We start from the raw sequence: 1,133,918 nt of genomic DNA, 5'->3' as shown, positions 1-1,133,918 counted from the left end.
CTCAAATAACCAAAATGTCCAGAGGTAATGCTGACTTTCCAGGTGGCTGAGGCAGAGACTGAAATGCCAGCAGGGCCTGGATTCTCTGGCTGGACCCTATTCTCAAAAGCGTCTCTCTCTGAGGTGGCAAAATGACTTCCAGCAGCTCCAGTTTTCCCACCTTGTGATTGCAAGTCTGGCAGAGAGACACTCTTGAAAAAGGAGCAGCCCCAGCTAGAGGCAGGCAACATGGTGGCCCCAGCCAGGACACTAGGTTTTGCTTATTGTTATATGTAAAATGTTTATTCAGAAATAGAATGCTTGTTCCTCAGCACCACAAGGAAAAATTAGCATTCAGACAAAAAGTTTTCTCAGCAAGGCAATTTTACTTTCTGTAGAAAGGGTGCTCCTTGAAGATGGAACAATGGTGAAAACACACCTGAACAAAGGAGGGAAACAATTTTTATCCTTTACATAGCTTGTCCCTGCTACTGTGCCCTGTCTCCATTGGCTGGAGCCAGACCTCACAATCTAAACTAAAACCTGACTGGCTAATAATTTAAAACTTTTCTAAACAGGTGAAGGCAAGGGAGAACAAAGGAAAAGAGGAAGTTGCTTATGCCTAATAGGGAAGGTGCATAGGCTGCAAGCTGGGGCATGCCTGTGAGCACGTCCAGCACAATTATCTTGGTTAAAGTACAAGAATATAGAATGTACTACGTGTTTGTGAGCATGTCTAGCACAAGTATTTTCTTTAAAGTGTAAGGACATAGAATGCACTTATTCCTATGTATCTAACAGCTACATAGGATAGGGCTTAGTAAAGAGTTAATAGCACAAAGCAAGGAGGCTTGAAGGAAGTTGGTCTTTAAAAGAAACTATTATTTCTAACACTTACAACTTATTCTTTAACAAGAAGGGAAGCTTTGAAGAGGAAAATTTTATCAGGGGAACCCACCCCCGATAGTCAACATGGGTTCTTTTCTATTTCCCTAAGCATCGGCTGGTCTGAGAAATAAAGGGAAAGAGTACAAAAGAGGAAAATTTTAAAGCTGGATGTCCAAGGGAGACATCACATGTCGGCAGGTTCCATGATGCCCCCTGAGCCGTAAAACCAGCAAGTTTTTATTAGCGATTTTCAAAAGGGGAGGGAGTGCACAAATAGGGTTTGGGTCACAGAGATCACATGCTTCACAAGGTAATAAAATATTACAAAGCAAATGGAGGCAGGGCGAGATCACAGGACCACAGGACGGGGTGAAATTAAAATTGCTAATGAAGTTTCGGGCACGCATTGTCATTGATAACATCTTATCAGGAGACAGGGCTTGAGAGCAGACAACTGGTCTGACCAAAATTTATTAGGTGGGAATTTCCTCGTCCTAATAAGCCTGGGAGCGCTACAGGAGACTGGGACTTATTTCATTCCTTTGTCTTCGACCGTAAAAGACAGCCATCCCTAAAGTGGCCACTTTAGAGGCCTACCCTCAGGGGCACATTCTCTTTCTCAGGATGTTCCTTGCTGAGAAAAATAATTCAGCGATATTTCTCCTATTTGCTTTTGAAAGAAGAGAAATATGGCTCTGTTCCATCCAGCTCACTGGCAGTCAGAGTTTAAGGTTATCTCGCTTGTTATCCCTTGAACATTGCTGTTATCCTGTTCTTTTTTTTTCAAGGTGCCCAGATTTCATATTGTTCAAGCACACATGCTCTACAAACAATTTCTGCAGTTAAAACGCAATCATCACAGGGTCCTGAGGCGACATACATCCTTCTCAGTTTACAAAGATGATGGGATTAAGAGATTAAAGTAAAGACAGGCATAGGAAATCACAAGGGTATTGACTGAGAAAGTGATAAGTGTCCATGAAATCTTCACAATTTTTGTTCAGAGATTGCAGTAAAGACAGACGTAAGAAATTATGAAAGTATTAATTTGGGGAACTAATAACTGTCCATGAAATCTTCACTATTTATATTCTTCTGCCATGGCTTCAGCTGGTCCCTCCGTTTGGGGTCCCTGACTTCCTGCAACAAACTTTTTACTTTCTACACTTACTGTTTGAGGCCTAACTTGGGTCGTGCTTACCCTAGGGTGGACAGTGCAGCCCCACGCAGGCCACCTGAATTCAGAATGCGTGTCAGGGATCCTTATCACAAGCAACAGAAACCCATTCTGCCTGCCCCCAAAACTCATATAGGGCATGGGCTTCTCCAGAGGCGGATGCTGGTCAATAGGCAGCACAGACATCCATGAGCATGGGGAGGAGTGGGCTCCCAGCCCAGATCCAGGAGAAGCGCTGTTGGGACAGTGGGCAGCCGGCACCTGAGTCAGAGGTGAAGGCAGCCTCTAGCGGCAGCTGTCACCACTCTGCCCGTGCCCATCCCACCCTTCAGTTTGCTCCAGCAAACTTCTATCTCTGTGTACCTGCATCTGGGTGCCTGGGGCTTTCCTCCCAGAACTGCAGAAGACCGCTCTGTGGATGGAGCAGGCTACTGAGGAAGCAGCCACCAAGAGCAGCCCTCAGCCCTCAGAGTGGGTGTCTGAGGCCCTCAGCTCCCTCACCACTTGGATGGGATGATTCTGAGGCACGCGTTTTAGGCTGTTTCTCGGTGCTTCTTTCTCCCACGATTCAGTGCAGATGACCATGCGGTGCTGAGCTCATAGCACAGCCTCACTGGCAGCCCCCCTTCCCTGAGCCTCTTCCTCATTTCCATCCCCTGCACCTCCCACGTAAACCACTGGTGCTAGAACCCTCATCTAGTGAATGCTTTGGGGTGTCCCAAACTAGGACCCAGCCCACTCTCTGGGACCTACTTGGGGACAGCGACTTCACCTGGAAGTCTCGCTCTAGACCCTTGAGATGGGCTGGGAAGGAGCCCCACACCAGGTCCTCAGACAGCACTGGAACACTTAGACCCACAGGTGGAGAAACCATGCCTGCTGCTGTAAGGAGGCGGCACCAAGGGCTTGGGAAGGGCTTGCCACCGCTCCTTCAGCTGCCCCCCTGTTCTTCATGGGCAGCCCCCACAACAGGGCAGGAGAATAGGAAGCTCCTGTGTGCCTGCAGGAGTGGGGGTCCAGGCATGCAGGCATGTGGCACAGCAGGGGTCACCTGTGGAGACCTCGGTGCCTGTAGGAGACCCCAGGTTTAGAAACAAAATTCTCATTTTATGATTCAAGACAATGAGAAAACAGTTCTTTAAGGAAAACATCTCTCTATAGGTTATATAGGTTATATTTTATAGGTTGTACTAATTTTTGTAGAACTTAGGCTGGGTGCAGTGGCTCATGCCTGTAATCTCAGCACTGCGGGAGACTGAAGCAGGTCGGTTGCCTGAGGTCAGGAGTTCGAGACCAGGCTGACCAATATGGTGAAACCCCACCTCTACTAAAAATACAAAAATTAGCTGGGCGTGGTTGCATGCGCCTGTAGTCCCAGCTACTCAGGAGGCTGAGGCAGGAGAGAACTGCTTGAAGCCAGGAGGCAGAGGGTGTAGTGAGCCGAGATTGTACCCTTGAACTCCAGCCTGGGCAACAGAGCAGCACTCTGTCTCAAAAAAAAAAAAAAAGAAAAGAAAAGAAAAGAAAAAATTATAGAACCTATTTTGTGTATTCTGTGATAGGCTATATCTGTTTACTAAGGGCTGCCTGGAATAGGATGCATAAAATGAACCACTAGGATAAAACAACTAACCCAGTGTCCAGTAAGCCCCCATGAAGGCTTCCTTCCATCTTCTGCACCTCTGCAGCTGGAAAATCCTTTTTTAGAATGTCCTTCCTAAAAACGAGCGAGTGGATGCTGCCCTCAAGTGGCCAAGTGTGCCCTTAAAGCATGTCAGAAGCAAAATCAAACCCTTCCCCCTGCTTCCTCCTAGGGCTCCACAGACTGCTCCTAGTGGGAATACCGCTGGGGTATTCCTGGAGTGCTGACGGGGCTTGGATCTGTGCCACAAAGGGACAGCAGAAGCAACAAGGTGCATTTAGCAGGAGAAAAATAATACCTAACATTTGCTGAGCACTTACTTTGCATTGGCCTAAATCTGAAATGATTGACATGCCTTTAGTCATCACACATACCATTATTATTTCAACTGAAAAAACAAGGCCAAGCTATGTGGCTAATGCCTGTAATCCTAGCACTTTCGGAGGCTGAGGTGGGCAGACTGCTTGAGGCTGGGAGTTCAAGACCAGCCTGGGCAACATAGTGAGACCCTGTCTCCACAAAAAAAAACACAAAAAGTGGCCAGGCATGGTGGCACGTGTCTGTAGTCCCAGCTGCTACTTGGAAGGCTGAAAGGGGAGATCCCTTGAGCCCAGGAGGTCGAGGCTGCAGTGAGCTATGATCACACCACTGTACTCCTGCCTGGGTCACAGAGAGAGACCTTGTCTGGTTTTTTTTTTTTTTCAGGATTTGGTATGTTTTATTTGAGCGAATTTTTAACAAAAGGTGGCTTTTATTTACAGAATTTAAAGTATGTGGGAACTGTCCAACCCACATAGACTGAAGTAAGGATAACCATTAAGCCTGCTAATGTATTTTCTTATTTTCAGTTTACATACAATTTTTTTGTTTGCTTTACATTTATTAAAAAACCAATATTATAAATGACAAATAACCCCTCCCATCCCTTAATTAAATATACAAACAGCTTGAAAAACGTACAATTTAAATTGGTTTAATCTTGAAGTGTAATCCAGTGAGACTGAAAACTAAACATTTCAAGTCTTGTACCAAATGGTAAAATACTCGAAGGCCTTCAGGATCCTTTGACTGATTTATGTCAATAAGAGAACCTATTTTTGATGTGGCAAAAGATATGTGGACCAGGCATGGTGGCTCACGCCTGTAATCCCAGCACTTTGGGAGGCCGAGGCGGGTGGATCATGAGGTCAGGAGTTTGAGACCAGCCTGGCCAACATGGAGAAACCCCATCTCTACTAAAAATACAAAATTAGTCGGGTGCTGTGGTGTGTGCCTGTAATCCCAGCTACTCAGGCGGCTGAGGCAGGAGAATCACTTGAACCCAGGAGGCTGAGGATGCAGTGTGCTGAGATTGTGCCATTGTGCTTCAGCCTGGGTGCCAGGGCAAGACTCTGTCTCAAAAAAAAAAAAAAAAAAAAAAAGACATGCGCTTATCTCCAAGCTCATGTTGGCCAGCCCTGTCAGGGGGAGGCCACAAAGCATCGTCTTCTTTTGTGATTTCACTGTCATCAATAATTCTCTTCAGTTCTTCCATTAAACTCTTGTGCATATAAACCTCTTTTCTGATCATGACATCATTTTTGTAGTTGTTGTTGGCATATCTAAGCTTTCCATCTGGCTGAAATTCAGACTCCAGAAGCTCGTGCCCAAACTTGCCCTTGTGTTCTATGTAGTAGCGCAGGTATAAATCACTAGCCATAGCCATTTTTGTCCCCGGGAAGCCCGCTGAAAACCCAGACAACCAAGAGACCCTGTCTTAAAAAACAAACAAAAACAGGAGGCCACGGCCTGAGATCTCCAGTGAGTGACAGAGCTGGGACTTGAAACTATGTTTCTCTCATCCCCAGAAGCAATGTTTTATCCACTTCACCAGTGGTTCTCCAAATTTGCTATGCCCAAGAATTGTTTAGGGAGATTGGTAAAGAGGCAGCATGTAGGACTCTGTCACTAGAGATTCTGATTATTTCTAAGAGGAGCAAAGACAACTGGGAATTTGTCCCTAGGACATTCTGGGTGGGGTCCAGTAACGGAAACAAGTTCATGGACCACCTTTGAGAAGTGCTAGATTAAAACGTCATCATTACCAAGAGGGAGATTTTGTATGGATAGAAGAGAGAACTTTCTAATAGTCATATCTATATTCTGATCCAACAAATGCTGCATGCCAGCATTGGGATCGTGCTTTCATATACACAATCTCATCTCCTCTTGGTGGCTCTTTGAGTAGGTGCCTGCAGTTTACAGATGAGGATACCAGGCTCTGATACCTTCAAGACAGAACTAATCTCTCCCTTCTTTCTTCTAATTTGGGACCCTGCACCTGCTTCATCTGGCATTCCATTATGTGCTTATGGTGGGTCTCCCTATGGAAATTGTGCACCTTGATGTTGTTGAGGGCCTTTGAATGTTGTCTGGCGAAGGTCACAGATCGTATCTGTTGAGCTGAAATGTCCCATCTGCTGTGAACAGCTTTGTGCGATGAGGAACTGGGGGACCTATGGAGCAACTGCCCCAAGTGTCACTAAAGTGACATCAATCTTGGTGTCTGGAGCCGCTAATCCCTGGGGGAAGGTCCTGTGGAAGAGAGACAGAGCTATAACTGGACATTTGGGAGCCAAGTCCTGGTCACCTTTGGGGCTGCTTCTCAGGGGAACCCGCCAAGTGCTGTCAAATCAGAACACGTCCTCCGCAAGGAAAAGATCCCATGAAGGCAAGCCCAGGGTTGTGATAGGGTCCCAGGAACCAGGGCAGTATGAAAGCTCTGAGGAAGGCTGGGAGCATGGTGAGGCCAGCTGTTTCACAGTCTGGTCCCTGTCACTCCCAGCTCCTCCCCAGGATTGGTAGGACGCCCCTCACTTCCACCCATGAAGGTACTCCTCTCCTTACATTCTGCTCCTCATACTTCCCTCTTTTTTTTTTTTTTTTTTGAGACAGAGTCTTGTTCTGTTACCCAGGCTGGAGTGGAGTGGTGTGATCTTGGCTCACTGCAACCTCTGCCTCCTGGGTTCAAGCAATTCTCCTGCCTCAGCCTCCTGAGTAGCTGGGATTACAGGCATGTGCCACCATGCCCGGCTAATTGTGTTTTGTATTTTTAGTAGAGATGGGATTTCACCATATTGGCCAGGCCAGTCTTGAACTCTTGACCTCGTGACCCACCCCTGCTTCAGCCTCCCAAAGTGCTGGGATTACAGGCGCACACCACCATGCCTGGCTAATTTTCTTGTATTTTTAGTAGAGATGGGGGTTTCTCCATGTTGGCCAGGCTGGTCTTGAACTCCCAACCTCAGGTGATCCTCCTGCCTTGGCCTCCCAAAGTGCTGGGATAACACGTGTGAACCACAGCACCCAGCCAAAACTGTCCCTCCTTCATCAAACCTAAGCATAAAAATACTGTTTTCCCTGGGTCTTTGGGTCTTTATTTCTGAAGCCTCCCATGTGACATAAAACTTTGGTTAAACAAATGTGTTAAGCTTTCCTCTTGTTAATCTGTCTTTTGTTACAGGGGTGTCAACCATGAACCTCTCCGTGGGTGAAGGAAAGATCTTAGTTTTTCTCCCCTACACCCTGCTTTCCTGGAGATGATTCCATTTGTAGTTTTCTCCAAATGATTATAAAAGTGACACTTGATTCATGCAAAAAAGAAAAAATCAGCGAATACAACATGGTATAAAGAGGAAAGTGTGGCCGGGCCTCCAGGTATGGGACAGGACACCCGTGGCAGAAAGGTCTTCAGGGGAAAAGGGAGGAGGTCAAAGAGTGACCTTGTTAAGGTCACTTAACCTAAGTTTTATGGCTTCCTAAGTTTTATGGCTTGCTTTCTGGGAGAGGAATTCTAGTTTCCATGATCTGCTTTGGAGGAGAAAAGGTCACAGAGACCTTTCTGCGTCTGTGGCCCTCCCAATCCCCTGCAGCTCAAAATCCTCAGCTGGTGGGGAGTGGTGGCTCATGCCTGTAATCCCAGCAACTCAGTAGGCTGAGGTGGGAGGATCGCTTGAGCCCAGGAGTTAGAGGCTGCAGTGAGCTAGGATCACACCACTGCACCCCAGACTGAGCAACAGAGTGAGACCCCGTCTCAAAAAAAAAAAAAAAAAAAAAAAAATCCTCAGATGTCAAGGCGCTCTTTTGGAGTATCGCAGGGGAAAAATAATAGCTCCCATGGGTTTGTAGTTAGAAAAGCGCCCCTGTTATGAAAGACACATGAACAAGAGAAAAACAAACAGAAGTTTATTAACATGTATATTTTATGTATACATGGGAGACACTCAGAGAATGAATAGTTCTCAAAGAGGTAGCTTTGAATTCTAGCTTACATAGCATCTTCAACAAAGAACAAAGAACAATCCATTTTTAGAGCAGTGACAAGACAAAGGAAAAGGGCTTTGAGTCTCTAGGGGCAGCAGCTTGTGGGGAAGGCAAATAAATGGCAGACAAAGGCTAGTTAGTAAAGCTTATTAATGTGGATTCCTCTGGTACCATCTCCAGGCTGATAGGGTCTAAGTCGGTCTTCAGTAGTTAACCTTTGTTCTCCCCGGTTAGAAAGAGGGTTGGGGCTGGGTAAAGTGGCTCACGCCTGTAATCCCAGCACTTTGGGAGGCCAAGGCAGGCAGATCACCTGAGGTCAGGAGTTCAAGACCAGCCTGACCAACATGGTGAAACTCTCTCTCTACTAAAAATACAAAAATTAGCTGGGCATGGTGGCAGAGGCATGTAATCCTAGCTACTCGGGGGACTGAGGCAGGAGAATCACTTGAACCCGGGAGGCCGAGGTTGCAGTGAGCTGAGATTGCACCACTGCACTCCAGCCTGGGCGACAAAAGCAAAACTCCACCTCAAAAAAAAGAAGCGGGGAGTTGGGACATCTTTTGTTGTTGCAAGTCTATGTCCTACATTTAGGCAAATAGAGGGAGAGCAGGGAACTTTCCTGCATCTGCTCAAGGATCCTTCATATTTTGGGGCGGCACATTCTGGACTCCTGCAGTATTGTGTTCTTAACCCCGGCAAGGCTAAGAGGGATCATTTTATTTCAAAGAAAACGTCTCAGGACCCAGTCTGGAAAATTCTTACTTGGAAATTTAAGGTCTTATTCTATTAAAATGTCTTTCAGTTGTGAAATATTAATATAAAAACGTCATCCTTAAAAACTTGCCAAAAAACCCCTTAAGATTATTTATTAAAAAACACAATACTTAAAAATTCTCATAGAATTTTAGTTCCTGAACATGGGTAGGTCTAAGTGCTCCCATTTGAGATACACTTACATATGATACATACGGATGTCAAGTTGATGCTAAGAAGCCCCCGTGGCCCCCAGGTATGACCATGCAGGTGCAGATGAAGACTGTATGATGGTGTGGAGGAATGCTTCGAACTGAAGTAGTAGGAGATAAAGGAAATTGTAGGCTTGAAGGTTCCGGCCCCAGGGTCCGATTGCTTGTGCTCAAATCCTAGCTCTGTCCCTTGCCAACTTTGTGTCCTTAAGCAGCTTGAATTCTCTAAACCTTGATTTCCTCATGGAGTTAAAAATGACTTCTGTTTTAAGTCTCTTTGGAGGGCTGAATGAGGGGGGAAGAAAAGGCAAAGCATTTTTCTAGAATACTGGCACCTGGCACCTGTAGCAAGCCTTCTGTATGAGGAAAAGGTGTTGCAAGGCCCACCCCATACCCTTATTACAAAAGACAGATTAACCAGAGAGAGACATAACAAAGGTATTCAGTGTAAGTTTTACATGATGAAGATACAAAGACCCGGGGGTATGACTCAATGGTAATGAACTGGGGGGATCTTGGCAAAGCCTGTTTGTTCAGATTCTTTCTGGCCTCTCTATGAGGCATGTCCTTGCCCCAGGTATGGGGTGGGACCCTTTTGCATGAGGGTCCTGTGGCCACCTCGAGGGTAAGGTGGGTCAGAAGTGTCTAGGTTTTATGGCTTGTTTTGGGGGAGAGGAGTTCTAGTTTTTATGACACGCCTTGGGGAAGAGAAATTCTAGTTTCTATGACCTGCTTCGGGGAGAAATGGGGAAAGGAGAAATGAGGGCAGGAGAAGGTCAGAGAGAAACTTGGCTTCTGAGGCCTTCTATCTCCTTTAGTTCAAAGTACTCAGCCTGCCCAAGCTCCAGACTTGAGGACATCGTTTTCTGAGCCCCAACACCATCACTGTTTACCATGTGAGAAATGAAAATTGCCGGGCGTGGTGGCTCAAGCCTGTAATCCCAGCACTTTGAGAGGCTGAGATGGGCGAATCACAAGGTCAGGAGATCGAGACCATCCTGGCTAACACGGTGAAACCCCGTCTCTACTAAAAACTACAAAAAACTAGCTGGGTGAGGTGGCGGGCGCCTGTAGTCCCAGCTACTCGGGAGGCTGAGGCAGGAGAATGGCATAAACTCGGGAGGCAGAGCTTGCAGTGAGCTGAGATCCGGCCACTGCACTCCAGCCTGGGCAACAGAGTGAGACTCCGACTCAAAAAAAAAAAAAAAGAGAAATGAAAATTAAGCAGAAGTTAAAGTAGTATTTATTAATTAAAAATAATGAATGTAAATATTGTTATATTTATAATAAAATGTTTTTTAAAAATTTTATCTTCCAAAACAAAAAAGTGAGAAAATCAGTATGATTTTAGAAATGCTGTTAAGTTTTGTGGGTACACAGCTGGTGTATGCATTTATGGGGAACATGGGATGTTTTGGTAAGGCATGCGATGCATAATAATCATATCATATAGAACGCGGCACCCATCCCCTCAAGCATTTATCCTTTGTCTTACGAAGAATCTAATTCTACTCTTTTAATTACTTTAAAATGTACAATTAAGTTATTATTGACTATAGTCACCCTGTGGTGCTATCAGATACTAGGTCTTATCCATTCTTTCTATTTTTTTTTGTACCCATTGACTGTCCCCACCTCCTCCCCACCCTCTTACTACCCTTCCCATCCTCTGGGAACCATCCCAGATTTTTGGGTTTTTTTTTTGGTGCCACCACACCTGGCTAATTTTTGTATTTTTAGTAGAGACGGGATTTTACCATGTTGGCCAAGCTAATCTCCAACTCCTGACCTCAGGTGATCCATCCGCCTCAGCTTCCCAAAGTGCTGGGATTACAGGCATGAGCCACCATGCCTGGCCCCAAATCAGTCTTTTTAATACATTTTTTTCAAATCTTTTTAATGTCTGGCTTAATAGAAACCAGCTGGACACTCATATTTGCTTCTGCCTTCAATCTACTGCAATATCACATACCATGCAGCCTCTGGAAAATTCTGTACACACAAGAGAATGAGAGGGCACAAGAGAATGAGAGGGCAAAATACTAATGTCTTAGTGTTGTTATAAAAATAGTTTTGATCTTGTGGGGGAGAAAAAGTAATATCTTTTCCTCACCCGTCGCAATAATAGTGACTGAAACCCCTATAACAAAAGACAGATTAATAAGAGGAAAGCATAACAAATGTATTTAATATCAGTTTTACATGACTTGGGAACCTTCAGAAAATGAAGACTCACAGCCCTCGGGTAACCTGTGTTTTTATGGACAGTGGTGCGGAAGTAGGCTCGGAGCACAGGGAGGGAGGATCTAAAATTTAAAAACCAGGGGAAGTCAGCAAGTCCTGTTTGCTCAGATTCTTAATGGCATTCTCGTGTGACATTTCTTTTCTCTGTATGGTGCAGGACACCTCTCACATGAGGGTCTTCACGGAGAAGGGAGGGAGAAGGTCAGAGAATGACCTTTCTAGGTTTTGCTGTTTTCTCAAATGTCTGAGTGCCATATTTTTCTTTCTTTCCTTCCTTCCTCCTTCCCTCCCTCCCTCCCTCCTCTCCCCTTCCTTCCTTCCTCCCTCCCTCCCTCCCTCCCTCCCTCTCTCTCTCTTCTTTCTTTCTTTCTTTCTTTCTTTCTTTTCTTTCTTTCTTCCTTTCTTCCTTTCTTCCTTTCTTCCTTTCTTTCTTCCTTTCTCCGAGATGGAGTCTCGCTCTGTGGCCCAGGCTACAGTGTGATGGCACAATCTCAGCTCACTGAAACCTCTGCCTCCGGGGTTCAAGCAATTCTCCCGCCTCAGCCTCCCAAGTAGCTGGGATTACAACAGCGCACCACTACACCCAGCTAATTTTTTTATTTTTGTATTTTTAGTAGAGATGGGGTTTCACCATATTGGCCAGGCTGGTCTCGAACTCCTGACCTCAGGTGATACACCTGCCTTGGCCTCCCAAAGTGCTGAGATTACAGATGTGAGCCATCACACCGGCTTGGGGTAGGATTTCTAAGCCACAACAATCTTATGACTTTATTGACAGGTCTCAAGGACGCCCAGGGGCAGAACAGCAGAGTCTCTGCAGGCAGGACAGGTATAGTCCGGGGGTGCTGAGCCTCCAGCCTGGGTGGACTCCCTTACCAGATATGGTGGTGTCCTACCCGGGTCACCTCTATTTGAGGATGACTGCCTGCACTGAGCGCCTCAGGTGCAGCGTTTTTCCTGGAAACAGGAGCAAGCTGGGTCTAAGCACAGAGCCCGCTGGAAGCGCCAGGGAGTCAATGCGGGTCAAACGGTGACGGTAACGGGGTTGGTGAGTAAATATTGGCTTGCTCACAGCTCCGTGTGACCGCTGAGGTCTGCTGTACCTCTACCAGGCCCGGTAGGATGGAGTTCCGACTGGCCATGCTGGCAAAATGGCTTGATAATCCCTGTCTAAACAAGCCCTTTCCCTCCCCTGCCTCACTGTTGCTCTCTATGATCACTGACAGGGCTCAGACACCCCAAGATAAGGCACCTTGACATAGTGAGTATTTGAAGATGCAGGAAACTGAGAAAACCACAGAAGCAAAAGGGTCACTTTGTGATCTCATTCCCTTCTACCCTGAAGTAGGTCATCTGCATTAACATCCTTATCTCAGAAGACACAGAGAGAGGCCAAGAAGAACCCGAACAAGCAGGACTTTTGTTTGTTCTGTTTGTTGTTCTGTTTGCTAAGTTTCCCCAGATTTCTACCATTGGACTGTACAGCCCTGGTCCAACATACTTTTTCATGACTGTCCTTAAGAATGTACAAATTTCCCTGTTTCTTTGGGTCTGTATTTTCTAAAGACTCCCATGTCATGTAAAACTTACATGAATTAAATGTGTGTGCTTTTCTTTTGTAAATCTGTCTTTTGTTGTAGGGGTTCATGGCTGGCGCATGAGCCTTGTGATGGGTGAGGAAAAGGCAAGACTTTTTCTCCTCTATGTCACCTTCCAAAAAACCTACTTTCAAGTGCTCGTCTCAGGATCTGTTTTTAGGGAGAACTCAAATGAAGCTAGCAGCCTTTTCGGGGCTCACAGTCCCCTGTAATGCTGCTTCTGCAGTGGGGTGCTAGGAAACATTTAACAACTTGCTGAATGGGGAAAAAAGCCCTGGTTTGCAGTTTGCTGCTTTCCTCGGTGTAAATACTGCCCCCGTGGCTGGTTTCCATCTATGGAGTTGACGTCACTGACCACAGAGTTGAGGAGAGGTGCACACTGTTGGCTGTCACGAAGTGGTTTGGGCTGGCTGCAGCCTGGGTCACTGCTGTAACCCTCACCACCCTGTAATGTCATTATCTCTCTGTGTCCCCTCTACAAGGAGACCTTAGCACTGTCGCAGTGTCCACTCATCATGGGTACTAATACTCATGGAGCCATGAGTAAGTAAAAGCCACAGTGGTGTTGGAGAGCTGCTGTCAGGGAAGCGGGTCCTGGGCTAGGGGAGAGGTGAAGAGGCTGTACAGAGGCCACCTCCCAGCTGAGACTGGAAGCATCAACTTGGGGGTCCCCCAGCCCTGGCAGGGAGAGACTGAACATGCAGGGGTCTGCAAGGGCAAAGCCAGAGCCAGGGAGGGCGTGTGTGGAGAATATTTGGTCCTGGAGGTTTCGAGGGCTGCAGCATAGAGGAAGAGAAAGGTGACCTTCTGCCTCTGTGGGGGACAGTGACCCTGGTTTGGCCTGCTGTCCCCTGGTACCCCTGAGACCAGAACCCAGGCAGGCCTTCCCAGTGGCCCCTTCCGTCAGTGCTGACATGAAAACAGGAGCCCTGGCCTGGCCACAGAGCCTGCCAGTTCCAGCCTGATTGGAGAACTTGCAATTAGTGTCCTTCCCAAAGCTGCCACCTGGAGGAGAAACTTCGACCTCTTTACCCAGGGCCTGGTGTGGGTGGAGGAGTCGGTTCAGCCAGTAAGGAGCCCAGTGGGCCTGGGAAGATCACAGGAAACCCACAGCTAGAACCGGGCAAGGTGCGGGGTGGAGTCAGGCACGGGAGGCCGGATTTACAGAGCTGCTCCAGATCCAGGTGACATGTAAGCACAGAGCCAGGGCTCCCTAGAAGTTTCTCAGTTTGGAGCTGAATATAAGCGCCTCAGACTGTTTAGGCTACTGCAACAGAACACTGTAGACCGCGTGGCTTAAACAACACAAACTTATTTCTCCCAGTGCCAGAGGCTGGAAAGGTAAAGATCAGGGCACTGGCACATGCGGTATGATGAAGTCTCACTTCCTATTCCATAGATGGCTGTTTTCTCACTGTGCCCTCACAGGGCAGAAGGGGTAAGAGGGTTCTCTAAGCTCTCTCTCTCTCTTTTTTTAAAGACAGAGTTTTGCTCTTGTTGCCCAGGCTGGAGTGCAATGGCGCGATCTCGGCTCACTGCAACCACCACCTCCCAGGTTCAAGTGATTCTCCTGCCTCAGCCTCCCAAGTAGCTGAGATGACAGGCATGCGCCACCATGCTCGGCTAATTTTTTGTATTTTTAGTAGAGATGGGGTTTCTCAATATTGGTCAGGCTGGTCTCGAACTCCTGACCTCAGGTGATTTGCCTGCCTCGGCCTCCCAAAGTGCTGGGATTACAGGCATGAGCCACCACGCCCAGCCTAAACTGTCTTTTATTTATTTATTCATTCATTTATTTATTTATTAGACAGAGTCTTGCTCTTGTTGCCTAGGCTGAAGTGCAATGGCATGATCTCAGCTCACCACAACTTCCACCTCCCTGGGTTCAAGCGATTCTCCTGCATCAGCCTCCTGAGTAGCTGGGATTACAGGCATGTGCCACCACGCCCAGCTAATTTTTTATTTTTAGTAGAGATGGGGTTTCTCCATGTTGGTCAGGCTTGTCTCAATTCCCGACCTCAGGTGATCCACCCACCTTAGCCTCCCAAAGTGCTGGGATTACAGGTGTGAGCCACTGCGCCCGGCCTAAACTCTCTTCTAAAAGGACACTTGGGCAGGGCACAGTGACTTGTGCTTGTAATCCCAGAATTTGGGGAGGCCAAGAGAGGCGGAAGGCTTGAGCCCAGGAGTTTGAGACTGTTATATGTAAAAATGTTTATTTAGAAATGGAATGCTTGTTCCCCGGTGCTGCAAAGAAACAGCACTTGAACATAAATTTAATTCTCTCAGCAAGGCCATTTTTACTTTCTGCAGAAGGGGTGCTCATCGCAGATGGAACAATGGCGAGAGCACACCTGAACAAAGGAAGGGAAGCAATTTTTATCCCTCCATTAGGCAGTTTGTCCCTGCTACTGTGTCTTGTCTCCATTGGCTGGAGCCAGATGTCACAATCTAAACTAAAACCTGATTGGCTAACAGTTGAAAACTTTTCTAAATAGGTAATGGCAATAGAAAGACAAAGGAAAAGAGGAAGTTGCTTATGAAAGGACTTAGAAAGTGATAACATTCCCAAATAAGGAAGGGGCATAGGCTGCGAGCTGGGACATGCCTGTGAGCATGTCTAGCACAGAGACCCTGGTTAAAGTACAAGGACATAGAATGTACCATGTACCTGTATGTCTAGCATAAAGTTAGTTTTTAAAAGAAACTATTATTTCTAACACTTATGATTTATTCTTTAATAAGAAGGGAAACTTTGAAGAGAAACTTTTTACTTTCTACAGAGACCAACCCCATCGCTACAAAAAATACAAAAATTAGCCGGATGTGGTGGCATGTGCCTATAGTCCCCGGCAACTCGGAAGGCTGAGATGGGAGGATCACTTGAGCCTGGGAGGCAGAGGCTGCAGTGAGCCGAGATCACGCCACTGCCCTCCAGCCTGGGCGACAGAGTGAAATCCTATCTCAAAAAATATATATGTATAAATTAATAATAAATAAATAAAAGGACATGAATCCCATCACCTAATCACCCCCAAAGGCCCCATCTCCAAATACCATCACACTGGGGGTTACGTTTCAACATATGAGTTTTGTGGGGGGACACAAACATTCAGTCTATTGCAATAAGGGCCCAAATAGAGGTGCCAGAGGAGTGCCTGGAGAATTATCCAGGATCCACAGACCTGAGGACCGAAATGACAAACTGACTTTGGCCTTGTCCCCATCACTTCACCTAGAAGGAAAGGAGACTAGGACAACATAGTGAGAAGGATAGATGCATTGGGCCCCAGCACACTTGGGTTTGAATGCTGCTTTTGCTGTTTACTAGCTGTGTGACTTTGGGAAATTTTCTGAACCCCTCTGAGCCGCTTTCCTAGTTTGTAATGCAGGTCTCTTGGAGGCATGTGATGGTGTGTGCTAACTGGCCAAAATGATGCCTGCAGCATAATTAGGGCTCCATAAGTCATCCTGTATTTCATTGAATCTGACATGCCACTCATTTGAAGAGGCACCTTTACTTTAGCTCCTCTAAGAAAGGAAAACAGCTGCCGAATAAACTGACCTGCCATCCGTTGTAAGATGCACCCAGATTTCAGAGATAACAAAATGTAATACCAAAAAATGTGCATCTTACAATCGATGAAATGCAGTAGTTCTTTTTCTTCTGATCCGTGGTTTTTGTGCTTCTGGGGCTTCTGTCTCTGGAAGATAGCAGGGTATAATGATTGACTGAGGCAGCCCCACTCCGGAAGTCGCCTCTGCCCAGGCACTGCCGCTTGCTCCTTTTGCCTGTGCTGCTGCCCCTGGGTGGCTTGTGCGTGAGGGTCTGAGCTTTGCCTGTGGTTTCTGGCTTCTGTCAAGGCCTGTTTGAGTCCATGAGGCTGCTCAGCCTTTCTGAGGCCAGGGAAGCCATTTTCTTTTTCCTCTCCTCCCCTCCCCTCCCCTCCCCTCCCTTTCTTCTTTTCTTTTCTTTCTTGTTTTTTTTTTTGAGACAGAGCCTCGCTCTGTTGCCCAGGCTGGAGCAATCTCAGCTCACTGCAACCTCGGCCTCCCGGGTTCAAGCAATTCTCCTGCCTCAGCCTCCTGAGTAGCTGGGATTACAGGTGCCCACCACCATGCCTGGCTAATTTTTGTATTTTTAATAGAGACAGGGTTTCACCATGTTGCCCAGACTGGTCTTGAATTCCTGACCTCAAGTGATCCGCCTGCCTCAGCCTCCCAAAGTGCTGGGATTACAGGCCTGAGCCACTGCACCTGGCCCAGGGAAGCCATTTTTGATCTCTCCGCAGTTCCTGGGGGCAGAGCTGAGCTACAGTAGATGCGCAGAGCCTGCCACTAGCCCTCTGTTCTTAGAAGGTGGGAGGTGAAAGTGGACAGGCCATGCATGAGGACAAATGTGCCCATTCCTCACCTTGCCACGAGGCCTGTTACATGCTGGCAGCTTTCCAAGTGAATTCTCTCCACCCCAGGACCTGGGAGGGAAGCAGGGCAACCCTTGGGTTCCCTGTGCTGCAGATGAGGAAATGGAGTTAGTACAGGTTAAGTGATTTGAGAGCATTACCTGCCTAATAAGTGCCTGACTAGATCCCAGGTCTATCTTAGGGGCTGCTTCTCCTGGTTAATGAGCAGTCGCTGGGTGTAAGAAAGACACAATGATGCTGTGCAGGTGAGGCAGGGACCAGAACACAGTGCTGAGCATGTTCTAGGGATGCTGACAGGTTGGGAAAGCCTAGACCTGCACTAGTGTATATATTTAAATATTCTGTGGAAAGTAATTTAAAAATACTTCGTGAAAAAAATAATAAAAATTTTATATATTGGGTTAAATAACATATTTCAAACTTAATTTCACCTGGCTGGACGTGGTGGCTTATGCCTGCAATCCCAGCACTTTGGGAGGCCAAGGCAGGTAGATCACTTGAGGTCAGGAGTTTGAGACCAGACTGGCCAACATGGCAAAACCTCCATCTCTACTAAAAATACAAAAATTAGCTGGGCATGGTGGCATACGCCTGTAATCCCTGCTACTCGGAAGGCTGAGTCAGGAGAATCCCTTGCACCTGGGAGGTGGAGGTTGTAGTGAGCCACGATGGCACCACTGCACTCCAGCCCTCTGTCTGCACTCCAGACAGAGCAAGACCCTGTCTCAAAAAAAAATACAAATAAAAATAATTTCACCTGTTTCTTTTACCTTGTTTGATGTTACTGCTAGAAAATTTCAAATTATATGCATGCCTTGTAGTATATACATTTCAGCCCCCACAGTGTCCCCCACCATCCCATCCCCTGCTTTTCTCCAGCCCAGTCTCTGAGACTTCCCTGTCCCTAAACAGTGGAGTGATGGCCTGTTGGTTGCTTTCCACTATCACAGTGAGGCCCTGGGAAAGTCTGGGTCTGCAGTGGCTCGGGTGTCCGAGGGCTTCTGGGAGCTCTGAGCCATGGCTGTTGGCCTTCCTGGTCTCCCAGCTCTCCAGAGGCCTGCGGGCCTATTTCACCTTACCTGGCTACTGCCTGTAGAGGTTCAGGATAGAGCGAAGCAGGCTCCCTCCGCCGTGGTTGAGCTGCAGTCCTGACCATGTGTGCCCTAGGCACTAGTTAAGGCACGTGGGGGTCTCCGACCTTTTTGCCCACCCAGCTATGGCCTGCGTTAGGGCTTTCTCATCAGTTTTGTCCTATCCTGTGTTGCCCAGGCTAGAGTGCAATGGTGATCACTCTGAGTGTAATGGTGATCAGAGCTTACTGCAGCCTTAACTTCTTGGGCTCAAGAGAGCCTCCTGTCTCAGCCTCTCCAGTAGCTGGGACTGTAGATGCAGGCCACCACTACAAAAAAAGTTTTGTAGAGATGGGCATCTTGCTATGTTTCCCAAGCTGGTCTCAAACTCCTGGCATAAAGTGGCCCTCCCACCTCAGTTTCCCAAAGTGCTGGGATTATAGGCATGAGCCACCATGCCTGGCTGTGTTTTCCTTCAATATACAACACACATATGTGCTTGCTTTTGGCCACACTTTTAAAGTAAGGCTGATAGCTATGAATCCGAAATCTGTTTCCAAAAAGTTGTTGTTGCTGTCGCTGTCGTTTTGAGATATTCTGGTTAAATGGTTGATAGCTGTGTTTTTTTTTTTTTTTTTTTCTGTATGGAAGCTATGTTTACATTTCAGATTGGGTGCAGTGGCTCATGCCTGCAATCTCAGCACTTTGGGAGGCTGAAGTGAGAGAATTGTTTGAGGCCAGGAGTTTAGGACCAGCCTGGTCAACATAGTGAGACCCTGTCTCTACTAAAAATAAAAATTAGCTGGGTGTGGTGGCAGCACCTGCCGTCCTAGCTACTTGAGAGGCTGAGGTGAGAGGATCCCTTGAACCTAGGAGGTCAAGACTGCAGTGAGCCATAACTGCGCCACTGCACTCTAGCCTGAGTGACAGAGTGAGATCCTGTCTCTAAAAAATAAAAAAATTAAAAAGTTATATTTGCATTTCAAAACCTATTGATCCATTCAAGGACTCTCAGTTTATTCTGAAACCCTGACTGTGGGCTGTGGCCCTTGGCACTTGGACAACTAGAAAAGTGGTTTTCCTTGGCAAATGTACTGCAGCCCTTCTTTTCTCCTTGTTAATGGAAGAGTGTGGGTTTTTGGAATCAGACAGACCTGATTTTCAGCTCTTGCTTTGGCACGAACTCTCTGGGAGACAGTCGATGAGCAAGGGTCCTAACTTCAGCTTCCTATAGGTAAAATAGAAAGAATACCTGTCTCGTTGTGAAAAATAAGTGAAATATTATGTATAAAGTGCCTAGTAGAGTGCTTTGTGCTTAGCAGGTAGTGCATTCAATAAATATGACTACAGGCTGAGCGCGGTGCCTTACACCTGTAATCCCAGCACTTTGGGAGGCCAAGGCGGGCAGATCACCTGAGGTCAGGAGTTCGAGACCAGCCTGGCCAATGTGGCGAAACCCCTTCTCTACTAAAAATACAAAAATTAGCCAGGTGTGGTGGCGGGTGACTGTAACCCCAGCTACTCAGGAGGCTGAGGCAGGAGAATAGCTTGAACCCAGGAGACGGAGGTTGCAATGAGCCGAGATTACGCCATTGCACTCCAGCCTGGGTGACAGGCTCAATAAATAAATAAATAAATAAACCATAGGATGTACTATCATGTTCTTGAATAATATTTTAAGAACATGGGAAAATTTACATGATATGGGAATTGATGGGAAAAAAAGAGAATACGTAATTATTTGTAGTGGGTTCATGACATTGTAAAACAGAAAACTATGTACACATAAGAATTGGCTGAAAATACACCAACATGTTCGCAGTTGCTATAATTGGGTGGGGTTATAGGTGACTGTTGTTTTCTTCTTTTTATACTTTTCTCTATTTTAAAATTTCCATAACAAACAGTTATTATTTTTATCAGCAGTAAAAACCCCCACCGTTTGTGTGTTTATTCCAGGTCTTAGCATCGTGGAAGAAATGTTTTCTTTAAATTATATTTTTAAAGACGTAAGTTCCTTGTGTGTAAAACCTATGCCTTTTGGTGAAGAAAAAATTCCTCGTTTCTTCAAGTTGTTAAAATGTTAAAGGCATTTCTTATTCTATTTAAACCTCTGGGTCAATTGCTGCTGTGGAAACTATTGTAATGGATATTTTACGAAAGGATAAATGCAACTATTAAAAATTATTGAAATAGTGTACCTGCTATGGTAAAAAAACTATATTGTACAGTATATGTAATAAACCTTTCCCCTCCCCAACAAATAATCACTATACATTTTTCCAGAATGTTACCATGCATATACCAACCTATATGAGTATTTTTATTTAGTTTTATAGAAGGGAATAAGTTATATACTTTTTTGTGATCTTTAAAAAACATTTTATTAATGTATAATTCACATAATATAAAATCCCCTCATTTAAAGAGCATAGTTCAGTGATTTTTGTTTTTCTTTTTTTGTGTGTGAGATGGGGTCTCACTCTGTTGCCCAGGCTCAAATGCAGTGGCACGACCTCAGGTCACTGCAGCCTCGACCTCCTGGGTTCAAGCAATCCTCCCACCTCAGCCTCCCTAGTACCTGGGACTACAGCTATGTGCCACCATGCCTGGCTAACCTTTGTAATTTTTGTAGAGACGGGGTTTCACTATGTTTCCCAGACTGGTCTCAAACTCCTGGCCTCAAGTGATCTGCTTGCCTCAGCCTCCCAAAGTGCTGAGATTACAGATGTGAGTTGCCTTACCCAATTCAGTTCAGTGATTTTCAAGGTAACTTTATAGAGTTGTGCAACCATCACCACAGTCCAGACACTCACCATGGTGCTTTCTCACTCAACACTGCCTCTTGGAGATGGCTTCACATAAGTGAGTATGGATCTCTCTCACTGTTTTCAGTGGTTTGCTGGTTTTCCATCACATGGATGCACCATTGTTTATTTACCCAGTGCCCCACTGGTGAGTCCCAGATTTTTTGCTGCTATTAACTGCGCTTCAGAGGAAATCCCTGTACATACATCTTTATACCCATGAACATGAATGTACCTGTAGGGTTCATTACCAGTGAAGGAATTGCTGCATTAATGAATATGTGCTTTTATAATTTAAGAGACTGAAAATTACTTCTAATTAACATTCCTACATTAGTATTTGAAAAAGGCCATTTGTTCAACTAGGACTTTAAAACAATCTAATAAGATAAAAACTGCATAACCTAATTTGATATAAGAAGTGACAGTGAGGCCAGGCATGGTGGCTCATGCCTGTAATCCCACCACTTTGGGAGGCTAAGGTGGGAGGATTGCTTGAGGTCAAGAGTTCAAGACCAGCTTGGGCAACATAGTGAGACCCCCCCATCTCTAAAAAAATTTTCTTAAAAGTTAGCCGGATGTCATGGCACACACCTGTAGTTCCAGCTACTCAAGAGGCTGAGGCAGGAGAATTCCTTGAGCCCAGGAGGTCAAGGCTCCAGTGAACCAAGATTGTATCACTGCATTCCACCCTGGGTGACAGAATGAGACCCTGTCTTAAAAAAAAAAAAAGCTGAATAATAATGATAAGAGAAGAAGTGGTAGAGATATCTTTGTGCATTTGTATGTATGTATGTGTATGTATACAAACACAAAATTTTTTCCTAATGTTTATAAAGTATATGTCTGTGTTTTTTTTTTTTTTTTTTTTTTTCAGATGGAGTTTTGTTCTTGCCACCCAGCTGGAGTGCAATGGCGTGATCTTGGCTCACTGCAACCTCCGCCTCCTGGGTTCAAGCAATTCTCCTGCCTCAGCCTCCTGAATTGCTGGAATTACAGGTGCCTGCCACCATGCCCAGCTAATTTTTGTATTTTTAGTAGAGACGGGGTTTCACTGTGTTGGTCAGGCTGTTCTCAAACTCCTGACCTCAGGTGGATCCACCCGCCTCGGCTTCTTCAAGTGCTGGGATTACAGGCGTGAACCACCGCGCCCGGCCGTGTCTGCTATTTGTTAAGCCTCTATGTCCCTGCAAGCCACACAATTTACATATGTGGGAGTTAATACATTAGACATCACTATTTCTATGGAGCTTTTAAAATGAGAAAAACCTGCTAGACACACACACACACACACACACGTATATCCAAAACAATGGAAATAAGCCTATTGAAGAGATGTTTGCCCTCCTGTTTACCGCAGCACTATTCGTGATGGCCAAGATACAGAATCAACATCAGTGTCCACTGATAGATGAAGAAAGAAAATGTGACACGTATACACAATGGAATATTATTCAGCTATAAAAAATGATAAAATCCTGTCATTTACAACAACATGGATGGAATGGAGGTCATCATGTTACATGAAATAAGCCAGGCACAGAAAGACAAATGCCACATATTTTCATTCATGTGGAAGCTAAAAACAAAGGTGGATCTCATGGAGCTAGAGGGTAGAATGATAGTTAACGGAGGCTGGGAAGGGGGCTGGGGAAGATGAAGAGAGGTTTACTAATGGGTAGAAACATACAGCTAGACAGAAGGAATAAGATCTAGTAGTTGATAGTACTGAAGGGGAATTATAGTTAACAATACTTTATTGTATATTTCAAAATAGCTAGAAGACTTATAATGTTCCTAACACAAAGTAGAGATAAATGTTTGAGGTGATGGGTGTTCTGATGGCCCTGATTTTCTCTTTACATGTTGTATACATGTAATAAAAATATCACCTGAGGCTGGGCATGGAGCTCACGCCTGTGACCCCAGCACTTTAGGAGGCTGAGGTGGGACGATAGCTTGAGGCTGGGAGTTTGAGACCAGCTTGGGCCACAGATGGAGATCCTGTCCCAAAAGAAGAGGGGTAGGAGGGAAGAAAGAGAATAAGAAATAAATTAAATTTAAAAAATCACATGTACCCCCAAAATATGTACAACTATGATGTATCAATAAAAAAAAAACTCCAACAATGAGAAAAACCAAAGAAAAATGGAGGACGGGACACTTGATTGACGGCGACCGGGGACTGTGTGTCTTGAGCAGGTTGTGCTCAGGTCTCTTCCTCTCTTGGAATCTCGCTGTGGGCCAGCAGGTGGCGCTTGTGCTCCCCGTGACCGCGATCCGTGAAACTGGATTTAATATAGTAACCCGATGTTGCCCTGAACATATAATTTTCAAACCTTCCAGTCCACCACAAGGAAAACCTCTGAGGATTTTCTTCTGGGAAGAGCAATTAGCCTAACCTCTTAGGAGGAGAAATTGCATCTCTGAGCTTGTCTGGGAAAGTAACATACCCTCCCAAGAGCAGTCTTGGGGAGGGCGCAGAGAAACCGCCAAGCAGCCTGTGGGAAGAGGGAGGGGTGCTGGAGAAGGGCTGGGAACTGCAGGGTAGGATTTGGGGCTTGGAGTGGGAAGTATCCTAGGTCTGAGGACAGCAAGTCCCAGGCCTGTGGGCTTCTGGGCTTAGGCTGGAGGGTAACAGAGAGACCCAATGGGTGCAAGATTACTTGGGTGGGCTGAAGATGCTCTGCCCAACTCGCCGGGCTGGGAGACCCCCTCCTTCGCCTACCTACTGTGACTAAATGCCAGGCACTGGTGACACAACCATGAAAAGACAGGCCTGGTCCCTGCCCTCACAGAGCCTGCAGGGCGTGGGGGAGCGGGAACGGGAAATAGCAGCCACCAGGATCTAAGGGGGTTGTTGAGGTGTGTTTGGGGAGGAAGTAGGGCAGCTTTGCTTTCTCAGGGGTGTCAGGCCACTGCCCAGACTCCAGACTCCCTGGGATGGGGAGACTAGACTGGAAGGAGCCATTGGGGAATAGGGATCTGCTGAACCAGGGCAAGGGGAGAGAGCAGCTACTGGGGGTCACAGGGCAAGAGCAGGGAGCTTCGAGCTGGGGGATGCCCAGCCTAAGCCTGTGGGAGGGGAGAGTGGTGCCCTGTGCCCTGGTCACAGATGAGGCTGGGAGGGGTGTGTCCTATTTTGAAGAAGAGGCCTTGCTTGGCAAAGGCTGTGGTTGGGAAGAGTGAGAGAGAGAGAGAAAGAGGCAGGGAAATAAAGACAAAGGGAAGAGAGACAAAGAGAGAATTATTTTGTCTCTACCCTCAGGGACAGCGTAATTTCGGTGGAAAGTGAAAATGTGCCAGTGTACAAGTGTGCGCGTGCGCGCGCACACACACACACACACACACACACACACACAAAGACTGTTATCATAAGATTGTCAGCAACTGGAGCCAAGGGAAGCATCCAGATGACCAAGCCTATATGACCTTGGGCAAATACTTAACTTCCCTATACCTCAGTTTCTTCATCTGTAAACTGGGAGCAATATTAGTATTGACCTCATAGGGCTGTTAAGAGGATTAAACACAATAATGCTTGTGAAGCATGGAGCATAGTCCCTGGCAGCTAGTAAGGTCTCACAAGTGACTGTTGTTGCTGTCATTCATCATGATCATTCATATCAGTTGTCATCTGCTGGAAAAGGAGGGACAAGAAAAGGTGGGATATGGATGGGAACAGCCAAGACAAATGCGCAGGATGGGGAAGGCAATTCAAGCTGGAAAGGAAAGAACTCGTGGGAACAAAGGTGAAGAGGTAGGAGGGTGAGATTCTAAGTCCTCGCTACTCAAAGTGTGGTCTGAGGACTCATCAGCAGCAGTTGCACCTGGGTGCTTGTGAGCCGTGCAGAATCTCGGACCCCAGCCCAGGTCTACTCACCCATAATCTGCATCTTTTCAAGCTGTTCAGGTGATTTGTTCGCGTGGGGGAGTTTGAGAAGTACAGCTCTCAGCCATAACTCATGGGAGTGAACCATGCTGGTGCCACAGTGGGAGCAGCAGAGAGAAGGCTGCAGGGGGATGGGGGCTAATCAGTACCTGTCCCTGAAATAGTTCCACATGCAAGTTACTGCCCAGGATTCAATATTTGTTACAATTTTTTCCCTTTGGGGCAAAACCTACATACAATGAAATATATATATGAACTGTACGTCTGAGTTTTAACAAGTGCACATCTACCAATGTAAACTTGGACTCCAGTCAAGATATAAAACCTGACCAGCCACCCAGAAAGTTCCCTCATACCTCTTCCTAATCGATCCCTACACCAGTCCCTAGAGGCAGCAGTTGTTTTGACTTATTTTCTGCAACATAAATTACTTTGCCAGTTTTAGAACTCCATATCCATGGAATCACATGATAGGTGCTGTTGCGTAACCCTTCATTTATGCAGCATAATGTTTTTAGACACATCTGTGTCACTGTATCAGTCATCTGTCCCTTTGTATTGCTGTGTGGTATTCCGTTGTATAGGTACGTCACAGTTTGTTTATCACTATGCTGTTTCTGATTTTTGGTTCTTGTAAATTAGGCTGCTAGGAAAATTTCTGTATGTCTTTTTGTGAACATACATTTCTATTTCTCTTGGACAAATACCTAGAAGTGGAAGTGCTAGGTCATAGGGTAGGTTATGTTTAGTTTTATAAGAAACCACTAGCCCTATTCCAGAGTGGCTGTACTATTTTATGCTTTTACCAACTGTATTAATCAGCTCAAGCTGCCATAACAAAATACCGTAGGCAGGATGGCTTAAACAACAGACATTTGCTTTCTCACAGTTCTGGAAGCAGGAAGCCCCAGGTCAGGGTGCCAGGGGGAGGGTTTTCTTCTAGCCGAGAAGACCGCTGCCATCTTGCTGTGTGCTTACATGACGTTTTTGTAAGTGTGAGTGGAGAGAGAGAAAGAGAGAGCGAGCGAGCTCTTTAGCGTCTTTTCTTATAAGGACATTAATCCTATTGAATCAGGGCCCAGCCTTTATGACTTTATTTGACCTGAATCTTAACCTTAATGGTCCTATCACCAAATACTGTCACACGGGGGGTTTCAAGGTAAGAATTTTGGAGGAACACAAACCATCAGTCTGTAACACCAACAATGTGTGAAAGTTCCAGTTTTGTCAGGTATTTTAATTTTAGCCACTCCTGTGGGTGTACAGGATATTTCATTGTGGTTTTATTTCCCTGATGACTAATGATGCTGATGATCTTATTTTTTCCATTTTAAAAATTGTGGTACTATACACATAACATAAAATGTACCAACTTAACCAATTTTTTTTTTTTTTTTTTTTTGAACAGGATCTCACTCTGTTGCCCAGGCTGGAGTGCAGTGGTACGATCATGGCTCACTGCAGCCTTGACCTCCAGGACTCAAGCAGTCCTCCTGCCCAGCCTCCCAAGTAGCTGAGCAGCTGCGACACAGGTGTGCACTACCACACCTGGCTAATTATCTTTATTTTTTTTTTGTAGAGGCAGGGTCTCCTTATGTTGCCCAGGCTGGTCTTGAACTCCCAGCTCAACTGATCCTCTTGCCTCAGCCTCTCAAAGTGTTGGGATCACAGGTTAAGAGGAGGCCACCATGCCTCGCTTCATCTTAATCATTTTTAAGTGTACAGTTTAGTGGTATTAAGTGCATTCATAATGTTGTGCAATCAATCACCACCATCTATCTCTAGAACACTTTTTGTCTTATAAAACTGAAACTCTGGCCAGGCGCGGTGGCTCAAGCCTGTAATCCCAGCACTTTGGGAGGCCGAGACGGGTGAATCACGAGATCAGGAGATCGAGACCATCCTGGCTAACACGGTGAAACCCCATCTCTACTAAAAAAATACAAAAAAACTAGCCGGGCAAGGTGGCGGGCGCCTGTAGTCCCAGCTACTCGGGAGGCTGAGGCAGGAGAATGGCGTGAACCCAGGAGGCGGAGCTTGCAGTGAGCCGAGATCCGGCCACTGCACTCCGGCCTGGGCGAAAGAGTGAGACTCCGTCTCAAAAAACAAACAAACAAACAAACAAACAAACCTGAAACTCTATACTCACTAACCAATAATTCCCCATACCTCCATGTCCTAGCCCTGGAAACCAACATTCTACTTTCTGTTTCCATGGTTTTGACTACTCTAGGTACTTCATAGACTTATACATTATTTGTCCTTCTGTGACTGGCCAATTTCATGTAGCAAAATGTCCTCAAGGCTCATTCATGTTGTGGCATGTCAGAAGGTTTTTTTTTCTTTTTTAAATTTTCAAGGCTAAATAATAAATAATATTCCTTTTTTTCTTTTCTTTTTTCTTTTCTTTTTTTTCTCGAGATGGAGTTTTGCTCTTGTTGCCCAGGCTGGAGTGCAATGGCACAATCTTGGCTCACTGCAACTTCCACCTCCTGGGTTCAAGCGATTCTCCTGCCTCAGCTCCCGAGTAGCTGGGATTATAGGCATGTGCCACCACGCCCGGCTAATTTTGTATTTTTAGTAGAGACGGGGTTTCTCTATGTTGGTCAGGCTGGTCTCAAACTCCTGACATCAAATGATCCATCTGCCTTGGCCTCCCAAAGTGCTGGAATTACAGGTGTGAGCTGCCACTCCCGGCCAAGGCTAAATACTATTCTATTACGTGTATATACCACATTATGCTTACCCACTCATCCAGTGATGGACATTTGGGTTACCTCCACATTTTAGCTATTGTGAATAACGATGCTATAAACATGGTATTGTTTATCTGAGACCCTTCTTTCAATTCTTTTGGGTATATACCCAGAAATGAAATTGCTGGATCATATAGTAATTCTATTTTTAATTTTTTCAGAAACAGTAGATGCATCATTTTGCATTTCCACCAACATTGAACAAAGGTTCCAGTTTCTCCACATTTTCAGCAACACTTGTTATTTTCTGTTTTGTTGTTTTGTTTTGTTTGTTTAATAGTGACCATCCTAATGTGTGTGAGTATTATCTCATTATAGTTTTGATTTGTATGTCCCTAATTAGTGTGTTCATCCGTTCCTGCATTGTTATAAAGAAATACCTGAGCCTGGGCAATTTATAAAGGAAAGAGGTTGATTTGGCTCACTGTTCTGCAGACTGTACAGGAAGCATGGCATGGGCATCTGCTCAGTTTCTAGTGAGGCCTCAGGAAGCTTTCAACCATGGTGAAGGTAAAGGGGGAGCAGGCATGTTCCATGATGAAAGTGAAGCAAGAGAGAGAGGGTGGAGATGTCACACACTTTCAAACAACCAGATTTCACAGGAACTCAGAGCAAGAACTCACTTATCACCAAGGAGATGGCACTAAGCCACTTATGAGGGATCCACCCCAACACAGTGGTGGGGCCACCCACCAGGCCCCACCTCCAACACTGGGGGTTACATTTCAACATGAGATTTGGAGGAGATAGACATCCAAACCATATTATTCCATCCCTACCAGTAGTCTTCAAAAGTCTTAACTCATTCCAGCATCAAGTCCAAAGTCCTGTCTTATCTGAGTCTCATCTCCTTCCATCTCATTGGCTGTGCAATCAAATCAAGTTATTTACTCCCAAGATAAAATGGCAGTACAGGCATTGGATAAGCATTGTCATTCCAAAAGGGAGAAATTGGCCAAAAGAAAGAGGCTGAAGGCTCCATGCATGTCTGAAACTCAGCAGGGCAGACATTAAACCTCAAAGATCCCAAATGATCCTTGACTCCATATCCTGTATCCAGAACACACTGGTACAAGGGGTCGGCTCCCAAGGCCTCAAGCACCCTTGCTTCTGTGGCTTTGCAGGGTGCAGCCTCTGTGTCTGCTCTCACAGATTGAGGCCGAGTGCCTGTGGCTTTTCCAGACTCAGGATGCAAGCTGCCCATGGCTCTACTATCCTGGGGTCTGGAGGGGAGCAAACCCCTTCCCACAGCTCCACTAGCTAGTGCCCTGGTAGGGACTCTGCATGGGGCTCCAACCCCACCTTTCCCCTTAGTGCTGCCCTAGTAGAGGTTCTCCATAAGGGCTCTGCCCCTGCAGGAGGCTTTTGCCTGGACACTCAGGCTTTTTGAAACATCCTTTGAAATCCAGCAGGAAGCTGGCAGCCTCCTTTACTTTTGCAATCTGTGACCCTGCAGGCTTAACACTGTGTGGAAGCACCAAGGCTTGTAGCTTGCACCCTCTGGAGTGGTAGCCCAAGCTGTACCTGGGCTCCTCTGACTTGAGGCTGGAGCTGAAGCAGCTGGAATGTGGGGAGCAGCCTCTTGAGGCAGAGCAGGGCAGCTGCATTCTGGGCCTGCCCCCTAAAACCATTCTTTCCTCCTAGGCCTCTGGGTCTATAATAGGAGAGGCTTTCTCCAAGATTTCTGAAATACCTTCAAGGCCTTTTCCCCATTGTCTTGGATATTAGCACTTGGCTCCCTTTTAGTTGTGCCAATCTGTCTAGCAAGTGGTTGCTCTGCAGCCTGCTTATATTTCTTGCCTGAAAATGATTTTTATTTACCTGCCACAGGGCCAGGTTGCAAATTTTCCAAACTTCTATGCTCTGCTTCCCTTTTAAATATAAGTTCCAACTTTAAGTCATTCCTTTTCTCCTGCATCTGATTGTAGACTGTTAGAAGCAGCCACATCACTCCTGTATTTATTTTTTCCTAAAAAAAAATTTTTTTTAAGACAGGGTCTTTCTCTGTCACCCAGTCTGGAGTGCAGTGGAATGATCATGGCTCATTGCAGCCTTGACCTCCCAGGCTCAAGTGATGCTCCTGTCTCACTCAGTCTTCTGAGTGACTAGGACCACAGGCATGCACTGCCAGGTCTGGCTAAGTTTTATCTTTTGTAGAGATGGAGGTCTCACTATTTACCCAGGCTGAACTCCTGGGCTCAAGCAATACTTCAGCCTTGGCCTCCCAAAGTGCTGCAATTACAGATGTGAGCTATAATGCCTGGCTACATGCCACTTCTTGAATGCTTTGCTGCTTAAAAATTTCTTCCATTTGATACCCTAGGTCATTACTCTTATGTTCAAACTTTCATAGATTCTAAGGACATGAACACAATGCAGCCAAGTTATATGCTAGGGCATAACACAAATGACTTTAATCCAGTTTTCAATAACTTACTCATTTCCATGTGAACCTCATCAGCCTGGCCTTCCCTGGCTATATCTCTCAGTATTTTGGTCATGACCATTTAAACTAGTATCTAAAAAGTTCCAAATTTTCCCTCATCATCCTGTCTTCTTCTGAGCCCTCCAAATTCTTCCAACCTAGAAGACTAGAGTAAATAACTGATCCTTCAATGCAAAAACAAAGGAGACATCCACAAGGAACAACAGCAAACAGGGAACCATGACCTTCTGTAATGGACAAAGCAAGGAACCAGTGACTGACTCTAATGAGACAATGATACATGAGTCCTTTGACCAATAGTTCAAAAGAGCAGTTTTAAGGAAACGCAGTGATCTCCAAGACAACACACAAAATCAATTCAGAAATGTTTGAGAATTTTTTTTTTTTTTGAGACGGAGTTTCGCTCTTTTGCCCAGGCTGGAGTGCAGTGGTGTGATCTCGGTTCATTGAACCTCCGCCTCCCAGGTTCAAGTGATTCTCCTGCCTCAGCCTCTGAGTAGCTGAGATTACAGGTGCCTGCCACCATGCCAGACTAATTTTTGTATTTTTAGTAGAGACAGGGTTTCTCCACCTTGGTCAGGCTGGTCTTGAATTTCTGACCTCAGGTGATCCACCCACCTCAGCCTCCCAAAGTGCTGGGATTACAGGCATGAGCCACCGTGCCCAGCCAATAAAAATTTAACAAGGAGATTGAAATCATTAAAAAAAAATCAAACAAACAGAAATCTTGGAACTGAGAAATGCATTTGCCAAACAGAAAAATGCACTAGAGGCTCTTAACAGCAGAATGGGTTAAGTAGAGGAAATAATTAGTGAGCTTGAAGACAGGCTAATAGAAAATACAGCCATAGGAGAAAAAAGAGGAATAAAAGGAGTGAAAATTATCTACAAGGTATAGAAAATTGCCTCTAAACACCAAATCTAAGAATTATTGATATTGAAGAGGGATATGTACAAGAGCAAGGGGCAGAAACCCTATTCAAAGAAATAATACCAGAAAACTTTCCAAAACTTGAGAAATATGTAAATATCCAGTACAGGAAGGTCAGAGAACATCAAACAGATTTTACCAAAATAAGAGCACCCCAAGGCATATAATAATTTTCTCTCAAAAGTCTAAGATAAATAAAGGATCCTAAAAGCAGCAAGAGAAAAGCAAATAACATATAAAGGAGCATCAATTTGTCTGGCAATAGACTGCTCAGTGGAAACCACATCAGCCAGGAGGGAGTAGGATGACATTTTCAAAGTGCTGGAAAAAACAAAACAAAACAAAATAACCCTGCCATCCAAGAATACTGTATCCAGCAAAGCTGTCCTTCAAATATTAAGGAGAGATGGAATCTTTTTCAGACAAACAAAAGCAGACAGAATTCACCACCACCAGACTCATCTTACAAGAAATGCTAAAGACAGTTCTTCATCCAGAAGGAAAAAACCAACCCACTAACATGCAAAAAGAAAACATTTGAAGGTATAAAATCCACTGGTAAAATTAAATACATGGACAAATCCAGAATATTCTAATATTGAAAATGTGATGTGCAAGTCATGCATACCTCTAGTATGAAACCTAAAGAGTAAATCTATCAAAAACAATATAGCTACAGCAGCCTATTAAGAGATAGGCAGTATAAAAACATTAAATTGAGACAATAAAAAGACAAAATGTGAGGGGGATGGAGTTCAAGGGTAGAATTTTTTTCAGTTTTTGTTTCTATTATTTTGTTTGTGATCTAGAACTTTGTGATAAGTTGCCACCTCTGTAAAATGACTGGTTATATTTATAAGATGTTTTCTGTAAGCCTCATAGTAACCACAATGTAAAAACTTATAATAGATTCACTGAAAATAAAAAGCAATGAATTAAAACATACTACCAGGGAAAACCACTTAATCACAAAGGAAGACAGTAAGAAAGAGAGAAAGGAAGAGAGGAGTTACAAAACAACCAAAAAACAAGCAACAAAATGGCAGTGGTAAGTTCTTATCAAAATAACACTGAATGCAAATGAATTAAATTCTCCAATTAAAAGACATAGAATGGCTAAATGGATAAAGAAACAAGACCCAACTATATGTTGCCTACAAAAAAACTCATTTCACCTATAAAGACACACATAGAGCCCAGGAGATTGAGGCTGCTGTGAGCTATGATCGTATCACTGCACTTCAGCTTAGAAGACAGAATGATACCTTGCTTTTTTTTTTTTTTTTTTTTTTTTGAGATACACATAGAGTGGGTTGGGCACGGTGGCTCATGCCTGTAATCCCAGCACTTTGGGAGGCCAAGGTGAGTGGATTACCTGAGGTCAGGAGTTCGAGACCAGCCTGGCCAACATGGTGAAACCCTGTCTCTACTGAAAACACAAAAATTAGCCAGGCATGGTGGCACACACCTGTAATCCCAGCTACTCAGGAGGCTGAGGCAGGAGAATTGCTTGAGCCTGGGAGGCAGAGATTGCAGTGAGCTGAGATTATGTCACTGCAGCCTGGCCGACAGAGTGAGACTCTGTCTCAAAAAAAAAAAAAAAAAAAAAAAAAAGATACACATAGACTGGAAGTGTGTTGTGTTAAAATAAGATATATTATGCAACTGGAAACCAAAAAAGGGAAGTAGATATGATTGTATCAGATAAAATAGACTACAAGTCAAAGACTATAAAAAGAGACAAAGAAGGTCACTATATGATGATAAAGGGGTCGATTCAGCAAGATGATACAACAATTATAAATATCTATGCACCTAACATTAGAGCTTCCAAATATATAAATCAAACATAAATCTATCTTAAGGGAGAGATAGACTACGATATAATAATAGTAGGGAATGTCAACACTCTACTCTCAGTAATGCACAGAACATCCATACAGAATATCAACAAAGAAACATTAAACTACACACTACACTAGACAAAGTAGACCTAACTAATATTTACAGAATATTTCACCCAACTGCTGTGGAGTACACATTCTTTTCATCAGCAAATGGAATATTCTCCAGAGTAGACCATGTCTTAGGCCACAAAACAAGTCTCAACAAATTCAGAAAAGAAGAAATAATATCAAGCATCCTTTCTGGCTACAATGGAATAAAACTAGAAATCAATAACAAGAAGAACCTCAGAAACTACACAAATACATAGAAACTAAGCAACATGCTCCTGAATGATGAATGGGACAATGAATAAATTAAGAAAAAAATGTAAGAAGTCTCTCAAAACAAAAGGAAATACACCAGAATCTATGGGATACATCAAAGGCAATACTAAGAAGGAAGGAAGTTTATACAATAAATAACTATATCAAAAAAGTATAAAGGTTTCAAATAAATAACCTAATGATGCACCTGAAGAAACTAGAAAAGCAATAACAAACCAAACCCTAAATTAGTAGAAGGAAATAAGCAGAAATAAATGAAATTGAGATTTAAAATAATACAGAAGATCAATGAAACAAAAAGTTGGTTCTTTTGAAAAAATAAAATCAACAGACATTTAGCTAGACTATCTAAGAAAAAAAGAGAAAAGACCCAAGTAAACAAGATCAGAAACTGAAAAGGAGACATAAGTGAGACTACAGAAGTTCAATGAATCATTAGAGACTATTACAAAAAACTTTGTGCCAAAAGATTGGAAAACCTAGAAGAAATGGATAAATTCCTGAACATATACACCTATCGAGACTGAACTATGAAGAAAATAGAAATTCTGAACAAGTCAATAGTGACTAATGAAATTGAAGCTGTAACAAAGAGTCTCCCATCAAGAAAAGCCCAGGACATGATACCTTCACTGCTGAATTCTACCAAACATTTAAAGAACTAATACCAATTCCATGCAAACTCTTCAATAAAACTGAAGAAGAGGGAATACTTCCAAACTTGTTCTACAAGGTTGTCATTACCCTGATACCAAAACTAGACAAGGACATGACTAGAAAAGAAATAACAGGCTAATATCACTGATAAAAATAGATGCAAAGCCCCTCAACAAAATATTAGCAAACTGAATTCAATAACACATTAAAAAGACCATTTGGCGTCTGGGCATGGTGGCTTACGCCTGTAATCCCAGCACTTTGGGAGGCTGAGGTGGGCGGATCATGAGGTCAAGACATCAAGACCATCCTGGCCAACATGGTGAAACCCCATTTCTACTACAAATACAAAAATTAGCTAGGCGTGGTGGCACATGCCTGTAGTTCCAGTTACTTGGGAGGCTGAGGCAGAAGAATTGCTTGAACCTGGGAGGCAGAGGTTTCAGTGAGCTGAGATTGCGCCACTGCACTTCAGCCTGGGCCACAGAGCGAGGCATCATCTCAAAAAAAGAAAAAAACCATTTGCCATGGCCAAGTGGGATTCATCCTAGAGACATAAGGATGGTTCAACATTTGCAAATCAATAAATGTGATACATCACATTAACAGAACCATATGACAATTTCAATCAAGGCTGAAAAAGCATTTAATAAAATTCAACATCCCTTTATGATAAAAACTCTCAACAAATTGGGTAGAGAAGGAACATATCTCAAAATAATACAGCCCATATCTAACAAACTGTCAGCGAACATCATACTGAACAGGGAAAAATGGAAAGCCTTTTCTTTAAGATGTGGAACATGACGAGAATGCCCACTCTCAACCTTTTAATCAACATAATATTGGAAGTACTGGCCAGAGCAAGCAGGCAAGAGAAAGAAATAAAGGGCATCCAAATTGGAATGAAAGAAATCAAATTAGCTTTGTTCACAGATGACATGATTTTATACTTAGAAAAATCTATGGATTCCACCCAAAAACTGTTAGAACTGATAAACGAATTCAGTAAAGTTGCAAAATCAATGTACAAAAATCACTAGCATTTATATACATTAACAGCAAACAATCTGAAAAGGAAATCAAGAAAGCAATCCTATTTATAATAGCTACAAAGAATATAAAATACCTAAGAATCAATTTTTTTTTTTTTTTTTGAGACACAGTCTTGCTCTGTCTTCCAGGCTGGAGTGCAGTGGCGCGATCTTGTCTCACTGCAACCTCTGCCTCCCAGGTTCAAGCGATTCTTCTGCCTCAGCCTCCCGAGTAGCTAGGACTACAGGCACATGCCACCATGCCCGGCTAATTTTTTGTTGTTGTTTGTATTTTTAGTAGAGATGCGGTTTCACCATATTGGCCAGGCTGGTATTGAACTTCTGACCTCGTGATCCGCCTGCATCGGCCTACCAAAGTGCTGGGATTAAAAGCATGGACCACTGTGCCCGGCCCCTAGGAATCAATTTAACCAAAGAAGTGAAAGATCTATACAAGGAAAACTATAAAACTTTGATAAAAGAAATTGAAGAGGACACACAAAAAAGGAAAAGATGGTCCCTGCTCATGGATTGGAAGAACTAACATTGTTAAAATGGCGATACTACCCAAAGCAATTTACAGCTTGAACACAAGCCCTTTCAAAATACTAATGATATTATTCACAGTAATAGGAAAAAAAAATTCTAAAATTTATATGGAACCACAAAAGACCCCAAATAGCCAAAGCAATACTAAGCAAAAAGCACAAAGCTGGTGGCATCACATCCCACTATCTGATTTCAAAATATACTACAAAGTTGTAATAACCAAATCAGCATGGTACTGCCATAAAACAGATACATAGATCAATGGGAACACAACAGAGAACCCAGATATAAAATCCATGCATTTACAGCCAACTAATTTTCAATGAAGTCACCATGAATATACACTAGGGAAAGAAGAGTCTTTTCAATAAATGGTGCTGGGGAAACTGAATAACCATATGCAAAATAATAAAACTAGACCCCTATTTCTTACCATATATAAAAATCAAATAAAAATGGATTAATTACTTAAGTCTATGACCTGAAACTATGAAACTACTAAAAGAAAACATTGGGAAACACCTCAGGATATTGGTCTGGGCAAAGATTTTTTGTGTAAGACTCAAAAGCACAGTCAACAAAAGCAAAAATAGACAAAGGGGATTACAGCAAGCTAAAAAGCTTCTGCACAGCAAAAGAAATAATCAAAGAAATAAAGAGGCAACCCCCAGAATGAGAGAAAATATTTGCAAACTACTCATCCAACAAGGGATTAGTAACTGAATATATAAGGAGTTCAAACAACTTAATAGCCCCCCCCCCAAAAAAAATCTTATTTAAAAATGGGCAAAACATCTGAACAGGTTTTTCTCAAAAGAAGACACACAAATGGTGTATGAAAAAATGCTCCCCATCACTAATCATCAAAGAAATACAAATCAAAACAACAGTGAGATTATCTCACTCCACTTAAAATGGCTTTTATCAAAAAGGGATGCTGCTGAGGATATGGAGAAAGGGGAACCCTTATAGACTGTTGATGGGAGTGTAAATTAGTAAAATCACTATGAATAGCACTTTTTGAGCTATTTTTGGCACAAAAAACTAAAAAGAGAACCACCATTTTATCCAGCAATTCCACTACTGGGTATATATCCAAAAGAAAAGAAATCAATATATCAAAGAGATATCTGCACTCCTATATTTATTGCAGCACTATTCACAATAGCCAAAAAATGGAATCAACCTAAGTGACCATCAATGGATGAATGGATAAAGAAGATGTGGCATATATACCCAGTGGAATATTATTCAGCCACAATAAAATAAAATCATGTCATTTGTAGCAACATGGATGCAAGTGGAGGTCACCATTTTAAGTGAAATAAGTCAAGCACAGAAAGACAAATATTGCATGTTCTCACTCATATGTGGGAGCTAAAAACTTGGATCTCATGAAGACAGAGAGTAAATTTGTGGTTTTCAGAGGCTGGGAAGGAGAGAGAAGTGAGGGGATGAAGAGAGGTTGATTAATGGGTACAAATATACAGTCAGAAAAAAATGAGATCTATTGTTCTATAGATCTGTAGGGTGGCAATAGTTTACAATAATCTATTATGTATTTCAAAATAGCTAGAAGGGAAAACTTGAATGTTTCCAGTATAAAGAAAAGACAGATATTCAAGGGATGGATATCTCAATTATCCTGATTTGATATTTACACATGATATTAATGTATTAAAGTATTACATGTACCCTGAAAATATGTACATCTATTATGCATCAATAAAAAATAAAGATATCTTAAAATAAAATAAAATGTGTAAAGGAAAAAAATCATTTGACCATATATGTGAGGGTTTGTTTCTGGGTTCTGTCTTCTACTTCATTGGTTTGTATGTCTGTCTTTATGCCAGTAGCACATTATTTTGAATACTGTAGCTTTGTACTAAGTTTTGAAATCAGAAAACATGAGCCCTTTAGCTTCATTCTTCTTTTTCAAGATCATTTTGGTGATTTATGGAACCATGAAATTCAATATACATTTTAGGATTAGTTTTTCTATGGGATTTGATAGGGATTGCATTGAATCTGTAGATCACCTTGCTGTAGTGAGAACTTCCAGTACTATGTGGAATAGAAGTGGTGAAAGCAGGCATCCTTTCCTTGTTCCTGATCATAGAGGGAAAGCTTTCAACTTTTCACCATTGAGTATGATATTTGCAGTGGGTTTTTTGTGTACGGCTTTTTAATGTTGAGGTAATTTCCTTCTTCTTTCTTTTTTTGTTTTTTTGTTTTTTTTTTTTAAAGTTTTATTTTTAAAAAATCAACAGATAATAATTGTACATATTCATGGGTTACCTACTGATTTGATTACACATATAATATGTAGTGATCAGATCAAGGTAACTAGCATATCCCTTATCTCAAACATTCATCATTTCTTATATTGGGAACAGTCAGTGTCCTCCTTCTAGCTATTTGAAACTATATATTTTATTGTTAACTGTAGTCATCCTACAGTGGTACAGAACACAGAACTTATTCCTCCTATCTAGCTATAATTTTATATCTTCTAACAAATCTCTCTCTAACTCTCTCTTCCCCTTATCCTTCTCAGCCTCCAGTATCCTCTGTTCTACTTTTTCTATGAGATCAACTTTTTTTATTTTTTTACTTCCACATATGAATGAGACATGCAGTGTTCCATTCCTGGCTTATTTCACTTAATATAACGTCCTCCAGTTCCACCCATGTTGCCAAGAATGACAGAATTTCATTCTTTTTTAAATAGCTAACGAGTATTCCATTGTGTATATATACCACATTTTCTTTGTCCAATCATCTGTTGTTGAACATCTAGAATTCTATTCCTAATTTGTTGAGTGTTTTTATCATGAAACAGTATTGAATTTTGACAAATGCTTTTTCTGCATCAATTGAGATTATCATTTTTCCCTTTTGTCTGTTAATGTGGTACACTGATCGTTTTTTGTGTGTTGAACCATCCTTGAATTCCGGGAATAAATTTCACTTGGTCATGTGTGTAATCTTTTTAATATGCTGCTGAATTTAGTTTGCCAGTATTTTGTTGAGGTTTTTGCATCAATGTTCTTAAGGGATATTGATCTATTGTTTTCTTGGCATGTCTGTCTGGCATTGCTTTCAGGGTAATACTGGCCTCATAGAATGAATTAGGAAGTGATTTTTCTCCTTTTTTTTTTTTTTTTTTTTTTAGATAGAGGCTTGCTCTGTTCCCCAGGCTGGAGTGCATAGCGAGATCATGGCTAAGTGCAGCCTCAACTTCCTGGGCTCAAGTGATTCTCTCGCCTCAGCCTCCAGAGTAGCTGGGACCACAGGTGTGCACCATGATGTTTGACTAATTTTTGTATTTCTTGTAGAGACAAGGTCTCACTATGTTTCCCAGGCTGGTCTCAAACTCTCAAGCAATCTGCCTGTCTCGGCCTCCCAAAGTGCTGAGATTACAGGTATGAGCCACTTTGCCCAACCCCTCCTTTCCAATTTTTAAAAATGTCTGAAAAAGATAGGTGTTAGTTCTTTAGATATTTGATAGGATTCACCGATGAATCCATCAAGTCTAGAGCTTTTCTTTGTTGGAAGGTTTTTGATTACTGAGTCAATCTCCTTACTAGTTATAGGTCTATTCAGATTTTCGATTTTTTCTTGATTTAGTCTTAGTAGGTTTTACGAATATGTCTATTTCACTTAGGCTATCCAATTTGTTGGTGTACAATTGTTCATAGTACTCTCTTAGAATCCTTTTTATTTCCATAGAATTGGAAATAAATGTTCCCACTTTCTTTTTTTTCTTTTTTTTTGAGACAGAGTCTCACTCTTGTTGCTTAGACTGGAGTGCATTGGTGCGATCTTGGCTCACTGGAACCTCCACCTACCAGGTTCAAGATATTCTCCTGCCTCAGCCTCCTGAGTAGCTGGGATTACACGCATGTGCCACCTCGCCTGGCTAATTTTTGTACTTTTTTAGTAGATACAGGGTTTCACCATGTTGGCCAGGCTGGTCTTGAACACCTGACCTCAGGTGACAACACCCGCCTTGGCCTCCCAAAGTGCTGGGATTACAGGAGTGAGCCACCGTGCCAGGCCAAATGTCCCCACTTTCATTTCTGATTACAGTAATTTGAGGCTTCTCTCTCTCTCTTTTATTAGTCCATCTAGTGAAAGGTTTTTCAATTTTGTTGATCATTTCAAAAAACCAACTTTCGGTTTCATTGGTTTATCTCTATTTTTTTCTTTTTCTTTTTTTCCTTTTTTTTGAGATGGGGTTTTGCTCTGTTGCCCAGGCTGGAGTGTGGTGGCATGATCTTGGCTTACTGCAACTTCTGCTTCCCAGGCTCAAGTGATCCGCTCATCTCAGCCTCCCAAGTAGCTGGGACTACAGGCACACACCACCATGCCCAGCTAATTTTTTGTATTTTGGGTAGAGGTGGGGTTTCGTCATGTTGCCCATGCTGGTCTTGAACTCCTGAGCTCAAGTGATCTGCCTGCCTTAGCCTCCCAGAGTGCTGGGATTACAGGCATGAACAACTGTGCCCAGCCTTTTCTATTGTGTTTCTATTCTCAGTTTAATTTATTGCTAGTATTTATTTCGGCCACCACGACCAGCCTCCAGTTATATTTCTGTTATTGATTTTTAACTTCATCCTGTTGTGGTCTGAGGAGATACTTTATATGACAGTTATCTTTTTTTTTTTTTTTTTTTTTTTTTTTTTGAGACGGAGTCTCACGCTGTTGCCCAGGCTGGAGTGCAGTGGCGCGATCTCGGCTCACTGCAAGCTCCGCCTCCTGGGTTCACGCCATTCTCCTGCCTCAGCCTCCTGAGTAGCTGGGACTACAGGCGCCCGCCACCGCGCCCGGCTAATTTTTTGTATTTTTAGTAGAGACGGGGTTTCACTGTGGTCTCGATCTCCTGACCTTGTGATCCGCCCGCCTCGGCCTCCCAAAGTGCTGGGATTACAGGCTTGAGCCACCGCGCCCGGCCGACAGTTATCTTTTTAAATTTATTTAAATATTGGGTTGTTTGGTCTTGTCTTTATACTTCCTTAAGTTGTAAAGTTAGGTTGTTGATTTGAAATCTTTCTTGTTTTTTAATGTAAACACTTATAGCTATACATTTTCACCTTAGCACTGCTTTTATTGTATCTCATACATTTTGCTTTATTGTGTTACTTATAGCTATAAATTTGCACCTTAGCCCTGCTTTTGCTGTATCTCATACGTTTTGCTTTGTTGTATTTTCATTTTCTTTTATTTCTAGGTATTTTCTAGTTTCCTTTGTGATTTCTTCTTTGATCCATTGGTTAAGAGTGCATTGTTTTTTTCACAAATTTGTGAATTTTTCAGTTATATATTTTTTTCTTTTTTTGTAGACAGGGTCTCACTCTGTCGCCCAGGCTGGAGTGCAGTGGTGTGATCACAGCTCTCTGAAGCCCCGACCTTTCCAGGCTCAGGTGATACTTCCACCCCAGCCCCCAAGTATAGCTGGGACTACAGGTGTGCACCACCATGCCTGTTTTTTTTTTTTTTTTTGGTAGAGATGGGGTTTCAGCATGTTTCCCAGGCTGTTCTTGAACTCTGGGCTCAAGTAATCTTCCCACCTCAGCCTCCCAAATTGCTGGGATTACAGGCGTGAACCACCACAACCGGCCTCCAGTTATTGATTCTGTTATTGATTTTTAACTTCATCCTGTTGTGGTTCGAGGAGATAATTTATATGCCAGTTATCTTTTAAAATTTATTGAGACTTCATTTGGGTTTGGTCCCATGGGGCTTGTGTAGATGCAGGGCTGGAAGTTGAGTGGACAGCTACTTTTGGAGTTACATATTGTATGGGGCTAATACTTCCTCCCTCATAGGGCTGGTGTGACATGCAAATGAGATAACGCAGGCGAAAGTCCTTTGTAAAGTATAACAAGATAAGGAAAAGTTTATCATTGATCCTTTTTACCATAGAGAGGAGAAAAAGCCATTTCCCTGCTTTCTCCTCAACAGTGCAGTCTCTCTCGGGAGCAGGAGACAGGAGAGAAAAGGCTACACTTTTGGTTGGGAATAGCCTCTTGTTAAAATCTGAGCAGTTAAAGTGGAGTGCCTAAACACCAGCACAAGTTTGTCATCACAGCTCAGCTGAAAAATCCAAGTTCTGTATCTTTTTCATTTGTGTTTTTTGTTTGTTTTGTTTTGTTTTTATTTGAGACAGTGTCTTGCTTTGTTGACCAGGCTGGAGTGCAGTGGGGCAATCTCGGCTCACTGCAACTTCTGGCTCCTAGGTTCAAGCTATTCTCATGCCTCAGCCTCCTGAGTAGCTGGGATTACAGGCGCTTGCCACCATGCCTGGCTAATTTTTGTATTTTTAGCAGAGACCAGGGTTTCACCATGTTGACCAGGCTGGTCTCAAACTCCTGGCCTCAAGTGATGCACCCACCTCGGCCTCCCAAAGTGCTGGGATTACAGGCATGAGCCACCATGCCTGGCCACCCCTTTTTCATTTGTGAACTAGAAATAATAACACCTACCTCATGGGTAATTGTGAGGATTAAGATAACTTTTACTCTCGTTGGTGTTGTCATTATCACTAATATTTGGAGAAAGCCATGCTAAAGGGCTGTATATGTTGTTCTGCCATCTTGCAATGACCTTCTGATGTAGATCTATCACTTTCTTTTTTCTTTTGAAAAAATTGAGGGTTAGTTGCACAGCGCTTCCAGACCCTACAGGAGGCTGGAGTTGTCTCTGTGCTCCTAGACCAGCTGTCTTTAGGGAGTGGGGCTCTATGCAACCTGTGCCGGGAGCGGCCACTAGAGGGCACTCGCCTGCTCCTCAGGGCCTGTGCAGGACCGGAAGGTGTCCGGCTCTAAACACACCCCCTCGGACAGCCGATGTGCTGCATGCCCAAAGTGACCTCTATGGCATTTTCCAGGATGGAGCCTAGTCTCCAGGATCCCATGTGGGAATATGGGGCTAATAGGCCTGCTCAGTTTGTTCTCAGAACAGGGTGGTGAAAGCATTTGCCCTGCTCAGATTCCTGGGACCCTGTTCAGAAAGGTGAGGGAAGATGGTGCTGTCTGTCCCCTTTAAGGATTCCTCCAGGACAGGCAGCTCATGCAAGATGTGAGTGCACAGGGGAGAGCACCAAGGTGTTGAGCAGTTTCCTGTGCACCCCACCCCCTCCAGGAGGCCCTTCATACCCTCTGTTAGCTCACTGTATGTCATGACAAGCCCCCACTCCCGAAGTGGGCAGTGGGTACAAACTCACGACTGGGGAGGGACTGTGCCTGACCAGGCATGGCTCTGGGGTCCCCTCTTGGCTTCCTCTGACCCCAAGTTGAGCAGCATCTGGTACTTGTTCTCCAGAAGCACACTGGCCAGCACCTGCCCCTGGCTTGCTCCAGTCTTCCTTGGAGAGCTGGCTGAGGGCTGGATGGGAGAGTTCCCCTGTGTGCCCTTTAACTCATGGAGTTGCCTTTGACCTGGTCCAGTTACTTCCCCTTGAGCCTCATGGAAGGTGTCGGTGGGCTATAGATCCCTAAGTTTCCCTGCCTCCAGCCCCAAGATCCATAACCCCTTTTTGCCATGTTATCCTGACTCCTGGGTCCAGTCCAGCCTGCCCCTTACCCCATTGGCCTTCCCTGTCCATGGCAGTGACCCCTTGCTGAGTCACATCCGCACCACCTTGCACCCACCCCCTTGGGCAAACAGGGACCGGGCAGTGACCCCCAGGGCCCAACAGTCAGTGCAAAGGAGTGCTGTCCTGGTCAGGCCTACCTGCCTTCCCAGGACAGCAGTTGGGGCCTCTTGGCCACCCATCCCCACCTCCACCTTGGGCAGAACCAATGGATCTCTTTTTCCTCTTTTCCTCCCAGCAGGGGTGGGCAGATCGATACGTGGCTCAGGTTCCTCTTAAGCAATGGAGCTCCCAAAGCCCTGTAGATGATTGACCTGGCCAGCCCATCACTTGGTCATGGAATGTGCGTGTGCCTGGCAGGCAGAAGCCCTGTGGCCTCCAGAGTCCCTTTCTGGGTAGGGTTCTTTCCAGGGAGGGAGACCACTTGGGGGCTATTATTCATGGTAAACCAGATCCCAGTGGGCCACCCAGTTTCTCAGAAGCCACATTCCCTCTTCACTCCCGGAGGCCATTTGACAGAGCAGCGATTGCTCCTCTCTCTAGCTCAGCCCTTTAACCACCGCAACATTCATTTACTAGTCTGCGTGTCCACTGACTGGTTCAGTAGTAAACCACTGTATGTGAGTAAACCACTCACTAACCCACGGGCTTATACACTCACTTGCCCTCCCACTCATCCCCATATCCTCTCACATATCCCCTTACCTGTCCACTCCCTCCCTCATCCCCGTGAATACCTGAATGTCTGAGGTACCAGCCTGGTGCTAGGCACAGCCAGCAAAAAAGCTCTAAGCAGTTGTCAAGGGCAAAGGCTTTGGAATCAGAAAGATGTGAATCCTGACTGTACTGTTTCCTGGCCATCTGGCTATGGGTACATTTCTCCAATCTCTGAGCCTTAGTTTCTTCATCTGTAAAACAGGGACCTCATGCACCTTCCTTTCAGGGAGGCTGTAAAGATCGGCTTTAGGATTAATACATGCAAAGTGCTTCAGCCAGAGCCCAGAGAACACAGCTGTAGTCACAGGGCCTCTCAGCAGCCATGTCCTGGCCGTAGGGACTATAGTTGGCCCCATCTGACCCTGGGTGGACCCTGGGACAGGGAGGGGCCCATTCCTGCCCCTCAGCTAAGCTATGCTCCCTGGACAGGTGGTCCCCTCCGCCAACCCTGGAATGGAGGGCAACAGTCACCCAGCTTCCTGTGCATCCCTTCCCTGGCCTTCTTTCCCTCAGGATGCCCTGGGGTTTTCAGGTCACCCAAGACACTTGGAGCAAGATCTAGCTTGCTCTCTCCCCTCTCTGCCAAGGAAGTTCTCCGTGACAGCACCAGGGGGTGGGAACTGGCTGAGAGCATCTGACCCTCTGAGGGAGCATTTTCCTTCCCACGTGAGGCCCTGTGTGCCCAGGACCTAGTTAGCCCCCGTCCTCTTCCCTTCCACCCACAGCCCCAGTGCAGACTGTTCCCTCCAGCTCATCTAGGAGTTCCCTGGGGCAGCAGGTGCACCCTGAATGCCAAAAGGTGGGCTTAGCTGTGGGGTCAGCTAGGGGAGGGGAAGAGAGAGGGACTGGAGCACGGCTGGGGCAGGGGTTCCGTGTGAAGGGATTTCCTTCATTTCCCCTAGACAGGCAACTGTGTGAGGTGCACAGGGGAGCGTTTTGGGCCCCTTGGCTTTGGTTAGGGGATGTGTAGAGTTGTGGGTGTGAACTTTGGAGTGGCTCGCACAAGAATGCACATTTTCTACACACTGGCCCGGTGACTTTGGGTAAGTCACTGGTAAAATCTTAGTGGTTTAAGAAATGCATGTGACATACTCAGCATGCACTGGCACCCAGGAAGTGCTGTGTTACTAGGGGATGGCCCTGGGGCCAGTGGCTTTGTACCAACCTGGGTAAGTCCCCGGCCATTCAACTCAGCCCAGCAGGGGAAGGGCTGTAGGGAGCCCTTCCCCTCCCCTTGGCTAGTCCTCGGTGGCACTTTCAGTGGCCATGTCCTTGCTGGATAATGCCTCCTTCATCCTGGATGGGTTGCAGGTAGGGGTAGCAGTCAAGGAGTCCCAACTCCCCAGGCTCATGTTTTCAGCCTGACTTACTGAGTAGACCTGCCTTGGTGGGGATGAGGTGGGATGAGATGAGTGGGTAGGAGTGCATAATTGTCTGGAGGTGAGCTCGGCTGTGGACTCGCGAGCACAGACACACACACTCTCATACATTCCAGCTGCAGCTGCCCATGGGTTAGGGCCCTGCCTCTGGTCTCCTTGCCCCTGGCAAGGTGGTCATTATCAGTTTCCTTCTCAGTTCGCTCTATTTTAAGCTTCCAGAGGACAGGAACATGTTTGTTTTGTTTTTAAAACTTTATATCCTTATTGTTCAGTAGAGTAACTGGCACTGAATGAGTGAAATGGAAGAATAACTAGACACTAGGCAGTGTCAGAACAGGTGCGTGGACAGTGCACACTGGCCATCAACGGGGCCATCAACTGGCCATCGAGTGGGCCAAGGTGGGCATCCCCAGGCAGGCATTCTAGGGTCCTGTGTATTGCCATCTCCGTGCCCTCCACCTAAAGCTGGACGTTGGTAGAGGCCCTTATGTCGTGGCCTTCTTGATGTGACAGCCCTGCTTTCCTGAGGCCAGGGATCCCCGGTGTGGGCCATGTCAGGCACTGCCAGCCAGAACCTCCCTGTGCTCAGTGCTGGTGCTTGTTCTTGGAGCACCCCTCTGTCCTGCCCCCAGCCTCAGCACCCAGTTTCTGTTCTGGGGTGGCTCATCCTCATCAGAAAGGGAGCTCCTTGGAAGCCTGGTGGTGCCTGGCTGGTATACAGTGGGTGCTCAGTACATGCCTGCCACCTGAGTGGTCCACTTGCTGGACGGGGCTGGCCGTGTTGCCTAGGGAAGCTGGCGGGGAACAGCGTTCCCAACATGGCCTGCCCACCGGGCTGGCCCCCAGGGTTGAGCACCTCCCAGCTGTCACAACCCACTTGTGAGAAACGGTTCAACCCCGGGAGTGCTATGGTCTGTGGTTGGCCAGGGGCTGGAATTCCCCCAAGGAGGTGGCCCCTGCAGCCAGGCTATGGTCTTGCCTGGAGCAGGGTGACTGGGAGGCCAGAGCACCCATGCCTGTGAACCTGCACTGAGAAGTGAACCTTAGAAGGGGTCAGGTCACCACTCAGGGACCAGCATCACCCCCAGGGCAGCCTCCTCCCAGATGGCAGTGCCAGGATGGGGCCATCTGGGGAGCAGGCTTGCACGGACCACGTCTGTCTGGCGTGGACTCAGGCTGGGAGTCTCAGCACCTTGGGACTGTTTCCTCATCTGTAAGATGGGGGTGCTTACAGACAATGGAACATTATTTAGCCATAGACCGAGGTGCAATAACAATACATGTTACAACCTGGATAAACCTCAAAAACATGATGCTAAGTGACAGAAGCCAGACACAAAAGCTCTGGACTAGGTGAAGTGTCCAGAATAGGCAACCTCATAGCGACAGGAAGTAGAGGGTGGTTTCCAGGGGGAGGAGGGAAAGGAGAGCAACTGTTTAGTGGGTACGGGTTTCCTTTCGGGGTGATAAAAATGTTTTGGAACTAGACGGAGGCAGAGGTTCCACAACCCTGTAAATATACTAAATTCCACTGAAGTGTTCACTTTAAAATGCTTCACGTTATGTTATGTGAACGTTACCTTGATAAACAAAACAAAACAAAACAAAACAAAACAAAATAAAAAACCCACAGGGGTGCTACTGACTTCACCAGCTGGTTGGGAGGATTCAGAGAGGAGATGGCCATGTAGCCCGAGCTCAGCCAGTGACACTGGTGAATGTCAAAGAATGGAAGCTGTCGTGACCCTGGGGGCTGTGTCAGTTCCCTTGCCTTGCTGGATTCCAGACTGCAGGAGTCAGGGGCAGGAGCCAAGGGGGCAGGTGAGGGCAGGTGGCTTCGCTGGGCACACCCCTTAGTCAGGGGCAGAGGGAGCTGCCGTGGCTGCTTCAGCAGCTGTGGGTGAAGATTCCTATGCTGCAGGCCCAGGCTCCCGCCTCTGATTTGCTGCGCACTTTGGGCTGGCCCTTCAATCCCGGTTCATTTGTTAATCTGCCCATATGTGCCTGGGCACCTGCTCTTCTGTCACTGTATCGGACACCTGACCCCATCCTCATACCCGATTCCCACAGCGCAGGTCACTGCCAGGCAGTGTATTACCAACCTCTTGGTTCTAGGGTCACAGGAATACTGGATCTGTTTTGTTCATGACTGTATTTCTAACACCCAGTGCCTGGCACATAGCAGGTACTCAATAAATATCTGTTGAATGAATAAATGCACAAATCCTCATTCTTTACATAGTGGGTGCCAGGTGCTGTCTGTACTAAGTGCTATCAGTAAATAGCTGTGAGGTCAATGTTATCATTATCCCTGTTTTACAGATGAGGAAGCTGAGGCTCTGGGACATGGAATGGCCATAGCAGAGTTGGGATTCTGACCTGGCAGCCCAGCAGCAGAGCCCTCGCTCTGATCCATCCTATTCTAGGCTGTCTCCTGACCTTGGAGCTCCCACTTTGGGAGGCAGCTTGGGCCCTGAAGCATTCACTCTGCCTCCTCAGCCACAGGGCCCCGCCCACTCCCAGGGAGGGGCTCCCTCTGAAGCCCCACACCCACCACCCCGAGCCCTTTCTCAGGCTCACAGCCACCCCAGCCGGCTCCCTTCCCTGGGAACCTCCGTCATAAAGAAGGCGAGGCCCTGATCTGGCCTGTCTCTCTGCCCTGGGGCCTTCCTCACCCCAGGGAACCTTAGTTATAAATATGGGGGTTACGCCTTGAGCTTGTATTAAGCACCTTTCATCTGGGGAGCTCCTGGCTGCTGGGAGGCTAATTAGCTGCTCTCTGGGAAGAGTGAGTAAGAGCTGACGTCCTAGCCAGGGAACTGCCTTGCTAGGCATGGGGCTGGCCCTTTTGGGAGAGGTGTGTGAGCCATCATCTCGGGTCACCCACTTCTCCATATTTCTCCTTCTGTAGGACCTCCTCACAAGAGTACCTTCTCTCTGGCTAATAAAGAAGCCTACCGTTTACTGAGTGCTTATTATGTGCCAAGGGCTTGCTAAGCCCCTTCACCTGTTAAATATATGTGTGCAGAGCAGTAGGGCCGTAGGACTACATAAATATATGTGTGCAGAGCAGTAGGGGTGTCATGCATTAATGACCACGATGGAGCCCTACTCCTTGCTGGCATGGGACCAGCACTTCTGCACATGACCTCATGGAGTGTGCTGCCTGGCACGGATCAAGCACTTGCTAAGTGGTAGCTATTATCAGTAATCTTCAGAACAGCCCAATGAGGTAGGTACCATGCTATTCCCATTTCTCAGATGAGGAAACAGGCTCAGAGAAGTTAAACCACTTGCTGGCTATCACAGAGTCAAGAGTAGAGTTGGATTGATTTGATTGATTCTAAAGCTGCACATAGTTTTTTAGCTGCTCCCCTCTCCTTTCCCCAACCTGGAGTCTGTTAATGACAAAGGCCTTGCTTTGCATAACGCTAGGTCATGGGGTCACTGGGCAGGGCTGTTCTCGTCCATCTCTCCAACAGTGCACTGGTGGGCTAGGCATGGACCAAAAACCCTTGGAGATCATCTAACACAACTCATCCCCACCCCACATTTTTCAGATGTGAAAATTGGGGACAGAAGGGACTGAACAAGGTGACAGGATTAATGGGATGATACCTCCTTGTCAGAGCACAAGGAAGAAACAGGCAGTGGTTGGTGCTCATCCCGGCCCCTGTCATCAAGCTGGAATTGATACCAAGTAAGAATCATTCGCACACTAGAATTCCTGGCTGTCATTTGTCAGCCTGGCCCACCTGCAATGAGCAGCCCCAGGGACATTTGGGTGGGGTGCGGGTGCACAAGGCAGGCTGCAGCTGAGACTGGGGTGGGGAGGGTGTACTCCACCTACCTGCCCTCCAGGGTGCTTGGAACCTCCTAGGGCAGGCTGGCCTGTTTGTGCCATGCCCCACAGAGCATTGCAGTGATCCTAGTGCAGAGCACATAGTAGGTGCTTAAAAGTGCTCATTGGAGAAACAGCTGGATCCTGGACCTGCAGGAGGGAGGAGATGGCACACTGAGGGCACTGATGGGTGGATGGTAACATCATGTCTACTCATCATTACTCAGCAGACCTGGTTCCATCAAATGTGACCATCCTTCAGGCCTTACGGAAGGGACCTACGTAAATCTGTTCAGGCAAAGAGAAGTTTGTGGCTGTGGGCACCTGGCAGGGGTTCCTGAAGGTGGAGCATCTTTCTTGGCGCTGACAGGGGTGGCTAAGATCTGAGCATGCAGGCAGGCCCTCTTCTCCCCTGGATGCTGCCCTTCTGAGGAGGGAGCTATGTGGGTACCAGAGGCATGGGCCTAGGAGGCTCTGACCCCGTGCTTGCCCCGCCACCAGTCTCTGCTTCTACAACCAGGGTCTGCATCTTACCTGCCAGCTCCAGTCCCCTCCCCACTCCCCTCAGGACCTCATCTCTCCTCCTGGCCTCAGCTTAAGGGTTTCCTCAGAGAGGTCTTCCTCGAGAACCTTCCCATCCCAAATCTAAATTAGTGCCCCATTTATATATGTTCTCTGAGCACCTTATTCTTTTCTTTCACAGGAGTTTGAAAGCCTTTTCAAATAGAATCATATATTTGTTTCTAGGTGATTTGTTGAAACAAGTCTGTCTCCTCCGTTAGACTAAGCTCCGCCAGGGGTGGGAAAGTTGTTCCATCCACTCGTCCTCTGGGCCTAGCACGACATATTCTGTATTGAATGAGTAGATGACAGAAACCCCGTGAGAGAGAGTGAGCCAAGCCAGTGGTTCTCTGAGTGTGGCTCCAGGACCAGCAGAGCAGCAGCTCAGCATCGCCTGAGGACTTGTTAGAAATGCAAACTCTCTTAGTTGGGGGACCCAGCAATCCGGGTTTGAAAGAACTGTCCAGGGGGCATTCCTGCACACACTAAAGTTTGAGAACCACCGAAGGCGGCAAATCCCCTGCAGTTGGATCAGTGTGCACTGTGGCAGCTTTGGCGGCATGTAAGAGGAACCACGGATGAACAAACCCCACTTTCAAACGTAGCAAGGGCAGAGGGTGGACACGTCACCCCGACCCCCAAACGGGGCCCAGGCGTGTTGTTCGGCGGTCTGGCCACTGGAGGGCAGTGTGGCCACGTCCATCGCGCCGCCTCCGAGGGCTTCCGGGCCAGAGCGGCCGCGGGAGGACGAGAGCGAAGCCGTAGCGAGAATCTCGCTCCACGCCGCAGCCTCTTGCAGGAGCCTCAGCTCACCGGCGCCTCGCGTTCTGAGCCGCCGAGGAAGCTCAGCCGCTGCAGCCCCGGCCCCTATCTCTCCCCCGGGCTGCCTCGCGCCTCCCGCTCCCCTCGCAGGTCGGGCCTAGTGTGCGCGTCTGGATGGCCTCGCGCCTGGAAGGTTCGCGAGGCCCCAGGAGCCGCAGAGCACGCCGGGGAGGAGATCCCGGCAGGCCGGCAGGGGCAGAGCGCCAAGGAGGGCGGCGGAACCTTGGCTGCTTCCCGGGAGGCCAAGGGCAGCTCTCCCGCGTGATCCGCGCGCTGCCGAGCGCGTCGGCCATCTTGGCGGCCTCGCCCGGGCCCGCACCCGGCCCGGCTTTCGCCGCGGCGCCGACGCCGGGGTGGCGACGGGAGAGCGCAACCACGAAGCTCGGCCGCGGGAGTGCGTGGACATCGCAGAAGCCCAGGAGAGCCCTGGACCCTGCTAGCTTCCCGGGGGTGCTGGGAAACGCCACCCCAGTAGCCGCCGCGAAGGCAGGCCTGCACTCCGAGCCTCAAGTGAATCGGGTGGCGCCAGCCTGCCTTCTTCTTTTTGCCCCATATTCAAAGAGCGGAAAGTCGGAGGCTCTTAAAGTAGGTCACAGCGGTCAGCAGGTTTTTTTGGGGGCAGGCAAGTGACAGGGCCCAAAACCAGGCGTAGTATCTGGTTGCCTAAGATGCTTAGGCAACTCCTTCACCGGGGACACCAATCTCCGAGCCAGAGATCAGGGACTGGCCCCGGGGAGCTGGCTCCAGGCGGCCGATGCATTCCAGTCCCTGTCCACCATGGGGACTTGAGATGCCATTCTGAGGAGCCCCAGGCCCCCACCACGCCTGTTGCCTGTCTAGCTTAGTTCACACATGGATGCTCTCTCTCTGGCAGTTGGGTATTTCTCAGGTTCCAGAACATCCGTTCATCTTATCAGTCCTTCAAGGTTCAGCTTAAAGATCAGCTCCACTAGGAAGCCTTCTTGGATTTCTCCTGTTAGTTTCCAACGGAATCCGTCTCCTCCCTTCTCTGCACACCTTGAGAAGCAGCAGTAGCTGCAGCTGTAGGCTCTCCTGTTTTTTCCTTACAGTGTTTGTTGCTGCATACTCTCTCACTGAATTGTTTAATTGTGAGACCCCGTGAGGGTCGGGACCCTGTGATGCTGGCCGGGAAGCGGTTGTTGCAAGGGGAATCATGGGATTATTGAATGGGTTTTGATCTGGATTTTGGTGTTGGAAATCAAATTCCCAAATGTTTTCAACCTTGGGTAAAGGAACATGTAATGGTGTTTTCTTAAAGCTGTAATGGAATCCTTTTGTGTGTTTAATTGCTTTAAGTTATTTTAGTAGAAATGTCAGGGTGCCGGAGGAACAAAAGCCATGGGTCTGAGCCCAAGCAAGAAGAACCACTGAGCCTGTGCTGGGTGCTTCCTCTGCGTGGCCTCAGGGTCAGGACCTGTCAGATGGGATGGCAGGCTGCGGTCCGGCCCCAGGGTCCAACCAAGGAAGCTCCTGGGGCTGGGACTGGGCTTGAGGCTGTGATTTCGGACTCCTCGCTGATACTTCAGAGGAGGCAAAAGAAAGTGCCTCGACAGCCTTGGAGAAGCCTGGAGCTAAAGGAGAGATCCTTACTTTTTCCTTTTAAAATAATAAGCCAAACGCTCTCCCATGAAGGAGCCCAGAAAACCCCGTTCATGCCTCACCCACAGATGATTTGTTGAATGCTCATTAAGGGGAAAACAAAGAGGTGGTTTTGTTTATTTATTTAAAAGGAAAAATAAATGAGCTGTGACAAAACAATTTGAAACCAGGCCCCTCTGAGACCTGGGCTTTCACTTCCTTGATGGGAAGTAAAACAGAGAATCGAATCCCCCTCCAAATAAAAGTGAAGTTAATAATCAGACAGCTCGAGCCCTGGCCACATCCTGTCGGCCCCTCCCTCCCTGGGCTCTCTGTTTATAGCTGCAGAGTGCTTTCCCTTCAGAGCCCAAGCCGGCTTAACCCTTTCCTCCCCATCCAGGGAAGCCCAACCCTGCTCTGAGACTGGAGGTGGGCTCCTCACACCCCCTGGTGCTGGCCTAACCTCAGCAAACGGTGGCTCTACCCAGGCCTGCTGGCATGGGCCTGTGTCACCCACAGGGCAGCCAGCTTGGATTTGAGTGATACTCTCTGCTTGTCCTGCACAAAGCCTGAAAGTGTAACATTTCCTCTCCACACCTCCAGGGGAAGACTAAGTCAACTCATTCCCATTCCAGACTCCATGCAGCTTCTATAGCCTGGTAAACTCCAGAAAGCTGCATTCTGACAGAGGCACAAATCTTTGGGGTTTCTGGTCTGTGCTGAGAGCAGCACTCTGTGCATGTCTCTGGACTACTTTCTGTGAAAACTTTCCACTTCCTTCAAATGCCTTCCATTGTAGTAGCATGTTGATTTCTTCCAGAACCCCATGGGGTCAATAGTAGCACATCCCACTGGGCAGAGGAGGGCCCCTTGCTAAATTAATTTTGAGTTTTCTACTGTTCTAAGCAACAACTCTGCCCTGTAGGGCCATAGTTATCCTCATTTTACAGAGGAGGAAACAGGGGTTAAGTACTTTGCCGAACGTTACAGAGCTAATACATAGCAGAGCTAGGATTTGAACCCAGGCATTCTGGCCCCAGTGTGCCCTTAGTCTCTGCACTCAAGGTTTAGCAGCCGGAGATTCCTCTCTTCTCTGGAGCCAGGGGGCTTTCAGAAGCTTAGGATAATCTTGTGAATGCATTGTGACGGTCCCAAAGCCCAAGAACCTTTTGAGAACATTCCTGAGCTTTGTCTTGGGCTGACCGGCCTCCTTTCTTGTTTCCTCCTATGGAAGAATAGGGAGCAGGTGGAGCCAGTGCAGGGCTCTGTCCATTCTCTTCCAGGATCAGCAGCGTCAAGATGTGGCTGGATGTGAATCCTCCATCCCTTCGTCTGGCTGGCAGAAGACTTAGAGCAAGAACCCAAATACTTCGTGTGGCTGCTCTGACAGTGGTCTGGATGACCTTCTGCTTAGGTTCCCTTGTCTCCTCCAGTCTTGTCACCTGAAGTCCCAAACACCGTCTTCTGGCTGAAGCTTGTCTTCAGGAAGCCACCCACCCAGTAGCCTGGGGCATGAACTGGCTGTGCACCACCTGCCTCTCCTGGGAGTTCTGCGTGCCATGGCTCCTTGATTTCTTCTTATAACTGTCTCTCTTGCCTGGCCACCTTTGCACAGCCATTTGGCAGGGCCTTTGCACCAGTGAAGGTATGTTGTGTTGCCCCTGGTGTATGGAGGCCTTCGGGGACCGCTTGCCTGAGACTTAGCTCCTTTTTGGGAGATGTTGCCAAGCCCAGGGTCTGCTGTCTGTCTGGAGCACCCTGAACCCCATCTTTGGGAAGGGTTGGTCTGCTGCAGGTCTGCTTTCTGGGGATGCATTTTGACATGCAAAGCCATGGACCAGAGTGGGCAGTGCCTTACTCTTCATTTTCCAGCTAATTCTTCAACTAGAGAGAGCTGTGGTGGCCCCATCCCAACTGCCCTGTTCTTCTCAGAGCCTGGGCAGCTCCTCTGGCTGGGGGGTGCTGAGCCATGGCTTCTGTGACACTTGAAGGGGCTGACACCCAGCAGGGTACCTGGCCCAAAGGGGTTTCAGAGGATGTGTGCCTTGATTTTTGTTTAATTTAAATGTTTAAGAAAAGCATTCAAATTCAAACAGAGTGTTCACAGTGGGGTGGCTCTACTGTGGGCCTCTCAGAGGCTTAACAGCCACCAAAAAAACCACGTATTAGACCCACCGTGTTGCAGTTCTTACTGTGGTAGGCACTGGACATACTGATCTCATTCACCCTCACGCCCTGGGAAATGGGGAATGGGGGATGTGTAAGTATCCCCATTTTCCTGTTGTGAAAAGTGAGGTCAGAAAGGTTGAGTAGCTTGCCTACCCTGCTATCATGGCTTTCTGCTGAGGGGAAAAAAAAGTTCATTGTGCTTTAAAAATACATTGAAACCAATTTTAAATCGATTTTTACTGAGCTTAAAAGCAGTGTCAAAATGGACATCAGTCCTTCTGCCTGCACTCTTCCAGCCCAAGAGGCCCAGAGGGGCAGGGCCCTACTCTTGGTCCCCACATAAGTGTGGGGAGGGCTGTGTAGCTTGCCTTTCTGACCTCGGGTGGGGGTGTCCATCTGTTCTCCAGCCCTCTCCGACAGGTTTTTCCATAGCTTCATTTCTTGTCCGAGAACACGTGTCTATAGGAAGTACATATTGTATTGCAAGAGCTAGTAAGACAAGAATCATTGAGTTAAAACTTTTTTAGTTTTTCTGAACTTAAAACATTTTATTATAGAAAATTTCAAATATATGCAGGAGACAGAGTAATATGGTGAACCCCATGTACCCACCCAGTCTCAGCATCACCAACTCATGGCCAAACTTGTTCATCAGTGCCACCATCCACCTCCCTACCTTCTGTACAATTCTGAAGTATATCCTATATATCACATCATATCATTTCATCTGTCAATAGTTCATTCCAGGCCGGGTGTGGTGGCTTATGCCTGTAATCCCAACACTTTGGGAGGCCGAGGAGGGCGGATCACTTGAGGTCAGGAGTTTGAGACCAGCCTGGCCAATATGGTGAAACCTTGTCTCTACTAAAAATACAAAAATTAGCCGGGCGTGGTGGCGTGTGCCTGTAGTCCCAGCTACTTGGGAGGCAGGTGAATTGTTTTAACCCGGGAGATGGAGGTTACAGTGAGCCGAGATTGTGCCACTTCACTCCAGCCTGGGCGACAGAGCAAGACTCTGTCTCAAAAAAAAAAAAAAAAAATTCATTTTGTATCTCCCAATAATAGACTCTTGTTAAGCTTAGCCACATTATCATTATTCCACCTAAAAATTAATAATACCCCCTAGACATTACCAAGATTCTACTGGTGTTCAGCTTTCCCAAAACACTTTCAAATTCTTTGCTTTTCTACTTACTGAAAGAAAAATAAAAATAAAAATCAGCCCCCAAATAAAAATTTCTCAGCATTTGGTCATCTCCTTACAATCCCGCTCACAAAAGGACAGATTTCTGAATCTGGGCAGAAACACCCAGTTATTAAGTCTGAGGTGATGATCACACTGAAATCTCCTGCTGCAGCTCCCTGTTCAGCCAGCACCTTCCACATACTGGGTGCTAGGTCAGTATGGGCTCCGTTTCACATAAGGATGAACACATGCAAGGGTGAGGATGCAGCCAGGTTGAGCTAATTAGGGGAGACTGGAGCGCAGCCCCCCGTGTCCTCCCACCCACACAGCCGCCCTGGCTGCGAGTGCCTGTCCTTGGCTTTCCCGGCCAGTGCTCCACCCGCCAGCTGCCTGGGCCTCCTCTGGGACCCTCTCCTCTCTCTTGCTTGGGATACTTGACTATGCTCCAGTGGCTCTATGGAATCCCACTTTGTGGGGCCTCCAGGGCTCTTCTTGGTCTTGCCAATTGCTGTTTAACATACAACAAAAGTTGACTGGGTTCCTTTTTTTTTGAGGGAGAGCTCATATTCATCAAGAGTGTGCCAAGTGCTTTGATCATCTGTCCTCACAGCAACCCCAGGAGATGGGTATTGTTGTCATCGCTACTTCATAAAGGAGGAGACGGAGGCAGGTGAGTCCTCTACTTGCCTAGGAGGGGGCAGTGCCAGACTCTGAATATGGTCAGCCTGAACATCGAGCTGGTGTGCTCCATGGCAATATATTGGTTCCCAGCTCTTAAGACTCCTTTAAAAAACTACTAGGCAACTCGGCCCAAGACTGGGCACGTATTCTTTTGAGGACAAATCTCGACAAGCTGGGATCTGCTGTCACCTTGCACTTTTCCTGAAATTTCCACGTCTTTCAAAACAGATAGAGCATGACTTCTAAATATACACACACTTATTAGGAGATTAGTTCAGTTGAATAGAATACATTTTAGGTATTTCAGCCTATAATTTCCTGGTTTGTCTTTTTTCATGGTTAAAGAATAGTTTGAGTTATAGATTATATGACTGTGACAGGTTGAAGGTTAGGAGGGATGGCAAGAAGCTGAGTATGTAAGGCCACAACCTAGACATCCATCCTTCTGCACTTTTTTTGATAGAAAAAAAAGTTACTTTTGGAATGTGCAGAAGTATCAGGGTCAAGTACATAAGAATTTTTGGAGGGAGATGGGCTGGCATGAGTACCATTTTCCTTGTCCTAGCTAATCAGAGCTCAGGGTGTGGCTGAACTTTGGAGGAGCAGGATAAGGTGCTTGGTCAGCCGCCTGTCTATGGGGATCCTGCCTCACCCACTGAGGACAGCCTGGGCATTGCACAGCTGGGCACTAAACCCAACACCCATGTGTTACTTTCTTTGCTTCTGGATTTTGCCTGGGTTTGCTTCAGCTTTCTCCCAACTCCTGCTCCCTTAGGGAAATGAAGAGTGGGCAGAGGTTTGATTAAGTAAGAAAACTGGAAAAACCAAAGCAGGCATGGAGAAGGGAAGCATTGACAGAATTGCAGAAGACAGAGAACAATTAGAAGGCTGAAAGAAGCCAAGCCGATAAAGGACTAGCATCTTCCATAAGTTTTCATGGGGTTTATGGACACAAGGCATTGAGGCATTGAACTTCAAGAAGCTGTTTGCCAACCAAAACAATGGTTGTGGCTATCTTTAGGCTCCCTTGGGAACACCTGGAAATTAATTTAAATCATTTTAGTTATTAAGAAAAGTTGCATTTGCTGGGATTTCTCTGGCTTTGCATAGAGGTGGGTATGCCAGTCTGCCATGGACCTCTGTTTTTCCAGGAATGGTGTGTTTGAGTTACATAAGCCCTTATCCACAGAAAGGTGGCTGGGCCAGACCTCTCTCTAGAAGATGAAAAGCTGATCACACCACTCTACTCATACCTAATATTCTTCTGGCACAGGGCTCCTGCTCACATTCTCCAGTGAGCCAGCCATAGGGTACCATGATGGCAGCCACCCTACTCTGGGGTGAGTTGGACTGGTTTTTGGCCTTGTCCCAGGAAGACTAGCCCTTTCTCTGCAACAGACTAACAGCGGGGGTGAGGTGGGAAAATTGTAGGAAACACAAAGGCGAGAAAGGAAAGCTTGCTTTTCCAGGACTGTCCTTATTCAGTGTTAGGAAGAGTCTGAAATCCTCACACATACAAAAGCCCTAAGACTCACTTGTAGCCACCCAGAACACTACTGAGTGGATTTGGTTGGGGATCAGGGCAGTTGTTTTAAATTCACTGCTGCCTCTTTTTCTCTCCTGGGTCTTTTTTTTTTTTTTTTTTTTTTTAATTTTCAGGTGTTGTTTGCTTTGACATTCTTCTCTCTTTTCAGAATAGTTATAACTGGCCCCCACTTCTTTATCATTCTCAGCTCCCTTCCCCACCTCACTCTGCCTTCTTAGCATAATTTTGCTTTTCTTTTGGCCTGCCTTATTTTACATCTGGATTCCTGGATGATTTATTTTGTCTGTTTCTTGAATTCTCATCTTCTCCCATTTCTTAGAGGTTTTTGGGAATTTTTTTCCCCCTTTCAGCTTCAGTTCTTTTCCCTAAAGCTTTCCTTGGGTCACACGGCTTTTATTCTTGTTCATCTGTTTAAGCAGAGCTGGCAAGGAGGAGGCCACAGCCGGCAGGCAGAGCCACAGCAGCAGAAGAGGTCTTGGGAGCCTGAAGATTCTCCTCCCAGCCCTGGTGTCCTTCTGGGGAGGGGGATGGGGACAGTGCTGCTCTCCCTGTTAGGGCTGATGTTGTCTGCCAGGCCTGGGCTGAGGGTTAGGGCAGATGGTGTCTCCTCCACAGTGTGTGGGCCTGGGACTCCGTGGCTCAGGGAGGCAAAGGAATCCATCCTTCGGGCTGTGGGTTGGAGGATTAACCAGGTTAGACCAGGAAAGACTGGAGCTCCATGGAGTTGCACCCACTGGGAATGTATTTCTTGCAAAACTCAGTGCTGTGTTTGAAGAACTTGCAGCATAGGGACTGACTCTTGGGACCCGAGTCTGGGTTTCCTTCAATTCTGACTCAGTGACTGAAGTTGACCTGGGCATCCAGAGGTGTCTGCTGGGGAGACAGAGGCAGTTTTCCAGTGGAAAGTCCTTTCTTCCCACTGTCCCCGCCCTTGGCCAGTGGGCATTTTGAGGGTGGAGGGGGAATGCTAGAAGAGGCTGGTAATTGTGGGGTGTATTAAAGACTCTTGGCTGCTGGGCAAACCCTACCTGTGGGAGGCTCTGAGGGTCAGCCCTGGTACTGATGAGGTGGGTGGCACTTCTTGGTGGGCATAGTGGCAGAGAAATCCTAGAAGTTGCAACCACACCCCTCCCTGTCTGGAGTGGTGGGGTGGGGTGGGAGCATCCTGGGCCCTGCTCCCCAGCTGTCCGAGGCAAATCGACTGGAGTCCATCTGGCTGTCCCCACTGGTCTAGGCATGCTTCCCATCCTGGGGCATCAGTCCTCAGCGGGTGCGGCTGAGGGGCTGGTGGATCAGCTCTGCCTGGGCACACCCGGAGCTGAGCGGCATCCTGGGGTGAGGGGACTCAAGAGCTCCTGGTAGACACCCACTGGACTGCCTTATCTTTTCTAGGCCCTGTGCTGATGGTGGCCACCTGCTTCTCTGGCAAGTGTGGTTGAGGGCCGTTTCCATAGGCACACCTTGCTCTCTTTCTGGGTCCCATCTGTTCTTCATCATCATCTTCATCAATGCACAGTGTTCCCTGTCACTTGAGGGAAGTGCTGTTGCTTATATAAAGGCTTGAGACAACTCTTTGCTTACATTTTATATTTTGTTTATGTTTTCTAAGCCTTCAGTTCTGGAGTCCAACTCTCAGGGTCTGGCATCCTTTAAGACTCGAAAAGCATAAACTTCAGGAGGCCAAAGGCCCTTACTCCTAGGCCCTGTGGACTTGGTTTATCTCTGATTCCAGGCAGTGCCTCCTAGTGTATGTAGAGGGCTATAATCAACAGGAGGAATGACTAGGGGATGGATGATGAATGTTCTTCCAAGTTGCTCCCCTTGACTCTGGCAGGAGAGCTGGGGGCAAAGACCCAGCCTCTTTGACACAGAAATTCAGGTGAGGATTAGGATTCCAGCAGGCCGCCTCACTCCTAGTTGGGTCCCAAGTACAGCCTCCTGAAATCTGTCCATGTCTGTGCCTCCTCATTCCTGCCATCTCGCTCTGCCTTCCCTCTTCCCACGCACTAGCACCACGCTGTATAAATATTGACACCCCGGGCTGGCAGGAATCTTTCTCCAGCTGCTTCCCTGGTCTCTGGGAGAGCTTGTTTCCTCACCCAGCAGCTGCAGCAGATCTGGTTGCCTTTGGTCAGACAAGAGCAGGCCCTGGTTTGGGGGCCCACAGTACCCCAGAGTGGAGGGTGCAGTTGGTGGGAGAAACTTAGCACTAAAGAAGTCACAGGGCTGTGGCAAAGACCCGTCCTCTCTCTCTCCCCCACCGGCTGTCCACATGGCAACCCTCCAAGAGCTGTCTGATCCCTGCTCTGGCTGGGGAGGTTCCTGTTTCTCAAAAGAACAGCTCCTCAGGGCAGAGTTGGCCATACAGGGCCTTGCTAGAGAGTCGTGGAGGATAATTCCAAAGCAAACTCGCTGATGCTAGGACAAAATAGTACCTTGGTTTACCTGTGAACACTTTACTGTTTACTAGTAAGTGTGAATCCCTTGATTTGCCCTGAAGACCCCACAGTTTAGAGCAAGACCCTCCTGGATTATCTGCAAGTCAGGCCTCTCACCAGCATCTGCCCCAGGCCACCCTCCCTCCCACCAGTCCCTGCCAGTCTTTCCGCCTCAAGGGTAGAGAGAGGAGAGGACAGACGCTCCTTCTCCCACCTTCCTTGGTGACCCAGCCAAGGAAGCAAACTGGCACTTGGGTTCCCATGGGCTGGGCACCATGCACAGTACTTCCCCATGTTCTCATGTAGTTATTCAAGTCTCGGGCACAGCAGGTATCTTAGCTTCCTCATGCATGTCTCCTCTTTCTGCCAGCAAACAGCAGCAGCCATGTAGTAGCAAGCCCCCAGATACAGAGCCCAGACTTTCTCTAGTCCTGAGTTCAGCCGGGAACCTCTTGAGAGCCAGCCAAGGACTGGACATCAATCTCAGCTGCTCGCAGTAGGTGCAGGTCACCTTCTGCCACCTCCTGCTCCTGTGCCTCAATTTCCCTTACATCTGTGGGAGGTCATTAACCTGTGCTTCATAAAGTATTTCAAATTTAGCAAAAAACAAGTTTGAAAAAAGCAACGTCATTTCTTTTTTTTTTTTTTTTTTTGATGGAGTCTTACTCTGTTGCCCAGGCTGGAGTGCAGTGGCACTATCTCGGCTCACTGCAACCTCCGCCTCCCCGGTTTAAGCAGTTCTCTGCCTCAGCCTCCGAGGTAGCTGGGATTACAGGTGCCTGCCACCACACCTGGCTAATTTTTTGTATTTTTAGTAGAGACAGGGTTTCACCGTCTTGACCAGGCTGGTCTTAAACTCCTGACCTCATGATTCACCTGCGTGAGCCTCCCACAGTGCTAACATTACAGGCGTGAGCCACCGCACCAGGCCAAAAAAGCAACATCATTTCAAATCCTTTTTCTAGTTATAGGGATTGGGGTGGCAGAAGAGATTGTTCAGGTATCAGGGACTAAGGAGAATGTGTGTTCAGTGCTTTGGGGAAGCTGGGGAGGAGGTAAACAGGGTTTAAAAGGCCTGGATTTTATATCCAACAACCCCTAAAATTCAAGTAATAGAGCCATTGGAGGTGTGTGTGTGGGATTGGGTAGGGGTTCTCATGGGGGCCAGGGACAAAGACCCCAGTTTCCCTGCACTCACACTTGTGCGGGAAAGAAAGCAAACAGATCTCTCTCTCTCTCTCTCAGTGGGTAAGGTACATGGAGAAAGGCAGGAAACTGCAATTCGAAAGCCGTGCATTTGTGAGATACTCCTGCTGCCTGCCTGTCTCTCCAGCCCCCCAAAGTAAAACAAAACCCAAATAAAAGCCTGACCCGGCAGATATTAATGCTATAGAGCCAGGGTTGGTGTGCAGGCAGCCACCCCCTTCTTCCCCCTTCTGTTTCTATAAGTGGCTGAAATAAATTTAGCGAAACAACCCCACCCGTCTGAGGGCCTAAGATTTCAGAGCAGTGGGATTCTCTATCCTGAAAACCCATTTTTCAGAGCTGAGAGCTTTTTGTTTAAATTCCTTTTGGGAATGGAATGCTCTCGATCTAAAATAATTATTATACTGCAGTCATCTATTCCTCATAGATAAATGCTTTGACACAGTATAGCTTGCTGAAAAGCTGATCTACAAATGCTCTGCAGCTTGAGATTGTCAACTCTATGGGGACAATGCCTAGTTGGATCTGTTGGGGTATTTATTGTAAGATTATTCTTCTAATGTTTGTACATATTCAGCCAAGTCCCTCTGTTGTCTGTCATAGAGGACACTGATTGTGGTTGGCTAAGTTAGCGAAGTAGAGAAGTACTAAATCTTCATTTTTTTTTCCATGAATATTTATTGAGGGCCTACTATCTGTTAGGCACTAAGCCAGGCACTGGGAGTTCAGTTGAGAGCAGAGAGAGCCTGCTTTGATGGAGCATACATCCTAGTGGGAAGGGAATGTTAAAAAGTTAAATGACTACAAAAAACTGGCAACTAATGTTGTATTTTAAAATGAAAATGAAAGACTGAATGCTTTCCCCCTAAAATCAGGAACAAGGTCAGGGCATCTACTCTTACCATGCCTATTCAACACTGTATTGCAAATCCTGGATAGAGCAATAAGGCAAGAAAATGAAATATAATTCATATGTTAGGGAAGGAAGAAATTAAGTTATTCCTATTTATAGACAATATGTGCTTGTCTACTTTAAAAACAAAAACAGGCCTGGTACAGGAGATCATGTCTGTAATCTCATCACTTTGGGATGCCCAGGCAGGAGGATTACTTGAGGACAAAAGTTAGAGACCAGCCTGGGAAACATAGTGAGATCCTATCTCTACAAAAAATTTAAAAAAACTAGCTGGAATGGTGGCATGTACCTATAGTTCCAGCTACTTGGGAGGCTGAGGTGGGAGGACTGCTTGAGCTCAGGAATTTGAGGCTGCAGTGAACTATGATTGCACCACAGCACTCCAGCCTGGGCAACAAGGTGAGACTCTATCTCAAAACAAAAACAAAACAAAAATAATAAAAACACCCCAAGTAATCTATCAAAAAAATCCTCTTACAATTAAAGTGATTTTGTGAGATCACAGGAGACAAGGTCAATACACAAAAATCAACTGAATTTCTGTAAACTAATAAACAAGTGGAGACCAAGATTTCAAAAGGCCAGGTGTGGTGGCTCATGCCTATAATCCCAGACTTTGGGAGGCTGAGGTGGGGAGGTCAACTGAGGTTGGGAGTTCAAGACCAGCCTGACCAACATCGAGAAACCCCGTCTCTACTAAAAATACAAAATTAGCTGGGTGTGGTGGCGCATGCCTGTAATCCCAGCTACTCGGGAGACTGAGGCAGGAGAATCGCTTGAACCCAGTGGGGTGGAGGTTGCAGTGAGCCGAGATCACACCCTTGAACTCCAGACTGGGCAACAAGAGCAAAACTCCAACTCAAAAAAAAAAAAAAAAAATTATGATAGTTCTAAAAAATAGGAAATATTAGGTATAAATCTAATGAAACATATATAGAATCCCTGTGCTAAAAACTATAAAACAGCCGGGCATGGTACCACATGCCTGTGGTCCCAGCTACTTGGGAGGCTGAGGCAGAAGTATCACTTAAGCCCAGGAGTTTGAGGCTAGCCTGGACAACATAGCAAGAGCCCATTTCAAAAAAAGATTAAAACTATAAAACACTGACGAAATCAAATAAGTCCTAACTAGACATACTATGTGCATGAATTAGAAGACTCAACATAGTAATTCTCCCTGTAGTGATTTAATGCATTTCCAATAAAAATCTCAGTAGGGTTTTTTTCCCTAGATATAGACAAGCTGATTCTGAAGTTTTTATGAACAGGCAAAGGAACTAGAATAGCTAAAACAATTTCAAAATATAAGAAAAAAGTTGGAGGAATTACACCTTCTTAAGACTTAGTAAAAAGCTACAATAATTGATCGTGTAGTATTGGTGAAGGGGTGGACACAGATCAGTGGAACAAAATAAACAGACCTTACAAATATGGCCATCAAATTTTTGGAAAGGTGTAAAGGCAGCAACTCAATGGTAAAATGACAGTCTTTTCAACAAATAATGTTGCGAGTGAAAATCCACAGGCAAAAAAAGAACCTCAAGCTAAATTTCACATCTTTATATAAAAACTAACTCTAAATGGATTACAGATCTGAAGTAACTACTTTTAGGGCAGGATTCTAGGAACATGGCAGAGTAGCAAGCACCAGGAATGTTTCCCCTCTTAAGAAAACAATTGCAGTGGCAGAATCTGTCTGATACAACTATTTTGGAACTCTGGAGTCTATTGAAGGCTTGAAAATTCCAGGGGGAGGCTTGAACAGTAATTTGTGTTTAATTTTGGTCAATATCAGCTCTTAGAACAGTAGCAGCTACCCATCCCCCACGTCCAACCCTATGGCAGACAGCTGTGCATATGTTCCTGGAGTAGCCTGCACACAGCTTACAGGAGCCAGGATGGGCCAAAAGGACCCTGTCCTCCAAATATCAGGGTTTTATGCTCTGATTACTGCTTCTGATAACAGAGATGTAGACAATGATGCAGGTGGCCATTGTTGTTGCACCTTCTCCCATCATTTTTTTTTTTTTTTTGAGACGGAGTCTCGCTCTGTTGCCCAGGCTGGAGTGCAGTGGCCGGATCTCAGCTCACTGCAAGCTCCGCCTTCTGGGTTTACGCCATTCTCCTGCCTCAGCCTCCCCAGTAGCTGGGACTACAGGCGCCCGCCACCTCGCCCGGCTAGTTTTTTGTATTTTTTAGTAGAGACGGGGTTTCACCGTGTTAGCTAGGATGGTCTCGATCTCCTGACCTCGTGATCCGCCTGTCTTGGCCTCCCAAAGTGCTGGGATTACAGGCTTGAGCCACCACGCCCGGCCATCTCCCATCATTTTTTATTTTTATTTTTATTTTTGAGATGGAGTCTTGCTCTGTTGCCCAGCCTGGAGTGCAGTGGCGCGATCTTGGCTCACTGCAACCTCTGTCTCCTGGGTTCCAGCAATTCTCCTGCTTCTGCCTCCTGGATAGTTGGGATTACAGGCCCCCGCCACCATGCCCAGGTAATTTTTGTATTTTTAGTAGAGACGGGGTTTCACCATGTTAGCCAAGGTGGTCTCAAACTCCTGACCTCAGGTGATGCACCCGCCTTGGCCTCCCAAAGTGCTGGGATTACAGGCATGAGCCACCACAACTGGCCAACACCTTCTCCCATTGTTGCAAGCTCCTCCCCCTCTGTTGAACTAACTTATAGGGGATTTAAAGGGATGAAGGCCCCCTTTTAAAAAAAATCAACTCTTCATTTCTCTCTTTTTCCCCTTTTTGGAGCCAGATATTAAAGACTAGGACATTCAAAAACAATTACATACATGGGCAAATTTGAAAATGAATGCCCATGCATGATCAGAGAAAGGCAGAGGCTCAGAATAGATCTCAGAAGACCTCACATTTATACCTCAGGCTGATCCTTGGCACAGAGAGCCTACAACAATAATTTAAAAAAACATTTACCAAACCCAGCAAACCTTGATGAAGGGGAAGAATCTGATTTCTAGAATTACCACATTATTAGATTGAAATGTTCAGTTTTCAACAGCAACAAAAATCACAAGACATACGAGAAACACGAAAGCACGGTCCATCCAAAAAATAAATCAACAGAAACTGTTCCTGAAAAATAACTGATGGCAGATCTACTAGATAAAGACTTTAAAACAACTGTTTTAAAGATGCCCAAAGAACTAAATAAAGATATGGAGATAGTCAAGAAAGAGATGTATGAACAAAATGGGAATAACAATAAAGAGATAGTAAGCCTAAAGTGAAAGTAAAAAGAAATTCTGGAGCTGAAAAGTACAATAACTAAAATGAAAAATTCACTTTAGGATTCAAAGACAGTTTTGAGGAAGCAGGAAAAAGAATCAGCACATTTGAAGACAGGACACTGGAAGTAATCAAGTCTAGGGAATAGAAAGGAAAAAGATTGAGGAAAGTGAATAGAGCCTAAAGGACCTGTGGAACACCATTATACGCATAGTAGGAGTCCCAGAAGAATAAGAGAGAGAAAAGGGGAAAGAATATCTGAAACTTGGCTAAAAACTTCTGAAATTTGATGAAAGACATGAATATGAACATCCAAGAAGTTCAATGAACTCCAAGTAAAATAAAGAAACCCACACCAGGATACATTATAATCAGACTCTCAAAAGTCAAAGACAAAAAGAGAATCTTGAAGCAGCAACAAAGAAGTGACTCACATAAAATATATATATATATATTTTTTAATTAAAGACATAGGGTCTTCCTTTGTTGCCCAAGCTGATCTTGAACTCCAGATCTCAAGCAATCCTCCTGCCTTGGCCTCCCAAAGTGCTCGGATTTCAGGTGTGAAATCCCACTGCATCCCACTACAAGGGATCCTTAATGAGATTATTGGCAGATTTCTCATCAGAAATTTTGGAGACCAGAGGCAGTGGGACAACATATTTAAAATGTTAAAAGAAAAACAAAAATCAAACAAGAATACTATATCCGGAAAAACTGTCCTTCAAAAGTGATGGAGAAAGTAAGACATTCCTAAATAAACAAAAGCTGAGGGAATTCACTACCACTAGACTTGTCCTGTAAGAAATGCTCCAAGGGTGTCCTGCAAAGTAAAATAAAGAACAGTAGACAGTAACTTGAAACCATATGAAGAAATGAAGATCTCAATAACGGCAATTATAAGAGCTAGTATTATTGAAACAACAGTTTGTAAGTTTACTTTGTGACAAAATTTAAGAGACTGCTTTAAAAAACAATTATTAGTCTAAAAGCTAAAATTATTATAAATTTGGATTGTAATGCCACATTTGTTTTCTACATAATTTAAAAGACTAACACATTTAAAATAATTATTAGTTTCTATATTGGGGCACAAAATGTATAAAGACGTAATTATGTGATATCAATAATCAAAAGGGATGCAGATGCAGCTGTAAAGGAGCAGAATTTTTGTATGTTTTTGAAGTTAAGCTGTTATAAATTCAAATTCGAGTGTTTTAACTTTAGGATGTTAAATGTAATCCCCATGGTAACCACAAAGAAAATACAATAGTCCCCCCTTACCTGTGGTTTCACTTTCTGTAGTTTCAGTTATCCACAATCAACCACAGTCTGGAAATATTAAATGGAAAATTCCAGAAATAAACAATAAGTTTTAAATTGTATGCTATTCTGAGTAATATGATGAAATCTCATGCTATCCTGCTCCATCCTGCCTGGGACATGAATCATCTCTTTGTCCAGTGTATCCACACCATATCTGCTACCTGTCCATCAGTCACTTGGTAGCCATCTTGGTTATCTAATTGACTGCTGTGGTATCACAGCGCCTGTGTTCAAGGAATCTTTATTTTACTTAATAATGACCCCAAAATGCAAGAGTAGTGATGCTGGCAATTTGGAGAGGTCAGATAAAAGGCAATTTGGAGAGAACAAAGCAGTAAACTGCTTCAAGTGAAAAGGTGAAAATTCTCAACAAGGAAGAAGCAGCATATGCTTATATTGCTAAGATCTATAGTACGAATGAAAATTCTATCCATGAAATTCTGAAGGAAAAAAAATTGTCATAGTATATGGAGGGTTCAGTACTGTCCCTGGTTTCCAGCATCTACTGGGGGTCTTGGAACATATCCTATATGGATAAAGGAAGGACTACTGTAGTTGTAGTATAAAAGAAAATGTACCAAAGAAAATGAGAAAGGAATTTAAATGTTTCACTATGGAAAATCAACTAACACAAAATAAGATAGTAGTGCAGAAAAATGAGGAACAATACAACTCTAAGGCATCTAGAAAACAACAGAATGACAGAACTAAGTCCCTTCTCATCAGTAATCACTTTAAATGTTAATTAAATGCCCCAATCAAAAGACAGTGATTGGCAGAATGGATAAACAGAAAATCTGATCCAACTATATGTTGTCTACAAAAGACTGACTTTAGATTTAAAGACACAAACAGATTGAAAGTAAAAGGGCAGAAAAAGATGTTTCATGCAAACAGTAACCAAAAGAGAGCAGGAATGGCTCTACTAATATTATATAAAATAGACTTTAAATCTAAAAAGGTTACAAGAGATAAGGACATTATATATTAATAAAATGCTCAATATAGCAAGAAGATAGAACAGTTATATACATTTATGCACCTAACAACAGACCATGAAAATATATAACACTTTCAGAAGAAAACAAAAAATCTTAATGACTTGCGGTTAGACAAAGATTTCTTAGCTGTGACACCAAAAGCCTGATCCACAAAAGGTAAAACTGATAAATTAGACTTCATTAAAATGAAAAACTTTTGCTCTGTGAAAGATCCTTTGCTTAGAGAGTTAAAAGATAAGGCACAGACATGAGAAGATAATTTGCACATCACATAAGCAACAAAGGAACTTTATGTATCCAGAATATGTAAAGAACTCTCAAAACTGAACAGTAAGAAAATGACCAATGAAATGACCCAACTAAAAAATAGGCAAAAGGTTTGAATAGACGCTTCACCAAAAAGTATATGCAGATGGCAAATAAGCATACGAAAAGATGTTCAACATCATTAGCCATTAGAGGAATGCAAACTAAAACCACAATGCGATACCACCACATACCTATTAGAATGACTAAAACAAAAAATAGTAATACCGTTAAGTGCTGGTGAGGATGTGGAGTAAGTGGAAACTCTCATATGTTGTTGTTGGAAATGCAAAATAGTATAGCCACTTTGGAAAATGATTTGGCAGTTTTGTATTAATTTCAACATATAGTTACCATGTGACCCAGAAATCTCACTCCTAGTTACTTACCCTAGAGAAATAAGAACTTGGCCAAGTGCGGTGGCTCACGCCTGTAATCCCAGCACTTTGGGAGGCCGAGGCAGGTGGATCCCAAGGTTGGCAGATCCTGAGGTCAGGAGATCGAGACCATCCTGGCTAACACGGTGAAACCCCATGTCTACTAAAAATACAAAAACAAAATTAGCTGGGCGTGGTGACGGGCACCTGTAGTCCAAGATACGCGGGAGGGTGAGGCAGGAGAATGGTGTGAACCCAGGAGGCAGAGCTTGCAGTGAGCCAAGATTGCGCCACTGCACTCCAGCCTGGGTGACAGAGTGAGACTCAAAAAGAAAAAAAAAAAAAGAAATAAGAACTTGTGTTCACACAAAAACCTGTACATGAGAGTTTATTGAAACTTTATTCATAGTGGCCCAAAGCTGGAAATAATCCAATGTCCAACAGGAAAATGGATAAACTATTGTATAAGCGCACAGTGAAGTACTGTTTATCAATAAAAAGGAATGATCTATTGATACATGCAACAACATGGTTAAATATCAAAGGCATATGCTGCATAAAACCAAACATACAATATGATTCCATTTGTATGACATTCTGGGAAGACAAAACTGCGATGACAGAGAACAGATCAGTGGGGTTGCCAGGGATTAGAGATGGAGAAAGTTTGAACGCAAAGGGATAGTTTGAGGGAGTTTTTGAGGGGTGATGGAACTGTTGTGTTTCCTGATTGTGGTGGTGGTTACATGAATCAATTCATAAGTTAAAATTCATAGAACTGTATGCCAAATAAAGATAAATTTTACTGTATGTTAAATTGAAAAGTAAAAAAAAAAGTTACAGGAATGAATGTATACTCACAAACTGAAATAACTACTTTGAAGGAAATGAACATTCCATGAGAGCCTAGGAGAGAGGAGGGACACTGTTATGTGATGAAGGAAAGCATCAGGAATGTTTTCCCTGAGGAAGTGAGGCTTGAGTTGGGTTCTAAAGAATGATTTAGAATTTGGGCTAAAGGAAGGTTGATTCTCACAGAAGGATTTGCATGTGCAAAGGCCCCAGAGTAGGAGGAAGATGGCTCATTTTCATCTAAAAAGGACTAGAGCACAGGGAGTTCCCTGGAGGGTGGGAGAAGTGGTGATGGGGAGTGAAAAAAATCTAACCTGTAGTAAGAGTCATTATGCCTGACTGCTCTAGGTGGGGCCTAGGTTAGGGCGAGTGGAGAGGTGTAGCTGTGGGCTGGCCTTATAACTTCACTGACAGTTGGAACATCTTGCAGAGACCTGGGCAATTAGACCCCCCAGGGCAATGCTGGACCTGGGACTGGATTCTCAGTAGTCCTTGCAGGAGGCGGTCTGCTCCCAAACCCAAAGATTCCAGACACCCTGCAGGGCCACATTTACGATAGACCCTAAAGTGCCCTCTCCTGAGGCCCCTGTCTTGTTCAGGAGAATATTGACAGCTCAGTAATATACACTAAGCTTTCTGAGGGGCTTAAGGACTTTGAGAGATAAGACAGTCTGGCTTTTATAGACTACCACAAGGCCCCAGTGATGTAGTTGTTTACAGAAATACTTGTGTCAATAATCAGGTATTTTTCAGATGTGGGCAACAAATCCCCATCACCCTACCCTGAACCACTTTACTGTCCCCCAGGCTCCAAGCCCAGGGCCCTCTCCCCATTTCCAGGCCTCAGGGCCTGCCTTATCCAGGGCTGGGGATGGAGGCTAGAGAGTGACACAGATCAACTTATAAGTTGTCAGTTGGCCATTTAATGGAAGTCTACACCGAATAATCCTTTGCCAAGTGAATAGCCCCGGAATTTGTTTTGTGGTGTAATAAGGGTTGCCAAATGCCTTAGTTTACATACAACAGCCTGGCATATATTCAGTGAGGCATGACTCTAGGCACTTTATGGGCCAAATTTAGGCAGTTATCATGATTCCTATTTCAGAGATGAAGAAACTGAGGCCTTGGTCAGTGACTTGAAAAGTCACATAGCTAGAAAATGGCCAAGATTTGGATCCAGGACTGCCTAACTTCAATGTTCTGGCTCACTGATTCTCAAACATTAGTATTTGGGTCGTGAGATGGAAATTTACCAAAAATGCAGATTCTCGCTCCCATCTGGGCCGGGAAATCAGCATTCCAAACTTTAAATTAGGGGACTCCAGGGGTCTGTCTCTCTCCACCTGAAGAATTTAGGTGATTTTGCAAATGACCTGAAGCCTGAGAGGAAGTGCAACACTGCAGGGCTCTCAGGAGCGGGTACCCTGCTGACCCCTGTGACTAGGCCTAACCGTCTGGGTTCTGCGGCCCAGTGCTCTAGACTCTCACCTGCCCGGAGGTGCGCTTGGGGTCCAGATTGGCTGATGAATATGTATATCCGCAGCGCCTCCTTCACTCCGAAGACTTTCACTTTCCCCCTTGCACAAAACCGAACATCCCACCCCACCCCCACCTCCAAGCTAAAATACCTGGGCCACCCCTCCCCACGAAGGGACGCGCTCCAGGCGAATGGGGAGGGCCCGGAAGTCGGGCCCGGGACGGAGGAGCCGGCCCACCGCCTCCCGGTCGGAAGCGGCAGTGCAGGTGAGGCCGCGGCCAGCCTCGGGACTGCGCGGGTAAGGAGCGGGAGGGCCGACTGCACCGCGAAGTTGGCGGGGGACGGCCGCGCACGCCTCGTCTCGGACTTCCTGCCCCGTAGGGGCTGGCCGCCCTCCCGCCACCCCAGGGCACCTGCCGACCACGTCTGGGCGGGGGCGGGCCGGCTCCCGCCCTCGGGCCCTCACCCCACCCCGGCCAGCCGCGGCGGGGACGTCGGGTCAGCGAAGGGTTAAGGGACTTGCTCCCTCCTCTCGGCTCCCTCACCCTTGGAAAGTCCCCGAAATGACGTTTCAACCCGACAATTTAAAAAAGAGTTTAATTATAGAGACAGGCTCTGGGAGCTGGAACAAACTCTCGGTCGGCGGGGCCGGTAAACAACTCGGGAGCGAGCGGGCTAGGCCAGCCGCAGCCTTGCGGAGCCCGCGCCCCTGGGGAGAGGGGGAGGGGAGGGCCGCCGGGAGTTGGAAAAGCCGAGGAAATTCGAGGAATCAGCTTTCTTTGGAAAAACCCACTTTGTAGCCATTCTGGGGCGCCTGATGGTGCTCCTAGCCGGTCCCGCAGCCTTGGAGCGAAAGCGGCGCCGCCCGATGCAGGGGCACAGCCGGTGCCCCGCGGGGACAGGCCCTGGGCCGGGAAGGGTCCCCGCCCGCTCCCAGTCCCCTTCCCCTTTGCTTTTTTCCAGCCCCTCCTCCGGTCCCCCAAGCTGAGCTTCGCGAACCCTCGGGAGTTAAAGACCCGCCGGCCCTTTCTTTTTGGGGGGTGGGGGAGCGGGAATGGGTGGAGGCCGGGGGAATAAAAAACCGAAATAGCTTCACATCAGAACTCAGACTAACCTTGTGGTTTCAACGCGCACCCTGCTCTGTCCTGAAATCTGGAACTCATTACCTCATCACCAAGAAACTGCACGAAATCTTCCCCCCCGCCCCAACACGCACTTGGGCTGGGAAAAGAACGAGCAAACATCCCTGTAAGAAAGAAACCCACACTTGAATGATTTAAATTAAGGTGGATGGAAGTTATTTCCCTTTCTGGCGCTTGCCAGATTTCAAGAAAAGCTGAAAAATGGGAGCAGGGGGAGGGAAGCAACAGGCGGCTGCAGGGCAGCAGCCGGATTAAAGTGGGGGCCATCCATTTCAGGCAGAGGAGACGAACGAAAGTCGACGCCGCTGGGATCATGTAGGTTCGTGGCTGCAGCAAACGTTGTGTTTGGCAAAGTTGAAAAACAACCGGTTTCTCAAACAGTTGTGATTTGGAAGGTTTCGCTGGGGTTGCCCAGATGTTGATGAATAAATAAGAAATGCATTAAAAAAAAAAAAAAAAAGTGTGTGTTGGGGGTGGTGAGAGTGTGACTCGAGCGCTCTCTTCTGCCCGCCCCGTCCTTTCCAAAGAAACGTGCTCATGATGGGGTGACCTAATTACATCGCAATGGAACTCAATCTTAGCCACACCAGCACCGGGTTTCGTAACAGACTCGGCGGCCTCGAGTGCTGGGAAGAAACGTGCGAGGGCCGAGGGGGCGGCGGGGCCCGCGTGGAAATCGGAAAAAAGCGCAGCCCTGCGACTTCCGCCCGGGTCATCACACCAGCACTCGGGCCAAGGCGCAAGGGGCGGGTGGGGGACACGATAACTTTTTATTTGGGTGGGTGGCATCCAAACCTAACAGTATATATTTTATCATTTTCAAGGGAGTCATGCTCCATTGCGGGCCCTTCGGTTTCGTGGCTCCCATGCCCCCCACTCCACCTCCCGCCAAAACGGCGCAGCGTGACAAGCCATACGTTCCACTCCCGTGGGGGCGAGAGAGAAGTAACAAGTTTAAAGTGCCGTCTCCGTCCACCTCTTTACCTTCATTCTTACCAAAGTAACCTTTTTTCATTGTTCTAGAGTCTTGAGGTGTGTGGGGGGAGGATGGAGGAGGAGGGAGGGTTGTGGCGCCGCCTAGAATTCAGAGCGCGCGTGGAAAGTAGTGAGTTAGTTGCTCGGTGGGCTTTTTCTGGGAGGAAGGGGCATTCAGGAAGGATTAGGGTTTTCTTGACTAAAGTATAAAGATTGGATGCGTGAAAAGAAACGCCACGCCTAGGCCTGGTAAAACAATCGGCCCTGGTTGTGGTCTTTTTTTGCGACCCCCCCCACCCGCCCACACCCGGAGAGCGCCGGCTGCAAAGCGAGCGCGAGTATCGACGCGTGCGGCGCGCTAAACTGTGCCGCGCTCGCCCCCGCCAGGCCGTGTCCTCCTGGGGGAAAAAGTTTCCCTATTCCCCCCCGCACCGCGCCCCACCCTACGCCCCGCTGGAAAAAAAAACAGCAACATAAAATCCTAGACTTGAACGTTCTGTGCGTCCCAAATTTCTAATGTCCTCGGCCTGCCGGGTTTGCGGAGGGGAGGCGAGTGTAGAAGAGAAGTCGGGAAAAGGTAAGTTGTGCAGACACTTGGGGAAGTTTCAAGGGGATCACCAGCTCAAGATGGAAACCACGGACCGGGCGCTAAGGACGGGCTTCAGCTCCCGCTGGCAAAAAGAGAAAGTCGAGCCTGCCTTCCTGCCCAACAAAAAACAACAACACGACAACAAGAACCCCGGAGGGAGTGGAATGAGTGACGTCACAGCCGCGCTCTGAGGCTGACAAAGGAGGGGGCGCGCCCCTCCCGCTCTGCGCCCGCGCAGCCCCGGAGAGGGGCGCCTGAAGCGCGGGGTAGGGAAGTCAGCCGACTCGAAACTTTTCCTCTTTAAGAAAAAAAAAAGTTGTGCGCGGCTCGGAGTGGGTTTTTTTTTTTTTTTTTTTTCCGCCTTCTTTTCTCGTCTCCCCTCCCCCTTCTTCCTTTTGAAAGTTTCTTCTCCTCCCCCTGCCCCCCCCCTCCCCGCCTGACCGCATGGCTGATTCAACTCCAGTGTCAATCAACTTCTTTTTCCTCCTCTTCCTCATTTAAATAAGTTTAAAGCTCCTCCTCCCCCCGGCCCACCAAATCTGAAACTTTATAAATTGGGCTTTGCGCGCCCCAGCCCCGGAGTCAGAAAGGCGAGGGGCGCCGGGAACTGGCGTGTGGGACTCCAGACAGGAGAGGCTGCGCCTTCCCCGCATCGGGACCTTCGCGACACACCAGATCCTCGCCCCTGGCCCGCGCGAGCGCACAGAATGACCACCACCCTCGTGTCTGCCACCATCTTCGACTTGAGCGAAGTTTTATGCAAGGTAAAGGGGGGCGGAGCGTTTGCTTTTCAAAAAGTCTTTTTCTTTTGCCTTAAAATATAATCCCCAAAAGTTTGGGTCTTGGAAGGCAGTGGGGTAGGTGGTGCAGCGAGATGATTCTTTTCTCCTCCCGCATTTCTCCCAAGTTTGAAGGAATTTGGCCTCGTCCTTCCCACCCTTTGAGTTTCAACAGTTCCTGGCGGGGATTACATGTGAATCTGGAGGCCAGGGTTTTGAGGGGCGAAGTTTGCCTGGCAGGGCAGCCCGGAGGCCTCGGGGGGAGGGCTGAGATTGGGACAAGTTTTGGGCGATTCTTTTTTACGTAACGTGCTGCTGGATCCCAGGTTCGCTGGTCTGATCGGGTTCCCAGTGTGCGTCCTAGGTCTGTCCAGCAGCATTACCCACCCGTGGGGTTGGGAGTGGGAGATCCCTCGGGGAAGTGAGTCTCGGGACGTTGTTTTCCTCCACTCTTTGCGGGGTGCTGGGGCTATGCGAGGAAGAAAGGCCAAGTTGTGATTCAAAAAGATGTTGCAGAACAAGTTTGCAGTGGGGCTTGAGTCCGCCCTAGCTCCGTTGGGCTTCTTCCCGCGATAGCCGATCGTGCAGCAAACTTTGGGGTGAAAGAGGCATTCAGGTTGACCCGCTTACCTGTGTTGCAGAGGCATTGCGGTTCGTCGATTGCGGCGGGGGGTGGGGGGAGGATGGGGGGGAGGATGGGGGGGCGGGTGGCGACGAAATGCTGGCTTGAACTCAAGAGTCCCGCGAGTAAGGATTTAATGGGGGCCTCCTTAAAACATGTTGCTTGTCAGCCAGTGTTGAAAAAGCAAGTTTTAAGCTCGGAATGTTCCAGGACTGCGGTTTAAATATACATAGCAAAAGCCTACGGATGTTGTTAAATTTCTTTCCAACCTCCCCCTCCCAATTTGAAAGGGTGAAGCTGCTGGGCTACTTTTTAATTGCTGAAGTGTTCTGCCTTCTCTTAACACGTCGGGTCATGTTGCTCTGTTTTCCCAGCTTGCTGCTCCTGTTGGTGCAGCTGCCAACGCCCCAGGGCTTCAGGGTTGGGGTGCAGGGACGCCGAGGAGCTGAAGAGTAACTTTAAAAAAGTTTGAATTTTTCAGCTTCCTTCCTTCCCTGCACATTCCCAAACTCCACTTGCCGGCCCGGCTGCCAGAGCTCCCCAACACTTCTTCCTTCTTTTCTCGACTCTCCTGGCTCTTTGATCTATTTCTTTCTTTGGCCCCCTCCCCCCTCAGGACTTTTTAAATGAACCTCATTGTTGGGAACCAGCTCTCCACTGGGTTCCTGTAATCCTCTCGGTGGGGTGGTTGCAGTTACAGATTCCCGGTCCCCCCCTGCTGATCCTAAGGGACCAACATTAGAATTTGCACAATGACATCCACATGGGCTGGGAACTAACTCCTAGGTCCCTGACCTGCACCCTTTCCAAATCTTGGGTATATTTGGGCAGGTGACCAGGGTCCTATTGGAACAGAAACCTGCCATTGGTGGCTCTGCCCCCATCCCCACCACCCCCAATCTGCTATTGACAAGGAGGTGGGTAGGGGGGTTGGTGCTTTCCTTTTCCTTTCCATCTGCAGCTTTGCGTTAAAGATTAAACACTGGAGCTCTTATCCAAGCCTGCTATTGCAGCCAGAAGACTAATTGCAAAGGCATCTTCTCAGTGAAGGGGGCGGGGTGGGCTGGGGGTGAGTGGAAATGGTGAGAGATTATTGTAGAAAATATCTTTTCTGGGAACTTAGGGCAGAGAGTTTTATTTTCAGGAATCACATCCCTGTCTCCCTCAACCTCAGACCAGGCCCCCAATCTCCTCCCCACAAGAAAAAGCAAAGGCAGTCTGAAAACCTGTTGCCAAAGGAAGGGAACACTTCTGAAGGAGAAATTTGAGAGTCTTAGGCCAGGTCTTGAGGGAGGGGGTATCAATTAAGCAGAGACTGATTAGAAGGGGACCTAAACTAGCCTATAATAGACTCCTTTCTGAGGTTTACCTGTTTTTGTTGCGGCGGGGGGCGGGGAGGGGAGCAGGGGGGCAATCTAGATAGGTCCGGGTTGTGTGAGATATTTTGAGTTGAAGAATCTGTTTGACCAGTAAAGAAGTTGAACTTTACAGATTAAAGTGGTAGCTTTGAGGACAGAGGATATGGGGGTTGCATTTCAGGAGTCAGCGTGGAGCAGTGTGCTTGTCACACAGTCTGGATCTTGTGGTGAATGGCCTATGGGAGGGAGAGAGCGAAGGGAGCTTGCTAGAGCAGAGGTAGACATGAGTTCTTTGAGAAGGAGCGGGCGTTTGTGATTGTGTAGGGGGCTGCCCATAGTGGACATCCTGGTGGGGTTTCCTCCGTCCTTACCATCCTCTCTCTTCTCTTTTCAGGGTAACAAGATGCTCAACTACAGTGCTCCCAGTGCAGGGGGTTGCCTGCTGGACAGAAAGGCAGTGGGCACCCCTGCTGGTGGGGGCTTCCCTCGGAGGCACTCAGTCACCCTGCCCAGCTCCAAGTTCCACCAGAACCAGCTCCTCAGCAGCCTCAAGGGTGAGCCAGCCCCCGCTCTGAGCTCGCGAGACAGCCGCTTCCGAGACCGCTCCTTCTCGGAAGGGGGCGAGCGGCTGCTGCCCACCCAGAAGCAGCCCGGGAGCGGCCAGGTCAACTCCAGCCGCTACAAGACGGAGCTGTGCCGCCCCTTTGAGGAAAACGGTGCCTGTAAGTACGGGGACAAGTGCCAGTTCGCACACGGCATCCACGAGCTCCGCAGCCTGACCCGCCACCCCAAGTACAAGACGGAGCTGTGCCGCACCTTCCACACCATCGGCTTTTGCCCCTATGGGCCCCGCTGTCACTTCATCCACAACGCCGAGGAGCGCCGTGCCCTGGCCGGGGCCCGGGACCTCTCCGCTGACCGTCCCCGCCTCCAGCATAGCTTTAGCTTTGCTGGATTTCCCAGTGCCGCTGCCACCGCCGCTGCCACCGGGCTGCTGGACAGCCCCACGTCCATCACCCCACCCCCTATTCTGAGTGCCGATGACCTCCTGGGCTCACCTACCCTGCCCGATGGCACCAATAACCCTTTTGCCTTCTCCAGCCAGGAGCTGGCAAGCCTCTTTGCCCCTAGCATGGGGCTGCCCGGGGGTGGCTCCCCAACCACCTTCCTATTCCGGCCCATGTCCGAGTCCCCTCACATGTTTGACTCTCCCCCCAGCCCTCAGGATTCTCTCTCGGACCAGGAGGGCTACCTGAGCAGCTCCAGCAGCAGCCACAGTGGCTCAGACTCCCCGACCTTGGACAACTCAAGACGCCTGCCCATCTTCAGCAGACTTTCCATCTCAGATGACTAAGCCAGGGTAGGGAGGGACCTCCTGCCTACTCCAGCCCCTTCCCTGCACCCACATCCCATACCCTCTTCTCCCTACCCATCCAATTCCCCACAGGCCCTACATTCACAAGGTTAAGCTCAACCCCTTCCCCCAGCACCTCAGAATGCCCCCTCCCTCTCCCCCTCATAACCCCACCTAACATAAGGACAAGTCAATTTGTCAGTAGCTTCTTCTGGCTTGAAACCCCCTCCCTGGATTTTAGCCCACTTACCATGCATAACAGACAAGTCCCATATTTTGTCAGTAGATGCCTTTTTCTCCCCCCCCTCCCCGGCTTAAGCCTTAAGTGCCAAATCACAAGAGAAAAGCAGTAACAGTTTACAGAAGCAACTTAGTGCCTTGTAATCTAACTTTGTCACTGTGACTACATTACCTCTTCAGCGCCAGAGGGCACCCGTGGGCCTCCCTCCCGGAGCCTCTGCCCATGGGGGGGTGGAGACCCGGAACCAGCAGCCCCCTCCACTGGCGACACAACTGCACCTTCCCTCATTTCAGTCTCCCGCACACTTATTCCTCCCCTTTTCCCGGCGGCACGTCTCCCCCTGTCCCCTCTCCCCGGCCCCTTGAAAGAGTTGTTGCCAGACTAGGGTTTTGGGGGAAATCTGTCTTGACATTCAAAACCTTTTTCTTCCCGATCTGAATCCCTGTTGACTAATCTTGCCTGGGTTTGTGTAGGTCTGCAGGAAGGAAGGCTGAAAAAGCGGATGAAGATTTTGACTTAAGTGGGACTTTGTGATTTAATTTTTTCTTTTTTTTTAAGTGGGGAGGAAGGGGAAGCTAGATGGACTAGGAGAGACTTGATTTTGGTGCTAAAGTTCCCCAGTTCATATGTGACATCTTTTTAAAAAAAATAACAACAAAAAAAAAAAATGAGAGAAAAGCTAAAAAAAAAAAAAAAAAAAAAAAAAGTAAGGGGTGAGCAGTTAATGGTATTCATTCCACATACAATATCTGTGTAAAACGATTTCCTGTAGAAGTAGCTTTAATGGTTTTTGCTCTAGAATACCGTAGGTCTATCCTTAGAGCACTCACGCCATGCTTTCTTCCCTGGGTTTTAAACTTCATATAACTTTCAGAAATTGGAGAGCAAAAATTTTGCTTGTCACTGCACATCAATATAAAAAAGCTTATTTAACTTATCAAAACGTATTTATTGCCAAACTATGCTTTTTTTGTTAATTTTGTTCATATTTATCGGGATGACAAATCCATAGAATATATTCTTTTATGTTAAATTATGATCTTCATATTAATCTTAAAATTTTGTGACGTGTCTTTTTCCTTTTTTCCACAGTTTTAATATATTATTCTTCAACGACATTTTTTTGTAACTTTACACTTTTTTGGTTATTTTATTTTAAAAAAATGAAAAATTAATTTAAAAAAATGCAAAAAACTGTTGGATTATTTATTTTAGAAATTCCCCCCTTTGTGTCGGACTGCAAATTGAGTTTCTTTCTCTTTAGGCCTTTCACAACTAGGACTGAGAATGTATGTAAAAGTTCTGTGACAGTACAGAAGGAAAACAACTTTTTATGTATAGCTTCTAAAAGGGAAAAAAAAAAAGAGAGAAACCCTTTGACTTCCACGTGCCCATCTCAAGACATTCCACTCACAGATTTGAGGTTCTGGATTCCAGGTCTGGAGTTTTCCAATGTTAATGTAAACAGAACTGGCACACACACATTAAGATGAATGTAATTATTATTCCTCTTGCTGGTCACTACCGTCGCTTTCTATTTCTCTTTCTTTGTGTGAATTTATTTAAAAGAAAAAAAAACTTTTTGTAACGACTATTTGCAGTTTAAAAATCAATAAACCCCGTTTTTTCAAGAAACATTGATGGTGGAGCTGGTTTTACTTGGTTTTGGTTTGACTTTGCCAGTAAGGTTCTCCCCTTGTATACCGTGCAGGTCCTGGGGAGGAGGGGAGAGAGGGCTGTGGCTGTGGTTGGCCACATCTCATCCCTATAGCTAAGCCTATAGCTCCCTTCCTTGATGCTGGCAGTTTGCTGAGTTTAGAGGGGACGGGGTGGAGGTTTTCTGCAAAGGAGCCTGAACTTCCTGCTGTATTACTTCTGGAAAGACTGCAGTGTGTTAGTTGTTGGCTGAATAGCAACGGGCCCAGCCTTGCCGACACCTGTGTAGCCTCAGCGGTTCTTCTGGGGAGCCAAGGCTCAGGGCCTTCCAGTCTGCCCCGCCCAGCCTGTTGTCTTCATTCCTTTGGATAGTGTTTGGGGTGTCAAAATGATAAAGGAGGACCTAGCACATGGCAGTTGCAGTCTTGGATTTGAGTGAGTTCTTTTATTGGGGTGCCTTGGGCTCATTTTGCCCACAGGAAATTTACCTCAGTCCTAGCCTTTCAACACGTACCCGCGTGGGGTGGGTGTAAGGAAGCACTGCCTGCTTGGAGAGGAACATCCAGCGGGGTGAGGGGCTCAGTCACAAGGAACTGGGGACTGGGACTGGATTTGACATACCCTTTTGGGTTTGGAGGGCTGTTAAGGGGAAGTGAGTGTTAACACTGGCCAGCACAACACAGCAAGTAACCAAGGGTTCCCACCACCTTAGTTACAATCTCAGATGCTATGCAAAATTAGGTGTGTTGTCATCTTGGGAAAGGTGGGGTCTCCTTGGCTAGAAGCACCCCCACCAAGGCTGGATGACCACTTACAGGTGGCATTTCACCTGCTGGAGGAGTTGGAACTTTCTCAAAATCTTGAGTGTGAGCCTTGGGAGGATTTATTTGGGGACAGGCAGAGATTGCTATTTGAAGCTCACTTGCCTTTGGTTCCTTACACCGAGTAAGTTTTGGGGGTTCAGCTGAGTCACCATGATTCCACCAGTCCTCTTCCAAAGGTCTGCAGCAGACATTGGGCAGGCCAGGGATGTCCCTGAGACTCGAAGACCTACCTCTACTCTCAACTCATTTTCCTGGTCATCAGGTATCTACTGGGGATCAGGGGGGTGAGGCAGAAAAACAGGGACTATTACCTGTTCTAGGGCAGGGGCTGGTGGTTTAGGAAGGGGAAAAGCAGCCCTTCTTGGGACTGGAGTAAACCTAGGCCTCTTGTTCCTTAAGGAGGAAATGGCTTTGTGTGTATGTGGAGGTGGTGGTGGTGGTTGGTGGTGGTGGCATGTGATCTTTTCGGAGTAAAAACAAAAAATACATTTAATCATTCACCTTGAGCTCATTCCCTGCAGGCATACCTGAGCATGTGGCAGACACCTTTCTAACTTCCCCTCTCATGGTGACACTGGTTAGGTTCCTAGAGGCCCAGGCATACCTCCTGGCCAGCCCTGAATTTCCTCTATGGGAGTCAGTCCTTTGACTTAGTCAGTCCTTTGACTTTGTCTAACCAAGACAGAGACATTGACTACTGGAGGCCCTGGAGGGTGGGGGTTGGCTGTAAAGCCCAGGGGAGACTCCTTATCATGTGGGGAAGCTCCATGTCCCCGGGCCTTAACCCTTTACCTCCACCTAAGTGTCTCCCTGGGGAACTCACTCAGGCTGGGATTGAGGTCACCCAGGCCCATGTGTGGTGGCCACAAGAGCCTGGTTGTGTCCCTTCAAGTCCTTAAAGTTAAAGGAACTAACTGTTCCCTTGGGAAAGGGAACAGCAGAATCTTTCAGGCCCATTATTTCTCCAGGATGTTAGAAGAAGGGGCCTCAGCAGCAGCCCGGTACTGTAGTCCGGCAGGGAGGCCGGGGAAGTGTGAGCCCAGAGCTGGCAAGAAACTCCTATCTCTGAGCTGCTCTGCAGCTGGGAAGGATAGGAACTATGCCGAGGGAGTTGAAGGGAAGGCCTTCACGAGGGAAGTGGGTCAGGAAAGGCCAGGCCAATCCTGGGGCACAAGGCCTTCTTCTCCACCCCTTACCCTGGAGGCCGGGGTGTCTTGAAGGCTGGGTTTAGGGGCCTGCACCAGGTCTGCCATGGATGAGTGGGGCCTCTGTGGCTGCTGGCCCTGCAACCCACTCTCTGGCTGTTAGATGAAGATCTTCCCTTGGAGTAGCTCAAAGAAATGAGCTATTTTGGCCACTGAGCAATGCCTTTCCTGGCCTGGAGGCCTCATTCTCAGGAGGAAGGCTAGGGGCCTGCTACAGTTCAGTGACACTCATGAAAGGAGGGCTTTGAGGGCCAACTGAGATTGTGGGTTAGTCTGAAGATGGGTTTTACAGTCAAGTGTATCACAAGGCACTGGTTACTGAAGAGGTTGAGTGGGTCATGGCAGGGGAAGGATCCAGGGCATGAAGGAAGAAGAGGTGTTGAATGGAGCCCTTGGACCAGGGTTCAAATCCCAGCTCCCCTTCTACCAGCTGTGCTTTGGATAAATGACTCAACCTTGGATTTTTCAGCTGTGTCTCAAGGGGTTACTGTGAGATCAAGTGAGCCATTAGTCATGACAGCTCTTTGTAAGTGCCAGGTAGTCCTCTAAGAACCTCCTGTGTATTAACTCATTGAATGATCATAATGACCCCATGGAGGAAGCTCTATACTATTCCCTTTGTACAGATGGAGAAATTGGGGTGCAGAGAAATTCACTAATTTGTCACACAGGGAGACAGTGTCAGAATTTGAACCCAGGCAGGCAAGCTCCATCACTGCGTTTCCCCACTATGCTAGAGTGTTGTAGGCTGGGACACTGGTGCAGTCCCTGGCACATAGTAACTGCAAATCAATCAGTGTTAGTTGCCCTCTCCCTTGGCCTTTTGTGGAGATTCTGCATGAACAGAGGAGGCAACCAGTTGGATTAGATGATTCTGCACACACCCCCTCTGTTGAGTGCCATGACCTCACCTCCCAAGAGGCCCTGCATTGGCACATTTGGAGGATGGAGTCTGGGAGGAGGGGGTAAGCCATCCCCTTGGACTTTCCCCTTCTCTGCCTGCCATGAGGTGGCTTCTGTTAATGATCAACAGACCAAAGGGTGCCCTGGGGCTGCCTCAGGGAGTTGGCTCCATGCCCTTCTTCCCCCGGGGTCTTCCACCCCTGTGTGTAGCCAACCATTTAATCATGTCTGGCTGGACTGACTGGAGGCTACCTGAGTTCAGAGGGGGAGGAGGCAGGGAGGTTAGCCAGGATCCTGGTCACCCCCTTGCTGCCTTGCAGGTGGCCCTTCTAAGGTCTGCCGCTTGCCTGCTGGGCAGCAGGCAGAGATTCTGAAGGTTGGAAAGCAAGGCAAAACCTCAGCCTTTTCTTGAGGTCAGGTCAGCACTGGGGGTCTCACCTCTTGATAGGTAAGGCTTGTGTTGAGAAACCTGGCCTACAATGCTTTCTGTGGGAGTCCCAGATGGTTACAGCTGAGTTACCATCATAGAGAACTAGACTCTGAGGAGCCAGGGCAGGGGTTGCCCGTGAGAGCCAACTGCTGGTCAGTGGACAAGGATGCCTCCTCCACATTGAGGCTGTTTGCAGTTGTTTTGAAATGTTGGCAAAGCCCAGATCTCAAAGTACAGGGCTGTGAGTGATGACTGTACCTGTGCTATCAGCTTGGGTTGCAATAAGAATAAATATGGGCAATTGCCAGAACTAAAGCAATTTTTTCAGCACCTGGAGCCAGGCAGGTAGCTTCCCCCTGACTCTAAATGTACTTCAGGGAGAAGGAGCTCATGACCACACAGGTTAGCGTTCATTTCTGCCAATCCCAGTATTCCAGGGCTATGGGAGGCTCTGTTGTCCTTGGTAAGGAGCTAGTTTTGGAGTTACAGGGACCTGGGTTCAAGTCCCTGTTCGGCCTCAAAGTCACTTGTGACTTTAAGCTAAACACTTAGTAAAAAGTTAAGATCCCAGTTTCCTCATTTGTAAAATGGGATGATGGTGATGATGATGATGATAATGATATCTAGGTCAATGGATAGAAAAACTGTGGTATTGTCACACCATGGAATACTATGCAGCTACATAAAAGAACAAATAACTGATACACAACAATGTGGATGAATTGCAAGAGCAAAGTTGAGTGAAAGAGACCAGCCACAACAGAGCACATATTGTATGAGCCCATTTGTATGAAGTTCATAAACAGGCAAAAGTGACCTATGATGATTGATATTTGATTAGAAGATAGAGCATACATGTAAAAGTTCATTGACCTGTGCACTGAAGATTTGAGCACTTCACTGTAAGTTATACTTCAAAAATACAAACCTATACAGTTGTCACAAGTGTTAAATAATACATGTAAGGAAAAGAAAAAGAAATTCAGTACCTGGCCCATTATAGGCACTTAATAAATTGTGGCTGATCTTTGTAATAGCAACAGTGGAGGATGCAGGTACTATTCTAGTCCCCTTTTATAGAAGGAGGGAATGGTCTCAGAGCAGCCGAGTAACTTGCCCAGGGGATGTGGGGTTTGAATCCCACCCCAGTAGCTCTCAAGCTTGCACACTGTCCTACTACCTAATACTGTCCCTCAGTGAACAGGTGCTGTTTCTGCAGGAAAGCTAAATTCGCAGTAATCCAGGCACAACCAAGTTGACTAATTAGTAAGTGTAATCATCTACATTAGAAAAGTTTTTATTTTTGCAGATTTAAAATAAGCCTCCTTGCTAGTCAGTACCTCCCACACCCTGTGAGAGGTAAGGGGAGGCTGATTTGGGGGCTAGCTGGGCTCTGAGTGGCTGGAGAGAGGAGAACCTTGACTATCTGGTGGGCCAGCATCCAGAGGCCACTGTCCTGGGAGTCACCCTGTGGGCTGCTTGCCTGCCTGTCCTGGCCTATCCCTCCCCTGGGCTGATAAGGGCTGTGAGGCCTCTGAGGGGCCTGACTGGCTTAGAGGGGCCTTGGGGAACGCCTGCCTGGCCCAGCCCCACTTCACTGGCTCTCAAGCTCAAGGGTGCACGGAAACCTTATATGGCTATCACAGCACCACTTCCACTCTCTGTTGCATTCTACTCTTTTGGGAAGTGGTTCTTGGAGTTCCACAGGGAGATGTTCAGCTCAACCAGTAGATCCAGCCACCCCAAGGAGCTGGGAGTGAGTTCTTGCTGGGCTGACCTCCTCTGTGCAGTATCTGCACAATTGGCTTAGCCTCAGTGCTCCGGGAAGGGCCCAAGGCTTGGGGTCAGACAGCAGGGCAAAATTTGAGGAGGTGCTCACTCTCAGGGTCTTACAAGTGAGTGCCTCCTGAAGTTGCACACACTAGGCTTGTGATTTGCTTTACTCTCATTCCAGCCCTGTCAGGCAGCCCTGGATTTGTGATCCTGCTCAGCCATTTTCAAGCTGTTTGATCTTGAGCAAGTTGCTTAACCTCTCTGAGACTTGTTTTTCTCCTCTACGCATGGGGTACAGGAAGCATACTCACCCTGCCCACATTATAGGGCTGTGGTGAGGATCAGATGAAATGGGGAGGAAGGAGCTCTGGAAATGACAAGACCCTAGACAAATGTCATATTGAGAGTGTGGGAGCAGCTTGCCATCCTCAGAATGACAGAGCCCTTCTCTAAAGCTGTTTGAGTATCAAAATGTGGTACTTTGCCATCTTGGCTCACTCTCTTGATTTTCTACCGCAAACTCACATATGGTGTGAGTGTTATAGGTGGTTCTCTTGAATTTATATAGTAAAAATAATAACATGAACCAGGAGTTGTGAAGACTTATCATGCACACTGGCAGCTGGGCCTCTATCACATGGTTGCATCATTAGCCCCATTTTACAGATGGGGAAAGTTGGGCTCAGGGAGAAGTCACTATTCCCAATTACACAGCTGTATACCACTGAGCCAGGACCCAGGTCTGTTGGGCTGCAACACCCAAGCTCTCGGCCTCCACTTGTAAAAGGAGGCAGATGTCAAATGGCCTGAGTCACTTAACAGGTCCAGGTTCCGATGTTCACCTTCCCCTGGGGACCCATTGTCATGGAGGAGAATTTCTCCTCTCAGCCCATCCTTTCCTGAGATGTCTCCATCACATCTGGTCACCCTCTCTGCAGCCCAGGGGCCTGGGGTAGTGAGCAGAGGTAGGGTTCGCTTTCTGCCTCCTTTACAAACGGAAGAGCTGAGGTGAAACGTGGTGTTGGCAACTGCGCTGGGCTCACCTTTGGGTGCAGCAGTGGCTTTGAAACCACGCCTGTTCTCAGTGGTGCTGCTGCATGGTTGGGGTGGAGGAAACCATATTTTATCACTCACAGGGGTGTTGTCTTGTGTAATGTGTGATCAGGAGGGAGCCTTCTAAGGGCTAAGCTGATTATTTTCTAATCAGTTAACAGCTTTGTAGTCTACTTGAAACTTGTGACCTTGGGGCTGGCTGTAGAAGGCACCAGGATCGTTGCTGGCATTGGTGTTCCCTCTTTTGGTGCCTTGTTTTCTGAGAGATACTGTCCATTATGATTAGACTGCATTCAAGCAGTTCCTCTCCATTCAAGGAAGTCATTTATTCCTGCAAATGCAGGGGTCAGAGGGGGAAAAATGGTGGATTCTCAGAGCTCCAGCCAGCAGCAGAAGCCAGCAAGGGAGGAGGAAGGAGGCATGACCAGATCAGCACAGCCAGCGCTCAGATCCTCCCCCAGCTGCCTCAAGCCAAGGGAAGGAGGGCAGGGCTCTGAGGCTTCCTTCATTGGCTCAGGAAGGCCTGTCTCCTAAGGACTTTTTTTCCTTTGTTACTAACGATTTTACTGGGCCAGCCTAGCGGGCTCTGAGGCATTAGGAGCAGCCAGGCAGTTGGTTCAGTTAGACTATTAGACTTGGGTAAAAGCTGAAATAGTGCCAACTTTGGTGTTGTCCCTAACCCCTGCTTATCTCTGTGCATCCTGTAGCTTTTGGGTTGGTTTGGGGCAGGAGCTGCATCTTCCCACACAATGGATGACACCTGCAACCCAAACGATGTGCCCACCCTCGAATGGAAACCCCTTCAGCAGCGTGTGGTCAGACATTCTGGGGAGATTGCTGGAGTGCAGGTTCACATGAAAGGGGGTTAGGGAGCTGGGCTTTCTCTTCATAAGCATGCACTAAATATCTCTGGAGGTTTAGATGTCCATCCCCACATACAAGCAAACCTGGGGGTTACGCATTGCTGCAGCTGCCACCAGTTTGGAGACTGAAAGGAACAAGTCCCACCCCGGCCATCGCTTGCTGATGAAACTTGATGGTCACTTTCTATTTCCAGGCTTCCATTTTCTTCTCTGTGAGCTAGAGGGTGGGGCCAAAGAATAGTTTGTTTCATGATTCCATGAATATCTTAGAAAGCAAAATGCACAGAGCCAAATTTCCTTTGCCACGCCGCATGACAGGGCAACGGAACTGGCAGTGTTGTTGCTATAAAACCCCAACTAGAGTTACAGACGGAAGGGAGTTGGTATGTCCTGTCACTGATGTCAGGTGACTCACACAGATGGGTTTGGGACTCTAGAAGCTGGCTGTCGGAACATCTTTGAAGTGGTGGTTTTAAACACTTTTATGAACTGTAGGCTGAATGAGAACATGTAAGTCATTCTCTTGGTATGTTGTATTTTCCCAAACACGCTATTTCAAATTGAAACATTGCAACAACTGTCTTAATTTAGGATGTGCTTTGCATTTGAACATGCTCCTTATTAGCTGACTGGTTTTTGTGATGCTCAGAGAATGAGTTACTCAGGTTTAAAGTCACAGGGAGGCAGATTTTGGCTCAGTCCAGGGAAGACCTTTTTAAGATGCTGAGCTGACCTTTGGAGGTAGTGGACTTCCTGTTGTTAGTAATGTTCAAACAAAAGCTAGGTGTTCCCCCCACCCAACTCTCCCTCTCCTGGGTCAGGGACATTGCAGAGTGATTCTTTGACATCCTATCCAAAGCAGTCCCCCCCTCCTCACTCTCTATGTATCATTCTGGTTTAATATTTCAGTACTTATTACTCTCAGAAAGTGCCAAGTTCATTTAATTATTGACTTGTCTGTCATTATCTCACCCAGCTTGAAGGTAAATCTGGTGAGGCAGACTCCTGGGCTCTTATTAATTGTTTTTTTTTTTTTTTTTTTTTTTGAAGTAGAGTCTCACTCCGTCACCCAGGCTGGAGTGCAGTGGCTTGATCTCGGTTCACTGCAACCTCCACCCCCAGGGTTCAAGTGATTTTTCTGCCTCAGCCTCCTGAGTAGCTGGGACTACAGGTGCCTGCCACCACGCCTGGCTAAGTTTTGTATTGCTAGTAGAGACAGGGTTTGACTATGTTGGCCAGGCTGGTCTCGAACTCCTGACCTCAAGTAATCTGTCTGTCTCAGCCTCCCAAAGTGCTGGGATTATGGCATGAGCCACCGCGCCTGGCCTCCTGTTCACCATTCTATTTCATATCAACGCTGATGCCTGGCGCTCAGCAGGCACTTACCTACTGAATGGATGATTTTTCTATTGGTACAGGTGTTAGAGCTTCTAAGAGCCCAATGTTCTAAGGGATTGGACCTTCAAAAGCTGGCTGTAGGTGTTTGAGGGAGCCGTGGTGTCCTGAGATTAATGAGTAGAGGAGTGAGTATTAGGAATTGGACATGTGGCCCCTCTCTGGCTGTTTGTCCTGGGGTGAGTCACCCGACCTTTTTGGGTCTCAGTTGCTTCATTTGTAAAAAGAAAGAGTTGGATTCAGTTATCTTTATGGCTCCTTCCAGCTGGACTATCTTGTGATTCAAGTATTCTGTGTTTGTACTCACTCCTCTGTTCTCAAACTGTTTGTTCAACTCTCTTTTATTAGGGGTTCTAGGCCTGTTGAAACTGACAAAAAAAAGTAGCCCTGGGAAGCAAAGAGTAAATATTATACAAGTGCAAATGAATTACTATTGTATTCTGTATAACAAATTATAAGGACTACAGAGAGACTCCAAGGGAACTGACGATTTAATTAAATAATCATCAGGTTAAATATAGCTCATTCAACTGTGGTACAAATGAACAATTGAGGATTTCTTTCCTGATACGTTTTAGCCATCTGATAGTGTGCTCAGCCACAACATACCCACTACTCTCTGATTTTAAATATACGTTATAAATGGGATGAGTTTATACTTTCTTTCTTCTCTCTGTGGTCTCTCCAGGAGATGGCTAGTAAGCCTGGATGATTCCATATTACTGGTGAGAAAATGCAAAATAAGCTGTTCTTAATAACAGCATTAAAACAACCCTTGCAAAGGATGGCACCGAATGGTGGGTGCATGTTGAAGTGGAAGGCACAGAGGTGCCTAATTTTTTTTTTTGTGAAGTAAATTTTGTTGTGAAATACATTTTCTTCTTTCTGCATGCTCCTGGAAGAGCTCTCCTCTTCTGTATCCTGAAGTGTTACCCAAATGCCACACATGATAGCAACAAATTCAGAATGACCTCTGTGATGAATCAGTCAGCACATAGATGGGTACTGGGTTCTAATGCAATGCAGAAGGGGCTGTATGGATCCAAAAGGCATAGAACGTGGTCCTCATGCACACAGTTTACGTTTTAGTTGGTGAGGCAAGACATAAACTAATGAAACCATCAATTAACCATATCAGATTTTGTCCTGTGGATACAAATAATGGATACAATACAATACAATCCATACAAATTTGTGTAAATCTGTACAAATAAGGATACAATAAAAGACTAACTTGAGAGCAGATAATTAGAGGATAGTACAATTTGTGATACTCTGTGCCCGTGGCAGTATCTGGTCTGGAGAGAAGTTCTCTTGTAGCTCCACACTGGCCTAACTCTGGGAGTATCAGAGGAACCCTGCTTACTTCCCTGAGTCACAGAGACTCAAGGAATTAAATGTAACTGGTGCTCCCTGGAGCTGTGTATCTTGGTGTCCCTGCATCAGAAGAACTCAGACTGCAGAGACCTAGCAGACAGGAGGAAAGAGAGCAGTCTTAAGGTTACTGCCCATGGGGTGGAGCCAGCCTACAGACCCATTAAAATGTACTGTGATTTATACAATATTTCTAAATATTTTGAACCAACATTTAAAAATCAAAAGATTTAATAATAATGATTCAAATTTCTGGCGTCTCTGGGAAAACTGGGGTATCTGGCCACAGATGGCTCATATTCCCATTTGGCATCAGCCATGTGGATGTTAATAGTATCTGTTTTTTTGTTTTGTTTTTTTTTTAATATAAAGTGGGCTTATGCTCTCCAGTTTGCCCCAGTCCCCACCATTCCCTGTGTGTCCCCAGGGCCTCCTGAACTTTCTGTCCTCCAAAGTTACAGAAAGTTTTCTCTGTATCCATATTTCTATCAAAAAATATGAAAAATAAAAGCTCAAGAGGGCTGTGTGCTTAAAAACAACAGGCAATAGGAAAGACTATTTCTTCATGCAAGCAAAGGGTGGCTATGTTGAAGGAATGGAGCCCACCAGCCTCACTCATGTCCTTCCCTGCTGGGCTCCTGTGCCAGCTGAGTTTGAGGGAAACATGGCAGGTTATACAACAGAGGCACCACCTCAAGAATCACCGTAATAGTTGAGGTGTATTAAGGGTTTGTATGTGCCATGTGCTACCTCATTAATCCTTCCAACAGTGCTTTGAGGTAGGTTCTGCTATTATTCCCTGCCTCCCAGAGGAGGAAACAGGTGCAGAGAGGTTAACCAACATGCCCAAGGTGACACAGCTACTTGAGGACGGAGACAGGATTTGAATGCAGGCCTGCCGGACCTCAGAATCCATGCCCACTTTTGCTCCCTCGCTATGAGTCTGTAAGACAGGTGCCCCTGGCTTGCGCTGATACATACACGTAATGTCTGTGTGTATGTGTGTATTGTGCCTCCCACTAGAATATAAGCTACATGAGAACAGAGCTTTGGTCTGTTTCATTCCTTGCTGTCTCCTAGCACCCAGAGCAGTGCTTGGCAGGTAACAGGCACTCAGTAAGTATCTTTGAGTGTATGTGCTGGGCAGACAACCCCTGATCCCTGGGAGGCTGGGGCTATATTTGCTGAACTCTTTCCTCTGAGTATTACATCCTAATGGGGGCTTAGGTTGAGCCTTTTGCCAGATTTGGTTAGCGTGAAAAGGACAGGTGGGGATAGCCCAACTTGCTCCACACCTTTTTGTTCCAAGTCTGGGTCTTCCTCTTTTCTAAGTTTTTCCTTCTCCATCCTCCAGAGCATGAAATGAGACAGCCAGGGGACTGGAAAGTGAAGGACAAAGCGTTACCTGTTTACAAAGACAGATGGTGGAGGAAGTAGTCCTGCGGACCACATGGTGGGCTGTCCTGGGGTGCTCGTGCTCAGGGGCAGCAGGAGTGGGTTAGTGGGCAGCTGCTTCCTGACTGAGGTGGGAGAAGTAACTAAACCCAGTGATAAGGGGCTTGATGACAGCAATGGCTTTGAGTGGTGGCCCCATCTCTGGTGCCCATCTGCTTTAGTTGCTTAGAAGCATACCCCAGGATAAGGATTTGAGTGGAAGTAGTTTGAGAGGTAATTTCAAGAAGCACCACTAGGTAAGCAGGAAAGTGAGTCAGAAAGAGAAGGCAGCCAGTAAAGGGTTTGTAATCAAGTTAGTTATCACTCTGGGTGTCTAGGCCTTGATGCTGCTGGGAAGATCAGGGAGCCAGTGAAGGACACATGCTTCAGAGACAGCACATCCAAGGGGCAAGGGAGCTGGGGTATTTATACACTAACTCTTTCAGTCTTGGGTTGAGGGCTGCTTGACACTTCTGACCTTCTGTGAGGGTGGCTAGAGAGAGTCCACAGGCATAGGTACAGAGACTGGCAGCTGGAATTGGACAGACATGTGCTGAAATGGTGAGGGTGAAGGGATGTGGTGGGCCACCAACAGCATCTTCAACCCCTCTTCTGTTCATGGAGGCTGAGCATCACAAGGAGCCCAGGACGCTTGACAGAGGTACTATATCTGCCCTGTGTCCATTAGCTTTTGCTACATAATAGACCACCCCCAAAATTAATGCTTAAAATGAGAACCACTTACTTAGCTCACACTTTGGTGGGTGGGAAATTTGAGCTGGGCTTAGCTAGGTGGTTCTTCTGGCCTCATCTGGGCTTACTTATGTATCTGTGGTCACCTGGCAGGTAGGCTGCAGGCTGGTGGTCTAAGATGGCCTCGGCTGGGACAGCTTATTAGTGCTCCACATGGTCTCTCATCCTACCGCCCTAGCTGGGGCTTGTTCTCATGGTGGCAGCAGCACTCCAAGAGAATGAGTGTGGGCAGGCAAGCCTCCAGAGGGCTAGACTTGGAACTGGCACGACATTACTTCCATTATACTTCATTGGCCAAAGCAAATCACAAGGCCAGCTCAGATTCAAGAATAGACTCCACCTCTCAGTGGGAGAAACTACAAAGTCATATTTAGGAGTATAGATACAGGAAGAGGAGCACTCGTAGTCATTTTTGCAAATAGTCTACCACATGCTCATGCCCTTAGGCATCTTGTGATCTGGTGGACAATCAAAACCAGTGTTTATTCTACTATTTTAGGCACAGTAGGAGTCAGAAGCTGTTGGCTGGAGTGTGGGAAAGTCTCCGTCCTACAGCAGCTTCTCCACTTAGGCTTTCTGTTAAACATTGTCCTTTCCCTTGTTTTTTTTTTTTTTTTTTTTGAGATAGAGTCTTTTTCTGTTGCCCAGGCTGGAGTGCAATGGCATAATCTTGGCTCACTGCAACCTCTGCCTCCCGGATTCAAGTGGTTCTCCTGCCTCCGCCTCCTGAATAGCTGGAATTACAGGCGTCCGCCACCACGCCCAGCTGAATTTTGTATTTTTAGTAGAGTCAGGGTTTCACCATGTTGGTCAGGCTGGTCTTGAACTCCTGACCTCAGGTGATTCACCTACCTTGGACTCTCAAAGTGCTGGGATTACAGGCGTGAGCCACAGTGTCCAGCCTCGCTCAAATTTAAGAAAGCAATGACCTCTGGGAGAGAACACATTATCCCTTTACTTACTGAGGCTTGTGTGTGGGTGGGGAGAGCTGAAAAGAGCCAATCTGAGAGTTAGGTTGAGTCAAAGACATGTAATTTGAATTTAGCAGTTTATTTTTTTCTAAAAGATTTGTACTTGCTTATCTAACAAGAATTTTTTTCCTTAATAGAAGGTATTTTTGTGGAAAGAACCAGGTGCGTATCACATAGGATATTACTGCTTTCCTTGGTTTATCAATCCTTAAAGGAAGTTTACTTTGGAGCGTAAGAAAATGACAGCCACTTCAAATGCAGGTGGCATCATGAGGAGGTAAAACACATAAAACACAGAAGAAATACACTTACAAAAAGCCAAGTAAAAGAGCTTTGAAACAGTGGACAATATGGCTCTGCTGTTTACCTTGGGTGGAGTGATAGCTTGGGTGGAGACGTGGGGAGGGAGAGAGATGTCCAGCCACTGTCTGTTCCTTGGGCTGCCTGGGGTATATACCTCCACCTTTGGGTCATTCACCTCCCCACTGCCCCACAGCTCATGTTCAGGTGGATCTGCCAGCCTCCCGAAGGTCTCTGGCCTTTTCTCCTCCATTTCACTTCACTTCTCTTTCTTAGTTACCTGCTGCTGTGTAAAACCCCATTGTGTTCCTGCGGCACTATCAGGCTTGGAAGAGAGCAAGTCCAAGGGTTCTCCCAAGGTCTGGATCTAAACAGCCAGACAGGGTAGGAAGGAATGAGATCTCCATACAGGGTTGGGAGGAATGAGATCCAAGGCCAACTCCCTTTCGGAGGGAGGAGATCCTCCTGGACTCAGGAGCTGGACTTCTAGGTGAAGAAAGGCTTCAAGCCTCTGGCCTCTACCCTTGTTCCCTGGTGGTGTGGACTTGCTGAAAGGCTTGGATCACCATTGATAGTAAGACCTCAAGTCTGCAATGATTGTAATGGAAGCCCCTCCTTCCAGTCCAGGAAGCAGAAATGTTCTTGCAGTAAGTAGCTGGGTGTGAACTAAGCATGCAGAGTTGAAATATTCCTGGCAGGATTGATCTGCATGAATGGCCCTCACCTGTGGTGCTCCTGATGCATCTTGGAGGCCAAAGGAGCTTTCCTCCTGGCTCTTGGCAGCATTGACTGGGGATTTCAAATGGCCAACCAGTTCACAGCCATTGTGAACAGTTACGTGAAAACCCTTCATTTCGCCTGTTCCTCACAATGGTCCCTGCTTTACAAACAGAGAAGTGAAGCTTCTGGAGGTCAGATGATTTGCCCAAGGTTATGGAAGTAGTAAGGGGTAGAAACCAAGCCTTTTAATTTCATATCCAATGCTCTTATCACAATACCTCACTATTAATCCCTGATCTGCCCAAATATTGCATTAAAAGGAAATGATTTAGGGAAGAGATTTGAGGGTTGTCTCCTTTGAAATGTATACTTTCAGAATTTTCCAGCCATCCTTTTCAAGGCATCAACCCCAATTCCCCTTCTGTACATCCTCAACAAGTGATATCTCACCTCCTCCAGCCCATACAGCCCTCCCCTCCCCACACAGGGCCAGCATCTTAGCATTTTCCTCCCCACCAACCACTGACTCTGAGTAGTGGGTGCCCAGTGTTGTGTCAGGGAACTTGGGAAGCCACAGGGTCAACAGGCCCATCTTCCCCTGGCGTTAATTTCACTAGAAGCATTGTTAGGGGAGAACAATCTTACAGTGCCTATCTACCTACTATGCAGCAGGAAGTACATTTTGAAGATTAGTATTTTTTACCTTTCAAAATAATGCAAAGAAATTATTGCTTGCCACAGGTGTTTCCAGAGGCAGCCCTGAATCTTGTAGAGATGTCTCCTCAGCAGGCTGTGGGTTTAATTGCTGAAATACAACCCTCATTATCTGAAAAGCTCAATGGGTATCTACCATATGCCCCAGGACAATGTGCCGCGCTGGTGCTTTTCTCATGTATTATTAGATAACTTTCCTCATCTTTATGTTGCTGTCAGGTTACACCCTCCTTGAAGATCTTGTAGTAAATAATAGCATGTACCTACTATGTGCCAAGAGTGGGGCTCAGACAAGTGTCAGGCAAGCGAGGAGCCTAGTGTATAAAATTTAAGGAGGCATTCAGCTGCTGATCCTGAGACTGAGTGCCTAGTCCTTTGTGAGTGCCATTGTCACCCCAGTCCCACCCTGGCTAGGTTCTTTTTAATTATTTTATTTTATTTCTTTTTTAGAGACAGGGTGTCTCTATGTTGCCAGGGCTGGTCTCAAACTCTGGGTTCAAGCGATCCACCCACCTTGGCCTGCCGAAGTGCTGGGATCACAGGTGTGAGCCACCTCACCCAGCCTACCCTGGCTAGGTTCTTTACCTATGTATATCCTATTATCTTCACAATGGTCTCATTTTACAGATGGGCAAGACCTGAAGCATATGCTGGTTAAGAAGCTTGCCCAAGGTCACACAGCTGGTTCCAGCAACCTGCTGGTGAACACTGACATTATCGTGTTTGGATTTACAACAGCCCTGAGAAGTAATTTGTCCTATATAATATTGGTTCATGAGCGCTGATTGCTCAATTTTCAGGCATTTTGGAAATCAGTGGTTAAACACAGCCATTATTAAAGATGAAATTATATAAACTTAATCAATTGTATTAAAAACAAATGTAATAACTACCCCAAACTCATCATTTCCTAATTCTCCTGTGTTCCCTGTCCAAGGGCAAGGCAGAGCGGCTGCTACTTTGGAGCAAAAAAAAATCCCTTCTCTGTAGGGCAGGCAGAGGCAGGCTCCTCCCTGCGCCAGCCGGAAGCCACTTCTTCCTGTCATTCTCCAGTGCGGATATACTGTAGGAAACGGCCACCAAGGCCGCAAGGAAGAAAAACACCCGCTTCCCATGCTCCCAACATGGGCAGTAGAAAGTTCCAGGCTAGAGCTCCCTGAGACCTCTCCCTGGGTTTGAGGAGAAACAGACTTTCCACTGAAGTGACACACACTGTAGCCCACAGTCTGAATGTTTGGATTATAGGAGCTTTCACCCTGAGGCTGGAGAACAGCTGATCTACAAGAGAGAACTTGGCTTTGGGTACCTGAGAGACCTGGGTTTGAATCCTGCCTCTGCCTGGGTGGCGTCGGTCAAGGCATTTAATTTCTCCTTGCTACACGGGGTAGCCTCGGTCAAGACATCTTGCCACACTGGTTGGCCTTGGTCAAGGCATTTAACTTCTGCTTGCCTCAGTTTTTCCAGCTGTAAAAGGGGAGAATGCCCACCTTATGGACTCGTACAGAGTTGTGGTTGAAAAATCAAAGACATTGTGTAGAAAGCATTCTAAGATATACATGATGGAAGGCATGGAATAAATGTGAAATGAACGAATACCAATAGCAGTTATGTGCCAGCCACCATGCTAGGCAAGGAGGATTCCAATGTGAGTGGACAGGGGTCCTGACTCCAGGACTTGCAGTGCAGAGAGGCAGGGAGACAGAGAGAGCAGGTGATGGTGGAAGGGCTGGCGCTTTGGTAGCAGCGTGGGGAAAGAGCAGGGAGCACGCGGTGGGTTCTAACTCACCCTGCCCAGCCACTTGCAGCACAAGCATTTCCTGAGATCTACTATGTGTCTGTGGATATTACCAGGGGTGTAGCTGTGACTATGACACAGTCCCTTTTCTTTCAGAAACAGCACTAACAGGCATGAAAGGCGAAATGATTACACAGGCAAGACAATGCTTAAAGATCAAGATAGAAGAAATTATGGAGCGAGGAATGTAGTGCCGGACCACTGGAGAGGGCTAGGTAGACAGGGAGGGGCCTCCGTTCAGACTTGATAGAGAGGCTGGCAGGTGAGGGTCCTCCGGGAAGGCCTGCAGTTCTTCTCTGGCTTGTTTTAGCAAAGTGGAGGAGAGGGGAGGGGCAGGGCTGGAGTTTGCCTTCTGCTGTGGTGATGATGCTCTAAGGGTCCAGCTGATCTTCCCATCCTTGCTGCTGCTGGACTGCCTCTCTCCCTGCCACGGCTTGAGCCCAGGGCTGAAGCACCGCTGGACCTGTCTCCACGGGACCCTGAGGACAAGCCAGAATCCTAACTTGCCAGTGTCCCTAGTCACATTGATTTGGTGTGCTGAGGACATGCAGAAAGAGGGAGTATAGATGCTCAATTAAATCCTTTTCAGGAGAGAGGACAGGGTGGGAGAGGAACTGGCATTTGGTCACAAGTCCATCTCATCCTGCCTGGAGGCTCCTCTCAGTTGAGTCAGGGTGACCTTCCTGGGTTGAATAAACAGTTTCAGGACAGCTTGGAGGTTGTGTGAGGCTGGCAGGTGAGGAAATGAGGCCCTCCCCACACTCCCCAGCCCTAGGCCTTGCGTTCTCCGAGATGCAGGCACGTTCTGGATCTCCCGAGCCTTCTCTTGGTGAAGGGAGTTTCTCCTACAGCACAAGGCCTGCTGTAGGGGCTGAGGTCGGCCAAGGCCCCAAGGCTGGGTAGGGGACAGTAAGTTGGTGTTTAGGGGACATGGCCTCTTGGCAGTTGTGCCATTCTGCCTTACTAGGAGGCAACTTTTCTCCCCACCCAGAAGTAATTAACCCGTGATAAGCAATAAAAAATAAATCGACGTGATGATGTCTCATTCAATGTTGCTCCATGCTCACATGATATTACTAAGGGAACTGTTTTTAAAATTAAGGGCACAGGCCGGCGTTTTGGCTCACACTTGTAATGGAATCCCAGCATTTTGGAAAGCTGAGGCAGGGGGAATCACTTGAATCCAGGAGTTCGAGATCAGCCTGGGCAACATGGTGAAACATGTTCCTACAAAAAAATACAAAGAATTAGCTGGGGATGGTGGCACACGTCTGTAGTCCCAGCTACTCAAGAAGCTGAGGTGGGAGGATGGTCTGAGCCTCGGAGGTCAAAGCTGCCATAAGCCATGATGGTGCCACTGCACTCTAGCCAACTTGACAGAATGAGACCCTCTCTCAAAAATAATAAAATAAAGGCCGGGTGCAGTGGCTCACACGTGTAATCCCAGCACTTTGGGAAGCCGAGGCGGGCAGATCACTTGAGGTCAGGAGTTCAAGACCAGTCTGGCCCACATGGTGGAACCCCCTCTCTACCAAAAATAGAAAAATTAGCTGGGGCCGGGCGCGGTGGCTCAAGCCTGTAGTCCCAGCACTTTGGGAGGCCGAGATGGGCGGATCACGAGGTCAGGAGATCGAGACCATCCTGGCTAACACGGTGAAACCCCGTCTCTACTAAAAAACACAAAAAACTAGCCAGGCGAGGTGGCGGGCACCTGTAGTCCCAGCTACTCGTGAGGCTGAGGCAGGAGAATGGCGTAAATCCGGGAGGCGGAGCTTGCAGTGAGCTGAGATCTGGCCACTGCACCCCAGCCTGGGCGACAGAGCGAGACTCCGTCTCAAAAAAAAAAAAAAAAAAAAAAAGAAAAATTAGCTGGGTGTGGTGGCCCATGCCTATAATCCCAACTACTCAGGAGGCTGAGGCAGGAGAATTGCTTGAACCCAGAAGGCAGAGGTTGCAGTGAGCTGAGATCGTGCTACTGCACTCCGGCCTGGGAGACAGAGCGAGACTCCCTCTCAAAAAATAATAATAATGATAATTATTATTATAAAATAAAATAATTAAGGGGCAGAGAAAGAGCAGATGAAATGCTAGGTCTGCTAAAAAGTATGGGATGAGGTGCTACCCAGCAAGACCCCCTCTTTTCTGTGCTTGTCGTGGTCGCACCTGTGCTTCCCTGGCTCTGAGGAGCCTGTCCACATGCTGGATGTGTTTCCCCTGTGTGCATCTTCATGTTATAGACCACATTACTCTTGGAGAAAAGGACTCTTTCTGGAAGAAGTAGGCTCCTTGTGTGAGGGACGGGTAGGGGATCGGAAGAGAGGTGGTGGAGAGTGGTGATTACAAGTGTGGGCTCTGAAGTCAAAAAAAGCCTGGAGTTCTTTCCTGATGTTGCCCCTGCTCCTTGTGTAAGCTTGGGGAAGTCACTTAACCTCTTTAAGCCTCAATATTCTCATCTGTGACATGGGAATAATAAAAGTGCATATCCTCAGAGCTTATGTCATGTGGTGATGGGGAAACCTGGAGAGGAGAGCTAGGCACTTCTTGCTGTGGGGCCCTGGGAAAAATCCCCAAACCTCCTGAGCCTCAGGTCTGCTCAGGTGTCGTGTGGGGGGCACATTCCCAGCCCACGTTTCAGAATTGCTGTTAAGGGAGGATGGAATGAGACCTCCGCACACTGTGCAGCACTATGAGGAGGAGCATGTGGTAAGTACTTCCTACATGCTGGCCACTCCAGTGACTGCGGCTGACCGTGGTTAGGGCCAAGGTGAACGGACAGAAGGAAGCTGACCTCCTTCGCCCACTGGGCTCTTTCTGTGTTTCTCTAAGGAAACCCAGTCCTGTAGTAGTGAGCAGCCCTTGAGGCCAGGTGGGTTGCACTTCCCCATGGTCTAACCCTCCCAGGGACACCCTCCCTGCTTCTTTGCCATCATCAGCTGGGCCGTCAGTCACCCTGGGCAGATGTGTGACCACCAGACACAGCAGAGAAACATGCGTTTGACAGCCTCTTCAGTTGGGAGTGAACTCCCTGGCTCTGGGATTGTGGGGCCACCTCCTCTCACAACCTGGGCCGTGTTTTCATTCCTAACCATCCCCACCACACAGAAGAGTTGGAATTTTCTTGTTTCTCACAGAGCCCCAAACATCTCCCGTCCATCCCCCTGTTAGACTGGTAGCTAACTATGTGTCTGTAAGCCAGAGACACCAGGGGCTGGTAGTGGGTGCCGCGTGCGGGTTGTCTGCTCAGCCCTTTCCCGAAAGGCCCCTATTGGATGGTTTTCTTGGCTCTCAGCAGTGGCAGTTCTCTCTGACCACCCGTCTTCTGCTCCACTCAGGGTTGTTGCGCTGAGGCTGGTGACCAGTTGTTCTCCATCTCCTGGGGACAAGCAGGCGCTGAGGCCACAGCGCACACACTGTGTCTGAGAGGGACCAAAGGGGAAAACCACCTGCCTGGATTGTTCCGGCTGCAGCAAAGCCTCCAACCCTGGAGGTCTTTTCCAAACAGGATAGAGCTTCATCTCTCTGGAATGTCTTAGGGCAGCAAGGTCCCCCCTGCTCTCTCTGCACAGACAAAGCTCGTCTTCCATGAAGGACTGGGCCCCACTTCTGGACGCCATAGAGCTCCAAACTCCTTCTCGAACTCCACAAAACACAGAGCACTGCTCAGGGCCTTGGCTGCTGTGAATGTGTTTCTTCCTCCAGGTACTTGTTTTGTTTCTTTAACTCCCCTGAGGATGAGGAGCCCGTCCCACTTGATATCCACATCTCACTTACCACAGTGCTGGGCGCTTCCTAAGCATCTGCTGGGGCCTTACAGTAATTGGGCGGCAGCCTTGAGGGGGAAAGCAGAGCTTGGCAGGATGGGCCACCAGACTGGGAGGTGCTGATGAAGCCGTGAAAGGTCTGGAATTTGGGTGCTGCCTAAGGAAGGCAGGCTCCACAGTGGCCACAGGGTGTTGGGGTTCCGTGCTGGGGGCAGCCAGGACACTGTAGTAGCTGGGGCATGAAGGTATTGGGCAAGGGGGACAATTGACTTCCTTCAGAGCTGAGTTAAGAACCATCCCTAGAGCTCTCCAGATGACCCCAGTCTTTGTATCAGTGAGGGGTTCAGACCAGGCAGGCCTCTGCTAATCTCCGGCTGGATGGGAGGGGGTGCAGGGGAAGTGTGAACGCGATGTAGCTTCGGGAGAGATGGGGGCTTGGGTGGGTGGAACCAGAGGATGAGTCCCTGGCCAGAAGGGTAGAGGGAGACAGGGCACCCAAAATGCCACAGAACACGGAGCTCCCTGCAAGCTGGGAAACGTGGCCAGGCCCTGTACGCTTAAGAGAAATCGAGCCCTGGGGTTGACTCATGCTAGGTGCCAGAGTTACTCTGAGACTCTCACCAAATGACATCAGGTGAGAACCTGGGCAGACTCCTGGGGCAAAAGGGAGAGTAAATCATCATCATCATCATGATCATGATCATCATCATTATCATCATCATCATCATTACAACAACCACAGCACTACTCTACATTTCAGTGATGTTTCACAGTTTACAAAGGGCTTTCACATGAAGAGGGAGAGGACTGAGGAATTTCAGTTGCCTCCACCCACATACACTCCCAAGGCCTTCCCCTTGACCCTTTGCCTCTCTCCTCCCCATCTCCAGGACTCAGAACTTGTACTGGTATCTGCTGCTGTGTGCAGCCTCGAAGCAGGGTGAGAGGAGAGGCTAAGGATCCCGAAGTGTGCTCCTCCCTGCAACCTCCTCCTCTCCTGTGGTCCTGAGTCCCTCTCCTTCTCAGACATGTGCACCCATACCTGGCTTATCTGGGTTTCTGAGAAGGCAAGGAAAATAGAACTTCCCTTCCTGTGTCTCCGAGAAGGAAGGAGCTCTGGGCTAGGAGGGGGATGGACCAGAGCTCCTGGTACTTTGTTGGCATCACAATAACCCCTGTTTCTTTCCTCCCCTGACCTACCTGCTGAGTCCACCCTGGCTTTCCATCTTGCTCTGTGGGTACGTCTGCCATGTGAGGCAAAAGTCAGTAAACATCTCCTACATTGACCCAGGTCTCAGCCTCCTTCCTGCCAAATGGCACAGATGGCAGCCTCAATCCCTGCCTGGATAAACACACTCAATATTTCTTTTTTGTTGTTGTTGTTGAGACAAAGTCTCGCTCTGTGGCTCAGGCTGGAGTGCAGTGGCGTGATCTTGGCTCACTGCAACCTCCACTCCCAGGATTCTAGAAATTCTCCTACCTCAGCCTCCCAAGCAGCTGCGATTACAGGCACCTGCTACCACACCCGGCTAATTTTTTTGTGTTTGTAACAGAGACGGGGGTTTTGCCATGTTGGCCAGGCTGGTCTCGAACTCTTGACCTCAGGTGATCCACCTGCCTTGGCCTCCCAAAGTGCTGGGATTACAAGCGTAAGCCACCATGCCCAGCCAACACTCAATATTTCTCTATAAGCATACCATCTTTTCAAACTTCAGAAACTCCAACATCTGCAGCCTGTCTCAGGCTGGTCAGGAAGTAACAGAAAGAGGAAAGGTGCACAGCAGCCCCAAAGGCAAATGCTGTTGGCAAGAAAGCAGGGAGATGCAGTAAAGAGCAAGGATGGCTGGCCACAGGGGAGGGTACTGTCATGGGCCCATGGGACAAAGAGGGCCAATGTAGAATGCTCTGAACTCAGAGTGGGGGAAGAGGATGAGGATGTGGGTATCCTTGATACAACCACTCGACTCACCTTGAATGTTCAGGCTAGGATACATGAAAGTGTGAATTAAATGGTCCCACCAATTTAAAAAATGGGACACTACAACCCAGATTGATAAAGCCTTGTCCTTTAGGAGGGGCAGGAAGAACAGTGTGGGAGAGCCATGAATATAACAAATGAAGCTACATGTAGTCTATGGAAGGTTTAGTGTCATCTACCGGAATCAGTCAATCATTTCCCAGTGAAACGTCAGTAGGGAGGCCAGGCACGGTGGCTCACTCCTGTAATCTCAGTATTTTGTGAGGTCAAAGCAGGCAGATCGTCTGTGCTCAGGAGTTCGAGACCAACCTGGGCAACATAATAAATTAGCCGGGTGTGGTGGCATGCACCTGTGGTCCCAGCTCCTTGAAAGGCTGAGGTGGAAGGATCGCTTGAGTCGGCGAGGTTGAGGCTGCAGTGAGCTGGGATGGCGCCACTGCTCTCCGGCTTGGGCCACAGAGCGAGGCCCTGTCTCAAAAAAAAAAAAAAAAAAAAAAAAAAAAGTCAGTAGGGAGATAGAAAACAACCTGTCTAATCAACTTTATTGGACACAACTAGTGTACAAAAACAACATCAAGGTGGGTGTGGTTATGCTGTGATAACAATCATAAAATCTTGGTGGCTTACAATAAGAAAGGTTATTTTTCATTTGTAATACATGTTCATTATGAGTCGGTCATGGACTGCTCTGTTGATTTCACTCCTGGGCTGATGGCATGACACCGGGACTCCTGGATCTGGAGCACTTATGGTTTCACAGCAGAGGGAAAAAAGATCGACACATGGAATCACTCACTAATTCTTAAAACTTCTGTCTAGAAGTGACGCCTGTCGCTGCTGCTCACGTTTCATTGGCCAAAGCAAGTCATATGGCCAAACCTCAACTCTCCTGGGGCGGGGAAGTATAATGTTTGTCCAATAGTAAGGTCTACCACACAAAGGGTCCTTAAGTCAGTCCTGCTTTAGGCTAAGGGGTCCTAAATTCTTGGAAGATACAGAGACCTCAAAATCCAGTTGGTGAACAATTGTCTTGAGATGGAGTTATAAACAAATATAAGAATAAAATATAATGGCTGAGTATGGTGGTTTATGCCTGTAATCCCAACACTTTGGGAAGCTGAGGTGGGAAGACTGCTTGAGTCCAGGAGTTTGAGACCACCCTGGAAAACATAACGAGACCCCGTCTCTACAAAACAATTTCTTAAAAATTAGCTAGGCACGGTGGCGCATGCCTATAGTCCCAGCTACTCAGGAGGCTGAGGTGGGAGGATCGCTTGAGCCCAGGAAGTGGAGGCTGCAGTGAACTATGATCACAGTACTGCACTCCAGCCTGGGTGACAGAAGAAGATCCTGCCTCTCTTAAAAAAACAACAAAACAAAACAAAAAACCCAAAATACAATATAAGCTTCACAAGGGAAGAATCTTGAGAAGACTAACTGGGATTGCAGGCATGCACCACCACGCCTGGATAATTTTTGTATTTTTAGCAGAGGCAGGGTTTCACCATGTTGGTCAGGCTTGTCTTGAACTCCTGACCTCAGGCAATTCACCCACTTTGGCCTCCTAAAGTGCTGGGATTACAGATGTGAGCCACTGCGCCAGGTCTCAGCCAGGTTTTGAATCTTGCTGTATTGTTGTAAATCCCAGGTACTCCATCCCCTCGGTATCCGCATTTGTCTTGTTTTGGGGCAGTGACAGTGGAGTACATTCTCCCTGTTTGACCTTCTCCAAGGACCTCCTAGAATATGGTGGGAGAAGGGAAGCACATGTGGCTGGGTGAGGGAGGAAGACTTGCCTCTTCCCTCCATCTTCCCAGTTCAGTTGATCTGAGAAGTACAGAAATCTATTTTCTTAGGGATGTGGCTCAGATATTTTCATTTTATTAAAACTGATGTCTTAGACTCACAGGTTTCCTTCAGTCTGGAATGCCTCTGGTGTAACATGACATTCTGGGGAGTATTAGCCAGACGCCCACTCTTTCTGGGTCAGTACCAGGCTTATGTAATTAAAAGTCCAAAGTGGAGACGAGTCAGACAGTCAGACTCACCCAGCCAATAACCTTCCCCCGCAGCCTTCTATCTGGTCGTCACAGAATTTTTGAGCAGGAAGAAACCTTGCACCTAATGAACTCTCATCCATCTTCTTCCAACTAAAGAGCTGAACATCATGAAGACCAAAATGCAACCCTCCTGTCCTAGATGTCACTAGGACCCTAGTGGGCCCTCTGTGCCTTCAGTGGCTTGCAGACTGTGGCCCACCATCCCTCCCCACCTCCTCCAACAAGATAAACACATCTGTGACCCCATCCCGAGGGAGCCAGGGAGGGAGGGAGGGAAGGACGGAGGAGGGAGCCTCCCCGGCACAGACAATCAGAGACTCGGCCTTGACTTGGGTTGTTAAGATAGCTGCTGCCTCCCTTCTCCAGCTGGCGGGAAGCAGTGACCCGGGGAGCCCGAGCCACCTCCGGGGGAGGAGAAGCTGGCTAGGGAGGAAAGATAAAGGAGAAGGGGGAGGAGTCTGGCCAGCTCCCACCTCCCGGCTGCTGTTCCAGCCAAGTGGCTGAGCTGGAGAAAGAGAACTGATAACAGATAAGGGGCTTGCTTTCCTGTGGCCTTGTTTACACAAGCTTAGGTTCTTGCCGGCTGGTCCCTGGGGTTGGGGTGGGGGTGGAGGAGCTACGTGGGTGGAGGGCAGTGTGAGTTTCTGGACTGAGGCTTGCTTTCAGCTGGCCAAGGCCTGCTTGGCTTATAGATCTTCCCCGTACCTCGCACCCCATCCCCAGCGCCAGATTTCCTGCAAGAAGCTGGTTGAGTGGAGGCTTGAGCTGAAATGCAAGGCTTTCCACACGTGGAGTTGGGGGGGCCTTTCACCTGAAAACAGTGGACATGGCAGCTCTGTCTCTCACTTGGCCTCTGGGGTTCTGGGCATCTGACAAAGGATTTCTAGTTCCAACAGAGCCTTATAGTCATATATTCAAGCGAATTCGAGAATCCCCTGCACTCTATTCCTCAGCCTCCCTGCAACAAATTGGGTCAGACTTGTGCTGTGTCTGAGGCCCTGGAAGCTGCGGAAGAGCAAGTGCCATGTGCCAGGTCCTATGCTAGGGAATAGGGGTCGGGTCATGAACCAGAGAGACACAGTCCATGCCCTGGTGGACATTAAAAGCAGATAAGTGAGTCTACGAATCATGGCCAAGGCAGCATATGCTCTGGAAATGCGGCAGGGAATCTAATCTCTCAGGTGGTTGGGAAAGACTTTTTGGAGGGATGGCATCTCAATAAAGGATTGGGCTGGGCACGGAGGCTCACGCCCATAATTCCAGCACTTTGGAAGGCCGAGGCAGGCGGATCACTTGAGGTCAGGAGTTTGAGACCAGCCTGGCCAACATGGTGAAACCCCATCTCTACTAGAAATACAAAAATTAGCCGGGCATGGTGGTGGCACATGCCTGTAATCCCAGCCACCTGGGAGGCTGAGGCAGGGGAATCACTTGAACCCGGGAGGCAGAGGTTGCAGTGAGCTGAGATCGTGCCATTGCACCCCAGCCTGGGCAACAAGAGCAAAACTCCATCCCCTACCCAGCAAAAAGAAAAAAAAAAAAATAGACGATTGACAGACAAGCAGGATTGAGTAGAGTTGCAAGAGACACATAGAGAAAGAACATCCCACACAGAGAAAACACTGCAGGGAAAAGTATTTTAGAAGCAAAAGACATGGGGTGTTTGGGGAGAAAAGAAAGTGGCAGTGTTTAGTGGGACCCTGAGGAGGGAGGGGCAGAGCAGAGGTGGGCAGAGGCTAGATTATGGTTGGGGGTAGAAGTGGAAGGCAGAAAGCAGATTGGAGAGAGGAGAAGAGCGGGCAGACTGGAGGACTCCGGGAGACTTTCCTCTGCAGGAAAGCGGGAGCCATGGTCCTTTCTGAGGTATTCTTAGATGGTGACTCCTGGAGCAGAAGCTTGTCAACCTCACCTGGCTGCCTTCTGTGTCCAAGCCCAGCAAACGCTTGTGGGTTTGGGGCTCCCTCCCGTGGGTGTCCTCTTGGCCTCGGCCCCACCTGTGGCAGGCACATCTGGTTTCCCAGCCCCGCCTTGGTTGGGTGGAGATGACACCAGCCTGGAGGTGTTGTCCTGGGAGGTCAGCATCTCCCAGGTGGGACGGGTGGGATGAGGGTTGAGGCTGAGCTGCAGCTCATCTGGGGAGGGCCTGACTCCCTTGAAGCTGTCTGCAACTGCCCCCCATCCCCATTGTGCCCTCCTAGGTGGCAGTGAGAAGGATTCAGAACTCCTTGCTTAAGGCCAACCCTCCCCCCAACGCCCACCCCACTTCCAGGTGCACAAGCCACTCCCAAGACCGACAGCAAATCATCCATTTCCCCTACTCATTCCTTCCTTCACTCCATTCCACTCAATAGTTACTGAGGCCTGTTGACTCTCTGGCACTAGCACACACACCTTCACTGGGTTAGGCGCCGTACCTTGGTCCAGGAAATCCCACAACTGGGAATATTAAGTTTAATGGGTCAGGGTACAGGCTCTAACACCAGACTCCTGGAGTTCAAAGTCTCTAACTCAGTGACCTGGGGCAAATCTCTCCATATTTTTGCACCTCAGTTTCCTCATCTATAAACCAGTTAACAGTAGTACCTACTGCATAGACTGTTGGCAGATGAAATGACAGCATTCCCATAAAAGGCTTTGAGAATAGTGAGTGGTCAATGAATACTAGTGGCTACTGTTTATATACATCAGCTGTTCACTTTGGGAAAAGGAAATGGTTAGGAAGGAATCTTTTTTTTTGAGAAAGCAACACAGTAACATTAAAGGTATCTACCTTAACAGCAACTATTTTTATTTTTAATATTGACTTCCAGTACCTTTTTTTTTTTTTTGAGACAGAGTCTCGCTGTGTCGCCCAGGCTGGAGTACAGTGGCATGATCTCAGCTCACTGCAAACTCCACCTCCTGGGTTCACGCCATTCTCCTGCCTCAGCCTCCCAAGTAGCTGGGACTACAGGCGCCCGCCACCACACCTGGCTAATTTTTTGTATTTTTTTTTTTTTTTTGGTAGAGACGGGGTTTCAGCGTGTTAGCCAGGATGGTCTCGATCTCCTGACCTCATGATCTGCCCGCCTCGGCCTCCCAAAGTGCTGAGATTACAGGCATGAACCACCGCGCCTGGCCTCCAGTACTTATTTTGAGATCATGATTAAAAAAATCCAGAAGTCTGGGGAATTGCATGCTTTCTTTTCTTTTGATCTACTCCAGTAAACCTGCTATGATATAGACTCAGTAAATGACTGTGGGCGTGGGATCCACGCCCATGCCCAAGCCTACAGGTGAGAACCCTGGATTTGGATTCCTGTTCATCCCTGAAGTCTTGTGTGACTGTGGGTATGTTGCTTAGCTTCTTGGAATCTGTTTCTCCTCACCTGTTAAATGAGGATACTAACCCTCTCCATGGGTTATGAGAAGTAGCTCTAATGTGGGCAAAGTGCCCAGCACAGAATAGAGGATTAATAAATGCCAGCTCCCAGCCTCTCCCTCTGATACAGTGTGGGGTTCAGAGGATGGTAGGTAACCAGGGGTTGGTACCACCAGACTGGCCCCCAGCCCACCTCCCACCTTCCCATAGTAAGCCCTGGAATTCACCTGAGAGCACTGGGGCTCTGGCCTACTTTAGAGACTGGGGGTCAACCAGCCTCCAGTTTACTTTGCTGACACCACTATGGGGAAAGGAGGGGCCATGTGAGCTTCCCCAGGGTCAGAGGGACCTGGGAGCGGGAGAAGGTAAGGGTGAAGTTGTTTCCTGAGAGCCCTTGTGGGTTCTACCGGTTTATGGCCAGGGTGGGCTGGCAACTGTTGGGGAGAAGGACCATGGGGTGTGTGGGTGGGGTGAGCTGGGGATTGCAAAGTTCAGAAAGCTCAGAAAGAGCCAGGCACAAGAAGGGAGAAGCTGTGGTGATTAAGAGAGGAGTCCATTAAATCAGACTGGTGGGAGCAACTTGGCTGAGTTACCTGAGTCCCCCGCCACCCCCAGCCAACAAAGGGCTTTTCTCAAATAGAGAAAGGAGAATATTGTATTCATAATGAGTAATCGCTTATGTCTTCAGAACATTTTCAAATCAGAGCATTCTTTTACATCGATTTTCTAATGTCAACCTTACCAAGAGGCAGGGAAAGGGAGGTAATATTCCTACTTGACAAATGAGGAAATGCAGGTTCAAAGGGGCTGAGAAACTTGACCACATGCATATAGCTGCCGAGCTGGAACACAAACCTGGCCTTCTAGCACCAACGTACCTGCAACTGAAGGATCAGCAGGCATTTTCCAGGCAACTAGTAGATTGGGTACTAGAATAATTTAGAATTTCCTCCATTAAAAAAAAAAGGTAAAATAGAAAGACTCTCTGGCCCTCTTTCTTTTTCAGATTCATTGGCTTCTTTTCTGACTTGGGCATTAATATCCATGCAGAGGAGCTTCCTGGGGGCAGTGCCCCTCCGAGGAATAGCAGCATGCAGATGGGGGGCCTCAGGGCAGCCCTGCAGAAGGATTTTCAGAGCTGCTTGTTAACAGGCGACTAAGTGAGGTTGCAAAATCACACTGTCTGCGCATCAGCTGTCACCAATAGGATTAGGGGCCTCTCCATTTAGTTTGTATCTAAGAGATCATACTAACAAACAGCGCGAATGTGAGCCTTGGGAAGGCCCATTTACCTCTCTGGGCATCAGTTTGCTCAGCTGTAAAGGGATGAACTTACCTTAATTTGACTTTCTGTGTGCAGGTTGGTGGAGCAAACATTTCCGGAATTCCTGAAACCAGTCTGTCTTTGCCATTACCAAATGGTAGCCCTGGATCTGTCACAGTCTCTCTGGGTCATGGTTTCTTCGTGTGTAAAATGCAGAGGGTGGCTCTTTAGGGTCCTTTCAGCTCTAACATTCTCTGCAGAAGCCAGTCACCAGGCCTGGGCTAGAAGGAACTGTTGGAAAGTGAGGCCTAGGGCCTGCATACATGGGTCTGAACGAGGGGACCCTGTGGGTGAGCTGGGGGTGATAGAAGCCAGTGGAGGGGAAGGGTCAGGGGGAGGGGCTGGAAGTTAGGAGTTGGAATTAGGGAAGAGGGAATCAAGATGCCTGGCAACCTGTCAGGACCTTGCCCATCTATCTGGGCTATCTCCAAAGAGGTTCCTAGAGTCCAAGCCTGAGGTCCTGCCTGGGGAGACCCTCTGAGGAGGCTGTAGTGAGCTACATCCCTCTGCGCAGGCAGATGAGCCTTCTTACCTGGCAGGCTCACCCGGCAAGCTCTCTGCTCAGTGGACCTTCCCCGCCTGAAGCAGGGAAGGAGAGAAATCCCCCAGCTGGGCCTTGCCATAGCTAGCATGGGGTTAAAACTAGGCTCTCTAGGCAAACAGTGTCTTTGCTATCTTGTGTTTGGAACCCAGCATGGGGGAAAGGTGGAGTCCACAGGCAGCCAGTTGTGTCCAGTACAGCCTGCTGTGTTATCTCGGTGCAGGGCAGCTCACAGGGAGGCCAGCCTGCAGATAATGGCCAAACTGTGTTCACCCTGGCCATCGGGCTCCTTCCCATCAGGGCCACTGCTTTTTCTTTAAACAATTGCTGTGGAGCCAGCTCCAGTCCAGCTGCTTTGGGAGACTTAGGAATGTATTCTTTCTTTCATGGACATGGGTGAGGAGTGGAGAGGTCTTGTGGTATCCTGGCAGATAATGCAACCTGTTTCAGTCCTTGCCACTCCCTTCTGGCAAGCCCTGTCTCCCCTCTGTGATTCAGTGTCTCCACCTTTAAAATAAGGAGGAGAGTCCCTTTGGCCACCCCTCTCCCCCTGGCTCATGAGGACATATGGGGATACATGAGGTCCTGTCTATCACAGAGCTGTGGGTCTTTAGGGAGGCCCTCAGAAAACACCAGCTGCTCTTGTTGGTTAAGGGGATCTAAGGTTCAAGAAGAGCCCGGTGGTGTTATTTATTACTCATGAAGTCTTGGCCACCATGCTGATCCCAGGCGGGACGTGGTTAGCCAGTCCTAGACTGAGCAGGAAGCCAAATGAACTTCCTTTTTTTTTTCTTCTTTTTTTAGAACAATCTCAGAAACCTGGTGCTCTCAGCGTTCAGAGTCAGCTGATGCCCCTTGCCCAGTAGCCGGGGTAGAGGTGGGGGTGTCAGTTTCTGCATCTGGGCCCCTGAGTATTCTTGGGAAATGACGCATGCTGTCGCCAGCTGTACAGGCCATTACCCGTTAAAAAAATGTGACTGCGGGGCCATTAGCCCCGAGAGTTCAGCACCCTCTGCAGTGGGAGGGTAAGAGCTACAGAGCTTACAAAAGGTGCCTCCTATCAGCTGGAGACTAGAGCCTTAAACTCAGAGTCTAAAGGCAGATTGCACTTCTGCTGCACACCAGCCACGTAATCCTTAGGAGGAATGAAAGCTATGCCTTTGTTTCCCCATCTGTAAAACCAGCACTGTAAAAGAATAATACATGCCTTGTAGGGTTGTTGCAAGAACAAAACATAATCTAAAATGTTAATGGATGGTCCTAGTAGAACAGGTGTGTAGAAAATGCTCAGAAAGTGAAATAGAAGGGAGAGAAGCTAGGATGAGAGTTTAAGATATGTGGACAGAGAACATCGCAACAAGCTGTCCTAATCTTGGAATGCATGAACTGAAAATAGCGTGGGCTGCAGGTCCCCCAAGCACAGACTCAATGGCATGGCTGATGACATCAGTCCAAGGCTGTCTAGCCTGGGCAACAGCATTCTTATTTGGATTAAAGGAATAGAAGTTGCAGAGTAGAAGCAGGTTCCCAGAAGGATCCACCCTCCTTCCATCAAAGCCCACAAACAAGTGAGCTCCTACATGCCCAGAGCTCAGAGGCCTTTATAGACAGGTGTGAGGAGAGAGCGGGTTCTGTGGTCAGAACCCAAGGCTGGGCATGGAGAATTCTGTTTTCCTGAAGCTGGCTGTTTCGTCACCTGGGACAAATTTCCTAACCAGTCATCCCCAGGTAAAGGGGAAGGCCGCAGACAATGGGCTTTTGGCCTTCTGCTTCTGAGCCCTCTGATCTTGATGTGTCATTTGACCTCTCAGCTGTGGTTACGCCTCTGGGAGATGGGGATCATAACCAACTCTCCTGGAGGAGGGTTGTGAGAATGGAATGATGAGATGGCTGAGGTCCCCACGTGCTTCTGCATGGCCAAGTGAATGAAAGGGGGTGCTGTGATGAGCCATCTACACCTTTGTCAAGGGGCAGGGACTGGTCACCACTAGGATCTTCTCCATCCTGAACACTGCCTTGGGGAGCTTAGGTAAAGTGAATCACCCTAGGGGTAGGGAAGTGGAGAAGGCTGACTGGGAGGAAGGCTCCAGGTTAAACTTTTTGGTGCCACCTTAAGAGAAATCTGTTTGGAGGCTTAATTCATCTGTAAATCGGACAAGTCCTACCTGCTTTCCTGAGAGAAGGAGCAAATGAGAATTAATTAGTAAACGTGGCTGTCAAACTTGGTCGGTGTTATTATTAACTTAATGTGTTTGTTTAAAAGGGGGAGGCTGGCTTGCTGCAGTCTACAGGCAGGCGTGTGAGCTGCTAGCCTGTCGGCCAGGTCTGATGAGAAATCCTGTAGATTGTTTCCACATGGGAGTTTACAACACAAATAATTAGTTGCAGTGGTGGAAGGCCTTGGAGGCGAGGGATGATGGATTCTGATGATGGATTTTGCAGTCCTTCACATAAAAGGCAGAGGTGTTCTCTAAGGGAGGAGTTGTTGTACTAGGGGAAGGGTGCCCCAGGGGCTTAGGCACCACAGCCAGAAGCCAGCAGGCAGGGTGACCAAGGGGGTCACCCCTGCTGTCTCAGATAGTTGGGGAGGCGTGGGGAGTGCTGCACACAGGCCGCACATGTATGCCTGTATTCCTGGAGTGTGCAGGTGTCTGGGGCTTTCTCACAGGCAGATCTACCGTGCTGCTCCAGAAGATACCAGATGCTCAGCCAACCCACTGCATGCACCAGCTACACTAATGTGGTGCCCACTCAGCTGGGGTGGGGGAGAGGTGGAGACCGGTGTTGAAAGGATGGTTTATACTGAACAACTTCATTTTTCTAATATGTGCTGGTGTGTAAGGGTTAGCAGATAGAGTCTCTGCTCTAAATGACACTTTAATAGACTCTGTGGCTTCAGCTTTACCCACTTTGGTTTCATGAACTGTCCTAATCTTGGGATGCATGAACTGAAAATAGCGTGAGGTGAAGGTCCCCCAAGGATAGACTCAATGACATGGCTGATGACACCTGTCCAGGGGTCACCCACTGACCTTTCTTGCTGTATATTGGTTTCTAATGCTTCTCAGTCCTTCCTTCCAAGGCTAAAATCATGGACTCTGGAGCTAGGCTACTTGGATTTAAATATTGGCTCCACCACGTATTAGCTGTGCAACTTTGGTTATTTTTTTGTTTTGTTTTGAGACAGAGTCTCACTCCGTCACACAGGTTAGAGTGCAATGGTGCGATCTCGGCTCACTGCAACCTCTGCCTCCTGGGTTCAAGCAATTCTCATGCCTCAGCCTCCAGAGTAGCTGGGACTACAGGTGCATGCTACCACACCCAGCTAACTTTTGCATTTTTTGTGGAGATGAGGTTTTGCCATGTTGCCCAGGCTGGTCTGGAACTCCTGGCCTCAAGTGATCCACCTGCCTTGGCCTACCAAAGTGCTGATATTACAGGCATAAGCCACAGCACTTGGCCTAGCTGTGCAACTTTGGGCAAGTTACTTAAACTCTCCGTGTCTCAGTTTCCTTATCTGTAGAATGGGAGTGATGATACTTCATAGGTTGGTTGTGGGGATGGAATAAGTTAATATTTGTAAAGCTTTTAGACCTAGTGCATAATAAATGCCGTATAAATGCTGGTTAAATGCCTAGTGCATAATAAATGCCGTATAAATGCTGGTTAAACGAATGAATGAGTTCTGGTTGCCCTAAGCAGACTGGTTACCCATGTCTCTATATGATTTCCTCTCCTCTAAGCCATTTTAACACACAGTAAGAACAGTGTGCTTGCTATGCACTTAACATTACATTTTGTCGCTCTCCCCATATCTAGAAGCTGCCCTCCTCTGAGCACATTAGGGTTCTGTGAGCCCATTTTCCTCTCTGGGGCCCCCACATTCTGTCTGCTGCTGTGACCTTTGTTATTTGAGGTCAACATGGCAAAACCCTGTCTCTAATAAAAACACAAAAATTAGCTGGGCGTGGTGGTGGGCGCCTGTAATCCCAGCTACTCGGGAGGCTGTGGCAGGAGAATCCCTTGAACCCGGGAGGCAGACGTTGCAGTGAGCCGAGATCACGCTACTGCACTCCAACCTGGGTAACAGAGTGAGACTCTGTCTCAAAAAAAAAAAAAAAAAAAAAAAAGAAAGAAAGAAAGAAAGAAAAAATCCCTCTATGTCGGGCAGTGTGAGACCAGCCCCCACCTACACACGAATCCTTGCTGTGCAGCTGCCTCCAAATGTTGGTGATGACCTTGAACTAAGGAGAACACTGTCCTGGTGGCACGTAGGACAGGGGTACAATGGGGTACTACTGTGTTCTTTGGAGTTCCGTTTGATGTCTGGAGTCCTTGGAGTCCCTGTGGCTATCTGCTGCTCTGGTTTTGCATGGGGTTAGGCCAGAGTCTTCTTGTATCAATAAAGGACATTTTATTGACTGTCTGCTCGTTCCTTAACTACTTGATTGTGACCCGACTCATTATTTTCAGTAATAAAGGTAGAACATTGTTGAAAAGAACTGGAAAATAAGAGTTATACAGTTAAGTAATTGGCAACACACTTCTCCCTGGAACTTGAGCAGACCTTGTGGTTAAACGTGTGTGCAGGTGTGTTGTGTGTTCATCAAACATCTTTAACAGGTTCACATCATTGACATCATAATATCACTTCTGGAAAACTGTCCTAAAGAAATGCTATAAAATTTGCAAGATGCTTTATGCACATAGATGTTCTACACACAAGTATTTATAAAAGAAAACCCTGGAAACAACCAAAATGTCCAGCATTTCAGATAAGGTTATGTACAACCACAGTTGCACTAATTCTAGTGGTTTTCAACCTTTTGTAAGTTCATGAGTTGCTTGAGACACTTACTAAGATGAAGATTCCCAGCCTCCACCCCTAGAGATTTTGATTTAATGGATCTGGGGTGAGATCCAAAAATCTGCATTTTTAACATACCGCATATAATTTTGTTGCAGATGTTCTGCAGTTCACATTTGAGAAAACTGATCAACTTGATGGGATATTTTACAGTCATTTAAAATGATGTTTGCAGAGAGATTATAATAACATGGAGGAATTCTTTATAACTAAAAAGGTATGAAAATTGTGTATATAACTGCATCCAATTATGAAATACAACTATATAGAGCAAAACAAAAATATACAAAAATATAAACACAGGTGGTCTCAGCATGGTAGAGTTATGGTGATTTTCTTATTTTTTCTGCATTTTCTATATTTTCCAAAATTTCTAAAAGCAAGCATTATTTTTATCATAAAAACTCATATGCCTGTAGTCCTAGCACTTTGGGAGGCTGAGGTGGGTGGATCACTTGACCCCAGGAATTTGAGACCAGCCTGGGCAACATGGTGAAACCCCGTCTCTACAAAAAATGCAAAAATTAGCTGGGCGTGGTGGCTCATGACTGTAGTCCCAGCTACTAGGGAGACTGAGGCAGAAGGCGGAAGTTGCAGTGAGCTGAGATTATGCCACTGTACTCCAGCCTGGGTGACAGAGTGACACCCTGTCTCAAAAACAAAAACAAACAAACAAAACACCCATAGGCTCATACTTTTAAGACAGACAGTATCCTCCTTGGAACAAATTCAAGGGCTTTCTCTTGTTCACCCTCTTTCCTGGGATTTATATGCTGGAAGGTTCCATCTTCTCTTTGAAGAGGCTGAAGGACCCTGAAGCAGAGTGAGGCTGGTCTCTTCACCTTCAGATGGGCTAAACCCCTTTTGGAAGTGCCTTCACACTCGGCTTTACCTATAGACATTTGATAAGCTTCTGGAGTTACTGAAGGCGCATTCAGCCCTGTTAGTGGTTGTTAAGATAAAAAGAATACTTAGCCTGGGATTGCACTTTATTTTGTAGAGCTGAACTATCTTAATGTCATTCTCTTGAGGATTTTTTTTTTTTATATATATTACAATTTGTACAGGACAGTGAGGCCCTGTGTCAAGAAGTTGAAAATAAGGAAAACAAAGTTGTCTGCTGAGAGCTGTATGTATTAGTTTGCTAGGCCCATCATAACAAAGTTCCAAGCCTGGGTGGCTTAAAAAGCAGAAATTCATCGTCTTCCAGTTCTGGAGGATAGAAGCCTGAGATCAAGGTGTTGGCAGGGTTGGTTCCTTCTGAGGGCTGTGAAGTAGGATCTGCTCCAAGTCTCCCTCCTTAGCTTGCGGATGGCCGTCTTCACCCTGTGTCTTCTCCTGGGCCTCCTTCTGTATGTGTTTGCATCCAAATTTCGTCTTCTATAAAGACAGCAGTCATACTGCAGTAGGGCCACCCCAATGACCTCATTTTAACTTAATTACCTCTTTAAAGACCCCATCTCCAAGGAAGGTCATATTCTGAGATACTAGGGCTTAGGACTTCAACATATGACTTTTTTGGGTGATTCCAGTCACCCTATAATGATGCATTGCTAAGCGACCGATAGCAGGACACAGAGCTGTGCAGACTCTTAAAGAGTTGGATTGGGTTCCCGACATGTCTGATTTAACTGTCAGATAGCTTGGAAAGTAAAAGTGAGAGGCAATGTGGGCTGTTTCCTCTGGGACCTGAGCAGGGAGGGAGAGCTTGGGCCCAGAATTGCCATCTGGCTCATCCTGGGGAAAGGCAGGTACCCCTGTAGTAGAGACAAACTCATCAGCTTAACTTGCTTCTAACCAGATCCACTTGTGGCTCTCTGAATTTCAAGTCGTGACTGGGTCCAAGATCGGTAACCCGTGCAAGCCTCCCCTGGAGAAATAGGAATAAGAATTCCCTGCGAGACTGTCCTGCCAGTCCTGAAGGCTGCTGTAAGGCAAGATTGTGAAGACGCTCAGTAAATTGCCAAGCTCTTTCCGTCCCCAGCAAGCTGACAGAGCTCTGAACATCCTTGCTCACCTGCAGCAGCCGATCATGATGCTGTCTTTGAAGCCTACAGGTTAAATTATACTTGGAGGAGTCTGGAACTTGAAACAGTATTCAAGGAGGAGAGGTGGCAAAGACTATTAGGTTGGTGCAAAAGTAATTGCAGTTTTGACATTAAGTGATGGTAAAAACCACAATTACTTTTGCACCAACCTAATAGTTGTAGCATATGTGGTGGTGATAGAAAACCTTCAGAAGGTCCATTGCCAAGGGCCTCCATACATTCTTTAAAAAGTAAAATGCCCGGGCATGGTGGCTCATGCCTGTAATCCCAGCACTTTGGGAGGCTGAGGTGGGCTGATCACCTGAGGTCAGGAGTTGGAGACCAGCCTGGGCCACATGGTGAAACCCCATCTCTATTAAAAATACAAAAATTAGCTGGGCATGGTGGTGCACACCTGTGGTTCCAGCTACTTGGGAGGCTGAGGCAGGAGAATCTCTTGAACCCAGGAGGCAGAGGTTGTGGTGAACCGAGATTGCGCCACTGTACTCCAGCCTGGGCTACAGAGTGAGACTCCAACTCAAACAAACAAACAAACCCCATCTTTATTTTGAAATTGACATATGCTTCATATATGAAAATTTATAAGTTTGATATAGAAGAATAAAAAGTAAAAGTTCCCGTTCTCTAGCCCTCTACCTCTTTTCCATCACCAAAAGCCCCTCCCCTCAGTGAATGACCTGTTCCGGATGTTCCTATGCGTAGACAAAACATATATGTAAATACTTAAAAAACCAACATGCTCATGATTTAGTTCATACTGTTTGAAAATTTGTGTTTCTAACTTAATGAATGACTGTGGGCTTCTTTTCATGGCAGTTCATGCACAGGGATTTTCATGTTACTTTTTTAAACTGTTGCATAGTCTATACCACATTATAGATACACCATGTACCATTTAACTCATTGGTGGACATTTTGGTTGTTTCCAGTTTTAAAAAATGTGACAAAACTGATTATAAATGAATATCTTTGCTCATGTATCTTTGAACCCTTGTGTGAATGGCTCTCTGTAGGATACATTTCTAGGCATGAAATAACCTAAGGTGATATTTATGTATTTAAAATTTTGATAGATTTTATAAGTTGCTCTAAAAAAGAAAGCTATCAATCTACACTCTCTCCAAAAGTTTATGAGAATTCCTGTTTCCTCCCATCCCTGCCAAGAATGAGCACTATGCCATTGGGCCCTGAATTTGTTAAGATGTCGAGGCTGAATATTATTTTGAGAGTGTGTTCTTTCAATATGTTTCCAGAGATACTTAAAATCATGATCATAAGGCCTTTTGGAAAATAGCATTTGGATCCAAGATCACAGGAAATTGTCAACAGATTTTCCAAGGAACCCACTAAGCTCTGGGAGCGTATTCAAGGGGGCCTAGGATTTTCTACCTGAACCCAGACGTTGCACCAACTCATAGAGAAGCTACACATCTGTCTTTCTTTTCATGTGAGAGGGGGAAAAAATAAACAAAGACAGATTTGAACATGTAATCACACCCGGTGCCCTTGAAGCAGTTCTCTAGTTATCTATCTAATCTATCTATCTATCTATCTATCTATCTATCTATCTATCTATCTATCTATCTATCTATCTATCTAGTTATCTCCTGGGCCTCATCAGTTTTCCTGATTCTCTGAATGCCCTGTAAATAGTGCTTATATGGGGTGCCTGTATGAAATGTTTAGAGACAATCAACTCCTTATCCAGTGGCGGGGGGTGGCGGGGCTGTGGAAGTAGCTGGCCTTGCCTAACTTTGCTTACCCCTCAATCTCATGGAACACAGCAGACGCTGGCTGCTGCCTAGTCCAGTGGGCAGACCAAGGGCCTCATTAGGGCAGCAGCAAAGCAGAGGTTCCAGAGCTATGAGAAAATGCACCTTTGATAAAATGATCCAGGATTTTGTGTTGAGAAATATCCAGAAGGAGCCATTTTAACTGCAGCATACATGTAAGTTTTTCATTTTATGAGTCTGTTATGTTTTTCTCTTGAATCACATTGCAGACAATGCTATATCTTTAGAGCTGAGGACTTCTAAAGGTCTGCCAGTATCCCCTCCTGCCTCCTCCACCCGCAATCATGACAGGTTAAGTGTTCTCTGAGGTGCTGGAATTTTCCAGTCCTTCATGGAGGCCCTGTCTGCTGGGATTCTAGAGATGGGGCTTCGTTTCCGTGTTCAGAAGACCTGCATTACAGGGTGGGGATGGAGATTTCATCAGAAAGCATGTGAAGGCGCCAGCAGTGTTGGTGCTCAGCAAGGTTAATTTCCTACCCACTACAAGCTCACCCCATCTGAATCACAGGATTAGCAGAACAGGACTCTAAAGACTTTAAGAAGTGCTTTGTTGCTTTATATACAAAGTTCTAGAGAAAGAAGAGACAGGAATGAAACTGGAATTTCACCATCTTCTTCTTGGGCTGTAGCACATATCTGTGCCTGCAGTAAATGTAAATATGTATATCTATATATACATATATATAACTATAACTAGTTTTTCCTTGAGTTGAGTTGAAGTGAATTGAATCATGTTTGTATTCACCCTATGGAAGGTCAAATGTGTAATTCATGATAGGACAAAAGGTAAAAGCTTCACTCCTTTCTAGAGCTTCTTAATATCTGCCGTTTTTGTTACCTATGGAAGAATTCCAGTCCATGTTAGAGGTAGGGAAGTAAACATTTGCATTTCTACAATGTACTAAGCCCAGTGCCTCATTTTACCTTCCCAACAGCACTAGGAATATTGTTTTGCAACTCAAGAATCAGAGAGTTATAACCATTTCTTCCTGAGGTCACAGGTGACAAGGGGTGGGGTCACGATTCAAACCCAGGCCGGCCTGATGGCACACCTTGCTCTGGTCCCACTCACCGCCTCCACGGCATAAGCTTCCTGGAGTCGGTCATTTCAGAAAGGAACGCCAGCTCATTATTGAGTTCCAGATCTGAGTATAAACAGTAACCCCTGGTCCTGCCCCTTGAAGGCTAGCTTGGGGCTCTGTCCAGCCACCAAGTGTCAGGTGTCTCAGGAACACCAGTCATTCCTGTGGGATAAAGTCATGTCATCCAGGGCACAGAGCAGGCAGGCATGGAAGAACAGAGGGACAAAGCGGCCTCTGCCACGGTAATGGGTGACATGTTTCTCAGACTCCTCCATGGCTCAGGCTTTCCTGCGTGTCCTTCCCAAGACCCTTCTGTGGCTTCTTCCTTGGGAGAGGCCCATGCCCTTCGTTAAGTCCCCAGCTTACAGCAGTTGCTGCAGAGCCCATCCATTCAGGTATTTGGTCATTCATTCATCCAGTGACTATTCATGGAGGTGCTACCCTGACCCCATCACCCTAGGTGCAGAGGACAGAGCAGGAATCACGGGAGACCCACGGGAGACCTCGTCCTTGCTCTCCAGGAGCCTATGCATGGTGGAGAGAGAAAGTCAGCAGTCACAGAGGTAATAATGCATTGACCACAGTCTTCTCAGCATAACCATGGAGGAGGTGCTGCAGATATCTAGAAGAAACGTGCACACTGAGGTCTACAGGGGGAGCTGAAGTTGTCTAGGGAAAGAAGTGGGGAAGAGTATTTATTTAATAAACCCAGCAGCCACTGTTTTAATGCTTTACACATACTAACTCATTTAATCCTTCTAACAACTCTATGACCGGGTACTATTAGAAACCTCATTTTACATTTGAGGGGTGAAATGACCTGTCCACGATCACCCTGCTAGGCACAGTCTTAGCCAGGATCCAAACACATGAGCCTATGGACAGTATTTAAAGCAGGGAGGGGAAGGGATCACCCCTGCGTGAATGCAGGCAGAGAAAAGAAGAGGCCCTAGGCTGCAGCCGGGGCGAGCTCCTGTGCTAAGGGGGACTGAGTCCAGGAGATTGAAAACAGGCATTAGAGGGGTAGAGAGTCAACAGAAGAAAGTATTTCTAGAAGGAGGGAGCAAGCAGTTGGCCAAATGCTTTGGACTGATGGGGGAGGATGAGGACTGACTGAGGATTGACTGGTGGTATCATTGTGATGCTTGACAAGAGCCATTTTAGCGGGGGTCATGGGGTGCAAAGCCCAATTTTCAAGGGTTCAAGAAAAGATAGGCGGAGAGGAGGTAGTGACTGTGATAATAATTCTTTTGAGGAATTTGACTCTAAAAGAAAGAAGCTAAGTAGGGCAATAGCCGAAGGGTGATCTAGTTCCAAGGGATTTCTTTTTTAAGAGGGAGGTAGTAAAACATGTTTTGCACCAGGAGGAATGCCTCAGCAGAGGAGAAGCCAATCAGGCAGAGAGAGCACCCAGCACAGAGTGAGGGCCTTGGGCTACACCAGGGGCTGGAATCCAAGGTCGAATGAGGGTGGCCTTAGACAGGTGCGTGGCCGCAGGGGCATGGCAGATGGGCTGACAACAGATGGGCATGGTTTTATGCAGCCGCCTGGGCATGGGCATGGTTGTGTACCGGCTTTCAGTGGCAGGTCCCTGACCAACATCTCCTCCAGAGCCTGCTGGTTTGATTTTCCCCTTGTCCTCTCTGACATCTTAGCAGAGCCACAAAGAGAGGGAGGCAACCTTCTTCTCTGGATGCTGCAAGAGCTAGAGGGCATCCCTAGGCATTCTGTCCCCCCAGGTGTCACCACCCTTTGCCAATTGGTGCAGGCTGAGAGGAGGGGCGCTGACGGTGGGGTTCAGCCTCGGCTGTGTTCCTGGTGAAGCTGTGAACTGAGTGCAAGGAGAGAGCTGCATCCACTGAGAGTCGTTTTCTTAAAGGCTTGTTTGGCACTTGCTCTTCAGGAGCCCTGGGGATTTGAGGACACAGGTCAAGGGATTCCTGCTGTCATGTGACAGACATAGTATCCACCCACTCGACACACAAAATGGCTATGAACCCCATTCCAGCAAGTTTATGTAAACTTACCTCACAGAATTTCTTTCTTCTTCTTCTTTTTAAAATTATTTTTATTTTTATTTGTTATTTTTTTGAGATATGGTTTCGCACTGTTGCCTGGGCTGGAGTTCAGTGGTGCGATCTCAGCTCACTGCAACCTCTGCCTCCCGGGTTCAAGTGATTCTCCTGCCTCAGCCTCCCAAGTTGCTGGGATTACAGGCACCTGCCACCATGACTGGCTAATTTTTTGTATTTTTAGTAGAGATGGGGTTTTGCTATGTTGGTCAGGCTGGTCTTGAACACCTGACCTCGTGATCCACCCGCCTCAGCTTCCCAAAGTGCTGGGATTACAGGCGTGAGCCACCATGCCGGCCCTTCTTTTTCTTTTTTAGATACAGGTTCTTGCCCTGTGGCCCAGGCCGGAGTGCAGTGGCGTGATCATATCTCACTGCAGCCTCGAAGTACTGGGCTCAAACAATCCTCCTGCCTCAGCCTCCGGTGTAGCTGGGAGCACCACCACACCCAGATCATTTTAAAATTTTTTTGTAGAGACGGGGGTCTTGTGGTGTTGCCCAGGCTCCTCACATAATTTCTGATGCACAAAATTGGCCAATTAGGGCCTTGGGGGTGATTTATACTTTTTCAAGATTTGAATCTAAGAAATTCACAGCCTGAAGTAGTCACCTATTCCTCCCTGGCTCTCCAAAGCGCACCTCTTCAGCCTAGCTGTGTTTCGCAGATAAACACACAAACAAAAAGGGGGAGAACGAAACTGGGAGAGCTCTGAATACAAAATCAGGGATTTCCCATTGGGGAAAAATTCCTCTGGTTAAAAAAAAGGATTTGGGTAAATGAGGCAGACACACCAGAGGTATAAGACAGCTAGCATCCCACAGTCCTGGTTTACTTCATCAACCACTTTCTCTTGAAAATAAAGTGTAAAAAAATAATACGTAGGTATGTATCCCCTACTCTCCCCACCAAAGAGAAATTCTGTCTGTCAATTTCTCTTTTCCCCCAGTGTATTGTAGGCTGTATTGTAAATTGTTTTCCTACAAAGTAATAAAATGTAAATGTGAGTTTTAGATATGCTAATGTTTTGGGTTGTCCAAGCATGAATTCCCAACCAGTTATGGGTTGAGGAAGCTGTGAGAACCAAGAGGGTGATGAGAAGGCAAGACAAAAGATCCCCATTGTTGTAGCTGAAGAAGGCTAGGATTTAGGAAACCTGGGATCTGATGTGAGCTGGAGGCCTTCAGGGGACACCAGAGGCAGGTAGGCTTAAAAAACCTTGAAAGCAGAAAGCATCAGGAACATTTCTCCACCGCAGAGTAGAAGAGGAGGAAGGGTTTTGCTGGCAGGGGCTCAGCTCCTCACCTCTGGAAGACTGAGCAGACCCCTACTGCAGACCCTTGCAGAAAGAGGGCTGCACAGGGCAATGGCGAAAGGCCATGGTGCCCCATGGAATGCTATCGAACAGCTACCCCAGCAGAACTCTGAGAGGCCTTCCAGGAGTTCATTTTCTGTCAAACCCTTCTTCCAATTTATCATGGTAATCAGAGGTAGGATTCACATCAGGTGAATCAGGTGAGGATTTGCAAACAGAAATCTGTTAAAACCAAATTGATTTTGTGAAACAGGGAGTACCTGAAGCTCTGGGGGATTCATCTCAAAAGACTTCACAAAACAATGTGACTTTGGATTTCATATGTTTGGACAAAAAATCCAGCTTTTGTTGCACTTTGAAGGAAGGCTGGGTCTGGCAGGGATTCCAGGGCAGCTGGGGAGATGCGTGACAAAGGGACAAATGAAAGGTGAGGGGTATGTGAGAATGCTGGGGAACCTGCTTAGGGGACTAGACAGTAATGAAGACCGATTATGTGGGAGAGAGGGTAAAACCCAGGATTCGCAAGGAAGAGCTCAATAATAGCCAAGAGCTTCTGCAAGCTTCGGGAGGGTGATTTGGTTCAAAGAAACCTTAAGAGGTAGAAAGGCATGAGCGAGGGGAGGACCCTCTGAATGGGGAAGAGGGAAGACTGTGCTGAAATTAACCAGGGGAAGACCGTGCTGAAATTAACCAGGCAACAAAGCAGGGGAGAAGCCCAAGGGGTGCATCTGTAGCTGTTGCTGGTCCCTGAGGGCCTGCTGTGTGCTGCCACACTGGACTTCCCTGTATCCCCAGAACCTAGTGTGGTTCCTGCGTATAGTTGACACTCATTAATTATTTGTTGAATGAATGGATGGGTGGAGAAATAACAAGTAAAGTGTCATTGAGGCTGCTGCGAAAAATAGTGTTGCAGTTCCTCAGACAATTAAACATGGAATTACTAGATGATCTCCTAGGTACATACCCCAAATAATTGACACAGGGACTTGAACTGGTATTTATACAGCCATGTTCCTAGAAGCACTATTCACAATAGGCAAAAGGTGGAAGAAACTCAAGTTTCCAACTATGGATGAATGGATAAGCAGATTAGAATATTTTCAGCCTTAAAAAGGAAGAACATTGACACATGCTACAACATGGATGAACCTTGAAAACATTATGTTAAAGTGAAATAAGCCAGTCACAAAAGAACAAATATTATATGATTCCACTTACACGAAGTAACTAGAGCAGTAAAATTCATAGACACAGAAAGTAGATTAGAAGTAACTGGGGGAAGGAGGTAGGAAGGAACAGGGAATTGTTGGTTAATAGATTTAGAACTTCAATTGGGGAAGATGGAAAAGTTCTGAAAATAGAAAGTGGTGATGGTTGCACACAGTGTAAATGTCCTTAATGCCTTTGAACTGTACATTTAAAACGGGTAAGTGATACTTTATTGGAGGTGGGGGGGCGGAGTCTTGCTCTGTCACCTAGGCTGGAGTGCAGTGGTGCAGTCTTAGCTCACTGCAACTTCCGCCTCCTGGGTTCAAGTGATTCTCCTGCCTCAGCCTCCCAAGTAGCTGGGATTACAGGTGCCCGCAATGATGCCGGCTAATTTTTGTATTTTTAGTAGAGACGGCATTTCACCATGTTGGCCAGGCTGGTCTTGAACTCACGACCTCGTGACCTGCCTGCCTCGGCCTCCCAAAGTGCTGGGATTACAGGTGTGAGCCACTGCGCCTGGCCACATTTTATGTTATATAAATTTATCACAAAAAAGAGGTAAAATTATCTCTCGAATATAGCAAAAAAAAAAAAAAAAAAATTGACCATGCAGAACATGCTAAAACCTTTCTTAAGACCCACATAAACTTTCATTCATGTAATCCTCACAATGATCTTATGACTCAAGTGCTATCATTTTCGCAGTGAGCGCCAGGCCTTGTGCAAGGTGTATTACACAGATGGCTTCTTATGGGGAAAACCCTTCACAGTGGGTTACTATGTTCATTTTGTGGATGTGAAGTAGAGCCTTCTAGGTAGACACAGACATACAAGCCAATGAGGTGCCCGAGTAGGCTGAAATTCAGGCTTGGCTGAACCCAGAAGCTACATGGTTTCTGTACACTATGCTATTTCTTCCAGCACCAAGTCAGCCAAGATTAGAACAGAGGCATAGAGAGGTCAGCAGTGTTCATGTAGGATGCATGTATTAAGCACTGACTGTGTACTCAGCTATTTACTTGTCACTAAGAAGATCAGAGAAGTAGAAAACGCTATTCTTGCCCTCATAGGCTTGTCTAAGGTACATGGGGCTCTGCAGCAGGTATTGGTATAAAACTATCTTTGGTTGCATCACATTGGCTCCAGGGCTGTAGGATCCAAAGGGAGAGAGTTAGGGTGGAAGAGAATCTGGAAGATCTCTGGAGTCAGGGCTTCCTAGGAAGGAGTCATTGAGTCCATTCTATGTTCTAGGTGACAGAAAAATCTAGTTGTGTAAATAGGAATAATACTAACACAAACTCACAATTCCCTATCTGTAAGCCTGAAACCCAAAGATCCCAGGGACAAAAAGGTTTTTTTTTTACTTTTGCTGTTGTTGTTTGTTTCTTGTTTTTGTCAATCTGGTGCCAACTCTCATTTGGCAGCAAAATCTGATCTGAACTGGAGAGGCTATTTGCAGTCCGAAGTCCCTCCAAGTGAAAGTTGACATGGTCACTGCAGCATCATGAATGTGTCTGATTGTGAGGCCCTGCCTTGGCACCCACTGGGGGACATACACTAAAGACAGCCTAGGCACCATATTACCTCCTAAAATAAGGAAAAATGCCGGCTTCTGGCCCCAGGGATTTTGGATGAAGGATTGTTAACTTATATTCATCGCATGATAGACTATGTGAAGCAGGCATTTTACTAAGTGCTTTACTCCCATTACCTCATTTAGTCCTTACAATAACCCTATGAGGTAGGTCCTGTTATTATCATTCTTGTTTTACAGGTGAGAAAACTGAGACCAGAGTAGGAAAATAACTTGCCGAACGAAGGCTACAAACTTGTAAGTGATGGGGCCTGAACTTAAGGTCTTTCTGTTTGGGCAATAGCATTTCAGTGATATCCTTGGTTGGAATAGTTTTAGAATCAAGGTAAAGATGGAAGTCAGACCATGAAGGCCCCAGGAGGAAGGAGCCAGAGGGGAAATGGGACCTGAGGGGTGGGTTCCCCATCTGGCTGTTGACAGGGAGGGGAGGGCAGATGAAGGTCAGAGGCGACATCTCAGATCAGGTGGGCCTGGCTGGGCAGCCAGGGTGGGGGCTACAGAGGGGTTGGGCCTCTCAGGAGAGCTGGGGTTCCCGGTGATAGAGGCTGCAATTTGGACATCACAGAGCCCCAGAGAGCCTGAGTCCCCAACCCTGGCCTTTAACTTGTCACCTTCTCTCAGACGTAAATGGCCACCCTCAGGCCTACAGCCATTCCCCTTTTTGTTGAAAGAGGAAGCAGTCAGAAGGCACCCTTCACCCACTCTATGTGGTCTGAAGAAGAGGAACCTGGATCTGATTTGGATTTTTTGAAGAAATCTTGCTTTGATGTGGTCTCATCCAACTTCTTCATTTGCTGGTCTGAGTGGGACGATGGGTGCTGTACCTCTGTGGGGACCAACCAAGGGGATTCTCTCAGCCAGGGATCTCCCCCATGAGGGAGGAGTTTCCCAGCCCTGGTACCTGTGACTCCTTGGGTACCTCCAATGATCTCCAGGCTATTGGAGCCTTCTCAAGACAAAATTTAAATATTGAAATAAATATTCTATGGAAATAAACCTGTGGGAAAAAAGAAGCGTATGCCAATCAGATTTTTTTGTTTTTGTTTTTGTTTTTTGGAGAGGGGAGGATAAAAGAGAGTTATAACCCTTTAAAAAGATATCAGTATTCTAAAAGCATAGGCAATCAGGCCGTGAGTGGGGGAAGCCCTGGATTTTAGTTTTGACTCCCTTATCCCTTCACTGTATGACTCTGGGCATGAATAGATTTTGTAAATTATAAAGCATGACAGCAAGAGGATCAATGCTGCATGATCATCACCCTAGAGCAGAAAATCCTACCATGTTACCTGTTTTGATCTGCTTTCCTGAATGAGCAGGGATCTGACATACATTATCAGGGCTACTCATATCCATACTTCCCCTCTCTATGCCTCAATTTCCATAGTAGTCAGGCTAAGCCAGGCCATGCTGCAGTGACAAATAAGCCCCCAGTTTTCAGTGGCTTCACAGAATGAAGCTTTGTATTTCCTGCTCTGATGAGGATGGGCAGATCCTCCTCCATCTTGTAAGTGTGCCATCTAGGGTACATGGACTGTCTGGTCACAGTGGCAGGGGATAAGAGGGATGGAGGAGGCACACCCTGTCTTCAGTGTTTGGGCCTGGAGATGACATGTGTCATTGGCTATAATTAGTCACCTAACTGCAAGGAAGGCTGGAAAATTCAGGGAAGCACATGGATATTCAGTGGGCACAAATGGACTCTGCAACAGTTTCCACATCTCTCAAATGCGAGGGTTGGACTAGAGGACCTTGGAACAGGCACCCCCCAGCTCTGGCCTTCTAAGATTGTCTGAGCCAGAGACCCAGAAATCGATGACTCACAGCAGTGACAGTGCCCTGCTTCCACAGGAAAAGCTGTACCCCTCACCACAAATATCAATTTTACTTTCTTCATTCTTTCCCAGACCATCTCTGAGCTATTTGTTCTGTACTGCCCCTTCATCAACTCCCAACTCCCAGATACTTCCAAGGTAAAATGGCCTCCAGCGACCCTAGACCAGTGTAAATGTTTGCTCTCTGAAAGAGATGGGTCTTGCCTTGAAGGGACACTAATGAAGAGCTGAAAGCTGGTAGGCTGAGACCACCTAGAACCACTTGGCCCTGGAATCCCCCTTCCCTTCTACCATCTCTAGAGGAACTCAGGAATAATTCTAATGACTGCCTCCATTTGCTTTCTCCTGTTTCCCTCTTGATGTGTATACTTCCTAATCCTTTCCCAGTTTGGTGAGATCCACATTGATCACTGGAAATATATCTGTCGAGATGATTAATGATGCATATTTGAGGCCAGGCGTGGTGGCTCATGCCTGTAATCCCAGCACTTTGGGAGGCTGAGGTGGGCAAATCACCTGAGGTCAGGAGTTTGAGACCAGTCTGACCAACATGGAGAAACCCCTTCTCTAAGAAAAATACAAAATTAGCTGGGCGTGGTGGTGCATGCCTGTAATCCCAGCTACTTGGGAGGCTGGGGCAGGAGAATCACTTGAACATGGGAGGCGGAGGTTGCTATGAGCCAAGATCGCGCCGTTGCACTCCAGCCTGGGCAACAAGCATGAAACTCAGAAAAAAACAAAACAAACAAACGAACAAAAAAATCTGCACATTTGAAAGGCAATGACTGAATTGTTGGATCAGGAATATGTTATATAGTATTTCTTAATATCAGCATGGGCATTTGACAAGGTCTCATGTGATCACAGGAGGAGGGATTGAAGGTGCTCAGCTAACCTGTGTGATGGCATCATGTCACACACTGCTGGTCTGACATCCTGAATGCTCCAGTTGTGATAATAGGGGTTCTGCCTTTTTCAGGAGACTGAGTATCCACTTTGAGGCTTCATTCTGTTAGACAATCCTTATCGTGGTAGTCTGGCCTATACCCCAGCCTTTCTGCAGGAATGTCAGAGGCCTCTCAGCACTGCTTATTCTTGATGACTTATCACCATTGAGTAGCCTGTCAGGTAGTGCCTACGCCCTGACTCAAAGGGACTCCCAAGTCATTCTGCATCTGGGTGTAGGCTTCCAGTGCTGCTGTGGCTGTTACAGAATTGTTAGACATTCCTCCCATCCAGCAGTGGGACCTATGCTCCTCCTCTTGAATCAGGACAGTCTTGTGACTGCTTTGATCAGTAGGGTATGGAGAAAGTAATGTTTTTTGACTTCTGAAGCCTGGCCATAAAAGACCCCACAGCTTCTGTCTGGTTCTCCTGGAATACTCACTCTTGTGACCCAGCTGCCATGCTTTGAGAAACTCAAGCCATGTGGAGAGGACACATGTCATTCGACACATGACAGTCCCCGCTCAGCTCAGTCTTTGAGTCCTTCCAATGTAGGTACCAGACATGGAATGAAGAAGCCTCTAGATAATTCCAGCCCCTAACCACTCAGTTCATTCTCTCACCCCTGTTGTCTACTTTTCCCAGCAGAAGCCCTGAACATGAACCAACGAAGAGGCATCCCAGCTGTGCTCTGTCCAGATTCTTGACTCAGGAATCCGTGAGCAGAAGAAAATGGTTGGCATTTTTCATCAGCATGTCTGAAGTCATTTGTTCCATAGTAATCAATAACTAGAAAACCACCTAATCCTTCCGCCATTAGCATGAAGATGGGTGGATCGATGTCGACCTCTAGAAGAGAAGTCTCTAGTAGTGGGCTGCAGGCTCATTCCTATCCAACCTCTTTAATGACAATTTGTAGGGAGCAACAACCACACCAAGAAAGACAACAGGATTATTGGGAAAGTGTGGGTGTCATAAATTGAGATAAATAGGCAGGACACTGGGGGATGGATAGGAATCCTGAAAGATCTCAACCAGTTCAGAGGAATGTAATCCTTGCACTTAGCCTTTGAAATTCACATGGAAATGTGCTAGGTGAAGTAGGGGTTAGCTGGGGAAAGGAAGGGGTTGATCCCCAGGCAAGAGGACACAAGGTGGGTGAGACAGAGCTTGGAGGCACTGAAGGTAGGGCACAGAGGGATTATCCAGAGGCACTGAAGGTAGGGCACAAGGATGACTTGAGATGGGCTGGTCAGTGGACAGGAACCTGTCAAACAGGGTCTCAAGGGCCAGGCTAGGAAAGCTGGTAAAAGGTGCTGGGACCCTGGGTCCTTTTACCCTGCGTCCTAGCCCTCCAGAGCTCAGGAGCCGAATGGATCTGGCTGTTTAACACCTTGGTTCACCAATTCTTTTGGAAGATCCTAAAATGAGATAGAAGTAGTTAAGCCAAGACAGCTTTGAAACATACAACTGGAATACCAGGAATACCAGGACCAGAGTGGCTGAGTTTCCCAGAAGTTCATTCTGTTCAGGTTCCAACAGGGCCTCCTCCACCATCCAGTCCACCTACAGTGCTGGGCATGCAGCATGCCAGGCGGCCCCACAGAAACACCTTGCACTGGGGTCCTCCTGCCTGCTGTGAACAGTGACCCCAGCAGTGCTCATGGTTAATATTGTTGTAGCTCCCCATAACAAGACTACTGGGGTGGGAAGATCCCAGATGGATGTGACTTCCTGGGGCTACCATGTCTGAGCCTGGTGGGATATGAGCACTGTGGAAACCTCTTTTTATGCGGGGTCTGGCCTGGGGTGCAGGATCTGCGAAGCGAGAGGACCCTGCCGGCACCCGGCCTCTGAGTGGCTCAGTGGGAGGAGGGGCGTCCTGGGTGCTGGGGGTGCCTGGTGCAGGCCCCCACTTGGCCTTCTCAGTCCCTCTCAGAGTTTGCCAGGAAGTGACACCATAGTAGACTCAATCCTTCTTCAGGCCTCAATCCCGGGGCTTCAGAAATAGCTAGAAATTGGCTGGGTAAGCAGGCGGTGGCTTATATGGAAAAAGAGGCCCCTTGGCAGCTGCCCCCTGTGTTTGTGGGGCTGTGTCCTGCCTCCGTCCCTAATAAGTATGATCTGCATTAGCACTTTCACCTCTTACAGTCTCAGTTTCCTTGTCTACAAAATGAGAATAGTGCCTATTTCAAGAGATGACTGTGAGGATTGGATGAAGGTGATTCTATTAAAAGGGTGTCTGGCATAAGTGGTTGCTGAGTGGCCACAGTCATTTCTCTCCTACCTGTCCTGTGGACTCCACCACCTGAGCGTTCATGACAGGCATGCGCCCTCCCCTCTGTGCAGGGGAGCTATGCACAGAGCCTTAAAGAACCTCCCAGGGTGGCAGTCACAGGTGAGGGAGGGCATCAGGCGCCAGTGGAGCTGGAAGGCTCAGCCTCGGTGTGGTCATCTCCCTCCTAAATTTCAAGGGACAGAAAAGGTCCTCCTGCTCTTTGCTTGGTGTCTCCCAAATCACCTTTCCTTCCTGACACTGGAAAACCAAATCCACAAGCACAGGTGACAGCTGCAGAAGGCCCCTCTTTCCATGTAAGCCACTGCCGGCTTAGCCAGCCAATTGCTAGCTATTTCTGCAGCCCTGGATGGAGGCCTGGAGGAGGATGAAGTCTGGCTGTGGGGTTACCTCTTGACCCTAAACCCATGCTCACAATCACCACACAGGCTGCCTTTCAAAAGTTTATTTTCAGGAGAGTCACAGAACAGCAGGTGGAGACCCCTAGGAAGAGGAAGCAGCTGGGGTGGGCTCCAGAGGGGTGTGGGTCAGGGAATAACCTCAGAGGAGAATGAGCTGCAGAGTGGTGGCCTGGCAGAGGCACCCCTGTACCCCTCACCTTCCCTCCTCCCCCACTCTTGTTCCCTGCATCGTGAACACCATTCCACCGGCTCTCAGGGCCCACCCGGCTGACCACATGCTTGCCACTTGGCTTCCAGGCTGGTCAGGGCTGGAGGAGGGTAGGAACCCTGAGACACTTGGTCCTGGGAGGTTGGGGGCTGGGGCATGGGAAGGGACAGAGCCAGGCTGTGACGGAGGACGGAGGGCTTGAGTGACTGAGGGAACAGGTTAGGTGGGGCAGCCCTGAGGACTGTCCTCCTGAGGAGAGGGGTTCTGCGCAGCAACCTCGCTGTCCAGGGCCCAGCAGTGAGGGAGGCGTGGCCTGAAGCTTGGATTCTGGCTGCGGAGGGCTTGTCAGGCTTGCTTGCTGAGGCCCAGGGCCTCTCTGGGAATGAAGGAATGCCTCCTGCTCTGGAACACTGAGGCCTGACAATTTTCCCTCTCAGCAACATTTACTTCTCTGTAAAACAGATTGTTATAAGCTCCTCGGGAAGTTTGTTGGATTTGGTGCCTGAGTTCACAATCTCCTGGGGTGGACAGAGGGTTTGGTAGAAGAATTAGGTGTGAAGATGGATGGGAGAGCAATGTGGAAGCTGGCTGGGAAGAGCCTGAGGTATTCCGGTCAGGGTTCTCTGTCTCTCTGTCTGTGTGTGTCTGTCTGTGTGTGTGTGTGTGTGTGTGTGTGTGTGTGTGTGTGTCTGTCTGTCTGTCTCTGTCTCTGTGTGTGTGTGTGTGTCGCTCTCTGTTGGGGTGGGAGAGATCTCTAGCTCTTAGGATCATTGCCTGTCATGGCCTAACCCTATTCCCTACTCTATTTTTGCTAACATAATTACTGTTTCCTTTGTATGATTTTTTTTTTTTTTTTTTACTTCAGTCCAATTCCAGGCCTCCTTGTTTAAAACAAAACAAAACAGTGCTCTCTTTGGCAGCACATGTACTAAAATTGGAACAATACAGAGAAGATTAGCATGGCCCCTGAGCAAAGAAGACACACAAATTTGTGAAGCATTACATATTTTTTAAAATAAAAAAGTAAAAAAACAAAACAAAGCTTTCAAACTTAACATTTCTGTGACGTCTTCCTGAATCAGTGTAAACAGCCATGGCATTGGGTGCTGCCTGATGGTGAAGCTCTTCAGGCCTTGGAGACTGTTCTGCAGGTGTCTCTGGGACATTCTTTTTTTTTTTTTTTTTTTTTGAGTTGGAGTCTCACTGTGTTGCCCAGGATGAAGTGCAATGGTGTAATCTCAGCTCACTGGAACCTCTGCCTCCTGGGTTCAAGTAATTCTCCTGCTTTAGCCTCCAGGGTAGCTGAGACTACAGGCATGCGCCACCACGCCTGGCTAAGTTTTGTATTTTTAGTAGAGACAGGATTTCACCATGTTGGCCAGGTTGATCTCGAACTCCTGATCTCAAGTGATCTGCCTGCCTTGGCCTCCCAAAGTGCTGGGATTACAGGCATGAGCCACCATACCTGGCCATCTCTGGGACATCCTTGAGTATCCCACATCTGTCTGCTACTGTTTGGGCCTGTCATTCTTTGGTCAGTAGATATGGCAATGTGTCATCCAATAACTGATCCCTTACCAACTTTTTGGTTTTTTTCTGAAATGGAGTTTTGCTCCATCACCCAGGCTGTAGTGCAGTGGTATGATCACAGAACACTGCATCCTCAACCTCCTAGGCTTAGCCACCCGAGTAGCTGGGACTAGAAGCACACACCACCACATCTGGGGACAAAAAACATTATTTTTATAGATGTGGGATCTCACTATGTTGCCCAGGCTAACTTTGAACTACCGGGCTCAAGCAGTCCTCTTGTTTCAGGCTCCTGAGGTGTTGGGATTATAGGCATGAGCTACCAAGCCCGGCCCCTTACCAACTTTAAGTTCTTCAGTTATCTGTTGGTTTTTCCCTCTGCAGATAAGAAATCTTAATTCCCATAATTAATTTTATAACCCAATCAACACAACTTCTTTTGAAATCACTGCATCCATCTCTCCTAAGTTTTCAGAGTCTCCATTTTATAACAAGTGGCTAAGCCCTGAGTACATAGAGACTGATGAAAAGATTGCATGGTTTATCTCTGCCTCTCTGCTTAGATTCCTGTTTAATAATCATTAAATCTCTCACGTGTCACTTCTATTTGCAGTTTATGGAGCACCACCATGTCCCTTATCTCAGGCCATCAGCCCTTCTTGGTGATCGTATTATTTCCACTGATTCAGGTTAAGCTTGGCTTTATTTAGATCATCTTTATTATACCTGTGGGTAGGTTTTGTAAGCAGGCCCTAGCACAGGTTCAGTTGTGGGTTTCCTTTTAAAAGGTCAGTGTGAAACAGGAAATGTGACTAAGAAAATCTTCTTCCTCCATGAAGCCTCACTTCGTTAACTGGAAGAAAAGCTCCTATCCCGTCTCCCCCCAAACTTACTCATGGCCCAGACACATTTCAAAACAGCACATATTTCCCAAAACACTGACATGTGCATTCTAAGGCTCGTGTGTGCGGTGAGTAGCTCTTTGTCAGGTTCGCTCTGTGAAGGGGCCCTGTCGTCACACCAGTCACTGTTCTTCAGAGAGCTGAGGATGTGCAGGAGCCTGAGGGACCTGGAAACCTGGTGGCTGAGCAATGAGGAGGGTGGAACTCATGGTTGGAACAGTTGGCCATTCTCACGCAGATGAGGGCAGAGCCAGGACGGGAATCCAGGTCTCCCGACTCCCTGGCCACATTAACCCAAGTAAACCCATATCTACCTCTTTAGCTTCTGGAGGCCCCTGCATCTTTCTCCTTGTGGGACACAAGCCAGGTACAGTTGCAGGGCGGACATGTGGTTTCCAAACAGGATGCTGGGGAAATTAATCTGGGATTCCTGACTGGGGTTCTTCAGGAGGCAGTGGTGGCTCCCCTGTAGATCATGTGGTTTGCGACCTTGTTTCAGTTTTCTTATCTATAAAGTAGAAAAATAATAGTACTTATGATGAGGTAAAGATAAATGAATACACATAAAACACTTAGAGCAGTCTTGGTGTGTGATCACCCCATAAGCATTAGTGATTATTATTCTGGTGGGTTGGTTAGCTTTCCTCCGTTCTATTCAGTTCAATGAGGGTTTGGCACCAACCATGGGCTTTGCCAGGACTGTGAAAATGGCCACATTGAGGCTCCACCTTAACCCTGGCCAGTCTCCCAACAGCCAGCCATTTGTCTTAAGAAGAGCTGAAGGAAATAATCGAATGGTGCAATGCAAAGTCAACACTGATGGGACTGAGGGGCATCTTTTCGGATAAGACGTGCAGTGGGGAGCCCACCTCTGAGTTGGCCTGTTTCCGGTCTCGTGTGCTGCTCACTCCTCACAGACTCTGAGTGAGTGGTGCGGTGGGCCCAGAGTCAATTCTGGCTTGGCAATGGATACTGTTACTGAGGGCGTGGGTTGAGACGCAGGAGCTTGGGGCTCCAGATGCTTGGAGTAAATGAGAAAAGGGAGTGTGGGATGATGTGAGTGGGAGCTGTGGATGGGTTCAAGGGTGCTGAGTCCTGGCTTGACTCACCCTTTCAGCTTCTGCTCTAACTCTCAGTGCCTTTGTCTGCATGCTGGGAAATCCCTGGGTGCCGGGTTAAACCCTAACCCTAAAAGGCACGTAGACACTTCTCCTGAGCTTTGAGTTGCTTCATTCTGCCCAGCAGCTTCCTGAAAATGTAGTCTTGCCACACCAGAGGAAGGATAGACCCGTAGCTGTGGGGGACCCTGTGTCAGCAGGAGTGAGCTGGGGCTGCAACAGCACATGTGAGCAACTTAACAGGGCTGATGGTTTTTCAACAAATTTTTAAAAATTAGAAAAATATTTAAAATTTTTGTGGGGACATAGTAGGTGAGTATAGTTATGAGGCACGGGAGGTATTTTGATACATGCATACATTGTGTAGTAATTGCACCAGGGTAAATGGGGCGTCTGTCACTTAAAGCTTTTATCCTTTGTGTTACAAACAATCCAGTTATACTCTTTTTGTTATTTTTAAATGTATTTTTAAATTCAGTTATTATTGACTATAGTCATCTTGTTGTGCTATCAAATACCGGATCTTATTCATTCTTTTTGCTCTTGTTGCCCAGGCTGGAGTGCAGTGGCTCAATCTTGGCTCACTGCAACCTCCGCCTCCCAGGTTCAGGAGATTCTCCTGCCTCAGCCTCCCGAGTAGCTGGAATTACAGGTGCACACCACCCTGTCTGGCTAATTTTTTTTGTATTTTTAGTAGAGATGGGGTTTCACCATGTTGGCCAGGCTGGTCTCGAACTCCTGACCTCAGGTGATCCACCTACCTCGGCCTCCCAAAATGCTGGGATTACAGGCGTGAGCCACTGTGCCTGGCCAAGATCTTATTCATTCTTTCTAACAATTTTTTTTGTAGCTATTAACAAGGCTGAAGTTTTAATACAGCTTACTTTTATTGCACACGCCGTGCATTATGCACCAGTCTGTGTTCTTCCAATGCTACCAGGAACCTCTTGCCTTTGTATCAGTTCATAGTTGTCCTCTTCTCCAACTGCCTGTGTATCTGGGTCAGGGGTCCTCTTTTATCGAGTGGAGCAGATGTGCCCAGGTACAGAGAAATGCTTTGTGCTATTGTCTGCCAGGCAGGAGCATTTTCTTCTCTCAAATATTCTTGGTAAATAGGTGAGCAGTCTTTACCTGAATGCACTGGGTGTCATATGCCCCAGCCCTAACTTGAATGTATGGGCTTGCTGCAAGTGGGTGATTCCTTAGACCTTTGCTCTGTCCCTAGACGGGATCACAATAGTCCTTACATTCTTAATGGGTCCCTATCTGGAATCCATTTGATCTTAAAATAAAATGGCAGTGGAACAAATTTTTCATTAATTTCTAGCTAATTTGCAATGAAATTAGATTTCTGAGTATAAGGAATATTTTTTAGGGAATAAACTTATAAGCGGGGTTGCTAGGTGTTTCCCATTGATTAGCCTAGTGTTTAAAAGTATAATGTCTTGATTTTCTGGTTACTTACTTTTTTGAGTTCCCTCACTTTTCTTCCAGAGTTCATTATGCAGGTCTGGAAAACAACAACAACAACAACAGCAGCAGCAGCCACCACCACTAGCAGCAGCAGCAGCAGCAAGAGAAAAGCAGGGGTTAGTTTGGGGGGTTGAAATGGGAAAAAGTAGACATTTCCAGCTCCCAACATCTTATTTCCCAAGTATCTTCGGAGCCCTAGAAAATGGCTCGGAGCTGCCTTTGCAGTTTTGAAGCTGCACTTGGGTTCCCATCAGCCCCTGGGCCTCTGATTGCAGCCTGGGGAGCACCTCTGCACTCCCAGCCTCCTGGGCATGGGTTAGGGTGAAGATGTTGTGCAGTGAGGGGTGGGAGCCTCACACCCTAATAGAGCCAAGCCGGCCACACTGCCTGTCTTTCCCAATTAGTTCCCCAAAGGGAACAAAGCCTTATTTCTTCCCTCCCTTAGTTCCCAGGCACTGGTTGGGGAAAAACAATCCTTGGCAGCTCAGGGGTTAAAAATAAAACACAGCGAGGGGGAAAACAAGCCGGGCAGCTGCAGCGGCTCCTCAGAGCCCACTCCAGGCTAAACAGAGGCCCCAGCAACTCCTTGGAGACTTGAACCCTGGGCGATGGAATTTTCCCTTGCATGAAGGCTATTGTCCTCTGGAAAGGGCCAGGGCCAGAGGAGGGCCTGGGGAGCACTGATCTCCCGAGCCCACAGCCAGGGAGCTCCTGAGAGCCCAAGGGCTCGGTCCCACCCAGCTGGGTTTGGGTGAAAAGGCAACGGGGGTGCAGCCCACCCCTCCCCCTTTGGGAAAAAGGGAGGGCTTGGACTTCCAAAGGCCTGGGTACCAGTTGTTGCCCCACTCCTCAGTCCAACCAGCTAGTCACGGATGGAATAAAAGGCTTGGTTCCCTTGGCAACTGAGGGGACTACAGTTTTTCACAGAGTACAAGATGGGTTGGGGAGGAAGGGAGGTGAAAGTGAGGGATGGGGGAGGTTTGCATGAGGAGGGAGGAAGGGGGGAGGGGCAGCCTGTTTACCAGTGATGTTTGAGTTTGAGTCTCAAGGGAACCTTTTGTAGGTTCTGGCCTGGGAAATGCACAGGATCCCCTGAGTGTGGGAGGTGCTCTTAACTGCTTCTCAGTTTTGAGTCACCATTGGAAGTCTCTGGTCCATGGTGGAAATGTGATTGTTGTAGGCTTCATGCTAACCTCATGGACAGCTCAGGAGAGTTAAGCAGAGTCTACCTTTATAGGTGACTAGGCCTGGCCCTGTTTTATAACTGGAGACCCCTGGAAGTGTTGATAGATGCTTGAGCCCATAGAGAGCTATTTGTGAAGCAGAGATTAGAATAGCAGGCGCCTGTCTCCTGGGTCTGATCTCAATGGACTAGACAAGGCTATTTTTAATATCAAGCAAAAGAGTTGCTGAAATGTAGACAAAGTGCAGAACCTGGGCTGATTTTGTCTCAAGCACAAGACTTTGTGAGAGGAGCTTAAAAATCTATCCATGTACTGAACAGATACATTTAGCTTCAGTGAAAGCAAGTGATAAGGGACGGGAGACTTTGTCCCAAAACTTTGGGATGAGAGGTCCCCACATGTTGTCACTAGCATGGAGGTGTACGAGAGACTTGGTATAATCCTCTCTGAGGCTTTAGATGGTCAGGGCTGCCCACCTGGCGTTGATAGAAGCACCTTTTATTGCTGCCATTAAAAGTGTGGCATTTGCCAAATGAAAAGAAAGGAAGCAGAGTGAATCTGTTGATATGGTGGTTTAAGAAGAGAGAATAGTGTAAACCAACACACTGTTCGAGAGTCTGAAAACGATTTTTTTTAAAAAATGAAAAACAGAACCCCAGACCCCTATCTGGTATAGCAGGGAGTTCTTGGAGATGATGAGAATGGGGTTCATGGCTGCTTTGGTGGAAGGGCTTGCTTGGTTCTTCTGCTTTTGCCAGGGTACCTGGGAGTGGGACGGGGGTGTTGGGGGAGAGGTCACTGTGTTTTCCTGAGGGGGTGACGAGGGTCATCACCGTGAAGTACTTCCTCATGCACACCAGGGTCAGTTCCTTCAAAGCCTGGCTCCGATGGTGGGTCTCATCTGAAAGACACAATTTGAGGAAACCTAGAGGGCAACTCCTAAGATGAGGAAACACCTGGATGGCAGGTCTCTGATAAGGAAACAATCCTGAGACACAACTGCAGCTGCTTTGCAGGCATGACTTATGGCCAATCAGATGACCATCTGCTTTAATCATCATAACCAAATAGAAATAATAAAAAGATCAAGGAATCACTTATCACCTAATTAATTTACTTACTGACTGGTGGGTTGGCAGAGAAACAAGTCTGGGCAATGTAGAATAACAAGCTACTTAGAAAATACGCAGAGAGGCCAGGCACAGTGGCTCACGCCTGTAATCCTAGCACTTTGGGAGGCTGAGGAGGGCAGATCACGAGGTCAGGAGTTCGAGATCAGCCTGACCAACATGGTGGAACCCTGTCTCTACTAAAAATACAAAAAAAAAAAAAAAAAAAATTAGCCGGGCGTGGTGGTGCGCACCTATAATCCCAGCTACTCAGGAGGCTGAGGCAGGAGAATCACTTGAACCTGGGAGGTGGAGGTTGCAGTGAGCCGAGATCACGCCACTGCACTGCAGCATGGGTGACAGAGTGAAATTCCGTCTCAAAAAAAAAAAAAAAAAAGAAAAGAAAAAAAAGAAAACAGAAAATACGCAGACAATGGCAACCCAGGGAAGAGAAACTCACGTGAGCTCACCTCTGCGCTCTCGAGTGCATATACATTCATGTAAGTTTCAAGACAATTCAGTGAGGTTGGTGTGATTATTATTCTCATTCTGTAGATGAAAAAAGCTGAGGCTTGGGTGGGTTAACTAACTTGAGCAAGATCACAGGGTTGGAGGTGGTGAGCACTGGGTTTTGAATGCTATCAGATTATCCTCAATCTATACAGCAGCCTATAGTCAGAAAAGCATTTTCAGATCTGAAATTTCACTTGACTCTCAAAACCACTTATGGCAGGAGGTGATTCCCATTGACAGCCACAGAAGCTGAAGGTCATGTAGTTTAAGTGACATGTTCCAATCACAAGACTCTATGTGGCAAAGCTATGACTGCTCTGGGACTTTTCACACGATGGCCTGTTTCCTGATCTCAAATTCCATTCTCAAATATCCAGGAACATTTTTTTGATTTGTTTGTTTGTTCGTTGGTTGAGATAGGGTCTCACTCTGTTGCCCAGGCTGCAGTCCATTGGCACAATCACAGCTCCCTGTAGCCTCTCAACCTCCTAGGCTTCAGCAATTTCCAGCCTCAGCCTCCACAGGCTAGCTAGGACCACAGATACGCCCTTTAAAATTTTGGGTATAGACAGGGTCTTGCTACATTACCCAGGCTGGTCTTGACCTCATCCAGGAAGACTTTGATGTCTGCCATTCACTCATACATATATTTATTCAGCCATTCAACTAATATTTGCCAAGCACCTGTCATGAACAGGGCATCAAGGGAAATGGAAAACACGCTAGATTTTTAAGAAGGCCCTGTGAATAAAAAGAGTCTTATAATCTTTTTTTTTTTTTTGAGACGGAGTCTCGCTCTGTCGCCCGGGCTGGAGTGCAGTGGCCGGATGAGTCTTATAATCTTACCGTCTGTGTCTGCCCTCACAGTTATCAGTGGAAATTTTCCAAAATCAATGTGCTAACCAATGTGTTTTCTTTCATAAACCGACACACTTACAATTGAGGAACTAAAATGTTAAGAACTATTGAATCACGAACATTCTCTGAACACCTTACACCTTAAAATGGAGGTAGTAATTCAGTAAGGTTTGGATGGACTCACGATGACACCTCAGTGGGACACCTCCAGTTCCTGGAGACAGAGGAAAAAGAGTTTTGGCCAAGGCTGCCTTTGGCTGTCCACATTTGCTCAGACGCTCAACCTAACTAGCATTCCTGTCTCCCCCCACCGTCCCTGCAGACTCTATTGTGAAGGGGCCCCTCCCATGGTCAAGCTTCCTCCCATATCTGATTTTATGGCCCAGCTACTTCCTGGACAGGGTCAAACACTTAACAGATGCCTAGACTTGTATGGGTCCACGTCAGTGCGTATGCTGGTCATATTTCCTACACACCCATCCATGCAGAATCACACATTAAACATGATTTCTCACACAGAACTTCCAGGGGGAAAACCTCATCCCCAAAGAGACAGAAGTTGCCAGAATATGTACAGGGAAGCGAAAAGCACTTAAAAACAGGGGAGCATGGTCATTTGCCCTGGAAGAGCATGCAGTGTTGGGGGAGCTGATGAACAAAATTTCCATCCCTCTCCATTCATCATTCATCAGTAAGTCATGCAGGTCAAGGTGTAGAGGGAAGGGGAAGAGGGCAGAGAGAGGAGAAAAGGGAAAAGAAGTTGTTGTTGTTGTTGTTGTTTCTTTTAGAGATGGGGTCTCACTATATTACCCAACCTGGCCTCAAATTCCTGAGCTCAAGTGATACTCCCACTTCAGTCTCCAAAATAACTGGGACTACACGTGTGAGCTACCACACCCAGAGAGCTATGGAGTTTCCATTATAAGGAAAATGAAGATGACAAAGGAATGCTGGGGATAGGCTTTTGAAGGGAAGAGATCAACTCAGGCTGAAGTGCAATGGCACAATCACACTTTAAATGAGTACATTTTAAAATTTGTGAATTATATCTCAATAAAGAGATTTTAAAAATAGATACCACAAACCTCACACATTTAAAACATACAGGATATGGCATACAAAAAATAGATGGGACATACTTAAACTAAAAAAAAAATTACTTATTATTCATCTGAAATTAAAAGTTAACCAGATGTCCTATATTTTATCTGGCACTCCTACTTCCCCAGCCCTCAACACCCAAAGCTCTTTGAATTTGTTTTCATTTTCTGTCCATATGAAGTACCTCTTGGGGCAAAGAGCTTCAAGGTTTATTATCCTCTTTGTGAAGCAGTGCCATGCTTTGTCTTCACTTCTCCTAAGTGTCCCCTTCCCACATATTTCAGAAAACGGCGTATTTCTACTGGGCTCGTTTTGTCCTTAATGCTATGGAGGTCCATGCTCAGCCTCGGGCTTCCCAAACAGAAATATGCTGGACACATCAGACAATTTTTTCTTGGCCAACTCATCCCTCCATCCCTTCTTTATGGTTGCCTTTTTTCAGGTCTCTTGTTAGGAACTCATGAGTGAGTAACATCCAACAGACCACCAATCCAGATGTGATGGCCCAAGGGGATTCAATATCAGTGGGGGGAAAACTCCCTGAGGGTTTTCCAGGTCCTGTCCTAAGAACCAAGTGCTTAAGAAGCACATTCACAATGGAGGAAAGCCACACCATAGCATAAGTTCATTTGCTATATGGAGTCTAAATTTTGCCTTTTTCCATTTCATGTGATGTGGGGTGTGTGTGTGTGTGTGTGTGTGTGTGTGTGTGTGTGTGTGTACGTGTTGTGGTTTTTGTTTTTTGCCTGTTTGTTTTTGTTAGCCTGATAACAATCCAGTAGAACAACTGAGAGGATGGTGGAGCGAAGGCAGGTAACATGGTTTGGCTCTGTGTCCCCACCCAAATCTCGTCCTGATATAATTCCCACATGTTGTGGGAAGGGACCCAGGGGGAGATAATCTGAATCATGGTGGTGGTTTCCCCCACACTGTCCTCAAGGTAGTGAATAAGTCTCACGAGATTTGATGGTTTTATCAAAAGTTTCCACCTTTGCATCTTCCTCATTTTTCTCTTGCCACCGTCATATAAGAAGTGCCTTTCGCCTCCCACCATGGTTCTGAGGCCTCTCCAGCTGTATGGAAGTGTAAGTCCAATTAAGCTGCTTTTTATTCCGAGTTTTGCGTGTGTCTTTATCAGCTGCGTGAAAATGGACTAGTACAGCAGGTGAGAAGGATCGCAGTGTGGTCTTCTGGATGCTTTTAGTGCAAGAGAATGAATACACTTTGAAGATGGTGGTTGTGTTAGGAGGGCGGAATTATGACTTTTATTCTCTCTTTTCTGTTTTCCAAACTTCATATCATATAGTTCTCTAAAGATAAATAATTTGAAAGAGTGCTTACATTTTCATTTAAAAAAATATAAGGCCTCACAGTTAAAACTGACTACTAAAAGAAAATACTGCATTGTAAAATAATCAAAGTCTGTAAATGCTTTATAAATTTTATATACTATTTTCTGAGTAACTTTCCCATGGTTCCCTGGTTCCATGCTACATGGTAGCATTGCTGGAACCGGAAGTCAGGTATGCCAGTCTCAAAACCCAGGCCCTTCCCGTTATATCACAGCAGACATGTACCAGCTGGATCTCGTGAAAGTGTGATCTGTTCAAGAGTCACATGGATTTCAGCAGTTTATTACCAAATTATTTATGCTTGGATATCTAGCATTGCCTATCTACACAATAATTATTTTCATAATATTGATTCTTGTGCACAAAATCCCTGCAGTCTATGAATGAATCGGCAAGGAACAGTCAATTACATAATAATAGCTACTGTTTCCTGGATGCCATGGGCCAGGTACCAGAATTAAATTTGAACTTCATTTACCTAATTTAATCCTTGCAATAATTCTGAGGAAGATTTCAGCCCCATTTTATAGATGAGGAAATGGAGATTCAGCGATATTAAGATCACACAGTTAGTAAGTTTACAGGCTGAGATTCAGAAAATCCTAATTAGGTACAACTCGTTTTATCATATGCTAATATTTAAAACATTCAACCATACCAGTTGAGAGTAGTAACCTTCCTTCTTTAAGCGGGGGGTAAACACTTCTCACTTTTTGTGTGTGTTTGTTTTGAGACAAGGTCATGGTCACAAGCTCTGTGCCCAGGCTGGAGTGCAGTGGTGCCATCACAGCCCACTGCAATCTCCGCCCCCTGGGCTCAAGTGTTCTTCTCACCTCAGTCTCCTGAGTAGCTGGGACCACAGGTACACGCCATCTGCGCCTGGCTATTTTCTGTATTTTGTTTTGTTTTGTTGTGTTTTTAGAGACAGAGTTTCTCCATGTTGTCCAGCTTGGTCCTGAACTCTTGGCCTCAAGTGATCTGCCTGCCTCGGCCTCCCAAAGTGCTGGGATTACAGGCATGAGCCACTGCGCCTGGCCTTTCACCTTTCTAAGAAACTTAAAAGGAGAAAATGTGGCCGGGCCTGGTGGCTCAAGTCTGTAATCCCAGCATTTTGGGAGGCTGAGGTGGGCTGATCTCCTGAGGTCAGGAGTTCAAGACCAGCCTGACCAACATGGAGAAACCCTGTCTCTACTAAAAATACAAAATTAGCCAGGAGCGGTGGCGCATGCCTGTAATCCCAGCTACTTGGGAGGCTGAGGCAGGAGAATTGCTTGAACCTGGGAGGTGGAGGTTGCAGTGAGCCGAGATCGTGCCATTGCACTCTAGCCTGGGCGACAAGAGTGAAACTCCATCTCAAAAAAAAAAAAAAAAAAAAAAAGAAAAGAAAATGAGAGGGAATACTTGAGTCATCCTTAGAGTTGACCTAACCCTTTAGATGCCTACAATTAAACTGGGAAGCAAATTTCTGAAGGAGCCACAACTTCCAAATCTTCCTCATGCACCTGTTAAACCACCCTTCTCTCAGTGTCCTTGAGGGTTTGTATTGTGAAGGCTGCGGAGGAAATCTGCTTCTTTATTTCTTCCCCTGCCTTGGGAGGATCATTTTCCATATTAAACAGAGCATCATACATTCCTGAGAATGCCTCTCCCACAGACTTGTTTTGACAACCAGGAGGGAGGATGGGAGGAGACTTGTAGAATGGGCTGCACAATAACCCAAGAAGATCAAGGAAAGCCCTTTCCAAAACAAAGGTTGATCATTTATAGTTCCCTCTCAATCTGGGCTTCTCAGAGAGTGCATTAATCAAAGGGGAAACACCTGGCTCTCTAATGCCCTTCTTGCTTGTCAGAGGCGTGCTCCAAGGCTTTCATCACACTGATGGTGACCTTCTAAGTCCGTGTTTCTGGTCAAAGGTTTGTGTATGTGTTTCACTGACTGGGTTGAGCATTTATCAACCATTATTGGTATTTCATAACCATTCCCCTGGGTGTTGTAATTAGAACTCTTTTGCATTCTCAAGTTTTGATATATGATTTTTAAAAACAGAAGACTTTGGTTTTAAAATCATGCAATTCCCTCCTTTGTGGGTTTGCACAGAAACGTAAGAAGAAATTGGAGAGAAGGGTTTCTTCTGGGACTTTTACTCACAATGCCTTCTTTCCAGAAAGCTCCATTTAGCATTATTTTGGCAATTGGTTTTAGCATAAGTTACAGATTCTCCTTCAAAGAATTAAAAACTGTTTACATCTTTGGGGTAGGCATTACTCCCTGTTTTGTAAGCAAGGAAAAATTATTGCCTAAAATCTTAGTGATTTTGCCTCCCTACCAGAAGTAGTGCTTTTATCATTATGTAGCAAGAATATCTGTACAGATCTGTTTGGCAAAGATTTTATTCAAAGGTCTGGGTGCTGATTAACACTGCCTGGCCCAATGAACAATGGGTGTAACCTGGGCTTGATAAACCAAATAAGACCTTTGTCTTGTTTTGCTGGCTGCTCAGAAGCACCTCTACCATAAAATCATTGTGCCTCCAGGGAGAGACCTTGTTTCTTTTTTTCACCCCTGATAGATAGCTGAATACAAGTCGGGCTATTGATAGAAAAGGCTTCAAGGATGTGCGTGTGCTTGGGAGGGTTTTATGTGTGTCTATACATGCGTGTGCACCTGCTCACAAGTAGACTACTTCCCACTGGGGTCTGGGCTGTGGGGAGTGGGATGGTGAAGCAGCTAGTTCATTGGCATGGCAGGTAGGGCTTGAACATGAATTGTACACATACGAGTATCCAGGTACTCGTCCTCACTGCCCTGGTTGGGCCACTTTGCCCAGATGGATAAGACCAGGACTAAGGAAGCTCTAGCAGTTTTCTGAACATAATACTGTACTATACTTATGGGTGCCTAGAAAATACTTAAGAGTTTGTGACTGGATTAGCAAGAACCCACCCATCTCCTGGGAAAACTCCTTGGGCTCACTCCAGATTGGGGTCAACAGTGTCACTTTTATTTCCTAAAAATACCCAAGCTTGTTAAAAACTAAAAAAAAAAAAAACCTCTTATCTGTTAGCGTACGACTTGCATCCCTCATCCACTGAACTTGCAAAGGTGTCACAGAAGCTTCATCTGTAGCTTCGGGCAATCTCCGAGAATGGGTATGCTGCTCCAGTCCCTGCTGTGGATCTGGTTTTCAAGACGAGGGAAAGAAGCATTAGGAAGACCACACACCAGTGACTTGATGCCTGTCCTTGGCCAGGTTTTAGAATGGATTATTATATATTTGGAGGAAGTGAGAATGCTTGGTCTGGGGACAAAAGACTCAGAGGGGATGAGGCTTACAGCCTTAAAATACGGCTCTCACAGAGGAGAGGAAATAGACTGATTCAAATTGTGCCTGAAGGGTGAAGTTTCCAGAAGGACTATTTTGGTTCAACATAAGAATGACTGTCTAACAACCACCCAACAATGGGTGGAAAACTTCCTTAGAGGTGCTGAGAAAGGGCCCAGGCTTAGGACCGTTCAAGCAGAGGACAGCAGGGATGTTGTAATAAGAATTCCAGCAGTGGGCTCGAGGTTCAACTGATGACCTCCAAGGTTCCTTCCAGCTCTAAGATTGGATGATTCTATATCTGTAATTTTCCATTTCCCTATTAAGAAGAAATTTTCCACATTGAAAATTGTTTTAGTGTTTGATAAAAGCTGTGGGATGATTTTTGCTTTTGTTGACTTTAACAGGGAGCTTACTCCTTTGCCCCAATGGCTTAACAAGACATAAACACATCAGTGATATTTATTGGATGGGAGAGAGAGGCGTTTATTGTTGGGTGGGAAAGTCCTGCTTGCTTACATGGGGACTGGCATGGGGGGGTTGGGAACTCCAAATCTTGCCTCACGTTGTTTCTGAAATTCCTCTGCCCAAAGGACCTGGGCATTTTACCCCAGTTCTGCCTAGTGGGTGCAGCAGAGGTGTCTGGAGGCTGACCGACATTTCACCAATCACCTTGGTAGTTCTCATAGATCCTCCCAACCCCTACAATTCCGTGTCCACGGCACAGAGCCCTGTATAATATGATGACCCTAAGGAACCTTCTGAAACGCTTACCTCACACATGATCTCTCCCAACTTGAGGACAGAATGCACTTTCTTTAACGATAACTGACCCTTTTTCAAATGCTCCTTCCATTAAGCTATCATAAAGAATATAAACGTTCTATTAAAAAAATAAAGAGAAAGTGTGTCTGGTGGCTCACGCCTGTAATCCCAGCACTTTGAGAGGCCAAGGTGGGCGGATCACTTGAGGCCAGAAGTTTGAGACCAGTCTGGATAACATGGTGAAACCTCGTCTCTACAAAAAATACAAAAATTAGCCAGGCTTAGTGGCATGCACCTCTAGTCCCAGCTACTCAGGAGGCTGAGGCAGGAGAATCTCTTGAACCTGGGAGGCGGAGGTTGCAGTGAGCCGAGATCTGCACTCTAGCCTTGGTTACAGAGAGTGACTCTGTCTCAAAAACCAAACAAACAAAAAGAGAAACATGAATTTAAACATCCCTTATATACTAGACTATAACTTCACCTGACTTTAACATTTAAATGGAAATTTCTTGTGTTTAGTATAGTCAATTCTTTGCCTTGAAGATTGACTGATAAATTTTTTTTTTTTACACTTACTTTACTCCATCTCTTTCTTTATTGGATTAAGGATATGTTGCAAGGAGAATTCTAGGAGTTGAAAGTAAAATACTGTTAATTCAAAAATGAATAAATATGTTTATAGCAATGGATTTCTTACTAGTGTTCGATTAGTAGAGTGTGATCAAGGATCTGGGATAAAAGACCTCACCCTTGATGGGGCCCCCTGGAGCACCTCAATCCTTAGTTCTTCCAGCAACCACCAGGGAGAGTTGAGTATTACTTGTCAGATCCTTTCAGCTAAGTTTCAGACTGAAGGCAATGAAGAAAGGTACTCAACATGATTCGTTGCTAGAGAAACACAAATTAAAACCATAGTGCGATACTGTTATACACCAAAACTAAAACTTACCTGAAAAACTTTAAAAACTTAGGCTGAGCATGGTAGCTCATACCTGTAATCCCAGCACTTTGGGAGGCTGAGGTGGGAGGATCTTTTGAGGATAGAAGTTCGAGACTAGCCTGGGCAAGATAGTGAGACCCCATTTCTAAAAAATTTAAAAAAATTAGCCAGGCATGGTGGTGCATGCCTGTAGTCCCAGCTATGTGGGAGACTGAGATGGTAGGATCACTTGAGCCCAGGGAGGTTGAGGCTATAGTGAGCCATGTTCATGCCACTGCACTCCAGCCTGGGTGACAGAATGAGATTGTGTCTCACTTAAAAAACAAAAACAGAAAGACTGATTTATTCAAGTGCCAAAGAAGATATAGAACAACTTGAAATGCTCATACATTACTGATGGGCGTGTAAATTGGTACAACCACTCTGGAAAACTGTTTGGTAACCTCTACTAAAGTTAAAGATACTCCATGATCCAGCAATTCCATTCCTAGGTACAGACCTAAGAGAAATGAGTTCATATTTCTTCCAAAAGAAAGGTACAAGAGTGTTTTTGCAATTTTATTCATAATGACCCCAAGTTGGAACCGAAACAAATGTCCACTCATAAAATAATTAATACATAGATTGCAGTATACTCATATAATGAAATACTACATAGGAATAAAAAGAACAAGCACCTGAAACCACTGATACCACAACATTTTTTGAGTGGAAAAAAGCTAGACATAAGAGCATATATTCTATGTTTTCATTTACATAAAGTTAAAGAACAGGAAAACCAGGCAATGTTGCTGCAGAACAGTGGTTACCTTGGGTAGGAAGACAGTGACTCAGAGGCAGGAGGAGGGAAATGTTCTATATTTAAATCTGTGTATATGTATCTTAGGTGTACACATTTGCAAAGACCGAGCTGCTAATATAAGATTAGTGCACTTCAAAACCACAAAGTGATACCATTTCACACCCACTAGAGTAACTAAAACAAAAGAGACAAGACGATAATAAGAGCTGATGAGAATGTAGAGAAATTGGAGCGCTCATATATGGCTGTGGGGCTGAAAAGTGGTGTTTCAGAAAACATTTTGGTACTTCCTTAAAAGTTAAGCATAAAGATGCCGTATGGTTGGCAATTCCATTCCTAGGTATATGCCCAAGATAATTAAACACGAAAATCTGTACATGAATGTTCACAGAAGCTTTATTCATAATAGCCAAAAAGTGGTAACAACCCAAGTGTTCATCAGCTGACGAATGAATACACAAAATGTGCTGTGTCCATACAGTGGAATATTATTCACAATAAAAATGAAGTATTGGCACATGCTACAATATGGATGAACCTTGAGCATGTTACGTTAAGTGAAAGAAGCCAGTCACAAAAGGCCATATAGTAAATGATTCCATTTGTATGAGATGCTCAGAATAGTGACAGAAAGTAGATTAATGGTTGCCAGGGGCTGGAGAGGATGAAATGGAGAGTGAGGGTTTTTTGGTGGGGGGCGGAGGGGTCTATGAAAATGTTCTTCAATTAAGCAGTCATGAGATTTCTCTGTGAATATAGTATTATAAAAAAACACTGAATTATATACTTTTAAAGGGTGAATTTTATGGTCTGTGAATACTTCAATAAAGCTGTTATTAAAAGAAGAGTATTAGACCTTACTGTATGTATTTACACCTCATTAAGAAGACAGAACAGTAAATTGTCAGAATTTAGAATTCTGAAAAATTTCAGAATTCTTCAATGGAAAATGATAAAACAGGGAAAGGGCATGGGATGGTAATAAAAAGAATGGATATCAGTTTGAACAGCTACTCAAAGTGCCAGATACTTTATGTCCATTATTTCACTTAATTGTCAAGGACTCCTACAACACGTATATTCCCAATGAGCTCCTTCTGCAATTCACAAAGGTCGCCAAAGCTAGGACTTGGGGTTCAAAGGTGTCTCTGCTTCATCATCTTGTGCTGCCCCTCAGATGCACTCCCAGTGGGCTTAGGGTTGGCCTTGAGTTGACCTTGTCCGGCATACTCACTTGGTGGAAGAGGATCCTGAGACCCAGACACGGGATGTGACTTATGTAACATCCCACAGCCACCCCGCAGCAGAGCTGGATGAAACCCTGATGCCCCAGTGTGGGATTCTTTGGTTAATAGCTGATAAGGTAAAAGCACTACACCGAGCACCTTATTACATAGATCTGCTTGGTTACAGGGCAGTCTGGAAGGGTTCAGTGCAGTGAGGATGCATCCACTGGGGCACAGAAATCCTTCTGGGTTTCTCAGAGCAGTTCTTGTGTCGGCCACCAGGGCACTTGCAGCTGCCTTGTTTGTGGCAGCTGAGTTGTCCATCACCACGTGTGTGGATAGGTTAACTGGTGAGCACACACTATGGAATACCCATGGCTCTTAGAAGCAGGGAATGACATGCACATACTATCACATGGTGATACCTTAGAACTGGAAGAAAGCAGAAAACCAAATGCTATTTACAGCATACCATTTATGAATTTAAAAAGCAATCCTCCTACAAAATAATACTATGTATCTCACAAGAATATGTCCTTATCAAGGGATCCCTTGAAACACATGAGTATAGCAACTACTGGAGTGAGGGGAATGCAGTGAGTGTGACGATGTTATGAATCAAATAGGATAATTAACTCAATTCTTTACCCCTGAGGCCCAGAAAAAAATGAATAAAAAAATAGCAGCATCAGATATTTTATGGAGACAGGAATCTGTTTTCTTTCTTTCTTTGTTTTTTTCTTTTTTTTTTTGAGATGGAGTCTCGCTCTATGGCCCAGGCTGGAGTGCAGTGTCGTAATCTCAGCTCACCGCAACCTCCACCTCCCAGGTTCAAGTAATTCTCCTGTCTCAGCCTCCCGAGTAGCTGGGACTACAGGTGAACACCATCTATGGCCGGCTAATTTTTTAAATTAGCCCGGCTAATTTTTGTATTTTTAGTAGAGACAGGGTTTCACCATATTGGTCAGGCTGTTCTCCTGGCCTCAGGTGATCCACCCGCCTCGGCCTCCTGAAGTGCTGGGATTACAGGCGTGAGCCACCAGGCCCAGCTCTGTTTTCTTTATTTTACTGACAGAGGCCTGCGTGCACCTGAAAGTGTCTAAATCAAAATCTATATATACAACATTTTTGGAAGTAAGCAGAGAGAACTGCAAAGACAGGAAGGTCTCCAGCTGTGCACTGTCCAAATATCTCCTGTCAATGCAGCTAGCTTTCCAAGGATGGCCTGTGGTGCCTCTTTACTACTTGCTACGCTGTCCTTGACATTCATTATACACAGGTCTTGGACCTCAGGCCTCCAGAACTGTGAGAAAATATGTTTCTGAGGTAGATAATAAGTTTCTGAAAAAGATACATTGTTTAAGCCACCCCATCTGTGGGATTTTGTTATGGTAGCCCTAGTACACAAATACAGCAGGTATTGGCGGAGCTGGGATTTAGCCTCACAGGTGCAACAACCAGCCTTCAGTCCTGGGTTCCCTGTTTAGTGACATTATCTTCTAGAAAGTGAAGCTGTGGTCACTTTCCTTTTAGACACTCTCATCTTTGGGGGTTGAAAGAGCTGAGTAAGGGCCGGGCATGGTGGGTCACACCTGTAATTCCAGCACTTTGGGAGGCCAAGGCAGGAGGATCACTTGAGGCCAGGAATTTGAGACCAGCTTGGGAAACATAGCAAGATCCCTGTCTCTATTTTATTAAAAAATAAAAATTAAAAAGAGCTGAGCAAGGTGGATCTTGGGAAAGAATAAAAGGGATTCCACGAACTCACTCAATCGCATTGCTTTACTCTGGGCAGCAGTTGGGGAAGCCATGAGATGTCAGCCAATTGACAGGGCACCCGGCAGTTATCAGGCCCCTGGTGAGGGGAGCTACCGCGCCTTGGGATATACATTCAGCTGCAAGCACCTCTCAACGGTCAATAATTCCTTTACAAGTGCCATAGGCCTGAGTAAATATGTACTCCCTGCGGGCTGTCCTAGGGACTGCTCCTTAAACAAGGCCGATTGTGGGGTTTGAAAGCACAGCTCCTTCTGATGTTAGGCCAGAGATGATTGTTCCCATATCAAAGAATTCATGAAGGTCAACAAAGCTCAGGAATGGAGGGGTTGAGCCTGCGTTCGTCCGTGGTGCCGAGGGAGCCATGCCCATACTGTTCGTGCTAGGAAAGTGTCCCAGGCAGAGACTGGAGGACAAAGACTACTTCCAATACTCTTGAATTTTAGCAGTGTTGAGGCAAAGAAATCCTCTTGTTCTTTGTTTTTGTGGTTTATTTTTTGTTTGTTTCGTTTGCTTTTGTTTTCTTTTTTTAGATGGAGGCTCACTCTGTCGAAAGGTTGGAGTGCAGTGGCGTGATCTCAGCTCACTGCAACCTCTGCCTCCTGGGTTCAAGAGATTCTCCTGCCTCAGCCTCCTGAGTAGCTGGGATTACAGGCATGCACCACCACATCTGGCTAATTTTTGTATTTTTAGTGAAGACAAGGTTTCACCATGTTGGCCAGGCTGGTCTTGAACTCCTGACCTCAAGTGATCCACTCGCCTTGGCCTCCCAAAGTGCTGGGATTACAGGCGTGAGCCACTGCGCCGGTCTTTTCTTGTTCTTTCTGTAATTCCTGTTGTCCACATTCCTGCTTGTCAGCTCTTGCAGGTCTTCTAGGAACTGAGGGGTTTTGCAGGGAGAGGGGAATAGACATTGTGTGTCTCTGTGTTTATATTTGTTGGGAGACGTTGTAGCAGGGATTGTGTGTGCATGTGTGTGACGAAGGTGAGGTAGTGGAGGTAAAAACAGGCAGAAAGGAAGGGAGAAGGGACGGCCCAGATTCTCTTGGCTCTCCTGACGGGTTTGAGAAGCTACTGAAACTTGGGCTTTTCCTCAGCCAGCACTTACCATTTAAAGGCCTGGTTTGAGGGGGCCTTTCTGTCACTAACAGGCCGTACCCTTCCGGCACTATTACCCTGTTGGTCCAGCAAAAACCTTTGTTGAAGACAGTGTCTCAGCTTATCTTGGTTTAAGATATTTGCCCCCTTCCCCTACCCACATTCATGGGACTGTGACTAGAACCCAGTGAAATAGGCATGAGTTCAAATTCTATGTCTACCGCTTTCATTGCATGAGACCTCGGTGATCATTTAATTCTTGAGTCTCAGTTTACCCAACCATAAAATGGGAAAATAGTTTTGATTCCATAAGACTGCTAAGAGGAATAAATAAAATAAAAAAAGTTTTTGGCATATGGTGGATATTCAAAAATAGTAGTTTTCTTCCTGCCACCCAAATATTAGCTACGCAGTTTGTGTCATTCATTCAACAAATGCTTATTGGGTGTCAACTAAATGCTGGCTGATGGTGCCCCCTGCAGTTGTGCAACATGGTTGCCCAGATGTCCCCGCCCTTATGAAACATACAGTATAGTGGGTAAAAAGCAAAGTGGAATCAGGTGTTAGGAAAGTGGTGGCATCATCTTTTCTTAGCCTTGTTCTCTGATGTCTCCTCATTTGGCAGTGAGGCTAGATAGGAACGTGATGCTCAAGGGGACTTCTCTGAACTGAACTTTGAGAACAAGACAATAGTGACTCACAACAGGTTAGTTTCCATTAGCAGCAAAGGAAGGGCTGGGGAAGAAGTCAGGGAATCAAACAGCTGTCACAACAACCCTTGTCATCTTCTATTTAGGTGGGACTCTTCCCCCTTGCAAGCCAAATGCTAGGTGGACATTACTCAGTGAATTCTCTCAGCCTCCTCATGGGGCAGGGAGGAGGCGAAGATTCTTAGCGATGAGGAAACAGGCAAGGCAAAAAGATAACTGCCTTGCCTGAAGTCGCACAGCTAGTACAAGCATTGGACCGAGAATTGGGTTGCCCAACTTGGAGCCCACTGGCTCATACTCTGATCATGGGACAAGGAGGTCAGGATGCTGTGTGTGACTCTGGGAAGCAGGGTTAGGAAAGTTTTACATCTTGCTCTGATGCTTGCCAAATACAAGTTCCTTTATTTTTAAATATATTTTTGAGGTAAGGTCTTGCTCTGTTGTCCAGCTGAAAGTGCAGTGAGAAATCATAGCTCACTGCAGACTCAAACTCCTGGGCTCAAGTGATCCTCCCTCCTCAGCTCCCTGGGTAGCTAGGATTAAAGGTTGCACCACCACACCCAGATAATTTTTTTATTTTTGTAGAGATAGGGTCTCACTATGTTGCCCAGGCTGGTCTTGAACTCCTGGCCTCAAGTGATACTCCTGCCTTGACCTCCCAAAGGACAGGGACTACAGGTGTGAGCCACTGCACCAGGCTCCAAATATGAGTTTTAACTGTACACTCCGTTCAGCTTTGGTGGCCCCAATGCATTACGTTTAGGGACATTCCAGTGTTGGTCCCTTCCCTGTTCTCTGACGCTATCCATAGGATGTTAGTGTGATAGAACCTTAGACATAATCCAACCCAACCCCCTCATGTTACAAATGAGGAAACTGAGGCCCACAGAGATGAAATGACTCACTCAAGGTCACACTGATCTAGGTCTAGAACTCAATTCTGTCAGCCACCACTCAAGATTCTTTCTCTACCACTGGAAGTTTCCCAGTGATGGCCCTGCTTTCAAGCCCTGACTCTCTCAGTTCTTTTCTGTGGCAGCTCCTGACATCCTAGGTCAGAGATCCAAGCCTCCAGTTCTCCTATCAGTGCCCCTTGTTGGTGGCCAGCTTTCTGGACCACCTCTTCGGGATTTTTCTTGGAGCACCATCTTCCTCAAGGGCTGTCCTGAATAGCAGACACAGCATAGGTGCTTGGAATTGGCAGGATTCTTGAGATTGAAGGATGGGAGCCGCAGCTCCTCCCATCGTTGCACTTATCTGCAACATCAGCATTCTGAATAGCCTCTCGGGCTGGAGTGCTGAAAGCATTTAGCAAATGGGGGAATATTTTCTAATGACAGTGACTTCTCTGCTGTAGATAACATCTGTGTCAGCAACCTCTTTTACCTACCAAGCTTGCCATTTTCTTTGACCACACTGTTGGACTGCTTCAGAAGTCTCTACTGGTTTAGTCAGGTGACAGTGTCTTGGATGAACTCAGCCTCTGGCCTCTGTCCATTGACCATCCTACCTCCGTATCCCCCCTCTCGAGCCTCGTGGACCGGCTAGCCAGCTCTTGCTCTGCTTCTCCCGACACAATTCCCACACTTGAAGCCCTCTGGTGTGAATATGTGGGAGATGGCCTTGGGTGGGAATTGTCTCATTTTATGGTTTTTATGAGTTTGCGCTTTTCAACCTCATTTGTCTCTTTTGGTCCTGGGAACAGGGAGTCTTAAACTTTGTAGATCTCACTGACCTCTTTACTCAGTACGTTCACACCAGGCTCAGACATGCCTGCCGACCCTTTCTTCCCCATTTCTTCGGGAGTGCGGGTAGCCTGATCACCACCATTGCTTAGGAGCTTGCTGTGTAGACAGCACAACTCTGGCACACAGAATGACAGGAAAGGAGAGAGGAAGAACCCTCAGGTAATACAGTGAGAGGTTGCCAATTCTGTGGCTGAAATGGGTCCTCTATGGTCAGAGGGGGCTGCTGGCTGTCTCAGCTCCAGGATCCCACAAGCACCAAAGAAGGGTTACCCATAGAGAGGAGGCGGAACTGGCTGGCTGGTGTGAATGAGCTGGCGTCCGGGTTAGGGCACAGTCAGGTGAGCAGGTCAGCACACCCTTCTCGGCCATGAGAAACCCGTGGTAGAGGCCTGCTGGCACTTCCTGCACTACCTACCTGCTGGAGGTTATCTAAAGCCTCTCTCTCCTGATGCTCCAAGCACTTTACATTTATCTCACTCATCTGCACACTCAGTGAAGTGGGGAAGAGACGGGTATTATTATCACCACTTTACAGATAGAGAAACTGGGGCACAGAGCAGGTGCGGTGTGCGGGCGGGGCCGGGTTGAGAACACAGTCTGACTTCAGCCTGCAGGACACACCGATGGCAAACTTCATACCTATTACATTAAAAAATTAACTGTAAAAAATTCAGATGGTCATCACGTTTGAGATATAGGTTTCTCTGAAGGAGAGAAAGGGGAATAGGTGCCTGGCATCAAAATTGCCTGGGGTCTTCTGTTGTAGTGATCATGCTTTGGGTGTTTTCAAGTTGGGTGGTGAGTGCATGGCTGTGATATTTTTCTTATTTATTTTCTGTATGTCCTAAATGTTGCACAGTAAATTAAAGCCATTCAGATAATACAAAAAGCACAAGATTATTATTCAAAATAAAAACATTTCAACTTTTATTCCTGAGACCCTGGGGGTCAAGGGTAGAAATCATTGCTTAACACAACCAAAGGGGTGGTGTATTTCCAGTGAGAATGGGAGGGGAAACTTCTGGCAGAAAAACAATCATGGAATTCCTTATCATGAAGTCAAAAATTAAATTGAGCATTTTGCAAATATTTACTGAACATCTACTATGTGCCAAACACTGATTTAGGCCCTGAAAAACATAATACAGTTCATCTGCTCAGGGCCCTTCCGTTCTAGTGAGAAACAAAGGTAAAAATATGCCAGTAATCAGCAAATATCATTGTAGAAGCTGGGCTGAAGGCAAGAGGAAGAGGTTTAAGTAGAGATAATAGTTTCAGGGGAGAAGGCCCCTTGGAGGAGGGGCTCCCCCAGTGAACCCATCTCTCAGTTCCAAAGGACCCTTTTCTGTCATCTCCCACTACACAGATTTGAGGAGCAGCACAGCTCACTTAGGAGGAATGGGGTGAGGGTGGGGACAGAGCTAGTGACATGGGCCTAACACCCCAGTCAGTCTGGGTGCTGGTTCCACCCTGGGTGTGCCCAGGGCCTGTGCGTTATACCTTAATGAGGGGTTGGGCCAATGGTGATGTGTTTCTTCCTTTTTTAATGAGGTGCTGTTTTGCATAGATAAATAGTATGATTGTGATGTGGGAACCAAATGGCAGATCATTTTGCAAAAAGCACTGGGCAGAGGTGAGATTATGAAACCAGTTCTGCTTCAGGCCTGCTGCCTGAGCGTGGGAACCAGGAGGTGTCTGAGTCTGGGCCTCAATCTGGGCCGACTGGATCGAGGCCGCCCTCTCTAGCTCATCTCTCAGCAGCTGGGCTGGGACAGGAAGACGCTTCTCCACTTTTTACCTGCCATTCAGTATCCCAGGCAGGGCAAGCAGATGGAGGAAAGCAGGTGGCCTCCCACCTGCTGTCCTCACATGAACATATGGTCTGAGGTTGGTGGGACCAATGCCCTGGTCTGAGGCCCAGGACCAAAACTCTTAATGTGTATCAAACTGATTTCTTATTGCTGGAGAATAAGAGCTGAAGATTTAGGTGCCGTAGGAGGTGGGTCTTGGGCAGTCTCTTCTGAGGCTCAAAGAGGTTTTATGCATGTTGAAAAGCAGGAGACAGGGAAAGGGAAAACATCCTTGGTTCTGGGTTTACAACGGACTTCCTAGCTGGGGTAGCTGAATCTCAGAAGGAGAGGTAGAGATCTGAAGGGAGTTCAGGTGGGAGAACTCAAGCAGGGTGGAATGAGATGGAGAAGACAGTTGAGGAAGAAGAACCAGGGCTCAAATTTCTAGACAGAGGATGTTCCTGTAATGCCCCACTCAAGTGGGCCTTTGGAATGACTGGAATGGTCATCCAGCAAATAAACGCACTGCACATTGTTTGTGCTTTCATGTACCCACATGCCTGCCTTTCGTCAGGTTCAAAACACCAGATCCAGGAGATAAGTAAAGCCAAGACCAGCGCTGCCCAGGATGGAGACACAGGTGCCTACATCCCCACAGGCGGCTGCGGTGAAGGCAGTAATGAGAGTGCCCCCTACAGAATACATCAGGGAGAGGCAGCCTGGGGTATCAGTATGAGCCTAGACAAAGGCCATCCATTCATTCACTCCAGGGACAATCATTTGTGGAGCACCTACTGAGGTGTCAATAAGACAAAGATCCCATCTGCGAGGAAGTGGGATCAGAATAACTTCCTGACATTACACATCTGGAGAGCAACCAGTTTTTTCCTCCCGGTTTTCCGTGGTTCCTCGGCACACTGTCACAACTGCAGCCCTAGGTAGAAGGTGAGACTTGGCTAATGGTCTTCCTCACATCCAGACTTCCACTTCCCTCTTCTACTGGTGGAGCAGCTGGGGAAGGGCAGGATGGGAAGGGGGAGTTGGCTCTACTCTTCCCAAGGTCTTGGGACTCAATGGGACGCCTCTGGATAGTTCCCAGACGCGTTGGGTGGTGTGGCAAGGAGTGTTAATGATTTAATGATGCAATTCAATTATGCCAGGCTGTTAATGAACTAAGTGCAGTATCTTTATTATGCATCAAATACTGGAACACGTTAAGTACCTACAGTGTCTCAGGCCTTCCCTACATGCTACATTAAAATCATGATTCTATAAGAAGCTCATAACCCCTGCTTGTCTAACTTCTTCCATGACCTGACCTTAAATTGATCTGTAAAACCAACTGTGACCTTTATCCTAGAGCTTCAAGAAAGTGGCTTAATAGGGGATTACAATATTCGTGTTTCATGTCATCCCATTCCTGGTCCTTATTCTACTGTGTTCTCACTGTAGGGAACCACTGTAGATTCCTACCACACCACTAATTCCAGTTCTGGAAATGAGTTCCATGACAATTATTCAACAGAAGCAAAAAATTACATGTTTGAAGATGTTCACTGTGCTAACTATTGGAAATGATACAGCACATATAGAAGATATAAAATATTAGAGGACTAATTGAGCAGGTTATAGGAAATCTGTGTGTGGTATATTGTTTAACCGTTAGAAATGATCACGACAATGCCTTTGCCACATAGTGGAAGATGTTTCTTATAGTAAACAGAAAAGGTAGAATATAAATCAGTATGTACCTTTGGCAATCAATTGGCATGCATGTTGAAGGCTGCTTGCAAAAGATAATTATGTTAGGATAATGGGGTATAGGTACCAGGCATGGTGGCTCACATCTATAATCCAGCACATTGGGAAGCCAAGACAAGAGGATCACTTGAGGCCAGAAGCTTGAGACTGGCCTGGGCCATATAGCAAGATCTGTCTCTACAAAAAATAGGTGGGATTCGTAGTGCGTGCTTGTAGTCGTAACTAATCAGGAGGCTGGGGTGGCAGGATCACTTGAGCCCAGGAATTTGAGGCTGCAGTGAGCTATACTTGTGATACAGAGCCTGGGTGATACAGAGAGGTCCTGTCTCAAACAAACAAAAAGAATGGTGGGATGTAGGTCATTTTATTATCTTACAATATTAGTGTTAAGTCTGGATGTAATTTTCAAGCACACTCAGAGAGGAAAAAAATCCTACCTTAGAATCTTGTAGTAACATCTCATGATTAACCATTTTCTTCATTACGTTCAACTTGTTCTCAAAGTGAGGTGTGGGACCTGGCGGTGTCTGAGTGACCTTGGAATTGTACTCAACACACTGATTTCCGGGCTCCATCCCACCTAGAACCAGAATCCTTTGGGGCATCATCCAAGAATTGGCAGTTCAGCCAAGCTTTGCAGTGATTCTGATGCACGTTCATGTTTGAGAACCACTGTTCTAGAAGTTCTCAGAATCAAATTGTAAACAGATGACAACAAGAGGCAGAAATTGATTTTCTCTCATGAGAAGCAGCCAATTCTCTGAAAGTCAACTTACTTAGGAGTCATTTCACCAGTTCTTTGAATTTGCCAATATGCCAAAACTTTTTTTTGAAATAATGATTTTCTGAAATACATTCAATGACTACGTTCTCCATGAACATCTGATTGTGCTCTGTCTGAATGTGTTAGTAACTATGCATTAGGAATGTATTCTTATTTGATTAAATGTATTTGTCATGAATATATTTCTTACAAATATGTTCATAAGAAAAAGAAAATATTTTCATTAAAATGACACATTAAAAATATATTCAAAAGAAGAACATACTTATAAGGAAACTAAACCATTCTCAGCCTCTGAGCTTTTGACAAATTGAATATTCTTTAAATTGCTGTTAAGAAACACATATTCATAGAGAATATTCAAAGAGTTCTTATGAAATTTGTGAGTTTCATGAACTCAAAGAATTGCCATTTAGCAAATTGGTCCTTTGGCGATTGAACTTTTATTGAATTGACCAAGAGTCTCCTTGAAAAACCCAAGGCACCCCCCACCCAATGCTGAGGTTCAGGAGCTGGCTGGTGACCTCGGAGGCTGAAGATGGGTTAGTAGGATGCAGGAGGATCTGGGCATGGGATCTCTCTCCACTGAATCCCCAAGGCTCACCCACAGAGTCCTAAGAAGGCCAGTGGTAGCTCTTCCTCTGTCTACATCCAGTTGGGTCTGAAACCAGCCACCCATTTCATCAAGGAGAGCAGCTCTTACCAGTCTTTTAAAGATGTGAACTTGAAAAGGGAGGGCAATGATTTGTAGTTTAATTGGAGAAGTAGGGACAGACCACACTCTTGAGGAAGTCCCTGTATGTCTTGCTTTGCCTCACCTAGAGGTGGGAGTTCCCCACGGAGAACCATCACCAGGGGACCCTCTTCTGTGACTCTGCCGTAACTCTGTTGCTTACGGAGATTGACACATGACCACTATTTTAGTAAGCAGCTAGCGAAAGAGATCCCAAAAGGAGATTGTGCCCATGTCATCAGCCACTGGCAGTCTTAGGAAATCACTGAGAATGTCAGGTGCCATTTATTGAGTGCTTTCCATGTAAGAGTCAGTGTATTCACCAATTTCCATGTACTATCTCATTTAATTATCACAACAATCTGTCAGGTAGGTCCTGCTATGATTGCTGGTTTGTAGATGGGGAAATTGAGACCTAGAGATGTAAATCTCTTGCTTGAGGCCTCAGGACCACATGCGGTTGACTTGGGATTTGAAACCAAGCATCCTGGCTCCAGAGCTCCTTCCTCCTTTGGTTAGCAAGAAACACTCGAGGTTTTATTGCCTGAAACCCATCTGCTGCTAGCGCATCTCGAGGATGAATGTTTAAGGAGAACATGAAGTACTAAAGGATGATATTCTCCTAGATGGCCTGTTAGGAGTTTGTTGCAGATGATTCAACTGGACCAAAGGGATTTAAGCAGGCTCTGGGTCTTGGGGCCAAGAGCAGATGAAAGCCAAGGAGTCTTTGCTGAATCAAAAAAATAATTAATCGACGATACAGGTCCTGAGAACTCCTCTGAGTGTCAGAGCCTGAGGGAGATGGAAAGCTTCATGCTTATGCTTTCTTTGTAAGGTTGCCAGAGAGTATATAGGATCCCCAGTTAAATTCGAGTTTCAGATAAACAATTCTTAATATAAGTAGGTTCCAAATATTACATGGCATATGCTAACACTATTTTTTGTTGTTGTTGCTTATTTGAAATTCAAGTTTAACTGGAAGTCTGGTGTTTCTATTGGCTAAATCTGGCAACTCAATTTCTTTGGGAAGATAGCTCATAACCCAGGCAGGGTGTCCATAAGGGCAGAGTAAAAAGTAAGATAATGAAGTCTTTCGAGGAGAAGTTCTGGATTTGAACCCAAGGAGGTAACATGATCTCTTGAGTAACAGTCTCTGGAAGGGGCCTTGTGATATAGGAAGGCTTCCTGGCAGGGCTGGTTCCCAAGGACGGTGGGAAGGATCTGGAAGGGCAGAGAGTGCGGAAGACTCAAGGCACATGTGGGACCAGCAAGCAGACAATGAAATATCTTGAGGAGACTTCATGCCAGGGAGGACTGGAGGTGGAAGATCAGTCTGGGGGAAGAGTCTCAAAGGTTCTGCTAGGGAATCTTGACAATGTCCTTGGACAAGGATGAAAGGCTAATTTTGGCAGGATTTTGGGAAGATGAGTGTGGTGATGGCATGTAAGATTGGCAGGAAGAGTGCGTGAGTTGAGTAGGTGTGGAGAACTGAGCATGAGAGGGTGGGGGTCCATGGCAGTGGGAGAGGAAGGTGACCAGAAGGACATTCCAAAGGAATGGTCTCATCTGGCAAGAGGACAGATGGCTTACAGTGGCTGTTTCCTCTCAAGTGGGAGACCTGGACCCTGCTGGGCCTAGAGGAGGAGAAGGCAACCATGGGTACAGAATCTCAGAGGGAAGACTCTCATGTGAGGAGCACCCTGAGAAGTGTGACCACAGAAGGGACAGGGAGGAAGAGAGCGAGTGCCACATCTTGTTCTATTCCACTCCCTCCCTGAATACACACACACACATTCACCACTCTGTGCTTATTAGGTTTACATAGATTTCCATAAATAGTGGACTCCTGTTTTAACTTCAGATAGTATTTATTAAGGATACAATTTTAGCCTTGGATTCTGTTGTTTACTTCCCTTGGAGCCAGTCTTTTGAAGCCTTCATTCTGCTGACAAAGCTGTTACCAGCTTAGTGAGTGACCCCTCTTCTCTGAGTCCTTTCATAGCTGGGACAACTCCTATTTCTGGTAAATGTTTTGAGATCCTCTAAAGAAAAGCACTTCAGCAGCACGGGCGATTACTGCTATGTGGCCAGCTCATCCCTGGCCCTGGCCCTGGCATCAAGCCAATCCTGAAAAGCCCGCTCAGCTGTTATAGGTTTTCCCAGCAGAGCCACCTGGGCAAGAAAGGAGCGGCCCAGACAGGTTGGAAATGGAAACAGTCCCAGCCCTTTCCTGGGACTGGGTGGGACAGGACAGACCCACAGGGGCAGGGCAGGGGGGTGGAGTCTCCTCTAGCCAGGGCCTGGCTCTGGGTACTCTGGCTTGATCTGATCTTCTCCCTGCCCTAGGGTGATTGAGGGCTGGGCTTACAGCAGTGGTGACTTTCCAGGGTGACCTAGAGGAAAGCTGTGGGCCCAGTGGGCCAGTGCATTGTGGGAAGGGAGAATGTTAACCTCCCAGCAGGATGATGGGTACTCAGTGCGAGCAAGTACAGTCAGACCCCATTTCAAACACATGACTGCAGACCTCCTGACTGCAAGTCTTGGGCCAAGTGTCGCTGTGCAGGCAGGGGAGCTTCAGTTCCTTGAGAAACTGACCAAGGCCAAGGCATACTTGGGTTTAGGTCTTCTGCAGGAACTATGGCTAGCTAGCTCACCCCAGCACACGCTGACCTTGCATCAAGGTGACCTGAACCTTACTGATGAGGAGAATGGGAGGGGAGACATTGCGTGAACCGGCCGTTTATTCTCACGCTGCCAGCCAGCCACTTTCCCGTGGGATACAGACCCACTTAACCCTCACTCCCCATCACTCAAGGGCTGAACCAGGGTTCCTGAAGCAGCGCGTGGACCTGCTGACCTTTCCTTGTTCTTTGGGCACCTTTTGCCTATCAGTGAGAGCCCTTTCCCAGGAATGCCCTTCCTCCACCTGCCTCTCTGTCTGGTGAACTCCTTGTCATCTGACAAAACTGGCTCCAAAGCCTCCTCCCCTGTGAAGCTTGCCAGTTTCCTCCTTTGATGCCTTCTTCTCAGGGCTCTCTTCTGTTTCTTTGCTGGGGAGAGAGCACTTATGTAACCCACTGCACTGACAGCTTCATGCCCGAGGCCCCAGTCCCACATGAGGCTCTGAACTCAGTTCCTGTCATCTTCCTGATCCAGCCTGGGGCTCCTGAATTCTTGGGGCCAAGCTGGGGCCTGGACTTTTCAGGATTGCTGGGAGGCAGTGCCATGCCGCTAGGGCTCTGAGCAACCTTTCAGCTCCCGGTGGCCTCCCCAGGTCCCTGTCTGACCAAGCAGAAAGTGCCCAGGTCAGGACTCACACAACACCACCTGTGGCCTTGTCTCAGCCTTACTCCGCCTTTCCTGGCTCCTCTCGGAGGCACTGATTCCTCTTTCACCCCCAAGACTCCTCCACTGACCGCTCCCTGACTCAGCAATGGCCTGGCTTACAGAGACAGCCTCTCCATTCTGGTTCTCAGCAACTGGGCCAGGCGGCCTTCCTGAGATGCAGTGGGCTGGTTGGCGCTGCCTCCTCCGGTGTGTGTTGGGGGAGACATCTCAGCCAGGCCGGGGCCGGGATGAGGTGGGGAGAAGGCTCAGGAGAGGTGGGGGGTGAAGCTGGGGAGACCAAGGGACCAGCCTACCGTCCACAGCAGTGGTTCTTCATGGTGGGGGTGCAGGGGGAGACATTTGGCAAAGTCCAGAGACATCTTTGCTTGTCACAACTGGCAGGGGAAGGAGTGCTACAGATGTCTAGTGTGTGGAGGCTGAGGACGCTGCTTGCCATCGTACAATGGCCAGGACAGCCCCTTAACAAAAAATATCTGGTCCAAAGTGTCAGCAGTGCTGAGGGGAGAAACCCTGCTTCGGTGAGAGGGGTGGAGCCGGCCAGGATGGGGGCCTTATGTTTGAGAGGTGGGCTCAGGTGGGCTTCCCTGAGCTGAGTGGATTGTTATCCTCAGGGCACATCTGCAACCTCTCTGCCCCTTCCGGGCTCCTCCCGTGGAGCCACAGTTCCTCGGACTGTCCCAGGTCTCACTGCTCACCGCCATCCTGACCTCCCCAGTGGGGGCTGGGGGGCAGTTTCTACAGCCAGGGGATATTGGATGAAAATAGAGGAAATCTTGACCTGCTTCCCCCATCTCCTAATTTTTTTATAAATAGAGATGGAGTTTTGCTCTGTCACCCAGGCTGGAGTGCAATGGTGCGATCAGGGCTCTCTGCAGCCTTGGACTCCTGGGCTCAAGTGATCCTCCCACCTCAGAGCCCTGAGCAGCTGGGACCATAGACGCAAGCGTGCACCACCACACCAAGCTTGTTTGTAGAGACAGAGTCTTGCCATGTTGCCCAGGCTGGTCTCCAACTTCTTGGCTCCAATGATCCTCCCACCTCAGCCTCCCAAAATGCTGGGATTACAGGTGTGAGGGATCATACCTGACCCTCTACTTGCTTTTGTTTTGTTCCGTGTCAGCCCACAGTTTCACAGGCTAGGGGGCCAAGGGTTTTGTTATCTTATTTTTAAAAAGCTATATATAAGGGACATTTCTTCTTTTATTGATTTATAATAATAATGTTCATTACCACGCATTGATCACTTATTTTGTGCCAGGAACTTTCATACACTTTATATGATTTCATTGTCATACCAATCCTACTAGATAGTATTATTATTACTCTTTGCGGAAAAAAAAAAAAACAAACCAACAGTCCAGATTGGTGACATAATTTGCCTAGGAAGCAGAGATACAAGGCAGCAGTGCTGAGATTGGAACTCAGTCTTTGACCCCCAAATCTGTAAGAGAAACCTCCTGAAGATTTCTCCTGCAGGAAGCTGATGTCACAGAGGAGGCTTGAGCGAAAAGTGATGCTGGGCTCTTGTGTCTGCCTGAACTGTGTGGATGTGGGTGGGGGCGGCCGGGAGAGGAGCTTCAGGCAGGTAAACATGGGACAGGGGCCTCTGGGAGACAAGAGGCTACTAAAGGACGTGGGCCGATTCTTGTGAGGGAGTGACTAATACTACCATGAGTCAGCGGAGGCCTGGGAAGCATCCTCGTCCTCCTCCCAGGGCAATGTCCCAACCCTGGGGAAAGCCCGATTAGTGCTCCCTACCCCTGAAATGGGCTCAGCTGCCTGAAAGGAAGCTTCCTGTGAGGCTCTGGCAAAACGCTGTCCATCCTATTCTCCCAGCCCTGCAGGGAGCTCCCCAACCTGGCAGCGGCCTGAACCCCCACTGCCCTCCTCAGCTCTGCCCAGGCTAGAAGAAGAGGGGCCCAAGGAAACAGGAAATGGGGACCAATGGGGCAAGGAGGAGTGAGTGTCTCCAGTGCCAGGGCTGAGAGTCAGGCTCACCTCCAGGGGTCCTGGGCTATGAGGGGCTCCAGGAGGTTGGCAGGCTCGCCAAGAACCAGAGGTGGCTTTCCTCTTCTCAGTTCTTTGTTCCCTAGAGAGCCCTTTGTCTGCATTGACTTGGACTCCCAGGAATGTGCTGGCCCGCCCTGGGTAGATCACCTGGCTGGGCCTGTGGCTTCCATCTCTGAAGGAAGGCTGGGTGCACGAGGGTTTCCTCTTGGCTCTCCCATTGCTCCGTACAGCCACAGGTACCCCTTAAGGGAGGTGGCACTATCCTCTTAGGAGAGGGGAGGAGCCTGAAGCTCAGGAAAGTTACATAACTCACACAGAGAAGGGGAGCTGGGGCTTGAACCCCTGTCTCTGCGTCCATGCCCCTCCCCTGGCCTTCCTTCCGCACTTCAGTGGCTCTCGTGTGCAGATGGTTCTCTTTGCTTTAAGGGCTCTCCTCTGCTCCAGAAAAAACCGGTGATGCTCTTGGTCCTCTCTTGACCCCCTTCTCATGGGGACCCAACCTCAAGAGCAAGCAGGACTCTGTTTCCCAGGGCTGGGGAACGTCCAGTTGCCTTGCAAGTGGGCTTCTTCCCTGCAGAGTAGCTCAACTGGCTGCTTGAAGTGTTACTGACACATCACTCTCCAAGGACCCTGGGGCACCAACATGTGAACTCCCAGCCTCGGCTGCCTCAGGCAGGGATTCCCGCAGTGCTGGGCACCTGAGTGGTACCCACGGAGACTGAGGATGCGGTAGCCTGTTTCCAGTGCTGGCTGCTGCTTGCTCCCTAGCATGTGGCGCCTAGAAACAGCAGCTCTACAATGGGGGCCGGGGCCTCAGTGGCTGCATCTAGCTGCTCAGGTGGCCTTGACCCCTGCCTGAGTGTGTGTGTGGGGGTGACAAATGGGGGGAAGAAGCTGTGCTCACATATTTTCTTGACAGCAGAAAACATCAAAAGGGGTCTCAATCCTTAAATAATAACAGCCCAGCCGGGCACGGCAGCTCACACCTGTAATCCCAGCACTTTGGGAGGCCGAGGCGGGCAGATCATGAGATCAGGAAATGGAGACCATCCTGGCTAACACAGTGAAACCCCGTCTCTACTAAAAATACAAAAAATTAGCCAGGCCTGGTGGCAGGCGCCTGTAGTCCCAGCTACTCGGGAGGCTGAGGAAGGAGAATGGCGTGAACCTGGGAGGCGAAGCTTGCAGTGAGCCGAGATTGCGCCACTGCCCTCCAGTCTGGGCGACAGAGCGAGACTTCATCTTAAAAAAAAAAATCATCATAATAATAACAACCCAAGTTTATTGGGTCTCTATTATATTCATTTTTAGTAAGTTTATGTTTAAGTCCATTTATTTATTTATACATATATTGACTCATTTAATTCCTACCATACCCCAAAAGAGAGGTACTTTTTTTATAGATGAGAAACTGAGGCTCAGAGTTGGGAAGTAACTTGCCCTAGTAGTATTGATAGTAGTGGGTTCTGGCACCCTGAGTTCTGGCCTAGGCAGCTGGTTCCCAGGTCTACCCTCTGGCCACTGTACTATATTGCCTGTAAGGACACTTTTGGGAAGGTCATACGGGTTCCCCTGGATGTCTCTTATGAGGCCTCTATTTTTTAGAGCCTTGAAGAATAATCCAGGCTAACCAGGAAGAGGAAAAGGGGTGGCGTGGGGCCCAAAGACAGGGCCTTCCTGTCTTTGGCAGAGGTGACAGGGTAGGCAAAGGCTTGGAGGCCTGATGGTGCTAGACAAAAGCAGAGAACTATCAGCACATCAGTATTCCTAGGAGGCAGGTGTGACAGAAGATGAGCTGGCGAGGTTTGCATCATAAGGGCCTGCAAGGCCATGCTAGGGCCCTGAGCTTTGTCCGGCCTCTGCCGCCTGGCCTGAAAGACCACAGGAAAGAGAGCCTCATAGAGGAGATGCTTACAGTGAGACCAGGTGGACACGCACTACCTGTTTTCAAGAGTTACTATAAAGCTAGAGTGAACAAGGCTGTGGAATTGGTGAAAGGATGCACATTTGTAACAGTAGAACAGAATGGAGACTGCAGAAATACGCATGCATGGTCAGTTGATTTCTGACAAAGTACAGAGGGAATTCACTGGAGATAGATGGTGTCAGTTTGTTTCTGCTGCTATGACAAAATACCTGAGACTGGGTCATAAAAAACAATGATTTATTTTCTCATGGTTCTGGAGGCTGGGAAGTCCAAGATCAAGGCAGTGGTGGATTTGGTGTCTGGTGAGGGCTGTCGTCTGCTTCCAAGATGGTGCCTCTTGATGCATCCTCACATGGCAATAGGGACCACCAGCTCCCTCACACCTCTGTTGTAAGGGTGCTAATCCCATCCGTGAGGGCTCTGTTCTCATGAGTTAATCACATCCTAAGGGCTCTAATTCTTTTATTTATTTATTTATTTATTTATTTATTCATTCATTCATTCATTCATTTGAGATAGAATCTCACTCTGTTGCCCAGGCTGGAGTGCAGTGGCACGATCTCAGCTCACTGCAACCTCCACTTCCTGGGTTCAAGTGATTCTCCTGCCTCAGCCTCCCAAGTAGCTGGGATTACAGGTGTGTGCTACTATGCCCGGCTAATTTTTGTACTTTTTGTTAGAGATAGAGTTTCACCATGTTGGCCAGGCTGGTCTCAAATGATCCGCTTGGTTGGCCTCCCAAAGTGCTGTGATTATACGCATGAGCCACAGTGTCTGGCCTAGGCCATAAGTCTTAAAACTATCACACTGGCAATGAAGTTTCAACATATGAATTTTGTCGGGATATATTCAAACCATGGCAGATAGTCTGTTTAAAAAATGATGCTAGAGCATACAGACATCTATGCAAAAAAAAAAAAAAAAAAAAAAAAAAAAGAAAAAAAGAAAAGAAAGAAAAGAGAGAGAGAGAGGAAAAAAGAAAGAATGTTGACCTGTAACTCAAAAAGGATCATAGACCTAAATGTAAAATGTTAAAATGGGAAATACAGAAACATAAGTGAAAGTACAAAAGAAGAAGCCTAAAAGCATAAAAGAATTAAACAGGAGAAAATCTTTCTGATTTGGATTAGGCAAAGATTTCTTGGATATGACATTGAAAACACAATCCAGGAAACAAAAATTTAGAAATTGGATTTCATCAAAATCAAAACCTTCTGTTTTTAGAATGGCACTGATAACAAAATAAGAAGACAAATCTTCTATGCAGACTGGGAGGAATATTGTAAAATCTGTATCTGACAGAAGACTTGTGTCTGGAATATATCAAAAATTCTCAAAACTCAGTAAGAAGAAAACAAACAAACATTTGTTTTTTAAAAAAATGGGCAAAATACTTGAACATATACTTCACCAGAAAAGAAGTATGAATAGCAAATAAACACACGAAAGGTGTTTAACATAATTAATCACTAAATTTAAATCATAATGAGAAACCACTATTATTATTTTGGAGTGGCTAAAATAAAAAAAATTCAAAACACAAAACTGACAATATTAAGTACTGGGGCAGGGGATGTGGAGCAACTGGGACTCTCAGACAGTGCTCGTGAGAATGCAAAATGGAACAGTCACTTTGGAAAACAATTTGGCAGTTTGATATAAAGTTAAGCATAAACTTATTATATAAGTCGGCAATATCACTTGTAGGTATTTACCTGGAGAAATACAAACTTCTGTCCACAAAAAAACCTGTAGACAAATATTTATAGTGGCTTTATTCATGATGGCCCAGAACTGGGAACAACTCAAATGTCCTTCTATTACTGAATGAATAAACTGTTACACATCTATGTATTGTAACACTACTTATCAATGAAAAGGAACTTCTTTATTTGAGACAGAGTCTTACTCTGTCGCCTAGGCTGCAGTTCAGTGGCATGATCTCAGCTCACTGCAACATCCATCTTCCTGGTTCAAGCAATTCCCCTGCCTCAGCCTTCTAAGTAGCTGGGATTACAGGCACACGTCACCACACCTGGCTAATATTTTTGTATTTTCAGTGGAGACAGGGTTTCACCATGTTGGCCAGGCTGGTCTTGAACCATTGACGTCAGGCAATCTGCCCGTCTCAGCCTCCCAAAGTGCTGGGATTACAGGCATGAGCCATCGTGCCCAGCCAAAAATGAACTTCTTCTTTTTTTTTTCTTCAACTTTTATTTTAAGTTCAGGGGTACATGTGCAGGATGTGCAGGTTTGTTACATTGGTAAATGTGTGTCATGGGCTGGGTGTGGTGGGTCATGCCTGTAATCCCAGCACTTTGGGAGGCTGAGGCAGGTGGATCATGAGATCAGGAGTTCAAGACCAGCTGGCCAAGATGGTGAAACCCTGTCTCTACTAAAAATACAAAAATTAGCCAGGCACAGTGGCAGGTGCCTGGAATCCCAGCTACTCGGGAGGCTGAGGCAGGAGAATCACTTGAACCCAGGTGGCAGACGGTGCAGTGAGCCGAGATCGCGCCACTGCACTCCAGCCTAAGCAATAGAGTGAGACTCTGTCTCAAAACAACAACAACAACAACAACAACAACAACAACAACAAAACCATGTGCCATGGTGGTTTGCTGCACAGATCATCCCATCATTTTGATTTCATCAAAATCAAAACCTTCTGTTTTTAGAATGGCACTGATAACAAAATAAGAAGACAAATCTGAAGTATGAAGCCCAGTGTCTATTAGCTATTCTTCCTGATGCTCTCCCTCCCCTAACTCCACCTCTGACAGACCCCAGTGTGTGTTGTTCCCCGCAGTGTGTCCATGTGTTCTCATTTTTCTGTTCCCACTTATAAGTGAGACCATGCAGTGTTTGGGTTTTTGTTCCTGTGTTAGTTTGCTGAGGAAAATGGCTTCCAGCTTCATTCATGTAACTGCAAAGGATGTGATCTTGCTCCTTTTTATGGCTGCATAGTATTCCATGGTGTATATGTATCATATTTTCTTTATCCCATCTATCACCGATGGGCATTTAGGTTCATTCCTTGTCTTTGCTATCGTGAATAGTGCTGCAATGAACATACATGTGCATGTGTCTTTACAATAGAATGATTTACATTCCTTTTGGCATATACCCAGTAATGGGATTGCTGGGTCAAATTATATTTCTGCCTCTAGGTCTTTGAGGAATTGCCACATTGTCTCCCACAATGGTTGAACTAATTTACACTCCCACCAACAGTGTAAAAGTGTTCCTTCTTCACAACCTTGCCAGAATCTGTTATTTTTGACTTTTTAATAATCGCTGTTCTGATGGGCATGAGATAGTAACTCACTGTGGTTTTGATTTGCATTTCTCTAATGACCAGTAATGTTGACCTTTTTTTCATATGCTTGTTGGCCACATGCATATCCTCTCTTGAGAAGTGTCTGTTCATGTCCTTTGCCCACTATTTAATGGGGTTGATGAAAAGGAACTTCTGATACATGTAGCATGGACGAATCTCAAGTGCATTAGGCTAAATGAAAGAAGGCAGATTGCGTGCTATGCACCCAATGATTCCATTTATATGGCCTTTTGGAAAAGGTAAAACTAAAGGGACAAAATACTTGATGGGTAGTTTTTAATGGCTGGGGCTGGGTGAAGGGGTTGACTATAATGAAGCCCTGGAGAATTTTAGGGGGTGATGGAACTGTTTTGTATCTGGATTGTGGTGATGGTTACACAACTGCATGCATTTGTTAAAACTCAAACAACTGTATTTTAAAATGGATGAATTTCATTGTATGTACACTTAATTTCAACAAACCTGACCACCACCACCAGCACCACCAACACCACCAACAGAGGGTAGTTAGGTTATAGGGCATAAGACAGAGTTTGGGAGACCTACCTTGAACCTGGTCCCTAATTGGCATTCTGCCTCCGCAGACCCTGTCTTCCCATCCTTGAGGCCTCAGCCAACTCCTACGGAAACCTTGCTCCCTGCAGTTTCCAAAAGCCAGAAAGGGAACCATTAGCGAGCCCCTTCTGTGGAGTGTTAAGGTCCTTGTTTTTATTAACTGTAAGTGCTCCTGGGAGGACTAATAGCTGAAGTTACGGCAGGCTCTTGCAGAGGAAGGATGGGAACGGAGACCGTTTCCAGGAGGTTGGAGAAGAGTGGCATGGGGTGGAGGATAAGCCTTCACTGTGGTTGGCGGCACTGGGCTGCTCCCACGCATCATGGGCGTGTTGGCGGCAGGGGGTGAGGAACTACATGGAAGACAGGCGCGCACCCCATGCTTGCTTTTGGGTTAGTTTACAAAGTCTTCCCTCCCCACCTGGCAACCACAGCCCCTGCCTGGGCTTCCTTCCCCAGTACCTTCCTCAACCACCTTCGAATTATCCAATGCCAAGTACAAATAGCCAGGTTTGGGGAATTATTTCTTTACAGTAACTAAACACAAAGGCCTCAGGATCTTCATTTGGTATATTTCTGCTTCCTTGGTCTTCTGGGATTCAGATGACCTTGGGGCTTCTGTAAGGGAAGTTTTCTGGTCAGTGAGAGGAGCAGAAGGGCTGGAGTAGGCATCAGGGCTCCAGGCTTCCATGGTCTTGCCATGCCAGTGAGGAGGTTGGAGAATTGGCTAAAGTAGCTGCTGGGAGCCAGTAGCTAATGATTGGATTTTTTTCTATACCATGTTCTTCAAATTTTCCATGCACCTTCCCACTGCAGGACCTTTGAACATGCCAGCCCCTTGAGAAGTTCTGTTGGACTGCCACTCACTGCACCCAACTGTGTCTGTTTGCTGAGGATGCCAGAATCAGGAAGACAAGGGTTCTCATGTGAAAGAAGACTCCGACCTAGGGAGAGTGGTAGTGAGAGTGGTACTACTACTACTACTAATAATAATAATAACAGCGGCAACAACACTGGCAGAGCCATTGAGGGAGCACTCATGAGGTGCCAGGCATTTATGGGCACTATGACATTCAAAACTCACACCAGTCTTACAGATGGACAGTGTTATTATTCTCATTTTATCAAAGAGGAAACAGGCCGAGAGAGGATAAGTCACTTGCTGAGCTGATACATGGCAGGGCTGGAACTTCGAGTCTAAGCCTCAGGGACTGGAGAGTCACGTGTTTGGCCATAGTGTTTTCCCACTACACCCAGGAAAGTCCCCCTCTGCCTCACTGGAAGGAAAGTCACATCCAACTTTAACTTGGCAGGTCCTCAGTTGGATCATTTAGAAGGAATGAAAAACAAGAGTAACATTGGCTATTGCATAGGATGCAGGCTACCAGCCTAAGACTGCGGGCAAAGGAGGGCTGGGCAGAGGTGCTGCACATACCTGGCCACCTGGCCCCAACTCTTCCTCTAGGACTCTTTCCACTCATGGCACTCATAGAGGACTTTTTTCCAAGGTGGGAAATCCAGAACAGACTGTTCAGGGTGACCAGAGGCTTGTGGGAAGATGCCTCGGGCCGTAAGCCTTCCTGACTCAGCACTCTTCCACTCCAGTTTTTGGACAGAGGTAAGGCATGTACTTGATGTTGAGCCCACAGCAGACCGATAAGTCATCCTCAGCCTCCCAGAGTCTGGTGGGGTTCTGTTGTCTAGTAAGCCGAAGACAATACTTCATGAATAATGTGGGTGTGATGTTGGGTAACAGTGATGGTTGATGGACTCAGGGGCTGACTCATTTCTGAAGGCCTTGAATCAGACCAATGTTATTTCCTTTGGTTTTCAGTGGACTTAACCCAGATTGCCCTGAACACCTGCTCCTGTTGCTGAATCAGAGATGTGGGCTCTGGCCGGCGGAGGACCGAGACTTTACTGTGGGGCTCGAGCCCAGTTAAAGAAACACTATCCGGGAGATTCTATCGTGGGACTTGAGGCTGGTGGACAAAGCGGGAAGAGGAAGGCCTGGTCTGAGTGAGGGGCATGGGTTTTGAGTCCACAGAAAAGAGGGGAAGTATGCTTTGGTTGAAACCAAAACAGCTCAGAGGGAAGATACAAAATAGGAGCCCTGAGCAAGTTTAGATTTCTGTTTTCTCTCCCTCTCCTAGCGCTCCTCTCGTAAGCTGGGTAGAGGAGAAGCAAAGCCAGGAGATGAGTCCCTGGGTAAGGTAGGCTTCAGGCAGGCCAGTGCCCAGTGCCTGCACTGCAACCTTAAAAGTGACCTGGATCAAGATCTGACCAGTTGGAGCTCCCACCCTTAGCTGGTGAGCCCAGCGCCTCCTGTGTGGGGCGGTCTGGGCTGTCCAGCTATGGGCTTCACAGACACCCCCAGAAATGCAGCTGGGGAGACCCAGCTCCCAGGGGAGTTCCTTGAAGGCAGGGTGGAGTCTTCCCTCCCTGCTTCCTGCTGTGCATCCTGAGCTTCGGGTGCTCAACAGAGCGTGTGGAGGAAGATGCTGTGAGGATGACTCCGGAGCAGTCACCAGGACACAAGACTCCGGGGAAGACAAGTAGGGGGCCAAGTCCTAGGAGGAGCCTTTCACAAACCGCAGGTCCAAGTGGGAGGTGCCAGGCCCCAAGCAGTTAACACTTTTGTTATTGTTAGGGCTAACCCTGGCTTTAAGCCAAACCACGATATGTAACAATTATCCAGATTATCCAAATTGTATGAAAACACCACGTACAATTATTACTCAAATTTTAGCTGTTCCCAGACAGCTTCTGGGAACACATCTATTGCACGGAGTCAATTGCATTGTGTGAAATGTGTGGCCGGCAGGTTATTGAACTTCTAGGTCCCAAGTAGCATCACAAACATGAAGACTCGGGGGACCATTCGCTCCCCTGCCCTGCTCTTTGTTTTGTCCTCCATTTCCTTCTGTGGCTTTGAAAGTCCCATGCCCAGGACAATCTGCTCTGTGGAGAGCCTGGAAGAAATGGGGAGTCCTGCTACAGACGGTTTGCCGAGGCTTGGCCAGGGAAGTTTACTGCGTTGCAGCAGCCTAAAAACGCAACTGGATGGGCATCTCTGCTTTGGAGCATCAGCACTGGCATCATGAAATGTGGGCACTGAGAGAGACTGAAACTCTAGTCCAACTCTCCCCTGGGAGCTCCTTCTCTAAAATTCCAGAGGCTGCATTGTGGCTGGTGTGGGGCCCGGGGAGCATTGCTGTCACTCTTGCCACCCCTGCTCCCTCCCATCCCCTTGTCTGCAAATATTGCCAGGCCCTGTGTAGTTGTCCCAAAGTTCCTCTGTGTCCCTTGCCTCCCTGCAGGGAGAGAGAAGCTTGCAGGTTCTACTGACCCTCCCAGCTAATCTAAGGGGATAGACGGAATGACAAACATTTCTTCAGCAAGGGCTCCTGTGGAAGAGTCAGTGAGCTCCGTGCTTCCCCAGGTGGAAAGGGTAAACGGAGGCAGAATCTGAGCACATGCAGCAAAGATGCTCATGGTGAGGGTCTGCAGGGGGACAAGTGCCAGAACATAGTCTTTGAGTTGCTCTTGTTCCCAGGCCCTGACTGGCTCCCTCTGTCATTCCCTACCTTCTTCAGTACAGTTCCCTCTTTAAATTTTCTTTGGTTGTCAAATGATCCGTTATTGAAATACTTCTATATGCAGCCCTTAACTAGCTGGCCACTCCACCCGCACCGCTATCAAAGCCATCTGTGATGTCGCGAGGGTGGGTGGCGCCATCAACACTACAGCCCACAGACTGGGCAGCCCTCACAATCTCTTTAATGGTTCCAGAGAGTTCTCTGGCTAAAGATCAGTGCTGCATCTGTTGGGCAATGTTGATGATCTCATCACAAATGATATTTCCACTGTGCTTAATGTTTTTCTGCTTGTTTCTGTCTCTTGGTGGTTCCTCGAGGGCTTTGACGATCACTGCAGAGGCAGAAGATGCCACCTGAATCTGGCCTGTGTGTTCTGCACCGTCAGTTTCACTGGAATCCTCTGGCTCTTCCAGTCAATTATCTTGGTGATGTCCTCATTGGCCTTTTTTGGGGACAGACCCAGGGGGCTGATCTTAGGAGCCAGAGCAGATGTAGTACTGACTAGTGCACCTCAGGTATATGACTTTGATCTCGTTGGGATTGAACTTGGATGGCATGGCAGAGGCAGTGGGTTTCTTGGTCTGCCATTCACAACCTCATTCACATGCCCTTCCAGGCTTATCTCCTAGCTCCTCCCTCCACATTCCTATGTGCCACACACACTGATCTGCCTATCGTCACCACCTACAGTGGGCTTGGGTGCCTCTGAACCTGCTGCTCCCTCTGCCTGGAATATATTTATCTCTGCTAAACTCCTGTCCATCTTTTCAAGCTGAAATCAAATCCCCTGTCTGGAGTATTTCCCAGATCTGCATGGAGAGGGTTAAACCATGTGCGTTGCCAGCCACTTTATGGGAGAGAGGGTTTATCTCATTGCACTGTTACTCTCTAATGCCCCTGACATGAGATAGACACTCAATAATGGTCCTATGAGTGAATGAATGTGTGAGTGAATGAATGAATGAGCTGGTGGCAGGGTGAGAAAAGGAAACAGATGTGTCCATTAAGGGAAAACCTGCCTTGTGATTGGAGCCTCTCAAGGCCTCATTCAGGATGTCTTCTCCGGGAGTTGGCTTTGGGGTGCTGCCTCTCCCGCTTTTGCCCCTTGGTGCTAAGTAAAAAGTTCCTCGATGACGCTGTGCCGTCTGCCTGGCCTCTTCCAAGGATTGCTTCATTGGCTGCCGGCTCCTGGCTTTTCTGGTCAGTTCAAGGAGGGATGTGCACACGTGGTTGGGGCTTAATGCCTGAGAAAGCCTGGGAATCAATCAGATCTGGGCTAAATCAGAGGAAGGAGCTCACGCTCTGCAGGGGGGCTGGAGTCTGCTTAGGAGCAGCTAGACAGATGCTTCATAGAGAGTGAGAAAAGTTTCCAGGGTCCGGGGTCCCCGCGTTCTTTGTGGGGGTATGAGGAGGTCCTTGACGAAGGGGCAATAATAGAGATAATTTATCTGGTTGAGGTTGGATGAGAGGGAGCCTGGGGATGGTGGCAGGGGTCTGGGAGAGAATGGGTGAATGTGTGTGTGCATGTTTTGTGGGGAAGGAATGTGGGAAGGAAGGGTATGGACAAGGCCTGACTGTGAGGGCAGGAGAGAGCTGGGGAGTGAGGGTGACTCAGGGGCCCAGCTCTGCAGCCCCTGAATAGTAAGTGCCTGCAAAGGCTTCGCAGGCAGAATGGAAGAAAAGGCAGAATCCAGAAGCACAGGCACAGGCTGTATTGAAGGGGCAGAGTCCCTGGTGCAGAGAGCACCCTTAGCTTGGACGTGTTAATGCAGGCTCAGGTTAGGGCCTCCACAAGAGGCCCAGGAAGCAGAAACAGAGCTGAGAACTCTCCCAGTGCAGGGCGCAGAGACCAGGAGGAGCAGTGTGGGAGCTTCTCAGCCATGGGTCCGTGCATTTCCCCCTCTTCCTCACAATCGCCCTGTGGGGACAGGAGCAGTTTGCGCCCAGGCTGCTGAGGAGTGTGGGCAGCCTGTTTCCCACCTACCCGCCAGCAGTTTATACACTAATAGCCCACAGCACCCCAGGAGGGGGTGAGCGGGGATCCATTTGTTTTTCCAGAGTTTGACCTCTGGGTAAAACTCTTTCCCCAAAATGTGCCGGTTTAAGTGAAAGTGATAAATCAGCCCCTTTGAAATGCAGAAGCAGCTTGGGGAAGCCCCCTTTGATATTCAGCTTGGAACCGGGGCACTTAAAACCTGGGTTAATTCTCCGGCTTTATTGGAGGCAGAGAAAGAGAAGAGGAGGAAACCCAGGGCTGGTCATTAAGTCTGGGGGACTTGAAAAGCCTGGGGCAGGGGCCGGGCTACCGCAAAGGGATCACGAAGGCAAAGCGGCCCTGGGAAAAGCATCCCGGCCCGATGAACTCTAATCCCGGTTCCCACCCAGACAGATGAGACGCGGAGGGTGGTGGAGAGGAGGGGGCGGGCAGGACCGGAGAGAGGCTCTGGACGATGGGGAGGCGGTTGCTATGGAAACGGGGCGGGCACCGGGAAGGAGAAAGCCAAGGGCTAACTTGGTAATTTCCTGAAAGGAGCTGAGAATTCAAGAGAGTGTGTGTCCCATTCACTGGGCGGCTTGTGCTTTCAGAGGTCTGGGGGCTGCGGCCCCTCCATGGGAGCCAGAGCTCTACTGCGGGCCTGTTACCTCCAGAGCCCTGGTCTGGGCCCTTCATTAGAAACATCTGCTCATCATAGTCTCCGCATAACAGAGTGGAGGGGGGAATAAGGCCTTGGGGCCACCACACGTCTTTCAGAGGGTGGGGGCCACTGAGGATGCAAGGTTTTCTCCCCCGTTCCACTCTCAGAAGGGAGGAAGGGCTGGGTGTGGGGACACAGGGGCCCCAGGGTTGCTTTGTGCTAGTAAGGGGACCCCGCATCCTGGATTTTCCAGGGTGGTTCCCACTGTTATTCCCACAAGTGATAAGTCCCAGTCTTGGAGTTATCAGAGAGGGTGTTCCAATTCGGGGTCTGGGACAAGCAACCCCAGTAACTACTCTCCAAGGAGATTCCTCAGAGTTTCCGAATGTGGGTCCTGCCTCCTGACACAGCTGCTGCCAGCCGGCCTGTGAGCTGCGGGCAGGACTGAGTGGATGAGTGGGGGGACGGTTGAGCTGCTGCCTGTCCATCCCTGCTAGGTCTGTTTTTTGCAGAGGAATGGGGAGGCAGGTAGGGAGTAGAGGATGGGAGTTGAGAAAGTAAAAACTTGATCCTCTAGAGCTTGGTCCTCGCATTTCAGCCAGGCCGGAGGAGAGGGCTCCTGCCAGCCCCTGCTCCCCTCTGACTCGGGGGTGCTAAATTCCGGGGAACATATTTACTACGCTGTTGGGCTGGCCTTTGCCTGTCATGGGTTCTGGCTCGGTGGTTTCAGACACAAACACTCAGGATCAGCTTGGTAGCCAGTGACAGGGGCCCTTCCTGAGCCCCCCAGCACCTCTCCCCACCCCCTCCTCGTGGAATCAGGAGCTCATGTCCCTCTGGAGGAGCTTCACCTCCACTTGTGACTCCCACTCAGACCCCGGCCCACCTGGGGCCAAACAGGGCCTCAGGGGTCCACTCTGGTCTCCTGAAGCCTTTCCAGTGTCAGAACAACTCACCCACAATTGCATTCCTCAGCAGGTCTCAGGCAAGGAGGCAAACTAAATAAGTCACAGAAATCACTTTCCTTTTAGGCTTCTTTAACTTGGGGTAATGGAGAGCAACCCTCTAGAAGGTGGGGGCCGTCACTTCCCACCTTCTTGGGGGATGTGGGGAGGCAGGGACAGAGGACCCTTAGCAGGGCCCAGTGGCCCTCAGAGCTGCTGCCCACTTTGCAGTCATCTCTGATGCCTCCTCCTTGCTCTCCTGCCCTTGGGGTGGCCAGGAGAGCACAGGGGGCTTGTCCTGTGCTTTACTCCCCCCTCACCTTGAACCTCCACGGCGCCGGAGCCACGTCATCAAGCTAAAGCAGCAGGGGCTGCCCAACCCCCTGAGCCCCATTCCTGACTGCAAGGGCGGTGGGCTTTGGAAAGGAGGGTGGGAGTCAGGCTCACAAGGTGCCTGCTTGAAAGCAGAGCCAAGGGGCATTAAGAAAAAGGGGCTGGCCAAGGGGAGATACCATCAACCCAAGGCCCAAGAAGAAGGAAGTGATGGGGGAAAGGAGGAGTTGCAGGATGTGGAGTCCAGAGAGAGGAAGACAGGAGAGAAAAGATGGAGGGCAGTCAGCAGGGAAGTAAGGGAGTGTCAGAACCAACTCCTGGTCAAAGCGAGTGAAGGTCAAACTTAGGTTGTCTGAGGTGCTGCTGGGAAAAAAATCTGTGGTGGTGGTGGTGGGGTGTGTGTGCGTGCACATGCATGCGTAGGAGCCTGTGTCCAGATACACACACACACACACACACACACACACACACACACACACACACACACACATATATACACCCAGGGGGAGCTACAGGGTAGGCCTGTGCCAGAAACTGCTGCATTCTTCTTAACCCTAAAGCCAGCGTTCTCTTTGCAAAATGCTTTCTCATTACAAGTAGGCACATTTTCCTCTACGGCACTCGGCTCACTCGGCTGGTTTCTATGTGCTCGCTGCAGTCAAGGCTCTTTTTTCCTCCTCCCTCAAGCAGCTATACATACACAAAACACCTGCATTTTATTAATGCTGCCTGGAGCTGGGGCGGGATGGAGCCCCCTCTGCTCTCACCGCACCCCCTCCTCCTCAGCCATGCTCAGTGAAGCAAAACGCAGGGGTTAACCCTGTGTAGCTGGGTTGTGTCCCAGAGATGTAGTCCCCATGAGGGGTAAAGTGCAGAAGAGGTACAGGGGTCCTGGCCCCGGGACAGTTGGACAGACATTGTGGGAGCTCCCGCCCCCCCACCACACTGCCCCGGCACCACGCATGCCTGGCCCCAAGCTTTTGGCCTAATTCTTGTTTGGCCCCAGACTTTTCTGTTGAGGAGCTGAGGATACCATTCTGTCTTGAAAGGAATCTTTGCAAAGCTCTAAGAGAATCTCCGAAAGGATGGCCCTGTAAACATCTCATCTGTCTGCCTTTAGGAGCCATTGGGACTAAACAATTCCAGAAAAAGGGCTGCTTTTCCTTAAAAAATATTTTAAATTACAAAAAGCACAAAGAATATAAAAGTTGCCTGTAATTTCTTCACCCTGGCAGCTTTGTTAACTTTGTTTTTAAACGAACACATACACGTTAGAAAGCATAACATGAAAATTTAATTTCTCTGCCCTCAAGTTACAGTCGCTCCTCTCAAAGGTAATGACTATTAAGAGTTTCTTGTGTGTTCTTTCCTTCCAGGGAAATAACTTGGGCATATAATGACATCTTCTTTTTTAAATTAAAAATAAGTCTGTAATTCTTGTCATATCAGCACATGGAGATCTCCTCTATTCTTTTTTTTTTTTTTTCCTTGAGACAGAGTCTCACTCTTGTCACCTAGGCTGGAGGACAATGGTGCTATCTCTGCTCACAGCAACCTCTGTCACCAGGGTTCAAGCGATTCTCCTGCCTCAGCCTCCCCAGTAGCTGGGACTACAGGCACTCGCCCCATAACCGGCTAATTTTTTGTATTTTTAGTAGAGATGGGGTTTCATCATGTTGGCCAGGCTGGTCTCAAACTCCTGACCTCAGATGATTCACCCCCCTCGGCCTCCCAAAGTGCTGGGATTACAGGCATGAGCCACCGCGCCTGGCCCTCCTTCATTCTTTTTAATGGTTGTGTGGGAATTCACAGTATGGCTGTACAATAGTTTATTTCACCAGTGTCCTAGTGAGGGGCCACAGGCCACTCCCAGTGACTAAGTCTCGCAGACATTGCTGCTATGAGGATCCTTAGACATATGCCTGGAGCGTATGTGTGTGAGGATAGCAGCAGAATTCCTGCCAGTGCAATTGCCGAGTCAAAGGATATGTGCGTGCAATGTTTGGTCTCCTCTTTTTTGAAAAGGGATGTTTCTTTTCCTGCCCTTCTCTATTTTTTTTCCTACCAGGTAAACTCCTACTTACCCATCAGAATCCAGCTCCAATTTCATCTCTGCGAAGCCTTCTCTGGTGCTCTGGGAAACAACCAGCTCCTTCTTCCATGCTTCCTTGGTCCCACTTACCAAGTCTTACTGTACCCCAATTTTTTTTAGGTGTTTCTTCTCCATATGGGTTCATGATTTGAGGACAGAGACATGTCTTCTTCTGAGGGCACAATGCTTTTGTCTTAAAGTTTTCTTTGTGCAATTCCACTTCTGGATACAGAATTGAAAGGAGGGACAGATATTTGTACCCCCAAGTTCACGGCAGCATTATTCACAATAGCCAAAAGGTGAAAACAACCAAAGTGTCCATCACAGATGAATGGATGAACAAAACGTGCTACATGCACACACACACACACACGCACACACACGTAGACATACATGCACCTGCACACGCACACACACACATGCACCTGCACACACACACGCGCCTGCACACACGCACACATGCACCTGCACATGCGCACACACGCACACACACATGCACCTGCACATGTGCACACACACACATGCAGCTGCACACGTACACACACACATGCACCTGTTCACACAATGGAATAGTATTCAGCCTTCAAGAGGAATGAAATTTTGATACATGCTACAACATGGATGAAGCTTGAGGACATTATGCTAAGTGAAACAAGCCTGTCACACAAGAACCCTGTGTGACTCCACTTACACAAGGTACTTAGAGGAGTCAAAATCATAAAGATGAAAAGTAGAATGGTAGTTGCCAGGGGCTGGGAGGAGGGGATAGAGGAGTTAGTGTTTAATGCGCACAGAGTTTCAGTTTGGGAAGATGAAAAAGTTTTGGAGAGAGATGATGGCAAAGCTTATACAACGATGTGAATGTACTTAATGCCACTGAACTGTACACTTAAACATGGTTAAAATGGTAGCTTTTACGTGAGGTATATTTTACCAGAATAAAACATTTTCTTCGTGTGAAAATATACCCTCTAATAGACTCAGAGTTGCTGACAGGCCCTCTCCGTGGGTTGATGTAACCGTCTCCTTACCTCAAGATGAGGTTGACCCATCCAAGATTGGAGGGAACTTATCCTATTTTCGGATTATTTCCAGGGAAGGGAGCCCATGACATTATTAGGCAATCTTTTCCAGTGTCTCAAAACCCCAGACATTCTGGGTACCAGACCTTTCCTGCTGCACCTGAAGTTGATTTTCCTTGGTCAGTAAGTGCTTTGTCAGGCCACAAACTTTTCATATGCTCAAAGGCTCTAGTTACACCATCCCTAGAGTAGATCTGATGGTGCCAAGTAACAGGCCAGCAAGTGGACTTCGGAGACCCAACAAGGCTCCCTGTCTCACAGGCTCCTCATCAGCATCATGGATAAACAGTGCTAGGCTTGGATTCCTAAGCAGTCCTGGGACACAGGCCCCCCCAGGCCCTGGCAGGTGAAGAGCCTACCATTTCTCACTTCATTTAGGATGTATAATGGTTTGTTGGATGCTAGAACTTTACCCTTTCAGATCTGTGTCTTTACTCTTCAGCTGGAGGCCTCTTGTTGATAGGGTAGTATTTCCCAAAGACATGGGAGCTGAGCTAGAGAGTCATTTCAACAGCCCTTACACTCTCCTCTGACCAGAGACCACATGACATATTAATCAGCTGCTTGAAAGGTATGCCTGGCAGGCATGTTTCCTGCAGCCTGGAAGATGCTGACCTCGTCAGCTTTGAAACATCAAAGGGCTAACAAGAGAACAACAGGCTGAGAAAGACCTCATCACCTGGGTGCTTGTTGACCGCAGCCTTGTAAGGCCCAACACAGCTGAGATGTGTTGTCTGGAGCTCGGAGGAAGTGAAGCTTTTTCTGCTATGAAGACCCGCCTTCAGCCCCCTTTTGGGCACAGGAAGGGGAGGGGGTGAGCCTAAATTGTGGCCCCATGCTTAGTGACTCAGATGTTACTGCTACCGCAAAGGGAAATTCATGTGGGGGTGGACACCTCCAGAGACCTCACTCACCTGTGATTTGGGGGATAATAGCATTACTCATGTGTTCACGTGCCAGGCCTATCACCCCGGAACATTAGTCAAAGGGCTGTGTTGACAGTGATTTCAACTCTTGAATTATATGAAGGACTTGGCCGCAAGAAGGCGTTGAACCCTGAGGAGGACAACAGGCCTCAGGTACTTCATGTGATTAAAGCTGAGACAAGGGGAGTCCCACGGGTCAATCCTGTAACTGGGGTCTGATATACGCTAGTGATAGGCATTAGCATAGTCTGCACATTATATGATGGTCTTGGTCCTTTTCATTTCCTGATAAGCTGGAATGTCTGACAGAGTAAATTCCAGATGCCCTTGTGGAATTCTCATTATGATCATGTTGCTAAGGAACTGTCTTCTACCTGTAAGCAATTTGGAAATACTATTAATAGTATTAACATAGGGTTTTTGCAGTGTGTGGGTTTATTTCTTATTATATTTATAATCACCCCCACCACTACCTTCCCACCCCTAGCTCACCATCCGAGGAGCTGGCATCAGGAAACTCAAGAAAGAAGGAAGAAAGGAAGGAAGGAAGGAAGGAAGGAAGGAAGGAAGGAAGGAAGGAAGGAAGGAAAGAAGGAAGGAAGGAAGGAAATAAGGAAGGAAGGAAGGAAGGAAGGAAGGAAAGAGGGAAGGAAGAAAGGAGTGCAGAAGGAAGGGAAAGGTTGTCCAGGCTTCACAGGAAGAACTGCATTTGTATTATTCTGTATTGAATTCTCAGGACCTCCACATTGCAGGCATCTAGAGGTTCTAATTAATAGTTGATAAATCTTGAAGGGAGGAAAAAATAGTCACAGAAAGTTCACTGGAGTGACCTGAAATTCCACAGCAATTTAGCCAGGAAGCTGGGAGGAGAATATGCCCTTCCAATTTGCAGGCCAGCTCTCTGCAGGAAGCCAGTCAGCTCTCCCAGGGGAAGCAGTGGCCAGGGCCAACATGGGTCTTGAAGCTCAGGACTGGCTTTAGGACTGTGGCTCAGACAAGATGGGCGGCTCAAAGGTATTGAAGGGCTAGGTAGGGCCCTGAAAATCGGGCCTTTCTGCAGCAATCATCAGGGAGACTCATGGTCCTGGGCTACGGAAGGAGTCTTCTTGGCCCAGAATGGCCAAACAGCCAAACATTAGAGCACCTCCAGGGATGCATCCCTGGAAAGGGTCTTCCCCCAGCTGGCTCCCGCGGAGTGCAGGCAGGTCTGCGGGTCTCTCCTCTAGGAGGGATCCAGGGAGCTTGAGAGGAAAAGCGACAGTGTGCCCGCCTTCTTCCTTCTCTGTAGGGCTCTGCTCTCTTTCTTCTTTTTTGAGACAGGATCTTTTGCTTTATTGTCCAGGCTGGAGTGCAGTGGCGTGATCACGGCTCACTGCAGCCTCAGCCTCCTGGGCTCAAGCAATCCTCCCACCTCAGCTTCCTGAGTAGCTGAGACCATGCCTGGCTAATTTTTAAGTTTTTTGTAGAGACGAGGCCTCATCGTATTGCCCAGGCTGGTCTTGAACTCCTGGGCTCAAGCAATTCTCCCACCTCAGCCTCCCAAAGCACTGAGATTATAGGCGTGAGCCACTGAGCCTGGCCTGTTCTCTTTCTTAAGGCGAAGGCTTCTGTTATTTTTTGGTCAACTGAGTGCAGAAAGCCTGTTCCCCAGGACAACCCTTGAGTGGGTCAGAATGTCAGCAGGAGGGAACTGATGGCTTTCCAAGAGTGTTCTGTGCTTGGACATACCATCTCTTGTGTCCTGGTCCTGAGAGCCATGAGACGAAGAACATGGGACAGAGGCAGTGACTGAACTGGGCTTGAGTACACCTTTGTTTGCTGGGCCTGTTTTCCTACCAAGAGCCTGTCAGCCGGGTTTTGGAAAGCCAATCTAGGAGAACGCAGGAGGTTGCAGGCAGCTCTGACCAGCCTGTCTCTCCCCACCCCTTGTTTCAGACCTCTCCAGAGTCTGATGTCCTTCTGCACAAGTCCTTGTTGTCCAGTCTGTGGCCCAAACACCCCCAGGGCATGGTGGAGGCCCGAGACAGCGCCGGTTTTGCTGGGGCCATCAGAAAAGCTTACGAAGCAGGCTCGGCCATTGGCTGGAGGTCACTGGCCCCTGCTGGGCTCATGCAATACTCATGGAACTGGTGTGGGCTCCTGTGGGCTCCCTGTGAGCAATGCCTCACCTATCTGCAGCTTGTCAAAGGACTTGTTCAATATCCTGCGTCCCTTTCTGTTCATTTTTTCTCGCCCCCCGTGCTGTCCTCCTTCCACTCTCCCCGACCACCCCTTCTCTTTTTAAGCTCTTGGCACCAAGTAGCTATGAAGACTCTGAGACCTGGACCATCCCAAGGCTGTAGCTTTCTTTCCTCAAGTCTGGCAGGCTCTGTCGCTGTGAAGAGTCTGAAGGCTTTTTCTTTTCCAGGTAAGCTGGGGAGAGGGTTTGAAGAGCACTGTGAAGTTATGACGGTTTCTTCTTTATTTTCTTTTCCCTCTCTGGGCCTAAGACACCAGATTTTTTTTTTTTTTTTTTTTAACAGTACATTTTGGCAGGCCCCGTTTTTTTTTCTGACAGAAAAAAATAACAGGCATATTTTGGGCGATTACTCAACTGGGGTCCTTTGTGACAGGATATGCTGCTGCGTGACTAATGGAGCTGGCTTTCTCCTGGCTTCCTTCCCCTTTCAGAGCTCTTGTTTACTGCCCTATACAAAAAAAAAAAAAAAAAAAAAAAACCATAAGCTACAGATTTTTATTAAAAAAAATAAAGCCTTGTGAGATACTCAAAGGCAATAAATCCTTCAGAGATTCCATTTCCAGGGCTGCAAACTCCCCGCCCTCTCCCCACTTTTTCTTTTCAGTGCTCAAGATTCACGACATGCGAATCTTCTTCCACCCCCACGTCCCCGCTTTCTTCTGAACATATGTCCAGCAGATCGTGGGGGCCAGGGAGGGCGGGGGAAGGGGAGCAGGATGGGAACCATATTTACGGTGCTTAACTCAGCAATTGCTAAAGGAAGAAATAATGACTTCCAGGGGGCTCTGGGCCTTTTTTCCAAGGCCTTTGTGTTTTCATAATCTATGACAATTTTGTGGTGTAAGCAAAAGTTATTACAAAACATGGAACCAGCCTAATGAGGAAGGTTATGTTCTAAACCAGGAGGGACTATCTCTTTGTAGAGGAAATTCAAATTTGGCTGGCTTTGGAATTCAGAATCCCTGGGCTTTCCAGAGAACTTTTGGGAGAGACTCTCTGGAGCTTGGTGTGTCTGACAACTGGAACTGGACTTTCAGTTTTTCTAGAGATCAGATGGTTTGTTATTTCAAAAGGTATATGGCCCATGGATGGGAAAAGTTGACTAGCTAGTTAGGTTTACCGGAGACCGATTGGTGTAGATAGGGCACAAGACTTGTGGCCAGGTGATGGGTTTGAGTCTCAGTTGTAATCTGGAGCAAGTCATTTAATATCTGTAGGTTTCAGTTGCTCTGGTGTTAAAATTGGGATTGTGTCCCCTTCCCTCTAGGCTCCTGACAAAAAAAAGTGAGATGACATAAGCTTAAGGCACGGTGGGAATTCTTTTTTTCAATGTCAATAGTTTGTGGGGTACGAGTGGTTTTTGGTTACATGGAGAAGTTCTTCAGTGGTGATTTCTGGGATTTTGGTGCTCCCATCACCCAAGCAGTGTACATGGTGCCCAAGATGTAGTCTTTTATCCCTCACCCCCCTCCCAATCTGCTCCACTTCCCAGTCCCCAAAGTCCACTGTATCATTCATATGCATGGCATGTATGCATTCTTGACAATTAGAGAAGTATGCAGTGATCCCTTCTAATGCTGCTTCATGCAAAGTGCTGGCTCACACTTTCTACAGAGGAGAGAGGCTGAGAACTACAAAGCCTACTGATGAACAGGAGGGAGGTTATTTATACAGTGGCCCAGGGCACCATATTACATGGGTGTTTGGGAGGCTGGTTTTGCTTCCAAGTTTGCCCACTCCCTGGTCATCTTCCAGGCAGGTCTTAGAATCATAACTTTGATCACATTCCTTCCCTACCCAGGAAACTCTCTTGTCAAAGCCAGACAAAAGGCACCTGCCTGCTCCATCTTGCCTGCCTTTTCTTCTGTAACTAAATCATCTTATGCCCTAACTCTCCATCTTAGCAAAGTGAACACTGGATGCAGTTTAGCCACTTGCCCAACGTTTTCATGGTACGTTGCTTGGAGGCCCTCACTCCTCCTTCACCTTCCTATTCCTCTTCCTCCTCCTCTCTGTTACATCTTGTTCATTTGTCATTTCTTATAAGATCCTACTTCAGCTTCACCCCTCTCTGACTCTCCACTGAGTAGGAACACCTCAAGTAGACACTCCAAACCCTCTGATAAACCCTAGCAACTATCTTTTTTCAGTCTCCACAATTCAAAAATCGAATAATGCCCTAAGTAAAGGCAGTTGACTTGACTTCTCCAGAAGGTAAAGTGAGACCCACCCAGGGAACAAACTGGACAGAGATTACACAGTAAATCCATGACAGACAGAAATAAAAACCCTGCATCCTGATTCTAGTTTGCCTGGAGTTTAAAAAGAGGTTCTTTAGCTTGAATATCCCAGAATAGCCTCTCCCAGGCTGACCCGCTGTGAAGTGATGTGTTGCAAGGGTTGTTTTTTTGCCTTGGCTTAACTCTTAAAAAAACACCCCAAACTCCCAAAATCAGCCTAAAAAAAAGCCATTTCTCACAATGTCATCCAGTTGCCAAGTTTAAACTTAGTATATTACATTATGAACGCCTCCAGGCCTCACTCTCAGCTTACTGCGACGCTCAGGTATCTGAACTGAGTTCAGAAATCACAGTTTATTGAAGGAAACAGATCATTAAGTCACTCCACTGGACTGAAGCTGTTGACGTTGTTTATTTGGAGAAGCTGAGCACTGACTAATGTTCTCTTGATTTACGTGGATCAGGACTAACTGGAGCTATTTAACAAAGGGTGTGGCCATCAGATAGCATGGGACGCATCTGGACTAACGGGAAGAGGAACGGGACAGTGGTGTGCTGAAGCTTGCATTGGCTTGTGAAAGCTGATTGGTAAATTTTCAGGAATTTTGCAAGCTGGTTTTTAAATGCAGCCATTGTTAAAAATTAAATGATACAAATATATAATTAATTATATTTTTAAAAGATAATAAATACTTCCAACAGATCAGATCCTAATTTTTTTAAACTACACTTTACTGTCATCTATGTGCTTGAGTTATGTCTATTACACATATGGTGGGAAGACTATAGCGTGGTATACTTTCTTGTTCATTTGTCATTTCTTATAAGATCCTACTTCAACTTCACCCCTCTCTGACTCTCCACTCTCTTCCCAGTTCCACAGTTAGTAACATCACATTGGTAGCTTGAAATTGGCCGTGGTGACAATATTTACACCACAGAAATTGGCACACTCTATACTCAGGGCTTGAGTTATTGTTGTGTTGATTATCTCGACTTAAGGCAGTGATAGAGAAAATGTTAATACGGTACGATTAGATGTAAAAGTGTGCCGTGTCTGTAGCAGTGACGTTGTGAATCATAATATATTGAGGTAATATTTTTCTAGTTTTTGAAAACTACTACCTGATTCAGCAAAAAAGTGGCTCATATGGAAAAAAAGCAGCGAAGTTCTGAAATGCGTCTTCATTGTTTCACTTTTATCTTACTTATTATTGTAGATATAATTATTAACCAACATTCACATCAGATTCGCAATTGGAAAGCCAGCTGTTAAACACTTACCAGCTCACTACTGGAAAGAAGTATATATGGACTACTCCCTTGGGATTCCAGAAGAAAGAACGTTATAGAACACCTACAACTTGGCAATCAGGGGCCTGAGGTACAGCTGAAGTACAGCTGTGGAACAGGAGATGCTAATTCCTGGGAAGAGAGCAACACAGATTTTACAGTCAGCAGCCAGAGGCTACCCTCAGAACAGGAATGTGAAAAATAAACCAGATATGCTAAACTGAAATCTACCACTGGACACCAACAAGGTTAAATGGTAGAAAAGCCATAATCACTTCTAAATTCAAGGGTAGGATTAATACTATATTTTCACAGTACCTGAAAGTTCTGTGGCCTTTCCTAGACACCAGTTCATGTGATTAACAGAACAGAACTGAGGTTGAGGGGAAAGTTAGGTATCAGCATTGGGCCCATTTTACAGATGGGAAACTGAGGCAGTGGAAGGTAAAATAGTTTGCCCAAGGTTACTTTTTCTGCATAAATGGCTACCCTGGGACTAGATGTGGACAGAACTACCACAGACTTGGGGGTCAGACATACTTTGGTTAAAAACTCAACCTTGACATTTATGTAACATTGGTAACGTTACTTTACCTTTTTAAGCCTTGGGTTTTTTGTTTGTTTGTTTAAACTTACAAAATGGGGATGATAAAGCCTAGATTCCAAGTTTGCAGTGAGGGTTAGTTTAAGATGATGATAGATGCAAAGGACCTGATGATTGGGAAGTCTTTGCACCTCCTATCGTGTACTTATATTACTTACATTTGATTTTGAAATACAATATAAAACTCTTTTGGCTAACGTATTTACTTTTCTAATTATATTTGTTGGGTTTAGGTAAATTACTCTGCATGGCCTTAGGCCAAACCAGTTTGAGAGGGTGGGGGCAGGGGCAGGGAGGAGGGAGAAGGGAAGATGTGAGTCAGAAGAGGAAATCTGGTTATGATCCTGTGAAAGTGGAGGTGGACCTGGAGCATTTGGGCAGGGGAAATAATTAAAATTTTGTAAAGGGCTCCTTCACTCACTGATAATTGGAGATAATCTTTATACACTATCGTGTTCAACAAGGCCATTTCATGCAACAGAAGCTGGAGCTCCAGATGGACTGCCTCTGCCTAGACTTAGGGCTCCACATCACCACCAGCAGAAATGAGAAGGCTTGGAGACCTCTGTGCCCCCACACCCTCACAGCCTCACCAGCACTCTCTGCCTTGGGACAAAACCCAACCCCACGAAAAGCTGAAGCCTCAGGTCATCCCTCAGCTGCCAGGGCAGGGAGGCAGCCACTCCCCTACTTCCCAGAGTGCTCACTCCTCCTTCTGGATGGGCCTTTCTTCTTAGAGCTTGTCAGCACTAGGCAAACTATTAATTCACTAGACTGTAATCTCTGTGAGGGCAGGGGGTTTTATTTCATGTGGGACACAGAACAGTGCTAGAGACACAGAAGGCTCTCAATAAATAGTGGCTCAAAGACGAGTGTAAATGAGTCATCTTCATCTTTTGTTTTCTCTTTCAAATAACAATCCATTCTTTGATCAAGCTCAACAGGTTCAGATTTGGCTCAGGGCTCACAAGGGTAAATCGAGGAGGTAAGGGTGTTGTTGAAGGTTTGAGGGGTGCTTGCAAAAACAGGCATCTCTGAGGATGGGCCATGGACCAGCCGACATGGACTGAATGAGGCAATGGAGCTCAGTGGTTAAGAATGTGGTGGTTCAAATCCAGGCCCCACCATTTATTAGCTATGTAACCTTGGGCAAGTTATTTTTATCTCTCTCAGTCTCATTTTCCTTATCTGTAAAATGTGGATAAAAATATCCACCTCTTAAAGTTGTAGTGCAGGTTAACGAGATAAAGCATGGCGAGTGCTTAGCACAGAGCCTGGCGTGGGAAAAGCAGCCAATATTCATGGCACTGTGGAGGTGGAGGTGGAGGTGGAGGTGGAGCATTTGGGCAGGGGGACGAATACAGCCGGAAGAGCTGGGAAAAAGGCCAGTCTGCAGATGTCCTCTATGTACTCAGATGGCATCTTATCAGCCTGCAATGGGGCCCTGCAAAGAGGCCTACCCAAGGTACTACCCTACAGCAGTAACACCTACCCAAGAGGACCTGGCTGTGGCATGGGGACTGACACCATCATGGCCCTAGCTAGATCCAGAAGCCACTGGAATGATGTCAGTGCCTTACTCTACGGATGGTGTCTTCCCTTGGGCAAAATAACCACAAACACACCTCAACACGTAAGACAGTATATACAGGGCAGGACACCCATGCTGAAGCCATGCCCAAGAATAAAGGACACAAGGATTCACAAGATACCCTGAGTTGAGAACTACAAGGTTTAGAACCAAGGAGGAGCAAAAGGGCAAAAGGGTGAGGTGGTGTAATTTTTCTTCCAGGGAGATAGTTGTGGTTTCATTACAGGAGATGAGTTTTCAGGGGGCATGGAAAGGAGAAGGGCTTGGAAGAGAAGAGACACTACATACCGGAGGGAGCATGTATGAAAATGTTATGCCCACTGTGAAGAGGCTGGGGCCGGAGCAGCAGTGCAATTGCAGGGTGCACAAGGATTCTCTCCCACCTCCAAGCAGAGCCCAAATGCATCCATCACTGGGCAAATGAATACCCTGCCCTGGATACTGATGGGGTCCTCTGAACTTGTTCCCCAGGGTGAGCCTGATTTAGGCTCAAGAAGTCCCCATTCTGCTTGATATTGTAAATGGCATAGGCACCCAAACAGCATGGTATATGGGAAGACAGACCTGGAATAAGGGCTAGAAGGCTTGATTTGAGGTTCCAGAAATCATTTTCCAGCTTTAATTTTGAGCTTCAGTTTCCTCATCTGTGACAGGGAGGAGCATAGCGGGCTCCCCTCACAGGCCCCTCGTGATGAACCTCTGGGGTCTTTGCCTGTGGGAGCTCCACGCTTTGTGCTTCCAAGGACCAGTCACTTCAGCAGGCCCCTCAGAGCACAGCTTCTCTGGTTAATCCTGACCTCACGCTGGCCCTGCCTGCAAGTGGAGACACAGACCCTGGCTGCTGGGCGGGGACGCCCGTCATCCAGTCAGTGCAGCTCAGGCACTAAGCGCATGAATGGACGCTTGCAAAACACACTGGGCTCTTTGCTTGAAAGCCACCAGAGCGAGACAAAGGATGCCTTCCCTGGCTGGATTCCTAGCAGGGGGCTCGCCACAACTGCCTCCTCCAGAAAAAAGTCTGTGCAGGTGTAGACATGTACACCTTCCTGAATGTTGGCTCTGCCCCACCTAGTGTGCAGTGCAGATGCAAATTCCACTCTCTCGCAGCTACCTCTTGCAACTGCAGGCATGTCACGTAGCTCTAACTCCCCGGCTTCAGTTTCCAGAGTTACAAAGCAGGAGCCACAGACACTCTAAACTCCCTGCCTTCTAGCAAATCTCCTAAAAGCTATTAAGGATTGTTTCTGATTCTGTGGGACCTCTGTGGATCAGCTTGCATTCCCAAACCAAATGCAGCCACTTGCCTTGGTCTAGCTTGTTTGGTGTCCCCAACTATGGCTTACTATGAGGGTCTACAGCCAGCTTGCTGTGGTGGGGTTCTACCTTCCATGTACCAGCTAAGTGACCCAGGACAAGTCAGTTTAACCTCTCTGTGCCTAGGTTTCCTCATCTCTAAAGTGGGATCATAGTTGCACTTACCTCATAGGCTGTAACATATGCCGTATGAACTCATGCTTTTGAGTCGAGTTAATTATATGAGTTAACACAAGTGTATGAGCTCATACTATACACGTAAAATGCTTAAACCAGTGCCTGCACATAGTAAGAATCATTATAAGTGAAACAATAGTAATAATGATAGTAGGTATTATTATTCATTTTCCACCCCAATTATCATTCTAGTTCCATTTTTCTGACTTTCTCACCACAGTCTTAAGGCCTGGCCCTGTCTGCCCTAGGTTGACTACTACCATGAGCACTCCAAGACTCAGAAGCAGGGGATGGAAGAGAGGCTGAATGAAGCAGGTGGAAACAGAGGGTTGAGAAGAGGATGTGGCTGGGCTGGAGGAGCAGGGAGAAGATAAAGACCATTAGAAATAGGATGAGAGAACAATGCCCGGGCTAACCCTCTTGGAGCTCTGAAGGCCCAAGGCCCAAGGCAAAGGCACAGTGTCTGTGGAATTGTCCCCAACTCTGGAGTCCCCCAGGATCTACCTTAATCTGACGTGTATAATGTGTGTATCACACTGGAATCGAATGAATTAAACTTGAAAGAGAGTTTATTCCTCAAGGCAGGTGGGAACTCCATCGAATGGAATTGAACAGCATTAGAAAGTGAGGGTATTGGCTATATTTCTTCTCCTTTGGCTTCGAATGGAAGGTTGAGAAGAACTCTAGCCTCTTCAACCCCAGGCCTTCTCTTAGCACTCTGCGTTACTGTACTGGGGGCCGTAAAGGAATCAGGCATATCCTAGATGCCTAAGCAAGCTGTGAGAATAAGAGGGCTGTCTCACGCCCATTTGCCTGGACACTGAGTCACTTCCCTCTGTCATTCCTAAACCATCCTGTGGTACCATGTTGGATCTGTGCCACAGAAGTTCAGGAGACTTGGATTCTCCTCAAACTATGTCTCAGAAAAGCAGGGCCCTAACCCAGATTGTTTTAGACCCCTCCCCAATTCCCTCTGTTTGTTACTGACACACTAGTCCCTGAGATATGATCCCAAGAAAGGGAGGCAGGAAAGGCCATGCTTGTTTGCCTGCTACGTTTGTCCTCTCTCTCCTCTGCTTCTCCTCCTGGCTGGGCAGAGCTGTCTACTTTCCCTTCCTGTCTGAGGGGAAATTTTATTAGGCTATCGACTGTCTTTTCTGAACTATGGCTTATGGTAAAGTCCCATTATCAGACCACCTGACTTGGCACTTTAAAGGAAGATTTTAAAATTTAGAAATCTTTCCACAAAGCCTCTAGCAACTCAAGAGAGTTAGCATGGACCCCCAAGGCTGAGCAGTGGCTCATCATCCAGGTAGTGTCGCCTTCCACAGGGAGAAGTGGGTCTGCGGCTGGGAAACCATAGCATGGGATGCCCTACAAGGGAAAGAGGGAACAGTGGTTTAAGATGCTCATTGGTGATACCCCTGGCCTACTTATGGAACATATACCCCATTACACACATACTCCTGTGTAATGGGGCTTCCCATTTTATACTTAGGGGTGTATATTTAAATAAGTGAGGGGGGCATACAGCAAATGAAAGTACTCATTTCTGAATGCTGAGAATATGCATGATTTTCACTTTTTCTTTTGCTCATACACATTTTCTGACTTTCTACAACTAATATATTACCTTAGGATAGAAATTAAAAAATAAAATTCATAACATTATGTTATGTAAAATTTTAATTAAAATATACAAATATATATTCATTAAGTATATCTAAAAAGACTTCTATATACCTTTTCATTTATATATGATATGATACATAATGTAACATATAATATGTATGATACATTAGAATACAGGTGACTGACTATTCATAGAAAAATTCTGAAGGAACACAATAAAATATCAGGTCTTCTAGTTGTGTTTTTCTGTATTTATTTTTGTAATTAGGAGGAAAAAAGTGTGTATATGTATGTACATATGTAAATGTGTGCATATATGTGTATATAGCATGTGTATGCATGTGCACACATGTGTACATGTACATATGTATATGTGTGTATGTCTATGTGCATGTACAGTACATGTGCATATGTATATGTGTGTGTACCGTATCATGTATAAGCGTGTATAGTATGTGTATGCATGTATATATATGTATGTGTGCATATACCTGTGTACAGTATGTGTATGTTTGTGTATTGGTGTGGGGAAGTATATATGTGTGCACACAGTATGTGTACATGTACATATGTGTGTGGATGTATAGATATATGTGTGTACAGCATGTGTATGTGTGTGCATGTATAGATGTGTGTTACAGTATGTGTGTGCACATATATTATGTGTGAATACAGTACGTGTGTGTATGTGTGTGCATGTATATATGTGTGCATACAATATATGTATATGTGCATGTATGTGTGTACATGTATATATGTGTGTATGTGTGTGTACAGTATGTGTATGTGTGTGCATGTATACATGTGTGTGCATGTATACATATGTGTGTTCACAGTATGTGCACGTGTGTATGTGTGTGCATGTACATATGTGTAAGTACAGTATGTGTATGTGTGCATGTGTATGCACATATATATTTGTGTGTACTGTGTGTATGTGTGTGCGTGTATATGTATGGGTACAATATGTGTGTGTATGTGTGTGCATGTATATATGTGTGTACATGCATGTCTTACGTGTATGTGTTTTACTATTTATGCTTCCTTTGGTGAAGACAAACACTTCCAAGTTATTTTCAGATCATGATTCTTGTTTGTTTTCCTGGTACAGATTAGCTATCTGCTTTTCTCAGCATGAAAACAGGTACAACTTTTTTCCTGTGTTGATAACTTCTAAATGTTGGACTTGGGCCTAAAGTGACTACAGGATTTTGTGCATGTTTAAGTTTGACCAGGTCTGGCTAGTGCATGAAACCAGTCAGCACGGTTGAATGAATGATGGATGAACATCTAGAGTTGTTTACAAACAGCAAAAAACGCACCTAGTAGAGAATGTTCTGGACTTAATTCCCATGCACGAGGTACTGTGTTCTGTGGTTGCTGCCTGTCTTCAGGGGATGTACTGCAGACTAATCGGGAGCACGATTCACAGGGCAAAGCAAGAGAAAGGTAATGTCTGTAACACCCTCCGAAGGGACACCGTGAAGCTGCATCCTGGATGTCCAGGTCCCGGGGGAGATGAGCGCGATGATCTCATGGTTATTTTCCATCTCTGATGATCAATGGGATTTCCCTGATGCTTGTGTACTGTTTGCAATTTGTTCTTTGGCTAGCACTTTCTAGGTTGCTTTGAAGACAAACACTGATTTCCCCATTTTATTCTGGGCTATATAAATAGCAACGTTTTAGGTTCCCACCCTTTGTTTATAGATTTGCCTCAGGAATTGTTATCCAATATAAAAATGGACCTAAGAGAAAGAAAGTTCTTAAATAGGTGGACCTAGACAATCCAGAACCTCTGGCCAAAATAGGTTCATCTATAAATAAGGCCTCACTCTTCCAACCCCCAGCCCCTTTGCCATTGGAGTTCTCTGACGGCAGAAAGGCCCTTGTCTCTGCCTAGAATTTTGAAATTCTCTGATGGAAGTTTTGGTGTAATGGCAAATGTCATTTTAAGGCCTCAGAATGTTTTCCACTCATTACAAATCACCCTTCCATGAAGCAGTTCTTAAATCCTTCCCTAGCACTAGTAAGGATTGAGAAACAATAGAGGTTTCATGCTTTTGTCCAAATTGCATGGAAAGTTCCAGGGGTTACAGGAGGGAAGGATGGGGAGGAGAACAAAAACAGAACGTCTGGGTCTCAGGATATCCAGCTTAAAATATTAGCCTCTGGGACTCACAGCTTCAAACATGTCACTGAGTCTATAAATACCATTCTCATCACCTGGAGTTGTAAAGCGAACATTGTTTAGCTTCTCTGGCTTTGCATTTACAGTCTTGTTTGCCTGCTGGACACTGTCCACCCAACACCACCTTCCATGGGTCTCTGTGGGATTCTAGGACTATCAGGGGACTGTCTGGAAAGGAAAACCCATTATACCACTGACCCCAAGAAGGGAGCACCTGGAACCACTCTCGCAGTTTTGCTGAACATTTCCATAGTTCTTCCTGGTTATGCATCTTTTTGATCACTTACATTTTTTTTATTTTGGATAACCAATCAAAGCCATCAGTATTTCCTAAGGCCCTACAGTGTTCAGAGCACTGTGGAGGCATCCTTGGGGCATATAATGAGTTCCGAGACAAGGTTAGGGGACACACAGATTCATTAAAGCCAACACATCTGAAACAGAACATATAAGGTGGTTTTCAATAATTAAACTGTCTATGGTAGGCAAAAAATGCAGTGAGCACAGGAGAGGGAATGCCAACTCCAGGCTCCCCAGAGGTTTGTCGGGGTGGGGTGTTGGGGGAGAGAGCAGAGTTGAAGCTGGACCACTAAGAAGATGGGCACAGTCTAGACAGATATTTCAACAAAGGGAATGGAATAAGCAAGGACAAAGAGCAGGGATGGAGGAGGATACGGGGTGGGTTTGTATATCTGGCCAAGGTGAATTCACATTGGGGGAGGCCATGGTAGAGCAGACTTGAGAGGTGGTAGGATAGGGTTACTTTATGGAGGGCTTTGAAAGCTTCTTTTTCACTGTAAGTTCCTGTGCAATATTTTCCAAAAAAAAGACATTGCCAGCAATGGCTTGTCCAAAAATCTGACACTTGCCTTGGACTTCCTCCTCCTATCTCCTTTCTCAACTGGCCCACCTAGTGTAAGTCTCAAAACACACGGACCAACCCAGGATGGATGGTTTGCCCAGTTATCATGGGTGCCCTTTGGACAGTTCAAACTGGCTTTCCCTTGGCAGGCAGTTTCATTTTGCCAACAGAGCTGGACTGGAAAGAGACTAGATCAACCGTTTGGGCTATATCTCCCCAGGCTACCATCTTGGGAGGGAGGCAACAGCAGACACCAGGAGCTGGCTGGCATCAAGGTGCAATCTGGTAGTCACAGAAGAGATTCTTATCCTTGCAGGGTCTGTGAGCCCACAAACAGCTGCTTGGCTTGGCTTGCCTTGGCTAGTAGCATTTCCAGCAGAGATGAGCAGGAGATGGATGGGTGATTGAGAGCTGGCAGTGATAAGAAAGAAACGGTCTTCAGTACTGAAATGAGATATTTGTGTCTCTATCTTCAAATGCACAAGTTCTGGCCTTCGACCACTTTGCTGGCAAACTTAAGTTTTTCCATTGTTGCCTGAAGCGCTCCAGTGGAAGACGAGGGTGGATGGACCTGCCAGGGCTGCTCTCCACGTGAGAGGAGGATTTAAAGTAGCAAGTGGCCAGGAGGGCAAGGGCTGTGCAATGAGACAGAGGATGTGAGGGGTCAGGATGTGAAGGAAAAGCCATTGCTCGGCATGGCTGGGGACTGGGGGCTCCCAGGGATGGGAACTGTGGCAGCAGTTCTGGGTTTTTTCCACATCTGTCACCCTGGCCTAGTGCCGTCTCCTCTCCATGAGACCAAGAAGCAAATGTAAGGGAGGAAGGACTTTTCAACAGAAATGCCCATAAAGAAAGACAGTCCCACCAACTGAGCTGCAGTGGGGGTAGAGGTGGGGGTGGGGGGAGTGGGGGCACTTGCCACTCTTCCCTGACTCCTAACCATGACTTTCTCACTCAAAAACTGTCCATCTGTCCACTGCTCCGCCAAACCCTGGAGCCCCATGCTGATTTCCTTTGGAAGAACCCCAGCTCCCAGGGCGACCTCAGCAACAGCAGGGCCCACGGATGGTTCCAATCCCAAACTTCCCGTCACAAGAAGGGTCGGCCTGGTCTATGGAAGTTACAATAACATAGTGGCCGTTTATGAGCAAGAGCCCTCAATAAAGTCATCGGGACGGTTCTCTCGGCAGCGTGTCTAATCTTCTCTGGCTGCCATTCTGGGCGCTTGGCTCCTGATCTATTTTGGTCTCTCTCTTCTTTGACTCATTCTGGGACTTCCGTGCCATAAATCTGAGCCCCCCCACCAGGGCCTGGTCCCACCAGCAGGCAGACAATTCAGAATTAGCTGCAGTCATGGTTGTCCAAACTGACAGGCAGGGAAACTGAGGCACAGCAGGTCGCAGGTCCTTGTCTCATCTCCCACAGTGACCCGGCAGTACAGCTGCCAGCAAGGCCCAGGGTTCTGGCTGGGACTTCAGCTCTGGAGTTGTTACAGAAGGCCAGGGGCCATGTGAAATGTTACAAAGCTCTTACTGGGCCCCACATGGTTACAAATCCCAGGGCTCTGCTACAAATGGGATTGTGATGGGAATGCAGTGGGGGTGGGGAGTGTGTGTGTGTGTGTGTGTGTGTTTAAGTGGCGGGTTTGCTAGTGTGTTTGAAAGCCTTCCATGCCTGGAATTTGACAAGCATGGAATAAAGACCAGAAAACCCAAAATAATGGGGGCGAGAGAACAAAGAGTCTTCCCAAAGCCATGGTTCAAGCTGTGGGCAAATGTCTTCCTGTTTCTCATCCAAAAGTCCCTGCCCCTAGGCCCAAGGGGCTGGCTGGGCTGGTTTGGCCAGTCCAAGGCCATTCTGCAGCCTCAGGCCTCTCTAGATGCGGCCTACGTGCTCTGGAGAGGGAAGCAGGGGAGGCAGGGAGGCAGTCAGGGCTTTAGACACTTTCTAGGTGCCTCAGGGGGCCTACATATTTCCTATGTAAAGTTCAGTCTGTTTGCAATTAGACTTCTCTTCTTTGCTTATTTCCGGAGAGATTATAAATAGTGAAATCAGCTTAATTTGGCTCTCTCTGAGATCAACAGGCCACTGTTTCCAACAGTCTGAAAACACCAAGCAGTCCCACCCACATTCACGGGTCATGCCACGTGGCAGGCCAGTAGGCTCTCCATGATGAAAGAACTTTAAGTTGCATGAGTTTTCAACAGATAAGACTCTTTCTGAGCTCTAGCAAAGATATCTTCTTTTCAACTTCAACTAAAATAGAAAGAATCCAGCACTGTTTAGGTCTTAAAATCCTCTTTCTTTCCATAATGAGCTCAAAGCTGTAAAAGGTCTTTCGGGAAAACCCATCTTGGTTCAATTACTTTACCAGTTTTAGCCTTTTCTTGGGGATTTGGGCACAGAGAAGATCCTGAGCTGCTTCAGACATGCAGATGCTGCCCCTGACCTACCTTCAGCACAGCAGGTGTCTGAGGTCATTTCACCAGAGACTGGGAGAGATGTCACTGGTCAGCATGCCTGGGCGTGCAGGAGAACAGCCTGCCATCTGTGAGATGACTTGGGGGGCAGAGGGGAACCATGGATCATAATCCCTTTATGCTCTACCTTAGTCAGAATGGGAATGGCTACTGCTGTAGTGACAAATAGATCCCCACGTCTCAATGGTTATGCCACCTGAAATGTGGCTTCAAGATTGCTGTCATCAGGGACAGAGCTGGAGGGCAGCTGCGATGCTTTTAAGGGTTAGCCTTGAAAGTGGCTGACATGACTCTGTCCACATCCCTTTGGCCAGGATCTAGTCATATGGCCTCCACCTAACTGTAGGGGAGGCCCGGAAGTGGAGTGGAACATGTGGTTTTCGAAGAGCAGGTATCATCCGGGGCTTTGACCTGGCGTCATCAGCCACAGGCCCTGAAGCCTAATGAAGGTCCTCAGACAAAACGCTCATGAGGCTGTGGACAGAGTGGTGCTGAGGACAGGACTTGCTGATTTGCCAGCCCACCATCCCCTCCTGGCACAGATGCCACCAGGAATGTGGCTGCTTTGAGGAAGTATCCTGGAGGGTGACCCCAGGCTTGATGTCAAGATGGAGCCTTTAGCAGGTAACTGGGGAGAAGAAAAATGAGTACCTGGGTTATTCATGGAAGCAGATCTCTCCCAGACCCTCAGCAGGCAGGGGTGAGGCCCTTTCGTGGACAGCACAAGGATTGGTAATCACTTGTTTCCCAGCAGACCCAGGCCAGGGAAATGCTTCTTTACATCTGCCTCAGATGAGGATCTCCCACAGGCCTCACAATGGGGAAAATGCTTTCTCCTGCTGGAGTTACCTTACTTAAGGCTGGTCTGCCTTCAGTTAGGACTGTGGATACATTCTCAGCTTTTGGGGGTCCATGGGCCAGGGTGTAAGTGTTTTTCTGGCATGGTAGCTGGGAGGAGAATTCCGCAAACAGTGAAAAGTAAACCAAAGGAGATATACTAAATAAGAGCTGACTTACATACTTTAACCACAACAGAAATAGTAAAGCATTCTGTCCAGACTGAATTGAGCAATCATCATTAATTTTCTTCCATCTGGGAACTAACAGAGCTTTGTCAAGGGTTCATTATTTGCAGTGTCTACCTTTGTATTGGCCTGGGAATCCAAAGCTGAACCCTCACTAGTATACGGAGGAGCATGGGGGAATATTGGCTCGAACTGGATGTAATGGTTAATTTTATATGTCAACTTAACTAGGCTATGGTGCCCAGCTACTTGGTCAAATACTAGTCTAGATGTTTCTGTGAAGGTATTTTTTTAGATATGATTTACACTTAAGTCAACATTTACAATCAGCTGACTTTCAGTGAAGCAGAGAAACTGCCAAAATAGGTGTGGACTTCATTAATCAGTTGAAGACCTTAAGAGCAAAGGCTGAGGTTTCCTGAAGAAGATGGAATTCTGCCTCCAGACTGCAACAGAAATTCTGCCTCAGTTTCAGAAATTCTGCCTGAATTTCCAGCCTTTGGACTCAAGGCTGAAGCATCAACTCTTACTTGCTCTCCAGTCCACCTGACTTCCTGCAAAATTTCAGATTTGCTGCCTCCTTCCACCCCCATCACATGCGTCAATTCCCTTAAATCCATCTATCTCATCTATAGCTGCATCTCTCTAGATTCATCTACCTTAGTCAGAATGGGAAAGGTTACGCTGCTGTGGCAAATAAACCCCTGCATCTCGGTGGTTATGCCATTTGAAACACGTGACTTCAAGATTGCTGTCATCATGGAAGAGAGAGCTGGAAGGTTGCTGAGTTGCTTTAAAAGGCCAACCCTGAAAGAGGCAGACATCACTTTTGTCCACATCTACATATGTATCTAATCTATCTATATAGAGAGAGATCCTATTGGTTCTATTTCTCTGGAGAACTTTTATAATACAATGGGGGAAAAGCAGATTAAATTAGAGAAAGTAATTTGATGACGAGTAAATATTTTTATTATTTCATAGGAAAAGGGAGTAAATAATAGGGAAACAGAAATTGTGATGATATAAATAAGGGAGTTTCACTATAGCAGTAATACTTATTACTATGTTAAGCATATCAAGTGAGGTGTAACAAAAACTAAACTCAATAGAAATGGTCTGGTTGTTTAATAATTTCATTTCCAAAGATGTGATGTTTGCTGATGGAATTTCCTGCCTGGGGTTCACCCTCTTCTTGTCTGAGGACCTCCTGGTACTGCTCTCCTCACATTTAAGTATGTGATATGCCTCTGTCTGTGTCCCTGAGCAATAGACTGTGCTTGCAAAGTACAGATCTATTGCTGGCCCTGTCTCCTTTCTCTTAGTTCCATTTACACTTTTGAATGTATTTTTAAACAACAGCTGTAATCTAGGGATCTTTGGTTGCCAGGGACAGAAAATCATCTCAAACTGCTTTAGCAAAGGGGAAATCCAATGGCCCATGCAACAAAAAGATCCAGAATTAGGGCCAGCATCAGATATAAATTGATTCAGGGATAAAATAATGTGTTATCAGGACTTGGTTACTCTCCATCTCTCAGCTCTACTCTCTGCTATGCTGGCTTCAGAGTCAGGTTTCATGTGACAGAAAAATCTCTCAGCTCTACTCTCTGCTATGCTGGCTTCAGAGTTAGGTTTCATGTGACAGAAAAATGACAGCAATTCCAGCTCTATATCTCTCAGATTTCAGATTCAAGGGGGAAAGAGTGAGTCCTCTTCCCAGAAGTCCTAAGGAAGACCTTAAGGTAGCTCATTGGCTCTGATTGATCAGACGTCCATTCCTAAACCAATCACTATGCCCAAGAGAATCTAATGCTCTGATTGGCTTAGGCCTGGGTCCTATGCTTCACCCTGAGTTGGGGGCAAAGTTGGCTGCACTGAAATCTCATGGACTGAGAGCAGGGCATAGTGTGGGATTCCCCAAGATGAAACAGGGGCATGAGTACCAGAAGAGAGTGGATGGATGCTGATGGAGTAAGGTCACTTAAATAAGAAAGCTTAAACATTCATAATCTATCCATTTGTGGAAAAGCACCTCTAGGGGCAGTACCAATGTGAAGTTTTCATCATTCTTTTGGCTGCCTCAGGATCCCTTTCCATATGTGTTTGGTATAATCACCACTGCCAGGGCCATACAGTCCTATTAGTAAAGCATTCTTCCCTTGAGTTCTTCTCCCGATACCAGCTCTAATACCAGTGTCTTCCCTCCAGAGCCTAATTACAGACACAGTTTGGGATGGGTTGGGGGAAGTATATTTCTGACAAAGCGATGTTTCCACTTCACACATATGACTAATAGGGAACTTGGCCAGGAATAACTTTTTATACAGTTTTGGAAACCCTGGCCTAGACCATAAATCATGGGATGAAGCTTGATCCCTGTCTTTTAAGTTAAAACTCAATATCCTGCCTGAAGGGCAGAGCAACAGAGGATCCTGAGATAGAGTACCCAATAGCGTCATCCCACTGGGATAGCCCCCAGGCCTGTGAGGAGGTCACCTTCCCATGGCATTGCCCTCTGGGGCAAGGCAGAAAGCCTGAGCTTGGCCCCTTACTCCATTCTCCTTGCTGCCTTGCCAACAAAAGCCTTAAAAGTCATGGAAACATCTCTGGTTTTCTAACTCAAGAGATTCCAGCAACAGAGGTCAAAGAGTCACATGGGAGTATGTGGAAGGGCAGATATATCTGGGCAGGAAGATGCTTATCCTTGGTGCATTATGTGAGTAGGGGGAAAAAGGGGCTGAAAGGACGGAAACAACATGGCAGGGCTTAGGGCTCTCAGGAGAGAGAAATAGGAGTGGGGGACACTGGGAGAAGAGGCTGAGAAGAGGAGTTTGTCTCGCTGGTTGAGAATCCGGGCATTTTTGTCATGGATTTCCATTAGGAGTCACATCCAGAAAACTGCCAAGCTTCTGGCCCAGGAGATGGAGGATAAGACGGCACAAGATGGCCCAGAGGATGAGTGGACACATTGATAGTTGAGTGGTAAAGGCTCAGGAGTAAGGGTTGGGGTTGGAGCAGCAAATAAGCACATATGAACCCAATGTGATCAAACGCTAGCATGACAGAGCAGGTGGGAGATTCACTGGCAGCAAATAGATATCCCGGAGTGATGAAGGAGGGAACTGTGCTCTCTTTTCCAACATGGAGAGCTGTATTCCTCCATCTTGGCAGAACTTCCAGCTTTCACAGGGCCCAGATCTTTGGGGAACCTTGTTTTGCCCTATATCAGCTAAAAATAGTCGGGTGAAATGCGACTGACCAGAGAACCTTTAACCTCTTTCAGATTTAGCTTTTGGACAAAGTTAAGAGACTCTCTTCTGAGCCTTATTTTGGTAAGAACATCATTGCAGGCGGGGGTGGATGTGGTGGGGAGAAACTCTGTAAGGGCAGGCTAAAAGGTGCCACATTTTCTTAGTTTAAATCAGTAGGAATCATCCTTGGTGGCTGGGGGACTTTAAGATTGTGTAGAAAAGAGATAGGGGAAAAGTGTCAGAAAGAATGTAACTACAACCTCCTAGAGTAGTCTTTGCTAAAAAATTATCTTGAAAATAAGTGATAGAATTGACTGCGTCTCTAGCTAATAAAATAACAGCAACAACAATGCTTAGTTTTTCTTACTCCTGTAGGGTTTAGGCACATTACCTGAGGTCCAAATTCCCTGGTGGCCATAAACAGGAAAACCTTAAAGCTTATTGCTAGTGTATTCTAGCACCAAAGTAATACCTTCAATAGTTAGAGTCTGTCTTAATAATAATCTAGAATAACACATTTATCAAGTGCTTATAATGCACCTGATGCCAACTTTAATGTTTCACAAATATAATCTCATAAAATCCTGACAATGAACTTGTGAGAAGGGACTACTGTTCCCATTTTACAGAGGAGAAAGCAGAGGCTCAGAGAAGTTCAATAACTATAGCTGGAAAGCAGTGGAAATCAAATTCAATCCTGGTCACTTAGACCACAAATTGTGTGCCTTTAACTCTTATGCCATTCTCATCAACACCTACACTCCCTCCCACATCTAGCACTGTTAGGCCTAAGTCTTTAGGAAATGACTCAAAATATGAGTGTATTGGTCAGCATTCTGGCAGGAGACAGAAGGCACACTCAAATGGGGTAATTGAGCAGAATTTAGAAATGTGACTACTTACAAGTTACGGGTAAAGCTAAAGGAAGCTAACAAGGCAAGGTGAAGCCCTCCGGGGCTAGCAGGGGTGGGGAGCCTGAAGGGTAAAGGGAGAGAAGTGAAAGAGAAAGTATCTGGAGGAGACAGCCACCCATCAGGGGCTATGGCCTTAGGCAGAGGGGCAATGGAGAGACACAGCCAAGCAAGGACCCATTACAGTAGAATCAGGAGGATAAATAAATATCCTGACCTTGTCCCACCCTTCTCTCTCTCTCTCTCTCTTTCATTCTTTCTCTGTCTCTCTCTATCTCTCTGTTTTTGAGATGGAGTCTCTCTCTGTCATCCAGGCTGGAGCACAGTGGCTTGATCTTAACTCACTGCAACCTCAACCCCGCTGGGTTCAAGCAACTCTCCTGCCTCAGCCTCCCAAGTAGCTGGGATTACAGGTGCGCACCACCATGCCTAGCTATTTTTTTGTATTTTTAGTAGAGTTTCACTATGTTGGCCAGGCTGGTCTCAAACTCCTGACCTCAGGTGATCCACCCACCTTGGCCTCCCAAAGTACTGGGATTACAGGTGTGAGCCACTGTGCCCGGCTCCACCCTCCTGTCTCTTGCTGGTGCCTCCCACTGGCAGAACCCAACTGAAGCCAGAGGGCAAGTGTGCCCAGTAATGCAGTCCACAAGGCCAGCCTCCTGGGGCACAGAGCAGTGGGGGAGGAGGATGGGGTGGCTGTGGAGGGGCAAATGGAGATGCCCAGCATAATGAGTTAACACGTCCAGCTGTCTGAAGGCTTCTGCTTTGGACTCAGGGTTAAATGCTTTCATCTACAGGGAAAGGGATGGCTTATGAAGGCTTAGGAAAGAAAGTGATGCTCGTTAGGAATCAGCATGGATTCACCAAGAAAAAAGATGACCTACTCATTGTACTTTTTTGGAGGAAGGAGACGGGATTCCTAAGTTGGTAGTGCATGGCATTGTGGTAGGCAGCAGAGCAGACACCTCATGGCTCTCTTGAAAACAAGGAGGGCTGGAGACAGTGTCACTGGGACAGCTGGGGATGTGCTGAGTGACTGGCCCTAAAGCTGCTAACAAACAGATGGACGTCAGCCTGATGGGTGGTTCCATCCGTGTCCCAGAATCTCCCATGGCCCTTCCATTTCAACAGTTCTATTAGAGACTAGGAATAACTCTCAGAGGCAGCTCACATCTTGGATAACAGAATTAGAATCTCCTAAGATCCCAACAGTTTGGATTCATGGTGGCTGAATGTAACAAGATAAAATATAATAGGATTAATGTACATCTGGAACCTGGGGCTAAACAAATGGAATTTTAGCCTGGGATGGGGCAGATGTGAAAGACTCAGGGGTGTGTGTTGACTGTAAAGTTGACATGAGTCAACCTCAACAATTACCAAGAAAATTGGTGTCATCTTAGGTAACATTAACTGAAGAAGAGTGTTGAGGATGAGGGAGGTATTTCTCCTGCTGGCCTCTTTACTGGTCTGTCCCACTTGGAATGCCACTGCACTGCTTTTAAAGGAGAAGCAAAATGCAATGGATTGCATTTGCTGACAACCATGGGAAGGGGGAGGGGACTGAGAGTGTGTCACATGAGAATGTGTGAAGGAAAAGTAGAAGAGATAAATAAGAGAGCTGGCAAATAAAAGACAGGTCCTCAAGTGTCTGGAAGGTAGTCATGTTGAAGAGCATTGTTGGTGGAGGAAAGAAAGAGAGTGCAAAGACCACTGGGTGATGGCTGACCAGGCCAGCCTAGAGCGAAACCTGCTGGCAGTCACAGTGAGATGTGAGGTGGTAAGTTGGCTTCCCCTAGAGATGTTCGCACACAGGGCTGTTGGAGGAGAGACTACCTGGCATGAAACGGAGGGCGTGTTGTCTCAAAGGATCTCTGTTGAATTCGAATGCCTGGGCACATGAGTATATTTGTATGCCATGCTCCCTTCATGCTAACACTTCCTTGGGCATACCGACCCATGATGGAGTGCACCCATTCATAGTCTTCAAACTTTGGAGCATCCAGCATTCTCCTTTAAGTGACCTTTGGGAATCTATGGAGATGCAGATTTCGCCAGCATCATGGAAGGAGCCAGGGCTTTGGGGTCTGGCAGATCTGGGTTTGAATTTCCCCTGGGCCACTTCTGGCTGTAAGATCTCAGAGAAGACATATTTGGCATCATCAGCCCCTGGTGCAGACCCCGGGCAGGCACCAGGGATTCCAGTGCACGTAGCAACAGACATGGGTCCTATCCTCAGGAGGCTTACTGCTCTGGTCTGTCTCCTGTTCTGTAAAGCAGGAATAATTTCTACTGTCCTGCATTGTGTTTGTGGAATATGTGGGAATCTCAGAGTTGGTTCCCTTTCCATTCCTTTCCTTGCAAGGAGCACAAAACTATAGTCATTCACAGGAAACCACAGACACTCAGAAACCCTCATGGGCCCTTGTGTGAAATCCGTCCCCCTCTTTCCTTTCAAAAAGGTTACTGAACACCAGGCCTGCCTGTCACTGCTTCCTAAATGGCTGGCCTCCCTCTGTGGCTGCAGCTCCGCTCAGGCCACCCATTCACTGACTTTCCCCTGAAGGCTCTAAGGGACTTTCTCCTGGAGACGCTATACACAATGTGGTGAGATGTTGATGGCAGATGTGGGACGGCCACTCTTTCTTAGCAAGCAGGACTCCCTCATTTCAGTGGTCCTGGGTCTTGATCCTGCAGAGTTCTCAATGTTTGGGCTGAGTGAAGTCTAGTTTCAGAATTCACTTAGCCAGAAACAAGTGGATTTTCCTACCCATCTTTCAAGGTTCAGCCCAAACACTGCACCCTCTGGAAGCATTGCCTAGTTTCTCCCCTTCCTCTAAACATTCTGTGCCGCATAACCAAGGACCATCAAGGATTGGTCTCATTTCCTGTGTGCTCCCACTTTACAGAACAGGAGACAGATCAGAACAGCAGCTCCCTGAGGGCAGGAGCAGTGTCTGTTGCCGCATGCTCTGGAATCCCGTGCCTGCCCAGGCTCTGCACCAGGAGCTGATTCTGTCTCCTAACTACAGTGTAAATCCTCAAGGGCAAGACCAGGTCCTCTGATTCTCTGAATCCATCAGAATGTTTAGCTCCATTTTGGGAAGATAGTAGATGCCCAATAAAAGCTTGCTATTGGATTCTTATCCAAGCTTCTCACAAATCCCTTTTTAAAGTCAAGAGCAGAAAGAGTAAGTAAGAATTTTATTCATTCAACCAGCATATTTTGCAAAAATCTCAAATCCGTGATTCACAAACTAAAAGCTATTCAGCAGCACGTCTCACGTGGCCAGCCCAGTATTATTCTGTTTTTGCTTTTAATTAGTGCAAATATTTTTAAAAACAGGATACTTTATACAGAACTCTGGATTTCTAGGCTGTCTTAAATACCCAGCCAAAACTGAGTGGTGGTGCCCCCTTTAGATGGGCCAGCCTTCTTCAAGTCAGGGCAGTGCTCACTCCTGTGAGTTACTGCCAGCCCCCATCAGCATTTGAGTTCGTAATCCAAGGCTTATTTGTTTAAAAGCTACTGACATCAATAGGAATCTCACAGAACGGTGAACTCAGACACCTGATTTCCCTGGTTTATTTCTTGACCCACTGTAGGATGTGCCAACCCCCTCCAGCTCAATATTCTTTCTTCCCCCAGTGCAACCAAATCCTAATGCCCATTGCAGGTGTCTGCATCTCCTGTCCGTCCTGCTGATGGCTCTGTTGGCAGCAGGCTGAGCGTTCTTGTCCCAGAACTTTTGGGGAGTGCTAAGGTGGGCAGGTGTGTTCCCTGGCAGGGCAGGGCTCCAGATTGGGCCCATAGGGCCCCAGCAGCTGCTGTCCATGTGTCACTTCCCAGGCAGAAGGAGGGCGTCTGGGGAGACCACCCACTCAAGGGCTGGGCTGCCTCTCCAGAATCTCCTTTCAAAGACACCCTGGGAAGCGACCCTCGACTTGCCCCGTGCAGTGTCCGGAGGCTACCCAGGCTCTCAGGGCAGTCGGGACCCTCCCAAGGTCCTGTTTCCTGCCCTCTGCAGGCCCAGATTTCAAAGCTGTCAATTCACTCCTCCTTTCCTTCTTACCCGCCTCCCGCCCTCTTCTCCTCCCCAACATTCTTTGCTTCTTGTTTATATTGCAGAAAACATCTGCGAGAGTAAATGACTGAGATGAAAGATCTTGGCAAAGGGCTATTTTTCTTTGCTTGGCTTACAGGGGGACAGATGAAGACTTTAGCTTCATCCTCGCCTTCCCCAGCGTGACTCCCTCCCCCAGCTTCCAGAGAGGAGAGAAATGGGATCTGAATGAAGACAGACCAGAAGGTGGCCCAGCCGGCCCCAAGGCCTCAAGTCCCCAGGCAGGGGAGATTGTTTTTCCTGTGGAACAGGCTGGCCTGGAGGAAAAGGCTCCATGGCTGGAGAGGAGGGGGCTTAGATCAGCAAGCTTCTGCAGCTGCTTCTGCAGGGCTTTCCCTGCTGGCTCTGCACAGCCTTTCCCCCAGCGCTGTCCACTCTCTGCCCTCCCTCCAGGCCACACAGTCACCCCTGCCAGAAGTAGACCTTTTGGCATATGATGAAGGAGAGACCATCCCGCCAGTGTTTCCTCTCTCCCTCCCTCCCCTCTCTCCTGAGCGGTTGTGATGTCCAGGCAGTGACATCCTGGGCTGCACAGCCTCTCTCCTACTCCAGGGAGCTTTGTGGCTTTAGACAAGTTAATAACTTCTTGGGTCCTCAGTTTCTTCCTTTGTAAATTGGGGATAAAGATACCTGCTTCACAGAGTTGTAGTGAAGATGAAATGAAATGATGTAACAGTGCATGCTCTACACAAAACCAGGCACTTAATAAATGGTGATGATAATGGTGTTGATGATCAGGAGGAGGATGAGGATGAGGGTGATCCGGTGGGGTGTGGGGTGGGAGGCAGGGAGAACCCTGAGGCAGAGTCTCTAGGTGACTTTCTCTAGGTGACTGAACCTCCATGTTTCCCTCCATGGATGGAGTGGAGTTCATTCCGTCCTCTTCCTTGTAGAGGGATTGTGAAGTAGGGCTGAATGATTACACTTGGTGCAGATGAGATGAAGAGGTGATGGGGAAACCAAGCTTCACTATCCTTGGCACTATGAGGACCATATTCCTCTGTGACTCTTAACTGACCTGGCACTTGCCAGCTCTCCTGCCTGGCCATTGTCACCAGGGGGCAGGGGCCAGTAGCCCTCATCATCTGGATAAGCCCCTGGTGCCATGCACCATGAGGACAGGTCTGTCAGTGCTGCCCAGGGCTGAGTGTCCTGGGCCCCAGATTCTCGGTCTGGGAAGCCCCCGCTGACATGGCACCGGTAGCACCAAGGTTTCCAGGGTGGCTGGCTCAGAGGCTCCCGCAGAGCAAGGCCAGGGATGTGGCTGTCCTCAGAGAGCAGCTAGGGAGCTGTCCCCACCCCATCTCTCCTGCCAACCCAGCCCAGGGCCTCCCTCTTTTTCATGGTCCCTGGTGCTCCTGTTGGAGTTGTGCAGTGGCCATGTACTTCCTGGCAAGGGCAGGGCCAGATCTTAGGAAGACCTCAGTGCCCAGACCAAGGCAAGGCAGCTGTCACTCAGGCAAATAATGAGCAGATTCTCACTAGGTGGGACAGGTAAGTCCTGATTCAGGTGTAAGAGGAAGAAAGTCAGCTCATGGGCAGCAGCTTAGGAGGTAAACGGCTGGCGGCTGAGCTCCAGGGCAGGAGATGTCCTCTTAGCCTGTCTTTGTCCAGCCTGGGTCCACCAGGCTCACCAAATGAATCTAGGGATGTCTGTTTATGAAGCATGAAGCTGATGAGCACAGAGCAGAAGGTCCAAGCCTGACAACCTGTCCCGGCACTTCTGGACCTGCTCCGTCAAATCCTCCACACACTAAGGAGAAACAACCTTTTCCTGCCTGCAGGCTTCCTTCAGTACATGCATAGGAAGAAAACGCCTGGATCAGTCTAGCCCTCCTAAACACAGATGCCTGAAGCCCCTGGACTGATCTCTGCAGGGGCCAAGGCAGCAGTCCTAATAGATGAACTATTAGCTCCTATGAGCTGGACCCTGGGGCTTGGCCCCCCACCAGGCCCACTTAGTATATTATTCAGCTCTACATTTAATGATGGGGAGGCTGGTGCGGTGGCTCACACCTGTAATCCCAGCACTTTGGGAAGCCAAGGTGGGAGGATTGCTTGAAGCCAGGAGGTCGAGACCAGTCTGGGCAATATAGCGAGATTCTTTCTATTTTAGTTGAAGTTGAAAAGAAGGTATCTTTGCTAGAGTTCAGAAAGAGTCTTATCTGTTGAAAACTCATGCAACTTAAAGTTCTTTCCTCATGGAGAGCCTACTGGCCTGCCACGTGGCATGACCCGTGAATGTGGGTGGGACTGCTTGGTGTTTTCAGACTGTTGGAAACAGTGGCCTGTTGATCTCAGAGAGAGCCAAATTAAGCTGATTTCACTATTTATAATCTCTCCGGAAATAAGCAAAGAAGAGAAGTCTAATTAAATGATGGGGAAACTGAGTCTCAAGAGATCAAGCAGCATGCCCCAGCCACGGACTGCTACGTTTCAGCTGCAGCGTCAGGATTTGAACCTGGATCTGTGTGGCTCCAAAGCCTCAGCATTCCCCCGACTGCTAGACCTACAATGTCCAATATGGATATCACTAGCCACATGTGGCTATTTAAACTTAGGTAAAGGTTCTGTTTCTCAGTCACACCAGCTCCATCTCAGTGCTCAATAGTCACATGTGGCTAGTGGCTATCCTATTGGACAGTGCAACTCTAGAACATTCCGTCTTTGTAGAAAGTTCTATGTAGAAAGTCAAAGGCAGCACTATGACTAGGTTGTACGGAGGCTCTTTCCTGTTTTAACCAGGCTGCTTAAATCCTTTTATTCAGCTGTGAATTCATCTAGTCTCTGACATACACCCTGTGCCCTCTCCCTGTCTATCCTCAAAGAGAGGGTGGTAGTTCTTGATCCCGCATAGTGAATGGGAACAGTGGGGAGCAGGGGGGACAAGGGACCCACGGGGGCTGGGAGCCAGGAGCTCAGCCCGGTCCTCCCTGCCATGCTGCACCTTCCTTGCTGTGTCTGTGCAGAATTGGGGCCTGGCTGGTCCTCTCAGGGGTGGGGGGCCTTGGGGCCTAACTCAATCACCCGCCCAGGCAGTCCCAAAGGTCACACTGCCGGCCTGCGGTCGCCTTTTCAGTTACCCGACCCGCTAAATAGGACCCTGAGAGCGAGCTCTGGGCCACAGCGCAGGAGAAAGGGGCTCTGTGTGGTCGTCCCGGAGCTGCTCTGCACCCCGCACAGAGGCCAGCTCTGTGTAGCACTGCCCAGAGAGGCCGGGAGGGGCGGCAAGCTCTGGTAGCACACAGCAGCCTCCCTGTTCTGACACCGGCTCCTGCATGTTGGGCCTCAGTCCTCAGTGACCCCATCGAGAAAAAGGGGAGAAGAATCTGAGAGCTGGACAAAATTTTTATATTTTGGGGTTCTGGGCAGAAATCTTGGAGCTTCTCAGCTGCCCTAGGATGTAGGCAGGTACCTATAGTCATCTCTGCGGGTGGGCTGAGATGACCAGGCTCAAAGAGGGCCCTGCCCCAGACTGCCCAGCTAGATGGCCGCAGAGGAGGCTGCCTGCTGCCAGGCAAGCAGGGTCCGGGCTTTTCAAAGTCACTGACAGTGCTCAAATCTGGTTTTGCCCAGTCCGAGCTCCTTGTACCTGGTGCTGTCAGTGCCTGCCATTCCTCTGGGTTCTCCTGGCTCCTGGAGGACAGGGACTGTGTTCTGCTCCTTGCTAAAAACCAGCACCTGGACCATGCCTGCTCTTAGAAGGCCCTCAGCAGACATCAGATGGATGGATGAATGGCTGTGGTTGAATGTGGGCAGAGTGCTTGGGACAGCAGTGTCACCCAGCTGCTGTCTGTTGTGGGGCAGTTACCTGTCTCAGAGAAAATAGGGAGATGGCAGAGGCTGGGAAATTACAGTCTCAATTTTGTCCTTAACCAGCCACTAGCAGCAGAGAGAAAAGACCCCGCTGATGGGAACCTGGTGCTCCTCAGGTCCCACCTCTTAGGGCCGGTCTCCAGCTCCTCCCTGCCCTCTTGGCCATGGCTGCTGGAAGTCAGAGGCCCACTCTGGGGGCTGACTTCTGAGATGTGCGCCAGAGTGTCCCGCGGGTGGGCGCCCCTGGCAGGCCCTGGCTGGGCGGAGGCTGAAACTGGAGCAAGAGCTGTGTGTCAGAGGGTACACGGCTGCACAAGAAGACCTCAGCCAGGATGAACTAAATCTGCCCATCTCCTCCATGCGCCTGCCCTCTCCCCCGACCTGAGCAGGTTTGCAATTCATCTGCCGTCCTCAGATGCTGTTCCTGCTATCAGATGATGAAAATGGAGATTCATCTTGAAGAAAGAAAGAAGTAGCTCACTTCCCCCACACCCCTAGTCTATTTGAGCCCCTCCCCTCCCCCATCACCATGTGTTCCTGAAACCTGGGGCTGTTCCAAGCTCTAGATGTGCTGGAAAGTATATCCCGGAGCAGCTGTGAACCTGCTCAGGCTGCCGTGGCCCAGGGTGAATCAGAAACCAAGAGATAGGCCAGCTAACAATGCAGTCCCTTGTTCCCGCATTGAGAGAGAGATCACCATCAGCACCGGGCTCCTGAGAGTGGGGGCAGCGAGCTGGCGCGCGCACACACACACACACACACACACACACACACTCTCACCATTTGCCTCCTGGCACAACCCACTCACCTAGCCCACCCAGAGCAAGTGCTGGGGAAAGGTGTTACATAGCAGGCCTGAGACCATCACGACTGCCGGCGGGGCCAGCCTCTCTCTAAGGTGCCTCCATCCCAGCCTCCTACTCTCTGCTTTCACTCTAACTCACCTGGGAAGGCAGGGAGGGAGCTGGAGGGGAGGGCGTGCATGAAGCTTGAATGGAGTGGGATTGTCTTGAGGTTTTCCACTGGGCTGGGGAGTGTGAAGGACACTGGGATGCACAGCCAAAGGGGGTTCTTGGAGCCTGAGAGGGTTTGGGAAAGCCTGTTTACAGGAACCAGACACCCTGAGAAAAATAACTTGCAGGCAAGTTTCGAAGCAGGCCTGGTCACGGAGCTGGCAGCCACTCAAGGCCGCGGTAGAGTTGGGGGCCTTCCCATCAGGCCTGATTACAACCGCTCGTGATCCTCGCCAACTGCAGGCAGGAAGTGCCAAGCACCCATGGGGGTCTAAACCACCCACAGAAACAGCCCTGTTCACACGCACCACATGCTGGGAGATGGGGCAGGGAGTTCTCTTCCCATCACAAATGGAGAAACTGAGGCTCAGGGCCGTCTGCCTGCCAGGCACGGATAGCAACAAAATCAGCAGCTCGTGTCCTTAATGCAATTCCTAAAGGGAGTGGGGAGTTCTGTCCACCAGACATCTCCCGTGAACCTGATCTAAAAGCAAACGAGGAAGAATGAGCAGAAACACTCCCTGACGTAAAGGTGTCTCCACAGCCTCATCTTCTCAGACAAGGCGGGCAAAGCCCAAACTCTAGAATGCTTCCAGGATAGAAAAAAGCCTTAATGCCAAGACTGACCCACCGGGATTCCATCAGCTCTGTATCACTGGGCTGACTCCCTGTCTTCCTCCCCACTCAGACATCCTGCAGGCTCTGCCTCAGAAAGAGCTTTCAAATCCTGCCCCTTGTGTTCCCTTCTCAAGCACCATTGCCTTCATTCAAGCCCACATCATCTCTTCCTGGAGTGTCATCAGAGCTATCTCTCTTCATCATGCCAACATGCCAACAACCATGCTCCCAGCTTACAAACCTTCCTGCTTTTCCTAACCTTCAGGATCAAGTGCAAGCATCCGAGTCACACAAGGCCCTTTAGACACTGGGGCCAGCCCCAGTTCATCCTCATCTCCTTTTGTTCCTACCCAGTAGCTGCCAGGTCAGGCAGCTGACTTGTTCTTTGACACCCCTGTGCCTTTGCACATGCTGTTTCTCTGCCAAGAATATCCTCTCTCCAGCACAGTCTCTACGTGGAAAAATCGCACCCGGTTTCAGAATTCAACTCCGGTGCCCTCTATGCATGGGCCTGGGTTCATGTCTCCATGGTAGGGCTTCTTTGAGCTATAATGATCATTTGCATATCTGTCTATCTCATCAGACCAGTGGTTCTCAAACCGGGGTGATTTTGGCTCCAGGAGACATTTGGCCATGGCTGGAGATATTTTTGGTTGTCACAATCTGTGTGTGAGGTGGTGCTACTGGCATCTTGTGGGTGGAGGCCAGAGATGCTGCTAGACATCCTACAATACACAGGACCATCCGCACAACAATTATGTGGCCCCAGATGTGAGTTGTACTGAGGTTGAGAAGCCCCAGACTAGTCTGTGAGTCTCTTGAGGCAAATTCTTATTTGTATATCCATGGCTAGGCCTAAAGAGGTATCCTATAACTGTTTCTGGTTTTGTTTTTTTTAAGATAGGATCTTGCTATGTTGCCCAGGCTGGGCTGCCATGCTCATAGTGGGCTATTCCCAGTTATACTCATAGTATGCTACAGTCTCCAACTTCTGGCCTCAAGGCATCCTCCAGTCTCAGCCTCCTGAGTAGCTGAAACTACAGGCATGCACCGGGGCACCCAGCTTTCAATAACGGTTTTTTGAATAAATAAATGAGCAGAATGACTTAATAGTTATATACTCCCCACCTGTGGGATGTGAGTCACCATAAGCCCACCAAGTTAGAACTTAAGAAAGCTGACTAATAGTGAGTGAACGAGCATATTGACAAGGATAGAATAAAACATGCAAGTGAATCAAATGCTTTGCTTTCAGTGAAGAAAAGGACCAGCCTATTATCAGAGTGGACCTCAAGTTAGGCATGAACACACATCATCACTGTAGCACTTCTTTTTAAATTAGGGGCCTGTGATTAAGAAGTATCAGTAAATTGCTCCACTATGCTCACAAAGCAGACGTCAAACCCTTAGCAGGACAGAAGACTCAAGGTCTGGCCCTACTTCCTACAGGGGATATGGCCAACTTGGAGACGGTACAGAGAGAATCTATGCAGACGATGAAAGCTTTGGACACCTAAGCCCATGGAAGGAAGGCAAAAGGAATTGATATCATTTAACTTCAAGAAAGTAATGACTTGGAGGGTGTCCTAATAGATATTTTCCAGTAACACAAGAGGTTATTAAATGGAAGGAGTGGCCAGTCAGTCTTTGGCGTTCAGGACCGAAGAAGAAGAAACAGATGAGGAGGAAGGAGGATAAATGACTCCTGGACAAAGCGAGTAAGTGAAGGTTAGGCAAGAACCCACGGCAGGCATGGCCGAGGGTCCTAGAGGACGCCGCACCTCTGCCTCTTCTCTAGATGGGATCCCTTTCCCACAGCTAGTGCTGTTGGAGGGCTGGGCAGGGGGCTGTCCAGGCTTCAGGCCTTGCTTTTAGAACTTTCCTTTGAACCGGAAAAACAGGAAAGACCTGGGGAGACTGGGAGGCAGAGAGCAGGAGTATCAGCGAGAAAGCAAGGGTGAGAAAAGAGAAAGGACAGCAAGAGCAAGAGGTGGCTGGAAAGACACCAGGAGAATGTCGGGGCTGCATGGCCTCGGCATCTGGAGCGCAGACTGCGGCTATATTTAGACTGCCATGACTTGCAATAATTTGTGCAAGGGGGGAAAAAAGGAAAATGTGAAGTTGGCGTCGTGTTGGGGAGGGAATGAATTGTAAGAAAGGAACGGCCTGATGGAGGTGAGCTGTGCCTGAGGCCTCAACTCTTGGCCTCTAGGAAAGAGCCTTTGAGCAGTGCGGGCCGTCAGGAGTGAGTGATGGTGTTTACTGAGCCTAATCCAACTCATGCCCCCATTCCCAGATGTGCCCTGTGCTCCCCACAAGAATGTGGGCACGCTGGGCGTGCCAGGCGGCCTGTCTACCACAGCACCAAGACGGTTCCGGGATGATTCAGGGTCCTCGCTGGAGAAGTGAGGGTCCAGGCAGAAGCTCTGGAATGGGGCTCAGGGCTTACGTGAGCAGCACTCTGTAAATTCTAGGAATTTGTATACATTGCGGAGGCCTCTCTCCAGCTGGATTATAAATAGAGGATTAGTTCAAAGGCAGGCAGCCTTTTAAAGAGACGGTGCCAAGCGAAGCCTACAACCAAATACAGTCAAACCTTCTTCAGCCCCTGTTGGCTTCATCCAAATAGCATATAAGTCACAGCAACGGCATTTCCCTGGCTGACAAGGTTCCCTGATGTCCTTTAAGAAGTGATCTGGAGGGTTCGACTTCAGCTATGTAGCAAAACCTCAGTTATCCAGAACAAAACCCATCATGCTGGATAGTGGAGCTTTCCGGCTAGCTTAAGGTTTGTCCTTTTAAACGTCACACGTGGCTGGGCATGGTGGCTCACACCTGTAATCCCAGCACTTTAGGAGGCCAAGGCAGGCAGATTACTTGAGTTTGAGACCAGCCTGGGCAACATGGCGAAACCTCGTCTTAACATAAAAATACAAAAATTAGCAGGCATGGAGACACATGCCTGTAGTCCCAGCTAATTGGGAGGTTGAGGTGGGAGGAGCACCTGAGCCCGGGGAGGCGGAGGTTGCAGTGAGCCATGATTGCTCCACTGCACTCCAGCATGGGTGACAGAGTGAGACCTTATCTCAAAATAAAATAAAATAAACATCACATGTAAACATTTCATCATTTTGGATGGAAGTTTTCCTTAAAAAAGTCATATGCTCACCAGGTTTTAAAATAGAATATACTGATCTTAATTTCACATTGCTGTTCTACTTAAGGTCATTTTTAGAAACTTTAGTTACAGTGCTGTTAACCCAGTAGTGCCCAAACCTTTGAGATATGCGTGGCCATTTGCATCTCTTCATATTGTTATGCTTTTGAGGTTCTTGGGTCTACTTTGTATCATGTTCTGATCTCTTTCTGTGGCAGTGGTTACTTTTCCCTGCTGTGAGGGAGAATGCTATTTTGTTCATACCTGTAGCAACCTCAGGACTCATCTTCTTTTAGTCTGTTCTGGGTTGAGAAACCAGATATGCAAACGTGCTAAAATTATGTGTAAACAAAAAGTAAATAGGTTGTAAGGAACCTAGCTTCTCCTATTTCGAGAGGATTCATCTAGGCTTCTTAAAGGGTAATAGGCCATCCAGCCCTCTGAGAAGCCAGTTGTTTTGAGTTAGATGCTACTTTAAACACAACAATATGGTCCTCTGTAGATAATGTTGGCTGCTTAGACATCTCTTGGCTCATCCTCAGGTTCTGGTCTGATTTTAGGTAATGAAGTGCCTGAGTAACTTTGTTTGGGGTAGGTAGATCCTCACTCTAATTTCAAGTCTAAGTTCTCAAAGCCCTTGCATTTGAGGCAATTGAGTTTTTGCCCACTTATGTGTGAGGCTGGTACAGTGATTAAACCCAGCACAGGCAAAAGACCATAGATAATTACCCTGCCCACTTGTTCATTAAAGTCCCATTTTCTGTGTCCTATAAGATACTGGGGATTCTCGGCAGGATGCTGAGCAGAAGAGTCACATGTAGGATCAAGGAATGAAAAGTCAGTCACTCAGAGGCACTGGGTTGTGAGTTGGTTCAGAGAAGCAGGTAGAAATTGGATATTCAAAATGGATGAAAATAGGTCAAGCCAGTCCAGAAGGGTGCAGAGGTCCTTGGGTAGTTTTTAGCATCTTCTTGTTAAGCAGGGAAAATCTTTCTGTGGTCAATCAGAATTAGTGCTTTGTAAATCCCTCAAATGGCTAACCACCCATCAGCAAAGATCAGACATTTCTGATGGAGAAATTAGGCTCTGCGGGGGGAGTGACTTTAGAGTCTCCCAGACCAGTGGGCCAAGAGGTGGCTCTCAGGAGCCCTGCAGCCCAGGCCGCCACCACAGCGAGGCAGCCCTTGGTCAGCATGTCTTAAGGCAGAAGGACTCTCACCTTATATCAAAGGGTGTCTTGAGAAGTGTTATTATATCTTACTCCTGTATAAAGGCTCAGGGTCAGACTGATTTTGTTCTCCTATCAGTATCAGGTTAAAAGACAGTTGGTCTCTTTGCTGAAGGTGTTCATCATGGCCAATCTGCTCCCCCCGTGATTGGAGGAAATCTGGCCCATACAGCCCTGTCTGAGAGCATGTGACCCCCCTCCCCTCTTCACACATGACTGGACCAGGGGTGGGCACTTGACCCAAGGATGACCCATCTATTGGCTAACCAATGATGACCAATGATTGATGTGGCGTGGCACAAAAAGATAAGGTTAAATAAGATAAATACATCGTTTTCAGGGGAATCTAGACTTGAAAATGGAAAGAAGGGGCTAATGGCCAATGGACACTTAGGCTGAAAAGTCATGCATGGTATGGAGTGGGGCCATGATATCCCTCTGTGAGCTGATCTGACAGAGAAGTGGAAACTCAGAGTACAAAATGGGGAGTGGAGAATGAATCAGAGGCTCAGAGAGAGAATGCTTAGAACATAAAGTCCCCAGAAGATGGCCAAGGTCCTGATAAATTGTCTATTCCTGTGAGTCCTAGTTACTCCTGTGTTCCTAGCTGTGAATTTCTGTGAGCTAGCCTGGGTAGGTCTCTGTTCCTTGAAACAAAAAGAGCTTTGCCCAAGACTGTCACAATCAGTATAAAGCAAGCCGCTCAACCACGAGACGCTCAGAGCTCGGAGCTTGGAGCTCGGAGCTCAGTCCGTCTTACTGTGTCCTAATGTGCCCAAGGAATCCCATTTCTGTAACTTTTCCCCAGAGGACCCATTTTAAAAGGTTTTTAATCCTTTCTCTGATCACTCTGAAAGATCTCCACCTCTTCATGTTCCATTGCTATGACATACGAGGTTTGCCTCTGGAGACAGCCAGGATTGTGCACACTGGACTCCTGGTCATCAGTCCTAGGACTACTAGGATTTCTAATAACAGAGCTGTTCCTGCTGACTGACACGTAGATCTGCTTCTCCCATAACCTGATACTCCCCACAGGGTCATTGCTATCGCAAAATGTCAGTGCAGGAAGAGGCTTGGCGAGCATCTGGCCCAACCTTGTCATTTTAGTAATGAGGAAACTGAGTCCCAAGGAGGCTACATAACTTACCTCAAGTCAGGCAAAGTTGAATAACTTGTTTTTCTGTGTGTGTGTGTGTGTGTGTGTGTGTGTGTGTGTGTAGGTTTGTGTGCTTTTACCATTATTGAGCTTTGTCCTACTAGTTTAAAAATTCTTCGTTAAGCTTCATAGGGCATTTTGAATTCTGTATATTTAAATTCAAATGAGTGTGCAGATGTTGCATAAAATTCTGTATGTGCTCAAGGTAGAATGAACCCACAAATATTCCACTAATACTTGTCTTTTATACGACTGGTCTCCAAAGTAGGGTGTGTGCAAGTTGATTTATTGGGGTAAGGGGAAAAGATTAGAATGTCTTTTTTACCATAACAAATTAAAAGTTTAAAGAATGAGATACAAAATAGACAAAATATATATATATATATACACATATATATATATATGCTCAATAAAAATAAAAACTAATCAGAGTGGCTGGGCACGGTGGCTCATGCCTATAATCCCAGCACTTTGGAAGGCTGAGGCGGGTGGATCCCCTGAGGTCGGGAGTTCAAGGCCAGCCTGACCAACATGGATAAACCTCGTCACTACTAAAAGTACAAAATTAGCTGGGCATGGTGGTGCATGCCTGTAATTCTAGCTACTGGGGAGGCTGAGGCAGGAGAATCACTTGAACCCGGGAGGCGGAGGTTGCAGTGAGCCAAGATCGCGCCATTGCACTCCAGCCTGGGCAACAACAACAACAAAAACAAAATTAATCAGTCAATCAAGGCTTTAACATGTACTTCAAGTTTAGAATTGCTGTCCACGAAAGCACCATATAATATAATGTGGTGAGGACTGTGTGTATTCATCTTAATTCTGCCCCATGTAGTCCCACTATGTTAGTAGTACTTGTATTTCAAAATGCAAAACTCATAAAGAATGATACAATAACCTTAATAGGCTCTACTACAAACTATATTTAGTAAAATTAATCAAGTATTTCCTGACTTTAAAAAACTCTTAGAAAAATAAGAAAGACTATTACTTTTTAAATACAAAAATGCCTCTAGCCCCTATCTTAAATCAAAAGCCAAGAAATTCTTTTTTTTTTTTTTTTTTTTTTTTTGAGATGGAGTCTCGCTCTGTTGCCCAGGCTGGAGCGCAGTGGCCGGATCTCAGCTCACTGCAAGCTCTGCCTCCCGGGTTCACGCCATTCTCCTGCCTCAGCCTCCCGAGTAGCTGGGACTACAGGCGCCCGCCACCGCGCCTGGCTAGTGTTTTTTTTTTTTTTTTGTATTTTTTAGTAGAGACGGGGTTTTGCCGTGTTAGCCAGGATGGTCTCGATCTCCTGACCTCGTGATCCGCCCGTCTCGGCCTCCCAAAGTGCTGGGATTACAGGCTTGAGCCACCGCGCCCGGCCCAAAAGCCAAGAAATTCTTAATGGCACAAAATGGGAGGCACTCTCCTTAGAGACAAAACAAGGGTGTCAACTATCACTTTTATTATATAGTTTTATGATGTAACAATTATTTTGAAGTTTTTGCCAATGCAATAAGACATGCTATAGCAATAATAGGTAAAAGTTCTGGAAAAGATCTGAATAAAATTAGTAGAATAGATTAATATAAGACAAAGAAAAAAATCAACAGGTGAAGCAAATTATGTCAGTTTCCCCCAGTGATCTGAGGATAAATGAAGTTCTTTTGTATTTAGAATTTTAATGCTGGAATAAATCTTTATTTTTATTTTAAGTTTTCCTTTAATCTCAGCTAAGTCTGCTAAGAAATCTTACATGTATATCTGACCCGCAGAATATGTTCAATAAATATTTGTTGAATACATGAATGAATTATAAAATAGCCTCATTGTATAGTTAATATAGCAAGACCCAGACAGATTAAATGACAAAGAAGGTCACTTTTAAGGAAAATAGATTTTTCTTCATGTGTAAGGCTAAAGTGGCATCCAAGTCATTGTGAAGGAAGAGATTTTATTCATCAAATATAGCTGAAGCAAATTAGAGATCTGAAGAAAAGAAATAATTTAGAAATGCATTGAACACCATTTCCAAAGACACTCCATATAGTTGAGACAGTTAAATGTAGAAAACACTAAAAAGAATCAACACAGATTTCTTGAAGTAAATACAGGTGAAAAGATATATCTAATCTAAATAAGAAGGGGCTGTGGACTAAAAGCAATGGAAGAATCATGAAAGACCTGATCAAATGCCTTAACTTTGGCAAATAATATAAGCCAAATTAAAAGGCAGACAACAAGCTGGGAGAAATATTTGCAACAAAATGTGAAAGACACAAAGCTAATATTCTTTAAGAGTTCTTATGGCTTGACAACAAACACAAAAAGATAAATGAGCCAAGGACAGACACGTAGTTTACATAAAAGGAAGTACAAAAGACCAACTTTGGAATGAAAGGTCAGTTTCATTCATAGTCAAAACTTTATAAATGATCATTTCCCACCTAGCAAAGAAGTGTACTTTTGTTTATTCTTAAATGAAATAACTCAAAGCTGCCACTTTTGTGAGAAAACAGGCATTCTTACTCACTGTTAGCGGAGAGAAATTGGCACTAGTTTACAGAAAAGCCCTTTGGCCAGATGCATCCAGAACCTTGAAAATGTTCATCAACTTTAACTCATTAATTTCACTCCTGGGAATAGTACCTATGGTTGGATTGCTAGATTTGGCAAATTAAAAAAAAATGCCTAGCAAACTTTGAATTTCAGGTATATGAGGTATATGATGATGTTTTGGAATAAATTTGTCCTGGGGAATATTTTGAGCATACTGACACTAACAAATTATTCATTGTTTATTTGAAATCTAAATTTAACTGGACATCCTGTATTTTATCTAGCAATCCTTGCCTATGTAAATAACCTAAAATGCAGCAGAAATTTATGCACAAATTCTTTGTTACAATTTTACTTATAATAGCAAAAATATTGAAGGAAAAAAATCCTAAATTTCCAACAATAGAGGAATTGGAGGAGGGATGTGTGTCTGGCGAGTTTTTAATGACAGTGCTTACAATATAATGTAAACTTAAAAAACCAAGCAAGCATCTTACACCCATTAGGATGACTATCATTAAAAAAAGGAGAAAATAACAAGCGTTGGTAAGAATGCAGAGACACTGAAACTGTTGTACGCTGTTGGTGGGAATGTAAAATGGTACAGCCATTGTGGAAAACAGTATGGCAGTTTTCCAAAACACTAAAAATAGAATTACTGTATTAGAATCCAGCAATTCCACTTCTGGGTACGTACCCAAAATAACTGAAAGCAGGGTCTTGAAGAAATATATATTGTATACCCATGTTCATAGCGACATTATTCATAATAGCTAAAATGTGAAAGCAACCTAACCGTCCATCGATGAATGAATGGATAAACATAATGTGGTATATACATGCGATAGAATATTATTCACCCTTAAAAATGCAGGAAATTCTGGTACATGCTACAACATGGTTGAACTGTAAGGATATTATGCTAAGTAAAATAAGTCAATCACTAAAAGACAAATGCTATATGAGTCCACTCACAAGATATTTAGAGGAGTCAAAATCACAGAGACAGAAAGTAGAGTGGTGGTTGCCAGGGGCTTGGGAGAGGTGAGAAAGGTGAATTAGTATTTAATGGGTACAGAGTTTCAGGTTGGAAAGATAAAAATGCTCTAGTGATGGATGGTGGTGATGGTAGAACCATAATATGAATGTACTTAGTACCACTGCAGACTACACGTAAGAATAGTTTAGGTGGTAAATTTTATGTTATGTGTATTTTATCACAGTAAAAAAAAGGAAACAAACAAAACAACAAACTGAGTAGGGTCAAAGTTATAATCTTGAGTATATAAAACAATATGTGCAGGAGAGTAACTTACAAAATGCTAACAGTGGTTCTCCTTGAGTACTGATATTATAGGTTATTTTTATTCTCTTCTTTATATAGTTCTGTGTCATCTAAATTCCCTGTGATGAGTGTATAAGACTTTTGTAGGGATGAAGTTAATTAAAAAAAAAAAAAAAAAAAAAGGAAACAACAAACCAGTGTCTGATCAAAACCTGCACTATTGACATTTGATGACATACATAGGAGAGTCCGGACTAATCTGTGAGGTGAGATTGAAAATGGAGCAGAGATGCCACTTCTTCTCACATATTCCTGATCTTTAGGCAGAGATTCAGGAAGGAGAACAATGTTCAGTGTGGTGTTTGGGCTTCAAAAAGCAGCAGTGGGAATCTGGGCCCTGTTTCTAGGCAGAGCCCCAGGAAGACATTCAGGCCTTTGAGAAAAGATGCTGCAGATGGTCCTTAGATGGTCTCACAGAGTCCTGTGTGCCTCGGGGGCTTGAAAGTCACTGATGGATTCCAGGGTCCCTCAGAGGGGCAGTAATGGCAGAAAGAGGTAGATCCTGTGGCCATGTGACTAGGAACAGGTCTTATGGCAAGAGTCAGGGGCCACTGCCTGGGCACCAGAAAGGGGGCAGACACTATGGCCCTATACAGCCCTCCTTGATCCCTGAGGCCATAGGGGCAGCTTCATGTCTGAGCACTCAATAGGTACTCACTGTATGAATTAGATGAACAAGTAAATGCTCGTTGCAGGATTTAGGATGCCAGCAATGCCAAGGTCAAGCCTGAAACAAGGCCCCTAGAGGAAGAAGGGAGGAGAGGGAATTATTGCACAGAGTGGGAGGGAAGCAATGGAGGCAGTAAGTGGGGAGCATGAAGCAGGTTGTAGCAGAGTGCCCCAATAACAAAGGGAAAGGCAGGTGACAGCCACCGGGGAAGGCGAAGCCCAAAGTGGAATCTGAGAGATGATGGCTTACTGGTTCCAGTGCCTTCTCCCATCCAGAGAGAGGCCCTACCCTCCTTTCATGACCACTTATCTCTCCTGGGAACCTGCAAAACTCTGTCAAAGGGGAAGCTGGGATCTGATGTTGTAGTGTTTGAGTCAGGCCTTCCAGGAGGGGTGGATGGTCCTCCCAGACCTCCTAAAAAGGGGAAAACACAAGGAGCTGCTCTGATTTCCTGGCACATGTTTAGCATTAATATTATTTTAAGTAAGTTATATGTTCTGAACACATCTATCCACTTATCAGAGGAGTAGGATAAAACAAAGTAATAAAAAGCAGGGAAGAGGAATTTTGTCTTGGATCTGTGACTGGTCTTTTCTCCCTTCTGAAATAAGGAGTAGAATATGGTTTAGCTGAAGTACTTGTTTATTTTAAAGGGATCTGGATCTTTATCCCCCCATCACTCCCATCCTCCTCTGGTCTCCTTAAATGTATGAGTGGATCAAGAAACAAGACCCAACTATATGTTGTCTACAAGAAATCTACTTTAAATATAAAAACACACATAGATTAAAAGTAAATGAATGGATAAAGACATACCATGCTAACACTAATCAAAAGAAAACAGGAGTAGCTATATTAATTTCAGAAAGAGCAGGCTTCAAACCAAGGAAAGTTATCAGGGATAAGAGGGCATTCCATAATGACTTAGAGGTCAGTCTTCCAATAAGATATAATAATTCTTAACTTGTATGCACCTAACAACAGAGTGTGCAAATGTGTGAGGCAAAAACTGGTAGAACTTCAAGGAAAAACAGATGAATCCACTATTACAGTTAAAGACTTCAATACCCCTCTGTCAGAAATGGACAGATCCAGCAGGCAGCAAATTAGTAGCAACATAATTGAACTCAACAACACCATTAATCAACTAAATTTAATAGAAATCTAAAGACTATTTTATGCAATAACAGAATATACATTCTTCTCAAGCACCCATGGAACATTCACCAAGATATACCATATTCTGGGCCATGAAACACACCTAAATGTATATAAAATAATAGAAATCATACAAAGTCTTCTCTCAAACTACAAAGGAATTAAACTAGAAATAGTCTGATAGCTGGAAAATCCCCAAATACTTGGAGATTAAACCACACACTTATAAATAACATATGGGTCAAAGAAGAAATCTTAGGAGAACTTTAAAAATACTTGGATTTAAGAGAAAATGAAAACGTAACTTAAAATTTGTTGGATGCAGCAAAAGCAGGGCTTAAGGGGAATTTATAGCACTGAGTGCATATATTAGAAAAAAAATCTAAAATCAATCACCTAAGCTTCCATCTGGGAAACTAGAGAAAGAAGAGCGAATTAAATCCCAAGTAAACAGAAGAAAAAAAGTAATAAAAATAAAAGGAAAAACCAATGAAATTGCAAAGAGTAAATCAATAAAGAAAAATGAATAAAACCAAAAACTGGTTCTTTGAAAAAATCAATAAGATCAATAAAACTTTAATCAGGCTAAGAAACGAGAGAGGACTAATATCTAAGAATGAAAGAGGGAGCATCACTACAGATCCCAGGGACATTAAAAGGATAATGAAGAAATAATGCTATGAACAACTCTATGTCGACAAATTTTGATAACCTAGATGAAATGGACTAATTCCTTAAAGGATACAATCTGGCAAAACTCATACAAGAAGAAATAGACAACCTGAATAGGTCTATATCTATTAAAGAAATTGAATCAATAATTAATAGCCCTCCAAAATAAAAAGCACCAGGCCCAGATGGGCTCATTGGTGAGTTTTATCAAATATTTAAGGAAGAAATTATACCAATTTGCTATAATATCTTTCAGAAGATAGAAGCAGAGGTCATACCTCCTAACTCATTCTATGAGGCCAGCATTATCCTAATAACAAAACTGGACAAAGACGTTACAAGAAAAGAAAATTACATACCAATTATCTCTTACAAACATAGATGTAAAAATCCTCAACAAAATATTAGCAAATGGAATCCAACAATGTATAAAAAGAAGTATACACTATGATCAAGTGGGATTTACCTCAGGTATGCAATATTGGTTCAACATTCCAAAATCAAGTAATGTAATTCATCACATCAACAGGCTAAAAAAAAATCCCAGCCAGGCATGGTGGCTCACTCCTATAATCCCAGCAATTCAGGAAGCCAATGCAGGAGGATCACTTGAATCCAGGAGTTGGAGACAAGCTTGGGCAACATAGTGAAACCCTGCCTCCATATTTGTTTTTTAAATCACATGATCATATCACTAGATATGATTCTATTGAGTGGATCAAGAAAAAGCATTTGACAAAATCCAACCCTCATTCATGATAAAAATTCTCAGTAAACTAGAAATAGAGGGGAATTTCCTCAACATGATAAAGAATATCTACAAAAAGTCTACAGCTAACATCTTAATGGTGAGAAATGCAAAGTTTTTCCACTAAGATCAGGAAGAAAGCAAGGATTTCCCCTGTTATAGTTTTTCAACATCATACTAGAAGTCCTAGATAATGCAATAAGACAAGAAAAGGAAATAAAAAGTGTTCAGATTTGGAAGGAAGAAAGAAAATTTTGTTGTAAATGACATTAACATCCATGTAGAAAATCCAAAAGGATTAACTTCTTAAGATCCTGGAAATTCAAGCAATTATAGTAGGGTTGCAGGATACAAAGTTTGTACAAAAATGTCAATTGCTTTCCAATATATCAACAGTGGACAATTCAAATTTGAAATTAAATCCCTTAGGACAGAGCTGTCATATTGTGCACATGCAACACACATTAGACATGAGTACAATCTCTGCAGACCTTCATCATCTTTTATCTGAACTGTGTCTTGGGCCTCATTTCCTCTATTCTTTCCTTAAATAATTATCCAAATAGCAACCAAGGTGAACTCATTAGAAAGATGAGTTCAAAAATGACCATTTTCAGTCTCTTGCTTAAAACTCTTCAAGAGCTCCTTGTTGCCCACAGGGTAAAGACCTTTAACACAATGGATAACGTCTCAAAGTTCAGGATCCTGGCTACCTTTTCCATTGCACCTCCTGCCACCTCTGCTTTAACTTTATGGTTAGGGACATTAAACTGTGAGATTCCCAGCTCAACCATTTCCCAGCATCCGCCCCAACATACACCTAGATGAAATGGACCAATTCCTTAAAGGATGCAATCTGGCAAAACTCACAAGAAGTCTAGTTGCTGTTCATTGCTACACATTGCTACTTCTTTGGTATTTCCTTAGTTGTGGAATACTTCAGCCCATCCCTTGGTGAACTCTTCTTCTCCACTATAAGTCACCTCCTCCAACAAACTAGAACTGAGTCTCCCTCTTCTAAAAATACCACTATCATTGCATTTATCATGCTATGTTTTAAGGGTGCACTTCTTCTGTGTCTTCAGCCCTACCAGAGCGTAAGCTTCTTGAGAGCAGGAATTTTGGTTCCTTTGAGTCCCCAACACCTAGTAAAGCACCTGGCCCTCCGTAGGTATACAATAAATGTTTCTTACACAAATTATTATGTACTGGCACTGAGCTAAGCACCTTACAAAGTGGATTACTCCTAACCCTTTCAATGAGATGGAAAAGTAGCAACCAGTCTGCCTATTTAATAGATGAGGAAACCAAGGCTCCCAGAGATTACGGTGTTTGCTGTAGGTCTACATGGTTACTCCTGGATTCCAGATCTTCTGACTCTAAAGCCCATATTCATGTTGCTGCACCACAGAGAGTCCCTGGAAAGGGGTCCCTTCTGGGGCCACTTTGGGTATTTGGAGGTAAAGGTAATGTCATCACACATGCCTAATGCATGGATGTGCTTACGGAAAGTTTTAGGGAATCATTGCTGGCTGCTTCCCAAAGCCTTAAAACCTGGGCCAGGTATGGTGGCTCACTCCTATATTCCCAGCACTGTGGGAGGCTGAGGCAGGTGGATCACTTGAGGTCAGGAGTTCGAGACCAGCCTGGCTAACGTGGTGAAACCCCATCTCTACTAAAAATACAAAAATTAGCCAGGCGTGGCAGTGCATGCCTGTAATCCCAGCTACTCAGGAGAATCACGTGAACCCAGGAGACAGAGGCAGCAGTGAGCCGAGATTGCGCCACTGCACTCCAGCCTGGACGACAAAGCGAGACTCTGACTCAAAAAAATAAAAATAAAAAAAAAAAACACACCTCTCCCACAGGCCTTATGGCAGCCAAACTGAAGGATCTTTCTCAGTACACTCCTCCTCAAAGTGTCTGCAGTGCTGTCCTTTTCTCTGTTCCCTCAAGTTGCCTTCTTTTGCTTTGGATCTCTGGCTTCTCTTCCTCCTAATTCCTAAATATAGATGCTCTGCTTCCCCACTTTTCATTCCTTTTGCTGACATATTCCTTCAGATTGCAGTACCTGTCCCTGACCTGTGGCAGAGATGACCACCGGATATGTGTAGCCCACCAGGGACTACCCATTGGCCACCCTTGCACGCAGAGGGGCCAGGTGACTGAGTTCTGGCTGGTGGAATGCCTGGCTCATAAAAGCCTCCTGCCAGGTCTTCCATATTCTCCTGGGCAACATGAATGTCAATTCCAGGCTGACCCTGGAGCCACATGTTGAAGACAGCAGAGCCCCCATCACTCAGGATTCTTAAATTACTCCAGAAGCAAAGCCCTACTCCTCAGCCCTGTGCCAAATTAGCTTTACGTGAGCAAGAAACAAATCTCTGTTGTGTTACACAGCTGAGATTCTGGAGTCTGTTACAGCAGCTAGCATCACCTGACCTAACTCAGATCCCTTGCTGACCCTTGTGTTCTTGGGCTCTCCTGTCCGCCAATGAAGCTCCACCCTACACCTCATTGCCAAGTTAGCCTTCTTTCAGTCTACCTGGGGTTGCTGCCGTGCCCCTCAACTCTTCAGTGCCTCCCCTTAACCTCCAGACTGAAGGACAAGACCTCAGGCTCCAAGCACCAACCCCCTTGCTCTCACATTCTTGCACTTCTGTCAAATCTGATGAGTTTGAGTACTTGACATGCATCCTATCCACTCCTGTCTCTGCTTCCTGTTGTTTTCTCTCCAGCTCCACATGAAACCCTTCCTTCTCCGAGATGGGCTGTTCAGGTCCCCCAGCTGCATGGAATGGCCCCTCTGAAAGCTCACAGCCCTCTGCTTGTGCATCATGTGGGATTGATCAGTTGCGCTGCACTGAAGTGCTGCGCAGGTTTGCTCGGCACCCTTTTCCTCCCACTGAACCGTTGGCTCTCTGAGCACAAGCCTGGGTCTTACTTGTCCCGGATTGGGCCAGGCAGATCCCAGGTACAAAGTGGATGTTAGCTCCCCTCCCCCATCACCCAGCAACCCTTGATCTTTCTTCCTTGATGGTGAGGCCAGGGAACTGCAGAGTGTACACAACCAGCTCATCCATCTCCCTCCTCCCAGCACATTCAGAGGGCTAACTGTGTGACCTTTTCCATCTGTGGATTCCTCTCCCTCTCTCTCTTTTTTTCCTCTCTTAAAAACAGGGTCTTGCAGCTTGTTTGGAAGCCTGGCCTGGCTCGGAAGAAGTTGGCTGCTCAGTTATATTTAGGCTAGCAGGGACATCAATCTAAAGCTCTTTAAAAATAAAGTTCTGTTTCAGCTGGATCCCCAAGAACGTCCCCACCCACTCCTAATAAGAAGCTCATTCGCCTCCTCCAGGCCCCCAGTCTCAATTACAGACCCTTCACGTGGCCTACACATGTGTGAAAGTGTGAGTTAGGATGTCAGCTCACAGTTGCCCTCTTTGACCCAGTTCAAAAAAGGATTTCTCTCCTCTTCCAGGCCTTCCTTCACTGGCCTTCTCTCCTTTCTCTCCCGAGGGACATTGTGACTTTGGGACTCTCAACCTCTTTAAACTAGCCAGGAGAAAACCTGTGACTGAAGAAACTATCTCCTCCAAAGTTTCTGGGCCCTGCCCTTCACAGGGCAATGTTCCCAGCTATGGTAAGAAGCAAAGAGAAGACAAAGACCAAAGCCTGACACAGAAGGTGAGTTTTGCAGTTGTGCTAAAATGTGCTGCGGGGGCCTCTAAATGAATGGTCCCAGCAGGCTGCCTGTGTGTGCAAGTGTGTTTGTGTGTGTGTGTGTATGTGAAGAGGTCCTCGTGAATGCCAGGCCGACACTTCCTACTCCTGAACTCGGCCGCCACAGCCCTGGTTCTTTTCCATCCCCACTGATGAAACGCTTCTTTATGTCTTATTCACATCCTGTCTTGACTACCACAATTGTCTCCTTGCCGGGCCCACATGTCTCTCATCACCGATGGGATCCAAATGTTGCTGACAAAATAATCTTGCTGCCTTTGTGCTGCAATCACATTCCCTCACTTCTGCAAATTCTTCTCCGTCTCCCCATTACTAGGGGAATCACATACACAGACCACCATCTCCCTCTGCCTCTCCTACCAGCTTGTTCTCATCCTCTGGCTGTTCCTAAGCTCACAGATCTTTCAGGCCTGCCCGGGATGGCTGGAACAAACTCATACTATTTATTCAGTCAGCAAATGTTTACGAAGGCCGAGTGAGGTGGTTCATGCTTGTAATCCAGAAATTTGAGAGGTTAAAGTGGGAGGATCGCTTGAGGCCAGGAGTTCAAGACCAGCCTGGACAACATAGCAAGAGCCCATCTCTACACAAAATAAAAAAATTAGCCAGGTGTGATGGCCATGATTACAGTCCCAGCTACTCTGGAGACTGAAGTGGGAGGATCACTTGAGGCCAGGAGTTTGAGGTTGCAGTGAGCTATGATTGCACTACTGCATTGTAGCCTGAGCAATGGAGCAAGACCCTGTCTGGAAAAAAAAAAAAAAAAAGTTTGTTGAGAGTGACAGGCACTCTTTCTAGGCACTGGGGAAGTAGCAAGAAACAAAACTGAGGACAGCAGTCAACAAATAAAAACAAAATAGAATGTCAAGAATTGTAAGTGCTCTGAAGAAAATCAAAGCGGAGAGAGGGGCTAGAGAGTAACTATTCCACAAGGTGGTCAACGAAGGGCTCTCCCAGGAGGCCTGGAACCTACTTCCCCACCTTCCCTCATGCGGGGCTTGGGGCCGCCATCCTCCTGTTTTGCCAGAGGACTCCCCTCCCAGCCTACTCTTGTATGTGTTTATCTTGATTTGAAGATCAGGGAGGCGCTGGGCAAGTCTGCTTCAGCAGGAGACCTGTTACATTATTAACTCATTCAAGACTCACTAGGACTGGGAGACATCAAGCACATACACAAACCCCCAAACACAAACCCTGTTCTTTTCCAATTCCTGGTCCAGAACACAAATGGCCATTTAAATAAGGATTTTTCTTTTCTTTTTTTTTTTTTTGAGACTGAGTCTCACTCTGTTGCCCAGGCTGGAATGCAGTGGCACAATCTCAGCTCACTGCAACCTCCGCCTCCTGGGTTCAAGTGATTCTCCTGCTTCAGCCTTCCGGGTGGCTGGGACTACAGGTACCTACCTGCCACCAGGCCCAGCTAATTTTTGTATTTTTAGTAGAGACATTGGCCAGGCTGGTCTCGAACTCCTGACCTTCAAATGATCCACCCACCTCAGCCTCCCAACGTGTTGAGATTATAGGCATAAGCCACCACACCTGGCCTTAAATATGGTATCTGATTGACTAGTGAACACTTATCTGAGTGTCCTGTCAACGTCTGAATTTGGTCTCCTCTTCCCTGGAATCAGGGGGTGTCTACTGGCAGTGGTCACCCAAAGCTGACTCTGTCTACCCCAGCTGGGCCTCTTTCAGACAAAGGACAGTGGATCCATGACATGGATGCTTGGTGACAATTAGCATTAGCTTCACTTTTAAACAGTCCATGGAAAAAGCACCCATGGCTGGACGCCTCAATGGACAATTTTATTAGCAGGTGAAATGACTGCCATTAAATTAGTAGCAATTAAAATTGCTATCACTTAAAAAAAATGCTGTGTCCTGTGTGTTTTCCTTCCTGGGAGGGGAAAGGCAAGGAGAGGCAGCAAGACAACAGCTAGATCTCCACTTAGACTTGGAGCAAAGTTGTAAATTGCTCTTCTTCTCAAAGGGTCTCTCTCTGGCAGCCAGCTCAAGAGTGGCAGCCATTGTGCCCATCGCAGTTTGTCCTTGCCCTAGGTTCTTAGTGTGGTCTGTCTAGATCTGCCCTATCTAATACAATAGCCACTAGCCCAGGGGCAATTGAGCATTTGAAATGTGGCTAGTCGGAGTCAATATATACTGTAAGTATATAATACACTCTGGATATTGAAGACTACAAGGAAGTGAAGGTGAAATATCTCACAAATAATTTTTATATTGGTAACAAGTTAAAATGATATTTTGGGGTTTAATAAAATATAGTATATATTAATTATATAAACTATGATAGAAATTAGATTTCAAATAAAACATATCCTAAAAATTAATTTCATCTGTTTATTTTTACAGATGTGTGGCTATCAGAAAATTTAAAATGACACGCATAGCTTGCATTTGTGGCTTTCATTATATTTCTATTGAAAATCGCTGAGTTAGCATCAGATCTCTGGTTTTTACAACATAGTTTAAAGCAGTTCCATCTTGCTCACTATAAATTTTACACAGAGCACCCTCCACGATATAAAGCAGGTAAAAGTGGAGCTGCCCAGGTTGAAGGGGGTGGATATTTGCGGAAAAAAGAAGTTGGGGGTGCATGGCACAGGGCTGAGAAGCTCCATCCATTAGCAGGAGACTGTTAGGCTCATCTATTATTGGATCGGATCACCCATTCATTTGAAATTGAGGGGGGGATACTCAGAGGCCCCCATTCAATCACCCTAAGTGGAATCTGATCATTATCTTGGGATAAACATTCCAAATGGAAGGTGAGTGCTGGAAGATAAGGAAGATAAGGAAACCATATGGCCCTGTCACCGGAGGCTCCCAGAGTCTTATTTTTGAAAGGATTAATGCATCCAAAGGGGGATCATCATAGTTCCGTTTCTTGAGGCAGAGGCCCCAGAGCCTCATTTAGGGATGTGAACTGTCCCAGTCAGAAAGGACTAGGATTCAGGATGCATTCCTCCACCCTCTACCTTTTCCTCTTCCCTCATACTCTGCCCATCTCCCTTCATACCAAAGCCCCCCAAGTTGGTGTAAATGGATCCCCAATCTCTAAACTATACTCATCATCCCAGGCCTATGGAGTTGGGGTCCTGGATCTCCTTCTCCCTTGATCTAGCACCATTTGCAGAGGCTTCACCTCTGTCTCACCCCCGCCCCATTACTGGCTGACCAGTGGTGGCCGCCAAGGTGGTATACAGGGGACAGACATTTTCCAGGCAGGAGTGGGAGGGTTTCAGTGGCTCTGTAGGGACTATGGAGCCAGTAGTAGGCTGAGAATCCCAGTCATAGGGGGAGGGCAGGTAATATGAGCCCTGGAGAAAGGGATCTGGGGCTAAGGGGAGTGGGAGGCGAAGGCGACAGGCTTTTGAGCACGTTCTCTCCTCCCCACGTCACAAGGCACTTCATCCTTCATTCCTCTGGCATTGCCGTTCTTGCACAGCTGTTTTCTGACCCACAACTGGAGACTGTTGAAGGCATTCGGTTTAGGTACAAAAGTGGATGCGCTAAGCAGAGGGAGTGGCTTCGGGATGGTGTACTAGTAATCATTGATAACAGTAATAATACAAAGAATAACCAGTATGTATTGAGGGCTCATTGATTACCTTGTTGAATCCTCAATAACTCTATGAGGTAGGTGCCATTTTACCCAGGAGGAAACTGAGGCTTGGAGAGGCTAAGTAACTTGCCCAAGTTTGCACAGTTAGGAAGAGCTGACGGTAGGAGTCCAACTCAAGAGGCTGGACTTTGGAGCCCAGGTTCTTGATGCAGACAGGAGGCCAGAACGTGCTTATTCCTGTTAAACTTCAGCAGTCTTGGTCAGTAACAAGCAACTGGAAGACAGTTGCCAAACTCTCTCTGTGCACATTTTGGACGGGCCCAAGGTAACTTGGGCAGTTGCCCCTGGCTACCACCCAAGTAAGCCTGAGCTGTGGTCTCATACCTCACTTGCTGGAACAATCCAAGCCCAGTGTTGTCCAAACAGCCCTGGCCAAGAAGAGGCCACTCCCCTACCCCGTCGTCCAGGATGGTCACATCTTAGGGTGAGGTGGGAACAACAATGGGTGTGTGTGGGTGGGGGTAGCCCTACCAGCTCCAGCCTACAGGCTTCCCTGCTTCAGGATCGCCCTGGCTGGTGGCCTGGGCTTCGGGCTTTTCTGTGCTCTGAGCACATCTAAACATTTGGAGAAAAACAAGAAAGCGAACAATAGACTTTTGTGGGCTGGAGAACAGGGCTAACTTCCCCCAGGGACTAGAGCACTGTTCATAAACTGCCCCAGCTGCACTCTCACGGTCAGGATGTCACTGGAGCCTCGCTGAATTACAGCCTTGTCCTCTCCAGGGGCGGGCTGCGGACTCCTGTTATACATCGTGGGGGGAATGCGAATGCAGTGGGGAAGCCAGCCATTTGGGGGAAGGCGTATTCTCCTGCTTGAATTTTAGGAAATCACATAAAAAATATGCATCCGAGCCTTGGTGTTGTAGCTCTGCCAAATCATCCCCTGACAGACATGTCCTGATCACAGCTGTTTGCCTCCCAGGAAAGGAATCAGGTTTCTGTCAAGTGGACTCTGGGCACAGCCCCAGAGAGTTTGATGGGGTCCCAAGGACCTGGAGAGTCTGTGGAACTCACTTGTGTGGAGAGTAGTTTGGACAGGAGGCAATGGCCTTGGTATCCTCAAAAAGAGGCCCAGGGCTGGGTGTGGTGGCTCATGCCTATAATCCCAGCACTTTGCGAGGCCAAGACAGGAGGATCACTTGAACCCATGTGTTCAAGACCAGCCTGGGTAAGATGGTGAGAACCCATCTCTACCAAAAAAAAAAAAAAAAAGAAAGAAAGAAAAAAAAAAAAAAAGAAAAAATTAGCTGGGCATGGTGGTATGCACTTACAGTACCAGCCACTCAGGAGGCTGGGGTGGGAGGATCACTTGAGCCTGGGCGGTCAAGGTTGCAGTGAGCTGTGATCGTACCACTGCACTCCAGCCTGGGCAACAGAGCAACACCTTGACTGTAAAAAGTGAAGGCCCACTGGTCATTGCGCTTGAGTAGAGTGGGCATGGTGGGCCAACGGTGGGTTTCTTGGAGCTGGCTCCCCTCAGGCTTTTTGGACAGTTGCTTCCCGTCGTCACAGCCATGGGCAGCAGGGGCACGGTGTGTTAGGTCAAGAACAAGTTGGTGAGTGAACCGGTGCAAAACAGAGCTCAGACACCCTCCTCATTCATACCTGGCCTGGTGGTGCCAACCAGGCCCCGTCAGGCTGAATCCCTCGATCCGGAACTCCCGGTCTCCATCCCCAGGACCCTAGACAGCTTGTGAGGGATGTCCTCGTCTGGATGGCATCCCTGGCAAAGGCCACAGTGTTTCTAAAGAGGCTGTTCAGACATCACATCACAGTCCCAGACGGCCGAGCGGCTCCTGTGCTCACTTGGCCGCTCTCCCTGAGAAACACTTGGGATGAGAGAGTGCTTCAAGGTTGTTCTGCCTGAAGGAAGTGGTAAGAATTCAGCGAGCACCCCACAGTTGAAGGAAAAGTCGGGGGCTTTACTTACTGAAAGTATTAGTAAAGAACCCCCCGGAGGATGTGAAGCTCCAGACACTAGATGGGCAAGAAGGCTCCAGATGAGGGAGCCTTGGAGGCAAAGAGAGCGGAATTTAGAAACAAATGGTTTGGCTTCTGGAGAAGAAAGAAAGGGTTTCCTGGTGCCTAAGAGGTTTAAAATGGCTGTGCTAGGTCACGCCTGGAGCATGATCCAAAGGCAAAGGTCAGTAGTGTTTTGCTGAAGAGGTCTTCCTGGCCTGCTTCACTTAGCGAACCCTCACTGAGGGCTTCTGGGATGCAGAGGATCGAAAGATGAACTAGAAATCTCACCTTCAAACTCTCCCAGGCCAGCCAGTGATGGTGACACAGTGTGGACAGAGCAAGAATATGAGGTGGATGGCCAGCACGCAGCGCACACACAGACACTGGAGCCTGGGGAGGCAGGAGCCTGAGCGGCGTCTTCAAGGGTGAGCCAGAGCTGGCCAGGCAGCCAAGGAGATAGGACAGACATTCCCAGCAGAGGGAACAGACCGTGCAACGGCTGCCAGTGACAGCATGGCCCCCAGGGAGAGTTGGGACAGTGGTAAAGGGACGGGTGCCCAAACAGGAAAAGGTGCACCTTATACTCTTTGCTTTTAACTCCCTAAATTTTCTATATGCCGGGCACACAGGAGCTTCAAAACCTTGTGGCACGAGGGCCTCTCTTGAGTCAACTTCCATCCATTCTAGCACATTAACTAAAGGCCTGTCCCCAGCTTCCGAGCTGTAGTGACCCCCCAGGGATCAGTCTCCAGGCCACGCCCTCCTCCCATACCCTAATACTGTCCTGAAAACCCTCTGGTCCACCATGTCAGAGGCAAGCAGTACACTTGCATGTTATGAGGGACGGTTCTGTTCCCAGGAAGTGAAACAATATTATCACTGTATTTTCCTGACTTCCGGTCTCACAGCGTCTCCCCAACCCAGTCCTGAAAAACTGCTATTAAATCAATGCAGCTTTAGAATTGAGGGAATCCAGTAAAACCCAACTACACCCACCTTTTAGACACAATCTTTGACCATATACGTCCAGAATTTCATATATGCTCCCTAATTGTATTCTTTTTCTTCACAATTGGACACATAGTTGACTGGCTTAACTCCAGTGAGCATTTGATTGAGGCTAAATAATCCCACTTTCAGTGTGCCTAATGATTTCCATCTTTGTCTCAATTATATGAGCTCTGTGAGACCTGCCCTTCTTATCACGAGAATCAGCACTTCATTTTTCCATTTCCACTTATTATTATAAAATAATAGGGCCAAAATGCAAGAAAATATTCAAATACTTGCACAAACACTGCTGAACAGTCCAAAGGTGACGCTGTTGAAATGCAGTTGATGGCCGGCAGGCAGCATTACCATGTGATGGCTTTGAAATGCTCCTTCATCTGCCAGCCTGGGAGAGCTTGAAACCAGGGGTTGGTTCAAGGGGTTGGAATGGTGGTGGTGGTATGGGTCAATGCAGAATATATGAAAAAAAGGATGTGCCATTAAAAGTTATGGGCCTAAGGTTGTCTAATACCATCCCACCCTCTGAAGCTCAGAGGGGTATAAATCCTGACACCTCCTGCCCAGATGGGCAGGCACTGCTATAGGATGAGGCTGCTGGTGAAGGTTTCTGTCCAAGCAGCTGGTGTTGCATCACAAATGTGCTGGAGTAAACCTTCTCACGTCTCCAAGTCCGGAGGTGCATGGGCGGTGGGGTAGGGACTGCCATGCTATTTTATAGCTGGGGAGATTCTGCACACTCATCCGGGAGAGAGGTCAAGTTCTAGGTCACACCTTCCCAGACGTGGCTCCAGGCTGACCTGCTGCAGGGGGACTAGTGGGGGAGAAAGAGCGGGCTGCTATCATCTATAGAGATAGGGGGCTTACTGGCCAACAGAGTGGTGAAAGGATACTTAGTGTTGCTTGAAGAAATTCCTCAGGAGGCTCAAGAGTGCCTGGAAACAAACACCCAGGATTTCTTTGCCACTTAGCAATCCAGGCAGTGGAACGTGACTTACGTCTCTAAGCTTGCAGTGAGCACGGTCCTGGCAAGCTCAGCATTCCTAGGGGCTGTACTGAGAAGCGACTCCCTCTCCTCAAAGCTACCTGAATACCAAAAACCTTTCCTCAAAGCTTCTTACTCTGGAGTCAGAATCCTCCCTGATGTGGTAAGAATTTTGTGAGAAGTGGTAGGAAACCTGGTCTTTTAGTTCATAACTAGCGTGTTAGAAGGGACCGAACCCGGTCATAGGGACAGGAGACTTGGCCTCCAGGCTCGCCTCTGCCCTGTCTTTCTGAATGGCTCTGGACAAGTTCCTTCGTTTGCAAAATAAGACTGTTGGTCTATGACGGATTAGCTTTAATACTCAAGTATTAGAGTACTGGTGAAATGTGACAATATGTGAAATGTGAAAATTATAAAGTATGACTTAAAATAAATATCTTAGGAGGTACGTATGCTTTTTACAGCTGGGGAATGTAAGTCCAACCCTGGGATTTATAACAAACTACCACAGAAGGAGGACTCCTGGGCTCCCACTCAGGCCTCAAACAGGCATTACAAAACGATAAAGCTATTTGCTTCTGAATCCAACCCTCCCAAGCTGGTTCCTCCTTCACCTGCCCTGGAAGGAAGGGCGGCAATTTCCCTTCAAGATGCTGAAGGTATGAAAGCTTTGTTCGCAAGCTGGGGTATGAAACTTTTTAAGATTAAACATAAGACCAAGCACACACTTTTCAGAGCTGCTAAGGCCCACATTTTGTGTTTAGCTTCGGGTTTCCAAGACCCAATCTGAAAGGCAGTGCTTTCTCTACCTTTAAAGAAGAAAATGGGAAAGAGAGGTGGGCTTGGGGGTTCTTATTTTGCAAACCTCCCTGGAGACAGTGCAAAAACTCCTCCTCTGCAGCAGCAGGTAAACACCTGAGCTGGGAAGGAAAGCTGCCTGCTAGTCCCAATGAATACCGGCAAGACAAGGGCAGGCAAGAGGCGGGGCAGCTTCCCTGCCAGCTGAAAGCTCACTTTTGTTTGAACCATGTCCCAACCACCCGCTGCCTCCCCTCAGGAGGGAGGGATAAAACCAAGAAGGGTGTGATTTTCCCGTGGGGCCATTGCTAAAATGAAGTCGGGCATCGTGTGGGGCGGGAAGCTGTGGCTGCAGGAAGCCAGGGGTGATGTCCTTCCTGCAGAGTCTCTCGAGCCCCGAACTTGCGGGAAGAAAGGCCTCCCCCCTTTCACCTCGTTCGGGTTGGTTTGCGCTGGAATGCCACGCTTTTCAAAGTGTCTGAGTGATAGGCACTTTCTAAATATGTACAGCGATGGCCTGATAAGCAACCAAGCGTCTGGCTTCGCGGGTTCATGCCCGAGGCTGTGCGGTCGGGAAGGGTGGGGGCTCAGCTGAAACCTCAGCTCCTCCTTACAGGCCTGGCTTGGAAACGGTTCTGTTCACTGCTGGGGTCCCCATTTTCCAACTTTTACTTCTGAGACTGGAAGAAGACAAGAGACACCTCCCCACCCCCTATCCTCTGCTTCCACGCCTGCGACTCAGCCCAGGTGACCCAAACGGCTGAGTCAACTTGGCGCAGTCGGAGCGTCCCCATTGCGCCGGCCGCCCCCAGCCCCCTTCGCCCCTCGCTTGGCCCCACAATGCGCCCTTGTGCCGCGCCTGCAGTCAGGCCGGGGATTTGGCGCAGGGATGGGGGGAATATTCGTCAGATATTTAAAACAGAGCCGAGAGAACAAAGCAGGTCTTTGTGCAGCGAGGCGGCCCGGGAGCTGGGAGCCGCCGGCCCCCGAGCACGGCGCTGGGCCAGGCGAATGCGCATGCGCGTGGCGACCTGCGAGCTCGGGTTCCGGGCCGGCTTCTACCCAGGTAAGCGGGGCGCTACGTTAACCCCTTCCCATCCCGCGCCCCGGGGCGGCCCGAAGCAGAAGCGGGCTGCTAGTCTGCTGCCTGCTGCATGTTTAACTGAAAAAACAAATAGTCATCTTCCATGTTTCTATAGGACACATGGCTCAAGATAAAATGATACACCACTTGAGAACCCAAATTTTCAATGACTGGAAAGACTAAGACACTTGGGTCATGTAAAAATCAAGACATTTGGAAAATACGCCATCTTCGGATGCTAGAAGAAGATGGAACCTTTTGATAGGCGTGGGCTTCTTCCGGCTTGTTTATGCTGGGTGACCGGCTCTTTCATTTTTGTGTTCACTGTCACTTGGAATTTGGAAGACATGCTGGTTGTTGTCAAGGACCTGGCTTTTGTTTTGGGTTGTGGGCTGACTGGATGGTGTTTGTTTATTTAAAAAAAAAAAAAAAACCGAAAAACTAAATAGCTAAATACAAGTGAAGTGTGCATGGTACAAAGATGAGATTGTGTCATGAACCGAGAAATATGTAATTAATGAAATTCTATGCAGAAGAAAGAAAGAAAGAAGAGGAAATTAGTAGCTATTTAAATAAATTATGTTATTGGGGAAGGAAATAAAGTTTCTCAAGTAAGGTAGAGTAGGAGCAAGTTGGGGGGAGGTGGCATGTGCAAAGTACCCCCGTTCTGCTTTATATTGACAGTGATTGCACCCCATAGGTAATGGGGACTGGCAGACAGAGGCTGGGGGAAGCCAATGGCAGGCTTAGAAGTGAGTTACTGTGCTTGAATTATTCAGATGGGTGAGAAAGGCAGTCCCAACCAGATGATTTCACAGCCTTCCAAACGCGGCTCCTGGAGCATGTCCAGTGAGGTTAGATGGACCTCCCCCATCAGACACGTCAAGGGGAGTGCAAGGACTTAATGGAGGTCTCTTGACTTGTATGCTAGGACTCTGCAGTAGCCCACCCTGCTCTGACTGTGGACACACATCTGAGGAATTTATGACTTTCTTTATCCTTCATAGCTCAATTACCTGGTGGTCACAAGAAAGCAAAGGGATTTTTATGTGACATCATCTTGGCAAGAAGCTCCCTTACCAACCTTGACCTCCAGGTCTCCATGGCAATTGCTGCTGGGACATCATTGGCACCAGATTGTGTCCCTTAAAGGCCACACTGCAGCAAGGGCAGATAAACAATTTCATGGCAACAGTCACGTAGCAAACTCATTCTTAAATGTGGGCTGGTTAGTTAGGATGATGTAAGTGGTTTTTTCCACTCTCTTCCACATTCTGGCTCCAGAATTCTGGGCCTAGGGCATAGTTAAAGAATGTACCTTGGGGTATGAGGTAAGAAAACAGGCTGGGGTGGGACTGGAAGAAGTACCTTCTTCTAGACACAGGGACAAATTCTCTTTCCTTTCCCAGTTGAGAGTTCATTTTCTGTCTCGGTTCAACAAAGGCATGTTATCTTTATGTAAAGGAAGCTGTAATAGACAGTCTCCAAGATGGCAGCCTTTAGTTCTTTCCCTCCTAAGATTCATGAGCTGCTTCTCACCCCTTAAATCTGGTCTACCTATAGTGATTTGTTTGACCAACAGAATATGGTAGGAGCAACATTCTAGAACTTCTGAGGCTTGGTTGTAAGAAGCTTTGCAATATCTGCCTGGATCTCTTAGAACTTTCAATATTGGGACACTTGCTCTAGAAATCAGCCACCATCCTGTGAGAAGTCCAAGCCACAGAGAGAGGCCAGAAATAGTTGCTGCCGTCAAGAGCCCCAGCTGAGCTCTCAGCCAGCATTCAGCATCACTGCCAGCCATGTGAGTGGGTGATGGTGACCTTGGATGTCCAGCTCAGTAGAACCTTCAGATGATTTTGGCCCTAGCCATTCCAACTGCGAGACATCCTGAGTGAGCTGAGCCCAGTCAACAGAGATGTGAGAGATAACGATGCATTGTTTTGAGACACTAAGTTTTAGAGTGTCTGTTGTGTAGCACTAGGTAATTCAAGAGGAATGAAATGCTAGATGGGGTGTGGAAGATAGGAGAGGACCTCCTGATATCTCAGCACTTTGAAAGGCTTTATTTATCAGAAGTTTTTGCCCCTGCATCCCACCAACACCATCCCTGCTTTCTGAGCTGTGCCTGGCATACTGCACCACACAAACCTTGCACTGATCACTAACTGTGCCACGTGTATTAGCCTCCTCAGCCTGATGGTGGACACCTTGAAGGTAGGGACCTATATGATTTGATCCCTACCCTCCTTAGCACGGACAGATTTGTCAAGCTGTTCCAGTGGATAAATACGGGGGATGACTGCTGGAGCAGCATCTTGAGGTATTTCTGTGGCTTGGCTTCTGATCTTTGACATTTGATAACTGATGAACACGCTATTTGGGCCCACCCAGGAGCCAGTCACACCATGGAGGAGTCTGAACCTCATCCACACTGTGGCCACTCAGGGGAAGGAGACCAGGGCCAAGAGCGTAGTTGCTAACCTCCTGCTTAAATTTGCTTCTTGGGGGCAGCCCTGGAAACCCAAAGAAGAGCTAAAACCGTGTGGATGGGAGAAAACCCTCAGAACCCATTCATAGAGATACCAGGAGCAGCTGAGAACCTATTGTAGGAAGGACACATGTTCAAAACCTCCCCCAACTGCCCATCTAGGGACATGGATGTTTAAGCCATGCTAGGGTCAGAAGTGGGAACATAGGTCAGCTTGAGTAGAACCTGGTGCCTGTGCAGGAACCCTGCCTTCTGTGGGCCCAGTTGCTCGGGAGGCCGAGGAGGGAGGATGGCTTGGGTCTGGGAGGTCGAGGCTGCAGTGAGCCATGTTTGCACCACTGCACTACAGCCTGGGCAACAGAGTGAGACCCTGTTTCATAAAAAATAAATAAAAATAGAAAGCCTGGTGAGCCCAGTGTCCACTCAGAGCTTAGGAGAGAGGGAGGAGAAAGGCAGGACGAGGGCAGCTCAGGAGGCGGTCCTTCATTCTGCCAATAAACATTCTTTTGTGAATCAGGTCTGGCTTGAGGCACAGGGTATGCAGAAAAGTTCAAGGGAGACAAAGTCCCTGCTCTCAGGTAAAATGCCTGGAGGAGTCGTTGCTCCCATACACATCTCACAACATGGGCAGAGCTTGGCTGACTATGGGTGTAGGGGAGCTGTGGCCTTCCCTCCTCATTATATCCCAGTCTTCCCACTTTGTGAAAGATCTGGAACTCCCATGCTATAAGGTGGTATGAGTGTGGGCACTAGAACCACATGATCTAGTCCAGGTCCCAGCTCCACCATTTATTGGCTGTGTGACCTCGGGCAAGCTACTTAAACTCTCTGAGCCTTTAGTGTCTCATCAGTAAAAATAAGAACAGTAACGGTGCTTCATCTCAGGGTTGTCTGAGGATTTCATAAGATCCTCCTGGCAAAGTGAGCCCTTAACTCCACGTGTGGCACCTGCAGGCACTCCAGAACCACTGGCTCCTATCCTATGTACTCCCCACGAGGCATGGGAGGGCTCTGGGTATGAAATTATCTGCAAAGTCCAAGTAACTTTTGCTTAGAAAAAAAAAAAAAGACGATGAGGGAAGAAGAGGAAGTCTCACTTAGGAACGAAATTGCCTAGGGCCCTGTTTCCTGAGAGGATCTCGCAGGAGTCATATGACATTGGTCCGATTTTCCTGAACTGCCCGCGCATGCGCTGAGTTTCAACAGCCCTGACTGCCTAGGCTGCTCTTCCTGAAACTTCAGAGAAGCTTGGGCTTCTTTCTGGCCAGACCAAAAGTGGTTCCCAGGTAATTGCCTGGTCCAAGAGCCATAGAGGATTTAGAATTATGAGGGCAGGGAACTGTGATTAGGGGGATCCCAGAGTCTCAGGAAGCATTTCGGTTTCATCCCTTGAACCCACTTCCTGCTCTGGCATATGGAGGTGCCGGAAGTGCTAGGAGAGCTGTGATTGGCAGGCCTCACTCCCTGCGCATCTTCCCTTTTAGCTTCCCCAGAACCATAGCCCCCTTTAGACTGGGCATATGGGCAGATAACAAAGGATATCATGCTGGGGACGCATTTCTGAGAGGGAGTGACTGCCCTTGCCTCTAAGTTTGAGTTGCCTTTGCCCAATATCCCTGCAATGTAAAGTGATTGGCAAAGCGGACTACAGCCCTTGGTTCTACACCCATCAAACGTGCTGAAATCAGATTCTTTTCCAAGCAACACATCCACATTATGCCACCATCCAGACGACACCAAGAGCTAATCATCCTGAGTATGAGATGTGTTCTCTGGTGAGATGCCTTGACCTCCACGGGAAGGTTGTTCTCTTGAGAAAATGCCAGCTTCACCTCATCTTTCAGGGGCCCTCTTCCTGACCAAAAGGCTCAAGGTAAGCAAAGCTAGAGCCCAGTGTTTGGGCTACATTCCAGACTCCTAGTGTTTCCAACCCAGAGGGGTTATACTCACTGCAAATCTTTACTCTCCTTAAAAGTAGTTTAACAGAAAGAAGACATTTGATCTTTCTCTAGTACATCTCAGTTGTTTGATTTTCACTGTCATGTGAATTCAAGACATAGAAAAATAAAACACAAAGCCCCACTGGCCCTACTGGTTTATCCATCATATTCTATTATTTTCTAAGAAGTCTGCCTTATTAGTATATCTGATCACTTGAGGAACACCTGGCTAGAATGTTTAGGTGGTAGCAAGGGAATGATTGGCTTATTTTCCTCCCCAGATGTAATTCTTTGGGCTCTCCACCCAGGGTCACTACTAGCCCATATGGCACCTATGTACAAATTAGAAAAAGGCACCCCTTCTTCTTTGTAGATACAGCCGTGCCAGGGCACAGCTTGGCAGGACGAGTGCAGGATGAATTTCAGCCCCCATCTGCCTTCTATACAGGTTGGCCTTTTGCAGTGAACAGCCTATGCAACTATACGTGGTGGCCTTGCCTATACTCAATGTCACTAGCTGTCATTTCTCTTCTTGAAAAGGTGCGTGTTGGAGAGGGAAGGGAAAGACGATGCCTGTTACTGAACATTGTGGACAGGGTCCCCAAGAGTGACACCATACTGTGGGCATGTTTTGAGGTCTGGGAGAGTTTCAGGGTATTTTATAGCTGGGCCCACTTTCCCTGGGACTGAGAAGTAGGGCTTGGAAATTAAGGCAGTCCTGGGGGAGGGAATAGCTGGTCAGTCTGCCCATAATCCTGCCCCATAATCCTGCCCAGAAACCTGACAGCAAACAGCCCTGGATGTGATCATTTGAATGCTTTAGGGGAGTTTCCAAGAACCCTTCACCCTCTTCTGAGAAAAAGAAGGTAGGTCCATGGTGCTCTTCTCCCCTTGCTTCCCATGGAGCTTTGGTCTATGGTTAGGACATCTGGGCACAGGAAGTATTAACCTGTCTCCGTTTTCAGATCTAAATCCAATCACCTGTCAAGGGGCTTGCCTTCCTCACTTTGATGAATTAATTTACAGAGTTCTCCATGGTGTGGTCTCGGGGTGTCAGAAGGGGGCGAGTCTAGAAGACTCCCTGCCGGATCTCAGGGGTATCGTCTTCCCCTGCTGTGAGCCAGCATAAACACCTCTAAAACTGAATGAGCAGCACATAGCATGTCCATAACATGAATAGACCTCAGGAGGAATCATGACATCCAGTTTTGTTTTGTTTTTTTGTAAATGGATACATTAATAGACCCAGCATCAAATCCTGTAAGTCACCAAGGGCTATCAGGAAAGGTAGAGATATTTGTTCATTTCCCATTCATTCATTCATTCATTCATTCATTCATCAAACAACTGAGTGTCTACCATGTGCCAGCCCTATGTTAGGCTCTGGGGGTGAGGAAGTGAGTGACAGAAATGCCCTCTTGCCTTTAATTTAAATGCCGTCTCCTTAGAAAGGCCTTCCATGACCACCTTCTCCCCAGACTTGTGACCCCCTGAGAACTCCATTTTGGTAAACAGCCTCCCACTTTTATTACTTGATCCATTTTTGTCTTCCCCACTAGACTCAGCTTCAGGAGGAGAGAGACCATGTTTTCAGGAATCAGAATGAATCAGCACCAATCTTGGCCCAAGATGAAATGGGTTGACTGAAGCAGTTGTCCCTTATCGAGTGTCCTGGAAGTCAGAATGGCTCCTTCCCCATGATGCTCCTGTGCTTAGAGCATCTGGCCCTGCTGAAGGGTCTAATCCCATGTGAGGATTCTGCTCCTGAGAGGGCCAGGACCAGACGATTGCCAAGGTCCCTCCAGCCTAAAGGCAGTGACTCTAGGACAGATGGGGCTCTGGAGGCCTGGATGGTAACAGGGTAACTGGAGCTCAGGAATGGAGGCCAGGTTAGAGGCATGCTTGCCCAGTCATTCCAGGTGCCCAGGTTCCAGAATTATCCCTCTTTAGGAGGGAAGTAAAGACATGAAGAGGAACCCTCTGTGGTCCTGTGCTGACCCAACTGCCACCCCCAGCCAGAGGCATGAGTGACATGGGAAAGGAGAGCGGCGTTGGGGTTGCTTGGCCTGCCTCCTGCACCCCAAAGCTCTGGGTTCGATTACACTCATTGTCACTGTGCACAGAACCTGCGTCACCACTGGGGAGATCAGCTGGGCCCTGGTTGCTGACAGCACTGTTTTATTCTTGCTAAGCCACTACATCTTGGTTCTGTTGTTATGTTTCCAATAGCAACAGGAGGAAAGACAACTTTTTCTGCTTTGTGAGCTTATGTTTTTTCTCCTGTAGGATGGGCTGTAAACAGCCCACCGCCCCAGCCTGAAGTCTTGATGTCCTTAGGGCCCCAGTGTGGCCTTAGCCCAGACCCTGGGGGCCAGTAAGGAGAAGGCCAGCTTAGCTCTGCCCCAGGGAAACAGCGGGTGGCTGGGGTCATGGAGGATCCGGGAGCCAGGAGCTATCAGCTCTTCTGGAATTGGCTCAGCTGCCCTCTTTAGTTTTGAATGACTACAAAATACCCATGGTGGCTGTCTTGGGTAGCATAGAGAGTGGAGAAAGGAAAAGGAGAGAAAAAAGGAACTTAACAGTAGAGGAGAAAGGAGTGGGAGAGAATGGCAAGAGAAGAAAGGTGGCTGTGGAGAAGTGCAGTGACACCATCAGCACCCTTGGGCATCACTTGGGATTTGAAGTCAAAGAGGAGGACCCTGCAGGCCTGGGTGAAAAATATAGAGGTTCTCTCTAGCAAGGGGCTTTTGCTTTCCATTAAGAAGGAGCTGCCATCATGAATGGATGGATGGATGCATGGACAGGTGGGTGGGTGGATGAATGAAAAAATGAGCATGGGATGGGATTTTCCTGGGATTGAATGAGTGATAAAGGAAGGAGAAATAAGTGAGAAGTGAGAGTCTCCAATGAGGGGGTTAAGCCATCTTAGGCAGAAATTGCCAAGGAGTGGTTTGGGAGGGCCTTGCCCGCTCCCCTCCAGTCTCCATTGGCTTCCCCTAAAGTCTTTCTAAATAAATAAACATGCAATCTAAGTGGAAAAATAGAGTGTTTACTATACAAAACAGCCTGATGGAAACTCCCTGGCTGCTGTATCAGCCAACATTCCATCCATAGGTTCTCCTTTACAGAAACTCCCGAGCTGCCACTCATCAACTACAAGGCATTGTGTCTGCTTTCTCCAAATCCCATCCCAGACCAACTGTATTCAGGCTGCGGACGGACAGGTGAGGGCCTGAAACATGATTAGAGGACATAGGGAAAATAAACTTTAGATTCACTTGAGAATAGGAAGAGTTAAAGAACCTTAAGCCTTTCAGTCACTCCTACTTAGGGATTTGGGGTATTAATTAACAATAGCAAATCATTGGGTAGATTGTCTCTGCTCTCCCTTCAGTTAAAAATGTTAAGTACAGGCTTTTCTTCCTATGCCCAGTAGGACTAGTTCACTGGGGCCAGGATCAAGGGTTAGGGGTCAAAGGACTATACTCTCTAAGCCTTGAACCAATAGTGTGAGCAGTTAGTGCAGAAGTGAGCAAGGCTCTTCTTTCATGGAAGGTTCTTATCAGAAACAAGAGCTGTCTGGAGGGACACAGTGAGTCAGATTACAACAGCTACCCATGGTGGGGACAGGTCGGAAGGGGTCATGCAGAGGCTGTAGGGAAGGTTGCTATTCTTAGGCCTCTACTACCTCAGGCGTCTGCTGACTCACTTGGGAATCTCTGGACTCCTGGGTAGATCCAGTCCAACAACCTGCCTAGTTCTTGGGTAAGCCTGGATTGCCTTTAATGATAATAAATAACAAGAAAATATAGACTTTTTTTCTAAAAGAAAGATGCAATATCACGTTTAAGCCTATGCAAGAGGAAGGGTAAGGAGGTCTGATTCCCAGAGAAGCATCAGTCTTACCCTAGATCTTGGAAAGACTCCTGGAAGGAAAGGGAGAGAGAGATGCTAACCCCGGAGTAGTGGCCCTGGAGGCTTTGGTACTGAGTCACAACATGGGTAGGGGAAAGGTACATTATATTTGGGGCAAGGATCAAGTGAAAGTCTAGGAAAAACCTCAACCTTGGAGACTGAATAGGCTTGCCACATTAGAAGCCTCAAAAGGGGACTTAAGTGTCCCTTTGATCAAGGAGAAGACAAAAAAGGTGCACTATGCAGAAAATGACCTCCTCAGGAAGGCAAGTAGGTTTAATGGGTTTTCACAGAAGGGTGGGAGACCATTTCATTTTCCCTTTCTTAGGACAAGGATCTGGGGATGTTTACCCGAGAGGTTATATGTTCATTGTGGCCTAATGTCTTTCAGAGTAGACTATCACAAACTCTTTGACTCCTTCTGCTCATGGATTCCTTCCACCATACCTTTGGCTTCCATTTCTAAATGTGCTTCAGCCTGGGGGAGGCTGCAATAACTGATTCTATCTAACTTGCTTCCTTGACCTCAGGACTAACCTTTTAAAACTCATGACTTTTCCTTCTTTATTTAAAATCTCTATCTTTTAACTTAGTATTATTATTATTTTTGAGACGGAGTCTTGCTCCATCGCCCAGGCCGCAGTGCAGTGGTACAATCTCGCTCACTGCAAGCTCCCCCTCCCGGGTTCACTCCATTCTCCTGCCTCAGCCTCCCGAGTCACTGGGACTACAGGCGACTGGCTAATTTTTTTTTGTATTTTCAGTAGAGACGGGGTTTCACCGTGTTAGCAAGGATGGTCTCGATCTCTGGACCTCGTGATCCACCCACCTCGGCCTCCCAAAGTGCTGGGATTACAGGCGTGAGCCACCGCGCCTGGCCTTTTAACTTTTTAATTAACTCATTCTATTGATCTGTCTTTCTAGTTAAAAAATAAAAAAAATAAATCTTCTCCAGGGAGCATGTATCAGGAGGTAAAAGAGTCCCTTGGGTTAAGCCCTACTGGCTAGGGCTAAAAGCTGAGTTGCTTGTGTGAACTTGACCTTGAGCGTGATCCCCAAATGATAGTTGTCTCTATGTGAGTGGTCTTTATCTGGCCTCCTGCTCTCTTAGCACTGACCAGGCTATATCTGTGGCTAAGACCTAGAGGAAAAAACTTGGTTAGCCTGTGAAGCAGAGCAGCTAAGTTAGGAATTCTAAGAATGGGGGACAAAAGAAAAAAAAAGGTAGGGAAGGTGGAGGGGGCACTTCTTTCCTCAGGTCTGTTGCTATGGCACAGCCTCCTGAATTTGACTTTCTCAAGTAGTCAGGGCTAGGCTCAAGTTTTCAGGGCTAGGCTCAGGGCAAACTGAGGCTACAGTCAGTAAAGTGATCTGCCTGTGGTCTTACAGTTACTGGGCAGTAGATGGTTTACATTTAGAGGAAGCATCAACAACTCTGTAGTATCAGTCAGAATTCTGGTGGAAAGAAAGAGGAGAATTTAATGAAGGGACTATTTATCAAGCTATGGACAGGATTTAGGGGAACTAAGAAAGGAAGGTGCAATACTTTAAGCTGAATCACATTGAAGAGGCATTACCCTCCCTAAATCCAAAGGGTCAAGAGGAAGGAATAGTTAGGAGAATCCACAGAGAGTACCTATAAGGAGAGGGCCTCCTGACAGGATGGTGACAGTGCAACTTTGGGTAGAGGGGCAAAACTAATCCACAGTGATTTGACAGGAAAGGATCTAGGGGAATAAACATCCTTTCTGTCTTGTAGTTTCCTGTTTGTGTTTCTCTTTGCCTGAGCACATCTAGAAACTAGAGGTCAAAAGTGCCCCATTGATGCAGTCTAGACAGGTCGGCAGCACAAAGGGTGGTGAGTGAATCTGGAGAGCAAATGTAAGATAGCCACCTGGAAACACAGATGAGATTTGTTTGTAGTAACTTCCAAAATTTTTTGCTTCCATCTCCATTGCCATACTTGTTCCTGCATGGCTTGCAGATGCTAGAGTTTGTCTGCTGCTTCCTTATATCCTGGAACCCCCTGCCAGGTTATCAGGTCTAGTTTCTGGGCCTGCCTGCTATCATTCACCATTTCTTTATCAAAACCTGTTCTTAAGATTTTTGCTTCTGGCCATGACAAAGCAACAGGATCCAGATTTACCCTCCCCCTGTACACAACTAGAAAACAACAAAATAAACGTACTGATGGCTTCAGATATTGCACAACACACAGTGCAGAACCATGACCCATGAGATAAAGAAAATACATGTGGTAAATGATCACCACAGTTTCTGATTGGAGGCACATTCTGGACTTTACAGCAGGGGAAACAATATCCCAAGCAGAGTATGGTAGTCTTGTTGAGTTAAAATACAGAAATGAAAGTCAAATAGACTGTAGATCGAAATTGTGGGGCAGAATTCTAGAAGAGAGGGGACCATATAAAAAAAGCTCCAGAAATCTGCACAAGTGCCCTGTTGAGTGTTTAATACTAAGATGTTCATACCCAGAGTGAAGCTTTGTAAGTTTGGGCAAAGAATGACCAGAAGCTATAAGCTGAAAAATTCAGAGTTCACATGGGACTCTGAGATGTACAAATATCAACCAGCTTGATCAGCTGGGGCATTTAGTAGAGATCCAATAAGGGTCATATGCAGACAGTAGGATTGAACTATCCCTAGAATAAAAGAAATGCTGGGTTCAATCCAACAAAGCTAAAACAAACCTCTAAAGGAGTAATCTTATCCATAAGTAACTGCCTACTGGATAAAAACTCAATACTCTTTAAAGGAAGATTTAAAAATATACAAACATTCAACAACGTAACCTTTAAAATATCCAACATCTAAGCAAGAATTACTAGCCTCACCAGGTAGCAGAAAGATGTGACCCATATCAGGAAAAAAGTCAATTAATAGAAACATGCCTGAAAATGACAGTTGAAAAGACAGAATGAACAGACAGGCACGTTAAAACAGTTGTTTAAGTATGCAAAATATACTACAGGATTTTAAGAAAAATATACATAAAATGAGGAAAGAATGCACTTCTTGTGGTGAAAAAGAGAGTATCTGAAATGAAAGGTCAGTGACTGAAAATCAAAGCAAACTGGATGCTACAAGGAGAAAAGTAAAACTGAAAACAGCAATAGGAACTATCCAGAATGAAGCACCAAGAGGAACAAGACTTCAAAAAAACAAAAAACAAAACAAAAAACAAAAACAAAAAACAGAAAGAAATGAACAAAATCCCATCAATCCTTGGGCAATATCAAGTGGTCTAACATATGTGTAATTGAAAAAGAGAAAAGAGGGAGAACAAATTTTTGACAAAATCAAGGCTGAAAATTTTCCAAATTTGTTAAAAACTATAAATACCACAGATCCAGGAATCACAATGAGCCCCAATGAAAATAAACAAAGAAAAGCACACCATCATACCAAAGTATATCATAATAAAATTACTAAAATTAGTAATAAAGAGAAAATCTGAAAAGCAGTCGGAAAAAAGCTATATTTTATAGTGTCATAGAGAGTATAGGAAATACTGCAGACTTCTGATGAAAACTATGCAACCCAGAAGACAATGGAATACTATCTTTGATATACTGAATGATACACAAATCAAACTCAAATTCTGTATCGAGTGAAAATAACTCTTAAAAATGAAAGCATAATGAAGACTTTTTGAGATAAATGAAAGCTTAGAGAATTCGCCATCAGCAGATCTACATTAAAGAAATGTTAACATAAGCTTTAACATCAGAAATGTTAACAAAGAAGGAAAATAATACTTGAATCTACACAAAAGAATGAAGAGCACCAGAAATAGGAAACCTGAGGATAAATATTAAAAATTTTTCATTAAAAATTTCTTTAAAATGTTAAGGCAAAAATGATAAAGTACTGTAGAGTTCATAACATATGCAGAAGTAAAATTTATAGCAGCAATAGCACAAAGGACAAGAGCATGTAGCTAAAAGTAAATGGTCTAGATAAAATGAAATAATGAAAAAGAACCCTCACTTCAAAAGAAAGCAAGGAAAGATGCAAAAGGTAACAAAGAACAGATGGGACAAGTAGAAAACAAATAGTAAGATGACATACCTAAACCAAACATATATGTTACATGTACTTGTAATTAAATGCAAATGATCCAAATACCCCAATTAAAGGTCAGGCACTATCAGACTGGATTTAAAAAGCAAGAAATTCATTTTAAATATAAAAACACAAATAGTTTAAAAGTAAAAGAATGAAAAAAGATATGCTGTGCAATGCTTATCATAAGAGAGCTGCAGTAGCTACATTAATAATAAAAAAAGAAGACTTTAGGAAAAGGAATAGCACCAGAGATAAAGAAAGACAATTTCATAGTGACAAAAAGAAAAATATAAGAAGATTTAACAATTCTAAATGTTTGTGTACCTACTAACAGAGCTTCATAATATATGAAACAAGAACTGACAAAAGTTAAAGAAGAAATAGACAAATCCACAGTCATGGTTTGAATATATATATTTTATCATTCCTCTCTCAAGAATTAATAAAACAAATAGTCAGAAAAATCAGTAAACCAGTAAGGATATAGAAGATCCCAGCACTTTGGGAGGCCAAGGCGGGTGGATCACAAGGTCAAGAGATTGAGACCATCATGGCCAACATGGTGAAACCCTGTCTCTACCAAAAATACAAAAATTAGCTGGGTGTGGCAGCATGTACCTGTAGTTCCAGCTACTCAGGAGGCTGAGGCAGGAGAATCGCTTGAACTCAGGAGGCAGAGGTTGCAGTGAGCCAAGATCACACCAGTGCACTCCAGCCTGGTGAGAGGGTGAGACTCTTGTCTAAAAAAAAAATAAAAAAGATATGAACAAAAGTATAAATTAACTGGATCTAACTGACATTTACAGAAAACTCCACCCAACAATAGCAGAATACGTATTTATTTTAAAGTTCCATGGAATAGTCACCAAGATAGACTATAATTTGGATCATAAAAAAACACTAAGCAAACTTTTAAAATTTGAAATCTCACCAAAAAATAATTAAATTAGAAGTAAAACACAGAAAAATGTTCAGAAACATACACAAATATTTGGAAGTTAAACATTATATTTTACATAGTCTATGGGTCAAAGAAGAAAATGCAAAGATAATTTAAAATTATTTCAAACTGAATGAAAATGAAGACATCACCATTTTAAAGTGTACAATTCAGTGGTTTTTATTATAGTCACCATGTTATACAATAATCACCACTATCTAATTCCAGAAAATTTTCATCACCTAAAAAGAAATGCTATACTATTAGCGGCCAGTCCAAACTCTTCCCTGTATCCCCTGTAAATCATGAATCTACTTTCTGTTTTTACGTATTTGCCCATTTTGGATATTTCATATAAGTAGAATCCTACACTATGTGGCCTTTTGTGTCTGGCTTATTTCACTTAGCATTCAGAAGGAATTTTAATGAAATGCTTACATTAGAAAAGAAGAAAGGCCCATTTTTGACTTGCTTACCAACATAATTCAATAGGGATAGAATAGTCCTCTCAACAAATAGTGCTGGAACACATGGATAGTCATATGTAAAAGAATGAAGTTGGAATCTTACCTCACACCTTATACAAAAATTAACTCAAAATGGATTAAAGACTTAAATGTAAGAGCTAAAAGTATAAAACTTTTAGAAGAAGTACAGGTGTAATTCTTTATGACCTTGAATTAGGTAATGGTGTCTTAGCTATGACATTTTTTAAAAAAATAGATAAATTGAACTTCATTAAAATTAAAAATGAAGTGAAAATTAAACCCATGGAATGGGAAAAGTTTTGCAAATCACATGTATGATAAGTGACTTACATCAAGAATATATAAAGAACTTTTTACAATGCAACAATAAAAAGACAACCAATTTTTTTTAAATAGGCAGAGGATTTGAATAGACATTTCCCCAAAGAAGACACACAAATGGCCAATAAGAACATGAAGAGATGCACATACCACTTCACACCCACTAAGATGGCTATAATAAAAAAGCGACAATAATAAGTGTTTTGAGAATGTAGACAGATTGGAAGCCTCATATGTCACTGGTTAAAATGTAAAGTGGTGCAGCTGCTTTGGAAAACAGTTTGGTGTTTTCTCAAAAAGTTAAACATATGTGCTAGGTCAATTGCTCATATGATTAGCATTTCTACTCCTAGGTATGTACCCAAGAGTATTGAAAATACATGTCTACACACACTGTATGTGAATGTTCATAGCAGCAGTATTTGTATTAGCTAGAAAGTGGAAACAACGCAAATGTGCATCAACTGATGAACAGATAAACAAAATGTGGTCTGTCCCTATCATGGAATATTATTCAGTTATAAAACAAATGACATTCCAATACATTCTACAACATGGATGAACCTTGAAAACACTATGCTCATTGAAAGAAGCCAAACACAAATTGTATTTTTCACATATTGTATAATTCCATTTGTATGAAATGTCCAGAATAAGCAAATCCATAGAGATGGACAGTAGAATAGTGGTTGCCAGAGGAAAGGGGAAGGAGGAATGGGGAGTGACTGCCAATGCATTTGGAGTCTCTTTTGGGGGTGATGAAAATATTCTGAACCAGACTATGGTGATAGTCGCACAATTTTGTGAATATACTAAAAATTATTGAATTGTACACTTTGAGAGTGAATTTTATGGTATGTCAATTATATCTCAATTTAAAAAATATTTGGTGTAAATGATTTTATGCTCCAGTGTTGATAATTGATAAAGGCTTAATGAGAGGCTCTTCTCAGCATTATGGTTCAACTCAGACCAACTCCTCCCTACAAAGGCTACAGAATCTATTTTTTCAAAAAGTCCAGCTCTTAGGAACTTTGTTCTTAGCTGTGGTTGCTACCAGGCTGCCTCTGAGGCCTGAAAAATCGTGTAATAGGCAGTAGAGGTTGAATTTTGTCTTTTAGTATCTATGCTTACTTTCCTGCAGTGTGAGTTCCTTAAAGTCTATTGCTAACTTGCACTCATAGGCTGCATTGAAAGAATGAAGGGTCATAGTGAGGCACTTTACAGTTTATAGAAAAGCATGTTCACATTTACCACTCTTTTGATCTTACACATTTAGATTTAAATTGGGCATTCTGAATGGCCACACAACAGCAGGCCCTAAACTCTAGCCCCAACCTCTCCGACTCCAAAAATCAAATCATTCTTAGAACAACTAAAATGTGCTTCTGAGCAAGTTATGGAGAAATGGCCTCCCACTCGCCCTCCCAAGAATATTATGAAGGCTCTTAGCCATTTAAAGAACAACTTCTGGCCGGGCACAGTGGCTCATGCCTGTAATCCCAGCACTTTGGGAAGTCGAGGAGGGCGGATCACGAGGTCAGGAGATCGAGACCATCCTGGCTAACATGGTGAAACCCCATCTCTACTAAAAATACAAAAAAACTAGCCAGGCGTGGTGGCGGGCATCTGTAGTCCCAGCTGCTCGGGAGGCTGAGGCAGGAGAATTGTGTGAATCCAGGAGGTGGAGCTTGCAGTGAGCCAAGATGGCGCCACTGCACTCCAGCCTGGGTGACAGAGCAAGACTCCCTCTCAAAAAAAAAAAAAAAAAAAAAAAAGAAGAAGAAGAAGAAGAAAGAACAACTTCCACCAACAATCTTTTTTTTTTTTTTTTGAGACAGAGTTTTGCTTTTGTTGCCCAGGCTTGAGTGCAACACTTGGCTCACTGCAACCTCCACCTCCTGGGTTCAAGCAATTCTCCTGCCTCAGCCTCCCAAGTAGCTGGGATTATAGGCGTGCATCACCATGCCCAGCTAATTTTTTTGTATTATTAGTATAGACAGGGTTTCACCATGTTGGGCAGGCTGGTCTTGAACTCCTGACCTCAGAGGATTCGTCCACCTCGGCCTGCCAAAATGCTGGGATTACAGGAGTGAGCCACCACGCCTGGCCTCCACTAACAATCTTATATTGGTCTGCATTATGCAGAATGACCTGGACTATTAGTCATGAGGCAGTCCCAGATATTAAATAGCTTGGTTCAGTATGCTCATCTCATTAACCATGTGGTTTGGGGGGCCATTTTCAACCTGCAGGGGACACACACACACACACACATACACACACACACACACCTCTCTTTACAGTAGGACATTGAGTCACCTATCTTTTCCCAGCAGTACTGTGACCAGGGCTGAGTTCCCACTTGCATTTCCTTCCTCCCTCTCTCCCTCCCCCTTCCTCCCTTCCCCCTCTCTCCCTCCCCCTTCCTCCCTTCCCCCTCTCTCCCTCCTTCCCTCCCTTCCTTCCTCCCTTCCTTCCTTCTTTCCTTCCTTTTTTAAAAAAAATTATGGTCAAATATACATAACATAAAATTTATCGCTGTAACCATTTTTAACTGTACTGTTTAGTGTACATTCTCACTGATCTCCAGCCATCACCATTATCCATCTCCAGAACTTCTTCTTGAAAAACAGAGACTTTGTATTCATAAAACATTAACTCCCCATCCCCCTCTCTCCACCCCAGCCTCTGGTAATCACCATTCTACTTTCTGTCTCTGTGAATTTGACTCCTCTTAGATACCTCATGTAAGTGGAATCACACAATATTTGTCCTTTGGCCACTTGTATTCCTTGATGGCAAAGAGTCATCTTGTTCCAGAGCTGGCCCATCGGACCAGGTGTTTGATGTGGCAGCCAGGAAGGACAGCAAGAGGAAGGATAGCAGAGTCTGGAGCGCAAACACATCCCCAGACAGAATCAGGAGGGCTCCCCTCATCCTGTCGACAGCTGGAAATTCTTTCTGCTCTTCAACAAGTTGAGTGTTACAAACAGGAGACTTTTCAAGCCCGATCCCAAACACAGGAATTCGTCCCTCGTCAGTCTGTCTCCTGGGCCCCATTGAGACAGCTGGACTTCCCACGCAAGCGAAAGCATTCAACCGGGAGTGCCTTTTCCTGGGCCAGCCTGTTCCAGCTTACCCTTGAAGGAGACCATCAGCTCCTGAAGAGCAACAGCTATTTTTCTGTCCCAAGTTGTGTAGAATGCAGTGTGGAGCACTTTTAAAAAGTCCATTTTGGCTATTAGCAGCAATCAATGCAATCTATGCCAGCTCAGGTTGGCATGATAATTTTATTTACTTAGCTAGTCCTTTGAAATTCACAGCAAGGATATGAGCCTCATGCATGATCCTCCCAGTGGCTTTTGTACAGGTGAATGAACCGATTCCTTATTGCGGGAAAAAAAAAAAAATCTTACGCTGGACTTGGAGTCAGGCCACAGCTAGACTGGAAGCAAGGAGACTAGAAAGTGAACATGGACCTGACAGGCTCTGTGATGTCCCAGGCCTAATCTGGTGGGAGTCCTGAGAACAGCCTGTGCTGTGTGTGCCCAGGTGCAAAGAATATGTAAACCTTTCCCAAGTGAAAAAGCTTAGCTTTCTCCAAATTCCCATTTGAAACTGCCTGTGTGACTGCAGAGTATGCACACTCATGCAGATAGGTGGAGTCCTATTCAACTTCTACAAAACACACTCATTTGTTGATTTGTTTTATTTCTGTATGGTACATTTCCTCCTAGGAGCTGCAAGGGTTAATAAGCTTCAGCAATCCTTTTACAATAGAGATGCTGCAAGGAGGGCAGAAGCTCTAATGACTGCAGAAGACCCAGCTGGAGGAAATGGGATCTCACGTGGGGATCAAGGGTTGTGAGAGTGGGAGGAAGATGTAGAGAAGAAGAAGTGTTTCATTGGAGACAATGTAAAACCATGCCATCCTTTGCTGAAAGGGACAGGGAAGCAATTTCCCTGGAGGTTCAGAAAGTAGAATTATAGTTGCTGTTGGATGTTAAGTGCAGATCTGGAAGTCGTGGTGAAAAACTAGGAGGTTAACACTGGATGCTTATCCAAAGCCTCTGTTCTGATTCTGGTTGCCCAGTTTGTAGGAGGAAGAGCAGAAGAGAGGACAGTTGAGTGCAACTGTGGAGGGCACGTGGAGACACTGGGTAACAGCCTGGGATTCCTTGTTTTTCTGAGCACTGCATCAGGTATCAGGAAGGTGGGGCTGGGATGTGGGTCTGCTGCTGACCAGCATTCTGACCTGGAGCTGACTCTGCCACAGTTCTAACATCTGTGAAATGAGAGAATAAGATCTGATTTAAATTTAACAAACTTCTATTAAAGATGTGTAGGACACAACATTGAGTAATAACTGTTCATGGCCTGCAGGGTTACACAACTGGGGAGATGAGACACACACACCCATACATTCAGATGTGGCTGTAATAGGGAACGAACAGTATTTTAAGGGAAAATGAGGCAGGAGAGAAATTGGTTTCACCTTTGGAGGAGGTAGGCCTTGAGTATGGTTGAATAAGGTGCTGATGGGTGGAAATGGACATAAAGAAGAGGAGGTGTCTCTGGAAGATAAAACAGGCGAACAAAAAGAGGGACCAGAAGACTGGACAGGTGCAGAGGGGCAGCTCTGGCAGTGAGCAGCAGGTGGCTATGGTGTGAGCACAGGTACATATCACATAGCAGGGACTCAGGCAACATCTACTGAGTGACAGTGGCGGCAGTGAGGTTGTACTGGAAGACAGGGGAGGCACGTGCATGTGGAGTTCATATGGGTTTCTAAGAGGGAGATGGGCCACTCTGATGGGCTCTGTGTCCAAGGACAGGGAGACCGCAGGAGAGGAAGCCCAAAGGCTGAGAGGTAAGGTCCAGGAGGAGATGGAAAGGGTTTGAATTCAGATAGCAACACCAGGGTGGGAGGGATCTGAAAAAGAGTGCAGATGCTCCTTCAGGTGTCCGGAGGCTGATCAGACATGCAGGGAGACAGAAAAGAAAGAGATGAAGGGAATGTTGGGTTTTGAGCCTGGGCAGTGGGAAGGGTAGAAATACAGAAAGAGACAAGCAGCCTCAAGGAGAGGTTTGGGGAGGAGACGATCAGTTCAGCTTTGTGAGAAGTTGTGCAGGGTGTCTAAGCAGAGACGGCCAGCAGAGTAGGCCAGTAGAAATGTGGGGATTTGGGGAGCTGGAAATCAGTGGCTCATGGAAACACGGGCTGAAGATGTGGACACGGAGGAGATAGAAGTGATATGCTGGGAGAGGAGGCCCGGTGGCCCATCCCTGCAGAAAAAAAGCGCAGGGATGGGAGAGAAATGGAAACCTGGCAGGAAGTCACCAGGAGAACCCATGGAGAGGACGCAAAGGGTGTGGGGGAAGCCCAGAAACTCTGAGGAAGCCGCTAGGGAGTTGGCTCCAGCGCCACCATCATGAGGAGGGCCACTGAGAATGGCCTTCAGCAGCGGCCGATGGCCAGGGCTGGAGAAGAGGAAGGTGAAAGGACCCAGTGAGAAGTGTGTGATAAAGGGGACAAGAGCAGACATGGTGTGCTGAGAGAAAGCCGTCTAAAGGAAGACCTTTTAGGACAAGGAAGAGGATGCCATGCTCGTGGCTGTGCACTGGAAGTACCGGAGTTCCTGCTGCCACACAGCTTCCAGTCCAGGCCAAGGACGGTGGTCACTTGGTGTGGAAGACACAGGAGCTGTTGCGTTTGGACCCAGGTATGGAAGTTAGTTTTGCAAAGGAGGTGGGGACATCCTCTGCTCTCGAGGGAAGGAAGGGTGGTGATGTGAGTGAGTGAGCTCTGAGCGGGGTGAGAGGAGACTCCAGGGACCCTGTGGGAAGACCTGGACCTGCTCAGTAAGGTGGGTGCTGAGAGATTCTGCAGGTAGAAGGTAGAGTTGGGGGTCTGAGGCATCTGAGGAGAGTGACAGTGGCCAGCTGACAGTGGCCTGAGGGGAGAGCCGGGACTCAGCCTGCGCTGGGCCTGCAGCCACACCTCCTCTGGGGCCTGGCAGCCGGAGGTGTGGAGTGAATGGAGTGGATGGCCATGCGGGGCCCTCGGGGCAGGCCTGGGGAAAGTCAAGAGTGAGGGTGCTGAATGCCTGAGATCAGGCAGGCAAGGGAGCCCAGGGAAGCTTCTAGGGGGAGAGGCGGGGGCACAAGAGCCAGGGTGAGAGCAGGAGAAGGGACAGGTGAGGGGAGGAAGCTGCGGCCGGAGAGTGGACATCAGCAGCCGAGTGGCTGGAGGTGTCTAAGGGAGCCAGGCAGGTAAGTGACAGATAGACCAGTGCAGCGGCTGAGAAGTGGGGTCCCTGAAGGAGGGGCCACAACATGGAGAATGGAGTGGCTGGGCCGGCTGCAGAGCTGATGGGTGACTGAGGAAGAGGGACCAGCAGGGCTGGAGCAAAGAGCCTTGGCTGGGGAAATTGCTGTGGACAGGCCTAAGCAACAGCACCTGTTGGGAAGCCAGGAGGCTCCCAGAGGCAAAGGGGGCCTGCTCTGTTCATGTTCACTTAACCCCACTCCTTGAGGACCTGGGCTGAGGTGCTGAGGCCTGAGTTTCATGCCCGGGAACTGTGATGCTGAGGGGAAGGCATGAAAGGTGGCTCCTTCAGCTGCTGACCCATGGCCCTGCAGCCTGCCCAGGAGCACTCTGCAGCCACCAGCTACCTGCAGCTGCTTTCCTCATCCAGGGAGGTTAAAGCCCCATTCTAGGTCAGGCCCTTAGGCATGGAGAGTCCAGCAGCTCCTCTTTCCCAGCCCCAGGACTCCCTCACCATGCTACAAGCAGGGCCCCTCTGAAGCCAAGCATCTCCTGTGTGCTCCCAAGCCAGGGAACTCGCACTAGGGAAGGATTCAGAGTGGCGGTGGGGGACAGGCCCTCGGCACTTCCCTGTTAGAGAGACAAGCCAAGAGCACAGCTGGACGCCCCACTCGCAATTTGTTCAGCTCAGTTTGATTCTCTTTCTCTCCCTGGTGAGCTTCAGTTTGGAGTTGTTTGCTCTTCATCAGCAGTTTCTGGAAATGTGGTGTTTGGAGAGGGTTAGGGAGGCCTAAAAGAAGGGCAGGGAAGCTGAGAGGCTGTGCTGGTGCCCAGCTGCACCTGGGGTGGTCTCCCATGGCATGTGCCATGCCCAACCCTCAGGCCTGCCGCCCTCATCAGACCTAGGTGTCCTTTCTTAGGCCTCTCAGGACCTTTGGCCTCATACCACCCCTGGCTAGAAACTGCCATGGGCTCCTTCCACCCAAACCAGAACCTTCCTTTCTTGATTCCTTCCCCTGAAGTCTGGGATTTCTTTGCCTTTCGGCCTGGCTCTTCTTTCCTCTGGAGGCCTGTGTGAGAAGGGGCAGGAGGTAGGGCCAGGCCTGTCCTCCCAGGCAATCGACAGCCCCTCCTCCTGCATTGCCAGCCACCCTCTTTCTCCCCAGCACCCCACAGGATGACTGGCCCTCCTTAGAATGTGCCTCCCTGGGGCTGTGTGCTCGCCATCCTTTCCTGGTGCCCCATGGTATTTGTCCACAGCAGAGGAGGGAGGCACAAAGGCTTTGTACAGAGACCCCGGGCAGAAGAAGATAAATGGAATTTGCAATAAATCCAGGAGCAAAGTTGTAACTTGACTTAAAAACAAACAAAAGGGCCAGAACTGCACTTAAGCTCGGCAGAAGCTCATCTCCCAGTGTAAACAGAAACGGGCGGACGTGGACTGAGGAGCCTCACGGGCCTGGGCTGGCAAGGGAGGGGTCTGGAGCAGGGCTGGCCTCAGACTTCCTCTGGAAGAGATGGGCTGTGGGGGAGGGTCTCTGTGGCCTTGTGAAAGGAGAAAGAAGGTGCTGGCATTGTTGTTTGCCACGCATTTTTCCATGACTTACTCTTTCAAAAGGATACTCTCAGGATTGGGACAAGAAGGTTGTTTTCAAACTGGTGCTGGGCAGATAAAAGCTGGGACCAATGGAGGGCAAACAGAAGTGCTGGCATGAGCTCCCGGCCTCAGCCTTCCCTGGACACTGGAGCTCAGTTAAGCCTCTCCACGGGCTCAGAGGGGCTGGGTGCGCCACACTGTGTTTCCCTCAGTGGCCTGCCCGCATGACCCTGGAAAGGTCATTCTTGCTGCAATCACTGTGCCTCACCTAGAAGTGTGAGGCTGGACTTAAATTATGGCACCTGGTCTTTATATGTGACACTTCATAATTTACATATGACACTCCATAATTTACATATGACACACCATAGTTTACATGTGACACTCCCTAATTTCAACATGCCTGCACATACCTGCGCCCCCTCAACTACTCAAGGAATTGGGTGGATCAGATATTATCATCATCTTATGGGTAGGGAAACTGACACAGAGAAGTAAAGAGACCTAGCCAAGGTCACACAGCAAATTAGCAGTTGCCCCAGATCCGTGCGGTAGGAAAGGTGGGTCCCGAGGTACAGTTCCGACTCAGTTAATAACAAACTGTGTCATCTTGAACGAGCTGCTTAACCTCTCTGGGCCTAGGCTTTCATCTAAGATGCGATTCTTTCCAAGGGTTAAACAGATTGGCTCCCACCCTCTTTAACTCTTTGTGGCTGGATTTTTCAAAGTCAGGAAGCCCAGGGAACCCAACGATGTGTCTAGGACCATACAAAACCACAGTTTAAACATGGCATACCTTTCCGGAGCCTCATTTCTACACTCAGATATTTTTGGAGGAAAAAAAGCCAACATAATGAAATCTTTTTTCAGATTGTAAAATAAGATGGTGATATTGTAGAAGATGCAAAAATTCCAATTTTTTTTTATTTTTTAATTTTTATTTATTTATTTATTTTTTTGAGACGGAGTCTCGCTGTGTCACCCAGGCTGGAGTGCAGTGGCGCGATCTCGGCTCACTGCAAGCTCCGCCTCCCGGGTTTACGCCATTCTCCTGCCTCAGCCTCCGAGTAGCTGGGACTACAGGCGCCCGCCACCACGCCCGGCTAGTTTTTTGTATTTTTAGTAGAGACGGGGTTTCACCATGTTAGCCAGGATGGTCTCGATCTCCTGACTTCGTGATCCACCCGCCTCGGCCTCCCAAAGTACTGGGATTACAGGCTTGAGCCACCGCGCCCGGCCTAAAAATTCCAATTTTAAAAGCGAAACAGAAAACTTCAAGGACACGTGGTGCTTGCTGTTGTCTGTTTGAGGTTCTGCAGAGTACGTATTTGCTCCCTCCTGCCTCCTGGGAGCTTGGTGGCAGAGTTTGGGAAGTGTTGCCAGGGAACCCACCCTGAGAAGCCTGGGTTGGCTCTTTCTAATGCATAGTTGAGCCTCACTAGGCAGTGAACTGCCCATGTTCCTGGTGAAGGTGAGATGGAGCTGTTTTCACAGCATCTTACACAGTTGTTCTGGTCCTAAGCTGCACGTTAGAATCACCTGATGAGCTTTCAAACAATACTCATGCCAGGGTCCCACCCGGCCCAAGGGCACCAGAGTTCCTGCGAGTGTGGTGAGGGCACACTGTGTTCTAAAAACTCCCCGGTGATTCGAAAGTGCAGCTTCCGCTGAGGACACTGACTGACAGTTTAGACTTCAGAGTTCAGGGATCCTCAGAGTGTCTCTGTCCCTGACAGAAAACAGTGGCACAGACAGCGTGTCCCCTACTCTCTACCTACCAACCACACTTAGACTAGCGGGCAAATGAGACTGCATCCCAGAAGCCCACCCCCAGGTAAAGAAAGGGTGCGGAGGTTAGGGGTGAGTGGAGAACAAGATGAAACTTTGCAGGGGAGCAGGAAGGCTGTCCTGTGTTGGATAGCGTCCCCCCAAATTCATGTCCTTTCCAGATCCTCAGAACGTGACCTTATTTGGAAATAAGGTCGCTGTAGATGTAATTAGTTAAGACACAAGAGTGGGGTAGGCCCTTTGTCCAATCTGACTACTGTCCTTATGAGAAGAGAGACAGCACACGTGCAGACGGAGGTGCACGCCCAAGCACACCAGGAGCTAGACGAGGCCTGGAACAGGCTGTAGAAAGTAAATGTTCCTCTTCAAAGTTTCCCTTCTTGTTAAACTGTTAGCCAGTCGGGTTTAGTTTGGATTGTGAGGTCTGGCTCCAGTCAATGGAGACAAGACACAGTAGCAGGGACAAACTGCCTAACGGAGGGATAAAAATTGCTTCCCTCCTTTGCTCAGGTGTGCTCTCGCCATTGTTCCATCTGCGATGAGCACCCTTTCTGCAGAAAGTAAAAATGGCCTTGCTGAGAGAATTAAATTTATGTTTGAGTGCTATTTCTTTGCAGCACCAGGGAACAAGCATTCTGTTTCTAAATAAACATTTTACATATAACACAGGCTCTCCCTCGGCGCACCCAGAAGGAACCCGCCCTGCTGTGACACCTTGATTTCAGACTTCTTGGATCTAGAAATGTGAAAGAATGAATTTCTGTTATTTTAAGTAAAACTTGACCAAGTCAGCCCTATAGGAAACTAATGCAGAGGCTGATGTCAGTGAGGCCTCCCTTAAGGACTGGAGGGAGGGAGGCTGTGGCACCCCCCTGGCCACACTGGTGGGCATCTGAAGAGCCACAATGTTGCTGGCTTGATGCCAGCAGTTTTTTGAAGGAAATGAACACTGGTGGGCTTGTTTTACTGAAAAGCTGAGGGGACGGAGTAAACAGGACCTATCCAAAGTGTCACTCTCTGAAGAAAAGATGAGAACACAGGATCCAGTTCACTCACTCCTTCATTCACTCACTCACTCGCTGACCACACCCCCTCAGGGAGCCCTACCATGCGCTAGGCTCCCAGAACACAAAAGTACATGAGACCAGAGCAGCCTGGCCCTGGCCTCAGGGAGCCTGAGCCAGTGCTCTGCTCATCAGTGAGGAGGCGGGCCCACGGGCACTAAGATTTCTCCAACTGTGACATTCGATGACTTAGAGGGAGGCAGGAGGGCAGCCCCGGAGACCATGGCGCTGCCGATGGGGCATTTTCTGTGGTCACAGCTGTTAACAGGCAGGGCCGAGGAAGGGCTGAGGGGCTGTACACCCATGAGGACATGGAGCTGGCCCCTGCTCTCCTGGGGCACCTGGTGAAGCACACTTTACTGGAAGGCTGATGGGATCAGGGACAAAAGGCGGCCCGGCCTGGCCGGTGCAGCCTCTGGCGGGACACCGCGGGAGGTGAGATGGGCTCAGTGGCCACCGATAATTGTACGAAGCTGAAAAATCTCTAGAATATTTCCAGCCCTTTGCACTTATCAAATATCACAATAGAAACCCTAGCAATTTGTGTAGGACCCTTTCCAGAAGGAAGGGGACTTCACCGGCGTGGCCTTGTGCAGGGGAAGCCTCTTGGAGTTTCAGCCTGGGAGTAGGCTGGGTCTCCCTGTTCTGGGCTCACCCCACCTTCTCCAGCCACTCTCGCGTGCACCTGGCCTCACCATGAAAGGCGAATTTCTAGACGGACTCCTCAGCCAGGAGACGTCTGCACTTCTCAGGCTCTTTGGTTTTCCCTTCACATTTTTAGGAGTTACGTGACACCCAGCAGCCAGCGATCCTGGCAGACTAAGAAATACAAAGTTCAGGGTCTGAGGCCGCTGTGGCCTCCACTGTGGTTTTTCTGGAGCTCTGTTTCATTTGGGCTGGAGTGAACGCTTCCCTCCGGAGACCCCAGCAGGCAGAGGCTGAAGAAAGTTGAAGGAACAGTCATTTCCACTGTGGTTGGGTGGTGTTCGTCTGGCACGGAGGCAGCCTGACAGCATGCGGACAGGGGGCCAGGGCGGCCGCAGGGCTGGACACACTGAAGGAGCGGCCTAAGGCGAGACGCGGCATGCCCAGGCTCCCTCTCCGTCTTCAGGACAGCTTCACAACAGCAGCAATCATTAACTCTCCAAGTGTTTTTATTATAAGTCCATGTTACCTGACACTTCAGCAGAATTAAAACAGAACAACCATTTGCAGTTAACTTGGCCTTTTATGACCTCACAGACTTTTACAAGGATGTCTCAGGTCACCTTATTTTCAAAGGGAAGGCAGGAGGCATGATAGGGACCCCAAGAAAGAGCTGAGAACAGACTCCCAAATCGAAAAGATAAATGAAAAAAAGTAGATAACGTGGTTTATGGTTGTAAAACCAACATATAGTCACAGAGGACAATTTGGAAGACACAGAAAAGTATAAAAAATCACGTAGAAGCTACACATCCCTACAGACCACTATCAGTATTCTGGGCTGTATCCACCCTTCCTGGTGGTGAAAAGAGCTCTTTGCATGTGTTCCTTAAAAACGAAAGTGGACCCAGCACTTTGGGAGGCCGAGGCGGGCGGATCACAAGGTCAGGAGATCGAGACCATCCTGGCTAACACGGTGAAACCCCATCTCTATAAAAATACAAAAAATTAGCTGGGCGTGGTGGCGGGTGCCTGTAGTCCTAGCTACTCGGGAGGCTGAGGCAGGAGAATGGCGTGAACCCGGGAGGCGGAGCTTGCAGTGAGCCGAGATCATGCCGCTGCACTCCAGCCTGGGCGACAGAGTGAGACTCCGTCTCTAAAAAAAAAAAAAGGAAGCGGATTTGGCACTATAGTTTATTATTTCATAAGTGAGGCCCTAAAAGCCTGTAATATTTCAGGTAAATTTGATATAGGGATCAATAAAGAGAATAAAATTAACTCACAAGCAATTGAGGGCCTAATCCATATAAGGCACTCCATTGGGTACTATGGGGGATTAGAGATGTCTGACGTTCGGACTCTGGCCTTGAGACACTAGAGGGAGGGGAGGGGAACATGTAAGAGCAGCTTTGATGGTCATATCCTCAGCTCCAGACATTGGGCCCTCAAAATGGTTTGCTGCATTGAGCAGAGTGCAGCCCATCCCAAAGGCTCCTCATTATTTATTCACTCAGCAAATATATACCTGTCCCTACTGCATGTCAGGCATATGGGTGTTTAGGTTTTGGAGCAGGGAAGCACTGTCGTGAGACCAACATTTCAGGAGATTTATACGAGCACTGCTGACCAGATGAAAAGCATGATGGGTAATGTTATGTGTTGACTTGCCTAGGTCATAGTACCTGGATATCTGGTCAAATACTAGGCTAGGTGTTTGCTGTGAAGGTATTTTTTAGATGACATTAACATTTCCATCAGTAGACTTTGAGTAATCAGATTACCTTCTGCAATGTGGGTGGGCCTTGGACAATCAGTCGAAGGCCTTAAGAGAAAAGACTGAGGTCAGATTTCAGATTTTCCAGCCTCTGCAATTGCATAAACCAATTTATTAAATTCTCTTTGCCTTTCTATCATCTAATATCAACCTATCATGTATCATCTATCTATCTATCCATCCATCATCCATCCACCCACCCATCTATCCACATCCAACCCTGTTGGTTCTATTTCTCTGGAAAGCCCTGAGTAATAGAGATGGGACTGGACAAAGGCAGGAGGAGGGAGAGCTGGCCGTTCAGAGTGGGTGAGGAAGGTCAGCTGGGCCAGTCAGGATGCTGGGAGGGGTATGTGAACATATGTCTACGTTTGTGTGAACATCATAACCGTGTGTGTATGTTTGTGCATTTGTGTGTGTCAGTATGTGTATGCTTACGCCAGTATATGTGTCTCTGTGCCTGTGTGTCTGTCTGTGTGTGTTGTGTATGTATCTGTGTATATGTACCTGTCTGTATGTCTTTGTGTGTATTTGCATGTGTGTGCCTGTCTGCATGTCCACATGAGTATATCTGTGTCTGAGTGTGTGTTGGTGCATGTCTACGTGAATCTGTGTGTCAGTGTGTGTGTTTATCTACATGAATGTCTGTGTCCAGTGGGGAATGCAGGCAGTTGAGACAGCCTGCTGGAAGGGAGAGTACCAGCTGAGTCTGGGGACCAGACAGAAAGGTGGACAAGCAGGAAGGCAGGTCACATGGTGGGCAGAGCTGGAGCAGCCTACAGAAGGGAGCAGGAGACTCAGGTCAGTTAGGGAACAGGAGGGCCAGAGGTAAAATGTGGTGCAGGGAGGTCTTTGGGGGCAGTTTAGAGACATACACATCCCATTCCTGCCCAGTGACGGGTTTTTCAAAGGACCAAGCAGGTTGGGACAATAAGGCTTGCACAGAGCGGGCGGCAGTGGAGAGGAAGACCTGAGGTTGAGGCCCATGAGAATGGTGAAGAGAAATAGGGCAGTCAGGATGGGAATTGGTTTGGGGTCAATGATGACTTCAATTTAGACCTGTTGGGCTTGTGGGAACCACAGAATAAGACTTTCAAGGGTGAGGAGGGGTAGTGACCAGTGTCATGTTCCAGAAAGGACAAGGAAAATGCAGAGTGAGGAAAAGCCACTGGGTTTGACAAGAGGGAGGGGAGGTGGTGGGCCTGCATGTGGAGGGCAGCATTTGTGGGCCCCCTACTATGAGTATATGGAAATGAAAGAACAGGAGAATACCACATGAATGGCGGCAGAGCTGAGTGACGGGAGCCCTGTGCAGATCTGAATGAAGAATGAAACTCAGTCATCAACACATGCAGGCCTGATCCCATTAAGTACTTCCTCTGAGAGTTAGCAAACTGATATCCTTTAATCATGCCTTATATTTATAAAGGCCTTTCTCCAAAGAACTCCAAGTGCTCAAAAACATTAATTAGTGCACTCTCCCAGCCCCGTTGAGGGAAAAGTTGGTAGTAGGTATCATCGTTCTGTTTATAGGCATGGAAACTGTGGCCAACATGAAAATGACATTGCCAACCAAGGTCACAAAGCTAGTCTGTGGCCAGGAAGGAGGAGAGCCAGGGAGATGTCCTACCTGGCTCTCCTCCTTCTGCAGCCAGGCCATTCCTACATTACCCACATCTTGCCAGGACCCGCCCCCACCCCAAGTTACCAGTGAGACTTGGCTATGAGACCAACTACAGGATCCGAGGCCTCAGAGAGTGGCCACAGGATAATCCCAGAGGGATCTTGGGGCCAGGTGTGGGGCTTGGGGACCAGGTTTTTGTCTGCTCTGTCTTGGACTGCATGGGAACCTAAGCAGCTTACTTCTGCTTACTTATTTACTACCAGCAAATGCTGAGACCAAACAATAACAAAATTTCCAAACTCAAGAAAGCATGCAGTCACTCAGTTTGTTTCATGGGTACCCGCACACAAGAATTCTCTAGAGCCGTAAAGTAAGGAAATATCCCAATCCTTATGCTTCAGGCTATGCAAAACCCAACCATGTGCTCAGAAGCAAAATGCTCTTTAAATGCAAAGAATATCCAGGACAGCCCACTAAGAAGATGTTTTGGCCGCCTCTGGTGGTGCTGATGACACCTGCCACCAGTTTACCCTAAAGGAGGCTGGGAGAGTGAATTAATGGATATTTTTGAGCACTTGGAGTTCTCTGGAGAAAGGCCTTTATAAATATAAGGCATGATTAAAGGGTATCAGTTTGCTAACTCTCAGAGCTTGGGTTTTATCAGGCTATGAAAGGAAGGAAATGCCAGGGGTCCCAATGGCAGAGGTGATCCACAAAGCTCTCTACTGTGGCCCCAGAGGGTGCAGATGTAGGCATCATTAACTTAAAGGCACGCAGTCCTCCCCAGGACCGCACCTGCCAATGCCGAGCCCTGTGGGCTGCCAATACCCAGGCTGTTGGATAATCAGGGCTGGCTCCTGTGGGATCAGTTAAGCAGTGCACATTCCCAGTCTAGAGTTTAATACCCCAGACATGGGTGGACAGGGGAAACTCAAGGGGCCACCAGCATGCTGGCCCAATGCCAGAGTTTAATTAGGCCCTAAATCTCCAGTGATTACATGAGGGGCCCAATCCCCTGAGGCCAGCCAAAGGGAGAAGCATCCCGAACAGCATTGTATCAGCCTCTTTTGAGTCTTTCCCCTCAACTCATTGTTTGTGGAGGCGTTGCTTGTTAGTGCAAAGAATCCCTTCTGAGTCACTGAGTAGCTGTGCAGAAAATCAGAGGGCCGCTGCCTAAGGATCTTGGCCATCTCCTCAGGTAGGCTGTTTCCCACACCTGCCTGCCGTATCCCGCAGGACAGGGAGTCCTGTAGGGGGACAGGGAGTCCTGTAGGGGGACAGGGCCCACAGTTACACTTCCATTCTTGGATTTCAATGGGTGTTTGGTCAGAAGTCAGCAAAACTATGACTTGTTCAGAAAACAGAATGATTAGGCTCTTTGAGAGACCCCCCAAAGGCCCAACTACTCTGCAGAGCCAGGGCCTGGGACCCCTGGGGAGGAAGAGGATTATGTGAAGTGGTTCTGAAAGGAGGAAGGACCTGAGACTTTCAGAGAATTTCTGTCTTTTCCTTCTTGCCTCCATCCTTCTTTCATAACCTTGGAGGGGAACATTCCAGCTTCTTATAATTATGGTGAAGAAGGCCAACACCAGCAAGCCACTCATGGTCCAGACCGATTTCCTGATCTAGGTGGCCATGGGTGAGAATAACATTTCCACTGAGCTGATTGATGAAGGACACGGGTACAAGTTTAATGTAGGTGGGGCTGATCTGATAGAAGGTCGTGAGAAGAAAACCTTTCTTGTCTTCCTCTGACTTTCTGTTTTCATTTGAAGAGAGTAGGATTAAGTTTTCAGGTCTTGGAGTCAGATGGCCCGAGTCTGCAACCTGGAAGAGATCACCTACCAATCTGGTCCCACACATTTGGAAGCCTACTCACCCCATGGTTCCTCTACTTGCAATGAGTTTCCTAAACAGGGCAGGGCCAGATTCCCACTTTGTGCAACTTCTGCTGTGGCTGGAGAAGGAGGATGCTAACCTCCTTGGTGTTTATGAAATGAGTTATGATATGTAATGTTAGAATAACGTCCAGCACATAGTATGTTTCATATGGCACCATCCTTTCCCTCCTCCTCAGCCTGGGGTTGGTTGGCTATGGAGATTTGCCCACACACTACCACAACTCCTGGCAGCCCCCTGTGTTCAGAGTGTGGGAATAGGGTACTGGCCGATGTCCGACGGTCAGCACCACAGTGGGCCATAAAGCAGCGGCAAAGGGAGCGGCCAGCTCAGATAGGGCGCAGGAGATGAAAGTCGGCCGTGTTTTCCTTTCCAAAGTGCTGCTGTGTTCCTGAAGGCCTGCAGCTTCCTCTGCCCTGCTGGGGATTTTTTTTTTCTTCCCAGTTCCTCTCAGTGATATCTTAAGAGGCAAACTTCCAGCACTAACAGGAGGTCTTTTGTTCTCCTTTTCTCAAAGTGGACTTTAACCCAGTTACTACAGACTGAGTCACTGTAAAAACAAACAAATAATAATAATATTCCACTTTCTTAAAGGCTCTTCCATGCCTGCTGACAGAAAAGGGGGAACCTGACACTGCCCTGGGCCTGTGGGGCTCCTCCCTGCCTCTGTCTTCTGGAGGCACAGCCCCCAAGAACCTTCCAGAACACACTGGAGCCTGGCACCGTGAAACTGTTCAGCTAGGCTCTGGCTTGTTTGGAGTTTCATCTGACTTGAAGGGGCCTGTGGACTCAGAGGAATTTGGGTCTCAACACAGTCCTAGTGGGATTTACCCCAGACTGAGGAATGCTTGTTGTACTCCTGGATCCGCCACACGCTAAATTCGGGACTTGCCTCCCTTCTCCACACTTTAGTTTCTTTGTATGTATGTGGAACAAGGGTACTAGACACTCTGCGATTTTATCAGAAAGGATTTTATAATGGTAATATCTTCCTGCTCTATAAAAGACTACAGGGCAAACTAAGCATACTAGTGCAGCCTGAATCCATTTAATAAAAATTTCACCAGGCATTTAGTTAGGCATTGGGGTTACAGAGATGAGAAAGTCCCTCTTCTTGCCTTTGGGGAGACAGACCCGTACATAAATGAGCATGGTGACTTCCCACATAAGTAACATAGACATGTGCTAAGGGTGGGGTGCGGCAAGGAGGAGGATGGCCGTCCAGCTGGGGAGTGCTGGAATGTCCTCTTAGAGGAGATGGCATTTGAGCTGAGTCTTGAACTGTGAGTAGATGTTCACATCTAGGGCAGATTGAGGCAGAGGGGGCATAACTAAGGGATGAAGGCCATGGTAAGCTGGGAGCTGCCATTGTGCAAGCCCTCTCTAATCGTTGTCCAAGCATTTTTGCCTCCATGCTTGGGTAGAGCTGGACCTTCATTTTCCTGAGGAGGAGCAGACTCTGATGAACATGCGACTGGCTTCAGGACTCTAGTCCCAGATGTTAATGACATCAGACATTAAGATCTGCTTTGGGCCACTACCCTCTGGACTCACTGCCAAAGAGCACAGTTGTCTCCTAATGGATGCTATTGCTCGTGTTCTCCAATAGGTTGCCACCTACTGTGTTCCTGACTCACTGGAGCTCAAATGCACACTGCAACATATTCATGTCTGCAACAAGAAACCAGTTCAATTGCCTGGAAAATGCCTACTCCCCTCCAACCCCAACTTACAAGTCTCTGTGACTGTGAAGTGTCCCCAGAAGCTGTGGGCAGAGTTAGCAGCACTGCCCCTTGTGCTCCTGTGGCTCATTCTTCTGACCTTGACTCAGGCTCTAACTGTCATGTAACCTACTGTGATTTCTCCTTTTCCCTGAGTATGCCTCCTCCTGGCTGTGAGTTCCTGGAGGAGGAATGACAGCTAACACATTTCTGAATCCTTGGTCTTAAGCATGGTATTTGGTTCATGGACATACAAGGTGTCTAGTAGACATCTGTTAAATGGACGCATGCATGAATGAGGTTTGAGTTGGTGTGCTGTGCTTGGTCTCACAATGGTATCAACAGGAAGCTTCACTTCATCATCATCAATAATAAAAAGGTAAGGCTTAAGGAGTTCCTACTGATACCACCTCTTTATGTAGAAGTAGCTTTTTCTTCTTGGGAAGCTACTTGTACTTGAGAATTTAGATTTAAAATCAGACCGAGACTGCCATGGGTGTCTAGGACGGCCGTCTATTTTTCTAAGCCGGTCCCTACTTTAGCAAATCCCAGGAGCTGAAGCCATAGGATCTTCATTTACTCTGTTGGGTTTGTGCCCCCGAGATACAGCCCTTTCCATTTCAGCATCAATCATTTGATAAGTAAACATCTCACCTTCTTGTGACCTGGCAAGGATAGAGTAGACTTCTCTCCATCGGGGTCAATTTACATCTGTGTCTTTTTTTTTTTTTTTTAGTTTTATTTTAGGTTTGGAGGGTACATGTGAAGGTTTGTTACATAGGTAAACTTGTGTCACAGGGGTTTGCCAAACAGATTATTTCATCACCCAGGTATTAAGCCCAGTACTCAATAGTTACCTTTTCTGCTTCTCTCCCTCCTCTTCTGCCTTCTCCCACCCTCCACCTGTGAGCAGACCCTAGTGTTTGATGTTTCCTTCGTGTTCATAAGTTCTTATCATTTAACTCCCACTTATAAGTGAGAACATGTGGTATTTGGCTTTCTGTTCTTGCATTAGTTTCATAAAGATAATGGCCTCCAGCTCCAACCATGTTCCTGCAAGAGACATGATCTTGTTCTTTTTTATGGCTGCATAGTATTCCATAGTGTATGAAGTCTTAATAAGGGCAGGGGTAGTGGGAGTCTCATTTTATAGGGAAAATGTTCCTTGGCTGGTCCTTCCTTCCCTGCTCTCTATCCTGTCATCCTCAATGTCCCCTAACAACGAGGAGTGGATGGCAGTAAACAATTTCAGTGTTGGGACTGAGCTGGCCACGCCCCTCTGGGTATGGTTCCCCCAGACAGTGCACAGCTCCTGGCCTAGCCTCAGTTTATTTCTCTGCTGTGGGAGAGCATGGGCCCCATCCTCAGATTGCCGCTTCCAGATTATGCCTTTAAGAGGAGGAGTAAAAAATTCCAGGAACAGGCTTCATGTCAATGACAGTAGCTGGCTAATTCCTTCTGAGAAAATGGAAACCTTGGTCTCCTGATGTGTGCAATGACAGGCACAAGAGGAATTTTCCAACACAACAAGGGAACGAATTTTCTAAGGACAAGCTGGCCGAGAAAAGGCGCCATCTGACCGTGAACCAGAATTAGGTAACGTGGCACCCTTGGAGCAGCAGAGGTGACCGGCTGGAACAGTCGGTCAGGAGGACAGCTGCACTCCCCACCACCTTCTGGGTATGTTGCCAAGGTCTGCCCCTGACAGGATTAGTGACTTCAGGACAGCTGGAACATTCGCAGTGCCGTTTCCTTATGGTGGGAAGAGACATGATCTTGACTCTGCTTCTGTAGGAGGTGGTGATGAGGAGTAGCTGAAAGCTAGATAGGTTCTTTAAAACCTGTGACAGAAATGGCGTGTGCCAGGCCTACCTGTTTTAAAGGAGCTTTTACAGCAGCTGTTTCCTTCTATGAACTCATTTATTACTCCCTTCATCCACTCATTGGGCATTACTCTATGGGGAACACGGTCCTAGGAACCAGACAAAAAAAGCCAAATTGTCTTAGTCCCGTAGTTTTGTTCTTCCCGATTCCCTTCATCATCCTTCCATAAAAGGAGAAGGGCCATTGTTCTCCCCAGCCCCTTTCTTTCTTGTCACATTTGCTTTAAAAAAATAAAAATTAAAAAAAAAAAAAAATATATATATATATAAATTGGCATTTATTTATTTATTATTATACTTTAAGTTCTAGGGTACATGTGCACAACGTGCAGGTTTGTTACAAATGCATACATGTGCCATGTTGGTGTGCTGCACCCATTAACTCGTCATCTACCTTAGGTATATCTCCTAAGCGATCCTCTCCCCTCCAGACTCTGAGCTTAGGGTGCTGTGAAAAGGCCTAGGAGAAGGGATGAATCTCCCCCATGGTTGAAAACTCAATGAGCAGCTGTCAAGGTTTATAACCGTCCTCCATGAACCCCTGGAACCCTACTAGGACGCCTTGGAGATGCTCATTGCTGATTATTAAAAAAAAAAAGTTTTGGTGTGATTAATTCCCAGTGCCAGGTAGAAACAAAACCTTTCCAAAACTGTTACTGTCAGGGAGAAATTCACCCTGGTGATGTTGTTTAGGATATCAGATACTCTTTGCCTCTTGCCCCGTAAGTATCTGTTGTGGAAAGGACTGAAGAATTTGAATCTCCAAAATAAAATGGAGAATAGACATGGGATAAGAAACAGGAAACACATCTGCTGGACTCTCAGATAACCTTTTTTTCTTAATGTATTTTTCCCTGATTTAAGAAAATGCATGTTAATGGGAGGAAATTTGGAAAAAAAAAATTCCAAAAAAAATAAAAGTCAAGTATAATCTTATTGCCCAGAGATAGCACTGTTAACATTTTTATACATATTTTTCCAGTTAAAAATGCACATAATACTTTTTTCTTACAGAACTGCTACATGGTATGCATATTGCTTTATAATCTGTTTTTTCTCTTTAATAATGTGGTGTGAACACTTTCCCATGAGATTAAGCCTTCTTCTGACACATAATTTTAATGACTACCTAGTATTCCATCATATAGATGTTAATTTAACTAATACCATATGGTCGAACATTTAGGTTGTGTCCATTTTTTTGCTAGTATAAATAACACGATGTAGACACTGGGGAGACTGACTCAGGCTGCTCCCTTGTTCTGGTCATAAGTCACTTAGTCCTTCCTTAAAAGCCATTGGTCATTTGATGGGCCAGACGACTTCACAACCCTTGCTCCAAACACAAGGACAAATTTAATCTATTCAGGCTAGGAGTGGCCTTGGATGTTCTCTTAATTCCACAGAAACACTCAGTTATACTCAAGACAGTTATACTCAATTCATTTGTTCATAGATGCATTATTTCAGACCAAACAGCCTCCCTTGACTGATTTCCCTTTGGCCCTGGCCATCTTTTCTACAAGGCAGGAAAGCTTATTGTAACAGCAAAGGAAGCGAAACGCCTTTAGCAAGGTAAACCTGCAGAAGCAACTGGCAGCATGTATTCCAGGGTGAATCATGTTTAAATTATCTTCCATGTTTAGGATTTTCCATGTAAGTGTTCTGCTCCATCAGAGTGGATAATTGGGAGGGAAAAGAATAAACGTTTCAGCGCTCCTAACATGCTGAGGCGTTTACCGAAACGCTGTGCTTCTCCTAGGCAGAGGGGAAGGCATCCGCTCAGGAGCACTGAGTAAATACTCAGCGGAGAAATTGGGGCAAAATCTAGGCTGCTGGATCCTAGTTTGTCTCAGCCTCAAGAAACTCAAGCTGCCACAGTGGTGGCGGGGTGCCTTAGTTCACCTCCTGTTTCCACATCCCTGGTCCTTTATGGCAGCAGCAAGCCAGGGAGAAAATGTACTCTCTGGTGGAGGGCACGGGCTGTGTGCCTGGGACATTTGGTCTGGGGAAGGGTACCTGAGCAGGTCACCTGTCACTCCATTGCCCCCTTTCTCATTCTTGTGGCCCTACATACATCTCCAGCGGCCATTGGATGAGATTGCTAAGGACAAAATTCTCATTGGAATGGCAAAGTCTCATGCCTGTAACGCTAGCGCTTTGGGAGGCTGAGGTGGGTGGATCTCTTGAGGCCAGGAGTCGGAGATCAGCCTAGGCAACGTCATGAGACCCCACCTCTACAAAAAATTAAAAAATTAACTGAGCATGGTGGCACACCTGTAGTCCTAGCTGCTCAGGAGGCTGAGGTGGGAGGATTGCTGGAGCCCAGTTCAGTTCAGCTTGGGTGACAGAGCAAGATATTGTCTCTAAGAGAGAGAGAGAAGAAAAAGAAAGTCAAAGTCTAGGCCCTTTTGCCTTTCTCTGAGGCCCTGAGCCTACTGAAGAGGATGATTGAGGAAGACCTGATGGAGAGAGAGTTCAAGGGGTATGGCATAGGAATGTACATAATGGTAGATATGTGCAAAAGAATGTGGGTGGGGAAGAAACATTCGCGTGTGCACACACAAACTCTCTCTCTCTTGCTCTCTCTTTTCCTTTCTCTCTCTCTCTCTCCCCCACCGCCTCACTCACTCATAGCTTAATGGGGTTTCTGGGAGAGGAAACTGTGGTCTCAAATGCACATGAAAAGTCCTGGAACAAGCTCTCAAAAGCGCGTGGGGGTGGGGAGCGGGGGGGTGGGGGAATCACAAGACTGCCCTTAGGCAAACATTTTTGTCCCACCTCTCTTTTCAGCTGTCCTAACGTGTCATCAGACACCCCTGCCCAGCCTGACAGGCCCACATACACAAACAAAGTGCCCCAGTGAGCCATTCCTTTCCCAAGCCGCTGAGGGGTCTTCTGGGAGTTGGGAAGGATTCTTTCTGAGCTGATCTGGCACTGGCTGATGAGCTCAGCTGTCTCCTCTTCTAGGAAAGATTTACTGCAACAGAGCATGGCTGCCTTCCATCCCCCTCCCCAGCCGTCTTTCTTCCAAGCCAGAGACTGAGGTTGGGGAGTTGACAGAGGGAATGCTGGGAACAGATCAATATTTCTTCCCTGGGTGATTGAGGGGCTGCACAGACAGTGGGAGCCTCTCTTTGTGCCCATAATTAGATAACAGTGGCATCACTATAAATGCCAGCCCTGAAACATTCCCCACTTCCAGCCAGCTCAGGTGCCAGGCACCTGCATCTTGGCCTCTGGAGACTAAGAAAGAAGGGCCCCGTGCCCATTTGCCAACCTTTTATACTAATGATGTGAAGTCCCTCTTGTCCCATTGGATTTCATCTCTCCCTCCCATCAAACCACCTGCAGAGACAGGCCCTTATCAGTTCCTACTACAATTTTCTTCCCTCTGCCACTGGGACAGCTTGGCCCCTACCTGCAGCTTCTGCCACCTCAGCATCAAAGGGCCCGAGGATCATTGGCTGGTGAGAGCTTGAGAGCCCACCAGAGAGCCCACCGTGGGCCCGGTCCTGTTCCAAGGGCCTCTCACATATTAACTCATTTAGCCCTTAGAACAATTCCATGAGCCGGGCAGTTATTATTATTGTTTTCTAGATGAGGCTACTGAAACCCAGAGAGGTTCATTAACTTGCCCAAGGTCTCACAGCTACAGAATGGAAGATCTGAACTTAGCAGCCTAGCTCTGGAGTCCTGCCCTCAAGGCCATGCTGTGGGCAGGAATAAAACAGTTCCACTTCAGCCAGCGCTTGCTGCTGGCCCAGTACTGACCTGGGGCCTCAGTCTGACAACAGGACTCTGTCTTGCTTCTGTGCCTAGGTTCCTTCTCTAGAGACCTGGTATGTTCCACTTTCTAGGATATCTTAGGATGCAGGATTCCAACTGTCCCTCATTTCAAGTTCTGGAACCCCACCCTGAGCCCATTCTGATGGCCATGGCCATGGACCTTGATGTTAGATCTCAGACCATAAGAATGACATATCACTCAGTCCCATATCCCACGCACAGCCAAGAGCACAGTGCCGTGCACACACAGGAGCTGTTCAAATCACATTTGCCAAAGGGAATCAATGCCAAAATGCTCTGTGCCTCAGTTTCCTCATGTACACAATGAGGCAATAAGAATATATCCAGAGTTTTGTAAGAACGAATTAAGTGAATCTATGTCTGGCGTGTGGCCAGTGAACAGTAGGGGCTGGCAGTTACCATTATCGATATAGTGGTCACTTCTATGACACACGGCAGAAGAACTTTGAGCTCTTGGATTCTAATCCTGGCCCTGCCACTTCTCAGATCTATCTTTGGCAATTGAACCAAGTTTTTTCCCATGCTTGCTTTCCCGTTTGAAAAGTTGCACAGTGATACTTGTACCTCACAGAGATTTTGAGAATTATGAGATAATATGTGCAAAGTACTGTACCTGGCCCAGAAAAATACTTCAACAAATGATAGCAAAAATTATTAGTATTATGATTGTTATTATTTTAAGACTGGGATGCATATGCTTACAACATTTGGGGTTACTCAGTATTCTTCCTGTGACAGACTCCTCTCTTTGATACACACACACACACACACACACACACCATTGCACACACCTTTGTACCTCCCTGCTCACATTTATGGTGCAATGAGGACATCTGGGGTTTCAGCCCTAGCTGCAGGGGAGGGGGTTTAGGAGCTTGCATCCGTGGAAAGTGTCCATTCCCCCACTCCTAATACTGAGGGGACACAGTATCACAGCCATCTGGAAGGAATGGCTTGACCAGATCCTTCAGGGAATAGGACTGTCAGAGGACAGGGAGGGTGCGCTTCTCTTTGACCACCTACAAGTCACCTGCCTCCTGAGTGTGTGCCCAGCTCCACACAGTCCTAGGTGGTGAGACAGTTTCCCAGGGCTCCATTTCTCCAGCAGGGTCCAGAAGTGAAAGGAGAGAAGAGGAGTGATAGTAGGACTTTGTGGCCCATCCAGGTGGCCGGCTAATCACTTCCACATCCCAGGGGCTCAGCACTGCACATCCAGTGGCTGTTCCAGATCCCTAAAGATCTCCCCAGGCCCGCCAGAGCGCCACATGGTAGCAGGACCCCACCACTCCTTAGCAACAGGGTGAGAGATCCTTGTTGCAGCTGGTTGTGGGGAACCCTTTCATTTTCACTCACAAAAATGAAAAGAAGCAACTCCGCCACCCCACTGGCCACACACACACAGGCGGCCTGGCTCTGGCAAGGTGCAGATGCCCAGGGAAGAAGAGCATCAGACCCATCAGGCTCCTCAGGTTGATTTGATTTGAATCATCGGAAGGATGTCGATTATGATAGCATCATATGGCTGTTTCTTGAGAAGCATCCATAGCATCCATGTTGGGGGTGTGTATTCGGAAGGGATTTATTTACAGATGGAAAAGTCAATGAGGTGGCTCCCCTGTTTGTCTTTATTAATGAATCTGTGACAAGTAAAGCAAACAGAAGAGGCGTCGTCAAGTCTCTAGCATGGCTGTTGTTCAGCGCATCCAGAGTCCCTGGCAGAACCCAGCATGGAGGACAGTCACTCTTCTTGCTCCTACTTCTGGGACTTCTTCCAGCTTCCATTTCCCACTGTCCCTGTCTATGTCACTATGCCACTGGGGACCCAACTCACTCTACTGTTGCTGTCTTCTCCAACCAGCCTCCCTTAACCCACTGGGGGAAAAGATGCTCCACCTCAGCCACCAAAACATAAACGAAGAAAAACTGGAGTTTTAATTTGCTTAAATAGGAAGGAGTGAAGAAAAGAGTCACTGGTGAGATGCACAAGGCCAAACCATCAGAATGAGGTTGGGCAGAGCAGGAAGGGGAGGGAAGGGGATGGGTCCATGCCTGGCCCATCTCAGGTAGGGGCAGTCACCTGGTGAGAACTTCATGGGGCCATCTATAAAGGCCCCTCCGTGGTGAGAGTGTTGAAGAGGAGACATTCTAGAGGGGCCACTCTGCCCCGCCACCCATGGTCAGCATTGGGTGGATCATGGGCAGATAGAGTAGTGGACGGTTAGCTGAATTACGAAAATGCTGTAACAGGTGAGTCGGCATCATCACCCTCCTAGGAAGAAGGGCTGCAGAGACACAGAGAATTTGAGGTTGGATGGCCTCTTGTGGATAATGGGTCTAACCCCAGTTAAGGCAGCCAGGTGGTGTCAACATTTAAGATTCCAGGTAGATTTATTTATACCCGCAGTGAGAAGTTCAGTTCCAGTCCTCAGGCTTAGGAGGTAATAAAGAGGCCCGAGCCCCAGGCACCTATGCCATAGATAGACTAAAAGCTGAAGACCTGACATTGCCAGGTTTTCTTTGCTCTGGGAACCAGACTGATGGGACAGGCAACCCCCAATGCTGCGGGGGAGGTGACTGGGAACACCCTGCCATGCTGGCAAGCTGGGGGCAGTTACAGATGTAGATCCAAGGGGTGGCCAGACTGGTTTCAAGCCTGCTCGTGGAAAACTGGTTCTTTTTTTTTAAAAAACAGCTGTCAACTTGGCCCCCTGAGCCTGGGTAGACTGGCTGGCCAGGCAGAGCTTGAAGAGATGCATGGCAATTACAGTCTCAGCTCTCACTCCATCAGTCAGCCCAAACCTCCTTGGAAGCAAGAGGCAGACTGGTGAGTTAGTGAGGCTCTTCACATCTTGCTGGAGGCCGAGGCCAGCACTAGTTTTTGGAATCAGCATCTGGGTGACACCCCAGTCGGCTGCTCAGGGTGACCTGTGTGAGGCTAGGCAGAGGATGAATGTGAAGTCTGGGGTGGAGGCAGGGAGGAAGACTTTGAAATGGGCTGGGTCTGAAGTGGCAATAAATGTCAGTGCAACATTAAGAAATACACACCACGGGTACGATCTGAATGCATATGGAATGTGTGTGTTTGTGTGTGTGTATATGTCTGTGTGAGCTAACACAGACATTCCCAGCTTGATGAGCTAACGAAAAAGCCAAAAACTGAAAATGGGAGGGGGGAAAAAACCCTTTCTATCCCTGTAACCATTAGAAAGAAAATAAAGTCCAAATTGCGTTCAGGGCTGCTGGGACAGAGGAAGAGAGGCAAGAATGGAAAAAACAGGCCATAAAGATGCCAGGGCTCCTTAAGCAGAAACATCTGTGGAAGTCATAAGACTAGGGGCCTGGCCAGGCTTCTAACAAACCCAGGAAGAGGAAAGTCTGTACGGGATCAGGACTACCCTCATCTGCCCTGTGCAGGGCTCCTGGGACCAGCATACGTGCAGAGGAGATACCCTCTCCAGGGCTCAGCCAAGGCCTGGTTTCTAGCAGCAGAGAAAGGGAGAGGGACGAAGAGACGTTCCTGGGTCGGGAGGGGCCTGTGGCAGTCATGGGGGCAGTGATGTGATAGCCATTTTGAGTGTGTATTTATTTAAAGCTTTAACTCACTGAGGTAGCCTGGTGAGCCACATGTCTCAACTCCTGCAGCTAAAGAAAAAAAAAGTGAAGGCGGGGGGCGGGGGAGGGGAGGGTCAGTTGCTGACCTGCACAGGAATGGGTGGCTATGCTCGCTGTTTGCAAATGTAGGCCAACAGAGGCCAGCTGTTCAAGGCTCACCTCTTCTAATGACTACGAAAATGGCAGCTACCATTTATTGACTCTATTCCACTCTCTGTACCATGTTCCTTGTAAGTATGACGTTACTTAATCCGCCAGTAATTCTGTTATCCCCAGAATGGGTGGAGATGTGCATGTCTGTCTTCAAGGAGATTCTCATATTAGCATTATCATCCTAGGAGGAAACTGAGGCTTAGAGAGGTTAAGGGACTTGCCCCAGGTCACCCAACCAGTACCCGGGAGCTGACCTGCCCTCCTTTCCTCTACAAAACTAACTTGAAAAGCAGCTTTAGCCAAGCCTCACTGGGACAGCAGCTTCGCAAAATCAGCCCAGCATTTATGGAGAAGTTGAGGTCCCTGCAGACCCTCATGGCTTGTCCATCCCTGTGTTCCATTACATTAGCTTGGGAAAGCAGGAGGGGACTGTAGTGACAGAACACACCAACACCAAACAAAGAAAAGTGGGTTAAAACTCCAACCCCTATAACAATGAGAGAATCCTACTGTCTCTCAAAGAAACTCACAGACGGTGAAAGAAATGAAATCCAGACGGGATCCTACTCGCTTGTCGGAACCGCCAAGGAGCCATTTATCCATTATGAAAGTCACATCTTGTATCTCCTCTTCCTGGAATGCCCCTGTCCCCAGACCTGACTCTGCCAGACCACATTCATTCAGTTACTTCACCCACAGTGATCTATTCTACATGAGAAATCTTGGTCTCTCTGGGGGCACTCTGGATCTTAATTTCACATGGGGGTAGCTGGAAGGAAAAGCTATCACTGTTGGTTCTAGGGTTCGTGGTCAGGGGACTAAAAGTCCCCCCAGAAAATAAAAAAGTGACATAGCAAGAGGACGGACTGAAGCTGCATCTCCTAGGTAGTTGCCTTGGGGAAATAAAGGATTTTGATCCCGGAGCAGTCATCCCTGTGCTGCTAACACTGACTAGGGTAGGAGCTTGCTGGTACCAGGCCGAGCCTCACATCAGCCCTTTAGAATAGGTTACATCATCTCTGCTGCAAAGGGGAGGAAACCAAAGCTCAGAGAGGGAGCTTACTTACCTAAAGTCACATATTACTGAGTGACAAAGCTGGCATTAGGAATCCACAAGGCTGGGATGAATGCACCCATATGTTCTTTCCTGTGCTCCACTCTGCCTCAAGCTCGAATGTGCCTGTGTTTGCTGGCCAGCTTGTTAAAACCCATTCTGATTCAGTAGGGTCTGAGATTCTGCTTCTGTAACAAGCTCCCAGGTGATGCTCTTGCTGCAGGTTCCAGGCCCGCCCTTTAAGGAGCGAGGATCTATACCACGCCGCCCTTTTAAATGCACCATGTCTGCCATTTGGGCTGGCATTTCTCTGTCTCTTCAATGCAGCTTTCCCACCAGAATGCCAGAACTGACCAAAAGCCACACTGTGCAGCCCAGTCAGCTATGCTATGTACCCAATTATTGTAAATCTTACTCTTCCCTATGACTTGGCTGAGTGTTAAAAACCCGGCATCAGCCTTGGGTAACAAAGGCTGGCGGAGGCCTGCCTCGGTGACGCTCAGAAGCTATGGAGGAGGAAGCTGCTCTGTGGGACTGGGGTAGGACTTGATACGGTTCTGGATCTCGGGCGGGATGGATGTGCTGAAATCTCTCTCATATGGCCTCTCCCACAAGCTGACGGGAATTTCCTGCTCAGACCAGCAGAGGAATTAGGGGTTTGCTTCTTCAGGGCCAAGCTCAGTGGGAAAAGTAGGAACAAGCAAGAAAGCAAGGGGCTGCCTTTGTGTGAGCCCAGCTGTCTTGGGTTCCTGGTTCTGCTCCATTTATAGCTGGGGGAGGGATATTCTCCAGCTCATAATTACAGCCTGAGATTCTGCATTTTCCCAGGGCTTGCTCAAAGGCTCTGAGTACAAATCTTTCAAGAGGGCTGGGGTGATCTGCATTCCACAGAAAGGAGGGGCTGGGAGAGGCTGGAGCTCAGGTTTGCTTTCCAGCACAAAGACAAGATAGAAAGACAACCAGAAAACCCAACCCCAACCTCTGCCGTGCTCTGACCACTCTCCCCCTCTTTTGCATGGACAGAGGGATTCCTTCTTTCAAGACACTACCGAGCGCCCCTTATGCGCAGGCACTGTGCTGGACACTGACATATAGCAGACAGCAGGATCCCTGGCTGCTGGCCCCAGGAGCTCAAAGCTGGAAGGAGCCAACTTTTTTTTTTTCATACAGAGTTTTGTTCTTGTTGCCCAGGCGGGAGTACAATGGTGTGATCTCGGCTTACTGCAACGGCACGACCTCAACTCACTGCAACCTCCGCCTCCTGGGTTCAAGTGATTCTCCTGCCTCAGCCTTCCAAGTAGCTGGGATTACAAGTGTCCGCCACCACGCCCAGCTAATTTTTGTATTTTTGGTGGAGATGGGGTTTCACCATGTTAGCCAGGCTGGTCTCAAACTCCTGACCTCAGGTGATCCACCCACCTCAGCCTCCCAAAGTGCTGGGATTACAGGGCTGAAACACCGCGCCCGCCATGGAAGGGGTCAACTTTTAAAGGGGGTGACTGGATTCCCATGGGGTACATGCTGAGAATGGGAGTGTCTGTGAAGCCGAGTTAACGTGTTCTGTGCACATTCCCTACCTGGCTGCGCTGATCATGACACCTGGCCCTCCTCTTTGGACCCACTCACCTGCTCTCACACTGCTTTGCCAACATGGGTCTCCCTTTACTCCCTGGCCTGCCCCCACCTCCCCTGACATCACCCTTTAGAATCCACTGGACACCTTGGTTAAAACCAGAGGAACACATGGGCTTGCATTTCCATGGGCATCTGGAACCGATCGGCACAAGGGCCGGTGAGGTTCTTGGGCGCACTGCAAATGTTTGCCTTGGTCAAAAATAAAGGTGTGTGGAGGGGAAAGGTCAGGTCAGGCAGGGAGGAGACAAGAATCAGGGCTGGGTGTGCACCATGGAAGACCGAGCTGGGGAGTTGCTACAGGTCCATCTGGTTACTTGAGGCTCATGACTGCCCAGCTCTGAACAGTTCTCAGGGTGAATCACTGCCTTTGGAACAGGACTATCGCAGCTCTGCCTCTCCATGCCAGCCTTGGGGAGTTCTGATTGCAGTTTTTCACCCCTCTTTAATTATCTTCTCTTCCATAGGCTAGGAGGTGATGGGGGTAAGAGGGGGGGAGGCTGGAGGAAGACTGATTGTAGCTGATTCACTATGAAACGCAAAGCGTAACGCGCCGTAGATGCTTTGCAGGGCCTCGATGAGATCTGCAGCAGATGAGCCGTTGCCTTGGCGACGCTAATGAAAAGCAGGCTTCAGAGAGGTCCAAGAACCCCTGTGGGCTGAGTTATCTCCCCCCGCTGCAGCTCTCCTTGCCTCCCCACCAACAGCCTCAGATCAAACTCCCCGAATATTTATAAAATCTCTACCAGAAACAGAGAAAGTCAGCCTCCCAGCCAAGCGTCTGCCCACGTCTTTCCGGAGCTGCTCGGGTGACACTCTCCAACGTGGCTCATTATTCTGTTTTTCTTCCTTGCAGTGAGCAGGACAACCAGAGAGAGAGAGAGTAGGGGGAGAAAAAAATGTTTGCTCTGCCCTGTTCCAGCTGATTTTGACTTGGGGAATTTACTTAGCATTTAGGGGCCTTACCTGGGACAGGTCAACCTGTCCCCAGCCCCTCCCTACCCTTCTGCCCTCTAGTTTGTTGCTCGCTTTATCCCACCTTTGTTAAAGATGGGCTCTGACTTAGAGCCTGTATGGCTATTCCTTGGTTGCTTGTTTAGCCCATCAGCCTCCTGCCTGGGGCTCCTCGTCAGCCCCTGGGAAAGTCCAAGGGGAGACTCGCTAAGAAGCTCTCTGCACTTCCACAATGGAGATGCGAGGGATGATGGGGATGGGCAGCAAAAGGAGCTGGCCTCCCTGCTATGGTGAAGCAGGAATTGGGCTTATTCCCTCTGAAGAAAAGGGAGTTCCTGAAATTCCCCATGGGGAGACAGCAGGGAATCAAGGCTGGTCTGAGAAAATCTAGGTGACCACCACCTTTTTTTGCCTGCTGGTTATTAAAATGCAAAGAACTTAAAAAACAGAGTATACAGAAGTGGGATGCACCTCTTTGGGTTGTGTCCTGCCAGAAAATGGGAAGGCTCCATTTGCCCAGTTGAGTATATCCCAAGAATGCCCTTCCTGATCGCCACATCCTATGGGTGATGCAGACTTCTATGTAGAGAGGCATCAAGAGCTTGTGGCAAGTCCTGGATTGGGCTAAGACGGTTGAGTGTATTGAGTGTAATGCTCAGCTCTGCCAAACCCTGAGGGCTTAGCCTGGCAAGTTACAAAACCTTCCTCTCTCTCGGTTTCCTCATCTTCAGAAAATGAGAATGGGACTAGGTAGTCTTTAAGACCTCTTCTAGTTCGATGATTCCTCAATAACAATGGACGAAAAAGGCCGGGCGCGGTGGCTCAAGCCTCTAATCCCAGCACTTTGGGAGGCCGAGACGGGCGGATCACGAGGTCAGGGATCGAGACCACCCTGGCTAATACGGTGAAACCCCGTCTCTACTAAAAAATACAAAAAACTAGCCGGGCGCGGTGGCGGGCGCCTGTAGTCCCAGCTATTTGGGAGGCTGAGGCAGGAGAATGGCGTAAACCCGGGAGGCGGAGCTTGCAGTGAGCTGAGATCTGGCCACTGCACTCCAGCCTGGGCGACAGAGCCAGACTCCGTCTAAAAAAAAAAAGGAAGAAAAAAATTGCCATATGGTATAAAGTACTAACATGAACAGAATTCATGGGCCAAATGTGGGGTCCAGGTGGTAAACAATACAAGTGATAAAGCAGGAGAAGAATCGATGGAAGTGTTGGGAACCTTTTATGGAGGTGAAACCTCAAGTCACCTTGAAGGACGAAAGAGATTTGGACAGAAATAAGAACAGCTGGGTAGGTGCAGATGAGCAGATGCTGGGAGTAGGCAAGGAGTGCAGTGGCACAGGTGAGCTGGCTGGAGGTGAGGAAACACTGGGAGGTAAGGTTCTATAAGGAAGGCTGATCGGGCTGGGAGGGCAGTGCTACGGGAGCATGAGCATTAGAGAGAAGCAAAGAGGCTTTCTCGATTGTAATAGCTCCTGCTTCCTTAAGATTAATGAAACTGCTTTGAGTGACTCCCACCAACACCCTGGCTATAAGAGGTGGAAGGAAACCAGATCAGTAACAAGATCAGGACCCTCGGCCATTGGCTCCTGTGGCCCCAAGGAGGTCGTAGGTCCCGGCAGCTGAGGGATCTGACTCTCCAGAGACATGTCCTTTTGTCACCTTTCTGCCAAGGAGGCCAGCCAAGTGGCACAGACTGGTGGGGATTAGAGTCAGGGAGTGTGAGAGGAGGAAAACAAGCCCTCCACTGTGTCAGAAGCATGAGACAGTGACACCTGAATGACCCTGAGGCACGAGGTGTTGGGCAGAAACCCAGCCCTGGCATGGGGGGTGGGGGGACGCCTGGGCATCTGGAGGACTCTTCTAGGAAACCTCTAAAGCTCCTTCCTCCGGTTTTCATTGGCTAAGCTCACCCCTGCCAGGCCTTCATCTGGTGACTGGAGTGGCCTGTGCTGTGGCCCACACATTAGGGAGTCTGTTCTGGCTTACCTCCAGCCGTGGATGAAGTGTCCACAGGTTAAAGGAACATGGCCCCCAAGACCCACACATGCCCTGCTATTGGACATTGGACCGTGCCTTGTGCACTCTGATCCTCGAGTTCCCTAGTCAGTTCCCTGAGCCTAAGCCCAAGGCCAAGGTGTGGGTGGACCACATCACCGGTGTGCACACCCATAGGCCTCAGGTGGTGACCAGGGGTGGCTTGAGGGCACTGCGGAGCTTGGACATGCGAGCTGAGTGCCCACACATGTGTGCTCAAGGCCCTTCCTAGTGCTAAATTGAGCCAGGGTCTGAAACCAGCCCAGGCGGGCTCCCCCCAGGTCACTACATTCCAGTGTGGAATTCTGAGGGGTCCACGGGTTCTAAATTCAAGCTTGGCCTTCACCATATCAAGAAGGTACATTTGTCAAGGCAAGAGGAGAGAACATATTCTATGTAATAGTTTGTTAACTTGATTTGTAACTTTCAAATATTTGGACATATAAAAGCTGGTCACATTGTACCCTTACCTGGACCCCCAAAAAGTATGTGGGGGAGTCTCTATTTCCTAAACTCATTTTACAGCTTCTCCACCCACTTACATCACTATTAGGGGATCACCCTGTCTCCGAAGAGTGTCACCCCTTTCTGGCAGGTCTGCAGTTGCTGTAGACAAACCTGTTAGGTAAAGCCAATGGACATGAGGCCTTAGTGAGCCACAGCACCTGCCACCACCAGCTGAGGCCCGACATTTATTTTTAAAATTTTTTTATTTTTTATTATACTTTAAGTTCTGGGATACATGTGCAGAATGTGCAGGTTTGTTACATAGGTATACACTTGCCATGGTTGTTTGCTGCACCCATCAACCTGCCATCTACATTAGGTGTTTCTCCTAATGCTATCCCCCCCAGCCCCCGACCCGCTGACAGGCCCTGGTGTGTGATGTTCCCCTCCCTGTGCCCATGAGTTATTGTTCAGCTACTGCTTATGAGTGAGGACATGTGGTGTCTGGTTTTCTCTTGTGTCACTTTGCTGAGAATGATGGTTTCCAGCTTCATCTATGTCCCTGCAAAGGACATGAACTTATCCTTTTTTACTATTCCATAGTGTATATGTGCCACATTTTCTTTATCCAGTCTATCATTGATGGGCATTTGGGTTGATTCCAAGTCTTTGCTATTGTGAACAGTGCCACAATAAACATATGTGTGCATGTGTCTTTATAGTAGAATGATTTATAATCCTTTGGGTACATATCAAGTAATGGGATTGCTGGGTCAAATGGTATCTCTGGTTCTGGATCCTTGAGTAATTGCCACACTGTCTTCCACAATGGTTGGACTAATTTACACTCCCACCAACAGTGTAAAAGCGTTCCTATTTCTCCCATCCTCTCCAGCATCTGTTGTTTCCCAACTTCTTAATGATTGCCGTTCTTACTGGCATGAGACGGTATCTCATTGTGGTTTTGATTCGCATTTCTCTAATGACCAGTGATGATGAGCTTTTTTTCATGTTTTTTGGCCACATAAATGTCTTCTTTTGAGAAGAGTTTGTTCATATCCTTTGCCCACTTTTTGATGGGGTTGTTTTTTTCTTGTAAATTAGTTTAAGTTCTTTGTAGATTCTGGATATTAGCTCTTTGTCAGATGGATAGATTGCAAAAATTTTCTCCCATTCTGTAGGTTGCCTGTTCACTCTTATGATAGTTTCTTTTGCTGTGCAGAAGCTCTTTAGTTTAATTAGATCCCATTTGTCAATTTTGACTTTTGTTGCCATTGCTGTTAGTGTTTTAGTCATGAAGTCTTTGCCCATGCTTATGTCCTGAATGGTATTGCCTAGGGTTTCTTCTAGGGTTTTTAATGGTTTTAGGTCTTACATGTAAGTCTTTAATTTATCTTGAGTTAATTTTTGTATAAGGTGTAAGGAAGGGGTCCAGTTTCAGTTTTCTGCATATGGCTAGCCAGTTTTCCCAACACCATTTATTAAAGAGGGAATCCTTTCCCCATTGCTTACTTTTGTCAGGTTTGTCAAAAATCAGATGGTTGTAGATGTGTAGTGTTATTTCTGAGGCCTCTGTTCTGTTCCATTTGTCTATATATCTGTTTTGGTACCAGTACCATGCTGTTTTGGGTACTGTAGCCTTGTAGTATAATTTAAAGTCAGGTAGTGTGATGCCTCCAGCTTTGTTCTTTTTGCTTAGGATTGTCTTGGCTACATGGGCTCTTTTTTGGTTCCATATGAAATTTAAAGTAGTTTTTTTCTAATTTTGTGACGAAAGTCAATAGTAGCTGGATGGGGATAGCATTGAATCTACAAATTACTTGGGGCAGTATGAGGCCCGACATTTCTTTCCAGGTGCCAAAGCCTCTCTGCTATGCCTTCTCTCAGACTGCTTGTTGTACAGATGCTCCTTGACTTACGATGAGATTACATCCAGATAAATGCAGGGTGAGCTGGAAATACCACAGATGAAAATGCACTGAATCCACCTAACCTCCTGAGCATTACAGCTGAGCCTAGCCCACCTTCAGTACACTTGGAACACTTCCGCAGCCCAGAGCTGGGCAACATCACCTAGCAGCACAGCATGCTATAGGGCATTGGCTCTTTACCTTCCTGACCAGCTGGCTGATCAGGAGTCATGGCTCACGCCACCACCCAGCATCACAGGAGAGTGTGGTGCTGCTTTCTACTGAGTGCCTATCACTTTTGCACCATCATAAAGTCGAAAAATCACAACTAGGGGACCGTCTTTACTTTGAGTGCTCTCCTCCTATCCTGTCTTAAAGGCAGATTACTTAATAAAGAAAGCCTGAGAGCCTGGTCAAAAGTAATCTATCCCTTCTCCTAAAAATATCCTAAATTACAGTTGCAATTCTATTATATTAATAAAAGTAATTAATACTTATGAAAAAAACTGAATCTCACAGGAGGGAAGAAAGTGAAAAGCAGGAGCTCCCTCAGCCTCCTGAGCCCCAGCCGCCCTTCTCCAGAGATGACCGCCAAAGCACAGCTGCCATGTCCCCGCCCCGTGTGGAATTGGCCTGTGCACATACAAGGCTATACTGTGCTGAGGCTCCCATCTGTTCCTTGAGATCTCCAAGGGAAAAAGGATTAAAGAGAGGTTACAACAGAATCTTGGGGAAATGGGGCTGGTTGGATGGGTCTGAGAGAGGAAAATAACTGAAAGGGAAGAAGAGAGTCATGGCCACCCAGGGAGGGGACAGTGGGAGGTGTGGGCAGGCGTGTGCACCTAGGATGGTGGGGGTTCAAGAAGGGCTACAGCTAAGAACAAAATCAGTGGAGGTGACTGAGGAACAGCTGAGTGGAGCAGCAGGGGCAGAATAAAGCACACGTGTATAACAGTGTCTCTTCCATGCGGGTCACTGTCCCAAACCCTTCCCACTCAGTGACTCACTTCATCTTGCCCAGAGTGCCCATTTGCAGATGAGGAAGCGGAGGTGCCGAGCACTAAGTAGTCCAAGGTCACACAGCTACTCAAAGGCAGGACAGGCCTCCAACCCCAGGATACCCGCCGTATGCTAAGCTCTGAGATCAGGCCAAACCACAGCTGGCCACAGGGCAAGCAGGAGGCGAGGAGGTGGGGCAGAGTGGCAGGCCTCCCTGACAAGGCTTACACTGAGAGAAACTTCCAGAAGATGGAGGAGAGAAAATACACTGAAAGAGGAAATGAGGGGGAACCGGGAGCCCAGGCCCTGTTTTGTCCTGGGATAGTGGGAGCCAGCAGGGGTCTCAGGGCAGGCAGGGAGGATGGCTGCTCTGGAGGAAAGCAGTGCTTCACAGGCAGCACCCTTCGAAGCTCCATGCTGGCACTGCAGGCCCTTCCCTTTCCTGTCCCCCACCTCCACTTGCGGGCACCGCCCCCTCCCACACCTTCTCCTTCTGGGCAGATCTCAGGGCCCTTGCTTGACTGGGCCTGGGCTGGAGACAAGGAGGCATCTGCCGCACTGAGTCCCTGCCTCAGCCTCAGTGCAGCCGACAGTGGGGGCACAATGCCTGTGAACCCCGTGACCATTTTCTCTCTTCCATTTTCTTTCCTGGGCACTCTGACAGTGGGGCAGCCAGTCTCCTTGGAAGGAACATGGGTGGGGAACAGAAACTGGGGTTGTAAGGTGTGCCCCACGCACCAGGCCCAGCTCTCTCCAGGTTGATTTGGGAGCTGCCGGGGTGTTTAGGAAACATGCAAATGGGCTGCCAGGTAAAATACAGACTACCCAACACAATCTGGATTTCAGGCAAGCATGGAATCATTTTTCGGTACACGTATGGCTCAAATATTTTATAAAATACACTTACACTAAAAAATTATTCATTGTTCATCTGAAATTCAAATTTAAATGAGTGTTTTCTATTTTTATTTGCAACATCTGGCACTCTGTCTTCAAACACAAACACCCAGCCTGCCTCCCTGGACTTGATCAAAGAGAAGCTCAGGCTGGTGCTATGCCTTTCATCTGGTGCACCTACATTACATTCTGTGCTCCAGGAATAGAAGAAATCTCTGAGCTCCCTCAATTCACTGTCTGAGAAGTTAGGAGGTCCCTCCTCTGGATCTCCATGGGTAGTAATGGAGGGGAGGGAGAGAGGAGTTTGGTGATTTGAAAGCAGCTGGACAAAGGACTTGAAACAGAATACTAGGTGCTTCTGGGAGGTCCCTAGAAGCAGAAGTAACTTGCCTGTAGACCCTTGAATTTTCAAGGTGAGTCAGTCCATGTGTGCAAAGGAAAATTGGTGGTGGACTCACCAACATGGAGAGTCAAGAGAGCTGAATCTGGCATCAGTGACTGCCAGGAGACCCTTCTGGGCCCTACTGTGTGTTCTACGTCTTTACTCTGCACAGAACCATGGAAGGGGTCAGAGAAGAGGCTACTGAGGGTGGATGGGTAAGGCCAAGGTCTGCACAGTGAGCCGTAGAGGGAAAGCAAGCCTATGACCCAGCCCCCTGAACCCTTGATACTTCCAGAGAGCTAGGTCTTGGGAAGGTCAAATAACACACCCATTAGCTATCCCTCGAGCATGCTCTGTTCCTTTGTCTTGTCACCTCTCTCTCTGCCACGTGTTCTTAGAAGGCACATGGATCTGGGCAGGGTGCCTGAGTCCAGACCACTTTCCCTGAAATTCCCTTCTGGATTTCGGGCTTCACCCTCCTGTGATCTATTCCTTCCAACTTGGCCTCCTTTATATCATTATGAGGGCCCTTTGCCTGTGAATCAATATATCCTTCAAGGAGAGAGGTTATCTCCTTGAAGAGATATATGTTATAAAGACATTCAGGACCTGGGCCTCAGGTGTGAAGCGTTGTCTGTTGTCTCTTTGCTTTATACTAATTGCATAGGAAGTCATGTATGAGGTGGGCCACAGATTCTGAAACCTCCCTGAAAGCTGCCATGTCATATCATCCATGGAGGGAAAAATTACTTTCTTTCTCCTTTTTTTGTTTTTGGTTTTTTTTTTTTTTGAGATGGAGTTTCCCTCTTGTTGCCCAAGTTGGAGTGCAATGGTGCGATCTCGGCTCACTGCAACATCCGCCTCCCGGGTTCAAGTGATTCTCTTGCCTCAGCCTCCCGAGTCGCTGGGATTACAGGTGCATGCCACCATGCCCGGCCAATTTTTTGTATTTTTAGTAAAAAAGGGGTTTCACCGTGTTAGCCAGGCTGGTCTTGAACTGCTGACCTCAAGTGATCTGCCCACCTCAGCCTCCCAAAGTGCTAGGATTACAGGTGAGCCATCACACCCGGCCATTACATTCTTTATCTTTGCTTTTCTTTGCTTTCACTTCTGTTAGCAACGAGTTCCAACAGCCATTGCCACATAGTGTTGCATAGGCAGCAACGTGTTTGACAATGTGCTGTTGACAAGCACACACTGCAGAATCAGGAAGAACAGTAAGTATTTCAGGAATTTGCCTGATGGAAATGACCCAAGTCTGGGGCCAGCTTGAAGTCCTACAAAGCAGTAGGGATACCCACTATTCTCCCTGATTTGAAGCTACCCTTGAGGACCTGTCTGACTTCATTTACTCATTCATTTAATAAGTACTTATTGAGCATGTACACCATGGCAGGCAGGATTCTAAGTGCTGGGGATACAACTTTGAGAAAACAGACCAAGTCCCTGCCTTTAATTCTGGGTGTGTGTGTGTGTGATAAACACAAATGTATCTGGTAACAATAAATGCTATATAGAAAAATAAAGCAGGGGGCTGGGCATGGTGGCTCACGCCTGTAATCCCAGCACTTTGGGAGGCTGTGGTGGGCAGATCACAAGGTCCAGAGTGGGATCCAGGCTCAGTTGTGAGGAAGGTCTGGAGTGAAGGGTGCATGTTGAACCCTGGCTCATGGCTTGTGATTGAGAACACTATGCAATGACCAACCTAGGATTCCATTTTTTTTCTTTTTATGTAAAATTAGATGAATAATGAGTAAAAGCACATGAATAATAATTTTACATTTGGCTGTGGAAGCATCTAGACTAAAGGAGAGAGAGAGGGTTGTTCTTGGTTATTCCTTTTTGAGGCTGGGCCTTCATCTTCAAAACCTTCATCTTCAAAATGATTAAAATTGTAGACAAGGACACAGTATGAGAAGGGTCCAGTGGCTTGGCTCTAGTTTTCCTACAGAGGGGCAGCCAGTTCCTTGGGTTTCCATGAACTCAAAACATGCAAACCCAGCATTGCCTCCCAACTCTCTCCCGGACCCATGTGTCTCCTTTTGAGTTACAGTAACAATGGAGATCAACTGGGCACTCTGCTTTTAGGCTAAAGGTCAAGACCAGAAAAGACTTGGAACCAAACTGGAAATTCTGCTTCCTTCTCCATAACTCCCTGTCAGCTTGTAAGCACCTTCTGTTCATCCAAGTTTTGGAGAAGACATTGGTCTTGCGTTCTGACACAGACCCTGGCCTCCCAAGCTTGCTTCCCAGGGAATTTCAGCAAACCACAAACAGAATGGTCCTGTTGGTTCCTGCTTTATCTAGCATTTTTTTCCTAAATAAAACACAATGAAATATTTTCTCTTGATCTTGAAATATTTGCACACTGGGACCTACTGTGGAAGATCCCAAGGTAACAGAAAGTTCAGCAAAGAGCATAGACTCTGAGTCAAGAGGTGGAGCACCCAAGGCAGGTTTACCTCTGACCCCTTCCTTACTTATGTCACGCCCCTGCGTGAGTCCAAACCATTTCTTGCCTCCAGCGCAGCCAAATGACAGAGGTCGGAAGGATACCACTGATCTGATTGTTAAGAGGCAAAGATGACTCCTACCCTAGAAGCTCTAAAGTAACAAGGCCTGGGTCCTTCCCTGAGAATCTTTCCCTGCATCCCCCAGGGTGGGCATGCCTGGGTGCTTTAGCATCTCTGTCTGGAAACAAGACTCATTCCTCGCTAAGTGCCTTGGAAAGGCTGCCAAGACACTTTCCCTAGAACAAGGGTTTTAAGCTTTATGCATCCTCAACCTTCTAGTGAGGGGCTTTACTTCTCATTCCCCAAAGCCTCAAGGTCCATTGGGTTGGGGGTGGCAGGCAGGTCTGCAATGGTAACAATCCTAATCTCGAAATGGAGGAAGGTGTCCCCTGTTCTTATTTTTCTCCATTGGCCTTCTCCCTTCAGGTTCATTCTCTTCCCTTTGCTGCCCTGCTCTGTGACCCCTGGGGCTGAGTGCTAGGAGCTGAATCACCAGCTTCCTCTGCCTCTGGCTTCCTTTTATGTCTGGCCAATGTGAGGTACAGGTAGGAGGCTGGAGGCCAGAAGGGTGTCTCTTGCCCTGCTCCCTCTTTGCTCTGATGCTTGGCTACGGCAGGGACTATGGCCCTTGGGACCACTACTCCCACCAGGTGGCCACCCCTATGATTCCAACACTCACCAGGCCCCAGTCACACCATTTCCTTTCTTTGCTCTTTTGGCTGAGTGCTGGTACCATCTTCCTGATATTGCTAGTTCCTGGGAACCTCAACATTCCTGTTGCTGCCCTGAACCCTGCCCATCCATCTCTAAGTTGTGCCTTCACTACATTCTTCTCAGTCAAATCCTTTTGAAAAGAATTCTGTTTCCTGCTGGGACCCTGATTAATATATCTTTCTATATGTATTTCAAAATAAAAACTACCCTAAACGGTAAGGTAAGTATGAGGCTTTCTGACATTGACTCTTTTGAAGCTATGTTGGTGTCCAGAGGAAGAACTTGGCTGCCAACTGGGGCATGAGCCTGGGTGCAGGGACTGCTGCTGCTGAAGCTTCTAGAATGAACAGGTCGGGGACCCTGGGAGTTGCTGAGCCTTCCTCATTGGGAGAATCCCCGTTCACCATGGGTGTGCGGTGTTGGGGAGGGAGAAAGGAGGAGATGGAATTGTTTCACAGTCTACCACGCTGCAAAGCTCTAGGATTCAGTGATCCATTTCAATTTTCCAAATGGGGCCTAAGACCCAGGGAAGTGGCCACAAAGCCCATTTCAGTCCAAATCAGCCTGACCCCAAACCTTTATAGATTCTCATCCTGTGGAAAATAAAATCTGGTGACAGCCAGAGAAATGAGGGGCAGGGGGAGCAGGGAGCAGGGAGGGAGCTTGTCATGTAAGCTTTGGCGTCAGAGTTTGAATTCTGGTCCTACCATTTAGAAGCTATGAGAACTTAGGGAAGGCACCTAACCCCTCAGAGACTGGAGTCCCTCACTTTGCAGTTGGGAATAAAGAAACTCCGTATCCTCTAGGATTGCCGAGTCAGTATCTTTGACAGAAAACCTGGGCTGAGCAGCTCCCACTGAGGAGCGCCATCTGAAGGGCTTGGCACAATGTCTGGCCTGCAAAAGGTGTGCAGGAAATGGTACTTGGTATTATCTAAGTCCATCTCCACGGCTTCCCACTAGAGAAACAGTCATTGTGGAGAAGCTCCTTGGATGTATGAAGGCAATCAGAACACCAGTCAGTGACGTGCTTTCCTGTTCTCTAACCTCAGAGTGGATTTGGATGAGAAGACTGCTCACCCACAACCTCTCTTGCTCCTGGGCCTCTTTCCCCAATCCCCCCAACCCTCCGGAGCTACCCGAGACCAAAAACCCTTGCTAAATTGGCAGGCTTTCCTCCTTCTCTGAGGAGCTTGGAATTGACTAACGAGGTTACCACAGGTGCTGCCTTGCTGCCAGCCATGAAAAAATAAAAATAAACTATTCTCTGTTGGAGAAGGGTGATGGGGACACATGCCCAGAACCTGCTACTGCAAGGATCTCAAACCACGGGGCTGTTACAGGAATACATTTCTGCTTCGCTGGCCCAAGGTCCCTGTCCCATTAGAGTGGGCCTGGTGGATTCAAAGTGGAGGCCTGGGGGCCCCAGGTGTGGTGGGCTGGCCCTCTGGGTGCCCCTATACAGGCTGCTGAAGCAATGGGTGGGAGGAGAAAGCTATCTTTTTGGGAGAGATCCACAAAGATGTCTCAGTTGGATTATTTTTAAATAATGTCTGGTGGGCTGGGCAGGGTTTTAAGGGCTGAGAATTAAGACCTATGTGTTCTGTGGTGCTGATAGTGAAGGAAGTAGCTATGGCTGGGTGCACTGGCTCATGCCTGTAATGCCAGCACTTTGGGAGGCCAAGGCTGGAGTTTCGCTTGAGCCCAGGAGTTTGAGACCCGCCTGAGCAACACAGTGAGATGCTGGTGAGTGCAGGCAATAAAAGCCAATAGTAGTTCCAGCTACTGAGGAGGCTGAGGCAGCAGTATTGCTTGAGGCTGAGAGTTTGAAGTTGCAGGGAGCCAAGGTTGTGCCACTGCACTCCAGCCTGGGTGACAGAGTGAGACCCTATCTCAAACAAAACAAAACAAACAAACAAACAAAAAGTAGCTATTTCTCACCCTCAGCTTGCTGGAGTAGGGGTGGGGGTGGAGGAGAGAGCAATGGAGTTCCTTCAACACATGAGTGAGCACACACGCACGTACGCACACCGACACCCACACCCACACCCCCACACCCCCCAAACAGCAGTCAATGAGAACAAAAGCTCAAGTTCAGCCCATACACATGTGCTGCATGTTCTCGTTTGCCGGGCCCTGTAGAGGGAACTGAGCACCAAAGTGAAGCTAAAGCCTTCATCCGTGGGCTGAATGGAAGGTCTGCCCTCTTGGTGGCCCAGGAACAGATATAGGTTGCATGGTGGCCTGGAGCCTCCCAGAACCTTAGGCTCCTGAGGGGAGTCCTGAGGCTTCATCCACTCATTTAACAAAGACCTGCTAGGCACCCTACACAGTGCTGGATACGTAGCAGTGGGCAAGGGTGCTGCCCTCCTGAAGCTTCATTCCCCGTGGGAGAGACAGATAATAAACAACACAGGTAGCTCTCATGTGTTATTTGGTGACAAATATATGGAGAAAAATAAAGCCGGGTAAGGGGGATAGGGAGATTTTGGGTAGGGATGTTGGCAAATGTAGGTCTTAATTTTCTTAAACGTAGAGTATCAGCAAAGCTCTCCCTAAGAAAAGAATGGGCCAAGTATGGGCAGTGAGGAGGCAGGGAGCAATCCAAGCGGAAGGAATAGCAAGAACAGGGACACTGAGGCAGGGGGGTGCTTGGTTTCCCTGAGAAACAGTAAGGAGTCCAGTGCAGCCAAGTAGACGAGAGTGCGAGGGGGCATGGAAGGAGGTCGGGTAGAGAAGGAGCAGGGCTCGACCACGTGGACCTGTGGGCCACATGAGCCTCCGGCTTTTACTGAGTGAGGTGAGAGCTGCTGGAAGGCTCTGAGTGAGGTGAGAACTGCTGGCAGGCTCTGAGCAGTGGAGGACATGATCCATTGTACACACAGTTTACCCTGGCTGCTGGGAGTTGACTGGGAATAGGATAGAGTAGTATGCGGTGACTGTAGCAGAAACCCAGATGTGAGGGATGATGACACTCCCCGGCCTGGGTTTGATTCCCGACTCCATCACATACGACCTGTGGCACCATGGATAGCCTCTTTCATCTCTCTGTGCTTCTGTCTCCTCACGTGTAAGATGGGCTAGTACCCATTCTTCATAGGGTTCTTTCTAGGGTTGTGATGAGGATTAAATGAACGAAAACATGTACAGTGCCTGAGGTGTAGTAAGAGCTCAAGAAACATTAGCCATTATGCTGTGAGGCTGATGATACGACACTGGAAGTTTGCAGATGGGAAGTCAAGGTCAGCAGGGGCAGAGGATATCAAGATCGAAGTCACTACCTTGAAGGTCAGTGATAGAAGCCAGGATACACTGGGAGGTCGGGACGAGCCACAGGCCAGGGATGAGTGGACGGTCTGGGATCAGGTGGGAGTGGCCTTGGCAGGTGAGCCGTGGGAGCATCCCAGGAGTTACTGGGGTGGCTTACTGGAATCAGAAGCCGCAGGCAAGGAAACAAAGGAGGAAGGAGTTGGGCCCCAGGCAGAGTAGAAACAAGGGTCTTTGCCAAGAGAGCAAACCGAGAAGCCCCCCAGCTGCAAGGGGCAGCTCAGGGCAAGTGAGCAATGCCCACATCTGATTTCAAGAGTTTTGATGGGTTCCTTAAAAAGCAAGTTTAGGTTTCCGGCAAGGAAAGCAAGGCAGTGCTGACAGTCTGGCCTGCGAGATGTGAAGTCTGGGAGGCAGCTGGGCAGGGCCCATGCCACTGGGTTAGGGCTGATGCCTGGGAGAGAGACTGAAGCCCACTGTGGGTTTGAGAGAGCCTAGGGGACCAATAGACACTTAGCAGAACCCACTAGTATATCTGGATTCGAGATTACATCTCAAAAGTTTGGCCAGACAACGTTTTGTTTGTAGATTACAAACATCCCTGCTTCTAAGCCAGAGGAGATGAGACAGAGTCCAAGGGCTTGTTTGCGTGGAGTATGAAACAGCCATGCACTGGGGTCTGTGGGGGTCCACGAGCTAACAAATTTCCCCAGAATGGCATGTGCTCTAGTTTGGGGAATTGTGCTTTATAGATTGATAATGATGGACAATGAAATAAAATCGATGCCCACTTTCTGTGCCGCCTCTTGCAGCTCCTTCTTCTCCTTAGCAGCTGCTCACTCTCAGTTTTCTCTTCTTTTAACAAATGTGATTATCTGGCTCTCAGGTAAGGACCTGAGCCAAGGAGATTCTCAAAAACAAAAACCAAAACAAAACAAAAAACAAAAAACAAAAACAGCCATCCAACACCAAACAACCAATAACTGAACAACTTAACAATCAACCAACAAACTATATATGGTAGCAAGAATAACGGCCCCTCAAAGGTGTCCACGGCCTAATTCCTGAAGCCTATAAACATGTTCCTGACAGGAAAAAGGGAATTAAGGCTGTTAATTAGCTAACCTTGAAACAGGCACATTGTCCCGGCCCAGCGTAATCACAAGGGTCCTAAAAGAAGAAAAGGGAGGCAGAAGAGGAATCCAAGTGAGAGGGAGAAGTGGCAGTGGAAGAATGATTGGTCGGAGAGCAGTGATGTTGCTGGCTCTGAAGATGGAGAAAGGGGGCCATGGGTCAAGGAATGTGGGCAGCCTCTAGAAGCTGGAAAAAACAAGACAACGCATTCTCTCCTGCAGCCTCCAGAAGGGAACACTGCCCTGATGACACTGATTCCATTTTGGGTTTCTGACCTCCAGGATTATAAAGTTAATTGATTTGTACTGTCGAAGCTACTAAGTTTGTATGGCAGCAATAGGAAATGGACACATTAAGCAACCAAACTGAATCTGGTTTGAGCTGACATGGTTGCACCCAGCACTGCAACATGCGAGGCCTTCAGCCTGGTTGTGTCGCCTCAGCTCACGGGGTCGCCTGCCCTGTGTTCCAGCCAGTCAGAAAACTTGCCGTTGCTTGACAGTTCCTGCCTCCCCCCTCTGCCAATTCTCTCTTTCTAGGAGGGTTGTTAGATCTTACATGTCAGGCTTACAAAGCGCCTTCACTGACTGATGTGAAGTTTAAAGGAAATGCTGTACATTTGAGCGGTTTGCAAACTGGAAAGCTCATGAAGACATGAGCTAATATGTGACTTGATGTGTATGTGTGTGTGGTACTCCAGCCTTTGAGCCCAAGGGTCCTGAATGTCCTCAGAGCCTTTCCCCTTTGGTTATTGATCACAGTCTTAAATTATAGTTTCATATATGCACTTATTATTCTCTTACTAGATTTGCAGCTTCTTTGAGGGAAGGGCCTGGACTTCAGTATTTGCCCTGGTAACCCCCATAGGGAGAAGCTTGGCTGGAGGTAAAAATGGGGAGGGGGGCTGGAAACAAGAGGGTCAGAAGGTTACAGCAGGCTGCTGAGAGCACTGGACCCCCTTTCTGGCTCAGCTTCAGCCCCCAGATTTAGACTCCCTGATGATAGGACCTGGCCATGCTATATCCCTTTAAATAGAGTAGAATGTTTAGTAAACAGTTGATGGGAATCTGTTTCTCACAGTACCCTCCCCTGGTATTTTTAAGGTCCTACAGTGACCTTTAGATGCCTCCAATCTTGGCTCCCACTGGTCTATCCTATGCAAAGTGACAAGGCTGGTTTCTCATAGCCTTGTCTGATCCCAGACCTTCTAATCTTGCAGTCAGAGGACCCCTGGGGGAGAGTCATAATTCTGGGCCCTCTCCTAATCGTAGGCTCCCCCCAGGTCCAGCCAGTGCTTGGCTCCAGGCAGGACAGCCCTCTGGGTACTCCCTGTTCCCACAGGTGGGGCAAACAGATGCAAGACAAGGAGCTCAGGGCAGACGGACCTGGGTATGGGGACCCAGGGGTCACCGGGGAGGCTCACTCTTCCCTCTGGCTGGCACAGCCTGTCCTGTTACTCTGGGCCACATTAGGTAAACAGGGGAAAGAAAACAATGTCTGTCAGCTACAAAATGAGCCCGTCAGGAAAGGAATGTTATTGCCAAGTGTTCTCAGAGGGCAAGACAAACAAAGAAGGTGAAACCTGTCTTTAACATCAGGCCCGGTTCACAACCATGCCCTCCAGCAGCCCTTCTATGAGCAAAGGCCCGTGCCCCACAAAGAGGAACCCTTCCCACCTGCCTCTCCTCACTTTTCCAGGGCTAGCTTGGCCTGCTCCCTCAGCCCCTGGGTTGGGGGGCTCCCTACTGAACAGTCAGTGGGAAGGCAGAGGCTGCTGGGATGCAGGCTGCTTCAGGCCTGGCTCCATGGCAAACCCGAGAGCCCGCGGTGCTGTCGGCTCCTAGCCGGGCCCTTTTAGAGGGGCATTCCCATCTCCAAGGAGGCAATCACATCAATAAGGGACGTTCGGCATCTTGCCCTCTCTGCGGGCAGAGGTGTCCCATAGCAACTGGGGCTGTGATCTGCATATGACAGCACATTGCAGCTATTCAGTACTTTTCTTTCCCCTGCTTTCTTTGAAACAAGCTTGCCCTATATCCAAGTTCCCTGTGAGCTGCATACAATGAAAACAGCAGTTGACAGGTTCCCTGTAACTTGTGAAATTTGAGTGCATCCAAGGGGAGAAAGAGTGCTCATTACTGAAACACAAAACGAGCCTCTTTCAAGGCGTGGTGAGTTGGCCCTTCAGTTTGCTGCTGCTGACCCTGTTGCCCTTCTGAGCACAATAAGCAGAGAGAGAAGAGGGAGAGAGAGGCCTTTACTCCTTAAGTTGCCAATTGATCACCCTCCTAACCCCTACGGGGGCTGCTTCTCCTAAACAATTCGGGTGACAGAGGTCAGGGCTCTGGCCCATTCCTCTGGGGAGATCTTAGCTCTCCCTGCAGGGACTTTCCCAGGTGAAACAAAGACAAGCTCCAGAAGCCTTAAACAAAATCCTGCTGATGACGCAGAAGGGAAATACAGAGAGGGGAAATGAGAGGTGTGCAGAACCACAACATTGGGCCTCAGCTGTTTTATCCAACCAGACCCCAACGCCCTTTAACACACTCTGAGATTGGACCATGCATTGTGGAAGCCCAGCCACATTTAAATTCCAACATGGTGGCCAGTGACCACTTAGCAACTGGGTTGGAGAGAGGAAGCCATGCAGGGAGAAGAAACAACTCTATTTTTGCCCACACTGGATTTTATGTAATTAACCAGACTTCTTGCATCCAAAATATCAGAAGAAGTTGAGAAAGAAGGCAAAGAGAGGGCAGAGGAAGAAAAAAGGGAGGATGAGGAAGAAGAAGAACTTACGAGGTAGGCCAAAAGCAGTGCAAGCTTTGAAGGAAAGCCTGTTGAAAATGGCTGCCCATTCCTGAGGTTGCCCAGTGAGGGTTCTAGAGGGATCCAATTCCACTGCTTGAATGGTATACCCAATTGTGCACAGAGCAACACAGGGTAGTGTATATGAAAAAAATACAAGGAAGTTCTGTGTCTTAACTCCACCCAGCCCTTGGAAGAGCAAGGGATGGCCAGGAAAGATAGGGCTCTATTCTTTCTTTTTGATTCCAGAAGCAGTAAGTGCAGGTGATGCAGACAATCCTATTGTGCCAATGGTCTGGTACAGGTTTGCTTGGGGACCAGGGGCAATTTAACCACTGGGGTTCTGGTTTTATCAGCAAAAAATAAACTACCACTTGCAGCTCTCTGAATGTACCACATACTTTCATTTTGCCAATGATGTCCCTTCTTGCTGGAATATCCTCCACCCAGTCACCTACCTGGCAAATTCCTATGAATCCTTCACGCTACATATCAAGCGTCATCTCCTTTACCCATGTTTCTATCTTAGCACTTTTCACATTGTATTATGGTTACCTGTTTGCTTACTTTTCTATGTCACAGGACAATAGTTTCTCAGAGGGTAAGAACAACCATTTTATTCATTTTTTTGTATCATTGGTGGTTAGTACATAGTAGCTGTTCAATAATCACCTGAAGATTTGAACTGAATCATGATCACAATAATTGTTTCTTTTTCAGGTCCTGGAATGAGTTTTATTCAATCACCGAGGACTTGCGGACAGAGCTATAACTTGTGTAACTCCAGAGGCCCCATTCATATCATGTGAAGGGGACCCCTGGAACTATGCAATATGTCAGCCCTGCAGGTGGAACTCCTGCCATAGGCCAGGCACTATGGTAGAATCCAAGTACCAGGAGCTTAAAATCTACTTACAGAGACAGGGCTAATGTGAAAGGAGGAGACAGTAATGGCACAGCCAAGGATGTTCTTCTTGTGGGTACAGCAAGGATCCTGGGAAGAGGGAGATCTATGCAGACTACAGTCATTGGGAAAGACTTCGTGAAGAAGGTAGAACTTGCATTGTCCATGATGACTCGGGTAGAAAACAGATGATAAAAAGGAGGTATACGCAGAGCACAGAGGATTTTTAGGGCAGTGAAAAACTACTCTGTATGATACTGTAGTGGTGGATACATGGTGTTACCATATAAACATATGGTAACAAACCCAGAGAATGTACAACACCAAGTGTGAACCCTAATGTAAACCAGGGACTTTGGATGATAATGACATCAGTGCAGGTTCATCAGTTGTAACAAATGTACCACTCTGGTGTGGCATGTTGATAGTGGAAAAGGCTGTGCATGTTGGGGGACAGGGGTATATGAGAACTCTCTGTGCTTTCTGCTCTATTTTGCTATGAACCTAAAACCACTCTAAAAAATAAAGTCAATATATTTTTTTTTTTTTTCTGAGACGGAGTCTTACTCTTCACCCAGGCTGGAGTGCAGTGGCACGGTCTTGGCTCACTGCAACCTCTGCCGTCCAAGTTCAAGTGATTCTCCCGCCTCAGCCTCCCGAGTAACTGGGATTACAGGTGCCTGCCACTGAACCTTGCTAATTTTTTGCAGTTTTCGATGAGGTTTCATCATCTCAACCAGGCTGGTCTGGAACTCCTGACCTCGTGATCCACCCGCTTCGGCCTCCCAAAGTGCTGGGATTATAGGTGTGAGCCACCATGCCCAGCCAGTAAAGTTGAATTTTATAAAAAGAAGATATGAGCCTATTTGGGATATTAACAAAACAAGCATATTGAAAAAGAAGCAAGCAAAATACACAGGGAAGGCAATAAACCCATGGCCTGGCCATTGCTGGTAGAAGGGAGAATGCTTTGAAGAGTGATAAGAAAGAAGGTTTGTTAGGCGAGTTGGGGTCAGATAATGAAGAACCTTGAAAGCCAAGCAGAGAAGCTGGGATTTGGTGTTGGAGAACACAAGGAGCTCTTTTAGCTTCTAGGGCTGAGAAGTGACATCATGAAAGTGGGATTTGATGAGACTTCAGATGGAAAAGTGATCCAAACATGCCAGTCATTGAGGCACCGGGGAGTTTCTCCCAGCTCGGTAGGTGTAGGCTGTGAGCCCTGGACTGTCCATGAACAGAGCTGTAGAAGACAGCAGTCAATCTAGCAGTGGTGATGAGATCCTATAGTGCTTCCTGAGTACGAGCTTCCTCAGTTGGATCAAGGTCACAATTTGAACAAAGCTGGCATAACAGGGCATACAAGACAAGCAGTGCTCAAGCTTGAGGGGTTTGCCTAGATTTGCTGCTGACTTGCTGTTTGAAATTTGACCTCGATGTTGTTCTTCTAATTACTAACAAAGGTGATGAATCAGACAATTCTATGGGAAATAGGCCAGGTTCACCTTCTTATTAATTCTCCAGATTTTCATCACAGAGTGTAAGAGCTGAACATAGGGTTTTGTCAGCTACATCTGGGAAACCAGTCAGCAGTCATTCAGTAAATACTTTTAGACTCTGAGGACAGAGCAACAAAGAAAACAGACACACTCCCTACCCTCACAGAGTTAACATTCTAGTAAAAAGCCATGTAGTTAGTTTCTCATCAGGTACAGAGAAAGATGAGTCCTGGAACTGCTTAACCTGGAGAAATCAGGAGAGAGGGTGAAGGGTGACAAGGCCCAGGGAAGTGAGGCGGCTTGGCACCAAGAAGAGGGAGCAAGTTTGCCTTATTTTAGAAGAATGGTCCTAAAACTTTCTACCCCAACATACCCAAGGTATAAAAGCAGACACACCTCCTTCAGCAAGAGTGGCTTGTGGCCACACGGGAGCCAAGGAGGGATGAGAGTGGCCAGACACCTCCAGGGAAAAGATCCAGATACCCTTCCCAGCTGCACTGGGAGAACCGGATGGAGTGAGACACCACTCTCCAAAATGCATCTTTTCAGCAGTGTTTTATAAGATAATATTGACATGAAGATGTTAAATATTTCATGGAAATACATTAGGGTGAAAGCAAGAGTCAGTTTGTTCAAAATATAATCAATATATTAATAATCAGCCATGAGACAGACAGCAGCGAGGATGGGGTAAAGGAGGTTAGCTCTCTTTCTGTGCCTGCTCTCCCTGGTATTGGAACCTGGCTATACTTCTGCCCAGCTCTTGAGCATTATTGCAAAACTGGGTCAATGAATCAAAGTCATGGAGTGGCAGATTCCACCTCGATGTAAGAAAGAACTTCTTTTTTTTTTGAGACAGAGTCTCACTCTGTTGTCCAGGCTAGATTGCAATGGTGCCATCTCAGCTCACTGCAACCTCCACCTCCTGGGTTCAAGTGATTCTCTGCCTCAGCCTCCTGAGTATCTGGGATTACAGACGTGCACCACCATGCCTGGCTAATTTTTTTGTATTTTAAGTAGAGATGGGGTTTAAGTAGATATGGCCAGACTGGTCTTGAACTCCTGACCTCAGGTGATCCACCCTCCTCAGCCTCCCAAGGTGCTGGGATTACAGGTGTGAGCCAACGTGCCCAGCCAAGAAAGAACTTCTTGAGGATGAAAACTCTCAAGCAATGTCTCAGATATCTTACAAGGCAGTAAGCACCCCATCCCAAAGAGTGCAAAACCCAGGAAGGTCATCTGTTTGAACATCCTGTATTGACAGGGATATTGGACTCCATGACCAACTAGAGCCCTCTGGTAATGGAAGGCAGAGGTTTGAAGAGAAGAGGAGGAATCTGAGGGCTGGCCTTAACCAGAACCCAGAGAAACACCTTTCAACAACAATCATAGGAGCCCAAAATCCGATTCTCAAAACAGAATGTCAACAGAATTCATTCCCTGCTGCATCTTCATCACCTAGAGCCATTCCTCTGCACCATCATTTGCTATATGGAGACATTTCAAAGATGACTGCCATTGAGATATGGTAGAGTGAAGGGCCTAGTCTAAGGGAGGGCCTTGCCTGGGAATTAGACACATTGAGGTCTGGTCTCAAAGGGCTGTGCAGAACTCCAAACAGAAAGGCTTGGCTCTGAGAGAGCCAGATCCCAAGTGCCCCAGGGTTGTAATGAGTCTCCTCGCATTATTGACCAAACACCTCTAAGTCACCTTTTGCTGGAGGAAGCTTGGTCCTTACAGGAGGGCCTTAGATTGGGTCCTGATAAGGCAGCACATCCTGTCTGCCTCCCCGTCCACACCCTCACAGCTGAGCCTGCTGCGGTTGCTGCCGACTTCAAAGGCACTGCTTCCCTTGGATCCACATCAAGGACTGGAAAGAGAAAAGGGTCCCCTGACCTTCTTATAGTGAGGGCTTAAACTTTTGTGTTGTGTGCATGTGTGTGTGTGTGTGTGTATTTTTCCTGTCACTATTGTGTTTTTATGCACTGGATGTAGAATGTTTGAAAACAATAATCGGAAATTGTCTTTCACCTATGGCCAGAAGCTGGAATCTGGCCCAGTGAGGGGAGAGGCCGTGTTCACCCAGTGGGAACCTGGTGACCCATGTGAAGGATGTCACTAGGGTGGATGGCGGGGCCTTCCCAGCCCCAGTCCCAAACACTGGTGCTCTGAGGTCCCCTCAGCCAGCCAGGCCACGGGCACTCGTTGAATGTGTCTCTGTGACCCGGCTTTCTCAGTGGGAGACGTCAGCCTGGAGGGCAGACCTCATCCTCAAGCCCACCATCTGCCTCACTCTCTAGGTTTTCCATTTCAGCCTCAACCCGATCATCAACACCATGCCAGGCCTGAAAGCCAGCCCTCTCCTGGGCTCTTGGGAAGGTGCCCTTGTGGTGGTGGGGAGCCCTGTGAGGAGACAGCAGAGTGTCCACCCATCCCGGGGTTAAGGCTGTGGGTGCTGGTCGTGGGAAGCTGATGAACTCTGTGGCCATAAGTGAGGGATCGTGAAGCTCCTCCAATCCCAGCTGCCTGCTCAGGCCTGCACTCGGCCTCCTCTCTGGGGAAGGAGAACAAGCAGCTCCTTCTCACAAGGTCCCCTGCTGGGAGGCATCGCCCAGCTTCAGTGGCCTCTCGTTAACAGAAAGCACCACAGCAATGCTAACAGGGGCCGGCCAGGCCTCTGCGGCATGACCTCCCCCAAAAGGAGCCCAGCCAAGCTGCAGGCCAATACCCACAGGCTGCAAAGGAGACAGGGACTGTTGATGAGGGAAATAATGAGAAGCATGACAATTTGCACTGAAGGGACATTGGCCGCAGAGAGCCTCTCTTCAGGCTTTCTCAACCATTCTTGGTAGGCCCTGAGGCTTAAAGGATCCAGTGCAGAAAAATCAGGCCCCAAACTGATGAGGGCCTAGCCTTCCAAAAAGACACAAATCACCCCTTTCCTGCCCCAAACACCAGGCAGAGCAAATGCTATTAATAACCCCAGCTTCCCCCAGCCCATGCAGGCCCTCTTAGTGCAGCCAGCTGTTCCGAAACAGGTTTGGGAAAGTGATCTTTGGCACGTAATGAAAAGGGTGTGTATGTGTGGGGGAGCACCCAAGAGTTCTCTATCAGGGCCAATATTATTTTTAATTGCCGAGAATCGGCCTGTGGCCGTTACTCAAGGCTGCAGAGCACAGGCTTGCCAGGGATCGGAAACCAACTTCAAGAGGAGGTAAAAAAGCACGTTCCAAGGACTGCTCATTACCGAGCTGTCGTTTCTTATGGAAAATCAGGTTACGCCTCAGAGTTTATACAGTCTTCTCCCCACCACCTCTCCCTCTTTCGTTCCCATTTAGAAAAGGAGCAGTGAATTTGAGCAATCTGGGAATTTTGGTTTCTGCCCTTCCCCCGAAGCATGACCGATGGCCCATTTTTCAAGCCAAATCTCAGCCCTTGCAGGCAGCTGTCAGGAAACCACAGAAGGTGCTTGAAGGCACACAAGAAATGGCTGGTTCTAATCTGGAGAAAAAAATGAATTAACAAGGCAGCTACTTATGGAAGAATGTTTTCTTTCCTTCAGTCCCAGCCTGCATATTTTCACAGCATGTGCACTCTGTTACCTTGTCACTTCCCTGTTTTCTTTGGGTAAATAACTGGGCTCTGGACTTGGGGGGTGGGAAGAAAGAAAAACCCAGCTCGCAGTATCACTGGGAAGGCCTGGCAGACTGAGCTGGAGGCGAAGAAGGAGCACCCGGAGGAGAGAACAGGCCCATTGCAGGCTGGGCTTGGCCCATTCTGGATGGGGCTTTTCACTGAACTCTGCAGGTAATGATGTGGGACTGAGAGACGGAGGAGAAAACGGCTCACCTCAGCCTTGGGCTTGGCAGACCTGAGGCTGGGGGAAATAAAGAACTTCTCTCCTTCGCCAAGTCAAATGTGAAGCCCTCTCTGAACCCGGCAGAGTCAACAAGGCAGACGGAGGCTTTTCTGCCAGCCTCTGCCCTCCCACTGGCTAGGGGAGCGGCCAGGGTGAGAGAGGTCGGTCTCTTCATGCCCAGCCGTGAACTCTGGAGGCACCAGCAGCAGCCCGGGCCTTCCACGGAGCACAGGAGTACGATCTTCCTTTGTAGCAATACATGGTCCATGTTTGGATGTGGAGGCAATGGGCTCCAGCCAGAAAGTGCTCAGAGGTTTCTGAGTTCTCTTCCAGAGCTGCTGTGAACATTTTCACTTCTCTGGCCTTGGAATACTTACCTGGTGAATTCTGTACCATACGCTGGATGGGTATCTAGCAGGGCATCTTTTAGACATGCCCTGGTGATGAGGGCACCAGGGGGATGAATAGCTGCAGGGAAACAAATGGTCACTCTAACCAGTCAGGGTCTTTTCTTCATAACACTACAGCAACTCTCATTTGCTTAGGTCCTCACAGCTGATCGTTAGAACAGAGAACCAACAGTAATATTGCTGCCTCATTACTCCTAAGACTGCACAACACACAAAAGGAGTTAGTTTGCCACATGCCAAAACATGGCTGTGGGTGCTGGCTCCACCCTGCAGAGGGAAACTGAGGCAGAGAGTGCTCAGAGACTGAGACTAGCACAAAAGCCCCCACAGCTGACTTGGCAAAGGCAGGGTTGACTGGGGGCTGTCTGGGCCTCTGCATGTGTCCATTTCCTTTCTGCATTTGCTCAAGAGCCTTTGGGTCCCACCTTAAACTCCCTATCTCACCCGGTAGATCATACAGCCTTCATCAGGCAGAGGTTTGGAGTTCAAAAACAGCATTTTCTGGTGCAAAGATCTGGCCCCCATCTGTTGAGTGGTTCTTTCAGGATTGCTGGAAGGGCTGCAAATGTCCCATGACGTGGGGTCACTTGGAGAGAAAAATTGACGCTGTTTTAAGCGTTGCCTATTCAGAACTGCCATTTCCAGGGTGATGAGGGCTTTCATAGGGAGAAAAAGGACAAACCAAAAGCTTTCTAGGACGATTATGGATGCTTCAAATTATTCACGTGGTCTAATTCTGCAAAGACAGCTTCAGAGATGTACTGTGAGGCAGACAGGAGCCGCTCTGAGGACAGACAATAGCTCGTGTACATTGCTGCCACAAGGACCAGGCCGAGAACTTTGCACACATGACCTCATTTCATCCTCTTACTCACCCTCTGCATGGAAGACTGTCGTCCTCCTTTTCCAGTGGAGGAAACTACAGAGACCAGACAAGTTGGGACCCAAACCCACCAGTGTGACTCTAAAGCCCATATGTTCATTCACCAAGCTGCGGTGCCTTTGAGGACAAAGCTGAAGGAACTCCCATCTCAGAGTGATGCCATTTAGCTCGAGGGCCTGCTCCCTCTGGCTTGATGGCCTGTCCAGAACGCTCTGCCAGTGCCCAGATGTAAATGTCTCTCCAGCAGTGTTGCCACGTGGAACCCTGCCGCTGCTGGTCCCTGAGAAGCCACACGGGGAACTCACCACCTTCTTCCCTCCTCCCAGGCCCAGGCCCTGGCCTACCTGGTTTATATTTATACCTCAGCCTGAATCCTCACACTGCTAGTCTTTTCTTCTTCCTAGTCACCTCCCCTAAATGTCCCCAGCAGCACTTTGCAGAGCAGAGGCCCCAGGTGAGCATGCCTGCTGTAGAATTAAGCTGTATTTCTCCAATGGCGTCCTCTAGATGCCCAACATAAGAATCCACTGGGGTGCTTCAAGAATGCAGATTCCCAGGCTCTGCCACAGACCTCAATAAGACTTTGAATGGTGGGGTTAGAAACCGATATTTTTAATAAGCCCCCTAAATGATCCTTAAGTTTGAGATCCTTAAATTGAGGCTTTCCAATGAATTAGGATATGTTGATCGCCAGACATTGTGGAAGTGGGCACCTTGCAAAGAGCTCGTTGTGTATTTGGGTACTGGCATGGGAGTTCGCAGATGGGGAGGCTGGGGTGAAAGGAAGTCAGGAGTAGCAGAGGAAGGTGTAGGAGGCCGGGCAATATTTCTGCCAAACCATTTGGAACTCCTGGATGGGTGATGGCCCTGGCAAAAACATGCTCTGAGAAAGTTCCAAGCAGAAGGCTTCCAGAGCCCCATTTCAGGCGTTCCTGAATCTGGCCCATTTCCTGCCAGGAAGCAGTATCCCTTTTGTTCCCTGCCGGATGATCCCAGTGAGCAGGATGGAGAGAGAATCAGGCCCTAGGGCCTCCACAAGCAAAGTTAAGTAGCCTTCTAGTGTGGAGAGAGCAGGGTGGAGACAGAGAGGGGAGGGCATCCCAGGGCAGAAGTGTATGTGCGGTGGGGGGAGGCCAGGTCAGTGCTTCTGAAGGTCACATTTTTTTTGAGATGGAGTCTCACTTTTGTTGCCCAGGCTGGAGTGCAGTGGTGCAATCTTGGCTCACCTCAACCTCCGCTTCCCAGGTTCAAGCGACTCTCCTGCCTCAGCCTTCTGAGTAGCTGAGATTACAGGCACCCACCATCATGCTTAGCTAATTTTTGTATTTTTAGTAGAGATGGGGTTACACCATGTTGGCCAGGCTAGTCTTGAACTCTTGACCTCAGGTGATCCGCCCACCTCAGCCTCCCAAAGTGCTGGGATTACAGGTGTGAGTCACCATGCCTGGCTCTGAAGGTCACTTTCAAGTAGAGTTAGGGGAACAGCAGCCTCCAAGTCCCCAGACTCATTAATAACAGACCTCCCAGGTGGGCCACTGTGGGCCGAATATGAGATGAACCTTTTGGTGAGTCAGTTTGGAGTCTGAGAAAATAAAAACAAAAATCCTTTATAAAATTGAAAAAGGATTTTTTTTCCCGCCTCACCAACAACTCCAAAACAACTGAACACAAAGTACTTTAACCTCTGCATGTGGCAAGACCTCCGTGAAAAATCGTTTCTCGGCCCATTTGATGGGAAAGGGGTGCTATTTTTGTGACTACCTATAACATCTGAGTAAGCTCGTCAGGAGTCACTCTGAGGAAAAATCTTATTATTAGTTGGAAAAATGGGGCAAGGAGGAGGCAGAGAAGAGAAGTAGCTCTGCTGAGTATGTGGCAATGTGACTTCTAGAACTGTTTGTGTCCATGTGGACTTGGACAAGCCACTTCAGGACTCTGGGTCTGGGTCTTCTCATCCAAAACAAGGTAGGGAATAGCCATGCAGCCAGCAGAGCTGCTGCCCTGGGACCCCAGGGCAGACACAGGGCTTCTGCCTTCTGCCCATTCCACACGCTGGAGTCCTTCTCGGGGTGCAGCCCCGGCAAGCGTGTGTGTCTGTGGTAAAGATGACAGACCTTTCCTGCCATTGCTTTAGTGGGAAAATCGCAGAAAAAGGACTACAAACACCTCTGCAGTCTTCCTTTGATTAATGAAAACAGGCCATTACTCACAATTGCTCCTGGGGCCAGGCGCAGTGGCTCATGCATGTAATCCCAGCACTTTGGGAGGTCGAGGCAGATGGATCACCTGAGGTCAGGAGTTTGAGACCAGCCTGGCCAACATGGTGACACCCCATCCCTACCAAAAATGTAAAAATTAGCTGGGTGTGGTGGAGGGCACCTGTAATTCCAGCTTCTTGGGAGGCTGAGGCACGAGAGTCACTTGAACCTGGGAAGCAGAGGTTGTAGTGATCATGCCACCACACTCCAGTCTGAGTGACAGAGCAAGATTCTGTCTCAAAAAAATAAATGCTCCTAGGATGTGTATTAATCACAGGTTAATGACTTACACATTCATATAGCGTCATATGTATGACACATTATATTTAGATATATTTATATTACACATATGACACTACATGAATACAAATTACAGGTGTTTGTATGGATATTTGTATATGTATTATAAATATCTATTGTAAGTATACATAGGTAATTACCTACTATTTTATAGGTATTTGTCTCTACAGACACTTATATATGTACAGGTTTTTTTTTGTGTGTGTATATATATATATATGCCCACATATATATAACACTATATCAATACAAATCACAGGTATTTGTATATCTATTACAAATACCTATTACAGATATATATTAGTAAATATCATATTATAGATATTTGTATATATACACATAAATATATAGGTATTTGTATGTGTATGACACTATATGAATGCAAATCACAGGCATATACTTACACACAGATACGGAGTAACCCAAGGCTTCCCTACAAGGCCATGGACGAAAAGCATTTGTCTCCTGTAGTGGACTGAATTGTGTCACCCCTAAAAGATATACTGAAGTCCTAACCCTGGTACCTTATGACCCTATTTTGGAAATAAAAATATATTTGCAGATGTAATTACAATGTAGGTGGAGATGAGATTATTCTGGAGTAAGGTGGACCCTCGATCCAGTATGACTGGTGTCCTTATAAGAAGAGGGGAGAGGAACAGAGACAGAGACTGTCATTCACAAGGAGACCACCATGTGAAGACACGAACGCATAGGGAAGGGCCATGTGAAGACGACCGCAGTGACGGGAGCAGGGCAGCTATAAGCCAAGGAATGTGGAGGAGTGCTGGCTACCACCAGAAGCTGAGAAGAGGCAAGGAAGGACCCTCCCCGACAGCCTTTAGGAGGAACATGGCCCTGGCAAAACCTTGATGTCACACCTCTAGCCTCCAGAACAACGATGCAATCAATTTCTATTGTTTTCAGCCACTCAGTAAAGTACCCGCCTGGCTAGGGAATCCTCGGAAGCAACCACAGCTCTCTAGCCGAATGGAATGAAGTGAAGCCTTCATGTAAGCACTGGGCTTGCAGCTGCTGAGCCCCCGATGGTGGTCCCTCTTCCCGACTCTCTCTCAGGAGCAGGGGTAGGGTGGAGATACTCAACTATTTCCAATGGAAACCAACACTTGAAAGGTTGTGAAAGCCCCTAAACCTCCTGCTCTTCCATGGTGATGGCTGACAGCTAAAGCCACACTGCCACTACCCTATGCTCAAGCTTGATCACCTGGAAATGGGGACTGAGAGAGGACGAGAACGGCACTGCCTTTGAGCTCTCATGGGGTGGCATAAATTTACGGTCAGTATGCCTTCAGATCAGAGGTCCTGCTGTTAGAGAGTTTTCTTTTTTTGCTTTAATGGTACACAGGAATTCTCCCCCAGCCCCCTCAAAACACTCACACATCTTTTTAAAATTTGCACCTTTTTTTCATTCTGGTTTCCTATGGTGAAGGGGAGGCTAGGAAATGCCCAATAAATCATCTGTCTGTCCTCACTCAATTGAAAGGCAGGAAATGCAGAGAACAGTCACGTTACCTTTCCACTTTGCATACACCAAGAGCTATCAGGACCTGTTCCTTTGAAGGGGAGGCCCTTCTGACAGCAATATTAAATTTTCAAGGCCACTGGAGTTTGTTTCTAGGGAGCAGACCCAAAGTGGGCAGGCATGTGGGATGTTGGCTGTTTTCCCTTCCAGCCCCTTCTAGGAGTAACTTCTTGGGCTTGCCCTGGGAAATCTACTCGGTCAGCAATGATTTAGGGACTCCATGTGCACAGCACCATTGTAAGTCTACGCGGATTAAAGGAATTCTACTCTTGATTCCTAATTTTTAACAAATTTACATCTACAGACAGTCCTAGACTTATAATGATTCAACTAAATGATTTCTTGACTTTATGATGGTGCGAAACCTCCAATTTTGACACAATGTACAGTATTCAATAAACATGAGATATTCACTAATTTATTATAAAGTAGGCTTTGTGTTAGATGATTTTGCCTATTGTAGGCTAATGTAAGTGCTCTGAGCATGTGTACAGTAGGCGAGGCTAACCTACGGAGGTTTGGTAGATTGGACGAATTAAATGCATTTTCAACTCACAATCTTTTCAACTTTCGATGGGTTTATTGGAACTTAACCTTATTGTGAGTGGAGATGCATCTGTAGTTGGTGCAACAGCTAACTCATGTACATAAAATAGTGACCCCCTACAAGGGGGTTTATAAAAGGTGTTCTCCTCAAACTGTAGAAAGGAGCCGAAGATGCTTCCAGGTGGCCAGCCAAAGCTTCTTGGAAGAGGTGAAGGCTCTGAGCCGAGGCTTGAAGTCTAGGTAGGGCTGGGGAAGGAGCCCAGGAAGGAGAAATGGCAGTGCTCCAATGCCGGGGACTCCTGAGGATGCCATGGAATGGGGTGTGAGGAGGTTTACTCAGGGAACACTGAGAAACCTAGGGTGTGTGGAGAAGGTGGGGTGGGTGCTAGGAAACAAGGCAGGAAGGGTATGCAGGCGCTATCCTCTAGGATGCTTTGTGGATGACAGATTAAAATTGTGCTTGCCGTTGGTGTGACCAGCCCTCCCTGGAAGATGGCCTCCACTTGGTCTTGCATTCAAAGAAACACACGTAACTGCAAACACTTTCAGGCCTAATGTGATCTCCATGGTAGGGTTTCTTGAGAGGTCATGCAGGGGTTTCTTGCAGTGCATTTCCCAGTGAACCTTTCCTCAAACCTTCTGGGACATTTGCTCCTCAGGTTTCACACCCATAAAAGACTCCTCATTCTTGTTCTTCCTCGCTTTCTCTTTCTAGCCACCTCCTCTTCTCAGGCCGCTCTCTCCCCATCCCCCGGGGGCCCCCTCACTTGTCCTCTGGGTAGCCTGGGCTAAACTCCACCTGATGGCTTTAGGAGCCATCTGGGAGCGATCTGCAGGGAGGAAGGGCACGCTGAGGAGGCTTCAGACAAGGAGAGCAGATGGAGGCTGTTGGTTCCAGGGAGGGAACTGAGCAAGACCCTGGGAAGGAATAGAGCCCCAAAGTAGGATAGGAAAGTCCGACTGGCATCAGGGTGCCCAAGGATGGCTCTGGTCTGGGTGGGTTTTCACGTTTAAGGTCTGTCCCCCTTGTCTGACTCTGTTGTTCCCTGCTGTTTCCCCATGCCTAGATGTCCAGAATATAGTAGGTACTTAAGAAAGTAACCATTGAGTGAATAGCAGCTGAGTTATTAGAAGAAATAAAAAAGTGTTCTTAAGAAGAACACTAGTTCAATGACTTGGCTCATAGTAGGAAATCACCGTGCCAGTTCCCTTCCTCTCTTCCCTTCTTCTATGTTGAATGTTTTGTGCTCAGCACGTCCACCTTTAGAATTCTTTTCAGAAAAGATAGCACACATTGAGCCTTAACATCCAGTCCATGAAGCAGATATCATAGGGGAAAAAACCCACACTGGCTGTCAAGGAAGTGGGTGAGTTGTACATGGAACAAGCCAGGGTCTCCCTGTGTGTCTAATGAGGGGTGGGGGTGGGACGCGTGGTCTCGGAGGGTATTTCCAGTGCTGTCTATGATTTCACCCAGCTGTCAATCAGGGTCATGTCTGTTTTATTCAGCTTAGCACTGAGCACACTGGGGACATCTAATACGTTTCTACTGAAGAAAGGAATGTTGGGATGGGTGAGTAAGTAACTCAGCAGTGCCCCAGCTGAAGAGAAGGGATCCTTTGCAACCCCATGGCTGTCAGTGAGCAGATAGCCCAAGGTTCACCTGCCCTGCTGTCCCCAAAGGCAGGAACGCCAGCAGGTGGAAGAGGGGAGACTGTGATCCACCTGGGTCCCTCATGCCTGTTTCCAGTTTCTGCCCACCCTGATTCACAGCTGGGTGGAATCACAGACAGCACTGTAGATACCCTCCAAGATCACGTGTCCCACCCCGTTAGGCAGACAGGGACACCCTGGCTCGTTTCATGTACGACTCACCTACTTCCTTAAGAGCCAGTGTGGGTTTTTTTCCCCTGTGATATCAGCTTCATGGACTGGATATTAAGGCTTAATGTGTTATCTTTCCCAGAAATACTTTAATTCCAAAGATGGACGTGCTGAACACATAACATTTAACACAGAAGAAGGGGCAAGAGAGAAGGAACCAGCACATACGGATGTCCTATTATGAGCGAGTCACTGTGCTAGTGTTCTTCTTAAGAATACTTTTTGGCCGGGTGTGGTGGTTCACGCCAGTAATCCCAGCATTTTGGGAGGCTGAGGCGGGCGGATCACGAGGTCAGGAGTTTGAGACTAGCCTGGCCAACATAGTGAAACTTCGTCTCTACTAAAAATATAAAAATAGGCGGTCGTGATGGCGGGCACCTATAGTCCTAGCTACTCGGGAGGCTAAGACTCACTTGAACCCCGGAGGTGGAGGTTGCAGTGAGCCGAGATTGTGCCACTGCACTCCAGCTTGGGCGACAGAGTGAGACTCTGTCTTGAAAAAAAAAAAAAAAAAAAAGAAGAAGAATACTTTTTATTTTCTCCTAATACCTCGGCTGCTATTCATTCAACAATTACTTTTTAAATATGTACTACATCCTGGACATCTTCTAGGCATGGGGAAACAGCAGGGAACAAAACAGACAAAAATTCTGCACTGTCACACTGACATTATGGTGGAGAAAACAAACAAGAAACAAGAAAATGATTGAAATACTAGTATATTAGAAGGTGATAAATGCTATGGAAGAAAATAAAGAGCAGGAAAGGAAGACAGGAAGTGCTGGAGGAGAGAGTTGGCAGTGGCCATTAAGATAGGGGGGCCAGGGAAGGCACCACTGGGAAGGGGACTTTGAAGCAAAGACTTGAAGAGGTTAGAGAATCAGCTGTGTCGGCACGTGGGGGAGAAGAGTCCAGCTATAGAAACCACTCACCAGGGGAAAGCTCTGGCAGGAGGACTGTGTGAGGTCTGTTCAGAGAACAGCAAGGAGACCAGCCTGGTAGGCAGGACGCTGAGACCACTCTTTACACCTAGGAAGAACTGGCTTTTCCTGTTAGCGCGACTGGTTGATTGTCTTGCTTAGGAGATCAAGGTCACAGGTGTGATCTTTGTTTTGAGACTTGTGTTTTCCAACGAAAGTCATCTTGCAAGGACAGAAGAGATGGTCACATGAATATATTAATTATCACAAATCTGTCCTTGGAGCTGGTCTGGAGCCTGACTCCACAGCCAACTACCTATTTACACTTATACGTATCATCACCCTTTCTGAGCCTCAGTTTTCTCCTTTGAAAATGGGGGACCCACTTGGTAATACCCTATGGGATTTGACTCGTGTATTGTAGAAAGCACTCTGTAACTGTGATCTGCTGTAGAAAGTGTTCACTGTTGTTATTATTATACCATAAAATAACTCACGGTCTATGTCCAGCTCATGTTGGGTCTGTAAAGCCATTTTGGTAGACCAAACTCATTTCTTAGCTCTGTTTGCTAGGTTGCAGAGACGATTTTTACTTATGTGTTACAGTCATCTTATTACTTTGGGTGGGAAAAGATTCCATGAGGCTCTCAGCAGCCCCTCTGACCTTTGGCTGGATCTGTCAGGCCATTTCCCAAACCTGAGATGATCCTACTACCCCCACCTCCCCACCCCCAACCTCCATCCCACCTCTGCTTTTGTCTCTCTGCCTCACTGGAGAGAGCTGCATGTCTGTGCCAATGGCCTCTATTTCTAAATCATACAGTGTGACCTAGGCGCTCAATGCTGCCAAACAATTTTCATCCTTTGGTTAAGCCCTTGTTTGCTTCCTGCGCTGGGAGCTCCAAACCGACTCCACCCAAGTCCCCAGCCCCACCTCGCCTCCCTTTGCTCGCTGCAGATGGCTTGTCTTCAGCTGCACTAGAGGAGCCAGCTCAACAACGTGAACTTCTTCCTGCCTGGAAATTCTTTAACCGTACCTCAGTCTACTCTTGGCTCTGCCCATCTCTTCTAGGGCCAGAGCCAATAACATCTCTCTTGTGGAGGGGATGGTTTCTTCCTACACTGCCTACCATATTGCTCTTTCTATAGAAATAATCCAAGTGATCCCAAAAGATTTATGAATAAAGAAGGTGATTGCTGTCCTGTTGATCACAGCATAAACTGGGAAGCTACCATATGTTCAACAAAAGGGGACTGGCTAAACTGATCATGATACAGCCATGCAGTGGCAAGGAGGGCTTTATCAATAGTATGATCCCAATTTTCTTAGAAGCAAAATGAAGTCAGAGACAACAAACACCAATATGTGTGATGGGGAAAAAAGACTGGAAGGAAATCTACAAAAATAGAAATAATGATTATCTTCTGATGATAAGAGTATGAGGGATTTTTACTTATTCTTAGTACTTTACTCTGAAATTTCTACTATAAGCACATAGTATTTTTATAATTAGAACAAAAAGCAAAAGTATTAACAATACCATTTCTCCTTAGAAAAGCTGCATGTGATTCAGTTCCTCTTAGTTATCCCTTTAAATGCAGCATTTCCTGGGGTGGTGCCTGGTTGACAGCTGTGCATGTAAGGACTAGAAGCAAAGAAAACCATAACCAATTAACATTACAGTGGGAACTGAGGCGTGGAGAATGGAAATGCCTCCACAGAAATGTGTTATTACTAACTTTTTTTTTTTCCATCATGGGACAGGTGTTTAAGGGAATGCACTAAATTTGCTCCAGATAATATATATTTTAAAAATACTATGACTATTGTATTTTTCTGCTTCTCCTTTCATGGGAACTTTTAACATGAGAACTATTTGGTAATGGATATTGCATTTTAGGTCTTTTAAATCTATTTAATGGAGGCCTACTGTGTGCCAGCACTGGTGAGACAAGGGGTTATCTGCCATTGTGTCTCAAAAGGGAATGGGGCAGCACCCTCACTAGGGGCTTTGCAAATGTTTGGGGGAGTTTTTGATTGTCAACATGACTGAAGGAAAGGTGCTGTTGATTTAGCGGGTGAGGACCAGGGTTACCACACACCCTGCAATATATGGGGCAGTCCTATATAACTAAGAATGGACCTACCCCAATCCCAATGCCTGGGAGGTGAAACACGGAACTGGACAGAACAGTGCGGAAGATGCAAACTCGAATGCTCCTCTACCCCCAGGCCAGGCAAGCAGAGGCTGTAGTGAAGTGGGGACAGCTGTTTCGAGTACTGGCCAGCATCACTACGCTTAAATCCAGGGTTACTCTATCTCCCCGGCCTCCCAGCAAAGCCAGAAATCTAGATGTGGATGTAAAATTTCCTGATTAAACAAACAAACACACACACACAGAATGGGCCAAACAAAACATATCTATGGGCCAGATTTGGCCTTCACGTCTCTACTTGCAACCCTGCTTTAGGTAAAGACATAGTCTCTGTCTTCACGAGAGTAATAGAACAGTGCCCTTATGAGTTCAAATTCAAGTCCTTCAGGGGACAAATATGGGTTCCAATCGCAGCTCTGCCATTTACTACCTATGCTCTTGGCAAGTGAAAATCCTCTGAACCTCACTTTTCTCCTCCATAAAATGGAACTGATGGTAACCCTCATCGGTTTGTGCTGAAGATAAATCTGGGGAGAGACCCCCCAGTGCCTGCACATGGAAAATGATTAATAAAGCAGAGCTATTATTATTATTAAGGACATCACAGTCTAAAATAAGCATCTGCTGTGTACAGCACTCTATGCTAGATGCTGAGGGGTTGTAAACAAGTGTGAGAGAAAGCTCTTGGCCTGGAGCGTTTTCATTCTAGGAAAAGAGAGAAACCCTGGATGTAAATACTGTGAGGTGGTCAGATTTAAGAATATGACTGACGTCAGACAATTACTGGAGTCCAGAGGCAGGCACTTCTTGGGAAGTGGGGAATCCTGCCAGGCAGAGAGGACGGCAGGGGAACAGCCTAAGCAAAAGCAAGGAGACAGATGGACAAAATCATAGTAACACGTGCTTATCGCGGCCAGGCACTCTCCGAGTCCTCTGTGGGGGTGAAATCTGATGCTCAGGCATCAAACCTGCGAGGGACACGACATGGGGCTGAAGGGGCCCTGGAGTCAGGTCATGGGGCTGCTGACTGCCAGGCCAGAGCATGGATATTTAATGTGTGGCCAGGGAGTGGAAACAAGGAAGCGAGCTGTAGGGACAGTGATCTAGGATCCAAGGATGATGTGGAAGTGGAGATGGGGACAGTGGCCTTGTGGGGAGAGCACACATGAGGCCTGGGACTGGGTAGGGAGTGCTGAGGAGGTGCTTTACCAGGCCTCCGAGAGAATGGAACTTGGGAGTGGCGGGGTATGCAGTTAAAACTGACTGCCTGGGGGATCATGGGAATTTTATATAGGGAAAATAATTTGAAACTTTTGTACCCCCTCCACACTATTCTGGCTTGCTTTCTCCACCCTCTGCCAGGCTGTTCATTCACCGGCATGTTTTTTTCTCGGTCGACTACTCTTCTTGGTTATAAATGCCTCTCTTTAACTATTTTTTAAAATTTTTGGAAGCAACTCCTTCTCTGGCAAACGTGCTGTTATTTCCCAATGTCTCTAGAAAACCTGGACTCATCCCCCACCCCTGCCTCTCTAGAACACAGATCACTGCTAGGGTTATTGATGGATTGGGTACAGCAGAACTTCCAGAGTTTTCGCCCATCTAGGCTGGCTGATATGGAATTCCATATTGCATATGAAGGAAGGATGTGCTTAGCAAATACCGTGAAACAACATTTGCAGGGGAAATTGCTAATCCACTAAAAGAACAAACTGTCTCTAAGCACTCCAACAACATTCATTTACATTCCAACAGGCAAAATGCTGTTTACACAAGAGGCGCATCTATTTTTAAAAGTACACCAGGCACACTTCTCCTAGGGAAGATTCTGTAAGCTGTGACTCTGCAGGATAAAGAGTAGTAAGACTGCTTTGCAGGGGATGTCCCATACCTGAGGTTCTTCAGACCGTAACTGGAATTGGTCCAAACCAATGACGCTTCGCTGCAATGCATCTTTAGCATGAAAGATTCCATGAATAATCACTTAAGGTCCCCCAACAGACAACTGCTATACAACCACTGGAGGGGTACTTACACCTAAGGACTATTAACTCCTCCAGGAAAGAATCCTTTGCTTTGAAAAGTGAGTATAATGCCCTCATGTCCACATTTCCAGGAGGAAAAGTAAACAAATCCAAGTGTGTGGTGACTGGCACCTCATGGTCCAGGAGGGAGCACGACGCAGTGTGTGCGCAGGAAGTGAGCACTCCTGTGAGTGAAAGGGGGTGGAGCCTGCCTGCAGAGCGGTGAGAAAGTCTCTCCATGTTGCTCCCTCAGAGGAGTCCTGCTAGTTCTTTTTCTGTAGTAGGACAACCTACACCCTCCTTCTGAGTCACCCAATACCCCCCCCACCACTAAAACAGATGTGGGGGAAAACTAGCAGCAACGAAGAATTATTAGACAACGGTCAGAGCTGATCGAAGTTTTAAGAGGCTGCCTTGTAGATGGCAAGTTTCCTGTCACCAAACATAAGCTCACCATCAGTCAGCAAGGAGAGTGGCAGGATTCCGCTGTAAATTCTTGCAGGACTTAGTAGAAAGAAATACCTATCAGACTTTTTTCCCCCTTTCTTCTAAATCTTTCTATAAAAATGTGTCCAGGGCATGGATGAAGCACCAGATAAGAGCTAACATTCTTGTGGTTAGCTGGACCGATGATTTGGTGCAAGCCACTCCCCATTGGTCAAATGAAGTTTGGGGCTCAAAGAAATGTGAGTTGTGCCCTCCTTTTCTCCCCCCTCCGATCCCTCCCCCTGGAACATTCTGTGACTACAGACTGTGGCTCAAAAACGGGGATGTTCCAAGTCTGACTCAGTCACCAGCCTTGGAATTAGGGTTGTCCCGAGGAGATGACACAGACAGCTGGGAGACTATCTGGTGGCTTTTGAAGAACCTGACCTACTCCTGGGACTCAAAACCCTCAGCTCCCACTCTGACTCCCAGGGCCTGAAATGCCAGCCTCACAGTCACTCCCTGGGGATCTGAATACACCCCTACCCACTCAGGGGTCCTATAATAAAATGCAAATTAGGTCTTTATGCAACAAAGGGGTGGGAGGAGGGATTTGCTGACAACCCTGTGAGTGCCTGGCAGAAGGCCCTGGGGACTGATGGCCCCCCATGGAGGGAGGTCAGGAAAGAAAGGAGAACAGAAAAGGGAGAGCACTCAGAACGGGTCAGAGGCCTTGGGCAGCCCCCACTTCATCGCCAGTGTGCCCTGGGTCGGGGGGATAATCCTGGGTCATCAGCCTTGGGCATTGTCTTAGCCGCGTCAGGACCCCCACCCTGAGCATCACAGACTACACTTCCGGCCTCCTTGCATGTGATGCTCTGTGCTAACCAGCAATTCTCCAGGCCCAGAACACAGAGACATCTACTCTGTCCCTCTCATTTCTCCCAAGACCCCAGAAGTCAGGACTCAACACTAAGAGTGGGGCCTGATGGGGTACAGCTTGGAGAAGAGGCGTGCACAGAGGGTGGAGAGCCATCTCGGATCCAGCTCCTGCAGAGTAAATCAAACTGCCCTCCTCCCCCACAACCCGCTCTGCAATCCTTTCCAATCAGGGAGTCTAAAATTACCATATTTACAGCATCTGCAGCCAAGCCAAGCACTAAACAAGATGAATAGCGGTGACGCACGAGCCTGAGTGGGAGCCTGGGTAGAAGCATGCAGCCGGCTGGGCTGGGTGGTGCTGGGCTGGGCTGGGCTGGGCCCTGGGGGCGAGTGAGCCACAGCTGGAGAGTGAGGACAGTCCCAGGCAGGGGTCCTGATGGATGAACTCACCCAGCACTAAGGGGAGGTAGAGGAAGGGGTGGTGGGTGAGGAAGCCTCGGTATCTCAGCCTTCTTAGAAAAAGAGAGAGAGGAGGCAATTAACAGAGAGAGAACATGAGAATATGCTGCTGACTTTAGGTTTCTCTCCTTCCTCCTCTGCCTCCCTCCCCTTAAACTCTCCAGGAGGAACCCACTGAGGCCTCCAAGCCAGGATGCCTTCCATGGAGTTTCCTTGTGTGTATGTGGGGTGGGGGATTTCCAGCAGGGTTTTGCTCTGGATTCTTCCAGTGGGGACACCCATGCCTTGTGAGTTTCCTTCCCAAGCAGCCTTTTCCAAGGACGCTCTGTCAACCTACACAGATCAGTGACTTCATTCCTAAAAAAGGCCTGCAGGTCTGGGTGCTTTCGTTCTGGAGGAGACTAAGGCCAGGAATGACAGGGAGCGTGTTCTGCTTCAGGGTGTCCCAACACTTTTTGTCCGAGCCTGGCTGTTCTCTCCCCAGAAGGAAAAACGCCCAGGAAAAGAGGCTTGGTGACTCATGACCTGCTCGCTTGCACTCGGAGTTTCAGAGCTAGGAGGGAGCTGCAGACAACAGACAGAGGGAAAGAGACAGGGCCAGGGAACCCGGGCTTGTGGACTCTAAGGCCAGTGCTGTGTCTCCTGCCCCAGAGGTTCACCATGGATTCTGTGATGCTCCCAGGTGCTGAGGAGTGAGCGGGGCTCCTGGACCCCAACACTCCTTCCTTCAGCCAGAGCATCTTCATTTTGAGCTGTTTTGTGGACTGGGCTTCTCTTTGTTTTCAATTCCTTTCCCCAAAATGTTCAGTGACTTGAGTAAAGTCACTGGCCTGTATGAGCCGACAGGAAGTGGAAGATAACAGTGGGTGGCCGGAAGGAAGGCAGAATGAGGCGTCTTTAGAAACAGATGGAATGTAGCAGGAGATGCTGAGAAAGGGGGTTAATCCCGACATAAGGTCATGATCAGCACTCACATGTGAACCAGCCCCAAGAAGAAGACGTCTCCCCTGAGAGATTTAGAGCCAGAAGCCACCTGCACTAATCCTGCCGGAACCTGAACCCAGATCCCAAAGTGTGAGCTGTTTGTTAAGCACCGATCTAGTCCAGGACAGCCATTTGTAATAGGAGGTGAGGAGAGGCTGGATTTGCTGGTGCTTGAGTTGGAGCTGCACAAAAACAAATGTTTCCAAGCTGAGGCCATCATGAAATAGGCAGACCATTCAGCACATGACTAATTCTGGCCTCACCCTCAGGGTGTGCTAGAAGGAGAAAGTCCTGATAAACTGCACAGAGGTGTTTCTGCTCTTCTCACTTGCCCAGAATTGCCAAAAGTTTGCCATTAACATTAACATGGTAAGAACTGAGTGGAGTTGGTCGCCCGAGATAACAGCTCCTGTTCCCACTAACCTCTGCCCTATCCTAGGTAGGGCCCATGCTAACCCATAGTAGCCAGAAGTCCTCCTCTCTTCTCCTCCCGCCTCTCAGAGCACACCTCTGTCTCCTCCCTCCGGCTCCTCTTTCTCCCCCTCAAATGGTATTCCTCCAGTTTTGGGGCTTCTATTTTTTCTTCCAACTCTGTCTGCTCTCCTTGAGTGACTTTACTTTTCATTGGCTTCATTTATCACAAAAACCTGTGACCTCAGCTACAGCCATCTTCCAGAACTGCCCACATATATTCCCAACATTCTATGGTTGTCTCAAATCACACATGTCCAAGACTGATCTCATTATCTATGCTCCCTTGCTTTCCATGACAAGCCCCTCTTTTCCTGAAGGTTCCTACCCTGTCTCCTCTCTCTCAGTCAACGATATCACCAGCTACTCAGACATCCAAATGGAAAACTCTGGACCCTCCCTCTCCCTCAACAAGGCCTGACAATGTTAACTCTGATGAGTCCTCTAAATCTCTTCCCTTCCCATCTATGCCACCATAGCCCCAGATTAGACTCTCAGCTCCTCTCTGCTGCTCCCAGTCCTTCCTCCAGGATCTCCCAACCTTGGATCTCCCTCCACGGTATCAACTGGAGACAACTGTCTAAACACAGATCTGATTATTCCGTAAGTAAAATATTTGCTGGTGACCCACTGTGTGCCAGACTTTGTGCCTAGAACTGGGAATACAGTGGTGGATACAGCAGGTATCTTGTAAGATAAGGTAAGATGTGAGGTAACTCATATCTCAGGGAATCAAACAAGAAACAAGCTCAAAAACAGATACGTGAATAAAATACTCTAAGTTGCAGGGTAGGAAATAATGGGGTGGGGCGGGTATCTGTGCCACCCCTTGCAGAAAGACCTTCAGAGGCTCCTCATTACCTACAGAACAAAGTTCAGACTCCACTTGGCAAGCAAAAGTCTTACTAATGTGGCCCAATCTATTTTTCAACTCCCTTTCCCACCACTACCTTCTTCCGCCCAACCCGCTAGTCTGTGTTCCATGTCCTATTCATCGGTGAATCCCAAGCCCTTCACTCTTGGCAAATAACAAGCAGACAATGAATACTTAGGGAAATCAATGTGTGGACGAGCAAATGATGGATAGTTGTCTATAGGCATGCCCTCTCCCCTTTCTTACCTCTACTCTGGTGAAACTTCTTTACAATAGCCCCTTCCTTTGGGTCTCCAAAATGTTTCTCACACTGTTTCTGCCCCAGGTACTCATAATAATGTCTTTCCTACGAGACAGTTAAGGCATTAAGGACAAGGGCAATATTGTTCCATTCCGAAAAAAATGCCTGGCACACAGCAGGTGCCTGAAACATGCCAGTGGAGTTGACTGTGAAGAGCCTGAAGCAAGGGGAAGTGAGTGTTGTCTTTTTTTAGATTGTTTCCTACAAATACTCCAGTGGCCATAATATTTGGGTGGAAAAAAGAAGCATGAAGATATCCACTGCCAAGTGGGCAGTCAGAGGCATACACCTCTTTGCTCAAGGAACAGCCTCAAAGAGCCCAACTTTGTCCCTGTGTCTTTGCCTTTGAAAATAATTTTGCACAAACAAAGCAGAGAATAATGAACCAGATATGTGCCCATGGAATCTGGTGCTCAAAGATATGCCCTTATCCATCTGAACAGAAACTCATCTGGATCAGGAGTTGGTTCTAGGGCTAAGCTTCACATGATCTGTGAAGAACCAACCTCATTCATCCTAGTGACAGAATATTTATTTATTCCCAAGGACCTTAAGTGAAACCTAACTCCTTTGCTGCTCTCACACCCCGTCCCTGGAACTCCTTAATCACTATTCCCTAAGCCCAGAATAATTGAACACAGGGGTCTGTTGGTTTATGGCAAATGCACTCGGAGTCCCTGCCTTCTTTGGCAGGATGGGAGGAAGGTGGACAGGTAACCAACCATGAAAAAACTTCAATAAAAATCTGATTATAGGTAAGAATAAAAATAAGAGGTAGATTTTGTGCATGTTTTTAGGCTTGGTGCCTGCTCTCGGAAAAGTACTGGGCATGTGCCAAGCTACCTGGCTTACCTAGATCATTGTTGACTCTTGAATTTCACACATGGTCACCTAGTCCTCCTTTCTTTTTTCAGTCTCCCCAGAAAGCACCCCACCCCTGACCTGGGCATTTCATTAGTCCTATCTCTTTAGGGACCATTTCAGATTTTTCTTGACAGTCTTATTTTATTCACTCTGGTTCAATGTCGCCAACCCAACAATTCTCAGCCAAGCCTCCAAAGGAAATACAATCTGCCTGCTGCGTCAGATCACTTGGAAACAGACACGATTGGCTTGGAGTCACTCCATGCAGGGCTGTAAAATTGTTCTCTCCTTCTAAGTGGGTTGGGTTAAGCCCAAGCTGAGGCAAGAGATTTCCAAGGAACACAGAGCAGAGGACTGTAGTAAGTGGTGGTGATTCAGTCAGTGGTCCTCTTGCTTCTGAGTCAGTATTAGCCTTCCTCCAGCAGCAAGTATGCGTAGGCGGCCTTCACAGTCAAACAAAACAGTGAGGTCTTCAACACTGGGGTTCATGAAGCAGTTTACAAGAGTAGTGGGGATGCAGGCTTGGTGTAAATCTCTTTATTCCTGCCAAGTTCTAGTCTAAATTTTTGTGTTTCCAAGATAAATGAAAGTTAGTTAAATTGATTTTGAGATTTATGTATCTCGTGTAAAGTTGGCAGGGTGTCCACAGTTCCATTAGGCCAACTCCACCAAATACCATTGAAATTCTGATACACATTTGTCTGAAGGTCTCCTTGGACTTTCAAATGGGGTTAATTTATTCTTGGACTTAATTTTGCAATGTGTCATGTTTTTGTTTTAATTACCTGAGAGGCTGTCTGGTGTAACAAAAAGAGTTCTAGATTAGGAATCAGAAGTCCCAGTTATATCATTCACAGGGCAAGTCATTTAATGTGCCTCAGTTGCCTTATCTACAAAATAGGAATTGTGCTACTTGCTTTGAAAATCATAAAGCATTATACAAATGTAGGGAGCGGTTGGCCCCAGTGGTGGCTGTGTGGTTGAAAAGGAAGTGATTCTCCAGGTCCCATTGAAGCTGTGGCCCAAAACAATGTGGCAGGAATATGAACATGGGTGATCAGATGAGCAGGACACTGACTGCCCTTTTAGAAGACCTAGTTCTAACTCAAGACAAATCCTTCCATCTCATTAATTTGTATTTTTATATAATCTTTTATTTTAGATAAATCTTAGAAGTAAGCCATTCAATCTTGTACCCAACCGAAGAATTTTTCTCCATTTTTTTCCACGAGGAACATAATGTAAATTCTTGATATTCAATAATATGTCTTTATTGAATCATTTCTAGTCCCAGATTTCTAGCTTTTAGGGAATAGGAATAAAAGTGTTTGACTTCAAATAATTTAGTATTTTGGCAAAATGTGCTTGTAAACAGATAATCATGGAGAAAAAGCTAGGACGGCAGTAGTAGAAGAGTGACAGGTTCTCTAAGGCAGGAGTTGGCAAACTACAGCCCAAGGGCCAATTCCAGCCCACTACCTATTTTTGTAAAGAAATTTTTTTAGAACATAACCATGCTTATCTGTTTACATATTGCCTATGGCTGTTTTTACACTACAATGATAAAATTGAGTAGTTGGCAGAAATAATATGACTTGCAAAGCTTGAAATATTTACCATCTGGCCTTTTACAGAAACGTTGCTGACCTCTGCTCTAAGGGAATCAGAAATCTTACAAAGATTTAAGTTGGGTTAGCGAATGGGAGAAAGGCATTCCAGCTGACTGGAATAGTAAGCACAAAAGAATGGAGTTATTAAAGAATATTTGATGTTTAAAAAGCAATCGATGTCTCCTTGGTATAAGACAGGGAACAATGGGAGATGAGGCTGGAAACATGGGCTGAGTTTGGACAGAGAAAGACCCTGTAAGTCAAGGCTAATGGGTTTGAAATCCATCTTGTAGACCTTTGGTCTCCAAATAGGATGCATGCCCCAGAGTTACATAAGATGATCCATTAGAATTTAGTAGTCAGAAAGTACTAGAATTTGAACTTATTTTTTTCTAGGAAATAAAAAACATGGTCTTACAATATTTGATATAAATATTGACAATGGAGTCCTCACATCCATTGTTATGTGTCATGAATTGTTCATGAGATATCCTGTGGCAAGATTAGGACCTGCACATTGCAGAGGGGGTAAATGGTGTCCTCAGTCCTCACTCCCCTGGGGCTTTCAATGACATACAAATCACTACACTTGCACATTCCTGACTCATTGGATTATGGATATTATCAAATTTAACCTAACACACACAAAATGGACAAGTGGATTAAAATATTCCCGCACGGAAACAATGGATCAAAGATAATATTAGTAGTATAAGCACAAGCAAATAATAAAAATAATAGCATTGATACTGCCCTTAGAACAAGTTTTCTTCAGTCATATTACAAGGCGAAGACAATGACAAGATTTAGCATGTAACAAGAAGTCAAACCAAAACAATTAGAAATTTCCAAGAAAACTATTAGATATAAGGATTTATATTATTTTCATCACAAATGAACTATCTCCCCTGACATATTTATTGTGCTTTGAGATATTACGTAATGACAGTATGAAGCCATCATAATTGACAAGACATTTTAAGCTATTGCTTACTTCATCTTTATCTCAGCCTTTAAAAAAACTAATTTTGTGTATGTTTCATAAAGTACATAATATATTAGGAAACTAATACCTGTGTATAATATAAAAAGAAATATATGTATATTGGGAGTACCTATTCAAAATTGTTTACTGATGGGGTGTTAAATCAACAAAGATTGGGAACCACTTCCACACAAAATAGAGGACCAATGGGGATCTCAACAAAAGAGGAGATGGGATGAGGTTTGTTTTGTGAAAGATCTCACAGGCTGCCATGTAAAAGATAGACTCTTGCAGAGTGGCCACTTAAAGCCATTTTTAAGTGCCCAAAGATCTTGAAACAAAAGTTGTAATACTAAGAGCTGTTATGACAAATTCCACTTTGCCAGCTCTTTCTTCTTTAAGAAATGAATGGCTTCTTCAGGCCCAAACAGGGCCCCAAAGAATCCTGACAATACAGCTTTGCTACAAGCCGTTAGTTGGGTGACATGGGCAGATTTCAGGGATGAGAAAACACACCCAAGGAATACCGCATGCCATCTAGACTCAACTTTCCCCTCTGACCTGCATGGGTTTCCAAGGCAAAGGGGTCTTCAATCACGAGGGCTCTTGCCACTGTTTCAGCCAGAGGGGCCATTCCCCCTCCTGACAGGCATGATTAATTGATTCTGATGCACAGACACACTCTGAGGACTGTGTATATAAGATGTGGCTTCTGGGAAGGACTACGGCATTTCTCCTGCTGGAAAGGGGCCAGGTAGGCCATTAGCCTGTTACAGCCAGTTCTCCTTAGCCACCTAAGGAGAGGTTCTTTGCCACAAAGAACTCAACTGTCAGATTTGAAGAACTTAACCAATATTTGTCAGATCTTCAAGAAAAGAGGAGCCTGAACTGAGCTGAGCAGAGAAAGGATTTGCAGTCCCTCCCTGGAGATCAGCTTGGGCAGTCCCAGGAAAGCACCAGCACTGGTCTAGAGCCTAAACCTACACATCTGGAAACATCACAGAGGGCTTCCTTCTCTGTGCTCCATGAATGAGGACATACCCTCTTCTTTTCTGCCTATCTTTTTCAAGAACTTGAAGGGGCAAAGTGAAAACAAAAACAAACGATAGCAATGACAACCACTTTATGGTCAAAGATGTGGGTGTGGGTGAAGAAAGCATGCCCTGTCTGTCTTTCCAAACTTCACATCATCTGGCCCTACTCTTCAACTCAACCTTCTTCCCCACATGGAGTCTTTATTCCAGTAATGTCTGTTTCCTTCTTTCGAACACACCATCCAATTCCATTCTTTGCTCTTTGTTGAATTTTACTCAACCTTGGAATCCTCACAAGCTGTCATTTCTTCACAAAGTGTCCCTCACCACCCCTAAACCCACCCTCTCTTTCTTCTGGTTGGCTAGAGAGATTCACATTCAATTAGAGTCCCCTTGTGTGTTTTTCTGATTGTTTCAGGTCTTCCCAGCTGACTTTCTTTCGGTTGGGGTGTCATTATATATTTGCATAGCACCTAGAACCACGCTAAACCCTGTTTTGTAAATACTTATTGTTTGATGATCCTACTAGTGGTACATGTTACATAGAGAAATGAGGGAACAAGCTGAGCAATAAATAAGTCTCTCATTTCCACACGAAGAGTAAGATCTTGGGAAGGTGGCAAGTGAATCAAATTGAATAAGGGAGGGCTGAATAAGTCATCTGTAATGACTTTCAGGGTTCATGTAAGTGGAGCTTATCTCAATCGTCAAGGATTTCTAGCTAGAAGAGGTCTGATGATCCAACAGTGTTGTGGTGTGGTCTGCAGTAGAGTCCTAGGTTCTTGAACCTTGAACAGGGTGCAAGGAACTCAGACGATCCAATGTTTGCCTCCAGTGGATCATTTGAATTCTCTAGATCCTGTATTAAAAAAAAAAAAAAAGGAGCAGGGTAGGATTCCCTCACGTCCTGGAGGCATTTGGAAGGGGCTGAGCATGGGCAGCTCTATCCAGTGGCTTCTCTCTGTCCCTCTGTTGCTTTGGTGCAGCTGCTCACAGTGGATGCCAGCACAGAAATGCTCTTCTGAGGACACATTCTGCCAGGATTATAGGCCTTAAAGGAGATACTGACACAGAAGACCATCCTAACACTCTCTTACAGCATTGATAAAGAACAGCAAACACAGGAGCCAACAGCAGCCTGGAGGATATGGGCCCTGTTAGAGGCCACAGTTTAGCATCTTTTCACCCAGATGAGGAAGAAAAGTCCCTCCTTTCTCACCCCTTCCCCAAAATTAAAACAATGAAAATCAGTTCTCATTATCCCGATAATTAAGTCCCATTCAGCCAGCTGACAGCGGCCAAAGAATGATTTTTCTGTGCTGCACTGTGTGGCTGCCCTCCATGGCCCCATTCATGGGCCACTGTGTGCATTTAATCACCCTTAGCTGGGCCGAGCTAATGAAATGCTGGGGCCTTGCCCTGCCCTGACCCTGCTGCTATTTCTATCTGAGCTCAGCACGTCCTTTGCTTGACAGTTGCAACCGAACAAGCAGATTTTTCTCTCCCATCTATGGAGTGTAAAGAGCCTATTTTGGCAGCCTGTGGGGCTGGGGACCCCTCTGGAAACCCAGTGAATGCCCCTGGAGGTTAACGTGCAAAGCTGTTTTCCAGACTGAGAGGCGGGCGGAGGAGGGGGTGGAGTGCTGGCGACTTGGAGGCAAGGAGGCTGTGGCTGGGGGCTTTTCTGGGGCAGAAGGGGAAGATGAACCTGGAAGAAGCATGGGGCCATGAGGTGGGGCTGACTGATCCATCCTGTCGCAAACCTGAACAAAAGCTCTTTGTCAGTTATCAAAAATCTCCCTCCCTCACTGGGGTCAAAGTGAGAAAATCCACTGCACTGGGTTTCCAGTTCGCATGGCATGGAGAAAGGGGGGATCCCTGTGGAGAGAGACTGCTCTCTTGAAGTTCCTAGCTGTTGTTTTAATGATTTCCCAAGATTCAGAAGTTAGGGAATAAGATGGCAAAATTATAGGCATTTATCCATACTAAAATGTAGGGATTTACACTTAGCTAGTGGGGAAAAAAACTTTCTTTGAGGGAAGTTGTAGAAAAGAGGCAAAAACAATGTGTTAAATGTGATGGCATGGTGGCTTTATATAGAAAGGACATATCTAAAGAAGGACGTAAATCAGGGGTGACAAACTCAAATGCCCTCAGGGGCCAGAGAGATCAGAGGTCACCGAAATGAGAGAAGAGAGACAGGTGGGAACTGTGGCCAATTAGAAACCACTGGGCCAGCCCCACCCCAGGGCAGGCTGGTCCTGCTCGGCCCCAGCTCTTTTTTGCCATACAAGTAGGCAGGCCCATGATTTTCTGTAATTTGAAAAAAGAGAAATCAGAAAGCTCTATTCTTATACAAAATCTCCCAATTGTTAATGTTAGAAACTAATTCAAGATGTTGAAAAAGAAAAAAAAAGCGGTGTGCTAGCCAAACAAACTATGTTGGCATTCTGTGAGCCCACCCCTAACATTAGCAGAGCCTGGGGCAAGAGTACAAATGGAGGCCCCCATATCATATGTCTAAATATTTAAAAGTATAAATCAAGCTGACTAACTGTTAAACAAAATATATTCTGTCTGTCTACAACGAAAAAATACGCCTTCCTAAAGACCTGGCAGCCAGGTGTGAGAATTCAGAGTTCTGGGACATCTTGGAGTTGCACACAGACACGGGGCAGCAGAGAAGAGCTGGCTCCTGGCCCCCGGCCCTCCCCTTCCCACCCCAGCTCCAGCCTGCACACCTATGGGAGTCGAGCTTTGTCTATCCCCTGACACCTCACACAGCCTCCCCTTGGCTGCCCCTCTGGCTTAATGCTCCTCACATCAAAGGTGCAGACTGCCCTTAGGAGGACAGACTCAAATGGATTTGGTGACATTTGACAGGACTCTGGGGACCTGGGGCCCAGAATGTGAGGTGTCTTGGCTCTTTGGCCCATGGGACTGGAAAGAGCCAGAGCTAGGCTCTTTAAAGTGTGGGGTCCAAGTCAGGGTCCCCTCCTAGCAAGACCTAAGCATGTTACTGGCCCCAGTTTGAGATCGCTGACTTAAATAAACACCCAGAAATGAAGACGTCTTGATGCTTTGCCTGGGTTTTTGACCAACTAGCTACATGACCTTGGGTAAATCATCATCGTTTTGTGAACCAGTTTCTACATAATTAAAATGGGGACAAAATACCTCTTCTAACCAATTCATTTGAAAACTAAAATGAGATTACATATGAAAATATTTTAAAGCAGTAAATAAAGAAATAAAAAGGCCAATTAAGAAAAAAAAAACTGCCACAGACACAAATTTTATCAAAGGGAGCATATATGTGAAGGTCTCATTCAAAATATCCCACTAAGAGTCTTTTTAATCTCAAGATACGGGCTAAATCTAGAACTAAAATGATAGTACTTTTCATTAACGTTGTTTCCTCTTTTCCAACAATCCCTTAGGATGGGTCTCCTATCACACTGATCTTAAAAGGACATTGCAGAGGTAAATAAAACAAAAACAAAAGTGAAGCCTGTTTCAGTGATTCGTGGCTTCTTTTTAAGAGCAACCTCCTTTAACCAACATTAAGGTAGGATCTCTATTTAGGGACAGGTGCTATTATTGTGACAGTCATTCTAAAAATGTTGGGTGCCCTTTTTTTTTTTTTGAGGCGGGATCTCACTCTGTCGTCCAGGCTGGAGTGCAGTGGTGCAGCCACGGCTCACTGCAGCTTCTACCTCCCAGGCTCAAGTGATCCTCCCACCTCAGCCTCCCGAGTAGTGGGGACTATAGGTGCTCACCACCACACCCACCTAATTTTTTCAATTTTTTTTGGGTAGAGACAGCATCTCTGTTTCCAGGCTGGTCCTAAACTCCTGGACTCAAGGGATTCTTCCACCTTGGCCTCCCAAAATGCTGGGATTACGGGCATGAGCCACTGAGACTGGCTGGGTCTCAATTTTTAATGAAAGAAAACCAATAGGAAAAATAGCAAAAGGGGGAAAAAAAGACTACTTAAAAGAGTAATGGAATACTAAAAAAATTCCACAAGGATCTAAATCAATAATAAGACTGAACTTTTATTTTTAAAGATTTAAGGAAAATTAACTTCAAGCTGTAGAGTTAGACAAAATTTTACGAAGGATTACTTGAGCTACCAGGAAACATTTATGTGACAGTTAATTTAAGAGTTCCTTCCAAAGAAATAGAGTTTGATAGAGATAATAATGCAAAAGCATGACTGGCCTGGTACTGAAAGATATCCTTCCATTTAGACAAATGTAGGGCTCTGAAAGTACAGCTGGAGAAGAAATACAGTTTTATATATTCTTTTTTTTTTTTTTAAAAAAATTCAATCAGCTTTCTCAAGTTGAAGTGTTTTATATATTCTTAAACATCCAGGGAGGGGTTGGGAACGGTGGCTGCCAGAGTGCCTAGCACTCATCTCCTGTTCCTAATAACAATCTAATTTCCTTGTGGAGGATTACCTTTTCCCAGTAGGATACAGTCTGTGGATATTACTGGCAATCAGGAGGTTTTTGACCCAAGCTGGGCCAATCAGATGCTCCCTTGAACAGAAGGTGAATTTTGAACAGAGGGACAAAGAGAATGGAGATGTCAGGAGTTCCATCCCATCCAAGTGGAGTGTCCTGACCAGACCTGTGGGACTCTTGTGACCCGTGTGGTTCCTGCTTCCTAGTTTCTGGAATTTGCCTGCTTCTTACCCATTTCTAAGACTGGTTCTTCAGCCTTCCCTCAATCCTGTGGGACCCCTATATCCTTCTGTTAAACTCTGGCTTACGTTAGCCAGAGGTATTTCTGTTGGATGCACCCAAAGAACCTTAGCACATACAATAGTGCCAGTGCACTGTGGGTCCTGATCTCTGGTCCAAATCACCAAGGGCTCCTGGAGACCTTTCGTGTGGCTGACCACAGTGAGCATGTATCTCACTGAGGGATAGGAGAGACTTCACACAGAAATAGTGGTACTATCCCAGGCTTCCTCCAGTCAGTTACACATACTCATTTTTTTCCTTGGTTTTCCTGAAATGTTGGAATGTTCCTTTGCTTTTCCACTTCATAGTATGAGCTGTTCATAAAACAGCCAACAGAATCCTAGCACTTCGGAGCAAGCTCCCAGAATGATTTTTGTAGTTGGAATCTGTATGACAGTGAGCCAGCCTGGTGATCCTAAGGCCTGCTGTAAGCTCGATGTGTCAATATCACATGCTTAGAAATTAGGTCCCAATGCACCTGACTGCCCTTAAGAGAAGTCAGTGGAAAAGAGTGGCGGGTTTGCCAGGTGTCGGAATGGGAATATGCAGAAACTAAAAATAATGAAGAAGGGCAATATGCGGGGAGTGAGGGGTGGGAAATAAAAAAGATCTGGGAACTGATAGTAGAAGGTGCCTGGGTCACAATCACAACCAGAGATGAACAAGAGTATAGGACGTTAGAGGCAGCAAATGCCCTAGGCTAGCTTTTAGATTAACATTTGAAATCAGTGTTCACGTTTATTGTTTAACTTTTAACCTCAGTCACCACTAGAGGTCTAGCCTCTTTGGTCTTTTACCATTACCTGGGCTTCTACTTTGAGATTGTTCTGTACATCCACTAACCATAAGAAGGTGAGGTAATTTGGAATTTAAGAATATAGAGGCTCCAGAACCAAACCAGAGCTAGAGTGTGTTTGAACTTTGGCTCTACAACTTGCTAGTCCCATGAACTTAGGCAAGCTACTTAACCTTTCTGTGCCTCGATGTTCTCTATAAAACGGGGGTAGTAATAATAATAATACATATAAAGCACTTAGTAGTATCCTTGGCATATTAGTGCTCAATAAATATTAGCTACTATTAATCAATCAGCCAACAAATATGTACTGAGCATCCACAATGTTCCAGGCACTGTTTTAGTCCTTGGGACAGATCAATGAACAAAATAGGCAAAGATCTCCACCCTTGTGGAATTTACAGTCTAGTAGGGGTGGGAGTGGGAGGACAGATGATAAGGTATGTTGGCAATGTTATTAATATCTGACCCAATATCCACCCACTCCACTTAGCTTTCTGGAAATCCTCTAGATCTTTATCCTCTTCTTTCAACATTCTGTTCATCTTCGTGCCTTCACTGAAACCTGATTGGCCCTGAGGAGGTGGTTCTTCCCCATAGCACCCAAAAGTGTGGTTGTTGTTTATCTCACTGTCCCATATCCCAGAGCCTGTAGACAGGGAAATGGGCTTCCTTGCTTTCCACTGCTACTTCCAAACCTTTTCTCCTCCTTTATCCTTTAAAAATCACAGCTATTTGGATGTTCATTCCTTCACATTATCTAACCCTTCTCCCACTGAATTGCTGTCATCAATAACCTATTATTCATTTATTAAACACTTGGGCATATAACTCCTCCCTTTCACCCCTATTTTTGCCATCATTCTTGGTGACTTTAACATCCTTGATCTCTGAATTCCTGACCTTCTCACTTCCAGTGATCTATTCTTCCACTTTCCTCAGCTACATTTAAATGGCCACAGCCAACCTTGTCATCACCACCTTTCAAGTCTAGATTTCAATTGTCATACGCTGACCACCATTTTCATCCTTCCAGCCAACCTTCTGTAGTATTTCTGCTCTAATAATTTTTTGACCTCAATAAGACCTCCAATCAATTAAGCTCACTTGCTTGTCTGTTTTTATTGTTTTGTTTTGCTTTGTTTTGTTCTATTTATTACCTCCTCACAGGTCCTTGTTTTCTCTTTACCCATGATCAATTCCATGGTCTGCTATTATAAACACTGCCTTACACCCCTTTGCCCCTCTCTCCTCATGCCAAACTCTCCTAGAAAAATCTTCAAATCTGGTTAAACCCAGCTATTGGCTTAGGCTGAAACAGACCTGAGGCAATTTAAGATTAATGGAGAAAGTAATTCCACTGAGTTGAATGATTACACTTTAAATCTATGACTGCAGTCCTCAAATGAGTACTCAACATTGCTCAGAAAGGCTACATTTTTTTCTATATTAAGTTTATTTTAACTTTTCTAAGGTCACTATTTGTCTCTTCTCCCCTCAGACCTCCAATGATCATCCCCTCTTAACTGATGATCTCAATTCATGTTTTACTGAGAAAACAGAAATAACCAGACAGAAACTCCCTCATCCCTCCACTGTGACATCTGTAAACCTCCTGGCATAGGAATTGTCTTCCTTCCCATTGCAATGGAAGAAGTAGCTCTGTTCCTCTTAAAGGCAAACACCTCTACTTGTGCTTTGCACCCCATCCTCTCTTGATGTCTCCAGGACTTATTCCTAAGGTCATCCACCTCTCTTTTTTGCACAATCAACTTCTTTCACTCTACTGGATTATTCTCAACAGCAAACAAAGTGCTCAGGAATCTCCCATCTTTAAAAATCCTACATTGATACATTCCCCTCCAGCTACAATCTCAGTCTCTGTCTCCCAATTAGTTTTACCTAGTGCCTACAGAATGCTGTTGACTTTTGTATATGGATGTTGTATTCAGCAAACTCAATGAAATCTCTTATTATTTATAATAATTTTGCTATACAATGGATTCAGTGGATTTTCTGTGTAAACAACCTTATTATCTTTAAAGAAAGATAGGTTTGTCTGTTTTCTTTTCAATTCTTATACCTCATTTCTCTTTCTTTTCTCATTGCACTGGTAGGACTTCCAGAATGATATTGAATAATAAGGGTGATAGTAGGTATCATCTTTTTTCTGAAGTTTTACCATTGAATGTGTTGTCTATAAAGGTATTGGTTATATGTTCTTTATCCAGTTAAGGAAGTTCCTGCCTATTCTTACTTTGCTAAGAGTTTATGTAATAAAGGAACTTTGAATTCTATAAAATAATTTTTTTTTCTGCATCTGTATTAAGACATGTCATCTCTGGTAATATTTTATTTAGAAAATTTTCATCTATGTTTTAATGGATTAGTCTATACTTGTATTCTTAGTTTTGATATCAAGTGCCTCATAAGATGAGTCACTTTCCCTTTTCTTCTACACTCTAAAACAGTTTGTGTAACATAAGGGTTAGCTGTTCCTTGATAGGTTGGCCAAACATCCCAGAAATCCACCTAAGCCCAATGTCTTTTGGGTAGAAGACTTTGATTTGGGGTAGCAGTTCATTTCCAACATGGGTTATTGGTTGATTTGGATGTTCCAATTAATTATTCTTGATTCAACTTTCAAAATTTACTTTTCTAAAAAAATCATTAACTTCCTCTACTAGTATTAAGTTGTTCATAGATTTGCTCATTATCTTTTTATGATTTTTTAATTCCAATTGTAGCTATCTTATAAATTATGTTCTCTTTTCAATTCTTAATATTATTTATTGCATTTTCTTTTTTTCTGGAGCAGCCCTGCTAGGGTTTTATCTATTTTACTAGTCATTTTGAATAATCAAATTCTGGATTTGTTCGTTCTTTTGTTGTTATTTCTTTTCCATTAATTTCTGACAGTTTTATTTTTTTCTGCTTTTTTTCAGGCTTAATCTATTGTTCTCCTTGCTTCTAGATTTAAACACATCTTTTATTGAGTTTTAAAAACCAGATTCCACTGTGGTCAGAAAATATGTCTATAAGTTATCAATTCTTATAAATTTGTTGAGATCTTCCTTTGTGTGGCCTGTTATGTCAATTTATGTAAATGTTTAACATATTTTTGAAAAAGAACATATATTCTCTATTGTTGGACTTTGGTTTTTATTTGTTTTTGAGACAGGGTCTCGCTGTCACCCAGGTTGGAGGGCAGTGGCATGTCATCTTGTCTTACTGTAGCTTCAACCTCCCAGGCTCAAGCAATTCTCCCTCCTCAGCCTTCACAGTAGTCACCACATCTGGCTAATTTTTAAATTTTTTTTTGTAGCGACAGGGTCCTCCTATCTTGTCTAGGCTGGTCTCAAATTCCTGAACTCAAGTGATTCTCCTGCCTTGGCCTCCCAAAGTGCTAGGATTATAAGTGTGAGTCACCATGCCTGGCCTATTGTTGGATTTTGAATAAAGGATATATCAGTTTGTGGTTATATCTTTTATGTTTTTAATAAATTTCTGTAAAAATAAATTTAAATCTACCACAATTTTATATTTTTAAATTTTCTTAGTTTTTGCTTTACATGTTTTGAGTTTTAAGGTTATGTTTTTAGGGGCATATAGGTTCATGAATATTATATTTTCTTGTATCATTATATATCTCTCTATCCCTATTAATATATATTTCCCTAGATTCCATTTGCCTTACTGTGACACCACCTTTCTTTTGGTTAGCATTTTCTGGTATGTCTTTTGTCATCTCTTCATTTCTAAGTTTCTGTGTGGTTTGGCTTAAGTAGGTCTTTTGAAAATAGCCTATAACTGAATACTTTAAAAATTCTAATCTGATATTCTCCAATTTTTAATAGATACATTTAATAAGCTTACATTTATTGGATCTTTGTATATTGTATACATTGTATACAATGTAATATTGTATCAAATATTACCATCATATTTGACTTACTTCTGCCATTTCATTTAGTTTTCTATTTATTTTCTTTCTTATCTTTTCTTAGGTTTTTTCTTCTTTCCTGTCTTCTTTCTTTTTTTGTCTTTCCTGTCTTCCCTTAGGTTGGTGAGGTTTTCTATATTCTGTTTTCTCCTTTGTTCGTTTAGAACCTATAGATTGACATTCTTTTCTATTCATAATTACCTTAAAGTTTTACCATACACATTTAATTATATATGTTTTAAAGTCTAAAATTTTCAATATCTTATCCTCCTCCCTGAACAAGGCACGACTCTTAGCACACTTTACCCAGTAAATGCTCTTTCTACTAACATATTATCTCAACATATTACTTTTTAATTTAACTTTTATTTTAAACTCCAGATTTAGTTCTAGTCAGTTGAAGTAAGTCTATTTTAATTTATTTATTTCTGTGCCCACTATAGTTTCTTGATTTCTATGCCCTACCTTGAAACTGAGTTATTTCTTGATATAATACATCTTTTAATGGTTCTTTTAGTGAAGACTCAAGACTGATATAAACTTCATTTTTAAAAAAATCCTAAAACTGCCTTTCTTTTAAATCGGCTCTTGAAAGCTTGTGTAGGTTTAAAAGTCTAGATTTACAGGTGATTTTTTTCCCCCTTCAGATATTTGAAGATACTACTCCACTGTCTGCTAGAATCTATTGTTGTTAATAAGATGTCTATTATCAATGTAGCTATCATTCTTTTATAAATAACTCTCCTTTCTCCCTGGTAACTTTCTTTTTTTCTTTCTTTCTTTCATCTCTTTTTTTTTTTTTTTTTTTTTGAGACAGGGTCTTTCTCTGTTGCCCAGGCTGGAATGTAGTGGCACAATTATGGCTCACTGTAGCCTTGAACTTCTTGGCTCCAGCAATCCTCCCATATCAGCCCTTGAAGAAGCTGGGACTATAGGTGCATGCCATTATGCCTGGCATTTAAAAAAAAAATTTTTGTAGAGATGGGGTCTCGCCATGTTGCCCAGGCTAGTCTTGAACTCCTGGGCTCAAGAGATCCTCCTGCCTCTGTCTCCCAAAGTGCTGAGATTACAAGTGTGAGCCACTGTGCCCAGCCACAACTTTTAATACTATCATTTTTATCCTTGAGGTAGATAGGTTTACTATCTCATATGTATGTATAAAAATTGGAGCTTCTCAGTATATCTTCATGCCCTTAACTCTGACTTGGGCTACGTTTTGGTGGTTTCTTAAATACTATCTTCCTAGTCACTAATTTTCTCTTCATTTATTTCATGTCTAGAATTTATCCTAGCTGTATATTTTATCTTTTTAATTTGTTCTTTTTCATATTTGCCAATTCTTAATTCTGCCTGCTTTATTTCACAATATCCTTTTTTAAAGTAGATGTTATTTCTCTTTGAGTATTTAGACAAATTTAGTTTAAAGTTTTAGTCAGATTGTTCTGTTAATTTCTTTTGGACAAAATTAGTCTAACAAATGTTGATTTTGTCAACTGGGTTTCTTAGTGTTGAATATCTGCTTGGATACTAATTTTGAGAGTGAGGTCTTCTTTCTTCTTTCTCCTCATTTTCTTCTATCCTAGAGGTTTTGTAGAGGTCTCTGGTTCAGAATCAAGTGATGATTTAAGATCTTTCCCAGCCATAGTGTTACCGATCTCTCCCTGAGTAGTGAAAGCATCCTAGTTTCTGGTTGCTGGGCTGTGATTATTTCTCCTGCCTCCATAGGCCTACAGTTTCCTATAAGAAACAGTCTCAGACGTGATCATCAGCAGCTGTTTTTCAACATTCTTTCCTAGTAAGAAAGGTCCACCTTACAGATCATCTGAGGTCAAGAGTTCGAGACCAGCCTGGCCAACATGGTGAAACCCCATCTCTACCAAAAAATACAAAAATTAGCCCGGTGTGGTGACATGCGACTGTAGTCCTAGCTACTGGGGAGGCTGATGTGGGAGAATTGCTTGAACCAAGGAGGAGGAAGTTGCAGTGAGCCAAGATTGTGCCACTGCACTCCAGCCTGGTTGACACAGTGAGATCCTGTCTCAAAAACAAACAAACAAAAAGAAAGCCCCACTTCAGTGTTTCATTTTTAGAAGTGAGCCTAACCCCAGTAATCCATTGCACTTGAAGCAATTTTAGTCCTTCTCACCGCACAGGAGCCTCTAGCTGGGCTTCTGGATTTAGAACACAGCCAACCAGTGGCTTCAGCCTGGTTGACTATTTCAACTAATCTGTATTAGTTGAGAAAGAAAACCTGTATTTGATGAAACAGAATAGGGCTGTGAATTCCTTGGAGTTGGACGTAGCAGGGTTTCTTCTGCAGACTTACCACTTACTAGCTGGGAGATTGGGAGCAAGTTATCTAACTTGTTCCAGTCTTAGTTTTCTTATTCTTCAACTAGAAATGATAATACCTACCTCACAAAATTAATGAAATAACATTTAAAACTGTGTCTGACACCCAATAGATGCTCAAAGAACATATTAGAGTAAGTATTAAGTAACCATTTTAAAAGGGAAATAATTAGTTCTGAACAAATCTATATTTGCCAGGATTTTATTTTTTTCCACTAATTATGGACCTTGACTCAGAGCTTTCTCTTTCTTGCTCTTCATGCCACCCTCCTGACATTTACTGGTCGAGATGTTTAGTAATATGAATTTTAACAGGCTGTTCATGGGTTTTTACAAGAGATCAGATAAAGCTTCATTTACTTATGATTTATGTCCAACTTTTAAAGTGTACTTGAGGTAGTTTACAATGCAAGTCACATATGCAATAAGTTGGTTGAATAAAAAAGAGAAAATTAAACCATAGAGGAAGAAGGGAAAAAAATTATGCCCAAAATCTGAGTTAATTGTTACTGTAATTGAGCATTAAATTTGTTTAAGGCTTCCTGGCAGTAAAAGGCAAAGAAAGAGGAAATATGATGAATGACATCATTCTCAATGGCTGAAGTTTTTCTATGAAACAGTGTAGCAAGGTTATGATGGGCTAGAAACCATGCAGGGATTATGCTCCATTCAGGATGTATGGTACAGAAGAGTGGAAGGAATTCTTTACTGCCAGCCCTTTCTCATAGCTTTAGCAACAGGTTGGACGACTGTGGTTTTAGATGCAATCTTAGTGCAATCTGACTGGAGCCCGCAAACTGAGATGGAAGACTTTAAAATATATATAATGTTTTAAAATTTTGTAGTATTAAAAATACACATTTACTAAAGAAGATTTGGAAAATTTGGAAGAGTATAAAGAAGAAAACACAAATATCCTTACAATTCCACTGCTCAGAAATAATCATTGTTAATATTTAGTAAATTTCCTTCCAGGCTTCTTTCTACGCATACTGTATTAGCTGACTCGTTGCAGTTCTTTCTGGCTCTATGATTCTACAAATTAGGTGGCCTTTGGCCCAAGTGGTTGTTGTGTTTAATAATAAAAATAGCTACTGCTCATATATTGTATATCTGATGTGCTCCAGACACTCTATTGGTGCATTATGTAGTCCCAGTCCTTCCAAGACCAACAGGCACAAGGAAGTTTTCCCTATTTGCAGAGAGGTTATGTAATTTGTCTAAATCACATAGAGTGAAAGGAGCAGCAAAACACAAATCTGGGCGTGTCTGCGCAGCATATTCTCTTTCTCCTACAACGTGCAACTTCTCGGAGACCCAGGCGTGCCCCGATCCCTGCCACTTTGTTGTGACTCGTGGAAGTGGGAGTGCCAGAGTCTGCCATCAGCTCAGTTGGTTCACGGGCCTCAAATGGCCAGCCCAGAAAAGAGAAGGAGCTCACTCCTCCCCTACTCTCTCTTTCCTTTTGTCCCCTTCCCCCACATGCCAGAGGTCAAGAAGCTAAACTGTCTAGGCCCCCAGGTTAGTTCAGGCAGCTGTTCAGATGGTTTTTATTTTGATAAAATATTGTAATTCAAATCTCTTTCATGGGGATTAAAGTTAAGAAAAAGTCAAGAAACCCAGTTCCATTGTTTTCAGTCCCAATAATACCAAAGAGCATGTAGGATTTTTTGTTTTGTTTTGTTTTTGTTTTGTTTTGGTCATCGTTATCATTGGGCTTTATAATTGAAACTTAGTGCGGATGTAACTTTTTTCTCTCCTGAGCTCCCCGTTCTGCCCAGAAACTTCTCTCTTCGGCAAGTCACAGACCCAAGAGTCTTGCAGCAGTCCCAAGCAGCCATTAAGAGTCACAGATTCAGGTTGCACTGTTGTCAGGGCAGGCTGGCCGCCGCACCCAGAAAGGGCAGCCTGTTGTGAGTGGCTTCTGTCCAATGCAAGCAGTGTCCCATGTGCCAGGGGCCACTCCTGGCTGAAAATGAGCTAGTCTTCTCCTCTCCCCTTTACCACTTTCGGGGACCTAAGAACTGAATCCAGAAGAACGAAGAGGCCTGAATGTTAGAGGCTCTTGGTGGGCCATGCAGTGCGCTGAGATCCTCTGAGCTGAGGTCTTCCATGCAGAGAGCTCTGCAGCAGTCTAGATGAATCAGGCTGGGTTGCCAGTGGATGTGAGTCAGCAATAAGATGCCCTCTCCCCACTACACTTGCATAACTCTAAACACAGGCTTTGTCTTCCCTAACAATCACTCATCTGGCTGTGACACACCAGAGCCTGCTTCCTGGAGGACATGTTCATGGGAAAAATATTTTAAAAGAGGGTGTCTACACCTGAGCTTCAGCACTGTGTGCAACGGTAATTCATCTCAATTGTTAGAAGTATAATACAGTCACATGTCGCTTAACGACACGTTCTGAGAAATATATCATTAGGTGGGTTTGTTGCTGTGCAAACATCATCCGGTATACTTACACAGCCTAGATGGTATAGTCTACTACACACCTAGGCTATATAGTCCTATATGTGGTCAGCTGTTGACCAAAACATTGTTATGTGGCACATGACTATATGTGGCAAACCATGAACAAGCTGGTTTTCCAAATGACTTGCCTCAAGATTTGGGACCCATTTAATAATAACAACAATATGAACAACAGCAACAACAACAATGGACACTTTTATAGCACTGAACATGACCCAGACAGTTCACTAAGCACTTGACATGTATTAACTCATATATTTTCCCCATTCTACATATAAGAAAACTGAGGCACAATGATCTTAACCAACGTTCCCAATGTCACAGAGGTAGTAAGAGCCTGAACCAGAGCCCCAGGAATTCCAGTTTCTTAACCCAGCTCAGAAGCTTGACTTGGATGTTCACGTGATGGAATGGTGGAGGACGGAAGAAAATTATAAATCACAAGTATTTCCCAGTTGATAACTTCTCAAATCCTAGGATGGCTCAGGTTGGCTCCTGGCGCTTGCCATGTCATGGTTCTATCATGCTAATTCTATATTCGGGAGCTCATAGAAGTTGTGGCTGGCTATCTGGAAGGGGAGAAAAATCCCCCAGACCCTGTGCTGGCTGGAAGTGTTTGGCATTTTGGGCGAATGAGGGTGTGAAAAGCAGCTTGTTGTAATGCTACAGGATGTCTGGACCACACTAAGGAGAGGCCCTGGCAACACTGCTAAGAAATGGAACATCACTCGTCAAGAAGAGACCCCATTGCAGGGAAACACTGATGGCTGAAGTGCTCACATGTAGATGGGGCTTAGCCAGGAGCACCATGAGAATTCCCAGATAGTCAGTGGGAAGATGCTAAGGTGATCACCATGGTTTTCACTTCCCAGCTCATGGGACAATGTCCTCCAGGTCCTATGACCTGGGGGTTGAAAACCATGATAACTTTGAATTAGTTTCTTATTGCTGTTGTAACAAGTTACCACTGATGGAATGGCTTAAAGCAAGGAAAATGTATCTTATAATTCTGGAGGCCAAAAGTCAGACACGGGTCTCACTGGCCTAAAATTAAGACATCTGGAAGGCGATGTTCCTTTCTAGAGGCTCTAGAGGAACATCCATTTGCTTGCCTTTTCCAGCTTCTAGAGGTGGCCCTCAGTCCTTGGCTTATGGCCCCTTCCATCTCCAAAGCTGGCAATGGCCCATTGAGTCTTTCTTACATGGCTTTACTGACATTGTCTTTTCTGCCTCTCTCTTCCACATATTGGGACCCTTGTGATTATGCTGGGCCAAGGACAAACTTTCTATCCTAAAGTCAACTGATTAGCACTTTTTTGCTTCCTTAATTCTCCCTCACCATGTAACATATGCACAGGTTTAAAGGATCAGGACTTGGACATCTTTGGGAGGCCATTACTCTGCCTATCATAGGCCACAGATGGAAAGGGTGGAAACCCCTATCACGAACATTCTTGGTCCAGTTGAGGGCCTGCTAAGCAGCTGGTGATCTCTGCCACATCCTGGAGAGAAATCGTTGGAGACCTGCCTCAGAGAAAACACTGTAAATCACATAAATGGTTTTTAAAGAACTACAGATAAGTCCATCTTCTTGAGTCAAAAAACTCATTTCTGCTCCCTGTCAGAACCTAAAAAAGAACCATCTGTGGGGTCAAATCATTGACACAGGCAGCCTGGGATCCTTCTGAACAGTGACTACAAGGGACAGTTCATAGGAGAACGTGAGTGAACTCAGTTCTAAAATCTCAGAAGAACGCATCCAGAACATTCCTTCATCATGCATCTCGGATCTGTTAGGCACAACTTCAAAGACAGCTTGAGCCTGTGGGTATGTTTAGCCTCTGTGTGTCCCAGGGCAGCATGCGTAGAACTCACGATGTGCTTCTATTTCTTGGTCTTGAACCAACCGCTGTCAGGAGTGTGGAGGAGTAAGGCCCCTAATTTCAAGCCAGTCATGGTTTACTCTGTCCATAGATTTATCTTTCATATTCTGCTCTGGCCATCTCTCAGTTTTAGTCTGTTCAGCCTGAAATGGTTACATTTTTAAATTTTATGCATCTTTTTATCTTTTTTATTTTTAAACTTTTGACATGCGTAACTCATTTGAGGATCGTGACAGCAGCTCTCTCTGTCGGTTGGTCAGGAGCAGTGCAGACGCCATGTGTGCCCTTGGGAAGGTGGCTTCATCTCTGTCTCAATGTCCTTGTCTACAATATGAGGATAATTATAGCACCTGCCACCTAGGGCTGAAGTAAGGAGTAAGTGAACCATGCAAAGCCCTTAGAACAGTGTCTGGTACTTGGTAAAGCTGTGATACACCATAGCTGTTATTATTATCAAAAGATTAAATAAGACATGAACCTCTTTCACTGTCACAGAACTGGCCATTTTGATGCCACCAGACCATTGATATTCACCCCATTTTGAGCATGACAGACACCTTCCTAAGCAATATGCTTCTTTGTTTTGCTTTATAGGAATACAGTTGACCCTTGAGTAACATGGACTTGAACTGCCTGGGTCTACTGATATGTAGATTTTTTTTTTCAACCAAACACAGATAGAAAATACAGCACTTGCAGGATACAAAACCTGTGTGTATGGAGGACAACTTTCCCTATGCCAAGGGAGAGTCCCCCACATATACCAAGAGGCATTCCCACAAATGCTTTTTCTTGTAGCAGAGGGTAGACATCAAAGCCCACTGTTGAGGGGGTAAATGACAGGCAGATGGAAAGCTGGGCACTTATGCCAGGGCCAGGAGAAAGCTCCTCTATCCAGCTTGGGTTAGGGATGTAAATAAGGTATAGTGGGTTCTCTTAGGGCTCTTTGGTGCTGGCTGTCTTCCTGATCCTCACCCAAACTCAAAAGGGAACCTCCCAGATAGTGCTACGTTGCCCTGACAGTCAATCAAATCCTATTAATCCAAAAGGCCACCCCAGACATCATGAACAGATCTTGGCCAAGTTCATTCTAATCCAGCTTCAACCCCCTCCATGCCCCAACTCCACTTTCCACTCTGTGCTTTGTGGCAGTGTTGAATGCCAGGGAACTGTCCTTGGGGACTGTAAAAAAAGGCTTCAGGCTTCCCATTCCACGGCAGAGCCACTTGCTGTCCTCTGCCCTCATGCCTGGTATCTGCTTTCCACTCTCATCACAGCCTGCCTCTGAACGGCCAGATTTTACCACCAAGCCTGGAAGAACTTCAGGGACCAAGAACCTTAACTCCAAATGGAACACAGGCCACAAATATTCCTCAAATATGTACCCAAAACCAAAAGGGTCCCTGGGGATTCACTTTATCTTACCAAGTTTCAGCTGAGGGGAAAACATTCTAATGGCAAGTAAGAAAAGCTGTCAGAGAACTGTTTTGTTCAACATCAAATGCATTCCAGGCCTTATCTAATCAGGGAGCCCTCTTCACAGCTGATGCAGAGGTTGCTCCTGCAAATTGTTCCTGAGTCAGGCAGAGGGGCCTTGATTTTAAATGCTACATAATGTTCTTTTGGCACGGGCAAAGTTGGTTGGCAGCTGGAGGTTTGGGGTGACCTCTGACCCTCTCCCACAGTTCCCCCCAAGTCCCACTGCACAAAACTAAGCCACGCTCAAATCCCAGGCTCTAATTGGCTCTGGTTTGTTTTGCTTTTCTCTTCTATCCAGAGCTTCAAAAGGCACTTCGATAATTGTTTGAGGCATGAAACAGGCAGGTTTCAGCTTTCCTAACTGGAATGGAGGTAATTACTGTCTTCCACACACGAGCCGGTACATGCTTCAAATCAGATGGCTCTGGGTTGTTTTAGAAAGTGTAGCTGGGCCTCTGAGCCAGGAGAGGGAGGATTATGGAGCCTTCCAGCGGCTCCATGCCAGAGAGGGAGGAATTCAGACATCCCAGAAACGGTGAGGGAAACTTCCATTTTTTTTTTTTTTCCAGTCTCTTCAATTCTGCCCAAGAGATTTGACCTGAAAAGATTATGCCTTCGACCTCATCCTAGAAATTCAGGTAGCAGTTTTCGGTTTTCTCCCTCAGGAGACAGTAGGTGACACCCTACATGACTCCCATCTTTTCTGTAATCAGCAACCAGGGCCTTGACCTGCGCTGTCCTCCTTTCCAGCCGCAGAAAGGTGTCAAACTGAGTAAGGTCTAGTAAGAGCTGCCTCAGAGAACCAGAACATGGATTCGCTTTTGTTCTCTCAGGACAGCAAACCCAAGCGGGGGCAGACTCAGGCTGACATCCCACTCACGAGGCCCTGAGTGTGGTTTGGGTGCAAGACCCTGCTTCAAATTTCAGCCTGCCAGCTGTGTGTCCACAGGCAGTTAATAAACATCTCTCATCCAGCCGCAGCCTCACCCAGAGGAGAAGAGTAACCGACCCAATCTTATAGGGTTGCTGTGAAGTCAGTTAACGTAGGATTGAAGTTTGCTGTGAAGTCACAGCGACCCTATGTTATGGTTAACTTCATTTAACATAGGGTTAACATAGGTTTAATATGAGGGGCTAACAATTACATATAAATGTTAGCTACTGTAATTGTCAGAGGCATGGCCACTGGTGCCTAAGGAACCATTCTGAGAATTCTGGAGGTTTTCAAGACTCTGGGGATTCAGAAATGGAGGAAGAAAAGAAGCTGCTGCAGGAACAGTGCGGGGAAGCTAGAAGGGAACAGGGTGGCAGCCCCAGCTCAAAAGGTCTCCCTCTCAAGGGCACCACGTGAAACGTCTAAGGTTGCCTGAAATTCCACAGATTAGAGATTTAGTTTTGCTTCTTTATGACAATACATCTCAAAGAGAACTGGCTGATTAAACATTATTCATACATCTGTGTGAACTGGTTTATTTGCTCTCTTCCTGATACCTACACACTTAGAAGCTCTGGGGAGCAAAGAGCCCGGGTCTGAGTTCGGGACTAGGAAAGGAACAGAAAGTAATAACTTAGAGTCACGAAGCACTGTCCAAGACATGGCCAGCTGTTCAGACTCTGAGAGCCCCAGTTCAATTCACTGGCTGGCCTGCAGACAGCCTGCCTGGCTCGTGAGAAGGGAGAAGTGGGGAGTCAGGTGTGTCCTGGAGGCCCTGAGTTGCTTTTCTGATGTTGGTACTTTCACGTTGCCCACTCATAAAATACCCTTTGCAAATGGCTTCTGGGACTCCCTCCTCTCTGGGAGTGCCTCCTTCGTGAGCTCTGCATATGGGTGGCCCAGAGAGCAGGCCCCAGCTGTTGCCTCTCCTCGGACATTCCATCCCTATGACCTCATCCAGGTGTGGGCTTGAATCACCTCTCCACTACCGACTCTCTTGATTTGGATATTCAGTCACCTACTTGACCGCCCTTTCAAGTACCTCAAACAGAACGCTCCGTGTCCCCTTACCCCTACCCCACACCACCCAAAACAACCCAAACAAACACCCCATCAGCCTGGTCTCCATGGACATGTTCTTGATGCAGTCAACCCTTCAGGACTATTGACGTTTCTCTTTGTACCTTGTACTTTCCTTGCACAGCCCTTAGGACAATGTATAATCACTTATTTATTTTTTATACTGACTTGTGTAATACCTGTTTCCTGATAGACTGTAAAATTCCTGAGAATGAGACCAGGTGGTTTGTCTCCTTTCTTCCACACCCTCCCTGGCACACAGTAGGTCCTCACTATGTATTTGTTGAATGGATAGTATTAAAGTGACGATGGGTCCTGGGGTGAGGAAGAGTTTCTGGGCACAAAGAAAGGCCGTGAAACCTGGCAAAAAATACATGAGCTCATATCTTGTTTTCCTGAAGGGCCATTTGGTTTCTTCCTCCTCCCATTTGATGAAGTTTTATGTTTAATTAAAGCCCTGAATAGTTAGAACAAATATATAGGAAATGATCACATGATCATGAACTTAGCAAACTGCTACAAGCTTAACTGTCTAATATGGGGAGTGCCTAAATGATATGCATCAATATGGTTGACTCTCAATTATCCATTCCAGTGCATAATCTAATAGCCAATAATCTAATAGTTCATAATTTACTTGCCTATCACCCCATAAGTTTTACATGTGGCTTTGGATTATGTTTCAGAATTTGCATCAGGATATAGAGGGCTCTGATGGTTTAGGAAATCATAGTACTTTGAGCGTATATGTCCTATGTCACTACCCCAGTTGCCCATTAAGGATTCTTCTGGGTTCCAACTGCATGTTGAAAAAATACTGCATTGTGCTTGGCAGGAAAGGGCATTGGTTTTTGTTTGTTTTGCTGTAAAATTGGGTCCAAACCCCAGCTCTTGAATTTACTAACCAGCTCTGTTTTCACACTACCTGTCCCCGTCTAAACCACTCCCTCAGGCAGGTGCAAAACAACTCGAAAGCAGAGTTAAGCTCCTTATGAACTTTCTGTTTTACATCTAGGCAAATAAACTTTCTCTCTTCTCCTTTTCTTCTCTTTTTCTTTCTGCCTTAAAAGACCCTCTCTTCCAGCTCAGTGGGATGAAGTCAACAAGGTCTTCGCTTTACAAAATCATGCCTTATTGTGAAAGCTCCTGATAATGTCTAGACAAATCTGAAGGAAAAATGCTGTGCTGGGCAATCTAATATGGAAAACTGACTCTGGGATTTCCCTGGCTCCACTGGCCCCACTATTGGTGCAAATGATGGTGACTTTCTCCACGTTGTACATACATCTGGGCATTTGCTCATGCTGTCTTGGGTCAAAGTCTCAAGTTGGAAAATGGGTTCATCCTGAGATCTAAGGCAGAACCAGTCGTGTTGTCAGTGGGTAGCTGAGACCCCAAAATTCCCACCTCTTTTTCCTGTCATGAAGTTTCTATCTCAAGGGAAAACAGCTGTCCATTCTTAGGCCAACTGGGACTGAAGCCAGCTGTTCCTTCCAGATGCCAAGAGTCAGATGCACACCCACTCTTTTCTCCTATTCCCTCAGGCTGAAGTCTCAAACTTTACTGAATTTATTAATAACCTTAGGGACTTGCTAAAAAGCATTTCCCCAGGCTCTACCTCCAGAGACTCTGATTCAGTTAATTCAGGTTGGCCAGGAAATCTGCATGTTAAATAACAACCCTCCTGCCCCACCTCATTTCTGATCTCTAGGAAATTCCTATGTAATTGGTCTGAGAATCATACTTTGAGTGACAGTAGCTACAGTGGAGGCATTGGTGTGCCGGTAAATATTTAACAACTGGCTCTGGAGGTGGAAAAGCCTGGTTTGTAGCTTGCTGATTTCTGTGGTACAAATATTCCCACCTTGGTCAACTCAAGCTACAAATAGGACATCATGATTGTGAAGTTGGGAAAAGGTTTGTGCAATCAGTTCTGATAAGCCCATAGTAACTGATTTCAGCATGCCCACTGGGTGGAAGTGGCCTCCAAATGCTGGTTCCTAGGCTCTGGCATAGAAGGGCCACTGTTCGGTCTAGAATGTCACATCCCCTATTTTTTTCCCCTAAATCCTTCGTTTTTTGAATGGTTTGTTTTGGTTACCGGCTCTCAGAGACCTTGAGGGGTTCCAAACCAGAGAGCAAGGAAGGGGAAGAGAAGGAGCTCCAGGAAAGAAAATGCAATTAGTGTAGGAAGTTGGCCTCAGCTACACTGCTAACCTTGTTCAACCCAGCTTTCAGCAGGGAAGGGGTTTCAAACACCTGTCCCTGCCTTCATTTGATAAGCTTTCTGGTCAACTCACATTAACCTGATCCTGCTGACCTGGAGAAGGATGAAAAGGCTGAGTGTCGGGGACCTGAGGGGATGAAAGGGGATGGGGGGGCGCCTGGGGGGGCTCATATGACCCGGGGTCGCCATCGGCTTAAGGCTTCCCCTTTGTCTCCCTGCTCTGGCCCCATGTTTGAAGGTTCTGGTGATTTCCTCCCGCCCCCGACTAGGCGAACAGATGTGGAAAGCTCTCCAGTTCCCAGGGCTCAGGACACAACTGCCTGTTGTTTCCCGCCTGCAGACCGGGGCCTGTAGTCACAGGCAGAACAGCTATGCAATCACTCGCCAAAGAGCTGAGCCCAGTCAGGTGTGGGGCGCAAGCCTACTCTGCCTTTTGGGAGTGAGAGGATGTGTAAGCCTAACTGAACAAGAATGGAAAACAACTGTGTCCCCGCCCTGTCTTGCTCTAAGTCCACTCTGTAGGAATTCAGAGGCACTTTAGCAGAGGCAATAACTTGAGCTCTTCCACGGCAGTACAGTGCTCACAGGTGCCACGGCCATTTGAACAAACGCGGCCTTCGGGGCCAGCTGCTTCTCTTGTCCCATGCTGCAGGCACTGCCAATGTGAGAACTTTGCCCACTTCTAGACTGGAGTTGAGGGAACCCTGCTACTCTAAAAAGGATGTTTTCCTCAGCCCCCTGAGCTTTCAGGGCTCACTGGATCAAGGCGGTAGAAGAGTTACAAAGGAAGGGGTGCAAGTGTTAGCTTCCTTATATATCTTATTTATTCAACACTGACAGTTTCAGAAATGGCTTAGAGCCTAGCTTCCTCACCACCATCCATATACCTTTGACAAGTGAGATAAATAAAACCACAAAAAATCCCCCTTAAATAAAACGCCTGTCTCATATCTAGTCCAGCTACAAGAATAAGCTGATATGTTTTCTAGTTTATGCAATAAATGGTGGTGATTACAATTTTGCCCAAAGACTTGGTACATATATGTCTTAGCATGTAGCACATTTACCTGTAAATGCTACCAGTAGTTGAATGGCAGCCATCTCCCTAAAGCACTGATTCTCCAAGTGAGGTCTGCAGTCACCTGGGATCCCTGAGACCCTATTAGGGTGTCTGCAAGCTGAAAACTATTTTCATAATAATACCAAGATGTTATTTGCCTTCTTCACTGTGTTGACATCTGGGTAAAATTGCTGGCGCTGAACTATGCTGGCAATCATGGTATTCTTCACTGCTACAAACTTACAGGTGGAAAAAAATGCCAGTTTCACTGAAGAATGTCCTAAATTAGACATTAAAAATTATTAATTTTATAAAATCTTGCCCAAAAGTGTACCCTTTCTTCCCTTCCCCCCTCTCCCTTCCCTTCCCTTCCCTTTGTGTGATGACTTGGAAACAAAGTATCAAGCATTTCCAGTGCATCCCGAAGTATGACAGTCATCTGGAGGAAAAGCACTTGTGTGAGTGTCTTGAGTTGTGATCTGCACTAGCCACTTTCATGGAACACAATGTTTACTCAAAAGGACCAAGTAACCATGGTTATTCAGATTTGGTTATTTGACAGGCATTTTCTCAAAAATGAAAAAACTGAGCTCATCACTTCAAGAAAGAAAATAATTGACAGTATTTTCTGCCAAAATAGAAGTATAAAGCAAAAATTAGAATTTTTTAAAACCTGCATCTGCCATAGTGAACTTAACACCTTCCCAACACTTATAGAGGTTTTTGATGAGATCAGTGATGATATTAACAAATAAGAACTTTTAGTTTTCATCATGAAATTCATCGAACTTAAAAAATCTGCATGACTTAGTGAAGCAATATTTTCCAAATGACCCATGCATAGTATTACAAAATCATGCATGAGCAAAAGATCTATTCAGAGTACAAGCCAGACAACTGAATTTTAACATAACTGAGCACAAAAAGTTCATTGATACAGTTTCAGATTCTACAGTGCAACTAACCTTAGTAATCTACTATTGGTTGAGTTTTGGTATAATGTCAAACAAGAATATTCACAATTATCTGAAAAGACTATTAAAATATTCCTCCCTTTTCCAACAAAATATCTATGTGAGGCTGGGTTTCCTTCGCATACTTCAACCAAAACAACATTATCACAGCTGATTGAATGCAGAAGCCGATATGAGAATCCAGCTGTCTTCTATTAAGTCAGACAGTCAAGAGATTTGCAAAAATGTAAAACACTGTCACTCTTCTCACTTGGGTTTTTAAAAAAAGTTATTCTTATAATAAAATGTTGTTATTTTTAACATTTAAATGGATTAGTGAATATATGCATTTTAATAAATTACTAAATGTTAATTTATTCATTAACAATGAATATGTATTAAATGAACAAATATTATTTTTGGTTTTAGTTTTTAATATGGTAAATTATTTAATTATCTATTGCTGTATAGCAAAGTATCCTGAAACCTAGTGGCTTAAAACAACAAGAATCACTTGTTATCTCTGGTTGCTGTGGTTCGGGCATTCAGGAGTGGCTTGGCTAGGCAGTTCTGGCTAGGCAGTCTCTCAGGAGGTCGCAGTCATCTGAAGGCTTAACTGGGGCTGGAGGATCTGCCATCAAGATAGCTCATTTATAAGTCAGGCCAGTGTCGCTGGCTGTGGACAGGAGGCCTTGGTTCCTTCCTCTCCATGTAGGTCTTCCCCTGGGGTACTCAAAACACAGGATTGCTTTTTCTCCAGAGTGAACAATAGAGGCCAAGTGGGAACAAGTAGTCCCTTTTATAACCTAGCCCCTGAAATCACCTACCATCACTTCTGCCATTTTCTGTCACATAGACTAGCCCTGATTCAATTTGGGAAGAGACTACACAAGGGCATGAATACTAGGGGTAAGATTTTTGGAGGCTATTCTAGAAGATGGCTACCACAGGATCTATCAATAGATACAACCCACATAAACCAAGGCTCCTCAAGATCATCAGTCAACAACTGTTAAGCATATAAAGGAGTACTTATAGCCAAAATATTTTAAAGTTGCCAGCCTAAAGAAATGGGTCCAGCTTCCCGGCTGGGCGCGGTGGCTCACGCCTGTAATCCCAGCACTTTGGGAGACTGAGGTGGGCGGATCTCCTGAGGGTGGGAGTTCGAGACCAGTCTGGCCAACATGGTGAAACACTGTCTCTAATAAAAATACAAAAAATTAGCCAGGCATGGTGGCAGGTGCCTGTGGTCCCAGCTACTCGGGAGGCTGAGGCAGGAGAATGGCATGAACCTGGGAGGCAGAGCTTGCAGTGAGCTGAGATTGCACCACTGCACTCCAGCCTGGGCAACAGAGTGAGATTCCATCTCAAAAAAAAAAAAAAGAAGAACTAAAGAAAGTGGTCCAGCTGGGTGGCTCATACCCGTAATCCCATCACTTTGGAAGGCTGAGGTGGGATGATCACTTGAGGCCAGGAGTTTGAGACAAGCCTGGGCAACATAGCAAGACCCCATCTCTAAAAGAAAAGACAAAAAATAGCCAGGTATGGTGGTGCACACCTGTAGTCCTAGCTACTTGAGAGGCTGAGGCTGAAAGATCGCTTAATCCCAGGAGGTTGAGGCTACAGTGAATTGTGATTGCACCACTGCACTCTAGCCTGGATGACAGAGGGAGGGAGACCCTGTCTTTCTAAAAAAAAAACAAAAGAAAGAAAGGAAGAAAAGAAATTATTGGTCCATATGTCTGAAATGTCTTTGCTGTCTATCTTTGTCCTGTTGTTCATAGTTATACCATCATTTAGGCAACTTCTTGCTCACTTACCCTCCACAAGCTTGGACACAGGTCCTTCTAGCTGTTTCTTCTGAACTTACTGGAGACTCCATTATGAGTTTTAACACTCCCCATAACCTTTGTGTGATTTGTACATAGAAAATACCCCCAAAATTACAAATAAATTATTAAACTAAAGGAAAGGTTAGTAAGATTGCTGGGCATAAAATTAATATTTGAAAATAAATTATATTTCAGTAAGATACACGTAAGCACGTAAGAAATGTCTTTAGTATCACCTGCTCTCTGCAGCTCCCAGCCGCACCTCCCGGGGAGCAGAAGTTTTCTGGGCTAGGTCAGGCCCTTGCCTTACCGCTTTATAGAAGACAGGGAAGAAAATCACTCACTGTATGTAATTTTATTTAAGAGAGTGCAAGAATGTTGTGTTTGAGCCTTTCACTCTTTTTTCTTTGTATTTCTTTTCGAAAATGAAAGAAAACAGCCAGTGAGATAGGATCTCAGGTCTAGAATTCCTAGCAGGTAATTTGGGAGTTGAAAACAAATCTCCCCTGAAATGCATTAAGCAGGTGAAGGGGATTCCAGTTTCAACCCTTAAACCACACCTTATCCTGGCCTGGCAAATAACTTCCTCCCAGCCTCAGGCAAATCCCAACTTCCACCGCCAAATGCCTGCAGTTAATAAACGTTTAAACAACAACAAAAACCCCAAGTGGAAAATGGAAGACTGATTGGAGGCTGAGACACTAGAAGGGTTGCTTGGGAGCCCCTCTCTGAGAGCCCTGCCCACAGGAGGAACGTTTAGCCAGGGAAGCCGGGGCCTGCAGCTGGGGAACCCAAGGCATGCTGTCTTTCAGAGCAGAGCAGGGTAAATATCCGACTTGAGTCAAATGATTATTTTTCTTGATCAGATTTGTCCACTCATTTCATTAGAACTCCATACCACAAGCCATGGTCAAACCCTTCAGAATGGCCAAAATCTCCAGATTGCATTATTGGGCCACAGTGGTCCTGCTTCTTGCTAAGTGCTGCAAGACTGGAGTTTCCAAGCTCTGGTCTAGATAAGTCAGCTGAGGGTTGGTAAGGAAGTTCTCATGGGTCCAGAGAGAACTGAGAAAAACAAGGATCATGTTATGCTGTGGGAATGTCCTCCGCGGTACTTTTTATTCCCATTTTACATATCAGAAAACAGAGGCTCAGAGAGGTTGAATGACTCGCCACGCAGCTAGTCGGTAGCAGAGTGAGGATGGAGATTCACATGATCAATCATAGTGACTACCATTTGCTGAGCACCTGGAGTGAGACCGGCAGAGCACCGTGTGCTTTGTGCCTGTTAACTTGTTCAGTTCTCATGGATCGCTTCCTTTTTAAAGAAGTGAAACTGTTCAACAGAGCTTCCTGCCACGAGGGAAACCTTCTACATCTCGCTGTCCAATAGGTAGCCACAAGCCCCATGTTGCTATTGAGCCCTTGAAATATGGTAAGTGAAACTGAGGAACCAAATTTTTAAATTTTATTTCACTTAAATTGCTTTAAATGTAAACAGCCACATGTGGCTGGCAGCTACTGCACTGACCAGCACAGCTCTAGGAGGTTCAGTAGCTTTTCCAAAAGCCAGTGGAGTAATGAGGTGAGGGTTGTGTTGTGGGGTTGATTGAGCCCCAAATCCATGTGTTTCCCCTTTTCTCTCCGCACCCCTGTGAGGTAGCCTGCCTTTTCCAAAGCAAAAGACACTGGGAAGGAAACTGACCAGACAGTATACAGTCAGCCAAAAATAAAGCTGGACCCCCTAAATATGGGGTTTGTATTTGAGTCTGCTTCTTCCGAATGTGTCTGGAAGTCCCCACGGGTGGCAAAACAACCCAGATGGGGGCTTCAGACCCTGCACCAGTAACTTCCAGAGCTCACCATGGTCCATTTGGCTGAGGGTTCTATGACTCACAGGTTCCAACCCTACGATTTAAACAGCAGCATTTCCTTTTTCTGGGCTTAACACTAATTGGTAGAGGTAGTGAGCTCCCAGGCCCAGCCTCACCCTGTTGAGACATGTAGCTCTCAAAAGTTCCCACTGGAAGCACCACCCATGAGGTGCAGCTACCATTGCCATGTGTCTGAATGCCAATGTTTAACCCAAGCTGGCCCACTGTTGTTCCACAAGCCTCTCTATAGCCTCTGAATGTTCATCTTTGCTGCATCACTCCCATCCAAAACCTCCAAGGACATCCTGTGAGGCTCAGAACAAAATCCGAAGTCACCACTTCCATGGCTGGCCCCTGCCCACTGCTCTGACCTAATGTACTATAGTTGTCCCCTTTGTTTGCTCTACTCCAGTCCCTGGCTTCCTTACTGTTCCCCAAACACATCACACTTGTCCCTGTCCCAGGCCTTTGCACTTGCTATTCCTTCTGCTTGAAATGTTCTTTCTGGGTTGAACATTGCTTACTCTCTCTTCATCCAATCTCTGCTCAAATGTCACCTCTTCAGAGAGGTCTTCTTGACCCCACTGTGTGTAAAATAGTGCACCCCTCACTGCCATCTCTTACCTGGCTTACGTTTTTTCAAGGCATTTATCACTAGCATGTATGTTTGTTGGTTTGTTTGCTTATTGTCACCCATACTAAGAAACAAGGTAAGAAGGAATAGTGTCCTTTTTTTTTTAACCTTGTATCTCCAGTTTCTAGAAGAGAGTGTGCCACATGGGTACTCACTGAATATTTGTTGAGGGAATAAATGAATGCATGGATGCATGACTGCTCACCTAGAGCGTGGGGGCCAGGGCAGAGGTGGGCTCAGGCTGTCTCACTCCACACAGACTCACACTTCCACGATTTGGATGCTGAACCATGAGAAACAAAGAGATTCGCTGGTTTAATTTCTTTTGCCCTGGGAAAGTTAAAGATCACAGATAATCCAGAACTCCGTGCCAAGTTCTCTGATTTATAATCGACGAATTATCCACACAGAGGTAAACAAGAGCAAAGGACTGACAAGCAAACTGTAGGAGGAGAATGATGAGAAACAGACGGAGAGACCCATGCAAGCTGCAGCCTCCAGCTAGCCTGGGTTCCCGCCAGCCCTCACTCAAATTTGGATCCAGAGAATCTCTGCTGATGTCTACTTCCAGATTGCTTTGGGCCACACTGCCAGGTGGCTGTTGGGAGCGGGGGTCACTGCAAGTGGGGGCAGCCTAGGCAAGTCACCCCTTTACCTGACAGATATTTCACACTCATCTGAAAGGTACACCCAAAAGGGCAGGCATTTCCCAAAGATGCCCCAGGCTCACAAAAGTCACCAGACTTTCCCCAGACTGGGGAAAAACTCCTTTCCTCCTTTAATGTAGTCCACAGAAATGTGTCTCTTTTATTCCACTTCTAAAAACTTCAAAGAAACAAAATTAGCAGTGCCTACAAGCATCTGACACATAGGAGGTAGTAAAAACTGAATGAATGAATGAATGAACGACAATATCAACCCAAAAGGGGAACAGTGGCCTTGTGAAGAATGGGATAGTCAAGAAAATCCTGGACTCCCTATGCCCCCTAGATCACTTTGGATATGCCCTGAGGCCTCACTTTCCTTATCTGTAAAATGAAAGCCTGGTCTAGCTGAACTCCAATTTCCCTCCCAGCTCTGACACCCTCTAATTCTCTGAACACGCCTTCATAGCTTCTTTATTGTAGACTAGTTCTTACATGTGTCCTGCTGAGAGCAAGGTCTGCTGGTCTGGCCTTGTTTTTAAGCAGCAGAGGTATTTAATAGCAATTCTCCCAGAATTTTTGTCATGTTTTCCATGCAAGAAGGTTCTGGAAGGTAGCCATCATCAAAATAGGAAGTAAAGCCAGGTTAGTGTTCCACTTATCAGATAATACTGGCTTAACCAAAATTCCTGTCACCCCCTATGGTGATTCTGGGAGCTTGACTAGATTTCAGAGGTTTCATATTCAAAGCAGTGAGAAATTATCTCTGAGGCTTGTGGGATTTGGTACCTGTTTCCCTTCTTTCCATGTCTCAGGGCTGTGGGTGCCAAGTGAAGGCTCCAGTAACCCTTCCAGCCTCAGAGGAGCGCTCTGTCCTATCCGCCATGGGAATGCCCGTGCTGGCCCGGATTGCTCCTCTGTCCACATCAGCATTTCACTTTATGCTGCCTGTAAATCTGACCATTTCTTCCACACCTAGAGGTGTCCCAAAGCACTAGTCCAGCAGAATTCAGACTCCTCTACCTTTCCCAACTCTACTCACAACCTCAAGTCACCAGGAAGAGAAAGAGCACCTGACCGAGAGTGGGACCAGGATTCCAGACCGGCTTTAGAGGAGCATCTCTCTGGGCCTCAGTGTCCTTGGATGGGAGGGAGGTGGAGACTGGGTGTGGCTGCTTGTCCTGTCTCTTCCAGGTTGATGATTTTCCCTAGCCCAGAGCTGGAGCTGGCCCTTTTCCCCCAAGGAAGCCACGGTTTGTATGTTATGTAGCAGCTACAAATGCAGGGTCTTTTTTTTTTTTTCCTTTTCTTTTTAATGATCCTAGGTACTCTAGGAAGAGGCAAACATTTTTATGATCCCAGGAACCAAACAACATAATGAAAATCATGGCAACCATCAGCCCAATAAAACCCATGGCAAAAGCCAACACATTCTCAAACAGGACCCTGGGAATTTAAAGCTCTCAGAAGCCTTAAGTGGCTCAGGCCTTGCTGAAGGCCTTGGGACGGCAGCTGATGGCTGATGAAAGGATTTTAACGCGCCACTGAAATTCTCTTTTCCAAAATAACCACTTTGAAACCTGTTAATTACAGACACACAACCAGCCAGAGCCCCCCAACAGGACCCAGGGCTTCTACCAGGGAGAGCCGGGCTCCAGAGGCTGGCCGCTGCCTTGGCGCTCCATTCGCTTTGTGTTGGGTGACTTCGCTTCAGGAAGAGAATCCAAAGTAATGAAAACCACATGGCCACTCCCCGCCCCCAGCCTCCTACGCTACCTCCCTTCCCTGGAGACAGAGGCCGGCTCAGTCTAATTTGGTCCAGTGTTTTTGTTTCCTAAAATCTGTCTTGGGCCCTGGACCATTAATAGGTTGCAGCTGATTTTAATCTACATGAATCAGAGACCTCGCTTCTTCAGTTTTAAGGAGATTACAAATTGTGTGTCCCACAAACTCAGGATGGAGGGAAAAGGCCCTGGATAGGGAGTGGCAGTGTGGGAGACAGACCCTGGAAGGCACAGAAACTGCTCCCCACTCAGCAGTGGGCTTGAAGGAACCTGGGATCACTCAAAGCTGGGGGAGTGGGGCTAGCAGGAGGTGAGGGTCTTGCAGCTGTGACTCAGTGGCAAGAACACAGAACCTGGTCCTGTGTAAACAGAGCTAAAACCAAGGCACAGGACTAGCAGAGGCCTCTACTCACCTATCTTCAACAAATTAATTTCCCAAGTGCTTGCTGGGCACCCCCCATAAGCTAAAGCAGGGGTAAGCAAACCATGGCTGACTGGTCAAATCCGGCCTGCAGCCCGATGTAAATAAAGTCCTCTGGAACAAGGCCATGTCTATTTGTTTATGTATTGTCCATGGCTGCCTCGCAGTTGTGGTAGAGACCCTGTGGCCTGCAAGGCCAAAAATAGTCACTCTCTGCCCCTTTACAGTAAACGTTTGCCAACTCCTGAGCTAGAGAACTATCCTAAATCTTGCTAGGCAAGAATTCCACTTACAAGCCTGTTAACAAGGAATGGATTTAGGATTTACTCCATTGCCACCCCATACCAAAGTCTAGGTTCCTTCCTTCCAAACATCATTCTTCAGGAAAGTATCTTCGTGCTTATTTAAGCAATGACAATAAGAAGGAATGCCCACGACCATGCCACTCAGTGAAGGTTCCAAGGTCTTGCCCTGACAATCCGACACTCCCGTTTCACAGATGAAACACAGTCACTGAGATAAAGCAACTCACTGAAGTTCACTTAGGGAATAGCACGGCTAGGAAGAGCTGGGCCTCTGAGTCACAGCATGGTCCTCTGTCCGTGGGATGACCGTAATGAAGGGAGCTGGGGAGCTTTCACATAGCAATGCTCCCTTATGTGTGCCACACCACCACTTGACAAGCCAGTGAAGGGCTCAGGGTAGTGTGCCTTCGTTTTCAATAGCACTCTCAGGGAGTGGGGATGAGAATCAGATAGGCCAGACTACACTCACCCCTTGAAAACCATGTTTATCCAGGCCCAGTGGCTGGTGAGCCCAGGCCCTCTGGCCCTAGCCGGGCCCTCACTCCATCAGGACCCAGGGCCCCCTATTTTCCCAGTGTGCCTCTAAGACAGCTCTTGCCTTCAGGCGCTTCTAGGCTAGCAGGGCAGAGACAGGAAGGGGAGGATTGTGATTGTGTGACAGGCACAGTGATGGAGAGGCACATGTGGTGCTTCAGGAGGACAAAGCAAGGTCACCTTGCCCTTCCCTAAAAGCAAACCCCTTTGTAGGGAACCCTGGGTGAAGGGCCTCCAATGGAAATGCTATTCACTAGAAATGTAAGCGGGCATCCTTCCAAGGCTTTCAGGGGCGAAATAAGTGTTGGGATCATTCTGGGTACAGGCAGGGAAGCCAGAGAAACTGGTACCCTCCCAGAGATGAGACTGGCAGGTAAACTGATGACACCAAGGAAGTTGCTGCCCTGGGGCAGTAGGAGTTCTCCCCATGGGAACCATTTCCTGCAGGACCAGGCCTGGGTGGGGAGACCCTTCCAGCCAAGGTAGGACGTCACTCCAGGCTGCAATCTCATTGGTCTGGAAGCCCATGAAGGGCTGGTTATGTCTGGGCCTTGAACAGAATCATAGACCAGCAGGGTGCCACACTGGTTCGCATAGAATGTTGACTCTGCAAAGGTCTCTAGCTAACAGGAGCTGAAAGTTCCTACAAAGGGGATAGCAAGTGGCCTGTGCCTCACTGTCGCTGTTTCCATTACTGTCCCCAAGTCCACTTTCCTTGGTAAGCTTCTCCTTGAACTTTAGGCAGCACCTCAAAGCAGTTTCAGAATTCACCGAGGAGCCATGGGTCCCAGTCTTTAGAGTCCTGCTATTGTTCAGAGGTCTCCAAGTGACTAGAGGTTGTGAATTGCCAGAGGGTGGCAGAGGACTCCAACCGAGCAGACCAAGTATAAAGCAAACTTCCATCACCATCAACAACCGGAGCCCTGCACTGGACCAGAACAAAGCCTGGGAAACAACCCCATTAGCATCTTTGGGTCCCCTCATCATGGGGACTCCACTCAGAAATAGTCTTCAGCAGGGTTAAGCCCTTGGCCAGATGGAGAAATAGCACGGCACCTCTGGCTTCTGCTTCCCAGGGAGCCTCCAGTGGATCCCCTGGCGCCCTCTCCTTCTGACGGCACAAAGGTTGTGGGTGTAAACCTCAAAGCTCTGTTTTGTCTAGACTTGGTTTCCAGGTGGGTTCAGGCTCTCTGCTCCATGGAACCCAACAGCCAGGAGATTTCTGCCACTGCTTCCTTGGGTCGAGACTGGCGGAAGAGCAGGGGCTCAGGACTATGACATGAATGTGAACCGTGGACCGAAGTGGGTGTTCGGGACAGCTGATTGGACAGGGTCCTGAGCTATGCTGAGGAGTGACGCTGGCACTTTGGTAATGCAGTGGAATGGAATATTCCATGGTTAATTAGCAGTCACTGAGTTAATTAGCAGTCACTGAGTGTCTATTGTGAGCTGGTCACCACTTGGATGAACGAACTGGCAAGTAGACTCGGAGGAGGTCACGTGCCCAGGAGTTTGTTTACAGAGTTCGGTTTCTTCCCATATCGAGGTGTGCAGAATGTTCGCTTACAGGTGTGTGATCACGGGGTGGGTCAAACTCCTCAGCTTTCCTATGGAATGCCAGTCCCAGGACCCTCTGCAATCTGAAGCCCTCACACAAAGAACACAGTATTTATGTCAAACTCTACCCTTCTGTGCTACCAAACAAAGCCGAGCCAGAATAAAGCAAAGTGAAAAAGCTCATAAACACTTCCTGGGGCTGGGCTCACAAACTAAAGCTCAAAGCAGAACAAGCCAGATGCATTTCAAACCCATAAACACACATGAGGACACCCGAGCTGCCACTGGCCCGAGCAGACTGGGTGCTAAAACAGCACTGGAGCAACTGAAGGAGGGTGTCATTCTAAAATTAGAAGTCTGCTTTCTCTTCCCTCTGAACATATATAGGTGGAATTATGGATTAATGTTGAAAATTGATTTCCTTTGTACTTCAAGGGGACCTGGGCAGTGATGCCCACACTCCCTCCCGACCCTCTCCCACCTACACACTCTCCCGCAATTCACCCCGGAGACCTAGAGCTTTTGCTACCGATCACATCTTGTGTCCTGTATAAACAAGGGCTGGTAACTAGTACAGGAAATGAACTTCACAAGCATTGACTGTGTACCCACCTGTGGTATGGGGAGTTGCCAAATTTTTTTCTAACTGAGAATGTTCACAGAATCTCGAAACTTTCTTTCAGCTTCCCCCTCTGCACACTTGAGTGTGGGCACCTGCCATGCGTGCACACATACCCAAGCACAAAATTTCCCTCAATTTCCCCCAAGACACATCAACAGTGAGATTTGCCCATACATACACGGGCACACAGCCGTTCCCAAACCTTCTCCTTTGTCTCCCCACCTGCCTTTCCATATATAAACAAGAGTGCCTAGGCATGCTGGTGCTGCCCCTCCCCGCCTCGGACACACGCAGAACTTTGTGCCCACTCAGCACGATCCAGCACACAGGAGCTGGGGAGCCAAGGATATTTATATCCCCACGTGTGCACCGGCGTGCACGCACACATGCACGCGCACACACAGGCACATCCCAGCTGGCCCCAGCACAGCTGTGACAGGCCTGGGTCTGTTTGCCATTGTTTTCCTTCGCCTTTAACAGGCGTTCATGCAACACAGAGGAGGTCATGAGAGGTTTTCACCCCGTTTTGTAGCATTTACCCCGAGCCTGAGTGTTGGGGAGGTGGCTTTTGAGAATGAGCTATGGGTGGCAGTGTGGAAAGCAGAGACAAAGGCATTCCTTCCCATCTCCTGCCTGAGCTTCGCTCGCTAACGTGCACTGCTCTGGATTGTTCGGAGATTTCTTTATGTGTCGCCCTGTCTGAAACCTGGCTGGGAGGACGGAGGCTCAGCCAAAGAATTTCTGGAAGTTCTGTCTCAAGGTCCTGCTTTGTCACCTCTTATTACTACAATTGTTCTAGGCCCGGGCTGCCTGGGGGCACACTGTGTCCTGAAAGTCTGAGTGGCAGGCCCCAGCCACATAAGCAAAGACAAATTTAGGTAGAAACTGAAGGAGAAAAAAATGGACCCCAAGTGGCCACTATCCCTCTAGGAATTTTGGCCCACAAGAAAAGCTGGTATAGAAAGAATTCCCCACCTGACCCTCAGCAGCAGTGAATGTTCTAATGATTCCTTCAGCAGTACATATGCAAAGTGGATACTGTCTTTGCATTGACAATGATTGGTTAATCTGGCTGGGCGCGGTGGCTCACGCCTGTAATCCCAGCACTTTGGGAGACTGAGGCGGGCGGATCTCCTGAGGTTGGGAGTTCGAGACCAGTCTGGCCAACATGGTGAAACCCCATCTCCATTAAAAATACAAAAAAATTAGCCAGGCATGATGGTGCGTGCCTGTAATCCCAGCTACTAGGGAGGTTGAGGCAGGGGAATTGCTTGAACCAGGGAGGTAGAGGTTGCAGAGAGCCGAGTTCATGCCACTGCCCTCTAGCCTGGGCGACAGAGTGAGACTCCATCTCAGAAAAAAAAAAAAAAAAAAAAAAAAGATTGGCTAATCTACAAGCTCACTTGCTATTTCTAAGAGTCAGATGGGACTTCATGCATCTAAGACACTAACAAACCCAGAGTTCTTACTGTGTGGATCTGGACAGAAGGGCGACTGACAGATTTCTCACTGTGCCCCACTGAACTGTGCAAGGGACTGGCTAGAAACACATGTACTTCGTCTGTAGCCATTGCTTGCAAACTCTACCCCACTCACCTCTGTGGCAGAGTCCTTTCTTCAAATAAAATCTTACTAGAAAGCCCAGTGTACAAAACTGATCAAAACAGTCTCTCTCTGGTTACACGGATGAGTTAGCTGTGTGTGTGCGGGGATGGGGTATGTCCATCTGCTCCTGCTCCATCCTTGTGCTCCCCCATCTATACTTCAGGGTATCTCTGAAGGGTTCCTTGGATCCCAGGTTGAAAACCGTTATCACAATGCAGGCCCCTTCTTGTAACAGTTGTTAAACTTTGTACCCAAGAAAACACGTAATGACAAAGAGCTGCTAGGAATTTGACAGCCTTTCAAATTTGCCTGAGTTTTACATATTATGGATTTCAGTTGCCGCCCATGTTTGGTGTGGTATTAAGAGTTATGGACCCCTTGCTGAAATGCCCTGGCCTTTTGCTGGTCTGCAGTCCACAAATTAGGAATAACTGTGCAGAAATTAAGAACAAGAAATGAGACTGGGGTCCCAGATGGAGCCACACCATCAAGTGTGGACACTGGGCTCCAGTGTCTAGTGAAGAAATTTGTGCTTAAATAGTATTTGGCAATGGAGAGCCATTAAAAAGCCATATGCGATTACTACTATTAATTACTTTTTAAGCCAGGAAATGAATGATTGAAAATGAACTAGCAAAAAAAAAAAAAAAAAAAAAAGGATTACTCCCTTGCAGTTTAAGTTCCCTTTCCCATCTCTAGCTGTCTTAGCCTCTACATCCCAACCCCAGGGTCCACTGGGAGAGTTTCCCTCCCGAGCGTCAAGGACAGGCCCAGCCCAGACACCTTTCTCCAGTCTTCATGATCAGAGGCACTGAATGTCTGCTGTGGCATTACGTAAAGTGAGTGGTCCAGCTCAGGCTTCGGCACCCTTGTGACTGTGAGCAAACTCATTGATGTACACAAATGAACACATGCCTAAATTAAAGAATGTACGTATGGGTGAACAAAGAGGGGATTTATATGGTGTGCAGGCCAAAGTGGAGGCCTAATTCCTTGGTTCTGCCCACCTTCTTTCCTAGACCTTCAGACCCCCCTCCCCCTAAATACATCAATGAAGTCCTTGGTTTCAGCTGCTGAGTGAGGAAATACAACCGGAGGTGGCATGGAATGCCGGTGTGGAGAGTCACTGCGCCCTGATCCAGCTCTGCACTCGGCTTGCCTTGGGGAGAATTGCTAAAGCTTCTGGTCCGGAATGTGTCCATGCCTAAAATGAAAGGTACTATTAACGTGCATCTACCAACTTCAGAAGGGGCCGTAGGGATGAAGATGTAATTAAAGCCTGTGAGCACTTTGTGCTTCTTGATGAAAGACAACAACACCAGCGTGAAGTTTTATTATCTACCGACTCTGTTTTTAAAATGGTTCCAATTCCTTTCCATTTTTCCTTTTGGGGTCTGAATAAACTTTATTAGCTATTAATTTCAAAAAAGTCCTCCTTGTACCTCAGAGCAGGATTTTATTTAGCACCTCAGAGAATTTCTTTCCATACCCCAGACCCTCAAAGGAATCCTCTTGGTCAGGGTGGAAGAGGCCTGTGTGTGTTCAGCTGCTGAGTTCAGTTCAATTTAATACATACTTATGGAACATCTACTCACATCTTCTTAGCCCTGAGAGGCAGGGCAGGGCAGGGCTGAAATGAGTAGGAAAGGTTGTGAACTTTGGAGCCAGGCTGCCTGAGGGTTGAATTCCAGCTGACACTTCCATAGGAGTCCTTGGAGAGCCTCTCCTCACCTCTCTGAATCTCTGTCACCTGTAAAATGGAGATAACCCCATTTATCTCCCAGGGTAAGGTAATAAAAAGATAGAAATCTAGTGAGTGGTGGGTAGGCACTCGGTGAGGCCTTGCTGCCTTCTCTCTAGCATCAGCCTCCGGAGGAGGGGGAAGGGAGATGCCTCTTCCTCAGCTCTGTTTCTCCTCCCTGAGGCCCTCTGTCTACTCCTAAAGGCTTGTCCATCCATTTTGGAAAGAATGTCAGCCAGTTAAACCAGTGCTTCTGAAATGTTCTCATGTCAATTTCTCCTGTGCTTCTGGGCAGCTCATTTCCTCCATACACACCCTCCTCCACCAAAATACCTGCACGGCCTCCCCATCATTGCACACTCCACCCTCCCTTCAAACCCATTCCCAAGGAGGAGAGAAGAGCTTTCCTATTCTTTTGAGAGAGCACGCAGTGGAAGTGGCTTTGCTTTGTTGTCTCCACTTCAGAAAAGATCAAACTGCAGTCTCCATGAAGTGTCAGTCCTCCAAAGGAGGCTTCAGGCCAGAGGGAGGAGCGGTGAGGCCAGGCAGGGTAGGCTGAGGCTGTCCCAGAGGGACCAGTCCAGGCAGAACCAACACAGCCTTCCAAGGTGTCCTCGCAGGGGCCCATATCACCCTGGATCTAGCCTGAAAGATGCCCCCTAGAATGTTCCCTGGCAGATATGGCTGTCCTGTCTGAGAGAACCACCATAAAGGAGTTCACACAGGATCCTGTCCTTTTCTAAATGAGGATTCTTGTCTCCCGGGTTCCCAGGGAGGAGAGCGGATGCAAGGGAGCCCTTGAATAGGCACCACAGAGGCCAAGACACTTTAAATTAAGCTTCCAACGCTTAGAAGGGGCCATGGCTTCCCACAAATCCCCCGGTGCACGCAGCTTTGAGGCAGAGCGTTCAGTCCGTCTGTTCTTTTAGAAGTGCGCCTTGGAAGCCAGGAGTTATTTGTTTCCGAAAGGTAGGCGCTCATCAGGTGGGTGGTCTTTGCATTTTTTGTGTGCTTTGATTCCCTCCCTTTTCTTTTCAGGACTATTGAGGGGTTTATTTTTCCCTCTCCCAGCAGTGCTCGGGGGTTTGGCTGCAATGTGCATCTGTGTTGGGTTTTCCCACAGGCCCCTGCAAAGGCAGCCCTGTTGCCTTCAGAAAGTCCCGGGCGGCCCGTGGGGGGAGTTGGAGCTGCAGCTGTGCGCCCCCTCCCTTCTGCAGCAGGCTTTGATCAGTTTTCGTGGGGGCTGAGTGCAGCCTGACCTCCCATCTCCAGCGTCTCTCAGGTGGAAAGTTCTGTTCAGCCTGTCTGTGGCTTCAAAGGCTCTCCCTCCTTCAGGCTGGGATGAGACTGATAATGGTTCTCATTTTGTTGTCGTGTGATCTCCCAGCAGCCCCCATCTTTCCATTGACAGGCTTTTTACTTATTTGGTTGGGCTGCTTTGGCCAAACTCAAACCACCTTTCTGGTTGAGGAAGCACATTGACGTCCTCTCCCATTGAGGCTCCTTTGATGGCTCAGACGTGGCCTTCCAGCCCAGACAAAGGTGACCAGGCTGCGGCAGCCAGGCACCTGGCGAATCAGCATCTGGGCGTTGGGCAGGGCAGATGTCCCTCCGTGAGGGCAGAGGACTGTGTGAGTCTACAAGTCTGTGAAGAGGAACACCCAGCCCCGCCTTTTCTACCTTTGAAGCCTAAGGCAAGTTGCTGCTTTCTGCTCTAGCTCCTTGCAGGAATCCAGCGGTGGTGGCCGATGTCACACCCCACCCCATGCCTGTGCCCGAACCTGGGCTGGACATAGGCAAGGCCAAAGCCCTGACATTGACAACATTTCCAAAGAACTTGAGCCATTCACTATCTGGAGAAGTGGGCACTGAGCCAGCTGAGCTTGGGGAGTTCCTGTTCTGGCCCATTATTTCCAACAGTTGTGGCCTTACAGCCTTAGTTCTCAGTCCAAAGGGTTAACAACAGCTACCTTAGCTGCTCCAGGGCCTACTTCCGGCTCCGGCCCCAAAGTGCTGCTGACCCTGTGCTTGGGCCTTCCAGCCCCCCATGGTGTGTAAAAGGACAGGGCTGGACATTCAAGGTAGCTGTCAGTGAGTTTGCACAGGGGTTGCTGCCTCACCAAAGGTCCATGGGGCCTGGGCTGCAGCTCGTCGCTCCTCATGATGTGGATGGGGTTAGGCTGCACGTTGCCCTTTGGTTTCCTCATATTTAAAATAAGGGTGGCCAAGGGCAACAGGAGCGGTCAGGAGAGCATCCTTCTTCCTCAGTCTGATAGCACAGTCTCTTCCTTCCTTTTGATCATACTCAAAACAACTGCAATAGAACAATAAGTCTGGGAGGAGGCCAGAGGGGGATTTATTATGCTGTTGTGCTGTGGCACAGCCTTGCCTGACTTTATCTTGCACTGAGGTCTGCATGGGAGGAAATCTGCAGGCCTGTGGATTGTCTCTCTGAAACTGAACTCCCTCCAACCTGAAATCTGGGAGGGCAGGGGAGACGCTGCCATGCTGGCCACACGCCAGCATGAACCATGGCAAGAGGGAAACCAACCCAGATCTCCCAAAACTCTGAAAACATGACTGTGAGAGGCACGGGGACCCCCAACAGTCAGAGCCCACCTGGGTTTAGCCCTATAAGAGGGGACTCCAGAAACAGAGTTTGCCCCAGGACAGGAGCTCATCAGAGCTTTTCTTAATAGCCAGTGTCCTCTCTTCCCATTCCAGCAGGAGAGGAAGTTGTGTGGGGAGGTGCCCTCTGTTTGTGGCAAAGCAGGGAAAGCTCAGCAGTGGACTGTCAGCTTCTCACACCAGAGAGACCATGTGGCAGGGGGTTCTCCTCTTTTCCTGACAGGGCTGAGAGCCAAGAAAGGACCTCAGAGCTCTGGAGCTGAGAGAAAGTTGATTCGTCCCAGTTTTGACTTTATCTCCCCCTCAATGCAAATGTTTTGACATCCATCTGCTGGTAGCAGGACCCACCAGGTCATCTCAGCAACCTTCATCTCAATCAACCCATCACTCCAACCCTTACTGACAAAGAAACTCTAATGCCAGTGCTGCTATTTAAAGACATACATAAATAAATACATCCTTTCTCATCCGACAGCTGGGTGCTACAGGATGCGCCCGACTACCTCTGTGGGGCTTGAGCCTTTTGTAATGCTGTGGCTCAAGCACAGGCAAACCTGGGGTCAAGGTCTGGCTCCACCAGCATTTGCTAAATGACCTTGAGCAGATTACATGACCTCCCAGAGCTTCAGTTTCCTCATCTGTAAGATGGGGATGAGAATAACAACCATATAGGATTGTTTTGAGGATTAAATGAGATAATGTATGCGACCTATCTAACACATGTTAAGCATTCTATAGAGCGTGGTCATTATTATTGCCACTATTTCAAATAGATGTGAGGATCTGAGAAAACCTCCCTGGTCCTTAGTAGTATCCTCAGGTGAACCATGAGCCCCAATCTCTGCCATGAGAAGTTAACGTAAGAGGAACGCAAGAGGAAAGAGACTCCACAGCACAATGTTTAGGAAAGTTCACCTCAGACCCCAGCAGCAAGTCCGGGGGCTGAACTCAGTTTTCTAGATGACCACATTCTCTCTCTCTCTCTCCAGTCATTTCATCTCTCTGGGCGACCCCACTGCATTAGTTTTCTAGGGCTGCAGCAACAAAGTGTCACGAACAGAGTGGCCTAAAACCACAGAAATGTATTCTCTACAGTCCTGGCAGCCAGAAGCCCCACATCAAGGTGTCTGCAGGGCCAGGCTCCCTCTGAAGGCTCTCAGGGAGACCTCTTCCTCGCCTCTTCCAGCTTCCAGTGGCTCCAGGTGTGCCTTGGCTTGGGGCTGCTTAACTCCAGTCTCTGCCTCCATGGTCACACTGCCCCCTCCTCCTCGTGACTTTCCCCCTCTGTGTCTCTTACCGGGACCCTTGTCATTAGATTTAGGACCCACCTGGGTAGTCCAGGATGATCTCATCGCAACATCCTTAATTACCTCTGCAAAGACCCTTTGTACAAATCAGGCCATATTTACATGTTCTAGGGGTAGGGACATGGACGTATCTCTTTTGGAGCCACCATTTAACCTACTGCATCCACTAACCCTGCAAAATATCTCATTGGATTGTGACTAAAAAGTCAGGATAAGACCTCTCACCTGGGTGGGTGAGGGGCTCACTCCTCTCCATGGTAACATCACTGCTTCTCTGCATAGCCTCAAGGAGGGGTCATGATCCACCACCTTCAAGGAAAAATCTAGCTCTTCATTCTTTACTCATTGGCAGGGAGTGAAAACAAGTTCTTTCCACTTAGTGAGAAAAAGGCACCTACTGCATCCAATGGGGGACTCAAGTCTGTGCTGAGTCCCAGGGCTTCCTGTTCTTAGTTGGATATGTTGGGATTTCAAAACCCACTGTGGGCTGGGCGCGGTGGCTCACGCCTGCAATCCCAGCCCTTTGGGAGGCCGAGGCAGATGGATCATGAGGTCAGGAGATCGAGACCATCCTGGCTAACATGGTGAAACCCCGTCTCTACTAAAAATACAAAAAGTTAGCTGGGCGTGGTGGCGGGCGCCTGTAGTCCCAGGTACTCGGGAGGCTGAGGCAGGAGAATGGCGTGAACCCAGGAGGCAGAGCTTGCAGTGAGCCAAGATCGCGCCACTGCACTCCAGCCTGGGTGACAGACCAAGGCTCTGTTTTAAAAACAAAACAAAACAAAAAAAAACCCATTGTGCCCCTTAGGCTTATGAGTGCAAAAACTCACATGTGATGAGCCCCCTTCTGGCAAAGCCCCATCAGAAACATCATTCTCTCAGTGCTCAAAACCTTCACCTTCTCCTCTTCTTGCCAACCTCCAGAGGCCCCACACTCACTGAAAAGGGGGCATAACTCCTCTCTTTTCTCAAAGGCCTCCTCTGGCCTCGCTCTCTGACCCCTGTTGTCTATTTCCTCCTTCAGCCCCTTATTCAACCATAAACATCCATGTCTCATAGAAAGACATTGCCCAGGGGTTCCCAGTCCCCTGTCAGGAAGGCCTTTCCTCCAAAATTTGCGGACAGTTAAGCTACTAGACTGCAAGGGAAGACACAATGTGTTTTTTGTTCTTCCAATCAAATAATACTTGTATATAAATTTAGTATAGGTCTCAGCTCCTTCCAGGTGGCTTTAAGAAAAAAGCCAGTGTTATGCCCTTTCCCTCTGATGAGTCTAATTGCATGGGGCTCTGGTGGTGGCCCTGCTTTGCCTTTCAACAGTGTCTATGAATCACTTTGTGTTTGTAGGTTTCTTTTTAAAGGTGTTCCTCCTATTTCTGGCTCACAGATGTTGACAAGTAGCATGTGTAGAGTTCAGTCTGCACAAATCTGGGAGCTCTGAACACTAGATCATATATTCACAGAGTCCCCCACCACTGGAACCTGGCTAGGTGCAGGAAAGTCACCATAACCCTACAGTCCTGTGGAAAGGGTAGAGTAGTGGGGACTAACTAGAAAGAAGTGAAAATAAGGAAAGGAGCCAGTGGAATCTCCAGTCTGCCCCTTGCTTAGCTATGGAGAGTGCAGCAAGACGATGGGTGAAGCCCATTGCTTCTCTGAACGATCTTTCAGCTTGTCTGCTGAGGGTCCACTTTCTCTCCTTTCTCTGCCTGCATGTTTGTGCAAAATTTGTGTCTTCAAGTGGAGACTACAAGTTTTGTGTGCATGGAACAGAGCCCTCTAGAAGGGTCTTGTGCCACTTTAAAATGTGACTCCCAAAAAATCTGACCTGTGCTCCTATATTGCTGATGGAAATACAAAATGGTTCAGCCATGTGGAGAACAGAATTGCAGTTCTTCAAAAAGTTAAACATAGAATCACCATATGACTAGTAAATCCACTCCTAGGTACATACCTTAAAAAAATTGAAAATAGGTATTCAAATAAATACATGTGTATGCAAGTTCATAGCAGCACAATATTCACAATAGTTGAAGGGTGGAACCAGCCCAAATGAACACTGATGGATGAATGAATGAGCAAAGTGCAGTATATCCTGACAATGGAGTATTATTCAGCCATAAAAAGGAATGAAGTACTGGTGCATGCTACACCATGGAGGAAGCTTGAAAACACACTAGTGAAAGAAGACAGACACAAAAGGTCACATACTATATGATTCCATTGATATGAAATATCCAGAATAGGTAAATCCATAGTGACACAGTAGGTTGGTGGGTTTCCAGGAGCTGGGAGGAGGGGAGATGGGAACGCTTGCATAGCGGTTATGGGTCTTGCTTTTGGGGTGATGAAAACATTTGGAAGTAGACAGAGATGCTGGTTGCACATCATGATATCTAGTTGCCACGGAATTGTTTACTTTAAAACGGTTAATTTCATCTTATATAAATTTCACCTCCATAAAAATGAAATGTTTTAGAAAGAGAAAGTTTAAAAAAAAAAAAAACCTGTGTGTTCCACGAACACAACCCAACCCCTGCTCTCGTTCCCATTTCCCATTCCCTTCCTGGTAGACCTGTGTGCCCATTGTCAGTGCCATGGTATCAAATCAGCTTGTGGTGCAGATTACTGTGGGCTTGTTCTTGATCCCACTTCTGAGACACATCCTCTAGAATTCCATGACTAAAGCTGAGTCTACACAGTAGCAACCAAATGTTTTACCAGAGAACAATGGGTGTCTCACCACAAGACTCTTTCCCAATATTTTGTTTCTGTGGTGGTAAAGTGGATTTTTCTCAGCAAGATGAACAGGTTTGCACATTTCTCTGTCTCTAGGAATTTCCACAGGCTGCAAGAAGAAAAAGAATACAAGTGTCAAGATACCTAGAAAAAGATGGAAGGCTTGCATAAAACCTACTGGGCTAAAACTGTTGTTTATTGAAATTATGGGGAAAAAAGTTCATGTCCCCATTCTATTTGTTCCAACTTCATTTGAAGAGTTGAGAGAGAACCTGTAGTTTTGTGCTTCTAGAACAGAGAAGATTTGGAACTTCAAAGAGAAAACTGCCCCTAGGGAGAACTGGGGACATGCAGATACCCTGCGTTAACCAGGGCAGAAAGTTGTAGTCTGTTGATGGAACTGTCATTCACTCACGCACCTAAACCCTTGAAGTCATTCATGAGGGTGGAAATCAACTTCTTCCAAGCTCCTGTTAATGTTGATATTTTGACCTCCTCCTGTGACTCACGAATGTTCTTAATGGAATTCATTCATTCACTGTATATGGTCCTGCCATGTGCCAGAAGGCAACGGGCCAGGCCACTGGCTGGAGAAGACCCCGTCCCTGCCTTGCTGCATAAGCATCTCAGTGAAAAAGCCAGGCAGACACACCAGGAACATCACAGCCATACGGCAAGTGCTCAGACAGAGGTATCAGGCCATGGGAGCACCAAGGAGTCATTGCCTCTGGGTCCTGTCAGAGGTGGGGACGGTGGAGTCCAGTGTTAAAGGAAGACAGTGACAGGAGACCAGCATTGCAGGCAAGTAAGCACCTCATCCACATTGGCCCAGAAGCATGGACACAGGTGGCATATCTGGGGAACACTGCTGCAGAGAGGAGATGAGGCTGTCAGGGCAACTTGGGGCCAGGCTGGAAAGGGTCTTACATTTGACCCATTTTCTTCTGCTGACTTTTTCCTTTTCATAGGAACAACAGCCAAATATTTGTCATAAATCATTTTCCTTCATCCTGTCAGTAGCCCCCTTTTACCGATGAATACACTGAGGTTCAAAAAGGTTAAGTAATTCCAAAGAGGGACGCACATATCACCGGAACATATGAGACACTGCTTGTCAATGACTGAGTGGTTACTGCTGGGGGAAGCCAGGATGGAAGGATGGGACCAAAAGGACAAAGGCGGCTTTAATTGCATCAGTAACATTTCATTTCTTAAGCTGGGTTTGGGTACACGGATGCTCTTTGTGCCCTTTGGTTTGTGTGAAATTTTCATAATGACTCTTAGAGCCACTGGACTTGCGTGTTAGGGCAGCATCTTGGCTTGAAAAGAGGCAGTGTCTGAGGCTGAGGGTCCCTTGAGAACACAGGGGCTGCCCTTCATATCCAAATGCTTGATGGGTTTTTCACTGTGGTTAAGGGGGTAAATCACTATTTATTCCACCTAGTCAAGGCCTCAGAGCTGACACTTCTACAGAAAAAGCAGGACAGACAGGTTTGGCCCTCCTGGTTCCCTTGGGCAGGAACTGAATGTTTCCCATCTAGGGGCATATGAGCAGAGAGGAAGGGGTCTGAGCCCCACAGTGTGTCCTCAGTCACTGCTTCTACGCGGCTTGGCTGCCCATGCTCCGAGTTCCTTTTCAAGTGCATTTCCCTTCAAGTTAACACTGTTTGCTTCCTCCGCTAGAGCATCCTGCCCCCTCCAGCGTAGCCCTGAGGAGACCCAGCCCCCTGCCTTCCTGGCATGCGGAGCTTAAAACAAGAGCTCTCTGCCATCGGACATCCTTACCATTTCCAGCTATTGAGTGTAATCAGGTGTGCCAGGATCTGATTTCAAAGCCGAAAGCAAAGGGGCTCGGAGGAATCCTCTCTCTTGATTGCGCCAGTGGAAGACAAAGGGGTCTGAACAAACAGGATGCGCTGAGAGCTATGGAGAGCACTCCCCAGCAAGTGGGGCGGGCAGGATGCAGGGTTGGAATAGTTGACCTGTAAGCCTGGGCGTTGGCATGCGAGGCAGTCATGCCCAAGAGAAGCAAGGCAGGGCATGAATAGATGCTGATTCATCTGACAGCCTCTCTGGATGGTTCCTGGGCCCAGGGAGTTATATCATCCCTGCCCGACTAGAAGATCCTGACTCTGGCCGTTCACCTTGCAGAGAATGCTCACATTTCTAGAAATCAGAGAAAACCCACCATGCCTTGTAGGGTGGATGAGTGGTACTCAGGAATCTACAAGCAAGTCAGAACTGATGAGTTGTGGAGGTGGAGAAGACCCACTGGTTGCACCTCAGTGTCTGGGTCCTGATGGATCCACTTTTTTTCTGCCCCTGTTTCTATCTCTTACCCCATACTCTGCTTGCTAGGCTTGGGAACCTACATCTAGCAAACTCTCCTGATCATTAACTGGATAAAGAGTTAAAAGTCATTCCAGAGAACACGACCCTTCTTGGGAGGCTATAGGCCGAGGGAAAATTTCAGTATTTCCTTTCTCCTTCCCATTGCCCCCATTTTTATATGGCAGGAATCAGAGATGAAAACAAATGTTGTAACAAACCCGACTTGCAGGCAAACAAAGATCATCAAAGGCAACAAGAATAGGAAGCAGGTTACAGTGGGAAGAACGCGCCCATCTGGACTGACCCCTCACAGATGGTGAAACTTAGTGGTGTTGCCCCAGTTCACCATCTTTCAGAGATAGCCTTGCTGGTGTTTTCAACCAGGGATGCTTGGAATATTGCCCAGGCACCTCTGGCTGTTACAGTGCCTCAGGGAGTGCTCCTGACATTTTCTGGATGAGGCTGGAAGTACAAATGTCCTCCAGTACACAGGATAGTCATACAACTGAAGAACTACTCCCAACCTTTTGCTAATAGAGCAGCACTGGTGAAATTGGTCATTTCTGTGTTTTTTTTTTTTTTTTTTTGTTTTTGTTTTGTTTTTTTAAGATGGAGTCTCACTCTGTCACCCAGGGTGGAGTGCAATGGTGTGACCTCAGCTCACTACAACCTCTGCCTCCCAGGTTCAAGGGATTCTCCTGCCTCAGTCTCCCAAGTAGCTGGGAATACAGGCACGTGCCACCATGCCCAGATAATTTTTTTTTGTATTTTTAGTAGAGATGGGGTTTCACCATGTTGGCCAGGCTGGTCTCGAACTCCTGACCTCAAGTGATCCACCTGCCTGGGCTTCCCAGTGTTGGGATTACAGGCGTGAGCCACCGCATCCAGTCAGAATTGGTCATTTCTGACACTCAGCTAAACCCCGAGCTCCTCTAACCTGGAGCCTTTGAACATGAAACCTATAGAGAGAGTCTCTGAAAAGAATCCAATTCTAAAGGCCACTGTTTGTTCTAGATGAAATAAAAAACACACAGAAAATGAAAACCCGCCTGACATCTATAGTTCATCAATTTCCTTTAAAGGCAACTCTTACACAAACTCAAAAGTTCCCAAGAGAAATTCTAACCTGGCATAAAGCATCGGGAGATTTATGGAGATGCTTTCTCCCAGAGCTAGAGTTCTGGGAACCGGAGACTCAGAGGCTGCCTCTTGGCTTCTATAAAATAGGTCTGGGACATATATTAGGTTGTTTTGTCCCTATACAGTGTAAATAGCTGGTGCGTGACACTTCAGCAATGGCTAAAAAATAAAATTCGAGCTAATCATGGGTATATGGGAAGCACAACAAATGTGCAAGTTGCAAATGATTTCTCTCTATGTAAAATGGCAACATAACTAGGGCTGTTCTTTAGTATGGCCAGGGTAGAAGCCGAGTATGAGGTCCTTGGGGGAATTCTAACTACATGAAATTGACTAACTAGGGCTGTTTTTTTCTTGGAGGGGGCAGGGAGACACCAGCAGATACCATCCAGATTTTTCTTAAAAGGAGAGACTTGATGAATCCATCATTCTACTCATAAGCAAATGCCTTTCACAAATAATTTGAATTCTAGTGAGATTTTGAGCACAAAGCTGCAATGTCTTTGAGAACTTGATTTATGATTCAAGATGAACTGCTGGTAACTCTGGGGTCATTCAGCCAGGGGAGATGGGAAGGGCAGACCCATTAATCAAAAGGTAGCAGGAGACCCCTCCAGGTGAGCCAAATGCACAAAGGGAGGAAGTGAGTCCAGGTGGAGAAAGAGACCCCTCCCCTCATCTCTGGGGTTGCTGGGAGACAGCTCTGCTTCAGGGAAGCTCGGAGGGATGGTCTAATGTACATTCTCTCAAAGAATCAGAGAGGCTGCAGCTTGTCTGAGAAGAATTTAAATCCTGGCTCTGATACTCACGAGCTGTATGACATTAAGCAAGCTACCTAAATCTGAACCTTGGGCCCTTCCAAGATGGGAATAACGGTACCTGCCTCAGAGGGTTGTTGGGGGAAATAAGCAGGCATTTACTGAGTACCTAATACATGCCAGGCTTGGTACGAGGTACTGGAGAGACAATGGTAGAAGGGTTGACAGTTCCATGAAATCACTTCTGTAGCTCACTAGGCACAGACACTGCCTATCATTTGGCAGCTGCTCAACAAATGATACTTCCCTTCCCCTTATAATCTGTACCACCGGGCACCTGCTATGTGCAAGCTATTGTGTAGGCCCTTGGACCTGACATCAAGTAGCAATTTGTAACTTCAAAACTGGTTTCACACATGAGAACAAATGTCAGCAGTTTTTGCACGTATTCATGGAGAGATAGCAGGAGGGATTTTGAGCTCACAAATCCCTTTAGTTGTAGCAATCCTTCTTTTACTGATGTTATATCCTGGACTCCTCAGAAAGATCCAACCTATTTATTCCAGGTCATTAATATACCTGACACTGCTCTAGGTGCTTAAGAAAAAACTCAGTGAAGAAATCAAAGATGCCTGCCCTCCAGGGCTTATATGGTAACAGAGAAGACACAGAACGAAGGGTAAACATTTTGAGCTATTGATTATTTATTACCTTGTATGGAGATAAGTGCTTTGGGAAAATATAAGAAGAGCAGGATGGGGGTAAGCAGAGCTGGCTGCAATTTTAAGTGGGTCAGTCTCACAGAGAAGGTGATATTTTAGCAAAAATTTAAAGGTGAGGGAGCCATCCATTATGTGAGGAAAGGAGGTGAGGGAGTCAGCTATGGTACTCTGGGGAAAAGGGTTCCAGCAAAGGGTTCAGAAGTGCAAAGGCCCTAAGGTGAAAGAATGCCTGTGACAGGGGTCAGCTAGGAGGCAGTGTGTCTGCAACAGGTGAGCAAGCCAGGAGCCGTGAGAGGTGGGGAAGCAGGTGCCGCTGGAATCGGTAGGGCTTTCTAAGCCTGTGGAAGGACTCTGCTTTCAGTCTGAGTGAAAAAGGGTTACTTGAGAGTTTTGAGCAGAGGAATGGCATGATCTGATTTATGTCTTAAAACTGGAGAGGAGGTCGTAAACTCAGGCTCAGGCCTTCCATGAAGGCTGGAAAACCATCCATTTATCTACCCTGTCATCTTCACAGGCCCCCTGGCATGAAAATTAGGCAGATTATTTCTATTCCCATTTTACAAACTGGGGAACTGGGACTCGGGAAGGCTATGGGTGTTCTCTGAGGGCCCAGAGCTGGAAGGTGGTAGGGCTAAGGACTGAATTCTTGCAGTGCCCCCTGACGTGGACTAAGATGGGTTTCTGGACACTAGGAGCTGTCTGCTCCACAGTGTCCATGGGGCTTTCATGCATCCTTGAGGATTGTTTTGATGCAGAGAAAAGACCAACTGGGGCTACTCTGGTTTTTGAAATTAATATTTATTAAATTTACACATTGAAAAAACTCAGTTTTCTTTTAGGCTTTAAAGTTCATCTTACAAATCTTATTACATTCTAGTTATAAATCGTAGATGGTCAATGACAGTTTGTGGATGATGTCCTCACATTTCAAAAGATCCTTTCTTACTTTATGCCTCAATAATGAGCACGATGCGTTGCACCTAGTACATCCCACATCATATATCTCAGAGTCAATCACAACAGAAAGGAAGAGAGGGAGCACTGCTGGGGGCCTGAGGTGGGGGTGCAACTTGGCCAGGCACTAATCCATGACCAGGGCTGGGGCTCCAGGCCTCAGGGTCTGTGGAGTGGGCTTACTGGCAGGACTGGCTGCTGGGCAGGTGCCACAGGAAGAAGATTGGAGAGGCACCCGAATGTAGGAAGAAAGGGAATGTTTTCCTTTTCCTTATCTCCTAGTTCCCTTTTTATCCTTAACTCTGGAGAAAAAATTGTGACTACAAAGTTGTAGGCTGGTTTTGCTTCTACTATGTTGATGAGCAGAGGCTCCAGGGGCAGTTTGACAGTGTAAGGCCCCTCTGAGGAGGCCTCCCATTGCTTATCTCAGTCTTTTTCTAACTCCCTGCTCTCCCCTTGGCCTCTCCATGGTCCATCTTTCTCTCTGCTGTCCTTCCTGCAGTGTTCCTCCCTACCCCTCCCTTCTTTTGGCCTTGGGAGCTCTCCACCCTTCCCCTCCCAACGTTTTCCCTCCATACCCCACGCTCTTTGTTGCTGAATTCAAGGTTCTCAATACAATAAAGCTTTGATGATTTGCCCCAATTGAGAAGGAGTGTCAGCTTAAATTAATGAGGAGTCTGAATAATAGAATTTTAAAGCAAAGTTTAGTTGCTTTCATGTTGTTAAGACATCCTTTCCAGAGAGAAGAGGTAGCATTTAAATGTGGTAATAGTTGATGTTGAGAAATGGGGCAATATGTCTTAGAGAATCTTTTCAGTAATCTACCAGAAACGAATCACTTATCATTAGCATATACTTTCCTTGAATCAGAGTGTTTCTGCCTTTAAAACCTTTCATTTTTAGTGATCAATATTGTTTAAATCACTGATTTTATCAGACTTCTCTCAGATCCACAAGTTTCAACCCCTGAGTTCTTCATGGCAGAGACATTTTCACATTGAAAGTCTCTCTAAAAATTGTTAATTTTCAATGACATAAGCAATACATGAATATATTCTCTTTGCAAAAAATTGATACTTTAAAAATAAATTAAAATCACGTAAATAATAAAATGATTTCTGTTACCTCATTTACATTACTTTCTTTAAGGTGGTAACAATGTATTCTCCATAACAAACCATTCTGCAGAAAAGTCCGTTCTCCAGGGTCCTATCCAAAAGGCAACCCTCCACACTCGATTGGATCTTACATGTTTAAAAAATAAGTAGTGGCTTAGGCAGTTACGGCTCTCAGCCTCCCAGTCTGTATCTTTATTCTGCAGTTCTCCCCACTTCCCTGCCACATCTCTGTGTGTTCCATTCGCAAATAATGGCCGGGAAAACTCACCAAGTGAAGCACATCTGCCAAATGTTAATAATTAGGAAATCTAGATAAGGGCCTTTGAGTGTTCATTATACTATTTTCTTTGTTTTTCTGAATGTTGAAATTTTTCATAATGAAAAAAGAAAGAAAAAGAAAAACTCACCAAATGCTAAGAACAACAAAACAACAAATGAACCTGAAAAGAAGAAAGGTCTGGTTCTAGTTACTGCTATTTTCCTCTTCCTACAGAGTCCCAGCCCTGCACTGGGAAAGGCTGTGCCTCATCTGTGGGAATAGGAACATAGAAATGCCTGGTATATTTCTTACTAATGTGTCCACTTTTTCAAGCTCTTTCACACTTGTTCTTCTTTTACGTGCACAACAAGCCTTTAGGGGGTAAAAAAGGCAAATGGGTTTCCCCATTTTACAGAAATGGTATTATTGGGAACCAAGAGGTTTCATGATACTAGCTAATAATACCAGCTCACAGTTACTGCTTTCTTACTAGGCAGCAGGCATTGTTCTAGGTACTTACATGCATTGAATAATTTTAACCTTACAATAACTGTAAGAATTATGTGCATAATTGCCTGAGATCACAAAGCTAGTAAGTGGTGGATTGCAGCAGGAACCCAGGCAGTCTACTCATGAGCCCGAACTCACAAGCATCTATATCCTCATGTGATAACATTACAGATGCCTCCCAAGAGTGGAAATCTGGCAGCCTCCAGGGTGCATTCGGACTATAAAAGCATTCATTTGACTTATAGAGTATTTTATAATTTTTGAATTTCAAGATGTATTTAAAGAAAAAATTAATACAAAAAAAAAAAAAAAAAAAAAAAAAAAAAAAAAAAAAAAGGGCCAGGCATGGTGGCATGCACCTGTAATCCCAGCTACTTGGGAGACTGAGGCAGAAGAATTGCTTGGACCTGGGAGGCGGAGGTTGCAGTGAGCTGAGATTGTGCCACTGCACTCTGGCTTGGGCAACAAGAGCGAAACTCCATCTCAAAAAATAAATAAATAAAATAAAAATAAGAAAAAATTTATCTGAAAACCCAGATTTCTGGCTTCCCTTGTAAAATCAGACGTTCTGGCAACATGAGGCAAGCATCCCACAAGATAACAATTGGCTGGAGCTGAGATTGTGAAAGAGAAATTTTTCATGACAGTTTGTTAAAGGCTTTAAGTAAGACTTTATTCAAGAAGGAACACTGCAATGGCGTTTTGCAGCCGTAGAGAGAGATGGGCTCAACCCCGAATACAACGAGGAAAAGTGGTAATTTATAGCCAAAGAGCAGGGTGAATGTCAGTGGATGAAAAATTACTAAGAAGAAACACCAAGGCTAGGGGGATTCTGGCTAAGCTGACATGGCAGGATTCTTACTGAAGGCAGGCAAGGGTGATAGGATATTAGAGGTGGGGGCTGAGGAATATGATTAGGTACCGAGGGTGATCAAATACCAAGGGTGGGGAATTTTCACTCAATTGACTTAGCAGGATTCTTGCTAAAACTGGACTAAGCAAGCCAAGGATAGAGCCCAAGATTGGGGCCTAGTCAGAAAGACGACTCAGAGGAGCCTGACTCAAGTTTGGTCAAAATGAGAGTCTTTGTTAGTAACTGCTGCCCATTTAAATACGGTAGCCTCTCTCTAATCTGTCAGTCCCTACAACCGCCTATTATTGCACCTGGCCTCTTTTTGCAACTCTTTTTACCTGTCTAGCATGGACATTTGAGTTTGTAACCCCTGTACTATTAAAAAAAAAAAGACAAACCCTAAAGAAACAGAATGTAATTTCTGTCCTGGTGCCATCAACACACTGCCAAAGTCATTTATTCATTCATTTGTCTTTCCATGTAATAACCATCCATTCATGCATCCATCCATCCACCTTTTCATTCTATCTCATGCACCATCCCTACCTAGCTTAGCAATTCTCAAACTGCACAGTCATACTTGAATTTCTTGGCCAGTATCTACTTTTTTCCCAATCAGATAAGAAGGGCAAGATCAGAGGATAAGGGATGTTCTGTGAGGAAAACAGTTATGGTAGGTGTTGAGCTGTGTCCCCTCAAAATTCATATGTGAAGTGCTAACCTCCAATGAGATTGTATTTGGAGATAGGGCCTTTAAAAGAAGGTAATTAATGGCCAGGCATGGTGGCTCACACCTGTAATCCAGCACTTTGGGAGGCCCAGTTGGGGAGATTACCTGTGGTCAGGAGTTCAAGGCCAGCCTGGCTAACATGGCGAAGCCCCATCTCTACTAAAAATACTAAAATTAGCCAGGTGTGGTGGCACGTGCTTGTAGTCCCAGCTACTCGTGAGGCTAAGGCAGGAGAATTGCTTGAACCTGGGAGGTGAAGACTACAGTGAGTCAAGATTATGCCACTGCACTCCAGCCTGGGCAACAGAGCGAGACTTATCTCAAAAAAAAGGGTAATGAATTGCACATCATGATCAGCAACCGAAAATAAAATAAAAGGATGTAATTAAGGTTAAACAAGGTCATAAATACGACCTAGCCTCATGGTGACCTCAAACCAAAAAACATACAATGGACATACAGAAAATAAGAAAATAAGAAGCAAGAAGATAAGGTTCTAATCCAATAGAACTAGTGTCTTTTTTTTTTTTTTTTTGAGACGGAGTCTCGCTCTGTCGCCGGGGCTGGAGCGCAGTGGCCGGATCTCAGCTCACTGCAAGCTCCGCCTCCCGGGTTTACGCCATTCTCCTGCCTCAGCCTCCTGTGTAGCTGGGACTACAGGCGCCCGCCACCTCGCCCGGCTAGTTTTTTGTATTTTTTTAGTAGAGACGGGGTTTCCCCGTGTTCGCCAGGATGGTCTCGATCTCCTGACCTCGTGATCCGCCCGTCTCGGCCTCCCAAAGTGCTGGGATTACAGGCTTGAGCCACCGCGCCCGGCCAGAACTAGTGTCTTTATAAGAAGTGGATGAGATACTAGGAGCTCACACACAGAGAACAAGCCATGTGAGGACACAAAGAGATGATGTCCATGTGCAAGCCAAGGGGAGAGGTCTCCAGAGAAATCAAACCTGCTGGAGCCTGGATGGTGGACTTCCAGCCTCCAGAACTGTGAGAAAATACATTTCTGATCTTTAAGCCATGCAGTCTGTGGTATTCTCTATGCAGCCTGAGCAGACCAATATAGCAAGGAACTAGTGTCCATGTGCCCTCTGCCTTTTCAATCCCTCTCACCCTCCCCACTTTCCCTGAACAGGCAGTCACCCAACATCCAAGGCCATGTGAATAGGTACTAAGAGAAGGTGTTGGTAATCCCAGTTAAGAAGGTCTATGGTTTCTCCAGTGCTGTGACCACACCATCAGGATGGGCTTTGAGGGTGGGAAAGGGATGGGGAGATGCCACTAAAGAATTCTACCAGCGAGATGAACTCAGGCCATCTCACTAAACCCTGTGTGCTTGAAATGGGGAGTTGATGCTTAAAGTTTACAGATTTGGAGTTGAGGTGTGGGCATGAAAAATATTAGCAAAACCCAAAGTGGCTTAAGGAGCCCTGAGAGGTATAGGTTCATCCAGCTAGTTGGTTGGGTTTAGCAAGCAGTTTTTGTCTGGAGATCCTGAGTCCAGCTTAAACAGTGATGGTCAGAATAATCACTGCAAAATTTGCTTCATTTTAAGCTTTCCTCTGGCTTTTCACCAGGTGTTCTAGTTAGAGAGGCTTATGTTATTGACACAAAGATAGGTGGTTGTTGATTAACTCCGGAGGGGCATAGAGAACTGGGAGAAAGCCAAACTGGCTTCTGCTTCATCTTTGTATCAACTTTCAAGCTGTTAGATTGGTAATGACTGTGGGGTTTGGACGATGGTGTTGGTATGAGAGGCTGGACAAACCCCATATAGGTTTCTGGGCCCCAGAGGACAGCCAATAGCAATAGACTTAAACCTCTGATTCTAAATAGAATGGGCAGAGATCTGGAGGTGCTCTGGAGGAACGGAGGAACTGACTAGAATCCCACAGTAGCAGATTTGCAAACACTATCATAGGCTCCTAGGGAAATGTTGCAGTTTTAGTCACTAGATAAAAGTGTCAGTCACAGGACAAAGTTTGACCATGATTTAATCACCTTTGACATACTCGGAGCTCAGGAAAGGGCAAGGAAACACAGACATTTAGACTAGCCTCTCCTTCACTCCTAGACTCATGTCCACTAAAAATAATACGGGCAGACTGAAATTTGAATGCAGATGGTTTGGGTTTGGCTTTTAGCCATCTGATGAGTTACAAAGGTAATGGTATCTCATGAATAAATGGTAAAGCATCCTGTCACAATTCAATCTTCCCCCTAATGCTCTGGTTGATGCATGAATTCATAAAAAGCACAATTTCTCTGACTCATGTGAAATAGGGCAAAACCACACATGACTAGTCTTCCAAAAACAATCATGAAGATTTGTGAATAACTTCCAATAAAGAGCTTTGGGCACTGAGAATACAATTGGCAAAAACTTGATCCAAACCGAGTCCTTCACTTGTGTTCTAAAATCTGTTTGAAAGTTATTTGGGACTTCTTAGTCAAGAATCTGGGCTTCACAAGACCTGGGGGTAGGGGCTGCAGAAAGACAAGGATCAGGGATAGGGACAAGGGATCCTTGCAGGGGACAGAGAAGACCTTGGAGGTTAATGAAGAGGGAATATCTTCCCACTTGCTTGGTCAGGGTTCCCCAAAGGAAGTTCCTCTTGCTTCTGCTGATGCTGTTTTTTGGGAAAAGGAAGTAACTCCAAAGACTGGTGGAAGGAGGAAAGGTAGCTGGGTCCCATGGTGGGAACACAATTTTCTTTAGCTGAGAGAGGGATTTTATTTCCATTCCTCTTTTCATTACACACCTTCCCCAATCTTCTTTATATTCTTAAATAAATCTCAACAGCTCTTCCTTCTCACTCACTAGTCCTATACTTCTGTGACTGGGCACTTCAGCAGGGGAGAAGTAAGATCCTGGAGTCAGGAGCTGGAGGTAAGCAATAATAGGAAATGCCTAGGCTGTAAGGGTGTAAGCGGACCAGGTATACAGTTATGAGCAAGAAGCAAGAGGGAATGGGTATGCTTGCAGCAGTCCAGTTAGAGGGTATAAAGCATGCCCTGGAGTTCATCACTGTCTTGCCCTCCCACAGCCCCTCTACCAAAAGATGCCCCACCCATACCTCCTGCTGCTTGGGCAGCCATGTTTTCAGTGGCTTCCTTAGCCAACAAGGGTTTGGTTAGCTAGTGACCAGTGATGTTGTCTGAGACAAAACACTAAGATAAGCCCGAGCAATCAAATTGTCTCTTCAGAATTTTAACCAAGGAAAACAGCCAATGGAAACTGAAGTTGAAGGGCTAAGGGGTAGGGAGAAACACAAGGGTGAGCCATGTGCAAATTGAAGTTTTGAGTAAATAGAACTCTGGTATGCAGGACAAATCTGCTGGGAGAGTGACAGTAGCCCTGGGCAGACATGTAGAGAAAAGCGGAGACCCCAGGATAATGAATTCCCAGGGCTGCCTCCCCTCCAGAAGGCTTTCCAATTCTGCACCACCTATATCCTTAACAGTATGTGTCCCCTTTTGCCGGAGATAATTGAGACTCTTCTTCCCAATGAAAAGAGCCCAACTGTAACTAAAAGTTTGTACAAGTTCCAAGTAGGTAGGCTGAAAACTGAATTATTATCTGAAGAGATTTGCTTTAGGGAGAGTGAGTCGGCTGGCTCTCAGCAAACATAGCCTACCACCACAGCTTACTTGGAAGCAGCCTGTGTACTTGAGATTAGGTTTTAGGCAGGAAATAGTGTGACCTAATTTCTCCTTTGTTCTTATCATGTCAGGGTACGCCAAGTCTATGTTTGAGACCTGAAGAAAGGAAGTCTTGGCATCTACAAAATATTGGTTTGGTCCGAAAAAGTTAAATCCCTTTTAAGTCACCAAAATCCAGGTCCACAAATCTCTCTGAGGAAAGCTTTAAAACCATGACTTTGTCATTGGTTGAAAGGAGCAAAGAGGTGTGGTGGTCATGTTGATTCACCAACAAGAGCTGATGAATCATTGTTATCTCCCATTTCAAGGCTCAGGAGGGCTAAACTGGAAGGAAAACCAAAAGCAGCTCTTGTCAATATGAGACCTCCCTCATCTCTTATGTCCTCAGCTTTAGAAATGCCCCTAGGCAAGGCTGCCATCAGCACTTGACTGAAAACACATGGAGGCAGCTGATTCCGAGCATGAATTCATTATTGAAAGAATAATAAGGGAAAGTTTCTCTCTCTTGCAGCGAGAGCTGCTTTCTGGAAAATCACAGGGCTTTGAAGGAACGTGCATCATGTCTAGTAAAAAGCGGCAGAATGGAAATGGAAGGGCACATTTCCAAAAGTCTTTTCACACAAGGCATGATGGTCTGGGGTCGCTCAAAACTAGTTGTTCTATCTATCAGGCCATGGCTCCCTTGAACCCACTATCCCTTCCCAGAGTTACTTGCGTCTGAAAGTTCTAGAGGAAAAGTACCAGAGTTAACTGGTCTTTCCTGGCTACTCCTCTATTTCAAAAGGTCACCTGTGGACTAAAATAGGCTGCAAAACTGTTTGGTCTTCCTTAACACTACCCCATACATCTTTGATGTACGCCAGGTAATCGGAGGGAAAGGTATATATAAGCATGAATATGGAAGAAGGAAACATTTGCAAGCCCACTGGGTATAGCTGTGCATGCCAAACATTACAGGTGTTCACCAATATCCAGTTCCCCTTTCCTTCAGAACATGGAGGAAGTGGTACCTTCCTGCCTCTTAGAAGTTAGGAGTGGCTGCATGGCTGCATGGCCAGGAGAGTAGAAGGAATGTATATCATTTTTTGAGGGAAGGACTTAATTATCAGTGCTCAATCTCTCTCTCTTTCTTTCTTACTTTCTTCTCTCTCTCCCCCTATCCACCTCTCCCTTCCCCTACTGTGGCAACTGTGGCAGTGCATGTTAATACTGAAATGCAATATTCAGTCACACATGGAGGAGAGCTTGTCTGGAGAGTCTCAGACATGCATGGATTTTGCAAGTCACTGAGATTTGGGGGGACTGTTTGATAGGCAACAAAACCAAACGTGTCCTGACTTCTGTCTAGTGATTTATTGGTTTCCTCTCCTAGCAGATCTATTTGGAGTTTTGGAAAACATGTGTTCTCTCTGAACCCTGCCCTCACTGAAATTCAGAAGTAGGCAGTATGTTTTCTCTCACACTTAGGACGTTTGGCTGAGAAGTGTGATGAGTGCCTTCCCTCCATTTGTGCAAAAGAAGCCTCTTTGAATTCTGGAGTGGAATGAAGAAAGTCCTTTCACAGCCACAGGATAAAAGTGATGGTGATGATATTGAAAATAAAACTTGGAAAAAATGACCCTTCCAAATGTTTCCAAGACCAGTTTTTAGGCTAGAATCAGATATTTTGCACTTCTCCTTGCCTTCACTCACTTTTCTCCCATTACCTAATCCTTATCCTCCCTTTCCAGAATTCTCATTTGGCAATCCTGGTTTTGCTGGACAAACTTTTACAACCCTGTCTCTGAGCGGTCATTTTGCTTTGTTCACAACCCACAACCTAAAAGACATTATGCACAGAGTTCAAGGCTCTCTGGGTTAATCCAAAATGTTCACCCTGTAGGCTGACAGGGACCACACATTTCTGAATCTTCATCAGGACTGCAATACCTTAACAGAATAGCCAGAAGGCTAGCAGGATTAGGGAGACAAAGTTGAACTTTGATACACACACACACACACACACACACACACACACACCCCCCTAAAATATCTCTGAATTGCATCATTACTTTTACTTTCAGTAAAAGTAATTAATGATATAAGATGCCACACTAGCATCTCATAGGTGGTACTAGCTTGGCAGATTATCAGTCTGTGGGGAAGAATGCTACCTGTGTCCTTTCTTGTGAACATTTCCTGGGGCAACTTTCCTGTGCATGTCTTCTGATCATTAAAAATGACAGGAGAAGGCAGTGATGGAGCCTCTGCTATATTCTGAGCATCACTGCCCAGAGTAAAAGATCAAACTACTAGCATTGTTCCTGGTGATTCTTTTATTTAGAAAATATTCACAAGTTCTTTACTATTGTGTGTGTAGTATTGTGCTGAGTACTTTAGTGAACTGAGGATGAATGAGTTATGAATAGAAATATTACATGGGCAAGGGATGAGAGAGAAAAGAGAGCAGAACTGCCTGAGTTCAAATCCACATTTCATCCTTTCCAGTGACAGACTGAACCTCTCTTGCTTCAGTTCCTCATCTGTAGAGAAGGAATAATACAAAATTCTACCTTGTAAGAGTCCTAGAAGCATTAGAGAAGATTGTGTATGTAAAGTGTGTGTCAGACACACAGCAAGTGCTCCGTATCAGAGGCAGTGCTTAGGTCCTGTCCCTGCAGCATGGTTTGTGGTGAAGGCCTTGCAGGGCCTTGGGCAGGAGAGTACTGTATTGATTTGTCAAACACTGGGTATAGGGCACTCTCTTAGTGTTTCTTGGGGTCAAAAAGGTAGTTTCAAGGAGGAGCCACTTAATTTTTGACATTTGGGATTAGGATATGTCTTCCTCTTGCTTTTTTTCAGATACTTGTGAGTGATCCATTTTAATGTGTGAACAATTTAGCTTTTTTTTTTTTTCTTGGCAGACAATGGAAGTGAAGAGAGAACAAATTAGGAGCTGCAGAGAACAGACAGCATCTTGCTCAATGTAAGGGAGGAAAAGTAATATATTTTCCTCACCCATCTCAAGGTTCGTGGCTGAGAGCACTATAACAAAACACAGATTAACAAAACATACACATTTACTTTTTTCTTCTTTTAAACTGAAAGTACCTACTAAGTGACTCAACCAAAACCAAAGAGCCTTTTATGACTTCACCATGGATTAAGAAGGGGCTCTTAAAAGAGAGTGCAGCCCTCCCAAATCCAGAACCACCCCCAAAGAGAGTCAAAAGAAAGATACAAACAAACTCCCCAAGAGCTGGCAATAGTTGGCAGGATAGCTGGAAATAGGGTGCAATCCACATTTCTGTCCAGCCATATTCTTGAGTTCCCTCCCCTGAAGTTGGTTGGGGAACTCAAGACAGCTTGTATGCCCCAACAGGGAGAAAATCAAACCAAGTTATCAGGACAGAAATTGAGACAAACAAGGAAAGAGACAGCAGTCCCTGGGAGGGAAAGGATCAATATCAAATGAGTATCTTAAAGGCAGATTTAGCCAGGGAGTCACAATATAGACATGTTTTGTTTTGTTTTTTTCTCCTGCTAATCTGAATTTGGGAAGGAAGGGACAAGGAGAAATTTTTCTCTCTTGACCAAGCACTACAGACAGAGATCTGGAAGAGCTGAGTTTGATAAGAATTCTTACTTTTCCAGCTTTTTGTCAGTTGCCCCAGGATCTCATTTGCAAGATCCAGAATGAGTGGGGTATCTCAGTCGCCCCATATTGGGCACCAGAAACTGCACAGGAGAAAAAGTAATATCTTTTCCTTACCCATTGCAAGGTTCATGGCCAAGGCCCCCATGACAAAAGACAAATTTACAAGAGAAGGCCGGGCTCACACCTGTAATCCCAGCACTTTGGGAGGCCAAGCGGGCAGATCTCCTGAGGACAGGAGTTCGAGACCAGCCTGGCCAACATGGTGAAACTCTGTCTCTACTAAAAAAAGTACAAAAGTTAGCTGCGCATGGTGGCACATGCCTGTAATCCTGGCTACATGGGAGGCTGAGGCAGGAGAATTGCTTGAACCTGGGAGGCAGAGGTTACAGTAGGCCAAGATCGCGCCACTGCACTCCAACCTGGGCGACAGAGCGAGACTCCATCTCAAACAACAACAACAACAACAACAACAACAACAACAACAACAACAAGATTTACAAGAGAAAAGCATAAAAATTTATTTAATATAAGTTTTATGTGATACGAGAACCTTTAGAAATGAAGACCTGGCTGGGCATGGTGGCTCATGCCTGTAATCCCAGCACTTTGGGAGGCTGAGCTGGGAAGGTGGCTTGAGCCTGGAGGATCACTTAAGCCCAGGAGTTCAAGACCAGCCTGGGCAACACAGTGGAGACCCTGTCTCTACAAAAAATAAAAAATTAGCCAGGTGTGGTGATGCCACCCATCTGTGGTCCCAGCTACTTGGGAGGCTGAGGTTGGAGGATCACTTGAGCCTGGGAGGTTGAGGCTGCAGTAAGCTGTGATTGCACTGCTGTACTCCAGACTGGGAGACAGAGTGAGACTCTGGAAAACAAACAAACAAAAACAAAAAACAAAACAAAACAAAAAAACCCACCCCCAAACCAGGGAAATCTGTGTATTTTCATACTTAAGTTTGATGAAGAGTAGATAGTCATGCAGAAGTATGATTGGAGGACTAAAGAGTATGATCTAATGGGAATAAACTGGGGGAAATTGAGCAAGGCCTGTTTGTTCAGATTATTCTCTGTCCCCGTGTCTTCAGAGATAAGAATATTCCTTTCCTCTGGGTAGAGAGTGAACACTTTAGGAATGAACATTTTACAACCTGCTTCAGGAGAGGAGGGGCGAGGGGAAGGTGAAAATGGCCTTCCTGCTTCTGCTATTTTTTCAAGGCCAACGTGCCGGAGTTTGGAGTAGTGTACCCTGAACCCCACCTCCAACTTCTCAAATAATCCCTTGATGTTCGAAATTAACCAATTCATGTCATAAGAATCCATAGGAAATGTACGTTTCCTGATTAAATGCGAAAACTCACCTTGGTTTTCACCAACATTCTATTGAACATCCTAAGTTCTCAAAATGTACCTCACTCAGAGGGTCACACACATAGTCACAGCCTGGGACATCTGCCTGTTCTGCCTTTTCCAGGTCTACCCAAATTCTTCTTGCCTTCCAATGCTTGGCACACCAATACCTTCCCTGATTCACTCCAGCTGAATAAGATGCTCTTCCCATTGCCCTTGCTGCCCCGGGCTTGGATGTGATTCTGCTTTATATTATAGTTAATAGTTTGTAAATCTTTTCCCATTCCTTGGAGTACATTTTTGGAGGGCAGGCACACATTGAGCTTTGTTTTCAAGCTTCACCTGAATACTTGGTATGCGCTCAACAAATCCTGAGTGCTTAAAGGACTCAGTCATTCTTCATCATTCTTCATCAATCTGTACCTACTTGGTGCACAGCACTCTGCTGGGCACTCATAGGAGACATGAAATAGGAGGAGACTTGATTCTAGCCCTCAATGCACTAAAAATATCTGATGGAGGAGCAGGTACAACATGATTCTACAGAGGATAGCTTGAGGTCAATAACAACCTGGGTAAGCAAGGCCAAAGGCTGGAAAGATTTAATGCCTGGCTTTGAAGGGGCTAAAGACCCCAGACTTGCCCTGAACCCAGCCTGATACTTCAATCAAAGCCTCATGGCAGTAGGAACGTGTAGGCTGGGTGTTCTACTGGAAACGACTAAATTATCCTACGGGTCACCAATTGATTTATTTGCTAATTGACTGGCCCAGCTTTGGGCTTTAAATCTAAAGAAATCATTTCATCCTTTATTAAATACTGCATGAGTCTCACTCTTTGTTCTGCAGGGCTATACACAATATACCAATGAAACTTGAATTTACACTACAATAGTTATGCCACTAATGACCTTCAAATGCCACTAATACCATACATGCTCCACTTCTCGGCTGGATCTGAACCTGTCAGTGAATTCTGAGCCCATCGACCTCCCTCTGACACAGAGTCGACCCCCGTGCCCATGCCCGCCCCCAACCTCCCACATCATTCCATGATTTCATTTCTGAATTGGTTACCATTTGGAGACCCCAATTCCTTTACACCTACTCTTTTTATTTGGTAGACAATACTTTATTCGGAAATGTTCGCTCCTGTAATTACAAATCTTGTTAGTCATCCTCCTCCTCTCCCCAGGGGGATTGTGGGCTTTAATTAATTAATGTGGTTAAACCGCTTTGAGGTGCCTGGTTGAAAGGTGCTATATAAGTGCAAATTATTATTATGGCTGTTGACATCCCATGGCGGCAAAGCCCTCAGTCCTACACATCTAGAGACCTGAACAAAGGCTTCTTCATCTTCACCTTCCCTGCTAGGTCTGAAATCGCTAGCTCAATGGTTTAGGAGCAAATCTGTTACCATCTCAACAGCAATCAACTAATTAATCCCCATTATGTCAGCTTCCGTTTCCTTCTTCCAAGCAGTACGGTCCTGTTTTATTTCACAAATCACACCCCCATCAACTCTAGACAAAGGTCACAGTATCCCTATGGCCTCTGTTGGCCTAAAGGAAAAAAAAAAAAAGAGAGAGAGAGAGAGAGAAAGTAAGTTTGAAAAAAAAAAAAAAATGTTACGAAATGCACTAACTTCTCACCAGCAACCTAATTGGAACTTTCCTCCAACAGCGGTCCTCTTCCATACCTATCACCCACAGAGCCACTGGCCTCGCAAACCAGAGACCCAGAAACACAGCAGAAGGGTGGGTTAGGGTCCTGCAGCCCTGGCTTGACTAAGGATAGCTATAGACAAAAGGGGAGTGTCACTGCGCTGGGCGGGAAGAGGTAATCCACAGAAGCAAGCACCCCTCTTCAGCTTTCTCTATGACCCCCAAGTTTCCCCTGAGAAAGCCAGCTGCCGTCTGTAGCCAGGAAGCCCTCACAAAGGCAGGGGAGCATGATTTAGATGTTTTGTGCTATACCTAGCACACCACAGCCCTTAACAAATGCCCAATACTTCCACTATGATGGTAGCCATTGAAAGCAGCCCTGTAGGGGAGACTTGGCCTCGCATAGGGACGCTGCTGACCAAAACACTCCTTACAAGGTTGTGCCTCAGACCCTTTGTTCGAGTGGATGTGGGTAAGCCTCAGGGGGTCATGTCTTCATCTGCCTTCATTTATCCTCCCTATTGAAGGGCTCCTTCAGGACATTGGTCAGTCTCTGTGGGAAATGATTTGGAGAGCAACAAAAGAACTTGGGCTCTTTGGGGGGCCTTCAGAATTCAGTAAACATCTGGACATGGAAGGCCAGGTTCTCAAGCAGTCTAGCTGGGGAGATGTCAAAAGAGAGAAAGAGCTGTGTCTGCAATGCAAGCCCTTAGTTCTGTGGCGACATTTGTTGTAGAAAGACACAGACACCCCAGTAGGTAGATAGGAAGATTTTTCAAAAGCTCCTCTATTTGTTGGGTTTTGTGAGTTCAGTGCACTGTTTGTCAGTTCTCATGGCATGTGTGAGGAAACAGAAGTTTCGCATGGCTGGCGAGGGGCATGTGATGGGTGTTCTGACTCTGTGTGCACTATGAATAACCCAAGGTTGCATAAGCCTGTCCTGGTAGTCACTGTTAAGCTGTCTGTTATCCTTGAAGTTTCTGAAGCCCTCATGGGTCAAGATGACTTATTGGATTCTCACCCACGAGCACATTTTAATTGACAAAAAAATTAAGTACTAAGTGGCGAAGTGATTTACACTTCATCGGTGAAATTCAGGATCTGAACTCTTGACTCTCAACGTTCCCTTTATTGTTGAGTCAATCCATTTAGAACACATTAGTCAGCATGATTCAACATTCACCACTAATCAGCATTAGTGATGGAACTAATCAGCATTCCCCAGTGTCCCTGAATCTATCCTCAAATAGCAAAAGAAATTGGCTTCTGTCAAGAGACAATGTAATGTGGTTTTTGTCAGCATTCACAAGCTGAAGTCCAGTCCCAGTCCCACGTACTCTCAGGAACCTTCCTCAGTCATCCCAGTTAGAATGAGTCTACCTCCTTTATCCTTCTATATTCCACTGTTTGAACCTTGGTAATAGGTATCACAGTTTGCTTTTGATTAAACTTATTTAACTACATCTCTCCTAACTAGATTCTGGGCTACTAAAAGGAAGGGACCTTTTTTTTTCAGCCTTATATCCCTTGACCCCGAGCACCATGCTTTGTGAACAATAGATGCTCAACAAATATTTGCTGAACTGAACTCACTGAAATGCAGCTTAAATCATATTCCAGAAAGAACATGAAGTTCTTTGGAAGAGACTTTCAAAGAAAATCAACAACCTGAATTGATTTAACATATTTTGGTACTCTTACCTGGCCATTTTTGTAAATGCAAATTGTTAACTCTGCAAAGATAGCCAAGTGGCTTCCAGGTTCTAAAAGAGGAATGTAAATCCAGTCTAACTACAGTCCAGGCCTTGGAATAAAGTTTTTCTCTATAATGTTATTCCAACTAACATTTTGTTTCATATTTTTTAAAAAAGTAGAGACAGGAAAAAACATTTTGGAAAAAAAAAGTGTTTGGTCTATGAGTTTGGATCCAAGTTCATGCCCTGCCTTGTGCTATAAGCAATAGTAGCTCTCACTGAAGTTTCTTTCTTGCATACTGTATAAAAGCAAAACACATACCAAAATTCCTTCCTGGAGGTTCTGTTTTAGGTGGGCAGAACAAGATTTTTGGGTGCTGACCCTTGGTGAAGTGATACCCCTTCTCTTCTACTTTAGAGTCTGGAACCAAAGCAGGTCCGGATGGCACTTTTTAATACATACAATATTTATGCTGCATTTTAAGAGTATAACTCTATTATGCAACAAGCCCAGCCCTTAAGTCTGTACTATTGCACCTAATCTCTGCAACTGGGCTCCTCAGAAAAGAAAATTCATTTTCTTTTCTTTTCTCATGATAACAGAACTCCCAAAATTTAGCTGGGTATATGGCCACCCAGATTAATGGCTACATTTTTAGCCTTTCTGATCATATATTTACAGACTGGCCAACATCATATAAACAGAAATAATGTGTATAACTTCTGGTTAATGTCCCAAGGGAAGGGGGATGCTTTCCCTCCCACCATCATTCTCTATCTCATGCACATCCTGCTACTGGGATGGAGGGCATGATGCTGAACCATTCTTGACCATGGTAATGGCAACATCCTAGGTGTGACAGAGCAAAAAGCCAATGGTCTGGACTCTTGGATAGACATGTAGAGCTGAGCTGCCGTGCCAGCTCTGGACTACACTCCTCCTAGCACGACATGAGGAAGTAGTACATCTCTATCATGTATACCACTGTTAGTTTAGGTTATAGTTACACCTGGCCAAACTTATAATTGAACTGCACTCAGGGACTTTGTTGAAGGATTATTATATCAGTATGACCAATCCATTTTAGCTTAGAATTTCCAGATTCAAATTTCAGGACAGGCCTGAAAGTATCTCAACAGAGGCTCATCAAGCCTGAGAGGTAAGTTGCCACAGGGGCTGCCATGATGGAAGATGAGAGAGCCCAAACCCACTTCCGATTTTCTAAAATCTTAGGAGCCCAGGCTGAGGGCTTAGAAAGGGCTACAAACCCAGTTTTGAGGCAGTGAACATTACTTTACCTTTCTGGAACTCAGTTCCCTCAAGTGAGAATCAGGGTGATGGATGAGATTAAAAGCTCACTTTCTGGGAAGTATTCCATAGTTAACTTTAGGGAAATGAAGACTTTTTTTAAGAGAGAGAGATGGGGTTTTGCTCTGTCACTCAGGCTAGAGTGCAGCACATCCCTAAAGAAGGCATGAGAAGACTGCCTGTGGAAAGATGACAACAAACTTATGATTATACGAGGCTGCAGAGAAATTGGTCCACTATCTCCAGAACGAGTGTACGCTGGTAAAAGTCTTTGGAGAGCAATTTGGGAAAATACAGTAAAAATGAAAACGTGCAGACACTCTGACCAGCCATTTCGTTTTTTATATATACCTAGTGAAACCCTCATACCTAAATATCAAGAAACACGTAATAAAACTGTTAAGAATAATCAAAATTTCCATAAGTAGGGGAGTGGTTAACATGTGGTATATTCACACACTGAATAGATGTGGATATCTAAGGTGAAAGAGCAGGACCTGTGTATCACGTGGCCTGTGTATCATGTGACCTGTGTATCACGTGGCTATATTACAAAAACAATGTTAAGCAACAAAAGCAAGTTGTGAAATCCTGTACAATAAGCCATTTATGCAAATTTCAGAATGCACTCAAAATCAGTCGTTATACTATGTGTGGATTCACACATATGTAGAAACATTTTTAAGGATGGAGAGGAAAGATGTAGACCGAACTCCGGAGAGTTTTCACTTTCGTGGAGGAATGTGGGATGAGGAGGGAATGGACCAGGAATAGGTACAAAGGAGTCCTAAAGTTTGTCAAGTTTCATTCCTGTAATTAAAAAAAAAAAAATCTGAAACAAATGGGACAAAATTTTAGTATTTGTTTATTTGGGGTGTTAGATTCACCTGTTTTCTTTTATGATTTTCTGTGCTGTTCTGTATTTAAAATACTTTTTCATATATTATAAAATATTTCCAAATATTGTAAAATCTCTCTTCAAGGCTAACTGCCAGAAAAAAAAAAGTAAACAAAGCAGAGAGCCTGTATGAGAAGATGTCACGGAGGGAGGGGGTATAAAGTGAATGTGGACAGGGGAGAAGAGAACTGAGCAGATAGGAGTCCTTCCTCTCCTTTCTCATCTCCCGGGGAGGCCCCACACTAACAGGCAGGCAGAAGCAGCAAAGGTCAGCGCCTTGGCCTAGACAAACTTTCTGAGGCTGCAGTGGCACCGGGCAGACTGGGGACAATGTGGCCGGTCTGCTCTGCCTTCTTCTCCATGACCTCTGGGAGAGGAGTTCACTCTCTTTGCTCCATTGAGTTCCAGGGCTCTTTGCCCAGGCTCCCACAAGAATGCCAGGCTGTGCCAGGTGCGGAGGTGGTATTTACCATGCAGACACCTCTGTACCTGGATGGAAATAAATTGAGAATCTTCTGGGTCACTTTGAGTCCAGCAGCATAAAACATTTTGATAGGTTACTGATTCACAATGAAATCGGATGAACTCAGGGGGTGGTATTTGGGGGGAAATTTTTTTCAATAAATCATCCAGTTGGCTCAGTGACTGAAAAAACAGGGTGGGAAAACTTAACGCAAGTTTGTGACAAGGGAACAAACAGAGAGATTAATGCCTTTCCTGATACATTTCAAAAGGTGATCAAACCGTTCTTGATTGCAAAAGCAAATCAAGAAAGATGAGGCACATAGCTTTTCAGCTCTAAAAAGGATCACTGTTTTGTTTTCTGTTTTCTTCTGCCACCCTATGCCAAGTGGTTGGAGATATGGGAAACTAATTTCATTTCCAGCACTTTCTCTGGACCTGTCTCACGGTGCCCTGGTCTCCCCAGCTCCCACTCCACGGTTTATGCTGCTCATTTAAACCTACACGGATAGACAACAGCGTCAGGATCCAAATTCAACCTGTCATACCTGACTTTGATTTTGCAAAAATGGTATAAAAAACATGCTTCTGTCTTACTGGGGAACTAAGCCACTATCTTCTGTCCTGTTCCAAACAACCTGGCTTTTCTTTTACAAATCCTCCCCAGATCCCTGTGGAAAGGAGTAAAGGGGACGCTGTGCTACATCAACCCTTCATTCCCCTGGGCCTCCCCTTCCTTAGGTTCTGTTTCCCCAAGTCTGCAGGTGTTTGTGCCTATGAGCCCCTGAAAACTAGGAGGGCTCCCAGAGAGCTGGGACCTGGGTTTTCCTCTAGGCCTCCTGCAGTGCCAGCGACACAGCCCAGCTGCTTTCAATGACAGAATCTTTATTCCTGGCCTTGAGTCCCAGCTGTGTTCTGGGTGGCACAACATTTGAGGCTTGCCAGGGGAACAAAGGACATGACCAGAGGAGACGTGCGTCAGCCTGGAGTTCACTGTAAACTCCCTTTCCTTGCTGCTGCCAGGTGCTTCTGTGGGCACACACCATTAAAGCTGATTCCCAGAACCAACTCCTGCTCTTCCCTCTCCGCTAGGCCCCAGCACACCTGAGCATCACTCTAAGAAGCTAGCCAAACCGCTAAGCTTTTTCACTTGGCAGGCACTGAGACTTGCATGGTGAACTCTGGGGACCAAAGGAAAAATGGATTCATGAGATCCCCTCCTACCTCTGCCTTTCCCACTTCATTGCACAGAGAGGCTCAACTCTCTGCCTGGGATCTAGCCCCCTCTCAGAGTCCAAACCCTCAGGAAACTGGTGGCTGTGAGCTCCCTTTCCTTTGGGGCCTAAGTATTTCCAGTATCCAGGGCCCAGCATCCAGAGGCCAGGATCCCAGACAAACGCTGGACAGACAAAGAAGATGCAAACAGGATGGTATTACCATGTTAATGGCCTGAGTTGAGGCCTCCTGAAGATGCTGGGAGGAGGGGGGTTCTTTCATTTACTTTTTCTTTCTTTCTTTTTCTTCTTCTTCTTCTTTTTGCAAAAAGAGAATAGTTCCGCTTTCTATTTTACTACAACAATAGCATGGACCGGCTCCTTCAAGTGTTTCAAAAAGCAGCCTGAGAAATCTCTAACCAGCCCCTCAGTCTCTCCAGCCTGCCGCTTTATTGTCCTTCCCATCCCAGGGAACAAAGGGGAGGAAAGGGTAGAAGGCCCCCAGTTGCTGACTGTTCTCAGCATCCTAATCCTTGAGAACCGGTGAGGGAAATGGCCTGTGGAGCTGGTAAATCGAATTCTGCCCTCACCTTTTATTCCCTCCCTCTGCTTGGCACTCAGGAGTTCTTCAGGTATTATAAAATCTCCTGGCTAGCAGGCCAGTAGGCATCTTGGGGCTTGCTAAGGGATAAAAGGCACCGAGGGATCATTCCCTACCCCTACAGGTAGCCAGTGTGGTGGGCTTGTTTCCACCATCCAGGCGGCTCTATTGAAGACCGAATGTCAGCCATAGTGGCTGGCGGTCTCCCTTCTAGTTGGCAGCACAGGAGTTGCCCTGTCTGTCTCTAAGTCCCTGGACATAGGCTGCATATCCCACCCAGAGCTCCAGGTGCCAACCTCCACACCAACTCGGGGCTCACCTGCCGGTGCAACTCCTCATGGAAGGAAAGCTACTTGGCCTTGACTGATGGTAACTTTCCAAGTTTTCCACCCAGGGACCAAGGGTTTCTTTGCTTTAAACCTGGGGAATCGTGCAGGTGTCTTTTAGTTCAGTCATCTGGTAAGAAGGGGGAAAAATTAGCTTTGATGATGCAGTATGTGGCGATCTCAAGGGTACAACTGGGCTGAGCTAAGGGAATGATGAGTACATCCTTGCCTAGGAGGATCGGACAAAGCTGATATGACAAGGCTGTTGGAGATGCTGCAGGCTGGTTACAACAATCCATGTAAGAAAAACGTTTTATGCTGCGGCCCCCACAGAAACCCATAGTGTGCGCACATTCACAAACACACACTCACACAAGAAATATTTTATGAAATGATACAATATGTGTGATATCATCTGGTATTTTTTCTTCTCTCTTTCTTCTGTCTTCTCTCTCTCTCGGTTTTCAAATGCCGGTTGTGATTCATCAGTTTCACTTCATGACCCACCAATGGGTTGCGACAGTTTTCAAAGCCTTGAATCAAGGTTAATGTTTTCATTTTCCAGCTGACAAAATCAAGGCCCAGATATTTTCTCAAGATCATAACAAAGCTGAAAGCAAAATCCAAAGGTTCTTTCTAATAAAGGAGGGACCTGCATTTTCTGGGGACCCGCATTTTTTGTTTTCCCAAAGTCTTTGGGAGCACACAGTAAGAAGGCGGGGCGTGTCAAGAGGTTTGTTTTCAGGGGCATTGCTGGTAAAAGCAGAGGTGTTCCACTGCTTCTGGGAAACCTCAGAGAGGGATGTGTAGCTTGGGGGAGTGGGAGAGAGAAAACAACTTAGAAAGCACCCAGGTGAGGTTCTAAGGTCTCCCAACCAAGCATTTTACTTACTGGTTGTTGTTCTTGAATCATAAGACATTTTCCTGAATTTTTATCTTTCCCAGACACAGCTCCAGGTCAGCCTCCTTTAGCGATCCACTTTCTCCCCTGTTTTCCAACTTTTTGGAAAAGTCATTCCTTGCAGTTTTTTTTTTAACCTCTACCAATTCATTGTATTTCCAGGCTCTACTTTGTCTAAATAACTTTCTCTTCCCTCTTAAAATCATGATCTTAGCAATGAGCATTAGAGAGGCAACTCAGTGACTCTTGTTCTCACAAATATTATCCCAAAAGTTATCCAAATTTGACCAGGCTTAGAAATGCTATTTAACAAAATGCCTAGTGATCAGGGTGCATGTATCACATCAAGGCTCTTCATACAGGTCATCTGAGCAGAACAAACTCTTTTCCTCCTGAAATTATCTTGTAGTCTTCCATAGAATTTCTTGAAATCTTCATCTAAATTTGCTACTTACTATACTTCTAATCTTTTAAGAAAGCCTCTAAAAATGAAGAGCTGAATGCCACCCTGTGTACTGGGTAAATAAAAGTCCAGCTTTCTGATTGCTTATTAGTTATACACCCTTAGAGAGTATGTAACAAAGAGGCCTGCTGTTTGCTTTGCTTAATCTGGTCTTAAAATCTCTGCTCTTTTGTCAGAAAACACTATTTGCAATTGTAAAAAAAAATATTTACCAAGGAACTTGGATAGCATAAGTCAAAGGCTAAGAGCCAAAGGTTGTAGTTCTCACCCCAAATTTCGTGGACCTGAGAGTCCCCGCTGTGGAGCTCAGCTGCACCAAACAAACATGCTGCTTTGTGAGTCCATTAAGAAGCAGACATTTTAGAAGGGGAAGGAAAGGGAAGGCTGCAGCCTGTTCCTTAGTTAGAAGCATGAACTCCCCAGCCTGCCCCACATAATCCTTGCTAGGTCTTTGTAATGCAATGTATCTCCATGGGGAAATTACAGGGACTGCCCTGTTTCACAAACCTGGGAAAAATACTTAACTTATAAATCCTTCAGGGCAGGCCTTCTCCCATGGACAGCAGTGACAATATGCTCCTCTGGGGTGAGGCCAGATATTCACTTAAGCATCTCTGTGGGTGGGGTCTCCTGCCCAACAGCGGGGGACAGATGTGTATCCTGAGCACTTCTGTGTGGATCCTTCCTCATCCGCAAAGCAGTTTTGGACATCTGATCTTGTGGGCTGACTCTTCTAACAGTGCTTGAATTTACCCCTTTATGTTAATTATTTTCTGGAAAGACCTGCATTCCGGTGCCTTTCCTAACCACTGGCGTATCTAGCATCTAGAAATGAACCGCCATTGTAGATCAGTGAGTTCCAGGGCATGGCCTCAGGGTGCTCTACCCTAAGCAAGAACTCAGCTCCTTCTAAGTCCCAGGCTCATGTCACAAGGTGCAGGTCCTAAAGGTCTGGTCCCCAGCAGGAAGACCATGTCAGGACAGGACAGGAAAAGGAAACAGGATAACCAGAAGGAGTCAGGGAAGTATGGCTCATGGAGTCATGATATTGTGCCCCAGAGGCTGCCAACCCAGACGGTTCTTCAGCTTGTTAAGCAAGAGGGCTCTGGTGCAGCATTGGCTCCTCACCTCCCTGCTGGTGTCAGAATAATTGCCCACTTCATGCCATAGGATCTGCAAAGAGGAATGGGGTGGTAGCAATTCCGAGCTTTCTTGGTTTGATCCTCATGTTTTGATTGTCTCATTCTGTTAGGAAATTCTGTAGGTCTCCTTCAGCCCTACCTCAATCTTCTCTGTCAAATTCTTGCCACAACTGCTGATCTCTTGCTCTCATTAGGGTAAATATCACTGGCCAATGCATCTTGGCTTTTGATTCTGTCTAGAGCTAGCTTCTATCAGAACCATAGCAGTAATTACCACTAGCAATGGGCAGCACTGAGCATAATCAGCTGAAAGAAATGGCTTAATCCAAGGATCTTACCTTGAAGAACCAGGCCTTCCTCCTTGATGGTGTAGACAAATGAGGTGAAGGGAGCCAGAGGGGACTTGGCAATAAGAATCTGCACATAAAGCACATTTTTCTAGGATTAGTCAAAGGATCAGGGATGGGCCTCTATTCAGTCCCCTTCCCATTTTGAGACAAAGTGGTAACATAGGACTATAAGTCACAAGGCTTATTTAAAAAAAAAAAATTTTATAACCCAATGTTTAAATGAGTGCTACCCTTTCAAAGTGGTCACCTTAAAAGGCTATACACTTATCCCAACTATTCTACCATCAATTGCCATATTCCTGAATCAATTCTTCTGGAAATAAGTCTCATTATTTTATAACATCCCCTTCCCACTTTGAGACAAAGTGGTAACATAGGATTATAAGTAACAAGCCTTATTAAAAAAGAATTTTTATAACCCAATATTTAAATGAGTGTTATCCTTTCAAAGTGTTCACCTTAAAAGGCTGTACATTTATTCCAACTATTCTGCCATCAAAAGCCATATTCTTGAATCAATTCTTCTAGAAATAAGCCTCATTATTTTACAACACATGCTTAAATAGCTACCTTTCTGCCTAAAAATAAACCTAGCTTGATTCTTTAATTTTATTTATAAACTTAGCCGTTTTACTAAAAAAATTCAAAGGTACCTTTAAAAGATTTACTATCACTGCAAATATTCAAAATAACTTGTGAAAGGCAAAGCAATTGAAGGTTTCTTTGTTGGCTCTGGTCCTTCACCAAATCCTTTACTACGTGACTACATTTTCTCTTACTTAAGGTGTACAGCATTTCCCATGGCCCTTGATTGTGGGTTTGGGCATACGACTTGCCAGGTGGCATGACACAGGTTGTGCCAGTTCCCAGCCGAGGCCTCAAAAAGCCTCAAGTATTTCTAGTTGTTCTCTTAACATTTGTGCCATCGTCAGAGAAAAGTATGTCCATGCTAGTCTGTTATCTCAGAAGGAGGGCAATAGATATCTGAAACAGAGCTGGCCAGGAAGGCTAGGCTAAAGAGTTGACCCCCAGGAGACCTACAGATACACAAATTAAATATCTCTGCATGCCTTTGAGATTTTGGTGGTGGAGTCATGAAGCATTAGTACAGCAAGAGTTAACTGATATACCAGCCAAAATATCAAAACATGTTTTCAGCAATGGCATTTTCCTAAGACAACACTTATTTTAAAGGAGATGGTTATCTGGTCATTTAAAAGATCAGTATCGTTAAGCCATTATCACATCTCATATGGTTTACAGAACCTCTAATAATTGGTGGATTATTTTATTACAGTATTTCTACTGAAGGAAGATTAACATCAGTTTCCTGTTTTACAAATTAAAAAAAACATTATCAGAAACAGGGACAGTTTGAACCCTGAACTGTATAGGTAATCAGGGAGGCAAGAGAGAAAGAAGAAACTATTTCAAATAATCAAAAGGCTTATATATAATACCTTGGCCTATCTCAATTCAACAAATATTTGCTGTCAAGTATGAGAAGTGGTGGAAAAATGTGATGGAAAGATCACAGGTTTTAGTCATGGGCTTGGAATCTAGCTCTTCCACTCATCGGCTAGGAGCTTATGGCAGAGCCTACAATTTTCCTCTAGTAGCCATTCCCCCTCTTCCCTTTACTAAATAACTCCCCAAGTTTCCACATTTCTCTGCTTCTTTTGCAAGTAGGTGTGGCTATGTGACCAAGCCTTTACTAGCAGAATGTGAGTACAAATGACAGGTAGAACCTCTGGATTATGTTTTCATAAGAAAACTGCGTGCTCTTCACTTTCCCTTTCACCCTTCCCAAGGCAGGAACCAGATCCAAGCAAATGGGTGTGGACAACACTGTGGGGATGACAAGGCAGGATGAGAGAGGGAAGCTGGGTGGCTTCAGAGAGCATCAGTGTCTCCCACTTGGGGTCACCAGTCCTCTCAGGGCAGAGCAACTTGTCTCAACCACTGTATTTTTATCTTTGTTACTACAGTGCAGCCTGAACTGTAACCAAAACTGTGACTCTGGACAACCTAAATTTGTTAAGTCTCAGTTTCCTCACATGTAAAATGTTGATAAAAACACCTTCCCAAGTGGGATTGTTATGAGGATTAAATTAAGTATGCAAAATACCTGTCACTGTGTCAAACACAAAATAAATTCATAATAAATAATAGGAACATTTCCAACTAACCCATCACACATGGTTCCCTTAACCCTCACTCACCAAACAACAATATATCAGTTGGCTTCTACCAGAAGAAAGTCTCCAGTTGAATCGCAGTAATTTTTACAAATGTTCTAAAGTTATCTAGATAAACTAGTTAATCATTCTCAGAACCAATGAGAAGAAAGTAAAGGTGGGCATTTATACTTTCATGTCAAAAATATATCATTTGAAGATTAAGGGGGATCCCTTTCTGCCTGAGATAGTTTGGAGATGGTTCAATGTGAATTTATTTTATTTTTTATTTTTTTGAGACGGAGTCTAGCTCTGTTGCCTATACTGGAGTGCAGTGGCACAATCTCGGCTCACTGCAAGCTCTGCCTCCCGGGTTCATACCATTCTCCTGCCTCAGCCTCCTGAGTAGCTGGGACTACAGGCGCCCACCACCACACCCAGCTGATTTTTTTGTGTTTTTAGTGGAGACGGGGTTTCACCGTGTTAGCCAGGATGGTCTCGATCTCCTGACCTCGTGATCCACCTGCCTTGGCCTCCCAAAGTGCTGGGATTACAGGCGTGAGCCATCGCGCCCAGCCCGGTTCAATGTGAATTTTAAGGATACCCCTTAGAATGGGAATGGCATGGTAGAAGAAAAGATGGTGGTTCTCGATTTTAATGTGGGTTTGCATCACCTGTGGGTCCTGTTGACCTACACATTCTGATTCTGTACGTTTTGAGTGGAGCCTGAGAGAGTCTACATTTCTAACAGGCTCTCAAGAGATGCTGATGCTGTGGTTCACAGACCACATTTTGAGTAGCCAGGTTCTAGGCAATTAGCCTGATTGAGAAGTCTAAGATGGAGAAGCAAGAGATGGGAGATGTGGGGCCAGTTAGGAGGCGATGCCAATAATTCAGTGATGAGATGATAAGGGCCTAAACTATAGCTGTGTCAGAAAGAGTGGGAAAAAAGGAAATGGATAAGATAAATGTAAATCCTTTAGATCCAAACAGCAGTAAAAATAAACTAAACATATAAAAAATCTCAGATCTTTGTTGTCTGTATGTAGCAACTAGACATGAAACCAAAAGGGTGTAAATAGCAATAAATAAAGAATCATGCTATATTTAAAAAAATAATACCATTTTTATATTATGCACTGCAGAAGCTGAGACCCACAAAAAAAGAATGTAATATTCCAATGCGACACAAGAATGGCATCTAAGCCTAAGCCTTCCAACTCTGTGGTGCTAACTCCACCTTCTAATAGCCAGTCTATGAACAAGCCCTGAACCCCAGCCAAAAGGATCTCACACCTAGAGGGACCTCCCTGCCGGAAATCAAAGAGTTTGGACAGGTCACTGATTAACACACTGTCCTTCTGGAGCAGGATTTAAAATGAGTCATCAAAAGTATGATCTGTGTGCAGTTAGAAAAAGGAAGTGATAAGTTATGTCAGATGAATTCCATTTCCTTTCTTTGGAAAAGAACTTCCAGATTGATAGATCAGAGGGCTACCACCAACACAAAATGTCTGATTTCAGCAAAAAATGTGACAAACTCTCTTGATAGCCTTCTGGATAAAGTGAAGATAAGTTGAGCTGGGTGCTAATACCATTAAGTGGACTTATGAGTGACCAAAAGGTCAGTAGTAACCTGGTGAGGGGCAGCAACCTCTAGTAGATTGTACTGAATTCTAGCTTGGTCTTACTGATTTGAATGATATTGCTGATGTATTCAAATACACCCATACAACAAATATGAAATCCAGCAGGGAATAGAACTTACAAAAACTGCTCCTCTAATAGAGCTTACATTCTAAAGAAAGATAAGAAGTACAAAATAAATAAATAAAAATGTTATGTTTGATGAGTATCCATGCAATGGATGAAAAGAGCAGATAAAGAATATAGGAAGTATATTGGATTGGAGGTGGGGGCATCAATTTTGGATAGAGTATCATGACATCTCACTGAAGAAGTGATATTTGGACTTGTGAATCATGTAACTAAACCCACTGATGAGATGCTGAACTGATGGGAAGGTAACAGAAGATTTAGAGAAATATTAAGAGAAAGAGTTCATATATTACATTAGATAATCATGATATCAAAACAAATCTCAATTTGGTTAGAATGTTGGAACAAATCCTACACATTGATTGGAATGCAATTTTATTGAACTAAATGAAAGGCCTTGTCCTTGAGAACAGAGCACCAATGATTCATTATGGAACAGGCAAAAGGAAATTCAGCATCCAGAAAATGGAATGTTGGTTAACTATAGTTCAATATTAGTCAGCTGTGAGATGTAATTCTCAAAAATCTAGCATGTTCTCAGGTTACATCAATGGAGATATAGTATGTAGAACAAGGGAGGTGATAGTCCTGCTCTCCTCCTCACCCAGCAAACCATGCCTGATGCAATGTGTTTGGATTGGGGCCCAAATTCCGAAAGAAAAAATGACAAACAAGAAGGTGGCTGGAGGTCCAAAGCAATCCATGACCACAAACACGTCAATGCAAACATCATGGTAAGAGGACTGGAGTGAAGATGCATATTGCTTTTACTATGAGTTTTCTAACCTGAAGATTCTGTAATATTATATGCTAGTATTATATACTAGTATATACTATGAGATGCATATTGCTTTTGAGTTTTCTAACCTGAAGATTCTGTTGTATTATATACTAGTGAGGGGAAGTGTAAATTAGCTTTCTAGCCCAATATATTTCAGGAAAAAAAGTGATGCTTGCCATGTATCTTTGTGGATACATACAGATTCCTCCCTATTTTTGATCCAAATTAATGCCCCATGACCCTTCTGCCATTCAAACTATAAACTATCCTCTTCTAAAGCAGACAACCCCCAGCAGATAATTTAGGTTGTGCTGGTTCAGATGTTCAGCCATTCTATAAATCTGGGGAGTTCTAATCATTGTCTGACTTAGGCAGTTTTCAAGTATCATTCTATCTTCTTCAATACATGATACCCTGCAGGGAGGCCTAGCTACTTAGTAAAACAACAGGGCCCTACTGAAAAATTCTGATCACACTCAAACCTGTGTGCAATGTGTGAAGGCTGGCTTTGGAAGTCTGAGGGTTCACAGAAATATATAACTGAGCAAGAATGAGTGTAGACATATGTGGCTCAGAAAGCCTGGGGCTCCATGTGGTAGGTATGTGGTATGTGGGCGGTTAATCCCATCTCCCACAAATAGCCAAATTGTTTCTTCTTGAATATTTCCTTCATATCAGACCAGCTCAGCTTTAACTGCACTGGAACAAATACACTTTCTCCTCTCTTTACCTATCCTTGCAAGGTAAGGGATCCCCCATATTTTAAAATTCTCTGGAGGGGTCGGGCCTGTAATCTCAGCACTTTGGGAGGTTGAGGCAGGAGGACTGCTTGAGGTCAGGAGTTTGAGACCAGCCTGGGCAACATAGTGAGACTCTGTTTCGATTAATTGATCCAACTATCCACCAATTCTTTGGAGGAACATTTAAGGTATATCAAATATGTACTAGGTGCTGGATCCCCAATCCCACTACCATCTGGAAACAATTTTGGTTATGTGTACCATCCACCCACCCATCCATGCACTTTTTCAATCCACAAATATTTACTGGGCTCTTTTCTTTGTGCTCGGCACTGTTCTAGGTGCAGGGGATAGAGCAGGGAACAAGACAGAGAGGTCCCTGATCTTATGGAACTGACATTCTGGTGGCAGAAGACAGACAATACAGGGAAGCCGTTGGGCTTTTTCCACTGTGACATTCTACTATGTGCTCCTCACTCTAGGGCATTCAATCCATCCAGCAACAAACATTTATTGAGTACCACACTCTGGGCCAGGCAGATTCAATTTACACTCTGTAAATCTGCACTTATTAAAATACTGCTACCTGTTTCTCCCTCAGTTTATTTTTTAGAGGCAAGCTCTGAATTCTCAGTGGAACTCAGCAGATCGGGGCATGTTCTGTAATCTCACTCTGTTCCCTTCTCCAGAGCCCAATGTGGTGCTTTTCAGCTGAGGGCTCCGAGAATGACGGGCAGGCATCTTCCTCACTGTTCTTCACTTCATCCCTATGCTGGTGTGTGGAAGTTTCAATCCAATGACAAGTGGAAACACAGAGGCCTGTGTACTCTAAATAAAGCGTGGAAGGAAAATTGGCCACTGGGGCCCATGGGCTTCTCCCCGAAAACTCTCTCCTCTTTCTTTTATGTCCCTCCCCACAGGTTTCTATTTTGCTCTCAGTAACTAAGCTGTCAACTAATTATCTCTACCCCTAAAGTAAGGGCTGGTAAATCTTCCCGCATTAGCCTTCTTAGGTGTGTCTGCATTATAATATAAGACTCTCAAAAAGGAGAAAAGGTCTGTAATGATAGAAAGTGCAATAGGACTGGAGTGGGTAGGGGAGGCTTCCAGGGTTCCTACAGTAATAATGCTGATGAGAACAACAACAACCAACAGACATTAATCTTCACAATAATCCTCGAAGGTGGGTAGCTTATAAGTCCTGAAGCTGGGTTCCAACCCAGGCTACCTGGTTCTGTACTGCCTGGTCTGTACTTTTGACCACCACAATGGCAGCTCCCAATCTGCCACATACAACTCAATCCACTTTTCTGGGATAATACATCAAATGAGGCAGGATACATAACAGCAAATAAGGGCTTTTTTTTTTTTTTCCCTGCATGGATATTGCATGATTCAAGACAAAGAAGGGGGCTGGACAGGGTATCCGTGCGGGCTGCCTCAGCTGTTCGCAAGCTTCCACACTGGCAATCTTCCTTCTGCCCTTCATCCCTGAAAGTCCAAATACAAATGTCGTGTCTTCCAGAAGCTTCAGCCGATTTCTCCAGCCTAAAGTGTTCTCTCTCTAATCCCTTCACACTTCATCTGTACTCTTTAATTATTAGTTTTCTTTACTGTTTCATGGTTAATGTTACCTCAATTTAACATAATCTATTTGACCATTCTTCTTGTTGCTGCTGCTTCTGGTCCCACAAACCTCTAGTGTGGTGCTATACACGTAAAAGAAGCTTCATTATGAAATACAAGAATGAATGAATGAATAAATGCACAAACTGATGACCCACAGAAGCTCAACTGATTCATACCCATTTTTAGGACTTATCTGGTTCCCTCTTCCCAAAGTTAGGGGACTCAGAAAATGCCATAGAAAACAGCAAGCTTCCCAGTCAATCACTGCCAAGATTCTCGGCTTGGCCAGGCCCAAAGTCAAGTCTTTGGTTTCAGCTTGCTATAGCATCACATGTTTTTCCTGGCCTGATCCCACTTCCAAGAGGCTCAGAAAGTGGAAAAGGAGCCACAGAACAGAAAGTGCTGGGCATAGTAACCCGAGGCCTTCTCCAGGATGGCGACACCTTCTAGGGATAGTGTCTGGGTCCTGCTTTTTAAAGTACAGGTGTGGCCCTCATCTGAGACAGCCCAGTCCAGCCCTTCTCCATGGGTGGCTAGGAAGGCCAGTGTGGGGCAGGCAGCAGAGAGACATCAGGAACCTTGGGCACAGGCTGTCCTGGAGGCTGCTTTATTTTTTTATTTTTTGAGATGGAGTCTTGCTCTTGTTGCCCAGGTTGGAGTGCAGTGGCGCGATCTTGGCTCACTGCAACCTCCGCTCCCAGGTTCAGGTGATTCTCCTGCCTCAGCCTCCCGAGTAGTTGGGATTACAGGTGCCTGCCACCACACCCAGCTAATTTTTTGTATTTTTAGTTGAGATCGGATTTCACCATGTTGGCCAGGCTGGTCTCGAACTCCTGACCTCAGGTGATCCGCCCGCTTCAGCCTCCCAAAATGCTGGGATTACAGGCGTGAGCCACCGCGCCTGGCCTGGAGGCTGCTTTTATAGAGTTCTGGTCCTGGCAGTTTACATGAGTTCCTGTAATACAGCCCCAACCTTAGGAAAAAGTGAGTTTTGCCTTTGTGGCCCAGGAAAGCAGACGTGAATAGGCAGCCATGAGGCTGAGGGTAAGCTGGCACTGATTCTTCTACTTTCTCTTCTCTAATTCCTGTGCCAGGAAGGCTTCCTGTACACCAGTCATGAATTCTTCCTCTTTTCTATTTCCTTCCCCTTCCCATCCCAACCCCAAATCTCACATTAGTTGGGGGGTGAAAGGAAGAGTGGAATGAGCTGGCAGAGGAAAAGTATAAGCAGAAGAGTTTCTTCCTGTAAGGGCAGGTGGTGGGACTGGCTTTCTTTCTATCCCTACTATCTGCTAGAAGATGTGGGGCCCAGAGACTGTAATACGTTCAGCAAAGAGAAGTACAGCAAGAAGCAATTAAAGTAGATAGCTCCCAAATATGACTTTGCATCCATCCACGATTTCCTGTCCTGCTAGTTTTTTAATCCTGTCTCAGTCTCCCTCATGATCAGCAAGATTATGTGGTCGTTGATAAATTCAGTGGGGATTTCCTTGTTGAATGTGTCTGATGCTTTCATCTCTATGCAAGGGTCCTGTGGAGAAATTAGGGAGGAAGTCCACTGACTGAAATGTCCTTCTACAGGGACCCTATTATCTCACTTCAACTGGAGTCCTAGGCTAATAAAACCCATTGGTAAGTTAAACAAACCTTTCCTCTAGCTATGCCAAGTGTCTGCGACAGAAATCCTTCATGCCAGGGTTTTCCTCCTTGTCCAAGACTTAGAAAAAAGTTGTTTTCTCAGCTGCTTTGAAGCTCAGGAAGAGAGCCAGGGAGGCAAACAAACCCGTTAGTCTTGCATCAGATAATTCAACAGGCTTTTGATAACCCCAAAGTCTTCTGTCCCTTCCCAGGTTGAGCTGAACTCTCCAAGCCAAAGGACAGAAGGGCCGGAAATGCTCCAGACAGGAAGATCTGTGGCTGGAATGAGGCCATAGGATCAGGGGAGCTTGAAGTGTACCCAGTGATCCTCACAGGAATTCCCCATTGTGTTGCGAGAGCTGGAGGGAAAGGTGGCAGAGGTCCAACTCCCAGTCTGTATTTGGATCTTAGACTGATTAGAATCTGCTTCATCACTTGGAAAATCACTCTGCATGGAACACTGAAGCCTCAACACCAGCAGCTTTGCAGGATTATGCAGGGAGAGCAGAGAATGAGTTTAGCGGCATCTAAACTGCCTTCTCAAAATAGAAGAGCAAGATCTGTAGAAGTAATATAGTGCTGGAAAATGGCAGGATGGAAAAATGAACTGTATTTGAGCAGGCATGAATTTATTAATTTGTCTACATGTAGCCTACTTCCCAACTTTTTCTACAGAAATTAGGGGACATAAAGTAAGCTGATCTGAATCCCTAAAAAATAGAATATAAATAATAACATACAATACAATAAAATAATCTATAAATAATATAATTCTAGACTCTGGGAAGAGTCTCTTAGGAAGCTTGACCCTGAGGTTATAAGATCCTATTTCCTCATAGAATATCATTATGCTCTTGTATAACACCTCTCTGGTGATCGTTTTCAAAATGTTTACCAATAATATAACACATCAGGTTCCCAAAGTATAAGAAAGTATTGCCTAGAAAACAGCCAGGGCTCCTTAAAGAAAACATTAATTTTTTGTGATCTGTAGGATATTAACTTAGTAAATTATGGAATAGTAAATAGTTCAGGGTCAGAATGACATTTTGAGTTTACTGTTTTTTCCCCAACATTTTATTATGAAACTTTTCAAACATACAACAAAAGTGAAAGAATTTTATAATGAATACCCATAAACATATCAACTGGTTCTACCATTAACATTTTATTACTTGAACCCAGGAATTTGAGGTTGTAATGAGCTATGATTAGCTCTCCAGCCTGGGTTACAGACCAAGGCCCTGTCTCAAAAAACAGAAACAAGAACCAAAATAATTTTATTACACTTGTTTTTTATCACATATCTATTTATCTGTCAACCCATCTTATTTTTTGTTCTGGTTGTTATTACATTTCAAACTAAATTGCAAACATCAGTACACTTTTCTCTGCTTTAGCACGCATATAATTAACTATAAGCTTAATATTTATTAATACAATTTAAAAACCATGTTGGTTTTTTTTTCAGTGAACTTTACATGTGGTTTGAAAGTGTTAGTAATTCTTCTTGAATTATACCACAATCAGAAAAAATTTATCGACTACAAATATATGGTAGTATGCAAATTTATACAGTCAAAAATATGGGCCACCAATTCTTTCTACATTAATATCAGCTTTATTTAGGTATAATATACATGTAATAAAATTATTTTTTAACATAAGCATTTAAACTGTATATTTCCCTATAACCACTGCTTTATACCACATAAGCTTTGATATGTTGCATTTTTGTTTTCATTTGCATTCATTTCTAATTTCCCTTGTGATTTATTCTTTGACCTATTGCTTATTTAGGGGTGTGTCTGTGTGTGTCTGTGTTTTTAAATTCACACACAATTGAGAATTTCCAGATTTTCCTTTTGTTACTGATTATTAATTTCACCCCAGGGCTGGGCATGTTGGCTCACACCTATAATCCCAGCACGTTGGGAGGCCGAGGTGGGCAGATCACTTGAGGGTAGGAGTTCAAGACCAGCCTGGCCAACATGGCAAAACCCTGTCTCTACTAAACATACAAAAATTAGTTGGGTGTGGTGGTGCATGCTTGTAATCCCAGCTACTCAGGTGGCTGAAGCACAAGAATCGCTTGACTCTGGAAGGCAGAGGTTGCAGTGAACCAAGATCGTGCTACTGCACTCCAGTCTGGGTTACAGAGTGAGACTCTGTCTCAAAAAAATAATAATAAAATAAAAAAAAATTCATTCCATTGTGATTGGAGAAGTTTGTATGATTTCAATCTTTTAAATTTACTGAGGCTCAATTTGTATTCTAATTTATACTTGAGAGGAACATGTATCTGCTGTTGTTTAGAGTGTTCTATAGATGCCTTTGAGGTCTACTTGGCATAGAGTGTTGAGTCTTCTATTTCTTTGTTGAACTTCTGTCTAGTTGTTCTATCCATTATTGAAAGTGGGGTATTGAACCCTCCAGCTATTATCATTGAATTTCTATTTCTCCCTTCAATTCTATTAGTTTTTGCTTCATGTATTTTGGGGCTCAGGTGTTAGGTACACATACATTTCTAGTTATGTCTTCCTGATGGAGCAATCCTTTTATAATTATAAAATCTCTCTTTTTTTGTTTCCAGTAATGATTTTTGTCTTAGAGTCCATTCTGTCTGATCGTAGCATAGCCATTTCAGCTTTCTTTACTGTTTGCATGACATATATTTTTCCATCTTTTTACTTTCAATCTATTTGTGTCTGACTCAAAGTGTGTCTCCTGTAGACAGCATATACTTGGATCATTTTTAAAAACTTTATTCTGCCAATCTCTGCCTTTTGGTTGGAGCATTTAATCAACTCACATGTAATGTAATTATTGATAAAGTAGGATATATGCCTGTCATTTCACTATTTGTTTTCTGTGTGTATCTCCTTTTTGTTCCTCTGTTTTGCCATTACTGTATTCTGCCATTGCTGCATTCTTTGTGTTAGGTATTTTTCTAGTATACAATTTTAACTCTCTTGTTGTTTCTTCCACTATGCATTTTTGAGTTATTTTCTTAGAGGCTGCCTTGAGGATTGTCATTAATATTTTAACTTAAAGCTAGTTCAGATTGATACCACCTTAATTTCAATTGTTTGCAAAAAATGTGCATCAATATAGCTCTATTCTCTTCCCCTCCCTTGTACTATTGTCATACAAATTACATCTTTATACATTATAAGCCCATCTACACAGCTTTAAAATTCTTGCTTTTTGCAGTTATCTTTCAAATCAGATGGCAGAGGAAAAGAATTACAAACAAAAATACATTCTATTGTCTTTCACATTTACCTATATATTTATCTTTACCAACACACTTTCTCTCTCTCTCTCTCTCTTTCATTTCTTGAGACAGAGTTTTGCTCTGTCATCCAGGCTGGAGTGCAGTGGCATGATCTCGGCTCACTGCAACCTCTGCCTCCAAGGTTCATGCCATTCTCCTGCTTCAGTCTACCGAGTAGCTGGGACTACAGGCACCTGCCACCATGCCCAGCTAATTTTTTTTTTTTGTATGTTTAGTAGAGACAGGGTTTCATCATGTTAGCCAGGATGGTCTCAATATCCTGACCTCATGATCCACCCATCTTGGCCTCCCAAAGTGCTGGGATTACAGGCGTGAGCCACCACGCCCGGCCACACACTTTATTTTTTCATATGGATTAGAGTTAATCTCTAGTGTCCTTTCATTTCAGCCTGACAAATTCTTTTTAGTATTTTCTGTATGGCAGGTGTTTCTCTTAGATTTTGTTTTTTCTGGGAATGTCTTAATTTCTCCTTCATTTTTGAAGGATAGTATTGCTGGACATAGAATTCTGGATTGATAATCTTTTTCTTTCAACAGTTTGAATATGTTATTCAGTTACCTTCTGGCTTCTGTGGTTTCTGATGAGAAGTCAGTCAGTTAATTTTATTGAAGGTCCCTTATATATGAAACCACTTAGTAGTCCACTAATGACATGACAGATTTCCTTAAATGCTGTGAATCAGTAAATCAGCCTCTGTGTGTGTGTGTGTGTGTGTGTGTGTGTGTGTGTGTGTGTGTGTGTTGGGGCATGCATTAAATACTCCATCAAGCCATATAACTCTGTTTCATTCTTCACTTCCTTCTTGCACATAGCCTCAAGGTCAGCTGGAAGTGAGAGCTTCAGGTTTTCTCAGCTCTTACAAAGCCCTGGGCATCTACATGGCCCTCTAGATTCCTTGGTGTATGTAGAAGCTTTATAAAACCCCGTGTAGCCATCTCATTCCCCCAGATTTTCCTTCTACATTTTTTGGTCAGCCTCTTGTTGACCCTACCTGGTAATGGAGCCTTGGGCAGCCATGATGGTAAGCAATTACCACTGACTGTTTTTGACAAACGCTCTGTGGGTAGTGTTGTTCACACAGAGCAAGTTCTGAGTCTAGGTCAAATAAAGACAAGCCCTGAGAATGGAGCTTTTTAGCATGCTGTTGGACAGGTCAAATAACAGCAATTCTCTGGGATGGGGTTTTTGAGGTACTCCAAACCTGTTCTATCCTCTCCAATGGCTGCTACCATGCTGGTTTTCAAAGATGCCACAAATAAAGGTTGTTGGTGTTCAAGGTTACTGTAGCACTGATGAAAGGAGAATAGAATTGGGGCAAGTTAAAATTCCACAAGTCTTGCTGTTCTTCCTGAGAGTCACTTGTTTTTCTTTCTCAAATAAACACTCCTCAGACTGTTGTGAGCCTTTATTTAATTTCCAGAATTCTGAAGAAGTTTATTTTAACAGTTTTTGTCAATGTTCTTGTTACTTTTATGGAGGTGTAGAGTTTGGGAGTGCCTTATTCCACTGTGCTGAAAATTGAGTCTCCTAAGCAAAAAGGTAAACATCCTGATTCAGTATCTGTCTTGGTTATCTCCCCCTATTCAATTTTGACTCCTCCTTTCTCTGTTTTAAAAGTTTTCACAGCACTAGACAACTGATTTTTTAAATCAACTTAATGCTTACACATAATTGAAAACAGCAAATGATGCCACTTTTGTATTATCTTTCAGCTCTTTAACTGAATCTGCCACCTATTATATTATTAATTTCCAGGTACTCTTCCTTGTCTTCTGACCAATTCTAATTCAGTGCTTCCTATTCTTGTTCTTATGTCATCTTTAACTCTCTGAGGAAATGAATTATACTTTAAGTTTTCTTCTGAATCTCACATTATCTCTATTTTCTTTTCTCCTTGATATGAGAGTCATTTTCCAAAGTCTGGTGATCCTTGGTTTTCAATCATATTTAAAAATAAAATATTTTTATACTAAAAATAAAATTAAAAGCACCGTGTATACATACAACATTTGTAAATGGTGGGATCCACTGTAGAGCCAATAAATGGAGATACCTTCTCAGAGGTGGATTGATATTTACAAAAATGAGTCTTTCACTCTCTTGTTTGGTTGCTACATTCTAGAAGCAGGGCAGAGAAAGGGGCTGTAGACTTACCATCTGGCAGGCATAATCCCTGTTTTAACAAAATGCCCATTTTTGTCCCATGCTTTGTCTGGAGTCCCAAGTCTGTCTCCAAAGATAAAATTTGGCTTTTATCCTGGGTTGGAGACTTGTCACTTAGCTTTCCGGGGTGAAAAAGGGGGTTCAGCTACTTCTTATAGTTCATATACAATTTTAAAGCAATCTGCTGTTTTTGTCTTTTCTGTCTTCTACGATATCTGCTTCTTCTAAGTCCTGAAGAAATCTCTCAAGTGTTCTACTGCTACACTACTTTGAAGGCACAAAAGTGTCTCTGTTCTTTCTTGCCAATCTTGTATCACTTCCTGTGATACAATCTTGTTCTATTATTTGCTGAAGCCTGTTGATATCTCAAAAAGATTCACACTTTCTTAGTCTTTTTGGATTAACTTAATTAGTTTATCACATGGAAATAATTTCAAATGAATCACGAGAAAGAATATACATATGTGATCAAACCTCCACATTAAAGTGGAGGCACTCTTTGTGAACTTTAGTTTTTCTATCTCCAATTAGGTTGTGATTTAGTAGCATTATCTTACTATCAGTTTGAGGGTTACACACATGCACACACATGTGGACACACACACCCCCATGTACATATGTATCAAATAGCTCTCCTCTTAAGGCTGCTCAATATAATTTTTTAGCTGTTATCAAATCATGGTTATAAGGGGCTAAAAAAGGTGGCTTGGGGTCAAGTACAATCATCATTATTACAAAATATAACACACCTTAGATTTGGTCAAACATGGCTTCAAATCTTGGCTATATGATTTTGGGTACTCTAACCTCTTCAAGGCTTACTTTCCTCATCTCTAAAATGAACACAATAGCACTCATCTCACAGGCTTATTGTAAGGATTAAAGAGATGAAAGAAATTAGTGAAAAATGTGGCATATCACAGGAACCTGAGAAATATTAGTTTCTTTCCACTATGATGAGAGAATCTTATGGGGATAAGAAATGCAGAAAAGTTAGTAACTTGCCCCATTTTAAAGGCTAAAGATTAGTTCAATGGTCTGCCTTTCCTTGCTGTCCGTGTGAGAGTGCCTATGTGCATAAGGCTAATGTACAACTTCACACACAGGCTACAGAACTGCACATATTTCTAACCATTTCTAAAATTGTTAATGTTACCATTTGTTAACATTACCATTGGGGACTCTGAAGGAAGTGAGAATTGACTTTATCGTTAGTAAGTTCATCGCCATCAAATACTAAATTTAAATTTTATTTTTTACTTTTTTTTTAAAAAATCAAAAGTTAACATAAGTATCACCAATTTCAATTTTCAAATAAGTATGAACTGGTTTCATCATCATCTGAATTTGGAAACTTCAATCTAGCGCCAGTTAAAGCAAACAAATACTGTCGCAGGGAATTTCAAGCAACAGAAATCCATTCCCTTTCTCTACCCTAAATCAGGAGTATTTAAATAACCAAAAAAACAAGATGCACAAGAGCTCTGTCCAGCTGTAAATGGTAAGCTCTGGATATCCGGTTAGGCAAGCCTGACTTCCCAGCACCATCCACAAGACCCATACGAAACAGAGCTGGGTCCTCCTGTCCGGGCCCACTAGAAAATGCAGCCGAGGTGAGGCGGCTCTGGCCTTCAAGGGTCACAGAAGGAAGACTGTGGCTGTGTGATTATTCTAGTAAAAAGATGCCAGGAACTCAGAGGGTGTGTCTTGAATTCTGAAGCACACATCCCTGTTACATCATGCTTGGGCCACACGGGACTTTCTTTAGTCTCACAGGAACCGATTCAAGGAAGGCAACATGTTTCTATGTAAAGAGGTTGAATTCTGGGCTCGACACATCCAAAAACAGCTGGTCAAATGGGACTGGTTTGTGTAATGTACCACATCCCTGGCCTTGCTCTGATGGGTGGAGGAACCAATACTAGTGAGAAATCAACATGCTCTTTCTTCAGAGCACGGTCAAATTAATTCTGTTACCGCAGCATTCTTACTATTTCCCCAAAGTCCTCCTCCAGCAAATGCAAGGGCAAAGGACAAGAAGAAAACACAAGACAGGATTTCAGATGAGTTGAAGGGTGTAACAGAGAAACAGCAGGGCACCCTTCCCATCTTTTCCTTTAAGCACAAACTAAATCTAGTTTCAGTAAGATGGAGGAGACCTAGAACTTTATACAATAACTCTCTCCAGTCAGGTCAGGGTATAACCAGGAACCAGTCAGCTTCATCTTTTGTATTTTCAGTATTTTTAATGTGACTGTTTCTAAATCTTACACTATATATAACCATAGAATGACTCATTTACCAACTATTATAAGGGAATTAAGGTATCTTTAATTCATAGAAATAGGCTCACGGACTGAAATAATTCAAGAAATAGGTATGGGCACCAGAAGGATCTCAGAAAGAACTTGGTAAGAAGAGCTTGATAGCAACCAGACTGGATATATAAGGAGATTAACATTCTAAAATTCTTATTAGAATTAGAATCACTTGGTGGTGCTCAATCTGTGTCTCCAGGCAGTCTACCTACTTAACATACATACCACCAGGCTGAGCATTCTATAGAATGAGTGAATAGGTTATCTTGCCTGAAACACAGGGCCCTGAAGCTGAGAATACTGACCATCAAAGGAGGCCAAAACTGTCCAATATGAAGAATTCCCTGGGCTGAGAAGTCTGGACAGGGCCCTTGTGGGGTGCAGCATGGCCTGGCACTGAGCCCCCACAGTCAAGCTAAGAATGAACTCTGCTCAGAATCCTCAGGGGCCTTTTACAGTTTCATAATCCCATGTACCCTTCTTACTGTTAATGCTGACTTCACTACACTGTGAGACTATTTGCCAGTCCCAACAAACAATTGATTTTTCTCTCTTTCCCCATTGGTACACTATGAATATGGCTTTATGTTTTTCTGATTATATAAATACCACAAGTTCACCATAAACAAGTCAAGCAAAACTGAGAGTCATGAGGAATAAGGCAACCCAACCTCTTTCTGTGATTCTGAGTGAGAAAAACTATGTGAGGAACTACAGAACAGTGTGTGGGATCTAAGCTCCCTCTCTCCCCAAGGGCCCTTCAGAGGTGGAACAGGAGGCAAGTCCAGAAGATACAGTCTTTTAAAAAGTCCTGGGCAGGCATGGTGGCTCATGCCTATAATCCCAGCACTTTGGGAGGCCGAGGCCAGCGGATCACCTGAAGTCAGGAGTTCAAGACCAGCCTGGTCAACATGGCGAAACCCCGTCTCTACTATACAAAAATTCGCCAGGTGTGGTGGTGCACTTGGCAGGCTGAGGCAGGAGAAAAGTTTGAACCTGGGAAGTGGAGGTTGCAGTGAGCAGAGATTGTGCCATTGCACTCCAGTCTGGACAAGAGTGAAACTCCATCTCAAAAAAAAAAAAAAAAAAAAAAAAGGCCTAAGCTCTTTTTGGGCCTTTCTGATGTCAGCTTCATTCTGTCACTCCTCTGCTCCTATCCTACCAGGCAGGCAACTGCCTCCTGGAATGGCATACAGCAACCTTGGGCTTGGCCTAATTAGGAGGCATAACAATGGGAAAAGCCTCTCCTTTGTTCCCCTAGGGTACCCATCTTAAATAACTTTCCGTTTTTTCCCCTCCTTTCCAAGGAGTTAATCATGTTTTAGAAGTAAACTAGAGCTCTGCCTAATTACTATGGGACAGAAGCTTTTATCACAAAGACAAGAGCCCACATGAGTTTTCTTCAATATTCAGACCGAGCTCTTCTAATCACAAGGAGGAAGAATAAATTAGAGATAACTACCCTAATGACACTGTGGATTCCTGTATGCACAGGCAGGCAGATTCATCCCCAGGGGAGTCAGCCAGGACTCTAGGAGAAATGAGACACCGCAGAGGAAAAAAAAGGCAAGAGAAAAGAGAATGGAAACAAAACAAAAACAAAAACTAGGTTTAGCAATACAAGACCCTGGAGACCTCAGTCCTCCTCAGGCACAGCTGCAGGATCTCTGACTCTCAGGAGACACATGATGAAGGAGTGTGATCTTGGGGACAACTGGGGGGGATGGGCCTACAGGTGTCTCACTGTTCAGAACTTGATTTTTTATTTGGTGATTTGGAGCAGTTTTCTGAGCCATCTACCCCTTTAAAATCAGGATCTTAAGAAAAAGGCTCAATTAAGGTCGGCCTTACTAAAAGACATTTAAAAACAACTAGATTTAAAGATCAATTCAGTCCAGACCAGCATCTTTAAGGAGTCTTTGTAAAATGTTTACCATGCTCTTTGGGGTCCCTAGATAGGATTAGAGAAAGTTAATGATGGAGCAAATCACGGCTACAATATTGATGCACTAAGTTAGCAATTTCTGAAATGAAGCTATATTGCTACCTCTTTGGTTTGAATCAAAGTTTTGTTGTTTTTTAAAAAAAATACTTTAGATTTTCCTGATATGAGTTTTTGAGGAACACAAAATTTCGTTCATTTTTATGTTATCCTCTTACCCACATTCCTGTGTATGCACACCATGAATACTATGCTGCCCAGAAAAACGGTCAGGAATATGTATATTTACATGAAAAATTATCCATAATGTGTCGATTATTTTTAAAGTAGGTTATATAACATTATACATGGTGAGTACATAAATATTTTGATATATGCATAGAAAAAGCCTAGAAGATTATATACCATTAGAGGATTTTCCCTCCTACTATATTGCTTGATTTTTTTTCACAACTAGTATGCATTACTTTTTTGTTTTCCATTTCAGAATAAACAAACAAAAACATCCCCTCTCTTATACATGGAAAGTCAAGTTAAAGATAGAGTGTGTGCTCTGCCATTCTCCATCAGCAATCAAGCCAGGATATGCAATTCGGTGTCGCCAGAGATTTTCTGTTGAGCAGGCAAATTCTAGCTGGGTGCCACTGAAAGCAGACTATGCCAAAACGAAAATACAGGACCTAAAAAGGGCAGACACACTTGGAAATTATATAAAACCATATTTACAACAAGTATAAACAATGACTACTCAGAACTGAATGATTTATTTAATGTTATATTAATTCAACAAATATTTACTGAGTACCTCCTGTGTTCCAAGTACTGAGTTAGACATTAGGGAAAGCAAAGATGAACATGATGATGTCACTGCCCATAAGAAGCTAAATGGCCCAGGTTTGAGGTAACCCAGAAAGCCTCGGGAATCCAGGAGATGACACGTGAAAAAACACTCGCTTTCTTGCTGAGGGTAAACTGTAGTCCACAACTTTGGTGGCTTACATGCCTGTACTTCCAGCTTTCTCAGATTAACCTGATCAATATATAAAAGAGATGTCCTGGTAGACCATATGGATCATATATTCATGTAATCTTAAAGTGAGTTTTCTCTGTCAGACAACTAAGACGCTTGTATATAATCCACCAGCTCTGCCCAGTAGGTTAGCACATTTTTCACTTCTTGAAGACCATCCTCAGCTCCCTATACTATCTACTTTCCAAAGCCTTCAGTAGGTCCTTCTCAATATGGGCCAACTGGCTGCTCCAGGCTCAGCCCTCACCTCTGCCCCTCCTGCTCAGTCTCAATTCAGACTTGCTGATCCAGCTAGATTTTAAAAATTATGTTTTATTCATATTTGCTTTTTCCAGAGCCTAACCTAGTACACAGTAGATGTTCAGTAAATATCAGCTTGCTAAATGACCACATTTCCAAAATTATTACTAATTTCATCTTAGTTACTTATTTGATGCCACTTTCAAACTGGAAAGAATATTTTACAGCTCATCATTAATGATTAAGGAAACTAACCCAGAAAAGGTTGTATTTTTGTTGTGGAAGCAATGACATCAAGGACTTTCATCAAGCTTAAAAGTGGTTTTTATTAAAAAAAAAAAACAAAGGTCATGGATAGAATGGCTAACTAAAACCCCAAAATGATTTTGTAATTGCTTTTAAGTCAGTATTTTTAACTTACTCTTCATCTGAAACTTTTCAAAGAGCCTTATAAGCCAGAAAAGCTGTTCAATGTAAGTTTCATGCTTTTTTTTTCTCTCTACTGTGGTGGAGGTGAATAATAAAAAGGCCAAAAGGAAACCAGAAAGACAAAGAGCAAATGCATAAGATGGAAGAGGAAAAGAAAAGGAATGGAATAATATAGAAACCAGGAAAGTAGGCCCGAGTAATCAGAAATTATCTCTACTTAATGGGGGAATAAACTCTTTAACTCAACGATACAGGTTCTCATTATTAGAATTTTCTGGCCCACAATTGTATGTAACTATGAGTATCTAATATGTGTATTATTATTATTATTATTATTATTATTATTGAGATGGAGTTTCACTCTTGTTGCCCAGGCTGGAGTGCAATGGTGCAATCCCGGCTCACCACAACCTCCGTCTCCTGGGTTCAAGTGATTCTCCTACCTCAGCCTTCCGAGTAGCTGGGATTACAGGCATGTGTCACCACGCCCAGCTAATTTTAATTTTTAGTAGAGACAGGTTTCTCCATGTTGGTCAGGCTGGTCTCGAACTCCTGACCGCAGGTGATCCGCCCGCCTCGGCCTCCTAAAGAGTTGGGATTACAGGCGTGAGCCACTGCACCCAGCTTGATATGTGTATTATTTCGTATTCTTTCTGTTGCTAGTAACAGAGATGTGATTGAGACCAAACAAAAAAGGGAATTTACTGGCTCACTTAACTGGAGTGTTCAGGAGTAACTGACCTTAGGCACAGTTGGATCCAGGGCCTCAGATGATGACCTCATAATCTCCCCTCCTTCCACCTGGAACATTCTCTCAATCTCTTTTGTTTTACTCTAGGTTGATTTATTGTCATTCTGAAGTGGGTTCCTTCATATGGTGGCAAAGACAGCCACAAGGAGCTCCAGGCTTATATCCTACCAATTTAGCAACTCTTACTGTTCAGCAAAATTCTGGGCTTACTCTATTCAGCTTAGCTTGGGTTAACCAACTATTGCAAACTAATCTCTGTAGAAAGGAAATGTGATCCTTCCATTGGTCAGACATGAACCCAGTGGGTACAATCAGCCCTAACTAGCAACATAGGCTGAAAAAAATTGAAGAGGCATGTTTCCTCACAGGAAAATCATGGTGTAGGTATGAGAGAAGGGGTAAGAGATCAAGGACAAGCAGAAATACCAGATGTCTATCACACTGTTTATGAGGCAAGACAAACTAGTAGCTACAAGTCACTTTAGAGTCTCTCTTCTACCATTTACTAGTTGTTTTAACTTCAGAGCACTTCATAATCTCCAGAGCCCATTTCTTCCATCTGTAAATTCAGGGCAGTAATACCCACTTCACAGTGTTATTGTAAAAACCTACCTCACAGCATATTGTAAAGATGATGTTTGTAAGGCTCTTATCATATGCCTGGCATAAAAATGGCAGCTGATAATGTTATTATTATCAGCATTCCCTGGAGCGGCTCTTATGGAAAGCACAGAGGGTACAGTAGAAATGGATAGGAAAGAAAGTTGCATAGATGTAACTTAGATGTCAAACCATGATACGTAGCCTCACTTTTGAGTCCCCCAGAGTCTATTGGTTTAATCTTGGCACTTGAACAGAATCATTGTCTCCAATACCTTAAACCATTCTCAGTCCAACACCACATTTGTTTCCACTCTACTGTACAAGCCCTGTAGGACAGCTGATCCCTCTCATTCACCAAGTCAATCACTTTCTGTATACCTGCTCGTGACTTTAGAAAAGTCTTAATTATAGATTTCCCAATATAAGGATGATATGACTTGAAACTTGTCAAGACCCAGTTACAGTTTGAGGTGGGTTAACAATTAAGAATGCTAATTTTAATTATTTTAGTATCTGTGGCCCAATGTCATAGACTGAGGAAGGTGGGGTTCAGGAAAGCCAATCAATCATAAGATGTATCTGCAGGATTATACCTTAAATTGGTGAACAATTATTAAGACCAACAACAACTAACAATTAACCTCTTTGGGATTGAGTTTCTTCATGTATAAAATGGGGATAATAGCACTTACCTTACAAAGATGTGATAATAAATGCATTATTATTAATACATGCATAGCACTTTAGTACTTGGCAAATGGTCAAGTACTTGATGAATGCTAGCTATTATTGTTACTGTTGTTGTTGTTGTTTTTAAATGAATTGGAAACCAGTAAATTAGTAATCTTATACAGAATCCTTTTTAAGTAAGAGATCTTTTCCTTCTGAAGGAAAGAAAGTTTAAGAGGTCTGGCCAATCCTACAGATTTACAGCCATGTGAAGCTAAGAAGGGAATTCTGCAGTCTTTTCCCCTAAATTTGTTGAAAGCCTTGTGGGCTAGCTCTTCAGCCTGCAAGCAGAGTGTGAATGTGGGAAGACATCCTGTAGTTCTAGTTTGCTTTTGGCATTGGGTTCCATAATGAGGGTCTCTGGACCTCATAAACAGTGCCATGAGAGGAAAAATTTGCCAAAGTTCAGTTGTATATCAAAGAAAGCCACAGAGCCAGAGAGCTCCCCGAGGACCCACACAGCTGCTTTGTCTACTGCCAAGCCATGGCTCTAATGCACGGATATGCCTGTGAGCCAAGAGCCAAAGCCACAAAGTTCCACCAGTTCATTTAGCCTTGGCATTTCAGTGTACTGAGGGATCTGTTATTTGGGTTGCTGTCTCATTGTTAAGGGGTAAAAACAGAAACATGCCCCCCCCCATCACCAGAAAACTGGTTTACTAAAATCACCACCACTACCTCCACCCCATCCCAGCTCCTACTGTGAGAACAGTTCTACTGTCTTATGTGACAAAATACAGCAAATGCCAGTTTTTCCCACTGGTGACCCCCGATCACTTTGTGGTCATTCTTTCCCATGGAGCTGACTTGGATGGGCCAGTTTCTGCATCCCAGGGTAGGTGCAGCCCTGTGGCCAATGCCACCACTGCTGAGTCTATCTTAATCCCTATCTCTCTAAAATAAAACACTCTGGATGGTTTAATTTCCATTCCAATAGCTTTTCAAATTTCCCCTAAACCTCTTTCACCTCAAAACACACACACATACACATACACACACACACACACACACACACACACAAAATTCACAATTCTTTCCACCTGTGGAATTTGCTTATTTCCTCAAACAATGCCCCCTACTCCAGTGACAACTTTTCTTCCTGGAAGTCATGATGATTTGAGTTCTAGAAATGTCCCTGAATGGAGAGCTATGTAGAGGACTTTGCACAAGAGAATACTAAAGTTACAAATAGTAGCTTGTCATCTTTGGAGAAGTTTTATTTAAGTCAACAAATGCAAGCTGGGCATCTGCTCTGTGCCAGGCACTGTGCTGTGACTTGCAGCTGGCATAACAGGGAGGCAGTCAGCAGGTAACTGAACATAACACCATGCGCAATGAGAGTCCAGAGAACACCAGTTCTTCATGGTGGTTGACAAGAATGTAAGAGATGGAATCATGAAGGCCATGCCATGGAGAACAGGCTGAAAAGTTCTAGGCACTAATACACACTTCAAAGTCATACTGGAAGCATACAAATATGAGTACATAATGCTTTATGAGTAAAGAAAAGGTACTTAGCACTACTATTTCTTATCCATGAATTCGGTTTGAATACTCAAAATTCATCCCTCACTAGAGAAGCTTTTATTCTTGAAAGCACAAATTTTTTTTTAACACAAATCTATGTTTTCACATAGGAAAATGCAGTCCTTGAGAAAATATGACTTATCCAAGGCTAGGCAAAGGTCAGTGTCCTGAAGGCTGAAGGTGGCCAAGCTGGGGCAGCTCTCAGAACTCCCACCTTCTGCATTACCATCAGACCACCCTGCCATAATAAAACCAACCCCATGTCTTGGTTTTGAGCATTTGAAAAATGGAAAGAAATGTGACATTTTCCATTTGAAAATGGAAAGAAATGTGAGAGGGAATCTTAGATTCCCTGGCTTTCTGATTACTTGCAAATCCACATAAGGCTCACATATCACCCTCCTCTCACTTTGTCAGCATCTGAATATTTTGGTCATCATGTGAGTGATGAAAACTTAAAAGCTACGTTGATATGTACAGCATGTGGAAAACCACTCCCAGGTTCTCCCTGCCCTGGAAGAGCCAGAGGCACATGCACACATTTCTTATACACCCAAACAGACCTATTCGTCCACTCGTGAACGCATTCAACATCATCAGACACTCGTTCAAAAAACAGCATGCTATGTGCTGACTTGATGGGAAGCCACAGGCTAAGTTCTCAGACCCTGGCCAAGAAGAGATGGGATCCAACCCATCCCTAGACCACAGGAAAAATACTTTCAACCACAGAGCTGGCCGCAAAATATTCTTTTTGTAGGAAACAAAATGTTTCCAGCCCTGGGATTTTCTTTTCTTTATTTTTTTTCAGTCCTTTCACTGTTATTGAGGAGGAAAGGCAAATGCTTAAGCAAGAGGCCAAGTAAACATCGAAAGAAACCAAAACCAGGGCTCCTTTGCTGGGAGAGTGGAACACAGGGTGAATGAGCAGTGCACTGGATGAGGCCCAGGCCTTGTGAAGCTTCAGGAGGAGTAACAACCCGGGCAATTCTTTAGGTGTTCACAGCCCCAGTTTCATCCCACTTCACTGCAGCTCCTCTTATTGACTAAGTGGGCTTGGACAAGTTACTTAACTTTTCATAGCCTCCACTTCCTTAAGTGTTCAGTGTGAATAATAATCATCATCATCATAATATCACAGGTTAGCATAAAGAATAAATGTAACATACATAAAAGCTGCACAGGCTGGGTGTAGTGGCTCATGCCTGTAATCCCAGCACTTTGGGAGGCTGAGGCAGGCAGATCACGAGGTCAAGAGATCAAGACCATCCTGGCCAACAGGATGAAACCCCATCTCTACTAAAAACACAAAAATTAGCTGGGCGTGGTGGCACACACCTGTAGTCCCAACTACTCAGGAGGCTGAGATAGGAGAATCACTTGAACTCGAGAGGCAGAGCTTGCAGTGAGCTGAGATCGAGCCACTGTACACCAGCCTGGCGACAGAGCGAGACTCCGTCTCAAAAAAAAAAAAAAAAAAAATGCTGCACAATGCCTACTACATAGTAGGCACTCAAGAAATTTGTTAAGGTAGTTTCAGTAACTCTCTCACATGCTGCTAGAGAACTATTTTCATGAACTGTTAGAACACAAAATTCCTTAGAGATTAATACTTTAGACCCCATATTTCATAAATAAGACAGTCCTAGAGAGAAAGTTTGTGACCAAATCATCCAGTCAGTAGTAAGCCCTGGGCTAGGACCCTGCAGACTGGATGCAAAGAGTAAAGAGAGTTAAAATAATTCACATCATAGAATATATTAATACTATGTGCTGTTGACTGGCCATGGATCTCAGACTTTGTGTCTTTAAGAATTGCCCAGCAATGTAGAAATGCAGATTTCTAGACCCACCCCCAAAGATGTTGATTTAGTCTGGGAAGTCCAGGAATCTGAATTTTTAACAAGCTCTGCAAGTGGATTCCAAGAGGTATTCTTCTGACCACCTGTCAAGAAGTATTACAAGAGGAAGTCATCAGCCAAATAAATAACTGAGCAGAGTGTTAGGGTTGTATCCTATGGTTTAGCACAAACAATGTGGCCAGTGCCCATTGATAATGAGACTTTTCCCACTGTACAAAATAGTAAGTGAGGTAGAGCATGGCATTGCTTCTTCTTCGTAGAACCAGTAAGTGAAATCATGTTCCAGATCATACAATTCTCTTATAGAAGAGGAACCTATGACTCAGTCATTTGTCCAAGATCACATATCTAGAGACAGAATTAGAAGTTTACTTTAGAATAACATTATCTTTTTTGCAATGGAAAAATTTTTCCAGGTACCCACATATGAAGACAGTAGTTTATGTATGTATGTTATATACTAGAATCCATAAATTAATCTTAATCTCTGAAATAATTTAAAAATCATGATCTTCCCATGTTATTTCTGGTGCCGTGATTCACTTCATAGGTACCCTTGTAGGCTAATGAAGGAAACTTGGTCAGAAGAAAGAAGTAACAATGTCATACAAAGCTGAACACTTCAGAGACACAGAAACTGTAGTTATATTGTTGCACAATGACCTACTTCCTTTTCATTAAAATCCTGCTTTTTTCATATAAAACATATATCTGACCCCAAGGTCTACAAAGTTCTATGAGTCATCAAACAATTACATAAGTATCCTGCTTAGTGATTACTGTGTTAAAGCATTTGCGGACTTGCAAGACACATCCCAAATAAATAAATATTGGCTTAGATTCAAGTCCAGTTCTCAAAAGGATGAGGTTTTAGCTGTTCCCTGTAGTATTAGAACAGGTAATAATCTCTTAGCAATTTCTGGAGTTTGATCCCCACAGACTAGAAATGATGGTTACTTTCTTTCTTTCTTTGTTTCTTTCTTTTTTTGAGATGGACTTTCACTCTTGTTGCCCAGGATGGAATGCAATGGCACGATCTCGCCTCACTGTAACCTCCGCCTCCCAGGTTCAAGCAATTCTCTCACCTCAGCCTCCCAAGTAGCTGGGATTACAGGCATCTGCCACCATGCCCAACTAACTTTTGTATTTTTTAGTAGAGACAGGGATTCACCATGTTGGCCAGCCTGGTCTTGAACTCCTGACCTCAGGTGATCCACTCACCTTGGCCTCCCAAAGTGCTAGGATTACAAGCGTGAGCCACTGTGCCTGGCTGAAATGATGGTTACTTTCTACTCTTGGCCCAATGCTGAAGAATCTGAGAAGGCACAAGTATAGTTCTTCCACTTCTACTTTTCTTTGATGAATGCTTTCAGATAGCAATTATCTTCATCCCTCAACAGAGTTTGTTCTGAAAGTTGTTGTGAAATGTGGGCAACATTGCAAAGTAAAAGCCACAGCCTGTTTGAAAAAGAATCAATAGTGTATTCCGCAGTTGGATAATGCCTATCCTCACAAAAAACTCAGAATGCTCCAATTCATTAAGTCAGTAACAACAGCCTTAGACAAGATTTATTATGATTTAGATCTATCTTACAACCATTATTACTAGCCAAATAAGGCCAAAAGAAGAGGGTTATAGAAGTCTCTTTACAGATTCTGAGGTGGAATCTGAATTAGAATCCAAATACATCACTAACCGCTTAATAATCCTTTCCCTCCTGGAGAGAGTTCTGGCCTTTGGAGCTGTTCTTCTGCTCCATGTCATTAGGGCATTCAGAGAATGCCAACTCCTCTTCTACGACATGAACCAATTAAAGGGTGGGAGCCTGCCATGCTTTCAACAGGGGAGGGGCAGGGTTTGGATGTGTGCATACAGACCCTGGAACATTTCAACACACCTCTTTTAGAGAAGGTTCTGTTGGTTTCAAACCCCCAACCCCCATGAGACATTATTTCCAGCCATTAAAATGTTTCCTGAGCTTAGATACATCTGGAAAGTTTTGGAAAATCCTACAGGAAGGAGGCTAGGCCAAAAGAGCTCCTTTTCTCATGCCATTCAGGAAGTACAGCACAAATGTTTGCCCTTCCAGGCAGTCCAGGCCGGGAGCCCAACTCTCAGGGATGGAGAAGCATGGTAGACAGAAGAGTCCTTTAGGGGAACAGAGTCAATGGAGAAGAGATTGGGGGTCTTATATTAATCATGTACCAACCAGGGAGCTTATGTAGACCTGTATCTGTCAAGGTCCATCAGTAAAACAGGACTTACTCTGGTAGTTCAAGAGAGAGCATTTAATTTGGGGAATTAGTTACAAATGTCTTCAAAGAACTGAAATGAAAATAGGGGACAATGAGTCAACCTAGAGATTAGTAACAACAAGAAGCTACCACCATCCCCAGGGCTGGAGGAAACAAGGACGAGGTGCTGTTACTAGGGCCCAGAGGCTGAAGCTGCCCAACTAGAGTTGGGACAGCAAAGGGATTGTGGAGAGGAACTAATGTCACTGCATGGGACACCACTGGAAGCAGGGCAGAGGAATGAGTGTGTGAGTGTGTGTGTGTATGTGTGTGTACAAAAATACATGGCTTCTCTTATACTTCTGCCCTTCAACCTTACTCTCCAAACTAACCAGACTCAATGGAAAGGGAGACTGAGAAATGCAAATTGTAAGGGTCAGTTCCCTGTGGTATCAAGTAGAACAGGGGAAGAGCAGGGAGTGGGTCTGAGAGCAAACAGTCTATTGACTGGCATGACCCACTAAGGCGATGATTCCTGATTCCTCATTTGTAGATGTGGGTCTTTCAGAAAACTTCGAAGCCTGAACTGGTATTTCTGCAAATTAGCTACTGATGCCACACCCCTGGACTTTACATTTGCTAGAATTCAGTGGAGAGGGAGACATAGCTTTCTATAGGGCCCTCTCCTCCCTGAGCTCAGGGGCTTTACTGAAAATAGTTTGCACCTTCCCTTTTCATTTTCCCCACATTCTGATAACCATTGTCTCTATATGGAAGCCAGGGATCCAAAATAAGGAAATTACATTGAGAGTGGAGATGGCATGATGGGCTGTAAACAGTGGTGGGAAGCAGGGGAAGAGAAAACGTTGACTAAAGATTCTGTGTAATTATAAGACATCATTTCTGATCTCCAACCTAATTCTTGATGGCAGTCATTGAGGCCTGGATGGAAGAATGGAAGCAGCCATACACTGTCCACGTATGCAGGAAACAATGCATGTTCCAAGCAGGGCCAGCTCTTGTCTCCCTCCCAGGCCTCCTTTTTCTCCTTTACCAACCTGTTTCAGTGAGTAAAACCTCATCCACTCACTCATTTGCCTCAGGAACCACCCCCTTCCCACACCCTTCCAGATCTCCTCTTTGTGCTTAAATGCTGTGGATCCTGCCTCCTAACCATCTCATAACTCTTCCCTCTTTTCCCTTTCAATATCCACTGTCTTGGTTCAGGCCCTCATTTCTTTGCATCTTATTTCAAATCCCTCCAAATCTGTATGGAAAACTCTTGCCAAAGGGAGACTTGGAAGGTACAAATCTGATGTCACAGCCTTGTCACAGTTCCTTAGTGGGGCTTCTGAAAGCCTGCAGGACTGAGTCCGGTTTGTGTCTCCTTTCCTTACTTTATCTTTAACTACATACAGACCCCGTCCTCCCCAATCCCTACCCATTGTATAGACACATACCCTCCCCTGTAGCACTAAAGAAGGACCATTTGTAGTTCCTGCCTCAGAGCCTTTGTTCAAACATCTTCCTCGGTCTCCTACCTCATTTATCAAGCAAATACCAATGTACCTTTCAAGTTCTGTCTCCAGTATCACATCCTCTTCTGAATCCTTCTCTGGCCATCACTTCCTTGTGAGTGTTCTGACCATCCCAACAACTCTGGCTACACCATCTTCTTCCACAATTCCCTCAATTCCTTCTTGTATTTATTTGCCTGTATGCTTCCCCCTATTGACACTAGGTATTCTCCTCTACTACTATGGCTCTTCAGAGCAGGAAACTGAGCTTTATTTGACTTAATTTTCCCAGCATTTGGCACACATATGTACCCAGAAAAGATATGAAGGATGAAAAAATGAGGCAGGAATGAAGGGAAAGGGGAGGTGTTCAACATAAAGAACACTTAGTTGTCTTGTCTAGATGAAAATAGAAGAGTTACATTCTACAAAGCTAGCGTCATCCTGAAATCAAAATCTGGCAAAGACACAATGAAAAAAGAAAACGTCAGGCCGTGATGAACACATATGTAAAAATCCTCAACAAAATAGTAGGAAACCAAATCCAGCAGTACATAAAAAAGTTAATTCACCACGATCAAGTAAGCTTCATTCCTGAGGTGCAAGGTTGGTTCAACATATGCAAATCAATATTTATGATTCACCACATAAACAGAATTAAAGAGAAAAACCACATGGTCATCTCAACAGATGCAGAAGAAGCTTCTGATAAAACCCATATTCCTGCCTGGAAAAATCCTCAACAAATTAGGCATAAAAGTAACATACCTCAAAATAATTAGAGTCATCTATAACCAACCCACAGCCAACATCACACTGAATGGGCAAAAGCTAGAAGCATTCTCCTTAAAAACAGGAATAAGACAAAGATGCCCACCCACACCACTCCTATTCAACATAGCACTGGAAGTCCTAGCCAGAGCAGTCAGACAAGAGAAAGAAATAATAGGGATCCAAATAAGAAAACAATAAGTCAAATTATCCCTCTTCACTGACAATATGATAATATACTGAGAAAACCCTAAAGACTCCACTAAAGCCTCCTACAACTGATAAATGACTTCAGTAAGTTTCAGGATACAGAATCAATGTATGGAAAATTAGTAGCATTCCTATACATCAATAATGTTCAAGCTCAGAGCCAAATCAAGAACACAATCCCATTTACAGTAGTCACAACAACAAAAAACACCTAGGAATACATCAAACTAGGGAAGTGAAATATCTCAACAAGGAGAACTACAAGTAACTGCTAAAAGAAATTAGAGAGAATCCCCCCCAAAACCACATTCCATGTTCATGGATTAGAATAATCAATATCGTTAAAATGGCCATACTGTGCAAAGAAACCTACAGATTCAACACTATTCCTATCAAACTACCAACATCATTATCCACAGAATTACAAAAAACTGTTCTAAAACTCATATGGAACCAAAAAACAGCCTGAATAGCCAAAGCAATCCTAAGCAGAAATAACAAGGCCAGAGGCATCACATTACCTGACTTTAAACTATACTATAATGCTACTGTAACCCAAACGCCATGCTATTGCTACAAAAATAGACACACAGACCAATGGAACAGAATAGAGAACCCAGAAATAAAGCTGCACACCTACAGTCATCTGATCTTCAACAAAGTTGAGAAAAATAAGCAATAGAGAAAAGACTCCCTAGTCAATACGTGGTGCTGGGATAGCTGGCTAGCCCTATGCAGAAGAATAAAACTAGACCTCTACATTTTACCATATACAAAAATTAACTCAAGGTGGATTACATACTTAAATGTAGGCCCTCAAACTATAAGAATCCTAGAAGAAAATCTAGGAAATACCATTCTGATGTTGGCCTTGAGAAAGAATTTGTGACTAAGTCCTCAAAAGCAATTGGAACAAAACCAAAAATTGACAAACAAAACCTAATAAAGAGCTTCTGCACAGCAAAAGAAACTAACAACAGAGTAAACAGACAACCTACAGAATTGGAGAAAATATTTACAAACTATGCATCTGACAAAGGTCTAATATCCAGAATCTATACGGAACTTAAACAATTCAGCAAGCAAAAAATAAACCCCATTAAAAAATGGGCAAAATACATGAACAGACAGTTCCCAAAAGAAGACATACAAGTAGTCAACAAACATATGAAAAAATGCTCAACATTACTAATCATCAGAGAAATGTAAATCAAAACCACAATGAGATACCATCTCACACCAGTCAGAATGGCTTTATTAAAAAGTTGAAAAGCAACAGATGCTGGTGAGGCTGTGAAGAAAAGAAAACGCTTATACACTATTGGTGGGAATGTAGATAGTTCAGCCACTGTAGAAAGCAGTTTGGAGGTTTTGCAAAGAACTTAAAAAATTTCATTTGACTTAGCAATCCCATTGCTGGGTATATATACCCAAAGGAAAATAAATTGTTCTACCAAAAAAAAAAAAAAACCCCACATGTACTTGTATGTTCATTGCAGCACTATTCACAATAGTAAAGACATGGAATCAACCTAGGTGCCCATCAATAGTGGATGGATAAAGAAAATGTGCTACATATACAGCCATAAAAAAGAACAAAATCATATCCTTTGCAGCAACATAGATGCAGCTGGAGGCCATTATCTTAAGTGAATTAACATCGGAACAGAAAACCAAATACCACATGTTCTCACTTATAAGTGGGAGCTAAGCACAGGGTACCCATGGACATAAAGATGAGAATAATAGACCCTGGGAACTAGATGGGGAAGAGGAGGATGGGGGAAAGGGTTTAAAACAATACCTGAGGGGTACTATGCTTACTACCTGGGTGGTGGGATTATTTGCACCTCAGACTTCAGCATCTCATAACATACCCATGTAACAAACCTGCACATGTGTTCCTGAATCTAAAATAAAAGTTGAAATTATATTTTAAAAATTGTAAACTTGGCCAGGCGTGGTGGCTCAAGCCTGTAATCCCAGCACTTTGGGAGGCTGAGACGGGCGGATCACGAGGTCAGGAGATTGAGACCATCCTGGCTAACCTGGTGAAACCCCATCTCTACTAAAAAATACAAAAAACTAGCCGGGCGAGGTGGCAGGTGCCTGTAGTCCCAGCTACTCAGGAGGCTGAGGCAGGAGAATGGCATGAACCCAGGAGGCGGAGCTTGCAGTGAGCTGAGATCCGGCCACTGCACTCCAGTCTAGGCAACAGAGCAAGACTCCATCTCAAAAAAAAAAAAAAAAAAAAAAAAAAAAAAAAAATTGTAAACTTATCCCAAAGAGATATCTGCACCCCCACGTTCCTTGTAGCATTATTTACAATAGCCAAGGAATGGAAACAATCTAAAGGTGTATCAACAAATAAATGGATACAGAAAATGTGGTAGATATATAAAATGGAATATTTTTCAACCTTAAAAAACAAGAAAATCCTGCCATATGCAACATGGATGAACCTGGGGGACATTATGCTAAGTGACATAAGCCAGTCATAGAAAAACAAATATCATATAAGTCCACTTATGAGGTGTCTAAAATAGTCAAAAAGATAGAAACAGAGCAGAATGATGATTTCCAGGGATTGGGAGAAGTGGAAAATCGGGAGTTTTCTTTCAGTGGATACACCGTTTCAGTTACGCAATGTGAATAAGTTCCAGACATCTGCTGTATGACAATGTGCATACAGTTAATATGGTATTGTGTTCTTAGACTGTTTGTCAAAAGGGTAGATCTCGTGTTAAGTGGTCGTATCACAATAAAAAATAAAAATTAAAAAAAATTTCAAATGCAAAAAAAAATTGGAAGAGTTAGAAGAGGATTGTGTCTGTGGCTAGAGTACACACAAAGGATTATTATTACAATTACAGTCTCTAGAAGATTTATTACTAAAGATTTTAAGCTGTAATACATACTGTCTTAGTCCATTTTGTGCTGCTATAACTGAATACCACAGACTGGGTAATTTATAATGAACAGAAATTTATTTCTCATAGTCCTGTATGCTGGAAAATCCAAGACTGAGAAGCCATCATCTTGCCATGGCCTTTTTGCTGCATCATCCCATGGTGGAAGGGCAAAGAGAAGGTGAAGGAGAGACAAAAGGGGGCCAAACTCAAATTTTTATAAGGAACTCACTCCCGTGATAACAAACTCACTTTCACAATAACAGCATTAATCCATTCATGACAGATGAGCTCTTATGGCCTAAATCAATTCTTAAAGATCCCACCTCTTAATACTATCACAATGGTCATTAAGTTTCCAACACATGTATTTTTTGGGACATGTTCAAACCATAGCATTCTGGCCCCAGCCCCCTACATTCATGTCCTTCTCACATACAAATACATTTATTCCATCCCAGTAGCCCCAAAGTGTTAACTCATTCTAGCATCAACTTAAAAGTCCAAAGTCCAGAGTCTCATCTAAATCATTTATGAGTGATACTCAAGGCATGATACATCCTAAAGCAAATTCCCCGTTAGTTGTGAGCCTATAAAATTAAACAAATTATGTGCCTCCAAAATACAATGATAGGAAAGGCTTAGGACAGACATTCCCATTCCAAAAGGGAGAAATAAAAAAGAAGAAAGGAGTAACCGATTCCAAGTTAGTCCAAAACTCAACAGGGAAAACAACCTCAAATAAGGCTCCAGAATAACCTCCTTTTACTCCATTTCTACCTTCCGTACAAACTAGGGCAGGGGTTGTACCCAGAAGACCTTGGGAAGCTCCAACCCCATGGCTTTGCTAGTCTCAGCCCTCACAGCAGCTCTTATGGGTTAGTCTTGCTCCTGCAGCTGTCCAAGGCTGGGGCTGCACATTGGTTGCTCTGCAGTTCTGGAGTCTCAGGTGACCCTGCCATGACAGCTATACTAGGTGTAGAGGGGACTCTCTGTGGCAGCTGCAAGCCCACAGTTCCACTGAGCATTGCCCTAGTTGGGGCTCTCTGCCACGGCTCTGCCCCTGTGATAAGTTTCTGCCTGGGTGCCCAGGCTATCCAATATATCCTTTGAAATCTAGGTGGAGGCTCCCATGGCCTAAGAGCTCATACGTTCTGCATGCCTGCAAAATTAGCACTATGTGGGCACCACCAAGGCTTACTACTTGTGCCTTCTAGAGTGGCAACATGAGTCACACCTGGACCTGCTTGAGCTATGACTGGGTGGCAGAGAAATGCCCCTTTGGGATGCAGAAGGCAGAGTCCTGAGATGGCCCTGGAAAGTCAGCCTGTGGATGGTACTCTGGGTCTGTCCCTGGAAACCATCTGCCCTCCTAGAGCTCTGGGATTGTGATGGGAGGGGAAGCCTCAAAAATCTCCAAAATCCCCTCAGGGTCATTCTCCCATTGCCTTGATGAATAGCATCTGGCTTTCTTCTATTGATACTAATCTCCTTATCAAATGGTTGTTTAGCCACACATTGCCTCTCCGGAAAATGCTCTCTTTCTTTCTCTACCACACAACCAGGCTGAGAATCCTTCAGATCCCTTTTAATTATAGATTCCATCTTTAAATTATTTCTCTATTTTCTCATTTTACTGTATGCAGTTAAAAGAAGCCACACAGGTTCTTCAATGTTTTGCTTTAAAATTTCTTCTACCAGATGTCCTAGTTCATTGCTCTTAAATTCTGCTTTTCATAAAGCTTCAAGGCATGGATGCAATTCAACCAAGTTGTTTGTCACTTCATAACAATCATGGCCTTTACTTCAGTTTCCAATAAGATATTCATCTTTTCTATCTGATACCTCATCAAAATGGCCTTTACTGGGCCGGGTGTGTGGCTCACGCCTGTAATCCTAACACTTTGGGAGGCCAAGGCGGGCGGATCATCTGAGGTTGGGAGTTCTAAACAAACCTGACCAACACAGAGAAACCCCTTCTCTACTAAAAAAAAAAAAACAAAATTAGCCAGGTGTGGTGGCAGGTGCCTGTAATCCCAGCTACTCGGGAGGCTGAGGTGGGAGAATCACTTGAGCCTGGGAGGCGGAGGTTGCGGTGAGCTGAGATTGTGCCGTTGCACTCCAGCCCAAGCAACAAGAGTGAAACTCCGTCACAAAAAAAAAAGGGGGAAAAAAAAAGAGTGGCCTTTACTGTCTATATCTCTACTAACATTCTGATCACAATCATTTATGTAATCTCTAAGAAGTTTCAGATTCTCTTCCTCCGAGTCCTCCAGAATTACTGTTAATGCTCCATTTATAGCAATCTAGGCTTTTGTTAGCTTGCTACTCCAAATTCTTCCAGTCTTTACCCATCACCCAATACCAAAGCCCCTTCCATATTTTCAGGTATTTATTATAACAACCACCACACTCCTTGTACCAATTTTCTGTCTTAGTCCATTTTGTCTTGCTATAACCGAATACCACAGACTAGCTAATTTACAATGAACAGAAATTTATTTTTTACAGTTCTGGAGGCTGAAAAGTCCAAAATCAAGGGGCCAGCATCTGGTGAGGGCTTTCTTGCTGCATCATTGCATGGTGGAAGGGCAAAGAGAGGGTGACAGAGAGACAAATGGGGGCTGAACTTGTGTTCTTATAAAGAACCTACTCCCGCAATAACAAACTCACTTCTCTTGTTAATGGCATGAATCCATTCATGAGAGCAGGGACCTCATGGGCTGATCGCCTCTTAAAGGTCCTACCTTTTAATAGTTTACAATGGCCATTAAGTAAACTACTACTTAACATATGCTTTTTTGGGGACACATTCAAACCACAGTATATACCTTTTCTTGAGGAAAAATACTAGATTATTAGGATATGAAAAAAAGTGACCAAGGTGTCATAGTGACTACATAGTCACTCATCCAACTTATCTCAGTGGGTTTTCTCTGAAAATAGTTGGCCTTTAAACAACCACAACATGTAACAAGATTCCCTACACAGAAGGGTCCTAGAGACTACTGTGTAATTCAAACTGAGATTATAGGTATAGGCCAGGTGCTGTGGCTCATGCCTGTAATCTCAGCCCTTTGGATGACTGAGGCAGGAGGATTGCATGAAACCAGGAGTTCAAGCCCAGTCTGGGCAACACAGCAAGACCCCATCTCTACATAAAATTTTAAAAATAGCCAGGTGGGTGGTATGTACCTGTAGTCCCAGCTACTTGGGAGGCTAAGGTGGAAGAATTGCTTGAACTCAGGAGTTCAAGACCGCAGTGAGCTATGATCATGCCACTGTACTCCAGCCTGGGCGACACAGCAAGACCCTGTCTCTAAGGAAAAAAAGAGATTACAGGTGGTTCCTGAGAAGGACTGGCCTCCTCAAGTCAAAGGGATCAAATGCTGACAGACTCAGCAGAGCCAGTTACAGGGATCTTGGAGTCATGGGAATCTTTGAGCAAATCTACATGAGAAAAGCAGGGAGGATGATATAAAAAGGCAAAGCTAGTGTCAGAATGGAGTCACAAGTAGCAAAGAGAGATCAGTCACAAAGAAGAGCCTAACATTCCAATGCAGGTCAGTATGGAACAGTATATCTGGAGAGAACACTGTATAAATAGTTACAAATAAGAGAGAACAGGTTGGTATAGGCATAGCTGTTGAAGGGTTAGAAGCCATCCTGGAGCCACCAAATCTTTTTATTATAAAGAGGCACTAGTAAAAACAAAACAAAACAAACAAACAAAAAACATAGTACTACTAGAGGGTTTTCCCATTTTACTAGACATTGACGGAATCTTCATAAGGATGCTCGGATAATACTTTCAGAGAAGAATAGACAACTGAGAAAGGATTTAAAGATAAACCGTGAAATGGATTACTGTGTGGAAAAATGACTTTGCAAGGAAAAAATGAAGAAATAGATATCATTTATATGTCATTCTGTATCATCCATGAGGGAAGGGAGGTATCTATGGGATGCGCCACTATACCTCCTGGACCCTTAGGTTCTCACTGGAGGACAGAGATGAGCACAGGTCTGTCCCCATCGTGGGCAAGATGCCACAGAGACTTCTCTTTCTTCTTTGACAATAAATGACAGAACATTGAAGCCAAACCCAGAGCACAGAAAAGGCACTGGCTGGAAAGACTAGTACTTGGAACAGAGAGGAAGAGCTAGAACTTCCCCTGATTGAATGGTGAGATTCAGAAGACCATGTCCTGTAGAGTTCATTCTTCCTGAAAAGTGTTCTGTTGTCACACAGAGCCACACGGTTATAAGGAAATAACTAATCATTACTAAACGGAGATTGAAAAAGCTCTCTCGAGGCAATGGATCATTCCACTCTTTGAAGGGGTATTCCACCAAGTATAGGCATTGAAGGTGACCACACCACAGGGGTTGAAAAAAAATTGTTCTGCAATTAATTCCAAGTAACATGCATGAATAATCTTACATGAACATGGTACTCGGTGTAGAATAAAGGTTAAGAACCTAGGGATGTAAAAGAGGGAGTGTATGTATGTGATGGGGGAGGGAGAGGCAAAGGAAAAGGAAAGTTCTGGCTTTGCCCCTTAGAAGCCATGTGATTTAGAGAAAAATTTGCAAACTCTATAAATTTCAGTGTGCTCCAACTGTAAAATATATCTAGTAATACCCACCTCACAGAGTTGTTGTGAGGCTTGAAAAAGAAAATGCCCACAAAGCACTCAGCAGAATAATTGACACAAAGTAGACTCTCAATAAACAGATGAATAGACTCAGTAAAGCAACCAGAGAGCCAGGGCCGCCGGGGCTTTGGGTGGATTGTTTTCAATCCCTCCCAGACATACCAGTGCCTCAGCTCTAATTCTCTAAGGTTTGTAAAAGATGTGCCTCTTTCTGGAGTTTGACACTCAGAGAATTCTGTTAGAGAATCACAGATCATAATCCCAGCTCAATCTTTCATCACCAATTCTGAGTTGAGGATTCAGAAAATGGGCAGTGGGATACAACCATGGGAGCTGGGCTCTCCAAAGGTGTTCTCAAAATCATGGTCCCTTTGGTAACAATAAAATGAGAGTCCAACAGTCAAGCACACACAGTCTTTGTCTGAGATGCAAGAACTCTTACGCTCTGCCAAGGTAAAAAGAGAAACTTCCAGAAAGAGACTCTCGGTGAAAAGAAAACCTTGGCTTCCAGCATTCTAAGACAATTGCCAGGAGCCACTGGCTTATTTAAAAATCCAGGGAAGCTTGGGGGTAGGGAGGGGACAACAAGGTAAGGTGAAGATTAAGGGAAGGAAGGAGTGAGTGACTTATGTCAACTTTGCAGTAACTGAAAATTCCAAATTATTTTCAGTGGCAGAAATCAGGAAAGCTCAATGATCTGTATTACATTTGAAAATTAATCACCCATCAGATAATGTGTAGCATATCATAAAATGTTATGGTAACATAATCAGACTAACATAAATTCAAACAGAATGCTAGACTTATTTGATCCATTTCTCCTCAAACCTCCACAATGTCAACCTTTCGTCTTCTTCCCATTCCTCTACCCCTACCTTTTTTTTTTTTTTGAGATGGAGTCTCACCCTGTCACCCAGGCTGGAGTACAGTGGCGCGATTCTCAGCTCGCTGCAACTTCCACCTCCTGGGTTCAAGCAGTTCCCTGCTTCAGCCTCCCGAGTAGCTGGGATTACAGGCGTTTGCCACCACATCCAGCTCTGTTTTGTATTTTTAGTAGAGATGGGGGTTTCACCATCTTGGCCAGGCTGGGCTCGAACTCCTGACCTCATGATCTACCCACCTCGGTCTCCCAAAGTGTAGGGATTACAGGCGTAAGCCACCGCACCCAGCCTCCTCTACTCCTAATTTTATAAGCTATTAAGAATTTGGAAGGGCCTGAGGCCCCCCCACTCCACTCATGGCACCCATCAGTGACATCAAGAAAGGACTTGAAATGAAAACTAGCATTGTACCATGCTGTGCACCTCCCAGCCACAGCTACCCCAGGAGAGAAGCAGAGGCCACAGGCACAGGTGGAGTAGCATCTCACAGCAGGGATGCTCCCCCAGCAACAGCAGCCAGAAGACCAATGCTCCAGGCTGGCCCTGCTTTGGCCACATGGGTGACAAGCTTTCAAATCTCACACACACAGGCAGAGGAAGGGGCATTTCAGAATCACAGGCATATGCCAGGAGTATTTCAAAGCCAAAAAGTTGCCTAGAGCAAGAGAAAAAAAGCAAGAAGAAGCTCCTCATCTCCTTGCTTTTATATTCCTGCCCCAGGGTGGGAGGTGCCATTCTAATATATAACTCAGAAAGTTTTACAGGTAAACCAAATGACATTCTAGGTCTAATCATTGTTCGGGAAAAGTCAGAGAGGAAGATAATAAAGATCATTCATTGCAACCCAGCAGAATCATCACCAAGTCAAGGCCTCCTTTTCCAGAACCTCATTTTATTCCTAAATTAAAACAGTGACAACTGTCAGAGGCGTTTGAACCAGAGCGACTCCATCTTGAAAACGAGCTGGAAAAATAAGGCTGAGACCTATTGGTCTGTATTCCCAGGAGGTTAGGCATTCCAAGGCACAGGATGAGATAGGAGGTCAGAACAAGATACAGGTCACAAAGACCTTGCTGATAAAGCAGGTTTGTGGTACAGAAGTTGGCCAAAGCCCACCAAATCCAAGATGACAATGAACGTGATCTCTGGTGTCCTCACTGCTCATTATATGCTAATTATAATGCATTAGCATGTTAAAAGACACTCCCACCAACATAGTGACAGTTTACAAATGCCATGACAACATCAGGAAGTTACCGTATATGGTCTAAAAAGGGGAAGAACCTCAGTTCTGGGAATTGCCCACCTCTTTACAGGAAAACTCATGAATAATCCACCTCTTGTTTAGCACATAATTAAAAAATAACCATAAAAACAGCGAACCAGCAGCCCTTGGGGTTGCTCTGCCATGGAGTAGCCATACTTCATTCCTTTACTTTCTTAATAAACTTGCTTTCACTTTACTCTATGAACTCTGGCACAAAGTAGACTCTTTATGGACTCACCCCAAATTCTTTCTTGCATGAGGTCCAAGAACCCTCTCTTGGGGTCTGGATGGGGATCCCTTTCCAGTAACACAACCACCACCTTACATCTCAGAGAACATGGTACAGGAAAAAGAACTGAAGGTCTGGAACTATACAAACTTGGTTTCAAATATTGATGCTATCACTGAATACGAGTTACTTATGTTATTAGCTAAGTTCCTCTATTTGTAAAAATAGAGATGATGAGATCTATGCTGAAGGGTTATTAGAGGAATTGATGGAAATAAAACACAAAGGGTCAAAAATGATCCCTGCAAACTCATAGGTACTCAGTAAAGGCAAACTCCCTTGCATCACTAGAAAATAAAGAGGAATTTAAATTAGTATTACCTGGTGCACAGGAGCCAAGCAAGGATGCTGTCCATTACAAGTATGGGACCCTGGGATGGCAGGAAATGGGTTCCCACACAGGCTGCTGCCTGCCCTCAGCCTCTCTTCCTCCCTCTATCCTGCCCTGCTTTTTCAAAATAAAGATTGATTGATTCAAAAATGTGATAACCAAAAAGCTTCTCCCATGCTCGTAAGATCAGACAAAGTTGGTTCTCCCATTGCACACCTTTAGTCTATGAAGATGGGGACTAGGAAGCCAGGATTTAAGGGGGGCCGTCCGTGAGCACAAATGGTCATCTGTATGAGAGCGGTAGCATAGCTAGCCTTGTGGCATATGTTGCCTATAAGGAAAGTCACTTGACTGAGGAGTTCATGCTCACCGTGAAGTTTAACTTGTAAGAAGTCACATATTCATATTTGGGCTCAAGAATTTAAAAGATAACTTTTATCTTGTAATTGATTGCAATGTGGGGTGAGATGGTGCTTAAATTTTTTTTTCCTGCACAGTTCTTTAGGATTTCTTTACGAACCACTGAAAGTCATGAGAGATATAAACATATCACCTGCAAACCCAATAATCTGATTGGGTTTGTGGACTTTTTTGCCTAGAATCTTTCTACTAAAAGTCACCAGAGTAAAGTGAAATAGCAACACATTCAGAATTGAAAGAATTGAATTTCTGTTCCATTTCTGCTACTTACTAGTTGCGTGACCCTGAATAAATCAGTTAATATCAATTGCTTACTGCCATCTGTAAAACAAAGGGGCTAGAATGGAGTATGAGACTGAAGAACACCATGTAAGAATCACCCGAAGTGCTTTTGCTATAAACCGCAATCCCAGGCTTGCCACCCCCCTCACTGAATCCAGCACTGGGGATGGGGCCTGGGATCTTCATCGTTCACAAACACCTGGGATTTTTAAATTCACTGTACTTGAGACTCACTGGAGAAGATGATCTCTGGACTGTATCTCAGATGGGCACTGTCATATTCTAAATGCTTTTTGTTCTAGTGAAAGTGCTGATTCATTTGTAAATCAGTTCATAATTTAGGCCGTTGTTGAACCCTTTTTTCCTTTTTCCTTTCCCTAGCCAATGAGGTTGCTCATTTTCTTCTCGCTCACAGCTAACCAGCTAAGGCTAAAATACAACATCCTGTCCAATCTTCATTCTCAAATGAGCCAAATAAATTTCAAGGTCCTTGACTTTCAGGGCAGCACCTTGTCCAAGAGATCTCATAGCTGTTTCCCATGTTGTTTTCCAACTGAAAATATTTTTCTTCCCAAGCCAGACAACAGGGTCTTCCATTTGGTTCCAAAGCCCTGTGTCTCTTCCACTTCCTGCAACTGCTCAGATTTCTCTAGAAATCTCTTACCCAGGTATTTGGCCTAGTTTACTTAGCAAGTTAGAGCAGGGAGGGTCATTGCACAAGGGATTTTGGTACCAGACAAACAGTATATAAAAATAAAATAAGTCAGAGCTGGAGGAGAATAACAGAGGTGATAAAATGCTAGTGAAATGAGTGGCTCATTAAAGGGTAAACCATGGACATGCTCTGTAAGAGGACCAGTCATTTGTCCCCATGATGCTCAGAGTTCATGCGCCTCGAAGAGAGAAGTAAGGACATGTGCTAAAGTCTGCCATAAAAAGAAATGTTTTCAGTTTAAATATGTTAATACATGTATTCTTTCTTCTAGATATGTCCTTTCTACTTTTTGGTGTTAAAGTGCCTTTACCTTTTTGAAATGGTGGTAACAGCTAATTTGATAACTCTATTCGATAAAAAAATGATGTTTAAAACATCATGGTGGTTCTCTCACCCTTGTTTTGTTTTTATTTTATTTGGCTCAAAATCTCCTAGGAAAGACTGACTCTCCCCCTCAGCAAAGGTACATGGTCTATCGTGGTCAAAGCATGGGAAAGGCAACCCTCCATCTGTAGCGTGGGAGTCATTGTACCTGTGTATTTTCCGCTGGCAATTTCCAATGGAACCCTCTTAAGAGAAAGTTCTCTCTACTTGGGCTCATTCAGAAATAGTGATTTCTTGGATATACTGACTTTTTTCAAAGGGATCCCCACGGTTTGCTTGTTTGTTTGTTTGCAGGTCGTAGGAAAGATACAGGTATTCTTATCTCAGATGTGAAGATGGAAATAGGAGATGTCCACTTGGGTCCTTGACTTCAGGGCCCTTTCTCAGTGTGTTGCCCTTTCTCGGTCCCTGCACTGTGAGTAGCACCTCGCTGTATTCATTCACTGGGACCGCACACTTTCCGTAGGATTGCCTCACATTTTAATACATTTGCCTAGTGCCTACTGCCAATACATTGCCTGAAAAAAAGGGATTCTTTTAACGTCAGCATTCTGGGTTCCCCTTTTATTCATTTCCCCAATCCACTCAATACCTGTTAGAGCACTTCTGTTGGAAGAGTGTGGGCAGGGGCTTGGATTTCACACTTGAGCAGCTCTGGAAAGGGAGGGGACATTTATACCCAAGACAATGTACCTGACTGGATTTTATGTTCCCTTTGCTATTTCTGCAGATATTTATGCTTAAAAAGAGTTTTTGCTACCCCTGCAGCACAGCCGAACTTCTCCTCTGGCAGAATCTAGTCACACACACACACATACTCACATAATTCTCCTTGCCTAGAAACAGCAGATGAGCTGGAGTAGAAAACAAGAGAACAAGTACAATGACCGGGACCCATGCTACCAAGGGAGAGAGGTTCCTTTTGAGTTAGGGCAACTAAGCCTGAATCCTTCTTAGGAGGAATCTAAGAGTAGGGGGATACACAACTATGACTTATATCAGGTAAAACATCATCCTCAATATCTTTCTTTGGGTGAATATGAATATAAGCCTGACATGCTGCCCCAAATCTACCCTTCGGCTTATCTGGGAAAAGAATGTATCAACTTTTCTTTAGTTATTCAGTCTTGCATTAAGCCTGTCCAACCACAGAGAGGAGAAGTTAAGACTTGTAGAAGATAGCAACAAAGATTTCCTAGCCTCACACCAAAGTCCTCATGCTATCTGGTCCCTGAAAGCAGCTGCAGAACCCTTCTCTCCCTCAGCCTGGGTCTGTGTTTAGGGTTCTGGCTTGCTTACACAAAGGCTATCCCATAAGATTCCAAGGGAAGCCTGACTCCCATCCTCCCATAGACTCCAGCAGGCTGGTTCTACAAAAAGTATTCCTATGTTCAGTATTCTTACAGTATTTCTATTTAGGTATGTGCTTATAATTGTTGAGGTTTGATGCTAACCTTTTAAACCGACAATTACTAACATTTTAAAGGAATGGTTAAACTGTAAAACTCAATTTCTATACGGAAGAATGATTCTAAATAAGCAGTCCTTCGTCCTTCAGACTGGGTTCACGCGTAGCTACATGGAGCGTGTTTCTTTTTCTTGCTTTCTCTCTGTCTTTCAAAATAAATGTATCTACTGTGTAAGTGTCAAGCACTGCTCTTACATTTGAGGGTACGCAGATAAATTCAGTCACAGACCTCAAGGGGCTCATAATTCAGGGCTCAGAAGTCTAAGAATAGAGACAAGGGCCAGGTGCAAGTGTGGGCCAGAGGGAAGAGGGATGGATCACAGCTGGTGTCAGGGAAGTCTTCACTGTGATGATATTTGAGTCTTTGAAAATATAAAATGGACACTGAGAATCCTATCACCAGAAAGGAAACACTGAATATTTGCAAGATGCAAAGCAATACTTCCAAGATGCAATACTTCTAAGATGCAAAACTGGGACTTTGAGAAAAGCCTACAGATTCAAGTGTGGATCAGCAGCTTGAGTGATATTAGTTCTGTCAACAATTTACTAGGTACTTTAGGCTCGCCCCTCAAGCGTCCCATAATTTCAGGGTGCCTCCTAAATAGAAATGAAAATATTATTAGAAAGTTCGTTTAAATAAACCTCCTATATAAAAAAAAGACCTCTTTCCAATTTGTTGAAATAAGAGAGTCATAATATTTATTTCATCAAGGGGGTGTGAGGCTTAGTCAGGATTCATTTACTTCATTACTCCTTCTAGGGCACTTGAAAATTTATATAATCCCATTTGTGGTTTGTCAGACCAGACTTCATGAGGATTTGAGGAGAAATTGTATAAATGTGAATGTTTTTATCGAGTTTTTCTCTTCCTTCTTTCAAGTATAACTAGCCTTACTCTAGCTTTTCCAACCCTCCACTCCTCTCTGCATGCTCTGCCTCATTAATCGCTACAGAACCTTCCTTAGTGGCGGGACCCCCCATCTCCTCTACACTTACTTCATTCACTGTGCTCTTACTGCAAGTCCGGTTTGCATGCTTATCTGTTTCCTCAAGTAGACTGTGAACAACCAGAGGGTATCAACCATCTCTTACCTGTTTTTTTTTTTTCTTTTTTTTTTTTTGAATCTCCAGCACAACTAGTTACACAGTGACTAGCAGAGAAGAGGTGATTAAATAAAGGTTTGTTAAGTGAATGAGCGCCCAAACCCTCTGCTCTTGTTACAAGACAAAACCCAGCCTGTGCTCTCTGACGATGCAGCCTATCCTCCTGTTCTTCAGCTGCAGCTCACTCTACCCCAGGACTTCCCCTTTCTGACTACCTGAATTTTATCTATTATTTAAGGCAGAGGTTCCCAACCTTGGCTGCACATTAGAATCACATGGGAGAGCTTTACAAATAAAATAAACACGGATGCTCAGCTCTACTGGCAGAGATTTTGATTTAACTGGTCAGGGTGGGGCACTGGCATTGGTATAAATGCTCCTGTGATGAGCCTTAAGTGCAGCCAGGTTTGAGAACCACTGATTTTTTTCTTTTTCTTTTTTTTTTTTTTGAGACAGAGTCTTGCTCTGTCACCTAGGCTTGAGTGCAGTGGTGCAATCTCTACTCACTGTAACCTTTGCCTCCTGGGTTCAAGCGATTCCCTTACCTCAGCCTCCTGAGTAGCTGGGACTACAGGTATGCGCCATCATGGCAGGCTATGTTTTTTTTTTTTTTTTGTATTTTTAGTAGAGATGGGGTTTTACCACGTTGGTCAGGCTGGTCTTGAACTCCTGATCTCAGATGATTCACCCACCTCAGCCTCCCAAAAGTGCTGCGATTACAGGCATGAGCCACTGCGTCCTGCCGAGAATCACTAATTTTAAGGTAATACTCAAGTCTCACCTTTTCCTGAAAAGACTTAATATGTCTCTGATGATGTTACCTTCCTTTGGATTCAAAGCAATTACTGTTTTAACCACCCATTAGACAACAAATCAAACACTGCCTTGTGGCAGTGCCTCAGTATTGGTTTGTTTGGGCCTCGAGAGCAGGAACTAGTCTTTACTTCTTTATATGCCCATGCCATGCACAGGGTAGACCAAAACATATTTTCGATGGTTTAAAACAACAACAACTACAAAAAGTAGGAGAGGCCATTTTAATTCTACTCTAAGAACATGTCTTTGGTAAGAATAAAAATGTTGCAAAAAGGGTGGGGCAGGACTGAAGCAGAGTAGGAAAAGAGTAAATAAAAGTCAAATGGAAAAAAAGCTAAATTAGTCCAAAAGAAAATGTTTTCCAGCTTCTTAAGAGAGTTTTTGCAAACACTGAAGCAGAATAAGCAAGAGAATTAACTTGGCTTGTGGCCCTGATAAGGAGATTTCTTTCTTGGTTCTAAAATTTTGCAAAGTTTCCAGGGTGTAAAGAAAATAATCAGCCAGGGAGGACTCCTTCCCTCGGACGACACAATTCAGTTCTTGGGTTAATCGGCTTGAAGGTCTGCTCAGCTTGACCTGACCCCCTTCCAGGACTGTGATCTGAAACTAAGCCTCACATTCAAGAGCCCTGGTGTAGAGCTCAATGTCATAGAAACAGGATAAAACATAATCCTCATCCCATAACCTTGATCCCTGGGTGTAGTGGCCTCTGCTAGGGCATTGAAAAAAAAAAACCTAAAAATCAAAAAACTATACCTGTTATCTTCTCTAAGTGGCTGGTGTCCCAGAGGTCTAACTACCCTAGAATGATCCAGGCACGTTCTGCTACTAAATGGTGTTATAAGGAAGTACTACTTGGTGCAATTACCTTAAATGTTAGCTTTAAAGTACTGTTTTGTGCACATATCCCAGAAAAGGCTTAGCTTCATACGGCTTCTATAGTTTTTCATAAAAAAAAAAAACCACAGGGAAGACTCAGGGAATCACGAAGCACACCCTCTGCTAAGGCAAGATAAGGTCACCAGACAGAGACACGTTTTCTATATCAAACTTTATTCCAGTTATTAGGTCACAGGTTTAACAACTGGTCCCCAAAGGCATGCATATTTCTATCGATTAATTAAATGTATGTTCTTTGCCTGGGTTGGCCATTTTAACACTGGCCATGTTTTATATTAATTGTTTGAAAACATGATTCCAAGGCATCTTATTGCTTCGTAATGATAGTAACAAGTTGTCTTTTGTAAATTAAGATAACATGACTGACCCATCTAATGGGATGTGAGTTGATGAACTGTCACTGATCCATCCACACTTTGCTCCTGGTTCTCCTTATGACCACTGGCCTGCGTTTGACCTTGTCAGCCAAAAGCCAAGAGCCACCAACATCCTCCAGTCACCAAAGAAACATAAAAAAATAGCATTTGTCCTACCAGCTACTTCCTGTTGACACTGACTGGTTAATTTATTAAAACAAAAGAAAAAGTAAAATATGGCTCTGACTTCTTTATTCACTTATAAATTCTAACTGGAATTAGTAAAACTAGGATTTAGGAGCCTTGATTTCATGATACCATATATAATAGACGAAGTCATAAACTCCGTGTGTAACAGTAAGAATGGCTTCTAAAATCTAAAATCTAAAGCAGAGACAAACTACAAATTTTGAAGGAGTGGGATCAAGGATCCATGAAAATGAATGAGTCAACACTGATTCACGAGGAATTTTGCTTCCTCTGATAAAGTTTACATAGGCGTGTTTGACAATCCTTAATGATATCCCTGAAAGGTGCAACACAGCTATTTAGCATGATTTACTACCAAAGGCCATTAGATTCTCCAGGAATATTTTGGAATGTGTTCCACTAAAAAGAGAAATAATAGCTTCAGAACCTGGGATACCAGACTCATCAGGGAAAAGGTACCATTGACGTAATGAGTAGTCCAGGGCCTGAAAACTCAAGAATGTTTCCCTGAATAGAAACAAGCAACTCTATCTTCTCAGGCATGGCTGACTTGATCACCAAGCTGGAATATTATTTACATAGTCCAAGGCAAACCAAGAAGAATTCTCTGGTTTCTAACCAAGGGCATTTGGAAAATTATGTCTAGAACAGGCAATAGCTGATGCCTGTTTTTGATGATTCCTGCTTCCTTGGAAAAGAGCCAGTTTACCTAATGCAGGTAAAGGCAACAACAACTTTTCTGCCATTTTCTCCAGAAAGGATCACCAGAGTGACATTTCATGCCTCTGTATCTAAATAGCCTGGATTTGATATATATTTAGCAAGGTGGGCAAATCTGGCTTCTGAATTCTGTCCTATCCAAAAAATCAAAATAATCACCCATCTTCTTCTTCCTCCTGCTTTTAGGAGAAACTAGATTGAATCTGGTCACACAGCAGGATACAATTGAGGTTAGTCATCAGGAAAAAGACATTTTTTTATTGTGAAACATTTTACCAAAGCTTTACCAAAGAAGTCAGACAGTGGTGTCCCTTTCTTTGGAATGAAGAATGAAGAGAGAAGACTTAAAAGGAGGTAGAAGGTAAACTTTCTGGATGTAAGGGAAGGATTCTCACTTTTGGCCAGTATAGAAACCACAAATAGGGAACTCTGAGACGGTGATCAACTATTTGGAGGTCTTTCTAGCATCATTCAGTACTTTACACTACAGGCGTATGCATTAATGCAAAAGTACCTATTGTCTGGGGAGTAGTTTATTCACTTGGCAGCATCTGTTGGCCTAAGATTTTCAAGGTACACATACTCCAAGAAAAAGCATCATCATTATTTAATTCATATGCAAATTATCTAATCCTCAACAAATACATTCTAAGTGAAATTATCATTTAGAGATAGAGAATTGGATACCCTTAGAGACGTGGTCCTTGGTCACTTACAAATATCAGAGAAATGCTGACTTTGTGGGAATCAATTCTTACATATTTTCCTGTGTGTGACTTGTCTCCCCACTTTATTATAACTGCTGTTGGGACAAGCAGAAATGCTGGTTTCTTTATGTCCTACTAGCCAGTGCTGGCCCGGGACAGACAATGTGGCCAGCATTTTCAGAAGATGCTCAGATTGCTCAGTACATCTCATTCTCCAACCTTCATAGTCAGAGAATACTGTCAAAGCACTCACCTGTCTTCTCTCTGAATCAAGGTACTGGAGGATCAGCCGGGTATTCACACTGTGACTCCAGGTATTTCCTAGTGCAGCTATCACACAGCTGGATCCAGAAGTGCCTGAAATGAAATGGTAAAAGCATGCTTTCAGATGCCCTTTCTTGAGATGGCATTTCACATGAAGTTCAGACATTACTCATTGCCCAGAGAGCACTTGGAGGCTCAGTTCATTACCACAGAACTTGAGGAATTAGTGAAGTAGGACAAGGGTTAAGGAATATGAGACAACAAACCAGCAGGGGTTTCCTTCAGCCTGGGTGAAAGTGACCACTACTGGGCCAAATAATAACAGAGTTATATATCAAAAAGAGGTTGCATTGCAAGACAGCTCAGAGCCATTGCTACTAGTAAATGTAGCCATTCAATATCAAAGGCATAATGCTACTCCACAGAATAAGAACCAGTTATGAAATAGTCTTAGTTTAATGGAGTTGTTAGACATTTTTAGCTTGACAAGAGTCTTAACTCAATTTTCCTTATCAATATAGAAATGGTGGCATATACATATAAAATTCCCTTGTCCTCCCACCCCTTGTATACACACACCCAAAAAAGGAATCTGGAAGATCTCAAAATTTCATAGGTAATCTGTTTTAGACATCCCTATTCCAAGAAAAACATTCCTTTACCTTCTAAGACTTTCCTATAAGGAGGAGGGTCTGAAGTAAACTTTATCTGAGTTCCTAGCCTCCTCCAAGTTGCATCTTACATCTCCAAAGCTTTGCTGACCCTTCTTGACATCACCATGAGAAAACCCTTTCTGCTCCCTACCTCCTCCTTCCCCCTTGAAGGCAAGCCAACAAGTCCTGCTGTATAGAAGCCAGCTCCCACTATCATGTCTAGCACATCCCATGGCCTCCTCTGAACCCCTGTGCCCTGTGCCCGAGGGCTCTTCTGAACCCACTTTGGCCCTGGGCCATGACAGGAATCCTAACCTTAGGAGGGCACAGTTGGGCATTTAGTGTGCCTTGTAGCCTCCAGATATGATCTTTTTTCTATGAGGAGACTACGTACAGGTTGAAGTCCACTGAATTAGTTAAAACAAAATGAGGTCTTGAGTGTGTCATCTGTTGCCCCCTTACTGCATCATCTGATTTGTATGCCTCAGTGTGGAGTAGGAATTGGTCTTTTGTTTCCAGGGCAAACACCTTCCAGGGTGGTCTACTAACTGCACATGGCCTTAAGCACCTGGGCCCAAATGCTACAATAGACAAATGTAGTTCAGTGGTTCTTGGCTGGAGGGTGGTTTAAAGTGTTCGCAGTGTTACTGGCATCTAGAGGGTAGAGGCTGGTGATGCTGCTAACCATTTTATAATGCTTAGGACAGCATCCTACAACAAAGAATTATCCAGCCCAAAATATAGCAGTGCTGAAGTTGAGAACCCCAGGGTCAGATAACACCAACCATATATATATATTTCCTGGTTCAAGCAGGAACAGGAATGAATGAGATGGAAATCAATAACCAAGGTCTCAACAAGCCTGGGGATATCAGATTGAAGGAGAATTCAGGGTAAGAAAGAATAAAATTTGGGGTAACCTCAGTTCATCATGCACACAGTTCAAAATATGCACAAATTATTGTGAACACAAATAATCTAGATTGTTCCGATCTGATCACATCATTCCCCTACTTAAAACACCTTCAGTAGTCCTTCATGCCTGAGATTAAATACTGTCTCCTGAACAATGCACGCTGAGCACTTTGTCAGCTGCCTCTGCATCTCTCTCTGGCTTCACCTCTCTCAGCCCCCTCACTGGATGGTCTCCCATGACCTCCTGACTTCCCTGGCCTCATCCTCCTTGACCTCTTGTCAGCAGTTGATAAAGCTTCCCCCTTCCTTGGCATCCAATCTACTGGCCTCTTCTGCTTCTCCTTTTACCATGTTGATTACTCCTTTCCTTTCTCTGCCTTTGTTTTCTCTTTCTTCTTAGTTGTGGGTGGACCTTAGGGAGTGGGGCATGACCACATTTTTTCTTGTCTAATACCAAATGCTTTCAGTGTCCAGGAAAATAATGTACATTAGTAAAGAGGCCAGGTGCTTGCATATTAACATGTAGAAATTCTTTACCCACACTAAGAGAGACAGTCTTTACCATTTTTCTTGAAATTCACAACCCTCTCCGTCTGACTTTTTACTTTCCCTTTTTTGATAGAAATAGACTTATAGAAAAATATTTTCTACTATAAGAAAATCAACACTGCAAGGGCAATAGCAACTACATTTGCATTTTAGAAAAACAGCTCTATTGAGATAATTTGCTATCATACATCCTCTGATTTCAAGTGGCTTTTGCTATATTCACAGAGATGTTCAGCCATCACCACCATTAACTGTAGAACATTTCATCCCCCTAAAAAGAAATCCCACACCCACTGGCCACCAGTTCCCAACACCCCATTCCCTGCCTACCTCCAGCTCTTGGCAACTATTAACCTATTTTTTCTTTTTCTCTATAGATTTAGTAACTGACTTTCAATTAAAGCCTTAGGAGATGAGGGGAAGTGGTGAGTACTGTGGTGAGTTCGAGAATTCATCCAGGATCTCAAGGGGGCAGTCTCTGTTCAGCTCTAGCTGTTGTTGTCATGTGGCAATGTGAGTTCATAGTTAGTCACATCTTATTTATTTATTTATTTTAAAATTGTAAAAAAACTTTTACAATCACATCTTTTGATTTTTAAAAATCATAGTGATATGATTTTTTAATTGTGCTAACATCAAAGTACAATTTTGATTTTTAAAACGGAAGCCAGAAATCAACGCTTTAAGTATAATTTCCTGATTTTAAAATGTTGGTTTAATATGTATACTTCTAAAAACACACAAATAAACATGTTTTTGAGCCAGATATGCCTCATTCCCATCAAGCCTGCAGTGTCTGCTCTACATGGCATGGCTCCACTTTGAAAAGGATGAGAGCCCGTTCCACAAGGTGGATGGTTTCTACGCCTTTGTCTCAACCTTTGGCTTGTCTCAACACTTGTCTTCCATTTTTAACCACAAGAACGGCAAGCCTACATCATAAATTTTAGCACTGCAGATTCAGTATCATCGAAACAAGCCCATATTTTCCCATATAAATCTACTCCTCCATCTCTGTTCCTTCCTTTGACCCTCCAGTTAATCTGGTTTAAAACCTCAGCTCCATTTTTAAAATGTTTCCTTCTCTCCTGCTTCTTCTCACTTGCAATGAATTGAGAGATGTTACTGATTTAACTGTAAAATCCTACCTATATCCATCCATTCATTTCTCCTACCTCACCCTTAGATCCGTTCCTAACTCTCCATTCCTCCTAACTCAACCTTAGACCCACATTAGCTTTCACCTGGTGTGACTGCTTTAGTTGCCTATTGTCCATGTTGCTGTCACTTTCTCCCTATTAAAGCCATCCTCTGTTTTACTACTTGATTAACCTCCTCCAAGCACACACCTAAGCATACCACCCTCCCATTTACAACCATCATGCTCAAAAACTTTCAGTGGCTCCCAAGTGCCTTCAGAGAATTCTAAATTCCTAACACTGGCATTCAAGAACTTTCTACCCTGTGCCCACCTGCCCTTCCAGACTTCTTCCCCCTGCTCCATTTCCCACATCTGTGTTCCTACTTAATCACTTATTTCCCATGCCCCTCCCTCATCTGGAACTCCCCTATGTTCACATGTCCCAAATCTACTCTGCCTTCAATGCTACTTTCTATGTGCCAATTTCTCTAATCTTCACAGAAATAATGTCTTCCTCCTGTAAACTTCTATAATACTTTATTTTACTGTCTCACATTACAATCATTTTCTACCTGTGGTATATTATTTGTGTGTTTTTCTTATCATCTTTAATACAGAGTCATGCTCTGCATAATGATGTTTCAGCAAATGACAGACTGCAAATATGACAGTGGCCCCATCACATTATCATGCAGCTGATAAATTCCTATCACTTAGTGATGTCACAGCACTGGTAACATCATAGCACAATGCATACTCGCATGCTTGTGGTGATGATTGGTAAATAAACCTACTGTGATGTCAGCTGTATAAAAGTACAGCACTTACAATTATGTATAGTACATAATACTTGATCTTACTAGAGTATATGTATTTACTATACTTTTAATCAATATTTTAGAGTCTATTCTACTTTTAATAACCAGTTTAGTAAATATAAAAACCAGTTATATAGCTACTATACTTTTATGTATTTACTATATTTTTATTGTATCTATATTTATGTATTTACTATATATACTTTTATGTAGTTTATGTATTTACTATACTTTTAATTATGATTTTAGAGTATATTCTACTTATTTTTGAAAGTTAACTGTAAAACAGCTTCAGGCAGATCCTTCAAGAGGTATTGCAGAAGAAGGCATTGTTATCATAGGAGATGACAGTTTTATGTGAGTTATTGCCCCTGAAGACTTTCCAGTGAGACAAGATGTGGGGGTGAAAGACAGTGATATTGATGATATTGATCCTGTGTAGTCCTAGGCTAATGTGTGTGTCTGTATCTTAATTTTTACCAAAAAAGTTTAAAAAGGTAAAAAACCCTCAAAAACAGAAACAAGCTTATAGAATAAGGATATAAAGAAAATGTTTTTGAACAGCTATGCAATGTTTATATTTCAGTTATGTTATTAAAAGATCAAAAAGTTAAAAAAATTAAAAAATTAATAAAGTAAAAAAGTGATAGTAATCAAAGGTTATTACTAAAGAAAGAAAAATGCCTCCATCAATGAATGTAGCCTAAGGATACGGGGTTTATGAAGTCTACAGTGGTGTACAGCAGTGTCTTAGGGCTTCACGTTCACTCATCACGAGGTGCACTCACCAACAGACCCAGAGCAACTCCACTCCTATAAGCTCCAGTCATAGTAAGTGCCCTACACAGGTGTATCATTTTTCATCCTTTTACCATTTTTATTGTACCTTTTCTGTTTAGATGTGTTTAGATACACAAATACTTACTATTGGGTTCCAATTGCCTATAGTATTCAGTACAGCAACATGCTGAATGGGTCTGTAGACTAGGAGCAATGGGCTATACCATATATCCTGGGTTTGTAGTAGGCTATTCCATCTCAGTTTGTGTAAATACATTCTATGGTGTTCACACAATGTCAAAATTGCTTAATGATGCATTTCTCAGAACCCATCTCCATTGTTAAGTGACATATGACTATATATTACAAAGAGGCCAAACCCACGTCTGATATATGTCAGCATGCCTGAGTTAACACAAGGTCTGAGACACAGAGCAGGCTTATAAACACTGACTAAGTGACTAATTAAAAAGTTATTTCCACTAAATTTTGAATCATATTATATCCTTGTTTTGGCAGCAGGTTTACATCCTTAATTCTATCTTGCTTAGCTAAAATTAATAGGTTTACATTTTTCAAGTAAACTCTAAAAGTTAGTTGCTTAGATGCCTGCTAAGTGATGGGATGAAGGGAGGCTGAGCTCTAAAGTGTGTCAAGAAAAAGCTACATGTGAGTAATTAGGAGTCGCTAGTTAAGTGCGCCAACATTTTCTTTTTTGGTGATAAACTGTAGGAGCTTCTCAGGTCTATAGGAAGACACAGGATGTCTTCAGAGATTGAAGCCACATTTGGGCCAGGAGCAACTATTTAAAGGACTCCACGTTGCTAAACCAATAAGAATAGTATAAAAAAGTACCCATGTATTTGGTTGTTTTCTGGACAGGTAAACCCAAGTCTTAAGTAAGGGCCATGAGTACAGATGACCACAGAAAAGTTTCCAAAGGAAACCCTGAGTGAGCAAGCTTGACTGTAGTCTACTATAGACTTCAAAAATATCCATTTGTATTTTTAGGAGCGCTTACAAACATTAATCCACCATAAAAGTAATAACAGCAAGGCCTTGAAAGTTAATGATAATGAAAGGCAATTTTTAAATTTTTTTTTTTGACACAGGGCCTCCCTTGTTGCCCAGGCTGGAATGCAGCAGTATGATCATAGCTCACTGTAACCTTGAATTCCCATGCTCAAGCAATCCTCCCACCTCAGCCTACCAAGTAGCTGGGACTATAGGCACATGCCACCACGACTGGCTAACTTATTTTTATTTTTTTGTAGAGACAGGGTCTCACTATGTTGCCCAAAGTGGAAAGGCAATATTTTTTAAGGTACTATGTGCTAGGCATTATGTAAGCTTAAATCTTGTTGAGCTTCATATCTTAGTTACATCTTTTTTTATCCTTACAACAATTCTATGAGGTGAGTAATATTAACATCCCTATTGACAGAATGAGGCTATGAGAAACGAAGTCACTCCAGTTCACATGGTTAGTTACTGACACAGCCAGGGTTCGAAACTGGGCCAACTGAGTCTTAACCACTACTCCAATTAGCTTTCTTTGGGCTTATCATGTCTCTCATGTCAAATACCGTGTTATTCTGCCAGCCCACAAGGGCCTTGAGAGCTCAAAGGCCCATCTCCGGGAGGACACTGATGGAAGTGTGTCATGAGGATCTTATCACTCATCTGAGCTCTGCATGTCACTCAGGCTCCATACTCGGCTTCCTCTGTTCTGATGTACAGCGATAACCCAGGGCAAGGGGTTTCCAGAAAGACAGCATATCCTCTGGCTCAGCAAGTTACTTAATTTCACTCAACTGGCCCAGCAGCTGCATTCACGCAAGTCGGGTGGCCTGGAACTGACCCTCTCTGGTTGTAGAATTAAAAATCTGGTAAGGATAGGAAAGATAGTTCACTTAACAGGGCCTCAAGTATAGGAAAGCAATTGAAGGGTGATAGAAGTGATAGGATCACTTGAGAGAGGGAGGCAGGGAAAGTGTAAGTTACTACAAAGTTGTGACCTTATTTTAAACTAGAAAACTTAGTGGTCTCTTATGTCTTTTGACTTTCAAGCATTCCTGTGAGAGGGCTGGCATAAATAATTGTTAATGCTGTTGATGGGAAATTTAAAGTAGGAGGAATCTGCCTACTGGCTTTTAAGAAAAGGTGATTTCCTGCTAGATGACCTAATTGGTTAGGAAACAGATAAGTGAACTTTCTCTATGTTCACTTTAAGAGGAAGTTCTAAAAATTGAGGTGCTTGCTCCCTCTCTCTCCTTTTTGATGATTGTGATATTTAGACCTGCCAAAGCAGTATAACTTCATTGTCTGGAATTAGGTTAATTCCAATACAAATACAAAAATCAAATACGTGAACTGAGCTTTGAAAATATTTTCATTTTTGAGGATTTTCATTGTTATGGGATTGAGCCTGTAGAAGTCTCTGTGAAAGCTACATAGAGCAAATCTAATTTATTCACACTGAAGTCAGGGCTCTCTATAAAAGACTGTGGGAACATTCATTCTCCACTCTCTCAGAGACTCTTTTAGGTAAGTCAAAGCATGTTTTCTGTGACTGCTAACCCATCTGTAAAATGCGAATAATAATTCTGGCCTCCAGGCAATCAGAGGTTCTTGGTGACCCTTAGATGAAGATACTTGATATGTATAAGTGACAGGAACAATGATGATCAAACACTGAAGATGAAATTCTAGGGGGGAAAGAAGTTTAATCATTATCTCCTGCATTTTTTATTCTGTTAACAATGAGGCAAGATAGTAAATCTTAGTTGCAAAGTGGTTACAACACATGATTTGGATTCTGCAATATCTTTCATGACTATCTTTTGGATCCAATTCCTTACTCATTTGGTGTGGGAGTTGGTTATGAAGACGAATTTCTCACAAGGCAAGGAGCTGTCTCTCTGCTCTGTATACATGGGGTGTAGCCCTCGTGCAGTCAGACTGGAGGAGGATAACCAGGTTGCTATGTAGCCTTGATTTCCAAAAAGGTGATGGGCTTCTGGTACCAACCCGTGTCAGTATTTAGAAGGTGCTTGTTGGAAAGCTCTTAATGAGAAAGCTCCTTCTCCGAAAACATTTCAATTTATGACTCCTGTGCTAAGCATTTCTAGGAGATCAAACTGAATCTCTAGTGCATAACAGAAAAGCGTTTGCCCTGTAGCAAAAGGGTCAACTCTAAAAGAATGCTTTTCCATGTTTAAAAAAAAAAAGTCAAAAAAACAAAGCAATGACTCCCAGAATAGGAACAGAGGGGAAGGAAAAGTTCATGGCCTTAGCGGACTGGATATTCTGGATATTTGGTCCCTCCAGCCCCTGCAGATGAAAGCCCATTTATTTAGAGTAGAAATAGGAAATTTAAAAAAAACAAAGGAATAACAACACCGAAAAATATTTTCAGGATTGAAATAAATCCAGGAAAGAAGATGGTATGTTACCACTGGAACTGTATTCTCCTTCTTAGCTCTTGTCCTCACGTCCTGAAGCACATTCCATGTAATGCATGATAGCCTGTGGCCAGCTGCTGGCTAGGAGGCAGGACCCTGCAGTTCTATTTCTGACTCCGTCTGGGGTTTTGAAGAGAACAGGTGGGAGAAGGAGAGTAGTGCAACAAAGAACCTCAGAGTAGGCCTCGGTAATGAGCAGTTACCTAACCTCGCTAAGCCTCAGTTTCCTCATCCATGACAAAAAGGGGTGAATGACCTTAAAATTTCCTGCCTTATTAAAAAACTTTGAGTCTTTGGTATTTTGATGATGTGGCTGAGTTCCTCATTGAGAACCTCACTTGTTCCAGGAAGTCTGAGAATGCTCCACTCCATGTGCTCTCTTTGAATCGATGTGCCCTATCCAGCACCCGTTTATGCTTGAAGACAGCACAGGCATGGGTTCTTTTGCTGATAGCAGATTTCTCTCCAGACTAGAGATTTTCTTAGTCTACCCTACTTAGTAAGACTTTATGATGGGTAAACCTGTGCTGACCAGTGGCCAAGTCCCAGCAAACACAACTTCATAGTAACAAAGCTTAAAGACTGAGTGCGAGACTAGGGATCAGAAGGACGTTATCATCCATTCAATTCAGCTTCTCCTGTTCAAAACTAGGCCCCTGGCACTTGCTGAGCATGGTTCTTTATTGGATCATCCATTTGAACTGGGGAAGGGACTGAGAATCTTGGTTACCTCTCTTGGCAGGTCATCAGTTCTTGTTCCATACAACACAGAATTTCAGCAACAAAAGGTGAAGAGGATGAGTAAGTTATTAAAGTAGGGAAACTGCCTAGAATAGGGCTATTTTTAGAATAAAGATTCAAGATGACCTACAAGCTCTGTGAGACCACAGGACAAAGGTGTCAAAGAAAAGAGACTGGGATAGGCTCAGACATTTACCCTCCAGCAAAATTAATTTCCTTGGGGGCTTGTGGTTCACTAACTGAATCTGTGAACCAGCTGTATTTAGGGTGCATTCTACTTCCTTGGGTCTCTAAAATTGACAATGGTCTATAGGTCAGGTTCCAACGGAAGTGATATTTCTGACCTAGCTCTATAAATAGAGCACTGGAAAAAACCCATCAGCTGCAGTGGCTCAGGGACCACACGCTATCTATTAAGTAAGCAACCGCAGTATTTGTGCTATCATTTTAGATAAGAAAAAATATATCTTTTGTTATTTATAATCTTCTGAGCTTTGAGATTCTCAAAATACTTTAAAGCTATTAGTCGTCTTTCAGATTTATAAATACAGGATCTGAGGCATAAAACTATGTAATAACTGCTTCAACTAATGCCATTTACCCACCGAGGAAGGCATTTGGCTTGTAAAGAATGGGCTGCTTCATTTTAGTAAAGCAGAAAATTTCATTCCTGATGTCTCTTGGCTGGAGGTGAAAGGAGTGAATGCAGTCCAGAGGCTTTACTTGCACAACATACCTAGGCTGATCCAAGTCTCAGTAAAACTCGTTACTGAGAAAGGTAAGAAATGTGAAGCAGAAGACAGGAAGGAGTGAGGCAATCAGAACCTCTGGAATGCAAGAGTTAGGGATGGATCCTCCATAGCACAAGGTAGGGTAGAAGCGGGGGTGAGCCATCCACTAGGCTAGAGACTGGTATGCACAAATCAGTCAACAACTCCACTGGCTCATGGATAGGGAGAAAATACCTTCAGTTTCCCAGAGTCTTAACAAAATACTTTAAGTTCTCATCCAACCAGGACATTTTTGAAAATGAAATGGGGACATTTTAATAGTTATACTGGGATAACAGAGATAAACTGAGCTTGCTCTGAGAAAACCAAGACATATGTTATCCTACAGAGATACCACGTAGGAACTGTCCAGAATCACAGTGAGAACGCTCACTTTATAAGAAGAGCTTCAGTCTGGAAGTAGGGGATGCTGTACTAGGCTTCTTTGCTGTGTCTGCAGTGTCGATCATCAAGGTCTCAAAGATGGCTAGGAAAACAATAGTAGGCATAAGAAGAACAGAACTAGATTGTCTGAATAAAAAGAAGCAATCTCCTCCCATCAGCTCAACTCCCAACATTCTCCAGGAGGCCATGCCCCTGGACTTTTTCTCCAATAATACAGCTTTCCTCTTGCTACCTTCTACTTAAGGAAAACAAACAAACAAAAAATCCTGAATCATGACTTGTAGTTAAATCTCTTGACCCTTTGCAAATAAGTTTTTAATTAAAAATAAATTCACTCATTACAGAAAACACATATTACCCTTAAGTAAATACTAGCAAAATAAAACAAAGAAAACAAAAACACAACCATTTAAATAAATCTGTGGCACTTTCTCTTTAAATTTAGGCTTCATTCAAGACAAGCCAGAAAGATGCTTGCATAAAATATGGGTTTTTTTCCCCCCACAATGTGTTCTATCTGCTCACCATGAAATCCTCAGACCACACCTTTCAGCTGTCCTGGTATGAGCTTTGCTTTCCTGCTCCCATTGTAGAGTCAGAGGCAGCAGGAGGATACCAGAGTTGAATTCTAGTAAGTCTTGTGTACTATACAAGGTCAGCATCTCATTTTTTGACCACTTGATATTTGTTTCAGGTGGCACTGGCTGAGGCAGAAGGAATACAGCTGCTGATTCTGATCTCACACTGGGTATAGCCCTGAGTGCTGGAAAAAACATCACCCTCGGAAGTGTGCATGCAGCCAGCTGCCTTTGGAGAGAGCTGGGAAGGGTGTAAAGTGGCCATGTCCTTTACCAGACACTCTTTCTGGGGAAGATTCAAACTATAGTGAAGTAACATTCGGTAGCTTTATATATCCAATGAAGTAGTTTGGGACAAGGACAAAGCCAGGTGCCACCCACGTGACTGAAGCAAGGGGACACACTAGCAGTCACGTGGTTTGCCTTCAGGAAATCAGCTCACAAGGCAAACCCAGGACTGGGAGAAGGTCCTCTGCCCAGGCCTTAGCTTGTGAAGAATCAGGCCTGGGTAAGCCTGTTCCTGCTTCAGGCCCACTTTGGATCACTGGCACTTTGCAAGCAGTAAGAACAGAAGAGAAAAGAAATGTGATTTGTTTATTAGGAAATATGTTCTTGAAGAAAAGTTTTTCTGGGAGAACATCAATGGCTTTAAAAACCATTAATGCAAAAAGACATTTCAACTAAAATGCCATGTCTAATCCTGGACTGCATCCTGGAAAAAACTGCCATAGAATACATTATTGGGACACCTGGCAAAGTTTGAATATTGCCAGTATATTAGATAATAGTACTGTATCAATACTAATTTCCTGGGTGAGATCATTGTACTGTGGTTATGTAAGAGAAATTCTTGTTCTTAAGGGATAAATGCTGAAGTATTTGGGGATGAAAGGATATGATATCTGTAATTTGCCCTCAGATGGTTCACCAAAGATAATTATAATAAGTTAACAATATTATAAAATAAATTGGTAACTAATATACAAGAGATAAAAACAAATGAGGCAAAATGTTAAAAATCAGGTAAAGAGTTGGGCGCGGTGGCTCAGGCCTGTAATCCCAGTACTTTGGGAGGCCGAGGTGGGTGGATCTCGAGGTCAGGAGATCGAGGCCATCCTGGCTAACATGGTGCAACCCCATCTCTACCAAAACTACAAAAAATTAGCTGGGCGTGGTGGCGGGCGCCTGTAGTCCCAGCTACTCGGGAGGCTGAGGCAGAAGAATGGTGTGAACCCGGGAGGTGGAGCTTGTAGTGAGCCGAGATCGTGCCACTGTACTCCAGCCTGGGCAACAGAGCGAGACTCCGTCTCAAAAACAAAAACAAAAACAAAAAAATCAGGTAAAGGGTATAAGGGAGTTCAATGTACTTTTCTTGGAACTTTTCTGTGGGTTTGAACTCTCCTTCCTCCCACAAAAAATTAGTGTGAAAATGTAGGTTGACATTCCCTGAGAGATTACTTGGTCATTGATATAAAATCAGGACATGAGATTGGATCTCCAGAGAAATTACTAGGGCATTCATATGTTTCCATACATCAGAATCATCTGTTAACTTTTTAAAATGCAGAATCCTAGGCTCCATCCCAAACCTGATGAATCAGAATCTCTGGAGGTGATGCCCAAGAGTCCATATTTTCAAAAACCTCTCTTAGATGATCCTAAAATATGCTAACATTTGAAAAAAATCATGTATTAGGCATTTGCTGTTTTGCCTGCAATTACAGACTCGTCAGATCCTGCAGACACTCCATGTACCATCATGCATGCATTTGTATTAGAAAATCTCCACCTAGTATCTTGTGATGTGGCTCTGTGTCCTTTTAATCTCGGAAGACATCATTCTGGAGAATGCTCTTTGGCCTAGTTTTTTAAGACCGACTTAATCCCCCACCCTACTTCCCAAGAGGAATAGAGAAAAGAGATGTAAATACCCTTTAGAACTGCCATAATTCATCTGCTCGGAGCTGTTGTCCAAGGAGACACCCCAAATACTATTTCAGAGAGGCGTGGTAGGAGGGGCAGCTGATAGCGTGGGCATGAAACAGGCCAGGGCTGGTGACCGGGCCCAGGTCCTCACTCAGAGACCCTCAATAAGGCCCCTCCTCAGTCATGCTCCTTGACCTGCATTGCTTCGAGACACCAAACAAGCGTCAGCTTTCAGAGTTCACACTCTCCTGTGTTTCCTCAGTGACAGCAGGAATAGAGTGCAAGTAGGGGAGCAAAAAGAATCAAGTGGGACAGAAGACAGAAGGGCTGAGGTGCTTTGAAAACTCCAGAGTGCTTAAGTGCATCTGATGAATTCGACTTAAAGTGCTTCCTTTGATCCCACAACATGGATACAATCCTAATTACCATTTCATAGGCAGAGAAGTAACCTGACCAGCAAAATCCACCTGGTCAGAGGGAGAGCTGGGCCCCGGCCCAGGCCTTCTCCAGCTTTAGCTGTCCCAGCCGCCTGCCGCTCTGGCACTGGAGAGCACGTCGTGGTGGAGAATGCTTTCAATTATCACCTTGCCCAGAGCGTGAGGATTTATGGTTATGCTTTCCTCCCTCCCCATCTCCATCAGCCTCTTTGGGAAGCAGAGGATCCTGATAGGAATCAGCATATGTTCCTGCGTGGGAGGGAATGGAATGCTGGCCTCACATATGTTTGCTGCCCTCGAGGCCTGAGAAGCGGGTGGGGGAAGAAGTAAAATGTTGACATTTGGTGGAGGCAATCCCAGTGTCCTCTGCTCCCAGAGTTTTAGACAAGAACCCGAGGGTTTTCATTTCCCACACTGGTGAATTCACTCTGGCTGCCAAGTTCCTTCAATGCAGTGTGCTTCCTTGGCCATCTGGAATCGGCTTTCTGAGGCAAGGCAGAGGGAAGCTGCCGCACTTCTCCTTTTGGCGGCCTGCACATACGCAAGAGGGGTGTCCCCATGGCCACCATGCCAACACAAAGCTCACCACAAACTGGGGCCACAGGAGGGAGGAAAACTCCATTTGTGAAAGGAATTCACAGCTCACAAGTTTCAAGGTCCAAACAGTGTGCAGATTACCAGGGTGTGGGGCTTAGGCAACGGAGATGACCTTGCTTTAACTTCCTCAAGTATCTCTTGACAAGCATGTCCCAATCCCCGGGGAGTGGAGGGTAGGGCAGTCAAGTACTTTCAGGCAGTCGCCTCATGGCGGGAGAGGGAACTTATGAACAAAATGTGCTGAGGCTAGCAGGGTTATTTTAAGTGGGGGAACTGGTTTTGGTGGCAGTAGCCAGTCAGTTCACATCTGCAAAATATGAATTCTTAAGTAAACCAATTTCCTTCTTCCTCGAAGGCCAATGCTTATCCAGAAATGGGTCAGAACTTTGGGTTTACTGCAAATGACCAGCATCAGCAAAGTGATCAAGACCACCACCTTTGGATAATGTGTCCTACATCTCAGATGTCAGTTGATATAAGACATTCCAGTAAAGAATTATGAGGTAACATTTTGGGATAATTGTTGTGTTCCAGGCTAAACACCTTACATACATTCTCTTTATGAGGGTGGTACCATTATCATACCAATTTTCTAATGAAGGAAGCTGCGCTACAAAGAAAGTGATTTGCCCAAGGCCACCTGGCAAGTGGCAGAGTCAGGATTTAAACCCCAGAGTCTGATTCATTATTTTTCTTTTCATTGTTTCTTTTGGCCATTTAGAAAGTATTGCAAGAATGGCCATTAATCTCCCTTTCTAGGAGGGAAAACACATGGAAACCACCCCCCCCACCCAATTTTCTGGACATCCCATTCATTTTCTTTTCCTCATTAAATTAAAATATTCAGTTTCTTATTCAGAGTCATCTAGGCCTTTCTAGAAACGCATATTTTAATAATGTTCTCTCCCTATTGTTGGGAAACTCTTAGTCATATGATAGGTTTCTAGAAATTGATATCAAAAGAAAAATAAATCTCCAGATTTTCTCCAACTGAAAATATGTAAGGTGATCCCAGTTGCCAAAATCATGACTGGCTTTCCTTCTATGACTATAATCTCCACATCTGGTTCACCTTCTTTGCCAGAAGTACATGATCATATACCTTTTTGTGTCTTAGGATGTTTCTCTATTTTATGACATTTCTAAATAGAACTGCTGTGTTAATCATCATTATAATCTGATAACTACATTATTTCTTTTATCAGTGTTCACTCTACAATGAAAAAATAAAGCAGCAGCAGGTGAATATGAAAGAATAAGAAGAGCCCTGCAGACAACCCGTTAGCCCATGTTTTCATCTGTAATGTGGATGTGGGATGGGAAGAGGGACAATGACATAGTACCGACCAGGTTCCAGAAACTATTTCGAGTGCTTTACATGAGAAAAATCTCTTAATTGTCTCAACATCCATAGGAAGTATATCTCTAGTGTTGCCCCTATTTTATAGATGACAAAACCTTACCAATATCTGTATAGCTAGTAAGTAGGAGAGACAGGATTCAATCTGTCAGCCCAACTCTGGCGGCACCCGTGTCCCCACCCTGTGATCCTGACAGGCAGCCACAGCCAGGAGTCCTTGTTTTAGATGTTTCCCATGTCTGCCGCTGAACTAGACCCTAACAGTGGATTCTTAGTACATCCTTACCCAAGGATAACCCATAAGTTTTCATGACATTACCACGGACTCGTCTTGCTTGTGAAACCAAGTAATAGTACAAACAGAAGAATCATGTGTTAAGAATTTTTCGAAGTAAATGATTCTGTCATCATTATTCGTAAAGAAAGTGATGTGCCCAAGGTCACACACTTGGTCACTGGTCAGTCCTGGGACAAACACCCCTTGATGTCCAGCCCTTGAGTCAGGACGACTGCTTCATCTAGAAGGCACCATGGGCACTCTGCCTGAATCCAGGAACCTCTGGAGTTGTATATGGCGCTGTCTAAGACAAAGGAAACCGCTATACCAGCTCCACAGAAGCCCTGGCTCTAAATTAAAAACAGCACAACAATAACATTGCAGCAACAACAAAATAGTAATAAAATAAAAGGTGAGAAAACTCAAGAGCATAAAAATTTCCTTAAACTGATCACCAAGGAAAGGAAAGGGAGGGATCCTTCTTTAAAGAGGCAAGTGCCTGCCAGCAGGAACCTAAAACTCATTATTATTCTGTATTTTCTTTTTTCATGACTAAAAAGTTTTTCTATCCTCCCCCTTCCTATCCCTATCAAAAGAATAACCCCCCGCAAGACAATCACAAACTTTAAAAGTAGCAAGCCCTCACTTCAAACAACATGTAAAAATAAAAATTCAAAAACCCATAGTGTTTGCAAAACAGCTTTGTGTGGAGGAAGGGCAAATCTTATCTTAAGAGAGGCTAATTTCATAGGATCGGGCAAAAAGAGGAGAGGTAGAAAGGGTGGGAGCACAGAAGAAGGGGAGGCGGGAGAGGAGGGGATAAAGGAGGAAGAATCGCTGGCTTTAAAAAGCAACATTGTCCAGAGAGGTGAAAGGGAACAGATGGCCGTGGAGAATGTGGCCCTCAAAGCCTGAAGAAAGGGGCGATGCCGACAGATCTTGCTGTTTCCCATTGATGCCTGAATGTTCTGGTGTGGGGAAGCCGAGGCCAGTGCAGGGGACGGACCTCTGTTCCCAGCAGCTCACTGGGGCACTGGCGCTGAGGCTCACTGAGAAAAAGAGCAGGCGGGGGTGGGGGGGGGCGGGAGGCAGCTGTGGCCGCGGAGGGAAAGGACAGTGAGCAGCATCGGAGACGTGCGGCTTCCACAGCCTTCTCTTTTGGCCCAGCCCGGGGAGGTCAGCCCAGTGCTGGTCTTTGCCCTGGCAGAGGTGAAGTAAAGGACAGGAGCCAGGGCCCAAAGCCTCGGCATCCTTCCCCTCAAAACCCACTGGGGGAGGCCTGTCTGGGATAAAGTAGATACCTTGGGGGAGGGAAATGAAGAAAATATTCCAAATGCTTTCAGAGGATTGAGACATTCAAATTACAATAAACAAGAAATCTGGGTCTCTGAAAAAGGTCAGAGAATCCTGCCAAGTAAATCTTATATTATTTCATGGAGTCTCAAGGCAGATAAGTGATTTGCTGAGAAAAACAAAAATGAGTTGGTGGCAGACCCAGGAAGGAATCCAAGAGTCAGTTTCAGAGGACTGAGTCAGCCCCCAAAGAGGTATAGGATTCAAGGTGGGCCACCCGGTCATTGCTTGTAGCTGTGCCATGCTGGAGGATTGTTATTGGAGACTCACAAGTCAGTGCAGGGCAGCACTAATACAGGAACCTCTGGCCAGCTGGCGAGCCCGTCCTTCCAGGAGGAAAAAGCCCAGCAGCCCCTGCAGATGGAGGTCTGAGAACTTGGGAAGGCGGGGAAGGGTTTGCGGAAGCAGCGATTACAAAGAGGCTCATAAACTTCAGGGGACAAAGATGCAATCACTGTAATTTCCTTAACTTAACTTTGATCAGAAAAATCATCATTCCAAATGACATCTTGACCTCTCCCTACACCTGCAGAAGATGTTGATAAAATTCAGCCTTGCTCCTGCCCACTAAAGAGGAAGCCACCTTCTGCCTGACTCACTGTTCATTCAGCCCACAGAGACTGCACAAGTTCAAAACAAAGTTCCTCCAGTTCTTCTCTTCCTCTCTCTTCTTCCCTGGCCCTAAAAATGAGAGAGATCTGAATTTGGGGGCAGATGGTCTTTCAAACAGTGGGGCAGGAGTTTGCAGAAACAGATCCCTCATCAGAACAGTCTTTTGGAAACATTCCCACACATTTCAGGCCCCCATAAACATCACCCTCTGTGAGAGTAAAGGAGTTAAAAGGGGGCCCTAAATACATTTAGTGACCTGGCAAGTTCACCTTTACCTGGGGCTAGGCCTCCATTGCCATGTCAAAGAGCCACCGAGCCCACGTTTTGCACTGTAGATGCATCTGAGTCCCTGAGAAAATTCCCATGGAGCGGCTCAATAAAAAAAGATCAACCATGATAAAGACCTTGCCTTTTATTTCCCTGCTTCATCCAAATTGCTCCCCAGGCGCTTTAGATTTAGAAGCTCTACTAATCAACCTTATAAACAGCAGCTCGGCCACTGCATAGAAAGTACTTTGTATAGCTCCTAAGCGAAATTACCCCAGGGGATAGAAGATGCCCAAGGCTTTAACAATCACAACATAACACAGACTCAGTATGAGAATAGAAGACAAGCACACTTTGACATCCCAATTGAAACTCTGGGCTGAATCCGACATAGAAGAATGTAATTACCTTTCCTAGTTTGATGGTGCACTGAAGAAATTGGAGAAGCGGAATACCTATTAGGTCCCCACTAATCCTCCTCCTAAATTCAAAGCAGGGCTAGTCCCTGGAATTCATTTCTGAGTATCCTTACTCTCCACTATTGTTAAACAGCTCAATTGATAAGTGCTTCCAGCTAATAATGCTTTCTACGGAGCTCACCCCCTCCTCTTTCCCAGCAGCTCAAAGCACTTTACAAATATCACCTCATTATTCTTTATAACACTCAAGTGAGCCTGATAGGTGGAAAGGTTCATTATCTTCTCCTTCCCAATAGGGGAAATAGACAAAGGAAGGAGAAGTGACTCGCTGAAGCCAACAAAGCAGAGGCAGAACTGGAACTAAAACTCAGTCATTCCCCTGACTCCAAATGCACACATGTCCTATGTCAGCTTGTAAAGCTGTTCTGCTGACAGAACAGGATTTTCTTGGCGTGGGCTGTGTTGTAATCAACAGGGCCGCAGAACTGGGGCACCAGGCTGCAAGGGAAAGGGCATGAGTTGAAATGGGGAGGCCCCACTCAAATGGCCTTCACTAGTATGGACCAGTTTCTTCACCTTCGAATCTCAGTATCCTCCTTGGAAATGGAGGTGTGTAGATTACAGAAATTTCAGGTTCCTCTTAGCTCTTAGGTAATTGGTGAAATGAGAATTTCAAAAGAGGGTTCTATTTTTCACCAGCCCTTGTGACCACCTGGGCCTCATTCCTTTTGTAAGCCTGAAATAGCATCTTTGTTTATAGAGTGCTCTATGTCATCCACTGTCCACCCACTGGGGATCTAATCATTCAGTTCAAAGTGGCAAATGGGACAGACAGTCCTATAGGGCATCAAGGCCAAGCACTAAAGAGATATGGAGACATGCAGGGAGCAGGAAGACAGAAGACTGGAAGGGTCATAAAATGAAGACTTGGTGAACAACATCTTGAGCTGTGCCTTGGTCCTCACCAGGGCACTCCCTACATTCCAAGGAACCTATGACAAGCCTTCCAAAGCATAAGAAGGTTCCAAAGAAACAGGGTTTGCTTGGGTTTTTCTAAATACAGGATTTACTTGCCAACCCCCAAACCCAAGTGAACAATGCCCCAATGTACCCTGTAGTGGTGGTTTTCTATTTAAACAGAATTTGATTTTAATGAAATAACATTGATGTACCTTCCTCAAGTTAATTAAAACCAGATTATACAGGTAGTTCCACAGTTTATAATTTGTATTGCTTGAGCCAGATAAACCTGAGCCTTTAGAAAACCTGCAGTATTTTATCTCTCTGATTTTCTACACTTTCTTTTCCCAAATGATGCTTTGCTACCCCTCATTCGCCACAAAGAGAGTTGGAGAGAGAGGACATTTAGTAAAATCAACATTTATTTGGAGGGGAAGCAGCCCCCGCAACCAGAATAATGACCTTGGAAACAGTTTTGTGTGATGGGGCGATTGCAGTGACTGGATATAAAGGACTGACTGTGCAGCCGCCAGAAAGAAACACATTTTTGTAATATCTGAGTTGTTTCTATTGGCCTGCTCTGCCTTGCATTCACCATGGGAACTGAGTCAACAAGTTTGCTTTCCTTTCATACAGAGCATTTTTTTTTTCCACATACAGGGTAAAAGGAATGAAGAATAGATATCCCCTGAAAGTCAAAGGCTTCATGATTTAAAAAAAAATGGGTATAATGTTATTATTTATCTCCAAGTCCAGCTGTAAAGGCAACTGGTTGTAAGCTCTATTCCATCTGCTGTCTCTGAGGACCTCAGCCTGCCCTTGTGGAACCTTCTTTCTGGGAAGCTAAAGAATTTCCAGGATTAGCTCAAGTCCCGAGACTGCCAACTGTGACAATCTACAAAGGTCTCTTAGGTAATAATTCAGATCCCATTTCTGCTCAAGGCCAAGATGGTCCCCAGTGAGTTGGAAATATTCTCATTTCCTGGACCTAGACCATAATGTGAGTTGACCTTCCAACATCTCCGAAGGGCAAGCTCAGCATCTCCGCATACTAAAGCCTCAACAACTGATACATATGTGACAACACAAACAAAACTGAACTTAAAAAGCAGGGGTTAAGCGTCATCAGAAACAATGTGAAAAAGAAATGCTACATGAAAAGAAAGAAGAAAGGAAAGAGACAGAGAGAAAAAAAGAAGAAAGAAAGAGAAAGGAAGGAAGCAAGGAAGGAAGAAAGGAAAGAAGGAAGGAAGGAGAGAGAGAGAAAAAGAAAGAAAGAGAAAGAAAGAAAGAAAGAAGACAAGCCTCATAAATTTAATAATTTATCTCCCACCTAATTCTGGAGGAAAGTATCTTGTGAACATATCCTAAACTGAACTTTTGAATTCTCCAAAAGAAAGCCAAGTTTCCAATGCTAATTAGATAAAATGCCAAATTTCTCTCACCATTACAATCCCAAGTTGGGGAAGAATGAATCAATACTCTCAGCTTGTCAGGTGTCTTGGAGACAAGTACGTCTTTAGATCCTACCAGGAACTGCATTAGTGCAATGGGGTCTAGAGGACACCCTAATCCTTCCTCTGACACTCTTTCTCTATATATCTCAGTAGTGCAGACATCTGAGTAGTTGATGAAACATTAAAGTAAGCTTGTAACCCAGCTCTGTGACTAACTCATTCTGTGACCTCCTTAAGCCTCAGTTTCCCCAACTGAAAAATGAAGTATGACCACAGGGCCTCTAATATCCTTTCCAAATCTTAAATATCTTACCATTGTATCTCTGCATAGATTTGCTCCAACACTTTTCCCAGCCACAGTATGTTCTCTACCTTTTAGTTTCATTCAATGCTGGTCTGTCTCCAAGGGTCCCAGACAGTCAGTGTCTGAGGAGTCTCAGGCTATAAATTCAAGCTTTACTGACTAATAGGAATATTTACTTCTCTCATCCCTGCAGTGTAAACTCAATATCAGAACACTAGTGTTCCAGGTGACCTCACTCAGAAAAGTCCAATGGCATATGCCAATAGATACAATCCAAAATGGGTAAGGATGAAGACCCCAAATGTGAAGATTTAGCAAGTAAACCAAAATGATAACAGGCTAAGTTCACAGTATGAACATCTAGGAATAAATGAATAGCTTTTAAAATAAATGACCAGAACTTTGAGGTGTAGATTTTTCCACTACTCAAGATTTGCAATCTAGCTATGACCTAGCTCAGCAACTATATCCACAACAATGGATTTCCACAATGTTAGTTGAGAAAATTTTAGGAACAGTCAGCAACTCCAAAAAACTTTTCATTCAAGGATTCCAAAATGTTATGTAAGTATTATTTCTTATGATCCCAAACAGATGTGGAGATGAGGCTCTTCGACTGAGAAATAAGGAACATTTTACAGACTTGTCTCAGATTATAGAGTAAGCCAGGAGTTGAACAGAGACTCTAACAAGCCATTCTCAGAATTATTCAGTTCCTAATCTGTTACATATTCGCAGAATACCTAGGTTTAAGACAGTAGAGAGTAATTTCAGAAGATTCATTGAGAAACAAGAGGCCCAACTTGGTCTTGATTACCAGATTTCCCTAGCAATCAGTGATCCATTTGTTTGCTACCTTTATTTGGAAGTCTTTTGGAAACCTGACCAAGATGGATCAAATCTACATCTGACAAAATGATGAATGTAAATACTCATGTGTGTTTAAAAATAATTTTCTACTTTTCTATATTACCTATTAGTCAATTCAGAATACAGCCTCGTTACAATAGACCAACATTTAGAACACATTGGTAGATCTGATATATTAAACAACAAAGCAAATCGCAAAATAGTATGTGCACTATGGTCTAAGTTTGGAAAAAAGTTAACATAAGTATATACATAGAAAAGGGGCTAGAAGGACAAACACTGACATATTATCTTAATGTATTAGGATTATAATTTTTATGTTTCTTCTTGGGAGATATCTATATTTTCTATCGGTTAATAAAACAACATGAATAAACTTCATAAACATAATATTGAGTAAAAGAAAACAGTGCCAAAGAGAACCTATCATATGACTCCATTTATACAAAGTTCAAAAACAGGCAAAACTAATCCATGGTTGTAGAAGTCCAGATAGTAGTTAGTTACCTTTGGGATAAGGGTGGAGGGGTGGGATGGGGTCATGACAGGAAGGGGGAGCTTCCATGGGTGCTATTAATGTTATGTTTCTTAATCTGGGTGCTGGTTACATGTGTGATCAGTGAGAAAGTTCATGGAGCTATACACTACGATGTACACACTTTTTTGTTTATATATTGTGTACTTCATTTTAAAAGTTACTTAAAAAAACAAAACAACTGAATCCAGAGGCTTCCTCACACATATTGTCAGGAAGTCTAGAGGAAGGACTCTTTTTGGGGGCAGGGAGAGCCATATTTCCATAGCTCCATTTCTGAATTCTGAAACACGGCTCCATAAAAACGGGAAGATAAATACAAATTTACATCATTGAAGGCTCCCGACTTGTGAATAACAGCATCCTTTGTCATCTCCCTTGACAACATGGTATTAACGGTGACTCTGAAAATCCAAGTTTTCATTCAACTCAGACTCACTATAAGGGTTAATCATTCAGCCTGGACCAGATGCAGCCACGCTGGGAGGTGCACTTCCCACATCGGGGCTTCATTCATGAAAACAAGCTAAAAGTGGCTGAGTCTGCTAGAAAGGAAGCTCTGTGAGGGCAGGGACTTTGTATCCTCACAGCCTGTTGTAAGACCTAGCATAGAACTGGGGTTCAATAAGTATTTTTGAGGTGAGTAAATATATACATTCACTTTCAAAAAGAAGTTTATGTGTTCAGCTCATGTAGAAAGTATGAGGGACAGTAAAGGAGAGAGAAAAGGATGAAGTAGAATGATATTCATTTGGTGACATATGTCTCTGATTGTCGCTTCAGCATTCCTCAACTAAGTCAGGCTAACTAAGGCATGGGGAGATTTATGTTGCTGTAGATGTTCAGGAAAACCAACTAGAAGAACAACACTGTCCAGGCTGAGTGTGGTGGCTCATGCCTGTAATCCCAGCATTTTGGGAGGCCAAGGTGGGTAGATCACTTGAGGTCAGGAGTTCGAGACCAACCTGGCCAACATGGCAAAAGAAACCCCGCCTTTAGTAAAAATACAAAAATTAGCCAGGCATGATGGTGCACGCCTGCAATCTCAGCTATTTGGGAGGCTGAGGTGGGAGAATCGCTTGAACCAGGGAGGCAGAGGTTGCAGTGAGCTGAGATTGTGCCACTGCACTCCAGCCTGGGTGACAGAGAGAGGTTGCCTCAATTAAAAAAAAAAAAAAAAATATATATATATATATATATATATATACACACACACACACACACACGCACACACATATATATATATAATGCAAGTCACATATGTAAGTTAAAATTTTCCAGTAGTCACATGAAAAAAATAGAAATTAGTAAAATAAATGTCAAATATATTCAGTTAGCACAATATATCCAAAACATTATCATTTCAATGTGTAATCAGTACGAAAATTAAGACATTTTATGTTTTTTCCCTCATACTGTCCTTGAAATCCAGTGCATCTTTTATACTCACAGCACCTTTCATGTGCTCAGTAGCTACATGTGGCTGGTGGCTACATAGCAACAGTGCAGGTCTACGAGGACAGCTATTTGGTGGTTGCAGTGGTAGTGTGTGTGTGTAAGAGAGAGTGTGTGTGTAAGAGAGTGTGAGACCAACTCACTTGATGGTATTTAACACTGGTTCCATCTCTTCTTCTAGTCAGCTGCATCCCAGTCCTTAGTTTCTATAGATATGCCAGTATCCTTGTGATAATTTTACTTTCTGCTTCAGCTACTTTGAGTATGGTTTCTGTCATATGCAATAAAAAGAGACAGATGTGCAGAAAACATGCCTGTGAGTTCATCCTGCTTTAGAGGCACAATGTCTGTCAAACAGTAAACACTAAATTAGCATTGTTGAATTTATAAATCAAGAAATATCGTTATTAACAAAAATGTGCCACCATCTTGTTCTGAAGGTTTCTATGCCACTTGCTGTAGGTTGCGCAATCGATTTGTACATCCCTTTTGAGAACAAATGAACCGACTTTAAGTATTCCAGGTGCATTTTGCTGTAAATTCTGAATCAAACAGGAGTTTAATAAGATGCAGGCGCTACAAGTTACCTGGATACTATCCATCTGAGACTGCTGCAATGTAAAAGAAATTAAAATAACAGCCTTTCTATCAGCCAACATACCTCCTGCTTCATCTCAGGGTTTGTCTTTCTGCCAACACACATTTATTTCTGTGTGTCTTCAGTTAAACATGGAACTGGAATTTGAGAGGAAATGGGTCAGTGGTTTAACTTTGCTGAGGGAAAAGCAACAACCATCCCTGATACAAAAACCCAAATCACTTGGTGACTTAAATACATAAATAAGTTTGGTATTTCAGTCCTGTGCATTCCACTCTATTAGGTTCAGACTCGTACAGGAGAGGTGATATCAATGAATGTGCAGTTTCATTTCAATTCCAATTTTTCTATGTCACAAACCAGTCTTTGGGCATCCTAAATTTCATCTGCTAGCCCTGTTTCTGGCATAGCTTTGCAGGTGGTATACCATCAATAAGTTGGAAAGGAAGGACTAAATGAGAGGCAGAAACAATCACCTTCCCTCTGCTTGATGGGAAACCCCTCCCGGGACTGGGAAGAAAGAGATACTGAATGCCATTAGGAGGAGTTCTTGCTTGGCTTTCAGAACCTCCAATGTTAAAAGGCACATGCAATCCAGTGGGATTAGAGAAGAGAGGAAGGGCCACTCAGGTGCTAGGCAGTATCGGGGCAGAGACAGTCAGAAGGAACCGGAGAACAAACTCTCTATCATCCCCTGCTGCTAAAATTCTTGGGTGAGCTCTGCATGTGCTAAATGTGGGAGGGCATATGCAGAATTTGCTGTAACTCCTGCTATCCAGAGAGGTGTAAGATATTCAGTGGGTGCCTTACAGCAAAGAGAGGACTGGGGAAAGGTATGTTATTGCTACATCTGTATGAGTCATTGGCTTGTAAATGCCTTTATATTCTGCATAGATCATTCAACATTTGAGTTGGAAACTTAGCCCAATTGTCTATGGAGCTGTTTCCGATTCACCCTGGTTGAAAGGGGTAAGCAGGTCATATCTCAATTTTCTGATCATCCTAATTTTGACTGGGAGAGACATCATAGCAGATGGAACCCCCAGCACAAACGCTGGACTGCTGGGTTCTGCCAGTAGCTTGTATGTGGCCTGCTTTTATCTCAAAGTGCCCATTTGTAAAAAAGGGGGCAACAATAACCTCCAAAGGATACCGCCCTAAATGTTGATGAGATCACATTTGAGAACCCACAGACTTTGTGATTAAGGGACCATCTTAAGCGACCACATGTGGCTAAGAGCACAGACTCGGGAGCCAATCTCTGGGCTGTCACTTATTACCTTTGCCTTTGAACAAACAACCTCTCAGCGCCTGAGTTTTTCATCTGCAAATCATAGATGTAATAGTGTCTACTTCCTGGGCACCAATACATGGGTTTGTATATGTTAGATGTCTAGAGTAGTGTCTGGCAACATATAAAATTAGTAAATCATTTTCATACTTAAAGCTGAAAAGGACATCACAAATTATCTAGCCATTCTCATAAAATACCCTTTCAAAGATGAGAAAACTGAAGGCCAGAGAGGTCAAAATAAATTGATAGGAACAATTTGCATATCCCAGTCAGCTCACAAGCAGAGACAATGATGTTTATGAGCAACTATCCTCAGAAATCATTGTAAGGGTCATCACTGGATGCTCGTAATGCTAGATTAAGTCCAGAAGTAAGACTACTCTTCTGGTGTAGTCTTGGGGGACAAATTAGGCCTCACTCATTGGTTCTTAGCTGCCAGATGGGCCCTTCTTCTGAGAGACACAGAAAATGTGAGAGCATTTGGCTGGTGGTACTCAGTGCCATCAAACTTCCAAGATGGTCAGCCTGAAATTGCCAGTTGCCCTGAAGGGGTCCTGGAAGGGAAGAGTGCTAGGGGGTGAAAGGCGAAAAATCTATCCCACTGCCTAGAAAAGTCTTTTGAAAGAATGAGCCAAGTCCAAAGCCTTCAATTTCTGTTGCCAGGGGCTGGGGAGAAGACTTCACCTTGATGTGATGTGGCAGCGAAGGTGGCAGGCCTGGCATGCTGTCGATGCAGAGAAGCTGCGGCCCAGCTGACGGGAGGGTCCAGCTGAGCAGTCTCACTGTTCCCCCGAGACCTGGACCAAGCTCAGAACCAGGGGAAGTGGGGATTAACACAATGTGGTGTCCGAACTAATGAGTTAGCAAAACAGAGGCAGATGGCAATTGAGTAACTTAACTCGCCCATCTCTGTTTGCAATGCACTTCCACAAGCTTCTTCTCTATCCTCGTGCTATGTAACTCTGCCCAGACCTTTCCATTCATCCCAGAAGGTCATGGCCACACAGTAATCATCCTACATAAAAGGAGCTATAACACTACTTTCTAAACACAACTGTCACCCACAATTGGGGTATACTGGTGGGGAGGAGGTCTTTCAGACAGCTTTGGTGAGATACCTCTGGTTCTGGAGGGGAAGCAGTTATTTTAAATGAATTCTTGTTATTTTATATTTAAGATATAATTCCATATAACAATTGCTTAAAATGTAGACAGCTGGGTATGGGAACGCTAAAAAGTGGCATAACTTGCAACTTGGAAATGAAAACAAGAAAAAGGAACCTTGATTCTGATCCCAAGACAAGTTTCCTTCAGTCAGATCTTCAGGATTGTGCAACAGTTTCCTTCACAGGCAGTGGAGAGAGGTGCTGCTACCAGAGGATGTGATAAATGACGTGAGTGTACACTTACGCCAGACATGCTAGCCTTGCCACTCTGGGAGGCAAACGACCGCTTCACAAATTATCTACTGCCCTGTGCTTCTCGTAAGGCTTTTTCCTGGCTTCTTTTCCAATGGTCATTGCTTCCACATGGCATTACTGTGCCAGCTAGCAACAAGGCCAGCCAGGACAGCCATTGTGGGAAATCCTGCCTCGTACTTTTGAATGTTGGTTCATTTTTATAATAATCTCTGTAATAATAAAGTTCCAACCACGTAAACAACAAGATTTTCCGGAAGAAAAGAAGGTTAAAAAAATCCCTGATTCATGCATTTTGTTAAAAGGTTTACTTTTTCCCTCATTCTTTCTTGTTATTTCATTTTGAGGTCATAAGAAAAAAATTAAAATAAACTTCATTGATGCAAATGGATTTTGCTTTCACAAAGTGGAAAGCTGACTTGAGAAGAAACATCAGTGGTTACTGAATTACTCAGCAGAACAAATAGAACATGTACCTTGACAACGAAGCCTATGAGTGGAAAGTGTCCTCCCCACTCGCACCCACACTCCCAAGCTTCCCTACCCAGCGACCCTCTCAGGGGCTACCTGCTCACTTCTTTCTCTCTAGAATAGGTCCTTGGGATTGACTCATAGTAGTACAGTAAAACAGGCTGTAATCAAAAGGAGAAAATAACAAGTGTTGATCAGGTGTAAGACTCCACGGCTTACTAGCTGGCAGCATCAGGTTTGGGCCAAATGATGCCTAGGGAAATATTTATATTCCACCCTGATTCTAACTCTGATAATGCAGGGCAGCAGAACGCACAGGTGAAGAAGACTTTGAACACTGAGTGCTGAGAGCAACACTTGGAGAAAACCACAGATGACATTCTTGCAAGTAGAAATTCATTATGTCTTTTTTTGTTTCCCACTCACTGCTATTGGGAATAAACACACTTTCCAACCCTAAGGGTCAGCTGCCTTTCGTGGGAAGTAACTAGTCACAACCTCCTTGTTAAAAGAAGAGGATATCCTGAAGGGGTGAAACTGGTAAGTGATCAGCATCTACTTCAGTGACGTTTCCCCCAGTATGTACATCTGTGTTATACACCACATGATTTGTCAACCTCAGCACCCTGTCCCTTTGGGCTGGATAAGTCTTGGTTGGAGGGACTATCCTGTTTATTGTAGGATGCTTAGCATTGTCCCTGAGTAGACACCAGTAGCATCCCCCCACATCTGTGACACTGTCAAAAGTCCTCTGGGGGCAATGCTGACCTGGATTGAGAACAACTGGTACACATGGTAAATTCTGGAAAAGCTTCAGTGAGGGATGTTAGAATCTTCTATTTGATACTTTTAAAAGTTATATAATTAGCCTATATGTTTTCATGTTGTTTAATGAGAATTCAACTCACACATATCCAAAGAGGTTAAAAATACTGAAAGGAAATTTGTACTAAATTACAAGAGTCATTGGTTTCTTCTAACGGGTGGAAATTTATGAGCAAATTAGGAATTAATTAATTTTTGCAGTTGTAGTTTCTTATGTAGAAAGAGGAATCAAAATAAGCTAAATAAATACAATGAACATAAATAAGGTCATGTGTTACCAGGAAGTACAGCGGTTTGAGTCTAAAGGGGGCTGCACCTAGGGGCCAAAAAAAGCCATGAAATACTATGCTAGTGATTTACCAAAGAGATTTTTTTCACTTGTCCCTAAGAGTACTTTCGGCTTTAACCATGCCCACCTTCATATCCCAGGAAACTATCAACATACCATCAGTAGGATATATTTTTTTGAGTGATTTTTAGAGTAGCCAGGATACATTTGTGCTGGTCCAATCAGTGAAATGGTTGGTCTGAGTTAAAGCCAGATAAGGGAATATAACCTCAAAGTCTTAACTTCATTAGCACTGGTGAGCAAATCAACTACACTGAGTAGAATTTTTAAGAGTACTAAGTTCTAAGTCTTTGTGGGGAGGTTCTGTCTTTTCACCTAGACTTGGCAGAGTGCCTGACATAGTGTCATCTGTAATAACTGTTACATGAATGAATGAACAAATAAATAATTTGTATTTGCAGTAGATAAGGAATGCCTGGAGTAGGGCCCTAACTTTTGAGGTTAAGAATTAGAAAGGCCACTCTGTCCTCTCACAAAATATCTTACGGCGCTGATGTCAAAGAAAAAACCTTGAGTGAGATCAGTGATTCTCATCCAAAGACAATTCGTCCTCTCTCAACCTTTCCCCCTCTCCAGGGTATTTGTTACTGTCTGGAGACATTTTTAGTTGTCACAAATGAAGGGATGCCATTGGCATCTACCCAGTGGGAAGAGGCAGGAATGCTACTAAACGTTCCATAATGCACAGGATAGCTCTCTACAATCAAGAATAATTTGGCACAAAATGCCAGTAGTGCCCAGGTTGAGAAATGTCAGGCTAGATAAACCAACTGGCCAGAGCTAAATAAATGGACTTTGTCTCAGAATGTGTTTTCTGCCAGTCCCTGTTCTTGTTCTTCCTAGGTCTTTTCTCTACATACCCATCCCCCTTGAGCCTTCTAATCCTAAATCTTACTTTATATGTATTTTGCATCCACTGGCCATTACATCTGATTGTTTCAGAGATAATCTGAAGGAAGCACAGATGGAGTGATAGAAACTGTGGACAGGGTTCCATGCAGGAGAGGTCTTGTGAGTGGACAGAAACAGAGCAGAAGTTATTTCCTCCTAAATAAGAGCAACTGGAAGGGGTTTGCGGTAGAGACTCAGTAGATGATTTTCATTTTAACCCAATCCACTTATTGTGGCACTGTTATTGACTAAAAGGAAGAAGTAGTGTTAGAACCTAATTATAAAGAAACTCTATGGTTTTTTATTTATTTATTTATTTTGAGACGGAGTTTCGCTCTGTGGCCCAGGCTGGAGTGCAGTGGCGCGTTCTCGGCTCACTACAAGCTCCGCCTCCCAGGTTTATGCCATTCTCCTGCCTCAGCCTCCTGAGTAGCTGGGACTACAGGTGCCCGCCACACGCCCGGCTAATTTTTTGTATTTTTAGTAGAAACGGGGTTTCACCATGTTATCCAGGATGATCTCCATCTCCTGACCTCGTGATCTGCCTGCCTCGGCCTCCCAAAGTGCTGGGATTGCAGGTGTGAGCCACCGTGCCTGGCCGACTCTATGGCTTTTTAACAGAAATGCACCATGATCAGTTTAAGGGAACCAGGAAATAGACCAATATTGCTTTAAGTGATGCTCACATAAGTAAATTCTTCTAAGAAATAGGTAAAAATGTATTTCCCAGGAAAGACTGTCTGGCAAAGTGGAAAGACTGGAATTCTGGTGAGTCAGATTCTAACTAGCTTACTAGCTGTGTGACTCTGAAAAGTCACTTACGGTCATTAGGGCTTAGTTTCCTAATCCAAAATAAGAGATCATTTCCAGCAGTTAAATTTGACAATTGACAGGACAAGGAAAACAGGATATATGGGGAAATAGGAAAGAATGATGGATTTGTAATAAATGTGAACATGATTTCATGGCTAAGATTGATGGCTCTATATTCTTCTCTTTTAATTTAGAAACCTATCAATAGAAGACAATTAAACTGTGCTCACCCTACTGATTGATCTAACTTAAAATACTTGAAGTGCCCATCTCATTTATTTCTACAAGACTGAAGTCATCACTCTTATAAACTGAAGGTTGCCTTATGTGGGTGTACACAAATCACAGCCTTGCTGAACAGGGAATTAGAACACAGTTTTCCTTTGCAATTCACATGTTCTAAGCTAATATTAAAATAGTGAGAACCCTGAGATTGCAACAAAAGATTTGGGATTACATTTTCACTGAAATGACACTGAGGTGGTGGTGCCAGCCAGACTTCTGAGTGAGTTATGGCACAGGCACAGCCCAGAGACTTGGCATTTTTCTGTTTTTATTTTTTTCCACTGATGACTCTTGCTGAGAGTGTAAAAGCCAGCGATCCTTCATCCCCCACTCCATCTCTCTGTGGGGAATTATAATATGATTAAATACTCTTAATTATACACACACACACTGACATCCTGAGGAAACTGATGAAAACTACCTGGCAGAAAACATAGGTGTATATTAACTCTAACCATCTGGGGCCTGCTGGGGCACTAACCACAACCGTTGGCTTTCACTCCCCAAGTGAGATGTCATTCTGAGACCATGTGTGTGGTCAGCTAATCAGGTGTGTTTCAGTTTGGTTGGGTGAATAGGCTCTGCAGTTTTACTTTGGTCCCATCAGACATTCTTAGCTTTTCAAGATGACCAACAGCCTCTGTCAGAGAGGAATAATTGGGAGGAAAAGTAAGCTCCTCATTGGCCAAGTGGAGCCAGACAATTTTACATGGTTCCCAGAAGCTACTTAGAAACACACTTTAAGCACAAGAACATCTCCAGAATCCGGACGCTTTGAGAAAGAGGCAATTTAAAGAGAATGACAGCAAAATAAAAGCCTGGAATTTCAGGAAGTGGTTCCAGGAACAATGTGTATATAAAAATGAAGTGGAATCATTTTTTCCAGGCAATCTACTTTTATACACAATGCAATCGTATGACAATAACTAGCATTTATGAGTATGTGAGTACACACTCTATGTTTATAGATACCACAGTAGCCGCCAACAGCAGAAGAGGGTGAGTGGATCCCTTTGTGACTAGCGGCCTCACTCTTCACCCTGCTAACTTCACCACACCCATGGGAGCCTTGCTTACCAGCCCAGCAACAGTTGCCTTGATTAAAATGTGATGTCCCTGGTCACTAATAGTTCTCTTGGGAAGTAGAGGGAAAGTAGCCAAACCATACTATGGGAGGAATGGACAAAAATCTCTCTCCCCTTTCCATTCAGACGCATCCTGACCACAGAAATTGTCTTCCCACCAACTTTTCTGCCCTCCATCCTACCTTCCAATGTGATTACATTTGTCTGCCTTTCTACTTAATCTTCACACACCTCTGTCATTCCTCTCTTATCCCTATGGTGGGAGTAAGTATTTTGGTTAACTGCAAGCAGACAAAGTGATACCATTCTCCATGTCCACTCTGAGGCCTAGGACACTGATCATAGACAGGAAGATGGATGAAGTCAGAAAGGGGATTTCCTCTACTTCTCTACCAGTGCACCCCCCCTCTCCCAGCAGTCCCTCTATTTTCCCCTTAAAGAACTTGGCAGTCTCTGAGTAAATCCTATTGACTTGGAACCTGAAAAAATGTTGGCAAAAATCTATTAGCAAAAATTATCTCCAATATGTAAATTTTAATTAATGATATAATTTATTTTAGATTTATTCATTCACTCAATCATCCAATAAATATTTATTGAATTCCTTCTTGTACCAGGAAGTGGTGAGAGTAGCTTGGTATTTTAGTAAATAATGGCACGAGACTTATGTCAGGCTGAGCAAGGCCTGGCAATATCAGTTTATCCTTGAATGAGAAGCTTCACTTGTTATTTCCTGGAACAAATAACAATAAAACAGCACATATGGCAAATAACAGGTACCTAGTATATGTTTGTTACTGTATTTGGATGAAGAAGCATTGTTGGGAAGAACAAGTAGACCAAATCAGAAGATATGAAGCAAAATTTCTGGACCTGAGTGACTCATCTGTAAAATGGGGATCATGCTACCTACATCATTTATTAGACAAGACTACAGTGTAAATCAAAAGAGATAATGCATATGAAAGCACTCTGCAAATTATGAAAGCAGAATTCATACATAAACTACTGTGATTATTCAATCTTGAGATCACAGATAAAAGCAGTATAGTCAGCCCTCCATATCTAGGGGTTCTCCACCTGTAGATTCAACCAATGTGGATTGAAAATATTTGGAAAAAAAGCAATGAAAAATAACAATATAACAATAAATATAATACAAATTTAAAATACAGCATAATAGCTATTTAAATAACATTTTCATTGTATGAGGTATTATAAGTAATCTAGAGATTAAAGTATACGGGAGGATGTGCAAGGTAATATGCAAACATTAATGCCATTTTATATAAGGGAGTTGGGCATCTGAGGATTTTAGTATGGGGCTGAGTCCTTGAACCAATTCCTCTTGGGTACTTAGGGAATGGACCATATATCTCTTCACTTCAACCAACAAAGAAACCTTAATAGAGGAAGGTGGTCTCAATTAACCAGGTAGGGCACTAATAAATTGAATGATCTGAGTCTTAAAGGGAAAGGGAAAGAGCTATTGGGAGAAACATGCTTCTTATAATTTAATATATAGTGATTGAAAACAGGAAATACCTCAGTTATGAAAACAAAAGGAGCCCATGTGCTAAAAGACTTAAACATATTGAAGTGGGCCAAAAGTAATTAGGTTGAGTAGGGTAAGGATAAGAAAGTTAAAGCTAATGTTTTCTCCTACCTCTAGATTCAGTTTCTGAGTAGATGAAAACAGTTCAGTGTTTCTCAAACTGGAGTGATACGTGGAGTCCTTTTAAAGGGGAAAACTTGAGACTTGCAAAACAGTTAAAAAATCTTTGGGAGACCTTAGATTAAGTTTCAGAATCACCAGCTTAAGAAACGTAAGACTCATTTTTTTAAAATGACTTTTAATTGCAAAGTATTGTCTTTATGATTAAAAAAAAAATCTTCATTAAAAAGTTTAAAATCTCATTAAACTTGCAGACCGCAAGAATCTATAGCTCCCAATTTGAGAAGTGCTGATTTTGTCTCACTCTTTCCCTTTATAGATGAAGGAACTCAGGCCTGTGAAGACAGTGACTCCCTAAGTCACACAGATGGCTATTAGCAAAAAAGAGGCAAAAGCCCAGGCTGCTTGCTTTCGAAAGCAGAGCTTTTCCTTCTTCAGACAAGGCCTCCTCTGTTTGTGGCAGAGCTCACTATCTGCTCCAGACAGATACTGGTATTGTCCTACACCAGAGACAGGGAAGCAGATGGAGGCGAGAAGGTTTGAAGGGGAAGTGATGTGGGTGTGGCTGATGCAGACATTGCAGCTGGACAAACGATTTGAAAGAAAGGTATTTCCAAGGCTGGCTTCTTTTGCTCATCATTGAAACAAAGAAACACTGGGTGGAAAACACTGGCAGTTTTAATAGTGGGAACATTTCTCCCTAACAAGTTTGAGCAGAAAGTAGGAAGAATATGGTCCTGAGCTAAAAACTGGAGAGGAACTAGAGAAGGTATGAGGTTATAATTCAGGGTGGCCAATTTAATCAGCTCATATTCATTAAACACCCACATACACATGGTGCTTTACAACAAACCCCTTCGCTCACTCTGAAGCATCCACAGGCCTGTTTTAAATGGGCCACCCTGTACATGTTGGGAATCTAGCCAGGGTGTTAAGGCAACTGCTTCCCTTCCTAAGAAAAATAGGGTGGATTTTTAGACAACCACAAGTAAAGGCTAAAGCCTCCAGTTTCACATCCCATCTGAAAGCTGGGAAAGACTTGAGGAATCTGTTTTCCAAGAATCTGTTTGCAAAACTCAATAATATAGTAAACACTTCCATTTCAGACCTGTAACATTCTATACTATCTATATTCCCAGACTTTTACCCTGCAATTTCCCTGGGTACATTTCCTCTCTTTATTGGAGCTGAACTCAAGTACTTTATGAATATTCCCACATAATGACTGAAGCATTATGACCCTTGAGTTATGTCTAATTAGCCAATCAATGATTTTGGTCACTTCCGGCCCTTGTATAATGGACTCATTGTAACTACAAAAAACATGTTCTTACCATTGCCTGTTTAAACTGCCAAGAATATTTTCTGTCTAACTGATTTATCAAGCAATTTTTGATTGCAATCTGAGGAGAGGACTGCCTGGGCCTGTTCCTTTGACACTCCCCAGGAGCCGGGCCCAGCAAGCTTCTGGTACTATGTGGTCTCTGAATACCAGGGAGGAATGCGGCACAAGTCACCCTACTTGGGTCTCTGCCCAACTGTGTTGGCAGGTGTTGTGACTTTTACAAGAAATCTTATACTTCCAAAGATTGAAATCCACATAGAGGGCATCAGACCATTAGGAAAGGCTGAAAAGCTTCCTTGACATCAGACCATTCATTCTTGGATAACTTTCTCATTCTTCCATGATGCCATCCACTGGGAGATTTCAGGAAGCTGAGGACAAGACTCAAAGCGTTGTAATTACAGCTTATAATACAAGGCAAACAGTAGGTGCTCAACTAAACACTGGTGGGTGGTGGGTTGTTTTCTGTTTTTAATTTGGCTTAGTTTCAATGTGTGGTTTAGGGGGCTGAGATGGGTTCAAGAGGTCGTAGATGCAAATGGGAAGGCAGGATGGTTTGTTTGAAGTGGCTCTGCATGTCTGCAAATATGTGAGCAGAGAAAAATACTTATAGTATTGTTCAAGGTAGTTAGGCGAACAATCATAAGAGCTGTAAAATAATAAGCCTACTTTAATAACATCCTTACATTTTACAAAATCCTTAAGTGGCCCCAACAGCTTTGCCTTGGGTGTATGTGAAATAAATAGCAGGTGGCTTATTTGGCATGTCCCTCCAGTTCAGGAGTGAGGCTGAGGCCCCTGGGTCCCTAGGAGTCCTCCAGCTTAATAAATAGAATTAAGACAATAAATGCAATATTATCAATATTCCGGAAGCCTCTTGTATAATCCTTCTCCAATAGCATCATCTTCTCTCCTGCCCAGAGTGAACCTTCATTTTAAACTTGGTGATTTTCATTCAAGCTGTTGACTACATTTCAAAAATCCTATCTAATGTACCCAAAATAAGGCTCCCCAAGCCAATATAAGGGATATACTTCTTTATATTTTTCACTAGAATTAAATCAGCTAATTCATTAATTCAACAAATATTTATCAAGTGCCCACTATGTATCAAGCAAAGACTTAGGCACTAGAGAAACAGCCGTGAGCAAGACAGACATGGTCTGCATCCTTACAGCCGAAACATGCAAACGGTTACACAAATAATCAGTTAGTTACAGTTGTGAGAAGAGCTCTGTGGGTGAGGGGCAGCGTACTCTGGAAGTGTAACTGTTAGCTATAACCCATGAGGAGGCATAGGGTCTGGGAAAACAGCCCTGAGAAAGCACCACTGGAGAATGATGAGGCAGAGGACGCAGCATATGACACATACTAGGTGTCAATGAGAAAATAAAATCGTGATTTAACCATTACAGTTTGTTTACTGGGCTCAAGCCTTCAAAACTTGAGATCTCTAAAGAAAAATAGAATAAAAAGTAAAAAGTATGGAAACCACAGCTCCAGAGTGCCCCCACCTCGCCCACCCCAGCCACTGAAGCTGACAGCGGGGAAGCAGGGTGTTACGAAAATTCAACTTCACCATCACATACAAAGAGATTAAAGGACATCCTTGCACCCTGGCTCCTGAAGTGCTATTTCTTAAGATTAAGCAGTAGACCCTTCCCAAGTTTCAACAGGGTAACACTAAGTTTTGGTTGTTGAAGCAGTTCCATCTGCACTAACCTTCACAAACCATGACTGTGTCAGTTTTTCCAAGCAGGAGAAATGGATGGAAAGCCAGGCCACATCTTAATAGGGCCCTGGTGAGCTAATGGGTGTGATTATTTCATTGTCTCGGATTCACGCCAGCCGAGGCTCATCAGATACAGGCACAATCCAGGAGAAACATGACCTCACTTTCGACATGGGACTGTGCGTTCAGATGCCAATAGGAATTTAGAGATCCCTCAGCGCAGGTAAAACTGAGCTCTTTACGGTTTCAGCTAATGAGAAGCATACCAAAGTTACCTAAAACAGTAAAGCTAATATTGACATGAACATACTAGATACTGTTAGGGTATGGGAAGCCAGGAAAAACTTCTGAGACCATCTGTGCTAAGTGTGTCACATCTATAATGAGGCGTGTTTTTAAGATAAATTGCCATCTCTTTAAATGATTAAGTACCAGATTTATGGAAAGCTATAACCCCACCAGGACCACAGGGTTGTTAAGTGGTTAGGGCTATAAAGGTGAGAATCTCAAGATTTCAGTTGTGCCACAAATTGTCCACTGACTCGCAAAATCTTTGCCAAGGAAACTTTGCCTTAGTTTTCCCAATGAAAGAAAAGGAAGTCTATCACTAGGCTGTATAGCTGTGAGAAGAGCCAAAGTTTTGCAGTCAGGGACATGCATGCATTCACTGATTCCTTCTCAGACTCTTCTCATTATATCATGTTGACATCCATTGGAAGACACCAGGAAGTACAACAAAAGGCTCAGTGCATTCTAGTTCAGCTTACAGCATATTTGCTCATTATTCATTCAATAATTTCTTTTCTGAGCACCTATTATGTGCCAGAGTGAGACCCTGTACTAGGCACTAAGAATATTAGAATGATCAAAAACAGACTTGCTCTCTGCTCCAACGGTGCTTAGAATCTGCTGAGGGAAAGTGCCAGGATTGACTATTTGTGAGCTGTGTGATATTGGGCAATTTACTTAAATTCTTTGTTGAGTTTCATTTCCTCATCTGTAAAATGAAGATAATATAACATGTCTGGTATGAAAGTGCCTAAAATTATATCACACACAAATATAAGGTGCCCAATAAATGTTGGTTCTTTTCTTCCTCTCTCCAGGTTACAAAGATAAGGCTTACAGAGTTTCAGCTCTTCAAATAAAAGGTGCTTCACAAATGTAAATGACCAAGCTATTATTATCAGTGATTGCATAAGAGGCGGTGTTGCATAGTGGAAAGATCCCTGGCTGGAAACAAAGACTGAACTTAGAATCTTTTTATTATTATTTATTATACTTGAAGTTCTGGGATATATGTGCAGAACGTGCAGGTTTGTTACATAGATATACTTGTGCCATGGTGGTTTGCTGCACCCATCAAGCTGTCATCTAGGTTTTAAGCCCTGCATGAATTAGGTATTTGTCCTAATGCTCTCCTTGCCCTTGCCCCCCACCCACCGACAGGCCCGGGTGTGTGAAGTTCCCCTCCCTGTGTCCATGTGTTCTCATCATTAAATCCCACTTATGAGTGAGAACACGCGGTGTTTGGTTTTCTGTTCCTGCGTCAGTTTGCTGAGAATGATGGTTTCCAGCTTCATCCATGTCCCTGCAAAGGACATAAACTCACTTTCTTACGGCTGCATAGTATTCTATAGTGTATATGTGCCACATTTTCTTTATCCAGTCTATCATTGATGGGCACTGAACTTAGAATCTTGACTCTCCCACTTCCTAGATATGTGGCCTCAAACAAGCCATTTAAACCTCTCTGGCCTGTATGTTTTCATCTGTAAAATGGCAATGATAGAGTTTTGAGGATTAAATAAGACAATAAATGCAATATACTCAGGGTAATCAGCAAGCAGTAGGAAATAGCAAATTAGCAAATACTGGGGACACACACACAAAGCCACTTTCAAAGAAGATAGTTTGATTTAATTACTATAGTACTACTTGCACTTATTTTCATTTACTTGTGAGATTCACAGAGAGAGAAAAGCTAGGCATGTCTCCCAGCTTTCCCAGAGGCAGGCCGACCCAACTTTCGGTCCCTTACTGTGTTGCTTAGAGACACTTACCACACTAAGTAAATCATCACCCTACATCCATACTATGCTTCTTTCACATTTGTGAAAGAGCTCTTCACTCACATATGCATGTACTACAGAACCAACGGTGAGTGCTAGGGAAGGAGAATGTTGATTAGAGAACTTCCCAGATGGTATTTATGTATTATGTTCCCTCACATATATTTGAATTCTACTCAAATGCTGTCAGTTTTCTAGGGTTAACTGAAAATCTGATATTTTAAGATCCTTGTTTGGTATTCTGGTAACTAGAAAGTTAAATAAGTTGGGCTTATGAGTATACCTTTACTTTTCTTCTGGAGTCCCCAAAAGAGCCAAATAGAACTTTCTTCCTTCTTTAAGGTGGTGACATAAGTTTTTAATGACCCTCTTTTCTGTTTCTCTCCAAGAATCCTGCTGTGATGTACTCCATTCTTAGGGTAGCGAATTTGCTTTTGTATCTCTTGAAGCAGTCTTGCTTCAGCCTAAGGCCAGCCCATACACTAGGACAAGCATCTCAATCCCTTTCTATACCTTTGAGGTCTTTTACCAATGGTTACCTATCCTTTTCTCTCTAGCATTACTACATGTTCTCTTTTTACTGCATTATGTACATCAATATCAAAATGCGAAATAAAAAACACCCACCTTAAAAAAAAAAACCTCCTTTGACTTCCCCAGCTACCATTCCATTTCACTGTTTCCATTCATAGTGAAAAACCTTAAAGAATTGAACATGCTCTTTGTTTCTCTCTTTAACCTACCCCAGGTAGGCTTATGTCCCCTACACTCCACTGAAACCACTCTTGTCAAAGGTCATCATTGACTGTATCTGCCAAATCCAAGGGTCAATTCTCAGTCCTCATCTTATTTGACCTCTGAGCAGCATTGGACCTAACTCCTTGCTTCTTGAAATATTTGTTTCACTTGGCTTCCAGAAAATCACACTCTCATGGATTTCTTCCCACCTTATCCTCTCCCCCCACCAGTCTCCTTTGCAGGTTTCTCTTCTATTCTAAATGTTGATGTGCCCCAGGACCAATCTCTGCCATATTCTCACTACAGCTCAGCCCATTCTCCTGAGCTCTAGACTCAGACTCATTTATTCAGCTGTTTTGTCATTGTCCACTTGCATATCTTTCTCTTATTTATTTATTTTCTGAGACAGGATCTCACTCTATGGCCTAGGTTGGAGTGCAGTGGCACAATCAGGGCTCACTGTAGCATTGACCTTCCAGGCCTAAGCCATCTTCCCACCTCACCCCCTCAAGTAGCTGGGACTACAGGCGCACGCCACTGGCCTGATTAATTTTGTTCATTTTTTGTAGAGACAGGGTCTCACTATGTTGCCCAGGTAACTGGTCTTGAATGCCTAGGCTTAAGCAATCCTCCTGCCTCAGCTTCCCAAAGTGCTGGGAGCCACCACACCCGGTCACTTGCATATCTCAAATGCAACTATTCTAGGACAGAACCCTTTTTTTTTTTTTTTTCCAGACAGAGTCTCGTTGTGTCGCCAGGCTGGAATGCAGTGGGGTGATCTAATCTCACTGCAACTTCTACCTCCAGCGTTCAAGCAATTCTTCTGCATCAGCCTCCCAAGTAGCTAGGACTACAAGCACACACCACCATGCCCAGCTAATTTTTGGTATTTTTAGTAGAGATGGGGTTTCACCACGTTGGCCAGAATGGTCTCCATCTCTTGACCTCGTGATCCGCCCACCTCAGCCTCCCAAAGTGCTGGAATTATAGGCATAAGCCACCACATCTGGCCCTCTAGGACAGAACTCTTAATCCCCTACCCTGCACCTCCCACCCCAATCTGTTCTCTTCAACATTCTAGAATTTTTTGGCCTAAATAACTCTAGGAATGGAAAAAATGACACTATTCTCAGTTATTTAAGATAAACAATACACAGATAATTCTTTTTTTTTCCTTCCTTCCTTCCTCCCTTCCTTCCTTCCTTCCTTCCTTCCTTCCTTCCTTCCTTCCTTCCTTCCTTCCTTCCTTCCTTTCTTCCTTCCTTCCCTCCCTCCCTCCCTCCCTCCCTCCCTCCCTCCCTCCCTCCTTCCTTCCTTCCTTTCTTTCTTACACGGAGTCTTGCTCTGTCACCCAGGCTGGAGTGCAGCAGCACAATCTTGGCTCACTGCAGCCTCCGCCTCCCGGGTTCAAGTGATTCTCCAGCCGTCGCATCCTGAGTAGCTGGGACTACAGGTGTGTGTCACCACATCCGGCTAATTTTTTTTTTTTTGTATTTTTAGTAGAGATGGGGTTTCACCATATTAGCCAGGCTGGTCTTCAACTCCTGACCTCGTGATTCTGCTTACCTCAGCCTCCCAAAGTGCTGGGATTATAGGCGTGAGCCACCACGCCTAGCCAATTCTTCATTTTTTAAAATACACTTCACATTCAATCTGTTTGCAAATCTTGTAAGGAATGTCTTCATATTTATCTTGAATCTGACCACTTGCCATCCCCTATACCACACTCCCCAGTCTGAGCCACCATAATCTCTCTCCTGGATTAGTGTTATGTTTCCTGACTTGCCTCCTGGCTTTCATGTGGCCCCCTTATAGTCTATACTCCTACAGAGCAGGCCAAATAATCTTCCTAAAATGTTAATCAAGTCATGTCCATCCCTGGCTGAAAACTCTGCATTATGCTTAGGATAAAATCCAAGTTCTTTACCTAGTTTTACATACCCTAGCCCTCTCCAGTCAACTTACAGGCCTTACTAGGTTGTTGTGAATACAAAACTATATACACAAAGGAACTTTAAAATTATTAGGTGCCATAAGTAGATGCTATTGCTGTTGCCATCATTATTATTGGATCAGTTGCCTTTTGGTAAGGAGTTTTAAACATGTCTTCCAAATGTAAACTGTAATTTCTGCCAATGGCTATATGTCATTACAGACAGATATTGTAGCAGGCAAATCCCTTCCTTCTTGTTAACCCATTTATGCCAGAGGTTGCAAATTTTTTTGTGTGAAAAATCAGACCTTGGTGATGACCTTGAGCAGGAGGATATAAATAACTCCCACAAGCTTAGTGTTCCAATAATGGAACACTAGGCATAAATGGGTTAATAGGTTCAGTCATTATCCTCCTGCTATATATTTAACTTTGTCTTTTTTCCCTTCTGGATGTGAGATGTCCCTTGCAGGAAACAGCAGCTGTGCCACTAACCCTGGACATTGTCCAAGGCCATTTCCATATCCTGTGAGAGAATCATCCCCTCAGTTTGTTTTTGCAGCACAAGATAGAAGAAAGATCAAGAACAAAAATATATAGATATAGATATGTAGTATGTAGTGCTTTTTGTCCAGAAATGACTTCTGTGTGATCAGAGAAATGACTAGGCCACGGTCTCCAACTCAGCAACCTGTCCCGAGCTAGTCATTATGATTAGTCCATTCATCACTTAAACACAAGAGGCTCTGGAGTGAAACCTAGCAGCCAGGCATAACGTATGAAGTACTGATAGGGAAAGTGAAAGATGTGGCACCTATTTGAAGGAAATAGGAGGAGTGTGTGAAAGAGAAATGTCACTGACTGAGTTGCGCCAAAATTCCGAAGCCAAGCAGCAAACACGTTTTCCCTTGAGAAAGGCAGAACCCCAGTTTTGCATTTTACCCAAGAAGAAACCATGGTATGAGACCAGGAAAGAACCTTAGAGGACACAGCAATGCTTTATGGATCACCAGTACTACTTCCTGAGTACTCTCATTTTCTCATGGAAGGTTTCCATAGTTCAACTCAGTGGACGCAATCTGTGCAAGAGCTGGTGTGCTGAAGGGCAATATGCCCAAGCTGATACAGCACCAACAAGATCCTGATGGTGGTTTCCTAAATGGGTTTCTAAATTTTACAAATAGCCAAACCCACTGGCACTAGGCTATTTTTGCCTTAAGTAACTTTTATTTTTAAATGAAACATCAAATACATAAACAACCTTGAGACTCAAGCAATGAGCCAGGTGGGTAATGTCAATATGGAACCATGTCACATCTCCCAAGAGAAAGGTATCACCAGGCCTCTTCAGGGCAAGCTTCAGGGAAAAGAGCTGGGTACTCCACAGCCAAGAGACTCAGGAAGGCTGTTAGTTTTTTGTGGTTGCTATCTCACTGTACACAGGTGGGGGAAAACCCTAAAAAATAAAAACAACAACCATGACCAGATTCCGGCAGCTACCCTGAAAATGAGCCACAAAATGTCAACTTGATTTTGTAGTCACGCTTCAGGTGTTTGTAGTCTACTTCCTTTAGCCTTATACTTCATTTTCACTTCTAATTATTAGACTGCAAATCTCTTTTATAATTTCACTGCTCTATTTCATTCTACATGCAGCAGCAGAGAGTTTATTACTTTGGGAAGTAGGTATGGCTGTCTTGTGTTAGGACTTTAGACGATTTCTCTCATTCCCCACTTTAAGAGTGAAGTAAAGATACTAAAGCAGCAGCCTTGGTAGCAGGGATGCAGCACTTGTACCACCACTGCCCCATCATAGAGCATATGGGAGTGGCTGCTGAGCAATTCCATTATAGCAGTGCAAGCGGCCACTATAGGCCTTCTGGAGTTGAATGGAAGATGAAATAAATTTGCCCTCTCTAGCTAGAAGCACCCAGGCATTATAGGAAAACCAGTGTACAAAGAATGAAACACATTTACTTTATAGGAAGAAAAACATAGTCAATAACTAAAATAAAACAAATATAAGAGAATTAAAATATTCTGCCTTTACTCTGGCAGGTGAACATTAGCTTGAAGACTTAGCTATGACCGGTGGGGGAATGGAGGATGAAAGGGACTTGGGCCTTAGCCTGCACTGGCTGTGTGGGACTGTGAGGAATTAACTCGGTCGAGGCTGTGTGCTCATTTGTGAAAATGCAGGTAAAACGTCTGCTTCAGAGGGTTTCTGTTCATATAAAAATTAAAGGAGAAAAATGAAAATATGTACATGACTAAAACTCATTCTTTTCCCAATTAGTTTTTAGTTTTTAGAAGCAACTCGACCTAGCTTTAGTAATATTTCCCTAGTAATAAAATATCATATCATATGCAAACTGATTCAGCAATATATAAACAGCAGAATTCTGCTAATTCTTTTTGGCATCCAGACAGGCCAAAAAGATAGCTATTCAGATAAGAATCAATTCTAAAATGTTCCCCACGGGCTCTCTTTTCTGTGTGATTGTCAGAGGTCTCAAGATGTCCATAGCCAGAAAAGTAGTTGTCAAAACATTTTTTTCAGAAGCTTTCTCTTGTTTCCCTTTTTTTTACCACAGCTGTGACACTAGCACTTTGTGTCCATCACTAATAATCCCACTTCCTCAGGACCCAACAGAACTGCTTCTTGATCCTTCTCCTTTAAAAGAAGAACAACAGTGTTAGCCCACCTCTTTTATCTGGGCCGATTAATCACCAGGCCAGCTTTTCCGGGTAACTTTTTCAAGTGTTGCATCCTCCGCCTGGAATACTCTTCTCTATTTTTCTGCGCTGTCGACTCATCTCTTGTCATCTCCTCTAGTCTCCTCTGGACTTCCCCACTAATAAGAAGTAATGGCTCCCTTCCCACGTGTTCCTTCAATCCTCATGAACCTGCCTTTCAAATGTCTGTCAGCCTTGCTCTACTTTATACTTTTTTATATCCTCAAGTCCGATATGTAGTAGGCATTGAATAAATACTGAGTGAGCAAATTAATTAATATAAATGAATTTTAAAATTCTCAGCTTTTCTAATGGTCCCTTACAATGCACATATAAATAGGTAAGTCTGTCTCAAGTCTTGGAATCCTCACACTCAACTGTAAGAAATAGGAAGATGGTGAACTTTCGAGTTTCCAGATACATCTAATTTAGTCTAGATCATAAAATTATGACTAAGGAAGTGAATATCAAGTACAATTTCAAAACATATCATTGTCATCATCTTTTGGTCCCCAAACGGTATATTTCATGAACAGTTTTATTAAGCGGCCATTTTGCAGAGGCTTTCAGGTTGCCTGCCTGGCAGACTGGACCATGCACAATTACAAGGATTCCACAGTAGTCTGCAGTCTCTTCCTGCATTTTATAAAGAGCACTTCAAAATGCTCTGAAAAAAATCTGTTATGTCCTAAAGCTCCTGAGAGTGAAATGTTACAGTTGGAAGCCGCCTGAAGCTCATTTATACACTGAAGTTATTAATCCCCTTCTTATATGTTTGATATAAGCCCTAGGGCACTTGGGAGGGTGATCCAATTACCCAATTCAGAGAATTGCCCTTTTCTTTCAACCAAGTTCAGAGCTCTGAATTTTTGTTCCACCAATGACTTTTTGTTTCAGTCAAACAAGGTCACGGAAGAGGCCAATATCTGCCAAGGCCAACAGGGGTTTCATTTACATGCCCACTAATGCGAGCAACATAAGAACCTCTTGAGAGCATTAAACTAGGGTGTGGGACAACAAGCCTGTTATTTATTTACCAGTTCCCAAAGCCACCCCTGCCAGTTTCTTGCTATTCAACATTTTTGGTTACCATTTTGGATTTAAGGGAACTCTCTTCTGTGCATCTGGAAGATGTGGTAGGATTTGTCAATAGGCAAGAAACCCCTGGGGAAATGTTCAGACGAGCCTTCAAGGCTGCTTTAGTCCAGGGACACGAGGCAGACTAAGCATAGTCTGTATTTCCTTAAAGTCAAACATTTCCAAAGTTAGCTTATTTATGACCATAGGGGGTTTCTTTTGCCATCCATCATCAGTCTCAGACCTTTATTGGTTATTTTTGTTGTTGTTTCCTTTACAAAGAATACTAAATAGATTCAGTCTTGCTTTAGCTATGACTGGTACACTTTTGCCATGGCCAGAGAGAGGATGGTTTGGCCAATGTCTTATCACTGTCACAGACATAGGTTATTTGTTAAAATTGACTATGGTATGTTTGTTACTTTAGTTGAGAATAAGCATTAACAGATGGTCCAGAGAAATAAGGCAGCACGTTAATTCATTTCTCCAAAATTCCAGTACTCCCACTTCAGAATTTGTGAACAATTAAAATTATACCAAGGTTGTTAAGAGAAGAGTTAATCTAAGGAATGTTTACTAAAGTCAAGAATAACTAGTTATCAAAAAAAGTATCTTTAATTTATCAAAAAGCCACACTAGTCTTTGAATTGTTCTGTGTTTGCAATAATCAACAGAAACACCTGGAAACTCACCTTCCCGCCTAAATATTTCACAAATATATTCAGATTATCACTAAAAAAAAGTCAGGAAATGAAAAGGTAAGTGAATAAACATATTTCTTCTAGTGGCCCAATCATAAAGCCAACAGTTTTTGAGTCTGATACGTGAAAGACATAACAAAATTTGTAAACAGTGGAAGATATGATTTATAAAAAGCAAAAAAAGACAGGTTAAAATTATAATTTAGACAGTCATACAGTTTATACAGCTGAATTTTTCTGATACATACTTCTCAGATGAGAGAATGAAAATGTCTTGATTGCCTTAAAAATTTTGTTTTTTAGAACATGGAGAAATAACTTGTAGATCACACTGGTAAGTTAATAATCTGAAACCAGAAGATCTAGGTTTTAATCTCAAGCTTTGAAATTAATTCATCATGTGGTTTTGAAAAAGACTTTAATCTGCCTCATCTCAGTTTCTCCAGATGAAATATCTAGACTGTATGATACAGCATGATTCATCAAATAGGAAGCCTTTACAGATAATAATGTTTACATATATAAGTTCTAAGGTGGGATTGTCTGCAGCAGCTTGACGACTTTAAAACACAGGACAGAGCAGTAAGACAAACAGGACAGTTCTGTGTCTTCCAGTGGTGTTATCAGGCTGTGGGTAGAGATCACTTCACGTCTTTCCTCACTGGACAGTCGAATCAGACACAGAACCTGCCTCCTCTTTATTCTACTTCTAGGCCTTTTTCTTTCTGCACATACCCCTGAAGCTCTGGCATTAAAGCTGATGGTCTATTCCGAGGTGGCCCACAAAGTACTTCTCGCTCAGCCTCCATTGTCACTTTGCTGTGAATCCCAGCCCTAGCCACCCAGCCCTGTGCTTTCCTCAGACCCAGGATGGGATGAGAAATGTGTAGGAGCACTACATTCCTGCCACGCTAACCTTAGCTCCCTCACCAAAGCTAAGGGCAGTCAGAAGCCAGTACCCAGACATGGGCATCTTTCTGCCCCAACACCTGCCAATTCCTGCCCTAAAACTATTGAAAGAATGCTGGGGTCCAGGGAGCTTGAGCGGGAAAAGGGTAACTGGCAGAAGGGAAAACACAATCCTGGTCTCAAAGCAGCAATAAAAATAAAATTAAACCCTCACACACACACATAAGATTCTTTATGTCTTCAATTGAAGTTGCCAGAGTACTTCACGCTGGAACTACGTGCAAGAGGATTTTCTGAAAAAACAAACCACACACACAACAGACCTTACTGCTCCCTTGAAGGGGCTTATTTAAGGCAAAACAAGGCCTCCCATCATTCCTGTGAGAGATCATTGTCCCCCTTGTTGCCACAGCGCCCTGTGAGGCTGTGGGAAACAAATGACCTCAGAGGCACTGCAGTATGTGTCACTGCAAAAGAAAAGAGAGTGGAAGGGGCTGGGGGAGGGGGCTGCTGGCGAGCGGAGCCCTCCACCGCGCGGCGGCCCTCCAATGATATCCCTCCAGGCGCAGCGGGAAGCAGGCTTGCAGGCCCCAGGAGTCTCCCTCCAGCCTGTAACGGGATTAGGCTCCCGCTCCCTAGAAGCAAAGCGTCTTTCTAGATGTCCTGCTGCTCGCTCTGGTCAATCTGTCCTCTAAATTGGCCCTCCCCACAAAGTGCCCGCTGACTGCTAGTGTCTCCCTCTGTTTCATGGGTGTCTTGAGTGGAGAGAGGGCTCCCCCGAGGCCCGCGAAGAGGAGTGGGCGCAGAGGGAGGGAGGGAGAAGAGGGTGGCCGGGGATGAGAGGGATGGCTGGGGGAGGGGACACACACACACGGGCAATGGGAGAGCAGAGAGGATGGAGGTGGAAGGAGAGAGGGTTAGGATGAGTGGATCGGGAAGGAAGATGGCGAGGCAAAGCTGGGCTCAGCAGCAGACACTTCCTTCGCCACACACTGCCCGTACTGGAGAAGGAAGCCCGTGGAGGCCTCGCTCTCATTGGGGCGTGTGTGGGCAAACAAGCCTGCAGTCCAGCCAGAAGCGGCCTGCCCACCGCACAACTTCCTTCTGTGGACGCCAGCACTGACCGATGTGGCCCCTTCTCTGCGATCTCTGTGCAGTGGAGCGGCTGATGTGACTTCCAGTCTACACAGGAGCGCACAGAAGCACAGTGGTTGAGGGTAGACTCTGAGTCTCACTAAGTGGGCAACTCCACCTTCACTGCACCCACACACGCGTGCACGCACACACACTCCCACTCCCTGCCGGGAGAAAGATTGTGTTACAGCATCGCATGTATGCATTTTACCTTCAGAGATGATACCGGCCTGGCCTTCCTCCTTGAGCCACAGAGCTATGTTAACCACAAGGTGGCAAACACAAACGGGGAAGGAGGACAAAGAGTGGGTGCCGCCGCGGGAGAGCCCTGCACACTGGAATGAGGAGGTCCCCTTCACTCAGGGCCTGCACACCTGGAGATGAGCCTGTCTCCATACTGGGGGACATTGAGAATACACAAAAACACTGAAAATAAAACATGATCTATTAACATATATATACATACATATCATCCAGTTTATCTGTAAAATTCCTTTTATATATGCATATATTTTCTATGGAAATGGGTATACATCACTTTTTATTGTTTAATCACCTATGTTAATTCACCAATTACTTTATGCACGGTACAAATTTCTGAAAATATCAGAGTTTCAAAAATTCTGTTTATCGATGGAATTTGTTTTAGCTTCTATAAAACAAGGAGACATGGTACTTTGCAGTCTTAGGGGTAAGAAAAGTGGTATGAAAAACTACCTTGTACCCAAAATCTTTCCTCATGAAAGTCTCAAGTGTGGCAATGTAGGTTTTTGCACCAAGTTTGCAATTGGGAAGTACTGCAATTTGAAAGTAGCTGGGTTCAGTGCACAAAGGTGCTGCCTATTTTCAGTCGTTTACCAGGAACATAAATGTCTCCAGGCTGCCCTCTCTCCTCCCCGTGGTGCCCAGGACTGTGCAAGAACCCCAGAGGCATCTGCCTTTCACAAACACATTCATTCAAATGAGAGATAAGAGTGAGAAGGAGCTAAGACATTTCTTTAATGTTTCTTTTAGGCCTGGTGCTTACTCTTTTTCAGAATAGTGATGATTGTGAAAGAACATAGGCTCTAGAACCAGAAACTTGATCCCAAGCTCCCAACTTCACCTCTCTGTCCTCGCCTCCTTACCTGTAAAATGGGGCTGATGACACTTACATCACTAGATTGCTATGAAAATTAGTTCATAATGAATTCATATATGAAAAACCCTTAAAACAATGGCTTGGTGCATAGTAACAAACATTAGTTGCTGTAATAATTAACATATTTTTCTTGGCTCATTCTCGTTTAGGAATTTTAGTACCCCAGTCAAGGATTAATAAAAATAATAACAAAAGCTAACACTTATATTTTTTTGAGAGCTCACTATGTGTTAGGCACTAGAGGTCCTTTATATGTATTATATGTATTTAATTCTCACAACAATCCCATGAGGGAAGTTTGTAGGTATCTTCTTATAACCTTTAATAGACGCACTGCATTTGTTGGAAACATATGCTATGGCTGATATTCAGCCACCTTAGATCTACAGAAGCAGTGACTTCTTTAGTTTAGCCTAATTTCTTTGGGGTGACTATAAAGACTTCAAGGGGCCAGATGCAGTGGCTCATGCCTGTAATCCCAGCACTTTGGGAGGCCGACGCAGGAGGATCACTTGAGGTCAGGAGTTTGAAACCAGCCTGGCTAATGTGGTAAAACCCTGTCTCTACTAAAAATACAAAAATGAGCTGCACATGGTGGCAGGTGCCTGTAATCCCAGCTACTCGGGAGACTGAGGCAGAAGAATCTCTTGAACCTGGGACGTGGAGGTTGCAGTGAGCCGAGATCGTGCCACCGTACTCCAGCCTGGGTAACAGAGTGAGACCCTGTCTCAAAAACAAACAGACAAACAGAAGACTTCAAAGGAACAAGGACCAGGTCAAGGAAATGAAATACATGAAACAAGCACCAGGAGACTCCCCTCTTTCTCCATCCTTACCCCCCATAGCTAAAACATAATGAGAGGATATGACTCAGGAAGAAAGCAGTAGACACGATGAAGAAGGGTATAGAAGAAGAGAAACTAAAGCTCTAGGGAGCAAAGTTAAGTGGCCAAGTGTAAAAGCAGTGGCTCTTGAAATTCCTGAAGAGTTCCCCAGACTCAGAAAACAATTTCAAGGCCGTTCATTCACTCAGTAGGTACTTATTGAGCATCTAATCAGAGTCCTTGAAACAGGGTGGAAATGAGTAAGACCCAGATTCTCACTTTGGTCCAGCCATTTGTTAGCTCTATGACCCTGGGTGAGTTGCTTAACTTGTAAGTGCCAGGGCTCAGAAAACAATATTCCAACAATATTCCAAACTATGGTGCTTTGGCAGGCTGAGTATTCTGAACTAAAGGATATTGGGTAGCCTCAGAAGCAAAGTCTTTCTCTGACCTTCTCCTGCCCTCCTTGTCTCCCATCTCCCCTTAAGGGAATCACAGAAACCAGAATTCCTCTTCCTCAAGACAGGTCATAGAATCTAGAACCCCTCTTCCCCAAAGCAATCCATAAAACCTAGAAAGGTTATTCTCTCCCTACTCCCTAAAACCCCTCATTTCAGAGGGGTCCTGCCCACTCCCTGGAGGAAGGAATGCCATAAGGAGGCCAAGAAGAATCTGAACAGACAGGCCTTGCTGTGTCTACCCCCTCAGACTCTCATCATTAGATCAGACCCTTTTTTGTCCAATCACATTTCTACACAGCTGCCCATTCTTCCTCAAACCAAAGCATAGAAACAGACCATCTTCCCTGGGCCTTTGGGTCTACATATCTGAAGACTCCCTTGTCATGTCAAACTTTGATGAAATACATTTGTTATGCTTTTCTCATCAACCTGTCTTTTGTTAAAGGGGTGTCAGCTGTGACCCTCGTGATGAGTGAGGAAAGGTATCACATCTTTCCACCTCACATAAGTCCCAATTTCCTCATCTCTAAAAAGGACATAATATCATATATGATGTAGAGTTGTTGGGAGGATTAGAGACGAGTGTGAAAAAGACCTAGTACATGGCACATGCCCAGTAAGAGTCATTATTGCTGCTGCTGGTAATACGAAGACTACTGCTGCCACTACTGCCACAGGCATTGTGCTAGCCACCTAGGGTTGGGCCCTGCTGTCACGGATGTCAGCCAATGAAAGGAAGAATTACAGAAATAATGATGATAAGATGTGCCTAGCCAGGAAGCTCAGTGCATTTAGGGCAGCCTTTTATGGCCAGGAGGACTTCTGCCAGGGAAGGGTGGGGAGAAGGCATTCCAGGAGAGACAGCAGCATCTGCAAAGGCACAGAAGCTGCAAAGTCACATGGTGGGCTCTGAGCTGGGAAGCAGCTCAGTCTAGGAGTATGTCTGGGGAAGAGGGAGTGAAGAGGAACAAGAGAAGGCCCAGAAGAGTGGCCGGGCCACAGAATGGAGAACGTGGTCTCCCCGCCTCCACCAGGAGTTCAGAAACAAATAAGACTAGACACAGTTTTAGGAGATTCTTCTTTTAACTGCCAAATATATCATTTTGATTATTTTAAGTGTTTGTTGTTCAAGACCCAGGGAGCGCAGCCCAGGCTGACAAGGCCGTTTCCCTGCAACCTGCAAACACTGAGAAAGGTTAAAAGCAAACAAGTGAAAAGTACCCAGACCAAAGGCAAAGTAGACAAAAATTTTTTTCCTTTCTTTCTCCTTCTTTCAGTATTTGAAAACACTAGTCTCTAGTCTCTATTTCACACAAAAAGAACAAACAGTTCTAGCTTCTAAATCCTGGCAAAGAACCACCACCACTCTTTTTAGAGAGAGAAAAAGCACACCCCCACAACACACAACTTTCAGCAACGTTTTTGCCAGCAGCATTCCAAATGATTCCTTTGAGGTAGCCAAGAGGAGCCCTCAAAAGGTGAAAGAACTCACAGCTCTGCCTGGCTTCTGAGAGAGGTAAGGGCCATAGGAACTGTGGGCCCTGCTTAATGGCCGCTGATCTGGTCTGGCTGCCCAGCACCCCCGTGCTGTGAGTTCAGACAGCAGCTGTTTGCGTTTACCACTCACTACCTCGAAGCAAGAAGAGAAGGGACTCCCCCAACCCCAGTGATTGCCCCCCTTTTCATTCTCCCTCCCCCGACCCCAGTGATTGTCATTCTCCTTTCCCCAGCCCTCTTCCAAAACAAAACCAAAAAAAAAAAAAAAAATGCCCTACTTGCCTCTGAGCTAAAGGAATCCAATCACCCAGAAAGGGAGACTTTATGAGCTTTCTGGGGGCTCTGGGCGGATGGAAGGGATTAAAGCAAGGTGTGCTTTATGTCTTTTGTAGTTTACTCCCCTGTTGCCTTATGGAGTAGCCAATTCCCCACCCTCGGACAGGTCTGCTTGTTCCTCTTGGTGGGTTCTGTTTTTCTTTCCTCCCCCGTGGTTTTTCGTAAGGTGGTGGGAGGATGCAGTAAAACTCCATTTCAGATGCATCATAAAACTCAGAGAGGCTGGCCTATGGCAGCTCCAAACAGGTGGGGTGTGCTTCACTGTGGCAGCTGCTCCTCTGTAGGGTGGTATGAATTAGGAGAGGTTTCCAACAATTCTGTCATTCTGTGCTGGGACTGCAGCAGAGGGGCATGGCCCAGTCCCACCTCCTCTAGAATTACATGTCCCCAATAAGCATGGTGAATTTCTTCTTTTGTTAAGGATACTCAAACTCCATGATATAATCATAAAACAAGATATTCTTAAAATATTTTTCAAACAATTTTTAATAATTTACCACAGGCTTTTATATCATACAATCCGACTGAAGAATAATTTACAGTCCAAATTCTGCATTCCATGGACCAACCAGACCATAACCTTCCTAGAGTTTTCAGACAGGACCTATTCTGTCTCACAATAGGAGAAATATTATACAAGTGGGCAATAAAAATACAAAACGATGCTTCATCTCTCTAGTAATCAAAGTAAAGCAAACATAAATGACAGGAAGATATCATTTCACTCAAGAGATTCACAAAGATTGAGAAAAAAAATTAGCTGCAGTGTAGGCAATAGTGTGGAGGACCAGTAATTCACAAACACTGCTGACGGGCATGCAAACTGATATGTTCCTGACAGGTAATTTAGCGATACACACAGAAACTGAAACATGCCCCGGACCCATCGATCATCACCATCACTTCAGGAGTACAGGCATCCCTAGTTTTATTGTGTGTCACTGTATTGCGCTTCGCAGATGCTATGTTTTTCTACAAATTGAATGTCTGTGGCAAGTGTGTCGACAAGTCTTTCGGCACCCTTTTTCCAACAGCATGTGATTACTCATGTCTGTGTCACGTTTCGGTAATTCTCGCACTATTTCAAACTTTTTCATTGTAATTATATCTGTTATGGTGATCTATAATCAGTGATCTTTTATGTTACTCTTGTAATTGTTTTGGGCACCATCAACCACACCTCTATAAGACAGCAAACTTAATAAATGTGTGTATTCTGACGTTCCACCAACCAGCCCTTCCCCATCTTTTCCTCTCCTCAGGCCTCTCTATTCCCTGAGACACAACAACATTGAAATTAGGCCAAGAACATTTAAATTAGGCCAATTAACCCCACAATGGCCTCTAAGTGTTCAAATGAAAGGAAGAGTCATATATCTCTCACTTTAAAGCTAGAAATGATTAAGCTTAGTGAGGAAGGCATGTTGAAAATGGCTGTCTGTGCTCTAGAAATGGAACAACAAGGAATGGATGGCAGCACATCTGTTTGTAGTATGGTTTACTGAATATTTTAAGCCCACCACTGAGACCTAGTGCTCAGAAAAAAAATCTCTTTCAAAAGAGTGCTACTCATTGACAATGTAGCTGGTCACTGAAGAGCTCTGATGGAGATGTACGACGTTAGTGTTGTTTTCATGCCTGCTGCAGCCCATGGATCAAGGAGTAATTTTGACTTTTATGTCTTATTATTTAAGAAATACAATTTGTAAGGCTATAGCTGCCATAGATAGTGATTCCTCTGATGGTTCTGGGCAAAGTTAGTTGAAAATCTTCTAGAAAGGATTCAGCATTCTAGATGCCATTCAGAAGATTCGTGATTCATAGGAGGAGGTCAAAATACCATCCTTAATAGGAGTTTGGAATAAGATTTTGACCTTCATGAATGACTCTGAGGGGTTCAAGACTTCAGTGGAAGAAGTTACTGCAGATGTGTGGGAAATAGCAAGATAATTAGAATTAGAAATGGAGCCAGAATATGTAACTGAATTGCTGCAATCTCATGACAAAACTTGATGAGGAGTTGCTTCTTATGCATGAGCAAAGATGGTGGTCTCTTGAGATGGAGTCTACTGGTGAGGATGCTATGAAGAATGGTGAAATGACAACAAAGGATTTAGAATATCACACAAACTTAGTTGACAAAGCACTGGAAGGTTGAAAGGATTGACTCCAATTTTGAAGGAAGTTCTACTGTGGATAAAATGTTATCAAACAGCATGACATGCTACAGAGCAATCTTTCATACAAAAGAGTAAATCCATAAGGCAAACTTCATTATTGTCATTTTTTAAGAAACTGCTACAGCCGCCCCAACCTTCAGCAACCACTCCTTGATCAGTCAGCAGCCTTCAACACTAAGGCAAGACCCTTCACCAGCAAGACTATAACTCACTGAAGGCTCCAATGATCCCTAGCATTTTTATTTTTATTTATTTTTTTAGCAATTAAGTATTTTAAATTTAGGGAACCTATATTGTTTTTAAAAGACATAATACTATTGCACACTTTTAATAGAGTAGAGTATAGTGTAAACATAACTTTCATATGCATTGGGAAACCAAAAAATGTGTGTGTCTCACTTCATTGCAATATTTACTTTATTACAATGGTCTGGAACCATGTCTACAATATCCTCAAGATATGGCTATATAACCTGGGAGATAATTAGACAAATTTGGAAATCTGGACATAAAAGGATGTTTATTGCAATTTTTAAATGATAGTAAGCAATATAAAAAAACCTAAATGAATAATAATTGGAAAATACATAAATGGATAATAGCACAGCTGTTTAATGGAATATTATATATCGTCACTATAATTAATGGTGTGATTATTTATGGACATAGAGTTGTCCACAAGAAGAAAGTACAGGATGATCTTGTTTTCTAACAATGGCACATGGAAGTATAATATATACATTCTGAGAGTGATCTGGAGAGTTGCTCACCAAAATGTTACTTCTCTCAGCAGCAGGATTTAAATAGACTTTTCCATTTTTCCTTTGTATTTTAGTGATTTTAAAGCTAGAAAACAATAATAACAATAATTCTATTTTCATTTTGGTGGGGAAAAAAAAAAACCCAAACCACTGAACCAATCTCCAACTGTGACCAGCAAGTCTCAAGAATTTTATTCAGTCCGGTTCCAGGGAGGTATTTACCAGAATGACAACCATGGCCAATTGATATTCGAAAGAGTTTATTAATATCAGGAATAGATGGGCAAGATTAAATTGGATAACCTAATAGACCCACAAACCCCAGTTCCACTTTACTTTCTGTTGTTTCCAAAATCAGAATGAAGCCAGTAACAAAATGAGGAGCTAAACTTTTTAGGCAAATCTTTTTGGGTTCCAGGTAACATTAAGATGAATTCTAAAATGCTCAATCTATTTGAGGATATTGGAGCTAACCTACCACTCAATAAAATTTGTATTAATGTTTTCTTTTTGAAACTCAAAGAGTTAACAAACAAATATATCTCCAAAAGTAGGCAACATAAGAAATGAGACACGAAAAATGCATCTGTACTAGTCCCACCAAAGCAAGAGTGCCCTCTCTACAGTTTGGGAGCTCCCATTAGGCGGCTGCCTACATTCCTCCAGTGACAAGACGGAGTCCTTTTTACTGTGCATCATGGTCTCCTCTACAGCCAGAGAGCTTACTCATCAGAGTTCTTCCTAAAAAGCCTGAAGGTACTTGGGTAGTACTCTAATACTGGGATTATCTTCTCATTTCACAGAAAGGGAAATCGAGTCACAATGAGGCCAAGAGCCTTAAACTTGGCATTTCAGACCTCAGAGGTTGAAATGGGGCTCCCATGTCAAAATTCTGTCCTGAGTCCACTACTTTTTCTTTTTGTTACTTGAATCATGAGCAAGCTGAGAGGCTAGCCCAGGGCTTCCCAAGGGTTATCTTCCCCACCTAAATGTATAAACTCTTTGGATTCTTAATAATAAAAATAATAACAATAATAATACAAATCTTTTGTAGAGACAGGATCTTGCTTTGTGCCCAGGCTGGTCTTGGACTCCCAGGCTCACGTGATCCTCCCAACTTGGTCTCCTAAAAGTGCTGGGATTACAGGTGTGAGCCACCACACCTGGCCAACTCTTTTGATGTTTAAGCTTGTAAGCACGCAAAAGTGACAAATTTCATTTTACTCGTTTAAGACATTATTGTGGCTGGGCGCGGTGGCTCACGCCTGTAATCCCAACACTTTGGGAGGCCAAGGTGGGCGGATCACAAGGTCAAGGGATCGAGACCATCTTGGCTGATATGGTGACACCCCGTCTCTACTAAAAATAAAAATTAGCTGGGTGTGGTGGTGTGTGCCTATAGTCCCAGCTACTCTGGAGGCTGAGGCAGGAGAATCGTTTGAACCTGGGAGGCGAAGGTTGCGGTGAGCCGAAATCGTGCCACTGCACTCCAGACTGGCAACAGAGCAAGACTCCATCTCAAAAAAACCAAAAAACAAAAAACTCCAAAAAACAAAAAAACAAAAAAAAATTATTGGAAGACACAAAAGTTCTTATAATAGACACACCAGTTATATGGCACCACAAAAAGCAGTGACCACATGACTATAGCTCTTTTTTCTAATGTTCTTTACTACTTTACAAGTAATCTCTTTGTTGAGAAAACATTGCTGCTATCGTCAACAATTCTAAAATGTCTTTGTTTCATAGAAGTGGTGATGAGAAAGGATCATATGTTTGCTTGCCTAACATCACAGGTGGAGCGTGTACACGTAATTTAGGCACAACCCCTAGAGACCCATGGGCTTGAGGGTACCCCACACAGTTCCACCACGTGGATGGCCTGAACTGCTCAGATACTTCTAATAGAAGCATAGTTATGTGGAGGGGAAGGTCTTACGGAGCCCTTCACCCAAAGTGGCAACTTTTTAGAAAAATTCTAAATGAAAGATTGACACTTCTGTGCTCCTTTCCCCCTGCTGTGACAGCCAGACAGTGCTCAGGCCCCAACCCCAACACCGCACTCTAGGCTGTTATGACTCAGATGCACCTCTGCCTCCACGTTTTTATCCTCTCTGCTGTGGACCCCACAGTGCCTGCAAATGCACCTTCCTCAGCCCCGATCTTTCATCTTATCTTGCCAAAGTGCCAGTCTGAGTCTTCCATGGTAGATGTGGTTACTGAGAAAGAGACAGGAGAAAAGATAGACATATCTCCGTGGCAATATTCTATCCCCAATATTCCAGCACTTCGCACAAGTCCTTCCCTCTGTACCCCATCCCTACACCTATACACATAGAGGCCCAGCCCGGCTGTTGGGACAAAACACCAAAGAAATCCCTCTGTGGTTCATATCCTCTCGCTAAAATGCAGATCGAGATTATTGTAGTCTTTTGTAAATCCACTATTACCACCAATGCATTACTTTATTTTTCTTGATGGGGTTAAGTAGCATGACCATAACTCAGTGTCTAAACTTTTTAAAGGTGGTACTATTGGCAGTTGCGCCAAGATGCCAGTTGCAAACCAGGACTGTCCTCAGAAATTGGGGTATGTGTTCCTCCTGGGCATAAGGAAACCACCACAAAATAAGGAAAGGCTAGGGAAGAGGCCCAGAGGGGGCTGTTTTGCTTTCAACTTGCTTTCTGACATTGCTAATAATAAAAATCCTTAGAAACTTCCAATGAGCCGTGTGCTTGCTTCAGGACTGAAACACTGAGGAAAAGTTTTATGACTATACTCTGTAGGCTAAACATGGGAGGAAAAATAGTACCAGCCTCACTTTCCCCATCAAAACCCTTCCCCTGACCATACCAGACCCCTACCTGCTGAAGGTAAAAGCAAAGGACACAGGCAGGCCAATTCTTGGGGTCCTCAGAAAAGATAAGAAGGGAATGAATGTATGAATTCAAGCACAGACTTAGAAGAACCTCAGGGAATTTATACTGGTAAGTGTCCCAGAAACCCCTGGAGCTCCCTCTCTGAAGCCATGAAGCCCTTGCCAGTGACAATAAGGTGGAAAGTCCTGTCTCTCAGTGCCTGGCAAGTGGGATGGGAGGACTCTGGGGAAGAGTCCAGGCCTATGCCCAGGCATCCGTGAGGAAATAGGTTCTAACACCTCAAGGTCCTATTGAACATAATGTCTCACAGAAAGGACCTTGGTTAATTAGGGTCTATGGTGGCATCTCCCTAGGAAAGTAGGAGCTTCTTTTGGGAAGAGAGTTCTATAATCCAAACAACCACCTTTTATGTGAACTCTTAAAGTCCACCTATTGGTAAAGTGGAAGAGTTAGGAGACATGTTTCTCTGTGTGCAAGGGGGTGGTCTGGTCACTTTCTAGGTTCCTGCTGGCTTTCAGAATGTGTCCATAGGAGGCATCAGAGCGGGCCAGAGGAAAATCACTTTGTCCAGTCTCACAACTGATAAGTAATAGTTACAGAAAAACAGCACCACAAAGTTGTTTAAGCCCTCTTGTTACTCTGTGCTCTTTCCTCACCCAATACCATCCATTCATTAATTCTATCATTCATTCAACTAATATTTATCTATCCACTTTTATGGCTCAATTATCACCTATAAGGAGATGACCCAATTGTTTATCTGCAGCCCAGACCTCTTCACTGAGCTCCAGTACACCTATATCTTTCTGGTATGTCTTCTTAGTGTCTCAAAGGTGCATTGAACTCAGTGTCTCCAAGGCCAAGCTCATTATCAGCTCTTAAACATATTCCCTTCTTTTCATCCCCATCCTCATTACTCCAGTGCAAAGAAACCAGAATATCCCCCATGGACAATTGTATCCACCTCCTGGCAGGGGTCCTCTTCACCCATCTAATTCATTCTCTACACTGCAGCTAGTGGGATCTTTCCAACTAGCAAATCTCATTACCTTATGCCCTCTTTTGCTAGAAACAGGTCAGTAGCTTTTCTTTGCTCTTAGAATAAAGACCAAAAACCCCACTGTGTTCTGCTACCTGACTGGTCAATCCCGCACATTCCACACTCTTGCAGCCTCTTGCACGTGCTGTGTCCACGCTGACTCCTCTCCATGGAGCGCTCTCCTCTAATCAATGCCTCCTCTCTCTTCAGGTTGCAGGGCATCTCTTCAGTAAAGGCTTGTAAAGCATGTTCCACTCTCCTGTAATGCGCCCTCTTAGTCAATGTACCCCCTCTCCTTTGAGGTAAGGGTCAGGGCTGTAATTTGTTATTTTCTTTGGGCTTCTTTGATTCATGGCTGTTCCTCCTCTAGAATGTAAGCTTTGTGTGGGCAGGAGCCATGTCTGTTTGGTTTACCATAAGCATTCATCAAATAATTATTGAATAAAGAATAAAGGAAAAAAAGGAAAGAGAGTGGAATCATTCCCATTCTCCCTCAACAGTTTTGGTCTTTTCTACTTTTGGTAGAAGAAGTAGTACTTTTCTACTTCTGGTCTTTAGTTCATGCTGTTCCCTTAGTCTAGCAGGTTCTTCTCTCTCCCACCAGTTTAAACCCTATTTCTTACTCAAAATGCCACTGTCCTATGTCTGCCCTTCATTTCTAGCATTCTTTGAGTCTGGTCTGGATTAGGGTGCTTTATGTATACAGTCACCTTTTGGGCAGGGTCCAGGTCTTGTTTGTCTCTGTATCCTACCACCACCACTGTCCCCAACCTCAGGGCTTAGGGCAGTACCTTCTACACGTTTATTGAAAAGAAGTGAATTCAGTGGAGCTACTGACAATAAGTCCAGAGCCATGAAGAAAGGATTCCTTTCCCAGTTAGGGGATGCCATGTTAGATAGTCACACTATTGCCTGGTGCCATCCTATCTGTGATTTTATTGAAGTTGTACTGGTAGTTCTGCTAGACTGGTTCACCAAAGAAGTCAAACAGATGTAATTTCTACCTACCGGTATCCCACTATCTAAAATGGAGAATGATATTAACCCAAACTGAAGGCAAATGTGTTCAGTGGGTTTGATAAATAGAGGTAGAGGGAGTTAGATTTCCTGGGGCAACCACCATCTCCCCTTCACTAAATCAGGGAAACTGTCTACCTTCACTTAATTCTATTTACTTAACACTAGCCTAAAGAAAACTTGTTTTCATTTATCCATCTGTCTCATTTTCAAATAAAATTTCTAAATGCAGACCACACACGATATTTCAGTGGACCTAACACTGATTTATGCTAAGACTGGGGGAAGGGAGGCACTCTGAAGAAAGATGCTTCACCAGCAATTTTCTGACTGTCAACCTTTGCTCGCTCTGCTATAGTAACATGCAGATGCAGTTTAGTGTCTCAATTACTTCTGGATTTGGTCCATTTGAGAGTCATATCATTGCTGCTATACCAAGTAAGCATGAAAGTCAAAACTGTGATTCCTGACAACCATGGTGATAGAATATAAATTAAAAGGCCCTTGCTTGCTTAGCCATCATTCTGAAAACATCAGAATGCAATTTGTTGGACAGATTCTATAATCTGCAGATGAAGGCAGTTATAGGGCTCAAGTTTATCCAGCGTTAACAAGCCCTAATAGTCTAGTTCAGCTCAGACATAACAAACGGAAATGGCTTTAAATTATCCTTCCCTAGAGACATGATTTCATAAGAGAACAAACTCTATATGCGCACAGAGAGATTTCCAATGTAAACATGTGGTGGAAGCTAAAAGCTGCAGCCGAGTTTCAAGCCTGGATATGCCAATGGCAGGGTATTTGATTTCAAAGACACTGATTTCCTCCCAGTGCGATAGCGTGTATGCTTTTTTTTTGCTGACTACACTTTGAACTGCAGAATACACACAAGCTTGCATCTATGTGTAATTTTATAGTTTTCTTTCTAGCTAGGATATTAATAGATTTTACTTAGCCTTTACATGCATAAGCTGACTGGGATATAGATGCTTAAGGGATAAGGTTCCTCACAGAAAACACGAGGCTCCCTCATCACCTGGGCTGTCTGAAATGTAGACTAGCCTTTAAGGCTTTGGAAAACACAGGGTGAGCAACCTGGCTCCTCCATGTTCAAGCAGGATATCAACCAAGCTCCCTATGAATATAAAAAAGTAGGAAGTCAGGCATGGTGGCTCATGCCTGCAATCCCAGCACTTTGGGAGGCCAGGATGGGTAGATCACCTGAGGTCTGGAGTTCGAGACCAGCCTGGCCAACACAGTAAAACCCCATCTCTACTAAAAATATAGAAATTAGCCGGGCGTGGGGCACACACCTGTAATCCCAGCTTCTAGGGAGGGTGAGGCAGGAGAATTGCTTGAACCCAGGAAGGGGAGGTTGCAGCGAGCTGAGATGGTGCCACTGCACTCCAGCCTGGGTGACACAGTAAGACTCCATCCAAAAATAAATAAATAAATAAATAAAATAAAAAATAGGGAAAGGAGAATTCCTTTGCTCTGTAAAGAGAACAGAACATCCTAGTTTGTTCCTTTTAGGCTAATCAGGTCTAAAAAGCCTAAGATCACCATTTTATAATGACAATCAGCCAATATCCATTTGGCCTATATGTCAAGTAAGGTCTGTCTCTTGTTTTTATATGGCCCATGAGCTCAGAATAGTTTTTACAGTTTTAAATAGCTGAAAAAAAGACAAAAAAATTTTTGTGACATGTAGACATTATATAAATTTCAAATTTCAGTGTTCATAAACAAAGTTTTATTGAACACAGCCATGCTCATTTGTCCATGTATTGTCTATGGCGACTTCATACTACAGTGGCAGAGCTGTTTAGCTGCAACACAGATCACAGGACCTGCAAAACCTAAAACAAATAAAGGCCTAAAATATTCTGGCCCTTTACAGAAAAGGTTTGTTTATCCCAGATCTAAACTATGAGACAAAGTCAATATCGCTCAGGCTAGAGTGCAGTGGCGCGATCTCGGCTCACTGCAAGCTCTGCCTCCTGGGTTCACGCCATTCTCCTGCCTCAGCCTCCCAAGTAGCTGGGACTACAGGCACCTGCCACCATGCCTGGCTAATTTTTTTGTATTTTTAGTAGAGACGGGTTTCACCATGTTAGCCTGGATGGTCTCGATCTCCTGACCTCCTGATCCACCCACCTTGACCTCCCAAAGTGCTGGGATTACAGGCGTGAGCCACTGTGCCCTGCGAGACAAAGTCAGTGTTAATCTTCAATTGCTTCTTTTGTTTTTAAACAATGGCCAATGTTTAAATATGTTTTAAAAAAACATATGCATTATGCCTATGAGCTCCCAAGTGAGTTAAATATCCTTTGCATTTATACCAGAATCCATTTAGCCAAAGTTGAATGCCTTTGTACAATTTTATTTCAAACCATCAAGTCTTGCATAAACCATTTTGACCTGAGAGCACAAGGAAATCACAAGTAAGAAATCTTAATTTTTATTTAAAATTTCCTGAATTTGAAAATATTGTATGACTCCAGCCCAGAGGGCACCAACCTGCAATATCTGATTTAGACCATGAATATACCATAGATTCTTAACTTTTCAATCATTACAAACTGTTCTTGCTACCATGGCAGGCCTAAGAAAATTGTTTGTGCTTTGTAAAGTATTTTAAATTTTTGTATAATTTTTTAAAACAGTCTACATTTATCATCAAACCTTGTCACAGAAGACATATTAGTTTCAGTGACATTAAAGCTTTGAACCGGTAAACTCTTTGAGGGAATGTCCTTTGCACTTCATTTTTCTCATGCCCTACCAGAGCATGGTCCATGCAATGGTCACTTGGTACCACTGGGTGCCAAGATAGGTACTTGCTGACCTTACCAGCACTTTTCATTTCTTGATTTCTCTCTTGCCCTGTTGATGTTCAGGGCCCACATGGAATATGCAGCAAATTCATTATTTCATCCCTGCCCTGGGGTAGTGTATATTTAAACTGCTCTAAAAAGATAGACTCTCTAACACTTTAAAGCCCTCTCTCAAACCACACAGATATATTCTGCCTTGGATTCCCAAGCAATCTTACTGTGTGTGGGTGTTTTAATAAAGATCAAAAGTGACCAGCAGCCCTCTGCACTCTAAGAGGAACAAACACTGCTAGTATTAGTAGCTGAAACTGCTGATGCTGTTCATGGGCCTGCTTCTTTTCTTCTTCTTCTTTCTTCTTCCTTCTTCTTCTTCCTTCTTCTCCTTCTTCTCCTTCTTCTCCTTCTTCTCCTCCTCTCCTTCCTCTCCTTCTTCTCCTTCTTCTTCTTCTACTTCATTATTATTATTATTATTTTGAGACAGGGTCTCACTCTGTCATCCAGGCTGGAGTGCAGTGGCACAATCATGGCTTACTACAGCCTTGACCTCCCAGGCTCAAGCAATCCTCCTGCCTCAGCCAATTCGGGAGGCACACGCTACCATACCTGGCTAATACACATGGTTTTTCATAGAGACTTGGTCCTACGACATGGCTCAGGTTAGTCTCAAACTCCTGGGCTTAAGTGATCCTTCTGCCTTGGCTTCCCAATATGTTGGGATTATAAGCATGAACTATCATACCCAGCCGTCTACTTTTTTTTCTTTTTTTGAGACGGAGTCTCACTCTGTCGCCCAGGTTGGAGTGCAGTGGTGCAATCTCAGCTCACTGCAATCTCCGCCTCCCGGGTTCAAGCGATTCTCCTGCCTCAGCCTCCCAAGTAGCTGGGACTACAGGCACGTACCACCATGCCCGGCTAGCAGCCGCCTACTTCTTAAAGTCAAATCTTTGCAGTACAGGGGACCCCCAATCATTTTGTGGGTGCTAAATCTATTTCCCCAAACTGACAGGAAGTAAAGGAATGCAGCTAACAAAGACTCTGAAACTGTTACTCTTTCATGCACAGATAAATACGCATTTAGTCAATAAACATTTATGAAATACTGCTAATGTGTCAGGAATGATGCTAGATATTAGAGACAGCAGAAGGAACATGACTTGGACTTTGTCCCTAAGATCTTTCAGTCTAGTAAAAGTAAACAGTGTTGCAAACAATTCATGAAAAAAAAAATGTGTTGAGGATTACAGACATGGAAGAAGAGGAAGAAGATGCTTCATTCTTCCTAAGGGTGAACTGTGAAATAGTCGTTAGAAAGTTGGTGGCACTTCGACTGAGTTTTAAAAGCTGAGCCAGCCTTGGGGGGTAGAGGGAAGGCAAGAGGCGAAGGGATAAATTATAGGCAGAGGAGCAGCAAAAGGGACCCAAAAATGTGAACTATCCTAGACCATAAGAAGGACTCTGAGAAATTCACAATGGTTCTAGTGTATGTGTTTAGCGGGAGGAGGGGTGATGGAGAAATGAGGCCAAGAGAGAAACCATTCAGAGATATACGGCTGGAGAACTGAGCAGCTGCCAGACCTTGAGGTCCCTGTGTGTATGCTAAGGAGTCTGGAATAAATCCCAGAGACAGTGAAAAAGACACTGAGGGATTTCAAGTACAAGAGTAATACAATCACATTGTTCTGCTAGAAAGAACACTTTGGACATGGTACAGAAGAGGGACTGAACGGCTACAGAGTGGGACTACTGGACTAGTCGAGGCAGCAGAAACCCAAGGTGTGAATTTAGACCCTGGATGTAGGGCTGAAGATGAAATCAAGGAAGAAATCTTGATGATTGAGTGGTTGTTTGGGGGAAGGGGCAACAGAACAGAGAGGAAGTTGATTCCCAGGTTGTTGTTTGGTGGCTGGGTAACTAGTGGAGCTATTCACCATGTAAAGAAATAGAAGAGGAGGAATAGGATCTTTTTTGCTTAAAAACAACAGTAACAGAAAGAAATCAGTGCCTTCCTGATTATATTCCAGGCTAGAAAATCATATCTAATGAAGTTGTGCTTCAGGCAGTCTTAGAAAATTCTTTCTCTGTCCTTGTGGCTTTTGAATGTCATGGGTTAGATTATCATGTCAAAGATGAAGCCACTTTAAATTTGTTTTGGAAAAAGATGGGATATAAATATGTAATATAAAAAACATCAAGATATTTATATTTTAATCTATTCTCTGCACGTATCCAAAAACAAATATAGGATCTTTCTGAAATTCTTCTGTGAGGTTTGAGGGGACTATTAAATTATATACCTTTTCCACAACTGAATTCTGAACCCATTTGTGTTAGTCTGTTCTTGCATCACTATAAAGAAGTAACTGCCCAGGCGCAGTGGCTCATGCCTCACGCACTTTTGGAGGCCAAGGTGGGTGAATCACTTGAGCTCAGTAGTTCGAGACCAGCCTGGCCAACATGGTGAAACCCCATCTCCACTAAAATATAAAAATTAGCTGGGCGTGGTGGCACACTCCTGTAATCCCAGCTCCTCAGGTGGCTGAAGCATGAGAGTCACTCTTGAACCCGGGAGGCGGAGGTTGCAGTGAACCGAGATCATACCACTGCACTCCAACCTGGGCAACAGAGCAATACTCTGTCTCAAAAGAAAAAAAAAAAAAAAGAAAAGAAAAAAGAAAAAAAGGAACACCAGAGGCTGAGTAATTTATAAAGAAAAGAGGCTTAATTGGCTCACAGTTCTGCAGGCTCTACAGAAATCATGGTGCTGGCATCTGCTCAGCTTCTGGTAAGGCCTCAGGAAGCTTACAGTCATGGTGGGAGGCGAAGGGAAGCTAGCATGTCACAAGTTGAGAGTGGGAACAAGAGTGGGGGGAGGTGCCACACTCTTTAAATAACCACATTTCATGTTGGAGAGCAAGAACTCACTCATCACCAAAGGGATGGTACTAAGTCATTCATAAAGGATCTGCCCCCATCATCAGAACACCTCCTACCAGGCCCCCTCCAACACTGGGGATTTTAACATGAGATTTGGAGGGGACAAACATCTAAACTATATCATTATGCCTCTAGCTCCCCAAATCTCATGTCCTTCTCACATTGCAAAATACAATCATCCTTTCTCAATAGTTCTCCAAAGTCTTAATTTGTTCCAATACCAGCTCAATCAAAAGTCCCAAGTCTAAAGTCCAAAGTTTCATCTTGAGATGAGTTCCTTTCACCTATGAGCCTGTAAGATCAAAAATAAGTTATTTACTTCTGAGATAAAATGGTAATATGGGCATTGGGTAAATATTCCCATTCCAAAGGGAAAAACTGGCCAAAAGAAAGAGGCTACAGTTCCCATGTAGGTTTGAAACCCAGCAGGGCAGTCATTAAATCTTTTTTTTTTTTTTTGAGACATTGTCTTGCACTGTTGCCCAGGCTGGAATGCAGTGGTGTGATCTCGGCTCACTGCAAGCTCCGCCTCCTGGGTTCATGCCATTCTCCTGCTTCAGCCTCCCAAGTAGCTGGGATTACAGGTACCCACCACCACGCCCGGCTAATTTTTTGTACTTTTAGTAGAGACAGGGTTTCACTGTGCTAGCCACGATGGTCTTGATCTCCTGACCTCGTGATCCATCCACCTCGGCTTCCCAAAGTGCTGGGATTACAGGCGTGAGCCATAGCGGCCGGCAGCAGTCATTAAATCTTAAAGTTCCAAAATAATCTTCTTTGACTCTATGTCTCACATCCAGGTCACACTGGTGCATGTCCCTGTGGCTTTGCAGGATGCAGCCCCCATGACTGCTCTCATGGGTTGGAGTTGAGTGTCTGCAGCTTTTCCAAGCTCAGGATATGAGCTGCCCATGGCTCTACCATTCTGGGATGTGGAGGGTGGTGGCCCTTTTCCCATCACTCCACAAGGCAGTGCCCTGGTGAGGACTCTACGTGGGGGGCTCCAACTGCACATTTCCTCTCCACACTGCTCTAGTAGAGGTTCCCTGTAAGGGTTCCACCTCTGCAGCCTGGGCACCCAGGATTTATTTCTAAAATTATTGGAAACCCATTAGAGCCACTCCTTAGCCTTTGCAATTACATTAGTCAATAAATTCCACTGGATCTGTCACTTGTATTTATTATAAACTTAGAAATCACTTTATTAATAAAACATTACTTATAAATTGCTTCTACCATGCCTTTGACCTAAGAAAATAAGGTTCAGACTTCCACAAAACTTTATGAAAACACTGACCAGTTTAATGCTGTAATAGATGTTCTAGGAATTGCCAGTGATTCCATGAATGACACAGTGTCATTTAATGATGAAGCCACTCTGATACAGTATCAGATCAACTATCATTTTAGTGTTAATTTTTCCTATAATATACTTGCATATAATTCAACCCTTCATATTTCTATGATGTATTTTATTCATCATGCATGTTTTGAATTATACCTTACTGAAATACAGTTACCTTGATTCTTGTCCTTTAAAGAGATTACATTCATTTTCAGTTCTAATTTAGTCATTAACATTGTGCTTTGCCTTAACATTCTCTCTGCCCAGCTCATCTTAGTGGCATCTTCAAGGTAAAATCACCTTTAATATGTGAAAATTCTTGCTTCTCACCTTCGCTGAAGGGGAAAATATCAGGAAAATTATAATTTTAAATTGTAATGAACTCTATTTCCCTACTTCTTAACCTAAAAGGATGAAATGGGACAAGTGAAAACATGTAGAGATCTCTGAGTGCCTAAGGCAGACTGTTCCCCATTGCTTTCGTATTTTACTTCCCTAACCAGATTTCAATCTCTTAGAGAGCCAAGCATCATGGATGTCTCAGGATATCCCAAATATGCAAGATGGTATAGGAGCCTAGGGAAAACCTCCCCTTCACCCTCTGAGTGTTTACTGAAAATCAACCGACAAAAGGTAGGTTAATAGGAGAAAAGGCCTACAAAAATAATAATATGCATGCATGTGCACAGGAGTCATAAAAAATGAGAAAAACTCAAAGAAAGGGTCAGATAGTTGAAGTTTTCATCTTGAGGTTACAGAAGGAATAGGGGTTTAGAGTCTGGCAAGACCAGTTATGGGTAGAAGAGAAGAAAAGCATGGCTAGCAAAGGCAGTCTTGTAATGCAGATGAAACCTCACAGGTAGCAGCCCTCCAAAAGAGTATGTTTCTGTTAGATCCCCAGAGGTGTCAAACTCTCAGTCTCTCTCTCCCAGGAGCCCATCCGTCCTAGATCCAGACAAGTCACAGCACAGAAAGGCTGGCTGTTTATTTCAGCAATGTAGATTTTCTCTACAGATGTAAATCTCCTCCACAAAAGGCAGATTTACAGGGCTATTCCTGTCTGCAGGCTCTCTGAATAGCCATCTCAAATATGTCAAAGAAGTATATTTGAGGGCAAAATATTTTGGTTTCCTTTAATGGTAAAAAAGGAAGGTGGAAAAATTTATTTACTTTCCTTGGTAACTCACTGTATTGGTCCAAAGACACCTTAAAGTTATTTCTGATGAATATTTCTAAGTAAGCACTAGTAGTAAAATGCTATTGAATACTAACCATGTGCCAGGCACTATGTCACATTCCTCCTAAAAACATTTCTTCTTTTTTTAACCCTTGTGTAGACAAAGAAAAAGCAGCAGCCTTCCCTCTAAAAGATCCTTATATGGTCACATCTCAGCATTGCCTATGATTAAACTACCTCAGTTTCTTTCAACATTCTTTATTGTGATGACTACAATTATATACATTGTAGAAAATGACTGTGCTATATTAGATTGCTATCTTACTGTACTACTTTTCAACTTTTACTACTTAGGAGAGGCAGATTTCCCAAGCCTCTAATTTTCTCAACATTTAGACTGATTCATATTTATAAGAGGAAGAACTAGGCATAGAGAGAGAACAGTACATGCAATGTTCATCTTAGTGGCATCCGTAAGGTTAAATCACCCCTGATATATGAAAATTGTTGCTTTTCACCTTCTTTAAAGGTGAAGATATCATCAATAAAACTGAAATTAGAAACAAAGTTATGTGGTATAATGCCAGATGAAAAATATGAAAACTATAGCTCTCTCCTCCCGCCACCCAAGATGCCGAAAGGAAAGAAGGCCAAGGAGAAGAAGATGGCTTCAGCTCTGGCTGTCATAAAGAAGCAGGAGGCCAAGAAAGTGGTGAATCCCCTGTTTGAGAAAAGGCCTAAGAATTTTGGCACTGGACAGGACATCCAGCCCTAAAGAGCCCTCGCCCACTTTGTGAAATGGCCCCACTCTATCAGGTTGCAGCAGCAGAGAGCCATCCTCTATAAGCAGCTGAAAGTGCCTCCTGCCATTAACCAGTTCACCCAGGCCCTGGACCACCAAACAGCTACTCAGCTGCTTAAGCTGGCCCACAAGTACAGGCCAGAGACAAAGCAAGAGAAGAAGCAGAGGCTGTTGGCCCGGGCCAAGAAGAAAGCTACTGGCAAAGGGGACATCCCCACTAAGAGACCACCTGTCCTTCAAGCAGGAGTTAACACCGTCACCACCTACCTTGGTGGAGAACAAGAAAGCTCAGCTGGTGGTGACTGCACACGACGTGGATCCCATCGAGCTCCCTGTCTTCTGCCTAGCTGCCCAGTGTTGTAAAATGGGGGTCCCTTACTGCATGATCAAGGGAAGGCAAGACTGGGACATCTAGTCCGCAGGAAGACCTGTACCACTGTCGCCTTCACACAGGTTAACTCGGAAGACAAAGGAGCTTCGGCTAAGCTGGTGGAAGCTATCAGGACCAATTACAACGACAGATACGATGAGATCCGCTGTCACTGGGGAGGCAATGTCCTGGGTCTCAAGTCTGTGGCTCACATTACCAAGCTCGAAAAGGCAGCGGTTAAAGAACTTGCCACTGAACTGGGTTAAATGTACACTGTTGAGTTTTCTGTACATAAAAATAATTAAAATAATACAAAATTTTCTTCAAAAAAGAAAAAAGAAAAATATGGCAAGCATAAAGATACACTTTGAGATAGCCACATAGCCTCCGATCTTAACCTACACATGGGTGGGCCCTTGGTAGCCCTATTTAAGTTATGTTGTCTGGTTGGGTTAAGGGCAGACAGACATATCACCTGTGCCAGACTGATCAGATCCTCTGTCAGGAATTTAGACTCACTGATGCTAGTCTACCTGGTCTGGGAAGTCGAACTAAGGACATACAAACGTGGATACTGAGGATGCACCATGTTTGGCCATGTGCTCACCAAGCGAAAGTGGCTAGCTGAGAAAGAGAAAAGAAAGAAAGCAGATGTACAGAGAGAAGCAGAGATCTGAATCTACGAGCCCCTGAAGGGAACCAGGCAGACAGAGAGCTACACCTGGGCAATAGGGACTAGTTGCCTGGGTCCTTGTAAATGCTCCTGTTCCATGCTCTGGTCTCTTATGAAGTCCAGCTGTATTTCATGCTGTGGGTTCTGTGAGAGTCTCCTGATTCCTTATGGTAAATTGTTTTGTTGCTGTTAAGATAGTTTGAGTGGGTTTCAGTTATTTACAAATAAAAGATTTTTGGACCTGGCACGGTGGCTCATACCTATAATCCCAGCACTTTGGGAGGGTGAGGCAGGAGGAGTTCAAGACCAGCCTGGGCAATATAGTGAGACCCCATCTCTTAAAAAACAAAAACAAAAACAAAACACAAAAACTAAAAAATTAGCTGAGTGTGGTGGCACATGCCTGTAGTCCCAGCTACTAAGGAGGCTGAGGTGGGAGGATTGCCTGAGCCAAGGAGGTCAAGGCTGTAGTGAGCTGTGTGTCACTGCACTCCAGCCTGGGGGACAGAGTGAGATCCTGTCAGACAAAACAAAACAAATAAAAATTTCCAACCTAGGCAATAAGCGAGTGGTTAATTGAGGTTGAGCATCAGAATGCCCTGAAGAGGTTTTAACAACACAAATATCCCTGCTCTGTCCCCAGGGATTCTGATCCAGCAGGTCTGGGGTATAGCCTAGGCAAGGGAAATTTTTAAAAACCTCCACCTGAGAATTATGGCCCATGGAATGGAAATAGGTAGACAGCAGAAAGCTAGACAGCAAAGGAAAAAGGACATTTCAGACCAAAACAACCATGCCAATAGGGAAGAAAGCACCACAGGATGCAAAAGTCCAGCCACTTCCACAAAGCTGCATGCTACAATGGCTAATTTTAGCATCTACTTTCACACTGAAAACCTGTGGTCAATTTTAGACATCTGTCTTGAAAAGAGATTTAAGGTTCTGAGGGGGTACTTCAGGTTTAATTCATGTATCAATAAACTATCCACTGCAGCTTTAAATCTGAATCATTTTGGTACCTGAAAGCATCAAATCTTTTAAAAAAATTATTTAGCTGGACAATTATAGGTTGCGATGGGCTAGAATAGGCACCAATGAAAATAAGACGTGTGTGTGCGAAAGAGGCAATTATGTGGGAATTTGGTACACAGAAATTCTCCCCTGCACAGGAAGAAATTGAGTCCAAAAGTTGATTGTATTCATCTGACAGCAAGATTAACACTCAAATTATGGAATAAATTAGTAAGTAAACTACAAATGAAATCACCCTCTTACTAGTTTGACAAAGGGATTCATCTCAGTTAGAACATAGAACTTTTCTGAGGTCGATGAGAAAAATTACTGTAATATTTGTTAAAAACATTTTTAAACAACCATAAATAGGAAATGTAGAGTATTCTACCCTATATAAATGCATCTTTTAAGAACTACATTATTTGGTTAAAAGCACTGGGGACAAACAAAGAAATGGTTACCTCTCTTTCAAACCCTGGGAATGAATTCTCCACCATTGAATGGGTTGGTGTCTGAAAGCCACATCAGAATTATAGCATTAGTTTCAAGAAACTGATACAGAGAAAGAAAATCTGATTTGGGTCTTAGAACCCTCCACTGTTTAATAGATGCATTGGTGGCAAGTAGAATTCTGTCATCATTTTATATTAAGGTTCAAAACACTTTTGTCAAAATTTAGGAATTTGGAGTGTAATTTGTTTAAAAACTTGAAGAATTTGCTTGTAATTGATTGGAGTGCATCAACATAGCAATCTACGTACTGGACAGTAAGACCCCCAGGGACTCAGTCCTCTACTTCTTTCGTCAACTAGATTGCTTCACATCGTCCCATGGGTAGCCCCCATGTATACCAAAAGGGATGAATAAGTGTTGAGTGAAATATAATGAAAAGGAAATATAATCATTACCACACATTTATGACATCATTCTAGGCAAGTAAATGATCTTACTTTTTTGAATTCTGCTTTCTTTATTGTAAAACCAAGACTCATCCAAGTTAAATACAAAGGAAGATATGACAGTTTTGAGAGATAAGTGGTTTAAAGCAAAAGATGGCAGAACCATAATTAAACATTCAGTTTCCTCAATAGTTTGTTCTCCAAATGATAGAATAACAGCTAACATTTGTTGAACACATTATATATCAGACATCATTCTCACATATTATTAACTCTTTTAACTCTCAGAATAACCTCTGAAATAGGTACTATTATTATTCTTACTTTTACAACTAAAGAAACTGTGGCACAGAAAGTAACTTATCCAAGATAAAACAGCTGGAAGTGGCAAAGCCAAGATATGCACCAATGCAAGTGTGGCTTCCGATAAGCCTTCTCTCGGCCTTTATGCTATACCGCTTCTTGAATGTAGTGACCACACAGACTTTCAATCGTTCCTTCCAGTCTCTTAAAGTATTGCTAACCTAATGGCTATTTCCAAAATACCAAACCTATGGTGGGTGCCTGATTGGCCATGGGGAAGGCTCTGTAGAACTTTCTGCTCTTGTTACTAGAAAATCAGTAGTTACAGATTCTAGCTCTAATGAAAATTAGTCAGGTGCATCTGCACAAGGCTCTCAAGGCCACAATTTCTTCATTTAAATAAAGAAATTCTGTTAGATGATCCCTGAAGCTATTTTCCAACTCTATGAAATGCTATGAAAAAAAGTAAAAGATTCCAAGCCTCTTCTACCATTCCCCACATTGTCGTACCTTATCAGCACTGCCTTCACCAAGCTTAAAACCAGATCCAGGAAGGTGAACTGGTTGCAGAGAAACCTGTTAGTATCATAGAGGAAAGCCTGTTTAGGGACTGCAAAGATGCAAATCAGAAAATTACTAAGAGACTAAAGTATGCTGATTGTACTGATCAACTGAAAGAGCGGTTATCTTCTTTTTTAATTTTGAGAAAAATGTAAATGCAGAAAAGTACAGAGAAAAATATAACATATTTTCTGTTTATTTTTTCTTTTCTTTTCTTTCTTTTTTCTTTTTTGACACAGGGTCTCACTCTGTCGCCCAGGCTGGAGTGCAGTGGCACGATCTCGGCTCACTACAACCTCTGCCTCCCGGGTTCAACCAATTCTCTTGCCTCAGCCTCCCGAGTAGCTGGAATTACAGGCACCCGTCACCATGCCCAGCTAGTTTTTGTATTTTTAGTAGAGATGGGGTTTCACTATGTTGGCCAGGCTGGTCTCTAACTCCCTATCTCAAGTGATCTGCCTGCTTCGGCCCCACAAAATGTTGAGATTACAGGTGTGAGCCACTGTGCCTGGCCAACATATTTTCTATATTTTCTTCAGTTCTTGTTTGATATATACATATATATATATAAAAATATATACGTGTGTGTATTTATATGTGTGTGTATATATATATCATTTGATATATCAAGTAAACTATGCCAATCACATTTCTTCCTCCAGTGACAACCACTCTCAAGAATTTGGAGAGATTACCTGTGCCACCATGTTACGGAAGCGCTATTCACAATGGCCAAGATATGGAATCAACTTAAAGGTCCATCAACAGATGAATGGATAAAGAAATTGTGGCCTATATGCACAATGGAATACAGCTGATGCTTGAACAACACAGGTTTGAACTGCAAGGTCCACTTACATGTGGATTTTTTCAATAAAGTTACTCCGACCTGTCTCTCCTACCTCCCACTCCACCTCCTCCACCTCTTCCACCTCTGCCACCTCTGAGACAGCAAGACCAACCCCTCCTGTTCTTTAGCCTACTCAATTGTAGATGATGTGGGTGAAGACTTTTACAAAGATCCACTTACATTTAATGAACGGTAAATATGTTTTCTCTTCCTTATGAAGAGATTTTAATATTTTCTTTTCTATAGCTTACTTATTGTAAGAATACAGTATAAAACATATATAATATACAAACTATATGTTGACTGTTTATGTTATCAGTAAGGCTTCCAGTCAACAGTAGGCTAATAAAGTTTTGGAGAAGCCAAAGGTATTTGTGGATTTCTGACTGCATGAGGGTTAGCACCCCTCATCCCTGCATTTTTGTAGGGTCAACTCTACTATTCAGCCATAAAAAAGAATTAAATTCCACTATTTGTGACAATATGGATGAACCTGAAAGACATTATGTTAAATGAAATAAGCCAGGCACAGAAAACAAAATATCACATGATTTAACTTCTATGTGGAATTCAAAAAAGTTGATTACATAGAAGTAGAGAGTAGAATGGTGGTTACCAGAGGCTGGGGTATAGTGGAGAGGGGGATGGGAAGATGTTGGTCAAAGGATACACAATTGCAATGAGACAGGAGTAATAAATTTCAAGAGACTTATGGTAGAGCAAGGTGTCTACAGTTAATGATATATTGCATTCTTGAAAAATGTAGCTGGGTGCGGTGGCTCAAGCCTGTAATCCCAGCACTTTGGGAGGCCGAGATGGGCGGATCACGAGGTCAGGAGATCGAGACCATCCTGGCTAACACGGTGAAACCCCGTCTCTACTAAAAAATACAAAAAACTAGCCGGGCGAGGTGGCGGGTGCCTGTAGTCCCAGCTACTCAGGAGGCTGAGGCAGAAGAATGGCGTAAACCCGGGAGGAGGAGCTTGCAGTGAGCTGAGATCCGGCCACTGCACTCCAGCCTGGGTGACAGAGCAAGACTCCGTCTCAAAAAAAAAAAAAAAAAAAAAAGAAAAATATAGAGAGTGGATGTTATATGCTCTTACCACAAAAAGGTAACTATGTAAGGAATACGTTTGTTTAATTAGCTAGATTTAACCATTCTACAGTGTACGTGTACTTTAAAACATCATGTTGTATATAACATACAATGTTATCTATGAATTTTAAAAAGAAAAATTGGTGTTCATCCTTCTGGCCTTTTAAAAAAATAAATATAAATACAGATTTTGTTGTACATAATTTTACCTGTGAAGCAAAAGGTATCTCTAAGGCTCACAGCTATTAGTGTAGATATTGGACTGCAGTGCTTGTGCCTGTTCACATCAGACTAGAGGCTGCCAGATAGTTCTTCAAAGTGACTTAACCAATTTCCTCTTCCATTAGCAGTTGGAGTTCCTGTTTTCTTACATGCTCACCAACATTTAGGGTTTTTGTTTTGTTTTGCCAAACTGATGGCTAAGAGTAGGATCTCATTTTTGTATTAATTTTTATTTCCTTAATGACTCATAAAGTTGAACGCCCAAGTTTCTTCTAAAAATCACCAGTTTATATCCCTTGTCTATTTTTCTATTTTTTTTTTCTTATTGGTTTGTAGGCATTCTTTACATATGACGATATGAAGATTCCTAACTTCTCAAAGCTAGAAGGTCCTAGGTTACAGGAGTCCCAGGATGGCCCCAACTGGGTCAAGGGGACACCAATCTGCTGAGTGGCTCTGTAGCAGAGCCTGCATGCAGAGGCAGAAAGGGTGAGAGCATTCTATTCAGGGACCAGCTAACTGAGTCCTCAGCTGGGTGGGTGGGTCCTCTGGTTCTCTTTCATCTACCTATCCATTGTCCTGGTCCCTCCACTACGATACACCTCTATTTCCCAGTCAGTAGGAAGGAGAAATATAAATCAGCCATTTCAGCATCACTGACAGAATCACAGAATGAAGGAGAAAAAGTCTGGACTCTAAAAACAGGTTTCACATAGATGAGATGATTTAAAGATGTTTCTTCTCAGCTCACAAAATATTAAGGAAGAGATGAAACTAAACTGAACGGGAATAAGAAAAAAATATTTATCTTTATTTCTCTCTCTGCACTTCAGTTTTTTCTTCAGGGAAAGAGCAGGGAATAGTTTTGTTTTCTTTGCCCTATGGCTAACTAGAGACCGCCTAGAATTAGAAATACAACAGATGCAAAATCTTCTCTTCTGTGGGGTGAGTGAATATATAGTTATAAGCTCCTTCCCCAAGAGAACTTAGATCTTTTAACATGTAGGCCAGGAGGCTGCTCCATGGTGCTGTCCCAAACTTTCTCAGTAGTTAAGAGCCATGCACCCCATAGAGGTTTAGAAAGAAAACAATACTATGAAAGGGAGCTTATTCTCCTTGGCTTTTCTTGAAATAATGATCTCTGTCAAGCCTCAACTGTTAAAATGAATTGTATTTTGATTAATTACCTTTATTCTGTTAAAAAAATAAATGAGCAAAGTATGTGTTTACATATGCAGAGATGTATAATATACATATGTGTGTGTGTGTATCTCATTTGTGTTTGTGTGTATATACTGAGAGTGAAAGAGCCAGCTGTTTTAGCCATTTATATTTGGGGGATGGGTGGGTAATACAGTAAGTTCTGTTGAAAGGAAATTATGGGAGAGAATCTGATATCCTGAATCTTTCAACAAGACAGGGTTCAGAGGGCAAGTGTGGAAATAAACTTAGAAACCAGCTTCTTGTTTCTAGATCGGTTTTTGAAAGTAAGCCTATAATGTGAACTCTCTTTGGAAGTCAGGTTTTTGCTGCTGTTGGTTGGGGCTTTTTGTTTGCTTGCTTGCTTGCTTTTGTTTCTAAGTAATTTTTCTTGCATAATTCAGTTGGAAAATGCGTGTGAATGGGGTATTGTTAAGATTCCTTTCCATTAAAATCACCATATTCAGCAAACTCCAATACTTTCAATAACTAGTTTGCAGAACTGATATTCTTCTCTCTTCCCAGTTTTTCCCTGTAACTTGAAAACTACAAATATAGAAATTATCACTTGAATCTATGCAGGATAATTGATTGTGAAGTCAGACAACCTCTGTTATTAGCAGACTCACTTAAAAGCTGGAAACCCTCCTGGATAAATTACTTTTAAGTGACCATGTGGGCTCCATGAAGGGGAAATGACTGCTGGTGCAGAACACGCGGAATCTGTCTCAGCGATGTGGCCCAGGAAATTGCAGAACCCAGTTGTGGAGCTAATTAGTAGATATGTGGATGCATGAAAACTATAGTCACAGGAACTTGTACTTACACAAAACGTCCTGACTTGCCACATAGTAGAACTCAGTGAAATGACCCAACTAGTATAGAAAGATGTGGAGCAACATATGCACTTCAGTTTTTTTTTCAGACTTTAAGTTTTAAATAAGTATAGATCCATTGAAACCACAATAATGCCAACACTATTGTTCTTTCTCTTTCTTTTTTCCTTCTTTCCTTCCGTTTTTTTTTTGACAGAGTCTTGTTCTATAGCCCAGGCTGGAGTGCAGTGGTGTGATCTTGGCTCACTGCAACCTCCGCCTCCCGGGTCCCGGTTCAAGCAATTCTCCAGCCTCAGCCTCCTGAGTAGCTAGGATTATAGGTACGCGCCACCATGCCCAGCTAATTTTTGTATTTTTAGTAGAGATGGGGTTTCACCATGTTAGCCAGGCTGGTCTTGAACTCCTGACCTCATGATCTACCTGCCTTGGCCTCCCAAAGTGCTGGGATTACAGGCATGAGCCACAGTGCCCGGCCAGCTATTGCTCTTTAGAACAGCTTTTCCATGTATAAAACTAGAATTGTTTTTAAAACTATATTTTAAAAGTAAAATGTAGTTTTCTGAGTCTTGGTTTGTAGTCTCTGGATCCAAAATTATACCAATTAAGTTGCAGTAGGAAATACGCCAGATACATACTAGAGCTGACATTAAATGCTCCTGACTCAATATGGAACACTTAATTCTACCCCTCCAAACACAGTCACCAATACTAAGCTGTCCCATCATTTGCCTCACTTATCATATCTCGTTAATGAAGAAACTAATTGTGACTTGCTAATTGCTATACTGAAAGAGTAGAAAACAGAAATCCTGTATTATATTATTACTTTGATGTTAGTATTCCTTTGTTTTTGTTTTGATTTTTTTCTGATATGCTGTTTGTCTATATACAATATTTGCTTCTTCAAAGGCATGCTATGAATGTTGGAAGTAACTCCTGGGCAGAATGACACCTAAGGCAAACCAGCCAGTGTTTCTTCATCTTACCTTTTAAGACATACAGCAAGCGGTTCCACACTCTTTTGGTAAGTACATCCTCAACCTGGTAATCACAGAATCTTAGTGAAGAAAAATCTTAAAGGTCATCTAGTCCAATGTCACACCCAGTACAAGAATCCTATTTGCATGAAAATATCCTTCCTTTATATAAATGAAATGTCTAAGGCAATTTTCTCTTAATATACTCAGTGGAAGGGGGAAACATGTGGCCACCTTTTTCTTTATAAGAACTCTTTCTATACTTAAACACCATTTATTTTCTTCCTTCAATCTCCTTTTCTTTTAGTTAAATAGCTTACTTTCATCGCTCTTCAGAGATCTGATTTTCCATGCTTTTAATCATTTCAATTGCTTTCCACATCCTCTGAACGTGCAGAAGCTCAACCTGGGCATGGCAGCTGAATGAGAGCTTTGCTAGTGCCTTATTAATGCCGAATATGGTGACTCAGTTTTTAATGCCAGGCTCTTGTTAACATAGCCTAGCATCATGTTAGATTTTGAAGTGTTTTTTTCTTTAACAAAATTGATTCTTTACTTCAAACGTTTATGTTATCTATCTATCTATGTATCTATCTATCTATCTATCTATCTATCTATCTATCTATCTATCTATCTATCTATCTATATTTTTGAGATGGAATCTCAGTCTGTTGCCCAGGCTGGAGTGCAGTGGCATGATCTCGGCTCAATGGAACCTCCACCTCCTGGGTTCACACCACTCTCCTGCCTCAGCCTCCTGAGTAGCTTGGACTACAGGCGCGCAGCACCATGCCCAGTTAATTTTTTCATACTTTTAGTAGAGACGGGGTTTCACCATGTTGGCCAGGATGGTCTCAATCTCCTGACCTCGTGATCCACCTGCCTCAGTCTCCCAAAGTGCTGGGATTACAGGCGTGAGCCACTGGGCCCGGCCCAAAAAATATTTTTAACATTGACTTATTTAAAAGAAAAATCCTCAGATTATTTAGAATGATCTTTTTAAAGGTAAAAACCAGCCTCTACAGGGTTTTAGCAATATTTAATTACAGATACCACACACAGTTGGTAATACACCCTGTTATCAGTCCCAAGTTTCTTCCTTTACACATACAGAATTCTGTATGTATATTATCATGCTCTCTGGAGCCAAAGAAAAGGAAAGGTACCTTCTATAGATTTCTGGACTTCTCAGCTGAAGCTGACATTAGTATCTTTTTAGTAGCTTGTAGCCTCCATGGGGCTGTGGATCCCAGAAGCTGAAATTCTCAGATGTGTTGGTATTTCACTCAGGAGTTTGGGTTATAAGTGACAGAGTGCACATTCAAATTGACATAATAAGCCTGGCTGTGGTAGATCATGCCTGTAATCCTAGCACTTTGGGAGGCTAAGGCAGGAGGATGGCTTGAGGCCAGGAGTTTGAGACCAGATTGGGCATCACAGTGAGACCCCATCTCTACAAAAACCAAAAAATTAGCTGGATGTGGTGGCATACACTTCTTGCCCTAGCTACTTGGGAAGCTAAGGTGGGAGGATCACTTGAGCCTAGGAGTGTGAAGTTATAGTGTGCTATGATCATGCCACTGCACTCCAGCCTGGGCAACAGCAAAAGACCCTGTCTCAAAAAATACATACATAAATACAACTAAAAAGTGACATAATAAACAAAATAACTGGTAGTGCTGGGGGTAGATTTAATGGGTCGTATGACCAAGGTGGCTGAACTTGAGTGGTCAAATGATGACGAGAATCAGTCTCTGTTCTTTCAACTCTTCCTTGCAGTGTGTTGGCAGTCTTAGGCAGGCACTCCAAAGTGGTGGCTACAGGCTTACACTGTACTAATTTAGTGACCCGAGCTTACAGAGAAGGCTCGGCCAAATTCTTATGGTTGGATTCTCACATGCTCAGCTTCAGTTACATATTCATTTCTAAACCAAGCACTGAAACTCGTTTGGTATGACCCAAGTTCAGATCCAACCTCTAGAGGTGGAGGATGGGGTCAGCTCCATGTGAACCACATAGATGGAGAAGAAAAAAATTGAAGCTCTGTTTCCAAAAGCCAGGGGAGCTGGACAGGGGAGAACACAGGGTTCTTCTATTCATAGCTCTGTCAGTGTCTCCTCGTGGCTGTCAAGGAATCCACAAATGGTATAGTCCGTGATATAGAGTACGGAATCACTAAAGGGTTGAAGAACAAATCCACGGGCTAGCTCTGTGATCACCAGCACAAGACTTCAAACACGTAAGGACAACAGAAGCACCCTAGCAATGCACAGGAGAAAAGTTTGTTGGGTTGAAAGGAAAGGAGAGGTGGAGAAAGGGTTAAGAAGATACAGTACTTTCTGTGTAATTTCAGGGAGCAAAACCTAAGAATTAGAGAAATTGTTCCCATAGATCTAAGAAAAAGCATATATTTAAAGCCTGTAATGAGCATTTCTTTGTCCCCTGATTCAGTAATGTTCTGATCGAAATTTTGCAGTGACTTTAAGGCAGCTTAGTAAAACAGGCAGAGTGGCCATAGAACAAGGCTGCATAAAGGTACACGAGGTATATAGGAAGGGAAGAATGGACAGAGGGTTCCACAGGGAAGTGAGTGCCTATGGGGCTCTAGGCAGAGGTAGGTTAGCTGTTCCAGTAAATCACCTACCTTTTGACAGTGATTTAAAGGGTTTCTTGCTGAATGATAGTAAAATAAATACCTATTAGTGAATAACTAGAAGACAAAACCCTATTCTGAAACACAAATACTCTGCTGAAATGTACCAGGATCATGTTTACTAAGGCACAGTGATTAAATTTTAAATTCTAGTTTATTTTTCCTTTCATAGTCGCAGATATCCCTTTGTTCTTATAAGTTGACTTTAATTTATGAATATTTTATACTGTGTTTTAATAATACCTTCTCGAAGATTAATACCTACTCATAGTGGTTAGAACTTGAAATAATTCCAGTGTGTTTACCTTTGGTTCCTTGCTGAATCTTAAGTTAATTATAAAAATACTTATAAGAAATAAAAATAACCTCATTGGGTAATATGGGCATTGATATTAAAAGCAAAAGGGAACCAGGAAATTCAGTTGGATTCCCAGAGGAGTCTTTGGCTGAGAAAGGTTTGGGAAGCACCACACTAGCTAGATGCCTCCAAGCGTAATATACTTTTGGCCTAAGCGTAGAAGGAGAAAGCAGTAGACAGAAAAAGGGGAAACGGAACAACTTTTTGTTTAAAAAAAAAAAATCTGAAGAATAGCATTTTTATTCTCTGTGTGCTCTGGAGGAAATTTATACACAATCCCTCATCCTTCCCCACCAAAAAAATGTGGTGGCAGGTCAAACTAATGACACTGAGAAAAATATCTGACATCATCAGATTGATGGTTTAAGAACGATGGTAGAAATACTTTAAATCTATTAAAATTTTAGTTTTCTAAAACAGATAAAATTAAGATACACACCCTTACCTCTAAAATCAAGTGTGAAACATGTTTGCTGGATATCTTCCTTTGTGCCCCTCTAGATTTACTCACAATCATTCTTCACCTGCTCTCTGCCCTGGGACCTGGCCTGTGTGTGTCACAGCAACAGGACTCTCCTGGGTTGGGCCACTGGGGTACACCAGCAGGAGATTTGAAGGAGCAGAGTGATGCTGGGCTATGGGCTGGATGTGCCTCTTAATGGAAGGTCCAGATCCTGCTAGGCAGTCTTTTCCACACAGCCCCCTCTATCTCCTGCTTCCAGAAACCAGCCTGTTCCCTCACCTTCTCAGTCTAGGGGCACTAATGGAGCCCCACTGTAATTAGCCTCGGAATACTAAAGTGCGCCATCTCTTTCCTGATGGCATCCTGGCTGATACAATATGTAATGTTTTAGGTTGAAAAAAATGTAGTTAGGTTATAGAAAAAGTTCTAGTGGCAACCTGTGCTCATTTTATGTCTACTCCTAACATTTACTACTATTTTTGTTAGAGTTGAGTGTGGGCCAAGCCTAGGCAAAAGGAGGTTTATAATCAAAAGCCTTTAGTTCTCTGTTCATGATCTAGTCCTAGATACAGACTGGGCTGGAACAAGAACTACTTGGCTTTTATTACATTGACACAAGCCTGTGTCTCCTCTTAACTTTCCTCAAACCCCTACATGTCCTTATAACCTGTCACCCTTTCTTTTCACTGGGTAGTAGTGGGGCAAACAGCACAGTGAGTAACAGTGTCCAGGACGGTACTAAACACACAGTAAGTTTACTTGGGGAAACATGTTTTACTTAAAAGAATAATAATATGATTCAATTAGTATTTAATAAAAGATGAAAATAAATTGTTACAACTAAGCACCTCAATAGCAAGAACCATGTCTCAATCATTTTTCCATTCCCCAGATCTAGCACAGTGCTTGATACTTCATAGAGAGCCATTAAAAAACACTCAGATAAATTACAGTGTTAAGTTCTAAGGTACAATAGGATGGTCAGTGCTATGGGTGGCCACAGTTGTGTATACTGAGTGTACATTTATGCCTGGGTTCCCTTTCGCTCTTCTTAACAGAACATCATTGATGTCTCCCTTGGTGTGGTTTTTAGCCTATTTTGGGTCATGGACTTCCCCTTTGAGAATGTGATGAAACAATATACCTACACACCAAAAGATAAGTATAGGTCAAGGACTAAAGATAAAAAAATACTCTTAATCAAGATGTTCTGCATAATACTGAAGCAGACGTAGTCCCTGTGCAATAAAAGGGCAGGGCACAAAGTACTCTATGAGGAATCTGAAGAAGTTCATTTCAGTTCAGACTTCACAAAAATATACCCTAGAGAAACCTACTTTCTTTATCCAAACCCCCAACTTCTGATAATGGGTACCTATGATGGTGGTTGTTGATAATGACAGCTCTCACTACAGGCCAGGCATTGTGCTAAGTGTTTTACATATTTTAATGTATTTAACCCTCAAAAACATATCTTAACTCATTTAATCCTTATTAGTAGGTACTATTATCCTCATTTTAAACATGAAGAAGTTGGACACAAGGAGGATCAGCAGATTGCTCAAGATCATAAAAGTAGTTAGTGAAGGAGCCAGCATCAGACCCAGGTTGTCCCACTCAAAGGCTTGAGCTTATACCTGCTCCTAACTACCTCACTCCACTAATGGAATTTATTAGAACATACTTGTTGAGTAGCTAATGGAGTGTAAGCCACTGTGTTAGTTGCTGTGGGAGACTCAGAGACATATACAACAGAGTTTTCCCTGAAGAATGCATAAATGCTAGGGGAGGGGATAGGCAGATAAAGCCTCATTTGCATTAATAATACCACATGGTACAGGTGAGGAATAACTAGGGGAGGGCATCAGCACTACCGAAGTAAAGCATGAGTAGATAAGTCAAAAGCAGTCTGGGAGGTGATATAAACCTCCAGAGAAAAGGACACGTGAACAGGAATCCAGAGACTTTGAAAAACTAATGGTAGGGATGAAAATTTGAAGGAACTAGGGGAAAAAATAGTCACACTCTGGAAAATAACTTTATATTCAACATTAATATACAACATGAAACACAAAAGTTTGTATCTTAAGCATATTATTTACATATCATAAAAGGAAAAAAGTTCTAGAGAGTTCTTTCATGTCATTAGAAGATGCCACTTGAAAGCCAAAGCACGTGCCAACTTAGCCCCGGCCAGTCCTGGTTCTTGATCTTGTCATGTGCTGGGCTGTGTGCCAGGTGACAGAGATAAAGAGATAGGGTACCTACCCTCAAGAAACATACAGTTTATTGAGAAAGACAAACTACTGTGCAATTTACTATGAAATGTTTTGGTGCCCATGACAACAGAGGATGAATAGAGTCTATGGATGAAGCCTGGATCAAGTGTCATCCCTGCCCAGATGTGCAGGTTGGGTATAGATGTTTTGTTCAATCTACTTGGGCTCAAATGGTCCATTCTAATACTGAGTGGGCTTTAGAATATAAAACAAGAGCTTACTTCAGAACCACCCAAACAGCACCATAAGTAAACTGCATACCATTTATTAATATGCCAGGCACTTATACAATCAATTCTAGCATACACACCTGGGAGTGTGGCTTTATTTATGATCCTCTAAGAGGTTTAACTTTTTAGAGATTGGAGGTACTTGTTCTAGCTTTTATTCTCAGCTTCTTTTCCTGCTGTTCTTGGCTGTCTTGTAGCTTCTAAGGACTCACAATGGCATGCCCTGTTTAACAGGTCCTCTGGGCTCTTTCTGCATGCTTTCATGGAATCTGAATATCACGCTTGAAGGTGAAGCTTGAACTCTAGAAAAATGTCTCCACTCCCGCTTTCATTCTCTGTGTGTGAAGCATCTGTGCATCACTTTCTCTGATGCAGGGCTGGGTTTCCCCAGGAGTCTCACTCTGTCATCCAGGGTGGAGTGCAGTGGCGTGATCTCAGCTCACTGTAACCTCCACCTCCCAGGTTCATGTGATTCTCCTGCCTCAGCTTCCTGAGTAGCTGGGATTACAGGTGCCTGCCACCACACCCAGCTAAATGCTTTTGTATTTCTAGTAGAGACGGGGTTTCACCATGTTGGTCAGGCTGGTTTTGAACTCCTGACCTCAAGTGATCTGCCTGCCTTGGCCTCCCAAAGTGCTAGGATTACAAGCCTGAGCCACCACACCTGGCCCCCAGTTCTTTCTTGTTTGTACTGTGCCTCCTGTCTGGATGGCCTCCCAGTTCCCTAAGGAACACCACCCTTAGCTGCCAAGGCCTCAGACTCAATGCCCAGTGATGTCACAAGTGGAGGCTCAGCCCAGGATCCAGTATGTAATAAGCACTCAGTAAAGGTTTGCTGAATGATGAAGGAACAAATAAATGAATGTTCACATCTTCAGGTCTCTAAGAAACCCTGCCCTCGGCCACTAGCAGCAGTGCCCGGCTGCCACAGACTGACTGTCCAGCCTGTAGCTAATATCAGTCTCATCCTGGATATTTCATCCCTACAATCTGCTCTCATTCCCAGATCCTATGGCCTCCCTGGGCACTCCTGTTTTTTGGGTCAGGAAGGCATATTTATTTTGTCCCTGTGTTCTCCTTGGGGGAAAAACAGCTCTGGGCTGAGTGCTGCTGGGAAGGCTGCCCCTAGAAACAAGAGATGTTTTCCCTCTGTGTGTGTTCTTGCTTCACCTTTTGAAATTCTCATAGTCACGAATCTACTGGTCAAGGTTATTAACACCACACATCTAACAAACATCTAACTGTCCCTTTTTAACCAACCATTCAAGGTGCTAGCTAAAAGCATTCCTGGTAATTACACAAAGCTAATGCCTTAAGCTTTCTGCTTGTAGGCTGCCCTCCTTTCATCTCACAGTCAAATCCCAGTAGATTCCTCAACATTCCCCTAACTTAAAGGTGGCTATCTCTACCCAGGCCTGTCCTAGCTTTTTAGGTTCCTAATAGTCCAACACAAAGCAAGGAGACAATGGCCTTTCCACAGAGTGCATCTATGAAGCCTGGAGGGCAAGATTCTCTCAGGTGCCACTTAGCTCTAGGCCAACTATTTCCTAATCTGCAAAAGCTCAAATCAGCCAATCAAAACACATGGATAGAGTACCACTTATGCACAAGGCATGGGAATGATACACAACCATCAGAAATGTAGGCCTCACTCCTCAAAAGAAGCTTATGAATGAGAGAAAGGCTTTTAAAATAAAAACGCAGCATTATAGGGCCACACATGCTGACAGTCAATACGAAGTAAAGGCAGCGACAGCAATTGATACATGTGGAAGGGTTGGGGAAGGAAATTTGGGTGGCAGTTAAAATGGGAAATAATTGGTCAGTTTGGCCAAAATACAGAAGATATTCATCAAGCTGGACTAATTGTCAAAATCCATGAGTGAAATTATGGAACATGCTCTCTTGTAGGCCTTCAAACTGCCAGTTGGATTTATTTTGGACCCCTTCAAGATATCATACAGAAGTTGAACATAGTTCTTCATGCATGAATTAAAAGAAAAACACTATTATTATTTCTTCCTTCATTTTATACATTTATTTGATCTAGTGCTTACTACATGCTAAGCACTGTTCTAAGTGTATTGTAAATATTAAGTCATTGTGTTGGACGTAGTGGCTATGCCTGTAATCCCAGCACTTCTGGAGGCCGAGGCAGGTGGATCCCTTGAGCTCAGGAGTTTGAGACCAGACTGGGCAACATGATGAAACTCCACCTCTACCAAAAATACAAAAATTAGTCAGGTGTGGTCCCAGCTACTCAGGAGGCTGAAGTGGGAGGATAACTGGAGCCTGGGAAATTGAGGCTGCAGTGAGCTAAGCCATGATCGCACTACTGTACTCCAGCCTGGATGACAGAGCGAGACCTTGTCTCAAAAAAATAAATACATTAATTTAAAAAAATTAAAAATTAACTAATTGAATCCTCATAGCAACAATGTGAGGTCAGAATGATTATTTTGCCTTTTTTACAGAAAGGGTGCTTTTACAGAAATGCTATTTGCTAAGCCCCTAAGAGGCAACAAAATGCTAAGAGCAGAGACTCATCAGTGATGTCTTCCCAGAGCTTCTTTTGAAATCTTCCAAGTCTATCACTTACTAAATTGTTTCTGAAAGCCCCTGTGGCACCAGCATTCCACATTCAAAAGGAGAGAATCAAAACCTTTGCAAGCTTGTGGAGTGTATAAATTGGCTACATTAGACCCGAAGTGGGAAGGTGGGTTAGAAAAGGACAGGGGAATGTGAGGACAGAGAATAAAAGGGGAGTGGGCGGCTGGGCTGCCCTAGTCTTGCAGTACGGAGCAAGATTCCTTTTTTCAGATGTGTAGGGCTAAGAGAGAAGATCATAACATTATACCTCTTATTATGGCTTTTTCCCTCTAGTTTTACTTTTTTGGGGGGTGGGGTTTAAATGTCCTTTTAGAATTGGATAGGCTTGATTTTAAAAACCATGAGAAGTTAGTGGTTAAAGGAAACAGGACGTAGGAGAAATGTGGTACAATGGGGACTTGGAGACAGATGAGGAGAGTGCAGAGGAAAAGAAAAGAGGAGGTTTGCTATACTTCTGCAGGGGGGAAAGAAACACGAGAGATGTGTTGAGAGTTGGAGGAGAAAGGCTGGGAAAGCTTTTAACCAGAAAGAGGCAGTGTTCTAGTGTGACCCTATGAAAGCAACTCTTTCAGACCTTTGGATCCATAACCCACAGCATAAGAAATGCTATTGGGATACTTGGTAGACCACACCCATAGAGCTATTTCACACTTAACAACTGCGGCCACAGCCAATGATGGGATGGAAGGGCTAACTTCATAAACTTTCCCAGTTGGACCAAGTAGAACTTCTTATTTAATGAGATCAAAATGCTGACAAATCATTTTATAGAGGGAGTGAGCCAGGAGGAATACGTGTTGGTTCTAAAGAAAATGGGTGTTGGGCAGTATATTTTTGTTACTTCTTAACCAAGAGGAAAGCAAGGAGGAGGAAGAGAGGGAAAAGGCCTCTTGCCTTTGGCAGGCAGTAGGCTGAGTACTACAGCAGCTCTGCAGAATTAGAACAGCCATCTTGGAACAATCATTTGACTCCTATGTAAGCTCATCTCAAAGCTGTTAGCTATTTACAGTCTAAGCCTTGAGAGTCTCCTCAGGCTCTTTAAAGATACTAAAATGATGACACATTTTAATATGTCAAATTTAATATTACAAAAATGTTGTAATAAAGTTTCAGGGCTTTCTTTCCCCATTGGTTTAATCATATGCATATAAAACAGGAGGCATCCAAAGTTAACATCTTCTAGTGCCCAGATTTCTGTGTCTACTGCACTGCTGTGTGATACACATGGACAAAGATTCTCTAAGGCCAGTTTCAGAACAAAAGTACTCTATTAATTCCAGCCAATAAAGAACAAGGAGAGAAAGGGATGATTCCAATATCAAACCAAACTGGGGGCTTGGGGAGGCAGAGGAGAAGTGGAGAATCTGAGTGCATCACATGCAGTAGTACAGTAGTTACTGAAGGGGTTTTGGAGTCAGACTGATTTGAATGCTTATCCCACTTCTGCCTTTCAATGGCTCTGTGACCTGCAGAAAGTTACTCAGCCTCTCTGGGTCTTTATTTCCTCATCTGTAAAATGGAGATAACAGTATCTGTCTCATAGGGTTGTTAGAAGGCAGTATGAACTCATGTAGGTAGTGCAGGTAAGGCACTGGCACATATTAGGCACTCAGTAAACGATAGCTATTATTCTCAGAGCCATGTCTAGTGAGACTCCACTTCTCTAGGCTAGACAGACATTTTACAGAAGAATTCAAAAGGGTGCGCAGCTACCCTAAAGAAGCTAAGCACTTTAGATTTCAAAGGGAGCCTCAGTTCTGACCTGATCCTCTGAGTTAAAGCTGGAATACAGAAGCATCCAGGTGATCTACAAGGTACAACTCTGAGCTACAGCAGACCTAGGTGGGCCATTCCCAATAGAACTGGATCCCCAGAGCTGGCTACAGGAAGATAAAGGAATGAGAAAGGACTCCCTTCACTTGGTATCACTGGACTTGATTCTATTTTCAAAGTTTTATCTCATATATTGTTTTGTTTAGGTTTAAAATTGATAGTGATTTTCATTAATCATAAAAGCTCCCAGGTTCCTTGGACAGTTTTTTTAATTGAAGTAACAAAGCATTGCAGATTTGGCAAAAAGAAATACAGGGCTCAGTTAAATTTAAATTTCAGGTAAACAATGAATAATTTTAAAGTATGAGTAGGTCCCAGTACAATATTTTAGATGTACTTATACAAAAATTGTTGTTTATCTAAAATTCTAATTTAACTGGACATCCTGGAATTTTTTGGGAACCCTAACCAGTGGCCAAGAACTTGCCCTTTCTAACATGCAGAGTGGCAAAGCAGTCACCAAAACAACAACAAAAACTCCTCCGTTTCCAGGGCTGTTACTTCTCAACAAATGCAGTACTAAATTCTCAGGCTTTTTGTTTGTTTGTTTTTTAAAGATCATTTCCCTACAGAGAAGTTTTTTTTTTTAAACATCTCACAGTCTAGAGAAAAAATAACAATGGGATGGGACTTCCCCTCTGATGGCATTTAAATAATTACTGGTTGGCTGACGTTTAAGACATGATACTTGTAAGAGTACTGACCCCTTGCTTTTTTAGCTTTTCTAGCCAAGGCCAATAGGTTAAGTTATGTTCTTCCAAAAATGTCTCTTCTTTATTCTTCATGAAAAAAATACACATACAGAAATTATGTTCCCCCAAATGAAACAGCATTTTCTTTGGCAGGTTCAATGCCACTAAATACTAGGAAATTAACCTTCAGGGCTTAAGGGGCAAGGCCCTACAGTGCTGGCTATTGTCTCTAGCTACAACCGCAGCCTGGCTATTCACACTGACCCTAACGCCATGTCGTGAACAAGGCCACACCGTAGGTAGACCATCCATGCAAACAAATAAATGCAAAACTCTCTCTTTCTTAGTAATATCAGAAACAACTGAGTTCTTTCCTTCCTGATGGAAAGTCAATAATATTCCTTACTTTCCAAAATATCCCCAAACAACCCCAGGTTCAAGGTCTTAGCAACTTAAATTTAAAAATAGGTTCACCGTACAAGGCCACAGGGATTTTAAGCAAATGGTACCATTCTTCTTTTCTTTCTTTTTTTCAGACCTCCTATTCATTTCCTAAGGCTACTCAGGTGCAGTGACTACTTTTTCAAAGGTTAGCAACCAATGTTTCAAGGAGTTGTTGGATTTTTAACCTTCTTGAAAGTATTACATTAAACTCTTGGGCCAGGTTACAGCAGCCTATGTCCAGGTTGAACTGGACAAAAATAGAATTCACTCCAGCTTACCAATCTGGCACAAAGTATGTGCTGGTCAAAAACGTTTTTTAATCACAGGAATCACTAGTGAAAATCCATTGGAGTTTCTGTGGCCCAGTGGATGTGACCACCTGATGAATTCAGAAAGAAGAAACCAAAGAAGAAAACTAATCATATCACCTTGGTGTAAAGCATGCATAATAGACAGAGTGAAATTAACTGCTTCTCTAGGAAGCCTTCCTTGATACAGGCAAAGCAGAGCCTTGTGATTCCCTTAATTCCCTTGTTTCTGATGTATATAGATAGAGCTGTACTGGCCGGGCGCGGTGACTCACGCCTATAATCCCAGCACTTTGGGAGGCTGAGATGGGCAGATCACAAGGTCAGGAGATCGAGACCATCCTGGTTAACACGGTGAAACCCCATCTCTACTAAAAATACAAAAAATAAGCCATGCGTGGTGGTGGGCGCCTGTAGTCTCAGCTACTCGGGAGGCTGAGGGAGGAGAATGGCGTGAACCTGGGAGGCGGAGCTTGTAGTCAGCTGAGATCACCCCACTGCACTCCAGCCTGGGCGACAGACCGAGACTCCGTCTCAAAAAAAAAAAAAAAAAAGAAAAAAAAAAAAGAAATAGCTGTACTATGTGATATATTTATCAATCCATTTTGGATTACTCACTGTTCTCAGAACACATCCCAGGTTCTCCTGTCCCTGAGCCTTTGCTCACATCTTTCTTCTGGACTGCTTCCCACTTTTACCCATGCCAGGCAAAAGCCCATCTGAATTTTTTCAAAATTCAGCTCAAATGCAATTCTTCCCTGAAATGGTCTCTCTTTCTCTTCCAAATTCCAAGTGTTCTTTGCTTTTTCCATCTTTTCACAGATATCTAACTGGAAGGAGTGATGGACTTGTTTCTTTCATGAATGACAAAGCCCCGAGGCAGGGACCGGATCTCACAGAGCCTCATCCAAATGAAGCAGAGGGTAGGGACTCAGTCAGTGTCAGCAGGACTATTGAGCTTATTCACCATGTCATTGATTTCTTAGTAACATCAACTCTAGAAAGTCTGATGATATCACACAGCACTTCCTGATATCACACAGCATTTACTTCTACCACAGAATTTATGATATCATATTGAAATTTCATAGAAATCACTGGACTATTAGTTCTTAAGGGTAGAGACATTGTCTCACTATCCATGTGTCTGCAGTACCTAACACAGTACTTGAAAATGAAAGGGCATGTAAATAAATATATGACGAGATGTTCAAAGTGAACTATAAGCTCTTTAAGGGGAGCTTAGATTCTCATCTTCTTCTCCTTCTCGTTATAACCAAGAAACAGTAATTGATGCTGACATGAGGCAGGTTCTGCAGCAGCTTCTCATTTTTTTTCAAGTAGGTCATACCATTTGAGAGCAAAAATATGGAAAACGTTCTGAAATGTAAGTGCTAATCTCAAGGTTTCATATATTTTGAGAAGTTTGAGACTTTTTGTCTCAAATAGCTTCCTGGGTGGCCCTCTTCCTTAATCCAAGATAGCCTCACAAATTTCTTTTTCACTTCAGCATGATCTACATTACAATTATGATCATTATTTGGTGTTTTCTTTTTTTTTTTTTTTAAGACGGAGTCTGGCTCTGTCGCCCAGGCTGGAGTGCAGTGGCCGGATCTCAGCTCACTGTAAGCTCGGTCTCCCAGGTTCATGCCATTCTCCTGCCTCAGCCTCCCGAATAGCTGGGACTACAGGCGCCCGCCACCACGCCCAGCTACTTTTTTGTGTGTTTTTAGTAGAGACGGGGTTTCACCGTGTTAGCCAGGATGGTCTTGATCTCCTGACCTCATGATCCACCCATCTCGGCCTCCCAAAGTGCTGGGATTACAGGCTTGAGCCACCGCGCCCGGCCTATTTGGTGTTTTCAAAATAACTCCAACTGAAGTTCTAAGACTGGATTACATGATGACAAGACTTTATAAATTTATTATCCTAAAAATCATTGAATTGTACACTTACGACAGGTGAATTTTGTAGTATCTAAATTATACCTCAAAAAATCTGTAAAGAAAATTAACTTCGACTAGTTATCAACAGAGAATCCTCTTATTTTTCATTTTAACCTCCAAGGTCTACCATAGTAAAAGATAGCATGGCTGTTCCTCATTAGCGAAGAGGTGCGTCCACTCTGGCAGGAGCGTTCAGGCAGGTCACCAAATGTAAACAGCCCTGCAAAGGTCATCACAAAGGCGCTGTTGTCTGTCTCACAGCCGAGAAGGAAAGGAGAGTCGCCACAGAATATCTACTCTTTCTTGCATCCTAATTAGAAACATGTGGAAGAGGGCCCACCCACAGGTCAAACCAGTCAGAAAGGCCCCATTTCTTCTACCTAATGTTGCATGTTGGCTAAAGTAAGACCTCTCCCTGGGCCTGCCATGGGAATGGTTTCAAATTATAAAAGTATCTCCAAAGGCCACCATCAAAGCACCAGTAGATTTTCACTAGTGGCTCCCCATGATTTGAAAAACACTTCCTTGACCAGCACATAATTCATGCCAGGTTGGTAAACTGGAACCAATTCCATTTGTTTGTCCACTTCAACCTGGCCAAGGGCCTGTTGTATCCTGGCCCAAATTACACACTCTCAGACTCCCTTGGGTAGGTGAAATGCAGAACTTACAAAGTTTAAAAGCTCTAGGCAGTATCTTGGCAACACAGATCATACAAACGCCTGTATTCTTTCTTGTAGCCCGTTTAAGTTGAACTTAATATTTTGATTCTTTCCATTTTATAGATGGAGAGTATAGCATCAATACCTAAACTGTCTCAATGAGCTATCAAGTAAATGAACGATAGGTTATATGAACTCTATTAATGCCCTAAAGAAAATGCCATATAAGTCTAAGATGATATTTATTACAACACTATGAAAAGAGCAATGCTGTTGTTCTCATTCAGACAAGCCCTAGTTAATATTCACATTTCTTCAAACTCTGGAGGACAATGACTTGTTTTAGTAGTAGATTATTGATATAAAGTCAGTTCAAGTAAAACTAAAGTTTTAGGGGCTGGGTGCAGTGGCTCACACCTGTAATCCCAGCACTTTGGGAGGCCAAGGCGGACAGATCATGAGGTCAGGAGATCGAGACCATCCTGGCTAACATGGTGAAACCCCATCTCTACTAAAAAACTAAAAATACAAAAAATTAGCTGGGCGTGCTGGCAGGTGCCTATAGTCCCAGGTACTCAGGAGGCTGAGGCAGGAGAATGGCGTGAACTTGGGAGGTGGAGCTTGCAGTGAGCCGAGATCATGCCACTGCACTCCAGCCTGGGCGACAGAGTGAGACTTCATCTCAATAAACAAACAAAAAAAAAAAACCAAAAAAAAAAAAAAAAAGGAAAAAACCTAAAGTTTTACTTTGGGCCTAGAGAGCTGCAAATGCTGGCAGACCTTATTATTTACGTATACTAAAATGATGATGATGTTGTTGCTTTTAACATAGGGAGAAATACATGCAAAGACTGTTGTGCTGGCCCAACATGAGGCCTTTTGCAAAGATCAGATAGTCCAAGAGGCCCGCTTTGATCTGACCAAAGATGGGTATTTAATCTCCTATGTGGAAGAAAACTATAGTTCTTAGATTAATTACTCAGCTACAGATCTGCTGCCAAACTGCTCCAAGTCTCTCCTCCTAATGTGAAATAAAATGGCCATTTACTTCAAATCACGTGGTAGAGCCAGCTTGTGCCAGAGAATATGCATTCCTTCTTCCCTCATTTAGATACATAAAAGATCAGTGCTTTGGGAGCTCAGTCTGTACTCTGAACTTCATTGTTTCTTCTAAGTTTGCCAGACACAGGATGAGGGACTAACAATAGGTGGTTCTTGGAAAGAAACTTTGAAAACTAGAGGAGTTAATTTTACATGTGGAGAGTTGATCTTCTTGGTCGAGATATACAATTAAAACGAGACAAAGACTGAAAGGCCTTCTGGTGAACCCACGCAAAGTGTCACTAGCTGCCTTTTCACAGAAAACCAACTGGGTTCTGGCAACTGGATGGTAGTGGCAGTGGGTGGGGAGGGGAAGTTGTAATTAAGAACCCATGGTTCCAGTTAAATTGGTCACACGCTCTACAGGAGCTCTGTCTGTACTCTGAACCATCATTGCCTGTCAGAGGGTCAGAGGATCAAAGCTTGGACTCAGTGGATGATCCTGAATGAATCTCTGAGCTTCTCTGTGCTGCCTCAACTCTTAAAAAATAAATAAATAAGATCCATCCACTTTGGTGTGAAATGAAGTGGCATCACAGTTTTGGCATCATAACCAAGATATGTCTTGTTAATATTACTCTGCTCTGTAGACTCGGCTGTGCGGAAGCTTTGGGCTTCGAATGTATGAACAAATGCCAGGGGCTGAAGGATCAGTAGCCAGATGTAAGATCAGATTCGCTGAAAAGAGGCAAGCATTTTAAGTCTGCCTTTCAAAGACCCGCAGCCCCACCTGACTACCGAGGTCTAAATGGAAGTGATTAACACTATTTGGCTGCATTTTCTTTGGGTAGCTCCTGCCTTGTTGACCACTGAGAGACGTTCGGGCAGGAAGAGGGATCAGAATGAGTGTAGGGGTCAGAGGGGTAAGGGGAAGGACAGGAGAAGACACAATGGAGTAGGAGTGAACTGGGCAGTGGAAGTGTCCTTTTATCAAATACTTATTTTCCTTGAGGCAGGGCAATGATAGTGAACCTGCTATCAGCACTCTTGGACCAATCTTTCCAGATTCTTCTCTGAAGAGAGAATGACTCTGATCAAACCCTCTGCAAGCCAGAAGTTGAGGAAGTAGGAGGAGGAATTTTAAAAGTGGGTAATGCACATAGAATTCTTAATAGGAAGCTAGATGAACTGCTCTGTTTTCTAGCCCCTAAGCTGAAGCTTCCAGGCCTAGAGAGGCTATGGCAATCAGAGGCCACAGGGGTCTTTATGTTTTTTCCTCCTAGATTTCAAAATAGCCAGAGAAAAAGGAGGAAGCTAGGCACTAAGAATCCTGGTACTGAACAATCCTAGCTATTGTCACCCCATTCCAAATGACTTCTATCAGAAAAACCATTTATATCACTCGAGACCGATGCCCAACCCCCAATCTCCCTGATTGTCACTTAACCTATGACGGTTCCAGGGGAACTGCAAGCTAGAGGTGAAGGATTCCTTTGTTTGCATCTCCATGATAGGATGACATGTGGTCCTGAGTGCCAAGGTACTAAGATAAGAGGGGTGCCCAAAATGCCCAGATGGCTGGAGAATGAAACCCAGAGAAGAGAGCCAAGTTTGCACAGCAGACAAGGGCCACTGTGGCTGGGACTGGAAGTGGAGTCCTTGTAGTCCACAGACAGCAGCGGAACTAAAGGGAAGCCATCCCCCGACTCAGCTGGTGGGAGCTGGGCGGCTTCCCAGCTGGAAGGGGCTCTCAAACACATCCCTGTAAGCTACCCATGAAAGACAGAGATGCTGTTAAAAACAACAAACAAAAGGAGCCGCTAATCAAGAGGAACTTTAGACTTAAGAATGGGATTCAGTCATCCTTCCAGAAAGATGCATGCCTGGGCCACAGCCCAAGAGAATGACATTCAGCTGCTGTACCCCTCTTTGGGGCCTAAGTTTGGAGGCACTGAAAGGAGAAGAGATTCACAAAGGAGGCAGATGGGACGGCCCCCACAGACATGCAGTGCAGTTCCCATAGAGAATATTATAATTCACCAGGTATAAGCAGTTGCAATTGTGATCAGCTGCTTGAAACCGAAATAATGTTTTGCATAAGAAGCAGCAAAAACCTCAAAATTCATATCATACCCTTTCCCCATAAACTCTGAAAGTTAAAATCATTTGGTGGTTGACGCACAGTGCTGGAAATCAGCAACCAGTCATCTTGGCCACCCCCCGTTCTAGCTACTCAAGATAACCCAACCAAGGGCTTTTTCTGTGGTTAGTAAAACGAAGGTATTTTGCATCAATAGCCCAAATGGCCTTAATTCTTCTTTCCCAAGCTTAATATACATAACCAGGCTATTTTGCTAACAATGGCTGCTCCCTCTATTTCTTTCCTACTATTTTCAATACTAACAAAATTGCTCTTAGCAACATTTGATCTTCCACTAATTCCTCAAATAGAAAGGCTATAACAGACATCGCCAGGTGAACCAAACAGAACAAGACGATGTAAGACAGAAACATTGAAAGTTTGATAATTATGCTGGCAAAATCTATAAACTGTGGAAAGAAACTGAGACAAGGCATTTTAGTTTAATTGGGCTTTGAGAACTGTTTGTGTGATTACCAGGGCTGGACTATTTTTTTTTTTTCCTTGAAAGTCTAGCTGCCTTTGTTCAGGGAAAAAAAGGGAGGTTATACCTGTTGACCCAGCTGCCCTCAGGCAACAACAGGGTTAATACTGGAGGGAATCTGCAGGTCTATGAAGACTGATCCTTCATCCCATCCTTGTCTTAATAGCTGGATGAGTAAAGCAGTAGAATCTTCTCCCTATGCATTTTAGCCTGCAACATGTTTTAAACTAGAAGACAGCAGGGAAGCAGAATGGTGGATCCGTTCTACATTCTGCTCCAAACATGCATGGATATCACGCAACTGAGAGACTCCAGGGAACTGCAGTTTTGCTCTTTCCACCTTTTCAGAAGTGTCAGTGCAGGCTCAGTCAATCTTCATAATCAGAAACAGCTTCTCTGTTTATAACTTACCCTTGGATACAACACCTTTCATCAGCACTAAAAAACAAAACAAAAACACATTTCTTCCCCATTGTGCTACTATCCTATATGGACTTGGGCCTTTGTGGATGAAGAACACTCAGTTATCCCCAAAAATGGACAAAATTATATTTAGTTGATTTGTACAACATGAACTGAAATAACAGTGCTGAGTTTCAATGGGTCTGTTTGCTGAATTAGAATATGTTTGGGGCCAATATCCAGTTACCTTCTATTGATTGATTGATTGATTGATGAGACGGAGTCTCACTCTGTAGCCCAGGCTGGAGTGCAGTGGCGCAATCTTGGCTCACTGCAACCTCCACCTCCCGGGTCCCGGTTCAAGCAATTCTTCTGCCGCAGCCTCCCGAGTAGCTGGGATTACAGGCACGTGCCACCATGCCCAGCTAATTTTTGTATTTTTAGTAGAGATGGGGTTTCACCATGTTGGCCAGGCTGGTCTTGAACTTCTGAACTCGTGATCCACCCACCTCGCTCTCCCAAAGTGCTGGGATCACAGGCGTGAGCCACCGCCCCCTGCCCAGTTACCTTCTCTTTAAATCTTGTTCTCCCCACAAATGACATCAACATCTATGGGTGGAGTCTTCTTAACAGCACTAGTGCTGTTTTAAGTACGATAATTAAAGGAAAAAAGATGATCTTGAGCGGAGATAGCTTAAAGATTGCAATAGGAACAGGATACCCTTTGAAAAGAGAATGCAAGCTCTTCAGAAGAGTAAGAATTCAGGATATCCTAGGTCACTGCTGGTGGCACTGTCATTTATCAGTGGCTGCAGAAACACGGTGGCCAGATTTCCTGAAAAATTTTTAAAAGGCTTTTTTCCTGAATTTTCTCCTGATGTAAACCATTATTTATTTGCAAGAGATGAGGGGAAAAAGGCATATACATATATTAAAACTTCAAGCCTTTAAAATAGCCATTGCCTGCTTCCCAAATGGCCTATTTAGTAAGTCTCATTTTTCTTGCAATGATTTCCTCTTCAGACAAAGTTGCCTAGGGGTAGTCTATTAAAATTTATTTTATGGGTTTTTCTTTTCTTTCTTTTTTTAACTAGATTACATGTTGCACTGTAGTTAACAACGTAGACATGGCACCCACAATCTACTCTGCATCCCTCCACTCACAAAAGCATTCTGGAGAGATCGCACTTCATCCACGCAAAGATTAGGTGTATAGGGTTGAGAAAATGGGAGCTGAGGAGGTAAGAGGCGATGGATGGAAGCCCACTATCTAAACAGGTAATCTGCTTTTTAATTTTTATTTAATTAATTAACTTATTTATTTTTTGAGATGGAGTCTTGCTCTGTGGCCCAGGCTGGAGTGCTGTGGCATGATCTCTGCTTACTGCAACCTCTGCCTCCCAGGTTCAAGCGATTCTCCTGCCTTAGTCTCCCGAGTAGCTGGGATTACAGGTGCATACCACCACGCCCAACTAATTTTTGTATTTTTAATAAAGACAGGGTTTCACCATGTTGGTCAGGCTGGTCTCGAACTCCTGACCTCAAGTGATCTGCCCGCCTCGGCCTCCCAAAGTGCTGGGATTACAGGCGTGAGCCACCATGTCCAGCTGTGACCTGCTTTTTAAAAAGACTGCCCCCTTCCCCCTCACATCCTGCATCAAGCCCTCATACCTATGATGGCGATCCTGACAACAGCACGGGGTTCTCCACTAATATTGTTTTGATCATATCTGCTGTGTGGTTTACAGACTTCATGGTCTTGGAAAAAACACAAGCACAGAGGAGGAAAAGGTAGAACAGTTGAAAATTCATCAGGTGATAAGAGGAAATCAGGTTTGAATGCCTGAGGGGAAAACAACCCTCAGAGCTTTGATGTGATCCCTTCCATCCTACAGTGAGCAGGGTATCTGATCTTACTTCTAACCAACACCACCCAAGAGTGAAGCTGCCAGAGTTAAGGGCCTTTTACACAGGAGAGAGGTGGGCACCCTCATACGGCTCTCCAGTCTTCCCAGGAGTTGTCTCTCAGACAACTGATTGATTCAAAATCAATTTATTATTAAGGCCTTGAATTATAGAAGACAGGAATATCAATGAAAGTATTTCCATGCCTGACAATGGTTCCAAACTAACATAAAAAACTGACTCAAATAACACTTTATAATCTTCTGTATTCCTCAAATTATGTTTCCCATGATAATTTACATGTACCATCCTAGTATGTCTAAGAATATTCCATATATAAGGCCATCATATTCTACTGAAATTCCCTGTGTGTCACAGCTGGAATAACCACTTCCCCGTGATTATTCACTTCCTTTGGCTAGAGGAACCAACTCTGCCAGGGTCCGATACCAGCGGCTCTGTGGCGGTTCCCTCACCATGTCTTTGCAGACATCCAGCCTCTACCATTAGTTGGGATGTTTTACAGCAAACAACACTGCATTTAAAGATGCTTATTTAGAGAGATTTAATTAAAGTGATGAGTATTATTATCATTACTGTTATTATTAAAATATTATGGAAGTTCCTAAGTGCAGAAGGAGAACTCCATGCCCCAGTGATTTTTATCTCCCAAAATAATCAAAGTTAAATCTAGCAAGAACTATTTGGCTTTATGATCTTGGAAGATACAGTGTTGCTTAATGTCTGCTGAATTCTTCCTTTGCCCTTCACCTTTCTCTACCTCTCTGTGATTTTTCTTTCTTCTCCACTTGAAAATAAACATTCTTTACCTTCGGGCCTCTCATTTGCTGATCCTTGAGTCGTGATAGTGATGAGTAATGATGGCTCTGTGGCTCATTTCACTGCCAATACCAGTGCCATTGACTTGGCTTTTACTTTAAAAACTGGGAAGTGGGTAACAGACACCCACACTTCATGAGACTGCTCTGTCTCAAATGCTTCCCATCAGACAGAGAGAAACAGAGCTTCCTTTCTTGGTGGAGAACATGAGCTATCTTTTATGCCCTCTTAGTTAATGAAGGGTCTTACTGTAAGAATAGCTTTTCCAGTCCGTAAGCAAGATAACTCATGAAAAAAATCTGCTAACATTTCTAAGAGTTAAATACGAAACACCCATCTTTAAGTGACACAGAAACATCATCAAATAGTGTAGTGTTGCCTCAAAGATATGTTCATGGGTCTAACAGTGAAATAACTGGTGTTATGACATGACAGTGAGGATTTTTCCCTCTGTTTTATAAGAGCCTTCTCTCTCAGTTTTGTCCGTGAGTTGAGAGCCAGGGCAGCTTTTCCAATAGAAAGTACATTTGGTTTCAATTCACTTTCATAACAAGAGACACTAACTCTTAGGAAGATGGAGAACATTAAGCTCCATTGTTCAGGCTGAGGATGACTGACTTGGGTGGCAGAAAGCTAGAGTCTCTTTTCTGAAGAAGAAAATGCCTATGGGTGTAGCAAATCTCATTCCCAAACAGCCTTTTTTTTTTTTTTTTTTTTTTTTTTTTTTTTTTAAATGACACAGCTATAAATGACAGTGAAGGAAAATTAAAGAATCATCTCAAACCGTAGAACTAGGAAGGGACCTCAAGAAATCATCACCTGATTCAGCCTCCTCTAGAAAGTTTTGTTTCTTAAATAATTTTATAAACACCAAGGCATTGTTATTTAACAAGGTGTAAGGGCAGAGAAAAATATTTTATAAATTATTTTAGTAAGCTGCTTGTAGGACCTTTTATTATCTTAAATAATGACTAAATGAATGAAATTATTTGAGATTTGGCAGCTTTAAGATTGCAGAGGTTGTTAAGAGGTAGAAATAGGATCCATGTTGTGTTCCTTTGGCAAAAGAAAATACTCATGCCACTGATTCATGTCCCAAATAACCAGAAACTCACTCTCCATCTTTACAATTTTTCAGAAAGAACCTGTCATGTACATTTCCTTTTCTCTCACTGACAGAAAGGAAGGCCTATTGGATAAGCAAATACAATGGAAGAATTCTGACGCACAAAATGTCCTAATAAAGTGTCCTTCAGGGTAAAAAATACTCAAGTTGGGAGTTATGTAATTCTATCCTTGATATTATTTAGAAAACAACAGGGGAAAATACCATCCACTGTACATTCCTCGAGAACCTCCAATCAAAGGCTCTAGCATGTTTCCTGGCTTCAGACTGGCTATAAATAAATTTAATAAGGACAAAAAAAAAATCACTGCATCATTTACAGTTCTCTCTCAACTCCAGCTGACAAAAATCCAGTCCAGATGTTTGTGTTGCAAGAACAACAGTAAGAGGGTGAGCCTCAATCATGAATATGAAAGCCCAGAGAGGGTGAGTTTGAAGAGAACGGGAGAGCTAGGTTGGCAGGGAGGGTGTGAACAAACCTGATTTGATACTAACTTACAGAAACACAATAATTAATTTATTTTTGTGTATAAGAAATCCAGTTTATTAGCCTTTCCTCTGCCTCATCTCCCTTTTCAAAGCCACTGGAGTTTGGCTGGTGAAGCTTGAAATGGTTGTTCCATAACCTTTGCTTTTAAATTAAACAAATGACTTCAGATTTTGGAGCAGTTGTTGACTCAGGGGAAAGCATGCCATTAAAAGTGTGCCAGAGACAGATTTAATTGGTACAAGTCCCAAAAACTGCTTGAAAGAGTACAGGCTTCCCGCATATAGATTTCAGGGAAATTACTCAAAGGCCGCACAGCTTTGTCAGAATTTGAGATGTGAAACAAGGCAGCTGAAAGACTCCATATCAAAAGGGTAAATTCAATTCAGGAGATATTAATCTGATTACCTAAGTAAGGCTGCGAATCGGATATGCTCCATTGTGCGCTCTCGTTCAACCTGGACAGCTGGAGGAGCCAATAGCTTCCTTTTCTCTGACATATAATTAAGTTTTAAGAGACGATCAGGTTACGGATACAAAGTTTTAAGAAATATTTTATTCAGGAGTGGCATTTACAGTGCTCGCCTGTTGCAAGAGACATTGTTCACTTTATTTCCTTGAGCCACACTGGAGAGTGTGTGGATCGGGGCCTAGGGGCTTGGTGTTTGTGTTTCAGGCTACAATAAATGCCCTCTGTGCACCTGCCTGGAGGAAAAACCAGTCCAGCCGCCTCCCAAGACAAAAGCGCCCTGTATTAAGTGCTGAAAACCCAGACATGAACTGACCCTGTCAAATTCCAGCTAGGAAAAAAAAAAAATCAATATTTTCATCCAATCCAGGAGGAGCTGTCATGTAGGTTTCTGGATTTCCTTTTTCATCTGTACTAAGTCTGAACAACAGTGACCTGTCAGCAGAAGTCATCTCCTTTCTCATGAGTCTCCTCGTCTTTCCAGATTCCTTCCCTGATGGCACAACCCATTGCCTAGCATGCCATAATCTGCCCTCCAGAGGTCAACACATTCTCCCACTCTTTCTCTACCAGGTCTTTCCCACTGGAATCTCACTTCGGCCATGCAAGTTCATCTTCTGAAAGAGAACATTACTAACTCATGTGTTTTCAGCAAGTTTTCCAACACACACTTGTCACAAACTCTAGGTACATTTAGAATTGCAAGAATGTGGCTGGGCTCAGTGGCTCATGCCTGCAATCCCAGCACTTTGGGAGGCCGAGGCGGGCGGATCACAAGGTCAGCAGATTGAGACCATCCTGCCCAACATGGGGAAACCCCGTCTCTACTAAAAATACAAAAAATTAGCCGGGCGTGGTGGCGGACGCCTGTAGTCCCAGCTACTCGGGAGGCTGAGGCAGAATGGCGTGAACCCGGGAGCTGGAGCTTGCAGTGAGCTGAGATCGCGCCACTGCACTCCAGCCTGGGTGACACGGCGAGACTCCGTCTCAAAAAATCAATCAATCAATCAATCAATAAATAAAAGAATTGCAAGAATGTTTATTAGGCCAAAGGATCAAGGTTATATTTCTTCCATGCCCACTGTGGTTTCCAATGCAAATTGGTCAAAGGATACACTGGGTCACATGTACCAATTTCAGATGACTTCCTCTGAGAGAGCTGTTCAGCTTGGGCTTGTTCTAATTCATGTCTAGAATTAATCATGCTGGTCTCAGTTGACCTGCACATTCTCATGGAGAAAAAAATTTATTTCCTACAAATATGAAACCCAGTTAGTGAAGTTTCATTTGTGAATTTTACCAGCGGCATGGGCAACGTTAGCCTAAGTCATGGGTAAATAAACTGAAAAGGACAAGGTGATTACCTGAATTTGAAAGTGCAAGTTGGTTACAAGACCAGAAAGGACTTGTGAATTGCAATCTCCCACTTCTCTAAGCCAACCCTGAATGGAGGAAGAAATTAATTAAATCATGATTTTGATAATTATTTAAAACTGCCATAGACAGTAAAGCTTTGGCTACAAACATTTTTAAATAGATTTGATAATGAATAACTAAACTTTCAAGGTTAATGGTTTTCTCAAGGTTCTTCAATAGCTCCTCCAAACTCTAGCCCAGCGGGGAGGGATGGATGTGGGAACCAAGATGCTCAGCACAGAAAGCCAGTTCCCTAACACGGCCCTTCCACTAGGATGTGCTCGACTGTTTGTGTCTGAAGAGAGGAGAGGAACCAAGAAGCAGTTTACCTCATTTGGTGCTCATTAAACAGCTGGCCAAGGAAAACAGTCACCCACCACAGGTACTAAGCTACTTCAGCCTGTACCATGCTACGATGGCCAGCCTGGCAAGTTCTCAGTGGAACAGGGGGCTGGCCACCTTGTGAGTGGGTCTAAGTCAATGACGGAGGTGGTCTGCTGGCTGATATCCAGGCACTGCAGATGCAGTGAGTCAGGACAGATAAACCAGGGGGCCCATCTTAGTTCTGCCCTGACATCCTAAGGCAGTGGTCCAAGCCTCCATCACAAAGATCATAATGATCTCTCCTTTCTGTGAATGCCTCTGATATTAAAAATCTGCTTCTCTCATCCTGTTAATTCATTAGATGCTGTAATACAGTGTGACTTTAACTGTTTCATGTCTGTGGGCCTCATGTTCTGGATTTTCCTTATTTTCGTAACTTTTCTTGTCTTACCCACTGTAGTGCAATACATATAGCCAGTTTAGATGTAAAGTTTAGCTTCATTACAGTATGCAGGAATTCTAGGGTTCCAGCCAGATAAAGCTGACAAACACTAGAATTAGCCTTTATGTTTCAGAGGAGAGGAGCCAAGCCTGATACTGTTCTTACGGCCTCCTAAAAATTCAGCAAGCATTTCACATTATAGATGCTTCATACTTAATATGTAAATGAATGAACAATTGAATGAACAGACCCAGTGCTCAAATTTTGGTTTCAGTCTCACTCTACTTGGGACAGTAAAGAGCTCTGCAGTAAAAACAAGGAAGGGAGAAATTTGAACTATACCAAGTGGTGGGAATACATCACAATGACTCAATGGGATGTGGGGAAAAAATACTAGAACCTACCTCATATTTTAAAAATTCTATTTCTGGTGTGTTTTATATAACTTTATATAGTAGCACTATAGTTTTCGGCAGCAGTTTTCCATATTTGTGGGGAATATGCTAAAAAATGATGGGTTATAGATTCAAAAGATTGCTGCTCCTGATATCCAATGTAGTAACAGTGACAAAAGGAATGTGCCAAAATGCTCATAGATGGGTTGGTCCAGCCTTCTTTAAGTGGTGAACAGAGAAGCCTGTTTGAGGTTTGAAAAAGAACATACCAATTTGCTCATTGAAGACAGAAGGTGACAGAAGAAGCAAACTGACAGACCTGCCAGCTTCACCTAATGCAAGCTCCTATGTGTATAGCTGAGGGAACTGAGGTCCAGAAAAGTTAAGTGCCTTGCTCAAAACAGTACAGATTGTTTGCGGCAAAGCCGGTCCTTGAATACAAGTCTCCCAATTCCAAATGCAGTGCTTCAGCTTCTGTTAAAACACACTGCTTTTCTACTGACTATCAGTATAGAGATTTCAGGGCACATATAAAGAAACAGCTACAATTGTAGTAATGCATGGAAACCCCTCAACTCTAACAATGACAGAAATATGTGATCGTAAGCTCTAGCTGAAGTAGTTGTATGATCATCTTGAAGAGCTGAGTATGGTATACTGGTCAACAGCAAAGACTCTAGCGCCAGACTCTAGGTTTGAATGCCAACTAATTACTAGTTATGTGATCATCAGCAAGTTATGGAAACACTTTGTACTTCAGTTTCTTTGTTTCTAAATTGAGGGTAATAATTGAACCCCACTAAGTTGTTGCATTTTTATGTGCTTAGTATAGTGCCTGATGCATAGTAGGCACTCAATATTATTATTGCAATCATTAGCAAAAGGAACATAAAATGTGTATTAATTTCCACAGTGCCTTTTATTTTTGAGACAGAGTCCTGCTCTGTCACCCAGGCTGGAGTGCAGTGGCACCATCTCAGCTCACTGCAACCTCTGCCTCACAGGCTCAAGCGATTCTTATGCCTCAGGCTCCTGGGTAGCTGGGATTATAGGCATGCATCACCACACCCAACTAATTTTTGTATTTTTCGTAGAGATGGTATTTCGCCATGTTGGCCAGGCTAGTCTTGAACTCCTGACCTCAAGTGATCTGCCCACCTCAGCCTCCCAAAGTGCTGGGATTACAGGCATGAGCCACCACACACGGCCCTCATAGTTCCATTTAGTACTTTAAGTCATTTGCTATTTTCTCTCACCTCCTAGCAGAGTTATAGATAGCCTGACACCATTTCTAACCATAATGCGCCTTGATAAATGGAGGGCTCACCTGATGTTATTCATAAGACTGGTATACCAAAGAAATCTCTCCCAGGTTGGTAAGGTGGGAAACTAAAACCAGACCTGGCCACCCAACATCTCAGAACGGTTAAAACTTATTATGAAGTTCTCGTTGCTTTAAGAAGTTTAGGGCTAACCCCACCCCAAAGTGATTTGCCTCAAAGAGATCAAAATCCAAGTTCTGTAGTTTCATCTCCATCCCCCTAACCTGTAAATGGCTGCCTGAGAAATCGCTTCCAACTACAAAATGATTCTGTCACTTCCCTATTTCTTTTTTTATTATTATTATACTTTATATTCTGGGATACATGTGCAGAACATGCAGGTTTGTTGCATAGGTATACACGTGCCATGGTAGTTTGCTGCACCCATCAACCTGTCATCTACGTTAGGTATTTCTCCTAATGCTATCCCTCCCCTAGCTCCCCACCCGGTGTGTGATGTTCCCCTCCCTGTGTCCAAGTGTTTTCACTGTTCAGTTCCCACTTATGAGTGAGAACATGCGGTGGTTGGTTTTCTGTTCTTGGGTTAGTTTGCCGAGAATGATGGTTTCCAGCTTCATTCATGTCCCTGCAAAGGACATGAACTCATCCTTTTTTATGGCTGTATGGTATTCCATGGTGTATATGTGCCACATTTTCTTTATACTTCCCTATTTCAATGGCTCCCTATTACCCTCAGGAAAAAATTCAAACTGATTAGCATGAGGAATAAGACCTTTCACAATCCGGCCCCTGCCTGGCTCTACACCCTGCCTCGATTCCATGACAGTGGCTTTTCCCTCCGCCAGGTGCACTTTCCCCTGCTCTCTCTCCTCTTAGGAACTGCTGTTAATTCTTCACATGCCTCCTTGTTGTAAAGTTCCTAGAGAGCTCCATCCCCAAGCCAGGACTCCTATCTAACCTAGTGCCATCATGACACCAAAAGTAACCTGCTTACTCGTCTGTCATAGCCACACCCTTTCCCCTCCCCTGACTGTGAGCTTCCCAAAGAGCAGGGACTGTAGCTTTTGTCTCTGTGTCCCAAGCACCTGCCTAACACATGACCTAGTAGACAGTTGGTGGCTAATAAATATCATTATAGTGTATCACACTAAGTTACTCAGTCATCATCCTTGTGTGAAGGTGGGAGATTTCTCCTTCAAAAGCTGAGCTGTTCTGCTTCTGTTCTTTCCTTTCTCACATGGTTCCCTGAATTGCCTATTGCCATTCATCATATAGTATTTATTATCATCAATTATTTATTAACTATTATTGTCAAGCACTTTCTAAGATGTGGGGATCCAGCACTGAACAAAAGTGACAAAAATTCCTGCCCCCAAGAACTTACATTCTGGCCAGGCACAGTGGCTCACTCCTGTAATCCCAGCAATTTGGGAGGCCGAGGCAGGTGGATCACTTGAGGTCAGGAGTTTGAGACTAGCCTGGCTGACATGGCAAAACCCCATCTCTACTAAATATACAAAAAAATTAGCCAGGCGTGGTGGTGCGTGTCTGTAATCCCAGCTACTCAGGAGGCTGAGGCACGAGAATTACTTGAATGTGGGAGGCGGAGGTTGCAGTGAGTGGAGATCATGCCACTGCACTCCAGCCTGGGCGATAGAGTAAAACTGTGTCTCAAAACAAACAAACAAACAAAAACCACCTCACATTCTAATGACCCTAAGACAGGACTTTCTGCTGGTTTACCTTAGTTTTGTACTATCCAGTCAAAGGGCAAGCTATTTCCCTCATTTCTAGTTTGGTCCCTGATGGAGCAAGAAACTTCTTCCTGGCTGGCCTTGGATCCACCCCTTGGTCTCTGGCAGCCACTTATTGGCTGTTGTTTGTTTTCTGGGGTCTACATTTAAAGATTTCAATTGCTTATTCTATCTCTGGCCTAGAGTCATACTCAGATGGAATTTATTTTGAGACTTTTCTAGCTTCATTTACCTAAATATCATATTTTAACACAAAAAAAAGTTTGTCTCCTTAAACTTGTCCACTGGATTTTTTTCATCCTCTACAGCTGGAGATGACAGTGCCAGGAAATGTGATTATCTTAGCTGCTTTGATGAACCTATTAGATGGAAGTATGGTTTAAAAAAAATCAACATCAGAACCTAAAAAGACCTTCTATTAAACACGGGAATCTCCACCTTCAACACACACATACATTGCACATATATACATAAACATTTGCATTTAACCCACAAAACTCAGACACTCCCCTGAGGGTAGAGAGTAATTTTGCTCTCGTATACAGTAAATCATGGAAAGGATGTAACTAACAGACACAGAGTTCTCCACTGCACATATTTGAGTTATCCAGCTGCCTTCTTGGCTTCTCTGGCTTCCCTTGCTCAAGCAGTGGATAGATCATGGCTGTCCATGGGGACAGCCTAGGCTAATGTGCCTCTGTTATATGTCCCTGAGTATGAGGTAACTTACACATGGTTAAATTTAGGCCTCATATCTCACCAGATAAGAATAGTTTAGACAGTGGATTGTGGATTAACAGAAGAGACATCTCTCCCCTCCTGAAGACAAATTCAAGGTATAAAGAAAATGGATCTAAAGAAAATTAGATCAAGGAAGAGCCAGATTATCTGGGGCTAAAAGAAAATATTTTGGGGGCTGGGCGCGGTGGCTCACGCCTGTCATCCCAGCACTTTGGGAGGCCAAGGCGGGTGGATCATGAGGTCAGGAGATCAAGACCATCCTGGCTAACATGGTGAAATCCTGTCTCTACTAAAAATACAAAAAATTAGCTGGGTGTGGTGGCGGGCGCCTGTAGTCCCAGCTACCTGGGAGGCTGAGGCAGGAGAATGTTGTGAACTCAGTAGGCAGAGCTTGCAGTGAGCCAAGATCGTGCCACTGCACCCCAGCCTGGGCAACACAGCAAGACTCTGTCTCAAAAAAAAAAAAAAAAAGAAAAAGAAAAAAAAAGAGAAAATATTTTTACATTTCATTTTGAAAACAGTATATTGGTTTGATGGCATGGACTAGTGATAGGTAACTTCTACCAAACTTTTGATCTGAAACGAGAGGGCTGGGTGTGCTGACTCATACCTGTAATCCCAGCACGTTGGGAGGTAGAGGCAGGAGGATTGGTTGAAGCCAGGAGTTTGAGACTAGCCTGGGCAAGATAGCAAGACTCTGTTTCTACAAAATAAAACTGAAAAAATTAGCCAGGCATGGTGGTGCATGCCTGTAGTCCCAGCTACTTGGGAGGCCGAGGTGGGAGGATCACAGGAGCCTGGGAGGCCAAGGCTACAGTGAGGGCAACAGAGTAAGACCCTGTCTCTATTTTTTTTTTTTTTTTTTTTTTGAGACGGAGTCTCGCTGTGTCTCCCAGGCTGGAGTGCAGTGGCGTGATCTCGGCTCACTGCAAGCTCCGCCTCCCGGGTTCACGCCATTCTCCCGCCTCAGCCTCCCAAGTAGCTGAGACTACAGGCGCCTGCCACCACGCCCGGCTAGTTTTTTGTATTTTTAGTAGAGACGGGGTTTCACCATGTTAGCCAGGATAGTCTCGATCTCCTGACCTCGTGATCCACCCGCCTCGGCCTCCCAAAGTGCTGGGATTACAGGCTTGAGCCACCGCGCCCGGCCTAAGACCCTGTCTCTAAATAAATAAATAAATAAACAAATAAATGGAAGAAGGAGAAGATGCTGAGAATTAAAATGACTAAAGGGGTCAATAGAGCTACACAGTCCTACTTAGCAAACTTATAATATCTGCTCAGTTGGACAAAGTCCTTCCATTAGATGTTATGTTTGGGTGCTTACCTCCCTTCAAAAGGAATCTGTACTTCATATATAGCCCCTTATAAGGAGAAAATGCCCCCCATCAATGGACCCTGCTGAAAGGATAGGTGTACTGGCCATCTTCTTTACCATTATGGCTGAATAGATTAAAGGGCAACCCATGCACAGAATTACCAGGTGTGAAAGACAAAATGGGTCAATCAGATTCATAAAGTCAAGTGTCAGTGTCGTGGAAAGGCAAGACGGAGATGAGATAAATGAAGAGAATAAGAGCTGGGTGCGGTGGCTCATGCCTATAATCCCAACACTTTGGGAGTCCAAGACAGGCGGATCACAAGGTCAGGAGTTCGAGACCACCCTGGTCAACATGGTGAAACCCCGTGTCTACTTAAAATACAAAAACTAGCCGGGCGTGGTAACAGGCGCTTGTAGTCCCAGCTACATGGGAGGCTGAGGTGGGAGAATTGCTTGAACCTGGGAGGCGTAGGTTGCAGTGAGCTGAGATGGCGCCACTGCACTCCAGCCTGGGCGACAGAGTGAGACTCCGTCTCAAAACAACAACAACAACAACAAAAAAAAACGAAGAGAATAACCTAAGTTTCAACCTTCCCAATTCCCATGTGATCTGGCTGTATTTTAGTTCCTATTTATACATAGTCATGATAATCTCAATTGTATCCTTACAAAAGAGCTTAGTGGATAAAAATGTACCTCTGGAGCCAGTCTCCCTGGGTAGAAATCCTGACTCTGCCACTAATTGTGTTGCCTTCTAAGCCACAGTTCCTTCATCTACAAAATGGGATAATTAATACAGTTGTCCCTCAGTATCTGTGGGGGATTAATTATAGGGCCCCCTGCAGACACCAAAATCCATGGATGCTCAAGTCCTTTATATAAAATGGCATTGTATTTGCATATAACCTACACAGATCCTCCTGGATACTTTAAATCATCTCTAGATTATTTATAATTCCTAATATAGTGTAAATGCTATGTAGATAGTTGTTACACTGTATTGTTTAGGGAATATGACAAGGAAAAAGGTCTGTATGTGTTCAGCACAGACACAATCATCCATTTTTCCCCTACTATCTTTTGATTCATGGTTGGTTGAATCTATGGGTGCAGAACTCATGGATAAGGAGGGCCAACTGTACTATCCTCAGAGGGTGGTTGTGAGGACTAAATGAGATAATGCAATGCCAGGCATACAGTATATGGTCCATAATGTGTGTATTGTCCCCCCAGGTGATTCTGATGTGTGCTAAAATTTGAGAAAATGGAATAAAGGTTTTGGTGGAGAAACACAACCACTCCATATCTTTGACTGAAGAACAGCCCTCCTCTATCTGGGGAAGATCATCCATCTTCTTTAATTAAACATGCAGCTTTGGAAGGGATAGATATCAGAAACTAGGCTGGACCTCAACTGGACCTTCCTTGGGCTAGACTGCCTTGCTAGACCGTGTTACGATCCTTCTCCAAATCTCAGTAAACACTGCAAATGCATTCTGAAGATACTTCATGTCACATTACAACACAAACTAATCGTTGGGCACCACCCCTAAAATCCAGCCATTCTTTTCTTCTTTATGATCTCTGACCCAGAGGCCTCTCGCCCTTGGTATAGCATTCTCTGCAGTGATGGAAAACGAGGATCTCTTCTCAGAGTCCTTCTAACTTGAAGGCCTCTGGGATCACACCACCTCTTGACATCTCATTCTCTCAGCTTTTGGCCCTGTTGTCACCTCTCTAGTTGAGGCAACTGACAAAGATGCCTTGGTGTTTTGTCCCTCCAGCCTTCTTGACATTGAGACCTTAACAGAAACAGTACAGATTTGAGAAATTAGACAGTAAATCCTAGGCGGTAAAAAGATTTGAGTGTGAGGGGAAACTACTTTCAAAGCTAGCCCAACTCTCACACAAACTACCTAAAGGACTGCTCCCCAAAGAAACCTCTCTGGCTCTCATCTAACTTAACTGTAACGCATCTTGTGCTTCAAATGTGCCTCCTTTTGACAAACTAGCACCAGCAAAACAGAGCTCCTGACCAAGAAGCACTTCCTGGTGGTTGACTTTAATGTTCCCTTTCTCCTTTTGATCTCCCAGCTGAGGTTATATTGCCCCCTGGCCTCCAGGCTGAAAACCCTCAACACATTCCTCTCCCTTTTGGGATTTACAGCTTTTCTGACATTTGTAGGCTGTGCCCATCTCCTCTCAACTCTAGCTTCCCCTACCTCACATAATATTTAAGCTTTCTTTAGCCGAATACCACACATGTTTTGGTGCTTTTAATCTTTTTCCATAAATCAGGCCTTTCATGGCATCTGAACAGCTGCTGGAAGACATATGCCCAGTCAAGTGCTATGGACTCCTGAATACCAGGGAAGTAGAGCACTGGCTGGCGTGTGCCCTTGTGAATAGAACCATGTAAAATTGTGTGTGTTGATATAGTCTGTGGCTTTGGAAACAAAAACTGAAAGGTCACTAGGACACTTAAACATTTTTATCCAAAACTCACTCCTAAGAGGCAGCAGTAACCAAATTTAAAACTTCACAGGAGGGACTCCGACTTCTGTTCCCAGCACACCACCTCTCACTGTGTGGCCTTTCAGCAATTCTCTTCTCTCCTTCATGCTTCAGTTGCTTGAGGTAGATTAAGAAATTCATCATTTTAAGACAATTAAAAATACTAGGGAAACACTAATGTTAATAATGTTGATCATAGTTGTTAATATTAACTTTGTAGTCAGACCATAGGCTTTCAAAGTACTAATTTAGGGAACTTGCACCATACCCCCAAGGAGTGGATTTTTAAAACTTCTCCACTCATACCCATTGGTACATGGCCCTACACAAACCAATGAACATCTAGTTTGAGACTGGGCTGCGAAGGGCCTTGGAGCTAAAATATGTAGAGATTTCTGCTAACTTGACCAACCCGCCCCAAAGTCTGTGGTTAATGGATTACAAATTTGGGTAATGCAGGACAATAAATCACAACTCTAATAATAAAGCTGAAAATACACACAATTTAAGTAGAAACACCAGTGTTTTTTATCGGAAATGAAAGAAACCATTGATCATAGCAACTGTCTGAGATTAGCAGGGAGCCACATTTTCAAACATCCTGCAGTAAATCCAGAGCAGATCCAGCTGGAAAGCAAGAGTGGAAATAAGACTTGAAAATTCATACCACGCTTTGAAGTTTGCTTCTTTCACAACCATGAGTCTCTGATTTGTCCCAACCATTCTGAGCTGCTCTTGCTTGTTGAACTTATTTTAAAAGAGAACACAAGCCACAAACTTGCATATAATCTTTCAAATGGACTCCAGCTTTTTGCAGGGATGGCTTGGTAGGGAATATGAATCCCCAAATACTTTCTCTTGCACATGAAATCAGCCATCAATTCCCCTGACTCCAACCAGAATAGAAAGCCTTCCAACAATAAAACTAGAAACCACTTTTGGCTCTAGGAAGTACTGCTGTTTCTCTTGTGTTCTTTCCTTGACCTAGCCACACATTTTACATTTTTAGTTTTCATGTGCTCTGATCTATCGAAAACAAGTAATGCAGAAAACAGGATACAACATGCCAGATGCTGGGAATACCAAGATGGCAGCCCAATATTGTCTTCTTTTCCATAAAGCCATGTGGAACTCCTAAAGTGGGCCATGTCACCATAATGAAGTAACTGCTACTCTGCTAAATCATCAGAAGAAAGCAAGCCAATGGTCTACAGCTTCCATCTTGCACAGGGCTCACTGTTACCATCAGTCAAATCTCACCTACCAACTGTGTCACAGTAGGTGGGCACTCAGCCGATCCTGCTCAAATCCCAGGTGACTTTGGAACAGGATATGGCATCCTAGGCCATTTGGACTGTTAGATCCCTTCTCTATTAATCACTCTGGGGGAAAGAGATGTTACCTATGACTGAGGTCCAACAATCCTCAGTATCTCCAATGACCATAAGGAAGAATTGGCAAGGGCTAAGAAACGTGCCCTTGGCCACAGAACAGTCACAATAACTAAGCACGGAACTCTATAATAACCTGTATGTCTGAACTTCTGTCAACAAAATGAAATCTGAAGAAGAAAATACTGTGATTCAAAGTACCTAGTCTAGAACAATGTAGAATATACAACCAAAAAATCCTTATTTCTGTCCCTATCTCTTCTGTTGAATGACAGATTGGATGACTAGATGATTGCTACAGTCTTTTCCAGCTCTAACAATTAAGATCATAAGGAGGGTCTGAAGATTAGAAATATTCACCCAATGATAGGGTTTAATTCTGATTTACAGAGTGGGAAGAATGACTGTGTTGTTGATGTTGCCCTAAACACAATAAAAAGGACCTTCAGAAACCTTAGCATTGGTACTCTGGCATACCTGCAACAGTCTCCCCTTCCTGTATTGCTGTCTCTTTCTCGCCTGTGTACACTTCAGGTCTTGTCTCTTGCTCTCTCTGCCTGTCTCCACACAAAGGTATACAAAATCAGAAGTGTGTGCAAACCAGTGAGCATGAGAAACACTGGGATTTGGCGGCGGGGGGGACAAGGTCTATCCTGTCCTGTAATAGAATTCAGCTGCAGTGCACAGTGCACTGTTTAAACAGTGCTCCCTTGAAAACAGTTGTGGGGTGAGAACAAGCAGCCAAGAGCAGCCAGAGATCAAATGATCTGAGTGGACCTAAGAGGAGCAGCACCCAGCAGGGGCTGATTCAGGGAAATGAAGTCCCTTCTGCTCTGATGCAGAGGAGGGAATACAAGTGACCTGGCCCAACCGAGAGATCTCTTCCACCCCAACAGATCCTGGACTATTAATATCTGCCAGCTGCAGGCCCAGAGCATCCCCCTGCTGAGATCAAAAGTGCTCCTATCTTAGCTGGAACAAGGTCATCTGCACAGGGCTGTAAAAAGCGAGCCCTGGCTGGCTGCAGGGACGTCTATGGGGGAGGAGAAGTCAGGAGATGGGAGGTGCTCTCTCACGCTCCTTTAATCTCGGCTGACCAGCTGTTGCCCTCCCAGTGTTTGTAAAGTTGAGAGTTCTTTGTTTTTGTGTTGCTGGGTATCCCCGCCCCCCCAACTCTTATTAAATTTGTGGCTGAGTTGTTGGCTTGGATTAAGTAGACTCATGTTCACTGCTTGACATCATGGTATAATTCTCTTCATTGAGGTTTCATTCCACTGTTGAGTTATCCAGCTCCCAGGTGGGACAGCCAAAGAAGGGAGAAGTACACCTCAAGGGCCAAGGACTCTCCTGGCATTGCTCCTGCCCCTGAGCTTTGTGCCTTGAGAAGGAATGAGAGGGCAAACTGAATTTTCTCTATTTACTTAAAATATCTCCTCATATGTGCAGTGTGCTTGTCAATTTGCAGCCTGCCTTTCACAAACTATCCTATTCACAAACTATTGGGAGAATGGAACTTTCGGAACTTATGCAAATTGACCAGAGTTACAAAGTCATCCCATCCCGGTGTGTTTCTCATTTTCACTGGTTAGCACACACTTCTGATTTTGTATAACTTTGTGTGGAGAGAGGCGGAGAGAGCAAGAGACACACAGACAAGATCAGAAGTGTACCCAGAGTGAGAAAGAGAAAACATACAGGGAGGAAAGGCTCCTGCAGGTATGCCGGAGTATCAGTGCTAAGATTTATTAAAGATCCTCTCGACTGTGTTGAATCTAGGGCAACATGAGCAACGCAGCCATTCTTCCTACTCTGTAAGTCAGAATTAAACCCCATCAGTGGGTGAATGCTCCTGACCTTCAGACCTACCTCATGATCTTATATGCTAGAGCTGGAAAAAACTTCGGCAATCTTCTATTCATCCAACCTGTCATGTAACAGAAGAAACTGAGACCCAAAGTGATCAAAAGGGCCTGCCCAACACCACAGTTAATAACACAATGGCATAGCTGATACAACGAATGCTTGAAACAAAACAGAGCAATTTATACATGCATGTGCACATGTGTGTGCGTAAATCATAGGAACTTAACAACCATTGTAATATATTTGAATGGCTATAAATGTTCTAAGACATTGTCCGTTTTAATCCACTAATAAAAAACCTTCATTATAGACTTTAGGAATATGTTTATATAGCCTCTTTATCTGCTCAGCTATACAAAACAAATCTAGAAAAATCAATTATTTCCATTCTTTCTTGGATTTCTGGGAGGATAAGCTGGTAACTCTTCCTTTGTTATGAACACGACGCCAGGGGTGTCTTGTGGCAGTTATACTGCAGCCCCAAAGCAATTTCTTTTCTATGTTTTTTGTTCTTCTTTTTTGCTTGAGATAAACCAGGAAGGCAGCACAAAGAAAAGTACTTACTGGTTTTCAAATAAGGAAGCAGTTTACTCGATTCTGGTCTCCGCAGAGCTGAATAAGTGTGTGTGTGTGTGTGTGTATCTGTGTATGTGTGTGTGTGATAATTATAACAATTTTTTAACAATGTTCATAGGTGCTTTATATGATTCTTATGGTCACTGTTCTTCCGAAGTATTTACTGTTATATTCATTCAGCATTTATTTACTGGCTAGTATGTGTCTAGAACTTTGCTAGTCACCGGATGACAACATGGATACAAAAAGAATATGACATGGTCCTGTCTTTAAAATCTGCCAATTTAGGCAGAAAAACATGAAAAGTAAAATTAATTTTCTAGACTTTTTCCTTATATAGTTGAGCAGATAGAGTGGCCACAGAGGAAAAACAGAGAGTGAGACCATAGGCAAGCAGCTTCTGTGAAAGAGGCAGTCTTTAAATAAGCCTCGAAGGAGTGGATGTGGGACGAGAAGCAGCAGAAATGAAAAAGAGAAGCGCTGTTCTCAAGTGAGCTGTCTCTGCACAGGCCTGGAGCTGGGCCTGGGGAGGGGCAGGCCAAGGGCGGCACGCTTGGCATAGGAGCTTCACCTAAGATACCGGCAGAAACTAAATTTGAATAGAAAGGAAATGACAGATTATGAAGGGTTAAAATCATTAACTTTATCCAGGGGTGTTTTGAAAACCCGTCTACCCAAAGGGAGGAAATAAAAAAACAAGCCAGCTGATTTTTAGCATTTGCTGATTTCCATGGTATAAATACTTTCGCCATGGCTGATTTCAAGCTAACAAACCCCAAATCCCTAAATATGTTAAAATCAGCTTACTGATTTTAGGTCATTCTCAGAAAAAAACATACAAAAAAACAACAAAAAAGAAACAAACAGACAAAAAATCTTCTCTAAGATTTCTGAGTAGGAGAGCAACAGAGTAGAACGAGGCCAGACGGGGAAGTTCAGTTTGGTAGTGGCAGAATGTAAACTGTAGAGGCTAGAGCTGGGAAGGCCAATCTGGATGTTACTACAATAATCCAACTGGGAGTTTAGTAAATCAGCTGACCACAACACACATTACAAAAAAGAGGGGACAAAGGAACGATATATGCGGAAAGAAGTACTAAGCAGACTTGATGACAACAGTTTCAGGGGGAGGAATACTCCATGATGCAGGTCTTCAGCCTCGCTAATGGGGGTTCTGATGATGTATCCCTGAACTCAGAAGGAAGGTACACAAAGCATTGTACAGTGTTCATAAATAAGCCACTCGTTTTCACTCCTTAAGCCACCACTAAGAAGCAGAGGTGTGGTTCTTGCAATTTCTAAGACCATAACGCAAAGCTGCTCTGCAGAAGACCATCTGGGCAGTCAGTCAGCAGCCTTGCTAGGCCTAAAAGTCTCCTATAGTCCATCATGAACAATTCTCAGAAAGTGGAAAGGGCGGAGAGGCCTGGAAGAGCTCTGCATGTCTACCCAGGCCCATAGCATTCTGCATGAAAGATATTAGACTACAAGGAGAACAACTCAGAATTGTCAAGTAAGCACTTTCAATAAAACTAGAAACCACCCTCTGGTTTACTGGTGTTATTTCCCCAGCTACGTAAAGCTTATTGCCATCGAAACCATAGCCAGCCTGACCTTTGCTAGCAGGGGAGGGTGGAGAAAATTTTGCAGATTTACCAGCATGGAGATTTTTTTCTTAATCTTCTGTAAAGCTGATCAAGAATGTCATATCTCTGGCACATGAAACTGATGTGTGCTTTTTAGTCCAAAGGAACTCAGCACAAACAAAAGGCTAAATTGCTAGGGGACCACTGGGAAAGCCAATCTTTGAGTATCAGTCTCAAAAACAAAGTCATTTAACAATTCATCAGCCCTCATACTAAGGACCTGAAATAGCCCACAGAGGAGTGACTGGCCTCCAAATGGAGCTCACTTATAGACGCAGGGCAAGAGACTCCCCAGTATAAGAGATCGGATGCCAGGAAAGGTGGTCAAACCTAAATCAACAGGCTCTGGCTGGGTTCACTGGCCAAGGCCTATTAGCCATATCTCCCAGCTCTCAACAGGAGGTGGAAAGGCAGTGGGGCTGTATGTCAGTGTCAAGTTTCAGCCTCTCCAGGACAGATTCCTTACCTTCAGACAGGGACAAATCATCAGCTGGAGACACCAGGTCTGCCTGAGAAGCCAGGGCTCCACTCAGATGGGTTGTAATCTGATTCGTCAAGATAACCTGTGAACAGACAGGGAGAGGGGAGGGGTAAGGGAGAAGAAAGACAGGGAAGACCAAATTAATTATTAGAGCTATCAAAAGGCAGACTTTGGTTTAGGAGAAGACTGATAAATACACAGGTAGGAAAACCCCAGCCCTGACTTTCACCAGCTTTATCTTTAGGCCAGAATATCTGGCAAGGCCTAGCAGTTATTCAAAACCCAGAAAACTGAGGAAATAGACTGACTTTTTTCAGAGTAAAACCTCTATCAATTCATTCTAAATGCTGAGTAAGTTGGGATTGAGGGGTGTTATCATATTAGTTAAATAATAGGCAGCTAACCACAATTAAATGCACATGTACACATTTGAACAGACTTTAATTTTCAAAATTATATCCGCCAGCTGCAGTGGCTCATGCCTGTAATTCCAGCAGTTTGGGAGGCTGAGGCAGGAGGATCACCTGAGGTCAGGAGTTCGAGACCAGCCTGACCAAATGGAGAAACCCAGTCTCTACTAAAAATACAAAATTAGTCGGGCATGGTGGCTCATGCCTGTAATCCCAGCTACTCTACTCAGGAGGCTGAGGCAGGAGAATCGCTGGAACCCGAGAGGTAGAGGTTGTGGTGAGCCAAGATTGCACCATTGCACTCCAACCTGGGCAACAAGAGTGACATTCTGTCTAAAAATAAATAAATTAATTAAAATAAATTAAAAATAAAATAAAATAAAATTGCAACCACAACCTAAGATATTACTGGTGTTGAATAACATTAATAATTTAAATTTTGGGGCCAAGCACATGGCTCATACCTGTAATCCCAGCACTTTGGGAGGCTGAGGTGGGCGGATTTCCTGAGGTCAGAAGTTCGAGACCAGTCTGGCCAACATGGTGAAACCCTTTCTCTACTAAAAATACAAAAATTAGCCGGGTGTCGTGGCTGGCGCCTGTAGTCCTAGCTACTCAGGAGGCTATGACAGGAGAATTGCTTGAACCCAGGAGGCTAAGGTTGCAGTGAGCTGAGATCGTGCCATTGTACTCCAGCCTGGGCAACAAGAGCGAAACTCCGTCTCAAACAAACAAATAAATAAAATAAAATAAAATTTGGATGCCTGTGGCTTCTTTGCTTGTTATCGTTAAAAGTCAGAGTTTTATTTGCAAATTTGTGATATAGGAATGAATGAGTTTCACTCTAAAGAAATAACACTCCTCTTTGAAATAGTTAAATTCTAACAAAAGAAGTCTCATTATGTATTTAAGAAACAAATTAGCATAAACCTACCTATACAAAATAAAGTTCATAACATTTAAGATCCCTGGAAAGGACTTTAAAACTATCTAACTCATGTAATCGAATGTCGCACAAATTTTCAAATTTGGTATGGTCAAGAAACTATTCCTAAAAAATCCTCATTTGTAAAGTCTACCTTATCATTTAGAAGCCTAGAGGAAGAATAAATACAGATTCTTTTCTGGAAAATAATAACATAATGAATACTATAATCATTTTCCAAGGTTTAGATGTTCTAAACATGGTGGGAAGAAACTATGAGCATCTTGGTCACTCAGAGGCAATGTCCCTTCTGCAAGGGGCATTAGGCATTTAGTGCACAATTCAGTGCTTGGAATATTTGTCTAGCTGGACTGTGCTGGTCTGAACCAAGGGTCAGCTATGGTTTTGTTGCCACCCCGATTTGAACAGAAAGGGAAGTTGCCCCCATTCTTTATTATCCAGCTTTTCAGCCACACCTCTGTCACTGTATCCTGAATGGACCAATGACACATTATAAATCCTATATCAATGGCAGCTTAATTGAGGGCTGAGAGGGAGTGGGACGGCAAGGTCAGGTAAAGAAATGAAGTACTCGAATAGCAAAGACAACCTTTTAAGTTCTGTGTGCCCACTGGGCTTGTGAGTCTCTAGTCACTCTGCAGCAATAATCAGATATTGCAGGATTCCACTCAGTATTTGCTAATCTTATCTCTCATATTCTTTTGTATTGCTACTTTCCATCGACCAGTGAGAATCACCTAAGATATGTCTTCAATTAAAATGGCTGGAAATGGTCAAGTAGCCTCCTTGAAACAACTGTTCAGCTATACGAGTATAAATAAGGAATTGTGTTCATCGCTGTCTTTTTTTTTTTCGAGACAGGGTCTCACTCTGTGGCCCAGTCTGGAGTGCAATGGCATGATCTCAGTTCACTGCAAACTCTGCCTCCTAGGTTCAAGCGATTCTCCTGCCTCAGCTTCCCAGGTAGCTGGGATTATAGGCATGAGCCACCATGCCTGGTCATTTCTCTTTTATAATATAGGGTATGAGCTTTGGAGTTTAGTAAAACTGGGTTCAAATTCTGATTTTGACCTTGTGTACCTTTGAGCTTCATTTGTTCCCAGGTAAAATAATATCTATTTCATAGAATTTTTATGAGAATTAAATGAGATAATCAATGCAAGATACTTAAAATATCTGACACATAGTAAATATTCAATAAATAGAAGTAATTGTTGTTATTGTTACTATTTCCTTCAGAATGAGGATATACAGATTAATAAATCAGTATATGCCATAGGCTCCAGACAGTTGGTTCTAACAATAGAACACTAAATCACAATTTTCTATATCAGGATATACTTTGGTACCTGATCATTTCTACCTATTTTAGTCCTTCCTAAGTTTTATTTAATTGCAAAGAATTTGTGTAAAAATCTTAGTAAGAAAAATATAGTTATTATTTAAATCAAGGCCAATAAGATACTGACATTACTCTGAAAATACTATGTGCTTTATCTACCAATGAACTGAATACTGCATTTGTCTATCTTAGTAAAAAAAAAAAAAAAAAAAGTGGAACTTCTGAGAGATCTAAATATGTCAGCTCTAATATATTTGTGTTTCTTTCTTTCTTTCTTTCTTTCTTTTTTTTTTTTTTTGAGACGGAATCTTACTCTGTCGCCCAGGCTGGAGTGCAGTAGCGCAATCTTGGCTCACTGCAAACTCTGCCTCCTGGGTTCATGCCATTCTCCTGCCTCAGCCTCCCGAATAGCTGGGACTACAGGCACCCACCACCATGCTTGGCTAATTTTTTGTATTTTTAGTAGAGATGGGTTTCACCGTGTTAGCCAGGATGGTCTCTATCTCCCGACTTTGTGATCCACCCGCCTCAGCCTCCCAAAGTACTGGGATTACAGGTGTGATTTTGTGATCCTTTTAAATGATGGCTTGGTGAAAATGATTGGGACTCCAATGATATGGTTAATAGTAATGAGAAAAAAATTCTTACTTAACCCTACCATACAAAGCATGTCACCATATACATGGGGGAAATCAAGATATAAAGGTACTGTATGTCTCTAGAAACTTACAAATTCAGTGATAAGGCACTGACTAAAATATTTAGACCACTTTTCCTCAACTTTATTCTCACTTCACTGGTTCTGTAATGGAAACTTGTACTGAGATGATGGTTTTATTGTACAGAACTAATGAAATGCTATCTTACAGAACCTAAAACTGAACTACAGATGTACCTCAAAAGATACCCAGCATCATTTCCACTTCTGGTGAAAGAGCAGATGGGGAAGAAAATATGCACTCCCCAATGGCGAAAGAACAAGCTCCTAACTGATTTTGCTAATAATCCTCTCCCTTTTAATTACGAATCTTAAAGCCAAATCGCCAAAGGGATACATAGCAACCAAACTCAGGGCTTTGCTAATCATGCCATCTTACTGAATTGTTGTGGTTTTCTAAATCTATTTTCAGCAAAAAGGACAGAATGAAAACATTTCCCAAAGCATTGATTACAATCCTCACAACTTGGGCAGAAGACTGTAGGTGTATTTTCCTCTGAGGCAATCAGGAGACTTGAAACTATACTTTTAAAATAACATATGAAATACTATTACAAGTTATAAACAGACTCTTAACACAATCTGGTTTCTAACTGACGCTTCATGGGGTTTTCCTGCTGCTTTGCTCCATGGAAAAGACTGAGTCTTCTGATGCTCAGCACTAAATTTGTGTAAGAGCAATTTGCACAGTGTTTAGGACAAGGGCTTCGGAATCAGACCTGAACTTAGATCCTGGGCTCTACCATTTACTCGCTGTGTGACGTGGGGCAAGATTCATAATCTCTCTGGGGATGATAATACTTAGCTCACATGGTTCTGAGGATTCAGCTGGATAATGCATAGGAAGTCCTTAGCACAGTACCCGGCCTACGGAAAATGTTACCCCATCACTCTCATTAGTTAACCTTTGCTGATTTATACCTTGCTTGTTTAGCTATAAAACCCATGCCTGATTCCCTTTTATATAGCATATAGCCCACTGCTGACAAATAACAAATATTTGCTGTCAATATGTTCAAAAGCAATAAAAATTTAATTGAAAGTAAATGGGCTATTTTTGCTATTTCCCTAAAATATGGCTTATTGAAAACACACAACACACCCCCAGTACCACCAATTACAATGCAAGACCAGAGTGGGGTTCTTGGGCAAAGGAAAAGATAGATATTTTTAATGGTCATGATTAGGTCTGAAGCCAGGAATAGACAGAATCCAACTTAATCAGCTTCTCTTGAGGAAGAAGAATATCATCCACCTACTAGAAGAACAAGAAACCCTATAAAAAGTAACTTCTGTCTCAGCTCAGCTTTATGTCAGAGAACGCTTACTCCCAAGCTTCTTTGCATTGCCCTCTTGACTGTAGGTTGCTTACAGAGGTGCACCTGTATAGGAAATGGCCCCTCATATAGTGTCACATAGACCTTGAGTCCCATTTTTAATGCTTTCCCACAAGGAAAAATGGGGAGAGATTTCTCCCTTCAAAAGCCATGCCCCCAGGTGCCCAGTTTTCCTTTGTGTTACATAGTTTCTCTAAATGCATCTTACTCAACCCTTCTGTGTACTCCAGTCAAATATCTACACTCAGATTAAGAGAAAAATTAAGATCTTTAAAAAAGAAATACAGAGTATAGATTCATAAACCACCCAGTAGGTCCTCCTTTCTTAGCCAGCAGGGCATATAAGCTAGAGAAAAGAGATAAAGAGGAACCAGTTAAAGATGGGATGAACTGGTAAGGCAGAAGGCTGGGAAATCCATGTCATTTTGGTCAGAAGGCAGAGGCTCCTGGCCAGGAAAACCCAACCAACACACACACTAACAAAAATACATGACTTATTTCCACTAAGTATTTAAAAAGTAGCTTAAGGCAGCAAATACCTTGGGTTAAGAGAGAATAAGCAGAATGAGCTGGTCATTAGTCAGGGGACTAGGCCAACTGAGCCCAACTTTCTGCCAGTCTATGTGCCCAATGCAGACCCTCTTCCTTCAGCTGACTCATCTTTCTTCAGCTGGGCTATGACTAGACTATACCCAGGCTACACACCTACCCTCTGCTCAAGCTTAATGTTCCTGGCCTTTAAGGGCCAATGTATATGTCAATTCTAACCTACTCTACATTGAAGGTTAGAAATATCTTTGGTGGGGTGGAAGGGGAGGGGGCTCCATGAGTAGCCATTTTGTATACTGGAACCTTCCATGAGTACTAGAATGCATAGGTGGAGAGAAAATTGGATAGCTCTGGAGACCTGAGTGGGAAATGGCCGGGCCTGAAGGCACAGCCTTTGATGGAAAACAGCTCATTTTACCTGACTTTTGGTGGGGGACAAAGAAGAGGGAGTTTGTGGTCAGCCAGGGAAAGAATAGGTTAGAATGTGATATCTAGTCCTGTTTGGTCAGCATAAGAGATATTCATGATCAGCAAAACAATTACTTAATATTTAAAAGTCAGATTTTTTTAAGGACCCAAGAATCTGACAAATGCCATCACTGAGCTTTCTGTGGGCGCAGCTGAGAGGCAAATTTTATAATCCCCATTTTCCACCAAGTGAACTGGAGTCACCTGTCTAAGACCAATAGTACAGATGAGTCGAGGGCATGCAGGCTTTCCTGCCTGCTCTCCTTCCTAAGGCAACATGGGACACAGGAGAAGAGAGAGAAACTCTCAGCTCAGACCTACTGACAGGTGACTTCTCCAGGCCTTAATGTCATGGTCTAGAGGATTCCACCTATAAAAGTAGTAAGCAAAGAAATCTAATATCCAGAAATTCACTGAAAGATGGTCAAGATGCTATACTGTAACAAGATCAATCTTGTGATAAAAGTCTTTTCAGACTCTGCTAATAAATACCATAAATCAAGTAGGTCAATGGCTTCCACTTCTATGAAAGTCAAGTATGTGAGGCAATCTTATATGAATTCTGACAAATTTTTGGTGGTTTTCAGTGGCCCTTGATAACATGTGGTTATCATTTCCGACGCCCATGGGAAGTTTTGAAACTAAAACTTTTCATGGAACTCATGTTTCTGTGCAACAGAGTTGAAGGGGTAGGCTGAGCTAGAGGATTCACGAAGCAACCTCAGGCATCTCAGGGGCATTTCTAGCCCATAAAAACACCTGCTTCCTCCTCCTGCCCACTCCCTGGCAGAAACCTGCCACAATTTAACACACATCAGGAAGTTTCAAAGGCACTTTAACTGGGCCAGGATGGCGAGGTCCAGTGATAGTCCGTACTGACACTTTTAGCTCTCAAGTAAACAGCAGCCCCTGGATAATCTGGGTGGCCAGAGAGAGAGAGATGCAAGAAGAGAATGTGGGTGCTGAGTCTACTCACCAACCCACCTGGCACTAAATCCAATGCTTTCAAAGTGACGAGGCTCTGCCTTTCATCAGCTCTGAAGGCATAGTTAATCTTTTTTTCCTTTTTGTACTAAAAATGGTCTCTCTGCTTAAGGCACTGCTTTAAGAATGTTACTTTTGTATCTGAAGTGATTCTAATTGCCATACATGACAGTGACCTAGCCTTTCTATCCAAACAGAGGCTTGGGATAAGTCAGAAATTCAAGTTTTAATCCTGGCTCTGTTAAGGGTTACTGAATGCCTTGCTTTTAAGGAGACAGAGACCGGAACTTTCCTGTGAGAAACTGTTCAGGTCCATTGAGTCCTTTCATCACCAAGGTTTGAGAGAAAGGCCTGGAGTGGTTTTCCCCATGCTGTCCTCCTGCTCCCCAACCATGACGGTGTCTGCCCCAACCTGTCTGCTGTGGTAGGAGCTGGAGGTGAGAAGGAGACAAAAGGAAGAAAGAGAATAAGGAAAGCAATGAGGGCAAGAGGCAGAAGGAAGAGAGTGAGAATAGGGTAGGTCTAGAAAGGCCACGCTCCCAGACGCATGCCTCTCCCCATCCCAAACCCTTCCTGTCCACTTCCAGCTTTGTAAAGAGATACCCAATATTTGTTACAGAGTTGGAGCGTCACAAAAACAAATCTGGTTTTACTATTTGCTGGCTTAGTTTTGCCATGCTCTGGAAAATCAAAAATCATTCCATGATTTAAAAAAAAAACAAAAACAAAAACAAACTTTTATCTTAGCTTCAACTCAGAAAATATCAACTGTCAGTTCTAGAGTAAAAACAGAGAAGGTTTCAATATTCCGGCCTGTCACTTCCATCTTGAAGGACTGCACAACAGTTGTTTTCTGGGAAAATCTGAAAGGCTGTGGGAAACTTTTCTTGTGAAATATTTGTCGAGAAGAGGCCAAACTTCAATTTGGCTTGAAGAAAACATGGGTGTGGGAGTCAGAGTCAGGCAGCCTTTTATTTCTGGCTCTGTCACTAACCTGCTGTGCAATTCTGGGAAATTCTCCTAACCTCTCTGTACCTAAAAGTGTTGAGTCCACAAAAGATATGCAGAGAATGAATGTATTACAACTGTTAATGTAGCAGCCTGCTTAGAATAAATGTTTCATATATTTCACTCACATTAGGATGAGTGCTGTACTCAAAATTCCACCTTTGCATTGCTTATCTTCAACCTTAAGAAACCCATCCTACACAGAACCAATTGGCAGTGGCCGAGGAAAAGGGGATGGAAAAAGGGATGAAGGAGCAACTTGAAATAATTTGTGCTTATGGTGAGAATACTTTCAATCTTAATAAATTCACACCTCTTATTATCAGCCTTGAGGAAAACTCTCTTCTGTAGATTTCACTGTGAAATCCATAGGCAACGCTAGAGAAACACTCTGCCTAGTAGGGGAGCCCCTAAAGAAGAGAGTGGCTCAGTCTGAGGGAACGCAGAAGGAGGAGGTGAAAAAAATCTCCTCAGCTTTGCACAAGCACACACTCACTCAATCACAGAGGGGGCTGGCGCAAGTAGTGCTTCCGTTCTACTTCTGACCACTGAGTTCAGAAAAAATGCATTGAAGTAGAATTGTGTCTGTCATTTGGCAAAAGTAAACACACAAGATAACCATGTGGCTCCCTAAGGCAGCTTTCTCTTTGGCCTACTTCTCCTGGGGTGTATATGCAAGGGCATGCAGTGGAAACTGTGGGCCGGCAGCTACCGTGCCATAGACATAGGTGTGGAGAGCTCTGGTTCCACTGCCGGCTGCTCCACTGGCCCCAGTGGGCTGAGGTTAGCACGTGTTGGTTCCGGATCTCAGATGGGGCCAGCAGTTGTAAAGAGGCCACAAACAGCAAGCTAGTATGCTGTTTCCACCTTCAGCCCAACCCCGGCAGCATCCTGTGAGTGATCTTGGGCCCACTGCAGGAAATAACACGCACAATTGGTGAACTGTGACAATGCAGCCACAGTGGCTTCCAATGGTGTATTCACCAACTGTGTGCGATTTTGCAGTTAGCATGAGGCCCAAAAAGTCTCTGGCCAGCTAGAACCTGGAAGAGAACAAGGCCAGTGGTCAGATGACTCTGAGGTTCACATGGATATGGAAGAAACTATCCTACCAGCCTTCTGCTGCACTGTACATATCCTGTGGCCAAGTTGTTTTGGCGTCTAGCTGGGTATCCTTGTCTGCTACCTGATCACTGCCCACTGAGTACCATAGAAAGGCAGAGGAGGTGAATTTCCAGCAGCCCCCCGAGTTTCTGCTGACCTTTTTTGGTGTTTTTATTACTTGTGGTGCTTTCTATTCATGTGTACGCCTGGGCTCTGGGGATTCCCCTCCCTTTGATTTGCAAGGAGGATTAGAAAGACACAGCTTTGTGATCAGTCCCTCACAGACGGCTGGTATTAAGTGATTTCCCCTTCTTAGACTCATTTGAGACCAAGAAAACAGTTCTGTTGAGTCACTTGCTCCTTGGAGGTATGAAAATATGGCATTTGGGGATGTCCAACCTGATAAATACCAACATTGATACCCTTCAGCCTCAGTTACACTTCCAGTGGCTTACAGTAGAGCAGAGTTGAAGCAGAGGAGCCTTGGGTGCCGCCCAGCCTCTGAGAAACCTCCAGTGGAGGGTGAGCAACTCTGGGCTTACTGCTTATATTTCTGTGCTGCCAGCACAAATGACATCCTAACCACCAAGGGTTCTCCAAACTCAGTGCCTGGAGAGGTGCAACCAATTCTATCTCCAGAGTGAATCTGTAGCATAAAATGGGAGCAAAGGCCACTCACTATGTGTTCAAACAGAGGTCACGAGGTCTGCTTAGGAACAAATTTCCAAGTCAGCCACCTCATCAGATATGCTCTTGAACAAAAGTTATTTATTTGATGTCCTCAAGGAAGGGACATTGTGTAAGGTGTTATTTTTAAAAGGAGGGGTGGGGGCAGCTGAAGCAATGCTGTCTGTGTCTGTACTTAAAGAAATGACATGAATATAGACACAGAATAATAACCTACAATTAAACAGAGTCAACACAGGAGAGACACATAAGAAAAACAGGCCCAGAACAAATACATTGAAATGGCTAAATATTTACATGGTAAGTAGGGGCAGGCTTCCTCCCATGGTGATGCCCTTGGAGTGATCTTCCATCATGGTTACTAACATTCAAACTCCCAATCATGTGGTACAAGTCCGTTAAAAAGGATGTCCTGAGGCTGGGCACGGAGGCTCACACCTGTAATCCCAGCACTTTGGGAGGCCGAGGCGGGTGGATCACCAGAGGTCAGGAGTTCAAGACCAGCCTAGTCAATATGGTGAAACCCTGTCTCTACTAAAAATACAAAAAATTAGGTGTGGTAGTGGGCACCTGTAATCCCAGCTACTCAGGAGGCTGAGGCAGGAGAATCGCTTGAACCCAGGAGGTGCAGGTTACAGTGAGCTAAGATCACGCCATTGTATTCCAGCCTAGGCAACAAGAGCAAAACTCCATCTCAAAAAAAAAAAAAAAAAAGGATGTCCTGGCCAAAGGCAGATCACACTTGAGGCACAAGCCCTACTTCCGGATGTCAAACAGGTTTTTAGTCTCTGATACTGGTTTGGAAATGGCCTCCTGGAACACTGTCCACATGGGAAATGTGAGGCTTTCAGGACTCAGAGTCGCTAGAGAGGATGGCGAGGCATATATGCTGCGCATTGGCTAAACCTGTCCAGTACAACTGCATGTGGGTGCTGGACTATAGTTTTTCTCCCTTAGTTTCAGGTAGCTATTTGTTGCCTCTCATGTGACATCATTAATAAGAATAACCATGTCATTTCACACATATATGGTACTTTATACTTTTCAGGGTATGTTCACAGACTGGTCTTAGCTGATCCTCAATGCAGAGTGAGGGGAGGTGGGAAGTGACTGAAGCAGCTGTCCTGGGTTAAGAGGGTGGGCTCTGGAGTCAGATCCCCTGGGCTTCCATCTCAGCTCCACTGCCTACTAGTTGTAGATTATTTACTTCACACCTACTCAGGTAGATTATTTTATCTCTCTGCACCTCACTTTCTTCAACTGTATAATTGGCATAGCAATCCTATCTATTTAAGGATAAATGAGTTAGCATATAAAGCACTTAAGACAGGCCGGGCGCGGTGGCTCAAGCCTGTAATCCCAGCACTTTGGGAGGCCGAGACGGGCAGATCACGAGGTCAAGACCATCCTGGCTAACACGGTGAAACCCTGTCTCCACTAAAAATACAAAAAAGTTAGCTGAGCGTAGTGGTGGGCACCTGTAGTCCCAGCTACTCGGGAGGCTGAGGCAGGAGAATGGCGTGAAATCTCAGTGCCACCGCACTCCAGCCTGGGTGACAGAGTGAGACTCCATCTCAAATAAATAAATAAATAAATAAATAAATAAATATAAAGCACTTAAGGCAGTGCCTAACACCTAGTAGGTGCCTAACAAATATTAGTATTATCCTTTTACTTATAATTCTATTGAGTTCAATTCTTCCCATAGGAAAACCAAGGTTTACAACATTCTCGTTCTAATTTCTCTATTTCTCATGCTTTACCCACCCCAAATGCCCATTTGAAATAGCCTCCTTTACTCTGTAAGTTTCCATCTTTGAGGGGCCAGTTCAAATCCCACCTCTTCCATGAAACCTTTGCTAACTATTCTAGCCCTAACTTTTCTCTCACTTCTTAATACTCACACTTTATTTCTTTTTCTTATTTATTTATTTATTTTTTTTTTGAGACAGGCTCTAGCTCTGCCATCCAGACTAAAGTGCAGTAGTGAAATCACGGCTCACTGCAGCCTTGAACTCCTGAGCTCAAGCGCTCCTCCCACCTTAGACGCAAGAGGAGCCGGGAACACAGGCATGCACCACCACATCCGGCTAATGTTTTATTTTTTGTAGAGACAGAGTTTCCCTATGTTGCCCAGGCTGGTCTCAAACTCCAAAGGTCAAGTGATCCTCCTGCCTTGGCCTCCCAAAGTGCTGGGTTTACAGGTGTGAGCCACCTTGCCCTAGATAATACTCTGACTTTAGAATCAATACCAAGTAACTTAGTACAAGACTTTTTATGTCATTTGCGTTATCCTTCTCTCTCTATGGTGCACATTTCATGAGATTTTACGTGTTTCTACATCTCTGACCCTGTTCTAAAGGAGTGAAGGAGGAAGGGAGGAAACTCACGTTCACTAAGCATTTCCTATGTGTCAGACCCCTACCAATTGCTTGAGATATGTTGGCTTATTTCATCCTCACCACACAGTGAGGTAAACGTTATCATCCGCGCTGTAAAGATGAGGAAACTGAGGTTCGAGAAGTTGAGGCATTTTCTGAGATCAAATAGTTGGCACATGGGAAAGCCAGACTCAGACCAGGTCTGCCTGGCTCTCTAGTCTATACCGCTTCTATCACATAAAAAGGTTCTCAGTACGAAAACTCATGTTCCCATGGATATTTGTGTATTAATTTCCTCAGAATAAGGCATTCACTGATATCAGATTAACCAAGTCCCATTTGTTTAATGCAAAATCATTCATAAAGAAAAAACTGTACAAAATGTTTAAGTATAAAACAAATTTTCAGTGGCAAGAAGAAACCAGTCAACTGTTAGAATTCTGTTTGTTAGAGTTGGACACACTGAGTCTTTAGGTGGGAGGAACCATGCTCCAGTAGGTACGGCAAGGGAAAGGACGCAGACTCCTGGGTTCTATTTCTGTCTTGGCCACCAACCACTCTGCTAATATTTTCACTTCTGCTGAAATGTGATGACGAGAGTTTCAGAAGATTGGTTGTCACATAAGAACAGAATAAGAGCAGGCAGATAGCTGGTTAAATGAGGAAGAGCCACAAACAACAATGGGATCTGGAATAGGAGTTCACAGGTGGGAACAATTCCATTTGGGCATTTGTCTTCTCAGTTTCACTGCAACGCACAGAAAGCAGCATGGGTCTGGAACCAGTCTTAAATATAAATGATGATGGTACTGTGTTTTCAAACGCATACCTCTAAAACTAAAGGTCTTTAGTTTAAGAAATATTTTCTTGTTTTTCCTATTTGAAATGATATTTGTATTTATTTTTCAGATGGATTACTCTGTACAATGGTAGGTGCTAAATAAGAAAAAAAAATTAATTCTTAGTATATTTGGGAACCAGCTCATGAGGCGTATTAGTGCCTCTATAACCTGATAGAGGCCCTGGCCTTATGTTAAAGACACAGCTAGGATGGAGGTGGTAGGGCCAGGAGTTTAAAAACGTCTTTGGTCTTTGAAGTCATCTAGACAAGAGGCCAGGCTGTTTAACGACTGGTAACTGAGGAGGATTTATGGCTGTTCCTGCAGTCCTTCAAGGTATACCATGATCCCTTTGTAAAAAGGGACACAGAACCTGGAAACACTGACTACCAATCCTACATACCTAAAGTCCCACTGAATTCAGAATCCTGGAGTTCTGAGCAAATCTCGTAGAAGCTGTCCTGCTTCCATCAAGGCCTGGAAAGGGATCACTGCTGAGAACAGATGCCGACATGCTTTGGAATGAGAGGACAAGCAAGCTTTTTTATGTCTGGTTACTGACAACACGGTGTTCCTTCTCACGGACTCCTCCTGCCCTCCCCAGGACCACACTGAAATGACTAAATCTGCCTGTTGGCTCCAGTGAATCCAGTCAAATAAGTCAATTCTCTTTAAGTTTGTGGTCTCAACTCCTTGTTGGTTTATTGCAAAATTAAAGGGCATACAGAGTAGAACCATCAATCAGTAACCAGCAGAGGAATAAGCTCTTTGTGGAATGTACTGAGAAGCAGGAAAGAAGAAAAAATGAAAAAGAAACCTTATGAAATGGTCATTTGTTAGGAGAACAGAGAAAAAAAATCTGCATTTCACATGCAACATCATTTAGGAAAAGTCTTATTAAAGGTTTCCTATCTCACCAGGAGAGCAAGCACAGGAACGCAAACAAAAATCCCTCAAAATGACCTGCCATTTATTAGTGCTGGTTTCTTGTGGGTTTTGCTGTATTCCATAGACACAGCCTGAGATCATGTGGCCCAAGGGCTGGAACAGTGACTCAGCAGGCTCAGGACCAGGGAAAGGAGATGAGAAGCCACTGTTGTTTATTACAAAACAAAACAAACAAATGTAACTGGCTTTTTCAGCCCTCTACCGCAGGCTGACCTTCCCTTAGCACCCCTTTATTTAAAGTACCCAGTGCCATGTCTTACTTGGAATTTTTAACAAATGCAATTTGATCAGGGTGAAAAACTGAAGAGCATTATATAGTCTAGACAAAGAAAACTAACATTTACTGGGTACCCAGTGAGTATCAAACACCATGTTCAGTGCCTTAGTTACAGACCTCCTTTCATCCTCATCATAACCCCATGAGGTAGGTGACATTAGTCCTCTTTTAAGGATAAAGCTATTAAGTGACTTGCCTGGCTTGCAGCAAGCAGCAACATCAATGTGACTACAAAATCACTTCTTTCAAATAGATTCACCATTTCAAGCATGGCACCAGGAAAACTACTGTGTGGCATTCTAAATCATTCTGGGAGAAATGAAATTGGTAGTACTAGAAATAGCATAAGGGTAACTCACCAGCTGTGTCTACCTTGTACATTTTTTTCTCTAGATAAGTTTCTTCTCTAGGGCAACTAGTATTGCCTATTTCACAGGAGAGAAAAGCAAGATGCCAAGAAGTATAGGAAATTTCTGGCACTGGTAGGCAAAAGAGCCAACAGAACACAGCATGCCTCTGGCTAGTTGTGGTGGCTCACGCCTGTAATCCCAACATTTTAGGTGGCCAAGACGGGCAGATCACTTGAGGCCTGGAGTTCAAGACCAGCATGGCCAACATGGCAAAACCCTGTCTCTACCAAAAATACAAAAATTAGCCAGGCATGGTGGCACACGCCTACAGTCCCAGCTATTTGGTAGACTGAGGCACATGAAAGAATTGCTTGAATCCAGGAGGCAGAGGTTGCAGTGAGCTGAGATCATGCCACTACACTTCAGCCTGGATGACAGAGCGAGACTCTGTCTCAAAAACAAACAAAAAAAACCACACAACATACCTCTGATTCTCACCTGTGGCAAGATGTAGCCTTTGAAATACTATGGTAATAGATAAGAATTATTTATATTGCTTTAAAATAATGAAGGGGCCATATATATAATATACACATTTATATGAATATAAAATTTCATCTGAACATCTTTATCAACATCAATAAGGTATACTTTACATCTCTTTCCATATCAGAGAGAAAAAGTGACTTGCCTAAAGTTTACAGCATACAAATGGGCCTAAACCGAAGTCTGACTCTGTATCTCATGGTCTTTACACTCCTTGATGCTGAAGGGGAGGGCACCTTCCAGAAAGAGGCAGACTGACAGTAAAAGAATAACCTCCATGAGAAAGCTAGGTCTTAACAGCTTTCTGAAATAAGGATGAGCTGCTTGTGAATTGTGATGTCCCATGGAACTGGATCTTGGCTTCTCTTATTTCTCTATATAGGTTTGACTATTAATGATAGCATTAGGACCTATGCTGTCTCTGAGGGTTGTTGTCCATTACCAGTGTGAGGCTCCTTGTAAGTGATGGTTATGGTTTATGAGTAGTGATCCCCTTCATTAATTCAGCCAAAGAGCTCCCAAGAAAGGACTATGGAAGTAAGAAGGGAGAGAAACCCATACCCGGGACTACGTAGGTTCAGGGTGAGATTGCCAAGGAGGTTAAAGAGTAAAGTTTATACTTAAGGTTTCCTTCCCCAACACTCACCATGTTCTCTTTGTCCTGAGTACTCCATAAGCTTTGTACACTCATCTTTCCAAGTGCAGCTAAAAGTGGGACCTGCTCCCAGACATCCTTTTCCCAGTAGCCAGTACAACCTCGGAGGGCTTTGAGGGCCCAAGGCCTCACCCCTGTACCATCCACCACTGCTCATAAATTCACATGGTCCTTTCTTCCCTTCCTTCTTTCTGATGAACTAAGTCTTAAGTATGTCTTACAGATGACTTCTGTTACAGAGCTTGTATTTGTCAGGGATGGCCCCTGCTGACATACCAATTGCTAGTGGCTCTGAAGTGGTGGAGACGGGTTTTGAATCTAGTTCTTCTGACTCCAGTTCCATACTAATTCCCCTACACATTCTTTTCCTTCCTCTTCTGAAATAGAAAACCTGGCTCGACATGTGACCGACAGACTCCCCTGTAGATATTGGAAGCATAGTTGAAATAAAAGCTGAATATCTGAGAAAACAAAATTACTCAAGTAATTAATTTAATTATTCAAATTTGAAATGTTATTAAAATACTTATTGAATACAAATCGTGGTTAAAACAAAGACTGATATTTTTCTGTTAAAAAAAAAGAAGTAAAATGAGTATGCAAATGAGCTAAAATGAAAGGTAGCAAGTAACCCATGAAAAGAGGGATGAATGGGAAGCTAGGAGATGGGAAGGTATGACTTCTCACTGGGAGACTCAGGGAAGGAGTCATTTGATCTGGGCCTTGAAAGAAGGGCCCAATTTAGACATTGAGAGTTATGTGGAAGGTCATTCTAAATGGCAGAAGAGGCCCCTATATTATAATAATTTGGATCTACAGAGTATTTCAGAGGAGGAGCTCCGGAATACTGGAAGTCATTAACAAGGTGACCAATCTGTCTCTTTCTATAATAACAGCACAGGTATTTACACCAGGGATTTATCTATCTCAAAAAAGGAGCTCTTTGAAAAGCATGAAAACAGGCTCCCACTGGGAGACACTGGAGAGGACTTCCTTCTCCTGTTTACCTGCATCTCATGTCTGCATGACCCAACTTTCCAGGAAGTAGAGGCAAGATGTCTACATAATCTCCTCCTACCACTGAACTTGGTTCCTACAGGACAGGTTCTTGCAGTAAGGAGAAAAAAATAGAAATAACATGTCAGCTGAGAGTTCAAGGGTGTGTGTGTGTTTGTGTGTGTGTGTGTATGTGTGTGTGGAGAGCTAAGTTTCAAACTGTATTTAGAAGCTAAATTCTGCTACAACACATCAAAGAGTATCAGGCGCCATTATAGAGGAAAGGAAAAGCCCTAATTCACAGGCAACAGGGTTTAGGAAAAATTTTTTATGAAAGACTTCTCTAAGGGGGTAAAAACTAAAACAAAACAGCAACCAAAAAAATCCTCAAATGACTGTGTGACTGTGTGTCATCCATGCGTATCCCGATAGCTTCTTGCCAATTCCCTGGCAGGCAGGAGAGACCCCACTGGACTTCGAAATTTGCCTAGCCTAGAGAAAGGAGGCATTATAAAACAAAGCAGAGTCCCCTTATTTGTTCCACTACTTTTTTTTTTTTAAGCCCACTTTTTCTGCCAGTTACTTTTCAACATGACTGACAAGAATGCTTTCCACTTTTCCATTATGTTTTCAAAGCCAACAGCAAAGCTCAACTAGAGGTTCAAATAAAAATTTTAATCAATACAACTATAAAAATGTTACTTTCATATAAATTTAGTCATTTATTAAGTAGCACATGAGGGTCACAGAGAAACCCCCTGACTCTAACACAGACTTGGAAATGAGGAAAATAAGATGGCCTTCTGGAGTTAAACTGCACAACCAGCACTCACTGGCTCAGGACAGAACTGCAAAATGAAAGGACAGAATATGTGTCTCATTAAACAGTGGATCCAGGCAATGATCATCAATGGGTGCTAAACCCAGTAGATAAAAAGTTGACAAAAATCTTGGTTGTGGGAAGATCAGGCTGTCACTATCCCGAACCAGTGATCAACTTAATCACCATTAAAGGTGATATATAGTCAGACATTATTACCTTGTGACATGATAAAATAGGAAGTACTAGCACCACCTATAGAGTGTTTTTTTTTTGCCTAAAAAGAAAAAACAAAACCAAACCCTCTAAACCCTAATCTAATCAAACCTTAGCAGCAACCACCAGTTTATAGGAAATATAAGATCTAGAAGAACAAGTTAAAAGGACATGGTGAAGAAGCCATCAGCCAAATCTAGAATGTAGGGCATTTGATAGCCAATTTCTCCAAATAATTAATGTCACAAATAAAAGGAGGGTAAGGAAGTAATTATTTCTGACATTAATTATTAATTCTTTGTGACATTATTTGTGACATTTATTATTTTATTCTGGGAAGTACTCCAGAATAAAAGAAAGTAAAAGGATATAACAACCAAATGTAATTTATGGACCTTATTTAGGTCCTTATTTAAACTAATCAACTGTAAAAGGATATCTTTGAGAACATCAGGGAAATCTGATTAGGGGCTGGGTATTAGATAATATTAAAGAATTGTTAATTTTGTTAGGTGTGGTGAAGGCAAGGCATTATGGTTTCATATGCCCTTATCGATTTAAAGATAGGAGATGTGGGTAAAGAAATGTGTGTTTCAGAGAGAAATTTTAAAATGCAAACAAGAAACGAAGGAAGAAAGTAAATGTAATCATGGTACATTTTGTAGCTCTGCCATGAATGCTTTACATTGTCACAGTAATGTAAATATTAACTGAATATTATGATAAAATCATACTGGAAAAAAGAAGGGGAAGAGTGAAACTGAAGAAGAGAATGGTATAAGTACCCTATGGTCATCATCCATAGAAAACATGAGATAATGTCTAAAATAGAAAAATTAAGAAACAGCAATTCAAGCATATCAGTTAGAAATGTGGGGGTAACTAGTAGAATCAACAACAAGAGATTTGAAAGTGGCTGCTTCCGAAGCATAAGAAGCAAAGGACAGTGGGAAATTGGGGCAAGAAACTGGTTTTCAGTAAAAATCTATACTATTACTAGATTTGCAAAACAATATACATGTTTTACTCTGATGAAAAATAAAATTTAAATAAAAAATAAAAAAAATATGTATAACAGGATACAGGGAGGAAGTCTGTCAGCTAAAAAATTATATATAAAGTATAGCCTGGCACAGAGACTCACACCTGTAATCCCAACTACTCAGGATGCTGATGGGAGAGGATTGCTTGAGCCCAGGAGTTTGAGGCTGCAGTGAGCTATAATTGCACCACTATACTCCAGCTCTGAATGACAGAGTGAGAGCCCATCTCTAAGAAAAAAACAGAAAAATGATGGCAGTGCTTGTTCCAAACCTAACCAGGGTTGCCAGGGGGCCCTGTATGCCCACCCTGACAGACAGATCTGCACTGTGGAGGTGGAACAGCAGGTTAACAGGGTCTGATAACATAAACATTTGAATCACTTAACTCCCCTCAAATCAATTCTGTACTTACCAAGCAACTGTCCAATAATTTGGTTTGTCATTGAATTTGCCTTAAAGGGGAACTTAGGCAAGCCTACCCAGTGCACAGAACAGCTTAATTTTGCACTGTAGGATCAATAATTTGGCATTCTGTTTTTATAGCCTGGTCCAGGAGCTTTGGGACCAAGAACAGGGCCAGGTTCACCTGAGAGTAATAGGCTTTTGGCCAAAAGCTGATCACCAGGCAAAAACCACCTTGGGAGACTTCCTGACTCTGGATAGCAGCCTCCTTCTGCTCAGGAGTTGCCCTAACCTTAGTGTCCTCATCACGTTGCCTTAAGCAAAATCATAACCACCAGTTAATCTTGGTTATTTCCCTACATTACACTAAATAATTGAGAGACAATTGTGTCTGACCACTTTTAGGAAGACACAGTGGTCACTAGTGGCTCTTTTCGAGCAATGACATTCTTCAACAGGTGCTTTCAGGACCTCACAGGACATCATGGGCAGAAGCTGAAGTTCTAGAACTTTTAAAATATAGAAAGTGTTTATAAACTTAAAATATCATGGTAATAGAACATTTCACTTTTTTTTTAATAAAGAAAACAGAATAATAAGTATTATTGAGTACTTCCAAAGTGCTCTTTACATGTGGTATCTCATTTAATCTTCAAAAAGCCCTATGGTATAGGATCATTCTATTTGTCACATATATTTATTTACAAAGGTGGAAAATAACATGTGGCAACACTGAATAATTTGGTCAGGGTCATAAAGCAGGATGGAGCAAGGATTCACAACTGGGTCATCCACTTAGTGGGTGTGGTTCTCAGCAGCAGTGAAGTGTCTTGCTCAGACTCACAGAGCAAATAAGAAGTAGAGCCAGGAAGAGGCATCTCTTGTCTTTTACTGAAAGTCTGCACAAGGAAGTGGAAGCCAATAAAACCCTTGAGACATTATAATCTCCCCTAACTACAGTCACTACAGCCAATTCCATTAGCTCCAAACCAGCTGAGTAAATGCCCGCGTTATATTAAGCCCCCGCAGTGATCACCTGGTGAAGAAATGCCTCTTTGCAACTGCTTCCAAAAATTAGAAATTAAGCTCTGAAATCATAAAAGAACTGTTGGTGACAGGGCAAAAAGTGTGGCACATAAAAATTGCTTGCTGTTTCATTTTCGAGTTGAAACAAGTATCTCACAAAGATAACTTCAAGCATTTGCCTTACTTCCCCCTGGAGAAAGGAGAACACAAAGAAAACGGCAAATTTAGAGGAGGCTCCCAGAGTTCTAATAAAGTTGTCCTTCATTTTTTATCAAGGCTACCATTTATTGAGCAATTACTATGATGTGTGAGCAATAAAGCTAAGCACCTTTCAAACATTATCATCATCGTCATCTTCAATTAGTCCCTTGCTATGAGTTGATCAGTCTGCAAAGCACTACGCAGAGATTACCTCCTTTAATCCTGGCCACTCTCCTGTGAGGCAGGCCATAGTATTTTATATCCATTTGACAGGTAAAGAAAATGAGCTTAGAGGGCTTATAAAAATTGCATAAGGTAATAGGAGAGCCATAAATTGAAGCTAAAGCCCAGAACCCATATCCATTGGACTATAAAGCCTTGCTTCTTACCTACCAGGCTGTATTGCCTATTTATCTTTTTTTTTTTTTTTTAATCTTCACAACACACTTTCAAGGTGCTATAATATTCATTTTATAGATGAGAAAAATGAGTCTCAGAGAGGTTAAATCACTTTCTAAAGACACACAGCTGGTAAGCAGCAAAGCTGGGATTCAAACCCAGGCTCGTTTTACTCCAAAGCCCCAAGCTCTTCATCACTACACTACAGTGTCTGTCTTTTCACTGGGATGTCAGTGAGTTCATTTAATAAATATTTATCAAAGCCTTCCTATGCACCAAGCACTGCTGTAGGCACTTGGGATACAATGTGAATAAAACAGATAGAAATCCTTCCCTGTAGTTTACATTCTAGTGGTGGGAGGCAGAGAATAAACATAATAAATGACAAATGATACAGTATGTTAGAAAGTGATCATTACTATGGAAAACAAACTGGGGTAAGGGAGATTTAGCTTAAGGTGTGGGAATAGGTTGCAATTTTAAACAAAGTGGGGGACAGAGGCTTCATGGGAAAAAGAAATATGGACATAGAGTTAACAAAGCAGAGGACAGCACACATATGAATATCCAGTCAGTTCTATAACTCTTCAACAGAAATCTGTAAAGAGAAATCCTTTAACATCTTTTTTTTTTTTTTTTTTTTTTTTTTTTGAGACGGAGTCTCGCTCTATCGCCCAGGATGGAGTGCAGTGGCGCGATCTCGGCTCACCGCAAAATCCGCCTCCCGGGTTCACGCCATTCTCCTGCCTCAGCCTCCCGAATAGCTGGGACTACAGGCGCCCGCCACCACGCCCAGCTACTTTTTTGTGTGTTTTTAGTAGAGACGGGGTTTCACCGTGTTAGCCAGGATGGTCTCAATCTCCTGACCTTGTGATCCACCCGCCTCGGCCTCCCAACATGCTGGGATTACAGGCGTGAGCCACCGCGCCTGGCCCCTTTAACATCTTATCTCATGTACAAATATCAAGGAAGCAGAAAAGTTAAAAAGCCAAGGGTCTGGGCTTTGTCCCCTAATTTGCAAAAATGCATGCTGCAAGGAGATAAAAAAATACACACACAGCTCATCTGCCATAAAAGATGGAAATGGTAAGGTTGGTAGCTGTGTCTAGGCAAAGAAAAAATAAACAGAGAGAGTGCACTAAATATTTTACCTATCAAGAATTAGCTCCCAAAGTCAGTGGCCTTTCCCAGGCAATCTGGGTGATGTCTTCATCAAGCTCTCAGTCTACAGATGTTAACATTATAAAACTATTCCCATAAAATTACACTGCATAACAGCCAAAGACTTGCTGAACCCGTGACCCAAATGTGCTATCTCCAGAAAAACCAACAAGGCAAGCTATATTACACTTTCCACGAGTACACAAAGCCTAGACTATTCTGAGTAAAAGTTCATTACTTGGAGAGTTCAGCCTAAGACTGTGGGAAATTATAGAAATAATCTCTTCATCCAAATAAAAAAAGAACTCCTCTATTAGGAAAGATCCCGAAAACATATCCCTCTATTGCAGACTTTCTAATAAGGAAAAATTGAGGCTAGACACTGAATTTTGGTGCTTTGCCTCCTCTGTGAATGGCCTTCAGTGAATCATCTTCTCCTTACAGGTCACATACAAATTTTATTGGCCATATCTGAGGATACAGCAACATATATTCTATAGGGCTTCTCCTGTATTGGGCTGGATCCCAGGGCATGTAACAAAGTAAAAGAACTGAAGAAGCAGAACTGTTTAGTGAGTTTAATGGAAGTTAATGTTGCAAAGTTAACGCAAAGTTATTCCTAGGGTTTATATTAGTAAAGTATTACATGACTATCTAAAATTTATTTCTATTTTTGATTTCCTTGTTGACCCTTTGGAAAAAGAGACTGGTTCTATAGCAGCTGTTTCCAGTTAGCAGTTGTGCATGACCAGAAGCTTCAGATCAAGTGGGTCAACCAGGACCTCAATCCAAGGCCTGTGTTCCACTACTGGACAATAGCCCTTTTCATGGTATAGATTCCACAAAAGAGAGACAAAGGAAGAGAGGGAAGGAAAAGCCAGGAGAGAGGTAAATAACTTCCAATTCAATCCCTCATTGAGTCCACATATGTTTACTGAGCAACCACTGGGGAATAGGCATTGTTCCAGTTTCTGGGTAACAACAGAGAACAGGACTAAGACGATCTCTATCTGCCCTTGTAGAGTGACGCTCCCTAGGCAGGGTCCAACAGTAAACAAGAAAACCAGGAAATGAGGAAGACAATTTCAGATATGATGAGTGATGTGAGGAAATAAAATATTGGGTGTAGATACTGATAGGACAGTCAGGGGAGGCCTGTCTGAGACAGGACATTCAGGCAGAGAGCTGAGTGATGATCCTGGGGTAGCACAGAGTTCAGGGCAGAGTCCCAGGCAGGGGAGATGAGTAGAAAGGTCCTAAAGAGAAAGATGCTTAGGATGCCCTGGGAACCCAGAGAAGACCAGCATGGCTGGAATTACTGCAAGAGGTGGTCAGAGCAGTGGCCAGGGCTGAGCCGGGCAGTGCCTTGGAGGCTGGCACCCAGCCTTGGGTTTGGTTGCAAGAGTATGGCAGACCACTGGTGGCTCTGAAGCAGGAGAGTGACATGATCTGGTTTATGTTTTAAAATGTGCTGATTGTGAGGAGTCAAACACCAACATTTAATCCTCCTACGAAGGCACAGCTTTTGTGTTCTTTGTAACACACTTAAAATATTCATGAGTGTTCAATCCCTCTTGGCTGTGGGGGAGGCGGGGGAAGAAATTATATACCAAAGCTCTTCTTCTTCAGGCCACTGAGTGTTGGGAGAAGCAGAGACAGAAACACAGGGCCCCAAAGACATGCTGGCAGGGGCGCCCGTCTTCTCAGGGTGGCCAAGGGTGGCACCTGAGAGGAGAAAGTGTCTGATCACACAGTGGCTGCTATAGTTGAATCTTAACAGTAGCAGTGGCACCAAAGCAGAATATTTCAAGTTGGAAACACTTTCAAATAGAATTCCAGTTCATCTAAGGCAGGATGTGGTCTCATTCTATCAGTCAGTAAGTACTTACTTATTACATCTCTACTAAATGCAGTCTAGGAAGAAACAGATGAAAAAGTGAATGCTTTGTAAATTAAAGATGCTCTGTGCCTTTGAGGATTTGAAAGTCTCATGGAGAAGATAAGACAAAAGAGGAAAAATATCCACGGTGGTACACAGAGCTATCTTCACATATATGTAGATATTTAGAGATAGAGCGAAAACCCAGATCTTTTGATTCCTAGTTCATCACTATCTCAGGTGAACAAATCCAGAAAGTCCATAGTTTATGATTCTAATTGTGAAGAGATGTGAACAGACATTTTGCCAGGAATCTGTAACTCCCACTATTACCCCCAATAAGACAAAGGTCATCCACAAACAGCCACTTGGCAGAATCCACTTCAGCAAATTCAATCTCTTCCAACCCACCATCAGTTTCACTTCCCTGTGGGGAAGATACAAAATGTACATGGGAGGAAGTGAGAGTGACGTGCTGGTGATCAGTTGTCTTTTCTGAAAAAGTGCAGTCTACACAATGATATATATGTATACACAGAGGCAAATGACTGCATGATGTATATGTATGTGTGTATGTGCACACATATATGCATTTTAATAGCTCATCCAAGAAAAATAAGCAGGACCTGGATATGTTAGGTGTCCGAAGTGATAGTTCCCAGAATGGTAGGACAAAATTGACCTGGCTTCTCTAGCCAGCAGGAAATGCAATTCTCTTCTTGCTGCTCGAGGAGAAATGTTAGAACTCCATCAGAGGCTTTATGTTAGTCTCTCCTATCCACTCAATTTCTAATAAAAATGGCATTTAGGTCACTTACTTAAAACAACAGTGATTTATAACTGCAGCTGAGAACTGCATGGAAGTCTGCAGCACATTATTTGACATCTGAAAAGTTTAGTTTTATCTGTGTAAAATGAGAACCATAAAACTGACAATCCCAGAATCAGGACAGGGGAGCTTCAGCATGAAATAAATTGTTTAATTATGACAGAGCATGGTGAAAACAGCAGCCACTAACATTTTTATATGATATTCATATACAAAGTGATATGATTAATCTGATGTTAACTCAGATATATCAGCCCAATACATTATAATCCTCTATTGTGAGCTAGGGAGACATAAAATTGAATTATGGGCCCATAAGCGAAATATTTTTTAAATAAGTTCCCTTACAGGTTTGAGGGCTCTCCTTCAAGGGTCTCTATACATACTATGGGAGCTCTGGCATAATCCCTGTACAAAATGGTCCACATCTAGAAGTACTGTTCTTTTTATTAATATTAGTGTTTGCCAAATAACCAATCAAACCTTACACACAAATTCTTTCATTTGAAAGAATTCTAGAAGACTAATTCTTTCATTTTAATCTCCCAGTGGTAAATATGTTCTCTTTGACATCATCTCTTTGATGTTAAATGTAATGACATTAAAGTATGTTTCTAGATTTGCATAAAGGAATTTTTTTTCACATAATACCATATGTATGTGTCTTACCCCAGTTGTGCAAATTGAGGTATGTTTTTAATATCTGCGGTTGTCACGGTTTTCCTATTATTAGGGCTACTCTGGGGATTTGAATCAGCTGGATTGTTCACCTTCAGAGCTCAAAACCAAAAGAGCAAGAATTTCCAAAGAGCAAAAAAAGTATTGTCTTTGCGGAAAACACAATACTCTTCCCCTTCTCAAGTTGCTTTTTACCTATCTGAAGAACACCAGGCCATCAGAGGCAATGCACTAGGTTAGACTTACAAGTCAACTTTTCAGGAGAAACAGCACCTAGAGAGAGCTCAAGGTTTGGTCTCCGACTTTAGAGCTGATTCAGAATTCTGATTCTGTTTTCCTAGAAGATGAGCCCTACATCTCTGTAACTTTTTGCATAACGTATACAACTACATAAATAATTGGTGTGCTGATGTTTTTGATAAAACAATAACGTTTATATACTTTTTACAGCACTTTACAAAGTGTTTTCATATTTATTACACATTTGAGGCACAGCCTTGTAAGGCTGGTACTACTGTCATCCCTATTTTACAGAGATATCAGAGTCACCAAGAATACATGTAATTTGTCAAAAGACACTAAGCTCTTAAGTAATAGAGTCAGAATTTGATCTCATAGTCTGTCCTCTATTCATTTGTACCTCATTCCCTCTGATAACTTTGCTTAAATCAAAAAGCCATCATCCTTCCAGGGAAATGTTGGGGCTCAGAACAGGATACCCCAAAATATGGCACCCTGGCATACCAAGCATTTTAAGCTAAAGGACATTGGAAAACCACAGAAGCAGGAAGGTCACTCTCTGACCTTCTCTTGCCTTTCCCTCTGAAGCAGGCCATAAAATAATTTTCTGACCTACCTTCCCTAAAAGTAGGCATTAAGATCTTCATTCCAGAGGGGTTCTACCCTATACTTGGAAGCTGAGAAGAATATGAACAAACAGGCTTTGCAAAGTTCTCCCTAGTTGATTACCATTAGATCATACTCTGTGGTCCTCCAGTCATACTTCTGTATGACTATCCATATAAATACACAGTTTTCGCTGGGTCTTTGGGTCATTTCTAAGGGCTCCAGTGTCACATAAAACTCTGTTAAATAAATTTGTTATGGCTTTTTTCTTGTTACTACTCTGCCTTTGCTATAGGGTTCAGTAATGAACCTTGCAATAGGTGAGAAAAAAGGCATTACTTCTTCTAACCCTACAGTTTCTGATGCCCAAACAGGAATCTAAAGCCCACCCCCAACAGTGCAAACACCAATCACTTTGCCAGGCAAGGACTGCTCAGGGGTAGAGATACAAATAAAGAACAAATTTTTTGGGAACATCCATCTATAAACCCAGTGCTTGCACTTAATCCAATTTAGTAGTGCTACGTCTTATTAAATGTGCATTTCCAACACTGCTACATTTATAATTCATGTTATAAATAAGTGCAATTATATTTATCTCTCAAAATGCCAACCCTCCACTAGAGTGAACTGTTTTCTTCCTCTGTGCCACTTGATTCATACCACAGAATAGCATTCATCATATTATTACAGTATACAGTTATGTTATTTTTATTTTCTATTTTTTGAGACAGAGTCTCACTCTGTTGCCCAGGCAGGAGTGCAGTGGTATGTGATCTTGGCTCACTGCAAACTCTGCCTTCTGGGTTCAAGTGATTCTCCTGCCTCAGCCTCCCGAGTAGCTGGGATTACAGGTATGTGCCATCACGCCCAGCTAATTTTTGTATTTTTAGTAGAAATGGGGTTTTACCATATTGGCCAGGCTGGTCTTGAACTCCTAACCTCAAGTGTTCCACCTGCCTCAGCCTCCCAAAGTGCTGGGATTACAGATGTGAGCCATTGCGCCCGGCTGACAGTTATTTTTATACCAGTCTGCCCCACTGGTCTGGGGGCATCTTAAAAACAAGAACCATGTCCCATTCATTTTGAGCATAGCACCTGGTAAGCCTTAGATCCCGAGGAAATGACTGCTGAATACTCACTAGGGGACCTAACATTTATTTGTGATATACTTAGCCATAAATGAGTAATAAATTTTTTTGAGATGGAGTCTCGCTCTGTCGCCCAGGCTGGAGTGCAGTGGCGCAATCTCAGCTCACTACAAGCTCTGCCTCCCAGGTTCAGGCCATTCTTCTGCCTCAGCCTCTCGAGTAGCTGGGACTACAGGAGCCCACCACTACGCCCAGCTAATTTTTTGTATTTTTTAGTAGAGACGTGGTTTCACTGTGTTAGTCAGGATGGTCTCGATCTCCTGACCTCGTGATCCGCCCGTCTCGGCCATGAGTAATAAATCTTAAGAGACCAAACTCTACTAAGGCCAAATTACTGTAATCAAGGTAATAGGAAAAACTTTACCTAATGGTAAAGTGAATTGGATACAGGATAGGGAGTCAAAACCTAAGATTATCCTATTCATTCCAAGACATCCGGTCACTTGACCAGTATTCTACCTAAGCCACTTGACCTAGATTATACCATTTGTTTCACCCCTGTGGGAAGTATTACATGCTATTTTAGAGGTACAGTTCCATATTCCATGTTTTTCTACTACCCAGTGCAGCCTCCATGCATATCCCGTTAGTTTGGAATAGGTAATATCCAGGAAAGGCAGATGAGAAATGGTAACGAAGGAAATTAAACACAGTGCTGACCCCTCTCTCTCAGTCTCTGCCATCCACTTTTCTTGGATCCTAAAAGCTTCTGGCATCTCATTCAGCACTCTCTAATCCCCCTAAATGAGTTTCTACTAATCTCTTCTCCGATTAAAATAATCCCTGCTCAATCTCCTACTCCTTATAACTATCTCAAGGCTCCATAAAAGTCACAGTAACAAATTTGTATCTATTTTACCTTTACTACCTTTCCTAGCCCTAAAAAACTAAATACCCTAGGAGATGCCTCCTGTACTTCTGGCATTCCCTCAAAATAAATGAGGTCCCGGATACTCCAAAGCATCGCTGACTGGCTTACCCCAAATCTTGTCACAAACCCCAGGCCATTCAAAACACTAGCTACTCAGAAAACTTTCTCTTCTACTCTGGTAAATTCTATCACCAAGCCTATAAACCTTGGATACTCTCAGGAGTCTGGCTTCATTCCTGCCTAGAAGTCATCCCTAAGCCCAGTCACAGAATTCTTAGAAGTCTAGAAACTTTTTAGGCATTCCTGTTTCCTTTAAAGTAGTCCCAAATGGGATAGGCGTGTTGACCAACATGACAACCCTCCCCCTGAGTACCAGCTAGTCACAACAGTCCTACTAATTTAAGAGCCATAGTCCTGAATAAACATGATCCTCACCCCTGTTTGAAGCAATAGGAGATCCTAGAGCTCTATTGTTTTCAGTGAATTCTGAGGAAGTGGGAAGGAAGGACCACAGGTTAGAGGGTATGTTTACAGAGCCATCTCAAGAGTCTGGCAAAGTGGGATGATAGCTCACTTTTGTGTTTTGGGGGCCTTGGCTGTTCCCAGAAGAGAAAAGTGTAAGACAAGCACCAAAATGGTGAAACTGATATACAAAATAAATTTGCTGTTGACTCCTCTTTGCATATTGCTTTTTGGCATCCCTTTAACCTACTATACATTGTTTGTGATTTCTGCATTCTAGTTTCTGATGATCAAGGTTGCCATTAGTGCTTATTTAAACCAGATGTTTTCCACAAGAAAATGTCAGATGAGGGGGAAGGGCTAGGCCATTATGAAAGAACATAGGCCTTACAACTTTCCTCTTCCCAGAGACTGCTGATTTGACTCAAGTTTCCGAATTGAAAGTCTGACATATTCATTTTTACTTATAGAAAAGTGTAGCTTTGTGTGTTCAAACAAGAACTAGTGTCAGAAAAAAAAGCATTATGAAATATACTTTACTGTATAAGGAACTAATGTTAATTACATAAATCTAAAAATGTAAAATTAGAATTAAGTATTGATAACGAATATTATTATGAAATCAGATTTAAGTTATAAGACCTTGTTTAATTTTTTGTTGACAATATGTTGCTAACATCACTGGGACTGCCTGTCCTGGGAGGCCTCACCTGCCTCATCCCTTATATGTGGTGATTTCCCTTTTCATTCCTCAGGTCTTCCCTGGCTTCTATAAAACAAGAAATTCTGCTTTTTATATAAACGTCTTAGAATTGAGTTTTTGTCATTTGTAACAGAGTCTTGAGTAAAATGTTGTATTAAGCATTAGAATTTTTCGTATTCAAACTCTCTTGCTGGTTTGCAGTTTGTTCACATGTCATCCGCAAAAGTTGCAGGAAAATGCTTGCAGGTACCCTGTTCCTTTCAGCCCTCACAAAGCATCAGTGTGGTAGGTATCATCTCTGATGCAAAAGAGGAAACTGAGGCTAAGAGACTTGCTCAAAAGACAAACAGCTACTCTGGGAGAGGAAAAGATTTATTTTTCCATGACTGAGCCTCTATAATAAAAGCCACATTACCAAGAGAAAAGCATAACAAATTTATTTATAAATGTTATGTGACACAGGAGTCTTCAGAAATCAAGATCCAAAGAAACAAGTAAACTTAAGTATTTTTACGCTTAGGTTTGATGAAGAGATGGATAGTTGTAGAGAAGTATGACTGGAAAAAGTGGGGTATAATCTAATGGCAATAAACAAGAGGGAATTTAGGAAGGCCTGTTTGTTCAAACTCCTCTCTGAGTCCCCGTGTCTTCAGAGATAAGGACACTCCTTAGCTTCAGGAGAGAAGGGCAGGGGGAAAGTAAGAAAATGACCTTCCTGCTTCTGCAATTTTCACAAACGCCGGGTTAGGTATTGTGGGGTAGTGTGTCCTGAACCCCATCACTACCAAGAGTTGTGGAGAGAATTCCAACCCAGGGAGATGTGACTTAGAATTCTATTAACCTCCTAAACAAACTGGGTCGGGGGCAAGTGAAAATCCCACATCCATGAATATAAATTTCAATTGCACCTGGTAAAAACCTTAAGTGGGGCATGGGGATGTGTTGTTTACCTTTCTTTACTACTAAATCAGAACATTTTCTGCATCTGATTAAACAAACTGCCTTGGGGTGGTACAGTGGGTGAGAAGAGGGGAAGGGAATGCCTCCCAAGGTAGCAGGTGACATGGGCTACAAGGGACACCTTCCCTCTCTCATGCCAGTATCTCAGGTCCCCTCAGCCATTTAATGATACTGCCCTAGCCACAAAACAAGAAAAGGCAGACCTTGCTCTTAAACCTTGGATGCTAAATACTCATGCCTTTTCCTCTTTCCACACTGCTACTCTTTCCTCCTATTCTGTCTACAACATCACAAATACACATGTGTGCGCACACACACATACACACATGCTGCAACATTCATATGGAATAGTAACAGTAAACGTTCCTACAAGGTGAAGGGACTCTAGGGAAAAAGGGCTATTATCCATCCAGCAGGGGTTACTCCTATGTACAAACTCTACCAACCCCATGGCTAGCATGGCTTTGAGCCCTGCATTTAGTAGTACAAACAGTCTCACCCAGGAACTCTCTCTCAGCCCCCTTCCCTGCCTGACCCGGAGTCCCCGGCCTACTGTGTCCTGCTGCAGTTTTCCTTGCTCCTCTGTCAAACTTCACAAGTTCCTTCTGCCTCACCTCTTTTCTTCTCACAAAATCCAATAACAACCCTATACCTGTTACTGGTTTGGGGGCGAGGGGTGAATATGAGTCCCAGTTCTGCTCACTTTGGGATAAGCAGGGATTTAAAAATACCTAATACAGAGAGTTACATCTCACATGGGGATTGTATTCTAGAGTTGGCATGTAAGGCAAATTTTACATAGTCAAAATTACCCTGGAAAATCCCTTAAACCTCCCAATACAAAATATATGGTTTTGTAGTTGCAACACTGCACAGTATATGGGTATATAGTAATATGCCTAACATATAATTAAAAGTACAAGTGCAAAATACAATTCTGCAGTATTTTTAATTATATACAAGAAAGAGAGAGTGCATAGTTGAACTTGAATACATTAAACGGGGCGCTGATGCTACTCTTCTGTATCTTTCACCTCAACTCCCACAGTCTTTTCGCACACTTCTAAATAGGCTTAAGGGCTCCATTTACATGAAAAGACAGACAGCTCCGGGAACCTTTGAGGCCTTCTCTTAAGATACACAATCACCACAAAAGGAAAAGGGAGAGCATTCTTTCACACAGATCTCTTTTCCTGTTTTTGCCTTGTGGCAGGAACAAAAGATTTCTGAAAGAGAAAGCCGGTAAAAACTGCAGGCCAATAACTTCTACACTAGGCTGTGAAAGATGCCCAGTTTCAAAACGCTTCCTTAAGCTGCAACATCCACAGCACACAACCCTGAGGAGGTGCAAGGGTCTTCGTGACCAATTGCCCTAAAGTCTTTGAAGGATATGAGGCCTTAAGAAAAAAATTGATTCTATGAAATCATGCAGAATGAATTAAAAGGAGCATTCTAGCCCAAGTCTGAGATAAAACAAAGGTTAGATTAGGCATTTCAGCACTAATGGAAGACTAACAATTGTTGTGAATGTACTTAATGTACTTACTGTTTTTTAAGGCCTTATTATCTAAGTATATCTTCAAATATGGCATCAGGTAATTGTTTATGTTAGCTGTTGAATGTTCCTCTAGATGTGAGAAAATCAGCTTACAGCATGATGGAGTGCAGAAAATGCTACCCCCAAATACAGAACCTTGGCATACTGAGTATTAAGCTGAAAACTGCAGAAGCAAAAAGGTCTCTCTGATCTTCTCTCTTGAAGACCCTCATGAGACAGGTGTCTTGTACTATACCCGGAGGGATGGAATGTTAAACAGAGAGGCCAAGAAGAATCTGAACAAACAGGCTTTGCTAAGATCTCCCCAGTTTATCATCATTAGGTCATACCCGCTTTTTGTCCAACTATACGTCTACATGACTGTCCATTCTTTTTTTTTTTTTTTTTTGAGACAGAGTCTCGCTCTGTCACCCAGGCTGGAGTGCAGTGGCACGATCTCTGCTCACTGCAAGCTCCGCCTTCTGGGTTCAAGTGATTCTCCTGTCTCAGCCTCCCGAGTAGCTGGGACTACAGGTACCTACCTGCCACCACGCCTGGCTAATTTTTTTTGTATTTTTAGTACAGACACAGTTTCACCTCGTCATCCAGGATGGTCTTGATCTCCTGACCTCGTGATCCACCCACCTTGGCCTCCCAAAGTGCTGGGATTACAGGCGTGAGCCACTGCACCCGGCATGACTGTCCATTCTTCATCAAACCTAACCATAAAAATACAGCTTTCCTTGGGTCTGGATCTTGATTTCTGAAGGCTCCTGCATCATGTAAAACTGGTTAAATAAATGTGTTATGCTTTTCTCTTGTTAATCTCCTTTGTTACAGAGGTGTCAGTCATGAAACTTGTAAGGCAAAGACATTATTCCCCTACTATCTCTACCCCCGCTATCTTACCCTCTCCCCACATACGTACACACACACACACACACACACACACACACACACACACACACACAAACGGTCTCTCAGCCACACTGGCCCTCTTTTTGTTCTGGGATACTCTAAGCTTGCTCCTATCCCAGAGCCTTTGCACCAGCTATTTCTTTCTATTTGAATATGTTTTCCTCACTTTGCCAAGACCCATGGGGATGTTTCTCATGACTTAGGTCTCAGCTAATGCAAGTCCTCCTCATAGAGGCCTCCTCTGACCACTCATTTTATAGCAGCCAGTCTCCACACCCCCTATTATCACTTTCTTTAGTTTTATTTCCCTGATCAAATATGTCACTACCCAAAAATACCTTATATATTTGTTATTTTGTATATTATCTGAATTCTTCCACTGGAATGAAAGCTCCTTAAGGACAGGACCTCTCTCTTTTTCACCACTTTCTCAATGCCCAACACACGCCTGGCCCAGAGTAGATGCCCAATAAATATATAATGAGGGAATAAATGACTCTCAGGCAAACTAGTGATATAGCCATAGCCATATCGCTGCTTGGTCCGCAGTATCATGGTCAAGACACCATGCTTAACTGGTGCCTGCTACCTAAGCACTAGAAATGGGGCTAGGGAGGGACATAAAGCATTATGAGCTCACCTTGCAGATCTGTGTTGACCCTTGATCTGCTATCTATCTTGCTTTGGGATCATATGAAATTATGGCCATTTATAACCACATGTGGCAAATTACCACTGGCTTTACACAGTTAACCTTGTCTAATTCTTCTTCAGGCCCTAAAAAAAGATAAATGCCATCTTGTTAAATTACACATGATAACCTAGCAAAAACTTCTGAGTGCTCTATTTGTGCTCTGAGAGCTTTTAAATCATCCTCCTTTGCTTTGCATTTTGTGTAAGAACAGTAGCCATGACAGGGCAGAGCTTTGTGGAAGCTGGCACTGAAGGCTGGACTTCAGCAGCAGGAATTTGCAGAGCCTCATTCACTGACATGTCTTACAAATATGTCTGAGCAGTTTCTTTCAAGCCCACCTGCCACTGGCAAATTCTCCCCTTAGTTTCTGCCCTTGACTCAGTTGCTTAGTTCTAGTCTAGTTAACCTTGACTGGGGACAGGTCACTCTGGTCAGAAAAATGACTACTTAGGCCACTGGCAGTGGAGGCTCCAGAATTTTTACACAGGAAGGCTTCTGCTCTTGATTTTTCAGAAGATTCTTCTTTCTTTGCAGTAACTATCTTGTCATCTGAGCTGGCCTGAGTGGGTGTTTATTCCTTAAGACCTCAAAAGTCTAAGTTAATACCAATGTGTGACAGAGGAAGAATAATGCTCTCTAGTAAACTGTCTCATGGGGACGGTCATGACCTGCCCGCAAACAACAGGCAGTCTGTGGGAAGTCTTTGAGTGGCAATGTTGGAAAAGGTGCAGTGTTCATTGTTTGATACCTTACATATACACACACACACCATTTTATTAGTCGTGAACTCAGCATCTTTAAGTTTTATTAAGACACAAAGCCCATCGCAATGTTCCAGGGTTACACTAACACATTACTAGTCAAAGAGATATGTTTCTGGAATAAGAAAAATCAACCAAAAACAATAAAAACTTGGTTTCAAATTGTGTGTGTGTGTGTGTTTATGTGTGTGTGTGTGTGTGTGTAGAGACAGGGTCTCCCAGGCTGGAGTGCACTGGCATGTGCAATCACAGCTCACTACAACCTCGACCTTCCAGGCTCAAGTTATCTTCCTGCCTCAGCCTCTTGAGTAGCTGGGACTATTGGTGAACACCACCATGCCCAGCTAATGTTTTACTGTTTGTGGCAACAGGGTCTCACTATATTGCCCAGGCTGGTCTCAAACTCCTGACCTCAAGTCATCGTCCCACCTTGGCCTACCAAAGTACTGGGATTATTCACCTGTCTCAAATTTGAGTACTCATATCACCTCACACAGCTCACTTATGTTTCTGAATCTCATACACCTCATCATTAGAAGGTGATTAGTAATAAGTTTCTCTCGGGGTTTTATGAATATTCAAATGAAACAAACTATACTAAACATCTAACATAATGTCTGGCACTTAGTAAGTGTTCAAAAAATGTCAGTTCCTATGCTCCAGTTTGACTTGCTTTCTCCATAACTAATAAATTTATCCATTAATTAAAAACATTAATAATCTATTGTGGTTCTCTACCATTTTAAAGGCATGGGTTATAGAAGAAATAAATGACATGGACTCCACTTCTATAAAGTTTACAATTGAGTTAAGATGTTAAAAACAATCACAGAGAACAACACTATAAAACCTAACATATTTATATCATAAATGTTGGAGTTTATAATATTGTTAAGAGAGAAATCTTTCAATTAAAGAATTTCTCAATCCTGCAATCTTAGCAAAAACTCTTTTCACTTCTTCATGTTCCCTTCTCATCTTGCTCCATATATGCACATTTTAATAATTTTATATTTTGTTTTTAGTTGCTTAACATTATGTAAAAATTCTTAATATATGAAATCATCATTTAATTTTAAATTATCAATTAAGCATAAACAGTATACATGTCACAGTTTAATTCTTCCATTTTTAGACACTGAAGTTTTTTCCCTTTACAAATAATGCTGCAATTAATTTAATTTTTAATTTTTTGTTCCATCACTTTTTTAATTATGGTAAAATATATAGCATAATGTTTATAATTTTAACCATTTATGAGTATATAATTCAGTGACATTAAAATAATTCATAACGTTACATAACTGTTACCATTATCTACTAAAAATGTTTTATTATTCCCAACATAAATTCTGTACTCATTAAAAAACAGCTCCCCATTCATCCTTCCCCAGGCTCCTGGAAACCTCTATTCTACTTTCTGTGTCTATGAATTTGCCTATTCTAGATACCCATATAAGTGGAATCATACAACATTTATTCTTCTATGTCTGATTTACTTCACTCAGCATGTTTTCAAAGTCCATCCATGTTTTAATGCTGCAATTAATTTGATTAGTGCAGGGGACATTTTGTAATTGCCTTTTTTAAAACTACAGATTTTATTCCTTTTTTCTGGAACCTACACTCCAGCAATAAAATGTTAAAATATGAGCTTTGCTCTTGAAATATACTTATGTATGATCTCTTTAACTTTAATATCCCTTATATGAATAAATCCAGATTTTATGTTTATGACTTTAGTATTTATCTGATTCTATTCGATTGCTTCCTGTGCCAAAAGTTTTCCTTTTTGTATCAGGTGTCAGATCTGTAGAAGTTTAGGGGCAAGAGAGATTAGTGAAGTGAGTAAGACAATAGGAAAGGTTCAGGAAGGAGGTGGGATTTAACCTGGGGCCTTGGAAATACCGTAGGATAGGCCTCAGAGAAAAAGCAGTTTACACAGGAGGAAAACAGTTTGAGAGAAAATACTAGGGTGTCATCATCGACCAACCAAGCAGTGTGACTTCAGGCCTCTTTCGCTGAGAGCAATAGAGCTGTTCCTGGGGAACCTCTGGAATGAGTCTAATGAGACAAGAAGGGACATATCATGGAAGGACTAAAAGCCAGATATAAAAATGGAAGCTTCCCCAGCTGAAATTAATTCAGAGTCATCGTCATCAAAGTAGATGACACCTTTAATGGACTTCCCAGTAAGTCTTTTCTGGGTGACGACAGACACCCAAATCCACCTGGAAGGATGAAGAGAGATCCTTTAATCCTTTCTTAATAGACCACTCAGCAAACATCAGATGGTCAGGTGCATGACAGAAATGGCCAGTGAAGGGGCCACCAGCACCAGCCCTGGACAGGTGACAAAGATTTCTAAGGGCTATAACTCCAGTGACTAGTCCTCAGATTCAACACCCAAATAGGGTAAATTTGTATCCCCTTGTCAAGCTCATTGTGTCACCTGACCAAATCTAGTCAGAGGTAAGGTGCAGCACATATTTCTCCTGCTGACCACAGTATAATATCCTGGATCGAGATGAACTCTTTTTTTTTTGCACAGTATTTATTATTCTAATAAACCAAATGGAATGTTTAGAGACGACTGGAGCAATCTGATTGGCAAACTTACAGGGCATTAATTCTTCCAAGGTGACTGGTGCATAAAAAGTGAAACTATAGCACTCATGTAAACAATCCATCTGCCTCATTTCCCTCCCCCAGGCACCTCTAATTTTCAGCTTATATTAGCTGTAAGACGAGCTAATGTTTTTAGTGTAGAAAAATGGCATCATCCCAGACACAGAAATTACTTTAAGAAGGAAAAGCTCTGTAGCAATACACATTGTATAATCAGGCATCCATGAGCAATGACTATTACATTGCAGCAGATAGGTGAGATCATGGTATGGGCAGTTGAGAAACTACTAACTTATTACCGGTATCAAAATTATGTGCTAACTTTTGTCTGTAAATATGTATACTTTCGAACTAATCCCAAAGAAATGACCGTAACTCAACAATACAGTCTCATTGTCTCATTGTCTCAAAACAAGTCCCTCCTTGTGGGACTTTGAAAATTAGTGCGAATGATTGTCTTATAAAAGGAATTAGGTAACTAAGTTATGAAAGTAGGACTTGGAATGATGGGACCAGCACCAAGGTGCAAGGGCTTTCCCAGGGGCCAGACCAGCAAACAAGGCAGGTGACCTCTAAGGTCAATTCTTAACTATTTCTAGGTAATTACCTTACGTTTATCTTTGACAAATCTTGCTTTCAACTTCTTGTCCATATTATTAACTCTTTCCATCAACTCTTTTTGTTTATCTGTCTTTGAATTCTTTCTTAGACCAGAAAGACAAAAAGTTTTCTGAAAATAGTTGAAACACAAACTCCGTAGATATTAATGTTTTTAGTGGATAGAGAGGAAAAGGAAGAGGATGAAAAGGAAAAAAGAGCAAAGTCAAGGAAGAAGAGAATAAGAAAGAAAGAAAAAAAGGGAGCATGTGAAAGAAAGAAAATACTACATGAAAAAGGGGAAGAGGGGAGGATGAAAGGTGAAGGAGATGGAGAAAAAGAGAATACATAGTTCTCTTTAGGACTATAAAGAGAATTATTCCAGAAGTGAAAGAATCAAAGCACTAGAGAGGAATATATTGGACTACTTTCCAGCTCCTCCTAAATTGCCTCTTGATAAGTCAGTACCCAGTGGTAATTTATAAGGCCCAATGGTATGCATTGCATTCAAATAGACAAGAACTCTTCACAGTGTTTATCATGGATCCCTTTGGTGATTTGGTGAAACCTATAAGCCCTTCTCAGAAAAATGTTTCTAAGTGTATAAAATATATATACTTTTAAGTAAATAAAACATATAGGATTACAAAGAAAACCAATTTTACAGAAATATAGTTTCCAAAATAACTTTGAATATTTGAAATATTAATGAATGTGCTTCTTAATGCATTAATGGCAAAATGGTGGATCAACTACTATATTGTCAAAGTAGTGATGTGTACAAAGAATATTTAAAGGTACACGGAACAACTGAAATGCAAGATTACCTGTCTGATCTGTGGTTTGAAATCCCAGGAACAGTTAATACTACTGTGATTTTTTGCCCACAATCAAAATTGAAGGAAATAATCAATTTTGGTTAAAGGTAGTGAAAATGGAGATGTAGCTTTCTTCTCATCCAAGTTCATGGATCTCTGAACTTGGATGGTTGGGGGAGAGGGGCTGATGCTAGCTAGGATAAGAACTTCCTACCCTATTCTTATGTAAAGAATAAAACAAATTGAAGAGATAGTACCGCTTTTTTAAAAATAAATCTTTTAATCTAGGAGCAACATAAGATTCCACAAAATCATTCAGATCAAAGCTGCTGAGAAACCAACAATTCTGAAGAAATAAATAATTGCAGAAACAAGTAACATGAAGTGGCACTAATTACACAGGCTTCTTAGAGAAGGCAAGTCCTTTCCAAGTTCCTAAAGAAGTACCAACATACTGGGGACACTGACAAATTGAAAAATTAAATATGAGCTTCACCTCACACCACACATCAAGATAAGATCCAGACAAAATAGAGTTAATTATAAAACTATTTGAAAAACTAGAAGAAATGATGCATATTTTTCTTGTTTTTAGTAATTGTTAAGACAGAGCAGGATAATACTTGAGGCCAATTATAATAGTAAAATATATAGCAATATATTTAGTGAGTAAGAGTACTGTCCACAACCCTGAGTGTGAATCTCATTTATGTCACTTCTATCTGTATTACTCTCTGTGCCTCAACTTCCTATCAGTGAAACAGAGATAACATATCTACCCCACAGGGGGGTTACTGTAAAGCATAATAAACATAGATTTACAGGTTGTAGTAATAATAATGGAAACTTTTCAAAATCACTTATTAGCTACCATTTTATGTGTTTTAAAGAAATGTGTTTTGCTTAAAAGAAATTATAAAGAAAAATGCGGACATATTTGATTATACAAAAAATTAAACACTTTTGCATATAAATGATCCCATAAACAAAATTAAAAAGGAAATGAGAAACTGGGAAAAATAACTGAAACAAATATAAGACAAAAGGTTAATAGCCTGACTGTATAAGCCAATACAAAAATACACATTAACATTCCAACAGAAAAGTGAACAAAAAACAAAATTAAACAAACATTCACAAAAGACAGAACACAACATACAGAAAAATTTTTCCAAAAGAAAGGTTTAAGGATGTGAGAAAATACCTAAAGTATAATGTTAAATGAAAAAATGTGACAGATAGCATGATATCAATTTTGTTAATATACAAACACACTGAAAAAATCTGGAAATAAATATACTACAGTATTAAAGGTATCTTTGGATACACAATTATGACTAAGTGATTTTTATTTTCTTCTTTATATTTTTCTGCCTTTTGGAATGGAGAATTTGACCAAATTTACAATGAGGGACATTCTTTTTTTTTTTTTTTAGACGGAGTCCTGCTCTGTGGCTCAGGCTAGAGTGCAGTGGCACGATCTCAGCTCACTGCAACCTCCACCGCCCAGGTTCAAGTGATTCTCCCACCTCAGCCTCCTGTGTAGCTGAGATTACAGGCACACACCACCATGCCCAGCTAATTTTTTTGCACTTTTAGTAGAGATGGGGTTTCGCCATGTTGGTCAGGCTGGTATCGAACTCCTGACCTCAGGTGATCTGCCTGCCTTGGCCTCCCAAAGTGCTAGGATTACAGGAGTGAGCCACCGCACCTGGCTACATTTCTTTTTAATAGAAGAAAAGAACATAACACTATAACATTGCTTGAAATAGTGAAAAATTAGATGCCACCTAAATATCCATCAATAACAAATGGATTTGTATGTATATACTCAGTATGAGTTAATAGGCAGCTGTTAAAAAAGAATAAAGTGTATTGTTTCCTGCAATGTTGTTATACAAAAAGAAACAAGTTGCAAAACAGTTTATGTAAGTGTGACCCTATTAAAATACCATGTACCTTTCTCCATTGTTTGGCAAAAGACATGTGTGTGCACATACATGTGTGTATGAGTGATGGACGAAAGGGTGGTGAAGGGAGTAAAGTAAGGCTTGGAGGAGTGTATTGAATTTCCAGAATATAAGCTAGACCATATTTAAATGTCAATTCAAAAATACACATCACAGCTAGATTTACATGATTTTAGATGGCTCTTATTTCTCCCTCTTCCATTCATATAATTTCTGAAGAGGTTGGGATAAATAATAGGGAAGACTCACATTTGAGTCTCTATACAGAGAATATTTCCAAGAAAATCAGAACCTAATCATTCTCTAAAGCTCAAATTTCCACAGCTAAATGTAATTTTAAACCTTATCACCTTGTTTTCAAAGTTTAGCTGCCTGGTTTAGGTATACTCAATTCCTGCAGGCTGTAGGATTAAAAGAGGAATGTGGGATCTTGCTCTTTTGTACAAGTTGCAAAAGACCCTTTAGAAATAAGAAACTCAAAAAGAAAGGCTATTGGCTGTGAAAGACATTCCTCTTAAATCTCAATTAAAACTAGTTCCTTCCTGCACCTTACAAGTTATGAAGGCTTCCCCAAATGGCAGACAGGTCAATCTTGATGTGCATGACTGAGATAACACGGCTGAGTGATAACTTCGTTCAGTCATAAAAGACACTGGTGTTTTTCCTGTAACATTAAAAAATGGAGAATTTTCACATAACTGTATTAGCATGTCATCTTTAAACAACACTATTGTGTCTCACCATCAAACAAATGGTATTTCATACTTTGACAAGGGCTGAACTGGAAAAGTACAGCACTAAAGTTGGAAAAAGTTCAGTAGAGAAATGAGCAAAGATGTTGGACCCAGCAGAGCAAAGATTATGGACCCAGCAGACATGGAGGCAACTGAAATCAATCTGCACACCTAGAGGAACAGATGTGACACCTGCAGGATGCTTCAGACTAAAGCCCATCATGGGAAAGTCTCTTTTCTGAAAATTATTTCCTTTATTTTGTTTTCCCCAACATTAGAGTCAAAAGGACAACTCCTCCACATTCCTTTAAAAGCTTTAACAGGTTTCAAGTTGTTTACCAGCATTTAAAACAGAAAAAGGACTGGGACCTCGCTCCTTGTATAGCTACACTCCCCTCTAAAAAAAACACACGCTTGGCTCTTTTCACCTCCTGCTTTTAAGAAGGAATTTTAATGGGCCGGGGCTCATGGAGGTGCATAAACTCAGGAGGGAGGAGCACAATGGTAAATTATACCTTGCAAGGAGTCAGAGCCCACTCACTGCTGCCAGTGATGTTAAGTCCATAAACAAAATCTTTTTTTTTTTTTAATTCCTCCTTGAAAGGTGCAGCAGAAGAAGATGAATCACTTCTTTTTTTCCCCCCTGGATCTGTCACACAAGAATCAAGGACTTGTCAATGACTCCAAACAGCAGGGCCTTGACAACTAGTCAAAGACGAAGTTGTTTTGTCCAGCATCTCTCCTTTCTCTGGAAGCATTTTCCTCCCAATTAATAAAAGTTATGAGGCTGCACTGAAGAGCTCAATAAACTGACACTCAAGGACATAAGTTGGCTTTTTTATGCTGAAAACCATGGTAAGCTTATATATACAGCTTGTGTCCATGAGGGTGGAAGTGCTGAAACTTCTGGTAACCCCTGGCTGCATCACTGCTGCTGCACTGGGACAGTCATTGCATTTTCTGATATTCTCTCCTTTCCTGGTAATGTTCTATAACCCTCAGCTCTACTCTCCCATTTTCCTCTGTTAGACCCCAGACCCTCAGGTGTCTGGTTTGAGCAGTCATTGATATGTAGGTATAAGGCCCTCAGTGAATTAATGCCGGTTGTCTTGGGGCTGTGAGCAGGCCGGGTCAACACCCATAGGCCTCTTCCCAGGGAATTTAGGGGAAGATTTTACCTATTTTGGATATGCCTTTTCTCCTTATGGATAAAAACAATAATAGCACTACCATTGTGTTGTTCATTTTGGAAACACAAATCCAAAGAATTCTATAATATTTGAAAACATCTACTTAAAGGAATTGATGAAATTGTGGTTGTTTCCCTTAAAAGTAAACTGTATAGCTTGATATCACAGGCATTATAGTAAGAAAACTAAGCTTCTTGACTCAGAAACAAATATAGAAACAAGCTGTGACTCATTTTTACCATCATTCTATTCCAGAAACTTAAAAGCATAGTCTGCATAGTGAAGATCCACATAAAAATGCAGTCACATTTGCTGCAGTGCTAAGAGCAGAAGATATCAATTAATTAGAGAAGTGTGAAAATAAAGACAGGACAAATGAGGGGGGCTGGTAGGGAGACAGGAAGAAGGAGTGACAAACAACAGCAAAAATATCATAAATAAATAATTCAGAATGGATGCTAAATACAAAAGTTAGAGCCAAGCCAGACTAAAGTTCAGATGCATCTAGGGTTACTTTGTGCAACACATTTATTCACTAAAGCGCCAAAGCAGCTATTAGAGGAAACAATAAAGAGGCCCTCTCCCCTGGAAATTTGAGTCCTGCTTTGGAATTTTTATGACATTTCTTCCTTAACAAACAAGAAGGTCTCACCACCTTCTCTTGGCTTCAAAGCCTCACTATGGCGGTGGCCTGCGATTAATATCCTTGGTCTGATTTATATATGTTGTTTGAGGTATTTTCAAAAGTCATGTAGTTTATGAAAGAATGCAGCTCTAGTAGGCAAATAAATAAACAAGACCCCCATATCCCTAACCTACAGGATTGCCCTGATTACCGTGACTCACCTTGGTCATTTCAACAATGCCCTTTCATGTCACCAGGGCTGTGTGTGCAAAATTAGGACACTACCTGGACCTCCAGCTAAACACTAAAAAATACTCTAGGATTTCCAGTTGGAAAGCGGTGAGGGTGTGATGTAAGTATGTGTGTAAAACTATAGTCCGGTTGGTTTTTGTTTTATATAACAAGTGGGTTCCTGAAAAGTCAAGATTTAAGTACTTTTTGTTGTAGATGAAAACATTTACAATTCACATCAGAAGCTCACTATTTAATGAAATCTGATTGTGGTTCCAGTTATAAAGAATGCTTTTGTAATTAAAATAAAATCTTTTTGTTTGATCAATTTTATACATTCAGACTTGCTTTTACTGGAGTTTCTTAATGTAGGGTATACTTAGAGTATTACTACTAGTTGGTAAGTATTGTTTTGTTTTAATGCTATTCTTTTCTTTTTCAGCAAAAATCCAAAGTAGTATTTCCATAGCCCAAGTTCATACTCTTCACAACATGGAAGACAGAACTTACTCTGCTTTATTTAGCTTAGTGTGTCCTGTGGCATGTGAGGCATCCAGGGTAGCAGACACCAGCAAATTGTTAGGGAGAAACTGAGAGGCGATGCCCCACCGACTGCATGGCAGTATTTCCAAGCCAGTGTGACAGAGCTGAATGAGGATCAGACTGCTCTTTAAAAACACCTGTTCTGTAAACCTGAGTTAGTGAGGGCAGCATCTTCCAGCTGACTCAGCCCAGCCACTGCTGCCCCTCTGCCAGAGGGCCTGGTGCCATTCGGGCAAGGACTCAGATGCCTTACCCCCAGACCCTTCATGACCCACTGGCACACAAAGGCAAGGGTGCCAGCACCAATGGGCGCATCCATCCCAATCTGCCATTTCAAAGCAGCTGCCTGCAGGCTGTGTCCACCCTCTGCTAGCAGAGTGCAATGAGGCAGAGAAATTGAAATCCAGGGGAGCTGGGGAAAAAAGAAAGATGGAAATCTTAAAGACAGTATCTTGGAAGCATATGTTTTAGAATCACTGCAGCCAGTTCCCTGTCAAGAAAATATTGGCCAGGTTGGTTGGTCCAATCTCATGTAGCCACAGATGGTTTTATGCCTTACTATTCAGATCCCCACTCCCCAGAGAGGTGAGAAACAAAGGATGTTGTGCTTTGTGGTGTAGTTATTCTGCCACCTAGTGTTACATGTAAAAACAAACAAATAAATTTAGAAAAAAATACAGGCTGTGTTAGAAGAGTAAAAGTAAAATTTTCACTAAATTGCATTTTTTTTTTCCTTCCAAACATGAAGATCCTTCGCTTACAGTGGCGGCCTGGGGAGGCATTGCCAACAATTACAACAGCCCTTCTCATTTGAATTGAATAGAAGGCCAAAGAGCATGAGGTCTGAAGTTTCAGATGTGAAGGAGAAAAGAACATAACCTCAAAAACCCCATTTTAATGATATTTAAAAGGTCTATTCCCTGCAGGTAAGGTAAATACCATGAATACAATAATAAAAACTGGAATTGGACATGGAAAGCTACAGTTTCTGCTGTGAAGAAGAGAGGAGAAAGTAAACAGAAAAAAATGTGGATTGCTTTTTAAAGTATTATTACTTCTGCAACTAACGCATCGTGAAGTAATAAAATGAGCTATGGACTTGGAGTGAAAGTCTGAGTGTGAGTCCCAGTTCAGTAGCTTCCTCGCTGTGCTAGTGAGTTGTGCAGTATCTCTGAGCTTCGATTTGGTGTTCTGGAAAACAGCTGTACACTTACACCCATTCTTCCTCCTTTTACAACACTGTCCTGGGGATCAATTAGAAACATACATGAAGGCATTTGGTAACTATAAAGCACTCTGCAGCACCCTGAAGACCATTTCCCTTACTATATTATTCTCTTTTTGCAGTTATGGCTGCCATTTATATGTATGTGGCTTTCTGTATTTAACTTGTCCTGGAGTGCTAGTGATCATTCTTAAATAAGTGCTTTCAGGGCTAAAAAAAGTATTAAAAAGGCAAATGTGCAAGTATGTCATGCAACATGTAAAAAAAAATCCCCCAAATAGACAAATCAAGAAATAGCATTACAGTTTAAAATTAGATTATTCCAAGTGTTTCTCCTTAAAATTGTGTCCCATTGAGAATGGTAAGCCATCTTGATTAGCTGTTTCTACTAAAATTAGTATATTCACGAAAGTTCTTAAAATTACAGGGAATCTGAACTGAACTTTCCTTCTTGTGGGCAGAGCCTTCCATTGTGATAAACCAGGCATCAGGAAATAGTTTTTCATTTCCATTCCTGCACTAACTAGCAATGTAACTTTAAGCAATTTCAGTTTCCGAATGGGCAATAAGTCAGGGGTAAACAAAATAACCATGCCTTCCAGTTCTATGATGACAAGTTGTTGTTCTGCTTTTGATAGCAAAATTTAAAGAAAATTCAAAATCAGTGATAGACTAGCTATAATGTAATTTTCAGAAATGTCCTACAAGTTATATAAATTTTCAGTCACAGGATAGAAAAGACAGCATTAGGTGAGATGGCCACTGTAGCATGGGTGTGTTTGTGTCCTTTATCAGAACTTAGAGCTGCTCAGAAACCACTGCGGGCTAAAACAAACAGGCTGCAAGAAAGTGCTTACCCAGCCACCTACCTGGCCTTTCAAAATTGCAAAGAAAGACTACTTCCACTTAGCTCTGAAAACACCCTTTGCTCTTTTTAGTAATATTTTTAACAATGCCAAGAAAAGAACTCTATTTATCCAGATTTCCTCTCTCCTTAGAAATGTCAACATTGCTCGGGAGTACAGCAAAAAACAGCCTGGAGTTTTCATGATGTGAATGTGAGACCAAAGTCACACTGTGGAGAGATTAAACTTGGAACACGATTGCCAGTAAAGAAGATAACTCATGCCTAGAAAAAGCCCAGCTGGTGACTTCTGTTACAGAATTCACAACCACACTGGGTTCACAAGCCCTTCTTCCCATATGGAAGCCCCCTTTTCTTAAATGTCCCAGATTCTCTCTCCTTTAGGTTGATGGCAGTGCCTCTTCTCATAAAAGTGCTCAGCTTTGCTCCATCTCCCTGGTTTGTACAAACCCTGGCATATTTTGGCCTGGAAGATTTAGTCCTTTTCTTTCTCCTGTCTACTGGAACTTCTACCCTCTTTTGTCTAAAAGATTTTTTTTTCAAGTCTTTCCAATAATCTGCTGGAGGCCACAGAGACAGATCTAATCATGGTTCTCATCAATCTTTCTCCGCTGGCCAAACAGAGCCAGGAGGCTACATGGAAGGATGCTGAATTCTTTTTTCTCCCTCAAAATGTACTTCTGTTCAGGGAGTTCGGGCCCACTGTGTGTTCCTGGGAGCTAACATTTCCTGGGGAATGTTTAGGGATTTCACATTTACCCTAAACAAAATAACATATAAAACTTTAAGTCTAAATTCCACAGAGCTTTTTAAAAGGAGGGGCCTTGTCTCTCCTTGGCTTACAGCAGCCCTGAAGGCTTGCTGTATCTCATTCATTTTGGCCATTTTCCAGAGCAGCTGACAAACTGAAAATAAGCACACTGCTCTCTCCCCTCCTTCACTCCCCACACTACCTTCCCCTGCTCCTGACAACCACCACTCCTCACACACACAGATCCATGAGGGTCAGGCTCGTTCTCAGAATAATGTAGAGGTGAACACCACCTCCACCTCATTGCTCAGACTTTAATACGGATCTTGAACAGTCTTGGTTTGGGATTTCAAATGTAAGTCATTCTTGGCCTAAATCAGATTGTGGGATTAGAGCCCTATTCAAACTTGTGAGAGCAGGAATTCGCCTTTTAGGGATATGTGTCTAAAGTCATAAATCGCCTTGGAGACATGCCCACCTCCACTTCTAAACTGCCTCTGAGTCTCCGTCCTTTTAGATAAGCAACAGGAAAAGAGATATAAGGTAACTTATGTTGCATGATTTGAACCAAATATTGGAGGCAGGCCTCTCTGTTCTTGGGAAGCTCTGGTGGAAAGCTGACTTGAAAGGAGGATGTAACAAAGCATCACACAGTAGCAGATCCTACCAATATCATACAAATCTAAGTGACAGGCTTCCAGTAGGAACCCAGGGCCCCAACATAAGGCACCACTTCCATGTATTACTAATACATCATGAATCTGATCAACCACAGTTGCAAGTCTATTTGACTCAGAATTTAGCAGCAGCTCCAGTTCCCCAAATTAGTGAGGAGAAGATAGGCATTCAGCTTACAAAGTTTTCCAATAAGAACCACTATCTTTGAAGTACACCCCAATTTGTTGGACCCCACCATGGCTGGGCCCCCTCTAGATCACAATACAAACTCCTAGACCAGGACAGGGCCTAACTGGTCTGGAGGAGATGGAGGAGACAATGAGGACATAGATCATGGTTTTGCCTAGATGTTTTCCCCTTGGTATCAATCAACATATCTGAGCTAGTTAGTGTTAGGGCATTCTTTAACCTTCCTTCCAAAAGAAACATCATGGGCCTTTTCTACCATGCCATTCATCTACCCAAATGTTAGGACATTATTTTCTTTATGAAGTATGTGATTAATTGCCAAGACAACACCTGTGTCTTGCCATTTTTGTTATGGGAAAGTCTAACAAATCCATGTACAAGACTACCCAGAAATTACCCACCCAGGGGCTTGGAATGCAGTGTGACCAAAGGCATTTCCAGAGAGCTCACAGGACACAATGGCCATGCATGGGTGGATTTGCTGGATGGATCAGATAAACCAGCCACAACTTTTCCATCTTTTGTTTCGATTCCTTCCACTAGATTGGCCTTGTTACCAATACCGATGCCAAGACTACCAATTGCTTGCAACAAAGAATTGTTGTTAACCCCTATCCACTGTTTCATTCACTCTAATTATTTTCTAACAGTACAATGGCTTCAAAAAGCCTCCAACTGTCCAGCAGACACTATGGGCCAGAGGAATCACTGAACACAAGCAGCCTATCAATAGAAGACAATACTGAAGCAGCTTCTGTCTGGATGTTTGCTCCATCTTCTCTGAAACAATGGGAGAGAGAGCTCAGGAGAATAAAAAGGAAGTCCTGCCCTACAGATCTATTGTTTGTCTGCCAATGCTGTATCTGTTCCAAGTTCTTGGGCGTATCCTTCACCACTCCCAAATACAGGAAAAAGCCTCGATTTCCTAGGAAATGCAGCTTCTATGTTTTTGATGAATTCTTATTGTACCCAAATCAGACTTCAGTGAGGATTCCCGTTAAGATTTTTTTTTTCACTCCTAAGGTCAAATATATCTTATATAGTAAATAGGCCATTGGACTAATTCACGGCAACAATAACAATACAAATAGATCTTTCTATTAACATTTTAGATGGCAGCATAGAGCCCACTAGCATATCAGTGGTTGTTTTTGTTTGTTTGTTTTTTTAACAGGTAACACTGGTTGACAGAATCACTGAATAGAAAAGTAACACACTGGAAGCAGGTCATCATGAAAAGACATCAGTGTAACAAAACTGAAATTGATACAATAATCTTGGAGGTTTCCAAACAGAGGGAATATAAAGTCAACAGAAAATTAAATGAGAGGAAGCCTCTGTTCATTACAAATCAACATATAATTAGATTGGGATGCACCCATAATTATGAAATACCAGCAGAAATGAAAGGTCAGTTGTTTCCAGTAGGGCAACGCTGTCAGAACCATGTTTAAAGGAAACAGACCAACACAGTAACCCAGAATCTCAAAGATATCCCAGAATAAAGGGGATTCATTATAGTCTATTTGAGTCATCAAGTAGTGTGAGTTCATATGTAAAGGGAACATGAGGCCTGGAATGTGTACAGTGTGTCAATTACTACCAAGCAATTGAAGCAATAAAAACCGAGGCTCCAAACCATGCCCACAGCAGAGCTATAAATAAGTGAACAAAGGGAAACTAAATTGCCCAAGGAAGGGAAAGCCTGGATCAAAAAAATCAGCAAGGTCTAGATCTCAGAAAATATAAAATAACATCAACCATGACAATTTAATAGTGATGTTACTCAATAATTCTTACAAGCTGGATGACTTAACCAAAAAGATAAACTATTAGAAATATTAACATGCAGAAAGTTGTTTCTGCCTAAAAGTATGCATAATCTAAAAAAGTTTACAATAGGGAAAAATATGAATAATGCTTTATTTTTTAACCTTTGCAAGTTTAAAAAATTTAATCATCTTGAAAATATTTCCCTAGCTAGAAAAAAGAAAAAATATCATTAATTATCATATGTGAATCAAAGCAATGAGTAATCTGAAGGCAACAGGTATTGATTTCCTTTAAAATTTCTGTTCTAAATAGTCCCAGGTTTTAGATGTAAATCAATTCCGGAGAGCACATCTTAATAACAGTAATAAATAATACATGATGCACACACTACTTATATTATTAGTATACAGTATATATTAAAATGTGGTGCCAAGAGCCTCCTTCAAGGAAGCACTTGCTCTCCTCTTATGGGGAGTATGATCAGCAGACAGCCTGTAGCATCAGTTCCTTTAGGGTGAGCTTAAGCTTTCTAGGGCCTCCACGCCCAAGATCATGTCCAGGAGCAGACCATATCCCATAATTAAGAGGCTCTACCACTAAGTAGGTGGGTGATCTTGAGTAAGTTACTAACTTCTCTGACCTAGAGCTTACATAATAACATACTGATAATAATAATATCTTCCTCATGTGGTTGTCACGAATATTAAATGAGATAATGTGTGAAAAGTACTTATTTAGCATGGTTTAGCACCCAGGAAGGGCTCAGTAATTTGTAGCTATAATATTGTTCTTAACCCCAGCAATTAGCACAGTCTTGAACACTTAGCAGGTACTTGAAAAGTATATGTTGATGAAGTAAGGCAAAGTCCTGATTGCTATATACCCTACCTTCCTCTGTTTGAATGTTAGAGGAAACCATTGAATTCAAAATGAGATGAAAAAGTGAAAAAAGGAGCTTTATTATGTATTTGTTCAACAAATTTGTATTATGCTCTGATATGTAAGAAAAACTAGACTTTCTACCTTCAGGGGGCCTACAACCTGCAGAGGGAAACAAGATGTGTTAGTATCTTCTATTTCCAGGCAATCTGTGATAAATGCTGTCCACGTATAGACTATCTAGGGGTTCAGAGGTTGGCAGTCACCTCCAACCACTCCCTGGGTAGGACAGCTAGGGAGGGTACCTTGAAGTGTGATGAGAAAAGAATTCATTCTGGGCAAACAGGATGGACTGAATCAAGTCTAAAGTGAAGAAAGCAAATGCATCTTTACAGAAATCGTACTAGTCCAGGCTGGCTGGAGGACATACATGGGTTTATACTGAAGATTAGTGAGAGACAGGTCTGGAAAGGGTAGTGTGGAGTAGCCTGGAAGGGGCTCAGATAGCAAGGCACAGGTGGCAGAAACCAGAGAAGCTTCAGAGCTGAGGTATAGCCAGGCTGAGGCAAACTGATCTGGCAGCTGTGTACAGGGTCAACATGAGCAGGGCAAGTCTAGAGACCGGACAGAGTCATTTAATCCTCAAAACAACCCAGTAAGTATCCTCAGATGGGGAAACTGAGACAGTGTAGGCCCAAGGTCGCACAGCTCAGAAGAGATGGGAGTGGGACAGAAACTCAGTGTGGTACCAGAATTCATGAAGGGAGACATGACTGGGCAAGGGAATCATTTGATGGTCTTGGGAATGGTAGAAAAAACATACATGAGCTGGACTGCTTGCAGGGAGAGGGCGGGGAGACGGGCAGAAACTACTTTTTAACTATTTAAAAAAAATTAAATCTGAGAACTAAAAAACTGTATATTTAAATGGAACCTATATTAATTAGACTTAGCCAAAATGATGAAGCCAAATATTTTATCATGACACCATGATTGACAATTTTTTATTTATGTATTTATTTATTTATTTATTTATTTATTTTGAGACGGAGTCTCACTCTGTCACCCAGGCTGGAGTGCAGTGGGCAATCTCGGCTCACTGCAAGCTCCGCCTCCCGGGTTCACACCACTCTCCTGCCTCAGCCTCCCAAGTAGCTGGGACCACAGGTGCCTGGCTAATTTTTTGTATTTTTAGTAGAGATGGTGTTTCACCATGTTAGCCAGGATGGTCTCGATCTCCTGACCTCGTGATCCGCCCACCTCGGCCTCCTGAAGTGCTCGGATTACAGGCGTGAGCCACCAAGCCCGCCTGATTGACAACTTAAAAAGAGAATAGGTTTTTCGCATAACAAAGGAAGAAAGAAGAGAAAAAAGGAAAGAGAAGTTTTTAGATTCTAGGTCCCAACCATGTATAGCAGCTTCTGATAGGAAAGAATATACACTTTAGGTTTTTCTGCCTGCCAGAACCACATTTTAAAGGGAAAGACAAGAAAAAGTCATAGACTAGGCCCAGGTAGATATCTGGGCTGAAAGCTATGATAACACCCAAACAGCTACTGGCTCACAAATGATAAACAAGCACAGATGGCAAGCTCACTGGAATTGCTTTGCTTTGAAGACTTGTCACATGAATTTGGTTTTATTTTAGCTTAATAAGATAATATAGATAAAGTGTCCAACCTAGTACATGAGGCAAAGTATATGCTAATTCCTTTCCTTTTCCTTCTCAGCTTCTTCCCTACCTACCCAACAAAAGGGTAAGATAATTTTTCTCTTTGATAACATAACTTGAAGAAATATAAAACAGTCCAATATTTCTTCTGGAAGAAAAACATCAGGCAAATTTCCTTGGCTTAATGTCCTTGAGTCTGGCATTACCTATGAGTGAGCTGGGATGACTACAGGAATAGAACCTGTTTCTTTGAGAAGTAAACAAGGGCAGGGATATGAACAAATGTCAGGCCACATGAAAACAAGAGGCATTTTGTACTCTGGACGCTTTATCTTACTCTACTAGCAATTCACCATGAAAAGCAAGTTCCTGAGCCAGCTGCAACTTCAGTTGGCTTTTCTTTCCTTAGATAAATAATCATCCTTTATCACCTTTAACTGCCTGGCAATTGACTGGTAAGGTACCTCTCATGAAATACTAGGTAAGTAAAAAGTATATCTTCTTTTTCTCTCCGCTTTTCCTGAACAGACAATCGCCAGAAGTTCCTGTTTATTGTCTGTCCTTCCCTAAGTGGCTGTATAAGGAAGTGGAGTTGAGGCTGTTAAAGGTTTCCAGCTCCTGGGGTGAAAGGTGCTGTTCTAAGTCATCACACTTATTACACACACAACAGGCATGGGCTGTGGCTCCAAATAGACACAATGAGGTCTGTTCTGAGATGAAAAAAAACTAGAGATCTAAGGCAGTCTTTATCATTGTAGATATAACACCCAGGGTAATAGGGGCACCCTATAAAGACCTCGGCTGCTGATAGAGTGGGGCTGTGGCTCCTGGACAGTGTCAGTGTCACACTTAGTGAGAAAGTCTCTCGGCTCTGATGCCTTCGTGGATGTTCTCATGGACAGACAGTGGCCTTCTAGATGGATAGACTGTGTAAAAATAAGGTACAGTTGTGGCTCAAAACAATGTGACTAATGTAGCTCTTTCACATCCAACCTAAGACCTTTCACTTTTTAATTTAGATATTATATTACAGTTATACTGTCCAAATTTTCTCAACTAAAAACCAGGGCCCTTGTCAGCAGTGTATACTTAAAGGGACAATGGAAGGTATCTGAAATGAGATTGTTGGAACATGTGATAGTTATATCAGAGTCTGCTAGGTAAAGAGGCCTCATATGGTTCTTTTGGCTGGTAGAGATTATAAAGGAAACTCCAGGGTCTCAGAACTGGGGCAGTACCACAAGGCTGGGCTGATGAGATAGGTGAGTGGAAGAAGACAGAGAACAATGACCAAAAGAAGACAGCAGTGAGTTGAAGAAAACATATCAAAGTCAGGCACTAGAGTGGAGTCCTGGACACAGTTAAAAAAAGAAAAAAAAAAGACTGTGGAGAAGGACAGCTTTTTGGGAAGCAGAGGCTGAGGCTGTAGCAGGATGACTGCTTCCCTCTCTGGAGGATCAGTGTGTGATGAGAAAGCAGTTGTGACCTCCATGTCAGGCAGAAAGCAGGGTTTAAATGTTCTTGGGCTGACTTGACACACTTAGGATTTCTCAGTGTTTGGTAAACTCAATGCCAGCAAGAGTGGCTGTGGTGGTATTGGTGACACCTTGAGAAAGGGAGTCAGAGAAGGGGCAAATAGGTAGGAGAAATGCCGTAGGAAGGCTAGGTGTCCACCTACACCCCCCAGGTGCCCAGAAGGGAAGTGAGGAAGGAGCAGAGGCATTTTCCTCAGACAACAGTTGTGTCTTTTCTGGGCCCCAGGAGGCTGTATTTCTACAAGGACAAGGGCCACAGCTTAGTTATCTATGTGACCTTGGTAACCAGCATAGCGCATTATATGCTATGACTGTCTGATAAATATTTGTCATTTTGTTGTTGTTGTTAAGGTGCCAAGATTTCTGTAGAACTAGTGTTTTCTCATAGTGGTTCCAGAATGCTACAGAACATCACAGCTGAAAAGGATAGAGATATCATCATGACCAGTTCTCTGATGTAGATCCAGAAACAGGGTAAGAGGAGCAACACATCTTGCCCAAGGTCACACTCCCTCCCCAGATATTCTGATCCCTGGTGGAATGCAGGAATCTGAATTGTTAACAAGTATCACATCAACCCCAAATTGATGGAATTAATTGCAAGTGCTCCACAGACCACAACCCAGGGATACATTGTATTACATTATATGGCCTGGTTTTAAGAGTTGAGACCAAGCTGAGTGTCACAGTGATGAGTAAGGGTTAGCATAACCTATCAATAACTTTTCCTTGTAAAAAGCAAGAAATATGGTTGGGCACAGTGGGTCACGTCTGTAATCCCAGCATTTTGGGAGGCCAAGGCAGGGGGATTGCTTGAGGGCAGGAATTTGAGATCAGCCTGGGCAACGTAGTGAGATCTTCGTCTCTACAAAAAGTGTTTTAAAAATTAGCTGGGCACAGTGATACATACCTGTAGTCCTAGCTACTTGGGAGGCTGAGGTGAGAGAACTGCTTGAGCCCAGAAGTTCAAGGCTGTAGTGAGCTAGGATTGTACCACTGTACTCCAGCTGGGGCAACAGAGCAAGACTTCATCTTAAAAAAACAAAAACAAACAAACAAAAAAAACAACAAAACGAAACAAAACTAAGGAATCCTATTTTGTGAAAAATGTTTCTGATCAAAATCACCATGAAATACCACTTTACAACTACTAGGATGGCTATAAGACTGACAATAAAAAGTGTTGACAAGGATGTGGAGAAACTAGAACCCTCAATATATTGATGGTGGGAATGTAAAATGGTGTGGTCACTTTGGAAAATGATTTGGCAGCTCCTCAAAATGTTAAGAAAACAGAGTTAACATATGACCCAGCAATTCTACTCATAGATATATTCATATGCTAAATGATTGGGAGGCCGAGGCACTTTGGGAGGCCGAAGTGGGCGGATCTCAAGGTCAGGAGATCGAGACCATTTTGGCCAACGTGGTGAAACTCATCTCTACTAAAATACAAAAAAATCAGCCAGACATGGTGGTACATGCCTGTAATCCCAGCTACTTGGGAGGCTGAGGCAGGGGAATCACTCGAACCCGGGAGGCGGAGGTTGCGGTAAGCTGAGATGGCGCCACTGTACTTCGGCTGGCAACAGAGCAAGACTCTGTTTCAAAAACTTAAAAAAAAAAAGAGAGAAATGAAAACACATGTCCATGCAAAACTCTGTATGTAAATGTTCACAGCAGCATTATTTATAATAGCTAAAAAGCAGAAAAAAATCTCAAATCCATAGAGACAGAAAGCAGTGTTTGCCTAGGGTTGGGAAGGGGAGTAAGGAGAAGAAATGCAGAGTGACTGCTAATGGGTACAAGATATCTTTTGGGAGTAAAAACGTTTGCAAACTTGATAATGACAATAGTTACACAACTCAGGGAATACATAAAAATTACTCAATTGGACATTTTAAATAGGTGAATTTGATGGTATGTGAATTATGTTTCAATAAAACTTCTTCGAATATTTTGAAACCAAGCCTCCTAAGTTCTAGTGCACTGCTAGGCCCCATCTTGTGATACTTAAAACTGGCTCTGGGCTATCTGGATTTGTTTATTTTTCATTGCTTCAGTTAACAGCAGGAAGAAATAAACTCATAGTTTCTCAATGTGCTTATGATCCTCAATTCAAGATGCAACTCATTCTTCCAGAGTCAGGAGGGAATAGACACTTGAATCCAGGTGCTCTGTAGGCTGGAAAAGATTTAAATCCCTGAGTTGGCTCCACAGCAAAAAAATTTTTTCCAATAATTCTCTTCTGAAGAAATTTCCCAGGACAGAGATTTTTGAGGCAGATACATCACTGCTCACATAATTGAAATAGCAGGTGAATAAAGGCAGGCAGAGTGTGTCAGCTGGTTTGATGAAGGGTCATACAGGTGTCCTCAAAAATAGGCAAGTGCTGGGGAATCAATTTGTGTGCTTTCTCAGAGACTTAAGGAACACACTGTTACAATTAGTTAAGGGGCTGCATACAAATGACACTCCTTTGTGTGGATGTCTGCAAATCTATATAGATGAGCCAGCAGTCATTTGGAATCCAGGCCAGGGAAAGCTGAGCAGGAGCACATGCTTGTGTTTCAGAGAAAAACTCCCCAACTCCTCCCCAAACAGACACAAAGATAATGGCCTAGAAGGGGCCAGTATCTTACTAGCCTTTGATTGAGGCATCAAACCTCATTAAAAAGTCTGTTAGTCATATGTAGAAGAACAGAATCCAAAGTGTGCTCTGCCATAAAAACAACAAACAGGGTTGTAAAACCCTGTTAGTGAACTCCTAAAACTCTCTCCATATAGCATGAATAGATTCCTTGATCCACAATCAGGACAGAATACACTCTCAACAGGCATGGTGGTGGCACCTATAATCCCAGCTCCTAGAGAGGCTGAGGCACGAGGATTGCTTGAGCCCAGGAGTTCTGGGCTGTAGAGCACAATGCTGATCAGGTATCCTCACTAAATCTGACATCAATATGGTGATATTACAGTCGCTGGCCCAATTTGAAAACACAGCAGGTCAAACTCCCATGCTGATCAGTAGTGGAACTGCACCTGCGATAGCCACTACGCTCCAGCCTGGGCAACAGGACAAGACCCCATCTCTTATTTGTTTAATTAATTAATTTGTAAACTTTTATTTTAGGTTCAGGGGTACATACACCAGTTTGTTACATAGGTAAATTGCCTGTCATGGGAGTTTGGCGCACAGATTATTTTGCTGCTCAGGTAATAAGCATAGTATCTGATAGGAAGTTTTTCTGTCATCACCCTTCTCCCTCCCTCTACCTTCAAGTAGGTCCTGGTGTCTGTTACTCCCTCCTTTTTGTCTATATGTTTAGCTCAATGTTTAGCTCTCACTTATAAGTAAGGACACATGGTTTGGTTTTCTGTCCATGTGTTAGTTCACTTAGGATAATGGCCTCCAGTTCCATCCATGTTGCTGCAAAGGACATGATCTCATTCTTTTTTTATTGCTGTATAGTATTCTGCAGTGTATATATACCACATTTTCTTTATCCAGTCTACCATTGATGAGCAATTCAGGTTGATTCCTTGTCTTTGCTATTGTGAACAGTGCTACAATGAACACACATACATGCAGGTAAGACCTCGCCTCTTAGAAGAAAAAAAGCAAAACAGAATACACTCTCTACTGTCCTTGGCCCCCTCCTCTTCTGCTTGATCTAACTGGCTGTCTTGGCTTCAAGTACAGTTATGTGCTATGTGGTCAACAATATAATGGAGCTGAAAAATTTCTATACTGACACTGTAGCTGTCCTAATGATATAGTGCAAGATATTACTCACGTGGTTGTGGTAATACTGGTGTAAACAAACCTACAGTAATGTTAGTCATATAAAAGCACAGCACATACAATAATGTATAGCACATAATACTTCATAAGGATAATAAATGACTCTGTTACTGCTTTGTTTTTACTCGGCTATACTTTTATCACTATTTTACAGTTACTCTTTCTACATATTAAAAATACTTTACTGTAAAACAGTATTCTGTATAATACTAGCAGCAGCCTCATACATCTCCTGTTTACCTCTTGATTGTATATCATTTTCTCTTGTGCTTGATTTAAGTTTTACTACGAAAGAGTCAAAAAGTTAAAAATAATTAAAAGTTTATAAAATCAAACAGTTACAGCAATTACGTTTAATTTATTGTTGAAAATGTGCAAAATAAATTTAGTGTAGCCTAAGTGTAGTGTTTACAAAATCAACAGTAGTATACAGTAATATCCTAGGCCTTTACATTTACTTACTGTGCACTCACTGACTCACCCAGAACAACCTTCAGTCCTGCAAGCTCCATTCATGGTAAGTATCCTTACAGGTATACCATTTTTGATCTCTTATACCATATTTTTACTGTTTAATTTCTATGTTTAGATACACAAACACTTGCCACTGTGTTCCAATTGCCTATAGTATTCAGTACAATAACATGCTTTACAGGTTTGCTGCCCAGGAACAAGAGGCTGTACCATCCAGCCAAGATGTATAGCAGGCTATACCATCTAGGTTTGTGTAAGTGCACTCGATGATGTTTGCATAATGTTGAAATCACCTAATAACTCATTTCTCAGAACACATCCCCATCATTAAGTGATGCATAACTGTAATTCAGGTACTTCTCAGCTTTCTTTCTTGACCCATACTATTGTCGTTCACTGGACTTCTCCACCTGAATGTCTCTTCTCATTAGTGCCTTAATTTAAACTCAACATGTTACAAAATGACCTCATCATTCCCCAAGGCTGCTTTTCCTCTGAATTTCTTGTTGAAGGCATCATGACCCATCCAGACAACCGAGTTCCTCATTGGAGGTCCCACTCAAACACCCACCCACCCCTGTATCCAACCAGTCACTGTAGTCTGCTCATTTGACTTCTGATATGCATCTCAAATCTGTCCCTTCACCTCTCCTCTTACTGCTACCACTCCAGACTATACAGCAGCTTTCCCACTGATTCTTTGTTACCCCTTTTTTCCACCCTACACTATCATCTGAATTCTCTTCCTGAAAAAAGAAATCAAATGCAGTTACTCTCTTTCTTTAAAACCTCCATAAGCCCTTCTATTACTTACAAGATAATGCCTTAGTATGCTATAAGGCCCATCACACTCTTACCCTCAACTTAACCTATTTAGGCTCATTTTCTACTACAACTCATAAAACATGTATTTTTTCAGCCTGAATATACTACGTTCTTTCGCACCTCTTTGCATTTCCACATGCTGCTCCCTGTATTGACGGGGCTCCTCCCACCCTTGTCAGACTGGAAAATGTTGACATATTCTTGAAGTTTCAACTCAAATATTTTCTCTTCTCCTTTGCAGAAATATTTGCTGCTGCTTCTGTGTTTTCTCAAGTATTTTCCTTACACCAATCACTAAGCACAAAATACAATATATAACTTCAGGTCTGGGGTGATGCCTTAGTTACAACTGTATCTCCAATGGCCAGCATACTCAGGTACTTAATGAATGTTCATGAACTGAATGAATAAACCAGAAGACTAAATTATTATCAAAGCAAGAGAATGGACCTTCTAGTATAACCTAAATGTATAAACAGAAATCTAAAAATGAACATTTCCTCTAAAATAAGCTTCATGATAAGGTATATTAGCCAGACAAAATAATGTAATGAGCACATATGCCCTTGGCTCAGATGACCAGAACTGACATTTCAGTCCTGCGAATGTGGCCTCTTAGGAAAAATATTAGTACCATGCTTAACTAATAATAAGCACTATCTGTGTGTTTACTGTTGTTCTTGTTAGGGGGTTATATTCTGGCCCATACTCCATCTAAATAGATATAAAAATAAGTGGTCACAATGAAATTCTAATGCCTAAACAACCAGCCTACAATATCTAACATTACATTAAGAAATGAACATACCCAAGTCTCCTAATGCACACAACAAAAATATTCTGCTTCAAACACATGAATGAGCCAATGGCCTGTGGATATAGCCCACATCCCAGCATCTGAAGACGGTGTGCTTAAAAGCTTTTGGCAGTATCTTCTAGATTTCTCTATAGACCAACATCAAGCCAATTTATCTGACCTCCTTGATCTACATAGCCCTTCCAGTACCTACAGCTATTTTTCTAGAGGCCTGAATGAGTCAGAACAAGAAAATGATTAATCAACTTGGAGAGATTTGAAAGCTGGAAGGGAGCCATCCTGTGAGTAAAAGCTCAGAGCTGTGGGACTACAGCAGTTGGAAAGTTAGGGGATTTCCATGGTTGAAAACATTTGGCTGGCTTGCTATGGTCCTCTGACCTTGCAATAAGACAGACCAGACCGAGCTGGTGATTTACTTCTGACAATATCCTATGTCTGCTGCCTCTGGCTGTTCACTCCGACTTGACAAAGTCAAAGTTATTCCCCCTGAGCCTTATGACTTTGGAACTGGCTCAGAAAATTTTCCTGTTTTTTCCTCCCAATGGGTATCATTCTCAGACCTTGGCTTCACTTTTATGTACAGCGAGGCTTAAATTAAAAGTGTATGCAATGCACCCAGCACAGTGTTTGGCAAAGAGTTAGGTGGGTCTGTTCCTTTTTTAGGCCAGGTTGGTTTCCCAGTACCCAGGGGATATAGCACCATCTTGCTTTTCTTTTCTTTCTTTTTTTTTTTTTTTTTCTTTTTGCCAGTTGTTAACCTGCCAGTACCATTTAAAATCACTTTTTCTGCTTAAGGTTTGTATCACCTGCCACTGCTCCTTATTTCATCTATTCAAATTCTTCCAATTCCCTTTACTGGGGACCTGATATCTGAAGTTGCTTATTTTAAAGATACTACTCTAGTATTATCTAACTTTTATATTCCAAAAGTACTACAGACACTGTTGTTTTTTGTTTGCTATTTAAAATGTAATATTTTACTGATGCCAGGAAGCCTTCTCATATTTCCCAACTATTTATCTCTACCAGTTATGCCTCTACTTCCATTTTCTTGCCCTTTTACTTTGTGTACACTGCCCTCTTTCTTCTTTTACTTGAGCATAGGAATCACTTGGATTTTACTGCCATTTATTACCATCTCTTTCTTTTCTGGGTCTGCTTTCTGTTCCATCACTGCATTTATAATACATTCCTGTGTCTACTATCAACAATATCTATCAAAGATATTCTCATGCCTGATGTTTATTGGTCTCCTGTCCCTGTTTCTCTCATTAACATCATTTATTTTCCCTGGATAACATTTTCATTAACTTAGTAAAGAAACAGGGTTAGGCAAAGTTTTCTGCTTCTCTTCTCTACTAGAAAAGATCCAAGTCCTTCTCCATTCAGTAAACATGGTCATATGTCTCATATATACATACAAATATATACATGTAAACTTTCACTGTGAGAATTCTTATCCATTGATTCATAGATCACAAGGAACTTGTTAAGCAATGACAGCTGCTGCTTTTCAATGCACTGGCATGGTTGGGAGGGGGCTGGGGATTTTGCCTTTTGGCACACAAGTCAGTAAACACATTGGAGATTAACAGCAAAGAGTTAAGAAGCTTGGGTGTGGGGAGGACTAGAATGATGGTTTAGGGGAAAAGGAAAAATGAGGGAATTTCAGGAAAAGGAATAGAAATTATAGATCAAATGACCAGATAACAAAAAGAAGGGGAGAAATTCAATAAGGTTAGAGGAAAGATTTAGAGAGAAAATAAGATTGGAGGAAGGAAAGTGGAGTGGTTAAGGATAAGAAAGAAATTAGGAACAGAGGCAAAGAGAGAAGAAAAAGGTGGCAACCAGCTGGTCATCCACTTGAGAAAGAAAGCATGAAGGAAAATATTTAAGAATAAGTAAATACAGATGAGAAAACATTCCAAATCAATGTGTCATCCTCCTTTTAAAATCCTCTTTGTTATTATAATATACTATCCACAATATGGCGTCTTGCTACAAATCCCTCAGTGGATAGAAATAGAAATATCCCTCTTGCTATTTGTTTGAGGTCAAATCCTGTCAATCTACACAACTCAAAAGTGAGAAAGTAACTGGGATGTTCTTCTGACAGTTTACCTCCAATGACTGGCCCTAATGTTGATCTTCCATGTGTGATAATGATGATAGTAATTTTTCCCACATCAAAGAATTTTTAAGATTTATTCTACTCCAAGCAACTACAATGACCAAAGATGCCTCTTGCTAGTTACTGATTTACATTTTAAAAGTACTTGGGAAACAAAAGGACTAAAATCACAGCCAAGAACTCCTAAGCTGGATAAGGGTCCTTTTGGCCACTGCTAAGAAACAGAAATCTCTGCATAGCAGTCCGTTTCTTTCTCTGTAAGGCTGAATCTATTCCCTCACTGTAAATCCCATAGAACAGATTTTGTAGTAGACATCTGTTGCCTTTGAATATCTCTTTTTTTGGTAGGAACACCAAAAGTGCTTGGCTTTGGGTAACCATCTCTGACCTTTATTATGGGCAGTGCCGGTAGGACTGTCATCTAAGGTGCAGGGCCTTCGCTGGCTAAGAGGTAGGTTTATAATCCAAGCCAGTCAGATTCTCTGCTGGGAATCTGAATGATTAGTCAAACAATAAAGGTGTTTAACAGAAAATGTCTGGAGTGAACTCATTCCAATGGTGGTGCCTTGATGTGACTATTAGTTTCTGTTTCCTGTACTCCCACAGCTGTCCTATTCTGGAAATCTGTTTGTTCTACTTTTCCTTCAATTCTATGACACACTCTCTACACCTTCAAAAATTACTCCTTTTTCCTTTCAGTTAGCCAAGGTAATTTATATTGCTTGCAATCAAAAAGCCTCAACTTACACAATCTACATTACACTGAATGAGAAAGTCACCTGTATAAGACTGTCCTACAATTTGATACTTTTTGTAACCTCTCAACTGGCTACAGGCCTGGTCTCCTCTTTGCCTTCTCAGTGCTGGATACCTACTTGAAAAAGTGTAACTGATTCTGAAGGGCAGGGGTAGAATTCAGTGACATGCTAGAAATGATATGAGTTACTTCAACCTAGTTAAAGTGAAAATTTTAGGAGGAAGGTGGCCTAGCCCGTGATGGCATCAGGAACTAATCAAAGAGATGAGGCGGTCTTGAGGGCTAGAGAGGGCACAGAGATATAAGAGATGTATGACACAGCTCTGATCCTGTCCCCTCAATTGGAGGCTTGCCTAACTAAAAAGACATGACAAATCCCAAACTAGAGCCAGGATCTTGTCCTGTTGTTTATAGTTTTCAGGGCCATGCCCTTTGTTTGGAAACAGGGTGACTGACCAACTGAACAGGTAGCACTGTTCAGTACATGCCAAAGGCCTTGTAGGGAATGTAGCTGAACCTAGGCCTGGAGACCAGGGTCTAGTTACTCCCAGCACCCTGGAGACTGACTACTCTGAAACTGACTGTGAGTAGATCAATCCAGATTTTATTGCAGATGTCTACTCCAAAGAGTCATTTCTTTCTTTTTCTACAACATATAAGATATTGACAATGGCAAATTCATAATGAATTTGAAGATTCATTATGAAGATGAGTAAGCCAGAGGCATCTTCTATAATGTCACACTTTTACTTGCACTGGTTCTTAGCACATACTATTCTAAAATGCAATGTGCTGCTCATCTTATCCACAAAGAGCCCTCTAGGAAAGAGTTCTATAAGAAAATCTAATTGCCAAGAGTTCTGAGGGTGGTCCAAGGATACAATTAGGCCAATAGTGACCAGGATTTCCAGCTCTTGGCTATCAACAACATGTTAGCTTGACCAGCGAGATGACTACAGGTCAATACAAAATATTAAAATACATACAATGCAAGATAGAACAATCACTTCTCAGTTGTCTAGAGAAGCTTGTTTACAAATGAACTTTCAACTTAACAGATTTTCAAAGATATGAAGCTGGTCTCAAACGTGCCTGTTAACTTTGCCCATCAGCAAAAGATAATATCAGCTGTTTCATGACTACTGCCTTTTTAGACACGGTAAAAAGTAGATTTTACAATCTGTAAGTTACGAAATTCAGGTTTAGAGAATATTAGGTTTTCTTTCCAAATCTGCCAGCTTCTAGGGTCCCAGATGAGTCACTGAGAAAATCAGACTGTATTCCCATGTTCACAGTCTATAGGAAGATGCAAAAGTTGAGACCTGGAAGGAACCTTAGCAATCATTTAGATTAAATCCCATCATTTTGCAAAGGATAAATTGCATGTGAGGGTGCATCAAGACGTAGTGACTTGACGTAAGTCACACAGCTGGTCAGTGCCAGGCTAAATCTAGAGTACAGATTATTTGACTTGTGTCCACAGCTCATTTCACTGTATCAAGTGCTTTAAAATAAAACTGTTTTTAACCAGACTGAACTCTCATTCATTCATGTCATTCAACACAAATTTAAAAAAGCATGTCTTACACACCAAGAGCTGTTTTAGGTATGGGCACAAAATGATGAATAGAACTAAGTTCTTTAAAAAAAAAAAAAAAATCAAAGATGTTGGTTTCTAAAAATGACATCTCTCAGTTTTTCAGCAAATTTTCACACTGTGTTAAAGGCAAGACAGTGAAATAACTTGTATAAATCTAGTAAGAATAATGATTCAACATGAAGCAGAACCTGAATTATTTTGCCAGCAAGAGAAAATATTTTCATTAAGCTAACGAAAGTTTCATTAAGCTAATAAAATTTCATTAAGCTGATAAATATTTTCACTAAGTGAATCATATTTTCACTAAGCTAATCATACTAGTAAGGCCAGGAAACCATTATGATCTTTCCCAACCTAGAGGTAAGATGTCTTGTCCTTACCATCTCAGATGGTAAGGAAGGAGTTATAGTGATCATGGGCTTTGGGCTTTGGAGCCACAGAAACCTGATTTTTAATCTAAATTCTGGCTCTGGCTCTTACTAGTTTGTAATCTTGGACAATTTATTTACCTTCCTTAGTCTCAATTTTTTCAGGTATAAAAAGGGGATGAAATGACTTACTTTAGAGGGCTATTGTAAAAGTTAGATATAATGTATGCAAAACATTTAGCACAGTGCTGGCACAGAGTAGGCCCTTAATACATAATGACTATCATTATTATCACTAATAATAATTAATGGCATAATAATATGCTCTGTCAAACAGTTCCAAAGGAACCAAATTAAATACACGAATGGCCAGCACATGTATTTCAAAGCCTTTACATAGGTATGCCCATCATACTTACAGGAAGATTTCCTCCAATTATATATTAGAGCAGGGATTTGAGCTTAGGATCGTCAGACTATAGAACCTTAATATGTAGGTGTCTGTATACTGCCTCCAAACAGAAATATACCCCAGTTGATGGACCCTCAAGAAGAAAGCACAATTTAAAAGGACCGGGGAGGGGTTTGGTCTCAAAACTGGGCTGAAGGGACCATTGATGAGGAGGACAGTATTGTTGCTACATTGGAAATATTAATATAAATTGCTAAAACTTACTGAGTGCTAACACTTATTACTTTTTTAGTAAGAATTACAGCTCTGCTGGAATTGTTTCATTTCATTCCTATGACAACCCTCTGAGGTGGATATCAGTATTACTGCCATTTTACAGAATGCATAAGTAACTAATCTAAGGCCAACAGTTGATATGTGGGAGAGTAGGATTTAAACCCAGACAGTGTTCAAACTGAATGACTGGCCTTGGACCCCAAGGAGAGGACAAGGGTGCAGTTCTGGGAGCTGGAAAAGTTTCGTCTAAGTCATGCTGAGCATCCTTATCTGGGACCTGGAGGGAGAGAAAGGGAAGAGACTATCTGAAGAAAGGCAAGAGTGCCCTTCTGCTTTCTTAGGCAAAGCCAGAAGTGACCCCAAACCTTGGAGGGTACTTATCTCAATCTCTTGTTTTTCCACCTCTGGCCACACACTTGTGACGAGGAGGCCTGATTGCATCCTTAAAGACATCTACATGCCTGGAAAGATCCAGAAGCCTCCTTCACTAACTGAAACACTTGAGTTTTGAATTTAAAATCCTGGAAGAGTCCATCAGAGTTCCATTCTGCACCTAACATAGTGCCTATCATTTAGTAGGGCACAATAAAAATTTCTGGAAGAAAAAAAGAAACGAAGTAAAGAAAAACTAGAATGGATTCTCAAAGACTGTATCAAAGGATGATTATCAAAGACCTAGCTCAGTAAAATAAATGAGTCCTGGCCTGGGAGTCAGGAGATTTGGGTTCTATCCAGGACTGAAACTAGCTATGTTAAACTGGCCAGTCACTTAGTCTCTCTGGCCCTCAGTTTGCTCACCTGTAACATGGGTTGGAGGATGTATTCATCTGTTCTCATGCGCTAATAAAGACATACCCAAGACTAGGTAATTTATAAAGAAAAAGAGGTTTAATGGACCTGCAGTTCCACATGGCTGGGGAAGCCACACCATCATGGCAGAAGGCAAGGAGGAGCAAAGTTACGTGTTACACGGCGCCAGGCAAGAGAGCTTATGTAGGGCAACTCCCCTTTATAAAACCATCAGATCTTGTGAGGCTTATTTACTATCACGAAAACAGCACGGGACTCACCCCTGTGATTCAATTACCTCCCACCAGGTCCCTCCCACAATACGTGGGAATTATAGGAGCTACAATTTAAGATGAGATTTGGGTGGGGACACAATCAAACCATATCAGATGAGATGCTCTATAAGATAATATGTGAAGAAGTCTTGCTCAGTGGCTGGCCCGGGAGAGGCTTTTAGCTTATATTTACTGAATATTATGCTTTCTTACTTTTAAAGTAAGAAATGGCTCCTTTTTGAGCCATTTAGGTTGGCTCCCTCATTTTATAGATTAGAAAACTGAAGCACAGAGGAGTTAAGTGACAAGTATAAGAACACTCAACTAATTGCAGTACACCAGAGACAGCAATCAAGTTCCCTTGCCTCTCAGCCCGGAGCCCTTTTCTCCACATCACACTACCCATTACTTGATTGGTGTACTTGTTCCTCTCTGCCATCTATGAAGAAGCTTCTAAAAATAGTAATGTTACACAATGAATGGATTTCCAGGAAGCCATTAAGTTCAGACCAACGTCTTTCAGCAAGATTCATCTTAAAACACTCAAAGGGAATAGAATATATACATTTTCAATCCTCAGAGATGGAAATTCTACCATATTTCTCAGTAGTCTACTCCAATTTTGCTTGTTAGTAGATACTTCCTTCTGCCTATCCCAAATTCCTCATATTGCAGTTTAAGCCTCTTGTGTTGTCCTCAGGTGAGGCGGAAAACACTGATCACTATGTTCTGCTAAGCTTCTCTATGTACATAAAGATTGCTATTAAATTGCTCTGTATCTTCCTCTCTTTCCAAGCTAATCCCAGTTTCTTTAAATTCCTTCATAGTTCTTTCCCAATTCTTTTATCACCTTTGTGGCTGAACTCTCAGCCACCTCTAGATTCAACTCCTACCCGTGAATTACAAATTGCAAACCTGAGCACAATTTCCAAGTATGGTTCTAAATGTTGACCAGCAAGCTGATTGTGTCATGGTTTCTGCAGAATAGTTCCCTAAATTAGCATCCCATGATCATGCTTTGGGTTGTAAAACTACAGGCCACCTTAATTTAGACTGAAAGTAGGTTATTGGTAGCTTCTTCATAGCAAATTTAAACCTGAAGTGGCTATCTCCTAGTTCTCAGCATGTTTCTAATGATTTCTCCTCCAAGCAAGTAAGGGAGAACTAACTTTAATAAGAATCCAGATAAGACACAAGTAAGAAAGTAAATAAGCTGAACAGGAATCCTAAAATGTGTACCATATATAAATAGGTTTGTAAAACAATGTTCCTCCATTAGTGCAAATAATTCAGTGGTATCTAAGAAGCAATGAGTTGCTGAAGTACAATTTACTCATCATATGTTGTCCCTACAGTGTTTTCTGTTTTTTTGCAAAATTTTTCTAAATTTATAATATTTCAGAAAACAAGTTTCTCTAAATTGCACAATAGTATGTCTAAATTTTTTTCTTAACATTCTTTCTCTTGTATTTTTTAATACGTGTTGTTGAGGCTTAAAAAGAAAATAGCTTTTTGGGCTGGGCGTGGTGGCTCACACCTGTAATCCCGGCACTTTGGGAGGTGGAGGTGGGTGGATCACAAGGTCAGGAGTTCAAGACCAGCCTGGCCAAGATGGTGAAACTCCGTCTCTAATAAAAATACAAAAATTAGCTGGGCATGGTGGCAGATGCCTATAATCCCAGCTACTCGGGAGGCTGAGGCAGAGAATTGCTTGAACCCAGGAGGTGGAGGCTATAGTTAGCAGAGACTGCGCCACTGCACTCCAGCCTGGGCGACACAGCGAGACTCTCGTTCTCAAAAAAAAAAAAAAAAAGAAAATAGCTTTTTAAGATGTCTTTTGTTGTTTGCATAAAAAATAAAACTACTGTATTATAAAATTAGCAATTTCTTAAGCCATATGTTAATATCAACTTATATCAGATGCCTACTTATGCATATACTACATACTAGAGAACTGAATAAATATGAATAGATCATAATAATATGAACTTGAAAGGCTTTTCACAGAAGGTGATATTTATTAAGAAATAAGTAAAATTTTTATTGTTGCTCAAGGTGAAAGAAGATATGCCAAGCAGAAGTAATGCATGAATGAAAAAAGGCAGAGCTACATCAGTTACACAGTTAATGGGCCATTCATTGGCAAAGTAAGTGATTGGGAGAGAATAAAACTGGATTCCAGAGAGATACTATTGTACAATAATTTTTCCAAAGTGGTTCTTGAAAAGTTATCCAAGAATTGTAACAGAGTCATGCAATTTCAGTGCAATCTCAGGATGAGAAAACAAGTAACAAATAAAACAGGCTTCGTGAAGGATGGAGGCTGCATCAAAGGAGGTGGTATAAAAGATAGAGAAAACAAGGTCGTTTGCTTTTTATAGTTTACATAATTTCACCCTCCATAGTTTCACCATTTTTTCTTAATTCTACACCAAGATTGTTTGGTCCCACTCAGTAAACATGGAACTTCTTTGTCTGTGCATGTGTGTTTCTCAGTAAGAAGAAGAACAAAAAAAAATGTGGCTGTGGCTGATTTGTAATTTTTCGCTGTGGCTTTGAATTGTGGATGATACCAGCACAGCTACAAAAACTGGGTTTGTCAGTTAAGCCTCCCTCCCTGTTGGCTAAGCAGCAGAGCATGAGACATAAACCATAAAGAAACAATAGCAGGACTCAGCGGTTATTTGTTGTTATCCAAATACATCTTAGTGACAGAACGGAAAACAGTCAACTACGAATCTAAACTCATCAAGGCCAAGATTCTCATCAAGGCCAAGATAATTTCATAAGGCAGGATTTTCTTTTCTTTCCTTTTAAAAAATGTTTTAAAAAATTTGTGTGTTTTTTTTTTGTTTTTTTTTTTTTGAGACGGAGTCTTGCTCTGTAGCCCGGGCTGGAGTGCAGTGGCCTGATCTCAGCTCACTGCAAGCTCCGCCTCCCGGGTTTGCGCCATTCTCCTGCCTCAGCCTCCTGAGTAGCTGGGACTACAGGCGCCCGCCACCTCGCCCGGCTAGTTTTTTGTATTTTTAGTAGAGACGGGGTTTCACCGTGTTAGCCAGGATGGTCTCGATCTCCTGACCTCGTGATCCGCCCGTCTCGGCCTCCCAAAGTGCTGGGATTACAGGCTTGAGCCACCGCGCCCGGCTAAAAAATTTGTTAACAAGGGAGTAAGAAAAGAGTTGAGAAATGTCTGAGAAGGGTTTGGCAGAATAGGATATGAGGCCTAACTAGCCAGAAGGAGCTATGAGCTATCATGGCAGAATTCTCAATCCATATCCCCTTAACATATGCCTGTAGGCTTGTGCCATATAACAATCTCACAAATAAACTGAGAGAGTTAAAGGTCTGGACAGGACTCAGTGAACTTGGATGACTTGGGTGAATACTACATGTATGTGCTTCCAGGCACACACATGTGTTTATGAGTATGTGATTATGTGTGTCTCTCAATAGAAAATCTAAAAGCTACAAAAAATTCCCATTCATTAGACATTTATTAAAAACATATGTATCCTAAATCAAGCCTTGGCCTAGGCAAGGTTAATAAGTAATGAGACAGAAACTGTCTTGGAGGAGGTCCCAAACCAGAAGGAAAAAGAAGAATGTAAACATGTTTGATTAAAAATGGGAGGAAAGGACAAGGGAAAGTTTCTATGACTCAAAACTGATTTAGGCAACTGCGTAGATAACGATTTTCCTATTAGCTAAGGTAGGGGAAGTGTAGGAAATGGTAATTTTGGAAATACTAATAGTTCAGACTTCGGCACTCTGAATTGGAGTTAGCCCACAACATCTAGTAGGAGATTCCCAGCAGACACTTGGACATGTGGGGCTGGAGCTCAGGAGAAGAGCCTGAGCTGGAGGTAGAGATCTGTGACTGGTCAGGGTATGTGTGCATCCACAGGAATAAATGAGAGCTCACCCAGGGAAAATGTACAGTAAGAAAAGAAGTATAGATGGTATCTAAAATTCTGTAAGAGATAACGATTCAACAAATACCTTTTGGGTAACCACTCTATAGTCATTTTGTGAGGTATTTCCAGGCATAGAAAGGTGAAGAAAATGGAGTTCCAATCTCAAAGAGATTACTTATCCTACGGGTATTTGAATAACACGAACATTTATTTATTTATTTTTGTTTTTCTTATTTTTTATTTCAATAGGGTTTTGGGGAACAGAGGTGTTTGGTTACATGAGTAAGTTCTTTGGTGGCAATTTCTGAAATTTTGGTGCACCCATCACCCAAGCAGTGTACACTGTACCTAATGTGAACTCTTTTATCCCTCGCCACCCCCAACCTTTTCCCACAAGTCCCCAAAGTCCCATGTATCATTCTTATGCCTTTGTGTCCTCATAGCTTAGCTCCCACATATGAGTGAGAACATTCAATGTTTGGTTTTCCATTCCTGAGTTACTTTACTTAGAATAATAGTCTCCAATTTCATCGAGGTTGCTGTGAATGCCATCATTTCATTCCTTTTTATGGCTGAGTAGTACTCCATGGTATATACATATACCATATTTCCTTGTATACTCATTGACTGTTGGGCATTTTAGCTGGTTCCATATTTTTGCAATTGCAAACTGTGCTGCCATAAAAACAAATGTTCAAGTATCTTTTTCATATAATGACTTCTTTTCCTTGGGTAGATACCTAGTAGTGGGATTGCTGGATCAAATGGTAGATCTACTTTTAGTTCCTTAAGGAATCTCCACATTGTTTTCCCTAGTGGTTGTACTGTTTTACATTCCGACCAACAATGTAAAAGTGTTCCCTTTTCACCACATCCATGCCGACATCTATTATTTTTTGATTATGGCCATTCTTGTAGGAGTGAGGTGGTATCACATTGTGGTTTTGATTTGCATTTCCCTGATAATTAGTGATGTTGAGCATTTTTTCCATATGCTTGTTGGCCATTTGTATATCTTCTTTTCAGAGTTGTCTATTCATGTCCTTAGCCCACTTTTTGATGAAATTGTTTTTTCTTGATGATTTGTTTGAGTTGTTTTTAGATTCTGGATATTAGTCCTTTGTTGGATGTATAGATTTTGTAAAGATTTTCTCCCACTTTGTGGGTTGTTAACTCTGTTGATTATTTATTTTGCTGTGAAGAAGCTTTTTAGTTTAACTGAATCTATTTGCCTTTGTTTTTGTTGCATTTTCTTATTATTATTATTATTATTTTTTGAGACGGAGTCTCGCTCTGTCACCCAGGCTGGAGTGCAGTGGCCGGATCTCAGCTCACTGCAAGCTCCGCCTCCCGGGTTTACGCCATTCTCCTGCCTCAGCCTCCCAAGTAGCTGGGACTACAGGCGCCCGCCACCTCGCCCAGCTAGTTTTTTTGTATTTTTTAGTCGAGACGGGGTTTCACTGTGTTAGCCAGGATGGTCTCGATCTCCTGACCTCGTGATCCGCCCGTCTCGGCCTCCCAAAGTGCTGGGATTACAGGCTTGAGCCACCGCGCCCGGCCTTTGTTGCATTTTCTTTTGGGTTCTTGGTCATGAAGTCTTTGCCTAAGCCAGTATCTAGAAGGGTTTTTCTGATGTTATCTTCTAGAATCTTTATGGTTTCAGATCTTTGATTTAAGTCTTTGATCTATCTTCAGTTGATTTTTACATAAGGTTAGAGATTAGGATCCAGTTTCATTCTCCTACATGTGGCTAGCCAATTATCCCAGCACCATTTGTTGAATAGGGTGTCCTTTCCCCATTTATGTTTTTGTTTGCTTTGTCAAAGATCAGTTGGCTGTTAAGTATTTGGCTTTATTTCTGGGTTCTCTATTCTGTTCCATTGGTCTATGTGTCTATTTTATACCAGTACCATGCTGTCTTGGTGACTATGCCCGTATAATATAGTTTGAAGTTGGGTAATGTGATGCCTCCAGATTTGTCCTTTTTGCTTAGTATTACTTTGACTACACAGGCTCTTTTTTGGTTCCACATGAATTTCAGGATTGTTTTTTCTAGTTCTGTGAAGAATGTTGGTGGTATTTTAATGGGAATTGCAATTTGCAGAGGGCTTTTGACAGTATGGTTATTTTCACATATTGAGTGCAGTGGCACGATCTTGGTTCACTACAACCTCTGCCTCCCAAGTTCAAATGATTCTCCTGCCTCAGCTTCTCAAGTAGCTGGGACTACAGGTGTGCACCACCACGCCCAGCTAATTTTTGTATTTTTAGTAGAGATGAGGTTTCACCACGTTGACCAGGATGGTCTCGATTTCCTGACCTCATGATCCGCCTGCCTCGGCCTCCCAAAGTGCTGGGATTACAGGCGTGAGCCACCATGCTTGGCCAGGGTTGAGTTCTTGATTTGATTCTCAGCTTGGCTGCTGTTGGTGTATAGCAGAGCTACTGATTTGTGTATGTTAATTTTGTATCCTGAAACTTTGCTGAATTCATTTATCAGTTCTAAGAGTTTTTTGAATGAGTCTTTTTGGGTTTTCTAGGTATACCATTATATCATTTGCAAATAGCAACAGTCTGACTTCCTCTTTACTGATTCAGATGCCATTTATTTCTTTCTCTTGTCTAACTGCTCTGGCTAGGACTTCCAGTACTATGCTGAATAGAAGCGGTGAAAGTGGGCATCTTTGTCTTGTTCCAGTTCTCATGAGGGATGCTTTCAACTTATCCGTGTTCAGTATAATGTTGGCTGTCGGTGTGTCATAGATGGCTTATATTACGTTAAGGTATGTCTCTTCTATGCCGATTTTGCTGAGGGTATTAATCATAAAGGGATGCTAGATTTTGTCAAATGCTTTTTCTTTGTCTCTGGAGGTGATCATGTGATTTTTTATTTTAATTCTGTTTACGTGGTATATCACATTTATTGACTGACATATGTTAAACCATCCCTGCATCCAAAACCCACTTAATCACAGTGGACTATCTTTTTGATATGCTGTTGGATTCAGTTCACTAGTATTTTGTTGAAGATTTTTGCATCTATGTTCATCAGGGATATTGGTCTGTAGTTTTCTATTTTTGTTATGTCCTTCCCTGGTTTTGGTATTAGGGTGATACTGGCTTCATAGAATGATTTAGGGAGGATTCCCTCTTTCTCTGTCTTTTGGAATAGTGTCAATAGGATTGGTACCAGTTCTTCTTTGAAAGTCTGATAGAATTCAGCTGTGAATCTGTCTGGTCCTGAACTTTTTTTTTGTTGTTGGCAATTTTTTTTTTTTTAATCACCATTTCAATCTTGCTGCTTGTTACTGGTCTGTTCAGAGATTCTATATCTTCCTGGTTTAATCTAGGAAGGTGGTATATTTTTGGGAATTTATCCATCTCTTCTAGGTTTTCTAGTTTATGTGCATAAAGGTGTTCATAGTGGTCTTAAATAATCTTATGTATTTCTGTGGTATCAATTGTAATATCTCCTGTTTCATTTCTAAGTGAGCTTATTTGGACCTTCTCTCTTGTTTTCTTGGTTAATCTCACTAATGTTCTATCAACTTTATTAATATTTATCTTTTCAAATAAGCAGATTTTGTTTTATTTATCTTTTGTATTTTTTTGTTTCAATTTCATTAGTTCTGCTCTGATCTTTGTTATTTCTTTTCTTTTAATGGGTTTCGGTTTAGATCATTCTTGTTTCTCCAGTTCTATGAGGTGTGACCTTAGATTGTCTATTTGTGCTTTTTCAGACTTTTTGATGTAGGCATTTAATGTTATGAATTTTCTTCTTAGCACTGCTTTTGCTGTATCCCAGAGGTTTTGATAGGTTGTGTCATTATTGTACGGTTCAAAGAATTTTTAAATTTCCATCTTGATTTCATTGTTGACCCAATGATCATTCAGAAGCAGGCAAGTTAATTTCCACATATATGCATAGTTTTGAGGGTTCCTTTTGGAGTTGATTTCTAATTTTATTCCACTATGGTCTGAGGGAGTACTTGATATAATTTTGATTTTCTTAAATGTATTAAGACTTGTTTTGTGGCCTATCATATGGTCTATCTTGGAGAAAGTTCCATGTGCTGATGAATAGATTGCATATTCTGCAGTTGTTGGGTAGAATGTTCTGTAGATATCTGTTAAGTCCATTTGTGTTAGGGTATAGTTTAAGTCCATTGTTTGTTTCTTGACTTTCTGTCCTGTTGACCTGTCCAGTGCTGCCAGTGGAGTGCTGAAGTCCCCCACTATTATTATGCTGTCGTCTATCTCATTTCTTAGGTCAAGTAGTAATACTTCTATAAATTTAGGAGCTCCAATGTTAGGTGCATATATATTTAGAATTGTGATATTTGCCTGTTACACTAGTCCTTTTATCATTACATAATGTCCCTCTTTGTCTTTTTTAACTGCTGTAGCTTTAAAGTTTGTTTTCTCTCATATAAGAATAGCTACTTCTGCTTGTCTTTGGTGTCCACTTGCATAAAATGTCTTTTTCCACCCCTTTATCTTAAGTTTATATGAGTCCTTATGTTAGGTGAGTATCCTGAAGACAGCAGAAACTTGGTTGGTGAATTCTTATCCATTCTGCCATTCTATAACTTTTAAGTGGAGGATTCAGGCCCTTTATATGCAATGTTAGTATAGAGATGTGAGGTACTATTCTATTCATTGTGCTATTTGTTGCCTGAATACTTTGACTTTTTTTTAATTGTGTTGTTATATAGGTCCTGTAAGATTCATGACTTAAGGAGGTTCTATTTCGGTGTATTTTGAGGATTTGTTTTAGGATTTAGAGCTTTTAGCAGCTCTTGTAGTGCTGGCTTGGTAGTGGCTAATTCTGTCAGCATTTGTTTGTCTGGAGGAGACTGCATCTTTCCTTCATTTAAGAAGCTTATTTCACTGGATACAAAATTCTTGGCTGATAATTGTTTTATTTAAGGAGGTTAAAAATAGGACCCCAATCCCTTCTAGCTTATAGGGTTTCTGCTGAGAAATCTGCTGTTAATCTGTTTTCCTTTATAGGTTACCTGATACTTTTGCCTCACAGTTCTTAAGATTCTTTCCTTCGTTTTGACTTTAGATAACCTGATGACAATGTGCCTAGGTAATGATCGTTTTGTGATGAATTTCCCAGGTTTTCTTTGAGCTTCTTGTATTTGGATGTCTAGATTTCTAGCAAGGCCAGGTAGGTTTTCCTCAATTATTCCCTCAAATATGTTTTCTACACTTTTAGATTTCTCTTCTTTCTTGGGAACACCAATTATTCTTAGGTTTGGATGCTTAACATAGTACTAAATTTCTTGGAGGCTTTGTTCATTTTTAAAAATTCATTTTTCTTTGTCTTTGACGAATTGGGTTAATTTGAAAACCTTGCCTTTGAGCTCTGAAGTTTTTTTCTGCTTGTTTGATTCTATTGCTGAGACTTCATTTCTCTGTGTCCTTGATTTCCAGATGTTGTGATTGTTTTTTATTTATGCCATTTATTTCACTGAAGAATTTTCCTTTCATATGCTGTATCATGTTTTTTATTTCTTTAAGTTGGACTTCACCTTTCTCTGGTGCCTCCTTGATTAGCTGAATAATTCACTTTCTGAATTATTATAGTTATTATTCTGGCAATTCAGAGATTTCATCTTGGTTTGAATCAATTGCTGGTGAGCCAGTATGATCTTTTGGTGGTGTTAAAGAACCTCATTTTGTCATATTACCAGAATTGTTTCTCTAGTTCCTTCTCATTTGGGTAGACTATGTCAGAGGTAAGATCTGGGATTCAAGGACTGCTGTACAGATTCTTTGGTCACACGGGGTGCTCCCCCCTGAGGCGGTGTTCCCCTAGGAATAAGGTTTCCTGAGAGCCAAACTCTAGTGATTGTTTTGGCTCTTCTGGGCCTAGCCATCTAGTGGAGCTCCTGGGCTCTGGGTTGGTACTGGTGAGTGTCTGCAAAGCATCCTGTGATGTGATCTGTCTTCAGGTCTCGCAGCCGAGGATACCAGTACCTGCTCCAGTGGCGGTAGCAGGGAGTGAAGTGGACTCTGTGAGGGTCCTTGGTTGTGTTTTTGTTTAATGCACTGGTTTTGTGTTAGTTGGCCACTGGCTAGGAGGTGACACTTTCAACAGTGCATTAATCTTATAGAGAGGATGCAAGTGAATGGGATAAAAGAAAATAAATGCTATGGAACAGATGAAGTCTACCAAGTTAATGTTAAAGTAAATCGCTGTAAAATAATTCCAATTTCCTAGTGGTTTCCTTCATAGAGCATCCTCATGGGAGAAAAAAATTATCAAATTCTCCTGTTCCAAAGGAACTGAGAAGCTTTGATACACAAGATTATGGTGCTCTGTCAGCTATGCTGCTCTGCCGGGAGTTTTAGCTATTTAGACCTTCCCTTTCTCTTTATTAATCTTTTCAGTATTTTGCAGGTTTTCCCTAAATATGAAAGTATCTCTACTTTTAGACTTATATCCAACTACCCAGTTCATCAGGCTGCAGACATTTTCCCATTGTCCTGTCACCAGACTTGGTACTTTACCGAACAATTCCTGCTCCCCTATCACTGTCCATGACTACATTTTTGGCTGCATAATCTATTATATCTAATAGTGTCAGGTTGCAACATTGTAGCTTGATAATATATGTACACTCTCCCCTCTATCTAATACATCATACCTTCCAGTTATACTGAAAATTCCACAAATTCATCCTTTTAGATTATGTTGTAAACTATTTTAGTTGCCTATTCTTTCAACAGAGATGTATAAGTTTTCTGATATAAGCAAGGCAGTTTTCCACAGTTTTTAACTATATGTTTTTCATCTCTAAGGAAAGACTCATATATTGATATCATAATTATGCATTTGAAGTTTCTGTCTCTTGATTAAATAGCTATGAAATCAATGCTAATGCCATATCAATAGCACTTACATTCAGGTAATAGCAAAATTAAATTATCACATAGAGATCAGCAGGCTTTTCAACAAGCACATATAGCACATATTTCTCTAGTGTCCATCCTCAGAGTATCAAAAATACTACTGACAGTCACATGAACTCTTAATGAAATGTACTGCCAACTGCCAATGATACTTAACAAAAAGTAGGCATCTCGCCTTGCTGAAGCCAGAATTAAAGTTTGACCAGAAATGAGCCAGGCAATATTATATCTTTTTCCTAACCCCTGATACTCACTTGGAAAGGGGATAAGGGTAAGGGGTTAACTTGTAATCTTTACAAGTCAGAACAGAACAGGTCTTAAAATTGTTTTTGGCTTCATTGCCTCTGGGTCAGCTGCTGAAACAGAAGTCAAGCTGTGACTTACAGGCTTACATTAATTTTCCTTATGCTGCTTAATTTTAGTAGCATAGTTTCCACATACTCTAATTTCTTGTTTTCAGTGTTGTATGACATGTCTTGTAAATAGTGTGAAGTTGATTTAACTGTACAACATTAAAGTTATATCCCCACTAGGTCTATAATCTAAAGACCTGTTACTTACAGATAAGGAATAGTTCTGACTTCTGGAAACTACTGAGAATTATGAAGAAATCCAACGAGGCCGTCTTACTTATTAGAGACTAATCTTAAACAAGAAAGGTTTGCTAAATTATACAAAGTTGTCCTTCCAAAGTTAAGTAACAAACACTTTATAATCTAGACCCTGAGTCTTCCATGACTTCCTCTGTTTTAGAAAAATATTCTACATGAGTGCCCGACTCTCTGCTCCAAATTCTTCTGGTTTCATTCCTCTACAAAGACTATGAAAGTCAGGCTTATATTAAATTTAATTTGGCCCATAGCCACACAAGTGCCATCAAGAAAAAAATCTTGAGAATGCCACTCTGGGACAGAGACTGTCCATTTTCAGTGTTCAGAACAGACCTCTGTAGGATGCTTCACACAGTGCTTCCTCCCATACCACAATTCTTGACTCTGAGTGGGTGAAGACCTCAACTCTCAGTCAGTCTGATGGGCCTGAACCCACTTCCCCTGGACTGTGCACCCTCATCATAGAGTACTGACTAATGAAAAAAGCAGTTATGTTCTTGATCAAGAGGCTGTTATCCACTTTCTTTATAAAAGAGCCATAAACTACATATTGATTGGCCAGAAAGATATGCCTTTACATTGTGTAGGATTAAGCTCACAGAGGTCTATACATAATTGATAACATGAGATTTTAAGTGGGCGGGGGGTTGGATTTAGAGAAGGGGAGATGAAGAATGATATGAAAGCAGCAGTGGCGAACAAGAAAGAGGACACGTAGCCCACCTCCAGGCCTTGTCATAGGAGACTGGGGAAGATAACATTACCACCACTTAGGAGGGCGGCAGGAGAGGCACCATCCTTAGGTGACAGCCACAGTTCAGTTTAGAGTGGGAAGGTGAAAGGACTGTTCTGAGAAGAGGTTGAGAACACAGGAGATCTTGCCAATGACAGATTCTGAATTCCAGAGGACACAGGACTTGAGGAGAAACGGAATAGAAGAATTAGAGTTTCGGAGATAAAAGGTTTCCTGCAAGTCAGACTTCTCTTACTGTGACTAATCTCAACATTGATCAGAGGCCTCACGAGATTGTTTGAGGCAAACAGTGGTGATTAGGCTGAGAGAGGGGTCAGAGAGGGATTACTGTCCAGGCTCCTCTTGACCACTGTTGATGGAGGTGAGGAAGTCCAAGGAAAAGAGCCTTATCCAAGTATTTACACCCCTCTTAATCCCTGCTGATGGAGGAGGTGATATGTAAATCCATAAAACAGAGGAATATTATATACACTTTGAAATACTTCTTTGTAATTCTAGATTTAATTTTATGGCAAGAAATAAAAAGATAAAGGAACCACTGGGATAGCAGAACTTAGATGGGATTCTTTAAGAAGACCTTGACAGCCTTATTTGGGAAATCTTTCAGGGAGACTTAAAGATATTTCAAGGTTTTGGAGAAACTGAAATGATATATTTGATTTATTACAGTCTTTTCCAACACATCAAGATAGAGTTCACTTTAGAAAAGTTATCACATGTCCTTAAGATTCAATTTCCTTATCTGTCAGAAGGTGATAATAAGACCTGTCTCCTAGGGCTGTCATGAGGATTAAGTGAAGCAAACACAAGCACAGCACCTACCATACAGTTCACTGCCAATAAACACACTTAACGACCGTTTTCATTTGTTCTCTCTAACAAAAGCACGAGTCAAATGTTATCTCCAGTTTAAAATGCAGAAACAGGTTTTAGAGAGCTTCAGTAACTCACTTAAAGTCTCTCTTTTAGGAAGAGACTGAGCTGGGATTTCTAACTCTGCTTGGGCTGATGCCAAAGGCTGAGCTCTTTCCATTGAACCTCACTGACTTTCCCATTTGTTTTTCTGCTACAGTTAATATGAGAACTTATTTCTCCCAAATTAGTTGAGATACATATTGCCCTTATAAATGCCAAAAGTAGTAAAATAGGTGTACCTGGCATAAGCCCACATGTGAATCACTATCAGACAAGAACCACCTGCATTTACTGGTGGTGATAGTGAAGAATAAACAGAATATGAACAACACTGGGCACTTAAAAAAATCCCATAAGAGCCTCAGATTATCCTTGGTACTGAGTAAGTTCTACTATGTTACAAAAGCAAAATTTGGCTCAGCTTTCATTTGTTTCCTCTTTTTGTACTGAAAAACCCCAAAGTTAATGAAAACCAGTGAAGCAGCTACAGGATCTAGAAGATGTGCTAGGCAGTCTAAAGACACAGGTTCTGGCCCTGCCTCAGTTACTAGGCAGCCAGTGGCTTTGGGCAGGTTCATAACCTCTCCAGTGGTAACAACCTAGTGATTAACAGTATGGATTTCAGAACCAGAAAGCCTGGGTCTAATCTTGGTTCTTCTACTCACTACTGCGTGACCTTGGGCAAGTAACACTTTGAGCCACAGCTTCCTCATTTCAAAATGGGGATAATAGCACCTAACTCCTGGAACTATTATAAGGATTAAGGTAGTTGGAACAGATTGGTGCTCAGAAAACATCTCTTAATTATTCCCACCACCACTCTGTGAGTTCCATTCTCCTTATTTCTGAAATGGGTATCTGTCTTGCTTCCTCTTCTCTATCTTCCAAACATGATTATTTGTGATGATTACTGTGGTAAAAGAGAAAAGAGAAAAACCGAAAAGGAAGATAAACACAACCTTAAATATTAAGATAGTTGCATGATGAGAGAGTAGACGCCATTGGTGTCTAAGAGAGTAAAACATCACTTTCTTCTCATTCCCCATTGAGAAACTTTGTAAAATATAAAAGGCCATATTAAGAATATAGGGTTATTATGATGATAACTCAGGAGAGAATTGAACATACTATCTTTGTCATTTGAGGCAATGGGGATAATTAATCTTCTTCAAGTTTTTTGAAAATGATAACTAAATCCTAAAAGTCCTAAATATCTAGTGGAGGAAAACAAATTGTTCTTCAGCTTCTCAGAACATCAAGTTCTTTTTTCCATAATATAATTAGAACCCCCAAGGATTCATTTAATTCACAGTATAAAGGCAAAACAACAAAGTTGAAATAAAGGAAGGCTGGTTTCACAGATTGCCCACAAAACTGGGAATTTTTTTTACTATAGCACAATGCAATAAAGAGGCTTACAAATTGAGTCCTGGGGGAAGGACATGAGCTATATTTGTTGCATGTGGATGTAAGAGGCCAGAAGTTGGCCTCTTCTATTCTGTGAAGTGCCATGTGCATAAATTTGTACACTGTAATTCCCTTTAACTCAAAACACTGGTGAACAAACAGTTGGAACAAAGCCACCTCCAGAACATGATGAACCATAGCACTTAGAACACTGATCATCTCTCATTGCTCAAAAAAATAAGCCTTTAAAATACTGGCGTGCTTTACTTGGAGTTTTTGTTATTTACCAATGCGTGTCTTAACTGATTTCAAAAGAATCTTAGGGAGTGGGGGCCGTAGAAGTCATCTAGACATCTCTCCCCCCACGTCCCAATGTTAGAAGACTCTTTTTCGCACCATTCTGTACAGAGGCCAAACACTTCAGGGATAAGTGCTCCATTGGCTTGGTTGCCCCACTGAAGTTAAGGTTGATAAGTATCAGGAGTAACACAATTCCCCTGCCTAAGGTTTCCATGACTGGCCTCCTGCTAGGGTAACATTTTGATCTTTTTTTTTTTTCTTCCAGCCCTCTTCAAGGATTCCAAGAAGAATTTTTCTGCACGTATGAACTAGGTTCCCTCCTCTCTCTTTCACAGTCGAGAAGTCAGGTGCATCCCTGGCTTCAGAATGCACACTTTCTCCTTTTCCTTCACACAAGAACTGCCCTGCCCCTGGAAAGAACAGGTGTCCAGGGCCTTACCTGACTCTGAGAGTGTGTTTAACTAGGGAAGGGTATAAAAGGCCTGACTGTAGCCACAGATCAGGACACATTCTCTAACATGGTTTTACTGGAATAAAGCTGACATTTTGTTCTCCATAAATCTGATGCCAGAGTCCATGTCTCAACAGGGAATGAGAAGAAGTGATTTTTTACTCTCTTAGACACCAATGGCATCTACTCTTTCTCATCATATAACTATGTTAATATTTGAAGGTTGTCTTCATATTCCTCTTTGGTTTTTCTCTTTTCCAGGCTGACATTAGTTCACCATTTTTCCTCTTATGATGTTAATCCAGACCTCTTATTCTCCTGATTATAATGGTCAAGGACCCCCTTAACGACTGACCTGACCTAGTACCCTGGACATGAACTCTTACAGGAAGAACTACTGCCACCATGATCCATGATGCTATATTCTAATAACGCACCCTCCTATTAGTTGTTCTTTTTTAAAAGTAGGTATGTGTTAGTATTGAATCACATTGAGTTTCCTATGAACTAATGTCCCTAAATCTTTTCCTTATTACTTGCTATCAACCCAAGCTTCCTCCTTCAAGACTTAACATACTACTTTGTTAACCTCAGCTTAGGACTTTACATTAATCTGTGTAAAATTCTGACTCACTGGTTCTAGGAGCATAATACAGCAGTTAAGAGCATGGGCTTTGGTGATAGACAAATGGTTCCTGTGCTATCTGTGCCTCTTATTGGCTGTGGGACTTGAGTAAATGACTTAACATATCTGTGCCTCTACATCCACCTATAGAATGGAATATTACTAGTATACACCTCAGAGGGTCATTGTGAGGATTAAATGAGAGAATTCATACAACACATTTAGCATTTTGCCTGGCACATGGTAATCAATAAATGCTATATGTGGTTGTTATTAGCAAATCCACCCATCAACCTACACAGATCTTTAAAAAATCCTATCTCACTTGTTGCAAAAGCACATTATTTGTGCTTTTGTCAGAAATTTTTAATGAGAAAATTGGACAGAACAGCATCAGTAGACAAGTTCCTGAGGCTGACCCTGAGGACCCCTCTCCAAATAGACATTAGTCCATCCATCAGCTCAAAACTGCCAGTGGACATCTGTTTAACCAGCTATGAATCTACTTAACCTCAACAAGACAACAAGAGTATCATAAAAATCTTAGCCAAACTCCTCTCAGAAATAAAAATCTATCCCTTGACACTTCCATAACCAGTAAGACGAACTGTGAAAGACTCTAAGGATGTTAGAAATAAGAATGTTTTGTTTTTAATGAGCTCATCTTGACTCCTAATAATCACATTTTTCTCACACGTAATCATTCAGTGATCCACTCTAAAAATTTGCTGAAGATCAATGTCTTGTGCATTCTGGAACATGTCTTCTTCTTCACTCCATTTTTTCAAAATTAGGATAGTGTCTAGCGCCATTTTCCATTACTATGACACCAAACCACATTACAATCATTTCTCATAAATGATGTGATTACACTGGCAAATTCTGTCACTACCCAGTGCTGTGGTTCCAATGGAAAGTCCCCAGTAGTAAGCTAGGAGAGTTCTAAACCAGTCCAAATTGTTCAGCAAATTGTTGACCACCCAAAGGACACATATGATGGTATCTACCTTGCTGCTGGTGCTGCTGTTGTTGCTGCTGCTAACAGCTCTATGTAAGGCTCTGAGCCAAGTATTTTACATGGATTGTCTAATTTAATTCTCGAAACAACCCTTTGAGGTCCGTGTTATGATAATATCCTTTTTGTGGGGGGGCTAAGGTCATACAGTATGTAAGTGGCTGACCTAGTATTCAAACCCAGTTCAATCAGATTCTAAAGCCCAAACTTCCAACCAAGTGCCATATTATCTCCCTTTTTTACTAAATGGCACTGTTTCGTTATATGAACTGTACAGGTTGGGTCCAGTCCCAGCCTTGCAGGCACAGAAACTTGACCTTGTCAGTATTCCAGAGTTGTACAGACTTAGGCATGATGCCTCCCCCTGATGAAGTTCACAATAAACTGGTGAAGCAAACAAGAATGCCAAAGTGTTGATTTACAACAGTTATGTATCTGTCATACAGACCATAACAATCTGACCACAGCATTTTTCCCTTTGGAGGGTTCTACTTACAGAGGCAAACTGTAAACACAAGACATCAGAATAGGAGGCATTTGCTACACAACTTGAAAGTTAAACTGAATTTCCAACAAAGAAGGACTGTTGTCAGTGACACTGAAACTTTGAAGACTGCCAACATTCACATTTCTATGGACAGTTACTGTGGGCAGAGGGCACAACGAGTGTTTACCTCTGGGTGCTTCAGATGTCGACCAACCCCTTTTCTGACACACTGGTGCATTACTCACGTCTAGGCCAGTCTTTGGCCTAGAGACAATGAGTTTCCTTAGGTGACTTTCTACAACTATGCTCTGAGAGAGAGAGAGAGAGAGAGAGAGAGAGAGAGAGATACTTATTTATTTATTTTAGAGAACAAAACCATATATGTATATATTTATTATACTTTAAGTTCTAGGTACATGTGCACAACATGCAGGTTTGTTACATATGTATACATGTGCCATGTTGGTGTGTTGCACCCATTAACTAGTCATTTACATTACGTATATCTCCTAATACTACCCCTCCCCATCCCCCTCCCCACAACAGGACCCGGTGTGTGATGATCCCCTTCCTCTGTCCAAGTGATCTCATTGTTCAATTCCCACCTATGAGTGAGAACGTGCGGTATTTGGTTTTCTGTTCTTGCGATAGTTTGCTGAGAATGATGGTTTCCAGCTGCATCCATGTCCCTACAAACGACACGAACTCATCCTTTTTAATGGCTGCATACTATTCCATGGTGTATATGTGCCACATTTTCTTAGTCCAGTCTGTCACTGATGGACATTTGGGTTGATTCCAAATCTTTGCTATTGTGAATAGTGCCACAATAAACATACGTGTGCATGTGTCTTTATAGCAGCATGACTTATAATCCTTTGGGTATATCCCCAGTAATGGGATGGCTGGGTCAAATGGTATTTCTAGTTCTAGATCCTTGAGGAATAGCCACACTATCTTCTACAATGGTTGAACTAGTTTACAGTCCCAACAACAGTGTAAAAGTGTTCCTATTTCTCCACATCCTCTCCAGCACCTGTTGTTTCCTGACTTTTTAATGATTGCCATTCTAACTGGTGTGAGATAGTATCTCATTGTGGTTTTGATTTGCATTTCTCTGATGGCAAGTGATGATGAGCATTTTTTCATGTGTCTGTTGGCTATATGAATGTCTTCTTCTGAGAAGTGTCTGTTCATATCCTTTGCCCACTTTTTGATGGGGCTGTTTGTTTTTTTCTTGTAAATTTGTTTGAGTTCTTTGTAGGTTCTGGATATTAGACCTTTGTCAGATGAGTAGATTGCAAAAATTTTCTCCCATTCTGTAGGTTGCCTGTTCACTCCGATGGTAGTTTCTTTTGCTGTGCAGAAGTTCTTTAGTTTAATTAGATCCCATTTGTCAATTTTGGCTTTTGTTGCCATTGCTTTTGGTGTTTTAGACATGAACTCCTTGCCCATGCCTATGTCCTGAATGGTATTACCTAGGTTTTCTTCTAGGACTTTTATGGTTTTAGGTCTAACATTTAAGTCTCTAATCCATCTTGAATTAATTTCCATATAAGGAGTAAGGAAAGGATCCAGTTTCAGTTTTCTACTTATGGCTAGCCAATTTTCCCAGCACCATTTATTAAATAGGGAATCCTTTCCACATTTCTTGTTTTTGTCAGGTTTGTCAAAGATCAGATGGCTGTAGATGTGTGGTATTATTTCTGAGGACTCTGTTCTGTTCCATTGGTCTATATCTCTGTTTTGGTACCAGTACCATGCTGTTTTGGTTACTGTAGCCTTGTAGTATAGTTTGAAGTCAGGTAGCGTGATGCCTCTAGCTTTGTTCCTTTGGCTTAGGATTGTCTTGGCAATGTGGGATCTTTTTTGGTTCTATATGAACTTTAAAGCAGTTTTTTCCAATTCTGTGAAGAAAGTCATTGGTAGCTTGATGGGGATGGCATTGAATCTATAAATTACCTTGGGCAGTGTGGCCATTTTCACAATATTGATTCTTCCTATCCATGAGCATGGTATATTCTTCCATTTGTTTGTGTCCTCTTTTATTTCACTGAGCAGTGGTTTGCAGATCTCCTTGAAGAGGTACTTTACATCCCTCATAAGTTGGATTCCTAGGTATTTTATTCTCTTTGAAGCTATTGTGAATGGAAGTTCATTCATGATTTGGCTCCCTGTCTGTTACTGGTGTATAAGAATGCTTGTGATTTTTGCACACTGATTTTGTATCCTGAGACTTTGCTGAAGTTGCTTATCAGCTTAAGGCGATTATGGGCTGAGAAAATGGGGTTTTTTAAATATACAATCATGTCATCTGCAAACAGGGACAATTTGACTTATTTTCCTAACTGAATACCCTTTATTTCTTTCTCTTGCTTGATTGCCCTAGCCAGAACTTCCAACACTATGTTGAATAGGAGTGGTGAGAGAGGGCATCCCTGTCTTGTGCCAGTTTTCAAAGGGAATGCTTCCAGTTTTTGCCCATTCAGTATGATATTGGCTGTGGGTTTGTCATAAATAGCTCTCACTATTTTGAGATACGTTCCATCAATACTGAATTTATTAAGAGTTTTTAGCATGAGGGGCTGTTGAATTTTGTTAAAGGCCTTTTCTGCATCTATTGAGATAATCATGTAGTTTTTGTCTTTGGTTCTGTTTATATGATGGATTATGTTTATTCATTTGTGAATGTTGAACCAGCCTTGCATCCCAGGGATGAAGCCCACTTGATCATGGTGGATAAGCTTTTTGATGTGCTGCTGGATTCAGTTTGCCAGTATTTTATTGAGGATTTTTGCATTGATGTTCATCAGGGATATTGGTCTAAAATTCTCTTTTTTCGTTGTATCTCTGTCAGGTTTTGGTATCAGGATGATGTTGGCCTCGTAAAATGAGTTAGGGAGGATTCTCTCTTTTTCTATTGATTGGGAGTGTTTCAGAAAGAATGGTACCAACTCCTCCTTGTACCTCTGGTAGAATTCGACTGTGAATCCATCTGGTCCTGGACTTTTTTTGGTTGGTAGGCTATTAATTATTGCCTCAATTTCAGAGCCTGCTATTGGTCTATTCAGGGATTCAACTTCTTCCTGGTTTAGTCTTGGGAGAGTGTAAGTGTCCAGGAAATTATCAATTTCTTCTAGGTTTTCTAGTTTATTTGTGTAGAGGTGTTTATAGTATTCTCTGAGGTAGTTTGTATTTCTGTGGGGTCAGTGGTGATATTTCCTTTGTCATTTTTTATTGCGTCTCTTTGATTATTCTCGCTTTTCTTATTAGTCTTGCTAGCAGTCTATCAATTTTGTTGACCTTTTCAAAAAACCAGCTCCTGGATTCATTGATTTTTTGTGTCTCTATCTCCTTCAGTTTTGCTCTGATCTTAGTTATTTCTTGCCTTCTGCTAGCTTTTGAATGTGTTTGCTCTTGCTTCTCTAGTTCTTTTAATTGTGATGTTAGGGTGTCAATTTTAGATCTTTCCTGCTTTCTCTTGTGGGCATTTAGTGCTATAAATTTACCTCTACACACTGCTTTAAATGTGTCCCAGAGATTCTGCCCCATGTTTTATCTTTGTTCTCATTGGTTTCAAAGAACATCTTTATTTCTGCCTTCATTTTGTTATGTACCCAGTAGTCATTCAGGAGCAGGCTGTTCAGTTTCCATGTAGTTGAGTGATTTTGACTGAGTTTCTTAATCCTGAGTTCTAGTTTGATTGCACTGTGGTCTGAGACATAGTTTGTTATAATTTCTGTTCTTTTACATTTGCTGAGGAGTGCTTTACTTCCTACTAGGTGGTCAATTTTGGAACGAGTTATTTTTCTCATTAGTTGATGCAGTTTCTTCCTAGCCTCGATGGTCTTTACATTTTGGCATGTTTTTGCAATAGCTGGTACTGGTTGTTCCATTCCATGTTTAGTGCCTCCTTCAGGGTGTCTTGTAAGGCAGGCCTGGTGGTGACAAAATCTCTAAGCATTTGCTTATCTGTAAAGGATTTTATTTCTCCTTCACTTGTGAAACTTAGTTTGGCTGGATATGAAATTCTGAGTTTAAAATTCTTTTCTTTAAGAATGTTGAATATTGGCCCCCACTCTCTTCTGGCTTGTAGAGTTTCTGCTGAGAGATCTGCTGTTAGTCTGATGGGCTTCCCTTTGTGGGTAACCTGACCTTTCTCTCTGGCTGCCCTTAACATTTTTTCCTTCATTTCAACTTTGGTGAATCTGACAATTATGTGTCTTGGAGTTGCTCTTCTCGAGGAGTGGCGTTCTCTGTATTTCCTGAATTTGAATGTTGGCCTGCCTTACTAGGTTGGGGAAGTTCTCCTGGATGATATCCTGCAGTGTTTTCCAACTTGGTTCCATCTTCCCTGTCACTTTCAGGCACACCAATCAGACGTAGATTTGGTCTTTTCACATAATCCCATATTTCTTGGAGGCTTTGTTCATTTCTTTTTACTCTTTTTTCTCTACACTTCTCTTCTCGCTTCATTTCATTTATTTGATCTTCAATCGCTGATACTCTTTCTTCCAGTTGATCAAGTTGGTTACTGAAGCTTGTGCATTTGTCACGTAGTTCTCATGTTATGGTTTTCATCTCTATCAGTTCTTTTAAGGTATTCTCTGCATTGATTATTCTAGTTATCCATTCATCCATTCTTTTTTCAAGGTTTTTAGTTTCTTTGCGCTGGTTATGTAGTTCCTCCTTTAGCTCTGAGAAGTTTGATCGACTGAAGCCTTCTTCTCTCAACTCATCAAAGTCATTTTCCATCCAGCTTTGTTCCGTTGCTGGCGATGAGCTGCGTTCCTTTGGAGGGGGAGATGTGCTCTGATTTTCTGAATTTCCAGCTTTTCTGCACTGCTTTTTCCCCATCTTTGTGGTTTTATCTGTCTTTGGTCTTTGATGATGGTGACATACTGATGGGGCTTTGGTGTGGGTGCCCTTTCTGTTTGTTAGTTTTCCTTCTCACAGTCGGACCCTCAGCTATATGTCTGTTGGAGTTTGCTTGAGGTCCACTCCAGACCCTGTTTGCCTGGGTATCAGCAGCGGAGGCTGCAGAAGATAGAATATTGCTGAACAGCAGGTGTTGCTGTCTGATTCTTGGTCTGGAAGCTTTGTCTCAGGGGTGTACCCAGCTGTGTGAGGTGTGAGGTGTCGGTCTGCACCTAGTGGGGGACATCTCCCAGTTAGGCTACTCAGGGGTCAGGGACCCACTTGAGCAGGCAGTCTGTCCATTCTCAGATCTCAACCTCCGTGCTGGGAGATCCACTGCTCTCTTCAAAGTTGTCAGACAGGGGCATTTACCTCTGTCGAGGTTTCTGCTGCTTTTTGTTTAGCTATGCCATGTCCCCAGAGGAGGAGTCTACAGAGGCAGGCCGGCCTCCTTGAGCTGTGGTGGGCTCCATCCAATTCAAGCTTCCTGGCGGCTTTGTTTACCTACTTAAACCTCAGCAATGGCAGGCGCCCCTCCCCCAGCCTCGCTGCCACCTTGCAGTTAGGTCTCAGACTGCTGTGCTAGCAATGAGGGAGGTTCCATGGGCGTGGGACCCTCTGGGCCAGGTGTGGGATATAATCTCCTGGTGTGCCGTTTGCTAAGACCCTTGGTAAAGCACAGTATTAGGGTGGGAGTTACCTGATTTTCCAGGTGTTGTGTGTCTCAATTTCCTTTGGCTAGGAAAAGGAATTCCCTTCCCCCTTGCGCTTCCCAGGTGAGGCAATGCCTCACCCTGCTTCAGCTCTCGCTGGTCGGGCTGCACTTGTGGACCAACTGTCTGACACGCCCCAGTGAGATGAACCTAGTACCTCAGTCGAAAATGCAGAAATCACCCGTCTTCTGTGTCGCTCAGGCTGGAGCTGTTCCTATTCAGCCATCTTGGGCCTGCTCTGATATATTATCTGATGGTTTTATATATATTAATTTATTTCCCAACCAAGTTGTGGAGTAACCTTCCCCCAGGTATCTAGTCTACAATCTACAATATAATTCAATCTGGCCTAAGACCTTTAATTCATTTAAGAAAGCCAGGAGCTCTCGTACTTTCTTATGTTTTATTTTTCTTTTTTCCCGCTTAAAGTCATGTGTACCATATTCAGTTGGCAATACAAAAGAGGTGTTACAATAGTGAAGGTGGTACAAAAACAGGACCTGAAATGTTCTTTTCATTCGTCTATCTTCTCCAAACATTGATTTCAATGGGGAAAGCGGGTGGAGGGAGGGCAATGTGATTAGAGAGATTCTTGCACACAGGGAGCAAGGCCCTTGAACTAAAAGTGGAGGTAGCCTTATATTCAGATAAATCAGTCACTAGGCACTGGGTGGGGAGGGGAAAGGGTCACATAGAATGTTCTGAGCTAGGCCACTTACTGATTTTAGACATGCCTACCTAGGAAATGCACCATTTAGCAATGCCCTTGTTCTGACCACAGCACATTAGTCAGAGAAACATCCTCAGAGAGAAGATCAAGGAAGACAAGGCACATGTTTGAATGTGGGAACACAACTGACACTAAGTGAAGCTTGAGAACCTGAAAATGAAAGTGACTGGAAATGAAGTGAAACCACTCTGTTAGTAAAGAATGGAATGCGAAAATGAAATGAACATTTTAAATAGAGCACACTGCCCTTCATTTTACTTGGTGACTCAGCCTGGGAGTTTCTGTAATACATACAGAATTCTGTTTGGTGAAGTGACCTACTTGCTCTTTGTGGACGACCGTATCATGAACAGCTGGGGAGTAACTTACTCCATGTCACCATGATACTGATCACAAGCACATTTCCTTCCTTTTGCAGAGTGCTATGGAGATTTCAAAGCACTTTTCCAAGTATTTTCTCCTTTAATTCTCACAGAAACTCTGTGAGATTGTTGTCCACTTTGTTACAGGTAAGGAAACTGTTTTAAGTTCAGTGTTTTTTCCATGATACTATAGCAGTGGCAGTTACTACTACAGCTCACCCAGAATTCACTGAAGGCCACCAAGACACAAAGGTCATTCCATTACCCTTAAGTAACCTAAGGCCTGGTCATGTATATACCTAGAATGGTATGTTATCATCCCTAACATCTTTAAGATCAAACACACATGTACAAGAACATTTTTAAGGTAGTCCTATCTGTTTGGCCCCAGAGTATTTGAATACTGCAACATAAACACTGATCACCTTTGTTTCAGGCACGGTGTATAAAAATTGTCATCCCATTGAATAAATCCCTTGTTACCTGGTCTCAACGTTCCTAACTATACTACTATTCTAAAGATATTGCTGGCTGGGTGCAGTGGCTCACACCTGTAATCCCAGCACTTTGGGAGACTGAGGTGGGTGGATCACCTCAGGTCAGGAGTTCGAGACTGTTTGGGTGAGGGAGAAGGGACAAAATGGAGGAAGGTGAACAAGAAGGCACAATCCATGTTGCTTCCGGGTTCTTCCTCACCAACTTTCCCGCGCGTGGGAAAATGCAGCCCGAGCCTGGGAAGATGCAGATCAACCAAGCATGCGCCAGGTGACGTCAATCCGAAGAGATCGAAACTTACCCGGCCACGCCTATGGAGACGCCCCTATCATGCCCTTATCCTGCCCACTGCCCTCCCCCTTTCAGTACCAATGCATAAAAGTTTGCCGCCGGCAGGAGCCGGCGTGACTTCTTCGGCCCTCGCATTCGTGGACTGGAGAACCTCACCCGAGAGCGCCAGCGCAACTTCCCTGGCCCTTTCCCACCGACCAGTGAACCTCGCCCGAGAGTGCGTGCATATTTGCAAATAAAAGGGCTGCCACTTTCTTCACTCGTTTTGGCCTTTATTGATATTTAGTCTTTGCGTCTATTAATAATAGTAATAGAGAAACAAAACAGAGACCAGCCTGGCCCATATGGTGAAATCCTTTCTCTACTAAAAATACAAAAATTAGCTGGGCGTGGTGGCGTACACCTGTAGCCCCAGCTACTCTGGAGGCTGAGGCAGGAAAATCACTTGAACCTGGGTGGTGGAGGTTGCAGTGAGCTCAGATGGCGCCACTGCACTCCAGCCTGGGCGACAGAGTAAGACTCTGTCTCAAAAAAAAAAAAAAAAAAAGAAAGAAAAAGAAAAAAAAGATATTCCTAGAGTGTGTTTCACTCAGATTAATACAGCCTGATGAAATTCCAGTGCCAAATAAGGAAAAAGATCATGTGCTTGTGGAGGAATATTACTGACTAGCAGGAAGCTTCCTTTAATACCACTTAAAAAGATTAGCAGGAGGAAGAAAATCAAGGTTACAATAAAAGAATTATCACTAAAATTTCTCAGTGTAATTCCTTTCTTTGATGCCTAAACACAATACCTTCTATTCTAGCAAGATGGTAGTTAAGGCATGTGTACCTGAACGGCAGGAGATCCCTAAATGGGTACAGAATATCTTACAATCATCTTCCCAAAAGTAGATTTAAAGTGGATGGTGCATTTTTCAGATTTAAATATTCTCCTTTCTCCTTGCCCTCTCTTCTGCTCTTTTAAATATTGGAAAAAAATAAAATAAAACAAACAAGGCAATGAAGAACATTTTAAAATGCTCATGGAAAAACTCATCTTCTAGAAGGGAATCTTAGTGGGAGGGACAATTCCTCTCAGGGTTATCAGTGAAGCTGTGAAAATATGAGGCCCTGAAATCCAGAGGTGTCACCCAACGAGGCTGCAGCAGGGACCATTAGCAATGGCTGCTGTGCCCTCTGTCACTGCCTCAACTTAGAAAGGACGTCTTTGTCAGCCTCATGGTACCTAGCATGGTGCCTACCTCACAGAGAGTTCTATAAATAATTGCTGAGTGAAATCAGATGAAATGGAAACAGGTTCAACATGCTCCAAAGTATTAGATACTTGAGTGCTAGAGTGGAATTGTTCTCTACTGGAAGAAAAGAAAAAAATATACCATTTTAAGTTGCAAGTCTTCAAGTCTTGCAATGTGAAGGACGACAAAATCTTCCTGATCTCCAAACTGGGTCACATCGTGAAAGAAGAAAGCACTTCTGCAAAGTGCTACACCCTAGAAAACATCTTAAACTACTCAACAAAACAAGATTTCACCTCAAGGGAAGCCTGTCAAAGATCTCCATAGATTCCATTCAATTCAGTAAAGATTTTCTCTTCAGATTGCCCATAGAAGTTGCCTGTGGCTGCTGGCTACTCAACTGCTGCTGAGCACAGCTCAACTCTAGCATAAGGCAGCTTGTCATCCCACAGATGTGCTCTCCACTAGGGTATAATATATAACCCCAGTGAGTTTTACTGTTGACTACAGATGCTGTAATGTATGGTGCAGCTACAGACCTGCATGGAGGGTCAGTTAACCTGAGTTCAAGCTCTATCATTTTCCAGCTGTGGGGCCATGGACACACTATTTTATCTCTCTGAGCCTTGGTGTTTTCCTGTGGAAAGGAAGGGGCTTAAAGCAGATAACCTCAAAGATCCTCTCTAGCTTCTAACATTTGTAATACTGCACGACTCTGTGAAGAAAAGCAACTAAAATTAAACCCTTTGTTGTTTATATACTGCATAGAAAACAAGTTGATACATCAACAAGGTCATACAGACATGATCCTATTAGAAAAACCAGCCCTTTCTGTGGCTGAAAGGAATGAGAATATCTTGGCTTTCAAAGTGGGCAAAGATTTGGTTTGGACTTCTCTCTAAGAGACAGCATGTCTCAGCAGTCAAAATGATGCCAGTAGCCACAGGCTGGGTCATTGCTTTTAGTGAAGCCCAGCAGGCACAACACAAATTTCTTAATTACCATTACTATAACCTTTACCACACCTTGTTTTTCTTGGGGACTCTCTTGGTCAGGTAATCTGGGATAGATCCAACCCAATTTATAAAATTTGAGGCATTTCGCACTGTAGGTAAGATTACATGCTATTTTAAGAAACCTCTTGGGGGATGAGGAAATATGTTGTTTTTCTTTTAAATATTATACTGTATATCGATTCCAAATGCTAGCTGAACTTTTAAAGAAAAACATGAGTTCCCCTAAAAATAGCCTGTCTACAATGCCTCCTAGACTTGGGCACTTTGTACACATAGTATAACTTGCTTAGCATGTAATTAGAAATAAAATAATATTTAGTGAACACATTTAAAAGGTTAAGAAAAGCTAAACGTAAATGTTCCCAAAACATTAAACATTAATTAATGTGAGCTGACTTGTTTACTTTAAAGTTATATTCTCAAAAAAAAAAAAAAAAAAAATCTCAAATGAGTTCCTAAATCCAGATTTTAAAACCTTTGGTAACCAAGTATCAAATCCAAAGGCCCGGTCTCGGTCTTCAATTTTCCTTGACCACTCTGCAGTATTGGACTGCTGGAATTCTTTCTAATCCTGACCACCACGACTCTCCCTAGTACTGGCTCCCCTACTTCTTTGACTTCATGCTCTACATCTCTTTCCCCAGGCTATTCTTATCTCCTTCTTCTCTTACTGTAACTTTTTAATGTATCACAAAATGCAGAGCCATCCTCTGCTCTTTTCTCTTTTAGTATCTTTCTCTTACAGTCTTGCCTTTGGATTTGGCAAACTCTAGATGTATTTACTCCTACTCTGTGTGGATGGCTTCCTAATCTTAATCACTGCACTTCACCCTGTCATGTGAATTTCGATTTTCTATCTTCCCCCACTGCATGCTGAACATCTCTACCATTTTGCCTTATTATTTCAAATTCAGAAGCCATGTAAAACTGAATTGAGCAAGTAAGAAACCTATGGGAACGATTTAAAATTGGAGATATCAGTGAATCAATTCATGATTTCTAAAATATGCATATATGCATATGTAGGTATATATGTGTGTGTATATATATGTATGTATGAGTGTGTGTATGTGTGTATTTTTCCCCAAGTTCACTTCATTGAAAGAGCCAAGAGCCAAGATATCTCAATAGTAATGAGCACACCTATGCCCAGAACTTGGTCTTTAATACTATTTCCACTAAAAAAGAACTGGAGTTTCTTGGGAAAATGGGTGATTTGAGAGCTTAGTCAGAATAGGCACAAGGTGTGCCTAGGATAACTTATGCCAAAAATGAAGGAAGTGTTAAAAAAAAAAGATGGTGGAGATATGATACAAGAACATACTGGCTAAATCTGAGACAGTTTATGTACCAAAATGATTTGGTACAGTATCAACCACTGAATAGAACAGTGGATTCCATGACCAGTATAAACTGGTAAGAGATGCATATATGGATGGAGAGAAGAAAAAGCTCCTGCTTATTAGAAAATGTCTACTGTTGACAGGCGAATGTGGAAGGAATGTCAAAGACGGAAAATGATGATTTTTCATTCATCTTATAAAGTTTAGACTATAGAAGAATCATCAATAGATAATAAATCTGGGGGTAGTGATGAAGAGCAAGCTATTTGTTTCCCACTGATTACTCAGTGCTTTTAAAGGAAAAACAGTACCTATACAAAGGAAAAATTAGACAATGCCTTGACCTGGCGATCAAAATTTACATCACCATGAGTGGGAGATGGACATCCTGTGCCTGCAGATATGATAATTCAAGGACAAAACATCACCTGGATGACAAGGTATAACCTGATTCTAATCAGAAGGAAATATCAGACAAATTTTTAAAAAGCAAGGTCGGGGGCTTAAATTCTTCAAAACTGTCAAAGTCATAAAAGATAAAGGCTGTAGACATGTTCCAGATTAAAGGAGACTAAAGGAACATGACAACTAAAGGCAACACCTAATCCTATGCTGGATCCTGTGCTGGAGGGAAAAAGTGCTATAAACACACTATTGTATCTTTGAGCCAACTGACAAAACTGGCATATAAATGGTAGATCAGATAGAAGTATTCAATCAAATTTACTAAAGTTGATAACTCTACTAAGGTTATATAACAGGTGGTATTTCATGGAAATACCACACTGAAGTGTTTGGGGGTATAGAATCCTGATAAATGTAATTTAGCCTCAAATTGCTCAAAAAATATTATACATATATATGCATATGTAGCTAGAATAAATTATAAAGCAAATGTAAAATATTAGCAACAGGTGAATATGGGTAAAGGTATTTGTTATGTGGACTCTTTTCATTCTTGCAACTTTTCTTACTTCTAAATAAAAAGTAAAAAAATAAAAATACAAAAAATACAAAAACCAACCAAAAAAGCCTGGATTGAAACCTTTTATCCCAGCCCCCCAAACAAGCAGTCTCTATCTTTTATTGGCTTTATTATCCTAAGCAGGTTGAAATATTGCACTTGTCCTGAAGAGTCTTCTCTCACCTCTTAGAGCCATTTCACCACATACTGCCTATTTATCCTTCATAATGTTTCACTTCTATCCCTTCCTTTGAATTCCTACCACTACCACCCTATTTCAAACATCTATCATTTTACAATAAATTGCTACAATTCATCACTCCTAAAATAGGCTTTGTCTATTCAAAAACATCTTACACATATTTATCATCTTTGCCTGCAACCATATTATTTTTATTCTGTTACTCATCTCAAATTTTCCCTATGGACTGTATAACACCTAAAATAAATAAGTGCCTAACTTCTTAGAACTTAAAAAAACTGAACAGTGAATTAATGCATTTTATGGTAGGAAAGAATTGAAAACACCAAGGAGTACACTCGCCTCTCAAAAATCAAAATAACTCATGGTCTCAGAGTGTATGTAACCACAGCTAACGACTCATTATGTATCCTCTCTGATTTTTTTCGTTGTCATAAGTGTAAATATATTTTACAAAATGGAAACCATACTATAGATTGTTTTATAACCTACTTTTTCACTTCTTCCTATATCATGAGTATTTCCCCATTTGGATAAATATTTTTATACAATATGATTTTTAATAGCTATGGAGCAATACAGTGTATACTTGAAATATAATTTTTAATTCTTATAGAGAGCATAAATAAAAATAATTTGTAAATACATACTTGTACTCATCTCTTACTGATTTATCTAGGGTAAATAGCTATTTTTTAAAAACTTAAATAACATCTTCCACCACTTAATGTATGCAAACACACTAGAGACATACCTCACTTTATTGTACTCCACTTTATCGTGCTTCACAGATACTGCAACTTTTGCAAATTGGAGGTTGTGGCAACTCTGCATTGAACAAGTCTATTGGTGCCATTTTTCCAATAGCATGTGCTCATGCATGTCTCTGTGTGATATTTGGTAATTCTAACAATATTTCTAACTTTTTCATTTATGATTATGTTATTATGGTGACCTGTGATCAGTGATCTTTGATGTTATTCTTGTAATCGTTTGTGGGTGCCATGAACTACACTCATACATGAAAGCAAATTTAATTGATAAATATGTGTATTCTGACTGCTCCACTGCCCAGCCATTTCCCCATCTTTTTCCCTCTTTATTCCCTGAGACAATACCAATATTGAAATTAGTTCAATTAATAACTTTTCAATAACCTCTAAGTATTCAAGTGAAAGAAAGAATCACACTTCTCTCTTTTTAAATCAAAAGTTAGAGATAATTTAGCTTGGTGAGGGAGGAAAGTCAAAAGCCAAATCAGGCAGGAAGCTAGGCCTCTTGTGCCAAACAGTTGGCCAAGTTATGAATGCAAAGCCAAAGTTCATGAAGGAAATTAAAAGTGCTACTCCAATGAACACATGAATGATAAGAAGGCAAAACATCCTTATTGCTGATAGGGAGAGTTTTAGTGGTTTAGCTAGAAGACCAAAGTAGCCACAACATTCCTTTAAGCCAAAGCCTAATCCAGAGCAAGGGCTTAACTCTCTTCAATTCTACAAAGGCTGAAAGAGATCAGAAAGCTATAGAAGAAAAGCTGGAAGTTAGCGGGGGTTGCTTCATGAGTTGTTTAAGGAAAGAAGCCACCTCCATAACATACAAATACAAAGTGAAGCAGCAAGTGCTGATGTAGAAGCTGCAGAAATTTATCCAGAAGATCTAGCTAAGATCATTGATGAAGGTGATTAAACTAAACAACAGATTTTCCATGTAGACAAAATAGCCTCATATTGGAAGAATGTGCCATCTCAGACTGTCAAAGCTCAAGAGGAGAAGTCAATGCCTAGCTTCAGAGCTTCAAAAGACAGGCTGACTCTCTTGGTAGGGGCTAATGCAGCTGATGACTTTAACGTGAAGCCAATGCTCATTTACCATTCTGAAAACCTAGAGTCCCTAAGAATTATGCAAAAACTACTCTGCCTGTGCTCCAGAAATAGAATGACAAAGTCTGAATGACAGCACATCTGTTTAGAGTATGTCTTACTGAATATTTTAAGCCCACTGTTGAGACCTACTGCTCAGAAAAAAAGATTTCTTTCAAAACAGTACTGCTCATTGACAATGTTCCTGGTCACCCAAGAGCTCTGATGGAGATACATAAGATTAAGGTTGTTTTCATGCCTGGTTCTGTATCCCACGGATCGAGGAATAATTTCAAAATTCAAGTCTTATTATTTAAGAAAGAAATTTTTGTAAGGTTATAGCTGCCACAGATAGTGATTCCTCTGATGGATCTTCACAAAATATATAAATTGAAAACCTTCTGGAAAAGATTCACAATTCTAGGTGCCATTAAGAACATTCATGATTCATGGGAGGAGATCAAAATATCAGCATAAACAGGAGTTTGGAAGAAGCTGATTACAACCCTCAAGGATGACTCTGAGGGGTTTAAGCCTGGATGAAGTCACTGCAGATGTGAAGGAAATAGTAAAAGAACCAGAATTAGAACTAGAGCCTGAAGCTGTGACTGAATTGCTGCAATCTCGTGGTAAAATCTGATGAGAAGTTGATTCATGGCCAGGCGCGGTGGCTCACGCATGTAAACCCAGCACTTTGGGAGGCTGAGGTGGGTGGATCACCTGAGTTCAGGAGTTCGAGACCAGCCTGATCAACATGGAGAAACTCCATCTCTACTAAAAATACAAAATTAGCCAGGTGTGGTGGCACATGCCTGTAATCCCAGCTACTTGGGAGGCTGAGGCAAGAGAATCGCTTGAACCCAGAAGGCAGAGGTTGTGGTGAGCCAAGATCACGCCATTGCACTCCAGCCTGGGCAACGAGAGCCAAAATCCATCTCAAAAAGAAAAAAAAAAAAAAAAAAAAAAAAAAAGGTGTTGCTTCATATGGATGAACAAAGAAAGTAGTTTCTTTTTCTTTTTTTTTTTTTTTGAGACGGAGTCTTGCTCTGTTGCCCAGGCTGGAGTGCAGTGGCCGGATCTCAGCTCACTGCAAGCTCTGCCTCCCGGGTTCAGGCCATTCTCCTGCCTCAGCCTCCCGAGTAGCTGGGACTACAGGCGCCCGCCGCCTCACCCGGCTAGTTTTTTGTATTTTTTAGTAGAGACGGGGTTTCACCATTTTAGCCAGGATGGTCTCGATCTCCTGACCTTGTGATCCGCCCATCTCGGCCTCCCAAAGTGCTGGGATTACAGGCTTGAGCCACCACGCCCGGCCAAGAAAGTAGTTTCTTGAGATGAGATCTACTCCTGGTGAAGGTGTTGCGAACATTGTTGAAATGACAACAAAGGATTTAGAATATTATATAAATGTAATTGGTAAAGCAACAGCAGGGTTTGAGAGGACTGACTCAAATTTTGAAAGTTCTACTATGTATGGGTTAAGTGCTATCAAACATTATGACATGCTATAGAGCAATCTTTCATGAAAGGAAGAGTCCATTAATGTAGTAAACTTCAATGTTGACTTGTTTTGAGAAATTGGCACACCCACTCCAACCTTCAGTAACCACCACTGTGATCAGTCAGCAGCCATTAATATCCAGGCAAGAGACTGCACCAGCAAAAAGATTACGACTTGCTGAAGGCTCAGATGATTATTAGCATTTTTTAGCAATAGATTATTTTTAATTAAAGTATATACATTGGTTTTTTAGACATAATGGTACTATACACTTAAGAGTCTACAGTATAGCATTAACATAACTTTGATATGCACTAGGAAACTGAAAAAATTGTGTGAGTATCTTTATTACAATATTCACTTTTTCTCCATATTCATTTTATTGTGGTGGTCTGAAACCAATCCCTCAATATCTCCAAGATATGCCTGCATGCGCTTTGACACTCCTATGCTTTTACTCCCTTTCTGATGTTGTCTTCATGCCTTCTCTATGCCAATCCAAATCAGAAGCAGGCAACATATCTTAAATGTCTTTTTATCAATAGTCTCAAAAAGTGGTCATTGACTAACATCCTACATATTATTTTAGCCTTATTCAAGTCTCTCCTCTTCCATAGAGCCTTCCCTATATCCTCTGCAGGCCACAGTCATCACTATCCTTCCTCCTTATCACTGATATAGAAAAGATTGATACACAGTATTTTCTCCCATTGACAGGTGACAAGTGCCTGCATCATCACTTGACAGGCAGGAGAAACAAGGCATGAAAAGGTGACTTACTTGCTAATGGTCTGGTTCTAGGACATAGTTCTAGAGCCTATGTCCTAAGATGAGCCATAAGAAGAGTATTCCCTGGGAAAGTTTTTGTGATACCAGACCTGTCCCTGTTAGGCCTTAACTGTCTAATGAAAGCACAAGTTGATTAGATTAGCTTAAGGTTAAAACCAAATGGTTTTTAAAAATTAATTATATGCATGAGTACTTCAGGTTATGCATATGAGTTCTCTTTCCAGAAATATCACCAAGATTTAGAACTGTTCTTTTCATTGCTTTCAGGTAGATATGTTTACTTAAAAATAAAACTATGCTAAAAATTATGACCAAGAAGGAGCTTTATAGAACTTGCTCTCATAAGATGCAAATCATTTAAATCAATAAATTACATACACACTTTTAAAGTGTATAACAGTACTTGAGAAAAAAATTTTTTCTTAAATAGTTTCAATATGAAAATCATAGTTTCAATATGAAACTCCTAACATGATTTGTATTTTTTTTTTAATTCATGAGGAATTAAAACAGTAATGAAACTATACTACCAAAGCAAAGCAGTCAGGACTACTTTGGATTTTGGGAGGGAAATCTTAGTATTACCAGTAGCTTCTGGGGATCCAGTTGCTGCCTTTGTACAATTAAAGAGAAAAACCATCTGGCCTGGGCATGGTAGCTTACACCTGTAATCCCACTTTGGGAGGCCAAGGCAGGAGGACTGCTTGAGCCCAGGAGTTTGAGACCGGCCTGGGCAACATAGTGAGACCTCATCTCTACTTAAAAAAAAAAAAAAAAATGCTAGGCATAGTGGCACATGCCTCTGATTCCAGTTACTTGGGAGGCTGAGGTGGGAGGATCACTTGAGCCTGCAAGGTTGAGGCTACAGTGAGCGGTGATCACACCACTGCACTCCAGCCTGGGTGACAAGAGTGACACTCTGTCTCAAGAAGAAAAAAAAAATTATTGATTTGTTTTACCAACTTCCTTCAAGTAAAATTGTATGTGTAAATTTACTTAGTTTTGTGCAAGCCATCACTAAAGCTGTCTTTGAGGCTCATAAAAGGAAGGGTCTCTGAGGATATTAAGTTAGAAGAGAACACATTTGCAAAATTTTATTCCTCAGCATTTTTTGGTCTATTCAAGAATTTTCCATAGTAAAATGTTATGCACATTTTTCCCAATTTTAAAAGGAAGTTTTAGTGGGTAATACTTTAAGTAAAAGCACTGACACAGCACTGTCCACTGCCTTCTCTAAGAATGACAAGCTCCATCTTATCAAAGAGAGGTAAAAAGGAAGTGGTTAATATTGCTGTAATAATCCCCAAATCAAAGCCACCATTTGCACTGCCTATATTCTTGGGCTCCCCCTTGCCAGACGCTGAGATTGCCTTCATGGACAAGGAAGGTGCCACAAAAGAAATGATTAAAAACAACTAGAAGACGATTACTCCTTTATGTCTCCTGCCTGAGAGCCTGAAATCTGAGCAGAATTCATCTCCGTTTCTCTAATGAATTCCTCTGCTGCTGTCATGCGGTTATTTCTCCGCATTTTCTACTACCCTGATTATTAAAGGAAAAAAAAAAAAGGAAAAGGGAAAAGGAGCCAGCCAATATAAACATCAAAGGGTACTCCCACTTCTGTGGCATTCAGATATTTTCCAGAGCTCGACTGCGGGGACAAAAGAGATGATTGGGGGGTTGCTGGGGAGTTGTTTTCTGTTTCCTCTGGGAGACAATGGGCCAAACCTGCCAGACAATGCTACAGTGCGAGTAGGTGGCGTATTACCAGGCAGCAAAGGTTTTCTCAGTGAAGCTGGATGTTCCCTTGGCTTGGCCAAGACAGACCCAAGCTATTATTGAACAGCGGTGGGTGGAAGATGAGCGCCAGGCCCTCCCTAAAAGGAGACTGGCTGCAGACATCCTCCACTGGGCCTCGGACCAAAGCACTGAAGTGGGAGGACAGCATGAGATGAAGGAGGGAGGCAACTTCAGAAACTTGAAACCAGCACAACGTTTTCATTTCCTGAACCTAAAGCAAATAACTGTTTGTGGTATTCACTGGAGTCTGAGTTTTTTCTTTTGTCAAGACTATAGGCCCCATAAAAGACTGACTAGAAGACTGGTCTGAAGTTCATGAGACTGAATGGGAGTAAATGTAAACTCTATTACATGAATACAAGAAAAAAAAAACTATTACAGGCCTAAGTTCAGGATGAAAGAATGACCAGGCTGAATAAGAGTTCATGTGTAAAAGATCTAGGGGTTTTAGTTGACAGTGAACATTACATGAGCCAACAGTGTGACTTGGCTGCTGAAAACCCTGATGATATTTAAGGCCAGATTAGCAGAAGTAGAGTGTTCAGAGTAAGGAAAAAAAAATAGTCTCTCTGTGCTGGTCTGGACACAGTTAGAGTGCTGCCTCTATTCTGGATGCCAAGAGTTAAAGAAAATACAGAAAACTGGAGCATGCCAAAAGAGTCACAGAAAGAGAAAAGATACAAAAATCATGTCATGCGACGAATAAGTAGAGAAACTAGAATTGTTTCAACGAGAAAAAAGAATTCATTGAGCAAATTAGCTATCTATGAATAGCCGGACGGTATTCTGTAGGAGAGAGGGCAAACTTATCTCCATGACTCCACAGGGCAGAAAACAGGCAGAAAACTAGCTCAATATAAAAAGAACATTTCCAACAATTCAAACTGTCCCCAAATGGAATAGAATGTTTTGTGTAACAGTTATTTCTCCAGCATTGGAAGAGTTCAAAGTCTAATGAGCATCTGCCAGGGATGTTGTAATTGAGCATTCCAGCATTAAGTGGGAGACTGGTATCAATGTCTTATTAAATTCTCTCAAACTTTGAGGCTAAGAATTGCATAAAAATATAGAAATAATAATAAAAATCAAAGGTATCTATTATTGGCTTAATATATCAGCCAAAAATTTATTCATCGTCATTCAAAATACCATTGCAATCCTCTGCACTGAGAACCCTAAGATATTTCTGAGTGAAATTAAAGGAGACCTAATAAATTGGGAGAGAAAACATGATCATGGTCATGGGACACTCCATATTGCTAAAGATGTCAATTCACCCTGAGTTCAACACAGATTCATTACAATCCCAGTGAAAACCTCAACAGTTTTTTCTCAAAAATTTCAGACTGATTCTAAAATTTACATGAAGTGCAAAGAATTTATACAAACAAAAAACAGATTTAAAAATCTCACAAAGTCAGAGAACTCTCACTACTTGATATTAAGACTTAGTATGAAGCCTCAGAGCCTAAGCAACATAGGAGTGGTATAAAGATAGCAAATCCTGCTGTGGAACAAAATGGAGAGTCCAGTTAGATTAAAGCATATGCAGTAAATTGATAATTTTTACAAAGGCTCCAAGAAAATTTAATAAAAAGAGAAAACCCTTCAAAAGATAGCTAGAGAACAGCTGGAAAAATATATGGGAAAAAAATGAACCTTGATAGCTACCTCATGACACACACAGAGATAAATCCAGGACTGATTATAAACATAAGAGATGAAAAAATAACGCTTCTAGAAAAAAGGGTAGAAGAAGATTGCTGCAACCATGGAATTGACAAAGATTTCTAAAAAAGGATATAAAAAGAACTAACCATTTTAATTAAAACTTGCTCAATAGAAAAGACACCAGTAAGAATGTAAAAAGACAAGCCATAGACTGAGAGGACATAGTTATAGTACATATATCTGAAAAAGGACTTATATCCAGAATGTATATATTTTTAAAAACCTCCAAAACCAACAATAAAAAGACAAACAGCCAATAAAACTGATCAAAAGATTGAAGAAACACTTCACAAAATAATAGGTGAGTGCTTAATAAGAACATGAAAAGGTACTCAATATCATTAGTCATCAGTGAAATCAAAACTAAAATCACAATGCAAGACTGTTTCAAGCTTACTGGAATGTCTAAAATTAAAGAAAAAAGCTCTTAAACTGTAGAACAAACATAATTATTTTATATTTCTATTGGTAATGTAAAATTTGTATAACCTACTTTGGAAACAGTTTGGCACTTTAATCTTTTAGAGTTAAACATTCATCTACCCTATGACCCACCAATTTCAAAAACAGAACTTGTATAAGCATATTCATAATGACATTATTCATAATAACCCTAAAGTGAAAATTACCTACATAGCTTATCCCTAAGAGAATGGCTAAAAAGTAATTGGTCTTATATTTTTACAATGGCATACTACTCAGTACTAAAAAGGAATTAACAAAAAATACATGCAAAACATGTATAAATCTAAAAAGCAATGCTGTCTGAAAGAAGCCAGATATCAGTGCTTGATTTCTACATATGTGAGTTTCAAGCACAGGAAAAACTAATCTATAGTGATAGAAATCAGAAGAGTGATTGCCTAAGGAGGCTGGAGACTGACTGGACGGGAACACAAGAAAATATTTTTTTCAAAGCTCATTGAATTGTCCACTTAAGATCTGTGCATTTCACTCTCTAGAAATTTTACCTCAACAAAAAAATAATATCTCTGCTTCCTTAAAAAAAGTCATTGCAGTTCCTTGAGTTAGTATCATGAATAAATAAGGAAAACTTCCCTCCAGTTAGTCTTAAAGAAACTATTGTTTATAGGATTTCCAGCATTCTAATACCCTTTCTAAGATGTTTATTAATCTGTTTTGTCTTTTAGATACCTGTCTTCAAACAAGGTATACTCCATGTCAAAAGAGTAGAACTCCTTGAGAGTGAAGTCTATGTCTTATTCACCTTTGTGGGGCAAGCATAGCATTTGACCCAAAGTTCATACCAAGAATATTTGCTGGCCAGGCGCGGTGGCTCACGCCTGTAATCCCAGCACTTTGGGAGACCAAGACGGGTGGATCACGAGGTCAGGAGATGGAGACCATCCTGGCTAACACGGTGAAATCCTGTCTCTGCTTTAAAAAAAAAAAAAAAAAAAATAGCCGGGCGTAGCTGTGCGAGCCTGTAGTCCGAGCTACTCGGGAGGCTGAGGCAGGAGAATGGCGTGAACCCAGGAGGCGGAGCTTGCAGTGAGCCGAGATTGCTCTACTGCATTCCGGCCTGGGCGACACAGCGACACTCCGTTTCAAAAAAAAAAGAATATTTGCTGACTATGCTAGTACTATACTAGGTACTGTAGATATAGCAATAAACAAAATAGACCTGGTCTTAGATATCAGAGAACCTGTATCTACAGTGGGCCACTAATATTCAATTTAAAAAGTCATACAAATAAATATATAATTATAGAATTATAATAAATACAGTGAATAAAAAGAGGAGGAAGAGGAATTATAAGGGGAGATCTAATTTTCTTAAAGGAGCGATTTTTACACAGAGACCCATAGGATAATAGCAATTGGCTAGGTGAAGACTGGGGAAGGAAGACTATTATTCTGTGGAGAGGAAAGAACTTGTGTGAAGATGCGGAGAAGTAGGAAAAAGTGAAAAGGAGGCAGAGTGGGACCATGCAGGACTTTGTAGGCCATGCGATGATTTCTACGTTGAATTCTGAAAGTACAACCAGAAGCCAATGAAACATTTTAAGCAGGGAAATAATATAAACCTATCACCCTGGCTGCTATGTTTAAAAGGATTAGAACAGTACATTTCAAATCATTAATGGCTCATAAAGTGAATTTAATTAATCATGCCTGGCAAGAAAACGACAAAGGAATATACTTTTTTTTTTTTGAGATAGAGTCTCGTTCTGTCGCCCAGGCTGGAGTGCAGTGGCGCGATCTCTGCTCACTGCAAGCTCTGCCTTCTGGGTTCAAGTGATTCTCCTGCCTCAGCCTCCTGAGTAGCTGGGACTACAGGTACCCGCCACCATGTCCAGCTAATTTTTTTTTGTGTATTTTTAGTAGAGACAGGGTTTCACCTTGTCAGCCAGGATGGTCTTGATCTCCTGACCTCGTGATCTGCCTGCCTCAGACTCCCAAAGTGCTGGGATTACAGGCGTGAGCCACCATGCGCGGCCCCCTTTTTTTTTTTTTTTTTTTTTTTGAAACGGAGGTTTGCTCTTTTTGCCCAGGCTGGAGTGCAATGGTGTGATCTCGGCTCACCACAACCTCTGCCTCCTGGGTTCAAAGGATTCTCCTGCCTCAGCCTCCTGAGTAGCTGGGATTACAGGCATGTGCCATCATGCCTGGCTAATTTTGTATTTTTAGTAGGGACAGAGTTTCTCCATGTTGGTCAGGCTGGTCTTGAACTCCTGACCTCAGGTGATCCGTCCGCCTTGGCCTCCCAAAGTGCTGGGATTACGAGTGTGAGCCACCATGCCCAGCCAGGAATATAATTTTTAAAAATATCAAAATGCATGATACAGAGAAAAGATAAGTATTATTTTGTGAATTTTTGATTTTGGATTTACTTATAGATACATAGCAACACAAGTATGTGTACTGGGAATATCATGAATGTATTTTCCATTGTGGGTCATCCTCAAAAAAGTGTGACAGCTGTTAATTACAGGGAAGCAAGAGTGGAAACTGGGAGAGCAGTTAGGAGGTGACTGGAGAAGTGGAGATGGTAAATATGTTGACAGATTTAATGCTCATTCTGGAGACAGACATTTGAAAGGACTGAAACAACAGGTGGTTGTTTGCATTTGGAGGGCAAATGAAAGGGACATGTCAAGGATGACTCAGGTTTCCAGCACCCATTAACTTGAAAAATGAATGGGAGTGAAGAAATGAGTAAAGACGGCATAGTAAATCTAACTAAAATTGTAGTTTTCTTCAAATTTAACTATGAAATAAAATCTATTCTAATTATTTAAAATAGTAGAAACTTTTTTCCCCTTGGTTTCCCTTCACAAGGTTTTTAGAGATATGGCCCAGGTCTTCTTCAACTTCATATCCCCAGGTCCTACCATAGGGTTTGCCACCAAGTACATACTTCGTTATTATGTGCTGAGTGAATTAATAAATGGAGTAAAATAAAAATAAAGAAGTAGTCTTAAGAGAAAATAAAGTGTTCTATAGTTCTTAAAGTCAAGGAAGAGCAAATCAACTTAGGATAGACTTTTCTTATAAATGGCCACTTGCTGATCAAAAGTCACATTTTAGAAAACTAAAGGAAGATTATCTTTTAACATTATAATCATACTATAAAAATATTTTCCCCCTTTTACTTCTGAATATTAGTAAATCTCAAAAGTCCTCTTTTACACTGTCATATCTCATTCTCACTCTATGTTTACAGATTAGCAAAAGACTAAAAAAGTTCTCAGTTGACAGTTATAAACATTACTCAGATTATTCCTGTGTATTTGGTAGAGGGCAGACATAATTCTCTGTTTAAAACAAAATAAATGGATCATGGATAATATTCAAGAAACCCAAAGCTACATAGCAGCAGAGTTCACAGTAATCCATCCCTGGTCTTCTGGTTTGTAGTTAGCCCTGTGGCACTTTTATTACTCCCTAACTAACACCATTCTTTTGTTGATCCTGATAGTTAAGAGTTGTCTATTCGATTTTCACTCCCTCAAGGGCAGACACCATGTCTTCTACTATTACTGTATTGTCCATAATGTTTAGCAGTCCTGAACACAGCAGACACTTAATATTTCTTGCCTGGACTAGCAGTAAAATTAAAACAAACATCTCCTAATTTAGAGGTTAAACTAGACTCTGCTCCCTTCATCAAGCTGTATTGGTCTTGCATGCAAGTTTTATCTCCAGCGGTCCTTGCCTTCCATTACAAAATAGCAACTACGTCTTTTCAAAATGAAAAACATTTTCCATTGTAAGTTATACTTGCAACTATCATGTTGAAATTTCTTCAAGTGACAATTTTCATCTATGCTGCAGAGGAAAAAAGTGTAACTCATAAGCTTAATTCTTAAAACAAATCCAATAACTGTCATTGGTCCTAGACAGCCCTCTTAGCTTGCTGTTTCTTTTAATGTCCCAGGCCATTTCTCCCAGAGTTTGTGGTAGTAAACAGTCCAATGAGTGTGATCACAGAGAGACTACTGCTGGCATAATGAGTGTGATCCCTATTATTTCTAACAGCTGACATGCCATCTTGCACAAAAAAAAGCACTGAAAGATGGTAGAGGGGAAGCCATTGATTAGGAAGTTTGATGGAGGCCTAAATTAACACGTTCAATCAGAAAAGCTTGTTCCCAGCATTCTTGCCTCAACTCGACTTGGTCAAAAGAGACTGGTGAATGAGATTAAGTATATCATCTTTTATCCTGGCTCACTGTTCATCTTAAGTTTTGAGTATCTTTGAAAATCACAAATTGTTACAACACTTCAGTCACTAAAAGTTTGATGTAATTGTTTCGAGAACAATACTGACTACTTTAAAGAGAATTTTGAATTTTACCAAGTGTGTTTCTATCCCTTTAGCCTTTTGCAGCAGTTCTGATAAATCTAAATATCATCTTTCCATCCATTTATGATAAAACAAGAGATGTATGCAACTTTGTGCCAAGTCAATTATCTGGAGGCTGCTTGAAGATATGGTCCCAGATCTCAGTAAGTTTGCCTCTTGTCGAGGGAAAAAAACATCTACAAAATCAATTAAAACACAAGGTACAGTGAACTAAGTGCTTCAGCAACAGGTCAAATAAAGTGGTACAAAGAGCAACATTTAAGTACAAGTAGAAATCAGGGAGGAAATTTAAATGATAGAAGTAGTATTTGAGTGTTGCCTTGAAGGATGTCAAGTATTGTAATGGAGATGAGGAAAGAATTCTAGTCTGGGGTAACAACACTATCCAAGCTATAAAGGGTGCTAAGTGCATGCTGTATTCAGGGAACCACATGCAACCTGTGTGGCTAAAGCAGAGGGGTCACATGGGATCAACAAGTGGAAAACAAAAGTTTACCTGAATGAGATCCACAAAAATGTTATCAGTAAAAAGTAAGTATGAATTTAAAGTTTGGAAACATTTTGAGTGTCTCAAAGAAAAGAGCTGTGTACCAGCTTTTGTGTTACATATGCAATTTAGGATGAAGCTGACAATCAACACATTTGAAAATATAACCTATCTCACTAAATTCTTTGATCAGAAAAATCCATTTATATAATTATTCCAAAATTCATTCAGAAAATGATCCTATTCAAACTCCTGGATATGCCAATATTTTAACAAGGGTAACTCACAAGATGAATTCTCATAAAATAAGGGAGGATATAAAACCAAAAAGTTAAAAAAGGAGAGAGAGATTGACTTACATTTAAGATCTCATCCATCGGGTTCAGGACCAGTAAAAAGGGCTACATAAAAAGCTCTGGTCTATTTACCTTACCATCAGCAGACACACAAAGTTACAAATAGAAAACCTGAATTCTGGATAGGAAAGTCTGTTTTCAGAGAGCCAGTACATAACTTTTGATGGCTGACGTTGAGATTCAATCAAGCTTGGCACCAATTAAAAGACATTGTTTGGAGAGCACAGCCTTAGTGTTTCTATCGTCATCAGCTGAAATATAAAGATTACAATTTGATCTTTCATATTTGGAATAGAAAAATCTGTTTTCGGAGAAACCAACATATACTGTTTAATAACTTTTGCAAGTCAATATAAACTTCTCTTCTTTTCACAATTAAAGAGGAAGGAGCACCCAAAGAGAAGACCTCATGAAAGGCTCCTTTCAAACAGTGGCTCTTGCTGTGTCCTCTTGATTAAGGGCTCATAAATAAAAGGACACAACAGCTGCAACTTATGATTAACCATGGTATAGTATTTCAACCAGTGAATAACATTACAGTTATTAGAACCAACAAAACTCCTTATATTCATTCAATACATGACCTTGGCTTTGTCTGGCCTGTAGGTGACCTGAATTGAAGAGAGATGTCTGGGTTAAAATTTAACTCAGAGTCTGAAAAGCTATGTCACATGGCTGGGAAGTCAGTAATGTTGCAATTTCAGGAACTGCCCTCCTTTCAATGTGATTGGATGGTATAAAGGTGAATCTGAGTGTATCATAAAGCTAATTGGTCAGTCTTGGACAGCCCTTGAATGATGTCCAAACATTTGTGAACAGTCTGAGTAAACCACTCAGGTTATTCTTACACAACCAAGGTAACTTTACTGCCTGCCATGGGCAAGTAAGTGCTCTCTAGATTATAGCTGTAAACAATTCTCAAGTGATTAATGACACATACTCTTTCTCTGCCCTCTACTGAGGGCAGAACTCTCTTAAGGAAAACAGAAAAAAGCTTCACCCTTTGATTTACAGGCTTAGACCAAAGCAATCTGAGTTTCTTCTAAGTATGATAACCTATTCTGAGTAAGATCTGGGCTCTCAAGAGAGACCACAGAAGACAGGAAGAAAGGGTCTTCCATTATCTCCTTCCCTAGAAAGTATGCACTGAGAGGCTGCTAATGCCCCCCAAGTCTCAGATGGGTTCAGGACCGAATTCTAAGAACTATTTTCCCCATGACCACAACAGATGAAAACTAAGAGTATGACTTTTCTCATTTTAATTGTTAAGTAACCATATCACTTAGTTCACAGACACTTTCTTATCATGGGGCCTCAAGTTACCTTTTATTGGGTTGTGCTACTAAATGACCTGATCATGTAATGGTTTCAAACTGTTATACAGAAGCTCAAGTTTCCATAAAGCAAATCTATGGCCTCCACAGAAACCATGATCCAAACACATATGCTTAATTTTTGTCAGTTTATCACCAGTTCATATGTTAACACTGCAATAGAACTTGAGTTTCCAAGCACGAATACTTAATTATTTAAGCAATTACATTTCTTCTCCCAACTCTGCCAAGAAAACAATTTCTCTAAAAATGAACAATAACATTTACTTAACACAAGTACTTTTTTATATTAACATTCTTTTAAGAAAGGATATTGTCTTTAAAAAAAAAAAAAAAGCCTGTAGTAATATAGTATTAACTAATAGCATTTAGATAATTAATATTGGGAAATAAGGAGATGCATATTTCTCAGGATAAAGGAGTTTGCGTGAATCTTCCATTTCATTATTACTCATAAAATGTAAAACACTAACCACATGAAGAACTTAAAATTCATTAGACATTATTTAAATCAATGGGATAAAATGCTGGCTTCTGGAGAGATTATGAATTATGATGTTCAACAGCTCTGAGCATAGATTAGATCCTAAATGGACACTTGTTAAATTGAGCCAATTAACCATAAAAAGTAAAAACTAAGTTTTTAAAAATAGTCAAGAAAAATTTTAATCTGAGCTTTTCATCTTGATGTCTCCAGAATATAGAATACATAGAATATAAAGCATATAGAATATAGAGTGCTTGGATATAACAGGCATCAACAATGACTGATTATGTGAATGAATGAGTTGATTGATTAATCAATGGAAGAAGGGCAGTTGTATACTAAAATTAAGATAAGCTGAGAAGGGATAGGGTCATTTAGGTTACTGAATATATTAGGAAAAAAATGTCCATTTGGTGGACATGTTTTTTTAAATCTGTTTTTTTATACATTTAAAAATCTGCTTATACATGTTTTATCTATTTATACATTTAAAAAATCTGTTTCCATATATACTTTTCAAAGAACAATTTAAAATCTGAATCGATGAAAAGTAAAGATATTTCAGCCTTGATTTTCTAGCACAAAAAAAGTACCTGCATCAGCCTTTTAAGTAGGGAAATGTGTTTATTTTCTTTGAATGCCCAATGTAAATTAAAGGTACTCATTTCAGGATTATGTTTCAAGGAAAACTATTAAACTCTTTTGTTGAATCAAATTACTCTGAGCAAGCTTTCTGACATCTAGCTTTTAGAAAACATGCATAAATATCATTTCCTTTAATATGTCAGCAACTTTTAGTGGGAGAAGTAATTTTGAAATTAAACATCATTCTACTTCCTTAGCAATTGTAAAAAGCATCTTTCAAAAGAAATATTTAAGGGACTTTAAATTTAAGGGAGGCCAGGTGCAGTGGCTCATGCCTGTAATCCCAGCACTTTGGGAGGCCAAGGCAGGTGGATCATCTAAGGTCAGGAGTTCGAGGCCACCTTGATCAACATGGCAAAATCTAGTCTCCACTAAAAATGTGGTGGGTGCCTGTAATCCCAGTTACTCAGGAGGATGAGACAGGAGAATCACTTGAACCCTGAGGCAGAGGTTGTAATGAGCTGGGATCACATCACTATACTCCAGCCTGGGTGACAGAGTAAAACTCCATCACAAAAAATAATAGGAATAAATTTAAGGAAAGGGGTAGTTGCTTTTTTCTGTAAGGAATAGTGAGGAAAAGGAAGTTTGATCCTAACCATGTCTCTCTGCTGTTAATATCTCAAGTCTTAAGATTTATAGTTTCTAATAAAACATTATCAAGTCAGTAGAAAAACTGATGAAATTTGTTTTTAGTCACTGATCTATAATTGCCACTAGGAAATCAATACTTTAGGTTGAATCTCTCAACTTTTGAGATTAGTGAACAAACATTACTTGGTTTGAAACTTCTACAAAAAAATACTTGTTAATGTCCCCTTTCCATAAAGAAATATACACTAGGTGAACTGAGGAAATTATATAGTGGTCACTCATATTCATTCAAGTACTTATTGAGTACCTCTGGTGATATAAGAATGACTAAAATATTGTTCCTACCCTCTGGAGGCTCACAGTCCAGGTACAAATTCAGACCTGACAAATTCATCAACTGTATAATTAAGATTTGTGTACTTTATGGTATGTAAATTTACAGTAACAAATATATAATATTAATTATTGTAAAATATAATAATACATATGCAACAATAAATTACACAATAAAAAATTAAAAGAAAGATTAGGACTGGTAAGGTAAGTTAAACTATAGCAGCAGAACCACCACAATAGAAGTCTAGAACAAGGAGGAGGAGTTGTGCCTAGGGGAAGGAGCAAAGCCTTATTGAAGAGCTATAAACATATGAGTTTCACCAAGCAGAGAAGCTGGCAAAAAGCATGCTAGTGGAAGAAAAGTCGATGCAAAACACAAAGGTGAGGAACAGCAAGAAATCAGTGTGTCCGAAGCACATACACGGCTAGAGAGGTGACCCAAGAAAATCTTACAAACTAAGAGAATACATTTGGATTCTATTCTTTAGAGAAGAAGTGAAAAGAGGTCTCTAAATAGGAGAGTGACTAGATCAGATTTGTTTCTAGTGGATAACTCATTCCATCTTTCCAAAACAGAGGAGCATTACCTCTAAATTCCATTTGATTTCACAAGTCCATTGCTAGAAAGAATGTCAGTGTGGAAAAAAATTGCTTTGACGAAGTAATCAATTCACAATTCCCACCATCAGTACAACAATCACAAGTAATAGATTGGCTAATATCAAAGTAGAGCCATAGACAAACCTAATACTGGAGTCTATAACAATTGCTTCTGAATGATCAATCTAAGAAGCTCTTTCTTACCTAAAAGAAGAATAAGAAAGAAGAGAAGAAAGAAGGAAGATGGGAGAAAGGGAAGGGGGAAGAGGGAGAAACAAGGAGGGAAGGGGAGAAAGGAGGAGGGGGGAGGAGGGAGAGAAGGGAGGAGATAATGGAGTGAGAAGGAGGAAGAAAACAGGAAGAAAGGAATAAGGAAAAAGAAAAAAGAATAACAACAAAGAAAAACAAAAAAGAAAGAAAGAAATCACTATCCAGCTCTCCTTCTTAACTTTGTAAGGTATGTACCACTGCAATCAAGCACTAAATGACTCTGAAAGAATATGAACAATTAAGACAACTAGTATTACAAAGCATAATATGCCCAAGCCGGGAGTGGTGGCTCAGGCCTGTAATACCAGCACTTTGGGAGGACGAGGCGGGTGGATCACTTGAGGTCAGGAGTTCAAGACCAGCTTGGCTAACATGGTGAAACCTCATCTCTACTAAAAATACAAAAATCAGCTAACCATGGTGGCGTGTACCTGTAATACTAGCTACTCAGGAGGCTGAGGCAGGAGAATAGCTTTGACCCAGGAGGCAGAGGTTGTGGTGGGCCGAGACCGTGCCATTGCACTCCAGCCTGAATGACAGAGCAAGATTCCACCTCAAAACAAAGAAAAATAAACAAATAAAATAAAAATATGTCCAAGATATAGTAAGAGAAAAAGATGCAAAACAGTATATAATATATAAACACATTCTTTGTGAAGCAAATGAATACTAAATATGTTAATATACACATTGAAAAAATTTGAAGGACTGTATACAAACATGCTAACATCAGTTAAGTCTAAGAAAATGGGGAACTTTTTCCCTTCCTCCATAATATATCTCTGAAAGGTCTGAATTTTATGAGTATGTGTTACTTTTACAAACATAAAAGCATATGAAGGATAAATTTAATTTAAATGAGATCTCTTGATGGTGGCCCATAATCACAAAGGTTGTGGGAAGTTGGATAAGTAAAATAAGCACTTCCATGTGGGCGTCACCACTAACAAGCAGGTTTCCCACATTTCTATGTGGTCAACATGACATTCCAAAGGGAGAGTTCTTTTTTTTCCTTTTGCAACTTTTATTTTAGATTCAGGGGATACATGTGCAAGTTTGTTACCAGGATATATTGTGTGATGCTGGGGTTCGGGGTATGAATGATCCCATTATTCAGGTACTGAGAACAGTACTCAATAGTTATTCAACCCTTCTCCCCACTTCCTCCCTCCCTTCTCTAGTAGTTCCCAGTGTCAACTGTTGCCATCTTTATGTTCTTGAGTACTTAATGTTTAGCTTCCACTTATAAGTGAGAATGTGTGGTATTTGGTTTCCTGTTCCTGCCTTAATTCACTTAGGATAATGGTCTCCAGCTATATCCATGCTGCTGCAAAGGACATTACTTCATTCTTTTTATGGCTGCATAGTATTCCATGGTCCATATGTACCACATTTTCTTTCTCAGGTGGGCACCTAGGTTGATTCCATGTCTTTGCTATTGTGAATAGTGCTGCAATGAATGTGTGAGTATGCATATGTGTCTTTTTGGTAGAAAAAATTGTTTTCTATTGGATATACACCCAGTAATGGAATGCTGGGTCAAATGATAATTCTGTTTTAGGTTCTTTGAGAAATCTCCAAACTGCTTTCCACAGTGGCTGAAATAATTTACATTCCCACCAACAGTGTACATGCATTCCCTTTTCTCTGCAGTCTTGCCAACATGTTGTTTTTTGGCTTTTTAATAGCAGCCATTCTGACTGATGTAAGATAGTATCTCATTGTGGTTTTGATTTGCATTTCTCTGATCATTACTGACAATAAGTATTTTTTTATATGTTTGTTGGTTGCTTGTATGTCTTCTTTTGAGAAGTGTCTTCTCATGTCTTTTGCCCATTTTTTAATAGGGTTATTTGGGTTTTGCTGCTCAATTGTTCAAGTTCCTAACAGAATTTGGATACTACACCTTTGTCAGATGCATAGTTTATGAATATTTTCTCCCTATCTGCATGTTGTCTGTTTATTCTATTGATAGTATATTTTGCTGTGCAGAAGCTTTTTAGTTTAATTAGGTCCCACCTGTCAATTTTTGTTTTTGTTCCAACTGCTTTTGAGGACTTAGTCACAAATTCTTTACCAAAGCCCATGTCCAGAATGGTATTTCCTAGGTTTTCTTCTAGGATTCTTATATTTTGAGGTCTTACATTTAAATCTTTAATCCATCTTGAGTTAGTTTTTGCATATGGTGAAAGGTAGGGGTCTGGTTTCTTTCTTCTGCATATGGCTAGCCAACTACCCCAGCAGTATTTATTGACCAGGGAATCCTTTCCCCATTGCTTATTTTTGCAAACTTGGTTGAAGATTAGACATCTGTACGTGTGTGGCTTTATTTCAGGATTCTCTGTTCTGTTCCATTGGTTAATGTGTCCACTTCTGTACCAGTACCATGCTGTTTTGGTTACTGTAGCCTTATACTATAGTTTCCAGTTGGGTAATGTGATGCCTCAAAGGGAGAGTTTTTAGATTTGTGCAGGGGTACCCCAGGTCATGGACCAACACCAGTCTGTGGTCTGTTAGGAACTGGGCCACACAGCAGGAGGTAAGCTTCACCTCCTGTCAGATCAGTGGCAGAGTTAGATTCTCATAGGAGCACGAATCCTATTGTGAACTGCACATTCGAGGGATCTAGGTTGCGTGTTCTTTATGAGAATTTAATGCCTGACGATCTGAAGTGGAAGAGTTTCATCCTGAAACAGCCACCCCGCCCCCATCCACGGAAAAATTGTCTTCCACAAAACTGGTCCCTGGTGTCAAAAAAGGTTGGAGACTGTAGGCAAGCCTCATCTGCCTGACTTCTATTCTTTCTCCCTAATCTACTCAAGAACATGATATAATTCCTTGCTATGATCATGTTTTTCCTGTAGCCTTTAAAATAATTATTTCAATGCTGATAAATCTGCTATCAGTCTGTAGTAGCAGCAAATCATCTTATTGTCTTTGTGACAAATAGATATGCATTTTGGATCTGTGGAATTCCTTCCTCTTGCAGGAACAGCAAACTGAAATGATGAATTCAAGAGATTCAAGAATCTGCATGCCATTCCATTTGCCCTATACATAAGCTGAATTTCTTTAAGGCTAAATCTAACATGTTAGCAATACTTTATTATGTAGTTATTATTTATTTTTCAATGCGCACTCTTACATTGCTTCATCTGATTTTCACAGAAGCCCTATGAGGGAGTGGGGCTGAAAATCATCCCTATCCTTTTATTTTTCATGATTTTACATTTTAAGACAATTTGGCTGGTGGGGGTGAAGTAGTAAATACAAAAGGAGTGCATTCCCAGTGCATAAAATTTGGAAATAAAAACAGAACTAAACCAAACAAAGAATCATTCCTAGTCCCACTACTAGATACAACATTATAACCACTTAGGTTTCCAATATTTTCAATTATTCTTTGTATTTAAGCCTGTTTAAAGATGAGAAAATTTTCACATGTGTAATGAGAGTCAAAGCTAGGGCTAAAACTCATGAACACTTTCCCTCATACTAGGAAGCCTCCTCCTTCTTATTAATCTGTCTCTCTTTCAAAGTGTTCAAGCATTAGAAATAATAAATCTCCAGAAACACAGATTTTGGGACTGTTCATATTTTGTTTCCATTTGCAGATAAACTTCCAATGGTCTTTGGAGAGAAGCACCTGCAGCATAAAAATTGTTGTAAAACACAATGATTTTTAAGATTCTTTTTAACTCTGAAACAATCCTTCTCCTTCTCCTCCTTTTTTTTTTTTTTTTTGAGACAGGGTCTTGCTCTATCACCCTGGCTGGAGTGGTGCAGTAGCAACCTCACTATAAGCAGTAAGGTGCAGTGGCTCACGTCTGTAATCCCAGCACTTTGGGAGGATGAGGCAGGCGGATTGCCTGAGTCCAGGAGTTTAAGACCAGCCTGGGTAACATGGCGAAACCCTGTCTCTACAAAAGAAAAAAAAATACAAAAAATTAGGCAGGCATGGTGGTATGTACCTGTAGTCCCAGCTACTTAAGAGGCTGAGATGGAAGGATTGCTTGAGCCCAGGAGGCAGAGGTTGTAGTGAGCTGTGATTACACCACTGCACTCCAGCCTGGATGAGACAGTGAGATCCTGTCTCAAAAAATAATTTTTGTTTAAAGCTCACTATAACCTTGCAAGTGATCCTCCCACATCAGCCTCCCAAGTAGCTGGGACTACAGGTGCATGCCGCCATACCCGGGTAATTTTTAAAATTTTTTGTAGCGATGGGGTCTCACTATATTGCCCAGGCTGGTCTCAAACTCCTGAGCTCAAGCAATCCTCCCAGCCTTGGGCTTTCAACGTGCTGGGATTACAGGTGTGAACCACCATGCCTAGCCCAACTCTGAAACAATTCTAATCTTCTCTGAATGGAACTGTGGGCTAGAGCTCAAGCATCAGGATCAATAGGATAACAGACATGCGACTGTTATAATACGGAGTGCCAACTTGATTGGATTGAAGGATGCAAAGTATTACTCCTGGGTGTCTGTGAGGGTGTTGCCAAAAAGTTCAACATTTGAGTCAGTGGACTGGGAGAAGCAGACCCACCCTCAATCTTGGTGGGCACCGTCTAATTAGCTGCCAGTGTGGCTAGAAAGAAGCAGGTAGAAGTTGGAAGGACTTGACTTGCTGAGTCTTTGGGACTTCATCTTTCTCCTGTGCTGGATGCTTCCTGCCCCTGAAGATCAGACTCCAGGTTCCTCAGCTTTTAGACTCTTGGACTTACACCAGTGATTTGCCAGGGACTCTTGGGCCTTTGGACACAGACTGAAAGCTGCACTGTTGGTTTCCCTACTTTTGAGGTCTTAGGACTTGGACTGGCTTCCTTGCTCCTCTGCTTGAGACTGCCTATTGTGGGACCTCACCTTGTGATGGTGTAAGTTAATACTACTTAATAAACTCCCCTTCATATATTCATCTATCCTGTCAGTTCTGCCCCTCTAGAGAACCCTAATACAAGATGAGAACAAATTAAGTCAGTCAAAATCCCCCAAATAAGAAGTTAACCAAACTAAAATTAAAATCATAAACCAACATCATAAGTTGGAACAAGTGTCAACCAAGGAAAGGAAAGGAATACAGGTCCAGTAATCAACTTAAAGTTATACATCTAAAAAGTGGTGAGACCAGATTAAGCCCTAGTCTAGGTGGCTCAAAGCTTATGTTCTTTTCCATGTCTTACCTTTCTAGGTACAGTCACTGACAGTCTATGCCCCTTAACTCTCTAAGAAACTAGGCATGTTTGCAAATGTCTTAACATTTTCCCCAGAAGGTGAACCCTGAAAATGTGGTTAGTAAAGGTATCTCAGAATTTGTTTCTGCAGTACATGTCTCTTCCAGTTTCTGCAATGTGGTGAGGAAATTAAACATCTCTCTGTCTCTGCTTTACCACATGAACACCCATGTGTACGTGCATGTATGCACACACACACACGTGTATGCGTGTGCAAACACACACAATTTAACCATCTTCACTTCAGATGGTCTGACCTTCAGTCATGTCACCCATAATCAGAAACTGGAATATATAAAAAGGACATACAAAAAAATTTACATTGAATTGAATATTAAAAGTTACAGAACTCACATATTCTCTGTTCAAGCAAATCCTGCTGCCCTTAACTGTGCAAACACATTTGTCTATAATATGTAAAATCATTACATTTGGAGATAAAGTTAAAACCAACATATTGATCCAAACTAGTGGGAAACAAACTGAAAGGCTTACAGCAGTCAAAATTGGAAAAAGTAAATCACAGTTACTCAGTACACTGCAGAGCTATTAATTTAGCTTTGGGAAACTCTCTCTTAAAGGAGAACTTCTAAACTGAAGCACAAGATGGCTTGAATAGAGGCAGTGGTTTGCAAGGGAGGAGGAGATTCCACAGGAGTACTGAGACCACACATTAGACACCAAGGCTTCTCAAGCACCTCTTCACCTAACCCACTGTATTCTCATGACAAAACACCTCATGATGCTCTAGGGCATGGAAACCATAATCTATATAATACATACATCATTATATTCGTTAGGTGGCAATGGATCTAAATGAAAAAATACATAAATGTACTGTTTTAAAGCCAGTTGAAATTATTAGCCATATAAGATTGGAAAACAGGATGCCTGACTTTTACTCAGAGTTTTTCCGGTGACTCACCATGTAATTCTGAGGACATAACCCTTTGATCCTTAGCCTACAACCCAGAGAATTTTAAATTGTGCTCCTCCAAACCCCCACCTTTGGAGGCACCCTTTCTAGCATCTTTTGCCCTCAGATAAAAGGATCTATAGACGTGGAAAATTGTTGTTTGGTGATTTCCCATAACCTCCTTTCTAGTATTTCAGTCATTCTCCTTTTACATTTGAGGGACACTGCAGAGAAATCACTGCTTTGCACAATCAAAGCCACAGGCTTAAAATTTCACTATTGGAGGCGGCAGGCTGAGAAGGAACAAGTCCGGCTTTAACACCGCAAATATCTCCAATTACCAAATGTAGGCAGAAAACTGACAAAAAATCAAGGAGAGATAGAAAGGCCCTTGGTATTCTTCAAGGCTTCCCTTTGGGATGAAAGTTCCTTGAGCCTTCCAAGGCAGAAAGCCTGGGCAGTCTGCACACCTGCGGTGCATTAGTGAGCCCTGAACTCGAGGTGAAACAGGCTGAATTTCATCTAGATGCTTCCCACAATCCGCTCTCATAAAACTCAGAGTAATTTACTAGCTTAGGAACGCGGCATGGTATTCATGCAGCACTGAATCTGGGGATTACCTTCCAGAGTCACTGGATAAATCCCACTGCTCATCTTTGTAAATACATCTTCATCTTGATTACCTTTAGCTCAAGGGGAGTTTCATTTTGTTTGCTGTGGCACATGGTCAAGACTAAAACCCAATTTCAAATCATTCTCACACCTCTCCTGAGAAGTCTTTCAAAGAGCATCCAAACGTTGATGTAACGTTTGAGTTTTAGCATTAGGTTATGTGCTCTTCTAAATACAAAACACCAATGCCTCTGCTGTTGCTTCCCTTCCCTCACCTGCTATATGGAGGTGATGATAGCTTGTCTTGCAGTTCCCCCAATCTGTATGAAAAGGAAGTTTCACTGTAGTTGCCCGGCAGGCTCCAACCTTGCCACAGCAGCCAGTATGGCTGTTCCTGCCCAGAAAAGCCCTTGGTCTTCTCACATTTCCCTGACTCTGTCCTGTACACCTTGAAGTATAACTCAGCACAGAGCTCACCCAGCCACCCTGATCAGTGCATTCTATACATCTGCTTGCTTTCTCCACTCCCAGCTACTTAGAGAAGCAGATCATAAGGCAGTAGCTTTTGCATTCTGGCTCTGCAATTTGCTGCCTGTGAGACCTTGGCAAAGTTACTTAGCCTCTCTTTGCCTGGGTTTCCATATTTATAAAGTGGTGATAATGATGACAGCTGCCTCATAAGATTGTAAGTATTAAATATATAACCTTATAGCACCAGAAATATAGTAAAGCACTCAATAGCATGATGATAATCATGATGATACTTGTTCATTATCAAAGTCAACTACTTTTCTTAAAAAGAGTACTCCTCTATCCCGGCCCTCTCTAACATTTACAACCCCCTCATCTAAGTAGGAGGCAGAGTGGCCTCCTACTCCCAAACCACAACTAGCTAGAGCAAACTGAGCCATTAGTAAGCAGGCTGTACGATAAGCAGGTTTGGGCAAAATAATACATGAAGGCAAAGTAAAGATGAATGATAGCATTCCCCAAACCGTCTGTGTTCCATCAAACTAGACATTGTAAACACATAGGCTATGGTTCAGAATCCATTCAAAGTTGGGGTATTTTAAGGTGACAGGTGGCAAAACTTTAACCATTAGGGTGACTTACGCAATTAGGCAATGCTGTAGCCTATACATATTATTCAGGACTGAGGAATTGTCAGTGCCATAGGCCAAGCTCTAGTCTCAGAATGCAAGGTGGGAATAAAAGGTGGAACACAGGGCACCCTCCCCGCCAACACACAAATATACATTCTACCATCTGTTTCTACCATCTGTGCAAGACCCAGCTGTCTTGAAGTCAGACCTGAACTGGCTGGCGTCCTAGTGTTTGGGGCTCCTTATAAGCCATTCACATCTCCCATGTGATGTAAGGCATACCACTCCTATGGTGTGATGCCCTGAAAGATGTAACATCTGTTTATCCATGTCATGGCCTAGCATTCTAATGCATGCTTTCTATGGTAGTCTTACCCCTAACAGTTACAATAACAACATAGAAGAGCATTTTTCAACTTGTATCCCTCTCTATATTGTGTTATAACTAGAGATGTTCTTTGAAAAAAATTCCATATGACATATAAAATGATCAATTTCTATGTGTATTATGACATAAGAAAGGCTGTGAAGCACTGTTCTAGACTAAGATCAGAAAGAAACCTGCAATTCATAAGTTCCAAACATTTACTGAGTATCTACTAAGTACAAGTCATGTTATACCACATGCTTTTAATATTCTGTATTTAGATTTTCTACCTGTAGCTCAGAAATAAAATAATAAATACATTTGTATCAGAGGAATAGCCCAGAGTAATAATAGCTACAAGTACTCTGTGAACTTTTTAGACAAAAAATAAAAGGTAAATTTAAATATGTATTTTTAATGTGCTGCATAAAATCTGTTTTATCCCCAATCAGATTCTTGCCAAGAAAGAAAAAAAGAAAAGGCAACAGAGCCTCATCCTGAAAAGAAAAAGCCTGAAAACCTATGGATACATGAGAAACATCTGCCGCATACTATCACAGCAAGGAAACCACGCACCAATAAACAGTAATTTAACTGCAAAAGGAATGCTTCACACATACTGAAAGCAGTTCCTTTATCTTCAAAGGAAAAATATTAATGAAGGAAGAAGGGGTTTTAGAGTACTTTGCAGGAAGGTGGCATTGCTCTTACCTGCCTCTATATCAAAATGCCAATATAGAAACACACTCTCACAATCATTTTATAACACTTGGCATCCATTGTGACCAGAGCAGAAATTTTATCTGCACTTCAAAGTGTTTCCTATTTCAGCCTCTTCACTATAACCAAAAAAGGATTCTGTCTTCAGTCTGCCTGAAAAAGTAGGGAAAGATGATTTTTTTGTTTTTCAGATTTTTTACAACATCTGTTTACCCATGTCACAGCCAAACAACATCAGTTGCTAGCCACACAAAACAGAGGCAATGAAATGAATGTGTTAAACTGTGGGAGAATTCTAATGGTGCTTTACTGAGAACTCCCTTCTCTCTTGACCCCACATTCTGCCAATTTCCAGTATGCCAGGTATTGGACAGCACTGGGGAGAAGTTACAACCCTCCAGAAACAGCCTAAAAATTTCTTTGCGGACTTAAAGGGATAAGAGAAATTTGAAAGGCCTGGGCTTCAAACTTTTAACAAAGAAGGATTTGAGAAGGAATGTGATTCAACAGGATACGCATAGCCCAATTACTTAGATGACTGATGATCGAAGTCTTAATCCAGTCTCCAATGTCAACTCCTCATGTGGTTACTGTCAAGTAGGGAACCCTGTTTCTTTATTCATGAGACTGGAGAGTAGAGACATGGGGGAAGGATGACAGAAAAAAAGAAAGTATGCATAACACACTGTAAAGTGGGAAGTGATACCTAACTAAACAAATGATAAAATCATATAAAACAATAATAATAGTCTTTTTCCCATAGCTTCAGAAAGAATATTTCAACTAACTGGGTCACTGGAAAACAATAACTTTATATAGCATTTTGATAAATAGGTCCACAGGCTAAATATTTTTTTTTAAAGTTACTTATCAATGTATTCAAGCTGTATGTTTGATCCACAAAGAGATAGGGTTTCAGTTTATACTTGCTGTTTGTTGAAGCAGCCTCAGGCAGGAAAGGGATATGAGAAAAGAAGACAACCCTGATTACTGCAAAATGAAGAAGGCAACATGGTCACCAGCTCAACGTTAGAAAAAGGGCATTATAAAAGCAGTGCTGAGAGACCAGGTATTCTGCCTACTTGGATGAGTTGCCACCTCTGAAGCAATGCCAAGGTCATGTGCATTGAGCTGTTAAAGAAATCTGAGTAGGAAAATGTTTTCAGGCAAGGTAACTTCCTTTAAAGTATGCTTAGCAACTGGTCATCTGGTCGTCTCAACAGTGGCTCAATGATCAATAGACAAGAGAGCATAAAAGGTTAGTCAAATGCCAGAAAGTTTGAACATCTTGGCTGGAGAGTTAAATTCTGTTGACTTTTGGAAGACTTTCTTAAATTTATTTACAGGTGTTTCCAGGAGCTTAAGCTAATTATTTTTTTAAAAAACTTAATTGCTTCTTATTTTCATTTTTTCCCTTTCTCTCTCTCCCCACTGCCCCCCTCCATCGCCCTCATCAATTTAGAGTTGCTTTTGTATACTTTCTCCTTATAAGTGGACTTAAGCTCTAGCCCAGTGAGAGAAAAGGTAAGCACATGTGATTGCATATTTTTAAGGAAACATCTACTGAGGATATCTAGTTAAACTTGAAACATGACTTTTGGTAGATGGAAATCAGTAAAGCATGTATAATTAGATCACTCTGGTACTGGCCAGCAACAAAGATCATTCTAAAAATTGAGATCAAAATACCTAGGTGCCTACCTGTGTAAACACACACACACACGCACACACCCAAGTGTATGCACACACGTGTGCTTGAGCAGTCACAGACAAATACTGTTGGGCTGAGTGCCTTTCTGGCACCCAGAAAAAGATGGTGCTTTTAAAAGTTTTAAAGGAAAACATCACCAAGTGTTGGTGTACAGAATTATGTGCTGTTTGCAATTGGAAGTCAATGTGGCATTGTACACTCAGTGTCAGTCTCGAATCTGGAAGAAAAATTTTTCTCAGAAACAAGTCTTAGTCCAATATTACCTTTCTTGGCCCATTCTGGTAGTTACACTCTAGAGAAAAGGACTCCTTTGCTCATTTTGTGACATGCATCAATTGTGGATGGCAAACTTGATGACAATATTATGAACAGAGTGATTTAGAACAGATCTCTAGTAAAAAACAGAACTCCATCTTGGCATAGTGCAGTTGATTAATATGTCCCAGGCCCATGAAATACATACTCTTGCTGCTAAATGAAACAATCCAGAAGCCTTCTGTATAAGATACCTGGGCCATATTGTTCCATAATCCTATCCTCTTTTGGTACTGCTATAACTATTTAATTTCAAGGTTGGTTACCTTTAATTTCTAGAATCAGGGAACACATGATCCAAAGTTTACCTTTTTTTGTGTTCAAAATGGACCTGCTCAGAAGTCTTCAATATAAAATATTAACACTGTAAATTCATGCAATGTTCATCAACTCTGGAGACCAAAGGGCTTTTACAGAGGCTATTGTTTTAGTTTTTAGTGCTCATTCTATCCCTGAGTGACAGACATCATGATCCTCATTTCCTTGTAGAGAAATAATCTAATGATGATTGAGTTGCCTGAGATGAAGTCACTGAAAAAGCTAAGAAGCAAACTCTAAATTTCCTGATCCACTATTTCAGCACTAGAATGTATTATCTTATTTTGAGAAATGACTAAGGATTTAAGAGCTAAGTCTTTGAGAACAGCATACTGATTAAGAGTACAGGTTTTGGAATTAGTTGGACCTGGGTTTGAATCCCAGCTCTATGATTTACTATTGTGAATCTTGGATAAGTTTCTTAACCTCTCTGTGCCTCACTTGCTACCCATCCATACAAAGCCCCAGAAAACTAGATACATGTTATTTGGTATGTTTTCCAAGATGTATGCCTAAGAGATAAAATCTGCCTCCTCATCATCTCCTAGGGATAGTTAAGGATTAGTTAGATTGGTGAGTTGGCACATACTCTGAGACTCCAACTAACAAACACAGCATCCAAATAGAGTATAGGCTCAGCAGGAGGATCCTGCCTATTATAGCACATGTCTGGCAATTTATTTATGAGTGCAGCAAGCAGGCTTCTATATCACTTACTGTGATGGAAGAGAAAGAGAAGGAAAGAGAGGCAACATCTTGATGAAATATATTGCAATTTTGAATGCAACTATTCTAGGAAGTGCATATGTAGTAGAGAAATCATTAAGCCATTGGCTTGGAACTGTCAGACTTTACTGATGAGGAAATGGAGGCTGAGAGAGGTTCACTTGATGGAATTCATGTAATAAAAGGTAGTAGAGTGATTTGAACCCAAGTCAGACTGAGTCACACATTTTCTACCAGTACTCTGTACTTACTAGGAGATGGTGATCTCATGTATAAATGTTAACTGATAACTTATCTCAGACACCTGCAAGTTAAACAGATACCATAATTCAACTTGAATTTGGCTGGGGAACCATAAAAGAATCCAAGACCAGTGAGACATCGGCACACTTAGTTTTATGCCCCAGTACTCATTTAGAAAGAAATGAATCATAGAATATGTCAGCAATAGCTCATTTTACACAACCAAAAATAGGTGTTTCTTAGCTATTTTCTACCTAAAGACTATCCCCAGCCAGCTATGCTTGTGAGGTAGCACATCCCAAACACAGGTGGGAGAACCATGAACAAGTGCACCTAGCCATCTTTATAAACCTGCCTACAATGAATAAAATGGAAATGGTCACTATGAAGCATTCAGTACTTAAATTGCTCTGCTTAACTGATGAAACTCAAATACTGTTCCTCTTTAGTATGCTTCATTTCTTTTATAAACTTACCAACTTTCTTTAAGGCCAGTAAATGCACCATGATTTCTTTTTTCCTTCTTCATGCCAGCAAAAGGATGGAAAATGGAGTTTGAAGTTGTAAGTCTCGGATGGAAAAATAGAAATGCAAAAGCCATGGGAAAGAATGTGGTATGTCAGTATTATAAAAAGATCCATCAATGGAATCAATCCGTTGCTTTGTCATCGATAGTTTGATCTTTCTGGGAAATGCTGATTCCCCAGGATTCAAAGTATGGCTGGAGAAAGGTAGAGAACATTCTGTTTCTTTCTCATGGGCAAATATTATTAATATTTACACTAACTCAATACCATTATTTGCAAGGAGGATAAAGCTAAAAACTTAGATGTGGATTGTGCCACTGAGCTCACCATTAATAGAATTAAATTTTCTTATATAATGCAGTTCAGTCCTTGAAAAGAGGATTAATCAACATGAGGCTTCCATTAATTCATTCAATTAATTCCAAGTTTAAATAGGTAGGTCAGAATAGGTTTGCAGACCCATTGAGAAGATAACATTTTAGCAAAGGCTTGAAGTGAGTAAGGGAGTTAGTCATGTGTATATTAGAAGCAAAGCATTTTAGTCATTAACCTTGATCCAATTCAGTGTCCCCTCATCTTGGCCCCAATGGAAGGTCTTATCCGCATGCTGTTGGCTTTCCTCCAGCATTGTTCAGTATTTCCAATGTATCCTATCCTACAGTCATATACTTTTTAAATAGCAATCATTGAAAGGCTCAGGGTACTATATCTGAGTTGCTCTTGTCCTAGCCTGGAGACACTGAGATCTGTAAAGGTTATATCTTTGTCTTAGTCAGAATGATGTTGTTCTCTTTCCTATGGTTCTTATAACCATTTTTTTTTTTTTTTTTTTTTTTTTTTTGAGACAGGGTCTCACTTTTTTGCCCAAGCTAGAGTGCAGTGATGCAGTCATAGCTCTACTACACCCTGGAACTCCTGGGCTCCAGGGATCCTCCCACCTGAGTAGCTGGCACTATAGGCTTAAACCACCACAGCCTGCCTTAGCACCATCCTTATTCCCTTGACTATCCTGTACTCTAAATAATCTACCAGAAAGTGGAACTTACTAGCACCTACACTAGAGTCTGAACATGCAGAGTAAGAACTAGTACATGGAGAGTAAGAAAAGATAACAAAATGTATAAGAGTCATTAAGAAGATAAGACAGGAAGAAGGAATTAATAGGCAAATGCCAATCACATATACAGTTGATGCTATACTGGAAACATCACAGTGAAATAATCTAAGACTTGGGCTAGTCAGTGCCATAATTACAAAGATGCCCTGCAGAATAAGTTTCTGGTGGTTAAGATTTCAGTGGCTAGAAGTATCCCTTTCATGGACCAATATGTGGCCACAGATATCAATATAACAACCTACATAGGAGTCAGTTTGTATATTTTACTGATCTTAAGACTTTTACTCATCTTAAGACTGTTACAAAGCTATGCATTCTTTCTTGAGTAAATATTTATCTGTGCAGTTGAATGGTTCCAGCCCAAGGAAAGAAGCCAGGAACATGGGTACTCCCTAATAGTCTGCTGCTGCTTCAATATGACAACAAGGGAGTCATTTCTCGTCTAAGTTCTCTCTACCGAGGAACCGAGACAGTCTATGAACCAGGACCAAGACCTAGAGACCTTTCCACAAAATTACTCACATTGCATGTGATTTTTATCCCACAGAAGGTGCCGAGACCCAGGAATCCAAATCAATGAGTAGTCACTCATTCTGGTCACCTCTCAGATCCTGAGTAGGACTTCTCATTCAAAATCTACAGCCCAAAAGTTAATTCCCCACTTAGGTCTCACTGTACTTACTGGCTGCTGTCTTGGAGAATAAAATCTTGGATTCTAAGGCCAGAGTGTTCCCACAGACAGTATAGCAAGATGGCAATCAGCTCTTTGCAAAGAATATAAAGAATATAATTCTATCTTGAAGTCTGACCTTAAGTGGAAAAAGATCAAAGACCAAAATGTATTAACTACAAATGGCTCGAGCCAGTCCTACTTGGCTTTATATTATAAATAAGAAACAAAACAATACCTCCATGAGTTAAACACTGAGCTAAGTATACATGAGTATACACTCATTTGAATTTGCCACTAACTTTCTGTGGAACTTTTGGCAAGTAAAACTCTGAGCTCTATTTCTTCACCTGTAAAATTTAAAAATGATACTTTACTAAGTAGGTTTTCACAAGCAATAAACTTTAAAATGCCTTTAAAAATGCAAATACCTGGAACTGTATAATTAGTCACATCATCTTCAGACTAAAACAAAGGCCTAATTCCCTGTAATCCAGGTGTCCCTACACTCAATAATAAGAGACCTTGGAGATTTGGCTCAGAAATGAGTAAACAGACTACAATACAGGAAGGGCAAACTACTGGGAAGGGAGGCCAATACTAGTTAATCATTCACAGGATTAAGTGTCTTATTTCTCTTTCATAACATAGGCTTGACTAGCTAGAAACTTACCCAGCGAAGCACAAAAAGCCATCAGTGGTTAAAAGAAAATAATTGAATGAGAAAGGAACCATGGTTCGGGTCACATCATTTTAATTCTCTTCAGTTCTTTCTTTAAGGGCTTTTTTTTTTCCACTTGAAGTTTGGGAGATATCAGTCAATCTAAATATATAGAAATTCAATTATTCTCCTTGCCTTTATAACCTCTTATATATTGTATAAATGAGCTCCCACAAGCTTATGGAATTTTATGGAGGAGTTTGGCAAGAGTTCACAATCGTGTTCTTAGCTAGTTGCAAATGGTTATGTGACTTAGGAAAGCCTCTTAATCTAGCTAAGCTTCTTATTCTCCAAAATTAGAAAATAGAAATTATGAATTGGGCCCTGGCTAATGAAGGGACAAACGCATCAGTATCTGGCTCTGTTTGCATTTTGCAGTGTGGTCAGAGGCTAAGTCAGTAAGGACGGGACAAATACACATGTAATAGATTAAGAATGTAATGACAGAAAATCATACATCCTCCTCTTAACTACTGACAAAGGATTTCCTTACCTTTTCCAAATGAGAACTAAGCAATTTAAGGGAGGAGGGAAGGTACAAATTGACATTGAGGGAGATACAGTTGAACTGAAGACCTAACAGAATGTAATGGAAAGGAATGTATTAAAATTGACTGGTGGATATGCACATTTAAACATGGCTATGATACAGAGGTGTTGAAATATTAAATATTTTCATCAGCCTAAAACAAGAATGAGAAATATGGCTGGGTGTGGTGGCTCACACCTGTAATCCTAGCACTTTGGGAGGCTGAGGTGGGTGGATCACTTGAGGTCAGGAGTTCAAAACCAGGCTGGCCAACATGGTGAAACCTTGTCTCTACTAAAAATACAAAAAATTAGCTGGGCATGGTGGTGGGCACCTGCAATCCCAGCTATTTGGGAGGCTGAGGCAGGAGAATCACTTGAACCCCAGAGGCAGAGGTTACAGTGAGCCAAGATTGCACCATTGCACTCCAGCCTGGGCAACAGAGTGAGACTCCATCACAGACACACACACACACACACACACACACACACATACACACACAAAAGAATGAGAAATGTGACAAACAAGATGAAAGGTAATCACTGCCTACAAAACACTGCATTTAATGTTTTCTTTAGAAACTAATAAAATTACAATTTCTAGTAAAAGACACTGTAGGCTGGGTGCAGTTGATCATGCCTGTAATCCCAGCACTTTGGGAGGCTGAGGTGAGTGGATCACCTGAGGTCAGGAGTTTGAGACGAGCCTGGCCAACATGGTGAAACCCTGTCTCTACTAAAAATACAAAAAATTAGCGGGGTGTGGTGGTGGGTGCCTGTAAACCCAGCTACTTGGGAGGCTGAGGCAGGAAAATTGCTTGAACGCAGGAGGCAGAGGTTGCAGTGAGCCAAGATTGCTGCCATTGCACTTCAGACTGGCCAACAGGAGCGAAACTCTGTCCCCCACCCCCAAAAAAGGACACTGTAGTCTTGAATCCTTTTCTCCAAATAAGATTCTGCTACAGAAATGCCTTATTTCTTTTTTGTTCTGTCAGGCTCTAAAGTTACAAATACGAGACAATGACGACGGATCAAGTAAGTCAGAAATTCTTCAAGAAAAAGAGAACCTCTTCTATAAATACATGAACTCGATCAGGCTGCGAACCTGTCTACTTGTTTACACAGGAAAGCGAGACTTTCGCCACTTGCTGGGTTATGGAGGAGGAGCCTGAAACCCCTGGCCTGCAGGGCCTTCCCTTTCAAGGACTCCTGGTAAAAACTTACTTTTTTCTACCCAAAGGCCAAAACCAAGACATGAAGCTTTTACTTCTGGAAACCCTTGTCTAAAACTCAGTGAAGTCATCATTCCCAATACATTTTTTTCATCAACATTTTATACTCAGAAATGAGAATAAAAAGTTGTATAGCCTTTCCAAAAGGCAACTTGCTATTTATAATCATGAAAAAATAGATCCAGCCTGAATGTCCAACATCTAGAACGGTTATAGAATTCATGTTACAGTCATGAGATAAACCATTCTGCTGCCATTAAAATTCTTTTGACAAAAAAGTTTTTAATAGGATGAGATAACATGATAAGTAAAAAATACTATATAAAAAGTGTAAAATATAAGCTAAACTATGTAAAAACTTTAAATGTGTATAAAATAAGACTAGTAAGAAATATGACAAAATGTTAACAGTAGTCATTTCAGGGTGTGGTTTTAGAACACTAGTTTTTTAAAGGATAGCTTTCTTAAAGAAGGAAAATAGAGTACTTTTATTATTGGGAAAAAAAATAGTAATAAAAAGGATATCCTCTGATTTTAATTCTCCTGTATGCCAGTACTTCCCCTGCCCAGTCTTTCATTCTCTCCTAAACCTGAGCCAGACATTTTGTAGTTAATTAACTAAAATGTTTTTAATGAATGCTTACTTGAAATGGACCCTGTACTAGGCAAATTAAAGGATATGAAAGAAATAGGAAATGAGGTCTTTGCTTTCAAGGAAAGGATGCTGCTAAACTCTAGAGAGAATGCTTGAGAGGGAAAACCACCACCATTAACCTAGGAAATAAAGAAATATAGCAAATTCAAGTACAGTAGGTTCCCTCCTACATTACAGAGTGAATCACTCCATCATTCAATTTAAAACCAAAGAGTTCTCTTATTCCTTAATGGAGAAGTCAGAAAACTGAACTTCACAATCATTACAACTCTCGGTAAGAAAGGCATCTTCCTAATGAAGAACTTAAAGCCGAGAGAGTTTAAATGGTTCTTTCCACCACAGCTAAGAGTCCATAGAACAGTATTCTTCGCTGTTTTTTATGAGCACACACACAAAACATATAAATAAGACTTGTTTAATTTAGAAAAGGCTTTGTTGTAAGGGCAGTGCAAACAAGCAGAGAAAGGACACTACTGTAAGGTGAACAAGAAGGTCATCTAGAACCTCTAATTCAAAATGCGCCCATCAGATCAACATATATCCATCAATTCAAATACTCCCATCATGGCTACCTTGCAAGAACCCACCCTTCCATGAATGTGCATCACTAACTGCCTCTCAGACCATCTGGTCACAGGAAAATTTGAGCCAGCGGGACTCAGCAACATCTACGTAGAGAGTTATTTGTGATACAAGATATCAGATTGGGGGAGGGGGTTAACTTTTCTAAATGTATATGTTATTTAAAATATATTTAAAAGTTCCAAAGAATAACAAATGCCCATGTACTCAACTTACGATGTAAAACATTAAGGGGTTATATGTTAAGGAACAGATGAAGGGGAAAATCAAATTATGCAAAATTAGTGACCAATAATAGAATAAGAAGGTTATAATCATCAATAAGAAACCTAAGAGTAGATAAAATGCTTTGGAAGCAGAAAATTTGAAACAGGCAATAAACAACAACAACAACTAATGAAAGCAGGCTACTTGAGGAGAATATAACCAGAATGTGACTCTGGTCTGGGTATTCCCTTGCCCTTTTATACGATCTGAAACCGTGCTTCTCCCAGGCTAGCAAATGAATCATCCATCTGTTAGAAAAATGAAGAAAGCCTCAGATTAAAATAAAAAGAGACCAAAATTCATTGAGCTTACTATGCAAGCTGGAGTCTTCAGGGATCAGAAGCTATATAAAGTGCTGTTATAGTGATTAGGAAAACAACGACAGCTAGAATAATCCCTCCTAAAAACTGAAATAGGAGAGGGCCAGGAACAAACTGATCTGATGGAGGTGTATGCTTATATCCTAGGACCTGGAATAAAAGAGGATTTTAAAGGGCAAGTCTGAAATGTACTCGCTGAACATGACCTGCCTTGCTAAGCCTGGTTCTTGTCATGGCTATTATGCCCTCAATTTCATGAACATCATGTTCACTTGGAAAGAAAAAAAAAAAACCAAACTGTTTTAGTAGTAATTGCACATCAATATGAGAGTCCTATTATTTCTATTAAGTTAATTAACCTATTTTTGAAAAGTATACAAAATAGGTCACTTAAGTGGGTGTGACCTTATCCAGTGAACTATGCTTTTAAACTGTCTCCAGCTATTAAGATTTATAGACCCCTTTATCAACATCTTGGTTTGAAAAGGCTGCCTGAGTGAAAGGCATACAACACCAGGCCAAAACAGCTTTGGTCCCTATCAATCAGCCTATTATTACTTAATGATATTTAGATGATATGATTAGATTTTCAAATTGAATGCTGTTTAATCTAAATTCCAGAGTGCTTGTGTAATCGTGCTACATTTTAAGGTTCAGGCAAACAGTCTGAAGGAGAGAATTTATATCTAAGATCTATAAAAATAATGCTCCTCATAGATCATTGGTAAAGGAGAAAACTGCTTTACCATGGTATATGTATATGGGCAAACACTGCTTCTAAATCATCACCACCATCAGTATCAGAGACATAAAAGGCCTTTGCAGAACTGAGCACCATGCTAGGCTGTGTACAAAAGTTTTGTTTTGTACTTTTGTCCTGAGTAAAAGAAGTAAAATTCTAGAGATCCATTTCTATTAAATTTCACACAATTCCATATACAAAGAGAAAACGTCCTTTAGAGCCTCTTCCTATCTGAGTGTCTGTGGGTCCGTGACTATGTGGCCCACCCCAAGTAGTGATATTTGTATTATACCCAATAAAATCTAGTGTCAAAATTATGGGAGACACTTCCAAACTCTCACAGCCTAGCAAAACAGTGTCACTATCAGAGTAGTACAAATCACAAAAAAGAATAGAAAGCTATTCTTCAAAGTGATTCACAGATCTGCCTAAGGTTGCAAATACTTTAGAGATAAAGTATATACAATAAAATCCATCTCATAAGGTTTTACAAATTAAATGAGATAATGTTTATGGGAGGACTTTGTACCTATAAAGTACTAAAGAGGGCAGGGACTATAAGTAGAATATCAGAACTCTAATAAATGACTTTTCATGGGGAAACGTCAGACTGTCTATGAAATCTTTGGGTAGGTATAGTGGTTACAGGAGTATTCCTGTTGTCTCATCAATCATACCAATTAAGTAAAGACCTCGTCTACCCATCAACTCTTAATGTGAGTACTTTAAAAAGCCATTTCCATGTAACACTGAAAAGGGAGTAGAACTTGAGGAGGAAAATATGGTCATAGAATTTTACTCCACCCATTTATCTAATCAATCTACCAAGTGCTACCTCTGTACCAGCCGCTGAGCTGGACATTGAAAGGCAAAAATAAACAAGACATAATCTCTCATACAATAAAGCAGGAAGGGAAGGATATATACAAAATATATGCTATAGGTTTTATAGGAACTATGTAAGAAGTATATAGAGGGTATGATGGGATACAAGGAGGGAGTTACAAAAGAATTCACACTGGAATTAAGTTTTAAATATAAAACAGGTGTTGGCAATTAAAGAAGTGGGTGGAGAGAATGTTGAATGTCCAACAACATGGCATGTTTTGGAACCCACAAACCTTCCGTGTGGCTAGAACAGAGGTCATAAGAGGATTCAAGACTAGAAACAAGGTAAAGATCATTAAGACCTCAATAACCAATATAAAGAGTGTAAACCTTGTCTTATAGCACATAAGAAACCACTAAATATTTTTAAAATGAGACAGTAATATTTTATGATTTGCATTTTGGAAAGGTTAATCTGGAAATGGTATGGAGAGCAGACTGTAATGAGACCAGACTGGTGGCAGGAAGACAATCGCAGCTGCCCGAGGACAGAAGAGCAAAAGCCGAATTAAGGTAGTAATCGGGGGATGGAGATAAGTGGCATAAAGTATTACGGCAGTCAGATCTACAGATGTTGAGGAATGGGGTGAGGGATTTTCAGCTTGAGAGACGAGGTGGATAGCTATTCCATTCACAGAGAGTGCAAATTCAGGAACAGAATATTAAGTTTTATGTATGTTATGCTATAAATCATTATGGGGCATCCAGGTAAAGAAGTTGACTAGTTACTGGATTAATAAGTCTGGGGATCAGGAAAAATATCTGAGCCTAGAAATAAAGGTTTGGGAATCCGCAGATGGGTGCTAATGGGAATGATGACTTCAACAGCACTTCTAATACTCTCTTCCCTGCTACATTAGTCTACACCACCAGGTAAGTATTCTCAGATTATTTAAAATTGAAGACACTTTGAAGATGAAACTTGATTCACAGCTAAAAATGTTTAATTGAAAAGTTGGTAGAGACAACAAAATAACTCTTTCTGAAAGCCAAACCATCAATTTTTTACTATACTCTGGGTCTAATTAAAAGAGAAAAAGAGTTAAATTTGGCAAATAATTGTTAAAGGAAAGACTAATAAATATAATAGAAAAAATTTACTCCAAAGGTTTACTATTCTGAAGCGTAAAAATAATAATTAGTATTTTGTACCTATTAGTTATAGCACCTTTTATCCTTTAAACTATAAGAACTTTATACTTTCATTCATTTTCACAACATGCCCATCAGGTTGGCGAGTGGACTAGGACTTTTTTCTTCATGTATAGCCGGAGAAACTAAAAAAAAAAAAAAAAGAGCAGAAATAATGTACCTGGTCTCCCAGTAGGCCATTAAAATGAAGCTGAAAACAGAACACAGATCTCTAAACTTTTGGTTTTCAGTCTCTCCCCTACACTATCATCACCCATCATTTCCATAACAGTCATTGGTAGGTTACCACTGGGTATCGGGCACTATATTCATGGTACTGTGCCAGGCCACCTCTTATGACATAAGATATTAATGCTGAGATTATTGTAAAGGGGGAGGTATGAGTAGGGAACTTTCTCTAAAGCCTTTCAGCTATTTCTTTTATGTACTATGCTTACCAAATTAGGTGGATTATTATACAGCATGCAAAACTAAAAATAATTTTATAAAGTACTTGCAACTTCGAGTATAAAGCCAATAAGAAAATATATTGTAGTAAAGAGGGTTGCTTTTAATCATTACTAAAACAGGAAGTTTAATGAGGGAGACAAGAGCTGGCATGAGACTTGGAGCCCTGCACCACCAGGTTACCAGTACAAATCCAGTCCAGGCTTGGACTGACTAGAAGTTACTTTGATATAATACTGTTTTGTTGGCTAGTGTGAAATAATGAGTCTGTTTCATGCCAGTTCTCACGAGACAAGAATCTACCTCACAAAAATAAATAGTACTTCTGACCCTAATAGAACTCTTTACCCAAGAGGAAAGAAAAAATGCATACGAATAAAGTGAATTTCTGCCTACCAGCCACTGTCTTCCCCATAAAAGTGGGCCCCTTTTTCACTGTTCCACCCAAATCAGTAACCTCTAGATGGCCATTATCTCTGTCTGGCAAAGCTCGCATGCCACTATGTAGTCCTGTTTTTCTTCTGAGATGAATCATAGAGGTTTCCAGGTTTTTAAACATAATGTTAACTAGTACAAAGTTCCCAAGAAGTTACAAATGGGACAAAAGAATAAATTTCATTTTAAAGTGATTTTAAAATCTCTGTACAGAAGGACATCTGAAAGTACTTAAGAAATATACTTAAGTCCCTGTTGGTTGAAAGAAAAAAACAACCCTCTGTTTTACTCCATAAAGATTATTGAAAATACCATGCGATTAATGCTATTTATATGGCATTGAGTTCAACTCCAAAGGTAACACTTAACCACACTCTATTTACCAAGTTAATCTACCAGATTTGTTTACTCTGTCTGATTTACTAAGACAAATACGTGAGTGTCTAAAATGTTTTATCTGGCCCTGGGAAAGGAAAACTAAAGGAGTGTTGTGCTTTTATTAATAGATAAGTGCAAACAGGCCCATCCTATCAAATGAACAGCTAGGACCTTTGGCCACTGTTTACTGAAAATAAAATTAGGCTTGGCTGGCAGGTATTTATCAGATCTGAGAATAATTAACTACCCACATCTGGTACATGTTACTGAAAATGCTAGTGGGAACCATTACCTTTGGTAAGGGTTATTTTTCCTGAACAGCTAACATCCCCCCACAAACTATTGGAATGCACTCCCAAACACACTCAGAGCAACACCAAAAGCGGTTCCAAAAGAAGTTTCCCCACTTCAACCCAACAGAAAAACAGTTTTAGAAATTTAAAAGAAATCACCAAAACATGGCTGGTTCCCACCACACTCCCCAGTGCTCACCAAGGGGATCACTGGCCCCAGAAAACCCTCAGAGCTTTGCAAACACACAAGGGTCATTTTAACTTAACAATAACATTTTGCACTTTAAATCTTGTTTTATTTATTTATTTATTTATTTATTTATTTATTTATGAGACGGAGTCTCACTCTGTTGCCCAGGCTGAAGTGCAGTGGTGCCATCTCGGCTCACTGCAAGCTCTGCCTCCTGGGTTCACGCCATTCTCCTGCCTCAGACTCCTGAGTAGCTGGGACTACAGGCGCCCGCCACTACGCCCGGCTAATTTTTTGTATTGTTAGTAGAGACGGGGTTTCACCATGTTAGCCAGGATGGTCTTGATCTCCTGACCTTGTGATCCGCCCACCTGAGCCTCCCAAAGTGGTGGGATTACAGGCGTGAGCCACCGCGCCTGGCCAAATCTTGTTTGTTTTTTAAGGACTTCAGGGAACTTCATCAATGTAGGATAAAACAAGTATAGTTTTCACAATTCAGAAGGAGAGCCTATGAGCCCACAGCCCCCATTATTAGACAGTTGAAAAGGCGATAATCAAATTCAGGTACACTGTTCCTAGTTCATTTCTCTTCTATCCTAACAATTTCATTACCAGGTGATAGTCCTTATGATTTTATTAAAGGAAAGGAAATGCTCTGAGGCATTTATATAAATAAGCAATGCAAAGCAAATTGTTTTGTATTTATATCATAGAAGTAAGAGACAGGAAATTCAAGGGCTCTATAATTACTTTCCTGTGAAATTCTAGATAAGTCACTTGTTTAGTCAAGAGACCTCTCATCTCTGCTCTGTAAAATTGGGAATACCAAACCCTATCACAAAGCAGTAAAGAGGAATGAACTCCTGATGGCACCAGCAACATATCTGTAAACATAAGAAATTTCAAATCTTCAAGAACATTTTTCAAGAAAAATAGTAGGACTATATTAATAATATATTAATTAACCCAGCACCATTTATTACAGTATTTTTCTAACTTTTTCATAAATATTACTGTCCTTCCTAATGTGACAAAGGAACCTGCATTCCAATGAGTAAGAACTTGGGTGATCTGAAGATCAGCAACTGCCTTATTTCCAAGGAAACTGCAAATTGAATTATATTAACAATGAATAGGTGACCTGTCTGTACACACATGCCTTACTAAAATATGCTAGGTGGGTGGCCATTACACACCTTAGTAGATGAGGATATGAATTAAGAAACAAGTAAGTCTAAGGATATAGAGCCAGTAAATAGGGCTTGGGATACAGAAGAAGGTAGGCATTATAGCCAAGGAGGAAATTTAATACGGGAGAGGAAAGAGAGGCCAAAGAAAAATAGAAGAAATAGAAAAAGCAATGAGTATTCCTGAGATGAGGTAAAGAAGCGAGGTCAAAAAAAATGGGCATGACAGGCATGAGCTGGAGGACCATCGGGGAATAGGAGAGATAAGAAGGAAGAAAGTCATCCATGTGAGATATCAAAGCAAGTTGGAATTATTCAGTTGAAATCAGAGGAATGTTCATTGATCTGGGTTGGGTCTGATAATGTTAAAAAGAACCAGAGAAAGGAATGGACTTGTAATTCCATGCTGCACATAGTCATGAGAATTTGGAAAATAAGAAGAATTATTTGTATAAAACTGGCAAAAAGAGAAAATGCTAAGCCCCAAATCTTCCAACTCCAACAATAAATTTGACTTGCTGGATTGTAAAAGATTTCTTATATGAAAGCCATCTGTAGTATCACTCTACTCATTCAGCTCTTCTACTAGAATATTGTCTGTGGTTTGAATACAGAAGCACAGCTTTCCTTGGATTCATTCAGATATGCACAATTCAGAAACGACTTGCAAGTCTCAAGGAGTCAGACAGTACAAACTATTTTCATGTCATTTAACAAGAAGGTTGATTTCTCTGAAGGGTGAAACCCAATAACTAGCAGCTATAATTCATTTAATGTATTCTTCTGCTTTCATTATTCTTTCACAAAATACTTGCTTACAGGAAGAAAATTTCTGTATGCTTTTTAGTACATTAAATCTCTTATTATCAAACAAAGTTTTAGAAATGCTTTGGCTCAGTTTTTTTTGTTTTTTTTGTTTTTTTTGTTTTTTTGCACGATGGATTCTTGCTCTGTCCCCCAGGTTGGAGTGCAGTGGCACAATCTCGGCTCACGGCAACCTCCGCCTCCCAGATTCATGCCACTCTCCTGCCTCAGTCTTCTGAGTAGTTGGGACTACAGGCACCCGCCACCACGCCCGGCTAATTTTTTATATTTTTAGTAGAGATGGTATTTCACCATGTCAGCCAGGATGGTCTCGATCTCCTGACCTCATTATCCGCTTGCCTCCACCTCCCAAAGTGCTGGGATTACAGGCGTAAACCACCATGCCCGGCAGCTCAGATTTTAAAAAATAATTATTTCCCCTGGAACAGAATATATGAAATATTAAAAGGCATTTGAGATAAACTTATGTATTTCCTTTAAAAGCATTCAGTAATCAATTTAAAATATCCTTAGATTATATTTTAAGAAAAAAATTATAGGATTTATTTTAGAATGAAAAATCATGTCTGGGAAGTTAGCTTAAATTTGCATAAAACAGTATTTTAGAAAGGAATTTACGTTCTATTGCAATTTACCCACTCACCAAGATAATTCAATATTCTAAAGTTAGCTGCTATGGAAATTAAAGGAAGTTTCCCTGAATTAAGAGACAACTTAATTATACCTACATGTTTATTTCAATCCTGCTCGCTATTACTTATTTCTCTCAAAACTAATGTTAATAGTAATAGCCTAGAAATTGAACCTAAAAAGCAGGGTTTCTTAACCTTACCACTACCGACATTTTAGGCTGGGTAATTCTTTGTTCTCGGGAATTGTTCTATGCACTATACGATGTATAGGCATCCTAGCCTCTATGCAGTAGCACCACACTCACCTCTGTGCACAGTTGTGACAAGAAAAAAATGTCTCCAGAAATTACCAAATTTCCTCTGGGGGCAAAATCACTCAATTTTTGAAGAATACTGCTGTAAAGTGATGGCAATCATCATGGTTTCACATTAAGGAGAAGAAGGAAGGAGCATGGTGTTCGAGGGATACAAGGTGTGGAGAAAAGAGAATGGGCTTTAGATTTAGGCAGATTTGGGTCAAAGTTAAGACCCTATCACTCATTAGCTATGTAGCCTCGTAAAATTCACTTAATTAAGCCTTAACTACCTCATAAAGGAAGTGAGAATGGTAACATTTTACTTGACATTTGTCTCTGCCTGTCCAGAATCCCTTCTGGGGGGAAAAGAGTTAAAAAATCATCTCTTCCTTTAGAGGAAACAGATCTCTTCTACTCTCAATCCAGTCACTGACCCAGGGTTGAGCACATGACCCAGGTTCAGCTAGTGATTTAATTGCATTCCCCAGGCCTTAACGCCTAGTGCAGGGATGTGCATGTGACCTATGCTGGCCAATTATACTCAATTCTGAGACTCTGGCTCAAGCAATCAGAAAAGATTCATTCCCTTTCTACTAAGGTTGCTAAGCTAGTAGAGTATACGCCTGGTGCTACTACGTAGGAAAAACCTGAATAATAATAAAGCCAACCCATAGAAAACAAGACAGAGAAAGCCCTGACAAAATGACGTGTAATACCTGAAGTCATACCTACTCCTTTTCAATTTTCAATTATGTTTTTCAATTATGTTAGTTAGTGAATTCTCTTTTAACTTAAGTCAGTGTGAGTTGGGTTTTAGTTCTAGCCTATAAAATACCTATCTCAAACAGGTGTTGAGAGGACCAAGTAAAATGAAAATAATAGGCCTATAAAGAGCTTCCTTCCCTTGAGTCCCAATTTACAGAAATCAAAACAAACACAATGATCCAAGAGCCTAAAACACAATACTGTGAAGGATCAAACAAAAGAACTCACATCTTGGCTTTGAGCTCTTTTCAATAAACTGCTAGACATTCCAAGAGAGTTTAAATTCATGGAGCCAAAAATTACTATGTAATTACTATGTAATGTTACCAACAATCAAGCCAATGAATAGCACTTGCAGATCCTGGTTTGTTTTGTTTGCCACCATTGTTTGTAAGTGGCCAGTAATATGGGTTTGCTTGTAAAGGTTCCATAGGTTGATTTTATTTTATTGCCAGAAGGCTGAAAAAGGGATTTCTAGAGTAAATAGATTAAAGCAAAAATAATAGGGTTGGGACTAGGGTGAATCAAGCGAGGCACCCACTTCAAATGCAAAATTTTAGGAGCTACTAAAAAACTCAGTAGTCAAAATATATTTTAATGCAATATTTTAAAAAATCAAAATTAATCCCACAAATCCATAATGAAGAAAATATCAGAATTTTAAATAAAGACAGGATCAGCGTCATTGGTCTTTCATTTTGCCTCAGGCTCCAATATGACTTGGCAGGGCGTTGCAAAATAGAGTAAGATTTGTAAGTTGTAAGCAGCAGAGACGTATTTAGTGTTCACAAATAGCATCAAAGACCTGAATGCACTTGAGTGGCAACCTAGTTAAGAAGTCTGAATTGAAAGCTAGGGAAGTCAGGTTCAAGTTCCAGCTCTGTCATACTAAGGTATGTAACACTGAGCAAATTACTTGGCCTTTCTAATTTTAGGTTCTGGCATAAATAAATGGAAAGGTCTATACCAGATGATTATTAAGATCTTTCTTAGCTCTAAAGTTATATGATTCCATTGTAAACTGGATTTCTTTTGATGTCTAAAAACAAATAACAGTGAGTATGTTGCATTTCACAGCATTTGCGTCATCTGGGAGTTTATGAAATAACAAGCTTTAACCATGCAAGTCTATCAGTGAAAATAACCCAGGTTGAGGGTGATTTTTTTTAATAATAGGAGTGTTCTCACATGTTTCAAATGCCATTTGATTGTAAGTTCCTGCAATGGGGAAGTCAGCAGCTTTCTGTTGTGGGTACAGGGTAGCAGGTTGATCTGTGTCTCTAACAGCTGAAATAATTCACATGGCTACCCACTGACAAGCCCATTGAAGTATAAAGTAATTGGGTTAATAACTGACTGCTTATAATTCCCAAAAATAGGAAAATGAAAATCTAAAATTGACAATGACAAAGCACGTGACAAATATCTGGAACAGGAATAAGAAAAAAATGTAATATATTAACTCTAAAGAAATAGCATAATATGTTAAAAGTAGCGAATGGTTAGAAAGCATTGGAAATAGAATGTAAAAACTGAGTATGAAAAACTAAAATGTCTGTGTTCAGGGTCCAAGCATATACTTTGTTTTTTGTTTTTTGTTTTTTTTTAAGCTGAACCCTAAGAAGTAAAGAATTCTCCGTGCCTGAGAGGTAGACTCAATAGCATTTTTTTTTTTTTTTTTGGTGCTCCAGGCTGGAGTGCAGTAGCGTGATCTCAGCTCATTGCAACCTCTGCCTTCCATGTTCAAGCTATTCTCCTGCCTCAGCCTCCCGAGTAGCTGGGACTACAGGCACGCGCCATCACGGCTGGCTAACTAATTTTTGTATTTTTAGTAGAGACGGGGTTTCACCATGTTGGTCAGGCTGGTCTCGAACTCCTGACCTCATGATCTGCCCACCTCGGCCTCCCAAAGTGCTTGGACTACAGGCGTGAGCCACTGCGACAGGCCTCAGTAGCATTTTTAAAAGAAACTTGCAAATGAAAACGAGCTACTTTTAATCAATTTTTTAAAACTTTTTTATACAAAATTTCAAACAAAGACAAGGTAGATATGATAGCATTCATGATAACATCCCCCGTAAACAGACATACCCATTACCAGCTTTAATAATTATCAACTCATGGCCGATGTTATTACATCTATACACCCACCAATTTCCCCTATTCTCATAAAAGGCTACTCATTTTAAGCCCCAAAACAAACCTTTTGGGGGCATTAGTTTCCCTGTTCATAAAATGAAGGCGACTATATTAACCTTCTCACCTACAATAAAAGCTGCAAAAAAAAAAAAAAAACCAAATCTGTTGAGGCTCTTCCAACACTTACTGTGGTGTCTGCATGTAAGAAATAACAAGATAGAAAATAGAATCAACTTTTGTTTAAATAAGTCTTTCTTCTAAGCAGTTCAAAGTGCTTTGGGAGAATTTATCTTTCATTCTCCCAGCACCTCTATGTGGCCAATGAAAGTATTATTATTCACCTTCAGCAGATATGGAAATTAAAGAAAAAGGAAATTGTTCAGGCCGGATGAAATGAAGAATCAATAGGAGAGGCAAAAATAAATCTAGGTTTTCTGACTTCCCATGTTCTTTCATTACGATATGCCACTTCTACTCCTACTATAACATATGTGGTTGAAAACAATTGTTTTTTCTAAATGAAATGGACTTATCCTCCATCAAAAAGTTTTATACATTTAAAAGTGCTATATAGAGCAGTGTTATATAACATGTAGGTACTGAAGTATATTAACTGAGTATCGTTAAAGTTCACCTTGTAGATTCACATAAGGCCACTCTTTAGTTGGTTCAGCTTACCTAAAGACAGCAAAAAGTAAAGGAAGGAAATTAAACACACCTGTGTTTCACTAGATTTGAACAATTACAGTTTGGCATTTCATAGGTTTGAAATCTAAACCATACTTGGCAGATGCAAAAATTACTTCAGTGTTACACTGAAGAATTATACCATTTGGGTCCAGTCCATAGTGCCACAGGCATGGATGATGCAACTTCCAACTAAGTTACAGAATATTTTTACAGCATTTACCAACTCATAACTTCATATATTTAAGACATTTTCCTTCCGATTCATACAATGGTTCCTGTTCACTGAGTTCAGTCAAGGCAGGTTGGGATGGTGGCTTGGGATGGGAGAAGAAAAAAAAGGGCTGGGTGAAGGGTGTGGTGAGAATAGTCTGCCATGAGCTAGGTCTCCCTGAATTGGCCTATTATTCATTTTAAGGATAAATCAGGGCAAAAGCTCTTTCTCTTTCCATAGTCTCAATAATAGCCAGCTGTGGCTTGAGCAACGTCTTCTAGGATTATCACAGCAGAGATCCCAGCTTCCTAAACGCTCAAATGAATAGTTTAAAAGTTTATATTAGAAGGGGATTCTTCTCCAATGATTTCTCTCTGACTCTGAAAATAATACTAACGGCCATAAGCTACCCAGCGCCTGACTCCTATGGCTTTCTGACAAACTACACATAAATAAACAAACAAACCAAATAAATAAAAACAAATAGGTTTAAGTCATTTTTAAAATAAAAATAATAGTTTGTTATTGCCATTATTATTGTTTTTATTCAGGATACAGAGCTCATGTGGGTTGCTGCTTCTAAAATAAGACAGAAAACAGAATTACAATATAATAGAAAGGACAGTGAACTGGTAGTTAAGCAACCTAGATTCTTCTATTTGCACTAACCAGCTCTGCTGGGCGAGGCTGATATACTGCAGGACAGAAATTTTCTATCAAAAGAAATCCATGTTCCAAATGATTTCTAAGACTATTTTAGTTCTGAAATTCTTACACTACCTAATTCCATACCTTTTATTACTTCTGTATAGTATTCCCATCTTTCACAATGTCATCCCTTTCATACAACATGCTTAAGTATGCTAATCATCTCTCTACTGATTAGCTTACAGAAAACCTGTTTAAATCCAAAGCAGAGAAAAGGAAGCCCTTGTATTAAGTGAACTTTTAATAGCACTCTTTTATGGGTGTCAGTTAATATGAATAATAATATTTTCTAGTTCTCCAAATCCCAAAAGTAAGTTCCTTTTGTTTATTTTGTTTTTGAGATAGGGTCTTGCTCTATCACCCAGGCTGGAGTGCAATGGTATAATCATGGTTCACTGCTGACTCAACCACCCAGGCTCAAGCAGTCTTCCCACCTCAGTCTCCCAGGTAGCTTGGACCACAGGTGCATGCCACCACACCTGGCTAATTTTTGTATTTTTTGTAGAGACAGGGTTTCGCCATGTTGCTCAGGCTGGTCTCAAACTCCTGAGCTCAAGCAATCTGCCTACCTCAGCCTCCCAAAATGATGGGATTATAGGCATGAGGCACCATGCCTGGCTGTGAGTCCTTTTTAAATGGATGATATCCTCTTTAAATCAAAGAGATGCTATGGAACCAGGTGACTCATAATACCAAACAAAGGTTTACATTTTTATGTAAAAAAGTTCAAAATTCTGCCAAAAGAAAAAAAATGTACCAAGGTTTCTGTTTTCAAACTTTCAAGAATAGTGTCGGGTGTATTATCATTAATAAAAGGAAAATAAAATCTTCATAATTCATTACAGTTCAAACATATTTTCCTAAATATTTCATGAATAAATATCACAGTGTGCATGACCCCATTAGAATGAAGTTAAATATGAATAAACATAGAAATTTTTTAAACACTGAGCCTTCTGGGCATACAGCATGCACAACTTAATTCCAAACTAAGACCCAATAATAGCAAGATATGCTACTGTCAGTTTCATAAAAGCAGAGAGAGAGAGAGAAGTTTTCTAAAGTGCTTTCTTGACTTAAAAAGGGATTCCCCTAAAAGCTGGTAACTAGATAAAGGGGAAACCAACCATCCACACAAAAAGGCATAAAAAACTAGAATAACAATGTTATAGCAAACTATTTTGGATTTTTCTTTTTTTTTTTTTTTTTTTTTTGAGACGGAGTCTTGCTCTATCGCCCAGGCTGGAGTGCAGCGACACAGTCTTGGCTCACTGCAAGCTCCACCTCCCGGGTTCACACCATTCTCCTGCCTCAGCCTCCCGAGTAGCTGGGACTACAGGCACCTACCACCATGCTCAACTAAGTTTTTGTACTTTTAGTAGAGATAGGGCTTCACCATGTTAGCCCGGATAGTCTCGATCTCCTGACCTTGTGATCCGCCCGCCTCAGCCTCCCAAAGTGCTGGGATTACAGGCGTGAGCCACCGTGCCCGGCCATATTTTGGAATTTTAAAACTTGAAATACAAAGCTTTTCCCTGTGGAGATGAACTTCCTTTCTGCAAGGACTCTGTCAACATTATCAACCTCAAACCCTTGGCTCACACACACACACACAAAGTGATGGCAGGAAATTGTCTGGAAACAAATAAATAAACGAAACTAGTATTCCCTCTCCCTGGAACAAGTGCTGCTCTGACAGAGCAGGCAAAGCAACCAGCATGTCAGGACTTCATTTTACAGTCTGTTTAATTGTTCTATTCCAATTCAACAGTCTGAGCCCCTCTTCGAAGTGCAAGACAGAAGAAACAAAAAGATCTTCCAAGATATTATCTAGTTCTTACTTCACTAGCTTCTGTTGAAGAAACTCTAAATGCTAATTAGCCACATAAACTGGGCAGATGAACACCATGTCTCTGTGTGTTACTAATCTCACACATAGACAGAGGGTCTCTTTCTGCTCTGAGGGGCCTCGTCAATCAGAAATTCACAGTTGCTGAAAACTGCAAAAACCTTTGTATATTGCATCCTGGATTCACATTTGCATCCTAGCTACTGCTCTTTACCCATGAACTTTTCTACTTTTCCAACTGACTATTTAAAAAAGGATAAAGCAGTTGCAGTAACTACCCTATCGCAATCTAGTTGAATTTTGCAACCATTTATTGACTTGGTTGCCATTATAGGAACCATAAGAAGAGAGTTTTCTGTATTTTTTGTGCTTCTTCTCTTGCCAAAAATCACTTGGTTCCCAGTGAAGCCCAAACAACAAAGCAAAACAAGTAAAAACAAAAATCTCATACCAATTTTACCACTATAAAGAAATATTACTATACTATGATACCAACCCAGCTCCCCTCGCATAATTTCCTTTTATATAACATGTTCAATAAAACTTATCATTCGAGTAGCTTATGCATGTCTTTCTAAAACACAGTAATCTACCCACTGACATGGTCAACAGTGGTACAAAAAATTGTGTTATACAAATGTTTGTGAAGAATATGAGTGGGAGGAAGACTAGATAATGGTAGTTCTGAGATTAATTCTCTTTCCTACCTCTCTATGACGAAATATCATGGATCTTTCAAGTAGAGATTCCCTGTTTTGTGATTGGTCATTTCTAAACTTAAAGGAAGATCTCTAAGCACTTTTGCTTTTGACAAAGATGAAGTAACAGGCACCAGATTTACCCTACCACCTAAAACAACCAACAATACTTTTCAAGAAACAAAACACATGGAACAACCTTTTTTTTAAGACACTGGACATCTGGCAAGAGATGGGGGGGAAAAAGGGAAAGTTCTACAATCTCCTCAGGCCACTACCTTAAGAGAATTTCTATGTTGTGCTGCATGAAGAGGGAACACAGGTGGAATCCAACGGGCTCCCTGAAGTGAGGAGAAGGAGCTGAAAATCCAGAGAAAAGACAGCTAAAGTTCACAGAAGAGATCGTAGAGGGTCCCCCTCAAATATTCATCAGAGTACTGATTAGTGCATGCATGTAAGGAAACTACCTGAGGCTAGAGAAAGAATGATCTGAGAGGAGTAGATGGTAGAGTGCCTGGCACTCATACAGGACCAAGAATAATGCCTTTTTTTACCAATAAGAATGGAAAACTTCATAATGCATGAAGCATTGGGTAGAATACACAGAAGGGTCTTGCCTTAATGGTGGGGAATGATTAGCTTTAAATTAAATGGTTCTGCCTAAACAAATTCTGAAAGCAAGATCCAAAAGGATGTGTTTCCAAGTAACTTAACTGCATCCCAAAACAAAGTTTAAAATTTATAGGAATACAAATATCTAGCACCCAAAAAGGTTAAATTCACAAGGTCTGGTATCTAATCAAAGACAACCAGGCATGCAAAAGAAGCAAGAAAATACGACTCATAGTGAGGAGAAAAATCAACCAATTGAAATTAACTCAGAACTGACACAGATACTAGAATAAGCAGACAAGATGCTTTGTATAGTTAAAATAAGAAGATGATTGCTGGGTGCAGTGGCTCATGCCTGTAATTCCAGCACTTTGGGAGGCCGAGGCAGGCATATCATGAGGTCATGAGATCGAGACCATCCTGGCTAACACGGTGAAACACCATCTCTACTAAAAATACAAAAAATTAGTTGGGCATGGTGGCGGGCGCCTGTAGTCCCACCTACTCGGGATGCTGAGGCAGGAGAATGGCATGAACCCGGGAGGTGGAGCTTGCAGTGAGCCGAGACTGTGACACTGCACTCCAGCCTGGGCAACAGAGTGAGACGCCATCTCAAAAAAAAAAAAAAAGGAGAGGATGATTAAAATATGACTCATGGATCACATGGCTTACTAACAAAGAGATTCTTTTTCTCCCCACAACGCTTAAACAGGTGGAGAATAATTAGAACAACCTTCTTGGGGAATACACTCAATAAATGAGATACACTCACCTCACAGTGTGTGAATTTCCATTTTATTTAGAGTCTAATTATTAAAGTCTAGTTGCCCAATTAGGGTGGAAGTAGGCCTTCATGAATGCAAAGTCTAGTCAAAGTTTGAGGCATAAAACTATGCATCTGACAAATGTCTAATATCCAGCATATATAAGAAATGTAAATGAATTTACAAGAAAAAAATAACACCATTAAAAAGGACATGAATAGACACTTTTCAAAAAAAGACATATATATGGCCAACATACATGTGAAAAAAGCTCAATATCGCTGATCATTAGAGAAATGCAAATCAAAACCACAATGAGATAATATTTCACACCAGTCAGAATGGCTATTATTATAAAGTCAAAAATAACAGATGCTGGAGAGGTTGAGAAGAACAGGGAACACTTATACACTGCTGGTGGGAATGTAAATTAGTTCAATCGCTGTGGAAAGCAGTGTGAAAATTCCTCAAAGAGCTAAAAATAGCACTATCATTCAGTAAATCAATGTGTACATAGGAAAGATCACTGGAAAGGATAACCACTGGATAATTCAAATTTATTTGTTATATTTATTTTCTTATTATCAAAATATATTTTACAGATAATTGACTAAAACAAAATTGAGTGTGGGATTTGTAACTAATGTATATTTATGTGTAAGTAAAATGTATGACAAGTACTATAAGATTATTGTAAGGTTCTTATACATAAAGTGGCACAGTAACACTTAAAGATATTGACCCAGCAATACTACTACTGGCTATATACCCAAAGGAATATAAATCATTCTACCATAAAGACATAGCACATGTATGTTCATTGCAGCACTATTCATAATAGCAAAGACATGGAATCAACCTAAATGCTCATAAATGGCAGACTGGAAAAAGAAAATGTGGTATATATACACTATGGAATACTATACAGACATAAAAAGGAATCAACTCATATCTTTCGTGAGACCATGGATGGAGCTGGAGGCCATTATCCTTAGCGAACTAACACAGAAAAAGAAAATCAAACCACATGTTCTCACTTTGCAGTAGGAGCTAAATGATGGAAACTGATGGACAAAGAGGACAATGACAGACACTGGAGCCTACTTAAAGGAGGAGGGTGGGAGGAGGGAAAAGCTGAAAAAAAAAAAAAAAAGATTGGGTACTAGGCTTAGTACCTGGGTGATGAAATAATCTGTACAACCAACCCCGTGACACGAATTTCCATGTATAACAAACCTGTACATGTACCCTGAACCTAAAATAAAAGTTAAAACAATTACCAGTTTGGTAAGTTAAAAAAGCAAAAACAAACAAAAAACAACATTTGAGGCATATCTTTTTACAAGAGATTCCAGGGAGTGATGGTTTGACCAACACAATGGGGATCCACAACAACATGAAAAGTCCCTCAGCACTAGCAAGTGGTGCTGGTGTTGGCTGGCCAGGCTCAAGAGAATAGCTCAAAGGCTAACAGAGTAGCCCTGCCGCAGCCTATGCTCTCAACATATCTGTCAAAATCTTGGGTTTGTATGTGTTTTAGAGTCCAGTAGCTGAGGACAACTACTCATATATGAGTTCATATATGTGGTCTGATAAGGTATGATATAATATTTCCATGGGGAGGAAGATTATACTCTGTGTTCTTACCACAGCAAAACTTTTATCACTCATGCAGCAAATTATGTGTCTGGAATCATTTCAAAGCTACATAACACAAGAACATTAAAATAGTCTTTATGGCTGGGCACAGTGGTTCACTCCTGTAATCCCAGCACTTTGGGAGGCCAAGGCGGGTGGATCACCTGAAGTCTGAAGTTCGAGACCAGCCTGACCAACATGGAGAAACCCCCTCTCTACTAAAAATCCAAAAAATTAGCCGCGCATGGTGGTGCATGCCTATAATCCCAGCTACTCAGGAGGCTGGGGCAGGAGAATCACTTGAACCCAGAAGGTGGAGGTTGTGATGAGCCGAGATCATGCCATTGCACTCCAGCCTGGGCAACAAGAGTGAAACTCCGCCTCAAAAAATAAATAAATAAATAAAAAGTCTTTATAACTATAGTCCATGTTTGAAAAGTCGATAGAAATACTAAAAATACCCAAATCAAATTTCTAGTGGTAAACACTACAATGTCTGAGGTGAAAAATACACTGGATAGAATTAATGGTAGATCAACCATTGCAAAAGAAATGATTAGAGAACTTGAAGGCATAACAATAGAAACTATGCAAACTGAAACACACACACATAAAAAACCAACAAAAATGAATGGACCTGTGGGACATCAGTGAGCTGTGGGACAATTTCAATTAGCTTAATATATGTGTAGTAAGAGACCCCAAAGACAAGAAGGTAGACAAAGAAGAAAAATATTTGAAAACATAGTGGCCAAGATTTTTCCAAATTTGATGAAAACGCTAAACAAATATATCAAAAAAAGCTCAAGAAAACTCCAAGCATAAAAAGCAAAGAAAATGACACAAAGGCACATCAGAATCAATTACTCAAAATTGAAGAGAAAAGAAAATCTCAAAAACAACAAGATTAAAATAAAAGAAATTATATACATATGCAGAGGAAGAAAGATAAGGATAATCACAGTTTCTAGTCAGAAACAATAAAAGCCAAAATACAATAAAGCAATAACTACAAAAAGCTAAAAGAAAAAAAAAATCTATCAACTTAGAATTCTATACCCAACAAAGATATCTTTCAAAAACAAAGGTAAAATAAAGACCTCTCAGATAAACAAAAGCTAAAATAATTCATCACAAGAAGATCTACATTACAAGAACTGATAGAGCAAATTCTTCAGGTAAATCTCATTCAGTCAATCAGTCTATACAAAGGAAAGATCACAGGAAATGGTAACCACTGGGTAATATATATTTATTAGATTTATTTTCTTATTATCAAAATATATTTTATAGATAATTTACTAAAATAAAACTCAGTGTGGGATTTATAACTCAAGTATATTTATGTGTAAGTAAAATGTATGACAACTACTTTAAGACTATTGTAAGGTTCTTACACTGTATGTAAAGTGGTATACTATCACTTCAAGATAGATTGTGATGAGTTAAAGATACATACTGTCAATCCTACAGCCATCACTAAAATAACTACACAAAGAGTCACAGCTAATAGGATAATAGTAGAGGTAAATGAAATCATAAAAACACTAATCCAAAAACAAATAAGATATGACGTTAATGTACATAAGTCAACTGCTTATTTATATACCAGCAATGAGCAATTGGAATTTAAAATTAAAAACACAATACCATTTAGACTAGCATCAACAAAAGGGAAATACTTAGGTATAAACCAAACAAAATATGTACAAGATCTATGTAAGGAAATTATAAAACTGTCATGAAAGAAATCAAAGAAGATCTAAATAAGTGGAGAGATACTCTGTGTTCATGGATAAGAAGACTCAATATTGTTAAGAAGTCAGTTCTTCCCAACTTAATCCATAAATTTGTTGCAATCTCAATAAAAAATCCCAACAAGTTACTTTATAGATATAGACAAATTCTAAAGTTTATGTAGAAAGGAAACAAACTAATAACCAACATAATACTGAGAAAGAACAGCAAAGTTCGAGAAATAAAAGTTTTCAGGCCGGGCACAGTGGCTCACGCCAGTAATCCCAACACTTTGTGAGGCCAAGGTGTGTGGATCACCTGAGTCAGGAGTTCGAGACCAGCCTGACCAACATGGTGAAACCCTGTCTCTATTAAAAATACAAAAGTAGCCGGGTGTGGTGGCACATGCCTGTAATCCAAACTACTAGGGAGGCTGAGGCAGGAGAATCACTTGAACCTGGGAGGTAGAGGTTGCAGTGAGCTGAGATTGCACCATTGCACTCCAGCATGGACAACAAGAGTGAAAATGTCTCAAAAAACAAAAAATCTGCAACTTCAAGACTTACTATAAAGCTATAGTAATCTGCCAGACATGGTGGCATGCACTTGTAGTCCCAGCTATTGGGAGGCTAAAGCAGAAAGATTGCTTGAGTACAGGAGCTCTGGGTTGTGTGCTACGCCAACTGGGTATCCACATTCAGGTCAGCATCAATATGCTGAAAGCAGGGAACCAACCAGGTTGCTTAAGGAGGAATAAACTGGCCTAGATTGGAACTGGAGCACTCCAAAACTCCCATGCTGATCAGAAGTGGGATCACGCCCATGAATAGCCACTTGCCCTCTATCCTGAGCCACATAGTGGGACTTCATCTCTTAAATGAATACATGCATATATTCACAAAGCTACAGTAATCAAGACAATGTGATATTGGTGAAAATATAGATAACTAGATCAATAGAACAAAATAGAGCTGAGAAACAGACTCTCATAAATATAGTTAACTGAACCTTGACAAAGAAGCAAAGTCAATTCAATGCAGAAGGATAGTCTTTTCAACAAATGGTGCTGGATCAAATAGTCATCCACATCAATCTAAACACTGACCTTATACCTTTCACAAAAATTAACTCAAAATGGATCATAGAAGTAAATATACAATGCAAACTATAAAAATTCCAGACGATAACATAGAAAAAAATCTAGGTGATCTTGGGCTTGGTGATGTGTTTGAATATAACACCTAAAGCACAATTCATGAAAAAAAAAAATTGATGTTAGGCTTCATTAAAATTAAAAGCTTCGCTCTGAGAAAGACACTGTTAAGATAATGAACAGACAAACCAAACATTGGGAGAAAATTTTTACAGAACACCTATTTGATAAAGGACTTGCATCCACAGGACTCTTAAAACAGCAATAAGAAAACAAACAATCTGATTTTAAAAATGGGTAAAAGATCTGAACAGACACTTCTTCAAAGAAGATACGCAGATACCACTACACACCTACAGATCCTCCTCAACTTACAGTGGGGTTATGACTCAATAAATTCATTGTAAATTGAAAATTCATAAGTCAAAAATGCATTTAATATACCTAACCTACAGAACATCAAAACTTACTTAGCTTAGCCAATCTTAAACATGTTCAGAACACTTCCATTAGCCTACAGTTGGACAAAATCATCTAACACAAAGCCTATGTTATAATAAAATGCCAAATATCTTATACAATTTATTGAAGAGTACACTGCACAGTACTGATGGTTTACCCTTTGACCACATGGCTGACTGGGACTTGTGGCTTACTGTTACTGCACAGTATCATGAGAGTATCGTAACACGTATCACTAGCCGAGGAAAAGATCAACATTCAAAATTTAAAGTATAGTTTCTACTGCATATATATCGCTTTTGCACCATTGAAAAATCAAAAAAGTGTAAGTCAAGCCATTGTAAGTTGGGGAACATCTGTATCAGAATGACTAAAATCTAAAGCAATGACATCATCAAATGCTGGCAAGGATGTGAAGCAACAGGAACTCTCATTCATTGCTGGTGAGAAAGCAAAATGGTGCAGATAGTTTGGCAATTTCTTACAAAGCTGAACATACAGCAATCCTATAATCTAGCTATTCCACTCCTAGGTGTTTGCCCAAGAGAAAAGAAAGCATACCTCTGTTCAACAATTTGTAGTCAAATGTTCATAGTAGATTTATTTGTAATAGCCATAAACTAGAAAGAACCCAAAATGTCTATCAAGAGGGTTGATGCTGTTGTGGATAAGCAAATGTGGATACACATACAGTGGAAAACTACTTTGCAATAAAGAGTAATGAAGTACTGATACATGCAACAACATGGATGAATCTCAAAATAAATTGGAATAAAAAGGCAAGACCCAAATGAGTTTATACTGTATGATCCATTAATAAGGAATTCTAGAAAATGTAATATAATCTATTGTGACAAAAACAGACCGGTGTTTTGCTTATGAGGGGAAGGTAGGGAAGGGCAAGAGACATGGATTGCAAAGGTCATGTAGAAACATTTAAGGATAAAAGAGATGTTCATTATCTTGAGTGTGGTGATGATCTAATGGGTATGTAAATATGTTAAAACATCAAATTGGACTAAATAAGTGCTGTTTATTGGATGTCAGTTATAACTCAATAAAGCTCTTTATTATTTTTTTAATTTCCCTTGCTTTATCTTTTTTGGTTCCATGTTTCACTCTCACAATAATTCCTTCCAGCTGTGTTGTAATCTCCTTCCATAAGAGTTGTTTAAAATATAAAGAACAACTTCTTCGTTTACCATTATATAAAAATATTTATTGAAAACCTAATGTATATAAGCCAATGAAGTGGGCACTTGAAGGGGATACAATTGGGCATTATAGAGATAGATATCAGATTACAAGGGATAAATAATACAGAGGGTGATGAAATCTAGTGACAGACGTAGTTTACTAGAGTATAAAAAGGCTCAGGGAATGATTAAACAGTAAAGCAAATATTAGGTTCATGAAGAGCTCTTGCCAGAAAGTTTTGGAAATGGCCAGGTTAATGTGTCAGAATTTCAAGCAGAACATAGAAGTTTCCATAGACAGGTCCTTAAAGTTAAATTATTTTATATGTTCTCATTTACTAAACTGCAATACATTAAATCTCAATGTGAGGACATGAGATGAGCATAGAGCTAATTTTTAAAAGTAGATTCCAGGACACATTTACTCATAGTATATCTTTTGTAAGAAAAGTACAGAAATACATAGTCCTAGTGTCATCCAATTCAACTATTTCTCCTAAGTTTATAGATCTCAGCTGACGTTTTTAAAATACATCAACTTTGGCACTCTCCCCTCAAAGACCAGGAATCTCTGGCTGTTATGCCTCAAGTGGAATAAGACTCCCGGAGAAATTCTTTTGCCACCACAGCTATTTCAGTGTGGTTCTAAGTGGCGAGTCTCAATGCTTGCCAAATTCCTATGGTCTGATCCCGTCTGGATGAACCCAAAATACAGCAAAATAGGCCCTTCTATTTCCTGGTCATATTTGATTATCCAATATCCCTCCAGAATCATGCCTGCTTTTTATCTTTAAGCAAACATTGGCCTAAGGCTCTTAATCTAATATAAGACATTGTGTACAAATAGGCACAAGGAACACCCCCTCCCATCACTGCTATACTTTCACCTTACTGAAAAAGCAATTTAAAAAAACTCTAAGAGTGTTCACAGCTTTTACTTATCTAGCCATAGTTATGGGCCAAATTATATGAGCCTGAAAGTCCCCTGACAATTAATGGTTTCATATGAAGGATCAACTATGTGTTAGGCACATAGTGCCTCTTTCTAATTGCACTTAACTTCTGTTTAAAACCTAAGCCAGGGCCTTCTAATAGAGAAGCAAAATTCTCTCTAGTTCCTTACGGTCTTTCCCTCTAATTCAAACTTAAGGCATTCCAGTAAGCCAACAACACCCAAGCAATCTGAGAGGCCCTTAACTGAAATCCCCCTGAATCACCTCCTGTGAAGATTGTAAACTTTTTTTGGGGGGGTGGGGGTGGGGAGAGACAGAGTCTCCCTCTGTCGCCCAGGCTGGAGTGCAGTGGTGCCATCTTGGTTCAAGCAATTCTCCTGCCTCAGCCTCCTGAGTAGCTGGGACTACAGGTGTGCATCATCATATCCACTAATTGTTTGTATTTTAGTAGAGATGGGGTTTCACCACGTTGCCCAAGCTGGTCTCGAACTCCTGAGCTCAGGCATTCCACCCAACAAGCCCTCCCAAAGTACTAGGATTATAGGCGTGCGCCACCACGCCCAGCCTAAACTTTCTTTTCTTGCTCTGGCCTTTGCTAAATCCATCTTAGTTTTTGTTTCCGAACTCATTGCTTCTCCCCACACTGCTAGTTAAATAATGTAGTCCTTATTCCTTTTAACAGAATAGTCCTGGGCCCCTTTATGTTGAACATAACTTCTACCTATACTCAGACCAAGTACATATAATTTCACATTGAAGCTGCTCATCACATAGTTCAGTAAGTTTCAGAAAAACACTAAATATCCCAAGTTTCTAAAAATGTAAACATAATATTCTACACAGATTATATATTCTAGATTTATCTAATAGTGTTTAGCCAGATGAAAGGCAGGGGCCAAACTCAAGTATTCTCCAAATGTCTTCTTTGGGTGAGTTCAACTTGTACAAAAGTTCTTGGATAGGATACAGATGCACTGCAGCTAAGTACAGAGGAAAGCCATAAAGAAAAGGGAAATGTATGAATCACAATCATGATATAAATAACTTTCAGTAATTCATTTGCAGACAATTCACTCAATTCACATATTAATACTGACTTCAAGAAAATACTACTGAACAAGAGAAGCTCAGAATACCCAATTATGAAATACCTATTTTAAGTTATTATTTATACATATCACATTTCTCTGTGAACAGCAGATTTTTATAATAACTTATTAAACATAATATGTGTAACAGGTACTTTGATGTAGGTTATATAATTTAATACACACAATTATCGTAAAGTATTCTTATTACTTTTGCCACATAACAGAGGGAAAAACAAGTCCCCAAAAGCTTTGGTTTCTTGCCTAATTTACCCTGCCGGTAGGTGGCAGAACAAGATATTCAAACCCAGACCTACCCAGCTCCAAAGCCTGTGCCCTTTCCAGTAGGATGCAGTCTCTGATGGAGTTCTCACTAGTGCTTTGGAAAATTCCTGACACATGGAGCACAGGTGTTATAATGGAAAACGACTAGACAATGGGTCAGGTTTGTGAGCCTGGCTGTGGCATGTGTGTGACCTTGGTCTAATCATGTTCCTTCTGCAGGCTTTTTCTCATCTATTAATACAAAATAGGGAGTTTGGATAGTTAATATTTAATGGGTCTTCCAGCTCCAATGTTTTACCATACTGATACTACGAACTGTAGACAATGCAAAAGCATGTAATAAGGAAATGAGTAAGAAAAAGATTAACTGGGTATTTGAAACAATATAGCCAAACAAGTCAAAGATTGAGGAAATTATACAGGCAGAAATGGGAAAAAAAATGGCTTTATAGTGTTATCTTCCGTATATGAATAAAAAAGACTTTATATAGTACATAAAAAGGTAAAAAAGATCCTATCAAAAAAAAGAATTTTAACAAACAAATTCACCTGTTTGAATTTAACATCAATTAACATTTTAATTATTTTAAATAAAACACAAAATACAGACATGAGAAAACAGACAAGCCCTAATACAGATATGCTTTGAGGTTTTTTTGTTTACTAGCTTCTGAAGAGGATATGGAGATCCTTTTATATATACAGAAACGTGGGTTGGCACTGTCAGGTATAGGGCAAGATAGTTAATGAAGTTTCCAGAAAGAGCAGCAGAGAACAACTCATTGTATCTCAAAAAGCTCTACTCATCAACAAAAGACAATGCTCTACTACAAAAGACAATGACTGTGTGAGATTTTAATCTTGTTTCGCTTTCCGTATTCAGGCCACAAAGTCAGTCTGTGCACAGTGCAACAATTTAAAACCTTCATAGTACATGGTGTGTTTCCCTATATTGAGCCAAGATTCTTCAATCAGTCTTCCTCAAGTGCCTCTTTGCTCAGCCGCCATCACTAAGAGCCAATATGAGACGCATGCAGACAAGCTCTGTGGGGAAACAACGCAGGCCAGGGGTGAAAGTACACCGAAACTAGTTCTCTAACAGCTGGGGCTAGACAGACAGCAAATGACCAAGAGCTCTCTGGGCCTTAGGAGGCCAATGGTTTGGGATGAACTGTCAGAATTGAGAAAGGGTCAAATTTCTAGGCTTGTGAGAGAGTACAGAGGCTCTGGTTATCCATCTTAATTTCTCTTGTTAGGTAAGTATGTTTTATGTGGACAAAAAAGATGATGAATAGCCTGGCAAAAGAACCTAAGACAAATGAAATCTTCCACAGGATGTTCACAGACAAAAAGGCTGAGTAATGTAGAGGAGAAAAGAAAAATTCCCAAAGATGAAGGGAGGGAGAAAAAATTAAAGCCATCAGTTCTAACATCTGCCAAGGAAGGAGAGTGAGAACACTGGACTGTCCATAAACCAGGTAAAAGTAACTGTCGGTTCTGATAGAGTCCACACACACTTACAATACCCTTCCACCAATGCCAACCACCCTGCGCTTCCTCTGAAAGTTGCAGCTGCTTTTCAAAGCCCCCAGAAAGCAACAGGCAGAATATAGTGACAGCTGGAAGGAAGGAGATTAGGCAAGGACTTGGCATAAATAGAAGTGTAGCCCAAAGGCACAAATATAAAGGGAGAGAGACAATTTTCCTGTGTGGTTTGTGTGTGTGGTGTGGGGAGAGCTCAAAATAAGAGCTAGCCAAAGTTCTGGCCTTGACGGCCTGAAAGGTTTGGCAAGTGCAGCCTTTCTCATGGCAGGCGGGCCAGGAAATGAAGCTTTCAGCTGTCTGCTTCAATGTTTTGCTCACTGTCACCATTTTCATGTTTGGCCGCTGGCCCATTTGTATTTTCTTCTTCTTTGGGGATTAGCACGTAAGTGTGGACAAAGTCCATTTTGGTCATTCAGGACTCTGCCACATATCATTTCCTTCCACAACATTATCTGTCAACTAGGGACTTCAAGAACAAGAAATCCTGACAGAGGACTAAACAAGCTATAGAATTAGATGATTTGTAAAAGACCTTGGAGATCATCTAACTCAGCCTCATTTTACAGATCGGGACACTAATAGCAGCTAAGAGAAGTAAGGTGACATGCTAAAAACACACTAAAACATAGAGAGTGGGAAAGTTGGGACAAATACCCAGCTCTCCCATCCCCATCCAGCCAGTCACCTGTTCACAGAAATCATAGTGTTCCTTTAGGACTCCATCTCAGACAGCATAATTCTTCCCCACCCCCCCCCCCATTTTTAAAAAAATTTTTTGAGACGGAGTCTTGCTCTGTCGCCCAGGCTGGAGGGCAGTGGCGCAATCTCAGCTCACTGCAAGCCCCCAACCCCTTTTTTAGGGGAGACTTGATAAAAACCGTGATGTGTTCTGACTCTGATCAATAATTTGCATATAAGTTTGGTAAGTAATTATCCAAAATGTGTGGTCTTCAAAAAGAGAAACAAATGTGGAGGCATAGAACTAACAGCACTCAGAGAAAAGACCCAAACTAAAACCAAGCAAAACACGTGGCATCAAAAACTATCTTCATAAAATTTAGATTCCTACTTTTACTTATTATAATTTTCACTATTATTAAATCATGATGATAATGCTGCTTCCCAAATAAACTATGGCCTCTGTTTAATCTGTCATGTTGATTTACAAAACAGTAAGTCAATTTTAGGCCTTGGAGATGTCTTCTAAGTTAAATTAAGCATGGATTTAAAATATTGTATTTCTAACTCAAGGAACAAATTTAAATATAGAAGCAATATTTTCATTTGAAAGAAAGAAAAACACAAAGAATGAAAAGTTAGTTGCAACAAAAGTAAACCTATATTATAGAAATCATTTCATAATTTTTTTTGCCAATGGAAATAATTTCTGATGTTGACAGAAATCACATACTCAGAAATACATAACCCTTAAAGGGCTTAAAAGAGTCTAACTCTGAAAAGGAGTTTGAGAGTGGAGGGGTAGGTAGATATAAATCAATCTGCATGTAAGGTTATAACAAAGAAATCTATCTTCTTTCCTCAAACTGTGGTTTCCTTTACTCTAAAAAAATTTTTTCTTCCAGTACTACAGAAATCATGTTATATGACTTTTTTTAAAAAAAACCACTTCATTGATCACGCCACTGCACTCCAGCCTGGCGACAGAGACTCCAAAAAAAACCAAAACCAAAACCAAACCAAAACAAACAAAAAACACTTTATTAACTAGTAAAAGTTAAATTAACTAGTTTTTCCTTCTTTATATTCATTTCAATGTCACAGATAGTCTTCAGTAGTTTTACCAAGCATCATTTAATTCTGGGAATAAGGAGATTAAAGGATGCTTCTGTCATAAAAGCATTCAAAATTAACTGGGGAAACCAACATATGAATGTAAGTCTTGTGATAAAAGGTACTTTGAAAGCATATGGGAGGGGCCGCAGACCAGCCTGGGAAGTTCTAGGAAGGCCAAATGAAGAAGGTGACACCCGAGATAAAGGATAAACATGAGTTAAGCAGGTTAAAAGAAAGGAGTCCTACTTCTATTATGCTTTACGTTTTCTTATTTAACATACTCATTTCATAGGAAATTTGATCTATCCCATAAAACTTTCAAAGAAAAAATGACATCATCATTGTTGTGTCAAAATAAGATTAACAAAGAGTACCAAACATCCTGAATATCAAAAAAACAAAGACTTAAACCAAATAATGATATTAATGTAATACCCAAACATCAGAAAACATAGCAACTTTTCAGAGTTGTCATACGAGCTTTGTCTACTCATATTAATGTATTATAGAATACTAACTATATGCAAGACATTTTGCTAGTGCTGTAGCAGATGCAATCATGATTAAGCTGGTTTCTCTTGCAAGAGAATTTATCATTTTGCTTTAGTAGCATATTCTTTCCCATGCAGAGAAAAAGCAGCAATTCTCAAAATTTTTAGTCTTGGGATCCCTTTAAGAATAGAAAAATTATTGAAGACCTATAGATCTTTTACTTGGGAGGGTTATATTTACCATATTAGAAATTAAAATAGATGAATTTTAAAGCATTTATTTAATTAATTTAAAACTAACACTAATAAACTCATAACATCTTATCATAAATAACATATTTTCATGAGAATGACTAGATTTTCTAAAACAAAAAAATGTTCATGAGAAGAGTGGCACTGTTTCTTCAATGTCTGACTTAATAAATGACAGCTAGATGGTGACACTTGGCACAGTAACAAGGGTGACCCTATCTATGCTCAACTTGCTTCAACAGTCCCGGTTTATTGCTGTTATCTCAGAGTAGTTAGTAATAGAGCCCCTTTACTCTCAAAAGTATCCTAGTTTTGATGATAAATTATACGGTCACCTTGACAATGCCTTTTAAATGCAATGCTAGCATTTCACTTCTTCCCACCATGTGAACAGTTCTAAATGAAGTCATGCTGGGTTTGGTTTACATAATATTCCAGGCCGGGTGCGGTGGCTCATGCCTATAATCCCAGCACTTTGAGAGGCCAAGGCAGGCGAATCATGGTGCCAGGAGTTTGAGACCAGCCTGGCCAACATAGTGAAACATCATCTTTACTAAAAATACAAAAACTTAGCTGGACGTAGTGGCGGGCACCTGTAATCCCAGCTACTCAGGTGGCTGAGGTAGGAGAATCGCTTGAACCCAGAAGGTGGAGGTTGCAGTTAGCCGAGATTGCACCACTGCACTCCAGCCCGGCAACAGAGTGAGACTTCATCTCAAAAACAAACAAACAAAAACAGAAAACAAAAAACAAAAACCCAAAAACCTTACTAATATTCCACCAACCTCTTCTAAAAACCAGCCAGCCCTAGGTGAAAATTCCTCTCAAACTCTTGATTTCTCTGTTTGTTTTGCCTTCTATGGTCTGAATATGTTCCCCAAAGTTCATGTGTTGAAAATTTGATCCCCAGTGTGGTGATGCTGGGAGGCGGAACCTTGAAGAGGTGATTAGGAGAGCCCTCATTAATAGATTAATGCCATTATCTCAGGAGTGGGTTCCTTATAAAAAGAGAAGTTCAGCCTCCTTCTCTCTCTCTCTCTTTCTCTCTCTCTCTCTCTCTCTATCCCTCTCTTTCTCTCAGCCTCTCTTGCCCTTCTACCTTCTGCCATGGAATGCAAAGTAAGAAGGTCCTCGATCTTGGGCTTCCCAGCATCCAGTATTGTGGGCCAAATACATTTCTGTTCATTATAAATTACTCAGTCTCAGGTATCTTCTCATAGTAGCACAAAATGGACTAAGATACCTTCTTAAACTATTGACAAAACCCATTTTTGATAGTTCTATGTGACAGTACATGCTGCTAGTTTTCTTGCTACATACCTACTTCAGAGTTTAAACTACAGAATGCCACTTTGCCTGGTTGTTTCAAATTGATTGTTTCAAATGGATTCAAATGCCACTTTGCCTGGTTGTTTCAAATCTATAACCTATAGATTGAGTGCTATCAATTAACAAGATGTACTTAACCTCTAGACTAATAAATCACCAGTCAAAACCTAGCACATTAATTCACACCATCACCAGAAATTGAGACAACTCAGTAAGACAAGAGGCTTCTTTGAAAAAGTATGAAATCTTCCAGACCTAACTCTGTGAGCATGGCAGGGGGTATGAAAAGGACTGCAAAAGAAATGCTGTAAATTCTGATTAGTGAACCTTGAAAGTGACGTGAATTTGGCTTTGCATCCCAAGTGGCAGAGAAACCTCAGCAGTTATCCAGCACTTTTAGAGAGTAGGGTAAAATTATAAGAACATTTTTATGAGTTGTGGCTGGCAAGCCCTGGCCTGTTAAAACTCTTTAAAAACCAATGCCTTGGTGGAGGTAACATTTACTGTTTACTGTAGCTCTGGTTGTTAGGGGTTATTGCTAAGGTCCTGGTTTTCCATGACATCAGCAGCATTCCAAGGGAAGTGTGTGTCAGTGACTTTCAGTAATGACTCCCTTTTCCAAACGTTCAAAGCTTCTGCCAAGCTGCCCTACACCTGCACACCAGCTGAGTTGGAGGAAAAGGAAAAGCAAGATGGATTAAGTGGGATTTTTGTCTGGGCTCCTTAATGAGACTAAAGGCTTTTCTTCCTTCAGTGTTTGGTTTTGTGTAATAAATTGATGCCAACTCCTTTAGGAGTGACATGACTCATCCTTAACTTTTTATAAACCGATCTGATTATCTGTCATGACCTCTCTCTGTCATATTCTGGAATCGCCTTTTGAGAGTTTTCTTCTGGAGGAAAAGTTTAGGGCTTAATGAGGCGATCAGGATGGCATGCCAACCCTCTGGCAGGGTTTCTGGGGAGGCATCTGCTGCTCCCCAAATTAGCAGGAAGCAGAAGCAATGAGGAGACATTACTGTGTGGTTGCTTTAAGGGTCACCTGGCTTTCAACATTTCAAACCAGATGTGTTCTCTCAAGATGGCAGCAGCAGACCTCATTCTAGAGCCTGTCCTCGCCAAAAACAGGGATCTGGTTAACCTTATCTGAGGGCGCCTACTGCCCACTCAAGAAGCCTATTACTGCTGTCAGGGCCAGTGCCAACTGTACACTTTTATAAGACCTTTATTCCAAAGGCTTAAAGTGTTTTACCAGTATTAACTCATCAGTAGTCATGAAACCCTCTGAGTAGAAAACTGGCAAATATTGGTTCAGGTGGGAGAAATTGTGGGATGGGATTGAGAAGAATCAAGTACTCTACTAAGAGTGAGGCAGTGGGAGAGCTCACAGAGTCCCATGCCCCACACTGCCATCCCTTAGGTAATTTATCCCTTTCAGGGCTTCCTCCAGTTCTGCCTAGGCTAGATGAACCTGCTTTTTTTTATCTCAAAGGGTTTTGAAAAATAAGCACTGCTGTTAATAAGGCAAAGCCTGAAGCTGTCAAAGGAAAACAAGAACAATTTTATACAAAGACACAAAGAACTGTCCTCTTAAGAGTTTTGATAAAAGAATGATTTATGCATTCAGTATCTGCTTCTATGACGGACACAAAGTATAAGGTTCAATCTTTCTGTACCTCAACTTTCTCATCTATACAAGCCAAAAAAAAAAAAAAAAACCACTTCGAGTATCTCCGCAGATGTTTTGAGATTTTAGTAATAAATGTTTTGAGTTGCACAGAGATTTCTGAAGAGGGATCTCTGAAGTGTTAAAAAGTGCCCTCTCTTATAGTATATTATAGTTCTAGAGGCAAGTCCTTTAATTACTGGTATATATGTTAGGAAATAAGGATAAATTCATGTAGTTTCAAGTGATTTTTAAAAATAAAAGCTGCTATAATTACAAAAAAAAACCATCTTTATCTTGCAAAAACCATTTTTGTTTAAAGTGGTAGAGGCAGGCTCTTCCCTAGTATATGGCAGCCGCAGATAACACACTAATAAACATGGCTGCTTTTCCCAATTTCTCTTTGACTGCATCAAAAAGGAATCACACATGAAAAAATACTAAAAGAACCATTCTCATTCAATCACAGATTGAATGAAGATAGAAAAGCACAGCTTTTAGGTTCAACTACTGAGTTAAGCTATAAAAGTCTGTTCAGTGTGTAGGCTCACATTGAGTTTTGAGCCTTAATTTCCTTGAATATTTTTTAAAAAGATATTTTACAATTATACCTTGTTAGCAAACGATTGAGCCAATTAGAAAACAAGTCTTTCAATAGACTTCCTGGTACGCAGAATTAACAAAGTTATCCCTTACTAAATTCCACAAATCATTTTCATAAATAAATACATAAATTAGGAAGCAGAGAGAGAGACACAGAGAAAGACAGAAAAGTTTTTATCCAAAATGCTTAAAACCCAAGAAAAGAGAATTTTTTGTTAAGTTTCTTTTGTCCTTGAAGAGAAAAGATTTAATGAGTTACTAATCCCCTCAGTAAAGTTCTTTGGTAATTGCCCTATTTTAAGCCACACTCATTTTGCTAGGAGCCTTTGCTGTTAAAAGATGTTGTTTTATTATGTGAAACTACACACAAAAGCAATGTAACAAAACGGTAAAATATGCTTCCGATTTTGTTATACTACCAACCTATACTTACCCAGAAATTTTAACTACCAAATGTCTTTTATCTAATGCAGACTTGATCTTTCACCACCCACCCTTTACCACATGAAGCAACAACGTCATTAGGAATGGAAAACTCTGGGAGTAAAAACCTGAGCCCTGGAAAAAAAATACTAAATGGGAATCTGCCTGCAGATCTGCAGATTTTCAAGCTTGTCCTGGCTTCTTGGGTCTGTAAGCTAGACTTCTGTGCCCAGACTATGGCTGGATGAGCAAGGCAAGCTCAAATCACACCCTGAGGGCTAGGAACAGAACACACAGTCTACAGTCCTCTAAAGAGTTTTGAGAGCTTGCTACAGAGAATCCTTTCTCATTGGCCCTTGGTGATGTCATGCCCATGTCTCCAGGGCCCAGGAAATGCACCATGACTAATGGAGCGCCTCATCTGTGAATACACATTCCTTCTCAGAGGAGCAGCAACAGGCAGTGTCAGGGCAACGAAGAAGGCCCAGTTAGGGAATGCCAGTCAATCATGCACAAAGGGCTTCAGTAGTTTTAAAATAGACTGCTCTTGTTCACCTTCTCAGAAAACCCTCAGCAACTGCATGGACACCTGCAGACTGTAGCACTGTAGGACAGTAACCCTTAAACTGGTTTGTTGGCTTGTTTTTCATTATATTCTTTAAGGAAAGAAAAGTGGTCATTGTAATAAGACACACATCCTTCCAGGTTTCTAATGTATTAATGCAGGGATCAGCAAACTTTTTCTGCAAAAGACCAGATAATAAAAATTTTAGGCTTTGTGTGCCACGTGATATCTGAGCTGGTTTTGATCCATGAACCATAGTTTGCTGATCTCTATACTAAAGACTGGACTACCTCTTCCTCTGCTGTATACCTGCGCCAAAGTACCCTTAAATAAGAATGCAGTTACAGAAAAAAAGGAGTTTCTACAGTATATCTGTGATGACACTCCCATCTAGAACCTAAAGATAGTTACAGATAGGTGGTCTAGCCCATGGTTTCAAAATCTAGGCTCAGTCAAATGGGTGAGTATAAACTCTAACTCTGCCATCTCTGAATTTAAGTTCTTGGACAAGTTACTTTATTCCTCTGAGCCTTGGTTTCTTCATCTGCAAAACAAGGTTCCAAATTGTTCCTACTCAGTGAAGTTAATATGAAATTTCAATGAGATAACATATGAACAAAGCTTAGGCATAGTGCCTCGGGCACCACAGTGCTCAATAGGCTATTCATCCTAGATTTTTAAGAAGTGATTATAATTACCACACCTGGCTGTAGTAGCCCAAAATAAAGACACACAGATCACTACAAAAGCTAATACACTGTTAACTTCTTTCCAATTCCATTAATACCATCATTATCTTTAATAGTTGCACAGAACTCCACATGGAATGCACCATAAATGAATCAAAATCTTATGTTGAACATTTGTTTACTGTCTTTTGCCAGTATAAATAGTATTATGATGAACATCCCTAAATATGTGCCTTTGAATACTTGTTCAATTTTATTCATTGGGGCAAAAAGGTATGCACATTTTAAAGAACTTATAGTTGTTCCACCAATTGGCTCTCCAGAAAGGTTATACCAATTTCTATTTCTATCATCACTGAAAGAGAAGATCTTTTCCTAATCTTCTTGACAACAGTACAACTACTGTAACACTGAAAATTTTCAGGCCCAGAGAGGTTAAATGACTTGCCTAATTTTAATAAAAACTTTTTAATGTTCCGTTTGGCCCACAACTTTGTAGGCCATTTTATAATTATTTTGATTAATGGCAAATCTTTTGGAAACTCAAAAGATTTGACTTGTGATTAGTATTAATAATTCCATTTTACGGTTGAGAAAGCTGGAGTCCAGAAGTTTACTTTAGATAGCCAAAGTTCTTCAGATAAGGCAAAGGACATAGACAAACACAATCAAACTAGAAATAAATTTCATCCTATTGTTGGACCATGCAAGGCTTGCCACAGTATCACAGGCAAAATGTAATTTTCGAGTGGCAGAAAAATATATTGCTAACTCAGGGACTAATTTAACTTTTCTTTCTTTTGGCAAATAGCAAATCTAAACAGAGCCATTTTATTTTTTTGGCTGTGAATCTAAATAAGCCTATAAACTAAATGTCTTCTTCGCCAAGGAAAAAATCAGCTGAGCATTTGACAAGAAAGTCACAGATCTAGGCATTTGTTAAGGTTTACTTCATTCACTCTATTCTGTTACCTGGCTTTATTTTCTTCTGAACATTTATCTCGATTTGAAATTGTATTATTTATTTGCTTGTAACAATTCTAAGTTCCATGAGGACAGGGACTTTGTCTTGTTTACTATCTTTACAGTTCCTAGAACAGTACCTGGCTCATAGCAAGTGATTTGTAAATATTAACTGCATGAATAAATCCTACCAGATGCCATCTGTGAATTTCCCTAGCTCTATGACCTCCAAGTCAGGCAGGCTTTGGAGGTGTCATTCCCTGTCTACAGTACTGCAAAACAAACCAGCTTCCTAATGGAAATGAACAGACTCTCTCTTACCAACAGGGTCCCTAGCTAGTAAAATCCCAATCAAACCTCCACTATTAGTTTAGCTATGCCACATGCTAGCACATGTTGAGATGTCATCATCTCCCATCCTATCCCTTCACTTAGGAGATGTTGCCACTGTTATTCCTTGTAAGCATGCACGTTGGTTTTACCCATGTGGTTGGTTGGTTGGTACGTCCCGAAAAGACCCTCCCAGGTAAGTCAGTAATTAGAATGAAGTTCTAAAGACAAATGCATCACCTATTCACTGTTTTATTTAAAGATGTAATAAACACGGTAGTTGACCAGCCAACATCCATTCTGTCCCAGATGATTTACCTAGTCCTATGTGATCAAATATGGTAGCTACTAGTTATATAAATTTAAATTAATTTTAAAAATGCAGTTCCTCAATTGCACTAGCTATATTTCAATTGTTCCATAATTGCCACATGGAGCTAATGGCTACTGTATTGGACAGCATGGATATAGAACATTTCCATCACTACAAAAAGTTACAGTGTAAGATCCACTAAAAAAATGATAATTCCATTCTCCTTACCTGAAACAGATTTTAAAATGGGCATGTAGCAGAACGTGGGTCAATAGAACATGGGGAAGTCTGTGAAGTAGCTTCTGGGCAAGGTTTCCTTATGCCTAAAAATGTCATAGAGCAGATGGTCTCTCTTCCGCCTTTGGATAATGTTAGCTCAGGATGTGATGGAAATGTTGCGGCCATCTTGCAAACATGAGGAGACCCAGTCTAACAGCAGAGCCTACCCACTAAAAAGGGCAGAGCAGAGTAATGGATGGGATATGAGCTCTTAAAGAAATCACTGAGCTGCTGAATTGTTACCAGCCTTGTATCCTCATTATGTGAGATAACAAGATGATAAATTTCCCTATTGTTTAAGCCACTGGAGTTGAAGTTTTTATAATTCATAGCCAGATGCAAACGAATAATAGAACTTTATTTATACTTCTCTATTTCTCTTTAACAGAAGAGTTCTAAATCAGTCAATATACTGCTAAAAATCCAAAATGATTCTCCACTTTAATGCAGGTCCCAAAGTTTGGCTACAACAAAACCTCTTTCATTTAAACCTCAGCTAAAGAGTATTGTCTCTCATAGATGTGAGCATCTTAGTTTTTTCCCTTGTTATTAATTTCTGTTTATTCTGCCACTTTTTGTCTGAGAAATTTAAGTTTAAAATACAATATGAAAAAATATTTTGCAAATAGGATTTCAATAGCAAAAGCTTTTTTTTCCTTTTGATAAAAATGAGAAGAATTCAAAGGTAAGACTGGAAGTTTCAGAGTTCTTAGAATTGGAAGGATCTTCAAAGATTGTCTACTCAGCCCCTTCACTTTGCAGTCGAGGAAACTGAGGTCCAAAGGGATAAAGTAACTGTGGTAAAAGAACAGTCCTTCAAAGATGTTAATGCCCTAATCTCTAACCTGTGAATATATTGTCTTACATGGAGAAAGGAACTTTGCGGGTGTGATGAAAACAAACATTTTGTGATAAGGAGATTATCTTGGACTTTCCAGATAGACTCAATGTAATTACAAGGGACCTTATAAAAGGGAGGCAAGAGTATCAAAAACAAAAAAGACATGTAGCAATGGAATCAGATATTGGAGTGATGTATTCTAAAGATGGAACAGGAAGCTGTGAGCCAAGGAATGCAGGTGGCCTCTGGAAGCTGGAAAGGCAAGAAAATGGAATCTCCCCGAAGCTTCCAGAAGGAACACAGCCCTCCCAACACTTTGACTTTAAAATTCTCATCTCAAGAACTGTAAAATAATAAATTTGGGTTGTTTTATGTAAGTTAAATCTGTGGTAATTTCTTACCGTAACAATAGGAAACTGAAACTAATGTAGCGGCCTTCCCCAAAGTTACACACAGCTTGTACTAGTAATGTCAAAACTCAAATCCTCTAGGTCCAGTTTTCCTTCTACCAGGAGTACAGTGGCATGGTCTCGGCTCACTGCAACCTCCGCCTCCCAGGTTCATGTGATTCTCCTGCCTCAGCCTCCTGACTAGCTGGGATTACAGGCATGCGCCACCACACCAGGCCAATTTTTGTATTTTTAGTAGAGACAATTTTACCATGTTGGCTAGGCTGGTCTCAAACTCCTCACCTCAAGTGATCCACCCTCCTCAGCCTCCCAAAGTGCTGGGATTACAGGTGTGAACCACCATGCCCAGCCTATCAAAAACTTCTATACCTCCATCTGTTCTTTCCATACTGTTTTCTCAAATATAGGAAAATCCCAGTTCAATGCTTTTATTACGTTATATGGAAAAATACCTGATTAACCACAATATGGGACCATTGTATAGTGGTTAACAGTATAGCCTCTGGACTGGTTTTGAACCCTGGTTCTGCCACTTGTTAACTGTATGACTTTGGGCATGTTATCTAGTCTCCCTCTGCCTCAATTTCATCATCTGTAAAATGAGGTTAATAATATCTATCTTATATAGGTTTACTGTCAGGATTTAATTAGTTAACATTTGCAAAGAACATAAAACACACCAGCATGGAATAAGCAGTATGTGTTTGTTACAATAAACTTTTAAAAGTATGGCTGGTCTACTTTTTTTTTTTTTTTTTGAGACAGAATCTCACTCTGTTGCCAGGCTAGAGTGCAGTGGTGTGATCTCAGCTCACTGCAACCTCTGCCTCCCAGGTTCAAGCGATTCTCCTGCCTCAGCCTCCCGAGTAGCTGGGACTACAGGTGTGTGCCACCATGCCCAGCCAATTTTTGTATTTTTAGTAGAGATGGGGTTTCACCATGTTGGACAGGATGGTCTCGATCTCTTGACCTCATGATCTGCCCGCCCGCCTCAGCCTCCCAATGTGCTGGGTTTACAGGTATGAGCCACCACGCCCGGCCTGGTCCACCTTTAATTTGTCATATGTGACCCTGCTCACAGCAAAACAAAATATTAAAGACCACTGGATAGCAAATAATTTAACTAAAAATTAAATTTTCAATTCAGACGTTTGATTCTTAACTCATTTTGATTTTTAAATTACACAGTCTAGATCCTGTTTTGGAAGTTTTTCCATGTTTGGGCAAGTCACATTTTAAGCCAGACTACAAATAGATCAGGTAGTTTACAGATAGGAAAAGTGTCTCATTTATACCTTAAAACTAACATAGAGTCACATTTTCTATAAATAATATAAGAGGACCAAGATTTTTAAAAATATGAACTATGAAGAGGGCATTCGATTAGCTAACTTGTTCAAATGGCTGAGTTTCTTTTTATAGAGTATGGTGAATGGTGGGCTTTGGAATCTCATATTTAGAATCTTCAACCAGCCCTGAGGTAACTTAAGGCTCTACTGAAAATTTCCCTACTTGGCAAGAAATTAACTAAGTATGAGGATTTCTCTCCTCATCCCATATCCTCCTGTGCATGCTTGTAAGTATTACTTGCTTGGCTTGCTTTTAATCTTATTGGAATGTAACCACTCCCAAAGCACTGAAAGCATTCACTAAGATTTGCACACACTGCATTTTGGATGAATGAGGAAGATTCTGTGACAGAAGATGGGAAGTAAGGATATTCAATCAAATCCATGAAATACTGACAGGCAACACAAGCTTATCATAATAAGAAATGAGAATCAAATTGTAAGCTCCATGAGGGCAGAACCTATGTCTATGTGTGTACTAGTCCCCATTATAACCCTGAACCCAGCACAATCTTGACAAAGCTAGTAGGTGTGCAGTATTTCTGGAATGAACAAATGGACTGCCAAAAGGAAAAGCTAAAGGCTAAATTTAAGTAAACAAAGCAACATGGGATGTTGCTGCGCCATCTAATACAGTTGGGATTGTGTAAAAAGGAAAATATTAGTAATATGAAGTGTTTATTTACAATAATCCATTGTACAAGTAGAATCACATGTCCTCTTTCCAGTCTGTAATTAAATCTTGCTGAAACTCAAAATGAAACTACCTCAGAAAGTGAGATTTTCCTTTGCTACATTAATTAAAACACCAGGGAAAAGGTAGTAGAATAGAGTAAAACACACAGACATTCCACTGCACTTAAACACTACGTACTGAATGGTTTTACTCATCCTAAAATTTAACTGCATCTGCACTGGTAACACATCTGAGCTGAAAAAGAAGGTAGAGCAGGTAATTTGGCAATTTAAAATTCTTAAGATCAATAAAAAGTATGCAGAATGTATGCTTCATTCCTTAAAATATTAATCATAAAAATAACATAAAATCATCTTCATCAAAATGTAAAACTTTTGCTCTGCAAAAACCCTGTTAACAAGATAAAAAGGCAGTTTACAGAATGGGAGAAAATATTTGTAAACCATATATCAAACAAAGAACTTGTATCTAAAATACGAAGAGCATTACCAAAATTCAACATTAAAAAATCAAATAATCCAATTAGAAAATTAGCAAAAAATATACACAGACATCCTTTCACTCAAGCAGGATATACAGATGGGAAGTAAGCATATGAAAATATGTTTAATGTCAATTAGTCATTAGAAAAATGTAAATTAAAATCACAATATTATTATCACCTATCAAAAATGGCATTTAAAAATTAATGATAACACTAAATGATTTTGGATCACTCACACACTGCTGGTGGAAATGTAAAATGGAATTGCCATTCTGGAAAACAGTCTGATAGTTCCTTTTAAAACTAAAAGTAGATTTACTATACAACCCAGGATTGTACCCTTTGATACACATCTCAGAGAAATGAAAACTTTTCTCGTAGAAATTTGTACATGAAGGTTTGTAGCAGCTTTAGTCATAATAGTCCCATGCTGAAAACTATCCCAATATCCTTAAAAGGGTGAATAAAGAAACTATGGTACATCCACACAACAAAATACTACTCAGCAATAAAAATAAATGAATTCTATATGCATGTAACAACTTGGATGAACCATAAGAAAAGTGGAAAAAGCCAATCACAAAAGGCTACATACTGTATAATCATTTATATAATATTTGTGAAATAATATGATTACGGAGATGGAGAATGGATTCATGGTTACCAGTGGTTAGGGAATATAAGATGCGGTGGGTGTGGCTAGCAGGATGTGGCACGAGATGCTTCTGATAATACAGTGAGGCATTTTGATGGATGCTAGTGGTTATTCAAAGCTACGCATTATGACACACACAAATGAATGCATGCATTACTGGTGAAATAAGTTTTATGGGTTGTACCCATATTGGTTTCCTGGTTTTGATACTGTACTTGAGCCATGAAATATGTCAACACTGGGGAAGACTGGGTGAAGGATATATATGACCTCACTGTACATTTCTTTGTATCTTGCTATGAATATATAATTAGTTCAAAAAATAATGTTTTTTTAACAAGCCAAAATAATCTTTAAAAAAATCATTCAGATTTGGCCAGGCATGGTGGCTCACGCCTGTAATCCCAGCACTTTGGGAGGCTGAGGCGGGAGGATCACGAGGTCAGGAGTTCAAGACCAGCCTGGCCAAATATGGTGAAACTCCGTCTCTACTAAAAACATACAAAAATTAGCTGGGCATGGTGGTGTGTGCCTGTAGTCCCAGCTACTCAGGAGGCTGAGGCAGGAGAATCACTTGAACTCGGGAAGGAGAGGTTGCAGTGACCTGAAATCACGTCACTGCACTTCAGCCTGGGCGACAGAGTGAGACTTTGTCTCAAAAAAAAAAAAAATCATTTGGTAAGAGTACTGTCTTTGAAGGTAACGTGACTTTAAATCCACAGGTTCCATTTTATAAAAAGCATACATGACTTCTCTTCTACCAGACATTCATTTTTAGAAAATAAAACATTTTCCTCTATCCTCAAATTCAAAAATAGCTGAATAAATATTCCTCAGTTTCCAAACAGAGTAATCCTTGAGTTGAAATACACAGAAAAAGAAAATTCCAAATATAAACCAATATGTGCCTGCCTTACCTGGAAAACAGCTAGAATCACATCATCTCTGAGTTGGAAAGAACTTCAAGTTCTTCCAGTTCAAATTCCCACCAACATAAGATTCATTTCTCTAATATTTCTGATTGAGCTAACCTTTTGAATACATGCAGTTACTATATTGCCTGCCCACCATATTCTTTTCTGGAAAAAGCATCCCTCTTTTTTCTGTGAACTGCTCTTCTCAATTATGGTTCTCCTAAGAGCCAATTTTTTCCATCCTGAGATCAGTCCAGAGAAGGCAGTGGAGCCAAACTAGGGGTCCTGCCCCTCGGCCTTGTTTGATTTGCTCAGAATTGGGCACTTGGCCCAACCTGGACCAAAGAATTTTTCCAAGGTTTTTCTCACTAAATGTGCTAGAGAGAGTTTCTCTTCATTGTTGGGAGATGTATAACCCAGGCATGCTTAGCAATCAGGTTTCACATAATGTGCATAAGAGAGTCTGCAGAGGAAAAATGAGCTAATACTCTGAGAGAAGCAGAGATGAAAGAAAGAGAAACAAGGAAAGCTGCATTTGAGTCTCTGGTTCTAGTTGTTTCTGGGGCCCAGTGGGATGTCTGCCCTCTCCACAGTTTGGCTGTTCAATCCTTTCTTTGTTCACATAAGACATTCCTAATATTTTTCCACTAATTTCCTCTTTTTACCAAGCTAGTTCAAGTCACGTTTCTACCACATGCAATGAAAAGAACATCCTACTATGAATAAGAAGTCCATAACTCACAATACAGCCTGTTAAGAGCTCTAATTGTTAGAATGTTCTTCCTGATGTTGAAACACATAAGCCTCCATGGATATTCCAACCATTGCCCTACATCCTTACCAAGGCTCATCCTCCTCTTTCCAATATTCAAAGATTATGATCACAAAACCTTTGTGGACATTTGTTACCTTTTTGTCTGTACGGCACATATTTCCTTACTATTTTGATAACAGTACCCCCATTCTTTGAGGGAAATTACCTCTACCCCACTGAATGCAGTCTAGTAGGATTATAAGTCAAGATTCCCTGCCATTCTTTAGCCAAAGAGTGAACATATGACCCAAGCCAGATCCCCTAGCTTTGAATCTTAACAAAAACACTGAAAGTTGCTGGAGTGTCATAACTTTGGCAGGGAAGCCAGAAGAATGTGACTGCCAGGTTTACTGAGCCCTCTTAAGCTGTTCTTTCCCTGTCCTTTCTGAGCCTGATTCTTCCTCCTTCTCTTTGACTCTGTAAACTCTTTAATATCTTTCCAATAAGAAATGCCATTAACTAGTTTATATAATTAAACAAGTCTATCTTAAACATATCCCAAAAGTTTTCTCTTTTTTGAGCTAAGTAATCTCAGCTTATTGAACTGTACTTCAGGTGACTTGATTTCCAATCTATAATCTGATTGGTTCCCTCAACATTTATCAAAACTCTTTGTGAACACATGGCAGTCAGGTCGGATCAGAACAGAGAGAGACAGGAAGAATATGCCACTCTTCTTTTGTTTTAAAACAGAGTTTCGCTTTGTCACCCAGGCTGAAGTAAAGTGGTGCGATCTCGGCTCACTGCAACCTCCGCTCACTGGGTTCAAGCGATTTTCCTGCCTCAGCCTCCCAAGTGGCTGGGATTATAGACGCATGACACCACGCTTGGCTAATTTTTGTATTTTTAGTGGAGGCAGGGTTTCACCATGTTGGTCAGGCTGGTCTTGAACTCCTGACCTCAGGTGATCCGCCCACCTTGGCCTCCCAAAGTGTAGGGATTACAGGCGTGAGACACCGTGCCTGGCAAATACATCCATCTTTGATCTCAACACGTACTTCTGTTAATGCAGCTCCAAAGCCCACATCATGAGCACATGACACTGAGGCAAATTTTGAGTTTATAGACAACTAAAATCTTAAGTCATTTTATATTAACTTCTATAAAATTAAATATTTTCAGCCATATAGTATACAGTTTACTTTTAAAATTCTAAGTGACATTGCAGCCTTTTAGGCTTGATGTAGTTTCAGTTAAGTCTACAAAAGTTTACCAATGTAATGATATGGTTGTCACTGACTTTAGGAATACAGATTGAGTTTTATTCTCCAACAATGTGACAAGGGAATAAAATAATAACAATCCTGTTTATCACTCTTCTCTAAAGGAATTTAATAATTCTAAATTTGGATATTTGAGTCACATAAAGTAATTAGCTAAATACATTTGTATAAAAGAACCTCTGAGCCACTGATACTCAAATGAATAGAGCCAGACTTTTCCTAAGAGATGAAAAAACAAAATTTACTAAATAGAAGACACACACACACACAAACACACACACATACACACACACAAAATCAGCCATAACATCTGCCATATAGATCAGGCCTTAAGAACCAGTAGATTATGGAGGCTGACTTGACAACTCTCAACAATTTGTGACTGCCAAGCACTTTTGTCTGATGTTTACAGGAATTCCCATAGGAAGGAATTCCCATTTCACCTTTAAAATTTTATTTTCAGGATTCTTACTTTAGTTCAGAAAGTTTATAATGCTCAGAGATCTCAAGTCTTCAGCAAAAGAATCAATTTCTACAAAAAAAGAGTTAGAGGAGATTGGCTAAAGAAAAATTATTAGATATTTTGTTTGAATTTCTGAGATCTTTTCCATTTAAATTTTAACCATGGCTTTAATCCAAGATATGCTATACAATGAGAAGTTTGAAGAACAAATACAGTTGTAAAGCAATAGAGAGATGATTCCTAAAAGGGAGGGCTGGCTGCCCACTCTGTTCCCCAACATTGGTTTTCATCTTGGTGAATTTATCTTCATTCCAGGATCTAAATCTCAGCTAATCAGTTTGAAAACCCAATCTTATAAATACAGCAAGAGGAGACCCACATTAAACAGATTCACAGAGGCTGATGTATATAATCAGAACGTTGATATATTAATCTCCTCAGAGAAAATCAATTGCTACATAGACCAGGAACACCTGAGTCAGCCACACTAGTGTATTTTCTCTTCTGAAGGCACCCTCTATAGACCAGAGAACAACCTCTAGGAGTTGAGAGCAGTCTCTGGCTGATACCAAGAAAACAAGACTTCAGTTCTATAGCTGCAAAGGAATGAAACCTGCCAATAACAGGAATGATCTTGGAAGAGGACCATGAGCTCCAGATAAGAACACTGCCAACCAACACCTTGATTTCATTTCAGCCTGAATAGAAAACTCAGCCATACTGTCCTGGATTTCTATCTACAGAAATGCGAGCTAATAAATGGATGTTGTTTTAAGCTGCTAAGTTTGTGGTTACACTGCAATAGAAAACTAACACACCTATAGACCAATGATTCTCAAAATGTTATTCCCCAACCAGCATCACTATCATCTAGGAACTTGTTAGAAATGCAAATTCTTGGGCCATAAGAATCTGGGGATAGGGCCTAGCAATCAGTACTTTAACAAGGCCTCCAGTTAATTCTAAAGTATATACTAAGTTTGAGAACCACTGAAGTACACTCTGTTTGTAGGCACAGGCAACCTTTACCTTGTGATTTGATCTTGTCCATGCTTCTATAGATGACCAACATCTTTTCTGACTAGTATCTGCTATTTAGTTTTGCAGTCAAGTCTTTTATTCTTTCAAGATCATAGTGTTTAAGAAAATTGTGTAAATTTCACTGTGATCCTGTGCTTATCGATTTCTAGTTTAACTCTAGGGAGAAACCTAATTTCCCCCTTTAAGTGACAGGCACCTCATTGCTGTTCCCCTGTGGTATCTACATTGAACCAGACACTAGGTACAATGTAGTAGTTGTAGTTAAACTACCAAATTGATGTTAAACTACATTATTCTCTAGTTAAAGAATAATGTGACATATGTAAGTCTTTAAGTTTTAGCTGTGTTGTCACCCCAAACTCTATAAACTCATAAAGTTCTCAGTTTCAGCAATCAGTGTTTGCCTGGAAGTGAGCATCCTACCTCAGTATATAAGGAAAACTCATAGGTATAGTAGAAAGAGGCTTGAACAAGCAGCCAAGAGACCTAGGTTCTAGTTTAGGCTCTACTATGGCCTTGCTGTGTAACCTTAAACAAGTAAGTTAACATCTCAGAGCCGATTTCCTCATCTGTAAAATAAAAGCCTCTAAGTAAAGCATCTCCTACAGCTAAATCCTTCTGTGGCTTTCTCATTCACAGTGCATTCTTCCAGAAGCAAGACCAGTGCCCTTGATGACAAAAAAGAGCAAGATACAAAGTAGTAAATGATACAGCAACTGGCTTAGTTTGTGTCTCCTAAGAAGAGGAAAAGCCTAGATACCTTCTCATCTCTAGGAAATTACCTTTCGAAGTAAAGAAAAATTTCAATGAAAAACTACATATTAACTCTTTTAAAATAGAGAGCTACCAAAACTAGCTTGAGAATTTAAATTAAAATTATGAATGCTAACTTAGTAAGAGCTGTGTATTTGTTACCAAGTTCATTTCATTTGAGAACAGAGATACAGAGCAGTACCTGTAAGCCCCCCCATCTATAAGGTTTTTTTGAGATAGGGTCTCCCTCTGTCACCTAGGCTGAAGTGCAGCAGCATGATTTTGGCTCACTGCAACCTCTGCCTCCCGGGTTCAAGTGGTTCTCCCACCTCAGCCTGCCAAGTAGCTGGGGCTACAGGCGTGTAACACCATGCCCAGCTATTTTTTGTATTTTTTGGTAGAGATGGGGTTTCACCATGTTGGCCAGGCTAGTCTCGAACTCCTGACCTCAAGTGATCCATCCACTCGGTCCCCCAAAGGGCTGGGATTATAGGAGTGAGCCACTGTGCCTGGACTATAAGCCCCTTTTTAATGAAACCTACACTCTGTCAGGTTTGACCTGAAAATTACAGATAATTTGATTGCAAAGAAACTTTACTCTTGTGATCTAATTGATTTCTCTTCACATTAACTTTTCTGAAGGTCTATTTCTCTGGGTGAGAATCTAAGCTAAAGATAGAGACACAAAAAGGATTAAGCTTCTAAAGGAATGAAGTTTGATCTTCCAAAGGAAGAACTTGGAACAATCAAAACCAAACCCATATTCTAGCTTCTAAATACCACCATGTGTAGAAGGTTTCTACATTTCTCTTAAAAGCCATTTAGTCCCAGTAATTCTTCCCAAGCGGTAAAAAGAATTTTCACTTTAAAGTTAACGAATTTTTATGGGTTTTTCTAATTGTATCATACATTCATTTTTATATTCCATTCAATAGATATTCGTTGATCATCTACCATGCTCTCCAGGCCCTCTGCTAGGAACCTGGGCATAAAAGGTATAGCGCCTACTCACAGGGAACTTACATTCCTGGGGCACACAAACTAACAGGCAATTCCATCATGAGATACAATGAAAACTCTAAAATTTAATTCTATCTGATAACAGATCAATTCTACTTAATCTTCTAAGAAATGACAGAATACCATCTCTGGGTTTTAAAGTAAGAGTGAATAAGCAACATACCTTCCTATCATGATGATATCAACTAATAAAGCAGAATACTTCATTGTTACTTGTGGTTCTCCAGGGACAAAAAGCATTATTGTGCGTGTGTGTGTGTGTTACAATGTACAATTGTTATTTATGACTTATTACTACACAGTACAGCTAACTTTGGAAAATGAGCCCCTATATTTCCCATTCATATACTCAAGGCCACCATTCACTGGATAAATCCAACATTCATTCAATACAAATTAATGAGTACTCTGTGTTGCAGCACTATGCTAGGCCCTGGGCTAATACAGATGGAGGACTTAGTCCTATCCCCGTGGAATTTGCAGTCTAATAGAAGAGACAGCTATATAAACAAATCATTGAAACGGTATGTGAATAGTGCTTTTAAGAGCACATAATCCTAGCAGAGCACAGGGAGTGAACAGACCACTCAGGAGGAAACCCAGGTGGGTTGGGGTGGCTGCCTGATCTATAGCTACATTCAATGGTCTGGGTGGAGTAGTTTGGGAAATACAAAAATAAATAAGACAAAGTCTCCATCCTGATCTCCATGGTAAATAGGGAGAAAGATGAGAAAGATGAAAAAATATAATTTGGGGCACATATATGAGATAAGCCCTTTTACAGAGGGTCAAAGTGCTTTGGAAAAGCAGAACAGAGGATGACTACTTTCTTTTAAGGGCACTGGAGAAGGCTTCACAAAGGAGGTGGTATCTGAGGTAGCTCATTAGCTTATACTGTGGAAGGTTCTATTTATACCAACGGACATAAATTATTTCAGTTCTGAAGAGGTGCTTTTAGATTTTCCCTTAGCTACTTTAAAGTCTTTATTGAGAAACTGCAATAAGCAAATATATTCTCTGTAGAAAGAATCCACCCAAACACCTTGAGATTCTCATTCCATGTATTTCACACATGATATCTTTTAAGTCTGGGAAAGTAGACTAGGAAATGTTTCAAATACTCAAGGGCCTCAAAACATATATGTTGGAAAGTGTACCTAATTTCCAAAAAAGGTCGAATTGCAGAAGAATCCATTTTGATTGGAAAACAAGCTGCTCACTTCTGGTATGGAACAAATGCTGCAGTTTTAGCGTTAAAGAAGTAAAAAGCACCTCTGCCGTCAAGAAAGTCATGGTACAGCCTCTTCTTCAGCTCAGCAGCAATCTCATACTTATCAATGTGTCACACATTAATACCCATTTTCTTTAGTGAGGGGCTATGGTTTTATGCAGTTATTCAAAGGAGTAGAACACTTCTGACTGCTGCTTCCAATCATTGCTGACAACGACTTAGGACTAGAAGACTTGAATATAAAATAATCCATAAAGAAGGAAAGTAATTTTGTAACTGCTGAGTATGAGACTTTTTTTTGGCATACACAAAACCTAAATGGCTCCCCCAGAACAACAGCATGCACAACAATAGAATCAAGGCAGCAAACATGTTCAGGAAACAAGGCTACATAAACTAAGGAAAGTGCTAAGTATGAATATGAATATCTAAAAGCTGATAAAGGAATGATTTTTATTGTTACTATAGTAAAAAATTATTAGCACAAAAAAAAGCATGGCTATAAAACAAAAAACAAAGATGTGTATAATTCAATCTCCCTTATATTATAATTATTGCAACCAAGTTATTCATATCAGATCTAGCACTAGAGAAATCATGGGAAAACACCAGGATTAAAGAAGAGTGCCCATCTAACATAAATGTTGATAGTCATTATGAAGATCAGGTATGGGATGACTTGCTTCAACTTCTTAGGTATCATTCTGATAACTCCTTTATAGACTCTGTTTTCATGTGATCCTATGGGACGTTGGTGCTTTCTAAATGACACCATGAGAATGAGTTTCAGTGGAGCTACAGTTCTAAAAACAGAGCCTTCCATCAATTTTCATGGCAGATTACATGATATTTAAGATCAACTGACTAATAATCCAAAAAGGGATTTATCTTTTAAAAAATCTCTTAAATACCTACATGGTTACAATGGCTCCAGAAGTGAGACACTTTTTTCCTTTTCCCAGGAATATCCAATTCTCCTGGCAACTAAACTGACCACAGTCAAATTGCACAGATTTTTTTTTTCTACAAACCTGGATATGTACACATTAACCAAAGTGCTCTGCCACTGCTCACAAATATTAAAGTTCAGCTTGCAAACACAGTCATTTGCATTGATGAAGCCCCAGTTCTAAGCAATATCAGATTAAGTTCACATTCAGATGAACATAGGGCACTGAGAATTACACAGCCAGTTACTTAGGAACGACTGCATGTGCTTTTCCATTGCAGTTTTTCTTCCAGCTCTCATGGAAACAAGCACTGCCACAGCCCCTTGATGAGCCAGCAGAGCCCAGTCATCTGGCAACAATGACGGGTATCTGGCATCTGAGAGGAATATCAACTAAAGATAATGAGAGAATTAAAAAGAAGTAAACACAAGACAATTCTTTTTCACCCCCTTAGATTCTGCATTTCCACTTGCTTGATTCAGTAAGTGTTTTGTTTTGAATGTTGTGTAAATGAATGCTACAGTCCTATGTAATTTTTAAACCACTTTGCTGTGTGTCTCATATGGATCTCAATAATGTTACTGCTGGCATGAGTGCACCATAAAGCATATGACTCCCTGATGTAACATTTTAAATAAGGATACACTTCTCATCTAATGTGACATTATGCAGGAGAATTTCACTTTGTCACCTGTTTGTCATGAGAACTTGAGAAAACTATATAATCTTTTTTTTTTTTTTTTTTTTTTTTCCAGTCAGAGTCTTGCTCTGTCACCCAGACTGGAGTGCAATGGCACAATCTTGGCTCACTGCAACCTCCACCTCCCAGGTTCAAGTGATTCTCCTGCCTCAGCCTCCCAAGTAACGGGATTACAGGTGCCTGCTACCATGCGCAACTAATTTTTGTATTTTTAGTAGAGATGGGGTTTCACCATGTTGGCCAGGTTGGTCTCAAACTCCTGACCTCATGATCCGCCCACCTCAGCCTCCCAAAGTACTGAGATTACAGGTGTGAGCCACCACACCCGGCCTTACATAATTTCTTTCAACTGTATATATCTCATCATTATAATAAGAATAAGAAAACCTATCTTTTTTCTCCTTAATGGCTTGTGAGGCCTATGTATTAATCAAAAATGAACAAAAATAATTCACAAACTCAGTGACATCAAGGAGCTAGTTCGCTGTTTTACTTAACAAAGAATTATTCTATGGCTTCAAAACATAGAGCCACCACATGAAATATCTAAGTACAAAAACACACTATATTGTATAGATTTTTGTGTGTGTATGGCTGCTAGAAGTTTGAAATCACCCAAAGTCTTCTGAATCTGCCACTCTCTGAATAAGACAGGTACCAATACCATTGCACCTCTATTAGGAATACAAAGGCTTACAGTAAAATTGGATGAAACTGCTTACTCAGAGTCACTCAGCAGCTCTGTGGTAGGAATGGAAAATAGGCTGAACCCACAGTGTTGGATGGTACTATGAGTCTACCCTTTCCTTCTTCCATTTAAGGACATTTCCAAAATGATAGCTCCAATCTTCATATGTGCTTATTATACAGTGTGCCACCATTACAAAATTTAATTTTTTTAAAAATGGGGGAAGAGTTCCATTCCCCCACATATCCATTTGCCAGATGATTTAAATAGCACATCATAGGTCTCTGACGCACAGAGAGTCCAGAGAGCTAATGCATCATTTTGGAATACTTAAAGCCTGAAGAAACACAGAGTCAAATCATAGCAGGACCAACAAGGCTTTTTATCCAAGATGGATAAATGAAATTCCATGCAGTTGCTTGTGCACAAAGTCTTTTCAATTAGATTTTTGAAATGCAACCAACAGTTTTCTTATTTGCTTGTTTTTTGTTTGTTTGTTTGTTTTTGAGGTGGGGTCTCGCTCTGTTGCCCAGGCTGCAGTGCAATGGCGCCACCTCAGCTCACTGCAACCTCTGCCTCCCAGGTTGAAGCAATTCTCCCACCTCAACCTCCCGAGTAGCTGGGACTACAGGCGTGTGCCACCACGCCCAGCTAATTTTTGTATTTTTAGTAGAGATGGGGTTTCACCACGTTGGCCAGACTGCTCTCAAACTCCTGACCTCAAGTGATCCACCTGTCTCGGCCTCCCAAAGTGCTGCGATTACAGACGTGAGCCACCATGCCCGGCCAATATCATCTAACTTTTTAAAAGACTAAGTTCCTGTCCAGGCGTAGTAGCTCATGCCTGCGATCTCAACACTTTGGGAGGCCAAGGTGGGAGGACTGCTTGAGCCCAGGAATTCAAGACCAGCTTGGGCAACATAGTGAGATCCTGACTCTACTAAAAATCAAGAAGAAAATTAGTCAGATGTGGTGGTACACGCCTGTGATCCCAGTTACTCAGGAGACTGAGGTAGAAGGATCACGTGAGCCTGAAAGGTTGAGGCTGCAGTAAGCCATGATCATGCCACTGTACTCCAGCAGCCCTGGAGGAGACAGCAAGACTCTGTCTCAAAAAAAAAAAAAAAAAAGAAAAGAAAAGAAAAGAAAAAGAAAAGAAAAGAAAAGATCATTCCTGACATTTATATGGTTAATTTTATTTTTATGGAACAGGCACAGCAAATCCCCTCCCTGGAAACAACCTTACAACAAAGATAAGCTACGCATTTGTGTGTGTGTGTGTGTGTGTGTGTGTGTGTGTGTGTGTGTGTGTGTGTGAGATTTATACAAAGGAGAGCATATTACACATACCATTCTCGTTTCGCTTTATTTAATAAAGCATCTTGGATTTTGTTCCATTACCACTTCTACCAGAACTTCCTCATTCTTTTAACAAGTTGCACAGTATATTCCGTAATATACTGATTCAGTCCCCTATTGATGACAATTAAGTTGTATCCAGTCCTCTGCTATTATAAGTATTGATGCAATAACTATACTTATGTCAGTCATTTTGCTCAAATGAAAAATACAAACGTAGGAAAATTCCTTAAGTGGAATTGCTTAGTCAAAGGATACATGCATTTAAGTTTTTTGTTTTTTTTTTTTTAATAGATTGGCCTTCATAGAAGTTATATCTATCAGTTTATCATTACATCAAAAAGTATAAAACCAACTGCTTTCTCAAACCCTTTATAGTCAGTTTTGATCAAGCTTCTTTATCTTCAATAATATGATATATCATGTTTTCCATTTAATTTTCATCATGAGTGAAGTTTGATATATTTTTCTTAAATTTTAAAAGCACTTGTGCTTAGTTTTCTGTGATCTGTTCTTATCCTTTACCCACCGCTGGTCATTGTTTTCTTGTGTATTTGTAGATGCTCTGTATTCAGTAGGGAAAATAGTCTTGGTCTGTGATGCATGTGAAATCTCTTCTCCAGATTTTCATTTGTCATTTGACTTTGCTTACAATGGATTTTCTTGTTATGCATAAATTTTACTTCTTAGTATTTAAAGTTAGTTATTTTATGGCTTCTGGGCTTTATATTATACTTGAAAAGATATGTAGAAATTATCTTAAATAATCTTAGATGGTCTTCCAATACTTTTTTAATTTTATTTTTCACATTTAAATCATTGTTCCACCCAAGGATTTATTTTTAGAAAAGGCTTAAGATATAAATTCAACTCCATTTCTTTGCCTAATGGTAAGATTTATTGAATGCTCCAATGTTTATTGTGATACGCAATGACAACATTATCTTATGAGAAATATATATATGTATACATATCTTATACTCCTTCCACATTTATTTTTGGATGTCCCATTTTTTTCCATTTAACTATCTATGCCAGCACCATAGTCTTTAAGTTATTGTAGCTTAATACTTTTTACAAAAATTGGTCTAGTCCCACCTCAATGCTCTTCTTTCTCAGAATCTGTCATTATGAATTCTTTTACTTTTGTAAATTTTTTAGTTGAATCACTTGGTTTTTCCAAATATACAATCATATTACTTAGAAGGTATGGTTAATATGTCTCCTTTCTAGTTTTTTTTTTTTTATTTCTAATTTCTTTTTCTTATAAGACTCCTTTGTCTAGTGCTACTATAACAATACTAAATGATAGTAGGAATAAAGGTGATCATTGGCATAATAAGTTTATGGAAATGTTTCCGGAATTCCCTATAAAGAAAGGTGTTGACTTTTTCATTTTTAGGTTAGTAAGAGGGCACTTACCAAGCTAAGAATTGTGGATCCTTAGATCACTTGACTAGGAGATAGAGATGCAGTCATATGGTACAAACCAGGGCTGTTACTCCTCAGCAAGGAGGAATAATGCCTCTTAGAAGCATGGTAAGCAGGTGTCATAAAACAGGTCTACTACAATTTCTCACTGCCTGGAATCATTGGAAAAGTTTCATAAATGCTCTGGCTTTCAGGTTCTTCACTTTTACAATAAAGCTGCTAAAGCCTGGTTGCAAAGCTGTTATAATGATTAGAAATAATATACGTAAAATGCCTGATGCACAAAAGTCGCTCAATAAGTGGCAGCAGTGTGATTAATCTATGAGATAATAAAAAGTTCTAACTTGAACACACAAGAGAAAAAAATAACTTTCAGGGTGTAAAGACACAATGTCATGAACTCAGGGACACTAACTTCCCTATAACCCATTCCTCCATATTAATTTTTACTTTACATTATACCTCCTCTAAAGAAACTGTTACAGAGAATCACACTCCTAGCAATATGATAGAAGACTAGTACATCACACCTAAAATATAAAATGTCTTTTTAAGCACAGTTCAGCCAGAGAGTAACAGAAATAAATGTAAGCCAGAAACAACTGAAAAAAATAACATTTCTCAGAAGGAAAAAAACTTGGGAGGATTCATTCCTGAGAGCAGCTGACAATCCTTAATGAACTAGAGCCTGGGTTCTAAATGGGCACATGGCAAGAGAGTTGGGAGAACAGCAGACAGAGCCCAGGCCCAAGCAGGATAAGAGATTAAATGAGGACCTTTACTTAAAGCTGAGACTCCCAGACTCCCAAAGGGTGACCCCCTTAGTGGGCAAACTAAGAAAAAAACCCACCTTGAAGCAGGAGACCTGCCCTTCTCAGATGTGGCTCTGGATATATCAGGAAAAAAAAGGGCAGGGAGCAAGGGTCTTCTCCATTCATTCATTTTTTCATTCAATGAAAATGTATCGAGGGCCTGTTTTTGCCAGGCACCTTTCCAGGCACTGGGTAACAAAGATCTCTGCCCTAATGAGAATTTCTATCTAAAACCTGGCTAATGTGATTTAGGGCTAGAAACTTAAACCGCTTATATGGCCTAAACACCTGCAGCTTAGAAATTACCATCAAGAACCGCAGCCTGGACAACATGGTGAGACCCAGTCTCTACAAAAAAATTGGAAAAATTAGTTGAGTATGGTGGCACTTGCCTACAGTCTCAGCTACGTGGACAACATGGTGAGACCATCTCTACAAAAAAATTAGAAAAATTAGTCGAGTATGGTGGCACGTGCCTGCACTTGGGAGACTGAGATGGAAGGATTACCTGAGCCCAGGGAGGTCAGGCTGCAGTGAGCCATGATCACACAACTGCACTCCAGCCTGGGTGACAGAGTGAGACCCCGTCTCAAAAAAAAAAAAAGAACTGGTTTGGTGGTGCCCCTGCATCTGAAGTGTTCACAAGCATCTGATGGGAGCAAATAGGAATCTTCCCTTGAAGAACATACTTTAAACACTGGCCTCAAAGAATTTTAAAAGATAAAGTTCCTGAAATGAACGAACACACACACACATACACACACACACACGCAAATAACACACACATGAGCTATTGTAAATGAGGATCAAGTCAAATGAGAAATCATAATGAAAATTTTAAAATATTTTGAACCAAATGTGAAAGCATTATAAAAATATCCACAGAGCTCAGAATACACCTGCACCATGGCTATGGACAGATGTGTTGTCCTCACAACTCCTCTGTGCCCAAGCATATCTTACCCTTCTTCTCATTGCTGCAATCTGCATAAATTTGGTATACAGGTTACAAAAAATCCAATAAATAAAAGAAATATTTGACAAGACAGTGACGGAGACAAAGATATTTTTGGAATTACATTCAGAGTCTATGGCTCTTTCTTCCTTTTTGTTGGGAAGGGGGCACACTTCCTTTAAATGTCCTCATTAGGAACTGTCACAGGTTGGAAGAGCATAAGGAGTCATGACAACTAAATGCAATGTGGGATGCTGGATTAGATCCTGAAGCAGAAAAAAGGATATTAGTGGGGAAAATTGGAGAAATTTAAAAGATGTCTACAGATTACCAAATAGTATTTTATTGGTATTAATTTCCTGATTTTGGTAACTGCACTATACTTATGTTAGATATTAACATTAGAGGGAGCTGGCTGAAGGATATATGGAAACTACTATTTTGTCTACTGTTTTGTGATACAGATTTTTTATAACTTTTTTTTCAAAATAAAAAGGAAATAAATATCCTTGTTGATGGCAAGTTGTTATTTTTTAAATTATAGAACTGATTTTGAAAAGAAAAAAATGTAGAACAAAGGTTAGTGAAAAGGTCAGTAATCTATTTGGGTAATAAATTTCTTTGCAGGGGAGGGGTTGATTTAAAAAATATGGTGTGACTTTAAGTCAATGTGAGACTGTTTTCTTTTACAGTCCATAAATGGCTTCTAACAGCAATTCAAAAGGACGAGTTCTAAAAATATTTCTTGCAATGACAGCATCGTTGGATTAGTGTAAAGAGTGGCTATATTGAAGAATAGCACTCATTTAAACAGTGTACCTTATGGTATATTTATTTTTAAAAATCACTCCTCATTACCTTACGGTCACACCTCAGGGTGTTAAAGTAATTTCTGGGCACTCAGTAAGTAAAAGAAAAGTTAATTGAATGCAATAATTTGTCATTTCTCCCTCTGCTTTCTAATGCAAGAGTCTAGGTTATTTTTAATCTCTTTTACTATGGAAGATATTCTAATTGAACCTTTTTGATATTTTGAGCAAATTTACTACTTTTTAGCAGAAATTTGCTATTCTATGAGAGGGAAAGGAAAGTCCTCCCAAAAAACAGAGTGGCAGAAAACAAACAGCCTACAGGCAGTGTATGGCCACCAAAGTGAGCTCTCCAGGGTCATATCGTTTTCGATCCCATGGTATATTCTATCTAGACCAATACTGAGCAGCCACCAGACATATTCACCAGTCTGTTGATCATGATAATTGCAACATTTAATAGAGAATTTATAATCCAGGATCTTGTCCTTCAGTTATTAAGTTGAGATATTCATACATTGAAATTTGTGTTGGAAGGCCTTTGTGTCTCATAATCAAAAAATAAAATAAAACTATATGAATATATATATAAACAATTACCCAAATAGGCACCATGATCAAGTCTATAACAAAACAGAAGCATTTTATTTCTTTATTTCCCTAATGCAGCAGCATGCTTTAGGATATAGGCCCAAGTCATAGAATAAATGTTTTAATGTCTCTTCCTTTCTGCCACTTAATTTGCCTATATTTTACCTGTCTTGCTTAATAAAACACATGTAATAACATTGTTACCTTCCAAGGGACTTATGTAAATTAATGAATATGGCTGTAAAACATTTTGTAAACATGAAGTGTTACATAAATACTTAAGAATTCTTTGAATGTGCTCATTATATTGCTCATTTTGAACCTTAATATTTACTTATAACTCTACATTTGAGATTTCCCCAAGGAAGAAATTCCAACTTTTCTTGCCTGTAGCTTTATATACTTTTCTTTATATAAGCAAAGTCCAATTCAATAGGACATAGAACTAGGAATAAACACGACTAACCAAAAACCAGGCACTCTAGGCCTGCAAATATAGCTAATCACATTCATTCAGCATTTACACTGCGAAATTACAACAGAAATGTAATAATTTACAGAAAATTAAGCAGTAAAACTTAAAAGTTCACAATATAATGTCATGACTGTCAAATTCTCTGCTTCAACAGAAGATCATATTTTCTCATTAATCAAAGGGCAGAATCTTATGAAAGCTGAAAAAAATTTTATATCTGAGCAAGATTTGAGTAATTTAGCTTCTATTGCTCTGATTTTATATACTTTTTGAATTAATCACTTCAAATCATGCTACTCATGCTTTACATAGCCAGTCTGAAACCATTACCAAATTGAAAACCTAGTTTCATACTAAAAATTACTAAGATGATTAAATGAGATGGTACATAAAATATTATTCACAGTATGTTATGTATAAACACTGAAGAAATAATACTTACACAAATAATATGAAATTAATAATTAACTCTGGCAGATGATCTCACATCCAATAAAAATGAAATATTAACAACTTGGGAAATACTATTAATAATACCTCTATGTGTACATTAAACCCATGACAATGAAACACAACTTGATAACTATTTGGGCCATTTTTGATAATAAGAAACTTATCACGATGAGTGTAACAAAATTAAGAAAACAAATATTCTTGCTGTAACAATTTTAGTAAGTTTTATATATTATAAAATATAACACAGAAACCATCATATGTATCTGCACAAATTTAATGACAAAATGCTGCATATATCCCTCAAAACCTTCAATTGAAAGACAATCACATAAGATAATAAAAATGCCATTCAATGGTAAAATATCAGATAATGGGTCAGTATAAAACAAATGATTTTCTAATAATGTAATGTGGAACCATTTCAATCATGTGCCAGAAAATAATCCAGCTTCACCTTAATCCATTCAGATACAAAACAAAAATATATATAATCTGGTACCAATCACATTGTTCAGTGAGGCTGAAAGGTTGGCTATGGCTCAGGACTAGAAGGCTGTCACTAGCAATGATTACGTATTTAGAATAAAATAAGAAAACAAGCAGGATACCACAACTCCTCGGGCACTGTTGAGTTCACACAGGAGAAAAACCATATATATGTATTCAGTGTAGAAAATTCTCACCAAAAGATTAAGTCTTCTTTCATCCCAGAAAATATTCATACTAGAGAGAAACTCTGTTTGTACTGAATGTTGGTGGGCCTTCTGACAGATATCAGAGTTGCCTACTCATCAGAAGATTCATACTTCAGAGAAACCTCATGAATGTAGCATCTGTGAGAAGTCTTTTGCTAAGAAATCACATCTTCAACTACGTCACTAAATTCATACAGGAGAGAAACCTAGTTCATATATGAACTAACTGTGAGGAAGCCTTCAAATGTCAAATATGAAGAAACCCAGAATGCTCATACTTAAGATAAAGCCTGTCAGTGCAGTGACTGTGATAAGGGCTCCATTCAGTTACCCTGGTATCCAGATAATCAGTTCTGAGTATGCATCAGAGCATTCACATATGGAAAAAAAAAACTTATTTGTTTCCTGAAAGTCATAAAGTCTTCTCACAGTAATTAGATCTAATCATAAAGCAGAGAATTCATGTTGCAGAGAACATATGAATATGCTGCATATGGGAAAGCCTTCAACCAGAAGTCGTACTGTGAGAACTCATCCCCAAGAGAACTTGTAGGAATGCCTGGTATGAGGGAACCTTTCCTTATTTGCACCAGCCTCATTAAGTATCACATTTACGTTGAGAGTTTAATGCATGAGGAAGAGCCTTCTTGTAGAACATACTAAAATGTGCATTTCTTTAAATATTAGTGACTTTATGATTTCCAATTTATAATTCTTCATCTATGAACTACTTGTTCAAAACTCTTAGCTATTTTTCTTATGAGTTGTTTTCTTTAATGGGTAAAATTCTTAATAATTATGGATATTAGATACTGTTATTATGCATGGTGAAAATTATATTTTATCTTTCATTATAGTGTCTTTTACAATAGGGACAATATTGATTAAGCTGCAAGAATTCTTTTCCTGCAGGAAAGCCAAAAGCAGCTGATGTAAATTCTAGTAGAATTAATTTTTAAAAATCAATAAACCAACTTAGCATTTTTAAACATAAATATGCTATTGTACTCAGCATCTATAAAACATTTTCAGGCAAAAATTAGACATGATAGGTCAAAATCTTACAAGTTCAGAGAACTTTAAGACAGCCAAATTTAAGAGCATGTTTTTGTAATTTAGGGAAAACACTGTCTAATTATATAAAGTAAATTTTCTATGTAGCAAGTTTATTTAATTCATAAAGAAACAATGATGACATGTCCACTACAAGTGGACTATATTCTTAATACCTTTATAGTGAAGTCTCACTAACTGGGTGTGAATTGCACTAGCTCAAAAAGCATCTAGCAGGTATTGCTTTGTATGACCAAAGAAGACTATCTTCTGGAGCTGTGAGCTTGCTGCCACTTTTCCCTCTGAATTCAGCTCAGATAAAACCAGCTGGGGGCACAGCTGCAGCCCGGCTGCCAACTTTGATTTCCTATGGCTGCACTAAAAACAATCACCCCAGAGTGATCACATGATAATTAAATCTGAATTACTACAGCTGAGGCTCACAATATTAAAAATTAAAATTTGCTAAGAATTCTGAAAGACTATCTGCATAAATAATTAGATTTGTGACTGTGTCAGCATGTATCTCTATGCACATTCTGTCATCTATCTTAGTCCAGGGAGCTAGGCACCCTATGAATCAAGTGATCTCTAACTTCAGCCATAGGAGAGACTGCAAATTTGTATTCTAAATCATGAAAAAATAAAGAAGATGTGGAGAGGATGGCAAGCGAGATCTCAAAGGAGGACAGTTGAGATTGAACCTCAATGAATTATGGAAGACCATTGTTAAATAGGGCTGAAAACATAAAAATTCAATGGAAGGAGAGACTCCAGAGACTAAATCTCAATGAGTGCAATGTTATACTAGGACTCCTAATTCTGAATGCTAACTGAATTTCCTACATGAGGTTATACTGTGACTAAGTTATGCTTCCATAGTAAAGCTCCAAGGGCTTTTAAAAATTCCTTTAACGGCAATTCCATGTAATAACACCATACCTACTGCTGGAGGGCCTGGCAGAGATCCTACTATGAGCTAGCCTCTTGCAGGAGAGTTAGAAGATTGCAGAGTAAAGCTTTTTGGAGGATAAGCCATGGGAACACATGGCCAAACAACAAGCAATGAGGTCTAGGGGAGCAGAGAGGAACAGCGCACAGGTAACATAACTTCAGTGCCTGGAAAGCACAAAGTACAATCACAAATCAAAGGCTTAATAATGTAATACTTATCACCGCAGGTGACCATCTGCTTTGAGTCTGTTATGGGATGTAATTGCTCCTTTCTTGCTGACAGCCATTTCAGGAGACCCAGGTGGCACTTCTGGCAACCTGCCCAAGATGGTCCTTTCCCTTTGTATTTTGGCAGGAACAGAGAGGTACTGGACAAAGGAAGTAGTTTGGTAAACATTACCGGATTTTCAGTTTACCCAAAACCAAAGTACGTAGGATGGTATTGTAGTGGGGTTGTGTTGTATTTACTTCTCAGGAAAGAAAGAACTGCCACACATTCAATATGTGAAAGAAAGCCTTGAAAGCAGACACCTACTCACCAAAAGCAAATAATTTAAGATGGATGAACTGAAAAGACATGTAACAGCACAACCACATGAGAGCTTTTGTGTGTATAAATTTGCTTGCTTTTAAAACCACTGATATCCTGTTTCTGAAAACTTATTCCTAGCCTCTATTCTCCTCTAATAGAACCCAATCAGTTTCTGACAGCTCGTTCCCAAACAGCTGTCTTTCATTTAATTTCATTTAGTGTGCAAACCGTTTCAAGTTGCATGCACAAGCATACTGTGAAGAATTCATTTTCTCTAGTTTCCTGGCGACAATAAAAGAATTTAATAATAAAAAAAAAAGTTGAACTTTGGCCTCAAATGTTGCTGTCCTGCCGAAATGGTGAATTACACAAGTGGAAGTGATCCAAAGGTTACTTGGTCCACCCCCTACAATGCAGAAAGAGCCTAAACAGATCCTTTCATGTAATTATCTTACTTGTCATTTTAAAATCTTGTAAGAAAAATTCCACATTCTCACTAAATAAATTTGGTCCAGACCTTGATAATCTGAAGAATGAACTTCCTCAGGGATAAGTGCAGGGGGAGTAAAAGGATTTAGGACTCACAACCTGGAATTAGTCAAAATATAGAATTGAAAAACAGGTACGATTCTAAATGCACATACAGGAGAATATCAGGGAAGATTTTTGTAAAGGAAGCTGAGTTCTTAAAGAAGAGAGCCACATTATCGCATAATAGATCGTGGGCTTTAGAGTTTAATAATCATGGATTAAAATTCTACCAATGCTAAGGTATAGTTCTCTCATCTCCAAAATGGGTATTAACAACAACATTTAATGTGCTCTTATTCTAAGTGCTTTACATGTATTAACTTATAGATAAATGCTTATACAATAAAGTTGCATGGATTAAATAATGTTATTAGGGTGTTTAGTACAGTTCTTATGTTCAATAAATAGTAATAATTATTTTTCCCACTTCTGCTTATGAAACCAGATATTCTCACCAATAAGACTTTTGGGACCCAAATATCTAAAAAGAGAGGCCAAAGTAAGTAATGCAACTTTGCTCCCTCTCTCTTTTCCTTTCATCCAAGGCAGGAAACAATCTTGAGACAGAGAAAGGGAGGCGATTCAGTTTTGTCTCTTTACCTAAGTAATAATGGTAAGAAGAGGGGATTGTGGAACAGTATGAACACCTTCCAGTTTCTTTCGACACAGATAATCACTTCATCCTCCACTTTTTTCCACCCCTCTTATGTTCACTGTACCATTCTCTGAGTTTCAAATCCCCTAGGATCTTGAATGCCACAGAGTGCCTCAAAGAACAAGTCTACTGTCCCTTGCAGACAGCTTTGTCCCTATCTTAAATTTCCACCTTTCACAAAAGACATGGTAAACTTACTTTCCAATTTCCTAGTATACTAGCTCCTGAGTATTATGGTCCTTGAAATTAGCAGACATTTATGAACTTCAGTAAAATTTGGACCTACAGTCTCCAATCTATTGGCAGTACTTACATCTCATCATCTTTCCAAGTAAAAAAACCAGGGCTCTCTGTGTGATCCTTCTACGTGCAGTTCAACCAAAGTTTACACTATATTCCTCTTTGAGTTTAAGTTTTGGCTGAAGTAAGTATGACAAAGATTTGGAAGGCATTGATTGTAGGGATACTTAGCATTCAATCTGACGAGATGCTAAAATATAATCCATTTTAAATGGGAAGACCAGACATGAAGTTGGTATTACCAATGCCTCATGTTATCAAGTACTGCTGCCCACTCTTTCCTGTCCAGCGCTGTATTTCCATCACTAGCAAGAATGCCTGGGCCAATCACCACATTCAGAATCATGGCTTCTTGCTATCTATATACTCTAGGCCCCAAATAACTGGTTTCTTTCTCCAATCACCCTGAAAAAGAGGGAATATTATCTAGCAACTACAGCAGAGGATTCCTAGGCATACTTCTGGAGAAATGCACTGGGAATGCTAATGGAAAAGAACCATACCCCAGCAAAGATTTTATCTTCTCTTTCTAGCAAGCTTATTTTTTCCCTCAGAAAACTTTGCTTCCTGTTATATAATGCTTTGGGTAGGACACTCACACATCTCATTAGCACCAGGCCAGAGCACTCAAGAAATAAAACCTACTTCGATACCATGTTTACAAAAGAGAGATACATGTATGAATTCATACCATAAGCTCGTCTCACAGCCACATTGTAAAAGTCATATTCAACTTGCCTGCATTTTATCAAACCATTAATCATTTCAACACTGACCCCCACCCTCAAGACTCTTATGCTCTGGCCAGGGAGCATTTCAAGTGTGTGGCCATCAAGTGCTATGAATAACAGAGAATGCAGGAAAAGCAGTTTCTAAATCAAATCCATACTCTTGAAAATAAACACGTTTTTTAATGACATAATTACAACAATATGCCACTCTTGGTTTGAAAAGTAATATAACATTGAGTTTTTTTAAAAAGGAATCAAGAAGAAAATATATCATATTGCTCTGTATCAGTTTTTGCCTGTATATAGTAAGGCTAGCTAGTACAAAGTAAGGCAATAGACAATCAGATTGATAAAATAATGAAAACTGAAGATCCTCATGGACAATAAAGGGTGAGACTATATTGTACTCGAATTGCAATAACCCAGACACAAACAGATAATTGAAGTGGTGGACTAAATCCAAACCACCAAAGCCAAAGTAATAGGTTTAAAAATATATATATGTAACAATTTTATTGAGATATTACTCACATATCATAAAATTCGCCCTTTTTAAGTATGTAATTCAGTGCTTTTAATGTACTCACCAAGTTTTATAACCATCACCAATATCTAATTCCAGAAAATTTTCATTACTCTGAAAAGAAACCCGATACTCATTAGTAGTCACTCTCCCCTCCCATTCCTCCTTCTCTCTAGATCCTGGCAACTGCTTATCTCTCTTCTGTCTCTATGAATTTGCCTATTCTGAACATTTTGTATAAAAGGAATTATACAACATCTAGCTATTTGTGATTAGCCTCTGTCACTTAACAGAATGTTCATCCATGTTGACGTATGTATCATTACTTTATTCCTCTCACTACTAAATAATATTTCACTGTACAAGTATACTACATTTTGTTTATTCGTTCATCAGCTGAGAGACATTTAGGTTGTTTCCACTTTTTGACTATTATGAATAATGCTGCTATGGATATTTATGTACAAAGTTTTGTGTAAACACATTTTTAGTTCTCTTGGGTATATGCCTAGATGTGGAATTGCCGGGTCCTATGGTAACTCTATGTTTAACTTTTTGAGGAATGTGAGTTCCAATTTTTTTATATCCTCACCAACACTTGTTATTGTCTATGTTTTTTATCATAGCCATCCTAGTGGTATAAAGTGGTATCTTATTATGGTTCTGATTTGTATTCCATCAATGACTAATGCTGTTGAGCATCTTTTCATGTGCTTATTGGCCATTTGCACATCAACTTTGGAAAAATTCTATTAAAATTATTTATCTACTTTTAATTATTTGTCTTTTTATTGGTGTATTATGAGTTCTCCATATTTTCTGGATACTAGACCCTTATCATATGTAAGATTTGCAATTACTTTCTTCTTTTCTGTGGACTGTCTTTCAAGGTCACAAAGATTGTGCTTTATGCCTCTTTCTAAGAGTTTTATAGTTTTAGATCACACAATTAGGTGTCTGATCCATTTGATATGTTGTATAAAGCACCAATTCAACTTCATTCTTTTGTATGTGGCTGTCAAATTGTCCCAGTATTATGTGTAGAAGAGACTCCTCCTCAGTGAATTGTCTTGGCACCCTTGTAAAAATTCAATTAATCAAAAATGAAAAAGTTGACTTCTCAACTCTCATTTATAATTCATGGGTCTGTATTTTTATCCTATGCTAGGACCACACTGTTTCGATTACTATAGTTTTATAGTGAGTATTAAAACTGGAAAATGTGAGTCTTCCAACTTTCTTCTTCTTTAAAAGATTGTTTTAAAGAATCTTATTATGGCTATTCTGGATCCCAGTGAATTTTAGTATTGATTAAGGTTTTGATAGGAATTTTGTTGAATATGTAGATCCACGTAGAGAGTATTTCCATCTTAACAATATTAAGTCTCCTGATTCATGAATATAGGACATCTTTCCATTTATTTAGGCTTCTTTAATTTCTTTCAATAATGTTTTATAATTTCAGTGTGCAAATCTTATACTTTTGGGGGTTCAATTTATTCCTTAGTATTTTACGTTTTTTGATGTTCAAAGTACTAGGTTTTAGCATCTCTTCTAGCTATCATGAAGCACTAAGGTTAAAAAGGAATAACTGTTTATAGACTTCACATCCTACGCTATATCCCTGTCAGCTTAACTATGTCATAGCCAAGCATGTTTATACCAATCCTGAATGTTTATAAACATCTTAATGAAGAGAGAAATAATACTGATCTATCTTGAGGCAGGAGAACAGAGCAAAGTACAGACTGGAATCAAATAGATTGGTCATTCATAGGCTATAAAATGCTGAAAAATGTGTTCTCCTTCTGTAGCCTCAGTTATCTCATCTATAAAATTCAGACAATATCTGCCTTGCAAGGTTTTATGTGGATTAGAAACAATATATTTATGGGCCAGGACTTTGTCTTATTAACTATTATTTCTTTGGCTCCTAAATCAATGCCTGGGGCATAAAAGGTGCTCAATGAATACCTGTTAAATGAGTTTTTTAAAAGTCTACTGTAGTACCTACCAAAAATAAGGGCTCAATAAGTGACAGCAATGGTTATCATCATCTTCATCACCATGAGATTATTGACTTTAGCATAAATAACCCAATGTCCAAATGAAGTACTAAGTAAGCTGAATCACAGTGCTACCATACCCTGCATGGAATGGAAATACAAATAAATTTAGCCAGAGGCAATGCAAACCTGGTAAGAACAAAGGAGAACTTTAACAACTCCAATGGGACACAAACACTGCAGTTCATTTAAAATTAACTTTTACTTACTTAATATTGTTGAATATGGAAAAGGCTAGAAAACATTGTGCCAGATAGGGAAAAATGTTCAAGGTTTCACAGAACAACTGGAAATTTAAAAAACCCACCATATCTACTTTATATTGATTATAATGAGATATTAACCAGGCTAGAAAGTACTCTAATTTTTTTAAGATGAAATGATTGTTGAGTTATTTTTCTGTATATTTCCTTATGTTCATTTTTTTAAGTAAGAAACAAAAGTAGAAATGATAAAAATAAAAATAAACCCACAAATATGCCAAGCTAGAAACATCTAGTTTCTGGGTTCTTATAGTTTCTCAAAACTTAATAGAAATATTTGTAAAAATAGGAAAACAGAACAAAATGAATGCTCAAACCAAAATTCAAGTCCAGTTACTATATGCAGCCTCTAAAATGCCTTCTGCTGTTTCAACTGACTGCTTTTTCATTTCCTGCAGTTTTATCTTCTAAAAAGATTAAGAGGGAGCTAGTGTTTTGCATTTAAAACATGGCAATAAGACTCTGAAACACTTTAAACTTGGCACTAGTCATTACTAATTGGTTTAAAAGCTAATTTTTCCCACTTCTATTTCATTCCCATAGTTGCAAATCAAAGGAAGATGATCTTTTAGAGGACCCAGTAAATAGAAGGCATATAATCCTATCACTAATATTGCTAAACCTTGTTTCTGTGCTTGTAAATGCTGCTTGTTTCACCAAACAAAAGTGGTTGCTTTCATTGAAGGAGAGAATTTAAAAGACCTTTCTTACTATAATAAAAGCAAAAGTCTACTTATAATTACAAATACTTGAAACTTGGAGTCTGAAATGAAATTCCAATTATTGTGATACTGGTATGCATTTTGCAAAAATTTGAAATTCTTCCTTTCATCCTTTTAAATTAATGACAAAACCAATCTATTTTTAAAATCTTTAAATAATGCATACTTAGTAAAAAACAAGAAAACAAAAAGTATAAAATAATGTAAAATTCTCCCATCCTGACCCCCAGGCCCATAGTCCTTCTCCTCAAAAGAAATGGGTTTCTTATTATTAACAACCTGAAATTTTCCATGCATAGGCAAGTATAATTCAATCATACATATATAACACATACATACATAAAATCATGCACATACATCCATCTTTAAATTATCATTTCATGACTATAACAAAGTAACTAGAGAACCTAGGAGCTTGAAGCAATGTTGCAGAGCATTTACCAATCCTCTTGTTTTACACAGGTCACAAAACTGAAGCCCAATTAGGTAAATTGTCTGAAGCTATTCCTAACCACTTAGAAGCTCCGAAATTTTGTTTCTTCCATGATTTTAAAGATACTGCTATCTCCTAGTAGACCTGAGAATATCTTTCTCACACAGGAAAAAAAAAAAAAAAAAAAGATTCCTGGAGTTCAAAGTAAATATGTTTCAAACTAAAGTTTCTCCAACAGTTTCAGTATCCATTGGGGTGGGAGGGTGTGGTCATTAAGTTTCATCTGACACAACAGTTCTGCCTGGGCAGACTCAACAGCCTATTTACATCTGTATTCTTAAGAAAACTAGTAAAAATAAAGTGTAAACTTCATGAATTTCTCCAACTCCTGTGCAGGCATAGTAAAATCATGGATTTGATTTTCTCAATTGAGTGCTTAAGAATTCAGAGAGCTAACAAGTCCCAACCTGTACCCTACATAATACACAAATAACAATATTTCATTAAGTAGCTCAAGAGGGAAAGTTCTTGGTTTCATCAAAAGTGAATGAAGTCTATCGTGGATTTCTTGTAATCCACTTACAAGAATCATGTGGGCCAATATTCACCCAATTGGTATGTGAGCAGAGACATGATGTCAACAGTGTCTGGAGATAACCCTATTCCAAAGCCACTGTGTTCAGAGAGACTCCTGCAGTGATGAAAGGTACTTTACTGAATGACTGCTAGTAGAATATGCAACGAAGTGGGGAGATTAGATAACTGAATTTTAAGACACAGAATTCAGTTTTGGTCTCACCATGTCAACCCTAGGTGTAAGTGCTTTGTTTCTCAGTTTACCTGCTCTTTTAATTGGTAATAATATTATTTATTGGTTTGGGAGCTTCAGAAACTTTTGACAATGAAGGCCTTGCTCAAAGAATCTACCATGCTTTTCCAAGCTCTTAAAAAGAAAACAAAACAAAACATGTAGAAGCAGTTGTTTGCCCTCCCTCACATCTTTGCAAGCTTCCACAGAAGCCAGAATCTTTATTCTCTATTATCTATTATATAATAATTTGCTGATTCTTTAAACCTTTCTAAATCACACAGAAATAGAAACTGCCCCTTAAGCCTGACCTGGCACTAAATACTAAAACTTCTGTAGATTGTTAGCAGTAAAAATGCCAAATAAAAATCTCCCGCATACACTCTCTCACTCTGTGTACGTTGTTACCTTGAGTTTCTGGGATTTGTCTCCAACATAAACAGTACTCATGTCACATTGAAGGAGGTTACCTCAGCTCTTCTGAAACCTGTGACTGGGTAAGTTCTATTCCCTAAAACAAACACAGCAGGAGGATGGGCCTGGCAAGCCACAACCCTAATACTGAAAAATGCAAACTAGTGCTTCTAATAGAAGACAAAATATATTGAACATGCAAAATTCCCTACATTTTTACAGGAATAATTACATTTCTCATCCATAGAACACCTTTCTTTGGAGGGGTTATTTGATCCTAATGTTTTTTTTTTAATTAATTTTTTAAATTGTCTTCTCCTTATCGGAAGTGGTCTGAAACAGTCAAGAATATATTTTCTTCTCCTTTGTCCTTGTGGGTAGGACATGTTCTTATTCAGTCTATCCTCTAATGAAATCTGGAGAGACTTCCCTTCCTCAATTTGTACTAATACTTTAAATTAACTTTGCACACTAGAAAAAAGTAATGAGAAATGGGTGCAGACACAAACATTATAATGAAATAGTCACAGCAACCTACACTATATTCATAAGAGCAATAATTTAGAATCTTAGTTACTGGCATCTAATAATCTATTTCTTTTGTTTTTGTTCCTCACCTTCTGGTTGCCTCCCTTTGGGCCACTTCATTTTATGTTTTTTATCATCATACTCTTCATGGAAAGAAAATAAACATGAACTGAAACTCAATGTGGTAATTTATTTCCTAGTTTCTCATAAGAGGTGTGATAGAAAAAGAGATTGAAACTATTATGATAACTCCTGAGGTTTTGAATTATACAGGGAATATATTTAATTATTTTATTCATTATGTTTTATAAGTCAGTAAACTGCTATAGTCCACTTATGTAATACTGAGCTCTAAGTAGCTCAAAAGACATGCATTGGTGTAGGGGTTGATATGGTTTGGTTATGTGCCCACCCAAATCTTTTCTTGTACTTTGCATAATCCACATGTGTCATGGGAGGGACCCAGTGGGAGGTAATTGCATCATGGGAGTGGTTACCCCCATGCTGTTCTTGTGATAGTGAGTTCTCAACGTGATCTGATGGTTTTATGAGGGACTTTTTCCTCCTTTTGTTCATTCTTGTCTCTCCTGCTGCCATGTGAAGAAGGACGTGTTTGCTTCCCCTTCCGTCACGATTTCCTGAAGCCTCCACAGCCCTGTGGAACTGTGAGTCAACTAAACCTCTTTCCTTCATAAGTTACCCACTCTTGGGTATGTCTTTATTAGCAGCATAAGAACAGACTAATACAGTAAACTGGTTCCAGTAGAGTGGGGTGCTGCTATAAGGATACCCAAAAATGTGGAAGCAACTTTGGAAGTGGTAACAGGCAGGGTTTGGAACAATTTGGAGGGCTCAGAAGAAGACAGAAAAATGTGGGATATTTTGGAACTTCCTAGAGACTTAGAGGGCTCAGAAGACAGGAAGATGTGGGAAAGTTTGAAACTTCCTAGAGACTTGTTGAATAGCTTTGACCAAAATGCTGACAGTGATATGGACAATGAAGTCCAGGTAGAGGTGGTCTCAGACAAAGATAAGGAACTTTTAGGAACTGGAGCAAAGTTCACTCTTGTTATGCTTTAGAAAACAGACTGGCGGAATTTTGCCCCTGCCCTAGAGATCTGGGGACCACCGAACTTGAGAGAGATGGTTTGGAATTGGAATTTATGCTTAAAAGGGAAGCAGAGCATAAAAGCTTTAAAAATTGCAACCTGACTATGTGATAGAAAAGAAAAACCCATTTTCTGAGAAGAAATTCAAGTGGACTGCAAAAATTTGCATTAGTAACAAGGAGTCAAATGTTACTTGCCAAGACAATGGGGAAAATGTCTCCAGGGCATGTCAGAGGTCTTCATGGCAGCCCCTCCCATCACAGGCCCAGAGGCCTAGGAGGGGAAAATGGTTTTGTGGGCCAAGCCCAGGGTCTCCTTGCTCTATGCAGCCTTGGGACATGGTGCCCTGTGTCCCAGCTGCTTCACTCCAGCCATGGTTAAAAGGGGCCAAGGTACAGTTCAGTCCATTGCTTCAGAGAGTGCAAGTCCCTGGCTTTGGCAGCTTCCATGTGGTGTTGGTCCTATGGATGCACAGAAGACAAGAATTGGGGTTTGGGAACCTCCACATAGATTTCAGAGGATGTATGGAAACACTTGGATGTCCAGGCAGAAGTCTAATGTAGGAGTGGAGCCCTCATAAAGAACCTCTGCTGGGGCAGTGCAGAAGGGAAATGTGGGATTGGAGCCCCTGCACAGAGTCCCTACTGGGGCACTGCCTGCTGTGAGAAGAGGGCCACTGTCCACCAGACCTGAGAATGGTAGATCCATTGACAGCTTCCACCATGTGCCTGGAAAAGCCAAAGACACTCAACGTGTCTTTGTTGAGTGAAACAAAGCCTGTGAAAACACCCAGGAGGGAGGCTGTACCCTGTAAAGCCACATGGTGGAGTTGCCCAAGGCCACGGAAGCCCATCTCTTGCATCAGTGTGACCTAGGCATGAGACATGTAGTCAAAGGAGATCATTTCAGAACTTTAAGATTTGACTGTCCCACTGGATTTCGGACTTGCATGGGGCCTGTAGCCCCTTCATTTTGGCCAATTTCTCCCATCTGGAATGGGTGTATTTACCCAACGCCTGTACCCCCATTGTATCTAGGAAGTAACTAACTTGTTTTTGATTTTACAGGCTCAGACAGAAGGGACTTAACTTGTCTCAGATGAGACTTTGGACTTAGACTTTTGAGTTAATGCTGGAATGAGTTAAGACTTTGTGGGACTTTTGGAATGGCATGATTGTGTTTTGAAGCATGAGGACATGAGATTTGGGAAGGGCCAGGGGTGGAATGATATAGTTTTGGCTGTGCCCCACCCAAATCTTATCTTGAATTGTAGTTCCCCTTATCCCCATGTGTCGTGAAAGGGACCTGGTGGGAGGTAACTGAATCTTGGAGGTGGTTACCCCATACTGCTGTTCTTGTGATACTGAGTGAGTTGTCACAAGATGTGATGGTTTTATAAGGGGATTTTCCCCCTTTAGCTCATTCTTATCTCTCCTGCCACCATGTGAAGAAGGACATATTTGTTTCCCCTTCCACCATGATTGTAAGTTTCCTGAGGCCGCCATAGCCCTGCAGAACTGTGAGTCAATTAAACCTCTTTCCTTTATAAATTACCCAGTCTCAGGTATGTCTTTATTAGCTGGTGAGAACAGACTAATAGAGTGGTCAGGATCTGGATGAAGTTCCTGCATACATATTTGCTAGCTGAATGCCCCTAAGCCAGCAGCAATTTAACCCTTTGGGATTTCTCTTTATTTACTCTTTGCAAAATGGGGAAGAGGGAAATGATCTTTACGGCTCCATATATCTAGACTTTTGTGATTTATTTTTAGACAATTCAATATTCATAGCCCCTTTGAGGTAAGTCAAGCTCAAGTAAAACTTATTCACAGAGAAAAAAAGAGTAAAGCACAATAGAAAGGTGAGATACCAGGGTCCATACCCAGTAAATAAGAGGTGTCAAGTACCACCTGACCTTGAGGCAACTCACCGCACACTAGACAGGGCCATAATGAAAGTCCATCAATCTTCACTGAAAAAATTACTTTGGGCCAGGTGCAGTGGCTCATGCCTGTAATCTCAGCACTTTGGGAGGCTAAGACAGGAAGACTGCTTGAGGTCAGGAGTTCAAGAGCCTGGGCAACACAGTGAGACCCTGTCTCTAAAAAAATTTAAATAAATAAAATTAGACAATTTCAAAATTAAACCTCTGTGCAACAGGCCAGAGTTTGTGCATGTTCCACAGGCACATGAGTATCCAATATGACTTATAAAATAGTTTTTAAAGCCACTTTTTTTCTAATAAAGAAATTCATATTTGATCAGTTTCCTTCTATAGTTGAGGTCTTTGAAAATACACTTCTATCTTCTTCCTTTCCCATCAAGCTTACCCATGTTTACAGGGGCAAACTCTAATCTGTACATGAACAAAGTCATGAGACAAGAGTCTAATCAGGAGAAAAGTCAAAAAGAACTTCCCCTTCCCTTTGAAATTTTAACTCTTATCCAAGCACTCCCTCTCACCACATACTCCTCTCATAAAATGTGTTTATTTATCTTTGATTCTCCTCAAAGGTGCCTGGAGAAGCCTGTCGAGTGACCTGCCACCTTCCAGATTTAATCGGTTTTCCTCAGTTGTTTGGCAGTTCTAAATGCAGAAACCAAAAACTCTTCTGCTCAACTGGGCTTTCTCAATACAGGCGTTGGCACAGGCCCACACAATTCCATCTAAGCAGAACAACCACAGCATTAAGTTCCCTCCTATCACAAGGGCCCAGTGTTACTTGGTTAGGTTGTCATTCCACCTGTCAGCTGCCACCAGAGGAAAACGAATTTGCAAATTTACACAGTTTTCTTAGGAATGCTCTTTCCTTTTTTTTTCTCTTTGGACTCTACATTCCTGTAGCTCCTATTCTTCAAGGGCACAGGGGCTTATTTAAACATAAATTTTTACAACTTAACTGGAAGGGTGCCCTGCTTGCAAATGGAAAACTGCCACAGAGCAGACTTAACTGCAGCAAGCAGGTGACAGAGCAAGGAACATGATCCAAAATTATGATTTTTTGTGTGCTACTGAAGTAAAAGAATTTAAGAAGGTTTTACTCAGGGTCATAGGCTGGGTTGGAAGGTTGGGAAAAGGAAATCAGTAGTATCTATATCTAATTATGGTGACAGAATTTCACAGAAATCTATAACCTAGGTCAAATATCAAAGACATGAAAACCTAAGACACTTTCACACATCCCTGAGCATCATGATTAAATTCAGATAGTTGGGGATCTGTCCCCAGGACCAGGATCCTATTGTGTTAGGGGCCTCTAAAGAATAAGACTTTATGGGTTCTCTTCCACAACAAAGAGTAGGAAGTGATTAGAAGCTGGGGAGAACAAAGGGACTTTCCCAAGTTAGGGTTTTTCAACTTCATTACATCTAGCAATTAAAGAAAGGAAGAGTTTTGAATTATGACATAATATTGAAAAAGAACAGACTGTACGGTTAAATAATAAACAATGCTGATGTTTAACAACCTTGTCCATTACTGTCTCCAGAACCCCTAGAACAGAGCCTGGTACACAATAGGAGCACAGAAATGCGTTCTCTCTGCCCAGAACCACCTCCCCAGCAACACTGCCATGGACACAACTCCTCTCTCATTGCATTCAGGTCTCTGCTCAAAGGCTCCCTCTTTCGATATGCCTTGCTTGAGCATATGCTCTAGAATTTCCTTATCCCTCTTCATTTTATTCCTAACACTGTGATATGTTGGCTCTGTGTCCCCACTCAAATCTCATCTAGAATTGTACTCCCATAATTCCCATGTGTTATGGGAGGAACCTGGTGGGAGGTAATTTGAATCCATGGGGGCAGTTTCCCCCATACTGTTCTCATGATAGTGAATAAGTCTCACGAGATCTGATCGGTTTATTGGGGGTTTCCACTTTGGCATCATCCTCATTCTTCCTCTTGCCACTGCCATGTAAGAAGTCCCTTTCACCTCCTGCCATGATTCTGAGGCCTCCCCAGCCATGTGGAACTGTAAGTCCAATTAAAGCTCTTTTTCTACCCAGTCTCAGGTATGTCTTTATCAGCAGAGTGAAACTGGACTAACATACACATAATGCTACCCAACACTGTATGTCTATTTGCTTATTTTTAATTGCCTGGGCAGGTACTGTTTTGTTCACCATAGTACTGCCAATCTCTTAAACAAAAGCTGGCACATAATAAGTACTCAATAAAAGTTATGAAAAGAATGAGTGGCTAGAATGGACTATAAGCTACATACTTATTCTATTCCGTATTCAAACAGCCAATAAACAATCACTGGTTATTCATGGAATGTTGGATACCATCTAGGAGTAAAGAACCTGTGTTAAGAGAAAGCCCCTAGATAAGTCAGTCAGTCATGATAACAGTTTAATATGAAAAGAGTCACGAGACTGTGCATACATGGCTATGAGAACAAGGAGGAAAGACATCTGAATCTGACTGGCAAAGTGAGAAGAGTTATCCAGGTAAAGCTTCAGTGAGGTGCTCTGCAGAATGAACAGCACATGGGAGGAAATGGAGCATGCAGCCACATGATGATGCAACAAGGTCAGTAGAGAGACGTGGTGGGAGGTAAGACCAGAAAGATGCAGGGAACTTAGCATGAAAGGCCTTGGCGCTAAACTAAATGAATCCTGGAATGATGTGTGTTTATATATAATTTTAAGAATGATTTGCATTTTAAGAATAACATTTTGATAACTTTGTAGAACATGAATTAGAAGAGGTCAGAATAAAGGAGTATACATTTTTCCAGTGGTCTAGACAGAAGCAATGAAATGAAGAAAACCCATCCCTGTATTCATTCATTTCTTCATTCCTTCGATGAAGAATTCTTAGTGCCTCCTTAGGCAAAGTTGTGCAAGGCACTTGGAATAAGTAATAGCAGTGGAAATGGAAAAGAACCTGCTTTAAAGTTGTGAGCAAATGAGTCTGACTGTTGTATATATGGTTTGGGTGACTAGTTTACTTGGGAGGGAAATAAAATGTGAAGTTTCAGATGGTCTAAAGTACCATTTGAATATCCAGTTAGAGACATCTACTAGGCAACGGACAGAAGAACAAGCAGAAAAAGTCATTCCATTCTATATAAACGTTCAAAAACTTCTACATGGCATTCCTTAGAGACTCCAAATTTCCCTACTCCTATTCTCAGATTAAAAAAAAAAACCAAACTAGTTAAATTTCTTTAGGGAGGCAAATGTTTTCATAAAAATTATGAAATGTACACTTTTACTAAAAAATGCGAACTTAAAAAAATACAAATTATAAGGAGACTACTTTTCAGAAAAAAGTAGCTCTTTATATTGATACTCAACAATTCTAAAATTGTATGAATGCATTCATCAAGAGAGAAATCCATAATAAACAATAGAAAATGTGTATCAGGGCCGGGCGCGGTGGCTCAAGCCTGTAATCCCAGCACTTTGGGAGGCCGAGGCGGGCGGATCACAAGGTCAGGAGATCGAGACCACAGTGAAACCCCGTCTCTACTGAAAATACAAAAAATTAGCCGGGCGCGGTGGCGGGCGCCTGTAGTCCCAGCTACTCAGGAGGCTGAGGCAGGAGAATGGCGGGAACCCGGGAGGCGGAGCTTGCAGTGATGCCGAGATCGTGCCACTGCACTCCAGCCTGGGCAACAGCGTGAGACTCCGTCTCCAAAAAAAAAAAAAAAAAGAAAATGTGTATCAGGTAAAATAAAGGAGGAAAACAAATGAGGAAGATGGATGTATACATGCGATACTCCTAGAAGAAATGTGATTTAACTATCAAGTCAGGAAAGCTTAATTGTCCTTACACATGTTGTTTGTATATTTGCAACCATCACCAGCATAATGATTTGTGGCAGTTTATGACAATTCATTCATTACTGACAAAATAAATAACTAAGAAACATGAAATCAAACAGGAACATAGATAAGAAAATAATGCCAGGAGTAAGACTGGCACACATACACACATATCATCTATTACTTTGCAGCTATTAGAGATGATCTTGCAAATTTGGCTCTAACCTTCCTAGCAACCAAAGTAAAGAGGAAAACACAATCAAATATAAGATTCATAATAAGCATTTTAAAAACATGAAAATGTCATTGTTTCCTAACCTTGAGATCTGAGAAGAATTTCATATGTAGGTCCTCTCAAAGACGATGGGATGTGGTGTACTAGGTGGGCTCCTCAATGAAAGCTCAATCACAGAAAGAATACTGAATTTTATTCAGCTGTTTGCTATAACATCCATCATTGAAGGCCAGTGATTTAATGTCAAAAAGAAGTAGGAGGAAGGAAGAAAGTACCTCTGCAAGAGGTAAAAGTAGCTGAGTTAAGCACATAGCTCTTGGGTGGTACGACTTGGCCTGAAACTGAAATGCAGACAATCCAGATAAATGGATGGAGAATAAGCCATTCACACAATCTTCTATAAATACATCTTGAAAACAGACTTTTCAGCAATTGGATAGCAGAGAGTTCAAAGTACTCATCTCTAAAAGGCGCCTGAATACAAATTTTCTATGGTGCAGCTTAAAGGTGTCCATATTCAGCAATAACTGAACCAAAGGGCAGGGTTAAAATCCTCTGGAGCCTAATGAAAACATCACACTCTACAAAAATACGGATTTTGTAGAATATCCATGAAAAGTATAGTTTAAGTAGGAAAAAGATGGGCTTTAGAGTTAGGCTTGGCTTCAAATTCTGGTTCTGCTACTTATTACCCTGTGACCCTGGAAAAATCACTTAACCTTTCTAAGTCTGTTTCTTTTTTTTTTCTTTTCCTTTTTTTTTTTTTTTTTTTTTTGAGACGGAGTCTCGCTCTGTTGCCCAGGCTGGAGTGCAGTGGCGTGATCTTGGCTCACTGCAAGCTCCACCTCCCCCGTTCACGCCATTCTCCTGCCTCAGCCTCCGGAGTAGCTGGGACTACAGGCGCCCGCCACCACACCTGGCTACTTTTTTTTGTATTTTTAGTAGAGACTGGGTTTCACCATGCTAGCAGCCAGGATGGTCTTGATCTCCTGACCTTGTGATCCGCCCGCCTGGGCCTCCCAGAGTGTTGGGATTACACGTGTGAGCCACTGCGCCAGGCCGAGTCTGTTTCTTTTATCTATAATATGCAGGTTGTAATTAGGAGTAAACAAAGTAAATATAAAGTGCTACTATGGTGTTTGGGTATACGAATACCAAAATGAATGGGGATAGGGCAGGGCAGATACCAAGGGAACTAATCAGAAAAATAAAAACAAAAAACAGTATACATGAAATTGAAGGGAGGGAAGTACAGAATCCACATCTAGCAAAGAAAGACTTCTTTTTTTTCATCCTCATAAATACCAATGAGGAAGACTTCTTTATATTGTAACACAATTAAGTATGATCCGAAGAGAGGACAACTATTAATCTAACCGCATCATACTCTTCGAGGGCACTGGTGGGTTGAAAACAAGTTGAGAACACAGTTCTCAACCAAGACTTTTTTTTAACCTTCTTTCAGTTGCAGGTAATTAGTCAGTGTTCAACATTTGTTATAAATAGCAAAAACCTACACATCAAATGATAAATGTCAATGAAATAACTCATTCATCTAATTTCTAAGTAACCACCCACATATTGCTTCTGTATATCATCAAATTTCTGATATAGGTAAAAGAACTCTTATGATAAATTACTTAATTATAAATCTATACTTGCCAGGAAAAGAATTTTAATTTCACAAGCAACATAAAAAATAACTGGAACCTGCTCTCCATAGGAACTACCCAATCTGCCTTGTGGCAGGTGTACACAAGCACTTGAAAAGAAACATCTGCTTTCCTTCTTACAGATAGCTTCACCTCAGGAAAAAAAACATAAATTCCTCCTTATCACAAAATACTTTAAAAGCTAAGAAAGCATGGCCAGATGTAGTCATTTAGGAGCATTTTTCTTCCTTACAGGCATCTTACTCATGAATCAGAACAATTAAAATATTTGATTTCTACTTTTTTTCAATTAACTTTTTCCAGCTTTGCTCATCACTAACCTATTTTCTGGTCATCTCTCCAAAATTACAATCACCCTGACTCTGGGGATAATCATACTCCTCAATCCAGGATATACTATTATTATCTGTCTGTCCAAGGCCTCTGTTGGCTTATTTTTTACCCCCTTTATCACTACTCCCCCATTTTCTCCTAAGCCTTAATAAGCAAAAACTTAATTGTATGGCATCTCTCTTTGTATATGGAGTGCTTCTTTGAAAAATATTAAGTGTTGTTTTACGTATGTGTGTGTGTGTTTTTAATTTTCATAAATGGCAATATGCTATGAATAGCCTTCTTTTATATTTTTCATTAAATACTCTTTCAAAATGTATCCATGATACAGCATGGCCCTCCAGTTCATACCAAACTATCACAATGTATTTGAGAGTCTGAATATGCTACCTCAAACAATGCTGCTATAACCAAAGGTGACCCCAAGATGAATCACGCCTGAATGTAATGTAATGTGACTAACAGAAAAAAAAAAGTCAGAAAATAACTCTGTGGCCCTAGGCCCTAAAATTATAAAGTATAAGATTTTAGGCCGGGCGCAGTGGCTCATGCCTGTAATCCCAGCACTTTGGGAGGCCGAGGCGGGTGGATCACAAGGTCAGGAGATGGAGACCACGGTGAAACCCTGTCTCCACTAAAAATACAAAAAATTAGCCAGGAGCTGTGGCAGGCGCCTGTAGTCCCAGCTAGTCGGGAGGCTGAGGCAGGAGAATGGCGTGAACCCGGAAGGCGGAGCTTGCAGTGAGCCGAGATCGCACCACTGCACTCCAGCCTGGGTGACAGAGCAAGACTCCGTCTCCAACAACAACAAAAAAAGATTTTAAAAAGTGGTATGTTTGACCAACTCAAAATTAAGATCTACCTCAACATGAAATCTTAAATCAAGTCACAATAATAATAAGCCAAATAACTAACTAGTAATATAAAGAGGTACTCAATTTCATTAGTAATCAGAGAAATGCAACTTAAAATTAAATACCACTTTACACCTACTAGTTTGGAAAAAAGAGAAAGTCTAAACATATAAAATGTTGGCAAAGAAGTAGGGCAGCAGGAGTGTTCTTACACAACTGGTGGGCTGTAGACTGGTACAGCCATTCCAGCAAGCAATCTGGCAGGATTTAGTGACCTTCAGAATGTGTATGCTTGATAACCCTACAATCCTGCCCCACAGTCTATACCCTGCGGGGTACCAGGATGTTCCTCACATCACTGTTTGCAGTAGCAAGGAGGAAGAGACAATCTACTTTTTTTGTAAATGCAGTATAAAATTATATAGACTCAGACTATGAAAAAATATATATCTTATTTCCATAAACATTTTTTAAAAAGTAAAAAATTAGGGCATGTTTGCAAACCTGAAGTACAAACCAAAAATAACATCACACATTTGCACATGTATATTATTTTACTATAGAATCAAAGGGAACTTTTCTTAAATAACTGAATATTCTCTACAAACCAAGGCCCTAAGTCTCATACAGTCTTAAAAGTATTATTTAAATGTCATAGCAATAAGTTTTGAAACTTAAAGAAATTTAGAACAATCTATTAAAAGCTTATCTTAACCTGTTACTGTAACTATGATGTAAAAATGAAGGATAAGAGAGTTGGATTTTCTAAAGTTATGCTGGTCATTCAACACCAAAAGATCCCTATTTTTACTTGCCCATGTTGCTTTAAAATAAGCATAATAATCTGTTCCCAAGAACTAAAGCACATCAATGCTGGAAGATTAACGAGATACAATGCTCTGAGTACTCCAAAGTCTTGATATAAAGGTCTGATGGACCCTATGTTCATGTTAGTGTCTCACTTTAGTAGAGTTCACATGCACACACATGGCTCTAGAGTGACTGGGTTTTAAATAAGAAAATAATTTGGCCACTCTGGAAAACCAGAAAAAATAACTTGAATTTTAAATATGTAACTCAGTTTTTTTTATAGCACCTCTAGTTTCTACTTACTTTCCTAAATTTTATATATAAATCTAAAATGATATCATTTAGGGCATAAAAGCCCACAAATATCTGCTGCCTATATCACTTACAAGAAACTACTATCTTGAAGTGTAATTTAAATACAAAAGGTCTTTGCCAAAGTCCGCATTTTCACACACACATAAACATTTACCTGACACAGAGGCTACCAAAAGAACCACATTCAGAGGAGGGGGAAAAGGGGATGGGAGGGCATGTGCAAAATGCAAATCTGGCACTTGGCATGGTCTCAATTTGAGAGGCCCAGGCAGATTGGGATGTATGGCTTTGTTCCATCAAAAGGTCGTTTGAAGCACACTATTTTATTTTTATAGTAGGGTATTGAGTTCTGAGGTCTCTGATACACCCCAGGGAGCCAGCAAAAGCTAGTCTTAACCCTGTGCCAGCCCCCTGCTGGGTCACTAATGAAGATGGAGAACTGTGAGTGCACCCAAATAAAACACAGGAAAAGGCGAAAAAGGACTCCAAGCTGGGTCCGTTCCTTTTATTCCAGAGGAGCAACCTTTTCTGTACTTAGGGACTAATGAGTCGTGAACAGGAGAGGGGAACAAATCACACAGTACATTACCAGGAGGGACAACACCGTCAGCCTTTGTGTTCAGTAGCTGGTTCAGTTTTCAGAGCATTTCCCAGCAAGGACCAAAAGCAACTTGAACAAAGGAAACAGCAGTTAGATACTTGAACTGTCTCCATTAATACTCCAGAGAATTGGGTGCTTCAAAATTGGAGTGACTAGTGAGAGTGGGGAGAGGATATAGGTAAGGGGGCCCAGGAAAAAAAAATGATGGCTTTATATGAAAAGTTCATGAAAAAGAGAAAATGATGAGAAATTTTTTTAAAACTTGTTTTTCAGAGTTGTTATTGTGAAAGTTCTGTCCTTTCTAAGGACATGAGCTCTGATCCCTCCACAGACTTTTAAAGGGAGAACAGTAATGAAGCATAAGAAGGTATTTTATTTTCCATCCTCACCACTTAATTAGGAAGGGCATTTAAGGTGTTCAAAGTTTTAATTGCCTTCTCCCCCACCCCAGCCTCCTTCTTCAGTTACACCATACAGCAACTGAGCCAGAGCCCAGACAGACATCTGAAGCTTCTCTCAAGCAGGAAAGAACACCAGCACAATTACCCCAGACACCATTTATTTCTCTCCCCCACTTCCTTCATCCCCCGCCTTTCCATCTCAATCTCCCCCCACCTCTCTCTCTCTGTCACTGTCACACACAGACACACACACACACACACACACACACACACACACACACGATCCCATAACACTGCTAGTACACAGAAAGCTTTCCTGGCATAATTGATAGCAGCAAATGCTGCAACATGAGAATGTTTCCAATAATCTGAAAGAAAAGAAGAAGAAAAAAGAGGGAGAAAAAAATTAGGAGTTATTAGACAAAAGAGAAGTTGAAATAGCTCTCAATCAAAAACAAAAAAAAACACCTTCTAACTGAGACACATTCAGGGAAAATGACAGCGATCCAAATTGGTCATGGTAAAAAAGTAAATTTGATTTATTTCCACATACCTTAAAAAGTCTAGAATTTTACCTCTTTTCTCTGTATTTACTATGATGGCACGCAGGTCAGTAAAAGATGTTTCAGTAGGGCCAGGATTGTAACAAAACCTTTGTCCTTACAAAAACTTATACCAAAGACACCACCAATAATCGCCCTTAGATTCATGGAGAAATGAGACCCTTGATTTTGATCTGGAATTCTAACAATAAATTCTAATAATAAGTGCTCATTTAGGTCCCTAGAGTAGCAAATAATAGTTTAATTATTTTTAAGTCAATAAAAATAGTATCAGTTCTTATTTATTTAATATCAACAATGTAATGGTACATATACATGACCTTCAATTCTAACCATGATGCACGTTAGACATTAGCAGGTAATGTCACAGAGAGTAAATGACTCTGTAACATCCTTATAGGATGTTCAAGGCCCCACAGCTCAATCAGTGATAGAGCCAGATTTTTTTTCTGATTCCACAGCCTACTTTCTTTCTATTAAACCACAGAAGAAAGTGAGCTGTAGTCAGCCCTTTAACATTTGAACAGAATAGTTTTCTAAGCATAATACTATAATAACCCAGAGTTTTCTACAATCAGTAATCCATCATATAGACCAATCAATCATGATGAATCATAATGGGAATGATATTTTTGCTAATTAAGGTAGACTGGCTACAGGTGGTCTCCAGATTGTACTTTGACAATTGGAAAAGTCTCCAGAGGGTCTCAGAATACCATGCTACTCTGATTATTAGACTAGAATTAGGCCCCAAACCCTAACCTCATCCATACGCTCAGGGTCCAATTCTAGTATATGCCTGCTACCCAAAATAAAGAGCATTATCAAATTAATGGAACCTCTGGGGATCAGTGGATCCTAGGGAATCAGAAATAGTGTGGGCTGTCACAGGCATCTCTTTTTTTTTTTTTTTTTTTTGAGATGGAGTTTTGCTCTTGTTGCCCAAGCTGGAATGCAATGGTGCAATCTCGGCTCACTGCAACCTCCACTGCCTGGGTTCAAGTGACTCGCAGCTCAGCCTCCCAAGTAGCTGAGATTGCAGGCATGCACCACCACACCTGGCTAATTTTGTATTTTTAGTAGAGATGGGGTTTCACCATGTTGGTCAGGCTGGTCTTGAACTCCTGACCTCAGGTGATCCACCCACCTCGGCCTCCCAAAGTGATGGGGTTACAGGCGTAAGCCACCACGCCTGACCTCAGGCATCTTTTAATGCCTGTCATTCTGAACTTTCAGGAAGCCCCAGAAGCATTATTCCCTCAAGAAGCCCCCAATATTAGAAGTTAATCCTAATAGAATATACTCTTCTCATCACCAATAACATCCCTTGACTTCGGAGGGTATCCATCCTAAGATTAATTCTCCCTGTGCTTTGGATTCATCCCATCTCAAGTTGCCCCATTTCTCCACTCTCATATCAACCTCAACATCTCCTTGACTCCTTATCAGCATTTAAATATGCTCAAGCCCACATGCCCTCCCCACTCCCCATACGGAAGGGGGGCCAGGAAGTGCTGGGAAGGGAAGCGTGTGGTCCCTGGTGAGGGCTCTACCCCCAGGTCTGTGCCCACGGGCATAGGTGATGTTAGGCACTTCTGCCTTGGCGCCCAAATGTATTTCCCAATACCTCCCTGGCCCATCATGCCCCCATCCTGTGCCTATAAAAACCCTGAGACCCTAGCAGGCGGACACACACGTGGCTGGATGTTGAGAGGAGCACACGAGCCGAGGACACACGGGCAGCTGAACTGCAAAAGGAATGCACCAACAGGCACCAGCACACCGGCAAGCCAACAATGCTGAGTTTGGCTGGGAGAGTCGTTGGAAAGCCTGGGCCTCTAGGCGGCCCAACTCCAGGAGAAAACTTTCCCACTCCATCCCCCTTCTGGCTTCCCCCATCTGCTGAGAGCTACCTCCACTCAATAAAACCTTGCACTCATTCTCCAAGCCCACGAGTGATTCAATTCTTCCATTACACCAAGGCAAGAAGCCTGGGATGCAGAAAGCCCTCTGTCCTTGAGATAAGGAAGGGAGTCTAATTGAGCTAACATAAGCCACCTACAGACGGCAAAAGCTAAAAGAACACTCTGTGACACACACCCACTGGGGCTTCAGCTGTAAACACTCACCCCTAGACACTGCCATGGGGTCAGAGCCCCACAGCCTGCCCATCTAGGCTCCCCTAGAGGTTTGAGCAGCAGGACACTGAAGAAGCGAGCCACTCCCCACTGTGGCAGGCCCTGCACGGGGGACAAGGGAACTTTTCCCATTTCACTACCACCTTCACATACCATCTTCAGTCTCTTCTTTATAGCCAGAATGCATGAAAGCATGACCTCCCACCTCCCATGATCTTATCCAGTCACCTCCCACTTACTCTTTAACCAAATTTACGGAACTCTTGAAACTACCAGACTACCAAAAAGGCTTTAAAAGGCCACTGATGCTTTCTAGTTACAAAATCCAATGGCTTTTTTTTTTTTTTTTTTTTGGAAACAATCTTTTTGTATTTTACTTGAACTCTTAGCTGAATTCAAAACCATAAAACACTCCCTTCTTTTGGAAACTCTCTTCCTTTGGCTTCCTTAACTATACACTCCTGATTTTCCTCATATTTCTCCAGTCCCTCCTCTCTTCAGTTCCTTGAATACGCTGCTCATAATATTGCTATGCGAGGCCCTCCTCTCTATTCATTCTCCTTGGACAATGTTATCTACTTCCTTGATTTCAATTAAACCAGCTATATATCCTGAAGAATACATAATCTATACATCCAGCCTAAATCTGTGCCTCTAGAAATGCAGACACTGTCAAAAGAACAGGGGGTACAATAAGGAATAAAACAGACACGATCCCTTTATTTCCCAAGTTCACTGTCTAACCCTTCCTTGTGGATGTCTTGAAGGCACCTCCAATTGGAAATGTCAAAAGCTGAAGTCAATTTTCTGCTCCTATTCCAAAAGAAAGGACAGGTTTTCCTACTCTAGTCCTCATCTTAATGAAAGCAACCATTATTCACCTGGAAATTATTCTTGACGCCTTCCTTTCTCCAATTAATCACCAAATCCTAATGTTTTACCTTCTAAAAATCTCTGCATAAAATTTCTTATAATTCTACTGTCACTACCAAAACCCAAGCAACCATGATTTCTTACCAGTGTTACAGCTAGCAAATTCTTAACTGGTCTACCATCAGACTTATTATTCACTGATTTTTTTTTTTACATACTGCCATAAGAAACACATAGCAGTGTACAAGTCATCAGTATTGAGGCAGACATATATATAGCAGGGGTTCAATATATTTTTGTTGAATGAATGAATCAATCAACCAACCAACCAATCCAGACCCCAAGGGTTACCTTTGCTGTGTCTTCAAAAATGTCCCCCAAATTGAACAGTGGTCTTTGGAAAACAAAATATTACCCCCACATTTATGCCTTTGTTTTGCTCTGCACCTCATGATTACAAATATTGCGGAAGTGCATCAGACTGGTGAATGCTGTTCAGGATCCACATTTAAACTCCAGTTGTGTAGGACCACCATGTATGTCCACAGCAGTTGTTCTGAAATGGGGACAATTTTGTCCCCCAAGGGAGTGTTGCTACTGGCATCTAGTAGGTAGGAGTCAGAGATGCTACTAAATATCCTACAATGTACAGAACAGCCCCCAGTGACAAGGAATTATCTAGTACAAAATGTCAATAGTGCCCAGGTCTATAATTTCAAAAACAAGGCACTACCAAAAGCACTATTTCAAAATGTCACCGGATTAGGGGGTTACAACAAGACAATAAACCTGTTAACTTCCTCTGTAAAATGAGATACGACACTTTCCATTTTCCAGGGTAAAAGTTAATGGGTTTCTCAGATTTAAAAAAAATAGGATAAAGTTTAAATAATGCCTTAGTGTTCCAACTTTAGGAATTTTAAAAATATTTACAATAAGTTCTAATAAGATGTATTAATTTCTTTACTGAAGGCTTCATTCTTTTTCTGCTCACTCCCAGCAAAAATAAACACAATAACAAAATACCCCAACATGCACACATGTACACACACAATGTCTTATCATTGCTTCTTACAGCTTTGGGAAACAAAAAGATTGTTTCTCTCTCATGTTCCCTCTCTATCTTCTTCAGTCTCTCTATTTAACCAACCATGATGTTGGTTATGGAGTTGTAGAGTACTGTTAATATAGTTCATAAAGTACTTATGGAGTAAGTTGTATTGTCTGTTGTACTTGTTAATGTGCTCCCATTCTCAAGATAAAAAATAAATAAGCAGAATTCTTCATGTTTCTCTCAGAAAACAAAAAAAAAGCGCCAAAAACCTAAATTAATATGCTTTACTTGCATGAATGGCAAATGATTTTTTTTTCTGACAATCAAGAAATATGAAATATTCTCCATTTTTATCTTTAATAAATAACCATCAAACCAATGCTAATATATATCAGTTCTAATGACTTTTTTCTACTAACTTTCTTTCCTAGATATCACGTTTTTAAGTATTGTACAATTTTCTGCACAACATCAGAGTAGGCTAAGAAACCAGAAGTTATGAGATACAATGAGTGAGAAATTTAGGGGAAAAGAATACTCCAGTGATTGAGTATCAAAACCTCCATTGCTTGCTGTGACAATATTCCTTTTTTGTGCTTCACACAATATTATTAAGATTTAGAGTAATCTGACATAAGTCAACAAACCTACTCAATGACTTTGTTGTCTGATTATTGCATCCAATTACTACCTTCAGAGTTTTTGATCATAAAATGTACCAGCTGTGTCCTAAACGGAATTATCTGATACAGGCTGAAATTATATAGAAAGACCTTAAAATCAAAAAGTAAAACTGCTTTCATAATATCTACTACTCTCACTCTAAGATCTTAGGTGGTTCCCATTTTTTTAACCTCACTTTATTAAAGACAGAGTTTTCATTAACACTATTTGAATCTCATCAAATAAAGGTGGTCTCTTCTAATTGAAACACAGGATATGTCACAATAACTGAAATCACAGGTTAAAAGTTGAAACTCTCTCATCTGCCAATAAGAGTTGTGATCCAGCATATGTACAGCATAAGAATTCCAATAAATAGGTTTTACCTTAGGAAAGTGTCCTGGGGAAAGAGACTAGTACTAGACAGTTCAGCAGTGTGCATATGTACCCATACAAATACCTCAGATGTGTCAGAACACAATAAATACCTCAGTTCTTTCCACTAATATGTAGGCTCAGACTAAACTAGGAAATGAATTGAAAAGTGAAAGCTAAGCGGAAAACATAGTCATTGTAATGAAAAGATTGGCAACAACATAAATGTCCATCAGTAGGGGCCTAGTTTAAAAAATTATAATATAGCTATATAATAGATACCACAAAACCACAAGAAAGAAAAAAGAAGCACTTTATGTACTAACATGGAATGAATTCCAAGATATAGTGTTAAGTGGAATTATGCAAGGTATAGAACAGCAGGTATGGTAAGCAAGTAACTGTATGAAAGAGGAAAGTTTATCCATTCATTCTCACATACATATACATATATACATATATATATATGTCTTTCTTCTATGCATATCAAATATTTATGGAAGGAAATAAACTAGTAACTTGAGCTGCCTTCAAGGGGGCTATCAGATGGCTTGGGGAATTGGGAAAAAACAAAATTTCTTCCTACATACAGCTCTGTAACCTCTGAAATTCTGAACTAGGTGAATGTATTTCCTATTTAAAAATAAATGCAACTGAAACTAAGAAATATTATTTGCAGCCGGGTGCAGTGGCTCACGTCTGTAATCCTAGCACTTTGGGATGCCGAGGCGGGCAGATCACGAGGTCAGGAGATCGAGATCATCCTGGCTAACACGGTGAAACCCCATCTCTACTAAAATACAAAAAATTAGACAGGCATGGTGGCGGGCGCCTATAGTCCCAGCTACTCAGGAGGCTGAGGCAGGAGAATCACTTGAATCCAGGAGGTGGAGGTTGCAGTGAGCTGAGATTGCGTCACTGCACTCCAGCCTGGGCAACACAGCAAGACTCTGTCTCAGAAAAAAAAAAGAAAGAAAGAAAGAAAGAAATATTATTTGCCGAAACATCACATAATTGTTTGTTAGAAAAAAAAAATTATTTGTCACTCTATAACTCAGTAAATTCTGTCAATATGTAGGTCAAAGCGTATGCCTCAACATTCACTGGGGCTTCAGCTGTAAACATTTACTCCTAGACGCCGCCATAGTGTCAGAGCCCCACAGCCTGCCCATCTATGTGCTCCCCTAGAGGTTTGAGCAGTGGGGCACTGAAGAAGCAAGCCACTCCCCCTTGTCGCATGCCCCGGGACGGGGACAAGGGAACTTTTCCCGTTTCACTGATTTCCTTCAGAGCTCTCATTCAATGTCACCATAGCCTCTGAGTAGCCTCCAATAGAATTTTGAAATAACATTCTCCTTCATAATTCAACATGCTTATTATAAATAAATTAGGAAGTACATATAAACACAGAAATAAGTTTTGACCCAAGTGGTTCCAAACTTAAATGCCATAAAATAGGACTCCGCCCTCACTCTTCTCCTTTTAAATAATACCTATGTTACTTAATGTGATCCAGTGAACCGAACACATGTCCTGTGCCACAGCCGGAGGAAAGCTGAGAGGCTCCTGTGGGCCGTGACGACAGTCCTGCTTGCACATGCTAGGAGGAGGCTCAAGAGGCATTTGAATCTCTGGCCACTTCAGACAGAAAAACAAAAAACAACTCAGTATCAGTTATGGCAACTCAAAACCTATGCTCTCTGGAAGACATTCTATAGTACTTAAATATTACTAAACAGTTATATCCTTTAGGTACCTCATTATAGGACAAAACTTCTTTAATTCTTTGAGAGCCATATGAAAATGATAGACGCTTATAATTGTTAACTCCTAACTTCAAAATCTTCTAGGACAAACTAATTTCTTCCAGGTCATGCTACAGAACTTTGACTCTCCAACTAAGTGCTTGCTCTCATTGGACTCCCTACATCAGATCAGGACCAGTTTCCTTCCCCTGCACAGCCTTATAAAGGGTTAGGCATTAATTTGGCTCTGATCTTCAGTGAAATTCTATCACTGAGTGGTTTGTTTCAAAGTCCCAATGCCCTCTACTTTTTCTTATGTTGAAATTTAACTGTTAATAGTTTATTTGGAGCTGATGTAGACACCAGATATTGACTCCTAAACTGTTTTTCTTTTTCTCAATCAGTATCAGAGAGGCCAGGCACATACATGTTGAGGATCATGGTAAAACATCTGTTTTTCAGATGAGAAAGTAGACTTTTCAGTTAATGCTCCTGAAGAGACCCCCGCACTGATCAAACTCAACTGTCCATCATGGACTTGGTTCATAACTGCTCATCTAGGTTAAAAGAAAAGAAGGCATCTGAGCAGACCAGAGTGAGGCTTTCAGAAAAAGTTTTAACACCTTGGAAACTGATCTGCATTACAGGCTGGGGACACCCCTCATATTACATGCTTTGATGGTCTGGGGCCTGGGTTTTGATAGACACTCAAAAGCAAATAGAGCTATTCGAACAGCCCATATCTGAAGAGTATCTTGGGTACTCAAGGGCACTATGAAATGTGATTAACATGCTTTGATTTTGAAGAAACCCAGAAAAGGAAAAGAATGTAAATAAAAGAATAAAAAACATATATACAATTGGACATTATGGAATCAGAAGTATGGACAGAAAATAAATAAGATTAACTTGATACATCTGGGGAAGGAAACACTAGCCCATTCATCCTCAAATTCCCCATCAAATAAACAGGAAGCAACTGTTTCCATCCTATTTTGCAATGGGAAAATCAAGACATGAAGCAGAAAAGGAACAGCATGGGAAAAAATGTTACAGGTTTACAAAAGCAATGAGTAAGAATACTAAGGCTAAGTCTCCTGATGTCATACTCCACTATTCTCACCTTTCTTCATCACAGAAGGCCCCGTTTTGTTCCTATGTCTTCTCCAGGAAATTTGTGAACTACCTGATAACTACCAGGTAATATATAATTATCACTTTCACGCATACAGAATATAATTTTAGCCAGATGTAAAAGATGGAGGAGAAAGAAGAAAAGACGTGACCTTTGACTTCCAGGAGATTTGTATGTTAGAGATACAGAGCCTGTGAGACCAAGTATGAGAGCGCACATACGCCACCTTAAATCTTTCTAGAAAACAGATGGTGATGAATGAAATTAGTTTTAAAATAGATGGCACATACGTAGTCTAATATCCTATACAGTGAGAAAAAATACATACTTTAAAAAACTTTTGTCTTTTTGTCTTTAATGTTTTTAATATACTTTAAATATTCAGATAACACTGGATGCAGTGGTAATAAAATAAAAATCAACAGAAAGATTTAAATTTCATTGAGAGAGGCAGGCTCGTTCAAATTCTAAAATATTTACTGATACTGCTAGTGATATTATATACTACAACTAATAATAAAGGGAAAATACTATTATACTGTGGTATCCTCTGCTTTCTCAAATATCTCAGAGGTTAAGCAGAAGTAAATGCTAAATATTGTCAAGTAGAGCTTCATATCTCTGTGGGATTGATGTATATTTTTTAAATGCCCCAAAATATTACAAAAATCAATGAAACAATATGTTTCTACACAGATTTTGACCACAATGAAAACATGATTTACCAAGGCCACATGAAATAAAAAAGAAAAGTAGGTAATAATTTACCTGCAGAAGTTTTCATTGAACATATGACTTAAATGCTCCTTTCCTGAAATCATACCAGCATAGTGGAAAGTTAACAATATGTGAAAATGGGAAACAATTTAATTAAAATGCATAGTAGACTCTAAAAAAGAGAATGATTGTTTTGGAAAAATAGGTCCCAAGAAACATCCATGGCAAAGTTAGTACGGTTCTAAAGTTAAACAGATTCCAAAAACAAGAAGGTATGTTAACTCTTTTGTAGCATAAAAATTAGATGGCTATTTAAAACAAATCCAGGGTTTTAAATAGACCAGGATTTATTTATTTATTTATTTAGAGACAGGGGCTTAGCTCTATTGCCCAGATGGGAGTGCAGTGGCACCATCATGGCTCACTGAAGCCTCAACCTCCCAGGCTCAAGCAATTCCCCCATCACAACCTCCTGAATAGCTGGGACCACAGGCACAAGCTATCACACCCAACTAATTTTTTAATTTTTTCTAGAGCCAGGGGCTCCTTCTTTTGCCCAGGCTGATCTGGAACCCTTGGGCTCAAGCAATCCTTCCACCTTGGCAAGCCAAAGTGCTAGGACTACAAGCATGAGCCACCGTATTCAGCCCCAAGTTATAGTTAAATATAGGAACTTGATAAAACCAATGACTTCTTCAAGTATTAATAGAAATCAAATATCTCTTGCATCATAGCTAAAGGTGGTCTCTTAGGAAACTTCCAAGCAATTTGCTAAGTCAGCTACTAATTATCTTTACAGGATATTAACATGGCATTGCACCTAGACAAGCTGCTTCATCTTTATTTGGAAAGAAATAAAAAGGTGAAGGGCTTAGAGCCTAACATACATGTCATATTATTTTTACTCTATAATTTTCTGTTCATAAGTCACTCAATTGGTATAAAGGAAAAGAGCTGAATGTAAACCAGAAATGATACCTTTCAAATACTGCAAACCTAAACGCAGCTTCAACACAGAAACAAGAAATAAAGAAATATTCTTGGCCAGGCACAGTGGTGCATATCTGTAGTCCCAGTTACTTGAGAGGCTGAGGCAAAAGGATCACTTGAGGCCCAGAGTTCAAGACCAGCCAGGACCACATAGCAAGGCCCCACCCCTAAAAAACTTTTTTTTATTTCCTAGTGACTGAATTGAACTATATAAATATCCTTAAGATAATGAAAATAAAGACTATAATTGGATTAGATTATTATAATACTGCATACAATATCTGCATATCATATGCATCTTACATATGTGACATGCCTAGAATACTAGGTAGCTCACAGACACTTAAAATGTTTATCTTCCACCTTATGTGCATATAAGAACGAGCACCCATTTTTTATTTTTTATATTTCTGAGATGGAGTCTGACTTTGTCACCCAGGATAGACTACAGTGGTGCAGTCTTGGCTCACTGCAACCTCCACCTCCCGGGTTCAAGTGATTCTCCTGCCTCAGCCACCCCAGTAGCTGGGATTACAAGTGTGCATCATGACACCTGGCTAGTCTTTGTATTTTTAGTAAAGACAGAGTTTCAGCATGTTGGCCAGGTTGGTCTCAAACTCCTGATCTCAGGTGATCCACCCCACCTTCGCCTCCCAAAATGCTGGGATTATAGGCATTAGCCACCACTCTTGGCCAAGCACACATTTTAATGTAACATACTGCTAGCAAATAAGATATTCAACTCATGTTTTTGCTTGTTTGGGGAGAATGGATTGGGGTTTTGTTTGTTAGAGTTTGAGCTTGTGATGGTCTTTTAGGCTTGGTCTACACAAACATTAAACGTGTATATGCTTAGAAAAGGCAAACATCTTTAATATTCAACCTGAAATTTTTTCAAAAGTTAATAAGGCACCTTTCTACATAATCAGTAAGCTAGCCCTTCCAAAGTAAAACCTAAGCAGAATGATATATTAAATAATGACCAGTCTACTGGACAGAGTGCTTGTAAATACCCTGGGACAGGGATAATATCTTATATTCTACATTCTGGCAATCATCTAGCATGGTGCCTTACACATAGTAGCCATATGATAAATACTGGTTGTCTGAAATCAACAACAAATAGTCTAAATCATAGTATCACTTCTACCATTAACACTTTTGGAAATCTAATAAATATCTTATGAGATATCTAGCCCATGACTTACTTCATCTCTCCACTTAGAGCAACTAACCACCATCCAGAGAAGAAAGCCCATCCCTACCACCATTTTAACCCTGTTGCTGTTATATGACCCTTACTCCTTTGGCTACAGATGATTGAATCAAGGGAAGACTTATAACTTAAACTAAATAAATTAGAGAATCTCATTTGAGAATTTGAACTTCAAAGCACATAGACTGGCAACTGGAAGCTAAACATCTCAGTGGCAGAGCATTAAAACAAAGGTTCGGCTGAGTTTCTCAGTACCATACTGGTCCCTCCTTTTTTAAGGCCTATCTAAACAATATTTCCTTGAATTCTGAGATGTATCATTTCTTATATTCTTAAATGAAAATTTCACTTTTGGGTAGTATATAGCAGAAATGAACTAAAGCTTTAAGCAAGAAATTGTGGCGAGTCATTTCTCTTTACAGCTGTTTCAACATATGTAAAATATCATACATATTCTTCAAGTAAGAAAGGTCCTTGGGTTTGTTAGTTCAAATAACTCCCAATCAGGAATTTCTTTGACAGCCTCCCTAAGTGACTCACACTGATTACTATTTGAACAAAAGAAACCAGCTCTAATTTATTGGTCCTTTTTTAGATAGATCTAAAAATGTGCCTTCCTGTAACTTTGATCCACTGGTCCTACTTCTGTCTTCTACAGAAATTTAAATAAGTTTCTTTTATTTTCCATGTGCTAATCTTTTAGCCTTTTGAAGGAGGTATCCTATCACCTTCTTATATTCACTCTTTTCCCAATTAAACTTTCTAAGCTCATTCATTCTTACCTGGACTTGAAAAATTTACTTGATAAGGTATGTATTAAGATATTTGATTTCTGCACATGGTTACTCAGATGTGATTACTAAAGAAAACTCTACTTATAGCTCCTCCATCTGTGAAGACAAGGCATTCATGCATTGCTGGTGAGGATGTAAGATGTTACCACTGCTTTGGAAACTGATTTAACAGTTCCTAAAAAATTTAAACAAAAAATTAACATATGACCTAGGAAGTACACACCCAGCTATACACCCAAGAGAACTGAAACATGTCCATACAAAACTTTTAAACAAATATCCAGAGCAGTATTATTCATAATAGCCAAAAAGTTGAAATACCCCAAATTTCTATCAATTGATGATAAGGGAAACAAATAGGTGTGGTATATCCATATTGTGGAATATTATTTGGCAGTGAAGTCATAAAAATAAAGTGCTGATAAATACTAAAACATGAGTGAACATTCTACAAAGAGAAAAGAGGCTAGTCACAAAAGGCCACATTTTGTATGATACAGTTCTATGAAATGTCAAGAACAGGCAAATCCACAGGGAAAGAAAATGGATTTGTGGTTGCCAGGGGTGAGAGACAAGAAGAAATGCACAGTGACTATTAATGGTACAGAGTCCTTTTTAAAGTGATGAAAATATTCTACAATTAGGTATTGGTGATAGTTGCACAACTCTTTAAATATACTAAAAGTCCACTAAATTGTACATTGAAAGTATTATTTAAAAGCTGGTTTTTTAAAAAGTTTTCATTGATCTAAAAATTGCTCCCATACCTTGTCACCATTGTTTCTCTGATCATATCTTTCCTCTACCTGGAATTCACATCCTTTTCATGAAAAACTGTTGAAATGAGACCCATTCTCTAAGAGCCCATTCAAATACAACTGTTTCCATAGTGTCCTTTTTTTTTTTTTTTTTTTTTTTTTTTTGAGATGGAGTCTTGCTCTGTCAGCCAGACTGGAGTGCAGTGGCCTGATCTTGACTCACTGCAACCTCTGCCTCCCGGGTTCAAGGGATTCTCCTGCCTCAGCCTCCTTAGTAGCTAGGACCTATAGGTATATACCTCCCAGCCTGGCTAATTTTTTTGTATTTTTTGTAAAGATGGGGTCTTGCTGTGTTGCCTATGATGCTCTCAAACTCTTGGCCTCAAGCAATCCTTGGCCACCCAAATATGTCACTTTAAATACATTAACTTTATTAGTTCTTTGTGAATACCTTTTATCTTCCATCCTGAATAGTAAGAACTTTGAGAACAAGGATCATGCCTTCTTTGTGCATAATCAAATGTGACTTCAAAATTCTCTAGTATCAGTGTGCTTTTCAATACTTTTCCTTTAATTAAAACATGATATATTTCTAGGGTTTTTTTCTTTTTTTTTCTTTTTCTTTTTTTGTTCTCAAGGTTTTTAGCCAGGCTTGGTGGTAAGAACCAAATGGAAAACTTGCAGCTAATGTGGATGAAATAAAAACAGAACAGAAAAATGTCAATAACAGATTAGATAAAGCAGAAGAAAGAATCCCTGACTTTCAAAACAAGTTTTTGAAATAACTCAGACAAAAGAATAAAAGAGAAAAAACAGGAAGAAAAGAAAAGGGAATAAAAAAGAACAAAGAAAGCCTACAAGACTTTGGGACACCATTAAGTGAACAAATACTCATATTATGAGAATCCCAGAAAAAGAAAACATGGAAAAGGGCCTAGAAAAATTGTTTAATAAAATAATAGCTGAGAACTACCCAAGTCTTGGGAGAGATATGGACATCTAAATCCAGGAAGCTCAAAAATCCAGAAAATTTCAAACCAATAAGGTCCTCTCTGAGGTACATTATAGTCAAACTGTCAAAAGTCAAAGACAAAGAATTGTAAAACAGCATAGGAAAAGCATCACGTCACATATTAGGGAATCCCCATTAGACTAAGAAGAGATTTCTAAGTAGAAACCTTACAGGCCAGGAGAGAATAAAATCATATATTTACAGCGCTGAAAGAAAAAAAATGTTAGCCATGAATACTATACCCATGAAAGCTATTCTTTAGAAATAAGGAAGAAATAAAGTCTTTCCTAGGAAAGCAAACACGGAAAGAATTCATCACCACTAGGCTGGCATTACAAGAATACATTAAGGGAGTCGTACATCTGTAAGCAAAAGAGTGATAACTACCATCATGAAAACATGGGGAAGCTATAAAACACTGAAAGTGCAGATACAAAAATGAGAAAGGAAAAGAAATCAAACCATATCACTTCAAAACACCACCAAACTGCAAGATAAACAATTAAGAAAAAGGAAAAAACCACAAAGGACATAGAAAACAGCAGAAAACAAATAACAAAATGACAAGAGTAAGTTCTCACCTGTAAATAATACCCTTGAATGTAAAAGGATTAAATTCCCCATCTAAAAGATATGAACTGGTGGAATAGATAATAAAACAAGACCCAACTATATGCTTCCTATAAGAGGAGGTGTCCAACACCTTTTTGTTTATTTATTTATTTGTTTGTTTGAGATGGAGTCTCATTCTGTCACCAGGCTGGTGACAGAATTTGTATATACCAACAAATTAAAAACCTAGAAGAAATGGATCAACTTTTGGACACATACAATCTACCAAGATTGAACCAGAAAGAAATGGAAAACATGAATAGACCAATGACAAGTAATAAAATTGAATCAGCAATAAAAAGTCTCCCAACAAAGAAAAGCCCCAGATCAGATGGCTTCACTGCTGAAGTCTTTTTTTTTTTTTTTTTTTTTTTTTTGGACACAGAGTCTCACTCTGTCACCAGGCTGGAGTGCTGTGGCATGATCTTGGCTCACTGCAACTTCCACCTTCTGGGTTCAAGTGATTCTCCCGCCTCAACCTCCTGAGTAGCTGGGACTACAGGTGTGCATCACCATGCCCAGCTAATTTTTGTATTTTTAGTAGAGACAGGGTTTCACCATGTTGGCCAAGATGGTCTCAATCTCTTGACCTCGTGATCTGCCCGCTTCAGCCTCCCAAAGTGCTGGGACTACAGGCATGAGCCACTGCACCCAGCCACCATACACTTTTAAGTGACCAGATCTCCCAAAAATTCACTCACTGTCATGAGAACACCAACAAAGGGATGATACTAAACCATTCATGAGAAATTCACCCCCAATATCCAATCACCTTCCGGTGGGCCCCACCTCTAACATAGGGGATTACAATTCAACATGAGATTTGGCCAAGAACAAATATGAAAATCATATCTGAAAGAAATAACAAAGATTAGAGCAAAAATAAACAAAATAGAGACTTAAAAAACCACCAGACCAAGAAGATGGAAATTTGCATTTTCAAAAAGATAAACAAAATCAACAAACCATTTAGCTATTCAAAAAAGAGAGAAAGAAAACCCCCCAAAATAAAATAAAAAATGAAGGAGACATTACAACTAATACAGAAGAAAGTTAAAGGATTACTAGAGACAATCATGAACTACTATATACCAACAAATTAAAAACCTAGAAGAAATGGATCAACTTCTGGACACATACAATCTACCAAGATTGAACCAGAAAGAAATGGAAAACATGAACAGACCAATGACAAGTAATAAAATTGAATCAGCAATAAAAAGTCTCCCAACAAAGAAAAGCCCAGGATCAGATGGCTTCACTGCTGAAGTCTTTTTTTTTTTTTTTTTGGGGGGGGGGGCACAGAGTCTCACTCTGTTGCCCAGGCTGGAGTGCAGTGGTGCAATCTCAGCTCACTGCAACCTCCGCCCCCTGGGTTCAAGCGATTCTCATGTCTCAGTCTCTTGAGTAGCTGGGATTACAGGTGCCCTTCGTCACAACTGGCTAATTTTTTTGTTTTTGTTTTTGTTTAGTAGAGACGGGATTTCACCATATTGGCCAGGCTGATCTCGAACTCCTGACCTCAAGTGATCCACCTGCCTCACCCTCCCAAAGTGCTGGGATTACAGGCATGAGCCACCGCACCTAGCCTCCACTGCTGAATTCTACCAAACTTTTAACGATGAACTAACACCAATTCTTCTGAAACTACTCCAAGAAATTGAAGGGAAGAGAATTCTTTAAAACTCATTCTATAAGCCCAGCATTACCCTAATACCAAAACCAGACAAGGACACAACAAAAAGAGAAAACTACAGGCCAATAGTCCTGATAAACACAGATTTTAAAATCCTCAACAAAATACTAACAAATTAAATCCAGCAGCTCATCAAAAAGGTTATGCATCATGGTCAACTGGGATTTATTCCATGGATGCAAGGATGGTTCAACATATGCAAATCAATAAACATAACACCTCATATCAACAGAACAAATAACAAAAAAAGATCATTTCAATAGATGCAGAAAAAGCATTTGATAAAATTCAACATCCCTTTATAGTAGAAACTGTCAATGAATTCAGTATAGAAAGAATGTACCTAAGCAAAATAAAGGCCGTATCTGACAAATCCACAGCCAACATCATACCTTATGGTGAAAAAGTTGAATGTTCTCCCTCTAAGAACTAGAACAAGACAAAGATGCTCACATTCACCATTTTTATTCAATTTAGTACCAGAAGTCCTAGCCAGAGCAATCAGTCAAAAGAAAGAAACAGCATCCAAATCGAAAAGGAGAAAGTCAAATTGTCCCTGTTTGCAAAAGACATAATTTAACATATAGAGAAACCTAAATACTCTATCAAAAAACCTCTTAGAATGAATAGACAAATTCAGTAAAGTTGCAGTATACAAAATCAACATACAAAACTCAAGAGTGTTTCTCTACACCAATAACAAACTAGCTGAAAAAGAAATCAAGAATGCTATCCCATTTATAGTACCTACAAAATAAAATAAAGTAAAATAAAATACCTAGGAATAAAGTTAACAAAGGAGGTGAAAAAAATCTCAACAATGGAAACTATAAAACACTGATGAAAGAAATTGAAGAGAATACAAAAAAATGAAAAGGCAGCCCATATTCATGAATTGGCAGAATAAAAAATATTAAAATGACAATATTACCCAAAGCAATCTACAGATTCAGTGTGATCCCCCTCAAAATACTAATGACATTTTTCACAAAATTAGACAAAAACAATCCTCAAATTTGTATGGAACCCCAAAAGATCTCAAATAGCTGGGTATGGTGGCTCACACCTGTAAGCACAGCCCTTTGGGAGGCCCAGGTGGGTGGATCATTTGAGGCCAGGAGTTTGAGACCAGCCTGGCCAACATAGTGAAACCCCGTCTATACTAAAAATACAAAAAATTAGCTAGGCGTGGTACTGCATGTCTGTAATCCCAGCTACTGGGGAGGCTGGGGCACGAGAATCACTCAAACCCGGGAGGTGGAGGTTGCAGTGAGCCGAGATTGAGAGACTGCATTCCAGCCTGGGCAAGAGAGCAAGACTGTGTCTCAAAAGAAAAAAAAAAAAAAAAACCTCAAATACCTAAAGCCATTCTGAGCAGAAAGAACGAAGCTTGAGGCATCATGCTACCCGACTTCAAAATATAGCTGTAGTAACCAAGACAGCATGGTACTGATACAAAAACAGACTCAGAACAATGGAAGAGAATAGAGAACCCAGAAATAAATCCACATATTTATAGCCAATTAATTTTTGACAAAGGCACCAAAAACACACATTGGGGAAAGAACAGTCTTCTCAATAAATGGTGCTGGGAAAACTATTTAATATTTAACCTTCAATAGGAAATGCTAATTAGATGTCCAATTACTTTAACTGAAAGCATTTTTTCCCCTATTACGTTACCATAAGCCCAGGTCAAAAAGAACTGCTGAAAACTTTCAATGTCTTCTTATTCCCAACTATACTTTGGAAAGAGAATAAACAATCAGAATTGGAAAGTTGGAAGAAAATTTCAAGATCTTCTTGTTCAGCAGCTCATAACAATGTAACAAGATCAGGAGCCAAGATCAACTGTAAGAAGTAATTTATTCCTATAAATAATTAAAATACTATGAGTGTTTTGATTAATGTCTCCATAACTTAGATTACATTCAAAGTTATTCCTATAAGAACCTCACTCTAACTGCTTGCATTCTGAGAAAGTAGTTGCAGCTCACTGGGAAGCAAGAGAGAGGCTCACATATAACCAGCAACCTGTCTTTCCTGTGCTGCATTCTGAAGTCGGCCACTTACTGCTATACCAAGTATAGCAGAAATAGTTGTGGTAATTACAAAATCCAATTAAAATTCAAACATTTTAATTATTTTATCTTCTATCAAAATCTAAGTATGCTGATGGGAACATGTGCACACATATAATCCGGCATATGCTTTATAACAGAAATTTGTTAAGAAACACTGACCTACTCCAGTCACCTCATTTTAAAGACAAGGAAAAAGGCTCAGGTTTTTATATAATCATAGCTAAAAAGTGGTCATGGCACTGGGACTCTTGTCTAAACACACACGACTTCCAAGACCTTATTCTTCTTCTGGCATCACACTGCCTTTCTGGCACTGAATCTGAAAGATATTTCAAGTTTTAATTCAGACATTCTTCTCTGCATATACTAAACTTTTAAATCTTTGGGATAGAGAAGTCTACCAAAATGGATATGATATTGTCACTGCTCTCAAAGTGATTGTGATCTCCTGAGAGAAAAAGACGTGTACAACTAAAATACATAATAAAATATGTTTGATACTAATAATATCTCAAAATACATTATTACGACACATATGGAAAAGACTACTTTTGGCCAGAGAAACAGGATGTCATGGAAGGGGTTGTATATGACCTAAGTTTTAAAAAGTAGAATTTCACCTAGCAGAATGGGCATATGTCACAAATAACAGAAGCAAAGGGATTACACAGGAAAATGGAGGGTTATCCAGGAAATGATTAAAAATCCAGAATAACTGCAGCTATGTGTGCATGCAAGGAAGACATGAGAGAGAGTAGTGGGAAATAAAATTGAAAAGGAAAGGTAAGGCCAGGCCATTGTGTCTTGAAGGTCAAAGTGAAAACTCTAGGCGTGGGTAAGAAATAGTTAAAAAGTAATGCAGTTACATACTCAGATCTTATGAAGATAACTACAGCACTTGGGAGAAGGAATTACAGCAGGGAGAATTTTTTAAATGGAAGATTCGTTTTGTAATAATCCAAAGATGTTATAAGTAGGCCAGAATGAGGGCAGTGGCAGTGGAAATGGAAAGGCGGTACTAAATGCAGAGGTGAAATCCAATTGGGATCATGGATAAGTGATGTGGATGACAAAAGAAAAGGGACAAAGGGACTGATTTGGGGGCTTAAGCTTGCTGGAAGAGGACACTGGCCATGAATAACCCATGAAAGAATAAAAAGATAGGAGGGTGGAGGCTTAGAGGGGTTATCAATAGTTTTCTTTGGGACAGAACACTGTATTTTTCACTAAGTGGTATATTTGATGTCTCTTGTATGACATTAAATGCTGGCACTTGAAATATCTTCGATTGGCAGGTGTTGGGAAAAGAATATGCCTATATATTACTGGTAGAAATGTAAATTGGTTCAACTTCTTGGGAGGCAATTTCATAAAATCTATCAAAATTTTAAATGTGCACTGTTCTTTGACTAGAAATTATGTTTTTCAGAATTCATCTCACAGATAATCTCACATATATACACTAAGAATTTAAAATGATATACATACTGCATTGTTCATTAACAATCAAAACATAACTTAAATGTCCAGCAATTATGTTTGGTTCAAGAAATTATACCAAAGAGATACGATGGTATACTATACAACCTTAAAAATGAGTCCAAGTTATAAGTAAAAAAAGTGAGGCACAAAAGAGTATGTATGATATGCAACTAACAGTGTAAAAGAAAAATAGATATGCCTATACATGCTTGTTTGTACACAGATTATCTTTGGAAGTGTAATTCTGAGACTGATAACAGTGTGTAAAGAGGGAGCTAGGGGATTGGAAATGTCATGGCAGAGAGACTTTTAAAAAACAAACAAAAAATGTATATGTATTGCCTACTCTACTAATTAAATTGGAAGGCAACTGATGAATTGCATTTTTTCTCCATCTATAGTTGCCTTCTACTGGAAAAGCCAAAAAGGGTCAAAGGTATGTGACCAAAAATGCAAAGGGACAGAAGCATCAGGAAACTGGTAAACCAGCTGTGAATAAATTAACAGATTATACTTGAAAGTCCTTCTCCAAAACCTGGTATACATTAATAAAGAAGCCTTTGCTAAAACACAATAAAGATAAAATTGAGTATTATATACTCAATTTTTAATTATATCATAATAAAAATTAGGCAAAACTTTGACTAATTCCATGCCAGATTTTCTTTAGCACAAAGTTAGAGGATAGAGATAGAGGGAAGACAGATTCTTTCCTCTATCAATTAAAAATGTATATTAAATATAAAAGAAAAATACAATCATAAAGCAACTTAATTTGATAAGAACTAAAAGGTCTCTGATTTTCTTCTCTTGCTGTCTCTAATCTTTTTATATACATCAATAAAAGCCAACCAAACACACACACACACACACACACACACACACACACACAAAGAACTAAAAGGTTATAGTAAAATTGAAGTTGATAGGATGGCGATTTTATTTTCATCATTTAAATTTTCTTTACTGTTAGTACAGTGATTGTAAGTTGATAGGATGGTGATTTTATTTTCATCATTTAAATTTTCTTTACTGTTAGTACAATGATTGTATAATAAATTAAAAAGTTAGGAGGCAAAGAAAAAATACAGAAATCAGTAATTTTTCTAGTAAGTGACAAAAAAAAAGCTAAGAGATTCCGAAAGCATTTTTGTATGAAATGAACAATAATTTTCCAATTCTGTTATCTTTCAAATGGTTACAAATGCATTTTGATATATTTTATATATTAAATAAGAATTCTAAGACTATTGAGTTTATAATATGATCCTGTTTTCAAATCCTACCTCCTATATCTAAATTAACTTGCAAAAGAGTTTCCAGAAAGTTCGATGCAACTTTGAACTTCATTATAGATATAAGTATATTTTAATGCCAGCAATTGGCATTTAAAAGCACATTTACTAATGTTTACATTGTACATTAATATAACACATTCTAGAAACCATCAAAGATAATTCTGATGACTATGGTAAAAAATTTAAAGCTCATTGGAAAGAACTATTACATTTTCTCTTTAAAGGCTTTATTTTTATTATTTTTATTTATTTATTTATTTATTTATTTTACCAGTAATCACCTCTTTTGCCATAAAATAGGAAGCTGGGACTGTGATCCAATTTTAATGTCATCTGGAGCATTAATGGCTCTGAGCCTACTCCACCCAACCCGATATATTTTTCTTTCTTTTTTTTTTTTGAGACGGAGTTTCACTCTTGTTGCCCAGGCTGGAGTGCAATGGCACAGCCTCAGCTCACTGCAACCTCTGCCTCCCAGGTTCAAGCAATTCTCCTGCCTCAGCCTCCTGAGTAGCTCTGATTATAAGCGTCTGCTACCATGCTGGGCTAATTTTTTGTAATTTTAGGAGAGACAGGGTTTCCCGATGGTGACCATGTTGGCCAGGCTGGTCTCGAACTCCTGACCTCAGGTGATCCACCTGCCTCAGCTTCCCAAAGTGTTGGGATTACAGGTGTGAGCCACTGCACCTGGCCATAAATATTTCTTTCTTTCTTTCTTTTTTTTGAGATGGAGTCTCGGTCTGTCGCCAAGGAGGCTGGAGTGCAGTGGTGTGATCTCGGCTCACTGCAACCCCCTCCTCCCGGGTTCAAGATATTCTCCTGCCTCAGCCTCCCGAATAGCTGGGACTACAGGCACATGGCACCATGCCCGGCTAATTTTTTGTATTTTAGTAGAGATGGGGTTTCACCGTGTTGCCCAGGCTGGTGTCGAACTCCTGAGCTCAGGCAATCCGCCTGCCTCAGCCTCCCAAAGTGCTGGGATTACAGGCGTGAGCCACCGTGCCCAGCCCCATAAATATTTCTTTAAGGCCTGGTGCAGTGGCTCACACCTGCAATCCCAGCATTATGAGAGGCCGAGGCGGGTGGATCACCTGAGCTCAGGAGTTCAAGGCCAGCCTGACCAACATGACAAAAACGCGTCTCTACTAAATACAAAAAATTAGCCAGGCATGGTGGCATGCATCTGTCATCCCTGCTACTTGGAGGCTGAGGTGGGAAGATCATTTGAGCCTGGGAGGCAGAGGCTACAGTGAGTCACAATCATGCCACTATACTCCAACCTGGGTGACAAAGTGAGACCCTGTCTCAAAAATAAAACAAAACAAAGCTTTTCTTTAGCAAGTAACACTGAGCTCTAGTACTAAGCAGAAAAAAGAAAAAAGAGCAAAAGAAAAAAAATGTACCATTATCTGTGCAAAAGGATTATATCTCATTGAGGAACACTTTAGCAATTATTTTAAGGGCATTAAAAAAGTCACTTCTTCTACTGAAAACAAAAGCAAGGACAGACACTAAAACCCAGTTGGTCAGTGTGACTAATGGAATATAAAACTTATGTTATGTGACTTCTAACACTAGGTCTCTTTGCTCACCGTGTAGAGCTAGCATTAAGAATAAGCATCAACGTGCCAGTCTACGAGTGACCAACACAGAAGATCTTCCATGCTCAGTCAAGCTGTCAGATGCGTGTTGCATTAACCTATATCTAACTGAAACCTCGTGAGAGATCCAGTGCTAGAAGTACCCAGCCAGAAACTATGAGTGCTCATACATATTACTGTTGTTTTTAGTCACTATGTTTTGAGTTCATTTGTTTCATGGCAAAAGACAACTAATATAAAGACCAAAATTAAGATATATTTTAAAAATACAAGAAGATTTCTATATCTAGCATTGCATATTGATCTTTTGCTGCTGCTATCACATGATTGCTCTCACTTAATCTCTGAAAGGTTATTGATTTACATATGACATGAGAATTCACCCTGATTGTACTTGCTGATTTGTAGATAAATATAATTTTACAACGTTTACTATGTACATTAAGGGAAAAATTCTCTATCATTAAAGGCAAACATTCTCCCCAAAAGTGATTCTGAAAATAGGTTTAAAATATGCTTATTTAGTCAAAATTAGCTATACTGAACGTGTCACAGATATTTTAAAAAAAATATCAAGGATGGAAAGGACATTACAGCTCACCTAGACCAATGCCTTCATTTTTATGAACGTGAAAACTAAAGCCGAAATGATTACATGTTTAGGTAAGTTATTTTTGCTTGTCAGGAACATCAGTTTATTCCTAAATTGTTAAGGGGGATTATCATAATACACTGAGTGGAAAAAAACACAAACTGTTTTTCTTCTGTTTTCACACCACAATCAACACAGAACACTTCTGTGACCAAATGTGTGGGGATTTTTCCCCCCACAGGGTCACAACCCATAGGTTGAGGGCTCAGTCCCCAAGACCAATCGCCCCCGCCAAACTTCTGATGATCAATCACAAGCCCCAAGTTGTTTTGCCTATGCTTCCAGCTGACAGAGTTGGGGGTAGAACAGAGAACGAAAAACTAACCCAAGTAACTTTATTTAAAGATAGTGTTTACACTATATGTCCTCAGACTAAAACCAAAAAGCACCTTAAACAAATGGTGAATACTAGTTAACAGGATTCCTTTTTAAAGATGTATGGGTTAGCAATTCTGAGGTTGCTTTTTCCTATCTAGGATTGAGTAAATAATAAATTTATTGAGGGTAATGGAACCAGGCTTCTTATGGTTGAAGAAGGAAGCTAAAAACATGGAAGGGAGGAATGACAGAATGAACAGTGTGGTGCTGAATGGAAATTGTAGTTATCAATATGAATCTCATGGTTTTACATAAGAACAGATAAAAACAAAATAACGATTCTGCGGTATTACTTCCCCAAATTCATAACCTGAATCTAATTAAAAGAAATCATTAGAGAAAATGGAATGAAGAGTTTTTTATAAAATAAAAAGCCTATACTTATCAAAAATGTCAAACTGTAGGGGACAAAGAATAAATTGTTCCAGACTAAAGATTAAGAGGCATGACAAGTGAATGCAACACATGTTCAGGGATTTTACTTGTTATAAAGGCCATTACTGGAACAACTGGAAAAACCTGAATAAGGTCTGCAGGTTAGATAATAGTATTATATCAATGTTAATTTCCTGATTTTAATAATTACATCATGGTTGTACACGAGACAGTCCTTGTTTTCAGGAAACATGCATGGAAACATTTAAGGATAAAAGGGTATCATGTCTTCGATTCCAAAAATTCAGAGGGAAAAAGTATATATTTCTGTATGCTTGTGTGTATTATAATATGTGCATATGTGAACAGTCTATCAGCCTAAATACTGATTATTACCTACCACACATATACCTCAGCCTGATCTCAGAGAAAAGTGAGATCAGTATTTACCAACAGAATTGTATCAGGATATTTGTGAGATACAGTGAACTCTTGGAGGAAACAAAGAATTTCAAGTAACATGACGAATCTAAGGACCTGAATTGGAGTTATTCAAGATAATACATGCAGGTACTTACAGGAAAATTAAGAATAAAAGAAACTTTATCAAGAACGTAAAAGGTTCTTCTTGACCAGAAAAGTCTGACTTCAGTATGCAAGGACTACTGATGGTACAGCCCAGAGTTAAAGACTTAGCTGGAGAAAAGCAATCACTTCCAGAACAACCATTCTACCTTCTCATTCTCAGCCTCTATCATTAAGTCACTCATTAATTCAGTTATTCACCCAGGCAATTTATATTTATTGAGCATTTTCTAAAAGCCAGGTCCTATGCTGATATTCTCACAACCCAAAAACATGGAGGTCAGTGTCTGGATACTAAAGCTATTCCAAACAGATGGGTTCTGTTTGACCCATACATTTTTTCATTCCAAAGAATAACGCAAAGACACTTGGACAACTTATGACGAAGACTCACTTAGGCATTCCCAATAAAGTGATCTAAGTTCCAAAATAAATTTCTAGAGCCCATTCTTTCGTTCAAGACTTAACCTGTCAGAACCGCTTATGGAAAAACAGCCTTTAATTCAAAACTATACTCTAAATGTCTAAAATAAAAGCAGTCCTCCAACTTCCAGTTCCTGAAAGAACTGTTCTATTGGAGAACTAATCAGTATTTAAAAGGCAGAGCCCACAGCTCGATTAAGCATCAAGGTAAATAAATATTCTTTCCAATGAAATGAGCAGTAAATTTGATTCCCCCCACCCTTTCTCTTTTTTTTTGAGATGGAGTCTCGCTCTGTCGCCCACGCTGGAGTGCAGTGGCGCAATCTCGGCTCACTGTAAACTCTGCCTCCCAGGTTCACGCTATTCTCCTGCCTCAGCCCCCTGAGTAGCTGGGACAACAGGCGCTCGCCACCACGCCCGCTACTTTTTTGGTTTTTTAGTAGAGACGGTGTTTCACCATGTTAGTCAGGATGTTCTCGATCTCCTGATCTCGTGATCCGCCCGCCTTGGTCTCCCAAAGTGCTGGGATTACAGGTGTGAGCCACCGCATCCGGCCTGATTTGATTCCCTTTTTCTGCAGATGAAGATCAAGTTTGTGTAGGCTAAATATAAGTATGGCTCAATGTAAAACTAATGGGTGATAAGGCATAGAAATAAAAGAGGCAGAATAAGGTACAGTTTGGTATCCATACAAGAAATTGGCCGGACACAGGGGCTCATGTTTGTAATCCCAGCATTTTGGGAGGCCAAGGCAGGCAGATCGCTTGAGCTCAGGAGTTTCAGACCAGGCTGGCCAATGCGGTGAAACGTGTCACTACAAAAAAACAAAAACAACAACAACAACAAAAACACAAAAAAATAGCCGGGCATACTGGCACACACCCGTAGTCCCAGCTACTCTGGAGGCTGGGGTAGGAGGATCACTGGGGCCTGGGGGACAGAGGTTGCAGTGAGCTATGATGGCACCACTGCACTCCGGCCTGGGCAACAGAGTGAGACCCTGTCTCAAAAAAAAAAAAAAAAAAAAAAAAAAGAAGTCATGGAAGTGAGACAGATAAAAGGAAGACATCAAGAGAAAAAAAGAATAAAGATATCTAGAAATGACTAGAGATGATGAAGTAAAACTTCAGAGTAAGGAAAGTATGACTAGAGGAAGTGATTATAGTGGTAATGGTACCAACTCCACGGCTCTATCCTCACTTGCTGACTTGGCAAATTAGTTAAATGCTCTTAAGGGTAAGTTTCTTCATCAGTTAAAACAAGAAAAAAAAATTAAATATACCACCTCAGTTACAGTGCACAGTGCCTGACATAGCATTTGTCGGACATATTAAAAGTTAGTTATTATTACTATTATTGTTGATTATAGCAGAAGCTAAAAAAATACACTTTGATGATGTTACTCATGCTAGACCGAAGAAAAAAATTGTAATTTAAGAGATTTCTGGTACAGAATGCTCCAAATGTCAAAGTGTTGTTTGTAAGTTACTTCAAGACGTGATAGGCAATGTCCTCATTGCCCTAGTGGCTGAAGCAGACTGAGATAAAGAGAAACCAGAGCTTTCAATCATGTTCAACAAAATTAAGAGTCTATAGTCTGGTTACTACATGTAATTTGCCTATCTACTTGTGTACCATTTATACATCAAAATGCCTTAATCCTCAAGGGAGTGTTCTTCTTAGTTTTGAAAGCTAGTAAGTTGACCTCTATATTTTTCCGAAAAACACTGCATTATATATATATACACATACACACACACACACATACATACACACACATACATATGTGAGAGGATATATACGTGTATGGGAGGATCGCTTGAGGCCAGGAGTTCAAGACCAGCCTGGACAATACAGTGAGACCCTGTCTCTACAAAATTACAAGAAAAAAATTAGCCAGGCATAGTCACGTGCACCTGTAGTCCTAGCTACTGGGGAGGCTGAAGGGGAAGGATTGCTTGAGCCCAGGAGTTTGAGGTTACAGTGAGCTATGATCATGCTTATACTATACTCCAGCCTGGGCAACAAAGCAAGACCCTGACTCTTAAAAAAATAAATTAGATTAACAAACTCTATTATTAGCAAAGTGCAATAATGAGCACTCCTGTGGCAAAAGTTTTAAAAATGTGAAAATTCACCTATCAATTTCCCTTCTAGGTTTTTATTTTATAAAACCAACCAGGGTTGTATATAAGAATCTGTCCATAAGGCTATTCCCTACAGCATATTTATATAGCAAAAATATATACATTGAAAACAAAGAAACAACCTAAATTTCAAAAGTAGACTAGTAAAACAAATGAGAGTACAATCTGATGTTGAAGCACTCTGCAGTCATTAAAAGTCATGTTGTAGAATAATTTGGTAGTGCCAAGAAAACATGCAATATATGTTTTTATTTAAATTTAAGAAGTAGATAATCTTTTTCATGAACTTGTTGGTTCTTTTCAAACATTAATTTTTCTATATAAATTTTAACATTATTAAATCCAGTTTTTAAGAAAATCAGGATTCTAGAAATCTGGTAACTTTCCCTTTTAGTTTATTCTTAAGCATTTTAAAGATTTTTGACACTGCTATGAATGGAACAATTATTCTTTATTTTTTTAAGTTGGTTATTTAATGGCACAGATAAAATCTTATTGATATATGTATATTTAATATCTGCTCCTCCAATTAAATTTTTCCCTTTTTAATATTTCTCCTGGAGTTGGATATAAAATGTTTTCTTAGAAGGATTTTCTTAACATACAGTTATAAATAAAAAAAGAAAGCAAGATCCAAATAACTCTATATAAGGTGATCCCATTTTGGCAAACACACTCCCCCTCCCCATTTATACCATTATATATAATGTATTTGTATATAATCAAATGGGTTTGATGAATGCATAAACACACAGCGTGTTAACATAAATACATTAAGAGATGGTGGGGAGCGGGAGGAGAAGAGGGCAGGTAAACTTCCTTCTCCAAAAAATATCTGCATTTTGAAAAAGATATTCATGAGAAAGCCGTATGGTACTCATGTTGATGTGTGAGCACACACACGTGTGTGTAAATAGAGATGCCTAAAAAGACAGTTATCAAAATTTTGATGGTGGACTACTCACAGTGATGGCTCTTCAGGTATTTTTATTTCTTCATATTTTTCTGTAGAATTCAAAACTGTATTATATGAAAATATATTATGCAATACTATGAAGAAAAAAATAAAATCTTTTTGTTGTAGACTAAAAAATGATACACCCTATGGTATGCTGGTATATTGATGAGTCAGGAGAAAATGAAAAATGATGGGAGGAAAAGGATATATAGTGCAATGATGTTAATTATCAAGGGGGTGATGGGGAAGAAGACAGAAGAAAAGAAAAGAAAAGAAAAGAGAAATAAGCTTTTGAAGGGTACCAGCTTTACCATCACAGTTACAATCTCGTTGGGGAAAAACGGCTTCCATAAAAACATGACTTCATCTTTATGATACTGCCTGTAAGAAAAGTACAGAGAAAGAAAAGACCTAGGTAGACTGAATCAGGGAATACTTCATAGAAAAAATAGCACTTAAGATTAGAAAGATTTAAATAAATTGTAAAGTAAGGATTTTCTACTTAGGACCTGTGAAAAACACAATCAAGGTATACAAGTTGAAATCCACACCACTGGACTGCAAAGGAAGCTTTACGTTGGAGCAGGAAATAAAAGTAAGGTTATGTACAGCCAGATTACAGAAGACCTCAAAGGACAAGCTGAAAAACAGGTCTGACATTCAAGGCCTTCTTTGAGCAGAGGAATGACACAAGAGAAATGTTTTAGAAATACAGACCTGGAGATGGCATGGGTATGTAAGGTGGTGAGCAGCAAAGGAAGGATCAAAAATGCTGGCAAGGAGGCTGTGGGAGTAACGAAGGCCTGGATAAACAAGGACAAACCCAAGAGATATTGTGTAGAATTGTTTGGAAACTCTTACTACAAAATAAGTCTTAATAGTAATTCCAAGGAGACCAGGAGCCCTGGCGAATCTAGAAGGTAAAGGACAGGGTGATGAGCAACTCTGAGAAAAACAGGTGGAGAGGCCTTGGTTGTTAGCAGAGGAGCTGAGGCCCTTGGATAGGGTAATCTCTATGCTCTCTGATGTGCTCTGGCACCTTTAGGAAGTGTTGGCCTGGCCCAGGGTCTCGAACAGCTAACAAAGTATCCAAGTTACTGATTCCTGGACTCATTTCTATTATATAAGCTTTAGGCAGGCCGATCTTAACCTCTTATTAAATACTTAAAGAATGTTTTGATTGCTCACTGTGTAGCTATCTAAATACTGTAAAATTCAGTTACTCCCCAGTGTATTTCATTTAGACGTTGGAGGAGTGAACACCCAACAAATATTTCCATACCATTTTCAAAGCAGCCTTTCTTCTGATAAGACTTTTCCACAATTTAGAACTTGTTGACACACTAAACACTACAGATAAGATTTCGGTTAAAAATATTTCATTTTTTAAAGAGGACAGGTTCCTCTTCCTTCCCTCCAAAATAAAACCTAAAAAAAGAAAAAGAAAGAAAGACGCATCCATGAAAAACATCTAGCTTTCTTTTCTGTTGTCTGCATTTTCTTCATACAGTGAAGCCTACTTAAAGCAGTAGACAACTGTAGACACTCCCTGAAATATAAGCTCAAGGCATAACTATACCCACCCTCATAGTGCTGAGAGGAGATAATATTAATATTTGTAAAATGTTTAACACAGTGCCTGGCACATTATAATTACTCAAAATGAGAGTACAAAATTGTAGTCCATGAAAACAATACCAGGCCAAGAAACTGTTTATTCCGTATGATTTCAATTATGTTAAATTACACAGAAAAGATTAGAAAGAAATGCACTAGAAAGCTGTCATTATTTCTGGGTGGTGTTAGAGGTGGTTGCCTTTCTTTATTTTTCCTCATTCTTTTCAAATTTCCCACAAAAGGTGCACATTTCTTTTATCGTCATAATTTTAAAATATCTAATATTAACAGGATTTTACACAGAACAGGGGTAGATAGAAGGCTTTACTGCCCCAGCAAGTAGAGACTGAACAAATGTTCTCTCCCCACTCTGTTTAGCAGCTTGGCTCCCTCAAATAACAAGATCACTTTTCTTCTCATAAACTTTATTTTCCTTCTACGTTTTACCTCTATTTCTTTAGAGCTGTTCACCTGCTATTCTTTCTTTTGCTTTCTGGTCTTAAAGAAGTTTAAAATGTACAAAAAAACAAAAATAGGCTCTTAAGAGGCTTCCTTCTAAGTAGAAAGCTTACTTATGTAGCTACAAATAAATAAAACCTTATTTAAATAAATATATATTATAGTAAAAGTCTCCAGCAGTGAGACTGTGATGTGAAATGGTCTCTTAATATTGTGGGAATATAGGAAATGTTAAGAATTTTTTTTTTTTTAAACAGGATCCTAGAATCCTTTTTAAGAAAATATTTTTAAAGTAGACTTCTTAAAAACACTACACTGAAATGCAATATCCTTCATCCAATGAGCTTAAACTGGACTTCAATATAATTTTACCTGATTTATAAAGAAGTGTCAATAGTCCATTTTATACAGAAAATCACAGCATTTTTGGGGGGCGGGGTGGTTTTGAGACAGGGTCTTGCTCTGTCGCCCAGGTTGGAGTGCAGTGGCATGATCACAGCTCACTGCAGCCTCTGTCTGCTGGGCTCAAACGATCCTCCCACCTCAGCCTCCAGAGTAGCTGGGACTATAGGCTGTGCCACCATGCCCAACTATTTTAAATTGTTTGCAGAGACAGGGTTTCACCACGTTGCCCAGGCTGGCCTTGAACTCCTGGGCTCAAGCAATCCACCAGCCTTGGCCTCCCAAAGTGCTGGGATTGTGGGCATGAGCCACCACGTCCAGCTAGACAGTCACAACATTTGAAGATGGCTCTAAAAGTTTTAGGGCCAGGGATGGTGGCTCACATCTATAATCCTAGAACTTTCAGAGACCAAAGCAGGAGGATCACTTAAGCCCACTTAAGACCAAAGCAGGAGGATCACTTAAGCCCACTTAAGACCAAAGCAGGAGGATCACTTAAGTTCAAGATCAACTTGGGCAACAAAGTGATACCTTGTCTCTACAAAAAGAATTAGCTGGCATAGTGGCATGTGCCTGTAGTCCCAGCTACTTGGGAGGCTGAGGTGAGAGGATTGCTTGAGCCCAAAAGGTCAAGGCTGCAGTGAGCCATGATTGTGTCACTGCACTCCAGCCTGGGTGACAGAGTGACACCTTGTCTTCAAAAAAAAAAGTCTTTTACAGCAATGGTCTAAAAAGTCTACAAGATGAACTATTTACTTCATAGAACCTTCCTCACTAGAATGAGATAGGGTCTTCTGCAATTTCCCCAGGGGGAGCCAGGGCGGTGGCGGCAGCGGCTGCTACTGCTCTTGCTGCTGTTGCTGCTGCCATTGCTGTTGCTGCCATGTCAAAGGAGAGAAAGACTGAAGAATGCTTCTGCTTCCAGACTTGAGGAAAAAACTCAAACATTTATATATTTTTAAATATAATAATTTTAAACCCTAAGAAAAACTATAAAGCTTAACTGCCATGAAGCAGTTAAATAATCATCCCCAAAGGCTTGCATATCTTGCTCCCTTTTCTCCTACCCCATAGCCACCTTGTCCTTTCCCAAGTCCCTAATATCTACTGTAGAACAGTAATAAATACTGAGTTTTGGTATTTTCAAATTATTGTTTCATATTCTTACTCATGAGAATGTTTTGCTTTCTTGATTTCATTTTCAAATGTGGACATTTTATGCTTTTCTCTAAAAAAATAACAACTTATGAAATCTAAATTGAGTTATTTTTACTTCTATGCTCCTCACTGGGTTTTGTTTCCTGTAAGGTTAATGGATTTTTGGCAGGAAGTATTATTCACCAGTCCTGGATTATATATTAAGATACAGAATTAAATGATCTGCCCTCACATTCAAAAATTAACTGAAATAAAATTGGTAACAATTTTATTCAGCCCTTATTATGTAAAAGCCACTGTGTATGAGATAAGTATAAAACAAGAGCTGCTCTTAAAATGTTTACCTACATTCTTTATTATCTGAAGCTAAGATATGCTCTCAATAATGTAGTAAGTCATTTCGATTTTTGAATTTTTTTTTTTTTTTTTGAGACGGAGTTTTGCTCTTGTTGCCCAGGCTAGAGTGCAATGGTGCAATCTTGGCTCACCGCAACCTCCGTCTCCCAGGTTCAAGCAATTATCCTGCCTCAGCCTCCTGAGTAGCTGGCATTACAGGCGTGCACCACCACGCCTGGCTAATTTTGTATTTTCAGTAGAGACAGGGTTTCTCCATGTTGAGGCTGGTCTGGAACACCTGACCTCAGGTGATCTGCCTGTCTTGGCCTCCCAAAGTGCTGGGATTCGCGCCCAGCCAGTCATTTCAATTTTCTAAAACGTAATAGCATCAGACTCATGGGATGACACACTTTCCTTTCAACCTCACAAAAATCCTGCTTTCTGCAGCAGAGATTACAGTTAGGTAACAAGCAAAATGTAAAATGTGACAATGTTCTCATTGGTCATTGATAAGCAAGCACTAATTAGATTATAGCCAGTAAGAAAGGGACAAGGTTGGGGGCGGGGGCAAGCAAAGAGGGGTATAGAGAGAGAAAGAGAAAAATGAGAAATAAAAGAAAAAGTTATCTTTACTAAGTTGTCTGTTTTAAAGTAACAAGGACAAGGACAAGGAGAAGGACCAAAGTTTAAGAAGAAGAAAAACATAGATTTTTATTGTACCGAAGGAATACTTAGTTATTTAAAGAAAGATAGAGAGTGGCCGGGCGCGGTGGCTCAAGCCTGTAATCCCAGCACTTTGGGAGGCCGAGACGGGCGGATCACAAGGTCAGGAGATCGAGACCATCCTGGCTAACATGGTGAAACCCCGTCTCTACTAAAAATACAAAAAACTAGCCGGGCGAGGTGGCGGGCGCCTGTAGTCCCAGCTACTCCGGAGGCTGAGGCAGGAGAATGGCGTGAACCCGGGAGGCGGAGCTTGCAGTGAGCTGAGACCCGGCCACTGCACTCCAGCCTGGGCGACAGAGCAAGACTCCGTCTCAAAAAAAAAAAAAAAAAAAAAAAAAAAAAAAAAAAAAAAAGAAAGATAGAGAAAGTTGACCAAAATCTTAAAAAATTTAGATGGAAACCAGTGTGGATCTCTGTAAACAACCTAATATTCTGACGAGCTAAGTCAGGGCCAAGATAAGGTCAAGAACTCAATACAGATCTTGTGTTTTGGCTTTTAAGCAGTTTGAAGAACATAGGGAACAAGAGAGAAAACAAAATCATCAACACTGGCCCAATGATACCCTTATAACTTCTTCACCCCACTATTTGAAGCAAATAAAAGAGTCTCTATCACACTGTCCTTCTCCTTACACTGGTTTATAGAATTCAGAACTAGAATTCCCAACACTTCATATCCTTTGGTTTCAAAATAATTTGAACCTAAAGATATCCATGTAAATTTCTTTAAAATGCTTCTTTCTTTTCCTGATGGATGCTTGCTTGCACTGCTGTTTTCTCAAGAAGACAGTGACAGCAGTCATTTGAGTTGCTGGCACTGCTTTTCCTGGGCCAGTTACAAATGATAGGAAGCTGACAGTAGACAAGAAAAAATCTGTTTTTGTCATCATGCTTTGTTGCAGCCTGATGAGCAATAATGTTGGGTACCATATTTAGCCATGTGCTTTCCCTGTTCTTTAAAAAGTTTATGGTTTGATACTCATTTGTAAAGTTTCAGCACAGTTCCTTCTTTTACAACCCTTTCTGCAAACAGTAATGGAAAAGCTACCTCATGGCACTTCATACAACTTTAGCCCTCTAGGGATTTTGCTATCTTTGGCAATTTGGCTTTCAAACCCAAGATCTAACTTATGCTTAGTCTTAGTTTGCTTTTTAATTCCAATTTATTTCTTCAGAAGAGGATTACTCTCCCTACTTAATTATAGGAAAGCCTTTTTAACATGAGTTTTCAAATTAAATACCGGCCCAAGGTTGCATATCAGCTCTGTAACTTTTCTAAAGATTTGCAGATCAAGCCAGGGAAGTAGTCTGGTTTACTCTTGTAGAGAAAGTGATACAGACACATTTGGAAACTACTACTTAGTTCAAGATTCCAAGTTCCAAATCTCACTGAAAATAATTGGGGCTTGAATTCCATTTTTCTTTCCATCTAAGAAAAAGTTGGTACTTAAAAATTGTAAATCTCCTAATATTTCTCAGTCATCAGATACCTTTTCCAAAACAGCATTCTGATTAGTATAATGCAAATGAATCACCAATTAAATTCCACCCAAGATATTCCTGTACTAAAATTCAAAGGAAAGTGCTTGACAAAATGCATCTTAGGATCTGCCAAACCCCAAACATGTAAAAACAAACAATAACTCTAGGATGTTCTGCCAACCCCAAAAAAGCCAATGGCCACCCCTCTTTGAGAATGTCTTCATGTTTCTGAATGCCTTCTATTTAGGCTTCATAGTCTAAGTCCTTAGGTGTCAAAGGTCAAGAACCACCAACCAGAGAATTAATAAAACTGAAGCTCTAGGTAAATAAACTTCAAACTCCTAAGCTCTGTTAGAAAGTTTCACACATAGTTCATCTATTGAGAGAAGATTTTTTTCCTCATTCAAAGAGCATTTAGCCTTAGGATTGCTTTCATTCAGCAAGGATCACCTACATTCTGATTCTTGTGGTTATTAGAGCAAATCATGGGGTGTTGAGAACTTGGCTTCCTCCATCTTAATAAAACAGTTCAAGTCAGAGAGGCAGTTAATCCCTGGAAGCCTTTGTGATCCCATCCTCTGACATGTTTGATAAATATGGAAATTGTAAAATGTTCTGACTTGTTAAAATTTTTTAAGCCTGCTTAACATGCTCTTTGGCCTCAACATGCACAAAGTGCTGACTTGGCATGCCTCAGAGCCTCCATCACCTTTTCTATTGTGTATACACTGACAACCCCTGAAGCATAAATAAGTCATACTTCACAAAGAATGTTTATTCTATGCTCTAAGAGGGACTCTCCTTTTCTCAAGGAAACAAAAGCATGGCAAAGGGGAGGGAGAAAGGGTGTGTACAAAAATATGTGGCAGAAAGGAAAAAAAACCCTTCAATTCTAAATAATTACAAAATTGAAGACCATAAAAAAATCTGGGTTAGGGATAGGTGTGTCTACATTTGGCTTATAAACAGATCTTTCAGAGTCTGAAATTACCATGGTAGGAAACAACTATTCCTCTTTGTTTCTTGCATTACAAAATGTAATGAATAATATAGTTTTCTTTCAGTACCTCCTGTAATTCAAATGAGTCCACTCCCCTTTAGCGCTATTCAAAGTTAAGAAAATAAAATACTATTATGACCTGTATCTGGCCACCAGTGAGCAAGAAAACAAGCTCTGATTACATGAATAGATGCAACTTCTACTCATCTCAAATAACTAATCATCTTGGAGATTGAATAAACAACTATATAAATACCAAGAAAGAAGGCTTGTAACTGTATGAGCCAGGTGCAGTGTTTAGAAACTCTGCAGGCACAAAATTCAAAAGGAAACTCTGTGGAAAAAAAAACACACACACACACACACACACAAAGACAGCATACTCATGAAATGCTGATGACGCACTGGAGTACTTCAGAATCTATAGCGAGCTACATTCATCAGTTGTAGACATTATTGATATTCCCAGATCCAACCATCGAATTCCCAGCACTTTGACTGTTTCCAGAAGATTGCTTTCATGGGGTCTCCTGAGGCTGCTGCTTATACTAAACTTAAAAGTGAGAAGCAGATGGCTGCAAGGTAGACTGGAAACAAAGGCCTCATGGATGCAGAGATAGAGACATCTTAGTAAAAAGAAAAACAGCAGTAAAATAGCTGAGTGGCAGAGAACTGGCGGGAGAAGGAAAAGAAGCTAAGAGTCAAGATGACACCCATACTATTAAAACTATCCAGGAAAAAGTGAGAATTAGCTATAGTCCTACAGACAGTTCTCAGGGCCTGCTAGTTTCAGGCAGACAGGAAAAGAAATGACCAGACCATTACAAGGGGCAAGAACTTGACCTATGGCTGCTGGGGAAGAAAACAAGGATTAAAAAAAAAAAAAAAAAAAAAAAAAAAGAGTATAAATGTCGACCCTCAGGCTGGTCCTGGTACCCCAATTAAGGAAGGAAGGAAAGTACACAAATTATGACTTTAGGACATCAGAAGGATTGAGAATATTATCTTCTACCTTAGCATCAATACCACATTGCTCAAAAATAGTTGCAGCTCAGAATAGCATGGCATGAAGAAAATAACACTACCGAGAGAAAAGGAGACTGTATTAATTAGTGCATTCTCACTCTGCTATAAAGAACTACCTGAGACTGGGTAATTTATAAAGAAAGAGGTTTAACTGGCTCACGGTTCCACAGGCTGTTAAGGAAGCATGGCTGAGGAGGCCTCAGGAAACTTACAATCATGGCAGGAGGTGAAGAGGATGCCTGCATATCTTCACATGGCAGAGCAGGAGAGAGATCAAAGGGGGAAAGGGCTACACACTTTTAAACAATCAGATCTCATCAGAACTCACTCACTATCACAAGAACAGCAAAAGGGAAATTCACCCCCATGATCCAATCACTTCCTACTAGGTCCCTCCCACAACACTGGGAATTACAATTCAACATGAGATTTGGGTGGGCACACAGAGCCAAACAAGATCACAGAACAACCAAACTAATGACTCAGTCACCCGTCTTCTCCTATGGGAGGCAGAATACCCAAATGTTAAGCTCAGTGCTTCTCAAACTTTAACGTGCAGAGAATCGCCTGCAGGATCTTATTCAGATGCAGATTCTGATTCAGGAGGTCTGGAGTGAGGCCAGAGATTTTGCAGAGTTTGCATTTTCAAAAAGCTCCCAGGTGATGCTCTAGGGCTGCTGTGAGGACCAAGGCTTCATATGGACCTTACCCAGGTAATATCTGGCTTACCTCATAAGCCTGGACAAGTTGTTGAACTTCTCTGATTTTCTGGTGTCTTCATTTATTGAATGGAGAGAGCAAGGTTATCACATTGATGTGAGGAACAAACAAAACAATTTAACTTAATGCCTAGCTATTATCATCACTAGCACAATAGTTCCCAAAGCATAATAGACATACCACTGGTGGTAAAAGGAAAAACTTTTTAAAATTGTAATTGCTAGGCAATATTTTGATATTAGAAAAAACATAACTATTACCTTAAACCCAAGATTTCATGAGTATTATCACTTAGGATAAAGCTAAGTTTAAAAGAAAAAGTTAATTTTAAAAATTGCAAAGTAAATAAAAGTACAAGCGGTAAGAGAAAGAAAAAATATGGTGAGGATGATACTTAGTTGACTAAAGTTTGGGAAACATCAATTAACACCAGGATTAGCAAGCTCCTTGAAGTCAAGGGCTTGACCAGATTATCCTATTATAAGGAGTAGGTGTGTGGTAGAGTTTTAAATGCATTTCAATTCTTTCTGGTCATTTAAGTCTTAAAAGCTGTACTTTAATCAAATGATACTCATCTTCATACTTATTCATATATATTGCGTAACTGTGCTATCATGAATTGTGAAGCTATCCATAAGATTAAGGGAAACAAATTCTGTTGAATACAGCCATTTTCCCCCTTGATACTTAAATTAACCTATCTAAACTACCTCCCAACAGAATTAAGGGAAACAAATTCTGTTGAATACGGCCATTTTCCCCCTTGATACTTAAATTAACCTATCTAAACTACCTCCCGACAGTGGGTAGATAACAGAATTATTCCCCCAAGGAAAGGAAAAGCTATGATTTCATGTATCCAGTATTATGATGTTTCTCTTTTCCCACAGAAGTAGCGTAACACCATTCTTAGGTAATTTGTGATCAAAGAGATGGATGTGGATAACTGAACACTTTACAACTGAATTTGTCATACCTTTAACAGCAACCATTAGAGCAAACAGGAAGTCTGGGGTCATAGATGAGTAGGAAACAGTCAGCATATTATGAGTAGTACAGTTTTCAAAACACAACTATAAAAGTCTTCCTGATGTATGTAGCATCTAATGTCTGATGTACTTGAAGCAACATCTCATTCTTATAATTTTGCTGTAGAAGGCTGATGGTTTTTAGTCAATAAATAAAAGGTAAACACAAGCATATGTCCAAACTTCAGTCATTCATTTGTCCGTAATGTGAACCACTTCTCCAATGAATTAGGTAATAGTTTTCAAATATTGTCCTGAAAGAATATTTTCTCAAGTTTTTGGTGCTATTCATAGTATAATAGTTATAAATATATAACACACTTTTTTCGGGGGGAATGGAGTCTCACTCTGTCGCCAGGCTGGAGTGCAGTGGTGCGATATTGGCTCACAGCAACCTCTGCCTCTCGGGTTCAAGCGATTATCCTGCCTCAGCCTCCTGAGTAGCTGGGATTACAGGCATGCGCCACCACACCCGGCTAATTTTTTATTTTTAGTACAGACAGGGTTTTACCATGTTGGCCAGGATGGTCTCGATCTCCTGACATCGTGATCTGCCCGCCTCGGCCTCCCAAAGTGCTGGGATTACAGGCATGAGCCACTGCACCTGGCCAGATATAACACACTTTTAAGTTTAATATGTGTTATTAACATTTTTCCATCACTTTATTAAGTCTAGACAATCAGCAAAACAATAAATCAGCCCAATTGATTGTGTTTGCTGATTTTCATGGTGTTAATACTTCTACCATGGCTGATCTGAAGCTATCAACATGATGTTAATCAACATGAAGTTGTGAAGAGATGCACAATAGTATACACCACTATATAGTATTTCCAATACAGATACAAGAGACACAAATAACCTCAACAGCATAGGTAATAAAATGTAGTAAAACACAATTACTGAGTTTTTAGTATTATTTTTGGTTTTAAATAATTTATTTAATTGTAAATTTATACAGTTTAATTTTTACTGATAACTGGCTCACAAAATTTCTGAAAATTTAATCACTAGATCTTGGGAGCTGGTGGGGCTGCCTCCAACACATCATTGGCCACGTACCACATCCCACACATTGCTGACACCACCCGATTTACATATCAATTTTGAGCTAAGTTAAAAAATTCTTGCATAAATGCAATAAATTTTGTGTGTTAAAGAAATGACAATAAAAATAACCATACAGATATTATGATTTGTATATTTTATGTAGCCAAGTTTGTAGTTAACAATGGAAAACTTAAGAAATATTTCTGCCCTTCGGGCTCTACAAAATCAAATAATAAAAGCAACACTGCATCTTGGGGGAGAAAGGTAGGAAACAGATATTCATTTGAGTAAGAAAAAAAAAGGACATCAAGCTATGAATAAAAATATCTGTACTGATTTTTCACAAATAAAACTGGTCAGAAAAACTTGATTTGCTAATGGAAGGAGGCTGCTTATGATTGAATCCTAAAGAATGTTTTCTATGAGACAACCACCACAACGTAAATGTTTTAGATGCTATCATTACATGCCAATACCAACTTTTTAATTTGTAAAAGATAAAAGAGGAAATTATAAGCAAATCTAAAGCTATTTCACTAATCCCTCAGGCCGAAGTAAACCACTCAGAGAATTAGACAGCTTATTCCACAAAATGGTCATTTATGATGTCAACTAGTACTTTTAAAGACCTTCAAACACTGGTCTGCATTGCCCTGGTTGAAAAGCTAAAAGCAGTTAAGTTGTGCTTGTTCCCTGGAAAAAGTTCAATTAACCAGTTTATATCAAAAGGATGAACATTCAACTACCTTCCCTTTCATGAAGAATAGTTTGTGTGAATAATGTACCAAAGCCTCCTATAAAATCCTATGGAATTGTTTATTTCAAAAGTTAAGTCTTCAAAGCTCAGGGAAATACACAGCACATACGTTGTTTATCTCCACAAAATGGAACATACGGAAAAATTTACAACTGTCAAGTGTTATTATGCTGCAAAACAAACATGTGGAAGAACACAACAGGGATAAATATGGTGAGATTTGTTCACCAACTGGAGATGCTGGAGGCACATGGAAGATTTTACAAAAATTGCAACGTTTAAGACATTGGCAGGACATTTGTGCTAATCTGCGCTTTATGATAAGATGGCACACAATAGTTCAACTGTTCCTTCTGAATTATAATTCTAGTCATGTAGGTCAATATGAAAAGCAGCCCTTTAAAAACAGAAAGAGGCAGCCCAGGCGGGTACGGTGGCTCACACCTGTAATTCCAGCACTTTGGGAGGCCGAGGCAGGCAGATCACCAGGTCAGAAGATTGAGACCATCCTGGCCAACGTGGTAAAACCTTCTACTAAAAATACAAAAATTAGCTGGGTGTGGCGGCACATGCCTGTAATCCTAACTACTCGGGAGGCTGAGGCACAAGAATTGCTTGAACCCAGGAGGCGGAGGTTGCAGTGAGCCGAAATCGCGCCAGCGCACCCAATCTGGTGACGCAGCGAGACAAAGAAAGGAAAAAAAGAAAAGAAAGAGAAGAAAAAAGGAAAGGAAAGGAGAAAGGAAGGAAGGAAGGAAGGGGGCAAGGAGGGGGGAGGGAGGGACGGAGGGAGGGAGGGAGGGAGGGACGGAGGGAGGGAGGGAGGGACGGAGGGAGGGAGGGAGGGAGGGAGGGACGGAGGGAGGGAGGGAGGGAGGGACGGAGGGAAATAATTCCTGTCTTGTGTTAAAAATTCCCAAGCAGCAATTATGGATACTAAAGAAAAAAAAACTGAAACAGCTAAAATCATAAAATAAAATAAAATAAAATCATAAAATAAAATAAAATAATGGAATGATAAATATTGAAATAAAAATGTAGTTGAAAATTATTTTTAAAAATCTTTGTCACAGGGCAAACAGGTTGTTAGTTTTTTAAAAACTTCATAGCAATACACATTGATGAATTAAGTCAATTTTAAAATTTAATCCACTTTTGCAATGACTTTCAGGTTTAAAAAAGGCACTAAACCTACATTTTAAAATGTAAAACTTTGCAATCATCTCCCCAAATCCTCTCAATGTGTTCTAGTATTGGAATATATGTTTTCACACATAAAACTTGAATGAAAAAAATAATAATGTCTCCCAAATTCTCAATATCAGCAGTGCCCCAAAGAAAAATTCCTTCTAAGTATAAAGAGAGAAAAGTAATTCCCAGGAAATAAAGGCACTCTCTGTCCAAAGCTCACATACATTAAATGCAGAGGCTGAAATAAGACTTGGATGTTCTTTCTGCTTTCTCCAGTCTTCTAGTCATTACTTTAACAGGCAAAGAATAACTAAACAGCGAAACTCTGACGGGAGCACATACTTTCCACACACCCTAAATGTCAAAGGCCTGTTTAGAGAAAGGCCAAACAGTCTACTGCATCTTAGATGTAAGGGCCAGGAGATGTTTCTGACTAAGGAGTTTATTTCTGCCTCTACCACTGCTTCATTTTGTAATGTTAGCAAAGAGATTTATCTGTTCCTCACTTGGCTTTAAAAATAAAGATGGAGACACATAACCTCTACTTTGCTCTCCAGAATATTGTGAGGCCACAATAAATAATGCCCATAAAAGCTTTGATTTTGTAAGGGGAAAAAAAATGACATAGACAGGAGAGATTTTAGCGATTTCTGGAAGACCTGTGGGGGTCAAGATGAAACACAAGGAACAGATAAACCACGGATCACAGGGAAAAGCCTGATAAGCTTTCTTATTTATTTTCCAGGTAAAATTGTCTTTGAAACTAAACCAATAAACTGCCATCTAGATCATATCCAATTTCCACTTCTTTAACATTCACTTATGCCATCACTACACATTATGACTTCTGAACAGGTAAGAGACAACTAGAATAACCGCAGTAATGATTAGAAAATCAGAGGAAAATTCAGTTGCTTGATTTCTAAGGCCTGGCTTCTGACATAAAAAAAAAAAAAAAAAAAAAAAAAAAAGAGGAATTAAAAATTAGTATTAAAAAATAGTCTTCAGGCCTCTTTAGAGTCCCATTTGCCTCTTTGATGAGAAGTCATCAATATAACTGCCAAGATTTCTTGGTGGGAAAATAAGTTTGTAAGATGAAACAACTACAGCTAATTGAACCTTAGTTTCTGGATATACGCCAGTATTTGCATTTAAGTTATTAAGGACTGGTACACAGTGTTTTTTACTGAATCTTCTCTCTGAAAGAGAACTAGCACCGAGAATCAACCTTCTGGAGCATTAAAGTTGTAAAACAGTAATGAGGAAAGCCTTTCCTTGCATATTAGCACTCAAAACTGGGGGGGATTAATGTTATATGTTTAAACTCTCATATCTCAAGAATGTAACTCAGGATATGTTAATTTGTTTAAAAAAAAACTAATTATTCACTTTGTAAAGATAGGAATTAATTTTCCTTTTATCAGTTTATGTTTTCACAGAGTATTTGGGCATATACATAAAACACAAACAACTCATTTTTGAACACTGTAAAACAAACATCATGCCACTCTTCCAAACAAACATGTTATTTTTAAAAAGAGAAAGAAAAGTCAGACTCTGCAAATAAGATAAAACAATAAAATCCATGAGTATAATCCACAGAAATAATCCACAGTTTAATTTCTATAAGGGAAAATAACTAGGTAAATTAAGTTAGTAAGAGTCAAAAGAACCAGAGATTATATTGTAACCAGGAAGATCTTTCCACAGTATAGATCTGCTATATATTTAAGTTTGGCAGACCAAAGTTAATTCCCTTCAGTCAAATCCTCCTCTTACTTCTACTTGAAATCCAAGGTGCATGGTGATAAATGTGCACAATTTGCCTAATTTGCAGTATTAGACATCCCAATCCCTTCAGATAAGCCCTCCAGAAATTGAGAAACTGAAATGGCTTACTGTTTTTCCCTGAAGAATTTTTGCTTTGGGAACATCATTACCCTAACTGTCTGTATAATCTTCGTCTGGGGAACTTAAAACAAGAGATTTACCTTTTTTGCTAAAAGTGGTATCTGTATCTGCCTGAAATGATGAACAAGGGACATCTGTTATTTAATTAACTCTATTTGATGTGAATTTTGTATCAAATGGGGTTATATAAATAAACTATATTTTCAATATTCTTATTGTAGGCTTAAGAAGACAACTAGGCTGGGCACAACGGCTCACACTTGCAATCCTTGCACTTTGGGAGGCCAAGACACGAGGATCACTTGAGCCCAAGAGTTCGAGACCAGACTTGGAAACATAGTGAGACTCTGACTCCACAAAATACAAAATTAACTGGGCACAGTGGCAAGCACCTGTAGTCCCAGATACTCGGGAGCCTGAAGTAGGAGGATTGCTTAAACCCAGGAGGCAGAGGCTGCAGTGATCTGTGAGTGTACTACTGCACTCCAACCTGGGTAATAGAGTAAGACCATGTTCCCCCCACACCTCCCCCCAAAAAAACCAGATAATTCTTGCTGATCTTAAAACATGTCTAATCTATTCTGAGTCAGATAAGAACTCTGACAAATCCTATGTTCCAGTGGTATGAAAAGTCAGTAATTGCAAAATTATTTCCAATTATTTTTTATCCAAGGTACACCAAAAAAATCAACAAAATCCCCCCAAAGCTATATTAACAACTGGTAAAATATAGTCAGTGGTCACCTAAGAAGGGCAAGGAAAACTAACATACAGTGATCCGTTTGTATCTCAGATTTTGTTTTTTAAAAAAGACTTCTTTCTTAGGAACAACAATCAAATGACTGTGATTGTTCCTCAGAAACAATCAAATTCAGTCAACATCAGCTACCTTCCATCATCTTTCACAAATAAACTTGAAGAAAATGCATCTTAACTGACAGTTTATGTTCACTCAGGTCTTTTCAGAACATTCATTCAACCCTCTCTGGGATGATTCAGCCCCATAGCCTACTTCGGCTCAATGGTGACTGGGAAAAAGAGGATCATTAATTTATCAAGAGGTTCCACTTGAGCCATCTCCAAGCAGTCTGCAGGAAGGGCTGTTAAGTGGTCAAAACAGCGGAAGCCATAGCCTTCCGCCCTCCTGCCTTCCGCCCTCCTCATGCTTTCTATGTAGCTTGTTGGAAAACCAGGCAGTTCGGTGAGTTTCGTTATCTTTCAGGATGCACTGAATTGAAAACTGCATGATTTATCTCAACTTCTAGTTGAAAATTTCACAAAATTATCCATGTAAATGTCATCCAAATATAACTGGAAAAATGAATGAGAGTTGGCAGAAGTGCCGATATTAAGTGACACTTTATACTTAAAAGCATCCAAATAGGAAAAAAAAAAATTTGATGTTTGTAGTCTGTAATAAAAACAAACATTAAGAGATTTTAAAATTAGGGAATGTGTGAAGATAGAAAAATAAGAGCATGTGTTGAAAAGCAGCATTATTATTTTCCACATTTACTTATGTTTAAATAAATATTCAAAGTTAAATAAAGGAATACCATATGTAGCTCTAAACCCTAACATGTTATATAGGATGATTTTTCTCTTGCTTTAATTATTTAACAACATTTAACAAAATTTTAATGGGTGTCTACTATAGGCCAGGTATTGTGGTAGAGAATGAAAAAGACATGGCCACTGCCTTCTGGAATCTTGGGGGGAGATAAGGAACTGTAAAGTGTAACGAGCACCATGATGATGCAGTAATAAAGAACAGACCACAGAAGTACCTAGCCTAAGCAAAGGTCACTTGAGGAAGTAAAGTTTAGGTTGAAACCAGAGGCCAAGTAGCAATGATCCCCAAGAAGGATCAGGAAGGCAGCAGAGGAACGCTATGTGGAAAAGCTGAATTAAGAGAGATCTAAATGAAACTGAAAGAAACTCACCAGAGCTGGGGCATGCATAGGGTAATAGTGGTGTAAGATAGAGCTGAAAGAAGAGATAAATAAGACCTGATCAAGAAGGGCTCTGCCCTAAGAGCAAGAAAACTCACTAGAATGTTTATAAAGGGAAATAACATTATCCTGTTATCACTCTATCTACAGTGTGGAGTATGAAATAGTGTGGCAAAGGGGAGAATAGTAGAAGGCTATTGTCACAATACTGTGTGAGATGATAGTGCCTTGAACTGAAATGGAAGCACCCAAAGAAGAGATGTAGAAAAATTTAGGAACTATTTAGGCAGTAGAATTATCAGCACTCTGTTTGATGATGAAATGTAGAGAGGGCAAAAGAACAAAGGCATCTCCCATTTTTCTGATTGGAGCCATGGTAGATGAACTCATTGGAAGCAGAGCAAATTTGGAGAGAAAGGGGTGGAAAAGAAATAAGATTAAAAATAAAATTTGAAATGCTTGGGAAGCCAGGCTGATGTGAGTGCCAAAATAAATAGGAGATAAAAAGTGGAGAATAGCTGTAATGGTGAAGAGAGAGACAGAGTGCTAAATACTGAAGTAGTAGAAAAATTTCTTAAAACAAGAGACTCTTAAGGTTAGGAGCCACTAGAAAGGAAGGTAAAAATAATACAAGGAACTTTATTTTGCATGTTTACTGTGTACCTGCTATGCTTAGCACTTTAAAGATATTATCACTTTTGATCTTCACAACAACTCTATGACCTAGGTATTATCTTCAACACACAAGAAAACTAAGGCTGAGAGATATATAATTTGCCCAAGATTTCACAGTAATAGACACAAATTTGAATCAAAGTATGCCTGATTGTAAAGTCCATGCTCATAACCACCAGGCTACATACAGAATTTGAGAAAGATAGAATCAGAGAAAAATCAAAATCCTTCTAAGGTGAATATGGATGGAACCTAGGGCTTTAGGAAAAGAAAAAAAATTATATCATTCAGAGCAGAAGCAACAGAGGAAAATAATCATGGGAGAATATTTGTAGTTTTGATGGTAAATGAGGAAGACATTTTCCATCTCAGATTTCTATTCTTATCATTGACTTGAAAATAGTCATTTGCAGAGGATCAAGACAGAACTGACCTGTAAGATGTTTGAGAAGAGTGGAAAATATCTGAAACTGCCATTCATTCATTCATTCACTGAACCATTTTTTTTTTTTTTTAAGATACCAGGGTTTCTCTATGTTACTCAGGCTGGTCTTAAACTCCTAACCTCAAGCGATCTTCCCACCTCAGCCTCCCTGGTATTTTAACAAATTGAAGGTCTGCGGCAACGCTGAATTTAGCAACTCTGTTGCCACCATGTTTCCAACAGCATGTGCTCACTTCATGTGTTTTTGTTACATTTTGGTAATTTTCACAACATTTCAAATTTTTCATTATTTTATCTGTTATGTGATTTAAGAACAGTGATCTTTGATGTTGATATGGTTTAGCTCTGTGTCCCCACCCAAATCTCACCTTGAATTGTAATCATCCCCACGTATCAAGGGTGGGGCCAGGTGGAGATAATTGAATCATGGGGGTGGTTTCTCCTATACTGTTCTCATGGTAGTGAATAAGATCTGATGGTTTGATAAGGGGAAACCCATTTCACTTGATTCTCATTCTCTTTTTGTCTGCTTGCCACCCATGTAAGACATGACTTGCTCCTCCTTGCCTTCCACCATGATGTTGAGGCTTCCCCAGCCACGTGGAACTGTAAGTCCAATAAACCTCTTTCTTTTGTAAATTGCCCAGTCTCAGGTATGTCTTTATCAGCAGTGTGAAAATGGACTAATACAGATGTTAATCTGTAATTGTTTGGGGGCACTATCAAACACACCTTATAAGACAGTAAACTTAATTGATAAACGTTGTGTGAGTTCTCACTGCTTTACCAACTGGCCATTCCTTCATCTTTTTCCCTCTCCTCAGGCCTCCCTATTCCCTGAGACACAAAATATTGAAATTAGGCCAATTAATAATCCTACAGTGGCCTTTAAGTGTTCACGTTAAAGGAAGAGTCGCACGTCTCTCACTTTAAATTAAGCTTAGTGAGGAAAGCATGTTGAAAGCCAAGACAGGCCAAACAGTTAACCAAGCTGTGAATGCAAATGAAAAGTTCTTGAGGGAAATTAAATCTGCTACTCCAGTGAACAAATAAATAACACAAAGTGAAACAGCTGTATTGCTGATATGGAGAGTTTTGGTGATCTGATAGAGGATCAAACCAGCCACAACACTACCTTAAACCAAAGCCTAATTCAGAGCAAGTCCATAACTGTCTTCAATTCTATGAAGGCTGAGAGAGGTGAGGAAGCTGCAGAAGACATGTACGGAGCTAGCAGAGGTTGCTTCATGAGGTTTAAGGAAAGAAGTCATTCCATTCCATAACATATTATAGAAGTGCAAGGTGGAGCAGCAAGTACTGATATAAAAGCTGCAGAAAGTTATCCAGAAAATCTAGCTAAGATCATTAATGAATGTGGCCACACTAAACAACAGAGTTTTCATGTAAATAAAACAGCCTTCTATTGGAAGAAGATGTCATCTCAGACTTTCATGGCTTGAGAGGAAAAGTCAGTGCCTGGCTACAAAGCTACAAAAGACAGTCTGACTTTTTTTTTTTTTAAACAGGCTAATGCAGCTGGTGACTTTAAGTTGAAACCATTGCTCATTTGTCATTCCAAAAATCCTAGGTTCCTAAGAATTATGCTAAATCTACTCTGCTATGCTCCGGCAATGGAACAACAAAGCCTAGATCACAGCACCTCTGGTTACAGTGTGGTTCACCGAATATTTTAAGTCCAGTGTTGAGACCTACTGAAAACCTATTATCAGCATCCTTAAAGAAATTCCAACCAAGGATTTCATATCCCACCAAACTAAGCTTCATAAATTAAGGAAAAATAAAATCCTTCTCAGATAAGCAAATGCTGAGGGAATCCACTTCAACTAGAGAAGCCTTTTAAGAGGTCTATAAGGGAGTGCTAAACAGGGAATCAAGAGAATGACACCTGTTACCACAAAACACCTTTAAGCATGGCACCTACATACACTACAAAGCAAGTACACAATCAAGTCTTACATGACAACCAGGCAACAACATGATGACAGCATCAAAATCTCACATATCAATACTAACCCTGAATGTAAATGGGCTGAACGTCCCACGCAAAAGACACAGAGCAGAAAGCTGACTATACAAACAAGACTCAACCATCTGCTGCTAAGAGATTCATTTCACATGTAATGAAACCCACAGGCTCCAGGTAAAGAGATAAAGAAAGATCTAGCATGCAAATGGAAAATAAAAGCAAGCAGGAGTTACTATTCTTATATCAGATAGAACAGACTTCAAACCAGTAACAAAGAAGGGCATTATATAATGATAAAGGGTACAAATCAACAAGAAGACTTAACTATCCTAAATATATACCCACCCAACACTGGAGGACCAAGATTCATAAAACAAGTTCTTCTTGACCTATGAAGAACTTAGACAGCTACACAAAAATAGAGGGGGACTTCAATGCCCCACTGACAGCATTGGAAAGATCATTGAGGCAGAAAACTAACAAAGAAAATCTAGACTTAGATTCAACACTTGACCAATTAGACCTAATAGACATCTATAGAACATTCTACCCAATGACCACAGAATATATATTCTTCTCATCTCCACATGGAGTATATTCTAAGATCAACCATATGTTTGATCATAAAGCAAGTATCAATAAATTCAAAAACTTCAAAATCATATCAAGCATACTCTTAGACCACAGTGCAATAAAAACAGAAATCAGTATCAACAAGATCTCTCAAAATTACACAAATACATGGAAATTACACAACTTGCTCCTGAATAAGTCCTGGGTGAACATCAAAATTAATGCAGAAATAAAAAAAAAGATAACAATGAAAATAGAAACATAACTTCCAAAAATATCTGGGATACAGCTAAAACAGCATTAAGAGGAAAGCTTGTAACACGAAATTCCTCCATCAAGAAGTAAGAACTATCTCAAATTAACAATCCAACTTTACACCTAACAGAATTAGAAAAAACACACCCTCAAAGCTGGCAGAAAAAAAGAAATAACTAAAATTAGAGAAAAACTGAATGAAATTGAGATATAAAAATCCATACAAAAGATCAATAAAACCAACAGCTGGTTCTTTGAAAGAATCAACAAGACTGATAAACTGCTAGCTAAATTAACAAAAAAGAGAGAGATTAAATTAGTACACAAATAACAAAGATGACATTACAACTGATCCCACAGAAAAACCAAAGATCCTCAGAGACTACTTTGAACAACTCCATGCATACTAATTAGAAGATCTAGACAAAGTAGATAAATTCCTGGAAACACAGTCTCCCAAGATTGAATCAGGAAGAGATTGAAACCCTGAGGAGACCAATAATGAGTTCTAAAATTAAATCAAATAGTAGTTAAAAAAAAAAAAAAAATCTTACCAAAAAAAAAAAAAAAAAGCCTAGACCATATGGATTCACAGCCAAATTCTACCAGACATACAGAGAAGAACTGGTACCAATCCTACTAAAACTGTTCCAGAAAATTGAGGAAGAGGGGCTCCTCCCTAACTCATTCTATGAAGCCAGCATTACCTGATACCAGAATCTGGCAGAGACATAATAAACACAGCAAACTTCAGGCCAATATCCCTGATAAACATACGTGTAAAAATCCTCAACAAAATACTAGCAAACTGAATCCAGCAGCATATCAAAAATTTAATACACCATGATCAAGTAGGCTTCATTCCTGAGATGCAAGGCTGGCTCAACATATGCAAATCAATAAATGTGATTCACAACATAAACAGAATTAAAAGCAAAAAATATGATCATAATAGATGCAGAAAAAGCTTTCAATAAAATCCAACATCCCTCTGTGATTTAAAAAAAAAAAACCCTCAACAGACTAGGCACCAAAGGAATATACTTCAAAATAATAAAAGCTATGACAAACCCACAGCCAATGTCATACTGAATGAGCAAGAACTGAAGCAATTCCCCTTGAGAACTGGAACAAGAAAAAGGTGCCTAATCTCGCCACTACTATTCAACATACTACTGGAAATCCTAGCCACAGCAATCAGGCAAAAGAAAAAAACAAAAAGGCACCCAAATAGGAAAAGAAGAAGTCAAACTATCTCTCTTCACTGACAATATGATTTCATACCTACAAAACCCTGAAGACTCTGCCAAAAGCCTCCTAGAACTGCTAAATAGTTTTAGTAAAGTTTCAGGATTAAAAAAAAAAAAACAATGTAAAAAATCAGTAGCATTTCTACACACTCCTAACATCCAGGCTGAAAATCAAATCAAGAACACAATCCCATTTACAATAGCCACAAAGTAAATAAAATACCTAAGAATACATCAAACCAAGGAGGGGAAAGATCTCTATAAGGACAACTACAAAACACTGCTGAAAAAACCAGAGATGACACAAATAAATGAAGAAACATTATTCCATGCTCGTGAATTGGAAGAAACAATATAATTAAAATGGCCATACTGCCCAAAGCAATCTGCAGATTCAATGCTATTCCTATCAAACTACCAATGTCATTTTCAAAGAATAAGGAAAAAACTATTCTAAAATTCATATGGAATTTTAGAGCCCAAATAGCCAAAGCAATACCAAGCAAAAAGAACAAAGCTGGAAGCATTACACTAATTGACTTCAAACTATACTATATGGCTACAGTAACCAAAACAGCATGGTACTGGTACAAAAACACATAGATCAATACAGCAGAATAGAAAACTCAGAAATAAAGCCACACATTCAATCATCTGATCTTTGACAAGGCTGACAACAAGCAATAGGAAAAGAACTCCCTGTTCAATAAATGGTGCTGGGATAGCTGGCTAGCCATATGGAGAAAAAATGAAATTGAACTCCTAATTTTCCCCATATACAAAAATTAACTTAGGGTAGATTAAATATTTAAGGGTAAGACCTCAAACTATAAACGTCTTAGAAGAAAACCCAGAAAATAACCTTCTTGATATCAGCCTGGGCAAAGAAGTTTTAGCTAAGTCCCCAAAAGCAACTGCAACAACAACAACAATTGACAAGTGGGACCTAATTAAAGTACAGAACTTCTGCACAGCAAAAGAAACTATCAACAGAGTAAACAGAAAACCCATAGAATGGGAGAGAGTATTCACAAACTATGCATCCAACAGAGGTCTAATATCCAGAATCTATAAGGAACTTAAACAATTCAACAAGCAAAAAACAACCCCACTAAAAAAATGGGCAAAGGACATGAACAAATACTTCTCAAAAGAAGACATACCAAAAAATAGGTCAGACGCAGTGACTCACACCAGTAACCCTAGCACTTTGGGAGACAGAGGCAGGTGGATCACTTGAGGTCAGGAGTTCAGGACCAGCCTGGCCGACATGGTGAAACTCCATCTCTACTAAAAATACAAAAATTAGCCAGGCATCATGGTGCACACCTGTAACCACAGCTAAACAGGAGGCAAGGCAAGAGAACCACTTGAATCCAGGAGGCGGAGGTTGCAGTGAGCCAGGACTGTACTCCAGCCTGGATGACAGAGGGAGACTGTCTCCAAAAAAAAAAAAAAAAAGAAGAAGACGACATACCAAAAAATCATAAATGTTCGTGAGATTGTGGATTGTGGAGAAAAGGGAATGTTTATACACCACTGGTGGGACTGCAAATTAGCTCAGCCATTGTAGAAAGTAGTTTAAAGGTTTCTCAAAGAACCTGCAATAGAGCTGTCAATTGGCCCAGTAATCCCATTACTGGGTATATACCCAAAGGAATATAAAGCATTCTACCATAAAGACAAATGCACATGTATGTTCACAGCAACACTATTCACAATAGCAAAGACATGGAATCAACCTATTATAGCTGCCCATCAACAATGCACTGGATAAAGAAAACGGGGTACATATATACCACAGAATAATACACAGCCATAGAAAAAGCATGAGATCATGTCTTTTGTAGCAACATGGATGGAGCTGGAGGCCATTATCCTAAACAAATTAATGCAGAAACAAAAATCCAAACACCACAAGTTCTCACGTATAAGTAGGAGCTAAATATTGAGTACACCAGGACATGAAGAAGAAAACAATAGACAATAGAGCCCACTTGAGGGTGGAGGGTGGGAGAAGGGTGAGGGACTGAAAATCTACCTATTAGGTACTATGCTGATTACCTGGGTGACAAAATCATCTGGACACCAAACCCCCACAACATGCAATTTACTCATGTAACAAACCTGCACATGTACCCCTTGAACCTAAAATAAGAGTTGGAAGGAAAAGGAAAAAAAAAAAAAAAGACAAGCAGCCAACAAACATGAAAAAATGCTCATCAACACTAAAAGTCAGAGAAATGTAAATCAAAACCACAATGAGATACCATCTCACACCAGTCAGAATGGCTATTAAAAGTCAACAAACAACAGATGGATATTTCTCAAAGAACTTAAAACAGAGCTACCATTTGACCCATCCATCCCAATACTGGCGATATACCCAAAAGAAAATAAATCATTCTACCAAAAAGACACAGGCACTCGTATGTTCATCACCAGATATTCACAATAGCACAGACATAGTATCAACCTAGGTGCCCATGAATAATGGATCGGATAAAGAAAATGGTACATATATACCATGGAATACTACACAGCCATGTTAAAGAACAAAATCATGTCCTTTGCAGCAATATGGAGAAAGCTGGAGGCCATAACCCCAAGCAAATTAATGCAGGAACAGAAAACCAAATAATACATGTTCTCACTTATAAATGGGAGCTAAACATTGACTACACATGAACATAAACATGCGAACAATAGACACTGTGGACTACTAGAGGTGGGAGGAATGGAGAGGAGTATAGGTTGAAAAACTGTCTATTGGGTACTATTCTTACTACCAAGCAAATACACTGATTCAAGAGTCAATCAACAAACTTCATTGTTGTCTCATTTTAAGAAATTGCCACAGCCACCCAACCTTCACCAACCACCAGCCTGTTTAGTCGGAAGCCATCAACATCAAGGCAAGACCCTTCACCAGCAAAAAGATTACAACTCATTGAAGGCTCAGACGATCGTTAGCATTTTTAAGCCATATTTTTAAAATAAGGCTTATACATTTCTTAGACATGATGCTATGATACACTTAGTAGACTACAGTACAGTGCAAACATAAGTTTTATATGCACTAGGAAACAAAAAATTTTGTGTCGCCCACTTTACTGCTATAACTGCTTTATTGCAGCAGTCTGGAACTGAGCCCACAATATCTCCAAGGTATGCCTGTAAATAAGATGAAGAGTGAAGTGGAGGGGAGTTGGGGGACAAATGTCAATAACAGCACAGAAAAGAAATAACACTTAGTTTAGCTAGGTAGCAATTTGTTTACCCATGTAACAAAGAGGCAGAGTATTTTATAGTAGGTGAAAAAATGATGGTCTAAAAGTGGCAGGGAAGACTTAGAAGGACAGTGACCCTGTGACAGTGAAGATATGGGAAAATGACAAACATCCTGGCTGTAAGAGAAACAGCATCTCACAGGAGAGCCCGACCTCCAATCAGGAAAAATCTTCCTGAGAGTGGCTTAGCAATATCGAAATTTCAGACATTGCTGCCATCACTGGCATCTGATCCTCGTGTGACGGCACCGTTTCTCAGGGAGCAATGTTCTCCCTTTATCCCTCAATTTTGCCCTGACTCTTCTAACAGAACATTAACTTAGTTGGGACATTCTTTTAGACAAATTAAAAAAAAAAATTATATGTGAAAAAAACAAAAAGGTACTATATTGTCCTCAGAGCAGTAAAGCTGTTTATTTAGAGAGTCACTTGAACAAGGCAGACACAGTGTAAGGTCCCAGGGGAGTATTCAGTTTCCATAATCTGGTTATTTCCCCAGGTCCTCTGTCATGCATTACAAAGCTCTCTGTGAATCCACTTAACAAGGAAAGAGCTAACACTCCTGTTTATTTGCTTCAACACTCCTGTCAATAAAAGGCAGTACATCTAAAGGATAAAATAAATATTCAACCACAAAATTCATGCTGCAAATATATATATATATGTGTGTGTGTGTATATATATATGTGTGTGTTTGTGTATGTGTGTGTGTGTATATATATATTTACATGGAAAGGTATTCTCTTACCTCTAAAAAGCAGATTAGAAAATAATATGTTGAGTTTGATCTCCTTTTTGTAAATATTCAATGTTTTTTAAATTGCAGTAGGCCGGGTGCGGTGGCTCAAGCCTGTAATCCCAGCACTTTGGGAGGCCGAGGTGGGTGGATCATGAGGTCAGGAGATCGAGACCATCCTGGCTAACACGGTGAAACCCCATCTCTACTAAAAATACAAAAAAAAACTAGCCGGGCGTGGTGGCGGCGCCTGTAGTCCCAGCTACTCGGGAGGCTGAGGCAGGAGAATGGCAGGAACCCAGGAGGCGGAGCTTGCAGTGAGCCGAGATCGTGCCACTGCACCCCAGCCTGGGCGACAGAGCAAGACTCTGCCTCAAAAAAAAAATAAAATAAAATAAATTGCAGTAAAGTATACATAAAATTCACCATTTAAACCATTTTCAAGCATATAGTTCAGAAGCATTACCTATGTTCACAGTCTTATGCAACCATCAACATCCATCTCCAGAACCTTTTCATCATCCCAAACTGAAACTCTATACACATATGTAATATGAATATTTACATATTAACAGAAAAAGTCTGAACAGATATACGCCAAAAATGTTAACAGTGGACAATTTTAGGTAGTTTTTTCCTACTTTTTAGTCTTCTATATTTCCTAATTTTTTCTAAAAGGAAGTGTATTTCTAGTGTAATTTTAAAGTAACTTTAAGTGACATTTTTAAAAGACAGAGTTAAAACATTAAAAAAGCAAAGAGGCTGGTGCAATGGCTCACACCTGTAATCCTAGCATTCTGGGAGGCTGAGGTGGCCAGATTGCTTGAGCTCAGGAGTCCGAGACCAGCCTGGGCAATAGCGAAACCCTGTCTCTACCAAAAATATAAAAAATTAGCCAGGCATGGTGGCTACTAAGGAGGCTGAGCTGGGAGGATTGCTTGAGCCGGGAGGCAGAGGTTGCAGTGGGCTGAGATGGCACCATTGTACTCCAGTCTAGGTGAGATAGTGAGACCCCATTTCAAGAAAAAGTAAGAAAAGAAAAGCAGGATTAGAGGCCATTCTCATCACCTTGTTATGATCTGGTAACTTTCCCCTGCTTCCTAAAAATAAGAACCCCAAAGCTTAGCTGGGTACATTGATGCTCAGCCAAAAGGCAGTATTTCTGGTTGTCATTCTTGCAATTAGTTGTGGCCGTGGAACTAAATTTTAGCCAAAGAGAAAGTGCAATGTGTAACTTCCCAGAAGTGTCCTTAAAGGGAGGGCACATTCTTCTTGGTCTTTTCTCCTCCTGCCAGCTGTAATACTGATCCAATGGCTGAATCTCAAGCAGCCATATTGGACAATGTGGCAATACAGTAAGAATGAAGAAGAAATAAGATAGATATCTCTTTTTTTGTTATATGCAGTCATCCTAATCTTAACTGATAAAATTACAGTCATCCCTTGGCATATACTGGGAATTGGATCCAGGGCCACTCCTGCACCACATATACCAAAATCCACACATACTCAAGTTCCACAGTCCACCCTCTGGAACCCACATATATGAAAAGTCAGCCCTCCATACATGCAGGTTTTGCATCTCATAAATACTGTATTTTCCATGGAAATTTGCTTGAAAAAATCTACATATAATTGGACCCATGTAGCTAAACCCATGATTTTCAAGAATCAACTGTACCTTCTAAACCATTTTCCTTCCTAGCATGTCTTATGTTCAGTGCTTTACTTTTGTCAACCATGATCATAAAAAGTATACTACAGAAACTGGTAAATAACAAAGGTGACCAAATCCAAAGATGACAAATTATTGACCTTCTTTTTTGAATTCACTATAGAATTTGCCACTGCCACCATTCCAGCATTCTGAAACTCTTTTCTCCACTAAAGCAGTACTCTATAGGTTTTGTTCCATCTATTTAACCTTTTCAGCCTCCTTGCAAGGCTTCTTTATAAACTATCAGTTTCTCTAAACTGTTCTGACTAAAAGTCAGTTTTGGTGTGTTTTTTTTTTCATATGTGTTTACTGGGTGTTTCAGTAAATCAGCCACCAAATTTTCCCTGAAGCAGTCATCCACTCAATTATTACTGAATGCCTAATAACTAACCATGTATTGAATGCTTACTATATGCAAGGAACCTTACATATTTTATCTCTAATCCTCTCAGCAACTCCACAAGCTAGAGATTATTATATTCATTTCAGAGATGGATCTGAGGCCCAAAGAATAATTACCCAAGTTTTCATAGTGGTAAATGGAAGAATCAGACTTTGAACTTAGGCTTATTTACTCCAAAGTCCATTACACATTCATTTTACCCCATGGCACACACAAGTCTATGACTCAAAATCCAGACACACAAAAGGCTGAATAATTTAAAAGGTTTTGCTACTTAACTCAGTACATGTTTATGATACATTTTTTATGAGTACTGTGTTGAGTGGCTGTCAGTGATACAGAAGTGTTTAAGTCTTCAATTAAAATGAATAAGAAACAAATTAATGGTTTAACAAGGTAGAAAAGGAACACTAAGAAGTTCCGGGAATTCCTACAACGGAGAGATCACTGAGTTCAAAAGATAATGGAATGCTTCAATTTCTCCCCCATAAATATATAGAGAATTTTAAAAATCTAATCCTTGTTGAAACTCATCTACACCAAGTAGATAGAGTGGTAACAGGTATTACAACCTTAAAATAGAAGTAAAACCTTAACAGAACTTGCTTTGACATTTAAATTAGTACCTTTAAAAAGTATTTAGCAAAGTATTTTCCTTCTACAACATACACTATAGATGACGTATTTCATCACATCTTAATCTTTAGGGAGAAAAATTACACAGAAGCTTAGCTTGTCTAAATTGTCTATTAAAGTTAACCAATTACAGATTAAAAAGGGACAGGAAAAATAGTTTTAACTATTTTTCTAGAAGTGTTTAAAATTAGATTATCTGGTTATATTTGAATGTATTTTGAAAAGGTCTGAAAAATTCCTTCACAAAGTGAGATGAGCTATAAATGGTCAAATAAAATCTTAACAATGCATAGGTTAGACAGGAATGTGGGACACACAGACCCAGACTCAATTTTAGAACAATATAACTATCAGTTTTTTTAAAGGGACAATTAGCTACTTAACTACTAAGCAGATTTTTAAATAGGTAATTCTGCAGTTAAAAATTATTTATTTATTTATTTATTTATTTATTTTGAAATGGAGTCTTGCTCTGTCACTAGGCTGGAGTGCAGTGGCACAATCTTGGCTTACTGCAACCTCCGCCTCCCAGGTTCAAGCGATTCTCCTGCCTCAGTCTCCCTAGTAGCTGGGACTACAGGTGCGTGCCACCACACTCAGCTAATTTTTGTATTTTTAGTAGAGACGGGGTTTCACCAAGTTGGCCAGGATGGTCTCGATCTCTTGACCTCGTGATCCGCCCACCTTGGCCTCCCAAAGTGCTGGAATTACAGGCGTGAGCCACCACACCTGGCCTAAAATTTATTTTGTAATGTAGGATACTTTTGAAAAATTCAAAATCCTCCATGAAAATCTATGATAGACTGTAAATAAAATCTAGGGGCAAAAATGAATTCAGCATTGATCTCTAAAAAACAAATTCAATTGGTATATATTCTATTGGTTGTTAGAGGAAAATATTTAATTTCTAAAATAAAAAAGATAGGCCGGGTGTGGTGGCTCAGGTCTGTAATCCTAGCACTTTGGGTGGCCAAGGTGGGCAGACTGCCTGAGCTCTGGAGTTCAAGACCACCCTGGGCAACATGGTGAAACCCTACTAAAATACAAAAATTTAGCTGGGTATGGTGGCATGTGCCTGTAGTCCCAGCTAGTCAGGAGACCGAGGCAGGAGAATAGTTTGAACCTAGGAGGTGGAGGATGCAGTGATCCGAGATCACCCCACTGCATTCCAGCCTAGGTGACAGAACGAGATTCCATCTCAAAAAAATAAAATAAAAATTAAATTAAATTAAAGAGATTTATTTTGATAATGCCTTGTAATTCAATAAAAAACTGGAGCTATAAATTAGAATTTGGTTTTGTGACAAAAATAATGTATGTTTTCATTATAATTATAAAATATACTCATTATTAGAAATTTGGGAAATGAAGAAAGGGTTACAGAAAAAAAGCTATGTCCTTATCAGCTCCAAACACTGACATTTCCTTCTTCCATTAGCATATTTCTATATTTTTAAGTTCTGATCATTCTATGTAAATTAGATATTTAGCATTCTTTGTTTTTTCTTTTTTCATTTAACTTTATGGCATTTTCTCTTCTTGTTATAAACTCTTCAAAGAAGTCACTCAATTCCAGAAAACATTCCAATGAATTTATTTAACCACAGCTCACTTTAAACAATTAGGTTGCTGCCAACTTTTTGCTATTACTACTAATGCTATGATAAACATCTTTGTGCTTTTTCCAATTCACAGATAATTTCCTTAGCATAGATTCTAGGTGTGAAATTACTAGCAAAAGTTACAGTCAGTAGAGCCTGGGTAAAAGTGTATGTGAGTCGGTTTGTACTCTTTCACAAGAGCTGACTACTAAATTTTCAGGAATTTTCTAAGCCAGTTGTTAAACATAGCCATCATTTAAAGCTAAATGTTATAAATGTACGAATAAATAAAAATTGTGTTAAACCAAAGATAATAAATACTCAAAACACCTCATTTGTTAAATATTTTGGACATTTTACTATTATCTGTGCTCTTGGGGTTGCTTACACTATTGTATCCAGTTGGCAGGATTACTATATGATGGTGTTCCAGTGCACACCTCTTCCAAACTCCACATCTAGCTGTATCCTGTTGGTGGCCTGACTGAGGCCATGGTGGGAGTTGTAAAATGGAACAAATTGGGGCTTTTTACCCCCAGAGACTCCCAGAGAATTATCTTGATCAGTTGGTGAGTTATATATGTATGTTGTTTATTTTACCCTCAAACTGCCAATGTTTTTCTACCCGTATTTGCTTATAAAAAGCCCTTAAAAAATAGAGCATAGGCTGATGGCTAAGCATTTTAATCAGTTTTGTTACCTGACTCACTCAGTAGATATTTTTGAAGCATTTTTAATAAGTACTGTGTTGAGTGACTGTGAACTGTCTTCAAGTAAAATGGACAAGATAGGAACAAATAATGATTTAACAAGATATAAAATGATTACTATCAACAGCTGCCAAAAGAAAGCTAGAAAATAATAATTGCCATAAGGCAAAATGATATAGGGATGCCAATAAAGGAGAGATTATTTCCTGCTGAAGAACTGTAAAAGTTCCATAAAAGATGAGGCATTTATAAATGAATAAATGGTGTCAGAGAAAAGTGAAATGATTGTTTAAGGCTATCAAAAATTTTGTCCTCCTCTTTTCATGGTACTTTGACATATTTGTTTTATAACATATATCACTCCCCATCTGATATGGTCTGGCTGTGTCCCCACCCAAATCTCATCTTGAATTGTAGCTCCCATAATCCCCATGTGTCGTGGGAGGGACCCAGTGGGAGGTAACTGAATCACGGGGGCAGGTTTTTTCCCATGCTGTTCTCATGATAGTGAATAAGTCTCACAAGATCTGATAGTTTTATAAAGGGCAGCTCTCCTGTACACGCCCTCTTCCCTGCAGCCATGTAAGACGTGCCTTTGCCCCTCCTTCGCTTTCTACCATGATTATGAGGCCTCCCAGCCATGTGGAACTGTGAGTCCATTAAACCTCTTTCCTTTATAAATTACTTTATATAAACCTCTTTCCTTTAATTTATAAAATAAATTATTTAATATAATTATTAAATAATTTAATTTATAAAGGAAAGAGGTTTAATGGACTCACAGTTATGAGTATGTCTTTATTCGCAGCATGAGAACAGACTAATACACCATCGTATGTTGTAATGACTATAATATACCTCTGCCTCCTCCCATTATACTATTCATATCTCCTGAGTATTCACCTTTGTATCCGCATCATAGTAAGTGTTAAATAAATGTCATGCTTTTAATAAGTGAATGAAAGAATGATTTAATGAATAGGAGCTCACATTTATTAGCTTATAATGTGCTAAGCACTACCCTAAGCACTTTACATATATTTAATCATTTAATGTTCACAACACCATGAGGTAGATGCCATTTCTACCTATGAGAAAACTTAATCATTTTACAGAAAAGCAGACTGAGTCACAGAGTATTTAAGTAACTGGACCAAGATTGTACAGATGGCAGGAGGGTTGGATTTAAAACCCAGTCAGCCTAACTCTGGAGCTCTTGCTCTTCGCCACGCCTTCAAACCCCCTTTCAAATAAACAAAGCATCCCGGGTGGCCTTAGTGGGTAGGGTTTGGCACTCTCAAATAAATCATTGAGCAGTAGACAAGATAGCAATGAATCCACATGGTTTTTTTTTTTTTGCTTTCATCCTTGTATTGTTTCCAAGTCAAAAAGTAACAATGAATGCTTCTAAATTACGTATTCCAATCAATGTAATTAGTTCATTCACATTCAGAATAGTACAGGTCTTTATCTTAGATTCCTATGTTTATTTATTTATTTTTCAACTGATCCCTAAATTTAAACAAATAAAATAAGTGAGTCTCAAATTTGGCAAGTTTTGACCATACAAATTTCTCCATGTTCTCCTAATCAAATATTGTTTTTAAAAAATACTCCAAATTTGCCAATTAGAAAGAAAAACACTATTTAAATATTCAAAAAGGATGTTAAACACTCCACCTGATCTATCTGGTAACTTGTACTTGCTATACAGTGATGAGTAGAGACTAGGAAATATGGTATAACTGTGTCACAAATGTAACAGGGTAAAAGTCACTCTGGCACATCCTGAAGCTAGCACTACTGGATTCCGAGAGAAAAAGAAGACTGAAATGCTTCAAAGCAACTTGCTGAGAGACTGATAAATCTCCAAAGCAGAATCAAAAAATGTAAAAAATCAGGGCTTGAAATATGTCCAGTAATCACTCATACAAAGTTACATTTCTCCATCAGCTGTTAATGGAAAAAAAATAAAGAAAAGAAAAGGAAAGGGGGAGAGAAAAAGCACTCTGTCCCTGATAAAATATCTTAATAATAATGGAAATTTAAAAATAATGCAAATGACTAACCTTACAAAAAATCAGTTCTGATTTCAATACCAATGAAGGAAAACATAGCCATTAGGTAATATTATCACACCAAGACCAAGATACTGTATTTATTCTTATAAAAATACACAGAACTAATTTATAAATCAAGTTTGGCCAGTCAGTTCTGGATTATTATCAAATAAAATATTTGATAACTTATGTACTCATCTGGGCACTGCTTCATGAAAAAATTCTGACTTATTTACCACATCCCAGTTCTAAGAATACAGAAGGATGAACTCTTGGATGTCTGACCTTTTCACTCATTTAAGATATTACTTAATAGAAACTGCACCTCTCAAGGCCGGGCACGGTGGCTCACGCCTGTAATCCCAGCACTTTGGGAAGCCAAGGCGGGCGGATCACGAGGTCGGGAGTTCAAGACCAGCCTGGCCAAGACTAAAAATAAAAAAAATTAGCCAGTCGCGGTGGCAGGTGCCTGTAATCCCAGCTACTCGGGAGACTGAGGCAGAAGAATCTCTTGAACTCAGAGGGCAGAGGTGGCAGTGAGCTGAGATTGCACCACTGCACTCCAGCCTGGGCGACAGAGTGGGACTCAGTCTCAAAAAAAAAAAAACAAAAAAAAACTACACCTCTCAAGTCTATTCTAATATGATGCATGCAGGAAATACAAATATGCATCTGAAATATTTAATGTTTAAATAATACTAGACAAGTTTTTAAAATCATAGTACATTATTTGTTGTCCATCTAGAGCAGAGAAAGTTGTATTCTAGGTAATACAATATTCTGGTTTATTTTCCTTATCTGTAAAATAAGACTGTTATGGATTAAATGAATTAATATTTGTTTAGTATTTATAGTAGTCCCTAGCATATAGATTAAATGCTGCATAAGCGATTATTAAATAAAGTAATATCATTTTGGTAGATCATATTTCCAAAAATGGCTTCAGCCATATTTCTGGTCCAGCATGCTCTTCCAGAATCTTGCCACCCCTACCCATCACATGGTAGAGTCTATTTTTCTCCTGTTGAACCTAGGGGGATTCCTAATTATTCTGACCAACAGAGCAAAATAGAAATAATGTTCTGTGACTTCAAGGCTATGTCGTAAAAAGGATATAGCTTCTGCCTATCTTTCTCTTTTTGAAATGTTTGCTCTGAGGAACCCAGACACTCTACTTAAGGAAGACCAAACTAGTTCATTTGGAGAAATCACATGGAAAAACCCATGTGGAGAGGAACTGGGGCCAACAGCCAGTGACATCTGCCAGACATATAAACGAATGAATTATTATAGCTCCTAGCCTTTGAGGTTCCAGCCTCAAACACTGTGGAACTAAGAGAAGCCATTCCTGCTGTGCCCTGTCCGAATTCCTGACCCACAGAATCTGTGAGCATAATAACTGATTGTTTCGTGCCACTAAGTTCTGGGGTAATCTGTTACACAGCCACAGGAATGGGAACAATAAAACTGCTATACTTTTGAAATTTGCATTGCAACTAAAATCAAAAAGATTTTTAAAAGACTTACCAAATTAAATATAATACAAATAGAGCAGAGAATAAACAGAAGATACACAAAACAAAGTTGAAAGAACTGTCAGGCATATGACATATAATTATAACAACAGCAACAGCTAACACAATAGTTATTGTCCTCCATGTGTAAGAAGCACCACCAAAAGTCATGATTTAATGCTCCTAATAACCCTGTAAGGATACTGTTATATTTTTATTTTATATACCACATGCAAATAGGAAACAGAATATCCTAACACTAAATAAGAAATAAAATACCCTAACACTAAAACTGTAATTTCATCCTGCTTTGTTGCTGGCACTTTTTGAATTCTTGTAGTAAACTATTACTACTAATATAGACCAGGGTTTGGCAAACTTTATGTTAAAGGGCCAGATAATAAATATTTTAGACTTTGAGGGCTCTCTCTCTCTCTAGATAAATATATACATATATATATATGTAATTCTTTATTTTATGTTTGTTACAATCACTTAAAACTGTAAAAACCATTCTTAACTTGCGAGTGCTACAATAACATGCTGTGGACCAGTTGTGAGCCATAATTTGCCTGACAGACCGTGGTAGAGAAATGTTAATACTGTAAGTTTAAATTAATAAACCCATCTTTATTATAATACTCATAATAGCATCTACAGTTATACGAAATTAAGAAAACACACTTTCGTGCTCCAGTTTATTATTATCCACTAAAAGTACAAGCTTCCCTGAACTATGTCAGTAAATGAAAATCTAGACCCAAGCATCCATTATTTCCATTACAATAAATGTCTCTTCATAATTGACATTTATCTACTTTGAAAAGGTCTAGGATACTGTCTGAAAGAAATTATTTTTCTAGGGTCTAACTGCTTCTCCAGGCATCCACGGAGATATCTCTATGTTTGTTTACTGAGATTCATGACAGCCCAGTGTGATTGATAAAACACTGAACACTTCTAACCTTTAGTGTCGATGCTTTGCAAGAAAATGTTTATTATTCTTGGCAGGAAATGATGGAAACTGGTGAGAAACAGCCAAACTAACTTCATATGTAAGTGAACTGGAATTTTTAGGGAACAGTTCCCTCTAGTAAATTTGTCTACACATAGCTTAATCAAGCAAATTTACAGCTGTTAGCAGGTTGTGCCTCTGTATTCCTTAACATATAAATAAACTTCTTAATCAGAACAAAAACAGGTTCAGAGTCCAGTTGTTTAAACTGGAATTGGTATAGCCAGTACCTAACTATAGTTAAAGTGACTGTCAAAAAGAATCATAATCAAAGTAGAAAAAAGTTGTTTTTCTGTTTCCTCAAAGCTACGAAGATGCTGCTCAGTGAACACTTCTGTGATCATCTAAACTCAAAGCAACAAGACCTCATTTGAAGATGCCCAAACTAATGAAAAATCAAACACATGTGTGTTCAAACCAAGGTTCCAAATTAGGAAGAAGCTAATGACTTAAATTCAAATTGGAAGGGAAAAGGTTTTTGGGAGCCTGTAAATCAGAAGGCTCTTAGAACCTGGAATGGATATGGAAGTGAGGAAATGAATTCATGTGTATAAAAAATGTTTATTCACTTTGATTAGGAATGTAAAAGTAAATAAATTTAAGTAAGTGAAAAATAACAAGTAAAGGTTCACATACATCCCTCTTTACAGACTGAGAGTAGATATGAGTTGATGACTGGTAAATAAGGTGTCGGACACACTATGTTGATAGAAATGGGTTGCCCTGCAGAATTAGTTAAAACAGTTATCAGAACACCAATCCAATCATTAAATATTCAAACTAAAAATTTACATCCTCTATTTTGGTAAATCCTTGGAAAATTAGAAGTATTACTTCAAAATATCTGATTCTTTTCCCTATTTTGTATGACTCACTACCTTTCTTTCATCCAAAAGATTATCCAAACTACAAAGAAACTTACATCTTTTATACAATACAAACACAAATATAAGTACAGACAAAACAGCTAAACACACAGAAAACCCACAAAATAGCACTTTGGAACCTACAATACTATATAACTGAAAAGCTCTATTATAAATTGGCTTAAAAAATGCTCCCTATATAAAACCTAAATTTCACAGTAGATACCTAAATCCTATAATATCTGCTAAGTTCTACCTTTCTCCAAATTATTCCAATATGACTTCAAACTAAGTGTTCATAGTATAAGCCGATCAGAAGAAACAGCTCAGTTTAAGCATACATTTTCAAAGTAATAGAATAAGACCCAATCTCATTAAAAATAATAACATTTTACAAGAATATCTATAAGCATCTGAATTTTTCTGACACAAGAAATATTTTTATATTAACAAAACAGAACCCATTACTCTAAAATCGTATATATTTGTATTAGAAAAACAGGGAGCGATTGGGTCTGAATAAATAAAATGAATAAATGATACAGGACCCCAAACAATGATCAGTTTGTCTAAGGAAGTTCTCTCTGATGAGGCAAGGTTTCAACGATCTTTTTATCTGAATTTCCATAAATCTGTGGACTAAATCACATATAACCAGTTGATTGTATATTGATTTGCATTAAAGTCATTTCTTATTTTTCTCTGTATTTTAAAAATCTTTTTAATCTCATAGCAAGCTAACTACATGTATAAGCAATTTTTACAGCAAGTACTCACCTCCTTACAACTCTCCTTAGTACTATGGAAAGGTAGGTTCCAATTAGACATAAAGAGACTTGAATATCATTTAATTCAATGGACTATGGCAAGCAGTTGAAAAAGAATGAAATGATAATAGCATATTTGAAGAGCAGTAAGCTAGATGTTTTGTGCAGGCTGAGGAACTGGAGGAAAACAAAATAAAATTGAGAAACTACTCAATTGTTCACAAAACAGGTGGCAGTTAACCGAATTAGTGTAGTGAAAAAAGAAGTGGAAATAGGCATAGAAACGAATGAATAGGTTGAAGGAGCCTAGAAATAAACAGTCACAAGCTGGTAATTTATTACGTATGAGAATAAGATAGAACAGTCTAAGATAATTAATTTCAGTTAAACAAACATTTATGAAGACCCTAATTTTTGCAAGGCACTCAAAAATATAAAAATAAATCAGTGTTACTACTTAACAGTCAGTAAAGTATTATGAAGAAAAACAAAGCAGGAAAAAATAGAAAAAACTAAAGGATGTTATTTTATAGAAGAGGTTGTCTAGCAAGGTCTCTCTAGTGAGGTGACGCTTGAGCTGGGAACTAAATAAAGCATGGGGATAAGCTATATGGATATTTATGTTGGAAGAAGTTCCCAGAGAAGGAACAAATATTAAGAGCTATTATGTAGCAAACCCTACACTAGATGCTAAAAATACATGAGTGAACCAAAAAGTACATGTCTTCCAGGATTTTACATTATTGTAAATAAATGAACAAAAACATAATGTCTTGGAAGTGAAAACTTCAATGAAGAAAAGGCAAAAATATAAGGAAATAGAAAGTGATGGATGATAGTGCTGTTATTTCTACTTTATAGATAAGGATATTGAAAAGTTAAATACAAACTGATAAATTAGAGAGTAGGTATTTAAACCCATAAAGTCTCACTTCTAAGCTCATTCTTTTATTTACTATGCCATTCTCTCCCTCTGTACTATAAAATCTCCAGTGAGAACCACAAAATGGCAAAGATCACAGTCCATTCTTTGTTACACCCCAATCAGTATGATAGCATACAGGGGATGCAAAATAAGATTGAATTGACTCTGATTTCCATGGTAGATATAATATTAAAACTCCATTACAATTAAAGAAGCCACGATCCTGAAACTAGGGAGATGGCTCTTCTTATTTAGGGAAATCCCATTCAACAACGACAATAGTTTTTTAAAAATGTATCATTTAAAGGGAAAAGTGATAGGTTTCTAAGGAGATCAGAGTGAGAGAGAACTACTCAAATGGGCCTGGTGCTTATCTCTACAACAGCAAACTATTTACATGGCCTTGGCAAATGGTGGGATGAGAGACTGTAATCAATGAGGGAGGAAAAAGCAAAGTTATCACTACACAGATGTAAAGTGAACTAGTGACAAGTTAGCAATACATATCAGGACTCATTGACACTATTTGCCCAAGTATTTTCTTCCTCATAAATCTTCAAGATTTAAAGTACTTCAACACTGCTTCCTATCACTTAGCAAACTAGTTCACAACTGTCAACACTTAAAACTCATAAACCAAAGGAAGAAAATCCCAGGGCCAATGGGAAAAGGTCTCACCATGCCATAATAATCCATTTAATCTATCTTATTCAAAATTATTTTACTTTTTTTGCTAATTAGAGAGCAATACATATTTAATCTTAAAAATCTGGGAAATTCAGAACTACATAAAGGAGAAAATAAATATCAACCTTAATTACAACACCCAAAGACAATCACTGTCAATATGATGAAATGTTTCTTTCCACTCTTATTTCTGTGTGTGTGTGGTGGTGGTGCTTTTTGTGTGGGTGAATGTTGCTTTTATGAATTGTTATCATACATTTTACACAGCTTTGTATCTTACTACTTTTCACTTAACATTATATGAAGATCAATTTGTCTATATTTTAAAATATAAACTTTAACAGTAGTAAATTATTCTACGATATGTAATTAACCATCCTCTTGCTGTTTATAAATTTATGCCATTAAAGATGATACTGGCATGAGTATCACTGTATGCAATCTATATGCAAAATAATGATTATTTTCTCAGAATAAATTCCAAGAAGTAAAACTACTGATTCAAATTATATAAACATATTCTATAAAATTTTATAATGTTGCCAAATGTCCTCTACAAAGGTAATCAATTTACATTTCCACTGTTACCTGAGAGTTTCACCCCATACTCACCACAAAAAAAATCATATTTTTAAAAATATAATAGGCAAAAAAGTCATCATTCCAATTTTCATTTATTTCATTAATGTAATTTGCTTTTTCTTTATTTTTTTACTATTAGCTACTTGTTTTTCTTCTGTGAATTCATTTTTATATTGTTTGGCCATTTTTCTATTTGGAAGTTAGCATTTTTTTCCTCTCATTAACATAAAAGAACATTTCATATGGAGATATTTGCCCTTTATCAACACACATAATACACGTATCTCTATAAAGAATCTTACAACTCAACAATAAAAAGACAAATTACCCAATTAAACAAGGGGCAAAGACTCTGAAAAGACAGTTTACCAAAGAAGAGATGTAAATACCCAATTAGCACATGAAAATCTGCTCAAAATCATTAGACATTGGGAAAATGAAAATCAAAACCATGAGATACCACTTCATACTCGTTAGAATAGCAGGTATAATTTTTTAATATTTGTAAGGAAAATAAAAAGGGTTGATAAAAATGTGAAGAATTGGAACCTCACACAGTGCTAATGCTGCAGCTACTGAGAAAAAGAGTTTGGCAGTCCCTCAAATAGTTAAACATAGAATTACTACAGAACCCAGCAATTCTACTCCCAGATATAGAGTCAAGAGAATTAAAAGCACATGTCCAAACAAAACGTTGATGTAAGTATTCATAGCAGCATTATTGATAATAGACAAAAAGTAAAAATGAATCAAATAACCATCAAATAAAATGTGGTATATCCATATACTGGAATATTACTTGACCATTCATAAAAGAAATTAAGCATAAATACATGTTATAATATAGATAAGCCTTGAAAACATTATACTAAAAGAAACCAAACACAAAATATCACATTTGTATGACTACATTTATATGAAATGTCCAGAATAGACGAATGCACAGTGACAGAAAACTAATAGATTAGAGGTTGCCAGGAGCTGGGGGAAGGCAGGAATCTGGAGTGACTGCTAAGGGTTTTTTTCTGGGATGATGAAAATGTTCTGAAGTTATATACTGGTAGTGGTTGCACAACTCCATGAATAAAATAAAAACCACTGAATCGTACACTTTAAAATGGTGAATTTTATTGTATGTCATTTATATCCCAATTTCTAAAAGACTTAAAACATTAAAAACGGAACATAAACATAAAAGTTAATACTCTATCATCAGCCCAGGAGTTTATGAGACCAGAAATTACACTTTCTGTATTTATCTGAATTTCAGCTTTGCTTGGTACAGCAAAAGACTGCAGTTATTCAAATTCCTATCAATACAAAATTGGGTAAATATATTATCACATCACATTATTAAATACTATGAAAGTATTTTTTAAATGATGCACTCCTTATATAATGAAATGCAAGGATTTCCAAGAAATATTAAGTGAAGAAAATAAGGTACAAAACAATATGTAAAGCATGCTACCAGTTATATTGAAAATACACACACATACTCATATATACCTGTATATGCAATATTTAAAGCGATAGTGACTAATAATCTTCTAGAATAATTGAAAAGATACCAAAAATAGATTAAACAACTTTTTATCAGTAGGTTAAAAAATTTAGATAAATTAACAACTTTCTAGAAAAATGTTATTAAAAAGATCTCAAAAGGAAATAGAAAGTTTGGATAACTATTTAAAAACTGACTAATAAAAATATACCCACAGAGAAGCTATTTGTAGTACATAAAATCAACAAAGAACTGGTATTTATAATATATAAAGAAATTCTGCATATCATTAAGAAAAAGGCAGACAACCCAAATGGACAAAAACTTGAATAGGCACTTGGTATGGTTTGGATCTGTGTCCCACCCAACTCTTATGTTCAAGTACAATCCCCAGTGTTGGAGGTGAGGCCTGGTGGGAGGTGTTTGAATCATGGAGGTGAATCTTTCATAAATGGTTTAGCACCATCACTTTGGTGCTGCTCTCCTCATGGAGTTCTCACGAGACCTGGATGTTTAAAAGTGCTATCACCCCGTTCCTCTCTCTCTTCCTCCTGCTAAAAGTGTATAGCACATCCCCCCTCTCTCTCTCTTCCACCTGCCACGTAAGATGAACCTGCTTCCCCTTTGTCTTTTGCCATGATTCGAAGTTTTCTGAGGCCACCCCAGAAGCCATTATGCTTCCTGTACAGCCTATGGAACCATGAGCCAATTAAACTTCTTCTTATAAATTACTCAGTATTAGGTATTCCTTTATAGCATGTTGAGAAAGCAATACATCACTTCACCAAAATTATACAAATGACCAATAAGTATATGAAAAAGGTGTTTAATGTGCTTAATCATCAAAGAAAGGCAAGTTAACAGCATACTATGTGTTATTCAACATACCCACTAGAGTAGCTAAAATATAGTAGTTAAATACCACGCCCAACAAGAATGTGGAGCAACCAGTACTCAAACACTGCTGGTAAGAATATAAATTAGTTCAACAACTTAACTGTTTGGAAACATCACTAAAGCTAAATACATGCATAACCTATGACCCAATAATTCAACTCCTAGGTTGAAAAAAAAGTGTAAATAAGTCCACCAAAATGTCCGTAACAGCCCTATTTACACTAGGCTAAAACTAGAATGCATGCAAAACTCCATTAACAGTAGAATGGGCCAGGCATGGTGGCTCATGCCTGTAATCCCAGCACTTTGGGAAGCCAAGGCGGGCAGATCACAAGGTCAGGAGTTCAAGACCAGCCTGACTAATATGGTGAAACCTCGCCTCAACTAAAAATACAAAAATTAGCCGGGTGTGGTGGTCTGCACCTGTAATCCCAGCTGCCCAGGAGGCTGAGACAGGAGAATTGCTTGAACCTGGGAGGCGGAGGTTGCAGTGAACTGAGATCGTGCCATTGCACACCAGCCTGGGCAACAGAGCAAGACACTGTCTCAAAAAAAAAACCACAACAACAACAAAAAAAAACAGTAGAATGGTAGAACGGATACATAAATATGTAATATATTCTGTTGTACGAATAATCACAAAACAGAATACTATACAGCAAACAGAATGAACCACAACTACACAATACAACATGATAAATCTCACAAATATACTACTGGTTGAAAAAGGCCATATACAAAAAAAAAAATCATTCTGTATAATTTCATCTGTATACAGTTCAAAACCAAACAAAAACCCCCTAAAATATATGGTTTATAAACTGGAGTAGTGGTCACCCTCAGAAAAGGCAGTGGCTGAAAGGGCACAGAGTGGGGGCTCCTGGGACATGGGTAATTTTTTGTTTCTTGGTCTGAATTCTGGTTACACGAGATTGTTCAGTTTGTGAAAATCCATTGAGCTGTACATTTATGACTTATGCAATTTTCCCATATATACGTTACATTTCAATTTATAAATTATTTTTAAAAGTCCTGCTACCTAGAAATTCCACCAACTATGGAGGATGTGGAAATAAGTTTTACCATATCTTCATGATGAGAAAATCCTACGTTATAAAAATTTTTCCAGAGAATAGAAAATGAAGAAAGCTACTGAGCTTCTTCTACAATCTAGAAAGAAGAATCGGTACTACAAACAAAAATTACAAGGAATTCTTAAACAAAATAGTAACAAAAAAATCCACCAATATATTCTTTGTTTTTAGACAGAGTCTCGCTCTGTTGCCCAGGCTGGAGTGCAGTGGCGCAATCTTGGCTCACTGCAACCTCCACCTCCTGGGTTCACGCCATTCTCCTGCCTCAGCTTCCCGAGTAGCTGGGACCACAGGTGCCCGCCACCACGCCCGGCTAATTTCTTTTTGTATTTTTAGTAGAGACAGGGTTTCACCATGTTAGCCAGGATGGTCTCGATCCCCTGACCTTGTGATCCACCTGACTCGGCCTCCCAAAGTGCTGGGATTACAGCAATATATTCTTTTTAAATAACTAAGTATAGTTTATTTGGCAATGCAAGGATGATTTAACACTACAAAAGCTATTAACATAATTTACCACATTAACAAGATAAAAGAAAAAAGCCATATTATTTATCTCAGCAGATATAAAAAATTATAAAATTTTACTGGCAAACTGAATTCAGCAGCACATCAAAAAGCTTATCCACCACAATCATGTAGGCTTCATCTGTGGGATGCACAGTTGGTTCAACATATGCAAATCAGTAAATGTAATTCATCACATAAATAGAACTAGACAAAAATCACATAATTATCTCAACAGATGCAGAAAAGGCCTTCAATAAAATTCAACATCCTTTCATGTTAAAACTCTCAATAAACTAGGTATTGCAGAAACATAACTCAAAATAATAAAAGCCATATATGACAAACTCACAGCCAATATCATACTGAATGGGCAAAAGCTGGAAGCATTCCCCTTGAAAACTGCCACAAGACAAGGATGCCCTCTCTCACCTTTCCTATTCAACGTAGTACTGGAAGTTCTGGCCAGGGAACCAGGCAAGAGAAAGAAATAAAGGACATTTGAATAGCAAGAGAGGAAGTCAAACTATCTTTGTTTGCAAATGGCATGATCCTATATCTAGAAAACACCATTGTCTCAACCCAAAAGCTTCTTATGCTGATAAGCAACTTCAGCAAAGTCTCAGGATATAAAAATCAATTGCAAAAAAAAAAAAAAGCAAAAATTGCTAGCATTCCTATACACCAACAACAGGCAATCCAAGAGCCAAATCATGAATGAACTCCCATTCACAATTGCTACAAAGAAAATAAAATATCTAGGCTAACAAGGGAAGTGAAGAACCTCTGCAAGGAGAACTATAAACCACTGCTCAAAGAAATCACAGATGACACAATAATATCCCATGCTCATGGAGAGGAAGAATCAATACCATGCAAATGACAATACTGTCCAAAGCAATTTACAGATTGAATGCTGTTCCCATTAAACTACCCTACCATTGACATCCTTCACAGAATTAGAAAACACTATTTAAAAAATCATATGGAACCAAAAAAGAGCCTGAATACCCAAGACAATCCTAAGCAAAAAGAATAAAGCTGGAGACATCACACTACCTGACTTCAAACTGTATTACAAGGCAACAGTAACCAAAACAGCATGGTATGGGTACAAGAACAGACACATCGACCAATGGAACAGAATAGAGAACCCAGAAATAAGACCACACACCTATAACCATCTGATCTTCAAGAAATCTGACAAAAACAAGCAATGGGAAAAGGAGTCCCTATTTAATAAGTGGTGCTGGAAGAACTAGCTAGCCACATGCAGAAAATTGAAACTGGACCCCTTCCTTACACCATATACAAAAATCAACCAAAGATTAATTAAAGACTTAAATGTAAAACCCTGAACTATAAAAACCCAAGAAGAAAATCTTGGCAATACCATTCAGCAGTAGGCACACGCAAAGATTTCATGATGAAGATGCCAAAAGCAATTGCAACAAAAGCAAAACTTGACAAATGAGATCTAATTAAACTAAAGAGCTTCTGCACAACAAAATGGCAGAAAATTTTTGCAATATATCCATCTGACATAGGTCTAACATCCAGCATCTACAAGGAACTTAAACAAATTTACAAGGGGAAAAAAAAAATTAAAAGTAGGCAAAGGACAGGAACAGACACTTCTCAAAAGAAGATATACACGCAGCCAACAAATATATGACAAAAAGCTCCACATCATTGATCATTAGAGAAATGCAAATCAAAACCACAATGGCTCACATCAGTCAGAATGACTATTATTAAAAAGTCAAAAAACAACAGATGCTGGCAAGGTTACGGAGAAAAAGGAACACCTTTACACTGTTGGTGGGAGTGTAAATTAGTTCAGCCATTGTAGAAGATAGTATGGCGATTCCTTAAAGACCTACAGGCAGAAATACCATTTGACCCAGCAATCCCATTACTGGATATATACCCAAAGGAATACAAATCATTCTATTATAAAGATACACAGATACATATGTTCATTGCGCCACTATTCACAATAGCAAAGACATGGAATCAACCTAAATGTGCATCAGTGATAGAATGGATAAAGAAAATGTGGTATGTATACACATACAAATACTATGCAGCCATAAAAAAAATGAGGCCATGTCCTTTGCAGGGACATGGATGGAACTGGAGGCCATTATCCTCGGCAAACTAATGTAGGAACAGAAAACCAAACACCACATGTTCTCACTTATAAGTGGGAGCTGGACAATGAGAACACAGGGACACATGGAGGGGAACAATACATAATGGGGCCTTGGAGGGTGGGGGGTGGGAAGAGGGAGAGCATCAGGAAGAATAGCTAACGGCTGCTGGGCTTAATACCTAGGTGATGAGATAATCTTTGCAGCAAACCACCATGGCACGTGTTTGCCTATGCAACAAACCTGCACATCCTGCACATGTACTGCTGAGCTTAAAAGTTGAAAATCAAATAAATAAATAAATAAATAAATAAAATTCATTGCCTTTTTGAGTCTCTACCACCTTGTCCATTAAAAGAGGATCCTAATAAACTAGAAATTTCCAAAATAAAAAAGTATAAAATTTTACATTGATTCATCACTTAAGAAAAAAGCTTCCACCAATACAGCAAGAAAAAGAGACTTTCTAAAATGAAAAATGGTATATATTAGGAGTCTCTGGAAATCAGGAACAAGAAAAAAATCCCACTATGACACTTCTATTCAAGAATAAAGAAGTACGAAGTTTGGAATAGAAGAAAAACTGCTACTGTATATATTATTCCATAGAAAATATAAGATAGTTTGCAAGCTATTTTAATAAACATGCAAAGCAGGTTTGCTGGACTTTAAATACAAAAATCAATTTTCTGATCCAAGAACTGATTTTATTACATAATAAAAATAGATCCCACTTTAAAAAAACTATTAAAAACCCTTGAATAAATCTAACCAAAGTATAATTTGTAAAATCTTTAAGGACGAAACTCTATAATATTATAGAATACTTAAATAGAGAAATAAACCATTTTCATAAATGAAAAGATTCAATATTATAAATATGTAAATTCTCCCCCAATTTATGAATTCAGTGTAATTCTAATAAAAACACAAGAGGATCTTTGGTGAGAACTTATCACAGAGAAGCAGAGAAACAGACTTCCAAATTATGGGTCTCAGAGACAGAGGATAAAGACTTTTTAAAAACTGAAATCCACAGGTCAAGGGTGATATGATTTTTGCTTTTCTCATTTCTCATCTCATCATTTTCAGGGATAACAGCCCTTCTCTATGAGGCTTATTTTTTCCAAAACATTCCATAGCTTCAGAAAACAAACCAAACAATTATAGACCTAAAGGTCAGATAAAAGTTACCCACTGGAAAAGTGAAGTAAACTCAATCCAAGAAGCCAGCTGATTTTTAAGAATGCAAAACACCAATAATTTAAAAGAGAAAAAAATCTTAGCCAGACATATTTTAACCACAATGAAATAAAATACTTAAGTTTAGAATTCCTTACTAAAAGATATGTAGAAGGTATATTAGTTATACACTTTACAAAACCCTTGACAGTATTTGTACTAAATGCAAACATACCAGAGTCTAAGAAAAAGTCTTTATAGTACTGTCACATTATCAATCACTTGGAAAACCTAGGAAATCAATTTGTACAGGGCAGGAAAGAAAAATATGGAAGTTACTCAAAGAAGCAGATAACAGAGAAAAGCAATTCAGCAAATTCTTGGAAACTCGGGAATGAGCTCTGAAGTTTAATATTAATGAAATGATTGGCTTAGACTATCAACGTAAAGCAGTCTTGAATAGTGGTTAAGAAAAGATCAGCCCACAGGAATTTTCCACAGGCCTTCCCAAATTTATTAGTCATGGCAATAAATAGGAATGGACTAAGGAAGTATACTTTTACTATGGGGTTAGACTTTCTGTTTGTTCTTTTTTTCTTCATTTTTACATTCCTACTACCAGTTTTTTGCTGCTTTTGTTTGTTTGTTTGTTTTTAAGATCTAAACTGCTTTTCCTAAGGTTCTGGACTATGCTGACATTCACAAGTGTATTTACATGCTTCCCCACCTTTTACACCTTTGAGCCCTTGTTCATTCAGTTCCTTAAAAATAGAATGTCCTTGGAACCCATCTAACACATATCAAAATCCTACTCAACCTTGAAGGCACAATTTAAGTATCATTTCCTCCCTGAAGAATTCTATAGTAATAATAAAAATTAACTGCTCCTCTATCCTATGTTTATTCTAAGGGGAAATAAATCCAATACTTAATGAACCTCTATGATATGCCAAGTGCTTTACAAAAGAATTTTAATTTAACCTTCTCAAAAGTCCTATAATGTACTATTATCTCCATTCTGCAGATGGAAAACTAAAGATGTGAGAGGTTGCATAATACAATAGTAAGTCATGGAGTTGGGATTTAACCAAAGCCTATCTGATTTCAAAGTCTATGGCCTTTATATAATTTCATGCTGCCTTTTATCACAAACTGACTTGGAATGTGTTGTTTTACACCAGTCCACTCTTATAGGTTATGAGATCTTTGAAGACAAAGCCACTATCCCATTTGGGTTTTAATCCTCCTATCCTAGCACAGTGCCTAATATGTATCATATAGCACTCTAGTGCTGCCTGAAATCATGTGAAGAAATTAGTACAGCATTCATTTTCTTCATATAACTAGCTTCTATGTAGCCTCATGACCATAAAAAATAAGTACCTGGACTTCCAGCTATAACAGAGGAACTAGTACCAGATCTGTCCTACTGTAAACACTGAAAAAACTGGAAAAATATGCAAAAGAGTTACTGTCATGCCTCAAACAAAAGTTAGTATAAGACTGTGATCCCTGAGAAAAGGAAAATGAACAAGGTTGCCCTGACGTCTGTCTGGAAGCACTTCCTGGAATGCACCACAAGGAATGATAAACCCAAGCAGAGTACAGAGGTCTTACTAAGTTAGGCTGACAGAGTTCAGAGTTTAAAGAGGAGGAAAGAGATGGACTCTTCAGGACAGAGTGCTAAAGAGAAAGAGCTATGCAGAGAAGAGCTCAAGAAATCTACACAGGGTTCCCCATGAGACTATGACTGAAAATTAAGCTGCACATACATAAATTTCATAAGAACGAACAAAGTACCACAAATGTTAATCTAAATAATTTCCAGAACTCATATAAGACTGTGAGATATTTTAACAAGGTAAAAGAGAGAGACCTCATTGAATATCTAGAGCACTGCACAGAGACTCCAGAAGGGTTACAACCTAGTAGTGAAGCTGAACTAGCTCCAGAGTAGTGGTTCTTGATCCTTTTCCCATTTGCCCGGAGAATACTCGCCAGCACTTGTGGCTGCAGCGTTTACCCTGAGGTAACTTTGCCATGCAATATCTCGTTTTAATTATTATTTTCACATTGCTCTAGTATATCAACTTTGGAAACAAAATATATCATTCTACTTATACCATTCTGTTTTTAGTAGTGATATATCCATTTACAAAATGTAGTAATTCTCAATCACTAAAAACGTCAAATCCTAGAAAACATAGCATTCCTACACATGATGTTAATACAGTTCTCAAACAGTTATTGGCTGAAGATTCATTTGATGAATCTGATTTTTCCAAAATAGACAATTCCAATGATTCAGGTGATTCTAACGTTAGTCCAGTATAAAAATAACTCTAAGAACAGTTTTTACGTTTTATTTTCACACTGAAAATCAGTCAGATCTGCTTCAGCCTCAAAGACCATGTTTATGTAAAGTTAAAAAAGCACTGGCAGTAAGCCGCACTTTTTTTTTTCTAAAGGGGAAAAAGGTTAAAAGTTAAGAGTACATCACAATAACTTAGAGATGTATTAAAACACAGACTGCTAAGCATCCCTCCAAGGTGACATTGATACTGTTGTTCCAGGTACCATACTTTGAAAGCCACTGCCCTAGAGTAAAAACAACTCTGGACAAACTCTAACAAGCGTCAAAAGGGTTGTACTGATCCACAATTCACTCAAACTACTTCCTAGAAGAAAGCCCAACATTCTTTATAGAAAGACAGTAGAGTGCTGCATTCATCAGCATCACATTCACAATTTCCATATTAATATTAATAGTGGGATTAATAGCAGATTTGGCGTGATAAAGGTAATGAACTTGAAGCACAACAACAATAGCCACACTGAGGCACAGAAAGAAAAAAGACAAATAAAATTAGCAAAGATTCACTGATCTGTGGAACAGTATTAACTGTTTGAACCTACATGTAAATATAGTACTATGGGTAGGGTGAGAGGGGCAGGACAGTATGTGAAAAATTAATGGCCGAAAATTTACCATATTTGACAAAATATCAAAAAACAGGTAAAAGCATCTCAACAAATGACAAACAGGATAAATATAAAGAAAACCATACAAAGACACATCATAATCAAAATGCTAAAAACAAACAGTTATAAAGAAAAATGAAAAAGTATAAAAGCAGTAGAAGAAAAAATGGCATTATATAGAATAGAACATAGCTAAGAATATCATGACTTCTCATCAGAAACAATGCAAACCAGAATACAATGGAATGACAACCTTAAAGTACACACACACAAAAAAAATGCTGCCAACCTAGAATTCTGTTTCTAGCAAATATGTGCTCAAAAATAAAGGTTAAATAAAAACTTTCAGAAAACCAAAGGCTGAAAGAATTCACTGCAAGCACATCTGCAACGTAAGAAATATAAAAAATGTTCTCCAAGATGAAGTTAAATGATAACAGATGAAAGCCTGAATCCACATAAAGTAATGAAAATACCAGAATGGTAAATATGTGGCATTTAACATTGTTATTTAGTTTAAATATTTAATATTTATCTATGAATATATTTATAAATTATTTTATTTATATTTAATATCATATTAAATATTTTGAAATTAATTTTAATTTAATAAATGTAACTTAAATTGAAATATTAATACTTGGTATTAAATTAAACATCAAAGACTTTTTTCCTCATTCATTTAATTCCTTTAAAGATAACAGTTTAGCTGGGCATGGCAGAACACGTGTGTAGTCCCAGCAACTCAGATGCTCAGGAGGGAAGACAGCTTGAGCCCAGGAAGCTGAGTTCAGCCTGGACAACAAAAAATCTTTTAACAAGCATTTGTTTGGTAAAGCTTGAGTAGTCCTTATCTGAAATGCTTGGAATTAGAAGTATTTTGGATTTTGAACTTTTGATTTTGAAAATTTTGCATATACACAGTAAGATCTCTCTGGGATGAGATCCAAGTCTAAACACAAAATTCATTTATGTTTCATACATACCTTATATACATAGGCTAAAGGTAGTTATATACAATAGTTTAAATAATTTTGTGCATAAAACAAAGTGTGTGTACATTCAATCTCAGCCACTGATGTGGACAATCTGTGGTTATGTGCCATCATCGTCATTCCTGATTGAATTTATATGCAACCAATAAGGGAATCATTTCCTTGTACTTACTCACACATAAATACTTAACAGTAAAAAACGTGATATACATTGAAAAATAATGTGTTCAGAGCAACTAAGCAGCACAGTAGCATCACCAGAATACTTGTATAACTGTTGAGCAACAGCAACAACAAACGATGGCAGGATTTTGGTCTCCACATAGGATATTGTGTTCTGATTAAAAGGTGATTACTGTACACTGTCTTTTATTTTTTTAGGTGAGAAGAAACATCAGAAGCAGTTAAGGGACCAGGGAGTGTTCCTCACAGGGAGCAGAGAGTATTCTGTTGCATGGCTTTTTAAAATATTTCCTCCAAAGTCATATGACTCATTAACAATGGTTTTTGTCTAGAAGTCTCTCTTTGATTTTATAAACATTTTGGATTTTAGGTTTCCAGATTAAGGATGTACAACCTGTACATATGTTGCTGGGACTACACATGTGTTCTACCATGCCCAGCTAAACTGTTATCTTTAAAGGAATTAAATGAGGAAAAAAGTCTTTGATATTTAATTTAATACCAAGTATTAATATTTCAATTTAAGTTACACTTATTAAATTACAACTATGATTCACATATTGTGCAGGGATATAGAAATGAACTAGGAATAATACTTGCCTTCAAAAAACTTGTGAGGGATACAGACAGGTAAATAATATCAAAGACAATTTCAGAAGGAGAGAAGAGGCATGAAATAGTATGAGAGTCAGTAAATATTTCAATAAGGTGGAAGCAGAAGATAGAAAGTAAAGAGAAAGAGACTAGAAAAACAGAGATGGTAAATCACAAAGATCCACATCATAAAAAACAATATGGATTTCATAGATAACTGGGAGTACTTGACAAATTTTTAATTGCAGAATTACATTATCTATGTGTTTTTGTGCCTTGTGTGTTCGTTTGTTTTAAAGAACATTTTGATCACAGACAATAGGAAAAAGATGAGGTTGGAGGCAGCTAGAGGCAGAAAGACCAAAGTAAACTGTCATAATTTAGGAAGTAACTGTGACTAAGACCAAAACTAAGGCAATAACGCATCACTCTCTCCTCCTTCATACTCTTCATTCACTTGGCTTCCAGAATACTATACTCTTGATTTCTCCCTTATCTCACTGGTTGCTTCTTCTCAGTCTCCTTTGTTGTTCCCTCTTTTCCCCTACTCTGCCTGAATCCATATTTCTTAATGTTGAAATGCCCCGAGCTAAGTTCTTGTTCCTTTTCTCTGTCTATTCATTCTCTTGGGGATTTTATCTTTTTGTTTCAAATACTATGTATTTTCATATGACTCCCAAATGTGCTTCCAATGAAATTCTGAACTCATATATCTGACTACCTACTCAACACCTCCAGTTAGATACCTAACATATATCTCAAAGTTAACAAGTCCTATTCTTCCGTTCTAAACCGATTCTACCCACAGCCTTCCTTCCCATCTAAGTTGATGTAAAATGCACTTACCCAGGAAAAAACAAACAAACAAACAAATGTAGATTTATCTTAACTCTTTCTCTTATATCCTACATCTAATCTATTAGAAACTCATGCTGGCTCTATCTTCCAAATTCTAGAATCCACAGCTCACTGCTTCCACTGCCACTGACCACTCTGTCTAAGCTACCTTCACCTCTTGATTGAAATATTCCAACAACCTCCTAGCTTCTGTAATTCATCCCTATACACCGTGTTGGCCAGGATGGTCTCGATCTCTTGACTTTATGATCCACCTGCCTCGGTCTCCCAAAGTGCTGGGATTACAGGTGTGAGCAACCATGCCCGGTTGAGTGTGTCTTATACTCCAAATCCTGAAGATCCCTTAATCTGCTAATCTGCCAAGCAGTCTAGGTAGCACAAATAAATGGAATCATACATTATTTGTCTTTTTGTGACTGGCTTATTTCACTTAGCATAATGCCCTCAAGGTCATCATGTTGTATATGTGTCAGAATTTTTTTCCTTTTAAAAGCTGAATATTCAATTATATTTATATACCACATTTTGTTTATCCATTCATCTATTGATGACATTTGGTTTGCTTCCACCTTTCGGTTATTGTGTCTAACACTGCTATAAACATGGGTGTAGAAATATCTCTTCTATTTCCCTGCAATCTTGAGATGATTATGGGAAATGCTAGAGAAAAACATGAGTTGCAAATGAGAAGAGTGATGAAAAGGAGCTGACATTTTGCCAAAGAATCCTAGAAAACCAAAGAAAGACAAATGGCAGCAGCAACAGTCTTAGACATGATAAGATTTGAAGATCAACCAGTGGGGACCCCTCCCTGCCTTAAATCCTGCTTGAGTTTAGTCATACAAAAGAGCACTGACTTCTCATTTCATATTTCTAATTGTAAAACTAGATACTTCTAACTTACCCTACCTGGGCTTAATAATTATTTATAAGGTACTGTTAAAAGGGTATACTCTTAATATGAAACATAGTAACCATCTTATATTAAAATAAGTTAAAGATAAAACTTGACCATGTAACCAGGGAATGTGTTCAACTATTCACTTATCCTGCAGGCAATGTCTTTGTTGGCTTAATATTACAAAAGCTTTCTTTTTAAAGATCACTCTTGCCTACCTAGCAATGATGCACATTAAAATTAAAACCAGCTAAAAAATATTTATCCAAGAGAACAAAAATGGTTTTTTCTTGAAAAAAAAAAAAAAAAACCAGTGGTTAGTGTGTATTTTTGAGCCCCTTACACAGTATCTTATTTCTCCTTTCAAAAAGCAATATGGAAATTAACAACAGTCCAAAAAAGGAAAAGGAAGAAAATATAAAAAACTCTAACAGTAAATGAACAGTAACCTGAAAAAACAAAATTCTGCCTCAGCATTCAGTTTCAAAGCAATGTTAACGTTAAAGCACATAAAGGCATGATATTTTTATGGACACCTAACAGTTATAATATAGCTGTTACTATATATACACTAATAGTTAAATATTAAGTTATTAACATACAGTTGTTAGAATAGTTAGCATGCAGTGTTAAAAATCAGGATTTTCCAGGGTTTCTTTTATACTTGTCTTTAGAGGTTACATCATAAAAAACAAAGTAATAATTGTTTACTGGAGAACCCTCATACACTGTTGACAGAATGTAAATTATTACCACCACTACAGAGAACAGTTTGGAGGGTCCTAAAAACATTAAAAATAGACTTACAATATGATCTGGCAATCCCACTTCTAGGTATACATCCACAAAAAGGAAATCAGTATATCAAAGAGATATCTGCACTCCCATGTTTATTGGAGACCTAGTCACAATAGCCGAGATTTGGAAGCAATCTAAGTGTCCATCAACACATGAACGGACAAAGAAAATGTAGTATATACACAAAATGGAGTACTACTCAGTCATAAAAAACAATGAGATGCTGTCATTTGTGACAACATAAATGGAACTGGTGGTCATTATGTTAAGTGAAATAAGCCAGATGCAGAAAGACAAACTTCCCATGTTATCATTTGCTTGTGGGAACTAAAAATTAAAATAATTGAACTCATGAAAATAGAGAGTAGAATGATGGTGACCAGAGGCTGGGGAGGGTAGTAGGATGGAGGAAGGGGGGAATAGTTAGTGGCTACAAAAATATAATTAGATAGAATTAATAAAATACAGGGTTAAATAGCACAACAGGGTGAGTATAGTTCACAATAATTTTTTGTACATTTTAAAATAACTACAACACATGGTATCCATTCCCTCAAGCATGATTACCCTGATGTGATTATTATATATTGTATATCTGTACCAAAATATCTCATATACTCCATAAATATATACACCTACTACGTACCACAAAAATTAAAAATTTTTTAAAAATGTTTCTTGGAAGATTAGAAGAAGGAGAGCCTATTAACAGATTTTTAGGTAAATGGTCAGAGAAACTGTAGTATATATCAACTTCCTAGTACCTAGCAGAGTGACCAGCACTTACCAGGTATCCAAAAAATTATTTATAAATTAATGAATGAGTAAAGAAACAAATTAGTAAACAAACCAATGAATCTGGTTACTCTGATATATCTGCACATACTCATTTCATAGCACTATCTTCTTAGAGCTGCAGTGTGATCACCTTGTTTTTGACACTTATAAAAAAGTGTCAAATATAAATAATGCTTCCTAGAAAAAAAAAATTTTCCTTCTAAATATGTATGTTAAGTCCTTTTAACTTCATAAAGATGTTTTAGGAGTAGATAAGAATAAAGCTTCTTGGAAAAGTAACAGGCATGTTTTGTTAATAACATATACAGATGAATCTTGTTTATCAATTTATGGTCAAAGACATTCTCTGCCTCTTAGCCAAACGATAGAGAGTAAATTGGTATAAACAAGTAAGAAACACACCACCAAAAAGAGGAGACTGAATCTAAACATCAACTAGTTTTACCCCCTTTCTGATGAATAAATTTCTTCTATTACCACATACCCGGAAGGTAGTCTGGCAACACCCTGGAAAATTCACTACTTAACTCCCAGCACAGCCTATTTCGTTTTTTGGACAACTTTAAGGACCAGACTATTCTTTATATGGAGTCTAAATCCATCTTCATGTAACAATTTGTTGTCACTTTACCTTCTGGAGCTTCACAGTCTCATTCTAACCTTCCTTCCAAAGGGTTGCCCATCAAATATTAGGAGATAGCTATTATGACTCCTTACAGACTTCTTTTTGTAGCTTCATAATGTGAAAAATTTCACCCATTTTCTTCTGGATGTGCTTGAAGCTTATCACTCTTAGACTCTGATAATCAGAACAAAATGGTCTGATGCATAGAATAAAGCAGGACTACTACTAATTTTATTCTAGACATTCTATTAATGTTCTAGACATTCCTGAGATCACAATGCATTTTTTGAAAGAAACACGACAAAGTTGCCCATATTAAGTTTTCAGTTAACTTAGGAATGTTAAGCCTTTTTTTCCTACCCCTACATCTAAGCCATTTCTCCCCTATTCTGTAATACATAGCATCATATATTATATTATAAACTTGTTCTCAGTAAATTTTATCTTGCTGGTTAAGCCTATCATCCTGATATTTTTAGAGCTTTTTTGACTCCTGTCTATATCAAAGAGATATCTGTACTCCCATGTTTATTGGGACTGTCTATATCACCCAATAATTTAGCCATCCTTCCTCAACTGTGTATTATCTACAAATTTAATTAGTATGCCAGCTATATTTTCTTTTAACTCTTTGTTGATATACATAATGAAGCTGAAGACAGATTACTATGGTATCCCAGAGTTCTCCTTCCAGGTTAACACAGGTCATTAAATATCACTCTTTCAGATGGCTGTTCAGCCAGCTGCATGACAACATAACCATATTATTATATCATATCACTGTCATCCATCCTGCCCACAAGGATATCATGATGGACCATGTCTAAAAGCTTCATGAATTCAGACCCCTGTCTGCTGTGATCAACAGTCTAATAGCCTTCCTAAGAAGAAGGAAATTAGGTTAGTCTCCATAAAGTTTTTTCATAAAATCAGGCTAATTCTTAGAGATCATCATTTTCCTTAACTACCATCTACTAAATCACCTAATATGAAACTACTAAGGATTCAATTCAGATTCACCAGCTGTAGGGAACAAGAAAGAGATAGAACCTACAGATGTTTAGGGTCTATGATCTGCTTTCTCTCCTCCATCTTCCTGCCTGAAGGCTGTGTCTCTAGGGATCCTGCCCAAGCTGCTGAAGCAGTGGGAAAAAAAGACCAAAAACGAGTTTCCCAGATTTAAGTGCCTGGATCCTATTCCCAACTGCTCTTTCCCATGTTTTTTTAAAGCAATAAAGAGCAATCATTATCTAATGTTTTAACTTATCTGTATTACTCTTCTTCTCCATTAGTATATAGTTTGGAGTTAACTACTCTGAAATGGTTTCTAGTAAGGCTTCACCCTTCTACCCTCTCTAAAAAGAAACAAATGCTATAATAAAATCTTAACACAGCAATAGTCCGTGAGAAAAAAAGTATAGCTTGATATGCAGCTATAGGATCATAGCTTTCCAGTTTTGCTTTTCACGCTGTCACCTACTTACCACAAACTATATACATTTGTATATTTTTAGTTCAAAAAAATCCCAAAGTACTTACAGATAAAACATACTATGCCTCTCTAGTAAACAAACTCAAATCAAAGCACCACTGTTTAGTTCTTGGGCAATAAATAGTCATAACCAATAATTGTATTTGTATATTTTTAGTTCAAAAAAAATCCCAAAGTACTTACAGATAAAACATACTCTGCCTCTCGAGTAAACAAACTCAAATCAAAGCACCACTGTTTAGTTCTTAGGTGATAAATAGTCATAACCAATAATTATGTGGGGCAGATCTTTTTTTACAATAAAAGTCCTCCCTAGAAAGTAAGGAACTGGTTGTATGGCAAAAAGAAACAAAAGTCAGGATAAAAACACATGGAATATTATGCTTCCTAATGATAATGAATAATTAGCCACTTTTCTTATAGAATTTTGTTGGTCTGTTTTTGCTTTTGTTGTTGCCTGACTATCCCGTTAGGGACATTGACAAAATTGATTAAACAATGTTAATAGCCAGGCGTGGTGGCTCACGCCTGTAATCCCAGTACTTTCAGAGGCTGAGGCGGGCGGATTATGAGGTCAAGAGATGGAAACCATCCTGGCCAACATGGTGAAACCCCATCCCTACTAAAAATACAACAATTAACTGGACATGGTGGTGTGCACCTGTAGTCCCAGTTACTCGGGAGGCTGAGGCAGGAAAATAGCTTGAACACAGGAGGTAGAGGTTGCAGTGAGCCGAGATTGTGCCACTGCACTCCAACCTGGTGACAGAAGGGGACTCTGTCTCAAAAAAAAAAAAAAAAAAAAGTTAAAAGTAAAATCACTGTATATGACTACCATTTGAAAAGAAAGAAAAATTTGTAATTTCCCCTAGAGAATTAGGATCAGGTTCAAACTCTTAAGGACCCTCACGGCTGGAGAATAAAACTGCCTAAATTGGGAAAAATCCAGGGTTGAGCGTGTAAATGCAAGCAAAGCAGACAATTTCAAAGACAGACTCACACCCTCAAGGCTAAGGTACTGGCATAATACAGGAAATTCCAAATGAAAGTTCTCTCTACAATTGTGGCCTATAGGGGGATTGCCCCCCAACCCACTGCCTCTCCCACAAGATGAAAAAGCCATAGTGCATTTTTAAAGTACTTCTTTTTTTTTTTTTTTTTTTTTGAGACGGAGTTTCGCTCTTGTTGCCCAGCCTAGAGTGCAATGGTGTGATCTTGGCTCACCACAACCACCACCTCCCAGGTTCAAGTGATTCTCCTGCCTCAGCCTACTGAGTAGCTGGGATTACTGGCATATACCACCAGGCCCAGCTAATTTTTTTGTATTTTTAGTAGAGACGGGGTTTCTCCATGTTGGTCAGGCTGGTCTCGAACTCTGGACCTCAGGTGATCCACCCGCCTTGGTCAGGCTGGTCTCGAACTCCCGACCTCAGGTGAACCACCCCACCTTGGTTTCCCAAAGTTCTAGGACTCCAGGCCTGAGCCACTGTTTCTAGTTCGGCCTTTACTTTTCAAAGCTGTCCATGTCACAAAAGACAAGGAAAAGCTAAAAAGCTGCTGTATTAAAGGAAACTAAATAGACATGGCAAGAAAATTCCTATTCCCCCAATCCTTAGTAGTTAATCCCACCCAAAGTGCTGGGATTACAGGTATGAGCCACCGTGCCCGGCCTCATTTTCATATTTAAATGCAAGGTCAAAACCTATTAATTCATGCAATATTTTTAAAATATCTTTATTTTAGAAAATGTGTCAGCAATTTCTATGGAATTCTATATTATGTCCATCAAAGACATCATAGCATAGTAGATTCAAAGAATTTCAGAATTGAAATCTTGAATATCAGGTAGTCTAAGGCTTTCATTTTTCAAAGGCTCAGAGAACTTAAGTGATTTACCTGCAGTAAAGCAGCCAATAGTGGATAGATCAGGAAACCACCACATAGAATTGTATTACCTCTATTAAAATAAGGCACTGAGTCCCACAGGGTACAATCCTAATACTTATTGTATAGGAATCATACTTTGTCTGACTACTAAATATTTATGTTTTAAATATCTGTTAATTCAGAAGTCTAACAGTTTCCTCTTAAACAAAACTAAAACATGACTGTAAATTCATATCTACAGAAAAATCAGTGTTGAAGTTATTATACACTACAAACTATATTTTACAAACCACATTATAGTAGTCTAAGTGTATAGTAATCAAATGTCATCACATATAATTAAAGATAAATTCAATGTGTCAAAACAGAAGATCAAAGCACTTTTAATACTGCAGGGCCATCATTTTCAATGGCCTGTTCCTTGATCATGCCTTTAATTCACACAATTCAGTGAATCACAGTGCCTCTTCCTGCTGCAGTGGAAATAAGCTCCCAAAGAATCCTATTTTAAAAAAATTGACTAGCATATAAAATAGAAAATATTCTCAAGCCATGTCTGTGAAAAACTTAGTGCATCACCAGTTTCCAATTAAACCTGATCCTGGAAAAAATAGACAAGATGTTGTTTTCCATTTCTTTTTTTTCATTTTTTATTTATTTATTTTTTGAGATGGAGTGTTGCTCTGTCACCTAAGCTGCAGTGCAGTGGCGCAATCTTGGCTCACTGCAACTTCCGCTTCCTGTGTTCAAGCAATTCTCCTGCCTCAGCCTCCCAAGTAGCTAGGACTACAGGCGCCTGCCACCACATCTGGCTAATTTTTGTATTTTTAGTAGAGACAGGCTTTCACTATGTTGGCCAGGCTGTTCTCGAACTCCTGACCTAGTGATCTGCTCGCCTCGACCTCCTAAAGTGCTGGGATTACAGGTGTGAGCCAATGCGCCTGGCCTTGTTTTTCATTTCTAAATGAGATTCTGACCTAAGCATACATTTATTTTTGAGTTACAGGAAGAGTTCTTGGGTTCATACTATGGCACATAACTAGATAATCTGAATTACCTGGTATTTCCTGTTTGTTGGTTGTTACTGGGTTTTTACAGTTTGTTTGTTTGCTTGGTTTGGTTTTAATACCTACCATGGCACACACTACCTGAGCAATTCAATAAGAAAGAACCAAGAATAAAATCACTCGGCATTACATAAAAACCTCCCACTTCAGTTATTTTATTCCTCTAAACTTTGGCTGAACCACACTGGCTGTTATTTCACTGAGGAAGCGATTGCCAAGTTATCCACAGACACATACACACAGACAAACCACAATATGGTGAATGTCAGCCGTTACTCCTAAGAATCTCTTCACTAAAATATGTGCTGAGTAATGAGGAGTTATTCAGTTAAGTTCAGATAAATGTAGAGTTAAAATAGGCCTTCAGAGATAATCAACTGAGATAGTAATTGCCCCAGATAATACTTATGAAAGTCAATATTAAGAAAACCTGTATGTTAAATGTTCTTCATTAAATTAGGAAAAAAAAAAAGATCTTCTAAGAGTTCTTGAAGCTACCAATTTAAAATTCGAAATAATAAGTTCAATCTTACTATGGACCTTTACAAATAAGTGACAGGCTTCAAGGAAATCAGCCTCTAAAGGCTACAATGTATCTTTTCAGATGATGACTTTAAAATAAAAAAACTTCTTACTTGTACTAACCATTAAAATCAAAACAATTGAACTCATGGACATAGAGAGTAGAACAGTGGTTACCAGAGGCTGGGAAGGGTAGTGGGGACTTAGTGGGAGGTGGAAATGGTTAATGGGTACAAAAATAATAATAATTAGAAATGAATAAGACCTACTACTTGATAGCAAAACAGGGTAACTATAGTCAATAATAACTTAATTGTACATTTCAAAATAAGAGTGTAATTGTATTGTTTGTAATACAAAGGATAAATGCTTGAGGGGATAGATACCCCATTCTCCATGATGTGATTATTACACACTGTATGCCTATATCAAAACATATCATGTACCCCATAAATATATACACTGACTATGTACCCATAAAAATAAAAAACAGATTGAAGGGGGCCAGGCATGATGGCTCACACCTGTAATCCCAGCACATTGGGAGCCCAAAGCGGGTTGGATCACCTGAGGTCAGGAGTTTGAGACCAGCCTGGCCAACATGGTGAAATCCCATCTCTACTAAAAATACAAAAATTAGCTGGGCATGGTGGTGCATGCCTGTAGTCACAGCTACTCAGGAGGCCGAGGCATGAGAATCACTTGAACCCGGGAGGCAGAGGTTGCACTGAGTCAAGATCATGCCACAGAACTCCAGCCTGGGCAACAGAGCGAAACTCCGTCTCAAAAAAATAATAATAATAATAGATAGAAGGAGCCATAACAAATTTTTGGATGAGTCACTTTCTTACAGCTATGCTTATTTGATAATAAAAGGATAAGAGACCTTTTCTTGACAACCTAAGATATTTCCAATCTTGAGAAACATATTTTTAAAAGACAAAGATCTTTCATGCTAACTACCCACTAAAATACACATGTCAGATGAAAATACTATTTTGGGACTCTGTATCTGCAAAAGCGGTCAAACATTATTGCAAAGGGTTTCCACAGAGAAATGATGAAAAGAAATTACACGTGTCAATTAGTACGCTATTCACAGTGCATGATCCATATTATATTATACTTTGGAGTATCCAATTTCCTTCAAGATTCAGTAAAATAAAACATAATGCTTCTATTGTTACCATGGTATTCTTTGACATCCTTAATTACTGAGAGTTAATTAATCTGATATGTTCTTCTCTGTATGTATTAAATCATCTCCTTAACCCATGGGATATGTAAGAACTTTTGCCTTATGAATATTTTTAATTTGAATCACAGGCTAAGTATTATATGTGCTTAGAAGTGTGGGGAATAAAAATTACCAAGATAAATCATCTCTGTCTATAAGGAATTTACAATCTATTTTGGAAAAGAGGACTCAACATACACACACAGCACCATAGCACATAGGTGCACACCGTGTGCACCCAAATGCACATATACACACAGAATTAAACTACAAAAAAAAAAAAAAAAAAAATCAAGGTACAATGGAAACAGTTATGAAAACCCAAATGAGCCATTATACAAAATTAAGGGTCTTTTCTTTATTTATTTGTTATTACTTATTTATTTATTTATTTATTTAAGACAAGTTCTGGCTCTACTGCCCAGGCTGGAGTGCAGCGGCACGATCTAGGCTCACTGCAACCTCCGCCTCCTGAGCTCAAGCCATCCTCCTGCCTCACCCTAACAAGTAACTGGGACTACAAGGACGCACCACTACACCTAACTAATTTTTGATTTTTTTTTTTTTTTGTAGAGACGAGATTTCCTTATGTTGCCCAGGCTGGTCTGGAACTCAAGTGATCCACCCCGCCTTGGTTTCCCAAAGTGCTAGGACTCCAGGCCTGAGTCTGGTTCGGCCTTTACTTTTCAAAGCTGTCCATGTCACAAAAGACAAGGAAAAGCTAAAAACCTGCTGTATTAAAGGAAACTAAGTAGACATGGCAAGAAAATTCCTATTCCCCCAATCCTTAGAATAGTGAAAAAACTACTATAAAGGTAATACACGGACAATAGGCAAAATTTGAATGTAGACTCTACGTTAGATCATGATATTGAACTTGATCAATTACTGTTATTCTCTTCATACATGTTATATATGCCTCTTTTGTGCTGGGTCTCTTACATAACATCTTATAAGAGAATGTCTTTGTTCTTTTTTTTTTTAATTTATTTATTATTATTATACTTTAAGTTGTAGGGTACATGTGCATAACGTGCAGGTTTGTTACATATGTATACTTGTGCCATGTTGGTGTGCTGCACCCATCAACTCGTCATTTACATCACGTATAATTCCCAACGCAATCCCTCCCCCCTCCCCCCTCCCCCCTCCCCATGATAGGCCCCAGTGTGTGATGTTCCCCTTCCTGAGTCCAAGTGATCTCATTGTTCAGTTCCCACCTATGAGTGAGAACATGCGGTGTTTGGTTTTCTGTTCTTGTGATAGTTTGCTAAGAATGATGGTTTCCAGCTGCATCCATGTCCCTACAAAGGACACAAACTCATCCTTTTTGATGGCTGCATAGTATTCCATGGTGTATATGTGCCACATTTTCGTAATCCAGTCTGTCACTGATGGACATTTGGGTTGATTCCAAGTCTTTGCTATTGTGAATAGTGCCACAATAAACATACGTGTGCATGTGTCTTTATAGCAGCATGATTTATAATCCTTTGGGTATATACCTAGTAATGGGATGGCTGGGTCATATGGTACATCTAGTTCTATATCCTTGAGGAATCGCCATACTGTTTTCCATAATGGTTGAACTAGTTTACAGTCCCAACAACAGTGTAAAAGTGTTCCTATTTCTCCACATCCTCTCCAGCACCTGTTGTTTCCTGATTTTTTAATGATCGCCATTCTAACTGGTGTGAGATGGTATCTCATTGTGGTTTTGATTTGAATTTCTCTGATGGCCAGTGATGATGAGCATGTTTTCATGTGTCTGTTGGCTGTATGAATGTCTTCTTTTGAGAAATGTCTGTTCATATCCTTTGCCCACTTTTTGATGGGGTTGTTTTTTTCTTGTAAATTTGTTTGAGTTCTTTGTAGGTTCTGGATATTAGCCCTTTGTCAGATGAGTAGATTGCAAAAATTTTCTCCCATTCTGTAGGTTGCCTGTTCACTCTGATGGTAGTTTCTTTTGCTGTGCAGAAGCTCTTTAGTTTAATGAGATCCCATTTGTCAATTTTGGCTTTTGCTGCCGTTGCTTTTGGTGTTTTAGACATGAAGTCTTTGCCCATGCCTATGTCCTGAATGGTACTACCTAGGTTTTCCTCTAGGATTTTTATGGTATTAGGTCTAACATTTAAGTCTCTAATCCATCTTGAATTAATTTTCGTATAAGGAGTAAGGAAAGGATCCAGTTTCAGCTTTCTACTTATGGCTAGCCAATTTTCCCAGCACCATTTATTAAATAGGGAATCCTTTCCCCATTTCTTGTTTCTCTCAGGTTTGTCAAAGATCAGATGGCTGTAGATGTGTGGTATTATTTCTGAGGACTCTGTTCTGTTCCATTGGTCTATATCTCTGTTTTGGTACCAGTACCATGCTGTTTTGGTTACTGTAGCCTTGTAGTATAGTTTGAAGTCAGGTAGCGTGATGCCTCCAGCTTTGTTCTTTTGACTTAGGATTGTCTTGGAGATGCGGGCTCTTTTTTGGTTCCATATGAACTTTCAAGCAGTTTTTTCCAATTCTGTGAAGAAACTCATTGGTAGCTTGATGAGGATGGCATTGAATCTATAAATTACCTTGGGCAGTATGGCCATTTTCACGATATTGATTCTTCCTATCCATGAGCAGGGTATGTTCTTCCATTTGTTTGTGTCCTCTTTTATTTCACTGAGCAGTGGTTTGTAGTTCTCCTTGAAGAGGTCCTTTACATCCCTTGTAAGTTGGATTCCTAGGTATTTTATTCTCTTTGAAGCAATTGTGAATGGAAGTTCATTCCTGATTTGGCTCTCTGTTTGTCTGTTACTGGTGTATAAGAATGCTTGTGATTTTTGCACATTAATTTTGTATCCTGAGACTTTGCTGAAGTTGCTTATCAGCTTAAGGAGATTTTGGGCTGAGACGATGGGGTTTTCTAAATATACAATCATGTCATCTGCAAACAGGGACAATTTGACTTCTTCTTTTCCTAACTGAATACCCTTGATTTCCTTCTCTTGCCTAATTGCCCTAGCCAGAACTTCCAACACTATGTTGAATAGGAGTGGTGAGAGAGGGCATCCCTGTCTTGTGCCAGTTTTCAAAGGGAATTTTTCCAGTTTTTGCCCATTCAGTATGATATTGGCTGTGGGTTTGTCATAAATAGCTCTTATTATTTTGAGGTACGTTCCATCAATACCGAATTTATTGAGCGTTTTTAGCATGAAGGGCTGTTGAATTTTGTCAAAAGCCTTCTCTGCATCTATTGAGATAATCATGTGGTTCTTGTCTTTGGTTCTGTTTATATGCTGGATTATGTTTATTGATTTGCGAATGTTGAACCAGCCTTGCATCCCAGGGATGAAGCCCACTTGATCATGGTGGATAAGCTTTTTGATGTGTTGCTGAATCCAGTTTGCCAGTATTTTATTGAGGATTTTTGCATCGATGTTCATCAGGGATATTGGTCTAAAATTCTCTTTTTTTGTTGTGTCTCTGCCAGGCTTTGGTATCAGGATGATGTTGGCCTCATAAAATGAGTTAGGGAGGATTCCTTCTTTTTCTATTGATTGGAATAGTTTCAGAAGGAATGGTACCAACTCCTCCTTGTACCTCTGGTAGAATTCAGCTGTGAATCCATCTGGTCCTGGACTTTTTTTGGTTGGTAGGCTATTAATTATTGCCTCAATTTCAGAGCCTGCTATTTGTCTATTCAGGGATTCAACTTCTTCCTGGTTTAGTCTTGGAAGAGTGTAAGTGTCCAGGAAATTATCCATTTCTTCTAGGTTTTCCAGTTTATTTGCGTAGAGGTGTTTATAGTATTCCCTGATGGTAGTTTGTATTTCTGTGGGGTCGGTGGTGATATCCCCTTTATCATTTTTAATTGCGTCAATTTGATTCTTCTCTCTTTTCTTCTTTATTAGTCTTGCTAGTGGTCTGTCAATTTTGTTGATCTTTTCAAAAAACCAACTCCTGGATTCATTGATTTTTTGGAGAGTTTTTTGTGTCTCTATCTCCTTCAGTTCTGCTCTGATCTTAGTTATTTCTTGCCTTCTGCTAGCTTTCGAATGTGTTTGCTCTTGCTTCTCTAGTTCTTTTAATTGCGATGTTAGAGTGTCAATTTTAGATCTTTCCAGCTTTCTCTTGTGGGCATTTAGTGCTATAAATTTCCCTCTACACACTGCTTTAAATGTGTCCCAGAGATTCTGGTATGTTGTATCTTTGTTCTCATTGGTTTCAAAGAACATCTTTATTTCTGCCTTCATTTCTTTATGTACCCAGTAGTCATTCAGGAGCAGGTTGTTCAGTTTCCATGTAGTTGAGCGGTTTTGATTGAGTTTCTTAGTCCTGAGTTCTAGTTTGATTGCACTGTGGTCTGAGAGACAGTTTGTTATAATTTCTGTTCTTGTACATTTGATGAGGAGTGCTTTACTTCCAATTATGTGGTCGATTTTGGAGTAAGTACGATGTGGTGCTGAGAAGAATGTATATTCTGTTGATTTGGGGTGGAGAGTTCTATAGATGTCTATTAGGTCTGCTTGCTGCAGAGATGAGTTCAATTCCTGGATATCCTTGTTAACTTTCTGTCTCGTTGATCTGTCTAATGTTGACAGTGGAGTGTTGAAGTCTCCCATTATTATTGTATGGGAGTCTAAGTCTCTTTGTAAGTCTCTAAGGACTTGCTTTATGAATCTGGGTGCTCCTGTATTGGGTGCATATATATTTAGGATAGTTAGCTCTTCCTGTTGAATTGATCCCTTTACCATTATGTAATGGCCTTCTTTGTCTCTTTTGATCTTTGATGGTTTAAAGTCTGTTTTATCAGAGACTAGTATTGCAACCCCCGCTTTTTTTTGTTCTCCATTTGCTTGGTAAATCTTCCTCCATCCCTTTATTTTGAGCCTATGTATGTCTCTGCGTGTGAGATGGGTCTCCTGAATACAGCAGACTGATGGGTCTTGACTCTTTATCCAGTTTGCCAGTCTGTGTCTTTTAATTGGAGCATTTAGTCCATTTACATTTAAGGTTAAGGTTGTTATGTGTGAACTTGATCCTGCTATTATGATATTAACTGGTTATTTTGCTCGTTAGTTGATGCAGTTTCTTCCTAGCCTCGATGGTCTTTACATTTTGGCATGTTTTTGCAATGGCTGGTACCGGTTGTTCCTTTCCATGTTGAGTGCTTCCTTCAGGGTCTCTTGTAAGGCAGGCCTAGTGGTGACAAAATCTCTAAGCATTTGCTTATCTGTAAAGGATTTTATTTCTCCTTCACTTATGAAACTTAGTTTGGCTGGATATGAAATTCTGGGTTGAAAATTCTTTTCTTTAAGAATGTTGAATATTGGCCCCCACTCTCTTCTGGCTTGGAGAGTTTCTGCCGAGAGATCTGCTGTTAGTCTGATGGGCTTCCCTTTGTGGGTAACCCGACCTTTCTCTCTGGCTGCCCTTAAGATTTTTTCCTTCATTTCAACTTTGGTGAATCTGGCAATTATGTGTCTTGGAGTTGCTCTTCTCGAGGAGTATCTTTGTGGCGTTCTCTGTATTTCCTGGATTTGAATGTTGGCCTGCCCTACTAGGTTGGGGAAGTTCTCCTGGATGATATCCTGAAGAGTGTTTTCCAACTTGGTTCCATTTTCCCCCTCACTTTCAGGCACCCCAATCAGACGTAGATTTGGTCTTTTTACATAATCCCATACTTCTTGCAGGCTTTGTTCATTTCTTTTTCTTCTTTTTTCTTTTGGTTTCTCTTCTCACTTCATTTCATTCATTTGATCCTCAATCACAGATACTCTTTCTTCCAGTTGATCGAGTCGGTTACTGAAGCTTGTGCATTTGTCACGTATTTCTTGTGTCATGGTTTTCATCTCTTTCATTTCGTTTATGACCTTCTCTGCATTAATTACTCTAGCCATCAATTCTTCCACTTTTTTTTCAAGATTTTTAGTTTCTTTGCGCTGGGTACGTAATTCCTCCTTTAGCTCTGAGAAATTTGATGGACTGAAGCCTTCTTCTCTCATCTCGTCAAAATCATTCTCCCTCCAGCTTTGATCCGTTGCTGGCAATGAGCTGTGCTCCTTTGCCGGGGGAGATGCGCTCTTATTTTTTGAATTTCCAGCTTTTCTGCCCTGCTTTTTCCCCATCTTTGTGGTTTTATCTGCCTCTGGTCTTTGATGATGGTGATGTACTGATGGGGTTTTGGTGTAGGTGTCCTTCCTGTTTGATAGTTTTCCTTCTAACAGTCAGGACCCTCAGCTGTAGGTCTGTTGGAGATTGCTTGAGGTCCACTCCAGACCCTGTTTGCCTGGGTATCAGCAGCAGAGGCTGCAGAAGATAGAATATTTCTGAACAGCGAGTGTACCTGTCTGATTCTTGCTTTGGAAGCTTCCTCTCAGGGGTGTACTCCACCCTGTGAGGTGTGGGGTGTCAGACTGCCCCTAGTGGGGGATGTCTCCCAGTTAGGCTACTCAAGGGTCAGGGACCCACTTGAGCAGGGAGTCTGTCCCTTCTCAGATCTCAACCTCCGTGTTGGGAGATCCACTGCTCTCTTCAAAGCTGTCAGACAGAGTCGTTTGCGTCTGCAGAGGTTTCGGCTGCGTTTGTTATTGCCCTGTCCCCAGAGGTGGAGTCTACAGAGACAGGCAGGTTTCCTTGAGCTGCTGTGAGCTCCACCCAGTTCGAGCTTCCCAGCAGCTTTGTTTACCTACTTAAGCCTCAGCAATGGCGGGCACCCCTCCCCCAGCCTCGCTGCTGCCTTGCCGGTAGATCATAGACTGCTGTGCTAGCAATGAGGGAGGCTCCGTGGGTGTGGGACCCTCCCGGCCAGGTGTGGGATATGATCTCCTGGTGTGCCTGTTTGCTTAAAGCGCACTATTGGGGTGGGAGTTACCCGATTTTCCAGGTGTTGTGTGTCTCAGTTCCCCTGGCTAGGAAAAGGGATTCCCTTCCCCCTTGCGCTTCCCAGGTGAGGCAATGCCTCGCCCTACTTCAGCTCTCGCTGGTCGGGCTGCAGCAGCTGACCAGCACCCTGCAGCCCAGCACCGATCGTCCGGCACTCCCCAGTGAGATGAACCCAGTACCTCAGTTGAAAATGCAGAAATCACTGGTCTTCTGTGTCGCTCGCGCTGGGAGTTGGAGACTGGAGCTGTTCCTATTAGGCCATCTTGCTCCGCCCTCGAGAATGTCTTTGTTCTTAAGGGACACATACTAAACTATTTAGCTTAAAGAGTTGCAACCGCTGCAATTTACTAGCAAATGGTTCAGAACAAAGTATACATATAGCAATATGTATACATGTGTATTAGAAGACAAGGAGGAAATATGGCAAAATGTTAACAGTGGATAAAACCATATGAATGGCTTATGGGAGCTGACTGTACTATACTGGCAACTTTTCTGTACACTTAAAATTGTTCAAAATAATTTTTTTAACTCCATGAACATTTAAGCTTAAAAAAGACCTTGGAAATTATCTAGTCCAATCCTCGACCTAACTTTACAAATGTGGAAACAGACCTGACAATTAGATCGGTGGTTTCTTAACTTTTTGTTCTGTACCCCATCATAAAACATTTTGGGCATGCACTCCCTCAACATATGTATTTTAATTCGTTTACGCTTTCTATTTGGGTATCAATTTATTGTGTACATTATAAGATGTACACAAAAAGTAAAATGTATATAGGATGAGATAAAAATATTTGTAAATTTATAATTTTTCCTCTTGCATCAGAGTGGAGTACCATGGAGCATCCTTTCCTCCTAGCCTTACCTTGGTGATCACTGACAGCTCAACACAAAAGAGGCATTTATAACATGTATGAATAGAATGTCATGGAAGGTTTTATGCTGATGTGGTTTATGTGGTACCTGAAGCATTCTAGGGCTTAGAAGAGTAGGTAGAGATGAGAGAAAGTCAGACAGTCCAGATTGAACGCAGATGAACAAAAGGCAAATAAACAGAAAAATCATAGAAACTTTGGCAATTCACACTGAAAAGCAGTGACGCAGAGGATTAAAGGATAGCTCAGTGATCAACTGTGAAAGGTCTTGAATATAAAAACCAACGAGGAATGACTTAAACCATAAGTAATGAGGAATCTTTGAAGGGTTAGGAGGGTTAAAATAAGAAAGTGTCTTGAAACCAAAAATGTTTATGATAATCAGTATGTGGCAGTGTTTTGCAGAATTAATTCAGAAAGATGGATTAAGTGATTACTAGATTACTCATCAGAAATTGACATAACTTCTAAGAACCAAACTAAATCTTTAATAAAAACCCAGCCCTAGCCGGGCGTGGTGGCTCACACCTGTAATCCCAGCACTTTGGGAGGCAGAGGCGGGCAGATCATGAGGTCAAGAGATTGAAACCAGCCTGGTCAAGATGGTGAAACCCCCGTCTCTACTAACAATACAAATATTAGCTGGGTGTGGTGGTGCGCACCTGTAGTCCCAGCTACTCGGGTGGCTGAGGCAGGAGAACCACTTGAACCCAGGAGGCAGAGGTTGCAGTGAGCCAAGATTACACCACTGCACTCCAGCCTGGCAACAGAGCAAGAAGCTGTCAAAAAAGAAAAAGAAAAAGAACCAGCCCTGTCTCCCTCTCTGATTTTTCTACTTGCCTAAATTATATAACTATAGACCTGGGTGGTTTTACATCACCAAAGTAGTTTTCCATAAAGAGATATACCTAACAATTCTCAGCACAGGCCATTTATTTGCCATTGTTATTTCAAATCCAAACTGCCAGGTAGTCACAACTTTCTCCCAAAATATAAAAATATCAAATGGTTGATGTGCCTGTTGCTACAAATGAGGGAAAAAAAAAACAAAAACAAAAAACAAAAAACTAGACTATTACCTCTTCAGTTTAAGTATCTCTTAAACATACTTATATATAGTAAAAACCATCTCTAGTGTCTGCTATTTCCTAATTTGTTAATATTTTGCAGTGAGAAAATGCTAATAAATTTGTATAACTTTTGTACACTGTTACATGTTAATATAAAGCTGTCCAAATGGTATCTTCGTACCTCAGCATAAATTCATTATTTGCTTTTACTCAGACTGATATTGACATAAGAAGGCCTCCATAGGACTACATAGGCCTTCTTATGTCAATAGCAGCAAAACAGAAGCAGCAAAATATGGGGCCTTATCTTTTTTGTTCTTTTTCCTTTTTTTCCTTTTTATATAAAGAGACCAATGAGATTTGAACTTACTTACATAATAGATAAATTAAGTACAATACATTAAATATCAATAAAATTCTAACCCTCTAGTTGGCTGAGGGTTTTATTTTAACCATTATATCACTTGGTTCTGAGTCCTCAATTGTGATAAAATCCAAGAATTTCCTTTCCCAAATTATGATGTAAATGAGTCACTTAACCAATACAGTAGCAATAGTATTAGACAGTTTTTACAGATTAAGAGACAGGGCCTCTCTCCCTCTATCACCCAGGCTAGAGTGCAGTGATGTGGTAATAGCTCACTGCAACCTCAAATTTCTGGCCTCAAGCAATTCTCACCTGTGCCTCCAAAGTGCTGAGACTATAGGCTCATGCCACCATGCCTGGTTAATTTTTAAAATTTTTGTAGATATGGTATCTCACTATGTTGCCTGGGCTGGTCTCAAACTCCTGGGCTCAAGTGATCCTCCTTGCCTCAGCCTCCCAAAGAGCTGGGATTAAAAGCATAAGCCACCACACCTGGACCTCCACTCCCTGTTTAGTAATCATTTGGTTTAAAACAAACAAACAAACAAGCAAAAAAAACAGAAGCAGAAGCAAAATATGGGACTTTATCAAGAAAGTGAAAGAAGGAAAATATTGATAAAGATCGAGATGGTCTATGATAGTTTTTTAAAAAACGAAGATTGCTGTTATTTTTTAAAAATGACTATTGTAGCTGATACAGAACCTCTATGCAATATGAAAGACTGAAGTATCGGATGGTCAAGGTGTAATAATTTCCTTTATGAAATGGTCTTCTCCTTTGATAAAATTTTAGTAACTCTATACAACCCAAGATGGAAGGTGACATATGGGACTCTTCAATAATGTATATGTTCATTGTTATATTTATGTTTATAAATACATAAATTATATTTACATTTATTATACTTATAATACGCTAGTGCATATGTTAAATAATACTGCTTTTGATGGTGAACTGCATGTTTAACACCTCTTTACAATTTTTCTTTTTTTAAATTGAGGTATAATTTTGTTAAGCTATAAAAAGCTGCACATATTTAAAGTGTACAATTGGGGCCAGGCATGGTGGCTCATGCCTGTAATACCAGCACTTTTTGGAAGCCAAGGCAGGCAGATCACCTGAGGTCAGGAGTTCAAGACCAGCCTGGCCAACATGGTGAAACCCCAACTCTACTGAAAATATAAAACTTAGCCAGGCACAGTGGTACATACCTGTAATCCCAGCTACTTGGGAGGCTGAGGCAGGAGAATTGCTGGAACCTGGGAAGCAGAGGCTGCAGTGAACCGAGACTGCGCCACTGCATTATAGCCTGGGTGACAGTGCGAGACTCCATCTCAAAAATAAATAAATAAATAAATAAATAAATAAATAAATAAATAAAGTGTACAATTAGATAACCTTTGAATTATGTATATATCTGCAAGACTATCATCACAGTTAAGATAGTAAAAACCTCTTTAACCTCCTAAAGTTTCCTTGTGCCTCTTTATAATTCCTTTCTCCTCCTCTGCTCCCCATCTCTAAGTAACTACTCATCTGCTATCAGTATGAATTCTTTTTCATTTTTCAGAATTATACAAGTGAAATCAAACAGCATGTAATCTTTTTTGACTGACTTATTCCTCTCACCCTGATTATTTTAAGTGCCATCCATGTTGTTACATGTACGAATAATTAATTCATTTTTATTGTAAATAGTATTCCATTATATGGATATACTATAGTTTGTGTATCCATTCACTTGTTGATGGACATGTGGGTGACTTCACTTTTGGCTATTATAAATAAGGCTGCTATGACATTTAAGTACAAGCTTGGGTAAAAAGCTAGCTGAAATGGCTGAAGAATATGGTGGGTATATGGTTAACACTTTAAGAAGCTGCCAAACTATTTTTTAAAGTGGTTGTACCATTTTACATTCCCACCCACAGGGTATAAGAGCTAGCTCCTCCACATATTCACCAACATTTCATATGATCAGTCTTCTTAATTTTATTTTTTTCCTTTTATTTTTAGTTGACACATAATAACTGTACCTATTTATAGAATAAGAAGTAATATTTGGTGTGGTATTGCAGTATACTTTTCATTTTCCTAACAATTAATGACATTGAGCTTTTCATGTGCTTATGGTCTCAAACTTCTGGGCTCAGGCAACCCTCTCACCTCAACTTCCCAAAGTGCTGGGATCACAGGTGTAATCCACCATGCTAGGTCTGATGTCTATTTTTTGTTGTTGTTGGGTTGTTTGATTTTTTACTGTATTTTGAGAGTTCCTTATATATTTTGAATATAAGTCCTTTATCATAATATGTTTTGCAAATATCATCTCCACAAATCTGTGGCTTGCCTTCTCATTCTCTTTTCAAGAGCAGAAATTTTAAATTTTGATAATGTTCAACTTACCAGTTTGTTCTTTTATGGGTTGTGCTTTCAGAGGCATATAGAAGAAATATTTTCCTATCTCAAGATAATGAAGATTTTCTCCCTATGTGTTCCTTAAGGAGTTTCATAGTTTTAGGCTTTACATTTTAGTCTATTATCTGTTTTTAGTTAGTTTTTATATGGTATGTGATATAAATAATTTTTTCACATGAATATCCAATTTAGCACCACCTGTTAAAAAGTTTGGCCCTTCACCCATGAATTGCCTTCATACCTTTGTGAAAACTCAGTTGCCCATGTACGTATGAATCTGTTTCTGGACTCTCTGTTCTTTCCCACTGATCAGTTTCTCTATCTTTATGCCAATACCCTGCCTTGATTGTTCTAGCTTTGTAAGTCTTAAAATCAGGTAATTTTAGTCCTCTAACTTTTTCTTCTTTTTTTTTTTTTTTTGTATTTTTTTTTTCTTTTGAGACGGAGTTTCGTTCCTGTTGCCCAGAATGGAGGGCAATGGCACAATTTCGGTTCACTGCAACCTCCACCTCCAGGGTCCAAGAGATTCTCCTGCCTCAGCCTTCCCATAACTGGGATTATAGGCGCCCCGCCACCACACCCAGCCAATTTTTGTACTTTTAGTAGAGATGGGGTTTCGCCATGTTGGTAAGGCTGGTCTCAAACTCCTGACCTCAGGTGATCCACCTGCCTCGGCCTCCCAAAGTACTGGTATTACAGGCATTAGCCACCACGCCTGGCCACTTCTTCCTCTTTACAATTTTTTTTGGCATAAGATGCCATAGTAATAGAAACAAAATTAAGGAATTTTTATTTATAACTGCATAAACCCCAGACCTGTTTCTCTATTTCAAAGACAAAACCATTAATTATAAAAGCTAAGCAATAAATCTTTTAAAAACACAAAGTACAGACTTCAGTAGAATTTATTTTATCATCTCTACTATATATTAAGCATTGTGCAGGTACCATCACTTAGCTCTTTTGTTTGATAATTTATGTGACTTAAACAGCCACCATTTTAAACTTGCTAATATGTATTAACAGAGTACATATTTAACATCTATTATGTACTCAGAAGTATAAAAGACTCCAGTCAAAAGAAACAGAAGATAGTGTTTCTATCACACTGATATCTACTTGGGAAAAAAAGAACAGACTTAATACAATTTTTTAAAAAACTTTAATAAATCAACATGAAAATAATAACAGTAGAAGCTTGGTTCAAAAGTACTGTGGAAAAATGGGGCCAGATGGGATTACCACGAAGACTCCTTAAAGAAAATTATAAATCAGATTTAGGAGAAACATTGGTGAGATCAGTGTAAATGAGATCAGTTGACAGGAAAAGGCATAATGTTATTTAAGAAAGATTATCCTAGTAGCACCAAGTAGCACAGTGTTAAAAGGGAGACTGACTAACATTAGGAAAATCAGGGAGAAAACTACTGCTATAATCCACGCATTAGGGGTTGGGGGCCCATCACTCAGAGTAGTGGCTATTAAAATGTCTTGAGATACACAAAGAATCTGAAAGCAAAAGAATTCTTCGCTTAAAACGTTCAAATCTATTAGAAATCAGAGTTTAATACTATATTTTAACTGCTTTTAGATATTTTAAAACCATACGCACATTACAATTGTATTTTTAAAAATTTACTTTTGTGGGGCAAAAACAACTTTTCTATATTCATCTTGAACAGTAGTGAGGCCTGGGGGTTGCAGAGTTGTTTACAGTGAACTCTGAGGGACTCCCATTGCCAAATCTGCCCACACTGTAGCTTCATGTTTAGAAAATGGCTAGCCATACTCTCTTTTTTTCTCCTTCAGTAAAATTAGTAGACTAGCTTTTAGCATATGGAAGCATTTTCACATTGCAAGTTCTGGTGGTGGGGGGAAGGAACAATTTGCAAATGTCATCAAATGAAATGTGCACTTTCAAATGAGGCTGATTAGACAGTTTCATGTGGCAAAAGTTGTATTCAATAAGTCTTTTCCTTTTTTCAAGAAGGAAATGCTCAGCTTTGCATAAAATACAGGGTGATCAAAGAAGGTGTCTTAAAAACATCATTGTAGATTTTCAGAAAAGCACTTATATTTGAGTGTTAAAGACCGAAATTCAAATGGATTTCATTTCTATTTTAAACTCCTTTTAGAAATATTAAAGTAGTGGCAACAGGAACAAAGTAGAATAGGGCAGTGGCCACAGAAAGCAATAGTCTTTTAAGGGCTACCCTCAGACTTCTTCCTGACACTTTTTCATGTCTGCTTCTGCACCTCCTTCACACTGTCTCTCCTCCCACTTCTTTACTTCTTTTACGTTTAAACACACCATGGAAGGGAAATGGGATATGTATGGGAAGTGTGGGACGAATAAAGAAGAAAACCAAAAGATGCAACAAAACTAACATCACCACATTGGCTTTAAAGAGCAGGACCTTACAGGTCATCTAGAGGAAAAAATGCAGAGGCTGGAGGGATTAACTGAGGTGATAGTCAATTGACACTCTTTATTTTCCCAAAGAAATATATTTATAAGTCATTACCTGTAAGGATAAAAGGTAAGAATCAAGAACTTTCGCCTTTTTCACTTTCTTAATTTCTCTAATTCAAATATTCCAGTACTAAAGACAGGAATCTTGTCTGAAACCCCTTCATGCATAAATAAAAAGAAAAAAATCTTTTTTGTATAAACACCAGTAATTTAGCCACAGGAAAGCCAAAAATGTGCAAATAATAGCCCAAATCATAGAATGATATTATAAATCATCCTAAAACACAAACTGAATGAAATTTGAGATTGCTATAAGGAAAAGTCAAATACTCCTCTTATTAAATTCTATGACCAAACATTCTACCTATGGCTTTAGGCGGAAAATAAGGAAGAGGAACAAAAAGGCACAGAAATAGAAAAAGCCATAAAAGAAGACACAAGGGAATGTTGGTAGAAACTAACAATGTAAATACAATGGTATCTTATCAAGATCACAGAACTAAATTTAAAGTGACCGAAAGAACTGGAGCTTTATTTCCCATGGGCTCTCAGGCTTTGTTCTCCAGGGCTTGTACAAAGTATGCCAAGAATATTATGGAACACAATTAACCACAATGTTATTTTTAGGCAGTATGTGTACTTATATTTTGATTGATATCATTACCTGACTTTAACTTTTCTTGGTGAATAAGAAGAAGAAGCTAACACAAAATTTCAATTATTGCCCTTTCTTTGTGAATCAAATCCATAAAACTTCCAAGAGGGAGAAGATAAAAGTAAATTCCATATTCAACTTATCTTTGCCAAAGGGCTTGGCCAGGCTCATAGCTGAAGTAGGCTAGGGATCAGAGACCTTGAATTGCTTGCTACTTAATACCTGTTCTGCTCTAGGCAACACTGAAAGTTTTGCTTTGATAGTTCAAGGCTAAAAGCCAATTCTGATAGTTGGCCAAAGGGAACTTTTTAAAGTTAATCTCTTCATACAGCAATGTTTCTTCAGGAAAATAATAAAATGTAGTTCCAAACTGTCCTGCAGTCCCAGCTCATCCTCATGAATGTCTCTGGCAGTTAAAATTCACTCGAAAGGATTTTTTACAGCTGAATCAAGATTTCTAGTTTTTCAATCAACCAGCATACACTCACAGCACACTATAATAAAGATGCGAGAAGTAAAAGGATAAAAGGAATTTACTATCAGAAAACTGGACTTCTAGTTGGAAAGATATATTCATCCACTTAAACTAATTAAAAATAAAGAAAGGCACTGTTTGGTACTGAGTGTTAATGCAATGAGAATTCAAAGATTAAAAACTAGAGTTGAGCCAAGTGGAGTGGCTCACACTTGTAATTCCAGTACATTGGGAGGAACATGGGAGGATCGCTTGAGCCCAGGAGCTCAAGACCAGCCTGGGCAACATAGGCAGATCACATCACTACAAAAATTTTTAAAAATTATCTGGGCAAGGTGGCATGCATCTGTGGTTCCAGCTACTCAGAAGGCTGAGGCAGGAGGATTGCTTGAGCCCAGGAGGTCCAGGCTGCAGTGAGCCATAATCACACCACTGCACTCCAGCCTGGGCAGCAGAGTGAGACCTTGTCTCAAAACACAAACAACCACCAAAAAAAAAAAAAAAAAAAACAAGCGAAAACAAAAACAACTGGAGTGGGCCAGAAAGTCCAAACTGGGTTTATGAAAGAGGTGGAAGGAACATAAAGAGATTTGAGTGGAGAACAAGAATCAGTAAGATTTGAAAAAGCAAGAAATATAAGCATTACAGATGACAGAATAAAGCATTAATAAAGGTAAGAAAGTAAAACTGGGCCGGGCGCGGTGGCTGAGGCCTGTAATCCCAGCACTTTGGGAGGCCGAGACGGGTGGATCACGAGGTCAGGAGATCGAGACCATCCTGGCTAACACGGTGAAACCCCATCTCTACTAAAAAATACAAAAAACTAGCCGGGCGAGGTGGCGGGCGCCTGTAGTCCCAGCTACTCGGGAGACTGAGGCAGGAGAATGGCGTGAACCCGGGAGGCGGAGCTTGCAGTGAGCTGAGATCCGGCCACTGCACTCCAGCCTGGGCGACAGAGCGAGACTCCGTCTCAAAAAAAAAAAAAAAAAAAAGAAAGTAAAACTGAACATGGGATTAGGGATGGGGATAAGGTTTGGTCTGTTAAATCAAGTTTACCCTAAAGCTTCCTCCTTACATATTTTAAGTTCAGCCTAAAGGTTTCTCTATACAGTATGAACTATAAAAGGATGTGTAAACAGACTGTAACCTGCCCTTGTGACAATCACTGAGTCTTGGTCAAGGGGGCCAACTGTTCAAACTACGTTCAAATAAGGCAAATGCGGAGCTGTAACCAATCCAGCTGTTTCTGTACCTCTATTCTGTTTTCTGTACGTCGCTTTCCTTTTTCTGTCCATAAATCTTCCAGCATGTGGCTGCAATGGAGTTTCTCTGAGACTACTTTGGTTCAAGAAGCTGCCCAATTTACTCAATTAAACTCTGTTAAATTTAATTTGGTTAAGGATTGTCTTTTAACAGGTCTAAAGTGTAAACAACCAGTTTAAGTAAAATAGGTATATCTGTTAAGGTTTATGGTTGAATAAATATGATGAGGCAGGTTTATGGAAGGCTTTGAATGCCAAGGAGACCAACAGAAATTTGATTAGGTCAATGAGAGTCACAACTGGTTATTAATAAGGGAAGCAGCAACATAAATTTCTTTTGAAAGGGTGGTTTTACAAACAGTATGGGGGTAAGGATTGGAAGCCAGCAAAGAAGATGGTGGAGCCCTTTAGGTGCTAAGTGGTAAGAACCTCACCTTGAATAACAGCATTCATTTGTGCACCATTCAATAATATTTATTGGATGCCTGAATGTTCATCATTCACATGTGAATAAGACAGATATGATATTACTAGCCCACAGAAACCATTAGGTAATAAACGTTCATTGTTTAAAGCTGCTAAGTTTTAGGGTAATTTGTTATGGCAATTGATAACTAATACAGATGTGAAGCCAGCAAAGGAGATACCAAATCTCCAAAAGCAGGAGAGAAATCAAAAAAAGCACACTACCACTGAAGACCAAAAATAAAAAAGTTTCAAAAATAAATAGTAGATTGGTAGTCAGTATCAGATATAAAAGAGGAATATAGGATGAGGAACATTTTTAAAAATGTTATTAAAATTGATAAAGTTCACAACTAATTAAAAATTACAAGAGATATACAAGAAAATACAATCATAATTGATTACCAAATTGTTTTTTCCTTAAAAAGAGAATGAGTAGGGAAAAAGTGTACACAACTGATAAACACCTCAAATTTAAACAATTTATATTCCTAAGTCTATGGGTCAACCATTAACTGATTAAATATCTAGTGAAGTATAAGTCTCATGTACTATAGTAAGTTCAAACAAAAAATTCACTTCTGTTTTGATCTAATACCCTAACTTTAGGCCTATACCCTCCTTATAACAAAAGAAAAAGCTTTGAATTTATTCAAACCTTTATCATATCACCTACCATATGGTGCTATAAATTATTTACATGTTCCCCATTCTAACTACGGTATAAGTTCCTCCAAAGTAGGAACCTTTAGTTTATTCATCTTTGAAGTCTCAGTACATAGATCAATATCTAGTCCATAAAAGATATTCAGTTGCTAACTGAAAGTTACTGAATTTAGTAGAAAAACAATGGCTTTCTAAACATATTCATGTACCATCTATCATTTTTGAAGTATTAGGAGTTTTCTTTCATTTCTGTCTCTGCTGGATAGTATCTCTTCATTGTAATTCCCTAAAATTTAGCCTGGTCCCATTTGTCTACCTTAGAACACCAGTCAAGGTCCTTCCGCAAGACTTTCATGAGTTTCAAGGTCTTCGTTTCTTCTGTATTTAATATTCAATCCTCACTTAGTTGTAACACCAACCTCTATTTCAATTATATTTAACCGAACAATCCTGAACTCATATTCTTTCATGTTTTTCTTCCCAGATCATCTCAAATTTTTACTTGGAATGTCAAAATATTTATTTGAATCTAAAATTCCATATTCCCTGTGTAGGCAAGTTGATAATTGCCTGAATAAAGTAATTAAGTGGCTATGTTTAGAAGAAACATAAGAAATTAACATTTAAAATAAACATTGGATGCTTGCTTTTTAAATGTCTATTTGTGAAACAACTAAATGTTCAATTTTTAAAATGGTGCTGATACACCAAATTAATCTAAAACTTTGCCACTTAAAATATAAATAGGCTACTACTAATCTTAAAGAGCTGTAATCAGGACAAATTCTTACATTGAAAATATTTGTGGGCATTTACTCAGAACAGCTGCCACCCAGGATGGCTAAAATAACACAAATTAGATGTAATTGAGTTAAGGACCACACCAGGTTTGTAATTCAATTTGTCCTATGTGGTTTGCATTTGGGTTTTCTTTTTCCCCTCCAGCAAACCACAGTTTGAAAACTTCATCAAATGGGAAGTACAAAGGAATAGGAATATATAATGCAAATGTTTATCATGAACAATTTACATAAAATCCACTTTAACAGTTTAAACGATGTTTTTGTGTGTGTGTTTTAAGTCTGATGGCAGCAAACACTTGTTGAAGTTTCCTTTGAGGGTCCTATTCACTAAAACTTCTTGCTGCCAACTTCTCATTTTATCACAATTTAGCCTAGCTGTAAAGTAAATTTTATTTTGTCCTAATTTCCTAACGTTGCACACTATCTATCTACAAGTCCAAAGCAGATTCCAGGTTGAATTCAAGCTCAGTTACAGACTTTAGTGCAAAATCCTCAGGGTTATTAAAGAAAGTCAAAAGTAGAACCAGAATTTTTACTAGGGTGTACCTTTCAGCAGCCTTAGTTATGGCTGATTATAAGTTGCTGATAGATATGGCTAGTTACATTGTCATCACTGTGTTGATAATTTTGATTTCTACATGGCTAACCAGCATAGACCTGCCCCTAGAAGAATGTTTAGATAAGATGTCCTAAAACTAACCAATCCCTACCCTGGTTGGCATCTACTCATACAAGAGAACGATCACTGAGGGATGTTTAGGAAAAGAGTTCAGCTTAGAAATTCAGTGTTGCCTCTCACCATGCCCTTTCCATTAGATGTCATGGGTTTTAAGCAAAATTTGAGATAAAGAGTTTTCCAAATGAGTATTTTGTTCAAACAGCTCCCAATTCATGACATGATAATAGTTCCACATAAAACCAAAGGATCTGATATAATTAACAGGCTTCATTTCAGAAAATCTTGTTTGACAAGATTTCTCTGATAATTACAGGTTAAGCAGACCACAGCAATAGGACTGTATATCAACTTGATAACCAATCAAAAACAAACTTACTCTCTTTTGATATTGATTACATAGAAAGTATTTGAATTCTTGCCAGTATTAAAAAGTCACTTTTCTCTGTGTAGATAATGTATGAAACTATTACTGAGACAAACTCTTGCCTCTGCATTTTTTACTCTGGCAGATATAGACATGAAAGGCACCTGGCCCTAATAATTCTTCCTTGTATAACACTCCAGGACACACCATAAGCCTGTCCCCTCTAAAGTTCAGGCCCTTCCCAGCTTTCCTAAGACTCTAAAACCACACCTAAGAAACTTAAACATCTTAGGTTGTTCAGATAGTAGCGCTGCCAATCATCCGATCATGTCAAATAAACACGGAAAATGGCTTTTTAGAAATCATATCTTATTTAACAATATTGGTGTCAAGGAGACAGAATTTTTTTCTAAATAAATAGAACTAGTTACTATCTGTCTTCTGCCTGCTATCTGACACCACCTGAGGTATACCATAAATCTTCCTAAAAGACAAGACGGAGAAGTACTACTGGTTAATTATAGGGGATCTCATGAATAAACCAGATGCTGAGTACAAGGGTTAGGATTATTGCCAGCCAGAACACGTACAAGCCACTCAAATGATCTTGTATGACAAATCCTTGTTTTTGTGCCCCCCCAAAAATGTGGTTAACATATGTGTTAAAGGTAGAAAAATGCACTCTTGTGGTAATGCTATCTTCTATCTTAAATTCATTCACAGTGAAAGCCATTTCTGTACTTTAAAGGTTTGCCTCCACTGAACTCAATAAATCTAAAAGTGTATAGCCATTATCATTTTACAGATGGAGAAATTAAGGCAAAGCAGAGTGATGTGACTCATCCAAGGGCAAATATTAAGATCGTGCTTACATAGTAGTTGGAGAATAAACCTCCAACTATTCCCCCTGAGGGAGGATGACCTAAGCAGTCATATAACACGCAACAGTCACAAAGAATAAAAAATGTCTAAGGGGAAGTCTGGAATACATCAAGAACTATGTATTCTTCAAGACTCAGCTCAAATTCTGTCTTTTATAGTTCATTCCCATCTTTCCATTTTCCAAATTTTCTAAAATACTATTAAACTGTCTTTATTTTAATAGTAATTTACTTCTAAGTACAAAGCTGCAATTCAGTTTACCTTTGCAGACAAGGAAAGAAAAAACAACAGATACAAGGCAAGTCAATGGTATCCTCTCTAATTTCTCTTCTTGGTTACTTGACTGATTTGAATTATAAAGTTTAAGAGGAATTTTAAAAGTAACCTTTTTTTAATCTGAAAAGCCATATTCCAAGACCAACTCTCAAATCTGCAGATAGAAAACATTCTACTAGTATAAGTAGTGTAACGAATTTAAATTTAGAACTAACCAAACACAAGTAATCTTTTTAAATTCATATGTAACTGTTGAATAAGGAAACAAACTTTTCCTTACAATATCAATTCAAAATGCTTTGCTTCAGCTGAGGCTGGTCTGAAGCACTCCAGAGCAATTTACCTACTGAGGCATAAACATGAACAGTTCATTTCAGCACAGGTTATACTTAGAACAAGTTTCGTATGTGTTTATAAATACCTAGTGAAATACATAGTTTAAAAATTGAAATCTTCAATAGTTTTTACATCTTAACAGAATAGTCCACAGATGTAGAAAATATACAGCAAACACTGCTGAACTTGAGGCAATCAAGTGTTAGTTTTGTTCACCAGTTGGATGCTAAGCTTTGAAAGAATTATAACACTTGGGGTGACATCATTTTGAAAAGAAGTACACTGAGAAAACAGTAAATTTCCTTAAACTCTTTTCTCAAGTATATCCTTTGTCTAAATTGTTTTTCCTTTAAAGAGAAAAAATTACTGCTGTTCCACATCAACAAAAAGAACAATAGTGATTTTTCACAAAGGGTAAGAATCTGTTACATGTTTTCCTAACAAACAGCAACCAATCACAAGAATGTGAGAAGTGGAATTTAGAATGAGAATCTAACAGGCTTACATTATAGTGTTAGAATTCAAATAAAGTGGCAAATTTTACATATGACTTTCTATTCCAACATTTATCAAGATGACAGAACTCATAGAGAATATTTGAATAAACATAAAAATAAAAATATACCTTAGAAAAAAAAAACTAAAAGGTAGACCACTCACTTTTATAAAAGCAGATGACTAAAAACATTAGAGTTGGAAAGAACTAGATCCACGATGGACTGGCTCCTACAACTTACAAACCTTTGCTTTCATGTAAGTTTTTAGCACTGTTCTACCTAACATATAACACTTTTTGCTGGCCTAAAAGAAATAATAAACAGAAATTCCAAATGACCTAAGCTGGGTAGTTCTCTCATTTTGAAAAACTGTCTTAAATCATGAAATAACCACTCTACTGCTACAATTAATTTGTGTAGAATCTTTACTGAGCAGCACAAAATAACTGACAGTGGTTATCTTTATTATTTCACAAAACATCCCTGGGTAAGTTAAGAGTCAGAAATAATCTACTACATGCTAAAGACGGGAAAATTTAAGAGCAAAGCATGACCTGCAATCACAAAGTGAGACAGTGATGGGCTGGGACTCATTCCCTGATTCCTGACTCCCAACCTTTTGTTCCTGGTATATGATGGTACCTCTTAAATATCTGAACATTCAAAAGCAGACAGTAAGTGCAAACTTCTTACCAATATTTTATCCAAAGGTCCCATTCACTTTGATTCAGTCCTACGTTTCTTAGTTTTATATAGTAAAAGAAAAAAAATTCAAATACTAGTGGTCTAATTGATTAGTCTATAGTTTGGTGGTAATATTTGGCAGTTATCAAGTCCTTTTTGAGGCTTACTTTGAACATTAAGTGATCATTATAAATATGCTTCAAGGAAAAGTGACAAATAGCATGTTTTATCTATTTAAATATTATTTAGTTATTTATATTCTTAATTAAGTATAACCTAAATCAAGCACAGAAAACTTCTTAATCAGAATGTATCCTCTGGAAATAAATTATTAATAACCTAATAGAATCCTAGAGCTGTAAAAGCCCTCAAAGATCACCAAATGCCCTCATTTTATATATTTCAAATTTTCTTCTTGAATTAATTTGGAAATTTAAATTAAATGCTAAACAGAAGCAATGGAGGGAGGACTTAGGCATACAGAACAGGGAAAACCAGAGGTATATATAAAAAAAGAGTCCTGGTTATATTTAATTCCCATCAATGTCAGTAATTGGGTAGAAGTGGGTTAAGGAGAAAGAAAGGAGAGAGAGTGTTAATGCTAGTGAAGTCCTTTGAACTGGGTCCAACAAGTGTTTCTAAGATAGTCTAATTTTTAAGGATAACACTCCTCCCGAAACCAACAATTGCAACATTTTTTGCATTTAATCAGAACCAGTACTTGCTTACTGATATGGTTTGGTTCTGTGTCTCCACCCAGATCTCATCTTGAATTGTACTCCCATAATTCCTACATGCTGTGGGAGGGAACCAGTGGGAGATGGTTTGAATCATGGGGGCATTTTCCCCCATACTGTTCTTGCGATAGTGAATAAGTCTCACGAGATCTGACGGTTTTATTAGGGGTTTTCGCTTTTGCATTCTCTCATTTTTTCCTCTTGCCACCACCATGTAAGAAGTGCCTTTCATCTCCCACCATGATTCTGAGGCCTCCCGAGTCAAATGGAACTGTAGGTCCAATTAAACCTCTTTTTCTTACCAGTCTCAGGTATGTCTTTATCAGCTGCATGAAAACAGACGAATACAGTAAATTGTTACCAGTGGAGTGGGGCGTTGCTGTAAAGATACCTGAAAACATGGAAGCAACTTTGGAAGTCGGTATCAGGCAGAGGTTGGAACAGTTTGAAGGGCTCAGAAGAAGACAAGAAAATTTGGGAAAATTTGGAACCTCCTGGAGACTTGTTGAATAGCTTTGACAAAAATGCTGATAGTGATATAAACAATAAAGTCCAGGATGAGGTGGTCTCAGATGGAGATGAGGAACTTGTTGGAACTGGAGCAAAGGTAACTCTTGTTATGTTTTAGCAGAGACTGGCAGCATTTTGTCCCTGCCCTTGAGATTTGTGGAACTCTGAACTTGAGAGAGATGGTTTAGGATATCTGGTAGAAGAAATTTCTAAGCAACAAAGCATGCAAAAGGTGACTTGGGTGCTGTTAAAAGCATTCCATTTTTAAAAAGAAACAGAGCATAAAACTTCAGAAAATTTGCAGCCTGACGATGCAGTAGAAAAGAAAACCCCATTTTTTGAGGAGAAGTTCAAGCTGGCTGCAGAAATTTGCACAAGAAGGAGCTGAATGCTAATCCCCAAGACAATGGGAAAAATGTCTCCAGAGCATGTCATAGGTCTTCATGGCAGCCCCTCCCATCACAAACCCAGAAGCCTAGGAGGAAAAAATGGTTTCATGGCTGGGCCCAGAGCTATGTGCAGCCTAGGGACTTGGTGCCCTGCATCTCAGCTGCTCCAGCCTTTGCTAAAAGGGGTCAAGGTACAGCTCAGCCCATGGTTTCAGAGGGTACAAGCTCCAAACCTTGGCAGCTTCTATGTGGTATTGAGCCTGCAAGTGCACAGAAGTCAAGAATTGAGGTTTGGGAACCTCCACCTAGATTTCAGAAGAAGTATGGAAACACCTGGATGCCCAGGCAAAAGTTTGCTGCAGGGGCAGGGCCCTCATGGAGAATCTCTGCTAGGGCAGTGTGGAAGGGAAATGTGGGTTTGGAGCTCCCACACAGAGTACCTACTGGGGCACTGCCTAGTGGAGCTGTGAGAAGAGGGTCACTGTCCTCCAGACCCTAGAATGGTAGATCCACCGACAGCTTGCATCTTGCGCCTGGAAAAGCCACAGACACTCAACACCAGCCTGTGAAAGCAGCCAGGAGTGGGGCTATACCCTGCAAAGCCACAGGGGCAGAGCTGCCCAAGACTGCGGGAACCTACCTCTTGCATCAGTGTGACTTGGATGTGGGACACTGAGTCAAAAGAGATCATTTTGGCGCTTTAGAATTTGCCCTACTGGATTCTGTACTTGCATGGGCCCTGTAGCCCCTTTGTTTTGGCCAATTTCTCCCATCTGGAATGGCTGCATTTACCCAAAGCCAGTACCCTTATTGTATCTAGGAAGTAACTAGCTCGCTTTTGATTTTGCAGTCTCACAGACAAAAGGGACTTGCCTTGTCTCAGATGGCACTTTGAACTGTGGACATTTGAGTTAATGCTGAAATTAGTTAAGACTTTGGGGGACTGTAAGGAAGGTATGATTGGTTTTGAAATGTGAGGACATGAGATTTGAGGGGGCCAGAGGCTGAATGATAAGGTTTGGCTCTGTGTCCCCACCCAAATCTCATCTTGAATTGTACTCCCACAATTCCCATGTGTTGTGGGAGGGACCTGGTGGAAGACAGTTTGACTCATGGGGCCAGTATTCCCCATACTGTTTTCGTGATAGTGAATAAGTCTCACAAGGTCTGATGGTTTTATCAGGGGTTTCCACTTTTGTATCCTCCTCATTTTACCTCTTACTGGCACCATGGAAGAAGTGGCTTTTGCCTCCCACAATGATTCTGAGGCCTCCCCAGCCAAGTGGAACTGTAAGTCCAATTAAACCTCTTTTTTCTTCCCAGTCTCAGGTATGTCTTTATCGGCTACATGAAAACGAACAAATACAGTTACTAAAATTTTTTTCTCTTCTAATTGTCCATATCAGATTGTTGTGAGAAGAGGAAAGGGTTAAGCTAGCCCTAAAGATAATACTGTATGTAAGAAGTTGAAAAAACTGTGATAAATTATCTCTACATACTAATAGGAAAAGATATCCTAGATCTACTGGCAGAGTTAAAAAATCAAGTTTGCAAACTGAGAGGCAGAGTAAGTATGATACTGATTCTGTGAGGAAAGCAAGCACACACATACACACACAAACATATACACAGCAATACTGTATTTCATAAGCCTATTTTTATCTATCTATAACATGCATCTCTAAGTCAATGTATAGAAAAACGTCTGAAGCAACAGAAAACCAAACTGAAAATAGTTGTCATTTTCTGGCATTGGTGGGCAGGCAGCTGGGAATGTGGAGATGATGGTGGTGAGGGAATGTCAGAGCAGCCTTTACAAACATTCCACATGTTTTGAAGATAATATGTCAATATATTACTTATAAAATAAGAACTAACTTTTAAAAAGAATCATATGTGGATAAAAAGGACAAAGGTTGAGCAGAAAGATGCAATGGTTAGGGAGAAGCATGACTAGGCAGAGCATGAGAAAGGCCTCTGCTTCCTCAGTAACTTGAGGTAAAGAGCTGCTATTTCCCTCATGCAATTTACTCCTTAAACCCATCATCTCTGGCTCTATCCTGGTTTTTTTTTTTTTTTTTTTTTTATACGTTAAGTTCTAGGGTACATGTGGATAACGTGCAGGTTTGTTACATATGTATACCTGTGCCATATTGGCGTGCTGCACCCATCAACTCGTCAGCACCCATCAACTCGTCATTTACATCAAGTATAACTCCCAATGCAATCCCTCCCCCCTCCCCCCTCCCCGTGATAGGCCCCGGTGTGTGATGTTCCCCTTCCCGAGTCCAAGTGATCTCATTGTTCAGTTCCCACCTATGAGTGAGAACATGCAGTGTTTGGTTTTCTGTTCTTGCGATAGTTTGCTGAGAATGATGGTTTCCAGCTGCATCCATGTCCCTACAAAGGACACAAACTCATCCTTTTTTATGGCTGCATCCTGGTGATTTTTAAAAAGCACCAATGTGAATGTGAAGGCTCGTGGTCCTGTGAGTTCCTAACCATTCTTTACTCCTTGGGAACATGAGATAAGGTAGGAGTAGGAGGTAGATGAGGGTAATGAGTTTTCTTTTAATTCTTGAAATTAACTACTATGCCAGAGATCTACTGTGGCTATTTTCCTCTATCCTTTAGCTATAAAAGTAAATGCTAACTCTTGGCTGTATAAATGGGGAGGAGGCATTCATTTAATACTATTACAAACCAGTTTCATCACTGCTATAATGCCAGTACCTTCTGGGATCAAGTCCTTCTTCCTGGTTTGCCCAAGAGAAACTAGTTGGCAGCCACTACTTTGAACTCTGCTCTAATGGTGGCCCTACTGCTTGGTCTATGCACATGGTTTATTTCTTTTGTCAAGAGTACTCTTTGTAAAATCTTGGCTTCCTCAGTTCCTCCATATAAGCAGGAGTTTGTCAGGGAAGAGTGTTCTGTGTGTATGGGGCAAGGAAAGGCATGATCAAAAGCAAAATTACATAGCAAGCTCAGGGAATATGAGGAAGCTGGTGGGACTGGAGTAAATGTATATGTGTGTCTGGCAATAGGGAGTAGGGGAAGGGGGAAACTATGGGAGGTAACGAGATGAGAATAAGTAGATCAGAGCCAGACTCTGAAACCCTGGCATGACAAGCTAAGGAGTTTAGACTTTATCCCTTGTGTGTTAATGGGGACCCATCAGAGGTTTTTAAACCAGAGAGTGATATGATTAGAGCTGTCTTTAAAGAAAGAGATTTGACAGTAGTATTGAGGATGGATTAGAAAATGGAAAGGTTAAAAGTAGATAAGCAGCTCTCCAAAGAACCAAAATGGAAGATGAAAAGGGTCTAAACAGGGCAATGGCTAGGAGAATGGACAGAAGAGTACCAACAAAATCAAAAAGCAATTTTAGTGATAGAAGAGACAGGAGTTGTTGCTAGATTGGTTGTGAAGACCAAGGGAACATAAAGACTCAAGATGAATGTGAGGTTTCCAGCTGAGAGGATAGAGAGGCCATTAATGAAGACACAGAATATAGGAAGGGAGGGAGGGTGTTTGGAGTGTGTCCAGAAAAATGAGTTTGGGATTGGTTGAACTACTTACTTGGATAGCAACCCTTACTGAGCTCCAAAAGGATAAGGATCTTGTTTGCTAATTTTCCCTGTGCTGCACCTACTGCAATACCATGTGCATTTAATTCAAGTTTGTGAGAATGGTGATAATGCTAACGTGTGCCAGGATAATTGAGACTTGACAATATTTAAGATATCTCTTCAAAGTGCCTGTGTAGAAAGGAAATAGGAGACAAGGTGGTTTGTTTTACTTTTCTGTCAAATTTCTTCTTTAGTAGTTTCCAAAATAAATTCCCAATAATAACAGGACTTTTAACAAGAAGGTCCATTACTAACAGCAACCTGTGGTAGACCATTGTTATGTCTCACAACTTTACATTCTACACATTCCAATAATCAAGTCACATCACCTCTAATTCTCTTTCTTGTTCAGGAACCTGTACTACCACTTAACATTCTAAAACCTGCCACACCCAACAGTCAAACATAATCAGAGCCATTTTAACAATATGGGGAAAAAAGAAAAAGAAAAAAACCTCACTGCTGTTAAAAAACCTTAGGGGGAGGTACAGAAAAAAAAGCACCATTTGTTCCGGTTAATGTTGTTGTGCAATGTTTTCTGGGGTTTGCCCTGTAGGCATGTTGAAATCATAACTAAATAAATCAGCTCCGGCAACACAAAGAAACAATATTCCCTTCCCCTTTGGTTGCCTGAAGGAATAATGGCATCTTCTCCATGATGTGCACACACTTTGGAGCTGCTTTGTTTTTAATCTTCTGCCAAGTCAAATTTTAGTTTTATTTTAATCTTGGTAACCACAGTATATTCCAAATCTTTGACAAGTAAATGCTTTCTGTCTCACCGGAATCCCACTCACTTTCCTTTCTAACTCCTAGAGCTTAGGAGTTCAATAATGGCTGCAATACTGATCTCTTTTCATGAACAAGAAAATAAATACACTATAAATTAAGCGTATTTCCTGACATTTACATGATGGTTTAAATGTGAAATGGGTACAGTAAAATTGTCATCTTCTCTGCCCATCCATTATCTATGTGTATATGTGAATAGTTGTGAATATATATACATATATATTTATATATTTATGTGTACTGTAGGGAAAAGAACAGCATAGAAAGTCAGGAGATGTGCACTCAAGTCTCATTCCAGTTGGCTGTATGATGTTAGTTTAAAAACTTAAATTTGGTTTCCCTATGTATATGTTAGGCAAATATACTAGATGGTTTTCAAAGTCCCTTTCACTTTAAAATTCTGATTCATAAGATTATGTCTATTACCAATTTTTTTAAAACACATGAAAAAGTCACTAAAAAAATTCCTAAAAAAAAAAAAGAAAAATCCTAATTTTTGGTGGTAAAAAGAAATAAGCCTCAGAAATTATCTAATCTGTACAGCTTTGAAACTACATTCTATGGGAAATGCCTACGCCAAGAGTTATAAACTGTTTATTTCTTGGAAGGATTCCATAGTTTAAAGAGAAAGATTGCAACTGGCTAATCTAGTTCAGCTCTGTCATTACAGATGAAGAAACTGAGATCAGGAATGAAAGAATAAATATAACACATCCATAAAATACTGTGCACCTATTTAAAATGATGGTATGAGAAAAGGGCTGAAGATAAGTTAAAAAAGAAATGAGGTTATAAAACTGCATGAGTACATATTCATTTTTCAGAGTAATAAATTCATTGTATCACTTTCTTTAAAATATTCTCATTACATAAATTCAAACACTACAAAAAAATACAAACAAAAGATGCATTAAATCATCCAAAATCTCAGCACTGGGAAATATTCAGTATTAGCATTTAGTGACCATTATTCCAGACAACTATTCACATACACACATAGATAATGGATGGACAGAAATAAATGTATTCTTTCTGGGATGAGATTACAGTTATGGTTAAAAATAAAAAAAATCAATTCTAATTGTACCTGCAATTAACAGAAGCTGAAATGAAACTGAAGAAATTTTAAATCTTAGACAAATGCTTCTTCACTCAAGAAACATTAATTGTGAAAAAAATCCCTCTAACTTGAAGAAAAATGATAAAAACCACAAAGAATAGATTAACATTACATTTGAGGCAGTTCTGATTGAATTGCTGCCATGAATGATAAGATTAATAATCTCTTATTCCCATTTCCCTTCTACCTACCTTCCAATTTTATCATATATATTTGTTTTACTTTGCCATGATACAGAGTGTTTACAGTCTGTTGTACTGCCACACTTTCTACAGTGTCTAAATCTTACATATTTATATGAAGGTATTTAATATCACAACCAGTTTTTGGTTTGATTCTTCTCTTGGTTGGCTAAATTTTAACAAGTAGTTCTTTTTCAGAAAGATCTCACAGATGCTATATTCTCTGGGTTCTTTCACATTTGAGAGCATACACCTGTGGCCTTTATACCTCAACAATTACTTGGCTGGGTACACTGTTCTTGGGCCATAATTTCTTTTATCAGAACTGTGTTGACATAGCTCCTGTAGTATTGCACATTGTTGTGAAGTCTGAGGCCAGTCTAAACTTCTTCCTTGTAGATAACTTTTGCTTTTGCTTCCACGACTGAAGAAATCTTTCTTTTGTTTGGCAACAATCAGGATATGACTTGATGTTGAACCTTCTCTGCCAATTTTCAGAATTCAATGTATCTTTTGATCTGCAGGTTCAGTTCTTCATTTCAGTGAAGTTTTGCTGTATCACTTCTACTTATACTTTTTTAGTTTGATTTGTTGGGTCCACTTCCTCATAGACACCAGTAATCCTTTCAACTTCATATCAGATCATTGTTAACCAAACTGCCTTCATCTTTGTGTCTTACTCCTGTGTTTACTGTGATTATTCCAAATTTTCACTCCAAACCATTAAATTTTTAGTCACCTCTATTCTATTCCGTACTAGTTCTACATCATCTATTAGTTTTGCAGTAGAGGTGTTCTCGTCCTCAAATGTGCTTCCTTACCTCTACAAACTCACTTTTTAACAATATACAATAAGCAAATACACTATACAATAAACAATATACAATATACAATAAACAATATACAATAAACAGATAACATTTTAAGATGTTATTTGTAAGTACGTCTATGTGTGTGGGTCTATGTGTATGTGTGCATATACATGTACTTAAAAAGCCCAAAAGGCTTTTATCTACTTTATCAAAATGTTATAGTTTTCTGCTGTAGTCAGTGATTTCTTTTCTTTTTTGCCTATCTCAATTTCCTAATTTTTTTCATAGTGAACACAATATGTTTACACACTGATGTTGACAGACACACACATGCAAATGTAAATGTTCTATATACATTTCTAGAAAAATAGTAGATTTCCAGAAAAAAAAATATTGAGAAGAGAAGAGGTGAAATGATTTGTCTAAGCAAGTCAGTTGGTAGGACTGTTTCCTTCAACTATACTATACTGTTTCCAAGATGTTTGCTTCTCACAGGATAGCTACACATTTTCAGAGAACTGAAATATCCAGCCAAGGACTAAACATCTTTATGTCAGTCATGTAAAATGTATAACATTCCAAGAATAATATCCTTCCTCAAGCTATGTGTACGAGTGTTGTCTTTGAAAAATAGGAAAGTAAGCTGTGTCAGCATTCTAATAGCCAGCATATAATCTTTGTCTGAGACACAGATACACAGTGGATATGAATGAAAACCTCTCCTACTTTCTTAGTGACCAATTTTGTTCTTCTGTTTTAAGCTTGAGCAAGTATAGCCCTCAGAAAATGTATTCATCAAAACTGTATCGAAAAAAGGAAATTCCAACTGGGCATGGTGGCTTATGTCTGTAATCCCAACAGTTTGGGATTGTCTTATTATTGGCAGGAATAAGCAAATATATAATAATAAAGAACCGATTTCATTGTCAAAATATAGATATGCTAGAAAGAGGACGGCATGGTAAATTTTGACTGTTTTATCAACTTTAACTGTATCACCTAGTAACACTTACAGATCAGCATATTTATATCTGGCTTATCATTATTTTTCAAGGCTAACATAAATTTCCAAAGAAAGTATTGGCTGGGTGCGGTGGCTCACGCCTGTAATCCCAGTATTTTGGGAGGCCGAGGCGGGCAGATCAGGAGGTCAGGAGATCGAGACCATCCTGGCTAACATGGTAAAACCCCGTCTCTACTAATAATACAAAAAAATTAGCCAGGTGTGGTGGTGGGCACCTATAGTACCAGTTACTGGGGAGGCTGAGGCAGGAGAATGGCGTGAATCCGGGAGGCGGAGCTTGCAGTGAGCCGAGATCGTGCTACTGCACTCCAGCCTGGGCGACAGAGCAAGAGTCCATCTCAAAAAAAAAAAAAAAAAAAAAAAGAAAGTATTGACCAAAGGAATACAGGAGAATCAAACACAAACATTCTAAAAATTCAGAAATCATAATCTGAATTTCAGCATCGGTAACATTAGCAGGTGATTATTATTTTACATGTATAAACCTCAATGGGCTATAGAATAAAACATAAAAATGAATATAGAAATCAAAGAATACAAGAAGTAGTATCATTTATAATGGGTTAATACAAAAAATGTGATGTGAAAAATGGACTACAATAGAAGATGTGGAAAGTAAACCCTAAAGATTCTTTGAAATATAATAGAAAAATTCATGATCGATCTAGAGAAAGGGCAGTAGAGGTAAGGTGAAAGGGGAAAGAAAGGTTTTCAAGGAAATATTTAAAAACTTCCTTATCAGTCTAGTATCTGGAACATTCTAACAAATAAAACTAAATTTAATAGTTGTGTCCACATGAATGACTTTGGATGCCCAGTTTTATAATTTAGTGATGCAAGTTTACAAAGACAAATATTTTACAGGGAGGATATAATAGTAAAATTTGTGTAGAGCTAGAGCATCTTTAAAAAGCACTGAGACCTTACTCACTTGGCTACAGTTTCACTTCAACGAATTTACATTCATTCACCCCACACTATTCAAAAGGTTGTCCCAAATAAGAATAGGAATGAAAATAAAGAGAAATATTATTTTTTACTATAGCTTTTATCTGAGTTTTTTGTTTACTGTATTCAGTCTTGACTTCAAACCAAGTTTATTTGACAAGCACTTGGTGGTAAGACTAGACACCAAACTTTTCCTTGATGAAAACCAATGTGGGTGGCTTCTCTGTATTTTTCATCTTTTTTCAAGAGGGTACCTCTTTGTGGTGGCATAAGATCTCATATAGCTGGGTTTGCGAAAGCCTGCTGCCCAGCCAAGCTAAGCGCTCAAAAGTAAATTCCACTTCTGAATTCTACTGGATTAATAGTGATCAGAAGATTCAATCAATCTGAAGCCAGGAAAGAAATTCATACAGAAAATCATCGCCACCATCATCACCAAATAAAAATAAAGCTTCATATATAAAGCTCTATGTTACTATCACACAAAATAAACAGACATGGTTCCTGTCTTCCACGAAGCCTCCATGCTAGAGCAGATGATGTGACACAGACATATAAACAGACATTCCCAACACAGACCAGAGACGTGACGGCTGCCACTAGCTCAGAAATAAATCAACAACAGCTAAATATTTACAAAATGTGAGAGATTTATTATGTGCAATGTATTTCGTATAATACATATAATAGTCTCTGTAATTGGTGAGGACTGAATGAAGGTACAATTCTTTTGTTTCCTGATCCTACTCTCTCTCTGACTTCTCATGTAAGTTTTAACCTGACAGTGACTATTTTATATTATATAAAAACAAAATAATAGCATTTAAATTTTTTCCATATTACATACACTACATGAAAATACAGTAAAGCAAATTCTACTATGATTTCTGCTGAAAAGAACCAGGGCAGAAATTCAATTTTTAAATCCCTTATCAAAAAATATTCGCACATAATATACTTCACATACCAAGTAAACTATTTGGGGGCACTAGCTTTTGGAATAGCTGGTGTTAACTTCTGATCAGAGATAGGTATCTGAGTGTTATAAATAGTACTATCATTCTCAATCAAATGTTACCTGTTTCTTTTCTCTAAAACTTCCTCTGGCCATCTTCATCTCTGCGGTCCTTCTTTTTCAAATTTATTTTGTTTTCACTTTCTCTTGCCCTTCTTTGACTGTAGAATTCACAGATATAAAAATAAGAAGCTCCCCAAATAGATGGACAGTGCATGGGATCTTTGTCCCTTTGGTTTTGAAAAAGGAAGGAGTCTGTTTTTTAAATAGCTTAGAAGTATCCTAATAATGACTGTGAATTAAGAGACCTTAGAGATTATCTGGGCTCCAGATACAGTCAACAACTTTCAGTACCTCAAATGTGCCATGTTCTCTCACATCCAAGCATTTCCTGTAGTTGGATTCTGCTTTATCTCCACCTTAACCACGCCAACACCTACTCACCTTTCTACAAAGGGAAACTTTAAGTGTTGCTTCTGTACCTTTCCTTGAGTATTTTCACAGCCTCTTGTATTTCTCCTCTTACAGTGATGCTTATCACATTCTATCTTATTCACCCATTCACTGACTTGATGTCCCACAAGACTGAAAGGTTTGTGTAAGGAGGAACTAGGACTTTATCATCTCGCTCTATCACAACACCTGGCATATGGTAGGCATTTAATGAAGGTCTGTTGAAGAGATGAAGGACAAGCCTGACCAAAACAATTAAAATATGTTCTATAGCTCTAGAGCTGCACTACCCAACAGAACTTTCTAGAATAATGGAAATGCTATCTATGCTGTCCACTACACTAGCCACTAGTCACATGTAGCTACTGAATGCTTGAAATGTAACTAGTGAAACTAAATTTTCCATTTTATTTATTTTTCATTCATTTTAATAACCACATACAGTTAGTGGATAACATATTGGAAAGTGCAACTCTACAGTTACAACAGGAATATAAGATATTATGCATGACTTGGTTTGATTATATTGTTTAATACATTGATTGCCCTTTAAAGTATACTTTACTGAAATAATTCAAGTTTCCTATGTGAAATGTCTCTTAACAGATTACACACTTTTCGAGAACAGGAATTTTATCTTGCTCATCATCATCTTATATGTGGTAGATACATAAAATTTTTCTACTCTACTCTACTCTACTCTACTCTACTCTACTCTACTCTACTCTACTCTACTCTACTCTATTCTATTCTATTCTATTCTATTCTATTCTATTCTATTCTATGACAGACTCTTGCTCTGTCGCCCAGGCTGGGATGCAGTGGCACATCTTGGCTCACCGCAATCTCTACCTCCCAGGTTCAAGTGATTCTCCTGCCTCAGCCGCTCAGGTAGCTGGGATTACAGGTGCCTGCCACCATGCTTGGCTAATTTTTGTCTTTTTAGTAGAGATGTTGGCCAGGCTGGCTTCAAACTTCTGACCTCAAGTGATTCACCCACCTCAGTCTCCCAAAGTGCTGGGATTACACCTCTGCTCCATCTTTGCCTATGCTATTTTCTTTATCAAAAGCCTACCTCCTACCCCAATCCCCTCTTAATCTATCCAAATTCAACACATACCATAATGTCCAGTTCACATCCACCTCCTTCATGAAGCACTTACGTTAATAAAAGGATTTGATCTGTCTTGTCTATACAGTCCTCTTAGATAGTTGATTCTGCTTTTTCTATAGATGTTTGAATATTTATATTCTACCTCTTCCTAGTTAAGTTCTCTGAAGACATAAGTAATATCCATTTTGCTCTTTCTGCAATGCTTAGCTTAGTGTTCTATACTAGACAGGACTAGAATATATATAAGTCTCACAAAACAGCTAATGTAATTACAGGCATTCAGTTTAAGATGCCAAAGAATGTCTGATTCAGAAGTAGTAAGCATTTATAAAAAACACACACACACATACTTTTTTCCTTTGCTTTTAGAATCCTCTAAGAGTTCTGAAGTTGCACTCTGCCAATAATCTCTTATATGTCGTGTTCCTGACAATATTAGATACTAACATTTTCAACTATTTCTATTTCTTAAAGAGGTTCTTTCCCTCTTCCTTCTCCTTTTCCTCCCCTACCTACTACTCCTACTTTTGGCCAATTTTTCAGAAGACATCCTTACTTCACCTCATTAAGTTTAAAACAAGGTGTGATGTCACTTAATTTTTTTTTTGCCTTGAAGAAAGCAGCTATAACATCTGTCCTTCCTCAAAAGATGTTTTTGGACCTGCCAAACTTCAAGATGTCATTTAGGAACAAGTTTAGACCACAGGATGCACATCTTATTGCAATGATATGTTACAAATCTTTATAAGCAATCTGCCTCTGTTCATGTACATTTTCAGAATGTATGGCAAGGTTTAATATCACTTCTTCCCATATATCTGTCCATTCATTAATATTGCAGAAACACTTCATTTACTCTTCCACGCATAGATTTTATTACTGCTTAAAACCTCACACGTATGTACTTTGTATTGACAATGATACTTCAAAATAGCTTATTATAGTTCAAAAGTTTGGACAATTGTTTTTAACTTCCATTTAATTTCTATAAATGAAGTCAGGGAGCATTCTCTACATATGGTTTGTGTAACAATTGGTTACCTGGGGAGATGACTCTTGAATCTTTTGTGACAATACTGTTGCTAACATAAGCAACAAAAATTAAAGAAATTCTGGAATTAGAGTGGAAAGAGTGACTAATCTTCACTGGAAATAGTGACTTAGACTTCATTCTGGTCTTCATTTGTCCCAATGAAGAATTTTTTGTTCAATACCTGTAGATATATTAGTTTGATGGTTCTAATAGCATTTGGAAATATCTATTGCTTTTTCAACATTTGTGAGTCACATGGGGTTATTTACGCAAAAGAACAGGAGGTCCAGAAATGTTTCCATATGTTAGAAAATGATTTCATCAGTTTAATAAGGCAGAAGAAAAAATGTGATTGATTTTGCAAATAAACACTAAGCTACGGGAGGTTTCTTCAAGGTTAACAACTTTGCAGCCACATCAGATCACCTCATAAAATAACAGAATAGTATGAAGTCAATTATGATTTATATGTTATAAAAACATGCAGTATGGTTGAAGTACAATTTAATATTCTAAATTCAGATAAACCTGAACTTTCACCTATTGATAAAGTTGTGATCTTTCTACCTACTCTCTTGTGACTCTTGGGATCATATAATCAAGAAAAGGCAAGTTCCAACTTTCTAACTTCAAAACTTTTAACCATACTGTTACTCTTCTGCTTAAGCCTTTTAAACTGGGAAGATGATAAGCTGCAGGAAAAAATGGGTACTACATTAAAGTCTAAAGGCAGTTGCCTTATTTTGGTTAATAAACCATTTAATGTTCAATTTCTGCTCTGAAAAAGCTCATAAAAATTTAACTTGACAATGGCAAACTATCACAGACGAAAGAAGAAGACTCAAAGCCCATTAACAACCAGATGATATTATTATTACACCCAATTGCAGACACAATGAGTGACAGTAAATTTCAATGGATACAAAACCACAGGCACCAACTATGTACAGGCACACCTCACTTGTACTTCACATATATTGTGGTCTTTTACACATTGAGGGTTTGTGGCAACCATGCACTGAGCAAGTCTATCAGTGCCATTTTTCCAATCGTGTTTGCTCATTTCGTGTCTGTGTCACATTTTGGTTATTCTCACAATATTTCGAACTTTTTCATTATTATCATACCTGTTATGATGATCTGTGATCAGTAATCTTTGATACTGCTATTAAGGTACCACAAACCGCACTGCTATAAGATGTCAAACCTAATAGATAAGTCTATGTGTTCTGACTGTTCCACCAGGACAGCCATTCCCCTGTCTTTCTGCCTGTCTTTGGGCTCCCTATTTCCTGAGACATAAAAATATGAAAATTAGGCCACTTCATAACTTTACATTTCTCTGAATCAGGTTAGACAAAAAAGTGGAAAAAAAATGAAAAAACCATACAATGGCCTCTAAATGTTCAAGAAAGAGGAACAGTCACACATCTCTCACTTTAAATCAAAAGCTAGAAATAATTAAGATTAATGAGGAAGACGTATCAAAAGCTGAATCAGGCCAAAAACTAGGCCTCTTGCACCAAATAGCCAAGCTGTGAATACAAATAAAAAATTCTTGAAGGAAATTAAATGTGCTACCCCAGTGAACACACAAATGCTAACAAAGCAAAACAGCCTTATTGCTGATAAGGAGACCAAACGTCTGCATAGAAGACCAAACCAGCCACAACATTACCTTAAGGCCAAAGCCTAATCCAGAGCAAGGCCCTAACTCTCTTCAATTCTGTGAAGGCTGAGAGAGGACAGAAAGTTGTAGAAGAAAAGTTGGAAGCTAGCAAAGGTTGCTTCATGAGGTATAAGGAAAGAAGCCATTCCATAAAAGTGCAAGCGAAGCAGCAAGTGGATGTAGATGCTGTAGCAGTTATCCAGAAGATCTACCTAAGATCACCGATGAAGGTGGCTACCGTGAACAACAGATTTTCCATACAGACCAAACAGCCTCACACTGGGTGGGGGGAAAATGCCACCTCAGATTTTCACAGCTAGAGAGCAGAAGTAAGTGCCTGGTTTCAAAACTTCAAAGGACAGGCTGACTCTCTTGGTAGGGGCTAATGCAGTTGGCAAGTTTCTAAGTTGATGCCAGTACTCACTGGCCATTCTGAAAATCCTAGGGCCCTCAAAAGTTGTGCTAAATCTACTCTGCCTATGGTCTAGAAATGGAACAACAATGTCTGGATGACAGCACATCTGTTTATAGCATGGCTTACTGAATATTTTAAGCCCACTGTTAAGACCTACTGCTCAGAAGAAAAGATGCTTTTCAAAATATTAGTATTCATTGACAATGCCCCTGTTGTTTTCATGCCTATTAACACAGCATCCATTCTGCAGTCCATAGATCAAGGAATAATTTCAACTTTCAAGTTTCACTATTTAAGAAATACATTTCATAAGGCTGTTTCTGCCATAGATTGTGATTCCTCTGATGGATCTGGATAAAGAAAATTGAAATCCTTCTGGAAAGAATTTACCATTCCAGATGCCATTGAGAGTATTTCTGACTCATGGTAGGAGGTCAAAATATCAACATTGACAGGAGTGAGGAAGATTCCAAACCTCATGGACTACTTTGAAGGTTTTAAGACTTCAGTGGAGGAAGTAACTGTAGATGTGACACAAATAGCAAGAGAACTATAATTAGAAGTGGAGCCTAAAGATGTGACTGAATTGTTACAATCTCATGACCAAACTTGAACAGATGAAGGATAAGGTATGAGCAAAGAAATTATTTTCTTGAGATGGAAACTATTCTGGGTGACGATGCCAAGAACATTGTTGAAATGACAACAAATGATTTAGAATATTTCATAAACTTAGTTGATAAAGCAGTGGCAGGGTTTCAGAGGACTGATCCCAATTTTAAAAGAAGTTCTACTGTGAGTAAAAGGCTATCAAGTAGCATGATATGCTACAGAGAAATCTTTCATGAAAGGAAGAGTCGATTGATTCAAGCATCATTCAATGAACTTTATTGTTGTCTTATTTTAACAAATTGATACAGCCACCCCAACTTTTAGCAACCACCTCCCTGATCAGTCAGCAGCTATCAACACTGAGGACCCTCCACCAACGAAAAGCTTATGACTCACTGAAGGCTCAGATGATCATTAGCATTTTTAGCAATAAAAACTTTTAAATTAATGTATGTACATTGCTTTTTTGTTTTTGAGACAGAGTCTCGCTCTGTCACCCAGGCTGGAATGCAGTGGCGTGATCTCAGCTCACTGCAAGCTCCACCTCCCGGGTTCACGCCATTCTCCAGCCTCAGCCTCCCGAGTAGCTGGGACTACAGGCACCCGCCACCACACCTGGCTAATTTTTTTGTATTTTTAGTAGAGATGGGGTTTCACCGTGTTAGCCAGGATGGTCTCGATCTCCTGACCTCGTGATCTGCCCGCCTTGGCCTCCCAAAGTGCTGGGATTACAGGAGCGAGCCGCCATGCCCAGTCTGTACATTGCTTTCTTAGACATAATATTATTGCACACTTAATAGACTACAGTGTAGTATAAATATAACTTTTATATGAATTGGGAAACCAAAAAAAGTATGACTCACATTATTGCAGTAGTTACTTTATTGTGATGGTCTGACACCGAACCCACGATATCTCCAAGGTATGGCTATATACTGTAAGGAAATTTGCTACCAAAACCAAAATATTTCTAACAGTGCTGCTGGGTTGCATATATCTCCAGACCCCAATTTCTGTTGCAAGAGGTCCGCTCTACTTCTACTCTGTCCCAGAAGACATCCAGAGTTCGCTGTATATTTGTAGGAAATAGGGAGGCAGCATTTCTACGACCACAGAAGTTCAAAATGTCTCCTATCTGAACTTAATCATATCTGATCCTACAACCAAGCAAGCCACTGGCTGTAGGATCACCTCCCACTCTTAGGAAAGTCCACCTTAAAATATATATTCCTGTGGACCATAACAAATTACTCTGAGCCTATGTACATCCAGACTCTAGTATGCAATAGGAACACTAACATATAACTATATATTCAATTTAATACTTTATATACAACTCCACAAGACGGATTTTTTCCTTAACAAACAGAACTATACCTAATTTTGCCACAGTAGCTATACTTCTTTTTGATCAGCATTCATTTCTAAAAAACATCATCTTTCCTATAGTTGTAAATGTTTTGCTGGCTCAAGAAGACATGAAGATGAATGGGATATGTGAAGTTTTCCTCTAAAATAGGAGAGTAGAAAGTGTTTCTTAAATATCTAATTGAAAACACTGCCTTTTAGGCTGCAGATTTTTCCATTATAATATATACATAACACAAAGCAACTTAACTGTTAAACATTAGGAATTTTCTGACATATACACAAGTGAAGATAAGTTTTTTTGTTTTTTAGGACCAAATATTAGTCTTTCTACAAAAACACCTTAAGCCTGAATGTTCTTAAGTCATCTCCCAAGTCATTTGCTTCAAACAAAACAGTCTCCTTCCAAGAAAGATCTGTATTTTAACCAATACTTCTAGGGAAGTCACATTACTGATGAAATAAGATATTATGAATATAATAACAACTCTTTTTGGAAGCTAAAGAAAGACAAAGAAGAAAACATAGAAAAATGACAACAAATATTTAATGGAAAGTCTTCCATGGGCCAGACATTAAAATGGGAGCTAAGGACACAAGGTAAACCAAACACAGTCGCTACCCTCATGAAATTTATAATTGATGCAATGCCATTATTAGATTTGTCTCACATCGAAAGAGCTATTTATGTTGCCATCAATCCATGAATGAAAGCTAAACATGCCTTACAGGAAACTATTTCCTAACCCCTGGAATAATCTGCTCCTCTAAACAAGAGGCTAATCAACTGGACCTTCCCATTCCTCTTTGTCTTTGGGTAATTTTACTATTTATGCTTTATGCTGTACATTAAGTCATGGGGATATAAAATATAGATGTTTATTAATGATGATGATAATGGTAATAGCAATAGTTAATGTTTAATAAGCACGTGTTAAGTTCAGGGAACAGCACTAGACACGTTACATTTATTATTGGTCTAATCCTCACCACAACCCTATTTGACAGGTATTATTATGTGTAACAGGGCTACTATTAAAAGATTACTGTTTTATCAAATATATTAGATCAAAATAAGGGACTTAAATATATCAAATTCAGAAATCTAATTTTACTTCTTTATTCTTCTATCTAGAACCACAGTTAACAACTTAATCGGAAATATATAAATGCAAGTTTAAGTTATAACTATCCTGTTCCTCAGAAAACATATGCAAAACTTAGAATATGGCAGAAGATAGGGAAGACAGAAGTAGTATATCCATCCCTTCCCTCCTTAAACCTGTGTTTTTTTTTTTTTTTAAAAAAAGCACAATATCCATTTGTATGATCATATTGCTTATATCAAAGACTTTTGTTTTCTCTAAAAGAACTCTTTTGGCCTAGCGTGGTGGCTCACACCTGTAATCCCAGCACTTTGGGAGGCCGAGGTGGGTGGATCACGAGGTCAGGATTCAAGACCAGCCTGGCCAAGATGGTGAAACCTTGTCTCCACCAAAAATACAAAAATTAGCTGGGCATGGTGGTGAGTGCCTGTAATCCCAGCTACTTGAGAGGCTGAGGCAGAGAACTGCTTGAACCCTGGAGACGGAGGTTGCAGTGAGCCAAGACTACACCACTGCACTTCAGCCTGGGTGACAGAGCGAGACTCCATCTCAAAAAAAAAAAAAAGAACTCTTTTAACCAGGGATGAAATTTAAAATTTAGAAATTAATTTCTTTAGCTGTTTATTCCACGAAGAGACATTAACAACTTTTCTCCCTTTCCTATTCCTTTCTACTTCATTTTTCAAAAATAATTATCATCTGATTAAAGGTTGAATTAGAAAAAAGTATTTTCAAATTCCCCAAAAGGTATCCCTCAATTCAAAACGGGATATATCACTAAGAGCTGAGAGTTCCAAAACTCTATTTTGGGATTTTCAAATCCCAAATTCACTCTACATCTAAAGATTACAGTTCTTAAAAGGAACCCAAACAGCCCTTCCTCTAAGATGCCTATTTGAGAAGACAGTTATCTTTCCACAATCCTGAACTGGAGTGACTTTTGAACACCCCTTTCGATAAAGTCTAATTACAACCACTTTTAACCTTTTAAGGGTTATGAAACTCACTGAGAAACTTGTACAGGATATGGACTTTCATCCCAGAATAATTCTAAGTACATACACATAAAATTTTATATAATTTTAGGCATTCCATACACTTACTGAAACCCAATCATGGACATCAATTTAAAACTCTTGGTCTGGGCCAGGCGCAGTGGCTCATGCCTGTAATCCCAGCACTTTGGGAGGCTGAGGCGGGTGGATCACCTGGGGTCAGGAGTTCGAAACCAGCCCAGCCAACATAGCGAAACCCCATCTCTACTAAAAATACAAAAATTAGCTGGGCATGGTGGCTTGTGCCTGTAATCCCAGCTACTCAGGAGGCTGAGGCACGAGAATCGCATGAACCTGGGAGAAGAGATCACGCCACTGCACTCCAGCCTAGGCGACAAAGCGACACTCTGTCACAAAAAACAAATAAAAAACAACTCTTGGTCTGTTTCCTCACCAATGACATACCCTTCAATATCACGAGAGCTTGGTACCATGTGTGAAAATAATAAAGTGAAGCTTTTTGAAGAAAAATCAATGGAAAGAAAAATGTTTAATGTCCCAAGATGAAAGGGGTACTTGGCAATTTGGGGCATCACTAAGCTGACTGTACTCTAAAAGATCTCACCAAATGGCACTAGAGAAGCCATCTAGAAGTTAATATGGTCTTAGGCTGTGCACAAACCACATTAATCTCTCAGACTTCCGCTGCCAACTAACACCTTCTTGCTTTAGATATTTTGATACCATTTAATCAGTGGAAAATTTTGACATTATAGTATAACCAGATTTTCCTTACTCTTCCTGATTCTTGTCTAGAGGACAGTTTAGTTACTCATTGTAGCCAAGGGAGGTCTTGCCTTTCCCTTGGCTACAGGGAGTACAACTAGAAAAAAATATTTTAATATAGTAATACATTCAAGGTAGGTATGATTCTTTCTTTTTGGTGAAAGGGCTCTCTGGCTTATCCAACAATCACAATGATTCAAATTCAGCTTCTTGATCCACTCTCAATCCAGCAGGTTTCAAGAAATGTCTATTGGGTATCTAATAACTATAAGATCCACAACGGCAGGGTCCAGGTCAGCTTTGGTCACTATAGTATTCCCAATGGTTAGCTTGCCTGGCACACAGTAAGTGCTCAAAAACTACAACTTTAAAATGCTAGCGAAACTCTTGCAGCAACTACTAGTTCAACTGCTAGGTATGTGAGCTTGGCAAGTTACTAAGTATCTCTGAGATAGTTTATTACCTAGAAAAGTGAATAATAATATTCATACAATTAGTACTAAGATTAAATAAGATCAAATACATAAACACACTACAGTAGTATCAAAAACACTACGTTACTCTTTAATGTAAACCTGTTTTTAAGGCCTATTAAAATATAGCTGAATTTTAAAATATGACATTATAGTCATACTGATATGGTTCAAATTAACTTTACAACTACATTTTTACGAAACAACAAAGGGCCGAGAAAGCTAGGAGCAAAAATATTAAAATACAGAGACAAAGACAGCTAAAACAAACAAACAAAAACCCTCATAAATAAGGCAATGTTTTGAAAGAAAATAACTTCCTTATATATTTGTGGCTTAAAACACAACTAATACTTTCCAAGTGACAAAGCTAGCACAAACATAGCAACTGGGAGATTTAGTTTTCCCAAAATTATTCTCCAGCTCTGTCAAAAAAAAAGAAATCTTTACTTCTTAGAGGCACGTACTCTAAGATGAAATTGTCTTGGTGGTACAAAAGAGCCAATTAAAATGTGCTTTAGTTTTCTTCCCCCTCCATGCCCCCACTCCCGCTGCCTGTACTGTTTTCTTTTAAAACTAAGTCCTATAGCGCCATCTACTGTGTCTGTTCAGATCATATCATTTTTGCTGGTTTTATCCCAGAGTGCTGAAGAAATGAGAAATGTAGCAAATTTATCTGTCACTTTATACAATATACTTAGATGTAAATATCTACACTATCTATACCTATACCTATATCTATATTTCCACCCACATGCTAGTATCTGAGCAACAATTTTACCCGCTTTCTTTCCACTTTCTTCTTAAGGAGGCCCTAATTTATTATAACCCACGTATCACAACAGGAACCAAAATGTTTACCTCTATACATTAGAGGGAAGAGGTACAGTAATAATAATAACAAACTTCTATTGAGGGCTTACCATATGTCAAATAGTGTTCTAAGTACTTAATCAATATGCCACCATGCAAATAAAAGTAAGCATCTTGAGGAAAAGAGCCGTGATTCACTGTTCTTTTAAAATAAATGAACGTCGACTCCACAGCCAACCGTTAAAAATAATTAAGCCGGGCGCGGTGGCTCACGCCTGAAATCCCAGCACTCTGGGAGGCCGAGGTGGACGGATCACAAGGTCAGGAGATCGAGACCATCCTGGCTAACACAGTGAAACTCGTCTCTACTAAAAATACAAAAAATTAGCCCGGCGTGGTGGCGGGTGCCTGAGGCAGGAGAATTGCGCGAATCCGGGAGGCGGAGCTTGCAGTGAGCCGAGATCACGCCACTGCACGCCAGCCTGGGCGAGAGTGCGAGACTCAGTCTCAAAAATAAGAATAAGAATAATAATTTAATTAAATAAATGGATGGATGGAGGGATGGGTGGAATAATAGACAGACGGATGGATATAGATGGCCAGCCCACAGCTCCTGTGATAGTGCCTATCATGTTTTTTAACGCACAGGGTCTTTTTCATTACAAAGATGTAGGCTTTAGCCAGAAAATTCAACACATTAGGGAAATCTCCAGTTAATTCAAAACCTCCTTCTTCCTCCCTGAGTGTTTATTTAGGGAGTATAAAGAAAAAATTTTTTAAAGGTCACTTATAAACATGGTTTGTCTCCAATAAAATGTGTATGAGTACAAGCCCCATAACTTACATAGCTAAATAAGTGATGTTTGTGAAACGTATCAACCAAGAACTTAATCTAATACTACTAGTACACAAACATTTTTGCAATTTCCTTTAGAATCACTTTTGAAAGCAATAAAAGAAAATAAGTTTTACTACTTTATATTTCATTCAATATATTTAAATCTATTACTTAGTTTGACCACCCATCTTATTTATCACACTTGGCTTTAAATGACAGTTGACTGTTTCAAAATTCAAAACAGTCTGCAAAATAAAGACCTGCCACCACAGAAAACTGACAAAGAACGTACTAAGAAAGGAACATGCATAAAATGGGTATATAATCTTCTATGATCATTTCGAGAGAAACAACACCTATATAGACGTACTACTGCTGACATTTAAAAAGAAACTCAGACATCATATTTTTAAGTCAGTGAACTTTATAATTGCAAGTATTCCCATAGTAGTTTTCATTTGCTACACATATAAATGTTCTTTGCCTTAAGTCTTCCTTTCATGAAACTATAGAGACTCCGTAATCTTCTTTTTGGAAGATTTGACAGGCTTTGTAATTTCAACATATTGACATTACTCCTGCTACTTCACATAAACCTTCACTTTAAGTTCAGTGTGTCCGCCACCATATTGCTCAATTCTTCTACTATTCCAAATACTCTGAAGAAGCTTCCCAGAAATCCTTGTTTGGATCAGCAAAAACAATTTGGTGTCATCAGCAGATTTCACCATTTCCTTCTGGAGTCATTAAAACACTAAACAAGCATGATCGTGGTATCAATCCTTGGGGTTCCTATCATTAACCTCTCTCCAGCTGAAGTCAAGCTATTCTCTGCTACATTGTGATTTCCGTAATAGGGCTAGGAGGTGTTTATTTGCCAGAAGTTTAAATGTTGATAGATTTTTTTAATGAAAGTTACAAAATGCATTACGAAAGTAAAGGGGAAAAATCCCAAAGGAAAGGCCAGAGAAATCAGCAAAGAGAGCAGCTCCTAGTTGAGTTGTCTCATCCAAGCACACTGTCTCATATTTAACTGATTCTTAAACCTCTACAGGATTTTAACCTTTCCCCTCCAATTACTTATTTCTGTTATAATTAAATGAGAGACTTTATTAAACACATTTGAAAATTCTCTATGAATTATAACCAGCAGGTCCAACTACTTTATTAGCTTTTCCTCTCTTTACTACATTTAAAGAGAGAAAAGCAAACAGTCGTTACCCAGAAAGTAAAAAAGCAAACAGTTTTCTACCCAAACTGGTCTGTACTCTGAACAAGAGAAATCACTCTTTCTTTTATTCAAGTGCAAATCTGTTTGAAGCTTTCATTCTGCTTTCCCAGCCGGCTCTCTGCAGCTGCATAAAAGATGAGACATGGGAATGAAAGAAAACTAGGCTGGGGCCAAAAAGCAATACTGTCCATATGCAAACTCACTCAAAGAGCAGGAGTTTCTGTACATCCTTTCCCACTTTTTCCATTTTAGCAGACCCCTAGCCAAAAGGAGGAGGTACTGTGCTATACCTGTATGTCCAATACTGTTTAAAACAACTTCTCATGTGAAATCAGGGGAAGGATAAGGTTACTAAACCTCCAGTCCTGACACAGAGCCCGAGGCATTCTCAAAGTCAACTTTAGCTCTAAGCTGGCTGTAATTAGGCAAGTTTAAGAGAGAAATAGGGAGAGTCTCACAGGTCTCTTAGAATGCTTGTGGCAGAGGCATAGCAGCAGTGAGCAGAATTCACTTTACCTATTTTACCCCATGCAAAATTAAGGCAAAATCCTCCCCCTAAGCCAAAAGGCAAAATCTTCCCCCATGCCGAATCTGCAATAGACTTTCAGAATGTCTGCAAACCCATTAGTCTACATGCAAGGGTGTCAGGTAACCTTATAATCCCAGCATTCTCCTCAGGCCAGCAGTGAACCACACACAATTGAAAAAGTTCACCACCTCAAAAACAAACTCTGCTGGGATCAGGAGGGTATTCTCAAGGGTTTTGACTCAGATGTCATTATAACTCCATGTTATTTTTAATACTGTTCTTTGGATTTTGCCTCACACAGAATTCCCAAGTTACAGAAGGACCATGAACAATATCCAGATGTATAAAATGCAAAAATACTTCCCTCCTACTTGTGGGTTCCAAGATAAACACCACAAGAAGCACATGTGACTAAACTTAGAGCTCATTCCAAATTAAATACTGCATCATGTGCACAGTTTAGGGCTTAAAAAACAAACCCCACAAATATTCTGCACGGTTCATAAGCCAGGCTTGGGCAAGCACATGACTACGTTGTAAGAAGGAAATGTGAATTGGAGAGTAGAGGTAAAGGGTGAAAAAAGTCTGAGTCAAAACCTTTCCCAGAAAATTGGTGCTGTTTTCAGCGAACATTTGTATAATATGGGACATAGATGAAAGAGGAAATTGTATTTTTCTGTGCTTTTTTTTTTTTTTTTCCTATTGATACCATTTCTAAAACTGCCCAGCAAATTGGGAAACTCTGCAAAGATTTCAAAATCCCCAGCCTAAGCCAAGCACAAACATCATTAAACACAGATACAAACACACACACTGAGGTAATGAGAACTTATATCTCTGACTGACCAGTCCAGACAGAAGCATCCTTTGACATATAAGCTGAGTTCTGGACACAGTACATGGAACCTTATGGGACACAAACAGGAGAGTCAGGCAATGTGAAAAGACTTCTACACTATTGTTATTGTGTTTCAAAAAAAAAAAAAAAAGCAAAAAATAGATGGATAAAGTAAAAAATAAAAAGACAGCAGAGAGATAGTTTGGCTAGCTGGGTGAGGTCGTTTTTCTCTCACAACTTAACCTAAGCAAAAGCTTTTAAGAAATTCAGACTGGGAAGGCCGGGTGTGGTGGCTCACTCCTGTAATCTCATCACTTTCGGGAAGCCAAGGCAGGTGGTGGATCACCTGAGGTCAGGAGTTTGAGACCAATCTGACCAATATGGCAAAACCCCATCTCTACTAAAAATACAAAAATTAACCAGGTGCAGTGGTGCGCGCCTGTGATCCCAGCTACTTGGGACTGAGAAGTCCCTGCTATTTGACAGCAAGGAGTTTCACAACTACCTTAACATATCTTTACATCATGTACTGAACACAATTCTCTTGGGGGCTGTGTTCTAAAGGATAGGCCTATGCCCTCAATGTAAAATATATATATGCATCTATCAAATGCTACAGTTTTATATATATAATTTTTATTTTATATATATATAATTTGTTATGAGGCATAATTACAGAATATATACCTAATGAACCCAGCACCTAATTTATAAATTAAAATATTTCCAATCTGCTATTGACTAAATGTTTGTGTCCTCCCAAAATTAATTTATTAAAACCCTAATTCCCAATGTAATGGTATTTAGACCTAGGGCCTTTAGCGAGGTAATTAGGGTTAGATTAAGTCTTGAAGTTGGAGTCCCTATGATGGGAACAGCCATGTGAGGACATAATCAGGAAGAGGGTACCTAACCATGCTTCCACCCTGATCTCAGACTTCCAGCCTTCAGAACTGTGAGAAATAAATGTTTGTTATTTGAGCTACCTAATCTATGGTAATTTGCTACAGCAGCCCAAGCTAACTAAAACACAATCCCAATGAAGTTACACATGGGCCCCTACCGAAAGCCATCTCCCTGCCTCCCTGCAATGATCATCACTATTCTGAATTGTGCATTTTTTCACTCTTGCCTTTTTTTAAAGAAGTTCTTAACATAACTGTTGCAGTTTTCTTTCTTAAAAGGAATTAGTATTTCACTTCCTACTGTCAATTTTATATATACTATCTAGTTTATGAAAGGAGCTTTACAAAAGCATGCACAATTTGGCTTCTACCTTTTTAAAGTTATCATCCTAGAGTAAGATGACACATATTACAAATTGGGTATGTTCATGTATTTAAAATGAATTTCGTATTCCCTTTTTTGTTCCTGTTTGTGTGTGTTTCCACATTGTGTGCGGGGGGAGGGGATGGGGAAGAGTAAAGCCTTTATCTAATATATCAGAAAAAAATATCTGCCTGTATGTCTCTCTTCCCCCTAATATAAGTACTTCAAGATATGAAATTATTTCTTATGTGCTCTAATTTCCAGGTACCTAGCAGAGTGCTAAATGTCAAATGATTATTTTTCAACTAGTCTCGCCAATTAGAGACCAGATGCTTTAAATGTTTCACAGTCAGAGCTGGTCAACAACAACAACAATAAATATTGTTCTTTTGATCAGTATTTTCCTTACATAACAGATCTCTTCCTTTCTCAGGCCCAAGTTTACCAATTATCTCTCTAGATGGCAAATCAGTATAAGTCACTACTTCACTTCCTCAGCTGCTAAATAAAAATCTTAGGTGGCAATGAAATTGTTAAGTGAGACCATTTTCTCGAGAGTCATACAGTGCTAAGGAGTCCGTCTGGGTAAGCACACTATCACACATACAAGTTCAATTTAATCGTATTTGAGCTATTCTCAACCACAGATGCCAATACGACATTGAGACATCAACTGTTTTCTACTGAAAGACAGCATCATCTACAAAGCAAACTATACACAAAATGACCGAGAAGCCCCTACTATTTGACAGCAAGGAGTTTCACAACCACCTTAACATATCTTTATATTATGTACGAAACACAATTCTCTTAGGGGCTATGTTCTAAAGGATAGGCCTATGCCCTCAATTATGTCACCATTATGCAATATGCTCGTGATTACAAATTTGTCCATCCACTTGAAGGAGCAAAACTGACAGTTACTGTCACTTCAGAATCGAAATCATGTTGTATGGCCTCCGTCAAAAGTATTATTTGTTAGAAAACTTTCCTGACTCATCTCTTGATTCTGCTCAATGCACAAGATTATCTAAAACTCCCTCTGGGTGTGGAGAGGAACCAGAAGAGAAAGTGCCTGAAGAATTTAAACCTGTCACGAGACATCAATATAAAGAACCTTTCTTAAGGGACAACTGCATTGTTATTCCAGAAGGCTTAACAGTTACACGTTAAGAAGCAAAGCTTAGAGAACTATTCATATAAATGTTTAATTAGTCTGGAATTAGTTCTCACACTGTAAAAAATGAAAATTTAAAAACTGAAACACACTGGAGCACATGCCAGGCCTCTTTACAAAACCCACACCTTTTCACATAATCCAGCTGAAAAGCCTCAGTCAGGAATCCATATGGATTTTGATAAGTCATTCTACAGAAAAACCTTGAGAAGGTGGACATCTTCCTCAGAAGGCCATCAGTGCACTATTTCAAACCCCTAATGCAAAAAAAGAAAAAAAAATTACTTATCTGTGCCTGTAACTTGCCAGATATGCCCATTTCTTAACGTAACTCAGTTTTAAAGTCCACTTTTAAAATACCCTCACTATTACCATTGTATTTCAATATCAACCTGAAGCTGTGGTAAGGATCTCAAATGGAATGCTGGGAGAGATGGACCAATGAGACAGGCAAGTGGCCGCAACCATCCCAGTGTGTTACTCCATGTCCATCAACACAGTCTACCTGCTCAGTTCCCAATGGGGAGCACCTCCATTCATACTGTGTCAAAGACACACTTCATTTTCTCTACCTACCTTCCCCTCACCACTGAAATATAAGTTTTTCTTGCCAATGGGTTACTCCCACTATACCTGAAGTAAAAGAAAGAGAACAGCTCGCAGCACGAGATGTTAATCAACGTGATTAACAGAGGAGATTTCTCTGGTGGTGATTTGACAAAAGTAGAATTATTGTCATCTCTGCTAGAACCAGCTGGTTTTATTTTTAGCTATATCTCTAACAGTATATCTTACTTGAGACAACAAAGGAAACAACTATTCTTTTCTCACTACCCCAATCCCTATCATTTCCCTAATTAGCTTGTAACTAGGATATCACAAAGACAGGAAGAAGAAGGTGTGTTATGTGTGGTAGGACATTATGTTTCACTCTTAGCAGCTTCTGTCCTTTTTTCGGCTTCTCATAATTGTATTACATATGGATTTAGGGCTCAGCATTGAATTTCAATAAAAGATAACTGTTATCCCCTTCATGGCAACCTACTGCAAATACTTCTAAACTACTTTACTTCATTATGCTAAAATATTACATTTACATATATGTGTATACAACATATTTCTGCTTCAAGGAAGATCATCAAGAAAGTAAAAGGACAGAATGGGAGAAAATATTTGAAAATCAAATATCTATTAAGGGTCTTGTATCCAATATATAAAATTAGCTCTTTAAAACACATAATAAAAAGACAACCCAATTACAACCGGGCAAGAGATTTAAATAGACATTTCTCCAAAAGAGATATACAAATGGTCACTAAGCACTTGAAAATTCTCAACATCATTAGCCATTAGAAAATGCAAATAAAAACCACAATGACATAACCACTTCACAAGCACTACAAGGATTATTGTAATTTTTAAGAAAAAGATGACAAGTATTAGTGACGATATGGAGAAACTGGAACCCTAGCTCATTGCTGGTAGGACTTTGGAAAAGTGGCTTTACAGTTCCTCAAAATATTAAACACAGAGTTGCCATATGATCCAGCAATTCTACTCCTGGGGATATAACCAAGAGAAATAAAAACATGTCCAAACAAAAGCTTGTACATGGATGCTTATTACTGCATTATTCATAATACCCAAAATGTGAAAATAAACCAAATGTCCATCAACCGATAAATGGATAAACAAAATGAGTTATATTTATACAACAGTATATTATTTGGCAATGAAAAGGAATGAAGAATACTGATAACATGCTGCAACACTAATTTTGAAAACGTTACGCTATATGAAAGAAGTCAGTCACAAAAGAACACATGACTCCACTTTTATGAAATGTCCAGAACAGGCAAATCTATAGAGATAGAAAACAGTGATTTCGGAGGGCTGGCGGAAGATGGAAATGCAGAGTGAGAGAGTGGCTGCTCCTGGGTACAGGGTTTCTTCTTCGGATGGTGAAATGTTTTGGAATTAGACTGTGGTGATTGTTGCACAATCTGTGAATATGCTTAAAAAAAATAAAAAATAAAAAAAAGAACCCTAAATTGTGTACTCTAAAAGGGTGAATTGTATAGTACGTAAATTATATCTCAAAAAGTTGTTAAAATTTTTGTTTTTTGAAGGCTTTTTATAATGTGTCCTTTATAAAATAGACCTTTACAAAAAGGTCTATTAAAAAAATGACATCTATTTTCTCATATGTATTCTTGAATATGAAAGTTCTGGCATTCAACAAATAGATGTCAGCCTACTGACGTTATCCTCTGGTGTAGTAGAATTCTGCCATAGTGAAATCCCTCTCTGCCCATCTTTTACTACTCTACTTGACCTTGTCTTAGTTCTCATGCTCATCTTAAAAGATGAAGTCCTCAGCAGGTCCTAGATCCTGAAGGAGCAAATAACAGATGTCATCAGTGCCTATTATTTTAGAAATAAGAAATAAGAAGACTGCAGCTGGGCTATTTATCTAAGACAATGCAACAGAATCCACTTTAAAATTTAAAAGAGTTGGCCAGGAGCAGTGGCTCACACCTATAATCCCAACACTGGGAGGCCAAACAAAGCAGGAGGATCCCTTGAGGCCAGGGATTTACAACTAGCCTGGGCAACATGGCAAGACCCCCATCTCTACAAAAAAATTTTAAAAGTAGCATGGCATGATGGTATGTGCCTGTAGTCCTAGCTACATGGGACACTGAGGCAGGAAGATCACCCAACCCCAGTAGTTGAAAGCTGCAGTAAGCTATAATGGAGTCATTGCACTGCCATTTGGGCAAGAGAGCAAGACTGTCTCCAAAAAATAAAAATAAGAATTTAAGAGTTGTATTTGTAGAATTGGCACTACAAATCCATCTCTAGCATACAACTGGTATATCTTCTGGTTATCTTTGAAAGTTAAAGATATATCTTTAACTTAAAGATATCTTACACTCAAAGTAATTGCCTAATCATCCTCACATACGTAAAAAAAGTTAAAGGATGGTCTTCCTGGCATATCCAAAAATTAACTCTCTCTGAAAGGATTCCTATACAAATCTATCTTATACCAAGTACACTATAGTCAGATTTCATTCATTTTACCAAAATTTATTGAGCACTCACCACCTACTAAACACTGAAACTACATAAATAAATTAAATTAGAAAAGACCCTACCATAAAAGAATTCATCACTATGGAGAAACACAAATGCCTTGTAAACAGGCAATATGATGGTGTGCTATATAGCAGAGGAGAGTATGGTGCTGTCAGGAAAGCATTCAAAGTCAGAAGCCTAAATTCTACAAAGAGCCAGGAAGGCTGTAGACTATAACCAGGAGACACCTTGCTGAGATTTCTCATCTGATCCTACCATTCATTCAATGTATGGACATTCCCCCCACCAATAAGAGTCAGGGATTGAACAACATGCTCCAGATTCCTCAATAATATACACTTCCTGCCCTCAAGGGGCTAATTTTCAAATTATGTCAACTAGAGTACTCCAGAAACTCTTTTCTCTGATAGGGGAATGAAATAGAGAATATGAAACAAATAAAACTAAAAATAAAAGGTATTCTTCCACATATTATTTAACATACTCTACAGGAAGGAGGTCAAGATTTTAAGTTCAGATATTTTAAACTCCCTTTAGCTATCAACTCTCTGAGGGTAGAAACAGCACCTTGTATCCTCAGCCAGAATTCCTAATTCCCATTAAATAGGTGTCAAATAAATAAAGAAATGAAACAATGGTAAGCAACAAATGCCATAAATACCACTTTCCTGAGCTAATTATTGATGGCATTTTACTACTTCCTTCACAATATGCCTGTTTACTTTCTCCTTTTCTCTTCTCTTGCCCTCCCACTTCTTTCCTCTCTTTTTATCTTTATCTCTTCCTTTCTCTCCTATTTGAAATCTGCATCTTAAAGACTGCCACCAGCTGTTCTCACAGGCAATTGCTTTGCTAAGTAGGCCACAAGGATCCTAGTGAGCAATGAAGTATTCACAGTTTTCTAATTAAAAAGCGCCACCTAGTGGTTACAGTTCCCTTCATCCTGATTGTACCAGGAAATCTGAAAGTTAAGCAGTATTAACAAATTCCAGGTCTTCTATGGTGCCAGCTTGGTCTAATGGCAGCATCAGATACAATGAACCCATTTCCTTTCACATCTGACAACCAAGTTAGAAGTAACTCATGTTGATAGTCTACGAAGCTTTGTAGTCAGGTGTATATTGACTTTACTTATTACCCTAAAGTAGACAAATTATGTTACTTCAATTCTGGTAGAATTAAAGGTATAGGCAGTGCCTGACTTGGCAGGAGCACGGAGGTAGCTCCTGCTCTTCCTGAACTCCTCAGCAGAGATGTATTCAAGGTGGCTGACTAGAAAGATTGGACACTCACCCTCTCCAGAAAGAAGAACCACAATTACTAATAGGTAATCAAAATAATCACACCTCAAATAGAACATCTAGAAGAGAACGCTAGTGTCCAACAGGCTCTAGTCACAGGAAACACCTGAGGCAAAGAAGGAGAAGGAAGCAAGTGACCAACTCAGCCAAGATCAGCTATGAGCCCCAAGGGACTCACTATCACAGGGAAAGGGTAAGTGAGAGAACCTTAACAATCCATGTTCCCACTGTGGACTGCTGCAATCCAAACCATGGGAAAGCTCCTCTACCCACACAAACCCTGACACTAGCAAGGGTGGTCATCTGGAGACACACAAGGGCTTTGCACCAGACAAGGAACTCATGCTGGGTCAGTCACACCCCCAAGGCCTAAGCTGCTACCGCAGAGCACCAATATGAGAGCACAGCTGTCATAGGACTGCATCCTGACCTGGAAATCAGAGGCCACGTATCTCCACATTCTGGGATCTCCCACTAACAACTCCACTGTTGACCCAAATGGCTACAGCAGCATAGCACCGGCTGGATTCAAAGGTGCTCCAGGTCCCCAGTATTCTAGTCCATAGAAAACAATGCTCCTCAGGGAATGGTGCAGTGTGCCAAAAAGTTACAGTGTACCAAAAGTGCATTCTACTGGAAAGGCAGCACAAATTCTGCGCTCAAGCTCACCAGTAGAAAGATCTCCTTCCCTTCTCTGCATGTTGCCATAGCAGTAGCTGTCACTAGGAGCCCAGATGGGTAAGCATGATAGCTGTCTGGAGCTGGAAGCAGTGACCCTGCCTGCACCAATGAGTGGCCTCTGTGCTCAGCTTTACACATATACAGCAGGAGCCTCTCTCCTCCTCTGCATACCACTACAGCCACTGCCACTGCTGCTATTGCCAGGGGCTGGGGGTGGACAAGCCGGAGGGCTGCCTGTTTGGGGCTGTAAGTAGTAACTGTGCCCCCACTGGTGGTGTGGCCTCCATGCTTAGACTCATACATGAACATGAGGTCCCTCCCCTCCTCAGCATAGCAGTACAGTACTGTTGCCGCCAAGAGTGGACAAGTCTAAGAGCTATGTGTCTGGGGCTGTGGATGGTGACCCTGCAACACAGCCACCATCAACATTAGCGCATACTACTTGGGGCCCAGAGGGTCTTCTCATCACAGCTGCTGCCCCTGCCCACACCATACCAAATTCCCAGGGACCTGAGAACTTGCTCACCTGCCCACCCCACCTCTGCCACCACCACCTCAACATCTGAGCAAGCCACGGGGGAGCCAAGAATTGAATCTCTTGGTCCCACTAAAACTAGTGCCACTGCACACTGTCCTGGGGCCTAAGAACAGGTATGCTCAGCCCACCACTGCCACCAATAAGGCCCAAAGAATGACCTACCTAGCATTCCTGTCCCACCAAACTTCACTATACACTCCACTGATAACCACGCCATAAACCATGGAGGAAATCACAGATAACACAGATATTGTGTATAGCTAAAGAAATCATACAGAGACTATACAACTGAATGCACCCAGAATCAAAGCCAAAGAGCGCACTCAACAAGCACCATTGATACATCTCCTATGAAAGAAAATCCAAAAGCAGGAGCTAAACATTGGGTACACATGGACATAAAGATGGGAACAACAGATGCTGGAAAATACATGAAGTAGGAGGGAGGGAGGAAGACAAAGACTGAAAACTACTTATTGAATACTGTGCTCACTTCCTGGGTGACATGTTCAATTGTACTCCAAACTCCAGCATCACATAATATAACTTTGTAACAAACTTGAATATGTACCCCTAGAATCTAAAACAAAAGTTGAAGAAAAATTAAAAAAATAAAAAATTAGAAGAAGCAACTATTATACTAGGTGTGCAGATGTCGACACAATGACATAGAAAACATGAAAAAGCAAAGAACTATGACACCTCCAAAGGAACATAATAATTCTCCAGTAACATATCCCAATAAAAAGAAATTCAAGAAATGCTGGGCCGGGCACTATGATTCACGCCTGTAATCCCAGCACTTTGGGAGGCCAAGGCAGGTGGATCACCTGAGGTCAAGAGTTCGAGACCAGCCTGGCCAACATGGTGAAACCCCCATCTCTACTAAAAATACAAAAAATTAGCCAGGCATGGTGGTGGGCACCTATAAACTCAGCTACTCAGGAGGCTGAGGCAGGTAAATTGCTTGAACCCAGAGGCAGAGGTTGCAGTGAGCCAAGGTTGTGCCATTGCCCTCCAGCCTGAGCAACAAGAGCAAAACTCTGTCTCAAAAAAAAAGGAAAAAAAAGAAATCCTGGAAACAGAATTCAAAATTATAACACTAAAGAAGCCCAATGAGATACAAGATAATTTCAAAAAACAATACAAAGAAATCAGAAAAACAATTCAGGAAATAAAGGAGGAGTTTACCACAGTGATAGAACAAAAAAGAAATAAACCAAAATTCAGGAACTGAAGAAGTCCTTGAAAAAAATACAAAGTACACTCAAAAGCATCAACAATAGACTAAACCAAGCAAAAGAAAGAGTCTCAGAACTTGAAGATGGGCCTTTTGAAATAACCCAGCCAGACAAAAAAAAAAAAAAAAGAATAAAGAATAAAAAAGAATGAACAAAGTCTCCATAATATATGGGAAACCATAAAGCAACCAAATATATAAATTATCAGTATCCTCAAAAGGAAAAAGAGAACAAAAAGGCTCAAAAACCTATTTAATGAAATAATAGATGAAATTTTCCCAAGTCTACCAAGAGATTTAGACATCCAGGTACAGGAAGACCAGCGATCCAATGTGAAAGGTCTTCTCCATGACACATTGTATTCAAGCTGTATAAAGTCAATGACAAGGAGAAAAGTCTTAAAGCAGCAAGAGGAAAATGTCTAGTCACCTATAAAGGAGCCCACATCAACAGCAGACTTCTCAGCAAAAACCTTACACGCTAGGAGAGAATAGGATTATATATTCAAAGTGCTGGAAAAAAAAAAGAACTGCCACCCAAGGATACTATATCCAGCAAAATTATCCTTCATAAATAAAGAAGAAATAAAGTCTTTTTTAAGCAAGCAAAAGCAGATGAAATTCATCACCACTAGACTAGCTCTTCAAGAAATGCTCAAGGGAGTGAAAACACACACACACACACACACAAAATATACACACAAAAATATAACACTAACTGGTAAAGCAATACACAAATGAAAAAGACAAAAAATTCTAATGATACCACCATAGAAAACCAGCAAACATTAACAACACAAAGGAACAAAACCTCAATAATAACCTTGAATATAAATGGATTAAATTCTCCACTTAAAAGATACAGACTCTCTGAATTGATTTTTTTTTTAAATTATCTAACTATGTGCTGCCTATAATCAGTGCACTTTACCTGTGAAGACACATATAGACTCAAAGTAAATAAATGAAAAAAGATATTCCACACAAACAGAAACCAAAAGTGAGCAGAAATTCCTTCACTTGTATCAGACAAAACAGACATTAAGTCAAAAACAATAATAAAAGACAAAGAGGCTGGGCACAATGCCTGTAATCCCAGCTACTCAGAAGGCAGAGGTGGGAGGATCACTTGAGGCCAGGAGCTCGAGACTACCCTCGAAAACATACTGAGACCCTATCTCTTTAAAAAAAAAAAAAAAAAACACACACAGAAAGACAAGGTCATTATATAATGATAAAGGGATCAATCCAGCAAGAGGATATGCATAAATCAAGTATTACTAGATCTAAAGAAAAAGATAGGCTCTAATACAATAATAGTAGGGGACTTCAACATCCCAATCTCAGCATTAAAGAGATCATCTAGACAGAAAATAAACAAACATTGGACTTAAACAGGACTTTAGACCAAATGGACCTAACAGATATGTACAGAAAATGTTACCCAACATCTGTAGAATATAAATTTTTCTCATCTGCACATAGAAAATTCTCCAGGATTTACCATACGTTAGGCTATGAAACTAATCTTTACAAAGCTAAAATCATATCAAGTATCTTAGATCACAATGGAGTAAAACTAGAAATCAATGCCAAGAGGAACTCTGAAAACTATACAAATACATGGAAATTAAACAACATGCTCCTGAGTGACCACTGGGTCAATGAAAGAAATAGGATAAAATTTTTTTTAATTTCTTGAAACAAAGAAAATGGAAATACAACATACCAAAACCTGTGGGACATAGCAAAATTATGTTAAGAGGGGAGTTCATAGCAATAAACACCTACATCAGAAAAACTGAAAAATTTCAAATGAACAATCTAAACATGCACCCCCAAAAACTAAAAAAGCAAGAACAAAGCAAACCCAAAATTAGCGGAAGAAAAGAAATAATAAAGATCAGAGCAGAACTAATGAAATAGAGACTAAAAATACAATACAAAATGGTCATTGGAAAAGATAAACAAAATTGATAAACCACTAACCTGATTAACCAAAAAAAGAAGAGAGACGTCCCAAATAAACAAAATCAGAAATGAAAAAGGAGACATTGCAGCTGACACCAGAGAAGTACAAAAGATCATCAGAGACTATTATGAACTACATGCTAGGAAAGTAAAAAACCTAGAGAAAATGGAGAAATTCCTGGAAACACATTAATACAGGAGTTACTAAGAAATAATTTTTAGGCAGATAGAAAGGGTAAAGGTTCTCGGTGGAAATTTTCCTGTAAGTAGCAACCCCCAAACCATTTCTTTTCTAACAGAAAATGCATCTTGAAGAGCCAGGATGGCAAGTTTCGATATGCAAATTCTGACGATTAGAAACTAGGTCCACCTAACATGGCTAACATGGCCAACATGGCGATTCTCGCCCTCTTCTCCTTGTCACCACAAGTACCGAGTGTCATGGCCGCCTCCAGATAACTCACATGTGTTCAAGACATAGTGGTGACCCGCATTTGCATATTAAAGGCTAAGGTGGGAGGGCCAGGTTTTTCACGGGCTGCATGAATGACACACCTGGTAAGACCAATCCCTGAGTTATATGCAAATCAGACACCGCCCCCTCCAGCCTGCTAACATAACTAACTACTTCACCACCGCACACATGGTTTCTCTCTCAGAGACCCCCTCCCTCTGTCTCTGTATGGGTGAGCATCTTCCTTCTTTCTTGCCTATTAAACTCTCCGCTCCTTAAAACCATTCCACATGCGTCCATGTCATTTTATCTAAATCAGCCAGAGACCAAGAACTGCGGTGTTCCTCCATTCACTGGAGCCATATCAATACAATCCAACAAGATTGCATCAGGAAAAATAGAAAATCTGAACATAATGAGTATCAGGATTGAGCCAGAAACAAAAAGTCTCCCCAGTAAAAAAGCCCAGTACTGAATAAATTCACTGCTGAATTCTACCAAATGTATAAAGAAAAACTCGTATCAGTCCTCCTCAAGCTATTCCAAAAAGTTAAAAGAGAAGGAAATTCTCCCTAACTCATTCTGTGAGGCCAGCATTACCCTGATACCAAAACCAGACAAAGCTACAACAAAAAAATATAGACCAATAACCCTGTTGAAGGTAAATGGAAAAGTCTTCAATGAAATACTACCAAACTAGATCCAACAGCATATCTGAAAGATAATATACCATGATCAAGTGCGATTCCTCCAAAGGATATAAGGTGGTTCAATATACACAAATAGGCCAAGCATGGTGGCTCACACCAATAATCCCAGCATTTTGGGAGGTCAGGGCCAGAGGATTGCTGGGGCCCAAGATTCAAGACCAGCCTGAGTAACACAGGGAGACTCTGTCTCTACAGAAAAATTTTAAAATTAGCTGGGCACAGTGCCACACACCTGTGGTCCCAGCTACTCAGGAGCCTGAGGTGGGAGGGTTGCTTGAGGCCAGGAAGTCGAGGCTGCAGTGAGACATGATCACACCACTGCACTGCAGCTTGGGCAACAGAGCAAGATCCTGCCTCAAGGGGAAAAAAAAAAAAAGCTATATATATGCAAATCAATAAACATGATACATCATATCAACAGAATGAAGGACAAAAATCATATAACCATATCAATAAATGCAGAAAAAGCATTTGACAATATTTAATACCTCTTCATGACAAAAAGTCTCAACAAACCAGGCATAAAAGAACCATACCTCAAAATAATGAAGGCTATATATGACAAATACACAGTTAACATCACACTGAATGGGGAAAAGTTGAAAGTCTTTCCTCTATGAACCAGAACGAGATAAGGATGCCCACTTTAACCACTCCTATTCACCATAGTACTGAAAGTCCTAGACAGAGGAATAGGCAAGTGAAAGAAATAAAAGGCATCCAAATTGGAAAAGAGGAAATCAAATTGTCCCTCTTTGCAGATGACATGGTCTTATATACTAGGAAAACCAAAAGACTCCACCAAAAACTCACAGAATGGATAAATTCTATAAAGTTACAGAATACAAAATAAACACACAAAAATCGGTAGCATTTCTAGACACCAATAATGAAATAGTCAAAAAAGAAAGGAAGAAGGCAATCACATTTACAAAAAGTACAAAAATACATATAATACCAACAAATAAATTTAACCACGGAGGTGAAAGATCTCCAAAAAAAATCAAACTACACTGTGAAAGAAACTGAAGAGGACACAAATAAATGGAAAGACAACCCACGCTCATGGATCAGAAGAATTAATATTGTTAAAATGACCATACTGCCCAAAGCAATGTAAAGATTCAATGCAATCTCTACCAAAATGCCAATGTCATTTTTCCCAGAAATAGAAAAAACAATCCTAAAATTTGTATGGAACCACAAAAGACCCTGAACAGCCAAAGCAATCCTGAGCCAAAAGAACAAAGCTGGAGGTATCACACCATCTGACTTCAAAACATATTACAAGGCTATAGTAACCAAAATTCCATAGCATTAGTGTAAAAACAGACACACAGACCAATGAGAAAGAATAGAGAACCCAGAAATAAATCCACGTATTTACAGCCAACTGATCTTTGACAAAATCCCCAAGAACATACATTGGGGAAAGGACACCCTCTTCAATAAATGATGCTGGGAAAACTGAATATATTATATATATATTTATTCAGAAGAATGAAACTAGATCCCCATCTCTCACCACATACAAAAGCTAACTCAAGATGGATTAAGGACTTAAACATAAGATCCAAAAATATAAAGCTACTAGAAGAAAGCATAGAGAAAACTTTTCAGGACATTCGTCCGGGCAAAGATTTTACAACTAAGATCTCAAAAGCACAGGCAGCAAAAACAAAAATAGACAAATGAGACTATCTTAAACTAAGAAACTTCTGCATAGCAAAAGAATAGAGTGAAGAGACAACCTCATGAGTGGGAGAATATATTTGCAAATTACTCATCTGACAGGGGACTAATATCCAAAATATACAAGGAACTCAAACAACTCAACAGTAAAAATATAATATCATTTAAAAATGAGCAAAGGGGCTGGCCTCAGTGGCTTACGCCTATAATTCCAGTGCTTTGGGAGGCCAAGGAAGGAGTATCACTTGAGGTCAGGAGTTTGAGACCAGCTAGGCAACACAGAAAGAACCCATCTGTACAAAAGGAAAAATAAAAAAATTAGCTGGGCATGGAAGCATGCACCTGTAGTCCCAGCTACTCAGGAGGCTTAAGCAGGGGGGATCACTTAAGTCCAGAAGTTCGAGCTTGTAATGAGCTATGAACATGCCACAGCACTCCAGCCAGCCTGGCTGACAGAGCAGGATCTTGTCTCAAAAAAAAAGCCAGTGGGGTGGAGGGGCAAAGGATATGAACAGACACTTCTCAAAAATATATGAATACATACAAATGACCAATAGGAACAAAAATGCTCAACATCACTAACCATCAGGGAAATGCAAATTAAACCACAATGAGATATCAAAGCACCCCGATTAGACTGGATATTATTGAAAATATAAAAAACAACAGATGCTGATGAGGATTCAGAGAAAAGAGAACTCTTATACACTGTTGGTGGAAATGCAAATTAGGAACTGCTATGGAAAAACAGTATGAAGATTTCTCAGAAAACTAAAACTACCATACAACCCAACAATATCAATACTGGGAATCTATCCAAAGGAAAAGAAATCAGCATATCAAAGGGATTCCTGAATTCACATGTTTATCACAACACTGTTCACAACACCCAAGGTATGGAATCAACATAAGTGCTCACCAATGGATGAGTGGATAAAGAAAATGTGATATATATACAATGAAATACAATGTGTATATGTGTGTGTGTATTTCACTGTGTGTATTTCATTGTGTGTGTGTGTGTGTGTGTGTATATATGAATATATATATGAATCATGTCATCTGAAGTAACATGGATGGAACTGGAGGTCATTATGTTAAGCAAAATAAGCCCAGCACAGAAAGACAAATACCACATGTTCTCATTCACATGTGGGAGCTAAAAACCTTCATCTCATGGACATAGAGAAGAGATCAACAGATAACCAGAGACTCGGAAGGGTGGTTCAAGGGGAGAGGACAGGAGAAGTTGGTTATGGGTACAAACACATAGTTAGATAGAAGAAACAAGATCTAATGTTTGATAGCAGACTAGAGTGACTATGCTTAGTAACAATATTATGTGTATATCAGAGTAACTAGAAGAGAGGACTTGAAATGATACCACATAAAAATGATAAGCACTCATGATGATGGAGACTTGATCATTACACATTCTATGCATGCAGCAAACTCTCGCATGAACCCCATAAATATATAAAATATGACAAAGAGAAAAAAATAAATATTCATGTCCAAGGTACATAAGGTGTCCTATTTAAATGAGCAGTTTGCATTTAAAGTCAATAGTATATTTTATAAATAATATTCAAGAATTATTCTACCCTGAAATACATTCATGGATATGAACCATAGTGATTTTGAGCACTGCTTAAATAACAGGAATGGGATGACTCATAGGAAATAATATTACAGTATTATTTACTGTAAATAATATAAAATACTTCATAACAGTATAAAATACTTTGTAACATGTCATTGGCTAAAATCTATGAGTTACCGAAGGTTTTCACAATCCGTACTTACTATTATCCCTGACCTCAGGATCTGTAAATTGTCCAGTGAGCTATATAAACTGACATTCTTTGCCCAGTGTTAAGAAAACGTATCTCAGCCAGGCATCGTGGCTCACGTCTGTAATTCCAGCACTTTGGGAGGCCGATGTGGGCAGATCACAAAGTTGGGAGTTCAAGACCAGCCTGGCCAACATGGTGAAACCCCATCCCTACTAAAAACACAAAAATTAGCTGGGTGTGGTGGCACACACCTGTTGTCCCAGCTACTTGGGAGGCTGAGGCAGGAGAATTGCTTGAACCCAGGAGGCGGAGGTTGCAGTGAGCCTAGATCATACCACTGCACTTCAGTGTGGCAACAGAGCGAGACTCAGTCTCAAAAAAAAAAAAAAAAAAAGAGAAAGAAAAAAAAAAAGGAAACATATCCCTTCAACACTGGCATGATCTGTCTACTTTAAAAGAGAAAAGGGGATGTATTGAATGGCTTTGACAAAAATGCTGACAGTGACATGAACAATAAGGTCCAGGCTGAGGTGGTCTCAGATAAAGATGAGGAACTTGTTAACTGGAGTAAAGGTGACTCTTGCTATGTTTTAGCAAACAGACTGGCAGCATTTTGCCCCTGCCCTAGAGATTTTTGGAGCTTTGAACTTGAGAGAGATGATTTAGGGTATCTGGTGTAAAAAATTTCTAAGCAACAAAGCATTCAAGAGCTGACTTAGGTGCTGTTAAAGGCATTCAGTTTTATGAGGGAAGCAGATTTCTGAAAGCAAAGCCTATCCTGGTAGTCAGAGCACACAGCAGGAACTGAGCAGGGAGGGGATGCCATCCCATCGCAGAGCACACTAACACACACACACACAAATAAACACTCAAACGGGGACCATGCAGACACGCTAATTCACCCAGTGCACACATCTTTGGGACAGGGGAGGAAACTGAAGTACCAGGAGAAAACACATGCAGACATGGGGAGAATGTGCAAATTCCACAGAGAGAGTGGCACCAGTTGGGAACTGGGATTTTTTGTTTTTGTTTTTCAGTTGTTTTTTTTTTTTTTTTTGGTCATCAACGTTATAACAAAACAACATTATTTGAGGACCTGCTGTAATTCCCTAAATTTTATCCTGGCCTAGACTGTTTAGTAACAAAATATATGTGTATGTGTGTGTATGATGTGCACACACACATATGCACATGCACATAGGAAAGTTGTGGGTTATATCCTTGCTTTCATTAATAGATGCCAAAGGAAAGTCTCACATCAACTACAACGTTTGAGGGAAAAATACTTGCTTATACCCTAATAGGTTGTACTTGTTCAATACATTGGTTACAATAATAATTACCAGAGCTCTTGTTAAAAATATAGATTCCACCAGGCATAGTGGCTCATGCCTGTAATCTCAGCTACTCTGGAGGCTGAGGCAGGAGGATCGCTTGAGCCCAGGAGTTCAGGGCTGCAGTGAGCTATGACTGTACCACTGAACTCCAGCCTGGACAACAGAGAGACCCTGTCTGACATGACATAACATAACAAAATACAGATTCCTAGCCCTCCTCTAAGGACTCTGATTTCCCAGGTCTGGGGTGAAATTCAGGAATCTGTTGGGGTTTTTTGGTTTTGTTTGTTTGTTTACAAACTTTCTCAGTGATTCATATGATCACACATATTTGAGAAATACTGTTCCAGAAGAAACTGACTAAACTCCAGCATGTAGCATGCCTGCTCTATGAGATGGTTCTCAATGTTTCCCTGGTCTTCCCCATTACTCTGTGCTACAACCAAATACAAATAAATGTCTGCCATTTCCTCAAATGTTCTATATCTCCATTTCTTTCTTCTTACTACATTCTTTTCTTAAGATGACCTTCTCTCTTTATTCATTGGTAAATATCATCTATAGCACCTTTAATCTTCTGTATTACCACCTCTACTTGTTTATGTCAATTTTTTTTCTGGGGACTAAGCATTATTGGAGGATAGGAATGATGCCCTAACTTGTCCTATATTCCTAAGACCAAGCACAGAGCCTGTCATACAGCACGTATGCCATTAATGTTTGTTGACTGGATTAACTAATGTTCTCAGACCCCTGGGTGACCACATATTATAGAAACTTATCTTCATAAAATCATACACAGTATTAGAACTTTAAAATAATAATATGCATTTAGATTGGATTTTTCTCCTCTTGAAGGTTTTCTTTATGGGCCATTTATCTGTGCATATATTAACTGGCCAAATGAGAAATGAGATTAGACATAACCATAAACCATATTTATAGGAGAGAAATATTGATGTGATACAAACTGCTACATTTTATATGAGTATATAAAAGAAAAATGCAAATATGAAATAGATTTATAACTAATTCGGCAACATTCTTTAAACAGTAAAATTTGTATTTTTTAATCAATCTCCAACAACAAAATAATGTTAGAGTTGAAAAAAAAATCCACAAGAAAAAATTCAATTTTTAAATTGGAAGAACATTACTTTATTGGCATAAGTCAATGGAGTATAGAAAACATATCTTGGGGGGGTAAAATAATTATTACATAAGAAATTCAGTTGCTTTTCATATCTAAAATTAACAACTAAAGTTTTTTCCTTTGTACTGCTCTAGTCATTTTAAAAATAAAATATTCTTATAAACATGATAGCACCATAAATACTAAAATAAAAACTGATAAATGCTTATAAATATAAATGAACTTTAAATTCTTAAACCAAAATAAATGGCTCCCCCTACTCATTCCCTGGAGAAAAAGAAAAAGAAAAAAAAAAGCTTTCTTTCCTAGAATAAGGCAGAAACTACTCTTCAGCTAACCCAACAGCCCCAAGCTCTTGGTTTGCCAGTTCAATTACAGATGCTCAAAGGAGCTAAATACTAGGTTTCTGAGCCTCCATTCCAACTATGGGTGATCTAGTAGCAGAGAACCGAAGGGGAGAAAAAGCATTTTTTCCTCAACCCTCCTAAGTATGTCCTTAGCACAGACTTTTATAACAGAAGGCAGATTAACAAGAGAAAAACAGATAGGTTTATTAACGTGTGCAGTGCATATCACACAGGAAAAGCCCTCAGTGAAAAGTAACGCAAGGCAGTAGTTTATGAGTCTGGCTTATATAGCATATCCAACAAAGAACAATAAATTTTAGAGAAGTGACAAGGCAAAGGAAAGCAGTCCCAGACTTCCAGAGGTGGGAAACCGTGGAAAGGTAAATATATGGAAGGCACTAATGGAGTAAAGTCGGCTTGCAGATTCCTCTGGCGCCGTCTCTGAGATGATAAAGGGTTTTTTTCCAGTAAAGAATTTACATCCTGTCTTTAGGGGAGAAAGGGAGGAGGGAGGACAGCAAGACTTTTTTCTCTGTAAATCTGTAAATCTGTGTCCTGCTTTTAGGCAGAGAGCTCTACTGCATCTTAACTGTTTTCAGCTCGAGAATCTTTCATATTTTGGGGAGGCATATTCTGGTTTCCTACAGTACTAAACTTTACAAAACTTCACAGAATACTATAATTGCCTGCCTACTTGCATGTACCCCTTATTACAGTGTAAGCTCCCTTAAGTTAGGGACAGTTTATTCCTAACTCTCTGAACAAACTATGAAACTCTTTCAGAATAATCAAACACATGCATCAGTTTAATTCGGTTTGTACAGACATCTTCCCTGGAGTTTCCACCTTCTTGCTCCAATCTGTACTAGTCATCCCTAGGCTTGCTACTCAGCTGTCATCCTGGACTTTTGTTCACCATCATCTTGCAAATTTCCACTCTCTCTCCAGTGTTACATTCCCCATTTTCCTAGATTTCATGCCTTCTTTCATACACTTCAATAGCTTCCTGTGGGGAGATGTGTAGGAGATAAATTTTTTGGCACCTTGCATGCTAAAACAAAATCTTTAGGCTATTCTCATAATTGATTGACTATTTGGTTGGAATTAGAAATCTATGTTTGTCATAATTTTCCCTCAGCACTTTGAAAGTATTGCTTCCTTGTCTACTAGCTTTCATTGTTACTTTTGAGTTAAGTCTGACACTCCACTAATCCCTGTTCCTTTCCTTGTGACTTGTTTTTACTCTCTTGCACTCTGAAATGTCCTGGTAATACGTCTTTTTCCCCCTCATTAATGGTGCTGAGCACTTTCAATTTAGAAACAGATGTCCTTCAATTCTGGAAATTTTTCTTGCATTATTTCACTGATAATTATTTCCCTTGGCTGGGCACAGTGGCTCACGCCTGTAATCCCAGCATTTTGGGAGGTCGAGGCAGACGAATCACCTGAGGTCTGGAGTTCGAGACCAGCCTGGCCAACATGGTGAAACCCCATCTCTATTAAAAATACAAAAATTAGCCAGGTGTGGTGGTGCATGCCCATAATCCCAGCTACTCGGGAGGCTGAGGCAGAAGAATTGCTTGAACCCGGGAGGCGGAGGTTGCAGTGAGCCGGGATCATGCCACAGGACTCCAGTCTGGGCAACACAGTGAGACTCCATCTCAAAAAAAAAAAAAAAAAAAAATTCCCCTTCCGTTTTCTTTGATCTCTCTCTCTCTCTCTCTCTCTGATAGTCTTTGTAGAAAGGAGATGGGCCTCCTGAGTAGATTCTCCATTATTTTTAATATTTCTGTAATATTTTTATATTTCTTTGGCTTTTATATTCTGGGAGATTTCTTCAATCTTATCTTCCCACTCATCATTTTAAAATTTTCTTCTATCACATTCTGTGAGCTCTTTTTCCCTTTTGCAATCTCTTATTCTTGTTTCATATAGCAATACATTATCTGATCTCACAGAGATAATTACATCAGATTCTGTGCTCAGTGATTTACATTCACCATATTTAATCATCACAACCAACCTATTGGTAGATGTCATTATCCCTGCAAGAATGCCAAACAGACATCTCAAACTCAATATATATATATAGGAATGAACTCCTGATCTTCCCCCTAAAATCTGCTCTGTCCACAGTGTTCCTCTTGTCAGCTGATAACAGTTCCATCCATTCAGTTCCTGAGCCAAAAACATAGGCTCCTTTTTGTTTCACATAACACACTCAAATCATCAGGAAATCCTGTTGTCTCAATCTCAAAAATATATACAAAATTCAATCATTCCTCACCATCTTCACTGATAATACTCATTAAGTTATCTCATCTGTGATATGGTTTGAATATTCTCCCACCCAAATCTCATGTTGAATGTTAATCCCCACCATGGAAAATGGGGCCTAGTGGAAGGTGTTTGGGTCACAGGGGCAGATCCCTCATGGCTTGCTGCTGTCTTCACGCTAGTGAGTTCTCAAGAGATCTGATGGTTTAAAAGTGTTGGGCACCTCACCCTCTACTCTCTCTCTTGCTCTTGCTTTTGTCATGTGATGGGCCTGCTCCCTCATTGCCATCTACCATAAGTAAAAGCTCCCCTGAGGCCTCCGTGGAAGTTGAGTAGATGCTGGTGCCATGCTTCCTGTACAGCCTGCAGAATCATGAGCCAATGAAATCTCTTTTCTTTATAAATTACCCAGTCTCAGGTATTCCTTTATAGCAACACAAGAACAGCCTAACAAAATCTGTTGCCTAGGTTACTAGGAAAACCTCCTAATGATTCTCCCTTCTTTTATCCTTAATGCCCTACAGTCTATTCTCAACTCAGCAATACCAGAGCAAGCCTTTTAAAACCTCATTCAAGTTTTTGCTCAAATGTCACTGGCTCAATGATGCCAACCCTGACTATCCTAATTCTGCACCTCCTTTCTTCCATATTCAGTATCTCCTTACCCTGCTCTACTTTTCTCTGCTTACAGCAATTATTACTTTTAACATACAATTCCTTTATATTGCCTCCCCCACCCCCCCTCCTCTATCATTAAAATGGAAACTGTATAAAGGGAAAGACTGTCATTATTTTATTCACTAGAATACCCCAACACATAGAAGAGTAACTAATAATATTTGTTGAATTAATTAATAATAACACCTTTATACATGAGGGAAGTAAGGCCTAGAAAGATTAACTTGTCACACATCTAAAACATGAAAAATTTGGTTAGAACTCAGGTTGGCCGGGCGCGGTGGCTCAAGCCTGTAATCCCAGCACTTTGGGAGGCCGAGGCGGGCGGATCACGAGGTCAGGAGATCGAGACCATCCTGGCTAACACGGTGAAACCCCGTCTCTACTAAAAAATACAAAAAACTAGCCGGGCAAGGTGGCGGGCGCCTGTAGTCCCAGCTACTCGGGAGGCTGAGGCAGGAGAATGGCGTGAACCCGGGAGGCGGAGCTTGCAGTGAGCTGAGATCCGGCCACAGCACTCCAGCCTGGGTGACAGAGCGAGACTCCGTCTCAAAAAAATAAATAAATAAAAATAAAAAATAAAAAAATAAAAATAGAACTCAGGTTGGCCTGGTACCAAAGTGCACACATTTAACTTAGACTGCCTCTTACCCATGTTTGTGGCTAAAATGAATAAAGCCTCCATAGACTTCCAAGCCCAAGCTTTGAGGTGGGTTCTTATGTTTCTAATAAAAAAATATATTACTGCCAGGCACTGTGGCTCACGTCTGCAATTCCAGCACTGTGGAAGGCCAAGGGAAGGAGGATCACTTGAGACCAGGAGTTCGAGACCAGCCTGGGCAACATGGCGAAACCCCATCTCTACAAATAATACAAAAATTAGCCAGGAGTGGTGGCATGCACCTTTGGTCCCAGGTACTCAGGAGGCTGAAGTGAACTGTGAGCTCCACTACACTGCAACCTGGGAGACAAGGTGAGACCAGACTCAAAAAAAGACAAAAACAAAACAAGACAAAACAAAAATCCTTTGTGTAAATTTAAAGGGAAAGTGTTAATGTAAATGTATGAAGCAGTAAAATATGACGGCATTTAACTCAACACAAAAGCCAGCAGATGGAAATTTCTAGCAAGCTTGGAAATTTCTTTGAGCCTTCAGCTATCTATATGGGAATCAGATTGCCAGAGAAACTTCTATTTAAAGATCTCTGACCCTCTAATAGAATATGTACTGCTTCCTCCCACTTTTACTTAGCAGGGCATGCTTTTGTGGCACATGATATATTATCTTATCCAGGATCTTCCAATCTTTCTTCCAAAGATTTACTTCAAACATGTGTTATTGTGTATTTTAACTGGACTATTGAAAAGTGTTTGGCTACTTCCTCTATTCCTATTCAAACATTTAAATTATATATTCTCCCTAAATAAGAGCTAGGGAGGAAAAAAGCTTCAGGCTCTAATAGAAAATGTTAATTTTTTTGTACTGGCAGGCTTAGAGAGTAAGGACAGAGACTATTTACATGTTGTAACTTTAGACAATACTAACAAAGAAAATTAAACTCTTGTGTATGTAATTTGATATACAATCTTATAAATCCAACTCTTATAAAGAATGACACACTTTTGCCCCCTAAAACTCAAAAGGAAAGCTGGGGCAAGGCCCTTCAAGTGTCTTTAAAGGGCAGTAGGTCTAGCAGGCAGGACTAAAGCTGCAGGCAAACAAGATCCTCATACTATCTTCCTTCACACTCAATACTTAACCCAACGTCATTTCCCTCCAGCAAAGATGATAAAAGCCAATAAAGCTAGAGGAATCAGTTCTGAAAAAATGTGAAGCTATTGCTGGTACTTCTGAGAAAAGAAAAGGCCTATTCTGAAAGCACTCATTCAAGCCCTTTCCCTTCTCCAAGACCCAATTTATTCATTCACCAATTCAAATCTATCCAATAAAAGCTTACTCAGGTATTACAATAAACAGTTGTTTCTGACTGACACCTAATCCCCCTTCTCTTCTGATAAACATACCCCATTTCTTTTATAAACCATAATTTCAACTTTTGTTTTAGATTCGGGGGTATATACGCACAGGTTTGTGACAAGGGTATATTGCGTGATGCTGAGGTTTAGGATATGAATAATCCCATCATGCAGATAGTGAGCATGGTACCCAGTAGTTAGTTTTTCAACCCTTGCCCACCCTCTAACTTCCCCCTGTAGTGGTCCCCAGTGTCTACTGTTCCCATCTTTATGTCCACGAATACCCAATGTTTAGCTCTCACTTAGAAGTGAGAACATGTAGTATCTGATATACCCTATTTCTTTTGGAAAACTATTCTTCCACACTCTCAGACCATGTGCTTTGGGAGGGGTGGCATCCCAGATAAAAAGAACACTTGTTTACAATATGACAGGTGAAACAAGAAGGTAGATATCACTTTATTCAGCCTCAGATGGGAACATGCACATTAGTGAATCCATTTTTTACTGCACTGCACATGTCTACAAATGACCCATGAAAGCAACAAGATCATTAATTTGGGTGTTACAAAAGAAAAAACTCTGACAAAGAGGCAAATGTACAAACACCAAGTCTACAAGAAATGAGGATCAACTGTATATGCATAATTGCAGAAAACATGAGTGCCTTCCTCTCTAACCTCAGTGCAATGAAAGCCTCTTCAACTATGACTCAAAATCTAGACATAATAAAAGAAAATATAAATATATTTTACAACATAAAAATTTATGCATGGCAAAAAAGTGCAAAAAGATCTTAAAAGCAACAAGAGAAAAGAAACAACCTAAGTATCCATCAACAGATGAATGGATAAAGAAATGTGGTACATATACTCAATGCAATGCTACTCAACCATAAGAAAACAATGAGAACTTGTCATTTGCAACAACATGGATGGAACTGAAGGTCACTGTGTTGTGTAAAATAAGTCAGATACAGAAAGACAAACTTCACATGTTCTCACTTATTTATAGGAGCTAAAAATCAAAACACTTGGCCGGGCACAGTGGCTCACGCCTATAATCCTAACACTTTGGGAGGGCAAGGTGGGTGGATCACTTGAGGTCAGGAGTTCAAGACTAGCCTGGCTAATATGGTAAAACCTCATCTTTACTGAAAATACAAAAATTAGCCAAGTGTGGTGGTACGTACCTATAATCCCAGCTACTCTGGAGGCTGAGGCAAGAGAATCGCTTGAATGTGTGAGGCGGAGGTTGCAGTGAGCCGAGATTGTGCCACTGCCCTCCAGCCTAGGTGAAAGAGCGAGACCCCATCTCAAAAAAAAAAAAAAAAAGAATTGAACTCATGGAGATAGAGAGTAGAATGATGGTTACCAGAGGTTGGGAAGAGTAGTGAAGAGTGGGGCAGAGAAGTGGGGATAGTTTATGGGTGCAAAAAAATAGAAACAGTGATAGAGCATAACAGGTGACTACAGTCAATAATAATTTAATTGTACTTTAAAAATAACTAAGAGAGTATAACTGGATTGTTTGTAACACAAAGGATAAATGCCTGAGGTGACAGACACCTCACTTACCTTAATGTGATTATTACACACTGTATGCCTGTATCAAAATATCCCATATGCCCCACAAATATACATACCTACGTACCCACAAAAATTTAAAATAAAAAATTTTTAATAATAATAATTTTAAGTGATTCATTTAAGACATTATTAAGCAAAAAAAACTGGTATGTGGCAGTGAAGAATGCATTGATTACTAATTTGATTTGGAACCACTGTCTTAACTTGAACTAAGGCACTACAAGTTTTATCCATCACTATTTTCTTCACCATCACTGCAAATCTCAACACAATGAAAAAGGTAAATGACATCTTAGTTTAACCACGAAAATAGTTTTAACTTTGCAGATCCCTGATAGAGTCCCAGAGACACCCAGCAGTCCCAAGATCACATTTTGAAGATCACTGCCCTAGATAAGTATTTCTCAACTTTGATGAATCACCCATAACCTTAAACTAATAAGTCAACATCTCTTTATACCTTGACAAAGCACCATTAGATGATTCTTAGGTCCACCAAAGGTTGATAATCACTGGCCTAGATGATACAGTGATAGGTAAAACTAGGGCGACAGCAGTGAAAATAGACAGCAGGGGATAACTAACAAGAAACCGTATTCGGTAAGAACTAAAAGGCATTACAGAGTGATGAAATGTAAGAATACGAAGACAGTTAAACAGTCAAAGATTTAAATCTTGATTACTGAAAAACTTATGATACCATTAAAAGATTAAGAAGTCAGGAGGAGCTTAAAAACCTAGAGAAATAAGGCTGGGTGTGGTGACTCACATCTGTAATCCCAGCACTTTGGGAGGCCGAGTTGGGCAGATTACAAGGTCAGGAGTTCGAGACCAGCCTGGCCAATATGGTGAAACCCAGTCTCTACTAAAAATACAAAAATTAGCCAGGCATGGTGGCAGGCACCTGTAGTCCCAGCTATTTGGGAGTCTGAGGCAAGAGAATCACTTGAACCTGGGAGGCAGAGGTTGCAGTGAGCCGAGATCACGCCACTGCACTCTAGCCTGGGCAACAGAGCGAGACTCCATCTCAAAAAAAAAACCCTAGAGAAGTAGGAGGGAAGATAAATTATTTTTTCCCGATCCTCCTAATCACAATTAATCCCTTCTTCCTCTGTGTTCTCACTAAATTGTTTGTATATCTACTTTTACAATTTACTTCATTTAAAATTTTACATTTTGCATTCTATTACAGTGAGCTCTTTCTCTCCCAGTCAGTAGAATCTGAACTCCTCAAGGGGATGAATGAGCTTTGGGAGCACCAGCCATGGGTTCTTATAACTATACAATTTTCTGCATGTTACATAATCTCTCTAGCCTCAATGTTATCATGTCTAAAACAGGGATTAGAGACATATTTTCATATTACCTAGCATAATGCCTAGCATACAGTAAACAATCAAAGGATAACAATAACAAAATCAATCAGCATAGTTACATTTCCTTTAAAAGGACTGCTTTTAAAGCTAAGACCTTTCTGAGTGAATACAGACCTTTGGTAATTCTCACTATAAAGTACACCACAGAGATATCATTCTCAGTTAATTACAGAATGATAATCTATTTGTGAATGGAATCATCCAAAATATCTGACTGCAGACTCATTAAGCCCTCTAAATAAATGGACAAACAAGAAGTACAATTTTAAAATATGTTTTGCTTTTATGGCATGTGGCATCTGGCTTTGTATAAAGAGTAGAAAAAATAAATTTTCTCAAAATTCCTAGATTGCTGGTGGATTTAATTTTTTCATGCTATCACATTTACAGATATAGCAGGGGGATGACATTCTTTTCTCTATTCACGTAACTGAAACAAACATCTGGTCTAAAAGGCAGCAGTTTATAAGAGTCGCTCCCCAGACAGTAATGGTTCTGGAATACAGGTATACTACAAAACTATCTAGTTGAAATAGGAACAGAGCTGAGGAAAGAATGGGAAGGAGTAATTCTAAGGGAGGTAAAATGCAACTCTCAAAGCTGGCTTTTAACCTTCACAGCTAAGGTTACATATCCTGACTTGCCAAAAATAACAGCAGGGTCTTTTTTACCACAAGTAGTAAAGAGTACAGTTTTAGGTTTCATCTAAAAATAACCATTTAAAAAAATGAAAAAAATTATATCAAAGTATAATGAGAACTATTTAAACTGTATCATGACTCAACAAATGCTGTTTCTATTATAATCAGAAATGGTTTCCCTCTAATATTCACAATAGCATGCCTGGAGAAGGTTGTACGTCTTCAGGAAAAACAAACAAACAAGAAAACAAACAACAACTCTAGAATGTCACATCAGGATGAATCCAGTTGCAAGTAAATAAAAATCCAACTCACAGTGGCTTAAAATAATACTTCTCCAGCTTTTGTGTGCATATGACTTATCTGGGAATCCTATTAAAATGGATTTTGATTCAATTGAACTAGGGTACAGTCTAAAATTCCTTATTTCATGCTGCCAGTCCATGCACCACCATTTCAATGCAAGGGACTTAATAAGAAAATACATATATTAATACATCTGGAAACCCACGGATAACACTGTTCAATAACATCACCAAGGGCTAACAGTTTTCCATCTGTCTCTGCTGTGTCCAAAATGAGACTGGCGCTGGGCACGGTGGCTCACGTCTGTAATCCCAGAGCTTTGGGAGGCACAGGTGGGTGGATCACTTGAGGCCAGGAGTTTGAGAACAGCCTGGCCAACATGGTGACACCCCATCTTTACTAAAAATATATATACAAAAATTAGCCTGGTGTGGTGGAGCATGTCTGTGGTCCCAGCTACTCAGGAGGCTGAGGCAAGAGAAATGCTTGCACCTAGGAGGCGAAGGTTGCAGTGAGCCAAGATTGCGCCACTGCACTACAGTCTGGGCAACAGAGCAAGACTCTGACTCAAAAAAAAAAAAAATGACATTGGGCTCACTATTTCATAAGGATTCTATCTTTTATAGCACTAACGTTGTAAAGGAAGAATTATTATTTCAAAATCAAAACGATGCACAATATAAATTATACTAGGTTATCTTCAGATGTAAGTTTATGCTTTTCAACCTGAATTCAATTGGTACCTAATCAAAGTCACTGCACAAATATGGTACAATACAAATCCAGTAAAATTTAAAAAAAAAAAGTTAAAAGGCATCAACACTGACTTTAGGAGTTGAAAAATAAGCAATATCAAACTGCAAAGCGGAAGAGCAGTAATTTAGTTTCCTAGATTATTTTTAACATATAGTTCATTTTTACAATTTCTTCAGTGAAACATTATTTTTATTTAAATATTTATAAATTAAAGCAGAAACAAGAAAACTATGTTCAAAAGAACAGTAAATATCCTTTCTGAAACAGCATTATTGCAAGGGACCTCTTAATGTTGGCTATATTCCTAAACGCAGCTGCACAATGTCCACTGTGTATGCCTTGGCCTACATACAATTTGAAACGGGCCAAAGGTTAAAATGTTTAAGAAAAAAATTTCCGAAAAATTAGACATATTGATAGATCTTAAATTTTACAGAAATAAGTACTTATAACCATAAACCTTAAACCAAACCCTGTCAAGTTGATAATGGAGAAAACACTATGCAACTGAGGTATTTATAAAAAGTATTTTTTGGCCGGGTGTGATGGCTTATGCCTGTAATCCCAACACTTTGGAAGGCCAAGATGGGAGGATGGCTTGAGTCCAGGAGTTCAAGACCAGCCTGGGCAATATGGTGAGACTGCATCTTTAAAACAAAACTTATTTTAAAAAGTTAGCCAGGCATGGTGGCATGTGCCTGTAGTGCCTGGCTTAAGCCCAGGAGGTCAAGGCTGCAGCGAGCCATGTTCATGCTACGCTATGCCAGCCTGTGCAACAGAGTGAGACCCTCTCTCAAAAATTCCAAAACAAAACAACAAAAAAGTATGTATTTTTTTACATTAAATATTCACCGACATCATTATTTTTAGTGACTACACAGCATTTTATTGAATGGATGTAATAATTTATTTAATCAAACTCCTCTGATAAATATTTAGGCTTCTTATAAATTTTTACTGATACTACAAACAAAACCGCAAAGATATATTCTTATTTATTTCCTTATAGTAAGTACAGAATAAGTCACAGGAAAGATTAATTTTTAGAGTCTCTAATAAGTTTTGTCAAATTGTTCCTCCAAAAGGCTGGTACTAATTTACATGTTCACTAGCAGTATCCATTTTCCCACATCATAATTTACACTAGGTATTACCCATTTTTCCACTCTTCAGTGTCTACCAAATGTCTCTTCCTCCCCTTTTCATTTGTTATAACTTTAGTTTAAGCTCTTATTACCTTACATCTAGATTATTGTTAGTCTTTTGTTTTTCATGTGTTTTCTCCTCCAACCTATTCTCTGGAACAGCAATTTTCAAACTTTTTGGCTTCACGACTCTACCTCTTAAAAAAATTACTGAAGATTCCAAAGAGCTTTTGTTTAGGGGGTTATGTCTATCAGTATTTACCAAGTTATAATTAAGAAATTAAAACAAAAGTTTTAATACACAAGCATGTATTCCATTAGCTATATGAGCAATGATGACATCCTATGTTACAAAGCCTCTGAAAATCTTGTACACTAATGAAAGAGAACGACAAAAAGTAAACAGTGTCTCAGAATTCTTAGAATTATTAAAAGTATTATTACGAAAATACTTTTAACCTTTTCTCCTTGAAAAGGTCTCAGGGACCTCCAGGGGTCCTTTACCCACACTCTGAGAATTTCTGCACTAGACCATGCTCTTTGATGGCAGGATCCATGTCTTATTCACCTTTGTATTCCCAGTTCATAGAACTGAGTCCAAGATATCACAAATGCTCAAGAACCATTTGTTAAAATTTGTTTAATAACTAAATGCATTCCACTACCACCACCAAACATACCACCACCAAACATAGGTATCCTCCTAACATACTGCTCTGGCCACATTACTCTCTGTCGAAACTTCTAACAGTTCCTAACTAGCTACAAAATTTTTTAAAAAATGTCTCTCTGGCTTCCAAGGACCTTAATCCAGTCCTTATTTTCCCTTTAACCTAATCTCACATCCTCAGTTTAAAAAAATTAAAAAAAACTCCCGCTCCAAGTAAGCTAATTTACTCACAGAAATCCTAAAAAACAAAAAAAAAAAGTATACTTTTTCTGCTTTCATGTTATTTGTTGATATCATTTGTAATACTTGGAACTGCTTCCCTAATCCTGTCTAAATCTCATCTATTTATCCCAAGTTCCATCTTTCCGTTAAGGTCAGCCCTAGCCACCCACCCTTCTCTGAAGTCTCAAAGCCCATACCTCGGTCCCAAGACCATAGAATCAACAACACCATAGAGCTTGTTACAAATCCAACTTCTTGAGCCCTGTGCCAGACCTAGTGAATCAGAAACTCTAAGATGGGGCCAAGCAATCTGTATTTTAACAAGTCCTACAGGTGATTCCTATGTATGCTCAAAGTTGACAACCATGACATTTGGGAATTATGATTGGTTGTAAAAAAACAAAATCCTTAATATAGTAATTTAAACGAATAGGTATTTCTTCCCACATAAGAAAAAAAGAAGCCTGGAAACAGATTGTCCAGGACTGACTTCCAATGATGTCAAAATCCTTAGCAGGTTGGTTTATCACCTTATGGGCACAAGATGGTTGCTACTCCTTTCAGGCATGAAGAAGGAAAAAGCAACAAAGGATCATGCCTAAAACCTCACTGCCCAACAGCCCCACAGCCCCCCAACAATAAACCTTCCCTTAAATGCTGCAGTAAGCTATATTTTCTAAAGATGGCCACCTCAATATATTTATTCTGTTTAATCGTTTCTGTTTACAACATGATAGATGCACCTCCAAATGACGGAAGGGGACATATTCTCTCCCTGTAAGTCTAGGAGGAGATTTTTTACAGTCTTGTCTAACAGAGTACAGCAGAGGTGATGCTAAATAACTGCAGAGGCAGGGTCATAAAAAAACCCAATGATAATATTAAAACCACATGTGAATGTTCCAGCTGGACCCCCAGCAGGCACAAGCATTAACTAAAAAATGGCATGAACAAGCTTTCATATGACTCCAGCCTCGGTCTTTGAGTCTTCTAACTGAAGCCTAAAACATCACGGAGCAGAAACAAGTCCTTATCTGAATTACTCACCCACACAAACCATGAGAGATAATAAATTATAATTGTTGCTTTAAGGTACTATATTTTATAACAAAATATTAAATAGCAATAGAGAACTAAAACATAGAAAAATCTCAAATTAACAACCTAACATTACACCTAGAGGAACCAAAAAAACAAGAGCAAACCAACTCCAAAGCTAGCAGAAGACAAGAAATAACCAAAATCAGAGCTGAACTGAATGAAATTTAGTTACGAAAAACCATACAAAAAATCAACAAAACCAAAAGTTGGTCCTTTGAAAAAAACGAGTAAGACTGATAGACCACTAGGTAGACTAATAAAGTAAAAGAGAGAAGATCCAGGGCCGGGCATGGTGGCTCACGACTGTAATCCCAGAACTTTGGGAGGCCAAGACGGGCGGATCACCTCAGGTCAGGACTTCAAGACCAGCCTGAACAACATGAAGAAAACCTGTCTCTACTAAAAATACAAAATTAGCCGGGCATGATAGCGCATGCCTGTAATCCCAGCTACTCAGGAGGCTGAGGTAGGAGAATCGCTTGAACCCGGTGAGCTGAGATGGTGTCATTGCACTCCAGCCTGGGCAACAAGAGCGAAACTTTGAAAAAGAAGAGAAGAGAAGAGAAGAGAAGAGAAGAGAAGAGAAGAGAAGAGAAGAGAAGAGAAGAGAAGTGAAGAGAAGAGAAAAAAAGATTCAAATAAACACAATCACAACAGACAAAGGGGACATTACCAGCAACCCCACAGAAATACACAAAACCCTCAGAGATTATTACAAATATCACTATGCACACAAACTAAAAAACCTAGAAGAAATGGATAATTTCCTGGAAATATAAAACAACCCAGGATTGAACCAGGAAGAAATTGAAACCCTAAACAGACAAATAACAAACTGTGAAATTAAATCAGTAATAAAAAGCCTACCAACTAGAAAAAAACCCTGGATCAGACTGATTCAAATCCAAAGCTCACCTGAGTGAGTATAAAAATGAGCTGATACCAATCCTACTGAAACTATTCCCAAAAATACAGAAGGGAGGACTCCCTCCTAACTCACTGTATGAGGCCAACATCATGCTGATACCAATACTTGGCAGAGACACAATGAAAAAAGAAAGCTTCAGGCCAATATCCCTGAAAACATAGATGCAAAAATCCTCAACAAAATACAAGCAAACCAAATCCAGCAGCAAATCAAAAAGATCATCTACCTAATCAATCAGGCTTTATTCCTGAGATGCAAGGTTGGCTCAACACATGCAAATCAATAAATGTGTTCATCACATAAACGAAACTAAAAACAAAAACCACATGATCAACTCAATAGATGCAGAAAAGACTTTCAATAAAATTCAACATTCTTTTGTGTTAAAAACCCTCAATAAACTAGGCACTGAAGAAACATACCTCAGAATAATAAGACTCATCTATGACAAACCCACAGCTAACATCCTACCCAATAATCAAAAGCCTGAAGCATTCCCCTTGAGACCTGGAACAACACAAGGATGACCACACTTACCATTCCTATACCTGAAGTTCTAGCCAGAGCAGTTAGACAAGATAAAGAAATAAATAGCATCCAAATAGGAAGAGAGGAAATCTCTCTTTGCAAATGATAGATTTTATACCTAGAAAGCCTTATCATGTCTGCCGAAATGTTCCTAGATCTGATAAATGACTTGAGCCAAGTTTCAGAATACAAAATCAATGTACAAAAATCAGTAGCATGTCTATACACCAACAAGAGTCAAGCTGAGAGCCAAATCAAGAATGCAATCCTATTCACAATAGCCACAAAAAAATAAAGTACCTAGGAACACAGCTAACCAGGGAGGTGAAAGAGCTCTACAACAAGAATTACAAAACACTGCTGAAAGAAATCAGAGATGACACAAACAAATGGAAAAACATTCCATGCTCATGGATTGAAAGAATCAATATTGTTAAAATGGCTATACTGCCCAAAGCAATTTACAGATTCAATGCTATTTCTATCGAACTACCAACATTTTTCACAGAATTAGAAAAAAAAAAAACCTATTCTAAAATTCATATAGAACCTGAAAAGCCAAAGCAACCCTAAGCAAAAATATTATAACACAGCCAGAAGCATCACACTACCCAACTTCAAAGTATATTAAAAGACTACAGTAATCAAAACAGCATGGTACTGGTACAAAGCAGACACACAGCACAACAGAACAGGTTAGAAAACCCAGAAATAAAGCCACATACCTACAACCATCTGACCTTTGATAAAGTTGATGAAAACAAGCAATCCCAGCAGCATTTACTGAATTCCCTATTAAATAAATAGTGCTGGGATAACTGGCTAGCCATATGCAGAAGACTGAAATTGGATTCCTTCCTTTTACCATATACAGAAACCAACTGAAGATGGACTAAAGACTTAAATAGAAAATGTAAAACTACAAAAACCCTAGAAGAAAACTTAGGAAACACTATTCTGGACATACGCGATGGCAAAGATTTCATGACAAAGGTTCCAAAAACAATTGAAAAAAACAAATGACAAATAGGATCTAGTTAAACGAAAGAGATCTGTTACAAAAAAAGAAACTATAAACAGAATAAACAGATAACCTAAAGAAAGGGAGAAAATATTTGCAAACTATGTATCTAACAGAGGTCTAATATCCAGAATCTATAAAGAATTTGAAGAAATTAACAAGTAAAAACAAACAGATCCATTAAAAATGAGCAAAGGACACGAACAAACACTTCTCAAAAGAAGATAAACACACAGCCAAAAAGCATATGAAAAAAATACAAAAATTAGCTGGGTGTGGTGGCGTGCTTCTGTAATCCCACCTACTTGGGAGCCTGAGGCAGGAGAATCACTTGAACCTGGCGGAGATTGCAGTGAGCTGAGATCGCACCACTGCACTCCAGCCTGGCAACAGAGCAAGACTCCATTTCAAAAAAAAAAAAAAAAAACAAGTCAACATCCTTAATCATTAGATAAATGTATACTAAAACCATAATGAGATACCATCTCATACCAGTCAGAATAGCTATTATTAAACACTCAAAAAATAATAGATGCTGGCGAGGCTGCAGAGAAAAGGGAACACTTATACACTGTTGGTAGGAATGTTAATAAATTTAGCCATTGTGGGAAGTAGTTTGGCAATTTTTCAAAGAACTTAGAGTTCTATCATTCAACCTAGCAATCCTATTACTAGGTATACAACCAAAGGAATATAAAGTTCTACCATAAAGACACAAGCATGCATATGTCCATCACAGCACTATTCACAATAGCAAAGACATGGAATCAACCTAAATGCCCACTAATGGTGGACAAGATAAAGAAAATGTGGTACATATATACCATGAAATACCATGCAGCCACTAAAAAAGAATAAATCATGTCCTTTGCAACAACGTGGATGGAGCTGGAGGCCATTATCCTAGGCTAATTAATTCAGGAACAGAAAACCAAATACTACATGTCCTCACTTGTAAACAGAAGCTTAACACTGAGTCCTCATGAATACAAAAAAGGAAACAATAGGTATGGGGGCCTATTTGAGGGTGGCTGGTAGGAGGAGGGTATGAACTGAAAAACTACCTACTGGATACTATGCTTATTACCTGGGTAATGAAATAATCTGAACACCAACCCCTCACAACATGCAATTTACCCACATAACAAACCTGCACATGTACCCCCTGACCTAAAATAAAAGTTGGAAAGAAAAAAAAATGAAGAGCTAAACAGGTATCACTGTCCAGAACTCGGTCACATGGCTATCCTCAGTTGTAGAAGTTAGGAAATCGGGAAACACGACTGTCATGAACCAAGGCTGGGCACACAGCTACCAAAGCACAATTAGGATTCTATTAACAAGGTGAAGATGGAAATAAGTTTTGGGTAGGCAACTAACAGTATCTGCCACAAACACCTGATTAGTACTTACTATCTACTACCTTATAATGTTGATCTTTTTAAAAATATGTTTTATATCCATAATAGAAAGAAGAGTCTTGAAAGCAGACTATTTCATTTTTTTAAATGCCTTAAATGGTGGTTACACTAATAATGTTAGTTATTTAACTTCTGAAGGGAAACATTTAGGTTACACTTTAGAAGGAAGTTCTAGGTCCTAGAAGTGGTGAGATTCTGAAACAAATGCACAGAAAAGGTTTTTATCATTTTGAGAGAGAGTATTTTTCAGAATAACTTCTCAGGGAAAATGCTGGCACAAATAATCAAATAAGCTTTGCAGATTCCTGACCGTATACAGGCAAACCAACTAAACCCAGAGTTGAAGTTTTCTCAGGCCAGGCACAATGGCTCACACCTGTAATCCCAACACTTTGGGAGGCTAAGGCAGGCAGATCATTTGAGGTCAGGAATTTGAAACCAGCCTGGCCAACATGGTGAAACCCCGTCTCTCCTAAAAATACAAAAATTAGCTGGGAATGGTGGTGGGTGCCTGTAATCCCAGCTACTCGGGAGGCTTAGGCAGGAGAATCGCTTGAACCCAGGAGGTGGAAGTTGCAGTGAGCCAAGATTGCACCATTGCACTCCAGCCTGGGCGACAGAGCAAGACTCCGTCTTCCAAAAAAAATAAAAAGAAGAAGAAGAAGCTTTCTCAAAGGTGCCTGTAAATTTCTCAAAGTTGGCCATTATAGGCATTTGCCCAGCCCTTTATACAGCAATAAATATTGGTATAAGCTAACTAATAATTGCAGGGTCCTCTGTAAACATAAAGTACTAAATATTTATTTTAAAATAACTACATTGATTCATCACTAAATTTAGTGGACAGAGTACATCACTGTAACTCCTAAAAATGACCCTAGCCCCCAACTACTAACCACTCATGAGTTTTACTGCGTCACCATTTCTACATCTTTAAATAATAAGAATAATATAAAAGCCAGATGTCATTACAATCTAATTTTAAAACAAATCTTAACACTAGTTTAAAAATATTCCAAAACTTTTATTTTAGCTAAACAAATTGAGTTAAGTGCATTATCTGAGCTTAGAAAATTCTGATTGACTGTTCAAATAACTAGGGATAAAAACAGTCACTAAATCAGATTTAGCTGGTTATGGAACTATCAACTAATAGTCACATAGTGCTTCAGAATTTGCAAAGTCCTTTCAGAAATATAGATAAATATATATCCCTATAAAATTATTACATATGAAAGTACTTATAAATTATAAAAACCTCTATAAAGTTTAGTAATCAGAAACATATTACTATTCATCTATTAACATTATTAGTAATAATAATATTAAGCCTTATGAGGTAGCAACTTTTAGCCACTTTCTACAGATAAGGATACTGAGGCTCAGAAATGAGAACCGATTGGTCCAGGATTGCACAGCTAGTTGTAACACATCTGGTACTTAAACTCCTATCTTCTTTCATTTTTCATTTCATTTTATTTATGTAAATGTAAGGGATACAGTGTAATTTTGTTACATGAATATATTGCATAGTGATGAAGTCAGGACTTTCCGTGTATTCATCACTGGAATAACATACATTGTACCAATTAAGCAATTTCTCATCATCCAACCCCCTCCCACCCTTCCCAGTCTTCACTGTCTATCATTCCACACTCTACATCCATGAGTATACATTATTTCACTCCCACTTATATGTGGTATTTGTCTTTTTGTGTCTGGCTTATTTCACATAAGATAACGGCCTCCAGTTTGATCCATGTTGCTGCAAAAGACATTATGTCAGTCTTTTTATGGCTGAATAGTATTCCATTATGTATATATACTACATTTTCTTCATCTAATCATCCACTCTGGTTGATTCCATATCTTTGCAATTGTGAACTGTATTGTGATTCTGGGTACCTTCCACTGCATCATGCCGTCTCAATGAAATGTTTAATCTTCAGAGTGTCAATCCCAAAGATTGGAAGAGAAAAGCATAAGGAGAGGTCTATTGTTCGACAGTAAACTGCCATTTCCAAGTGACAGAGGAGGCAGTTTAGGGATAGAAAGGGAGGGTCTTGGGAGTAGAAAAATACCCACAGGACTGTACCTACACTGTCCCTGTAGCAAACGAGAAGAAATATGGTTAAGAACTTCCTCTTATGCCAGGATGTTGCTCAGAAGGGACCATCCCAACTTAGGCACAGGCGCAATAAGTCAACTAAATGTCCTTAACTTGGCCCAACTCATTATAATGACATTAGCATTGTGGTTTTAGCACCCCTGTGGCTTTCGCTTAGGCACTCATGGGTAATAACCAAGATGGAGTCACTCTGGCCAACCCCAGGCATGCACAGATGCAACATCCTTAAGAGGGAACTTTAGACTTCCCATCTGGGGCAAAACCCACAGAAGACTTCCTTGCTCTTGCCACATAAAAGACCCAGAACTTAGCCCCATTTCTGGCAACCTGCTTTCAGGTCCCCTCTCTTTGCTGAGAGCTTTCCTTTTGCTTAATAAATTCTACTCTATTCACTCTCCAGCGTCTGCAAGCCTTATTCTTCTTGGTCATGGGACAAAAACTTGGACCTACCTGAACTAGGGACTAAGCAGACTCCAACACAAGGTTAGCAGGCAGGCCAATCCCATGTTATTGGGCAACCAATAACTAAAGATCATAGCAACCAATAACTAAAGATCATACAGAACAAAAGGTAAATTCATTACAATATGGTGTCAGAAATAAAACTAACTTTAGTGGCTGTAAGCTAGGGGCACTAAGAAACTTCATATTATAACAATTTCAACATTTCTTTAAAATACTGCACTTTGGTACTTATAACGATAGGCATTGCTTTATTCCACTTTAGTTTAGAATTGTCTCACCCTCAAATATATATCTATTTATATATAAATATATTTATATATGTGGCAATATTTATATAATATTAAATATATAAATATATATTTGTGTATATAAATATATATTTATATGTATACACATACATATATACACACACACACACACATAACTGAAAGATCCTTTGAGTCATGAGTCTATAATACCTACTTTAAGTTTTAAGCTCCTAAGAACTTTTAATTAAATTCATGAACAGTGAATTTTATGAGACACATTTGGCAATGTCATGAAACTAAAATGTCTTCTGTCCAGTTACAGCATGTATTGTGTCTTCATAAAACCTCAAAGCAGAATCTTAGGAGACAGTCTTACTTCATATGTTCCCCAAGAGAGGTCTAAAGTGCAAGTATTTTGAAATTATTTTCCTAAGACAACATATTTACTACAAGACGTAAGCTACAAGTTTGCCAATTCTGAGAATATCGTTCAGAAAACCTACAAGTCTTCAGTATATTCACTGGCACATAGAAGGCATTAATTATACTCTTAACATTACATGTGTGATTTACATGTTTGTGAAAAAGCAATCAAAGCTTCAAGTATTCAAATATTTCTCTTACTTGAAATACTTATACCACTAATATAGAAGCAACACTGTGGTTACGTTTACAAGCAGCAAAAAAAGCATAAAGCAAAATTAGAGACTTTCCATTGAAAAAGGCTTAGAGGAAACAATAAGTATTGAAAAGTTTTTAGTATGATAAGCAGCAAGGGAATAGAATAATTTTAACTACTGCATTAGGAGCAGTGTTCCATTAGGAATAAGAACACATGCATTGGAATCAGACATATCTGGATTCAAACTCAAGCCCTTCCACTTACTAGCCACGTGACTCTGGTAAAGTTATTTAACCTTTATAAGCCTCAATTTCTTCAACTATAAAAAAGCAATAATATAATACACCTCACAAAGTTATGTAAAATATTAAATGGAAAATGTTTGAAATGTACTGACTACAGAACCTGAAACAAAAAAAGTAGTACTCAATAAGGTGTAGCTATTTCTTATTAACAGCAAGCATTTCAAATCTGTAGAAATTTTTTCAATGTCAATGACTACTTATTTTTTCCAGTAAAACAATTAACACAAACTCTGAGACAATAAATAAGGACCCTAATCTTAAAAGGGACTTCAAAGCCCAAATGTTTATAATAAAATTTTAATTTTAAAAGACTCTTAGGAACAAACCATTAATGGTAATACAATAAGAACCACTGCTCTCTGTCTAGCCATACATATTTTTCTCTCTATGACCATCAAAATAGCCTTAAGGTTAAAAAAGCTATAATCTAATGCAAATGTTTCACTTTTAAGAAGGTATTTCCCAGCAGAGACTGAGTCAATATTAAAAGAATCTAGGCCGGGCACGGTGGCTCACGCCTGTAATCCCAGCACTTTGGGAGGCTGAGGCAGTCGGATCACGAGGTCAGGAGATGGAGGCCATACTAGCTAACACGGTGAAACCCCGTCTCTACTAAAAATACAAAAAAAAAAAAAAAAAATTAGCTGGGCATGGTGGCGGGCATCTGTAGTCCCAGCTACTCGGAAGGCTGAGGCAGAATGGCGTGAACCCGGGAGGGGGGGTTGCAGTGAGCGGAGATTGTGCCACTGCACTCCGCCCTGGGCGACAGAACAAGACACCGTCTCAAAAAAAAAAAAAAAAAAAAAAAAATCTAAATAGGCTGGGCGCAGTGGCTCACGCCTGTAAATCCCAGTACTTTGGGAGGCCGAGGCGGGCGGATCACAAGGTCAGGAGTTCCAGACCAGCCTGGCCAATATGGTGAAACCCCATCTCTACTAAAAATACAAAAATTAGTCGGGCGTGGTGGCGGACGCCTGTAGTCCCAGCTACTGGGAAAGCTGAGGCAGAAGAATCACTTGAACCCGGGGGGTGGAGGTTGCAGTGAGCCAAGATTGTGCCACTGCACTCCAGCCTGGGCAACAGAGCGAGACTCCATCTCAAAAAAAAAAAAAAGAAAAAGATCTAAATAAATAGAGATGTAAAATCAACAAGATTATTTCTCTTTCAATATCAAGGATAAACAGAAATCAAAAAAGGGGTAGGGAACAAGCTGTTCAAGTGAAAAATACATAATTTTTAATATCCTCTAGTTTACATTATGTTACTTGTACTGGAAGACAATAAAACTTTTAAACCACAGCTGTTACGTTTTTACATAGATTCCATAGCAGGTAGCTACACCAATTTACACTCCCACCAAAAGTGAATAAAGGGCTGGGCGCGGTGATCCCAGCCTAGGCGGAAACTTTTAGAGGTAATGGATGTGTTTATGGCATTGACCGTAGTAATGGTTTCACAGTGTACATTCTCCAAGTTGTATACATTAAATATACACAGTTTTGTATATTTCAAACAAAAAGTCAGAAAACAACTTTAATTTTCCTAGGTTAGAATGTTTTCCCTTTATTGAATGTAAGAATTCAAGAGGCACTTAATTAACTTTGTAAGATTAAAAATATTTCCCAAACATTTAAGAATCTATGGAAAACAGTATGGAGGTTCCTCAAAACACTGAAGATAGAACTACTATATGATCCAGCAGTCTTACTTCTGGCCAATACCCCCGTTTCCTCCTCCTCCCAGCCCCTGGCAATCACCATTCTACTCTTTGCTCTATGAGTTTGACTATTTTAGATTCCATATACTAGTAAAAGTGGGATCACGTATTCTTTGTTCTTCTCTGTCTGGCTTATCTCATTTAGCATAATGTCCTCCAGGTTCATCCATGTTGTGACAGATAGTAGTATTTCCTTCTCTTTTTTTTAAGGCTAAATAGTATACCATTGTATGTATATATGACATTTCCTTTTTCCATTCATCCATGGATGACATTTGCATTGCTTCCATGGCTTAGCTATTGGGAATAATCCTACAATGAACATAGGAATTCAGATATTTATTTGAGATCCTGATTTTAATTCCTTTGGATATATGTTCTTATGTATCCTCCTTAGCTGCCTGTATTGAATAGTGTCATATATTGAGGATTGAAAAATATCCAGTTTTCCCAACACCATTTATTGAAGAGGCTGTCTTTTCTCCATTGTGTATTCTTGACACCTGTGTGTCCATTTCTGCACAGAAGAGAAATGACAACATGGGAGGAGCACGTTGGAGCCAGAAGGAAGAGAACTTTAAATATTATATCATATCCTAAACTGAGACTTAATCATTCAACAAATATTAATTAGAGCATATATTATGTGCCACACTGTCCTAGCTGTAAAGGATACAACTGTGGACAAAACAAATAGTTTCTCTGCCCTCATAGTACTATTACCGATACAGAAAAGAGAGAAGCAGACCCATTAAGATACTACAATAACAACCCAGGACAGAAGTGGCAAGTGATATTATTCAATTATCCAAACGACTCCTTAAGTAATCTTAGATAAATCGCCTCATTCTCTGCATCCCTATACTAATTAGAAAACAAGACTGCCACTCAGCTACAACTTAAGATCTTCGATTAGAAAATTCTACAACAAATCAAGGCACTGTGTAACCCATATAAAGAATACTAAAGACTAAGAGCTACAGCTGGCCTTCATTTCCAACCTTTTCTTAGCAATACAACTTTAGAATTATGCATTTGCTTTATGAATTTAACCACTACCCATCAGTCTCCAAAACACCACTCACTTTCTAAATAAGAATGGAACCCTAGCCAGGCACGGTGGCTCATGCCTATAATCCTAGCATTTTGGGAGGCCACAGTGGGCAGACTGCTTGAGCCCAGGAGTTCGAGACTAGCCTGGGCAACATAGCAAGACCCTATCTCTACTAAAAATCCAAAAAATTAGCTAGGCATGGTGGTACATGCCTGTAGTCCCAGCTATTTGGGAGGTTGAGGCAGAAGGATCACTAGAACTAGGCATAGCTGCAGTAAGCTATGACCATGCCATTGCACTCCTGCCTGGGCAATAGAGATTTTGTCTCAAAACATAAAAATAAAAAAAGAATGGGACATTTAAGGGCCAAAGCTAGACATGATAAAGGGTTTACCAAGAGACTATGAAAGTCTCTGCTACCTCCCTTTAATTCCCTCTGTGTAATCTATAATTCCAAACAAAGGACAGAGAAGTACCAAGCTACTTACATATTTGTAAGAAATAAAAAGGAACAGTAGACAAGACACTTATTTTATTCTCCATTATATCACAGACAGCGATTTGTCTCTACAATTACCTTATTTGCAGAAGCCTTAAGGGCAAAGACTTTACTCATCTTTATTATCCCATTGTTCCTAGCATGGAGTTTTGGACACAAGTGCTGAAGGTGGAATTAGAAAGGAAAGACAAAAAGAGTCTGAGATCCAAAAAATAAGTATAAGTTAACCAGATAAAGGAGGGTTCAGGCAGTAACAGCATCCATCAATAAGACAGAGGGGGATACAATAGTGAATAAGACATGATTTTTCCTTCTGAGGCCCTTGCAGCCTTTTAAAAAAATATTTTAGGAGGAGAGAGATAAAACACACCAGGCATCGGGAATGAGGTAACTAGTAAAATTAATAATTAAAGGCTACTTTTTACTGAATGTGCCAAACATTGTGAAGAACATTACAGACATTATCTCATTTAATACTCACAGCCCTATGAGTCAGATATTATTAACCTCATTTTTCAAACATGGAAACTAAAGGTTAGAGCTGGGATAAATACTCATTCAAGGTCACAAAATTAGTAAATAGTGGAGCTAAGATTCAAACCAACGTCTAACTCCAAAACCAGTACTTTTAACCTCCAGGAACCAAGATGATAGCAATGAAGGTGATAGAAAGTAATCAGGTACTGAATGTATTTTGAAAGTGGAGTCAAGAGGATGTGCTGAAAGATTAAGAGCAAGGTTTAAATTGAAGAGGTATTAGATAATATCTATGGGACCAGATGACTAAATGGAAGAGAACCAGTGCATAAAAATCAAGTCCCCTTCTCCAAATACTGCCAGTGCCGTTTCTTTATGAGTACCCAGAGCCAACTTCTACTCATAAAACCCGCCCTACTCTTTATTTATTTATTTATTTATTTATTGACTGAATTATTTTTTTGAGACAGGGTCTTGCCCTGTCACCCAGGCTGGAATGCAGTGGCATGTTCATAGCTCATTGCAGTCCTGAACTCCTGGGCTCAAGCCATCCTCCTGCCCCAGCCTCCCAAGTAGCTGTGACTACAGGTGTGCACCACCATATCCAGCTAATTGTTTTGTGTGTGTGTGTGTATGTGGGGGGGGTGTGTGTGTGTGTGTGTGAAGATGAAGTCTTGCTATGTTGCACAGGATGGTCTCTAGCTCCTGGCCAAGTGACCCTCCCGCCTTAGCTTCCCAAATGCTGGGATTTCAGGTGTGACCCACCACACCTGACCTCCTTTTCTTTTTTAACTTTTTATTTGGAAACAATTTTAGATTTACCACAAAGCTGTGGAACGGGTATAGAGTTCTCAAATGCCCTTCTCCCAGCTTCTCCTAATATCACCATCTTACATACTATCGTACAATTATCAAAACCAATGTATTAAGATTGATGCAATACTATTAACTACAATACATCTTGCCAGTTTTGAGCAATTACAAATTAAGTTGCCATAGATACCCTTGTATATATCTATTAGTGCCCCTGCATGTCAAGGTTCCCCATGATTACCTTCTGGCTCAATGATTTACTAGAAGGACTCACAGGACTCAGAAAAGCTGTTATATTGACAGTTATGGCTTACTACAGCAAAAGGATACAGATCAAAATGAGCAAACAGAAAAGGTACATGAGCAAAGTCCAGGAGAAACCAGGTGCAAGATTCCAGGTGTCCTCTCCCAGTAGAGTTGCATGCATGTGCTTAATTGCTCTAGCAACAATGTGTGACAACACATGCAAAGTAATGTCAACCAGGAAAGTTCACTGAAGCCTTAATGTCCAGCATTTTTATTGAGGGTCAGTCACTAGGCATGCAATGCCTGCATGTGAATGACCTCAGCTCTTTAGATTGTAGTCCCCAGATCCCCAGAGAAAAATAGGCTTCACCATAAATCATACTGTTTGCATAAACTATCTGATCAAACCAGTACCTGTGGCTCAAGTCCTCAGGCATATAACTCTCTTACTAGGCAGAATATTCCCAGGGCCCAGTGCTCATCTCCTAGGAGCCAATCAAGGGCAGTCCTGAAAAGAGGCCTTTTTTGGGAAAGGCTGGATGTGAGTAACCCATGCCAGCTGAATTAACCTTTGCCTGCATAACCTATGAATCCATTTCTGGGCTACCTCATTCATTGTAACAGTGGCACAATATAATATTGTATGGCTATATCAACATTAATGTAGCCAATCACCTACTTATTAACTTTTAAGTTGTTTCTAGCTTTTTGCTAGAAACAATAAAAACAAAGTTTCAGAAGTCATAAAGAGCTACACAAAAAAAAGATACACTTTTTCTAGAATTATTTTCACTAAATGATAAAGGCTTAGTCTAGACTGTGAGTTTCAGGGACCTGAATGAACACAGGATAGCTTTAAGAACAATGTGATTTCAAATGTGTGTGAGCCGACAGTAGGCATTTATGGAAAAGAAAAACACTATAAAGGACTTTTCTTACCTCAGAAGTCCTATGGTGCTTGTTTTCAGTAACAAATATGAAAGTAGTAAGAGTAAACCAAAAATTACGTGATTTCTAGAAGTCATACAACAATGCTACACACAGCAAAATAGGACTGCAGAGCTTTAATGGCATATCTATGTCTATATCTAGGGTCTAGGACTCCTACTTTACAATCAGAGTAACTTCATCAGACTTTCACATAGTGACAGTTCTGAATATATATGTTTAAGATAAAAATAAATGTCAAATTTGGGTACATACATTCTTTTTCCTCTTATCTCGCAGTTATAAAGACAATATTCCCAATTTATAATTAATAAAACCTTAATTATTTTAAATGAAGTGGCCTAGTTTCTTATTTTTCTATTTTCAATATTTATTAGTATCTAAGACAAGGTATAATCCTACAAAAATTAAACCCACTTGGCATAATGGGACAGCTCATGATGTGAAATAAATAAATAAATAAATAAATAAATAAAATCCTGGCCCACATGAAGTTCACCACTAAAAAGAGAAAAAAAAAATTATGCTTGCGTCAAATAATAATAAAAAGTTTAACCTTGTTATATGTCCACTTTAAAACAAGAACAAATTCTTTCCATTTGTTAATGATTTAAAACTGTCTTTAAAATAGCAAAATTAAAAATTAAATATTTTGATACATTTTTCTAAGCAGCTTTAAACAAAAAAAAATCATTAAAATTCCAAAAACCTTGATCAGCAATAAATTAGAGCAATGGATATTCTCAAAAGGTGTGTAATCAAGAACACAAATGGCAACAGAAAAACTGATTATAAGCACATCTTAGTAAAATAATTTGGATATTAACAACTTTCAATGGAAATAAGGCATTTCCCTCTTAGAATATTTAATAATATATCCAAATTTATCTCCATATACCTCTTTTGTAAATTGTGTCCCCTTATACCAGAAAACATTTGTACAATATCAAGAAATGAAGGAAGTAGAAGATTAAGGGGAGACAAAAAAGTTCAATATTATTCATATAACAACAGAAATTGATTTGTTGAATTCTCTGAAAAAGTAAAAATGTAGATCTTGGAAATACAAGTAAAAAAGCATTTCCAAAGAATTTTCAAAAGGTCAAAGTCCTGTTATCTAAGCAATATATTTTCATTCTCTTTAATTCCAACAACTTATACAACTCTGGAATTGAAAATAAATAAAAAGAATATAACTAACATGGCATACTACAAAGGTCAATTTAAAAACAAAAACATGGCCGGGCGCGGTGGCTCAAGCCTGTAATCCCAGCACTTTGGGAGGCCGAGACGGGCGGATCACAAGGTCAGGAGATCGTGACCATCCTGGCTAACACGGCGAAACCCCGTCTCTACTAAAAACACAAAAAATTAGCCGGGCGAGGTGGCGGCGCCTGTGGTCCCAGCTACTCGGGAGGCTGAGGCAGGAGAATGGCGGGAACCCGGGAGGCGGAGCTTGCAGTGAGCCCAGATCTGGCCACTGCACTCCAGCCTGGGCGACAGAGCGAGACTCCGTCTCAAAAAAAAACATAACAAGAATTCCAGCAGTAAGCATAAAAAAATTCAAATTATGTTTTAAAAGATAAAGAAAAATATTCCAATGAATGTAAATATGACATACATATGGTAAGACTATTTTCATAAACCTTAATTGTACTTTCATTAGCTGTTACCTCCTAAATATTAGTTATCCACAGTGCTAGGTCCTGGAAATCAGAGAAACAGAAGATATAATCCTGTCATTAATAAGTTTACAGTCCACCATAATTCTGTACGTCTCAGAAAAAAAGAAAATTCTGCTGTGGAAAAAAAAATCCCCAAACTGGCATCTAAAAGATCTCTCATTCTACCCACTGCTTGTCCTTTCCTATGCTGAGTGTCCTGGAGCAAGTCAGGTCACTTTTCGGCCTCACTGTCATCTGTAAAATGAAGGGGCCAAACTAAATTTTAAGGTCCTTTCTGGCAAAAACATCCTAATATTTTAATCTGATACATAATTTACAATATGTATAATAACTATTCTATAAGTGGTAATTAGAAGTCAATGATAAACAGTCAACATATATAGCCATAACCACAATTTAGTAGTTTATAAAGCAATATTTAAATTTTTTTCGGTTATTTTTATCAAGTATCTCTAAACAGCTTCAGAGCCTACTGTTTTTTCAATACTAGTGTGAACACGCTTTAAAAAGACAAAGGTTCTGCATCTTTCATCCCAATGGCAGAGTATCACTTACACCACCTCCATAAACTTCGGGAAAAAAGATTCTACCAGACTTCTACAACTGCTTCTCAAAACTGCAGTCTGAACATATTCAAAAGTCTATAAAATTCTCTGTGAAAATTTTTTAATTTTATGTTTTCATTTCAGTGATACCCTCAAAATATTAGTAAAGCCATCTTATAATTGAAAACCTCTGAAATATATTCATGTATCTGTTTTCAATCAAGTGATACCAATTAATTCCTCTTTAATTCTCAGGGACTAATGTAGAAAAGAGCAACAGCATACTTAAAACTTAAATGCATTCATGCCCACATGAGGGCCAAACGATGTCACCCTTCCCAAACAGATGAAGGTTTTTTAGTACTAGTTCAAACAGAGAAAGAGGGGGAAAAGCTGAATCATCACTATATATATATATTTAAAGCAGTCCGTGAGATAAGCTTATATATATAGCAAGCAATAATTTAATTTAGCAAATTATCAAAAATAACATATTAAATTGACATAATTAATTTGAACAGTACTATGGTGCCTATAGATGCAATCCATCTTTATGGTTTTATAAGCATGACTTAATGTTAAGAATTATTAGCTAGTCTTATAATTCTGTACATTTCTGTGATACTGCAATAAAAATGAAGTCAGCAGTGGGGTTTTGTGAGAATATTATTTGCATTTAAAAGGGGTCAGTGCCTTAACCTAGTTTGAGAAAACACTGCTCTTATAAGCAGACTGCTCTCTTACCCTTCTTCCTAATTCCTTAAGTTACTGGGTTTGTGGTGGTACCAGCCCTGGGTCCTGAGCCTACAGAGAAGAGGGAATGGTTCAGATCAGGGTTTTTTGAGCCATTCTAATAGATGTGTAGCGGTACGGCATTGGGATTTTAATTTGCATGTCCCTAATGACAGGATTTTAACTATCTTTTCATGTGTTTATCAGCAGATAACTGCCATCTATATATCTAGAATGCATGGCTTACCACCCAGTGCTCAGAGGCCATCAGACATTCACCTGTCATAGTTCTACTAGACTGAGATAAAAATCTTTTCTCCTACTGCCTGGCTCTCTGATACTATCTAAATCTCTAAAGCCTTTTCAAAATTTAAGAATCTGAAGAATTATTTTTCTTCCTATAAGATGCCAATGTAATTTGAGTACAGCTCCAATATAAGACATTCTGACACTGAAAATTATATTTTATTACTGTTAAAATAAAAGATAACAATAGGGTTAAAAGCAAATATTTAAATTTAAGTTCAGTACCAATAGAGACAAGATTAAGTAAAGACCAAGATGAGAAGCAATATCTACAATTCATACATTCAAAAATATTTGTTGAGTGTCTACTATATGTTAGGCACTATTGCTGGTACTGAGAATAAGGCAGGCCAGGTGCAGTGGCTCATGCCTGTAATCCCAGAACTTTGGGAGGCCAAGATGGGAGAATTGCTTGAGCAAAGGAGTTTGAGACCAGACTAGGCAACATAGTGAGATCGTGTCTCTACCAAACATAAAAAATTAGCCAGGTGTGGTGGTGTTGCATGCCTGTAGTCCCAGCTACCTGGGAGAATGAGGTGGGAGGATCACTTGAGCCTGGGAGATTGAGGCCACAGTGAGCCATGACTGTGCCTGCACTCCAGCCTGGGTGACAGAGACCCTGTCTCAAAACATAAATAAATAGAGAGAGAGAATGAGGCAGTAGAAGGAACACACAAATATTAGATACATAACATGCTAAGGGGTGAAAACTGTGATGGAGAAGAAACAAACCATAGTAAGAGGACAGCGGGGGTATGGTTAATACTTATATGGTTTGGGAGGTCCTCACTGATAAGATGACAGGATAGAATAAGCCATGTGGATATTTAGAGGAGGAAGGTTCCAGGCTGAGGAACAGTAAATACTCCTCGAACAGGAGTATCTGTTGGCATGTAAAAGGAACTACAAAAAGGCTCGGGTTTACTAATTTGTAAAGCAAATGAACCAGACAATAATATACTGCAATATATAATATTATATATAATATAATATATTGCAACTGCTTTTGCATCAACTTAATTAAACCACCTATTCAAGTATAGTATAAATGTGTAAAAGTTCATGATTTCCTTTTTTTTTTTAAATTAAATCTTGGACCTGTGTGAGAGATTTTCCATTTAAATGCATCAATTTAGCTAGGAAAATTCCAACATTTTCTAAAGGAAATATTTTTCAAAATCCTTTTAAAACCAATCTTACAATCTTTTTTTTTTTTTTTTTTTTTTTTTTTTGAGACGGAGTCTAGCTCTGTTGCCCAGGCTGGAGTGCAGTGGCCGGATCTCAGCTCACTGCAAGCCCCGCCTCCCGGGTTCACGCCATTCTCCTGCCTCAGCCTCCCGAGTAGCTGGGAGTACAGGCGCCCGCCACCTCGCCCGGCTAATTTTTTTTGTATTTTAGTAGAGACGGGGTTTCACCGTGTTAGCCAGGATGGTCTTGATCTCCTGAACTCGTGATCCGCCCGTCTCGGCCTCCCAAAGTGCTGGGATTACAGGCTTGAGCCACCACGCCCGGCCCAATCTTACAATCTTACCTGTCACAAAAAACAGATATCACAGTTATATAAGTACATAGTATAAACTGCATTTATCTCTAAATAGATAAACAAAGCCAGAAGCAGAGAAATGAGATATTTAGTACCTATTTTTTCAGAGGGTTCTATTAAAAACAAAGAAAAGCAGTGCCCCTTTCTCACTTGGGAAAATAAATCACCTTAGGAAAAACTGAAAAGCATTAGCCTACAATTACTACTTAAAATCAAACAAACACAACTTTTAAAAAGTGAATTTTATTTTTGCATGGCATTAAGTCAAGCAACAGTATGAATTCTGTTAAAATAAGAATATATAGTCATCCTCCTGTATCCATGGGGGATTGGTTCCAGGACTACTCTGCAGATACCACAATCCATGGATGCTCAAGTCCCTCATATAAAATGGTGCAGTGTTTGCATATAACCTATGTACATTCTCCTATATACTTTAAATCAACTTTACATTACTTATAATACCCAATACAACGTATATGCTATGTAGATCCCTGCTAAACTGTAGGGAATCATGACAAGAAAAAAGTCTGTACGTGTTCAGTACAAAGACAACAATCCTTTTCTTTTTTTTCAAATATATATATATATTTAGAGAGAGGGTCTCACTCTGTCTCCCAGGCTGGAGTGCAGTGGCATGAACATGGCTCAATGCAAACTCAACCTCCTGGGCCCAAGTGATCCTCCCACGTCAGCCTCTTGAGTAGCTGAGACTGCAGGGGCACACTACCACATCCATTGTTTTTTCAAATATCTTCTATCCTTAGTTGGTTGAATCCATGGATGCAGAACCCACAGATACAGAGGGCCGACTATATAGGACATAAATTTCTATTCAATCAAGTATCTTTATACAAGATTTCAAAGTTCCCTTATTCTCCTTGACCAGGAAAAATATAAATTTGAATTTATCATTTTAACCAACTACACAATAAGATGTAAAAGATGAACATCACCCAAGATAAACTTAACAGCACTTGACTTTAATTCAAAATACAAACTAAAAAGCCATTAAAGTATGTAGAACTTTTTGAATGCCGTATTTTCTCCCTTGACTTCTTCCTTGGTTTTATAAATCTCAAAGGCTGTGTGGTAGTTTATATTACTTATACATACTCTTTACGTTGCAAAGATCCAAGATTTTAATTTTCCAAAAACAAATCTAAAAATTATAAAATCATAACCAAATTTTATCTCAGTTTAAGGAACTATCTTTTCTTGAGATGAAGCATGACTAAAATTGAGGAGCCTGAATGTTGATGAGGCTGTGGAACAACTGAAACTCTGACACACTGCAGATGGGAGTGTAACTTAGTACACACTTATGTCTTGCAAGTTACACATCACAAGCCCTTGCAATATTCTGTCATCTTCAGATTTCTGATCACAATGCCCACTACAAAAAGCCATGCCACAAGTAATCTTTCAAAGTTTTCTTACTGACACTTTTCACTACTATCATTCCAACATCCCTTAATGGTTGACCTCTGACTATTTGAGGCAAACCAAATCCTATTGTACGCAAAACAGCACTGAACACAATAACACAGTATCTAAACCTAAAATACTTACAACAAAACTAACAACAACTGCAGGATCTTTTTTAATTACATAGAAATGGACCTAGGCAATTTCATGAAGTTTTACTATAATATGAGAAATGTTATATAAAGCATATACAAAGAGTAAACAATGAGAATGAAGAAACGGAAGGACTACAGGAACTTTTAAAAACATCATTTAAATCTACTCCAGGCTCAAATTATTAAAAGGATAAAATAATCTCAGCAGATGAGCTAATTTAAGATGATGGTAATGTTTGCTATAGCAATTAGACTGTACTACCTTTAAAAAGTCATCTGTTTTACATTTCCCTCTAATTTTATTATTTGATACTATAAGTCGGTGAATGTAATATAAAAGAAAGAAAAGAAAGGAAAAGATATAAGAGAAAAAAAAGAAAAACTTACTGGGATGGAAAACTCCTCAGCCAAATACTTCAAGGAGCATGCTTCTCTTGCCAAGAACTTGTTTCTTTCTTTGAGATTGCCTTGAAGTTGTGTATCAAACTCCTTTCTGACCACAGAAGCAACAGAGTCAATAATCACAAGTTTAATTCCTTTTGAGATAATTTCTTCTTCCAAAGATTCAATCCTATAAAAGAAGAATTTATAAAATAGTCAATAAATTTAAGATAAAGTAAATAAATAAGGGTATTGCAAAGGCTAAGCAAATTAAAAACAATAACAAACTATTCTTTCCTAAGTTACAGTAATGATTTGCAAGAATTCAGTAAACCTAACTTATTTTCAGCTCTTCTAGACATATAACACTTTTCTGGAAACAGAGCAAACTGTTTCTGTGTAGTTTCAGAATTCCTTGATTCTCCTAAGATAATGCTAATGCTCCAATTTTGGGGTAAAACTACTTGTGGTAGCCAGTCTGTAAAATGGCCTGCACTTACTCTCTCCTCTTGGTATTTCACATCCTTGTATAGGTCCCTCCCACAGTGTGCCAGACTTGATCGGTGTGACCACAAGCATATGACAAAATCATGGTACCTTATTTCTGAGTGTAGGTCATAAAAGACTACAGCTTTCATCTTGGGTACTCTTTCACTTGCCCAGTCTCTCAGGTCACTTACTCTGAGGGAAGCAAGTTGCTATGTTGTGATTTATGGAGAGGCCCAGATAGTAAGGAACAAAGGCCTCTTGCCCACTGCCAGCAAGAAACAGAGGCCTTCCAACAACTACATTAGGGAGCTTGGAAGCAGATACTCCAGCTCCAGTCAAGCCTTGAGACAACTGCAGCCCTGGCCACCAGCTTGACTATAACCTGTTGAGCGCCACTGAGCCAGAAACATCCAGCTAAGCTACTCCCAGACACTTAACCTTCAGAAACTATGTGAAATAATATGTATTTGCTGTTTTAAGCTACTAAACTGTGAGACAATTTGTTAATGGAACAATAGATAAGTATTACACCACTTAATTAAATCTAAAACATTTTATTCGTTTAATTTTTTTCATTTTTAAAGAAAGACTTCAACCAAAAGGCTATAACAAAGAAGAACACTGAAAAAGTTATTCCACATAATTCTAACCTGTAAAGACTTATTCACTCAGAAGATGAAACATAAAAGATAAAACATAAACCTTCAACGCATTACTAAAAAATCAAAATCTAAAGCAGCATACCTTTGTAGAACTTCATCACAGGTGAGTTCCCGATAAAGATGAACTTTACTACTTGTCAAAAGTAATTTTTCTTCAGTGTTAAAATATCTGGGAAAACGGGATTCTGCTATCTCAACCAGTCTGTGGGTAAAAAAAAAACAGCACAAACAAAAATAGTTAATTCTATTTAAAGTCACATTGCTGAATCTCTAAATAATTTTACTTGAGAAACTTCTAAGTATTATCAATAGAGCAAGTATAAGCAAAATGGCTTAATATACAGGTTTAGAAATGTAAGCTCTCCTTTGCAAGCACTAACAGAGGTTAGCAGTCATAGCATGAAACTAGCAAGGGCTGTTGGATCTCATCTAATCTTGAGCAAACAACAATGTCTCTGAGATTTATCTTTCTGGGATCAAATATGTTTTTTGTAAATGATATTTAGAGTAGCAGCTATAAGGTATGTTTACTAAATAAGAACGCTTTCATTTTCTTGAATGAAATAAGTATATCTGAACAAATATGGTATATTGTATTATAATAGATATCAGTAAGTCTTCATGTCTCATTCCAGAAAAATACGCTTTCTCAATTGAAACAATTCAGGCAAATTAATGTTATGCAATAATTCCTTGGTAAACAGAAAATTATGGCCCAAACAAATTAATGTTCCAATATTTTCTTAGTAAACAAAAAGTGATTTTCTAAACACTGATTTCTGGCCTCAAAGCCAGTTTAATATATGCAGTAGGCCAAACACAAGAGAGTGACAAGTTAAAACACCATCATTCATATTATAAGATATGGAAAGCATTACTAGAAATTTCTCATATTTATGGCTTAAAATGTTAAAAATATAAGTCTTTGAGTTTAACCATCTCATTTCATTTTAAATGTTTTGAGTTTAACCGTCACATTTCATTTTAAATGAAATGACACTTTATCAGCCCTAGTACTTAGCCATCCCAGGGGAACTGGGAGGAGAGGCTGTAAACTCGAAAACCATCCTATATTTTATGTTCCATTTAGAGACTCAAAAGTACAAAAGAACAGTGTTTTCATTTCGAAATAGTTAGAGTTCTGAGAAGAGGCTGGGAACTTTGAAAAGATAAACAAAACAAGTCCTTACATTTGCTCTGATTAGAAATAAAAGAGAAAAACCTAAAACAGGAAAAGAGAAGAGAGAACTTCAACAACTGTTTTTAAGTATATTTTTGAACAATTTGAAAAGAAAAATATACATAGCTAAGTTGAACAGGAAGAGGAAAAAATACTTCATGAGTAAGGAATAGTACCAAAAGAGGTGTGAAGAGTGAGAATAAAATGGATCAAATAACCATCCAGGAAAAGAGCTTAAGAGAGGCACAGGGATTGAAATGGAAGAAGGAAATGAGGTAAGTGAGGAAATCAAGCAATGAGATGGCACTGGCACAGGCAGAGCAGCCAAATCCTGACGGTTTGCGGGGAAAGCATAAATTTTTTGATTAGGGAAACTATTTGCTGAGTTTAGTGCTGGTCAGAGAAGTCAGCTAAAAATCTCTGGCACTTAGAACCTACCAGTTTTTAACAGGATAGGTCTGGCAACATCTTCTAGAAACATGGAAGTTTTTCAAAATTTGAATGCCCAGTTGATTAGGAACCAGATTGAGAGTACCTAGCTCATTAGCAACAAGAACTCAGCAGCTGACAATTTTCTGCCCTCTAGCACTAGGCTGGATTTCCACTAGTGGCTTGAGTAGTGAAAGGCTCTGGAACTTATTGCTGCTTTCCCATTGCTGAAGGCCTCGGAAAAGAAATAACAGTCAAAAGATAGACATGAACAACCTTTGTTCACAGTTACCATGCTAAATAACTGTATTAAATGGACCATTTACACACCAATATGCTGTAATTTTCTCTGTTTCTCCAAATGTTTTTTATTTTATAAAAAAATCTAAAAAATATAAATCAAAAACCAAATATAAATGCAGTATTCGACATGCCTCGCATTCATCCCAGTAACTTCTTGTGACAATCTTCATCACAAAGATCTTTTTTGTTTAGGGCAAAAAACAGAAAAGAACCTATCGTTTGCTCCCAGACATTAATTATATAAAGTTTGAAAATAATGCCATCTAGTGGATATCTTTTTATAAAAAGTATTCTTTACAAAATGAGCACTTAAGATACATTCATTCAACAAATATTTATTGTTGACCTACTATATGCCAGGCACTGTTCTAGGTGCCGAGAATATGGCATTGAACAACCACCACCACCAAAAGAAAAAGAAAAACCCTTCTCTCATGGGGTTTACATTCTACTGAGGAAGACAAATAAATATATATTACATATCAGGTAATAAGGCTCTAGAGGAAAATGAAGCAGGATGAGAGAATAGAATGTGACAGGTGGGGCTAGTGCTATTTTATATTTTATGTAAGGTGAACTGACAAAGCCTCATTAATAAGGTGACATTTGAGCAAAAGCTTAAAAGAGGTAAGAAAATGAACCATGTGGATATCCAGTGAAATAGCACACAAGAATAGGGAATTATAACAAGTGCAAAAGCTTACATGTGGAAAGATGCCTGGTGTGTCTGAGAAACAACAAAGAGACTAAAGTATCTGGAACACAGGGAGTAAGAGGGAGAATAATAGAAAACAAAGAGCTAGCCAAGGCCAAGATCACATAAGACCTTTAGGTCTGTGGTATTTTTTTAGCTTTTATTTAGCAAAATGGGAAGCCTAGAAGCAGGAACAACATGATCTGACTTCTTTTTTTTTAAAGGACTGCTCCAACTGCCAAACGGAGAAGAGGCTTGGGCAAGAGTGAAAGCAAGGAGATCAGCTAGCACAGACAAGAGCTGGTAGTGACCAGTTAAGAGCTGGTAGTGATCTCACCCAGGGAAGTAACAGGTCAAGTGATGAGAAGTAACTGGACTCCAGATATAGTTCAAAAGAGGAGCTAAAAGAATTTCTTGGCCAGGCGTGGTGGCTCACGCCTGTAATCCCAACACTGTGGGAGCCGAGGCAGGCAGATCACCTGAGGTCAGGAGTTCAAGACCAGCCTGGCCAACATGGGAAAACCCCGTCTCTACTAAAACTATAAAAATTAGCCAGGTGTGGTGGCACACGCCTGTAATCCCAGCTACTCAGGAGGCTGAAGCAAAAGAATCACTTGAATCTGGGAGATGGAGGTTGCAGTGAGCCAAGATCATGCCACTGCACTCAGCCTGGGCGACAGAGTGAGGTTCCGTCTCAAAAAAAAAAAAAAAAAAGAAAAGAAAGAAAGAAAGAATTTCTTGACTAATTGGATGAGTGTCTAGAAGAATGGAATCACAATTTTATTGAAGCAGAAAAGACAAGATTCAGATAAAGGTTTTGGTTATTGGTGCTATTTGCATGTTTTATTTCCTTTATGAGGGAATCAAAAATGCAGTTTTGGACATATCAGGAAATCCATGTATGTAAACCTATCCAAGTTCCATGTCATTACGCAAACGAATATGAATCTGAAGTTCATGGGAAAGCTCAGAATTCAGATATCAATCCAGGAGTTATAGCCCATAAAAGATTTTAAACATCATAAGACCAGATGATATTAGGGATTGAGTACAGATATAGAAGAGAAAAGGTCCTAGGACTGAGTTCTGGGATTCCCCAAAGCCTAGAAGTTAAAATGATGAGGAGGATCCAGCAAAAGGGACTGAGAGGAGGAGGTGATCAAGAAGGTAGGTGTAAAATAAGAGAGAGTGGCTCCAATAAGCCAAGTGGGCTGGGCATGGTGGCTCACGCCTATAATCCCAACACTTTAGAAGGCCAAGGCAGGAGGATCTCTTGAGCCCAGAAGTTTAAGACCAACCAGGGCAACATACCAAAATCTTATCTGTACTAAAAATTTAAAAATTAGCTGGGCATGGTGGCACGTGCCTGTGGTCCCAGCTACTCAAGAGGCTGAGGTGAGAGGATTGCTTGAGCCTGGGGGGTCAAAGTTGCAGTGAGCCATGAGAGCACCACTGTACTCCAGCCTGGGTGACAGAGTCAGGTGAGACCCTGTCTAAAAAAATAAAAAGAAGTCAAGGGAAGAAAGCTTTTTAAGAAAAAGAGAGTGATCAACTCTTTCAAATGCTGCTATTGGGTAGGATAAAATTTTTTTAATTTGTTGCATTATAGAGCTGGGAACTAAAGCCTGGATAGAGTGAACTCAAGAGAGAATGAAAGAAAGGATTTTCACTTCTGCCCACAAAGGATTAACTGGTACAAGAATTGCACTAAAATAATAAGTAGAAAATCAGACAGAATACATGAAATAACAGCTTTCAGGTACTGAACAATAGAAAGCTTGAGACTGTAATCCTTGAGAGAAAGGAAACAAACACAATGTGCTTACAATCGCCTCAGCTTGCTCCAGAGGCAGTTTCCAGGCTGCAAAACAAGAAAGGGAAAGCAAACAGAACCTGGCAGACAATCCGAGTTGAGGAGATGGGGATCAGAGTTCGGGAAAGCTAAGGTGGCTAGAACTTAGGGGGCAGAGTACCAGAGAGGAAGCGGGTGTGCAGAGTGAGCACTGCAGAGATCTGCAGAAAGGTCCACTTGAGAACTAATCTGCACATGTGTGAAGGAAAACTACCTGAGGCTGAGGAAAGGACTACCAGAAAGTATCAGACTGAACAATTCCTAGTGCCCACACAGGGTGGGAACATTCGGGTTTACACAAGATGAAGAATAAAGAGACCTTATTATACACTGGGCATTGGGCAGAATTTTCAGAAGCATTTACCTTAGTAGTGGAGCTAAATAAGTTTCAGAATAAAAACCACAGTCACGCGCTGCATAACGACATTTCAGTCAATGATGCATCACTTATACAACAGTGGTCCCATAAGCTTATATAGTATATTTTGACTATACCTTTCCTTTGTTTAGATACACAAATACTTACCATTGTGTTGTAATTGCCTATTCAATACAGTAACATGCTGTACAGGTTTATAGCCTAGAAGCAATAGGCTATATCATATAGTCTAGGTGTGCCATAGGCTATACCATCTAGGTTTATGTAAGTACACTGTATGGTGTTCATACAACAACGAAATTGCCTAACAATGCATTTCTCAGAACATATCTCCATTGTTAAGCAAAGCATGACTATACCTGGGATTTTTCTACAACAAAATTGAAAAGCAACCTTCAAAAGGATCAAACTAATACTAAACTGTACCTTAAAACAAAACCTAACACTCTTTAAAGACATACGTTAAAATCCAGCACCCAACAATGTAAAATTTACAATGTCTAACATAGAATTTAAAAATTACCAGACAAGTAAAGGAAGAGGAAAAGATCCATAACCAGGAGAAAAATCAGTCAAAAAAAAACAGATTTAAAAATATATATATGATGGCATTCATAGATAAAAACCTCAAAACGGCTATTATTAATCTTCTCCATTTGCTCAAGAAAGTAAATGAAGCAGGGGTTGTCAAACTGTGCACTATGGCCCATGCCTGGCCCATTGCCTGTTTTTGTCAATAGAGTTTTATTAGAACACAGACATATTTTTAATATTTTGTTTGACAAAATAGAAGCACTTCTACTACATTCTGAAGTATAACTGTTGTCTCAAGTAAAAACACCTGTATAATTGGGTTCTAAGATTAAGAAGTCACTTTTTCCATGGGAGACCATTTTTACTTGAAAGAATGATTGACAGATAAACTATGCTTTTTCTGACTTAAATATTTGGTAGATGTTTTCTCAAAATGAGCAAAATAAGCCTGACACTTCAAAAAAAACAAGTGGCAATATTTACTGCCAATGATAAAATTCAAGCTTTTAATGAAAAATCAAAATTCTAAAAAACTTACATCTGCTACGATGAGTTTGACTGCATCCCAATACTTAAATACGTTTTGTTCAGATCAGTGAAGATACTAATGAAATTTTTTTATATTGAGTAATAAAATGTGTCAACATTTAGAAGAACTCCATAAGACAGTGAACCAATATTTTCTGAGTGACAAATGCATAATATTACAAAATCATGCATGGGTAAATATCCATTAAAAGCCTAAGACAGATGAATAGATTTTAATGTAACTATGGAAAAAATGCAATAATATGGTTTCAGATTCTATATCACAACCAACCTCTAGGCAACTATTACTCAATTCCTGGTGTAGTATCAAAGAAGCATATCTTTAATTATCTGAAGAGAATATTAAAATATTCCTCCCTTTCCAGCTATAACCAGTATAAGGCCAGATCTTCATATCTCAACCAAAACAACAGATTGCAAAAGACTGAATGCAGAAGTAGATATTCGAATCCAGCTGTCTTCTGTTAAGTCAGATGCTAAAGAGATTTGCAAAAACGTAAAACAATGCCACTCTTTTCCCACCTTTTTTAGTCAAAAATGTATTTATTTCCCATAAAAAATACATGTAAAGGCCAGGTGCAGTGGCTCACATCTGTAGTCCCCACCACTCAGGAGGCTGAGGCAGGAGGCTCTCTTAAGTCCAGGAGTTGGAGGTTACAGTGAACTATGATCATGCCACTGCACTCCAGCCTGGGTGACAGAGCGAGACCCTGTCTCTTTTTAAAAAAAAAAAAAAAAAAAAAAAAAAAGTATGACGGGCAGTTTTGTGTCAACTTGGCTAGGCCATAGTCTCCTGTTATTCTATCAAACGCTAATCTACGCATTGTTGTGAAAGGATTTTGTAGATGTCATTAATGTCCACAAACAGATGACTTTAAGTACAAGAGATTATCCTACATAATCTGGGTGGGCTAATTCGATCACTTGAAAAGCCTTAAGAGCAGAACTGAGGCTTCCTTTAAAAAGATGAAATTCCACCTATGGACAACAGCTTAGGCCCTTGCCTAACAGTTCTAGCCTGCCCTTTCCAACAGCCTGCCCTGTGTATTTCAGACAACTCTACATCTGCATATGCCAGTTCTTTGCAATAACTCTCTTAATATATGTGTTCTACTGGTTCTATTTTTCTAATGGAGCTGTGTTTTGGTACAATATGCTAACATGTAATGGCCGGGCACAGTGGCTCACGTCTGTTATCCCAGGACTTTGGGAGGCTGAGATGAACAGATCACTTGAGGTCAGGAGTTCGAGACCAGCCTGGCCAACATGGCAACACCCTGTCTTTAATTTAAAAATTCAAAAATTAGCCCAGTGTGGTGGCAGGTGCAATTGTGGGCACCTGTAATCTCAACTATTCAGGAGACTGAGGAAGGAGAATCGCTTGAACCTGGGAAGCGGAGGTTATAGGGAACCAAGATCACACCACTGCACTCAAGCCCAGGCAACAGTGAGACTCCATCTCAAAAACAAAAACAAACAAAAACACACCATGTAATGGACTTACTGCATAATAGATAATAGTTAAATATTCTTTAAATATTCCAGTTTAAATTTCTAATATGATAAATATCAATTGACATAATCCACCTAAAGAGTGTAAGGGTCCTGAAAATTAAAACTTTAAAAACTACAGCCATAAAGCAAAATCTGAAAGGTCAACCACCAAAAAAATCATAGATAATAAAAGATAGCATAACCAAAGTTAAAAGACAAATTATAGAATTCTAGCCTAGGAACAAAATCATGTAAACATAAATATCCATAATACACAAAGCATTTATATATATCAACAAGAAAAAATGGACAAATTGCCAAAGAAATATAAATGGACAATGAATATATGTTGGCTCACAATAGTTAAAACAACGAGCTATCCCTTTTTTCCCATAAGTATGACAAAATTAAAGAAACTAAAAACAGTGATGAAGGCTCTCAAAGTACTGTTGGTTGAGACACAATTATATACAATATTTCTAGAGGAGAATGTGGCAGTTTACACAAAAATTGAAAATATATCCTTAATGGATTTCTGATGGATTAAAGATATTGACATAAAAGATAAAACTATAACTCTATTAGGAAAAAACTATAAGACAGTATCTTTGATACCTAATAGTGGGGGAAAACTTAATTAAGATCTGAAAACCAATACCATTGGGCAACAACTTCAAATTTACAAATTTCTGGCCAGGCACGGTGGCTCATGCTTAGAATTCAAGCACTTTGGGAGGCGGAAGCAGGAGGCCTGCTTGAGTCCAGGAGTTCGAGACCAGCTTGAGCAAGATGGTGAGACTCAGCTCTACAAAAAAATGTTTTTAATTAGCCAGGCATGGTAGCACACGCCTATAGTCCCAGCTATTCGGGAGTCTAAAGCAAGGGGATCCCTTGAGCCCAGTAAGTCAAGACAGCAGTGAGCCATGATTGTGCCACTGCACTGTAGCCTAAGTCAGACCTCATCTCTACTAAATTTTTTTAATTATAAATTTCTCTTCAACAAAGGATACTATAAAGATGACAGATAACAGAGCAGGAGGAGATATTTACAATGTATAAAACTGACAATTAATATTTAGAAGACATACAAAAAGCTTCTGCAAATCAAGGATAAAAAGACTGGAAGCCCAATGGGAAATGGGATAAAGACAGATTCATAGACAGAAAGCCCAAATGTCAAACAGGTATTACTGAATGAAAGAATGAAAACACTACTTGGATCCTTTCTCAGAGTCAATCATTTTTTCCAACCACAGTTCATGGAAAGAGGACATGAGTTCACCTCTCAGCTGTATCTTTTTTTTTTTTTTTTTTTTTTTGAGACGGAGTCTCGCTCTGCTGCCCAGGCTGAAGTGCAGTGGCGCGATCTCGGCTCACTGCAAGCTCCGCCTCCCGGGTTCACGCCTTTCTCCTGCCTCAGCCTCCTGAGTAGCTGGGACTACAGGGGCCCGCCACCGCGCCCGGCTAATTTTTTGTATTTTTAGTAGAGACGGGGTTTCACCATGGTCTCGATCTCCTGACCTTGTGATCCGCCCACCTCAGCCTCCCAAAGTGCTGAGATTACAGGCGTGAGCCACCGTACCCGGCCTACCTCTCAGCTATCTTACTAGCTATATGATCTTGGGCAAATCACATGGTTTCTGTCCCATTTTTCTTATTTCTAAAATGAAGATCATAATACCCCCCTCCTCACCCGACAGTGCTGCTGTATGCATCAACTGAGATGAATGTCAATTACATCATGCTGCAATATGCTCTAATTTATAAAACATTATTTATAGCATTATCAGTCTTAATGACCATCACATTACAGAATGGCTAGCATCCCTAGACCACATCTATTTATTACTGTAAAAAAAACCGCTTATTCTTGCACCCCCCCTACAAATTTCCAAAGTACCTACTAAAGGGGAAACTGTCTGTCTTACTCCCCCAACTAAGAACTACTAATTTATAAAACGGAAGTAGCACCATTCTAAAGGGCCATGCTGTCAGAAAAGCTACCTTTATACTCTTAGTCCATCAAACCCCAAAACATCCCTGAAAACCTATTAAGAGCTTTATTTCTAAAATCTCCTTCCTCCCTGGATGAATCATTTGTGTATCAATTGCTAGTGGAGATGTCCTGAGGTAAAACACCACTGCCTTCCCAACTTCCCCTTCCATATCATCTAACTTAGCCTAACCCTACATATACTCTCAATGTCCCACTGCCCAGAACCACTCATTTCTGATACACAAATAATGCTAACTATCAATCCCACAATCAAAGGATTTACTGTGGTAGAACGCCTCAGAAAATGGTTAGAAGTGCTCCTCTTTTAAAAGAAAAAGAAGTTCTAGGTCACATATTAGTTTTTCTTTTGCCATCAAATCTCACCTTGCAAGTGACTATCTCTGCCTTAATTTGGACCTGATAGCTACAATGCACTTTAAAGATTCCAATTCTGGAAAGAGTTAACTGCTCATGGATACAGAGAGACTTCTTTCCTAACCAGTTCCAGAATCAAAAGGCATATGTCAATTAAGGAGCAAAACCCTGTTCAGAATTATTAGTTCCCTATGTGACTGCATAGCTCTTATATAAAAGGAAAAATAAAAGCTTTTCATTAGTGACCACATGCCAACTTGAAATAAAACATATGCTTAATGTAAAAAGTTTTCCAAAATCCTAGTTAAAATATAGCATCATAAATGTGCTAAAATGTAGGCTTACTGCTTCTCAAAGCTTCTTGTACATATGCACTATTTCTCTGTTCATTCATTCAATATGTATTACTGAATATAATGATATGAATCTATTAATTTCTTACAGATTCCAGAATATTCCAAAGCTTTGTTACAGTAATAAGTACTTATGACTATTTCTACTGTATATCCTAGAAACTTTTCAGGATCTCCCTCCCCACTAATTCACCTAGATTTACAAATGATAAGGCAGCAAAAACTGAACTGAGGAAAACCTACCCAGTGTCATGAAACCATTTCAAAAAAATGAGTAAGAGGGAATTTATCTCCCCTATTGTTTCTTTCTGGGTCAAAGATTCCAAATTTATACCAAAAAGCAAATATGTCAATGGTCTTAAGACCACACTGGTATTACCTTCAGAATCAGCCCGAGTCATGGCTGGTCACTACCACTCCCTGCCTCCAATTTTATATACAAATCCAGAAATAATGATACTCTAAATACAGCTATATGGCACATAACAACGGGGATATGTACTGAGAAATGTGTCATTAGGCAATTTCACTGTTGTGCGAACATCATAAAGTGTACTTCTACAAACCTAGATAGTATAGCCTACTACACACCTAGGCTATATGGTATAGCCTATTGCTCCTAGGCTACAAACCTGTGCAGGGTGTTACTATACTGAATACTGTAGGCAATTGTAACACAGTGACAAATATCTTTGTATCTAAACTTTAACAAGATACAGAAAAATTATGGTATTATAATCTTATGCAACCACCATCTTACATGCAGTCCATCCTTGACTGAAATGTTATGTGGCTCATGACTAGTTTGTTAGGTATTAAAGATAACTATCTGTGGGGAACTTGGCACTCTGAGAGGTGACATGCCAAATACAGCAGCTCCCTCAGATCTAAGCTTAGCCATTGCTCCCACACACTACCAATACAAGTACCTCTCCTTTGTATACTAAGTTATAATATTTACAATTTCACATTTTAGTGATTATTTGATTGTCTTCCTCCCTTGCTGGACTAATTGTCTTCCCAATTTTCAAAGTTTTTCTGATTTCATTACAACTCAGGAATATTCACTTCTACCTCCTAAAATTCCAGTCGTATATCCTATCTCCTCAGGACCTTCCTGGCTCTCATCTCTTACTTCCCTACATCCCTCAGATTTTCTCACATACTTATTGATCCCCTTCAATTTGCAGTTCTAAAACCAAACCTTCTTTTTCCTTTACCCGTTTTATTTCTCCAAAAGCGTTATTTCAATACGTCTATTACTATTTGCCATCCATATTACCTTCATTTTTTATTCTTAACCCACAGTGCCAACTTTTTGTGATTGTCTCTAATATGGACAATATATTGTTAATTCAGTTCATGTATATTGAAATTCTCATGGTAGCCAAAATTTTCATAGACTAGAATGTGGGGATGGGTCACTGGATTAATCTATTTATCTACATTCTCAAGGTATGTACAAGCATATGCTACCTAAGACTATATCATATCTTAAGCAGAAGTCCAGTGGGTTAAACAAAACAAGCAAGAAAACAGCAGATCTCTTCTGGATCAATCAGAAGAGGATCCGGATCTTTGCCTGAATAGCATTCCCCTCTCCCCAAGGCAATCCCTGTAACTCAGTCTGGTTAGCACCAGACTACACAATTATCTAATTCAGGGGTGTCCAACTTTGACATCCTTGGGCCCCAGAGGAAGAAAAAGAATTGTCTAGGGCCATACATAAAATACACGGACACTAATGATAACTGACGGGCTTTAAAAAAAAAAAATCACAAAAAAGTCCTAACGTTTTAAGAAAGTTTATGAATTTGTTGGGCCACATGCAAAGCCATCCTGGGCTGCATGCGGCCCATGGGCTGTGGGTTGGACAAACCTGTTCTAATTGTTAAATAGTCTGGAGATACAATTGTGGTCTATGATGAACAAGTATGATTAACAACTATTTAGATTACTATCTTCTAAAAGACAATAAACTATTTAGTGCATTGCTTCTAAAAATAGAACTGACCTTTCCAAAGTGCTTTTAAGTATATTATCTGCAGGGTTTTCTTTTTGTTTTCTGCACTACATTTTAAACTTAAGTAATTTTTATTTATTCCTCCTTTGATTTCTCCCTCCTTCTTAGTAAAAAGATATCTAGATATTTATAGGAAGAAATTATTTTCTACTTTTTCTCACTTACCCTAAATTCTATATATGTGAATCCTTTAATCCTTCATCATATTAATCCTTTAAACACATTCTCATTTGTGCTGATTAGCTGGCTAGCTTTGTAAGCACAAAGTGGAGACAATGCTAAAACATACAGAGCTACAACATGGTCCTTTTTGACTCTCATATTTCCCTAGCTTGCCTCTTCTCTAAGTCCAGAAACAGCTGGGGCTGGGACACAAACTGTTAATTACCAATCCAATATCCATTTCCACTTCTTCCTTGCTATGAGAGCCCCAGTTTTATTCAGGCAGCAATATTAACCAGACAACTCATCATGATTGTTATGACAATCTTCTCCCCTCACTTTCCCAGCCTCTTTTTACATATAGAGGTAACTCAGTGAGAAATCTGCAAGAGGACTACAGGCAGCAAAAAGGAAATCCACAGAAGGGAGGAGGCAGATATTCTGAATAAAAGTACACTTTCCTGATAAAAGATATAGTTGGCCCTTTTCCTTCCCATTGACTTGAGCACAGAATGAATCCAATGTCTGAAAATGTACATGCCCTAGGTCTCCCTGTCATCACTGAGACCTGAGTGACCCAGTGCCAGCAACCACCTACTCAGGTCTTGTTATAAGAGAGAAATAAACCTGTTTTTGTTTAAGCCACTGTTCTTTGGGTAGTCAGTTATCTGCAGCAGTAAGCTTTCCTAACCGACTGACCAACCTTTCCTGATAATTCCAAATAGGGGTTAAGCTGTCCTGTAACAGAATGAAGGAAATGTGATCAGACACTACAGGGCCAGCTCCATTCTATAACCCACATGACAAACTAGAAGGTGGTATAAGAATGCCAAGTCTGGCATATATATCAAAGAGCATTCCTATTTTTTATTCTACCTGGCCCTATCACCAGACCTCAAAATCCATTCCATGTGGGAGCCAGATGATCGCTCATTTTTTTTTTTTTCACATGGTTACCATTTTATTTTTGGTATGGTGAGAACACTTAAGATCTGATCTCTTAGCAAATTTCAAGTATATAATACAGTATTATTAACTATAGTTGCCGTGCTGTACACCAGAACCGACAAAGAACTCAAACAAATTTACAAGAAAAAAACAAACAACCCCATCAAAAAGTGGGCAAAGGGTATGAACAGACACTTCTCAAAAGATTTATGCACCCAACAGACACATGAAAAAATGCTCATCATCACTCGCCATCAGAGAAATGCAAATCAAAACCACAATGAGATACCATCTCACACCAGTTAGAATGGTGATCATTAAAAAGTCAGGAAACAACAGGTGCTGGAGAGGATGTGGAGAAATAAGAACACTTTTACACTGTTGGTGGGACTGTAAACTAGTTCAACCATTGTGGAAAACAGTGTGGCAATTCCTCAAGGATCTAGAACTAGAAATACCATTTGACCCAGCCATCCCATTACTGGGTATATACCCAAAGGATTATAAATTATGCTGCTATAAAGATACATGCACATGTATGTTTACTACGGCACTATTCACAATAGCAAAGACTTGGAACCAACCCAAATGTCCATCAATCACTCATTTTAAGCCTTGTGGAGAATGGAATAAAAAACCAAATACAATATAAAGTTCAACACCTATTCTCAAATGAGCTTCATAAGAGCTCCTTGTGAACTATGCAACATAATTCCAACAAAGGAACTAAAATCTTACCTCTTCATTTTCCAACCTGCCTCTGATGTAAATACCAACATGCACATAGGCAGAAAAAGATATGAAGGAGAAATAAGTAAATATGGAGGATGCAAAAAGTAAATAATTAAGGCTCTATGCAAAGACAAAAAACATAAGACTTTCCATAAATTCATTTGGAAAATGCAGACAAGTCACCTGCTACTCTTCTGCTACTGTATGTATGCAGATATCACCCAATTCATTGATAAGGTTTTTACACTGCTCTGAACTGTAATACTAGATCTGATTGATCCAGAGAAGATCTGCTGGTTTTTTATTTGTTTTGTTTAACCCACTGGACTTCTGCTTAAGATATGATATAGTCTTAGGTAGCATATGCTTGTACATACCTTGAGAATGTAGATAAATAGATTAATCCAGTGACCCATCCCCACATTCTAGTCTATGAAAATTTTGGCAACCATTAGAATTCCAGTATACATGAACTGAATTAACAATATATTGTCCATATTAGAGATAATCACAAATTACAGATGCAACAGTTTACTCCTTAAGAAGACATCCTAAACTCAGTTTTGTATGTGGTGCACAGAAAGCAGAAATCCATTACAGTGAACTGAACTGCTGTTATAAAAATAATCTTAATCTTTGAATTATTTACCCAAATTCCCCAGGACCTTTGTAAGAGCTATTTGCACATTAGCTATTTATGACATAACTGGCTATTTAATACCTACTTGGCTTGTTAGTTGAAGGCTAGTCATTGGCATTTCAAAGATTACTTGGACAATTTGAGTGAACCACTGTCTTTACCAGCTTTAATCTCAAATATATTTTCATGTTCAAATTTCCAGTGGTCTCAATGTTTATTCTTCAGTTCTTTTTTTTTTTTAGCCACTTATTTAAGTCAAGATCCAAATAAGTTCATCACACAGCAATTGATCAACAAGGTTTTTAAATCTGTTTTAATCCAAAGGTTCCCCTTCCAAGTATTTTTTAATCTTACAATTTATTTGTTACGGAAACCAAGTTGCTTGTTCCGTTATTTCCCACAGTTTGGATTCTGCTAATTGCATTTTCTAGAGTAGTTTGACGTGTTCCTCTCTTCCCTAGCTATGTTATAAACTGGTGGCTGGATCTGAAGCCTTGATCACATTCAAATTTGATTGTTCTTCCATCAGAAAGTACCCCAGTGACTCGTCATCTTTTCGTGATGTTAAATGCCTAGATCCATTAGATTGTCAGAGTTTGTAATTTGGTAATATTCTAACATTCCTTATTCATTTACTACTGGGATACATTTATAAAAAGACCAATTTAGGCCAGGCGCAGCGGCTCACACCTGTAATCCCCAACACTTTGGGAGGCCAAGGCAAGCGGATCATCTGAGGTCAGGAGTTCAAGACTAGCCTGGCCAACATGGTGAAACCCTGTCTCCACTAAAACTACAAAAATTAGCTGGTGTGGTGGCGCACTCTTGGGAGCCACTCAGAGGTTGAGGCACAAGAATCACTTGAACCCAGGAAGCGGAGGTTGCAGTGAACGGAGATCGTGCCACTGAACTCCAGCCTGGGCAACAAAAACAAAACTCCGTCTCAAAAAAAAAAAAGATCAGTTTATTACTCAGTAACAAAGTTCATATAAAAACAGAAAAATAGATACTTGACTTCTCTTTTTGCCCATTTTCACAATAATGAGTTGCTTCTTCAGAACCCTCCAATGACAATCAATTGGTTCCTTTTCATCTCTTAAAGTCATTATGGACTCATTTAATTATTTCATGTTTTAATCCACTGCTATTATTATTCACATTGATCTGCAATTTGTTCCATCTTTGGCCAGTGGGAGCCTCTTCTGAGTCTGTTGGACACCCCCAAATAGTCTTTGTAGCTTCCTCGCTAACTAATATGATGTTTCACACTCAACTTTAAAATTTCCTACCCCAGAATTGAGTTAGCCATTTCCCCAAGGAACACTCGTTCCTTTTATTAAGAAATGGTATCTGGATTTCATAATCAGAGTCCCATTGTAAGTTGAGAAACATCTGTCCTTATAAAGCAGCTAACCTGCTGTTTTTCTTTTTAGTTTACCCTTTGTCCCATTTTCTACTTAAATTCCTCCTTATTTTTTCAACTTAACATCTTCCTGACTTTCTGCAAAACACAGTTTAGCCAAGATCCCTACTTATATCAATAAGGAATACAAAAGACAAAAAGAAACTGTTTCCTGTGTGAATTTTAAAAGAAAATTTTATTTAAAACAGCATTCTGTGTTCTTAAAAAAGGGGGGGGTAGCCGGGCATGGTGGCTCATGCCTGTAATCCCAGCACTTTGGGAGGCCGAGGCGGGTGGATCACAAGGTCAGGAGTTCGAGACCAGTCTGGCCAATAAGGTGAAACCCCATCTCTATGAAAAATACAAAAATTAGCCAGGCCTGGTGGCAGGCGTCTTTAATCCCAGCTACTCGGGAGGCTGAGGCAGGAGAATCGCTTGAACCTGGGAGGCAGAGGTGGCAGTGAGCCAAGATCACGCCACTGCACTCCAGTCTGGGCGACAGAGAGAGACTCCATCTCAAAAAAAAAAAAAAAAAAGCCAGGCACAGTGGCTCACACCTGTAATCCTAGCACTTTGGGAGGCCGAGGCAGGCAGATCACTTGAGGTCAGGAGTTCAAGACCAGCTTGGCCAACATGGTGAAACCCTGTCTCTACTAAAAATACAAAAATTAGCCGGGCATGGTGGCGCACACCTGTAGTCCCAGCTACTCGGGAGGCTGAGGCAGGAGATTGCTTGAACCCGTGAGGTGGAGACTGCCATGAGCCCAGATCGCACCACTGCACTCCAGCCTGGCGACAGAGCAAGACTCCATCTCAGAAAAAAAAAGGGGGGGTGGAGGGGGGATGTTAACCTATGTGTAAATGTTTCATGCTGTATATAAGTTACAAAAGTAAAACATTATAATAGAAAATAAAATCTCATACCTTTCAGCACTAAATGCAGACTCTGTGTCAATGTACACCACAGCTCCTTCTAATCCTCCCATGTGGGTGGGTAACGTAGCCAAAATGCTCATCATTATACAAAACTGAGTTTTTCCACAACCTGGTGGACCTGTAATCTAAAAAAAAAAAAAGTTATTTGGATAAACATCACAAGCCAGTCAAAGCAAAATCCTTTTAAGGCCTTGCCATATATGCAGTCCAAATAAACTGGGTTCCCAGGAGAGAATTAAGCCCAAGACATCCATCGTATGTAATGAATTAACTTCTCCCCTCTGCATCTGAATTGGCACTAGTTATGTACTATCCTTGGAGGAACTGAGAAAATAGTCACTCAAATCATCCACTGTAATTTGTAGTTCAGATGAGAAACTTTTAGTTGAGAAAGGCTGAAACATTCACTTATTTACACCATCATAACTTGGCATTCTACACCTTTTCCTCATAAAGATACTTATACTAGGACCTTAAAAATATTTAAGAGTCTTTAATAAATGGTTGAGCATTTGTTACAAATTAGCATTTCAAAACAATGTTGTACTAGTCCCATTAAGGGCTACTTTAATCCATTTTTTTAAGAGTATTTAGGGGTGAAGCGTACTGATGTATACAATTTACTTTCAAACAGTTCAGCAAATAAAAATATGTACGTGTATGCATATATGTATGTAGAAAGACAAATAAAGCAAATTCATTGTTTTACAAACAACTGTTGAGTTTAGGTGACTCCTACTTTGAAATGTCTGTTTTGAAATCTTCATTGGCAGAAAACTATTTTGAGATTATAAAAGTTGAAACCAAAAGAGTATAGGCAGGAAATAATAGGAAATTAATTATATCCATATTCAAGTGTAACTAGAAGTAGTTCGGCTCTGTGTCCCCATCCAAATCTCATGCTGAATTGTAATCCCCAGTACTGGAGGAGGGGCTGGTGGGAGGTGATTAGATCATGTGGCAGCTTCCCTCTTGCTGTTCTCATGACAGTGAGTTCTCACAAGATCTGATGGTTTTAAAGTGTGGGGCACTTTCTCTTTCTCTCTCTCTCTCTCTCTCTCTCTCTCTCTCTCTCTCTGTCTCTCCTGTTCTGCCATAGTAAGATGTGCTTGCTTCCCCTGTAAGTTTCCTGAGGCCTCCCAACCATGCCTCCTGTTAAGCCTGCAAAACTGTGAGTCAATTACACCTCTCTTCTTCATAAATTACCCAGTCTCAGGCAGTTCTTTATAGCAACGTGAGAACGAACTAATACAGTAGTTAACAAAATTAATTTGAAAATGTTTAGAAATATCTCCTTTAAATATATGCTATTTGTCACATTAGTTGTGACACCCAAATTTTTAGAACCAATGCACTATTTCTTTGTGAAAACAACACTAAGGGACTTTTTTTTTTAACATTGAGAGGAAGGGAAGAGGAGAGGAAGGGAAAAGAAAAAAAAATCTAAGAGAGGAAAAAAAGTCTGGGCTAAAACTGAGACATACAATAAAGAAATTGTCTCAGATACATTATAAAGTAGGAAGAAATAAGTAGGAATGATCCATGAGTCTAAATCATCTAGATCTGTGGTTCCCAGATTTGAGTGAGCATTAGATTCACCTAGAAAGCTTGTTAACCAGCATTTCTGGTTCAGTAGGTCTGGGTTATGGCCTGAGAATTTACATTGCTAGTAAGTTCCCAGGTAATGCTGATGTTATTATATACTTTGAGAACCATTGTTTCAGAATTTAGTCTAAAGACAAACTTCATTTATCAAAGTTCAACCTTAAAACACAAATGTTTAGCACATGCCTGTAATCCCAGCTACTCCAGAGACTGAGGCAAGAGAATCACTTGAGCCCAGGAGTTCTAGACCAGCCAGGGCAACTAAGCAAGACCATTTCTCAAAAAAAAAAAAAAAAAAAAAATTCCCATATTTAAAACTACATGCTGGTTTATAATCTTTACAATGATCATTTAGACTTTAAGAGTAAATAATTACTCCTGTCAATAATAGCTTGCCAGATTATGAGTGATCAGTAAAGACAGTTCTCCAAACTTCTTTGACCACATACCCCAACAAATCAGCCAAAAAAAGTAATCTAAACAAAATTTAGTACAACCCTCCAATATATGCATATTTATTATACACATACTATTTTACTAATATATCCTATACAGTATAAAACACACACGAAGTATGAATTAAAAATCACAAACATTAAAAATCATTTTATAATATTTATTACGTATATAAAAGATCTTTTTGCTCTCATAAAAGCTTACCATTTTTAGTAGAGCAATGATAATAATGAAAATAATAAGAAACCAAATTGTATTTTTAAAAAATAATAACGTGAACATTTTGTGATTCGGTGATTGAAATGTCAGGTCCTAAGTTCCACTTATTTCAGAACTTAACTGTAATGGCTGCATAGCTGAAAGGGGATAATACAAAGATGCAAGGATTGACATTAAAGAAATACATCATTTGTTGGACTTAACTAAATTACTACTTGCATTTTTCAATACCTTCCATCAATTATGCAAACGTTTTTATTGATCTTTGGTTAAGAAAGTTCCATCTTCCTTCTCGTCAATTGATCTTGCAGACTAAGCAAAACATGCCACATTTTAACATTTTTAACTGGTTTAAAAACCCACTGAAACTTTTTTGTGTGTGCTTACATTTATTTATTTTTACTGAAGTATGACAATCAGCCAGAAAAGTACACGAATCACATCTGAGCAGTTTGATGAATTTCTACCACAATACTCATTTGCCACCAGATATGTATCATGGGTTTTGCTTGTTTTAATATTTTTTAATTGATAAATAATAATATATATTTATGGAGTTCAATATGATATTTTGAAATATGTTTATAGTACATTGTAGAATGGTTAAATCAAGCTAATTAACATACCTATCACTTCATATACTTATCTTTTTTTGGTGAGAATACTTAAAATCTACTCTTAGCAATTTGAAATACACAACATTATTACTAACTATAGTTACCATGCTGTACAATAAATCACCAACATTTATTCCTACTGTCTGACAAACTTGAGACCCTTTTACCAACATCTCTCCTTCACCTATTCCCTCTTCCCCCCACTGACTGAAACTCTATTGGGAACATTTTTGAAGGGTATACAAAATATTTTTCCAAGTATTTTTTAAGAGTGCAGGTAAGTTTTCATAAGACACACATATCTTTGACAACAAAAATCACATGATAAAAGAAATATTCCAAACAGTGATTTTAAAAACATAGATGTGTTTTTATCCCAGCCTTTATAAAAGGCAGTTACATTTTCACTGCTTGTTAAAACATTACCTTTACCTTGAAGAAATGAAGTAAGAGTGTTACATTGATTCGTTGGTTGCTTGGTGTTTAATCTGCAATGCAGATTACATAGTCACTTGTCATACAAAAAGGGTCAGCAAATTTGACATCTCTTGTCTTTTAATAAAACATGCTTCACTCTTTTTTTTTTTTTTTTTTTTAAAGACAGGGTCTCACTCTGTTACCCAGACTGGAGTGCAGTGGCATGAACATAACATACTGCAAGTGGCCTCAAATTCACACATGCCCAGCTTTTTTTTCGTAGAGATTGGGTTTCACCATGTTGCCCAGGCTGGTCTTGAACTCCAGGACTCAAGCCATCCACCCACCTCAGCTTCTCAAAGTGCTGAGGTTACAGGCATGAGCCACCATGCCTAGCCAACCCATCTTTTAAGTTCAATGATTCTGTTACAATCTTTGCTGTAAGATAATCAGAGATGCTCTTGTGATTCAAATGATTCTCATGGTCACTCCTCATCTCATTACGGAGTACAATAGGGATTCTATATAACGGTTAGGATTTTTTGTTTCTTTGTTTTGTTTTGTGACAGGGTCTCGCTCTGTCACCCAGGCTGGAGTGCAGTGGCACGATCATGGCTCACTGCAGCCTCTGCCTTCAGGGCTCAAGCAATCCTCCCACCTCCACCACTCAAGCAGCTGGAACTACAGGCACACATCACCATACCCAGCTGTTTTAATTTTTTGTAGTGGCAAGGTCTCACTATGTTGCCCAGGATGGTCTTGAACTCCTGAGCTCAAGAAATCCTCTCGCCTTGGCCTCCCAAAGTACTAGGGTTACAGGCATGAGCCAACATGCCCAGCCTAACAGTCAGATTTTAACAAAAATTAACAACATTGATACCATATTGAAATACTAACTTTGCACATCTGACATCAACCTATGTGTTGCTATAGATTACCTAAGGATGATGCAACAGAAAAGTTGAAAGACTTTTACAGGGACCATCCATATACCCACCACTTACACTCTGCATTTACAATTTTTACTGTATTTCTTATACTATACTATGAATACACTGTATGCTTTCTGTATGATTAATCCATTCACCAATCCATCTTAGGGTTTTTTTAATGCATTTCGAAGTAAGTCAAACACATTAATATAGTTTCCCTCTAATAGTCCAGCATGCATAGCATTAACTAGAATTTAATATGTATTATTCCTTTTTTTTTGCAATTTTATATGTACTGAAATGTGCAAATTATAAGTCTACTATTTCATAAATTTGAACAAGTGCATACATGTATGCAACCTAAACTCTAATAAAGTCAAAACACTATCATTATCCCAGGAAATTCTCTAATATACATTGTTTTGTATTCACAAAGTCACTTATTTTCAAGAATATATCTTCCCTGATACATCTTTATTTTAATGGCACAAAATGAAATTAGTTCTTCATGTATTTCATTATTGAAACAAAATATAGCTACTATGATAATCTGAGTCTTGTTAGAAACATTTGTACTTCAAATATATAGCTTCCTCTCACATTAAATAATTTAAGTTCTCAATGATTCAAATCATCTTCAAAGATTTCTACGCATCTTCTGAAAGTATTTGTTCACGAAAGAATTCATTTAAGGCTGGGCACGGTGACTCACGTTTGTAATCCCAGCACTTTGGGAGGCTGAGGTGGGCGGATCACTGAGGTCAGGAGTTTGAGACCAGCCTGACCAACATGGAGAAACCTCGTCTCTACTAAAAATACAAAAAATTAGCCAGGCGTGGTAGCACATGCCTGTAATCCCAGCTACTCGGGAGGCTGAGGCAGGAGAATCACTTGAACCCGGGAGGTGGAGGTTGCAGTGAGCTGAGATCGCACCATTGCATTCCAGCCTGGGCAACAAGAGCAAAACTCCTAGTCTTAAAAAAAAAAATCATTTAAATTGTTGCCATATTGTTTCCTATGTTTTATTTCATCCATTTTATGAGCAAGTGTGTCCCTAATGTTACTAATAATGTACTGTATTTGGTCTTTTGCTGTTAACAAAACACAAAAGAGGCACAAAATTAATCTATCATTAATTTTAATGACATTTTTCTAGATACTGAGTTATGTATAACATAACTTTAAATGTCATGGAAAAACTTTTGTCAGTTTATCTTCCTGTCCCACATGTTCATTATGATGGCTTCCTACTATCGTTAGCCAGTATTTCAAGGGAATAAAATATCAGAAAGTATTTCTTGGTTAACAATAATGAATATAATTCCATCTATCAAATTGTCTTGCTTATAATTTCACTTTTTCTGGACATCTTCTCAGCTGAGATTAGATTGTTGTTGATTTTTACTTCATGAGTATCATAGGAGAAGCATCTGCTCTGACCTATACATGTGTATGGCTCACTTCCACTCTCATTATTAGTACTGCATACAATTTACAGTTTCTTTGCAGGAATCTTTCTTGCCATTTATCTGTTTTGCAAGCTTTGATTTCGTTAAATCCATACATCCACCTAACTAGATATATGCAGACTTATAATTCATCCCAGGATGTTGAAAATAAAGGTAGCAGCAAGGGGCCTCTGTCAACCCCTGCATGCTTTCCTCGTGCACTATAACTGATACCTAACAGCCTGACACACAGACCAAGTGAGGATGTCAGTGTTGATCCACTGATTAAACGTTAATGAAGTTAAATTTCATTTGTTAGATTGAAATAATAAAAGTTTTAATATTTTCTTCCCACAACCTAATGAAACATTTTACATACCCTGCTTTGGAGAATGCTAGTCTAAATTCAGAGCTCTAAACATTTTTTATGGAACTTTCTTCATTTTCAAAAACAACATGGATCAAGTTAGTCACCAGATACGAGAGCAAGGGAAACTTCTGTCAGTAAAAGTTGAAAGTGGATCCTGAAACAAAGAAATGCTTATGCTTACTAATGATAGCAACAGGAGGCAGTCAAATGCCTAGGCAGATAGGGTAGGGCCAGGTACCTGGTGAAACCCCACCTCCAAGCCAGATACAGTTCAAAGCCTGAAAGCCAAGCTACAGGTTAAATCCCCTGACCAGAGTGAGAACTCATCTTCCTGTTTGGCACGCTTTCCTGTGGACTGATCCTCTCACCCTTCACCTATTTTACATACACCCACCCTTTCCTAATTGGTTTTCTACACTGTCATGCCCACCTTTGAGTGGTGTCCTTGCTTTAAACTTTTTTGCATAATTACAAACCAATCAGCATGCACTCCCCATTCTGTACCTATAAAGAACCCAAACTCAATCAGTACAGGAGGAGACAGCCGGACTTAAGGGAGATGGCCAGACTTTGGGGAAGACAGCTGGACTTCGGGGAAGAGATGACTCGACTTTGGGGAAGATGACCTGCCCTTCTGGTCCCCTCTCTAGCTATCCTCTCCACTGAGAGTCATTTTCATCGCTCAATAAAATTATCCGCCTTCACTATCCTTCAATTGTCCAATTGACCTCATTCTTCTTGGATGCCAGACGGGGCCCACCAAGTGCGGGTACCCAGAATGCTGTCACGCTGGCCCTTTGCCCTCGCCAGCAGAGGGCAACTGCCCCACATAATGAGGTAAGGGGCCAACTGAGCTGCTAACACACCACCATCTGCAGAGGGCAGAACTAAGAGAGCACTGTAACACCCACTCTGGGGATTCGGGGTCACAGGCACCCTCACCTGGGTTCTTCCATGGGCCCTTCATGGAGGTTGCTCCTGGAAGCTCCCAGAGTGGTTGGCCAGATCCCACCCTCGCTAGCTCATGCCTAGTCTGGCCATAGACCCCACACAGAGCTTGCTCCTGCTGGCACTCGGAGCCATGCTGGTCACATCCCGCACTCGCTCACTCACACCTGGGCATGAAGCTTGCTCCTGCCAGCACCTGGAGCAGCCAGCCAGATCCCACACTTGCTCACTCAAGTGCTCCCTCCTACAAGGGGTTGAGCATGGCAGGCCAAGTAAATGGGGTACCCCTGTCACAAGTCCAGCAAAGGGGCTGAGAAAAATCTTCCATCATTAATATCATTAGAGTGCTAACTAGCAAAAGAACAAAGGACTAGCCTTTCTATACATACTATCCATATGCCAGGTTTTAGATATGTTCTCAGATTTAATGAGCTTAAAACTGTTAAATACTTTGTGATTTTTAAAAGGGTGAAACAAGCCATTTTTTAATTAAGATGATATATTTGGAAATATTCAGTAAAGTATCAAGTACCTTGAAAATGTAAAGTATTACTTTACTATTCCATCTTTAAAGAAAACATGTGAACAATAGCTGAAAAGTTAAACAAGGGCAACTGGCATTTTCCCTACTTCATCATTTGTATGTGCTGATTCAGTATAGTCTTGAAGAAAATAAAACATTATGTGAATAACAGTAAGAGATTTCTGGGTTGGTTTATTTGTTGAGTTTGAATTCAAGTTTGGATAGTAGCATTTACTTTAAACTATAATAAACAATTTCTAATTTTTTTAGCAATCTCAGATCCTGTTCACAAATTTTTGTCCTCTCTTCCTAGACTCAAAAAAATTATACCATATGTGATTTTATGGGCTGCCTGGAGTTAAATTTCACTGTTTTTTCAGGTTTATTTAGTGGGTGAAAACATTTCAACATTAATAATTTTTAGCTTCAGATAGTCTAGCTCTGAATTCTAGCACCCAAACCACAAAATTTCAAGTTGTGTTCAGTTCCCAGCTTCTACCCCAATGGTGGTTAGAAAGAGAAAACATGCCAAACCAGAATAGGCTAAGTTATTTGCTTCTTGGAAACTCAGACTGAATACAATATTTACACACCAAAAACACCAGTAAAAAAAGCAATTCACTTCATATAGTTAGAGCCAAAGTTTCAACAACCTGCTTGAGAAATGTAAAAGAACTAGAAAAAAGTCAGTAGTGAACATCTCTCAAATATCAGCAAGGGAGCAAATGTTAACAATTGGTTTGAAGAGGAAAGAGAATTATTCCCAAGAAAAAGTCTAATTGTACTAAAGTAAAAATGAAGCCTCCTCATCTTAAAATTTACATGGCTGAGAGGAATGTAAAATCTGGACCAGTTAGGACCTAAAATCTTATCAAGTTAACTCTCCTCACATTCAAGATGAGGGCAACTGAACAGGGTAATCTGCCAAGCCAATACCTGGCAGAAGACAATTTAAGGATGCCTGGCTCTGATCTGAAACCAGTGAGCATGTTTTTAAAAAGCTTCATTAAAAAAATATTTTTTTAATGACCTCCAGCATCTAACTAGTTGTCTCCATTTGCTCAACAATTATGTAGAAATATGAGTAGGTCTTCAGACCTACATAACTCATTTTTAAAATAACTAACATTCTAAATCCTAAAGCCAAAACCACAAAAAGAAAAAAAAAGAAAGAATCTCAGAAAGGCCAGGTTGCATTTTGCCTTGTGAAAGAAACCTTGATCTTAAATTACTTTACACCAACATGTGGAAGAGTTTATGTCTTGGATTCTCTCTACCACTCCCTCCTTTTTCATATTGATCGCTGCTGTTTTGGAAGTAAATGGGAAGGGAGGGAAGAAGAGTAGGGATGGGAAAAGAGCAGAAAAAGCAGAAGGGAATGGAAATGACAAGTACCCCAAGTTCCACCATTAACAAAAATCAAACAGTATTAAGGGATATAATCATTCATTTAACAACAGTTACTGAACATGTGCCACATAAAAGACCCCAGTAAACCATTACAGAGCAGAATGTTTATTTCTAAATTACAGAGTAAGTGAAGAATTGGGAACAATGGTCCAATCAACCACATATGCTAAACGCCTGTATTAGAACAGAGGCCTGGTTATCTGCCTTTCAAAACATAGGGCAGGATAAACGAATGTCAGCAGACTGTACTCAAAGAACATCCATTTGAAATCTCTCTCTGGTTTTCTTGCTGCTGTTACAACTTGTGGGGCACATCTGAGCCTGACTGCAGCCTGAAGAAGACAGGATCCACCTTTGCAGACCTGGAGACCCATGAGCAAAAAAATAAATGTTTGCTGCTGTTGTCAGCAGCTGAAATCAATTAATAAAGTATCTATGTCTTACACTTAACTGTTTCATGTACTTCTATTACATGGCTCATGCTTATAGGCATTTGAGTTTACAACCCCTGCCTTATTATTTCCTGTGGTCATGTAGGCCACAGCTAATCCTGCCAATTATAAAAATAACTTTAATACAAATTGTTCCAAGAAAAAAACTAACACGCTGGCCAGGTGCAGAGGCTCACGCCTGTAATCCCAGCACTTTGGGAGGCCAAGGTGGGCAGATCACAAGGTCAGGATATCGAGACCATCCTGGCTAACATGGTGAAAACCTGTTTCTACTAAAAATACAAAAAAATTTGCTGAGTGTGGTGGCGGGCGCCTGTAGTCCCAGCTACTCAGGAGGCTGAGGCGGGAGAATGGCGTGAATCTGGGAGGCGGAGCTTGCAGTGAGCCGAGATTGTGCCCACTGCCTGGGCGACAAAGCGAGACTCTGTCTCAAAAAAAAAAAAAGAAAAGAAAAAACTAAGATGCTAAAATAGAACTCTGTCATCCTGTCTCTAACATTTGGGAATAGTAGGGGAGTCACTTCCAAAACCAAACTGCTCCACTAAAAGCAGATACCTCAGCTCCCAAAGTCATGAACAAAGTATAGAAATGACTCCAGAAATACAAATAATGCAGAAATGTGCTATGTCACTTCTAATTACTTAGAGCAAGGATCCAGATGTAGTCATCATTCTTAGCATTGCACAGATTTAGCAGTGCTTCCGTTTTACTATCCTAGAGGTATACATGAGTTGAACTATGCAGATATTACATCTCTCTGTGTTGAACTGAGTTCTCTGGTCCTGTATTCTAGATTATATTACAGTATGAAAATAACATTTGTTTAACAGGATCTCACCCCAGGCTGAAGTACAGTGGTGCAATCATAGTCCACTGCAGGTTTGAACTCAAGTGATCTTCCTGCTTCAGTCTCCCAAGTAGCTGGGACTACAGGCATGCACCACCACACCTAACTAATTTTTTTTTTTTTTTTTACTTTTTGTAGAGCTAGGGTCTTGCTATGTTACTCAGGCTGGTCTCAAACTCCTGGTCTCAAGCGATCCTCCTGCTTCAGCCTCCCAAAGTGCTGGGATTATAGGCATGAGCCACCACACCTGGCTGAAAATACCTTTTTTGATGATATCTTCGAATTCTTTTTTTTTTTTTTTGAGACGGAGCCTTACTCTGTTGCCCAGGTTGGAGTGCAGTGGCGCAATTTCAGCTCACTGCAACTTCTGCCTCCTGGATTCAAGCGATTCTCCTGCCTCAGCCTTCCAAGTAGCTGGGACAACAGGCGCATGCTACCACACCCAGCTACTTTTTGTATTTTTGGTAACGGTGGGGTTTTACCATGTTGGGCAGGCTGGTCTCGAACTCCTGGCCTCAAGTGATCTGCCCATCTCAGCCTCCCAAAGTACCGGGATTACAGGTGTGAGCCACTGCGCCTCACCTGTATCTTTAAATACAACTTTAATTTTACCTGTTCACAATAGCATCTATCTCATGCATTCTTAGCATGGGTGATATTAACCCCAAGGGTAAAAGTTGGTTTCGGAGGAAGGGGAAGATTTTACTCTTTTATGTATAAAGCACAGATATTTATACAGTACAAAAAGAGATACACAGTATATGGGTGGTAGAAAAATTTCACTGGAGGGTGTGGTTAAGAAAAAATTGTTTAAAAGGCTTCTTAGGAGACAATAATGAAAAAATGAATGAGGAACACTGATCTATATTACCTCATATGAGAAGGCTACCAAACTGATTTGATCTCCACATAATACAAACTTTGAGGAGTTTGCTCTTCTCAGGGAATGGAACAATGCCCTGTAGTTCACTTCCTTCAGCAGTTCAGCAGAGTTGGTGTCTCTGATTTCTCCTCTGCTGCTTCTGCTTTAGGAATGAATAGTACTTCTCTACTTCCACTTTTCATCTTGGTGTTGTAACTGAATATGTAAGTATACCCAGGTTCAGTGACATTCACGTAAGTCAAAACTGATGATAAATACCTAAGAAATTTTGAAGTTAAAGTCAGGAAAGAGCAACTATAAAAATGACAGCAAAATATTTCCAAATTGATTCTTACTCTCTCAATCTCCAGATCCACTGTAAGTTCACTCGATCAGTTGCCTTACCCCACCCACCCACCAGATCTATCTGACATCTATCTAGGACGCTAGTCTTGACCTTTTAACCAGAAACAAAGATTGTGCAATGCAGTTAATTAGGCACCTTCATTGACACCTGTATTTTATTAGTTCCCTACTGCTTCATAACAAATTACCACAAACTTGGCAGCTTAAACAGCATCCATTTATTATGTTACAGTTCTATAGGTCAGAAGTCCAGATAGGGTTGGCTAGGTTCTCTGCTCAAGGTCTTACGAGGTTGAAATCAAGATCTCAGGTGAGCTGGGCTTTTATCTGGAGGTTGGGAGTAAGTATCAACTTCCAAGTTCATTCAGGCTGTTGGCAAAATCTATTTCTCTGCAGTTCTAGGTCTGAGGTCCCTTTCTTGCTCTCATCTCAGGGCCGTTCACTGCTTCTAGAGGCTGCCTACATTCCTTCAATCATGGCCACTCCATCTTCAAGGCAGCAATGGCATCCTGAGTCCTTCTCAGGTTTTAAACTTTTCTTCCTTCCCCTTTTTAACAGCCAGAGAAAGCTCACTACTTCTAAGGGCTCATATGATTAGATCCAAATAATCTCCCCATCTTAAAGTCAACTATGCCATATAACATATAATAATCATGGGAGTGATATCTCATCATATTCAAAGGTTCCAGGGATTAGGGCAGAACATCTTTGAGAGGCCATTTAAGAAATTCTGCCTACTACAACATTTCTGAGAATAGAATGGTCATAAATTTTTTTAAAATTATACACATACACACATGTATACATACATATGTATACACACATGCATATATTAGTGGTAGGCAGCCTCTAAGACTCAATGGTACTCACCTTTGTTATTCATGCCTTTCTGTAGTCTCCTCCCACACTGTATTAGGTTTGTCTGTGACTAACAGAATACAGCAGAAATGATGGTATGTAACTTCCAAGGCTTTGTCTTAAAAGATATTGTCATTTCTACCCTGTACTCTTGGATCACGTACTCCACAGAAAGTCAGCTGTTGTGTCATGAAGACACTCAAGCAGTCCTGTGGAGAGGTTCACACTGCAAAGAACTGCCTACAGCCAGGACAAACTTCCCAGCCACGTAAGCCATGTAAGGAGGCCATCTTGGAAGCTCAACCCCACATGGAGTCGGGGATTCCCACCGACCTTGGATCCCTCAGTTCCCTGGTGCCAGCTGTCATAGCCCCACCAAGGGAGGCCAAGCTCTTTCGCATAACTCTAGGATAGAAGCCGCATCCACAGAGCTTAGGAGCAGTCAGACTGCAGGCCCTGCCTCTGCTATTCCTTGCCAGGCAAGGCCACTGGCCTGGGCCCCCAGCATACCCGCTCCACTACCACCTGAGCACTCCGGTCAGTTGGTCATGGCTCTGGCTCTGTATTTCACTGGGTCAGAGCTCCCAGCGGTAACTGACAGGCTCACTGCAACTGCCTCTCCCAGGTCCTTGCTCCTGCTGCCCTCAGGCTGGGGAGGGAGTGAAGAGCCTGAGAGCAAGTAGACCTCCAGGAGGATGCAGCTGCCTTCAGGAAAGGTGGCCAGACTCTTTTGTCTCAGAGGCCCAGCCCCATGCTGCTCCTCACAGGGCAGGGCCTCCTGACTTGGGCCCCCAGCACAGCCACCCCTATCCCCACATGATCACTTCAGTGAGTAGTGGCTCTGCTTCTCTGGGTGGAGCTTCCAAAGGCAACTGACAGGCCCTCTGCCACTGCAGCTGCTGCAGTACCCACCCTTGCTACTTCTAGGCTAGGGAGGGAACAAAGAGCCTGATTGCTTTCAAGCACCTCCAACAGCAGAGAGGAGTACCCAACCTGCTCCCCATTCCCTCTTCCCAGGTGCACCCCCCACCACCATCACTCTCAAAGGCAATGGAACAGGTCCTCTGCCGTGGGCACCCCTGCTGCCTCCAGGCTAGAGAGAGAAACTCCAGTGCCAGCAGCTACCCTTCAGAGAGGTGGCCAGACTGCTTTCCACATGACCCCCTTCCTCCACTGCCCCCTCCCAAACCAGGGCTGCTGCCTTCTGGCATCCACTGCACCTACCCTACCCCCACATGACCATTTCAGTCATGGCCTAGAGCCCTATCAAAAACCTTACCCCCACAGACCAGTGATCTTCCCTGGGGCTCCCACCACCTAAGTGCCCTGCCTGAGAGTTCAGCCCCTCACCCAGGTATCAGCCCTCACCCCTTCCCATCACAGTCAGGACCTGAGGCTCCCCAAAAATCCAACCCCATCAAGATTCATACAGGAGGTCCAGCTGGCCATCTAGGGGCTAGGGAGTTACAGATCTCCCTACCCTATTCCAATTTTGCTAGTGCTTTACGACATCTCCCATTGCCTGAGGTTGGATGGACAGACACAACCAGCCAACACCACCACAACCAACACACCGCTGCAGAGGCCCAAAGATGGAGTCCCCCAACCCCGCTCTTAAATGAAGAAGAATCATAACATTGGAGAGCAGAGGAGCCACACAGCTACCTATACTAAGCTAAGTGATGAAGTTCTGCCCCAAAAACCACTCCCCTGGAGAGTCAAAAATTAGACATTTCCTAAGGCTCTCAACCATATGGTGGTCTGGAGATAGGCTGCAGTGTGTGCCTGATTCAGGAGTCAAGAGCTCTAGAACAAGGGTGTGACTGGGCAACAATCTACATTCCAGCCTATCTAGAAGGGGCTCATGTAGCAACCTAAACTCCTGCAGAGACTGTGGCACAATTCACTAGGAGCTTTTCCTTGCCACCCTCATAAGGGTTGGGGACTACACTTGACATAGGGGTATTTGTGGACAAGCCAGGGGATCCAGTCTACCCAGCTATGTCCCCAGCACTCCCATAAAATGGGAAGTACATGGTATGAAGCACTCCACAGTCTAGCCTATCACCTGAAACAACAGAGAACTCTTCACAGTAAACAAATATCAAGTACATAACTGTCTGCTTCCACCACCCCTGACTCTCACCCATAAGCATCATCTACCGGTCCATAGGATGAACTCTACAGTCCAATATACAACCTGCTGACAGAACATAAGGCCATGGAAACAAAGACAAAAGACCCTACTCGACATACTCTTAAGTCACACCCTTTAGTGAGTGGGGAAAGGAAACGGGAAAACAACAATATTAACACAAGAAAAGAAAGGGAAAGAAAACCCTACCTGCATGAAAATATCTCCAAAAATTTGAAGTGCCAGCCAGGCACAGTGGTTCATGTCTATAATCCATCCCAGCACTCCAACCCTGGAGGCCAAAGCAGAAGGATTACTTGAGCCCAGGAGTTCAAGACCATGGTGGGACACTGTCTATACAAAGAATTAAAAAATTAGCCAGACATGATGGCACACACCTACAGTTCCAGCTACTTAGAAGGCTGAGGCAGGAGGATTGCTTCAGCCTGGGAAGTCGAGGCTGCAGTGGGACATGATTCATGCACTTCAGCCTGTGAAGTGAAAGAGTGTGATTGTGAAAGAGTGAGAACCTGTCTCAAAAAACAAAAATTTACAAGTGCTAACACCTACAAATGAGAAGGAAGCAACATAAGAATTTTGACACCAGAAAAATCCGATTTGTGTAACACCACTGAAGAATCACAGTAGCTCTCTAGAAATGGTCCCCAACCAAAATGGCAACTCAGAAATGTCAGATAAATAATTCAAAGCATGGATTGAAAGAAACTCAAAGATATAAAAGAAAAGACTGAAAATCAACACAAAGAAGCTATTAAAACAATCCAGGAAATGAAAAAAGAGATAAACATCTTAAAAAGGAATCAATTAGAGCTTCTGGAACTAAAAACTTCACTTTATGATTGTCAAGCTATTGAAAGATTTATCAATAGACTAGACCAAGCAGAATATTTCAAACTAACCCATACAGACAAAAGTAAAGAAAAAGAATTTTAGGCCAGGCACAGTGGCTCACGCCTGTAATCCCAGTACTTTGGGAGGCCGAGGTGGGCAGATCACCTGAGGTCAGGAGTTTGAGATCAGCCTGACCAACATGGTGAAAACCCGCCTCTACTAAAAAGGTACAAAATTAGCTGGGTGTGATGGTGCATGCCTGTAATCCCAGTTACTCGGGAGGCTGAGGCAGGAGAATCACTTTAACCCAGGACATGAAGGTTGTAGTGAGCTGAGTTTGCGCCATTGCACTCCAGCCAGGGCAACAAGAGCAAAACTCCATCTCAAAAAAAAAAAAAAAAAAAGAATGAAGAATTTTATTAAATGAACAAGGTCTTTGATAAGTGTGGGATTACATAAAGCAGCAACCAAACCTATGAATTATTGGCATTTCTGAGAGAGAAGGAGAAAAAGTTGACAACCTGGAAAACATACTTGATGGAATAATTCAAGAAAATTTCCCTAATCTTGCTAGAGATATAGATATCCAGGTACAGAAATTCAGACAACATAACGACCATCCCAAAGGCACACAGACACTCACCAAGGTCAACGCAAAAGAAAAAAGTCTTAAAGGCAGCAAGAGAAAACGGTAATGCACAGGCAGAAGGAACCCCATCAGGCTTGCACCAGACATCTCAGCAGAAACCTTGCAAGTCAGAAGAGAGTGGGGACCTATTTTCAGTGTCTTTAAAGAAAAGAAATACTAACAGAGAATTTCATTTCCTACAAACTAAGCTTCATAAGTGAAAAATAAATAAATCCCTTCTCAGACAAGAAAACACTGAGGGAATTTGTTTCAACTAGAACAACCTTTTAAGAAAAGGTCCTTAAAGAAGTGCTAAAAATGGAATGGTAGGAACAACACCAGCTACCACAAAAACACACTTAAGTACATAGCCCACAGGCACTATAAAGTAACTACGCAATCAAGTCTACATAATAACCAGCCAACAACACAATGACAGGATCAAAGTCCCATATATCATTACTAAACTTCAATGTAAATGGGCTAAACACCCCACTAAAAAGACACAAAATGGTAAGCTTGAAAAAAAAGACAAGACTCAACCATCTGTTGTCTTCAAGAGACCCATCTGACATGTAAGTAAGGCTCAAAGTTAAAAGGGATAAAAAAGAGCCAGCAGGCAAATGGATAACAAGTAGAAGTCACTATTCTTATACTAGATAAAACAGACTTTAAACCATAACTAAGAAAGACACAGAAGGGTATTACATAATGATAAAGGGTACAATCCAGCCAGGCACAGTGGCTCATGCCTGTAATCCCAGCACTTTGGGAGGCCGAAGCAGGCAGATCATGAAGTCAGGAGATTGAGACCATCCTAGCCAACATTGTGAAACCCCATCTCTACTAAAAATACAAAAATTAGCTGGGTGTGGTGGCACGTGCCTGTAATCTCAGCTACTCGGGAGGCTGAGGCAGAAGAATCACTTGAACCAGGGAGTCGGAGGTTGGAGTGAACAGAGATCGTGCCACTGCACTCTAGCCTGGCGACAGAGTGAGACTCCATCTTAACAACAACAACAAAAAGTGTACAATCCAACAGGAAGACTTAACTATCCTAAATATATACCCATCCGAGATTGGAACACCCAGATTCATAAAACAAGTTCTTCTTGACTGATAAAAAGACTTAGCCACACAAAAACTGCGGGGGCGGGGGGCTTCAACACTCCACTGACAGTGACAGAAAGATCATTAAGGCAGAAAAATAACAGAGAAACTCTGGACTTAAACTTGACACTTGACCGATTAAACCTAACAGATAGGGCCGGTCGCGGTGGCTCAAGCCTGTAATCCCAGCACTTTGGGAGGCCGAGACGGGCGGATCACGAGGTCAGGAGATCGAGACCATCCTGGCAAACACGGTGAAACCCCGTCTCTATTAAATACAAAAAACTAGCCGGGCGAGGTGGCGGGCGCCTGTAGTCCCAGCTACTTGGGAGGCTGAGGCCGGAGAATGGCGTGAACCCGGGAGGCGGAGCTTGCAGTGAGCTGAGATCCGGCCACTGCACTCCAGCCTGGGTGACAGAGCGAGACTCCGTCTCAAAAAAATAAATAAATAAATAAATAAATAAATAAACCTAACAGATATCTACAGAATGATCCACACACCAACCACAGAATATACATTCTTCTCATCTATACAAGGAACATATTCTAAGAGCAACCACATGTTTGGTCATAAAATAAGTGTCAATAATTATTTTTTTAAATTGAAATCATACCAAGCACACTATCAGACCACAGTGCCAAAAAAATAAAAATGAGTATCATGAAGATCTCTCAAAACTACACAAATATGGAAAGGACACAACTTGCTCCTGAATAACTCCCAGGTGAACATGAAATTAAGGCAGAAATCAAAAAATATCCTTTGATATTAATGAAAATAGGAACACAACTTCCCAAAATCTCTGGGAGGCAGCTAAAGCAGTATTAAGAGGAAAGTTTATAACACTAAATTTCTCCATCAAGAAGTTAGAAAGACTTCAAATTAACATTTTAACTTTGCACCTAATGGAATTAGGGAAAAAAAAGAATAAACCAACCCCAAAACTACCAGAAGAAAATAAATGCCTAAAATTAGAGAAAAGACTCTGGGGCAAGATGGCCAACTAGATGCAGCCAGGAGGAACACATGCCACCAAGTGACAAGGACTTTGGGAAGACTGGCACATTCTGAGATCTTTGGAGGGAAGGCAATGAGAATTGACAGAGGGAGGATACAGATGCTGGGCTGAAGAAAGAAGAAGCAGCAAACCCTGCACTGGGCTATCCCACTCTGCCACAGCTGTGGCGTGAGTGTAACCCCACCACTGCGTGGCCACTGCAGTGCAAACGTGCATACGGAGGACACCAAGACTTACTTCTGGCCCCCAAGGACTCCTGAGGAAGAGGTGAGTTGAAGAGATGAAAAACAAACCCCTCTCACCACAGACCTCTGAAATCCTAGCAGCAGGAGACCCCATGACCACTCCAGGGCGTGGACACTTGAGCTGGCTGGGAGAGGTGCTTAGAGAGGTGGTAGGGGTAGGACTGCAGTGCGGAACCCAGAGGGTTTGGTGCAGTAATGTCTGCAGTGGAGCACAACCAGGGTTGTCCATCACCCAAGGCTCACCATGCTCTCCTAGGAGACTTTAGCCTTAGAGGAATTGTCAAATCTGAACAGATCGTGGTAGTCTTGCATATGAAATGGGGCCAGTCCAGTCGAAGCACCCCTTGTCTGCTGGCCTCTCCCAGACAACCTGGTAGAGCACACTTGCAGTGTACCCTCAGATGTCCAACCGAGGTGCCTCCAGGGGGCCCACATCATAGGTCCTTCACTGGTAGATAGTGCCTGACTGTCCAGAGCTCCAGCAGAGCAGCCTCCACTGAGGCACACCAGACCACCCACACCGTCCACTGACTACAGCCACCTCTGTGCTGCTTTGCCAGCAGGAACACACACACGCCCGCCCCCACCCCCCACCCTACCGTTTTGCTGGCGCACGTGTGGGTAGACCTCGCCTCCCCTCCACCGCCAGCACCCATGTGCACATGCATCCCACTATGCCACAGCTGCAACGTGAGTGTAACCCCATCACTGTGTGGCCATTGCCAGTGCAAACGCACCTACGGAGGACAGTGACCCACATGCCACCCCACACTGCCACCAGCACGAACACACACACGGAGACTGGCAGCCCTGTACCTGCCAGCACCGCACTACCCCCTGCGCCAACACCGCCACCAGTGTGAATATGCACACAAAGGCTGGCAGCCCTGCACCCACCAGCACCCCATCCAAGCCAAGGTGCATGCATCCCACCATAATGCAGCTGCTTTTGGCACATGTTAACAAGCACAGATCCCACTGCCACCACCCCAGCAATGCATTTTGGCTGGCACCACCCATCAGTGTTGTGGCCAGAGATCCAAGAACACCTGGGCCCCTCTAACACAGAAGGTTCCTAACCTGAAGGGCCCAGAGAACAAAGCTGGGGGCCTGAATTCAAATTCAAGAAATGCAGAGAACCTCTGTGAGATACTACCCAAGATGATCATCCCCAAGACACAGTCATCAGATTCATCAAAGTCAAAATGAAGGAAAAAAATGTTAAAGGCAGCTAGAGAGAAGGGGCAAGTCGCCTACAAAGGGAACTCCATCAGGCTCACAGTGAACCTTTCAGTAGAAACTCTACAAGCCGGAAGAGATTAGAGGACTATATTCAACATTCTTAAGGAAAAGAAATTCCAATCATGAATTTTGTGTGTGTGTGTGTGTGTGTGAGAGAGAGAGAGAGAGAGACAGGGTTTCACTCTGTCACCCAGGCTGGAGTGCAGTGGCATCATCACAGGTCACGGCAGGAATGACCTCCTGGGCCCAACCAGTCCTCCCACCCCAGCCTCCCAAGTAGCTGGGACTACAGGCACATGCCACCATGCCCGGCTAATTTTTGCATTTTTTGTAGAGACAGGGTTTTACCATGTTGCCTAGGCTGGTCTCAAACTCCCAGGCTCAAACATTCCACCTGCCTCAGCCTCCCAAAGTGCTAGGATTATAGGTGTGAGCCACCACACCCAGCCCCAACCAAGAATTTCATATGCAGCCCAACTAAGCAAAGGAGAAATAAGATCCTTTTCAGACAAACAAATGCTAAGGGAATTTGTTACCATTAGACCTGCCTTATGAGAGGTCCTGAAGGGAGTGTTAAATATAAAAAGGAAAGACCATCACCAGCCACTACAAAAACACACTTAAGTACATAGACCATTGCCACTATAAAACAACAACACAAACAAGTATGCATAATAACCAGCTAACAACACAATGACAATATCAAATCCACACGTCAATATTAATGTTGAATGTAAACGGGCTAAATGCCCCAATTAAAAGCCACAGAGTGGCAAGTTGGACACAGTGGCAAGACTCAATGGTGTGCTATCTTCAAGAGACCCATCTCACAAGCAATGACAACCTAAGCTCAAAATAAAGGGATGGAGAAAAATCTACCAAGCAAACAGAAAACAGAAAAAAGTAGGGGTTGCTATTATAACAGACAAAGCCAACTTTAAACCAGTAAAGATTAAAAAGAAGACAAAGAAGGGCACTATATAATGGTAAAGCATTCAATTCAACAAAAAGACCTAATTATCCTATATATGCAGCAAACATAGGAGCACCCAGGTTCATAAAGCAAGTTCTTAGAGACTTATGAAGAGACTGCATAATAATAGTGTGAGACTTCAACACCCCACTGACATTATAAGACAGACCATTAAGACAGAAAACTAATAAAGAAATTCAAGACCTGAACTCAACACTTGACCAAATGAACCTAATACACATCTACAGAACTCTCCACCCAAAAACAACAGAATATATATTCTTTTCATCTGTACAGGGCACATGCTGTAACACTGACCACACAATCAACCATAAAACAATTGTCCACAAATTTAAAAAAAAAACTGCAATCATACCAATCACACTCTTGGACCACAGCACAATAAAAATAGAAATCAATACTAAGAAAATCACTTAAAAACCATACAATTACATGGAAAATAAACAACCTGCTTCGGAATGACCTTTGGGTAAACAAACGAATTAAGGCAGAAATCAAGAAATTCTTTGAAACTAATGAGAATAAAGGTACAACATACCAGAATCTCTGGGACACAGCTACAGCAGTGTTAAGAGGGAAGTTTATAGTGTTAAATGCCCATATCAGAAAGTTCAAAAGTTCTCAAGTGAATAACCTAACATCTCACCTAAAGGAAACAGAGAAGCAAGAGCAAACCAACCCCAAAGTTCGCAGAAGGTAAGAAATAACCAAAATCAAAGCTGAACTAAACAAAATTGAGATGCAAAAATAATAATAATAATAATAATAATATCAAAGAATCAAGGAGTTTGTTCCTTGAAAGAATATATAAGATAAACTGCTAGCTAGACTAATAAGAAAAAAAAAAGATCCAAATAATCAGAAATGACAAAGGTGACATTCCATCGACCCCACAGAAATACAAAAAACCCTCAGAGAACTACTACAAACATCTTTACGTACACAAACTAGAAAACCTAGAATAAATGCATAAATTCCGAGAAACATGCAACCTCCCAAGATTGAACCAGAAATAATTTAAACTAATGAAAAGACCAATAACGAGGTCCGAAATTCAATGAGTAACAAAAAGCCTACCAAGCAGAAAAATCCCAGGACCAGACACATTCACAGCCTAATTCTACCAGATGTATAAACAAGCGCTTATACCATTCCTACTGACAATGTTCCAAGAAACTGAGGAAGAGGGACTCCTCCATAACTCATTCTATAAGACCAGTATCAGCCTGACACCAATATTTGGCAGAGACACAATGTAAAAGAAAGCATCAGGTCAATATCCCTGATGAATATGGATGCAAAACATCTTTAAGAAAGTATGAGCAAACTGAATCCAGCAACACATCAAAAAGTTAATACATCATGATTAAGTAAGCTTTATTCCTGGGATGCAGGGCTAGTTCAACATATGCAAATCAATAAATGTTATTCACAACATAAACAGATTTAAAGCAAAAACCATATGATCATCTCCATAGACACAGAAAAAGCTGTCAGCATAATCCAACACCCCTTCATGGTAAAAACCCTCAACAGACTAGGCATCAAAATGAACATACCTCAAAATACTAAGACTCATTTATGACAAACCCAAGCCAACATCATTCTAAACAGGCAAAATTTGGGAGAACTAGAACAAGACAAGGATGTCCAGTCTTGCCACTCCTATTCAACATCGTACAGGAAGTCCTAGCCAGAGCAATCAGGCAAGAGAAAGAAATAAGGCTGGGCACGGTGGCACATGACTGTAATCCCAGAATTTTGGGAGGCCTAGACGGGCAGATCACTTGAGGTCAGGAGTTCAAGACCAGCTCGGCCAATATGGTGAAACCCCATCTCTACTAAAAATATTAAAAATTAGCTGGGAGTGCTGGTGCACACCTAAGTCCCAGCTACTTGAGAGGCTGAGGCAAGAGAATCACTTGAACCCAGGAGGTTAAGGTTGCAGTGAACCAAGATCATGCCACTGCACTCCAGCCTACGCGACAGAGTGAGACTCCATCTCAAAAAGGAAAAAAAACAAGAAATAAAAGGCATCAAAACAGAAAAAAAGTAAAATCATCTTTCTTCACTGACAGTATGATTTTATACCTAGAAAACCCTAAAGATTGCTCCAAAAGGCTCCCAGAACTGATAAATGACTTTAGTAAAGTTTCAGGCTAGAAATCAACGCACAAAAATCAGTAGCTTTTCTATACACCAATAACACTCCAGTTGAGAGCCAAGTCAAGAATACAATCCCATTTACAATAGCTACACACAAAAAAAATAAAATATCTAGGAATACATCTAATCAAGGAGGTGAACGATCTCTGGAAGGAGAACTATAAAACACTGCCGCAAGAAATCATAGATGATACAAACAAATGAACAAACATCCCATACTCATGGATGTAAAGAGTCAGTGCCGTTAAAATGGCCTATTTACCAAAGCAATGTACAGGTTCAAATTACCAATGTCATTTTTCATAGAATTAGAAAAAACTATTCTAACATTCACATGGGAAGTTAGAATCTGAAAAGCCAAAGCAATCCTAAGCAGAAAGAACAAACCCAGAGGCATCACACTACATGACTTTAAACTATAGTAACCAAAACGGCATATACTGGTACAAAAACAGACACATTGATCAATGGAACAGAATAGAGAACCCAGAAGTGAAACCACACACTTACAACCTCTGATCTTTGACAAAGTTAACAAAAATTAAAAATGGGGAAAGGACTCCCTATTCAATAAATGCTGCTGGGATTAACTGCTAGCCATACGCAGAAGAATTAAACTGGACCCCTACCTTTTACCATACACAAAAATTAACTCAAAGATGGGTCAGCAATTTAAATGTGAGACCCAACCCATAAAAATCCTAGAAGAAAACCAAGGAAAATCTATTCTGGACATCAGCCTTGGCAAAGAATTAATGGCTAAGACCTCAAAAACAATTGTAACAAAAATAAAAATTGACAAGTGGGACCTAACTAAAGAGCTTCTGCACAGCAAAAGAAACTATCAACAGAGTAAACAGACACCCTACAGAATAGGAGAAAATATTCATGAACTAGGCATGTGACAAAGTTCTAATATCCAGATTCTATAAGGAACTTAAATCAACAAGCAAAAAACGACCCCATTAAAAGTGGGCAAAGGACATGAACAGATACTTCTCGAAAGAAGACATACATGTGGCCATCAAATATATGAAAAAATGTTCAACATCCCTAAACATTAGAGAAATGCAAATAAAAACCACAATGAGATACCATCTCACACCAGCCAGAATGGTTATCATTAAAAAGTCAAAATGGCCAGGGACAGTGGCTCATGCCTATAATCTCAGCAATTTGGGAGGCTGAGGTGGACAGATTACTTGAGGCCAGGAGTTTGAGACCGTCTGGCCAACATGGTGAAACCCCATCTCTACTAAAAAATACAAAAAAATTAGCTGGGCGTGGTGGCACACACCTGTAATCCCAGCTACTCAGGAGGTTGAGGAACGAGAATCGCTTGAACCTGGGAGGCAGAGGTTGCAGTGAGCTGAAAGTGCCACTGCCCTCTAGCCTGGGCAACAGAATGAGACTCTGTCTCAAAAACAAACAAACAAAAAAGTCAAAAAATAATAGATGCTGGCCAGGCTGCAGAGAAAGAGAAAAGGGACTGCTTATACACTGTAGGTGGAAATATAAATTAGTTCAACCACTGTGCAAATGAGTTTGGAGATTTCCCAAATAACTGAAAACAGAGCTACCATTTGACACAGCAATCTCATTGCTGGACATATACACAAAGGAAAACAAATCACTCTACCAAAAAGACATACGCACTTGTATGTTCACTGCTACACTATTCACAATAGCAAAGACATGGATCAACCTAAGTGTCCATCCATGGTAGAGTAGATAAAGAAAATGTGGTAAATATATACCATGGAATACTACACAGCCATAAAAAGAACAAAATCATGTCCTTTGCAGCAACACGGATGCAGCTCTTGGTCATTATCCTAAGTGAATTAACACAGGAACAGAAAACCAAAGACTGCATGTTCTCACTTATAAGTGGGAGCTAAACATTGGGTATAGATGGACATAAAGATGGGAACAATCAACACTGGAGACTATTAGAAGGAGGAAGAAGGGAGGGGATAAAAGGCTAAGAAAACTACCTACTGGGGACTATGTTCAGTACCTGAGAGATGGTATAAATCGTACCCCAAACCTCAGCATCACGCAATATACCAATGTAACAAACCTGTACATATACCACCTGAACCTAAAATAAAATAGGGCACCCAATTATTAGAGAATAATCATTCTTTTCAAGCACACATGCAACATTTATCAAAGTTGATCACAAACTTAACCTTAAAAGATGTCTCAGGGAACTTCAAAGAATCAATATCATGCAAAGTTATCTGACAAAAATGCAATTACATTAATAATGTAATTAAAAGAAATTTCTAAAATTAAATAATTTAGATATTTTAAAATTCCAAATGATTCATGTGTCAAAGAAGCAATTGTGATGGGAATGTTTCAATACTTTTAGAACAGAATAAAAATGGAAATACTATATATCAAAATAGAATGCTTCAAGAAAAATTCACAGTCTTAAAAGGTCAGAGTAAAAAGAAAAACTGAAAATTAATAGATTAAATGTGTAATTTAAGAAGTTAGATTTTAAAAAAAACCCACCAAAAAATTAAATAAAAGGAGATAATAAGAAAATGGCAGAAATAAAGGAGGTAGAAGACGAACAAATAAGAGAGGACTGACAAAGAACAACAACAAAATGCTGAGTTCTTTAAAATGATGACAAAAATACTCAAACCTCTGACAAGATTTTTTTTAAAAGAGAGGGAGAAATAAAACAAAGTAATATCAGAAATGGAAAGGGGGACAAAAACCACATGTAAAACCAGATTTAAGAGCGGTAAGATTATAATGAATAACTTTATTATAATAAATTTGAAAATATAAAGAAAATGGACAAATTCCTAAAAATCTCATTCACTGAAACTAATCAAGAAGAAATAGAAAACGTGAGTAGTCCTATAATCATTAAAGGAATTGAATTTTTTTAAAAATCTTCTAAGAAGGAAAAAGATCAAGATCAGATAATTTTTCAGACAAGTTCTACCAAATCTTCAAGGAACAAATAATTCCCATGATATGCAAAATATTGCAGAATATTAAAAAAAGAGATATTCCATAATCCATTCTACCAAACTAGTATAAGATAAATACTAATTCAGACAAAGACACTACTAAAAGGAAAATTACAGCTCAATATCTATCCTAAATATTGAAAAATCTTAAATATTAGCAAACTGAATTCAACAGTTTATAAAAAAAGATAATATATCATGACCAAGTTGAACTTGTCCGAAAAATGCAATAGTAGTTTAACGTCAGAAAAATCTATTAAATGTTTCTCACCAAAGAAAAATAAACCAAAGAAAAATAACATAATCATTTCAATCAATGCAGGAAAAAAAAGCTTTTGATAAAATATAACACCAAATTAGTATTTTAGCTAGGAAATGAAGGACAGTTCCTTATTTCTGATCAAGAATATCTACTTACAGCAAACATCACAGGTTTTTTTTTGTTTTGTTTTGTTTTTTTATCTAGAAATGATTTTAAACTTACAGGAAAATGGTGTTAATAATAACAGAAGGCCAGGCACAGTAGCTCACACCTGTAATCCCAACACTTTGGGAGGCCAAGGCAGAAGGGGTCACTTGAGGTCAGGAGTTCAAGACCAGTCTGGGCAACATAGCAAGTTCTCATCGCTACAAAAGATTTTAAAAATTAGCCAGGCATGGTGGTGCACACCTGTAGTCCTAGCTACTTGGGAGGTTCACTTCATTCAAGGAGTTTGAAGCTGCAGTCAGCTATGGGCTGTGCCACTACACTCCAGCCTAGGTGACACAGCTAGACTATGTATTTTTTTTTTTAATTTAAAATAAAGATAAATTATAAATAAATAAAAACAGAATACAGAACTATGTATTCTTTTCCCACATCCACCCACTGTTAACATTTTGCCCAATTTGCTTTATCATTTTGCTTGCTGTCTTACCTCCACATGTGTGTATGTGCATGTGCATGTATGATACACAGTATGAAATCAGTATGTCAAGTTACACTCCCATTTTTATTGCAGCACTATTCACAGTACCCAAGAGATGGAATCAACCTAAGTGTCCATCAACAGACAAATGGATAAATATGTGGTACATACATGCAATGGAGTACTATTCAGCCATAAAAAAGAATAAGATTCTGTCATCTGTAACAACATGGATGGAACTGAAGGTCATTAGGTTAAATAAAATGTCAGACACAAAAAGACAAACATTGTATGTTCTCATTCATATGGAGAAGCTAAAAAAATTGATCTTATAGAAGTAGAGAGTAGAATAGTGGTTACTAGAGGCTGAGATGGTTAGAGGGAGACAGCCAAAGATTGGTTAGCAGTTACAAAATTATAGCAAGATAGGAGGAATAAGTGTTAGTTTTCTATAGCGCTTTAGGGGAACTATAATTTACAATTTATTGTATGTTTTCAAATAGTTAGAAGACGGGCTTTTGGATGTTCCCAACACACAAAAAAAAGATAAATGTTTGAAGCAATGGATATGCCAATTACCCTGACTTGATCATTATACATTGTACACACATATCAAAATATCACATTGTACCCCATAAATATATACAACTATTGTATCAATTAAAAATTGTAATAAAAGCAAAAAAAAATTCTTTGTTTGAAGATAAATTGATATACTCTCTGTACTCAGTTGAAAAACAAAAAACAAAAAAGATTGAAGAGGCTACCTGTAGCTAGAACAGAAAGGAGAGAATTTGCCCCTACTAAGGAGTCAAAGTACTTATATTCCTATTCCAAGTCAGCCAATTAGATAACAACAAAACACCTAAAAGGCTTGTAACTTCTGTTTGGATTTTTAAAAATTAATAAAAGCTAAGTGAAAAAGTATTAAAAATTATTCCAAAACTTAAAAAGTAAAAAGAATTTCCCAGCTAATCTTCTTTAAGTTCAATGTTTTTGCTATTTAAATAAGTAAGTTTATGGCTGGATCACTAGTGTAATAAACCTTATTTAAGCAAGTGGAACTTCAGCCCAAAAAGTTTATGTAAAATCGTACGATTCTGGCACCACCTGGTGGCAGTATATTCCAAAAGCAGAGGGGGTGTGTGTGTGTGTGTGCATTTTTATTAATAACTAATTCACTCATTTATTACCAACTATTTAATAGGCATCTGCTAGGCGTAGTTCATATAAATCTTTAAATCTCTCTTGGAAGACAGGAAATAAAATAAAGTATAGTATCTAAAACAGGGTCCCTATCGCCAAGGAAAAAAATCGTCAGTTAAATTATGACTGTCAGAATGTAATAAAAGAATCTGTTCTTGTTTAGAAGTTTCCTGAAAGTATTTATGCCCCTAGAACTTTCAAGCAAGAAGTCCTTAGGAGTGTATTGATAAACATAGTCTATCAAATCACCACATTGTAAGCAGTTTTCAAGGAAAATAACCAGTGGTTTTAAAATGTCCTCAAATTCCTGACACTTCTTCATTTAAAAGGTTGGCCAGGTGTAGTGGCTCACGCCTGTAATCCCAGCACTTTGGGAGGCCCAGGTGGGTGGATCACCTGAGGTCACGAGTTCGAGACCAGCTTGGACAACATGGTGAAACCCCATCTCTAGTAGAAATACAAATATTACCCAGGTGTGGTGATGCGTGCCTGCAATCCCAGCTACTCACTTGAACCTGGGAGGCAGAGGTTGCAACGAGCCAAGATTGTGCCACTGCACTCCAGCCTAGGCAACAGAGCAAGACTCTGTCTCAAAAAAAAAAAAAAAAAAAAAGACGCTAATTTCCCTTTCCCTAAATGTAGGTTTGACTTAATGACTCACTTCTAATGACGAAAAGTGGCAGAGGTAGGGGCATGTAACTTCTAAAGCTAGGTTGCCAAAGATATCACCACTTCCATCTTGCCTTCTTCGAAACCACTCACCTGGGGGAAGTCAGCCATCATGTCATAAGACTCAAGAAGCCTGTGGAGAGCCTACCTGGGGAAGTACTGTGGCCTTCTGCCAACCACCAGCACCCGTTTTCCAGTCATGTAAATGGGCCCCCTCAGAAACAGATCCTACAGCCCCGACCAAGCTTCAGATGACCGCATCTCTCATCAACATTGCTAAGCTAAGCCACTCACAAAGAAACTAAGAAATAACCAATGTTTATTGTTTTAAGCCACTTAGTTTTTGGAATAATTTGTTATGCAACAGTATTAACTAATCCAATAACCTATCACTTCCTAGAAGACATTTTATCTATAACAGAAAGTAAAAATAGCTCACTCTAGTTTAATACTATAATTTTTCCATGTGTTAACAAAATTTCAAATTGTCCTTCCTAATTTATAAGGAGTGATCCTTTTTTAATTCCCCCAATTGTTTCACAATATTATTTCATAATATTTACTACCTTCTTTTTTCTGAGACAGGGTCTTGCTCTGTTACCCAGGCTGGAGTGCAGTGGTGTGACCATGGCTCACTCCAGCCTTGAACTCCCTGGCTCAAGGTCAGCCTCCTGAGTAGCTCGGACCATATGCATGCACCACCACATACGGCTAAATGGTTTTTTTTGTTTGTTTTTTTTTTTGGTAAAGATGGGGTCTTGCGTTGTTGCTCAAAGTGCTGGGATTACAGGCATGATATAATCATACAGATATAATACATAATGTTATTTATGTGCATACATATTACATATGACATGCATGTATATATTACATGCATGTGACATATGTGTATATGTGTGTACATATAACATACATATATGTATGCAGGTATATATAACATATGTGTATGTATCATATATATAAAACACATATATAAACACACCCAGCAATATTTATCACTTCCTAAGTTAATTCAATGAAACAGCAACCTAAGTAGATTTTAATCAGTCAGCAAGGATTTTGTTTTTAACCCCTCTGTTTGCAGAGCAACCACACTAAGCACTGTGTGGAGAACCATATCCTTGAAGTACTTATAATTTAAATCAGATTACTGTTCAAGAAATAATTTATGTTTTTTAACTAAACTTTTTCCCTGGCTCTGAAGATTATAGGTCAATGGAAGAAGGTATGAAAAATTTTTCCTTTACCTCTGTGAGGGATCCACAAGCCACACCACCGTGCAGGGCTTCGTCCAAAGCAGAAAGGGTAGTAGATAAGAATGCTGGTGAGAAATCAGCAGACCTTTGTGCTTTTATCTCATAAGCCTGAACAAGAAAATGATTAAGTTTTTTTTCAACCTTTATATCTATTCAAAAACATAAACCAACTCTAATTTTCTAAATTTTAGCAACTTTAACCCTAATCCACCCTTTTCCCTTCTATTATTTATTTGTTCAACAAATATTTACTCTGTGCCAGGGTCTGTGCTAGATTATGGGGATATGACAAAACAGAGAGAGACGCTGCCCTCACAGTCTTATGAAGTCAACCAGAGACTATGAAATTAGGACTAGAAACCAGGCAATTACAACACAATTAATAAGAGATAATGTAATAGGGAAAGTATAACTGATATAGATTTTGGAAACAATGGAATTGCTGGATGTCTGTGCTAAAATCTGAAAGAGCTATTAGGTAAGCAAGGGAAATGTGACTATTCCTGCCAAAGAGGGCAGAATGTACAAAGAAAGGTCAAGAAGCAAGAGAGGAAACAGGGACTAACACAAACTGTAAAATATACAGTTCATTTAGAATGGCTAAAAGATGGAGTGTGGGTGCAGTACAGCAAGCAATGAGGCTAGATAAGTAAGCAGGGGCCTAACCACGAACAGCTCTGTTGAAGATGCAAAAAGGAGTGACGTGATCAAGTCATCATTTCAAACTCAGGTTCATTTGTGAAGAACAGTGTGAAGGAAGGTGTGGAAGGCTGAGAAATGACCCCCCACCCCCACCCCTGGATATCCAAATCAAATCTCTAGAACCTGTCTGTGAATATTACCTTATTTGCAAAATGGGTGTTTGCAGATTTGATTGTTAAAGACCTTGAGATGAAGGGATAATCATGGATTATCCAGATGGACCCTAAATACCCTCACTCATAAGAGAGAGGCAGAGGGAATTCAATACACACAGGAAAAGGTTATGTGAAGAGAGAAGCAGCCACAAGCCAAGGAATGCTAATGGCCACCAAAAGCTGAAAGAGGCAAGGAACTGATAATCCCCTAGAACCTCTGGAGAGAACGCAGCTCTGCCTACACCTTAATTTTGAACCTCTGAACTCCAAAACTGTAAGAGGATAAATTTCTGTTGTCTGAAGCCACCCAGGGTATGATTTGTATTAGAACTGCCACAGGAAACTAATACAACAAATTATAATTTTAAAGACATACTCAGATTAGTTTGTGAAGAACAGCTTGAAACTGGGAGATCTGTCAGGAAGACATTACAATCATTCCAAAGAAAAATAATGGTAGCTAGAAGAAGGTAATAGTAGTGGAGATAAAAACTTTTGGTACTAGCAACTTTATTGAAAGCCAGGTACACAGTACGACAGTACCCCTTATCCACGGTTTCACTTCCCATGTTTCAGTTACCCATGGTCAACATTGATCTGAAAATATTAAATGGATAATTCCAGAAATAATTCATAAGTTTTAAATTGCACACAGCTCTGAGTAGCATGGTGAAATCTCACATGATCCCACTTGGATGTGAATCATCCCTCTGCCAAGTGTATACGCACTATAGACACTCCCTGCCTGTCAGTAGCCATCTCAGTTATCAGATCCAAAAAACGTAGTATATATATAGTTTGGTACTATCCAAATTTTCAAACATCCACTGAGGGTGTTGAAACATATTCCCTGTGAACAAGGGGAGAAACACTACTTATCTGAAGTTTTTCCGATATTATAAAATTCTGAAATTCTCCTTTTTTTTGTTCAAGACAGAGTCTCACTCTGTCACCCGGGCTGGAGTACAGTGATGCGATCTCAGCTCACTACAACCCCACTTCCTGGGTTCAAGCGATTCTCCTGCTTCAGCCTCCCAAGTAGCTGGGATTACAGGCGCCTGCCACCACATCCAGCTAATTTTTTTATTTTTAGCAGAGACTGGGTTTTGCCATGTTGACCAGACTGGCCTCAAACTCCCACCCTCAAGTGGCCTGCCCACCTCGGCTTCCCAAAGTGCTGGAATTACAGGTGTGAGCCACTGCACCTGGCCCAAAATTCTCCTTTATTATCCTTGGTGTTTGTCCACAAGAAATTATACAAAGAATTCTGGTGATTTTATGTGTTGGTTTTGATCATTCTGATGTATTTCGAGCTACAAAAGTTAATACTCTATAAGGAAAATTGTTTTTTAAATTACTTTTATTAATATTCCGGGATATTAAAATTTTACCTGATTTTTAAAAGATGTTCATTTTCTAATGTTCCTTTTATTATTTTAAAGGCTTTTGACAACCTCCGTTTGTTAATGGTCTGTTGTACATTTCAGTTTAGCTTTGCCTGCTCCAGGGCACTGTCCAGTCGCTATGCTAGGATATGGAGCAAATAACATCAGCTTCTCTTAGATACTGCTGTGATTCAGGAATCATGAACAGTAAGGAAAAGGCAAGGATAGGCAGGTAAAGAGCATTTGTTGCACATCAGTAGATGTGCTGTATTAAGTACTTCACGTACATTATTTCATTTACACACAGGTATAATTATCTCCATTTCACAAAGGGTAAAAAAACTGAGACTGAGAGATTCGCCAGATATTACCACAAGGGGACAAACAAGAACCATTGCTGCTTTTTTCCTAATTAAAGAACATAACTTACCTAAAGCAAATTTGGAAAGAAGAAAAAAGTTAAAGAAAACAGAAGTCAGTAAAAAATTCCACAATCCTAAGATAACCATTATTAACAATATATGCCAAATACCTTTATAACGTTCATTTTTATAAAATTAGCATGTATACTATATACAATTTCGTAGCCTGCTTTTTTCACTAAGCATTTATGTCCTGGGCATTTCTCCTGTTATTACAAATTCTTGGCTGGTCATGGTTGCTCATGCCTGTAATCCCAGCACTTTGGGAGGCTAAAGGAGGAGGATCACTTGAAGCCAGAATTTCAAGATCAGCCTGGGCATCATAGCAAGACCTCATCTCTATAAAAATAAATAAATAAAAATTTTTCAAAGATTTTAGTGCCTACATAATATTCCTTAACATAAATGTAATATAATTTATCTCCTTCCTTACTATTATTATTGTTTCCAATGTTTTGATATAAAAAATATTTCAGTAGGCATCCTTACATACACATTTTTGTCTATAATCTATCATCAGGCAATGTGGATGCATGTGAGGATACTTTCTCAAACATGCAAAGGCAGCCCAATCTGTCCAAATTAAAGTACTTCATTTGCAATTTTAAGTGTAATTTCTAGAATAATAGATTTGGTAAGTCAAAAAAATAATAATTGGCTGGGTGCGGTGGCTCACACCTGTAATCCCAGCACTTTGGGAGGCCAAGGTGGGTGGATCTCGGCCTGAGGTCCGGAGTTTGAGACCAGCCTGACCAACATGGAGAAACCCCATCTCTACTAAAAATACAAAAGAAAAAATTAGCTGGGCGTGGTAGCACATGCCTGTAATCCCAGTTACTTAGGAGGCTGAGGCAGAAGAATCGCTTGAACCCGGGAGGCGGAGGTTGCGGTGAGCCAAGATTGTGCCATTGCACTCCAGCCTGGGCAACAAGAGCAAAACTTCGTCTTAAAAAAAGAATAAAATTAACTAACAGAACAAAACTTCAGAGAAGTAGTATGTATATAAATGAGACAAAGACGAGTTTTGTGATATGACACTACCAGTTTTTCTTCTACTTTGGTGGCTGCTTCTTCTCAGACTCATTATCGTCTAATCTGACCCGTAACTGTTGGCATCACTCAGGTTTCAGGCTTAAGTACACTTATCGTCTTACTGTATGCACTTTATAGGAAATCACTCATCCATTCCGATAGCTTCAACTATCATATTTACACCAATGACTCCCACGTGCATGCCTCGCCTTCAAGGTCCAGGTCCATATATTTAACTGCCTACTTCCCGTCTTCACAATATGTTTTATAAGCATCTTAAATCAGACAAGTACCGGACGGTGCGGTGGTTCATGCCTGTAATCACGGCACTTTGGGAGGCTGAGGCAGGTGGATCACCTGAGGTCACGAGTTCGAGACCAGCCTGGCCACCACGCTGAAACTTTGTCTCTACTAAAAATATAAAAAATTAACCGGGCATGGTGTTGGGTGCCTATAATCCCAGCTACTGAGGAGGCTAAGGCAGGAGAATCGCTTGAACCTGGGAGCCTGAGCCGAGATCTTGCCATTGCACTCCAGCCTGGGCGACAAGAGCAAAACTTCATCTCAAAAAAAAAAAAAAAAAAAAAAAAAACTTACACAAGTACTAAATTGAATGTATGATCCGCCTCTCTCAAACCTGCTCTTCTTCCAGTACTCCTGATCTCAGGAAATGGTACCACTCAGTTTCTCAAAGCAAAAGTCAGGGAATCATCTCTGACACTTTTCTGTACGTCACTACCATCTCAGCCAAACAATTACCAAATCCCATTAATATTCTCTCCTAGGCTGAGCACAGTGGCTCACATCTGTAATCCCAGCATATTGGGAGGCTGAGGCAGGTGGATTGCTTGAGGCCAGCAGTTCGAGACCCGCCTGGCCAACAGCAAAACCCCATCTCTACTAAAAATACAAAAATTAGCCATGTGTGATGGTGCATGTCTGTAGTCCCAGCTACTGAGGAGGCTTAGGCACAAGAATTGCCGGAACCAGAAGGCAGAGGTTGGAGTGAGCCGAGATTGCACCACTGCACTCCAACCTGGACAACAGAGTGAGACTCTGTCTCAAAAACAAACAAAAAAAAATTATCCTTCCTAAATATCTCTCATATTAATCAACACTATAACCTCTGCATTAATAATACAAGTCACCATCACTTTTGGTCTGGAACACAGTAATAGGTACGTAACTAATCTTCATGAATATTTTCTTCCTCCTTTTCAATCACTTGTCCATATCCAAGACTGATCTTTTTAAAACACATATTACAGTATACCCTTCTTATGAGTTTCCATTGCTCTCAGAATGAAGTCCAAAATCCTTAACTTGGCGTGCAAAGCCCTAATAATCTGACTCCTGCTTACTTCTCTGGCTTCATCTCCTACCACTCTCTTCTTTGCTGTTATGTCCCACTCGTGCAAGCCCCATTCTCCTTCTCTTCCCAGGGCCTTTGCATCTGTTATAGCCAGTGTCCAATAACTCTTCCCTGCCCATCTCGCTTCCCAACTCCTTTGCCTATCTCTCACCTATTCATCTTCCATGTTTTAGCTAAAGTACTGCTTCCTTGGAAGGGCCCTCCTGACCCCCAAACTAAGTAGTGTCCCTTATTATAAAGTTTCAAAGCCCCTTATGCCTTTCCTTCATAGGATTTAGCACTATTATAATTAACTAATTATTTCTGAATTAATATTTTAATGTCTGGCTTCCCCCACTAGACTGTAAACTACAAAAGGGCTGGAACTGTATAAACTTGTTCACCATGACATCCCCAGTGCCTGACAAAGTACCTAATACATACTTGACATTCAGTAAATACAGGTCAAAAGAATAAATGATTGAATAAATGAGCAAAAAAATTTCCTGAAGAAATGAACTAAAACTAAGCCAATGGACGAATAACAGGCAAGCAGAGAGCCAAATTATGAATGAACTCCCATTGACAATTGCTACAAAGAAAATAAAATACCTAGCAATACAGCTAACAAGGGACATGAAGGACCTCTTCAAGGAGAACTACAAACCACTGCTCCAAGAAATCAGAGAGGACACAAACTAACAGAAAAACATTCCATGCTCATGGATCTCATGGATAGGAAGAATTAATATCATGAAAATGGCCATATTGCCCAAAGTAATTTATAGATTCAATGCTATTCCCATTAAACTACCATTGACATTCTTTGCAGAATTTTAAAAAACTATTTTAAAATTCACACAAAACCAAAAAGGAGCCTGTATAGCCAAGACAATCCGAAGCAAAAGGAATGAAGCTGCAGGCATCACGCTACCCAACTTCAAACTATACTACAAGGCTCTAGTAATCAAAACAGCTTGGTACTGATACAAAAACAGACACATAGACCAATGCAACAGAACAAAGAACTCAGAAATAAGACCACACACCTACAACCATCTGGTCTTCAACAAACCTGACAAAAACAAGCAATGGGGAAAGGATTCCCTATTTAACAAATGATGCTGGGAGAACCGGTTAGCCATATGCATGAAACTGAAACTGGACCCCTTCCTTACACTTTACACAAAAATTGACTCAAGATGGATTATAGACTTAAATGTAAAACCCAAAACTACAGAAAAAACCCAAAACCTAGAAGAAAATCTAAGCAATACCATTCAGAACATAGACACAAGTAAAGATTTCATGATGAAAATGCCAAAAGGAATTGGAACAAAAGCAAAATTGACAAATGGGATCTAATTAAACTAAAGAACTTCTGCATCGGCCGGGCGCGGTGGCTCAAGCCTGTAATCCCAGCACTTTGGGAGGCCGAGGCGGGCGGATCACAAGGTCAGGAGATCGAGACCACAGTGAAACCCCGTCTCTACTAAAAATACAAAAAATTAGCCGGGCGCGGTGGCGGGCGCCTGTAGTCCCAGCTACTCAGGAGGCTGAGGCAGGAGAATGGCGGGAACCCGGGAGGCGGAGCTTGCAGTGAGCCGAGATCGCGCCACTGCACTCCAGCCTGGGCAACAGCGTGAGACTCCGTCTCAAAAAAAAAAAAAAAAAAAGAACTTCTGCATCGCAAAAGAAACTACCATGGTAGAAAATGGGAGAAAATTTTTTCAATCTATCCATTCTACAAAGATCTAATATTCGAACTCTACAAGGAACTTAAACAAATTTACAAGAAAAAACAAAAATCCCATTAAAAAGTGCACTAAGGACATGAACAGATACTTCTCAAAAGAAGACATTCATGCGGCCAACAAACATATAAAAAAAAAAGCTCAACATCACTGATCATTAGAGAAATGCACAACAAAACCACAATGAGATACCATCTCACACCAATCAGAATGGCAATTACTTGTCAAGAAACAACAAATGCTGGCAAGCTTGCAGAGAAATAGGAATGCTTTTACACTGTTGGTGGGAGTGTAAATTAATTCAACCATCGTGGAAGACAGTGTGGCAATTCCTCAAAGACCTAGAGGCAGAAATACCATTTGACCCAGCAATGCCATTACTGGGTATATACACAAAGGAATATAAATCATTCTATTATAAATATACATGCACACATATGTTCATTGCAGCACTATTCACAATAGCAAAGACATGAAATCAACCCAAATGCCCATCAATGATAGACTGAATAAAGAAAATGTGATACACATACACAAAGGAATACTATGCAGCCATAAAAAGGAATGAGATTATGTCCTTTGCAGGGACATGGATGGAGCTGGAAGTCATCATTCTCAGCAAACTAATGCAGGAAAAGAAAAACAAACACTGTGTGTTCTCACTTATAAGCAGGAGTTGAACAATAAGAACACATGGACACATGGAAGGGAACAACACACACTGGGGCCTGTTGGAGGTTGTCGGGGAGAGGGAGAGCTTCAGGAAAAATAGCTAATGGATGCTGAACTTAATACCTAGGTGACAGGATGATTTGTACAGCAAACCACCATGGCACACGTTTACCTATGTAACAAACCTGCGCATCCTGCACATGTACCCCGGAACTTACAATAAAAGTTGGGGGAAAAAAAAAAACTAAGCCAATGTTTAAAGCAGTGCTGAAATATAAGGAATGCTACAAGAATGAACATAAACCACAGGAGAAAGATGGCTTCTTGAACTGTATTTGGAATTGTATTAAGATGGCAGCTGAAGGTAGTGATGGAAGTAGAAATTAAAGTTGAATTTTGGGACCATGCTCTCTTATTTAATTATTAACTGGAAATATGCCATGGATATTGATCAATTAGAATGACAGATGACAAATTAAAGATTTTCTGGTGCTTTACAACCTTCAAAATAGTAACAAGTTAATTTGAATCTAGTCACAGAATCATTGCACAGTATTTTAACTTCTGTTTTCTCCCATAAAACAAAGAAAGCTGTTCAAAGCAATGAAATCAATGATAAAGCTAAGACTAATGCCAATTTCTAACTCCAATTCTGATTCTCCTTCTGACTACCCTGCCTTTAAAATATTTTCCTCAGATCACAAGCTAAATCTGAACAAAAGAAAATATTTGTTGTTCAGCCGGGCACGGTGGCTGATGCCTGTAATCCCAGCACTTGGGAAGGCTAAGGCTGGAGGATCACTTGAGCTCATAAGTTCAAGAACAGTCTAGGCTATGTGGTAAAACCACATCTCTACAAAAAACACAAAACTTAGTCGGGCATGATGGTGTGCACCTGTAGTCCCAGCCACTCAGGAGGCTGAGGTGGGAGGATGGCTTGAGCCCAGAAGGTGGAGGTTGCAGTGAGCCAAGATCACACCACTAGACTCCAGCCAGAGCAATAGAGCCAGACCTCATCTCAAAAAAAAAAAGAAAAAGAAAAAACAAAAAGAAAGAAAGAAAGAAAGAAAGAAAGAAAGAAAGAAAGAAAGAAAGAAAGAAAAATATCTGTTGTTCAAATATCTGTTCATTGTTTTTAGAAGTTTCAAATGACAGTAACATTCCTTCCTTCTCCCCTTCTTCAGAGAATTGTACTTCATTGTTCAGTGTTCAGTAAATTTCAATATAAGGTAGTGAGGTAAGTAACTTACAGTCCACATAAATAAATACATTTGCAAAACACTGAACAGAATTTTAGGAAACTCTTACTGTGGGAAAATAAGATATTTCTATCATGTTTCAAATCTATAATTTGAAAAGCTAAGCTACAGTCATGACACAAAAAGTCTGAAAAAATGTACAATTTGATGAGGGCTTTTGTAAAAGACTTCAAATTTTCTTAAGAGTAAAGGATAAATTTTTAATTACCTCTTATTCAATCAATAAGCAAGTATAAGTACAATTATGTGTACTTTATGATCTAGAGCAAGTGATGATGGTAAAGGTCAGTATATCAAAGAAAGGGGCATTCTAAAATTAAGATTATAATTTAACTACGAGGCCCTCAAATACTACCTAATCAATCAGAGAAAGATGACCTTTGGAACTACAGCTATTGGCTACAGAAAAAAAGTAAAAACTTTCTGTTGCTCCCTAATTCCCTTATTTGGAAACTGTCTCCCATGAGTTTATAAACTACATAAATTTTTCACATATAGGCCAGGCACAGTGGCTCACGCCTGTAATCCCAGCACTTTGGGAGGCCGAGGTGAGCAGATCACTTGAGGTCAGAAGTTTGAGACCAGCCTGGCCAACAAGGTGAAAACCCATCTCTACTATTAGCTGGCATGGTAGTACCGTGCCTGTAATCTCAGCTACTCAGAAGGCTGTGGCAGGAGAATCACTTGAACCCAGAAAGCAGAGGCTGGAGAGAGCCGAGATTGTGCAACTGCACTCCAGCCTGGGCAACAGAGTGTCTCAAAAAAGAAAAAAATATTTGCTTCACATGTGTTTTCCTTAGAGAACTAACTTCTATGGTAGAAAACTTAATATTTTTGAGGTACTCATCTCTATTTCTGCATGTGCCTCATCCCTAAAAAAGCATGTTTAATGAGATGAGGAATCATTCATAATCAAATCATAATAAAATATAAATATACCGTTTGCATCTTTGGGGCACAGGCCCTGCTGACCATACATAGAAGTTCATGGACACCTCGATAACTCAGACCAGTCATCTTCATAAGCTCCAGTGGGGAAAGACATAAAAAGTCCTAAAGAAACATAAAGAGAGTATTTTAAACATATATGTGTAACAAAGATATTAGAGTTAAAAGGAAACCTTCAATTGATACTGCTTATATAGACAAAAGTATAATTTATTGCAGATCAAAGATTTATACATTCATTATAGTAAGATAAAACCTTAAATCTAGCCAGGCACAGTGGTGTGTGCCTGTAATCCCAGCTACCTGGGAGTTGAGGCTGGAGGATTGCTTAAGTCCAGGAGTTCAAGACCAGCTAGGGCAACAAGAGAACCTAGTCTCAAAAACAACAAAGAACAAAAACAACCAACCAAAACCTTTAAATCTTATTTACCCTGCTAAGGAGGATTTGCTTCACTACCTTGCTTAAAAATGCAAGATCTGCTCTATATATTTCGCATACTCCATCAATAAGAAAATGGTCTATTAATTTCTTTTGCTTTTAAGAGAAATTATGTATTTTGAATAGTATCTCCTCATTTCAGTCCTATTTCTCATGTAACTACAAATAAATAGCAAAGCTGTTACTTCACCTTATGCCATGACCACTCTCCCCTCAAAATGCAAAAATACTAAATTTGGGTAAATGAAATCGCAATTGGAAATGCACCCAAGGAAGCTTGATATTTACAATTAGCCTATGGAAAAGCACCATCATTTATCTTTTTTATTTTGTAAGCCTACATTTTCATATTTCAAGTTTAAGAAGTATTAAGGTATAAAGTTAACTTGTGCATAAAACTTCTCAATAAAAATTTTAAATAAAATTTACCTGACAGGTAAGGATCTGATGTCTACTCAGACGGTCACACAGCTCTTGTGATAAACCCACTCGTTTTAGTTTCTTGCTACCCATGCCTCCAGATCCAGCAAAGAAAAGAAGAACCATGAAAAAAAAATAGAATATAACATAAGTAATAGTGAATAGGCTATCCAAAACAAAATTAAAAATTCCTCAAGTTTCTCCATATGCAAAATGAAACATACTGTGTTAAAAATATTACTGATAAAGGAATGCTATAGAATCTTTTTAAATGTTTTAAATATGAGAGACAATTTTTTATCAAACAGGCACACAGAAAAACAAGGCAACCTCAAATATAATTTCACACAATTATTCGATATTTACTACATGAATATAGTACCACTTCACATTTGTAGAGCATCTTAAAATGTTCAATGCATGTATAAATTTTATTTGGATATGGCTAATTTTTGTATTTTTTGTAGAGACAAGGTCGCCACCATGCCCGCCCAATTTTTGTAGAGACAGGGTTTTGCCATGTTGTCCAAGCTGGTCTCGAACTCCTGGGCTCAAGTGATCCTCCCATGCTGACCTCCTAAAGTGCTGAGATTACAGGCATAAGCGAACGGGCCTGGCCCAAAATGTTCTATATTAACACTAGCTGCTTATATTCTCACATGCAGTTAAATTTCACTATTGTACCTTGCTAGGGGTAAATGAGGCTCATGAAAGATTTATCTTCAGAGAATTAAAAAAGAATTACTGTGAGTCTCTTAATTCATACAAAGGAGAAGCTGTATATCTCATTGAGATGGTAAATACACATTTTTCAGTTCTTTCCAGAGGAAAAGAATAAATCCAAGGAATAAAGCAATATAGTTATCAGAAAAGAAGTAACATTTTGGAATGAAAATATATGACTGAGAATGTACATGTACTGAGAATGTACATGTTTGTTTATTTCCAATACCATGGCCCAAATTTCTATTTAACACCTAAATTATCTAAATCAGATTGAATCAATCTCTATCTCTCTCTTTCTCTCTCACACACACACACACACACACACACACACAAAATACATACACACACACTTCTCACAAACACAAAATACATCCTCCTCATTTCTCTCTATGGGAATTTGTTAGCATTGACTTGTTTCCCCCAATAGAAAACCAAGTGATACCTGCTATAACATTGCCTAGTGTCTTTTCAGATCAGGTAGTTTCAGGTAATCACACCATTTAGACTGATCAATTCAATTTAAAAAAAAAAAAGGAAAGAAAGAAAAGAACTATGGGCCACACAAGGCGGCTCACGCCTATAATCCCAGCACTTTGGGAGGACAAGACAGGCAAATTGCTTGAGCCCAGGAGTTTGAGACCAGCCTGGGCGACATAGAGAGAACCTGTCTCTACAAAAAATACAAAAATTAGCTGGGCGTTGTGCCGCACAACTGTAGTAGTCCTAGCTACTCAGGAGGCTGAGATGAGAGGACCATCTGAGCCCAGGAGGTCGAGGCTGCTTTGATCACGCCACTGCACTCTAGCCTGGGGAACAGACTGAGACCCTACCAAAAACAAAAGACAAACAAACAAAAAGCTATAAATTCTAAACTACAGGGACTTTAACAACAACCAATTCTGCTATCTCTGCCTTAATAGGGCCACTCCCATCGCTTGCCTGGACTATTGCATATTGTTTCTGGCCACTCCATTCATTTGTTCCTTAATTGGCTCCTTCCACAGGCATTTAAATACACACCCTGCTGAGCTCTGGGGTACAAGAATAATTTAAGCATATCACCTCCCCTTTGAATAGTCATAGTTAAGAGATGAAAAGAGAGGTACACACAAATAACTACAGTCATGCAGTAAGTATCGCAATTGCTATTTAAAAGTGCTATGGGAGCAGACAGGAAGAAGCCCCAAATTCGCCTGCAAAAGTCATATCAGTGTCAAAATCCTGCCCTGAGTAGCTTCCTAAAAAGACACTATCCTTTAACACTTCCCATGGGATTGGTAGACCACCGGATATATTCCTAACTTCTTAGGATCACATAGAAAAACATCAAAAATTGGTCCCTCACTTCCTTCTCACTCATACATCACATTGCAAGGTTCAGTTCCTGTCCTTCCTGGCAGTTACTTCACCTCTCAGTGTCTTAATTTCCTTAAAACCGTTGTTTTACAGTCATATGAATTTACCACGGCATATGACTGTAGTGGAGCTTAAAGCACTCGGGGAGTGCCTGGCATATAGTACTTAAGGTCAGCAATCATCATAATGACTCTCACATGATCTGCCCTCCAGTCATATGGTATGTGTATTGGTAGGTCACGCAATTGTCATCCTGTCTCCCTGACTTCCCTCCACAAAACCTTCCCCAGGATCAAGTCTTTTCCTCTCCAAAGTTCTCATCAACTTCGTACATTATCTATTCGATAATCTTATCAAAGTATTATTATGGTTTGCGAGTTTCCTCCACCGGAGCACGTAAATTCCTGCGGTGTATGTGTGCGTGAACGCACGTATGTGTGTCGCACTTGAGGAGAGACGGTCAACCCTGGAGAATGAACCCTGTCCTCCTCATCACCAAGAAAAGAAAATTCTTCATGTTAGATGTTCAACGACAACTGTTGAGGAACAATATTAGCTAATATTTATTGAGTCCTTTTTATGTGCCACACTGTTCCAAAGGCTTCGGATATTTTACCTTACTTTACAGGATACCGAGGCACCGAGTTGAGAAACTTGGGCAAAGTTAAACAGCTGACAATTGGTGTGAAGTTCGCATTCGAATCCAGGGACCGGACTCCAGATTCCACGGTCTCCAACACCACCTGAAGTGGGACAGTCCCTCAACTTCCCCTAATGACAGGCTACCTGAAGCGGGAAGGGGCTGGGGAGGAAGATGGGCATCAACAGGCGGAAACATCACCCGGAATCCCCTAAAAAGAGCTTTTTCCAACAATGAGCAGCTTCCAAGCATTCCCCACCAAAAGAAGGCCCGAAGCCGCCCCCACCCCCGGAATTCACGGCGGGGTTCTTAGTGAAGATCCCGACAGTCTTAAGGGGGCGTGACCAGCACCCAAGAGAAAATCTCCGCTCCCCCAATATCGACACCCACGGGCCTAGGGAAGGAGCAGGAAATAATGAGCGAACCTCACTTCCCCACAACGGCACCCCACATGAAACTTTCCAGTACCGAGTCTGCAGCATCCAACTTTCAAGTTTCCCCACCCTTTATAGTTTCCCCGCGGAAAGCGCCGAAAAGCAACAACCGAAGTACTGATTGGGTCGTCATCCTGGCTATTGTATCCAATCAGAAGCCGGCAGAGGCCCAGGTTGGGTCCGCGGCTTGCTGGGAATTGTAGTTAATACTGTGATCAGCCTAACAGATCGAATCTGAAGCAGTTCCTCAAAATAGTGATTATCAAAATCTGTTGGCGGACCATCACCAAAGAGAATGTGAGGCAAGGGAACACCCTGTTTGGAAATTTTTCTTTTTTTTTCTTTGCCAGACGGGGTCTCGCTCTGTCGCCCAGGCTGGAGTGCAGTGGCCGGATCTCCGCTCACTGCAAGCTCCGCCTCCTGGGTTCGCGCCATTCTCCTGCCTCAACCTCCCAAGTAGCTGGGACTACAGGCGCCCGCCACCACGCCTGGCAAATTTTTTGTATTTTTACAAAATACAAAATACACACGGGGTTTCACCATATTAGCCAGGATGATCTCGATTTCCTGACCTCATGATCCGCCATTTGGGAGGCCGAGGCGGGAGGATCACTTGAGCCCAGAAGTTCGAGACCAGCTTGGGCAACATAGTGAGACACCCTCCCCCACCCCTCCACCTCTACAAAAAATACAAAAAACAGGCCGGGCGCGGTGGCTCATGCCTGTAATCCCAGCACTTTTGAAACCGCCAGTGGGTTCACCTTGCCGGCTGCCTAGACAGAGCCGATTTATCAGGACAGGGGAATTGCGATGGAGAAAGAGTAATTCGCGCAGAGCCAGCTGTGCGGAAGACTGGAGTTTTATTATTACTCAAATCAGTTGTCCCGAGCATTTGGGGATCGGAGTTTTTACCAATAGTTTGGCTGGTGGGGGCTTAGGAAGTGGGGAGTGCTGATTGGTCAGGTTGGAGATGGACTCGCAAGGGGTCGGAAGTGAGGTTTTCTTAATGTCTTCTGTTCCTGGGTAAGATGGCAAAATTGGATGGGCCAGATTACTGGTCTGAGTGGTGTCAGTTGATCCATCAAGTGCAGAGTCTGCAGAATATCTCAAGCACTGATCTCAGGGCTTACAATAGTGACGTCACCCCCAGGAGCAATTTGGGGAGGTTCAGACTCTTGGAGCCAGAGGCTGCATGACCCCTAAACTGTAATTTCTAAACTTGTAGCTAATGTACTAGTCCTGCAAAGGCAGACTGGTCCCCAGGCAAGAAGTGGGTCTTTTCGGAAAGGGCTGTTATCAGTTTTGTTTCAGAGTCAAACCATGAACTGAATTCCTTCCCAAAGTTAGTTCAGTCTACACCCCGGAATGAACAAGGACAGCTTAACGGTTAGAAGCAAGATAGAGTCGGTTAGGTCTGATTTATTTCACTGTCATAATTTCCTCAGTGATAATTTTGCAAAGGCAGTTTCACTTTGGGATGCCGAGGCGTGCAGATCACTTGAACTCAGAATTTCGAAACCAGCCTGGCCAACATGGCGAAACCCCGTCTCTACTAAACATACAAAAATTAGCTGGATGTGGTGGCAGGCACCTGTGATTCCAGCCACTTGGGAGGCTGAGGTGGGAGGAGCCAGACCTTGCCTCAAAAAAAAAAAAAAAAGAAGAAGAAACCTAATGGGCCAGAGAGGCATGTTAGTTTTCTCAAGAATCGAGGACAATCCACCAATCACAGAAGAGTTTTTGGAAGAAAACCTTCTGTTTGTCTTAATTTGCTCTTTTCACCACCCTTTGATGATTAAATAGTTTGGGAAATGGTGAATGAAATTACTAAACCTGAAACACACACACTGAGGAAAGCTGAGTCTGTGATTAAAGCACACCAAAGAAACCAAACAAAAGGCTTGGTGTAAGGCAGCTGTGGTGAGGAAACCTAGTAAGCTGTTACTTTAATAGTTGGTTTCAGGCCGGGGACGGTGGCTCACGCCTGTAATCCCAGCACTTTGGGAGGCCGAGGTGGTGGATAACCTGAGGTCAGAAGCTCGAGACCAGCCTGGCCAACATGGTGAAACCCCATCTGTATTAAAAACACAAATATTATCTGGGCGTGGTGGTGGGAGCCTATAATCCCAGCTTCCTCGGGAGGCTGAGGGCAGGAGAATCGCTTAAACCCGGGAGGCGGAGGTTGCAGTGAGCCGAGATGGCGCCACTGAACTCCAGCCTGGGCAACAGAGCGAGACTCCATCTCAAAAAAAAGGCTTGGTTTCAGATTATTATGTTTGCGAAAAAGCCTTTGTTCATTCTTTGCTCTCTGATCTCTTATGCATACTTCCATCTTATAATTTAGCCCACTGTATCCTAATTTTTGGCCTGCATCTCCCTTGAGAAGAGGGACCTCCATTTACTCAACTTAGAGAATAGGGACTAAGCCCGGTGTAGTGGCGCAGGCCTGTAGTTCCAGCTACTACAGGAAGGCTGAGGCTGAAGGATTACTTGATCTAGGAAGTTCGAGGTTGCAATGAGCCGAGATCACACCACCGCACTCCAGCGACAGAGAGAGACCCTGTCTCTAAAAAAATAAAATAAAGCCTAGCACACCGTTCAATTAACAGTTGTAGGGTAAATGCGCAAATAAATGAATGGAGTGAAGCAGAAGAACATGGAAATTCAGACCGCAGAGTTCCGGAACAAAAGAGCCCAGTAGATGGAATAATAATGGAGGAGAACCCAGTTCTCCTAGCTCCAGGTATCCCCGCGCCTGGCAAAACACCATCACTGGCTGGCGTTCACTAAATGTTGACTTCACATGTTAGGGAGATAAGAGAGTGGAAGAAAAAAAAAATCCAGGGTCACAGTTCTTCCTGCCACCTGCTCGGCCGAATGCAGAACTGAAAGTATTGAGCGCCGAAGCTGTCACAATTGAGGGAGATGGTCCGCAGCCAGGTAGCTGATTTCCTCTTTCCGAGCTTTCTAGCTTTCCCTACTCCCGGAGAGGTGGCGTCACGTGACTCAAACAAATATGGCACTTAATTATCATCTTCCCTGCCTTGAGCCAATAGGAGTGGGGCTTTCAGACTTTGTCACCACCCCCACCACCGCGGTTCGGATGGGTTCTGTCACCTGACTCGGCTCAAACATGGCTGCGCTGAGAGCTCTCTTGCTTTGGGCGCCGGGAGCAGGTGAGTGTAAGACACCCCTGAGAAGGAGGGGCCCCTCTCCACGACCCCCGCAGGGAGCGTCCCTGCAGCCCACCCCCGCACTGCTTTCCACTTATGACACAGATTTGTCTCCTGATCGTCAATCCTCTGCCTTAACAGAGGGCTCAAACTAGAGAGGTTCCTGCTGAATTTCTCATCTTTGAGGAGGCGACCACCTGGGGATTTGGAGTGACTGGACATAAAGTTCAGTAGGGAATACGGGCGTAGAGTTGTGGGTCTGCGCCCGGGGCACATATGACTATTAATATTATTAAATATAGGAATCTGCGTAAAGAGATGGCATCCGCCCCTTGGAGAAAGTGTTTTCAAAAAGTAACGTGGGAAATTAAACTTAAAACGATACTTAGGCAAGTAAGTCCCGCCTTTCCCAGCCGGACCAGTAGTTGCTGCTTTGTCTTAATACAGCGCCTTCTGTTTCTTCTCACTGGCGTGTGTTGTTTCTAGGAGGTACTCCGCGAATGAGAACATTGAGAATGTGTTCGGCATAACTCATTTCTTTGTATCTCCCTGCACTCCGTGCTGGGAAAATGAATCATCCATTTGGAAAAGAGGAAGCTGCTTCGCAGAAGCAGCTTTTTGGATTTTTCTGTGAATGCCTGCGGAGGGGAGAATGGGAGCTGGCACAGGCATGTGTACCTCAGCTACAGGAGGGACAAGGGGATATCCCAAAGAGGGTGGAAGACATACTTCAGGCATTGGTGGTGTGTCCAAATCTGCTGAGGTAAGAGATCTTTTTTCCTACCACACAGTCCCAGGGTGAGAGACACGTGGTTCAATATCTGGGCATTGGTCAATGTGCCCGCACTCAACTACCCTCTGAAGAATAAGCAGAGACACAGTGTATTTCATGTACTCTGAAATTTTACGTCTATAGTATACAGCCATTACTTAGTCAATATTGGCTTTAGATTATCATCTGCAACCGAATGTAAGCCTGGCCGCCAAAGTGTGCCTGAAACTGCCATTTCTTGTTTATCCTCGTTAATATAGATGGTGGAACTGCAATGGAAAGTATTTTATTTGCCTCCAAAAAAGCAAACCCTGCTCTCTTCTTGCTTATGAGATTGAAGATATTGTTGTCGCTTTACTTAAAACTTTTTATTTCGAAATAATTATAGTCTCACAAGAAGCTGCAGAAATAACAGAGTCCAGTGTATCCTTTTCCCCATTTCCCCCAATTGCGACATCTCATACAGCTGTAGTACAATATCAAAACCATGAAATTGGCATTGGTACATTACTGTTAATGACACTACGTACTTTATTTGGTTTTCAGCATTTTCTTAACCTGCCTTCATTTTTTCATTTGTAGTTTTCTGCAGTTTTATCCATATATAGATTCGTGTAATTTCACTGTAGTAAGGATCAGAACTGTTCCATCACCACAAAAGAACTCCCTCACTCCTTGGTGCTACCTCTTTGTATTTATACAACAACCCCTCCTTATTCCCTGGCAACCACAGTTCTCCATCCTAGATTTTCAGTGAAGTTCCTCCCGGTGATGCTAGTAACCTCTGGTGATACAGGATTCAAAAGTACTGTTTTAAGTCTTTCCTTGGGTTTTCCTTCCTTTGACTGTTATGCTATACTGTTTACATATTGTATTAGCACATATACAATGGAGAAACTTAAGTGATCCCTTCTTTTTCTTTTTCTCCTTTAATTTGAGATCTAGTCAGTTATCGTCTAAATTCCTAACTTCAGAGAAAGGCTTATGAATTCCTAAAGTCCTGTTTTTAGCATATAGTTAAAAATAAATTTGTATGAAATTCCTTTTTTAAGACTATCTGATTCACTTTCTGTATTAAAAAAATATGCTTTAGATAGTATTAACTATTATGGTTTTCTCTGTAATATTGTTTTGTTTTAAACTAAGATAGGGAGGTGGAGGTGAGATTAAGGCTTTTTATGAAAGCTGCTAGCTCTGTTCTGTTTCTAATTTTTTTGTTTGTTTTTTTGTTTTGGAGACAGAGTCTTGCTCTGTCGCCCAGGCTGTAGTGCAGTGGCACAATCTAGGCTCACTGTAACCTCCCCCTCCCGGGTTCAAGTGATTCTCCTGCCTCAACCTCCTGAGTAGGTGGGAGTACAGGCACCTGCCACCACACTTGGCTAATTTTTGCATTTTTAGTAGAGATGGGGTTTCATCATGTTGGCCAGGCTGGTCTTGAACTCATGACCACAGGTGATCCCCCACCTTAGCCTCCCAAAGTGCTGAGATTACTGGTGTGAGCCACCTTGCCCGGCCTGGTTCCAATGTTTTATTGAACTGTCATATACATTTAAAAATATCTCATTAGGGCAATGTCTTGCCTGTTCAGGTTTAAAACAGAATGAGCAATAAACTCTGTCTTGGATGACAAAAGATGAAAGATCAGTAGAAACTCTTTTTTACAAGTCTTTCTTTACACCTTTTTCAGATGTGGGCAGGACATCAACCCTCAAAGGTTAGCCTGGGTCTGGCTTCTTGTACTGGAGAAATGGTTGGCCCGGGAAAAGGTAAGTAGGTTTATATTAAATTTTCCCCCGAGGCCAGGACTGAGAAGAACTTGAAGGTAGTTGTGGGATTTCCCTTCTGTCTGTTACTTCCTTTATGTTTAAATTCATCATACTCATTCTCAGAGAATGGCTTAAATTTTTATTGCTGTCTCCTTACCTAAATTCATTCATTAATGCACTAACATACATTGGCATATAGTACAGTTTGTTAAATACCACTATGAGTCTTATGTCTAAAGAGAACTTTTGGAAACTCAGTGAAAGTAACAAAATAGCAAATAAAATATGAATCTGTAACATTTGGATCTATTCAACATTTAAGTAATAGAGAATGTGCTGAGCTGAAACTTGGTTTTTCTTCCAAAAATCCTATTTTAACTAGCCTAATTCCATGACATCTCATAGAATCAAATTCCATTAATTTGTAGTTTACTAATTCACATGAATTGATCAGAAAATTACCAAATATAAAAACAAGTAAGCAAATTAATATTGAAAAAACCTTGTAAGGAATTACTTTTTTTAAAGATAAACTTCCATTAAAAGCCCTTTTAGAAGTATGTGTTAATTATCAGAAATTGATATCTATAAAAGAATTTCTCTGAGACATTTTCATATTGAACCTCAGACTTTGAGATTTAAGTAAAGAACCTCTAACTTAGAAATGACTGGCCCAAGGACACACTGTAAAGTTATTTGATAGAACTGGTGCTGAAGCCAAGATCTTCTGACCTCAATCCTCTGCGTTTTCCACCTTAACACTACGTTTTTAGCCCAGAGGGACTTAAAACTAAGAAACCACAAATTCTACTTTTAAAATGTCTATCATTTTGCCAGTTTTTAAAATTTTTGCTCCTCTTGGTCACCAGAATTAATTTTGTCTTTAGTTACACGTTTGCGTGACATTTGTCGTTCTTCACATAGCTGTCAAAAAGTAACAGAAATTGCTAATCTGAATGTATCTCTTATCCAGGATTTAGCCAGCTGTTTAGGAAAGAAAAATGACAGAAAGACTAGTAGGAGGGAGAAGAAAGAAAAACAAGATTGAAAAATAATGAAACCCAGCATAATTAAGAGTTGGCTATGGTTTCAGATTTAAAAGAGAAAACTTGAGCTAAAATAGTAACACCATAGTTACAATAGTATCTTTAAAGAGAAAAAGAATTATTGTTACTGATTAAGGATGTCTCTAGTACAAACATGGAATATTAACTTTCACCTCGGTAGAGGCTATTTGCTTACTTTATGTGTGAATGGTTGCTTATTTTCTAGACAGTTGCTCAACTATGTCAGGAGATGGAGTCTACTTCCCGTTCTCATTTTTCCCAGGTTCACAGATAGATTATATGGTCTTCAAAGCTTCAATGACTTGCTTATTTAAACAGTTGTGGGACTATTTTAGTTCCTCATAGAATTTTAAAACTATATAAGGCCCATGGTGTCCAGTGAATTCTTGGGGTAGTTTTCCAAGTCCAGTCATTATCCTGAAGGTGCCTTCATCATCTAGGAATTTACTGGCTGCCTGTCCTTTCCCAGGCTCCCACTTTTTGCCAAAAGCTTCCCTTTTAATTATTAGGTGAAATACTAATTCTATTTTCCCTTTCCTCCATTCATTTTTGCCTTCTGCCTTTTAATCTTGCAGGGATTTATCTCTACATGTGTAAGCATTTATACAAAGATTTAGCTGCAGAAATGTTCACATCTATGCTACTTCTATTAGAGGAAAACTGGAAACAGCTTCCATGTCCACAGTATAGGACAGGTTAATAAATGGAAGTATATCTATATGTAAAATACTATACCACTATTCAAAAGTATTTGGCAAATGAGTTTTCACTAACATAGAGTGCTCATGGTCTGCTGTATAGGAAAAAAGGCAGTTTAGGAAAAAGTACATTTGGTATACATGCATAGAGATGTGCATAGCAGGCCAGGCGCGGTGGCTCACGCCTGTAATCCCAGCGCTTTGGGAGGCCGAGGCGGGCGGATCACAAGGTCAGGAGATCGAGACCACGGTGAAACCCCATCTCTACTAAAAATACAAAAAATTAGCCGGGCGCGGTTGTGGGCGCCTGTAGTCCCAGCTACTCGGGAGGCTGAGGCAGGAGAATGGCGTGAACCCGGGAGGCGGAGCTTGCAGTGAGCTGAGATCCGGCCACTGTACTCCAGCCTGGGCGACAGAGCAAGACTCCTTCTCAAAAAAAAAATAATAATAATAATAATTGCTCTCCTTCAGTGAGAATATATATAACATATATTTCATATGAAATATATATTTTATATATATTATTCATATATATGTTATATATTTTTCATATGTGTTACATATTTCATATATAATACATGTTATATATCATATTTCATATATGTTATATGTAAATTTCATGTCATATATATTTCATATGTAACTAAATATACAAATTAAATTTATAAAATTACAAAATTAAATATACAAATAAGCAAACTAACATATATGTTATATATATATTATATTGCACTCTAAAATATAACATATATTATATATATCTCTAAGATAAAACACTTTATCTTAGAGAAATAGCAGAAATAAGACTAACTGGACATATATATGTTCTATAGATATATAACATATTTTAGTTTACTTATTTGTATATTTAATTTTTCTACATTGAACATGCCTTCCTCTTACAGTAAGAAAATCTTGCTTAGAAATGCTGAGCAAATTCTTGCCTCTTTTAAGAAGATAAATGTTAGTCAGTTATGATCCTGAATATGTTTAAAGTAGTTTCAGCAGTAAAATAGGTATGAAATACTCAGTCTTTAGGATTCTAAATAAAATCTTAGCCAGACTATTAAGGGTCTGCTGTCCTAGACATCTTATCTATTCTTTTCTGTTAGTCTTTAGAAGCACTAATCCTCAGCTTCCCAGCATGAATTTTATCCACCAGCTTCCAATCACAGGCATTATATAAGCTTTCACATGGCCTTGATGCACATATTAGGGAAGTACATGGTTAGAAGAAATAAGATTTGGACCAAGAACATATTAGATCGTGTTAGCCTCTGATGTGATGAATGGTACATGAATGGAGATAGTTAGGTCTTGTACTCTAAACTCTCCTCACGCACGTACACACACACACCTGCAGGTGTACACACACACACACCCCTGCAGGTGTTCCTTGCCTTCCAATAAAACTCATCTTTGGGAAGCTTTAACCAGAAGCAAGATTGACAGATGTCTCATATTTAAGGTAGTGTTTCTCAGGATAAGTCTCAGACTCTTGTTATTTTTATTTGTGTCTGGAAAAGGGGAGACTCCAATTTGAGTGTTAGGGATCAGGTGAAGGTAAGTTATTGTGAAACGAGCAGGCGCAGGAAGAGTCAGAGCCTTTCTCTCTATACATTAGACCTCTCTGATGGCACGTCTCATTAACACTGGGATCACCTTTTCCTTTTCATTTGAAAAAACTGGGAAAAATGCTTCCTAATCATTTTACCTCTAGTAAAGATTATTTGTAAAAAATGTATAAATATGTGCCACAGTTTTGTTTGATTTGGAAATTAAATGTGTTAAGAATAAAATACAGCACACAGTACCTGCGAGGTACTGGCATATAGTGACTGGTCAATAAACATCGGATTTCTCCCCCTTTACTGTTCTTCTTTCACTGCTATGCAAAGGATAGTGAATGACAAAAACAGGGGTTTGGACCAAAAGAGGATCATGTGGGCCATACCCTCCCAGGCTTACCCACAACTGGGTGTTTTGAACACAGCAAGAGAGATCCTTGGGGAAAGACCTCAAGTGACAAAAAAGGGTGAATGAAATGAACAAACCTTGGAACTTAAGGCTGATCAGTGTAGGCTTTAAGTATGTTTTTAAGAGAGGTGTATGTCCAAGTTTAGCTATTTTTATTTATAAAGACTAGTATCTGTGCCGGGCATGGTGGCTCACACCTGTAATCCCAGCACTTTGGAAGGCCGAGGCAGGCAGATCACAAGGTCAGGAGATCAAGACCATCGTGGCTAACACGGTGAAACCCCATCTCTACTAAAAATATACAAAATTAGCCAGGTGTGTTGGCATGCGCCTGTGGTCCCAACTACTCCGGAGCCTGAGGCAGGCAAATTGCTTGAACCCAGGAGGCGGAGGTTGCAGTGAGCCAAGATCACACTCCAGCCTGGGTGACAGAGCAAGACTCTATCTAAAAAAAAAAAAAAAAAAAAAGAACAATATCTGAAAACATATCCAGGACTGTTGTGTTTAAAAATACTTTATCTTAGAGAGGCCAGGCATGGTGGCTTACATCTGTAATCCCAGCACTTTGGGAGGCCTAAGTGAGTGGATCACTTGAGGTCAGGAGTTCCAGACCAGCTTGGCCAACATGGTGACACCCTGTCTCTACTAAAAATATAAAAATTAGCTGGACATGGTGGTACACACCTGTAATCCCAGCTACTTGGGAGACTGAGGCATGAAAATTGCTTGAACCTGGGAGGTGGAGGTTTCAGTAAGCTAAAATCATGCCACGGTACTCCAGCCTGGGCAACAGAGCAAGACTCTGTCTCAAAAAAAAGAAGTGCTTTATCTTAGAGAAATAGTAGAAATAAGACTAACTGGATAACTGGACAGAAATATTTAACTAAATTGGTTAACTAAAACATGTATCTCATCTCTATGCTTCCTTCTTATGATTCTTCTAGAAGTTACTCCCAGTTGTTTTCCGGAGAAAGCTTGAGTTTCTTTTATTGTCAGAAGACCTCCAAGGTGACATTCCAGAGAACATCCTCGAGGTGAGAGAGGGCCCTGGTGCCATCCACCCAGGGTTGACAGTCACTCAAGCAGCTTAGCTTCCAGGGATCCAGAAGAGACAGGTCTCCAAGATGTTGCCTATACTTTGTTCTCAGGCAAGGCAACACTGAAGCTCCTTTGAGGAGAGTTTAGAGTTAGGGTAAACTTATACGATTTTAGAATTTTTGAGGTGGTTGTCCAGAAGTACCAAGTATAACTGGGAATTAAAGATTTATTAATAGATAGCAGGAAATATGGAGGGGACAAGGAACTAGTATTCATTGACTATCTTTTCTATAACAGGTTCACTGAATGTGTTAGAGTTAATTCTCATCACAACCTTCTGGGGGTAGATTCACACCAAGTCTTAGTTATATCATTATAACATGTATCAGTTACTACTTTAGTGCCTGAGATATGCTCTGAGGCCCAATACTTATTTTCTTAATGACCCTGCCACCAGTTAATTAAAGACATAGTTACAGTAGGATTTAAGAGAGGGACTTTCACTTGTATTAGGTAAAGGACTCATGGTCTTGCAGTCCATCTCTGAGGCAGTGAGTGAAGAGGCATCATTGAGCACCATCTACAGGCATGGTGCTCAAGTGTGGGAAATAACCTACTTCTCACCCCCTTCTCTCCCTGTACCTTCACCCTGCAAACAGAGGACAGGCTCGAGAGGTTCTTGCTTTTAGGTGACTGAGGAAGGAGGACTAAAACACACACTATCATGTATTAAATCATATGGTACTAATTTTAAGTACATCGAAGCTATATGGGTTGGAGGTATTGGAGAAGGTTTTATGGAAGGATAAAGAATGGACTGAAAGCATGGCTAGGATTTAGATCAAGGGTTAAAAACTGACGTTCTTTTAAAAATTGAATGTAAATGCCTTTAGATGGGCATAATATCTTACCTGATCTGTGAGTTGGCAGACCTTGATTCACATCACCAGTACACATTTTGGAGACAGTGAGGTGGGACTAGCTTGAGCATGGAGGCCCTGGGCAATTGAGTTCATCTCTCCCAGCCTCCACCTCATTTATAAAATAGGAGTAAAAGTAGTATCTTCCTCTGAAGACTATTAATTTGATTTTTCTGTGTAAAGGGCCTTAGAATAGTGTCTAACACATAGTAACTACTATATAAGTATTTGCTACTGCTACTATTATATAAGTAAACTGAAAAAAAGGAAAGCATGAAGGCACACAAGTGATACCATTCCAGGCATGCCCACCACCCATCCCTCTCTTCATCCTCTATTTAGGAGCTGTATGAGACCTTAACACAGGGTGCAGTAGGCCCCATGCCTGATGGAAATCCAAGGAGGGAGAACTGTACTCCTCGTCTCAGCTCCGAAGCTATCTCTGTGCTCTGGGATCTCCTGAGGCAGTCTCCCCAGCCAGCACAGGCCCTGCTGGAGCTCCTGCTTGGGGAGGATGACGGCACTGGCTTCTGTCACTGGCCTCTGCAGAATGCACTGGTGGACCTCATTCGAAAGGCATTGAGGGCTTTGCAGGGCCCTGATTCAGTGCCCCCTGGGGTAGTCGATGCCATCTATGGAGCTCTGCGTACTCTGCGTTGCCCTGCAGAACCACTTGGGGTTGAGTTGCGTCTCCTGTGTGAGGAACTACTAGAGGCCTGCAGGACTGAGGGGAGTCCCCTGCGGGAGGAGCGGCTGCTCAGCTGCCTGCTGCACAAGGCCAGCCGGGGCCTGGTGTCCCTGTATGGCCATACCTATGCAGAGAAGGTCACAGAAAAGCCACTGAGGGCTACAGCCTGGGGAAAAGGTGTGTTCCCTTTGCTGCTGTTCCTTTAGTTTCAGTAATTCCAGTATGCCCAGCTTTGCTGGAGGCTCTAGACTGGTGCCTTCCATGTGGCTCAGGACATCCAATGGGGGAGGCTAAGCAAAAATGGGTACGATGCTCTTTTGTAAAAGTACAGGCCTGGCATGGTGGCTCGGGCCTGTAATCCTAGTACTTTGGGAGGCCAAGGCAAGGAGGATCACGTGAGGCTAGGAGTTCAAGAAAAGCCTCTGCAACATAGTGAGTTCCCATCTCTACAAAAAAATTTTAGAAATTAGCTAGGCATGGTGGCCCACACCTGTGGTCTAAGCTACTCAGGAGGCTGAGGCAGGAAGATCACTGAGCCCAGGAAGTCGAGGCTGCGGTGAGCCGTGTTTGCACCACTGTATTCTAGCCTGCATGACAGAGTGAGACCCGATCTAAATAAATAAATAAATAAAGTACAGGTTTTCTAGTGTAAGATGGAGGTGTTGGGAGGAAAAAAATAAAGTAATAGCAATAGCAGGAAAGAGCTTTTCAGAAGCTCTCAAGAGAAGTAAAGATTCTTTAAGATAAAGTATGGAAAACCCAGCCTGTTCTTAAAAGAGCAAACTCGCACATCACTTGGTTGTTCAAATGGGCTCTAGCTTAGAAAAGAAGAGCTCTTGGTTTCCTGATAACCGTCTTATTTGATATTCAGTCTCACCAGATCATCTAGATCCTGAGCGGGCAATGCTAGCCCTGTTCTCCAATCCCAACCCAGCCCAGGCTTGGAAAGTGGCCTATTTCTACTGCCTGAGCAACAACAAACACTTCCTCGAGCAGATTCTGGTAAGTCAAGCTTAATTGTTCATCACAGAGGTACCCAGGGGTTCTCCCCAGACTTTTTCGTTCCTCATTTCTCTCCCACTCATTTGGCCAACATAAAGCAGTCTAATTAGTGTTGAGTCATTTGGTTTTGTCCCTCCCACAGCCCCATGGGAAAGGAGACTCTGAGAATCAGTACCATTCATACTTACAGTTGCAGTCACTTTATGTCAGTCCTTTGGCAGAAACTAAAATGTATATGTGTGTGCTTTCTGGAGGATGCAAGAAAGAAAAGGCAGTGGCAACAATATGTTGCCTAGCTGACAGGAGAATTTAATTACTTTAATCTTTTCTTTCCATATTGCAACTGAGCTTCAGTTTAATTCAGCAGATACTTATTAATCTCATCCTGTGTGCCATGTACTGTAATAGGAGCTGGAGTTACAACAGAAGTCAGTCTCTGCCTTCAAAGAACTCACAGTCTAGTGTTTTCATAAACATTTATCTTACTCAATTCACCACTTCTGTTTTTTTTGTTTTTGAGACAGAGTTTCCCTCTTCTCACCCAGGCTGGAGTGGAGTGGCGCAATCTCGACTCATTGCAACCTCTGCCTCCTGGGTTCAAGTGATTCTCCTGCCTCAACCTCCCGAGTATCTGCGATTACAGGCCTGTGCCACCATGCCGGCTAATTTTCTATTTTTAGTAGAGATGGGGTTTCACCATGTTGGCCAGGCTGGTCTCGAACTCCTGACCTCAAGTGATCCACCTGCTTTGGCCTCCCAAAGTGCTGGGATTACAGGCATGAGCCACTGCGCCCAGCCAACCACTCCTGTTATTGTCAAATCTCCCTGCTGTACTAAAATACTTCTTTCTCTAATGAGCAGTAAGCTGGAACCCATTCTGTCTCATCCACATAGCTGCCCATAACAGCTTTCTTTGACTTACAGGTAACAGCACTAACATTGTTGAAAGAAGAAGACTTCCCAAATCTTGGCTGCCTCCTTGATAGAGAATTCAGGCCCCTTAGTTGCCTGCTCGTGCTCCTGGGCTGGACACACTGCCAGAGCCTAGAGTCAGCCAAGAGTCTGCTCCAGACCCTGCACAGGACCCAGGTAACTCTCACTCAGCACCCCAGGCTGCTCTGGAAGTGAGAACCTTGGGGCTTTGGGCTTGGGCCAATGCAGAGCCCTAAAGTCAGTCATAATCCCTAACCCCAGGTGCCTGAGTCAGCATCTCTTTCTTCTCCTATATCAACATAGGACCCAGGCTGTGATGAGCTCCTCAGGGATGCCTGTGATGGGTTGTGGGCTCACCTGGAAGTCCTGGAGTGGTGCATACAGCAGAGCAGGTATGGCCCTGTGCAGGCATCCCCTGCCCACCACAGGGCACAGCTGACCCTGTACTCTGCATGTGTGGTCGTTTCAAGGCATTTTCCACATAAAGGGTTTTGAGTTGGCAATGTTGACTAGCTACTAATAATTGTTCCAGCTGTTAAACCAAGAATGAAACACAAGTAATTATTACCTTTACCATGACCATCAGGTCATAACTAGAGGATAATTTTAGGATGACAATAATAAAAACAACAATAGCTCACATTTCCAGTGCACTTACCATAAGCCAGGCATTGCTCTAAGCCCTTTACATGGATGGTTTCAATTATGCCTCACAGTAATCCGATGGGTAGATACCAATATTATATTCATTATAAAAGTCGGGCAACTGAAGCCTATACGTATAAAATAACTTGTCCAAAATCACACAGCTCATAATGTCATCCACATTCTTAGTCTTTTGTTATCCAGGATCACACTTTTATTCAACGAATGCTTATTGAACTGTGCATGAGGCCCTGTGTTTCTCTGGTAACTTAGCCTGGACCTAGGTTTCTATCTTGTTCTTCACCCACTTCACCAGCACTTTCTGAAGTACAGTGGGCAGAGGGGGAAGTAGCAAGGGGCTCTTACTCAAAGTAAAGCCAGAGAAACTTGTGTTCATTTGAAGCTAGAGAGGGTGTAGAAATTAGAAAATTCAATCTGTAGGACCTTTCTAGACTCTACTGACCTGAAAGGTCCTTTCTAGGCCCTTTCTAGACAACTAGAGCTGGTTTGATAGATGTACCTCCCTGGGGGTAAATAAATGTTATGCTCCATCCCAAACCAACGAAAATTTAGTTTGTAGGAAAGTGAAACCTGTGGCGTTATGGTCCAGAGAGGAAAAGCGAGAAGGAATGGAGATTGATCTTTCTTCGGGCAATAATATAAACTGCCTCTCTTCCATCCTTCCAACTTTCCCATTCAGCAACCCCATACCAAAGAGAGATCTGTTGTGTCATTTACACGGTGGAGACAGCCACTCAGTGCTCTACACTCTCCATCACCTTACAAACCTTCCAGCCCTCAGGGAGGAAGATGTTCTCAAGCTCTTACAGAAAGTGCCAGCCAAGGACCCCCAGCAAGAGCCTGGTGAGTTGGAGTGGAATGACCTGGCCAGCATTTCCTCTTAGGACATTCCTGCACATTTCTTCCCGCATGAGATTTGTCCAGATGTGATTGCTGAGATCTTTCAAGAGGGTGGTGAGCAAGTCTCCTCTAAATGAGCACTGTTTGTCCTAATCAGATTATGAGATATAGGGCATTCCTCTTCTTTCTTGGTGAAGTGTAGGGAATCCTGTGAGCATGGTCCTGCATTCGTTGTCCTTGTGGAACCATCACAGGAGTACAGCCTCATTCCAGTGAAACAGAATTAGAAATTGCCCTCTGAATACACAGCATTGTCAGACAGTGTTTATGCAAATTCTTAGTGGGTGGCTTCATGTCTTATAAGCTTTCTGATAGCATATTTTGTGCCTTTTCTCCCATGTCCATTTCATACTCCATGTAACAGATCAGGAGGTTTAGAAGAAAGACTTGCCTGGGCCGAGCACAGTGGCTCACGCCTGTAATCCCAGCACTTTGGGAGGCTGAGGCTGGTGGATCACTTGAGGTCAGGAGTTCAAGACCAGCCTGGTGAACATGATGAAACCCTGTCTCTACCAAAAATATAAAAAATTAGCCAGGTGTGGTGGTGCACGCCTGTAATCCCAGCTACTCAGGAGTCTGAGGCAGGAGAATTGCTTGAACCAGGGAGGTGGAGGTTGCAGTAAGCCAAAATGGCGCCACTGCACTCCAGCCTGGGTGACAGAGGGAGACTCCATCCAAAAAAGAAAAAAGAAGAAGAAGAAAAAGAAGAAGAAGGACTTCTTGTCTGAAACAGGAACAAAGCCTTTTTTTAACCTAAGATCTTTGCTTAAATTCAAGACCCCATTAAAAAGCTCTCTCTTTTTCTTTAAGTTTTATCTTATTTCCCTCCTCTCTCAAACGAATTCTCACCATGGTTTTTTGTTCGTTTGTTTGTTTTTGAGAAAGGGTCTTGCTATGTTGCCCAGGCTAGTCTCGAACTCTTGGGCTCAAGTGATCTTCCTGTCTCAGCCTCCCCAGTAGGTGGGACTACAGGCACTTATCACTACACCCCATATAATTTTACCCTATTTTAAATTGACTAATAATAATTGTATCTATTTTGGGAATATATATTGATGCATGTATACATTGTGGAATGTATACATTTCTTTTTGTTCTTAAGAAATGTATCATTGTGTAGTCACAGTCTGCCACACAGGTCAGAGACACTTACCTTTGAGAGACACAAACTTTCTTATATGGCAGTTGAGGTTTCGCAGCCTGGATGTTGCTTTACTTTTTGAAAGGACCTACTGCTAATTGCAGAACCAGTGTTATTACATTCCCTGTTTGTTTTTTTTTTTTTCTGGAAAGATAGGCAGCTTGCTTAGCAGATTTCCTATAGGAATAGGAACTCTGCTCCTACATGTAAGTATACAGGCCTTCCAAAGAAATGCAATATTTTAAATCTGATCCCTGGACCCACGGGGCACACTTGGAAAAGGCAAAAAAGGGCAATAATAAGGCTGCAACTAGGGTGAGGCAAGAGAGACCTTTAAGGTGCAAATTTTAAGGAGGCACTCACTGTCAGGTGTAAGACCTGGCTCTGGGCAATAATGCCATGTAGAAGTCATGAGATATGTAGAAGAGAGGTGAGTGGGGGAAAGGAAGTGCAGGAAACTGAAAATTGATACTGACTAGAGGGAAAGCCCTAGAAGTGACACAGATCAGACCGACAGAAAGGAGAGAGGGTAAGAACCTACAAGTAGACCTGTAAGTACGGCATAGCATCTCTTTGCTTCACCCATATTTGCAGCCTGAATGAATTAACTCTCAAGTTCAGCCTGTTTCTCTCTATAATTCAGATGCAGTTGATGCTCCAGTCCCTGAGCACCTGAGCCAGTGTCAGAACCTGACACTCTACCAGGGCTTCTGTGCCATGAAGTATGCCATCTATGCACTCTGTGTAAACTCACACCAGCACTCCCAGTGCCAGGACTGCAAAGACAGCCTCTCTGAGGACCTGACCTCAGCTGCAGAGCCAGCGAATGACTCTCTTTCCTCCCCAGGTACGGCACTTCCCTCCATCTCTGACATAAGCTGGTAACAACCTATGCCAGTGCGAGCTTTGTGTGTTTACCCTCTTCCATCAAGATTGGGAGTGAGGTGATGGCCTTGGTTTTATTTTACCCAGAGATAGAGTTTCATCCATCTGTCAGCCTCTGAATTGAAGGGACATGGAAAAAGCAAGTGATTGCCTGTTTTAACAGAGTCTGATCTCCCAGTGTGGTGTTTTCCAAATGCTTTTTTTAAAAACTGTATTTCACAGTAGGAATGGCATTTTACATCCTACTCCAGTTTGCACCTAGGTATATAATTTGTGTGTTTACATATGTATGTGTATATACGTGATCTACAAACCAAGTTTTTTTTTTTTTTTTTTTTTTTGAGACGGAGTCTCGCTCTGTCACCCAGGCTGGAGTGCAGTGGCCGGATCTCAGCTCACTGCAAGCTCTGCCTCCCGGGTTCACGCCATTCTCCTGCCTCAGCCTCCCGAGTAGCTGGGACTACAGGCGCCTGCCACCTCGCCTGGCTAAGTTTTTGTATTTTTAGTAGAGACGGGGTTTCACTGTGTTAGCCAGGATGGTCTCGATCTCCTGACCTCGTGATCCGCCCGTCTCGGCCTCCCAAAGTGCTGGGATTACAGGCTTGAGCCACCGCGCCCGGCCTACAAACCAAGTTTTAAAAACAATGCTTACTTCACAGAGCACACTCCTGATTATTTTTGTTTCCTGTTTCATCTTTTTAAATGTAGCCTTCTAAGGTGATTTCATAGGTCATAGCCTACAGTGTGAAAAGTACCAACCTAATGGTCCTATCCTCTCATTTTTCTTAATAATTTACAATTCCTTAACTTGCCTTCTGTGACTAGTGGTCAGTTTTCCCTCTCTCCTAGCTTTGGAATACACCTTTACCTCTTAGCATGGTCATTTTTGCCTATTAAGGATTTGTTAAGAGATCTAGGTAGGCATGATCATCTCTTTTTTTTTTTTTTTTTTTGGAACGGAGTCTCGCTCTGTCGCCCAGGCTGGAGTGCAGTGGTGCGATCTCGGCTCACTGCAAGCTCCGCCTCCCGGGTTCAAGCCATTCTGCTGCCTCAGCCTCCTGAGTAGGTAGCACTACAGGTGTCCACCACCACACCCGGCTAATTTTTTGTATTTTTAGTAGAGACGGGGTTTCACCATGTTAGCCAGGATGGTCTCGATGTCCTGACCTTGTGATCCACCCGCCTCGGCCTCCCAAAGTGCTGGGATTACAGGTGTGAGCCACTGCGCCCAGCCCACCATGATCACCTTTAGTGTAAAAATAAGTGGAAATAGAATTGAGGAGTAAAGTGTCTGCATGTCACCTTCATTCCTGGAACTGAAATATGGAGTCCTTATCAGGGATGAAGAACAATGTAATATTCACAAAGCAGATACAAAATAATGAGTTTTCAGTAAGCTGTACTTTTTTTTTTTTTCCTTTGAGACAGAGTCTCGCTCTGTCACCCAGGCTGGAGTGCAGTGGCACGATCTTGGCTCACTGCAACCTCCGCCTCCTGGGTTCAAGGGATTCTCCTGCCTCAGCCTGTTGAGTAGCTGGAATTATAGGCTCCCACCACCATGCCTGGCTAATTTTTGTATTTTAGTAGAGACGGCGTTTCACCAGTTGGCCAGGCTGGTGTCAAACTCCTGACCTCAGGTGATCCGCCTGCCTCAGCCTCCCAAAGTGCTGGGATTACAGGCATGAGCCACTGCCCATGGCCAGCTGTACTTTTGAAATAGCAAAATCTTTCTGCAAATCATGACGAGACATCCTAAGAAGTCTCTCTTATTCTTCTCACTGTAACCTCAGTTCCCTTATAATTAAAAAATAAATAAATGAGCTAAAGTTGTGAGAATGTTTGACTCTGGGAGGTAATGTTTCTAATGTTTGCATTCTCTGTCTTCTCTTTCTCTGGCCTCGTCTCTTGTACATGTTTTTGTAGGTGCTGCAAATCTCTTCTCAACTTACCTGGCCAGGTGTCAACAGTATCTGTGCAGTATTCCTGACTCTTTGTGCCTGGAGCTTCTGGAAAACATCTTCTCATTGCTTCTCATCACCTCTGCTGATCTTCACCCAGAGCCTCACTTGCCTGAGGACTATGCTGAGGATGATGACATTGAGGGGAAGAGCCCCTCAGATTTGAGGTCCCCGTCAGAGAGCCCTCAGCACATAGCACATCCAGAAAGGAAGTCAGAGCGGGGTTCCCTGGGAGTCCCAAAGACCCTTGCTTATACAATGCCAAGCTGTGTGAAGGCAGAGCCAAAAGACAGTTACCCAGGGCCTCATAGGCACAGCTTTTTGGACTTAAAACACTTTACTAGTGGTATCAGTGGATTTCTGGCTGATGAATTTGCAATAGGGGCCTTCCTCAGGCTTCTCCAAGAACAACTGGATGAGATCAGTAGCCGCATTGCCCCTGAGAAGCCAAAGCAAGAAGGTCAGAGCTGCTCAGGAAGCAGAGATGGACTGCAGAGTCGCCTGCATCGACTTTCCAAGGTTGTCTCTGAAGCCCAGTGGAGATACAAAGTGGTAACAAGCAACCATCATTCAGGTGAGAGGAGGGTGGAACTGGTGGAACCAGAAGGTGGGGAGGGAGAAAGATCATGGGAATATGGGAGAGAGCTAGAAGTACATGGAAGTCACCCCGTAACTCAGGGCATATCATCACCATGGCAACCAGTGTAGACCACTGGGTTATGCTCCGTGTCTCAGAACCCAGTGCAAACCTTCCCCCACCTGTTATGCCAAGGGGGCCAAATCAAAGTTGATCACTCTCCTGTGTGTCCTATTGGGTTTGCTCTTTCAGAGGAGCAACCTTCCCGAAGATACCGGCCTGCCACACGGCACCCCAGTGTCCGCCGGGGTCGTCGGACAAGAAGGAGCCAGGCAGGTAATCTGAAGAGCTCATTCCCATGCATTAGGCAAGTGGTGTAATGCTACTTGTCTAATACTCTTTAAGAAACAGCACATGGTCAAAGACAACAAAAGTGTTGTAAAATTATCGTATTCCCACTCCCTCAAGGTAACCCTTGTTAATAGTTTCCTGTGTATCCTTCCAGAAATTTTCCATGCAATATAAACTTGTATACCCTTTTATATATACACATGCATTATACTATATATTGAGAACTGCAGCTTGCTTTTTTCGTTTATATCCTATTATATATACAGATGTATTGTACTATAAATTGAGAACTTTTTTCACTTATCATTTTAAATAGTGCTTAGTATTCCATTGTCAAAAACACCCTGTTCATGTACATTTAAGTCTCCAGTTGTTTACTATTATAAACAGTGCTGTAGTAAACAACCTTATACATTTCTGTGCATACTTGTGTAAATATAGGATAAGCTCCTAGCAGCAGAATTACTAGATGTATGTGGATATAAAATATAGATAGATATTACCCAGTTGCCTTAAAAATAAGATAGACCAATATGTATTTCTTTTTTTCTGTAAGAGTTAATACTAAGTATTCATTGTATGCCAGATGCTGCTCTACATTCCTTATATTTGTAATTGTTCACTTATTTAATCCTCACAATACTATGAAGTAGGTCTTATTATTTTTCCCCTTTTATTTTTATTTCCTGTTTTGTTTTGTTTTGTTTTGTTTTTTGAGATGGAGTCTCACTCTGTTGCCCAGGCTAGAGTGCAGTGGTGCGATCTCAGCTCAATGCAGCCTCCACCTCCTGGGTTCAAGCGATTCTTGTGCCTCAACCTCCTGAGTAACTGGGATTACAGGTGCGCGCTGCCACGGCCGGCTAATGTTTGTATTTTTAGTAGAGACAGGATTTTGCCATGTTGGCCAGGCTGATCTTGAACTCCTGACCTGAAGTGATCTGCCCGTCTAGGCCTCCCAAAGTGCTGGAATTACAGGCATGAGTCACTGGGCCCGGCCTCCCTTTTATTTTTAGTTGGCATGTAATAATTGTACATACTTAAGGGATACACAGTGATATTTCAATATGTTTATAAAATGTGTAATGATCAAATTGGAGTAATATCTTATCTATCACCTCAAACATTTGTCATTTCTTTGTATTGTGAACATTCAAAATCCTTTCTTCGGCCGAGCATAGTGGCTCACACCTGTAATCCCAGCATTCTGGGAGGCTGAGGCAGATGGATCACTTGAGGCAAGGGGTTCAAGACCAGCCTGGCTAACATAGTGAAACCCTGTCTCTACTAAAAATATGAAAGTTAGCTGGGTGTGGTGGTGGGCGCCCAGCTCGGGAGGCTGAGGCATGAGAATCACTTAAACCTGGGAGGCAGAGGTTGCAGTGAGCTGAGATTGTGTCACGGCACTCCAGCCTGGGTGACAGAGTAAGACTCCATCTCAAAAAAAAAAAAAAATCTTTCTTCTAGCTTTTTGAGAATATATAATAGATTATAGTTAACCATATTCATCCTGCAGTGCTACAGAACAGCAGAACTGATCCCTCCTATCTAGCTCTGATTTTATATTCATTAATCACCCTCTCCCCATCCTTCTCTCCCTCCTATTATTTATAGTTCTGTAAGCTATATGTGGTTGCCTATTTGCACATACTCTCATCAGTCAGTAGTAGATTTTTTAAAACCTTCACCAGTATACTTAATATCATAATGATGTTTCATTGCTTTAGTAGTATTTTTTTAGTTTTGAGATTGAATATCTTTTCATATATTTATTGGCTGTTTATATTTTTCTGTAAACTGCCTAATGTCTAAGGTCCATTTTTCCTTAGGAATCTCTTTCATGTTGAATTGTAGAAAGCTCTTTATACATTAAGGAAAATATTTTCTCATCATGTGCTATTATTTTTTCTCTATTTTGCCTTTTGATTCCACTTATGGACTTTTCTTAGAGAAGTTAATACAGGCACATTATGCAGGAGTATTAAATTTTTAGAGAATCAAGTTTTCATTATGGCTTTTGGTGTTGATCTTTTAAAAATTAAAAGGAATTCATGAGGATTTCCCATGGGCTAAACAGTACTAGGTGTCTTGAGGGAGGTAAATGAGGCACAAGCTAGGCTTTTGACTTCAAACAATTTGTAATGTACCTGCTTAGACATTATACATGGAAAGTTTAAAGTGACCTGAGGCCCTGCTTGAAAACAGAAGAAATGTCTTAAAACAGGGTATCAGCATGACCTGCAGATGTAAGGGCAACAGATTTCATAAAGGAGTTGACTCTTGAACCAAGCTCCAGAGAATGAGTAGGCTCTAGCTAAGTGGCAACATGAAAGGTGAGCATACTGGGTGGGGTGGAGGATGCCATGAGATAAACCTTGAAGGTTGAGTTGCTAAGTCCCTTAAGCTGCTACATTAATTGGTTTGGGTCAGAAGGTAGAGTTTGCATCCACTTGACCCATTCAGTACAAGAATGCACAATCCATCATCTCTTTTCTACAGCTGTTCCTTCTAATGGGCTTCCAAACAGTGAACTGAGGGGCCTGTCTTGCATGAGGCTGAGTGAGACAGCCCCTCGAATGAGCACACTAAGAAATAGTGAGCCTCTGTTAGAAAGCTCTAGCACGTTAGGAAGCCTGGTGTTGAGAAGAGAAGAAGCTTTTTCTCTGAGACTTTGAATATCATGGTCCGTGGCCAGCCAGGTCTTAGACTTTGGTTCCCTACATTTTTTTAAAAATAGAGATAGGGTCTTGCTCTGTTGCCCAGGCTGAATTGCAGTGGCACAATCATAGCTCACTGTGACCTTGAACTCCTGGGCTCACACAGTCCTTCCTGCCGCAGCCCCATGAGTAGCTGGGACTACAGATGCATGGCCCCTTGCCCAACTAATTTGTTTCTAATTTTTTGTGTAGACAGGGTCTTGCAGTGTTGCCCAGGCTGGTCTCAAACTCCTGACCTCAAGCTATCCTGCTACAATGGCCTCCCAGGGTGCTGGGATTACAGGTGTAAGCCACCACACCTAGCCAGTCGTCTGCCTTTTCAAGTGTGAGGATACCTTTTTCTATGTCGGGAAATATTGTGTCCCTACTACTTCCTGGTCATAACAGTTGTGCTTTTATTTTTTCAGAATACTGCCAGTGCTTACTGAGCAGGTGCTGATCACTGACCCCTAAAAATAACTTGAAAGTTCCTGGGGATCTGAGACCCACAGGTTGGGAACCACTGGTATAGGCTACTGCCCAGGTGAACCCTGTTGTCATATTCAGCCCACCCTTTGCCTTTGGTCTGTAGGAGTTGTGTTTTGCTGTAGAAGGAGCAGCAGGTGTCATAGTTACTCATTGTCCTCTGTCTCTAACTACACAGATCTTGGCTGTCAAGCCAACTTCACACTTCCTACTCTGTAAGGAGCTGATGATTGACTTTCTATCTTCTTCCCAATACCCGTAGATGGCCGAGACAGAGGTTCCAACCCATCCCTGGAAAGTACAAGTAGTGAGCCGAGCACAAGTACATCAGGTATGCAGATTTCCACCAGTTGCTAACTTTGAGCAGCTTTGCCCTGGTATAGAATTGCCACACACCATGGTGTAAAGCCGGGATTGAGCAGTCAAGGTTGTTATTCAAGGTTGGCAGATGGCCAGATTTTAGCTGGGAGAAGGGAAAGGACTGTTTCATTCTCAATTTAGTTATCCAGCAACAGGGAGAAATAGAGGTAAATACTCAAAGAAGGTAGTTGGCACTTAACATCTTGTATTCAAAGATGGTAGCCTAGGTTTGCCCTTCATTTGAGGAAAAATTAAGACCTATTTACAGACCTTTTACAGAAGGACTTTGAGGAGATAAAAGTTTGGTGGTAGGTGGCAGCAATATAGCATTTCCTCAATTCCTGTTGCTTCTCTGGCCCCACGCATTCTTGTGTCCCAACAGAGGGAAGTCTGAGTGCCGTGTCTGGGCGGAATGAGCTGGACAGCAGATTGCACCCCCATCCTCAAAGTTCACTCATCCCCATGATGTTCTCCCCACCTGAGTCACTGCTGGCATCCTGCATCCTTCGTGGAAACTTTGCAGAAGCCCATCAGGTAAGGGGAGCCTGGGCCATACCTTTTCAGCCCCTGAACAACTTAGCATCAGGTAAGGCTCAGAGCATGTGCAACCAGAGCCACCTGGGAGCACTCAGGGGTCCACATCAAGCAGAAGCAGCAGAAGCAGGAGGGAGTTTCCATGTGCCCAGGCCCAGTCTTCAGCAGGGCGGATTGAAAGATACTGAATTGTTTGTGGTTCTTAACATAGCAGTGTTTTAAAAAGGTAAAAGAAAATATTCAGCCACATTCCCACCACTTAAAAACATGGAAATTTTTGTTTCTCTCCTTGACTCCTTCTCTGAACATATACATGGGTTTTTGTTTGTTTGTTTGTTTGAGATAGAGTCTTGCTCTGTTGCCCAGTCTAGAGTACAGTGCCACAATTTCTGCTCACTGCAAACTGCACCTCCCAGGTTCAAATGATTCTCCTGCCTAAGCCTCCCAAGCATCTGGGATTACAGGTGCCCACCACACCAGGCTAATTTTTATATTTTTTGTAGAGACAGGGTTTTGCCATGTTGGCCAGGCTGGTCTTGACCTCCTGACCTCAAGTGATCTACCTGCCTCAGCCTCCCAAACTACTGGGATTACAGGCATGAGCCACCGCACCCAGCCCATGTTTTTATCTAGTTTAAAATTTTAATACAATTTCCTTTTCTTGTCTTTTTTTTTTTTTATTTTTGACACACAGATTTGCTCTTGTCACCCAGGCTGCTGGAGTGCAGTGGCGCGATTTCAGCTCACTGCAACCTCTACCTTCCATGTTCAACCGATTCTCCTGCCTCAGCCTCCCAAGTAGTTAGGATTACAGGCATGCACCACCATGTCTGGCTAATTTTTGTATTTTTAGTAGAGATAAGGTTTTGCAATGTTGGTCAGGCTGGTCTCAAACTCCTGACCTCAGGAGATCCACCCACCTTGGCATCCCAAAATGCTGGGATTACAGGCATAAGCCATTATGCCCAGTCTCAATAATAAATAGAATGCCAGTTCAATATACAAGAAGTATGGAGAGCTGGCAGACTAGAATATTTGTATTGTAGAGAGAAAATAGCACTGGAATGGTAATCAGAAAGACTCTGAACCTCTCTGAGCTTTGGTTTCCTCATTTGAAAACTGGAGTTAAATGTAATACCTGGTTTTTCTACCTCATAGGAATGTTAAGAGGATTACGTTCTAGCTGTGAGGAATATGAAATCCTCTACTGTTGATTAAACTTAATAGCATAAAACAGTACTCTTCTAATGTTTAAAACCCTCTTGGCATATTAATAATACTTTTACTGGTAGTAAAGTATTTGGTAGTTTATCTACTTAGCATGTAGGTCAGAATTGTTCTTTCATGTGAGTTCAGTTGTTGAGGAATAAATCTAGGGAACTCTAGGTGATAGGACAATTTTTACTTAACCTTCTCTGATCATTTTAGATCTTACACTTTAATGATAATTATGATCCTTGGAGGAGGATAGGACCCTCCCCAGCCCCAGCCTTTCTCTTTCTTTTCTTTTTTTTTTTTTTTTTTTTTTTTTTTTGAGGCAGAGACTCACTCTCTCACCCAGGCTGGAGTGCAGTGGCTCAATCTTGGCTCACTGCAATCTTTGCCTCCTAGGATCAAGCGATTCTCCTGCCTCAGCCTCCTGAGTAGCTGGGACTACAGGTGCACACCACCACTCCTGGCTAATATTTACATTTTTAGTAGAGACAGGGTTTCACCACGTTGGCCAGGCTGGTTTCAAACTCCTGACCTCAAATTATCTGCCCTCCTTGGCCTCATGAAGTGCTGGGATTACAGGCACAAGCCACCATGCCAGCCAGCCCCTCCCCAGCCTTTCTAATGCTCAAATCCAGAGGAATTAACTAGGAGTCCCATGATATTTTACCCCTAAATGTCCTCCACTTCTCCTCCTTTTCTTGAGCCATGGTTTTTTTTTTTTTTTTCAGTAAAACTTTTATTTTTTGACCTGGATACAGACAGAACTAGTTGTACATATAAGAAAATACCAGAAAGTATTAACAAGAAAATAAAATTACTTTTAACCCTATAGTATGGAACAACCAATATTAAAAATTTACTTTTTTAGCCAATATTTCTCCAAAATATGTATGACTTTTATATAGCTGAGATTATTTCCAATCTAAAACTTTATATCATGCATTTTTACATTTTAATATTAGCGTTTGTCTTTTAACCTTGATTTTAGTGACCTTACAATAGTCTGATCAAGTAGCTGCATTTAACCCTGTTGCTCAAGATTTAGATTATTTTTAACCTTGTAATAGTTGTAATATATAGTGCCAAGGTGATTACGTTTAGGCATTAAGCCTTTTGAATTATTTTTTTAAGAAAGTTCCTCGGCCGGGCGCAGTGGCTCAAGCCTGTAATCCCAGCACTTTGGGAGGCCGAGACGGGAGGATCACGAGGTCAGGAGATCGAGACCATCTTGGCTAACACGATGAAACCCCGTCTCTACTAAAAAAAATACAAAAAACTAGCCGGGCGAGGTGGCGGGCGCCTATAGTCCCAGCTACTCGGGAGGCTGAGGCAGGAGAATGGCGTAAACCCGGGACGTGGAGCTTGCAGTGAGCTGAGATTCGGCCATTGCACTCCAGCCTGGGCGACAGAGCAAGACTTCGTCTCAAAAAAAAAAAAAAAAAGAAAGTTCCACATAAAAACTGCTGAGTCAAAAGATGTAAACATTTTTAAAGCTTTATGGATTGCCAAACTGCTTTTCAAAAAAATTGTGATACTTAATGTTACACTACCTCCTGAGGATTTATTTTTGCACTCTGTTATTGTGATAGATGCAAAATGATATTGTTCCTTAAATTCCTAGATTACTGACAAGGGAAAAAATATTTCCCCATTTATATATTAGTCATATATATTTCCTCTGAAATTGTCCACATCTTTTGCCTATTTTCTACTGAGGCTTTGGTGGTTTTCTTACTTTTATGAATTATTTTTTATAGTTGAACTGCTCTTCTAACATTCAGTGCCCTTCTGACCCTACAAAGCACAAAGACATCTTAGGGCCACAGTCTAATTGTTGGCAAGATCTCCTATCTGTGGACATTCCCTAAATCAGTGAGACCACACTCTCCCTCTCCCATGACAGGTGCTGTTCACGTTCAACCTGAAGTCCTCGCCCAGTTCAGGAGAACTGATGTTCATGGAGCGCTACCAGGAAGTGATCCAAGAACTGGCCCAAGTAGAGCACAAGATTGAAAACCAGAACTCAGATGGGGGTAGCAACACCATTCGGAGAACTGGCAGTGGCCGCTCAACTCTACAGGCCATTGGCAGTGCTGCGGCAGCAGGTCAGGCTTCCCTGCTAACAACATAAGTGGTGAGGTGGCTGGGAGAGGGGGTAAAAGGGGAGAAACCACCAAAATCCTACGCTCCTCATGAGGGTGAGCAGAAATTCAATACAGGACACCTGCCTTGAAAAACAGCAAAGCTGGTGCATCCAGTTTTCCAGCTGTGCCCATCCTCCTTGCCCAGGCTGTTCACATACCACCACTCAACCTTCTGCATTAAGCTTATCCTGTGTGATTTCAACAAAGACTGTGAATGCTATTTTTAACATGTGTTTTGATGGCCACTGTCTCTGGCTTCAGGAAATGGTTAGGAGTTTATTTCCTTCCCATGTAATTACTCAGGGATAAAGCATATTGTTTTACTGTTCTATTAAGTGAAGTTGAATATTAAAACGTAGGGCTGCCAGGCGCGGTGGCTCACGCCTGTAATCCCAGCACTATGGGAGGCCGAGGCGGGTGGATCACGAGGTCAGGAGATCGAGACCACTGTGAAACCCCGTCCCTACTAAAAAATACAAAAAGAAAATTAGCCAGGCGTGGTGGCAGGCGCCTGTAGTCCCAGCTACTCAGGAGGCTGAGGCAGGAAAATGGCGTGACCCAGGAGGTGGAGCTTGTAGTGAGCCGAGATTGCGCCACTGCACTCCAACCTGGGCAACAGAGCGAGACTCCATCTTAAAAAAAAAAAAAATTTAGGCCCTAGAATTCACAGATCTCAATTTTCCAACCTTGGATGCACTGCAAGAGAGCCCATCTTTTCATTATTTCTTGAAGTTGGACTCTTGTTCCACATTTTCACAACTCTTACTGACCTAGGCTCTACATACCATGGTACCATCACATATTGCTCCCTACATATTATCCCAGAAATTTTCTATGCCTATTCACAAGAATATACACACATCATTTCTGTTTTTAATATAAGTAGTCTCTTAGGACAATACTACAGTCTACCTTGCTTTTTAGCAATGTGTTCTAGAGATCTTTTCTGATTAGCACACACAGGTCTATGTCATTCTTTCTGAACTTACTTTGAGACCCCATTTGGAAGAAGCCCTCCCTCATCTGGACCACTCTGAGTTTCTCTTGGTCTTCCTTTCATGCCACTGTTTTGAAGCTATAAGAGCGGGCCATAATGATAGTGCTAATATACATAGAAGATACTCTGTGCACATGAACCTCAAACAATTTTAAAGTAACTACTTTACCTAATAAAAGTTGTAGTGAGAATCCTTTTCACCCCTTGCTTTTTATTCCACTGCTGGGTGGCCAGGAATGGTGTTTTACTCTATCTCTGACGTGACCGACAAGCTGCTCAGCACCTCTGGAGACCCCATCCCCACGCTCCAGGAGGACTTTTGGATAAGCACGACTCTAGTGGAGCCCACTGCTCCCCTGAGAGAGGTTCTGGAAGACCTCAGCCCCCCTGCCATGGCTACATTTGACCTAGCTTGCTCTCAGTGCCAGCTCTGGAAAACCTGCAAGCAGCTTTTGGAGACGGCTGAACGGCGTTTGAATAGTAGCCTTGAAAGGCGGGGTGAGTGTGCTGTGTTAGCTGTATCCCTTCATTCTTAAATGAGATGCGTTTCTGAGAGTCTTGATAAATTGTCCAGGAAGAAAGCAGTTATTGGAGGAGGCAGATGGTGAATGGATTATGAAATTTTGTCACATACAATCTGATGGCATAAATACAGTCTGTTGAGAGACAAAATAGACATAGCAATTTGGGGAAATTCTTTATTGAATTATAGGTGAATTCAAAGGAGAAATATACATTTTAAAATGGTGTCAATGGAATTTGAGCCTTAAGACTGCATGCCCTCTCCTTGGTGAACTTCACTTAACCTGAAACCTGAGACCATCTTGAATTTGTAATCCAGGTGTAAGGGAAAACTGAATGAGTCACAGTTGGAGGGAAATCATACCTTGAGGTCAATAATAGTGCAGAATATGCATACGGAATTCTTAGAGAAATCAGGTATGTGAAGGTAGAATTAGGCAACGTTCTACTCCCCATACCTGTCCTTGCTACTTGCACCAAACACTGGAAGGACTGAGTAGTGGAGGAGAAAGGAACCTGTTCTGCCTCAGTAATATAGAGGGAGAAGTAGTGAATAGGTTATGATATGAGTAGCCCCTTGTGTCTGGGGTCCCCAAGCCCACCCCCAGGTTCGGTGATTCTCTAGAAGAACTATCAAGAATCAGCCTATCATCATAGAGCAAAGATTTATTTCAGCAAATGGATACAAAGAAAAATCAGCAAAGTAAAAAGGCTCATAGGATAAAATCTGGAGGAAACGAGGTGCAAGCTTCCGAGAGTCCTCTGCCTGTGGAGTCACCCAGGGCATGCCTATGCCTATTTCTCCAGCAATGAGTTGTGCCAGCAGTTGCAAGGTGTTGTATATAGGGAAGCTCATTAGAGACTCAAGGCCTGAGGTTTGTTTTTGTTGTTGTTGTTTATTTTTTTATTGTTATTGTTGTTGTTTTTTGAGATGGAATCTCGCTCTGTCCCCCAGGCTGCAGTGCAGTGGCTCAATCTTGGTTCACTGCTTACTGCAACTTCCACCTCCTGGGTTCAAGCGATTCTCCTGCCTCAGCCTCCCGAGTAGTTGGGATTACGGGCACGTGCTACCACACCCGGCTAATTTTTGTGTATTTAGTAGAGACAGGGTTTCACCATGTTGGTCAGGCTGGTCTCAAACTCCTGACCTCGTGATCCGCCTGCCTCAGCCTCCTAAAGTGCTGGGATTACAGGCGTGAGCCACTGCACCCAGCCACCCAAGGTTTTTTTTTTTTGAGGACTGGTGACAAAAACACCCTCTGCGTAGCATGTAGCAAATTCCAGGTTCCCAAAAGGCAAGCAGGTGTTCAGCATAAACCACATTGTACAAAGAGTTTAGGGCCAGTGAGCCACTGTCACTGTTTAAGGAAAGTTTTATATCAGCATAGGAAATTTCTTACCAGTCAAGTCCACAGTGCCAGCCAAGGGCCAGCCTTGCAAGCAGATGTTCTAAGGATAGCAGTGTCAAGCCTGCTGTTTAACTCTTTTCTCTACACCCCTCCAAATCACCTCTGAGCTGTTGGTTAAAATGTCCTTTAATGTTTACATTACCTTCAAAGAAAGTACACAGTGGCTTATACAATGCTGTTTTTGTCCAGTGATCTGCCCTTCCCCTCATCTAATACTTATATCCTGAAATAAAATATTATTCAAGCTCATAATCACTGAAACAGTTCAGGTCAATCAATAAGGAATTTTTTTTTATTTTTTGTGGGTGCATAGTCTGTGTATATATTTATGGAGTACATGAGATTTTTTGGTACAGGCACACAATGCTTAACAATCACATCATGGAAAATTGAGTATCCATCCCCTCAAGCATTTAGCCTTTGTGTTACAAACAAGCTAGTTAGACTCTTTTAGTCATTTTTAAATGTGCAATTGAATTATTATTCACTATAGCCCCCATGTTGTGCTATTAAATACTAGGTCTTATTCATTGTTTCTAACTTTTTTTTTTTTTTTTTTGAGACAGAGTCTCACTCTGCCACCCAGGCTGGAGTGCAGTGGCACCATCTCGGCTCACTGCAGCCTCTGCCTCCTGGGTTCGGGTGATTCTCCTGTCTCAGCCCTCCACCTTGCCCTCCAGTAACTAGAACAACAGGGTGGGCCACCATGCCCATCTAATTTTTGTATCTTTAGTAGAGAAGGGGTTTCACCATCCACCCACCTCGGCCTCCCAAAGTGCTGGGATTACAGGTGTGAGCCACCACACCCAGCCTCTAACTGTTTTTTATATTCATTAACCATCTCCATCTTCCCCCACCCATTACTACCTTCCCAGCCTCTGGTAACCATCCTTCTATTCTCTAGCTCCATGAATTCAGTTATTTTTATTTTTAGATCCCACACATAAGTGAGAACATGTGGTGTTTGTCCTTCTGTGCCTGGCTTATTTCACTGAACACAATGATCTTCAGTTCTATCCATGTTGTTGCTAATGACAAGATCTGATTCTTTTCTATGGCTGAATAGTACTCCATTGTGTAAATGTATCACATTTTCTTTATCCATTCATCTGCTGATGGACACTGAGGTTGCTTCAAACTCTTGGCTATTGTGAACAGTACTGCAAGAAACATGGGAGTGCAAATATCTCTTCAATATACTGATTTAGGAATTAATTTAGTGACTACTGTGTTTCCAGATTATCCTGAGCATATGGGAGTATAGGAGAGATGTAAGGAATAATCTGTGTCCATTAAGTTGTTTATAGTGTGGTTGGAGTGTGAAGATACCACTTAAAGCAATTAAAGAAGACATGTGATCCCCACTCAAATTCACAGCTGAGGGCAGTACCAAGGCAAATCCATTTGGCTTGGGACAGCAATTCCATAGGAGTGCCAGAGATTCTGAATCTTCTGATGTTGTTGACAGCTGAGGCATCTTGCCAGCAGCAGTCCTAGAATCTCAGGCATGAAGTAAGCCAAGTATACTGGTTGTCACCCAAAATAGCACAGCATATATTTCCTCCTTAATATTGGAGAGGATAAAATTTCACAGGTAAATATAGGACTGAGTGCCAATCTCTGAAAACATTTCTTTTTTTTTTTTTTTTTTTTTTGGCATTCCCTCTTCCTTCATCTATTTCCAGGTCGACGGATAGACCACGTACTCCTAAATGCTGATGGCATTCGAGGTTTTCCAGTTGTTCTTCAGCAAATCAGTAAGATTCTCAATTATCTGCTTATGTCAGCCAGTCAAACCAAATCAGGTGAGTTGCTTTTTTCTCTTTTCTTCTTCTGGACCTGGAACATTAGGTCAGCAGCAGACTTTACTTTTTCTTTCTCATTTGCTTTCCATAGAGAGTGTGGAAGAAAAGGGAGGAGGCCCTCCACGGTGCAGCATCATTGAACTGCTTCAGATGTGCTGGCCCAGCCTAACCGAGGACTGTGTTGCCAGCCACACCACCCTCTCCCAGCAGCAAGATCAGGTCCTTCAGTCACTGAGAGAGGCACTAGAGCTGCCAGGTATAAGGCTGTCTGCTTGGGAACAAATAAAAGCCGAACTGGGGAAAGGAAACAGCTGAGAGTAATGAAGCACTTTGGAGCAGAGGCTTGGACTCCAGAGCTGGGCTCTACCATTCCTTTAGTTAGCCAGGGCATGTCTCAATGTCTCATAACTTAACTTCACCTGTTTTCCCACCTCTCAATTGAAAGAATGGTGAACACTCCATTAGCTGATACATTTTTCTCATGATGAATGAGAAATATAGCCAGCAGATGCTCAGTAAATACTGATGAACCCTTCCGCAAAAGATTGCTGTGTTCTTCATAAAGTTGTTCCACCCCAGAGACAAGGATAAAAACAGAACTATATACACCAGAGTAATTTTATACACTCCAGACTCAAAGCTCTTCCTGGCTGAGAATCACTTGTCCAAGTGACTGACTTGGGATTTTATATTTGCCTTGTAAGTGTAGTGCCCAGGCCATCAGATGCCCCAGGCAGTGCATAGGAGGCCCAGTTCACATATCCAGTCAGAAATTGACCCAAAGCTGGACTCACAGACTAAAGCCTGTGTCCTTTCTCCTGCCATCCTCCTCTCAGAGCCCAGGACTCCTCCACTGTCTTCCCTGGTGGAGCAGGCAGCCCAGAAAGCTCCAGAGGCAGAGGCCCACCCTGTGCAGATCCAGACTCAGCTCCTCCAGAAGAACCTGGGCAAACAGACCCCAGCAGGCAGCAGACAGATGGACTACTTGGGCACCTTCTTCAGTTACTGCAGCACCCTTGCTGCAGTTCTCCTTCAAAGTTTGAGCTCTGAGCCTGGTAGGTAGCAAGAAAGAGGCAATAGATTCATGGCAGCTGCAAGTGTTCAGGCCAAGGAAGAGAAAAGGCGCACGATTAAAAGACTCTGGATACAGTAGTAGCCAAGAACAGTAGATTTGTAAGGTCCTCCTCTCTTATTCATCTCTGGCTATTTTACTCATCTTTATGCCAGTATAACTGTATGGGAGTACTCAATTAATTTTCTTGGAATTAGTGACTCAAAAACATCTCTGTCAGACCTGTGGTCCACTGTGGATTCGAGGGGCCAGCAGAGGAATCAAGTCTCTGATATGAGTACCAGATTCTTTCTTAAGTTCACAGAGTAAGTACCACATGCACTTCAGTCGGGTTGAAGAGAGCAGGAGTTAGCTGTCTGTGGCTAGACGTGCCCACTGAAGTTCATCTGGGATTGGAAGTCTTTAGAGCAGTGGTAAGATATAGATAAACTTGTGGTCAGGTTCATGTTGAGAATACCCTTTACCTAGAATGAATTAACAGAAGGATCTCAATACTGTCTTCATCTTGACACTGTACTTTTTTCTCGATTCTGGGAAACAGGGCTCTGAACTCTTGTAGTCAGTGGTGCAAACAAATACCATGTTCTTTACCTTTGCAGATCATGTGGAGGTCAAGGTAGGAAATCCCTTTGTTCTGCTGCAACAGAGCTCTTCCCAACTGGTGTCACATCTCCTGTTTGAAAGACAAGTTCCCCCAGAGAGGTAGGAGCCACCTCCATGCAAGTCAGTCAGCCATGGGCCTTCCTAATGATTTCATCAAGATAGCCAAGGGCTCAGTGCATTGGTGCTTGGGGTTAGTACAGAGAGTGGGGATTTCTTCCAGACTGAATCTTTTATTCTTACACAACTCTGTGAAAACGTAATGTGCCTTGTTTCCTGCTTTCTCTCTCAATACCTCTAGCATGTATATTGTTAAGTATATATTGTTAAGTATGAAATCAATGGGTGACTCTGCACTTTATAAATAGGCAAAAATCCAAAAATTCGATAACATGATAGTTGATTAGACTGTAGGAAAACAGCATTCTCAGAGAATGCAAGTGTGACATAAATTTGTACAGCCTCCATAGGAAGGCAGTTTGTCAATATTTATTAAAATTGCAAATTCATATGCCCTTTGATTTAGCAATCCAGTTTGGACAATGTATCCTACAGCTTTATTATACATAAGTGATTTATGTGCAAAATCATTTCATTGCAATCTTGTATATAGTACCAACAGATTAGAAAATTCATTGTCCACTAACAGGAGCCTAGTTATGGTTCATCTGTATAATGGAATACTATGTAACTGCAAAAACTAAAGAGGGTCCTCTCTATAGAGGGATATGGATAGATCTCGCAGATGTGCTCAGTGAAAACACAAAGGGCAGAGCAGTATGTCTAATAGGCTACTTTTTGTGTTTTAAAAAAAAGTGTAATGATTAGGAACTTTTATTTACATTTGCTCATATAAGCATAAATAAATTGTAAGACTGGGTAATGGTGCCTGTGTATTCAAGCCTTGTATGCCCTCTGCTTCTCTCCTTCCAGACTGGCAGCCCTTCTGGCCCAAGAGAATCTCAGCCTAAGTGTGCCACAGGTCATCGTCAGCTGCTGCTGTGAGCCCCTTGCTCTTTGCTCATCCCGGCAAAGCCAACAGACCTCCTCCCTCCTGACTCGTCTGGGTACTCTGGCCCAGCTGCATGCCTCCCACTGCCTAGATGACCTCCCACTTTCTACACCGAGTTCCCCGAGGCCAACTGAGAACCCCACATTGGAAAGAAAGCCCTATTCCTCCCCAAGGGACTCATCACTCCCAGCCCTCACCTCCTCTGCCTTGGCCTTTCTTAAGTCTCGCTCAAAGCTCCTAGCTACGGTGGCCTGCCTGGGGGCTTCCCCGAGGTTAAAGGTCAGCAAGCCCAGCTTGTCATGGAAGGAACTTCGTGGCCGCAGGGAGGTGCCTCTGGCTGCAGAGCAGGTAGCCCGGGAGTGTGAGCGCCTTCTGGAACAATTCCCTCTGCTTGAGGCCTTCCTTCTGGCTGCCTGGGAGCCCCTGCGGGAGTCCTCGCAGCAGGGGCAGAATCTGGCAGTGAATCTCTGTGGTTGGGCCCGTCTTTCTACCGTTCTCCTGGGCCTACATTCTCCCATTGCCCTAGATGTACTGACTGAGGCTTTCGAGGAATCCTTGGTGGCCAGAGATTGGTCCCGGGCCCTTCAGCTCACTGAAGTGTACGGGCGAGATGTGGACGATTTGAGCAGCATAAAGGATGCGGTCCTGAGCTGTGCTGTGGCATGTGGTGAGCAGAATGCTTTGCCTCCCTTTTCCACTAATGGTAATACTTGGTATTCACTGGGTATATTATCACCTTTAAACCTCATGGTAACTAGAGAGAAGTCCCACTATAATCTCATGTTATTAAGAGGAGACCAGGGCTCAGAGGGGTTAGGAAACTTACCCAGGGTGGTAAGTGGTAGAGTAGAGCTTAGAACCCAAGTCCATCTGACTTTAAACAGGCACTCATAACCAGTATTCTCAATACTGTATATCATAATTCTTGTGAAATTCTATAGACTACAAATGTTTGGGCCCCAGCCCCAGAGGCCCAGGACTTTGTAAGCCACAGTCTCGCTCATAACTACCCAGCCCTTCCAGTACAGCATGAAAGCAGCCAGCGTCAATATATAAAGAAATGAACATGGCTATAGTCTAATACAACTTTATTATAAAAGCAGATTGTGGGTCTCTTTGACGACCACTGCTTTGAAAGCTCCCCAGGAAATTCTGACATGTAACCAGAGTGGAAAGCCAATGAGCTGCAATACTACTAGGATTTCCTAGCAGTGTTGTAGCAAGAGTTGGGTGTGATGTAGGGAATGACTTTCGGATAGGAGGTTTGGCTCCCTTTGGAAAGGAGAAAATCCATCCTTGAAAAGGTGGAGAAATCCACTGACTGGCTGTGTGGTCTTAATTGCTTGGAGTCTGTTTTTTTGTATCTCCAAGATCATATCTGTGAAATGGGTGTGGAAGAGAGAGATCTAAGTCATGATGACAGAGAATATCCAGGGAGTGAAACTAGTCTATCTGGAATAACTTTCAAGTGGTTATGTATGGCATAGGGTGGAAATTACAGGGAAAAGGAAAGTTTCACTGACAAAGTGAGTCTGAAACAGTCCTATATGTTCAGCATGCCAAGACATGGAGAGCTTCATCTCTTCTGTCCTTCCTTTATTCCTTCCTTCCTTTCTCTTTCCTTCTCTTCCTCCTGAAAGTCTCATGACTATTATCAGGTTTACCTAAAGATAAACATAGGGTAGAGATACAGCATTTTCCTTGTCATATAATGGTTCCAAGTGTAAAAACTAATTAAGATCACATGCATCTTAAGGATCCTCCAAGCTCCTGTTTTATGAAATTGAAGAAAGCCCTTTCTCAAGAAGTAACGTGGACTCTTGAGCTCTTCAGGTCCCATGCTTGCTGCCTCTAAGCATCTTTTTTGTCTTATAGACAAAGAAGGTTGGCAATACCTGTTTCCTGTGAAGGATGCATCTCTGAGAAGTCGGCTGGCCCTACAGTTTGTGGACAGGTGGCCCCTGGAGTCATGTCTGGAGATTCTGGCCTACTGCATTTCAGACACGGCTGTCCAAGAAGGACTAAAGTGTGAGCTACAGAGGAAGCTGGCGGAGCTGCAGGTGTATCAGAAGGTATGGGCCCTCGCATCAAGAGAAAAGAAATGGGCTTCTCACTCTATGATCAACTCCAACCTATTCTCGTATGATGGGGGACTTTAAGAAACAGAAAACATAGGCCTGGGTTTTGCTTTGCATCTGGCTTCAGTTCTTAGGTGGACAGCAGGGAGGCCTCCTAGTTGGTTCCTGTGTTACTTACTTCTGTAATTTTAAATAAATTTGTATGAAGTGAGGGTAAAAATAACAAAATTAACATTGAAATGGTGTATTACGGTCCAAAAAGGCTTTTTCACATGTCTTTTTGACCTTTATGTATGTTTTTGTATATTATATCTTCTATAAAGTTTGTTTTAAATTTCAGCAAAATTTCAAGAGCTATTTTGAAAAGATGCATGAAGGTGACAATTTCAAAAGTAAAAGATTCTTGTGACATGTTTGTTATGTTCAAGCTCAAGAGGTTTAGGGAGACAAATTTAGGAAGCATGGCTACATAAGAAGTACAAAATAGATGCTAATTTTCCAACATATCCTTGGAGCAGACAGAGTCCAGGAACCCTACCAGAGACAGTGAAAATGGCAGGTGAAAAAAGGTTTATTTTTATTCTTCCTTGGCAGTTTTCATGCAGAGCTAAAATGTTGTATGAAAGGCGATCCCACAGAGCATTCAAGCCAGAAGAATATCTTGGGTGGAGTTTGGGGTGGAGGAGCACGGGACAGGTGAACCCCAGAACAATCTGGAAAGCATGAGAGCACTGTCTTCACTAGTGAAAGGCCCCAGTCCTGGCTGCCATATTCAGCCTTCACTTCCTGCTTGTTCTTCCCGGATAGGTTCACTCTGCTCTCTAAATAATCTTTGCCCAATTTGCTCTCTTTTCTGGCAAGTTCTAACAGCCTGACTTTGGGGCAGAGATCTAGAGATGGCCCATCTGTGGGCATGCCAGTGACTTGTTCATGGAAGGAGAAGCTGCAGTGTGGTTTGATGGATTTTCCTGTCTTTCCTTAGATTCTGGGTTTACAGTCTCCCCCCGTGTGGTGTGACTGGCAGACCTTGAGGAGCTGTTGTGTTGAGGACCCATCAACTGTCATGAACATGATTCTAGAAGCACAGGTACCATTTTCCTGGGTGTTGTTCCACTTCATCCTCCTTTCAGAGTTGCAACCCCTTAGCTGGCTGTATAAGCCCCTTTCTGCATGTCAGTGTTCACTTTTTAAAAAAATAACTATACCACATTCTTTTTTATTGTGAAATTTGCCAAAATCCACATAAGTATAGAGAATAATACAATTGACTCTTTTGTATCATCACCCTGTGTATATAAATTTCATCACCCTGAAATTTTCTACATTGTGTATATTAGGTAGAGAACGTATTTCTCAAAGTGGAATTGCTGGGTCATCGGTCACGAGCGTCCTCACCTTTTCTAGGATATTATCAACACACTCTCCAAAACGCTTACCCCAGTTACACTCCCACTTGCAGTTCCTGCTATTCCATACACATGTCACCTTTTTGTTTATCTTTATTTTTATTATTATTTTTGAAACAGAGTCTCACTCTTTCACCCAGGCTGGAATGCAGTGGCACAATCTTGGCTCACTGCAACCTCCACCTCCCGCGTTCAAGCGATTCTTCTGCCTCAGGCTCCTGAGTAGCTTGGATTACAGGCACCTACCACCACGCCCAGCTAATTTTTTTGTATTTTTAATAGAGACAGGGTTTCGCCATGTTGGCCAGGCTGGTTTTGAACTCCTGACCTCAAGTGATCCACCCACCTTGACTTCCCAAGGTGCTAGGATTACAGGCATGAGCTACCATGCCCAGCCCCTTGTTACCTTTTTATATTGTCCAACTTTTCAATGTTTACAATAAGATGGTATCTCATTGTTGTTTTAATTTACATGATTACTAATAAATTTGAATATCTGTTCATGTTTATTAGACTTCCAAGTGCTAAGTAGGATTTTGTCTACCTTTTAAGAAGCTGACTATAGATGCTCATTCAAATGTTTGTTCATTCAGGAAATACTTATTGCATGCCTATTGCCAGTCACTGTGCTAAATGATGGTGAAACAAAAATAGTTAAGCTGTCCTTGCCCTGGAGTGGCTCACATTTTGGGGACAGAGGTGATGTAAGATGCATCCCTAGGTGACTGCAACATAATATACAAATGACAGAAGTAAGCTCAGATTGTGGGCGCACAGACAGGGCACCTAACATAGCCTGAGAAACAAGGAAGCATCCTGAAGAAGGCAGTCCTAGGCAGGGTTGTGGGGAGGACATTCCAGACACCCCTATGTGGGAATATTTGAACAAAGCCCTAGGAATTCTATTCTCTGAAACTTCATCTACAGTTCACAAATTGGGGTTTTGGGGTAGTGAGGTGGAACATGAGTAGAATCCAACCACCGATATGTGTATTTGGCCTTTGTAGTATTGGTCTACAGAATTTTTATTTTTTCATGTTGACTTTATTGCCAAAATTTTAAAATACAGAAATTGTATGATTTTTAAAAAGTTTTGCAACTTAAAAGTCTGACAACATTGGGCCTGCCCATTCTTATAGCATGGGTGCTCTGTCCTTTAAACAGAGTCTTTTCAGTCTTTCCCACTTCCTTAGAATCTCCCCAGGGTTGACACCAAGTGTCTGTTGCCACGTCATCTGCTATTTTTTCATAGTAGAGCTAAGAGGAAAGTGATATGAACAGTAAGCCTGCTTCAATCATTTTCATCATAGTGAAGTTCCCATCAGCACTTACAGACATTCCTGGGGCTTTATAGACTCCAGACTGCTAAGAAGAATCAGGCAGTCATGTAAAGGTATTGAAGGCATGTGTGTTTCCTTCCAGGAGTATGAGCTGTGTGAGGAGTGGGGCTGCCTGTACCCCATTCCAAGAGAACATTTAATCAACCTTCATCAAAAGCATCTTCTCCATCTTCTAGAAAGAAGAGATCATGACAAGGCTCTGCAAGTAAGCCCCCAGTTCTTTCCATTTTTCTTCTGGGGTGGGACAAGAAGATTAGTCAAATCAGATGGCTTTGTTTTCATGTTGAATCCCATGCAATCTCAGATATGCCTCTTCAGGTCCTTCAGGAGCTGGTTATAGTCATCTTGAGAAGAAGGGGCCTAGCCTTGCATTAGACGCCAGATGGGGCAGCTAAGTCCAGAATTCTGCTGAATTCTGGTCCTGTCAAAGCCATGGCATTTGTGAAACTACAGAGGTGGTTTTAAAAAAAAAAAAAGCGAGTATAGAGAAAGGATTAGTCCAAGATGCGTAAACCTAAATATTCCTTTCTCAAACAAAACAAGGCTGATCTAAGAGCTCTCCTGCATGCCTCACCTTCCTCTTCTACCCTTCAACAATAGCTCCTGCAAAGAATCCCTGACCCCACCATGTGCCTTGAAGTGACAGAGCAATCCCTTGACCAGCACACTAGCTTGGCCACTTCTCACTTCTTGGCCAACTACCTCACCACTCACTTCTATGGACAACTGACTGCTGTCCGACACCGTGAAATCCAGGCGCTGTATGTGGGATCCAAGGTAAGGAGGAAAAGGAGGTGTTGGGAAGGCATACCTGAGGGAGAGCTTGCAAGCCTAGCTCTTCTTCAGAACTTGCCTTTTCAATGGCTCTTTTGCCAGGCACCTGCCATCTCTGGCCTGTGCTATATGAAATCCTTACCCTAGCAGCCCACTGTATCCTAGATGAGTCTCCTAGACTTGTCATTCTCTTCCTGTCCTGCCTCTGTAGTGAATTCTACCTGGTCCTCTTAAGTTGCCTTTATGGTTTCCATGGCATCTGCTCTATCAATGTTTCTCAATTCTGACAATATATCAGAATCACCTGGACTTAAAAAAAAAAAAAAATACCAGGCTATTCACCTCAACCCCAGATCAATTAAAACTGGTCTTGAGATAGGGACTGGACATCTTCCAAAGGGCTTCTGATGTGAGGATTTAAAACGACTGCTTGATAAACTTGTCTGTGCTAGTGGAAGAGGGTTAGTTGTCTATGTAATTAGATGAGATAAGCTCTTACCTTTGATGTATAACCTTGGAGACATTAATAGAAGAAACCACCAGCTAGAAATAGTAATCCAGGGAAGCAGAGTTTGAGGAGAGCTAGGGCCCTCTGGCATTCTTCTAATTATTCTGCCTGGCAGTCCTATATACTACCCCACAAATAGAACGAGTGCTAGGAGAACCATAAATATAACCACTGACCCACTTACTAAGAGTTAAACTACATAACATGTTCCTTAAGAAGATACACCCAATGTACTGTAGCTGAATAGGGGAACCCTTGAAAACCGGCAGTGAACAGAGTCCGTGAACATATTTCAAGCCTAGTGACCGTGACTTCTAAGGAGAACTTAGATTCATTGTTTACCTGTAGGACATAGGAGGTACCAGGTTTCATCAGACCACTAACACCACCTTGTATTTCTCATTCTGAGTAAAGCCTCAAACAAACAGAATGGTGGCATTAAGGGTCAGGGAGACCTCAACCATACCTGGAGGGTCCAGGCCAGAGGTCAGCAGGCTACCACCCATGGGCCAAATCCAGTCCCCAGCCTGCTTTTGTAAAGCAAGTGTTATTGGAACACACATGCGACTGTCATTTTACCTGTGGCTGCTTTCAAGGTACATGTGCAGAGCTGAATGTTTGAGACAGATATTATGGACCATAAAGCTTAAAATATTTACTCTCTGATCCTTTATAGAAAAAGTTTACTAACCTCTCATCTGGTGAAGGTACTTGGGGTACTTCTCAATTACCATCTGCAGAATTTAGTGGGGAGCTCAACCTTCCTGCCTAAAAAACTGCGAGTCCATTTCGGTAGCTGGCTATGCGCCTTTTGTTCTCATGCACCCTTCTCCTTCCCAGTGAGAATCTTGAGTTTTTTTCTGAAATTTGTGTACTATTTTCTTTACTCTATGGATCTACCCCACAAACAGATTCTGCTGACCCTGCCTGAGCAGCACCGGGCCAGCTATTCCCACTTGTCCTCTAACCCCCTGCTCATGCTGGAGCAGCTGCTTATGAACATGAAGGTGGATTGGGCCACTGTGGCTGTGCAGACTCTGCAGCAGCTGATGGTTGGACAGGAGATCGGCTTCACTATGGACGAGGTGGACTCACTGCTTTCCAGATATGCAGAGAAAGCCCTGGACTTCCCATACCCTCAGAGGGAGAAACGATCAGGTAACTGCTAGCATCCTAAAAGGGGATTCTACGTGGAGGGAAGAAATGCCATGCTGCATTCTTAGTTTTAATTTGCACCCCTTTTAATATTTTGGGTTGATCTAGAGTGAACGAATACACTTCAGGAGAGATAGCTCTTTATTATATAGGAGCGATCTTGGTCTTGGAGGAAGTAGAATAATGACCAGAATTAAAAGGTGGTAGGTAACCAATGCATGCATAATAACATAAAGGTTTGGAAAACAAAATAGGCTGGAAATGGTGTCTGTCTGGCCTTGATATAGCGGGCTCTTCAGTGCCATCATTTGGTATTGAGAATATGCCTTATTCCCAGGATCACATCAGATATCACTTGTATGTGAGCTGACTCAGCCTATTCTACAATGAAGACACTGAAATAAGTATGGACTGATGTTCCCAGCCAGCTCTTTTTTCTTACTCCCTACCCTCCAGGGGCATCGTTTCAACATCTTCCACTTCCCTCTGGGCATTTTTAGATTTATTTTGTAGAATCCTAGTGTCCATTTCATTATCTTATATGCCTAAATATGGTTTGTTTTTCAAGGCGTTTAAGAAACATGCATGCTATGGGCTTAGAGGTACCTTCTCCATTCTCTTAATACCTAGTAGAGTCATGGAATGACAATCAGAGAAGCCAACAGAGCTTTGTTCTAAATGCCTAGGATGGTGAATCAAGATACTTATGGTAGAACCATATTTTGTCAGCATTTTCCCTCTCTACAGATTCTGTGATTCACCTCCAAGAAATTGTCCACCAGGCTGCAGATCCCGAGACCCTCCCTAGATCACCATCGGCAGAGTTCTCTCCTGCTGCTCCTCCTGGTAAGAGCTGGCTCTGATTATTCACTAAAATGTTTCAGTTTAGTCTTGCCTTATTCTGTCCTTCAGAATTTTTTTTTTTTTTTTTGCTTCTTTTTTTCATTGTCAGTTATAACGTTATTAATTGTTTATCTTGGTTCATTCCAGATTTACATATATCTCAAAAGATTCAACATACAGTCAATTATTGTTATTTGTGGCAGTATGTCTATAAAGTCTCCACACTGAACTAGAAAATCCAGAACTCTTGCTCCTAGGGGAAATATGTACATGTATACACGTATCTCACATAGATGGTCATCTTAAATCCTAAAAACAGCTCATAGTAGATGATTCTATTTCCTTTTTTCTACAAAGGAGGTTCAGAAGTGTTAAGTGACTTGCCTGAGGCCACCCCCACTAACAGGTTCCAGAATTGGAGTTCAAATCCCATTCAACTAGCCCCAGCACTGAGCTTCTTGTACTACCCCGCACTGTCCACTACCACCTCCATCTTCTGGTCACTGTTTTTTTTTTTTTTTTTTTTGAGACAGAGTCTTGCTCTGGCGCAATCATGGCTCGCTGCAACCTCCACCTCCTGGGTTCAAACAATTCTTCTGCCTCAGCCTCCCAAGTAGCTGGGATTAAAAGCATGTGCCACCATACCCAGCTAATTTTTGTGTTTTTAGTAGAGATGGGGTTTCGCCATGTTGGCCAAACTGGTCTCAAACTGCAGGTGATCCGCCTGCCTTGGCCTCCCAAAGTGCTGGGATTAAAGGTGTGAGCCACCACACCCAGCCAGGTCACTGTTGTATAGAGGCTGAAACAACCCCAGCTGGGAATCTGAGTATTGAGTGTTAGGTGACTCAAAACTTTCACGACCGCACGTGTTTGCAAATGACCACAAAAGCAAGATGAATATTGTTTTTGAGGTTACAAATGTTAACAAATAAGCAGCTTCACAAATATGCAGTCTGGTATTAATGAGGATTGACTGTACTTAGCCCTCAAGTTCATACTGTCACACACAAAGCAGAAACTCCTCGAAGGCCTCAGCCATGTCTTGGTCGCCCTTTTCACCACCCCTCTAGTGCCCTGGTCTCCAGCACCCACACAATGGCCTACTCCCAAAAGAAGCTCAGCCAAGTATTTTGTTTTGCCAAATGGTCAAAGGAGCAGGATTCTAAGGTCTCTTCTTCTGAGTGCTACTAAGTGCACCATGTTTTACAGCTCTCTTTTTCTGTGACCAGCCAATGTTGCTCGGCTAGATGAGAAGAAATCTCTTTACATATCATAAAACAAACTGTGGCATTTTCTGGCCATAGTTTGAGAATTAGTCATGCGTCATGGTAACCAGCCAAGCTGAGGGGACGGCTCAGCCTTGCAAGTATATTAGCAGCTTCATGCATCTGTATAAATAGCAGCCAGAGCAGCTTTGATGGTGTGTGTGTGTGTGTGAGTGTATGACCTTTTTTTTTTTTTTTTGGAGACAGGATCTCACTCTGTTGCCCAGGCTAGAGTGCAGTGGTGCCATCAGAGCTCACTGCAGGTCAGTTCCTCCTGCCCCTGCTTCCCAAGTAGCTAGGACTACAGGCACACACCACCATTGCCTGGTTAATTGTTTTATTTTTTGTAGAGACAGGATCTTGCTTTGTTGCCTGGGCTGGTCTCGAACTCTTGAACTCAAGTCATCCTCCCACCTTGGCCTCCCAAAGTGCTGGGATTACAGGCATAATCTGCACCCAGCCTATATGAGCTTTTTATTATGGAAATTTTGCAAATCCCAGATATCATATCATCTCATTTATAAATATTTCAGTATAAATCTCTGAAAGGTAAGGACTTTCATGAAACAAAGCCATAATACCATTATCACATCTAGAAACAAATTAATAATAATTCCTTATTCTCAAATATCAAGTCAGTATTCAAAATTCTCCAGCTGTTTCATCAAGATTTTTTTATAGTTGGTTTTTCTAGACTCAAGATCTAAATAATGTCCATACATGGCTTGGCATTTGGCGAAATATCTCTTAAATCTTTTCTTAATTTTTATTTTTTAAGAGAGTCTCCCTCTGTCATCCAGGCCAGAGTGCAGTAGTCTGATCATGGCTCACTGTAATCTTGAACTCCTGGGCTCAAACAATCCTCCCACCTCAGCCTCCCTACTAGCTGGGACTACAGGCACACACCACCATGTCTGGCTAACTTTTGTAATTTTTTCTTTTGTATAGATGGAGTCTAGCTATGTCGCCCAGGCTGGTTTTGAACTCCTGGCCTCAAGTGATTCTCCTGCCTCAGCCTCCCAAAGTGCTGGGAGTACTGGCATGAGCCACTGCACCGGCCTCTTAAAGTGCCTTTAATTAATAGGTTCCCTGCCTCTTTTCTTGTTTATCCCCCCTACCTCTTTTTTATTTGTGGAGACTAGTCATTTGTGCCCCAGAGCTTCCCACATGCTGGATTTTGCTGACTGCCTTCCTGTGGCAATCTGCCTCTTCATCCCCAGAATTTCCAGGACACTAGTAATTAGATCTAGAAGCTGGACTTGATTCAGGCTTAATATTTTTTCGTAAGTATACTTGATAGCAGGTGGTGTACACGTCCATCAGGAGGCACACGATGTTCATTTGTCTCTCTTTTATGACACAAACAGCCACTGATGATCATTAACTGGATCTATTATTTCAATAAGCTTTGTAAAATGGTGAAATCCTATCATTGCCTCTTCATCTGTATGCTGGCATATTGATTACCTTTTACTCTCACCTCTGGCTCTGCCTCCCAGGTATCTCCGGTGTACATTCCCCTAGTCTAAGGGAAAGGAGTTTTCCACCAACCCAGCCCCCACAGGAATTTGTGCCCCCAGCGACACCGCCTGCCAGGCACCAGTGGGTACCAGATGAGACTGAAAGTATCTGCATGGTCTGCTGCAGGGAACACTTCACCATGGTAAGCAGCATCGGTCTCCACTGTCACCCTCAGGAGAAGGTAAAGGAGAATTCTAGTTCATGAGCCTGAGTTTACAGTCAACGCCTGTCCCCAAGAGAATATTGGTATTTTCAGAACTGCCAAATCTAAGACTTTGGGTTTATTTTTGACCTGATCAGAATGTGTTTTCTGGATTCAGACAGGTAGTAGACACCCTCAAATAGCAGTGAATTCTAAAATCTTTGCCATTGTCATGAGATAATAAAAAAGAGGCAGGAGGAGTCACCAGGTGTCAGTGGATCTTGTTTCCAGCTCCATGTCTTTAACAGTAAGACTGGTGACCTAGCAGTGGTTATATGCACTGACTCCAGAGACAGAGGACCTGGGTTCTAATCCTGGCTCTGCCTCTTAATGACAGTGTGACTATACACTATTTTGGTCTCATGTGCCTTCTTGTAAACTAAGGATGATACATTCTTAGGCTCATAGAGCTGTTAGGATTAAATAAATACATGTCACCATAGTTAACAGAGTACCTGCCCAGTATGCCACATCAGCTCAATGCTGATGAAAACAGTGTTGATGTAATTGCCCTGTGTCTGTTTCTTCCTCATCTATAAAAGAGGTGTAACATTTCTATATTTCTATTAGAATGAAATGAAGCAGTACTTTAAAGTCACTTTGATGCCCATCCACTGTAGACTGGATAAAGAAAAGTGGTACATATATACCATAGAATACTATGTAGCCATAAAAAAGAACAAGATCATGTCTTTTGCAGGAACATGGATGGAACCAGAGGTCATTATCCTTAGCAAACTAACATAGGAATGGAAAACCAAATACCACATGTTCTCAATCATAGTGGGAGTTAAATACTGAGAACACATGGACAGAAAAAAGGGAACAACAGACACGGGGGCTACTTGAGAGAGAGGAGGGTGGAAGGAGGAAGAGGTTCGGGGAAGAAAAACTGCTATGTACCATGCTTAGTACCCAGGTGACAAAATAAGCTGTACACTAAACCCTTGAGTCACGAATTTACCTATACAATAAACCTGCACATGTACCCCGAACCTAAAATAAAAATTAAGATTTAAAAATATATATCTATGAGGAAAGCAAAGTCAGATATTTTCCTTATTTAAACTTATAAATCTTCAAGGAGGACAATTGGTTGTGACTTGTTGAGACATATGACAAGCCACTGAAAGGAGTTTTGCATGACAAGCTGCTCTCTAGCTTTAAGACCACCATATAGAAGGTTTACTTACATATAGGGTAGATTATAGAAAGAGTTTCTAATCATGACAACAGTGGGCCTTTATTGACTGCCTACTCTCTATGTTCCAGGCATGATACTAAGTGCTTTGCTTAAGTTATCTCTCTTAAATTTTACAATAACCTGATGGGCTTGATAATATTATTACTGTATTACACACACCAGAATATGGATGTATAGAGAAGGTATGTAATTTGGAAAAGACTGATGAGAAATTCTGAATTGACTGATACAAATTAAGAATTTGTGTATAAAATTAAATTATACCTAAGTGTTTGTATTTTTAAAGTCTTTTTTTTTTCTTTTTCTTTTTATTTTTTTTTGAGACAGAGTCTTGCTCTGTCACCCAGAGGAGTGCAGTGGTGCGATCTCTGCTCGCTGTAACCTCTGCCTCCTGGATTCAAGCAATTCTCCTGCCTCAGCCTCCTGAGTAGCTGGGAGTACAGTCTCCCGCCACCACACCTGGCTAATTTTTGTGTTTTTAGTTGCAATGGGGTTTCGTCATGTCAGCAAGGCTGGTTTCGAACTCCTGACCTCAGGTGATCCGCTCACCTCTGCCTCCCAAAGTGCTGGAATTACAGGCGTGAACCACCACGCCCAGCCTAAAAGTCTTGCTTCATGTTTATCATGTGTTACGAATGGCACCTGCTAAAGTAACCTTGGGGAAAACAAATAAATAAAGGCATTTTGAAAAGGGATACCTTTTAATCATTGACATCAATACCATGTAGAAATGTGATCCGCACTGGCTCAGAAAGTGACTTCTTCCCCACCACTTTTTCCTGTTTCTTCACATGTTGCCTCCATACGCAAGTAGAACTTGTCAGGAGCTATTGCAAAACTCCATGACTTGGCACCTTTGCCCATCAGCTGACAGATATTTTTAAATGTTCAATTTTTGAGGGCAAAGACTGGTGTGTCCTTTTTCAATAGAGACCCAAGCACTTGGTGTTCTTAATAAGTAAGCCACTGGCAGCTAATACCATGTATAGATGGATTGATGACAATCTCCCCTTCTCTCCTCCCTCTTTCTTCTCTTCCTGATGGCATTCCGCAGTTTAACAGGCGTCATCATTGTCGCCGCTGTGGCCGGCTAGTATGCAGCTCCTGCTCCACTAAGAAAATGGTGGTAGAAGGCTGCAGAGAGAACCCTGCTCGTGTGTGTGATCAGTGCTATAGTTACTGCAACAAAGAGTGAGTGTCCTACAGCAGGGCTGTTGCTATTATTGACTGCTGCACCCTCCCCCAGGTCCCTACACTCCTAGGAGTCTCATTATGGAGAGCATTTCAAATCCAGAAATGTTTAACATCCACACTGAAATGCCATTAATTCTATACTGAAGTGTTTGTACACTGACCTTGGTCAGAGAAACTACTAAGAGAGAAAGTAGGGTGAGAGGAAGCGGTGTTCAAGGCTCTTACATGATTTTCTCTCTGAAATTGGAACATTGATTCCTTAGCCCTTCCCCAGACAGAGGCCATTGAGCTTAGTTCACGGGCTCACCTATTTTCCAGCCTCTCTTGCTTCAACTGGTCTCAGCTGGACTCAAATGGAGTTCACACCTGCTGAGTGGTTGGGCATCGCTTGCATCAACTCTGATCTAGGTAGTCATTCTTGCTTGTAATCCATAATTAGAAGGGCCTCCATACTTGCCTACACAGAATTCACCTGGTAACAAATTTAAGAACCTGCTCGTACCTCCAGTGAGACAGATCAAGACTTTGTTTGTTGGCTCAGGGTTGCTCAATTGTTTCCACTACTTCTAGTAGCAAAGGAGCATGAACCTAAGACTCCTAGAGCATCCAGGAATATGGGCCAAAGCAACCATCCAAAACAAGTTACTTTGAATTATGCATGTTTTATTTACAAACTTAAATTGATTTTATGTTCTCCTTCATAGCATTATTGTGTTTGTCCTGATATGAACATTATTGGTCATTATTTACCATAATGATTACTGATCTCATAGGAAGGAAAACATACCATATTTATTCTACAGTTTCCGTGACCCTAGCATACCACTGCCTCCCTCCCTCAGGGAAGAATTACCCACACACCATACTGCTGAGATTTGAAATAGGCAGTTTGTATTGATGGGGGGGACTCTTTCATTCAACAACTCTACCCTCAAAGAGCCCTCCATTGTCCCAGGGAGACACTGTGAGTTGATGCGTCTACTAAGCTCAAAACAAAGAAGTGACTCAGGCATTTATTTAATAATTTATCTTTATCTCTTTTCAGTGTACCAGAGGAGCCTTCAGGAAAACCAGAAGGTAAGGCCAAATCCCATTCTCTGTGACTCTTCATTTGTGTACTTAAGTTAACTCTATCTTCAGCATATCAGCTGCGACTGATATACTTGTCCAGCTAATGCACTCCATCCAACTTGTTTGCCAAAGCAAATTCTTGGCATTTCTATCAGCCTGTTTCCTCTGAAGTTCATCATATTAACCTATTACACTGGCCCATTAGCTTCTAGCATTGAGAAGGCCAGCAACCAAACAATTTGGTTCTTAACTTTTAGTACGTGATTTGATTTTAGTTTTTCTTAAGTTTCCCTTTACCATCCTACCTCCCCATGATCCCTCCTTACCCCTAGGTAATCCCTGTTAACAGTTTGGCCTGTAACTCTCCACAACAGGTTAGTTTTTAGAGTATCCAGTGGCTCAGCCATTTATTTGAGAAACACACCCCTTTTAAGGTTTCTTGTGTGAAGCAAGAAGGTTATGTGACAAATGCTGTAACTCTCACCCCAGGTCTACGCCTGGGGAAGACAGTTTGAGGTGCTTAGTAGGGTGTCCTAAAGCAAACAAAAGGAACCAAGGAGAGAGAAAGGGCCCTGAGATAGCAGGCAAGTGCCTACCTGCAACTCATGCCAGCTCACAGGACTGGGTTAGACTGAACTGCCAGCCTGTGAATGATACATGAATGGTATTTCTCTTCTCAGCTCTAGACAGCTCCAAGAGTGAAAGCCCTCCATACTCGTTTGTGGTGAGAGTCCCCAAAGCAGATGAGGTAGAATGGATTTTGGATCTCAAAGAGGAGGAAAATGAGCTGGTGCGAAGTGAATTTTACTATGAGCAGGTAATAGCAATAAAATGCAATGGTCACTTAAGTTTCTTTATGATGTGTAGTAGTATGACGAGAAATACAGAGGCAGGTGAACACACCTGGCCTTTACTTGTTTATAGTGCAATAATATGGGAGCTAAACCAGTAAATCCATTAACGCAGAAAATAATGAACATCTTGGGAATTGCACAAGGGGAGACCAGGAAAGGCTTCGTGGAAGAGGTAGCATTTAAGATGAGCTTTAGAAGAATGGTAGGAGTGTGACAAGCAGAAAGCTGGGGGTCATGAGGAAAGTGGGGATGGGGAAGGACAAAGAATACAAAATTAAAACATCTGATCAAAGACACCATGCCCAAAATTGCAGGGCACGATTGGAGAAGTGGAAGTTGTTTAATTTGAAGGGAATATAGAATCAATAGAGTCAATAGAGAGCTCATAAAAGGTAGGCTTGAAAAGGATTATTTATATATAGGGTCTTGCATTCTGCAGTAAGGACTGTCTACTTGATAGGTATCAGGGACCTATGAAAGGTTTCCGAGTGTGCTGTGGGAATATTCATTTGGCAGCAGTGTGTCCATGGCTTAAAGCAGCAACTCCTGTAGGTGGTCAGACAAGTGAGCTGACCGTTGTTGTCCAAGTCAGCAATAAGGACTTGCACTAGTGGACCCGAAAAAGGAGGGGACCTATGGACATTGTCAAGAACTAGGTAACAAGGCCAGGCACAGTGGTGCCCACCTGTAATCCCAGCACTTTGAGAGTCTGAGGTGTGTGGATTGCTTGAGCTCAGGAGTTGCTGACCAGGCTGGGTAACATGGTGAAATCCCTGTCTCTACAAAAAAAAAAAAAAATACAAAAATTAGCCGGGCATGGTGGCGCACAGCTGTGGTCCCCACTACTTGGGAGGCTTAGGTGGGAGGATTGCTTGAGCCTGGGAGGCAGAGGTTGCAGTGAGCTGAGATCGCACCACTGCACTCCAGCCTGGACAACAGAGTGAGACCCTGTTCCAAAAAAACAAAATAAAGAAGTAGGTAACAGGTGGACACAGTGCCCTTCTTCCCAGTAAAATGACAAAACCTAAAAGCCAGAGCTTTGGCATTGCTACTTAGAACATCTGAAATTTGTTTAGTTCCACTTCTGCTTTCTTGTGGAATTTGGTTCCTTCTCCCAGGGTCTTTCAGCCTTTTGAAAGGGGAAGGATAATTTCTGCCACCCAGCTGCCTCTGGAGAATGCTCTGGCCCCTGGACTCACCGTGTGTTCTCCCTTCTTCCACCCCGGCCAGGCCCCCAGTGCCTCCTTGTGCATTGCCATCCTGAATCTGCACCGGGACAGCATTGCCTGTGGTCACCAGCTGATTGAGCACTGCTGCAGGCTCTCCAAGGGCCTCACCAACCCGGAGGTGGATGCTGGGCTGCTCACGGACATCATGAAGCAGCTGCTGTTCAGCGCCAAGATGATGTTCGTCAAAGCCGGCCAGAGCCAAGACTTGGCTCTTTGTGACAGGTAGAGGGCAATGAGTCTATTCTTGTACGTAGGAGCAGTTTCTAGCCAGCTGCTTTTTCTGACCTCACTATGATTTTTTTTATCTCATCATCCCCTCTGACAAGACATGCTGAAAGATTTTTCATCTCTGTAATGTCGACGAAATGGTGTTGCCAGATCACAAGTGTTCTTCCCCGTACTACCTGACATCCTTTTCTTTTTCAGAGCAGATCCTCAAAGCAGAATTTACTCTATCTACACCCAGTCAGAAAGAAAGTAAAGACTTTCATTGGTTAATTTGTCATTAAAGTTAATGTAGGGAAGCACCTTTAGTCTCTGTGGGACTTTCAGGCTTTTAAAGAAAATGTGTCTTCCTTGAACATCCGGTGATTAGCCTTGAACAAAACTCTACTCCAATCCTGACCAGATTCAAACTGTGACTTCAGTGAGTTCTGGATGATAGATTTTTAAAAGCACTCTGGGAATTGATCTATTCCTGTGTCACAAGTAGGAACCTGGGTCATAAAGTAGAAGTGTGTATGGAAAAGGTATGATTAGACCTCCCTCGGGTTCCTGTACAACCTGCTTTGACTCCATCCATTAACCTGACAATGAAAACTCCTAATTCCCTGCTTATCCACTCAGATGTGTGACTCATATTGTGTGTTCCCAGCACTCAGTCCTAACCAAATTTGGGAGAAGGGAGCATAATTGTCTTTGCAGTATCATTGCCTCCCTCAGACATTTGCTCGGAATACTTATCTACAAACTCAGCAGCCAGCATAGAGCATGGTAAATCCCAGCTACATGACTTCCTAGCTCTGTTAACCCCTCTAGGCCTCAGTCTCCTCCTCTATAAAATGGGGTGGTAATACTGATCTCATGGGGCTGTTACAAGGGTAAAATGAGATCATCCATGTAGATGGTGAAGAACTAAGCCTGGTATATACTGTGTATCCCGAAAATGTTAGTAATTTGTATTATTTTTAGTAACAAAAACTAGAAGGTGGAGAAAAGCAGGAGGAGGTGAAACAGAAAGTAGAAGGAAGTGAAAAGGAACTAATCTGATTCCTTTATATCAAGAGGCAATAGATTCTACATCATTTTTCAAGTTGATAAATGAAGAAACAGATATGTGTTAAATTTTTGAAATAACCATGAAAAGAATCAAAAATCTACCTAATTATGAGAAAAGGATAGGAGGAAAAAAACGGAAACCTTTCCACATACCGAAAGGTGGAAAACAAAGGAAACATGAAAAAAGACTTAAGGCAAAAATAAAAATATATTCAACTATCAGTAAGGTAAATGAAAAAAGAAAAAGATACTTAGATTGGGGGAAAAAAAACTTCACATCAAGTCCTGTATTTCCTTTAAAATGTAATATAGATAGAGGAAATATCCATTTTTAGGCGGAGGGCAGCAGAAAGTAAGGAAGTCCTCACTTTAATCAGATTCTCACTCACCCCAACATGTCATGCGCTTCTTTGACAGTTTACAGCAATGGTTTCTGTTTAAACAGCCGTTTCTCTGACCCTGCATTCAGACACGCCCACTCTAAGAATCTTTCCCTTTGCGCCAGTTTGCTAATGGGAGTGAATTCATTCCTCACGTGTTGCCTTGCAAATCAGTTACAAACTCTTGGTTTTCAGAGTATTTTTCTAATGTTTTTAACTCATACCCCCTTCTGATAGACAAACAAATAAATAAATATAGGTTTAAAAACAAAATTCAGCTGGGTACAGTGGCTCTTGTCTGTAATTCCAGCTACTCAAGAGGCTGAGGGAAGAGGATACCGAGGCCAGGAGTTCAAGACTAGCCTGGGCAATGTAGTGAGACCCAGTCTCTAAAAACATAAAAATAAACTCACCACCTACTTCAAATGTTTTCATTTCCCAAATATGCAAAAATATTATGAGTACCGATGCTTTTATACACTATACTTTCATCTCCCCCATCTCTACATTGTTAAGACTCACTGATGTACAGAATCCCTTTCTAGGTAATTGGTGGATAATTCAGGATCCACAGAGGTTTTTGCTGCAGTTATGAGACAATATTCAGGAACCTTGAGTGTAGGCTTGTCTCAGTAGCACCAGATAGTATAATCCAGCCCTCTGGGCTTTCTGTCCTTATAAGGTTTTTACAGGCATTAGGTGAGACCACAGAAGGCAGCCCTACTAGTCTATAATGAGGGCCCGTCCTTAGCCCAGAGTGAAGATGTCAAGTCTAAAATAAGAGTGAAGGACCAGAATGCCTCCACCCAGCAGCATCTCCAGGGAATGGTAGTGATGTGGCCTGTGCACTGACGAGGAGTACAGGCCATTGATACTGAATCTATGCTCTCTCACTCACAAAAGAGGGTTCAAAAGGACCAAAAAGTAGATGGGTCACTTGTAAGCCCCCAATGTTCAGTGTAAAGGCCTTGCCTCAAATACCCTTGAGCATCCCCACACCAAACATTAATATCTAACATTTATTAAGTGCCAGAAAAGTTCCAGACATTATCCTAAGCCCTTTTACTTGGGTTATTTCATTTTATCCTTAAAACTCCACTATCACAGTCATGCATTGCTTAATGACAGGAATATGTTCTGAGAAATGCATTGTCAGGTGATTTCGTCATTGTGCAAACACCATGGAGTACACTTGCACAAACCCAGAGGGTATAGCCTTCTACCCACCTAGGTTATGACCTATTGTTCCTAGACTACAAACCTGTACAACATGTTACTGTTCTGAATACTGTAGGGAATTGTAACACTATAGTATTTGTGTAGCTAAATATAGAGCAAGTATAGTAAAAATATGGTATTATGATCCTATGTGGCCACCATTGTATATGCAGTTCATTGCTAACTGAAACGTCATTATGTGGCTTATGACTGTATATCCATTTTACAGTTGAGTAAATTAAGGCAGAGAAAGGTTAACTAACTCGCCCCGGGTCATAGAGCTACTAAGTGATAGAGCCAGAATTCAGTCTGACTCCAGAGCTTTCACTCATGGCAACTATGCTATGCATCTCTTAATTCTCATGATCACTTTCATATTGAAAATGGAGCAGGCCTATAATCTCAGCACTTTGGGAGGCCGAGGTGGGTGAATCACCTGAGGTCAGGAGTTCAAGACCAGCCTGGCCAACATGGTGAAACCCTGTCCCTATTTAAAAAATACAAAAACTAGCTGGGCAAGGTGGCAGGTGCCTGTAATCCCAGATACTGGAGAGGCTGAGACAGAAGAATCTTTTGAACCCAGAAGGCAGTGGTTGCAGTGAGCCAAGATTGGACCACTGCACTCCAGCCAGGGTGACAGAGCAAGACTCTGTCTCAAAACAAACAAAAAAAAGAAAATGGATAGGAAACCTTTAAGCGGCTACTCTAAGTAAGATTCTAGGGAGCCTCATGGCCTTGCCCTTTTCCTCCTTGTAGCTACATCAGCAAGGTAGACGTGCTGAATATTTTAGTTGCTGCTGCCTATCGCCACGTGCCATCTTTGAGTCAGATCTTGCAGCCAGCCGCGGTAACCAGGCTAAGGAACCAGCTTTTGGAAGCCGAGTACTACCAACTGGGCGTTGAGGTGAGACAAAGACAAAGCTTACTTCCACCCCACTGTAGCAAGTTGCTTTTGCTTAGCCTTGCAAACAGATATTGCCATCTTTCAGTTGTCCTGCCCATGGGGAAGAATCGGGGGCATGACTAGTTTGCCAGCAAAGGAGTAATGGCAGATAGTGGGGATGAGGTGGTTGGCAACTTGGGAATAGAATAGGTCTTTGGGACATTTAGGCCCTCACTAAAAGGGGCAATTTTTCTCCCAGGTCTCCACAAAGACTGGACTTGATACCACCGGGGCGTGGCATGCTTGGGGCATGGCCTGCCTCAAAGCCGGAAACCTCACTGCTGCACGGGAGAAGTTCAGTCGCTGTCTGAAGCCTCCGTTTGACCTCAATCAGCTGAATCATGGCTCAAGACTGGTGCAGGATGTAGTCGAGTACCTGGAGTCCACAGTGAGGCCCCTCGTATCCTTGGTAAGAGCAAAGCAGGAAGAGTGCCTGGCTCAGGAAGGGAGGCCCAGGAATAGCAATGACCTGGAAAAAGAATCAGCAGAAATTCAGCTAACAGTGTCAGTCCTGGCTTAGCATCAACCAAGTTAAAAAAAATTTTTTCCATCACATATAGTTAGATAAGTAACTATATGTGGTTAGATAAGTAATAGATGCATTTAAAAAAAAAAAAAAAAAGGAAACGATGTTTAAAAAGATAAAAATGACATGTGACATATAATCCCATACACAGACTAATTAGTGTTAAGATTCTGGTGAATTTTCTATGTTATGTGTTTTAATGAAATCGGGGTTGTACCATATCATAATATGTAGAATTGTGTATCCTGCCTGTTCTACCTTTGACACTGCATTGTGAACATTTTTCCACATTGTTAAACATTCTTTGTAAGCAATATTTTCAGTGCCTGCCAAGAACTTTTTGAGTTTCATTTTTCTCTCTCGCTCTCCTGTGCTGTCAGCAAGATGACGATTACTTTGCCACCCTGAGGGAACTGGAAGCTACCCTTCGGACGCAGAGCCTTTCTCTGGCAGTGATTCCTGAAGGGAAAATCATGAACAACACCTACTACCAGGAATGCCTCTTCTACCTGCACAACTATAGCACCAACCTGGCTATCATCAGCTTCTACGTGAGGCACAGCTGCCTGCGGGAAGCTCTTCTGCACCTTCTCAACAAGGTGGGATACGGACACAGCTCAAAAAGGCAGTGCCTGCCTTGCTCCTCTGGCTTGGACCACTCAGCCTTAAGGGGGACAATAACCCCCTGACACTTAACCCTGTGTTGAGCTATGGGGCCATCTCTAGCAGAGCCAGGTCAAAACAGAGGACTCTGCACAACTGTTATTCAGGGAGTGTGAAAAGTCTTAGCCTGGATCCCAAATCTGCCCTCACCAGCAAAGGCACGTTTCATTCCTTCTCCCAAAACATGCAGCAGAATCGGATCGTGGTTAAGAGCATGGTCTCTGGAATGAGATGTTCAGTGTGAGTCTTGCATGACCTTGGGCATATTGCTTAGAGTCTGCTTCCACAGGCCTCCCTAGCTGGCCTGGGATAGTGTCCAGCTTCTGACCCAGCTGCTGGTCCGTTCGGAGTTGTTACTACAAGGGCCAGGAAGCACCATGGCACCAATCCTACAGTTGAACCCCAAATAGATGATGAAAGGAGAATGTGCCCTACTTTTTTTCCTCTCCCATCCTCTGCTCCCCTCCCACTGGAAGCAAAGGCACCACTGAAGAATATTATGCCTTTGGAGCCCTTGATAAGCAATCGGGACTTCGTTTTACCATGACCCATTTTTTTGTTTTTGTTTTTTCCAGATGGGGACTTGCTATGTTGCCCAGGCTAGAATGCAGTGGCATGATCACAGCTCACTGCTCCCTTGACCTCCTAGGCTCAAGAAATCCTCCAACCTCATCCTACTGAGTAGCTGGGACTACAGGCACATGCACCGCACCCAGCTACATTCCTTTTTTTATCTGAATGTTCCATAATAACTTTCGGAGAAATTGGCTGAGATGTACCAAATTTTATAGGAAATTTAATGAGCTCAAGGCAGACTTTAGTTTCATTCTGCCACCCTAATTCAAAACAGCAGCCAATGCAAATGTACAGACAGACATATTTTCTAAGATTGATCCAAGTGAAATCAGCAGTTCACAAAATTATTGTGACTATACCCCTACAGGACAGTGAAGACAGGGGGTTTTCACCAGTGCTGAGCTACTGACTATTCTTAGCTACTAACCAGGTCTCAAGAATAATGTAGAAGTCATGTTATATGGAGTGGAATTGCTAACTTTTTTCCTTTTCCTCAATTTCCAAACAAGTTTAGCAGTAAAGCTGTTTCTCCCAGGCACAAATTGAGAATGGAAATCACCTACTTCTGTTCCCTCTGACAGCTGTAATCCAGAAAGCTAAGCTGCCTACTTCATTAGCTTAGTATAAGCTGACGACAGCAGTGCCCTTGCTTTATATTTACCAGAGCTAGGAAAGAAACCTTCTTTTTATCTCCTGTAATCATAGTTACCCTTGAACTGAAATATCTTACCTTTATTCTCAAGCAGGTAGGGAGAGGAGGAAAAGACATTGTGAAAATTACACTTGAATGCCTGGAGCATGGAAGACGTTCTCTTCCCAGCCTTTTCCCTATGTGTTTTGTCCCTTTGCCCACACTGTCCCCAGACTGAGCTTTCTAAAACATAAATAGACTCATGTTATTCCCTCCCTAAAAGGCCTTCAGAGGATTTCCATGGCCACAGGAAGAACTCCAGATTCCTTAGCATGCTACAGAACTCACCAGGATCAGGCCTCCTTATTTCTCTAATTTATTTTCACCACAGATCCTATCTGTACCTTATACTCCAGACTCATCAAATTACTTTTAATCAAATTTTCCTGATTTACCACACACTGTCTTATTTCCATGAGTCTTTATATGCTGTTTCCTCTACCTAGAATGCCCTGCCCCTCCTTGTTTTCTGAAAAAAATTCATATTTGCCAGGCGTGGTGGCTCATGCCTATAATCCCAGCCCATTGGGAGGCCGAGGCGGGTGGATCACTAGGTCAGGAGGTAAGCCCAGCCTGACGAAGATGGTGAAACCCTGTCTTTACTAAAAACTACAAAAAGTAGCTGGGTGCAGTGGCAGGCGCCTGTAATCCCAGCTACTCGGGAGGCTGAGGCAGGAGAATTGTTTGAACCAGGGTGGCAGAGGTTGCAGTGAGCCAAGATCGCGCCACTGTACTCCAGCCTGGGTAACAGTACGATTCCATCTCAAAAAAAAAAAAAAATTCTATTTATCCTTTTAGTATTCTTTCAGGCCCTCTCTGTTGAGCATTCACAGAACACTCAAGCAGCATTAGCCTCCATTGCCCTGGCACTGCATTTATCCTACTGGATTGCAACTGTTTGTTTACAATTGAGTCTTTCCATCTGGACCAACAAGGGCTATATTTTACTTATCCGTATATTCAGGCACCTGACCTAGTACCAATTATGAATGAGTATGTGGATAGATGAATGGATGGCATGGAAGTTCTTGAGGTGCTGCCCTTCTGAGGTGCTCCATCTCTCCTACAGAGCTAATGCCCCTGCTTCTTCAAATGTGGCCTACAACTTTTAGATGAGGTCTAGTTTTCTCTAAGGCAGGAGAATCGCTCGAACCCAGGAGGCAGAGGTTGCAGTGAGCTGAGATCGTGCCATTGCACTCCAGCCTGGGTTACAGAGTGAGATTCTGTCTTTAAAAAAAAAAAAAAAAAAGACAAAAATATCTGCCGCCATAGTAGAAAGAGAGATAGTAAACATGAGAAATAAAATAGATAGTGTAGATTATGAATAAGAACAAGAAAAATAAAACAGGGATGAGGAAGGGGTGGCTTGTATAATTTTAGACTGGGTACCCAGGGAAGGTGACATCTGAGTAAAGTGCCAAAGAACACGAGGAGTGAATCATGCAGATCTATGGGGAAGGCACGGTCCAGGCAGAGGGTGTGATGAGGGCAAAGGCCAGGGTGGCTAGAGCAGAGTCCACTGGGACAGGGTACTATCGGATAAGGTCAGAAAGGTCACAGGCCAAATCATGCAGGACCTTGTGGACATTGTGAGGGATGAGAAGGGAAACTGCTGGGAGACTGTGAGCAGAGGAATAACGTGATCTGGCTTAGGTTTCAACAGAGTCACTCGGGCTCATTTGTGGGCGTTAGACTGACAAGAGGTAAGAATAGAAGCTGATAGACCAGGGAGGAGTATGTTGCAATAATCCAGACAAACGATGATGGCGGGATCCAGTGTGGTCCGAGGGAGGTGGTGAGAAGTGGCCGGATTCTGTGTGCTGTAATGGTGGTGGTGGAGCCAATAGGATTTGCTGATGGATTTGATGAAGGAGTGTGATGGAAAAGATGACTAAGGTTTTTGACTTGAACAACTAGAAGAATGGAGACACAGTCTGAGAAAGGGAAGACTGTGGAAAGAGCAGGTTTCAAGGAACAAGCAGGAATGTAGTTGTAGATGCATTCAGTTAGATCTCGAAGTGGACGTGTTGAGTAGACAATTGGATGTAAGTTGGATGTATGGTTCTGGAGTTCAGGGGGAATGAACAATCTGGAGATGGGATTTAGGTATCATCAGCAAATCAACAGTATATTAAGCAATGAGCCTGGATGAAATCACCAGGAGAATGGGTATAAATAGAAAAGAGTATAGGCTCCTCCTAAGCCCTGGGGAGACTGGGAGGGATCAGCTAAGAAAATTGAGAAGGAGCAGCCAGAGACGTAGACAGAAAATCTGGAGAGGACAGTGTGCTGGAGGCCAAGTGAGGAGAGTTTTTCTCAATTAAAATAAAAATTTATTTTTTAAAAAGGCTTTTCAAGGAGGAAGAAGCCATCTCTGTCAAAAGCTGCTGATCGATCAGGTAGAAAATGAGGATCAAGAATTAACTGTTAGATTTAGAGTTTAGTGGTCACTGGTGACCTAAGGGGCAGTTTCAGTGGAAGTTATGGGTACAGAGCTAGATTAGAGTGGGTTCAAGAGAAAAATCACAGGAGGGAATTGGAGACAGTGAGGGTGGATAACCCTGTCAAGGGGCTTCTCTGTAAAAGGAAGGAGAGAAGTGAAGCAGTCGCTAGAGTGAGATTCTCAAAGGTATCTGTGACACATAAAAGATTAAGAAGCAATGCATTGGGAGGATGCTGAAGGTTCATTAATAGAAGGAAATTCAGAGTGGATCCCAGACAGTGCCAAAACCAGACTCAAGACTTCTGACTTCTCGCCCTGCCCTGCTCCAGGAGAGCCCTCCAGAAGTTTTTATAGAAGGCATTTTCCAGCCAAGCTATAAAAGTGGGAAGCTACACACTTTGGAGAACTTGCTAGAATCCATTGATCCAACCTTGGAGAGCTGGGGAAAGTACTTGATTGCTGCCTGCCAACATTTACAGAAGAAGAACTACTACCACATTCTGTACGAGCTGCAGCAGTTTATGAAGGTAATGGCAGCCCCTTCCTGCCTTCTACCTCTGTCGCTGATACCCCACCCTGCAGGGGAGGCAGTGCACTATGAGGGAATGAGACTGTCATTGGTCCCTGGCCTTGCTATTTGGCTGACCCTAGAGCAAATCCATGTTGCTCTCCAGCATTGTTAAATAATATTAGGATTTCCATCCTAAGTTTGGAGGTAGACTTTAATCCTGTCGATAATGGCGTTCTTCAGAAAGCAAGAAATTGACAGGTTAAAAAAAAAGAAATGAATGTTAGTTTCAAGATAAGCATGAGATATGAATGTAGAATTCATAAGGAATGATGGAAAAGTTAGTGTTTTTAGAGAAAATATGTGAAGGGAGAAGGAACATGTTTCTCCCAATCTTCCTGAGGATTGTCAGCACTAAATGACAGAGAAATAGAATTATTTAATGCCAAAGTACAAGTAAAGCCGATTTGAGTGGAGAATCAGAAATATCTTCTTTTAGCATCTCTTTGGTGGTGGAATAATGTCCTACCGAAGAGCTCCACCAGTCAGTGCACTTTGGGATCTCTTGGACCTTTGGGTGATGGGTTCAAAATAGCAGCTCAGCTGCTGGTGGGAGTGGGTGCTGGAAACAAGGTCTCTTAGTGGAAATCCACACCCCACCCCCAAACCCCTGATCTACTTTGACCTGAACATCTATTTTCCTCTTCTAGGACCAAGTTCGGGCCGCCATGACCTGTATTCGGTTCTTCAGTCACAAAGCAAAGTCGTATACAGAACTGGGAGAGAAGCTGTCATGGCTACTTAAGGCCAAGGACCACCTGAAGATCTACCTCCAAGAAACATCCCGCAGCTCTGGAAGGAAGAAAACCACGTTCTTCAGAAAGAAGATGACTGCAGCTGATGTGTCAAGGTAGCTGGAGGTTCAGGGGACCATTGGTGTGGAGCAGGAAGGGTGGGAGCAGGTTTCTGTTGGTGATGAAGCTACTCTTGTCCATTCCCCAAATCCTGAAAAAAAAATCTAAAAGGAATCATCCCTGGATGACAGTGTCTAGTACAAGCCTGGAAAGCCTACAGAGGAGCTGGTAGGCGGAGTGGGAGTGGAGGGAGGATTAGCATAACAGGCTACAATCAGACTACACTCCAAACTCCTTACAGTAGGCAAAAAGGGTCCTATATGTTCTGGCTCCTGCCGATGTCACCATCTTTATCTCCTGCTACTCTCTTGTTGCTAAGCATCAATCCCTGGCCTCCTCAGGGCTCCTCAACACACCAAGTCCTTAATTCCTCTCAGCTTTAATACTTGCCAGTCCCTCTACGTAGAACATTACATCTGAGGTAAACGCTCTACCACTACCATTTATCGCTTCCAGAGGCTTAATTGCTAACTATTTTATGTGTTTGTTTACTATTCATTTCTCTTCTAGCCTATAAACTCTGAGGGCAGGGCTCATCTCTCTTGACCAGTGTTACTGTACCTGGCACATAGGTGCTCAATAAATACTTGTTGATTCAATGACTGGACCCTATCTGGTTCCACAGTGCTCCGTAATATTGCGAGTCTGTGCAGGACACGAGATCACCATTTTTTGGTCTTGTCATAACTGCTCACAAGGTATTTGGGGTCTCTTTTCCCTCTGCATCATTTCTTTTCCCTTTTCCATCACCATGTTATTCGACTTCTCAGTCTCCTGGCCTCAGTCACCTCACTCCTGGGCCCTCATGAGGCTGGACTGTGCGTATTCTGTCATCACAGGCACATGAACACACTTCAGCTGCAGATGGAAGTGACCAGGTTCTTGCATCGGTGCGAAAGTTCTGGGACCTCTCAAATCACCACTTTGCCTCTGCCAACCCTGTTTGGAAATAACCACATGAAAATGGATGTTGCCTGCAAGGTACATGCAGCGTTTCAGACCTCTGGCAGACTACTGTCATCTTTTAGAACACTTATCATAATTGCAGTTGTCTAGTGTTATTTCAGTTGTTTGTTTGATGGCTGCCTCGCCACTAGAATATGAGCCACTGAAGACTGGTGATCAAGTCCATTTTGATCATTCTTATATGCCTAGTGCCTGGCACTTAGCAGGGTCTCAACGAATATTTGTTGAATAATTGAATAAATAGGGGCCTTCATTCTTGGTCAAGAGGATACTCTAGTAATTGTTATGTTTTTAAGCATGATTGCCTTTCCTTTTCAGGTCATGCTGGGAGGGAAAAATGTAGAAGATGGTTTTGGAATTGCATTCCGTGTTCTGCAGGTATGACTTGGATTACTCAAATCATACTGAGGACAATCAGCACCTGACCACAGTTCCCGGAGAGATTATTCTTTAGGAAATTCTTATCCCAAGAAAAGTAGATTTACACGCACATTAGGGATGAAATCAAGGAGGTGACTATTATAGAACTGGGTCAAATTCAAGACTCTAGGCCACTTTGCCAGAAGCCAAGTAACCCACGACAAATTCATCAAAAGCTACCAAATAAATACCAGGAGCCAAGTCTCAGACAGTTCCCCATAGCTGTTTCCCTGAGAAACACTGCTCGTTCTCACAGGGAGCATGGCTGGAGGGCTGGCCAGGGGCTTTCCACTGGCCACAAGGGCTGTTCCCCTTTCTCGGTCTGTATAGGAGCTGGCTGGAGGAATACGTTTTCTATTGCTTGTGATAAAAGGACACAGGTCCGGCTGTGGCACTGGAGCAGGGGCTGGAGCAGGGCACTGAGACCATGAGGGGCAGAGTCTCTACAGACCTGCCCACCACCACACAGCTCCATGCAGATACCCCAGGAGCTGACAGCAGGCAGCTTAGGGCAGGCAGGGTATTCATGCATTGTGCGTGTGTCAGTAATCAATGGCTTCATATATGATTAGTCAGGTGTTTTTCTTCCCATCTATTTTCAGTGTTGGACAGAGCTCACTACACACAGATACCCTGGTAGGCAGGCAGAGGGGCAGCTCCACCCAGGCCCTGTGGCATAAGGGTTCTCCTAGACCAGATTTACAGTGTTTATCTGGCAGTTTTCAGCGAATGAGTCATTCAGTGAATGGGTCTGTTTCTGAACACTAAGTCGACTACCTCCTAACAGAGCACCAGGTGTCCAGGGTAGCAAATACCAGCCCCCAATGCCCATTTCTCAAGAAAAAGCAGACTTATTAGAGAGAAAATGAACTCGTCTTAGGATTTTGATAAGAATATTTTCAGTGAGTGCCACCGCAGCAAGCTAAATGTATCATTTTAGATACTTGGCTGCAGTTTTTTGGGGTTGCTTCCTAAAGTTCTACCTGACGCCAAAGAGGAATTGATGCTTGCTTTTCGTTTGGTCTATTTATGTTTTCTACTGTGACCACAATCAATATGGCTTATCTACACCAAGCATAGTGAGAGCTTTTAAATGCTGCCTCCCTCCCCACTGTTAACGTTTCCTGCTCCTAAGCCCATCATCTCGTGTTCTGTTCTAGGACTTCCAGCTAGATGCTGCCATGACTTACTGCAGAGCTGCCCGCCAGTTGGTGGAGAAGGAGAAATACAGTGAGATCCGGCAACTGCTCAAGTGTGTCAGTGAGTCAGGCGTGGCAGCCAAAAGTGACGGGGACACCATCCTCCTCAACTGCCTGGAAGCGTTCAAGAGAATTCCACCCCAGGCACGCTCCCTCTCGTACCTCTTGGCTCCTCCATCAATTTCAGCTTCTTCACATCCCCGTCTTTATTGTTCTGTTTCCCATAATGTGCCTGAAACTCTACAAGATCCTTTTATCATTCTGAACCCCTCTGCAATAATGGCCTCACCCTAATTGACCCTTCCCTGTAAAGAAAATTTATGGAGATGATGTCTATACCCAGGGTGGCCCTCAACATCCCACTGTGTAAATTTGTTTGCACCTGGAAGTGTCTATGGAGTTGAGCTTCTTCCTACAATTGTAGAGGAGGTCAGGGTCGGCCAGCAGATGACCTTTGAAGCCTGTTACCTGCGGAATTGTCCTCCCATGGTGGCTTTTTGGAGTGAACAGAACCACATCCATTTGTGAAGGCCGTGGACAGGCCTCTTGGGAACTGTCCTTCTCCCCAAATTCTGAAGCTTAGTGTTATGGTTAAATTTTCTTTCTTGTTCTTAAAGCAGGAGTTGAGTTTACAAAGAAGAGTCAGCCAGGTGTGGTAGCACATGTCTGTAATCCCAGCTGTTCTAGAGGCTGAGGCGGGAGGATCACTTGAGCCCAGGAGTTCTGTACTATAGTTTATTATGCCGATACATACTTAGTGTTAGAACTTAGTGCCTGCACTAAGTTCATGATCAATTTGGTGACCTCCCAGGAGCAGGGAACCACCAGGTTGCCTAAGGAGGGGTGAACTGGCCCAGACTGGAAATGAAGCAGATTAAAATTCCTGTGCTATCAATAGTGGGATCATGCCTGTGAAAAGCCACTGCACTCCAGCCTGTGCAACATAGTGAGACCCCATATCTTTGAGAAAAAAAAGTCAGGCAGGCATTTTCATTCTGAAGTCAGAATGGCTGGGCTGAGGCTGGGTTGGGCCCTGGCTCCCAGACTGTGAGACTCTTCTCCCTCTCACATTGCTGTTTCTGTTCTGTACAGGAGCTGGAGGGCCTGATCCAGGCAATACACAATGATGACAACAAGGTGAGCTGAATTGTCTCCAAACCTGGTGATGCTAATGAATAGTGTCTCAGGCTTGCCTTGTCACCTTTATCCCTTGCTCCCTACAATAGCTCCATACAACCCGTATCTCAGCTTCTTTATTATCAGAGGTGGAACCGAGGCTTGGTTAGGGGTGTAGGAAGGAGGGAATAGATGGGGAGTAGGTGAACATGGACTGCATGAGTCTTTGCCTTCCCAAGTCTTTATCCCCAAGACGAATGTGTCCTAGGCTGCTCTTGAATCTCCATTTTAAACTGCTGTCTTCTCTCAGAGATCCCTAGGAAATCCTTCACCTCACCTCCATCTTTGGATGGACTGATGGAATGAGGTTCCCAGAGTAGGCAGGTATCTCTTTATCCTAGAGGGAAAAAGGTACAGTAAGAGAAAAAAACCCCACCCCACGCTTTGACCAACAATGTCCACCAGTGTCTCAGTTTCCAGAATGAACCTCTCCTCAGGGGCCAAAGAACTCGTCCCTGTTTGGGAAATTGGTGAACCTTTGCTTCCCGTTGCCTTTGGGAGGAGTGCCAGTAAGAATAAAAATCTTCCCAGATGCCCCCATTTGTGGCTGACCACTGGATTGATCCTTCTGCCATCTGCAGGAAGGGCTCCAAGCCAGGAGGGGCATGAGAAAGCCAAGCCAGTCTGAGCTGCCGTGGCCAGCGGCAGGAAAAATATCTGACAGCTGAGTCCCCTGTGATGAAAATTGACGTCAGGCAAAGAGCTTCTTACATGCTTCCCATGGCCGTATTGCTGATCCTGGGACTGAATTTACTGGGCATTTTTCAGTCTCCAGGGTTAAGGAGAACAACTTCTAAACATTTCTTCATTTATTTCTGTAACGTCATGATGCACTCCTTGGAAAGGATGAAATTCTGACATCCTGAAATGTAGAGAATTACTTTTCTAGAGTCAGATTGAGGACCCAACAGCCAGGACAGACGCCCAGATCCTCTGATTCCCAGACTGCAGTTCTTTCTCAAGCCTTCACGGAGCCTCCCACTCTGCAGGACAGCGACTCTATTCCTGGGAAAGACATGCACTAAAGTAGAGATAGTCCTTATTACTTTTTCAGGTATTTTTCTCTCAGCAGCTGTCTAACGCAGTTAAATGACCTGAGGCCATGGGGGCTTGCCAGAAAAACAGCTTCATTCAACTCCATTCCTGACTCTCTGGCAAAATGTCCCTCTTCTCTTGGTAGGAATTTTGCCTGCCAACTTGTGAGATGTATTTAGCTTAGCGTACGTAGATGCTAAGGGGAGCTCAAGGCCTGGGGAGAGCTAACATCCTAGGGCAGCAAGTGGATACCCAAGCAGCACAGGACTGGATCACTTCAGTGACCTCAGAACATGCCAGACATCATCTAGCTGTAGGAGATTATCTGTAATTCAGCTTAGAGAGGAAAGAAAGACTTTAGTGAGCAAAACAAATAACAGATGGAGCATTGATACAGGAAGCAAGGCGAGTCCCCTTCACTAACCAACGGGGATTATTGCGACAGAAAGGCAACTGCTGGCAGAAGCTCTGTGGCAGCTTGTGAAGGCCTCTCTGCTCACCAGCCTAGAACACTGTTTAACCAGGGGGTGCTGGGGAGACCAGGGCCAGGAAGGAAGGGACTCCTGTCTCCACCAAACTGGGGATTCATGAGATAGCAATTCTGGGAGATACATACACACATACGCACGTCCTGAAACAGCTGCCTTTGGTCCAAACAGGCAGAGTCAAATCAGATCTAAGTGGGGTTAGAACTTAATTCGACTTTTTCCAATTGCGTGTGTGTGTCTTTCTCCTCAAATTTCCAGTAATTATAAAAAAAAACTTTAGATTCAACAGGCTGAAAACAGAAAAATAGAGGAGGATCTATGTGTTCATTCTAGGATTCTGATGGTTTATTCATCCCTGTAATGCATATTCGCTGAACACCTACTACATGCCAGGCCCCGTGCTATGCACCAGGAATACTACAGGAGTAGAAAAAACAGACACTACTCTTGCCCCTTAAAGTCTGGTTAAGGAGACAGGCATCAATCAAATAATCACCCAAGTAACTACAAAATCACAACTCTGGGTGAGAGCAGTGCTGATCCTGTAGCCCAGAAGCTGCTGGAGAGCCTGGGAGAGTGAGGAGGAGAGTGTTACAGGGAGTGGACAGAGACCAGACTGCCTGCTGGCCTGCCTTCTTTTTTAAATTCTTAGCTTATTTGTCATAACTTTTTATACTATAAAATAGCACAGTGTTATAGCGTATGTCCAGAATATTGAAAGAGTTGTTATAATACCATAAAATGCACGAATCCCGTTATGAATGTAGCAGGTGAGACGTGATGTCTGTCTGCCTGAGCTTTCTGCTGCAGCTCTGTGTACTTGATTTGTCAGTGATGGATGCCTTTCCGCTGTCTCTTTTATAACTGACTGCCAGGTTCGGGCCTACCTGATATGTTGCAAGCTGCGTTCTGCCTACTTGATTGCTGTGAAGCAAGAACACTCACGGGCCACAGCCCTTGTCCAGCAGGTGCAGCAGGCCGCCAAGAGCAGCGGGGACGCAGTAGTGCAAGACATCTGTGCCCAGTGGCTTCTGACAAGCCACCCCCGGGGTGCCCATGGCTCAGGCTCCAGGAAGTGACCTTGGGCAGCGGGGCCAGGAACACGTAACCTGAGAGCTGGGCAACAGCAGTGATGGCGATGCCCTCCACCTCTTTCCTCCTGTGGAGTGGAACTTCTCTGGCTCTGCCCTAGGTTGGAAAGAGCTGGATTGAACCCTATTTGCCTTCCCGGGCAAGTATAGGACTTTTCACGCAAGTGCCATGTTTCTCTAAAATTGTGGAATCTATGTGTGTTTGTCTGGAGATGGCCAGTTCTTTCTACCTCAGAGTGAGTGAGTGTGTGTTCACACACGCGTGCATGTTCCTGTGCACTGATGTTTACGCCCAAGCATTTCTGAACAAATGAAACTCTTCTCCATTGAAAAGAGGCACTTTACTTTAGACTTGCCACTCTGAAAACCTTCCCTGCGTTTTGGTTCTTGACCCGGGTTGTCCTGTTTGTACAGTCCCCTCCCTGTGGACGTGCTTTAGTAGCTCCTCTTACCTAGAGGACTTTTACAGAGAATTAGAGCAACACCAAAAGGATTGCCTCTTTTCCTTCCTTCCCATTCCAAAATTCAGAGATGGCTTTGGGGCAAGTGCTACCTGTGGAATAAACCTGTTTTCCAGGTGTCTCTTCTCCCAAGCACAAGAAGTCCTGGAGTCTTTGGAAGGTAGTCTGAATAGAAGGGTTTTCAGGTGCAGGCATCTGAAAGCTGTGGGTACATTTATAAATGATCAGATCTGTGAGGCTAACATGGGCAAGAGGGTCTCCATCACATTCATCCAGAGGGGAAAGAAAGGCCACCATCCAAACAGGGATACAGGGGAGGCAGGTGGGGGGAGCGGTGCGGAGCGGGTGCTCACAAGCACAGAGCTGCCTCTTGTCAATGTCCCTCCTGCAAAGTTGGTGGGTGAGAAAATGTGACTTTCTCTTTGAGGGTCTGGGGAGAGAAATGGTGGCCAGGATCGTAGGACTGAATGACTCGATTTTACCTATTTGAGCTGCAGTCCTGTTCGTGCTGCTTGAATTGGTTAGGAAGCTGCTTCCCTTTCCCTCCTGCTTCCATTCAGTCTCTTCAGGACCACGGGATGGATATGCAGACACGTGGGGTCATTGGGAAGGGAGTGCGCTTCTTTTCTCTGTCTTAGAAGAGGGAGTCAAGGGTTGGCTTGGAATTGGGCCTCTGGACAGAGTCAGAATGAGGACATAATGAATAGGTCACATCTGGTTGGTGGAAAACTAGGTGAAGTGCTTCTTTAATATGCACTGGCTTGTCTTCCCACCCAAGATGTGACAATGTTTGAGAAAAGGTGTGTCATACTCAGTGACTTCAATTTGCAAATGAGGGGCCTAAAGAAAGCTCTGCAGCTCTGAACCTCTCACTGGCCAGAGCTCAGCCTATTGGTCCCACCCATGATGCTAAGACAAACAGAAACTGGAAGCTGAAGTCAGTGTCTTTGGTGCTTAGAAACCCTGTGGATTTCCCTCTGAACCGAGATTTTTAGTAGTAAAATAAACAACTCATGGACATCTGTCAGATGAGAAGTTTTGGTCCTGTTAGAGAGGAAAAAGACCGTAAGGAAACTATTAGATCCATTTGGGCTAAAGTTTGGCTTTTCCTTCCTTGAGTCATAGAACGTATCCATCTCCCAGGAAATGTCCTTCTCTGGCATCTGCTTGCCCTTCTGAGTCTGCCTTTTTTGCACTGAACATAAGCACTTTATACTAATGGGTCACAAATCTTGCAGCCCTTAATTTGGGATAAGACCAGATTTTCCTGACATTTTCCTCTAACTCATTGAACTATCAAATTATAGGTAACCACTGACTAGACTGATAAGAGATGAGGCTAAAAGCCTTTGAATACCACGCTGTAGTCTCCAACAGAAAAACCACCAAAACAGATATCCATGTTGAGGGGTTGAATGTTTTACTACAAACAAGCCACAATAAAGTGTCTATCAACGTGTTTCTTGGCTTCGTAACTTCTTTGTGCTTTCTTGCGCCTACCCTTCCTGTCCTTTTTCCTTGTGGAGAGAAAAGGTGGGTGGGGAAGATCAGATAGCCTTCAATTCAGACTTACTCTAAATAATCCCCATAATGACTAATGACTCTGCTTTGGATTTATCTCATTTCCTGTGTGTTAAAAACTATTAGTGCACCCTCTACCACCAGAAAACTTTTTTTTTTTGCTTTAGTTGGGGGATGGGTAGAGATAGGTAATACATTTATAAGGTACAAAAGGTAAGTGAAAAGTCCCTTCCACCCTGTCCACCCAGCCCAGTCCCCTCCCAGAGGCCACCATTGTTATCAGTGTCTAGCATATAGTTCCAGAGCTACTTATGCATAAACAAATATTAATGACTAAAGTGTTCCACTGTGAAGATATACCACAATTATTTAACCACTTTCTAATGATGTACATTTCATGTTGTTGCCATCTTTCGCCACTACAGATTATGCTGCATTGAATTATCTTGTCCAGAATTGGTGGGTCAGAGCATAAGTGCATTTAACAAATATTGCCAGTTACCTTCCAAAGAGGTCGTAGCAATTAACTCTCCCACCAGCACTGTAGAGCGTACCTGCTTTCACATACCCTTGCCCCAACTGTTAACAAATTTTCTAGATCTTTGCTAGTCCAATGGGTGAAAGGTTTCTTCTTTAGTGAATTTTGTTGTTGTTGTTGTTGTTGTTGTTGTTGAGACAGGCTCTAGCTCTGTCACCCAGGCTGGAGTGCAGTGGCCTGGCTAATTTTTTTATTTTTTATAGAGACAGTATCTCACTGTGTTGCCCAGGCTGGTCTTGAACTTCTGGGCTTAAGCAATCCTTCAGCCTCATCCTCCCAAAGTGCTAGAATTACAGGGCCACTTCCCCTGGCCCTGTGCCCCAGCCTCTAAAACTCTTTAAAAGGCTATTTGTCATTTTAAAAGCTCTATGTATCTTTTCAATATCGACCAAATTGTCAACTTTGAAACCAGGTGTAGGGTCTTTGGGGAAAGCAGAACTCAAACTTAGCTTAAACTGTTTTCTTGCCACGCATTTCAGGCATATGTTTGCAGTATGATACTTGAGCCATGGACAGTGTCATCACTGTTCATTATCTCCTTTCCCCAGAAACATGACCTCATCCAATTTCTCATGTTAAAAAAAAAAAAAAAAAAAGACTATACTTTCAGGGATCATTTCTATAGTTCGCTAGTAGAGAAGTTTCTCTGTGTAGAGTACTGACTAAAGAGCTTCTGCACAGCAAAAGACACTATCAGAGTGAACAGGCAACCTACAGAATGGGAGAACATTTTTTACATCTCTTCATCTGACAAAGGTCTAATATCCAGAATCTACAAGGAACTTAAATAAATTTACAAGAAAAAAACAATCCCATCAAAAAGTGGGCAAAGAATATGAACAGATACTTCTCAAAAGAAGACATTTATGCAGCCAACAAACATGAAAAAAGCTCATCATCACTGGTCATTAGAGAAATGCAAATCAAAACCACAACAAGATGCCATCTCATGCCAGTTAGAATGGCAATTATTAAAAAGTCAGGAAACAACAGATGCTGGCGAGGCTGTGGAGAAATGGGAATGGTTTTACACTGTTGGTGGGAGTGTAAATTAGTTCAACCATTGTGGAAGACAGTGTGGCTATTCCTTAAGGACCTAGAACCAGAAATGCCATTTGATCCAGCAATCTCATTACTGGGTATATACCCAAAGGATTATGAATCATTCTACTGTAAAGAGACATGCACACATGTATTTACTGCAGCATTATTCATAATAGCAAAGACTTGGAACCAACCCAAATGCCCATCAGTGATAGACTGGATAAAGAAAATGTGGCACATACACACCATGGAATACTATGCACCCATAAAAAAGAATCATGTCCTTTGCAGAGACATGGATGAAGCTGGAAGCCAACATTCTCAGCAAGCTAACACAGGAACAGAATACCAAACATTGCATGTTCTCACTCATAAGTGGAAGTTGAACAATGAGAACATGTGGAGACAGGGAGGGGAACATCACACACCCGGGCCTGCCGTAGGGAGGTGGGAAAGGAAAGGGAGAGCATTAAGACAAATACCTAATGTGTGCAGGGCTTAAAACCTAGTTGATGGGTTGATAGGTGCAGCAAACCACCATGGCACATGTATACCTATGTAACAAACCTACACGTTCTGCACATGTATCTCAGAACTTAAAATACATAATAAATTTAAAAATTAAAAAAACAGCTCTGAAAACAAACAACAGTAATGATTTAAGTAGACCTGAAAACCACTTGGTAGTGGACATAGCACAAAGATATGTCACAACAGAGAAAATTGGAACACCCACTCTAAACCGAGGATAGATGACCGCTATGTTTAGAAACCTGAGACACTCCAAGGTTACCAGATATCTTTGGCTGGAGCTTAAGCAAAGTAGATCAAAGGCTATTAGATTCTTTTAATACCCAAGCCACCAAATATTGATAGTCACAGTAACCCCAGAGGAAACAGCCTTTTCCTGGCCTTCCTGTCTTCTTCCACAGTGACAATGTTAACTGACCTATCCCTGAAATTTTCAGTTCTTCCACAACAAATTCATTCAATATCTGGTTACTGAATGGCTTCTTTGGTGGAATGCTTTCCTGCTCACTAATTCTGCATGTTGTTATTTCTGCCTGGAGCCCTTCCTTCAGCACCTCCTCTACCCTACCCTCCAGTCTACCATTGTCAAACCTCTTCCCTCAGTCCTGCATCGAGTGCCTTCTCCTGTACAGATTATTCGCTTCTCAACCTATGCTTTCTCTTCATCCCACTTAAAGACAAATTCCTCAAGGTTCTAGCCACTCCTTCTTGACACTCATATTCTCCCATACAATCCCATAGCTTCAGCAGTCGTGTTGACTGCTGCCCTTAACTCTTTCCCACACAAGATCTGCCTTTTGACTACCTCCTGGAACTCACCACAAGGCTGACCTGCACCTAAAATTAACAGCATGTCCAAAATGGAATGCATTCAATTCTACCCACAAACCTGAACTTCCTTCTTCAGTGAATACATAGTTTTGTTTTATTTTATTTTATTTTATTTTATTTTATTTTATTTTATTTTATTTTACTGAGACAGGGTCTGGCTCTGTCACTCAGGCTGGAGTGCCATGGTGTGATCACAGTTCACTGCAACCTCTGCCTCCTGGGCTCAAGCCATCCTCCCACCTCAGCCTGCTGAGTAGCTGAGGCTACAAGTGTGCACCACCAGGCCAGGCTAATTTTTGTATTTTTTTATAGAGACAGGGTTTATTCGTCATGTTGCTCAGGCTAGTCTCAAACTCCTGAGCTCAAGCAGTCTGCCCACCTTGGCCTCCCAAGGTGCTGGGATTACAGGTATGAGCCACCACATCCAGCTGTGAATATATAGTATTACAGAATGTTATTATTACTATTGTGTATGCTGCCTGGTTAGAAACCTCTGTGCCAGCCAGGTGCAATGTCTCATGCCTGTAACCCAACACTTTGGAAGGCTGAGGTGGAGGAATCACTTGAGCCCAGGAGTTCAAGACCAGCCTGGCCAACATAACGAGACCCTCACTACAAAAAATAAGAAAATTAGCCAGGCATAGTGGTGGGCACTTGTAGTTCCAGCTACTGGGGAGGCTGAGGTGGGAGGATCGCTTGAGCCCAGGAGTTAGAGGCTGCCATGATCCAAGATTGTGCCACTGCATTCCAGCCTGGGAAACAGAGTAAGACCCTGAAAAAAAAAGAGAGAGAGAGAGAGAGAGAGAGACGGAAGAAAGAAAGGAAGGAAGGAAGGAAGGAAGTAAGGAAGAAAGAAAGAAAGAAACAAAAGAATGAAAGAAGAAAGAAAAGAAAGAAAGAGAGAGAGAAAGAAAGAAAGAAAAAAGGAAAGAAGAAAGGAAGGAAGGAAAGAAAGAAAAAGAAAGAAAGAAAGAAAGAAAGAAAGAAAGAAAGAAAGAAAGAAAGAAAGAAAGAAAGAAAGAAAGAAAGAAAGAAAGAAAAAGAAAAAAAGAAAGAAAGAGAAAGAAAGAAAGACAAGGAAGGAAGGGAGGGAGGGAGGGAGGAAAGAAGGGAGGAAGGAAGGAACTCTGTGTTGACTGTGTCTTCCCCCACCTCCTCATTTGAAAACATTTAAGTACCTGCCATGCATCAAGTTGTGTCCAAGCTATATCCAAAGTCAAATCCTATCATCCTACCTTTCCAGCCAGAAGAACCTGACCCTTCTACTTCATCACTGTAGTTCAGGTCCTTATCACCTCCTCCCCTGACTGTTGCAGAAGCCTCTTCGTCTCAAACATTCATCCTAGAGTTGCACCTTCTACCAACTCCATATGAACAAATAATAATTCTAGAAGAATCAAAGGACTTCTCTATAATATTGAGGTATGGAGAGGCTAAGTAGATACAGAGCCTAGGATCCTTGAAAGACTTATTGTGCTAAAATATACATAACATAAAATTTACCATTTTAACCACTTTTAAGTGTACACTTCAGTGGCATTGAGTACATTTACATTGTTGTGCAACCATCACCACCATCCACCTCCAGAACTTTTTCATCCTCCAACTGAAACTCTGCACCCATTGAACACTAATTCCCCATTTACCCCTCCTCACAGCCCCTTGTAACCTCTACTATACTTTTTGTCAGTGAATTTGACTACTCTAGGTGCTCAGGCAAGTGGAATCATACAGTATTTGTCCTTTTGTGTGTGGTTTATTTCACTTAGCATAATGGAAACCCCAGTTGATGTTGGTGACCAGTGATTCACGGTAGCTCCAATCTGTGAGACTGAGTGATTTTCTCCAGCCGTACTCTTGGTATATAGAAATCAGAGAGATGGACCACTCCATGGGTGCTTGGCCTTCACTAGACAGGAGTGATAATGGGGCAAGTGAATCAGCCAGGAAGAAAGTTGGAGGAGTAGGAGGTTGTGGCTAGAGTGGGATGTTAAAAGTTATCTGGAGAGCAGAGAGTTCACGTGATGGCAAGACGTGCAGGTGTAGTCTTTGTCATGGGAATTGAGGACTGAAGAAGAGTAGAAGTCAGTGATTAGGAGTCAGTGATTAGGAGAAGGTCAGAGAACTGAATCTGAGTGAATATTCATCACGTTTTCAAATAGTAGTGCTTTGGGCAACCCATGTATATCACAGTTATCACACCATTCACTTGGTCTTCCTTCAGTACCATGTTGTTATTTGAGGTGAGTTATTTACCGTTTAATCATACTTTCTCAGATACTTTATAAGGCAAAATTCTCATATGTTCAATAAATACTTGATCTTTTATGCCAGATTGACATTAAACCTCTATGGTAGATGCTAGTTAGGGTCTGGCATCTACCATATTTCTATCTGGCACATCAAAGGGCCCTCTTCTCTGGGAATTCCTGGGGTTGGGCCCCCACTGGACATGTCAGGACTACATGAATATGAACTACATAAATAGTATTGCCCTTAGACCCAGGCAAGAAGGGCTCCTTCCCTTGACCAGCCACTTTGAAAGCCTTATGTTTCGCCAGAATGCACAAGAAAATAATAAGTGTATTTACAAACACATGAGGCTCTGGAACTCTGTGCTGACATAACCTGATACCCTAAATATTTACTCTCACGATTCACACTGTTTAGGGGCCAGGGAAACCCTTAACTGCACCCAAAGGCTTTGAATGTGTGCAGATTGTGCTTCTGCTTCTGAGCATAGGGAGGCTCGGAATAAAGGAAGCAGCTGGGGAAGAGAAAAGACAAATTCATTAACTTGCCAAATTCTTCCCCAGCATGAGTATAATAAATACTTGCATTAAAATGGGTGTCATTTCAGTAGTCGAAGGGTCTAGATTTTTGTCCTTCTTCATATTCCAATGTGTATTTGCAACACTTGTCTATGGACTCTTTAAAAATTAGCAATATTAAACAATTCATATTACTTTTTTTTTTTTTTTTTTGAGATGGAGTCTTACTCTGTCACCCAGGCTGGAATGCAGTGGTGCCATCTTGGCTCACTGCAACTTCCGTCCCCCCGGGTTCGAATGAATATCCTGCCTCAGCCTCCTGAGTAGCTGGGATTACAGGTGCCTGCCACCGTGCCCGGCTAATTTTTGTATTTTTAGTAGACATGAGGTTTCACCATCTTGGCCAGGCTGGACTCGAACTCCTGATCTCATGATCCACCCGCCTTGGCCTCCCAAAGTGCTGGGATTACAGACATGAGCCACTGCGCCTGGCCCACATAACTTTTGAATTGGTAGGCATATAGGTATAAAGGAAACATGCATGAAGTATGATATCCATTGTTTACATTAGTAACTAAATGGACAATGAACTTCAGAATTGTAAATTGTTCTATTTTACAAAAATCATAGAATTAACTAAATTTTCAAAAAATAAAAATATTCAGCATTATTTAAATAATTTGAATTTAAAATGTTGATACTCAATACTGTAATTTGTCTTTTAATTTTAATAGATAATTTAAATATTTTAAAAGAAAAATAACCGAAAACATTTTTAAAATAATTTTTATTTTTGCATTTCTTTGATTTCCATTTTTATGAGAATATATTAAATTGTGTATACTTTCAATACAGTTATATTCATTTAATCCTTTAAGTAACTGCTGTCTTTGGAACATAAATTATTAGATGACTATAACAGCATAGTGATTTTATTAAGATGAAAACAGGAAAAACAATTTTTATGGGCTTTTATTACTGTACATCCCTGACCCAGAAATGGAATAGCTGGATATAGCTGGATGCTCTGTTTTGCATCATCTGGCAGCTGGCTACAGGGGATCCAATAGAGAACACTGAGGCCCTGGGGGATAATGGAACCATTGATTTTTTTCTTGGCCATGGGGAACAGAACCACCCTCCCACCCTTATCCCTGCATTGGAATGTGACATGAGCGAGAAATAAACTTTTATTATATTGTACCACTAAAGTTAACATTGTTTGTTACAGCAGTTAATCTCTGATCAGAGCAAGCTGTACCTCATCTCCTGTGATTTTCTTAGCTGATCATTTTGGCTAATATAGATTATATATCCATATGTAGATAAAATAGATTGTACATATAGATTAAAACTTGGGTGAACACCTGTGAGGGTGTGCCAGGACTATTAGGATTCTCTGTGCTAGGATATTAGGTCAGTTACCTCCATGGATATCTGTCACATGCAGAAATCAACGGAAGATGACAGATCTTGGGGTGGAGCAAAATGTAACAAAAAAGTTGTCAAACATTCACTTGGCAGATGAGGAAATTGAAGGTGATAAAAGTAGGTCAGGAAGATATCTGCCTTGGACTAGCAGTGATGGTAAGAAAAAAAAAGTAAAAAAAAAAAATTAAAAAATAGGTTAAAAATCATAGAATGTCAACAACTTTATAGGGTTCAACATAATATGATAGTATCAGTAGGACACAGACTTAATAAGGTCAATTTATTATGTTGTGTAATAAGAAGTCCCAAGGGAACACAGCTCCAGTCTTGGTTAATTCAGTGACTCACTACCACGTCATCAGCAACCCAGATTCTCTCTCTCTTTCCTTTCACCACCCTCAGCATGTGAGCTAGTTTTGGGGCCAGCCAGCTTCACTCATGGACTCAAGATGATGGTTTTAATCATCTTGTGAATGATTTAGCCATGACACATTTAGCCATGACAACATCTAACAGGAGACAGAAAATTTCTTCCTGTGCCTCATGTTTTAATCAATGAGGAAGCCTTTCCTAGAAGCTACCGAAGAGGCTCCTTCCACATCCCACCGGCCATGGTTGAGCCACATGACTTTTCCATCACCATCACTTGCAAGGGAATGTGATCCGCACGGTTGCTTTGGGCCAGTGGCTCACAGTCCCGACAGCCCATCAGAATCACCTGGGTCGCTTTCAAAAACATTTTCCCAAGGTGAGAACAATGAAATATGGATCTCTGTGGTGAGGCCTGGGCTTTGGCATCTTAAATATTTAAAAATACACAGCCAGAGTTGAGAACAACTGTGATCGGTTAATCATTCACAGAAAGCAGAGGTAGACACTGGAACAAAGCCAGAGTAGGGAATGACTATTGGGTGACAACTAACAGTGTCTGCTGAAGTTATTAATGTTTAATTTTCAAGTAAGTTATAAGAATATTCTGCTTTTAAAAAATAGAAAAATCATTTCCCATTAATCCTTCCCCAGGATAACCTCTCTTACACATTCATTATATATTGTTTTAGATCTTTTTCCGTGCTTTTACATACCTATATATGTACTCATAGAAAATATATATTATATGTGTGTAATTTCAAAATATAAGTCTTACTACACAGAACACATCATTCTGAAATTCAGTGTGATTTAGCCAAGTATATACGTGTATAATTATTTTTTAAATATAATGATTTTTGGAATAATTACTCCAAAATAATTATTTCATTGTATAATCATACAGAGATTAGTATATAATTGTTTATAAGTATAAGTATATTTTTATAAGTATATATTTATATTAGTATATATAAGTATATTAGTATGTAATCATTAATCATGTCAGATTGTATAATCATACCAGAGATTAGTTTTCCCCAACTGATAGACTTTTAGGCTATTTCCATTTTTTTGCTAATATGAGCAATGCCTCCTCTTTACATACATAGGCTAATGTTACTGCAGATATTAAGAAGCTGAATTGCTGATAGAAATGGCTTCACCATTTCTTCCACTCATAACAGCAGTGTATAAGAATATCTATTTTTCTATATTTTTGCCAATATTTGCTAAACTTTCAAATTTTTGACAGTCTCATGGTTTAAAATGGTACAATGGCATCTTGTTTTAATTTGTAGTTCTCTGATCACTAGTCAGGTTAAATATCTTGACTTAGGTATATTGGCCATTTGCATTTCTTCTGAAAATGTCCTATTTATAACTTTTGCAAAGTTCTCTGTTGGGTTCTGTGTCTTGTTCTTACTGAGAAGTAGAAGTTCTTTAGATGATAACTGACTGAGAGTGGTGGCTCACACCTGTAATCCCAGCACTTTGGGAGGCCAAGGTGGGAGGATCACTTGAGTCCAGGAGTTCGAGATCAGCCTGGGCAATAAAGCGAGACCCCGAGTCTACAGAAAAATGAATAAAAACATGGGTACTACTCTTTTGTGTGATACATATTATCTATATAAATATAAGATCAGTCTTATATACATATACATCTGCAGCAAATGCTGTGGTACACCACCCGGATTCCCTCCTATGGTTTGGTTCTGTGTCCCTACCCAAATCTCATCTGAAATTGTAATCCCCATGTGTTGAGGGAGGGACCTGGTGGGAAGTGATTGAATCATGGGGGTGGTTTCCCCCATTCTCTTCCCGTGATAGTGAGGGAGTTCTCATGAGACCTGATGATTTTAAAAGTGGCAGTTTCCCCTGCACTCTCTCTCTCTCCTGCCACCTTATGAAGATGTGCCTTGCTTCCCTTTCACCTTCCACCATGATTGTAAGTCTCCTGAGGCCTCCCCGGCCATGTGGAAGTATGAGTCAATTAAACCTCTTTTCTTTATAAACTATGCAGTCTCAGGTAGGATCTTTATGGCAGTTTGAGAACGGACTAATATATTCCCTTTAGAAATGAAGCACACAGCTAGGCCTAGTGGCTCATGCTTGTAATCCCAGCACTTTGAGAGGCCAAGACAGGAAGATTGCTTGAGCCCAGGAATTCAAGGCCAGCATGGGCAACAGAAAGAGACTGTATCTCTACCAAAAAAAAAAGAAAAGAAAAGAAGAAGAAATGAAGCACTCATTCTCCCAGATGCTGGAAATGTACACAGCCGCCAACTCTCAGCTGAGTTTTTATCTAGAACTTGCCCTCACCCAGGTCATGCCCCCTCCCTGAAAGCTGCCTACACCCAATTACTGGTCACTGCAGGTGTTTAAAGACCAACCTCCTTTCCTCAATTCAAGACAGCTGAGCTCCAGAGCTCCCTGTGGAACAGGATCGCCTAATCCTTTAGTGTGACTGCGTCGCAGTTCAACTTCACCCTCTGCCCTGTCCCACTTCTCTCACTCCCCTATAGATGCCAATCCCAAGAGTCCACCTAATAAATTTGCTGTGTGCAAATGTCTGTATCTCAAAGTCCATTTTCCCTAGAATATCTACCCTAAAACCATTTCAAATATGTTCACCAATATCACTTGACTTTGAACTTTATTTGTGGTATGCTTTTTAGATGTATTCCTCTTTTCCCATATGCTTTTTGCTTTTCATGTCTTAAGAATGCTATCCCTCTTCCAAGGACATAAAGGTATTCTCCTATAATTTTTTCCAATACTTTCACAACTTCTTTTGCCTTTTAATCCACATACTACTCATTTGTATGAATGGCGTGACGCAAAGAATCTAACTTAATGTTTCATTTGGATAGTTATTTGTCCAGCACCACTTATGACATTGTCTGTTTTTCTGACTGATTTGAAATGCCTCTTCTACAATATGAGAATATGATAGTGATATCAAAATAACACATACGAGAATATCATAGCTGTAGAAGAGGCAATACCCAATACCCAATACCCAATACCCAATACCAAACTACAGTTGAATGCTTCACAGTGAGCATTTGACCCAAGCCAAACCTGGAATTTTTTAAATTCTAAAAATAAGAAATGGCTGCAGGAACTCTTCAACGATAGAGGGAGAGGAGTCTGGTGTTGCTTGGCGCTTGAGTTCTAGTTATTTCTGAGATACATCTCTGCCCATTCCCACTTTCCAGTTTCAACCCTTCCTTGAGTTTAAGAGCAAAATATTCCATAGTTTGAGACTTAAGTTTGCTCAAAGTGAGTGTCCATCTCAGAACTAAAAGAGACCAAATACACAAGGTATATCCTCCTGGGCTTGGGATGCATGGCAACATTGTATACGAAGTTGAGTTGGACAAGGGCCAAGTGCCAACCAAGGTAATCTGTGGTAGCTAGTCACCACCTAGGAAATCGGTGCTCTGAAACTGTTTGCTTCTTGAGTTTCATATGTTTCTTTGATTTCCTTTTCCTTTAGTTTCCCATTGAAGTGTTATTTTTAGGGTATTAGGACAGTCTTGGCCAAGCCAAAGAAAAGATTTTCCACCCCAGTCTACATTAGCTAAGGGTTTGAGGCTAAAAGAAGCCAGGAATAGCGAAGGCAGTGGAACTGGGGCAGTTAGAGAAGCATCTAGGAGGGAAGTCTGGAACAACTGAAATCCCTGAGCCCTTCTCATCTGGGATCTTGTTTCCTGTACGTTAAGGGGCACTCTGTCAAGGCAGGAAGCCATATCCATATCCAAGCACAAGTCAATAGCAGAAAAACAGCCCCAATGGTTGCAGGGGAATTCAGGGAGCCAAGATGGGAAGGTCGAACTGTGTCTTAGCCACCAATCCCCAGCATGGTTTGTGCAGAGTCAAGGCCTTTCACTTGCTCAGATGTTAACTTGGGGCAAGTCTTTTCTGGAAACATGACAAGAGGCCAAGACTGGCACATGTTCCTTGCCCAGGCTGAGCAGACTAGACGGTCTTTTTGGTGTTTGGCAAGACACTACAGAAAGGTGAGATGTAGCCTGAGAACGAGGCGATTCTGAAGAAGTAGTGCTGAGGGAGGCTGTGTCTTATAGGAGCACCTGAACACTAGAAATGATGGAGTCTGGAATCTGAACAAGGGGAACAACTATCACTTAATATTCTGAAAATGCCAACCACATGCCGAATCAATACCCATGCCTACCTTTGTTTTCTTTTGCATTCTTTGCTGCTCAGCTTCCCAATATTTGGTGTCACTTGCTGTTGGTTGTAAGTGCATCTAATAATTTGGGAAATGATGGAAACTTTCAGATTTTAAATATTTTCTCTAGCCAGATATTTAACAAAATGCCTTTAAATGAGAGGCAGTACAGCATTGTGGTCAGGAGTATCCACTCCCAGCCCTGTACCACTGTGAGCTGGCCAAGCTGTGATCCTTGCTAAGGATGGCAGGAAATGATGCGTTCTGCAAGTGGAGCCTCCTTCAGGAAGGAAGGAGATGGGGATAACACAGAGAATCACACTCCTTTCCTAAAAGTCAAGGGGAAGAGTGTCTCCGTCATCACTCAAATTTCCTAAGGCCATTAGGCTATGGGGGAGTAAAATCCTTTCCCTTTGGGTGCCAGATTCTCACTGAAACTGCTTTTGTCTGTCTGCCTAACTCAGATGGATTCCTCCCAGCAGCTACAGACTCTGAGCATCCTACATTCCAGCTGCTGTCTTTGCCCTGAGTTCTAGGCCTAGGCCTGCTCCTTGCTATTCCCCAGTTCTTGTAGCCCAGATTTAGGCTACTAGTCCCTCACCCTCAGCAATTGGCCTCAAGGTTACTGAGTATCTTAGAGAATATCCAAAGAGATTTCTCAAATGTTCAGGTTTCAAATATTTGACAGAAACCAAGAATAGGATGATCTTTTTTTTTTTTTTTTTTTTTTTTTTTGAGACGGAGTCTTGCTCTGCCACCCAGGAGGATGATCTTAATTAAGCCAATCATACTAGCCAGTAGTGTGGCAAGCTTGAAAAGTTTATAAAATAGAATAGCCCAAAAGATTCCAAACACACAAAATATAAGGACTCCGTCTATACTAAGGAACACTCTTTTCAAGGTGTTATTCTGTTCTCTCAGAAAAAAAGGATGTCTTATAGAAAGAAGATTCTAGTGAAATAAAAATGGCTATGTTTGAATGTATGGAAATGGAGGAACTCAGCCTTGTGAGCAGGTTTGCTCAAGAACCCTGTGTCACCAATACCAATACCAGCGTGATGCTCCAGATGTGGCAGCTGGGGTCAGCACCTTGCAGCCCATACGTGACTTGGTTCCTTCTGCCTACAGCCAACCTCCTCTGATATGCATAATGGGCCCCAATCCAGGCCTGCCCCCTTGCATCACTGTTTACAATGATTAGCTCTTAGATCTGGGATGAACGCCTGGCACACATGTGTGAATCCTTGCTCTCACACCCACAGTTTGTTTGCTACACAGAGAGCAGCCCGGCATGCTTGCCTTTCATACTCCATGCTCCTGGTTTTCTGTTTGTTCAGCCCAGGGAAGATATCCAGGATCATCATCATCAACACCCTGCATGCTCTGTCCCCCACCCTTGCATTACCTTTTCCTTGCTTTTCCCCTCCTCCATCTTCCCTTCATTCTTTTCCAAGCTTTCCAGTGGACACAGCAGTGTATAAGGCACAGGTCATAGGTCCCTGTAGTAAACATATAAGGTTGCTTCCTCAGTATTATTTCCTCCCTTGGCCTATTCATGGTCTTGGATTTTTCCTTGCAGTGATTTGCAACTTCCTCCACCATGGGAAGCAGTAGGGAATGGCTGTTAAGAGTGCAGGTTCTGGAGTCAGGCTACCTAGCTCTACTCTATGACTTAGCAGGTGTGTGAACTTTGAGAAGCTATTTAATTTCTCTGTGCCTCGTTGGCCTCATCTGTAAAATGGAGTTAATGAAACCTATCCCAAAAGTTTCTTGTGAGGAATTCTAAACTTATTACTAAAAGTGCTTTACATTAGCTATATTCTTCCCCACTGGGTGAGGTGAGAGGGATAGACCCCAGCTCTAGGTGGGGGTAGTGATTGGCTTAAGCCAATTACCATAGCCCATTCCCAGCCTCAGTGATTGGTTCAGAAGGGAGCCCAGGATTCACTTCATGCTAATGAGCCACAAGGAGATTTGCTAGGGCTTATGAAAAGAAAAGCTTCCTCTCCTTTCAGAAGGACCATTCTCTTTCCCTGATTTGTTAGACAAATGGGGAAACATGAACTCCAAGTATTAAATGATGTTCAAGAAGTATTAATGTTGTTAGGAGTGATAATGGTATTGTGGTTTTGTAAAAAGCAAAGGTTCTTATTAGAAACACATACCAAAGTATTTATGAGTGAATAATATGATACTTGCAATGTGCTTTAAAATATCCCATGCCCACCTCCCCCAAAAAATGTCAGAAACAAGATTGATAAAATGTTAATAATGTTGATGCTGGATGATGAGTACATGAGAATTCCTTATACTCTTTGCTCTACTTTTGTCTATTTGAGAATTTCCATAATAAAGGTTTTTAAAAGTCCACTTGCTATTGAAGAAAAGAACATTTTTGTCACCTGATGCCCTTTGGATGCCTTAAAAATGAAGCCAATAAGCATGACTTATTTTGTTGATCAGCTGAAAGATTAGGCACATCTCTCTGCCTATTCATGGTGACCGTCAACCCTTGAGGCAAGAAGCAGGTCACCTGGGCCACAGCAAAGGACAGCAGAGAGACTGGAAGTGGGAGAAGCTATGAATTTAGGACAAGAGATTATCAAGGCTTGGTTTTCCTGTATCTGTGGATCAAATGAAGTCCTACATCTGGCCTTAATCTGTGGTGGAGCTCAGCATATCTGTAATTGAAGACATTCTTCTCTTTTAGATAATAAAATGTTACCGCTGGAAGAAAATTAACAAACGACTCAACTGGACCATCTTATTTTGCCCCCAGATGCCATAGTCTAAGAAGGTATGGATGGCTGGGTAGGGTGAAATGCTACTCACTAAACTAGCAGGCTGGTTCCCCTGCTTTGTTCCATTTCTCTTCCTTGCTGCCCTGAGAAAATAAATAAGACAATAAGATGAATGCAGTCTTTATTTTCTCTAAAATTTGAAAGGTAAAGGGAACACTTTACAAAAAGAAACCATCTGCATGATTGAAATGGGAAGGTCCAGGTGAGAGGAAGGAATCTACTTGACCAGGGTTAGCCAGGATCTTTGTGTGTTGGTCCAGACTCCAGGGTGGTGGCAAATAGTTTTAAAAAGAAAGAGGTCAACCAAGAGTTGGATTGTATAGCCCCTGGAAATAGGCGGTGATGATGCTCTTCTTGCCTCAGCTGAGCATCTGGTGCTGATGAAGGAATTGACCCAATTTCTCAGGCTCTTCTGCCACCCACATGCCCAGCCGGGGATCTACCCAGTCCTGCTGCCCCCAGAGGGTTGCTGACTCTCCAGGTCTTAGAGAAGAATGCTCTGTAGGTATCCACATCTCATGCAATAAGCCAGTCTCACAAGAGTGTGAAGAGTGCAAACATTCCCAGAAGGGTCAAGAGGATCAGAGCAGGCAGGATTCGCAGCACCAGCCAGCCAAGAGGACAATCCTTTAGGGTTGGCCTTCTCCTTGGTCCCCATTCATTATGGCATAGATTGGGCCTGGTAAAGCTGCGGCTCTTCCACCAGCTACTCCCACCGGATTCCTAGAAGCTCACAGCTGACATTCCATAGGCGCTCAGCTGTTTTGTTATTTCGGGCCCTTGGAGACACCCAGGTCCTCTTGCAGTCACTGGAGGGCAGAGGAAGACGGTAAATTCCAGGAATGAGAATTAGCAGTCTGGAAATCTTTATGGTCCCTTTCTCAGAATGTTTCTAAATGTATAAAATACAATATATGCCAGACTCAAAGAAACTAATTATATAAAATGCACTCTAAGAATATGTTAAAAACAAATTTGTGATATAGTAATACACAGGCTTATTTATTAATGTATTCTATAACAAGATCTAGTACCAGGTCTAATTATCAAAAGATTTCAAAGTAGTGGCGAGCAGAAGTGACATTCTAGGATACCTGCAACAACTGCAATGTGATATGAAAATATTTATAATTCTATTGACAAAGTCACAGGTATCACTACTACTACTACAGTTCAGTGCCTACATTCATAATTGAAGAAAATGCCAAATCTCAACTGGAGGTTAAACTAAAGATGAAGTTATTTTCCCATCCAAGTTCACAGGCCCCTTGAATTCTGTTGACAGGCCCACTTGCATCATGAACCCCAGACCAAGCCCTCCAGATTTGCTTTGGAATGAGCAGGGGGCCCGAGGACCAGAGGGATAGGGGGTGGGAAGAGAACACAGTTCTCATCATGTTTGTTTGTTTGTTTGTTTTTAATGTTCCTTTTTTCTAATTATAAAAGCCCTGTAAAACAGTTGGAACATGCAGTGCTGATAAAAGAAGAAAAGCCTATCATGGCTGGGCATGGTGGCTCACACCTGTAATCCCGGTACTTTGGGAGGTTGAGGTGGGCGGATCACCTGAGGTCAGGAGTTCAAGACCAGCCCGGCCAATATGGCGAAACCCTGCCTCTACTAAAGATGCAAAAAACAATTAGCTGTGTGTGATGGTGTGTGCCTGTAATCCCAGCTACTCAGGAGGCTGAAGTAGGAGAATGGCTTGCACCCAGGAGGCAGAGGTTGCAGTGAGCGGAGATCATGCCACTGCACTTCAGCCTGGGCAGCAAGAGCAAAACTCTGTCAAAAAAAAAAAAGTCTCTCATTCAGTTGCTTTCTGTACAGTCTTTTTTCTTTGTTTGGATATAAATAGAGATGTAGTCTCTCTCTCTCTCTGTCTCACATAAAACCGGGATCATACTGTGTCTAGTTTGAGGAGGATTTTTTTTTTTTTTTTTTTTGAGATAGGGTCTTACTTTGTCACCCAGGCTGGAGTCCAGTGGTACTATCACGCTTCACTGCAGCCCTGACCTCCCAGGCTCAAGCCATCCTCCAACCTCAGCCTCCCGAGTAGCTGCGACTACAGGCATGCACCACAATGCTGGGCTAATTTTTTGATTTTTAGTAGAGATGGGGGTCTCACTTTGTTGCCCAGGCTGGTGTGGAATTCCTGAGCTCAAGCAATCCTCCTTCCTTGGCCTCCCAAACTACTGGGACTACAGGTGTGAGCTGCCGCACCCAGCCTTAAATTTTTTTTTTTTTTTTTTTTTTTGAGACAGAGTCTCATTCTGTTGCCCAGGCTGGAGTGCAGTAGAGCGAGCTCAGCTTACTGCAGCCTCTGCCTCCCAGGTTCAAGTGATTCTCCTGCCTCAGCCTCCTGAGTGGCTGGGATTACAGGCATACACCACCATGACCAGCTAATTTTTTGTATGTTTAGTAGAGATGGGGTTTCACCATGTTGGCCAGGCTGGTCTCTAACTCCTGACCTCAAGTGATCCACCTACCTCAGCCTCCCAAAGTGCTGGGATTACATGCATGAGCCACTGCACCTGGCAAAATGTTTAAAAAATAAAAAACACCTAGCATAAAAAGATAAAAATCATCTTTCACACTCTGCTTGGCTCTCCCTAAAACTCCCTGGAAGTAACCACTACTGCCCAGTGGCTGGGTGTCCCTCCAGACTGTTCTCTCTATGTATAAATAATCATATAGTTTTGTATTCCAGTTTTTTTCCTTACAACATTATATCACTAACATTTTTCTATTAATTACGTATTATATAAAAATATGATACTTAATGACTGTGTATTTTATCACATATTTAAGGCAGCAATGTTAAACACTTAGACTCTAGAGTAGCAACTGTCCAATAGAAACATGACAGCAAGGCCGGGCGCAGTGGCTCACGCCTGTAATCCCAGCACTTTGGGAGGCTGAGGTGGGCGGATCACTTGAGGTCAGGAGTTCGAGACCAGCCTGGTCAACATGGCAAAATTCCATATTGACTAGAAATACAAAAACTAGCTGGGTGTGGTGGCGTACACCTGTAATCCCAGCTACTTGGGAGGCTGAGGCAGGAGGATCCCTCAAACCCAGGAGGTGGATGTTGCTGTGAGTCAAGATCATGCCATTGCACTCTAACCTGGGCAACAGAGTCAGACTGTCTCAAAAAAAAGAAATATGATGAGAAACACAAATGTGAGCCACATATGTCATTTTGAATTTTCTAGCAGCTATATTTAAAATGTAAAAAGAAATTGGTGAAATTTATTTAGTAACCTTTAATTATACATTAATTTATTGAGTTTTAAATAAACACTTTATTTAACCCCAAAATAGCAAAATCATTTTAGCATGCAATCAATATAAAAAATGAGATATCTTTTATCTCATTTAAAAATGTAAAATGAGATAATTTACACTTCTTTTTTATACTATAGGTTGAGCATCCCTTATATGAAATGCTTGGGGCTAGGCACGGTGGCTCACACCTGTAATCCCAGCACTTTAGGAGGCCAAGGCAGGTGCATCACCTGAGGTCAGGAGTTCAAGACCAGCCTGGCCAACATGGTGAAACCCTATCTTGACTAAAAATACAAAAATTAGCCCACATGGTGGTGGGCACCTGTAATCCCAGCTACTCAGGAGGCTGAGGCAGGAGAATTGCTTGAACCCATGAGGCAGAAGTTGCAGTAAGCCAAGATCATGTCATTGCCCTCCAGCCTGGGTGACAACAGTGAAAATCCATCTCAAAAAAAAAAAAAAATGCTTGGATCAGAAGTATTTTGGATTTTACGTTTATTTGAATTATGAAATATTTGCATTGTACTTACCAGCTGAGCATCTCAAACCCCAAAAATCTAAAACCTGAAATACTCTGAAATCCAAAACATTTTTAGCACCAACATACAACTCAAAGGAAATGCTTACTGAAATATTCCAGACTCCGAATTTTCAGATTTGGGATGCTCAACCTGTATGTCTTCAAAAATCTGGTATTATACTGCATCTCAATCTGGACTAGCCATATTTCCAGTGCTCAATAGCAACATGTGGCTAGTGGCTACCACATTGAATGGCACAGCTCTAGAGCCAGATTGCCAGGGTGTAAATCCCAGATCTACCACTTACAAGCTATATGACCTTAAGCACGTTTCTTAATTATCTTGTGCCTCAGTTTCATGTGAAAACTTGGGGTAATGTTACCTGCCTCACAGGGTTGTGATGATTATATGAATTAATACACATTACACACTCAGAACTGAGTACCAAACACATTATAAAAACTCAAGCAACATTAGCTATTATCACTTATCCATTCCCCTCTCATCAGACACTAAGATTATTTCCAATGCTTCACAGAATAAATACTGCACTGATGAAAACCTTGAACAAAGAGGGACAACAGAGCAGACAGGGCCGGATTCTGTCATGGAATCGGAAAGAGATTTCACCCTGCGCTTCCCTTTATTCCCAGACTCTAGTTGCTCATTGAGTTCATGATAAGATTCAGCACTAAAATTTCTACATCTATATTTCAACAGATAGTGCCAATCTTGGCAGCATTGAGGGACAGAGTTCACACCGAAGAGAGAGGACATTCCCCCACACTTTGTGCTAATTGGTATTAAAAAATTCATGAATCAAGTGAGCCAAAAGCTTAAAGAAGGAGAAAAAGGATCCAGAGGGTCTGCTCACATTCTCTCCATGGCATAACCAACAGCAACAGTCTTCTTTAAAAGCTTTCAGAAAGCTGCAAAGTTTACATGGAAAAGTGGCACACAGGTATAAAATAGAGCCAGAAAAGCAACTCTTCCCAACACATAAGTTTGTAATGTAAGTTTCCTTAACAAAGCAACAGCATTCTGTTTGCAGGCCTAACCCAAACCTGGATTGCATCATCAGGAACAAACTTAGCTGCTCAGGATGCACAGCCCAGTGAGTCCTACACCGCCCATGCGCACAGGTGGTGGAGAGAACCGCACTGCCTTCACACACCTGAAGTACTTGCCACTCAGTGGCTCCAGGCCCTCAGCCAGGGCGCAATGCAGGCTGGTCTGCGCTCCCTCCCGCGCCGTCTTGACAAAGGGGGAGAAGAGCCGCCAGAGCAGGCAGAGCAGGGAGGAGTGCCGGACCAGCTCTGAGCGGACAACACCTGGGTGCACTGCGTAGGTGGTGACCCCGGTGCCTAGGACAAAGAGGGCACAATTAGATCAGGGACACACTCTGAGCCCAGGAAAACAGCTTATCTCCTGCAGCAAAATACACAAGTGAGAAAGAGGGACTCAGGAAACATAACCCCCGGATTCAGCAGGTACCACTCCTGGCCAGGCGGAATTTGAACAGGAATGAATTGATCTCTTTCAGAAAGATCTATAGCCTTCTCAGCCTTCTATGTTCCAAAAGGAGTGCCTGGTTCAAGATCCTTCTATTTCAATGTTTTTTTTTGTTTGTTTTTTGTTTTTTGTTTTTTTTTTGGTTTTTTTTTTGAGACGGAGTCTCGCTGTGTCTCCCAGGCTGGAGTGCAGTGGCGTGATCTCGGCTCACTGCAAGCTCCGCCTCCCGGGTTCACGCCATTCTCCCGCCTCAGCCTCCCAAGTAGCTGAGACTACAGGCGCCCGCCACCACGCCCGGCTAGTTTTTTGTATTTTTAGTAGAGACGGGGTTTCACCATGTTAGCCAGGATAGTCTCGATCTCCTGACCTCGTGATCCACCCGCCTCGGCCTCCCAAAGTGCTGGGATTACAGGCTTGAGCCACCGCGCCCGGCCTCAATGTTATTTTTATACTGTGGCTTTAGTACTAGTAATAAACATGACAACATGTAGTGAGCAGTATCAATTATTGACAGTGGTATCTTTATCATTTCTACAGGAGGAATTTAGGGGTAGCAGTCTGATTGGAAAGTGGTGGGTAGGACTTTATTTTGAGCTGCATTTGCCTGCCAAGCACATTTTATGAGGTATAGGTTGAGGGATGGTGATGCAGATTATGGGGGTTAACACCCCCCCAAGATATCCCTGGTGCCATCACTATTTTTCAGTACCAATTATGTGCCAGGGCTATACAACATGCTTTAAATGTATTATTTCATTTAATTCTTAAAGAGGCTTGTGAAATAGAATATTTCACAATATTATGATGCCCATTTACAGCAAAGAAAACTAAGTCACAGAAAGTTTAAGTAAATTGCCTAAGGTTATACCTGGCAGAGTACAGGGCCAAGATCTGAACTCTGATGTAAAGTTAAAAACATGGAATGGACTGTCTGCATTTGAATACTGACTCAGCTAGGAATCTTCCTTGGGCAAATTTCTTAATCTGTCAGTGCCTGTCTTTTCGTATTTAGAGTGGGGGAAAATAATAGCACCCACCTCACAGGAAAGTTGGAAGTATTAAGTTAAGATGTGTAGTGCATGGCACACATAAACCTCTCAATTATTATTGTAATTGTTATTGTTTATTTTTATGATTACCGTCTTCTTGTTCTATAGGCATTCTGGAAGTAAAGATCATTGTTCCCAAACTCTGGTTTATTCACAGTAACAAATGATCCCCTAGATCTGCAGATGTCAGAGCCAGCAGCTCACCTAATGCTCCAGAGGGGCACATAATCATTAAGGAGTAAGAACCGGCCTGACCTGATTTTACAGCTGAGAAGATGAAGTCAGCAGAGGTTAAAGGGGCACATCCACATCCACATCCACATCCACATGAGGCTATAGCATGTGGTAGAGCAAGAGCTTGGACCCAGGGGTCTGAAATCCAGCGCTAACTCCCTGAGTCCAGGCAATGGCAGCTATGTAGCTCAGATCACCATGTGGACCTCAGCAAATGGCACCCAGAAGGAAGCACCCTAGGTTTAAAGCCGAGCACCCACACTTCAGTTCTGACGCCCTCACCTGCCATATATTCTTCAGCTGGCCATTTCCTTGGACCTCAGTTCTGCTCTATAAACCTGTTACAAAAGGCCTCTGCCACCAGATCACCTGAGATCAGGAGTTTGAGACCAACCTGGACAACACGGTGAAAGCTCATCTCTACTAAAAATACAAAATTAGACAGGTGTGGTATTGCGTGCCTGTAATCCCAGCTTACTCAAGAGGCTGGACAACACGGTGAAAGCTCGTCTCTACTAAAAATACAAAATTAGCCAGGTGTGGTATTGCGTGCCTGTAATCCCAGCTTACTCAAGAGGCTGATGCAGGAGAATCACTCGAACCCAGGAGGCAGAGGTCGCAGTGAGCCAAGATCGCACTACTGCACTCCAGCCTGGGAAATAAGAGCGAAACTCAAGTCTCAAAACAAAACAAAACAAAACAAAACAAAACAAACAAAAAGCCTCTGCCTGTTGCAAAAAGCTATTGTGAAAATCAAATGAGATCAGAGATAAGATACGACATAAATACAAGGTAACTTTATGAGGTTCTTAACCCCTGTTTGATTTTAAGCTCCCTGGGGGCAAGGACTCTGTTTTTACTTCATTCATAACCTCATTCTCCTTAGTGCACAGTGCTATTACTGACACGTGCATGTTTGACAGCCTGACTTCCCAAGTTTTTGTGGACCTCTAATCTGGTCTGAGGACTGTTTTTGCTATTTTAAACCTGATCTTTTCTCCAGACTTACCTTGGAGCCTCTTCGCCAGCTCACGAGTAAAAAGTATATTGGCCAGCTTGCTGTGGCAATAGGCAAAACCCCTGCTGTAGCGCTTCTCGCTCTGGAGGTCGTGGAAGCGAATCTTGCCAATGTGGTGAACCACCGAGGACACGTTAACCACCCGTGCAGGGGCAGACACCTTTAGCCGCTCCAGGAGCAGGTAGGTGAGGAGGAAGTGGCCTGTGAGGAGAGCCAGTTGAAGGTGGAACGGCAGCTCAGGCTCAGCATGTGGGAGCCGAGAGGACTTCAGTGTTAGCTCACTATCTTCTGGGTGTGAACCAATTTTGATGCCATGAGTAACTCTAATGGTCAATTTGGTCTGAGTTTGTGGATTCCTCAAAGCAAGAGCCAAAGCTGGACTACAAGTAAGGCAATCATACTTAATCTATATTACTTTGTACCTCTGCCCTTGACCCACCTGCTGGCTTCCTACTCCCACTCTGTCCATGATCGCATAACTAGGGACCCAGGTACACTTGTGTATAGACAGAGGGATAGAATAGTCAGGGAAGATAACATCTGCTTAGGATCAGAAAACACGTTCCATGCTCTCCTCCCTAAAGTCTTCGCCTTGAACGCTGAACCCCAGCCTGCCTTGTACCTCAAGTTCTCAAGGATTGCCTACCTCCATGGACCAACCTATGGCTTGGTTGGCCCTCATGTAGATGTGACCCCTCCAGCCAAGCCCAGATTCCTGCATACCCACAGGCCTGGCCCTGCCTGGCAAGTCTTGTACTGCCACTGCCCCATCCAAGAATGACATTCTTCTCCCTGGTATTTCCTGAAATTTGGGGCTTCTTAATGGTATGGGTAGGAGGATCTCACTTTTTTAGACTGATCAGGAGAGGTACAGCGAACAACAAGCCAATGGGTCCAGTCTATTGGAATTCCTAGGCTCTATGAAGGCCCCTGGACATTCTCCACATTTACACAGGGTCATCTTCCTAAAGAAAAGATAGTGGGTGTACCTCATTTTTTAGTCACCCAAAGATACTTACCCAGGTGGTTGACTCCCAGGTGGGTTTCAAAGCCATCAGCTGTCTTGGAATATGGACACATCATTACTCCCGCATTGTTGATCAGGATATGGAGCTGCTTTTCCTCTATAGGGCACAACCAAGGAGATCCTGTGGTTAGCAAGGAATCCCCTGGCTGCCTGTCATAGACCTGCATAATTGCCCCTTCCCTTTGTTCATTAGTTGTCTTTGTTGGGGTAAGATTTTGATAGGAGTCACTTGCTCTGCCTCTTCCTTTTAAAACAAGGTATTGCCTCAGCAGTCAATAACTATCCTTCATTTGGATCTATCTCAGTGACATCCAATAAGCATTGTCACTGGGTTTCTAATGAGTAATTTTAGTTACTATTATCTTCCTGGACATTGTTCATTCATTTATTCAGCAAATGTGTACTAACTACCAACTCTGGACCAGGTGCACTCTGCTGGGCACTAGGAATCCAGTGGTAACACAAGCCAGACATGGTCCCAGGATGTCCCTCATGGATTTCATAGTCCTTGGTAGAAGTTGGTCATTTTCCAAGATCCAGAAGAACTTGCCAGCAGCACAACTTCATCTCATGCCTATGGCCACAGAAGGTTGATTCTCAGGATGAAAGAAGAGAGTGGCATTGTGGCCACACCTTGATGCCAAGGTGCAAGCCCAGACAGGGAACTGACACCTCCAACATTCCCACTGCTGAGGCAAAAAGACGATAAGGATCCTGCCCAGTCTGTCTACCCACCATGCTCTTGCCAATTCCCTGTCCTGCTGGTTCATGTGGCAGAACCTGTCTAGTGGCATGGATCATGGTTCTGATGTAAAGACCATAGATGGTCCAGGATGGAGCAGCCACTCCCATACCCGATTTCCTGCTTTTCTAGTTACCCATCAGGACCTCACCTGCCAGAAAGGCCTCAGCAAAGGCTCGGATAGATTTGGTGTCTGATAGGTCCAATTTCCGCACCAGCACCTGGGAGTTCTTTGTATCCACTCGGATTTCACTGGCAGCAGACTCCCCCTTCAGTACATCTCTGCAGGCAATATAGACTCGGGCTCCTGGGTCCAAGACAAAAAGAGAGCAGTATGTTCATATCCTAGGCTATAAAAGAGGTACAGTAAGTGAGCTTGGGACCGGTGGACAGAGCATTCATTCTTCCAGCCCTCCCTCAATGGTAGAGTGGCCGTATTGCCACTTTGGGCTTTTCACAGTAATTCAGTCTTCTTGCTGTCAGTTTAATCCCGGGCTGGGAACCTGGTTCCCAGGTTTTACATTCTGATATTTAATGTCGCTTAGTATCTCCTTTTAGAATAACTGACTTGGCTATACACAGACATCATTGTTTTCCTTATTTTATTTAATAGAGAAGGAGTAGGGAAGAAGCAGTTTATTGAAGGCCACAGTGTAAGTTGGTGTCACACTTGGACTTGAATCCTAGGTTTCTTGAATTTCTAGTCAGAGCCCCCAAGCCTAGGAGGAAACATAAAGAAATATGGACAGAGGCCCCAGTGGAAAGAAGGGTGGGAGGCATGGCCCTTTGGAGACTAAAGGGGAAACACTTACCTCGGCTAGCAAGCTCTCTAGCCGTCTCCTTGCCAATGCCTGTGTTGGCGCCAGTGATCACCACTACCTTCCCAGGAAGCTGCACATTTGTTCTACACACTCCACCAGCAAAGAACTTCCTATCAGCAAGGGAAACAAGAGCGTCATGTACCATCCTTCACTAGCTCACACTAAGATACATTAAAAAATAAATAAATAAATAAATAAATAAATAAATAAATAAATAAGCTATCCAGTCTCAAAGAAGGATATCTTTAAGTTGCAGTCAGGAGACTCATAAAAGCTAATCTTCATGGCGCAACATTTTTCCATGGGGCAAGGTAGTCGCCTGTTCAGCAGTGCAGGTGGGAAGGTCACTTGCCCAGAAGCCACAAATAATCATATTAGCAAACAGAGTAAACGCTTTAGTCAGGGCCAATGGAGATTTTCCTTGTTAGATAATAAATACATCTAGCTCTTATCTCTAGAGGTTCCAGAGGAAAGCTTTCCCCTCTAACCTACATTCAAAACATACGCATGATAAACATTAGCGGAGTCAATATTCAGTAACCGTTATCATGAGTAACTGATGAATAGCACTCTGTGGTGGGTGATACACAGGTACTGCTCTTAGCACTCTGGGGGATGGCATACACGGGTACTGATCTTAGGCTGCCTCTCCAGTTTTAGGGAGTGGGGCATTTCCAAGGCTTTCAGCCATTGTATTAGAGATTTCATTCTGGCCAATGGCAAACAGAAATAAAATCTCCTTTTTTCAGATCTCTGGGCAGAGAGCACTCTTTTACATGAAATTGACTTCACAGGTCCCAAAACAGAATACAGAGGAGCAGAACTAACATTTCCTGCACAACATCTGACTGCCAATTACTAGGCTAGGCACTTTCCATATGTAATTTATTTTAATCCTCTCAACTTCTCCAGTATTATTTCCACATTACAGTAGAGAAAACTGAGGCTCAGAGAGGTTCATGTCACATACTGGTGGCAGAAGTGGGACTTGAACCCAGATCTCTATGGAGAACCTAGAATAACACTGCCCTTGGTAGGTCCATTTAACCTCCTTTATCATCAGAAATTTTTTAGGCTGAGCCCAGTGGCTCATGCCTGTAATCCCAACATCTTGGGAGGCCAACGTGGGGGAGGGTCGCTTGAGCCCAGGAGTTTGAGAGCAGCCTGGGCAACATAGTGAGACCCCTATCTCCACAAAAAATTTAAAAAGTAGCTGGGTGTAGTGGCACATGCCTATATTCCCAGCTACTCGGAGGCTGAGGCAGGAGGATTGCTTGAGCCCAAGAGTTCAAGGCTGCAGTGAGCTATGATCACACCAACGCACTCCACCCTGGGGTGACAGAGCAAAAATAAAAAAGAAGAAATTAAAAAATTCTCCACTTAGAACGCACATTTATTTGACACCTCTAGAAATCCCACAGCAAAAGAGTCATCCCAAAACACTAATTGAGGGTAGTCTTAAAGGGAAGAGAGTTCGTTTCATTCCCAAACTACCTGGTACTTAACAGCATGACAAGCCAGCAGGGCCACCTTGAATAGGGACAGAGTCTCTGAATTCTTCAGAGACACCCAAAGGAATAAAATGAAAAAGCAAGGACTCCCACCTAAGGTGTCTGTTGAGCTACTTGACAGAGTCATCCACGCAGCCTTCCGCTGGCAGTAGAACTCTCCCCAGAGCTCAGGTGGGGCCAGAACTCAGCCCCACCTCTACCCAGCTGCAGATGCTTCCTTCTGGTTTTCCACCATGGTAGCCACAGCACCCCCTTCCTTTCTGCTTTTCCTGCTCTGACTTTCTCTCCGTCAGCCTCCTTCCCTTTCTCTTCTTTCAGCACCTGAGAACCGGCTTCCAGTGCAGGTCTTTGTAAACGATTATTTGAGTTGCTGAATTAAGACAAACCTGATGGATGGAGCTACCACATACAGGAACGAGAAGAAAGAGGTGAGCAGTCCCAAGGTGACCAGCATCCTTCCAACTTCTGTAGCTGCTGTTGCTTTTGCTGCTGCTCCAGCTTCAACCCCAGCTCTGGCTCAGGCTCCTGATCTGGCTCCAGCTCTTGGCTGCTTCTGCTGCTTCTCTGCTCCTCTCCGTCCTGGGTGCTCAGCAGCAGCCTGACTCTGAGCAGAGCCCAGAATCCTATTTAAATCCGAGAGCTGTCAGAGCACAGCCTGCTGGGAGATGTAGTCCTGGCGGGGAGGGGACGGAGGCAAGGTTAGAAGCTTACTTAGGTTTACTGGCAAAGAGAATGTGGGTAAACTAAAGCAAGTACCCCCTAAATCCCCCATCCTCAATTGTTTCTCTTCTCTAGGAAGTGTGTTCTCCCAACCACTGCCACCCCTACTGTATGATGGACTGTATAGAATATTTCTAACTTTAGCCACAAACCCCATGATGCTTAAAATACCGGTGGATTAAAATAGGACAGGAAGGAAACTCCCAGAAGAATGGCGAGAGAAGTCAGAAGAGCGATTAACCTTAGGGAGGAGGGGGCAGTGACTGGGAGGGAGATGACTGGAACCCCTGGAGGGTTGAGAGTGTTCTGTTACTTCATCCGGGTGATAGTAGACAGGTGTGCTCACTTTGTGAAAATCTGCTGAGTCATATGCTTTCGACTTGTGCAGTTTTCTGCAATTTATAGTATACTTCAATGAAGTTAACACACGCACATGCATATTACAAGGAAAGGGTGTGGTGTTTAAGTGCATGGACTCTACCGCTGAATCTATTTAAAAGCTCCATGGCCCTGGGCAAGTTACTAAACCTCTCTGTTAACTCAGTTTTCTCACTTCTACAATGGGCATGATTATACATATATATAGTTTACATATATATAGTTTATATATATATAGTTTACATATATATAAAACCATATATGATATATATATATATCCCCACTTGTTTTAAGTGTTCAATTATTACATTGGTGGAAAATGAAACTAGCATATGCTAAACAGTGTATAAGAGTCAGCAGTTATGGTTAGCTGTTCTGATTCCTATCTCCCTTGCTTTACTCAAGGCCATGGTGTAGAAAAGGGAGCGATGATGAACGTGGGTGGTGTTTCAGTTGAATGCTATTGATGAGGGGAAATACAAGAAAATGCTGGTAGAGAGCTCAAGGTAGGGGAATCACTTGAGGCCAGGAGTTCAAGACCCAGCTTAGGCAACATGGTGAGACCCTGTCTCTACAAAAAATTAGCTGGGCGTGGTGGTGCTTGCCTGTAATCCTAGCTACTTGGGAGAGTGAGTAAGGAGGATCACTTGAGCTCAGAGGTCAAGGTTGAAGTGAGCTAGGATCATGCCTCTGGATGTGTGTGAGATGGGAAGAGGGTAAATGGGATTCATTGCCCTTCCTCGCTCTGTGTTCCTCTCTTGGACAGGAGAATAGGCAAAGAGCTGGGACAGGACCCCAGGAATAATTTCCCAGTTCTTTCCCTTCCTGTGAAGCCAGAGGAGCCTTCAGGAATACCCATGCATGAAAGAAGACTTCTGTGGCAGGCAGGTGTTCACGTCCTTATTCGTCAATTCATCCTCAACACACACTTACTGAGTGTTTCTCTGCACCAGGAATTGTGCAACATACTAGGAAGACACATTTCTGCCCCTGGGGAAACCCATGGACCTGACCAACAGAACAAGGAGTGATCAGATCATTCCCAGCAGACACTTCTGGACTCAAATCTAAGATCTTTGCATTTATGAAGATGATACTCACCTTATCTTTAGCTTGTCCAGGAAGCAGAGAGTCCTTAAGAACAGCATGCAGTCCTCTGGAGAGAAGATATTAGAAGCACCGTAAGGCATCTAGAATTACAAAAATATACAAACACTTTGCTAAAATAAAATGTTAAATATTATAATCTAAAAACCACCATCAGATCATTGATAAGTTGTACCAAAATGTTAAACCATACTATTAAGTCCAGGTACGTGAATAGACAGACACATCAATAGAACAGAATGGAAAGGCAAGAAATAGACCCAAATACACATGGGGATTTAGTAGCACCTAGGTATCCAGTTGGGAAAAAGCAAACTTGATCCTTCCAAAATTCTAATAGCTCAAAGACATAAATATGAAAAATGAAACCACTGAAGTATTAAGAAGAACCACTGGACACATTTTTAGGGTAGTAAGACCTTTCTAGTAAGACAGGAAATCAAAAACTAAAATTTAAAAAATGAGCATGACAGAAACCATCATACACAAGGCAAGATAAATGAGAAACTGGGGGGAAATATTGATAACAGGCTTTGAAGACAAGAGACTAATTGGTTTAGTAGATAAAGAACACCTACAACTCAATAAGAAAAGGAATAACAACCCAATTGAAAGAGCAGTTTACAAAAAAGGAAATACAAGTGTCTCTTCACCCTCGCTCATATGAGAGATGCAAATTAAAATTACGCTGGGAGCCACTTTTCACTTTTCAGATTGCCAAAGGTCAAAAAGATTGTAGTATGATCTACTGGCAAGCATGTGAAGAAATAATGCGGATGCATTGCTCGTGGGAGAGTCCATTGTTACAGTCTCTGTAGAGAGAAGTATTGTAATGTCTAGTAAAGCTGTGCATGCACTCATTCACCTAAACATTCTACTACCATGTATTTATAAGGTTACCATTATAGCATTGTATATAATAGCAAAAGTTTGGAAACCTCCTAAATGTCCATCAATAGTAAAGCCACATAATAGATAGTATACAGCTGTATAAAAAGAATAAATAATTAAGAAACAGAATAACTAAATAATTTACGTAAATAAACATTACATTTTGGTTGGGCACTGTGGCTTACATCTGTAATTCCTGCACTTTGGGAGACCGAGGCAGGAGGATCATGTGAGACCAGAAGTTCAAGACCAGCCTGGGCAACGTAGTGAGATCACCATCTCTACAAAAAAGAAAACTGAAAATTAGCTGGCCTGGTGGCACAGACTGTGGTCCCAGCTACTTGGGAGGCTGAGGCAGAAGGATCACTTGAGCCCAGAAGGTTGAGGCTGCAGTGAGCCATGATCATGCCACTGCACTCCAGCCTGGGCAACAGAGCAAGACCTTGTCTCTAAAAAAAAAAAGAAAAGAAAAAACAAATAATGTTTTCAGCAAAAACACCCTGACAACTTACAGAACACATTTCACAGGCTTCCAAATGAACTGCTTGGAAAAGGTCTTAAGACTGATGGCTTACATCCTGTCTCTGAGTAAAGAATTTTATTGTGAGTCACTCAAATTCTATCGCGAGTTCCTCAAACTATGTATTGATTAATTATCAGGTTACTGATTAATACTGACATTGAAAAGGACACCGTTTTGTGTTCTTTTCAAAAGGACTAAATCATAAAGCTCTGCTGATTTGCTTTTACTGATTGTCTTGTGCATAAAACATTTTAGCCTGTACGCTGTCATCCATAGGCAATGATTGTAACCTCTGTATTGTACCCGCCAATGGAAAAGGATTCCTTCTCCTAAACGGTCTTATAAAAGCATTTCAACTTGTAAAAGATGTTGGAACATGCCCAACTTTGTTGGTGCATCTTACTGGATAGATTCTCACATTTGGCTTCCAATAAACTTTTATCAATTTATCTCTGCCCCAATGGCCTTAATTTCTCTCAAAAACCATATCACTTTGCAACAACTGACATGTTTATCTTTGTTAAATTAATCACTGCAGTATCACAAATAAAGCTATTTCTCAAACTGGTATTGAGACATTCTTAAACACGCTTTGTCACATAAGCAAAGCCATAATCATCACCCACTTCATTGTAATCAACATCAAAAAAGCCAGGGACCAATAGGATACCTGCTCTTCAGGGATTTTCAATCTGAGACAGATATAGATATAAGTCACAGAGAGAAAGAGATGAAAACACCAGAGGAACCAGTGCAGGAATGGGCCTGAAATTCAGTGATGACAAAGCACTCATCACTTACAA

The 1,133,918-nt window shown here is 42.0% G+C and overlaps 5 protein-coding genes, 5 long non-coding RNA genes and 1 other non-coding gene across 33 annotated transcripts; 7 read left to right on the top strand and 4 right to left on the bottom strand.

Annotated features, from left to right (window-relative positions):
- Window positions 1-52,239: 52,239 nt before the first annotated feature.
- Window positions 52,240-72,120, bottom strand: LOC123574576 (uncharacterized). 4 transcript variants are annotated; one of them, XR_010588526.2, is made up of 4 exons: window positions 71,962-72,120; window positions 69,380-69,424; window positions 68,531-68,681; window positions 52,240-54,769 (listed from the first exon to the last, which is right to left on the bottom strand). It is a non-coding gene; the product is annotated as an uncharacterized lncRNA (long non-coding RNA). The 4 variants fall into 4 exon arrangements; XR_010588527.2 differs by having other exon boundaries at window positions 68,531-68,678; XR_010588525.2 differs by lacking the exon at window positions 69,380-69,424.
- Window positions 56,020-59,261, top strand: LOC135972004 (uncharacterized). Its single transcript, XR_010588528.2, has 2 exons — window positions 56,020-56,136; window positions 59,086-59,261. It is a non-coding gene; the product is annotated as an uncharacterized lncRNA (long non-coding RNA).
- Window positions 72,121-74,131: 2,011 nt separating the features above from the next.
- ZFP36L1 (ZFP36 ring finger protein like 1) lies at window positions 74,132-79,542 on the top strand. Its single transcript, XM_045396605.2, has 2 exons — window positions 74,132-74,317; window positions 76,707-79,542. Exons 1-2 carry the CDS (start codon window positions 74,261-74,263, stop codon window positions 77,664-77,666), a joined length of 1,017 nt encoding a protein of 338 aa, XP_045252540.1. The 5' UTR covers window positions 74,132-74,260; the 3' UTR covers window positions 77,667-79,542.
- Window positions 79,543-99,634: 20,092 nt separating this feature from the next.
- Window positions 99,635-126,603, top strand: LOC123574575 (uncharacterized). 2 transcript variants are annotated; one of them, XR_006699591.2, is made up of 4 exons: window positions 99,635-99,769; window positions 119,346-119,448; window positions 125,253-125,309; window positions 125,694-126,603. It is a non-coding gene; the product is annotated as an uncharacterized lncRNA (long non-coding RNA). The 2 variants fall into 2 exon arrangements; XR_012415891.1 differs by lacking the exon at window positions 119,346-119,448.
- A 5,055-nt stretch (window positions 126,604-131,658) lies between these two features.
- Window positions 131,659-131,765, top strand: LOC123574730 (U6 spliceosomal RNA). Its single transcript, XR_006699933.1, has one exon. It is a non-coding gene; the product is annotated as a U6 spliceosomal RNA (small nuclear RNA).
- A 1,212-nt stretch (window positions 131,766-132,977) lies between these two features.
- Window positions 132,978-136,113, bottom strand: LOC135972003 (uncharacterized). The gene is made up of 2 exons (XR_010588524.2): window positions 135,770-136,113; window positions 132,978-133,694 (listed from the first exon to the last, which is right to left on the bottom strand). It is a non-coding gene; the product is annotated as an uncharacterized lncRNA (long non-coding RNA).
- A 35,733-nt stretch (window positions 136,114-171,846) lies between these two features.
- Window positions 171,847-174,145, top strand: LOC141407296 (uncharacterized). Its single transcript, XR_012415890.1, has 2 exons — window positions 171,847-172,145; window positions 172,362-174,145. It is a non-coding gene; the product is annotated as an uncharacterized lncRNA (long non-coding RNA).
- Window positions 174,146-182,556: 8,411 nt separating this feature from the next.
- Window positions 182,557-1,032,856, bottom strand: RAD51B (RAD51 paralog B). Of its 8 annotated transcripts, XR_012415889.1 has the most exons (14): window positions 1,032,754-1,032,856; window positions 1,032,305-1,032,490; window positions 1,029,616-1,029,701; window positions 1,028,739-1,028,852; window positions 1,019,059-1,019,175; window positions 989,298-989,434; window positions 972,411-972,530; window positions 971,184-971,367; window positions 569,997-570,093; window positions 452,527-452,630; window positions 403,472-403,550; window positions 374,447-374,551; window positions 252,479-252,600; window positions 182,557-184,826 (listed from the first exon to the last, which is right to left on the bottom strand). XR_012415889.1 is itself a non-coding variant. In XM_045397566.3 (12 exons), the coding sequence occupies exons 3-12, from the start codon at window positions 1,029,697-1,029,699 to the stop codon at window positions 367,755-367,757; spliced, it is 1,059 nt and encodes a 352-aa protein (XP_045253501.2). In that variant the 5' UTR covers window positions 1,029,700-1,029,701; window positions 1,032,305-1,032,490; window positions 1,032,754-1,032,856; the 3' UTR covers window positions 367,607-367,754. The 8 variants fall into 8 exon arrangements, 3 of the variants coding, with proteins under 3 accessions (XP_045253501.2, XP_015309398.3, XP_073853702.1); XR_010587847.2 differs by lacking the exon at window positions 374,447-374,551; XR_012415888.1 differs by lacking the exon at window positions 374,447-374,551 and having other exon boundaries at window positions 1,032,797-1,032,856.
- LOC102123703 (uncharacterized) lies at window positions 239,096-242,773 on the top strand. 2 transcript variants are annotated; one of them, XM_065547505.2, is made up of 2 exons: window positions 239,096-239,407; window positions 240,433-242,773. In XM_065547505.2, the coding sequence occupies exons 1-2, from the start codon at window positions 239,182-239,184 to the stop codon at window positions 240,573-240,575; spliced, it is 369 nt and encodes a 122-aa protein (XP_065403577.1). In that variant the 5' UTR covers window positions 239,096-239,181; the 3' UTR covers window positions 240,576-242,773. The 2 variants fall into 2 exon arrangements, 1 of the variants encoding a protein (XP_065403577.1); XR_279361.5 differs by lacking the exon at window positions 240,433-242,773 and adding an exon at window positions 239,541-239,972 and having other exon boundaries at window positions 239,351-239,407.
- Window positions 1,032,857-1,035,881: 3,025 nt separating the features above from the next.
- Window positions 1,035,882-1,103,202, top strand: ZFYVE26 (zinc finger FYVE-type containing 26). Of its 9 annotated transcripts, XM_045396604.2 has the most exons (43): window positions 1,035,882-1,035,938; window positions 1,036,238-1,036,328; window positions 1,036,422-1,036,698; window positions 1,038,395-1,038,473; window positions 1,043,160-1,043,249; window positions 1,044,516-1,045,038; window positions 1,045,733-1,045,863; window positions 1,046,788-1,046,952; window positions 1,047,100-1,047,188; window positions 1,048,142-1,048,305; window positions 1,050,147-1,050,350; window positions 1,052,312-1,052,920; window positions 1,053,176-1,053,259; window positions 1,056,716-1,056,784; window positions 1,057,196-1,057,347; window positions 1,060,466-1,060,667; window positions 1,061,938-1,062,201; window positions 1,065,320-1,065,439; window positions 1,065,531-1,065,695; window positions 1,066,276-1,066,494; window positions 1,067,111-1,067,213; window positions 1,068,045-1,068,790; window positions 1,069,999-1,070,195; window positions 1,071,184-1,071,288; window positions 1,073,030-1,073,152; window positions 1,073,548-1,073,724; window positions 1,075,141-1,075,387; window positions 1,076,114-1,076,230; window positions 1,078,992-1,079,155; window positions 1,081,474-1,081,610; window positions 1,082,659-1,082,690; window positions 1,083,365-1,083,501; window positions 1,084,769-1,084,989; window positions 1,088,400-1,088,547; window positions 1,088,786-1,088,995; window positions 1,089,493-1,089,711; window positions 1,093,815-1,094,012; window positions 1,094,704-1,094,903; window positions 1,095,747-1,095,888; window positions 1,096,192-1,096,251; window positions 1,097,454-1,097,636; window positions 1,098,585-1,098,629; window positions 1,101,067-1,103,202. In XM_045396604.2, the coding sequence occupies exons 3-43, from the start codon at window positions 1,036,505-1,036,507 to the stop codon at window positions 1,101,268-1,101,270; spliced, it is 7,638 nt and encodes a 2,545-aa protein (XP_045252539.2). In that variant the 5' UTR covers window positions 1,035,882-1,035,938; window positions 1,036,238-1,036,328; window positions 1,036,422-1,036,504; the 3' UTR covers window positions 1,101,271-1,103,202. The 9 variants fall into 9 exon arrangements, with proteins under 9 accessions (XP_045252539.2, XP_005561632.3, XP_015309391.3 ...); XM_005561575.4 differs by lacking the exon at window positions 1,036,238-1,036,328 and having other exon boundaries at window positions 1,076,132-1,076,230; XM_015453905.3 differs by lacking the exon at window positions 1,036,238-1,036,328.
- A 14,680-nt stretch (window positions 1,103,203-1,117,882) lies between these two features.
- RDH12 (retinol dehydrogenase 12) lies at window positions 1,117,883-1,130,099 on the bottom strand. Of its 3 annotated transcripts, none has more exons than XM_073997603.1 (7): window positions 1,129,590-1,130,099; window positions 1,127,977-1,128,095; window positions 1,127,316-1,127,471; window positions 1,126,415-1,126,519; window positions 1,125,387-1,125,596; window positions 1,122,757-1,122,946; window positions 1,117,883-1,118,587 (listed from the first exon to the last, which is right to left on the bottom strand). In XM_073997603.1, the coding sequence occupies exons 4-7, from the start codon at window positions 1,126,476-1,126,478 to the stop codon at window positions 1,118,485-1,118,487; spliced, it is 567 nt and encodes a 188-aa protein (XP_073853704.1). In that variant the 5' UTR covers window positions 1,126,479-1,126,519; window positions 1,127,316-1,127,471; window positions 1,127,977-1,128,095; window positions 1,129,590-1,130,099; the 3' UTR covers window positions 1,117,883-1,118,484. The 3 variants fall into 3 exon arrangements, with proteins under 3 accessions (XP_073853704.1, XP_015309824.2, XP_065403576.1); XM_015454338.3 differs by having other exon boundaries at window positions 1,129,883-1,130,099; XM_065547504.1 differs by lacking the exon at window positions 1,125,387-1,125,596 and having other exon boundaries at window positions 1,129,883-1,130,099.
- Between the last annotated feature and the right edge of the window lie 3,819 nt (window positions 1,130,100-1,133,918).

This window comes from Macaca fascicularis, chromosome 7 (genome assembly GCF_037993035.2).
Source record: "Macaca fascicularis isolate 582-1 chromosome 7, T2T-MFA8v1.1".
Lineage (NCBI taxonomy): Eukaryota > Metazoa > Chordata > Mammalia > Primates > Cercopithecidae > Macaca > Macaca fascicularis.
This window is presented reverse-complemented; position numbering and strand designations above follow the sequence as displayed.

Coding starts and splice junctions, on each gene's coding strand:
- ZFP36L1 (XM_045396605.2), top strand. CDS start 74,261: ATGACCACCACCCTCGTGTCTGCCACCATCTTCGACTTGAGCGAAGTT. Junction 74,318..76,706: donor TGAGCGAAGTTTTATGCAAG/GTAAAGGGGGGC, acceptor TTCTCTTTTCAG/GGTAACAAGATGCTCAACTA.
- LOC102123703 (XM_065547505.2), top strand. CDS start 239,182: ATGCGCCCTTGTGCCGCGCCTGCAGTCAGGCCGGGGATTTGGCGCAGG. Junction 239,408..240,432: donor CCGGGCCGGCTTCTACCCAG/GTAAGCGGGGCG, acceptor TATCCTTCATAG/CTCAATTACCTGGTGGTCAC.
- RAD51B (XM_045397566.3), bottom strand. CDS start 1,029,699: ATGGGTAGCAAGAAACTAAAACGAGTGGGTTTATCACAAGAGCTGTGT. Junction 1,028,853..1,029,615: donor ATCAGATCCTTACCTGTCAG/GTAAATTTTATT, acceptor ATGTTTCTTTAG/GACTTTTTATGTCTTTCCCC. Junction 403,551..452,526: donor TTGATTCAGAGAGAAGACAG/GTGAGTGCTTTG, acceptor CTTTATGTGCAG/ATTCTTATTGCCAAGTCCCC.
- ZFYVE26 (XM_015453905.3), top strand. CDS start 1,036,505: ATGAATCATCCATTTGGAAAAGAGGAAGCTGCTTCGCAGAAGCAGCTT. Junction 1,038,474..1,043,159: donor AATGGTTGGCCCGGGAAAAG/GTAAGTAGGTTT, acceptor TGATTCTTCTAG/AAGTTACTCCCAGTTGTTTT. Junction 1,095,889..1,096,191: donor AAATGGATGTTGCCTGCAAG/GTACATGCAGCG, acceptor TTTCCTTTTCAG/GTCATGCTGGGAGGGAAAAA.
- RDH12 (XM_015454338.3), bottom strand. CDS start 1,129,950: ATGCTGGTCACCTTGGGACTGCTCACCTCTTTCTTCTCGTTCCTGTAT. Junction 1,127,472..1,127,976: donor TAGAGAGCTTGCTAGCCGAG/GTAAGTGTTTCC, acceptor TCTTGGACCCAG/GAGCCCGAGTCTATATTGCC. Junction 1,118,588..1,122,756: donor CTGAGTGGCAAGTACTTCAG/GTGTGTGAAGGC, acceptor TCTGCCCTCCAG/TGACTGCAAGAGGACCTGGG.